Source organism: Schistocerca americana, chromosome 2 (genome assembly GCF_021461395.2).
Source record: "Schistocerca americana isolate TAMUIC-IGC-003095 chromosome 2, iqSchAmer2.1, whole genome shotgun sequence".
Classification (NCBI taxonomy): Eukaryota; Metazoa; Arthropoda; class Insecta; order Orthoptera; family Acrididae; genus Schistocerca; species Schistocerca americana.
The window spans coordinates 350,814,373-351,742,733 of record NC_060120.1 but is presented as its reverse complement, the minus strand read 5'-3'; the positions used below and the strand labels follow the sequence as shown (position 1 = coordinate 351,742,733).

The 928,361-nt window shown below is 42.3% G+C and overlaps 4 protein-coding genes, 39 non-coding genes and 1 pseudogene across 43 annotated transcripts; 18 read left to right on the top strand and 26 right to left on the bottom strand.

Moving 5' to 3' along the window:
* The first annotated feature begins 12,036 nt into the window (after positions 1-12,036).
* Positions 12,037-12,109, top strand: Trnav-uac. The gene has a single exon. It is a non-coding gene; the product is annotated as a tRNA-Val (tRNA).
* Positions 12,110-13,140: 1,031 nt separating this feature from the next.
* Trnap-ugg lies at positions 13,141-13,212 on the bottom strand. Its single transcript has one exon. It is a non-coding gene; the product is annotated as a tRNA-Pro (tRNA).
* Positions 13,213-15,238: 2,026 nt separating this feature from the next.
* Positions 15,239-15,310, bottom strand: Trnap-ugg. Its single transcript has one exon. It is a non-coding gene; the product is annotated as a tRNA-Pro (tRNA).
* A 1,630-nt stretch (positions 15,311-16,940) lies between these two features.
* On the bottom strand, positions 16,941-17,012 carry Trnap-cgg. Its single transcript has one exon. It is a non-coding gene; the product is annotated as a tRNA-Pro (tRNA).
* Positions 17,013-17,247: 235 nt separating this feature from the next.
* On the top strand, positions 17,248-17,320 carry Trnav-uac. The gene has a single exon. It is a non-coding gene; the product is annotated as a tRNA-Val (tRNA).
* A 990-nt stretch (positions 17,321-18,310) lies between these two features.
* Trnap-ugg lies at positions 18,311-18,382 on the bottom strand. The gene has a single exon. It is a non-coding gene; the product is annotated as a tRNA-Pro (tRNA).
* A 1,643-nt stretch (positions 18,383-20,025) lies between these two features.
* Trnap-cgg lies at positions 20,026-20,097 on the bottom strand. The gene has a single exon. It is a non-coding gene; the product is annotated as a tRNA-Pro (tRNA).
* A 235-nt stretch (positions 20,098-20,332) lies between these two features.
* Trnav-uac lies at positions 20,333-20,405 on the top strand. Its single transcript has one exon. It is a non-coding gene; the product is annotated as a tRNA-Val (tRNA).
* A 601-nt stretch (positions 20,406-21,006) lies between these two features.
* Trnap-ugg lies at positions 21,007-21,078 on the bottom strand. The gene has a single exon. It is a non-coding gene; the product is annotated as a tRNA-Pro (tRNA).
* A 1,633-nt stretch (positions 21,079-22,711) lies between these two features.
* On the bottom strand, positions 22,712-22,783 carry Trnap-cgg. Its single transcript has one exon. It is a non-coding gene; the product is annotated as a tRNA-Pro (tRNA).
* Positions 22,784-23,017: 234 nt separating this feature from the next.
* On the top strand, positions 23,018-23,090 carry Trnav-uac. The gene has a single exon. It is a non-coding gene; the product is annotated as a tRNA-Val (tRNA).
* Positions 23,091-25,567: 2,477 nt separating this feature from the next.
* Positions 25,568-25,639, bottom strand: Trnap-cgg. The gene has a single exon. It is a non-coding gene; the product is annotated as a tRNA-Pro (tRNA).
* Positions 25,640-25,873: 234 nt separating this feature from the next.
* On the top strand, positions 25,874-25,946 carry Trnav-uac. The gene has a single exon. It is a non-coding gene; the product is annotated as a tRNA-Val (tRNA).
* Positions 25,947-28,435: 2,489 nt separating this feature from the next.
* Positions 28,436-28,507, bottom strand: Trnap-cgg. Its single transcript has one exon. It is a non-coding gene; the product is annotated as a tRNA-Pro (tRNA).
* A 235-nt stretch (positions 28,508-28,742) lies between these two features.
* Trnav-uac lies at positions 28,743-28,815 on the top strand. Its single transcript has one exon. It is a non-coding gene; the product is annotated as a tRNA-Val (tRNA).
* A 2,477-nt stretch (positions 28,816-31,292) lies between these two features.
* On the bottom strand, positions 31,293-31,364 carry Trnap-cgg. The gene has a single exon. It is a non-coding gene; the product is annotated as a tRNA-Pro (tRNA).
* A 234-nt stretch (positions 31,365-31,598) lies between these two features.
* Positions 31,599-31,671, top strand: Trnav-uac. Its single transcript has one exon. It is a non-coding gene; the product is annotated as a tRNA-Val (tRNA).
* A 2,491-nt stretch (positions 31,672-34,162) lies between these two features.
* Trnap-cgg lies at positions 34,163-34,234 on the bottom strand. The gene has a single exon. It is a non-coding gene; the product is annotated as a tRNA-Pro (tRNA).
* A 235-nt stretch (positions 34,235-34,469) lies between these two features.
* On the top strand, positions 34,470-34,542 carry Trnav-uac. The gene has a single exon. It is a non-coding gene; the product is annotated as a tRNA-Val (tRNA).
* A 601-nt stretch (positions 34,543-35,143) lies between these two features.
* On the bottom strand, positions 35,144-35,215 carry Trnap-ugg. Its single transcript has one exon. It is a non-coding gene; the product is annotated as a tRNA-Pro (tRNA).
* A 1,640-nt stretch (positions 35,216-36,855) lies between these two features.
* On the bottom strand, positions 36,856-36,927 carry Trnap-cgg. The gene has a single exon. It is a non-coding gene; the product is annotated as a tRNA-Pro (tRNA).
* A 234-nt stretch (positions 36,928-37,161) lies between these two features.
* Trnav-uac lies at positions 37,162-37,234 on the top strand. Its single transcript has one exon. It is a non-coding gene; the product is annotated as a tRNA-Val (tRNA).
* Positions 37,235-44,867: 7,633 nt separating this feature from the next.
* Positions 44,868-44,939, bottom strand: Trnap-cgg. Its single transcript has one exon. It is a non-coding gene; the product is annotated as a tRNA-Pro (tRNA).
* A 234-nt stretch (positions 44,940-45,173) lies between these two features.
* On the top strand, positions 45,174-45,246 carry Trnav-uac. The gene has a single exon. It is a non-coding gene; the product is annotated as a tRNA-Val (tRNA).
* A 15,296-nt stretch (positions 45,247-60,542) lies between these two features.
* Positions 60,543-60,615, bottom strand: Trnap-cgg. Its single transcript has one exon. It is a non-coding gene; the product is annotated as a tRNA-Pro (tRNA).
* A 234-nt stretch (positions 60,616-60,849) lies between these two features.
* Trnav-uac lies at positions 60,850-60,922 on the top strand. The gene has a single exon. It is a non-coding gene; the product is annotated as a tRNA-Val (tRNA).
* A 601-nt stretch (positions 60,923-61,523) lies between these two features.
* On the bottom strand, positions 61,524-61,595 carry Trnap-ugg. Its single transcript has one exon. It is a non-coding gene; the product is annotated as a tRNA-Pro (tRNA).
* A 1,996-nt stretch (positions 61,596-63,591) lies between these two features.
* Positions 63,592-63,663, bottom strand: Trnap-cgg. The gene has a single exon. It is a non-coding gene; the product is annotated as a tRNA-Pro (tRNA).
* A 235-nt stretch (positions 63,664-63,898) lies between these two features.
* On the top strand, positions 63,899-63,971 carry Trnav-uac. Its single transcript has one exon. It is a non-coding gene; the product is annotated as a tRNA-Val (tRNA).
* Positions 63,972-71,870: 7,899 nt separating this feature from the next.
* Trnap-cgg lies at positions 71,871-71,942 on the bottom strand. Its single transcript has one exon. It is a non-coding gene; the product is annotated as a tRNA-Pro (tRNA).
* Positions 71,943-72,177: 235 nt separating this feature from the next.
* Positions 72,178-72,250, top strand: Trnav-uac. Its single transcript has one exon. It is a non-coding gene; the product is annotated as a tRNA-Val (tRNA).
* Positions 72,251-79,302: 7,052 nt separating this feature from the next.
* Positions 79,303-79,374, bottom strand: Trnap-ugg. The gene has a single exon. It is a non-coding gene; the product is annotated as a tRNA-Pro (tRNA).
* A 16,203-nt stretch (positions 79,375-95,577) lies between these two features.
* On the top strand, positions 95,578-95,650 carry Trnav-uac. The gene has a single exon. It is a non-coding gene; the product is annotated as a tRNA-Val (tRNA).
* Positions 95,651-103,546: 7,896 nt separating this feature from the next.
* Trnap-cgg lies at positions 103,547-103,618 on the bottom strand. The gene has a single exon. It is a non-coding gene; the product is annotated as a tRNA-Pro (tRNA).
* Positions 103,619-103,853: 235 nt separating this feature from the next.
* Trnav-uac lies at positions 103,854-103,926 on the top strand. The gene has a single exon. It is a non-coding gene; the product is annotated as a tRNA-Val (tRNA).
* A 600-nt stretch (positions 103,927-104,526) lies between these two features.
* Positions 104,527-104,598, bottom strand: Trnap-ugg. The gene has a single exon. It is a non-coding gene; the product is annotated as a tRNA-Pro (tRNA).
* A 26,504-nt stretch (positions 104,599-131,102) lies between these two features.
* Positions 131,103-131,174, bottom strand: Trnap-ugg. The gene has a single exon. It is a non-coding gene; the product is annotated as a tRNA-Pro (tRNA).
* A 234-nt stretch (positions 131,175-131,408) lies between these two features.
* On the top strand, positions 131,409-131,481 carry Trnav-uac. The gene has a single exon. It is a non-coding gene; the product is annotated as a tRNA-Val (tRNA).
* A 14,694-nt stretch (positions 131,482-146,175) lies between these two features.
* LOC124594007 (probable multidrug resistance-associated protein lethal(2)03659) lies at positions 146,176-268,153 on the bottom strand. Its single transcript, XM_047132359.1, has 23 exons — positions 268,107-268,153; positions 255,540-255,744; positions 247,419-247,644; positions 243,147-243,303; positions 238,652-238,790; positions 238,460-238,570; positions 224,532-224,714; positions 223,121-223,407; positions 218,735-218,918; positions 218,514-218,657; positions 218,338-218,433; positions 206,047-206,255; positions 203,253-203,607; positions 198,479-198,629; positions 185,861-185,967; positions 180,240-180,363; positions 175,157-175,330; positions 169,610-169,737; positions 169,276-169,521; positions 162,530-162,690; positions 160,443-160,572; positions 146,676-146,786; positions 146,176-146,567 (listed from the first exon to the last, which is right to left on the bottom strand). Exons 1-23 carry the CDS (start codon positions 268,151-268,153, stop codon positions 146,505-146,507), a joined length of 3,738 nt encoding a protein of 1,245 aa, XP_046988315.1. The 3' UTR covers positions 146,176-146,504.
* Positions 268,154-268,720: 567 nt separating this feature from the next.
* On the bottom strand, positions 268,721-340,415 carry LOC124594006 (ATP-binding cassette sub-family C member 3-like). The gene is made up of 5 exons (XM_047132358.1): positions 340,401-340,415; positions 328,057-328,296; positions 284,491-284,624; positions 268,976-269,077; positions 268,721-268,859 (listed from the first exon to the last, which is right to left on the bottom strand). Exons 1-5 carry the CDS (start codon positions 340,413-340,415, stop codon positions 268,721-268,723), a joined length of 630 nt encoding a protein of 209 aa, XP_046988314.1.
* LOC124597611 lies at positions 302,462-302,579 on the top strand (annotated as a pseudogene).
* A 2,872-nt stretch (positions 340,416-343,287) lies between the features above and the next one.
* LOC124590915 (ATP-binding cassette sub-family C member 4-like) lies at positions 343,288-729,808 on the bottom strand. Its single transcript, XM_047131684.1, has 27 exons — positions 729,746-729,808; positions 678,908-679,053; positions 663,652-663,789; positions 636,955-637,056; positions 636,701-636,835; positions 622,005-622,209; positions 610,912-611,137; positions 603,599-603,755; positions 590,496-590,634; positions 588,909-589,019; positions 580,647-580,829; positions 545,535-545,821; positions 526,230-526,413; positions 526,007-526,150; positions 525,822-525,917; positions 517,818-518,026; positions 398,618-398,972; positions 385,909-386,059; positions 385,587-385,693; positions 384,765-384,888; positions 382,399-382,572; positions 373,965-374,092; positions 373,624-373,869; positions 353,418-353,578; positions 345,409-345,538; positions 343,696-343,806; positions 343,288-343,607 (listed from the first exon to the last, which is right to left on the bottom strand). Exons 2-27 carry the CDS (start codon positions 678,913-678,915, stop codon positions 343,545-343,547), a joined length of 4,074 nt encoding a protein of 1,357 aa, XP_046987640.1. The 5' UTR covers positions 678,916-679,053; positions 729,746-729,808; the 3' UTR covers positions 343,288-343,544.
* A 109,683-nt stretch (positions 729,809-839,491) lies between these two features.
* Trnal-caa lies at positions 839,492-839,566 on the top strand. The gene has a single exon. It is a non-coding gene; the product is annotated as a tRNA-Leu (tRNA).
* Positions 839,567-872,885: 33,319 nt separating this feature from the next.
* Positions 872,886-914,955, bottom strand: LOC124595247 (general odorant-binding protein 83a-like). Its single transcript, XM_047133908.1, has 8 exons — positions 914,856-914,955; positions 900,290-900,365; positions 881,000-881,052; positions 880,809-880,844; positions 880,614-880,716; positions 880,425-880,489; positions 873,327-873,411; positions 872,886-873,246 (listed from the first exon to the last, which is right to left on the bottom strand). The coding sequence occupies exons 1-7, from the start codon at positions 914,937-914,939 to the stop codon at positions 873,364-873,366; spliced, it is 465 nt and encodes a 154-aa protein (XP_046989864.1). The 5' UTR covers positions 914,940-914,955; the 3' UTR covers positions 872,886-873,246; positions 873,327-873,363.
* Between the last annotated feature and the right edge of the window lie 13,406 nt (positions 914,956-928,361).

Sequence of the window (928,361 nt, the reverse complement as noted above, 5' to 3'; positions counted from 1 at the left end):
AGTCAGAAAATCTGCGGCGGTGAAAACGGTAGGAGATGTTCTGTTAACGGTCGCTAATTTCTGCTTAACTATATGCCATATGTCTCTTACTCTTTCACACACGAATCGGTGTTCTTCAGTGTCAAGAAGGTTACATGACGCGCACAAGGGTGAATTTGTGAGATGTATAGCGTGCAATTTGGAATTAGTTGAAATTTTCCTGTTGACTGCATTATACCAAGTTGCTTTCACCTTAGAGGGTAAGTTCCGATCGTCGATATTTTTCCAAATTGCAGACCAGTCGTTGTTGGGGTATTTTCTTTCAATAATATTTCCGTCCTTAGCTTCCATCAAATATGTATAGATGTCCTTTACTCTCTTCAACTGCTGTTCTGAGAGCCTCGAGGAGATATAACTGTACTCAACGAGAAAAGTTTTCAGGTGACAAAGACCAGCTGGTATATGCTTCACATCTATAGGCGGCTGCATGCTTGTTGGAGCAATTTCATTCAGCAAGTGGGCCGTTAAGCTATCGGGCATCTGTTTCCATTGCTTGCACATTCGACACACATATAACGCTCGTGACCTGTAACTGACGTCAACAAGGTTTAAACCTCCTTTCCTTGTTGGGAGTGTTAGTGTATTGAACTTCACTTTGAAAATGTTGCCTTGGCATACAAAGCTTCCTATCGCGGATAAAATTCTTCTGGCTGTTTCTAATGGCATCGGAAAAGCTTGGACAACATAGTTAAGTTTGGATGTTATATACACATTTACTAGTTTGATTTTCTGTATCTCGTCCGGTTGCCTCATACTGTTTCCTTGTACAGATGCTCGTATGCTTGCAAGTAGTTTTTTATAATTGACGGCAATAGTGTGTTGGATGTTGCTCCTAAATTCAATACCCAAACATTTCAATGTGGATACTTCCGTCAATTGTCCCCGATTTTGCATGGATATTCCTCTGCCTAGGTTCATGATGCCTGACTTCCTTTTATTTAGTTTGGCGCCAGAAGCAAGTTCATATGTGTGTACAATCTGAAGAGCTTTCGCCACTTCATCTTCATTTATAACCAGGACGCCCACATCATCTGCGTAGGCGTTGCACACTATTTTCTTGCCGTGTATATGCAGTCCTTGCAGGTGATGCGTGAGTGTCGCGAGGAGAGGTTCTATTGCTATTGCGAAAAGGGCCATTGACATTGGGCAACCTTGACGTACGGATCCAGTCAATTCAATCTCTCTACTTAGTTGTCCGTTTATCATTATTCGTGCTACACTGTTTTTCAGAATTTGTTGAATAATCCTCACGAATCGTGGTGGGAATCCCATTACTTCCATGATACCAAGAAGATACTTATGATCGACCCTATCAAACGCCTTCTCGAAGTCTAATGACACTAAAGCACATTTTATTCGGCATACATTTGCGGTTGATATTATATCCCTATATTCGCATATATTCTGATAAATGTTTCTGTCTTTGCCTACACATGTTTGGTACGTGCCAGTTACAGAGTTAATAACCATTTTTATTCTTCTTGCTAATACGCGGGCCATAATTTTGTAATCACTGTTGAGTAATGTTACTGGGCGAAGGTTTTCAATCGCTTTGCTAAGTGAGTTTTTAGGAATTAGAACTATGATCCCTTCAGGAAATTCTTTGGGAGCGGCAACAGTGCCACTCATGATTTCGTTGTACATACATAGCAACTTGCTTTTCATTTGTGGCCAGAACACTTGGTAGAATTCCACGGGGATACCGTCAGGTCCTGGAGACTTATTTTTAGGACTCTGTGCTATTGCGTCTTTCAATTCGTCCTCTTCTATTTCGGCCATGAGATTTTCTACTTGCTCTGTACTAATTCGTCCTGATACGTTTCTAACAAGATCACGCCGCGCCTCGTCGACGGTAGGTTTGGTGGACATCATATCTGAGATATATTTATGAACAGCGTTTTGAATTTCATGCTGTTGTGTGTGCCTGGTCCCATCAGGTAACTTAACTTCTGTCAGTATTTTTCTGTTTCCTCTCTTATTCTCACGCATTACATGGTACATAGCCGTTTCTTCCCCTTCTACAATGTTGTGTAGTCTCGCTCTGACTTTAAAACCTTCTGACTGTCGCCGCTTCAGCGCCAAAAGTTTTGCTTTGACTTTCTGAATCCGGCTAAAGTTCTCCATTAATCGTGTGTCCAAGGTGTACAGGTCTCTAAGGCAGCTAAAATAAAATTCAGTCGTCTTTTTAATCCAGAAACTTTTCTGTCGCGAGTAATCCATCAGCATTCTTCTTATTTTAGGCTTCGCACATTGTAACCACCAAGCTATGGCAGAACTGTATCGCGGGAATCGTTTCTCGCATTCTTGCCACACATTAGTAAATGCTACGCGACATTCCTCATCTTGGAGATGTGTAATGTTGAGTTTCCATATGCCCCTCGCTCGGTAAGTCTCTTGTTTTTCCAAATTTACTGTGGTGATGTACGCGGCATGGTCAGAAAACATAGTGGGCCAGACCTCAGACTGGAGTACATGGTTCTTAAGGTTGGACGACACGTAAATTCTGTCTAGCCTGCTTGCTGAGTGACTGTTAAAATATGTGAAACCGGCCTGTGCGCCATGGGTATGTTCCCAGGTATCGGTTAACTGCATTTGGTGGACTATTCTGTCCAGTTCGACGGACTTGTTGAAATTCGGTGTCTGGTCTTTCGGGCTAAGTACCGAATTAAAATCGCCGGCTAGGATTATATAATCTTGACGTGTACCGAAGAGATGAACGATTTCCCTTCTAAAAAAATCCGCTCTAGCACGCCTGTTATTGTTGCCTGACGGTGCATAAACGTTGATGACGCGGGCATTGTTAACAGTCACTGCAACCCCTCTGCTGTCTTCAAGTTTTGCTATTTGTGTGACACGGATGCCTTCTTTCGTGAGAATTGCGGTTCCCAGCTCTGCACCGTAACCGGGGTTTATTGTGGCGTTGTATCCACGTATCTTCTCTAATTTAATATCTGTTACTTCCTGTAACAGTAGTATATCAACGTCAGCAGCGTATAGAAAGTCTTGCAGATGTTGTAAATGCAGGGAGGAGCGTATCTGATTAATGTTCAACGTAGCGATTTTGTAGGCTTGCGCTGCGTTCATATTGTCCTATTCATTACCGAAGTCAGTATTCGTCATACGAAGTGCTGTCGGAGGAAAATCCTTTTTCACATGTATGTTCCGGCAATGATGTATTCATCGCCTTCAGTTGATCTCTTGGGGCAGAAGTCTGTTCCGTTCCTCCAGTTTCGTTCAATTCTTCATCTTGATGCATTTCATCCGATTCATCAGCCCAGGTTTTGTGTTGATTAGCTTTCGATGTCTCTTTTTCTGCATTTCTAGTATCAGGGAAAACCTTGTCTGCATCGAAATTTACTATCAGCTTCAACCTCTCGTTTGACGACTGCTCCGTTGACATGGGGCATGGTGTATTTGATTTGGCTTGCAAGGGGTCAGGTGCCTGCATACTCAGAACCGGATTATGATGTTGTTCTTCATGCAGTTTGTTGCTAATCTTCTTTGCTTTTTCTCGCAAAGGGGGTGCCAGTTGTTCAGCTCCCTTATGAGCTAGTCTCCTCTTTTTATGTTTCCTTGGAGGACTGACTCTTGGGGAGGTTTCATCGTTTTCCATTACATCTTGGGTTTCTTGCGCTCGGTCTTGTTCTGTGGCAAGTGATGGGTTGATTTCCTTGTGGTTTTCTGGAGACTGCTCATTCTGAAGGACTATAACCGGTTCAGGAGTTTGTTCTATTTGAACAGAGATATTTGGTTCTTTTTCTTGACTCTTTGGCTGTGTTGTCCCCATCGAGTCGCTAACTTCCATTATCACTTCATTGTCGCGAGCTGCATCATCCTGGGTAGCGTCCCGAGTAGCGTCAGGAGCGTCACGCGTATGGAGTTGTCCAGCGGCTGCCGCTGCGTAAGTTAAAGGCAACGTTGACATGGCCGGGGGTCTCACTGCTTCGCCCGCAGGTAGCTGGGCCACTCGGCGTTGTATACACTGCGAGCGGACATGGCCTGTGCCGGCGCAAGACGCGCAGGTTCTTGGCTGCCCATCACATATTACTATAGCCCGATAACCACAAACATTTATATACGAGGGTATGTGCTTGTGTAAATCCACTCGCAGTTGCCTGATACCATTCAAGACGGGGAACTTGTGAGCAGCAGACCACTTTTCTGCAAAATTGCTAATTATTCTCCCATAAGGAGCTATCACGGAATTGATCTGCTCAGCGGTGATTTCAAATGGTAGCTCAAAGATACGGACAGTTCTTAATCCAAAGCCAGCATGCGTAACACGAACTTCACTAACATTGCCATCGTGATGTTTGAACTTAAATGTTCCGCCACTAGATTCAACAATTTTGTCACACAATTCCGTGCTTTTAAGCTTGACATACACAATACTATTCACAATTGAAAGGTGAATACCTATAATATCCTCAAACGAAATTTTCACAACTTCTTCTAACCACGTCTCAATTTCGAACGAATTCGGTCTCTGCCCTTTCTGGTCAAAAACAAATTTCAATGTGTCTCTCCTATTAGGCTGATCCATCTCTCCTTCTAATATGAATCCATCAAAAGTCTCAAATAACGCAGTAACTACTGCAACAGGCGCTTGACTTACCGAGCGGAGCGCAGCAGACCGCAGCGCACAGCACACGCCGGAGGTCCGCACACCACGGCCGCCAAAAGCCGACACCCCTAGACCAACGAGCCACCTGGCTGGAGCAGTCAAGTTAATCCCAAGTAGTGGGCCTCACAGGGAACACAAACTTTCACGCGAATTCGCAAGATAAACGCTTTCTGCAGGCAGCACTCACCACTGTTGAGAAGAATATTAAAGGCAACGAATAAAAAGCGAAATAACTTCATCGAGCACTGCTTATGAACAGCCGGCAGTGCCTCAGTTTCGGTATGTGGTTTCTCAGGGTTAAGAGGAGGCGAATGCACTAAACAAAAGAACATCGGGAAACCAAGCACCAACTCATAACGAAAAGATTGCAAAATATACTGCAAGCAAAATTTCCAGAAGACGGATACTGAAGACGCCGCAGACAAAAGAATTATTCTATGCAGTAACGATTATCTAGGAAGCGTGAATTGCATGTGCTGCTCCACCACACAACTTCTTTTGATACTGTTTTACTTATTCTAAATTTTCATTACCTGATCGTCTCTAAAATACTGTGCGGTTATCACCTGGTTTCCAACAGCGATAGTAGTAAGTAAATCGACTACAAAGTCTTTCAAAGTAGGTCAGACACAAAAAAAAAAAAATCGGAGCTGCGTGTAGCTCATGTCATTCTGCTTTCAATCGTGAATCTCCGGCTGGGAGTAGTGGCGTACTTCTGTAATCCAAGCTTCTGGGAGGCCGTTGTGTGGGAGAGATCTGGAAACAACTACAGATTCGACCGTTCCACGAGCTCAGGAACGGCCGCGATGCCTTCATCGAGCTCTGCAGATCGACAGATGATAGTGTGGAAATTTCGGCAAGCGGTGGCTAAGGGTTAAGAGAAGCCAAACACACTAAACACAAGAAAGTCGGAAAACCGAAGCACACAACTCATAACGAAAAGATTGCGGAATGCAGTGCGAAAGCAAAACTTCGAGAAGACCAACTCTGAAGCCATCGGCGAGCTAGGAATTATTCCGCACAAGAAGCGATCATGTAGGAGGAGCGAGCCGAGGCTGTCGCTCGACCACACAATAAATTTTTGCTTAATCCCAATTTGCAGTACCGGTTCGACACTAGAATACTGCGCCTTGGTTCCTCCAAAAGCGATAGTAATAAGCACGTCGACTGCAGTGTCATTTGGGGTAGTGAGTCAGACATGGAGAGGATATGGGGCGGGTGGAATATGCAACGACAGGGGCATTGCAGGGCGGCCGCCGGCTCCTTGCGCTGTGGCGCACCGGTGCCGGCGGCGGCCTGGCTGGGCTGCTGGTGCCTCCATGGAGAGCTGCCGCGGAGCCCAGCGAAGCGATTGCCTTTGGTGACATCTTTTGCAATAACGACTGCGCGAATCGACGGTATCTCGTAAGGAAGGAAAGAGCAGCAGCTGCCGCCGAGCCCAGGCGCCGTGCCGAACACGCAGAAGGTCCCCGGCTCGATTGCGGGCGGAAACCCGTTTTCGTCGCACTCAGCAAGACACTTGCTACGATCTCTACTGTGACCATTTAAATCAACTTCAAACGTTCCATCAGCAGGGTGCACATGGCTCAAATGAAACATGAAACGGTTTCAGAACTGGTTGTCGGATTTTAGCGCTGACTTGGAGGCCTGGAAATGCGCGAAACAGCCACCGCCATGCGATTTGTTACCACACCGTTGTACAAAACGCAAGGGCTCGTCCGGGATTTGAACCCGGGACCTCGTGCACCCGAAGCAGGAATCATACCCCTTTTTTTTTTTTTTTTTTTTTTTTTAATGCCTGCAATTCAGTCTCAGCTCATTATGAGCAAATGAAAGCGTAATTATTATTCCTCTAACAAATATATCTATTGAAAAAAAAAATATTAAGGAACATCCACAACACAGCCACTTCAAAAGAAGTACACTACTGAAATTAAAATCCTAAAACATGACTATATAATGTAGACTGCTTTGTGAAATAAAGATTAAAAAAAAAAAAAAAAAACACGGAAACTTCAGTCCTGGTGTAGAGAAGAAACATACATAAAGGCGGCAAATCCAGAAACAGTATAAAAGAAAATGGCTCACACAGGTGACATTAGCCAACACCCTCTCTTTCAAATGTCAGGCTAAGCATATTGGCAAAATCATCTCGGAGGCCTGGCAATCGCAAGCGCTGCCAGTAAGCAGTAAGCATGTACTGCCGAAACGCTAGGTGTCCATCCTCTTCATGACAACTGTTGACAAAATGTACGAAATGGCCAATCAACCACATGACGGTATGGAGCTTCGTTCGCGGAAAAAAGGAAGAATCGGGCCGGACGATGATGTCAATAGTATAAGCGGCTTCAGCAGACCTAGTGACAAAGGCAAGTTGTTTCCTGAGCCAACGCCAATTAGCAAGGTGCCCACAGCAGGTGAATCGATGTTCAAGGGTATCCACGAGACCACACCGAGTACAGGTGTCCGTGTCAGAAAGACCAATACGGTGCAGTCGTACATTGGTGGGAACCAAATTATTTATTACCCTATACCACGTGGACGCCACGGCCATAGAGTGGATCGGCAGACTAACATTCTTCCAGACGTTCCTCCAGGACACAGATGGAGACGCCAGTTCTATTGGATTGGGACCGGCCAGCCCCTCCCAGCGGGCAATCAAGCCCTTGGTCGTTGGCACCGGTCGCCGCAAGAAGACGTCACCGAGGTAACTCACCGCAATGTAAAATTCCCGAATGTGTTTCAACTTAAAATTTAGGCGTCCGACATCGACAGGTGGAGCAAGGCTCGCCGGACGCACAACAGTAAAAAGCCTGGATGTAATCGAAGTCACTTCTTGCGTAACAATTAGAGTCGTTCGGCGGACGTACAAAGCAGACGCCTTGCGAGTAATGTCAGAGAGGCCCAAGCCTCCGGAGATACGCGGTTTCGTCATTACCTCGTAACGTAACTTGAATAGATGGCCCTTCCATATAAACCTGCTAGACAATTGGCGCAACCTTTTCGCCACCATCATGGGAAGTGGGAACAGCTGAGCAACATAATAAGCTTTACATAGAACGTAGGTGTCTAAAATTCTGACTTTTTGCAAAATGGTAGCAGAGCGCTGCTCATGGACCATCAGAGCCCCCTGTATCTTCTCGGTGACAGATTTCCAATTGAGAGCCGCCATTTTTAGAGGACACCGATCAATGATAATCCCCAAGGACGTATGGCGATCGACAACAGTGGCCCAAGGGACGTCAGCATCGCGAAATCCTCGAATATCAAGGAACTTACATTTACCCTGATTGAGACGCGCTCCAGAGACACGACAGTATGCATCAACTGCCCCTTTCAACAACGGGATATCATCACGTTGACGGAGGAGAACAACGACATCATCCGCATATGCCTTAACCGAGAGCTTCCCACCAGAGAGGGACATACCCTGAAGCTTGAGAGCAATAGTCCGAAGCAGCGGTTCCAGGGACAATACGAATAAAGACATAGAGAGCGGACTACCCTGAGGCACTCCGCGGCGTATAGCAATGGGCGGCGTCAGCTGCCCATTGACTGACACCCGAGCTGTTATTCCCCTATACAAATTGCCAAGAACACCACGTGATGAAGCGTTAAAACCTATTGTACCTAAAACACGATCTAAAAACACATGACTGACGTGATCAAAAGCCTTATGAAAATCAAGGAAGGCAAAGGCACAATGTACGTTTGTAACCGCCGCAACCGAGACAACATCCCGATATTCGGCTACTGGTGTCAGAATAGATCTATCATGAAAACAACATTGATGTGCACCAATCACACCCCGAAGCAGAGAGGACAACCGGCTATTGAGCGCTCTAGCAGCTGTCTTGTAGTCAAAATTCAGCAATGTGAGCGGACGAAGATTGGCAGCAGATAAACGACCAGAAGACTTCGGAATTAAAACAATTTTCCCTACTTTAAAATCGGCAGGCACATCCATCCCCCTGACAATCTCATTTAAAATCTGCGTAAAAATGCCACCCAAAAGAGGCCAAAAACGGAGATAAAATTCTTTAGGCAGGCCGTCTGGACCCGGCGATTTACTGGACGGAGAGCGAGCAATAAAATCGAAAACCTCATCTACCTGGAACTCCCGGAGAAATTCGCCGTTCGCGTCAGGCGCGATCGTCGCAGTTAGATCCCCAAAGACATCGTCCGAAAGAGACTCACCAGAATCATCGGCAGAATATAGACTAGTGTAATACTGATGGAGAGCACGAACCATTTCCTCCTGTGCAATAAGCTGTCGCCCATCATCCACCGTAAGAGAAGAGATGAAGGAGCGACGACGACGAGTCTGATGCCGTAGCAGGTGGTACAAGGATGTCAGCTCACCTTCAACAAGAGAGTGAGGTTTCGACTTAACTCGCAGACCATCCATCTGTCGTCGTTTAAGGCTCAAGAGCTTGGCTTTAATACGACGAACATCATGGATCCGCAGAGGAGAGGTACCCGCTGCGTCATATAGTTCACGCAGGACAGAGTAGTAATATTCATACGTGTTCTTAAAATCACGCGCCCTTGCAGCACAGTAAAAAATCAAAGTCTGACGAATCTTGGGCTTGGCAAACGCAGTCCACCAAACCAGCAAGGAGGGGTATCGCGGGACAGAGCGAAGACATCGCTCCCACACGCCACTTATAACATCATCCATAGCACTGTCGGCAAGGTGGGAAACATTTAACATCCACTGGGAACGATAAAGTTTTGCAGGTTGGTGACTAAGATTTACAGTTGCAGTAAAAGCACAATGGTCAGAAAAACTAGTAGGAATAACATCGACAGAAAGAATTTTATCACATAAAAAATCAGATAAATAGAATCTGTCGAGTCTACTGCATGAGGACGCGGTAAAAAACGTATATTTCACCAGGGTTGGATATTTGTGTTCCCAAACATCACGCAGATGCATCGTACGAACTAAGTCATGTAAATCACGGCAATAATTAAAATTGGGGGACTGGTCTTCAGGGCGTAAAACACAATTAAAATCGCCTCCGAGCAGGAGACTCCGAGGACTCTGGCGCAAAAGATAAATAAGCTCTTCTTTATAAAAGCGCGAGCGAGCCACAGTGTGACCCGAACCAGAGGGGGCATACAAAACAACGAGGCGGAGATCAAAAAGACGACAACCATTCCCACGGCCAGAGTCAAGGAATTCAATGTCAGTAATAGGAATGCCCTCTCGAAAGAAAAGAGCAGTTCCCGTTGAATATTCCGGCGCGACATTAAAAACAGTTTGAAATCCAGGTAGAGAGAGATCAGAAAACAACACTTCCTGCAAGAACACTACGTCCGCACAGGCGTCGTAAATAAACTGCCGCAAAGAGGCAATGCGAACGTCGGACTCAATACGGTTAAGATTTAAGGTAAGAAAGGTGTATGCTTGAACCATAGAGAGAAAAGCGAAAAAGGAAATCACCTACACCGACGCACCAACGTCACAGTCCATAGCAGGGGAGACGGAGGCATCCGAGGGAGGGGGACTGGTACCCCGTTCCGCGGATCCCTTACGCTTCGGTTTTTTACGAACAGCATTAACGTTCGGCTGAACGCGTAACTTGCGTCGGCTGACGGGCAAGGAAGCTTCAGCCGCCGGTGGCGTAGGAGGGTCAAGTTCTGTATCCGACACCACCCGCGCCGGTCCACATGCGGGATCCGGGGTCGCGGGGGGAAACTCCGACAAAACGGAATGGTCAACACTTACACTAGCTTCCGGCAAACATGGACTGCACGGAGGCGAATCGTGAGCAGGAAGGTCCGAGGCCGCAATGTTGGACGGAAGCGGAGCAGCTCCGCTGGCAGAGGTATGGGGCAGCGAAGCAGGAAGTTGTCGCGGCTCCACTTGTTGTGACATCGAAGTCGGTTCGGAAGACGGCGCCAACAGGCCCGACCGACGATCCGACTCGAGAGAAGCTGCGTCGGAGGCCGGAGGGGCGCCAGCAGCCGCCACCGTAACCGTTACCTCAGGAGAGCAGGGAGCAGCTACAGTACACAGTGGCTCGGAGGATGCCGGTCGCTCGGACTGGGGCATCTCAGGGAGATCCTCATCCGTACTATTTCCATCGTGTGGGCGACGCCTCTTATTATTCAAAAGTGGCACACCCACCTGAGGGACAGACGGAACAACATCAGATTTAGCACGCAAAGGAGGAAATTCTGTGTCAGGGGTGCGCAAAACCTGTGGCGGAGCGCTACTACCACTGGACTGTGCTACACCAAGAGCAGAACCACCTGCAACGAGGTCAGCGACCGTTAACTTGCGACGCTGTTCGAGAGAATTTTTTAAAACAAAAACCCTCCGCGGACAGTCGGTACGCACGTGACCACTTTCATTGCACAAAAAACAGGTGCCAACCTGACCACTATATGTTACATGGACACGATATCCACCGATCTGCAGGTGAGATGGAATATTCTGCTTAACGTGCATTTCGACTGAACGAATACCACTGTAACATTGCAGGCGATGTTGGCTTGACCAGCGTTCAAGGCGAATGCTCTTTACATCACCATACTTTTGTAGACCCTCCTTAAGATAGACATTATCCACCTCCGGTGGAAGGTTGTAAACACGAACATTGGTATACGTGATGGAAGCATTGGAAAGCAGCACGGTACTTACAGAATCATCCCGATGCCGAAAGAGAACTTGATGACCATATTTAGAAAGAATTTTATCAACCTGAAGTGGGTCCATAAACTTAACAAAGAAAACATACAGTTCGGTATCAAAATAAGCAGTATGCACCTGATCCGAATGAACACCAAAGGTATCTACCAACCAATCATGAATCTCAAGGGAACTAGGTTGCACATGGCGGGTTGACTTGTCAAAAGTAAAACTAACTGTAGCCTGACGAGGAATAACCTGGGACGACATTTTCAAAATATGCGGTCGAAACCGCTACACACAACACACTGAAATAAGGACAGAAAGTAACACAAGGTACTTAACAACGACGGAGAAACACTCACAGAAGTTGCAACACAACACGTAAACAAAAGCTATAGTCCACTATACGTAACGCTACGGCGGAGCGGAAGACTAGGCACGTCCACACTGCACGGCGTCTAAAGCGGAACTGGGGTACCCCCAGACCAACGAGCCTATTCGTTCCGAAAACGCACTGCATGTGAATGACGCCACCTTTGATGGTCTCACCATGTAGGGCTGCAGCTCAGCCAGCGTTCTCCCTGTCTGTCGCGGTTGGATTGTTTTCATCGACGTCTTTTACTGCAGGAACTTCACGAATCGGAGGGAACTCGTAGCCGATGCCCTTGCTAACACAGAAGAAAAACTGTTGCTATTACGAGTCTCCGGGTGGTACATGAAAAGAACCGTCGTTTCCGTGGTGTAGCGGTTATCACGTCTGCTTTACACGCAGAAGGTCCCCGGTTCGATCCCGGGCGGGAACACAACAATTTTAATCTATATTTCGGATTTCATTTCCGAGATGACCTCACGTCCGCGTATGCAGAGACAAGCAATGTTGTATGCTAGACGGATAGGGCGTCATTTTACTGTCAAATACTGTAGCTCTCTCATTGCACCGGTATTTGGTAACTGAGAACGCCCCTAGCTCCATTATGGCTGGCAAAATTTATAATCCGGTTCTTCAGGGCTACATCAAGTGCGCTTGCTACTGGCTTTCCTGAGCTCACCCTACTCGCCTTGTCACAGCTCTGTCAAAGTGTGATGCTAACTAATAATGAGAAACTCTTAGCCACGCTCAATCTTACATGCCACCCCTTGGTTGTTGCCGTCGCTAGTAAGATGAGGGTAGACTGTCGCTCAATTAAGCTGAATCTCCACTCACGGTGCACATATCCCGCAAAGACAACCTTGTTTTCCGTTGCATGCAAAATTACCGTCTGCCTTTCTACCGAATTCCACCTACGTACTTTACTGGTGCCGCATTCTTGTTATATCCACGTGCTATAACAGGCGTCTACTCTTCATTGAGGAGCTGCAACCGGGGCTGAGTTCCACCTACGCTTCAGCACGGTCAAAATGGCAGGGCTCGTCCGGGATTTGAACCCGGGACCTCCTGCACCCAAAGCAGGAATCATACCCCTTTTTTTTTTTTTTTTTTTTTTTTTCTTTTTTTTTTTTTTTTTTTTTTTTTTTTTTTTGTAATCTCATTTTGTTCGTTATAGTTCATTGCAATTGTTCGTGGCGGACGTCCCCTGACGCCCATTTTAGGTCATTATTGATCCATTCACTCAGTTTTTTTTATTACAGAGGGCAGCTTACCCTCTGACCGAACACGCTGAGCTACCGTGCCGGCTTCAAAATTACCGTCTGCCTTTCTACCGAATTCCACCTACGTACTTTACTGGTGCCGCATTCTTGTTATATCCACGTGCTATAACAGGCGTCTACTCTTCATTGAGGAGCTGCAACCGGGGCTGAGTTCCACCTACGCTTCAGCACGGTCAAAATGGCAGGGCTCGTCCGGGATTTGAACCCGGGACCTCCTGCACCCAAAGCAGGAATCATACCCCTAGACCAACGAGCCACCTGGCTGGAGCAGTCAAGTTAATCCCAAGTAGTGGGCCTCACAGGGAACACAAACTTTCACGCGAATTCGCAAGATAAACGCTTTCTGCAGGCAGCACTCACCACTGTTGAGAAGAATATTAAAGGCAACGAATAAAAAGCGAAATAACTTCATCGAGCACTGCTTATGAACAGCCGGCAGTGCCTCAGTTTCGGTATGTGGTTTCTCAGGGTTAAGAGGAGGCGAATGCACTAAACAAAAGAACATCGGGAAACCAAGCACCAACTCATAACGAAAAGATTGCAAAATATACTGCAAGCAAAATTTCCAGAAGACGGATACTGAAGACGCCGCAGACAAAAGAATTATTCTATGCAGTAACGATTATCTAGGAAGCGTGAATTGCATGTGCTGCTCCACCACACAACTTCTTTTGATACTGTTTTACTTATTCTAAATTTTCATTACCTGATCGTCTCTAAAATACTGTGCGGTTATCACCTGGTTTCCAACAGCGATAGTAGTAAGTAAATCGACTACAAAGTCTTTCAAAGTAGGTCAGACACAAAAAAAAAAAATCGGAGCTGCGTGTAGCTCATGTCATTCTGCTTTCAATCGTGAATCTCCGGCTGGGAGTAGTGGCGTACTTCTGTAATCCAAGCTTCTGGGAGGCCGTTGTGTGGGAGAGATCTGGAAACAACTACAGATTCGACCGTTCCACGAGCTCAGGAACGGCCGCGATGCCTTCATTGAGCTCTGCAGATCGACAGATGATAGTGTGGAAATTTCGGCAAGCGGTGGCTAAGGGTTAAGAGAAGCCAAACACACTAAACACAAGAAAGTCGGGAAACCGAAGCACACAACTCATAACGAAAAGATTGCGGAATGCAGTGCGAAAGCAAAACTTCGAGAAGACCAACTCTGAAGCCATCGGCGAGCTAGGAATTATTCCGCACAAGAAGCGATCATGTAGGAGGAGCGAGCCGAGGCTGTCGCTCGACCACACAATAAATTTTTGCTTAATCCCAATTTGCAGTACCGGTTCGACACTAGAATACTGCGCCTTGGTTCCTCCAAAAGCGATAGTAATAAGCACGTCGACTGCAGTGTCATTTGGGGTAGTGAGTCAGACATGGAGAGGATATGGGGCGGGTGGAATATGCAACGACAGGGGCATTGCAGGGCGGCCGCCGGCTCCTTGCGCTGTGGCGCACCGGTGCCGGCGGCGGCCTGGCTGGGCTGCTGGTGCCTCCATGGAGAGCTGCCGCGGAGCCCAGCGAAGCGATTGCCTTTGGTGACATCTTTTGCAATAACGACTGCGCGAATCGACGGTATCTCGTAAGGAAGGAAAGAGCAGCAGCTGCCGCCGAGCCCAGGCGCCGTGCCGAACACGCAGAAGGTCCCCGGCTCGATTGCGGGCGGAAACCCGTTTTCGTCGCACTCAGCAAGACACTTGCTACGATCTCTACTGTGACCATTTAAATCAACTTCAAACGTTCCATCAGCAGGGTGCACATGGCTCAAATGAAACATGAAACGGTTTCAGAACTGGTTGTCGGATTTTAGCGCTGACTTGGAGGCCTGGAAATGCGCGAAACAGCCACCGCCATGCGATTTGTTACCACACCGTTGTACAAAACGCAAGGGCTCGTCCGGGATTTGAACCCGGGACCTCCTGCACCCAAAGCAGGAATCATACCCTTTTTTTTTTTTTTTTTTTTTTTTTTTTTGCAATCTCATTTTGTTCGTTATAGTTCATTGCAATTGTTCGTGGCGGACGTCCCCTGACGCCCATTTTAGGTCATTATTGATCCATTCACTCAGTTTTTTTTATTACAGAGGGCAGCTTACCCTCTGACCGAACACGCTGAGCTACCGTGCCGGCTTCAAAATTACCGTCTGCCTTTCTACCGAATTCCACCTACGTACTTTACTGGTGCCGCATTCTTGTTATATCCACGTGCTATAACAGGCGTCTACTCTTCATTGAGGAGCTGCAACCGGGGCTGAGTTCCACCTACGCTTCAGCACGGTCAAAATGGCAGGGCTCGTCCGGGATTTGAACCCGGGACCTCCTGCACCCAAAGCAGGAATCATACCCCTAGACCAACGAGCCACCTGGCTGGAGCAGTCAAGTTAATCCCAAGTAGTGGGCCTCACAGGGAACACAAACTTTCACGCGAATTCGCAAGATAAACGCTTTCTGCAGGCAGCACTCACCACTGTTGAGAAGAATATTAAAGGCAACGAATAAAAAGCGAAATAACTTCATCGAGCACTGCTTATGAACAGCCGGCAGTGCCTCAGTTTCGGTATGTGGTTTCTCAGGGTTAAGAGGAGGCGAATGCACTAAACAAAAGAACATCGGGAAACCAAGCACCAACTCATAACGAAAAGATTGCAAAATATACTGCAAGCAAAATTTCCAGAAGACGGATACTGAAGACGCCGCAGACAAAAGAATTATTCTATGCAGTAACGATTATCTAGGAAGCGTGAATTGCATGTGCTGCTCCACCACACAACTTCTTTTGATACTGTTTTACTTATTCTAAATTTTCATTACCTGATCGTCTCTAAAATACTGTGCGGTTATCACCTGGTTTCCAACAGCGATAGTAGTAAGTAAATCGACTACAAAGTCTTTCAAAGTAGGTCAGACACAAAAAAACAAAAAAAATCGGAGCTGCGTGTAGCTCATGTCATTCTGCTTTCAATCGTGAATCTCCGGCTGGGAGTAGTGGCGTACTTCTGTAATCCAAGCTTCTGGGAGGCCGTTGTGTGGGAGAGATCTGGAAACAACTACAGATTCGACCGTTCCACGAGCTCAGGAACGGCCGCGATGCCTTCATTGAGCTCTGCAGATCGACTGATGATAGTGTGGAAATTTCGGCAAGCGGTGGCTAAGGGTTAAGAGAAGCCAAACACACTAAACACAAGAAAGTCGGGAAACCGAAGCACACAACTCATAACGAAAAGATTGCGGAATGCAGTGCGAAAGCAAAACTTCGAGAAGACCAACTCTGAAGCCATCGGCGAGCTAGGAATTATTCCGCACAAGAAGCGTTCATGTAGGAGGAGCGAGCCGAGGCTGTCGCTCGACCACACAATAAATTTTTGCTTAATCCCAATTTGCAGTACCGGTTCGACACTAGAATACTGCGCCTTGGTTCCTCCAAAAGCGATAGTAATAAGCACGTCGACTGCAGTGTCATTTGGGGTAGTGAGTCAGACATGGAGAGGATATGGGGCGGGTGGAATATGCAACGACAGGGGCATTGCAGGGCGGCCGCCGGCTCCTTGCGCTGTGGCGCACCGGTGCCGGCGGCGGCCTGGCTGGGCTGCTGGTGCCTCCATGGAGAGCTGCCGCGGAGCCCAGCGAAGCGATTGCCTTTGGTGACATCTTTTGCAATAACGACTGCGCGAATCGACGGTATCTCGTAAGGAAGGAAAGAGCAGCAGCTGCCGCCGAGCCCAGGCGCCGTGCCGAACACGCAGAAGGTCCCCGGCTCGATTGCGGGCGGAAACCCGTTTTCGTCGCACTCAGCAAGACACTTGCTACGATCTCTACTGTGACCATTTAAATCAACTTCAAACGTTCCATCAGCAGGGTGCACATGGCTCAAATGAAACATGAAACGGTTTCAGAACTGGTTGTCGGATTTTAGCGCTGACTTGGAGGCCTGGAAATGCGCGAAACAGCCACCGCCATGCGATTTGTTACCACACCGTTGTACAAAACGCAAGGGCTCGTCCGGGATTTGAACCCGGGACCTCCTGCACCCGAAGCAGGAATCATACCCCTAGACCAACGAGCCTATTCGTTCCGAAAACGCACTGCATGTGAATGACGCCACCTTTGATGGTCTCACCATGTAGGGCTGCAGCTCAGCCAGCGTTCTCCCTGTCTGTCGCGGTTGGATTGTTTTCATCGACGTCTTTTACTGCAGGAACTTCACGAATCGGAGGGAACTCGTAGCCGATGCCCTTGCTAACACAGAAGAAAAACTGTTGCTATTACGAGTCTCCGGGTGGTACATGAAAAGAACCGTCGTTTCCGTGGTGTAGCGGTTATCACGTCTGCTTTACACGCAGAAGGTCCCCGGTTCGATCCCGGGCGGGAACACAACAATTTTAATCTATATTTCGGATTTCATTTCCGAGATGACCTCACGTCCGCGTATGCAGAGACAAGCAATGTTGTATGCTAGACGGATAGGGCGTCATTTTACTGTCAAATACTGTAGCTCTCTTATTGCACCGGTATTTGGTAACTGAGAACGCCCCTAGCTCCATTATGGCTGGCAAAATTTATAATCCGGTTCTTCAGGGCTACATCAAGTGCGCTTGCTACTGGCTTTCCTGAGCTCACCCTACTCGCCTTGTCACAGCTCTGTCAAAGTGTGATGCTAACTAATAATGAGAAACTCTTAGCCACGCTCAATCTTACATGCCACCCCTTGGTTGTTGCCGTCGCTAGTAAGATGAGGGTAGACTGTCGCTCAATTAAGCTGAATCTCCACTCACGGTGCACATATCCCGCAAAGACAACCTTGTTTTCCGTTGCATGCAAAATTACCGTCTGCCTTTCTACCGAATTCCACCTACGTACTTTACTGGTGCCGCATTCTTGTTATATCCACGTGCTATAACAGGCGTCTACTCTTCATTGAGGAGCTGCAACCGGGGCTGAGTTCCACCTACGCTTCAGCACGGTCAAAATGGCAGGGCTCGTCCGGGATTTGAACCCGGGACCTCCTGCACCCAAAGCAGGAATCATACCCCTTTTTTTTTTTTTTTTTTTAATCTCATTTTGTTCGTTATAGTTCATTGCAATTGTTCGTGGCGGACGTCCCCTGACGCCCATTTTAGGTCATTATTGATCCATTCACTCAGTTTTTTTTATTGCAGAGGGCAGCTTACCCTCTGACCGAACACGCTGAGCTACCGTGCCGGCTTCAAAATTACCGTCTGCCTTTCTACCGAATTCCACCTACGTACTTTACTGGTGCCGCATTCTTGTTATATCCACGTGCTATAACAGGCGTCTACTCTTCATTGAGGAGCTGCAACCGGGGCTGAGTTCCACCTACGCTTCAGCACGGTCAAAATGGCAGGGCTCGTCCGGGATTTGAACCCGGGACCTCCTGCACCCAAAGCAGGAATCATACCCCTAGACCAACGAGCCACCTGGCTGGAGCAGTCAAGTTAATCCCAAGTAGTGGGCCTCACAGGGAACACAAACTTTCACGCGAATTCGCAAGATAAACGCTTTCTGCAGGCAGCACTCACCACTGTTGAGAAGAATATTAAAGGCAACGAATAAAAAGCGAAATAACTTCATCGAGCACTGCTTATGAACAGCCGGCAGTGCCTCAGTTTCGGTATGTGGTTTCTCAGGGTTAAGAGGAGGCGAATGCACTAAACAAAAGAACATCGGGAAACCAAGCACCAACTCATAACGAAAAGATTGCAAAATATACTGCAAGCAAAATTTCCAGAAGACGGATACTGAAGACGCCGCAGACAAAAGAATTATTCTATGCAGTAACGATTATCTAGGAAGCGTGAATTGCATGTGCTGCTCCACCACACAACTTCTTTTGATACTGTTTTACTTATTCTAAATTTTCATTACCTGATCGTCTCTAAAATACTGTGCGGTTATCACCTGGTTTCCAACAGCGATAGTAGTAAGTAAATCGACTACAAAGTCTTTCAAAGTAGGTCAGACACAAAAAAAAAAAAAATCGGAGCTGCGTGTAGCTCATGTCATTCTGCTTTCAATCGTGAATCTCCGGCTGGGAGTAGTGGCGTACTTCTGTAATCCAAGCTTCTGGGAGGCCGTTGTGTGGGAGAGATCTGGAAACAACTACAGATTCGACCGTTCCACGAGCTCAGGAACGGCCGCGATGCCTTCATTGAGCTCTGCAGATCGACAGATGATAGTGTGGAAATTTCGGCAAGCGGTGGCTAAGGGTTAAGAGAAGCCAAACACACTAAACACAAGAAAGTCGGGAAACCGAAGCACACAACTCATAACGAAAAGATTGCGGAATGCAGTGCGAAAGCAAAACTTCGAGAAGACCAACTCTGAAGCCATCGGCGAGCTAGGAATTATTCCGCACAAGAAGCGATCATGTAGGAGGAGCGAGCCGAGGCTGTCGCTCGACCACACAATAAATTTTTGCTTAATCCCAATTTGCAGTACCGGTTCGACACTAGAATACTGCGCCTTGGTTCTTCCAAAAGCGATAGTAATAAGCACGTCGACTGCAGTGTCATTTGGGGTAGTGAGTCAGACATGGAGAGGATATGGGGCGGGTGGAATATGCAACGACAGGGGCATTGCAGGGCGGCCGCCGGCTCCTTGCGCTGTGGCGCACCGGTGCCGGCGGCGGCCTGGCTGGGCTGCTGGTGACTCCATGTAGAGCTGCCGCGGAGCCCAGGCAAAGTGCCGCTAACGAAGCGATTGCCTTTGGTGACATCTTTTGCAATAACGACTGCGCGAATCGACGGTATCTCGTAAGGAAGGAAAGAGCAGCAGCTGCCGCCGAGCCCAGGCGCCGTGCCGAACACGCAGAAGGTCCCCGGCTCGATTGCGGGCGGAAACCCGTTTTCGTCGCACTCAGCAAGACACTTGCTACGATCTCTACTGTGACCATTTAAATCAACTTCAAACGTTCCATCAGCAGGGTGCACATGGCTCAAATGAAACATGAAACGGTTTCAGAACTGGTTGTCGGATTTTAGCGCTGACTTGGAGGCCTGTAAATGCGCGGAACAGCCACCGCCATGCGATTTGTTACCACACCGTTGTACAAAACGCAAGGGCTCGTCCGGGATTTGAACCCGGGACCTCCTGCACCCGAAGCAGGAATCATACCCCTAGACCAACGAGCCTATTCGTTCCGAAAACGCACTGCATGTGAATGACGCCACCTTTGATGGTCTCACCATGTAGGGCTGCAGCTCAGCCAGCGTTCTCCCTGTCTGTCGCGGTTGGATTGTTTTCATCGACGTCTTTTACTGCAGGAACTTCACGAATCGGAGGGAGCTCGTAGCCGATGCCCTTGCTAACACAGAAGAAAAACTGTTGCTATTACGAGTCTCCGGGTGGTACATGAAAAGAACCGTCGTTTCCGTGGTGTAGCGGTTATCACGTCTGCTTTACACGCAGAAGGTCCCCGGTTCGATCCCGGGCGGGAACACAACAATTTTAATGTATATTTCGGATTTCATTTCCGAGATGACCTCACGTCCGCGTATGCAGAGACAAGCCATGTTGTATGCTAGACGGATAGGGCGTCATTTTACTGTCAAATACTGTAGCTCTCTTATTGCACCGGTATTTGGTAACTGAGAACGCCTCTAGCTCCATTATGGCTGGCAAAATTTATAATCCGGTTCTTCAGGGCTACTTCAAGTGCGCTTGCTACTCGCTTTCCTGAGCTCACCCTACTCGCCTTGTCACAGCTCTGTCAAAGTGTGATGCTAACTAATAATGAGAAACTCTTAGCCACGCTCAATCTTACATGCCACCCCTTGGTTGTTGCCGTCGCTAGTAAGATGAGGGTAGACTGTCGCACAATTAAGCTGAATCTCCACTCACGGTGCACATATCCCGCAAAGACAACCTTGTTTTCCGTTGCATGCAAAATTACCGTCTGCCTTTCTACCGAATTCCACCTACGTACTTTACTGGTGCCGCATTCTTGTTATATCCACGTGCTATAACAGGCGTCTACTCTTCATTGAGGAGCTGCAACCGGGGCTGAGTTCCACCTACGCTTCAGCACGGTCAAAATGGCAGGGCTCGTCCGGGATTTGAACCCGGGACCTCCTGCACCCAAAGCAGGAATCATACCCCTAGACCAACGAGCCACCTGGCTGGAGCAGTCAAGTTAATCCCAAGTAGTGGGCCTCACAGGGAACACAAACTTTCACGCGAATTCGCAAGATAAACGCTTTCTGCAGGCAGCACTCACCACTGTTGAGAAGAATATTAAAGGCAACGAATAAAAAGCGAAATAACTTCATCGAGCACTGCTTATGAACAGCCGGCAGTGCCTCAGTTTCGGTATGTGGTTTCTCAGGGTTAAGAGGAGGCGAATGCACTAAACAAAAGAACATCGGGAAACCAAGCACCAACTCATAACGAAAAGATTGCAAAATATACTGCAAGCAAAATTCCCAGAAGACGGATACTGAAGACGCCGCAGACAAAAGAATTATTCTATGCAGTAACGATTATCTAGGAAGCGTGAATTGCATGTGCTGCTCCACCACACAACTTCTTTTGATACTGTTTTACTTATTCTAAATTTTCATTACCTGATCGTCTCTAAAATACTGTGCGGTTATCACCTGGTTTCCAACAGCGATAGTAGTAAGTAAATCGACTACAAAGTCTTTCAAAGTAGGTCAGACACACAAAAAAAAAAAAATCGGAGCTGCGTGTAGCTCATGTCATTCTGCTTTCAATCGTGAATCTCCGGCTGGGAGTAGTGGCGTACTTCTGTAATCCAAGCTTCTGGGAGGCCGTTGTGTGGGAGAAATCTGGAAACAACTACAGATTCGACCGTTCCACGAGCTCAGGAACGGCCGCGATGCCTTCATCGAGCTCTGCAGATCGACAGATGATAGTGTGGAAATTTCGGCAAGCGGTGGCTAAGGGTTAAGAGAAGCCAAACACACTAAACACAAGAAAGTCGGGAAACCGAAGCACACAACTCATAACGGAATGCAGTGCGAAAGCAAAAGTTCGAGAAGACCAACTCTGAAGCCATCGGCGAGCTAGGAATTATTCCGCACAAGAAGCGATCATGTAGGAGGAGCGAGCCGAGGCTGTCGCTCGACCACACAATAAATTTTTGCTTAATCCCAATTTGCAGTACCGGTTCGACACTAGAATACTGCGCCTTGGTTCTTCCAAAAGCGATAGTAATAAGCACGTCGACTGCAGTGTCATTTGGGGTAGTGAGTCAGACATGGAGAGGATATGGGGCGGGTGGAATATGCAACGACAGGGGCATTGCAGGGCGGCCGCCGGCTCCTTGCGCTGTGGCGCACCGGTGCCGGCGGCGGCCTGGCTGGGCTGCTGGTGCCTCCATGTAGAGCTGCCGCCGAGCCCAGGCAAAGTGCCGCTAACGAAGCGATTGCCTTTGGTGACATCTTTTGCAATAACGACTGCGCGAATCGACGGTATCTCGTAAGGAAGGAAAGAGCAGCAGCTGCCGCCGAGCCCAGGCGCCGTGCCGAACACGCAGAAGGTCCCCGGCTCGATTGCGGGCGGAAACCCGTTTTCGTCGCACTCAGCAAGACACTTGCTACGATCTCTACTGTGACCATTTAAATCAACTTCAAACGTTCCATCAGCAGGGTGCACATGGCTCAAATGAAACATGAAACGGTTTCAGAACTGGTTGTCGGATTTTAGCGCTGACTTGGAGGCCTGGAAATGCGCGGAACAGCCACCGCCATGCGATTTGTTACCACACCGTTGTACAAAACGCAAGGGCTCGTCCGGGATTTGAACCCGGGACCTCCTGCACCCGAAGCAGGAATCATACCCCTAGACCTACGAGCCTATTCGTTCCGAAAACGCACTGCATGTGAATGACGCCACCTTTGATGGTCTCACCATGAGGGCTGCAGCTCAGCCAGCGTTCTCCCTGTCTGTCGCGGTTGGATTGTTTTCATCGACGTCTTTTACTGCAGGATCTTCACGAATCGGAGGGAGCTCGTAGCCGATGCCCTTGCTAACACAGAAGAAAAACTGTTGCTATTACGAGTCTCCGGGTGGTACATGAAAAGAACCGTCGTTTCCGTGGTGTAGCGGTTATCACGTCTGCTTTACACGCAGAAGGTCCCCGGTTCGATCCCGTGCGGGAACACAACAATTTTAATCTATATTTCGGATTTCATTTCCGAGATGACCTCACGTCCGCGTATGCAGAGACAAGCAATGTTGTATGCTAGACGGATAGGGCGTCATTTTACTGTCAAATACTGTAGCTCTCTTATTGCACCGGTATTTGGTAACTGAGAACGCCCCTAGCTCCATTATGGCTGGCAAAATTTATAATCCGGTTCTTCAGGGCTACTTCAAGTGCGCTTGCTACTGGCTTTCCTGAGCTCACCCTACTCGCCTTGTCACAGCTCTGTCAAAGTGTGATGCTAACTAATAATGAGAAACTCTTAGCCACGCTCAATCTTACATGCCACCCCTTGGTTGTTGCCGTCGCTAGTAAGATGAGGGTAGACTGTCGCACAATTAAGCTGAATCTCCACTCACGGTGCACATATCCCGCAAAGACAACCTTGTTTTCCGTTGCATGCAAAATTACCGTCTGCCTTTCTACCGAATTCCACATACGTACTTTACTGGTGCCGCATTCTTGTTATATCCACGTGCTATAACAGGCGTCTACTCTTCATTGAGGAGCTGCAACCGGGGCTGAGTTCCACCTACGCTTCAGCACGGTCAAAATGGCAGGGCTCGTCCGGGATTTGAACCCGGGACCTCCTGCACCCAAAGCAGGAATCATAACCCCTTTTTTTTTTTTTTTTTTTTTTTTTTTTCGTTAGTGATCGTTGTGTTTGGTCGTTGCGGACGTCGCAAGACATCCTGTTCGAGTTCGGTGGTTGATCCTTCCACTCAGTTTTTTATTACAGAGGCCAACCGGCTCTCTGACCGAACACGCTGAGCTACCGTGTCGGCATACCCCTAGACCAACGAGCCACCTGGCTGGAGCAGTCAAGTTAATCCCAAGTAGTGGGCCTCACAGGGAACACAAACTTTCACGCGAATTCGCAAGATAAACGCTTTCTGCAGGCAGCACTCACCACTGTTGAGAAGAATATTAAAGGCAACGAATAAAAAGCGAAATAACTTCATCGAGCACTGCTTATGAACAGCCGGCAGTGCCTCAGTTTCGGTATGTGGTTTCTCAGGGTTAAGAGGAGGCGAATGCACTAAACAAAAGAACATCGGGAAACCAAGCACCAACTCATAACGAAAAGATTGCAAAATATACTGCAAGCAAAATTTCCAGAAGACGGATACTGAAGACGCCGCAGACAAAAGAATTATTCTATGCAGTAACGATTATCTAGGAAGCGTGAATTGCATGTGCTGCTCCACCACACAACTTCTTTTGATACTGTTTTACTTATTCTAAATTTTCATTACCTGATCGTCTCTAAAATACTGTGCGGTTATCACCTGGTTTCCAACAGCGATAGTAGTAAGTAAATCGACTACAAAGTCTTTCAAAGTAGGTCAGACACAAAAAAAAAAATCGGAGCTGCGTGTAGCTCATGTCATTCTGCTTTCAATCGTGAATCTCCGGCTGGGAGTAGTGGCGTACTTCTGTAATCCAAGCTTCTGGGAGGCCGTTGTGTGGGAGAGATCTGGAAACAACTACAGATTCGACCGTTCCACGAGCTCAGGAACGGCCGCGATGCCTTCATCGAGCTCTGCAGATCGACAGATGATAGTGTGGAAATTTCGGCAAGCGGTGGCTAAGGGTTAAGAGAAGCCAAACACACTAAACACAAGAAAGTCGGGAAACCGAAGCACACAACTCATAACGGAATGCAGTGCGAAAGCAAAACTTCGAGAAGACCAACTCTGAAGCCATCGGCGAGCTAGGAATTATTCCGCACAAGAAGCGATCATGTAGGAGGAGCGAGCCGAGGCTGTCGCTCGACCACACAATAAATTTTTGCTTAATCCCAATTTGCAGTACCGGTTCGACACTAGAATACTGCGCCTTGGTTCTTCCAAAAGCGATAGTAATAAGCACGTCGACTGCAGTGTCATTTGGGGTAGTGAGTCAGACATGGAGAGGATATGGGGCGGGTGGAATATGCAACGACAGGGGCATTGCAGGGCGGCCGCCGGCTCCTTGCGCTGTGGCGCACCGGTGCCGGCGGCGGCCTGGCTGGGCTGCTGGTGCCTCCATGTAGAGCTGCCGCGGAGCCCAGGCAAAGTGCCGCTAACGAAGCGATTGCCTTTGGTGACATCTTTTGCAATAACGACTGCGCGAATCGACGGTATCTCGTAAGGAAGGAAAGAGCAGCAGCTGCCGCCGAGCCCAGGCGCCGTGCCGAACACGCAGAAGGTCCCCGGCTCGATTGCGGGCGGAAACCCGTTTTCGTCGCACTCAGCAAGACACTTGCTACGATCTCTACTGTGACCATTTAAATCAACTTCAAACGTTCCATCAGCAGGGTGCACATGGCTCAAATGAAACATGAAACGGTTTCAGAACTGGTTGTCGGATTTTAGCGCTGACTTGGAGGCCTGTAAATGCGCGGAACAGCCACCGCCATGCGATTTGTTACCACACCGTTGTACAAAACGCAAGGGCTCGTCCGGGATTTGAACCCGGGACCTCCTGCACCCGAAGCAGGAATCATACCCCTAGACCAACGAGCCTATTCGTTCCGAAAACGCACTGCATGTGAATGACGCCACCTTTGATGGTCTCACCATGTAGGGCTGCAGCTCAGCCAGCGTTCTCCCTGTCTGTCGCGGTTGGATTGTTTTCATCGACGTCTTTTACTGCAGGAACTTCACGAATCGGAGGGAGCTCGTAGCCGATGCCCTTGCTAACACAGAAGAAAAACTGTTGCTATTACGAGTCTCCGGGTGGTACATGAAAAAACCGTCGTTTCCGTGGTGTAGCGGTTATCACGTCTGCTTTACACGCAGAAGGTCCCCGGTTCGATCCCGGGCGGGAACACAACAATTTTAATCTGTATTTCGGATTTCATTTCCGAGATGACCTCACGTCCGCGTATGCAGAGACAAGCAATGTTGTATGCTAGACGGATTGGGCGTCATTTTACTGTCAAATACTGTAGCTCTCTTATTGCACCGGTATTTGGTAACTGAGAACGCCCCTAGCTCCATTATGGCTGGCAAAATTTATAATCCGGTTCTTCAGGGCTACTTCAAGTGCGCTTGCTACTGGCTTTCCTGAGCTCACCCTACTCGCCTTGTCACAGCTCTGTCAAAGTGTGATGCTAACTAATAATGAGAAACTCTTAGCCACGCTCAATCTTACATGCCACCCCTTGGTTGTTGCCGTCGCTAGTAAGATGAGGGTAGACTGTCGCACAATTAAGCTGAATCTCCACTCACGGTGCACATATCCCGCAAAGACAACCTTGTTTTCCGTTGCATGCAAAATTACCGTCTGCCTTTCTACCGAATTCCACATACGTACTTTACTGGTGCCGCATTCTTGTTATATCCACATGCTATAACAGGCGTCTACTCTTCATTGAGGAGCTGCAACCGGGGCTGAGTTCCACCTACGCTTCAGCACGGTCAAAATGGCAGGGCTCGTCCGGGATTTGAACCCGGGACCTCCTGCACCCAAAGCAGGAATCATACCCCCTTTTTTTTTTTTTTTTTTTTTTTTTTTTTCGTTAGTGATCGTTGTGTTTGGTCGTTGCGGACGTCGCAAGACATCCTGTTCGAGTTCGGTGGTTGATCCTTCCACTCAGTTTTTTATTACAGAGGCCAACCGGCTCTCTGACCGAACACGCTGAGCTACCGTGTCGGCATACCCCTAGACCAACGAGCCACCTGGCTGGAGCAGTCAAGTTAATCCCAAGTAGTGGGCCTCACAGGGAACACAAACTTTCACGCGAATTCGCAAGATAAACGCTTTCTGCAGGCAGCACTCACCACTGTTGAGAAGAATATTAAAGGCAACGAATAAAAAGCGAAATAACTTCATCGAGCACTGCTTATGAACAGCCGGCAGTGCCTCAGTTTCGGTATGTGGTTTCTCAGGGTTAAGAGGAGGCGAATGCACTAAACAAAAGAACATCGGGAAACCAAGCACCAACTCATAACGAAAAGATTGCAAAATATACTGCAAGCAAAATTTCCAGAAGACGGATACTGAAGACGCCGCAGACAAAAGAATTATTCTATGCAGTAACGATTATCTAGGAAGCGTGAATTGCATGTGCTGCTCCACCACACAACTTCTTTTGATACTGTTTTACTTATTCTAAATTTTCATTACCTGATCGTCTCTAAAATACTGTGCGGTTATCACCTGGTTTCCAACAGCGATAGTAGTAAGTAAATCGACTACAAAGTCTTTCAAAGTAGGTCAGACACAAACAAAAAAATCGGAGCTGCGTGTAGCTCATGTCATTCTGCTTTCAATCGTGAATCTCCGGCTGGGAGTAGTGGCGTACTTCTGTAATCCAAGCTTCTGGGAGGCCGTTGTGTGGGAGAGATCTGGAAACAACTACAGATTCGACCGTTCCACGAGCTCAGGAACGGCCGCGATGCCTTCATCGAGCTCTGCAGATCGACAGATGATAGTGTGGAAATTTCGGCAAGCGGTGGCTAAAGGTTAAGAGAAGCCAAACACACTAAACACAAGAAAGTCGGGAAACCGAAGCACACAACTCATAACGAAAAGAATGCGGAATGCAGTGCGAAAGCAAAACTTCGAGAAGACCAACTCTGAAGCCATCGGCGAGCTAGGAATTATTCCGCACAAGAAGCGATCATGTAGGAGGAGCGAGCCGAGGCTGTCGCTCGACCACACAATAAATTTTTGCTTAATCCCAATTTGCAGTACCGGTTCGACACTAGAATACTGCGCCTTGGTTCTTCCAAAAGCGATAGTAATAAGCACGTCGACTGCAGTGTCATTTGGGGTAGTGAGTCAGACATGGAGAGGATATGGGGCGGGTGGAATATGCAACGACAGGGGCATTGCAGGGCGGCCGCCGGCTCCTTGCGCTGTGGCGCACCGGTGCCGGCGGCGGCCTGGCTGGGCTGCTGGTGCCTCCATGTAGAGCTGCCGCGGAGCCCAGGCAAAGTGCCGCTAACGAAGCGATTGCCTTTGGTGACATCTTTTGCAATAACGACTGCGCGAATCGACGGTATCTCGTAAGGAAGGAAAGAGCAGCAGCTGCCGCCGAGCCCAGGCGCCGTGCCGAACACGCAGAAGGTCCCCGGCTCGATTGCGGGCGGAAACCCGTTTTCGTCGCACTCAGCAAGACACTTGCTACGATCTCTACTGTGACCATTTAAATCAACTTCAAACGTTCCATCAGCAGGGTGCACATGGCTCAAATGAAACATGAAACGGTTTCAGAACTGGTTGTCGGATTTTAGCGCTGACTTGGAGGCCTGGAAATGCGCGGAACAGCCACCGCCATGCGATTTGTTACCACACCGTTGTACAAAACGCAAGGGCTCGTCCGGGATTTGAACCCGGGACCTCCTGCACCCGAAGCAGGAATCATACCCCTAGACCAACGAGCCTATTCGTTCCGAAAACGCACTGCATGTGAATGACGCCACCTTTGATGGTCTCACCATGTAGGGCTGCAGCTCAGCCAGCGTTCTCCCTGTCTGTCGCGGTTGGATTGTTTTCATCGACGTCTTTTACTGCAGGAACTTCACGAATCGGAGGGAACTCGTAGCCGATGCCCTTGCTAACACAGAAGAAAAACTGTTGCTATTACGAGTCTCCGGGTGGTACATGAAAAGAACCGTCGTTTCCGTGGTGTAGCGGTTATCACGTCTGCTTTACACGCAGAAGGTCCCCGGTTCGATCCCGGGCGGGAACACAACAATTTTAATCTATATTTCGGATTTCATTTCCGAGATGACCTCACGTCCGCGTATGCAGAGACAAGCAATGTTGTATGCTAGACGGATTGGGCGTCATTTTACTGTCAAATACTGTAGCTCTCTTATTGCACCGGTATTTGGTAACTGAGAACGCCCCTAGCTCCATTATGGCTGGCAAAATTTATAATCCGGTTCTTCAGGGCTACTTCAAGTGCGCTTGCTACTGGCTTTCCTGAGCTCACCCTACTCGCCTTGTCACAGCTCTGTCAAAGTGTGATGCTAACTAATAATGAGAAACTCTTAGCCACGCTCAATCTTACATGCCACCCCTTGGTTGTTGCCGTCGCTAGTAAGATGAGGGTAGACTGTCGCACAATTAAGCTGAATCTCCACTCACGGTGCACATATCCCGCAAAGACAACCTTGTTTTCCGTTGCATGCAAAATTACCGTCTGCCTTTCTACCGAATTCCACATACGTACTTTACTGGTGCCGCATTCTTGTTATATCCACGTGCTATAACAGGCGTCTACTCTTCATTGAGGAGCTGCAACCGGGGCTGAGTTCCACCTACGCTTCAGCACGGTCAAAATGGCAGGGCTCGTCCGGGATTTGAACCCGGGACCTCCTGCACCCAAAGCAGGAATCATAACCCCTTTTTTTTTTTTTTTTTTTTTTTTTTTTCGTTAGTGATCGTTGTGTTTGGTCGTTGCGGACGTCGCAAGACATCCTGTTCGAGTTCGGTGGTTGATCCTTCCACTCAGTTTTTTATTACAGAGGCCAACCGGCTCTCTGACCGAACACGCTGAGCTACCGTGTCGGCATACCCCTAGACCAACGAGCCACCTGGCTGGAGCAGTCAAGTTAATCCCAAGTAGTGGGCCTCACAGGGAACACAAACTTTCACGCGAATTCGCAAGATAAACGCTTTCTGCAGGCAGCACTCACCACTGTTGAGAAGAATATTAAAGGCAACGAATAAAAAGCGAAATAACTTCATCGAGCACTGCTTATGAACAGCCGGCAGTGCCTCAGTTTCGGTATGTGGTTTCTCAGGGTTAAGAGGAGGCGAATGCACTAAACAAAAGAACATCGGGAAACCAAGCACCAACTCATAACGAAAAGATTGCAAAATATACTGCAAGCAAAATTTCCAGAAGACGGATACTGAAGACGCCGCAGACAAAAGAATTATTCTATGCAGTAACGATTATCTAGGAAGCGTGAATTGCATGTGCTGCTCCACCACACAACTTCTTTTGATACTGTTTTACTTATTCTAAATTTTCATTACCTGATCGTCTCTAAAATACTGTGCGGTTATCACCTGGTTTCCAACAGCGATAGTAGTAAGTAAATCGACTACAAAGTCTTTCAAAGTAGGTCAGACACAAAAAAAAAAATCGGAGCTGCGTGTAGCTCATGTCATTCTGCTTTCAATCGTGAATCTCCGGCTGGGAGTAGTGGCGTACTTCTGTAATCCAAGCTTCTGGGAGGCCGTTGTGTGGGAGAGATCTGGAAACAACTACAGATTCGACCGTTCCACGAGCTCAGGAACGGCCGCGATGCCTTCATCGAGCTCTGCAGATCGACAGATGATAGTGTGGAAATTTCGGCAAGCGGTGGCTAAGGGTTAAGAGAAGCCAAACACACTAAACACAAGAAAGTCGGGAAACCGAAGCACACAACTCATAACGGAATGCAGTGCGAAAGCAAAACTTCGAGAAGACCAACTCTGAAGCCATCGGCGAGCTAGGAATTATTCCGCACAAGAAGCGATCATGTAGGAGGAGCGAGCCGAGGCTGTCGCTCGACCACACAATAAATTTTTGCTTAATCCCAATTTGCAGTACCGGTTCGACACTAGAATACTGCGCCTTGGTTCTTCCAAAAGCGATAGTAATAAGCACGTCGACTGCAGTGTCATTTGGGGTAGTGAGTCAGACATGGAGAGGATATGGGGCGGGTGGAATATGCAACGACAGGGGCATTGCAGGGCGGCCGCCGGCTCCTTGCGCTGTGGCGCACCGGTGCCGGCGGCGGCCTGGCTGGGCTGCTGGTGCCTCCATGTAGAGCTGCCGCGGAGCCCAGGCAAAGTGCCGCTAACGAAGCGATTGCCTTTGGTGACATCTTTTGCAATAACGACTGCGCGAATCGACGGTATCTCGTAAGGAAGGAAAGAGCAGCAGCTGCCGCCGAGCCCAGGCGCCGTGCCGAACACGCAGAAGGTCCCCGGCTCGATTGCGGGCGGAAACCCGTTTTCGTCGCACTCAGCAAGACACTTGCTACGATCTCTACTGTGACCATTTAAATCAACTTCAAACGTTCCATCAGCAGGGTGCACATGGCTCAAATGAAACATGAAACGGTTTCAGAACTGGTTGTCGGATTTTAGCGCTGACTTGGAGGCCTGGAAATGCGCGGAACAGCCACCGCCATGCGATTTGTTACCACACCGTTGTACAAAACGCAAGGGCTCGTCCGGGATTTGAACCCGGGACCTCCTGCACCCGAAGCAGGAATCATACCCCTAGACCAACGAGCCTATTCGTTCCGAAAACGCACTGCATGTGAATGACGCCACCTTTGATGGTCTCACCATGTAGGGCTGCAGCTCAGCCAGCGTTCTCCCTGTCTGTCGCGGTTGGATTGTTTTCATCGACGTCTTTTACTGCAGGAACTTCACGAATCGGAGGGAGCTCGTAGCCGATGCCCTTGCTAACACAGAAGAAAAACTGTTGCTATTACGAGTCTCCGGGTGGTACATGAAAAAACCGTCGTTTCCGTGGTGTAGCGGTTATCACGTCTGCTTTACACGCAGAAGGTCCCCGGTTCGATCCCGGGCGGGAACACAACAATTTTAATCTGTATTTCGGATTTCATTTCCGAGATGACCTCACGTCCGCGTATGCAGAGACAAGCAATGTTGTATGCTAGACGGATTGGGCGTCATTTTACTGTCAAATACTGTAGCTCTCTTATTGCACCGGTATTTGGTAACTGAGAACGCCCCTAGCTCCATTATGGCTGGCAAAATTTATAATCCGGTTCTTCAGGGCTACTTCAAGTGCGCTTGCTACTGGCTTTCCTGAGCTCACCCTACTCGCCTTGTCACAGCTCTGTCAAAGTGTGATGCTAACTAATAATGAGAAACTCTTAGCCACGCTCAATCTTACATGCCACCCCTTGGTTGTTGCCGTCGCTAGTAAGATGAGGGTAGACTGTCGCACAATTAAGCTGAATCTCCACTCACGGTGCACATATCCCGCAAAGACAACCTTGTTTTCCGTTGCATGCAAAATTACCGTCTGCCTTTCTACCGAATTCCACATACGTACTTTACTGGTGCCGCATTCTTGTTATATCCACATGCTATAACAGGCGTCTACTCTTCATTGAGGAGCTGCAACCGGGGCTGAGTTCCACCTACGCTTCAGCACGGTCAAAATGGCAGGGCTCGTCCGGGATTTGAACCCGGGACCTCCTGCACCCAAAGCAGGAATCATACCCCCTTTTTTTTTTTTTTTTTTTTTTTTTTTTTTTCGTTAGTGATCGTTGTGTTTGGTCGTTGCGGACGTCGCAAGACATCCTGTTCGAGTTCGGTGGTTGATCCTTCCACTCAGTTTTTTATTACAGAGGCCAACCGGCTCTCTGACCGAACACGCTGAGCTACCGTGTCGGCATACCCCTAGACCAACGAGCCACCTGGCTGGAGCAGTCAAGTTAATCCCAAGTAGTGGGCCTCACAGGGAACACAAACTTTCACGCGAATTCGCAAGATAAACGCTTTCTGCAGGCAGCACTCACCACTGTTGAGAAGAATATTAAAGGCAACGAATAAAAAGCGAAATAACTTCATCGAGCACTGCTTATGAACAGCCGGCAGTGCCTCAGTTTCGGTATGTGGTTTCTCAGGGTTAAGAGGAGGCGAATGCACTAAACAAAAGAACATCGGGAAACCAAGCACCAACTCATAACGAAAAGATTGCAAAATATACTGCAAGCAAAATTTCCAGAAGACGGATACTGAAGACGCCGCAGACAAAAGAATTATTCTATGCAGTAACGATTATCTAGGAAGCGTGAATTGCATGTGCTGCTCCACCACACAACTTCTTTTGATACTGTTTTACTTATTCTAAATTTTCATTACCTGATCGTCTCTAAAATACTGTGCGGTTATCACCTGGTTTCCAACAGCGATAGTAGTAAGTAAATCGACTACAAAGTCTTTCAAAGTAGGTCAGACACAAACAAAAAAATCGGAGCTGCGTGTAGCTCATGTCATTCTGCTTTCAATCGTGAATCTCCGGCTGGGAGTAGTGGCGTACTTCTGTAATCCAAGCTTCTGGGAGGCCGTTGTGTGGGAGAGATCTGGAAACAACTACAGATTCGACCGTTCCACGAGCTCAGGAACGGCCGCGATGCCTTCATCGAGCTCTGCAGATCGACAGATGATAGTGTGGAAATTTCGGCAAGCGGTGGCTAAAGGTTAAGAGAAGCCAAACACACTAAACACAAGAAAGTCGGGAAACCGAAGCACACAACTCATAACGAAAAGAATGCGGAATGCAGTGCGAAAGCAAAACTTCGAGAAGACCAACTCTGAAGCCATCGGCGAGCTAGGAATTATTCCGCACAAGAAGCGATCATGTAGGAGGAGCGAGCCGAGGCTGTCGCTCGACCACACAATAAATTTTTGCTTAATCCCAATTTGCAGTACCGGTTCGACACTAGAATACTGCGCCTTGGTTCTTCCAAAAGCGATAGTAATAAGCACGTCGACTGCAGTGTCATTTGGGGTAGTGAGTCAGACATGGAGAGGATATGGGGCGGGTGGAATATGCAACGACAGGGGCATTGCAGGGCGGCCGCCGGCTCCTTGCGCTGTGGCGCACCGGTGCCGGCGGCGGCCTGGCTGGGCTGCTGGTGCCTCCATGTAGAGCTGCCGCGGAGCCCAGGCAAAGTGCCGCTAACGAAGCGATTGCCTTTGGTGACATCTTTTGCAATAACGACTGCGCGAATCGACGGTATCTCGTAAGGAAGGAAAGAGCAGCAGCTGCCGCCGAGCCCAGGCGCCGTGCCGAACACGCAGAAGGTCCCCGGCTCGATTGCGGGCGGAAACCCGTTTTCGTCGCACTCAGCAAGACACTTGCTACGATCTCTACTGTGACCATTTAAATCAACTTCAAACGTTCCATCAGCAGGGTGCACATGGCTCAAATGAAACATGAAACGGTTTCAGAACTGGTTGTCGGATTTTAGCGCTGACTTGGAGGCCTGGAAATGCGCGGAACAGCCACCGCCATGCGATTTGTTACCACACCGTTGTACAAAACGCAAGGGCTCGTCCGGGATTTGAACCCGGGACCTCCTGCACCCGAAGCAGGAATCATACCCCTAGACCAACGAGCCTATTCGTTCCGAAAACGCACTGCATGTGAATGACGCCACCTTTGATGGTCTCACCATGTAGGGCTGCAGCTCAGCCAGCGTTCTCCCTGTCTGTCGCGGTTGGATTGTTTTCATCGACGTCTTTTACTGCAGGAACTTCACGAATCGGAGGGAACTCGTAGCCGATGCCCTTGCTAACACAGAAGAAAAACTGTTGCTATTACGAGTCTCCGGGTGGTACATGAAAAGAACCGTCGTTTCCGTGGTGTAGCGGTTATCACGTCTGCTTTACACGCAGAAGGTCCCCGGTTCGATCCCGGGCGGGAACACAACAATTTTAATCTATATTTCGGATTTCATTTCCGAGATGACCTCACGTCCGCGTATGCAGAGACAAGCAATGTTGTATGCTAGACGGATTGGGCGTCATTTTACTGTCAAATACTGTAGCTCTCTTATTGCACCGGTATTTGGTAACTGAGAACGCCCCTAGCTCCATTATGGCTGGCAAAATTTATAATCCGGTTCTTCAGGGCTACTTCAAGTGCGCTTGCTACTGGCTTTCCTGAGCTCACCCTACTCGCCTTGTCACAGCTCTGTCAAAGTGTGATGCTAACTAATAATGAGAAACTCTTAGCCACGCTCAATCTTACATGCCACCCCTTGGTTGTTGCCGTCGCTAGTAAGATGAGGGTAGACTGTCGCACAATTAAGCTGAATCTCCACTCACGGTGCACATATCCCGCAAAGACAACCTTGTTTTCCGTTGCATGCAAAATTACCGTCTGCCTTTCTACCGAATTCCACATACGTACTTTACTGGTGCCGCATTCTTGTTATATCCACGTGCTATAACAGGCGTCTACTCTTCATTGAGGAGCTGCAACCGGGGCTGAGTTCCACCTACGCTTCAGCACGGTCAAAATGGCAGGGCTCGTCCGGGATTTGAACCCGGGACCTCCTGCACCCAAAGCAGGAATCATACCCCTAGACCAACGAGCCACCTGGCTGGAGCAGTCAAGTTAATCCCAAGTAGTGGGCCTCACAGGGAACACAAACTTTCACGCGAATTCGCAAGATAAACGCTTTCTGCAGGCAGCACTCACCACTGTTGAGAAGAATATTAAAGGCAACGAATAAAAAGCGAAATAACTTCATCGAGCACTGCTTATGAACAGCCGGCAGTGCCTCAGTTTCGGTATGTGGTTTCTCAGGGTTAAGAGGAGGCGAATGCACTAAACAAAAGAACATCGGGAAACCAAGCACCAACTCATAACGAAAAGATTGCAAAATATACTGCAAGCAAAATTTCCAGAAGACGGATACTGAAGACGCCGCAGACAAAAGAATTATTCTATGCAGTAACGATTATCTAGGAAGCGTGAACTGCATGTGCTGCTCCACCACACAACTTCTTTTGATACTGTTTTACTTATTCTAAATTTTCATTACCTGATCGTCTCTAAAATACTGTGCGGTTATCACCTGGTTTCCAACAGCGATAGTAGTAAGTAAATCGACTACAAAGTCTTTCAAAGTAGGTCAGACACAAAAAAAAAAATCGGAGCTGCGTGTAGCTCATGTCATTCTGCTTTCAATCGTGAATCTCCGGCTGGGAGTAGTGGCGTACTTCTGTAATCCAAGCTTCTGGGAGGCCGTTGTGTGGGAGAGATCTGGAAACAACTACAGATTCGACCGTTCCACGAGCTCAGGAACGGCCGCGATGCCTTCATCGAGCTCTGCAGATCGACAGATGATAGTGTGGAAATTTCGGCAAGCGGTGGCTAAGGGTTAAGAGAAGCCAAACACACTAAACACAAGAAAGTCGGGAAACCGAAGCACACAACTCATAACGAAAAGATTGCGGAATGCAGTGCGAAAGCAAAACTTCGAGAAGACCAACTCTGAAGCCATCGGCGAGCTAGGAATTATTCCGCACAAGAAGCGATCATGTAGGAGGAGCGAGCCGAGGCTGTCGCTCGACCACACAATAAATTTTTGCTTAATCCCAATTTGCAGTACCGGTTCGACACTAGAATACTGCGCCTTGGTTCTTCCAAAAGCGATAGTAATAAGCACGTCGACTGCAGTGTCATTTGGGGTAGTGAGTCAGACATGGAGAGGATATGGGGCGGGTGGAATATGCAACGACAGGGGCATTGCAGGGCGGCCGCCGGCTCCTTGCGCTGTGGCGCACCGGTGCCGGCGGCGGCCTGGCTGGGCTGCTGGTGCCTCCATGTGGAGCTGCCGCCGAGCCCAGGCAAAGTGCCGCTAACGAAGCGATTGCCTTTGGTGACATCTTTTGCAATAACGACTGCGCGAATCGACGGTATCTCGTAAGGAAGGAAAGAGTAGCAGCTGCCGCCGAGCCCAGGCGCCGTGCCGAACACGCAGAAGGTCCCCGGCTCGATTGCGGGCGGAAACCCGTTTTCGTCGCACTCAGCAAGACACTTGCTACGATCTCTACTGTGACCATTTAAATCAACTTCAAACGTTCCATCAGCAGGGTGCACATGGCTCAAATGAAACATGAAACGGTTTCAGAACTGGTTGTCGGATTTTAGCGCTGACTTGGAGGCCTGGAAATGCGCGAAACAGCCGCCGCCATGCGATTTGTTACCACACCGCTGTACAAAACGCAAGGGCTCGTCCGGGATTTGAACCCGGGACCTCCTGCACCCGAAGCAGGAATCATACCCCTAGACCAACGAGCCTATTCGTTCCGAAAACGCACTGCATGTGAATGACGCCACCTTTGATGGTCTCACCATGTAGGGCTGCAGCTCAGCCAGCGTTCTCCCTATCTGTCGCGGTTGGATTGTTTTCATCGACGTCTTTTACTGCAGGAACTTCACGAATCGGAGGGAGCTCGTAGCCGATGCCCTTGCTAACACAGAAGAAAAACTGTTGCTATTACGAGTCTCCGGATGGTACAGGAAAGAACCGTCGTTTCCGCGGTGTAGCGGTTATCACGTCTGCTTTACACGCAGAAGGTCCCCGGTTCGATCCCGGGCGGGAACACAACAATTTTAATCTATATTTCGGATTTCATTTCCGAGATGACCTCACGTCCGCGTATGCAGAGACAAGCAATGTTGTATGCTAGACGGATAGGGCGTCATTTTACTGTCATATACTGTTGCTCTCTTGTTGCACCGGTATTTGGTAACTGAGAACGCCCCTAGCTCCATTATGGCTGGCAAAATTTATAATCCGGTTCTTCAGGGCTACTTCAAGTGCGCTTGCTACTGGCTTTCCTGAGCTCACCCTACTCGCCTTGTCACAGCTCTGTCAAAGTGTGATGCTAACTAATAATGAGAAACTCTTAGCCACGCTCAATCTTACATGCCACCCCTTGGTTGTTGCCGTCGCTAGTAAGATGAGGGTAGACTGTCGCACAATTAAGCTGAATCTCCACTCACGGTGCACATATCCCGCAAAGACAACCTTGTTTTCCGTTGCATGCAAAATTACCGTCTGCCTTTCTACCGAATTCCACCTACGTACTTTACTGGTGCCGCATTCTTGTTATATCCACGTGCTATAACAGGCGTCTACTCTTCATTGAGGAGCTGCAACCGGGGCTGAGTTCCACCTACGCTTCAGCACGGTCAAAATGGCAGGGCTCGTCCGGGATTTGAACCCGGGACCTCCTGCACCCAAAGCAGGAATCATACCCCTTTTTTTTATTTTATTTTTTTTTTTATTTTTTTTAATTTTTTTTTATTTTTTTTTCTACCCCTTTTTTTAAAATAAAATGGAACTAAAAAAACAAGTGCCACCGCCACTTTTCATCCTATAACAAAAAAAAAAAAAAAAATAATCTGGGCCACTTCAGGCGTTGGCTCCTGACTAAACCTACCCCAGAGAGCTGCCTATATACCAGGGGAAATATGGGAAATCAAGGTTAGGGCTATCCTTACAAACAAAACAAAATCTTCCTTTTTCTGAATTTTATTTTAATTTTTTTTGTTTTATATTTATTATTTTATTTTATTTTATTTTATTTATTTATTTTTTGTGTAATTGATCAGAGGCCTTCTGCGCCCCGCTGGTAATATGTTGAGTCACGTCTTCTCGAAATTGATGTGTTCCGTTCAATTGTTCAGAAATGTTCATTGGTTCAAGCAGGAAACCTTCTCCTCTCTTGGCTTAACACATTCCAGCTGCGAGGCGGCTCGTGGAAAGCACTCCCAAGGAAGTTCGAGAAAAATTGTCTGTATTTTGGGTGACGGACAACGACATAATGACGGTCATTGAGGTATGTCCAAAAATCGAGTACAGAGTTTACAGTTTGTCCAAATAAGTAGTGAATGGCATGTCCGCGAATCCAATTCACAGCATTGGTCTTTGTCCGAGGAAAATAGTCACGTTCCGGAAATAATAATGAAAGGGGAGTAATCCGATCCGGAATGTCCCGCGTTAGAAAAGCCACAATACGTCGAACCAAGTGCCAAACCTCCGCCGCCGGTCCGCAAACAAACCGATGTTCATCATTGTCTGGCACTCCACACGTGGAGCATAGAGGTGATTGGGCGAGGTGGATACGATGAAGGCGAAATTGGTTGATTTGCTTACCATTGACAGTTATGTACCAGACAGATTGAACATTCGTGTCAAGGTAACAGGCGAACACCGTGCGCCATACATGACGCCAGTCAACCTGTGGGAACTTTAGTTCAATCGGGTTAGGAGGACGACCTAATTGGAGGACATTGTATACTGCCTTTGTCTTGAGTAAAAGCTGTCTTGGTAAGGTGAGGCGTAGATAACTGAGTTCCAGAAAGAAGTACCGTATATAATGGAACTGGGCCGGAACATCCGCGATCATCACTGGGGCTGACAGTGAGACCGGCGAGTATGCCGACAGGAGGAGACCAGTGAGGCTCGTTGGGCAACGTGTCCATACCGTCATCTGGGAGCTGACAAATAGGGCGCGAGCTCTATCCGGCACGTGAAACAGACCTATCCCACCTCGTTCACGGGGAAGAGTAAGGGTCGCATAGTTAACTTTGAACAACATCCCAGAGCTGACGAAAGATGCCATCGCTGCCAACATGCGACGTGCCATAGTAAGCGGGAAAGGTAGAACTTGCGCTATATGGGGAACTCGGGATGCGATATATGTATTGACATATCGAGCTCGTTGGAGAATATCTAGGGATCGAAGGCGATGGTCCATAAGACCTGCTCTGATCATTAAAAGGAGGCGTCGGCAGTTGATGGTGGTTGAACGCCGGAGATCAGATGAAAAATCTATTCCCAAACAACGAATGGTATCAACGGTGGTGAGAGGTGTAACGCACTCCACGGGAAGTCCCGTGCCAATGAATATAACTTGTGACTTACGTACGTTTAAAGAGCTACCCGACGCCTCACCATAAGTCGCTACCCACGTCAAAACAGCTCGAACTTCGTCGGCATTACGTAAACAGATGACGACATCGTCAGCATAGGCCGTGCAACAGAATCGGTAGCGATCTATGGACAACCCTACCAAACGTTGTCTTAGTCCACATAGCAAGGATTCCAAGGAAAAGGCGTACAAGATTGCTGATAGAGGGCAACCTTGACGTACGGATCGACCTATTATTATCGGTGGAGTGAGTCTGCCATTGTACATAATCCTGGATGAGGCACCCCGCAGAAGGCGCGTCACTACCGTGATAACGGCGACCGGGAAACCCATATGGTGGAGAACGGCCGTAAGGAACGAATGGTCAACCCTATCGAAAGCTTGACTGAAGTCCAAAGACGCAAGTGCCCCAGAGAGGCGTTGTGCCTGGGTAACGGCGATCATATCCCTGTAGCGGCATAAAGCCGTGCGAATATTGTTGTCGCCTCCCAAAGATGCTTGGTCTGGCGACACAACATATCGGGCAACGTTTTTAAGTCGTGCTGCCAAAAGGCGAGTGAAGATTTTCATATCACTGTTAAGGAGGGTGAGGGGCCGATAATCACTGATATTGTTGCCACCGTGCGGTTTATGTACAGGAATAATAATTCCTTCCATGAAAGCGTCCGGCACAGGTACTTCCGGAGACATCAGTTCCCGACAGATGGAGGTGAAGGTGGACTCTAACAAATCACGGAAGGTGCGATAAAATTCGAGGGGAAGACCGTCGGGGCCCGGGGAGCGATTGATGGTTCCTGCCCGGATCGCATCGCAGACTTCCTCATCAGTCACCTCCGACATTAATTCAATCGCCGCATCTCCTGGGATACCACCGAAGTTGAGCTGTGAGACTTCCTCGGTCAACTCTGGGGAATGTGGAACTGCGGCGTAGAGCTGCCGGTAGTGGGCGTGAAGCACATTCCCTATGGCAGATTGGGTTATGTAGCGACGCCCGTCTTGATCCGTTAGGACGTGAATCAATTTTCGGCGTCGATTTTGTCGTTCTTGGACGATATGGTACATCGACGGATGTTCATGAGGCATGCGATCAGCAGTACGAGATCGTACTATCGCCCCTTCCAAATGCCGTCGCATGAGATTGGAGATTTGGGCCTTAGCTTGGTTCATCCTTGTATGGCGCTCAGGGGAGGCTGGCATCGTGGAGCATTCTCGTAGGATCCTGTAGTAAAAGTCCATAGTGCTCTTCCTCCAGGCGACAACATCTTTGCCATACCGGATTAAAGTTTTTCGAAGAGCAGGTTTTGCACACTGGATCCACCAGGATATGGTAGACGGATACGTGGGTCGGCGTCTATTACATGTGATCCAAGTGTCTTCTATTAGAAGTCGACAGTCAGGTGAATTAAGAAGTGCCGTGTTCAGTTTCCATAAACCACGTCCGTGCCATACTGCCTGTCTTGTGAGAACAACATCACAGAAGTAAGCCTCATGGTCTGAGAAAGCAACAGGCCAGATTTCAGCCTGTCGAGTGTGTTGAATGAGGGATCGCGAGATGTAGATGCGATCCAGTCGGCTAGAGGAGTGCGCAGTGTGGTACGTAAAACCCAAAAGATCACCGTGAACATGTCTCCACGTGTCGACAAATTGTAGCCGCGTGACGACTGTTTCCAGAGCGGCGCATGGTGAGTGACGCGGCAATTGATCCTGAGGTCGCTGGGTGCAGTTGAAGTCTCCACCCATGATCCAGTCATCGTGTGGTCCCATAAAAAGGGGTGTGACTTCATTCGCGAAGAAGGCATTACGTTCACGACGGTAGCTGGAGCCCGACGGCGCATAAATATTGATGATGCGTACACCAAAGAGAGTAAGGGCCATACCTCTGCCGCTGGGGAGGTATAGGACATCTTCGGCAGAAAGACCTTCGCGTAAGATGATGGCAACACCACTACCGGTGTCCGAAGCGGGAGAAAGATGCACCGTGAAGCCATGTGGTGGTGAAAAATCGGCGACATGCACTTCCTGAAAAAGCGCAATATCTATGTCCCCATCATAAACCATATCGCGGAGCAGCGCTAGTTTGTGGGGCGCACGAATGGTCGCGAGGTTAATCGTTGCGACACGATAATGCTGGTGTTGGAGTCCCACAGGCACAGGCGGGGCTTCTTCTTCAGGAGCGAGAGGTCGTCGATCTAGCCGGTCCGCTGAAGAGGCTGCTATTGTGGAGAGTTTGCGGGCGCGGGCGCAACCGATGGAGGTGCCCCATCATCAGCAGCGTCCACCCCAGTCCCTTCGATCTCCACGTCGTCTGCCCAGGAGACTGATGCTGCGGTAAGGCATCGGCTGTGCACGTCATCCACGTGGAGAGGAGACGTAGTTTTCGTCTCATCGGATAGGCTCTCTTCAACGTCGACCTGTGGGGGCGACGGCGTCAGTAATGAGGGGTGTTCGTTGCCAGTGGTCGCCTGTGGCGGGTCTGTCGCATCAGCCTTTCGGTCATCAAAGATCGGTTTGTCGTCCATCTTCGGGTCTGCATCCCCGGTATCCATCCGTAGAATGGATTCATCAGGGGGTGTACGGCTACGTTTCTTTCTCTTTCGTGTCGACCCTTGTTTTCGAACAAGTCGTTCAGAGTCCGATGGCGGGTGGCTTTCGTCTGACTCCGGACCAGTCTGAAGGAAAGCAGAATTAGGTACCACACCCGGATCAACGTCCATCTCAGTAGCATTTTCAGTCACAGTGCTGCGATGATTCGGCAGGTTAGGATCTGGCGTCTGGGGCACCTCAGAAGGAATCTCAGGAGCGGGTGTATCTACCTGATCAGACGACGTCAACGGAGCAGGAAGACTCTGTGTAGACGTGCTACCTTCCTGGGCAACCTTGGCGTATGTGACAGGGATCTGAGTCATCACCGCTGGGGACGCTTCCTCGCCGACCGGCGTCTGGATCAGGCGGCGTCGCATGCAGGCGGATCTGACGTGGCCTTCTTGTCCACAACCCGCACATGTTCGGGGTTGGCCGTCGTACATGACAATGGCTCGCACCCCGCCAATGGTCAGGTATGATGGAATATGTTTTTTCAGTTCAATTTTGACCTGACGCACACCATTAAGGACATGGTAGGTCGTGAAGGTTTGCCATTTTTCCTCTACGTAACCGATGACGTTACCGTATGGTTGTAACGCAGAGACAACTTCGTCCTTCGGCACTTCAAAAGGTAGTTCAAACACCCTAATCGTGCGTTGACCGTACTCTGCGAGTTCAAGTGTTACAGCTCCGACGTGACCATCAGAGTATTTGAACTTAAGTCCATTGGCATGGCGGCGAATAACATCTTCACACACCTCGGTGTTTGTCATTTTAATATGAACGACACTACTCGTGATCGAAAAATGGATTCCGATAACGTGGTTAGGATCTAAACGAACTTCTTCACGTATGAACGTTTCAACTTCATGTGCACGAGGTCGCGCATGTTCAGCTGGGAAGGAAACTTTAAGGGTCGCACGGCGGTAAGCGCTCGACATGTTGTTCACAGTGGACGGACGCAAGCCTGAAAGCTACGACGCGGAAGTAAACAACGCCTGCAGCGGAGCACTGGCCGGCGCGCGGGGCCGTCCGCACGCTGCCACGGCTGAGAGCCGACTGACCCCTAGACCAACGAGCCACCTGGCTGGAGCAGTCAAGTTAATCCCAAGTAGTGGGCCTCACAGGGAACACAAACTTTCACGCGAATTCGCAAGATAAACGCTTTCTGCAGGCAGCACTCACCACTGTTGAGAAGAATATTAAAGGCAACGAATAAAAAGCGAAATAACTTCATCGAGCACTGCTTATGAACAGCCGGCAGTGCCTCAGTTTCGGTATGTGGTTTCTCAGGGTTAAGAGGAGGCGAATGCACTAAACAAAAGAACATCGGGAAACCAAGCACCAACTCATAACGAAAAGATTGCAAAATATACTGCAAGCAAAATTTCCAGAAGACGGATACTGAAGACGCCGCAGACAAAAGAATTATTCTATGCAGTAACGATTATCTAGGAAGCGTGAATTGCATGTGCTGCTCCACCACACAACTTCTTTTGATACTGTTTTACTTATTCTAAATTTTCATTACCTGATCGTCTCTAAAATACTGTGCGGTTATCACCTGGTTTCCAACAGCGATAGTAGTAAGTAAATCGACTACAAAGTCTTTCAAAGTAGGTCAGACACAAAAAAAAAAAATCGGAGCTGCGTGTAGCTCATGTCATTCTGCTTTCAATCGTGAATCTCCGGCTGGGAGTAGTGGCGTACTTCTGTAATCCAAGCTTCTGGGAGGCCGTTGTGTGGGAGAGATCTGGAAACAACTACAGATTCGACCGTTCCACGAGCTCAGGAACGGCCGCGATGCCTTCATCGAGCTCTGCAGATCGACAGTGTGGAAATTTCGGCAAGCGGTGGCTACGGGTTAAGAGAAGCCAAACACACTAAACACAAGAAAGTCGGGAAACCGAAGCACAAAACTCATAACGAAAAGATTGCGGAATGCAGTGCGAAAGCAAAACTTCGAGAAGACCAACTCTGAAGCCATCGGCGAGCTAGGAATTATTCCGCACAAGAAGCGATCATGTAGGAAGAGCGAGCCGAGGCTGTCGCTCGACCACACAATAAATTTTTGCTTAATCCCAATTTGCAGTACCGGTTCGACACTAGAATACTGCGCCTTGGTTCTTCCAAAAGCGATAGTAATAAGCACGTCGACTGCAGTGTCATTTGGGGTAGTGAGTCAGACATGGAGAGGATATGGGGCGGGTGGAATATGCAACGACAGGGGCATTGCAGGGTGGCCGCCGGCTCCTTGCGCTGTGGCGCACCGGTGCCGGCGGCGGCCTGGCTGGGCTGCTGGTGCCTCCATGTGGAGCTGCCGCCGAGCCCAGGCAAAGTGCCGCTAACGAAGCGATTGCCTTTGGTGACATCTTTTGCAATAACGACTGCGCGAATCGACGGTATCTCGTAAGGAAGGAAAGAGCAGCAGCTGCCGCCGAGCCCAGGCGCCGTGCCGAACACGCAGAAGGTCCCCGGCTCGATTGCGGGCGGAAACCCGTTTTCGTCGCACTCAGCAAGACACTTGCTTCGATCTCTACTGTGACCATTTAAATCAACTTCAAACGTTCCATCAGCAGGGTGCACATGGCTCAAATGAAACATGAAACGGTTTCAGAACTGGTTGTCGGATTTTAGCGCTGACTTGGAGGCCTGGAAATGCGCGAAACAGCCGCCGCCATGCGATTTGTTACCACACCGTTGTACAAAACGCAAGGGCTCGTCCGGGATTTGAACCCGGGACCTCCTGCACCCGAAGCAGGAATCATACCCCTAGACCAACGAGCCTATTCGTTCCGAAAACGCACTGCATGTGAATGACGCCACCTTTGATGGTCTCACCATGTAGGGCTGCAGCTCAGCCAGCGTTCTCCCTATCTGTCGCGGTTGGATTGTTTTCATCGACGTCTTTTACTGCAGGAACTTCACGAATCGGAGGGAGCTCGTAGCCGATGCCCTTGCTAACACAGAAGAAAAACTGTTGCTATTACGAGTCTCCGGATGGTACAGGAAAGAACCGTCGTTTCCGCGGTGTAGCGGTTATCACGTCTGCTTTACACGCAGAAGGTCCCCGGTTCGATCCCGGGCGGGAACACAACAATTTTAATCTATATTTCGGATTTCATTTCCGAGATGACCTCACGTCCGCGTATGCAGAGACAAGCAATGTTGTATGCTAGACGGATAGGGCGTCATTTTACTGTCATATACTGTTGCTCTCTTATTGCACCGGTATTTGGTAACTGAGAACGCCCCTAGCTCCATTATGGCTGGCAAAATTTATAATCCGGTTCTTCAGGGCTACTTCAAGTGCGCTTGCTACTGGCTTTCCTGAGCTCACCCTACTCGCCTTGTCACAGCTCTGTCAAAGTGTGATGCTAACTAATAATGAGAAACTCTTAGCCACGCTCAATCTTACATGCCACCCCTTGGTTGTTGCCGTCGCTAGTAAGATGAGGGTAGACTGTCGCACAATTAAGCTGAATCTCCACTCACGGTGCACATATCCCGCAAAGACAACCTTGTTTTCCGTTGCATGCAAAATTACCGTCTGCCTTTCTACCGAATTCCACCTACGTACTTTACTGGTGCCGCATTCTTGTTATATCCACGTGCTATAACAGGCGTCTACTCTTCATTGAGGAGCTGCAACCGGGGCTGAGTTCCACCTACGCTTCAGCACGGTCAAAATGGCAGGGCTCGTCCGGGATTTGAACCCGGGACCTCCTGCACCCAAAGCAGGAATCATACCCCTTTTTTTTATTTTATTTTTTTTTTTTTATTTTTTTTAATTTTTTTTTATTTTTTTTTTCTACCCCTTTTCTTAAAATAAAATGGAACTAAAAAAACAAGTGCCACCGCCACTTTTCATCCTATAACAAAAAAAAAAAAAAAATAATCTTTGCCACTTCAGGCGTTGGCTCCTGACTAAACCTACCCCAGAGAGCTGCCTATATACCAGGGGAAATATGGGAAATCAAGGTTAGGGCTATCCTTACAAACAAAACAAAATCTTCCTTTTTCTGAATTTTATTTTAATTTTTTTTGTTTTATATTTATTAATTTATTTTATTTTATTTATTTATTTTTTGTGTAATTGATCAGAGGCCTTCTGCGCCCCGCTGGTAATATGTTGAGTCACGTCTTCTCGAAATTGATGTGTTCCGTTCAATTGTTCAGAAATGTTCATTGGTTCAAGCAGGAAACCTTCTCCTCTCTTGGCTTAACACATTCCAGCTGCGAGGCGGCTCGTGGAAAGCACTCCCAAGGAAGTTCGAGAAAAATTGTCTGTATTTTGGGTGACGGACAACGACATAATGACGGTCATTGAGGTATGTCCAAAAATCGAGTACAGAGTTTACAGTTTGTCCAAATAAGTAGTGAATGGCATGTCCGCGAATCCAATTCACAGCATTGGTCTTTGTCCGAGGAAAATAGTCACGTTCCGGAAATAATAATGAAAGGGGAGTAATCCGATCCGGAATGTCCCGCGTTAGAAAAGCCACAATACGTCGAACCAAGTGCCAAACCTCCGCCGCCGGTCCGCAAACAAACCGATGTTCATCATTGTCTGGCACTCCACACGTGGAGCATAGAGGTGATTGGGCGAGGTGGATACGATGAAGGCGAAATTGGTTGATTTGCTTACCATTGACAGTTATGTACCAGACAGATTGAACATTCGTGTCAAGGTAACAGGCGAACACCGTGCGCCATACATGACGCCAGTCAACCTGTGGGAACTTTAGTTCAATCGGGTTAGGAGGACGACCTAATTGGAGGACATTGTATACTGCCTTTGTCTTGAGTAAAAGCTGTCTTGGTAAGGTGAGGCGTAGATAACTGAGTTCCAGAAAGAAGTACCGTATATAATGGAACTGGGCCGGAACATCCGCGATCATCACTGGGGCTGACAGTGAGACCGGCGAGTATGCCGACAGGAGGAGACCAGTGAGGCTCGTTGGGCAACGTGTCCATACCGTCATCTGGGAGCTGACAAATAGGGCGCGAGCTCTATCCGGCACGTGAAACAGACCTATCCCACCTCGTTCACGGGGAAGAGTAAGGGTCGCATAGTTAACTTTGAACAACATCCCAGAGCTGACGAAAGATGCCATCGCTGCCAACATGCGACGTGCCATAGTAAGCGGGAAAGGTAGAACTTGCGCTATATGGGGAACTCGGGATGCGATATATGTATTGACATATCGAGCTCGTTGGAGAATATCTAGGGATCGAAGGCGATGGTCCATAAGACCTGCTCTGATCATTAAAAGGAGGCGTCGGCAGTTGATGGTGGTTGAACGCCGGAGATCAGATGAAAAATCTATTCCCAAACAACGAATGGTATCAACGGTGGTGAGAGGTGTAACGCACTCCACGGGAAGTCCCGTGCCAATGAATATAACTTGTGACTTACGTACGTTTAAAGAGCTACCCGACGCCTCACCATAAGTCGCTACCCACGTCAAAACAGCTCGAACTTCGTCGGCATTACGTAAACAGATGACGACATCGTCAGCATAGGCCGTGCAACAGAATCGGTAGCGATCTATGGACAACCCTACCAAACGTTGTCTTAGTCCACATAGCAAGGATTCCAAGGAAAAGGCGTACAAGATTGCTGATAGAGGGCAACCTTGACGTACGGATCGACCTATTATTATCGGTGGAGTGAGTCTGCCATTGTACATAATCCTGGATGAGGCACCCCGCAGAAGGCGCGTCACTACCGTGATAACGGCGACCGGGAAACCCATATGGTGGAGAACGGCCGTAAGGAACGAATGGTCAACCCTATCGAAAGCTTGACTGAAGTCCAAAGACGCAAGTGCCCCAGAGAGGCGTTGTGCCTGGGTAACGGCGATCATATCCCTGTAGCGGCATAAAGCCGTGCGAATATTGTTGTCGCCTCCCAAAGATGCTTGGTCTGGCGACACAACATATCGGGCAACGTTTTTAAGTCGTGCTGCCAAAAGGCGAGTGAAGATTTTCATATCACTGTTAAGGAGGGTGAGGGGCCGATAATCACTGATATTGTTGCCACCGTGCGGTTTATGTACAGGAATAATAATTCCTTCCATGAAAGCGTCCGGCACAGGTACTTCCGGAGACATCAGTTCCCGACAGATGGAGGTGAAGGTGGACTCTAACAAATCACGGAAGGTGCGATAAAATTCGAGGGGAAGACCGTCGGGGCCCGGGGAGCGATTGATGGTTCCTGCCCGGATCGCATCGCAGACTTCCTCATCAGTCACCTCCGACATTAATTCAATCGCCGCATCTCCTGGGATACCACCGAAGTTGAGCTGTGAGACTTCCTCGGTCAACTCTGGGGAATGTGGAACTGCGGCGTAGAGCTGCCGGTAGTGGGCGTGAAGCACATTCCCTATGGCAGATTGGGTTATGTAGCGACGCCCGTCTTGATCCGTTAGGACGTGAATCAATTTTCGGCGTCGATTTTGTCGTTCTTGGACGATATGGTACATCGACGGATGTTCATGAGGCATGCGATCAGCAGTACGAGATCGTACTATCGCCCCTTCCAAATGCCGTCGCATGAGATTGGAGATTTGGGCCTTAGCTTGGTTCATCCTTGTATGGCGCTCAGGGGAGGCTGGCATCGTGGAGCATTCTCGTAGGATCCTGTAGTAAAAGTCCATAGTGCTCTTCCTCCAGGCGACAACATCTTTGCCATACCGGATTAAAGTTTTTCGAAGAGCAGGTTTTGCACACTGGATCCACCAGGATATGGTAGACGGATACGTGGGTCGGCGTCTATTACATGTGATCCAAGTGTCTTCTATTAGAAGTCGACAGTCAGGTGAATTAAGAAGTGCCGTGTTCAGTTTCCATAAACCACGTCCGTGCCATACTGCCTGTCTTGTGAGAACAACATCACAGAAGTAAGCCTCATGGTCTGAGAAAGCAACAGGCCAGATTTCAGCCTGTCGAGTGTGTTGAATGAGGGATCGCGAGATGTAGATGCGATCCAGTCGGCTAGAGGAGTGCGCAGTGTGGTACGTAAAACCCAAAAGATCACCGTGAACATGTCTCCACGTGTCGACAAATTGTAGCCGCGTGACGACTGTTTCCAGAGCGGCGCATGGTGAGTGACGCGGCAATTGATCCTGAGGTCGCTGGGTGCAGTTGAAGTCTCCACCCATGATCCAGTCATCGTGTGGTCCCATAAAAAGGGGTGTGACTTCATTCGCGAAGAAGGCATTACGTTCACGACGGTAGCTGGAGCCCGACGGCGCATAAATATTGATGATGCGTACACCAAAGAGAGTAAGGGCCATACCTCTGCCGCTGGGGAGGTATAGGACATCTTCGGCAGAAAGACCTTCGCGTAAGATGATGGCAACACCACTACCGGTGTCCGAAGCGGGAGAAAGATGCACCGTGAAGCCATGTGGTGGTGAAAAATCGGCGACATGCACTTCCTGAAAAAGCGCAATATCTATGTCCCCATCATAAACCATATCGCGGAGCAGCGCTAGTTTGTGGGGCGCACGAATGGTCGCGAGGTTAATCGTTGCGACACGATAATGCTGGTGTTGGAGTCCCACAGGCACAGGCGGGGCTTCTTCTTCAGGAGCGAGAGGTCGTCGATCTAGCCGGTCCGCTGAAGAGGCTGCTATTGTGGAGAGTTTGCGGGCGCGGGCGCAACCGATGGAGGTGCCCCATCATCAGCAGCGTCCACCCCAGTCCCTTCGATCTCCACGTCGTCTGCCCAGGAGACTGATGCTGCGGTAAGGCATCGGCTGTGCACGTCATCCACGTGGAGAGGAGACGTAGTTTTCGTCTCATCGGATAGGCTCTCTTCAACGTCGACCTGTGGGGGCGACGGCGTCAGTAATGAGGGGTGTTCGTTGCCAGTGGTCGCCTGTGGCGGGTCTGTCGCATCAGCCTTTCGGTCATCAAAGATCGGTTTGTCGTCCATCTTCGGGTCTGCATCCCCGGTATCCATCCGTAGAATGGATTCATCAGGGGGTGTACGGCTACGTTTCTTTCTCTTTCGTGTCGACCCTTGTTTTCGAACAAGTCGTTCAGAGTCCGATGGCGGGTGGCTTTCGTCTGACTCCGGACCAGTCTGAAGGAAAGCAGAATTAGGTACCACACCCGGATCAACGTCCATCTCAGTAGCATTTTCAGTCACAGTGCTGCGATGATTCGGCAGGTTAGGATCTGGCGTCTGGGGCACCTCAGAAGGAATCTCAGGAGCGGGTGTATCTACCTGATCAGACGACGTCAACGGAGCAGGAAGACTCTGTGTAGACGTGCTACCTTCCTGGGCAACCTTGGCGTATGTGACAGGGATCTGAGTCATCACCGCTGGGGACGCTTCCTCGCCGACCGGCGTCTGGATCAGGCGGCGTCGCATGCAGGCGGATCTGACGTGGCCTTCTTGTCCACAACCCGCACATGTTCGGGGTTGGCCGTCGTACATGACAATGGCTCGCACCCCGCCAATGGTCAGGTATGATGGAATATGTTTTTTCAGTTCAATTTTGACCTGACGCACACCATTAAGGACATGGTAGGTCGTGAAGGTTTGCCATTTTTCCTCTACGTAACCGATGACGTTACCGTATGGTTGTAACGCAGAGACAACTTCGTCCTTCGGCACTTCAAAAGGTAGTTCAAACACCCTAATCGTGCGTTGACCGTACTCTGCGAGTTCAAGTGTTACAGCTCCGACGTGACCATCAGAGTATTTGAACTTAAGTCCATTGGCATGGCGGCGAATAACATCTTCACACACCTCGGTGTTTGTCATTTTAATATGAACGACACTACTCGTGATCGAAAAATGGATTCCGATAACGTGGTTAGGATCTAAACGAACTTCTTCACGTATGAACGTTTCAACTTCATGTGCACGAGGTCGCGCATGTTCAGCTGGGAAGGAAACTTTAAGGGTCGCACGGCGGTAAGCGCTCGACATGTTGTTCACAGTGGACGGACGCAAGCCTGAAAGCTACGACGCGGAAGTAAACAACGCCTGCAGCGGAGCACTGGCCGGCGCGCGGGGCCGTCCGCACGCTGCCACGGCTGAGAGCCGACTGACCCCTAGACCAACGAGCCACCTGGCTGGAGCAGTCAAGTTAATCCCAAGTAGTGGGCCTCACAGGGAACACAAACTTTCACGCGAATTCGCAAGATAAACGCTTTCTGCAGGCAGCACTCACCACTGTTGAGAAGAATATTAAAGGCAACGAATAAAAAGCGAAATAACTTCATCGAGCACTGCTTATGAACAGCCGGCAGTGCCTCAGTTTCGGTATGTGGTTTCTCAGGGTTAAGAGGAGGCGAATGCACTAAACAAAAGAACATCGGGAAACCAAGCACCAACTCATAACGAAAAGATTGCAAAATATACTGCAAGCAAAATTTCCAGAAGACGGATACTGAAGACGCCGCAGACAAAAGAATTATTCTATGCAGTAACGATTATCTAGGAAGCGTGAATTGCATGTGCTGCTCCACCACACAACTTCTTTTGATACTGTTTTACTTATTCTAAATTTTCATTACCTGATCGTCTCTAAAATACTGTGCGGTTATCACCTGGTTTCCAACAGCGATAGTAGTAAGTAAATCGACTACAAAGTCTTTCAAAGTAGGTCAGACACAAAAAAAAAAAATCGGAGCTGCGTGTAGCTCATGTCATTCTGCTTTCAATCGTGAATCTCCGGCTGGGAGTAGTGGCGTACTTCTGTAATCCAAGCTTCTGGGAGGCCGTTGTGTGGGAGAGATCTGGAAACAACTACAGATTCGACCGTTCCACGAGCTCAGGAACGGCCGCGAGGCCTTCATCGAGCTCTGCAGATCGACAGATGATAGTGTGGAAATTTCGGCAAGCGGTGGCTAAGGGTTAAGAGAAGCCAAACGCACTAAACACAAGAAAGTCAGGTAACCGAAGCACACAACTCATAACGAAAAGATTGCGGAATGCAGTGCGAAAGCAAAACTTCGAGAAGACCAACTCTGAAGCCATCGGCGAGCTAGGAATTATTCCGCACAAGAAGCGTCATGTAGGAAAAGCGAGCCGAGGCTGTCGCTCGACCACACAATAAATTTTTGCTTAATCCCAATTTGCAGTACCGGTTCGACACTAGAATACTGCGCCTTGGTTCTTCCAAAAGCGATAGTAATAAGCACGTCGACTGCAGTGTCATTTGGGGTAGTGAGTCAGACATGGAGAGGATATGGGGCGGGTGGAATATGCAACGACAGGGGCATTGCAGGGCGGCCGCCGGCTCCTTGCGCTGTGGCGCACCGGTGCCGGCGGCGGCCTGGCTGGGCTGCTGGTGCCTCCATGTAGAGCTGCCGCGGAGCCCAGGCAAAGTGCCGCTAACGAAGCGATTGCCTTTGGTGACATCTTTTGCAATAACGACTGCGCGAATCGACGGTATCTCGTAAGGAAGGAAAGAGCAGCAGCTGCCGCCGAGCCCAGGCAAAGCGCCGCTAACGAAGCGATTGGCTTTGGTGACATCTTTTGCAATAACGACTGCGCGAATCGACGGTATCTCGTAAGGAAGGAAAGAGCAGCAGCTGCCGCCGAGCCCAGGCGCCGTGCCGAACACGCAGAAGGACCCGGCTCGATTGCGGGCGGAAACCCGTTTTCGTCGCACTCAGCAAGACACTTGCTACGATCTCTACTGTGTTCATTTAAATCAACTTCAAACGTTCCATCAGCAGGGTGCACATGGCTCAAATGAAACATGAAACGGTTTCAGAACTGGTTGTCGGATTTTAGCGCTGACTTGGAGGCCTGGAAATGCGCGAAACAGCCGCCGCCATGCGATTTGTTACCACACCGTTGTACAAAACGCAAGGGCTCGTCCGGGATTTGAACCCGGGACCTCCTGCACCCGAAGCAGGAATCATACCCCATTTTTTTTTTTTTTTTTTATAAAACCTTTATTAAAAAAACAATGTTACACATTGCAAATACATTCTAAGTTAAACATACATGTAGTTATTTAAACAAAGCGGTTTGATCATTTCAATTGCGCTGACATTAAGGAAAGACAACAGAAGATTGTGTTACTGACTAATTCACCAGAAGAATTAAATTAAACATAAATGCTTGAGAATGGCGGAAAGGAGATATATAATAAAGTTGACTAGCCTTCCAACCACACTTTCTGGACATTAAGTGAATCTAAGTATTTGAAGTGATCAGATCTATATAATCAGTCTTTTCACTGCAAAAATGAACAGCGCAATGTGCCAGCCATTGAATATGGTTTTAACCAATCGATAAGGAGATTTCTATAAAAACTGTCTATTTCCAAATTTCTAGTATAAGCCAGTAATGCACCTTTTATGTTTTGTGTTTGGCACTATTAGACACACAATCTCAATGTCACTTAAGTTCTGTACATTAGCTTATAAATTTCAAAAAACTACTCTCTGAAATAGAGAAAGCACACATCATAAATATACTGTAAAATCTTAAAAATAGTATCCTTAAGGTAACTACAATACATCACTGTCAACACAGTCTTCTTTTTTATATTAACCAATGCCCATTCTTTCAAATACAATTTTTAGCATATTACCGAACTTTTCCTTGTGATTCGAATAGCTTCTAATTTTGTGGAACTCACACAGCATGTGTACCTTGAACTCTATGATGCTATCGGATCCTAATTTGTTAAGGACGTAGTTAACAAAATTTCCCAGCAACCAGTACACAGCGTTTTTTTTGCTTCTGGGAAATAGCGTGCTTCAGGCCTGTGTATCAATGACAGCGATATATACTCAGGGGATGTTCTTGTAATCAGAGCTATTTGCTCCCGGATCCACTTCCAACTATACATGTGACCACTGCAAGTATATCTATGAATTACTGTGTCAACTAGATGGCATTGTTGACATAAATTTGTTTCACAGAGTCCGATTGCGTGCAGTCTTTCATTGGTGCTAACTATGTTGTTAACTGTCTTGTACCATGACGTTTTTATATTAGACGTGAGCACATTTGAACTAATGTTTTTCCAAATCTCAGTCCACTCAATGTTTGGAAACTGTCGTTCTATTTTGTTTCTTCCTTCGCTTTTCTTTCGTTCCCGCATTATGTCTCTCGATGTTAAGTGTCGGGACTGCCTGAGTTCGACACTGACATAACTAAACTCAACATAGAAAATCCTCACGTGCTGTAAGCGACTGTTGATATTCTGCACGTCAATCGCGGGAAGCAGGCTTGGAGGTTTAATGATCTCGTAAAGTTGGCTGGTTATGCTTTCTCGCGAGTCTCTTATTAAATTAACTTGCCTTTTGATAAAAAGAGCAGAGGCTTTATCCGTTATATCAGTTAATCCTAGTCCACCATTTTTAGGATCTAAAGTGGCTACTTTAGCAGGTACTCTGAACACTTCACCTCTCCACAAAAATTTTGTGATTTTGGACATTATTCTCCTCGCTATCATTCTCGGTATTGGAAACAGCTGGGCAGTATAATAAGCCTTAGCAAGGATGCATGAGTTGATATACTGTGTTCTTTGAACTTGGTTCATATATCGAGTTAAATTCTCTACAATGGCTCCTTGCACTTTATCTGCTGCTACTTTCCAATTTAAAGCAGTCATTTTCATAGGGCATGCTGTCAGGGTGATCCCAAGTGTTTTATGTTGTCGGACTAATTTTGCCCACTCGACGTTGATATTATCAAAACCTCTGAGATTTAACATCTTACTTTTTTTTCCGTTTGCATTGGCTCCAGATGCTCTGCAGTACGAATCAATCACTGTTGCTAGCGTGGTTACCTCGTCATTATTCCTTAAAATGACCCCTATATCGTCAGCATAGGCTCTTATAACTGTTTTGTTTCCTGATAATGTTAAGCCTTTTAATGTAACATGGACATGTCGGAGGAAAGGTTCCAGCGAAATTGCGAAAAGCGACATGGACAGAGGACTTCCTTGAGGAACACCTCGTTGTATTTGCATCGGCCTGGATTGTTGACAATTCACCGCTATTTTAGCATTTATTCCAGTTGCTATGTTCTTAATCAACTGTATAACCCTATCGTTGAAACCTATTTTCTTCAATGTGTGTAGAAGATATTCATGGTTTACTACATCGAACGCCTTATAAAAATCTAAAAACAATAAAGCACACTTTATGTTTGTTACAGAAGTTATTGCAATGATATCCCTGAATTCCGCTAGATTTTGAAAAATGGTTCTGCCTTGCGCACAATTCTGATGTTGACTAATAATTTTATCTGTAAGGCATGAAATTCTCTTGTTTATTATTCTAGCTATTAATTTATAATCAGAATTCAGCAGTGAAATTGGACGAAAATTGTTTAAGTCTTTGTTTCCATTATTTTTTGGCACCAGAACAATTTTACTCTCCTTAAACTCAGCCGGAATCATTTTACCCTGAATAACCTCATTTACAATGTCCGTGATTTTCGCACCTACTATTGGCCAGTAACGGATGTAAAACTCTGCTGGCAGACCATCCGGTCCTGGGGATTTTTTTGGTGGCGAGGCGCACAGAGTCTCATACACGTCTTCTTCACTGGCAACCTCGAGAAAATTTTCGTTGTCATCTTCTGTCAGCTGTGGGGCTAGGATGTCAAGGAATTCTTCCAAGGAAGCATCACTACTTTGATGTACAGAATATAGCTCGCAATAATAGCGATAAATCTCGTCCATGATATCCTGCTGGGTTCTGAGAATCGTGCCGTTTTTTGTTCGAATTTCTTCAATAAAAGTCCTTCTCCCGTTTTTCGTATGCTTCACTAAGTGATATAGGGAAGCAGTTTCATCTGCTGACGCCGAATTTGCCTTCGATTTTATTTTCAACCCTTCCATTTGACTTCTCTTGATATTAAGTAATTTGGCTTTGACTTTTTTTATGTCTGCTATCCGAAGTGAGGAACCTGCTGAGACTTGATCATATAGATCTCTCAAAACGGAATAGTAATACTCTATAGTGCATTTCATTTCCCTTGCGCTCTGGCCACTGTATTGAATAAGAACTTTCCTCAACTTTGGCTTTGCCATTTTAACCCACCAGTCAATAGCAGTGGTATATCTACTACGGGCTCGCAGGCATATTGCCCATGTTTCTTTAATCAGATCTTCTAAATCATGATTAACTAACAAGGAAGTGTTCAAATTCCACTGATTCTTGAATCGGCGAACCGGCTTCCTTGCTAGATTTATGCAAGCTAAGACACTTGAATGGTCTGAAAAGTACGTAGGAATGGTTTCTACTTTTGTCACGGAAGTTACAAGACTTTTAGAAATATATAGTCTATCAATCCTGCTACGTGATGTTGCCGTGACATAAGTGAACTCAACAGTGGAGGGGTATTTGGTTTCCCATATATCCTTTAACTCTAAACCAGTAACTAGTTGTTTTAGTTCAACTGAGAAATTAAAATTAGGTAACTGATCTTTTCGATTTAAAACACAATCACCTCCAAGTAATAACTGTCTTGGAGATTTCCTTAACAAGTATATCAAGTCATCTTTGAAGAAACGTGCCCTGTCAGCTCGATGAGAACTTCCTGAAGGGGCGTACAAGTTGATGATAGTCACATCATAGATATTTAGCCCTATTCCCCTTCCGGATTCCAGTCGTTCCACCTCGCTTACTGTAATCCCTTCCCTTACCAAAATAGCTGTTCCAACACTTGTTTCGGGAGACACATTTATGTAACTGACAAAACCGGGAATTACCAAATCCGAAATTAGAACTTCTTGTAACAGGGCAATATCAGTCGCAGATTCGTACAAAAATTCCTTAAGGGCCGATAATTTCAAACCAGTCGTGATTTTATTTATGTTTATAGTGGTGACAGAATAAGATTGCGTCATTGTGCTGTCACTATGTAGTTGTTTTGTTGAACTAATTTAGTTTACTGTGGTTCAGGGTTCAGTTAAGCTGTAACAGTTTTCTCGGAAGGCTGAACGTGGAATAACACTTCAATCAGTTTATTAGTTACTGTCCCGTTTTTTTCTACTTCTGATGTTTTCTCTTGTACCGCAAGTAGACTGATTTCCTGGTAAACTTTCTGATTTTTCCTCCAGTGATTCGTGTACGACCGTTTCGGACTGAACATTCTTTGGGCTTGGGTCGCCCCTACTGGATTTTCCCTTCCCTTGGTTACGAGCTACATTCTCATTTGGTTGCGTCGGTATTTTACTTCGCGGCTTATCTGGAGCAGCAGCAGACGCTTTAGCAATTTCGGTTGCCGGCGCCTGCCCTGAGGTGTTGACCGTGATTTCAGTTTGGCCACCACTTCCTCGTTCTTTATTAATTTCACTCACTTTCTGATCTAGGGAAACAAATGGAGACTGCAGTTTTGCATCCTCTCCCTGAATTTGTTTATTAACAGATAGATTCTGATCTTTGCAATCGGCTACTGCACCTGTTGTTTCTTGCAAATTAATGCTGCTTACACCCCTTCCATTTTCTGGTACCGTATGTGTATTATCTATCTGTTCATTAGTTTCCATTCGCATTTTGCCTTCAGGTTCCTCAGCCTTCTCATCGCACTGTTTTTGCTTGCGAAGTGAGGGAGTGGGACAAGACAGCTCGTCCTCTGAACAACTATCAGTTATCTCCAGAGGTCGTTTTTTCGGTTGCATTTCAGTTTCACGAGTAGTGGCAACGGGGTTTCCTTTTGTTGTTAACGGGGGAAATTGACTGTTATCGTGAAGGGAGACATCAGCTTGTCCCGCTGCGTTAACATCCTCAACCAGTTGTTCCGGGCTATTCTTTGGTAACAGATCATTTAAGGTAAGCTTCTGACGCTGTATCAAATTACTTTTAAGCACAACAGTTCGCCGCGGACATTCCTGTCTGAAGTGGCCGGTTTCGTTACATATATGACATGTAGCTTCCTGACCTGTATAAACAATTTGTGCCTTATACCCACAAACAGTTATGTGAGACGGAATATTCGTCTTAACGTCCATCTCTACACAGCGGACCCCGTTAAAACACTGCAGTTTAAAGCGAGGCGACCATCTTTCATTTGCAATTGATTTAACGTCTCCATAGTTTAAAAGAGCTTCCTTAATCTTAACATTTTCACTTTCAATGGGGAGATTCAAGACACGAACGGTTTTGTAATGAATGTCCGCTCTATAGATGGAAACCTTACTTTTATAACCATTCCTATGCACAAAATCTACTTCATAGCCCCACTTTCGTAACACTTTATCAACAGTCGAAGCACTGATTAACTTGACAAAAACACAGTATTTTTCCTGATCCAGTTGCCAGGTATGAACGGTTTCAGAATTTAGACCAATTACCTGTGTAATCCAGTCATCTATTTCCAGGGATGTCGGCTGAACAGGACGGGATTCTTTGTCAAAAGCAAATACCAGAGTATTCTTCCTGAGGTTTGTAGCCATGGTTAATCCGGCGAAGCAATTTCGGTTAAACAACCGAAATTCCAAGTAGCAGCAGCAAGGCCAGAAAGAGCGATCAGATCACAAGGAACAGGAACGAACACGGAGATTAAAGGACGGACGGCACTCGGCGAAGCACACGTACAGCGATGTAAACACTGAAGTGCAGCGCAACAGTTAACAGCGGCCACTCGCGAGCGCGGCTGAAACGGAACTGTAGACCAACGAGCCACCTGTCTGGAGCAGTCAAGTTAATCCCAAGTAGTGGACCTCACAGGGAACACAAACTTTCACGTGAATTCGCAAGATAAATGCTTTCTGCAGGCAGCACTCACCACTGATGAGAAGAATATTAAAGGCAACGAATAAAAAGCGAAATAACTTCATCGACCACTGCTTATGAACAGCCGGCAGTGCCTCAGTTTCGGTATGTGGTTTCTCAGGGTTAAGAGAAGGCGAATGCACTAAACAAAAGTACATCGGGAAACCAAGCACCAACTCATAACGAAAAGATTGCACAATATACTGCAAGCAAAATTTCCAGAAGACGGATACTGAAGACGCCGCAGACAAAAGAATTATTCTATGCAGTAACGATTATCTAGGAAGCGTGAATTGCACGTGCTGCCCCACCACACAACTTCGTTTGATACTGTTTTACTTATTCTAAATTTTCATTACCTGATCGTCTCTAGAGTACTGTGCGGTTATCACCTGGTTTCCAACAGCGGTAGTAGTAAGTAAATCGACTACAAAGTCTTTCAAAGTAGGTCAGACACAAAAAAAAAAAAAAAAAAAAAAAATCGGAGCTGCGTGTAGCTCATGTCATTCTGCTTTCAATCGTGAATCTCCGGCTGGGAGTAGTGGCGTACTTCTGTAATCCAAGCTTCTGGGAGGCCGTTGTGTGGGAGAGATCTGGAAACAACTACAGATTCGACCGTTCCACGAGCTCAGGAACGGCCGCGAGGCCTTCATCGAGCTCTGCAGATCGACAGATGATAGTGTGGAAATTTCGGCAAGCGGTGGCTAAGGGCTAAGAGAAGCCAAACGCACTAAACAGAAGAAAGTCTTGTAACTGAAGCACACAACTCATAACGAAAAGATTGCGGAATGCAGTGCGAAAGCAAAACTTCGAGAGGACCAACTCTGAAGCCATCGGCGAGCTAGGAATTATTCCGCACAAGAAGCGATCATGTAGGAAGAGCGAGCCGAGGCTGTCGCTCGACCACACAATAAATTTTTGCTTAATCCCAATTTGCAGTACCGGTTCGACACTAGAATACTGCGCCTTGGTTCTTCCAAAAGCGATAGTAATAAGCACGTCGACTGCAGTGTCATTTGGGGTAGTGAGTCAGACATGGAGAGGATATGAGGCGGGTGGAATATGCAACGACAGGGGCATTGCAGGGCGGCCGCATCTCCTTGCGCTGTGGCGCACCGGTGCCGGCGGCGGCCTGGCTGGGCTGCTGGTGCCTCCATGTGGAGCTGCCGCGGAGCCCAGGCAAAGTGCCGCTAACGAAGCGATTGCCTTTGGTGACATCTTTTGCAATAACGACTGCGCGAATCGACGGCATCTCGTAAGGAAGGAAAGAGCAGCAGCTGCCGCCGAGCCCAGGCAAAGTGCCGCTAACGAAGCGATTGCCTTTGGTGACATCTTTTGCAGTAACGACTCCGCGAATCGACGGTATCTCGTAAGGAAGGAAAGAGCAGCAGCTGCCGCCGAGCCCAGGCGCCGTGCCGAACACGCAGAAGGTGCCCGGCTTGATTGCGGGCGGAAACCCGTTTTCGTCGCACTCAGCAAGACACTTGCTACGATCTCTACTGTGACCATTTAAATCAACTTCAAACGTTCCATCAGCAGGGTGCACATGGCTCAAATGAAACATGAAACGGTTTCAGAACTGGTTGTCGGATTTTAGCGCTGACTTGGAGGTCTGGAAATGCGCGAAACAGCCGCCGCCATGCGATTTGTTACCACACCGTTGTACAAAACGCAAGGGCTCCCCGGGATTTGAACCCGGGACCTCCTGCACCCGAAGCAGGAATCATACCCCTAGACCAACGAGCCTATTCGTTCCGAAAACGCACTGCATGTGAATGACGCCACCTTTGATGGCCTCACCATGTAGGGCTGCAGCTCAGCCAGCGTTCTCCCTGTCTGTCGCGGTTGGATTGTTTCCATCGACGTCTTTTACTACAGGAACTTCACGAATCGGAGGGAGCTCGTAGCCGATGCCCTTGCTAACACAGAAGTGAAACTGTTGCTATTACGAGTCTCCGGGTGGTACATGAAAAGGACCGTCGTTTCCGTGGTGTAGCGGTTATCACGTCTGCTTTACACGCAGAAGGTCCCCGGTTCGATCCCGGGCGGGAACACAACAATTTTAATCTATATTTCGGATTTCATTTCCGAGATGACCTCACGTCCGCGTATGCAGAGACAAGCAATGTTGTATGCTAGACGGATAGGGCGTCATTTTACTGTCAAATACTGTTGCTCTCTTATTGCACCGGTATTTGGTAACTGAGAACGCCCCTAGCTCCATTATGGCTGGCAAAATTTATAATCCGGTTCTTCAGGGCTACTTCAAGTGCGCTTGCTACTGGCTTTCCTGAGCTCACCCTACTCGCCTTGTCACAGCTCTGTCAAAGTGTGCTGCTAACTAATAATGAGAAACTCTTAGCCACGCTCAATCTTACATGCCACCCCTTGGTTGTTGCCGTCGCTAGTAAGATGAGGGTAGACTGTCGCACAATTAAGCTGAATCTCCACTCACGGTGCACATATCCCGCAAAGACAACCTTGTTTTCCGTTGCATGCAAAATTACCGTCTGCCTTTCTACCGAATTCCACCTACGTACTTTACTGGTGCCGCATTCTTGTTATATCCACGTGCTATAACAGGCGTCTACTCTTCATTGAGGAGCTGCAACCGGGGCTGAGTTCCACCTACTCTTCAGCACGGTCAAAATGGCAGGGCTCGTCCGGGATTTGAACCCGGGACCTCCTGCACCCAAAGCAGGAATCATACCCCTAGACCAACGAGCCACCTGGCTGGAGCGGTCAAGTTAATCCCAAGTAGTGGGCCTCACAGGGAACACAAACTTTCACGCGAATTCGCAAGATAAACGCTTTCTGCAGGCAGCACTCACCACTGATGAGAAGAATATTAAAGGCAACGAATAAAAAGAGAAATAACTTCATCGAGAACTGCTTATGAACAGCCGGCAGTGCCTCAGTTTCGGTATGTGGTTTCTCAGGGTTAAGAGAAGGCGAATGCACTAAACAAAAGAACATCGGGAAACCAAGCACCAACTCATAACGAAAAGATTGCACAATATACTGCAAGCAAAACTTCCAGAAGACGGATACTGAAGACGCCGCAGACAAAAGAATTATTCTATGCAGTAACGATTATCTAGGAAGCGTGAATTGCATGTGCTGCTCCACCACACAACTTCTTTTGATACTGTTTTACTTATTCTAAATTTTCATTACCTGATCGTCTCTAAAATACTGTGCGGTTATCACCTGGTTTCCAACAGCGGTAGTAGTATGTAAATCGACTACAAAGTCTTTCAAAGTATGTCAGACACAAAAAAAAAAAAAAAAAAAAAAAAAATCGGAGCTGCGTGTAGCTCATGTCATTCTGCTTTCAATCGTGAATCTCCGGCTGGGAGTAGTGGCGTACTTCTGTAATCCAAGCTTCTGGGAGGCCGTTGTGTGGGAGAGATCTGGAAACAACTACAGATTCGACCGTTCCACGAGCTCAGGAACGGCCGCGAGGCCTTCATCGAGCTCTGCAGATCGACAGATGATAGTGTGGAAATTTCGGCAAGCGGTGGCTAAGGGTTAAGAGAAGCCAAACACACTAAACACAAGAAAGTCGGGAAACCGAAGCACACAACTCATAACGAAAAGATTGCGGAATGCAGTGCGAAAGCAAAACTTCGAGAGGACCAACTCTGAAGCCATCGGCGAGCTAGGAATTATTCCGCACAAGAAGCGATCATGTAGGATGAGCGAGCCGAGGCTGTCGCTCGACCACACAATAAATTTTTGCTTAATCCCAATTTGCAGTACCGGTTCGACAGTAGAATACTGCGCCTTGGTTCTTCCAAAAGCGATAGTAATAAGCACGTCGACTGCAGTGTCATTTGGGGTAGTGAGTCAGACATGGAGAGGATATGAGGCGGGTGGAATATGCAACGACAGGGGCATTGCAGGGCGGCCGCATCTCCTTGCGCTGTGGCGCACCGGTGCCGGCGGCGGCCTGGCTGGGCTGCTGGTGCCTCCATGTAGAGCTGCCGCCGAGCCCAGGCAAAGTGCCGCTAACGAAGCGATTGCCTTTGGTGACATCTTTTGCAATAACGACTGCGCGAATCGACGGTATCTCGTAAGGAAGGAAAGAGCAGCAGCTGCCGCCGAGCCCAGGCAAAGTGCCGCTAACGAAGCGATTGCCTTTGGTGACATCTTTTGCAATAACGACTGCGCGAATCGACGGTGTCTCGTAAGGAAGGAAAGAGCAGCAGCTGCCGCCGAGCCCAGGCAAAGTGCCGCTAACGAAGCCATTGCCTTTGGTGACATCTTTTGCAATAACGACTGCGCGAATCGACGGTATCTCGTAAGGAAGGAAAGAGCAGCAGCTGCCGCCGAGCCCAGGCAAAGTGCCGCTAACGAAGCGATTGCCTTTGGTGACATCTTTTGCAATAACGACTGGGCGAATGGACGGTATCTCGTAAGGAAGGAAAGAGCAGCAGCTGCCGCCGTGCCCAGGCGCCGTGCGTAACACGCAGAAGGTCCCCGCTTCGATTGCGGGCGGAAACCCGTTTTCGTCGCACTCAGCAAGACACTTGCTACGATCTCTACTGTGACCATTTAAATCAACTTCAAACGTTCCATCAGCAGGGTGCACATGGCTCAAATGAAACATGATACGGTTTCAAAACTGGTCGTCGGATTTTAGCGCTGACTTGGAGGCCTGGAAATGCGCGAAACAGCCGCCGCCATGCGATTTGTTACCACACCGCTGTACAAAACGCAAGGGCTCGTCCGGGATTTGAACCCGGGACCTCCTGCACCCGAAGCAGGAATCATACCCCTATACCAACGAGCCTATTCGTTCCGAAAACGCACTGCATGTGAATGACGCCACCTTTGATGGTCTCACCATGTAGGGCTGCAGCTCAGCCAGCATTCTCCCTGTCTGTCGCGGTTGGATTGTTTTCATCGACGTCTTTTACTACAGGAACTTCACGAATCGGAGGGAGCTCGTAGCCGATGGCCTTGCTAACACAGATGACAAACTGTTGCTATTACGAGTCTCCGGGTGGTAAATGAAAACAACCGTCGTTTCCGTGGTGTAGCGGTTATCACGTCTGCTTTACACGCAGAAGGACCCCGGTTCGATCCCGGGCGGGAACTCAACAATTTTAATCTATATTTCGGATTTCATTTCCGAGATGACCTCACGTCCGCGTATGCAGAGACAAGCAATGTCGTATGCTAGACGGATAGGGCGTCATTTTACTGTCAAATACTGTTGCTCTCTTATTGCACCGGTATTTGGTAACTGAGAACGCCCCTAGCTCCATTATGGCTGGCAAAATTTATAATCCGGTTCTTCAGGGCTACTTCAAGTGCGCTTGCTACTGGCTTTCCTGAGCTCACCCTACTCGCCTTGTCACAGCTCTGTCAAAGTGTGATGCTAATTAATAATGAGAAACTCTTAGCAACGCTCAATCTTACATGCCACCCCTCGGTTGTTGCCGTCGCTGGTAAGTTGGGGTAGACTGTCACACAATTAAGCTGAATCTCCACTCACGGTGCACTTATCCCGCGAAGACAACCTTGTTTTCCGTTGCATGCATAATTACCGTCTGCCTTTCTACCGAATTCCACCTACGTACTTTACTGGTGCCGCATTCTTGTTATATCCACGTGCTATAACAGGCGTCAACTCTTCATTGAGGAGCTGCAACCGGGGCTGAGTTCCACCTACGCTTCAGCACGGTCAAAATGGCAGGGCTCGTCATACCCTTTTTTTTTTTTTTTTTTTTTTTTTTTTTTTTTTTTTTTTTTTTTTTTTTTTTTGCGGGCCTCCATCCACCCCTTCTAGCCCGTCCTCACGCTCGCCAAAAGTGCCTTCATCGGCGCGGCTTCTCCGCCATTGGCAAAAATCTCCTTTGAAAGAAAAAATTAATCATGTAACAAATGGATTCTCTTCTGTATCCATGTGGTTATTTGGTTAAGCCACAATATGTTATGTGGGAAGGGAAGCAAATGAAATCTTCTGGAGGAATGTGAGAAAACTCATCACTATCCGACGGAGACTGAATGTGTGAAAATAAACTTGTGATGCTGGAGTCTTCCACAGCAAGAAGGAACAACTCTTCTCTTCCTCTGACAGGAGAAGGTCAAACATAACGTAAAAACATCTTCTTTTCAATAAACGAATCTTACTAATTAAATAAACAAGAAATGAATAAGTTATAACTTGGATATTAGATCTACAAATTTCGACGGGGATCTTGTAGAACAGTCTCGCAGTGCTCTCGACAGGAGAGGCATCATCCCCCAAAGCGTCACCCCTGTCGGGGTCGTCCGTTGCATATTCGTGGCCGTTCGATCGCCGCAATCCGAATCCTAATTGCGACTAACATAGTTGTGAAAGGGCCATCCTTCAGAATTTTCTGACTGCGACGGCGCCCTGGAGGAATATCTCTCTACGTCAACATTCGGAGGAGAAAGAAAGCATACTTTTCTCTATATTTGTCTATTCGTTGAAGTTGCTGGTGTTGAGTTATTAGGTACAGCCAATAGTCTTCTTTATTTTTTTCTGGCGCCGATAATATATAATACACCGTCTGACCTTGAAGCCAATTGACTGCTCGTCGTTTTGCCGGGGGGTATGGAACGGCATCAGGAGTGAGGAGTCCAGCTGGAGTAATCATCCTAGGTGCAGTACGCAGCATACTTGAGAGCTTCCGTGCAAATGGAAGCCAGATGTCCTTCACATTTTCGCATAGAAAGCGATGTTCGATGGTATCGAGGAGAGTACAGTGAACGCAGTTCGGAGTGTCTGCCAAGTGGATCATGTGTAGTTTTGAATTTGTTGGTATGATCCTATTGACCGCCATGTACCATGTAGACCGCACCTGCGATGGTAAGTGTGCGTCATGAATGTTTTCCCAGATCTTGGCCCAGTTGCAGTCGCTATACTTCACTTCTATTCTGTTGCGCGGCTTACTGTCCGTCAGGCAGCTGTAAAGTGCTTTGACCCTGTAAAGATCATTCTCAGGTATGTTGCTTTGAATATAGCTGTATTCGAGGAAAAAAGTACTAAAGTGGCTAAATGCAGTCGGGATGTGACTTACGTTTACCGGAGGCGTCATGCTGGCAGGTGCAATTTCATTGAGAAGGTGGGCCGTTAAGGAATTTGGTGATCGTTGCCATTGTTTGTACATGTTGCTGATATATAATGCTTTCGCTTTGTGGTAAACATCAGTCAGATTTAGGCCGCCCTTTCCCAAGGGGAGCGTCAAGGCTGCAAATGGGACTTTGAAAATGTGTCCCCTAGTGACAAAGTGTCCGAGCGCTGCAAGCATTCGTTGTGCTATGACTTTTGGTATGGGTAGGATTTGCGCGACATAATTCACTTTAGAAACAATGTAAGTATTGACTAAAATCACTCTTTGGATGGCGTTGAGGTTTCGCAAATGATGTTGCCGTATGCCGGCCCGAATTTGTGCCAATAATTTTCGATAATTAAGAGCAGACGTGCAGCGGATGGTGCGCGTGTATTCAATGCCGAGATATTTAAATGTTGTCATTCTTTTTAGTGATTGGCTATTGCCAAGTTCGAGTCCTCTACCAAGTTCTATAATGCCAGACTTTTTACAGTTGACTTTCGCTCCTGATGCGGCTGCATAAGTGGATATCAGCTGAAACGCGCGTTCCAAATCTTCGTCTTTCGTCACCACGAAACTGACGTCATCCGCAAATGCCTGGCATACGATCTTCTGGCCATGTATGCGTATTCCCGGAAGGTCTTGCGCCAGGGAGAACAGTAAGGGTTCAAGAGCAACTGCAAACAAAGCCATTGACATCGGGCAACCTTGTCGTACCGACCGAGCGACGTTAATAGGTTTACTGAGTTGTCCGTTGAGACAGATCTTGGACGTACCGTTTCGCAGCAGGAGTGTAACAGTGTCAATAACTTTCCGTGGAAAGTTCATTGCTGCCATCGCGCACAGAAGATATGAGTGACTGATTTTATCGAATGCTTTCTCAAAATCTAACGAGACTAGAGCGCATCGCATGTCGCAAGCGGCGGCTGTAGCTATGATATCTCTATATGCACTTAACGTCTGCTGTATGTTTCTAGAGTTCCCAACGCTCGTCTGGTAGGCCCCCGTGACAGTAATAAGTACCGTACTGAATCGCTGCATCATGACCCGCGCGAATATCTTATAATCGCTATTAAGTAACGTAAGCGGTCGGAGATTGTCGACTGTCTTTCCCGCTGGGGTTTTGGGTACCAATACCACTATGCCTTCACAGAATTCCCTTACGATATCACTTCCAGCCTTTAAGATATCATTACAGACCAAGGTCAACTTTGGAACTAAATGGTGACGAAAGGTTCGATAAAACTCAGCCGGTAATCCGTCGGGGCCAGGCGATTTATTCTGTGGGCTCCCTCGTATGGCGTCCCCTACTTCATCTTCAGTTATGACTACGGCTAGGCCATCTGCTTCTGCCGTGCTCAATGTCGCAAAACGGCGTGCCAGAAGGACGTGCTGCGCCGCCATATCCACTGGGTGTTCCGTGAACTGTGCTGTGAAATGTTTATAAATCTCGTTTCGTATGTCGCGCTGTTGGTTTAAGAGTCGACCATCTGCAGTGTACAGTTCTGTCAATATCTTTCTGCGCCCCCTTTTCTGTTCGCGAGTAACATGATACATTGATGTCGTTTCGTCCCGTACAGCGTTTTGCAGACGTGTCCTGACTTTACAGCCTTCCAATTGCTTCCGTTTGAGGGTTAGAATCGTAGCCTGTATTCTTTTAATATGCGTACGATTTGCTATTACTGTTGCATCTTCTCGATATAAATCTCTTAAACACTGAAAGTAAAATTCCAGGGTTTGCTTCTGCCAGGCACATCGTTCTCGGGAATAATTCTTCATCGCTTTTGTTAAGGCGGGTTTCGCACATCTTACCCACCACGTAATGGCAGAATCGTACGCGGGAAACTTTCGTTCGCATGCTGCCCACGTATTGCGGAAGACTGTGTGACACCCGGGTTCTGGTAAACACGCTACATTTAGTTTCCAGGGTCCCCTTGCCCTGTACGTCCCTTGTTTGGCTAAATTGACGGTACATATATATGCCACATGATCTGTAAAGACAGTCGGCCATAGCTCTGCCTGCAAAACATGTTCCCTCATATTTGATAATGCGTAGATTCTATCGATGCGGCTAGCTGAGTGGCCAGTAACGAATGTGAATCCGGGCCTGTCACCGTGTCTAAGCTCCCACGTGTCTATTAAATTCAACTCTTCAATGAGAGTGCGAAGCTCGGCGGACGGATTGAAGTTCGGCGTCTGGTCTTTGGGACTGAGGACACAGTTAAAGTCACCAGCGAATATAAGTTGTTCCGAAGGTGGTGTAAAAAGTGGCACAATGTCATCTTTAAAAAACTCTGCTCTCTGTCGGCGTCTCCCAGAGCCGGATGGGGCGTAGAGATTGATTAATCTAGTAGTATTGATAGTAGTCGCTATACCTCTGCCAGACGCCAGGCGCTCGACATGTGACATCACTATCCCTTCCTTAGCCATGATCGCGGTCCCTGGATCAGTGCCATGTCCAGGATTAGCGACGGCATTGTAGCCTGTGATACGGTCAAGGTTAATATTGGTCACTTCCTGCAGCATGATGAGATCATTGTCAGCGGCATAGAGAAAATCTTGAAGATGTTTTAAGTTTAGTGGGCTACTGATCTTATTGATGTTCAATGTCGCAATTCGGTAAGCTTGCAAGGACGGCATGAGAAACAGAGATCTAGGTGACAATAAGCCGAGTATGGATGTTAATGGCGAACATCATCTAAAAGAAGTCTACGTCATCAGCCACTGCGCCGACGCCGGCGGTAGCCGTTTGTTGCTGGTGGGACACATCAGCTTGAGCTTCCGATAACGGACTATCTGGACGTCGCCGATCCTTTACGAAATCTTCTTCCCGACCACCCTCTTCCACGTCATCCGACCAATCACACACGAACCTGTCCGCTTGCATACCGCAATCCGAGAGCTTGGATACGTCAGATACAGGGTTCTGATCCATTGCATCTGTTATCGCAGGGTCGCCTGAGGGTAATCGTCCGTGATCAGTGTCCGATTCGTCCGTCCGGGATTTTTTTGTCGTTTTGCTGGTTGCCGACAACGGTGGTTCAGTCTCTTCAGTCAGTTTCTGTCGTACGTGGTTCGCTTTTTCACGCAGTATTGGCGCCTTTGCTTCTGCCCCTTGATGTGCTAGCCGGCGTTTCTTCTGTGATTTGGGAGACCGCGGGGGCTGGTGGCCAGCCAGCTCGTTCGACTCCACCCGGTCCACGTCGGACTTGTCGTCTCGAACCGGAACGCCCGCCGGAATACTGTCGGTGTCCGGCTGGTGCCCCTGCTCCGAGTGAGTGTTGCCCCCCTTCGAGGTGTGTGAAGAAGGAACAGTTGGTACGTCGTTCGTGTCCATCGGCGTGACGCCTTCCTGCACTTCGCGCAGACTCTCTAGCGAAACATCGAAACTCGGTTCCGAGGAAACGTTAGCCCGGGCGGCGGCGACGTATGATATAGGCAACGTAGACGTCGGGCCCTGCTGCTCACGCTCACCGGCCGGTATTTGCGCCACGCGCCGTTGGACACATTGAGCACGGATATATTCAGTGGAACCACATCCCGCACAGGTTCTCGGCTGCCCATCATAAATCACAATGGCTCTGTAGCCACACACAGTGACGTAGGACGGAATGTGCTTCAACATATCAATCTTCACCTGCCGGACACCGTTTAACACCGGGAAAATGTGCATATTCGACCACTTTTCTGCCGTATTGCTGATGACCGTTCCATATTCCCTCAATTTAGCATTAATTTGGTCAGCGGATATTTCAAAGGGTAATTCGAATATTCGAACAGTTCTAACTCCAAGACCGGCAAGCGAAACTCTGACATCACCAACATTGCCGTCAGAATGGTTAAACTTTAAAACTCCTCCACAAGATTGAATGACCTGCTCGAACTTCTCGGGTCTCAACAATTTTAGGTAGACCGTACTGCTGACGATAGATAGGTGAATGCCAACCATATCATCAATAGTGATTTTCATAACGTCTCTAATGAATAACTCAACTTCAAAGGACTTTGGTCGTGCATAGTGCGGGTCAAAACTCAATTTCAATGTGTCTTTCCGTATAAGTTGATCCATTATAATCGATGGCAATTCATCACTCCACACTACAACAACGCAGCAAAGCGCACACTTACCAAACAGCACGCGACCGCCACAGGCGAGAGCGTAAACAACCTGCGTCCGACCGCTACGGCCGCTGCCGGCTGACTGCTTCCACCTGTCTGGAGTATTCAAGTTAATCCCAAGTAGTTGACCTCACAGGGAACACAAACTTTCACGCGAATTCGCAAGATAAACGCTTTCTGCAGGCAGCACTCACCACTGATGAGAAGAATATTAAAGGCAACGAATAAAAAGCGAAATAACTTCATCGAGCACTGCTTATGAACAGCCGGCAGTGCCTCAGTTTCGGTATGTGGTTTCTCAGGGTTAAGAGAAGGCGAATGCACTAAACAAAAGAACATCGGGAAACCAAGCACCAACTCATAACGAAAAGATTGCACAATATACTGCAAGCAAAATTTCCAGAAGACGGATACTGAAGACGCCGCAGACAAAAGAATTATTCTATGCAGTAACGATTATCTAGGAAGCGTGAATTGCATGTGCTGCTCCACCACACAACTTCGTTTGATACTGTTTTACTTATTCTAAATTTTCATTATCTGATCGTCTCTAGAATACTGTGTGGTTATCACCTGGTTTCCAACAGCGATAGTAGTAAGTAAATCGACTACAAAGTCTTTCAAAGTAGGTCAGACAAAAAAAAATCGGAGCTGCGTGTAGCTCATGTCATTCTGCTTTCAAACGTGAATCCTCGGCTGGGAGTAGTGGCGTACTTCTGTAATCCAAGCTTCTGGGAGGCCGTTGTGTGGGAGAGATCTGGAAACAACTACAGATTCGACCGTTCCACGAGCTCAGGAACGGCCGCGATGCCTTCATCGAGCTCTGCAGATCGACAGATGATAGTGTGGAAATTTCGGCAAACGGTGGCTAAGGGTTAAGAGAAGCCAAACGCACTTAACACAGAAAGTCGGGGAACCGAAGCACACAACTCATAACGAAAAGATTGCGGAATGCAGTGCGAAAGCAAAACTTCGAGAAGACCAACTCTGAAGCCATCGGCGCGCTAGGAATTATTCCGCACAAGAAGCGATCATGTAGGAAGAGCGAGCCGAGGCTGTCGCTCGACCACACAATAAATTTTTGCTTAATCCCAATTTGCAGTACCGGTTCGACACTAGAATGCTGCGCCTTGGTTCTTCCAAAGGCGATAGTAATTAGAACGTCGGCTGCAGTGTCATTTAGGGTAGTGAGTCAGACATGGAGAGGACATGGGGCGGGTGGAATATGCAACGACAGGGGCATTGCAGGGCGGCCGCCGGCTCCTTGCGCTGTGGCGCACCGGTGCCGGCGGCGGCCTGGCTGGGCTGCTGGTGCCTCCATGTAGAGCTGCCGCCGAGCCCAGGCACCGTGCCGCTAACGAAGCGATTGCCTTTGGTGACATCTTTTGCAATAACGACTGCCGCCGAGCCCAGGCACCGTGCCGCTAACGAAACGATTGCCTTTGGTGACATCTTTTGCAATAACGACTGCGCGAATGGACGGTATCTCGTAAGGAAGGAAAGAGCAGCAGCTGCCGCCGAGCCCAGGCGCCGTGCGTAACACGCAGAAGGTCCCCGCTTCGATTGCGGGCGGAAACCCGTTTTCGTCGCACTCAGCAAGACACTTGCTACGATCTCTACTGTGACCATTTATATCAACTTCAAACGTTCCATCAGCAGGGTGCACATGGGTCAAATGAAACATGATACGGTTTCAAAACTGGTCGTCGGATTTTAGCGCTGACTTGGAGGCCTGGAAATGCGCGAAACAGCCGCCGCCATGCGATTTGTTACCACACCGTTGTACAAAACGCAAGGGCTCGTCCGGGATTTGAACCCGGGACCTCCTGCACCCGAAGCAGGAATCATACCCCTAGACCAACGAGCCTATTCGTTCCCAAGACGCACTGCATGTGAATGACGCCACCTTTGATGGTCTCACCATGTAGGGCTGCAGCTCAGCCAGCATTCTCCCTGTCTGTCGCGGTTGGATTGTTTTCACCGACGTCTTTTACTACAGGAACTTCACGAATCGGAGGGAGCTCGTAGCCGATGCCCTTGCTAACACAGATGACAAACTGTTGCTATTACGAGTCTCCGGGTGGTAAATGAAAAGAACCGTCGTTTCCGTGGTGTAGCGGTTACCACGTCTGCTTTACACGCAGAAGGTTCCCGGTTCGATCCCGGGCGGGATCACAACAATTTCAATCTATATTTCGGATTTCATTTCCGAGATGACCTCACGTCCGCGTATGCAGAGACAAGCAATGTCGTATGCTAGACGGATAGGGCGTCATTTTACTGTCAAATACTGTTGCTCTCTTATTGCACCGGTATTTGGTAACTGAGAACGCCCCTAGCTCCATTATGGCTGGCAAAATTTATAATCCGGTTCTTCAGGGCTACTTCAAGTGCGCTTGCTACTGGCTTTCCTGAGCTCACCCTACTCGCCTTGTCACAGCTCTGTCAAAGTGTGATGCTAACTAATAATGAGACACTCTTAGCAACGCTCAATCTTACATGCCACCCCTTGGTTGTTGCCGTCGCTGGTAAGTTGGGGTAGACTGTCGCACAATTAAGCTGAATCTCCACTCACGGTGCACATATCCCGCGAAGACAACCTTGTTTTCCGTTGCATGCAAAATTACCGTCTGCGTTTCTACCGAATTCCACCTACGTACTTTACTGGTGCCGCATTCTTGTTATATCCACGTGCTATAACAGGCGTCTAGTCTTAATTGAGGAGCTGCAACCGGGGCTGAGTTCCACCTACTCTTCAGCACGGTCAAAATGGCAGGGCTCGTCCGGGATTTGAACCCGGGACCTCCTGCACCCAAAGCAGGAATCATACCCCATTTTTTTTTTTTTTTTTTTTTTTTTTTTCGTAGACATCTCGTTTTTAATACAAACGTAGAAACTACACCCCTGAGCCTATCGCTGCTACTTCCTCGGCGAGAAACGCTTATTACAGAAAATTTAGACTAAACGAAGGTCCCACCGAGATTCGAACTCGGATCGCTGGATTCAGAGTCCAGAGTGCTAACCGTTACACCATTTTTTTTTTTTTTTTTTTTTTTTTTTTTTTTTAGATTTCAGTGTCAGATAAGCGTCGGCAAGGAGGGCAGGGGTCAAATAATGCTGAGGCCTGGCCTCAATGCCGCCTCTCATCTGTCACCTAGTGACGGTATTTCCATTATATTGCGTGCTTTGAATTTTGTATTATTAATTGCCGATCTTGGCTAGGTTTCATAATTGCAAAAATTGAATTGAATTGCTGGTTGGGGATAATCGTAAAATAAATGACTTTCTTCTCTGAATAAATTCGTGAAATAAATTGCAGGACTCCCTTCATTTGTTGCTACTTAAATATGGTACTTAAAATGTAAAGATGAGCTGAATCATAAACGGTTCTTTTCTGCTCCAATTATTGTTGTATAAAACGGAGTCTTTTGTTTGCTCTTCTCTGTTATCCGACTCCCAGTCGCTCAAAGACAATTTTGAGCATGTTGCCGTACGTCTGCTTATGGCCTGGATATTTAACTATTCTATCATATTCATTTTTCAGGTACATATGAAAATCAATGAGATCGTCGGTTCCTAAGTTATTAATAACATAGCTAACGTATGTTCCCATTAACCAATGAATTGAGTTGTTTTTGGTTGCAGGGAAATACTGTACCTGTGGCCGGAGAAGGATCAGAGGCTGAAAATTGTCTGTGGACGATCGTGTCAGAAAAGCCAATTGGTCTCTCAACCATTGCCAGTTCTTCATATGCCCAGCACACGTGAATCTGTGTACTGTTGTGTCGACGAGATTACATTTGAGACAAAGGTTTGTTTGGCTAATCCCAATTGAGTGCAACCGTTCGTTGGTACTGACTATATTGTTGACCGATTTGTACCATGATGTTTTTGCGTCGGAGGAGAGAACACGCAGGTTAATATTCTTCCATATAGTTGTCCAATTGTAATGCGGATATTTTTCCTCTATTTTATTCTTCCCTTCATTTTTCTTCTTGAGACACAGAATTGCTCGGGCCGTTAACTGCCGCGAATTAGTTATTTCGCTATTAATATAACTCATATCGATGAAAAATGTACGCACATGACGAAGGCGGGGATTGATTTTGTGCACATCAACTGGCGCGTGGAGACTTGCAGGTGTAAGAATTTCAAATAACTTAGTTGTAATGCTGGTAGCGTTTTCGTTGAGAAGACTAGTGGTCCGTTTGAGGAAAAGAGCCGAGGCCTTATTCTTAATGTCCGTTAATCCCAGACCTCCATTGCTGGGATCGAGGGTAGCTGTTCTCCCAGTCACTCTAAACACTTCACCTCGCCATAGGTAGTTAGTGACGATTGACATTATCTTTCCAGCGATCATGGTGGGGAGTGGAAAGAGTTGCGCCGTATAATAAGCTTTTGATAAAAGGCAATTATTAATTAAACGAATTCTTTGAAATTGATTTAAAGGTCGGAGCAGGTTTTCTCTGGTGGCTCCTTGAATGCACCCGGATGTTGTTTTCCAATTAATGGCCGCCATTTTGATTGGACACATAGTCAGAGTCGTCCCAAGTGATTTGCACTGAGTGACCTGTGTTGCCCAAGTGACAGTTACGTGTTGAAAACCCCGCAGGTTTAGCAATCTGCTCTTATTAGCATTGGTGGTAGCACCCGACACGCTGCAGTACTTTTTAATGAGCAATTCTAATTTGGTAATGTCATCGACGTTCCGTAATACGACGCCTACATCATCAGCGTATGCATTTGTGACTGTTTTGTGACCTGCTAACGTAATACCTGTTAGATTGACGTGAAGACTGCGGAGTAACGGCTCCAAGGAAAGACGAATAGAAGCATGGAAAGCGGGCTGCCTTGAGGAACGCCACGCCGTATCGGGATCTGCTTAGTTCTTTGGCAGTTGACAGAGATACTTGCGTTGATCCCCAACGCAACGTTCGTGACCACACTGAGAACTCGTTCGTCAAAGCCTATTTTTCTCATTGTTGTAAGAAGGAACCTGTGATCCACACGGTCGAGGGCTTTGTGAAAATCGATAAAACAAATGGCACATTTGATGTTCGTCACAGAGGCGATGGCAATTAAATCCCTGTATTCCGCAATACTTTTGAAAATAGTTCTGCCAGGTACACATGACTGATGTGGACTTACTATTTTTTGGCTAAAAGTGAAAGTCTGTTATTTAACAGTCTAGCTATGATTTTGTAGTCGGAGTTAAGCAACGAAATAGGGCGAAAGTTGTGTAGATTGCGCTTCGATGTAGTCTTAGGAACTAATACTATTGTGCATTCTTTCATAGCAGCGGGTAGTGGTTTTCCTTGGATAATCTCGTTTGCCATTTGAGTAAACTTTTCTCCGATGAGTGGCCAGTTCAAATGGTTCAAATGGCTCTGAGCACTATGGGACTCAACTGCTGTGGTCATAAGTCCCCCAGAACTTAGAACTACTTAAACCTAACTAACCTAAGGACAGCACACAACACCCAGCCATCACGAGGCAGAGAAAATCCCTGACCCCGCCGGGAATCGAACCCGGGAACCCGGGCGTGGGAAGCGAGAACGCTACCGCACGACCACGAGATGCGGGCAAGGTGAGTGGCCAGTATCGTAGATAAAATTCAACGGGCAACCCATCCGGCCCCGGTGACTTGTTTAAAGGAGACTTGCGGACGGTGTCGTGGAGATCCTCTTCAGTGAAATCAGTAAGAAGTCCTTCATTTTCCTCTTCTGACAGCTGAGGAACTATGCCGCCAAGAAATTCTTCGAAGGATTCTTCGCATAACTGACTGGCTGAATAGAGATTGTGGTAATACTTGAAAACCTCGTTGACGATCTCTTTCTGAGAAGTAATGGTCAGACCGGTCGGAGTCTGGATCTCATCAAGAAAGGTTCGTCTCCTATGTTTTGCGTGTCTCAATAGGTGATATAAGGAAGCAGTTTCGTCCTCTGATAATGTCTTGGCTTTTGACCTTACTTTTAGTCCTTCCAGCTGTTGTTGTTTAATGCGGAGTAATTTGGCCTTAGTTTTTTTAATGTCTTCCAAACGAATGCCGGAAGTGCTCGCCTGTTCATACAAGTTCCGTAAAATTCCGTAATAAAATTCTACGGTGTTCTTGAGTTCTCGGGATCGTTGAAGACTGTACTGAATTAAAACGTTCCTCAGTTTTGGTTTGGCCCTGTTGCACCACCAGTCCGTAACAGTCACATAGCGATCTATCGAGCGCAAGCACATGTTCCACGTTTCGTTGACAACATCTGCTAACTCATTGTCCTGTAGCAAAGATACATTCAGCTTCCACTGACTTCTTAAACGGCGAGATGGTTGTGCCCTTAAATTGATGGAAGCCAGCATACTGCAATGGTCGGAAAAATATACAGGAATTGTCTCGACTTTAACTAAGGATCTTTCCATACCTTGTGACACATATATCCTATCAATCCTGCTACAGGACTGTGTAGCTATATACGTATATGCAACAACAGTGGGATATTTAATTTCCCAAGTATCTCTGAGGTTTAGATCCGTTACTAACCGCTTCAATTCGTTACAGCAATTAAAATTGGGAGTCTGATCTTTTTTATTTAGTACACAGTTAAAATCGCCGCCAATTAAAAGTTCTGGTGGGTTTTTCCGTAATAAATATATTATTTCTTCTCTAAAAAAATTTGCCCTTTCCGGTCTATTGGAGGTCCCTGACGGGGCATACAGGTTAATAATAGTAACGTCAAAAACTTTAATTCCTATTGCTCTGCCCGAGTCCAGTCTCTCGACATCAGTTACAGGGATCCCTTCCCGGATTAAAATTTCTGTGCCCACCTTTGTTTCGAGTGAGATATTTAGTATTTCTACATAGCCGGCAACTTTAAGGTCAGGCATCGTGACTTCTTGCAGCAAAGCAATGTCAGTTCCGGATTCATAAAGGAAATCCTTGAGAGCAGCAATCTTCGTTTCTGACTTAATCCTGTTAATGTTTATAGTTGTTATTGTGTATGCCTGGCACATGTAGGTTCCTCGTGAAAATAAGGAAAAAAAACCCCTACTGTCAGAGAAAAGTAACAATTACTCCTGGAGGTAATAGAAGAAAAAGAAGAAAAAAAAACTATATTAAAAACAGTCAACTACGAATTTGGCAGATTGGTAATTCCGTTGTCACCGAAATTGTGCAGGAACATGGTGGCACTTAGCAGTATCATTTCTCGAGTTAGACTTGGCTGTGTCAGTTCAATGATGGATTCTTTACCGGGTCAGACTTATCTTTACTGTGGGGTTTTGCACCATCAAGGTTCTTTGAGTTTTTCTCAGGGGATACTGCAGTAATTATTTCATATGATACGTTTTTGGCTTTCACATCATCTTTTCCTAGTTTTTGTTTATCGGCGTGACGAGATGCTTTGAGGTTCGGTTGAGGTTTTAGCCTGCGTCGTTGAACCTCTGCAGCGGCAGTGTGTGGCCGCGAGTGATCCGCATCTTGCGCCGATTGTTCGGAGGTGGCCTCTACACAGTCCTGTTTGCTAAGTCTAGTTCCAGTTTCAGTTCCTTCCGCGACTTCTATCTGTGCATCGGGGAGGGAGTGCTGTGTGTCTGTAGATTCGCAAGGCTGAGTCCGATCCATCACTTGCTGTTCCTCAGAACTCGACTTCCGTGTTACCGTGGTCGGAGCCAGTGGTTTCGCGTCCATGTTTTCTAACACTGTGGCAACAGCAGCTGACGGCGGGAGGGCCTCTGCTGCTGGCGTCACTGCCGCATGTTTACTGTCTACGTCCTCACCCGCACCCTCGCTGCATTGCTTTTGTTTACGGTTGGACTGTGATGTATCATCGTCTGAACAGTCTTCAGTTGTCTCTAAAGGTCTCTTTTTAGGTTGCAGATCGCATTCACGGGTAAGAGAACTGCGATCGGTAATTACATGCAAGGCAGGGAAATCAGCGACATTTACGGCAGTTACTTCAGAAGTACTGGCTCCATCATTACCAGCCGGGGGAGGTTGATGATTGTTAGGCAGAACATCATTAAGCGTAAGTCGCTGACGCTGCGTAAGGCTATTTTTAAGGACATAGACACGGCGGGGACAGTCTTGACGGAAATGACCCGTTGCATTGCAAATATTACATGTCTGCACCTGCCCTGAATATACGATATGCGCTTTATGACCAGCAATAGAAATAAAAGATGGGATATTGGCTTTAACTTCCATTTCTACTGATCGAATGCCATTGAAACACTGCAATTTATACAATTTCGACCACCTTTCGTTGACAACGGACTGGATCTCCCCGTATTTCGAAAGCGCCTCTTTAATCAGCTGATTATCTACTTCAATAGGAACGTTTAGCACTCTGACTGATTTATACGTGATATCCGCTTTGCGAATTGAAACACTACTTTTAGACCCATCTCTGTGCACAAATTCAGCAACACTACCGCACCTCAATAACAGCTTCTCAACATCAACAGGATTAAAAAATTTTACAAAGACACAGTATTTGTCAGCATCTAACTGCGTGGTATGTACGGAATCAGAACTTACTCCAATTACGTCGGTCAGCCAGTCATGGATTTCCAAAGCCGTAGGTTGCACTGCACGCGTTTCCTTCTCAAAAGAGAAAACCAAGGTATTCTTCCGTACAATTCCAGCCATTTTTCTACAGTCGCAAGGAGATTCCGGTAATAAACCGAAATTCCACCAAAACACAACCGTTATAACGGACGAAAATACACAGAAACTTAGCACAATGACACCAGACACGTAGAATCACAGAAATTCACAAACAGCAACAAATTAAACTCAGGACGCGACGGCACCACTAACGTAAACACGGAGCAGCAGCGGACACGTCCTAACGCGCTGACAGCTAGAGCCGGAATACTGAGCTCACCCTACTCGCCTTGTCACAGCTCTGTCAAAGTGTGATGCTAACTAATAATGAGAAACTCTTAGCAACGCTCAATCTTACATGCCACCCCTTGGTTGTTGCCGTCGCTAGTAAGTTGGGGTAGACTGTCGCACAATTAAGCTGAATCTCCACTCACGGTGCACATATCCCGCGAAGACAACCTTGTTTTCCGTTGCATGCAAAATTACAGTCTGCGTTTCTACCGAATTCCACCTACGTACTTTACTGGTGCCGCACTCTTGTTATATCCACGTGCTATAACAGGCGCCTAGTCTTCATTGAGGAGCTGCAACCGGAGCTGAGTTCCACCTACTCTTCAGCACGGTCGAAATGGCAGGGCTCGTGCGGGATTTGAACCCGGGACCTCCTGCACCCAAAGCAGGAATCATACCCCTAGACCAACGAGCCACCTGTCTGGAGCAGTCAAGTTAATCCCAAGTAGTGGACCTCACAGGGAACACAAACTTTCACGTGAATTCGCAAGATAAATGCTTTCTGCAGGCAGCACTCACCACTGATGAGAAGAATATTAAAGGCAACGAATAAAGAGCGAAATAACTTCATCGAGCACTGCTTATGAACAGCCGGCAGTGCCTCAGTTTCGGTATGTGGTTTCTCAGGGTTAAGAGAAGGCGAATGCACTAAACAAAAGAACATCGGGAAACCAAGCACCAACTCATAACGAAAAGATTGCACAATATACTGCAAGCAAAATTTCCAGAAGACGGATACTGAAGACGCCGCAGACAAAAGAATTATTCTATGCGCAATGTGCCAGCCATTGAATATGGTTTTAACCAATCGATAAGGAGATTCGTATAAAAACTGTCTATTTCCAAATTTCTAGTATAAGCCAATAATGCACCTTTCATGTTTTGTGTTTGGCACTATTAGACACACAATCTCAATGTCACATAAGTTCTGTACATTAGCTTATAAATTTCAAAAAACTACTCTCTGAAATAGAGAAAGCACACATCATAAATATACTGTAAAATCTTAAGGTAACTACAATACATCACTGTCAACACAGTCTTCTTTTTTATATTAACCAATGCCCATTCTTTCAAATACAATTTTTAGCGTATTACCGAACTTTTTCTTGTGATTCGAATAGCTTCTAATTTTGTGGAACTCACACAGCATGTGTACCTTGAACTCGATGATGCTATCGGATCCTAATTTGTTAAGGACGTAGTTAACAAAATTTCCCAGCAACCAGTACACAGCGTTATTTTTTGCTTCTGGGAAATAGCGTGCTTCAGGCCTGTGTATCAATGACAGCGATATATACTCAGGGGATGTTCTTGTAATCAGAGCTATTTGCTCCCGGGTCCACTTCCAACTATTCATGTGACCACTGCAAGTATATCTATGAATTACTGTGTCAACTAGATGGCATTGTTGACATAAATTTGTTTCACAGAGTCCGATTGCGTGCAGTCTTTCATTGGTGCTAACTATGTTGTTAACTGTCTTGTACCATGACGTTTTTATATTAGACGTGAGCACATTTGAACTAATGTTTTTCCAAATCTCAGTCCACTCAATGTTTGGAAACTGTCGTTCTATTTTGTTTCTTCCTTCGCTTTTCTTTCGTTCCCACATTATGGCTCTCGATGTTAAGTGTCGGGACTGCCTGAGTTCGACACTGACATAACTAAACTCAACATAGAAAATCCTCACGTGCTGTAAGCGACTGTTGATATTCTGCACGTCAATCGGGGGAAGCAGGCTTGGAGGTTTAATGATCTCGAAAAGTTGGCTGGTTATGCTTTCTCGCGAGTCTCTTATTAAATTAACTTGCCTTTTGATAAAAAGAGCAGAGGCTTTATCCGTTATATCAGTTAATCCTAGTCCACCATTTTTAAGCCTTAGCAAGGATGCATGAGTTGATGTACTGTGTTCTTTGAACTTGGTTCATATATCGAGTTAAATTCTCTACAATGGCTCCTTGCACTTTATCTGCTGCTACTTTCCAATTTAAAGCAGTCATTTTCATAGGGCATGCTGTCAGGGTGATCCCAAGTGTTTTATGTTGTCGGACTAATTTTGCCCTCTCGACGTTGATATTATCAAAACCTCTGAGATTTAACATCTTACTTTTTTTTCCGTTTGCATTGGCTCCAGATGCTCTACAGTACGAATCAATCACTGTTGCTAGCGTGGTTACCTCGTCATTATTCCTTATAATGACCCCTATATCGTCAGCATAGGCTCTTATAACTGTTTTGTTTCCTGATAATGTTAAGCCTTTTAATGTAACATGGACATGTCGGAGGAAAGGTTCCAGCGAAATTGCGAAAAGCGACATGGACAGAGGACTTCCTTGAGGAACACCTCGTTGTATTTGCATCAGCCTGGATTGTTGACAATTCACCGCTATCTTAGCATTTATTCCAGTTGCTATGTTCTTATTCAACTGTATAACCCTATCGTTGAAACCTATTTTCTTCAATGTGTGTAGAAGATATTCATGGTTTACTACATCGAACGCCTTATAAAAATCTAAAAACAATAAAGCACACTTTATGTTTGTTACAGAAGTTATTGCAATGATATCCCTGAATTCCGCTAGATTTTGAAAAATGGTTCTGCCTTGCGCGCAATTCTGATGTTGACTAATAATTTTATCTGTAAGGCATGAAATTCTCTTGTTTATTATTCTAGCTATTAACTTATAATCAGAATTCAGCAGTGAAATTGGACGAAAATTATTTAAGTCTTTGTTTCCATTATTTTTTGGCACCAGAACAATTTTACTCTCCTTAAACTCAGCCGGAATCATTTTACCCTGAATAACCTCATTTACAATGTCCGTGATTTTCGCACCTACTATTGGCCAGTAACGGATGTAAAACTCTGCTGGCAGACCATCCGGTCCTGGGGATTTTTTTGGTGGCGAGGCGCACAGAGTCTCATACACGTCTTCTTCACTGGCAACCTCGAGAAAATTTTCGTTGTCATCTTCTGTCAGCTGTGGGGCTAGGATGTCAAGGAATTCTTCCAAGGAAGCATCACTACTTTGATGTACAGAATATAGCTCGCAATAATAGCGATAAATCTCGTCCATGATATCCTGCTGGGTTCTGAGAATCGTGCCGTTTTTTGTTCGAATTTCTTCAATAAAAGTCCTTCTCCCGTTTTTCGTATGCTTCACTAAGTGATATAGGGAAGCAGTTTCATCTGCTGACACCGAATTTGCCTTCGATTTTATTTTCAACCCTTCCATTTGACTTCTCTTGATATTAAGTAACTTGGCTTTGACTTTTTTTTATGTCTGCTATCCGAAGTGAGGAACCTGCTGAGACTTGATCATATAGATCTCTCAAAACGGAATAGTAATACTCTATAGTGCATTTCATTTCCCTTGCGCTCTGGCCACTGTATTGAATAAGAACTTTCCTCAACTTTGGCTTTGCCAATCTAACCCACCAGTCAATAGCAGTGGCATATCTACTACGGGCTCGCAGGCATATTGCCCATCTTTCTTTAATCAGATCTTCTAAATCATGATTAACTAACAAGGAAGTGTTCAAATTCCACTGATTCTTGAATCGGCGAACCGGCTGTCTTGTTAGATTTATGCAAGCTAAGACACTTGAATGGTCTGAAAAGTACGTAGGAATGGTTTCTACTTTTGTCACGGAAGTTACAAGATTTTTAGTAATATATAGTCTATCAATCCTGCTACGTGATGTTGCCGTGACATAAGTGAACTCAACAGTGGAGGGGTATTTGGTTTCCCATATATCCTTTAACTCTAAACCAGTAACTAGTTGTTTTAGTTCAACTGAGAAATTAAAATTAGGTAACTGATCTTTTCGATTTAAAACACAATCACCTCCAAGTAATAACTGTCTTGGAGATTTCCTTAACAAGTATATCAAGTCATCTTTGAAGAAACGTGCCCTGTCAGCTCGATGAGAACTTCCTGAAGGGGCGTACAAGTTGATGATAGTCACATCATAGATATTTAGTCCTATTCCCCTTCCGGATTCCAGTCGTTCCACCTCGCTTACTGTAATCCCTTCCCTTAGCAAAATAGCTGTTCCAACACTTGTTTCGGGAGACACATTTATGTAACTGACAAAACCGGGAATTACCAAATCCGAAATTAGAACTTCTTGTAACAGGGCAACATCAGTCGCAGTTTCGTACAAAAATTCCTTAAGTTCCGATAATTTCAAACCAGTCGTGTTTTTATTTATGTTTATAGTGGTGACAGAATAAGATTGCGTCATTGTGCTGTCACTATGTAGTTGTTTTGTTGAACTAATTTAGTTTACTGTGGTTCAGGGTTCAGTTAAGCTGTAACAGTTTTCTCGGAAGGCTGAACATGGAATAACACTTCAATCAGTTTATTAGTTACTGTCCCGTTTTTTTCTACTTCTGATGTTTTCTCTTGTACCGCAAGCAGACTGACTTCCTGGTAAACTTTCTGATTTTTCCTCCAGTGATTCGTGTACGACGGTTTCGGACTGAACATTCTTTGGGCTTGGGTCGCCCCTACTGGATTTTCCCTTCCCTTGGTTACGAGCTACATTCTCATTTGGTTGCGTCGGTATTTTACTTCGCGGCTTATCTGGAGCAGCAACAGACGCTTTAGCAATTTCGGTTGCCGGCGCCTGCCCTAAGGGGTTGACCGTGATTTCAGTTTGGCCACCACTTCCTCGTTCTTTATTAATTTCACTCACTTTCTGATCTAGGGAAACAAATGGAGACTGCAGTTTTGCATCCTCTCCCTGAATTTGTTTATTAACAGATAGATTCTGATCTTTGCAATCGGCTACTGCACCTGTTGTTTCTTGCAAATTAATGCTGCTTACACCCCTTCCATTTTCTGGTACCGTATGTGTATTATCTATCTGTTCATTAGTTTCCATTCGCATTTTGCCTTCAGGTTCCTCAGCCTTCTCATCGCACTGTTTTTGCTTGCGAAGTGAGGGAGTGGGACAAGACAGCTCGTCCTCTGAACAACTATCAGTTATCTCCAGAGGTCGTTTTTTCGGTTGCATTTCAGTTTCACGAGTAGTGGCAACGGGGTTTCCTTTTGTTGTTAACGGGGGAAATTGACTGCTATCGTGAAGGGAGACATCAGCTTGTCCCGCTGCGTTAACATCCTCAACCAGTTGTTCCGGGCTATTCTTTGGTAACAGATCATTTAAGGTAAGCTTCTGACGCTGTATCAAATTACTTTTAAGCACAACAGTTCGCCGCGGACATTCCTGTCTGAAGTGGCCGGTTTCGTTACATATATGACATGTAGCTTCCTGACCTGTATAAACAATTTGTGCCTTATACCCACAAACAGTTATGTGAGACGGAATATTCGTCTTAACGTCCATCTCTACACAGCGGACCCCGTTAAAACACTGCAGTTTAAAGCGAGGCGACCATCTTTCATTTGCAATTGATTTAACGTCTCCATAGTTTAAAAGAGCTTCCTTAATCTTATCATTTTCAATTTCAATGGGGAGATTCAAGACACGAACGGTTTTGTAATGAATGTCCGCTCTATAGATGGAAACCTTACTTTTATAACCATTTCTATGCACAAAATCTACTTCATAGCCCCACTTTCGTAACACTTTATCAACAGTCGAAGCACTGATTAACTTGACAAAAACACAGTATTTTTCCTGATCCAGTTGCCAGGTATGAACGGTTTCAGAATTTAGACCAATTACCTGTGTAATCCAGTCATCTATTTCCAGGGATGTCGGCTGAACAGGACGGGATTCTTTGTCAAAAGCAAATACCAGAGTATTCTTCCTGAGGTTTGTAGCCATGGTTAATCCAGCGAAGCAATTTCGGTTAAACAACCGAAATTCCAAGTAGCAGCAGCAAGACCAGAAAGAGCGATCAGATCACAAGGAACAGGAACGAACACGGAGATTAACGGACGGACGGCACACGGCGAAGCACACGTACAGCGATGTAAACACTGAAGTGCAGCGCAACAGTTTACAGCGGCCACTCGCGAGCGCGGCTGAAACGGAACTGTAGACCAACGAGCCACCTGTCTGGAGCAGTCAAGTTAATCCCAAGTAGTGGACCTCACAGGGAACACAAACTTTCACGTGAATTCGCAAGATAAATGCTTTCTGCAGGCAGCACTCACCACTGATGAGAAGAATATTAAAGGCAACGAATAAAAAGCGAAATAACTTCATCGACCACTGCTTATGAACAGCCGGCAGTGCCTCAGTTTCGGTATGTGGTTTCTCAGGGTTAAGAGAAGGCGAATGCACTAAACAAAAGTACATCGGGAAACCAAGCACCAACTCATAACGAAAAGATTGCACAATATACTGCAAGCAAAATTTCCAGAAGACGGATACTGAAGACGCCGCAGACAAAAGAATTATTCTATGCAGTAACGATTATCTAGGAAGCGTGAATTGCATGTGCTGCCCCACCACACAACTTCGTTTGATACTGTTTTACTTATTCTAAATTTTCATTACCTGATCGTCTCTAGAATACTGTGTGGTTATCACCTGGTTTCCAACAGCGATAGTACTAAGTAAATCGACTACAAAGTCTTTCAAAGTAGGTCAGACACAAAAAAAAAAAAATCGGAGCTGCGTGTAGCTCATGTCATTCTGCTTTCAATCGTGAATCTCCGGCTGGGAGTAGTGGCGTACTTCTGTAATCCAAGCTTCTGGGAGGCCGTTGTGTGGGAGAGATCTGGAAACAACTACAGATTCGACCGTTCCACGAGCTCAGGAACGGCCGCGATGCCTTCATCGAGCTCTGCAGATCGACAGATGATAGTGTGGAAATGTCGGCAAGCGGTGGCTAAGGGTTAAGAGAAGCCAAACGCACTAAACACAAGAAAGTCGGGAAACCGAAGCACACAACTCATAACGAAAAGATTGCGGAATGCAGTGCGAAAGCAAAACTTCGAGAAGACCAACTCTGAAGCCATCGGCGAGCTAGGAATTATTCCGCACAAGAAGCGATCATGTAGGAAGAGCGAGCCGAGGCTGTCGCTCGACCACACAATAAATTTTTGCTTAATCCCAATTTGCAGTACCGGTTCGGCACTAATATACTGCGCCTTGGTTCTTCCAAAGGCGATAGTAATAAGCACGTCGGCTGCAGTGTCATTTAGGGTAGTGAGACAGACATGGAGAGGATATGGGGCGGGTGGAATATGCAACGACGGGGGCATTGCAGGGCGGCCGCCGGCTCCTTGCGCTGTGGCGCACCGGTGCCGGCGGCGGCCTGGCTGGGCTGCTGGTGCCTCCATGTAGAGCTGCCGCCGAGCCCAGGCACCGTGCCGCTTTTTTTTTTTTTTTTTTAATGGACTTGTAGTCCGGGGTGATATGTTGCAATACAGCATCACCGGTCTATTGCGGTCTAACTGTGGTGATGAGGCAGTAAATTTCCACAGGGCAGTGACTCCGTCACTGCAATTCACTTTGGAGGTGTGGCGGTGGGACTTGTGGTCCCGTACCACCCTCTGACGGTGATAGTACTACAAGAGTCAGGCAGAAGAATTCTGCCTAACATGGGCAGGTGAGAGTGTGGCGGTGGGACTTGTAGACCCGTACGCCAGTGCAGACCGTGCCGCTAACGAAGCGATTGCCTTTGGTGACATCTTTTGCAATAACGACTGCGCGAATCGACGGTATCTCGTAAGGAAGGAAAGAGCAGCAGCTGCCGCCGAGCCCAGGCGCCGTGCGTAACACGCAGAAGGTCCCCGCTTCGATTGCGGGCGGAAACCCGTTTTGTCGCACTCAGCAAGACAGTTGCTACGATCTCTACTGTGACCATTTAAATCAACTTCAAACGTTCCATCAGCAGGGTGCACATGGCTCAAATGAAACATGAAACGGTTTCAGAACTGGTTGTCGGATTTTAGCGCTGACTTGGAGGCCTGGAAATGCGCGAAACAGCCGCCGCCATGCGATTTGTTACCACACCGTTGTACAAACCGCAAGGTCTCGTCCGGGATTTGAACCCGGGACTTCCTGCACCCGAAGCAGGAATCATACCCCTTTTTTTTTGTCGAATGCTCTACGACCTTTTTTTTTTTTTTTTTTTTTAAATTTTCGCAGTTGGTAAGACTCGAACCTACGCTCCCAGAGGGAATCTGAGTTCAAGTTTTTTTTTCCCCGGGCCTCCTGGGTGAAAGCCAGGTATCCTAGCCACTTTTTTTTTCGCCTTAACCACTTTTTTTTCTTTTTTTTATTCCGAAGACCGACGCGTTATCCTTTTTTTTTTTATTAATTTTGTCTTCCTGGGTGAAAGCCAAGTATCCTAGTCACATTATCTTTTCTTTTTTTTTCACGTTGTCTGACCAAGGGAAGTACTCTTAACTTGTCATGGACGCTTTCCCTATACCAGTCTTCTCAAAAACAATATCTAGCATGTTCCCAAATAGGCTTTTGTAATGGCGTAATGCTTTCATTCTCCAGTAGGCCGTTTCCATGGACAATTTGTAGTCTATTATGTTGTCAGGTCCCTTGACGTTTATTACATAGTTTGCGAAATGGCCTAAGAGCCACATCACACTGTTGTGTTTGGTTGCAGGGTAGTATTTTTCCTGTGGGCGTAAAAGCATCTCTGTTGTGTGATTTCGTCCACCACGGCGGGTGAGGATTCCAACTGTGGTCTTAGTCCAATCCCAGTTTCGCAGATGCCCGGCACACATAAAGCGATGGAGTAGAGTGTCGACTAGTCCACATTGACAACAGTAATACGTGTCACTAAGCCCAATCCTTTGGAGTTTTTCGTTGGTGGCCACTATGTCATTGACGACTCTGTACCACGTGGACGTCACCTCATAGGAGTGGATAGGGAGGTTAATATTGGTCCATACATTGTGCCATAAAATGGCCGGATATTGTGCTTCTATTTTACTTGGGATGTCAGATGTGTCCCAGTGTTCTAATAGTTTCTTGGAAGTTATGTTGGTCGCGCGGAGAATGTCATCACCTAAGTAGCTGATGTCTACGTAAAATTCTCGTATATGCTTTAACTTATAGTTTAGTTTTCCCACGTTGATCGGTGGTTTCATGCATTCTGGCCGGACTACCTGGAATAGTTGAGAAGTGACGTTACTGTGGGCAAGATTAATCATAAATAAGGTTCTTTTTAGGTACAACGCTCTCGCCTTCCTCGCAATGTTAGTGAGTTCTAAACCCCCTGCTGCCCTCGATTTGGTCAGGGTGACGAGTCGCACTTTAAAAAGATTCCCTTTCCAGACTTGTCTATTAGCCAGTCTCATGATGAGTTTGGCTTGCATTCTAGGTGCTGGAAAGATCTGTGCAATGTAATACGCTTTAGAGAAAACATAGGTGTTTATGATTCGAATTGTCTGCAGGAGATTCGTAGAGCGCCAGCTAAGTTCACGCAGCGTTCCTCGTATCTTGTTGGTTGTCTCTCTCCAGTTGGTTGCTGTCATCTTCATGGGGCACTTGTTGAAGCTTATGCCTAACGTCTTGTGATGGTCCACCAGAGTGGCCCAAGAGATGTGTACGTTCTCGAAGCCTCGAAGATTCAACAACTTACTCTTTTGTGCGTTAATCTTCGCACCTGATGCTCCATTGTAGTTATCAATCTCTGCTTTGAGGATGGCTATTTCACCGCCGTGTCGTATGACAACTCCTACGTCATCTGCGTAAGCTCTGGCGGATATGGTGACCCCAGAAACAGTCACTCCAGTCAATCGTCCATTGATCCGTCGTAGAAAAGGTTCCAACGAGAGAACATATAACAACATTGACAGCGGGCTGCCCTGCGGAACGCCCCTCCGAACATGAATGACTTTCGTCGACTGTCCATTTACAATGATTTTCGCCGTGATTCCAGTCATCAGTTGATGAATGATACGCACCGCACGATCCGAAAACCCCAGCTGCTGCAAAACAAGTTCCACGTATCGATGACTGACATGGTCAAAGGCCTTGCAGAAGTCAAGGAATAATATCGCGCATTTAATATTTGTAACTGCAGCAACAGAAATCAAATCACGAAATTCAGAGATGGTAGTCATTATTGTCCGTCCAGGAAAACAGGCTTGATGGGTGTGGATAACTTTCCGGAGTAGGGGAGTCATCCGTTCTTTAACCGCCCTTGATATTGTTTTATAGTCATAATTCATGAGCATGAGAGGACGAAAGTTATCGATTTTCTTGTGGCCCCTTGCTTTTCGGTATCAAGATAAGTTTGCCCTCTTTGAGTTCTGATGGAATTGCACCTCCTCTCACGAGTTCATTAATGACCTCAGTAAACACTGTTCCAATGATATGCCAATACCGTTGATAAAACTCTTTAGGAATACCGTCTGGACCCGCCGATTTATTTGGAAGAGATGTCATTACCAGGTCGAACACCTCGTCGACTGTGAAGTCAACAAACAAGGAATTATTGTCATCTATGGTGATTAAATTACGTAATGAGTTGATGACTTCAAAGCCATCACAGTTATCAGACTGGTCCTCGTTGTAGAGCAATTCGTAATGCCGATGGAGTGCGCGGACAATGTCACCTTGGTCTGTGAGTACCCTACCGTCTTCTAGTTTGAGATCCGCAAGAAAAGTACGTCGCCGATTAGACTGATGTTTCAGCAAATGGTACATTGAAGTTGTTTCATCCTCCAAGAGAGATTTTGCTTTTGATTTGATTTTCAATCCGTCTAACCGTTTCCGTGTGATGCTTAAAAGTTTGGCTTTTACTCGTTTGATCCGTGCTAGGTCAGTGCCTGACCCATGTGCCTGTTCATGGAGTTCTCGTAAAACCGTGTAGTAGAATTCAATAGTCCTTCTTTCTGCCATACTTTTGTGAAAACTGTAATTTTTTAATTTTTGTCTCAACTTCACCTTAGCAATATTGACCCACCACTCGGTTTTGGTTCCGTAATTCTGAATTGATCTTAAACATTTCGTCCACGTGTCGAGAACGCAATCTTCAAGATCGTCATCTTTCAAATGCGCGATATTGAGGGTCCATTGGTTGCGGTATGCGCGAGTGGACTGCTTGACCAATGTTATGGAAACGGAGAGAGCACAATGGTCGGAAAAATACGTGGGGATGACGTCCGCATTGAGTACGTGAGTGCTAATATTCTCAGAGACATATATCCGATCAATGCGACTACATGAAGCCGAAGTAAGAAACGTATATTTGACTAACGTAGGGAAGAGTACTTCCCAGGCATCCTTGTATCGCATAGTTTTAATTAATTCATGAAGCTCCTGAGAATAATTAAAATGTGGAGTCTGGTCTTTCCGATGGACAACACAATTGAAATCACCTCCAACAATGACCTTGATAGGATTCTTCCGAAGCAAATACACAACATCTTCCTTGAAGAATTTGGCCCTCTCTGACTTTTTAGTGGTACCCGATGGAACATAAACATTTAAAATCGTGACATCATAAACTTGACAACTTAAGCCTCTTCCGGATTCAAGTTTATCCAGTATCACTACTGGTATCCCGACACGACTCATTATAGCAGTTCCTGTACTATCGTCTGATGAGACGTTGAAAAAAGCGTTAAAACCAGGTATATGAAAATCAGCAAACATTACTTCTTGCAACAAAATTATGTCCGCCTCCGATTCGTAAATAAATTGTTTCAAAGATAATTTTTTTAAGTCCGAAGTAGTTCTGTTGATATTGAGAGTTACAATGTTATAAGTTTGACTCATTATGTCAAACTAGCGACACGCACTTGTATTTGTGTATGTGGGGCACCGTACACTATATATCTGAGAGTATAAGAACACCCAATGAAGTGCACATAATCATGTAGGCTCAAATCAGGTAGTAATGCTGCTAAGTTTGTGCATCGGTGGCAACTATAGAAGTTGTGGGCGGACCTGCAAGACAATCGGCGTCGGCGTTCTCGAAGTGCCCCTGGGGGGGGGGGGGGGGGGTGCTACTTTGCCCTCAGGTGATTTTCTTTCTAATTTAGCCGCTTCGCGCCTCATCTGACTTCGACTGTGAGTTACGTTCGGCGGAGGATTCAACCGGCGTCGTTGAGGATCTTGCGTCATGACATGAGTTTGAGAAACACCTTTATGCTGCGAAACTTGTTGCCTACTGTGACTATCAGTGGGGGATCTGGCAAATCCTGTGCCATAAGTTGCCGTTCTTCGATATTGGAAACTGTCACGTCACTGGCAGTCGCCACATCAGGCCGCTCAGTAACGGGAAAAGAAGATTCACGTTCCTGCCCCTCGGCCTCTGCTGTCTTTTTGGGAGAGCTTTCTGTCCCAACCTGGACAGTAGCAGTTGCAGGCATCGCAACAGCTACTGCAGATACCTTAACATTCCCGCCCTGAGACGTGGATTCTACCTCCATAACGTTCACTTCTGACCCGCCGTCACCAGAACAGGATTTTTGCTTTTGAACAGGATGCGCTTGGTTAGATTCTTCCTCATCTGAGGAGTCACCAACTGAGTCATGAGGTCTCTTTTGACTGGAATTGTTCCGTTCACCAGCAGCCGTGTCAGAGCGCGCGGCGACAGAAGACGCCGTAAGTTGATTGCCATCGAGCGTAATAGGTTCGGTACTAATTGCGGAAGGTGTAGTAGCAGCAGGCTGTTCAACTTTACCATTCATCAGAACGTCACTGAACGTCAGCCGCTGCCTCCTCTGCAGAGTGTTTTTCAGGACAAATACGCGACGCGGACAATCCTGACGCAGATGCCCACTCTCATTACAAATATGACAGGTGGGCGTCTGACCGGCATAGGTGGCTAGTACCTTGTACCCACAAACCATAATATGTGACGGAATGCTGACTTTAACATGCATCTCTACAGATCTCACTCCACTGTAGCATTGCAACCGGTGTTCACGAGACCACAACTCATTCCTAATAGTCCTAACCTCGCCATATGCAGATAAGACCTCTCGCAGATAGCAATTCTCTACTTCGGGTGGCAAGTTAAACACTCTCACATTTTTGTACTCGAGATCAGCAGTGGAAATTGTAACAGTACTCACTGTTCCATCACGGTGAAGAAAGTCGATCGTGCCACCATGGTTTGCCAGTAAACGCTCCATCACAAGAGGGTCCAGCAGTTTGACGAAGAAACAGTACTGCTCCAGATCGTAATAAGCAGTATGAACTTGCTCCGATGTAATTCCAACAACATCCACAATCCAGTCGTGCACTTCAAGGGAGCTTGGTTGAACGGACCTGGTGGACTTGTCAAACTGAAACTTGATTGTATTCTTCCGTGGAAATAAACGTGACATGTCGTTAATTAACCCGGCAAGGGCTAATAGCAGTTATACTTGACAAAACACAACCGACAAACGACACAACACGAAATTGAAACACGGAACGGGAACACAACACGCGATGAGAGACAAACAGCAAAACGTAAACACCGCTAGGGACTCGGAGCTCGCGACACTTCCTCACTCCAGCGCGTCTACATCTACATCTACATCTATACTCCGCGAGCCACCTTACGGTGTGTGGCGGAGGGTACTTATTGTACCACTATCTGATCCCCCCTTCCCTGTTCCATTCACGAATTGTGCGTGGGAAGAACGACTGCTTGTAAGTCTCCGTATTTGCTCTAATTTCTCGGATCTTTTCGTTGTGATCATTACGCGAGATATATGTGGGCGGTAGTAATATGTTGCCCATCTCTTCCCGGAATGCGCTCTCTCGTAATTTCGATAATAAACCTCTCCGTATTGCGTAACGCCTTTCTTGAAGTGTCCGCCACTGGAGCTTGTTCAGCATCTCCGTAACGCTCTCGCGCTGACTAAATGTCCCCATGACGAATCGCGCTGCTTTTCGCTGGATCATGTCTATCTCTTCTATTAATCCAACCTGGTAAGGGTCCCATACTGATGAGCAATACTCAAGAATCGGACGAACAAGCGTTTTGTAAGCTACTTCTTTCGTCGATGAGTCACATTTTCTTAGAATTCTTCCTATGAATCTCAACCTGGCGCCTGCTTTTCCCACTATTTGTTTTATGTGATCATTCCACTTCAGATCGCTCCGGATAGTAACTCCTAAGTATTTTACGGTCGTTACCGCTTCCAATGATTTACCACCTATGGCATAATCGTACTGGAATGGATTTCTGCCCCTATGTATGCGCATTATATTACATTTATCTACGTTTAGGGAAAGCTGCCAGCTGTCGCACCATGCATTAATCCTCTGCAGGTCCTCCTGGAGTACGTTCGAGTCTTCTGATGTTGCTACTTTCTTGTAGACAACCGTGTCATCTGCAAATAGCCTCACGGAGCTACCGATGTTGTCAACTAAGTCATTTATGTATATTGTAAACAATAAAGGTCCTATCACGCTTCCCTGCGGTACTCCCGAAATTACCTCTACATCTGCAGATTTTGAACCGTTAAGAATGACATGTTGTGTTCTTTCTTCTAGGAAATCCTGAATCCAATCACAAACCTGGTCCGATATTCCGTAAGCTCGTATTTTTTTTCACTAAACGTAAGTGCGGAACCGTATCAAATGCCCTCCTGAAGTCCAGGAATACGGAATCAATCTGCTCGCCAGTGTCTACGGCACTGTGAATTTCTTGGGCAAATAGGGCGAGCTGAGTTTCACATGATCTCTGTTTGCGGAATCCATGTTGGTTATGATGAAGGAGATTTGTATTATCTAAGAACGTCATAACACGAGAACACAAAACATGTTCCATTATTCTACAACAGATTGACGTAAGCGAAATAGGCCTATAATTATTCGCATCTGATTTATGACCCTTCTTGAAAATGGGAACGACCTGCGCTTTCTTCCAGTCGCTAGGTACTTTACGTTCTTCCAGCGATCTACGATAAATTGCTGATAGAAAGGGGGCAAGTTCTTTAGCATAATCACTGTAGAATCTTAAGGGTATCTCGTCTGGTCCGGATGCTTTTCCGCTACTAAGTGATAGCAGTTGTTTTTCAATTCCGATATCGTTTATTTCAATATTTTCCATTTTGGCGTCCGTGCGACGGCTGAAGTCAGGGACCGTGTTACGATTTTCCGCAGTGAAACAGTTTCGGAACACTGAATTCAGTATTTCTGCCTTTCTTCGGTCGTCCTCTGTTTCGGTGCCATCGTGGTCAACGAGTGACTGAATAGGGGATTTAGATCCGCTTACCGATTTTACATATGACCAAAACTTTTTAGGGTTATTGTTTAGATTGTTTGCCAATGTTTTATGTTCGAATTCGTTGAATGCTTCTCTCATTGCTCTCTTTACGCTCTTTTTCGCTTCGTTCAGCTTTTCCTTATCAGCTATGATTCGACTACTCTTAAACCTATGATGAAGCTTTCTTTGTTTCCGTAGTACCTTTCGTACATGATTGTTATACCACGGTGGATCTTTCCCCTCGCTTTGGACCTTAGTCGGTACGAACTTAACTAAGGCGTACTGGACGATGTTTCTGAATTTTTTCCATTTTTGTTCCACATCCTTTTCCTCAGAAATGAACGTTTGATGGTGGTCACTCAGATATTCTGCGATTTGTGCCCTATCACTCTTGTTAAGCAAATATATTTTCCTTCCTTTCTTGGCATTTCTTATTACACTTGTAGTCATTGATGCAACCACTGACTTATGATCACTGATACCCTCTTCTACATTCACGGAGTCGAAAAGTTCCGGTCTATTTGTTGCTATGAGGTCTAAAACGTTAGCTTCACGAGTTGGTTCTCTAACTATCTGCTCGAAGTAATTCTCGGACAAGGCAGTCAGGATAATGTCACAAGAGTCTCTGTCCCTGGCTCCAGTTCTGATTGTGTGACTATCCCATTCTATACCTGGTAGATTGAAGTCTCCCCCTATTACAATAGTATGATCACGAAACTTCTTCACGACGTTCTGCAGGTTCTCTCTGAGGCGCTCAACTACTACGGTTGCTGATGCAGGTGGTCTATAGAAGCATCCGACTATCATATCTGACCCACCTTTGATAACTTAACCCAGATTATTTCACATTCGCATTCGCTAATAACTTCACTGGATATTATTGAATTCTTTACTGCTATAAATACTCCTCCACCATTGGCGTTTATCCTATCCTTGCGGTATATATTCCATTCTGTGTCTAGGATTTCGTTACTGTTCACTTCCGGTTTTAACCAACTTTCCGTTCCTAATACTATATGCGCACTATTTCCTTCAATAAGAGATACTAATTCAGGAACCTTGCCCTGGATACTCCTGCAGTTTACCAATATTACGTTAACTTTTCCTGTTTTTGGTCTCTGAGGACGGACGTTCTTTATCAACGATGATAATGTCCTCTCTGGTATCTGGTAAGCCGTCAGGTATTTTATCGTTTCGCCCAAGGGGGGGTCCCTCTGACGAACCCGGAACGTCCTGCACCCGAAGCAGGAATCATATCCCTAGACCAACGAGCCTATTCGTTCCGAAAACGCACTGCATGTGAATGACGCCACCTTTGATGGTCTCACCATGTAGGGCTGCAGCTCAGCCAGCATTCTCCCTGTCTGTCGCGGTTGGATTGTTTTCATCGACGTCTTTTACTACAGGAACTTCACGAATCGGAGGGAGCTCGTAGCCGATGCTTTTGCTAACACAGAAGACAAACTGTTGCTATTACGAGTCTCCGGGTGGTAAACGCAAAGATCCGTCGTTTCCGTGGTGTAGCGGTTATCGCGTCTGCTTTACACGCAGAAGGTCCCCGGTTCGATCCCGGGCGGGAACACAACAATTTTAATCTATATTTCGGATTTCATTTCCGAGATGACCTCACGTCCGCGTATGCAGAGACAAGCAATGTCGTATGCTAGACGGATAGGGCGTCATTTTACTGTCAAATACTGTTGCTCTCTTATTGCACCGGTATTTGGTAACTGAGAACGCCCCTAGCTCCATTATGGCTGGCAAAATTTATAATCCGGTTCTTCAGGGCTACTTCAAGTGCGCTTGCTACTGGCTTTCCTGAGCTCACCCTACGCGCCTTGTCACAGCTCTGTCAAAGTGTGATGCTAACTAATAATGAGAAACTCTTAGCAACGCTCAATCTTACATGCCACCCCTTGGTTGTTGCCGTCGCTAGTAAGATGAGGGTAGACTGTCGCACAATTAAGCTGAATCTCCACTCACGGTGCACATATAACGCAAAGACAACCTTGTTTTCCGTTGCATGCAAAAATACCGTCTGCGTTTCTACCGAATTCCACCTACGTACTTTACTGGTGCCGCATTCTTGTTATATCCTCGTGCTATAACAGGCGTCTAGTCTTCATTGAGGAGCTGCAACCGGGGGTGAGTTCCACCTACACTTCAGCACGGTCAAAATGGCAGGGCTCGTCCGGGATTTGAACCCGGGACCTCCTGCACCCAAAGCAGGAATCATACCTTTTTTTTTTTTTTTTTTTTGTATTCTTGATTATTGAACAAACGGAGAGTACATATATATATACACAAAGCAAAAGTTCTTCAAGGTACCAGTTAAACATATACAAATGAGTGTTAGGTAAACAAATTATTAGAATAACATGAAATACAACAAATTAGAACATATCCTGTTTTCCTCTTTTTTTTTGTTTTTGTTTTTATTTAAAAATTTGTATTGAACAAACTAAAAGTACATATATATTAACTATGCAAGAGTTCTTCAAGGTACCATTTAAAAATATACAAATGACTGTTAGTTAAACAAAAAAAATATTAAAAAGGAAAAACATTAAATACAACAGAATATAACATATTCTGTCTTCTTCCTTTTTTTTAAAAAAAAAAATTGTGTTTGTTTTTGGTCGATGCATGAGAACGTGGATAAGGGTGTTGCATCATGTGACAGGTAGGCATGGTACACCCCAACTTTGAGGGGGGTCAAGGAAGACGCTGCGGAGATAACCGGCAAAAGTTTGTCGGTAAGATGGTTTTCGGGTGAGGGTGCTATGCGCGGTCACAACTTTGTACCAGAAGTCAAGAACTGTATGCGGACCACTCCGAAAGAGATATTCTAAAGCCTGTCCTCGAAACCAGATTAGGGTATGGTGCTTAGCAAGAGGGTAGTGAAATGTCTGGGGCAACAACAGGAAATCCGGGGTTACCGTCGTTGGCGGGGCACGGAGGTAAAAGCCCACGATTCGTTGGATGAGGAGCCATACGTTTTGTTTCAGGGGGCACGTAAGACGGTGCTCGTCGGTGTCTTCGAGCTGACAGTCAGGGCAGAGTGGGGAGGTGGCCAGTCCTATGCGATAAAGTCGACTATTAGTCGGGAATTTTCCATAGACTAAAACATACCAGAGTGCAGACACAGACGACGGTAAAAAGGGTGCATGCACACACCCCCAAACCGTGCGCCAGTTAATGTCAGGATGCTGTAGCACCATGGCGTCGCAAGGGTTGGACAGCATAAACAAACGATAATAATCTTTTGTACGGGGAGGACGGGTGACTGGAAGATCGGCCCGAACGTAGCTGAGTTCTATGAAACAATTGGCGACGTAGTACAATAATGGAGAAATAGGTGCCACATCGATCGGTGGATCGAGAGAAGCTGGTCGGAGGATATCTAAGAGACTGCGTGTTAAAGACGGGACCGGCCCCTGCCAGTGCGCAACAGAGTGTGGACAAAGAGTGCGGAAGAGCGTGCCCGCACGTTGATGAGTCCGAGGCCACCTTTTGCAGGAGGCAGTGTTAGAGTGTTGTAGCGGACTTTGAAAAGTGCCCCTGCTGACACGAAATATCCAAAGGCTGATTGGATGCGGCGGCCAAGGAGTAACGGCATTGGGAGGATCTGGGCGACGTGTACCAGTTTAGGGGCGACATAGATGTTGACATAGGACACACGTTGGAGTTGGTTTAAGTTACGGTGCACTTGACCGCGAACATGGTGCCGAATCGACTGCAAAAGCCGCCGGTAAGCCAGGGCCACCGTGCGGTGTGTGGAGCTCGTAAATTCGATACCCAAGTAACGAAGGGTGGCACTAACTGGGAGTGGGGTCGGCACCATAGCCGGGAGGCCGCGCCCAATGTGCATCATAGTCGATTTACGGACATTAAGAATGCTACCAGAAAGACGTCCATACTGGTGGATCCATTGGATGGCGTCATTGAGTTCCGTGGAGGAGCAGGTGAGAAAGAGGAGATCGTCCGCATAAGCCCTTCAGTGAAAGGTGTGGTCACGCAAAGTGAGGCCCTGCAGTCTAGAGGTAAGTCCAGTGATGAGGGGCTCAAGTGCAATGGCATATAGTAAAGTAGACATAGGGCATCCTTGACGCACAGAGCGGCGTATAGGAATCGGTCCTACAAGCCTCCCATTGACTTGTACCATCGAGACCGCGGGAAGGAGTAACCGGCGAATGGCATCGACAAAAAGCAATGGGAACCCCATACGTGTCGCCACCATGAGGAGGAATGGGTGTCGAACGCGATCAAAGGCACTCGTGAAATCGACGGATACCAGTGCTGCACGAAGGCGACAAACCGACGCCAGTGCAATGAGGTCACGGCATTCTCCTAGGGCTGTTTGTAAGGTGGCCCCACAACCACGTGCAGTCTGCTCAGGTGAAAGGACCGTAGGTAAGACGGTGCGTATGCGCGCTGCTAAGAGGCGTGCATAGATTTTATAGTCTGCATTCAGTAGTGTAAGGGGGCGATATGCAGAGACATGAGAACCTCCCTTCGGTTTAGGCACAGGTAGAAGAATACCAGTGACGAATTCAGGTGGAATTGGGAAGGACGGAGTAAAGAGTTCCTGAATCATTTCCGTCCAGCGAGGAAGCATTAACGTGGTGAACGCCCGGTAAAACTCCACTGGGAGACCATCTGGTCCGGGTGATTTGTTCTGGGCCCCTTTGTTGATCGCATCTACCACCTCTTCTGCGGTGATTGCAGACATCATGGACGTTGACTCCGCTACGGTGAGGGTCCGATCAGGGGAAGGACGGAGATCATCAGGAACGGGCGTCGCCATCCGTTCATCATCATAAAATTGGCGATAATGTTCAGCAAAGGCGGACACGACCGCCGCCTGTGTTGTGTGGTGAACACCATCGGAGGTCGTGATGTTGGGGACGAAAAGCCGACGTCGACGACTATGGTCGGATGCGGCATGGATTGTGGATGGGGTTTCGTCGTAGAGGAGGTCTTGTCGTCGGGAACGCACCACGACACCATGCAGTCGTGCACGTTGAAGAGAGAGGAGACGAGCTTTAGTACGTTGTCGTTCCCTGTGGGTGTCAGGTGATGGAGGGAGCGCATCGAGCTCACGGAGGACGGCGTAGTGAAAATTTGTGGTGTCTCGATGCCATGCTGCTGCTTCCTTGCCACACTGTATGAAGGCCTTTCTGATCGCAGGTTTGGCACATTTGAGCCACCAATGGAACGTGGAAGTGTACTGCGGAAGGCGTCTTTCGCAAGACGCCCATGTAGTGGCAATACATTGTCGGCAGTGTGGATCATTAAGGAGGGAGGTATTAAGCTTCCAGTAACCTCTGCTGCGCCACACTGACTGAGGTGGCAGAGCCAGGGAGCAAATGACGGCGCAATGGTCCGAAAATGCAAGGGGCCATCGTTCAGCTTGGGCGACTTCATTGCCGAGGTGAGCAGAGACATAAAACCGGTCCAGTCTGCTCGCAGAATGTGCTGTATAATGGGTAAAACTGGGGGTATTGCCATGAATTTTCTCCCAAACGTCCACTAGATGAAAATCTTCGATTAAGGTGAGCAGCGCCGGGCATGGCGAATAACCAGGTACTTGGTCCTGTGGATGGGGGACACAGTTGAAATCGCCTCCCATGATAAGGCGATCATAGCGTCCAGAAAACAGGGGCACCACGTCATGTCCGAAGAAAGTGGACCGCTGCCGACGGTTCGTGGAGCCAGACGGAGCGTAGATATTGATGACGCGCGTGTCGAAGATGGTAACAGCCATGCCTCTTCCACAGGGAAGGATTGTCGTGTCCGTGAGTGGGATTCCTTCGCGTATGTAGAAAGCCACTCCACGCCCTGATTGATCACATGTGGACGTGTATGAGTCGTAGCCGTAGACTGGTGGTAGTGTGGCAACGCGTACTTCCTGAAGAAGGGCGACGTCGACGTCAGAGGCCCGAAGCATGTCACATAGGAGTTGCAGCTTGGGTGCAGTGCCGATCATGTTGATGTTCAGTGTGGCAAACCAGTATGTTTGTTTCAGTGGTGGTGGACGCGCATCTACCATCACCAAGGGAAGTAAGAGGAGTGCACCGACAGGAAGTCCCGTCCCATCAGCTGCAATGCCTCGCTTTTGATGTTAACAGGTAGCCTCGTCCGGCGGAGGTAACTCATCCGGAGGAGGGGGCGTACCTTCCTCAATGTCGTCCGCCCATGCTCCTGTGCCGTGGGTCTGTCCAATGTCCATGGGAATTGCGTCGTGGTGAGAGAGATCTGGAGTTGTCGGCGGGGAGACCGGCGTCTCAACCGGCGCACCGATCGTTACATTGTGCGTGGCGACCTCCATAGTGGTCCCGTCCTGCGAAACGTCTTGTTCATCGTGAAAGTTGTCCGCCGACCTCTGCGTGGAAATGTCGGCTGCTTGGGTGTCGTCTTCGTCGTCGCGGGTGGCAACGCTCTGAGAGCCCGTGGGTGAACGGCGACGGCGTTTGCGCCTACGTGGCGAGCGTTGTTTGCGCACGTGTTCCTCAGTGTCGGACGACGGCAAGGAGGAGCGTCGACCTGGTTCGAAGGCGTCGGTGGGTACAATGAAATTGTCAAACAGGTGTTGTGAAGATGTACTGGTCTCCTCAGCGTCCGGTGCGGGAGCCTGTTCGGCCGCAATGTTGTCAGGTGGGACGTCCGCACCGTCCATAGGTGACTGGGACGGTGGGACGTGCCGATCGGAAGGACCGGGCGACGGACTGGACGAAACTGTAGACGTGGCAAGAGCCGCTGCGTAAGTGACCGGTAGGGCGGTCATCGTGGGTGTGACGGACGCTTCCGACAACGGGAGCTGCGCGACACGTCGTTGAATGCATTCAGACCGTAGGTGACCTTCTTTCCCGCAACCGGAACAGGTCCGAGGTAAGCCGTCGTACATTATAATGGCACGGCAGCCTCCGATACGCAGATAGGAAGGCACGTGTTTCTGCAACTCGATGCGGACCTGTCTAACACCGTTTAAAACTGGATAGGTCTGAAACTGGACCCATCGTTCGGCAACATGTTCCAGAACGTTGCCATAGGGACGGAGCGCCTTGATGACGACGTCTGCAGGTAGTTCGAACGGCAGTTCGAAGATCCTTATCGTCCGTGTGCCGAGACCTGCGTGATCGACGGTAACGGGTCCGACGTTGCCGTCGGAATGACAGAAGCGCAGTCCACGTTTTGCCTCTTGAAGCACCTTGCCGCACGCCGCATCGTTGATCATTTTGACGTAGACGGTACTGCTAGCTATGGACAAGTGGATACCAATTAGATCCGTTGGTGGTATTTTAACTTCATCGCGTATAAATCGTTCTACCTCCAGGGCCTTGGGTCGGGCGAAGTCGGAACAAAAGTTGAAACGTAATGTCTTCTTCCGATAGTTGTGCGCCATGGTGGTCTAGAAGGGAAACGGCACTTACAGCGGCCGAAGTAAACACAAACACACCGTGCGCGACTCGCCCGCAGCGCTCTGGCGCGTGACCGCCTCGCAGCACTGCCGGCGGCAGACTGGGCCCTAGACCAACGAGCCACCTGTCTGGAGCATTCAAGTTAACCCCAAGTAGTGGACCTCACAGGGAACACAAACTTTCACGTGAATTCGCAAGATAAACGCTTTCTGCAGGCAGCACTCACCACTGATGAGAAGAATATTAAAGGCAACGAATAAAAAGCGAAATAACTTCATCGAGCACTGCTTATGAACAGCCGGCCGTGCCTCAGTTTCGGTATGTGGTTTCTCAGGGTTAAGAGAAGACGAATGCACTAAACAAAAGAACATCGGGAAACCAAGCACCAACTCATAACGAAAAGATTGCACAATATACTGCAAACAAAATTTCCAGAAGACGGATACTGAAGACGCCGCAGACAAAAGAATTATTCTATGCAGTAACGATTATCTAGGAAGCGTGAATTGCATGTGCTGCTCCACCACACAACTTCTTTTGATACTGTTTTACTTATTCTAAATTTTCATTACCTGATCGTCTCTAGAATACTGTGTGGTTATCACCTGGTTTCCAACAGCGATAGTAGTACGTAAATCGACTACAAAGTCTTTCAAAGTAGGTCAGACACATAAAAAAAAATCGGAGCTGCGTGTAGCTCATGTCATTCTGCTTTCAAACGTGAATCCTCGGCTGGGAGTAGTGGCGTACTTCTGTAATCCAAGCTTCTGGGAGGCCGTTGTGTGGGAGTGATCTGGAAACAACTACAGATTCGACCGTTCCACGAGCTCAGGAACGGCCGCGATGCCTTCATCGAGCTCTGCAGATCGACAGATGATAGTGTGGAAATTTCGGCAAGCGGTGGCTATGGGTTAAGAGAAGCCAAACGCACTAAACACAAGAAAGTCGGGAAACCGAAGCACACAACTCATAACGAAAAGATTGCGGAATGCAGTGCGAATGCAAAACTTCGAGAAGACCAACTCTGAAGCCATCGGCGCTCTAGGAATTATTCCGCACAACAAGCGATCATGTAGGAGGAGCGAGCCGAGGCTGTCGCTCGACCACACAATACATTTTTGCTTAATCCCAATGTGCAGTACCGGTTCGGCACTAATATACTGCGCCTTGGTTCTTCCAAAGGCGATAGTAATAAGCACGTCGGCTGCAGTGTCATTTAGGGTAGTGAGTCAGACATGGAGAGGATATGGGGCGGGTGGAATATGCAACGACAGGGGCATTGCAGGGCGGCCGACGGCTCCTTGCGCTGTGGCGCACCGGTGCCGGCGGCGGCCTGGCTGGGCTGCTGGTGCCTCCATGTAGAGCTGCCGCCGAGCCCAGGCACCGTGCCGCTTTTTTTTTTTTTTTTTTTTTTTTAATGGACTTGTAGTCCGGGGTGATATGTTGCAATACAGCATCACCGGTCTATTGCGGTCTAACTGTGTTGGTGAGGCAGTAAATTTCCACAGGGCAGTGACTCCGTCACTGCAATTCACTTTGGAGGTGTGGCGGTGGGACTTGTGGTCCCGTACCACCCTCTGACGGTGATAGTACTACAAGAGTCAGGCAGAAGAATTCTGCCTAACATGGGCAGGTGAAGGTGTGGCGGTGGGACTTGTAGACCCGTACGCCAGTGCAGACCGTGCCGCTAACGAAGCGATTGCCTTTGGTGACATCTTTTGCAATAACGACTGCGCGAATGGATGTATCTCGTAAGGAAGGAAAGAGCAGCAGCTGCCGCCGAGCCCAGGCGCCGTGCGTAACACGCAGAAGGTCCCCGCTTCGATTGCGGGCGGAAACCCGTTTTCGTCGCACTCAGCAAGACACTTGCTACGATCTCTACTGTGACCATTTAAATCAACTTCAAACGTTCCATCAGCAGGGTGCATATGGCTCAAATGAAGCATGAAACGGTTTCAGAACTGGTTGTCGGATTTTAGCGCTGACTTGGAGGCCTGGAAATGCGCGAAACAGCCGCCGCCATGCGATTTGTTACCACACCGTTGTACAAAACGCAATGGCTCGTCCGAGATTTGAACCCGGGACCTCCTGCACCCGAAGCGGGAATCATACCCCTAGACCAACGAGCCTATTCGTTCCGAAAACGCACTGCATGTGAATGACGCCACCTTTGATGGTCTCACCATGTAGGGCTGCAGCTCAGCCAGCGTTCTCCCAGTCTGTCGCGGTTGGATTGTTTTCATCGACGTCTTTTACTACAGGAACTTCACGAATCGGAGGGAGCTCGTAGCCGATGCCTTTGCTAACGCAGAAGACAAACTGTTGCTATTACGAGTCTCCGGGTGGTAAAGGCAAAAATACGTCGTTTCCGTGGTGTAGCGGTTATCGCGTCTGCTTTACACGCAGAAGGTCCCCGGTTCGATCCCGGGCGAGAACACAACAATTTTAATCTATATTTCGGATTTCATTTCCGAAATGACCTCACGTCCGCGTATGCAGAGACAAGCAATGTCGTATGCTAGACGGATAGGGCGTCATTTTACTGTCATATACTGTTGCTCTCTTATTGCACCGGTATTTGGTAACTGAGAACGCCCCTAGCTCCATTATGGCTGGCAAAATTTATAATCCGGTTCTTCAGGGCTACTTCAAGTGCGCTTGCTACTGGCTTTCCTGAGCTCACCCTACTCGCCTTGTCACGGCTCTGTCAAAGTGTGATGCTAACTAATAATGAGAAACTCTTAGCCACGCTCAATCTTACATGCCACCCCTTGGTTGTTGCCGTCGCTAGTAAGATGGGGTAGACTGTCGCACAATTGAGCTGAATCTCCACTCACGGTGCACATATCCCGCAAAGACAACCTTGTTTTCCGTTGCATGCAAAAATACCGTCTGCGTTTCTACCGAATTCCACCTACGTACTTTACTGGTGCCGCATCCTTGTTATATCCTCGTGCTATAACAGGCGTCTAGTCTTCATTGAGGAGCTGCAACCGAGGCTGAGTTCCACCTACACTTCAGCACGGTCAAAATGGCAGGGCTCGTCCGGGATTTGAACCCGGGACCTCCTGCACCCAAAGCAGGAATCATACCCCTAGACCAACGAGCCACCTGTCTGGAGCAGTCAAGTTAATCCCAAGTAGTGGACCTCACAGGGAACACAAACTTTCACGTGAATTCGCAAGATAAACGCTTTCTGCAGGCAGCACTCACCACTCATGAGAAGAATATTAAAGGCAACGAATAAAAAGCGAAATAACTTCATCGAGCACTGCTTACGAACAGCCGGCAGTGCCTCAGTTTCGGTATGTGGTTTCTCAGGGTTAAGAGAAGGCGAATGCACTAAACAAAAGAACATCGGGAAACCAAGCACCAACTCATAACGAAAAAGATTGCACAATATACTGCAAACAAAATTTCCAGAAGACGGATACTGAAGACGCCGCAGACAAAAGAATTATTCTATGCAGTAACGATTATCTAGGAAGCGTGAATTGCATGTGCTGCTCCACCACACAACTTCTTTTGATACTGTTTTACTTATTCTAAATTTTCATTACCTGATCGTCTCTAGAATACTGAGTGGTTATCACCTGGTTTCCAGCAGCGATAGTAGTAAGTAAATCGACTACAAAGTCTTTCAAGGAAGGTCAGACACACAAAAAAAAAAAATCGGAGCTGCGTGTAGCTCATGTCATTCTGCTTTCAAACGTGAATCCTCGGCTGGGAGTAGTGGCGTACTTCTGTAATCCAAGCTTCTGGGAGGCCGTTGTGTGGGAGAGATCTGGAAACAACTACAGATTCGACCGTTCCACGAGCTCAGGAACGGCCGCGATGCCTTCATCGAGCTCTGCAGATCGACAGATGATAGTGTGGAAATTTCGGCAAGCTGCCCATGCAGCTTCAACACGATACCACAGTTCATCAAGAGTAGTGACTGGCGAATTGTGACGAGCCAGTTGCTCATCCTCCATTGACCAGACGTTTTCAATTGGTGAGAGATCTGGAGAATGTGCTGGCCAGGGCAGCAGTCGAACATTTCCTGTATCCAGAAAGACCCGTACAGGACCAGCAACATGCGGCCGTGCATTATCGTGCTGAAATGTAGAATTTCGCAGGGATCGAATGAAGGGTAGAGCCACGGGTCGTAACACATATGAAATGTAACGTCCACTGTTCAAAGTGCCGTCAATGCGAACAAGAGGCGACCAAGACGTGTAACCAATGGCACCCCATACCATCACGCCGGGTGATATACCAGTATGGCGATGACGAATACACGCTTCCAATGTGCGTTCACCGCGATGTCGCCAAACGCGGATGCGACCATCATGATGCTCTAAACAGAACCTGGATTCATCCGAAAAAATGACATTTTGCCATTCGTGCACCCAGGTTCGTTCTGGAGTACACCATCGCAGGCTCTCGTCTGTGGTGCAGCGTCAAGGGTAACCGCAGCCATGGTCTCCGAGCTGATAGTCCATGCTGCTGCAAACGTCGTCGAACTGTTCGTGCAGATGTTTGTTGTCTTGTAAACGTCCCCATCTGTTGACTCAGGGATCGAGACGTGGCTGCACGATCCGTTACAGCCATGCGGATAAGATGCCTGTCATCTCGACAGCTAGATACGAGGCCGTTGGGATCCAGTACGGCGATCCGTATTACCCTCCTGAACCCATCAATTCCATATTCTGCTAACAGTCATTGGATCTTGACCAACGCGAGCAGCAATGTCGCGATACGATAAACCGCAATCGCGATAGGCTACAACCGGACCTTTACCAAAGTCGGAAACGTGATGGTACGCATTTCTCCTCCTTACACGAGGCATCACAACAACGTTTCACCAGGCAACGCCGGTCAATTGCTGTTTGTGTATGAGAAATCGGTTGGAAAGTTTCCTCATGTCCGCACGTTGTAGGTGTTGCCACCGGCGGCAACCTTGTGTGAATGCTCTGAAACGCTAATCATTTGCATATCGCAGCATCTTCTTCCTGTCGGTTAAATTTCGCGTCTGTAACACGTCATCTTCGCGATGTAGCAATTTTAATGGCCAGTAGTGTACTATCTTCTGTCAGTTATACCTGCCAACACACAGACATTAGACGGCAGCCTGACAAGTGCCTCACTCCTGTGAATTATTGTAAAATCTGTGACATGTTTTGCAGCCTGTCTGTATCTATCTCAGAGAACTTATTAATGTGTTCCATAAGTTTCAGGTGTGCAGCAGCAAGAATTCTCCTTCTTCTTCTATTATTTCGGCCGTATAACGTTCAGCCATCTTCAGAGTGAGCCTCAAGACTGCCGCTCCAGTACTTGCTTCGTCCCTTCCTGCCATATGTGGGTAGCCTCTCACCAAAAATAGGACGGATTCTTAGCAAAAACAGAGTAAAAGTGATTTTTCGTCCTCCACCCAAGACAGCTGCACTTGTGGGCTCCGTCAAAGATTATTTGCTGTTCCGAAAATTTGGAGTTTACAAAAATCCATGTGAATGTGGCCTTTCTGACATTGGACAAACAACCTGCACTGTCCAAGAAAGATGTACAGAACACCGGAGGTACACATGACTTTTACAACCTAACAAGTCGGCAGTGGCAGAACACTGTATTGACACTGGTCGCAGTATGTTGTATGACAACGTCGAAATTTTGGCAACTACATCATCTTTTTTGGACTCGACGTCGAATTTAATTAGTAGAGATAGTGGTTTCAACCTTGATAAATCATGGAATCCGGCACTTGCTGTAATAAACTCACAAAGACGCCATCACAGTGTAGTTCACAATGATATATCGACATGCAAACACAGATCGACTGCGGAGTCATAGATGTAATTCACGCATTGTGCACGTCTCTGCCGCCAACCAACGTCTCTGGAGCATTTGCATCTGTGGCCGCATGCGCAGTTGCGCGGTACACGAGTATAAAGGGACGAAGCGAGTACTGGAGCGGCAGTCTTGCGGCTCACTCTGAAGACGGCTGAATGTTATACAGCCGAAATATTAGAAGAAGAAGGAGAATTCTTGCGGCTGCACACCCGAAACTTAATGGAACAGTCTTTGCGCCGCCAAAACCCGAAGATTCATATCTTATTAATGTGTTTGGCATCTAGAATCACGTGTACAAGAGCAATTCTATTTGCTTACTATTACCACTGAATTACTAACGTAAATTAGCTCATTCAGTCATCCCTATTCTTCCATGTTTCTAAGTTCTTTTTACATGGCAGCTTGAAACACGTATGTAACGTAGCAGCGATGGTGAGGCACGTTAAAATCTTTGACCAGAGAGCCTATTATCGTGGTTAGTATGCGCTTGACCGCGCGAGTGTTACGAGCAGTACTCTGTCAGTAATCGTTGCGAGCAGTCTGTTAGTAGTAGTCGTGCAGTGCAGTACGCTAGTGGTCGTCATGCAGAGCAGTCGCTCAGTAGTAGCAGCCCAGTGCGGTTGTGTGATGTAGTCTGTCGGCAACACTGGTCAAGATGCTGAATGAGGTATACTGTTACTTAAGATAATCATCGGATAATGTAAAGTTTATTTATTGTAATTAATTTTCAACAAGTGCCCCCAATAATAATTTTGATTTCAAAGCAATTTTACATAAAAATTTTATTTAATTGAAGTAACTATTTCGTTCCACTTCCCTTAAAGTAAAGTTTCAGTTTTCAGTTAAATAATAATAATAAAAAAAAGGAATATTATAATTTGCAATGCAGTTCCTCCAAGCCGTGCGCAAGAGTAAGAGCAGAAATTTGACTAGCAGTTACAATGAGGTAAGAATTTAATTCTGATTTTTGCACAGGGCCAAAGACCGATATTTCGGTTTAATTGAATTATCATTTTTACTGAGATTTTCTTATCACTGAATTGACTTTCATTATTTTCGTGACGAACTTATACTTGGGTCAGATTGCGATTCTCACTTTTATTGTCATTAAACTTAATTGCTAGGGAGGTTACGTTTGACTCCCATTCATTTATAATTTCTGTCTTTTAAATTTCAGTGGAGAGGTTACACTTAGCGCAATGTCCATTAGCACTCTTAAATAATATTGTCATTTTTAAAATTTCTGTGGGGAGGTTACACTTGGCGACACCCAGTCCAGGATCGAATTTCGTTGAGAGTCTTTTGAACAACAGTCAGATATCTGCTCTTATTTGCTTAGATATAATTAGGATTTAGCGCAACGCTTTTAATAATATTGTGACTTTCTTTCTACAGGTCAACGGCAATTTGTTGCTTTGTTGTATTTGTGTGTTGCTTTTGCATTGTGCTTATTTATTTTGTGAATAATTTTGACTATTTTTAAAATGCCGCGAAAGACTGTGAATAGTGTATCGCGAGGTATTATGAATGAAATTACCGACACAAACAACTTTACCGATAGGACATGTGACACGCAGTGTAATGATGACAATCCTGCGTTCACTAACAATCAGTGCATTCCAACCACTAATGATGACTTTTACCTTAATGATGAACAAACGAACTCAATTGTCTCGTGTGTTAACTTGACGACAATTGATGACGCGGAGCGGTCTATAGTAATGAGCGCTGCCGAGCTTAACACAGCCGATTTGGAAAACTCAAGTAACGTACAGACAAATTTGTCTAATGAAAATGAACAGGATACACAAAGTACGACGGATTTATTTAATTCTGAAATAGTGAGTGACAGTGTAGGTCCGACTGATAATCCTTTTTGTAAGTTGCAAAATGACCAAATGGTCACACAAAGCGCGACAACTGCAGGTACACCATTAAACAGTACTGAGAATAGAAATGCTAATTTTGGTTCGGATCAAATTATGACATTATTGCTGCAACGAATTAACCAAATGATGGAAAAACAAGACAACAGTAGTAAAGATTTCAAACAACAATTTAGTGAACAGAACGAAAATTTTAGACAACTTAATGAACAGGTCAAACAACAGAGTGTAGATAACAAACAAGATAATGAAAAACTCAAACAACACTTAAATGAAAAACTTGACAATAATGCCGAAGATCTCAAACAACTTAGGGAACAGAACAAACAGCTTAATGAGAAATTAGACGACAATTCCAGACAGCTTAGTGAACAAATTAGAGCCGTTGCCGCGCAGTGCCATGACACTAAAGAACAGTTGCGCGTGGAAATTGAGGCTTGTTCACAAAAAAATAGCGAAGAAATTAAGTCTATTGCGCAAGAATTAAGGGAAATGCAGACAGCCGCAACAGAAACACTCAGAGACGAAATTAGCGGAGTCGCTAAACAATGCTCTGAAAAAGCTGCACAATTACGGGTCGAGTTTAAAGCAATGACGGTAGAACTTTCGCGCACAGTGGACGCAAAGATAGACGCGAAATTCGAACAACAGAATACTCAGATTGACGAACGTTTTAATCTTCACATACAAAACAGTGATACGCGTTTCCGTAAATTTATTCAGGATCAAAACAAAGTAAAACGACAAGTAATGGAAACAATCACAGCACAGGGACAAGAAGACAAACGTAAAATGTTCGCGAAAGCGAAGAGGTATGTAGACAATAATATTACTACAGTGTCCGACAAAATTAATACCATAGAACAGTTGAACGCGGAATTACGGGATGAAATTTCTGATCTTAAATCAAAAACAGATACACACACAGTAAATATTCAAACAGTGACAGACAGATTCGAACAATTAGATCTAACACAGGATTGCGATGTCATCAAAGCTTGTAACCTCCCCCTCACTTACCGACCTTAATGACAGTGAAAAATGAAACCGCGTGTACCTAATGGGAGTTTTGGAAAAGCAATCGTCACCGAAGTTAACCTGTCGGTAAAGAGGGAGGAAAGGGTTACATCTAAATGAAAGGAAATGTGCTAATGAAACTGGTGGAAATTAATTTTGAAAAGGGGTAAAGTTAATAAAGAAGGTAAATGTGCAGCCGTTACGTTAACAATTAACTAGCGGTAATTAGGTATTTGAGATTTGGGGGAAATCACGGTCGCCAGTCCTAAGGACAATTACTATAGTAACTGAAAAAGAAAGGTTATTACACATATAATTAACACTAGAAGCGTGGCAACTGAAGGTTGACACGTGTAGTGTGAAAACTGAAAGTTTGTCAGAAGTAATAAATTTCGCTACACTCTGACTTAATTTAGCAAAAGAATTAATAAAACCGGAAAATCGAAAGTTAATTTAGTGACTGAAGTTAATAGAGAGCTTTCTTTCTGAAGCACATCGAAATCCAGTAAAATACGGTTAGTCTTGGACTACCTCAACATTCATTTCAAAAGCAACTTGACTCTACGCAATTTAGAAACGAGAGATTTAACTTTGAACTTGAATTAAATGATTCTGAACTATTAACAATAGTAAAATTTAGTACGTACCAAGCTGAGCTGCAGTCACAGGTAAGCTAAAATATGCTAACAAAACTCGCACTCTAAATTTGTGCTCGTGTAACCTAAATATTGTAGCCAGCTACTGAACTTTGAAATTAAAGCAGTGAAATCTAATTATATTATTTTAATGCTGGCGTTTGAATTTCAACGACACTCGGGTTCATTTCGGAAAAGGAAGGGACCCTGCTTGGCAATGCAATTGGGACAATGAGCAACAAAGGTTCATGCTAAGTTGCTGTAATTTTGCGAGACAAATGGAACAATTTGAAAAGCTGAGGTCTGCCATACAGTTCTGAAACTTTACGTGCTTTTAGTCTTCCTTGTTGGTTGATTGAAGGTTTGAAGCCGTCGATCGAGGAGGTGGCGACAGTCACTCATTGTCGGCCGTCACTGTTGCAGAAGCTGGATGTTGGCGCGCCTTCTTCTCGACACGGTCACCAGGCGAAACGGGCTCTTGATGTGCGCCAGCTAATGCTTCCCGTCCGCGACACCATGTCAGAAACTATCATCGCGAGTCGAGCGCAATTAAATGCTGCCAAACCCCGAAAGCGCGGCAACTCGCGGGAGCGTCACACAACACCTGCTCCACTCGCTACTCCCGCCACACTCCGACTGCCCGCGCTCCACGCGGCAGAGTTCACACTACCAAAGATCCTACACACTTTGATTCTTCACACGACCTATCGATGTAATCGTTCGATAGCAGTTTTCCCTAGGCAAGACCCAGCATAAAAATACAAATAATATTTACGAAACAAACCAATTATACATCGACATAAGTGCATAAATATATATATATATCCAAACAGTAAAGCAATTATAATATATAAAGAGACAGAAATGCCATATCTTGCGGTAGCAAAACAAGGAAAAAAATAATAGTACAATAGATGGAAATAGGAGGATATGCATTTCCGGCGTTACACGTGCCCCACATTGTCTGAGGATGTTCGTGTAACGTAAACAGACTCAGAAAATGTCCCAAAAAAGAAACAGCGGAAATGCATATGCTCAAAACATCAACAAAATTTAGCATTCGTCTAATTAAGCATAAATCAATTTTTAGACCATAATAATTGAGTGGAGACACTCCTAATCTTATTCCACTCTGTCATCTTGCACAAAATAAAACAGGTTGACAACATATTAAAATTCATAGAAGATATAGAAAATGGTTTAGCTATTCCAAAATCGTCAAAATTCCCAACAGTATCAAGAAATGGAATACTATTTACAAAATTAATCAGAGTACATGGTCATAAAAACAGGTAGATCAAAATACGCAAACTAATAATTAATTACATAGAATACACATTTTTACATAACCCTTTCATAATTATTATCTCGTCATGAGATCCCACTTAACGCTAAACAAGAAAATAATATTCAGTAGATCGAAAAAAACATAAATATTGACAGCAGAATTCTTTCAGCTGCCCAGGAAGAAAAACAATTCCGCCTTCCGTACTCGCAAGTACAAAGAATGCCGACAGCGGCCCAAGAGCCAACAGCGGCACAAGAGCCGACAGCGGCTCGCCTCGCCAGTATTGTTGCGCCCGCGTGTGCGGCACGCTTGATCTCACTCGCCCTTGTGACGGCGTTTCCAGAACGTCCGTTTCACTGAATTCTTTCGGAAAAACACACTCCCGAGTAATCTCAAGGACTCCATAAACACTATCACAGTGGATAACTCAACACTGTCCATCATCACACGCATGTACTAGCCTGAAACTTAAAGCAGCGTCTAAGTACATCGGCAATGACTAGTAAATCTCATATTTATGAAATCTTACAGTTATTTACAAATTCATATTTACATTCCTTAATCTACTGTGACTCAGCTGAAAACTTAAACTAGCAGCTCGGATTTTTCAGTTGATTAGATCATGATTAAATTGATTAAAATTAAATTGATTAATCAAAATTAATTACTTATTAATTACAACTTCTTTAATGACCTTGGTCAGTCAAAAGCATGGCAATCTAGCAAACCTTAAATCTTACACTCTATATTTACATATTGTACAAATTACCCATTGTGTGGTATTAATCGATCCTAGGTTGGTACAATTTCAAATCTACTATATTTCGTATACCTAATAGCTTTCCAGAGCTTGGATACTCTAAGCAATAAGCATTTGTGTGAGGTATACCAATGACTTTATATGGTCCATTATAAACAAACTTAAATTTAGAGATTTCATTGTCTATCTCGCTCGATTTCTCATGAGGTTTTACAAGTACTAAGTCTCCGATTGCAAACTTAGCAAAACGCGTTTTAGCGTCATGAAGACGTATGCGAGCATCGGCTTTTAGCTTCATTACTTCTCGCAAACGATCTTTTTTCACACCAATACTAATGTCAATCCGTGGAGGGAATTTGATTATCTCTTCCACTAAACTTTTACTTCTGTCATCCAACAGGATTTCCTCTCGAGAAAACCCCGTAGATTCATGTCTCAAAGTGTCCACAATTCTCTCAAATTCTGCTACATATCTGCCCCATGGCCTATGGTTGTGATGGCAATAGGTACGGCAAATTCGGCCTCGTCTTTGTTCGTGTGTTACGTTTGACACACCGTCTACAATACTTGCCAATCCACTTTCTACACTATTGTCAATTCCGAGATTCCTCACATTACAGTAGTTCAAATTCATACCTACGTCAATAGCATCCGGCCAGTTAACAATGTGTATAGGCTGGTATTGCCTATGCACACCGTCTCCTGCCTCGTCAAAACTAACTACTATTGTTTTATCTTGTGACGTACATGTCAAAGTTTTGCTTTCGCAGTTAATCACTGCACGGTACTTTAATAGCCAATCTAACCCAATAATTACTTCCGTAGTTAAGTCTGGCACGACGACAAACTCTTGTTCAAATCGTGCCCCACATATCTCGAAGTGGACAAAAATCTGTTTTGTGACCGGTTTACTGGCCTTCCCAGTAGCACCGATAATTTTCACTCCTGTTACTGGCATAACTACGATGCCAGGTCTGTCTTTCAGTAACTCAAATATTTTCCCAGATACAGCACTCAATTCTGCACCGGTGTCAATCAACACGTTTAGTTGTAGGTCGTGCATATTAAGAGACACTACTATCTGTCTACACTTGTCCTCGACTGTTTCTTTATTTTCCCACAGTAAATCCTCGTCTATATCCAGGTCATTCCAGAAAAAACCATCCGGCTTTGATCCTAAATCCGGTTTATCTGGCGGCTTTTTCAGCCTCTGTTCACATACAGTTTTAATTTCAACACGTTTGTCCTGAGGCATAGTCTGTAGCGTCGCCTCCAATACCGAAACCTTTTCCTGTAACTCGTCAACTAGTGAGTGTTGCTTTGCTATCACTTCACTAATTGTCACCTTCGTTGATTCCTCTTTGGTCAGATTGATCTCATCTGCCAATCTACCTGGAAGAATGTGCCCAGTAGCATCTGAAATTACTTCCTCTGGATCTGCGCAACCCACACTGCTACCGTCTGACCGTATAACGTCAGCTCTAACCTCATACACGCTGTAATCTACGTGCTTTTCTACCAATCGTGTCCGGCTACCACTAAAATTTTCATAATCTTTCTCCTTAATACTCTCGCAATGTTTAAACTGGATGTTCGCGTCGGATGGGTCGGCTACTTCTACCACAACAACTTTCGGTAAAGTCTGCCGGTTAGAGCCAGAACTTTCCGTTACTACTTCAACATTCAACTCCTGCGGGACGAAACACGACGCATCTTGCTCGTGCTCCCCCTTAACATCAACTATTTCTGGTAAAGTCTGCCGGTTAGGGCCAGAACTTTCCATCACTTCACAAATACTATCTTCCTGCGGGACGAAACGCGGCAAATCCTGCCCGCGCTCCCCATAAACACTTCTCCCGTACAGGCCCCTATAATCTCTTAGTTCGTCGTATAAGCGACCGAACTGCCTTAACCAGACCTCATCCCTCTCTGCATCCCCTCGCTCGATGACGGACGTTTTATCCGACATCTGATCTTCTCTCAACAATTGCGAATCATTCTTAAACACAATCTCCAGTTCCGCTGTGGGTATTACAGCTGCCACTTTATAATCGATTTCCGGAACACTACTTAAATTGTTCTCACTGACAGTGAATGTACTACCTACTGCCGTGTGTACTGCTGATCTACTACTTGTGGGCGCACTCCTTTCTCCTAACACTGGCACACTCTCCCGCCGTTGATTATTCCATACGGAATTTTCATAACGGCGACACCTGGGTTTTCTCTTGTTATTGGGCCGCCAAAATTTCTCCACGCCCGGTCGGCCCCTCACCGGCGCGGCTAATGGTTTCCCTGTCTCGTCCCAGCAGATACGCTCCCCGGATGCTGCTGAGGCGGCTGATCACACCCTCTGGCGTTATTACTATTCTGTGAAGCCCGTATCACGTTAGTATGATACAGGTTTCTGTCATTCCTGTTATTATCTGCATTGTACCGATTGTTATTACGGTCCGAACCATTATTGTTATTGCTGCGGTATGCATTATTCCCTTGGTTATCGTTGTTATGGTTGGGGTGGTACCCGTTGTTGTTACCACGGCCTCTACCACTGTCGCGATTATTGCGCCAATTGTCCTCGTCCTCAACTCTTTCCAGGAAATCATTGATTGTCCTGTAATTGCTTCCTACGTAGCGTTTTGTATCATCTGGAAGCTTTTTGTAGAGTTCCCAGACTATTTCGGATTCCGTGCGGCGATCACGCAAATATTCCAACTTGCGGATCCAGCCCTCACAAAACTCCCTCATCGAGCCGCGCGAATTCGCATCGAAAGGCCTCGATACGACAAATTCGCGCCAGACACTTTGCTGTTTTTGCTCTGACCAGTATTCAGCCAGAAACAATTTTTTAAACTCGTCAAAAGTCAGGTTCGTAATGTTGAGGTTTAAGCCCCAACGCTTGGCATCACCAGCCAGCACATCAATAACCGCATTAATTTTTCTCTCATTAGTCCATGATATGGGTAAAACCCTTTCACAATTTTTAATGAAATCCGTCGCGTGTATACCGCCTTTTTTCAAGGGGTCGAACCGCTCCTCTTTCGTCAACCATTCCGAACTATGTGCACAGATTGGCACATAGCTCTGTTTTTCGTCAAGTTTCTTTTCTAATTCCGACACTCTCGTAATTACTTGGCAAGTGGTTGTCGCAAGCGTTTCCACTTCCCTCTTTTTCTCTTCGCAGGTATTAGCCTGCTCCCTCACTTTAGTGTCTACTTCGGACACTAAAGCCTTTAAAGTTTCCACCTTCTGTTGATCCTCTTTTTTCACTAATTGAATTTGTTCCGTCACCTTATTCTCGATGATCGGAGCAAGTGCTTCTCCTACACTTTTCTCGATTCTGCTAATTTCGGAATCAAAACGAGTATTTATGCTCGCAATTTCCGCCTGAACGCCTATCATTTCCTGTTTAAGATTACCGATTTCGGTATTAATTACAACAATATCTTCTTTGATTTTATCAACTTTTGTATTAACAACTCCAACATTGTTGTTAACAACATTAATAGCTTTGTTCTGATTGTCTAGCTTTCGTTCAATCTTTTCAGACTGAGCTTCTTGCTTGGCAGACAGAGCTATAATTTCTGCCGATTGACTCTTGATTTCATTAATCAAAACATTCAATAAATCAGTTAAATTCCCGGAGACTACCGGTTTTACTTCCGTAACTGGTTCCTCTATACATGTTCCCCCGTATTCATCATCAAGGGGTACAGATTTGATTTTCGCTTCCGATTCCGAAACATTTTCTAAAGTTTGGAATTCCATTTCTGCTCTTTGTTGCGTTTCGGCGGTCGCGTCTTTCATGCTAGCCGCCTGCCCCTGAACAACGGGAACCGCCGTGCGCGTTTCCCACTGTTCGACCGATTGTTCCGTATCCAAGTCTACCAAATTTTGGTAATTGTTGCCTTCACTCATTTTAATAATTTTCAATATAAATGACAAATCTCAAATGTAATTAGGATTACTCCCACTACTTATTCTCGCTGACGTAACGGCCTGTACGTAACCAGTACTTTGTTACGACATTTGCACCAAAGAAAATTCGTGTCCAGAACAACCTCAAATCTGAAGATTGTCCTGTCACCAGGTCGCCACGTGTAACCTCCCCCTCACTTACCGACCTTAATGACAGTGAAAAATGAAACCGCGTGTACCTAATGGGAGTTTTGGAAAAGCAATCGTCACCGAAGTTAACCTGTCGGTAAAGAGGGAGGAAAGGGTTACATCTAAATGAAAGGAAATGTGCTAATGAAACTGGTGGAAATTAATTTTGAAAAGGGGTAAAGTTAATAAAGAAGGTAAATGTGCAGCCGTTACGTTAACAATTAACTAGCGGTAATTAGGTATTTGAGATTTGGGGGAAATCACGGTCACCAGTCCTAAGGACAATTACTATAGTAACTGAAAAAGAAAGGTTATTACACATATAATTAACACTAGAAGCGTGGCAACTGAAGGTTGACACGTGTAGTGTGAAAACTGAAAGTTTGTCAGAAGTAATAAATTTCGCTACACTCTGACTTAATTTAGCAAAAGAATTAATAAAACCGGAAAATCGAAAGTTAATTTAGTGACTGAAGTTAATAGTGAGCTTTCTTTCTGAAGCACATCGAAATCCAGTAAAATACGGTTAGTCTTGGACTACCTCAACATTCATTTCAAAAGCAACTTGACTCTACGCAATTTAGAAACGAGAGATTTAACTTTGAACTTGAATTAAATGATTCTGAACTATTAACAATAGTAAAATTTAGTACGTACCAAGCTGAGCTGCAGTCACAGGTAAGCTAAAATATGCTAACAAAACTCGCACTCTAAATTTGTGCTCGTGTAACCTAAATATTGTAGCCAGCTACTGAACTTTGAAATTAAAGCAGTGAAATCTAATTATATTATTTTAATGCTGGCGTTTGAATTTCAACGACACTCGGGTTCATTTCGGAAAAGGAAGGGACCCTGCTTGGCAATGCAATTGGGACAATGAGCAACAAAGGTTCATGCTAAGTTGCTGTAATTTTGCGAGACAAATGGAACAATTTGAAAAGCTGAGGTCTGCCATACAGTTCTGAAACTTTACGTGCTTTTAGTCTTCCTTGTTGGTTGATTGAAGGTTTGAAGCCGTCGATCGAGGAGGTGGCGACAGTCACTCATTGTCGGCCGTCGCTGTTGCAGAAGCTGGATGTTGGCGCGCCTTCTTCTCGACACGGTCACCAGGCGAAACGGGCTCTTGATGTGCGCCAGCTAATGCTTCCCGTCCGCGACACCATGTCAGAAACTATCATCGCGAGTCGAGCGCAATTAAATGCTGCCAAACCCCGAAAGCGCGGCAACTCGCGGGAGCGTCACACAACACCTGCTCCACTCGCTACTCCCGCCACACTCCGACTGCCCGCGCTCCACGCGGCAGAGTTCACACTACCAAAGATCCTACACACTTTGATTCTTCACACGACCTATCGATGTAATCGTTCGATAGCAGTTTTCCCTAGGCAAGACCCAGCATAAAAATACAAATAATATTTACGAAACAAACCAATTATACATCGACATAAGTGCATAAATATATATATATCCAAACAGTAAAGCAATTACAATATATAAAGAGACAGAAATGTCATATCTTGCGGTAGCAAAACAAGGAAAAAAATAATAGTACAATAGATGGAAATAGGAGGATATGCATTTCCGGCGTTACAAGCTGATGTTAAAAAACTGAGCGAAACTACGCGTAAGTTGCAAAAACAGATTAATGCTTCTGATTCTAAAACCGATGATCAGGTTAAAATACTGACTGAAAAATGTGATGAATTGGCCAGTCGTATTGATGTTATCGAAAATACTAATGACAATAAATCAGACGATACTGCACCGGTTTCATTTATCCAAACACCTGAATTTCAAAATTTACAGCAGACAATTAATGAGATCGATTCATCTAACAACACGTTACGTAGGAAGTTATCAAATTTACAACAAGAAGTAACAGAGATGAAAAACATTTCAGTTAATAACATGCCACAACAGACGCCACTTTATGAACATGTGTCAGACTCACGCAGCGCGTATAATTTGGGTAATCTACAGAGAGTACGGGACTTAGATTCCGATCAACCACAGTTCAATAGATTCTCTTACGATCCTGAACCTGTTCCATCACACAGAGATGATAATTTCGACTACAAACATTTTCTGTCAGTGAGAAAGTTTAAGGTTTTCAAAAACGATAGAACACAGATTCACCCACTGGATTGGATTCAACAATTTAGCTTTGCTCTTCCACCGACTTGGCCTGTAACACATAAACTTGAATTTATTTGCAGTTTTTTGGAAGGCGAACCGGCAACTCGTATGAGACCGATCGCGAGGCAATGCTATTCAGTAGAAGAGTTTCAGAATGCTTTTCTGTCAGCGTACTGGTCGAAGACGACACAGCGCGGGATTAAAGATCAGTTAATTAGTTTGCCGAATTACGAGAACTCAAATTTTCCCAGTGTGACGCAATTTTTTGAGCATATGGTCCAACAAAACCAGTACCTAAGTGAGCCGTACAGTGAATCCGCACTTATACAATTATGCATTTCCAAATTACCACGGTCATTACGAGTGTCACTTCTAACAGGTCAGCAAAAAGAAAATATTTCAGCGTTCAGAGATCTTTTACAGCTCTTGGAAGTACAGCAATCTGATTATTCTTTTGTAAACAAAAACTTTTCTTATAATAACCAAGGTCAACAAAAGTACAGCAATTATGATCAGACACGTAATTTCAATAGGAAAGATAACAGACGCTTTAGGAACGGCGACTACCAAAATTCTAATAACAGCCAAAATTTTAATTATCAATATCGTCAAAATTTTCAGCAACAGGAACCACACTTTAGTAACAATAGAGGTATTTCACAACAACAACATCAAAACCAGCCGGTTAGCATACCTAACCAACAATGGGATGCACAAGGTCAACCAGGCTTTAATGTTCCGCCGCGTGCACGTATAGTCCCAGCTCCAACAAATAGTAACGTACGGCAACAAGGAAATAACTACGTACAAAGAAGACAGTATTTCAATTCCTATCGTAATGCACCGTATGGGAATGACTATTACGACAGACGTAAAAACGATGAGCACAATTATCAGCGTACATATAACAACAGTCGGTCTCACCAACAGCAAAATCATACGCAAGAACATATTCTCATGAATGAACCCGACAGTAGGTACCATCCAGAGCGTAACACGTCTGGAAGAAGTAATAGGACAGTTCAAATAGTCGAAATGCCACAGAATCCTCCTAATAATAATAACACGTCAGATAGAATCTGACTAGATACTGTACAGATCGCATCTTCCAATAATACAAGCACTACTTCAGACACGCAAAATGTTGTTCACGAAAATGTAATTACTTTTGACGATATCAGAGACACTCTCTTGCAGGAAAGACAAGTTATTCAGAAAACCATTTCACATCCTGTTATCGAAATTAAGATTGGTTCATCGAAATTCTCAGCAGTAATTGATTCCGGCTCACCTATATCAGTAATAAATGAGGTGACTTTCAACAAGTGCAACAAAGAGAATACGTATCCGACATTACCATTAGGCAAAACAAAAGTGAAAGGAGCAGTACCGAGTAAAGGAGTAGACGTTAAATTACAGACGCATTTATCATTTTGTATTGCAGGTCATACCTTCCACTCAAATTTTTGGATTGTTCCTTTATTGACAACAGACGTAATTTTAGGTACGAATTTTCTGGTACAACACGACGCAGTCATTGATTTTCAGAATTCTTATTTAATGTTAAAGGATGAAAATGTACAATTGGCTTTAGAATTTCTGCACTGTTTATCTACGGAAGAGCAAACAATTAACCGCACAGAGGTCATTTCCGCAACACGTAACATAGACTGTAATCCCACATTGTTCACGGATACGTACGTACACAACTATAATACTCCAGACGAAGCTGACTACGACGTAATACAGATGATTTCTGATAAGGTTAAAGAGAGCAGTGCAACTACACACAACGAACGAACGCAATTACACGAAATTCTTTTACAGCAAGCTCCAGTTTTCGACAACATTCCTGGTACTATGTCCGGCTTTATGTATGAATTTCAAGTCAAACAGCACGATACATTTAAAGCAAAGCATTATCCCATTCCATATATTCACAGAGAACAAGTTAGAAAAGAATTGCAGGATATGCTCGACCAAGGAATTATTGAACCGGCAGTTAGTCCATACATAAACCCGCTACATATTGTTAAGAAAAAAGATGGCTCACTTCGCCTTGTACTTGATTCACGTCACATTAATGACATTATTATTAACGAAACAGATCGACCACAGACATTAGAGGAACTTTTACAGAAATTTCACGGTACAGCTATTTATTCTACACTAGATTTGAAATCGGGATTTTGGCAAATTCAACTTCATCCGAATTGCAGAAAATATACAGCTTTTCTCTGTTTCGGCGACTGTTATCAATTTTGCAAATTACCGTTCGGCTTAACTATTTCTTCTGCAGCCTTTATTCGCGGTTTGAACACAATACTTCCGACAGAACTTAAGAACAGAATCACGACGTATGTAGACGACATTCTTATCGCAGAAGCTAACTGGTCTGAACACAATATGATTCTTGAACAACTGTTACAAACTTTCCATGCACAAGGACTTACAGTTAATCTTAGTAAATCGCACTTTGGCAAAACTTCCATAAAATTTTTTGGACACGTAATTTCAGCAGAAGGCATTGCGCCTGATCCGGGAAAACTTCAAGCTCTACGTGATATTACTATTCCTACAACGAAAAAACAACTACGCAGTTTTTTGGGTTTAATTAATTTTTTTCGTAAATTTATTCATCATTTTGCTTTAGACACACCCAGATTATGCAAATTAACAGGTAAAAACACTATTTGGTCTTGGGATAAGCAAGCACATTCCGAATTCATGAACCTGAAACATGCTTTGTTGAATGCTCCACTTTTATCGCACCCAGATCTTACCAGAAATTTTTCCATTGCCACCGACAGTTCCAATACCGCTTTAGGCGTACACATTTTCCAGGAAATTGAAGAAGATGGTTCAATAGTAATTAAAAACATCGCATTTGCAAGTCGCATTTTGTCACCTGCTGAGCGAAATTATTCCGTTACAGAACTGGAAACATTATGTGTTGTATGGGCTTTTACGAGATTTCGGCACTTTCTTTATGGCAGACATACCACCGTTTACACAGACCATAGAGCTATACAATTTTTGCTTTCTGCTAAATTTACTCACGACAGATTAAGTAGATGGAAACTTTATTTACAGGAATTTAATTTTACAGTAGTTCACATTCCCGGCACACAAAATGTTATAGCAGACGCACTATCGCGTTCTCTCGGCAACAATCAGCAAGACGTAGCAACCAACTTCTGCAAAACAAATTTCAGTGTCATGTACACTCAGCAAGTCGCATTTGAAAACTTTATTTCATCGTCATTACAGGACATAGCAAAGGAGCAAAATAAAGACAATGTGCGGAAAGAAATTAAACACCTTTGGCAAGATAAGAATAATGTTACGATTAGAAACGATTACACTGTACGCAATGACATTCTGTTTCGCCGCTCTCATCCTGACAGCAACAATTGGTTATTATGCATTCCTGACGAACTGGTTAACAAATTAATCTGGTACACTCATTTAAGTTACGCACATTACGGAGCAAGAAAATGTTTTCTTATACTGAGACAGAACTGTTATTTTATCAACATGGAGAAACGTATACGACGAGTTTTAGCGTCTTGTAAAATTTGCCAGAAAGCTAAATCAGACACCACTTCACATATTCCTCCATTATATCCCATTGTACCTGTTAAATTAAGACATATGACCGCTGTAGACATTTTTGGTCCGATTCCGAGAACTAACAGAGGTTTTTGCTACATATTTGTCGCTGTTGAGCTCACTTCAAAATTTGTTACTTTCACTCCATTACGCAAAGCTACTGCTAAAACTGTTTCGAAAGCATTTGTAAAACATTTTCTATTTCATGTAGGGCATGTGATGAGAGTAATTTCTGACAATGGATCTCAATTTCGTAGTAGCGTATGGACACGCATGTTACGAGCCAGAAACATTTCTCCGATCTATATATCCAAGTACCATGCTTCTTCGAACCCCCGTGAAAGATTAATGAAAGAAATTGGTAAGCTGTGCCGAATATACTGCCACAAAAGACATATTGATTGGGATACACACATACTCTCATTCCAAGATGTAATTAATTCCATTCCAAATGAATCCACTATGCTATCTCCGTCTGTTATACTGAAAAACGTTGAACCACCAAACAAAATTAAAGAATTAGTAAACTTCCCTAAATGTCGTCGACTAAGACACCACGAAATAATTGACATTGCGCTGAACAACATCAAACGTGCCGCAGAGCGCCGGAGAAGACAGCAAAAACAGGTTTGTAGACGCCGAGACTTTCACGTTGGACAGAAAATATTAGTACGTACACACTATTTATCCAGTAAATTAAAAGGTAAGTGCAGTAAGTTTGAACTTTTATACGCAGGTCCATATCGGATTCACAGCATCCCTCACCCCAATGTTGTACACGTCGAAACTTTGAGAACCAGAAAATCGAAAGGCAACCACCATATCTCAAACATTAAACCGTTTATTGAATGAAGACACTTTATGATTCAACACACTATGATGCCATTTACTAATGCAATTATATTCACATGACTAATTACTGATGATTATCGTATTTTTTCTTGGCAAGTGCCCGGCAAGGTAAGGTTAGCAGGTCGCTTTTCTTGTCGTTACACATCAGACCGTGCACATTTTCCATTTTTTTGTGTATATGATTGTACTCCAGTTTTGTTTGTATGCACTATGAGATAGTTAAGATATAACACACCAGTCGACTTTGACATTTTTTTTTTGCCTTATGACATCTCAACATCGTGACTGTTTTACATTTTTTTTTGCTGCTGCATTGTGATATTCTGTGTACATTTTGGCTTTGAACACTGTCAATGTCTTTGACACATTACGTTTCCTGTCATGTTAGGCTGTATGCTTAAGTATGTTACCATAAACCAGTCATTATTTAGTGGGTATATGATTTAAGTGCAAGACATTAATCTTTGTTCATGAATTTCAGAAAGAAATGATGCGTGTAAGATATAAATTCAACAGAAATGGGAATTTCACCTACGGAATAAATGGAAGAAGATGCAATAACTTTATGAGGAAGAGTAAATGGATCAGGATTAACAAACATTAACAAGAATATACTATACTCATCGTAGAATAGCAGTCTTAACTAATTTTTTCTTTCAGAATACAAGGTGATTGATGCAGGCTGTCAGACAGAACTACACATCTTAGTTTTAGTGATGAAATATGCTAGAGATAAGGAATAGTTGTATAATGAATAATGAAGTGATTTTTTGCAGATGATAATGAATGCTGATGAATAATGATGAAGAATATGCTATTATGAATAATGAAGTTTTTCTCTACAGGTGATGATAATAATGAAGTTTTGATGATATGGATAATGAAGTTTTCTTTACAGATGAGGATAATGTTGAAGTTATGTATTTATGCTATGTAGTTATTTAAGTATTTGTTGCAGTTTGCTTTGACAGCAGGTGTTATATTGCATAGTAGGATGACGGAAAGTTTTGGAAAGGACAGCTATGGAATACATTTTTTATACACATTTCACTACCTGTTAATTCGAAGTTCACTACTTTTCAGCATAGTGTGCGTTTCTTCTTTCAGGTCAATAATCCATTTTGTATTTTTTCCAGGAGATGCTTGTCATGATACTTACTAAACCTGTTACCTATTATACCTGTTCTAGTACTTGCATTTTTATTTTTTACCCATTTGTGTCTATCATTTATAAATGTGATCACATATACTGCCTTGTTACATAACCTTGCTACAGCTGACTCATGACGAATGACGTTACCTATCCTCATTTGCAGCAATAGGTCAAAAGCAAATAGTGTTATGCCTCAGCAATTAATTATCGATCCCAACGCAATGCATTGCTAACAAAAAAAAAAAAAAAAAAAAAAAAAAAAGAATGTATTACCAGTCCCAAATAGTGATACCAGCTTGAGAAAGTTCTGAGTAATGCTGAACGGCAATAAATAATATGTCACTTGGAAAATGATTAATTAATTATGCTATGCTTTATAATTGGGAAAGAATGTGATTGTTTAATAATGCTTTGTAATTAGAGGAAGGCTAATGATTCTTAATTATGCTTTGTAACTGGAAAAGAATGCGACTGTTTAATAATGCTTTGTAATTAGGAAAAAGCTAATGATTCTTACTATATTGAAATGACACATAATTAATTAACTATGCTATACTTTGTAACTGGAAAAGAATGTGATTGTTTCATAATGCTTTGTAATTAGGAAAAAGCTAATGTTTCTTACTATATTGGAATGACAAATGATTAATTAACTGTAATTAGAAGAAGGCTAATGATTCTTAATTATGCTTTGTAACTGGAAAAGAATGTGACTGTTTAATAATGCTTTATAATTAGAAAAAAGCTAATGATTATTACTATTGAAATGACAAATGATTAATTAACTATGCCATACTTTGTAACTGGAAAAGAATGTGATTGTTTCATAATGCTTTGTAATTAGGAGAAGGCTAATGATTCTTACTATATTAGAATGACAAATGATTAATTAACTGTAATTAGAAGAAGGCTAATGATTCTTAATTATGCTTTGTAACTGGAAAAGAATGCAACTGTTTAACAATGCTTTGTAATTAGGAGAAGAAGGATACTGATTCTATGTAAAACAATTAATGAACATTTTTCTGTAATACTACATACTTGGTACAGAAATGTTCAATAACTGGGCTATGAATGCCGCAAACTACTAATGAAGACTGTAATTGTCAATATTATGTGACTTAATGTCCTTCACCTCATGAGCTAACTACCCTGAATTACTGCAATGTCCATTTGTCCTGTTTATCCTAGTGATCATGGAGCACTATATTTGGTTTTGCACTAATTCTACGTTGGTGTGCCTTGTAAGAGCGTGGTGTTGGCACGACATGCTGTCCACCACCGTGAGCGATGAAGACATTATTATGGTCCCACTGTTTGGTGTACCTAATGTACTGCCAAAATGAAAACATGGAACATTACTACGACAGTTCAGTGTCTCGGCTACACTGATAAATTCTGATGGGAAAAGAACTTCAAATTGTGTCACTTGGTGTTGTACTTCTGTGGAAAGATATGGACTTTCAGAACAGCTGTGTGCAATCTAAAGTGCTACAACCATGATGCAATCCTTCCCTTTCCTATCCTAATTCTTGTCACATAGTGAAAATCATTTTTTGCTAACATCATTCATGTTCATGGGTCATACATTTTTTTTTCGATTCGCTGAACTCCAGTGCGAGTACACTTGTGTCACTTATCGATATGATTTTTTTTTGCCATTATGTTTATTTGTTGTGAAAATGCTAAAGACATTTTTCGATTTGTTCTGAAGTACAGTATATGTACACTCTTGTCTTTTATATTGTATATACATTTTTTATTTGATGATATGTTCTGAACTACAGTGCATGTGCACTTATGTTAGGTGTTAATATGTTTTCTACTGAACTTCAGTGCCTGTGCATTTTTCTCATTTTTCAATATGATTTGTACTCATTCTGTATGTTCAATACTTCAGTGTGTATGATTTTTTTTTTTTTGCCATTCTGTTTATGCTAAAGAATTTTTTCAGTGCCTGTGCACTTTGTTTTCTGTCAAATAATTTGTATACACAGTTTTCTGATTTACTACTATGTTTTGTACTCACATTTTGTCTTTGTCTGATATATTTTGTACTCGGTGCGTGTGCACAACATTTAATTTATGTACTAAACTTGAATATTCTGTAAATTGTAAAAATTTCTTGCGATGGCAAGTCCAACTGACTCACCATCGCTGCCAAATTTTTGCCCCCCCAGTGGAGGGTTATGAAACACGTATGTAACGTAGCAGCGATGGTGAGGCACGTTAAAATCTTTGACCAGAGAGCCTATTATCGTGGTTAGTATGCGCTTGACCGCGCGAGTGTTACGAGCAGTACTCTGTCAGTAGTCGTTGCGAGCAGTCTGTTAGTAGTAGTCGTGCAGTGCAGTACGCTAGTGGTCGTCATGCAGAGCAGTCGGTCAGTAGTAGCAGCCCAGTGCGGTTGTGTGATGTAGTCTGTCGGCAACACTGGTCAAGATGCTGAATGAGGTATACTGTTACTTAAGATAATCATCGGATAATGTAAAGTTTATTTATTGTAATTAATTTTCAACAAGTGCCCCCAATAATAATTTTGATTTCAAAGCAATTTTACATAAAAATTTTATTTAATTGAAGTAACTATTTCGTTCCACTTCCCTTAAAGTAAAGTTTCAGTTTTCAGTTAAATAATAATAATAAAAAAAAAGGAATATTATTATTTGCAATGCAGTTCCTCCAAGCCGTGCGCAAGAGTAAGAGCAGAAGTTTGACTAGCAGTTACAATGAAGTAAGAATTTAATTCTGATTTTTGCACAGGGCCAAAGACCGATATTTCGGTTTAATTGAATTATCATTTTTACTGAGATTTTCTTATCACTGAATTGACTTTCATTATTTTCGTGACGAACTTATACTTGGGTCAGATTGCGATTCTCACTTTTATTGTCATTAAACTTAATTGCTAGGGAGATTACGTTTGACTCTCATTCATTTATAATTTCTGTCTTTTAAATTTCAGTGGAGAGGTTACACTTAGCGCAATGTCCATTAGCACTCTTAAATAATATTGTCATTTTTAAAATTTTTGTGGGGAGGTTACAAGCTTTTTTAGCAAGTGTTATGGAATAAGGCTTTACAGCAAAAGGGTGATGAAGCCATCATATTCATAATTACACATAACTCGTGGACTATCCGAAAAGGCTTGGTTGTACGTTAGTAGCAACTCCCTAAGAGCATTGTGCTGATCCATAGTGATGTTTATTGCTTGATTAACTTTTCCCAATATTTTCTCTTCTACTGTCTTGTTGGCAGAGGTATCCTAATTGTTGTAATTCTCTTTTCCCTCTCTGTGTCAGTCTGTTTATACTCCTTAAGTTTTAACCAACATACTAGTGCTCTTTCTCTTAACTCAGTTCCCTGAAATGGTACACTTTTTGTGTGATTATCCTTAGTGAGCTCTACACATCTCCGTTTGCAGTCTGTCTTAGCCCCATATTTACACAGCATATCCATTCCTATGACAACATCAACTATCAGTTTCGATACCGCTAACAAGTCTTGGTCCATCTCAAAATTCGCTAATTTGGTAGTTGTATATGTTGATTTGGTAACAGAATTTGTTAACATTCCTGTGGCACTCTCGATTCTGACCTTCATCATTGGCAGCGTTAAAATCTGAATATTCCTCACCAAGTGTTGAAAAAGGTTGTCTCAGGGACAGCCACGGTCAACCAGTGCTTCTCTCCATTTATTACGTATCCTTATTTCTACTAAGGACTGAAAACTATCTTCAGCTTTCCTATTGTTGTCTTTATCTTCTAATAAACATCTTTCCACTTATTCATGTGTGCACGTTAGTCAAATTATCTTCCGACCAACGTCACTCTTCTTTCCAGACAGTTTTTTGATGGGCTGTTTTTTTTATATCGACATATCGACTTGCTCTTTGTCTTGTATGTAACTGTCTCCATTACCAGTTTTTTCTTTGTGTTCATTGGCGTTTTCTATCCATCTTGTTCCTACATTGGATAACATCTTGTCTTCATTTACCAACAATTTGGTTTGCAGAAATTTAAAGATCCCTCCTTCCTTAATATAATTTACCATTAATTCCACTGCAGCGTCAAATCCCACTTCCTTTGCACGTGTTAAATCGCCATGCCTGCATACTCTCTCCTCTTCTACCTGTCATTCTGGGAACTCTTCCTTGTCACTTCCTCCATTTTTCTCCCTGCCGTCATCTTGTGCTAGCATTTTCTTCTCGTCTTCTACACCGAGAACTCTTTCACTCTTCCCCGTGACATTTTCATCTCTTCCATCTTGTAATGTCTCTTTTTTTCTTCAACACCTGTAACGTTCACCTCATCTCTCTGAACGTCCTTTTTGCCTTCCCAAAATTCGTCCTAGTCTCTCTCTTGTTGATCATCATCCTCACTGTCTCCTTCCATTACTTCTTTAACAGTATTCTCCTACCCCACATTCTCCTTTTCTCTAATCAAGGAATTAATTAGCATCTTCAACACTTCTTTTGCCGCTATGATTTCGTCTATCTCTGCCTCCACCCCTGTACTACATCTCTACCTCTTTAGTTGTCTCCTTTCTCATTTTCATCCTCTTCAGTAGCAGATTCTGCCATCATATGTACTTCTAAGTCTTCGATCTCTAACTACCTCCCATAAAAAGCACAATTTATTGTCGTATCTGTTAGCCTTTGTTCGCTCCAAATTTCGTTGCAGATTGGCTTGGATGGCTTCAGATGTCTTACTGGACCAATCTTCCGTTTTATTTGTCGTGTGACTAGGCTCTGTTTCGATCCGAGTGACGTCACTCCTGCTAGCTGCAACACTCGCTTGTCCGTTGCTGAGTTCACTGGAGGGTGCGCCTTCTCTAGGTTAGTGCTCTTTCTCCCCGCGGCCATTGTCTCCACATAGTAGTTACTCATTTTTGCTGCCAGCACTGATCTGCACTTCTCTTGGTGTTGTCGTTAATTCTGGCAAATAATCCTTTTTATTATTAGTCCTGTACTACTGTCTACCTCGCTTCCACTTTCGTAACTATTATGGTATATATTATGCTGGCTGTACGACCTAGTTGGCCCTGCCGCTGTCTCGCGTATGTCTGGACGTCCACATACGCGTTCCTTAATTTTCCTGTTTCTCTGATTCCGATCTCTCCCTCTTTCTTTTCCTCCGCCTGCTCTGGCATTGTTTCTTCCATTGCAGGGTCTTCCACGATCATTTCTACCTCTTCCACCTCGAGGTACGTTATTAATGTCTCGAGTCGATCCACTCATGAAGTTCAGATGCTGCTCAGGTGGTGTGTAACTACTGAACTGCAACTTGCTCATTGTATCCTTCTCAGAAAGTTTTCTTCATCCGTCCAAGAACCTCCTCCCACTACTTCCTGTACCGCCTTCGGAAACTTCTTCCATAACGCCGTGTATTTTAGTGTACCGTCCACAACTTGATTTTCATAGTGCAGTTTTCGGAGTATCTTTAAACAGTACGAGTATACTGTTCCTCCACTACATCCTAGTCCCCGAAGAAATCCATCACTATATTCTTCTGAATTACTAATGACCAAAATCTTTCAATAAATTTCTCAGGAAATTCTTCCAAGCTCTGACATTCCTGGTGCTAAAAGCCCAGCACAAAGCATCGTTCTTCATTAAGCTACATGACGCTTCTTTTCCCTTATCCTCGTTCCAGTGAGTTGGTAAATATTTCCTCAGTCCATCTACAAACTTTTATGGATGTATTATTCCTCCTTTTTTAAATTGTAAGTTGCTCAACTTCGCCTCCATATTCCTCATTCTATGCACTCTCCTGGAACATCATACACGCCAACATTTCTCGACCCTTCTCGCAATAGGTGGTTCGTCTGGGTTATTCTCTGTAGATGTTCTGCCGCAAAGTGTTCAGCTTGTGAACTGTTGTGAGTAAAGCGTCATACACCTGTCCATTTAATGCAACTCCTGGGCTGCTGGTGCCTCCATGTGGAGCTGCCGCCGAGCCCAGGCACCGTGCCGCTAACGAAGCGATTGCCTTTGGTGACATCTTTTGCAATAACGACTGCGCGAATCGACGGTATCTCGTAAGGAAGGAAAGAGCAGCAGCTGCCGCCGAGCCCAGGCGCCGTGCGTAACACGCAGAAGGTCCCCGGTTCGATTGCGGGCGGAAAGCCGTTTTCGTCGCACTCAGCAAGACACTTGCTACGATCTCTAGTGTGACCATTTAAATCAAACGTTCCATCAGCAGGGTGCACATGGCTCAAATGAAACATGAAACGGTTTCAGAACTGGTTGTCGGATTTTAGCGCTGACTTGGAGGCCTGGAATGCGCGAAACAGCCGCCGCCATGCGATTTGTTACCACACCGTTGTACAAAACGCAAGGGCTCGTCCGGGATTTGTACCCGGGACCTCCTGCACCCAAAGCAGGAATCATACCCCTAGACCAACGAGCCTATTCGTTCCGAAAACGCACTGCATGTGAATGACGCCACCTTTGATGGTCTCACCATGTAGGGCTGCAGCTCAGCCAGCGTTCTCCCTGTCTGTCGCGGTTGGATTGTTTTCATCGACGTCTTTTACTATAGGAACTTCACGAATCGGAGGGAGCTCGTAGCCGATGCCCTTGCTAACACGGAAGAAAAACTGTTGCTATTACGAGTCTCCGGGTAGACACGAAAAGAACCGTCGTTTCCGTGGTGTAGCGGTTATCACGTCTGCTTTACACGCAGAAGGACCCCGGTTCGATCCCGGGCGGGAACACAACAATTTTAATCTATTTTTCGGATTTCATTTCCGAGATGACCTCACGTCCGCGTATTCCCTGATCATCTGTTAGATGATATCCGTTTCTAAAACGATTGACTGAGATAGTAACTATGGAATACAAGCACACTTATGTCACGTATAAATTAAATACATATAAGTGAGAGACATAACTAGATAAAATACTATTTAGCAGGAGCTGCTGTAGCAATAAATAACTGTGGAAAAGTCTTTTCACCAAGCTAGTTGATGCGTATTGGTGTATTAATGTTAGCAGTTTACACTTCTTAGAATTCAGAATGTCCTTGGTGGGAAACTTTAATTGTTAAGCAAATCTATCAACATACAAATAAATGTTCACTGATTGCAATAAAAATAATGTCAGCACTGAATAACGGTTGATGATCTGGCTTTAAATAATGTCTCCGTAAGGAGCTATTATTTCAAGTCGCTGTTAGCTGATCATAAAGGTAACAGCATAAACGGTTATATTAACGCACTTTGTTACGAGACGAGCATTTTGCAGTGCAGAACGTGAATTTAATCTGAGCTGTTATGGAGAAGAACTGTTTAACGTTATATTGAAAACTGACTTGAATTTACAAAGGCTCCTTAATAATGGTTATCGATGGAATTTCGTATTGACATGTCGCAGCAATGAAATATCGGTTGACAATAGGAAATGTGATTGCAGATAAGTGCGTGCTTCAGCTTCCTACCTGAGACGACTGCTGTAGGATGTCTGGTTCGATGCTCTGTTGTATCGTTTTTCGCTGGCCTGTCGAAATGCTCCATAATGTTCATTCCCAGTTTCAGAAGGTCGGAACAGGCCGATAGAGAATATTTAATATCAAGACCACGAGATTATTTTCAGAAAACGATAGTGGACCACTGGCTACATAATCACCCCGACCTGCAGTCCACTCGTTTATTTCTCACAACAACAGAACTAAATTATTTAGCACCTCTATCCGCACATAAATTTCCGATACAGTTTTGCTAATACGTAACCAGCCCATACACAGTTCACCGTCTGAAATGACGACAGTCCGTCTCACTCACAGTGTTCAGCTTTACTCGTATCTGCAACATCACATAATACAGTACCGCTCCTCAACTGTCGCTTTGTAGAACTCTCCACATAAATTTTTCTAACGGGCCGAATTACAACGAAATTACGTAATACATCGGAACAACATTACCCAATAATAATATCGATTATACAGAATACATTACTTTGCATCTCTACATACAAAAAATATTATAATTTAAGATAAGCAACGTTAACAAAGAAAAGAAAACGTACACAACAAATGCATACAGATTTCATCAACATTTTACAGAACGACTATCAGTAGTCTTAGGTGTACAATGTAGTAACATAAACCAAGTAAGCCCGTTACGCGATCAACCAGTCCCTTGTCCTTGTCAGTGTTCCCCAGATGTTCCTTCCTTCGCCGATTGTGCGTAGAACCTCCTCATTCTTTGCCTTATCAGTCCGTCTTATTGTCAACATTCTTCTGTAGCACAACATCTTAAACACTTCGATTCTCCTCTGTTTCGTTTTTCCTAGTGTCCATGATTCACTGCTATACTGTGCTGTCCTCCAAACGTATAAAAGATTTATGTCCTTCTTGCTTCATCCGTCGTGGATAATTTTGCTCCAAAGGAAACAGAATTTTTTAACTTCTCCTACTTCGTGATCCCCGATTTTAATGCTAAGTTCCTCACTATTCTCATTTCTGTGACATCTCATTACCTTAGTCTTTTCCGGTTTACTCTCAACCCACACTCTGTACTCATTAGACTGTTCATTCCAACCAACATATCTTGTAAGTCTTCTTCAGATTCACTGAGTATAGCAATGTCGTCAACGAATATTCTCATTGATATACTTTCACCCCGAATCTTAATCCCACTCTTGAACCTATCTTTTTTCCCGCCGTTTCTTCTTCGATATATAGACTGAAGAGTAGGAGCAAAACACTACTTCTCTGACTTACACACTTTTTAATTGGAGCACTTCGTTTTTGATCTTCCAGTCTTATTGTTGTCTCTTGGTTCCTGTACGTATCACATAGTACCCCTATTTCCCTAAAGCGTATTCCTATTTTTCTCCGAATATTGAACATCTTGCATCATTTTACGTTGGCGAACGCTTTTAGTGGGTCGACAAGTCCTATGGGCATGTCATGATTTTTCTTCAGACTTCCTTCTTTATCAGATGCAACGTGAGAACTGCATCTCTGGTGCCAATCAGTGCGTCAACTAACTAATCCTGAATTTTCTTCACTCTTCCGTCTACTCGTATTATTCTTGTCAGCATCTTGGATTAATAAGCTGTTAGGCTGACTGTGCGATAGTTTCGCATTTATCTGCTTTTGCTATCTTTGGAGCTGAGTGGAAGATATTTTTCCGAAAGTCCGATGGAACGTCACCAGTTTTATAGGTTGCACACACCAATTTGAATAGTCGTTTGTTTGGCACGTTCCCTAATTATTTAAGAAATTCCGATGGAATGTTATCTATCCCTTGTTCATAATTTTATCTCAAAAAATGGTTCAAATGGCTCTGAGCACTATGGGACTTGACATCTTAGGTCATCAGTCCCCTAGAACTTAGAACTACTTAAACCTAACTAACCTAAGGACATCACACAACACCCAGCCATCACGAGGCAGAGAAAATCCCTGACCCCGCCGGGAATCGAATCCGGGAACCCGGGCGTGGGAAGCGAGAACGCTACCGCACGACCACGAGATGCGGGCATTTTATCTCAAATCTTCGAGATCTCTTCAACTTCTGACTCTAATATTCCTATGTCGTCTGAAACAGCGCGACCGCTACGGTCGCAGGTTCGAATCCTGCCTCGGGCATGGATGTGTATGATGTCCTTAGGTTAGTTAGGTTTAAGTAGTTCTAAGTTCTAGGGGACTGATGACCTCAGAAGTTAAGTCCCATAGTGCTCAGAGCCATTTGAACCATTTTGAAGGTTGTTCTGACCTTTCTATATGCTGAATCAGTCCACTGGGTGATAATTTCTTTTTCAATTTCTTCACATTCTTCCTGCAGCCATTTGGCCTTGGTTGCCAGTATTTGCTATTTATTTCATCCATAATGAATTTATAATGCTGTATACCTGTCTTCCGCTAAACATTGTTGTGCTTTCTTCTTTAGGTCGATCAACTGAAGTACTTAATCTGTTACCCAAGGTTTCTTCGCAGTTCCCTTCCTTGATCCAAAGCTTGTCTTTCTAACATCTATGATTACCCCTTTTAGAGTTTTCCACTTCTCTTCAACTGAGCCGCTACTCTGGTATTAGCTAAATTCAAAGCCTTTAGTCATTTCTCAGTACTTCAGTATCCCACTTCCATTCACAATGGCCGGCCGCGGTGGTCTAGCGGTTCTAGGCGCGCAGTCCGGAACCGCGCGACTGCTACGGTCGCAGGTTCGAATCCTGTCTCGGGCATGGATGTGTGTGATGTCCTTAGGTTAGTTAGGTCCCATAGTGCCCTGAGCCATTTGAACCATCCACAATGATTCTTTCGGACAATTCCCTTAAACTTTAGTTTACTTTTTCCCATAAGTAAATTGTGATCTGAGGCTGTATCTGCACTTGGGTATGCTTTACGATCCAATATCTGAATTTGTACTCTATCTGAACATGAAGTAATACAACTGGAAACTCCCGGTGTCTACAGATCTTTTCCACGTATACCTCATCCTCTTGTGGTTCTTGAACAGAGTATTCGCTGTTACCGTATGAAATTTATTGCAAAACTCAGTCTTCCTTCTCTCTTTTTCCTACTACCAAGCCCACATACTCCCGTAACCCTTTTTTCTATTCCTTCTCCTACAACCACGGCCCAATTCCCCAAGACTAGTAGATTTTCATGTCCCTTTACATAACAAATTAGCACTGCAATCACCTCATATACTTCCTCTCTGTATCTTTATCTGCTGCTTTCGACGTTGGCATGTATACCTGAAGTATCGTTGTCCGCGTTGGTTTGCTGTCGAATGTGATAACAAGAATCCTATCACCGAACTGTTCACAGTAGCTCTCTCTCTGCACTGACATCTTATTCATAACAAATCCTATCCCCGTTATACCACTTGTTGCTGCTTTTGATATTACCCTACACTCATCAGACCAAAAATCCTAATTTTTTTCGTATTTCACTGACCCCCACTAAATCTTGATTGCGCCTTTGCATTTTCCTTTCAGATATTCTAACTTTCCTACTAAGTAAAAACTTCTCACTTTCCATGCTCCAACTCGCAGAATGTTATCCTGTCGTTGGTGATGCCATCTTTCCCGCATGGTCATCTCCCCCTTGGCAGTCTGCTCCCGGAGGCCCTAATGTTGGCTTATCCGATATCTTCTGCCAATGGTGAGATAATCATGACCCTTTTTCAATTACCAGCCATATGACCTATGGATCCACATTACGTGTCCTTAATGCAGTGGTTTCCATTGCCTTCTGGATCCTAATTCTGTTGATCATTGCTGATTCTAACATGGTGAAACCCACCCGTGTGAAACAGTTCATTTTTGAGCCAATAAAGATCATTTTGCAACCTAGGAAAGTCTCTTAAGATTAATCATTAAGTCAGTGATCCTTTGCAAAAAAGTGGTAAGTGCATCATCAATGGTCAACCAGTAGACGCTTGGATAATATTACTTGCTCACTTCTGCTCTTACCCTTTTTAGGCTCCACTACAATTTGACACGCCTATAACAGAGTGTGGTGTGCGTACTGTAAGACCTTCGGTACACACACCATCAGATTATTTTACTTGTCGCTCTAACGAAGGAGGCGAGTGTCAGCAATATGTCTCGTGGTCTTATTGTGGCGTGTTTATCTTCTGCCGTTAGGTCAGACGATAGAAATGCCACTTGCACGCTTAGAGTAGCAAATTGAAGGTGACCAACTTTAAACAGAACTTGATTAATTTTCACACAGATTTATTAAAATAATAACAAGCATAAAAATAACTTAACTTGGTTCTGGATACTGTTTACAATTGACAATCTGAATTTCCTTTGGTCTTGGTACGTTAATCTTATTCTCACATATCTCTGATACTTGACAAAGTGTCTACACATTTCTCTTCATGGCTATGTACAGGAATATGACAATCTTATTAGGCACAGACTGGAACTTGACTACAGACTAATGCAGATTAATGCAGACTGACTAATCGGAGGTCTGTACACTCGTTATAATACCTCGAGCGTTCAGGTATCACAGCGCGAGTGTGATCCGCGAGGAGAAAAGGTTCTACGTTAGCAGCAATCCCATTGGCTGTGTTACATATTAATACGCGGATCGGCGGAAGCAGAATTTGGTCCGTCTTTGTGGCAGCGCCATCTCGTAGAGCGGAGACGGACGAGCGCTGCGCCTGCGCTGTTGTGCTTAGCGGGGCGCGCTCTAGTGGGAAAGTTGTGGACGCGCTGACTTCGCGGAACTATGTACACAACAAAGACACGTAAGATTCATCTAGAGACAATCTCATATACTTTCTCTTGTTTATCTTTGTGGTTAAATGTACTCTGCTTAGTAATTGAAACACTTGACCTCACCCTTTTTCTATATTTGTATTTCTATATTTTGAAGTAATGTTATCGGGTCCAGACAGATATACTTTTCATCTGATTTATTCAGCACTGACGTGTACGAATAAGGTCCCTTAGTAGTTGTAAGACTAGATTCTTCTTAAAAAAACATGGCTAACTTGCCCTACCACAACAATTTATATCTTAATTCTCAGTTGTGAATACCTGATGCCAGTTTGTCACGTAACGGGCTATCCAGTGGGGTGCGCAACACTCCAGTTTGCCTAGGGCGTTCTGAGCTCGGACAGTCAATCATGATTGCTTCCCCAGTGTACATCCAATTGTTCTTATTTCGAGCTTCTTACATGTATGAGAATTTACAAACTCATGAATTAACGTCACTTGTGCTTATTGCTAGTATGAGTATTACCATCGTCTTCACATCTTCCCAGTCGCCTGGGCAGCCGCTCAGAAACATATTGTTTGGCAAACAAGAGACATTATAATTGTTAGTAAAGATCTTCAAACACAGTGAGCTATGTCGCTCGCTGAGTTTCAGCTTTGGATTCGTACAAGCTATTGCATATGTCCATCTTTGTCACTCTGTACCAGTGTCGCGGATTGTGTAACAGTTTTGCTTTTTAGGGGAAACGATGACACCTCCTTGATCTCTCACAGTTGTCACGATGCACGAACCCTGGTTCGTAACTATAGTTAATAGTTTACTGTACTCAGTGTTACGACCAACTTAGCAGCACTTCTGTGCTATAATCATGCATTTATATTTCAAACTTCTCAAGCTACTTTACCAGTGGACTTACGTTCAATAGTTCTCATTATGAAGTGTTCACACCCACTGTTAGACTATCTGCTCATTTAATTTAATTACATAATACAAGTTTCAAATCTTCTCTGCTATATTTACCTGCAACACTTTTTGTGGCTTAGAGCTTGGCTACGGTACCTAAAAACTCTGCAGCTAGCATTCTGCAATCAAAAGATAAACCATTAACTTGTGAGTGAGGCCAAATTGCCCTTGATAGTGCCACCGAGTACATCGATAGGTTGATTATACGGGTCACATGTAACAGGTTATTGTAAACGATTACATTCGCCAAAACCTGCCATACCCGAGAGCACTCGTCAGGTGACTGTCATAATTAAAGCATGTTAAAGGATAGTGTTACCAAGGCATGGCCTTCCGTTATTACTAAGCATTAGCTGCTTATATAATAGTTTGTTTTCATTGAATATATTTGTCCTTTTTCATATTCGGTAGTAAAGAAGACATGTTAAGTGTCATACATTGGTGATGAGACTTCCATGTAGAACATGGTAATTTGGTAAAAGATCAAATAAATAACTTCTCGTAGGAAACTGTGACTTATCATTTGACATTAACCATGCTGGAAATAAATAAATGAACTAATTTTTAAAAATGTGTTAAAATGTTTTGATGACTGGAGTAGTACATTTTAGAGCACAGTTGAATGGATAGTCGTTTTACACTGTGGTGACAAAGGTCATAGGGTGCCATGTCGGACCTCAGTTTCCCCGTCGTAGGGCAGCAACTCGACGTGACATGGACTCAACAAATCGTTGGAAGTCCCCTGCAGAAGTATTGGGTCATGCTGCCTCTATAGTCGTCCGTAATCGTGAAAGCGTTGCTGGTGCAGGAATTTGTGCACGAAATGACGTATCGATTATGTCCCATGAATGCTCGATAGGATTCATGTTGTTCAATCGGGTGGCCAAATCATTCTCTCGAATTGTCCAAAATTTTCTTCAAACCATTCGCGAACAATTATGATCCGATGACTTGGCGCATTGTCATACACAAAAATTCCGTCCTTGTCTGGAAACGTGAAGTCTATGAATGGCTGTAAATGGTCTTCATGTAGCTAAACATAGCCATTTCCAGACTAGAGGACCTAGTTTATTCCATTTAAACGCAGCCCACACCATTATGGAACCACCACCACTTTGCACACAACTTGGGTCCATGGCTTCGTGGGGTCTGCGTCCTACTCGAACACTACTATCAGCTCTTACCAGTTAAAATCAGGACTCATGTGAGCAGGGCACGGTTTCCCAGTCGTCTAGGATCCAACCGATATAGTCACGAGCCCAGGAGAGGTGCTGCAAGCAATGTCGTGCTGTTAGCAAAGGCACTTGCGTCGGTTGTCTGCTGACACAGGACACTGTAGCCAAATTTCGCCGCTCTGTCCTAAGGGATATGTTCATCGCACGTCCCACATTGATTTCTGCAGTTATCGCACACATAGTTGCTTGTCTGTTAGTACTGACAACTCTACGCCAAAGCCGCTGTCCTGGGTTATTGAATGAAGGCCGTCGGTCACTGCGTTGTCCCTAATGAGAAGTAACGATTAAAATTTTGTATTCTCGGCATACTATTGACCCTGTGGATCTCGGAATATCGAATTCCCTAACGTTTACCGAAATGGAACATTTCATGCGTCTAGCTCCAACTGCGATTCCGCTCTCAATGTCTGTTAACTCCCGCCGGGCGGCCATGGTCATTTCAAAAATGAATCATGTGAGTACAAAAGACAGTTCTGCCAATGTGTTGCCCTTTTGCACCTTCTGCACGCGATACTACCGCTATACGTATATGTGCATATCGCAATCCTATGACGTTTGTGACCTCAATGTACACTACTGGCCATTAAAATTGCTACACCAAGAAGAAATGCAGATGATAGACAGGTATTCATTGGACAGATATAGTATACTAGAACTGACATGTGATTACATTTTCACGCAATTTGGGTGCATTGATCCTGAGAAATCGGTACCCAGAACAACCACCTCCGGCCGTAATAGCGGCCTTGATACGCCTGGGCATTGAGTCAAACAGAGCTTGGATGGCGTGTACAGGTACAGCTGCCCATGCAGCTTCAACACGATACCACAGTTCATCACGGGTAGTGACTGGCGTATTGTGACGAGCCAGTTGCTCGGCCACCATTAACCAGACGTTTTCAATTGGTGAGAGATCTGGAGAATGTGCTGGCAGGGCAGCAGTCGAACATTTTCTGTATCCAGAAAGGCCCCTACAGGACCTACAACATGCGGTCGTACATTATCCTGCTCAAATGTAGGGTTTCGCAGGGATCGAACGAAGGGTAGAGCCACGAGTGGTAACACATCTGAAAAGTTACGTCCACTGTTCAAAGTGCCGTCAATGCGAACAAGAGGTGACCGAGACGTGTAACCAATGGTAACCTATATCATCACGCAGGGCTGTACGCCAGTATGGCGATGCCGAATACACGCTTCCAGTGTGCGATCACCGCGATGTCGCCAAACACGGATGCGACCATCATGAGACGTCGCACTGGTTACTCAAGGAACACACCTAATTTTCTTTCCCGCTGGGGTCAGTATTGTGTCCATCACGACATCTTTCTATGATGGTTTAACAGACGTAGGCAAACTGAGGAAAATGGGGTTGTGTACACGCCCCCAAAAGTCTGGCCAGTCTTTCTGCATGTGTGCTCTATTACTTGGCGGGTGATGTGGTGTGTTTTGTATATCGTAAATTCGAGCGTTGTAATGTCTAAAATTTTCTTGTCCATATTTGTTCAGCTCCCTAAATAAACATTTATGTTTTCATGTGGCACTATCGTCTTACTTGTAGGGAATGAATGTCGTGTATCAGCTGATTGGTGTAATTGAAATAAGCGTTTAGTGATACTGTTTCCTCGTAAGGATTCTTTTGATTAGTTTCAAACAGATTACCACTACGTGCATCTTTCTCTGTTTCCCTTTTATTTCAACACCACCTACCTAGCAGGATCTGCAGTAATTCCAAAATACGCCTTAAAAATCTTTAAGCGCCAGATAAACCAAGCTGCTGCTGATAAGATTTGCTTGATTGTGCCACATGTGAAGACGCTGCTAATAGCGAGTGACGACTTTTTTCTTTTCGGTCATTCCTTCCGCTTTTCTTCACTCTGCACACATATTTTTGATGGTTTAAATTATATTTTATTTAGTTCTATGTTATGAAATGGAACTACATTTCCATCCATTTATGTTGCTACACGAATCTCTTACTGAGTATGCAAAATATTCACCTTCTTCTTGTTCTTCTATGTAATACTTTTGTTAAACTCACCTTGTAAAACTAAATGTAATCTGTACCGCCATACAGCGAGACCTTCTAGGGGTCGTCCAGATTGCTGTACACATCAGTACCTATAATACCCAATAGCACGTCCTCTTGCCTTGATGCATGCCTGTATTCTTCGTGGCATTTTATCCATAACTTCATCAATGCACTGTTGGTCCAGACAGTCCCACTCCTCAACGCTGATTCGGCGTAGATTCCTCAGAGTGCTTGGCGGGTCACATCGTCCATAAATAGCCCTTTTCAATGTAGCCAAGGCATGTTCGATAGGGTTCGTATCTCGAGAACATGCTGTCCACTTTAGTTGATCGATGTCGTTATTCCGAAGGAAGTCTTTCATTGTGCAGGATGGGGGAGCGAATCGTCGTCCTTGAAGAGGTATGCCTCGCAAATATGCTGCCGATATGGTTGCACTATCGTTCGGAGAATGGCATGCACGTATCGTACAGCCATTACGGCACCTTCCATGACGACCAGCAGTGTACGTCGGCCCCACATAATGCAACCCGAAGACAGCAGGGAACCTCCACCTTTCTGCAGTCGCTGGACAGTGTGTCTAAGGCGTGTCCACAGTCAACGTCTATCTTCAGGAGTTCTGGGAACCGGGGTGACGCAAAACTTTTTTTGATGTGTGTAGTTTAACAGTCCCAGTTGTAACATTCATTTTTTTTTCTAAACGAACTTTGGCCATCATTGATTTTTCCATGAATTAATCTAATTTTTCGGAGCGAATGTTCATCATTTGTGTTGACGTTCGTAATCTTTCTTTAGCACTTGTCATTGCTATTCGCAACCTCCATCTTTCTCTTTTATTATATTGTACTGTTATTGCATGTGTTTTGAAGTATCTTTTGGAGCTGTTGTTTCTGTATGTGTTTGTGTTGTGTCGTGTTTTTAACAGGCACATTTACATGTTTTGCTGTTATATGCAATACGTTACACGTTCGATGGCTTCTGTTTTGCTATTGTATGCGAACCACTACATATATTTATTGGTTTGCTAACTGGCTTCTGATACAATTCACCCCAATAAATTTAGTAGAGATAGGGTTCACATGAGTTTACAGTAATGGAAATTGACATAGTTACGTTTATTCAAGTCAAATGTTGAGATAAATTCAAGGTCAAAAGTTCGCAAAATAGGCCTCTTAGAACAGTTTTCTTCACATATGACACAGTTCCGTGACAGGACAGTAAAACGGCATTTTATGACAGTTATGGTACCGTGTATTGAAGGACAGTGTTCTTTTAATGTTATCTTGACATAATCTTTCAGTCCTCTTACAAGTGATTCGAAATTTAGTGGGTGGTGTATTTTATTTAGCATCGTTTTCTTGTTATTGAGTCAACAAAATGACGATTAATGATGAGGAGTGTACAGCTAGCTTCCAGATATGAGAAACTGCAGAGAAAGAAAAAGGAGCTGTTATGGAGAATGTAGGAAAAGTGTTAGTCGTCAAATTAGAAGCAGATATCAGAAGAGAAGCAGACGAGAAGGGAGGAGTATAAAGTATATCTGCGTTGCAGAAAAAAGGACAAAAGAAATGGAAGACGGACAGAAGAACAGAAATAATGAGTGGAAAGATAGAAGCTCCAGAATGAGATTTTAACTCTGCAACGGAGTGTGCGCTGATATGAAACTTCCTGGCAGATTAAAACTGTGTGCGGGCCGAGATTCGAACTCGGGATAGAAACAGTTAGCAAAGAGGCAGAAGCCGTTAGTGTATCAGAAGCACAAAAGGAAACGAGAGAATCAGAAAAGAGAATAGGTAAAGAGGCAATAAGATACACAAGAAAATATCGAGCAAAATTTGAAAGACCGTAAACAGAAAATGGAAGCTTTGTTAGAAAAGAAAATTTCTGATCTAAGTTAGAACTAAATAAAGTTTTTGGGAAATTTAAAGACGAAGTGAAAAGAGATTTAAAGTAACAGATTTTGAATTAAATGAAAAACTGAAAAAACTTGAAAATGTCATAAGGGAAACAATCGAACGCTTGGATCAAAATATTGAAGCCGAAGCTACTAAGTGTAAACAAGGGAAAGCGGAAATGAAACGTTGTTGCGATAAAATCTTACAGGAAGAGGAAGGAATTAAACAGAACTCGTCTGGTAATGAGAACAGCGTAGGAAATTTATAAAAGACAGTTCAACATAAAGGTTTTCCAACAACATCTGTGGTAGTGCACATAAGAGTTGGTAGTAGTTTTAACAAAACTGTCGAGGATACTAATAATTTTTATATAAAATTAAATTAGTGTGGTGATGAAAGCCACTTAGTAGTGCTTTTAGTCATGTTGGTTTTTACAGCGCTACATCCACAGGTACAGTTTAATATTTTGTTTACGACTTATTTTAAAAAATGCTTCAAATGGCTCTTAGCACTATGGGACTTAACTTCTGAGGTCATCAGTCCCCTAGAACTTAGAACTACTTAAACCTAACTAAACTAGGGACATCACACACACCCATGCCCGAGGCAGGATTCGAAGCTGCGACAGTATCGGTCGCGCGGTTCCAGACTGTAGCGCCTAGAACCGGTCGACTTATTTTACTTCCGGCGGGTTTCTAATATAACCAACTCCGCTTCGTTGTGGTCTAAAGGATAATCGTTGATCAAGATGTTAGACTTTTACATCGCACACCTCTTACCTTCCAGACATAAGTTTCATTACACACAGTATGTATGTGTGAAGGTATGTATGATATTTTGCTGTGTGAGCTTCATAACTGTTCACTGCTCCAGAAAATTATACGTGTGATGTAGGAACATGACGAATAGATGACTTATGACGATTTAGTTATTGGAATCAGCTGTGGTAATTTGAAACGGGCTTGTTAAAATTCTGAAGGAATAAAAGAAGAAAGGAAATTATAAATTAACGTCCCATCTACGTCGCTGACACTATAGACTATGTGATTAAAAGTATCCGGACACCTGGCTGAAAATGACCTACAAGTTGATGGCGCCCTCCATCGGTAATGCCGGAATTCAATATGGTGTTGGCCTACCCTTAGCCTTGATGACAGCTTCCACTCTAGCAGGCATATGTTCAATCAGGTTCAAATGGTTCAAATGGTTCTGAGCACTATGGGACTTAACATCTGATGTCATCAGTCCCCTAGAACTTAGAACTAGTTAAACCTAACTAACCTAAGGCCATCACACACATCCATGCCCGAGGCAGGATTCGAACCTGCGACCCTAGCAGTCACGCGTTTTCAGGCTGAAGCGCCTAGAACCGCTCGACCACACCGGCCGGCCGTTCAATCAGGTGCTGGAAGGTTTCTTGGGGAATGGCAGTCCATTCTTGACGGAGTGCTGCACTGAGGAGACGTATTGATGTCGGTCGGTGAGCCCTGGCATGAAGTCGGCGTTCCAAAACATCCCAAAGGTGTTCTATAGAATTCAGGTCAGGACTCTGTGCAAACCAGTCCATTACAGGGATGTTATTGTCGTCCACCACAGGCCGCTTATTATGAACAGGTGCTCGATCGTGTTGAAAAATGCAATCGCCATCCCCGAATTGCTCTTGAACAGTGGATAGCAAGAAGGTTCCTAAAACATCAGTGTATGCCTGTTCTGTGACAGTGCCACGCAAAACAACAAGGGGTGCAAGCCCCCTCCATGAAAAACATGACCACACCATAACACCACCGCCTCCGAATTTTACCGTTGGCACTACAAACACTGGCAGATGACGCCATACCCACACCATGCCATCGGATAGCCAAATTGTGTACCGTGATTCGTGAGTCCACACAACGATTTTCTACTGTTCAAGTGTCCTTTGGCATTTACCGGTGTGATGTGTGACTTATTAGCAGCCGCTCGATGATCAAGTTTTCTCACCTCCTGCCTAACTGTCATAGTGCTTGCAGTGTATCCTGAACCAGTTTGGAATTCCTGTGTGATGGTCTGGATAGATGTCTGCCTATTACACATTACGATCCTCTTCAACTGTCGGCGGTCTCCATCAGTCAACAGGCGAGGTCAGCCTGTACGCTTTTCTGCTGTACGTTTCCACTTCACTATCACATCGGAAACAGTGGACCTATAGATGTTGAGGGGTGTGGAAATCTTGCGTACAGACGTATGACACAAGTGACACCCAATCACCTGACAACGTTCAAAGACTGCGAATTTGGCGGAGCGCCTCAGTCTGCTCTCTCACGATGTCTAATATGATATGAAGCACCTGGCATAGGTGGCAGCACAATGCACCTAATATGAAAACGTATGGTTTTGGGGGTGTCCGGATACTTTTGATCATATAGTGTACATGGAGAACAAGTTCCGATTGGACAAATATGATGCAGGAAATGAACGTGGTGTCTTCATCCTTGCAGTCCCATGTGATTTAGAGAATCCACGCAAGTCCTAAATCTGGAAAACAGAACTGAAAGCTGAACCCGATTTCTCCATAAAACGAGTCTGTTGCCTTAAACAGCGTGTCTACTCCAACATTAGCTACAATAAAACACGCGATAACCATTGCCCATTTCTTTTGCAAGCTGTAAAATATTAGCCATTTTTATATTTAAATATCATAGACATAGCGACAAATTTCTGGTAATTTTTGCACAAGTATGAAAAATGGAGTGCTTCGCATAATATTTTTGCAGTATAGTTAAGCTTTAAACAGAATTGATACCTCTTCTCATATAATTTACACAAAACCTACTGAGTTCACATAAGCCAGTTCTTACAATTATGTCATAGTTTTTAGTTATCATTTTATGGTCATTTCGTTTCTTCGATTCATTTTTTTTTACTGTCAACTGTAATCAACTTACTGACTCTTTGCGAATAATACCATCCATCGGTGCCTCAGTAATATAAAAACTTCTGGTATATTTACTTATCACAAAAAGTAAAAGGAAATTATTGGACAAATTTGTTTGGTAGGTAAAGTGTATAATTGGCGCAGGAGTAAGTAATCAAGTATATAACATTTTACAACCATCATTCCGAAACTGTTTGTCCCTACAGCGGTTGTTTAACAGTAATGGGAACCCCATTGCCAGGAAGATCACTTGATACCACTCTTTGGAACCGGTAGAGGGCATCTAATTACCAGCTTCTCCGCCAAGTCTTCACTCTGCTGTGCTGGGACACTGTAGTAACGAGCAATATGTCCTCTATAATACACTTCACATGAAATAAATACAGCTCTCCGTCAGTCACTGAGATCACTGGTAGTTTTCACTTCCTCAATAGATGCTCAGATACGCTTTCTGAGATTCAGTGCTGATGCCAAATCTCTAAGACAGACGTCGGTCTAGAGAGGGAAGTGATGAACGAGGATTCACAGCATTGTAATTTGTTCTTCTGCCAAGTCTTCCTGTAGACCATGTAATTCGTCGTAGCTCTGAAAAAAAAAGGTGAAGTACTTTCATAGGTGCAGATCTCACGAATGTTAAGAATACATTACACGTTTACATCGACAAAGTATCGTCTGCCCGATTAAGACTCTCACCTGCTTTGCAACACCTCTTAGCTGTTCTGCCATCGCAGTGCCCGTTTCTTCCACAAGTCTGGACAGGAAGCCAGATGGATTTCTCAGCAGTATATGTGGATGGTCGTATTCCTGGAATATGAAATTGTTACATAATACAAATGTGATTATGCCCAACCAATGAACCGTTCGCTCAGGAGAATTACAGAACTGGAAGAATTTGTTGATGAAAAGTGATCGAAACACAAATGTGACGATGGAAGACATTATTCGATAATGCAGGACCACAGAGTAAAGAAGTAATCCGACAGAAATAGTGTGTATTTTTGTGGAACCTGCCGACGTACTTTGATCCGAAACGTTTCCTTTGTGTTTTTATATAGGAAACACATGACCTTTTATGCTTCCTTATCAACAAATTGTATTTTTAGTATAACGTTTCTGGTAGCATGACATTCATTACATACTGACGGCCGTATACTCGTGTAATGAAATTGTATCAAGTAAAGGCAGAACACACGTCAAAATATGCCTACCTCGTACGTATGACAAATATACATATAATACATTTCTGTTATGATCCTGCCCATCATCTGCACTGTACCTGTTCAAAATGTCGACCACTACGTCGACAAAACGTACACATGCGTTTCCTAGACTGTTAACACACGCACTAGTAAATCAAGACGCTGTCGAGAACCCAAGAACCCAGTTCCAAACTATTATCGACTACAGTCTGCATATTGGGCAAATCAGATGGCCCTGAAAGAGAAGTCCACAGTTCTCACGTCTCAGGATCAAAGTGATCGTAGAGCAGGACCATCACGATTAATCACTCACTGCCAAAACTGTGAACGAAGGTACTACTTGCACATCCACACACGTAGCTTACTGCCGAAGCCAATGTATCCTGTTGGACCAGTTCATACCAATATCAATGAATTTCTGTCGTGTACCTTCCGTGCATGGAAATAGGGAAAAATAATTGTCCTTGTGCTCTGGTACGGACACCAATCTATCTTGTTCTCGTAACTGCTGCGCGGCATACAGACCATAATGCTGAGAGCACAACGGTTGCGTAGTCTTCGTTGAATACCGTTTCTTTGCACGACGAGCTTTCGCGACAAATGGTTTTTCTAAGGATTAATTCTTACGTTCCATGAGCATCTCCGTTAAACACTTCTTAATACTCATTACAAGGGCATAAGTGCGTTTCTTGTCAGAATTCTTCACATATTTGATGTCAAGACTTTTTGATAAGTAATTCAAACGTCTGACATTTGGCTCCATAACCGTTCTGGCGTTCTTGCCTTATTTTTCACCCACATTATATTTTTATATTAATTGTACTTGCTATCAGTCGGACAAGAACATTCCAGGAGCAGCAAGGTAAGGTGAGAGTACTGTGCACTGATTTGTCCGGCAGGCGGTTTCAGAGCGTGGGAAAGTGTCTGCTACCAGCGACTGTTATCATGATGGAATACCTTATAAACAGCTGGGAATCACATGGTACTGAGCTTGGCGCGAAGCAATTCAATGTTGCTGGTAAATGTTTATTATTCGAACGTTGCTATGTTCCTCCAGCCATACCAAAAATGTTCAAATGTGTGTGAAATCTCATGGAACTTCACTGCTAAGGTCATCAGTCCCTAAGCTTACACACTACTTAACCTAAATTATCCTAAGGGCAAACACACACATCCATGGCCGAGGGAGGACTCGAACCTCCGCCGGGGCCAGCCCAGCCATACCGTCAACATTTGTTGCACTGATGGAAGGTTAATAATAATTTCATATAGCCATTAACGAAAGCGAAGACGTAAATGAGAACACTTTAACTTAGTCGTTACTAGAGACAGACGATGGGCCAGTCAGCAGTGCGAACTGAATAAGCAGGCGCCAAAGTGTTACTTTGACTCGCTAAGAGTCTTCTACAGGGTACGAGGAAGGCAACACGTGTCGGGGCGGTCGAGTGGAAAACGATCCCCGTACTTATTCATCACAGTTAACTATACCTCGGAAACCGTTTGTGTGTAATAACTCAACAGCAATTTTATATCAAGTACAGCATGCTCTTTGGACGGTACAGTGTAAAGAGTTACCGAAAATAATTTGTAGTGTTGAATAGTGCCTTGGTGAATGGTCGTGTGAAGTTTTGAACATCTTCTAACACTGTGAATCATCAGATGGTGTCTTGCTGCAGTGCTCTGAACATAGTTAGCCTCTGCGGAATTCGATTTAACAAATGAACACAATCAGGTTCTTGCTTGCGTTTCCTCATTACCGCTAAACGTTGATGAATAATGCAATTAGCGCACTATGTTTTGATAACTTTATTTCGTAGCACTGGATTTTCTACCACACTGCCACTTCAATAGGTACGATAGCTACGAGACAACTGTAGAAGACGCGAGGTAATCAAACCAAAGTCAGTGATGCTAGGAAAGTGAAAAGACATACGCTCATAAATTGTGGTACTGATAGAAGCTGGCATTTCTGCAAGACGGGTAGGGAATTTTACGAAACCCACTGAAACGGAGAGGCAGGCGAACATTATAATAAAAATCCAACGTCACCATTCTTTTATTTTTTATTTAAACGTCTCACCGTTTCGTATGTGATGTCCTTTACAGGTTTATCAACCTTTCCAAAAAGTCTCCCAATAAATTTATACTTTTCGTCTCCGCTATTACCGAATTTACTAGTTCATCCTCCTTCACATAGTTTCAACGCTACTTCTAAACGGTCTCTCGAAGTTTACCACCAATCTTGTATACAAAAAATGGTTCAAATGGCTCTGAGCACTATGTGACTTAACATCTGTGGTCATCAGTCCCCTAGAACTTAGAACTACCTAAACCTAACTAACCTAAGGACATCACACACATCCATGCCCGAGGCAGGATTCGAACCTGCGACCGTAGCGGTCACACGGTTTCAGACTGAAGCGCCTAGAACCGCACGGCCACACCGGCCGGCTCTTGTATACAACTAGAACATATATTTGTCCATATTTAAAGAAAGCTGTCACTCATTATACTAAACGGAAGGACAGTATACAGCACTCTGCGGTTGATTACAATCATTCAGTGACGGTAAGTTACTGTAAATTTCAGCATCGTCAGTGGACAATCGTTCCGTTGACTCTGTCAGAGGAATCTTTATTATGTACTCTGAACACTTTCGATGGTTTCGTTTCTGTTCAACATTTGCCACCCAGCATAAAATATTGGACTTGATTAGTTACATCTTCTTCGAACAAATTTGGTGAACTTGAAATCCACTGATAAAATTACGGTGGTTATTTATTGATATTTTCTCACTATTTTGGTACAGGGAGTCAGTGTTCCTCAATGGCTCGTTGCAGAGTAATTGCTTTCCGCTTCATTTCTTACGCTCGTTTATCTTTGTATTTGTTTTCCAATGAAAACATCGACACACCACTACAAACTTCCTTGTTTCGTTGACTCATAGTATCTGCTGTTGACGAAAGAATGCTCCAATTTACTCCAGTTCCTCAAGTTTGCAATAATTAATGTTTATTTTTCAGATGGTGTTAGCTGTACACTATCGGTTGTAACTTTTGGATCACGTATGTTAAAAACCATGTACTTTATTTCAACATACCTGCTAAATATCCCAACAAAATAAATATTTGCTCCGTCATTAAGTACAATAAAGTATGGTTTAGATCTTAGCTGCTCCTAAGCATTCACCCTTCCCCCTCAGAACAGCTGCAGAAAGTCTTGGAATTCTGGAGACAACACTTTGTAGTGTTTTGTAGATACTGCTGTCCAAGACACCCGTAAATTTTTCCACAGATCTTCAGCATTGATGACCTCAAGTCAAGTTCATTACACTGGAACTCAGCGGCCTATAAGTCAGGTGACTGACTTGGCCATATCACATTCTTCAGTTCCCCACATTTCTCTTTTCTATTGACATATCCTCTACAGAATTTAGAAGCGTGTTTGGGATCATTGTTTTGCTACCGAACAAACCCTCGACCAATAAGTCTCTTGCAAGGTGCAACGGCGTTGTTGATCAGTATCCTGTGACATCCTTCGTTCTGTAACGTTCTGTTAATTCTCACTAGATCACCGACATCATCACCCGCGTTACATCCACATACCACGACTGACCTTCCACCGCCGTTCGCCGTCACACACTGACTGACTCTTCATACGTTCTCCATGAAGCCGACAAACATTCGACGATGGCTTACAATTCCTTCAGACTTATATTCATCCGTGATCATTGCTGTACACTCCAGATTTTATGCTGCTGTGCCCACTGCAATCTTTTCACTTTAGTTTGTTTGCGTAATGTAGATTTTTTGGCTGCTATGCACCAATTTAGACATTCTTCACGAAGACGGCGTTGCACTGTTCAGAGATTGGAGCTACTCGCATACTATCCACATTCTCGATAATGTCAGGTGCGGTACGGGTCCTCTATCGTTTAGTCTGTTCCGCACGAACTGATCTTCCCTGTATGATGTTTCTCGGGGTCTTCCTGATTTCGAAACATTTGCATCCGTACCAGTTTGGTTGAACCGCTGCAATGTACTATACTACCGTAGATTTGCCTACGCCAACTTTTGTTGCTGTTTTCCTAGTAGAAGAGTCTTCCTGACGCAGAGCTACAATTACAGTTCGTTGTAGCACTTTTTCTTTTCCAATCACGTACTTACGTCCCATTAGGCGGTCATATGGTATAAACTTGATTAGGTATGCAAACACACTGCTAGATGCACACAGTATACAGTAAGCTACTGGTAACCAAGGTAGACAGCTGAAGGGATGAGGTCTATTCGCATGAAACCGTCTTTCGTAGAGGCACATGTGTTTTTATGAATACTCACCAGTGCCCATCTATGCGGACAGCCAGTCAGATTCACAACAGAGTCTCTTAGTTATTACATGTTTATACTTGTTTTACTATCATAACGGAGATATGATAGAAAATTCAAAACGAAACCTCTGTTTTAACCAGAAACCCATAGTTCTGATATGTGATCGAAAACTTTCGACCCGTAGGGTGCGTTACTGTGATACACACTGAGGTGACGCAAGTCATGGGTGCCTCCTAATATAGTGTCGGACCTCTTTTTTTCCGGCGTAATGCAGCAAATAGACGTCGCATTGACTCAGCAATTCGTCTGAGGCCAACTGCAGAAACACTGAGTCATGCTGCCTCTATAGACGTCCATAACTGCGAAAATGTAGCCGGTGCAGAATATTATGCACAAATTGACCTCTCGATTGTGTCCCATAAATGTTCTATGGGATTCATGTCGGGCAATCTGGGTAGTCAAATCATTGGCTACAACTGTTCAGAATGTTCTTCAAACCAATCGTGAGCAGCTGTGACCCGGTGACATGGCGCACTGCCATCCACATAAAATCCACCGTTCTTTGGGAACATGAGGTCCATGAATCGTTGCAAATGGCTTCCAAGTAGCCGAACCATTTCCTGTCATTGATCGGTTCAGTTGGACACAGGACCCAATTTCTTCCATCATTCCATGTAAACTCCATGGGGCCTGCGACTCACTTGAACCCTGCTATCGGCTCTTACCAACTAAAAACGGGACTCATATGACCAGGCCATGGTTTTCAAGTCGTCTAGTGTCCAACCGATATGGTCACGAGGCCACGAGAAGATCTGGAGGCGATGTCGTCTTGTTAGCAAAGGCACTCGAGTCGTTCGTCTGCTGCCATAGGTCACTAAGAGCAAATTTCGCCGGACTGTCCCAACGGATACGTTCGTCCTACGCCCCACAATGATTTCTGCGGTTATGTCACGCAGACGTAGCACTGACAACTCTACACAAATACCACTGCGTTGTCCGTGGTGAGAGGTAATGCCTAACATTTTGTATTCTCGGGACACTCTTGCCGCATTCAACGTCTGTTAATTCCCGTCGTGCGGCCATAAGCCTGTCGGAAACTTTTTCACGCGAATCACCTGAGAACAAATGACAGCTCTGAGAATGCAATACCCTTTTATACCTTGTGTACGCGATACTAGCACCATCTGTATTTGTGCATATCGCTGTCCCGTGACTTTTGTAACATCAGTGTATGGAAGTGTGGTTAGATTTACTGATGGAGAGTTGGCTGATACGCAACTCATGTATGGGTTCAGTGCATCCAATGGAAAAGGGGCACAATGACGTAACGCTGAACCGTCCCCGAAGCTCCTAGAATCTGGAAACGCTCAGGGTTCCAAAGTGGTTCATCTCCTACACGAGAAACTACAGACAAGCATTAGATCCGCGGCGTAGAGACTTAAAAGAAAACAAAAACGACTTTTACGTATCCAAGCCTTGTCAGTCTTTGTGCAACTCTCGCTCGCTGACAGGGAAACGATACGAAATTATCGGAAGAGCTAATAAGGTCTATCCAAAAATGGTTCAAATGGCTCTGAGCACTATGGGACTTAACATCTATGGTCATCAGTCCCCTAGAACTTAGAACTACTTAAACCTAACTAACCTAAGGACAGCACACAACACCCAGCCATCACGAGGCAGAGAAAATCCCTGACCCCGCCGGGAATCGAACCCGGGAACCCGGGCGTTGGAAGCGAGAACGCTACCGAAAGACCACGAGATGCGGTCAAGGTCTATCCCTGTTACAGTATCCTTCAAGAGGCTTAAAGACGGTGCTACCCTACAACAATCCACCAGGTGACTGGCACACGTGCCTTGCTTAACCAAACGTATCAGCAAATAACATCATATTTGTAAGAGGCTTTAAATGATATTCCAAATGATGGCATAAATGTATTGGAACTAATCTGCAAGTGGGTTAGCGATGTTCCACAGCAAATACGGTTTAAACAAAAATTTTTAAACACCCATTCTTCTGATGCAAACAGATTTTAGTCATCTTTAGTGCCTCTCCAAGTTAATGATCACACGAATAAAGATTTAATTGTTTGGACAATTCCTACACCATCGTCTCCTCGCTATCGCAGACCAATGAAAATTAGATTTATTCATGAAACAGCTGATGTTGCAAACGAAGAAATTCGTTATATCAACAGGCAAAATAAAACATTACAAGTAGCAAAAATTGCGAGAGCAGAGGGTGATTTATCCAAGAAATAGACATTACTGATGACTATGGTAGATGTAAAGGTGTGCACTGCAGCAATAGAGCTAACATCGACATGGAAATGCTACATTTGCAAGGCTACAGTGACTTGTCAAAAGCGAAAGTAGTAATATAGAAGTTCTTCAGTTCGGTCTATCTGTATCCCATGCCCGAAATTAGATATTTAGAACTTTTATAGCATTGGTCCTACAAAAAACCTCAAAGAGTGCCAAATCTGTTCAAAAGAGGAAAAAAACTTGTTTAAGAGAAGAAAAAGGTCACACGAGAAAAGTTTATAAATCGATTGGGATTAACTGGAGACGTTCCCAAGCAAGGCTATGGAAATAGCAATGATGGAATTACCAGTAGAAGACTTTTTGTAGACGCGGAAACATTAGCAGATGCAACAGATGTAGATCTGCAACTCATCTATCGATTCGGGGTTGTTGTAGAGGCTATTTCCTGTGTACACAGGAGAGACAGACAAATTTTCTGCTCATACTGTTGAAATAGCAAGAATCTATATTGATTTATATTCATGGCATCCCATGTCTCCTAATGTACAAAAGATGTCATTGAACATGGCCTCTTACGCGTGCAGTTTATCAGAAGAAGCAGCCGAGGCCCACTACAAGCGCTTTTGTCTGTACAGACAGACGTTTGGCAGAAAATTGTCACGGGAAGAACGCAACCTGGACATAAAAAAATGGCTGCGATTGACATCTGTTCTATTAAAAACAGGTATGAGACTGAAGCCAAAGAAAACCAGCAAGTCTTTCTTAAAGGAAGATGGATGGATTAGGCAGGTCCCTGAAGCTGGCAATGACGATGAAGAGGAACCCAAATAGAAACAGACTGCTCACATGAACAAGACCAGAAGCATTTTATTGTAGCCAAGAAACGATGAAATTAAGAAAAATACAATAATTTTGTTTATTTCATGTTGTAAAGTATGCAAATACATTAGTATCCTACAAATATGTTCTCCAGTGTCTCCCACTACAGAAAATACCAAACACTCACTTCGGCCAACATTTTGCATGAAATACCCCCATGTGTGGCGACGACTTTACTACGTTTCTGCATCTAACAAAGGTAACTGGTATTAAAAATAGAATAAATCGTAATTATATTATTACTCTATAAATAGTCACCGGAAAACGCGAGTCCCTTATACAAAAATAAAAAAAATATACCTAAACAGCCTTCGAACTTCTATCGGCGGTATGCGGGCTCATCCTGTATGTAAGAACATATTCTTAATCGACATATGCTGTTAATCGGTCGATGATGTGGCGTCGAGTTGGACGCCTTTCGAAAGACAGAATCTAATCTATACTGATCTTCAGCCGGACATGGCTGCTTGTCCTGTTCCAGAGGTTGCCCCTCAGTCTGCAAGATCCGTGCGGTCGCAGAGGGTGGGCTTACTGGTAGTTGGGAGCTCCAACGTCAGGCGCGTAATGGGGCCCCTTAGGGACATGGCAGCAAGAGAGGGGAAGAAAACCAATGTGCACTCCGTGTGCATACCGGGGGGAGTCATTCCAGATGTGGAAAGGGTCCTTCCGGATGCCATGAAGGGTACAGGGTGCACCCATCTGCAGGTGGTCGCTCACGTCGGCACCAATGATGTGTGTCGCTATGGATCGGAGGAAATCCTCTCTGGCTTCCGGCGGCTATCTGATTTCGTGAAGACTGCCAGTCTCGCTAGCGGGATGAAAGCAGAGCTCACCATCTGCAGCATCGTCGACAGGACTGACTGCGGACCTTTGGTACAGAGCCGAGTGGAGGGTCTGAATCAGAGGCTGAGACAGTTCTGCGTCCGTGTGGGCTGCAGATACCTCGACTTGCGCCATAGGGTGGTGGGGTTTCGGGTTCCGCTGGATAGGTCAGGAGTCCACTACACGCAGCAAGCGGCTACGCGGGTAGCAGGGGTTGTGTGGCGTGGACTGGGCGTTTTTTTAGGTTAGATGGCCTCGGGCAAGTACAGAAAGGGCAGCAGCCTCAGAGGGTGCGGGGCAAAGTCAGGACATGCTTGGGCCAAGCAGCAATCGGTATTGCAATTGTAAACTGTCGAAGCTGCATTTGTAAAGTACCGGAACTTCAAGCGCTGATAGAAAGCACCGAAGCTGAAATCGTTATAGGTACAGAAAGCTGGCTGAAGCCAGAGATAAATTCTGCCGAAATTTTTACAAAGGCGCAGACGGTGTTTAGAAAGGATAGATTGCATGCAACCGGTGGTGGCGTGTTTGTCGCTGTTAGTAGTAGTTTATCCTGTGGTGAAGTAGAAGTGGATAGTTCCTGTGAATTAATATGGGTGGAGGTTACACTCAACAACCGAGCTAGGTTAACAGTTGGCTCCTTTTACCGACCTCCCGACTCAGCAGCATTAGTGGCAGATCAACTGAGAGAAAATTTGGAATACATTTCACATAAATTTTCTCAGCATGTTATAGTCTTAGGTGGAGATTTCAATTTACCAGATATAGACTGGGACACTCAGATGTTTAGGACGGGTGGTAGGGACAGAGCATCGAGTTACATTATACTGAGTGCACTATCCGAAAATTACCTCGATCAATTAAACAGAGAACCGACACGTGGAGATAACATCTTGGTCCTACTGATAACAAACAGACCCGAACTTTTCGACTCTTTAAGTGCAGAACAGGGAATCAGGGATCATAAGGCCGTTGCAGCATCCCTGAATATGAAGTTGATAGGAATATAAAAAAAAGGGAGGAAGGTTTATCTGTTTAGCAAGAGTAATAGAAGGTAGATTTTAGACTACCTAACAGATCAAAACGAAAATTTCTGTTCCGACACTGACAATGTTGAGTGTTTATGGAAAAAGTTCAAGGCAATCGTAAAATGCGTTTTAGACAGGTACGTGCCGAGTAAAACTGTGAGGGACGGGAAAAACCCACCGTGGTTCAACAACAAAGTTAGGAAACTACTGCGAAAGCAAAGAGAGCTTCACTCCAAGTGTAAACGCAGCCAAAACCTCTCAGACAAACAGAAGCTAAACGATGTCAAAGTTAGCGTAAGGAGGGCTATGCGTGAAGCGTTCAGTGAATTCGAAAGTAAAATTCTATGTACCGACTTGACAGATATCCTAGGAAGTTCTGGTCTTACGTTAAATCAGTAAGTGGCTCGAAACAGCATATCCAGACACTCCGAGATGATGATGGCATTGAAACAGAGGATGACACGCGTAAAGCTGAAATACTAAACACCTTTTTCCAAAGCTGCTTCACAGAGGAAGACCGCACTGCAGTTCTTTCTCTAAATCCTCGCACAAACGACAAAATGGCTGACATCGAAATAAGTGTCCAAGGAATAGAAAAGCAACGGGAATCACTCAACAGATGAAAGTCCACTGGACCTGACGGGATACCAATTCGATTCAACACAGAGTACGCGAAAGAACTTGCCCCCCTTCTAACAGCCGTGTACCGCAAGTCTCTAGAGGAACGGAAGGTTCCAACTGATTGGAAAAGAGCACAGATAGTCCCAGTCTTCAAGAAGGGTCGCCGAGCAGATGCGCAAAACTATAGACCCATATCTCTGACGTCGATCTGTTGTAGAATTTTAGAACATGTTTTTTGCTCGCGTATCATGTCGTTTTTGGAAACCCAGAATCTACTCTGTAGGAATCAACATGGATTCCGGAAACAGCGATCGTGTGAGACCCAACTCGCTTTATTTGTTCATGAGACCCAGAAAATATTAGATACAGGCTCCCAGGTAGATGCTATTTTCCTTGACTTCCGGAAGGCGTTCGATACAGTTCCGCACTGTCGCCTGATAAACAAAGTAAGAGCCTACGGAATATCAGACCAGCTGTGTGGCTGGATTGAAGAGTTTTTAGCAAACAGAACACAGCATGTTGTTATCATTGGAGAGACGTCTACGGACGTTAAAGTAACCTCTGGCGTGCCACAGGGGAGTGTTATGGGACCATTGCTTTTCACAATATATATAAATGACCTATTAGATAGTGTCGGAAGTTCCATGCGGCTTTTCGCGGATGATGCTGTAGTATACAGCGAAGTTGCAGCTTTAGAAAATTGTAGCGAAATGCAGGAAGAACTGCAGCGGATAGGCACTTGGTGCAGGGAGTGGCAACTGACCCTTGACATAGACAAATGTAATGTATTGCGAATACATAGAAAGAAGGATCCTTTATTGTATGATGATATGACATCGGAACAAACACTGGTAGCAGTTACTTCTGTAAAATATCTGGGAGTATGCGTGCGGAACGATCTGAAGTGGAATGATCATATAAAATTAATTGTTGGTAAGGTGGGTACCAGGTTGAGATTCATTGGGAGAATCCTTAGAAAATGTAGTCCATCAACAAAGGAGGTGGCTTACAAAACACTCGTTCGACCTATACTTGAGTATTGCTCATCAGTGTGGGATCCGTACCAGATCGTGTTGACGGAGGAGATAGAGAAGATCCAAAGAAGAGCGACGCGTTTCGTCACAATGTTATTTGGTAAGCGTGATAGCGTTACGGAGATGTTTAGCAAACTCAAGTGGCAGACTCTGCAAGGGAGGCGCTCTGCATCGGGATGTAGCTTGCTCGCCAGGTTTCGAGAGGGTGCGTTTCTGGATGAGGTATCGAATATATTGCTTCCCCCTACTTATACCTCCCGAGGAGATCACGAATGTAAAATTAGAGAGATTCGAGCGCGCACGGAGGCTTTCAGACAGTCGTTCTTCCCGCGAACCATACGCGACTGGAACAGAAAAGGGAGGTAATGACAGTGGCACGTAAAGTGCCCTCCGCCACACACCGTTGGGTGGCTTGCGGAGTATAAATGTAGATGTAGATGTAGTTTTTAGCCTTCACGTCCTGTTTGCAAGGTACTGTCTACGAATAAAGCGAGCTTTGGTACGCACTACTGGTTTTACCTGAGCACTTCTTGAATCATTGAAGGAAGCTTCTTTTATTCGAGGACTGTCATAATAACTGAGAATTTGTTCTGGGATCCTGCAACAAATGTTAGTTATACTAGTCTCTAATTCTGTGAGCGTCTTGTTTTACTCTTCTGTAAGAGGTCGTGCCCTGCTGCCTTTTCTAGTAGCGCTATTGGCTGCGCTTAATATAAAATTTAATAGAAATTCATTCATTATACACGGTCCAGTCACATTAATGTGCACACCGCCTGTGTTCGACGTCAACGTGCAAGCACCTCTCACAGAGGGCAAGTGGTAGCACTAGCGGTGGAGGACACACAAATCGAGTCGAGGGGATGCAGAAAACAGTGCAGTCGTTGTCGTAATGCGGAAACGGAGCTATTTATCGTACGTCCAACATTGCGTGTTTATTGGTTTTCGGGCCAAGTGCGGAAACATTTATGAAACGGCTAAATTTTTAAACAGTTTGTGTGCAGCCATGGTTAAAGTAACCGTGCATGGAAAAATGGCAACTGTGGTACACCACGGGCCTTAGTTGGAAGCGTGAACGACGGCTGCGGAGGGGTGACGTCACACGATGACATCTACCAGCGAAACACTGCAACGCGTCAGACAGCTAAAAATGACTTCGGATGTTCTGTAGTCTGTCTGGCACGAGATCTCTGTAACTGATTCCATAACTTCACTTCTTTAATACCACGGCTTGTAGCTACTGAGCCGGCCGGGATGGCCGAGCGGTTCTAGGCGCTACAGTCTGGGCATGGATGTGTGTGATGTCCTTAGGTTAGTTAGGTTTAACTAGTTCTAAGTTCTAGGGGACTAATGACCTCAGCAGTTGAGTCCCATAGTGCTCAGAACCATTTGAACCATTTAGCTACTGCGCCATCTCAAAAATAAGTTGTCCTACTTGTTTGTAAACTTTTGGTGAGTACTGTACTGTGTCTATAGCCTTAATGCATTTAATGAAAGTAGTCATTCTGTGTATTTATTTACGTTGATGCCTCTAAGTCAGTGAAAGAGCAGTGTGCCAAGCTGCATTGAAACGCTGAATTTCAGTTGGAAAGCGTGCATTGGTAGACTCGACAGTTGCATACTAATGTCGAATGTTGTTACAAATTATCTACATTCCTCTGGGTGCTGAAGATGTCAGAATGCACTTCCACAGTTTATAAAGTGTGAAGGTTAACTAGAAAGTAAGTTAGAGTTTGACTTTTCATTGACATCTAAGGTATTAGAAACTGTCCACTACCTTAACTTTCTACAGAAGAAGAAATTGGTTGTGTGTTTGTTCAAGAAACCATGCAAGGATCAAATTACAATCATCTATTACGAATTTGGATTACAATCTGGGCTAATCCGATATGAACTTGAAGGTTGCCTTTTATCTCTGCTCTCTCACTACTCTTCCAAAATCGCAAGTAATTATATTTCCTAAAATCTATGTCTCTCTAACATACAGGGTAACAGAATTTCGACGTTGAAACTTACTGTATCAGGACGGTCCAAACATTGTACATTGCCTACTTATTAACTTAACGGCATGTCACTGTAGAACTTGAAGCCATTACGGAAGCAAATAAAATTGCAAAATGACCTCTTCATGATCAGTAAGGAAAATAAGTATTATGTAACGTGGCATTACGTATGACAGTTAATAACATTTTAATTTAACTGGTTTAGAGGTATGTATCAGAGTGATATCTGTTTCTAAAATATTGACTACTATTTGAGCTACTTTATTTAATTCAACATAACTTACCACCATAGTTCCTGCATCCATCACGAGGACCTTATCAGAATCCATAATGGTGTTAAGTCTGTGGGCTATGGTCAGCACTGTACAGTCTTTAAACTTCCTGCGGATAGTAGCCTGGATAAGCGCGTCGGTCCTGGAACAAACATTTGCAAGTGTTCACAGCACTTTTCTTTACAAAATAACAATTACATGTTTCTAATGCAACGAAGACCTCATATTGTAGCTTGTTCCTCACTCCGAGGAATGTTTTGAATCAGCTGTCCACGCCATTCTGTCCTATACACGTCACTTCATCTGAGCGTAACTTTTGCCATCTACCTTCACAGGATCGTGATTAGTGTAGTCAAACTCACAGTATTTTTTACTCACCCCCCCCCCCCTCCCCAATACTCCTGCATTAAACACACATACTACACATTTCCCTCCATTGCTGAATCAAACATTTCTCGAAAACTCAAAACGTATCCTATGAACCCATCCCATCTTATAGTCAAGTTATATCCTAAATTTCTTTTCTCCCCAGTTCCATTTAGTAGCTCCTCATTAGTTACCCGATTTACCCATCTACTGTTCAGCATTCTTCTACAGCATCGCTTTTGAAAACCTTTATTCTGTTGTCGCCTGTGCAGGTTATTGTCTACATTTCACTTCCGTACAAGGCTACATTCGAAATACTTTTAAAAAAGACATGTCAACAGTTAAATTTGTGTTATATGTGAAAATATTTCGCTTTTTTGGAAATACTTTTCTCGCTGTTGGGAGTCTACATACACTTTCTGATCAAAAGTATCCGCACACCCATTAGTGTACGTCAATAAGGGTTGTGTCCACCCTTCGCATTTATGACGGCTTTAAATCTGTTGTGGACTCTTTGAATGAGGCGTATGAATGTCTGTGGAACAATCGCATATCATTCTTCCTCAGGAGCAGAAACCAAAGAAAGTAGTGACGTTGGACGCTGGGATCTAGAGCAAAGTCGACGATCTACCTCAGTCCATAAGGGTTCAGGTCGAGGCTCTGGGCAGACCAGTCCATTTAGGAATGTTATTATCTACAAACTATTTCCTCACAAATGCTGTTTTACGACAGGGTGCACTGTCATGCTAATGGAATCATCGACTACTAACAGTCCCTCTGCAATATGCAGTACACATCGCTCTAAAATAAGTTCATACCCTTTCGTATTTAGCGTTTGCTTAAGAAATACCTGAATTCATGCGATTGTTTACAAGTACCCTATGCTATGTTCGACGGTCCCTGTCCGTCACTACATGAGATGTGCCTGGTCTCGGTTTAGCTTTTGTTGTTCCTTAACGTATTCAGTCCACAATCACATCATTAGCAGTCTACTTGGGTGGCTCTAGAGGGGCTGAATGTCCGTGATGGGTTTATTATTCAGGTGAAATCCAAAAACTAGTTCGTGTTCGAAGTCACTCAGCTTTCCTGACAGACACATTCTACTGTTGCTGCTTCTTTACTGACAACACAGTACTCACCTTCTCCTTTTATACTGGTGGATCACCTCTCGTGACATGTAGTGGCCAATTCTGCATTACATAGTGGCGTCCTGATAGTTTCAATCGGATACTGTATTATATCACCTCCACATCCAATGTCGTCATTTATTATTCTATCCAAATACAAACCTCGTCTGCTCTTTCTTGTACCGAATTTCTTAACCTGATCCCATCGTCGTCGCCTGATTTAATTCGAATAGATTCCATTACATTTGTTTTCTACAAATAAATCGAAAGTACGTCTCAGAAAGCGGTCTTTCATCCATTGGAAATGCCTGTCTCAGTTAAAAATATTCTACTTAATAACTGAACCAAATGCTGCGTGGATGTCTACATCTGCTCTGAAACTTACTTCGAAATGTGCAGCCGACGTTATATATATGGCAACATGATCTGTGTGGGATGTGGTGGCTACTATGGCTCAATAGACATTGGCAGTTCCGGTCAAAGGGGGCAGCTAAACGTGAGAAATTTGAAACAGAACATTGCCACTTGAAAACCTGGAAAATGTTGCTACGAATTCATAGTTCTCACGACGGCAGAATTTTAAGTATTTTATGTGTAAATACTCACTCTGGGTCGACGTTTGCGGTGGCTTCATCGAGCACCAGGATCCTGTTGTTCCTGAGAATGGCCCTCGCCAGACACACCAGCTGCCTCTGGCCCACGCTGAAATTACTGCCGCCCTCCGTCACCCGGAAGTCCAGTGTCTGTATGCTCGACTTGAGCTCCACCTGTGAAAATTATAGGATAAAATGGAACAACCTGAGAAATACATATTAATACTTCTATTGTTCAGAATGAAACGATATCAGTGATAAGATTCTGTGATGACATTGCTGTCTTATGTAAAACTGAGGAACAAATCCAAGACATGTTGAATGAGGTGAACAGTGTGCATAGTGTAGAGTATGGACCGAGAGAAAGCGAAAGAATTTGGAAAGTACTGAGAAAGAGCAGAGCGATACTAGAGACAGAATTGGCATCTAAACTGAGCAACATATAGTGGAAGAATTTATGTTCTGCTACCTTCGAAGCAAAGTTACACATGACTGACTAAGCAAAGAAGATATAAGAAAAAGAGGAAAACGGACAAAATAAAGCAATCCTCATCAAAAGAACCCCAAATGGATCGAACATAGGCCTCAATTTGAGAGAAATTTCTGAGAATTTATGTCAGGAGAGCGACTTTGAATGGAAGTGAATTATGGGCTGTGGGAGAGTCAGAATATAAGAGAATCAAAGCTTTTAAGATGTGGCGTTACAGAAGGATAGTTATTATTAACTTGACTGATAAGAAATGAGGTTTAGGGGATTTAAGTTAATTTTATTTAAGCGTAAGCAGGGACTTGGCTCGGTGTGCTTGAGCCCTTCGGAGACGATGGTTACAACACCCTACTGGGATGACTCGACAATGGCATGAGGCACCTTTATGCGATGCGAGCGTGAGTTACCACCGAGCCATTGTAGTCGAGGTGGCAGGTGGCAGGACGGGGCGCATCCTGGCCATTGACGAGCACCCAAAACACCGATTTTAAATTATCTTTAAGGGCCTTTGATTTGAGTCTGGTAATAACCCACGTTGAGCAGCCGTATGGTAGTACAGGCAGGATCATTTTCTTTGTAAAGCTGATTTATGCCCAGATATACATTTGCCCACTGGCCAGATTAGGTTTCAGTTGGTGCAACACATGTAGAAGTTGAGCTCTCTTGGCCTGGATGTGTGATTTAACAACTTGAGAAGATTTTATACTAAAATAGGTGGTCGAAGTAAAGCCAGCTAGGCCAATGGCTATCTGTGGAAAATTTCAGCTACAGGACGTCTAGATGACAGCACCTACTTGATTATGAAGTAACTCAGACCACCTGATGCGAGGTTGTTCCCTCTGGCAGATTTTAGTGTCACCATATTCCGACTTTTTTGATTTGGTTTTCAATATGTTGAAGTTTGTATGGCAATGTATTTTGGATAAAGCCCAGGTACTAGTTGTCTCATTTAAATTGTATGCTCATGATTTCAAAACTTATTTACGCTATTTTAATATTTCAACTTGTAACGTATTAATATTCAGTCTGGGGTAGGTGTAGGAATTAGAGAATTTCAGAATTTCTTGACTCTTTTGTTATATTGTCACATGGACCTCCATCGATGCCTCCCGGTTAGACTGTCTATAGTTCGAATCCAGTCAGTCTCAGTAGGGCTAGTTTTTCATATATTTTAATTTTTGTAAGAGATATAAATTGACCTTAGTTAACGACATGTAATATAATAGTTCAATAAAGAATGTTTGTTCCTTTTAGTGGTAAAAAATGGAATCCAGCTACGTGTAACAGAAGCAAGTCCTCTTAACAAAGGAGCAAATGGATTTAGCTTTAGCTGCTGCTCGTGATGGTACGCTGTTGATGGAAGCAATAAGAACGTTTCATATTCCCCGACGAATACTTCGCAGGTCACATTATTTCCGGAATAACTGAAAGGAAATTGGAACGACACTGTACTCTAAGAGTAGAGCAAGACGAAGAACTATGTCACAGCGTTTTTCGACTGACAGATGCAGGAATGCCTGTCACAAGTAATATTCTCAAATGTAGTGTATTGAGCACAAAATTCCAAACCCTTTCAGAGGAAATACAGATAAAATCTGATGCCGTTGGACGGAACTGTTTCTAAAACTCCACACAGAAAAAGGACGATACAGAACGCAAAACGTAAATCATGGAAGGTCCTCGAAACTGAATAAGTTTACTGTGATGGACTACTATATCAATATAAAACAAGTAATGGATCAAATTGGTGTAACTCATACACCTCATATGATATACAATATTGATAGAAAAGGTTGTAGACTTACCTTGCACCACCAATAACAAATGCTCGCACGAAAAGGAGCCAAACGAGTACACTTGGTAGCTCCACAACACGCTATGATTGCAACAGTTGTAATGCGTGGGTCGCCTTGGAACAACTATACCCCCCCCCCCCCCCCCTCCGCCCATGATTTTGTTCAAGGGGCAGAGGTTGAGACCAGAGTGGGAAGAGAATTTCCTCCTGGCAGCAAAGTTGTGATGATGCCGAAGGGGAGTATGACCATCGAAGTTTTCATCCAGTGGCTCGATAATTTTTTCCAATACAAGACAAATACAAATAAAACATAACTTGTTTCTGGTGGGGCTTTTTCGCACCGTGATATTGGATTTATTCCTGCAGTGGAAAAATAGAACATTACTCTGTTTTGTCACCCCAGTATTGCCAGCCATAAATTGCAACCGCTACATAAATCATTCTTCAAATCCTTTGAGATGGATTGGGATGACGTAGTGCAGAAGTACTGAGTGTCTCACCAAGAACGTCAAATAAAAAGAGCTGAATCTGAGAACGTATTTTCTAGCGTTTGGGATGGATCCATACTGCTGTGAACTTCGTTTCTGGATTTAAAGGAACAATGACATACACATACAATCCAGACATAATTCCTGAAGTTGGATTCGCTCCCTCAACTTCTTTCGAGATCTTGCTAGACATTTCTGAGAATAGTTGCCCGTTATCTAAACCTGCTAGACAGAACATCAGTTGCTGAATGCAAGTGTGAAGACTCCTAATCTTCAAATTCTTCTGTTTTAAATGCTCCCCAATGTTCTCCAAGTGCAGTCCTGTCCACGTCAAAAATAAAGCGGCAAAAGACATCCAAGCCTAGCCAGTGCTCTAAATCAGGAACACACTGCCAAAAAATTAACATACTAAGTGTAAATTTGAGGTTATGCTTCACGGTATTAATTTCATACTACAGTATGATCATAAAGGAATTTTAATGAATTCCTTTTGTTGTTTTGTTGATTGTTAAAATTTCCCTGGGGCTAGCCCACTTCCATTTTTCTAACAATTCTTCTTGCTTCGGAAACGAAAAAACTTGCACTTTCGGGCCTGTAGGGTAATTTGCCTTTACACCCGGTCACAACATCTGTACGCATTTTGTCTCTCACTGACACTGGGTATCACTGAAATAAAGTTAAAAACATCCTAGGACAGTTACACTGTGCATCATTCACTCATTCCTATAAGCAGCACAATACGAGTCACTTCCTTTTGCTATGAGTTAAGACTACTCGCGGTATACCCAATGATTCCCGCAGCAAGCCTAGTATTCCAGTGGCGTAGTAGTTGTAAATTCTCTACTCACATACAAAAAAGACATTAGCGGCAAGCAAAACTATGAAGAATCCAATGGCGGGCGAAAAACAATTTCCAAGAATCTCTCTCAACCAAGCACAAGTACGATCAACACAATTCGTCTGTGATGCGGTATTGTTTTGTTTGTGAAGAGCTTGCTGAGGCTGATACGGGAATTTACGGTCAATGCAACATTCAGGTTAATGAAGAGTGCGGTGGACTGACAAAATATGATACAGACAACTTCATTTGCCCAAAGTGTGAAAATTAATCAAATTTTGTGCTAGAATCACATAAATGAACTATTCAGTATCTTATAACTTTTATATCAATACATCGTGTAGTTCTCATGGAGCATTAAATGAACTAAACAACGTCCAAGCCATTACGGGAAATCGACTATTTGAGTAACAAGAATGGCCTTATTGGAAGCAGCTTGTCCCTATAAGGCCATTGCCCTAAAATTACAGTTCAAGCTACATCAATCTACATTATCTTTCCAGCGCTGGTCAGTTATGTGTTGAATGAAGCACTAATGTTTTATCCACAGAACGTAAAACGAACGTTGCGGTGTGAAACATTTAGGTTCTCTAAAAATAGTTGCAAAAACTTAGTATAGCAGTATTTCCGGCGTCTATCTCCTACAGCTTCCTACATCTCTGTTTTCAGTTTGGAAGTTAATTATGGTGGTTGGATTATAACTACAGTTATCGGTAGCACTATGTTTCAGTGTTGCTCTACTACCTTCTTTCCCGCCGTTACGCCATCCCAATGTCTTGCTTTAAAAAACAAGCTTTTGTTTCAGCTTCGCTATCACATGAAACGACTCAAGAATTTCTGTATTGTTCCGATGTGTGTTTTGGTGACCCCTTTGTAGTAACTGCAGTAAACTGTTTTACTATTATACATGACTGATTCGCTATTCTATGAATTCTACGTCATTATGTGAGCAAATCAAGAGTTTTAATAAACTCATATATTCCCTCTATACACAATCCTCAATTTCCGAAGTCATTTGTAAAGGCCTTGGCATACAGTCGCTGCTATCACGTTTACTTCACAAACATTGCTCTTGGAGAGCTAACTGAGATATACACTCCTGGAAATTGAAATAAGAACACCGTGAATTCATTGTCCCAGGAAGGGGAAACTTTATTGACACATTCCTGGGGTCAGATACATCACATGATCACACTGACAGAACCACAGGCACATAGACACAGGCAACAGAGCATGCACAATGTCGGCACTAGTACAGTGTATATCCACCTTTCGCAGCAATGCAGGCTGCTATTCTCCCATGGAGACGATCGTAGAGATGCTGGATGTAGTCCTGTGGAACGGCTTGCCATGCCATTTCCACCTGGCGCCTCAGTTGGACCAGCGTTCGTGCTGGACGTGCAGACCGCGTGAGACGACGCTTCATCCAGTCCCAAACATGCTCAATGGGGGACAGATCCGGAGATCTTGCTGGCCAGGGTAGTTGACTTACACCTTCTAGAGCACGTTGGGTGGCACGGGATACATGCGGACGTGCATTGTCCTGTTGGAACAGCAAGTTCCCTTGCCGGTCTAGCAATGGTAGAACGATGGGTTCGATGACGGTTTGGATGTACCGTGCACTATTCAGTGTCCCCTCGACGATCACCAGTGGTGTACGGCCAGTGTAGGAGATCGCTCCCCACACCATGATGCCGGGTGTTGGCCCTGTGTGCCTCGGTCGTATGCAGTCCTGATTGTGGCGCTCACCTGCACGGCGCCAAACACGCATACGACCATCATTGGCACCAAGGCAAAAGCGACTCTCATCGCTGAAGACGACACGTCTCCATTCGTCCCTCCATTCACGCCTGTCGCGACACCACTGGAGGCAGGCTGCACGATGTTGGGGCGTGAGCGGAAGAAGGCCTAACGATGTGCGGGACCGTAGCCCAGCTTCATGGAGACGGTTGCGAATGGTCCTCGCCGATACCCCAGGAGCAACAGTGTCCCTAATTTGCTGAGAAGTGGCGGTGCGGTCCCCTACGGCACTGCGTAGGATCCTACGGTCTTGGCGTGCATCCGTGCGTCGCTGCGGTCCGGTCCCAGGTCGACTGGCACGTGCACCTTCCGCCGACCACTGGCGACAACATCGATGTACTATGGAGATCTCACGCCCCACGTGTTGAGCAATTCGGCGGTACGTCCACCCGGCCTCCCGCATGCCCACTACACGCCCTCGCTCAAAGTCCGTCAACTGCACATACGGTTCACGTCCACGCTGTCGCGGCATGCTACCAGTGTTAAAGACTGCGATGGAGCTCCGTATGCCACGGCAAACTGGCTGACACTGACGGCGGCGGTGCACAAATGCTGCGCAGCTAGCGCCATTCGACGGCCAACACCGCGGTTCCTGGTGTGTCCGCTGTGCCGTGCGTGTGATCATTGCTTGTACAGCCCTCTCGCAGTGTCCGGACCAAGTATGGTGGGTCTGACACACCGGTGTCAATGTGTTCTTTTTTCCATTTCCAGGAGTGTATATATGAGTCCATTTTTCTAAGTGTTTCCTTCAAGAATCTGAAGAGCCTGCAAACTGAGAGAGGAGCCCCAAGGCCAGAGGCACTTGAATCAGTTTTAAGAAAGACGTGGTTCAAATGTCTAACTAAAGAACAGGAAGGTGGATTAGTGCTTACCGCCGCGTCGATCACAAGGTCATTAGAGCTCGGGTTTTAGAAGAATAGGGAAGGATATCGGCAGTGCTCTCTTAGAGAGACCATCTTGGCATTCAACCTCAGCGATACAGGGGAATCATAGAAACCCTAAATCTGGACACCTAGATAGGGATTTGAACTGTCGTTTTCCAGAATGCGATACCTATATCATCCCTTACGCCACATATCTGGGTATGGCTGTCCATGCGGATCTTTGTGTTCAATGGTCTCTGTAAACTCCAACAAGTGACTACCTGAATGGTGGTTGCTTTGCTTTAGACCAGGATGACTTTCTTCCCCAACGTTGTCCAAACCGAGATAGTGTGCCCCGTTCCTTTGACTTCGTCACTGACAGGAAGTTGAACTCAAACCTTTCTTTCGGCTTCAGAATATAAGCAACGTATTTTTTAAATTCACATTTTCATGAACATATATTACACATGTTCAGTAAATTTACGTACCTCCTCAAGTACATCCCAAAGTTTTGCATCTTCAAACTCTGAAAACGGGTCAAGGTTGAAGCGCAGAGTCTCCGAGAAGAGCACAGGTTCCTGTGGTATAATGGAGATGTGTTTCCGCAAGTCGTGAAGTCCCAGAGTGCTGGTGTCCACATCGTCAATCAGAATGGCTCCCTCTATAGGGGCCAATCGGAAGAGAGCAGAGATAAGGGACGACTTCCCTGCTCCTGTTCGGCCGACGATACCAACCTACACAGATATTTAGAACCTATGTAGAGATATAGACACACACACACATACATTCATTTCTGATGTGATTAAGAACGTATAGCAAAACCTTATGGGTAGGATGAATTGTGAAATTGAGGTTCTTGAGAACTGGAGGATCTGTTGGGCTGTACTTCAGATACATCTTCTGGAAGACGACCTGTCCTCGTTGTGGCCATGAACCTGGTGGTTTCTTATCTGGAACAAACAAATTAATAATAGAGAGAGCTAGACTTCGCCTTATGAGACCTCATGTTGAGTAGGTTCCATTCGTTTCTGGTAGTCATTCAGAAATGGTTGACTCCAGTGTTATCTTGCTGTGGAAGTAAATTTGTTTATGAATTAAATAACATCAATGACAAAGATACGTGACGTTTTTAACTGTCTGAATATTGGTTGTGATCGTAGGCTACCATAGCCAAGAAATAAGGGCAGCAATTTAATTCATGTATTCTACGTCAGCGCATTTGTAGAACCACAGTTTACATACAAAATGCAACTGCCTGAACCTAGATGATACACAGTGGAGTTTCTAAGACAATGTCTGTGGATTGCAGTTTATTACACAAATTTCACGTTAATTATTTTGGTCTAAACAGAGCAAGATTTGAGGGAACTAAAATCTAACTAAATATTTCTATATTTCCAAAGTGTAATGGACAGTAGTCACTGTACTCCTGACAAAGGTGTGCCAGAATATATTTAGTCTATCGTCTGTATTTATCTTGTCGTCGATTCAGCAGTATTCTTTAATGTTCCTTTATTACTGTGTTGTCAAAAGAGAACGATTGCAGTGTGTGGTCAGGAGTCTGGTGATGAAGTTTGTTTCCCGACTACTGAGGGAACCAAAAACTTAGCTGGAAACACGAATCGAGCACTCAGACGGATTCTGCATTATAATTCATCATTTTTGGTAGTAAAAAATGTTTCGTTATTTCTTTTCCATGTGAGTTCATTATAACCAGACTGGAACTGCTCTGCCGCCTTCTATTATTTATTTATGAAACGTGATCAGATTAGGGTCTTCAAGGTGTCTTTTACGACGGGCCAGGACTTCACACATACAGAATCCTTTTTAAGTCTTACTTACCTAAAGAAAAAGAATAATTTTAGTAGAAAAAATAGTAGATAATAGTATTAATACACTTCTGGCCATTAAAATTGCTACACCACGAAGATGACGTACTACAGACGTTAAATTTAACCGACAGGAAGAAGATGCTGTGATATGCAAATGATTATCTTTTCAGAGCATTCGTACAAGGTTGGCGCCGGTGGTGACACCTACAACGTGCTGACATGATGAAAGTTTCCAACCGATTTCTCGTACACAAACAGTAGTTGACCGGCGTTGCCTGGTGAAACGTTGTTGTGATGCCTCGTGTAAGGGAGAGAAATGCGTACCATCACGTTTCCGACTCTGATATACGTCTGATTGTTGCCTATCGCGATTGCGGTTTATCGTATCGCGACACTGCTGCTCGCGTTGGTCGAGATCCAGTGACTGTTGGCAGAATATGGAATCGGTGGGTTCAGTAGGGTAATACGGAACGCCGTGCCCACAGCATCATGGTGGTCGCATCCGTGTTTCGCGACATCGTGGTGAACGCACATTGGAAGCGTGTATTCGTCATCGCCATACTGGCGTATCACCCGGCGTGATGGTATGGGTTGCTATTGGTTACACGTCTCGGTCGCCTCTTGTTCACATTGATGGCACTTTGAACAGTGGACGTTACATTTCAGATGTGTTACGACCCGTGGCTCTACCCTTCATTCGATCCCTGCGAAACCCTACATATGAGCAGGATAATGCACGACCGCATGTTGCAGGTCCTGTACGGGCCTTTCTGGATACAGAAAATGCTCGACTGCTACCCTGGCCAGCACATTCTCCAGTTCTCTCACCAACTGAAAACGTCTGGTCAATGGTGGCCGAGCAACTGGCTCGTCACAATACGCCAGTCACTACTTTTGATGAACCATGGTATCGTGTTGAAGCTGCATGGGCAGCTGTTCCTGTACTCTCCATCCAAGCTCTGTTCGACTCAATGGCCAGGCGTATCAAGGCCGTTATTACGGCCAGAGGTGGTTGTTTTGGGCACTGATTTCTCAGGCTCTATGCACCCAAATTGCGTGAAAATGTAATCAAATGTCAGTTCTAGTATTATATATTTGTCCAATGAATACCCGTTTATCATCTGCATTTCTTCTTGGTGTAGCAATTTTAATGGCCGGTAGTGTATATTTAAAAATGATGTGAATGTATGTAAAGGAATGTGCGATGTTCTCTGATATATCGGATTCCGAGGGTGGGAATTTAAGTAAACTGCACTAGATAATAGCACTGCAAAGAAGGACTTAGTGGCGTAAATACTGCGTACAGAGACTAAAATAGGCCTTATTGTTGCTTCAGTAGGTATGTCATTAACTTTGTTTAAAGCTGGAGATGTTGCTCATTTCGGTGATGTAAAGAGGGATATCATTCCAGAGTCGGATTCCTTCTCTGAAAAGATCTTCGAGAAAGCGGACGAGTGATTGAGTGGGTTAGAAATGCTTTGATGGGAATGAGTGTTGCTGCCATTTTCATACAAAAAGAATAAGGTTTGTGAGGGATATGAGAGACTGTGATCGTTGAAAAGACAGCAGAGTGTCATGGAAGTACAAGCGTTTGTAAAAGTTTCTCTTTCAGGTGAACAGGGAGGAGCTTTTTATATCTTTGTAAGGTATGGAGAGGTGCTTATGTTATCTAGAATATTGCAGCTATGCTATGATTAGTTCAATTTACACGTCTGAATTTACAACCATATTTATAACGAAACTAGAAGAAAACAGCAAACAAATCTTATGTTTCAACTTGCTTCTTCACGTCTATACATAGACACTGAAGGACGTGAGCACTAAAATAATTTAAAAGTGTATTTTATCTAACATACTCTTTGTCAGGTATATTATTTAGTCACAGGAAACAGCTTAGAAAATAATCAAAAGTTTTTGAAAAGTAATAAGAAAAATTATGTATGGTGCCAAGACATATATATATCCACTGTACACAGAGTGAGTTTCTCACGGGAATCGTATGAAACTAGAATTAATCATCCCGAGACAACAAATAATTTCTATGCAAACAAGAGAGAGAGCTTCTGCAAAGTCAACAGCAAGCTGAAAAAACAGTTGTCTTTTTTATGAGACTATAGAGACAAGATATGATCGGGATGGCAATAAAGTGAAAGATGTGAGATGATGTTAGAAAAACTGCAGCGTCGATCCTTATCGCTGAAAATCTCAGCTGTTTTGTAAAACCTCTGTTACCTGGAAGTTGCTGAAAACATAAAAACGCCATGGGGTGAATTGCATCTTGCTACACAATAGCAGTCAGAAGGACATGGCAGCTCACCTGAAGTCAAACTGAAAGCCAACCGTGACTGGGGATGAATCTTTCTGACGCTGCAGCTCAAGCCACTTGTGAAAGTGTGCTGCTTGTGGGAAAAGATGGTGTTGAAATGAAAGTCACAACAGATTGATTTCAGAGAGATGGTTAATTTCTGTTTCGAGAAATTTCGAATGGGAGGAGGAAATTATGACTAACGTGACGATTGTTTACAGAACTAATTCGATTAACAGAAAAGAAATCGAAGGCAAGATCCGCCCGATGCGAGGTTTGCTGGAGATACGAAATTTAGTAGAAAGATTAATGTCTAACGCCTAATCGACATGTTGATTAGTGACAGACAGCAGTCCCGGACTCTGTAAGGATAGGCAAGAAAAACAGCAAGGTCATTAATAAAGGAACCATTCCGGTATTTGCTTCATGAGATTTAGAAAAAACACCGGAAAACTAAGTTTTGAACCGCCATTCTGCCGAACGTGAGTTGTCACCGGCGCAGGTCTCCTCTTCAGCGTATCCTATCTATCTTCCTTATGACCAATATCGAACCAATAATTCTTCCTCATTGTCGACCCTATTCCAGCTTTCATCATCCGAATCTATTTCTGTTTCTTTTTTTTTTTTTTGTCCTTTCATCTCATATGTTAAATTTACCATATCATTTCTGTCATATTCCCAGCACAGTCAATTCATTCTCTAAATGTGATTCCTTATAACTGCCGTCAAAAATTTCGGTTTGTTTCTTATGTCAGTGTTTAAAAAAAAATACAGTGGAGGAAATTAATGACTATAATGTTAACAATGCTTAATTATTTTGATACTCTACATTCACTACTGTAGCTATTATTGCTGTAACTACTATTATTATCCAAAGCTTGTATAGTGTGAATATTGCAGTCTTCCAGCTCAAACAGATGCGTGAATTCGTAAGTAAGTAGACAACGGTTATCAGCTGTACATCGCTGGAAGATTGGTGCGAGAGACAGTTGGAGCCTGCACGGACATGTTACAACCAGTACTGCAGCTACTGCTCATGCCAAATCACTGTGTCTGAATTGTGGAAGCCGTCAGCCACAATCACTACCGGCCAGCACTTATAAAATACATTATCAGACATCATTAGATGCCACATGCCAATATTTTGGCTTTATGGCGAAGCTGTAAGGTTTTAACAGTCATGGGAAGTTAACCTGACATAAAATAGAGCGAGAAATAGTTTTTAAAAAGTTATTTTATTATAATTTTTCCAGCTCATTAAAAGTTGTAAAAACATTACAACAATGACTGTAGTTTGTGAAATGGGAATTATGAATAAAATTTTGCCATTTCTTAATCTCAAAGATTCATATGACATAAACAGCTATAACGTACAACCATACCATTGCTGAAGGACGTACCTCCAGTTCCTATTTGTTCCACTGCTACTACGTAAATTCAACTGCTTAATTAAACTTTATTTAAAGTGAATATCCCACGTTTATTTAAAAACACATATGTGAAAAAATATTTATAATTTAAGGAAAATTGTATACAATGTAAGAAATTAGAATTGGGAAGAATGTAGCCACAGTTTTTGTGTGTTCATATTGAGTGTGACGCTCTAGTAAGTAAAGTGAATATCAAAAGCACATTTACGTAGTTAGAGGCTCCAGAACTGAATGTTGTTTAAAATTCCAGAATGAGATTTTCACTCTGCAGCGGAGTGTGCGCTGATATGAAACTTCCTGGCAGATTAAAACTGTGTGCCCGACCGAGACCCGAACTCGGGACCTTTGCCTTTCGCGGGCAAGTGCTCTACCAACTGAGCTACCGAAGCACGACTCACGCCCGGTACTCACAGCTTTACTTCTGCCAGTCTATACTGCTGAACAAGTGCTCATAGCTCTCAAGATAAGCACTTTAGAGCCCACGTTTTGGTCTATACCATCACCTCCAAAAATATGGAAGGCAAAGCCCTTGTTGTGGGAGAGGCTCACTGTCAGAGGTATCAGAACGATTTTCGCTTATAACTTCTGACTCGGTCATTTCCGGACCAGGATCCCTTGCCTCAAATTGATACAAAATCCTTCTCCATAAGCTGTGAAAGTTTGTGACATCATCATGGAATCACCTTGTAAAACACACAGGACGTCTTCTCCATTCTAAATCTACTTACTGAACTAAGATATACGTACATGTACATGTTTCGCCACAGTAGCAGTTAAATCACTTTCATCGTCGTTTCCTCACCTGGTGCGGACTCCAGAGCAGGTTCAGAAGGAATCTTGGTGTACTCAAGGACTCTCTCCACTGACGTCATCTGGCTGACCACTTCAGTCATTTGCATAATCCCATACTGAAGCATACCAGTCAGAATGAGTGACTGTGAAATTGCCAGACCCACACCGGAACCACCGAATGAACCTGTGAATTAACGTCTCTGTAAGTAGCAGAGTTATAGTGTTTTATTCAAAAGGAGGTAACTAATACGTGGAAAACTTCTGGTAAAAGGATAGAAGTCTTAAAAGAATTTTAAAAATGTTCACATTTCTATATGGTAAATGTTTTTATTTTCTTGGTTAGAGAATATTTTTCGTGTTAATTGTTCGCTTCGTTTCTGTCTTCTTGTTTGCAGATTTGCACCTTGGTTCCACAGGTTTTTTTTTTTCCTTTTCTAATGTTGTCTTCTAGTAGCTAAATGAAATGCACAAAGTGTCTAGCATTAGCTGTAACACAATCATCTAAACACCGCATCATTGACTGTCTTATTCGCTCCTGTACTCCATTTGTCTGTTATACAGTCTGAAATATTTCTTGAACACGCTGGTGAAGAATGTCAACATTCGCAATAGGTTTTGAATACGCAGTTCCCAAAAAATAATAACGAAAAGAAATCCAATGTACTGAGCACACGCGAACAAGCAGGTCAAGATGTTGCTACACCATGACCTAACCTTTTATTTGGGAAACGCTGATTCAAAATTGTTTTTGTCTGCAAAGTAAAATGGTATTGTGAATGTTGACGTTCTTCGCTCTCATGCTGAAGAAAGACTGCAGCAGATACAGCAGAGACGCCTGGAATATGTGAGCTAGTGAGATATTCAATGATGCCACCTTTAGAAGCGTGTGTTGGAGCTAATGGTGGACACTGCAAGCATTTCATTTAGACATCAGAAGACAACATCTAAAAAGAAAAAAAATATCTCAAAGCTGAAAATTTGCAAACCAAAAGGCAGAAACTAAGCAAACATGTAATACCATATAATTGTCTTCAGCTAACAAAAAAAATAGCATATGAATACATGAACTATTATGCTCCTTTTTAAATCCTCTTTCCATTGCCCAGAGGCTGCCCACGAGGCTACACACGAGAAAAAACAACATTTTCAGGCTGCAAGTAAATGTGCACATAGTTCCAACGAAACATTCGCCGCCGCGCGGGATTAGCAGAGCGGTCTTAGGCGCTGCAGTCATGGACTGTGCGGCTGGTCCCGGTGGAGGTTCGAGTCCTCCCTCCAGCATGGGTGTGTGTGCTTGTCCTTAGGATAATTTAGGTTAAGTAGTGTGTAAGCTTAGGGACTGATGACCTTAGCAGTTAAGTCCCCTAAGATTTCACACACATTTGAACATTTTTGAACAAAACATTCGCCACATTTACGCAAATACTGACTAGGTAGCTACCAAATTCGTGTTATACACACAGAAAATTGTGCTCTACCTGCTGAATTATTCATTATTGTCAGATTCATTACATGGAGATAATTATCAAGCAGTCAGTGAAATTCTTAAATATGAAAAGTTCTTTCTTGAAAGCAGTTTCTTTTTATTCTTGATTCCAATACACCACATTATTCCCCACTCTTTTGGCCTGTATGCCCACATGGACCCCTCCACTGGTCTACATCAGAACCAATCGGCTTAGTCCCTTAGGAATACACACAGTTGAACTTTTTTGATCCAACGTCCTGCTTCATCAATAACCTCCACATAATCCACGTCATGCTTCCCGCGGAGGGCATCCTTCGTTGGGCCAAATAGATGGAAGTCAGAAAGTGCGAGATCCGGCTTGTAAGGTAAATGAAGAAGAGAAGTCCAATGAAATTTTGTGAGCTCCTCTCGGGTCCGCAAATTTACGTGAGGCCATATGTTGTCATAGAGATGAAGCAGTTCGTTTGCTTTTTTTTTTTAGCTACCAACACGCTGAAGTCCTATCTTCAGTTCCATAAGGCTCGCATAATGTACTTCAAGTTGATCGTTCCACCATGAGGTCGTCAAACAGAATAACCCTTTCAGAGGCCCAGAAGACCGTCGCCTTCGCTTTACCGGTTAAGGGTGCGGATTGGAACATTTTCTTTTGGTGAGAGGTGGTGTGGCGCCGTTTTGTTTCCGGTTCAAAGTGATGATCCCATGTCTCATCACCCGTGACGGTGTTCGACATAAAATTGTCACGATCAGCCTCGTAACGCCCAAGAAATTCCTCGCAGATGGTCATTCGTTGCCCTTTATGGGCTTCTGTTAGGGGGCGAGGAGCCAAGCAGGCACGCGCGATAGAGTACCCCAACTGGTAAATAAGTGCGTCAGCATTACCAACAAATACGTCTAGTTGTGCAGCGAGGTGCTTGGTTGTGACTCTCGATCACCTCGAAAGAGAGTGTCCGCACGTTCCCACATTGCGTGCGGCCTTGTTGCGATGTGGCAGACGCATCACCCAACGACTCACCGTGCTTTTCTACACTGCCAGATCTCGTTGACATTCTGCAGGCACCTATGATTACTGCAATGCTCTAGTTTTCCGCCAAGAGAATGGGAGCTCTGCTTGGAAGACTCCTCCGTTATAGACGCCATTTTCAAGGCTACTTATGGCGCTATCACCTACTGGACCTTCATGAAACTATAAGGGCTGAAGCGGAAATACGAGGGTTGTCCAGAAAGTAAGTTCCGACCGGCCGCTAAATGGAAACCAAAGTGAAAATCAGAAACATTTTATTTGCAAGAGTTAGCAACACTTTCCAGATACTTCCCTACAAAGTCGCCGCTCCGACTCAGACATTTGTCGGAGCGTTATACCAAATTTCCAACACCACTGTCAAAGAAGGCAGCCGCCTGTGCTTTCCGATAATTCTCTACTCTGTTCTATAGGGCGTAGCCTGCGCCCAGGTGTTGTCTTCGTATCCAGCGTTTCATGTGAACAGAGATGGTACTCAGGATAGGGCTGGGTTCAAAAATGGTTCAAATGGCTCTGAGCACTATGGGACTCAACTGCTGTGGTCATAAGTCCCCTAGAACTTAGAACTACTTAAACCTAACTAACCTAAGGACATCACACACATCCATGCCCGAGGCAGGACTCGAACCTGCGACCGTAGCGGTCGCGCGGTTCCAGACTGTAGCGCCTAGAACCGCTCGGCCACTCCGGCCGGCAGGGCTGTGTTGTGGGTGATCGAACACTTCCCATCTAAAAGGCTGCAGGAGCTTCTTCACTGGCCCTGCAGAGTGCAGCTGAGAATTGCCATGAATAGGGAAGCACGTGGCAGTTGTGTTAGGTGGGCTGCGATCATTAAAGCGAAGCCTCTCAACGGGCCCTCCTCTTTGGTGGGAGACATCGTTGTTCTAGGCACCTTTACTCGCTCACAGTGCGCTCACAACTGAAAAGAGAGTCTTGATACGATCGATGGTCTTACTAGAGACACTACCAAATACATCTTTGCAAAGCTTTATCGTGTTTTCACTGTGGTGTCCATTTCGCGACCGATCGGAACTTACTTTCAGGACAACCCTCGTATTCCACGATGTCTTTGTTGCCTACGGCCCATTCACCAGCCACATAGGCGTGTACCGCTGTTTGCCGCCCTTTCTATACGAGAGCAACAAGTTCTGTTGAGACCGCACCTCCAACAGTGAAATCATTGTGGAAAAGGAAAAGCTTCAAAACAGAAAAAGAATAGATCAAAAGAGGGAAAACCAGAAAGCTATACACAAAAAGGGAAAAAAAGAGCTGAAGAGACTGACCCTGATTTAGACATCTCTTTGAGGGCAGACGAAAGCATGGATGATACCCATCCCTTTGGAGAGTCCACACCAGATTCTATTGTTATGACAGATGCACAGAGAAAATTACATCTTGGCTAATTTTCGAGGAGGAAAGAGGATTTCTACAGGTACAGTTATTTTTGCACTATATTATCGTTCTAGAGGAATCTGTGTTGTGCTTAACGGTCCTGCTGATGTTCTTGAAACAAAAAAGGCAGTGATTCTCTGTTGTGTATCTCTCATTTTTGTATTAATCTCAATATAGTAAGTCTAACTGCTAATAGTTCTTACCAATTGCTGGTTAAACAAACAAAGAAATTCACACTGATCTATGTTTCATACCATAAAAATCCTTGAAATATTCCGCACAAAATATCCTAGTTATGCAAATGTATCGTTTTGTACGTTCTGCATCTCATTATTAAGCACTCTACCTACAATTATCAGTGCACATAACAATTTCACATGTGTATCCAATTTTGAACCAACCAAACCACATTTAGGAACTTCAGTCCAAAAAATAATTAGACGTTTTTGTTTTTTCTAGTCTACATTTGTAACTTCAAAAATTAAATATAATATCATTTTTACAGCAACTTATCGTCTCCAACATTTACAATTTTTTTCTGAACAGTTACTGTTTTCCTTTCCAAAGTGCAGATACATTTTGTTTCGTATCATATTTAGGACATCTTACCCTACTGACATTATATGGGAAAAATATTGTTGTATGACTGATGCCACCGTGAAGGCGCCATTGATCAACAGAATGGTATTACGAAAACTGAATCTGACATCGAGCACAGAGACTAGGAAAAGATGCATCGCTGACGTCGAACCTGTTACACAGAATGTGCCAGGAAGAACTGTCAATATTCAGAGATACGATAGGTACGATCAATCGAAGCAAAAGAGTCTATAAAAATGTGGGCTCTACAATCCATAACTCGAGAGTTACGAGCAGCTGTTTACCTTCGCTACTGTGAAACATTTCTCTTCTTTTGAACAAGGGCTCACAATTCTCAAGGTACACATTTTAGAGCCCATGTCCACTAGATAATGTTTCCTTGTTTGGTCCATACAAGCTCCTCCAAGTATGTGGGAAGCAAAGAGCTTGCAGTGAAAGAGATTTGCTTCACAGTATCGAAGATGCCTTTTAGAGCCCATGCTGACTATTTTTTTTTTTAATTTGAATTATCTCCCCTGAGATATCCTAGACTATTTATTCCAGGACACCCTGTATATTAATATCATGAATTCTTAAACGTATCCTATGACATAATATTTTAAGTAGGGCTCTTACCTGCAGAAAGAACGAGGAAACTGTAGGTGACGATAGTAACGAAAATGCTGCTGAGGAAGTCTAGCCATATTCCAAGCGCTGATCCGTTTGTTACATATAGGAACCATGCAGAGGTATGACGATCCTAAAAAACAAGAAACTGATAATTGAGTTTGTTGTTTCTATACAAATGGAAGGCTATGAAGGGAACGAGAGGTTGTGACGCAAACTTCCTGACTATCGAACGTTTCTCCAGTGTCCCGTATTGAATTACAAACCTCTAAGCAGCGTCCCGTAAAGTGAGGGAATGTGACACCGTCGGTGGTGATCCTTGCGTCGGATGGTGACGTTAATCCCCGGACCCTTGGTGCTTTTCGCGAGGAGCAGACTATGTGCAGGCACCGGGTTTCACCCTCTTCCTTTTACTATTATCATGCAACAAATACGTGACACCACACTTTACACACATCCATCGTAGTCAGCCACACTCGGCAGATACACTTCAGACATAACCCTAGAAGGCCGCCGGGAAAGAACAGCTTGTGGTGGGAGAAGAAACCGTTATCGGATTGGGTGGCTGAACAACCATTCGGGTTCTTCAAGACAACAGAGCCACACGGCTCTTTCAGTCTCATTCAATACAAAAGAACACCATTTTAACTGTTCGCAAAATTTAGATTACATTTTTGTGACAGAATGATATGTCGCCTTTCGGAACTAAAAAAAAGTTATTCCCTAAAATTTTGATTGCTTAATACACCAAGGTATGGTCCGTACAAGAGCTAAGAGGGAAAAATAAGAGTGGGAGACCAAGAATAAAATTCTCGAATTAAGGAAGATATAAGACAGAGATGCAGTCTTTCGCCCAAACTGTATAATTTGCACATCGAAGAAGCAATGAAGCAGCAAAAGAAAGGTTCGAGAGTAGGATGAAAACTCATTGTGAAAGGACATCAATGATACGATTCGCTGATGGCATGCTATCCTCGGTGAAAGTGAGGAAGAATTGCGGGATCTCTTGAATGTAATGAATAGTCTAATGAGTACTGAGGATTGACTGAGAGTAAACCAAAGAAAGATGAAAGTGTAACACGTGTATATTTCTATTGTTTATTGTCAAATCACAATTTATGAAAGATGTTTATATTTTATTAATCGGATTAAGTAGAAATAATTAATATTTGTCATGTTGGAAATCATTGTGGTAGCAGGGAATGTCTGCACCAAAGTATTGTTGGCAAGAGAGACCGCAAATTGATATAATTTTAAAAAGGGCGGGAGAGACCGCGTATGGATACGTTTTAAGAAAAGAGCGGGAAAGACCGTGCATTGAAACATTTTGTAATGGTAGCAGGGATTGTCTGCACCAGAAAGTATTGTTGGCAGGAGAAACGGCACTTTAGCGTTCGTAGGAAGTCAGTAGTAAGCGAGAAGTGAAGCGAGTCGGTAGCAGGTCCGAAGCGAGAGGTTGAGAGGAGCGGTGTGTCTGCCAGCCACTAGCTATGATTTACAAGAGATTATAAACGGATGTACAGAAACATCAGCTAACTATTATAATAAGAGGAACTAATATTATTGAATTAATTTTTTGAGAAACTCAAGACTACTGAAGGTATGTTTGTGCATTGCTAGTTGTAAGATTATTGTAAAAAGTAAGTCCCATTTGAACGTTTGTAAAATCATTTCATTCAGAATATAATTAACTTTTGCCAGCAATATTGCATTTCTAATTATAATCCATCCCAAAAACCATCAACGTAAAACTTTGCAAAATTTTATTGTTGTCAAGAAAAAGTTTAACTATTAATTACGTAGTTTCAATCAAATTAATTATAGAATAACGTCAGCTTTGCTATTAAAGAATAACGTCAGCTTTGGTAATAAATACAGCCACTTATTATGAAAGCGCACCAGCAGCTAATAGAGTATACTAAAACAGAGTAAGTATATTCATGTTGCAGTTCGATGTAGCAGTCAGATGGCGATCCAGTAACAGTAAAAAAGGTAAGGAACAGTTTTGGGTTATTGCAGATAACGACTGAGGGCCACGACGACGACACATTCTATGTTTCGTCTAAATAATCAGAAAATCACTTTTAATAAGCAGCAATTAAATTTGCGTACGAAGACAGAGAAAGAGAATAAATTTCAAAGGGAAGATTTCATTTGCTATTATTAAGCAAGAGATAGGAATCCTAAGAAAAGGTTACATAGTTTGTTGTAAAAGGGAAGGTTATCAATGACAAAAGAGGTATAGAGGAGACGGGGAGGTTTCAAAAATAATGATAAGTAGCAGAAATGAGAACAGAGAGAAATTTAACATCGCACAGGTTATCATGAAGTACATGAAGTTAAGGAATCTGCTACCTGCGCAGCAGAATAACCCAGGACGGACGGAGCAAGGAAGACGTAAAAAGCAGACTACCACTGGCAGAAAGGGCATCCCCGGCCAAGAGAAGTCTATTAGTATCAACCATAGGCATTAATTTGAGGGAGAAATTTCTGAGAATATTCGTTTGGAGCGCAGCATTCGGCCTGGAATCTGAATCATTCGAGTTGCATGGTCTTCAGTGTTGCGTCGTTCTTCGAACTGAGCCCCGATGACCCACAAAGATGTGTCTGGAGACGTCCCAGGTAGCGGTGGGGTATCAACCTGACTCTCAGCCGCCTCACAGCCCGCAAGTAGGAGCGATTGACTGCAGTGACCTTTACAGCACAGCGTTATGTCGACGAAATTCTACGCTCCATTTTGTTTCCCTTCAAGGCAAGCCATCCTGGGCTTGCATTTCAGCAAGATAATGCCCGCACGCACACGGCAAGAGTCTCTACTGCTTGTCTTCGTGCTTGCCAAAGCCTATTTGGCCAGTTTGGTCGTGGGATCTCTCTCCAATTGAAAAGGTTTGGAGCATTAAGAAGGGCCCTCCAACTAAATCGGTATTTTAAAGATCTAACGCGCCGGTTGGACAGAATTTGGTGATATGCCTCAAGAAGATGTCCAGCGACTCTATCTGTCAATTCCAAGCCGAATAACTGCTTGCATAAGGCTCACAGGTGGATCAAAGCTTACTGCCTTGCTAGTTTGTGAAGCACTTTCTCTTGAATAAATCATCGAATTTTTCTGAAACTGTAATTTCCCTCTCTCTCTCTCTCTTAGAGTTAACTTCCGCCACAGTCCCGATCTCTCCCCATCCGATTTACAAATTCATTTTAACCCTGGCCATCGGTCAGCTTCGCATGAACAGCTGCAGCTCTGGATACAGTCATGATTCGGTAGACACCAGGAAACATCAGCGCATGAAAGCACTGTCCCTCCGGTCTGTCGAAAGTCCAGAGCAGAAGAAACTGGAACCACTTGCAGTAGGATGCTGTCGAATAATGTTAAAACGAATGGGGACACTTAAATCAGGTTCAAAAATGGTTCAAATGGCTCTGAGAACTATGGGACTTAACATTTGTGGTCATCAGTCCCCTAGAACTTAGAACTACTTAAACCTAACTAACCTAAGGACATCACAAACATCCATGCCCGAGCCAGGGTTCGAACCTGCGACCGTATCAGTCGCGCGGTTCCGGACTGAGCGCCTAGAACCGCTAGACCACCGCGAGCGGCCTTAAACCAGGAAATGAAGTAATAAAGAAAAGTAGATGAGGGGAGAACACTATAGAAGATCATTACAAGGAAGAGACATGTTGCTGGGATACCTGCTACGGCACCTAGAAATACACTGACAAAACAAGTGAAGCACCAGAAGGGGAGGAGTAAACTAAATGAAACCTCACGGTCTGAAAAGGTACTGTATGTCAGTTTATTTCAGTGATTACAAAATCCTGTCAAATTAACCAAGAACTTCGCAGTATGAGGTCATTTATCTCTAAGATGTTGCACCTCCTCTGGCGTGGATGCATGACTGATTCTATTATGAAGGGTGCCGAAAGCCGTTGAATAACCTCCTGAGGCAAGCTGGACAACTATTGTAACTGGTACATTATATCCTGGATAGTGGCACTGGGACGGAGAACACGTGTTCTATTGGGGACAGACTGAGGCTTTTTCTGACCAAAGAAGTACCTGATCATCACGAAGACAGTTCGTAGAGACATATGCCCCGCGTGGGGGAGCATTGTCCACTTGTAGAATACTGTATTGTGGCACGAGATTTAAAAAATGAGGACGCAGGATGTCTGTGACTTACCATTATGCCATCGAAGTTTCATCAATTACTACCAGCCTTGACCTGAAGTCATACCCGACATATGTCCGTACCATGACGCCATGAGTAACACCGCTGTGTCTCTCCGAGACATCTGATGAATGGGACCTCTCCCTGATCGCCACCATATTCACCGACTATGGTCATCCGGGATGGTGCAGAACCGTGAATCATCACTGAACACAATGTGGTGCCATTCAAAAGTAGAGTCCATGCTTCCCGGTCACTCTAAACGCGGCCGTTTATACTGCAGTGTTAATGTAAGCTTAAGCATGGGACGGTATCTCCATAGTCAGGCTCCTGGTAGTCCTCGATCATGGTCCAGCATGACACAGAATGTTATAGGGAGTCCATTACTAGTTTTCGGACCGTAGGTGCAGATGTGATGGGTTTACAAAGTTCAGAATATCAGCGACCTTGTATTATGGTTGATGACGCGCATGCCCTCCCTCACGTCCAGCATCGGTCCACGGACATATGCGAATAGCCCACAAATATAGGAACTGTACAATTCATCCACCTGGCCAAATGGAGACGTTCCGTTTCTTTTACTGCATAACACTGTGCTGTCTGTAATAATGTTATTTTTTATTTAGCTACCAGTTTCGGATCACAACCATCATCAACAGCAGGAAAATTATCGCAGAGATAGCACACGTCATACATGCTTTAACATAAGTTATCACAAAAAAACCGCAATCAGGCAGAGTAGTATACCAGGTGTTGGAAGGAAAACACAGTGACAAAATAATACAGTTAGTCAAAACTACAACGCGCATGACGCATTGTGCAGAATGTCGGGTGTAGCAACCACATAGAGAAAAAAAGATAAGCATAAAATAGGAAGAAACTCAGAGTAGCCCTCAAACCAGTAAAAAGAACTATGTTTCTAAGATAAAGAAAACATTGGATAAAAGATTCTTAGAAATGTGTTTAAGCAATAATCTTTGTATTTTCTACAGCGTCATGCTATTCAAAAACGAGCGTTTAGAAACCTGTCTTCAAAGTAGCTAGGAACCACCGTAACCGCAATTTTTAGCTTACAGTGTGGGAGATCCTCAACGTCCTCTTACAGCTAGTGCCTTGAAATCGCGTTTAACGTGTAGTGAGAGATGATTTTTCGGTTTATCCAGGAGGCTAAACTGAGTAGCTGACGGGCAGTTGGACCTGGAATCGCAGCCTTAGACAGTGATACTCATTTCACAGTAGTAGCAGCGACTGTTCAAGAATTTTTCTTGCAACTGTCTTCTGTCGTTCTGCACGAAAGGGTTTGGCTTGTAATGCAGCTCTACTCACACAACTGCACTTACATTACAGATAAACATTCAGTAGTACGCGTCAACATCTTTTCTAGAATGTTCAGAAAATATGAAATATCTGTTAGCGTATGACTCAAACTACACCTAATTGGCTATATAAGGAAGTACTCACCTGGTGGGAGTCGAATTCCTTTCTAACGATGTCCTGAATCCCTGATGCTCTAATTGTGGCCAACCCATTGAGTGTGTCGGAGAGATGAGAGAACACAGGGCTCCTCCCTGAAATGTTACATCAAACATACAATGCGAGAAATGCTTTCGCATACGAGCTGCTAACGCCAGATTGCTAATATATACGAGGCCTGTTCAGAAAGTAAGCTCCGATTGATTGCCAAATTGAAACCACAGTGAACATAAGAAATGTTTTACTTGTAACAATTAGCTACACCTTTCAGCTACTTCTCTACGTAGTCGCCGTTCTGACTTAGACTTTTGTCATAGCGTTGTACCAACTTTTCAATAGCCTCATCATAGAAGGCAGCCGCCAGTGCTTTCCGCCAATTCTCCACGCTGGCCTACACCTCGTTGTCTGTGTCAAAATGTTGTCGTCAAAGACAGCGGTTCATGTGACCAGAGATGAAACTCAGGGGGAGACAATTGCGGACTGTATTGTGGGTAATCTAACATTTCCATTTGAAAACGATGCAGGAGCATCTTCATTGCCCCTGCAGAATGCGGCTGAGAATTGTCGTGAAGACGAAACAGCACGACAGTTATGTAATGTTAGCTGCATAGCTTCAGGCGAAATTTCTCACCAGGCCCTCGTACTTGGCGGCAGACACTATTTTCTAGACATCTTTGCGCACTCACTGCGAGCTCAGAAATGAGAAGAGCGACGTGATGCTAACTGGGGTTATACTAGAGACACTACCCAACACATCTGTGCAAAGCTTTATCGGATTTTCATAGATGTTTCCATTTCGCGACCGATCGGAGCTTACTTTCTGAACGCCCCTCGTAGTTATTACAAAATTTTTATTCCGTAACATATAGAGTAGTTAAGGTTTGAATGCCAACAAACAGCATTTTTTTTCACTTTCTTCCACTTTCGCTTTGTTATCCTATCATCAGACGGAAACTGACTAGCATCCATAACAGACACTAGTGAGCAAGAAATCGAACCTTTAGCCACCACGGATCACGATATTGCTAAGCAATGCCAAATTGAGTTCTGATCACTCTTGCTATGAATAAAAAGTGTTGTAACTGTTAATGGCTTTGTGTGGTAGATGTGTATGGGAAAGTAATTGAGAGGGGAATAAGTTGCAATTTAAACAGATGCCACTGTACGAGAGACACATTTCAATACATATTTCACATGCACTGTAACTCCTATCACTACGTACACATCTAGGAGGACACTGGTTGTTATATATTATGATAGTGTAAATATACAGGAACGTTAAAATATAGTTAATATGATGAAAGACGCTTGTCGGTTGTCGCTGCATAAGCAATCTGCCGATTCCTAATAAACTAATATTTATGGAACAAATCAGAGTTCGCTTCATTCTTAACTTTAAGTATGAAACATTTTCCCCAAGAAGTGACGGGAAAATCCTTCAATGAATAAACAGACTGTCATTGTTGAAGATAAATGTATTTCTACAAGTCTTTAACTGTTGTACAGAAAGAAACAAGACGTAAAGAAAGTTTTGAAAGTTTCCTGTTCATTTGCAGTATCAGTATTTGCTTACTATATTTTGCTCTCCGTAAATCGCGACGTTTATCTCTGCAATATTTTCCTTGGTTCATCTATGATCAGCTTAGATGCATCGACATAAGCTCCTTGTGCAATATCTTTGCATGCTGTTAGGGTGCCACTGTCGATATCCCTGCTAACTAACCGATAACACCTACTTCCAGTGTATATCTTATCGTTGGCTTTCTGGAAGGCTCCAGCTCGCAACGGTTCGCGCCAACAGCGGGGGGTCCACTCATCAGGTGGCGCAATTGGGCAGAATGGGGGAAAAGCAGTTCAGTCTCAGACGAGCGGCTAGTGGCGACGGTCCGGGTGCGGCCCCAGTGTCAGAACGGTTTTTCAAGAAATGTCGGCATTACTATGGTTTTGAGGAGTTAACGGAGGAAGCAATTCTACAATCGTGAAAGATGTTTTGTGGATATGTTTGCAATGGATCGGACTTATAAGTGGAAGTGAGGTTTTCAAATACTACGAATGCTGCCGCCAGTAATGCCACTGGGATGTTTTAAGATTAACAAAACGAGTGCTTATATTATCGTATCTTGCTAAAACTTTGTCAATAAATCAGTCTAACTTTTCAGAACGTACTTTGAAGTTAAATTGGACGCTGTGGCTACGCGGAGTGAATGCTGTGAATTTGCAGATGAGGCGGAATAGGGATCAATAATAAACTTCTATCATTTCACGAATATCGTTAAATGTAGGTGCCTATAGCATTATGAAGCAGTTCGTAGGTAGGTTTCAGGCACGGTAGAATTCAATAAGTGCCTCTGTAACTGGATGTAATTGCTACCACTCATCTTCTTTATGTCCGATAGCCAGCTGAACCATTAAATAATATAGGGGTATTTTACACATGTCAGTTCTTAAGTGTAAAAACAGTACTTTTCGGCACAGAAGTGTCGTGGACACTGAATAAGACAATGCCTCAATAAAGAGAATTATGAACAATAGACGCGAACGGGAAGTGTGCAGATGTGGAAAATACTTTTCGTCACATTTGTATCATTCAAGAAAAGAAGAGTATTGAATCATAGCATCACGAAACATCGCTTTTGCCGTACTTCCCTGCATCTGCCAGATGGTCGCCACGGACAGACAACTGTTAAGAGCCGCACGTAATTGGGCAAAGAGCGTGGTACTGTATGGCACTGCATTGCTGCTTGGCGCCATTAACAGTATGATGAGTGAGCTATTAATAATAAAGAAATTTGTGTAGCATAATTTACTGGGTTGTGAGAGGATTCATTTTATGTCGAGTATTAAAAATTGAAGACATGAGCAAGATGAGTGACATGGTGAGTACAGCTTAATAAAAGGTGCGGATACGAGGAAAGTATACATTCAAGTTCTGGGGCAGAAGATAGTATTAATGATCGAGAGGTTGAGGATCAAAATGCGTTCACGCCACTGTCGAAGATCAGTCAACAGGAAATGGAATTAACCAACCGAAGGTGTTGATATGCTTCTGGTATGAAGAAATTAATCTTGCAAATTCAGAATCTTGCTAATACACTCCTGGCCATTAAAATTGCTACACCACAAAGATGACATGCTACAGACGCGAAATTTAACCGACAGGAAGAAGACGCTGTGATATGCAAATGATTAGCTTGAAAAGCTAAAAAAACACAAGGTTGGCGCCGGTGGCGACACCTACAACGTGCTGACATGAGGAAAGTTTCCAACCGATTTCTCATACACAAACAGCAGTTGACCGGCGTTGCCTGGTGAAACGTTGTTGTGATGCCTCGTGTAAGGAGGAGAAATGCGTACCATCACGTTTCTGACTTTGATAAAGGTCGGATTGTAGCCTATCGTGATTGCGGTTTATCGTATCGCGACATTGCTGCTCCCGTTGGTCGAGATCCAATGACTGTTAGCAGAATATGGAATCGGTGGGTTCAGGAGGGTAATACGGAACGCCGTGCTGGATCCCAACGGCCTCGTATCACTAGCAGCCGAGATGACAGGCATCTTATCTGCATGGCTGTGACGGATCGTGCAGCCACGTCTCGATCCCTGAGTCAACAGATGGGGACTTTTGCAAGACGACAACCATCTGCACGAACAGTTGGACGACGTTTGCAGCAGCATGGACTATCAGCTCGGAGACCATAGCTGCGGTTACCCTTGACGCTGCATCACAGACAGGAGCGCCTGCGATGGTGTACTCAACGACGAACCTGGGTGCACGAATGGCGAAATGTCATTTTTTCGGATGAATCCAGGTTCTGTTTAGAGCATCATGATGGTCGCATCCGTGTTTGGCGACATCGCAGTGAACGCACATTGGAAGCGTGTATTCGTCATCGTCATACTGGCGTATCACCCGGCGTGATGGTATGGTGCGCCACTGGTTACGCGTCTCGGTCATCTCTTGTTCGCATTGACGGCACTTTGAACAGTGGACATTACATTTCAGATGTGTTACGACCCGTGGCTCTACTCTTCATTCGATCCCTGCGAAACCCTACATTTCAGCAGGATAATGCACGACCGCATGTTGCAGGTCCTGTACGGGCCTTTCTGGATACAGAAAATGCTCGACTGCTGCCCTGGCCAGCACATTCTCCAGATCTCTCACCAACTGAAAACGTCTGGCCAATGGCGGACGAGCAACTGGCTCGTCACAATACGCCAGTCACTACTCTTGATGAACTGTGGTTTCATGTTGAAGCTGCATGGGCAGCTGTTCCTGTACACGCCATCCAAGCTCTGTTTGACGCAATGACAAGGCGTATCAAGGCCGTTATTACGGCCAGAGGTGTTTGTTCTTGGTACTGATTTCTCAGGATCTAAGCACCGAAATTGTGTGGAAATGTAATCACATGTTAGTTCTATTATAATATATCTGTCCAATGAACACTCGTTTATCATCTGCATTTCTTCTTGATGTAGCAATTTTAATGGCCAGTAGTGTACAATCGAGGAACATGTGTGAATAATTCAGGATAACATTTCTAAAGAATTTTCTGTCTGAAATCGGAGACAGTTTAAAATGTACAAGTAAACAACTGAAAGAAACGTAGAGTAGCATAGCGAAGCAGTTCAGAGTATTAGAAAGCCGTAATAAGTACACTGCGAAATGACGTAGTAGTAACTAAAGAACGTGCTGTTGGTGCAGTTTGTCAAAAACTCGCAGATTTTAAAGAAGAACAAGATAACGAACACATGGAATTGCTTACAGAAATAAATAAAACGAAACAGGAGCTGGAAAATGTTGAAAGTACTGGAGAAGAATAGGGGGCTAAGCTCATGGCTCTGAGCACTATGGGACTTAACAGCTGTGGTCATCAGTCCCCTAGAACTTAGAACTACTTAAACCTAACCAACCTAAGGACATCACACACATCCATGCCCGAGGCAGGATTCGAACCTGCGACCGTAGCAGTCGCGCGGATCCGGACTGCGCGCCTAGAACCGCGAGGCCACCGCGGCCGGCGCTAAGCTCATGAATCTTGATTTGAACATGCACGAAGTGGCTAGTGGGACAGCTAACGGCACTATTTTCTCAGATTACGGGGCTAGTTACTACAGCCAGCCATCACGCGACCCTGGAAGAAATATGCACGCCAGTTCCCAAACTCCAACACGAATGTAACCTGGAATGGCGTGAAGCTTCGCTTCGGAGCCGTCCGAAGTTTTCAGCTTGCCGTGCATGCGCAACGTTGACGTAGGCGATACTGAACGTTTTCTACAGAGTATTCAATTACGAGGTGAGTACAGAAGTCTGTTTGTCTGGCAGTTGGTCACACTGTTATGAAGAGTGCGCGTAAACATGCACACGCCGCGCTGAGGCGCTCAGCCGTTGCGAATGGAGCTCCCGTTGGATGTTACCTCCAAGTGCGAAATGCGCGCAGTTATTCGATTTTTGAACGCAAAGGGCACTGCGCCGATTGAAATCCATCGCCAATTGACGGAAGTATATGGCGAGTCGTGCATGGATGTCGAAAATGTTCGTAAGTGGTGTAGAGAGTTTGCAGCTGGTCAGACCGAATTCACGACGAACAAAGGAGCGGGAGACCGTCAATTTCTGAGAAGGCAGTGTTGAAGGTTGAGAAAAGCATGCGTGAAGGTCGGCGGATCACCCTGGAAGATCTCTGCACGTTGGTTCCTGAGGTTTCCCGAAGCACCGCTCACAGAATTTTATCGGAGACATTGAACTACCGGAAGCTGTGCACAAGATTGGTGCCACGCATACTGACTAAGGACCACATGCGGCAACGAGTTGATGCTCCCCGCACATTTGTTCACCGCCTTCCAGCCGAACAGGACATGTTTCTGAACTCAATTGTCACGGGTGACGAAACCTGGGCATACCTCTTTACACCTGAGAAGATGTTCATAACTTTCTGAACGGCATGGCGGCGAGCTGGTGTGACATGGGCATACAAAAACTGCCACGGCGTCTACAAAAATGCATCGACAGAAATGGTGATTATGTCGAGAAATAGCTAAATGTTCAAACTGTAAGCTGATGTAAACCATTGTAGAAATAAACAGGTCTATGTACTCACAAAAAAATAGGAGACCTTACTTTTGGGAGTACCCTCGTAAATAGATTCTAAGGTAAAGGAAATGTACAACCTGTTGCCCTTATAAGGAGTTCTAGAAGTGTACTTTCATCAGTATGGACACATGCTGAGAATATCTCTTTTGTTGCTAATCGTTTGGCTGGAGATGTCTATAGCTAGGGATTACGAAGAGATAGGGGAAATGCCATATGTAGAATTTGATGTGCCATATTTGTTGAAGTATTGGTCAAAACGCACTCGGGACTGCGTTGTGTAGGTGGATTGTGTAATAAAAATTATTCGTGAGAAGCTGATGGAACAGTAACCGAACTTTTCGAAAAGAAATCGGGCAAGAATTGGAGCTTAGATAAACTGTTTAAGAAATCGGATGTTACGGGTAATGAGATGGCTACCTTCCGTTATACGAAGACAGTTGGCGGGATCCACTGTTAACACAGATGATCAGGTGACACAATTCCTTGCATATATAGAAAACGAAGCAAAAAGAGATAAATAAAGGACTTTTAGAGATTCACAACAGCGAAATAACGATGTTGACGGGCCAGAACCAAATTGGCACAGAGATGAGAACAGTACATGCATAGAGGGAGTTTGGCAATTGCCGCTGAAAACATCTAGAACTTGAAGAGGGGAGTAAGTACGTAATGTTTTAAATAGGAACCCATGTTGGAAACTTACCCTTTCTGTTCTGCGACGATTTCAATTCAGATGTTTAACTGACACTCTTCTGCTAGTAAAATTGAAGTTGGCGTGACGCAGAACAATTATTAGGTAACAATTCGAAAGAAAACGTAACGAAACATCGATTTATCACGTAAGCACATTTGTTTGTATTAACACTAAAACATTACTTTCTGTACTTACAGTATGCTTGGTTCTCTCTCGTTTTGTAATAATGTAAACACGTAATGTTTAAGTATTAATACAAGAAAATATGCTTACGTGATAGATGGGTGTTTCGTTATGATTCCTTTCAAATTGATACCTAATAACTCTACTGTGTCTCACGTAATTCAATTACTCAGGCGGAATTGGATGAGTTAAACATCTCGATTGAAACCGTTATAGAACGGAAATGATATGTTTCAAGACATGGGTTCCCATTCAGAATATTATGTACTCACTCCCCTCTACAGGTCCTGGAAGTTTTTAACGGGATTTCCGAGCACCCTCTAGACAGAAACAGAGACCGCAATGTTATAACCATCCACTGTTTCGCGGAAGAAGAATCGGTGACCACAAAGATGGTGAATTTCAGGGTAGACCTTGGAGACAGGATGACAGTGAAAATAGATCACATTCGGAGTACAAACGATTTGATGTCAGATCACCTATTCGACAGAGAAAAGAGACTTGTTATAAAACGAGAAGTATTTCGAAAAAGGCCTAGTTTAGAACTTCGCATAAAGGGTCACCATTTTCAGGCGACGATCTCAATAGAAGACATGTAAACAGATAGTTGGGGCCAGTATAGAGACAAGTAACCTTGTTTAAAGCAGATGGCATGAGCGATGAACTGAAAGAATTACCCTATAAGTAAGGAAGGACAATTATGAAAGGCCGGCTGGAGTGGCCAAGCGGTTCTAGGCACTTCAGTCTGGAACCGCGCGACCGCCACGCTGGCAGGTTCGAATCCTGACTCGGGCATGGATGTGAGTGATGTCCTTAGGTTGGTTAGGTTTAAGTAGCTCTAAGTTCTAGGGGACTGATGACCTCAGATGTTAAATCCCATAGTGCTCAGAGGCATTTGAACCATTTGAACAATTATGAAGGAAGCTATCATTCCTGATATTAAAGCTAAAGTGCGCGGAGAAGAAACTTGTATTCCTTCGGATTCTTGAAATAAAGTGACAGCAGTTTCAAAGAATTTTCATGATAAATCTATTCTAAGAATGATGCACATTTTCCTCAATGACCAGTTAGCGGATTCAAGATTTTGTGAGCGATGGGAGAACAAAGTAAACCTACGAAGAATCTCATATTACTGGAAACTCGAAATATAATTTTGATGCGATAGTAATTCCGCAGCTCTGTGACTCAATGATTATCAGTGATGATTACTTGTCTGAGCTTGGACAGAGTCTCAATTTTGCTAATGAAGCCATGAAAATAAATAATTAAGAGTCTACTGAGATTATCCTGTTTAATGGGAAGGCGGCTGCTATGCTGATGCCTTAGTCAGCTACAGAGAGCGCATGTAGAAATTTGAAAGATTCTTTCTACAAAGTCCTTAAAACTTTGGAATCAATCAGAGATGATTGTACCGAAAAGCCTGTAACACGAAACGAAGCGACGTGAATACTTTTCAATTTATAAAGCTGGAACGGCGCCAGTGGTTGTTTTGTAGAAATATTTTTTGGAAAGAATAAACAATGTGAATGTTCAAATTCAGGCTTCTACTATAGATTTGATTACTATTCCCGTTCTTTACGAATCTCTTTCCAAGTTTTTCGTAGCTGAACGAGAAAAGTTTAAGTATTTCGAAGAAAAGGTGATGGAATTGAGCGTGTCGAATCAGTTTACAAAAGATCTGGGGAAAAACAACCGAAAGGGAATGAAGTTTAAGATGAAACACCCGATGAAGAATTGAGAATAACTGCGAATGATACTTTCAGAGTAACGCATTTCCCGTCCTTATTGATAGACTCGTATTAGAAATTAAAAACAGCAAGAGTCCTACAACATGTTCAGTGAAAAGTTTTAATTTCTGACCAAAATTAGTGCGTTCTCATCATCAACGCTTACAGAGAAAACCTTTTCTTGGGAGAAACGTATCGTAATGATCTGGAGACTGGCTTAGTTCAAGAACGCGTACATTTTCAATGTCAGCTTTCTTCTGAAAGAATTTTTGTAAAACCAGATTCTGAATCATTCAACAGTCTATCTTCGTTCCTGCGAAAAGAGAATTTTCAAAATTTATATCCAAACTTGGATATAACAGTTCGCGTGGCTCTATGAACACCAGCGACAAATTGTTCGGGTAAGGGAAGCTTTTCTTGCTTGAAACGGGCGAAAAATTATCTAAAATTTATCTTCAGCCAAGAAAAGCTAAACGCCTTAGCTCTTTTGTGCATAGAGTCAGAACTAATCAACAAGATTTCATACGATGATGTAACTGATGATTTTGCGAAAAGAAAATCGCGCAAAAAGGTATTGTAAAACTAATTGAATTTTATCGTCATCCTCAAGTCGGATTGTTAGCAGATAACTGAATATATTGTTTTTAAGCTGTAAGTAATCGCAATAAAAATTACTTAATTATGTTTAGCGAATGTATATTATTGTGTAAGTAGTATTAAGGCATACCTTATCCCGCCTTAATAGTAGTACATAGTTGATTTCGTATTACCTGAGAAATAAATCAAAAATTATTTCTTGTGCAATCTTAACTAAATCGTTGAGTTATAAAAATAATCGAGGAACTGACACATCGAGCCCCCAGTTCACAGTTATAGTAATTACGGGAAAAGGTGGTGTAATTGGGACGATAGTGAACAAATCATAAAGTAATAATTTCATTGACTAAAAATAGTAGTTAATATGATTGTGAAGTAGGGTATCGAATTATAGCGGTCGGTAGGGGTGGCAAAATTTGAATAGCCTACTGGCGGTGTGTAAATCCGCCACTGGCTGCAGGCAGCCAGCATTCGACTTATGATACAGGCCCGAGGGTGGTCCAGGGCTGTAAGCATGGGAAACGGTTAAACTGACCTGGTGAGTTGGTGAGGGCAGTCAACTCAACGTTCGGCTGGAGGGGCGTCTTCCATCAATGCTATGCTGCAACGTATTTGTGATGCGTTGTTCAAACTTATTAACAGATTATTTAATATTTTCGGAGGCCAATCTCATACTAATAATGCACAGCGATATTTTATTAATTCGATGTGTTTTCTTTGAGAAATCTCTGAATCTTAATAGCACATTTTTCCGTCTGAATTAATTTTCTCTTAATATTTTTCGATGTCACATTTAGGACTAATATTTGCCTTTGAATGATCTACTGAACTTACAACTACAGAAATTAGATCAAAAGGACAAAATTTTCGCTCAGTTTTCTTATTTATACGAGCATTGAGTTTTCTACCTAATTTGCATTATGGATTTGATGTCGGCTTAGAGTAAAGGGTTTAAAAAGGGATAAATCTTATGATAATTCAAAATGTTGAAAAAATGTGTACGAAAGTGTTTCATCTAACAGAAATTTGGTTTAAAATGTGCAAATGCCATACTTTGTGTAGTTATTACTTTGTCTTACGAACAAGTTTATACAAGACATGGTGCATTTACGTTTTTGTGTAACTAAATAAGATTTTTTCAAAAATATTCAGTTATGTTTCAAAGTTAAATAGCTCCATCATTTTCGTATGAACATTTTGAATAATCAACCTATTTTGCTTGAATATTAGCTGAATATGACTAAAGGAAATCAGTCAAATTTTTGCTTAATGTTCTTTACATTTGAATAACGTTGCATTTCAGTGACTTGATGGTTGTCTCTAGGCTAATAACCCAGTTACATTGTCAAAAGATGTAGATGCCAAAATATATAGCACGACTAAGTTAGTGTGACTGTGTTACTCCAACAATTGTAAAACTGGCGAATAAGGATCTAACCACTTAGTAATTGTCGAGGGCATTTCATTTTAGAGACTTGAGAACTGTTATAAAACAAAGAGGGCTGGACATATAAGGGTATCATTGTCGATACCATAATTAAGTAATCGATTACAAACACTTACTTACGGTGGATATAACATTGCTGCTTCTCTGGAAGGTTCCAATACGTAATGGTCACGTTAACACGTCCGGAGTCCCACCAATTACATCGCACACACTAGGGCACAACACAAGCGGGGGAAGCTGCTCAGTCTGAGACAAGCGATCACTGATGACGGTCAGAGTGACCCCAGTGTCGGAATGGTTTAGTGGTTGACACTTTGAGGTTTTCAGTGAACGGGGGAAATAATTCTATACTTATTGTGGAAGTTATGTATATATTTGCAAGGAATCGTAAGTTATAAGTGAAAGGACGGTCTTAAAATAAGAGTTTAGTCGCCATTAATGCCATGTGGATGTTTCAACATTAACAGTGCTGTCGTTTATCGACTAATAAAGTCATCAGAAGATCAAAACAAATTGCAAAACGATTTAGAAAAGATATCTGTAGGAGGCAAAAATTGGCAATTGACCCTGCGAAAAGTGTGAGGCAATCCACATATTTAACGGTATTCATAAAATGCTAAAAATCACTCAAACGAAAAAAGTTTATTAATTGATATAACCTTACTTCTAAGTTATACTGTGCGTTCGTAAGTCAATTTCACTCTTCAGAAGGTACTTTACAAATTAATTTTTACGTTGTGGCACTTGGTAACAGAGTAGAATGACGACTACTCATTCGATTAAAACTGCGAAGGCTCCCCTTGGCTCGACGGAATGCTAAGGCGTCTTGTCACGGCCTGGGCGGCTCCCCCAGTTGCACCAAGCTGCTCAGATTGTCTCCTAAATCGTTTATATAGATAAGGAACCTTGGGCAACGCCAGAAATCACTTCCGCTTTACTCGATAACTTTCCGTCAATTACTACGAACGTCTCTGACGGGAAATCACGAACCCAGTCACACAACTGAGACGATATTCCATAAGCACACAACTTCACTACAAGCCGCTGGTGTAGTACAGTGTCAAAAGTCTGCTAGAAATCAAGGAATAGGGAATCAACTTGAAATCCCTAGCCAGTAACACTAAACACTTCGTGTGAGCAAGAGCTAGTTGTGTTTCACAAGAACGATGTTTTCTAAATCCATATTGACTGTGGGTCTGCATAGTTTACTTGCGGTTACTCCTCTTTCAAATTTGCGGCATTATTCTTCCGCGTGGTGTAATGGAACCTCATAAGTTGCTCACTTCTTCATGGAAGATACCATACGCCCGAGCATTTTCTTTTCAATAGGTAATGCTTTAGATTCTAAAGTGCCATTCTCTCCCGAATTATAAAAGACCTGCTGTCTTATTTGAAGTTGTGTATTGCACTGCTTCGAACTATAAGCCGAATGCAAACACATTATTCAATTATTGGTCAATTTCTTAGTGAACCTTTGTTTACTATTTAATGTTTGCTATACAGAATTACTTTTAGTTGCGCATAGATTACACAAACCTATGCGTCTGTACCTGTTCTGTTAAATATTCATGGGCAGATTGCGTATCCAATTGTTTCTGGGATATAATGGTTGATATCGCACAGCTTAAGAAATCAGAACTTTACTGTCACTGATCATGGTAGTAGTTCAGTTTTTACCACACTCACTCACTCGCACACACACACACACGCACACACACACACACACACACACACACACCTTACACTTTGTGTTAGTGAATATGGAATTATAACAGCCATTTATTACGATAAAAATTATACTTGCTTGCATTAAAAAAAAAAAAAAAAAAAAGCCTAGCCGACTTGTATGTGCTGACACGATACTTACGGACACCCTCCAGTCTCTTAACATTTCTTCCAGTAGTCATGAAGAGTCTTGCCACATAAATGAATAACGCTCCGACGATTACCATGGGAACAATGAGAACGTAGTTCACGACGAGGACCATAGCCAGAATTCCGCATAGCACCAGGTAAATCTGAAACGAGAAAATATATTGTGATTTTCTTCATACAACACGTAGTTTAGGAATATCTCGACAATAACCGCGCCATTACTAACAGGTTATCTGGCTGAAAGAAACGGCTCTGTATCAAACAGCAACTAATTTAAGTTTGATTAATTGAATACAGCCGAGTCGCTATCTACATTTTTGCTGCAGGATATTTCGACTACCGATGAAGTCGTCTTTTTCACGGGATGACAGAAAGGTTGTTATGTACTCACTGCCTGGACTCCAGAAAAATGGAAACAGCAACTTGGCTTTATACCCGAAAGTATTCCATTAACTGATCATTTACTTCTCACCACAAGGGTGCAACAGGAATGTTGGTACTCTTCATTCACACGATGTTTAAAATAAGTACATAGGTTGTTTTGCAATCAGAATATTTTATTAATTCTTTCTTTTGACGCTTCACTGTACAAATGCAGATGGCGTTGCTGTGGCTGGTGCTGAAACGCAGCGACACTGCTATCTAGTAAATCCTTTCAGATCATCTCAATAAATATGGTGGAGTTACCAAAGGGGATAGATGCGAAAAAGAGCTTCAAAGGAATATGGGTGCTAAGAAGGATGGTCGAAGGATGTGTCGGCTGAGAGGAGGAAGGCCGTTGTTAGACTGCAGGACAAAAACGCTCTTTTAACTGGCACATTTTCGATTCCTCTAAAACTTGATGAGGAAATAGACACGAGTAATTCTGCAGTACCACGTATTAACGTCTGCAGTCTATAGATGATTTTTCTAAAGTATCACTTTCGTCTCAGTGTAGTTGATTCCAAACCACAAGGTTCGCGTTCGATCACAGATAATGGCTATCATGAGGTATGGCAGGCCAAAATTCATGACATACGGAATCACCTCATTCTGACAACGGCGTTTTCAAAAGTGGAAGAAGAAGAGAAGATTTAGGGTATCCTCTTGGAACTGGCGTTAAAAATTCCATCGATAGTGTTCTATGATCACAAAGTACTATACTTGTCGTTTATACGTAATGCTTCACAACAATAAATATTGCCATACTAGGGGCGCAGCGGAGAATTAGCTTTATACGGCCCCACCTACAGGGCGTGCTGAAGCGGGACTCACACAAAACATACATTTTTCATCAGCACACCTACGACGCTATCATACGCCCGCTTCTGCATACCTAGGAGTACTAGCAACCGTTTCTTCCAGAAGTGCTAGTATGCAAGCAGTTTCGTTATTTCTAAGATTCCGTCGTATATTCCAGTGACATGATACAAGCCAACAAACGTCAAATCGATACATCCTATTCCTGAAGTCAGTACGAAAATCTTTCTCTTTGTTTCTAAGACGTCATATTCGAGGTGTTCCAAAAATACTTTTACAAACTCTGGGGGGGGGGGGGCAGGTTCTTTACACAACAACAAGAAAAAAAGATCTGTAAACATGGGCGTTAAAATGCATACCTTAAGAGCTATGAACATTTGTTCATCTTCGCTACTTTGAAACACAACTCATCTATAGAACAAGCGCTCATAGCCCCTAAGATATGCATTTTAGAGCCGACGTTTGGATTTCTAAGAGAAACTTTCTTGGTGAGTATGTGTGTTTTTCAGTGTCCGAGTGAAAGATGTTACCAAACAGTACAGAATTTAAGGAATTGATGATTATTTTATCGGGAAGTTAAGATTAACTGTATTGCCTTTTATATGTAGACGATGCGATCCTGCTGGCGGAAATGACCTACGAAGGGGAATACATTTATTAGCAGAGATTTGTGAAGAGTTCGATTTGACGATTTCAAAAAGCAAGATAAAATTAGTGGATTTTAGAAGAAAATATCACGTAAGAACAAAGATTGTTATTAACAAAAGAACGATAAAACAGGCCAAACATTTTAACTATTTAGCTGGTGACATCGCATATGAGTATGACGAAGACGTAGAGAATACATTAGCGAAATTTGGGAATATATATGTAACAATAAACAGATGTCTAAAAATAAAACGAAGAAAGAAACAAGATTCAAATTTTACAGGTCAATTGCAGTTCCAACATTTATTTATGGAAGTGATTCATAGGTTGGAAATAAACGCTAAAAAAGTAGTATACAAGCAACAGAGATGAGATTTCGAAGAGGAGTAAAGGGGTGCACAAAAGCTGACAGGATTCGAAATTCAGAAGTTAGGGAAAAATTAAATGTGTTTCGTCTCATAACCAAAATAGAAGAAAAAGGAAACAGGAACGAACATCTCGACAGAATGAGTGGATAAAGACCACTCTTCCCAATAAGAAGATTTAAGTCTGTTGGTAGATGTCAAGGAAGGCCAAGGACGGTAGGGACACCGTAAAACGCAAAAAAGAAAGGCCTAATGCTTGACGTGAAGATAATGATGGTGATAATTTTCCTACCACGCCATTATTACCATAATCATTATTATTTCATCGATTGTTGTTGTTGTGGTCTTCAGTCCTGAGACTGGTTTGATGCAGCTCTCCATGCTACTCTATCCTGTGCAAGCTTCTTCATCTCCCAGTACTTACTGCAACCTACATCCTCCTGAATCTGCTTAGTGTATCCATCTCTTGGTCTCCCTCTTCGATTTGTACCCTCCACACTGCCCTCCAATGCTAAATTTGTGATCCCCTGATGCCCCAGAACATGTCCTACCAACCGGTCCCTTCTTCTTGTCAAGTTGTGTCACAAACTCCTCTTCTCCCCAACTCTCTTCAATACCTCCTCATTAGTTATGTGATCTACCCATCCAATCTTCAGCATTCTTCTGTAGCACCACATTTCGAAAGCTTCTATTCTCTTCTTGTCCAAACTACTTATCGTCCATGTTTCACTTCCATACATGGCTACACTTTCCTTGCCATTGCCAGTCTACATTTTATGTCCTCTCTACTTCGACCGTCATCAGTAATTTGGCTCACCAAATAGCAAAATTCCTTTACTACTTTAAGTGTCTCTTTTCCTAATCTAATTCCCTCAGCATCACCCCACTTAATTCGACTACATTCCATTATCCTCGTTTTGCTTCTGTTGATGTTCATCTTATATCCTCCTTTCAAGACACTGTCCATTGCGTTCAACTGTTCTTCCAAGTCCTTTGCTGTCTCTGACAGAATTACAATGTCATCAGCGAACCTTAAAGTTTTTATTTCTTCTCCATGGATTTTAATACCTACTCCGAATTTTTCTTTTGTTTCCTTTACTGCTTGCTCAATATAAAGAGGCTGCAACCCTGTCCCACTCCCCAACCACTGCTTCCCTTTCATGTTCCTCAACTCTTATAACTGCCATCTGGTTTCTGTACAAATTGTAAATAGCCTTTCGCTCCCTGTATTTTACCCCTGCCACCTTCAGAAGTTGAAAGAGAGTATTCCAGTCAACATTGTCAAAAGCTTTCTCTAAGTCTACAAATGCTAGAAACGTAGGTTTGTCTTTCTTTAATCTTTCTTCTAAGATAAGTCTAAGGTCAGTACGGCCTCACGTGTTCCAACATTTCTACGGAATCCAAATTGATCTTCCCCGAGATCGGCTTCTACCAGTTTTTCCATTCGTCTGTAAAGAATTCGTGTACGTATTTTGCAGCTGTGACTTATTAAACTGATAGTTCGGTAATTTTCACATCTGTCAACACCTGCTTTCTTTGGGATTGGAATCATTATATTCTTCTTGAAGTCTGAGGGAATTTTGCCTGTCTCATACATCTTGCTCACCAAATGGTAGAGTTTTGTCAGGACTGGCTCTCCCAAGGCCACCAGTAGTTCTAATGGAGTGTTGTCTACTCCCAGGGCCTTGTTTCGACTCAGGTCTTTCAGTGCTCTGTCAAACTCTTCACGCATATCGTATCTCCCATTTCATCTTCATCTACATCCTCTTCCATTTCTATAATATTGTCCTCAAGTACATCGCCCTTGTATAGACCTTCTATATACTCCTTCCACCCTTCTGCATTCCCTTCTTTGCTTAGAACTGGGTTTCCATCTGACCTCTTGATATTCATACAAGTGGCTCTCTTTTCTCCAAAGGTCTCTTTAATTTTCCTGTAGGCAGTATCTATCTTGCCCCTAGTGAGATAACCCTCTACATCCTTACATTTGTCCTCTAGCCATCCCTGCTTAGCCATTTTGCACTTCCGGTCGATCTCATTTTTGAGACGTTTGTATTCCTTTTTGCCTGCTTCATTTATTACATTTTTGTATTTTCTCCTTTCATCAATTAAATTCAATATTTCTTCTGTTACCCAAGGATTTCTACTAGCCCTCGTCTTTTTACCTACTTGATCCTCTGCTGCCTTCACTACTTCATCCCTCAACGCTACCCATTCTTCTTCTACTGTATTTCTTTCCCCCATTCTTGTCAATTGTTCCCTAATGCTCTCCCTGAAACTCTGTACAACCTCTGGTTTAGTCAGTTTATCCAGGTCCCATCTCCTTAAATTCCGACCTTTTTGCAGTTTCTTCAGTTTTAATCTACAGTTCATAACCGATAGATTGTGGTCAGAGTCCACATCTGCCCCTAGAAATGTCTTAAAATTTAAAACCTGGTTCCTAAATCAGCAGTATTACAGTTATTTCATCCATAAATCTCTTAAAAGTTATTGAAACATAATTACAAAAAGTACCTGAATCATCATGATCAAAAACTGCGGCAGGAGTTCATCGGTAGATCCCATATCCTTAGAGAACCTGTTGAGAATTCGTCCAGATGGGTTTGTGTCGAAGAAGCGCATAGGCGCCCGGAGGATGCAGTTGAACATGGTGTTATGCATGTTTCGCGACGCCCGCATGCACATTTTGAAGAAGGCGATGGATCGGATCTGTGTGAGCAGAATGCAGCCCACCACGAGACCTCCGTACAGTTCCAGGAAGAACTCGCTGGGCGGAAGAGACTCCAGTTCCTCTGACAACGTCTGGTTGCTGCCACCGGCCGCCTCCAGTTGCATCTGGAGAGACGTCCTCAGTACCTCCGTGTTAGACCTGTGCACATCAGTAGCATTGCAGTTATTGAATGTTTCAACCACATTACATGTTACCTAGAATTAGTAACTGACAAGATTTCATTTTAACATATTAACTCAGTGTACAAGGCAGGGAGCATTCCTCTAATTTAGTGGTTTCGTGGACAGTGCTGTAATCAAATGCACTACCCACTAACACATCACTGAGCAATCTGGTGATCCAAATAGCCACTGCAAATTACTTGCTGTTCCAGACTACACAGAAAAACTTTCAGCCAATGCTTCTTCAATTCAGTGTATAGAATTTATGACACTGGAGACTTATCATGAGACTTTCACACGAATATCATCCAAACATTCCCGGTGATAACAAACAGAGACAAATTCGAAAACTATTACAGATTCAGCGTGACCGTTTAAGCATAATAACTGCTGAAGAGAATAAAATATAAGTGGTTAGAGAAGATGATTAATTGTCCTTTACATTACGATGAAATTGCCTTCAAGAAAAGTAAAGCAGAAATTCTCACGGCATAAAAAATTATTCGAGAATGTAAAGTGGTGCAAGATGTTTCATAGCCCATGTACAAAATGGTATAAGTTATAGCGAACCGAGATGAAACAATAATCAGACGAAATCAAGAAAGAAGTCAAGAGAAGGATGTAAGGTAAAAATGCTGTCTATATTATTCAATATACATATCGAAGAAGCGCAGAAAAAACTAAAATAAGCATTAGAGGTGAGATTAAAATTCAACGTGAAAGGATTTCAATGATGAGATTCGCTGATGGCGCCGCCGTTCTCCGTGAAATTGAGAAAGGATTACAAGGCTACAGAATGCTGTGAACATTGTACTTCGAACAGAATACGGACTGAGAGTGAAACGAAGAACGACGATAGCATACATGATGGACCAAGCAGGAAGAATACAAGGAGACTAGCAGAGATAAACGCAGAATTCCTTACCAGATAAGTCCACTAACATGAGAGATAGGCCTTAACTTGAGAAAGAACATTATGAGGATGAACGTCTGGAATACAGCATCATAGGGAAGTGAATCAGGAAAGTTTTGAAAATTGAAAAAGAACAGAATTGAAAGAGATGTGTTGTTACAGACAGATGGTCGGAAAAAAATGAGGTTCTCTGTAGAGTCAGCGGTGATAGTTGCATATGGATAACACTAACAAGAAAAAGGAATATGGTGGCAGGACATGGGTTGTAACACCAGGATAGAGTAAGCTTTATTTTATTCATAGCTTTTATATTTTCAGAGATATTTTCATTTCATTTTTCCGCTTTCAACAAATTTATTTGTCCTCTACAGAAGTCCAAATAAATTCGGAATATTGTAAATCATTAGACCTTGGCTATACATTTATGTAAAGTGCTAGAAGTGTATTACAAAACTTATTTAGTATTTGTTTAGCAGACGTGAAATAATACTATATGTCCAAAACTTTACATATGGTACGTGACTATTATAAACACATATTGACATATCGGTAATTTACAGTACTCGAATCAAATCTATATACAAGTCAAGCTATTGTGTTAGTGGCGGGGAGCATACATCAAATCACAAAAAAGTATGAGTAAGTATGAAACCGAGTTGTATATAATACATTTCAAAAATAAGATACATATTTCTAATATCTGAAAGTTTTGGGCTGATTTTCACATTTTTATGAAATATTCTACGCACCTTGTTTTCCAGAGCAATCTGATCACTCAAAAAATCTGTTGAATTTCATAGGAATGTTTATATATTTTAAAAAATGGTGTGCAGTGTCTGCCAGTGATTCCTTGGAAGGCATATTGTAGTATGAGATGAATAAAGGGCATCTAAATCATCGGATGAGTTTCTGCAAATAATGCAGGAAATCATAGCGTGTAGGCTTTCACGGCCGGCGTCTTCAGTAATTAAAACTTCCGGGCTAAGAGGCCGTGGTCCAATAATAGAAATACTTCTCCCTGACGTTTCGTTGCCAGCTGCGGGCAACATCATCTGAGGTGAGTCTACGACTCACCTCAGATGATGTCAGGGGAGACGTTTCGTTGCCAGCTGCGGGCAACATCATCTGAGGTGAGTCTACGACTCACCTCAGATGATGTCAGGGAGAAGTATTTCTATTATTGGACCACGGCCTCTTAGCCCGAAAGTTTTAATTAGTGAATGCAGGAAATGTTGGGCATATATCAGTGTCCTGTTGTATGATAATCGTGTGTAGTCACATGTTATAGTGAAAAGGGTTCATTTACCTTTCCTCCACATTATTTCTATATGGCGTCAAATAAAATCCTCCTCTATCAATCAATAATTATTAGTCGCTGTTCCGTAGCTATGAAAAGAGATGACAGGCATACCTATTGTAATGTTCTGGACAAACAAACGAAAGGAATGTTTATTATATTATCATAACAGACTTGAATTTATAATACTATTTGCAGTTTCTTACCAAAACGTTACCACATAGTCCGAACCGCTGGTGATAATTTGTGCGATGACTATCATGATAGCCACAGTAAACAACAGGCAGAGGCCACCAGCTGCCCGGAAATACTGCCACACGGTTTGCCACCTGAAGTTCTCATGCATCATTTTTTCACTGTTGTCCTGCTCTGTTGGATCTCTGTGTAGTTTACCGGTTTCGTCCAGCAAAACACTCTGCAAAAAGATAATTTTTTTTGTCAATGTCCTGTCAGCGATGTAACTTTATGGATGGAGACCAGCCGAGTTTGAAATTACAGAGAAAGAAATCGCCCATGTGTTGTTCGTGAAACCATCATAAACCTGCCGTGGTAAAATCTCTTACTTATAAGTTCAATGTAAGCTGATAAGTATTAAACCTGCTAAACTGTAACCAACATTCTTTGTTATACAGTAAGGATGGATATACGATTACCACGTGAGAGTTCAAAAAACCAGTCCACGCCAGGTCGCCGTAAAGCTGTAGATGCACACCAAGAGAAGAAACCAGATAGTCCATGATTACTCAACTCCATCAACATCAGTACATTCGCATTCGAAAAAGTTGTCCAAGTGAGATCAAATAAGCAGCACTTAGACACAGCGTCAGCTTATTACGAAATGAGTTAATACTGCCAATGCAGCCGGTTTTATTTCCTGCACGGCGTCGGAGTCCATGCCTATGTGATTACTTGTGGACACATCTTGTCGCCTGCAGGTGAAACCTATGGCAACGTATGTCATAGACTACCGAGCTCGGTGGCTTTGAGCCAAGACATAACATCCTTCCCCCTTTTAACGTGGTCGAAACAATCTCTGTCGATATCAGAGCTGCCATACCAAGGAGGGGGGGGGGGGAGGGGAGGGGGGGAGGTGTATGTGAACAGACCAAATAGGGGTTCGATGTCCATTTTGATGTCGGCTGGTACCTGTGATTGCGCTGTGTCCACCGCTTGCTGTGGGTGCAATCTCATGATTCTGTAACTCACCAGTGTTGGTACTCCATCTCTGGGTTCCCACTGGGAGTCATTGGTGGTAGAGTCGAGGTTCGACGCCACTGGATCTGTAGTTCTTGAGCTATCTCTGTCTGGTGTCTGAAGTTGTCCGAACTGGCTCCAGGGCCAGTGGCAGTTGGCTCAATGTGGATATGCACGTCATACCATCATAGTGCCCTAGGCTTCCTTGTGGACATCTGAAGCCCCTGAGTAACTCTGATGACACTTTGTAGGCATCCTGGAAATTTCTCTAAGCGTGAGGCCATACCGTAGAGAGTAAGGGGGAGAAGGGGTGGCATGACGGGATGCCTTGCATGTGTTGCAGGCCACAGGAGGTCCAAGATGTCTCGTGTTGGTGGCCGAGCAACAGTTCCACTTAGGTACCTCACTGACTAGCTGTGGATCTATATGAGTCATCAGCTTTGGATGCCACTGACATAATTTTTAGCATTTGCAAGATAAATATGTAGACAAGGTGCTCAGATTAACCATTGGAGGCTGGGTATAACAGAGCTGTTGTCACGCATGTTACGCTGTTCCGACAGTAGAAATCTTTGAACATACTAGACGACAGCTGAGGACAAACATACAAAACGGTTTATGAAAATCCTTCAGCGGCGAATATTTCCTGCAAGGTTCTTCTTGTTTTCCTTGTTGTAGTACTCAAAATTCAAATGACATATGGGGATTTGGAGTATGCGTTAATGACAATGAGTTATATCTCTCACAGAAAATGGCGAGTGAAATCCACATGTACGCACTCCCATGAGTACTGGTGCGTTGGCCAGGCGTGGAACTACTGTGAGAGTGATGACTGGGGTTGATGCAACGGTTGTGCAGGAGAGGACTCACTATATCCTACATGACGCTGGGCCAGTATGCATGCTACCCTGTGAGTGCATTCATGTGTTTCATGCTCCTGTGGTCAGTGTGCTGGATTTTTGACCTTCCGACACCGTGGTGGCAAGTTGATCATCATCTCTTGTCAGAATCAGTACTCCCTGTACCATATGGATGACATTTTTGAGATAAAATTAAGTGCGAGCCTTGGTGAGTATCTCATAATTTGCTTTAGAAGGGGGTTCTCAACCATGTCCTCTGCAAGTACAGCTACTGTCAGGGGAAAGTTTTGTAGGTGGTTTTGTGGTTTCGTAGGGTATCACCAATTTCGAACTGACTCTCTGGGTTGTCTTGATAGGCCATCAGCATTTTCATGTTGAGTTGTAGATTTGAATAAAAAAAATCTGTGGTTTTTGGTCAGTAACGAGTGAAATTTTGCATCAGAAGGAAATGTACGGTATTTATGAATGCGAAAATGATAACAAGGGTGTCTTTCCCGACTTGAGAGTGGTTTAACTAGGCTGAGATGCATGTACATGGGTTTTTCGTGTCCATCACAACTTTTACGAGAAAAGACTGCCTCAGTGCATTACTGAGAGGCGTCAGCGGCCAGGTTATGATGTCTTGATGAATCCAGACAGGGAGTGGCCTTGACATATTGCATTCATTTTTAAAAGCCTTCTTACGCTGCTGTGACCGTTAATATTTTCCGACTTTCTTAGGTAAATTAAGAAGTCTAGCGATCTAGGTGGCATTTCGTATGAATGTGGCATAGTGACTGATCTTGTCAAACAATAACTGAAGGTCTTTAACTTGGTAGGCACTTGAATTTTTTGATAACTTCCATATATTGCCGAGTACTTTCAGTAATTTTCGGCTTAATATTTGGCCCAAGTACTCACATTGTTCTTAAAAGGATTCACAGTTTTGTTGATTGCATTTTATTCTATTCCTTTGTAGTTTCTTGAACAGTAGACATAACTTTGCAAGATGTTAATGTCTTATAATGACACTAATACATCGTACATAAAGTTTACCAGTATGGGTATAGACTTCCTAATTTAAGATAGAAATTGGCGAACTACTATCAAAACGTAATTTTATTAATTGGTTGTTGATCATTGGTGGGAGAGTTAACTTTGGCGCTTATACTGTGAAAGGTCTCAACTGCGACGGTGGCTTGTTAACACTGAGGTGGCGTTGTTGATGCAGTACATCGCGACCTTTGAAGAGTTCCTCCCATATAATCTCGTCCTTGTTTGCAGAAGTGCCTACAGCACGTTTCTTTATGTGAACACCGAGTGAGTGTATGTTTGGAAAAACAATCTCGACACCCGATTACTGCGCCCTACTGTTGTTGTAGGGAGGGTGGCATAGAGAAACTACGAGAAGCTTGTGAGTTGAGTAAGTGCCGCTGCTGATTTGGTGGATGGACTTTGTCCCTAAGTGCACGTCAGGGTTTGAATCACAAGTCTGATGACGAAGAGGAACGAGATGACTTCCAATCAATCTTATTACGTCATGATTGGAACGTTGTTTTATGGAAGAATGTCACTTTACTAAAAATACTGCGGTTCTATATTCGATACGTTAAGCGATTTTGCAGATACGTTACTTTCATCAAAACTTTGCTATGCTGTATCTAATATTTTCAAGGTTTCTTTGCTATTGCCAGTATTTCCTCGAGAGTATCTGTGGCTATGCACAGAATTCATTACCAGGTGGATACACACTTTGTATATCACTCACCAGCACTTCGGTATAAGCTTTGATTTGGACGCAAAATTCAACGCTTTCCAGTCAGCCCTTTCAGGTTAGCTGCCGATGCAGCTTATAACTGACTGGTGCAACTTCCTGCGACAACGAAAAAATGATAGCCTACGTGCTGTGACAAGTGTTTTCTGCTTCTAATGTTTACCAAACTATGAATTTGTGCCCACTATAAACCCTCAGTATTAATGAGATGACGAAACTTTTATGGAAGAAACATTACCTTGAGGGTCGGTTGTAGATAGAATAAAAACACACTATTTAGTAACGTCATATAAGCTACCCGCCTGGAAGTGGAATTGCAAATGTGTGTAGCATGAATCCCATTCTGGATTGAATAGCGTGAATGGTGATAATGGATGCTGTTCTGGCCTGTTGAGCCGCTGTATTATACGCTACTACTCTTCCGTAATTTGTGCTTGCTGCTTTTCTTGTTGTTACAGAACTTGCATTCGTTGTTCTTCTTGCTGTGTTTCTGTTGCATCGGAATTAGCAGCTGTTTATTTTGTGTTTGTTCCTGTTATGCCTACAGTTGCATTTGAAGTTGCAGCTGTTGCTGCAAAATTTTAATGAATTCTGGATCCATGATGACTGAATTCAGACTGTTGTTGCAACACAAGGGCTAAGTTCAAGGAAAGGCAGCTCGTTTTGTTTTACAGTACCGCGAAATATGGGAGAGAGTGTCACAGAAATGATACAGGATTTGGGCTGGAAATCATTAAAAGAAAGGCTTTTCTCGTTGCGACGTAACCTTCTCACGAAATTCCAATCACCAACTTTCTCCCTCGAATGCGAAAATATTTTGTTGACACTGACCTACATGGAAGGTAAAGTACAACAAACACTATTTATTACACAGTAAGGATGGACACCAAATTATCACTCGATAGTTCACAAACTATTCCGCGCTATGTTGTCGTAAAAGTGGTAGACACATACCAAGAGAAGAAGAATTCAGATAGTCCATGGTCGTGTCAGTCCATCGTTAAGCATGTGTTCGTAATACTGAGAGCTGTCCAACTGAAATCCAATAAGCAGTTTGGTCACATACACACAGCGTCAGTGAGGTAGATACTAGAGCACAGCGCAATACGAAGTGAGTTCATGTTGGCAAGGCATCCAATTTTATTTCCTGCATGAGGTCAGAGACTAGGCCAATGTTACTACCGGCGGGTACCCATTATCGACTGCAAGTGAAGTGTTTGGCAGCGCGTATTACTTGCAGACTGTCGTCCTCTCTCTCTGAGAACACAGGTGTACCAATAAGAACATACAAATTCCTTGACATATGCTAAGCAGTTCCAAACTATATCCTCTATTATCTGCTCGATGTATTCCAATCTCTGTCTTCCTCTACAGTTTTTGCCCCTGTAGCTCCCTCTAGTATCGTGGAAATTATTCCCTGATGTCTTAACAGATTTCCTATCTTCGTGTTCTTTCCTCTTGTCAATGTTTTCCACATATTCCTTTCCTCTTCGATTCTGCTCAGAATCTCCTCATTCTTTATTAGTCCACCTAATTTTCAATATTCGTCTGTAATAAAACATCTCAAATACTTCCATTCTATTGTGTTCCGGTTTTCCCACAGTCTAAGTTTCACTGTCATACAGTGATGTGCTCCAAACTTACATACTCAGAAACTTTTTCGTCAAAATAATTATTATGTCCTATGTTTGATATTAGTAGACTTCTCTGGGCCAGGAATGCCCTTTTCGCTAGTGTTAGTCTGCTTTTGTTGTCTTCCTTGCTTCGTCCGTCATTGGTTATTTTGCTGCCTAGATAGTAAAACTCCTGAATTTCATCTACTTCGTAATCATCAATCCTGACTTTAAGTTTCTTATTTCTGCTACTTCTCATTACTTTCGTCTCTCTTCGATTTACACTCAGTCCAAAGTCTGTAGACCTTACACCGTCGATTTCATTCAGCAGCTGATGTAACTCTTCTTTTCTTTCGCTCAGGATAAAAATGTCATCAGCGAATGATATCAATGGTATCTTTTCACCTTTATTTTTAAATCCACTCCTTTTATTTCCATCATTTCTTGTTCGATGTATAGAGTGAACTGGGGTTAAAGACTTCGTCCCTGTCTTACACCCTTTTTAATCCGAGAACTTCGTTCTTGGTCTTTTATTATTCCCTGTTGACTCTTGTTGTATACTACTCGTCACTCCCTATAGCATACACCCATTTTCCTCAGAATTTCCAATATCTTGCACGATTTTACGTTGTCGAACGCTTTTTCCAGGTCGACAAATTCTGTTAACGTGTCTTAATTTTTTCTTTAGTCTTCATTCCATTATCAACCGGCATTACCTTTGCTAACGCCAAACTGCTCGACATCTAACAGATCCTAAATTTTCTTTTCCATTCTTCTGTATATTATTCTTACCAGCGACTTGAATGCGTGAGCTGTTAAGCTGATTGTGCAGTAATACTTGCACTTGTCACCTCTTGAAGTCTCCAAAATTGTGTGGATGTTATTTTTCCAAAAGTCAGATGATATAACGCCAGACTCATGCATTCTACACACCAACGTGAATAGTCGTTTTGTTGCCACTTTCCCCAGTGATTTGAGAGATTCTGGTGGAAAGTTATCTATCCCTTCTGCCCTATTCGATCTTAAGTCTTCAAAGCTCTTTTAAATTATGATTCTAATTCTGAATCCCCTATCTCTTCTAAATCTACTCCTGTCTCTTCTTCCATCACATCAGACAAACTTTACCCTCAATAGAATCCTTCAATGTACTCTCTCCACCTATCTGCTCTCTGCTCTGAATTAACAGTGGAAATACCCTCGGACTGTTACTGTCCTTGTTTTTAATTTCACTGAAAGTTGTTCTGACTTTTCTACGTGCTGAATCATTCCTTCCGACAATCATGTCTTCTTACATTCATTTCCATTTTTCATGGAGCTATTTCGTCTTAGCTGCGGGCACTTCCTTTTTCTTTCGTTCTCTGCGACTTGTATTTCTGTATTCCCGAATTTCAATGAACAGTTTTGTACTTCCTTCTTTCATCGATCAACTGGAAGATTTCTTCTGTTACCCATGGTTTCTTCGCAGTTACCTTCTTTGTACCTATGTTTTTCTTTTTCCAACTTCCATGATTGCCCTTTTTGGAGATGTCCATTCCTCTTCCTCCTAATGAGATATACCTTATTGCTTTAGAGAATTTCAAGCGTATCTCGTCGTTCCTTAGTACTTCCCTATCCCACTTCTTTGCACAATGATTCTTCTTGACCAATTTCTTAAAGTTCAGCCCACTTTTCATCATTAGTACACTGTGATCTGTTTTATACCTGCCCCTCAGTACACCTTACAATTCAATATCAGATTTCGGAATCTCTATCAGACCATGATGTAATCTAATTGAAATCTTCCCCTACTCCCGGTGTTTTACAAGTATATCTCCTCCTCCTGTTATTCTTGAACAGAGTATTCGTTATTACTAGCTGAAGGTTATTATAGAACTCAATTAATCTTCCACCTTTCTCATTCCTTGTCCCAAGCTCATATTATCCTGTAACCTTTTCTTCTACTCCTTTCCCTACAACTGCATTCCAGTCTCCAATGACTATTAGATTTTCATCCTCCTTTGCATACTGTATTACCCTTTCAATATCCTCATACACTTTTTCTATCTCTTCATCTTCAGCTTGCGACATTGTCATGTATACCTGAACTATAGTTGTCGGTGTTGATTTGCTTTGGATTCTGATAAGAACAACCCTATCACAGAACTTTCACATTAACATACTCTCTGCCATACCTTCCCATACATAACGAGTCCTACTCCCGTTACAGCATCTTTTGCTTCTGTTTATATTGTCTTCTCTCCATTTCACTTCACTAATCCACACTATATCTAGATTCAGCCTTTGCAATTCATTTCTCCGATTTCTAGCTTCCCTACACCGTTAAAGCTTCTGACATTCCACGCCCCGACACGTAGAACGTTATCCTTTCGTTGGTTATTTAGTATTTCTCTTATCGTAACCTCCTCCCCACCCCTTTGGCAGTCCCCTCCCAGAGATCCGAATTGGGAACCCCCCGGAATCTTTTGCCAATGGGGAGACGTTCATGTGTTATAACTACTTAAGTGGCTGTTCTGTCTTTCTTAATGTTGTTCTTCCTTATACATTAGTAATGTAAAATTTCGTTGTACTGTATTATACTGATATAAAACATTTTAGTAGGGCCACTGCGAACCACCACTTGTGCTGAATTTGGCCGACGGTGGAAAATAGATTGACAGTCTACTGGTGAAACATATCTCTTACAACATTATATAGTGTTTCTTAAATGGAGGAGACATTTTTGTTCTAATTGAGAACAGAATCACTTCACTTTTTTTTATAAAACATGTTGACTAGCGAGAAAGAATGGGACTACTTTTCATCGTCATTCCTTAAAATCTACATGTTGTGCAGAATCCATTCTGTGTTTTACTGGACATTTATCTGCCCATAGCCGACGAATATAAGGAAACCACAGTGGTGTCAAACCAAACTTCAGGTTGATGATAGCTTTTCAACCATTTACAGGTGAGTATGAAGTGATTTTCCCAAGCTACCATGCTGTTGACTTTTATTACGTCATATTCAAAGTGTGTATCACAAAGTGTGTTTTAGACTAAGATTACTAGTCTCAAGACTCATTATGAAATAATAAAGAATCGAAATTATAATAACTGAGAGAAAATTCTTATCCTTAAATGGATGTGGCCCCCAAAACCTCTTTTAAAAAGAAGGTATTTATATAAAATCTGCTTCTCCGTGGATGGTGTATGTGTCGTCCCACAGTTTGGTGTGATTGCTACATGTGCAACATTAGATTTCATTTGAAGACGAGATTGCTGTTGTCTGTCTCCTTATGCCACAATAAACAATGAATTGTTTTCTAGCTAAGAAAAATGACTTCATGTTCAACCATCTGTATCATTTTACAATAAAAAGATTGCTATTCGTGAAGTAATTTCTAGTTTTTAAATGAAATTTGTTTATCGTCTCAGGTTAGCTTCTGTCTAATTCCAGTTACGGCTAAATAATTATTCATGAGGCAAATCTGTGACTCGTTATGGTATATTTTGTAACGTGCCAAAATTTTCTGGTGGTCGTTACGGGCAAAATTATCGTCTCAACTCCTTACGGAGTAATTTGCAGACCGGTGTATAGTTAAAAATGTTGTTATTATAAACTATTTTTTTATGTTTATAAGTTATTGTACATGTAATGTTGTAGAGAGGAAGACGGGAAAAAAGAACGCTGTTAATTCTACACAGGCGGGAGTTCCAGCTACTCTGCAGTGGCGGGAGTTTTAGCTAAGCAACAACCTAAATGGCAAAGATCGCATTTAACGGTGTTGCTTGACGCTGTTCGAAGTCGCGACGGCCTACGGCTACAATTTATTGATTGTTAAAAGTTCTACTAACGCTATTCGTTTATTCATTCTTAATGGTTCGTCATTGGGTTTACATGGTTTTAATAGCGTACTTTTCATCGGAGAACGGCTTGGATGGTGCTGAAGATAAATTACCTGACCATGGTTGTTGAAGTTCCAAGGGGCAAATCACCAATATTGCTGAACTTCCTATTAAAATCGTGTCAGTAGAGATGTTTTGTGCTAATTTTGCAGGGATTAGCCAGTCTTTCGAATTGTGAGTTTCGTTGTTTGGATTCGAATGGGAATCGGTGGTATCTTCTACAGTATATTAGTAATTGCAGAGTGAAAATAAACAGTTGAATTCAATGGGATTTCGTTACAGAGATTGTTGTATGTTAACGAATCAATTGTTGTGTGTGTGGATTTTTTGTCAGGATTATTAATCTGTGTAAGGTCTGATATAGTGTTCCGATATTATTGAATAGTGGTCTGCCCAGAACCTCTCATGGTGAAGAGCGGTTCCTGATAGGATTGTAGGGATTGGTTGTGTCCAAGCTGCACTGACTGCGTAATTTGACTCATTTGTGTCCTTTGTTAAAAGCCTGCACTATTCACTTCTGTTACAGCACTATAAATTCACAGAACAGCATAACTAGCACTGAAGTGTGACAAGATCTTTAGCCGAATTATTATTTTATGTGTATCAGGAAAGGAACCATTAACACATGCCACGCAGAGTGTTATTAGCTACTTAGAAGAAAATATGTGGCGAGTACCCAGATCGCTATAACAGTCAGTGGGATGGCAAAATAGAGGTCAAAGCTGGATGAGGAAGAGGTTTTGGTTGCCTATGTTAGATATAAGGCTAAAGTGGTGGTAGCGGCCTCTTTTTTTTTTGTAGACTAGACCTTGGTCAATTTTTTTTTCTAGGGTACACGGACACTCGTCCACAGTGGCGAAAGACTGTACTGGTACTAAAAGAAATAAAGATGCTCTTTATGTGAAAAGTTAAATCCAAAGCACCCGACTTAATTATTTTACCCCGAAGGATATAATTTCACGATCTGTTATCAGTACTGAAAAGATAAAAATTAAAATTTATACAATAAGCAACAGCAACGAAAACAATAATAAAATTATATAATTTTAGTTTTCAACTAATGAGGAACCAGTTAATGGGAAAAGTATGTTAGTAAACTCTACTGAGATTTATTTCAAAATAAAAAAGTGGAACAGAGATAAGTTCGACATCAACTGTCGAGTAGTGGTTTCATTTAAGAATAATAAAAGATACACAAACATAAAGAGATAAATAAAATAGCGTAATACCTCTTCCTAGTAAAAATAATAAGAATATAACACGTACTGGGTCAAACTAAGTAAAGAACATAGTAAGAACTTCAAATGTTAACTTAATAAAAAATTAAATCAACAAAACATTAAAGGAAGCGGAGATAGTATATTGCTGACTTTATAGACCAAAGATATATTTGCTCGCTTATTTAAAGAGTTAGGAAAAAAAGATAGTTACGCGAATTTTGCAGAAACTGGAATAAGTGAGTAAAATGGCAACTTTAAAAACACAGAATTTTGCCTTGTATAGTAGTTTACGTTAAACAGTAAAACTGTCTTAAATTCTTATCGCGAAGGCGTTGGTTGTTGGTTATATACAGAATCGAAGATGTAATTATTATATCGTATTCTGGGAAGGGTATTGATTTCCTGTCTTACGCTATCAAGTGAATTCAGTTTTAATGTAATTTTGTTTATATACTTAATCAGTACAATGACTGGAGAGCGTTAGTAGTTAATTAAAAGTAAATGTCTAATTTATAATGAGAAGATAATTCTGTCATATTGTTAAAGGTGCGTGCTGAAAAGTAGTGCCTCCGTACTTTTAATTGGAAACTCTTAAAGTTGTTTAAATAAAACACACATTATCAACATTCTATATCTTTAAACTTCATGTCTACACTTCTGCAGTCCTCTGTCTCTAGAGGGCTGCTAATTAAGGCATGTAACATGACGTCGTGTAACGTAATAACATAACGTTGTTTAACGTAGCTTTGTTGGTGAGTGATGAACAGCGCGCTGTAGTAGAGTTTTGAATTCGAAGAGTTTATCCATAACAATGTCAGACCACATAGGTGTACTGCGACGTATCTGCAAGAATCCGACGCGTTGTATTCACTCTCATTGATCATCCTCCATACAGTCCGCACTTTGCCCTAACCGATTTTAATCGTTTCCAAAACATAAAAAGCACCTTCTTCACTTTGATAGAAATGAAATGGTGAAAGCAAATAAGAATTTATGGCTACGTCAAAAAAGTCAGATATTCCACAGTGACGGTATCAACAAACTGATCTCCAGTTGGGATAAATGTGTTCGTCACCAGCGTGATTATGTTGAGAAATAAATATGTGGACATGAAGAATAAAGATGTAAAACGTTAATAAAATTTGTTCTCACATAAAGAATTCAGAGGAAATACTTTTCAGCACGCCCTCGTATTCTAATAAGTTCTCGCAAAGAACCAAAAATCAATACATCCTGTGATCTATAGAATGTCATAGTTGGCTACGTAGTGTTTTCATTACTAAAACAAATTCTTACGAATCGAGTCAGTGCGTTGGTAATAAAAGTTACTCTCGGTCTAAGGACCTTCCTTTATATGCACTTGTTTCTTTGATTGAGTGTGCATTTGACTTTTCATACCAATATGTGTTAATAGTCTAGTCTCTGATCAAATGGCTTCAATGAGTCCGCTAGTACGTCTGTATCCTACAAATTCGAAGAATAAATTAGAAGCAGTTTTAAGCTTAGATGTTTGAAACTTCTTCCACATAACTTTCTTCATATAACTTCCATTGGTCTTCTAAATAACAGAACCTACCGCAGTCTGCATTGAGAGTACGTTACGCATACTTGTTTGATTTTATTGCTTTTACAACTGTGTCTGGATGTTTTCACTCACTTCCCAGCTACCAGTCCCACCTTAAGTTTCAGCTTAAAATTAGGTGAAACACTACCATAGCAAAATTTTGATTATATTCTTCAGACAGCAGTCCTTAGTTGTTCGTAACGATTCTCGGACCAACACAGACTAAAACAAACTGTTTTATACATATTTGGCAGAAAAACGAACTCTCACACTAATACATTAGGCCGGCAAAAAGATAACAGCAAAATCTTAATAATTTTCAAAGATCTGACACTTGACATCTGCGGACTAAAAATCAGCGGAGGTAAGTGCTGAAACAGTATCCTGTACCTTTAAGGGCAGTACTTACCACTTCCGACAACGTGGATATCTGCCTGTCGAGCATATTTACGTTGGCTCTTTGAGATCCGATACGTTTTGAACGTCTTAATTTGCTTTGTTCGTCCTGTAAAAGAGAGTAATATTCGTTGAGAAAGTCTGTAATCCGAGAAAGTAGTCCCAAATTTTTCAAAATGATAGAGTTACCTGCATAGACTTTCTGGTGCTTCTCCGTAGATTACTACTCAACTCCTCCGTTTCTACTTCCTCTTCCGTGCTTGACATCAATTTGGAAAAGCTGACGCCACTCTGGAGAATCTCTTCAAAATTTCCTTGATGCTCGATGATTCCCTGTGAAGCAAATTTTCTTGTAATGTAAACAAGGCAACGAGCAACTGCCGTTCATGCGTGAAAGGAGATCAACCCACCTTATTCAGTATCACAATATTGTCTGCTCCCTGGAGGTATTGCAACTGGTGCGTGACCAAAATTCTCGTCTTTCCACTTAAATAAGAGTTAATACATTCGTCAAAGAGATGTTTGCCGACATGTGTGTCAACAGCAGACAAGGGGTCATCTAGCAGGTAAATGTCTGCCTCCCGATAAACAGCCCTGTGAAATGGAACAGTAAGTAATTGTCTTACTACCATGCTTATGATATTGTACCATTAAATATTACAACTGACAAAAGGAGAATCATTTCAGTCTGAATCTGTATCAATATTTCTATCACACTATGTCGAGGACCTCCTTTCATCTCTTAATAATTTTGGATACCGACAAGTGAGTAGCTTCAGATTGTTCTACACTATGTTTCTGCGTGTAAGTGTTCTACTCGTGTTAGCAATAGCCACGAGTACTTGAATAATAGCGAGAGGTGTAAATATTATTCTTAAATACTAGATACCCATTACAAAACCCTGGCATATGTCGGTACCATAAATAGTTGTGTGCTGGTGTGTCTTGTAGCTATGCATCACGAGATGCTACTCTTTGGTGATGGTGCTGTGCACAATTACGCATGACACACGATTTTTGTATGTCGAGACGAGGACGATGTATCTATATCAGTTACAGATGCTCTTGAAAATAGGAAGTTCCCGATGCCAGCAGCGCTGAATAACGTACGATTTTAATGCGCAGTTCTCTGGAATGTCTTCCATAAATAGTACAACTGCGTCAGCTGCTAATGGCACTAAATCGCGAATTAACCGACTTTGAATGTCGGATGGTAATAGAGCGCTAGAATGCGAGAGGGAGCTAACCCACTCACACACTTGGAACTGATATATTTTGCGTTTTGCGAGTGGTCTTGTTGTATGAAACTGAGCACATTAACAGTCACATCACTGGCTCATAATCAATTATTATAGTCCAAAGTATATAGGAAAATTAAAATCGTCTTGTAATATCCATTATTTATCCGGAAAACGTCAGTTCCAAATCGCTAAATTTGAAAAATGGTATTTAAAAATGGGTTATTTTTACAACAGTCCAGTATTCATCCATGCTTTGTTTTAAAATATAGTTGAATTCCGATTTACTTCAACATGAAATTTTTTGTTATTTTTAAGCATTAATAATTATCTGAGGTTCCAGACACACCAAGTCAAAGCAACCGTCTATATCGGTATCTATACTTACTCTCAGCCGTCTGTATCGCGCTCCTTCTAGCTCGTTGTACTTCGAATGTCTGGTTGAAGAGCACGGTACACGGCATGATAGTTTTCTGGTATGTGAGGAGTAGGGACAAGTCTTTGTCTTTTACAGCAGCAATCAATCTGCCACCAACATATGAGCACTCCGCATTTTGAAAGTCATTAATATTTGATGGAATTGAAGACTGCTGTTGCTCTAAGTTGCCGCGGTCGTCCAGTACTCTTCCTGCGAAAAGTCGATGGAGACTAGTTTTCTTTAAACTGAATGATGCCAGGCTTCCTAGATTCCATTTCCATGACACAAGTTTTGCGAAATTTCATCTTCTGCCCAAAAGTCAACTTCTGTTTCTTAACTAGAGCTGAAGCTACTGCTTACAAATCTTGACAATCTTACTTGATCATCCTCTGTACAGAGAAATGGTCCTTAACTCGGGTGTTTTACTGTATACTACTCTGTACCAGTCCTCCGAAGTGAAGACATAGACCATTCGACTATTCTCTTTCTCAGTACCACCAAAGTCACTGTAAGAAGGTAAAAAGATATGTCTAGGAAGGAAGTAAAAAACTTCTATGTAATGAAAAACTGTAGCCACAACAAGGACATAGTGCATCAGGTATTATGTGTTATTCTTGTTCTGAGCTAAGTAGGTGTCGGAAAACAGACGCAACTTTCTCTTTTTCAGAGTGTTTTCTGAAATAGCAATCTAAAGAAATAAGACGTTTTCTGAAGTACCTCTTGAAGCTATGTTATCAGGAGCCATGTACATAATATCGCTATTATCGTTGTGCAGGAGGATACCGAGGTCGTACACCCAAAGCAGCCTCAGGTAGAAAACAACTTCAGTAGGTATCTTCAGTGGTGAAAAAGATTTCTGCAAATCAATCGTTATTAGACAAAAGTCTGATTCTTCTTTGCGGCATGAAATTGCGGTTAGAGTCGAGGTAGGCCAGTATCCTGACGTATTATATATATCCTGTTGTTTGGATGTGCGTGAGTCACACGCCTCATATGTGGCAGTATGTGGCGTCTTGAAACCTACGTCTTGTGAATATAGACTAATATAATTCTACATGTATTATATCAGACACTCCAAAAACCATTCCCTTCATTTCCATTTTTTTAATTCGATGCATTTCAAGAAGAGATTTCACATAAAGGACATATTTCCTTGTCGTTCTCTTCCCACTTCTTCTTCATGCAATATGTATACAATAAATTTACTTTACCCCCACTGTCAAAATCTTCTCTGTTTAGCATGCACCAGACTGCATAAAGAGCATTTTCCAGAGGTTGGGTTGGGTTGTTTGGGGGCCTCCAGACCAGACAGCAAGGTCATCGGTCTCATCGGATTAGGGAAGGACGGGGAAGGAAGTCGGCCGTGCCCTTTCAAAGGAACCATCCTGGCATTTGCCTGAAGCGATTTAGGGAAATCACGGAAAACCTAAATCAGGATGGCCGGACGCTTGATTGAACCGTCGTCCTCCCGAATGCGAGTCCAGTGTGCTAGCCACTGCGCCAACTCGCTCGGTTTTTGCAGATTGTGGTTCACAAATTGTCTGATGGCTTCTGTCTTGGGTTCTTCGGCCGATGCTTGTTTGATGATTTGTCTGATGTTTCGCCAGCATGAGTGGCTGGCATTCTCAAACCTTCATCCTCCATTGCTGGTGGCAGACGGCTGGAGAGTAGCTCGCGGCAACAGATTACATGTACCTAGCGCTCCAACTTCCAACTGCTTCTCCGTGGTCATTGTTGCTGCGGGTCTCCCCTTGCAACGATCATTCGCTCCAGGACGGGAATCCAAGATCCGTTCAGCTTGAAGCTCTCTTCCTTCTTGTTGAAGCTATGACCAAGTTTGTGTAGTTCTAGAACTTCCATGAACAAGCGGGTGTGATAGCTCTTCTCTACACCAAGAACACCAGTGGCAGCGAATTTTACTATGTTGTCGGTCTGACACACCGTGTGCTCCGCCGCGGCCGATTTCCCCACCGCTTATATTCGATGATTCTGGTGTTGACTGATTGTCCACTCATTCCAGCACAAACTTTCCCACGTGTACATGGCATGCGTACAACACTGCAAGTGGCTCCCTTTATTTCCTTATAGTTCCCTAGTTTACAAAACTCAGCATTGGGATTTCCCTCATCATTAACTGTAAGTGTGTGATTTTCACACCAACTGAGGTTAGCTTTCGTAGACTTCACAGACAAATCGCAACTACTACCCTATTCTCTCTCTGAAACAGATCTGCAAGTTTTTTCACTCTCTAGGCTCAAGTTTTTCGTACTGTTGCCTTTCTTTTCTGCCAGTCACCTTCATTTCTTGCAGTTTAGTACACACAGAATCAGCTTCACCGTCAGTCATGACGTCAACATTAAAACATGTCATTGCAGGCTCATGTGCTATTGGCTACCACTAGCTGACGTAAGGTTACCGTTTGGCTTAACTCCCTCTCGCACCGCAGAACTGCAATTCAGAGAAATGCCAAAACCTTCCATTTGTACAGCGAAAGAGAACAGGTGGATAATAATTATTCCTATATTGTGGGGTAATAAATATATAATAGTAATATCTAAATAATGTCAGTAACTTACTTTTTAAAAATATATATGATAACTATGCCTTGCACTGTAGCACAAAATTGGTGCAAGATGCATGGATCATAGAATATATATTAGAGATTACACAAGAATTCGCGTAACTCGTCCGCGTGACTCTTCAGTATCACAGAGACAATGTATCCACACACATAAACCACCACACAGACGGCCACAACTTTTTGAGGAATAGACATCATGCCACCCCTGCAGAGCAGCATGGGGTTAATCGTGATCCACTGGTAATCACATATATCGCCGCCTATTTAACTCTGAGCGTCGTTCTTACAGGAGTGAACAGAGAAAAAGTGCACACGACCAACAACACATCCATTGCCTTCCCGTGATCCTCTCTTCTCAGTGCACATCTGCATGAATACAGAGAAAGTGGACTACTCTAACGTTACTGAACTACGAACCACCACTAGATACACAACCCGCTGCTGAAGGTGATCTCCTTCTCTCTCGCCAGCGTTGTGACATTGAAAAATAGCAGCTCGATGTCCTTGGTCAGGACACTCACCTCCACTACCATCTGGCACCTCTTCCTGTTGTACGTACCTGGCGAGGTTCACCCTGGCCCTCTGCCCGCCGCTGAGTGTGATGCCCTTCTCTCCCACCAGCGTCTTGTCCCCGTACGGCAGCAGTTCAAAGTCCTTGGACAGGGCGCACACCTCCACCACCTTCTGGTACTTCTTCTTGTCGTACGGCTGTCCGAACAGGATGTTCTGCCTCACAGTGCCCACGAATATCCACGGCTCCTGGCTCGCATATGATACCCTCCCTCCAATCTTGAGCTTTCCGGATGTTGGTGACAGCTCATTAATAAGCAGGTACAACAGCGAGCTCTGCATAAATGAAATAAGAAGGCAGATTAGCTGATCATCAGTTTTATACGATCTTTCGGTTTGAGTTTGCCAGTCCTTTAACGGAAACTATTTATCCCTCTTTAATTAGTTACTTAAAGAACACATCGTTCTTAATGAACGGAAATCTGAAATACAAAAGTACGTTCTCTAATACCCCAAAAGAATGTTATAGGACCATTATTGTTCATCCACTTGCTTGTGTGCATTTTCCTTGTGTTTAAAATTGTTTGCTGTCAACATCAGCAGGTGGGCACGTTACGTTACCGTTAGTAGATGCAGTGTTGCCAGAACGGGAGAGTCAGTCGTTTTGTGTTACGTTAATAACATAATGTGTACGTGAATGGTATATCATGATAAGTTTTTGAACAATTACTGATGAAGAGGAAATGGCTTACAGAATAAAATTATATACGTTACTATTCGAAAAAGATGTACTGCTATGCGTACCTTCCTAATGACCAAAGTCACAATAAAATCAGTCATACTGGTTAATGTTCTCTTGGTAGCTAAATTACGTTTTCTTGATGTATTTTTTTTTTGTTTCTGAACGAAAAAAATGTGGTAGTCAAGATGGATGGGACAGTGTGTGTGACAGTATAAGCCACACAAACATTTATGGAAGACACTTGTGTAGAGGGCTAGGTTATTTCAACATATTTTTCTAAATTGTGTTACTCGTAGGAAACAATTGTCACGTTCCATTTCAGATACAGTATAGCGTGAATGCTCAATGAAACATGCAAACGACTAACTGCTCTATATGTACATGTATCGAAAAGCATATATTGTGTACTATTAAAGCCTTACAAGACAAATTGTTGGACAGCACGTAGCATAAGCTACAAGCTAAGTGGAGAAATAAATATATCGACAGCAAACGAAAATTGAAATTTAGCACACAGAGCATATTATTTTCTTCGGTTGCTGTTTTTAAACTTTCCCTGCGTCCTAGATCCAGTTGAAGGTTGTATTCCACAGTTACTATTAGTTTCATTACGAACCACTGTACATAAATAAAACAGTAAATTTGTAAGTAATTACTTATACAGCTACAAACCCCAAAACCATATTACACTACTTAAAACGAATAAAAAGCTCGTTACCTTTCCACACCCAACAGGTCCTACAACAGCACATAGCGTGCCGGGTAAGACGTTGAGGTTTATGGACGAAAGGGATGGGTTGGCTCCGTCCCACGTGGCTGACACGTGCTGCAAAGATACCTCTCCTTTAGCGGCTCCTCCGCTCCTGTCCTCTACAGTCGCCTCCGGCTTCACAAGGAACTCCTGTGCACAAAAAGGAAACGCAAGCATTTTGATATTAGTAGAAAAAAGGACACTACAAGAGCACTAACGTTAAGATTGAAGGATAATCGGAGGAAAGGAAAATTGATAAGAATTACGCGGCGATGCACAAAAAGGAAACGCAAGCATTTTTATATTAGTAGAAAAAAGTACACTACAAGAGCACTAACGTTAAGATTGAAGGATAATCGGAGGAAAGGAAAATTAATAAGAATTACGCGGCGATGCTCATCTGAGAAGTAACCAATTCGCAGTTTGGTCCTGGAGAAATTTTGACCACTATTCTTTGTTTCTTATTAACATTCTATTCATGCTTCGAGATAAAGCTAATATCGACATCAGCTATTAAAATTGCAGAATTATCAACATTTACATTATACAGATTTTCACCGTTGACTATTGAGCGTGGATTTATCCCGAATCGTGTGCTATCGTTAATAAATAAAATATTTTTGTGAAGATGTCGTTGAGGTTGTTGTTGGTTGTGAAGAAAGGCGCCCAGTAAAAATATGGGAGGAAACGTCTTATGCAAAGGTTCGCCGTCACCCAAGCTGGCAGCAATGTATCCCTGAAGAGTTTAATGGAATGCTGACATGCGACTCCTTTTATACGAGTAGTATTCCACTATGATGGCGGCCAGCATAGTGCTCTTGGAGAGAAGAAGGCAACATGCTTGGAGTAGATCTCAGCTATTATTTCTTACACTACACAAACACTCAACACAACCATCCATACGAAATGGGTCCACAGGTTTGTTGAAGCAACGTGCCAGCAAACGAATCAGTTGATGCAGAGAAGGCATCAGTGATCAAAACTATAACGGTATTACAAGGGATGTTACAACAGGTAGGAAAATATTTTTGCTTAGCAGGAGTGAAAGGATACAAATGACAGAGTATGTGGGTAGTCAGCTTCAAATATTAATTTTTTAACGGGCGTCATAGTCAGTACAGGGGAGGAAGGGTTAGAGCACAAATGGAAAAAATTTAAAAGTATCGTTGATTCAAGATATGTCATAACATAGCTAACAATCAAAAGTTGAACGAAGCGAAAGTGACAGTAATGAGAGCAATGAGAGAAGCATTCAAAGACTTTGAAAGTAAAATTTTATCAACCGATCTGAGTAAAAACCTCAGGATGTATTGGTCTTACTTAAAATCAGTACGCGGTTCGAAATCCTCTGTTCATTCATTCAGTGACCATACTGACACCGAAACGGAAGATCAAAGATAGAAGGACGAAATACTGAACTCGGCACTCCGAATTTTTTTCACCGTGGAAGATCTTAATACGGTCGGTCATTTCAATCATCGTACCTGCGTACAATTGGGAGGAATTGAGGTAGCCGATCGCGGAGTAGGAAAGCAATACAATGGCTTAGTAGCGGAAAGGTATCAGGAACAGATGAGATACCTATACGATTCTACAGGATTATGCAAAAGAACTTTCTCCCCTTCTGTCAGCAATTTATCGTAAACTGCTGGAGCAACTAACAGTACCTAGCGACTGGAAAAAAGAGCAGGTCATTACCGTTTTCAAGAAGGGTCGTAGGGCAGGTGCACATAATTATAAGTAAACCTATATCGTTGACGTCAGTCTGTTGTAGAATTATGGAACATATCTTACGCTCAAGAATTATGACGTTTTTGGAGAACAAAAATTTCCTCTAGTAAATCAAAATGGATTCCGCAAACAGAGATCTCGCGAAACGGAGCTCACATTGTTTCTTCGTGAGGTCAGTAGCGCTGCAGACAACGGCGCTCAGGTTGACTTTACGAAGGCATTTTGCACACTGCCGCACCGCCGTTTAGTGAAAAAAAAGTGCAGGCTTACCAGATTTGCGACTGGATTCAAGACTTCCTTACAGACAGAACTCAACACATCGCTCTTAACGGCAAAAAATCGACAGATGTAAAACTAATTTCCGTGGACGAAAGCCTCGAAAGCTCTTTAAGACTGTCGTAAGATGATGCGGTTGTGTACGAAAATAAGAAAGTAACAACGCCAGAAGCTAGTGTCGTTTTTCAGAATGACCTGCAGAGGATTGATGAATGGTGCAGGCTCTGGCAGTTGACACCGAACGTAAATAAATATAACATATTACGCTTACATAGGGAAAAAAATCCACCACTGCCCAACTGCACTACTAATGAAAAATTGCTGGAAACAGTACCTACCGTAATACATCTAGGAGTAACTATGCAGAGTGACGTTAAGTGGAATGACCAGATAAAACAAATACGTAGCAGGTGAAGCAGATGCCAGACTGAGATTCTTAGAAAAATTCTTAAGGAAATGTAGCTCATCCACGAAGGAAGTGGCTTCCAAGGCGCTTTTTTCACTGTGTCTTGAATATTGTACATCGTCTTCGATTTTACTCGGTGAGTGTGATAGAAGAGAGACAGAAAAAAATGAAACGAAGAGCAATGCGTTTCGTCAGCGGATCGTTCAGTCGACCGAGAGCGTTGCAGAGGTGCTCAACAAACTCCAGTTCCAGACGTTACAAGAGAGATTTTCCTGTTGAAATTGCGAGAGAGCACTTTCCGGAAAAGATCGAACATATCACTTCCTCCCACATATACCTCGCAAATTGACCGCCACAGAAATTCAAGAAATTAAAGCTAATTCAGAGCTTTACCGACAACCATTCTTCCCAGGCGCCACTCACAAGTGGAACGGGGAAGGGATGATCAGCTGGTGATACCAGAAGTACCCTCCGCCACACACCGTTAGGTGGCTTGTGGAGCTCTGATATAGATGTAGAACTGCCTTCATTGGGTTACTACTCTTGACGGCAGTTCAGGTACCCCGATCTTTCTCCCAACAGTCCCTTCCTGACCTTGTTGTTTTTGCTACTGTTGTGTAGGAGCCTGACTGAATGGTTATTAACGCACACACACTAAAATATACATACACTCCTGGAAATGGAAAAAAGAACACATTGACACCGGTGTGTCAGACCCACCATACTTGCTCCGGACACTGCGAGAGGGCTGTACAAGCAATGATCACACGCACGGCACAGCGGACACACCAGGAACCGCGGTGTTGGCCGTCGAATGGCGCTAGCTGCGCAGCATTTGTGCACCGCCGCCGTCAGTGTCAGCCAGTTTGCCGTGGCATACGGAGCTCCATCGCAGTCTTTAACACTGGTAGCATGCCGCGACAGCATGGACGTGAACCGTATGTGCAGTTGACGGACTTTGAGCGAGGGCGTATAGTGGGCATGCGGGAGGCCGGGTGGACGTACCGCCGAATTGCTCAACACGTGGGGCGTGAGGTCTCCACAGTACATCGATGTTGTCGCCAGTGGTCGGCGGAAGGTGCACGTGCCCGTCGACCTGGGACCGGACCGCAGCGACGCACGGATGCACGCCAAGACCGTAGGATCCTACGCAGTGCCGTAGGGGACCGCACCGCCACTTCCCAGCAAATTAGGGACACTGTTACTCCTGGGGTATCGGCGAGGACCATTCGCAACCGTCTCCATGAAGCTGGGCTACGGTCCCGCACACCGTTAGGCCGTCTTCCGCTCACGCCCCAACATCGTGCAGCCCGCCTCCAGCGGTGTCGCGACAGGCGTGAATGGAGGGACGAATGGAGACGTGTCGTCTTCAGCGATGAGAGTCGCTTCTGCCTTGGTGCCAATGATGGTCGCATGTGTGTTTGGCGCCGTGCAGGTGAGCGCCACAATCAGGACTGCATACGACCGAGGCACACAGGGCCAACACCCGGCATCATGGTGTGGGGAGCGATCTCCTACACTGGCCGTACACCACTGGTGATCGTCGAGGGGACACAGAATAGTGCACGGTACATCCAAACCGTCAACGAACCCATCGTTCTACCATTCCTAGACCGGCAAGGGAACTTGCTGTTCCAACAGGACAATGCACGTCCGCATGTATCCCGTGCCACCCAACGTGCTCTAGAAGGTGTAAGTCAACTACCGTGGCCAGCAAGATCTCCGGATCTGTCCCCCATTGAGCATGTTTGGGACTAGATGAAGCGTCGTCTCACGCGGTCTGCACGTCCAGCATGAACGCTGGTCCAACTGAGGCGCCAGGTGGAAATGGCATGGCAAGCCGTTCCACAGGACTACATCCAGCATCTCTACGATCGTCTCCATGGGAGAATAGCAGCCTGCATTGCTGCGAAAGGTGGATATACACTGTACTAGTGCCGACATTGTGCATGCTCTGTTGCCTGTGTCCATGTGCCTGTGGTTCTGTCAGTGTGATCATGTGATGTATCTGACCCCAGGAATGTGTCAATAAAGTTTCCCCTTCCTGGGACAATGAATTCACGGTGTTCTTATTTCAATTTCCAGGAGTGTATTTACAGGACATAAATGAGTGTGCTCCCTGCCGCCGTTGGATAAGCAGATGCAGCAGCAAGTCGTATACTCCTAGCTCACTCATTTGTTACATAGTTTAGTTCTTAATTTCTTTGCGCGTTTTTGGTACTTGCATTGTCTAATTCATAAATTTCGGGCGTATTATAGTATTTGAGAGATGTAGCATCGCGTTTTAGTACCTGAATAGTGTAAATTCGCGTAGTCGTTTGTCTTCTGTTTTTGTTTTGAACGGCCAGTGTCGGTTGGTCACAGTCAGTGTGCTCCCTGCCGCCGTTGGATAAGCAGCTGCAGCAGCAAGTCGTATACTCCTAGCTCATTCTTTTGTTACATAGTTTAATTCTTAATTTCTTTGCGTGTTTTTGGTACTTGCATTGTCTAATTCATAAATTTCGGGCGTATTATAGTATTTGAGAGTTGTAGCATCGCGTTTTAGTACCTGAATAGTGTAAAATCGCGTAGTCTCCTTCCGTCGCCGAGCAGTGTGTCAGCAGTGCGCAAGTAGCAGCATTACTGCATTTACTAGGCAATATTGTATTTTAATAACCGTTTAAATTTTGTGTCGATTTGTTTGCGCTCTCTGTAGATTAGTTCAGACGTTCCTTGCACAACAGTTTTTAGCATGGATAGGGACTGCAACTGCTGTGTTCGGATGCAGGCTGAGTTGGCATCCCTTCGCTCCCAGCTTCAGGCAGTGTTGGCTTCGGTCACACAGCTTGTGGCTGTTGCCAATGGGCATCACTGTGGGGTTCCGGATGGGGGTTTGTCGGGGACGGCCAGCTCGTCCCACGCATCCCCCGATCGGACTAAGACTGTGGTTGCCCGGGATACTGCCCGCATTGAGGCTGCTCCCTCACCTGTGGTAGAGTGGGAGGTCGTCTCAAGGTGTGGCAGGGGGCGAAAGACATTCCGGAGGGCTGAACGGAAGGCCTCTCCAGTTTGTCTGACGAACCGGTTTCAGGCTCTGTCTCAGGCTGATACTGATCTTCGGCCTGACATGGCTGCTTGTCCTGTTCCAGAGGTTGCCCCTCAGTCTGCAAGATCCGGGCGGTCGCAGAGGGTGGGCTTACTGGTAGTTGGGAGTTCCAACGTCAGGCGTGTAATGGGGCCCCTTAGGGATATGGCAGCAAGAGAGGGGAAGAAAACCAATGTGCACTCCGTGTGCATACCGGGGGGGAGTCATTCCAGATGTGGAAAGGGTCCTTCCGGATGCCATGAAGGGTACAGGGTGCACCCATCTGCAGGTGGTCGCTCATGTCGGCACCAATGATGTGTGTCGCTATGGATCGGAGGAAATCCTCTCTGGCTTCCGGCGGCTATCTGATTTGGTGAAGACTGCCAGTCTCGCTAGCGGGATGAAAGCAGAGCTCACCATCTGCAGCATCGTCGACAGGACTGGCTGCGGACCTTTGGTACAGAGCCGAGTGGAAGGTCTGAATCAGAGGCTGAGATGGTACTGCGACCGTGTGGGCTGCAGATTCCTCGACTTGCGCCATAGGATGGTGGGGTTTCAGGTTCCGCTGGATAGGTCAGGAGGCCACTACACGCAACAAGCGGCTACACGGGTAGCAGGGGTTGTGTGGCGTGGGCTGGACGGTTTTTTAGGTTAGATGGCCTTGGGCAAGTACAGAAAGGGCAACAGCCTCAACGGGTGCGGGGCAACGTCAGGACATGCGGGGACCAAGCAGCAATCGGTATTGTAATTGTCAACTGTCGAAGCTGCGTTGGTAAAGTACCGGAACTTCAAGCGCTGATAGAAAGCGCCGAAGCTGAAATCGTTGTAGGTATAGAAAGCTGGCTGAAGCCAGAAATAAATTCTGCCGAAATTTTTACAAAGGTACAGACGGTGTTTAGAAAGGATAGATTGCATGCAATCGGTGGTGGAGTGTTCGTCGCTGTTAGTAGTAGATTATCCTGTAGTGAAGTAGAAGTGGATAGTTCCTGTGAATTATTATGGGTGGAGGTTACACTCAACAACCGAGCTAGGTTAATAATTGGCTCCTTTTACCGACCTCCCGACTCAGCAGCATTAGTGGCAGAACAACTGAGAGAAAATTTGGAATACATTTCACATAAATTTTCTCAGCATGTTATAGTCTTAGGTGGAGATTTCAATTTACCAGATATAGACTGGGACACTCAGATGTTTAGGACGGGTGGTAGGGACAGAGCATCGAGTGACATTATACTGAGTGCACTATCCGAAAATTACCTCGAGCAATTAAACAGAGAACCGACTCGTGGAGATAACATCTTGGACCTACTGATAACAAACAGACCCGAACTTTTCGACTCTTTAAGTGCAGAACAGGGAATCAGTGATCATAAGGCCGTTGCAGCATCCCTGAATATGGAAGTTAATAGGAAAATAAAAAAAAGGGAGGAAGGTTTATCTGTTTAGCAAGAGTAGTAGAAGCCATAATTTAGACTACCTAACAGATCAAAACGAAAATTTCTGTTCCGACACTGACAATGTTGAGTGTTTATGGAAAAAGTTCAAGGCAATCGTAAAATGCGTTTTAGACAGGTACGTGCCGAGTAAAACCGTGAGGGACGGGAAAAACCCACCGTGGTTCAACAACAGTTAGGAAACTACTGCGAAAGCAAAGAGAGCTTCACTCCAAGTGTAAACGCAGCCAAAACCTCTCAGACAAACAGAAGCTAAACGATGTCAAAGTTAGCGTAAGGAGGGCTATGCGTGAAGCGTTCAGTGAATTCGAAAGTAAAATTCTATGTACCGACTTGACAGAAAATCCTAGAAAGTTCTGGTCTTACGTTAAATCAGTAAGTGGCTCGAAACAGCATATCCAGACACTCCGGGATGATGATGGCATTGAAACAGGGGATGACACGCGTAAAGCTGAAATACTAAACACCTTTTTCCAAAGCTGTTTCACAGAGGAAGACCGCACTGCAGTTCTTTCTCTAAATCCTCGCACAAACGAAAAAATGGCTGACATCGAAATAAGTGTCCAAGGAATAGAAAAGCAACTGGAATCACTCAACAGAGGAAAGTCCACTGGACCTGACGGGATAACAATTCGATTCAACACAGAGTACGCGAAAGAACTTGCCCCCCTTCTAACAGCCGTGTACCGCAAGTCTCTAGAGGAACGGAAGGTTCCAACTGATTGGAAAAGAGCACAGGTAGTCCCAGTCTTCAAGAAGGGTCGTCGAGCAGATGCGCAAAACTATAGACCCATATCTCTGACGTCGATCTGTTGTAGAATTTTAGAACATGTTTTTTGCTCGCGTATCATGTCGTTTTTGGAAACCCAGAATCTACTCTGTAGGAATCAACATGGATTCCGGAAACAGCGATCGTGTGAGACCCAACTCGCTTTATTTGTTCATGAGACCCAGAAAATATTAGATACAGGCTCCCAGGTAAATGCTATTTTTCATGACTTCCGGAAGGCGTTCGATACAGTTCCGCACTGTCGCCTGATAAACAAAGTAAGAGTCTACGGAATATCAGACCAGCTGTGTGGCTGGATTGAAGAGTTTTTAGCAAACAGAACACAGCATGTTGTTATCAATGGAGAGACGTCTACAGACGTTAAAGTAACCTCTGGCGTGCCACAGGGGAGTGTTATGGGACCATTGCTTTTCACAATATATATAAGTGACCTAGTAGATAGTGTCGGAAGTCCCATGCGGCTTTTCGCGGATGATGCTGTAGTATACAGAGAAGTTGCAGCATTAGATAATTGTAGCGAAATGCAGGAAGATCTGCAGAGGATAGGCACTTGGTGCAGGGAGTGGCAACTGACCCTTAACATAGACAAATGTAATGTATTGCGAATACATAGAAAGAAGGATCCTTTATTGTATGATGATATGACAGCGGAACAAACACTGGTAGCAGTTACTTCTGTAAAATATCTGGGAGTATGCGTGCGGAACGATCTGAAGTGGAATGATCATATAAAATTAATTGTTGGTAAGGCGGGTACCAGGTTGAGATTCATTGGGAGAGTCCTCAGAAAATGTAGTCCATCAACAAAGGAGGTGGCTTACAAAACACTCGTTCGACCTATACTTGAGTATTGCTCATCAGTGTGGGATCCGTACCAGATCGGGTTGACGGAGGAGATAGAGAAGATCCAAAGAAGAGCGGCGCGTTTCGTCACAGGGTTATTTGGTAACCGTGATAGCGTTACGAAGATGTTTAACAAACTCAAGTGGCAGACTCTGCAAGAGAGGCGCTCTGCATCGCGGTGTAGCTTGCTCGCCAGGTTTCGAGAGGGTGCGTTTCTGGATGAGGTATCGAATATATTGCTTCCCCCTACTTATACCTCCCGAGGAGATCACGAATGTAAAATTAGAGAGATTAGAGCGCGCACGGAGGCTTTCAGACAATCGTTCTTCCCGCGAACCATACGCGACTGTAACAGGAAAGGGAGGTAATGACAGTGGCACGTAAAGTGCCCTCCGCCACACGCCGTTGGGTGGCTTACGGAGTATAAATGTAGATTTAGATGTAGAACAAATGTACAGCACTAGCTGAAATCATAAACAAACGTGGCATATAAAAATGCTTAAGCGTGGAAACGCCCAAAAATTTAAAAAGAACTCTAATAACCTTTTGGATAGTAAATACGCAATTGTCGACAGTCAGAATCGATAATAGTAATTAATTTACAATTTGAACTTTTCATAGGAAATGGGAAGGGAAGTTTTATAATGTGCATGATACCTCTATCTACAGTGCCAAAGACCGAGTGCTGGCCACCAGTAGGGCCGGAGGATCCTCTTACAAAACTGAACTTGCTCAGTTCTTGGAGTAGGTCGTCTACAGTTAGTACTCCACAAGTACAGCACACTGTAAATTCATCTCGCTTGTAAGGAATCAAAGCGGCATAGAGCAACACCATATCTGTGTGCAAGTTGAAAGCACCTCGTCTAATCTCAATGGATGGAAGCCAATAGTGCACGGCAGTGCACTAACTCCAATAGATCACACTTCTAGTCACTCATACTACGAAAGACATATGGACCTCCAACAGTAGCAGATGTTTTGCTACAGCCATAGATTACACTTGTGGGTATACGAACCTGAAGATGAAGGCAACGAATTCGAATACAGACAAAGTAAAAAACAAATACAACAGAGTAGCAAAATTGCATGAAAAGAGCCGGTGTGCTCCAATACAAAATATGGACCTGTATCTCATCAGCGAGGTTAAGTCTGTAGGGGAACTTTAGACCACGCTTCAATACGTATTGCCTCCTTAGCTGCAATATCTGCGAGCTGGTTGCACCCGATTTCCACATGACCCAAAACAATACCGCTTCCATCTCTAAACGTTCGTATCCTAAGTGGACTGTACGTGTTTCCTTGCTGTGTGCATTGCAACAAATGCCTTGCAGTGCAGTCAGGGCATTTAGCAGGTACGACATTTCTTAGCTTGTTAACGTCTCATACGCCGCAGTGTCCTCAAGACTATGTAAGCCCTTCATCGTGTTGTTAGTCGGATCTTCAGAACACTATCAGAGCATACCACCGAGCAGCAGAGACAGTTCCCTTGCTTAGAGTCATCTTATGTAATTAAAATACTTAATCTGGAGCTATTTCCATCTTACAGTTCAGTAGTTACATAGCCACTCTGGATCTCTTTAGCCTCCATAATGGCAAAGAGTTTCATCTTGGTGTAATGGTCGACGTTTGGTCACACATAGCTCAAAAGGCAGTTTCACTGTTGGGCTGTTAATGAACGCTATTAACATATGTGAGGTATCTAGGGGATCGGATGCTACTGACTCATAATCAGACAAAAGCCAGTATGGCTGTAGCACCATAAGAAGTTGCCATCAGATGCACAGTGACAACTTGCTGGACTGGGCACAGATACTGGTAATTGCAGGTGTCCTAAAGGCGACCGTAACCACCCTGATGCTTCACGATGAGCATCATCGTCGGTATTTAGACGTGTACTTCTTGCTAATCCATACAGTGGCACTCATAACGACATTATAATGACACAGAGATGTCATAAGGGGTTTCATACAATTGAACATATGCTTCGTATGCTCCTCTTGACTACTGGCTTAAGTGTTTATTATATTCAATTATTTTAAGTCCCGGAAGACATCTATGGTTTAGTCACTGAGGTGTAGCTAAAAAGTGCCTTATCAAACATGAGCTCCTATACTTTAGTGAATATTTCGTCTTCAGTGTGTTGTGTACATAGTTCCGCGTAGTCAGCGCGTACACAACTTTCCCAATAGAGCGCGGACCGCTAAGCACAACAGCGCAGGCGCAGCGCTCGTCCGTCTCCGCACTACGAGATGCCGTCTTAGAGACGCACCAAATTCTGCTTCCGCCGGTCCGCGTATTAATATGTAACGCAGCCAATGAGATTGCTGCTAACGTAGCAGTGCAGTGATACCTGAACGCGTGAGGTATTATAACGAGTGTACAAACCTCCGATTGGTCAGTCTGCATTAGTCTGCGTTAGTCTGTACCAGTCTATAGTCAAGTTTCAGTCTGCGCCTAATAAGATTATCACATTCCTGTGAAAGGGTACAGTACCGCCCGACATTGAAAATAGATACAACATTCTTCGTTATTCTTGTCAGAACACGATATTTTTTGTAATAATAACTCAATTTCACTTAATACACCGAAGCCGGATACCAGTGTAGGAAAGAAGGATAATTTATTTATTTAATTGATCACATGTGCACTCCCACAAAATAAATCTCTACATCCAATCTGGTGAGATCTGCGAAATGAATGAATGTATGGTCGTCTGCTAACCACAGATAGTGAATGTGCAATATATGATCATCTTTGAGACGGAACTTTGGTCACCTTTGGTGGAACCAAAGAGATGAAATTTACCTGAGCTTTGAGCGCCTGAAATGTGGCTGACCAATGGGTAGCATGGTCTTCCCCCACCTCGACAGAGGTGCGAGATGACCTGAAGAACGGCCATGTTTCAGCACTCTGCCGCTGGATCTAGTGTTGATAAGACCTGTCTTAGGTGTGCTCCGTAAAGACAAAAGAGTGGAGACATGGTATGCATGTGAAATACTTAAGAGTAGTTTGGAATAATAATTTCTCTATTTCAGGAACTTTTGTGGGGAGAATTAAATGTCAGGCAGGTAATATTAAGGGGATCGTAGTAATCTTTGGAAGTGACCAACGGTCACAATGAAACCACGTGTAGCAATAAGTTGAAATACTTCCGAGTGCTTAAGTTAAGCTGAACTACTAGCGTGTGTACTATAAGTTGGAAATATTTAAGAAATGGGGTGTGCTGGACTTGAAATTAGAGACGAGTACTTCCACGTGGTGAGTACTGTGTGTGTCTCAATCTGTGTATGAGACAAAGGATAAAGAGAAGTACTCGTCCATGGTATCAGTTGAGGACTCGCGTGTATGATGAATATGTTCTTAATATTACTTTGCGTGTTATTTTTCCGTGTGACGCTTGATTCGAACTATAATACTCTGAGAATGAAGCAAGGTGAGTCAGCCGTCCATCCAGCAACGCCACTTGCCTTGCATTGCACAGGAAGACGTGCATATATCCTCCAGAGTTCATAGTAGGAAAGAAAAGTTACGAAGTGGGGCAGTGTCGTGTGAAACTGGGATGAATACGAATTGAACTGGGAAAGCTGAAAGTGATGTGATTATAACGTTGTGACTATTCTTTGTATTGTACGTTGCCAGTGTGATGTATTTCATGAAATTTAAGTATGTGTGGTTGGCATGGGAGAGTAACAAGATAGTTTCATAGGCAGTGGGATATGCATGTTCCTTTTTGTACCGCTCGGTCTGGAGGAAAGTTTCGTGATGATGGTTGTGAGAGTCTAAGTGTGAGATATAGCAAAAGATCCACCATCCTATCCAGAAAGTGCACTGTAGCGTTAAATAATTACGAGATCATAAGATAGAGAATCACCAATTTAAAGCCATGTTGTAGGTTATAGAATTTGTGTGTTTAGGTTATAGAATTTATCGGAATAGATAAGATAGTGAAAAGAAAAAGATTGGTGGCCTTTTCCTTCGAATTGTATGTTGTCATGATATCCAGAATTTATAATGTGTGCGCCATTCATATTCAGTGCGATGGTCACGTGTTGATCAAAGCCGTTAAATGAGAAAGAAAATGTGGTATTGCCAGTGCGCAGTGAACAGTCAGAGTTGTGTAAATTACTAATAGTCAGATGTGCGTTTCCGTTGCGTAATATTCAGACAGGAGAATAACTTGTAACTTAATTGCGAGTACTAGAGTTCATGTTACTCGATAAATAAGAATGAGTCTACTCGCTTGGCAGACCACTCATCTTGCGGGCCTGACTGTTTGATGCCACAGTATGAGCAAGGCATGTGGGTGCCTCTCACCTGTACATAGCCTTGGAGAGAAATGTATAGACACTTTGTCAAGTATTAGAGATGTGATAATAAGATTAACGTACCAAGACCAAAGGAACTTCAGATTGTCAATTGTAAATAGCATCCAGAATCAAGTTAAGTAATTTTATGCTTATTATTATTTTAATAAATGTGTGTGAAAATTAATCAAGTTCTGTTTAAAGTTGGTCACCATCAATCTGCTATTCTTAGCGTGCAAGTGGCATTTCTATCGTCTGACCTAACGGCAGAAGATAAACACGCCACGATAAGACCACGAGGCATATTGCTGACACTCGCATAGAGCGACAAGTCAAATAATCTGATGGTGTGTGTACCGAAGGTCTTACAGTACGCACACCACACAGTGTAACGGGATACACACCACCAGAGCCATGGAGAGAGTACTGGGAACGGATTTTACAGAAGGATAGTTCGGAGACAACGATTATTTGTATCTGCGTTACAATGCACCCTGTCATAAAACAGCTCCAGTGAGGCGATGGTTTGTGAATAATAACATTTCTGAAGTGGACTGGCCTGCCCAGAGCCCCAACTTGAACACAAGGGAATACCTTTGGAATGGATTATTAGAATGTCGACTTCGCACCAGACCCTAGTGTCTACTATCACTACGTTCTGTAGTTTCGGCTCTTGAGGAAGAATGAGCTGTTATTTCTCCACAGACGTTCAGACATCTCACTGAAAGTGTGCACAACAGCGTTCAAGTCGTCAGAAAGCAAAGAGTGGAGACACCCCATATTATTGTCTAGAAATGAGTGTCCAGATACATTTGATTAGCTAGTTTACATCCACTGAGTACATTAATAAATATCTGCTAATATCTACTCCAATGGACATTTCGGATGGTCTTGTACCTTTAGATTCATCCAGTAGCGTGACATCGATGATGTTGCTGCACTTTGATACCAGACCAGTTAAGGAATTACAATATAAAGGCATCAGGATCTCCGTTGGTGGAGAGAAATATCAGCAATTTGTTCTTACCTGTATACGTTGGACTGAGACTCGAGCTTCTTGTATAGCTGCTATGCCCATGGGGAACATGATGGCCAGCGCTACGTTAAGGACGTTGTAGTACTGAGCCATCGAGAATATCTGAAACACAGCAGGTAAAGGATGTAGTCACTTGAAACGCATGTGTGGGACAGAAATGGGAAAGAATGCGAATGTACTGACCTGGTCAGGACCGGCGATGTGACCCATTAGGAAGAAGGCGACGAGTGTGACCAGCAGCGAAGACCTCTCAATGAAGACGGCAGACGCCAGCAGGAAACTCCGCAGGTAGGCTGCGTGCAGCAGCTTGTGGATTTCGGATCTGGTGTGGCACACGGAATGGTACTACTTCATTAAAAGTGAAACACGAAATGTAAAAGAACGGAACAGTTACAAAGGTGATAGGAAAATTTAATGTCATGTGCTGATTGCTTTGAAGAATTTTGTGTACCCCGGTTTAAGAATTTAACCCGTTTGGCCTAAACATGGGAACCCAAGAATTAGGGGCAGAGAAACTCTCTGTAAGCAGCGCAGCCGGGTGGGGGACGTTGTATGGCTGCAGATTTACTGCTGCCCGGAAGAATCGCTGTTCGCGCTTGGGAGGCGTACGCGGTTGCTATCTAAAGCCTAGTTTACACGACGACACTAGGTTGCAGGCAACTGCGCTACCAGCAACTGCGCATGCGCGCCACGAGTTTGCGCAACTCGTCGGTGAAACTAAACAGTTTCGGCGTGTTCCAACTTTGGCGACACTAGTTGCATGAGTTTTGAGGTTATATGTGTTCGTAGAATGCAGACGAACTTAAATATGAAGTGGGGAACGTAGAATAATTTTCACCTTTTATATGTACATGCTTTGCATAGGTGTTTGTGGGATTTCAGTGATATATATATTGGCCACGACATCTTGGTAGATGATTGATGCAGTGTCTGTGTGTTTATGGGTTGCATTTTTTCATATGACTTGTCAAGCCAATGGCAGCACGGCATCTCTTGCCGCAATTGTCACAAGTGTATCTGGCTGCTGAGGCAGGAGCAGTGGTAGCATTGCGAAGCTTTTTCTGACTTAATCTGTCTAACAAGCCTTCATCATGCTTCGACATTCCAGATGATATATCATCACGCCACTCTGGTCTCATGCTAGACCGTGCCTCCCATCTGTTTGTGTCGACTCCAAAGCTCTCCATATCTCGTTTACAGGAGTTCTTGAACCTCAATACAGGACGTCCTACAGGTCTTTTGGCTATAGAGCTCTCTCCAAGCATCACCTCACGTGCTAATCTGTCAGGATCCATACGGTGGACGTGTCCCAGCCAGCGGAGTCGTCTCTGCTTCAAGATAGCTTAAATACTGTTGCAGTTAGTTTTAGATAGCACTGCTTCGTTGGTCACTCGGTCCCTCCACGTTACTCCGAGGATGGATCTCAGGCACCGCATGTGGAAAGCATTAAGGCGACGTTCTTGTTTGGCAAAGGTAGTCCATGTTTCCGATGCATACAAAAGGCTGCTGAGGACGCAAGTTTGATATACAAGAATTTTGGTGGTCAAAGAGAGTTTGATATTTTTTCCAAACACGTGTAGAGAGTTTGCTAAAAGTTGTCGCAGCTCTTCCAATGCGAGCAACAATTTCCTTGTCAACAGACATGTTTGATTCAATAGAAGATCCAAGATAGCAGAAGTTATCCACGACTTGCAGAGTAGTGCCATCTAGTGTGATATTCGGCTTTGTGTTAGCACCCTGAACCGTAGTTACGGTCTTACTGCTCATCGAGAATAGGTGGCATGCGTGACTAAATCTTGATACTAGCTCTTGCAGCTCTTCTGCGGAGTTCGCAACAATTGCAGCATCATCAGCATACAGGAGTTCACGAGCGACTATCTCGTAGCGCTTTGTCTTACTCTTCAGAAGACTGACATTGAAAAGTCTTCCATCTTTCCTAGTATGCAGATGTACTCCAACATTGCAATTCTCGAAATCCACTTGGAGCAGACCCGAGAGGAAAATTCCAAAAAGTGTAGGTGCCAACACACAGCCTTGTCTTACGCCACAGTTCATACTGAATGGTTTGGATGTACTGTCATCGAAGATTACAGAGCCACGCATATTGTCGTGAAAATATCTTATTAAAGACAGCAAAGATGGGGGACATCCAATTTTTTCCAATATGCTGTAGAGTCCCTCCCTACTGATGGTGTCAAAGGCTTTGTTGAGGTCAACAAAAGCCACATATAATGGCACTCTGTGTTCGCGGCACTTCTCTTGTAGTTGGCGCAAGGTGAATACCATGTCACTTGTGGATCTGCCAGTTCGAAATCCACACTGTGACTCAGGGTAGATCCGAGCAGCCAAGGTTTCCAGTCTCTTCAGGATTACCCTTGCATACGCCTTTCCAGCAATACTCAAGAGAGATATTCCTCTATAGTTATTACAATTACCTCTGTCGCTTTTTCCCTTATAGATTGTTACTATATTTGCATCTCGCATGTCTTGAGGTACTGTGCCTTCTTCCCAGCACTGCCATAGGATTCGATACAATATCGGCAAAACGCAGTCAAGTTTGATGATTTCTGCTGGTAAGTTATCACGGCCTGTGCTCTTGCCTAGCTTTAGACTTTTAAGTGTGAGTTTTAATTCGTCAACAGTGGGAGGATCATCACGCTCAGACATAACTGGGTAAGTTGGTAAAGTACCCAAAGCTTCTGAAGAAATGTTGACCTCTTCTGACTATAGTTTAGCATAATGCTGCACCCATCTATCTAGCTGCTGGTTTTTATTGTTGATTGGGTCTCCATTTAGATCTTTTATCACTCCACGCAACAAGTGGCGCAACCCAATGTCGTCGTGTAAACTAGGCTTAACAGTCACTGCGCACCTAACAGACACCAGTTTCAGTCAGGAACTGCGTCCACAAGTAATCGTAACAGACAAGTGGGAAAACTTTAGCACGCTAGCACAGCAATAACCCTACGACTTTCAGGTTGGAATGTAAACAGACAGAGAACATTCATAAGTCATAGCACTCACCATTTTATCTCCAAGTCTTTGTACAAAGAAGAGTAAGACAGTCGCTAAAAGTAGTAGGGGAAAATGGTGTTTATTATCGAAATTATGTATCTGTTAGCCACAGGATTATGCCTGTTTTACTCTACAGCTTCATACTTTTTATTTCACTTGTATGTATGCTCGTACGGGTCTGGTTTTCGTTACACCAGATGCAAAATACTGCGATGTTAGAATTTGAATGCATAAAACTAAGCAGTGGACATAGTACTGACGTTTTGTATGTTAAATTAGTAGGTCTTTCTAATATAAATACTTTGATCTTTCGTGTTGAAGTAGGCTTTTGAAAGACTCTTCCAAGCTGTTACAAATAAATTCAGAAGTACTGTATAAAAGAAAGTGGTCAACTGCGGGTAGTACTCGCGGCTGAGCATTCCGTACAAACGTCATTGTTTGTGTAGATGTTTCATCTGTATGTATGGTTGAGTGATTATCAAAATATTTGAAATAAATGGGCGCATGTTTTGACTGTACTGACTTTGAAGCTCAAATTTTTTCAGCACCAAGCGACCCTAGACCTTAGCATTTGACATACATTTCAACTTGATACCTCTAACCGTTCCCGATAAAAATGGCTCTTAAAAGACGGACGGACAGACGGACAACAATCCGTCTCATAAGGGTTTTTACCGATTGTGGTGCGCTTCCTAAACAGGGATAAAAATGAAGTCAGCTTATAAAGTGGAAAGTTGTAGAATCTACAGCTTCTACAGCAGTGATTACTTAATAGCGTAAAATGACAAATTTTGATACATTTGGAGTGATACGAGTATGTGATAACAAATGTTTCGTGAATTGAAGCAGCACCAATCAAACAAATTGATTAGTGAAGACAGAATGTCGTTCATGAAGGAAATTGTTATTAATACACGGCATACCAGTAGCCAGTAGGAGTAGCCAGTATTCAAGAATATGATGGGAACGACAGTTCGAAGCAAAGAATGCTGGGAAACCTCTAAAATGTGTTCCTTAAGAGCTATGAGAACTTTTTCCGTAGAAGAGTAGTGTTTCACAATAGCAAAGATGAACAAGTCCTCGTAATTCTTAAGGTATGCATTCTAGAGCCCATGTTTACTGGAGATTTTCTCTTGTTTTGGTCCGTACTACCACCACTCAAAATGTGGAGAGCAAAGAGCTTCAAGCAGAAGAGATTTGTTTCACAGTATCCAAGATCAAGAAGTTCTCATACCTCTTAAGGTGTGCATTTTACAGCACGTGTTTACTAGACATTCTGCACTGAATCATCGTTCCTGTCACATCGCTGTATGTTGACCATTCCTCTTTGCACATTCTGTACAAGCTTTCTTCATCATACAGAACTGACGGGATAAAATCATACAAGGTATATCTATTGAGGCATGTTTTTAAAACACTAAAAGGCGCGGTAAGCCGTTCTAAACCATAAGATCAGTTCTACTTAAATTGTATTGATTATTATGAGATACTCAAAAGAAAGCAGGTACTGTTTTTCAAATATGGATTAAATGAATGTTAACTGCATGATACACGAGTCTAATCTATTATTTAAATCTGTGTGTGGTTTTATAAGGCATGACGATGTGCATTTCTCAGACTGTAACTGGTGTTTTCGTTCTGTTGGTTACGGAATTACACTCACTTCCTGGCCAGTGCGACGAGCTTGGCGAAGGGCCTCTCCCAGGCGTACATCTTGACCACCTGTATCCCCTGCACCAGCTCGTTCATCATCCGCATCCGCTCGTCGGTCCTGACGGCGACACGCTTCCGGAAACGTGCCGAGAGTCGACCCATGTACGCTGTGAACAGACCATATTAGCATCCTACTGGGCACCATTTTAACACTGTTTAATAAAAGAATATTACTTACAATATATTACCCATATGTAATATTGCTCATTAATACGAGCCACAAGGAACCGCCGTGAAGTCTTTTTCTAGTTTGAGACCTATCGTACGATGTTTGGAAGAAAGGATTCAGTGCTCTAAATGCCCTCAATTGCCTATCTGCTTGGAAAAGCATAGTTGGAAGTGCGCCCCCCCCCCTTTCCCATCTTTCCCCTCAAGGTGCGACGATGTCCATTAATCTAAAAAATGATATTTGGTTCCCTATTTAGTCCTCTTAGGGATAAATTTCTTTTATTTATAAAATAGCCTATATACTCCCTCAGGTTTCAAACTATCCCTAAACCAAATTCCATCCCAATCGGTTCAGCGGTTTAGTCGTGAAAAAGTAGTACATAGACTTACTTTCGTGTTTACAGTGTTAGTACTGCTGTTTCTCGACTTAACTTGGGTATGCTCGCTGAAAAGATGTTAGACTAGTTATTGGTGAAGGAAATAACCGTTGGAACAACAGGCAATGCCTTCCGAGCGTTAATGTGTAATTAATGAATTCACATTAGAAAAGCACCACCGCATTGTATGAAATAAAAGCTTTCCTGTTAGGCATCTGCACAAGCACCCCATAACTACCAGTCAATACTGCCAATGTCTTTACTTTCATTTCTGATAACACGGCCGTATTCGGTACTGTTGTATGAGAGACTCCCGTGACCCGAGAACACCTCAAAAGTCGAGGCGAGCTCTAGACAACGGACATGACACCGCGCGGGCCACAGGTGCATGAAATCATCCGTACAGATATATCTACGCACTCGCTCGCATGTGACTAAGCATCTCAAGAGTGCCTCTTGACACACCTGGTACACACTATCGGCAGGCGTTAGAGGCAGCTGAGAGACGTATTGTGAACGAACATCGCCCCGCGTCGGTCACATACCGCATTCTGACTTCCTACATATGTCTATATGCTAGACAGCCATGTAGAAAAATGATTTCGAAAGAAACTACTCTAGTGCCATGAGTAATACAGGTTGTTTCAAAAAGATTCACCTCATTTAACTAAACCACATGTTCTACACGAAAGAAGGTAGAAACTTACTGAGTTTGAACTTAGGCACAAGGGTCATAGTTTTCCTTTCCAAAAGAACGACCCCATTTCACAGAGATATGGCGTATGTACGCATGCACATACAACCTTGGACTGCTTTTTACAGTTACGTTAAGGATCAAACTTTTCATTTACCTTTCACAAAAATTCAATGAGCCCTCCTCTGGAACGGTGTCACTCAAAATTGTTCGAAGGGAAGACACATAGAGCATTTCACAAACCCCACACAAAGGATCACATACTTTGTCCGTCCTACAATTTCAGAGACTAATTTTATTCTTGGAATACAAGCAATGTCAGCACAGTGACTACGTTGGAAGCTTGTAAGACCTACTATATTTTTAGTAAGAAGAAGAGACTAGGTTGCAAAAATAGCAGACTTTATTGACGCGTTTCGCCTCTTTTATGCATCTTCAGAAATCGTATAGGGACTGCGGGTAATGCATTGTAAATAGTCGACATTTTGTCTTCGGTGAAGGCATGCAGCTGTGCTTAGATAGGGCCACACTTCCTAGTTTGGCACTAATATTGGTATACAAATTGTAGTGGCCGGGAATACAGGCCGCATGTGCGCGCGCTACTTGAGACTAGACTCTTTTTTCGTGCTGAAAATATAATACTCTTGCTGCACCATGGCCATATAGTTGGAGGATTTATGTAGCTATTATAAACAGCATATATGCATTTGTCTAGTCTCCAGGCAGTTGTGAGCAAGCAGGAGTAAATAGTGGATGTGCAACCGCAGTGCGTCCAAGTAGCTGGATTACGAATCGCAATGAGCAACATCTCTAAATCAAGTTTTCAAGATATCCTCCGGAATATTTTGAAGAAGAGAAAAGTGTATGGAAACTATGTCCCGTACACGTTGACTCCTGAACGAAAACAACGGCTGGCCGAGGTGGTGCAGTGGTTAGCATACTGGACTCGCGTTCGGGAGGACAACGGCTCAATCCCGATTCCGGCCATCTTGATTTAGGTTTGCCGTGATTTTGTTAAATCGTTTCACGCAAAAGACGGGATGGTTCCTTTGAAAGGGCACGCCCGACATCCTTTCCCACCCTTCCCTAATCCGATGGAATCGATGACCTCGCTGTTTGGTCCCTTATCCCAAATCAGTCAAGAAAACAACGACGCGTAGGCGCCTGCTGCGTCTCAGTAGAAACACAAAACGCAGATAGTTCTTTCTTAGCAAAAATAGTCATAATTGACGAAACTTGATGTCATCAATCCGAATCTATCGTAAAATGACAAAACGCAGAAATTTAGTTTACCGTCAACGCTTTGGCAACGTAACGACATTCAAGCCGCGGTCATGCATAAGTCAAACGACATCGCAGAGAGGGACTTTTTTGACAGATTCGCATAGTTGTGTGAACGTTCCGTGTGCTCTACTCAAGTGGGGAGAGACAAAGTAGAACAGATGAAGCATTAAAAACACTATCTTGAAGTATATCTATTTTTTTATTAATCCAGTCTCGAAACTTTTTGGACTGACGGTGTACCGCGAGATCACGCCACCTAGGAGGCCAACGGCGCAGCGCGAGATCCTACGCCCCTAATGTCCGATCCATGGCCGAGGTAGCTCGTCGTTAAGAAACCATCTCACACGCAGGTGTCAGCGCGGAGCGGCTCCGTCCTGTTCATAAAAGAAACTTTCTGCCAGTTCTCTTTAATATGGAAAAATCTAGATCTCCAATGTGTCCAGGTACGTGATTCCTGTAACCACGTTTTCTCAAAGAAGAACGGTCCATAAAGGTTTCCTTAGGAAGCGGTGCAGAATACATGAAGCTTCAGGGAGTCTCTCTCTCTCTCTCTCTCTCTCTCTCTCTCTCTCTCTCTCTCTGTGTGTGTGTGTGTGTGTGTGTGTGTTTTACGTTCTCTTTTATCTTACTGTTCTGAGTCTTTTCTTTACACCCGTCTCAATCATGTATTGAGCGGGCGCTGAAGAAAAAATGGCTCTGAGCAGTATGGGACTTAACATCTGTGGTCATCAGCCCCCTAGAACTTAGAACTACTTAAACGTAACTAACCTAAGGACATCACACACATCCATGCCCGAGGCAGGATTCGAACCTGCGACCGTAGGGGCGCTGAAGACCTTACTGTCGTGCGCCCATACAACCCTCTCCATCCATCCATTCTCTGTCTCTCTCTCTCTCTCTCTATTGTGTGGCAGTTCTAGTTTAGTTCACTTAAATCGAACATAGCCTCTTCATTGAACACTAAATGTGAAATGATACTAACGTTTCCTGTCTTCATTCCCGGAATGAACTTACAAAACCCTGAATGTTGTTGTTTACCACCATCATAAAGGACTTATTGAATGCATTCTGCATTTTGAACGAGCAGCAGTGTTCGAAACTGCTAGCGCCATCGCCAAACGCTTTGAGCAGTACCAAGTGCAGTGTGGAACGCACGACAAAAATTCCACCGTGCGTTTGTATCTGAACTGCACCTGCTGAAACGGAGAAAGCAAAAATCTTTTGTTGCTCTTTTGTCACCATCCTCGAGTGACGCTTAATGGGTAATGAACTAGCGAACTAGCGATCTAGCTAGCTGCTCAGGAGACCTCTCCCAGCAACCACGCAAGCGAGAACTTACAAGTGACACCAAGATAACATTTTAGTTTAGATGCGTAAATTAAATTTTGCTCCTGGTTCCTGTTTTCGTTTATGCAGAAGATGTAGTCTTGAGAAATAAAATGAATCTTTTTCAACCACCACGTTTTTTTAATACTGCCAGCAACAGCATTTAATTTAGGCTCTGAATTCATGCAGTGAACTTCAGCGCCACTTCCTATCTCCGGATGACGAAACGGTTCTCAGCCAGAATACTCTGTTCGTAAAAATATGAAATCAATACATCTATTTTTACGCTAGCTTGACAAATTGACGTTTTTCTGCTATTGATGAATCAAAGAAGATAATTTACTAGATAATAATAATATATCGGCTAACTTACTCTGTGGTGGAACCGTCATGATGATGATATAAATGACACCAGCGAAGGCCGCCCAGGACACGGAGCTGTACAAGAAGTACGTGACAATCGCCAGCTGCAGAAATGAGATCCACAGCCAGTTGGCGCTCAACGAAGCGACGTCGAAGCGGGCCACGTCGTTGGACATGAGGTTGATCACCTGCCCCGTCGCTGTCACGTCCATGGACTGCTTGTTGATGCGGAGTACCTGGGGCACAAGACAGTAGCGTGTTTTGTTCCAGATGTTCTCCAACAATTCACGGTCAGTACCTCCAGCATATCCTTAAATGCCGTAAGTTAGTGTTTTAACAACTCGAAAAATTCTGGTAAAAATTATCAATCTGCTAGCAACCTGAAGCCGTACTACGCCTGTGAGGCACCTGCTTAAGAGTGTGTTGGTCCACCTTTCATACGTAGTGCTTCAAATGGTTCAAATGGCTCTGAGCACTATGGGACTTAACATCTTAGGTCATCAGTCCCCTAGAACTTAGAACTACTTAACCCTAACTAACCTAAGGACATCACACAACACCCAGCCATCACGAGGCAGAGAAAATCCCTGACCCCGCCGGGAATCGAACCCGGGAACCCGGGCGTGGGAAGCGAGAACGCTACCGCACGACCACGAGATGCGGGCTCATACGTAGTGCAGCAACGACTTTGCGAGCCATGAATTCTTTATTGGGTTTCCGGAGGTATGTGGTACCAGATGTCTATTTGCAGATTACTCAATTCCCGTAAATTAACGTGCGGGTGGTTTGCGGCCAGTGCCTGATAGCCTAGCAGCTGTGTTCTATTGGAGTCAGATCAGGCGAATTTGATGGGCAGGACATCGCGAAACTACTGTAGCGCGATCCTGGTCTAGTGACACATACAAACGTCTTAAAAGATTCCTCTGCTGTTGGGTAAGCTTTCAAGCATGAAGGGGTGCACGTGATCTTCAATAACGTTCACGTACACCACAAATATCATGGCGTATTTTTTGGTTCAAATGGCCCTGAGCACTATGGGACTTAACATCTGAGGTCATCAGTCCCCTAGAACTTAAAACTACTTAAAACTAAGCTAAGGATATCACACACATCCATGCCCGAGGCAGGATTCGAACCTGCGACAGTAGCGGTCGCGCAATTCCAGACTGAAGCGCACGGCGTATTTGATTACTACCATAGGTCCCATGAAAGCCCCTGCCCACCTCCCTACGTCTGTGATGCAGTGATTGCACGAACGTCGTACGCCTGGATGATGGTTTGTCCAGACACAACAATCGAAATGGTATAACAAGAAAAATGCCTCATCCGACCAGGCAGCAAGTTTCCATTGATTCGCAACCCCAATCAGTGGTTTTATGCAGCTCTCAATGCTGCTCTAACCCGTGCGACGCTCTTCATCTCCGAATAACTATTGCAAACCACATCTTTCCTAATGTGCTTACTGTACTCATGTCTTGGTCTCCTCTATGACTTTTAGCCCCCACATTTCCCTGCAGCACTAAACTGGTGATCCCTTGATGTCTCAACATGTGCCATATCAACCGATCCCTTCTTGTAGTCAAGTTGCACCACAAATTTCTTGTCTCCCCAGTTTTATTCAATACATCTATATTTACATGGATACTCTGCAAATCACATTTAAGTGCCTGGCAGAGGGTTCATCGAACCACCTTCACAATTCTCTATTATTCCAATCTCGTATAGCGCGCGGAAAAAACGAACACCTATATCTTTCCGTACGATTTCTGACTTCCCTTATTTTATCGTGGTGATCGTTTCTCCCTATGTAGGTCGGAGTCAACAAAATATTTTCGGATTCGGAGGAGAAAGTTGGTGATTGGAATTTCGTGAGAAGATTCCGTAGCAACGAAAAACGCCTTTGTTTTAATGATGTCCAGCCCAAATCCTGTACCATTTCAGTGATACTCTCTCCCATATTCCGCGATAGTACAAAACGTGCTGCCCTTCTTTCAACTTTTTCGATGGACTCCGTCAATAATCCTGTCTGGTAAGGATCCCACACAGCGCAGCAGTATTCTAAAAGAGGACGAACAAGCGTAGTGTAGGCAGTCTCCATAGTAGATCTGTTACATTTTCTAATTACCCTGCCAATAAAACACTGTCTTTGGTTAGCCTTCCCCACAACATTTTCTATGTCTTGCTTCCAATTTAAGTTGTCCATAATTGTAGTTCTTAGGTATTTAGTTGAATTTACGGCCTTCATATTTGACTGATTAATCGTGTAACCGAAGTTTAACGGATTCCTTTTAGCACTCATGTGGATGACCTCACACTTTTCGTTATTTAGGTTCAATTGCCAATTTTTACACCATACAGATGTCGTTTCTAAATCGTTTTGCAGTTTGTTTTGATCTTCCGATGACTGCTAGTCGATAAACGGCAGTGTCATCTGCAAGCAACCTAAGGCTCATGCTCAGATTATCTCCCAAATCGTTTGTATAGATAAGGAACAGCAAAGGGCCTATAAACTACCTTTGGCAACGCCAGGAATCACTTATGTTTTACTCGATGACTTTCCGTCAATTACTACGAACTCTGACCTCTCTGACAGGAAATCACAAATCCAGCCATGTAACTGAGACGATATTCCATTAGCACGCAATTTCACTACAAGCCGCTTGTGCGATACAGTGTCGAAAGCCTTCCGGAAATTCAGAAATATGGAATCAATCTGAAATCCCTTGTCAATAGCACTCAACACTTTAAGCGAATAAAGAGCTAGTTATGTTTCACAAGAACGATGTTTTCTAAACCCATGTTGACTGTGTGTCAATGTACCGTTTTCTTCGACGTAATTCATCATGTTCGAACACAATACATGTTCCAAAATTCTGCTGGATATCGACGTTAATGATATGGGCCTGTAATTTAGTGGATTACCCCTACTACCTTTCTTGATTAGTGGTGTGACCCGTGCAGCTTTCCAGTCTTTAGGTACGGATCTTTGGTCGAGCGAACGGTTGTATATGATTGTTAAATATGGAGCTAATGCATCAGCATACTCTGAAAGGAACCTAATTGGTAAACAGTCTGGACCAGAAGCCTTGCTTTTATTAAGTGATTTAAGTTGCTTCGCTACTCCGAGGATATTTACTTCTACGTTAATCATGTTGGCAGCTGTTCTTGATTCGAGTTCTGAAATATTTACTTCGTCTTCTTTTATGAAGCCATTTAGAAAAGCTGTGTTTAGTAACTCTGCTTTGGCAGCACTGTCTTCGATAGTATCTCCATCGCTATCGTGCAGAGAAGGTACTGATTGTTTCTTGCCGCTACCATACTTCACATAAGACGAGAAACTCTTTGGATTTTCTGCCAGGTTTCGCGAAAAAAGTTTCGTTGTGGAAACTATTATAAGCATCTCGCATTGAAGTCCGAGCTAAATTTCAAGGTTCTGTAAAAGATTGCCAATCTTGGAGATTTTGGGTCTGTTTACTTTTGTTGCATTGTTTCTGCAACAGTGCTCTGACTCGTTTTGTGTATCAAGGAGGATCAGTTCCGTCGTTTGTTAATTTATTTGGTGTAAATCTCTCAATTGCTGACGATATTATTTCTCTGAATTCAAGCCACATCTGGTCTACAGTTATATTATTTATTTGGAATGAATGGAGATCTTCTCTCGGGAAGGCGTTAAGTGAATTTTTATCTGTTTTTTGAATAGGTATATTTTTCGTTTATTTTTGAGGATTTGTGGGTTACAATATTCCATCTCGCTACGACAACCTGTGTTCACTAATCCCTGTACCCGTTTTGATGCTCATTATTAACTCATCAATTACGTGATAGATCCAACCAATCTTCAGCTTTATTATGCAGCACTACATTTCGGGGAAGTTCTATTCCCTTTTTATATAAACTGTTTATCGTCCATGTTTCACTTCCATACATGGCTACACTCCAAAGAAATACCTCAAGAAAAGACTTTGTAACTCTTAAATCTATATTCTATGTTAACAAATTTCTCTTCTTCAGGAATGCTTTTCTTCCCATTGCCATTCTACAATTTTCATCCTCTCTGCTTCGGCCATCATCAATTATTTTGCTTCCCAAATAGTAAAACTCATCTCCTACTTTAAGTGTCTCCTTTCCTACCCTGATTCCCGTAGTATCACCTGATTTAATTCGACTTGATTCCATTATCCTTGTTTTGCTTTTGTTAATGTTCATCTTGTAACCTCCTTTCAAAGCACTGTCCATTCCGTTCATCTCCTTTTCCAAGTCCTTTGCTGTCTCTCACAGAATTACGGTGTGATTGGCAAACCTCGAAGTTTTATTTGTTCTCTCTAATCCTTAATTCCAGCTCCAAATTTTTCTTTGGTTTCCTTACTGCTTGTTCTATGTACGTATTGAATAACACCGGGGAGTGGCTGCAACCCTGTCAACTCCCTTTTAAAGCAAAGTCCCCCTTCACAACCCTCGACTCTTATAACTGCCGTCTGGTTGCCATACAAGATGTAAATAGTCTTTCGCTCCTTGTATTTTACCCCTGCAACTTCCAGAATTTCAGAGAGAGTATTCCAGTCAATATCGTCAAAAGCTTTCTCTAAGTCTACAAATGTAATAAATGTAGGTTTGCCTTTCCTTAACCTATCTTCTGAGATAAGTCGTAGGTTGAGTACTGCCTTGCGTGTTCTTACATTCTCCGGAATCCAAATTAGTCTTCCTCAAAATCTACCACCTTCTCCATTCTTCTGTGAAGGATTCGTGTTAGTATTTTGCAACCATGGCTTGCTAAACTGATAATTCGGTCATTTTCATACGTGTCAGCACCTGCTTTCTTTGCAACTGAAATTATTATATTCTCCTTGAAGTCTGAGGGTATTTCGCCTGTCTCATACATCATGCTCATCAGATGGAAAAGTTTTGTCTTGCTGGCTCTCCGAAGCCTATCAGTAGTTCTGACGAAATATCATCTACTCACGGGACCTTGTTTCTCCTTATATCTTTCAGAGCTTTGTCAAATTCTACTCGCAGTATCATATCTCCCATCTCATCTATGCCCACTTCCCCTTCTACAATACTACTTTCAAGTTCATCTCCCTCTTATAGACTCGCTATATACTCCTTCCACCATTCAGCTTTCTCTTCCCTGTTTAGTACTCGTTGACCATCTGAGCTGTTGATATTTGTACAGCTCCTTCTCTTTTCCCTAAAAACCTCTTTAACTTTCCTGTAGGCGTTATCTATCTTTGCCCGAGTGAAATATGCTTCAAAATCCTTGCATTTGTTCTATTGTCGTTCCTACGTAGCAGTTTTCCTCGTCCTGTCAGTTTCATTTTTTAAACGTTTGTATTCCTTTTCGTCCTCTTCATTTGCCGAATTTTTAATTTTTCTACTTTCATCAAATAAATTCAGTTTCTTCTGTTATCAAAGGCTTTGTATTAGGCCTAGTCTTTTTACCTATTTGACCCACTGCTGCCTTCACTATTTCATCTTTTAAAGCTACCCATTCGTCTTCTATTGTATTCCTTTCTCCTGCTCTAGTCATCCATTGCCTAACACTCCCTCTGAAACTCAACCATCTCTGTTTCTTTCAAATTGTCCAGGTCCCATCTCCTTAATTTTGTACTTTTTTCCAATTTCGTCAGTTTTAATCTACAGTTCATAATCAATAATTCGTGGTCAGTGTCCACATCTGCCCCTCAAATGTCTCAAAATTTAAAGTCTGGTTCCTAGATCTTTGTTACCGTTATAACTAATCCTAAACTTGCCGGTGTCACTAGATCTCTTCCACATATAAAACCTTCTATTGTGATTCTTAAACCTTGTGTTAGCGACATTAAATTACGCTCTGTTCAAAACTGTACCAATCGGCTTCTTCTTTCATCCTTTCCCCCAGTCCATATTCATTTACCATTTTTCCTTCCCGTTCTTTACCTACAATCGAATTCCACTCCCTCAATGCTATTAAATTTTCGTCTCCTTTAACTGTCTGAATAATTTCTTTTATCTCATTGTACATTTCTTCAATCTCTTCATCACCTGCAGAGCTCGTTGGTACGTAGACTTGTGCTACTGTGGTAGGCATGAGCTTACCCGCATTACTATTTTCTTATTCATCATTAAACAAACTTCTGGAATACCCCTATCTGACTTCGTAGCTCCGTATTTACCTGACCAGAAGTCCTGTTCCTCCTGCCACCGAACTCCACTATTTCCCACAATATCTAACTTCAACCTATTCGTTTACTTTTTAAAATTTTCTAACTTAGCTTCCCGATTAAGGGATCTAACATTCCACGTTCCGATCGGCAGAATGCCAGTTTTATTTCTCCTGAACACTTAGGGGTCGTCTAAGGCGGAGCCACACATTCATCAGTGTGCACTAAACGGTGTGTTCCGAAATACTTGTGCCTGCACCATCATTGTACTCTGTCGCCAGGTCAGCCACAGGTCACTGCACATCCTGCCTTACACAGAGAACGAGACTCCAACCTCAACGTTCTGTAATGAGACGTGTACGTCCAGCTCCTTGTCGCCTACTCGTTGATTCACCATTCTACAGCCACTTTCCATACTTGCTCATTACAGAAGCAAGCAAACAACCGACCACATTTGCCGTTACCAGGATGCTCGTTGCCGGGTGCAGGTTCGAATCCTTCCTCGGGCATGGATGTGTTTGATGTCCTTAGGTTTGTTAGATTTAAGTGGTTCTAATTTCTAGGGAACTGATGACCTCAGATGTTAAGTCCCATAGTGCTCAGAGCCAATTGAACCATTTGAGCAGTCTCTTTCGTCGTGTTTGATCGCAAGTTTTCCAAAGCTCGGTCAAACTCCGATTGTAATATGAGTTCCAAATCAGCACGCATTTCGTCTTCTATTGCATTAGCATACAGTTCCTCTCCCTAGTAGAGACTGTCACTGTACTCTATCGGTCTACACGCAGTACTCTTAATGTTTATGTCTTTGCTTTTAATTTCATCTAAAGTTATTTTGAATTTTCTACGTGCTGAATCCTTCACATTTTTTAAATTAAAAGCAATCATTTCGCGTTTACTTCCATGTGGAACCTTTTGATTTCATTCCTAAGTGACTTACATCTGTGAACTGCTTTCTGTTCCTGAACGTTTTTTATTTCTTGCTTTCATCGATCATTGAACTATTTCTTCTATTGCTCAAGGTGTCTTCGTTCTTACCTTCTTGTTACCAGTATTTCTTGTCGAACTTAACGCGACAGCTCTTTCCAGATATTTTGATTCCTCTTCAGTTGAAGTTCCAACTGTAGTATTTGTCAGAGTAATATGTAAAGCCTCGGAAAACCAACTCACGTCCTCATTCCTCAATACTTTGTATACCACTTTCTTACCACTGATTCATCCTGACTATTTTCTTACACTTCATCATCACCAAATTGTGTCCTGAGTCTGTATCTGCTCCTAAGGGTGCCTGAAACTTCATTATTTGATTTGGACACTCACCACGAAGTAATCAGACTGTTACTGACCCTCGTGTCCTGATATTTTTCGCGTGTAGATCCGTCCCCCTTTTGTGATATTGAAACAGTGTGTTTGCTGCTTCTACCGGAAGTTGGTTGTATAACTCCCCAGTGCCATAGAGGAAAGACAGAGAAATAACTTCATGAGCCGCGCGGGATTAGCCGAGCGGTGTGAGGCGCTGCAGTCATGGACTGTGCGCCCGGTCCCGGCGGAGGTTCGAGTCCTCCCTCGGGCATGGGTGTGTGTGTTTGTTCTTAGGATAATTTTGGTTAAGTAGTGTGTATGCTTAGGGACTGATGACCTTAGCAGTTAAGTCCCATAAGATTTCACACACATTTGAACATTTTTTAGCTTCATGAATGAGGTGTAGCAGGTTTCAGTTTGTATATGAGATGTTCTGAAATGCGTTTCTGTATACTACAATGGCCACATCGATATCTGTCTTCGATGCAACAAAGATTCCAATCCACGAACCCAGAAAACTAACTACATGTGTATCTCTGAGAGTGCAAGCTATTGTGCAACTGAAGGTGGGTAGAACCTGCTTTTGTTATCACGACCTTGCATTTACTCACGAGAAACTACGGTGGCAGTCATGTGGATTCTCAGGCACATATGTTTTACAACAACCTTCTCCAAAACCGTGTACAACTCACCTTTCGATACAGAAGAGCGCAACAAGCCACCCTGACCCTCATGCCGACATATGTGGTCAGCATGGTGTAGTGGTGGTGGCAGAACAGCTTCAGGAAGTTGATGATCACCATGAGGCTTGCGAAGATGTAGGCTTGATCTTCCGTAATAGTGCTCCCTGGATTGAAGTACTGAATAGTGTATCCCAGAAGCAGAGGCTGAGCCACTCTGCAACACAACGATTATTGACAAAATCAGCTCGATGTTGCTTTCCAGTTGTGGTGAGTGTGGGTAAATGCTCTCGATTCTGGCGCTACGGGGCCCGCTTCGGCGGGACGGCTTTCAGTGTGTGTTCCCTTTCGAAAGATCGGCAGGGAAACATCATCTGTCGTCACACAGGCGGTGAGCAGATTTAGTGCTACGTGCTTCGGCCTGGCCAAAAATTGGACTTATCGATTGGATTCGCCCAATCATGGTTACCTTTGGAACCTGTTGTATGGCAGCAGAAACTGGATTACGGTCGCCGTTTGTTAAAAGGTGGTTGTAGTAAACTGTACTGTGATCTGGACAATGATGCACGCTCGCATGTGTGCTAATGTAATTATATTCTTTTAAATTTATATAAATTTTTGCTGTTCATTATTGACTAATAGCCACAGGCCCCATGTTAGTACACTTCGCCAGTTGAATGGCAGTTCTGATTTTCGAAAAGGCCGTCTGCGGTAATTAGTAGCCGTCTTTATTGCTACCGTTTTAGCGGCCTATGTTTTAGGTGGCCACATTTAGATTAAAACTTGTTCCCTCGAGCCTCTGGTGATTACAGTGTGGCGTTGATCTTTTGAAAGGAGTAGGCCGTATTTGAAATCGAATGTAATTTTTTAAATAAATGTCTTTGTAAAAGGAACTTAACGGCGTCATAGACCTGAGAGCTCTAAGGAATTTTTTTAAATTCTGGCCCTGGCGGTCGTATACTGTAAGAGTTAAAATTTTAAATTTTCTAAATTCCCGTACAAGTATGTTATTCTGTTTATAATGATTCCACATATAAATCGTGCCAATGATATGTAAATGCTAACTGAGAGGTTCACAGCTACATTTGGATTTGATATGAAATGATGGGCCGGGCGCTGTGGCCAAGCGGTTCTAGGTGCTTCAGTCCGGAACCGCGCTGCTGTTACGGTCGCAGGTTCGAATCCTGCCTCGGGCATGGATATGTGTGATGTCCTTAGGTTAGTTAGGTTTAAGTAGTTCTAAGTCTAGGGGACTGACGACCTCATATGTTAAGTCCCATAGTGCTTAGAGCCATTTAAACCATTTGAAATGATGCTATTTTAAGTCTTTAATAAAGAAGTTTGCTGAATGATTTTGCACACTTCTCATAACAGCACCGCCACTCCTAACTATACACAGTATGGCCAGCTAAACGGGGCCTGCCACGCGGGGTAGCCTCGCAGTCTGGGGCGTCTTGTCACGGTTCGTGCGGCTACACCCGTCGGAGGTTCGAGTCCTCCCTCGGGCATGGATGTGTGTATTAGTTGGTGTAAGTTAGTTTAAGTTAGATTACGCAGTGTGTAAGCTTAGGGACCGATGACCTCATCAGTTTGGTCCCATATGATCTTACCACAAATTGCCAAATTAAACGTGTCCTCAGAATAAACACGTCAACTTTTAGTGACAGATCAAATTTCTTCGAAGTAATGTTGCTGGAGGTAATGCAGCAGAGAATGATATGCTGATGGGTTTTGCTAATGTGGAAAAATTTGAAAAATGTGGCAATTGTTTCATTTTAATTAATTAGTTACACTTGCATGGGCGTACCCAGCGAGGGGCAGGAGGGGGGGGGGTAGGTGCCCCCCCCCCCCCCCCCCGGAAGATATTCGCAGTTTTTCACTAGTTTACTGTTTTATTCAATACGAAATACTGCATGTTTTCTCGGATTGTACAACTGCATTCTGGTATTTAAAATGTTTATTAAAAGCAGTTTTTCACTGGTTTACTGTTTTATTTAACAAGAAGTGCTGTATGTTGTCTCGAGTCCTTGTTTCCTGAGACTAGTATGACCTAGTTGAGATCCTGGGTACGCCCTTGTCCACTTGTAAAGTAACCAGATAGCGGGTGTGCTTGGGCCTACATAACCAACCGGCCATGATGCCGAGGTAAAAGTGCGAACAGCCCCTAGCGGGAAATCGAGGTTCTTAATATAAAAGAAATAAGCACAGCGAGTGATCAATTTAATAAATAAAACGACAAAATGGGCAGATACCAATGCTTAATGAAAGGTAATGTAAAACTTAATAAAGATAGTACTTTTAGTACAAGGGAAAGAGGCCTGTCTCAGATGCGGGATATGGCGGCCGCTTATTGGTTCATTTTGAAATTGGACGCAGCAGCAACGCCGCGGCTCGTGGTCTTGCGGTAGCGTTCTCGTCTCCCGGGTTCGATTCTCGGCGAGGTCAGGGATTTTTATCTGCCTCGAGATGACTGGGTGTTGTGTGTCTTTCATCATTTCATCCTCATTCACTCGCAAGTCGCCGTAGTGGCGTTAAACAACTTGTGGAGCGGCGGCAGAACTGCCCCGCGAGGGGTCTCCCGGCCACCAATTCCATACGCTCATTATTATTATTTACTAGAAACTGTGAACCCGGATATCACACTGGGAGAGATCTTGAGACACAAAAACAACCTAAGAAAAATAAAATAGGCAGTACGCGAGATTTTCAGTATTCTCTTGCTCAATACGAGAAACCATACAAAATGAATAGCGCCTTTTTGTAGAAAATATAATATAGTTTTTTTCTATACTGGGAAACGTTTTCGCTACAGGAAGCGAGTTAGGAGTTATTCAAGTGCAAAAGTAGCTCTCAAAAGCACCCCCACCCCTCACTGCCCCCCCAACATCCCCCCCCCCTTTCCCCGGATCAGGATTTTTAGTATGTTTTCCATGGGATTCACTCCTACCACTGTACAAAAACTTGTGACTACACGTGTTATTTCCTATTCGAACGTCTTCATTGACTGCCATCGTCTTCGTCAGCTATTTCGCTAACATTCCGAATTTAAACTTTGTCAACGTTGTGCATAAACTATTTATGCTTACAATTCGATCTCAACTTAACCCATACAAGGATACTAACTATGTAGTAAGAAGGTCAGACAGACGACAGGATTTCACTGTTAATTTTATGCTGTTAAAATTCGCAATTGTGAGGTAAAAATTACATAAATGTCAATTTTACAATTTGCGAGTGCACGAATAGCCCGGTTACGTAGTAATAGCCCAGTCAATGAAGACCAAAATTGGTCGAATGTGGGAAATATTCGTGAAGTCGCAAACTTTTACACATTGATAAGAGAGAGTGTCGTGAGCAACATACTGGAAATCCTGACTGGTGGGTTGTGAGCGTCGCGGCGTAGATGCCTTTAAAGGTCACATTTGTACCTTTTTATTGAACACCTCGAAAACTGTGGCCTCTCACGAAAACTTATTTCAGTACGAAATCAAACTAAATTTAATTTCCTACATGACAGGTCCTATTAATTTAATTTTTTTCTCTAGGGCATATGGTTTGTATGCACAAATCTCCCACACCGCACGTGCACTAAAACATACTTAGCTTTTGTAGGCCAGTTTGTGATAGTTTCCCGACTTGATGGACCTCAAGTGCCGTCCATCAAATTGTTCGCCTCGACTTCTTCTACACGACTGTAGTACTTTCTAAGCAGTTATCCTTTGCACTCTGTATACACTGAGATGCAAAAGACATGGGATAGCGATAGGCACATATACAGATGGTGGCAGTAACACGTGCACAACGCACAAAACGGCAGTGCATTGGCGAAGATGTCATTTGTACTCAGGTAATGCATGCGGAACGGTTCCCGGTGTGATTACGTCCACACGATGGGAATTAATAGACGTTGAACGCGGAGTGATATCTGGAGCTAGATTCATGGGATATTCCATTTCGGAAATCGTTAGGGTATGCAATATTCTGAGATCCCCAGTGTCAAGAGTGTGCCGAGAATACCGTATTTCAGGCATTAGTCCTCGTCACGGACACTACAGCGGCCGACGGCCTTCACTTAATGATCGGGAACTGTGGCATTTGCGTAGATTCGTCAGAGCTAACAGACGGGCAACACTGCGTGAAGTAACCGCAGAAGTCAGTTTTGGATGTAGGGCGAACGAACCCGTTAGGGCAGTTCGGCGACATTCGTCGTTAATGGGCTATGGAAGCAAACGACCGACGCGAGTATCTTTGGTAACAGAACATCGCCTGCAGCACCTCTTCTGGTCTCCTGACCATATCGGTTGGACCCTGAAAAACAGTGGCCTGGTCACCTGAGTCCCGATTTCAGTTGGTAAGAGCTGACTGTAGGGTAGAGTGTGACACAGACACCACAAAGCCCTGACCCCGTCAACAAGGCACTGTGCAAGCTGGTGGAGCTCCATAATGGTGCGGGCTGTTCTGTAGTCCAACTGAACCGATCACTGACTGAAAACGGTTATTTTTAGCTACTTGGAGACCATTTGCAGCCATTCATGAACTTCATGTTTTCAGACAATGAGGAAACTTTTATTGATGACAGTGCGCCATGTCACCGGGCCCCAACTGTTCCCGACTGCTTTGAAGAACATTCTGGACAATTCGAGCGAATGATCCGGCCACCAAGATAGCTCAACTTGAATCCCATCGACAGTCATGGGACATAGTCGAGAGGTCAGTTCGTGCACAAAATTCTGCACCGGCAACGCTATCGCAATTATGTACGCCTATAGAGGCAGCATGGCTCAGTATTTCTATAGGTGACTTGCAACGACTTGTTGAGTCCACGCCTTGTCGAGTTGCTGCACTGCGCCGTGAAAAAGGAAATCCGACAGTATATTAGGAGGTATCTCATGAATTTTGCTACCTTAGTGGAAATCTATGCGTTAGGCTTTCAATTAGTTTTGGCTGTTTTCCGTTTTCTTTTGCGGTTGCGAAATAAACATGGAGTCCTAAGCCAAGAGAAAAGCAGCGTACTAATGGATTTGAGCTCTGCTGCTAGCGCGGAATACTGCACCTAAAATACACAGACAGAAGAATTAATGTCTTCATTACGGAGAAACTCATTATCTCCGAGTGCCTTTCTTCTTGCGTCAACGCAAAGTATCTCTAGTCCTTTGGCCCTATTGGGAGAAGAAATGGAAAAAATCTCGAAAAAAGTAACCATGGAAGATAAGATCGAGAGCACGAGATCGAGTGGGAGCGCAGTGAGCAGGTAGACAGACAAGAAGGCCTCCAGTCTGCGTCTTCAGCAGGCTCTAAGAGAAGCTGGTAACCGCCAGGGATGGAGACACTTGATTCGTGGGGTCAGGACGCTCAGCAATGAGCACAACGACTTTTGATGATGGTAAGATCTACTTAGTTATTGTAATTAAATGTAAATTTAAGGAATAGAATTGCGTGATGTATAGGAAATAACATACTTTTTGTTAATTGGTAAATAATATTTTACTCTGATAATTATAAATGAGTCTTGATCGCAGACTTCTTTAAATCAAAGTGACCGGTTTCAATCCTTAAGGATCATCTTCAGACTCCAGAATGGCAGGTGGACTTCCATGGAGCAGGCTGCGCCGACCCACGACGCTGAACTGCCGTTCTGGAGTCTGAAGATGATCCTTAAGGATTGAAACCGGTCACTTCAATTAAAAGAAATTTGCGATCAAGACTCTTTTTTAATTATCATATTAATATAAAATCGCTGATAATGCTTCCAAAAATTTTATATTTTACTCTGTCTGACGACACGCCTATCGCAATATCACGTCAACTGAGGTGCCGCTTCACAGCTAGAAATTGAGTATGAAAACTTACTTTGATTCAATTCTAGATAACAGAGCATAGTGGCGACCGTTTTGTGTTAAGTAATTTGCTTATATATTCCAGCATAGCCCGTTGCCTTGTAAAAAGGCCAAATAATCATTATGAATTATGAATTATCTGTTGACACATACTCAGAACGGATTCAGAAAATATCTTGCTTCTGAAACACAACGAGTTCTCTATCATCATTATATAATGGGTGTTATCGACAGGGATCTCAAACTGATTCCATGTTTCCAGATTTCAAAATGCTTTTGATACCATTCCTCACAAGCGGCTTCTAATCAGATTGCGTGCCCTTCGGAGTATCGCCTCTCTGTGCGACTGGATTTGTGATTTACTGTCAGAAAGTTGACAGTTCATAGTAATCGACTTAAAGTCATCGAGTAAACAGGAGTGATAACTGACGATCCCCAAGGAAGTGTTAGGTTCGCTTCTTATCTACGTATACTAATGATTTAGGAGACAATCTGAACATCTTAGATTGTTAGCAGATGATGCTGTCGTTTGCCGTCTGGTAAAGCCATCGGAAGATCGAAGCCAACTGCAAAATTATATAGACGTGTTGTCCGTGTGACCCTAATTAATGAAAAGTGTGAAAGAAGCCGTTAAATTTCGGTTACACGATAAATCACACAAATCTAAAGACTGTCAGTTCAACTCAATACATAGGGATAACAATTACGAACAACTTAATTTGGAACGATCACATAGATAATTCCTGGGGAAGGCGAACCATACACTGCGTTTTATTGGTAGAACACTTAGAAGGTGCAACAAATGCACTAAAGAGACCGTCAGCATTACTCTTGTCTGACATTTACTAGACTAGTGCGCGGGGGCTGCGCGTTTTGTATTAACGCGAAATAGGGGCGAGAGTGTTATGGATATGATACCCGAGCTGGGGAGGCAATCATTAAAACAAAGTCGTTTCTATCTACAACTTTCTCCTCCGAATGTGGAAATATTTTGTTGACGCCCATTACAAATGGAGAACGTTTAGTGTAATGAAATAAGGGAAATCAGAGCTCGCACGGTAATACGAATATTTAAGTGTCCGTGTTTCGTGTACGCTTTTAGAGCGTGGAACAGTAGGTCTGCAACTTACATCCTTCTGAATCTGTTTAGTGTATTCATCTCTTGGTCTCTTATTCGATGAACTTTCTGCCAGGCACTTAAGTGTGAATTGCAGAGTGGTCATGCAGATGCAGATGATCGGCGAAAGAAGGAAGTACAAAAATGTTCAGGGGGTACGTTGGGAATACAGCAATATATTTCCTTCGGGAATGAAATACATAGGAAGTGTAGGGGAGCCAAGGCGTAATGGCTGCAGGAAAGACGCGAAGAAATCGCAAAAGAAATAATGGTCAGAAGGACTTACTCAGCAAACTCAAAACCAGCTTCGGCGAAACGAAAAGCGAGAGTGGGAACATTAAGAGTGCAATTGGAGTTCCTCTGTTGAACGCAGAGAAGAGAGTGGGTAGACGGAAAGAGTACACTGAACGCCTCTATGAAGGAGAGGAATTGTATGGTGACATGTATGTTTGATGAGAACTTAGAGTCGATGTAGAAGACAGGATATCCAGTATTAGAGTCAGCATTTAAAAGAGCTCTGGGAGACTTGAGATCGAATAAGGGAGAAGGGATAGGTAATATTCTATGGGAATTTCTAAAAACGTTGGGGAAAACTGCATTAAACTACTAAACTACTGTTCAAGTTGGTGTGTACAATCTGTACCAGTGGATACATACCAACAGATCTTCAGATAAATTTCATCCACACAGTTCCGCAGACAGCAAGAGCTGATAAGTGCGATAACTATTGCTCAGTAAGATTAACAGTTCGTGCATCCAAGCTGTTGACAAGGGTAATATACACAAGAACATAACAAATAATTGAGGATCAGAGAGACAGATTTGACTTGGTGCTTAATAATGGAAGCAAGACTGAAGAAAAATCGAGACACGCTCATAGGATTTGTCAACCTGGGAAAAGCGTTCAGCAATGTAAAACGGTGAAGATCTTAGAAATTCTGAGAGAAATAGGGGAAGCTATTGGGAAAGACGACTAACTTACAATGCGTACAAGAATCAAGAGGTAATACATGGAAGGGATGCAGTCTTTGGCCTCTACTGTTTAGTCTACAAATCTAAAAAGCAATAACGAAAATAAAAGAAAGTTTGAAGAATATCAATAAGATCTGATAATAACATTGCCGTCCTCAGTGAAAGTGAAGAATTACAGGGTTTGCTGAATGGAATCAACAATCTAAAAGTGCAAAATGTAGACTGAGGGTAAACCGTAGAATGACTAAGGTAACGAGAAGTAGCAGAAATGAAAATAGCGAGATGCTTAACATCAAAAGCCGAAATCATGACGTAGAGAGAGTTAAGGTCCGTAATCAGGAAGTAGACAAAGTTATGGAAGTCTGCTGCGTTGTAAGCAAAAAGACCCATGACGCATGCTGGAGCAAGTATTTCGAAAATCGGCTTCGGACGATTAGGGGCACAACCATTAACCTAGAAAAACTTGCTCTTCGTCCTGATCCTTTACGCTCAAGAGATGTCAAAGGGTCACCGTGAATTTTCTGCAATCCGGCGACATGCCAATGTTATATGAAGGGACATTTGGTCAGCACACCACTCTCCCAGCCGTTTTGTCAACTTCCCATACCTTCGAGCCACTACATTGAGGTGAAAAAGTCATGGGATACCCCATAACCGAATTGGACCTCCATTTGCCCGGCGTAGTGCAGTAGATCAATGTGTCGTGGAGTCAACAAGCCGTTGGAAGCCCCCTGAAGAAATAGTGAACCATGCTCCCTCTACAGCCGTCTGTTGTTGTTGTTGTTGTTGTTGTGGTCTTCAGTCCTGAGACTCGTTTGATGCAGCTCTCCATGCTACTCTATCCTGTGCAAGCTTCTTCATCGCCCAGTACCTGCTGCAACCTACATCCTTCTGAATCTGTTTAGTGTATTCATCTCTTGGTCTCCCACTACGATTTTTACCCTCCACGCTTCCCTCCAATACTAAATTGCTGGTCCCATGATGTCTCAGAAAATGCCCTACCAACCGATCCCTTCTTCTAGTCAAGTTGTGCCACAAACTCCTCTTCTCTCCAAACCTATTCAGTACCTCTCATTAGTTATGTGATCTACCCATCTAATCTTCAGCATTCTTCTGTAACACCACATTTCAAAAGCTTCTATTCTCGTCTTGTCTAAACTATTTATCGTCCACGTTTCACTTCCATACAAGGTTATACTCCATACAAATACTTTCAGAAACGACTCCCTGACACTTAAATCTATTCTCGATGTTAACAAATTTCTCTTCTTCAGAAACGATTTCCTTGCCATTGCCAGTCTACATTTTATATCCTCTCTACTTCGACCATCATCAGTTATTTTGCTCCCCAAATAGCAAAACTCGTTTACTACTTTAAGCGTCTCATTTCCTAATCTAATTCCCGCAGCATCACCCGATTTAATTCGACTACATTCCATTATCCTTGTTTTGCTTTTGTTGATGTTCATCTTATATCCTCCTTTCAAGACACTGTCCATTACGTTCAGCTGCTCTTGCAGGTCCTTTGCTGTCTCTGACAGAATTACAATGTCATCGGCGGACCTCAAAGTTTTTATTTCTTCTCCGTGGATTTTAATACCTACTCAGAATTTTTCTTTTGTTTCCTTCACAGCTGGCTCAATATACAGATTGAATAATATCGGGGAGAGGCTACAACCCTGTCTCACTCCCTTCCCAACCACGGCTTCCCTTTCATGCCCCTCGACTCTTATAACTGCCATCTGGTTTCTGAACAAATTGTAAATAGCCTTTCGCTCCCTGTATTTTACCCCTGCCACCTTCAGAATGTGAAAGAGAGTATTCAAGTCAACGTTGTCAAAAGCTTTCTCTAAGTCTACAAATGTAGAAACGTAGGTTTGCCTTTCCTTAATCTATTTTCTAAGATAAATCGTAGGGTCAGTATTGCCTCACGTGTTCCCATATTTCTACGGAATCCAAATTGATTTTCCCCGAAGTTGGCTTCTACCAGTTTTTCCATTCGTCTGTAAAGAATTCGTGTTAGTATTTTGCAGCCATGGCTTATTAAACTGATAGTTCGGTAATTTTCACATCTGTCAACTCCTGCTTTCTTTGGGATTGGAATTATTATATTCTTCTTGAAGTCTGAGGGTATTTCGCCTGTCTCATACATCTTGCTCACTAGATGGTAGAGTTTTGTGAGGCCTGGCTCTCCCAGCTCTTCACGCAGTATCATATCTCCTATTTCATCTTCATCTACATTTCTATAATATTGTCCTCAAGAACATCGCCTTTGTATAGACCCTCTATATACTCCTTCCACCTTTCTGCTTTCCCTTCTTTGCTTAGAACTGGGTTTCCATCTGAGCTCTTGATATACATGTAAGTGCTTATCTTTTTCTTCAAAGGTGTCTTTAATTTTCCTGTAGGCAGTATCTACCTTACCCCTAGTGATATGCGCCTCTACATCCTTACATTTGTCCACTAGCCATCCCTGCTTAGCTGTCTATAATTACGAAAGTGTTTCCCGTGCAGGATTTTGTTCTTGAGCTGACCTCTTGATTATGTCCCTTAAATATTCTATAGGATTCATGCCTGCGATGTCTGTGGCCAGTCACTCCCACGAATTGTCCAGAATGTTCTTTAAATCAATCGCGAACACCTGTGACTCGGTGGCATGCCGAATTGCCATTCATAAAAATTACATTGTTCTTTTGGAACAGGAAGTCCAAGACTGGCTGCAATGGTTTCCAAGTAGCTAAATAACAATTTCCAGTCACTGATCGGTTCAACTGGACCAGAGGACCCTGTCAATAGCATGCAACTACAGCCCACGCCATTATGGAGCCACCACCAGATTGCACAGTGCCTTGTAGACAACGCGGGTCCATGGCTTTCGCCACACTAGAACCCTACCATTATATCTTACCAACTGAAATCTGACTCATCTGACCAGGCACGGTTTCCCCCCCAGTCGGCTAGGGTCCAAACGATATGGTCACGAATATAGGAGAGGCGCTGCAGGCGACATGGTACTGTTAGCAAAGGCGCTCACGTAAGCCATCTGCTGTCATAGTCCATTGACGCCAAATTGAACCGCACTGTCCCAATGGATAGCTCATCGTATTTCCCACATCGATTTCTGCGAATATTCAAATGGTTCAAATGGCTCTGAGCATTATGTGACTGAACATCTGTGGTTATCAGTCCCCTAGAACTTAGAACTACTTAAACCTAACCAACCGAAGGACATCACACACATCCGTGCCCGAGGCAGGATTCGAACCTGCAACCGTAGCGGCCACGCGGTTCCAGACTGAAGCGCCTAGAACCGCACGGCCACACCGGCCTGCTTCTGCGAATATTTCACGCAGAGTTGCTTGTCTGTTAGCACTGACAACTCCAAGCAAACGCTGCCGCTCCCGGTCGTCAAGTGAAGGCCGTCGGCCACCGCGTTATTCGTTTTGAGAGGAAATGCCTGAAATAACGTATTCTCAGCACACTCTTGACACTGTGGGTCTCGGAATAATGAATTCCCTAACGATTGCCGAAATGCGTCTAGCTCCAACTACCATTCCGATTTCAATGTCTATTAATTCCCATCGTGCGGTCATATTCACGTCGGAAACCTTTTCACACGAATCACCTGAGTAGAAACCACAACTCCGCCAGTGCACTGTCCGTTTATACCATGTGTACGCGATTCTACCGCCTTCTGTATACGTGCATCTCACAGTACCATGGCTTTTGTCATCTCATACCACTTCTCAATTAAGTACCCTTTCAGTTGGCATTGTGAGGCTGTGTGCACCGTGTACCAGTCCTCCCACCAAAGAAAAATCCTTTGCAGTATTGGGTATCGAACCAGTGTCCTCCACATGGCAGCAATCTGTTCTGAATACTCAGCTACGGTGTAAGCTTATTTCTCCGTCGCTGATACAGAAGACCGCAAACTTTCTTTCCTTCTCGTCTGGGCAAGCTGTGCAGTGACTAGAGTACTTGTAAAGCTTACTGGGACAGGGTAAATGTTAGCTACAATGAAGCAGATAATTCCATTGTAATATTGGCATTTTCATTTGATATCCCCCACAACTGACAAAATTTACAAAAAAAAAAAAAATGTGAATTTCTTTGTCCACCACAATTTACAATTGCGCGCCCCTATACCGGCAGCTACGTTGATAAATACTCGGCACCTCGCAAGGATAACTACCAGATCAAGAATATTAGGTACGTTGCTGGGAGTGATTAAGCGTTGGTGAAAATCTCGCTTCTGAGCACACAAAGAACTCTAACCGCAGAACTCTGTACGTAACACGCGTTGGAGCAGTGCTGCGATACAGACCGTATACCTCCCTTCGAAGACGATGGGCCAAGACGCCGTCTCCAAGTCCGTACCGCTCGATGGTTGAAAGCGAAGTCCCCTTCTCCACAATTCTCTCGTCTCCTACGCGTACGAAAGCGAGGCGGAAGAATACTCAGTTTCGGCCAATGTCGAACGCTCTATCACCGCCGAAATGCGTCCACTAAGATCTACCCAATGATCGAGTAGGTCATAACGCCCCTAGCCAAACTAAATTCCCGTCGTCGCCACGTGTTGCCCAGCACAGGTGGCTCCGGATGCCGGGCTATCCCCAAAAGCTCCCTATGTCCCGCGTTTCCGGTGACCGCTACCTGCCGCCCACGGCGGCCGGGCGAGCTACGGCCAGCTGCAGACTCATATACCACAATTCTCAACTTCCGTTACTTTTCACCAACGCTCTAAGTTAGCGACTTAATCATGCAGACATGGAGGGCATACTACTCGAGAGTGCCTCATATTTATCGTAATTCAATAGAGTCATGATCTGATGCCCTTGCCAGTCCCTTTATTACTAATACTAATGTCGGTAAGTTAATGTGTAAGTACTCATGTCCTGGCACCTTACAACGAAGACGGACTCATTTAGTAGTATCTGCCAACAAACTTCAGTTTATTAAGACTTTTGATTTTTTCCTTTTTTTCTTTGTGTTGTTTAATGCCTGGAGTATTTCCAAATAACGTATTTGCAACATTAATGGTAAAGTAAGATACCATTCTTTTTAATTACATTGTATACTAAAAATTGAGGGCAGTGAATGGTACCATACTAATCAAAATGGATTATTCATCAAGTTACAGATGGCTTAATAATGTGTTGAGATATATGACACAGCAGTAGTAATATGTATCCAATGTAACTCTTTGTCATTAGTTAGAACATACATATCATCTATAATCAATTCCATTCTCTAAATATTTCGTTAGCTTACCTCAGGATTAACTGGTCAAACAGATCAAATACGCCGTAAATGAAATAACGTAACCAGAAGGTTCGAAAAATCGCTCTCGCTAAACTGGGTTTTGTGCCCTTCTCCTTAGCACGGATGAGTTCCTCGTCCCACGACCTGAAACAAAGATTATTAGCGTAATTAACGAAAGTGTTGGTCTTACTGGGTTGTGCATTCACCAAACTTATGATACCTGCAACTGAGTATGTGGCAACATGTAAAGAGAAACTTACTTTTGCAACCTGTCTCCCAGTTTATCTGTGGCATCCCTGTCCAGTCTGTCGAACAGATCGTCTTCCGTCAGGTTTCGTTTCCATACAATTTTCCGCATCCACCTATGAAGAAAATGAAATACTTTCAAATCAATATTTCTTTTAATAATGGTCATGTGAAGAAACGTACAAATATTGGCGAACTGAAAAGAAATCCGAAGTAGAATGAATAAGTACTATTCTGTAGCAAGTCTCAGTCAGTTACAAGTTTGAAACTGAGTGACGTAAACTGGTTGGACGTCTTGCAACATTTTGCTCATCATTCATTACTTGGCTGATAGATGGCTCATGTTTGGACTGCCAAAATTCAGAGAACAGAAGAGATGGCTAATGTCTTTACTAGCATACTACATAACAGACACGCTAACAGAGAGGATGCATTGATGCGTGCATGTATACTTAGTCAGCAGTATCAACTTGCTGACTAAGTATTTTGCTTTTTGAATAGAGTTTTGACTACCTGGCATTAACAAATCTCAACTTGGTTAGTAAACACTTTTCGTTGTTGGAACAAGTCACAACTTCGTAGAACAAGTTTCAGCTTGATTAGTCGGCAACTTAAGAGTGGATCTGTCACAATTTTTTGCAACAAGGGTGACTTATGGGGCACTTTGTTACTATTTTTGTAACAGTCGTGATGTCTACAGTTTTTTGTTAGAATTGTATGTGACAGTGATGATTTATGGGGCTACTGTTACTTTTTGTATAACAATAGTTATGTTTCGTGCAATTTATTACAGTTTCATGTAACAGTGGTTATGTATGGGGTATTTTGTTGCAATTTTGTTTGTAGCTTAGGACTATATTTGAGATCCAGTAGCTTGACAACTGCTGGCAGGCTGCAGAAAATACATTGTTAGCTTCCGCCATTAGAATATGTTTGAAGACCCAGTAGCTGACTCCCGTTGTTAGATTGTGGCACGGATTATAGAGCTGGAATGCTATTTGAGATTCCACAGCTGACGCCTACCGTCAGCACATCATTATCCTTGAATGCGAAATAAAACCATATGTTCAAGGTAATAACATTCGCCATGATTAAAAATCTGTGACAGTGACCATGTCATTCTGCCAACATAGCCCCACAATGGCATCTGGAGTAATGGCACTCACTCAGTCTCAGTAGTGTCTGGGATAATGGCGGTCAACATATGGGAAATGACCTACATCACTTCACAATAGTATCTGGGATAATAATTGTCGATTTCATTGGGCACACGACAGCTGTATGTGACACTGTAGAGTTTCCAGCACTGGGAAGGGGGAAACTGATTGCTGCATTGCTTTTCCCTGATCTTCAGACACCGAAACATATAGTACTGATTTTAGATAAACTAATAATGTTTGAAAAATAATCTGACCATCATCGCCACGTTAGTATCATCATGTGTCCACATCATATGGAGCAATTTGTTACAGTTCGTGTAACAGTGGTGATGTAGGGAACATTTTGTCACAGTTTTCCCGTAACAAGCGATTTATGCAGTAATTTGTTATAATTTCTGCTGTAATATGTCGAAGTATTGAGTAGTTCGTTACAATTTTACTATAATATGATGATGATAGTGCAATTTGTTGGAAATTTGCTGTAACCTGTTGATGTTACAATATTCCTATAACAAGGGAAGTTTGTTACAGTTTCGTGTGACAATGGCCATGTATGAGTGAATTTTTTAAAATTTAGCTGTAACATAGAGATTTATGAGACAATTACTTACAGTTTTCCTGTAACGTGATGATGTATGGGGTAATTTGTTACAGTTTTGCTGTAAAATTACAATGTATGGGACAAAGTGTCATTGTGTTAGTATAAGATAAGCATTATTAGCAGAAGGTAACAAATGTTTTGCACATGGGGCTATTGGTTACAACTGTACTGCGATGTATGGGGCAATTTATTGCAGTTTTGTTGTAACAGGGCGATGTATATAGCTATATGTTACAATTTTGCTTAACATGGCGCAGTTTCTTACAATTTTGATGCAACACGTCGATGTATGGGGACCTGATTACAACTCTGGTATAATTCTGCTGTAACAGGAGCATTTTGTTATAATTTTCTGTGACATGATAAAGTATGACGTAATTTGTTACAATGTTGCTATAACGTAATGATATATTCGGTGATTTCTTAGAATTTTGTTGCAGCATACGATGTATTTATATCTACATGGTTATTCGCAATTCACAATTAATAGCCTGGCTGAAGGTTCATCGAACTAACTTCAAGCCTCTACTATAGTCTCTGTATTATACCTGTAGTATCTTCTAAGCTTTCTACCGATAAATCGAAGTCGTTGGCTTGCTTTGCCTACAATATTATCTCTGTGATCGTTCCAATTTAAGTTTTCATAATTGTATTTCCTAAGTATGTAGTTGATTTGTCTGATTTATCGTGTAACTGAAATTTAACAGATTCCTTTTATTATTCATGTGGATGACTTCACAGTTTTGATTATTTAGAGACACTTGCCACTTATTGCATCACACAGACATCTTGTCTAAATCCTTTTGCAATTCGTTTTGATCATCTGGTGACTTTACAAGACTGCAAATGAAAGTATCGTCTGCAATCGATCGGGCTGCGCGGATTGTTTCCCAAATCGTCATTATTCATATAGATTAGGGACAGTAGAGGACCTATAATTCTTCCTTGGCAAATGCCACATATCATTTTTGTTTTACTTAATGACTTTCCATCCATTACTATGAATTGTGACCTTCCTGACAGGAAATCGTGAACCTAGTCACACAATTGAGACGATATTATGTAGGCACGCAGTTTGATTAGAAGTCACTTGTGAGGAATTGTGGCAAAAGCCTTCTGTAAATCTAATGATATGGAATCAGTTTGAGATCCCCTGTGAATATCAGTCGTTACTTTTTGTGAAAAAAGAGCTAGTTGCATTTCACAAGACTGATGTTTTTGGAATCCATGCTAACTATTTTCAGTTATTTGTTTTTTATATGCAATCTTTATTATGTGATTTAAGCTGCTTCACTACAGCAAGGATGTTTACATATTTACTTCTTAGCTACTCAGGTTGGCAGCTGTTCTTGATTCAAACACTGGAATGTTTCCTTTGTCTTGTTCAGTGAAGGAATTTTGGAAAGCTGTGTTTAGCAACTCTGCTTTAGTTGCATTGTTGTCAGTAACATTTCTGTTTTTACCGTATACTGAAGGTATTGACTGTTTATTGCTGCTGGTGTACTTAACAGATAAAAAAAAAATGGTTCAAATGGCTCTGAGCACTATGGGACTCAACTGCTGTGGTCATAAGTCCCCTAGAACTTAGAACTACTTAAACCTAACTAACTTAAGGACAGCACACAACACCCAGCCATCACGAGGCAGAGAAAATCCCTGACCCCGCCGGGAATCGAACCCGGGAACCCGGGCGTGGGAAGCGAGAACGCTACCGCACGACCACGAGATGCGGGCACTTAACAGGTAACCAGATTCCCTTTGCAGTATGGAGCAGTGTGTTTAAATTTTGATATTTCAGGACCATTCTGCTACAGTTTGTATAATATTGGTGGTGCAAGACTTAATTTCTTACAATTTTGCTGTAATATGGCGGTGTATTTGGGCTAAATATCATGTAGTCTCCACTGTGTGATGGCACAAATTGACATTATCACCAGAAGAAGAAAGTTTTTTGTACTGCAGGACCCTATCACGGGAGTCACTGTAATGTTCGGTTGACTTTGATATCTGTTGTAGCCAAACTAAGATAAAATGTTTGACCAGTAATACAGGCGATTTAGACATGGCAAAAGCATTGTCTACTTTGGTACAAAGATTAAACTATTCCGATTGAGATAATATGTTTTGAGCTATAAATTTCATTGTTTTTATTGTGATTTATGCCCATTTTGTCGTATCTGAATTTCCATAGCAGAAAGAATATGCCATGCATCATGCAATAGCAAATGTTTCAAATGGCTCTGAGCATTATGGGACTTAACTTCTGAGGTCATCAGCCCCCGAGAACTTAGAACTACTTAAACCTAACTAACCTAAGGACATCACACACATCCATGCCCAAGGCAGGATTCGAACCTGGGACCGTAGCGGCCACGCGGCTCCAGACTGTAGCGCCTAGAACCGCACGGCCACTCCGACCGGCATGCAATAGCTTCCAGAGTAAAGCCTGAGCTGCTTGCTGACAAACACATGCAAAGTATGATACGATATTGCAGTACCTGTGTTGTTCATAATTATGCTGCAAGTTACTTCATGCATATCTGAAAAAACAGGCAATGTGGCGACTACAGTTGGTATGAAGGGCATGCAATGTATACGTAGATGCGAGTGTGGACAACCGCTAGCTGCATCATGGAATTACACCGATGAAAATTCCAGGACTCTAACGCAGATTTCCCACTTTATGCGAGTCCCGGTCGGGCATCAATTTTCATAGTTGTCTTTTCATCATACAGCTGACGCTTCTCCATATTCACAACTGCGAATATGTTTCGTACACATGCAGAAGTTGTGAAATGCATTTCATGTTTCTAAGAAGTCAGACAAGTCCAGACTTGATAAAGTTGCTGATGAAGCATCACGCTGGTCTGCCTGCCTCCATCTGCCATAGTTAACTGGGTGTTTTGTTTACACGAATCAGCGACCATCTTATAAATCTCAAAAGTATTTATTTTGAGAATGATAAGATGGTTGTTCTGACATTGCTCTTTCAATTGCACAATTCAGGTCAATCAGAAACTTTTGAACGTGATCCCGATTTATACAAAATTCAGATTGGTTGGATACTTTAGAATATGATCCACATGGCAGCTAAACGCTAATTGACTGTTTCGTTTTAAAGGTCTTTGAAATACATTAGTCATTGGCTGTTTCATGTAAATGGCTAGTAAAACACTGGGCTGTGTGTGTGTGTCTGTGTGTACGTGTGTGTGTGTGTGTGTGTGTGAGCGAGAGAGAGAGGGGGGGGGGGCGGAGGGAGAGAGGGAGGGAGGTTTTTTGTTGATAAAATTGTATGTCAGGTTGCCTTTAGCACAGCTTCTTGCCCCTACATGTAGGCAAACTGAGCGTATGACCATGTAATTTGCACTGACGCTGTATGACCTTCAGCCACGTGTCTGAGGTAGATTTTGTTGGATAGTAATTTGTTATACTACTTATGCCAATAATAAGTATAGAAAAAAGCCAGGGTTTAAAGAGCCGTCAGTATGTTCTGACAGACACATTTCTGCTTGTCATAATATGGATGTTTGGTATGTTCTTATGCTTAGCAGCATGGTTATTGCATTTGTCTTTTTGGTATTGCTGGAGACGGATTTTCGAATATTGTGACTCAATTCGGCTTGCGAATTCGTGTCAGTACTGAAGACCTACATGTACCCTTCACTCTGCAGCGGAGTGTGTGCTATTTTTAAACTTCGTGGCAGATTAAAATTGTACGTGGTATCAGAACAGGGACCAGAAAACTTCTATTCTGTAGTCAATGCTCTAGAGTGAGCTATCGAGGTACGACTCAGAACGAGTTCTCGCACCTCACAGGTTTCCTTCCGCCAGTATTTCCCTTCTACCTTCCAAATTTCGTGAATCGTGCCTTGATAGCACAGTCGGAAAGAGCGCTGCCGGTGAAACGCAAGTTTTGGGTTTGAGTCCCAATCTGTCACACAGTTTTAATTTTCCAACAAGTTTCACTAATTACGATGTTGTACCAGCAAGCCACTGTTTCTTATAAGTGTCATTTTTATCAGTAGTAAAGCTGTACTTTCTGCTTCTACTGCACTCTGGATTCGTCCACGCTTAAATTTAGGAAAGTCGGAAGCAATCATCATCTACGGCGAGGCAGGTAATGCAACAATCATAAGCATTTTAAGAAGCTGATCTGTAGCGGAGACACATATAGCACCAGGGACGAGGTTGCCTGACGATGGGTAAGTGTCACGGTCTGATGACAAGTTTTCTATTTCACAGCATACTCTAAAACGCGTACAGGTACAGCAGTACTAGAGAGCATCCGTGGGACAGTTGGATTTACGACAGTAACTTTGCGAAAATTTCATTACACAGACGGGCTGTATCACATAAATACAAATTTAAAGGATGCAAATAATATTGTACCACAACGTAATTATGAAAGATGACTGACTCACATATGTGACAGGAAAAATCAGTGTTAACGCTAGGCGCACCAAGGAAAGACCATCAAACCAAGTGCAAACGCGAAAACAAGTTATGGCAAGCTTCTTCGAGCTAGTGTGACTTCGAAAACAGCAGAATTCGCTCTAATTATCTGCTTTGAATTTCGTTGTCTCGCAGTCAGAAGATCAGTCACAATGGTTTAGACCAGCCGCTTTTTGCGTGGCTGCAGCCGAATCAAAGAGAGTCCGAAGGATTGACCTGGCCTTATAACAGGGGCCAAGACGCCGTGCAATGTTGATACTGTGGCTAAGCTGAAAGCATGGAGAAATTACAGTCGAGATATTTCCCGAGGACATTCATTTCTACTGTTGCGCGAGAGAAAGCAATTATCACTGTACTGGAAGCCGTGCGTGACGAAACCTCCATTATTCTTATACACGTTTCGCGAAAGGCCTTTCATCATTGGTATTACTTGTGTCATCGGTCAAAATTAAAGCCACGTTTTAGGAATATTATAATAGCAGAATTTCGATTAATTCGTTTTCTTGAATCTTAACGCGCACAGCAACCAGTCAGTAAATGGACACATGTTCTGGCCCCATGGACGTCCTTGCGTCCGATATTCCTTCTTTGTATTCTCTTATGCCCATTCTCAATGTATTTTTCAATGCCTTTTTATAATTAAAATCTGTGTAAGAGTTCGTATGGCTTGTACTTTCATGAACACGTGGTCACACGTTCTGTGCTTTTAATATTTGGCCACGTATGTGCTTACATTTTGGTTGGCACCCTCACTACATTTGCTTCTTCTGTCTGAATATACTGATATTCACAATTGTTGTTACAGATTTTATACACCTTCTCTATAAGCTTCCGTAATCCTTAGTCTACGTGTCCCTTGTTCACAACCTCGCCTTTTTGTAACGGACTGAGCTATGTACATTGCACACACAGGTGCAAAAAAGAGGTACATTCGCCGCTGTAGGAGTCTACAATATACAGGACCGATGCACAGAGAGAGTCCGAACAAAATAATCAAAATTCTAAATATGATTAAATTGGACTACAGAGACGGAAGAATAAGAAGAACTATGTAGGATATTCCATAAATAATGTCGCTATTTGGAACAAACGCTACTGAAAAACTGTTCAGCTGAAGATAAAATAACCAACTTTTGTTTAATGAGTAGCATAGGGCCCCGACATGCGCAAAAGAGCTGCTCTGTGGAGTGCAGCCACTTCGACTCACGTGCCAGAACGATGTTGCGGTGCAACACAAGGCACAGTGCTGAGTTTAAATCATTTGTTAGCGTGCAGCGTAGCTTTCGAGAGACTTATCCAGGACAAAATGCATCTAGTGACAAAGATATTCGCTGATGGTTCAATCACTTTCGAGATACAAGAAGTGAATTTAAAGCACATTCACTGGGCCTACCGAGAACAAGTGAAGACGAAGTTGAAGAAATCGGGCAGTCTTGTATCAGAAACCCGAAAAAACATCTTGCCCGACCTATGGCAACACACTTCAACGTCATGCATAAAAGGTTAGGCTGCATGCCTACAAAATTCAGGTTAGACAAAAGATAAAACAGAGCGCTAGCCCTAAGCATACGAACTTTGCCAGTTTAATGCTAAATGAAACTGATGACAAACCAAATTTTCTGAAACAAGTGCTATTTTCAGAGGAAGCAAAACTCCATACAAATTTTAGGATATGGGTTCCGCCTTTTTGTAAGCACACTGTTTTTTTTTTTTTACTACACACATTTCAGTACCTCTGTGCTATCATCAGTGGGTTTTGTTTTGGAAAACTGTAAAAAGTGAAGATATTTAGTTCTTCACTGCTCTAACAAAGTGAGGCCTAAAGAAAGTTTTTTTCGTATTGTTTCTTACCAGGATTTTACATTACATGGTTTTTCAGGACAAACTGTAGGGTGTCCTGCACTGATAGCTTGTCATCCTTAAACCAAACTACGTAAATGTGAATTTCATTGGCGAGGTAACACATCTCTTGATTTTTAAAAATCGTGATTTTGTCTTGTCAAAATCTATTACGTATATATTTGTTACTACTCATATTTTTTATGACTGGTCCTTCTCCTTTTGCGTTCTGAGGGCTCTGCATATATGTATTAAGGTACTTAGTGTAATTTCATTCTTTACAAACGCCTTCTTACTTCACAAACCGCGAAACAACGGAAAATGTAAATCCGGATGCCGCCCAACACGAGTCAAGATCTTGACTACCTCGCCTCCTCACTCTTCGTTCCTCACAGAATTCGCACTCAAGTAAATCGGAAATTTGTGGTAAGTTCCTATGGGACCAAACTGCTGATGTCATCAAAAAAATGGTTCAAATGGCTCTGAGCACTATGGGACTTAACTACTGTGGTCATCAGTCCCCTAGAACTTAGAACTACTTAAACCTAACTAACCTAAGGACACCGAACACATCCATGCCCGAGGCAGGATTCGAACCTGCGACCGTAGCAGTCGCGCGGTTCCGGACTGCGCTCCTAGAACCGCTAGACCACCGCGGCCGTCGCTGATGTCAACGGCCTCTAGGCTTACAGACTACTTAATCGAACTTAAACTAATTTATGCTAAGGACAAGACACACAACCATGCCTGAGGGAGGACTCGAACCTCCGACGGGGGAGCCGGGTGAACCGTGGTAAGGCGCCTTAGACCATGCGGCTACCCCGCGGTCAAGTCGCAAATAAGTAATGAAGAGACTGTACGTAGTATGACTGGGGAGCAAACACAGAAACACAGATACATCGTCCGCTATTTGCAGATGATATTGTGATATTGTCGGAATCACGAGAAGAGGCGACTAATCAAACCACCCAGCTGCAGAGACAAGTGGCTCAAGTGGGTCTACAGGTCTGTGTCGTGAAATCACAGCATATAAAGTACATCAAGACATTAACAGGAAGAGAGATTCAGAAAGTAAACAGATTAAATTTGTTCGTAAAAGCGTGAATAGAAACCGGTATGTTCGATGCCGCTTATACGCAGCAGAAACTCTGAACGTTGTAATAATAGGATCACAAAAGCTGAGGAACGTTGGAGCCTCATGGTATTCGGAACTCGAAGGACAAGAAACGCTCAGTATGGAAGACGAGCGGACAACGGATAGTAAACCCTGACCGAGATGGTTTCGGAATCCGCCAGGAAGAGAAGGGTTATGCTATTTGGACTCATTCTTAGAATGGACCATAGTAAGTTGACAGGCCAAATTCTGCTGTTTCTTCAGAACAAGAAAATCAAAATACGATGGCACCAAGAAGTGCAAAGAAATCTTGACAAAATGGGAAAAAAGGAGACAGAGATTTACAATAGAGTGACTTTCAAACAAAAAAAACCAAGCTGTTCCAGTTTTCCAGGGCAGAAATAAAACGAGCAAAGAATGTTGTGATATATGAGAATGAAAGAATACTGATAAGGGTGAAGACTAGAAGAAACAAAGCTACAACGATTTAATGTGAACCTCCGTTGGTCAAAACGAAATGAAGAAGAGAAAAAGAAGCATTGTTCACATCTTTGCAATTTGTCACCAGAGTGTGAAAGTCACTGTCGTATTATGTTCAACAGACTGCGCCTGAGTTTCTTAAATGTTCGAGAAACTGGTTCTCTGAAAAGAATCTCAGAATATAGTTCTAGTCCCTGTATTTATAGCGAACAACGAGAACGTCAATGAATTTATAAAATTTCGGATTAATGCATATAGGTACAGGTAATTGTACTTTCCAAATATTATCATCGAATGGAAGAAAAATGAGAGTAATGTTAGAAGTATGTACATCATATACAGTCTTCCATATCACTTATGTTGACACTCGCAACTAAAATGTATATTTTAAGGTAGTCATAGCTGCTGCTCTTGGGAAAATGAAGCGTCAGATCTACTGATAATTAAATGGCAAATTACATCGACTGTTTTACAGTAGTGTTATTTTATCAATGTCAGATCGGCAATTGGCGAATAGAGTACAGAATATTAAATTTAACTGTATGTATAGTTTCAAAATTTTAACATCAGTCACCACGGCTTCGCAAGCCTGTGTCGCTACATCCATTGATTCTGGAACGTCATGGGTGTCAAACTGCAGTCAGGTATGTGATGGATAAAATAACAGGATAATACGAAGTAATATTAGAGTATATAGCCTCGGCTTTGCAGATGACCTGGCGATTTTAACTAGGGATATTACCGCAGCTCAAAAACAAATTTAAATTGTTAAAGAAGTTGCGGAAAATATAGGACTACTAATATCATTCGAAAAAATGGAATATATCAATGCAACAAACAAGCACCAAAGTTTTTGAACACGAAATATGGAAAAATAAAAAGGATTTCTCAGTTTAAACACTTGGGGGTAATCATGCAGGAAAATGGTCTGGAAAAAGTAGCAAACGAAGTCCGCTGTCAATGAATCGCAACTGCCTTCAGATTAACACAAAATATTTATAATGAAAAAGGCTTTCTAAATTCAGTAAACTTAGCCATTACAGCACTGTAATCGAACCTGGATGTCTTTATGGAGTAGAAACTTTAATTTTAAATAAAAAGAGGGATATTTAAGAATTTCAAAAGAAGGAAAGAACTACTATTAAGAAAATATTAGGCTCCAAAATTAGTGATGGAGTGACTTATAGGCTGAGAAGTAATAAGGAAAGAAAGAACACACAGCCATGAGAAAACGTAGACTTAAATTTTATTGGCACGTTAAAAGAATGGCATCCACTAGGTTGAAAAAACAAATAGTAGAGTTCTACGAAAACAGCAGTAATGTCAAAGCTGAGCCAATTAAATGGATCGCTGTGATTAAGAAGGATCTTAAGGTACCCGATATAACTCAGGCAGACGTTACAGACAGAAAAACATTCAGAAAAAAATGATTGGAAGGTCGGTCAGAGGGAAATTAGAAAACGGACTGGAACACCGTGGTCTGATGAAAGAAAGAGACTTCGTTCTGAAAGGATGAAACAAATTTGGACACAAAGTAACACCAACCAACAAAAGCGACATTGATTGACTATACCTCGTGTGATCTTATTGGGCCCATACGTGAATGATAATAAATAATAATAGGAAGTCATCAGTGAAAATATTGTCCCCACCATATTCTATCAAAAGAAATATGTGATGTGTATGTATGTGAAAGAATTTACCAGGGAGATAACATTCGCGGACATCTTCGTATTTTTTCGGTACTTTATCCATCAAATACTTAACTGCATTTTGACAGCTATGAGATTACGTAGCCCGGTGAGGAAACGTCGTTTACTCAGTGCATATAAGATGTTTCAGATAAGGCGTTTTTCTGTTCGACTTGCAAAATAATAAGGAAAGAATTATTTTTTTTTAGGTAGGTAAACGTAAGATACAGTCACTCTTCATGCCGTTAGCATTGTTTATGTGGTTGGTTCTCAGAGGTTGCAGCAACGTTTCTTTAGATGCACCCCACAAAAAAAAAAAAAAATTATCCGGTGTTAAATATGGCAAATATATGGGCCTTTCCTGAAGACTAAGGCGTCATAATAACCTTCGCGCACAAAATCACAGGCAGGACGAGCTGGGCACCCTCCATACTACAGCTATATACGGCCTGTAATGTCTAGACTGACATCTGCAAAAAGAGCACCTAGAATATCGACAATAAAAGCTCGAGATATGTCACCTGTCAGACAGAGTACATGCGAAGTAGAGTGGGCCAGAGATTACCTCTGTGGATCACCTCCTTTGACAATCGACATGACATACCAGCTATGATTTTCTGCGATCCATTGATAGTGACCGGGCCAAATAACTCACGAAATAAGCATCAAACGAAAAAATTACAAAGAACGAAACTCGTTTAGCTTGAAGGGGGAAACCAGATGGCCTAGTACACTGGACTCGCATTCGGGAGAACGTTGGTTGAATGGCTCTGAGCACTATGGGACTCAACTGCTGTGATCATAAGTCGCCTAGAACTTAGAACTCCTTAAACCTAACTAACCTAAGGACATCACACACATCCATTCCCGAGGCAGGATTCGAACCTGCGACCGTAGCGGTCGTGCGGTTCCAGACTGTAGCGCCTTTAACCGCTCGGCCACTCCGGCCGGCACGTTGCTTGAATCCCGCGTCCGGCCATCCTGATTTAGGTTTTCCGTGATTTCCCTAAATCGCTTCAGGCAAATGCCGGGATGGTTCCTTTGAAAGGTCACGGCCGACATCCTTCCCCATCCTTCCCTAATCCGATGAGACCGATGACCTCGCTGTCTGGTCTCCTCCCTCCAAACAAACCAACCCCAACCCAGATGGCCTATGGTGGGCCCGCTAGATGGCGCTGCCATAGGTCAAACGGATATCAACTGCGCCTTTTTTTAATAGGAACCCCCATTTTATTACATATTCGTGTAGTAAGTAAAGAAATATGAGTGTTTTAGTTGGACCACTTTTTTCGCTTTGTGATAGATGGCGCTGTAATAGTCACAAACCTATAAGTACGTGGTATCACGTAACATTCTGCCAGTGCGGACGGTATTTGCTTCGTGACACATTACCCGTGTTAAAATGGACCGTTTACCAATTGCGGAAAAGGTCGATATCGTGTTGACGTATGGTTATTGTGATCAAAATGCCCAACGGGCGGCGGGTCAGGGATTTTCTCTGCCTCGTGATGACTGGGTGTTGTGTGATGTCCTTAGGTTAGTTAGGTATAAGTAGTTCTAAGTTCTAGGGGACTGATGACCATAGATGTTAAGTCCCATAGTGCTCAGAGCCATTTGAACCATTTGAACCCAACGGGCGTGTACTATGTATGCTGGTCGGTATCCTGGACGACATCATCCAAATGTCCGGACCGTTCATCGGATAGTTACGTTATTTAAGGAAACAGGAAGTGTTCAGCCACATGTGAAACGTCAACAACGACCTGCAACAAATGATGATGCCCAAGTAGGTGTTTTAGCTGCTGTCGCGGCTAATCCGCACATCAGTAGCAGACAACTTGCGCGAGAATCGGGAATCTCAAAAACGTCGCTGTTGAGAATGCTACATCAACATCGATTGCACCCGTACCATATTTCTATGCACCAGGAATTTGCATGGTGACGACTTTGAACGTCGTGTACAGTTCTGCCACTGGGCGCAAGAGAAATTACGGGACGATGACAAATTTTTTGCACGCGTTCTATTTAGCGACGAAGCGTCATTCACCAACAGCGGTAACGTAAACCGGCATAATATGCACTCTTGGGCAACGGAAAATCCACGATGGCTGCGACAAGTGGGACATCAGCGACCATAGCGGGTTAATTTATGGTGCGGCATTATGGGAGGAAAGATAATTGGCCCCAATTTTATCGATGGCAATCTAAATGGTGCAATGTATGCTGATTTCCTACGTGATGTCCTATCGATGTTACTACAAGATGTTTCACTGCATGACAGAATGGCGATGTACTTCCAACATGATGGATGTCCGGCACAAAGCTCGCATGTGGTTGAAACGGTATTGAATAGCATATTTCATGACAGGTAGATTGGTCGTCGAAGCACCATACCATGGCCCGCTCGTTCACCGGATCTGACGTCCCCGGATTTCTTTCTGTGGGGAAAGCTGAAGGATATTTGCTATCGTGATCCACCGACAACGCCTGACAACATGCGTCAGCGCATTGTCAATGCATGTGCGAACATTACGGAAGGCGGAGTACTCGCTGTTGAGAGGAATGTCGTTACACGTATGTCCAAATGCACTGAGGTTGACGGACATCATTTTGAGTATTAATTGCATTAATGTGGTATTTACAGGTAATCACGCTGTAGCAGCATGCGTTCTCAGAAATGATAAGTTCACAAAGGTACATGTATAACATTGGAACAACAGAAATAAAATGATCAAACATACCTACGTTCTGTATTTTAGTTTACAAAACCTACCTGTTACCAACTGTTCGTCTAAAATTGTGAGCCATATGTTTGTGACTATTACAGCGCCATCTGTCACAAAGCGAAAAAAGTGGTCCAACTAAAACATTCATATTTCTTTACGTACTACACGAATATGTAATAAAAATGGGGGTTCCTATTTTAAAAAACGCAGTTGATATCTGTTGGACATATGGCAGCGCCATCTAGCGGGTCAACCATAGCGCCATCTGGTTTCCCCCGTCAAGCTAGACAAGTTTCGTTCTTTGTAGTTTATTCGTTTGACGCTGATTTCGTGAGATATTTGTTCCGGTCACGATCAATGCACCACCCTGTATATTATGACAGTTGACACCACCATAATTCGTGAATGTTCAGCAGAGAATGTAACACTTTGTCAGACGCACAAAGCGAAATTATTCACGACCTGTTCGCAGAAAGTAACTATCCTACAGACATTCTTCCCATCAAGCTGCTCTGTGAGAGTCAGGTGGTACGGGCGAAACTTGTGATCCTGTACTATCCGTCACACATATGTAAAGCTGATACTACTGCCTGTAGTAACTTCTCTTTAAGTGAGGATCGTGGGGAATTGCAGCTGTAACAAACACTTCCATATCCTTTCTTCTTATTCATCGTCGTCTGTTACCGCCATACCTTCTCAGACTACTATGTCTCGAAGTCTTTATTCGGTTCGTAAGAGCGTGATGGCTGATGGAATTCTTCGACCACAGTATCTCGCGGAATAAGGCATGCCTACCTCGTTGTTTGTATCGTGTCGGCAATCTCGGAGCATCAGCAAAACGTCAGCGTTCTCTCTATATGTATATGCCATCTTTATTTTGTGATAGACCGAAACTCGATTCTTTGTGCACTCCGATCTGCCTTGCATACGGCAGTTTAAGGATATACTCTACAATCTAACCGAACGTGGCGCATCGAAAAAGCTTGTCGCTCTGTGACAACAGCAGTTTCACATCTCGTCCACAAGTCACTTAGTAGCTTTATTGAGTTGTGTAGGAGTATTCAGGTTTGAACACTTCACTTAAATGAACATTTCGCCACCGGAACATCCACTTGAATGTAGCCGATTACTGGTGAAATGATGCATCTACCCATAAAACTGATCGTTTGTAGTTCCCTAATGAAAATTTATAGAAAGTTGATTTAAATTGATTTGTACAGGGCAAGTCTAAATACATGATCTACAAGAAGGAAAAATTATATTCTATCTAAAAAAAAAATAACTGACTGCTGAAATCAGTTGTAACGCGCATTGCGATTCCAGTAGTGCGTTATACGGGGTTCCTCATTGTCCGAGTGACAGCGTATAATAAAATTTGTTACATGTTTCAAAGAAGTGGAAAGAATCAAGCGTCGATAAATCCTACAAAAGTGTAAAGCACATAGTTTAGAATATTAATTACTTACCAAACGAAGAGCTTGGAAATGGGATTCGCCGAAGCCTTTGGATTCGGGTTTGACTTGTAGACTTTAGAATCCATGGCGCCGGTCTTGCTCCGTTTCGTGCCTTCGTTGATCTCGTCGCAGAATTTACATCCAGCCTGCAAGCAGTATTCCCTTTATAACGCGTGTTGTCCAGGCACTAGCTGTTCACCACTGTAGATATGATACAAAGTAGGACTGCAGGAATACACACTTAATATAGAAAAGTTGCACTACCTCCCGGCGAGGTTTCGACTTGTGTCGTCACGCTCTCTTAAGAACCCACGTTCTTATCAAACTGCCAGAGCCAGTAGTGGAGCACTATTTCGGTTGCGACGTCACCTGTTTGCGGAGATTTGTTGACGAAGTCATACATAATCGTGTGCTAGCATTTCTGCTTCTGGTGCTTACTACTGTTCCGCACCTTGTACCGTGTCGAAGCCTAGTGCAAATGTTTACGTAAGACGGCGGACGGAGCTCTTTATTCACAGATTTTCAGTACGTGATAATGGGGCAAAGGAAAATCATGAAAGATGTGAACGGATTTATGTGCTTGCCGCTTATTGGAAATAGTTTAAGTAATTCAGAATAATGATCATGATACTGCGGTCTACATATTCTGTGATGAAATTTGCTAGAGTTTGGACGCGACAGTACTGATTACAACACAATATTAAACGGAAACCGGAATTTCGTTTTCCACAGTTGACTCATGTGTATGTTCTGAAAAAAGTAGCACACTATGAACTGCTTGAGGAGCTACCGAAGGATATAAAATGTCAAATTTTGATAAGAAATGGGTTTAAAAATGATTGATGTCATCTTAATGCGGTTTACAGTCGCTTCTTGATTGTGAAATTTTATATTTAAGGATGAAAGGAAACAAAATATCTTTTCTTACACTGATATTTGTTTGTTATTGAATCAGTTTTCGGCTTATTTGGCCACTTTCAGGTGAGAAATTACTAGGTTCCACAAAAGATAATGGGCAAGACATCAGATGGGAATCCCTTACACTTGTTCCTCCTTTCGTATCATAATTCAGTTCTTAATTAAAAATAAACTGTGGATTGTGTGATCGGAAATGAGTTGTATGCACTCGTATGAAATGTCTGAAACTGTTATTCACCTGACGTAAACCATATTATAGCGTTTATGTTAACATAACTTTAGTGTAACATGTCGTTTAACTAGATACGCATTCGGGAGGACGACGCTTCAATCCCGCGTCCGGCCATCCTGATTTAGGTTTTCCGTGATTTCCCTAAATCGCTCCAGGCAAATGCCGGGTTGGTTCCTTCCAAAGGGCACGGCTGACTTCCTTCCCCGTCCTTCCCTAATCCGATGAGACCGATGACCTCGCTGTCTGGTCTCCTTCCCCGAAACAACCAACCAACCAATTAGATAAATCGGTCTGCCGAAACGGGACTTGAGCCAAGGCTGTGGCCCATGATGGATATAGAACCAAGTGTGGCATGCGGTATTAACATGTCAGGGGATTACACAACACTGTGCAATCCTCTGCAGAGCAAAACGTCTGTATCCACGTGTCTACTCTGCTGCTCACACTTAAGTTTTTGGCAGAAGGTTGGTAGAATCACTTACGGACTTTTCTCGTCCGTTCCTATCTGCTAAGGATCTCATATCACGTAGCAGTAGACCAGAAGAGTATGGACAACCGTAGAGTAGACAGTTTCTTTAGTAGATCTATTGCACTTTCTAAGCGTTCAACTAATAAAACGCACTCTTTGGTTCTCCTTTTTCATAAAGTTTTTCATATGATGGTACCAGTTTAAGTTTTTTGTGATTGTAGTCCCTAAGTATTTAGATGAATCGACAGCCTTTACGTATGTGTGATTTATGGCGTAACGTTGAAGCTGTTCGTTAAAATGTTGACTTTCAGTTTACTTATTCTTCCACTAATTCTGAATCGCAACATGTTACAAAAATGTTCTGCACCAAATGATCGATAACTTATGGTATGACATTCTTTGATTAATCAACTAATGGCATTTCTGTTTGAGTATAGTTTGAAGGAAGTAGATACGAGCCAGTCAAGGTCCTGTGTCGTCCGTGTGCTACGTGTGTGAGGTCTGTTGAACGAGTTACAAAGCATTCTGCTCCTGACGGTTGCGGCTTGTTTTCCGGGTGTCGCTTTGGTTCTGATGGTGTTATTGGCCGTTGTTTCCACGTTTTCATTACGGACAACTGGTATGATAGCTTGTTTTGATGCTACTTTCTCATGCAACGAGCTACAAGAAGTATGGTGAAGTTAGTTAGGTTTAAGTAGTTCTAAGATCTAGGGGACTGATGACCTCCGATGTTAAGTCCCATAGCGCTCAGAGCCATTTGAACCATTTTTCAGGTCTGTAAGTGTGTGTGAAGACACACTTATGTTCTAACTCTCAGTGTTCAGCAAGGTATCAAAAAATGGTTCAAATGGCTCTGAGCACTATGGGACTTAACATCTATGGTCATCAGTCCCCTAGAACTTAGAACTACTTAAACCTAACTAACCTAAGGACATCACACAACACCCAGCCATCACGAGGCAGAGAAAATCCCTGACCCCGCCGGGAATCGAACCCGGGAACCCGGGCGTGGGAAGCAAGGTATCTGTTGATACACTTGGTACAGTATCTGTTTTTCATTAGTTCATTCATATGGTGGGTGTATCGACTGTATCACACTCGCGTTTATTTATATGTGTTCAGAATTTTTCTGATGTATCTAGAATTAATTTGTGGAATTCTTTCTCGTGTGGAGGTCTTGAAAGCCACGTGGTCCACCTCCAGACAATTGTAGTGCTTTATGTACTAATGTTTAAGGACTGAGCCCTAATAATCATAAATTTAACTAAATATTCTATCATTTATTTTCATTCCCGTGGACATTACACACATCCATGCCCGAGGCAGGATTCGAACCTGCGACCGTAGCGGTAGCGCGGTTCCAGACTGAAGCGCCTAGAACCGCTCGGCCACACCGGCCAGCATGAGTTACACCAAATGCGGTAGACCTATAGGAGATACTGTGAAAATGTACGAGATATCTACGACGTTCTGCTTCTAGGAAACTTGTTTTTCACAACCGTGTAGTTAAATTAGAAATGTTACTGCCCGCATTTTGTTTCTCGATTAAAAACCCGGACAGTTATATTTATCGAACGATTTTATTAGGACACCAGGGTATTTATGTGAAAACTGGGACTATCCAGGCAAAACCGAGATGTCTGGTCAGCCTAGGGCCATACATTCCCATTGCCCGTAATCTACCTATAAAGAATATCAATTGTTCATTCTCAATGTCAGGGTATGAAATTTTTAGACGTAACTGCGATCTCGAATTTTACCCAGATTGTATTAGAAGTTATTTCTTGGATCGAGATGTCATGCGAAAATGGAAGCATATTCAGCGCATTTTTTGAAAACAAATTTTCATACTCAGATCATTATAAAAAAGAGAACAGGTGACTTACAAATTGAAATTTGAAGCACATTTTTTGGTACTCACTTGAAGGTCCTCACACTTTTTATTGCTTAGTTGTGCTTAAGCTATTTTCCGCAACATCATTTTTCTCAGCGGTTCTGGGAGGTATACGAGTATATCAGAGCTACTGAGGAGAGGAAAATACAGCAGGGAGACGCTGTATCAGAAGCTATGCGGCGTGTCGTGAGTCGCGCGTGGTAGCTCAGCTACTACCAACAGTAGGCGTTATAGGCAAGGGTCCGTGTTAATGTGCAACACACCGTCTAAATCTGTCAGCAAATTTCACAAAGCCGTATCCTCCGCTGCATAGTGAAGTATTAATCTCGATATGTGAAGTAACTACCCAGTCAACACCTACTCTACCACCTAGCTGAACTAAACCTCAAATTCAGATGGAAATCCAGAAAATTTCCGCAAATTTCGTACGTCAGCTTACGTTGTTAGAGGTTGAACATCTTTCTCAGACTAGCATAAGGTCACACGAACACCACCCAAGTGCATTCCAACTGAAAAATGTGTTTCCAATAGTGCAACAGACCATATCATGTACGTATTAAAACTAAAAGCACATGTAAAGAGTAAATGTTTTATTTTTCGTTATTCCAATGTTTTTATCTCACTTCAGTATCAAAATGTGTCCAGTTTCAATAATTATACCTAACTGCCTACAGTTAGGTGGCATTACTTTTCCTGGTGCTGACGGATGAATGGTTGACGCCTGGGCTCTCGTAGCCAAGCCCACAGTTTCGAAGGTCAGTGCCTGTTTTCTTTTCAGACTTAAAATTCCACCTCTCATCATGTCTTTAAAAAAAGTATGTAATTTCCAAATAAATGTTGGAGTATCTCCAGAGAACGACCGGTAAAATTTAAAACTTAACATTTTGTACTCACAATTTAACGACAAACTGCACTTTTACACGGTATCATACGGCCACTCAGTATGTGCGTTATTGTATCTTGAACTACCATGGTTTTAATGTTTTGAGAATTAAATATTTTACTGTAATCAGAGTATGTGTTGCTATGACCGTGTGTGACTATAACTGTGTGCCCGAGCGGCATTTGAACCCAAATGCCTATCTGTCTTAGGTACTGCACTGACAGCTGCGTGACGGTTGCACATACACTCAAACACAAGAAAACGACACACTACATAGGAATTATCCGAAAGGGACGGAAATGAGTAGATGTGATGTACAAGTACAGACAAAAAAATGGTTCAAATGGCTCTGAGCAATATGGGACTTAACTTCTGAGGTCATCAGTCCCCTAGAACTTAGAACTACTTAAACCTAACTAACCTAAGGACATCACACACATCCGTGCCCGAGGCAGGATTCGAACCTGCGACCGCAGCGGTCGCGCGGTTCCAGACTGTTGCGCCTAGAACCGCTCGGCCACTCCGGCCGGCAATAGGCGTTCAGACAGCGTGTATGACCAGTGGTTGACAATTACTGGATCTTAAAACTGTACTGCAAGACTAGTAGCTGACAGTGTGTATCGGCAGTGGGTGTCAGCTTCTGGAACTTAAAACCTGTTACATCACTCTCACATATCGCGAAGAGATGTTGCTTCATATTTTTTACTACTATTTACATGTGATTTTTTGTAAATATTGTATATATTTACTAAGAAGAAAGCTTTGCATATTTCTCACTGAGAAGTTGCACTTCCAGCGTGGTCTCAGGTTCATGCTGTTCAGCAGGTGGCAGTCAGCCAGTCTCCTTACGAGAAGTGAGCCTGCACGGGGACACGAACAATTTTCACAGAAGTTGAGTTTCGGGCCGCTCTGTGCTGTTTTGGGCAGAAGCAGCACCAGCCCTCGCTGAGGGCAGAGGACACCATGCCACCACTGCCGTCTACAGAGAATAGATGGGCATATCATTATCTCAGTTTCAGAATGAACATGGAAAGATCAGCTGCTGCGGCGCCACCTGTCATGTATGAAAAAGTTGGTTGCTTCCGCTCCCAAAATTTTGGTGTATCCAATCGCACATGTCGCACAAGCTGGCCAACTGAGGAGACACTGCTTCAGGCCAGTACCAACCTTTTGTTTGTTATTGTTCGTTTTGCATGACAAGAGTGGGAAGTTTCTGCTGCATTCCCCCGACCCCCACCCCTTTTTTTCTCTCGTGAAATAAGCGATATTCTCGTCTGTCATATAGGCAACTGCATTGATTAGTATCTTCCATGTAGAGTTTTTTAAAGTAGAGAGTTGAGGAGAGAGAACTAAAAAGTAAGTATCGCGTTTATACATATCCTGGCTGGCATCTGATGCTGATGGGCATGTACTTGGCTGATTTTGGGGAAATGATGATGTGATGATGATCATGATGATGATGATAATGATGATCACCATGATATATGGTGGGGGGCGCTAAATAGCTAGGCCATCAGCGCCCTTGCATTAATGTTATACTGAAGAAGATTTTCATAATCTGTGGAAGGTGATCAATAAACTGGAAAACTTCGTTTGATCCCACCACAGGAAACATAAAGCAACACCAGGAAGGTGAGGTTCAGAAAAGCCCGTAATAAGACCCCAGCGAGACACAGCGGGATAACTAAATGAAATCATGGAGAAAATACCTGTAAAGATGCTGTTAAGAAAGAGACAGATAAGCGTGGCTGGATGACGGCTTAGAAATAATACGTGACCCAGCCACTCGTAAGCGTCGCATTACGCGGGAGTGCGATCTGCTATTATAGTCTTTGCAGCTCGCAACTTACTTGTTCTGGTAACGTGACTTGAGCTGTCGATTTCACTTTTAATTTGTGATTCTTATCTCACTAACTTTGAATTCGCTAGGTGCCCAGTGATACTGCACTTTCTCCGTGCAGTCTTCCGTATAATTTGCCACCTCCGCAAAGTGTTAGCGTTAGAGAACTTTGCTCTTTGTCAACTTCTTGTGGATTGTCACACACCAATTAGAGCAAGTAAAAATCTGTTATAAGCAGATTTTTCTATGATTAGGAGTCCCATAATAATAAATGTAGCCTGTTGTTGTTCTCATTGTGACATCGTTAATGTTGGACATAGTGGCCAAGCTCACGAATCAGGTACTTACTACTCAGTGAAGGCAACAAGCGTTGCACTCACTGGTCTTGCATCATTGTAGATTTGATTACTGACTACTATGTATAAAGTCTTGTCGACTTCCCCTTGGATTATAACTTTGCAGTCTGTTGTTTCACGATAATTTGGCTAACGACCTTGCAGTATTCAGATTTAATCAGCACCAATGTGTTTATAGCAACGTCGTATCATAACCCAAATCAAGGGCACCCTGGGTTCCCTGTCAGAAACGACACATACTTAACTTAATGTTGACCCTGCCAGTATTTTACTTTTGGTTTCGATTGGTATCCTTTAGTTAGGACGGCGCAGTGAGACACATCTTAGGTGTGCTATTTATAATTCGTTTCTTTTGTTGCGCGTGTATTTTTGGAGTTTCTATTGGGAAAATTTCCATTGTGTGAGAAGATTTTCTTCTGTTACATATGACAATATTTCAGTGTTTAGGGTCATGTTAAATTTGTGATAGCAGTAGTTCAGTGTACGGTAGATTTCTATTACACTTCCTTCATACGTATATAGGACTGGTAGAAGGTGATCTGGAAAGGCAAGGAAAGTTTTAAGCCAATGGGTTCAGAGGAAGCAGGGGAAGTCCTATCGCAGTTTTCAAATGGGGAGGCGTCGGTAGCAACAGCGCTTTCTGAATCCCAGAAAACCGCAGGACAACTAAACAACTTGTGAAAAAAAGTCGATTGTGGCACACAGTAGCTCAAATTTAACATAGGGGATATTCCATACCGGTTCAAACAAGTGCTAGAGAAAGCAGAAACAGACAGGAAAGAAGGGCAGGAGAGCCGTAGGAGAGCAGAGAAAAGATGCAGGAAGGACGAAGCAGATAGGAAATAAGCCAAGGAGAGGGGAAGGTTGAGGCATGATAAAAGTGGAAGTAGGTCGGAAAGAAGCGCAGGAGGATAGAAAAAGGTTTAGGGAACAGATGGCAGCGCTATGTGAATAATTCGACAGCCAATTCAAATCCGTTGACAAAAAACTGGTCCGATTTTCAGAAACAGTAGAAAGCAGAGTGACCAGGCTGGCCCAGGCTGAGTCCAATTCGAAGAAAGAATGAGGGTTCTGGAAGAGTGCATTGAATCTTAAGCTACAGAACCGATTCGATTCTCAGAAACTTCAGAATTTGCCTTGCTCATATGAGATATAGAAAAGCCTAGGTGGGAGATTAAGGGACTGTGAGTTGCGGAGATTCTAGTACCCCTAGCAGAGAGTTGGTGCAAAGTCAATAGTGAGTGGCATATTTGTGAGAATTCAGAGCCTTGTGGCTCACTGTTGCTACATAAGATGGAACCATTGTGAGAGAATCATGTGTAGCATCGACGACCATGTCCGTCAGGGGGCAGATCTTCGATTACAGGCATTTTTCTCGCCGAGGAAATTCCTAACCTACACTGCAGGCGGAGACTTGGATATTAAGATGTTCATTGTTCAGTTTAAGGGTAGCTTATCAAACTCTTGTCCATTTCAAAGAAAGTTAGCGTTCATGAATAGCCACACGAGGGGGAATATAATCACGAAAGCTTTACCACTTACCATACGCTGTACAACTTTTGCAGAATTTGAATCAAAAATTATGAAACTATAATGCTCTCGCGCGGAACATAACAGGTTGCAACTAAGCATCATGTAAGCCACATCACTGGTGGCAACATGCTTGCAATCTTATTCGAAGTGTTCCGACGAAATCCCAAAACGAAATCGGCATCTTCATTATCCATACAGTAATGGTGAGCTGATTCAGTTCTTATTTAACGTGATGTTAACAAAATATAAGAAGACGCCCCTGCTCTGTGTTCAAAATAATGACCGGGAGTCATTTAAATTAATAGTAACAGATCTCGATGAGTACGTGTTGTCAGATAGGATAGTGTGTTCTGCAACGGAAAGTGAACTCCTAGGAGGACGTGGTCATGAATGGCAGTGTGGGTGTGAGCAGCAATGGCAGCTGGTCTCAAAATGAAAGGAATAACTGGCGAAATCAGAGACCCAAACATTGCAATGGGAGAACATGTATGGGAAACGGCGCACAAAAATAGCTGACAGAGGGAGAAAACGAAGCAATGGAAATAGTTGAAACATGAACTCAGATCCACAACGGACTCAACAACCTTGACTAAATAATAAGCAGAAAACAAGTGCAGGCAGGACCCATTTGTACATTCTGAGTATGATAATGTATGACGAGGTCAGAGACGACGTTTTGGACAAGGTTAAAATACCAATGAAGCAGTGTGTCCTGTCATTAAAACTTTCCACTACAGTGGACGTGGGCAGACTCATAAGTGGAATTTTGGAAACCACATTATTTGCTTTCGAGCAAGCATAGGAGTGGATGGCTTTCCCACTGCAAAAAACATGGATGAGGGAAGATTTGGTTTCATGTGTCAGGCTGTGACGTTCATCACAAATGCCATAATAATTCCACAGCCGATGAGAAAAGGCGTACTAAGGGTGGAGTTTATGCGAGACCATACTGCAGTTATTGATATAGGCAGATAAGAAATTTCCCTCGCCGAGGTATAGCACAAAACAATTCTCAATTTCAACAAGTTGGTGCCAAGCATTGATTAGTAATCATGAATTTCCTCCAAGGACGGCTCGCCATGCTACAACAGATTATCCCTTTGAAAATGTGGAAAAATGTAAGATTGGTGTGGCAGAGCTTGACGAATTTCTACATGTCTTAAGGTTTCCAAGGTATGATACATCCCAAGTGACAGCCGTGAGGAGCTCAACGACATGTTAACAGACCCTGAAAAGTCTTTAGTCTGATACCTTTAAGAAATTTAGATATAAATTTAGGGTTAAGGGACATAAATTTTTCTTACAGCCATACAGCTTCGACTGATCTATTAATAGCAAGTAGAATAGCAAATGTTGGAACAAGGGGATATTGAAAGGGCAAGCAGTAGTTACAACAGTCTTCTGTCCCAAAGAGGGATGACATGTTCAGATTGGTGCTCAAGTCCCACCAAATAATCACTATCTGAAACGGATCCCAAGACCCCCGAAGAGTTGTTGCAAAATTTCCACAGGAAAAGCATCTTCTCGACAGTCGATTTGCGGCAAAGTTTTTGGCAGGTCGAACTAGACACCAACTGCTGGCACTTCACTACGTTTTTATGCCATAAAAATATTACCAATTTAAGAAGGTATCATGCAGTTTATCAACATCTTCATGTGTGTTGGTTTGGACCCTAGATAACATACTCAGTGAAGAAGCTGAGGATTTCGTTACCAAATGTACTGATGACACGAAATTTGCTTCAGAGTCCTACAAAAGCACAGCTACTGTGTGTGGAGGTTGAAGCAGGTACTGCAAGCAGCCAGACTTATTCTGAACTTAAAGAAGTCGAGCTTTGGAAAGAAAGAAGTTTCATTTTGGGGACACCTAATTACTCGAGATGGAATCTGTCCTCACAGAAAAATACTAAAGTGAGTTCAGAAGTTCCTGTTCCCAAAGTCTAAGAAACAGTTGAGGAGCTCCCTTCGACTTATAAATTTATACTGTAGATTTATGGGAATCGAGATCTTCACGCCCTTATAGGCAAAAAAGTTTGCTGGGAGAGGGGTGAGGATTCTAACAGACGATTCACTGAGCTGAATGTGTCCACCATTCTGGCCCACCCTGATCTGACCTTTCCATACCATGTTGCTTCATACTGCAGCAAAATGGAAGATGTGGTGGAAGTGTTCTAGTAAGTTGATGTGAATGGAATAAATGAGTAATAAAGAATGGCATTTGGCAGCCTTGTGCTAAACAAGAGTGAGCATAGCTATTCTGTTACAGAATTTCATGCCTTAGCCATTGTCTATGCATTCCAAAAATTTTGTACTATTTGTGTGAAAGAACTACCGTAGAGTACAAGGTTCTGGAATTTCTGATCTCATGCAAAGCTCATGCACTGGTGGTTGTCTCGTTGGAAGTTCTGCCTACAGGAATTTTCGTTTCAAATTAATTACATTCCTGGTAAAGACAGCATCATTGCCGATGCACTATTATGCTCGCGAGTTGAGTTGGATTAATGCAGGGCACAAAGGAGGAAATCAATAACAGATGTGATATCCTGTTGTTCATATGTGCGGTGTATGAGAGCTTCATTGGTGATGCCTTGCAAAACACAGGATAAGAATAAGACAGAGCACCACATGAGACTGAGAGACAGTGCGGTTTTATCTCTAATTGTTTTTTTTATTTCTCATATGGAAATAAAGTTCCATGCTTGTTGACAGAGCGTAGGGGAACGACGCAGGAAACCCGCACCGCCGTAATGGAGGTGATTTGCCGTTGCCTTCCTCCAACCATAATGGTGATGAAAGAGACGATTCATAATACGGTTCCGCACTTACGTTTAGTGAAAAAAATACGAGCTTACGGAATATCGGACCAGGTTTGTGATTGGATTCAGGATTTCCTAGAAGAAAGAACACAACATGTCATTCTTAACGGTTCAAAATCTGCAGATGTAGAGGTAATTTCGGGAGTACCGCAGGGAAGCGTGATAGGACCTTTATTGTTTACAATATACATAAATGACTTAGTTGACAACATCGGTAGCTCCGTGAGGCTATTTGCAGATGACACGGTTGTCTACAAGAAAGTAGCAACATCAGAAGACTCGTACGTACTCCAGGAGGACCTGCAGAGGATTAATGCATGGTGCGACAGCTGGCAGCTTTCCCTAAACGTAGATAAATGTAATATAATGCGCATACATAGGGGCAGAAATCCATTCCAGTACGATTATGCCATAGGTGGTAAATCATTGGAAGCGGTAACGACCGTAAAATACTTAGGAGTTACTATCCGGAGCGATCTGAAGTGGAATGATCACATAAAACAAATAGTGGGAAAAGCAGGCGCCAGGTTGAGATTCATAGGAAGAATTCTAAGAAAATGTGACTCATCGACGAAAGAAGTAGCTTACAAAACGCTTGTTCGTCCGATTCTTGAGTATTGCTCATCAGTATGGGACCCTTACCAGGTTGGATTAATAGAAGAGATAGACATGATCCAGCGAAAAGCAGCGCGATACGTCATGGGGACATTTAGTCATCGCGAGAGCGTTACGGAGATGCTGAACAAGCTCCAGTGGCGGACACTTCAAGAAAGGCGTTACGCAATACGGAGAGGTTTATTATCGAAATTACAAGAGAGCACATTCCGGGAAGAGATGGGCAACATATTACTACCGCCCACATATATCTCGCGTAATGATCACAACGAAAAGATCCGAGAAATTAGAGCAAATACGGAGACTTACAAGCAGTCGTTCTTCCCACGCACAATTCGTGAATAGAACTGGGAACGGGGGATCAGATAGTGGTACAATAAGTACCCTCCGCCACACACCGTAAGGTGGCTCGCGGAGTATAGATGTAGATGTAGATGTAGATGTAGATGTAGAATAAGGATTTCCCAGCGTTGAGGCAGTTTTATCCGCTGAGACACAATATATTATTCCGCCATAGGAAACCAAACGGATCAGGATGAGTGGTGTGTGGGCGAGAAGAGTTGATAAATATGCTGATCTTGTACACCCACATGAGCTACTTGCAGTTTGGTCCAGGAAAGAGCAATAGCAAACGTAAGCAGAAAGTCTACTATAACAGCACGGACAGGTAGCTGAGAAAGTGCTGGCAATTATTGTGAAGCGCCAGAAGGCAAAACATTCCACAAAACAAGACGTTCCCGTTTCTCCCGTTATCCCCCACTGCATCCATATAGCCATCAAGTTTGTGTCTAAATACGTCAAACTCTGGAAAAGGCTACTGGGAGTTCTGTTGCGGAAGTGCTTGTCATACATTTCTCATTTGCGGTTGAGTATGTGTAACACGTGATTTTACGCAACTAGAAACAATTCATTTCAAATAAATAGAAAGGAATCTTATCGAGGAAGAGGAATAAAGATACATATACAGCCATCTACCACCCACAAGCAAACCAGGAGCGAGTTTCATAAGAGAGCTAGGAAGGCTTTATAGGATCTACTGCTACAAAAGGCATACTTGATATGTATGTCAAGGATTTCGAGTTAGCGATGAATCATCTTCTTCACGACTCAACCACGATGACTCCAATCAAAGTTTTAATTAATCAAGAACCAGAGGAAACTGAACGCACTGCAGATGTTGTTATAACTTTTGGCCTACTGCCAGCTGCAAATTATGCGCTGAGGCACTTGCTGACATGTTTTGAAGATTTATCAGACGCCAACTTTTGCCGCTAGAGAGCTAATTGTTCTTCACCATATTTATGTTAAGAATTGAGGCTTCCTCTGTGTCACTTTTGTAGATTCACCAGCGTGTAGATGGAACGTGTCGTATAACTTGGATTACACCACACTCTCTGAACTTGCTAAGCACAGTACACATGTCACTTTCACCATGGCATGGACAGACATATGGTGGAGCACCAGTACATCGTTAAACTGAAGATTTTTGTGCATAAAAACCATTTGTTTAAGAAATGATTAACGAGTTTGATGATTAAATAAATTAACGACAGACACCAAGCTAAATTTCGTCACAGCTGCACATTCACATTCATTGTGACGTTCACTCATAGCTAAACTTCATATAAGGTTTATCATGTGCTGCGGTAATTTTGTTTGCAGTTGCAAAACTAGCTAACAGAATCTTACAGAAGCAGACAGGCTGCGTGTAAAGCCATGAAGGGATTCGAGCATCCTTCCCTTAGGACTGTGCAGGTCAGCAACTGCCCATTGCGCTAAGCCTTGTTAACGCTATGTAAGGCAGCCATCTGTAAGTCCCAGAAGTTGCCAGCCTTTCAGATGAGCGGAGGTGTACATAACAAAATGACATAACTCAGTTGTATCTCAGAGAAAAAGATTTTCACTGTTAATCTACCTATTGGACCCCCATAAAAACAATCCATTTCTGTGAAAAACAATTTTATAGACGAACATACTGCATACTTAATTTATTTTTGAAAATTTACGTACTATAATAGTCGAGTCAAATTGTCGGAAAAAAATTCTATACCTTATGAAAGGTCGGGTTGAAGATTAAATTTCTTAACTTGTTTATATTGTTTCAAAAATTAGGAATCAAGTTTTTCCAACAAAATTCATGTTGGCTAAGCTTTCTACAGTCAAAAAGCTTTTAAAATTTTATGTTTTTTCTTGTGCTTCTTGCGCTTTGGCAGCTATTTCCAATTTAAAAGAGCACAAAATTCTGTATAACGCTGATTACAACAACTTTTTTCTGCGCCCAAAGCCAAGGACGTACAGTTCCTCAAGAAATAATGACTAATCAAAGTTTGAGCAGAATGAGAAAATACTAAGTTTTTTATCTTAATTTCTGTCTATATAGTGGAAATATATTATATGCTATGTTATACACTGAAGTTGAACACCTCTCTTTGCAGCTTGACCAGCGTTTATAGTGTCACTGACATTATATTCAGCATCTGCTAACACAGTCAGGTCCGATTGCGCCAAGTTTCTTTTTCTTTCTCTCTTTTTTTTTTTTTTTTTTTTTTTTTTGGCGTATAATACTAGTTGCGTACAGGTGCCGTACACATTTTATAGGTGAATGACGTTAAGAAAATGCAAAAAGACAGGAACTTAAGGAGAGGCGATCTGGATAAGTTGAAAGAACCAGATGTTGTCGAGTTTCAAAGGGAGCCCTAAGCAACCATTGATTAGAACAGGTGAAAGGAATACAGCAGGAACGAATGGGCAACTTTGACAGATGAAATAGTGAAGGCAGCAGAGGCTCAAATAGGTAACAGGACAAGACTTAGTACAAATCCTTAGGTAACATAAGAGGCCCTGAATTTCATTTATGAAAGGAGAAAATATCAGAATGCAGCGAATGAAGCAGACGAAAGGGAATAAAAATGTCTAAAAAAATGAGACCGATAGGAAGTGCAAAATGGATAAGCAGGAATGGATAGAGGACAAATGTAAGAATTTATAATCATGGATCAGTAGGTGAAAGATAAATACCGCCTACAGGAAAATTAAAGAGGTCTTTGGCGATAGGAGAAATAGCTGTATGAATATCAAGAGCTAAGGCTGGAAGCCAGTCCTAAGAAAATCAGGGAGAGCTGAAGGATACAAGGAGTATATAGAGGATCTATATAACTGGAAGAGGACGTAGATGAAGATGACGTGGGAGATATGATACTGAGAGAAAAATTTGAGAGAGCAAGGAAAGAGCTAAGTGGAAACAGTGCACCGAGAGTAGACGACAGTCAGAGCAACTGGCAGCCTTGGAAGAGCCAACCATAAAATACACCTCTTCCACCTAGTGTGAAAGATGTATGAGGTAGTTGAAGTAACCCTAAACTTCAAGAAAAATGTAATAATTCCAATCCCAAAGAAAGCAGTTGATGTCAGGACTGAATACTACCGAAATATCAGTTAAATAAGTTATGCTTCTGAAATAGTAATACGAAGTCTTTACATAATAATGGGAAAACCGGTAGAAACCAGGTGGCAATTATAAGAGTTGGCATGCATGAAAGGGAAGCAGTGGTTGAGAAGGGAGTAAGACAGGGTTGTAGCCTACCGCAGACGTTACTCATCTGCACATTGAACAAACAGTAAAGGGAACCAACGAAAAATTTGGAACAGAAATTAAAGTTCAATGATAAGAAATAAAAACTTTAAGGTTTTCTGATGACATTGTAGTCGAATAAAATAAGGTGATGCAGAGGGAATTGGATTAGGGGATGAGACACTTAAATTAATAGGTGAGTTTTCTTATTTGGGCATCAAAATAGCTGATGACAGTCGATGTAGAGAGGATATAAAATGCAGATTTCCAATGGCAAGAAAAGCAGTTCTGAAGAAGAAAAATTTGTTAGCATCAAATATACAGTAGATTTAAGTGTTAGGAAGTCTTGTTGAACGTATTTGAACGGAGTGTAGCCATGTATGGAAGTGAAACAGGGACGGTGAACAGTTTAGACAAAAAGAGAATAGAAGCTTTTGAAATGTGGTGGCACAGAAGTATGCTGAAGATTAGATGGCTATTTCTCATAACTAATGAGGAGGTATGGAATAGAACCAGGGACGAAAGAAATTTGTAGCGCAACCTGGCTAGAAATAGGGATCGGTTTGCAGGACACAGTAACGATCACGAATTTAGTACTGGGGTGGGGGGGGGGGGGGGGGGGGGAGGAAGTGTGGAGGGTAAAAATCGCAGAGGGAGACGAAGAGATGAATACAGTAAGCAGATTCAGAAGGACGTAGGTTGCAGTAGCTATTCGCAGATGAAGAGGCTTGCACTGGATAGAGAAGTACGAAAAGCTACATCAAACCAGTTTTTGGACTGAAGACCACAACAACAGCAACAATAACGTTACTAATCAACTATAAGAAAAAGTGTGTAGAAATTGTTATTTAGTGGAAAAATTGCGTTTATTCCTTGGTCATCTTTTAACTCTTTTCCAATGGATGTGTGTAATGAAACAGAGTGAAAAAGGATTGGGCCAACGGCCTTGCCGCAATGGTAACACCCGTTCCCGTCAGATCACCGGAGTTAAGCGCTGTAGGGCTGGGCTAGCACTTGGATGGGTGACCATCCGGTCTGCCGAGCACTGTTGGCAAGCGGGTGCACTCAGCCCTTATGAGGCAAACTGAGGAGCTACTTGATTGAGAAGTAGCGGCTCCGCTCTCGGAACTTGACATACGGCCGAGAGAGCGGTGTGCTAACCACATGCCCCTCCATATCCGCATCCAGTGACGCCTATGGGCTTAGGGAGGAGTGGAGAAGTTTAGTTTTTAGAAAAAGGATTGGAAGACCTTCTGAAATGTGAATTGCTCTTGATCAATGTCTCTACTCTCATAAAAAAAAAAACCATGCGAAAAAGAACAAAATCTTCGTTCTGCAGTGCCTTTGTTCCATTGAAGAATGTGAACTCAGCTACATTGAAAAAGGTTTTTGACGTTGACGGAAGGTACCATACACAGGAAGTACGTTGGTCTCTAAATGTTTCCTTCAAATCAATAGTCCAAAGTTATGTTTCTTACCTGCATCGTCAGTTTTGATCTAAATTTGATAACGTATTTGATGGACACCACAACGAGGAACAACCCTGAGATAATTCATAGATCTAGGAAACATTGTTCTACTGAAGTTGCAGTTTTTAAATGAGAGATAGTAATCCAGGGTCCAGGTACAGGGTCTTTACACAAAGAACGAAACAAGAATTCAGATTTCGCGACTAAAGCTTTGAGGTGGACCAAGCGCAAGAAGGTGCTGACATTGTGATTATAACACCTGCCATCTCAAGAAACGACTGTCTTGAAAGTGTTGTCTAGACGGAGATGTTGACCTCGTGTTCATGACTGGTTTAGGACAAGGCATCGAAACTTCTTTCTAAAACCAGGAAGAGGAAGTATAGACGGACAAGTGATTTCGCACTCCATTCTTCAATTTCGACTGTGAATATGTTCTGTTCGCTTATACCGCCAGTGGACGTAATACAACATCCGATTTTTCGGTCAATTAAAAAGTTTTGTAACATTACTAAGAAACATGAATATCCAATTCCGCGGTTGGCACGTTCAAGAAACTAGATGCTACCACTGATAATAACAGCTGATGAACAGTTTATTATCGCGTTGTATAGTGGATGTGTTATACGCCAGACGATTTGCGGTACCACTTATTCACCAAGTTTGCCATATAAAGCAAACTTAATCTTCCAAAGTTGCCACCCACATAAGATACTGTGAAATATCACTCGTTTCCGAGCTACCAGCAAGTCCAAAGTTTGATGTGAATCTGGAAATCTCCTGAGAAGTGGGACTGGACTCAAAGTAACCACAGTCCGAGGTCTGTTGTAATGAGCCAAGATCCAGCACCTGAATTACTTGTACATTTTGTTTTGTGTTCATGTAACTTGAGCAGTGGCACAGCGTGCTCCTGCATAAAAACAGCTCTGAAACGTTCTGCCATTTGCAAGCAATACAGTGGAGTCAACTGTGAAAACGTGTCACAATTTTTGAATGAAGAAAGTGAAGGAGAAGTTGATTTCATGGATGTCAACGAACTTGAAGCCCCCCCTCCCCCCCAGGGAACTCGTAACTTTTACTTGCTTGCCACCACGGGATGTCTGCGCTTGCAGTACTCCCTTTTTCGTGCTGCATGTCTATACTCCTACTATTATTTCTCACCTTCCTTGGGTACCGTGTCTTGGTACCGTCGGGAAACCAAAACTTGTGATAGTATTGGAACATTTAGGTGGATTTCATTTCTGTCTTCTCGTTTCTTGTTCTGACTTCTCCAGCCATCCTCCGCTTCGGCATTTGAGTTTGAGGTCTCCCTTTTTGTCTTCGTTGCTTCCTGTGTGCGCCTGAAGGCCGGCTGACACATTTGACACATAAAGGGGACTGAGTAATATGTGCCAACGGCCTTGCCACAGTGGTAACACCGGTTCCCGTCAGATCACCGAAGTTAAGCGCTGTCGGGCTGGGCTAGTACTTGGATGGGTGACGATCCGGTCTGCCGAGCACTGTTGGCAAGCGGGGTTCACTCAGCCCTTGTGAGGCAAACCGAAGAGCTACTTGATTGAGAAGTAGCGGCCCCGGTCTCGGAAACTGATATACGACGGGGAGAGCGATGTGTTGACAATGCCCTTCCATATCCGCATCCAATGACGCCTGTGGGCTGAGGATGACACGGCGGCCGGTCGGTGGTGGTGGTGGTTGTTGGGATGTTTAAGGGGGACTAAACAGCTAAGGTCATCAGTCCCCCATTCCAAAAACAAGCGAGACAAAGTCGCAGAGCAGATAAAACCCCAAGGGGAAGGAGACTGCCCCCCCCCCAGGTGCTAAAGAACACACATTAGGCAACGAACACTACAGAAAAGAAGAGCCGGTCGGTGCCTTTGGACAATGAGGAGGAGGAGATTAGTGTTTGACGTCCCGTCGACAACGAGGTCATTAGAGACGGAGCGCAAGCTCGGGTGAGGGAAGGATGGGGAAGGAAATCGGCCGTGCCCTTTCAAAGGAACCATCCCGGCATTTTCCTGAAGCGATTTAGGGAAATCACGGAAAACCTAAATCAGGATGGCCGGAGACGGGATTGAACCATCGTCCTCCCGAATGCGAGTCCACGGTGCCTTTTGGCCTTCATGTCCTGTGCGGGAGGACAGAGAGAGAGTAATGTGTAATTTCCAGCACCCGGGTCGATAGGTAGGGCTCTTGTTACCCCTTGGTGAAGGCCAGGCCCAGGGAGAGGTGGTTGCCTGAGCTGTTACCATCTCAGTTGCCGATTGGTCCCTCTGTCTGGAGTCCATTTGATAGTTCGCAAGGTTATATGACCACAGCCGCAAAAAGTTTTGTCATAAGCGTGTTAGTGAGATTAACGTCAAAAAATTCGTCATGTCCATTATATCAGCATCTGCTGAACACAATGGCAACATAGTCAAAACGCTCAAACTCATTATTCAGTCGCTACTGCCTACAATAGCAGATATCTTGAAATACAAGGTGGTTATAATTAAACTTTAGCTACTCGAGAGGGCTTCCCTGACAAATGAGTGGTGCAGGAGTATGACGATTTGTGAAAAAGTTTGTGAGGACATTCGGAAGAAAAATAAATAACAAACCATTCAAAGGAACATATTTTAATTTCTATAACAGTAGGTAACATTTGTTACTGTAATTGCGTACCATGTTTACGTTCCATGTTACAAAAATTGTTCAGTGTGACGGTCATCTGTATCAGCGACAACCTGTAGCTGCACTAGAGATTGGAGTACTGCTCCTCGAAACAACAGTGGATCACGGAATTTTCAGTTGTCGTGACATAGTTCGTGCACTGCTTGAAGATTGCACATTACGTCCAGCCTTCTCACCTATGGCGACAGTGACTTTTTCAAAAATTTGTAGCGGGATTGGCCGTCGGCGTCTCCTAGGATCAATCCCGAAATCGCCAGGTAATTAGAGCTTTCGTATCACGTTCTTCACCCCCGGTGCAGAAAGAGGACTTCTCCGTATTCCTTCAATACGTCGATACACGCGAAGAACAGCAGCACTATTGCTGTTGTTTCATTACTATACTGCTCAACTTATCCAGATACATGTTGACTGCCTGCAACTGTAACGCACACCGACGCTTGTATTTCAGCCCTATGTCGTCGTACCAGTACCGGCGGCTAAAGGCAAGTCGAGTCACTAACGCTACTCATGATGTAAATCCTGTAGTCCACAGTGTGAACATAATTTCTATAAAGCAGGGTATCCATCCGGGAAATAGTTTTCCCTCTACACTGTCTCAAGTAGCGAAAGTTTCATTGTAACGATCCGATACTCTTTTACAGCAAGTGTTTTCGCAATGGCTTGAAACTAGGAATTTGCAAAATCGCTACCCAAAAAGGATCCTTCCGGAACAATCTCTGACTACCACTCCATTTGTGTTCTTGCGGTACAGCCCAAGTCCTCCGAATATTTAGTCCACAAACATATTACCAACTACTTAACTATAAACAGCTTACTAAACGAATACTTATCAACCTTCCGCAAACATAGCAGCGCAATATCTGCTTTAATAAAATTAACCTACAGCCTGAAGCTGGTCATGGACAAAGGAGAGGTGACAGCCATGTACTTTTGTGTTTTAGCAAAGCCTTTGCCACTGACGACTTCAATATTTTACTTGTAAGACATAGTGTTGTTGTTGTTGTTGTTGTCTTCAATCCTGAGACTGTTTTGATGCAGCTCTCCATGCATATCCTGTGCAAGCTTCTTCATCTCCCAGTACTTACTGAAACCTACATCCTTCTGAATCTGCTTAGTGTATTCATCTCTTGGTCTCCCTCTACGATTTTTACCCTCCACGCTGCCCTCCAATGCTAAATTTGTGACCCCTTGATGCCTCAGAACATGCCCTACCAACCGGTCCCTTCTTCTTGTCAAGTTGCGTCACAAACTCCTATTCTCCCCAATTCTATTCAATACCTCCTCATTAGTTATGTGATCTACCCATCTAATCTTCAGCATTCTTCTGTAGCACCACATTTCGAAAGCTTCTATTCTTTTCTTGTCCAAACTATTTATCGTCCATGTTTCACTTCCATACATGACTACACTCCATTCAAATACTTTCAGAAACGACTTCCTGACGCTTAAAGCTGTACTCCATGTTAACAAATTTCTCTTCTTCAGAAACGCTTACCTTGCCATTGCCAGTGTACATTTTAAATCTTCTCTACTTCGACCATCATCAGTTATTTTGCTCCCCAAATAGCAAAACTCCTTTACTACTTAAAGTGTCTCATTTCCTAATCTAATTCTCACAGCACCACCCGACTTAATTCGACTACATTCCATTATCCTAGTTTTTCTTTTGTTGATGTTCATCTTATATCCTCCTTCGAAGACATTGTCCATTCCGTTCAACTGCCATTCCAAGTCCTCTGCTGTCTCTGACAGAATTACAATGTCATCGACGGACCTCAAAGTTTTTTATTTCTTCTCCGTGGGTTGTAATACCTACTCCGAATTTTTCTTTTGTTTCTTTTACTGCCTGATCAATATACAGATTGAATAACATCGGGGAGACGCTACAACCCTTTCTCACTCCCTTTCCAACCACTGCTTCCCTTTCATACCCCTCGACTCTTATAACTGCCATCTGTTTTCTGTACAAATTGTAAATAACCTCCCTGTATTTTACCCCTGCCACCTTTGGAATTTGAAAGAGAGTATTCCAGTCAACATTGTCAAAAGCTTTCTCTAAGTCTACAAATGCTAGAAACGTAGGTTTGCCTTTCCTTAATCTTTCTTCTAAGATAAGTCGAAAGGTCAGTATCTACGGAATCCAAACTATCTTCCCCGAGGTCGGCTTCTACCAATTTTTCCATTCGTCTGTAAAGAATTCACGTTAGTATTCTGCAGCTTTTTAAACTGATAGTTCGGTAATTTTCATATCTGTCTACACCTGCTTTCTTCGGGATTGGAATTATTATATTCTTCTTGAAGTCTGAGGGAATTTCACCTGTCTCATACATCTTGCTCACTAGATGGTAGATTTTTGTCAGGGCTGGCTCTCCCAAGGCTATCAGTAGTTCTAATGGAGTGTTGTCTACTCCCGGGACCTTGTTTCGACTTCGGTCTTTCAGTTCTCTGTCAAACTCTTCACGCAGTATGGTTCCTCCCATTTCATCTTCATCTATATCCGCTTGCATTTCCATAATATTGTCCTCAAGTACATCGCTCTTGTGTAGACCCTTTATATACTCCTTCCACCTTTCTGCTTTTCCTTCTTTGCTTAGAACTGCGTTTCCATCTGAGCTCTTGATATTCATACAAGTGGTTATCTTTTCTCCAAAGGTCTCTTTAATTTTCCTGTAGGCAGTATCTATCTTACCCCTAGTGAGATAAGCCTCTACATCCTTACATTTGTCCTCTAGCCATCCCTGCTTAGCCATTTTGCACTTCCTGTCGATCTCATTTTTGAGACGTTTGTATTCCTTTTTGCCTGCATTTTTATATTTTCTCCTTTCATCAATTAAATTCAATATTTCTTTTGTTACCCAAGGATTTCTACTAGCCCTCGTCTTTTTACCTACTTGATCCTCTGCTGCCTTCACAACTTCATCTCTCACTGCTACCCATTCTTCTTCTACTGTATTTCTTTCCCCCATTCTTGTCAATTGTTCCCTTATGCTCTCCCTGGAACTCTGTATAACCTCTGGTTTAGTCAGTTTATCCAGGTCCCATCTCCTTAAATTCCCACCTTTTTGCAGTTTCTTCATTTTCAATCTACAGTTCATAACCAATAGATTGTGGTCAGAGTCCACATCTGCCCCTGGAAATGTCTTACAATTTAACAACTGATTAATAAATCTCTGTCTTACCATTATACACTCCTGGAAATTGAAATAAGAACACCGTGAATTCATTGTCCCAGGAAGGGGAAACTTTATTGACACATTCCTTGGGTCAGATACATCACATGATCACACTGACAGAACCACAGGCACATAGACACAGGCAACAGAGCATGCACAATGTCGGCACTAGTACAGTGTATATCCACCTTTCGCAGCAATGCAGGCTGCTATTCTCCCATGGAGACGATCGTAGAGATGCTGGATGTAGTCCTGTGGAACGGCTTGCCATGCCATTTCCACCTGGCGCCTCAGTTCGACCAGCGTTCGTGCTGGACGTGCAGACCGCGTGAGACGACGCTTCATCCAGTCCCAAACATGCTCAATGGGGGACAGATCCGGAGATCTTGCTGGCCAGGGTAGTTGACTTACACCTTCTAGAGCACGTTGGGTGGCACGGGATACATGCGGACGTGCATTGTCCTGTTGGAACAGCAAGTTCCCTTGCCGGTCTAGGAATGGTAGAACGATGGGTTCGATGACGGTTTGGATGTACCGTGCACTATTCAGTGTCCCCTCGACGATCACCAGTGGTGTACGGCCAGTGTAGGAGATCGCTCCCCACACCATGATGCCGGGTGTTGGCCCTGTGTGCCTCGGTCGTATGCAGTCCTGATTGTGGCGCTCACCTGCACGGCGCCAAACACGCATACGACCATCATTGGCACCAAGGCAGAAGCGACTCTCATCGCTGAAGACGACACGTCTCCATTCGTCCCTCCATTCACGCCTGTCGCGACACCACTGGAGGCGGGTTGCACGATGTTGGGGCGTGAGCGGAAGACGGCCTAACGGTGTGCGGGACCGTAGCCCAGCTTCATGGAGACGGTTGCGAATGGTCCTCGCCGATACCCCAGGAGCAACAGCGTCCCTAATTTGATGGGAAGTGGCGGTGCGGTCCCCTACGGCGCTGCGTAGGATCCTATGGTCTTGGCGTGCATCCGTGCGTCGCTGCGGTCCGGTCCCAGGTCGACGGGCACGTGCACCTTCCGCCGACCACTGGCGACAACATCGATGTACTGTGGAGACCTCACGCCCCACGTGTTGAGCAATTCGGCGGTACGTCCACCCGGCCTCCCGCATGCCCCCTATACGCCCTCGCTCGAAGTCCGTCAACTGCACATACGGTTCACGTCCACGCTGTCGCGGCATGCTACCAGTGTTAAAGACTGCGATGGAGCTCCGTATGCCACGGCAAACTGGCTGACACTGACGGCGGTGGTGCACAAATGCTGCGCAGCTAGCGCCATTCGACGGCCAACACCGCGGTTCCTGGTGTGTCCGCTGTGCCGTGCGTGTGATCATTGCTTGTACAGCCCTCTCGCAGTGTCCGGAGCAAGTACGATGGGTCTGACACACCGGTGTCAATGTGTTCTTTTTTCCATTTCCAGGAGTGTATAATCTATCTGATACCTTCTAGTATCTCCAGGATTCTTCATGTATAGAGTCTTCTTTTACTATTCTTGAACCAAGTGTTTGCTATGATTAAGTTATGCTCTGTGCAAAATTCTACCAGACGGCTTCCTCTTTCATTTCTTACCCCCAATCCATATCCACCTACTATGTTTCCTTCTCTCCCTTTTCCTACTCTCGAATTCCAGTCACCCGTGACTATTAAATTTTCGTCTCCCTTCACTATCTGAATAATTTATTTTATCTCATCATACATTTCATCAATTTCTTCATCATCTGCAGAGCTAGTTGGCATAGAAACTTGTACTACTGTAGCAGGCGTGGGCTTCGTGCCTATCTTGGCGACAATAATGCGTTCACTATGCTGTTTGTAGTAGCTTACCCGCACTCATATTTTTTTTATTCATTATTGAACCTACTCCTGCATGACCCCTATTTGATTTTGTATTCATAACCCTGTATTCACCTGACCAGAAGTCTTGTTCCTCGTGCCACCGAACTTCACTAATTCCCACTATATCTAACTTTCCCTTTTTAAATTTTCTAACTCCCGATTAAGGGATCTGACATTCCACGCTCCGACGCGTAGCACGCCAGTTTTCTTTCTCCTGATAACGACGTCCTCCTGAATAGTTCCCGTCCGGAGACCCGAATGGGGGACTATTTTACCTCCGGAATATTTTACCCAAGAGGACGCCATCATCATTTAACCATACAGTAAAGCTGCATGCCCTCGGGAAAAATTACGGCTGTAGTTTCCCCTTGCTTTCAGCCGTTCGCAGTACCAGTACAGCAAGGCCGTTTTGGTTAGTGTTACAAGGCCAGATCAGTAAATCATCCAGACTGTTGCCCCTGCAACTACTGAAAAGGCTGCTGCCCTCTTCAGGAACCACACGTTTGTCTGGCCTCTCAACAGCTACCCCTCCGTTGTGGTTGCACCTACGGTACGGCCATCTGTATCGCTGAGGCACGCAAGCCTCCCCACCAACGACAAGGCCCGTGGTTCATGGGGACGACATAGTAGCCTAAATATATCTCCAAAGTGCAGTAGAACGGTTTGGCGTGTACCTGACATCTCGACAACAATGCATCAGGTCTGTGACCACAAAGTCACAACGAAAAGGGAGCATCAGACGTCCTTAGGGTTCGGTATCAGGCCGTATTACTCGTTATACGTCAACGAAGTCTCATCAGTTCTGTCCCTCTGTAAATGCCACATGCATGCATGCTGATGACCTCCAGTCTTTTCCAAGGGCAAAATTAATAATTTTGAACACGATTATTGAATCTTTCAGTTCTGAACTGTGTGCATTATCAACCCGGGAAGAAAACACTGGGTTGAAGTTCAATCCATAACAAAACCCAAGGGGTTATGGTTTATCATTCTCGGCTCATTAGCTCGAATTTTCGGAAATCCCTGTCATCTCTAATCAAAACTAACACAAATTTCTCTCCGTCAGCAAATAATGCGCAGAGGTTGAAAAAAATACGGAAACTCCGCAATAAATGCATGCTTGAACGTAAATGTAGATGCTAACCAAGCTTCCATGTCGTGCTGCTGTATTTGACCTTGAGCGGCATCTGCACGATGTCCTCGATATGTTGGAAGTCACTAGTGGTCAGAACAGTATTCTGTGTAGTTGTGAGCGCATTGCATCGGAACTAAGTGAATTCGAACGTGGGAAAATTGTTGGTGCGTTTATCGTATGTGCTTCCGTGACTAAGGTAGCCGATGTTTCTGATGTTTCAAGAGGCGCCGAGTTGAAGGTTTATGACGCGTACTGGGTATGGGATAGAACATACTCTGCAACGTCACAACGTGGACGTAAATGTGTGTTGAGTGATCGTGGTAGACGATCGTTGAAGACGACAGCTTCAAAAGTGTGAGAGTCGCGCTCAGGAATCTTCTGAACACCAAAACAACACGAAGGGACTCTAGAAGCAAGGAACTGCAGGGTGACGTGGATTTCCAAAACCACTCATCAGGATTTAGATGCCCGTAACAGTATAACCTGGACTATGGAGAAATGGAACTAAGTCATTTTGTCGTGTGAGTCTTGTTTCATACTGTTTCCAACTTCTAGCCGAGTTTACGCCCCTACAGTGAAACATGGCGGAAATACCATATCGTGATATTAAATTGCTTTCATTATCACCCTGAAAGGTCGCATTGCTGCCGGGGATTACGTGATCATTTGGGCTGATCAGATCCATCCTATGGTACAGTGTTTGTTCCCCAGTTGTGATGTGTTCCATAATGAGCAGTGGTAAAAATTGCTGTTTTGAAGAGCGCGCCGCAGCGCGTAGTGTGAATCAGTCGCCCTCCGTTTCTGGCGGCGGCGCCGCTGTGCAATCGCAGCTTTGGTGTCTCCCTCTGGTGGGAAAGGGGAAAGGTTGCCCGTTCACGTACATTTAAGGGGCGCTATGAGCTCGCCAGTGGGTTAGTCTTGGCCAGTCTCTCGTTCCCAGATTGCTAGTCTGTCTCTCGTCCGCATTTGTTAGGCGGTTAGTGTCTGTCTGTCGTTCGGAGTGCTAGTATGTCTGTCGTTCAGATCAACCTTTAAAGCCGGCAAGATAGGAGTCTTTCCACTCCGCCAGTAAGAGAACTCAGCGAGTGGTCGCCCGGTCGGGGCTTAGTTTCTGCATCTGAGTCTGCGCGTTAGGCCGCCAGTCTACTCGAGTTTGCTCAGGCAACAATGGTCATTGGCGGTTGTATGGATCGGTTGGTCGGTCGCGCACTGAGACACAAGATGACTTGTCCGTCTTGAGCGGCGGCGCATGTGAGGGCGCCACGTGAGTCCAGTGGGCCGCGGCGTATAGCGAGGCGTAGTGACTTCGCGGTCGACAGGAGTCAACCCACGACATCAGTCTGGCCGGTGCGAGCTGCGACGCCGTGAGACGGGAAATCGGCGCGCCTTCCTGCGTCCGTTGAAGCGGTTGGCAGCGGACGGTTCGAGAGCGCGATTTGGGGGTGCTGCGCCAGGTCTTCTCGAGAAATCGCAGTTTACTAGAAGTTAAGTGATTGGTGATATGTTGTTTGATTTGCTCTTGTTAAATTCTACTCGTTTTCTTGGTGAGGTTATCGGCCGATTTGCTTTGGGGTCGTCCCACCATTCTTCTCCGTTTGCCCACCCGCGGGAAGGTGGTTGTTTATAAATTGAGTGGTCCTGTTTTTCCGTTGTGGAGTAGGGGCGGGTTAGAGCAACCTGCGGTTCGGGTTGTTCGGTAATCTCCCTGTCATTCTACCGTACGTTAGTAGCTGCCTCTGTCATGTTTGTCGGATTTGGTGTGTTAACGAATTTATTGCTTGGAGTGTAACGGCCTAATGCCTGAAATATGTTTTGATCTTTGGAAACTTTGATATTATTGGCTATGATCTTGAGAGGCGGTATCTGTGTACTGTAGAGCATCTTAACTATTGTTTGGCCAACCTTGTAGAATTTTATATAAGACTGCATTTCATGGGCTTTTATTTAAATGATCATTTCAGTTTATAAAGTTGCCACCCTTTCACCGTAAGACTTTTCTTAGAAGTTAAAATCAAGTTGAACCTTCCGTGCCAAGGTTAATATTTTAATTGTTAGAGTTTTGTACCATTTCCATCCCTCCTAGGGGGGGGGGGGGGGGGTGCATAGTTCGGGTGCTTGTGTAAATTGTTAAAACTCTTAGTTTAAAGTAATCTGGTGTGTTACAGATTTGCACCAGTGTAGTCTTTCAGAGGCTTTTGTGAGCGGTCGTAACTACGGCCGTGTCAAAAGGGAGCGGCAAGGTTCTCTGCCCGAAAGCTCGTACAGTCAAAACTTGTTTCTTTCTGCATCTGAATAAATTGTAACTTTGATATTTAGAGGGTGCTTTCTGATTATAATTTTAAATCTGTTTCTTATTTAACAATGCTTTTAGGCACTATTAAAGTGAATAAAATTCGCATTTGTTAAAAGGAATTTGTTTATGATTTCATCAGTTACTCCCTGGCAACTACTTCCACGCTTACGTAGAGTGATTAAATGTGTTAATGTTCTTGATGAATCGCTAGTAAGTGAAATAAATTCTTAAGAATATTCTTTGAAAATAAATCACGGTTCACATAACAGCAGCTCACATCGTCCAGGACTGTTTTTTTGAGAATTACGATGAACCGTCTCAACCCTCACCTCTCTCACGCTCCCTGCCAGTCAGATATTATTGAGCCTTTGTGGTCTGCTTTGGAGAGATGGGTGCATGGTCGCTATCCCCCTCCATCTGCAGGAAGAATTGAATACAGTTCCCTTGAAAACCTTACAAAACCTGTATTTATCCATTCCGCGACGGCTTGAAGCTGTTTTGAATGCCAGCTGTTCTCCTGCAACGCATTAGGCATGGTAATGTTTCGTGTTTGTGGTGTTTCCATGTTTTTGTCTACCCCCTGTAGGAGCAGTAATAAATGTAAACCTGAACTAGACACATAGCTTCGATTTTCAAGAAATCATCATCTCTCCACGGTAAACAATAACAGAAAAGCTCTTCATTTCTGACTTGGAAAGGAAACTTGTACAAGCGCCTGTCCTTCCAGTTGTTCATTACCTCGATGTCATCTTGCAAGGTTTCTCTCAGTAGAGCTCGAGGTGTTTCGATTTGTTGATAAACGTCTGCGTACGATATATCTGTGACGTTCGACTGTTTGATGGTATTTCACCATATTATGTACAACTATCCTGGCTACACTAATACTGACACAAAGATGTCCGCACACCTTGTCACTTTTATCGTCTTATCAACATACACAGTCCCTTCATATCTCTCCGCGATTCTAAAGCTCTTGTACGAACAGCATAGCAGAAACGCTTGTTCCCATCAGGTCAAAATTCTGTCTGTCCCGTGCCAACAGTCAGTTGCCTCCTTTAAGTCCTTTCAGGTGGCGGTAAAATGATTCTGGAATTTTCTCTCTCACTACATCAGAGTATTGAACAACATCTCCAGCTTCAAGAGATAGGTTTGAGGTATTTACTAATACAATAATAATATCTACCTTTGTTCCGTTCCCACCCTTTACCCCAGTACAACTAAGTACCTTTCTTTCCCATCAGAACTTCCTCGTTTCCTAATGTCCCTAGCTGCTGCAATATATTTGAATTTCTCTTCCTCATGTTATGTATAAAATCTCACTTTTGAACACCCATAAAAAGTTTTGTATCTACTGTAGTCACAGTTATAATGATTATTACTTGCAGCAGTAGTGGCATTACTGCTGTTAGTTTTCGGTGAGGACTGTTATTCCACGTTTCAACGATTTTTAATTCTGTTACTACCATTTTATTCATCAAATTAAATTATTATTCGGTAAGAAGCGATGTTGTAACAGTAAAAGTTGATATGATGTAATATAGGGACTGAATGCTCTGACCTGATCAGGTTAAATAAGTAAATAAAAATGAAATCCTAGTTCTCCTTCCTTTTCGGGCAACGGCTTTGCCGCAGTGGATACACCGGTTATCGTGAGATCACCGAAGTTAAGCGCTGTCGGGCGTGGTCGGCACTTGGATGGGTGACCATCAAGGCCGCCATGCGCTGTTGCCATTCTTCGGGGTGCACTCAGCCTCGTAATGCCAATTGAGGAGCTACTCGACCGAATAGCCGCGGCTTCGGTCAAGAATACCATTATAACGACCGGGAGAGCCGTGTGCTGACACCCCACGCTCCTCCTATCCGTATCCTCCACTGAGGATGACACGGCGGTCGGATGGTCCCGGTAGGTCATTCGTGGCCTGAAGATGGCTTTTTTTTTCTCCTTCTTTTTTAGCTGCTACCAGGTAGTGTCACTTCAGTTTCTGCTACATTCCACATACAAATTACGTCGGGTTACCCCAGTAGAAAAAATTCGTCCGTGGACAGCTCACAGACGACTGTGTATTGCATTTTCAAGAATGGGCCACAAACGTTGATATAGATATATAAGCAATTTACAAATACATACCACATGTGCATTGCTCATTAGAGATAGCGTTCCACCTAAAATAAGCATTTACCACCATTCGGTCCTTAATTTAGTATCCTCAAATGACTCTGCAATTATGACTTAAAGGTCTGTTACACCTTACATGAGCTCCACAGCGCATTACAAAATGAATACCATCTCACATAACATTACGCAATTTTACAGTAATCTGCACTTCTTAATGTAAGGATTTATTCTCAGTGTGAAAGTATTTAATACCTTACTGTATACTTTATATTGACATAATTTAGGATCCTTAAATGACTCTGTAATGGTGACTTAAAGGTCTGTTACACGTTACGTCAGCTCCACAGCACATTACAAAAGAAATACCATCTCACATAACATTATGCTACTTTACAGTAATGTGTACTTGCTAATGTAAGTAATTATTCTCAGTGTGAAAGTATTTAATACCTTACGGTATACTGACAATAACGAAATTATGTCTTTTTGCAACAATACTACTTGTAAAATGATAACAAAAGGACTGTTATAGAATACGCGCTAACGTAGTTTAACGAAGATAAAGCCACCCAGTGTATGGGAAAAGTAATGGTAGTAATAGTAGTGGTAGTAAAAGAATCCACGTAACATGCTGAAAAAGTAGTAGTCGTTGTTGTATCAAAGAGTAAATACCCAGCAGTTGGATGTATCGGATATACCAATCGTTGTTGTATTGATAAATAGCAGATGGATGTATCAGATATGCCAATCATTATCCTGTGGAGACAGTCATCCAGGTGTATCAGCAGTGCGACCAACATCTTAACTCATCCACCAATTAAAGCCACTGGGATTACTGGACGAGTGGAGACCAAAAGGACAATATATTCACTGCAAACGACGAGCAGAATTGGGGCACGTCGTTAAGCAGGTGAAACGGCAAGTTACACCAGCTTCTCTAGAATTATGGCTGCCTACCCCCCTTTTTATTCGCATTAAACTAAAACCAATTCCGATGCTTTGCGCAAGAGTAGCATTATTTTTCATACTGTTACCATGAGTCATTGAACTGTTGAGATAGTTCAAATGGCTCTGAGCACTATGGGACTCAACTGCTGAGGTCATTAGTCCCCTAGAACTTAGAACTAGTTAAACCTAACTAAGGACGTCACAAACATCCATGCCCGAGGCAGGATTGCGACCGTAGCGGTCTTGCGGTTCCAGACTGCAGCGCCTTTAACCGCACGGCCACTTCGGCCGGCCTGTTGAGATGTATTTCATAAATTATTCCATAAAATGAAGTGTTAGTTTTGCGTCTTGTTGCGTGATGTTACGGAAAATATTGCGTGTGCGATAAGTTTATATCTCGGTTATGTCTTATTTCAGAATATGGCTGTGATCTATCAGAAAATCTGTATTGATCAGCTTTCATTGAGATTTAGTTCTTGGTAAACACTACCACATTATAAAAGTGTGAAGGAACTTCGACCGAGCGAGATGGCGCGTTGGTTAGCACACTGGATTCGCTTTCGGGAGGACGAAGGTTCCAGACCGCATCGGCCATCCTGATTTAGGTTTTCCGTGATTTCCCCAAATTGCTTCAGGCAAATGTCGGGATGGTTCCTTTGAAAGGACACGACTGACTTCCTTCCCCATCCTTCCCTAGTACGATGGAACGGATGACCTCGCTGTTTGGTCCCTTCCTGCAAACCAACCAAGAAACTACGCATCGATTTCTTGTGTACTAAAGTATACCTGTGGTCGTACTCAGTGACACGTTTTGGCTGTAGTCTATTATTTGGTTTGTTTCGCAGTAATAAGCAGAGCTATAAACAGTTCCACTTGGAGCAAAGGACAAAATCGGCTTTTGCAAATAAAGTTTAGCTGACATCGTCCCACGCATGATTTCATAAGTTTTTCCTGCTATTGCTTAGCAGGTCAGTTAACCTGCGGAAAGAGTAGTGTTACCGTTCGGCTAAAGGCTAGGAAAGCTAGTCATATGTAATTCAACAAAAATAATATTTAAGCCTTAAAGTACGGATACTTTTAAAAAATACACTTCTGTTTACTTCCTCATTCTTGGACATTCCTCCCGGGTACGCAGTTGTGCCAGCGATCTCTTTGCATTGATCTGTTTTGGCGTAAAACTCAGGCCTTTCTTTCTCTTCCTTGTGCATGTTGGTTGGTTTATAAAGGGGGAAAACTTGCACCACAAGGAAAAGTAGAGGAAGGTATTAAAACAATAGAGCAGATGGGCTGGCTTGGCTGATCACAAGAATAAAAGAGGATAAGCCAGCCACTCTGCAACACACGAGAATGTCCAGCCCAAAAAGACAAGGCGAGATGAACACACATAAGGAGAAGACGAACAGCAAGGCAAACAAAATGCACAGAAATGATGATAGAGAGTGAAATCGGAGGGAGGTAGGAGGCCTCTTAGAGAAGCCCAGATGCCCACCCTTAGTTGGTAGGAGAAAAACCCCTCCTCGTGAATAAAACATAAAACTGAATCTGCTGTTGAGGCATCGTCGCCCAGCACCGTAGGTGGATTAAAAAGTCCGCCACAGAGCGGCTAAAATTGGCCAGTCCAACAAGATGTGGTGTGCAGTCATAGGGGAGCCACAGCGACACTGAGGTGGGTCCTCGCGAAGGAGGAGGTGACCATAAGTTAGCCACGTATGGCCGATGCGAAGCCGACAAAGAGCAACAGATTCCCTACGGGTGGCTAGCATGGCTGACCGCCACACATTTGTTGTCTCCTTGGTAACACGGAGTTTATTTGGCGTACTGAGGGTGTGCCATTCAGTATGCCAGATCGTGAACATTTTGCGGCGGAAGACCGATCGCAAATCGGTCTCCGGCAGGCCAATCTCCAGAGCTGGTTTACTGGTAGCATGTTTGGTCAGGCGGCCGGCAAGTTCATTGCCCGGTATCCCGACATGTCCTGGGGTCCAGATAAAGGTCACTGAACGTCCACTGTTCTCGAGGGCATAAAGAGACTCATGGATGGTCATTACCAAAGGATGTCGAGGGAAGCACTGGTCGAGATCTTGTAGGCTGCTTAAGGATTCACTACAGATGACGGACTCATCGGCGCAGGAGCGGATACGCTCAACGGCGCGGTAAATGACTACCAGCTCTGCAATGAAAACACTGCAGCTTGTGCCGACAAATGTTAGGTGGTCTAAATAAAACAAGAGAAGTAAGATATATGTAAAAATCGCAACGCAACCTTCAATAAACGTTAACATTTTATTTTCGATGCCCTTTTGGAGACTTTACTCCATGATCAGGTCGCAATTCCTGTGTTGAGCTCAGTTTCACTGTTCTCAGGTAAAACAATGATGTCGAAATACTGTATCCAGAATGGTTCATTGCAGAAAGCTTCTGGTGGATTGATAAGAGTGGCCTAGCGGTTCTAGGCGCTACAGTCTGGAACCGTGCGACCGCTACGGTCGCAGGTTCGAATCCTGCCTCGGGCATGGATGTGTGTGACGTCCTTAGGTTGGTTAGATTTAAGTAGTCTTAAGTTCTAGGGGACTGATGACCTCAGATGTTCAGTCCCATAGTGCTCAGAGCCATTTGAACCATTTTTGAATGATAATAAGGATTAAGCATAATGACTCGTTACTTTGTCTCTCTTATCTACACAAGGTGTCCCAATAGGACTGGTCAATATCTAGGGATAAGACAGGAGCGACCATTCGAAGCAAAAATTGTAGTAAATATGGACTCTAGAATGCATACCATAAGAGCTATAGCACTTCTTCGTCTTCGATAATGTGAAAAAATCTCTTCTACTGCAAGCTAGTAAACGTGAGCTCCAGAACGAATAAAAGCTACGAGCACTTGTTCATTTTCGCTACAGAGCAAGTGCTCTTAGCTCTTAAAGTATGGATTTTAGAGCCCATGATCACAAAACAATTTTTTCTTGCCTTGGTTCATACTACCTTCTCCTAAAATATGCAAAACAAAGAGCTTGCAGTGGAACAGTTTTGCTTTACATTATTGAATATTAAAAAAGTACTCATTGCTCTTAAGATGCGCATGATAGAACACGTGCTTACTAGATTATTTTTTGCTTCGTATTATCACTCCTGTCACATTCCCGAATATTGACCATCCCTCCTCGGATACCCCATATTTTAAACGGACAACCAAGCAAACAGCCTACCAAACATGTTTTTGTGTAAAACAAAAAATGAGTCATGAAACATTAAGAGCATACTGTTGTTTTTTTACAAAGATGTGCATGTTCGTCTTTGTGTTTTTCAACAAGTGCAAACCACAAGTGAGCGTTATCACTAGAGGCTCAGGAAACCAGTTTCATGAACAATTTTATTATTGTACAGATAATTATTTTCTAATTACTTCTCACTGCATACTTTGTAAGACAATGGAACGCACTACGTCGTGAACACTCACGAAAATGCTAGGCCTGGAAGCCTTTCTAACCGAACTTGTTGGCGAAGAGAACGAAATTCTTTATTGCAGTTCTAACGGGTAATAAGGCAAAGAAGCTTCCCATTTGTGTAATAGCTTGGTAGAACGTAACACGACCTCCTGTAACGCCTACGAACCGACTCTCAGGACTACACAAGGACCGTCATAAATTACTTTTATCAAAAAGGCGCAGTGAGAGGGACTTGAGTAGGTAATAAAACCGTGTCACGGCCAAGACGCTCGTCTGAGCTCGTGGTCGTCCAGAATGAAGCTCATTCTACTCGCAGCAAACGAATTTCAAATTTTCATGCCGGTGATACCTCAGAGAAGATTTACTGCGTCAGACGGCGGAAACCAAACGTATCGGATTCCGTCTACGATACACGCAAACAGTCGTGAAACCTCTCCAAATGTTTTCATACATATCCTAATACATTTTCTTAGCTATAAACTATGACGGCAGCATACAACGGCCAATAATATTACAACTAACATTCCGAAAGAAATACGATTTGGAAAGGTATTGTTTTTTGATGCACGGAATGAGCCAGTAACAGCGGTCATCCCGAATGTTTGCAAAACAAGTAAATATAAAAAAAAATGCTTCAAATGGCTCTGAGCACTATGGGACTTAACTTCTAAGGTCATCAGTCCCCTAGAACTTAGAACTACTTAAACCTAACTAACCTAAGGACATCACACACATCCATGCCTGAGGCAGGATTCGAACCTGCGACCGTAGCGGTCGCGCGGTTCCAGACTGTAGCGCCTAGAACCGCTCGGCCACCCCGGCCGGCAAGTAAATATACCGAAGTACGTTTTTCGGTAAGCTATGTCGACCTTCAAGAGGTATCCAAGTAACTTTTAACGTTTATAACTGCCAAGTTATGACTAAGCAAGGTATCCCTCGCGGAATGGTCAATATTCAGGGATATCACAGGAACGCACATTTGAAGCCAAAAATTTCGGGTAGACATGTGGTCTATTCTTAATGGTTTCCGCCGGCCGGGATGGCCAAGCGGTTCTAGGCGCTACAGTCTGGAACCGCGCGACCGCTACGGTCGCAGGTTCGAATCCTGCCTCGGGCATGGATGTGTGTGATGTCCTTAGGTTAGTTAGGTTTAATTAGTTCTAAGTTCTAGGTGACTGATGACCTCAGAAGTTAAGTCGCATAGTGCTCAGAGCCATTTGAACCACAATCTTCATATTGGCGTTAACGCTATGGCGCTAACCGATTTCCAATTTGTTTTTCTATCACTGGTCAGTAACTTGTTGATAGGTCCACTTATTTCCGAAGAGCGAATTACGGGAGGGAATTACTTTCATTTTTTGGGAGATTAGTTTGCTGTACAACTTGAGGGCGTTGCTCTGGCCACGCGGATTACAATGTACTTCCAGACTGACGAAGCCCCTCCGCATTTTACTGTACGCGCGAGGCAACATCTCAAACCCACTAACCCCAATCGCTGGTATGGCCGTTGTAGTAGAACTGGCCTCCAAGTTCACCAGACATTGACCCATTGGGTTTTTGTTTTTGGGGCTGGATGAAGTCTCAGATGTACAAACAAAAGGTGAACACACAAGATGAAATGATTGCTTGGTCACATCATATGGACGCCGAAACTGTCTTCTAGGGAACATCCGTAGGTACTCAGACAAGCAACACACATTCTCCAAACAGTACACAAATGCAGTGAAGGTGACGGTGAGATATTCTAATACTTGTTATGAACTGTACAACAGTTGTAATGTGATTTGTACAATAATGCATAGAGACGAATGCGCTAAAAATACCAACTTTTCAACTGATAGTTTGTAAACCACATGTTGTAATGTTTACCAACTATTGTACATGTATAGTCTTGTCAGCGTATTGAATAATACAGAAAATAAATAAGAATTTACATTCAATGTGTTCTGTCTTGGAAACTATTTGAAATAAGGGCAAACGTCCGTATGAAGTTTCTTGCTTTAAATGATCGCTCCTGCCATATCCCTGAATACCGACAATTCCTCCTAGCAAACCACTATATTCACTTCTACTAGACGTTTTAGCTGCCTCACGTTGTATAAATTTTATTTAGCAAGAGAATTTCTTGTGGTGGATATCCTCGTAGTTTATAAGAGATTTCGCCGACATTATTACAAGAAAGTTCCATCGTTGGTCCATGTTGGTTTCCTATCAACCCCTTGTTCTAACACCTCATTATTGGTCCTATACCTTCCATTCGAAAAAATAAATCGCCTCATTCGTCTCAATCTCCAATGTAAATTGTGTGTTCTTGTGGAAACTTTTGAGGTACTGTAGAAATATCACAACACTGCTTCAGAGTGCGGTACAGTGACTAACTACTGCGCCGTGACCACGCGGCTGAGTTAAAGGCGCAGAAAATGTGATCGCAGTTGCGCATATGCACTATCATTGGAATGAGGACAATGAAAGTTTGTGTCGGACCGGGACTCGAACCCAGATTTCCCACTTTACGTCAGTGGCCAGCTCAACTGCTTCTGCTATCCGTACACGGATCACAGCCAGACCCAAACTTCCATGTGTTGTCATCCATGTATCATAACTTGCGCTCGTACGTTACATATAATTCCCGTTCAGGAACGACATTTGAGAGTCGAGGGCCTGGTATTGGCGAATAAATATGAAATCACAGTGCCTGTGTCCCTTCGGACATACATAAGGACTGCAGCGACTACAGCCGTCAAGAGGTACAGGAAATTTATTCTAAATTGCGAATCTGTTCCACCATCGACTGTATATTGGAATGATGACAATGAAAATTTCTGAAAGACCGCGATTCGAGCCCGGATTTCCCGCTTTAAGCGAGCCGCCGCCGGTAGACGTCTAGAATAGGTCCAGTGGCGTACTTACGTGTTCCGTGCAGGAATGTTGTCAGTGCTTGCGTGAGATATGATGGGAACAAAAGAAGATGTGTCGGCAGACGACGGGTTTCGAAGTAATACATTCCGAAGAAACGATGAAACACTACTGTAAACGAGATTATAAATTTGATTTCTCCTTGTTTGAGTCGCCGTTGTTTAAACTGTGCTAGCACGTGCAAACCAACGACAGCCTCGCAACACAATGTGCGACTCTATTATTTATAAACATTGATCCACCTACCTTCTCCCACGACTGAATTAAAAAACATAGATCCACTAACTAAAAGTGGCGGCTTCTGCTGCACTGCCAGATGATGTCATCCACATAAAGCTTTGGCATTTGACACTTTAAGACTCATTTAAATACCACATTTGTTCCATTTTCGCGTCTCAGCAATTAACCCTAAGACGCCTAGGGGGGGGGGGGGGGGATTCGTTGAACCCACAATTTTTTTATGTCTCCTGCTTTTGCCCAAGTAACTTTCATACTACATATTCCCTTTGAGTTATTGTTTGTTGTCTATTTTATGAAACGTTAGTATCAACATATTTTATAGAAAATTCCTGCTTTGAAAGAAAAAATAAATAAACTTATTATGGGTCCAACAACCCCACTCCCGCCTTAGGCTTCCATGCTATAGTAAATTTCCCTTAGTAGGATTTCGTATTTCTCATCTCTACAACAATACAAGTTAGTTTCTTGTTGCTTGGTATTCTTGATATTCACAACAATCGGTTTACTGTCAGAGGAAGTGATTGTTGATGTCAGACAGCTGTTATTTATATTGTAAACTTGCAGTAAGTTAGTGCAGTTCCCTACTGTTCACACCCAGACTTAGAAATGACTAAAAGAATACGTGACTCGTCTTTAGAAAGAGTTCTGAATGAAATTTTAGATGAAGATTCTGGCTTGGGGAGTGAAAGTGAATATGAAGATGGTGTTATGGAGTATGATTCAGATCAGGAAAGTGATGTGGATATTAGAGAAGATGAAGCTAGCGCAGCTTCAGGCAGTGACCATCAGGATGTTATTGTGGCCAAGTCTGGAAGAAGGTACATAACCACACAGCCTAGAATTCCTCGGAGGTCTGTTGCTAATATAGTAAGAGAGCAGGCAGGAGTAACTCCAGCTGGTGTTTGCCTTTCACCTGGAGAAGCCTTGAAGTTACTTCTTACACCTGACATAATGGATGTTATAGTAAAACGTTCAAATGAAGAGGCAGTTAGGCGAAATGTTACTTTGACTAATGAGAAAGAATTGTATGCCTTTATAGGAATCCTGATACTTATGGGGACAAATAAGGACAATTCTGTCAGTGTACACGATCTTTGGTCGGCCAGTTTACAAGGGTATTATGGCAAGAGAACGTTTTAAGGAGCTTATTGCAATCATAAGGTTTGATGACAAAAGTACCCACCCACCAGCTAAGTAGGGAATCAGACAAGTTCACAGCAATCCGTGATGTTTTCAACAAAGTGAATGATAGGTTTCCACTACTGTATAAACCAGGGGTCCATCTCACCATTGATGAGATGCACAGCTTGTTTAGAGGGCGCTGCCCCTTCAAAGTATTTATGAAGGATAAACCAGGCAAGTATGGCATCCTTATACGCATGATGTCCGATGCAGTTGACAGATACGTCTTGAATATGGAACCCTATGCAGGTAATGTTCGGAATTTGTCGAAAGAAGAATGGGATTCAGCAGCTGTCATCAAACGTCTGGTAGCACCTGTGAAAAAAACTGGTCGAAATATTACTATAGACCGATACTACACATCGGTGGATTTGGCGGAAGAGTTATACCAAGACTACAAAGTTACTACAGTAGGAACTCTCCAGTCAAACAGGAAGCATATTCCAGACGTAATGAAGAACACGTCAAATCAAGAGCTATATTCATCAATGTTCTTGTTCACAGACCCATCAACAGGTAGGCCTCCAGTAACTTTGGTGTCCTACATAGCAAAAACGAAACCAAGTAAAAACTTACTGATGTTGTCAACAATGCACCAAGATAAAGGCATTGTTGGAGGAGAGAAGAATAAAACCGAGATAAATGCATATTATAATTCCACTGAAGGTGGAATTGATACCATTGATCAAATGGTGCGTATGTACACCTGCAAGAGGGGAACAAAGAGATGGCCTCTATCTGTATTTTACTTTCTCATAGACATTTGTGCTATCAATGCAACCACCATATTCATCCAGCAACATCCAAGATGGAATGAAGAGAAACACAACAAACGGAAACTTTATCTTCTGCAAACTGGGATGGAACTAGTGAAATTGCAGGTAGAAGAAAGAAGAGCCAATGCAAGAGGGTTATCTAATCAAATTGTTCAATCAATGGAGACTATTCTACAAAAGAAAATCAAAGAAGTGACAACAGAAGCACGTCAGCCTCCTGCAGGGAAAGGTCGGTGCCATATTTATGTAAGAGAAGATAAAACAAAGAAGCAGAAGTACAACAATCTAAGTAAACCAAAATAGTATTGTGGACAGTGTCATGAACATGTGTGTAACACACTTCACAATTTTTTCTGAATGTGAAGTGTGTCTCTTACCTTGAAGTTGAGGACTCAGAGTAGCCTATCGTATATGAACACATCTGTATTTTGTATTGTAATACGTCAATTTTTTATTCACTCAATCCAATATTTATAACAATTAACAACATTTATAAACCGATGCCTAAGTTAACATAAGTAAACCATTTTGAAAGTTGTAATTTTTCGTCAGTAAACTTATTTAATACCTGTGGGCTCGTCGAACCCTCTCCCCCCCCCCCCCCCCCCTTAGGCATCCAAGTTAGAAAAAAAGGCTTGGGCGTCCTAGGGTTAATCCATGAGACATGCACCCAAGGACGATGTCACCGTGTAGAACTATTTCAGTCTTTTATAGCACTAGCTGTCATAATGACAAAACATTTCTCGCGAAAATCATTAATACACCGGAAACAGCAAACAAACAATGGCTTCGGCTGTTCGCGCACGAGTAACTTCCGTAAGTCATCCGTGTGTCATAACCTGCAGTCCTACGTTATGCATATTGCCGTCCAGGAAGAATTCTGGTCTTACGTAAAATCGCTAAGCGGATCTGAGGCTTCCATTCAGTCCCTTGTTGACCAGCCTGGCATAGCGGTTGAAGAGAGCTAAATGAAAGCCGAAGTGCTTTCACTTTCAAGAAATCTTTCACATAGGATAATCGCACGAACATACCGTCATTTGACCATCGGGCAGACTCCTATATGGACGACATAGAAATAAACATCCTTGGAGTCGAGAAACAACTGAACGACCTGAAAGCAAATACATCACCAGGCCCGAATGGAATCAAGTTCGATTTTACAAAGTGATGGAACCCAGTTCGATTTTACAAAGAGTGCTCTACGGCACTGACCCCTTGCCTAGCTTGCATTTATAGCGAAACTCGTAGGAGATATACTGTATGAACAGGCTCGAACAGCACTGCAGTAAGTAGGTGGAAAGCAACGTCAGTCGATGTAGCTCATTCTCGTAATACTACAATAGGTTGTACTGACAAGACCTTGCCTACACTCAATGCCGTATCTGTGTAACTTGAGATAATCGTCTGTACTAACACAACGACGGCACGTTAGATTTGATATTCAGCTTCTCACGCTATAAATTACACTACAGCTCCCTACGACAGAACTACGCGCGAAAGGATGGACACAATAATACTTTTCGTGGTATAATGGGGTCAGTGGCAGTATCTGACTGTCAGGGTTCACTAGATTCGAAAGATAAACTACCACCAAAGCTAATATCAATCACCAGAAAAAAATACTAAATGTGAGAGTCTACGGGGAGTAGGAATGATGCATTTACTTCACCAATAACGGCAACCTACAATGAAGCTTACTACGTGTACTCTGACAACACAACCAAAATTTCTCAACAACGCAGGTACCAGAAACGATAGCTTTCGCATATAACTGATTCATACGTCATATAGATCCGTTTCCTCTTGCAGTTGCTCCTCTTTTAAAGCTTCGACAAATAATCATATATACACTCAATCAGTATGAACGTTATAAAGTTTTACATAAATCGGACAATACGTTTACAAGGCAAAGTTATAATTTGATGCTGTTTGTCTCATTATCAATCAACGATAACCTCTGTAAATAGCGCTTTGCTACGACAATACCCTTGACTCTATTGAAATTTTATCGTAATAAACATTTCAGAATTAGATGGAATAACTTCTCATTTATAATTGATTACTTTTCCATAACACGAAAACTTACTTTCCTTGTCTAAAGATTAATTATCTTTCTTTTCGTTACAAATCATTCACGGAAAAATACTATTCCTTCTCTTTAATTTCCTTGAACTCTGCTTTTACCAACATTCCAGTCTTTTACTTTATTGGCCTTTGAATTTACTTTATTCCGCAAAGATATATTCCAGATATTAGTCTGTCTTCAAATAAGCCACTGATCATTTTTTCTTGTAATGGTTTGGTGATAAAACACAAGTCGGGTACTGACTTTTTCAGTTTAAAACTATTGTCTTTATATCCTGCAATTAAATCAACTACAGGTATTATTTTGCGAGTGCTGGTTATCTATTCAAAATCCCACTAAGCGGAAATGTAATAAACCGCCACTTTTCGGCTATATGAATTTCAAATAATTTCAGGCAAAGCTCAACCACTTGGCGTTGACTTCCGCGACCCACTAATATTTAAAACTCAAAACACAACACTCGATGATATCTTTCAGAGAGAATTAGCGTGTTCTTTTGAACTGTTCTTGGTTTGCCTTTCAGGGCCAAAGCGAAAAGCTATCACATTCTCCATAAACTTCCGATTGTTTCTCAATTAATGTCTATTGCGTAGAACGACCGTACTCTTTAATATAGGTTACACATCCAGTGCATCCAACGAGATTTCCGGAATTTACTATATTGCGACGCTCACGCCGAAGTCACACAATAAATCCTAAGCCAAATATCGCTAAGTCACTTCCTCTAAGTGCTTGCGTACGCCTATACAACCACAATAACACAATACAACGCTACTATCCTCTAGTGCATGCTTTAATTGCTTTAATCCTCAACCACAGAATAACTGAACGACTTCAAGTGGACACGTCTCTTCACATACAAGATCCAAAGGAAAATCTTACAAAAATATTGAAACACGATTCGCCTACCATCTCGTTGCTATTAAGCAGCACAACGCACCATTGATCACAACTAGGAGAAACTAATCTCACACTTCAATAAATCGGAGCTTTTCCTATACCTGGTAAGTCTACACTCTACCAAAATCGACGATATAATCATTTCCTACACAAGCTGATAATCCTCTCAAAATACCTTTTTCGGTGACTTAAAACTACTTTGAATACATTTGGTTCTATCCCATTGCAGACTAAATCACGTATCGTACGTGTTAGCCGCTCTCATCACACTCTTGAGATAATCTCTTTCGAGCCCCACTACTCGAACAATATTCCGACACTACTGAAATTCTAAAAGGACAAGTCAAGAACCATTCTCTGCGAACAAACATATCACGCTAATTCTCTTTTTAAAAGTGTGTCTTCTTTGTAGTCGCCGGCAAACTTTCGTAGTGGCCAGCTGCATCTCAGTTGTTATCTTTTCCAGAACGCCGCGATTCAGCAATCGGTTGGGCGTTGCAAATTCGCTGACTTGACAGGCCACAACTTTTATCGACCATCAGGTGTCACATATCTACAGTATTTTAACACAAAAATTTAAGAAAACTATATAAACAACTTAATTTCTTCATTCTTCTAGCACATATAAATCGATAATAAGTTGAGGCAATACAAACAAGTGATGCGCTTTTTTTCAGGCTGAAGACGGTTTGGCGCGTTACAACGGGAAAACACGGTTAGCATATGGACAAGGGAGCAAATGTACGTTTTAACAAAGTTAATGTAAGAACTTTGTGCCTACCCGTTTCCTAAACAGACTCTGTGATTTACGAACCAGATACAGACGATAACTGCCACTATATAGCACTTCAGTCGCAAATCACATTGGTAGTTAGGCAAATAACATTAACCTGAGCATCCAGTGCGACATGGGTGATGTGTTCCATGCAGCTGGTTCTTGTCAGCGTCAGACGTTTCGTCCCCTGTAAGGACGACATAAAGCTATCACAGCTAATTTACACTAGTCCATTTCGAGAACGATTGTGTACTGTGTAGTTCGCGTTCCTCACCTGCAGCCATGAATTCCTGTTGGAGCACCTTGCGTCACGTATGCAACATTGAGGAACATGTACAGTGCGCAAGCTGTTTCGTTTATCCGTGTTCAGCATCACGGTGGAGGTCCATAAAGTGCACTGCACATTGAATACCATGGTCCGTGTGAAGGTGGCTTAAAGAGTCGCGTGTTGGGCAGCAGACACATTAGAACCTGAAACCAGTACCTGGGATGAAGATGGGCTGCTGCTGGCCGATAACACAAGGACAGCAGCATCGAGTGCTCCAGGGTGCACTGGCCGGTACTGTTGTAGCTCCCAGGTGGCCTGCTGCTCAAAGCTTGGTGTAAGCAGTGGAATCGACAGAGCTTGGAGCAAGTCCATGAGTGGCTGCTGGTTGCAGCATGCTGATGGCACTGCCAGGAGCCTGGATATTCCTAGTTTGATGTTGTTTGGTTCTGAGCAAATCTGCTAGGGAGCAGGGGTACAGCCTAGCTTGAAAACGTATGCCTGGGGATCAAGGGGCTGCATGGCAATTGGCTACTGTCGACACTCGAGAGAACGGCACCAAACACATGAAGAGTGAGCCAGATAGTGTTCTTCTAGTCCCCAGGAAGACCGTGCCTGTATACAACTGCGAGTAGTGCTGTGTGTACGTATATAATTATTCAAGGGAGCTTTTAGGTCTTAGTGTGTTAAGTCCTTGTTACTTCTCACGGTATCTTCAGTGTGTCATGGTGACTGTGTGATGATGTGCGCTAGATGTATTTTGAAACTGTGCGCTTTATTGCTCTCTGTTATCTGCCAAGCGATTGCAGGAGGACTATCATCAGCACACGGTGACACTTCCCACCATGTTCTGCCTCGTTGCTATTTGTTAATGGGAACATCCTGAGGTAGATTCATATTAATACAGAAGGTGGACAAAAATATGGCAACACCAAAAACACAACACATTACCATGCCCAATATGATGTACTAAACTGGTTGATACTCAGCACAGTTTCTAGTTGCCTGAAATGGATAAAAATACAGCTGCTTAGACTTTTCAAGGGAGTGTTATACTAGTCTTCCGGCAAAATAGTAGGACGTTCAGATAACGATGATGAGAGTGGAAAGTGCGTGTCTCTACAGAGTAGATCACAAAGGATCAATAACATTGAGATCTGGTGACTGTAGTGCCCAAGGGAAATGAGACGCTTCGCCCCTTGCTCCCAAAACCAGTCCTGAGCAATGCGAGCTATATGAACATGGGCCCTGGTGTCTTGGAACTGGGGAAAAAACAACAAACATTGTGCCATGGGATGAGCCCATCAGCCAAAATGGTCACATACAATTTGTCAGTAGGGTAACCTAGCAGAGTGCTCATGGAGCCCATGAAATATCAAGATATGGCTGCCAATATCATCATTGAACCTCCTGTCACATTTCATTCTTGGGATGTAAACTCGGCCAGAACTTGGAAACAGTGTGAATCAAGACTCATCCGACCAAATGATTTTCTTCCATTTCTCCTTACTCCATATTTTTCCTGTTACGGGAATTTGGAACACGGATGAATTGTTTCGAAATTTCGGTTCCCCCTGTTTCTGGGATCCCTTCGTATTGTTTTGGTGACCAAAGGGTTCGTGAGTGCGACATTTGGTTCTGCGGCGACTTTTGCAGCTGTTGTCCTCTTATTTGTGTTATTTTCAACTACCGTCCAGCACGATCACTCAGCACACACTTTCGTCCATTTTGTGATTTAGCAGATGACGTTTTTCCGGTTCCCCTGTTGATGCTGACTAAGTGTTTAAGGAGACCAAACAACTAAGGTCAGTACCGGTCTCCTATTCACCTCCCACAGCAGGAGCAATGTACCTTGTCTGTCTGTGTGTAGAGTGTGAGAAAGTGTTCTAAGCGTTTGCTTAGTGTGTATCTGAGGCAGAACATGCAAACCGTCAAAGTACTCATCCAGTGAGATGTGGAAAACCACATCTAGGGTGGTGGGCACATCGACCTTCCGCCGTTAATCCGCCGGACTGATTCGATTCGGGAACGGCATACTGCCCCGTCCGGGAAGCGGTCGCGTTAACACGCGTGGCTACCCTTGAGCGTCGCCCTTTCCCTGTATGCGGTATCAATCACTGATATGGTGCCTCTTGAAACACCAGACGTTTCAGCTACTTTGGTTAATAAAGCACGCATCACACGAGCACCAACAATTAGTCCACGGTTGCAACCACTTAGCTGCAACAAAATGTGCTCGTAATTACACAGAACGTTGTTCTGACGACGACTGACACTTGTAAGGCGCCGAGGCCATTGGATAGGTGCCGTTCGTGTTATATACGACATCACTGCCTGCATGCTCGGCTAGCATCTTGCCGTTCGGTTCAAGCATTCATCTCTAGTGGTGTTTCCATATTTCAGTCCAACCGCTGTACGATTAAGATATGGTTCTCTGATTACCAAGTTTTGGGTTTAATATCATAATACCTTTCCAGATTGATGTTTAACTGTGCTGAGGGCTTGTTGTAAGCTTATTATATGATGTTATGTGTAATGTTGGGGAACATTTTTGTGCGCGTGCGAGGGGGAAGGTTTTCAGTTGGCTCTGAGAACTATGGGACTTAACATCTGAGGTCATCAGTCCCCGAGAACTTAGAACTACTTAAACCTAACTACCTAAGGACATCACACACATCCATGCCCGAGGCAGGATTCGAACCTGCGACCGTAGCAGTCGCGCGGTTCCAGACTGAAGCACCTAGAATCGCTCGACCACAGCGGCCGGCAGGTTTTCAATTAGTGTAGTATTTTGGCTCATGGCTCCGGTGTGGTGTGCCTTGTTGGTTACTGCACATTGTATTAATCTGTGTAACTCACGTTTTAAATGTGAAGCGCCTTCGGTTAGGATTTTAGTGCTACTTTATTTCCATACGTTTCTAGTATCATTGAGGCAGAACTCAATTATGAATTTCTAGATTTCGTAAAATGCGTTGTAGAGCGATTTTCTTCCACTAGTACCGAACTATTGATAACGCTATTTCTCTCACTGAACCTCTTTGGTATTATTGGCTCGGATATCATCATTGGTCTACTTTTATTTGTGCTCTTCTGGCCTTCTCAACTACTGCTTCCCTTTCATTTCCTTCAACTAATAAATGTGTTCTGTTTTCTGAACAAGCTGTATATAACCTACACATCTCTGCATTTTACCTTTGCTACCTTCAGAATTTCAAACAGTGTGTTCCACTCAGCACTGTCAATAACCGTCTGTAAGTCCACAAATGCTAAAAATGTACGTTTGCATTTCTTTAACCTTTCTTCTAAGATAAGTCATAGAGTAAATGTTGCCTTGTATGTTACTACATTTCTGCGGAATCCAAACTGCTCTTCTTCGAAGTCGGCTTCTAACGGTTTTTTCCTTTCTTCTACAGAACTTCTTGTCAGCATATGACCTATTAAACTGATAGTTTGCTAATATTCACACCTCTCAGCACCTGTGCTCTTCGCCGGCCGCGTTGGTCTAGCGGTTCTAGGCGCTCAGTCCGGAACCGCGTGACTGTAACGGTCGCAGGTTCGAATCCTGCCTCGGGCATGGATGTTTGTGATGTCCTTAGGTGAGTTAGGTTTAAGTAGTTCTAAGTTCTAGGGGACTGATGACCACAGATGTTAAGTCCCATAGTGCTCAGAGCCATTTGAACCATTTGAACTTGTGCTCTTCGAAATTCGAAGTTACGTTTCTCTTGACGTTTCAGGATATTTCGCCTGCCGCATTTATCTCGCACACCATATGGAATAGTTCTGCCGCTCTCAACGATCTCAATAATTCTGAGAAATATCGTCTTGTCCATTGGTTTCATTTCGACTTAGATTTTTCCGTGTTCTATCAAATGTTTCTCGCAGTACAATATCTCACGTCTAATCTTCATGTACTTCCTCTTCCGTATCTACAGTATCGTCTTCTGCTTTATTTCCCTTGTAGAGCCCCTTACACCTTTCAGATTTCCCTTCTACGTATACCCTATCTCTTGTAACGTTTCATCTCGGTCCTTCAAAGGTCTCTTTAATCTTCTCTTTAAACTTTCCCCTTGCAATACATGCTTGTACAGTCTTTCATTTGTCATTTAGCTATTCCTAATGAACCATTTTGTACTTTCTATCAATCTCAGTTTTTAGACTTCTGTACTCCATTTGGCCTGCTTCATTTGCTCCGTTTTTTTCTCCTTTCCTCAATAAAATTCAATGTCTCTTGCGTTATTCACGGATTTCTACTAGGCATTGTCTTTTTAGCTATTTGATCCTGTGTTGCCTTCGTGAAGTCATCTCTCGAAGCTGCCCAACAGTTTCCTACTGTATTCCGTTTTCCTGTTTCAGCCAGATGTTGCTATATGCTCCTTCCGAAAGTCTCAACACTGTCTAGTTCTTTCAGTTTATCAAGTCATCTCCATCATTTTGTACCGCTTTGCAATTTCTGGAGTTTTAACTTACAGTTTATAAATAAGTCAAGATCCACATCTGCATCTGCAAATGCCTTACAATTTAAAATCTAGTTTTGAAATCTCTACCTTATCATTATGTAATAAGTCTGGGATGTTCCCATGTCTGCAGATCTCTTATATATACAGGGTGAGTCACCTAACATTACCGCTGGATATATTTCGTAAACCACATCAAATACTGACGAATCGACTCCACAGACCTAACGTGAGGAGAGGGGCTAGTGTAATTGGTTAATACAAACCATAAAAAAATGCACGGAAGTATGTTTTTTAACACAAACCTACGTTTTTTTAAATGGAACCCCGTTAGTTTTGTTAGCACATCTGAACTTATAGACAAATACGTAATCAGAGCCGTTTGTTGCACTGTAAAATGCTAATTACATCCGGAGATATTGTAACCTAAAATTGACGCTTGAGTACCACTCCTCCGCTGTTTGATCGTGTGTATCGGAGAGCACCGAATTACGTAGGGATTCAAAGGGAACGGTGATGGACCTTACGTACAGAAGAGACTGGAACAGCACATTACGTCCACATGCTAACACCTTTTTATTGGTCTTTTTCACTGACGCACGTGTACATTACCATGAGGGGTGAGGTACACGTACGACGGGCGTTTCATAGGACGTGGAGGACGCATAAATTGGCCAGCCCGTTCTCCTGATCTTACACCTCTGGACTTCTTTCTGTGGGGTACGTTAAAGGAGAATATGTACCGTGATGTGCCTACAACCCCAGAGGATATGAAACAACGTATTGTGGCAGCCTGCGGCGACATTACACCAGATGTACTGCGGCGTGTACAACATTCATTACGCCGGAGATTGCAGTTGTGTGCAGCAAGTGATGGCCACCACATTGAACATCTGTTGGCTTGACATGTCGGGACACACTCTATTCCACTCCGTAATTGAAAACGGAAACCACGTGTGTACATGTACCTCACCCCTCATGGTAATGTACATGTGCGTCAGTGAAAAAGACCAATAAAAAGGTGTTAGCATGTGGACGTAATGTGCTGTTCCAGTCTCTTCTGTACGTAAGGTCCATCACCGTTCCCTTTGGATCCCTACGTAATTCGGTGCTCTCCGATACACACGATCAAACAGCGGAGGAGTGGTACTCAAGCGTCAATTTTAGGTTACAATATCTCCGGATGTAATTAGCATTTTACAGTGCAACAAACGGCTCTGATTACGTATTTGTTTATATGTTCAGATGTGCTAACAAAACTAACGGGGTTCCATTTTAAAAAAACGTAGGTTTGTGTTAAAAAAACTTCCGTGCATTTTTTTATGGTTTGTATTAACCAATTACACTAGCCCCTCTCCTCACGTTAGGTCTGTGGAGTCGATTCGTCAGTATTTGATGTGGTTTACGAAATATATCCAGCGGTAACGTTAGGTGACTCACCCTGTATACAGCTGTCTTAAGTGATTCTTCAATCAAGTGTTAGCCTTGATTACATTACAATGCAACATTATACCAGGCAGCTTTCTCTTTCGTTTACTTCTCTGTAGTCCATATTCTCTTACTATTATTCCTTCTATTCCTTTCCCTACTACTGAATACCAGTGTCCCATCGTAATTAAATTATTCTCTCCCCTATCTATCTGAATAATTTCTTTTACCTCATCAAACATTCTTCCAGATTCTTTATCATCTCATAACTAATTAGTGTATAAAATTATACTACAGTGGTGTCTGTTGGATTTGAGGCTGCCTTGGCTACATGAATGCATTCACTATGCTGTTCATAATACTTTACCTGCATTCCTATTGTCTTATTTATTATTAGACTAACTCCTGAATTATCCCTGCTGAATTTTGTATATATAATCGTGTACTCCCTACCTTTTCCACATATGACCCGTAAAATGTCAGTTTTGTTTTTCCTCACTACAATATCCACATGAGTTGCCCCAGCCCGAATATCCAAATAAGGGATTATGTTATATCTGTAATATTTTATCTGAAAGGATACCATCATCATTTAACCACACAGAAAAGTTGCTTGCCTTTGGGAAAAACCAATGGCTGCAGATTCCCCTTGCTTTCAGCCACTCACAAAAATGGCACAGCAAGGTCATGTTGGCTAACATTACGAGGCCAGAGCCTTCAATCATCCAGACAATTGTCCTTGCAACTATTGAAAAGCTTGCTGTCATTCTTCAGGAACCAGTTGTTTGTCTGGTCTCTCCAAAGATACACCTCCATTGTGGCTGCACCTTTGGTACGGCTATCTATATCGCTGAGGCACTCTAACCATCCCATGTCGGCAGAGTCCATGATTCAAGGGGGCAACAAACGTACAAATATAATCAATATTTATCATTATAGGTGATTAATATTTATCATTATTGTGTGCAGAATATTCTTCAATGTCAACACATGATATCCAAAACTGTTTTTAGCAGTTTGAATAATTAATAGCTACAGATGCATAAAATATGTCAAGCAGCTTTATCATGTTGAACTCTTTACTTTGACTGTGTTTTGAAATACTTGGATGAGCTCAAAAATTGTGATGTGAAAGCTATTTCAGTATAATTAATGAACAGAGAGAAGTATGTCCTTATGACTCTTTAAGGAAATGGTTTAACTAAGATATGACAGCCAGGCTTGCACTGGACACTGTTTCTGTGGTGTTCAGTCTTAGTATAGGTGAAAAAATGGGGAAGGGCAAAAGAGAAGAGAAGGAGATAGGGCAAAGTAGGTGGGGAACAAAGGAGAAGAGTAGGTGAAAAAATGGGGAAGGGCAAAATAGAAGAGAAGGAGATAGGGCAAAGTAGGTGGGTAACAAAGGAGAAGAGGAAGGAAGGAGAAGATTGAGGACATTCTTGAGCAAGAATTGAGGTAGACCTACCTCTTTCTGGTACGAGACATCTGTTTCTTGTTTCAGGCTACTAGATGGAGCCACCCTTATACCAAGTGAGCAACACAATGGAAGCGTAAAATGTATGTTTTTTGTTTGTTACAGATTTATGTTTCTCATCAATGAAACAAGAAAAAAGAAGAGAATTGCTTCATAATTCGAAGTAATGTGACTTTGCTGCAAGACTGCTGAGGCACATTAAGCATTCAAGAGGCTTGTTACATACTAGCACAGGTAACAGCAACATTCAATTTGCTTTGAAACATATCTGCTATTTGCATAGACTCGTTTCATAGGCTGGTGACATGTCACATCACTGCTTTTTCCAAAGAGCAGTTATACAGGTTGCCAACTCTCTGCCCACCTAGACAATGTGCATGTACCCTATCTGGTATGGTCTAGGCACTTTGTCCAGTGTGACCCAGTCAGGTGAGTTGTCATGGATGTCCAATTTATTGATAGCATGGTAAGGCAGAAGCATCCACCTAGGGACAAATTTAAAAATATCTGCTGGACCGAGACTCAAACTCAGGACCTTTGCCTTTTGCGGACAAATGCTCTACCATCTGAGCTACCAAAGCACAACTCACGACCCGCCCCCACAGCCTCAATTCTGCTAGTACCTCGTCTCCTACCTTCCAAACTTCACAGAAGCTCCCCTGCGAACCTTGCAGAACTAGCACTCCTCAAAGAAAGGATATACCGGGGACATGGATTACCCCCAGCCTGGTGATGTTTCCATTTTACATATTATTTCAGCTCTTTTGTATTTGTGTCATCATTTGCTGGTGAATACAGTTTCGCTGGCAGCTTTATTCTCAAATTAATTTTCCAAACTAGCGAGTCAAGAATCACTGTATTTCAAAATGTAATGCTTTTGGTGGCGTAATCTTAGATTTTAGTGCTAGTTCATATCTCACAGATGGCATATACAGATGCTGTGCACTAGTGTTTCCCTGTAAGACAAACTTGTTTACACTAGGGATATGCTAGTTTTGCAGGTACCCTTTGCTAATATTAGCTAATCTGTTTCCTTCTGAAATCTGAAGACATATTTTGCACTGTGCTTGTGAAAGGTCAATCATTACCTTAATATAAAATTAAAAGTTTAAGATTCCTTTATGTATATTTTTCTTCTAAGTTATTTAATTTTTGGCTGTGTATTTTAAGTAAGACTGCTCAACGCATGGGCTTGACTGAAAAATGGCTATAAATTAGTTAAGATATTTCGTAAGTTTTGTTGTACATTCTGGTTAAAGTATCAACAGTCAGCAATCAGTCAGCAAGTCCTTGCCAAGACTAACTACCCTCCAGAATTCTTCTGATTATTTATATGCATAATCCAGACAGGATAAGTGTTTAACTTACATGTTTGGAAACTTGGTGAACAATGCAGGCAAGATATGTTTTGCTGAAGATCACAGCAAATCAATATTAAAAGAATGACAGTGAGGAAATAGGCACATAAAATGAAAATATGAGGAAGGAAAACATATGCATATATGTAACATTGATCTCAAGTTTCTAAGAGAATGCTCATGAAATACTTAGAAGTGATAGTGAAGTATAGTATGATTTAAATAATATAACATTGATGGGTACAATGTCTGTATTTTTTGTAATGTCTCAATCTTCACAACACAATATCCTTCAAACATGCATGCATATCTCAAGGAAGAGTCGGAGTCATGGCCAATTATAGCTGTGATAAACATTACAAAATCGTTTCACATTCTGCAACTATACGGTGACATCAGGTGTTGAAGTCTGGTTCGGCCCTGGAGGTGTGCTAGGATAGCCAAAGTTGTTAAGACAACCACTAGCGATAAGTGGGAAATCTGGGTTCGAGTACTGGTCTCACATAATTGTTCATGTGTCACAAACAGCTTATGTCAATGCACAGCTGCAAAATACAAAAATATTTAGTAAATAATATAACACTGTACCAGTTATGTTTTTCACGTGTAGTATGATGCGTTTCCGAAACTTATTCCCATTTTGAAGTTCAGCTATTTACATTGTTATTTTAAGTGATGCCTGTGTGCATGTGCCATTCTGCATTCTCTTTACTACACCAATATTAAAGGTTGCACTTTAAAATGGAAATAAAGTCTTCAAATGGGTCGTGCTATGCATGGAAAAAGGTAACTAAAGCAGTGTTTTATTATTTAAATCATTAATGTCACAGTTGCTGGCTTTCAAAAAGTGTGGTACATAAAATAACAGATACAATAGTTACATAAAAACAGCAAGACACCTATCAAATTGATCCTATGAAGACTGTGCCAGAATGAACAAGAACCACATCTAAGGAGGACTGCCCAAAACATTAAGAGAGAACAGTGCATCAGTCGGTTTGAAACTAAATGTCAAAGTACAGACATAGAAATGGAGCAATAGATAATACTGTAGGTCTTCTGTACAAGGAGTGTGGAAAATCCTGAAGGAAATTATGGGAGAACTGTTGAATTCAGATGCGTCTGCCTGTCTAAATTTGGATATGTCTTCTTAATTTTGCGATTTATGAAAAACATACTCTGTATCACACTTGAATATTTGTGTTTCTGTAATTTAAAATGTTGTTCACAATTGTATCTTTTTATTCTCACCAGATACGAGGAATTTTCTTGAATTTAATATGGTGAGGACAGTTTTTTATGATTATGGACTGAACATATTTGAAAAAATTTCTGCACCTCCTGGATTAGTCTTGTGAAAATCGATTGTGTCACAGTCAGTTAAGACTAGTGTAGTTGTTCATCTCAGTTTAGTGGCAGTAATCTCTAGTAACATGCAATTGTGATATGGATGAAATGGGAATATCAACAAAACAGGCTTCTGTATGTATCTTATGTATACAGTTAGCTTAATACAAAAAGTTGCCTACTTCCACTTTTCAACAATTGTAATCCGTTTATCAAATATGTGTTACAACTGCTTAAACAATTATGAAACTATGAGTATTTTTGATGATTGGATGAGGTACAAATAACAGCTAAATATTTCTTATGCAAGGGGTTTAATTTAAATAGTTTTGCCAAACAATTAATTGATAAAATTTCATAGATCAGCTTTTTATAAAAACAGTTAAGTGCTACATTTTGCACAAAATTTATCCAAAGAGATTTGAATACTTTTGTCACACAATTAACTGACAAAATTTTGTACATCATTTTTTGATACAGTCAGGTGCTACTTTTTACACAAAATTTACCCACATATTTGGTTTAAACTATTTGTCACTCAATTAACTGATAAAATTAAGTAAATCAGTTTCTTGCACAAACAATACAAATACTACTTTTTGAACAAATCTTGACAAAAGAGATTCAATTTAAAAAGTTTTGACACACAATTAATTGATAAAATTTAATACATTGATCTCTTGTGTAAACCATCAAATACAACTTTTTACTCAAAATTCCACAACTTTTTACTCAAAATTCCACCTGCTGGTACCATTGTCATCACTGTACGTGTATCTAATTTCACTTTCTCTTCACATCTTGTGTTTTTCTATTATGACTATGTCATCACATTTTATGTTTTCTCTAATCTATATTATAGCAATTCACTTATGAATGAAGTATTACTTATCTTTGGTATATAAAATGTGAGATCGTGTAGAGAATATAGTATACATTAGCCTCTGAATGTTAATTACTACACCATTGTACCTGGAGATTTTATCATGAAACATTTGGCTCCAAGGAAACCATTCAGTACATGCAGAACCTGGTACATCTGGAACATATTTATTTATTTATTTATTTATTCTTTGCCCATGGACTCCAGCTGAAAATCCAGCTGAGAGTATTGGGTGTGTCACACAACAGCCTTTTAACATCAAACTTGATTTCAATATATATATAAATGAAACAAATGATTAAACAGAAATAGTCCATAATCATACAAAGGTTTTACATATTTCACATTATACGAACACACAAATCAAAAAAACATACAGAAATGATAATTTTTACAAGTACATTTCAGTAATGATATATTTAAACACCATCTTAGTATTCACTCAAACTGTATACACATTTCTCTGTGAGATATAGTTTCAAATGATTTTTAAAACATTTTAGATCTGTTTCTTTTTTAATGATTTTGGGGAGTTTATTAAAAAACCTTTTGCCTGCTTCTTCTGGGGCAGTCATAGACAGTTTTAGATTTCTGTTTATCATGTAGTAATTTTCATTTCCTCTTGTACCGTGTTTGTGTACATCTTTATTCAGGAGGTGTTTATCACTTGACCTTACCACCATTATGCTTTGGTATATATACAGTGAATATACTGTCATAATATTATAGTGTACAAAAGCTTGCCTGCAGGTCTGTCTTGGTGGTATTTTTGCAATGCATCTCACTGCCCTTCTCTGAATTGTGAATATTCTTTTTAGGTAGCCAGCTTGTGCATTTCCCCAAATATGAACTGAATAAGACAAATGTGGGAAGACAAGTCCATAATACATTGATCTGAGGACTTTATCTTCCACAGTCTTAGCTGTTTTATGCATGATGAAGATCTGTTTGTTTATCTTTTTACACAGTGCATCTATGTGCTCCCCCCCATGCCAAATGTTTGTCTATTATAGTTCCTAGAAAATTTGTGCTGGTTACTTCTTTAATAGACTTTCCATTTATATTAACATTTATATTATAATTTTCACTATGCTTGGTCTGAAATACTACATTCATTGTTTTAGACTGATTCATAAACAGGTTGTTTTGTGTTAAATATTTATTTGCATTTTCAATAGTCAGGAGTGCTTCCCTCTCAAGCTCCTCCTTTGTGTCAGCTGTGCAAATGATTGTTGTGTCATCAGCATACATTATAAGTTTGTGATTTATATAGCTAGGGAAGTCATTTATGTAGAGTATAAATAGTATTGGCCCAAGCACAGATCCTTGCGGCACACCGTATTTAACTGTTTGTAATTCTGATATGTAGTTTGTTATATTTCCCCCACTAGTATGTCTGATTTCTGTGCATTGTTTCCTATTTGTAATGTATGATTTAAGTATGTCATAGCATTTTCCTCTAATTCCATACTGATATAATTTCATCATTAATTTTGAGTGGTTCACACAATCAAATGCCTTAGATAGGTCCATAAAAATCCCACAAGTCTTTTGTTGCCTGTCAAGTAAATTAAGAATGTGCTCAATTATATCTGTTGATGCTGTTTTTGTTGACTTACCTTCTCTGAAACCATGTTGTGATGAATGCAGTATACTGAACTTTGTTATAAAACTTACAATTCTATTCTTTATTACCATTTGATAGATTTTAGCAAATGTTGAGATCAATGATATTGGCCTCTAATTTCCTAATTCATCCCTGTTCCCTTTCTTAAATATTGGCTTCACTTTACTTACTTTCAGTGAATCTGGAAATATACCTTCTTCTATCGCAGCATTCAGCATGTGTGTCAATGGTTTTAATATACATTCTCTGCATTCCTTTATGAGATGTGATGTAACACCATCCTAGCCAGAAGAGTGTTTAATTTTAAGTTGTTTTATTAGGTTTGACACTTCTGCATCTGTTGTAGGTATGAAAACCATAGTATGATTTGTATGTGGGGGGTTTAACAATTTACTTACTGCATTTGTTTTATTTTGACTTATTAATTCGTCTGCTACAGTAATATAATATCTGTTAAAAGTATTGGCTATTTCTAGAGGGTTTGCGTTGCTTTTCCCACTCATCAGTGGGCAGATGTCCTCTGCCCGATTTGTTACTTTTCCTCTCTCTCCATTAATGAACGACCATAAACCTTTTGAGTATTTCTTTCCCTTATCTATAGACATCCTGATGAATGATGCTTTAGTTTCTCTGATAAAACTACAGTACTCTTTCTTTTTTATTTTATACAGTGTGTTGTAGGCCTCATTATTTTTTTGTTTGGAGAGGTCATAATACACTCTCAGATTATTTATGGCATGGATTACTTCTCCAGTCACCCAGCTTTTCTTTTTTTGTTGCTGTTTGACAAGCCTTTTACTAACAGGACATGTAACATCATAATGATAATTGAATAAAGAATAAAACTGGTTCCATTTGGTGTTTGCATCTTTAGCTGCATTTATTGTTTCCCAGTTTTCTGCCTCTAACATCTTTTTTAGCAGATTTATGTTATGTGGGTAGTTCTGTCTTCTCATCTCCCATATCTTCTGCACTGAATCACTAGTCTTTATATTTATGTCTATCATGATTGCAAAATGGTCTGCTAATGTGGAGTTTATTACCTGTGTGTCACAATAGCATGTAGGAATATTTGTTATTACATGATCAATAATAGTTTCACTATGCTTTGTTACTCTGGTTGGTTTATCTATTTTTTATTTTTAGATTGTATATGCACAATAAGTCCAGTAGGGTCTTAGTATTGTCTGTATTTTTACTCGTGTCTATGTTCAGATCTCCTATAATGATCAAATAAGCATATGTTTTTGAGAGGTGTTGGATTATATCTTCCAGCTGTTCAAAGAAGGTTTTAATTATACCATTTGGTGATCGATACAAACCTAATACACAACATAAATTCCCAGCAATTTTAGTTTCCAGTGCTGTAGCTTCAAAGCTCAATTCTATAGCATATTTTGTTATATTTACGGCTTTAGTTGATTTATAGTTAGAAAAAATGGCAACCCCACCATCTTTATAGGAAGTTCTGCAAAAACTGGCTACTTTCACATAATTCTTCAAGTTGTAAATTCCTATGTGATTTTCTTTTAGCCCATGTTCTGTAACTACTAGAATGTTTGGCCTATACTCCTGTAATATTACCTCTAGTTCCTCTGTTTTATTGTTTATGTATTGAACATTTTGGTGAAGTATTCTAACAGTTGGCTTTAAATGTAATAGTTCCCCTTCCTGTCATATACTAAGCACTTCACTTTCTCCCTTTGCTTCTGGTACTATGCAGTGATTTTTTTCGGTTTGTGTCATTAAACCTGGATCGTATCTTTGTCCGGTGTTTATATTCCTCTCACTATTGTCACACTGGAATTTAAGATGGACAGTTTTACTTACATCTTTTTCCATGTTCTCTTTCTGCTTACTCGGTACCATAAAAAGTTCTCACTTAGTGTAGCAGGTCTCCTAGTTCTCAGGCATCTGTCTTGATTGGAAGCTGCTTCTGCTGTTGATCTCCCAGGCCTCAGGCACCTCTTCTGTGTGGTTGCTGTTGCTGGTGGCTCCTGTGCTCCCCGACTTGGTGACTGCCCTTCTTTGTTAGCTGCTGCGGCTAATGACCTTTGTATGTTTTCCTCACATGCATTTTCATTGCCTTGAGGTAGTATTATGGGGTCTGCTGTTCTGGATGCTGTTGCTGATGACGACAGCTCTGCTGATGATTGTGGTGATTCTGCTGCTATTGGTTTATCTGACACTGCTGGTGAGAATATCTGAGCCTTTGCTGCTGCTACTGGTGTTTGTTGTAGCTCTACTGCAGATAATGATGGTTCCACTGTTACAGACAACTCTTGTTTTGGCGGAATTGGGATTGGAGACACTTCCATTACAGATGACTCATTAATAAATTTAAGTATTTCGGCACTAATAATCTTTTTCCCTTTTATGTTCATGTGGAGACCATGTCTTGTGAAGTGCTGTCTTTGAACACTGTTTATCTCCACGAAAGTCGTATTCTGGAAACCTCTACATATTTTCTCAAATAGCCTGTTTGCTGTAACAATCTCGATGTTTACGCACGAGTTTTCCATCAGATCGTGCCTCCTGGGGATACTAACAATGTAGAAATGCACTCGAGGCATCCTTTTGATTGTTTCCTTTAGGATTCTCGTTGCACGCCAAGTTTCATTACAGTAAACATCATTTGCGCCTCCTATTATGATGCAGCTGTTACCCGTCGTTAATATGTTGTCACTGTTTTTCAGAATTTCGCGTAATGGCGCGCCTGGTTTGATGATGCCTGTTACATTAAGGTCTGGGTGATTTCTTCTCATAATTTCCGTAACTCCTCTCCCATGACTATCTGCAAAAATATATGTCTGTTGCTTGTATCCTTGTTTATGCATAACGTGGTTGTTTACTTTTTTTTCCTTACGAATATTTACATGTTTTATTTGTCAAACAATATTTTGAATTTATTCATATCAAATCCACACTGAAAATTACATTGGTGCTACTAGCTGCTTATTGAAATAACACATCTGTCATTTATACAATCTGCTGTAGCATCTTTGATGACCTTAGTAGTAGCAATTCTTTCTAAGATCTCCAAAAGTATCTGAGTCCACTGGCTTTGATCCACTCTTTAACAGCTGCTCTTAATCATGGTACAGTAATTAAGGCACACTCTTGCTTCAATGGTAATTCACAACTTTGTTGTTTGCCCTTCCACGAGACCTTCTTGCAGTCCATGTAATTCACTGTAGCTCTGTAAAACAAAGGAAATACATTTACTTGTCTGGGTTCCAAGAATATTAAGAGTAATTAGAATGAACAATCCCTTTTAAAAGACTTACCTGCTTTGCGACATTTCTTAACTGTTCAGCCATGGCATTTCCTGTTTCTTGTACAAGTTTTGACAGGAAGCCAGTTGGATTTCTCAAAAGTATATGTGGATGGTCATATTCCTGGAAGAGATATTTGATTTGTACAATGTTTTATACTCTATGACTCATTTTCTAAGAAAGTCTCTGAAAATATGTAAAAGCATACAAATACTGTAGATTATTGAGCAAAAATTGGGAAGACACATGTTGAAATTAATAAGCAAGATGTAACTAAACATTAGTGTGCTCAAAGCCATCATTATTTACTGCTCGATTTGTTTATTTAACCTGGTCATATTAAAACCCATAATGGAAGCAATATTAAGGTGGTGACAAATGTAACCAGGTCATAATTGGCAGATGTGCAGATGGCATCAGAAAACATGCAGGAGTAACACAACTGTGCAGTGGATGGCATATAGCTGATGATGAAGATTATATTGGTGGGAAATGTCTTTTTGGTTAGCCATTACATAATTGCTCACACGCAAGTTGCTGTGGCTGACATTACGTTATGACACCTACATTAGGCATTATATAAAAGTGAGCAGAGTGAGGCAACATTTATAAGATTGAAAGATCATATTTTAAAAATGCAACTACCCAGTTTCTGACAGTAAAAAAGATCTAAAATTTTGTTCTTATAGTAATGTCGTATCAAATCCAAAAAATGTAATTCTTCCAGGTGAATGCAACACATGGTCCACTAACTGAGTTGAAAAAGTTGCAAGGTGGAAACAGCTGTATGTGTATGAAGCAACTATGATGGCATCCACATTAGGTAATTTAAGGAAACCCATTTATGTGGGAATTACTTCTCAGGACTGCAGGATGTAGGTTTGGAAACCACCTTCTCTTGAGCTCCCTGTTCCACCTCTTCTATGTGGTAATAAACAGCCAGGTAATATTACATGCTTTCTACATGTAATAATGTCATATTCTATAGTCAGAGAAAATTTTCTCTCTTTCTTAGATTCTGCTCCATGAACAACTCATGGGTAACATAAATTTGTGTGCAGTCTTGCAGGGCATAAAGATACCTCAACCTCTAAAATTCATTTGTGTGATTCACTTGCTTCTGATATTCAACCCGCCAGGATAGCCGAGGCTGCTAAGGTGCTACTTCCTGGACTCGGGTAGGTGCGCCAGCCCCAGATCGAATCCACCCGGTGGATTAACGATGAGGGCCAGTGTGCCAGCCTGCCTGGATGTGGTTTCTCACATCTCACTAGGTGAATACTGGGCTGGTCCCCATGTCCCGCCTCAGTTACATGGCTCACACACATTTGAAAACATTTGCACTATTTCATGGCTTACACTAGCCGCAGACAGCTCGGGTATACTACTTCTGCCCCGGGGAGGTACAGGGTGGCGACAGAAAGGGCTTCCAGCCACCCTCCGATGCTATCATCACCAATTCCATAGTGACAAGGCTGACCCCACTTTGTAGTGGGGCAAAGGCCCAAAGCAAATGATGACTTGCTTCCGATATTCAAATTAAGGAGCATTCTTGAAGATGATATATTTAACACAACATACGTTTTTACTTGGCAGGTTTTGAAAATAAGTACATACTGAAGGAACTTAGGAGACACTACTTTTATTAAACGAATTTATGAGACCATAATTTTTGAGATACTTATTAATCACAAGAACTTGCTGAATGAACATAGTGCAACTTACAACCATCGTTCCAGCATCCATTACGAGAACTTTATCTGAATCCATAATCGTGTTAAGTCTGTGAGCTATGGTCAGGACCGTGCAGTGTTTAAATTTTCTGCGAATTGTGGCCTGAATGAGAGCATCTGTCCTGAAATATAAAACAAATTTGACTTGAGCTACATTGTGAAATTGATGAAGCATCTGATTAAACATCTGAGTGGACATAAATCTAACATCAAATTGTATTCTTACTTCTATGGTAGAAACTAGGTCATATTAGTGTACAAAAACCCTGATTTAGTTAGTTTCCTGTAAAGAAGTATTATTTATATGTTTTGGTACCATTTTGAGTAGTTTTTATCGTTTTCCTCCAAAAACAGTGATAATTCAACAACTTAACACTGGATAAAATTTTACATTACACTTTACAGATCTCCTCCAATACTTATTTACACACCTGCTAGTATGACATTTTGTTGTTTACTTAAGAGGACCAGTAATTTTAACTTATACAATGCAGCCAGAACCTTTGGTGTGACACATATTCGTCTCGTATTTCAAACTCTAAAATCAGAGATGGGCTGGATGTATTTCTGAGGTTCTGTATAAAGATTCCTATAGCTATTTTTTGTTACACGATTCATTATAGACACTACCTGACAAAAAATATGCAACACCTACAAGACATACTCGGATGTCAGTGTAACTTCGTTCACATACACAGCATCGGCGATGTGTAAGTCATAAGAAATAAAAGGATACATTGTCCACTGCAGGCTGTATTGTGCTTCATTAAAATCATGCTGTTAGTTAATTCTGGTAGTGAACCATTATCAAGCACATTTGTTATGCCATGTATTACATCACTGCATGCTTAGACACAAGACAGGGCACAACGTCATACTCATAAATGCGCTGACACTGCCAAGTTCTTCATAAATCTGACTCCATTCTGTAATCACTGCAGTAATGTCACATACTCTCTCAACCCATGAAATTTTACTTTGTTTCCTCCTCCCTGAAACTGTCTATAATTTAGTGAAATATCACGATTTAGTAGTAGCAGAATCCAAATGCAAACCAGTACACTAAGATGCTCACTAAACTGCAGTTTGTTCCACAAATAATGTAAATAAGTTTAATATACACTATGCGATCAAAAGTATCCAGAAACCCTCAAAAACATATGTTTTTCATACTAGGTGCATTGTGCTGCCATCTACCGCCAGGTACTCCATATCAGCGACCTCAGTAGTCTTTAGACTTTGTGAGAGAGCAGAATGGGGTGCTCCGCACAACTCAAGGACTTGGAACATGGTTAAGTGATTGGGTGTCATATGTCAGTACCAAGATTTCCACACTCCTAAACATCCCTAGGTCCACTATTCCCAATGCAATAGTGAAGTGGAAATATGTAGGGACACGTACAGCACAAAAGCAAACAGGCCGACCTCATCTGTTGACTGACAGAGACCACCGACAGTTGAAGGGGGTTGTAATGTGTAATAGGCAGACTTCTGTCCAGACCATCACACAGGAATTCCAAACTGCATCAGGATCTGCTGCAAGTATGATGGTTAGGTGGGAGGTGAGAAAACTTGGATTTCATGGTCAAGCGGCTGCTCATAAGCCACACATCGCGCCGGTAAATGCCAAACGATGCCTCACTTGGTGTATAGAGCATAAACATGGGATGATTGAACAGTGGAAAAATATTGTGTGGAGTGATGAATCACAGTACACAATGTGACGATCCGATGGTAGGGTGTGGGTATGGCGAATGCTGGTAAATGTCATCTGCCAGTGTGTGTAGTGCCAACAGTAAAATTCATTGGCGGTGGTGTTATGGTGTGGTCATGTTTTTCGTGGAGAGGGCTTACACCCCTTTGTTGTTTTGTGAGGCACTATCACAGCGCAGGCCTACATTGATGTTTTAAGCACTTTCTTGCTTCCACTGTTGAAGAGAAATTTGGGGATGGCAACTGCTCATAATGCATGGCCTGCGGCGGAGTGGTTACATGACAATAACATCTCTATAATGGAGTGGGCTGCACATAGTACTGACATGAATCCTATAGAACACCTTTGGGATGCTTTGGAATGCCGACTTCATGCCAGGCCTGACTGACCAACATTGATACCTCTCCTGAGTGCAGCAATCCGTGAAGAATGGGCTGCCATTCCCCAAGAAACCTTCCAGCACCTGACTGCAGATGTGCCTACGAGAGTGGAAGCTGTCATCGAGGCTAAGGGTGGGCAAACACCGTACTGAATTCCAGCATTGCCGATGGAGAGCACCATGAAATTGTAAGTTATTTTCAGCCACATGTCCAAATAGTTTTGATCACATAGTGTAGATTGAATCCTGGGGCAGACCTCTGAGCACACCTGCAGTGGTTCTCATGCAGGAGCCTGAGATATATGTGTCACAGTGTTGTTGGATTTAGTGATTTTTAGAGACAAAAGGAGTTACTGTGTGCTAGCTATAAATACAGAAGATCATGACTTGGGTAATTTTGAACCGTGTTTGGAAATATATGTCATGCACCTGAATGGCACTAGAACAGATAAGCACAACACGCATGGTGGCATATTTCATCCTGTAATTTATATAGATGGAGATGCTGGCTGACAAGGTTGTAGATGTATAATTTGCTTTGTGAAAAATAAAACACTTGGTACAGTTCTATAAAGCAAAGTCCTTCTTTTTTCTCTCCAAAAGTTGTTTTCCACTTACTAAATGCAGAGGCTATTTGAAAGTAAGGAATGATCGGTTACAAAATGGAAACCACAGTGGACATGAAAACTGTTTTATCAGCAACAGTTAGCCACATCTTCCAACTACTACGCTACATAGTTGCCGCTCCGACTTAGATAACTGTCATAGCGTTGTACCAACTTTCTGATACCGTCATCATAGAAGGCAGCCTCCGATGCTTTCGATCATTTTCTATGCTAGGCTGCAGCTTACTGTCTGTGCAAAAATGTTGGCTTCATAGCTAGTGAATCATCTGAACAGAGATGAAAATTAGAGATAGCCAAGTCCGGGCTGTATGGGGTGATCAAAAACTTCCCATCGAAAATGCTGCAGGGCCATTCTCATTGCCTCTGTTGTGAAGAAGGCAATGCATGATAGTTATATAGATTGGGGCTGCATAAAATTGGGTGAAATTTCCCAGCAGGCACCCATACTATTTTCTAGGCATCTTTATTTGCTCGCTGTGTGCTCAGAACTGAGACAAGTGATGTGACACTACTAACATACTAGAGACACTGGTCAACACATCTGTGCAAACCTTCATCAGATTTTGCCTGTGGTTTCCATTTTGCGACTGAACTTTCCCCTCCTCCCGAACAGCCCTCATACATTGACCTCTTATGTTAAGACTCATTAGAAATTAGTAACCACCGCTAGTAGGGACTACACACATCACAGATGTATTAATTAATCACAGGGATGTGCTTAAGCCTCTTCTGGAACATTTCTTGCTGTAGAGGAACAGTTTATGTATCAATAGAGACTCTGAGTCGCAATCTGATTCTTCAAGACAGTGTATAAGCTGTAGCAGTGAACGCTTTACTTAGGATAGCTTACAACCTGACCAAAAACTTGTGTCGGGGCTTTTGATCAAGTGGTCAGCACTTCTGCACTGAGTATCAGAAGTGCTGAGAGATGACTGATCGTTAACTGTACAATTTCCATGAAATATGAGCAAGTCTCGGCTCACGGTACCACAGTAACTGCCAAACATACAGTGTACATCTCCAAGGCATCAGCAGAATCATATAGACTGTCAAATGTCCGTACGGCCGTACTCTGAAATGAAGATAAGCAACATAACTGTAACTGACAATGATGAATCTCGTGTGGACTACTGTTGTCACTCTTAGCTAGCCTACTGCATTTTCATCAACATATATCTTGTACTGCATCTTACAAAACAAAATCCAACCACATGATTCACAGCAGGCCCACATTTCTTTTGGATTACGGCAAAGAACGCTTTTCCTTTCCTTCAGTTTGTTACATATTGAGATCCACACAAGCCTGAATTCTGGTCCCTCAAGTCGCCCATTAATGTCCCTCACCAGTAAATACTGATGAAATTTGTACTTTTATTGAAATATGCCACCATGCGATACAGCTTATTCCGTGCAACAACCTGTAGAAGATACAATATTTTTATTTTAGAATAGGATCTACCTTGAGTATAATATGCCTTTGAGCCATGCCGGCTCACACTGATTAGTCGATTGTTAGATTACGGCAGCAGGGCACATTCTTTGGTTGTTCTCCATGTGAGCAGTTCTGACTGGCACAAAGACTGACAGTTGGAACTTGCAGGCCAAATTGGAAGGAGCTCTTGCAGGGTGTGAGGCCGCTTTACCTTGACTGTCTCGAGGCGATAGTAAATGTTTGTATTGTTCTCGGGTCTCCAGCTGGGTGCAGTCATTTTCAAACCACGATATTCAACAGCGTTCCTTGCCGTCATCTTTAGGTGATACCTCCTTGCCATCATCTTCAGGTGATACCTGCTGGTATCACCTGAAGATAACGGCAAGGAACACTGTCGAAATATTGTGGTTTGAAAATGACTGCACCCGGCTGGAGACCTGAGAACAGTACAAAGAGTTAATTCACCGTGAAAGCCTACGATCACGCGATAGTAAATGGCTTTTGCAGAGCACAGACTACATTCTGTGGAGATGGTGTTTTTGGTTGGCTGTGGTAATGAAAGGACTCTGGAAATGTGCTTGTGCCAAGCGAGTGGAGATTTGACTGCCACTTCATTACCAGTTCATCAAATATTTTTGGTGAGATTCCTTCTGTGGCTTCTGTGCCTTGTTTTAAAGTTGTAGTGCTGTGACCAGTTTCTCCTTTCCAGAAGGTCTGCTGTGCTTGTTGTTTATGGGGTTTCACTCTGAAAGAACTGAAGTGTACCTTAATGGAAGCAACTCTGTTCATGAAATGCATTTAAGTTGCATGGTCTGTGTTCAGAGCTAGTCGAGTTATGGTAATCATAAATGCCTGTTTAAATTGTTTGTATTTTGAGTGGCTTACCATAGACCATGTTGAGGGCTGAGCTGTGTGCTGTTCTTCCTTTTAAATACAGTGATGTCTAATTTAATCAGAGTGCCTTTTCATTGTAATCATTTAAACATTTGTAAAACGTTTTAGTGCGGTAAATCTAATTTAATCAGATTGCCTTACACTTCATTTTAATTACGTATTTGTAAAACATTTTGGTGGGGTTGATAGTTGACCCACCTCGAGATTTTTTGTGGTAAATTCTCCTAATATAAGAATGTACTTTTCCATTGTAGGTGTCACAAGCAGCCTCGTAAACCTTGTTTGACAGCTGTGGTTTGGTAGCTTAGCTATTTTAAACAGCTAAGTTTACGTTAGTAAGTGCTACACAATTCATTACTTATGGGTAGTTTCTTACTGGAAAACATGTTAGAAGTCAGTGACTTTTCTTCCATTTCAAAATAGTGTGTAATGCCTGTTCCTGCTGCATAATTAGGACAAGTAACTGTTTTACAATTAATTGTGGAGGCATGTAAGCCTTATTGGTTTTTTTTCATTCCTGTAATCAGAGTGCTACTCAGTTAAGTGCTTTCTTGCTTATCACCATATTTGCTGATTGTATAGATGTTTGTTTTTTATTTATTTATGTTTGGCTCTTAAATGATAATAAAATGAAATATATGCCACCGTTTGTAAAGCAGTGCACTGTTACTAGTTTTCTAAGGTTAGTGCTTAGCCTCTTGTAGTTCATGTTTTACAGAACCTGCCCCATCCACCAGCACACCTGTGGGTGACAAGTTCCACCATCCATGCTGCTGTCATGTTACCCTGCCTGCCTCAGGACTGAACTGTATCTTATAACTTCTCCTGGTTCTGTACTCATGTCAATAACAGGCGTGTTGCTATTGTTGTTACCAAATTTAGAGCAAACATTTAAGATATTATATTTAAAATTCCATTTAAAAATGTTAAGCTTTTGCTCATTAATATGCAGCTTGGCTGACTTCAAATAGCTGTTAATGTTTGACAAATTGCTTAGTTTATTAACTGTTTAAAAGATTTTTAGCTGACATCAACTGTTATTCTCATTTTATCCTTAATATTCGACAAGTTTTTTGATTTCTTACTTGTTTTCAAAAGCTGTTTTACTGATTGTTGATTTTTATTTAAATAACACTCGATCCACCACCCCACCCTGTGCGTGGGTGGTGGGAGGCAACTTTGTAGTCTTTACCATTTTTCATTGCAGACTACGATTCTATGGCAAAATCTACATCTTTTTTGTCTGAAGTATTTTCTTACTTTCACCACAGATGGTACAGTAATTGGAGGAATAGAAATGGTTACACAATCGTAATTTACTACATGCTAATCAATGGCCCTCGAATATCCAGTGGTACATGGGACTCCACCTCCATGCTGCAGGGGTAGGACAGGCCAGTATTTCATAACTTCTAATTGGAAACATCTTTCATAACATTATATTCCTCCCCAAATCGAACAGGACACTACTCGATGTGCCACTATGGCCATGTACGCAAGTTACGACCTTTAATAATAGGCAGTACACTGCAACCAGAGTTCACATATGACGCAGATGTAGAACAGATGGTGGATATAAACATTACAATACTAGCACAGTGTTTATTGGATAAGTGCCCGTATGTCCTTAGACAGTATTGTCACAATACTGTATTGTCCTAAGCATCATTGATACCACGTGTCAATCCATGGAGAACTTCCTGACACCAATTTTCATAATCAGGTAGCACTGTGTGAGTGGGCATGTCAACAAATGCAAACAACCCCCACGTTCTCTGCCAAGGTACTATTTTGTGATGAGTCTACTTTTACAAACCATTGTGGCATTAATCAGCATAATGTGCATTACTGGAGTGTACAATCCCTACTGGTTATGGCAAGTTGACAATCAACTTTCTTGGTTGGTTAACCTATGGTGTGGCATCATGGGGAGCAAATTCACTGGTCCTTATTTTGTCAATGGCACATTGAATGGAAACAAATATTGAACGCTTTTGGGACAGGAGCTACCAGTACTACTGAAGGATGTTGCCCTGCATGTTTGACAGCCTATGTGCTTTTAGCATGACGACTGTCCAGTGCATTATGTAACTGAATCACAGGGTGTAAAGGCTATAAGTGCAGATACTTCTAACGGTGACAGAGGGTGGTGTACTAAACAACAGCATCAGTACTGAAGTCATTTGCAGATGAATAATTATAGCTATTACAAGTTGTAAGTGTTTTTTTAAAGGTTAGATAAGAACTCCACGTACTCATGGCACAAGCAAGCCATTGATGCACATTTTCCCTGGGCAGTAGGTCAGGTGTTGAAATGTGGCTGCGTGGACGCAAAATGACTCGTCTATATTAGGGTACAGAAATGACTGTGCGGAAAAATCAACTCATAAAGCTTGTGGTGTGTTGGTGGGAAGACTGTTCAACACAAAGTGAAAACAACCAAAACACTGATGCGTGTACATATTAAGGTACCACATATAAAAATACCTGCAGCTATAATGCAAAATACTGATGATTACAGATGCCACAGCTTGTGTGGGAACAAGGTACATATATAAGAACTGTTTTCAGATTTATGAATACCCTTCTTAAAAACTAAGCTGTCCTTGTGTAAAGGTAATAAAGAGGAATTTGAAGTCGGGGATTGACTGTAGAGACACAATGTTTCCACCCATCTTCATTTTTAGGCAATATTAATGGAAGTGTCTCATTTGTTTGGAAGTAGAGAATAGTGCAAAGCATTGCATTTGATTTGTCAGCCGTATAATTAAATAAATCTGAAAACTCAAGGGGGAAGAAAACATCAGATCTTGTACCTCTAGAAGAGACTCTCATATTACCAAAGATCTGGTCAATTACCAACAAACATTGATCAATCATTGAACGTAAAGCACTAGAGAGTTCATTTTATGACAGGTCTTGTAATAAATAATGATACAGCAATGTAGGTACTCACTCTGGATCAACGTTGGCAGTGGCTTCATCAAGCACCAGGATCCTATTATTCCTAAGTATGGCTCTCGCCAGACACACCAGCTGCCTCTGGCCCACACTGAAGTTACTGCCACCTTCCGTCACCTGGAAGTCCAGTGTCTGTATACTTGACTTGAGCTTCACCTGTAAGGTTATGGAGAAAAGTGAGTGTAATAAATATGCGTAATTCACTTGAGGAATTTTGGTGCAACCATGGCAAGCTACATATAAATTTATAATGGGCAGCATAATTAAATGAAGCAATATGGTTCCAGAGACCTTTTCAAGTCTCAAACGTCTGTGATGTGTGTATCCAGAGTGATGTGATGAATGAAAATTTGTACCAGGGTTGGGATTTGAACCCAGATCTCCTGATCAGTAGGCAGATGTGCTAACCACTATACCACCTTGCCACACTGGGTTTGCACAACCACATGGTTTGCCCTAGCACATCTCACTCCTCAACCCAAATTCACATTCATTAGGGGAAATACCAAGTGGGCTGAGGTGTGAATGGGAATTTGCAGAGGGAGGGAGGTGTGCTGGGGTAGTTCTTGTAGTTGTACAAAGCCACTGTGTGAGGATGGCGTAGTGGTTACCACTTCTGCCTACTGAGCATGAGACCCGGGTTCAACTCCTGGCCTTGGTAGAAATTTTCATTCATTGCTTCAGTCTGCATACATACATCAAAGGCAATTTTATTCAAACATCATCTGTTCAGTGCTGTAAGCAGGCACTGATGATTCCTCAGAAACTTACATCATACATAATGTAAAAATTTACTTGCTACATTTGAACAGTTTATTCTGTACCAGCGTTCCACATTCTGATATTAAAAATAGAACTTCTGCAATTTTAATGGGTCATTAGTATTAGATTCTGAAAATGTGTATAATAGTTTACCAAGAATTGTAATGAATCAAGAGGAGTGAGATAACCAAGCTGTTGAAACTCTGCACTGGTGTTTAAGTCTTGTTCAGATATCCATTCTGCCATCTCAACTCAGGTTTTCTAAGGGTTCCCAGAATATCTACAGGTGAATGGCAGAATGATTAGTTTGAAGAGCCAAACATTGTCCAATCTGAACTAATGTTCCATTGCTAACATTCTCAGAATTGACAAGATGTTAACTCTAATGTTCCATTTTGATGTTGGATTATTTGCTTTAGTAAAAGTCTTAGGAAGCAGGTGGAAGAAACTGCAATATACAAAGTAAAACTGATTGTACTAATAGAGTTACTGGGAAAATGCAAGGTACATCATAGAGGCTTAGGAAAGAGGAATGAAATTTTCAAGACTCTACTCCATTCATCCTAAGTCCAATCCCAACGTAAACAAACATAGTTGCGGTGACCGGTCAGGTCTTAGCACAAGTTCACGGGTGTTGTTACGCCATTGGAAGTAGAATCTAATTATGTATTACACATTTTGTGCTATACTACTGATATGAAACTTTAAGATATTCTAAAAAGCATTAACAGACAGCAATAGTTTTGCTGGCCAGCATGCTACATGCTTACAAACTCTTATTTCAAACCTCAGTGCACAGTCGTTTTCTCTGAACAATTTTCTGCATGACGTTATGGCTACCTCTGGTTATTGCATGTTGGCTTTGTTTATAAACACTCTCCCAATTTCTCCTTTGAATACAAAATGCCAATGTGCTTAAGTTTTCATCTTCTTTTTTATAAATTTAAGAAACATGGCACAGTATCATTATAAAAATATCACCAAATGTATACAGCTCTGGCTGCATAGTAGCTATCGTAACTGACATGTAATTGTGAAGTTATGGGTTCAATTTCCCTGTATGTTAATTTTTAATGCATATTTAAATGGCATCCTGTGTTGTGAACTTTACAGTAAATGGAGTGTTGGAGTGTGCAGAAGGAAATAAATTTTTGTATGCAACAATGCACAACACACCATTCCTCAGATTGTAAGTGGTGATCTTCCTGTGTATGAGCATTAAGTTACATTCACACATTCTGAAGAAACATACAGAGTAGTAGAGCGCAAAGAAGCTCTCCCATTGTGAGTCACCCCAACCGCTGCTCGGCATTCATGTGGCCCGTCATTGTAATGTTTCTCACTCGTTCATGTTTCCCATGTGTATGGTGAAAGTAGCTGAAACTGTATTGTGTTCTTTTGTGGAACACAGAAGAGGAACACCATTAAAGAGCTGTGCAAAACTGATAGTTCTCGATGTTTCTGAGAAGTTATCAGAACAACATCAATTGCTACCAGTAGAGGAACTTGCAGCAGTGACAGCAAAGTTTACAACTGTTTCTGTGATAAGTGTAACATGTCACTGCTGAATGCTGGTGGGATGCAGAACAACATGTAACAAAAGAAGATGACAAAATATGTCACTTGGATGGTTCCACAGATTGTGTTGTTGATTGGTTACTCATCAGTGCTGAAGGTGGCAGTTCTGCTGAGGAAAGTCTTCATCAGATTCAGATTCAGAGATGGAAGGAGTTAAAAGGTTACCGCATGGCTAATTTCAACTAAGTGTCATTGTCAAGCACATTTGTCACACCTGTATTTCTTGTCAGTTTCAAATCACTCTTCATTATGAGTAAAAAGTGGCGATATTCTGAAATTTTACAAATGGATCCATACTACAGAGACACCTTTTAAGGTCATATTCTGAACTTTGCTGTACATACAATGATATGTTAACTCCAAGTGTTTTTCTTCTGCTCTCTCAAAAAATGCAATGTGTAAGCAATGATATTACTTAAAGATGTACGAGGGGCATTCAGTATCTATTGCAACACATTCTTTTTTTTTCTCCACCAATTTTGGTTGGAAAAAATGCAGAATTTGTTGTGGGCATCATGGAATATTCTCATTTCAGACACTATCATTTCATGAACTTTCGATAGGTGGTGGAGCTATAAATGGTGTCTGTAATAGAAGTGCGTTCCATCGTTCCATGCAGAGAGATGTTGTTGAGTTTGTTTTGGTGGAAAATTAGAGCATCACAGATATTCATAGGCACCTGCAGAATGTCTACAGAGACCTGGCAGTGAACAAAACTATGGTGAGTCATTACGCGAGTTGTCTGTCGTCATTGCAACAAAGTTGCACAAATCTGTCCGATCTCCCTTGTGCAGGCCAGCCAGAATAGCTGTGACCTCTACAATGTTGGAATGTGTGGATACTCTCATTAGAGGCAATCAGTGAATCACAAACAAACACCTCACTTCCGAACCAGACATCTCTGGTGGTAGTACTGACACAGTCTTCCACCAGTTTGGGGTACTGAAATGCATGTTGACGCACTTAACAGAAGACCACAGAAGACAATGAAGGACCATCTGTGCAGAATTGTTTGCACATTATGAGCACATAGTGACATTTTTCTTTGTTCAACATCATCACAGGTGATGAAACATGGATTCATCACTTTGAACTGGAAACAAAACAGCAATCCATGGAGAGGCATCGCATCACTTCCCATCCAAAGAAAATGTTGAAAGCCATCCCCTCAGCTGGTAAATCATGGTGATGATCTTCTGAGACTCTGAAGGGGCTATTATGTTTGATGTCCTGCCTCATGGTGCAGCAATGAACTCTGGAGTCTATTGTGCAACCATCAGGAAATTCAAGAAACGACTCCAGCATGTTCATCACCACAAAATTGCAAAACAAACCACTCCTTCTTTGACAACAAAAGGCCTCACACAAGTCTATGCGCCAGAGGGGAGCTCACAAAACTTCATACGATTGTTCTTCCTGATTTATCCTACAACCCCGATCTTGCCTGCTCCAACCTCCATATGTTTGGCCCATTGAAGGATGCACTCCATGGGGGCAGTAGATGGATGATGGGGAGATTAGTGATACAGCAAGATGTTACCTTCAATGTTAATCAGTAGAGTGGCACCAAGCAGGCATACATGCCCTCCCATTAAGGTGGCGTAAGGCCATCATTCTGAATGGAGATTATGTTAAAAAATATGTTTTTTAGTCAAAAGAGTGGGTAACATAAGGTGTATTGGAATTCTGATTAAAACTGACCTGCTTTCACATAAAAACTTATTCCATTACTTATTGAAGGCTACCCATACAAATTCACTGAACTGGAATTGCATTAAACAAAATTTCAGACTATTTTAATGTATAGTGATTGTGCTTACATTGTATGTACTGATATGACAATGTTTACTACATATTCACAATGACGTGACATCTCTGAATATTTACAACATTCCCTGATGTATCTCAGTTAATTATTAGGATTCAGTGGTTACAGAGAAAGTCGTTCACTATACAGCAAGGAGAACTCAGTGATACAGCAGGTGTCATAGTAAGGTGCCTCACTGAGCGAGGTTTAAAGTACCTACAGGCCCACTACATGGGCATTCATCATACACAGAGGCTCACTATGTGACCATATTCCAAAATACTGTATTCAATGCGGTTAACACAAGCCATGAATTTTACTGTTTGACTGCTGTTGTGGAGAAAACGAGACATCTGGAAAGCCATACTTCTGTACCAGCTGAATAACAGGCAGGAGCTTCGGAATTCACTTTGGGTTTATTTCCATCAGGAAAAGCATGCTTCATGATCATATTAATGAGAACCAAAGCAGAAGAAATGGAGCAATGGTCATAAATTTTTAATCTGTTTATTGCAGATCGATATCAGCTACTGTGTAGCTATCTTCAGTGGAGTTACTTCAGCAAGATTATATTCAAGTCATGATGACTCATCATAAATAAAATCACTCATGGTACTACATTCCCATTTGAAGTAACAAACAGGTATACTGTTTGTTATTGTGGTACTATGTGCAATTTTATTTATGGTGAGTCATCATGACTTGAATATAACTGGACTGAAGATAGCTCACACTAGCTGAAATCGATTTGCAATAAAGAGATTAAAAATTTATGACCGATGATCCCCTTCATCCTTCCTTTGACATACTAAATTCACTTCTTGTAGAATAGCAATGTTTCATTACATTACTATTTTTTACAAGATGAGTGAGAGATTTTCCAGCAAGTCACTCAGTTCGTAAATTTGCTGATTGAATGGTCAAGGACAGAAAACATGTAATCGCCTGAGTTAGGTGATAACTGTTCATTAATGTCAACAGAATAGACCACAAGAGATTTTTGTTTTTGCCGTTATAAAGGTTGATTTGATGCTACTGGAGTCAAGAGAGCATGAGATGTTTTCAGTTAGGTTTGTGGCACTAGTATTCCTAAACACAACACACAGAAGAAGAAATGACCCAAGTATTGCTTGAACAATATGTGTATAGTTTCATGAGGTCCACGAGAACATGATAAACTACTTCAGCTGCACATAGGTCAAAAGAATGTTTTATAAAAGGTTATTTTCAACTTGAAGTGGTTAGAGTATATAGTCAGTAGCGACTACAGCCCAACTTTAATGCATTATCAGAATTCGCTTCCTGTTTGTACAGCAGGGCCACTGAGAATAACTTTGATCAGTTACATTTTGAAATGTCGAAATGTGCAGTTAATTTATGGCTATGGTTTCCATCAAGTTAATTCAACAGACTTACGAGCCCCACAATTCAGCGGCTGTTTTATAAAGGAACAGCCAAACTCAGTCACTGGTGAAACAGGTCACATAGTTGCATACAACAAAGATGGGGGGAAGAAATGTACAGAAGAAATGTTGTGTATATTTTCAAAATGTTTTTCCATCACAGGAACATATCTACAGTTCACTGACCATAATCTTGCATTTTCTGTATTGCTCATCATTCTCATGGATGAAATACGAACAAAGGTACTGCATTCATACAGTAATTACAGAAATATGATCACTTAATGATTCTCTTCATTTACCTTCTGTATTTTGTAATGATCACTATACTTGGAGAAAGCCAAATCCATCAACATTTTTTGCAGCCAGTTTATTACCAACTGTATTTTTCCAGGGTTCATTATGTTAGAACTCAGTTATATAGGGAGATAAACTGTAAAATGTATTGTGAGGTTGTCTTTTAGAAGGGTTTTTATGTTGAAGTAAAAAAAATTAAAGGGATAACAGATAATTTAGTTTTATATATTTCGCCTGTGTATTGCTACTTTCTTGTAGATTTAAAATGCAGCTTGTCACTATCTTCTCTCCTTTCCAGTCATACTCTCCTTACATGTTTCAGTTCCTAGGGTGAAATCCAGGCCTGTACAATTTAATTTTATAAGCTCTTGATAATCCAGCATTAAAAAGAAATAGAAAACCATGAAAGAGATATTTCTATAAGAATTATATTATCAAATTATCGTAAAATGTTTGAAAAAGTATATAGTCTGTGGTTCTTCAAGGGAAAGAGATTTTCTGGAATGAAAGGGGATTCTGATTTCCTTTATTGGTTTCAAACTATTAATAAGGGATTTACTACTTTCGATTAATATATACTGCTGACAGATAAATTGAGTAGTGCAGAGGAACTACATTATGACTGTCAACAAATCCCTGAAACAGAAAGCTACGGAATGAGGTCTATGTGGTCAAAGCAATAAATAGTTAAGAAAACAGTAAAAGGTACCCACTATAAGTGTTTAGTTTTAGTGCAAAGAGAGTCGCAACATGAAAAAAATTCATGTTCCAACAACACTCTGCATAATATTTCCCTTTAGACAATTCCATACAATTCAATAACCTTTGCCCGCCCTATGAGCTATACTGCAATGTCTGTGTTTCAGAGATCCAAAAGAAACAGTTGAGTTTTACTTGCCATAGCAGAAATATGAAGCTTTCCTTTCGATATATGTATATGAATTATGGGTACCATAAGTTTTTCAGAGATCCTGTTTTCTTACACATTTACAATGCAAAAGTACATACCATTACTCAGAAGAAATAAATTTATTTGATATGAAATGTATTATTCTTCTTAGCCTTGTAAAAATGAAACAGTGAAATGGTAAATATAATCCTCAAGGTAAATAGTGATTTCAGTCAAGGATCCTAAAGTGTTCCATTTATGGCACTCTCAGACAGGTGACTGTTACTGAAACAATGTTTCAGGTATGGAGACATTTCTCATATGGTAACAGTTTCAGAACTGATTTGTTATGAGCAATTAAAGTGCAGATAATAACTCTTGGCATCTTACATGTAACAGCTTTTGCATCCACACACATTTAAATATGTCTTCAGTGAATAAAAATTAAAATAATTTAACCAGTGCAGTTTTAGATGTTATTTCAGAACTCAGCAACAATATGACAAATCCAGGGAATCTAACTGGAAAATTTAATGTTATAACTGTTCTTAGCCTGGGTGGATCTGTTGCAGCTAATATTATCATTGTTGTCACACTCATTGTTGTGTTTTATTTTTGGCCATTTTAGTTTGGTTTGTGGAGTTTACAAAGTTTGTGTAGCATTGTGTTGTGTCAAAGTAATATGAATGAAGAAGATAAGAATTCATATATTCATTAAGAAATATATACTATGCCTTTGAAGAAACTAACTAAAACACGAAAGAAGTTGCATTAGTGATGCTTCAGAACATTTAAGACTGCAATCAGGTGAAACAGGGAACCTTGTAAGTGTAAAAAAAAAGTTTCTGATCTTGTTAGCAATCAAAATAAAAGGAATCTTATTAATGAAATGAACCAATATCATCTTGAAATAAATTTCTGTTTAAGCAGTGTAATTGCATTAATCCCTGTACAGTGCAGGTGTCCCACAAGAGAAGAGCAGGAGGCCCAGTTTTGAGATTCATTTTATAAATTCAGTGTTTATATTACCCTTCATGGAACTGTCTAACAAATACATGTGTGCAAGCATGGCTTAAAGAAGGGCAAGGTAAATCATTTACTCAAGAGACTTAAATGTGGACACCAATCTCTGTGAGACAGCCAAGGAAAACACAGAACTTAAGCACAGGCCTTAACAGATGGAATTTGTGAAGCAGTAGGACGACACATTAGTTCACTTAAAGGTCACAACAACCACAATAATTTGACAAAGTCAGAAAAAATCTACCCACCTGAGACCATGAATATAAAAGACAGTCCAGTATATTCAAGGAGTAGTGTAAAGATAAGAATGTATCTTAAGAAACATTCGTATAAGTTATGGATGTCTGCAGTCTGATACTTGTGGTTCCTGTGATGAGTATGCAGCCAAGAAAAAAATTTGGAGAAGAAACTGACTTCAACATCATCCACTGAAAAGAACATATGGCTTCATCCTGAACTTCGTTCCAATGAAAGACCACATGAACTGCATCTTAGCTAAAAATTGTTCTATGACAGGAAGAAAAAAAAGCATAGAATGAATGTCATAAGAAACCGTTTAAACTACTGACTACACTAAAAATTTCCTTTGCCAAAATATAAAGACAAATGAAGTTTATTATAAACAGTATTTGTCTGTATTTAGTCTCAATGTTCATGTTTTGGTAACAGGGAATGGTTATTTTTATATGCATCCAAAGAGCACAGGCTGGAAAGGAATAAAGGAAGTTTCACTGCTCGTCCCTGTTTTGTACCATTTTCTTAATCTAGAAGTCAGACATCTGGAGATCTTTTGTCACTCCTGCAGAGGGAAAAATGAAAATGCCATTATATTCAGATTCCTTCACCAACTAGTCCATACAGATGAAGACTGGGTGACTTCACTATTTGTAGTCACTGATGTTGAGGACCAGCCTGAAATATTCAAAGGATGGATAGTGAAGCTGTATAATACAACAAACAAGAAGAAACTCCCTTTCCAGTATAGGCCAATAAGAGAACTAGATGTATCACGATGTACACTGAGCTGACAAAAGTCATGGGATACCTCCTATATAGTGTCAGACCTCCTTCTGGTTGGGAGAGTGCAGCGACTCAATGCGACATGCACTCAACAAGTCATTGGAAGTCTGCTGCAGAAATATAGACACATGTTGCCTCTGTAGCAGGCCGTAATTTCAAAAGTGTTGATGGTGCAGGATTTTGTGCACAATCTCACCTCTCGATTATGTCTCATAAATGTTTGATGGGATTCATGTCAGGCAATCTGGGTAGCCAAAACATTCATTCAAATTGTCCAGAACGTTCTTCAAACCAGTCATGAACACTTGTGACCCAGTGACATAACATTGTTGTTTGGGAACATGATGTCCATGAATGCCCGCAGGTGGTCTCCAAGTAGCTAAACATTACAATTTACAGTCAATGATCGGCTCAGTTGGACCAGAGGAGCCAGTACATTCCATGTAAAGAGAGCCCATACCATTATGGAGCTACCACCAGCTTTCATGGTGCGTGTTGACAAGTTGGGTCCATGGCTTCATCGAGTCTGCACCACACTCAATCCCTACCATCAGAAATTACCAACTGAAATCAGGGCCCATCTGATGAGGCCATAATTTTCCACTTTTCCAGGGTCCAACCTGTAAGTTTACGACCCCAGGAGAGGCACTGCAGGCTATGTCATGCTGTTAGCAAAGGCAATCACAGCTGTCGTCTGCTGCCATAGCCCATTAACACCATATTTCGCCACTCTGTCCTAACGAATACTTTCATCATACATCCCACATTGGTTTCTGCTGTTGTTTCATGCAGTACTGCTTGTCTGTTGGCACTGACATCTCTACAAAAGGCCGCTGCTCTCAGTCTTAAAACGAAGGCAGTCAGCCACTGTGTTGTCCTTGTCAGAGGTAATACCCGAAATTTGGTAACGTCAGCACACTCTTGAAATTGTGGATTTCAGAATATTGAATTCCATAATGATTTTGAAATAGAATGTTCCTTGCATCTAGCCGCAACTACAACTTCACGTTTGAAGTCTGTTAATTTCCGTTGTGTGGCCACAATCATGTTGGAAACCATTTCACATGAATCACCTGAGTACAATAGACAGCTCTGCCAATGCACTGCTCTTTTGTAGCATGTGCACATGATACTACTGCCAATTGTTTACATGCATATCACTATCCCATGACTTTTGTCACATCACTGTAATGCAGCACAGATTTAGTTCACAAGCAGCTACAACGGAGCCTATGAAAATGCTTCTTTACTACTTCCTGGAAAGAAAAGGTGAGTTACAAACATGAGAAAGGGCAGCTTAAGCCACCCCAAAGATGGTAGAGTAGTTCCGTTACAACCACATGCGTTGAATCTTTTTTCATTTCACAATGTAACTTCCTATTTTTAAGTATTATAATTATGCTATTCTGATTATTTTACAGGTGATCTTAAAGTATCTACTGAAAAACACAGAGATTGACAGAACCTGAAAAGAATTTGCTGTAGTGAACTGCAAGTATATGTCACATGAGTCCCACCCATTAAAAAGGACAAAATAATATTCATAATGCATTGTTATAAGATTACATCAGATAATTCACTGTAATGAGAGTTCACTTTAGTGGTAAATGCTTGAAATCTAGAGGCTACTTAAAATATCTTATAACTTCTCATATTTTTACCTCTGTTCAATCTGTATTCATGATAAAAATGCATCATGTTGTTGTACACCTTAATCAGATGTACAGGGTGTACATTAAGTCTGAGAACACATTCAATTATTTATTGAACAATAACTAGACATTGTACAGATGTCATACATATTGCATTTTGAAGAGAAACTCTGAAAGTTTTTTTTTTTTTTACAAACATTTGATAGGTGAACCATGGGTGATCCCGTAGACATCAATACGGTAATCAAATTCTTGCCATACCCGTCACAGCATGGCATCGTCGACTGTAGCAGGCGCTTCCCATATTCTCTCCTGGAACTCTGCTACAGCACATGGTAGAGGCGGTACATACACCAGATCTTTAATGTGTCCCCACAGAAAAGAGTCACACAGAGCGATATCTGGTGATTGGAGAGGCCATTCCATGAATCAGCTTTCCCCTTCTGTAGCACGGCCGATCCATTGATGCGGCAGCTCCATTTTCAGCTACCCAAGAACTTCACGATGAAAATGGGGTGGAGCCCCATCCTGCTGAAAAATGAACGGAGAGTCTGGTTGCATTTGAGGCATCAGCCATTGCTGCAACATGTCCAAAGTATGAATATCCAGTGACAGTACTCTCGGCGAAGAAGAATGGCCCGTACAGTTTTCGAGGTGACTAGGCACAAAAAAAAATTCGCCTTTGGGGAATCACACCCAAATTCAATGCATTCTTGTGGATGCTTTGTACCCCAGATTTGACAATTATGCCTGTTCACTTTCCCATTAGTGTGAAAACTAGCTTTGTCACTAAAAATTAAGCGATCAACAATGCCATCCCCATCCTCATTCAGCTGTTAACAAAATTCAAAACGCTTGTCTTCGTCATCATCATTGAGCTTCTGCACTAGCTCCTATTTGAATGGTTTCATAGACAGCTTCTGTCACAGGACTTTCCACACTGTCATTGGAGCCATTTTGAGTTCACAGGATGCACAATGCACTGATTTCTTTGGATTCCTTATGAATGTCTCTCGTATGCACTCCACATTCACTTCACTCACACTGGGACATCCTCTTCTCTTTGCTGGGCACAAGCAACCCATCATAATGAATTTGTTGTGTCAATGGTAAATGGCCTTCCTTGTTGGTGGCTTCTTACCATACTTGGTTCTAAACATCCGTTGAAAAGCTGTAGCACATTTGTTTTTGTCGAACTCCAACACACAGAAAGCTTGCTTCAGACGTGAACTCACCTTGTTTGCGATTGGTGCTGACTATCAGCAGATTACCAAACTACACTGTGGCAGTATACATGAAAAAAAACTTTCAGGGTTTCTCTTCAAAATGACTTATGCATGATATCTGTTGAATGTTTGGTTCTTGTGCAATAAATAATTGAAAGTGTTCCCCGACTTTATGTACACCCTGTATATAATCTCATCAGTAAAGTTTCTCTTGAATATGTATTACCACAGTAAACAAAAATAAAGGAAAAAATGAGAAACTGAAATATTATGAATCCTGAAACTTTAAATTCTGTCTCCGGAAAAAAGTAAGAATTGTGACTTGTCAGATTTTGCCTTATATCTGTAAAATATCATGTACATTCAGGGTACAAATGCATTTAACATTACATACAAGTGCACAAGTGGCCTGGGAGTGACACCTTTTTGTGAGCGGCTGCCATCCAAAGAAGCCAAGGTAATTGTCAATGAAAAATTCCATGCCGCTAATGGCATACACTTGCTGGTTCTTTATGTGCAATATAATACAATGTAAAATGACTTAAGAGACAAATTCTTCATACTTCTAGCTCTCTTCTTCTCAAAACTATTTATTCTTGACTGACATGACTGTGATTGTACAGGTGTGATATTTTGAAGACATAACCTTTAGTTTAGTACTGATTATGTGGTAAATAGTTGTATTAGTGTGTTTTTTAAGCGTACCATAAAAGGCTTCATTTTTCTTTATGTAATATAGCAGAAAACGAGAAAAGATTGTACAGTTGGGTTACAAAGGTATTTTCTGTTTACGTTTTGCCGCAGCAAATCTATAGAATTTCGTTTAATTGTTCTTTGTTCTCTCCAGCAATTTAACTGTAGCATACCTCTCCATTATTTAACTCACATTTCCGGAAAGTAGCGTAAAATTTAAGTTGCTGTTTCAGAAACTTTGCACTGTTGTTTTTGTTTACATACGTTGCATATAGGCCACATTTGTGGATTATGTTTTCGTGTTCATCTGTAATTTAACTGACTTATTCTTAATAAACTATTACATTTATCATGAGTGAAAAGTGCTTGACTTGCCATAGAAATGTTAGGTCAGGGCTTTGATGTGATGGGTGCTGTAGTTTTTTCCATGTGGGTAACTGTAGTAGTGTGGCAGTAGGTGAAGTAAAGGAGACTCATCAGTGGTTTTGTAGGATATGTAGTAGAGATAGGAAGATACTATAACAGGAGGGAAAATGCTGCCCTTAAGGCTGAGTTAGACAAGGCCAGGGGAGGTCTTAAGGAGGGAGAAGGGTAAAGAGAGGTGGGAACGGCAACAGGCAACAGGAGGAACAGGCCTAGAACTTCGTCTGACAGCTTCGGGGAAATGTGGAAAATAGATTTGACCTGTTGCTTCAGTTAGAAGCTGGTGAGCCTTACGCACTTGCAGGTATAGACAGGGCACAACGAACTTTCAACAGCAAATTGAAAAGTAAGAATGTAGGGAAATCAGTAAAGAGAAAGAATGCATTGTTAGGTAGTTCCCATGGAAGAGGAGTTGGCCAACTTTTGCAAAATGAACTAGGATCAGAATACCAGGTCACCAATTTTTGTAGAGCCAGTGCTAGTCTGGAGCAAGTGACAGAGGATTTAGGATCACTTTGCAAAGATTTCACTAAGGACACCATGACTGACCTCATTTGGTGTGGTTCCTGTCGATTCTCTCAATAGCTGGGATTATACTAGGCATGACCTTCACCTCAACAGGAAAGAGAAGGGTGAAGTGGCTGTGAAAATAGCAGGAAAGTTAAAGGGGAAAGACACTGTCATGAATGATAAAATACCAGAGGTTATAGGGTTCAGAAAAGAGCCTTTTTTAGGGTAGGGAGGACAGAAAGAAACTTTTAAGAGAGGTTAGGATTGAGACAAACCTTCAGTTTGAGAAAGAAACCAAGAAAACATAATTCTAGCTTATTACATCAGCATAAAGAGCTGTTAGTTAAGAATTTTCAACAATCAGGAGAAATTTCAACTCTACACAATTTTAACTCGGTCAATGTGAAATGACAGCTATCGTTATTCCATCAAAATATAGGAGGACTGAGAAACAAAATTAATGAATTAATTATCTGCATAGATGAATTAGAGTCCTCAAATCCAGCTGACATAATCTGCCTCTCTGAACATCATGTAATCACTGGTATAGAACTTCTGAAGTGTTACAGGATTTAGGTTAGCATCTCACTTTTGTAGAGCAGAAATGCAGAAAGGAGAAGTTGCCACATTCATCAGGAACTGTCATAATTTTAAGAACAAAGGCATTCATAAATTTTGCCTGGAACGGCATATGGAAGTATGTGCAACAGAAGTAGAATTTCACAAAAAATCCTTCATAATACACTCCTGGAAATGGAAAAAAGAACACATTGACACCGGTGTGTCAGACCCACCATACTTGCTCCGGACACTGCGAGAGGGCAGTACAAGCAATGATCACACGCACGGCACAGCGGACACACCAGGAACCGCGGTGTTGGCCGTCGAATGGCGCTAGCTGCGCAGCATTTGTGCACCGCCGCCGTCAGTGTCAGCCAGTTTGCCGTGGCATACGGAGCTCCATCGCAGTCTTTAACACTGGTAGCATGCCGCGACAGCGTGGACGTGAACCGTATGTGCAGTTGACGGACTTTGAGCGAGGGCGTATAGTGGGCATGCGGGAGGCCGGGTGGACGTACCGCCGAATTGCTCAACACGTGGGGCGTGAGGTCTCCACAGTACATCGATGTTGTCGCCAGTGGTCGGCGGAAGGTGCACGTGCCTGTCGACCTGGGACCGGACCGCAGCGACACACGGATGCACGCCAAGACCGTAGGATCCTACGCAGTGCCGTAGGGGACCGCACTGCCACTTCCCAGCAAATTAGGGACACTGTTGCTCCTGGGGTATCGGCGAGGACCATTCGCAACCGTCTCCATGAAGCTGGGCTACGGTCCCGCACACCGTTAGGCCGTCTTCCGCTCACGCCCCAACATCGTGCAGCCCGCCTCCAGTGGTGTCGCGACAGGCGTGAATGGAGTGACGAATGGAGACGTGTCGTCTTCAGCGATGAGAGTCGCTTCTGCCTTGGTGCCAATGATGGTCGTATGCGTGTTTGACGCTGTGCAGGTGAGCGCCACAATCAGGACTGCATACGACCGAGGCACACAGGGCCAACACCCGGCATCATGGTGTGGGGAGCGATCTCCTACACTGGCCGTACACCACTGGTGATCGTCGAGGGGACACTGAATAGTGCACGGTACATCCAAACCGTCATCGAACCCATCGTTCTACCATTCCTAGACCGGCAAGGGAACTTGCTGTTCCAACAGGACAATGCACGTCCGCATGTATCCCGTGCCACCCAACGTGCTCTAGAAGGTGCAAATCAACTACCCTGGCCAGCAAGATCTCCGGATCTGTCCCCCATTGAGCATGTTTGGGACTGGATGAAGTGTCGTCTCACGCGGTCTGCACGTCCAGCACGAACGCTGGTCCAACTGAGGCGCCAGGTGGAAATGGCATGGCAAGCCGTTCCACAGGACTACATCCAGCATCTCTACGATCGTCTCCATGGGAGAATAGCAGCCTGCATTGCTGCGAAAGGTGGATATACACTGTACTAGTGCCGACATTGTGCATGCTCTGTTGCCTGTGTCTATGTGCCTGTGGTTCTGTCAGTGTGATCATGTGATGTATCTGACCCCAGGAATGTGTCAATAAAGTTTCCCCTTCCTGGGACAATGAATTCACGGTGTTCTTATTTCAATTTCCAGGAGTGTATTAAGTGTATATCGAGCACCTGCAGGTAACTTTAATGTGTTCATAAACCACCTTGAAGCTGTACTGGCCCATTTAACAACCAAAAACAAAGAAACAGTGGTTTCTGGTGACTTCAAAGTAGATTACCTTAGAGACTCTCCCAATAAGAACTTACTTTAGTAACTCTATCATTCAACTTAATTCCCACTGTACATTTCCCAACTAGGGTAGCCAATTGCTTACAAACAGTCACTGATAATACCTTTATAGAAAAGTCCAATGAACAAAATTATATTACAAAACCAATAGTCAGTGGCCTCTCAGACCATGACAAGCAGTTCCTTCTGTTAAATCTTAATACTGATCAGGATATAAAATCTGTTAAATCTGAATTCAAGGGGGTAATAAAAAAGTCAAAAATTGATTATTTTAGGAAACTCCTGAGAGACGTTCATTTGAGTGATGTTTACAGTGCTCATGGCATGAATGAAAAATATAACACTTTTGCTAATAAAGTGCTTACCTTATTTGAACACTGTTTTCTCCCAAAACTAACCAAGGTTAGAGCAAAGTCTACAAAGAAGCCATGGATTATTCAAGGAATAGAGGTATCTTTTAAAACAAAAAGAAAACCGTATCTGTCAATCTGAAACAGTTCTGATGTTGATGTTATAGCACAGTACAAGAAATAATGCAAAACATTCAAGACTGTAACACAGAAATCAAAACAAATATATTACAAGGAAAAGACAGTCATATCACATAACAAAATAAAGACAATATGGGATATAGTGAAGGAGGAGACAGGTAGAACAAGACACGAAGAGGGGCAAATAGCATTAAGAGTAAATGATACATTGGTGACAGATGTGTGTAGTGTTTCAGAAATTTTTAACAAACATTTTATAACTGTTATTGAAAAGATGGGGTTGTCAGGTTCTGTAGATCCTGCCATGGGATACCTCAGCCCTGACATTTCAAGTAACTTCCATAATATGAATTTGACCCTCACTACCCCAGCAGAAGTAATGTCCATTATAAAAACTTTAAAATCAAAAACATCTAGTGGGTATGATGAAATATTAACATAGTTAATTAAAGAATGTGATTCTGAGTTAAGTAACATATTAAGCTATCAGTGTAACCAGTTGTTTATCAGTGGAATATTTCCTGAATTGTTGAAATATGCTGAAGTTAAGCCACTATTTAAGAAGGGAGATAAAGAAATTATGCCAAAGTTCTGTCCAATTTCACTTCTGCCAGCATTCTGAAAATTTTTAGAAAAGGTAACGTACACTCAGCTGTATAACCATCTTATCACAGACAATATACTGTCAAAGTCTCAGTTAGGATTTCTAAAGCGTTCTGATATTGAGGAGGCTATGTACAATTACACTGCAAATGTACTTAATTCATTAGACAAAAAATTGCAGGCAATTGGTATATTTTGTGATGTGTTAGAGGCATTTTACTGTGTAAATCACAATATCCTTTTAAGTAAATTAGAATATTATGGTGTAACAGGAAATGCTGCAAAATGGTTCAAATGTTATATCTCTGGCAGGAAACAAAGGGTGTTATTAGGAAAGACACACGTATTAAGCTATCAGGCATCATCCACCTGGGAACTAATTACATGTGGGGTCCCACAAGGTTCCATCTTACAGCCCTTACTTTTTCTCGTGTATATTGATGACCTTTCATCAGTAACATTACCAGATGCCAAGTTTGTTTTGTTTTCCAATGAAACAAAACATTGCAATAAATAGCAAATAAAGTGTGGTCATAGAAATATCAGCTAATAAAAGATTTGTGGACATTAATCACTGGTTCTTATCCAACTATTTGTCACTAAACTTTGAAAAAAAAAACACACTGCATGCAGTTCAGAACTTGTAAGGGGTGTCCCACGAGTATATGCCTAACATATGACGACAAGCAGATAGAAGAAGTGGACAGTGTTAAATTCTTGGGATTACAGATTGATAATAAATTCAACTGGGAGGGGCACACCACAGAACTGCTGAAGTGTCTAAACAAATCTCTACTTGCAATGCGAATTCTGTTAGACATGAAAAAGCTGGCATACTATGCTTAATTTCACTCCATAATGTCATACGGGATTGATAATAAATTCAACTGGGAGGGGCACGCCACAGAACTGCTGAAGTGTCTAAACAAATCTCTACTTGCAATGCGAATTCTGTTAGACATGAAAAAGCTGGCATACTATGCTTACTTTCACTCCGTAATGTCATATGGGATTATTTTTTGGGGTAATTCATCAAGCCAAGCTAAAGTTGTCCGGGCACAAAAACATGCAAGAAGAGTTATATGTGGTGTGAACTCAAGAACATCCTGCAGAGGCCTGTTTATGGAACTAGGGATACTAACTACTGCTTCCCAATATATTTATTCCTTAATGAAATTTGTCATTAAAAATATATCAACTTTTCAAACCAACAGCTCAGTTCATGGAATCGATACTAGAAATAAGAATAATCTTCACAAGGATTTAAAGTCACTTACTCTTGTAAAAAAGGTGTGCATTATTCAGGAACACACATTTTCAAGAACTTGCCAGCAGCCATAAAAAGCTTAACAACCAATGAAATTCAGTTTAAGAGAAGCCTAAAGGATTTATTGTATTGGTGGCCAACTCCTTCTACTTCATTTATGAATTTCTCAGTAGAACCAACTGACTTCGTGTGTGTGTGTGTGTGTGTGTGTGTGTGTGTGTGTGTGTGTGGGCGCGCGCGCTCACATGCGCGTGTGTATAAAACGTACAATGAAACTTCTGCACCGTTTCAGTGCAGTAATGTGTTCATTGCAATTAAGTATTGTAGTTGTTCGACGAGGGCTATCCACAAAGTACATTACGTTTTGGAATTAAAAATAAATAAAGTATTGGAATTTCTTTTTATTGTATACAGATGAAAGCCACACTTAAAGACTACTTTTCTACATAGTTGTCATTTAAATTAAGGCACTTATCGTAGTGATGGATGAGCTTGGAAATTCCTCCGTCATAAAATTCGGCCGCCTGCGCCTTCAACCACGTGGTTACCTCTTCTTGAAGCTGTGCATCGTAATCAAAACGCTAAATAGCCAATCACTTCTTCATTGCTGGGAATAAGTGGAAGTCGCTCAGTGCCAGGTCGGGACTGTACGGCAGATGAGGAAACAACTCCCACTTAAAAGATTCGAGAACTTCACGAGTGGCATTTGCCGTGTGGGCCCGAACATTGTCGTGAATCAGCAAGATCTTTGAGCCCAACTTTCCCCTGCGCTTGTTTTGTATTGCTCTTCTGAGGTTGTGCAGAGTTTGGCAATAACTTTGAGAGTTTATTGTAGTGCCTCTTTCCAGGAAATTCACAAAAATCACACCTTTTCTGTCCAAAAAGACAGTCGCCATCACATTTCTTGCCAACATTGTCTGCATGCATTTCTTGGATTTTGGGGGGAATTTGTGTGCCCCCACTGCATTGACTGCAATTTTGTCTCGCAGTTCACATGCTTAAGCCATGTTTCGTCACCAGTAATGATGCGATCGAGTAATGAGTCGCCATCTTTCTCCTAAGTGTCCAAAAACGTTGACACTGCAGCCATTCGCTGATTTTTGTGGATCTCTGTCAAGATTTTTGGTATCCATCTTGCACAAAACTTGTGGTAACCAAGCTTTTCGGTAATGATTTCGTGCAACAAACTTCGTGAAATTTGTGGAAAACTCATAGAGAGTTCCATTATTGTGAAATTACAGTTTTCACGGTCTGCAGCATCGACTTTTTCGACAAGTTCGGCAGTCACTATGCTGGGTCTTCTACTTCGCTCTTCGTCGTGAACGTTAGTTCGGCCATTTTTAAATTTTATGACCCATTGACGCACTCCACCTTCAGTGATTATGTTGTCCCCATACACTTCACAAAGCTGCCGATAGATTTCTATTGGTGTACAGTTTTTTGCAGTCTGAAACTTTATTACAGCACGCACTTCACACTTTGCGGCATTTTCAATTAATGCTGACATTTCAAACTGTCACAGTAACTCAACGGAGTACAGTACAAACCTCTCACTAGCACGGCAGGATGCCGACTGAGCGGCGGAATGCCATGACACCAAGATGGCCGCGCTAGCCCCGCCCTTAATGGACACAAACGAAAACATAATGTACTTTGTGGATAGCCCTCGTATTATACGTTTATTAACTTATAAATAAAATAAACATTTTTTTAATTCTAAATTCAGTGCATTAATGTGACCTTAGTAAATGAGTGTTGTCAGATGATTCTTTCATAGTGTGTTCATTAAAAAAAAAGACTATCATTCCACTTGGGACCTGTGGAAGGTACATTAGCTTATTTGTTTTAGTTGTAAATACTTGTCATGTATTATTGTTTTTCTGACATGCTCTAGATCCTGGAGGGCTTCGTCAATGCTGATCAATTGAAATGAAAGTAAATCTAATCTAATCTAATTTAATAATCTTACGCTCGTGTTCTTATTGAGTAACATAAAGTGAACCACACTTGTTATTCTAAAGGCTATTCTAAAGACCTTATGTGACACATGGATTTAAGCATATAGCCTTCAGATATTCATACAAAATCCAATTAATGAACCTTGAGCCTTATTTTCATTTTTCTTTATGGTGTGCTCTAGTTCATACATTAATCCGGTGAATGTGATTGATTATTCTTTTATGAAGCCCGATGGCCAAAGTGATTTAACATCACTGGAAACAGATTTGACAGGCGAGGAAGAGCAAGACTATACCTCTTCAAGTACATCCCAGAGTTGTGCGTCATCAAACTCTGAAAACGGGTCCAGGTTGAAGCGGAGAGTCTCTGAGAAGAGCACAGGTTCCTGTGGGATAATGGAAATGTGTTTCCGCAAGTCATGGAGTCCCAGGGTGCTGGTGTCCACATCATCAATCAGAATGGCTCCCTCTATAGGTGCCAGCCGGAAGAGAGCGGAAATAAGTGATGACTTCCCTGCGCCTGTGCGACCGACTATGCCAACCTAGATATAGTTAAGGGATTTTGAAATTAGAAAGATTGTGAAAACATGAACACAATTCTTCCAGAGATAATTCAGAATGTAGTGTAGAGCACAACCTTGTGCGTGGCTTGTACAGTAAAATTAAGGTTCTTGAGGACTGGAGGATCTTCAGGGCTGTATTTGAGATACATCTTCTGGAAGGTAACCTGTCCTCGCTGTGGCCATGATGCTGGTGGCTTCTTATCTGAAAGAAAAAGTGTACGTATACAGTCATCAAGTCTCTCATTCATAGGACATGGTCTTGAAAGCATTCCTGTTGAAACAAAATCAGTCACCGATGTCATCATCCTATAAATTTCTGTAAACGGTATTCCATATTCCAAGAGGCACACTTTTCACATTAGGAACTAATTTATATTTATTTTGTTCTTCATAACTTATATTATAGTATCCCAGAGTGATAGAATACAGCAGAAAAAGAAAATCATGGATATTCACTAATATTGTGGGTCCGGTTGGTTTCTATTTCCACAGAGGTCGTTAACTCACTTTCTACTGTGACAATAGACATAATCAAGTAATACATAACTATACACATGGTATCATAAGAAACATCGCATTCGGGAGAACGATGGTTCAAACCTGCTTCCAGCTATACAGATTTCGGTTTTGCGTGGTCCCCCTAAATCACTCCAGGCAAATGCCAGAATGGTTCCTTTGAAAGGGCACGAACAATTTCCTTCCCCACCCTTGACACATTCAGAGTTTGCACTCCATCTCTAATGACGTTGATGTCGATGTGATGTTAAACCCAGTCTTACTTCCTTCCTTTATCATTAAAAAAAAAAAAAAAACCCAGATTTGTTCATCTCCTTTTAATTCATTCTAATGTTTGATACTTTTTGGTTTTAATGGCACATAGATTTGCTTGCTTTTTCTTTACGTATATGTACTCTGTGTTGTGCTGCCATCGATATATTATGAATTAGATTTGCAAGCTGCAAAAAACATCTGATGTTGAGACAGTATATATTGCCAAGCATTACTAAAGAAGCAACGAGAGAATATTGTGAATTGCTCAGACCGCTGAAACCAAGGGGACTAAGTTACTTTTTCTGTCTTTCTTTCCTTTTTATAGTTGAAGTTCTACAGAGTCGTCTATCTGTAGGCTTCAATAGGAATTAGTTTTATCCTATTCTCATGGCATTCAAGTCTGGGAAGCACCAGGTAAAGGTGTTTCTCATCTGTTGAGACCCGTACAGCACTGTTCTGAGTATTCAGAGAAACTACAAAGTTCAGATTGTTTTCCAGACATCCAAGACACCCTCTTCACTCTGTGAGGGAAGTGTAGCAAGGTGTCTGTGTGCTGCGTGCCACTGTATGTCAAGCTTGATGGCGGTCCCAGAGGGTTGTGAGAGAAATGCGTTAACATTAATAGACATGACTTTGCCCTTAGTGTTCCAACAAATAAAGAGGCTAATTGAAGGCACAGGTAGAAATATGTTGCTGGATGAGAGAGTGAGTAAACTAGGAATATATGAAATGTATTCGCAGTTGCGAATATGGATAACAACCAGCTGCATAATGGAATGACGACAATGAAAATTTGTGCTGTTGAACCCAGATTTCCTGCTTATCGCAAGCAGTACTTTAACATTAAGCTATCTCAGCAAGGCTCATACCCAGGCCCAAACACAACGCGGGTTAAAGTCCTGGTCTGGCACAAATTTTCATTGTCGTCATTCCGTCATACATCTGATGGTTGTTCGCATTCGCAACTGTGAATGCATTTAATGTAATTTGTAATGGCTGTAGTTGTCATATTGACTGATCCTTTGTATATGCGTGATATACAAAGTATCATTCCCTAGTATTTCGGAACAACACAGGCACTGCAATTTTGTTATCTAGGGATGGTTACTGCACCATTCAACCTTGGAAAACTATCCATTTATCTGCGAGGGGAACGCTCCATAAGCTATTCTCTAACCTCACAGGGTGGGCAAAGTGTGAAAATAGAGTGACTCTATTTTGGCTGAGGTGTTGATGTTCAATAATTATCAAGAAAATGATGCTCAACATCTTGACACAACTTCATCAGTTTGCTAGGGCAGCGTAAAACCAACAGTCGGCAGTACGATAGCTAAGAGCAGAGTTTAACAATAAAAATAATGATTGACTTAATACATTAACTGGATAGATAAAAAAAACTACTCAAAAAACAGCGGCAGAACACACTCATAAAAGAAAGTTATAACTGGGCAAGCTTTCTGAGCCAGTGGCTCCTTGTTCAGGAATAAGGGTTAAAGGGGAAGGAAGAAGGGTGAAAAAAAAAGGACTGGAGAGGTCTGAAAAAGGGGTAGATTTCGGGAAAATCACCTAGAACTGTCTGTCAGGGGAGATTTACTGCTTAGGATGAAAAGGAAAGACTTATTGTTGGGGACTGCATCAAATGAGACTTGAAAACCTGAGAGCTTAAAGGTAGAAGACACAGTAATATGCAAACAGAGGTTACTGCTTAAACATCACACATGAGTTAATAAGAGTGAAAAGCTAAGTGCATTGTATGTAACAAAGGTGGAAAGTGGGCAGTGAAAAATAGATGGGTAAGACAATGAAAGATGTAGAACACTAAAATGGAGGGAAGCAAAGAGTAGTTACTGTGAAGAAATGCTGCGACGGAAGAAATTAACGGGTGGCGAGAACTGTGGACATGTTGTAGTACTAGTTCCCACCTCTGGAGTTCTGAGAAACTGATGTCTGGAAAAAGAATCTAGATGGCACGTGTGGTGAAACAGGCGCCCAGGTTACACTGTCATTTTGTAGAGCATGCTCAGCAATGGGATATTTTGAGTTGCCAGTATACTCCCTCTGCCTATGCCCATTCATCCTAATTGATAACTTAGTGGTAGTGTTTACATAGCAGCTGGTATATGACGTGTGTCGTTTCACAGGTGGCTCTCCATTTGATAATACATGTTTTGCCAGTTAGAGGGCTGCTATAGGTGGTTGTAGAAGGGTGTATAGGGCAAGTCTTGCAGTGGGGACAGTCGCAGGGGTAGGAGCCATAGGGTAGGGAGATGGGTGCAGAAGGAGTATAGGGTCTGACAAGACTATTGTGGAGATTGGGAGGGTGACGGAAAACTGTTCTGAGTGTGGTGGGCAAAATTTCAGACAGAATGGATCTCATTTCAGGGTATGATTCAAGGAAGTCATGGCCGTGTTGAAGTAGCTGATTAACACATTCCACTCCAGGTGTGCTCCGAAGTGGTGTTTTGGACGGATCAGCAGTACCAGGATTGGATGTGATGGCCATGGAAATCTGCTTTTTGACTAGGCTGCTGGGGTAATTACGTGTAGTGAAGCCAGAGGTGAGAATGGTGGTGTATTGCTGCTAGGAGTTTGCATCCATACAAATATGTTTGTCTCAGATGCCAAGGCTGTGTGGGTAGGAATGTTTGACATGGAAAGGATGGCAACTATCAAACTGTAAGTACTGTTGTTTGCAGATAGGTTTAATGTGGGCAGAAGTGTGCAGCTGTTGTTTGGTGAGGATGAGATCAACATCAAGGAAAGTGGCACGGGATTTGGAATAGGACCATGTGAAATTTGATTGCGAGAAGGTATTCAGAGATTCCATTAATTTTAGCAGGTCAGCCTCACCATGAGTCCATATTGTAAAGATGTCATCAATGTATCTAAATCAAACCAGGGGCTAAAGACTCCAGAAAAGGACCCTCCAAGTGACACGTGAAAAGGTTGGCATAGGAAGGAGCCATCCTGGTCCCCATAGCCCCATAACCCTGATGTGTTTGTATGTCTGCCCCTCAATGCTGTAGTAGTTGTCGGTAAGAATAAAGTTGATTTAGGTGAGTAAGAATGATGTCATAGGGTTAGAATCAGGTGGGAACTGACTGAGGAAATGTTCAGCAGCAGACAGATCATGTACATGTGAAATGTCGGTATAGAGGGATGTGGCATCAATGTTGGCAAGAAAGATGTGTGGTGGGAGTGGGACAGGCAGCGATTGCAGATGATCTAGCAAGTGGTTGGTATCTCTGATGGAGAAAGGGAGGGGGGGGGGGGTCTTTGTACTATAGGTTGCAGGTGTTGATCAACTAACGCAGATATAAGTTCGGCAGGTGCTTTGAAGCCAGCAACTATGTGACAGCCAGGATGATTGGATTTGTGGATCTTAGGAAGAAGGTAAAAGGTGGGGTGCCTGGTTTGCGTGGGGTGAGGTGTTAGTCCTTGTGAGGGGCCTGAGGTTTTAAGGAGGGTCTGCATATCAGTTCAAATCACAGGCATGGGATGTTGATGGCAGATGCTGTATGTAGCGGTTTGAGACACCTGGCATAGACCTTCAGTAAAATACTCCTTTCGCTAAAGTACTACAATGGTGGATCCTTTGTCTCCTGGGAGGATAATGATGGAGGCATCAGCTTTTAGGGAACGTAGAGCCTGGAGTTCTGCAGAGGACAGGTTAGGGTCATGTTGTAGGGGTCTGAGGAAGGGTTGTGAATCAATGCTGGATGTGAGAAATTCTTGGTAGGCTTGTAAGGGATGAGTTTGAGGTAGTAGTGGCAGATCAAGTTGGAATCGTGTCTGCACTGTTCAAGACAGGGTTCAATGTCAGGTTTGCTGTTGGAAAGTGATATTTCCAAAGAATATTACCTGAAAAGGAAAGTAGCTCCTTCATCAAAGCAGCATGATGAAATGCAGATTTTGGGCTTCCATCCAGATTAAACCTACCAACAAACAACAGTACTTACATAGTAACAGTTTCCATCCTATCCATGTCAAACGTTCCTACCCATACAGACTTGGCATCTGAAGCAAATGTATTTGTTTGGATGCAGACTCTTTACAGCAATTCACCAACATGTTCACCTCAGGCTTCACTGCAAGTAATTACCCCACCAGCCTAGTTACAAAGCAAATTTCCTGGGCCATCACATCCAATCCTGGTACTGCTGATCCCTCGAAAAAACAACTTTGGAACAAGCCATTGGTGACTCAGTATTATCCTGGTCTGGAATGTGTTAATCAGCTACTTCAACAGGGCCATGACTTCCAAACATCATGCCCTGAAATGAGATCCATTCTGTCTGAAATTTTGCCAACCACACTTAGAACAGTTTTCCGTCACCCTCCCAATCTCCACAATATTCTTGTGAGACCCTATGCTCCTTCTGCTCCCATATCCCTACCCTATAGCTCCTACCCCTGTGACTATCCCCGCTGCAAGACTTGCCCTATGCACCCTACTACCAAATTACCAATTAGGATCAATTGGCATAGGCAGAGGCTGTATACTGGCATCTCAGAATATCCTGTTGCTGAGCACGCTCTACAAAATGACAACATGACCTCGGCGCCTGTTTCACCACACATGCCATCTAGATTCTTTTCCAGACATCAGTTTCTCAGAACTCCACAGGTGGGAACTAGTACTACAACATGTCCATGGTTCTCGCCACCTGATAATTTCTTCTGTCACAGCATTTCTTCACAGTAACTTCTCTTTGCTTCACTCCATTTTAGTGTTCTACATCTTTCATTGTCTTACCCATCTATTTTTCACGTCCCACTATCCACCTCTGCTACATACAACACTCTCAGCTTTTCACTCTTACTAACTCATGCATTATGTCTAAGCAGTAACCTCTGTCTGCATATTACTGTGTCTTCCACCTTTAAGGTCTCAGGTTTTCAAGTCTCATCTGATGCAGTCCCCAACAATCAGCCTTTCCTTTTCATCCTAAGAGTAAGTCTCCCCTGGCATGCAGTTCTGGGTAACTTTCCCAAAATCTACCCTTTTTTCAGACCTCTCCAGTCCTTTTTTTTTCACCACTCTTTCTTCCCCTTCAACCCTTCTTCCTGAAGAAGGAGCCACTGGCTCGGAAAGCTTCCCAAATTATAACTTTCTTTTATGTGTGTGTTCTGCCACTGCTTGATGAGTAGATTTTTATCCATCCAGCTAAATAATTAAGAGCAGAGTTTAGAGCTTTTGTGCTCCGTTTTCAACTGCAGTTTTAGGTGCTTTTTTGTGTTGTTGCACAAGTACAAGACATCAATATTTTTTGTGACATCATGAAACACAATGGAATTAGTCATTTCAAATCTTATTAAAATAGATTTTATCATCACTAGTCTTTTATACCTTGTTTATTTAACAAGAACTGAAAATGAAAAATAAGTGAGAGCCTTTTTTTTTTTTACTTTTATCCTCCAGGTAGATATCTATCACAAAAATTGACAGAACTATGAGAAATGCCAGTATCAGTAGGGAAAGCAATGTCGTTACATTTCTAAATGCCTTGCGATCTGACTATAATTTCACTGCAACCACGCATCTTACTCCTAAAATTTGAGCAAGTAGAACATACCTTTCTTTGAGCTGCTTTAAACCACTCAACACATTATTAGAAAGTTTTGGAGAGATATGATCTGGTTCCAAAGACGTTTTTAGTTCTCAAACACCTATAATGCATATATGCAGCCTGAAGCAACGAATAGCTGGATGAGCGGTTCTAGGCGCTTCAGTCCGGAACCATGCCGCTGCTACGGTTGCAGGTTCGAATCCTACCTCAGGGATGGATGTGTGTGATGTCCTTAGGTTAGTTAGGTTTAAGTAGTTCGAAGTTTAGGGGACTGATGACCTCAGATGTTAAGTCCCATAGTGCTTAGAGCCATTTGAAGCAACGAATGACAATCTGTACCAAGATTGAGATTCAAACCTCAGTCTCCTGCTCAGTAGACAGATATGTCAACCACACCACCACCCTAACACAGTGGCTCTGAACAACTATACAGACTACCCTAGCGTGCCTCTTTCCTCAATCTAAATGCCCATTTATGACTCAGTCCACTTGGCATTCCCCCTAAACTTAAACAGAATTGCAGAGACTCTCCAACTGTATTGGAATAGCACCTCAGCATCGAAATAAATGGGGGACACTGCCTGAAATCTGGGCATAGGTCCTTCAATCAAATGAAACAATAATGCACCTATTCCTGTGCTTCAGAGAAGATCCCCCATTTTGTTCAGTGCTGAGATGTTACTTTCATACAGTTAGTAAGCCTCTACAATGCTGTTCAACTTCATGGGGCATATAAAGTGAGATGAAGTGTGAAAGGGAATTTGTGTTGAGGAGGCAGGTGTGCTAGATAATCTGTGCAGTTGCAAAGCCACTGTGCCAGGGTGGTGCATCTGCCTCATGAGCAGAAAGGTTCGAATATTACCGGCCTCAGTACAAATTTTCGTTGTTGCCGCAGTCTGCATAAATACATCATAGACATGATTTACAGGCTGAATATACATGTTTTAATTGCATTTTTATACTTTTGTCTTGGTTGGGGAGTGCTTTAAGAGATTTCATTCCTTATGTGACCTGTTTTAAACAGTGATAGGTGTGTGCTACAAATAACACCATTTACAGATCGAAACAACAACAAAAACAAAGATAAAGACAGCAATAACATAAATAATTAACTTACAATTCAGTAATAATGAGCAACTGAACTGGTAGATATTGCTGCATTTATGAAAAGTATCATTCTTCACTTGTGTCAATTGAAACTACTTGACAGGGATACTAGCATACAGCACACATAAATATGCATGAGAAACATGTAATGGTGAGTTACAGTCATCACAACAATTTTACATACAAATATCTCTAAGTATAACTATGCAAGTGGCTGAAATTTATCAATAAAAACACTTGGAAGAGGCATGGGAGTGTTGAATTGGGGCTATATAATCAATGAAATGTTATGCACAGTACAAAATAATCAGAACTAAACTAAATTCATAAATAATTGTTTGAACATCGACCATTTTTCTTAGTTCACTTATGGTCTCTCAGCTTCTTTTTCTACTTGAGATCCGTAAATCAGTACCTGTAACACGTATCTTTTGTGAAATAATTGTTTTATCTTTACAGTTTGTAAGAAACCCTTTACCAAAGTTGTGAAAGCACCTTCTGGTTTCTGCACTGAGCTTCCAATTAATTCGTGTCATAGTAATCCAAAAAGTTGAATTTAACATGTTTCATTGTTATGCTAACAGTCCAATTTTCACTTCTTGTAACAACTCAGTTGATATGTGCTAGATTTTTTAAATTTAATAATTCCTTTATAACCAGGATTAGTCTCATATTTTTGCTACAAGTCTGTTGCACTGAGTCTCATTTCCACTGAATTAATTTACATTAGCTGTCTACAAATGTGCTCTGAAAACAAATCTGGAGGCCTACTTTAGTTTCTTTAATTTCCTGATGCAGTAATTTGTGTAGTTTAGACATACACAAATGTTCATAATACGAAGTCTGGATTGGTGTATAAGTTTCTAGACATGATATAATGAGAAGTGGATACTGAAAACATTTCATTAAGGATAGATGTTATTTAAACATCCCAGAAATAGTAACTGGTAAATGAACTGAAACAAGAATGGTAATGATAGAAAAGCCATCATCACTTGCAAAACATACTTTTTTTATAACACTCAAAGGGAAGTTCCAAAAATCTAAATTTCATATTTACCTGGAGCAGAATCCAAAGCAGCTTCAGATGGGATCTTGGTGTAGTCAAGGACCCTCTCCACTGATGTCATTTGACTGACAACTTCTGTCATTTGCATAATGCCATACTGAAGCATACCAGTCAGAATAAGTGACTGTGAAATAGCCAAGCCCACACCAGAACCACCAAATGAACCTGCAAAATTTGCACAATGCCAGTTTGTTACGTTGCCATCGACAGTTATGTTCTTCAAACAGTTTTAAGGTTGCTACTAGTTTTGAAGTTTTATGTGTAATTCAGTGAGAAATGATAAACACAAGTTGATAATTATGCAGAGATTCCTGTAGAAATATCTGTTTTTTGTGTGTCATATAGATAAAGATGTGAGATGAGAACAAAGAAGAGTATTTAATTTTCAGTGAATACAAGCAATTTATTTAGAGAATGAACAAACTAATCAATAAGGAAAAAGAGTTCTGAACTTAGCAGAAACATGCTAGAGGAAGTAAGGAAATCTTGTTCAGATGTTATATAAAGATGAAAAAAGCGATAAGCAACACTGGAGTAATGCAGTGAGTACGGAGCCGTAATAACAAAAAGTATGTGAACTGTAAAAGCAAGGGGAATGAGCTATATGAAACAAAGACCGACTGTGTCGTTCATGGAGAAATGAGAACAGTAAACAGAGGCCAATCTCGTGACAGAACTTGCTGTGATACTCACTGAAAGATGATGAAAAACTGAGGTGCAGAAGAGAAGTACTGCAAAATTTGAGTTATACGAAAGTGAAAAATCGTCTTATACATAATCTATTTGCTCTTTTAAGCTATAACTGGAATTATTTCTTTAATGCCCTATATTAAAGAAGAACAACTGTAATCACCGAGTATGCATTATCTACTTTAATTGTAAACTAGCGACACTTTCTTAAGGAAATTTACAAATAAAAGTTTTACATCTCTCACTTCTGCGCAGATGCAGTCCATGTACAGCGGTGTTTACATTGGTTAATTCTTTTGGATCCGTTCCTAACTAATTTAAAATTAGTTGTACAGTACTTATGGTGGGAGGATAAAAGCGTTAAAACTCAGTATCTGCTAAGGCAATGCATGCGTGCATATTGCAACGGCCGCCCAGACATTATGTGAGCATATCGCATCCCGGCAAGAACAGCAACACAACTCAAAAATGCAATACTTGAGAAAACTAGACGTACAAAATTCTATGGAACTTGTATTAAAACATTGTATGCTTGCCCTAAATGTCAAGCAAGTATTGTTGGGAGTAAATTGCATTACATTGTTCGTGCACGTTAGGGCACTTCACTCTTATTTTTCAGTGACAGAAACTAAAAATTGCTGTTATTTGACTTTCGCCACTTTTATTGTCGAGGTGCGATATGACACCGGTGTTTCGAATCATCTGCATGTCATTATTGGAGGGAAATCAAACATGATGTATTCCCTCGCGCTGACGCTCCGGAACTGTTTTATGATATGCTGAATACTGAATGATGCTACATTGCTAATACGCCACCTTGAGATTGGCAGCTGCTGCCTTTCTCACACACACACACACACACACACACACACACACACACACACACTATGCGTCCTTTCGCGCGTGGTGAGCATCTATAAATTTCAAGAAAGGGGAATATGTAACATTTTATTTCACTTCCATGTCACCATTCCTATTTGAAAAATTGGCAACAGTTTAGCACTTTTCACTCAAAAATCTCCATGCAAGGTTATTTTGTGAGTACACGCCGACTGACAATGGTGGTCTGTTGTGTTTTGAAATACAGGATTAATCAGAAGTAGCTCCAGATTTTCAGAATATGCTTGCGAGAGAACTACAAAACATACAAAAAATTACACATATCAGTAGTTAGAGCATCACCCCAAATTTCGATGCGGAATACGTGCTGCTGGGGCGTAGATGAAGAACAGGAGCCAGGAGTGTCACAATATGTAGACAAACCTCACGCTCCGTATTGTCGCATCGAATCTGTAAGCGCCTGCAGATACGCTACCCAGTGAACAAATGTTTATAGCGGGCTGCTGTCGTAACGGCAACAGAGACTTCAATGAACTGCGCGCACGTGTTGACATCTGCCACCCTACAGAAGGTGCCCTTATTGGGTACTTGTAACATGGCTTAAAATCCTGAAAGTTGCTCCATCCATTGATATGTGTTTCTTTTCTGTATGTCCTGTAGTTTGCATGTGGTTTCCTTCCGAAACCCTGGAGGTAATTATGAATAATCCTGTATTCTGACCTTGTGAAATAGTGTACGGTGTGGACAGCTTAAGTGTAAGGAAGTATAAATCGTCATATGCTACAGAACACTAGCAAATACGTTAACAATTTGCGAAGAGCTCTTACCTCCAGACAGAACAAGGAAACTGTACGTGACGATGGCAACGAAAATGCTGCTCAGGAAATCCAGCCATATGCCGAGAGCTGATCCGTTGGTAACGTACAGGAACCAAACCGACGTATGACGATCCTAAACAAGACGAGAAGGTTGTTTTAATCAGTGCACGATACCCGCAAAAAGTTGTCAGGTAATCTTCGTGATGAGATGGCTATGGGCGGAAACAGAAGAACTAAAAAATAAAGACATATCTTTACAGGTTCTCAGTTGATACCTTGTCAGTTTCCCAATAATATAACCGATTTGGCGCTTGAAATCGCGAACAGCTTTGGAAACACGATGTAATGTTACATCCACGCAAGAAAAATATGTATCCTGAAGCACGAACCGTTGAGTATGGCACAGCAGCAAGCTATTTGTAGCCGGATACCGAAGATTGGTAACCGGATACACCACGAACACTATTTACTTGAGAAAAGGGTTGGCTTTGAAAATGACTTTATTAAAAGAATACTGAATACTAAAGAATTACTTGTCCTTCCTTTTATTGTTGATTACGTAGAATCTATTATGTTGTGATATCACCTCAGTCAGTAAAGAATACGAGGAATAACGAGTCAAAGGTCCCATTGGCTCACTCGTCAGCCTATCCTTTGCTTTCCTCTTGGCACATGATATGATTGGCTGTTGTTATGATTAGTCCAGTCTTTGCTTTTTTTCAGTGTCACAGGCACTGGTGATTGCCCAAGTATACAGACAATAGAAGACCGCCTTTATGAATCCGTGGTGCTAAAGAACTACAGACTATAAATACCCAATCAGTTACATACCTGGTGACTGTCAAATTCCTTCATGACGATGTCCTGGATGCCTGAAGCTCTTATTGTTGACAACCCGTTAAGGGTGTCGGAAAGATGAGAAAACACGGGACTTCGCCCTGGAACAAAAAACAAAGATAACTAAGTAGTGACTTTCCGAAAACAGTGACTTTTGTCACAAAATATCTACAGAAATAGGTTTCTTTGGTATAAACATTAACTGTCGTAATGTGAAAAAGGAAAAACACTGCAACATGACATGAGGTAATTAAGAATAACAGTGAATGACTGCTGTTTCTAGTGGAAAATAGACATATTCTCGCCCTGTACTTACGAATGCCTTCCAGCCTTTTAACATTTCTCCCAGTAGTCATAAAAAGTCTAGCCACGTAAACGAATAAAGCTCCGACAATGACCATGGGAACAATGAGAATGTAGTTCACAACGAGAACCATAGCCAAAATTCCACAAAGCACCAGGTAAATCTGAAACGAGACAATAATTCTGTACACAGCAATCTTCTTACTTTTACGAGCAAGGTATACGGTTACCTTTCAGATAGGACAGGGCTTAGCATTTCCTAAATCTCAATACTAAATGAGTACCACCACCAGCAAAAATTTTCTGTATTTCCAACAGTTTGTGTGTTGAAAATCTCTCTTATGTTTATCTAACTGCAATGACATCTTGGAGACGAACCAATAATGTTTATTTTTTAACTGCTTAAGACATATTTCTAATATTCTAAGACGAGACCGATTGTTTCCTCTGTTGCGATGTTTGAGAGGAAGAAAGAAAGTGTATACATCTTAAAGAATCTCGAGGTCGTTAAAGCATTGTCTCAAACGGAGGAGAACGAGATGGAGTAGACTTTGGCCTTTCATTCCCATGTTTAGCCACCCTTTATGCAACGTACGTATGGATCTCAGGCGGCAATAGAAGGTCCATTCCACTCGAATAAAATACTAAGTACAGTCATAACTATTGCGTTATATCGCTCAGTTTTATTGCACGAAATAGATTCACGCAGGAAGCATTTATTTGGAGACTGCAACTAGTTACGTGAATCGTGTAAAGAAACAGGACAACTATGCGGTGTACATGAAACATGTTTGCTATCTCTGGTGCGTGAGTCCCGAAAGTTTGCCCAGAACATCCGTTCTCAGCAACTTCCAGTCTAGTCAGAGCGATTTCCAGCTGCTTACGTATAACACGCAGTGTCCGAGAAGAATATCCAAAGAGGAGTTGCATTTTCACTGGTGGAACTGTTTGAACAGTAAAACAACTGCACCCTCATCTTCAAATCAACTTCGTTGGTTTCTATTTATTATTTGTAATTCAGGATCTGCTACATTTCAAGGATTAGTAGTTCCCTTTAAGATTTTTAGCTAAATTTCTCAATAAAGTGATTTGTTTCACAAGGAGAGAAAAACGTGGGATAAGATATATTTCTCGCAGCTGCTCGAAAGTTTGTGTCTGGAACTTTTCTCTTGCCGAGGTTATGTTACTAATAGAATCAGGTAACAAACTCGAAAATAACGAAATTTTATGATAAACGCGGAAAAAATGCACTACTAATTAAGGAGAAAAGCAATTGGAACACGTTGTGACAAAGTACAATATGCGCTAACACGATGTTGCGGCACAGCGATCGACTTCGTGTGAGATGTGTTTGCATCTCGATCGTGTAATATCGAACATTTCCTTAGGATACACTGGTCAATCTGCGGAGAAAGTGGGAAACAGTGCCATAATCACGTAAGTATTTAATGCAATTACGGGATAAAGATATTGCGATTAACATATTGCTATAAAAGTTTATAAATTACGCAATTTTAGCTCAAAAACGCTTTTTTACTACGAAATACGATACGCACAAAAGTCGTAAACTACTGTAATTCTCAAAAAGGCGCGTTTAATCAAGATTGTCTGAAAGATGTTACTACTGTAAAAATGTGAGAAAGCATAAATAAAGTCCGCAGTTGCATAGCAAGAATTTTGCGCGGTGCTAGTCAAAGTTTGGAACTAGCCAGTTTATCACGACAACCACAAGTTTTGATTCAATCAATGACTGAATGGAGAAACGACACGAAATGATGGAATCTTGAGCTTCGGTATGAATTTATCTGACGTACATTTTTCTGCTCGTAGTCAAAGGAAAAATCAGTTCTAAGGTACATGACCTCGAATAGAATGCATAGGGCAGTGTTGTGTTTACGTTGTTGATGACGGCGGCAGAATATGAAACGATGTACCAGCTCTTAGCTTATACCCCTAAAATAGAAAAAAAGAGGTCTGCCGATCAGATCTTAGAGCCCTCGTACAACAGATGGAACGCTATGAAGTGAAACATGCTTCACTTTAGGGGAGACTGCATACAGGTTTAGATATTGCAGCAGTACGACGGCGTGCAGATTTCTGAATCATAAACTATTTACCGCAAAATTCTCCCGTCCTTGGCAGACATATGCTTGTGACCAGAAAAATCTACCTCCGCCAAGATACGTACTGGGTGCCAGAAACAGATCTGTAGACAGGGCGTGGTTGTGGACCGACCTATCTAGCGAATGAACTGTTTGGTAGGAGTTGGGTCAAGCCCATGCTGAATTAAGGTCTGCAGAGTTTCCTGAAATTGCTTGATCCGAGTATTCCTTTCCACGAGGTCCTGCCTTACTTGTTTCAGTACTAGACCCAATTCTCCTCGTCAACCCTCCGACCTGTTTTAGTAATGCAGCAACACACAGGATGCCATCGTGCTAGCAACAAGCGATTTACAAGAATCTTTCAGTAATCGAAACAACCCTTGCTTGAAATGGTCCACAGCATTCTAAACTTTGTTTTAAGAAGTTTTTCTACGCATAGTCTTCCGGTATTTCACCTGCCACTTCTGGCGCAGTGCCGCGTCCGCCTTATATTTTCTCAAGGCGGAACTCCGGAATATTCCCGTTAAGTTTTTGCCCTTCAGAGCACCTGTAAGCGTTAACGGAAATCATTTGGTTTTCTTCACCTATGCGAAATGTCTTAAGTGATTTAACTAAGAACAAATATACGGAATGTGCAAGGCAAATATGATATCTAATAGGTGATTCGTGATAATGTTACAAACTTTCAGCGATGATAGAAAATCAATTTCAGATAAGGGACCCCGGTTCCTGAAACGGCCAAGTGGGAAGTTATAAGCGAGAACTGTTCGCATGCCTCTGACGGTGGGCCTCTTCTACTCCAAGTGCTTTGCATTCCGTATTTTGGAGGAGATAGAATGGACCAAACCAAGAAAAAAAAGTCAACTTCATCACGGAAACAGTCTGAATAGACTCTAAGGGTGCTGCAGGGAAGGGTCTGCTGAAAAAATAAGTTTTTTTTTTTTTTTTTTTAAATCGATAGGTTACGCAATTTCCGAGTTATTTAGCACTGAAGTTAGCGAATCAGTTCGTCGTACGCTCAAATTCAAGTAGCAAACGTAACTTTTGTTCGGTAACTTAAATTTAACCCATTTACCGGTATTAAGCATCTGAACAATGGTAATTCACAGACCCACAGATGTCTGTGCATTAACCGCGGTATCTGCTCCGGGCGGCAATTTCAGGGGGCACCAAATTTATATTCTTGAAGAAAAAAACCGCCTACCATCCAGGGCACGTTGTTCTATTCATTGTTGGTTTTTGAACACATCCCAGGTTGATTTCTGAACGAATCATAAGTCGATTTTTGAATACGTGTATAGTGTACATGATGTCTCTGCCAGGGGAATCTAGAAATAAAAATCTTTCCCGCAGACAAAAGGGAACAGGGCTATACGAGCTAAGCCGAGTAAACCCGAACGGGTGAATGCCAACTGCTGTTTGTTTATATGGTTGACGGCGTGCGAATGGTCAGTGTTGTTAAAATTATAAGCGAAATCCGTAGATTCAGACAACCTGAGTGAAACAAGCGACTAACAGGAATAACATTTAAGAAGATTACATATTAATCTTCTCGGTGTATCTAAGAAAATGAAATTTTGACAGAAAGTTTTTACGAGACCGTTAAACTACCAGTTGTACAGTCCCCGGTTTGCAGTCGCTTTAAGTTCTATTCTCGGAATAGCCCGGCAAACGCGTTTTACCAAAATATAGTAATGTCTATCCGGAGAATAAAAGCGGGATAACTAAACTTGTAATTCTGGCAGGGTTAATGATAAATGTTATCCGGTTAATAAGTTTTGACAATGGCAGTAATAGTTACAGAATTAGTGATGACAAGATTTTTTGTTACAACGAGGAAGGAGAAGAAACGGGTACATCATACAAATTATATGGAAGAATATGACGATTACAAAGTTATATAAAAATTTCGTACTTTTCGATTTCATGCTTGAGAAACTGGAGCATATGAATGAAATGTGAAACTATTCCCTAACATAGAACTTTTTTCTTGTAGTATACCTAACAGGCATTTGATATTGGTACTTCGTGAATTATATTCTGCCGTGTTACTTACTGTATGTAAAGGAGGCAGATAAAAATGACCGAACAGTCTCGCTTATTTGGCATGTGTTACAATTGCTGCAATATTAGAAAGGCCTATTTCGTTTTATCTAGCAGACAGTGACAAAATAGACGTAATCAAATGGAGAACCACACCAGCCTTGGGTACTATTCGTACAAACAACTTTTTCAGTCTTAGATAATAACATTTTGATTTTTCATGTATCAAAGCGTTTGACGAATTTTGATGAGGTAAAGATATTGTTTTTTATTTTTTTTTAATTTTTTTTTTAAAGGGAGGTAGGACGTGAAATAGGCCGACTGAGAGCAGGAGACGCACCACAGGGCATTCTAATTTCCACTGTCCTGAATATAAATTTGATGGCTTTCATTACAAAATTTACACATTTGAATTCCATAGAGCGAAATACAGCGACGTGCGATAGAAGAGTGCTGTGTGCACTTTGACACACTTTATTAAGACCAAATAACATTCGGAAATATCATGGATCCGAGGCTGCTCCGCCTTGATTCAACATTTTTTTTTAAATTTCTTCCCCAAACTAGTTACAACGAAAACATTGCTGCCATCAGTGGGTTTCTTTATTCTAAAACATGCAAAACTAGCATCGTTACAAAACATCATGAGAAAAGGTATTACTTGTGTACTGTTTGGTTCCAGACACAGTACTGTGTGAAAAGTTTTACAATACTCTTTTGCTTTTAAGTCACTGCGTAGTTTCTATGTTTGTTGCCGTTTTTTCGGCATATTTTCTGTGTTTATTGCCATTGTTTCTGACACACAGCGTATCATCTGCAACGGTATCAGCGGCCGCTATTAACAAATATGAAAATGTTACTAACGAATACAAAAACTTTTGGGAATTATGAATACAATTTTGATGGGCACTAGGTTGTAACGTAATATGTCAAGTGCTCACCTTTGTTCACGGGAAAACATAACCTATTATCTTGGCAGTATTTTAAAACATTACGCCATCTTGCTGTTCGCGTATATCGCGTACAGTGTACAGTAGCGTGACTACTTCTGATCTAAGGTCACTGTGTATGATAGGTGTGTGTGTGTGTGTGTGTGTGTGTGTGTGTGTGTGTTCCTACTTAGAATCAGTAAACAGTGTGTTGTTGTGAAGCGTTGTGTTTCCATACATTACGTTTTTGCCTTCTGCTGCAGCCATTTGTATGTAATAATTACCTTACATTGTTAGTTTACCATTTAAACTGTTGGGTTTCAGGTTGTGTAGATCAATTTCGATATTTGTGTGTTTGTAGTGTTTATTTATTAAGTGTTCTGTGAAAGTGGGTTGTCTGCTGTCACTCTTCCGAGCACCGAGCGAGGGGGCGCAGTGGTTAGACACTGGACTCGCATTCGGGAGGACGACGGTTCAATCCCGCGTCCGGCCATCCTGATTTAGGTTTTCCGTGATTTCCCTAAATCGCTCCAAGCAACGACCGACTTCCTTCCCCGTCCTTCCCTAATCCGATGAGACCTTCTCCTTCCCCAAAACAACCAACCAACTCTTCCGAGCTCTCATGTAGGCTACTCTGTGTACCTGCTTGAGAAGTTTCTACTTCTTTGTCATATGTATTGGGATTGATAGGAGGGGCATATGAGTTGGTACATACCTGCATTGATGAATTTGTCTGGAATTCCTTTGCATTATCTTAGCCTTTGTTGTACTGTGTCGTTTGTTCTGAATGCTATTGGGATCCCTTTCTTCGTCAGTATATTTCCAGTTCTGTGTACTTATTTTACTATTGTAACTTATGCCAGGACGTTGTGACATGGTCTGCTGTTTTGTATGGGTGTTGTGCCTCTGAGTTTTCTGCCCCTTTGGCTGTGCACTTGAGTTGGTGGCAACTATCATTTTCTTTAATTTTTACCTTGTTGTTGAGCTTGATTATGGTGTATGTTTTGTATTCATTTCCAACAGCAATTTGTTTGATTATATTTAGTTCGTGTCTGTAATTTTGAGCTTTCAGAAGAGTTCTGTTTATGCTATGGAACGTGTGTATGAAACTGGTAAATATGTGAACAGTCTGATGATTGTATGAGCTACGGATAACAGTGCTTGTCGATGTATATTTTCTGTAGATGGAAAATTCATGTTGGTTGTTGTTTCTTGTAATTGTAAGGTCCAGGAAATTTAATTTCTTGTTTTCTTCAGTTTGCATTGTAAAGTACACTTGTGGCTCTTCTCTCCTTCTTAGTGTTTCATCAGTAGCAGTTTATTATTTTTTCACCATGTTGTTGCATATTATGTTTTCTTTGTGATGCAAGATAATGATGGCTAAAGCTCCACTGGAAATAGAAGTTGATGTTGAAAGTGAAATAATTTTGTTCCGTGATTAGCCCTAGGATAAATGAGATTTCGTTATTTGTATGTCGGTCAATTTCGTGCTTTTCAGATGTTGTTCTGTGTATATATGAATGTAATGTCAAATGATACCAGTCTTGCTGTCGAGAAGGTCTTAATATTCTTAATTTTCAGTATTATGACTCATATATTTTATAGTCTTCTTTTTGTTTGTGTTTGTCTATGTGTTCTGTAGAAATGGGTGCATGTGTCTTCCTAGTAAGTAAGATCAAGTTTGTCTGAAATTAACTACTGGTCTAACTGGAATATTAAGTTTGTGGATCTTTGGAAGGCTTGTCAGAAGTGCATCTTTAGAATTCTTTTTGTCTGGTTTTGTAGTCTGTGTGTGATGCTTTTTAAGAATTTCTTCAGGTTCCGTTGGTATCTTTGTATTGGTCACTGGTTAGCTTAGTTATATTATTTTGTGGCAAGAAATTTTCGTTTTCTCAGTGTATTCTGCCTCTGTTTTTACGGTCATGAAGTTCGCTTTGTTCACCTAAGCGACGAATGCATTATGGTGTTTCAGTGTCCTGTCTATACTGCTTATGGTTTTCTCACGAGATGTTTTTATATTTGTATTTATAGATAGTTTATTCTTTCTAATTACTTTAAACGACAGCCAACATAAATTTTCCATCTACAGCAAACCTACATCATACAACCACCTGACAGCCCATAAATGTGCCAGTTTCACAAACATGCCCCACAGCATAATCAGAACACTTCTTAAACCAGAAAGCTACGCACATGAACCAAATATAATCAAATAAATTGCTATTGAAAATGAATATAAATCACATACCAGAAACAAGTTCAGCAACTAGATAGAAATGAAAGATAATGATAATGACCACCAACTCAGGTGCACAACCAAAGGGTTTGAAAACGCAGAGGCAGAACACACAGACAACACATCAGACCTCATCACGTACGAAAAAAGAAATACTGGTACACATTAACTAAATAGAACATATCCGCACATATACCGAAGAAGCAAGGGATTCCAATAGCATTCAGGATGAACAATACAGTACAGTAAAGACTGGAAAGTGACAGCACATATTCCACCATCGCAGAACACATGATAAATATAAAAATCGCCACCCCACACAAATACCGAAATTGATCTAAACATCGTGAACTCAGCAACAGTTTACACCGTAAACTAACAATAGAAGATAACTATTATAAGCAAAAGACTATAGTGGAAGGCAAAAACGCAATAAGTGGAAACATAACACATTTGCAGCAAAACACTCTCTACTGCTTTAAGAGAACTGACATACCAGACGGAACAGGAACAGAAATAACTCTCTCTCTCTCTCTAACACGCACACACACACATACACACACACACACACACACGTGATCACTCTCTCACCACAAACCGAGACCGAGACCTAAGTAAGGACCAGAAGTCGTCAGCGCTCCGGATACGGCGTTCTAAACCCTCTCGCGACACGCGATTTAATGCTCTGAAATACTGCCATGGTGTCAAGCTGGGTTTTTCTACGTGTTTAGAGCAACAAATAGCCGAGCAATGAACGTTAGTAGATAACAGATTACGTTACAACCTAGTGCCCACAGAAACTGTACCTACAACAGTACCGTAATTCCCAATACACACAGTGAACGTGTGCTCCAAGCTCTCCCGTGTAATATACCTTCTGAGGAGGTAAAAAGGTGTATTGAGTGACCAATACCTCATAACAGTATATTGTGCCCTATTCCATAGCCACATCAATTATGGCCTACTGTTACGGGGACATTCTGCAGGTTGTATGGATGTGCTAATTCTACAGAAAAAAGCTCTCAGAATAATCACATCAAGCAAAAGACAGGAACACTGCAGGCCTATATCCAAGCAGTTAGAAATTATGACAGTCTTCAGCCAGTATGTGTTTTTATGTCTCACCAGCGTGGAAGAAAACCAAGGAGTCATCATCATGAGGCAAGATATATACAATCACAATACCCGTAACAAGAGGAGCATCGAAATACCCAGGTGTCGACTGACGGGAACGCAAGACAGCTTTCCAGTGGTTGCCCTAAAGATGTTCAACTCACTGCCTCAAGAAGTGCAATCCCTGCCGCTAGGAACATTCAGAAGGAGAGTAGCACAGGACCTGAAAGAACGCCCATTGTACTCCATTGGTGAATTCTTTAATAGTGACCAAAGTGAATGGACAAACAAATATTGTTTCTATTAAGTATAAATGTCTTAATTTTGTGAATATTTTTTTAAAATGTATATATCTAACTAATCTTGACGCAGTCTGTCCAGTCATGACTGGTAAACGACACAGATCTAGTAATAAAGTAACAATAGTATAACATTTTCATATTTGTTAATAACATTTCCATATTAGTTAATAACAGCTGCTCATACCGTTGCGAATATTATGCTGTACGTCGAAAAAAAAAACAGCAACAAACATAGACAATAAGCCGAAAAAGTGACACAAACATAGAAACAATGCAGTGACTCAAAAGTAAAAAGGTACTGTAAAACTATTCAAAGAATATGGACCCATTTTCAAAAATTCGTATGTATTCAAGTACAAATCCAAAATGAACAAGCTGTATACCAATGAAAAGAGGAAGTTTCCAAGTTTTTGGCGGGCGGCGGCGGGAGGGCGGTGATGGTTTCACAAGCGGCCGGTAGATTTCGCGCGGCAATAGGGCCGTCATTCCGTTTCACGGTCAACTTTGAGTGACATGACGACAGTAGAGCACAAGGTTTTCTGCGTTCTTGAAAGGCGAGTCACAAATTGCAGTGCAGCAGGCATTTCGTACCAATTCCTTATTCAACCACCAACTCGCAAAAGCATCAGCCGTTGGTTTAAGCAATTTAAACAGACTGAGAGTGTGTGCAAAGCAAAAAGCACAGACCGACCGAGTGTGTCAGAGGATGACGTCCGACGGATTCAAGAAGTTTGGTGACAGTCCCCGTAAGTCTACCAATAGAGCCGTCGAGAACTTGGGAAACCCCTACTAACTGTACAGAAGTTCGGAGACGGCGTTTGCTGTACAAGTTCTACCGATTACAACTTGTACAGGCTCTCAACCTCAATGACAAAGAGAAACGTCTTGCATTTTGTGGTTATGTGCTTGCAAAGATGAAGGATGACGCATTTCTACAGCGTGTAATTTTTAGCGACGAAACGACGTTCCACCTTAGTGGAAAAGTCAGCAGATATAATGTTCACCTGTGAGGTTTGGAAACTCCACATTCACCATTGCAACGTGAAAGAGACTCACTGAAGATCAACGTTTTCTGTGCCGTACCCCGTACAAATGTTTATAGACCGTTTTTCTTTGCAGAAAGAACTAGAATGGGAATTTTGTACCTGGACATGTTGGAACAACGGCTGTTCCTTCAAGTTATGGAAGATTCCTGAACTTCATTTTCCAACAGGATCGAGTCCCAGCCCACTGGTACCGTGATGTATGAGGCTTTTTGAACGACTCCCTTCCTCAGCTCTGGATCGGTCGCAGGGGACTTGAGGACCTGGCTCTGCACTTCTGACCACCGAGATCTCCCGATCTCACACCCTGCGACTATTCCTTATGGGTTATGTGAAGGAAGCGGTTTACGTCCCGCCTCTACCAACCACTCTGAACGTTCTACGGAACAGGATCACTGCTGCCATGCACTCAGTAATAGCAGATATGCTTTCGCGTGTGTGGGACGAATTTGGCTACTGCATCGATGTTTGCCGTGAAGCCAACGGAGGCCACATTGAACTTTTATAACATTTATCACATTTCTGATTATTAAAACTAATAAATTACAAATTATTACATTTCTTAAATTGATATCAAACATTATGAAAAAAAAACTTTGGAACTTCCTCTTTTCATTCGTATAAAGCTTGTTCATTTTGGATTTGTATTTTAATAAATACGAAGTTTTGAAAATGGGTCCATCATTTAGAACAACCCTTTACAATATCTAGAACCAACCAGTGCACGCGATGTTAATTTTTCATGTTTTACAATTAAGAAATACGCTGCTGATGGCGATATTTTTGCTGAAACAGCAATATATTGTTGGGAAGATAGTTTAGCAGGGGAAATGAAACATCCTGATTGTCCATTTTGTACCAGCTTGTTTGGGAGACACATAAGGACAACGTCGAGTGATGGTAACAACCACTTGACTAGCTGAACTGAAAAAAGAAGAATGTGTTTCAGAGTGAGAACGAAAATTTACAGTATAGACTCTGTCATTTGGGCATTCAGTGCTGGTGAGTTTGAACAATGACCTGTTGTTTCACTGAGAGTATTAATTTATTAATACCTAAATTGATTGGATATATCAATAAGACAGATCGAGAGCACATGCAGCACTACTCATGATGATTTATTCTACTGTATTTTATTGTATCCAACAGTTATTTAATGAGCATCGAGATAATAAATGTAACTATGTTTCCAGAGGTATTCCAGCGGTGACCTAGCAAGAGACCTTAAACGAATATCTGAATTGTTCCAGCAGTACTTGCTTATCACACGCCACAGTTAGATTACTTATCAGTATTATATTTTAGGTACCAATTAAACTGTTCAAAAGACAACAAAATTAATGCAATCAGTGCCTCTGTGTTCTTAAGTGAAACGTTGTGATCGATACTTTTAGCATAATTGCGCGGAAAGAAATTTGTCACTAAAAACAGCATTTTATCCATCAGTTGCGGTTAAGACCTCATAGTGTAGGGATGGGGGACAAGTCATCACCTCTGGGCTAGGTAGAAACATATGCTGACTTCTAAAACGTGTACATCTCCTGAGGGACCAGTTTCAGTCTCGTTGGTGGGACAACTTTTATAATTCTTGTCTTTTGTCCTGAAATTCCTGAACTGTGTTCTCAAAGCGCACTTACATAGTAGCTATGATTATTATTATTAAGGTCAGTGTTAATAGTATAAAGACTGATCAAATGAAAACGAGACGGGCTATACAACGAGCATGGCGCTGACCTTGGTAACGCAGGTGGGTGTGTATGGAAATTTCCTCTTTTGGGAATTAGGAAAGAACAGCGCGAACGTCCGCCGGTGTACCATTTGTCTGTTAGATGTGTTCCATGTGAGATCAGCGAATCGTATGGTGTCCTGACTTCACCATGGAGGCTGGGAAAGAGGAACAGCGATGTGTAGTGCGGTTTTTGACTGTGGAAGGAGTGTAAGGAAGTGAAATTCATACCCCAATGTCTGTTGTATATGCCGACCACAATCTGACACGTGCGTGTGTGTTTACGTGGAATAAGCAATTTCGAGGAGGTCGGATGTTACTGACAGTAGTCAGTCAGGACGGGCTCATCTATCATTGGGTCAATGGATACTACCGTCAGAAATGACCGATGGCGGTCGGTGGAAGGCAATCGGCTGATTTTGGACATCAGAGACGGTACCGTTCTCGCCATCTTGACAGAACATCTCAAGTTGCGGAACATCTGTATGCAGTGGATTCCTGTGCAATGGAGCAGAAGTTGAACAGAATGTCGACATCACTGCATCAATGGAATTGTATCACTATGAAGAATATCGTTTCCTGCCCCGCATAGTCGTGGGAAATGGAACATGGTGTCATCATTTTGAGCCAGGGAGCGAGCGTCAGAAACGAACAATAGAAGCTCATGGATTCACCCCCACCGAAAAAATCCATCAAAGCTGTACACACCAGCTCCGGGAAATGTCATGATGATCTTTTTCTTTGACTGCAGGGACCCGCTGTTTATTGATTTTTCTGGAACACGGCGCCACAATTAACGCATTTCGCTTTGTCGACAATTTGCGAATCCTGAAGCGCGCTTTGAAGTCCAATCGCGCAGGAATGTTGACGGATGGTATCACTCTGATGCAGGATAATGCCCATTCACATGTTGCCAAGGTTGTGACCACACTGCAGAAATTTACCTGGGAAGCCCTGATTCATACTCCATACATTCCCGATCTCTCCTCACGCGATTTGCTTCGGAAAAAGAGGTGCACGCTTGAGTACAAACATGGCTCTGTAGGCACAACAAGAATCTTTCCGTGAGGGCATTGGGAAAAATGTATTAACAGTTATGGCGTTCTTTTTTTTTAAATAATAAGCAATTTACTTACATTTTTTCATCTGCCTCATTTTCATTTGACTACCACTTATATTTATGTTGCAGAATATACGTTTCGGACATAGTCGAGTAGTAAATACGTACCTGAATCATCATTATTGTAAACTGTGGTAGCAACTCGTCGGTTGATCCCATATCCTTCGAGAACCTGTTGAGTATGCGTCCAGATGGGTTCGTGTCGAAAAAGCGCATGGGGGCTCTCAGTATGCAGCTGAACATCTTGTTGTGCAGATTTCGAGAAGCCCGCATGCACATGTTGAAGAAAGCTACGGATCGTATTTGAGTGAGCAGGATGCAGCCGACTACGAGGCCTCCATAGAGCTCCAGGAAGAACTCGCTGGGTGGAAGGGACTCCAACTCCTCTGACAACGTCTGGTTGCTGCCACCGGCCGCCTCCAGTTGCATCTGCAGGGATGTCCTCAGTACCTCCGTGTTAGACCTGTTGTAATAAGTCATTTAAATCTTTGAAATAAATCATTCATTAATAACGTAAAATCAAACTGTATTTCACTCACACTCCTGAAATATTGGGTCAGTGCATAAGTTCGCAGCGTTTCTCCATAAATTTAGTAAACCCAACAGATACACATGAGACTTTAGTCATCAAGAATACACTATTGGCCATTAAAATTGCTACGCCAAGAAGAAATGCAGATGATAAACGGGTATTTATTGGACAAATATATTATACTAGAACTGACATGTGATTACATTTTCACGCAATTTGGGTGCATAGATCCTGAGAAATCATACCCAGAACAACCACCTCTGGTCGTAATAACGGCCTTGTTACGCCTGGGCATTGAGTCAAACAGAGCTTGGATGGCGTGTACAGGTACAGCTGCCCATGCAGCTTCAACATGATACCACAGTTCATCAAGAGTGCTGACTGGCATATTGTGACGAGCCAGTTGCTCGGCAACAATTGACCAGACGTTTTCAATTGGTGAGAGATCTGGAGAATGTGCTGGCCATGGCAGCAGTCCAACATTTTCTGTATCCAGAAAGGCCCATACAGGACCTGCAACATATGGTCGTGCATTATCCTGCTAAAATGTCGGGTTTTGCAGGGATCGAATGAAGGGTAGAGCCACGGTTCGTAACACATCTGAAATGTAACGTCCACTGTTCAAAGTGCCGTCAATGCGAACAAGAGGTGACCGAGACGTGTAACCAATGGCACCCCATACCATCACACCGGGTGATCCGCCAGTATGGCGATGACGAATACACGCTTCCAATGTGAGTTCAGCGCGATGTCGCAAACACGGATGCGACCATAATGATGCTGCAAACAGAACCTGGATTCATCCGAAAAAATGACGTTTTGCCATTCGTGCACCCAGATTCGTCGTTCAGGACACCATCGCAGGCGCTCCTGTCTGTGATGCAGCGTCAAGGGTAACCGCAGCCATGGTCTCCGAGCTGATAGTACATGCTGCTGCAAACGTCGTCGAACTGTTCGTGCAGATGGTTATTGTCTTGCAAACGTCCCCATCTGTTGACTCAGGGACCGAGATGTGGTTGCACGATCCGTTACAGCCATGCGGATAAGATGCCTGTCATCTCGACTGCTAGTGATACGAGGACGTTGGGATCCAGCACGGCGTTCCGTTTTACCCTCCTGAACCCATATTCTGCTAACAGTCATTCGATCTCGACCAACGCGAGCAGCAATGTCGCGATACAATAAACCGCACTTTATCAAAGTCGGAAACGTGATGGTACGCATTTCTCCTCCTCACACGAGGCATCACAACAACGTTTCACCAGGCAACGCCGGTCAACTGCTGTTTGTGTATGAGAAATCGGTTGGAAACTTTCCCCATGTCAGCACGTTGTAGGTGTCGCCACCGGCGCCAATCTTGTGTGAATGCTCTGAAAAACTAATCATTTGAATTTCACAGCATCTTCTTCCTGCCGGTTAAATTTCGCGCCTGTAGCACTTCATCTTCGTGGTGTAGCAATTTTAATGGCCAGTAGTGTATATCCTTCTTCGCTATTTGCAATAGTCTGCCAAATCTGGGACAACTTTTCGATTTCGTGATTGTAGAAATCACGTGGTTTTTAGGCGAAGAACTTGTGGAGCCATGTTCGGAGTACATTTTCATCCGAAAAGATATTCCTTGAGGGTTGTGGACAATGTGAAAATCTGACGGCTCAGGGACGATTAAAGTGGGTGCGGAATGACTTTCCAACCGAACTCTTGTACAGTGATTTTTGTCGGTGTAGCAGAATGAGGGCCGGCGTTATCTTGGAGTAGCATCGCTTCGCGCATTCTTTCTGGTCGTTGTTCGTGTACTGCGGCTGCAAGACGTTTTAGTTGTTGGCAATAGATGTAAGCAGTTATGAGTACTTCTCGGGGAAGCGATTCCTAGCACACTACCCCGTCGCTTTTCCAACAGATGCATAACAATAACTTTTCTGGATGCGTGCAAGTCTTCGTACTGGGAGTTGACGCTTTGTTTATGCTCAACCGTTCCTTTCGATTCCCTATGTTAGCATAACGGCACTATTTCTCTTCACCGTATACAGGATAGGAATAGTCGGTGTTGTTATCTAGCCAATTGACAACGAGAGGCAGGGATGCACGTATGTCCACCCGCTGGCATTTGTGATTTTGGCCTAGAGCATGTGGTATCCAAACACACGATTTTTGAACCTTCTGCACTGCATGTAAATGTACTTCGGTAGAGCGATCACAGTTCATCACATGTGCCAGTTTTCGAGTACGCTGACTTGGATCATTGTGGATTAATGCGTTTAAACGGTCTTCATCAAACCGCGAAGACCTCGCTGAACGTGCAGAGTCACTAATGTCAAAACGAAACAATTTTATTGTCGTGTTCTATCCAATGGCTTTATCCCCATACACGACGCAAATGTTTCTGGCTGTCTCCACTGCTGTCACCTCTCTTTCGAACTCGAACAGAAGACTATGTCTGGAATGTTCCAATTTCTTCACTTGGCACTCAATTTTCTAGCGTCCGCAGCTCCACTCACTGTCTCGAAATGAAAAATTGACAATATGTAAATTCAAATAGCAACAGTGAACTACAAATAAAAAATGACAATCAGTAAATAAACCTGTAGCAACCGGAATGCGAACAACACGGAAAACAAAAACGCTACGAACTTCTGCACGAACCTAATAGTAAAACACCTAGGCAGACCGGCTATCCAGTCTAGTTCTCTAGCTTTCTCAGATAGTTTCCAATGAACTACAAGTTTTTGAATCAAGGTAGCCTAATATCAAATTTGAACTTACTGCTCATTCTACTCCAAACTGCAGAGGGGATTATTAGCTCACATAGTATGACTGTCAGAAAATTCTCTTTGGCACCTATTTTCTGTAGGTATCAATTTTGCATTACTGTAGTTTGGACTCGATGACGATAGATAATGAAGCGTGCAAATGCTGCATCGTCTTTGCTGTCTGTTTCGGTGACTTTTACGGGGGCGAAAAGCGCCCGCAAAGCACAGAGGCCTAAACTTAGAAGGTCCTCTTTCACATATTTGTTAAGCTGAGTGATTTCTTTGAAGGTGCTGACAAATAAATATCTTTCAATACTTTATTTTCACATTGGTCTAGTGATCTCATGCCAGTTGACAATTTCTTTTCTCAGCAGATGTCAGAAATTAATAATACAATTTTAGAGATTTTCCGTGGAAAGCTCATTGCACTACACGATAATATTCGAGACACATGACGTGATATGTACTATTCATTCTGCAATAGCGGCAGACAAATTACGAAGTCACGACCATGGAGTTTTCTGAACGTTGGTCGCAGATATTGTAGACAATATTGGAATACAGCCGCTACCTGTAATATTAGCATAATTGAAATTTTTGCATTAGACGAGTCAGTCACTGTAGGAAAATCAGAAACCGGTGAAATGTACTGTTTTTAACGTTCGTGTAATGACAACACGATCTCGCGATGCTAATACTTCGTAGCTGTGGTGCCGATGGCTCTAAGGAGTTCACACGCAGAACTGAAGTTATGAGAGAGAACGATCTGAAGAATGCAGGAAAAAGTGCGACTGCACCACGCGCCGTGGTGGGAACGTCACCAGCCTTGGGCGAGTCGTGGAGTGGCAGCAGCAGCAGCAGCAGCAGCGGGCGGCGAGCAGCAGCGTCCAGATCTGCTTGCACTGAGCGGATCAGCCGAGCGGACGCGACAGGCGACGGCGAAAGCCAAGTGCTGCGCTGTTATCGTCACCCAGCCGACACTTCGGCTGTTCAGGATTCCTTAACTTAATTCCCCCATTTTCTGATGAAATTAATTCAGCCTAATGAAATTAACTGTAATGTCACATTTGTGTTAGTATTAACCAGCACAGCATGAGATTTTGTTGAAATATCCAGTGTAGGTGCTACCCCGAGTCAACCACAAGATATCTACCTTTCGCTTGGAACGATGTGCGTATTATACAGGTAAAAAAAAGCTCGTGCGTAAGAGAGTACTGGATTATTATGCGCACATGGCGTTCTCGAGAGGATAAGGTCGGGGAGAGACCACAGCAGCCCTTTGTCTCATCTGGATGATCCTTTCACTCACGTGCTTGACGTCTAGCTGTATGTCTATATCTTTATGGAGGACCAGGGCAACTCCATTATTGGATTCGCTATTGTTACCACTCTAGTACAGCACATATCCAATTCTCAGTGATTTCTATCCACAGCTTTCCCCCTTTGTCTCATTCAACCCCAATATCCTGAACTTACGCCTGTCCATGAGATCTATTGGTTCTTCACATTTGTTAGTGAGAAAGGACAAAAATCAGGAATGAGGAGCCGGCCGGAGTGGTCAAGCGGATCTAGGCGCTACAGTCTGGAACCGCGCGACCGTTACGCTCGCAGGTTCGAATCCTGCCTCGGGCATGGATGTGTGTGATGTCCTTAGGTTACTTAGGTTTAAGTAGTTCTAAGTTCTAGGGGACTGATGACCACAGCAAAGTCCCGTAGTGCTCAGAGCCATTTGAATTAGAATGAGTAAAGTTTGGAAGGTAGGAGACGAGGTACTGCCTGAAGTAAAGCTGTGAGGAGGGAGGCTGCGTCTTGCTAGGGTAGCTCAGTTCGTAGAGCACTCTCCCGCGGAAAGCAAAGGTCCCGAGTTCGAGTCCCGGATAGAGACTGCAAGATCAGATGTGGAGGAGAAAGGACATAGATGAGAACTTGTTCTGGAACAGAAGATGTAAGAAGACAGAAGAAGATGGCAGGCGCTTGTACACCACCTCTGGGATACTGGGGTTGGAAAACGATGATGATGATGATGATGATGATGATGATACCACAATACAGTGGGGCTGACCAGTAGTAACATCACAGCACCAGTTCAAAAAGGCTTCCACGAACGAAATGGAAGGATCAGAAATTGGCCGCTTGCGTTCTTCAAATGGTTCAAATGGCTCTGAGCACAATGGGACTTAACATCTGAGGTCATCAGTCCCCTAGAACGTAGAACTACTTAAACCTACCTAACGTAAGGACATCACACACATCCATGCCCGAGGCAGGACTCGAACCTGCGACCCTAGCGGGCGCGCGGTTCCAGACTGAAGCCTCTAGAACCGCTTGGCCACACCGGCCGGCCGCTAGCGTTCTCTTAATTTCAACTCCCCAATCAGGACATTGATGATTGGAGTGCTGGCATATTATCTGTGTATCCAGTAATGCTGGCAACTGATGGGTTATGTATGGGGATCTTATCAACATGTACCGCATCAAAGACAGCCTGAAGATGACGCAATGAAGCGTTGAAAGTGGTAGCGACAAAATAAATTAAAATCATAAGGACGCCTGCAGGTGTTTTTATTTTGTGTCACGATAGTAATCGGCCGTCGTCCCAGAGACCTCCTACTAAAAGGATGGACATACAAAAACTAAGAATTTAGGACAGCAAAATAACAGAATAAAGCTGATACGGGGCTCACGCGGCCCTTCGCAGCCGGAGGCAATAGACGTATCTCTAACGGGAGCCAGCGCTACAGTTTGGTCAATAATAAGCTCAAAACATATCAGCATTGTGTGGACCGTCGAAGAGAGCGACGTTTTCCGGACAGACTGTAGTCGGGAATGCACGGTTGTGGAGCTACGGCCATAAAGCGGCAGCCAATCAGTGACGAGTGAACGGAAGTTTTCCCTGTAAGCGGAAGCATTGATGTGCACGGCAGTGAGGCTGTGTCCGCACCTACTCGTCGTCACCGATTTCACCCAAATTTATAGTAAGTGCAGGGCTTGAGTGACGGAGGTGTGAGCTTCAGATGGCGGAGCGTTTAGGAAACACGGTATTTCCGGCACGGGTCGGGCGAGGCATGAGCCATTTCTGTTAATGTAGTTTCCAGATAGTTTTTAGCACAGCGGAAAGGACACAGAACGGTAATCAGAGGCTTGTGTGGTTGACTTCCTACGAGGCTACTTTTTTATTTTCAATTTTTACATTGCTTAGACCGTAAATAAACCGAAAACGTGCTCAACATACATATTATGTTTATTAATATTTACGTGAAAATTAGGAAAGGGAAAGGCAAGGGAAATCTTAGGATTTCAAATAAATATCCAATGAAGGATCGTTCTGACGGCGTCTAGGAGGACTGTGCCAATAACTTTCTAAGAACAGATTGTAATTAAGGCGTACGCGACTTCGTCTTCCAATAGCATCATTTTGACCTTAGAGCAGCCCTCGGCAGCTATTGCAGTCCTGCGAGGTCTATGATTTTGGTCAGGTAAGGAGTTCGATCAAAAAGCTTCCAAACTGCTCTTACATCATCGAGAGAGAAAAAGAAATCACATCACGAGAAGACTGCACCAAAATAAATTCCATTGCACATCACCAGTTATCCTCGCAAGTATTTAGCTACATGATCCGTTACCTGTTGTTTGTACCAGACTATATGACGAGAGAGATTGTAAACAAAGTTCGTTTTTCTATATAAACTTTAAGACAACGAACTAATTGTTAAAATGTGGCGTTTATAACTTGTGCCAGACACCGATAAAATTACTGCTTCTCTGTTTTTACGATGAATATCATTCTAGCATGTATAGATCATCAGTTGTAAAATAATCAAAGTAACTAATTTTGCATACGAAGTTCTCGTGTCCGCCTTCCTGCAAAATTACTTGCAATCCCGAATTTTCCTTTGCCTTTTCTTTTCATGCCGTCCATGAAAAGAATAATATATATGATACATTGAGCGTTAAATTTCACTATATTTACAGAGTAAAACAGGTAAAAATTGAAAATTAAAAAAAAATCCTCATAAAGACTCGCGCAGCTTATTTAATAGTCAAGCTTTCCCAGTATACATCACAATAAATTCTAATCTGACGTACCTAGGTTCAAATGGCTCTGAGCACTATGGGACTCAACTGCTGTGGTCATAAGTCCTCTAGAACTTAGAACTACTTAAACCTAACTAACCTAAGGACAGCACACAACACCCAGCCATCACGAGGCAGAGAAAATCCGTGACCCCGCCGGGAATCGAACCCGGGAACCCGGGCGTGGGAAGCGAGAACGCTACCGCACGACCACGAGATGCCGGCTGACGTACCTAGCCACGGATAAAAATCAAAAGTATGTCTAACTTCGTTCAGCTACAACCATTACCTTCAGCTAATTTAATTAATCATTGTATTCTTCATCACAGCACATTTTAGCTGAGACAAATCAGTTTACAAGCACAAACATCCTCGCTCTTCTCGCTGGATGTCTGTCGTTTTATTGCCGTACCTCCGTAAAGATGCACGTTCGTCTTACGGCGATTTTCAAAAATTCCAAGTTCCCTACCATTGTCCGGTCTTGTTGCCAGATGGTTTCTCGCCCACGCAACACAGTTTGCACGTCGAAGTAAGTACAGGTCGTTCGCTGAACGCGACTGATACAGGACACTCCAAGACGCGATAAAGCACTTAAGAGAAGGTGTTGTAAAATATAATGACCCGAACAAGTTACAGTAGAACAAAGCAAATCACAAGGCGAGATAAGGAAACAACTTGCGACAAGTTAACATGCGTTGAATGAGCTCTTTACGAAAAACAGTAAGCGTTAAAGCAGGCCATCAGAACCTACAGAAAAACAGCTACAAGTGTGCGATGTAACAGTCCAGTTATATCTCCTTTTCTATTTTCCCCACAATATTGATTTAAAACAAGAGAATTTGTGCCAAAAATGTATCCATTGCTGAGTGGTAGAATAATGGGAACTAGCGGGAAAATTTCTTTTATTAATCTGCGAGTTAAAATATGTTTCAGATTACTGGCTGGCAAAGAACATCTGAGTCTTCACCCAGTATTCCACATCAGAGTTGAGAACACGTAAAACTTACGTGGCCGCGGAGTACGGATACAGAATACGGTGAGGCAAACTTCACTCTCAGAAAGAATATTGACACTGTGTTGTGATAAAACCGGTCATTGCTTTGTGTTCCAACTGGACTAACTTCTTTCTGCCATACTGATTTCCTGCTTTATATTCTCAAGGTTAATATAACCAGCTGCAGAGTTTTTAATTTTTATTATGAATGTATCACGAGTGTGTCTTCATACTACCTTTGTATTTTATGGAGTGTGGGTGAACTGATGATAAACACGTATTCCAGCAGTTATGTTTGCATTAGATTGATATAATCTTTTTACAATGCGAAGTCATAATCGACTCTTAGAAACTAGAACGCCTGCGTATTCGTTAGAATTTCAACTTTAAATCCCATTGTTTAGCGAGAGGCGCCTGGCAGTGGCGAAACATTAAGCAGTCTGACGCTTATTTACGTTTCCAGCAATGTGTTCTGTGCTGATAAAAATAATACCGGAAGACGAATTACTTTGATAAAACACCCAGTGTACCCCAACCCAGAAAAGATTTATTAAAACAAGAAATTACAGCGTTAAATCTACTTACCAAATCAACGCCTACACATTTGCCTAATACTTAATTAAGTTCAATGTTAGACTGCTCAGAACTCACCTGAAACCATTTTGCACAACCTGCCGTATCAGTCATAGCATGCAAACAAACGCGAATAGCTTTCAGTAGGTCAAGGAAAATATTTCTAGTTTCTGACGCAAACTGATCCCATTGTGTGGTTGAAGAAGGAGAATCATAATGGACGTAGTTTTGAGTAAACACAAGCATACCACTCCTATTAGGACACTTCTCAGCACTCTTGGCCGTCCTGTCTGTCACTGTAGCAGGAGTGATTAACGGAGATTCATATTTTAGCAAGGGCCCACTACGATATGCATTTTTGAGGAAATCCTTGCTATGCGCGAGAGAGAGAGAGAGAGAGAGAATATAATACGCCAATGCAGTCAAACCCTACCTACGTAAACTTACTCCTCGTAGTGATTCCAAAATAAGTAGAAATTGCACATTATGCTTCGTTCAAATTAGTGCGACAACCTCCATTTATTTTGTAGCTGAAGTCACGGTGTGAGGCCTGCGCATCTAAGAGAGACTGTGCATAACCAGCTTATCAGTCTGCAGTATTCCCAGTCGTATCCTTACGTCACAAAACGTAATTGAAGTAAACTTTGAGTTTCGCAAATATAACGACAAAAGAAGACTACCGAGTATTACAGATCAATATTGATCCCAACACTGCGCCAACGAGCCAGGTATATTTTCCAACGTTTCTCAGCCGCGTGAATACAGTAGTTCAATTCTTTTATCTTGGCGGCTCGCGCATGCCCGCCCAGACGCGGGAGATTGCTGCGTTGCCAGTTGCACACGACGCACGCGCCAATAGAAGCAGCGCCATAGTATAGCATAGTTCGCAAGCTTACGTTTAGGAGGGAGCGCGCAGTTCATGAAGTAAAGCCACCACGGCCGCATTAACCCTTTCGCTGCTACAGAGACGTGCTCCCCGCATTCCGCGCTGTGCGCGATTTTGTCACTACACTGCTCGCCTGTGCTGACACATGGTGTTCCGACTGCTTTGACACTCTTATCATTCGATTTCACAAAAACTATTTGGCCCAAATATTAGATTTTTACACATCTTCTTGACTGATACCTTCCCCCCCATAAATGACTTAATTTTGTTTCGATGTTCAACGCAGTTATTATGCAGCATTAAATATAGTAATCCATTGCACGAAATTTTGAAGAGTTTGCAGAGGTAAGTCCATAGAGTATACTTTCCGTATGGTCGATTTTAGTTGCCACAATGTTGAGAATGAAAAGTGAACAAGATACATAAATTTCATATAAAATTTACTGTATAACAATATCTCATTTAATTTAAGTACCACATAGGTATCGTACGTAATATTGAGAAATATTACGTCTTTCGCGGCTGTAACAAAAGTTTTATTTACACCGGGCACATTTGGCTTTATTTTAAAGCACTTCAATCAATCAAAAGGAAGTAGACAAAATACATTAAACAAAACTGTGGACTTACAAAAACATTAGGACTTGAATATACCGTCTATCAGTGAAGTGCTCTGAGCTACGTCAAATGTAATTTTTGTGTGTGGCACTCACAAACAGCATTTATTTGCTAAAACACTGATCAGCCGACACAAACGTTGAATATTGTGTTACCGCAACACAAAACTGCGAAAGGTGACTTGGCAATGGAGGAGACAAAATACTGTCCACTGAAGATGCTTCAAAAGAGAGAAACGCATCTGGTCTAAATAAGTCTCTTATTACAGTTGCAGAAGAGGAATATATTTCAATACCATTGGTAAAACTGCGACTGTGGAACAAAAACAAGAAATAGAACATGAGTACCATTGTGTATGTGCCATACTTTTCATTGATTGAAGTGCTTTAAAATAAAGCCAAACGCGCCCGGTGTAAATAAAACTTTTATTACAGTCGGTAAAGACGGAATATTTCTCAACATTACATACAACACCTATGTGGTACTTAAATTAAATGAGATATTGTTACACAGTAAATTTTATATAAAATTTAGGTACCTTGTCCACATTTCATTCACAACATTGTGGCAACTAAAATCGACCATACGGAAAGTATACGCTATGGACTTTTACCTCTGCAAACTCTTCAAAATTTCGTACAATGGATTACTACATTTAATGCTGCACAATAACTGGGTTGAACATCGAAACAAAATTAAATCATTTATGGGGGGAAGGTATCAGTCAAGAAGATGTGTAAAAATCTAATATTTGGGCCAAATAGTTTTTGTGAAATCGAATGATAAGTGTGTCAAAGCAATGGGAACACCATGTTTCTGCACAGGCGAGCAGTGCAGTGATGACCAAATCGCGCACAGCGCGGCATGCGGGCAGCACGTGACTGCAGCAGCGAAAGGGTTAATGAAGAGACAAAGCAGTAGAAATTTGAAAAAATTGCATTCAAACGAATAAAATTCGTGAAGTAAGTCACTTCGATATTGTTTTTAAATAAATAAAATGTTTAGTATCACTGAAGGTTTGAACTCTTCACCTTTCATTTACTAACCAAACGCCTTAACCGTTACGCTAGTGCGGCTCATCCTGCTATGTACCTCCATAAGGACTCTAACAGGGCACGCAAAATTCTGACAAACACTGTTGGTATGCCTATGAATTACTCGCACTTCGTCGAAGTGCAGTAGGAAATAAACAATTACTGCTGTTCTTTATTGAGAAAAAGCGGTTCGTGAAATTGATACAAACACCTTTCCTTGCTATCGCCTGAATGAGGCGTCTTATTGCTTGTTTGGTTTAATTAATTAATAGAATATGAAGCAATTGGTATTAAGAATGGATTTTTCCAAACTTTCTATAAAACAAAGTCTGCTATCAAGACATTGCTTTTGTTCTATTACTTTATTTATGACTGAACGTTTCTAAAACTGAAGACACTCGTCCGTGCTCTGCTCTGCAGTCGAGATCTGGCAACGTCGTTCATAGTTCATTGGCTGACTGTATTTTGTGACGTCAGATGCGCAGAACGAACCTAAACTCGGCCGCCAACATAAATGACGCGCACTTTAGTCGTCATAATGGCACCAAGCGAGCTGACCGCGCTCCTCAGGTACGTTCACTATCGACGCGACACCGGATCCTGCTGACTGAAGCACATACCACTGGTATCACGCCGCAGCGACGACTCCCAGGTTTGCTTAGCTACAGTATCCAGCACCTTTACATAATGCAGTGAGGAAACTTTTGAGTGCAGCCACAATCTCCACTTGTCACAGCAAAATACTGCACTGATTTTACCAAACAGTTATTCGTTCCCTTACAAAAGACACAGAAAAATTCGTGCTACAAATTATTAGCAAAGCATCGATTTTGAAGATACAGCGTCTTACGACGTTGTAATGCTGGACGGAGTTTCACGGATTCAGCCCCAAGCTCTACCTACTCGAAGGGCTGTCTGCTATCTACCAAGAAATCGTCTACAAGCCCCAAGCTTACGTCCAAAACACACTACTTTTAGTTTTGTACAACTGAGATTCTGTTATATCCATGAATAAAGCCAAGTCTGAATTGCATTAGTAATAACAAAACGGGGAATTTTTAAGGCGCTGTCAGTAACAAAATGGTAAACTATAAAGAGGCAACAGGCCTCATCATAGATCATTTTCCCAGGTTCTTAATTCTCGTTCCCATACCGCATATGTCCGCAGAAACTGTAGCTCGTGCATTTGTCACCCTCTTGGTGTTACACTATGGAAGTCGTGAAGCTGTACTTACAGATCAAGGCACGAATTTTATGTCTGCATTGTTTACAGAAGTCTGTCGATTCTTTCGAATCAAAAAGTGGAGAACGACACCATTTCATCCAAAAGCGAACGGACGCCTGGAGCGAGTCCGCCGCACCGTTACGCGCGTGCTCTCTTATTATGTCAATAAAAATCACTCTGACTGGGACAGGTATGTCCAATACGTCACATCAGCTTATAATAGCCTGATCCATGAAGTTACAGGATATTCCCCTTATGAAGCGGTGTATGGCCGCCCTATGAATTCGCCTTTTGAGATAGACAAACTGCCCCCTGGAATTAAATCCAAAGACGCGAAAGGTTTGGCACGACGTCTAACAGCCATTTGGAGGAAAGTGATAGGGAACAATGCAAAAGCCACTGCTCCACAGTTACAGAGGGATAATCAGAAACCAAAAATGCACGAGTACAAGGTACGAGATCTAGTTACGTTACCAGTAGTAAAAAAGGGAAGAACAAAGAAGTTGTAAGTAGGCTGTTTAGTTTTTTTTATTGGTAACGCCACGTAGCGCTCTTTATGAAAATCACTGGCTGTGCTGTGTGCAGTCTATGGCTAGTTTGCATTGTTGTTTGCTATTGTAGTGTTGGGCAGCTGGATGTTAACAGTGCGTAGCGTTGCGCAGTTGGAGGTGAGCCGCCAGCAGTGGTTGATGTGGGGAGAGAGCTGGCGGAGTTTTGAGAGCGGATGACCTGGACGTGTGTCCATCAGAGACAGTAAATTTGTAAGACTGCATCTCATGAACTGATATATATTATTACTTTTGAACACTATTAAGGTAAATACATTGTTTGTTCTCTATCAAAATCTTTTATTTGCTAACTATGCCTATCAGTAGTTAGTGCCTTCAGTAGTTTGAATCTTTTATTTAGCTGGCAGTATTGCCGCTCGCTGTATTGCAGTAGTTCGAGTAATGAAGATTTTTGTGAGGTAAATGATTCATGGAAGGTATAGGTTATTGTTAGTCAGGGCCATTCTTTTGTAGGGATTATTAAAAGTCAGATTGCGCTGCGCTAAAAATATTGTGTGTCAGTTTAGTGATGATCAGAATAAGTAAAGAGAGAAATGTCTGAGTACGTTCAGTTTTACTCAGCCGTTTGAAAATCAAATGACGTAAGGGGTTTACCATAACAGTAATTCACTAATTTTTCTAAGGGGACGTTTCAAAGTTTACACCTACGTATGAAGGACCATACTGTATCACGCTGCTTACTTCGCCAGTAAATGCAGAAATTCAGTTACCAGAACGCACAGTGATTGTTCATTTCGACAGGTTAACGTTGTGCAAGGATTCCTAGCCACCCCCGCTTGATAGTGAAACAGAGCCTGTTACGCCAGTAGTTCCACTCAAGAAAGAATGTAATACAACCGCCTAGACCGGCACATAAATATGCTCTAAGATTGAAACACCACTATTAGTTACGTTCCAGGGATTAGATCCAATATGACATGTAATCAGCTGAAAAAGTCCTGTGTGAGACAAGAGGATTAACTGACAGAGACTACAGTCGTTGCTATATATTTATTTAAGCTGTGCATGTCAGTTGTAAGTATACCTAAGGATTGGCAACCAGTAGTAACAGGATCTACGATGTCACCTGTTAATGGAAGTGATTGCCGTTTTTGTAATCATTTTGTCACATATCATTTAATATCTCCAGTAATGTTGTCGTAGCTGCCGAGAACTGAAAACACAAATACTTATTGGTAATGAAATTGAGGGGAAAGTTGTCCTTGCCAATAGAACACACGAAGTTAAGAATCAGTTAATCTTGTATATGTCAAAGGGATTCACACTTCACCTGTTGATTTAGTGAATAGTGACCAGACACAGCTATTAAAACTTTACCATAAAAACATGACAGTAACATACATTCGTAACTGCCAGTAGACCAGTGAGAACATACTGCCATCTACCTGCCATTTGAAATACGCCCCATTACCTGTAGGTTTATGCTGAATGTATACACGCCGATAATAACAGGAATATGTATGTCCAAGTTAAACCACAAATAAATTACTTTAAAAGTAAAAGGAGTCTTCCTTAAGTGCTATTTTATTGCTTTCATAATGCGATGTTGAAGAGACAAGAGGTAGGTTTTTGTGATACTACGTGTTTCCGTATATTAAATGCCGATGAAATGTTGCGCGGTTACCACCAGGCAGAGCCTGCCAGCCACAACTGTTTGCAGATAGTTCTGCCCCACCCTGCCGCTTAGCAATGCCACACCTCCTTCGCCTCCCTCCTGCCTGCCCGCTAAGCGAGTGGCCATTAGGACTTCACGCCTCCCTGCCACCTTGCGAAGCCCTGCGCCCCCACATCTGCAGCCCATCTACCGCCTCACTTCCAGCTGCCTGAGTCAATGCCATGTCTTTCTCTTGCGCAGACGTTCCCACTCACTCCCCTCCCCTCCCTTTGCCCTACAGGCCACGTGCCTCAGCAATGCTGAAGTAAGCCACCCGGGTGCCCTCCCATACCTGCTATCTTACAGTGGTAGCGTAACCAGTAAATCCAAGAAGATAGTTAAGAAAATAAATCCACCAGCCTACTATTGCTGTACAGATTTTACTAGTCTTACCCAATAATGGCAATCTATTCATGTCGGTTATTTGAATTTTCAGTAAAGAACAAAATCGAGAGAGAAAAGAATTTTTCCTTGTAAACGCCGCCTATACTGCCAAAAATAGATGTTGGATTTCAGACAAGTTCAAAATGGTTCAAATGGCTCTGAGCACTATGGGACTCAACTGCTGAGGTCATTAGTCCCCTAGAACTTAGAACTAGTTAAACCTAACTAACCTAAGGACATCACAAACATCCATGCCCGAGGCAGGATTCGAACCTGCGACCGTAGCGGTCTTGCGGTTCCAGACTGCAGCGCCTTTAACCGCACGGCCACTTCGGCCGGCTTCAGACAAGTCTCCAGCTGTGTTGTACTACCACTCTCGTGGTTAATAAGTAGATCTATATGGTGTCAAGGAAGCCGGACCTTGCCGTGATATTTATTCTGTGAATGACCGCTGTCAGCAAAAGGAACGAGTCTGAGATGCCATTGTACCATACAGTAAAGACCAGTAAGAACCAAGTTAATGCTAATTCAGAATAACAGCCCCAACATTAGGGTCCAGTTCAAACGTTATTAGCTACTAGGTCCAAGTAAAGGATATCTGAGAGAGTCAAGTTGTCATTACAATCCATGCAGAAGTATAAAAATCCATAAATTACGTACATTTCAGAACAGAGTATACAAGTGAGTAAATGAATCGTGATAGTTCAGCGAACTTTAACGACGAGTTACCTCAAAACCACTATTACTGAAATTAAGCTTTAATCTGTTGCAACAGTAGCGTTGCGAGTGTTTTATGTACGTATTAATCAGGACGGACCCAGCGTGAATGCCAGCGCTGTCACTGCAGCCGATTGAAACCGGTCGCAGCCATGCCGTCAGCTGTACTGTCAGCAACCTGCAATGCTACCCTTGTCGCATCTTAGTGCCCCAAGCAGCATTGAAACACAGAGTCCTCAACCACTATATGACGAATACTTTGAATAACTTTATGCACATTTGCAATACTAAGGAAATTACTTTCCTGCCTATACACTCTACACATGACAACTGGACTCTAATTTCATTACAAACAAAAACACCAACCGGTAGGTTACATCGACGTCAGCGAGAGGTAACTAGTACCAGTACCAGTATTAAGAAGCAGGCAGGTGAGGAAGTAACAAAAGGAACAACAAACAAAACTCGGCAGAAAACGCTAGGGGACTGCCAACAATTAACCTTAGGTAGTTATGAGACCAGAAGTACAAATAACGCAGGAAAAACTGTACCAAATGTTTAATAATATTAAAGAAGTTAATGTCAATTATTGATCTGATAACTGAAGGAGACTTAAAACTACTCTAAATTAAAGCTTGTTGAAGGAAGTATTAACGAGACACTGCACTATTCCACAGCACTACTCATATCATTGACATAACTTAACGACACCTTTCTTTTAGGTAGACATACCAAAGCCATGTCAGTCTGTATGGAAATATAAACGAGAGCATAAGGGAATAACGGAAGATACCTACACTTAATTTGCTATGAATTGTCACTGGAGAATAAGGGAGTTTTGTGCAAAGGAAATAATATTTTTACTGTTGCTTCTGTCGCAGTTTTGTTACCACTTGTGTAACTGTAATGGGTTGCCAACTACTTATGTCTATGTATTACTTTTACTATTGTTCATTTTGTCAATATTTCATTACCAGTTAGTAGAGAGTGTTGCTAGAACTTTGCAAGCACCAGTAATTGAGCATTTGTGTCAATGAAGCTAGTGTTCCGATGTGTTATTGTGTTGCTGGAATAATGGGGATAATTATTTAAATTTTAGGATTCCAAGTATGTCAGAGTGAGTTCCCAAGTATTGCCCATTATTTAAGTGCTTATTAATAATGTTCTAGTTAAGAAACCAATTCAGAAGGATAATTTAAGACGTAACCATGTTCTATTCATTTGTATTTGGATGTTTGTTTGAAGGGACATGCCATATGCCTACCCCCCATGATAGATAACGTAAACGGAGTGAATAACGCCCGCAGGACGAGTAGACTGGCCATACACCTAGTCTGTTGGATGAACAAGAGAACCACAACCCGCAAGGGATCAGGCGGAACCCTAGCTGTCTGTGCCATTCCTTAACTTTTGAATTTCGCACCATAGTCCATTCCTCTCTCACCAGAACAACACATGAAGAGTCATGCAACACCCGCAAGGACACGAACCCGGCGTGAGACGACCGGCAATCACGCAGACCCCTAGCTATGTCGCTTCTTAACTTTTCAATTTCGCGGCATAGTCTGTCCTACCCACTTTCATCTGTCAACTTTCAACCGAACGTCATTCAGAGTTCATTACCCGGGCGTATTCCAACACAAAAATATTCAGTTCAGGTAAACTAACACAGTTAGACTTTAATCTTTCATGTCGATGAAGAGTTCACGAGACCTGTGTTCCGTGATCTCTGACGACCGCTGATCAGGCACTACCAGACGCGCAGTTCAGAACTTGAGCCTTCTTTGACATCAATCTTCCATTGTAGTTTCTAGAGGATCTCTGGCTACTGAGGTAGTATTATTTAACTGTATGACGTGTCCCAGGACACTGCGATATACCCAAGGATAGATGGAGTTTTAAGCAACTAGCTGGGCCTGATGAGGCCAGCACCTAGGAGTTGTAGAGACGGTGAGTTTAGTCGCAAATGGTGAGAGGATGAAGACGGCGAATTTGGTCGCACAGTAAAGTTTTTTTTTATGTGAGGAATTTCGAGTTTTAAAAAGAAGTATTTAGTAGCTATCTTGGAATCGCAGCACTGTTGTATACACAGTTAGTAGGCGATGCCCCGTGTACTATACCTTCAAAAAGGAAAAGCCCTTCAGAAATTACGCTTAATTTAGTCATTTCTAATTCCATTCCTTGCGCTTTATGTTTACACTGTGGAAGTCTCTAGCTTCTCATCGAGTTTTGTTTTCCTCCTCCAGTTAACAACAGCACTGAATTCCTCCTGGGCCATGTACCTTGCACGTGGCGGTTGGCGCCCACAGAGCGCCAAGCTGATCGATTTATTCCTTCAATTTTCGGTTTCGTAAGTCGATCGCCTGCCTATCTCTTTCATCTATGCGTCATCACCTCTCGTATCTCAATATGACTACTACAGTCTAGCAGCGTTCATCCTGCACCTGGCTCCTCTTTGGCTATTCCTCTATTGTCAACAGAGGTTTAACGAGTATCATGATATTTCTTCAATGCTGATGTGAAGCATGCTCTTATATTTCTATACAATTTCTATAATTGAAAAGTGTTTGTTGTTGTTTGTCCCAATCACCATGGGATTCACATTCAGCCTTCCTGGCCTCTCTAGCAGTACTCGCTCTGCATCCTGCCCATTTCTAGGCTGTCCACCCATTGCATTCCTCGCTGTACCACCTTTTTACAGACTTGCACAGTGACAGTACCACCTCGCAACACTGCTGCCCCCCTCTTTTCTCTAGCATAAGGGTTAAGCAGAATTGCTTTACATACACACACTAGTAACCCTGGATATTTGACACTGTCCTCCCACACTAACACTTTCTACTGTCGACGCTATGCAACTTTTCATAGTCCCGGGCAACGAGATGCCCAACCTGCACCAAACTGGTGACTTTTTTCTTCGTGATTTTCAACAATGACTTTGTGATGTTTATCAAATATAATGATACATGAGAAACGTCTTCTCATAATGTGATCATTATCACACTTGGATAGTCAGCCTAAAGAGGCATTTAACTATGTGTACTTATTGATATGGTATATGTAGCAATTTAATATGGTACTTGTGTACCTCATTTATATATGTTTATGTAATTTTAAACAGAACCCACTGTAACAGCGCATCTAGCTTGATGTCACGCATGATCTCACTTCTGCCATACGTCGCTTTGACGTGGCTGTCATGCTGACTCCCGCACGCATATTTAGAGTATTAATAACCTTCCATGCCACTATAGCTTAGTCATTTAGTATATGTGCCCATTTACCTACGTTTTTTTCTACCTGAAAGCTCATTCGTGATTCTCTTGTCAACTGATTTGCCTGCTTTATCTAATATATCAAATGATCAACTCTTAACATCAATTGATGACCTTGTAAAACATGAGCAAGGACAGATTTCTTATGATCGCCTGTTAGCACACCCAAATGAATGGTAAGCAGCCACTAAACTACGTACAACCATTACACCCAGTGCTACACAACCCCAGTCATTGCGGTTCTTATCATTGTACTGATATGGACCTTGTACAAAAAGGGATTTTACAAACGGTTAAGACCATCCCCTCCAATGGTTCCAGAACCCCAGCCTCAGGGCGAATATCGCCCATGACTATAAGAAAGAAACTATCACACACGTTCACTCCCTTAGTTTTAAGAGTGCAACTGTGTTATTTAACAATGTGAACACTTGTGCGGTATATTGAAGTGCTCTCCTAGTGTTGACCGCCTTTTTAAATGTATTTGAAACCTGTGAATCTCCCCTCATACCCCACTGTGCTGAGTTCCGTGAACGGGCTTGGCCACAGCCATGTCCCCCTCTCGCCGGCAGCCTGCGCACTGCCCACTGAGGACAGCACAACACGTCACCTCACACCACTCACCCTTGCGTGTAATGTCAGTGGTGATATGTTCACTTTTTCAAATTATTCAAGCAAAAGAGACACTTTAACTTCATCCTAAAAACAAGAATACTCGGTATGTTTGCCTCATCAAACTATTATTTTCTAATGTGTTTCATCCATGTGTTTCATTAATGTAATTTTGTTTTGATGTTGTATGATGATTATTCCTTATTCTTGCATACACATAACATTGTTGACTTGTGTAAGTCCCTCTGCGACCCCTAGGTGGTCTTTAAAGTCTCCACACCCTCCCATAGGTTAAGGTCCCTGCCGTCTTCTGTGGGAGCCTTAAATTGATCATCATACAGAGCGAAATCACATACGTTCTCCACTCCCACAGAAGAGGGAGGAGTGTAAGGATGACTGCTATAGTAGGGGATTTTATTTTACTCTTTATTCGCTTTTAAAATATAACCTTATTCTTCTTGTTACAGCCAGGCCTCGGCCGGCAGCTTTGGCTGTCTGTAATTTTTTCATCCCAAGGTATGGGAACAGCATGTCAGCAAGCATCTCGATCACGCACGTCCTTTGTGTGCTGACAAGGTAACGCTGTCTCTGAGACGCTGAGCAGGCCACACTCTGGAAATTTCCATGCCACCCCTGCGGGTTTCTCAGCTTCTGACCAATCAGGGCTGAGGAAGCTGTGTGGCCGTGTTGGACGTACATGGCTGCCTGACACTGCTCGCTTGACCGTGCACCATGTAGCAGTCAACATCTCCTGCCATTCTCGGTGCTGCAGCACTGCTGACTTTGTATTTCCAGACACCGCTTTTTCTTAACTGTGCGAACTACGGTTCGCCCCAGACTAAGCTATGGCTCACTCTCGCCTCCCTATGTGACCCTTTAGATGGCAAAAGTGGCCAATAAAAGACTTATTACTTAAAATCTTCCCTATGGTTCTTTCACGCCCACCGCCACTTGCACATCGGGTAAGGTTAAGGAAAATTCATCTGATAGATGTAAAGGATTTAAAAAGGAAACCATAGAGAAACCGATGGAGGGTTACAGGAGTGGTGGTGCCACAATATAATTTACCAGCTAATTGTGGAGTCCCGTGTACAAGGGTAAAAGACGTAGCTTGCTTCAAGTGTAAGCGGCAGGACCACTACGCTAAACATTGTCATGAAGGGCCCTGGCACGCCTGGAGAAAAAGCAGGGTGCCAGTATTTAGCAAAACCGGCAAAGTGGTGTAGGGAAACTAAGAGGCGGCAAGGCCGCACAGTCGGGCCTTCTTGCGATAGGTAAACCCACAGTTAAGGTAATCGACTGTGCAACAGAGAATGATGTTTTAATATTGTATTGCATTGAGTTAAAGAAGTATTTGAAGTTATAATAGACAATGGAGCACAGTTGTGTTTGCTCAAGAGAACAAGTATCCTGGTAAAAAGTACACTTAGGATCAATGAAGCAGAAAGGCTTCGGCTAAAAGGCGTGCCCAGTGAAGCCGTTAGCACAATAGGCACGGTACACTTAAATGTGTAGGACAGAAATTTCATGTGTATGGGAGAGGACTAGATATTCCGTACGACGGGTTGATAGGCAGAAATTTCTTGACAGAGCACAGAGTCAGTTAGATTACGCAGGTAAAGTAATAAGACTGAAAGGGCGAGATATATCCTTAATAGTAGAGGAGGAACCAAAGATATATGAGATCGAATCAGATTCAGAAGTAGGCGGGTAAATAGGGCCCCAAGAGGAAAAAATAATGTTATTGAAGGTGGAAGGAAATGTACCACGGGGAATCGAAGAAGCGATGATTATTCCAAGGCAGGATATTGCACAAGGGGTGGGTGTACCCGAATCTTTAGTAAAAGTGCGTAATGGTAAATGCATAGTGAGTGCATTGAACGTATCAGAGGACAGAGTTCAGTTAGGAAATGTCAGAAAGGATCATAAAAGTGCGCGAAGTAAAAGGTAACACGGACATCTTAGGAAAGACGGAAAGTCGTGCTAGTCTGTTGCGAAGGCAGTTAAGAGTGGATCACTTGAACCCCGAAGAGAAAAGCGCTCTAGCAGAGGTTTGCGCGGAGCACTGATATGTATTTCATTTACCAGGAGACAAATTGTCCTATCCTACCGCAGTGAAGCACAGAATACCAATTGCGCCGCAACATGCGGGGAAGGTAGGAAATGCTAGACCGTGAAGGATCCCTGAAACGCAAAAGGAACTGCTAAAGCAGCAAATAGAACAGGTTAAAAGATGACATAATTGTCGGTAATACGAGCGCCTGGTACGCACCGTTGCTGTTGGTTCCTAAGAAGTTAGACGCCAGTGGGAAGCAGAAATGGAGAATCGTAGTGGACTACAGACAATTAAATGACATCACTGTAGGCGATGCGTTTCCACTACCGAATATCTCCAATATTTTGGACCAGCTAGAGTAAGCAAAATACTTCTCGACGCTTGATCTTGCACGCGAATACCATCACATACTGACGGATGAGAAGGACAGAGAAAAAACTGCGTTCAGTTCGAACTATCAACATTATGAATGTAGTAGAATGCGGATGGAACTGAAGGGAGCCCAAGCATGTTTGCAGAGACTGATGAATACAGTCTTGGCAGATTTGCAAGGCGTGAAATGTTTTGTATATTTTGATGACATAGTATGCTATGGGAAAATCCTGCAGGAACATAATGAAAATATCCGGGAAATATTTAACAGGTTGCGAGAGGACAATTTGAAGCTGCAACCAGACAAATGTAAATTCCTGAGGAAGGAGGTAATCTTCCTAGGTCATTGTATCACTGACAAGGGAATATCACCGGATATGGCAAAGGTGGAGAAGGTGATGTTCTTCGCACAGCCGAAAACAATGAAAAAACTAAAAGGGTTTCTACGATTGATAGGGTATTACCGACGTTTCATTGCAAATTTCAGCAAAATTGCGAAACCTCTCCATGAGCTCTTAAAGAAAGGAGTAGAGTACCAATGGGGAGAACGACAGAACAATGCGTTCGAAGAGCTGAAAGAGAAATTAATAAATCCTCCTTTACTTCAGTACCTTGGCTTTAGGAAACCGTTTACAATCACAACGGACGCGAGTAACGCAGCATTGGGCGCCGTGTTATCGCAAGGGAAGAAGATTGGCGAAGACTTGCCCATTGCATATGCATCCAGAGCACTAAACAAAGCAGAACAAAACTATAGTACAACGGAAAAAGAATGTTTGGCTATAGTGTATGCGGTAAAACAGTTTAGACCGTATGTATATGGCCGAAGATTCACTGTGGTGACAGACCATAAGCCACTAACGTGGATATTTAGTGTCAAAGATCCGAGTTCGAGACTCCTGAAGTGGAGACTGAAGCTCGAAGAGTATGATTATGAGGTAATATACAAGCCAGGAAAGCTAAATAGTAATGCGGATGCGCTGAGCAGTATAAGGCGTGAAGGGAAGGAAGAGATAGATGTGAAGCAGAATATGGAGACAGAGAAGATCTCTGTAGCACATGCAAGTGGGGAACAAAGTTCCGTAAATGTGCGACAAGCGCAAGTGTCGGCTGAAATGGGACAGGAAACGGATAGCGAAGAGGAAATTAGTCCTGAGAAAAAGGAGAATAAACTAAAGAGATGCATGATAGTCCCTTGGGAGGGCACCAGGGAATGCACAGCACACTCTAAAGAATCAAGGCGTACAAGCAGTGGCGCGGAGTGAAGCGTGACATTGAAAATTACATTAGGAAATGTCTGTCATGTCAAAAGAATAAAAACACACATGAAAACAAGGATGCCAATAGAAATTACAGACACAACAGAAACAGTATTTGAAAACTGCGCGTAGGATATAGTGGGTCCTCTAGATGTATCCAGTACAGGAAAAAGGTACATGTTAACATTTCAGGGCGATTTAAGTAAGCTTACCTTAGCAGTTCCAATTGAAAAACAAGACGCAGAAACGGTAGCTAAAGCGTTTGTGGAAAACATTGTATTAAGACATGGAATACCACCAGTTTTGTTAACGGATCAAGGTAGGAATTTTCTGAGTGACGTTTTTAAAAGTATGTGTAAATTGTTGAAGGTTAAGCGTACACATACCACAGCTTACCACCCACAGTCAAATGGTGCACTAGAAAGAAGTCATAGTATCTCAAACACTTTGTAACAGGCGATCAAAGTTCTTGGGACACATGGGTGCCATATGCAATTTTTGTGTTCAACACTACACAACATAGCAGCATAGATTATACACCATTCCAGCTATTATATGGAAGAAAGGTCAACATACCAGGAGTACTGCAGCAGGAAACACAAAGGTAAGTCACGATTATGAATCGTATGTAAATAGGCTAAGAGCGAGAATGCAGGACGCCCACAGAGTGGCTAGAGACTCGATTATTAGGAGTAAGAAAAACAGTAAAGGACAATATGACATGAAGCAGAATCCAAAAGAATTCAAGGTAGGAGATAAAGTGTTACTGCACGATGAGTCGGTGAGACGTGGTAGATGTCGGAAATTAGATTCGCAATTGAGAGGTCTATTTGAAGTATTAAAAGTTGTCCTAATGCAGTAATAAAAACTAAGAGAAATAAGGAAACAAAAGTACATGCTAATAGGTTGAAACAGTTCTTTTAAGTTTCAGGTATGGCACTCAAGTGGCAGGTTGTGCAACTCATCATTGTCGTAGCAACATACAACATCACTGCATCAGAGTATGCAACGAACGATTTCCAAGTGACAGTTTCCAAGCTCATCAGGATTATATTATGATAATACAGGAAAAGTAGAAATACATAGTACTACATGGAGAATTGTTACGTATGTGAATCTAGATGCAATAACAGAGAGGTTTCAGAAGCCGGAAAGGTATGGTATGGCAGCAGTACAAAGGTGCCGAGAAACACTAAAACAACTAAACGTGGGATTAGTAGAGTGTAGGTTACTAGATCAACAAGTAACACATCACGTGGAAAAGTTCACGGGTTTGCAACGATTAGTACAACTCACAAAATATGAAACCAGACGGAAGAGAGGAGTATTCAACTTCGTTGGGCAGGTGAGTAAAATACTGTTCAGGACATGGGAAGAAGCAGACGCAGCATACTATAAAGAAAGAACAGACGCTATGGAGAGAAACTCAGATGGGTTGCTGAGGTTAACTAAGAAACAGGTGGCAGTGGTAAGGGCCACATTGGCAGGAGTGAACAGGACAATGTATACGTTAGAATCAAACTAACATGTTTTAGAAATAGGCATGCAAAGATTAGAGTGGTTCATGAGAGAATATGTAAAAGAAACAGACATGGGTTTCAAACGTGTAGCGTCCTTTGCCACAGTGACAGAACAGGTATTACAATTAGAGACCGTGTTTGGCCAAATTGAGGAGGAATACAATCAAATGATAAACGCTATTGTAAATGCTCAAAAGGGAATACTGCAGCCTCACATCATCAACCCAGTCCAAATTGTAAAATACTAAAGTTTAATACGGGATGAACTAAAAGATGTAAAGTTTCCTGTTCCTCTAGATGAATCCTCAGGTTACCTATTATTAAGAGTAATTGATTTAGATGCCTTCATCTCGGATAGAGTACTAGAGTACGTAATTAACATTCCGTTGATAGATAATAATAATTTCAACCTGTATAGAGTACTTCCATTACCTAAAGAGACCCCAGAGATGAAAGGGAGATACGTTTGCCGGCCTAAGTGGCCGTGAGGTTCCAGGCGCTGCAGTCTGGAACCGCGAGACCGCTGCGGCCGCAGGTTCGAATCCTGCCTCGGGCATGGATGTGTGTGGTGTCCTTAGGTTAGTTAGGTTTAAGTAGTTCTAAGTTCTAGGGGACTAATGACCTCAGAAGTTCACTCCCATAGTGCTCAGAGCCATTTGAACCATTTTGAGATACGTGTACATAAAGCCAGAAAAAGAATTCTTAGTAATAGATGAATCCAAACGGCAATACGCGAAACTTTCCGCGGATCAACTAAAATGCAGAGAACTAAATAAGAATAGGCGACTGTGCAGACAGTCATTTGACTTGCTATCAGAATTTGACGAAAAGTGTGAAGCCAGGTTGTTGCAACCGATGAGAGAAATTGCGGAAGATTGTGTGCGAAAAGTGGTCGCACTGAATCAGAGCCTTTGGACACATCTAAAAGTAATGAATGGCTGGCTATACGTAGCTCCTAAGGAAGAAGGCTTAACGGTACTATGTGGAAAGGAAACACCAAAGAATCTAATAATGAAAGGGGTAGACAACATGAGTTTCTATAGTAAATGTAAGGGATATGGAAACAGAGTGTTCATACAAACAGTCAGAGTAATTCACAGTAATGTAACAAAGAAGGACATAATACCAAGGATTAATCTAGAATTCGATTGTTGCGTTGTAAATGAAGAAACGCGAAATGTCTCAATGTTAACATTAGATTTACTATTGGATCATGTGGTAACGCAGTTAGGCGATTTAAAAATCGCAAGGAAAAAATTGGTTGATGTCCAGAGAATGGCAGAGAGACAGGAGGAAGAACTGAAATATTCCAGGCATTTCACACACTATTCCGTAACCACGAATGTGAGAGTAGCAATAATTTTCCTTATTACAAAAAAATGGCTCTGAGCACCATGGGACTCAACTTCTGAGGTCATAAGTCCCCTAGAACTTAGAACTACTTAAACCTAACTAACCTAAGGACATAACACACATCCATGCCCGAGGCAGGATTCGAACCTGCGACCGTAGCGGTCGTGCGGTTCCAGACTGTAGCGCCTAGAACCGCTCGGCCACTCCGGCCGGCTTATCCTTATTACAATAACATGCTGTTGCAAACAATGCAGATGTTGCCAAGACTGTTTTAAGAGTATATGGAAATATTTTGAAGACAGTGATTGTTGTAGTAAAGTATGCATAAGAGACACCATTGTAAACCAATACCCACAACCTAGTTTAACTAGAAGACAAAGCAATAAAGGGACTGAAAATGTAGTAATATATGAAAGGTGTGAAAAAGGCCAAGAAGAGGCAGTCTTGTTCAGAAACAGACGTTAATTAAAAGTAAATATGTATACCAAAAGTGTAATTCAAAGAATTTAAAGTAGAAGTTGTCTTATAAAATGTTTAATGTCACTCTATCATTGTTCCTGTCCATGCTTAATGAAGTTATATTTGAAATGTAGTTGCAGTTACCAATGTTTAATGAAAACGTATAATTGTATGTATCAATGTTTGATGAAACTGTATTTTGATATAATTTTATGTAATAATGTATGTTATCCATGTATAATTAACTGTGTTTTGTCTAAGGTTTAATGGACTTGAGTTTACCAAGGGTGTAATGAAAATATAACATGTCAAGTGCTGATGTAACAAACGAATGTAAAATCTGTAATGCACGTAATAAAAAGAAAGTCACAACTGACGCTACTTAGAGGAGTAACGCCAGTTTCTCTGGCAAGGGAGGTGTTGTAATCGCAGAAAAAAGCCAAGTCTAATTACAATCGATCTCAAGCAGTACGACGGAAATAGTACGAAAACATTAAGTGAGTTAAAATGTAAAGCTGGACGCCGAGCGTGGCATAGGGGTCATAAAGAAACACGACGCAGCTGAGCAGCCGAGGCGGAAAACTGTCGGGCAGCGGCCCGTGATAAGGAAGTAAGCAGACTCAAAGTTATAAACAGACAAAAGAAGCTCTGTTGAGGGGAACCGTGATAAGCAGTCAATTAGGCGTATCAACAGAGAGCACTTCTGGTTAGAGGGAGAGGTCTGGGAGCGGAGAGAGAAAAAAACAGGGCCCTTGGTGGGGACAGCACTACGTCATGAGTGGCCAATGAGGGACTCAGGACACAGTGCTTGACCATATAGGGAGACGCACCTCTATCTCTCCACCCAGCCCTGAAGAAAAATGATGAAATTAATACTTAAACAATACCAAATAAGGACAAGTTACCTCCGATGCTACGTCATGCCAAGAGCTGGCGGGGTCGAAGGGGGAAAGCTAACAAAACTCGGGAGCACGCCACTCCGGCTCTTTCTCTCTCTCGAGGCTAGTCTCCCGGTAGCGACACAAGTCAGCGTGGATAGCAGCAGCCGACTCGGGCTGAGGAACGGGCTGTAGGCAGGCAGCCGGAGGTAGTCGCTGATGGGCGTTTAGGTCATAGCCGCGGGACTCTGACGTAGGGTGATAGTGTGGACAGTGAATACTGAAGAGCTTCTATCAGGCAGTCCGAACGGTGAAGTTAGTCACCTTCTCTGTAATAGACTTGGCCATTCTGCAGGTACAATCACTACGCAGTTAGGGTGACCTGTTTTCCTTTCTGAATAAACTAGGACTTGTGTAACGTTCGCAAGAGTTTAATGCCACCCACTTCCTAGCACATCTTAACCAGATCGAAGTCTCCCTCTCACTAAGATCAACCGGCTAAATCCTTTTCACGAACCGTGTCGCTCAATCCCTCGGAAAACCCACGCTTGGGACGCGACAGCCAACTTTTTGGGTAGTGCGTTCTTCGATTCCCCCTGCAGCTGACGTGTCCCAGGTATGAGAAGCTGATTTCAGTGTAATTGTGTACTAAAAGGACTCGGTCCAATGTACCGGCAAAATGCAATATTCTTCGCGAAGATGTCCCTGGAACGTGCCTGACTACCTTGGGATTCAGAGTGTTTCTATCCACAAGTTGGCGGGACGCGGATGCCATTTTGTTTGTTCTGTTCTGTAATTCTCTTTATGTTTTGTTTGTTATCGATGCTAATTATAAATTATTTTTTTCGCCTGGAGGGCATCCTATGTTATCTACACAAATAAAAAAAATTGTTTGATACATGAGCTGAAAAAAAATGATGTTGAAAAAGTATAATTATTTAAGTTTTCAAGAATTTTTTTTAATTTGTGAAGAAGACCGTCATTTATTTTTAGAACAAGATGGGTTTTTATTTGCTTTGTCATTATCTTAAAGGAAAAAGCTGGTAGAGCACTTGCCCGCGAAAGGCAAACTGTTTCCGGGACACAGTTTTAATCTATCAGGAAGTTTAAAGTATCTTACGATTTTCCTGGTTGTCAAGAGCCAAACTTCCATTTTCATTTTTGAAGCAAAGACTTTTAGGTTGGGGACCGGTTAGTTTTGTATTGAATGTTTTATAAAAGTTTATAGTGTTGTTCTTTTGGAAGTCGTTTTCGATTTCTAAAAGTTGGGCATTTTCGTAGTTTCTTTTAGTTCGTCGGATTAATTTAAATGTTTCTTTTCTTACAGTTAGAAAGGTGTTGTACATATATTCAGTTTTGTTATTATTCCAATTTTTGAATGCCTCAAGCCTAAACTTAGCTGCTGTTCCACAATCCGCTTTCCGCCAAGAGATTTTTTGTTTCTTTCGAAATGGAAAAAGTATTCGAGACTTTGTTAATCGTCAAAGTTAAGCATTTTTCTGAAATATCTGTTGTTATTTACACGTAAGATTGCGCTTTCTCGGTAACGAGTATGTCCGATTTCGTGATTTCCATATGTTTAAGAAATGAAAGATGCTGTGCGTGAAACAACTGACAGTGAATATATACACTTTGTCCTGTCACAAACAATTCACCAGTTTTTTTGTGAATACGCAGCGATTTCCGAGAGAGTGGTCAGATACGAATCTAAGAACACAACTTAAATTACTGAGAATGAAACTAGCAGCAATCGTCTTTATACTCTAGCTTGTCTCAAGTATTGATCTACGATCGAATTCATAACAACAGTACACAGAGATGAAAGATTCCCGCCACAATATTTTCAGACTATACCACCATATATGAAACATTTTGATTCATCAGACGCATGTTATAAATTACAACGAACTTCTATAGCTGCACTTGTAACGTTACACCGGTTAGTGAGTAGTTAAAAATGGTTTAAATACCTGTAAATATCTTGCCTTCGGTGTCCCTCGACGATAACATACATGAGCTAAAATATGCTTGCTCAATAAATACAGGATACCATAGTGGATTTCACAACAATGATGTAGGCAACAACTGAAGTAAAGTAAGTACGTAGATTTATTCACTTCAAAACTTGTATCTTATGAGCTCATGATCAATCTTCGGTGTAATAATCCTCGTTGTTACTACTACAGCGAACCGATGGTAGCACATACTACACTGGCGATATTAAATAGTCCAGATGCAGTAATTTGATAGAAACGCGTGTGTGAGGTCCATTGCATTGTTCAACAATAATATTCAACAAAGTACGAATATAAAGTCACATATCATTCTGCCTTTTTCGATATTAAATCAAACTGTTTAACACTCCGAAATAATCCGTCACTGCACTGTTCTAATATGCTGTTTTAGACAACGTCCAATACATGAGTAGCTTTATTGTAAATCCAAGCCTGAATCATGCACCAAGAGCTTATCTCATCTGTACGCACAGATCTGTCCTCTAGTGGGTCCAACACTGATCTCCTAACAATATTCGTGGCCGAGTATTTATACTCTTCCTATAATGTACTACTGGTTATAATAATTCAAAACATAATTTATAATATGAAATAGTTTAACAAGATTATCAAACACTCTATAACATTCACCACTTTGCTAGAACAAGTTTAAGACATTTTCTAAACACATAAAAATCACATTAATGTTGAAATTGCAGACATAAGCATTCTAAGAACGATCAATTATCTATATTTTCATAATTAGGCTCGAGATTTAATTCTTACCATTTACAGATGATGAGAACGAAATTTCTTGTATCTAAATATTGTCCATGTATCAATTTCGTGAATCTGATTTTGATTGTTTATGGTACAAAGGGTATTGTAACTACTATTGTTTGGTATTGCTATTATTCTTCTAAAAGCCTTTTTACTATTATCGAAAAGTAATTGAATTTAATTATAGCTGGAAATATAAGAGTATGGTATTGATCTAGTAATACATAATGCACGGGTGGTAACCATAAGCCTGGAATGTTACACACTAATCACACGCTCTCGAAAGGGCGTTATTTTTAATTCTGTTTTTATGAACCAAGTCGTTGACGTATCACATAGAAAATTAGGCCGCTTCATTATTTGGTTCTCTAGGAACGAGTTACGACCACATACTATCCATGTTCTTATTCTTTGACACTCTCTTAAACATTTTTCGGGTTTATGGAGATGTGTTCCCTGTATGCAACTAATTGAAGGCAGAAGAAGCATAAAGCGTAAGGCAATAAACAAACTGTCTTCAATTAGTTGCATAGACGGGACGTACCTCCATAAATTTTGAAGTAACTAAGGAACGGCGGAAAACACAAAAAATGACGAATTTTCGGGTGTTTCTATAGATGCATTTGTACAATGTGGTACTGCACTCCGTTTCCAACTCGTATTCCGAAACTTAAAATCCAAAACAAAACGTCGATGTGAATGAGAATAAAATGACATAATGTGACATTTATGACAGTTTCCAGAACACAGTCAATATTCTACAATTATCATGCATTCATGGAAGCACGTGGTCAGCGAAATTTGAACAGTATTACGTACTCTAACCACACTTTTCGGTACTGTGAACAATAGCATACCTGTGTCAGCTGCTAGCCGCTTCGGGTACGTGCCGCTGTGGCGCTACAGTGCGCTTGCGCGAATCTGGAGCAGATTGCTTTTGATTGGTTGTCACGAGGAGAACTGACAACAGCGTTTCGGTTCGTTAGGACCATTCGACATCGCTTCCAAAATGCTTGCAGAATAATCGGCAAAATGGCGGAAAGATACAGAATAAGGCCCAGGCACCCGTCGCCGATAGGCCAGATGGCCGGCTGCCGCCATTGTCCCGCTCAAGGTGACACCCTTCCTGCTCAGCTGAATGTTTGCCACAAGCGAGCCAAACCGGTACGTACGGGGCCCTAGTTGTCAACATGTGGCCAGTTCCACCAATACAACGCAGAGTGAGGGAGAGTAGAGAGTAGTTCAAATAATATGCAAAAAGAAACTGGTGATTTCTCAAACTGGGGAACAATAAAGAACGGGGTGCCGCAAGGTTAGGTCTTGGGTCCTCTACTGTTCTTAATATATATTAATGGCTTGCTATTTTATATTCATGAAGATGAGCTGGTACTTTTTGCCGATGATACAAGTATAGCTACCACACCCAACAGACAAGAATTAAATGGTGAAATTGTAAACGATGTTTTTCAGAAAATCATTAAGTGGTTCTCTGCAAATGGACTCCCATTAAACTCTGACAAAACACAGTATATACAGTTCCACACAGTAAATGGAAACCGAGCGAGGTGGCGCAGTGGTTAACACACTGGACTCGCATTCGGGAGGACGACGGTTCAATCCCGCGTCCGGCCATCCTGATTTAGGTTTTCCGTGATTTCCCTAGATCACTCCAGGCAAATGCCGGGATGGCTCCTTTCAAAGGGCACGGCCGACTTCCTTCCCCATCCTTCCCTAATCCGAGCTTGTGCTCCGTCTCTAATGACCTCGTTGTCGACGGGACGTTAAACACCAATATCCTCCTCCTCCAGTAAATGGAAAGACACCATTAATAAATATAGACTTCGATCAGAAATCGGTAGCTAAGGTAGAATATTCAAAATTTCTAGGTGTTTGCATTGATGAGGGGTTGAACTGGAAAAAACACACTGAGGATCTGCTGAAACGTTTGAGTTCAGCTACTTATGCTACTAGCGTCATTGCAAATTTTAGAGATATACATCTGAGTAAATTAGCTTACCACGCCTATTTTCATTCTCTGCTTTCGTATGGCATCATTGAGTAAAAGAATATTCATTGCACAAAAACGTGTAATCAGAATAATTGCTGGAGCTCATCCAAGATCATCCCGCACACACTTATTTAAAGAGCTAGAGATCTTCACTGTCGCCTCACAAAAAAATATATATATATATATATATATATATATATATATATATATATATATATTGCAAGCAAACAAAATAATGAAGCAATTACGAATATAAGGTTGAATGGAGAGAAGCTGAAAGAAATACAAGACTTTGTCTACTTGGGAAGCAGAATAACATCAGATGGTCGTAGTAGGAAAGATGTAATAAGTAGAATAAATCAGGCAGAGATTGCATTCTGTAAAAGGAAAGGACTCCTCACATCAAATATGATAAGTCTGTCGTTAAGGAAGCGGTTAATAAAGACCTTTGTTGGGAGTGTGCTTCTCTACGGCAGCGAAACCTGGACACTTGGAGAGGACGAAAGAAGAAGGATTGAAGGATTCGAAATGTGGTGTCTGCGAAGGATGTTAAAAATTCCATGGACGGCCAGGATGACAAATGAAGAAGTCCTGCAGAGAGCGGAGGAAGTTCCAGTTCTTTGGAAGACGGTCAAGAAGAGGAGAGATATATGGATGGGACACATTCTGAGACATGAAAGTCTTCTCCACACTATAACGGAAGGCCTTGTGGAGGGCAAAAGGGCAAGAGGCAGACCTAGAAGAAAGTACATAAGCCAGATAATGCAGGACCTAGGATGCGGAAGTTTCACGGAATTGAAGAAGCTGGCCGACAATCGCACTGAATGGAGAGCTGCTGCAAATCAATCTTAGGATTGGCAACTTAAGAAGAAGATATTCACTTATGAAATTTGTTATTAACAGTGTGAACGAATTCAAAAGTAATAACAGTGTACATGGCTACAACACTAGGAGAAAGGATGATCTTCACTACTCAAGGATAAATCTAACTTTGGCTCTGAAGGGGGTAAATTATGCTGCCACAAAAGTCTTTGGTCACTTACCTAATAGTATCAAAAGTCTGACAGATAGCCATATATCATTTAAAAGGAAATGAAAAGAATTTCTTAATGGCAACTCCTTCTACTCATTAGATGAATTTTTGGATATAGTAAGTGGGTAATTTTCCCAACACCCACAAACAAAAAAAATTAAAAATATTGACTGTCATGTAATATTTTGTGTAATGTAATATCTTGTATAGACACCTTTTATTAACCTGACACGTTCCACATCATTGCGAAGTGTCGTATTCATGATCTATGGAACAAGTACTAATCTAATCTAATCTAATGGCCATGCCAACCTCTCAGGCGGTGCAGCGGCCTAGGGCCGCCGAGCACCTGCCGACGCGCCCACGACGGGCACGTGGCGGGCCATAAATCTAAAGCAGCTCTATGCAAATGAAGGCGCGCAACACATCCGTGCTGTGCCCCACTCCAGATGGAGGGAGATGCAGAGGCAGCCAACAATGAGAGGGGCGGCACAGCATACTGGCTCGCTGCTACCAATAAACTGGCAGCGTGTAGTCGCTGTCAGCAGCCTGCCTCCTGCATCTTCACAACGTCTGTTACAAAACCAGAAGCAGATGCGGGTGCGCAACACGCTTGTGAGCTGCTCGATCGCCAGATGAAAGAAGAAGGAGCCAGGGGCATAAGGCACCTGCGCCGAAAGAGGCAGTGTCAACGAGTCGGTATCCGCATGGAACTATGACGACAGATGGTGGGACACTGTCAGCCTCCCATGGCTGTTCGTTCCATTGCGTGGACGCAGAAGAGGAAGCTGAGCAAACAAGAGGCTTCACAAGCCGATCTCGGAAGAGAAGATTTGAGCGAAACTGTCGACTTTGCTGTCAATACCGTTGCACAGACACCCTATCCCAGTGTAGTGGCCCCATGGTAGCTTGTCCTCCAAGTCGCTTCTACAAGAGACGTCCACTCCAGCACCCCTAAGTCCCCAGTGCAAACATCGTGTGACAATGCAAAAACGACAGTACGATGTCAGTGTTTTGTTTCAGACAGGTTCCCACCACTTTTTGTTTCTTAATGTTATCATAAATTTTATAAAGAAATATTTGTCATGTGTCTTTTACAATAAACTATGTTCTCAGAATGAGATTTTCACTCTGCAGTGGAGTGTGCGCTGATATGAAACTTCCTGGCAGATTAAAACTGTGTGCCCGACCGAGACTCGAACTCGGGACCTTTGCCTTTCGCTGGCAAGTGGTAGAGCACTTGCCTGCGAAAGGGAAAGGTTCCGAGTTCGAGTCTCGGTCGGGCACACAGTTTTAATCTGCCAGGAAGTTTCATGTCAGCGCACACTCCGCTGCTGAGTGAAAATCTCATTCTGGAAACATCCCCCAGGCTGTGGCTAAGCCATGTCTCTGCAGTATCCTTTCTTTCAGGAGTGCTAGTTCTGCTAGGTTCGCAGGAGAGCTTCTGTAAAGTTTGGAAGGTAGGAGACGAGACACTGGCAGAAGTAGAGCTGTGAGGGTCGGGCGTGAGTCGTGCTTCGGTAGCTCAGGTGGTAGAGCACTTGCCCGCGAAAGGCAGAGGTCCCGAGTTCGAGTCTCGGTCGGGCACACAGTTTTAAACTATGTTCTGTTGTAAAATTTGTAAAATAAATATGTAAATTAGTAGGCGTTTTTTCAATCCAAGATATAGTGTTCAATACCTCATATTTGACAATATGATTTTTATTGAAGCTTTAGTTAAATATATAAGGATGTTCATTGTCAGTATAAAAGTACAATGGTGTTTAGATAAAAATAGACTCTGCACTGCAGGCAGTAAGATCTTCTGTCAAAATTAGTCAAAGGTATAAAGATGTTCCTTGTCACTGAAAAGTATAAGTTTGCGTCAAGTGTCGTAAATTAGCACTTTCTGAAATTAGGTTTTAGTGAATACTTTACATCGCATCCCTCACGATCTCCCCAGGGAGTGAGCCACATATGTAATTCTTTTGTCAGTATCATGGATGTGAGCTATAAGGTTTTCAAATGTCATAGTTAAATAATTTTGTCTTTAATAGCCGTATCAAAGAGTGAGCAAGGTCCTTCATGGATTTTTTTAAACAAATGATAGTTTGGTTGATGTCAGTAACCCACCAGGCTCAATCACACAATTGCCACTTTACCTTTTAGAATTTAATTAATTTGTTATTTTACTTAGTTAATTTGTTATTTTATGTCAATGACAAAACTCTACCATCTGGTGAGCAAGATGTATGAGACAGGCGAAATACCCTCAGACTTCAAGAAGAATATAATAATTCCAATCCCAAAGAAAGCAGGTGTTGACAGATGTGAAAATTACCGAACTATCAATTTAATAAGTCACAGCTGCAAAATACTAACGCGAATTCTTTACAGACGAATGGAAAAACTGGTAGAAGCGGACCTCGGGGAAGATCAGTTTGGATTCCGTAGAAATGTTGGAACACGTGAGGCAATACTAACCTTACGACTTATCTTAGAAGAAAAATTAAGAAAAGGCAAACCTACGTTTCTAGCATTTGTAGACTTAGAGAAAGCTTTTGACAACGTTAACTGGAATACTCTCTTTCAAATTCTGAAGGTGGCAGGGGTAAAATACAGGGAGCGAAAGGCTATTTACAATTTGTACAGAAACCAGATGGCAGTTATAAGAGTCGAGGGGCATGAAACGGAAACAGTGATTGGGAAAGGAGTGAGACAGGGTTGTAGCCTCTCCCCGATGTTATTCAATCTGTATCTTGAGCAAGCAGTAAAGGAAACAAAAGAAAAATTCGGAGTAGGTATTAAAATTCATGAAGAAGAAGTAAAAACTTTGAGGTTCGCCGATGACATTGTAATCTGTCAGAGACAGCAAAGGACTTGGATGAGCAGTTGAACGGAATGGACAGTATCTTGAAAGGAGGATATAAGATGAACATCAACAAAATCAAAAAAAGGATAATGGAATGTAGTCTAATTAAGTCGGGTGATGCTGAGGGAATTAGATTAGGAAATGAGACACTTAAAGTAGTAAAGGAGTTTTGCTATTTGGGGAGCAAAATAACTGATGATGGTCGAAGTAGAGAGGATATAAAATGTAGACTGGCAATGGCAAGGAAAGCGTTTCTGAAGAAGAGAAATTTGTTAACATCGAGTATAGATTTAAGTATCAGGAAGTCATTTCTGAAAGTATTTGTATGGAGTGTAGCCATGTATGGAAGTGAAACATGGACGATAACCAGTTTGGACAAGAAGGGAATAGAAGCTTTCGAAATGTGGTGCTACAGAAGAATGCTGAAGATAAGGTGGGTAGATCACGTAACTAATGAGGAGGTATTGAATAGGATTGGGGAGAAGAGAAGTTTGTGGCACAACTTGACTAGAAGAAGGGATCGGTTGGTAGGACATGTTTTGAGGCATCAAGGGATCACAAATTTAGCATTGGAGGGCAGCGCGGAGGGTAAAAATCGTAGAGGGAGACCAAGAGATGAATACACTAAGCAGATTCAGAAGGATGTAGGTTGCAGTAGGTACTGGGAGATGAAGAAGCTTGCACAGGATAGAGTAGCATGGAGAGCTGCATCAAACCAGTCTCAGGACTGAAGACCACAACAACAAACAACATGTCAATGAAACATGTGCTCACGTAATGAAGTGTTCCACTAGTACTAAGGCTCACTAGGGATGTACCGGTAAATTAAGAGTTTTGGTGCATAATACTGAGCAACGAAATGGACCGAAATTCTTTTCCCATTGTAAGAACTGAGAGGGAACAGCTTGTTCCATCTCATTATAATTAGCTTGTTCTTTCGCATTATATTGAATACTACAGATGTTTGAGATATTCTCATAATTTTTCCAAATTTAAGAAATTTAATAACTCGAATGAAGATTTAATTCATTGTTACATAAATACACTTCCTTTCCTTAATCCCTCTACGTTGCCTTGAGTTAATTAATTTTGAGTTTGTATTAGGAGTTCGCCCGCTGGTAGTGGCAAGGCAGAGATGCGGTCACTCTGTAGATTAGTTAGTGCCAACATAAATTAGGCGTAAAGACAGCGATGATGAACCTGTTTACCAGGGTAGTTCGGGGTTGGTAATAGGTTCCCCTCACCTCCAGGGCGGAGGAGAACGAGCGCTGAGGGCCGCCATGACAGGGACACACGGGGGGAAGCTGTTCAACTGAGCGGACGGAATCGAGGGTGATCTCCGTCTTTGCCGTCAAATTCTTTGTGCGATGAGGTATAATTTATTATATTGGTAATAATCTGCTCTTTTTCAGGATGGAAGTAGTTAGCATGTCGTTACGCCCATTCATTTTATGAGAAACTGGCTGTAAAATTAAAATTTTCAGTTAGGTTTTCTTTTCCAGAGGTGAGCATGGGGACTCACGTTATCCATTTGTAGTAACGCAATCAGTCCAGCACACGAGAGCAGCAGATGTATCAAGAATGATATAGTTCCTCTTTTAGCAGTAGCGTTTTGCAATTTTAAATTTCTTACTGGTTTTGCTAAAGTAACATTCGGTGTCATCCTGCCTAGTTAGCTTAACACGTGGTCGTCACCGCTGATGAGAAATTTAGACGATGATTCCATGTGAAACCTGCTAGGATATGCATGTGTTTTGTGTGAGTCACTTAAGGCTCTAAGCGTGTGACATGACTTTTTGGAAAATACATAAATTTTGTACACGGATTTGATGATTCATGACTACTCCCATTTGAAAGCGACAACCTAGACTAGGCTCCACGTCCTAACTAATTGGTGTATAATAGCTTGCGTGTGTGAATAATTTTATAGGTTGACAAACAAGAGCCGGCCCGGTGGTCTCGCGGTTCTAGGCGCGCAGTCCGGAACCGTGCGACTGCTACGGTCGCCGGTTCGAATCCTGCCTCGGGCATGGATGTGTGTGATGTCCTTAGGTTAGTTAGGTTTAAGTAGTTCTAAGTTCTAGGGGACTGATGACCACAGCAGTTGAGTCCCATAGTGCTCAGAGCCATTTGAACCATTTTTTTGACAAACAATAATGAACAGTGGGAGGACTACAAAAAAAAAAAATGTTGTTGGTGTTGATCACCCACGTGGTGTAAAACTGCACCGCCAGCGAGCTACCAGTTCGTTCCTGAAAACTGTTAAAGTGAGGATGCTTGCATGTGCCGTAAATTGTTAATTTGTGTGTTCAAAATTTTATAGAATGTGTAAAGGATGAGCCAGTCAGTAGGAAAATATTAATTTATTTTATTAGCTCCCAGGGATAACTTCATTTTTGCATTACGGCCAAGCTACGGGTGGCATGAGCTATCCTGGCCAGTCCTATGGCTGCGAAAGTGAGGTCCATGGTGTTCGAAATAGTTCGTACTCGCGAATACTTATGCGACAAAGTTAATGTCTGAGGCGGCGCTACAACTTACTAGAAAATATGTCGGCCGTAGCTTATATTCTACTCCCAATGGAGAGTTGCGAGCGTGTGACCATACCGACACGTACACGAGATGCAACCCAGCGTAAATGCACAATACACTGGATTGCTCAACTTCCGCGCTTTCGGATATGTCGCATGTTACATCCTTTCCTTTTTTTACTACCGGGTTTTGCAGGATAACGCACAGACAGTAACACCTGTCCATGAGTCTCCCAAGCAGGAGCCGACTCTCAACAGATCGCCGCATGGCAACTGCCAACCTGAGGGTAGTCTCAATAGTGTTACAAAGAAATTTATAATTCCTTTTACAATGAATAACTTTAAACAAAATACAGGGCCACAACGCAACAAGCATAATGTCACACGTAATCCCGCTTGTCGCCTCTTGACATCTCCAATACCTGTTTACACCCAATGCACTCTTATTGTAAGGTGTCAGGCAAATCCAACACCTTCCATGAAAACCCTGACATGATAGAAAATCCGGCAATATGTCACACAGCTCTGAATAAATCCTGACATTAAATTAACCAAAGTAATACGATCAATGAGTGAGCAAATGGAATACCACAGACTAACACAAGAACGTCTAAATGCATGTCATACCATCCCACCGTGAAACAGACGCATTTCCGAGGGAAGAAACGAGAACAGAAGCCGAGAGCAGAGCCGTGTAGGCTATAAGGCGCCAAGAGGTCCATCCCCCAGCCCATGTTAAAAAATAGAGCCCTCCAGAAGAACAGTATAGATCTTACGATAACACTAAAAGGGCCACACCAGGTGCAAGTATTAGCGTGAGACTATACGCATCTCTGTTACGTACCAAACATTAAAAACATTGCCCCACCACGAAAAGTGTAACGTTTCTCATTGGATAGACAAAATTTTTGTAGGCTGAGCTTAAGGTCAACATTGAGACACTGATTGGTCAGTTGAAAACACAACCAGATACCTTTTTCTTAAACCAACTGCGGTAAACAGTAGTAAGGATAAGTTCGAGAGAGTTGCTACCAAGACGGCGAGGTGTGTGGAGCTGCACCGCCAGCTGCCCCTGATGCTGCCTAACCACCGACAAGGTAATGAACTCACGCGATGCCACATAAGAGCTCCAGAAGTCTCATCTGTTACATCCCCTTTTTTACGTAATACTAGTGTCTATCGTCAATTAAACTTCGTGTTATTCACATTTACTACTTGAAGTTAAAATCTGAAACGCGATGATTTTTCTGTTATATAATTATTGAGAAGCCACATCAGCCACTGTAATTTATGACTAGCTAAATAAGTAATTAAAGATCATTGAGGGTCACTGTAGACCATTTATGATAGTTTTCTCTTTTATGAAACTTAATTTAAATATAGATTATAGATGTGCTATAGCATAGGTCAAGCCACATCAGGCACTGTAATTTACGACAAGTTAAATAAGTAATTAAAGATAATTGAGGGTCTCTGTACACCATTTTTGATAGTTTTCTCTTAATTTAAACCTGGATTATAGATGTGATATGGCATAGGTCATCCTTCGATCCATTATAGAACTTCGAAACCCATTCAGGGAATATTCGTTCACATTTTTGTTGAACGCAGTTGGTTTTTATCATCCTGTATTAATATATTTCCTTTTATCAATAGTACAATTTATAAACAATGTTTTGTGAGTAGAATAAAAAGTCCAATGGTAAACTTAACTGCTTTTTCGACGTTATTTTACCAGCTAACTAAAAATAAGAAAGCCTTGAACCCCTTCCGCTAAATTTAGTTAGTATTAAGATTCTTTTACAGGGAGTGCAGTGTAGCTGACGCTGAAATCATTAAGTATTTGATTATTTCATCGCTAGTCTCACTGAACTCTTCTGAACTCTACAAGTCATGTGTGGTCTGGCGTCTCCTTTCCAGCAACAGGTCCCAGGTTCAAACTAGTCAATTCTCTAAAAAACACGCTGAGAGCGTCGTTACGCGAAAGTGGTAGGGAGACACGACTTAGAACAAACAGACACCACGCAGAATGTTAGACTATCGCCTGCAACCCGCGCCCCTCCACCGTAGCTGTCCCAATCGGCGTCCTGTCTTTCTTCTGTATACTGCACAGTCCGCAGTTCAGTGGTCATCGACTCAACAAACTGCTGACTTGATTCGTTGCGCAGCCAATATTTCACCTCCACTTCTGCAAGTACGTTCATTCCCCAGTATAAAGGAAGAAGAACACCACTTTAGCCGTCCACTCTCCTCTTATGAACGTGTCTGCAAGACATATCGGTGTGTACATTCTCTCTTCAGTTTCCATTCTACGTTCAAGGTAATACCTTCAATGATTGTCATTTTTTCTATTGCTATCGCACTTTTGCCGTGCTGGGCCACCATTAGGAATCCAGATCTGCATCTAATTCTAGATTTTGGGTCGCTTGGACTTATTTGGACAAGTGCTCCGCCACCTGGTCTCTCACTGTTGCCACTTCTGCATCCTCAACCGTCACCACGCCATGAAAAAGATATTCCTGCTGTCAGTTGTTTGTATGGTTTTCAGTACCCCTCCATTTACGGACCACCCGTCAATGTCAGGCGTCATGTTTGAAAAACTTGGAAGTCTGTGGTATAACCCTCATCATTTAGTGATCAGTACAGTACTTGATGCACTGCCTCTCATGAAGGAAGAATTAATGCTGCAGCAAACTACTGGTCGAATGTTGAAATATGAATAATTGCTTTTGCAGACAGGACAAAAGGAAGCCTTACTAGCGTTACGAGAACTCAGACAAAATATTGATTATCTGCAACATGAACTGTTCAATATCTCCTCAACTGTCTCTGTCCCACGCACAAAACGAGCTTGGCTCGACGGAGGAGACACTATACTAAAAACTGTGTTCGGAGTCCCCGACCATAAGGATGCCCAACACTGGAATAAGGAAATTAGGCAGCTTGGTACGCTTACCCAGCAGAACGACGAGATGCTGACACGCCAGCAATTGCGACTAACGCATATCGAGGACAATTTGTTATCATGTGCTAGACAGATGCGCAGCGTTGCGATGTAATACTTCACCAGTATGAGGCTTTCGAAAACTCTGTGCGAAAGGACTTTGCCACTGTGCAAGCCGAAATAGACAACCTCACCCTCAACCTTGCAACTTCTGAGGCCGTACAAACTCTGTCACATAATATACAGACCGCCCAACTGTTGTTCGTTAACTTACGTAACACAATCCAATTAGGGATACGAGGACGACTAAGTTCAGAACTCTTACCGCCTAAATAATTTGTTCAAGGGTTACAGAATGTTACCACCGACTTACCTCAATCAATGCACCTAGTATTGCCCATACATGAAACTACGTTGCCTGACTATTATGCTATAGCTAGAACCCAGTTATCCAAACGTGCCAACACCATAGAATTCCGTATACACCCCTCGCTTGTTCCTATTGTCAATTATAGTGCTACAGAATACATGTGTTTCCTGTTGTGTGGCCAGCCACCCGACAATATGTATGCTGGAATACGGCAAACATCCTCGTCAATAGTGTGGACGGTCAAAGGCATACCACAATGTCCCGAAGTCAGTTAAATGAATGTATATATGTTTATAATTTCATGTGCCGCGAGATCGCCCTCCGAAACCACCCTGTGGGGTGTGAGATTAATCTTTCTTGGGAAGCGCCAAACGCCACCCTGCCCGCGAACTGTCGTTCGCCTAATGGATCCCTCGTTCAGGACCATTAATACAAATATTCTGTATGCAGTGAACCAACCTACGATGTTAAACCTTTATTGCTATAAACGCAGTTTCCAATTGCAGACATACCAGATAGAAATCTCAAACAGTGAATTTCTGGCAAATCGTTCCTACTGTAACGTTATCACGCCACTAATAACCTTTCACGCCACTAATAACCTTTCACGCCACCATGGCTAAGTCACTTAGTGTTCACACCCATTTACCTAAATTTTTTCTACCCGAAAGTTCATTCGTGTTTCCTCTGTCAGCTAACTTGCCGGTTTTGTCTAATGTATCAAATGACTATCTCTTAGCGTCAAGGTTTTTCATCTCCCAGTACCTACTGCAACCTACATCCTTCTGAATCTGCTTTGTGTATTCATCTCTTGGTCTCCCTCTACGATTTTTACCCTCCACGCTGCCCTCCAATACTAAATTGGTGATCTCTTGATGCCTCAGAACATGTCCTACCAACCGATCCCTTCTTCTGGTCAAGTTGTGCCACAAACTTCTCTTCTCCCCAATCCTATTCAATACTTCCTCATTAGTTATGTGATCTACCCATCTAATCTTCAGCATTCTTCTGTAGCACCACATTTCGAAAGCTTCTATTCTCTTCTTGTCCAAACCATTTATCGTCCATGTTTCACTTCCATACATGGCTACACTCCATACAAATACTTTCAGAAATTACTTCCTGACACTTAAATCTATACTCGATGTTAACAAATTTCTCTTCTTCAGAAACGCTTTCCTTGCCATTGCCAGTCTACATTTTATATCCTCTCTACTTCGACCATCATCAGTTATTTTGCTCCCGAAATAGCAAAACTCCTTTACTACTTTAAGTGCCTCATTTCCTAATCTAATTCCCTCAGCATCACCCGACTTAATTAACTACATTCCATTATCCTTTTTTTGCTTTTGTTGATGTTCATCTTATACCCTCCTTTCAAGACACTGTCCATTCTGTCCAACTGCTCTTCCAAGTCCTTTGCTGTCTCTGACAGAATTACAATGTCATCGGCGAACCTCAAAGTTTTTATTTCTTCTCCATGAATTTTAATACCTACTCCGAATTTTTCTTTTGTTTCCTTTACTGCTTGCTCAATATACAGATTGAACAACATCGGGGAGAGGCTACAACCCTGTCTTACTCCCTTCCCAACCACTGCTTCCCTTTCATGTCCCTCGACTCTTATAACTGCCATCTGGTTTCTGTACAAATTGTAAATAGCCTTTCGCTCCCTGTATTTTACCCCTGCTACCTTCAGAATTTGAAAGAGAGTATTCCAGTCAACGTTGTCAAAAGCTTTCTCTAAGTCTACAAATGCTAGAAACGTAGGTTTGCCTTTCCTTACTCTTTCTTCTAAGATAAGTCGTAAGGTCAGTATTGCCTCACGTGTTCCAGTGTTTCTACGGAATCCAAACTGATCTTCCCCGAGGTTGGCTTCTACTAGTTTTTCCATTCGTCTGTAAAGAATTCGTGTTAGTATTTTGCGGCTGTGACTTATTAAACTGATAGTTCGGTAATTTTCACATCTGTCAACACCTGCTTTCTTTGGGATTGGAATTATTATGTTCTTCTTGAAGTCTGAGGGTATTTCGCCTGTTTCATACATCTTGCTCACCAGATGGTAGAGTTTTGTCAGAACTGGCTCTCCCAAGGCCGTCAGTAGTTCCAATGGAATGTTACCTACTCCGGGGGCCTTGTTTCGACTCAGGTCTTTCAGTGCTCTGTCAAACTCTTCACGCAGTATCATATCTCCCATTTCATCTTCATCTACATCCTCTTCCATTTCCATAATATTGTCCTCAAGTACATCGCCCTTGTATAGACCCTCTATATACTCCTTCCACCTTTCTGCTTTCCCTTCTTTGCTTAGAACTGGGTTTCCATCTGAGCTCTTGTTATTCATAGAAGTCGTTCTCTTATCTCCAAAGGTCTCTTTAATTTTCCTGTAGGCAGTATCTATCTTACCCCTAGTGAGATAGGCCTCTACATCCTTACATTTGTCCTCTAGCCATCCCTGCTTAGCCATTTTGCACTTCCTGTCGATCTCATTTTTGAGACGTTTGTATTCCTTTTTGCCTGCTTCATTTACTGCATTTTTATATTCTCTCCTTTCATCAATTAAATTCAATATTTCTTCTGTTACCCAAGGATTTCTACTAGCCCTCGTCTTTTTACCTACTTGATCCTCTGCTGCCTTGGCTACTTCACCCTCAAAGCTACCCATTCTTCTTCTACTGTATTTCTTTCCCCCATTCCTGTCAATTGTTCCCTTATGCTCTCCCTGAATCTCTGTACAACCTCTGGTACTTTCAGTTTATCCAGGTCCCATCTCCTTAAATTCCCAAATTTTTGCAGTTTCTTCAGTTTTAATCTACAGGTCATAACCAATAGATTGTGGTCAGATTCCACATCTGCCCCTGGAAATGTCTTACAATTTAAAATCTGGTTCCTAAATCTCTGTCTTACCATTATATAATCTATCTGATACCTTTTAGTATCTCCAGGGTTCTTCCATGTATACAACCTTCTTTCATAATTCTTAAACCAAGTGTTAGCTATGATTAAGTTGTGCTCTGTGCAAAATTCTACCAGGCGGCTTCCTCTTTCATTTCTTAGCCCCATATTCACCTATTATGTTTCCTTCTCTCCCTTTTCCTACACTCGAATTCCAGTCACCCATGACTATTAAATTTTCGTCTCCCTTCACAATCTGAATAATTTCTTTTATTTCATCATACATTTCTTCAATTTCTTCGTCATCTGCAGAGCTACTTGGCATATAAACTTGTACTACTGTAGTAGGTGTGGGCTTCGTATCTATCTTGGCCACAATAATGCGTTCACTAAGCTGTTTGTAGTAGCTTACCCGCATTCCTATTTTCGTATTCATTATTAAACCTACTCCTGCATTACCCCTATTTGATTTTGTGTTTATAACCCTGTAGTCACCTGACCAGAAGTCTTGTTCCTCCTGCCACCGAACTTCACTAATTCCCACTATATCTAACTTCAACCTATCCATTTCCCTTTTTAAATTTTCTAACCTACCTGCCCGATTAAGAGATCTGACATTCCACGCTCCGATCCGTAGAACGCCAGTTTTCTTTCTCCTCGTGACAAGTATGAAATTAAAAATATCAACGCAAAACTTCTGGTTAGACAGAGAACTCTGGGATCGGAGAGAGAAAGAAAGAGGGCCCTTGGTGGGGACCGCACTACGTAATGAGGAGCCAATGAAGGGCCCAGGACGCAGTGTGTGACCATATTGGGAGAAGCTCCTCTATCCCACCACCCAGCGTCTAAGGAACAATAACAACAATAATACTTCAGCGTTACCAAACAAGGGTAAGTAGCCTTCGACTACGACATGCCAAGCGCTGGCGGTGTCGGAGGGGGAGAGCTAACAAAACTCCGGAAAACGCCGCTACGGCGTCTCTCGATGTTAGGCTCCAGGTAGCAACAGTAGTCAGCGGGATAGCACAAGCCGACTTGGGCTGAGGAACGGGCTATAGGCAGGCAGCCGGAGATAGTCGCTGAAGAGCGTTAGGGCGTAAACGCGGGACTCTGACCTAGGGCGCTAAGAAATATTGCAGAGCTTCTAGTGGGCAGTCGGAACGGTGGAGTCAGTCACCGTCTCCGTATAAGACTTGGCCTTCCTGTGAATGCAATCACCATGCAGTTAGGGTGAGCTGTAATTCATCGGAATAAACTGCAACTTGTTAACGTTACCAAGACTCTAATTCCACCCGCTTCTTAGCCTTGTACCTTCACACCAGCGATTTCCATCTCTTAGCCAGATCAAAAAGTCTCCCTCTCACTAAGGTCATCCGGATAAATCCATTTCACGAACCGTGTCGCTCAATACCTTGCAATACCCACACTTGGGACGCGACATATATAAAACTTTTTGTGCCAGGTGTGGGGTACCACATAGCCACATAGGCAAATAGGAGGTAGGAGCCAGTAGATTTTGCTACAGCGACTGTGGCAATTGGCAGGAAGCTGTGGAGACTTGCAACTTCCAATGTTAGAGGCCCCACTACGCCAGAGTCCAGAAAGGTAGTCCTCGCGGGTGCAGGGCCTCGCAGGACAGCGGCAGCGCAATGCAGAGCAACAAGGCACAGGGGTGCCTAAGCTGCCAGCGTTCGAGACCGAGGGTCCGGGCCGAGCAGCTGCAGACACGGGAGCAGCCGTAGCAGCGGCAGCCGAGGAGAGCGACGGGGTCGGCACAGCCCAGCAGCGCGGAACAGCGCGGGCACAAAGACAGCGTAGAGCAGCGCGGGACAAAGCGGATAAACATAACAGATGGCGCACAATAAGAAAAGCGGTACTTATAAAATTGTCTTAAGAATATTATATCTTTATACTGTAAAGCGTTAACATAGTTAAGATGCCCCAGACTAACGAAGTTCCGTTATCCTCCACCAACAGTAAGATCTCAGTGAAGGAAGCCTTACGTATTGTTTCAAAAGTGTTCGAAGGGGAATAAAAAGGATTTAAGGAAATTTATTGAAAATGTAGATGCGGCATTTGAACTAGTAAAGCCAGAGGAACACGAAACGTTACTGAAGTTCGTTAATGCAAAAATAACCGGTGAGGCCAGATCGAGACTGCAAGTGCGCGAACGCACAGGGACGTGGCAGGAGGTGAAACGCGTTCTGGAAGAAAACTATGCCAGTAAGCATACCATAGGCTACTACGCATGTAAGATTTTCCAAGCAAGACAAGGACAGGGAGAGCCAATTGCAATATGGGCAAGCCGAATAGACGAAATGCAGAGAGATTTTAGAGAAGCAGTAAACAGAGTTACGGCTAGACAAAACTTGAAGGGTGCTATAGAATTGGTTCATTCCTTAGGAAGAGCCTGCTTTATACAGGGGTTAAGCAACGATAGAGTACAAACAATAGTGAGAAGCAGAGGCGACGAAATTACGTTAGCAGCAGCAGTGGAGTTGGCACTGCAGGAAGAGAGTGCAATACTGTGCATGAAACAGCGGGGACTAGCTATGAGGGTAACGTTCACCCGAAGTAAGAAAGTGGTAAAAAGCGCGAGAGAAACTAAAGCATTGAAATGCTTCAATTGTGGGTCGAGAGGCAACAAAGCAAGCAACTGTAGGAAAAACAGGCCAGAGTGTAGAGTACAGGCAATGACGGGCAAGGAGTTTACAAACTTTTGCTGTGGGTGCGACAAGCCGGGACACACAGACATGGAATGCCGGGTGCGGTTTAGAAATATTTATCCGATAGATACAAGGGAACTAAGAGGATATCATAGAGAAGCTGACGGAGGATTACGGGAGTGGAGGTGCCCGCCGTGTAATCTACCAGGGAACTTCGGAGTTCCGTGTACGAGAGTAAAGGATGTAGCCTGTTTTAAGTATAAGCGGCAGGGCCACTACACGTAAGATTTCCACGAGGGGCCCTGGAACGCCTGGAGAAAAGGCAGGGTACCAGTATTGAGTAAAACAGGCGAAGTGGTGCATGGAAAAAAAAGAGGCGCCAAGACCGCACAGTCAGGCATTGTTGCGATAGGTAAACCCACAGTTAGGGTAATCGACTGTGCAACAGAAAACGACGTGATAGTATTGTACTGCGTAGAGTTAAAAAAGTATTTGAAGCTACTAATAGACACCGGAGCACAATTGTGTTTGCTCAAAATGACGATAATTCCGGTAAAGATCACGCTTAGAGTCAATGAAGCAGAAAGCCTTCGGTTAAAAGGTGTAACCAGTGAAGCTGTTAGCACAATAGGCTCGGTACAAATACACTTAAGTACCCGTGTACGGGAGAGGACTAGACATTCCGTGCGAAGGACTGATAGGAAAAAATTTCTTAACAGAGCATGGAGTCTAGCTGGACTATGCAGGTAAAGTAATACGACTAAAAGTGCGAGATATACCCTTAGTAGTAGAAGAAGAGCCAAAGGGACAGGAGATAGAAACGGATTCAGAAATAGGTGGGGAAATAGGGACCCGAGAAGAAAGAATAATGTTGTTGAAAGTGTACGGAAAGTTATCACGGGGAATCGAAAAAGAAATGGTCATACCAAGGCGGGAGATTACACAAGGAGTGCATACACCTGAGTCCTTAATAAAAGTGCGAGGAGGGAAATGCATAGTAAGTGCACTGAATGTGTCAGAGGACAGAGTTCGACTAGGAAACGTCAGCGTAATAACGGAAGAATTAGAAAGAATCGTGAAAATTCGCGAAGCAAAATGTAGCACTGATGTAGGTAAGACGGAAAGTCGTGTTAGTGTGTTACGAAGAGAACTCAGAATGGATCATTTGAAGGTCGAAGAAAAGAGCGCTCTAGCAGAGGTCTCCACGGAATACGGAGATGTATTTAATCTACCAGGGGACATACTGTCCTACACTTCTGCAGTGAAACATAGAATAGCGATTGCGCCGGCACACGCTGGGAAGGTAGTGTACACTAGACCGTACAGGATCCCTGAAGCGCAAAAGGAAGTGCTAAAAGAGCAAATAGAGCAGATGCTCAAGGATGATATAATTGTAGAAAGCAATAGCGCATGGAACGCACCGTTACTATTAGTTCCAAAGAAGCTACGTGCCAGTGGCAAGCAGAAATGGAGAATCGTAGTGGACTACCGACAGTTGAATGAGATCACGGTAGGCGATGCATTTCCATTACCGAATATCTCCGATGTCCTGGATCAATTAGGGCAAGCCAAGAATCTCTCGACGCTTGACCTCGCAAGCGGGTACCATCAAATATTGACGGACGAGAAGGACAGAGAGAAAACGGCATTCAGCTCAAAGTATCAACACTACGAATACAAAAGAATGCCGATGGGACTGAAGGGAGCCCCAGGATGTTTCCAGAGACTGATGAACACAGTCTTGGCAAGTTTGCAAGGTGTGAAATGCTTTGTCTATTTGGGCGACATACTATGTTGTGGGAAAAACCTGCAGGAGTATAACGAAAAACTTCAGAAATATTTGACAGGTTGCGAGAGCACAATTTGAAGCTGCACCCGGACAAGTGTGAATTCCTGAGGAAGGAGGTAATCTTCATAGGTCATTGTATCACTGACAAGGGAATATCACCGGATATGGCAAAGGTGGAGAAGGTGAAGTTCTTCCCGCAGCCGAGAACAACGAAAGAACTAAAAGGGCACCTCTCCATGGGCTCTGAATGATAGGAGTAGAGTACTAATAGGGAGAACGACAGAACAATGCCTTCGAAGAGCTGAAGAGAAATTAATAAATCCTCCTTTGCTTCAGTACCCTGCCTTTGCGAAACCAATTATAATCACAACGGACGCGAGTAACGCAGCGTTGGGCGCCGTGTTATCGCAAGGGAAGAAGATTGGAGAAGACTTGCCCATTGCACATGCATCCAGAGCACTAAACAAAGCAGAACAAAACTATAGTACAACGGAAAAAGAACTGTTGGCTATAGTGTACGCGGTAAAGTATTTTAGACCATTCGTGTATGGCCGAAAATTCACTGTGGTAACAGACCATAAGCCACTAACATGGATATTTAGTGTAAATGATCCGAGTTCGAGGCTCCTAAAGTGGAGGCTGAAGCTCGAAGAGTACGAGGTAGTATGTAAGCCAGGAAAGCTAAACAGGATTGCCATCGCGATAAGCCGGGTAAGGCATGAAGGAAGGGAAGAGATAGTTCCGAAGCGAAATGTGGAGGCAGAAAGAACCTCCGTAGCACAAGCAAAGGCAGAACAGATTTCTGTAAACATGCGGCAAGCGCAAGTGTCAGGTGAGATAGACCAGGAAACGAATAGCAGTGAAGAAATTAGTCCCGAAGAAAAGGAGAATATATTAAAAGTGATGCACGATAATCCCTTGGGAGGGCACCAAGAAATGCATAGGACACTCGATAGGGTAAAAGCGTACAAACAGTGGCGCGGAATGAAACGGGACATTAAAAATTACATTAGGAAGTCCCCATCATGTCAAAAGAACAAAAACACACAGGTGAAACCTGGATGCCGTTAGCAATTATGGACACAGCAGAAACAGTATTAGCAAAATGCGCAATGGGTATACGGGGTCCACTAAATGTATCTAGTACAGGAAAAAGATACATGTTAACATTCCAAGACGACCTGAGCAAATTCACCACACCAGTCCCGACTGACCAGCAAGACGCTGAAACAGTAGCGGAAGCATTTGTAGAAAACACAGTACTAAGATATGGGATTCCCTCACTTTTGTTAACAGACCAAGGATCGAACTTTCTGAGTGACATGTTTAAAAGAGCATGCAAATTGTTGAAGTTGAAACGTATAAATACCACAGCGTACTACCCCGAGTCAAATAGTGCACTAGAAAGGAGTCTTAGAACAATTGTAGATTATCTCAGGCACTCCGTAACAGGCGAACAAAGTTCATGGGACAAACGGGTGCCATATGCAATTTTTGGGTTCAGCACTACACCACATAGCAGCACAGGTTATACACCATTCGAGTTACTTTACGGAACTAAGGGTAATATACCAGGAGTTCTGCAGCAAGAAACACCGCAGGTAAGTTACGATTATGAATCGTATGTCAATAAGCTAAGAGCAAGAATGGAGGAAGCCAACAGAGTGGCTAGGGACTCGATTATAAGAAATAAGGTAATCAGTAAAGGACAGTATGATCTGAAACAGAATCCAAAAGAATTCCAGATAGGAGACAAAGTGTTATTGCACGACGAGTCAGTGAGACGTGGTAGATCTCGGAAACCAGATTCACAATGGAGAGGTCCATTTAAAGTATTAAAAGTGGCAGGTCCTAACGTAGTCATAAAAGTTAAGAGAAATAAGGAAACCAAAGTACATGCCAACAGGCTGAAACAGTACTTTTAAATTTCAGGTATGTCACTCAAGTGGCAAGTTGTGGCTATAGTAGTGTTAACAGCATACAGCTTCGCTGCATCAGGGTGTGAAGCGAACGATTTCAAACTGACCCCATTTCCAAGCTCATCAGGACTATATTACGATAACACAGGACAAGTAGAAATATACAGTATCACATGGAGAATAGTCACATATGTAAATCTAGACGTAAAAACAGAAAGATTTCAGAAAGCAGACAGGTATGGTAGGACAGCGGTACCGAGGTGCCGAGAAACATTGAAACAACTAAACGTGGGATAATAGAATGTAGAGTACTAGATCAGCAATTTACACATCACGTAGAAAAGATCACAGGTCTGCAGCAACTACTACAACAACTCACAAAACACAAAGCCAGAAGAAAGAGAGGAGTATTCAACTTCGTCGGACAGGTGAGTAAGATACTGTTCGGAACGTTGGACAAAGCGGGCGCAGCGTACTGTAAAGAAAGAATAGACTCTATGGAGAAGAACTCGGAAGGGTTGCTGAGGTTATCGAAGGAACAGGTGGCAGTGGTAAGGGCCACATTGGCAGGAGTAAACAGGAACGTATATACACTAAAGACAAATGAGCACATTCTAAAGACAGGCATGCAAAGACTAGAAAGGTTCATGAAGGAATACGTGAAGGAAACAGATATGGGTTTTAAACGAGTAGCATCTTTCGCCACGGTAACGGAACAAGTATTACATTTAGCGGCAGTGTTTGGCCAAATCGAAGAGGTAATACGAGCAGATGATAAATGCCATTGTAAACGCTCAAAATGGAATCCTGCAGCCGCACATCATTAACCCAGTCCAAATTGTGAAATATCTAAGTTTAATACGGGACGAGCTAAAAGACGTAAAGCTTCCTGTTCCTCTCGCGGAGTCTTCAGGCTACCTCTTATTAAGAATAATTTATTTAAATGTTTTCATCTCCGGTAGCTTACTAGGGGACGTAATTAACATTCCTTTAATAGATAATGATAATTTTAATCAGTACAGAGTTCTCCCATTACCATAAGAGATCCCAGGTATGGAGGGAAGATACGTATACGTACAGCCAGAGAAAGAATTTCTACTGATAGATGAGTCCAAAAGACAATACGCGAAACTTTCTGCGTGTGACCTAAAATGTAAGGACTCAGTTAGAATAGGCGACTGTGCAGACAGCCATTCGCATTGCTATCGATATTCGACCATGAGGAGTTCGAAGCCATATTGTTGCAACCGGTAAGAGAAATTCCGGAAGACTGTGTGCGAAAAATAGTTGCGTTGAATCAGAGCCTTTATACCCATCTAAACAGTAACGAATGGCTATATGTAGCTCCTAAGGATGAAGGCCTAACAGTATTATGTGGAAAGGAACCACCAAAGGGCTTATTAATGAATGGGGTAGGAAAAATAAGCTTTTATAGTAAATGTAAGGGGTATGGAACGAAAGTGTTCATACAAACAGATAGAGTTATTCATAGCAACGTAACGAAGAAAGATATAATACCGCAGATTAATTTAGAATTTGATTCTTGTGTTGTAAATGAAGAAAAGAAAAATGTCTCAATGCTAACATTAGACTTACCATTGGATCAGGTAGTAACACAATTCGACGATTTCAAAGTTACCGGGAAAAGACTGGATGATGTCCAGCGAATGGCAGAAAGGCAGGAGGAAGAACTCAGATATTCCAGATATTTTAAACATTACTCCAGTAACTACATATGTAGCTGTAGCGGTAGTCATTTTTATCATAATAACATGTTGCTGTAAAAACAGTAGATGTTGTAAAGAATGTTTCAAAAGCCTATGAAAATACTTTGACCATTGTGACTGTTGTGGTAAAGTATGTATAAAGAAACACCATTGTAAATCCAGAGACTAGCTTAAGTAGAAGACAAACTAATAAAGAAACTGAAGATGTGGTAATATATGAAAGATGTGGAAAAAGCCAAGAAGTGGTAGTTCTGTTCAGAAACAGGCGTTAAGTAAAAGTAAAAGATAAAATATATGTATACCAATGCTTAGTAAAACTGTACATTGATAAATATATGTTTGACAAACGTTAGCTATGTATAAGATAAACGTGTCCTACTAAGAACTCAATGGAATTAATTGTACCGAATGTATAAAGAAAGAAAATAACATGTCAAGTGTTGATGTAACAGAGAAAATGTAAGCAGGTGACCCAAATAAAATGAGAGAGTCACAATTGACGCCAGAATGAGGAGTACCACCAACTTCCCTGGCGGGGGAGGTGTTCTAACCGCAGGAACAAGCCAAGTCTAAATACAGTGTTTCTCAGGTAGTACGACGGAAATAGTCCGTAAACACAAGGTGAGTTAAAATGTAAGCTAAATGCCGGGCGTGGCAGAGGGGTCATAAAGGAACACTGCTGGAGCCATGGTGGAAGTCCAAACTATCGGGCAGCTACGCGTGATAACAAAAGAAACAGACTCATTAACGAGACAAAGGATGCTCTGGGTAGGGACTCGTGACAAGTAGGCAATTACAAATATCAACGGGAAACTTCTGGTTACAGAGAGAGGTCTGGGTCGGAAAGAGAATGAAAGAGGGCCCTTGGTGGGGACCGCACTACGTCATGAGGAGCCAATGAAGGGCCCAGGACGCAGTGTGTGACCATATTCGTAGAGGCTCCTCTATCCCTCCAACCAGCGTCTGAGGAACAATAACAACAATAATACTTAAGCGTTACCAAAGAAGGCTAAGTTGCCTTCGACGCTACGTCATGCCAAGCGCTGGCGGTGTCGGAGGGGCAGAGCTAACAAAACTCGGGAGAACGCCGCTCCGGCGGCTCTCGATGTTACGCTCCAGGCAGCGACAGTAATCAGTGTGATAGCAACAGCCGACATGGCCCGAGGAACGGGCTGTAGGTAGGCAGCCGGAGATAGTCGCTGAAGAGCATTACGGCATAGCCGGGGGACGCTGACGTAGGGCACTAGGAAGTATTACAGACCTTCTAGTGGGCAGTCGAAACGGTGGAATTAGTCACCGTCTCTGTATTAGACTTGGCCTTCCTGTGAATGCAATCACCACGCAGTTAGGGTGAGCTGTAATTCTTCGGAATAAACTGCAACTTGTTAAAGTTACCAAGACTCTAATTCCACCAGCTTCCTAGCCCTGTACTTTCACACCTGCGATTTCCACCTCTAAGCCAGATCAAAAAGGCCCCCTCTCACTAAGGTCAAACTGCCAAATAGCTAAATCCCTTTCACGAACCGTGTCGCTCAATCCCCTGCAATACAATACCCACACATGGTACGCGACACGAATAAATATTTTTGTGCCAGGTGTTGGGTACCACAAAGGCACATAAGAAAATAGGAAGTAGGTGCCAGTAGATTTTGCTACAGCGACTGTGGCAATTGGCAGGGAGTTGTTTCGACTCTCATCTTTCAGCATTAGTAGCCCCACTGTGGCAGAGTCCAGAAAGGTAGTACTCGTGGGTGCAGGGCAACGCAGGACAGCGGCAGCGCGACGCGGAACGACGAGGCACAGGGGTGCCAAAGCAGCCAGCGTTCGATACTGAGGGTCCAGGCCGTGCAGCAGCAGACGCAGCAGCAGCCCTAACAGCGGCGGCCGTGCCGAGCGACGGGATTGGCACAGCCCAGCAGCGTGGAGCACCACGGCACAATGCAGACCAACAGAACAGACGGCGCACCCCAAGAGAAGCGCTACTTATAAAATTGTCTTAAGAATATTGTATCTTTATATTGTAAAGTGTTAAGATGCCCCAGACTAACGAAGTTCCGTCATCCTCCACTAACAGTAAGATGTCAGTGAAGGAAGCCTTATGTATTGTTTCAAAAGTGTTCGAAGCGAATAAAAAGGATTTAAGGGAATTTATTGAAAATGTAGATGCGGCATTTGAACTAGTAAAGCCAGAGGAACACGAAACGTTACTGAAGTTCGTTAAAGCAAAAATAACCGGTGAGGCCAGATCGAGACTGCAAATGCATGAACGTACAGGAACGTGGCAGGAGGTGAAATGCGTTCTAGAAGAAAACTATGACAGTAAGCATACCATAGACTACTCCGCATGTAAGATTTTCGAAGTATAACAGGGACAGGGAGAGCCAATTGCAATATGTGCAAGCCGAATAGACGAAATGCAGAGAGATTTTAGAGAAGCAGTAAACAGAGTTACGGCTAGACAAAACCTGAAGGGTGCGATAGAACTGGTTCATTCCTTAGGAAGAGCCTGCTTTATACAGGGGTTAAGCAACGATAGAGTACAAACAATAGTGAGAAGCAGAGGCGACGAAATTACGTTAGCAGCAGCAGTGGAGTTGGCACTGAAGGAAGAGAGTGCAATACTGTGCATGAAACAGCGGGAACTAGCTCCGAGGGTAACGTTCACCCGAAGTAAGGACGTGGTAAAAAGCAAGAGAAACTAAAGCATTGAAATGTTTCAATTGTTGGTTGAGAGGCCACGTAGGAAGCAAGTGTAGGAAAAACAGGCCAGAAGGTAGAGTACGGGCAATAACGGACAAAGAGTTTACAAACTTTTGCTACGGATGCGACAAGCCGGACACACAGACATGGAATATCGGGTGCGGTTAAGAAAAGTTCATCTGATAGATACAAGAGAATTAAGAGGAAATCATAGAGAAGCCGACGGAGGATTACGGGAGTGGAGATGCCCACAGTGTAATCTACCAGGGAACTGCGGAGTTCCGTGTACGAGAGTAAAGGATGTAGCCTGTTTTATGTGTAATCGGCAGGCCTACTACGCGTAAGATTGCCACGAAGGGCACTGGCACGCCTGGAGAAAAGGCAGGGTACCAGTATTGAGTAAAACAGGCGAAGTGGTGCATGGAAACAAAGAGGCGGCAAGACCGCACAGTCAGGGATTGTTGCGATAGGTAAACCCACAGTTAGGGTAATCGACTGTGCGACTGAAAACGACGTGATAGTATTGTACTGCGTAGCGTTAAAAAGTATTTGAAGCTACTAATAGACACCGGAGCACAATTGTGTTTGCTCAAGATGACGAGAATTCCGGTAAAGAGTACGCTTAGAGTCAATGAAGCAGAAAGCCTTCGGTTACAAGGTGTAACCAGTGGAGCCGTTAGCACAATAGGCCCGGTGCAAATACACTTAAATACAAGTGTACGGGAGAGGACTAGACATTCCGTACGACGGACTGATAGGAAGAAATTTCTTTAACAGAGCATGGAGTCAAGCTGGACTATGCAGGTAAAGTAATACGACTAAAAGTGCGAGATATACCCTTAGTAGTAGAGGAAGAGCCAAGGGGACAGGAGATAGAAACGGATTCAGAAATAGGTGGGGAAATAGGGCCCCGAGAAGAAAGAATAATGTTGTTCAAAGTGTACGGAAAGGTACCACGGGGAATCGAAAAAGAAATGATAATACAAAGGCAGGAGATTGCACAAGGGGTGCATATACCTGAGTCCTCAGTAAAAGTGCGAAATGGGAAATGCTGTCAGAGGACAGAATTCGACTAGGAAACGTCAGGTTAATAACGGATGAATCAGAGAGAATCGTGATAATACGAGAAGTAAAATGTAGCACTAATGTCGTAGGTAAGCCGGAAAGTCGTTTTAGTGTGTTGCGAAGGCAACTCAGAATGGATCATTTGAACATCGAAGAAAAGAGCACTCTAGCAGAGGTCTGCACGGAATATGGAGATGTATTTCATCTACCAGGGGACAAGTTGTTCTATACTTCGGCAGTGAAACACTGAATACTGAGTGCGCTGGAACACGCGAGGAAGGTAGTGAACGCTAGACCGTGCAGGATACCTGAAGCGCAAAAGAAAGCGCTAAAAGAGCAAATAGAGCAGATGCTCAAGGATGATATAATTGTAGAAACCAATAGCGCATGGAACGCACCGTTACTGTTGGTTCCAAATAAGCTAGATGCCAGTGGCGGAAATGGAGAATCGTAGAGAACTACCAACGATTAAATTATATCACGGTAGGCGATGCATTTCCAGTACCGAATATCCCCGATATCCTGGATCAATTAGGGCAAACCATGTAGTTCTCGACGCTTGACCTTGCAAGCGGGTACCATCAAATATTGTCGGACGAGAAGGACAGAGACAACACGGCATTCAGCTCAAAGTATCAACACTACGAATACAAAAGAATGCCGATGGGACTGAAGGGAGCCCCAAGATGCTTCCAGAGACTGATGAACGCAGTCTTGGCAGGTTTGCAAGGTGTGAAATGATTTGTGTATTTGGACGACATAGTATGTTATGGAAAAACCTGCACGAGCATAACGAAAATCTCCGGGAAATATTTGACAGGTTGCGAGAGCACAATTTGAAGCTGCAACCAGACAAGTGTGAATTCCTGAAAAAGGAGGTAATCTTCCTAGGTCATTCTATCACTGACAAGGGAATATCACCGCATATGGCAAAGGTGGAGAAGGTGAAGTTCTTCCCACAACCGAGAACAACGAAAGAACTAAAACGGTTTCTAGGACTGGTAGGGTATTACCAACGTTACACTGCAAATTTCAGCAAAACTGCGGAACCCCTCCATGAGCTCTTAAAGAAAGGAGTAGACTGCCAGTGGGTAGAACGACAGAACAATACGTTCGAAGAGCTGAAAGAGAAATTAATAAATCCTCCTTTACTTCAGTACCTTGGCTTTAGGAAACCGTTTACAATCACAACGGACGCTAGTAACGCAGCGTTGGGCGCCGTGTTATCGCAAGGGAAGAAGATTGGCGAAGACTTGCCCATTGCATATGCAGCCAGAGCAGTGAACAAAGCAGAACAAAACTATAGTACAACGGAAAAAGAATTGTTGGATGTAGCGTACGCGGTAAAGCAGTTTAGACCATAAGTGTATGGCCGAAAATTCACTGTGGTGACAGACCATAAGCCACTAAGATGGATATTTAGTGCAAAAGATCCAAGTTCGAGGCTCCTAAAGTGGAGGCTGAAGCTCGAAGAGTACGATTACGAGGTAGTATGTAAGCCAGGAAAGCTAAACAGTAATGCGGACGCGTTAAGCCGGGTAAGGCATGAAGGAAGGGAAGGGATAGTTCCGAAGCGAAATGTGGAGGCAGAAAGAACCTCCGTAGCACAAGCAAAGGCGGAAAAGAGTTCCGTAAACGTGCGGCAAGCGCAAGTGTCGGGTGAGATAGACCAGGAAACGAATAGCACTGAAGACATTAGTCCCGAAGAAAAGGAGAATATATTAAAAGAGATGCGCGATAATTACTTTGGAGCGCACCAAGAAATGCATAGGACACTCGAAAGGATAAAAACATACGAGTAGTGGCGCGGAATGGAGCGGGAATCTGAAAATTACGTTAGGAAAAGAACAGAAAAACACAGATGAAAACCAGGATGCCCTTAGAAATTACGGACACAGCAGAAACAATATTTTCAAAATGCGCAGTGGATATAGTGGGTCCACTAGATGTATCTAGTACAGAAAAAATATACATGTTAACATTCCAAGACGACCTGAGCAAATTCACCTTGGAAGTCCCGATTGACAAGCAAGACGCCGAAACAGTAGCGGAAGCATTTGTAGTACACCTAGTACTAAGATATGAGATTCACTCAGTTTTGTTAAAAGACCAAGGATCGAAATTTCTGAGTGACGTGTTTAAAAGAGTATGTAAATTGTTGAAGGTGAAGCGTATAAATACCACAGCGTACCACCCCGAGTCAAATAGTGCACTAGAAAGGAGTCATAGAACAATTGTAGACTATCTCAGACACTTCGTAACAGGCGATCAAAGTTCGTGGGACAAACGGGTGCCGTATACAATTTTTGTGTTCAACACTACACCACACAGCAGCACAGGTTATACACCATTCGAGTTACTTTACAGAACTAAGGGTAATATACCAGGAGTACTGCAGCAAGAAACACCGCAGGTGAGTTACGATTATGAGTCGTGTGTCAATAAGCTAAGAGTAAGTATGCAGGAAGTCCACAGAGTCGCTAGGGACTCGATTATCAGAAATAAGGTAATCAGTAAAGGACAGTATGATCTGAAACAGAATCCAAAAGAATTCAAGATAGGAGACAAAGAGTTATTGCACGACGAGTCAGTGAGACGTGGTAGATCTCGGAAACTAGATTCACAATGGAGAGGTCCATTTAAAGTATTAAAAGTGGCAGGTCCTAACGTAGTCATAAAAGTTAAGAGAAATAAGGAAACCAAAGTACATGCCAACAGGCTGAAACAGTTCTTTTAAATTTCAGGTATGTCACTCAAGTGGCAAGTTGTGGCTATAGTAGTGTTAACAACATACAGCTTCGCTGCATCAGGGTATGAAACGAGCGATTTCAATCTGACCCCATTTCCAAGCTCATCAGGACAACATAGGACAAGTAGAAATATACAGTATCACATGGAGAATAGTCATATATGTAAATCTAGATGTAATAACAGAAAGATTTCAGAAAGCCGAGAAGTATCTTAGGGCAGTGGTAAAGAGGTGAGGCGAAACATTGAAACAACTAAACGTGGGATAATAGAATGTAGAGTACTAAATCACATCACGTGGAAAAGATCACAGGCCTGCAGCAACTAGTACAACTCACAAAACACAAAACCAGAAGAAAGAGAGGAGTTTTCAACTTTGCCGGACAGGTGAGTAAGATATTGTTCGGAACGTTGGACGAAGCGGACGCAGCGTACTATAAAGAAAGAATAGACGCTGTGGAGAGGAACACTGAAGGGTTGCTGAGGTTAACGAAGGAACAGGTGGCAGTGGTAAGGGCCACACTGGCAGGAGTAAACAGGAACGTATATGCACTAAAGACAAATGAGCACATTCTAAAGACAATCATGGAAAGACTAGAAAGGTTCATGAAGGAAAACGTGAAGGAAACAGATATGGGTGTTAAACGAGTAGCATCTTTTGCCACGGTAACGGAACAAGTATTACAACTAGCGGTAGTGTTTGGCCAAACGAAGAGGAATGCGAGCAGATGATAAATGCTATTGTAAACACTCAAAAGGGAATACTGCAGCCGCACATCATTAACCCAGTCCAAATTGTGAAATATCTAAGTTTAATACGGGACGAACTAAAAGACGTAAAGTTTCCTGTTTGTCTCGCGGAATCTTCAGTCTACCTCTTATTAAGAATAATTGATTTAGATGTTTTCATCTCCGGTAGTATACTAGGGTACATAATTAACATTCCTTTAATTGATAATAATAATTTTAATCTGTACAGAGTTCTCCCATTACCAAAAGAGATCCCAGGTATGAAGGGAAGATACGTATACATACAGCCAGAGAAAGGATTTCTACTGATAGATGAATCCAAAAGGCAATACGCGAAACTTTCTGCGGATGACTTAAAATGTAAGGAACTTAGTAACAATAGGCGACTGTGCAGGCAGTCATTCGCATTGCTGTTGTCATTCGACCATGAGGAGTGCGAAGCCATATTGTTGCAACTGATAACAGAAATTCCGGAAGATTGTGTGCGAAAAATAGTTGCACTGAATCAGAGCCTTTGGACCCATTTAAACAGTAAGGAATGGTTATATGTAGCTCCTAAGGATGAAGGGCTAACAGTATTATGTGGAAAGGAACCCCCAAAGGACTTATTAATGAATGGGGTAGGAAAAATAAGTTTTTATAGTAAATGTAAGGGGTATGGAACGAGAGTGTTCATACAAACAGATAGAGTAATTCATAGCAATGTAACGAAGAAAGATATAATACCGCAGATTAATTTAGAATTTGATTCTTGTGTTGTAAATGAAGAAAAGGAAAATGTCTCAATGTTAACATTAGAATTACCATTGGATCAGGTAGTAACACAATTCGACGATTTGAAAGTCACCGGGAAAAGACTTGATGATGTCCAGCGAATGGCAGAAAAGCAGGAGGAAGAACTCAGATATTCCATATATTTTAAACATTACTCCAGTAACTACATATGTAGTTGCAGCGATAGTCATTTTTATTATAATAACATGTTGCTGTAAAAACAGTAGATGTTGTAAAGAATGTTTCAAAAGCCTATGAAAATACTTTGACCATTGTGACTGTTGTGGTAAAGTATGTATAAAAAAACACCATTGTAAATCCAGAGACTAGCTTAAGTAGAAGACAAACTAATAAAGAAACTGAAGATGTGGTAATATATGAAAGATGTGGAAAAAGCCAAGAAGAGGCAGTTCTGTTCAGAAACAGGCGTTAAGTAAAAGTAAAAGATAAAATATATGTATACCAAAGGTATTAAACGTGTCTTATAAAACTGTGTAGTCAATGTTTAGTGTTCTGTCCATGTTTTATTAAACTGCACCTACTACATAATTGTAATTACCAATGTTTAATGAAAATGGTATTTTGTATCAATGCTTACTAAAACTGTACCTTGATAAATATATGTTTGATAAACGGTAGCTATGTGTAAGATAATTGTGTCCTACTAAGGACTCAATGGAATTAATTGTACCGAATGTATAAAGAAAGAAAATAACATGTCAAGTGTTGATGTAACAGAGAAAATGTAAGCAGGTGACCCAAATAAAATGAGAGAGTCACAATTGACGCCAGAATGAGGAGTACCACCAACTTCCCTGACGGAGGAGGTGTTCGAACCGCTGGAACAAGCCAAGTCTAAATACAGTGTTTCTCAGGTAGTACGGCGGAAATAGTCCGTAAACACAAGATGAGTTAAAATGTAAGCCTAGTGCCAGGCGTGGCAGAGGGGTCATAGAGGAACACTGCTGGAGCCATGGTGGAAGTCCAAACAGTTGGGCAGCTACGTGTGATAACAAAAGAAACAGACTCATTAACGAGACAAAGGAAGCTCTGGGTAGGCACTCGTGACAAGTAGGCAATTACAAATATCAACGGAAAACTTCTGGTTAGACAGAGAACTCTGGGATCGGAGAGAGAAAGAAAGAGGGCCCTTGGTGGGAATCGCACTGCGTCATGAGGAGCCAATGAAGGGCCCAGGACGCAGTGTGTGACCATATTGGGAGAGGCTCCTCTATCCCTCCACCCAGCCTCTGAAGAACAACAACAATAATACTTAATGTTACCAAACAAGGGAAAGTTGCCTTCGACGCTACATCATGCCAAGCGCTGGAGGGGCCGGAGGGGCAGAGATAGCAAAACCCGGTAGGATGCTGCTCCGGCGTCTCTCGATGTTAGGCTCCAGGTAGCGACAGTAGTCAGCGTGATATCAGCAGCCGACTTGGGCTGAGGAACGGGCTGTAGGCACGCAGCTGGAGATAGTCGCTGAAGAGCCTTAGGGCGTAGCCGGGGGACGCTGACGTAGGGCACTAGGAAGTATTGCAGAGGTTCTTGTGGGCAGTCGGAATGGTGGAATCAGTCCCCGTCTCTGTATTAGACTTGGCCTTCCTGTGAATGCAATCACCACTCAGTTATGGTGAGATGTAATTCTTCGGAATAAACTGCAACTTGTTAAGATTAGCAAGAGTCTAATTCCACCAGCTTCCTAGACTTGTACCTTTACACCAGCGATTTCCACCTCTTAGCCAGATCAAAAAGTCTCCCTCTCAGTAAGGTCAACTGGCTAAATCAATTTCACGAACCATGTCGCTCAATCCCTTGCAATACCCACGCTTGGGACGCGACATAAATAAAAATTATTGTACCAGGTGTGGGATACCACAAAGGCACATAGGCAAATAGGAGCCAGTAGATTTTGTTACAGTGACTGTGGCAATTGGCAGGAAGTTGTTTCGACTCGCAACTTTCAGCATTAGTAGCCCCACTACGGCAGAGTCCAGAAAGGTAGTCCTCACGGGTGCAGGGCAACGCAGGACAGCGGCAGCGCGACGCAGAGCAACAAGGCACAGGGGTGCCTAAGCTGCCAGCGTTCGAGACCGAGGGTCCGGGCCGAGCAGCTGCAGACACGGGAGCAGCCGTAGCAGCGGCAGCCGAGGAGAGCGACGGGGTCGGCACAGCCCAGCAGCGGGGAACAGCGCGGGCACAAAGACAGCGTAGAGAAGTGCGGGACAATGCAGATCAACAGAACAGACGGCGCACCACAAGAGAAGTGGTACTTATAAAATTGTCTTAAGAACATTGTATCTTGTCGGTGGTTAGGCAGCGTCAGGGGCACCTGGCGGCGCAGCTCCACACACCTCACTGTCTATGTAGCAACTCTCTCGAACTCATCCTTACTAGTGTTTACCGAAGTTGGTTTAAGAAAAAGTTATCAAGGCTGTGTTTTCAACTGACCCATCATCGTTTCAATGTTAATCTGAATTCTGCCTACAAAAATTTTGTCTATTCAATGAGAAACGTTATACTTTTCGTGGTGGGGATATGTTTTTAATGTTTGCTACGTAACAGAGACCCATATAGTCTCACACTAATACTTGCACCTGGTGTGGCCCTTTTAGTGTTATCGTAAGATCTGTACTGTTCATCTGGAGGGCTCTATCTTTTAACACGGGCTGGGGGATGGACGTCTTGGCGGTCGGCTGGCAATGCAGGTGTCCCATTGTCCTGCTCTTACTGAAGGCCTTCTAGCCTACAAGGATCTGCTCTTGGCTTCTGTTCTTGTTTCTCCTCTCGGAACTGCGTCTGCTTCACGGTGGGATGGTATGACATGCATTTAGACGTTCTTGTGTTAGTCTTTGGCATTCCATTTGCTCACACGTTGATCATATTACTTTGGTTAATTTAATGTCAGGATTTATTTGGAGCTATGTGGCATTTTGCCAAATTTGCTATAAAGTCAGGGTTCTCATGGAAAGTGTTGGATTTGCCTGACACCTTACACTGTGTTTCACTGCAGAAGTATAGGATAATTTGTCCCCTGGTTGATGAAATACATCTCGATATTCCGTGCAGACCTCTGCTAGAGCGCTCTTTTCTCCGAAGTTCAAACGTCCGGTTCCGAGTTGCTTTCGCAACACTCTAACATGACTTTCCGTCTTACCTACGACATCAGTGCAACATTTTACTTCGCGAATTTTCACGATTCTTTCTAATTCTTCCGTTATTAACCTGACGTTTCCTAGTCGAACTCTGTCCGCAGACATGTTCAATGCACTTACTATACATTCCCTATTTCGCACTTTTACTAATGACTCAAATATATGCACCCCTTGTGCACTCTCCTGCCTTGATATGACCATTTTTCGACTCCCCAAGGTACCTTCCCGTCCACTTTTAACGTTTTTCTTTCTTCTCAGGGCCCTGTCTCCCCAACTATTTCTGAATCTGCTTCTATCTCCTGACCCTTTGGCTCTTCCTCTACTACTAAGGGTATATCTCACTCTTTTAGCCATATTACTTTACCTGCATAGTCCAGCTTGACTCTATGCTCGGTTAAGAAATTTCTTTCTATCAGTCCTGCATATGGAATGTCTAGTCCTCTCCCGTACATGTGAAATTTCTGTCTCACTTTTTCGCAGCCGACTATACTTAAGTGTATTTGTACCATGCCTATTGTGCTACCGGCTTCACTGGTTACACCTTTAAACCGAAGCCTTTCTGCTTCATTGATTCTAAGCGTACTCTTCACCGGAATACTCGTCTTCTTGCGCAACCACAATTGTGCTCCAGTGTCTATTAGTAGTTTCAAATACTTTTTTAACTCTATGCAGTACAATACTATCACATCATTTTCAGTTGCACAGTCGATTACCCTAACTGTGGGTTTACCTATCTCTACAAGTCCCGACTACGCGACCTTGCCGACTCTTAGTTTCCCTGCACCACTTTGCCTGTTTTACTCAATACTGGTACCCTGCCTTTTCTCCAGGCGTGCCAGTGCCCTTCGTGGCAATCTTACGCGTAGTAGGCCGGCCGATTACACATAAAACAGGCTACATCCTTTACTCTCGTACACGGAACTCCGCAGTTCCCTGGTAGATTACACTGTGGGCATCTCCACTCCCGTAATCCTCCGTCGGCTTCTCTGTGATTTCCTCTTAATTCTCTTGTATCTATCAGATGAACTTTTCTTAACCGCACCCGATATTCCATGTCTGTGTGTCCGGCTTGTCGCATCCGTAGCAAAAGTTTGTAAACTCTTTGTCCGTTACTGCCCGTACTCTACCTTCTGGCCTGTTTTTCCTACACTTGCTTCCTACGTGGCCTCTCAACCAACAATTGAAACATTTCAATGCTTTAGTTTCTCTCGCTTTTTACCACGTCCTTACTTCGGGTGAACGTTACCCTCGGAGCTAGTTCCCGCTGTTTCATGCACAGTATTGCACTCTCTTCCTTCAGTGCCAACTCCACTGCTGCTGCTAACGTAATTTCGTCGCCTCTGCTTCTCACTATTGTTTGTACTCTATCGTTGCTTAACCCCTGTATAAAGCAGGCTCTTCCTAAGGAATGAACCAATTCTATCGCACCCTTCAGGTTTTGTCTAGCCGTAACTCTGTTTACTGCTTCTCTAAAATCTCTCTGCATTTCGTCTATTCGGCTTGCCCACATTGCAATTGGCTCTCCCTGTCCCTGTCATGCTTCGAAAATCTTACATGCGGAGTAGTCTTTGGTCAAAATACAAGCGCAAACGAAGCAACAATTTCAGAAATTGCGAACAGAGTTGTTGCAAACCATTGAAGAGCGTAGTGAACCGGACCGAACAAGCACTGAGTCTGCAACCACATCCGTATCTGTAACAGCATATGAAAAACAAGCAACTAACGAATATATCATGCATTTGCGATTCCAGTCACAGGCAGAAAGTAACATACGTGATATCAGACAGCCTGGACCGCAACAAACACGTTTCGAAACTCTTGATGAACAAACGGCACCACAAACACATGCAGAACCACGAATGTATCTTTCAAGACTGTTTGCATCGTGCAATGAAGCGGGAAGGTTAGCCAGACAAGATACCGAACCAATAGCCAGGTCGCGAAGAGTACAGTGCAATGCATTCAGCTACACGTTTACAACCGATGGAAGAAAATTGTTGCGTATCACTTCAACGATATCACGCAAGGGGAGGTGAAAGCTACAGTGGACAATATGTAATGGATCTACCACAACCGGAAAGAACGACGAGAGAAATGATTAGAAACAAAAGTGGCGAAGAATCGCGAATTTCATATGGAACCATGACGAAGTACGACAACGATCATTTCTTCACAGTCAGAAAATTTCAGCACTTTCGAGAAGGAAACTCATTACATTCACGTACTTTTATTGATCACTTCCGAGTAGGATTACCAGAACACTGGCCGCTTGCACACAAATTAGGCTTTAAATGTGCACACATGTCAGGAATAGTCGCAGAAACCATGCAGAATGTTGCAGCGACATTTCAGAGAGAAGTTTCTCTCACGACACTGGTCCAGCGAAGCACAGAACAGAGTGAAGTACGAATTATTACAGAACCCATATTTTGAAAATTCAGGAGAGAAGAGCCCCGTGAAATTTTTCGAAGTAATGGCAAAGAAAAATCAATGCTTAGATGTACCATACAGTGACGGAGAGTTGATTAAACTATGCGCGATAAGTTACCATTGAAATGCCAGCAGTCATTAGTAGGTCGCGGAGGCAATTACGTCGAAGCATTTCAAGGAATTTTAAGGGAACTAGAGTTTATATTTTCGGAAGATGATGCAAGAAAAAGACGAAGCGCACGTGAAAACGAAAGCAAAAAGCAGTGGAATCCACAAGACACAGTACGAAGAAATAATAATTACGAACCACGTGATAACTTCGCACCAAGAAACGACAACAGATTTCAACAAAGAAACGGTTATGGATTTAGAAGAGAATATGGCAATAACTATAATTCACCCAGGAACGGCAACAACTATTACAGAGCGAATAATGAAAACCGAAACGGGTATTGGAGAACCAATAGACCGTCAAATTATCAACATAGAAACCAACATCAACAAGCTGAACAAGAAAAGAGAATACAGATAGAAGAGGTGGAGGTAAGACCACCAAACCCCGAAAAACGTTCGAATTGACAGCTAAGCGCCCAAGCCAAAGAGAATTACGCACCGACCCAGGATAATTGCAGCACCTTGAACAGAGAAATAAATACCTTATCACGAGAAGAGAAAAAGGAAGAAACAAAACCGCAGGGACCAGATGAAAACGAAGACGGGAAAATAACAATATCGTGCAGGGACGAAATTAATTGGGAGAATACTGACGAGGAAGATGAATTACCAGAGTCATGCATAACTAATGTAGGAGGAACGGATGAAGTAATGAGTATTGCAGAGCTATTTGAGATGGAAACCAAGGAAGGCGAATTCAATGAGGGTAATGTGCAATCGACAGAAGTTGAAAATAAGTTACTAGTGGGCACACAACCAAACGTATATAATGGAGGAAGTTATGAAGCGATAACTAGAGCATTTAGATGCGATTATGTGGAAGTAGCGACGAGGAAGGAGAAGATAGAGGAAGACGAGGAAAAAGTAGAGGATGTTCAAGAAAGCGTAAATGAAGGAAGAAATAGAGAAGAGGAAATAAAAGAGAGAGAAGTAGCAGTCGAAGCTTATCCTACAGAAATTTCGAATTCACAGGGGAAAGTCCTGAAAAGACTCATTTATGATTCAGTGGAGGATTCGTTGATACAAGAGGAAGAAGAACAGAACAAACCCTTTCAAATTCAACCAATTGTGAAGGCCATGGTAAAACAGATCCCAGACAATATTGTAACTGATAGCGGAAGTGAACTGACCGCGATCTCAGAAAATGTATTCATGCAGTGTAATGCCAATGAGGAATTGCCAGTTCTGAGAACACGTAAGATTAAAGCATGAGGTCCTATTAGAAACAATGCTGCGGAAGTTACGAGACAAACAAGGTTAACTCTTTCGTGCCAAGGTCAAAAGATCGAAGCCAACTTCGTGATTATATGTAAACTAACTGTAGATTTGATTACAGTAGCAGATTTTTTAAATGAGAGACGAGCGATAATAGATATGGGGAAAGGTAGTGTAACATTCGGAAATGTCACACTTCTCTTTGAGCAAAAGCTAAAATTAGAAGAAATACCAGTTATAAACGAACAATTAAGAATGATGCGAGATAAAGAGGATGAAGAATTAGAATGGTATACACAAAAGGGGGAATCACCTCAACTCATGTTAGAAGTCCATAAAGAAATCGACGAAAAATTGCAAGAAGTTCAAGGAACACAGTAAAAGAGAATTAGAGGGTATTTTACGAGATAAAACAGAGGTATTTTTACCTAAGACTGGCAGTATTAAACACTTTCAGTACAAGTTTGAAGTAAAAAAGCACAAACCATTTAGAGTGACACCCTATACAATCCCATTAAGCTATAGGAATAAAGTATTCCAGGAGATATCTAAAATGTTAGATGGTGATATTATCGAATCAGCTACCTCCACATATAACAGCCCACTTCATGTTGTACTAAAACGAGATGGGAGCATCAGGTTAGTGCTTGATTCCAGACAGAGCAACACAATCACAATCACTGAGACAGATCACCCAGAAAAATTAGAGGAATTGATACAAAACTTCCACGGTGCTAAGATATTTTCATCAACTGATTTACGGAGTAGTTTCTGGGAAATAGAATTGGCCCCAGAATGTAGATAAATTTACAGCATTTATCGTATTCGGTAGATGTTATCAATTTAAACTATTGCCATTTGGTTCAAACATATCATCAGCAGCGTTTATTAGGGGATTTAATACTATACTCAGTCCTGAAATTTTACGAAAAATTGCCTGTTCTGTTGACGATGTGATTATTGCAGAACCCTCTCGGGAACAGTCTAACGACACATTAAATCAGTTTTTACAGATCATGAAAGAGCGTGGGGTTACAGAAAATATAACAAAATCCAAATTTGGAAGGCGAGAGGTCAAGTTTCTAGGACACATAATTTCCGAGAAAGGGGTAATGCCTGACCTGGAAAAACTAACGGCAATCAAAGAATTCTGTACTCCATATAATAAGAAAATTCTCAGAGGATTTCTAGTTCTCACTGGATTCTATAAAAAATTTATTTGGATCGGCTCTCTTGCAATCCCCGCCTATGTGCATTGACCGAAAAAAACACGCCATGGGTATGGGATCAGCAAGCCAATGAAGAATTTTTAAAAGTGAAAAACGCACCAACAACATCACTGATTTTGCGCACATCCTGATCTAACACAAAATTTTTGTATGGCAACTGATAGCGTGAAAACAGGTTCAGGAGTTGTTTTATTCCAAGAATACAAACAGGCAGGGCTAAGATCATACAGAACAATTGCATTTGGCAGTCATGTACTCACAAAAAGCGAGAAAAACTATTCAGTCACGGAGCTGGAAGCATTGGTCATTGTATGGGGCTTCCAACGTTTTCGATACATCCTATTCGGAAGAAAAACAAATGTATACACTGACCAAAAAGCATTAGAATTTCTGTTATCTACCAAACTAACTCATAGAAGGTTAGCCAGATGGATGTTAATACTACAAGAATTTGACTTCACTATTACACACATACCACGACCAGCAAATGTATTAGCAGATGCTTAATCACGATGTCCACTCGGTGCATCTAATAACATAGGTTTGGAAGCAGCAGAAGACCAGTTTGCAATGTATGATATGAAACAAGTACTTTTCGAAAACTGCATTACGACACCAATGAAAAACATTGGCAAAGAACAGGACAAGGATCCCGAAATACTAGGAATCAAACATAAGTGGACAAGTAAGGATTTTCCAGACATTCGACAGCACTATCTCCTAAAAAAATAATGTTTTATTTTTTAGACGAAATGTTGCAACGAATGAATGGTGAATTTATATCCCAGATGAACTAATTAATAAGTACATATGGTACACACATTTAAGTAATGGCCACTTTGGACCAAAGAAATGCTTTTTTAAAAATAAAACAAACAAGCCATTTTCCTAATATGGAAAGACGAATTAGAACAGTATTAGTCAAATGGAAAAAATGTATGAGGGCTAAACACATCACTTTCCAAACCAAACCACCTATGTTTCCAATAATCCCTAAAAAATTAAAACAAATAGCTGCAACGGATTTGATGGGGCCCCTCCCATACACACAAAATGGATATATTTTCATATTTTTCGTTTTGGAACTTACATCTAAATATGTTACCTTGACACCATTAAAATGGGCAACAGGTCTTACTATAAGTAAAGCATTTAGACATGATTTTCTCAGACAATTAGGTCAAGTGGAACAAATAATTTCGGATAATGGCCCACAATACAAATCAATGCAATGGCAGAACACGTTAAAACAAAACAAAATAAAACCCATCTACATATCTAAATACAAACCCAGCGAAAATCCAGCAGCACGGTCTATGTAGGACATAGGCACCTTATGTCGATTATATGCAGGCAAAAGACACACAACACTTGGGATATATACCTTAAAGATTTTCAAGAAGTAATAAATGAAATGCCACATAGCACTACACTACTACCTCCAATTACTGTACTTAAAAATATTGAACCCCCAAACATAATCAGAGAAAATGTAACATTTCCTACTGTACCACGTAGACAGTACAAACAAGTCATAGTAACAGCACTCTCCAACATCAGAAAGGCAGCCATTAAAAGAAAGGAAAGAGGAGATAGAACAGCAATTAAAAGAACATTCTCAGTAGGCCAGAACGTATTTATGAAAACACACCATCTCTCCAGCAAACAGAAACACAAAATACGTAAGTTTTACACTGCATACAAAGGACCTGTCATAATTAGCCAAATTTCTCATGATAATGCTGTAGAACTAATGTACCCAAAAACAGGCAAAACCTTAGGACTTCACCATGTGAGCCATATCAAAAAGTTTGAAGATTAATTTTATTAGTTGTAAATAATTAGCACAATATTTCAAGTTTATGTTGCAGATAAGATCGTCAGGAGAAAGAAGAATGAAGAGAGAGGAAGGTGGGGAAAAAAGTAGATTCAATAAAAAAACACCAATAGTAACATAGAATAAGGTGAAGGGATAAAGCATAGACAGCCTAACAGCATGAAATACTATAATGCTATACACCACAACACTACACAAAAATAAAAAACGAACTTGAGGATTCTTGTAGAAGTCATAAAATTGTAACATGGAAAGTGCGCCAAAATTTGTAAAGCTTTTTAAAAGGTGTAAAACAATGTACATACTAGAAATAAGTTAGATGATTATAAGTAAAACTTTTTGTATTAACCACTGTAAAAACTCCAGCAAAAACCAGATGCAATGATCCACAAGTTGCAACGAGAGAAGTATCAAGAAAGAAAAAGACGTAATTAGCAAGACACGATTCCTACAAGGCAGAAGCGTTGAGAGAAGGGAAAGTACAGCAAGGCCAACAAAGGGCACATGTATCTGAAGTCGGAAAGAGAAAACCACTTTCGCCGCTCGTAAAAACCACTTTCAGCAGGACACGGAGGCCAGGAAGGTCCGAACTGGGATGCCGAGCCAGTCCAATGCAGGGGAGCGAGCAAAAAGTGGCATGATGAGAACACGGCTAGGGCGAGCCACTACAGGCAAAAAAAAAAAAAAAAAAAAAAAAAAAAAAAAAAAAAAAAAAAAAAAAAAAAAAAAAAACGCGTAAAAGTCACACTACTGCTATTAAACAGCAATGCTGAAGCATGGAAATGAAGAAAACATCCACAAAGTAGAAACGACAAGTCCAAACAATTTATCAAACTGTTACTAAGAGAAGAACTTCAAAGAGACTAGTTATTAATAAATATTCCCATATCCTACCCAGAGAACAACCAAGTATCAAGTAAGAAGCAGAGAAAAAGCAGGAAGAACAGAAGTTGAAGATTCACAAGATTGAGACCAAGAAAGAAGATGGGTGAAGAATAGATGACATACCTTCCCAAATCCCTATCCTATTGTAAAATAGTTGTCTGTGAAGTCTTACAAAGAAAAACAACCGCTTTCAGCGACATATAACGATGTCTTCCACGCATACAAAGCCAGTAAACCACAAGATTCCACACTCACAGCTCCTTTCCATTATGGGACCTCCACAACAGCAACACACAGTTGAAAAACCAACAAGGAACAACGAACGAAGCTGTACATCAAATATTTGCCCACATACATATCGCTCAAGTCCATCAACTTTGTGCAAAAACAATCGTCAACCTCATGCACAAACATTCATAGAATCGTGAAAATGTGTGAAATCATGTGATGTAGGAATTGAGCAAAAGACAAGTGTGAAAAACTAAATAAGTGAAGCACACCAGACAGCTAATAAACTACAAATTAACAGTCATTGAATATGGACTTAATTAAAAATAGACTATCGATAAAAATAAGTCATTACTTCTGAAATGGACCGTGTATAAAGAACAAAAGTAAGGTATAATAAACACTAAAACTATATGCTACTTATTTTCTCCTCATAAAAATAAAAGAATAACTATAGTTTACTTATTTTCTCCTTATAAAAACAAAAAATAAAAAATTATCTTGTTGAATGTTTTCTCTTTTTTAACATTTGTACCATTTGTTAGGATAATATCTCAATACTTATGTATGTATATTTCTTTGTCATAGCAGTTCTTGGAAATAATTCTTATTTGTTAGTGTAGCAATGTTGAAACAAATGTCTCAAAACAAAAACATTTTTTGAATATTGACCTACAATATTCACAGTATTTACTTGTACATGATATTTAGAAAATGTGTTAGGAATAGGTTATACTTAATTACTACATTTATGAAATGAAAAAAATATTTTTAAGAAAATCGATGTGAAAGACTCCACACTTTCGATAACAAACTTCTTAAAAAACAAACTTCGCACTTAAATAAAGAAAGAAAATAGTTTGAAGTCAATAATAACAATAGCTTAAAAATATTCTTCTCTTGTCAATATAAACATATTTTTGAGAATAATGTGGACGAATATAAAAATATAAATTAGTATCACAAACTAGCACAGAACTAGAATAACGTTGCTGAACAGTAGGCAACAAAATTTAGATACAGGAAAATTTTTGACTGACTTAGACAACTATTCAATCATTGCCTAACTTCAGCGCAAAAATTAAGTTCGAAGGGTGGTGATATGTAAGGTGTCAGGCAAATCCAACATCTTCCATGAACACCCTGACATGATAGCAAATCCGGCAATATGTCACATAGTTCCGAATAACTCCTGACATTAAATTAACCAAAGTAATATGATAAATGAGTGAGCAAATGGAATACTACAGACACAGTTCCGAGGGGAGAAACGAGAACAGGAGCCGAGAGCAGAGCCGTGTAGGCTAGAAGGCCTTACGATAAGAGTGGGACAATGGGACACCCGCATCGCTGGCCGACTGCCAAGAGGTCCATCCCCCAGCCCATGTTAAAAGATAGAGCCCTCCGGGAAGAACAGTATAGATCTTACGGTAACACTAAAAGGGCCACACCAGCTACAAGTTTTAGCATGAGACTATACGCATCTCTGTTACGTACCACGCATTAAAAACATTGCCCCACCACAAAAAGTATAGCGTTTCTCATTGGATAGACAGAATTTTTGTAGGCGGAGCTTAAGGTTAACATTAAGACGCTGATTGGTCAGTTGAAAACACAGCCAGATACCTTTTTCTTAAACCAACTGCGGTAAACAGTAGTAAGGATAAGTTCGAGAGAGTTGCTACCAAGATGGTGAGGTGTGTGGAACTGCACCGCCAGCCGCCCCTGACGCTCCCTTCCACTGCATAAGAGCACATAAGGCTATATAATTATTGAGAAGCCACTGTAATTTATGACAAATTAAATAAGTAATTAAAGATATTTGAGGGTCACTGTAGACCATTTTTGATAGTTTCCTCTTTTATGAAACTTAATTTAAACCTAGATTATAGATGTGATATGGCATAGGTCATCCTTCGATCCATTATAGAACTTGGAAACCCAATCAGGGAATATTCGTTCACATTTTTGTTGAATGCAGTTGGTTTTTATCATCCTGTACTAAAATATTTCCTTTTATCAACAGTAGAATTTATAAACAATATTTTGTGAGTAGAATAAAAATTCCAATGGTAGTCTTAACTGCTTTTTCGACGTTATTTTACCAGCTAACTACAAATAGGAAAGCCTTGAACCGCTTCCACTAAATTTAGTTAGTATTAAGATTCTTTTGCAGTGAGTGCAGTGTAGCTGATGCTGAAATCATTAAGTATTTGAATATATCATCGCTAGTCTCACTGAACTCTACATGTCGTGTGTGGTCTGGCATCTTACCAGCAACAGGTCCCATTTTCAAGCTAGTCATTTCCCTAAAAAACACGCTCAGAGTGTCGTTGCGCGAAAGTGGTAGGGAGACACGACTTAGAACAAATAGATACCACGCAGAATGTCAGACCCTGTGAAATTTTAGTTTGACATTGCTTTCCAGTTTTATTGTTGATTAAATAACTTATCCCAGGTAAAATATTTACTGTTGATGAGTGCTAAAGTGTCGAATGTGTTTGTAAGAACTTGCATTTGCTACTGAAACTGGTTATATCCACTATACTACTTGCCTGCTTGTAAAAGGGTTCGTTGCAAAGAGGTATAGGTTGTATTTTTCCTATCAAAACTATTTACTGTTTATTTAACAGAAATGTTTCATATTTCTATGCCTAACTAGACTGGCGACCGTATTCTATTTCATTTGGGTAAAAGTGATTAGCTAAAACATTTTCTAAGCTGGATCTGTCTCTTTCTATGTCCATAAGTAACATTGATATTAAGTTCGATAAGCCAAAACCATTAGGTATTACTAGGTCAATTTCCTTAAATCCTCATAGAGGGTAACATTAACTGCATCTAAATACCAAAATTGGTTAAAAATATTAAATCAGTATACTAAAAGTTGCTGTATAGTGTTTATAGTGGGTGGAGGAGATGGCTAGGGCACCACGGGATGATTCTTGACAGGCGATTCTATTTTTTCCCGTTGTGGCGATATCTTTTAACGAAATTTCAATCTCCCACCTACACAGGGCGAGACAGACTCTCTCTGTTTGTTTCGTAAACGCATTCTTCTTAGAACAACGAAATTTTGCTTATATTGTTATTTGTAAAAAGTATTCCCACCGTGTCGGATGTTGGAGATAAAAACAAAAACTACAAAAAGATTACAAACTAGAACTTTACTAGGTAAGATCTCTTTTAAAATACCAGGTAATAGGTCTTTAAATTTGCAATAAACAAATAAAAAATAAATGTCCTGATCCTCTAGTAAAGGTCATCAAACCCATGTGGCGATACCTCTTAACGTTTTTTAGTCTTGTATCCACTCCAGTTATTATGTGCTATGCGTTATCACTTAATACTGGGGTAAGGAACTGTGAAACCGCAGTGTTCTTACAAGAGAATAAAACCGCTCCTTCTTCTCGTACCATCCTTGTGATACACGAACCTCGGTTCGTGTCTATCGGAAACGGTTTGCTGTCGTCTGTGCCACAAGCTATCTCAGTAGTTTTGATGTGCTGTCAGTCTACGTTCATGTCCCAGACCTATCGATTCGTCATAGCTATAAGTGGACTCTTGTTTAACGTTTCCTCTTGTGAGATAGTCAAGCCACTGTTATGTCTCTCCTCATTTCACATAATGCCACAACGCTAGTCTTAAGCCTTTTGTGCTGTACCTGCATGAAGTATCTAATACGTTAACACACTCAGACAGCCTGCTCGTTTTATCTAGCAACTGTAATAATCGATCTTAGACTCTATTAACAAATTATTTGCTACATAACTTCGACAAATCATTCTCCACAGCACTAGTGTCGTTGAATGGAACGCCAAACAATACATGCTCCTACTGATTATTCCCAGTGCTACATCTGTCGCTCTGACTGTAATTATTGTTGTTGTAGGGATCTCCTATATCTATGGCTGTTGTAACTGTTGTGAGCCACGACCTCAAGCATTACCCGAGAAACAGCCGTCGGGCGGATATCATGGTTAATATCCTGGACACACTTCAGACATGGCCATCCGCTACGTTAAGATTTAGATATTAGGGGTTTGTTTCACTGGATTCATGTTTTTTTTAATGGTCAGATTTTCTGTGTTGTCATGAGGTCATGCACAGTCACTGTAGTGGATAACTGTGTATCAAGAACTATTTCTATTTAAACTTTAAAAATCCTGCATATCGATCACAGGAGTTAGTTTCATAATTTTACTAACAAACATAGATAAACAGACATGAGATTTAAGTGGGTAGCTTCATTTGTGACAATCAACGAGCATGTATTGCAACTGTAGCAGTACTTGAACAGATCCAGATGGAATTGAGCCTATGATAAATGGAGCCGTAAAAGGGCAAAGGGGAATACTGAGCCTCACAGAATAAAGCCTGTAAAGGCTATTAAGCATTTTAGTTTAATACATGATTAATTGCAAGATGTTAAGTTTCCTGTTCCTCTAGCTGAATCATCTGAATGCTTATTATAAAGAATAAATGATGTAGATAATTTTATATTTGGAAGCATACTAAGGTATGTACTCAATAGCCCTTTCATAAATAACAGTGTTTTTAATTAATACCCAATGCTTCCATTACCCACAGAGATCCCTCGTTTGCAAGGAAACTATGTATACTAACAGGTGGGTCAAGAAGGCAGTAAGTGTAACTTCCAACAGAAGGCTGTGACAAAGCTCCATCTTTCGATCACCATACGAATGTTGAATGGCAGATATTGAAACAGCCGATCGCGGAAAAGAGAATCAACTACAATCGCTTGGTAGTGGAAAGGCATTGTGGCCAGAAGAGATACTGATAAGAATCTACAAAGATTACTGGAACGAACTTGCTCCGCTTGTAGCAGTAATTTATCGTAAATCGCTGGAGCAACGAAAGGTACCTAACGACCAGGAAAACGTGCAGATAATTGCTATCGACAACAATGGCTGCAGGACTGATGCACACAATAATACACCTGTATAGATATGTCAATCTGTTGCGGAATTATGGGATATTTCTTATGCTCAAAAATTATGACGATTTTGGAAAACGAAAAATCTCCCCTGTAAAAATCATCATAGATTCGGTAAACACACATCATGCGAAACTCAGCTCGCTCTGTTCCTCCATGAGATTCATAGTGCTGCAGGCAATGACGCTCAGGTTGATGCCATTTTCCTCGATTTAAAAAAGGCATTTGACACAGGCCCTCACTGCCGTTTGGAGTATTGTACCAGATTTACGACTCTGTAGCGGCACCACCGTTTAAGACAGGAAAGAGTTAGATTCGATGCAATATTTCTGAGGGTAAGTTACACCCAGGCGTGGACCTGTTGACAGTAAGTTATGCTTACCAGCAGTTGCAAAGTAGAATGGAGGTCACAGGGCCATAGAACCTCTGAAAAGAGTAAACGCAGTGGTTTGCATGGCGCAAGTTACAGAAAGAAGGGGCCCACCGGCCCAGCCTAGGTGTTATGAGTACATGACTCGGAGCAGCACACATAAATAGGTGCCGGTCTTCTGACGAGGGGGATTCAAGTGTGGCAGCTCTCCTGGATGGCGGGGCGTGTCACATCACCGGCTACACGCAGCAGCAGATGGGGCGCCAGTGTTCCAGTCCACAGCAGGTCACTCATTCGACCCTCTGAGGCCAACGTGGGATCTGTAGCCAGCCAGCAGCGGGCCCCTCAATGGCTCGTTACCACGGGCAGTGTTGTTGGCTCCCAACACATGCCAGAGGCATCCCGAAGCAAGGGCCACAGATTTGGCTGTCGGATCGCAGGTGCTTGTTGTTGCCCACGATCTGAACCGCAATGGCGAAAAAGCACACAGTAGGCCACCCTGCAACTCCCAGAGAGCGGCGTTGAGGCAACGGGGACAAATGGCGCTGAGTCAGCTCGTGGCGCATCCTGACATCGTCAAAACACCACGGCTGTATATGGTTGGCATACCGCAGTATGTTGCACAGGTCGCTGAGGTAGCCTTTCCATGCCAAGCTGTTTTGCAGACAGTGAAGTGCCATCCTTGGCATCGTGGGACCCTGTGATACAGACAGAGAGGAACATGGCACTGTAGCTGGGAATAATAAAACACTTGAAGATCACAGCCGAGTTTTAATATGGTGCATGCCCAACATTCCTCCACTGCACGCCAACATGTACATTTGGGAGTGACAGCTACATTTGGTATCAGAGTAGGGAGCGTCATCTGTACTTTATGGCGTTTGAGCCCACTGCCTTCATTACACTCGTAAAATGTGGTTGAAATGGGACGAACTGGGAACGAAAGCAACACAATGGCAGAGTCAGGGATGCAAGGTGTGTCGGAACCAGAAGTGGTACGGATTTTGTTGGAAAAGGTAGCACAATTGACTGTGGACAATACGCAGTTGAGAAGTGAATTAACATCTAGGAGTGAGTGGGAAACCGCATCTGATCAGTTGTTGTTGCCTAGAGTGCCGCAGCAGGACATTGATCCAGCTGCTACAAGTTTGAGTATTCCATTTTCTTGCAAGGTATTCGTTTGTGGAAGACTTGGAAACTTCAGCTGTGATGAATGGTTGGTCTGATGAACAGTTGTTACATGCAGCCAAGATTACAATAAAGTGTGAAGCGAAGACATATGTAACGTGTTCTTAGGCTTTAAGGAAGGGCGGACAGTTTAAGCAGTTGAAGGAGTTCTTTTACAGAGGTACAAGAAACAGATTAGCGCTCGGTGCTTTTGGGAGAGTTTGAATACAATGATGAAGAGACGAGAAGAGAAATTTTCGCACAGAATGAGAGAAATTAACGAGTATACTTACAAGTTGGGTCAGAGCAATGAAACGAATGCAGGGAGGAGACCACCCAAGAGGGATCATTACCAATAAAAATTTATTAAATAATTTTTTCCATTCATAATGTACTGTGGTGGAAGGTGCTGGCTGGAAGACCGTGGTCAGAACATTCCTGCCACGTGCTCCTCGGTCAAGCTCTAGTCCCACGGGTTGGTTGTGCTGCCGAGGGTACACTACTAGCAAGGCGCATTGGCGGAATCAACCCTCCAATCAGAGACTAGCCGTGTGATCACGTGGGGACGCGGCCGGGAGCGGCGAGGGCGGCTTCGAAACAGCACCGCGCTCTCTTAGCTTCAGACCACGGCCCCAAGTAGTCGCTCCTCTAGCCTCTGCCTCTCTCCTCAAACCTCCTGATGAACAGACGGCAACACCTCATGCGGCTGCTCAGCCCTATGTAGACACCCATGTACCATCTTTATATGAATAAATAGGGTCCATTCAAGCTTAATTACTTTTAATTATTGCAATGCTCCCAATTTTCCGCTCCTGATATCTAACCTGACGAACAAGTGGCATCAGAAGTGGGATGCAGACCCACCTTACAGCTGTAAAATAAACTCATGAGTTGCGTATGAGTACGACAGAGGGGCCGGGGCTGAGCAAGTAAAGGAAACTATACCACACGTGGCGAGGCTGCAGCGCGCCATGCGCGTGCTAGCCGGTCGTCTGCGTTGCCAAATTTGCGTGGCAGCTCACTAGCGGACCACAAGCGCGACGCTGTTCGCCACCAGACGTGAACTGAGGAGGGTCCGCGATGCAGTCACACTCACCGACACCACCGCTGCCACTGTGCCAGGGTCCGGGATGCGGCTCTCGCTCCGCCCCGCCGTCGCAGCTGTCCGTGCCGTAGCCCGCCGCCTGCTGCCCCCGCGCGTTATCAACGCGCCTGCCGCCGCTCCTCAACACCACCGTTGTCAGTCGTCTGCACGCCACCAAATAATGTAAGTCGCTAGCGGCGCTATGGTGGTGTAGATGCCCACAATATTGTAACATGCTGACCACCAGGCAGCAACTGGAGACAGGAGCAGCCGGAGAGGATAAATCAATTAATTTTAACTAACGCAGAGATTAAGCAACATATAGATGATCTTCAAATGGCTTCTCCACAATCTAATGTTGTTAAGCAAGTGCTAGTGGAGGAACAGCCGAACCAGGTGATTGCACCACGCAGTAGTGAAGAATCACCTGTGGCAGTAGCCACCTCTACTTTGGTGCAGAGCTTTCCAGCAGTAGCGTTTATTCCGGCGTTCGCTGGAAAGCCACACGAGAATATTCAAACACTTGTCCAGAATATCCAGGGCATCGGAAAGCTTTGCGGTTGGCCAGATGAATTTCTCTTAAACGTGATGAAAATTAAACTCACCGGCGAAGCGCGGAACTATGTGCAGACGGTCGAGAGCTTGAAAAATGCCCCTACCTTGCAGTCCCTTGCAACAGGGTCGATTGAAAGGTATACAGATAAACGTGGTACTAGTCACTATCGCGACTTGCTTTCCACCCTTAAGCAAAAAACGGGTGATGATTTAGAAGCATTCGCAGACAGGATTAGAAGTGTCAGTAGTTAGGTAACGGGGGAGCTGGGACACATTTTGGGACGTATATACGCAGCTAAGGTTAGCTGCGGTACCGTACCCAAGCTGCCGTCGCTTGTCATCTGTTCATTACGTCACACTTGGCGGTCTTCCAGCTGGCGGGCTACACAGGCACGCACGCACACACACACACACACACACACACACACGCACACACACACACACACACGTAAACACACACACACACACACACACACATACATACATACACACACCTAAACCAACATATGTAAGATGTAATTCAACATTTATTATACATATTATTTTTGCAAATTAATCCAGCTGTTGTGTGCACTGCTGAATCCAAGCCACTTTACCAGTACCTTATTTCCTTTCTTACGTATGATTTTCTCAACAATGTACGTTGATGGATATTTTGTTTTTTGTAGCTCTTCTGCATAGAAAGCTCCAGCTATGGGCTGAGATTTGTAATCTTCAAGGAGATATGTTCTCGGATTGGTTTCTTGCACTTTACATATTTTCAAAATTTCCGTGGACCAGTTGGCAGTGTATCCTTTGTCAAAGACTGTTTTCTGTTTACTAATTCTGACATAGTCACCAGTTTTGAGTTTTGAGCGACGTGGATCAATCATTTTGATTTTGTTATACACAGTAGATAGAAGGCTATTATCTTTTACGTCCACCGGCCTCATTTGAGTTGTTCTGTGTTTCGTGTGATTATACTGTGTGACCAGATCTTGTACAGTGTTAATCCATTTGTATGAGCCCTGAGCAGTAAATTTTCTGAACATAAGACCCTTGAGAGTTCTGTTAAAGCGTTCGACTACAGAAGCTTTCATATTTGAAAAAGTGGAATAATGATTAATTCTGAGTTGTTGCATTAAATTTTTAAAACTAGTATTGTAGAATTCTTTCCCAAGATCAGTTTGTAAATGTACTGGGATTCGCTTGCTTTTTGTGTATATATTTTTAATCGCAACAGCAACTGCAACACCAGCAGCCCAAGCGTATTTGGAGTAAACATCAATTACTGTTAATAAATATTTATATCCAGAATTCCATTTTGAATATGCAATGATGTCAACTAAGTCTGCCTGATGGAGATCATCAAGTCCTTTTGTGATAACCGGTCTCCTAGGATACGTTCGACGAGCAGGACGATGAAGCTCATGAGCAATTGCAGCTTGCATCATGCTCTCTCCTTAATGCGTGTTCCTTATGGAAGACAATATATCTTTGTAATGACAGAATTTTGATGAAATGATTGCTTATATGGACTGGAGAGCGGGAAGAAAAAGAAGGGAGGGAAATAAAAATAAAAAACGAAAGAACACACATATATTCTAAGAAGAATTTTTATTATTCTCAAGGTACCATCTCATAAAAAGTCCCGCATTAGTCTTTGCTAACAATCGATCTTCAGGAATATTAAAAGATGTTCTCAGAGTTTTCAATGAAGGACACTCGAAAGATTGCATGTTGACTACTCTACCATGATGCACACCCAGTTAAGCAGATGTCCATTCTACTTTTTCTTGTCCCATTACCATAATATAATTACAGCATTTACACAACTCCCACAAAGTATTCCTTGCAGTAAGTAATGACACGCCGTCCATTCCCCAGTGCTCGTGGTGATGATTCCGTGTCAGCCACGAGTTTATCTCCTGAGTCTTTTCTGATAGGCTGTTAAAGGCTACAAATTGAGCGATAGTGACATATTCCTCTGCAATAACATGCATTCCATCTACTATGTTAGCAGCTGCTTGTTTAGGCACAAAATTATTTGCATCATCTTTGAATCCTTGCAGATCTAGGAATGCTATCTTCATTCTGTGAGAGGAAGAGGAAAAAGAAAAAAAAAAGAAAGAAAAGTCAGCGGTGGCTTACTACTGTTGTGACTGGAATCGTTGTATGTGCGTATGTGACAAGAAAATTTCTGTTACCTGAAGCACGACAAGATGATGATTGATTCTACAGAAACAACAATAGCGTAAACCTGCTCAGTGGAACAATATCGACTGATAGTATTTCTCTAAAAAGCATCTAGTTTTATGTGTTATGTGTACGAGCACCCTTATTTTTTATTATTATTCCCCTCCTCTCATCATATCACAGTCTTCCTGCTACCACTGCTAAGCTATTAACCTCTATAGTTGAAAGAAGAAGAAGAAAACTAAAGGAAATTCATTATTATTTTCGGAAGACGTGCTCTAAAATGCAGAAAACAGTATCGTTCTTCCTCCAGAAGCTAAACTGTATGTGTAAGCACGTGATGTGCACGCAGGGAGCCAGCAGATATCAACAATAATAATAACAGCGATGAGCACACGGGCAGGAGGTTTGGCATCTGTTTCGGAACATCTGAAATAACATCAGCAAGCGTGGCCCTCCAGCTCTCCAGCACGTGGCGAGGAGCAGCTGTCGCAGCGTTTTTTGTTGTGCACACGCGGAGGAGGTCAATATCATGTCCTCCCCCATACCACGCCACACGCGTGTTACGTAATACTGCTATTACCATCATCACGCTGGAGGCTGCGTGGAGGAGGACAAAAAAAAAAAAAAAAAAAAAAAAAAAAAAAAAAAAAAAAAAAAAAAAAAAAAAACGTAAACATTTGTACACATGCCAGAGACTGCTCGTATGGCCTATTTCTAGTCTTCAGTGTGTACCTCAGTGCCTGAGGAGGGCAGAGATCGTTGCCAAAGCTTACTTTAAAAGCCATACGCAGATCTGTAGGAGGTGGTTTCATAATTAGCAGTAGCAGCAGTAGCACCTGATTGTTTCTGTTTTGGTTCACCGACCACTGCACAATGTTTCTTTTATAGCAACAACAACATTAAGCATTACAGCAGTACGGGGGTGGCATTAGTTTGCCCATCTCTCTCTCCTTTTTTTTTTCACTCTCACTACCTCCGCGAATGTTTTGGAAAAGGATATTCTGATTTTGGTTTTGGCATCGGTACAATATCAATAGGAGGCGGCGTCAGTTTGTCCCTCTCTCTCTTTCTTTCGCTCTCACTCCCTCTGCGAATGCTCTAGAAGCGAATATTCTGTTTTTTTTTTTTTTCCTTTTTCACCTGCTCGCTCGGTATATAACCAGGAGACAAGCGCCTAACATTTGCTACCATTCTGAACATCACCTATTCTGCAGGAGACTACGACTGTCGTGGTCGGCATTGTCGTCATCAACTGACACTTTGTGTTTTCTTCTTCTTCTTCTTCTTCTTCTTCTTCTTTTTTTGGAGAAAGATACAGACAACTCTCCAGAAAATGTAAGTTCAACATATATTACTTACTACTAATTGTCACATTTTTTTCTATCTGTAGTGACTGATTGCTGTGTAACTGAAGAGAACAGGGATGCTCCTCTTTTACAGAGCTTGAAACAGCTAGGCGAGGGCGGAAACGCAAAACCTACTCAGCGGCTGTCGGCGCTGGAACAGGGAGAGAAGTACCTGATTCTCAGCGCCAGGCGTACAACTACAAAATTTGGAGCAGCAGTTGTCGTATACGTCAAGAACAGCAAAATATATCTGCCAGCGCGCTTCTCTGCCCTCAGCAATGAAGAACTGGAATTTTTAAACTCCGGGCAAGTGCTTATGATTTATCGTGGTAGAGTCAATAGTATGGATGTAGTTGATTTCGAAACAGTTTCATAAATGATAGCCTTTCTGTTTTTCATAGTATTAGCATTAATGTAAATATTTAGTTGTGTGTGTGTGTGTGTGTGTGTGTGTGTGTGTGTGTATGTGTGTGTGTTATTTCACTAACAACGTCCATTACAATTAGGAAAGTGTCAAGGCGTGGAAATATTAAAGAAATTGACTTGCGTTCATTAAAAGAAGATAACTGTGGCTCAGATTTTGTCTCGCGAGATACTTTAGTGTTAACAATAAAAGTAGCAGGCATTGGTGAAAATGCGAATGCATTTTCTGAATTGAATGCAAAAATAGTGCAGCTAGTTCAGAAGGACTGTTTTAAGGAGGGGGAACATTTTGCTGCCTTCGAAGTGTATGATAAGTACGAATGCATCTACTACACAGACGTATTCGTTAGCAAGTATAATAACCTAGTTGACTACTATATCAAAGAAATCCTGTTTGTTCTATACTCAGTCCTCATAATGCATTTCAGTGCCAGTTTGATTTCTTTAATGGCGCTGCTTGTCTCAAATCGTGAGTAGAGGCTGGGGACGTTTCTTTTACTTATTCAAATTGTAAAAATCTGTTGCTTGCAATAGATGATATTTTGACAAGTGCAGAAAGTGAACAATGAGTCAACCATCTCCAAAGCGCATTAAATTAAACCAAGATCAACGGGAAACCAATGATCTGGAATGGGTTTCTGTAGAATGTGCTTTCAAGAGTCGAATATGTACGGGTGAAATATTTAATCGGTCTGGTTTCAAGGATCCTCTGTACTTCTTGGATGCATGTTTTCCTGTCATTAACAATAGAGTGCGAAATGTCAACCGGCCTCTTAAAATTAATTTTGTACTTATCTGCAATTTTGTATTGCCTAAGTCAGGAGAAGTACAAGAAATGGGCATAAACGCAAAGAATGTTGAAATATTACCTTCCGAAATTGACAGTGATTGGTATTCAATTAAGATTAAAAAGAAGTTGTTAAAGAAACTGGAGGCTTTCGAACAGAGAGATTCCGGTTGGGCACTAAGAGACATAGTTAAACTGCGTGTTAATGTTAACGAAAATCGAGGGTTTCATGGAGGGCGTTACGGAAAACTGCCAAAAGTTATAGCAAATAAACATGCAGTAATTAATGTTCGCTCAAAAGACAATGCCTGTGTCAAGTGGGCAATTTTAGCCGGTTTGTACCCCGTAAATATTCATCCAGAACGTGCTTCTGCATATGTATCACATGCAAACAAACTGAACTTTGATAACATACCTTCTGCTACAGAACTGAAACATGTACACATATTCGAAAAACAAAATGAAAACGTCTCTGTTAACATGTATGGTATCCAGTATTCTGATTATCAGTGGATGGTAGTTAGTGATGGAGATGAAGATGATGATGATGAGGAGGAGGAGGAGGAGGAGAAGGAGAGGAAAAAGCAAAGGGAAAGGTGGGAGAGAAATAAAAAAGGAAATAATTTTCAAGTTGTTCCCCTGCATGTTACGAAGTACCATCGTGAGAAACATGCAAATCTATTAACGTTACAGGTCAAAAACACAGATATTTTCCATTTCTATAATATAAAAAAAGCTTGTCAAAGCTGGGGAATTATAGCATTACTAGTCATAATAAATCTATAGTGGTCTGTCATCGCTGCCTGTGTTATTTTCATTCCAAAGAAAAGTTAGATGTACACTTGACTGACTGCGTACAATTTAAGCCAGTTAGCAGTGTTATGCCTAGTGGTGAGAAACAGTATGTAAAATTTAGCAACTTCAGAAACAAGCTAAAGCTGCCTTTTATAATTTTAGCCGATACGGAATGCATGCTAGAACCAGTTGCTACTTGTAGTCGTAGTATTAATTCAAATCAAGTACATTTACATACTCCATTCAGTATAGCCTATTATATTCACTGTACCTACAATGATGAATATTCAGAGTTTAAACTGTACAGAGGTCGTGATTGCATGGATTGGTTTACTCAACAGCTCTATGCAGTCGCTGACACCGTGAATGGCTTTTTAGCGCGAAATAAAGAGATGATTATCAGCGCTGAGGAAGAATTAGCTTTTCGCTCTGCGAAGAATTGTCACATTTGTGAGAAACCCTTTCAGGAGGATGACGTGAAGCATCGTGACCATTGTCATTTCACAGGCGTTTACAGAGGCGTGGCTCATGCCGGCTGCAACGTAAACTATAGATCTCGTTTTACAGTACCTGTAGTGTTTCATAATCTGACAAACTACGACGAGCATTTCTTGATGACAAGCATTTGCGAAAAAACTGTGCCTGTTGATGATAATGACAATGATAACGATGATGATGAAAAAATTACATTAAATCCAGGCCCTGTTTCCATTCTACTATCAAACATGGAAAAGTATAAATCATTTACGAAGAGCATTCCAGTAATGCACCGAGGTAGGAGACGTAGCATAAACTTTCGATTCATAGATTCCTTAAATTTTCTGACATGCTCGCTTGAAAAGTGTGCCTCATACTTGAAACCAGAGGAACTCAAGATAATTAGGAAATACTTTCCCGATTATCAAGAGTTTAATTTAGTCAATCGAAAAGGTATATTCCCATATGAGTATGTGAGCAATGAATCTGTTTTACTAGAGGACCACTTACCTCCAATTGAAAATTTTAAAAGTTTATTGACAGGCGGTAGAACTGTCTCGGAATCCGATTACCAAAGAGTATGTGATGTATAGCATTTATTCAAATGTAAAACACTAGAAGAGTATTCTGATTTGTACTGAAAATTGATGTATTGCTGTTGTCTGACATTTTTGAGAATTTCCGCAACCTGTGCATTAAAACATATGATTTAGACGCTGCTCATTACGTTACTTCTCCTGGCTTGGCATGGGATGCTTTACTTAAAACTAGCAAAATAGAACTACAGCTTATTACTGACATTGAGCAACTTCAGTTTATTGAGCGAGGTATTAGAGGTGGGATTGTTCATTGCTCTTGTCGGCATGCTGTTGCAAACAACAGATTTATGTCTAATTATAATGCAAATATTGATGAATCTTACATTATCTATCTCGATGTTAATAGCCTTTACAGCTGGGCAATGATGCAACACTTTCCTGTGTCAGACTTTACTTGGATTGACTCAAAAACATTATTAGATACTTCTGATGTGACAACAGTGCCAGATGATTCTGATGTAGGATATATTTTAGAAGTAGATCTTGAATATCCTGAAAATATCCATGATCTGCATTCTGATCTACCACTGTGTCCTGAGAAGATTCTACCACCACCACCAACAACAACAACTGACTGTAACAGTACCAAATCTAGTGCTCCAAAAAAGTTAATTTCTACTTTGTATGATAAGAAAAATTATGTAATACATTATAGGAATTTAAAACAGTGCTTACAACATAAGTTACAATTGCGAAAGATTCACAGAATACTATCATTCAAGCAAGCGCCATGGATGAAACCATACATTGTAATTAATTCAGAGAAACGTATGAGAGCAAGTAATGACTTTGAAAAAAATTTCTTCAAACTTATGAATAACAGTGTTTTCGGCAAAACCATGCAAAATGTAAGAAAAATGGTAGATATAAAACTAGCAACATGCTGGGGTGGTAGATTTGGAGCAGCTGCACTGATTGCTAAACCTAATTTCAAAAGGAGTGTAATTTTCAATGAAAATTTAGTTGGTATTGAACTAAATAAAGTTAATGTTGTGTTTGATAAACCAATAGCAGTAGGTAAGGGTATTTTAGATATATCAAAGACTCTTCTCATGGAGTTTCATTATAACTACATACTAAACAAGTTCCCAGCAAATCATGTAAAACTGTGTTATACAGATACTGATAGCTTAATTTATCACATTAAAACTTCCAATATTTATGAAGATATTAAGACTGATGTTCATAAATGGTTTGATACCTCAGGTTATCGTGTAGATAACAAATATAATCTTCCAATTGTCAATAAGAAAGTGGTAGGGTTATTAAAAGATGAATTAAATGGTGATCCTATAACAGAATTTATAGGTCTGCGAGCTAAAATGTATGCTCTTGAGACTGAGTCACAACGTGTAATGCGTACGGCAAAGGGTGTGAAGCAATCTTCTGTCAACGAGTTGACCATTGATGATTACCGAAACTGTGTATTGAATTCAGTTGTTAAATCTACCACACAGTATGTTATACAGTCCAAAAGTCATGTTGTATGCACTATTGAACAGCATAAGCTAGGTTTATCAGCTCAAGACGATAAACGATTTATACTTACTGATAAAATTAATACTTTAGCTTGGGGTCACTATGGCCCAAAGAAAGATGATGATTCTTAATTTTTTTTTTTTTTTTACTGTTTGAAAAGTGATTTATGTATATAATACATGATATGTGCTTTGAAACTGATTTATTGTGTGAAAACAGATTTCTGTACATAATACATTATATATGCTTTGAAACTGATTTGTTTATTGTGTGAAAATAAAAATACGTATTACATTATTTTTCTTTCATTTCCTCACGATGTTCCTTTCTGCAACCTCTACAGTTCATTTTAATAGGAGGTGGACCATCAATCTGACAACGTGCATTCAAGTTGTAATGCTTATAACAATGCTGATACTTAGAAATTAGAGCATCATTCTTAAACACTTGTGGCAACCTGTGAAAGTTATGTGAAATATCACATATAGACAGTAACAGTTGTGTAGGAAATAAATAACAATCAATTGCATTCAAATGTTGACACTGGACAAGTTTCTTATAAATTTCAGAAAGCACTTTACAAATGTTTTTCGATTTAATCCACTCGAACAAGAAGTTAGCGTCAGCATCAGCCATAAAAGAAGTAGCTCCCTCTTTCTTTCCAGCACACCAGTTGAATCCATAGTCTTCCAGTCGGAGCATTTCGACATCTTCAGGAATAATTTGTTGCAGAATACTTAAGACGAACGGACACAGTAGGTCTTGTGAAAACATCAGCGTTTTACAGTCACTGTTTTCTTTTAGTAGTGATTGATTGGAAGAGTTCAATGCATTGAAAGAGGCTTCTGTGTCTAGAACCTGTAGTATACATTCACTTCCAGCTCTTAAATTTGCCACTAACACTCTCACTGACTGCTCATCTGAATTGGTATTAATTATCAAAACTTTGTTCATTCTGTCCTGTTTCTTCCCATACGACGATGTAGCACAGCAATGATGAAATGGTTGAGAAGCGCTTCCTTTTATATCTGTGTACGCTTTGCAACCTGATTGCTTGATGGAGTCATTTCAATTACTGAATCAGGAATGACCAAGCAGTAAGCTATTGTATTTTTTGCAAATGCTTTTTTTGTTTCTATTTCGATCTTCATGTCAACGATGGAATGTTTCAGTGTTTCGTCTTGATGTGAACAATCAATGAAAAATATAGGACAGTTCTGAAATTCGGTACGGTTCATGAGTGGATTTCCTCTTCTTGTTACACCGCTGTCTCCATAATACAGTGACTGAAAATTCGCGTACATTTCAAACGCTTGTGCTGTATTCTTAGTGTCAAAATCGACAGCAAAATTCTCCTCTGGGAATTTAGATGAATTTAAATATACTTTCAAGTCTGATATGTTTATTTTGTCGAATACACTAGATTCAGCAGTAATCGAATTTCTATTTGACTGAAAAGCCAATATTACATACCTTGCGGTTTCAAGGGCTGTATTAAATTTAATTTGCCATGTCCAGGAGTTAACTTCTGGTGCAATGCTTTCAATCAAATCCCAGTGACGAAAAGCTAATCTGAGACTGATGTCATTTTTCAAAATATTCCACAGTGATATTTGTTGCTTTTCAGAAACTTGAACATGTGGCATTTCCCAGTGCATGTTCTCCAACACAATTTTCGATTTGGTATCTGCTGTTTCTGAGACAATACAGTTAATATCTTGTCTACTACGAATCAGTACCAATTCATGACGAGCATTTAAAATTATCTTTTTGTAATCCTCTGCAAAGCCTAAGATCATTTTAAGCGGAATGCAAAAATTGAAACGTCCATCGTTGTCGACTAACTCTTTCAATTCACTTCTTGTCCCCCATCCGGCATTTTGTAATGAGTTTGCTTCACCTGGGGTAAAATATGCATATCCTTTCATTAATGCTGCAATTCCAGGATTACGCACATGGTCGATAACTTGGTTATTGAGACGGTACTGAGTTTCTGAAAACCGATTAAGCGCGCAGTTTTTTGTTAACTCAATATCAGTAGCTTTTCCCTTTCCCTCTGCATTGACAAGTCGTCCTTCTATATACAGCAGACTCTCAGAGGGCAGAAGGTAAGTATTTTCATTTTGTATAACAATTGATATGGAATCGTTCTGAGCAAAAGCTGGTTGACCATACTTATGGTACTAAGGCGAGTAACCGAGTCGTCGACGAGAATTTTTTCTCTAACATTCAACATTTTCTTTTCCTCCTTAACCTCCTTCTGTTTGATCAGTGAAAGTCGGAAGACTCGAATGAGAGGTTACAGAGAAATGTATCAGTATTTATAGCACTCTATATCCCAGTGATGACAGTATTTGTCTATTGTACGGAGTTAAAACGTTTTTCACTTTCCTCTTCTTTGCTTTTCTTTTCTTCTTATTATTCTTGTTGTTGTTGTTGTTATTGTGGCTCACATTGTCAAGACATCTAGTGTCTTTGCTTATGCAGGCATCCTGTTGGTATATGATTCCCATTCCTTTCTCTCTTTTTTTAACGTATTTTCCTCAAATGCAATCGAACAGTTATCTCTTCCCCGTCAAAATCCACAAGATTCCCGTCTTGATCTCTAATTGCCACACTTAATTCTGAAACGTATCTTGCAACTACTGGCATGTAAATGGGTGAATTCGGCGTTTCCACAATCTTATATCCTGGTGGGACAGTACGCCAGAACTGATGTAATGTATGTGTAGGTTCTCCATTGTGAAACGACCCTCCTGAGATATTACAGTCAACACATAAGACGTTAACACTTTGAATGTTAACTGCATATTCAGACGTCTTCGTGACTCTTTCGTGAACTACAGTATTTGCAAAACCTAAAACTGAACCTATGTTGTTAGAGATATTAAAATCAATAGTAACATTACTCTTAATCTGACATCGATTCAGTGTTTTATTGAAGGAAATATTTAACTGTATTTCATATTTTTTCTTGTTGGTTGAGTTATCATTGACAATCTTCAAGTTGTATGCTTCAATTTCTTTCATTAACGCTGAAAAAATGTCATGCAGTTCATACGTTCCATGTGGCAGACTAACTTTGTCCAAAATTTCTACATCGTTTAAATAGTTGTAGAAGTAGAAATTATTGTTTGCTGATATAACATTTGGGATGGAATTATACGTAAAAAGGTTTAGCAGAGCAATTTCGTAAACATGAGAGGATAAATTTAGTGCAGGATTGAAGACAGCAGTTAGAAGTGACTCTTTACCCGTCAGACTTAATGTTACACCGTGTTCAATGTCCATTGTTAGACTGAAACAGTGACCTGCAAAGCTGACTGCTTTATTTGGAATTCAGAAACTTTAAACATAAATGACCACATCTCTGGCTGTTAAGCGATTGAAACGTATTGAAATTATATTTTATGGTACAGTTTTTAAGATATCTTACTATTTCTGGAGGAGGTGGTAAATTTCCAAAGCTGTCGAAATTGTACACAATATTGCCTTTCTTTTTGTAAGCTACCCAATGTGAACCTGGTTCATCTTCGGTATTAAGATTAATAATTGCACTCTCACGAGTGTTAGACTTTGAGGTTAAAGTATCTCTCATAAAGACACCTCGAAAGTGTGGTACCTGCAGCTTTTTAGCATAGTGCTGTAAGTCGATGTTGGAAAGTGGTCTTGTAGGAAGGCTATTTATGGAGAATTTTTTTTTCCTCATTCCATTTATACCAGTTAGATACAGACCGAATCCACTTTTCCTGTATGGACCTAAATACAGTCCTTTTCCATCGCGCAAAGCAATTGCCTCAAGTACACGATGATGCCTTTGCATTTCAGCTAACTGCTTTCGAGCACTCTTTGCATCATTAACTGTCTTAGCAATTCCAGCAGCACCTCCGGCTATTCCTCCGAGTGCCGATAAAGCAGCAAATATTGGAATTAGAGGTATTATTCCACCTGTTTTAGGAATAGGTATTATTCGTTCTTTGTCGAGCAATTTCCCCATGGCTTTTGTCGGTGCAACTTGTGAAGCAATTTTATGAGCTACTTTCACAACTGTCATCAGATTACTGCCTGGCTTCACATATTTGAGACCACTTCGAACTTTTCTAATTATGTTATTCAGTACTGCACCAGCTGCTTTCAACCTTTTCTTCACATCCATCCCCATTATAAGTTTAGCTTTCATTGCACCGGTCACAGCTAAAGCAGCCAACTTTTCCTTCAAATTGGCATCTTTTGCCTTTACTCTGCTCCACGCTTTTCTAGCCAGAATTCGATCTGCTCGATGTCTGTCAGGTAAACTGTCTGGGTGAGTTGCGTACGCTATGTCATGTTCTTTACACGCTTCATCTAGTGGATTGATACCAGTGTCACCTCTTTTGAGTCGTTCTTCTAACATTGTCCCTGGACCGCCGTACGAGTAACCAGGCAAATGAAGTTCGACAGGTAACTTATTAATCATGCGATTAAGAAGAAAACCACCATGCTTCTTCTTCCTTTTCTTTTTCCTCTGTTTATTGTAGTTACTGTGACACATCTTCATTGCTCGAGTGTTAACTAAAGACTGGTCTTTTACAGTTTAGAAAGTTCTCTTATATTAGCAATTGTAGTATGAGAAGACTTCTTAGTGTGTCTGAAGATGCATTTCAAGAAACATGTACTTCAGCTTCCCATCAGTCCTATTACTGAACACAGAGATGGAGTGCTAATGCAAGATCGTAGACATGGTGATCTATTTCCTGATACGATTAGATGTTTAGTAGTAGGTCCCTCCAACTGTGAAAAACAAATGTGGTTGTTAATCTCCTAATTCACGAAAATGGTCTCAAATTTAAGAACGTTTATGTGTTTTCCAAATCGCTGCAACAATACAAGTACAAATTTCTAGAAGAAGTTTTAAAGAACCTAAATGATATTGGGTATTTTACATTCTCCAGTAAGGAAGATGTTATACCACCAGATCAAGCACGTCCGCTTTCAGTTTTTGTATTTGATGACATTGCTTGTGACAAACAAGATCACATGAAAGCTTACTTTTCCATGGGACGTCATTATGGTATAGACAGCTTCTATTTATGTCAAACATACAGTAAAATCCCGAAGCAATTAATCAGAGATAATGCTAATGTTATTATGCTCTTCAAGCAAGATGAGCGTAATTTGAAGCATGTCTTCAGTGATCATGTCAATCCCGATATGACATTAAATGAATTCCTTGAAATGTGTAAGCGAGCATGGAGTGGGAACACCTATGATTTTCTCGTTATTAGCAACGATGATAATTTAAACAATGGACGTTATCAAGTAAATTTTGACAATTATATTTGTATTTAACTCGAGTCTTGGAGCAACACAGATTATTAACGCCATGGCTTCTGCAAAGGCAACATCATCATCATCATCATCATCAAGCATCAGCTGCAGCAACAATAACAACAGCAGCAGCAACGCTCTGCTGCTGGTACTAGATCCTCAGTACAGTAATGACATTGCTAATAAAAAGTATGTGGATTCAAAATTCCAGTCATACTCCAACGTTATAACAGATCTTATCGATAAAGTACATCAGTTATTTCAGAAACACGTAACAGATACGAATAGTGAAGGTTTGTCGCCGATAGCAAAAGTAAATGAAAATACCGAAACAAAATCTTATACTGATACTCTCTTGGCAAAATTATTGCCGCAGATAGCTTCTTTCTTTTCTACCATATATGCTACTGACGCAGCAGTGTATTTCAATAATAAACGTTTAAGTGGTTTGCATGAACCTGCTGAGAATCATGATGCTTGCACGAAGGCCTATGTAGATAACGCAATGGAAAAAAGACACGCATTCGATGTAACTGAAAGGTCACTTAAGCTCAAGAATCGTACAACTATCGGTAATTTAGCTGATCCCGCAACTGATCATGATGCAGCTACGAAAAAATATGTTGACGATATTCGAAGAAGAATTGAAAATTCTGTGAGACGTGTGAAGGAAAAAGTCGATTCTGAGATGGCAAAGCCACAGAGGAGTGATGTAGCAAGTAAACTGTATGTTGATCTGTTGTTCCATAAGCTGCAAAATCAGCTTAGCAGCTTGAATGAGCTAAAAAACAATGTAAGTGTCTTTATGGCTGCAAAAGTTGAAGAGTTTTTTGACCTGATTAATGTAACTGGACGCGTTTCAGACGTTCAGAACAAACGTATTACAAATGTACGTGAACCGATTTTGGATTCAGATGTGATAACGAAAGGATATTTTGAAAAGCAAGCAAACTTGAGGTTTTCTTTCATTCTTAGAATTGACAGCATTCCTTGGGGGGATCCCAACGAATTGGCTTACGTTTTACACAATGGTCAGTATGAATATATATTACCCTATGATGGCGAAGTTACTTTGGCTCTATTAGCCCAGATATCGAAACAGTTGTCTTTGAACTGAATGGCGACATCCGCCAACTTTCGATGAACACAGAGATTGCTGTACGCAAGGGAGACAGATTCAAGTTCACCAGAACAGATCGCTTAGTAATCGGAAATAAATCACTTCATGCCGAATTTGACTATCATGTTATATAAATTAAAGGAATCACTTAAATTATGTTCGGATGGTGACTGGTCAGTTGGCAGTGACAACATGCTTCGGAATTCTTCTTCTTCGTCTATCGAAAGAAACATTAATCTTAAAAAACAGATCGTCAAAGCTCGACAGAACATTCGAAGAAAGCTGTTAGCTCTTCACAAAAGAGAAGCTCAAACCAAGTCTGCGCTAGAGAAGACATTGAGACCCCTTTCACAGCCGCTAAAAGAACTGATTTCCATTAATAAAGAACGATTTCCGAAACAAGAAAAGGATAGCACTACGGCTGCTGCTGCTGCTGGTGCTGCTGATGATAATAATGCTGCTGCATATGATGGCGATATCAATATCTGTGATGTTAAAGAAAGAAAAAGTGAAAAAACGTCAAATACACGTGTAGCAGAGACTGCAGCAGCTCGACTGCCAGCCTCACACTTTAATAAATCAATAGACAGAACCCGTGACACCGTGTATGGTATCAGATTCGACCCGTCGGGAGCTGGATGGGTGATTGGAAACTCACCAGTGGACGTCGATGAAAATGATTAAATAATTCACAATGTAAGATATCCGGGAACTAGAGGTTTATACAATTTACTGTTCAAAATCAGGCCTAAGAATTACACCACCCGTGATCTTCAAAATTACGCCAAAATTCTCAAAGCAACCAATGCCTTTAGACAGAATTACCTATCCTTCAAACCTGTAAATGCAAACAGAGGGTATAAGTATACACACATCATAAAGCCATTGATTAAAATACTTGAGTCTCCAAAACATCACACTGTTGGTGCGTCAACTTCTTCCCTAGCATACTCTGCAGTAAAACATGACGACGATGATGATGAAGAACAAAAAGGCACTAGTGACAATGATGATGAAGAAGATGGTGATTACAAAAGTGACAAAGCGGTGAAAATCAAAAGTAAAAAACGTGCAGGAAAAGGAATCTACTATGAACCTGCCAAAGAAGAAGATAAAAAAGACGAAGAAAAAGAAAAAATTGACATTAAAGACTGGAAGAGGTACTCCACTAAATCACGTACTGACTACATTCACCGGAATAACCCTAACGAACTTGTCGAACATTTAGTTTTCCTGCTTGCTTCAAAAACAGCCGGCAACAACTTGCACGACAATGAACTTATTTCAGTAGAGGAAGAATTTCGAGAAGCTGCTATTATTGATTAATATATGAAATTATGTAGTCTATTAATTCATCGTTCTATGTATGTTTATAGAAAAATTATTTGTAAGTTAATCCTGCAATAAACATTTTCTCACTTAAAAAAGCCTTGCTTTAATACTTTTTTATTTGTTTTCCTTTTCCCTCTCGTCTAAAGAGATGAGTCCAAGGATTGTCCTTCATAAAAAAAAACACACACACATCTGCAACATCTGGTGTATTCTAATATGTGTGTGTATGTGTGTGTGTGTGTGTGTGTATGTATGTGTGTGTGTGTGTTTACGTGTGTGTGTGTGTGTGTGTGTGTGTGTGTGTGTGTGTGTGTGTGCGTGCGTGCCTGTGTAGCCCGCCAGCTGGAAGGCTGCCAAGTGTGACGTAATGAACAGATGACAAGCGACGGCAGCTTGGGTACGGTACCGCAGCTAACCTTAGCTGCGTATATACGTCCCAAAATGTGTCCCAGCTCCCCCATTACCTAACTACTAGTGTCGCATGCCACACATACGCACTAAGTGACAATTCTGCCCGTAATGATGTTCTGTTGGAAGAATCAGAATGTCGTGCGATAGACGTGTTAATTTGTGGTATAAGCCCTCAAATAGGGGAGCGAAATCAAGGTAGCTTTCCCCCGCACCTTACACGAAGCCGTGCGATTAGCACTGTACAGGTGCTCACAGGTTGAGTACGGGAGTCCTTTATTTTCAATAAGAGAAAAGGCATTTTTTTATAATTCGTGAGCTATGGATGGCAATGGACCTTCACAAAGCCGTGCATGGGTCCTGGGTTGGCGACGCATCAGGTTTTTCCAGTATATGCCACTATCCCACGGCTTGTTCACATGCTCGACGAACAAACAACCTTTCTGTTGACGAGGTGACGCTTAGGGAAGCGTCGCTTGCCTAGGCAGAACTCCTACAGCAGCCAATCAGAAAGGTCCAGGAGATCACGTGTGAGCGCCCACCGCGCCGAGCTGCGCGGACGAGGCATGTGGATCGCTCTCTTTTATTGACAGGCCCCCGACGAGATCAGACGCATTGGCCAGTTGCCTCCGTGCACTTTTCGAGCCCCGGCTCAATCTGTTTGCGCCTTAGGGCCGCTAAACTCGCATAATGTATCCTGGCTAGGTCAATCAGTAAATGACGGGAGGCAGTTTGCCGACCGGAGTTGAAAAATTAACACTTGTCCTTTTTTAGACCCCACTTCCACCTCAGCCACATCCTAACATGCACAACTGTTGTCAGAAGTGGGATCTGACCCACCAAGTGGTCTAACAAGTATTGAAATTACAGCTAGATGCCGGGACATTTTCTTTGACCTGGGGGCCATGCAATAAATTAACTTCTTGTGGTGCTGGAAGCACCGATGCGACACTGCATTATTGCATGCAGCTGTCCCTGTTGCCATCGCGTCGACCCTGGTGGCCCGTTTTATTTCAGCATTAACGCACGCGATACAGCGACATCGCCGTGCGTTGACCATCACGCCGCCAGCTGAGCCGCAGTCTGCCGGATGCCACTGTATCAGCACTTCTCACCGCCGCTGTAGCGTCGCTGCGCAGCCTACAGCCAACGCCCGGCTGCCGCTTCGTCTGCCTACGCCGCCTTCGCCGCCGCTGCCAACGTCGCCGCCTCCAGCATAATGAAGTAGTGTAAGTCGTGAGCAATTGCAGTAGCCTGGCCTCGCTATCTTAGTAGCAATTCCTTGAATTGTTTGTGAAGTCATTTTGTAAACATGCCTGACATCTGTTCAAATAAGCAAGCAGGAGCTGCTGCCGAAATTCCTGGCGCAGACCCTGTCACTATGTTAAAAGAACAGATAAGACAGTTAACTGTGCAAAAGATGGAATTGCAAGAGCTGTGCAATGCGCTTGCGGCGGAAAGCAACAAAAAAGTTACAATTGAACAAGCAGCTGCAAGTGCTAGTCGCACCTCTGCAGTTAGCCCAGTGCCGCCTATGTCCACTCTTGTTGGCAGTTTCCCTGCCGAAAATTTCATCCCGACTTTCGCGGGTAAAACTAACGAAAATGTAACGACATTTTTGCAGTGTGTCAAAGATGTAGGTAGGACTTGCGGCTGGCCTGATAGTTTCCTTTTGAGTGTGCTGAAGCTAAAACTAGCAGGAGACGTTCGAACATGTGTTGAGTCAGTCGACGCTCTGCAAGATGCTATCACTTTTGAAGCCTTGGCTAAAGGGTTAGCAGAGCGCTATTCCGATAAGAGAGGTGTCAGTTATTATCGGGATTTGCTGTCTACCTTACGACAGAAAACCAATGAACATTTAGAAGTATTTGCTGACCGAATCCGCACGGTATCGCGTCGCACTTATGTGCTTAGCAACTGCCAGGCCCGTAATGAAGTTTTAATAGACGAAGCAGAAGCAAGGGCTATAGATGTGTTCATTCGAGGGATTAACCCGCAAACCGGGACAGAAGTGAAAATGGCTTCCCCTACTACATTGCATGAAGCTGTGCGTATTGCACTGCTATGTGAGGAAGTAGGGAGATTTGTTTCTAACCCACTGCGAAGTAACGAGTCACGGCGCATGTTTCTTAATGATGCAAAATGTCAGCGCTGCGGGAAGTTTAATCATACTGCCGCGCGCTGCAGCGCACCGTGTTGTGGCAGATGCCACAAGATCGGGCATACTAATGCCACATGCCCCCAAAACAATGTAACCAGACAAAGGCAGCAAAATGTTCCACGGTAGTTACCAACAGGGAAATGGTCGGGGGGCAGGCTCAGCCACCGACCCTCGCCCCCAATAATAGTAATGAAACCGATGTATAAAAAACAGCAGAAAGACGAGGTGGCAAATGTTTTGCTAGAGGGTAAACTCTGGGGTAGAACAATCAGTGTTAGTAGATACGGGAGCACAAATTAGCGTGTTTTTTGTCCCCTATCACGATAAGCGGAGGTTGAAACTGCCCCGCTATCACATTGCTGGATTGGGTGAGGGACTGATCATTCCTGCCGGGTCATCTTTCGTTAGTTTTCAGTTAAGTAAAAAAACATATGGTTTTAATATGGAGGTTGTACGGAAACGTAGGAGGGACTTTGATATCATTCTAGGCAATGATTTCCTCGATGAGTACCAAAGGGTAATCGGTTATAGGATGCACACCGTCAGATGTGGTGAGGAAACTCACTTTTTCGGCGGCGTTCGGACCGAAAGCGCGCGAGGAAACTGTGAGGGACGGCCGCTCTCACAGGATCCGACAGAACCGCGTACATGGCCCATTAAATCGTTACGCCCAGTTACCACTGAGAGTGGGACAGGCAAGGTTCTATGGATTGATATCAAAGCTCCATTGCCTACTAGTTCAATCGTTTTGGTGGATCCGCTCCGTCAAAACGATGTGTTGGACAGGTTACAAGTTCATGTGAAGAGAGGTTTATGTGCTGTGGAGAGAAAAGGGACGACGTTTTGTGTACCTGTATGTGTCGATAATTTTGGTTTGAGAAAGATAGAGATTCCACGTGGAACAGTTTTAGCAAGTGGTCAGGAAATAGGAGATGATGATTTTTCAGCGATAAATTAAGCTAAGAAAATAGGAAGCAGTTCCCTATTAGAAGAGTGCGTACCCTGATACCCTCTTTGCAAAAGCAATTTAATGAAATGTTAGAGCATTTGAGTAAAGCAGAGCAGAGGCTAATATGGCCCGTATTGGAAGAATTTGCGTGGTTGTTTGAGGAAAGGCAATATTTGCCTGCTACTGACCTCATACAGCACGCGATTCCCACTGGGGAAAATGGTTCAAATGGCTCTGAGCACTATGGGACTTAACATCTGTGGTCATCAGTCCCCCAGAACTTAGAACTACTTAAACCTAACTAACCTAAGGACATCACACACATCCATGCCCGAGGCAGGATTCGAACCTGCGACCGTAGCGCTCACGCGGTTCCAAACTGAAGCGCTTAGAACCGCACGGCCACACCGGCCGGCCCCACTGGGGATGCTAGACCTATATCTGAAAAGGCATATAGGATCCCTTATCATTTACAACCAATAGTGGAAGACACAGTTCAACAGCAGCTAGCAGCAGGAGCAGCAGGGATTATTGAACCCTCTGCCAGCCCCTGATTGTCCCCAATCGTTCTGGTTCGTAAGAAATCACTTAATGGCGAGAAGAGTTATAAGCTCTGTGTTGATATGAGAGCGGTAAATAAAGTAACAACACCTGATACTTATCCTTTGCCTCGTATTGACGAAACCCTAGATCAATTAGGAAACTGCAAGTATTTCACCACTTTAGATAGGCGATTAGGGTATCATCAGATTCCTATAGCTCCCAAGGACAGACCTAAAGCCGCCTTTATTGCGCCTTCGCGTTTGTATGAGTGTTTGTTTACGCATGCCATTTGGTCTCAGAAATGCTCCTGCAACCTTTCAAAGATTTGCTGATTTATTGTTACGTGGTTTAAAGCCCACCACATGTTTAGTTTATTTAGACGATATTATTGTATTTTCTAGAACTATTGAAGAACATGCAGAAAGGTTGAGGTGTGTTTTGTCACGTTTGCAGTGTGCCCATTTAAGTCTGAAGATAGAAAAATGTTTATTTGTACAGCCACAAGTCCAGTACTTGGGACATGTCATTAGTGATGAAGGTGTCAAACCAGATCCTCGGTTGACTGAGGCTGTGAGAGATTTTCCCACCCCAACCAATGTAAAAGAGTTACAGTCACTGCTTGACCTATATAATTATTATCGCCAGTTTGTGAAAGATTATGCCACCATAGCTAAGCCATTAACCGAGTTGTTGAAAAAAGGTGCAGTTTTAGAGTGGTCAGAAAAATGTGAAGTAGCTGTAATATAACGGAGAGGAAAGAGCTGTGGGGTATGCCTACCACCAGATGAATCAGGCTGAAATAAATTATAGTACTACTGAAAAGCAATTGCTTGCACTTATGTTCGGGGTAAACTATTTTAAATGTTATTTGTATGGTAGAAAGTTCACCGTAATAACAGATCACGCGACATTAACTTGTATGTTGAATCTGAAAGATCCTAGCAGTCGTTTAACTAGATGGGCTTTAAAACTTGCCGAATATGACTACGATGTTAAGCATGAACCTGGTAGACTGCATTCTAATGCTGACTCCCTGAGTTGTAAAGTAAGGGTAGTTCAAACAAATGATGTTTTGATTGAGGAACTGAATGTGGCGCAAAGCCGAGATGTTGAATGTCATAGGTATGTTACCAATGTAGATTTCATTACTGAAGATGGTATTTTATACCGAAAGACTCCGGGTGGTAATAGAGTTGTAATTCCTAAGGAATTGCAGTCCATAATAATAGCTCAATGTCATGATAGTTTGCAAGCATTCCATAATGGGCGAAGAACAACAAATGCAAGGATAGCTGCATGGTATTGGTGGAAAAACAGAAAGAAAGATGTTCAAAAGTATATTCAAAATTGCTTACCTTGCGCTCAAAGAGCACCCCTTCCTAGGACCAAAATACCTTTACAAAGCCTTCCAGAGGCGACGAGAACATTCCAGAATATTGCCCTGGATATCGTCGGTCCTTTTCCACAAAGCAATCAAAACAATAAATATATCCTGTCCATTATGGACCACTTTTCTCGATACCTTGTTTTGGTACCTCTCGCTGATATAACAGCAGAGACAGTTGCTAGAGAATTTGTCAATCACTTACTTTTGCCTTTCGGCAGCCCTGACGCTGTTCTAACAGACCAAGGGACGAACTTTATGTCGGCTTTATTCGTTCAAATGTGCAAGCTTCTAGGAATCAAAAAGTGGAAAACCACCCCCTTTCATCCAAAGGCAAATGGCCGCCTGGAACGTGTCCACAGGACAATTAAGAAAATGTTAAGTTACTATGTAAACAGAATGCATTCAGATTGGGACCGTTATATCAATATACTCCCTTCAGCCTATAATAGCCATGTCCATGAGTCAACAGGCTATAGTCCTTATGAGATAGTTTTTGGCAAACCTATGAACTCACCCTTTGAATTAGACAAATTGCCCCCAGGTGTGGACATAACTGAAGTCAAGAGGTTAGCTCGCCGTTTCAAGTCAATTTGGAAACAAGTTCAAACCAATAATTCCAAAGCCACCAAAAAACAATTACAGTGGAGTAATAAGAATGCAGTAATGGCCCTTTACAAGCCTGGAGATTCAATTTTGTTGCATAACCCAACAGTAAGACGAGGAAGAACAAAGAAGTTTACACCTCAATATGAGGGACCATACCCTATCATTCGTTTAACCTCTCCAGTAAATGCTGAAATCCAGTTGCCAGATCGGTTAGTGATAGTACATTTTGATCGTCTGTAACCCTTTTATGGAAAAGCACCTTGCATTCCGACAGTTTTGCCTAATCCATCGCCTAGTAGTATATCAACGATGCCAGGACCTACAGTGACTAAATGAACAAGCATCCTTATGCATTGAGGTCAAGAGACTAAGTTTGTATCTTGTTTTGTAGTGTATCAAGTGTAGCTGTTAACTCATATTCATTTGAAGTTTCATGTAATACTTGTTCAGTTGCATGCGCTGCTGCAGCCTTCAGTGTAGCTTACTAATATGTAAGTGCAAAGTGTAGAGTAAGTAGCGAGCAAGCAAAGTGCTGGAAGTATGGGTTGGAAAGGCAGTATAATTATATTCGATGAGGACATATCTGCTCAAATAGTACGATAAGTTGTCGCAAGGGCTCCTAACCACTTCCTGAATGGTAAAAGTAAGTGACAAATAATAAGAGACCATCATGATCCTACACTAACACGAGTTTAAAACTCAATCCTGGGATATTAGATCAGTTATAGCCACTGTTTGTATCTTCCATGTAATTAAATTCTCCAGAGCTTAAGATAACGGAACGACTACAGCTATCCACATTTTCTGCAGTTCCTGTGTATCACACTAGAGGATATTAGACCCAATGCTTGTAATCGCTGGGTCACTCTCATACTAGCTTCATCTGCCTCGTTGTAAATATCACACCACATCTCTCTCTCTCTGTTTCCCACCCTGAGAGTACAAATCCACGCTTGAACTATGTAGTTTACCCCAGAGTTTAATCTATGTATCAATAACGTAACAGGACGAGAATAGTGAGGTTTTGGAATCATTTACTATCGAAAGAAATAATTACACAATACATACAAACCTAACATTTAGCCTGGAAGGACACAGCAATTTTAATGATATTTCTTTTCACACGTTGCACTGTCCATCTACACAGCATACCTATGCAAAGTACGTATGACTATCAGTAACAAAATACACCTACTAGTGCCACTGTAATGAAAGAGAGCTGGTAGCTGCACCGAAGGTTTAGCGCGCCATATGCCTACACTGAAATTCTGGAGAGTATGACAAAGAACGTTGAAAGGTAAGTGTTCTGTGAAGAGGAGTGATCTGTGTTATGGTACCTGGTTATGGGAACTACACTTGTAGTATTTATGCCATTCATCCTCCATACGACAGTACTGGTAACTTACCTTTTGAATACCGCTGCAATAGCTATTAACCACAAATCATTTTGTCTAATGCTCAAATAAAGTACACCTTTTCATAATGATGTCTGCCGACGTACACAACACAAATTGCTATCTTTTAAGAGGAACTTTTATTGATTGCCTAGCAGAAGCTAGTGAAAACTTTTCCCAGGTTACAAACCAAGTGAATATTCAATGCAATTTCTTCAATACTATGTGATGAAAGAGTAACTTATTTAGTGAAAGTTCCGATAGAAAGATCGTTGTCTATGCGCTGACGTATACTGGCACCACTACGTAATTGGTAGAGGACACAATCATTCCTAATGTAATGCATCTCAGTTCTTATAGCGCCCAATAATATTTTTCCGCCACCTTGGAAAACAGGGATTAAAAGATTTTGTGTTCCACCGTTAAAGAGACTATTGGTATTCGCGGTTGCAAGTTAAAGGAAGTAGTGCCGCTCTCGGGCGTCTTCGGGCGTACTCCTTCACCATACACATTCAGGAATTGGCGGATATACATAACTTAGTGTAGCCGGCCACGACGATGTGCATTTCTGTATCCAACCTGGCTATGTACGAAAGGGAGCTGGGTTCGGAATCGTCCGATAGAGAGCACTACTTTAAGAAGAATAGAATCAGAATCAGAGTTGAAGTATTGAGTATCGCAACTTCACTAGTTCGGCATAGTCAAGCACTAGTGTACTTAAGTCATTCACCCACATAGTGACAAATAACAGGCCACGCCATCGCAGACAAAAACAAAACATAACTAAGCGTACGAAGGAGCGCACGGCTGCCTGACAGAGCGTCCTTGCTGGAGGCGCCAGAGCAGCGCATTCCGTTAGACACGCAGCCGCACGCACACCCACACACCAGTACACACTACGTCGAATGAATCACTGCGCCACATTTTGTCATTTGTTACGTCATCTAATGAACCACACACGTCCTAGTTGATGACTTACACTACTGCACGAAGTATCTTATACCTAACCATACGCAAATTACATATAACACACTAGTAAACGAAATTATTCCTACCTTATCTACAGCCTTGCAACTAATTCACACTATTATGCTGTCTGAAATGCAACCTATGGCGTTCCACAAGCACGTATGAGAATTACAGGATACACAACTGCCGTGATACGCCATGAAACGGGTTCTGCACTACTAGTGTAAATACGTCTCACATATACACATTTGCTGTCTTCTACAATGCAGATAATCATTTTCCTTAGCTAATGAAGAATAGAACACTATTAGCTTTCATACAAGTGATCATTATAGAAAGCTAACTCAGAGAATTATTCACTGTTTACATAAGACACACCTATAAAATTATGCCTTACTGATCGCAACAGCGGCTCACCGAGCAGACGCCACAGGTAAGTCATGGATCGTCGAGATGTCGCCGTGGTGCTACGGTACGTGCTCAGGTAAGTCTCCAGGATTAGGGAGATACATGATAGAAAGAGGATAGAGCATGACACACACCTACTGACTAAATAGAGGCAGAGTTAATGACAGCTGGTCTGCATAATTACTCATGCAAGTCTATACTTCGAGTCAAGCTCAATAGCGTTTTCTTTCTTCACTAACGTTTTCCAGTCTGTTCCTTTGGCAGTGGTCCCGTAGATAGTGGATAGGAAGCGATAATCTCGTCAATCCATTCATGCGCGTCACTAATTAAATGACGAGACCCTCACGTATCCTCACAGCCGTCGTTATTCAGCATGGAATAGCATAACTATAGATAAAATATGCATACTTTACCATAACAGAGTAAGTGGATTTAAAGAAAGAACCATTTAGAGAGTGTGGCAGGGGTTATAGGTGGTACAAAACAAGTGAGAGAATCTCATCATTTCACTGCCACGATTTTATTACAATTTAACACCTCAATGAATTACGTTTGACTCACATCACCACAGTCCCACTCGTTCCTATTTGCTATTACCGTAATTTACGCACTTTGCACCGATCACACCACCTTGCATTACAAGTAATGTTTTCACACACCCAGTAATGGATGTCCTTAGTATTCATAGCCATGGATCATGACAGTCTCCTTTCAAGTGACGTAATTCGTCCGGAATTAAATGTCTTAATGCCAACTCGTGGCAGATTGCACATCTATTAGTCCTGAGACGACTATACTGCCTTCCATTCGCTTTGCAATGCTTGCTCACTGATCTAAGTCATAAGCTAATTTATGCTGTGTGTTTCATTTTATTGTTTTGTATTATTCTATTGTGCTGCTAATTGCATTATGCCTCATGTCAATTTATTATGTTGTATGTGTGCATTTTTTGTCATTTTATGTTGTATACCTTCAGTTTGTATACGCAGGGAACACGTGGCCATGTCTCAACCCTCCCCCTCCCCTCACTGTATTAAGGGATATTTACTTACTATTATCTTTCCTTTATGAATCAAATAGCACCTAAGCCATGCCGGTCATTCTGCTACCTTGCGTAACAAGGAGCGGCTCCGCGATAAAAACTAATACACCTGTTTGTCTGTGGGAATGTTTCGCTGCCACCGCAGCGATGGAAAACTATCTGACACAGTCACTGTCGTGTCAGATTGATAGGTTGGACTCAGTAAATTATGGAAACTACTCAGGAATGGGCCCAAGCGCTACGTAATAATTGGCCAAGGGTAAAGGAACGCCTGCTGAGTTAGCCTGAATCACAACTGGTTAGTTCAGCGAGAGACAGATTCGCACTCACAACGGACAGCGAGTAAGAGGGACAACTGTTTCGTTGGCTCGGTTTTTTCACGCTACTGACAACACACGACATGCTGGTATCCGTGCTGCCGAATCGGTGGATACCTGCAGTCGCCTGTGACTTCAGTTAATTTTTGAAGCCCTCCCATTGTATTACTTACTTACTGCCGAGTCCTCGGATCTATCCTGTCTTTCTTCTCTTGTTGATGAGTATGCAGTGGTACTGTAAATTACTCCAACAATACCGGACCTATCCGTCTTTCCAGCCATTTTTCTCATCGAGGTATCGCTCCTCCCTTGTTGCAGTGTCCATGTTTAAGCTATTCTCCGACGATCTATTGTGAAGTGAGAATCGTGTCTCTGCTATCTAGCTAAGCGAAGAATAAAACCTGCGTTGGAAATTTTTAAAGACGTAACCATGGGCTTTACTTGGTTGTTACCAAGGAGAGCTTTGTCCCTCCCTTAAAGTACATAAAATACAATCATCGTGTTCGCATTTTCACTTTTCCTTGCTGCTCGTGACTTTTCATGACACTAAACACAAGTGCGACGCGTAATTTGCGTCGTAGCAACGATATGATACGTACTTGGAAGAGCCACCACACAGTTTTTAGTGCCGACATAAATTATCTCTCAGCGTAACTCGCTAAACTAAGTGCGCCAATACTCGGTCGTGTAAGAGGGAAGTTTTATTCCCCGCGCGTACTACTGTGAAGCAGTGCAGCGCGCTTACACACGTGTGCGTGCGGGCACGAGCTGTCTGATCAGCAGACACGCGTATCACATAACGTCGTAGTAAAGACGGGCGGTGTGTGCAAAGGGCAGGGACGTAATCAACGCGAGCTTATGACTCGCGCTTACTGGGAATTCCTCGTTCATGGGGAACAATTGCAAGCCCAAATCCCTAGCACGAAGGAGATTCAACGGGTTACCCCGACCTTTCGGCCTAGGAAGACACGCTGACTCCTTCTGTGTAGCGCGCGTGTGGCCCAGAACATCTAAGGGCATCACAGACCTGTTATTGCTCAATCTCGTGCGGCTAGAAGCCGCCTGTCCCTCTAAGAAGAAAAGTACAGCACGAAGGATGTCACGCGACTAGTTAGCAGGCTAAGAACGGCCATGCACCACCACCCACCGAATCAAGAGAGAGCTATCAATCTGTTAATCCTTCCGGTGTCCGGGCCTGGTGAGGTTTCCCGCAGTCACGCGCGTACGTATTGTAACCGGTAAACTTTACTGTTCAGCTACGCTTCACCTCTCAGAATCTTTATCCACAGTAAGTCACTCTGAGCTTTAAAATGCTATACATTATTACAATGTTGATCCGCCTTTTCTTGTATTACAGTCATTACATACTGCATTATTTCGCTGCCTTCTTAGAACCCGAGTATTATGCCAGGTGTTGGCACATTTCTTCTCCAACAGTCACGTCAGCGAATCTCGAGTTGTCATAGGAGCAAAGAGCCGAAGTACCCATCTTGTTAAGTTGCTGTTCCCAATTTGCCTGAAGCAATCGGGGTGTAGTAACCACTTCAGTAATGCTGTTAATTGCTTAATGCCTTGATATCACAACGAATGTGGTCCTTGGTTGTTGCCAATGCTTCTCACGTAGCCATCTCTCCGCAATTGATTGCTATTTCATCCTTTCTGCCATGCTCTGCCTTACTTTTACCTGATGCCGGGAAACATTTTGTTATCCTCGTAAATATGCACTGGTTTGCTTAATCCACGAATCTCGACCACTCAATAACAGCAGTAGCAAATCCTTCTTCAAGTTAGTTACTATTCAGCCCATCTGGCAATCGCAACCTTGTACACCAGAATCTCTTTCACGGCCGCTATCATCGGTTTTTCCTCTCATTACCTCTGGTGCTTCTATGATGATGAAGTCCCATCCCGCTTTGGCAACCCATAGCGAAGAATAGCCACACATTGTCAGACATAGTGTATGAACTACACGTTATCGCTTCATGAACACCCGCACAACGTTCCTCACACATTCACAGACACCTCATCCACATGATACGCATACACAGTCATACTCACCCCACCCTGAAAGGGAGAGTATAAACTCTACTACAGGAGATGTATTAAAAGGGTTCAGCTGCACTTGTTTTGTTTGCGTTTCTGGCGGTTAAACCCTCTATCTGGTTATCGTTTTTGCATCTACTCACTTTATTTGGAGAGAATTATTCGTTAAATACTTCTCACCGGGAAAACCTGTAACAGTTCGCGCAGAAAACGCTTTTCAATATAGTGCGCAATGTGTTGTCTAGGGTAGCTGGAGTAATCTGAACGGTCACCCCGGAAATAAAAACTCCGTAGATAAGGGCCTACAGAATTTTCTGAAAATTGCTGTCACTTACAAAATGTAATTACCGCCATTCTCTACCTGTGTGTATCCTTCTCTGTAAAGGGAACAAGCAGTCATGTACTTTATCGCATGGTTAAGTGCTTCCATCAACACGCTTAACCGTTTATCTGCATCTAGCGGCTAAGAAACCTCCCACCTCAACAGATTGACTCTCATTGATATCGGACCAATATTCTGGGTGAAGACCCATAAATATCTATATATAAAACAAAAACACACACAAATAACACGTAGGCGCTGCTCATCCCCTTTCAGTCACACTTCTTACATAGCCGCGGGCTTATTCCGCTGACTAATTCACTCAGTCAGATTGTGAAATTGTCGTGTCAGTCTTCTACACGTGATCGCTGACTATAGGTACTTGTCAGCAATGCTGACAACCCTCTTTTGGCTACTTGCTATTGTATTAAGACCCGTGACCTCTCACTTACTGGCCAGTTCAGTATTAACAGTGAAGTTGCAACCGCCTCATCGGAACATACTACTCTCCGACTCCATTGCACGGTAAATATTAACCAAACACTATTACGCACTGCTGTGATATATTTTGTCGTCATTACTACATACAGTTGCATAGAGATATTCTCACGCCTTCTCTCTCTTCTGAATGCAGGACGCTACTACACTCTGTCCTTTCATCGGCCTCTTCGGCGGTGTCACTCATAATCTATTGGATTTGTTGAATAACTACCAGGAGAATATAGACCAGACATCACACCATGAGATGCTGTGCTTTATTGATTCTTTACTGGAGCTGTCAGTCTCCCACCCTTTAGTAATCATCCGTCATCGTCAGCCATCATGTTTGAACGTTTGAACAACTTGCTATATACCCCCCATCAAGCGGTAATACGTGCCGATATACAACTAACCTCCATTAAGGAAGAAGAGCTAGCTTTACAACAACTTACCAATCGCCTATTGGCCTTTGAACCTTTACTTGAACAATCAGGGCAGACTTCCACCTTACGCACTCTGTGGGATTTAAAACAAGCACTGCTAAACACTCAAGAACAACTACGAAGCATCTTCGACACTGTGCCCCTAACTCGGGTTAAGAGAGCCTGATTCAACGCCGGAGGTGCGATACTCAAAACTATCTTTGGTACCCCCGACCATGCTGACGCTAACCGCTGGGACCAAACCCTTCGCCAAGCAACTTTTACTACTAACCAAAATCGGGACGTATTGGTCCACCAGCAATTACGCCTCACCCATATTGAAGACAGTTTATTAGCTGCTACTAGGCAAATTCGTGTCGTGGCAATTGACCTTGTACACCGGTACGAAACATTCAGGAATGTTATCCAACGGGACCTTGAGTTTTTACATCATACCATAACTAATGTGACCTACACTTTGGAGATAACGAGAGCGCTACAGATCTTACTATACAACACCCATGCCATTCAGTTACATATTAACACCTTCCATACTATTAATCTGCTAGGACTAATGCATAAGCTTAGCCCTACGTTAATGCCTGCAGAAATGTTCCTGCAAACTCTGGCTAATGTTTCGTTTCACCTGGCATTGCCAATCCAAATGCTTTACCCCGTATGGGAATCTTCGCTACCCCATTATTATGGGGCAGCTACAGTACATCTTGTGCGAACTACTCAAGGACTGTGCGCACAGATTTCTCTACTCATCACGTGCGCCAACTGCGAGTTTGAATGCTACCGATTTCACACCTTTCCGGTTACTTGGGTTGCCCTACGAAAGCAAGTGACTTGGCAAACTAATGATATCTTAGCTATTAGCAAAGATCGGCAAAGACATTCTGTCATGCAGCTGACTGACCTCCATTAGTGCCTTCACACTAATTACTATCTGTGTTCAAACTTATCCATTCATACTGGAACTAAGGACTGTGAGGTGGCCTTGTTTTTAGAGGAAACACCCCCACCCCCCTGTCCTCGTATGTTACCGACCTTGCGTAAGCCTTGGTTTAAACCAGTAGGGGATAGTTTATTATATTTTGTACCTCAAACATCTACAATTGCTTTAATATGCTATGACCATGTTTTCGTGTCTCGGACGTATCGTTTCGCACTAGAAAACAGTGGATTATTGTTCGACATGTCCACCTGTGATTTAATAACACCTACTGTCAAACTGTCAGCACACCTAACACAAGTGAAGAATTTGAGCATCGGACCCCTTTTACTTTATTTACCTGAGGTATTCGTGGTACTACCCTCACCCGATAATGTACCCAGGCCACCCAACGAGTCCGATGCTCGATTACTTCAGTCAATTGACGAATTACTATCTCACGAAAAGGGCCAAATCGCCCTGGATCGAGCTGTTGCCCACATAGCTACCTGGCGGACACAGAAATAATTGTATACGGTTACTCTGCCTAGTGCCCTTACTGTTCCAACCCTGATTGTCGCAGGAGCCGTTCTCTGGCGCCTGTATAAGAAAGGATATTGTAAACACATTAAGTCAACACAACCAACTGTCCCCGAGGCACAGCCCGAGGGTGAATTTCGACAAGAGTAATGTCAGGCATGGTCTACCATAGTGAAATACACTCTTTAACTGAAATAAAGTTTGTATTGTCTAATGTTCATTTACTATTATTGTTATCATGTATCAATGTATCTAATCATGTAAACTATTGGGAAAGATAGCTACTGTTCTAGCATTGTTATCAGGGGGTTGTGTAATTATCTTTTGGGGTCTAATATTTTGGGTAAAGATGCTAGAGATGACCACTGAATGTAGGAAACCTTAGTTTATTTGCTACCGAAGCCCACCCCTGCAAACTTTACTGATACAATCCCTGGGGGAGTGTTTCAGTACCTGCCTACACAATAAGCAGCTGCCACCATGTCCCCCCATCCCGCCGTCCCCACCTAAGGGAACGACGGTGTATTCAACGCTGCGCGGCGCCCTGTGCTGCCTCGCTCCCCGCCAGTGGCACATGGGCCACACTATCACAGCGCCGCGTCTGACCCAAAGATTCTCACTCTGTTTATTTTTCAATGATTGTCTATATTATATGTGGAAGATATACCACCAACAGTTATAACTTTAACTCTATTGTGTTTAACCGACTGCAATCAGTGTCCCAACACACAAGCAAATGCCTTTCATGTTACATTATGAACATGTTTTAACTTTCTATTATCTGTATATGAAGCAATTTTTTAGGTTGTTAGTGTTTCAATAAGTCTTCAATTATTATTTTGAAGCTATTGACCATAGAAACTACCTCTCAGTTTGAGGAATTTCAGTGTTATATCTAATTATTTACTATTTTCATGTTCTGTTTATGTTAACTATGTTTGTCAATTGAATACTTTCATTTTGTGGAATTAACTAATTTGTTACAATTACTACCTTCATATTTTAGTTTATATTCTGAAACTGATTCCACTATGTAGCAACGAGTTTAACGTTCGCCGACAACACAAACAATTACACATTTCTAGAGGCGCCTGTAACCTTCAAAAGATCAGTGCTGATTCAGTTCGGCCAGCCTCTACACTTCTGCTACACCAGTTTAGCGTTGCAAGTATATATCACTAACAGAATCTGTAATACTTCATTCCAATGTTTTTGTAAAACTTAGATTCACCCCACCCCCATTTTTGCAAATATTAGCACACCCGACCAAGGGAGCAAATTGTTTTCTTTTGTCAACGAGCAACAACTAATTTTCACCATAAAACCTCGCTCCCGCGGAAGGGGAAGGAGATGTACAGGGGCTGACAGATTGAGTACGGGAGTCCTTTATTTTCAATAAGAGAAAAGGGAAATTTTTTAAAAAATGCCTGAGCTATGGATGGCAATGGACCTTCACAAAGCCGTGCACGGGCCCTGGGTTGGCGACACATCAGATTTTTCCAGTATGTGCCGCTATGCCACGGCTTATTCACGAGCTCGACGAACAGACAACCTTTCTGCTGACGGGGTGACGCTTAGGGAAGCGTCGCTTGCCTAGGCAGAACTCCTACAGCAGCCAATCAGAAAGGTCCAGGAGATCACGTGTGAGCGCCCACCGCGCCGAGCTGCGCGGACGAGGCGTGTGGACCGCTCTCTTTTACTGACAGGCCCCCGACGAGATTAGACGCATTGGCCGGTTGCCTCCGTGCACTTTTCGAGCCCCGGCTCAATCTGTTTGCTCCTTAGGGCCGCTAAACTCACATAATGTACCCCGACTAGGTCAATCAGTAAATGTTTTGTCAATAAACTGGAGGCAGTTTGCCGACCGGAGTTGAAAAATTAACACTTGTTCTTTTTTAGACCCCATTTCCACCTGAGCCACATCCTGAAATGCACAACTATATGATAACGTCAGGACTTTGTAGTAGGCTGCCAAAAGTGATTGAAAATAAACATTCTGTGAAAAAATTTCTGTCGAGAGACAATGCTCATTTCAGATGCATCAAGTAAAGAAATATACGTACGGTGTGTCTATGCGTGCACCGGTCTAAGTTAAGAACCTGTATGACATCCAGGACTTACGGCATGAATGGCTGTGGAAGGAAAAAAAGAGAAGGGGCACGTCTCTTGAGTGCAGACAAATAATTCTTGAAGATGACGAAGTAAAGGAAAGTGGACTTTACATTTGTAGGTCGACCACTGTATATCACAAAACGTAATCACTAATAGAAAGGACTAAACTAGCACCATGAAGAGCAACACTGGAAAAAAAGGTCGACGTGCCTTCCTGGAAGAAACAACGTTAAGGTTGTGATTACCTTTTTGAAAACAGATTTAACACACATTGCAGTTACCGGCTTTTACACGAACTGAAAAGTATTTTCATGAAGGTAATGCCCAATTAAGGCATTTGCTCATGAAAGACTGCTTTAAAGAATATGAGCTTTTCGTTTATGAGGAGCATAAATGCATTTATTACACTGGACTATTTCAGACCCAATACAATTAACTGGTTGGTAGTCGTATAGAAAAATTACTTTTACTCTATGCAGTCGGTTTCATAACGCTATGTATTTTCGATTTCATTTTATTAAAGCAGGTACAGCCATTAAAACCTACGTGCAACACGGAGATATACGCTCATTTACTGGAATTTTTTTGTTTACCCTGGCAAGACGAAAAAAAAAAAAAACAAATAAATTGTAATAACCCACTGTTTGCAACAGATCCGTCTTAGAAAGCACTGAAACTGAGTTATCGTTGAACTGTTTCCGAACGGGTTCAATGAAGTCAGGATCATCAGATAACAGTTCCTAGATTGGGCTTCTGTCGATTCCGAATATGTAGCGCTGACATAGATAATCTGGTAGAATTTATAGAAACTAGAGCCGTTTAGACTGGATGTGTTAAGATACTTTAGAAGAGAGCGAGGGAGATGCTCGAAGAATTCAAATGAGAATCTCTAATAGAGTGCAGACATTGTTCTAGGGGAAAATTGGTTGATAGCTGTATTAAAAAATTGTTACTTTTACTACATGTAGTCGATTTCATAACGCTATACATTTTCAGATTGATTTTTTTAAAGCGGATACCTCCACTAAAACTTCGGTGCAACGCGAAGATTTTCGCTCGTTTACTGAAATTGTAATTTATTTATTCATGTACCTTGGCAAAATAAAACAAAATAGCTAACAAATATATTTTAATAATTCACTGTTTGCAATAGGTTACGTTTTAGAAAGCACGGAAAATGATTTATCGGTGAACTGTTTGCGAATGAGGTTCAATTAAGTCAGAATCGGCAAATAGCCGATAACCTGGACTGGGTCTCTATCGATTCCGATTATGTGGCGGTGACATAAATAATCTGGTAGAATTTATAGAAACAAGTGACGTTTGACTGGGTGTATTCAGGTTTTTGAGAATAGAGTAAGGGAGATGCTCGGAGAATTTAAATGGGAGTCATTGGTAGGGTGCCGACACTGTTCTATGGGAACATTGTTTGTTAAACTCAGGGAACCGGTGTCTGAGAAAGACTGTGCGGCAATGATATTATGCAGCCTTATGAGGAGGTCATTAATGTTAAGAGGTCGCGTCGACAACGAGGTCATTAGAGACGGAGCACGAGCTTGGATTATGGAAGACAGGAGAAGGAAAGCAGCCGTGCCCTTTTTGAAGGAACCATCCCGGCATTTGCCTTAAGCGATTTAGGAAAATCACGGAAAACCTAAATCAGGATGGCCGGATGCGGGTTTGAACCGTAGTCTTCCCTAATGCGAGTCCAGTAAGCTAACACTGCTCTACCCGGCTCGGTTATACGGAGACATATAGTCATTAAGGAGGAGCAGAGTAATTTTTTCCTCTCTCGGTAGGTGAATATGACAGGATAGAAAATCACATTGAACAATACGTTCTATTTATTCGTAGAATTCTTTGCAAGGCTAAAATTAGCTTCCTTATTTATTATTCATTTCATCACCGAATTTCGATGCAAGTTGGCGAGACACTCTTAATTCTTCTATTATGTCCCTGTTAACTTCTTTTAACGTGAGGTTCCTTCAGTAATTAAACAAACTTACATAGTGAAGGCAACGCCTAATGAAAGGAAGTGACATTTTGTGTTAGTTGGCAACCTTCCGAAGAGGATCATCTCGGTTAATATTCGCGTAAACACAGCGTGCAACGTCGTAGTTACGACTGTATGTCCGCTCAAACATAAAACTTTTGAAGAACAGTGTTCTGTAATGCGACTGTTATTTTCAGAACGTGTACCATCGTCAGACATATTGTCTTACGAGCAAGAAGTACAGCAGTAGTTTCACAAACGAGGCGAAAAGTGGTTGTAAAAAGTAACCAATCCCGTAGCAGTATCGACGTCGTCCATGTAATCTCGTATTGGTTCACTTATTCAAACTGACTGTCAGCTTACAGTTGAGAAAATGCTGAAAGATTTCGTGTAAGTAATATCCAACTTCATGCGGCAAAAAACGCTAGAAAATATTGACAAAAGTCTGTTGGGAGCCCTTATCTCATCTTTCTCACACCCCCTGACCTTGTTTCTGTGGGTTTTTGTCTGTTTCGTCCAATGTAAAAAAAAAGTTGAGCCTGGCATCGAATGCGACGGCAACGAGAGGTAAAGAAAAAGTACAAAACTGGTCTCGAGATCAGGGAAAAAGTTCTTCGATGTGAGAATAAAAAGAGTCATAAGAAGATGGGGCAAGTGCATAGATGTTGCTGGGTATATGTGGAAAAACAGACATTATATTGATTTAATAAAACATTTTCACTTAACGCAACGTTGTTTTGGTATCAGAATCAGCAACTAAGTATACTGGTAATTTGTTAGCTACGGTTTCTATCAGAGTTGCATATAATATTTTTATTAGTGACTAGTTTCGTACATTTTCATTCATTCTGAAACCATTACCTGCAATTTCCAATATTCGACTGTACATAATAGCCTACATTTGTTTTTACATCAGACCATTATAACAAATGTTATTTGACTTATTACAGTTGCCTTGCTGACTGTCACATTTTTATGTATAAACATATAAAGATGCATATAGAATTTTGTACCAATGTACCAAGGCAACCATAACAGAGTCTACTAATACTTTTTATACTAACCTGACGAAAAACGTAAATTCAAGCATTACAAACGCAGGTAACGCTTTGAGAATGATCAGAAATGTTCGAAACTAGTCACTAAAAAAATTATATGCAAATTCTGATGGATACCTTAATTTTTTGTCTGTTTAAATACTGCACTACTCTCGTATTGCATCTGAGGCACAAGAGAGGTAGCTTTACTTCGCCATGTCCTCTAGTAACGTTCCCCGCCTGAACACAAACGCCTTGTACTAGTAACAATCAAGAGTCATTCCAAATGTTTGATATTCTACCAGTATGACACACATATCACGCCGTGTAGACGCCTCTGACGTGTATCTTAATTCGTGGACACTTCACAACTTTGGTTTTTACCATATTTCAACAAAATCTCATACTGCATTGTCGACATAAACTGAAACTGGATATAACAGCAATTGACAAATCTGCAATGTTAAGTTTTGTTTCCACTGAAATCAATGTGATGGTCGCTGAAAAAGTGCCGGATGGGTAACTACAGCTGCTCAGTGCCATGGCAGCCATCACTTTGCCGTCATCTAGCGCGTTCGCTCGGCTGCTCCACTTACCTTGCAGATAACCGGACGCTGTTACTAGTCGTCGCCGGCTCCACTCTGCCCCTCGCTCTGGTACCGACTACTGCGTACTCGTGGTCGCTGCTGCCCATCTTCTTTCTTCAGGCCCCTCATTATCATATTCTGAGGCGCCTGTACCGTGTTGCGGGGTAGGAGGGACTAGAGAAACTGCTCCGTATTTGAAGACGTCGGGCTGTGTCTATCTAAAATTTCAAAGATCATCTGCAACTCATCTAACGCTGAGTAGTTTGTATGCTCATCACGTCATGCATCCAGCGAAATTGTCTTATGTCGTGTCCAACAAGTGTTCTCGATGTTGTGGTCAACGTCTAGGCATGCTTCTTTCTATCCGCTACTAGTTGTAGAGACCGAACAGGAATTTTAGCTGTAGGTGACTCACGAACTTCTGGCTTCTCAGGTAAAGGAATATAAAATGTACGATTTCTTCATGGTCCTGTACCAGGTCACGAATTCGCACGCCTAGCATTTGCTAGCTCTCCACGATGAGTTCGTGCGCACGCTAAGCACAAGAGACCAAGCGCGAGTGACAATTCGTAGCGTGGGGCGCATAGCTCCCCTGAGCTGACAGAAAAAACAACGCACTCCCACGCGCCTGACTTGTATACACTGTGGGTTGGCGTCTACTCCCCCCTCCATCCTCCAGCCCCTCCCCGCTCACCACCCGCTCTTCTCCCCCTCACCCCTCTAGCCGTTCCTCGCTCTCCACCCTACCTCACCCCCCCCTTCCCCCACCTACTGACAAACAAACAGTTATCTATAGTGCTTCCGCCGAGGAACCCTGACCGCCGTACCCGACCCCCTAGAGCCTCTCCAGTAAAAGAAGGTCCGCTGTGTGACGGAACATTCCAGACTCGGTCCGGACGCAAAAGCCAGACACCTAATGCCGCTCCGTAGCGTCCGCACATATATCACCGAAAATGTGTTTCCTTGGAACAAATCGCCGCAAATCTCGTGAATTTACGTGACACATTTTCTCGAAGGAGTCATCACGCGTGCCAGACTCTCTTCGTCCGTGACCTTGGCAGCTGCTTAGGCATGGGGCAGAACGTAACTCGCAACTCTAGTGCAAGAAGTTCATGGCTCGAGCGTACTTGTAGCGGAAAGGAAATGGGACAACGACTTGCAACGGGAACTGCACGTATCTTAAATAGGTTTCAATAAATACGTTATTTCATCATAATATTTTGACTGGTATTTTCTTCCCTCCTCTTAACTGCAAGCAGCGTGTAACAGAAAAAGTCACATTTTTCGCTCATTGAGCTTCTGCCTAAAGGCAGTTCTTTTGTTTACTATAACCATACTCAAATTATGAAGTTATTTCATGACTATTTGCAGAACATTCTTTGAGATGTGATGTACGAATAACACTTCGCATTCCTGTGGCGTCGAACGAAACCCACAGGATTACAAGCATCGATTTTAGTCACTATATGCAATAAAAAGTAATATGAGTGAACATTTGTTTTGTGTAATGCAGCTTCAATCTCTTCTATCTCTTACCAGATAAAAAAATCTGGACATCCGAATTTAAATTTCCAGAAACCGGTTAACAAGAAGGCTTGGATTGTTCCAGCGAAAGGACAAGGCTTACTTCCTTCCCCATCCTTGCCCTACATGCTGTGCTTCATCTTTAATGACCTTGTCGCCGACGAAACATTTAAGCCTAATCTATACAAAACTGGGGCGCCAAGTTTGCATACAGAATGATGAAGTGAGTAATTATTAGTTGGTAAGTTCACGAAATTTAATTTCTCTTTGACACTTGATGACAGAAATTTTATTCAACGAAATCGTCGAATTATTTTATGAATGAATTTAATTCTGTTATCCTTACTGTCCGTTGTAGTGAAAAATTCAGTTTTTTTTTTCTTTTGTAATGTAAAGATACACATTGTGCAGTGTTCTGGCATTAACAGAAGTTTGAGTAAAAATATAATATGCCTCTTCTGCTCATTGTAAAACATTTTCTTTGGAGCTGTTCCATCGTAGAACGTTAAACAACAGGTATATTTGGACAGCGCTTTCTATTCACAGAAACTGACTTCTGGGTGAACGCAATGAAACCGGTTCATATGGCGTGTGAAAAAAATAGGAAAATTTGTCAAAGACCTTATAATTATTTATGTGATGTAATTATTTACGCTTACTTACCAATACGTCACCACATAGTCAGAACCGCTGGTTATAATTTGTGCGATGACTATCATGGAAGCGACAGAAAACAACAGGCATAGCCCGCCAGCAGAACGGAAGTACTGGGACACCGTTTGCCATTGAAACTTTTCGCCCATCATTTTTTCACTATTGTCTTGTTCCGCTGGATCTTTGTGGATTTTCCCAGTTTCATCCATAATCAGGCTCTGCAAAAATAAAAAGAATTGTATTTTTTATTTAATCCATATTTTGCAGCTTAAAACGTGACTGTATTCAAAACACTGGGTTTATGAATTAAACAACGCCTTCAGTCACAACTTTTTCGTGTTTTATTAACTACACGATGCATTTCGGACCCTGTGGGTCCATCGTCAGGTGTAATTTGTTTGAATGCAGGTTTTATCTCTTCTCCTGAATGAGGTGAAATGCATATTCCTGTCACGAAAAAGTTTAATGTTGGGTTATGAATTTCGTAAGTCGAACGCGGATAATATGTGCAAAATAGTAGAAAATGATCAGTATAAACTTACTACACCTTCCAAGGAAAGCATTTTTAACGTTTTAGTACCGGCAAGCATTCTTTTTTCCGTCTCTTTAGTACATGTCACTTCATTCGAAATGTACATTTGCACACACATGTTTATAAACACTTCACAGATGTTTTTGTACATGGCGTTGTCAAAGATGAATTTATTCGTAGTGCTAAAGATATAACTATTAAAAAATTGACATATGTAAGAATTAACTTTAGAATAGGTCTTCAAAATTACTGAACTAACTATGGCCTGCGAAATCTGCTTGTTCATTTAACATAATTCTGGTTTTTTTTATTTTGTGGAGGTATAATTCCAGTTGTTCTAACAGACTTAGGGTTTTACGATTGGCTTTGTTGTGTAGTATTACCAAATGGTTTTCTAGACTGTTGATGACATGTTTCATTTCCAACATATGTTGTGCAATGACTGATTTTCCGAAATTCATGAGCTTGAAAGCATTTACATGTTCTTGAAAACGGGTCTTGAAGTTTCTGCCTGTTTTCCCCACATAGTATGCAGGACAACTGGGGCATGATACTTTGTACACTCCGCTGTTGTTGTATGTTTGTGTATTTGATTTTACGTAATGAATGAGTAGGTTTCCTAACTTATTATTGGTTGAGAATGCAACTGTTGCATTTGTAGTTAATAAAACACGAAAAAGTTGTGACTGAAGGCGTAGTTTAATTCATACCTCCAGTGAACCTTGATAACCAGTGGCCAGGTTAATTGCCATAGGCAGAGCATTATTTAGCTGTAACACAGAGAGCAGCAATTGTGTGTGCAAGAAGCAACGAGAAATCTAAACTAGCACTGAGTCCTTGTTTTCTTAAATCAGCGTACAGACATATTTGCGAAATGCGGTGCTTCCTTCATAGGATGACTTTTAGTGCGACTGAAAGCAATAACCCATTTCGTTTTAGCGTTACGCTCCACGTTACACACGAGACATTAACCGTTCTGTGCTATAAGTGCGGATCGGTAGATATTTGGAATATATGTTTCGTCTGCAATCCTTAAGTAATGAGTTATATTTCATTGAACCTCACCGAAAGCTGCCAGGTGTTAGCTTTGACACACTGTAAGACTGATTTATTGTCCCCAGAGCTTCCATTAATCTATTTATTTGTTTTTGCATTTGTTTCAGCTGGGATGATTAGGGCGCCCTCTTTCATCTAACCAGACATCGTTATCGCGTCAGAATTAAAATTTGTAATGATAATAACAATAATAATAATAATGATATTAATAACAGTAATAATGGAAATATGTATAGTACTAAATACGTGAAGAAGAAGTTGACTGGTCAGAGGAAAATCAGGAAATAATAGGATAAGGTCATCAGATGAAGGGGAGAAACCGGAAACAGTAATGTATCAGAAAAGTCCTGACAGTTACAGTGCGACAGAGATATTGACCTCCTAGAGGACAGGAAGATAACAGCCGGTAAGTGTTGAGAAGGAAGCTACGACGACAATGAAAGCTTCTTGAATGCAGAGTAGTTTTGGATATGATGCAGGTTACATGGTAATTTGTTCCACAATCGCATGGTTGAAATGGAGAAGGGGATGGAGAAAGATTTAGTATTATGCAAAGGAACAGGCGATGCCGGACGTATCCGTTCTGGTACTACAGTTACGGAATGATGATAGAGATTTTACACAAGAGGAGAAGTACTGAGGACGCCAGTGATCAAAAAACTGACGAGGTAAACAAAGGGTGTGAAACTCACGCCGCTTAGCCGGTGGCATGCAACGCAACTGAGTATAGTAAGGACTGATGTGATCAAACAGTCGAATCTTGAGCACATATCTTACGCAAGAGTGCATAGCTTGCGCGAGTCGTCCGGTATTTCCACTATTTACACCGTGATAAAATACAGGTTTGGAAGGAATAATGACTGGACTGATTCGAAGGGGAAATATTTTTCTAAATTTCCGGACTTAATGTAGGCAGGACAAGGATTTCCTGCGAATTTTTAGAATCATTGGGAGAATTGGTAAGCTTACTACTATTCAAATTGGGCTGTGAAATTTAAGAGAGTGGAGACTTCCTAACAGACTTTCGATAAAATATCATCCACACAATCACGAAGAGAGCATAGGCATACAACTGCGTGAACTATTGCTCAAACATGTTACGAGCTCATGCATCTATGTTACGGACAAGAAGGATATACAGAAGACTGGAAAAGAAAATGGAGGAACCGTTGAATGAAGATCAGTTTGGCTTTCGGAAAGTTACAAGCACCAGAAAGGCAGGTTTAATGTTGCACTTCATAATGGAAGCAAGACTCAAGAAAAATCAAAACATGCTGTCGACTTAGAAATGACATTAGACCAGTACAAAATATTCGAAATTCAGCGTATAAAAGGAGTAAGCTGTATGGAAATACGGGTAATATACAACATGGACAAGATCAAGAGGAACCGATAAGAATGGAAGACCAAGAACGAAGAGTTTGGATTAAAAAGGGGTTAAGACAGAAATGCAGTCTTTCGCTACTACTGCTCAATCTGTGTATCGAAGATCAGCTACGGATATAAAGGAAAGGTTCAAGAGTGGATTATAATTCATTGTGAAAGAATGTCAACGACGCGATTCGCTGATGACATTGCTATCCTTAGTGAAAGTGAAGAAGTATTACGCGACCCATTGAATGTATTCAACAATCTAATGATTATGGAATACGAAAAGTAAAGGAAGGACAAGGTTGGCGATAAATTTGACATAAAAAATGGTGACAACAAAGTAGACGAGGTTAAAGAATTCCTTTAGCTTGAAAGCAAAATAACACGAGACGGACAAGGTAAGTGGGACATAAATGTCAGAATAGCGCAAGCGAAGAGGGCATTCCTGACCAAATAGGTCTGCTAGTATCAAACATAGGGCTTAATTTAAGGAAGAAATTTCTGAAAAAGTACATTTGAATCAAACAGTTGTGTGGTAGTGTATCATGGCTGTTGAAAAACCGGTAAAGAAAGGAATCAAAATGTTTGAGATGTGGTGCTACAGAAGGATGTTGAGAATTAGATAGATTGATAAGATAAAGAATGCGGATCTTTCCAGCTGATTCGGCGAGTAAGAAACCTTGGGAAAACACTGACAAGAAGAAGGAACTGAATGATAGGACTTTGTTAAAACAACAGGGTAGAGCTTCCATGATACTAGAGAGAGCTGTAAAGTGTAAAAGCTGTAGGGGAAGACAGAAATTAAAATGTAGCTAACAAATAGTTGGGGAAGGAGCAAATGCTACTTTGAAATAAATAGACTGGCACAAGGCAAGAATTCGTAGCCAGACCAAACCAGCAGAAGGCTGATGTCTCGCGAACCCAAATGGGAAGGGGGACGACGTTCTTTTCGCGGAACACTAGTTTAGAGAAACGGCATTTGAAGCTGATTGCAGAATGACTTTACCGGCGCCAACGTACATTTTGCTTAATGACCAGGAAGATTAGAGAAATTAGGGCTCTTACGTAGGCATATAGGCAGCAGTTTTTCTCTCGTTATGTTCACGAATGGAACAGGAAAAAGTTACTAAAATAGTGGTGGTATAAGGTACCCGCCATCTTGCACCGTACAGTGGTTTGAGGAGTATCATGTTGATGAAGATGTAGACCCAAACATAACAGTATTGGATGAACTGTTTGACGAAAATGTCCGTTGATCAGTTTTCGGCGTGGTGTGATTCCTTGAAGTTTAGTTTAGGACTAAGGTTTTGTGCACGTCGTGATACTGGCATGTACGAGAAATTTTCATAGGGCTGGGGCTACTGGGTATCGCCTGCACACAAGTGAGAGTTATAAGAGCGAAGTAAGATGAAACATTGTGGATATACAGCGGTAAAAGCAATGAACAAAGTGCGAAACCGCGAGGGATTCCGTAAAATACACTTTTCCTAGGCACAGATGAATCCTTGACGTCTGTTTTTGAGTCAGTTGTCGAACCACAGTACTGCACTGTTCAAGAAATTCAACTGTTCCATTTTAATAAGTAATATATCGAAATCAACAGTATTAAAATCTTACTAGGATCAGCGTTAAAATGTCCATAACTTGCTTGATGTCGTCAATCACTTTGATTAAAGTAGTTTCTATGGCATGGTGTTTTCGGAACACTGATTGATATTGAACATTGATGATATAAGTTTTAAGGTAATCCGTCAACTGATAATGAACAATGTATCCGTAGCTTAAGATTCTGCGGATAATATGCTGGTCAGCTTATAGTCGTCTGATAACTTCGATTTATCATTCTTGGGTATTGGCTAAATTAATCTTTGCTTCCACTCAGTACGATATGTATCACAAACAAGAGTGAGACTACCTACAGTCTCAGAAGAGAATGTTACGGTTTCTTTCCGTAGTGTGCGTGTAGAAACATGTTTTAAGAAAAAGGCGTTTGTCGAGATGGTGCTGTGTCGTGTTTCATATTTATCGCAGCTTGAGAACTGGCTGCCGTTAAGTGGAAAACGTTTAATTCGCCTGCAGCAAACAGTGTCAGATTTTGCCTTCCTCTGTCGAAGCAGAGCAGTTTTTTTTCTTTTTTCTTGTGGCTTGCAGGATTCGACACGCTACATACAGTGGAGCGAGTATGCCCGATGTCGTTACATGTGTTCTGATTCGCTTTGTTCTGCAACTTCTTACATACTTCATGTAATTCAAGAGTCGGGTTTTACTTGAATATTTTATGAGCAGAATCTCGTTTATTCGCTATCTAGTGTAGTTCTGCAGTTAGGAATGGACCAGAATTCTCTTTACCTTGCCAGATCGTTTAGCGGCATGTTTGTTATATACTGCAATACGTTTGCGACTAAATTCTTCTTACTTTACAGAATAATGTCTCCACAGCGCAAAGGCTTGAGTAACTGGAAAGAAGCACAGGTGTCTCCTGACAATAAGGAAGATAAAAGAAAAGAGGCACAAAATTACAAGCCAATATTTTAATATCAGTTTGCTACAGAAGTCTCGAAAATATTCTCAGTTCGAATACAGTTAAGTTTCCCTAAGACGGAAAAGTTTCTGTCCACAAACCAGCGCGGACTTAGAAAGCACAGCTGGTGTGAAACTCAGCTTGTCCTTTTCTCGCACGATATCCTGAGAACCACTGATGAAGGACAACAGGCAGATTTCGTACAGTATTTCTAGACCGTCCGAAAGTTTGTGTCACGGTGCCCCATTGCAGGCTTTTACGACAGGTACTACCTTATGTAACAGGTTCCCAGATATGTGATCAGTTCCAAGAGTTCTTAAGTAACATAACACAAAAAGTTGTCCTCGACGTAGTCGAGGGTATCGCCTGGAGTGCCCCAGGGAAGTGTGATAGGACCTCTCTTATTATCTATATACATAATGATATGACGGACAGACTGGGCAGCAATCTGTGGCTGGTTGCCTATGGCACTCAGGTGTACGGGAAGGTGTCGTCGTTGAGTTTAGGAGGATGCAAGACGACATGCACAAAATTTCTAGTTGAGCTGATAAATGGTAGCTTGCTCTAAATGTAGAAAATTTTTTTCTAATGCATATGAGTAAATAACAATCCTATAATGTTCGAATACGCATTAGCAGTGTGCTCCTTGATACAGTCACGTCGATTAAACAGGCGTAGCGTTGCGAAGTGATACGAAAGAGAATTAGCACGTAGGGACGGTAGGAGGGAAGGCGAATTGTCGACTTCAGTTTATTGGGATAATTTTAGGAAAGTGTTGTTCATCTGTGAAGGAGACCACATATTAGGCTCTAATGCGATCTATTCTTGAGTACTGCTCGAGTGTTTGGGATCCTTACCCGGTCTAATTAAAGGAAGACGTCTAAACAATTCAGAGGCGGGTTGCTCGATTTTGTACCGGTAGATTCGATCAACACGTGAGTATTACACAGATGCTTCGTGAACTCAAATGGGAATCCCTGGATGGAAGACGACACTCTTTCCGCAAGGCACTATTGGGGAAATTTAGAGAACCGGCATTTAAGGCTGACTGCAGACTCGTTTTTCCCTCGCTCAGTTTGCGAGTGGAAGAGGAAAGGAAATGCCCAGCAGTGGTATAAGGTACCCTCCGCCATGCACCATTCTGTGGTTTGCAGAGCATGTATGTAGATGCAGTATGTAGATGTAGAACGTCAGCTCATTGCTGATATCCTAGTATGGACTATCTGAACTGTTATTTTGTAGGGCACCACGGTTAACCATTGTACGTTTTTGAAGGTTATTTGGACAGATTTTTCTGTTGTGGTGCACACTGAGTACATTAAGAGCATCACATCATGAGTATAACAGCCTATGGTAGAAATCTGACTGGCGAGGATTACTTTAACTGTCCTCTTCATTGCGTTTCTATCTATAAGAGTCTGGCTGTGTGGCGTGTGCCAGTGCAGAGGCATTGAAGTGAAATAATTAGAGTGGAATAGTGTCCTTAAATTCTCTGCGGAGCGAGATTTTAATTACTGGCATGTATCTGGGTCTCGCATAATAATTTCATGCTCGAACTGCGACATTAGCGAGGACAAGGCTGGCTGGAAGGTTGGTGAAGCACCTGTTCTGGGTGACTTCGATTTATCATTCTTGGCTATTGACGTGCGCTAAGTTATCCTGGGAATGTAAAATCAGTATGTGGACAGAGAAGACGGCAACTAACACGTTCCTCTCCTTACCACACACTCTACGGCCGGTGATGCTGCGTGTTTGTGGGTATAGCTGCATGTCTATTATCACCTACGAATGCTCCTTGCTTTCTTTTCCTGTCCATTTATCAAACTTACATATATATTTAAATAATCTGTATTCAATATTTGACCTAATTAAACTTTTACATACTATGAGTTTACGACAATGCTGAACAATATACCATTGCTGCAACCTTTTCAACCTGACTGGGCCAACAGCACTTGCAATATTTTGTGCTTTTGACTCGTTACGGGAAAATTAATGGACAGATTTTTTAACATCCTGAAAATCTCGTTTTCAGTTCAGAATATTTATAACGCGGGATAAATGTCACACATGAGAAGCAGGTCAAAGCGAGCGAAGTGTGAAAATTGGGCTGGTGGTTAGCATTTGGAAGTACGGCGCAGATAACTATCTGACAGCCCTGATTTTAGTTTTCTGTAGTTTCCCCAAATCACTTCACTAAATATATGGGAAATTTCTTTTAAAAAATCTCGTTGTCGATTACCTACTCATTCCTGTGAAACAGAGCGACGTATTAAAAATGAAGTTAAACTGTTTCAACACGAATACTAAGCTGTGGAAACCTACCTAATGCTGCAGTAATTTCGAAAAAGTTATGTTGCTTAACGTAATAGCACACTAAATTCGCCTTGTTAAACACACATTGCAACCCTTGAAAGAGAAAGGCTTCAAACACTATTCACTCAACGACACTGACATAGATCATCCTCTCTAGACAATAAGCCGTATATTGGATTGTGCCGTTTCTGTGCGACACGATGTTGGTGCTACTCACCACTTCCGAAAGCGTTGATATCTGCCTCTGCAGGACATTCACGTTGGCCCTTTGAGATCCGATGCGTATTGATCGTCTTAATTTGCTCTGTTCGTCCTGTGAAAAGAGGTAAATATTACTTACAGTAATATATGTAACGGTAACCCGGGTTCCAGACTTTTTGATAGAAGTTCTTAAAGTCTCACCTGCATTGATTTTCTCCTGCTTATTGATCGCTTGATGCCGAAATCTTCAGTCTCGGTCTCTTCTTCCGCACTAGACACCAGTTTGGAAAAGCTGACACCGCTCCGAAGAATCTCCTCGAACGTTCCCTGGCACTCTACGTTCCCCTGCGCCACAAAGGTTCATTTGTAACGCGATATACTTAATGAGCTGCAGCCATTCGAGTATCAAAAGAGATCAACGCACCTTGTTTAGTATCATAATACTATCGGCACCCTGGAGGTATTGGAGTTGATGTGTGACCAAAATTCTTGTCTTTCCACTCAGATAGGAGTTAATGCATTCGTCGAAAAGATGTTTGCCGACGTGGGTGTCAACAGCAGACAAGGGGTCGTCCAGCAGGTACACGTCCGCCTCTCTATACACAGCCCTGTAAAAATGATGTGGCACAGTGGAGTTGTTCAACATTTTGATCGCTCTCCTGAAGAGAAGAAATTTATTTAAAACTCTATCACTTTTATTCACACCATCTGTCTATTCTTGACGTCATTTCTCAGTGTAACAGGAATTCGCTAGATAGCATGCTACAGAAGTATCCTGTATTCGTGAAAATCACTAGAAGCTGTTTTTCTGATTATAAATTTTAGAAATACGACAATAATTATTATTTTCAGTAACTGTCGTCTTACTCTATTCAAAATCCAGTCCGGAGAATTTCTTCTAACTCCGTACATTCCGTATGGTTACAGCGGAATCTCTGAAAATAAACTGTGCTATCGTAACATAAACGTTAAAAATTGAGAAGAAGGAAATCTACAGTTTACGTTAGCTACAATTCATTCCTTTATACTAATTAGTTGCAAATTGCTTATTTTTTGTTGATTACATAAGTTCACGACAAATTTATTTTACCATATGTGTCATTATTACGGATTTTTAGATGGAGCAACGTCCATAAATAATCTTGGAACGTAATTTCTTTTATGTACTATGCTGTTAACAGAAATCACATATTCACTTTCTATAGAAATCTCGTGTTACTTTTGACAGATGTAAAATGGCAGATGATTCCATTGATGCTTTATGTTCACAATTAAATTACGTCTTAGGTAGACATGGAGTAGAAATATGTCTATAGTTCAGCGCATGTTGTCAATACTAAGCTGAAATTGTCACGTGATCTCAGGACGACGTTGTTTTTTTAAGACCAATTCACATTGGCCCTCATTTCACATCAAGTTGAAATATTTCACAATGCATTTCAAATGGCGGTATCCACATAGGCCATAAACGGATCGTAACGTCACAGCACAGCACGTCGAAGTTTCTCGGAAAGAAGAGTTTTACAGTATCGTCGTCCACTAAAAACGTTAACCTATTTTCTCCGGCCTCACTCATGCTATAGCAGTAGATATTGTGCTTCTGTTTCTTCATGTTATTATTATGCTTTGTTTTCGTGGCAAATTTCGAATGTTCCATCACGACTTGGGTAATTTTTTTCATTCGGAGTTCTTAAACAAGCGAGGTCAGACTTCTCAAAGCGAAAATTGTTTAAGTTTTACAGTAACAGAACAGAGTTGATACCCACAATGTATATAAAAAAGATCGTCAGTTAACGAGGAATTTTCCATTAAATAAGGTTTTATGTGAAAAAGTGAGCTTCACTGAAGGAGAAAATACAGTTGTTTATGACGTTATTAGTTACATAATAACAAACTTAATGGCTCCATGTATTCCATTGTAGCTATTGTCCGCCGTGATAGCTGAGTGGTGTAAAAAAGAAAAAAAAGAAACGTGGTCAGCGTGATGGATTGCCGTCCTACGGGTCCGGGTTCGATACTCGGCTGGGTCTGTGATTTTTTTCCGCTCAGGAACTGGGTATTGTGTTTTCTTCATCATCATTTCATCCTCATCCGGCGCGCAAGTCACCCAATGTGGCGTCGAATGTAATAAGACCTGCACCAAGGCGGCCGGACCTGCCCCCTAAGGGGCCTCCCAGCCAATGACGCCAAACGCTCATTTCATTTCATTATAGCTTCTGTTTGAGGACACATTATGAAGTTTGTTTTGGCCATTAATAAACGTTGTCGTTGATAGTTCCTCAGCTCCGTTACTATACTCTGACTTGTTGTTTCAATAATGATGATTCATGACCACACTTTCTACATTTGGTAGAGGGCTAAGCGAATTGACGTGACGGAAAGTGGAGATACACTCCGACGTGACGGTGCCATTACGTAATGCACTTTTCAAAGCTAAGAGCCCACTTCATTCCAGGTATCAAGTGCAAATTAGCATGGTGTCTACAAAATGCCTATACCAAATTAGCGGTATAATGACATCTAAAATTTATAGGACGCATAACGGGCGAATATGGGCCATCCTGAGATTATTTGATCGCGGTGGCAATGTATGTTGACCACACAAAATCAATTCCGTGCATCTAAATCAGTGGTCTCTATTCAACCTGAATGTAGAAGTTTGGTTTCTGAGTATAGAATTGCTGCATGTCTGCAGTTTCATGTGCTTTGCATCGTCTAGTTTGTCAAACAAATTTCCGTCGGTCTATAGGCGACAAAGAATTGCAGACTGATTTTTTATTTTGAATTTTATGTCAACGTGTGATGTAATAGGCTGATATGGTAGCAGAATCGAAATGTATTTTCTTTTCGTATTCTAGTGACATTTCCTAGCAGTCATGTTGCAGTTTGGCAAGAAGCGAAATATGAACATCTAGGGCTGGTACGATCAGACAGCTGAAGTTCAACATCCGTGTAGTATAGAGATCACTGATCTAAATGCTCAATCGAAATCTAATATATGTAGGCAGACAGAGATATTATTTGCCAGAGATATTGTGCCATGGAATTGTCATGACGCCAAAAACTTAAAGCCTCCATCCGCCATCAAACATCAAAGCTAAGCCCCGAAACATTACATTCAGGTGTTATTATAGTTAGAAGTTGTGAAAGCTCTTTGATCAAAAATGCCAGGTTGCGTCGTTTGTACATGTCGCATTCGTTCCGATCTTTGTCTAAAGCCCTTTTTTTGAAAGTGTTTCGTTAAAATGAATAAAATACAGATTTCCCAAAAGAAAACAAATGAATATCGACTGAATAAAGTAACAGCTGCTGCGTTAGTATGCTTCATTGGCTGAGACATTAGAAAGCTTTTAACCCATACACATTGCTTTCTTAGTCACAGATTTTCTGGATTTCAAACGTTCGGAACATATAATCTACTAAAACTTGTCCGCTTTCCTTTTATGTAGTTCACTTTAAGTTAGTTCACTTTAAGTCGTTAGATGTTGTTTCTGCTTATTCAAAGTCTGTTTCTGATTTGCACCTTTCCCTTTGCTTACCTGCAAATCAGTTTTAGAACAGTTGACTCTAAATTTGTCACACACTGAACATGTGTCAGTTCTGAGGTACACGAAATATACGTTGTAGTTAGTCACAAAAAGCAGTCGATACTGTTCGTATGATGTAGCGTTTGACGGATTTTTCTCTAAATATAAAATGTGTAACATACAAATATTAGTTTGTTCTGGTATATATAAAAAGTTTGCTATCATGAATGCTATAATGTGCTGATGCATTTTAAATACGGCTTCTCTATTAAGTTTATTTGGTCTACTGTAATGTATATATATTGTAATAAATAATTTCGGTGTCAGATGGAATATTATGAGCTCTGTAGAAAAACAGTAGCTTTGTTAGGGTTGAACCTCTTTTGTCAATTTCTGGTAGCTTTAATTTTTTAGCGTTGAATAGGGCTGGGGCAGATGGGAGTATGTCCGTGCATTATTTAATAATATCCATTCAAGTGTAGAAATTGATGTACAAAATTATTATTGTCCTATGGTATTTTTTACTGTAGAGAAGGCGAACGAGTGTAGCTGTTCTTCGAGGCTGTAAAAGGAGGTAAGTGAAAACGGATTAATTCCTGGCTGACTTGGACTGTGTCATAACGGTCGCTTGCGTGGTACATAAGAATTACTAGAATAATTCTCATTGTTTTCAGGAGCTTGCAGTCTTTAACTTTTAGATTTCATGGTAAAAAGATAAAACGAATAACCTTCGTATATCGATAATCGAAACGGACGACTTGGGACGTCAGCTAGTACATGTTCCTCCAGCTGTATTAAGGTGTTGGTCTCATTGGCAACTAGTTTCGATTATGGTACAACATCATCTTCAGGCCCATACTTGACAGTAACCGTATGTGTCCAACACTAGTAGTCAGTGGTGAGATAGGCATGTTCCATGCGGAAGGCAGGTAGTAACTGATGTTGTTTGTTGTTGTGGTCTTCAGTCCTGAGACTGGTTTGATGCAGCTATCCATGCTACTCTATCCTGCGCAGGCTTCTTCATCTCCCAGTACCTACTGCAACCTACATCCTTCTGAATCTGTTTAGTGTATTCATCTCTTGGTCTCCCTCTACGATTATTACCCTCTGCGCTGCCCTACAATAGTAAATTGGTGATCCCTTGATGCCTCAGAGCATGTCCTACCAACCGAACCCTTCTTCTAGTCAAATTGTGCCACAAACTCCTCTTCTCCCCAATTCTATTCAGTACCTCCTCATTAGTTATGTTATCTACCCATCTAATCTTCAGCGTTCTTCTGTAGCACCACATTTCGAAAACTTCTATTCTCCTCTTGTCTAAACTATTTATCGTCCACGTTTCACTTCCATACATGGCTGCACTCCATACAAATACTTTCAGAAACGCCTTCCTAACACTTAAATCAATACTCGATGTTAACAAATTTCTCTTCTTCAGAAACGCTTTCCTTGCCATTGTCAGTCTACATTTTACATCCTCTCTGCTTCGACCAGCATCAGTTATTTTGCTCCCCAAGTAGCAAAAATCCTTTACTACTTTAAGTGTCTCATTTGCTAATCTAATTCCCGCAGCATCACTCGACTTAACTCGACTACATTCCATTATCCTTGTTTTGCTTTTGTTGATGTTCATCTTATACTGTCCATTCTGTCCACGAGGGAGCAGTAACTGCTGCGCAGAAGCAAACCCATTTCTGACGTTCTGCGCATGACGTCACTAAGGAACAGCTCTTGGCGCGCGCGAAGTGTACGTCTGAGCTTTGTGTTGTCGTGGTTCGTTCGTGTTGTGTTTCGTGCGTGTTGTCGTTTCCGTTTGGTTATCTTTGTGCAGTGAGTGTTTGTCCGAAGTATTAGAGTGTGTGGAAGCAATGCCAGGTTGTGCTGTTGTTGGCTGTAACTCTCACAATCGCAATACAAAAGGGACTGAAATAGTGTTGCATTGTTTCCCACGTGATGAAAGTCTGCAAAAGGTTTGGCTTTCAAAATGCTTTAGGAAAGATCCTGTGAACGTAGGGAACGCTAGAATATGCTCTCGTCATTTCAAAGAAACGGATTATATCCGGGACTTACGTTCAGAGCTGTTAAATTTACCGCGGAAACTGATCCTTAAGAGTGATGCGTATCCGTCTTGCAATTTGCCTTGTGGTAGTAATGCCAATGATAACACACCGATTGCAATAGAAGAAAGGAAAGAACGTTTTAACAAACGTGAAATTCGTAGAAGAAGCCTAGAGACTTTAAAGAAGCTCTCACCATTGAAGAGGAATGTTGACAAGTATACATTTACAGATGAAGTTCTTTGTAGTGATCCACATAAAGTCACTTTACAGAATTCTGTAGCGTCACTACAGAGGAGAAATGCTCATCTAAGGAACATGTGCATGAAATTGCGAGCACGTAATAAATATCTTAGAGGTCAGCTGTCCTCAATGAAACGACGTCTGCACGAAGAATAATTTCATAAAAAGGAGCTTGTGTCTCGTGAAACTAATCAAATACTGGGCAAAATATTTTCACCCAATCAAATTAGAAGCTTGTTGCATGGTTCAAAACGGGTTCGATGGGGCAAAGAGGACATTTGTAAGTCTATTACTTTACGTGCTCTGTCGCAGAAGAGTTACAATTTCCTCAGAGAAAAACTCGGATATCCTCTACCTGCAGTGTCAACCTTGCGTTCTTGGATTAATCGCAGTTTCAGTTGCCAACCAGGAATTTTGAAGGATGTTTTAGTGATGATGAAAATGCAGGCTGCAACACTGACTGACAGGGAACGTATTTGCGTTTTGTCATTTGATGAAATGAACATTGACAGTAGAATTTGTTACGATCAGCAAGATGACAGGATTCTTGGACCTCACAGTAATGTCCTTGTTGTCATGGTCCGAGGCTTGTTTGCAATGTGGAAGCAACCTATCTATTTCAATTTTGACGTTCAGATGACAGCAGCACTCTTGAACGAAGTAATTGTTTCCCTGGCCAGCATTTGCTACAATGTTGTGGCTGCAGTAGCAGACATGGGTGCAAAGAATAGTTCTGTCTGGAAGGAGCTTGGCATTACTCATGAAAATACTTGTTTTCCACACCCGTGTGATTCTCTGAGACGTGTGTGGGTGTTTGCTGACGTTCCCCATTTGCTCAAACTCTTAAGGAACCACTTGCTGGATCAAGGAATAATGTTGGAAAACAAGGCTGTGACAAAAACTGTGTTCGAGAAACTGTTAGTTCTGGACAGTGGCGAGATGAAAATATGTCCCAAGTTATCTCAGCAACACATTATAGTGAAGGGCAGAGAGCGACAGCGAGTACGCTTAGCAGCTCAGCTGCTATCAAATACAACTGCACAGGCGATTCGGTATTTGATGCCTGAAGAAGGACACGCCAGTGATTTCATACAGATGGTGGATGAGACTTTCGATGTACTTAATTCAAGGACAAAAGAAAGTAATAAATCACTAGCTTGCGGATTTGGTGTCAATTTTCAAGCCCAAGAACAGTGCCTACGTAAATTTTCGAAGTGTTGTGAGAAGATGCGTGTTGGCAACTCAAAGCATCTCCTACCCTTCCAGAAAGGATTTTTGAAAACTGTTCGGTCACTTTTGGGTCTGTTCAGTGACTTAGCTGTTTAAAATATTGAATATATTCTTACAGCAAGATTAAATCAAGACTGCTTGGAGAACTTTTTTTCTCTTATAAGAGGCCTTGGACGTTTTTACGATCACCCATCGCCAGTCGAAGTAAAGAGCCGAATAAGACTTGTTGTTGGGAGCAAACGCTCATGATATTCCACTTTCAAATGCATCGTCTGTTGAGCCAGATGAAGAAGGAAGATTCGTGACAGCAACTGTTTTTGGCAATATCCTGCCTGATGTGTCTGAGGCGTTGGCAATGGTTGAAGGAGAGAAGGAGATAGAAGATTTAGATTTTGGAGTAGGAGAATCCGATGTGCCTCCAATGTCACTGGCTTCTGATTGCAGCACTGAAGGATTTAAATATCTTGCTGGATATGTAGCTTATCGATGCAGACAGTATGACAGATCACTGGCCACACCCATTGGAGAGTTACTGACACTGCCTGAGGAGACATCGAGAGGATGGCTGGGCATGGTTTCTCGTGGGGGTTTGCTTGTGCCTTCAGAAACGTGGCTCGAAACAGTTAGCAGATTTGAGTTAATTTTTGCCCAGATCCATGGACACGACAGTTTGTCCAGGGAAACTGGTGTCATCAAGAACCTATGCGCTACACTTACCGAGCGATTCCCCACTATTCAACCAGAAATCATTAAGATTTATGCTAGGACGAGAACCTTTATCCGACTGCGTTGGCTGTCTGCAAAGGACAAGTCGAAGAAAGCAGTTGCCGCTCAGCAACGGAAAGCAAGGAAGTGGTATTTGTCATCGCTTTAGAATGTAAATAAACATTATTTGTGAAAGTTAAATAATATATAAACTTAGTGATAGAAGTGAAGGTCCTCTGACTGTGTGTTTCACAACAAGCAAGACTCTACACTGACAGTGTCAAGGATTGGCTTATTGTTTCCCACACTACATACCAACTTTGCTGAACGGCGGACTCGGTAAGTTAATTTACCACTATTTCCTGTAAATCGTATTTTGCAGCACTTTTTTTGATTCAATGTTCTTTTATATAAGTGAATTTTAACAACTAGGGCAAACATTATACAGCCACCTTGATAAAAATATAAGCCAAGGTTTGAGGTGTGAGAAAATTAAGAATGTGTGTATGCGTGTGCGTGCGTGTGTGTGTGTGTGTGTGTGTGTGTGTGTGTGTGTGTGTGTGTCAGTTCAGGTAGGTAATTCAAATGCTTCCTACAAATAAGGAAAGTGTTTTTGTAGACATGATGTAAACAGAATATAAATGAGCGTTACATAGAGCTTGTCTACAAGTTAACACTTTTCCCAGAGCCAAAGTTAGAAAATCGAATGCTCATTTCGAACGTTTACTTCGTAGAGAACTGCAAAACAGACTGTACTTAGCATTTATTTTTGTATAGTTCGATCTATAGACGCTTGATTTTATTAAAGTCAGCACTCAGCAGTGTGTGTTTAAAGGCTGGACAAGTTACAGAATATAGCAGTAACTTTCTAGAAATAGCAGAATAACAATTTACCTTTTACTATTTCTGTAGAAACTGAAACATTTCACAAATACATCGCTTAAATGCGCGGACTGCGTCTTGTAGCGCTGTTCAGAGGCAGCGGCGGTTCCTTCGTGACGTCACAGCCTCAGCCAATGGCAGGACAGAACGCTTACTGCTCAACCTTATTTTTTTACGGACCTTGATTCTGTCCAACTGCTCTTCCAAGTCCTTTGCTGTTTCTGACAGAATTAAATGTCATCGGCGAACCTCAAGGTTTTTATTTCTTCTCCATGGATTTCAATACCTACTGTCCGCCCCAGTAGCTGAGTGGTCAGCGTGACGGATTGCCGTCCTCTGGGCCCGGGTTCGATTCCCGGCTGGGTCGGAGATTTTCTCCGCTCAGGGACTGGGTGTTGTGTTGTGTTCATCATCATTTCATCCCCATCCGGCGTGCAGGTCGCCCAATGTGGCGCCGAATGTAATAAGACCTGCGATATGGCGGCCGGACCTGCCCCGCGAGGGGCCTCCCGGCCAATGACGCCAAACGCTCATCATCAATACCTACTCCGAGCTTTTCTTTTGTTTCCTTTACTGCTTGCTCAATATACAGATTGAATAGCATCGGGGAGAGGCTACAACCCTGTCTCACTCCCTTCCCAACCACTGCTTCCCTTTCATGTCCCTCAACTCTTATAACTGCCATCTGGTTTCTGTACAAGTTGTAAATAGCCTTTCGCTCCCTGTATTTTACCCCTGCCACCTTTAGAATTTGAAAGAGAGTATTCCAGTCAACATTGTCAAAAGCTTTCTCTAAGTCTACAAATACGTAGTTTTGCCTTTCCTTAATCTTTCTTCTAAGATAAGTCGTACGGTCAGTATTGCCTCACGTGTCCCAACATTTCTACGGAATCCAAACTGATCTTCCCCGAGGTCGGCTTCTACTAGTTTTTCATTCGTCTGTGAAGAATTCGCGTTAGTATTTTGCAGCTGTGACTTATTAAACTGGTAGTTCGGTAATTTTCGCATCTGTCAACACCTGTTTTCTTTGGGATTGGAGTTATTATATTCTTTTTGAAGTCTGAGGGAATTTCGCCTGTCTCATACATCTTGCTCACCAGATGGTAGAGTTTTGTCAGGACTGGGTCTCCCAAGGCTATAAGTAGTTCTAATGGAATGTTGTCTCCTCCCGGGGCCTTGTTTCGGCTCAGATCTTTCAGTGCTCTATCAAACTCGTCACGCAGTATCATATTTCCCATTTCATCTTCAACTACATCCTCTTCCATTTCCATAATATTGTCCTCAAGAACATCGCCCCTGTTTAGACCCTCTATATACTCCTTCCACCTTTCTGCTTTTCCCTTCTTTGCTAAGAACTGGGTTTCCATCTGAGCTCTTGATATTCGTGCAAGTGGTTCTCTTTTCTCCAAAGGTCTCTTTAATTTTCCTGTAGGCAGTATCTATCTTACCCCTCGTGAGATAAGCCTCTACATCCTTACATTTGTCCTCTAGCCATCCCTGCTTAGCCATTTTGCGCTTCCTGTCGATCTCATTTTTTAGACGTTTGTATTCCTTTTTGCCTGATTCACTTACTGCATTTATGTGTTTTCTCCTTTCATCAATTAAATTCAGTATCTCTTCTGTAACCCAAGGGTTTCTACTAGCCCTCGTCTTTTTACCTATTTGATCCTCTGCTGCCTTCTCCACTTCATCCCTCAAAGCTACCCATTCTTCTTCTACTGTATTTCTTTCCCCCATTCCTGTCAATTGTTCCCTTATGCTCTCCCTGAAACTCTGTACAACCTCTGGTTCTTTCAGTTTATCCAGGTCCCATCTATTTAAATTCCCACCTTTTTGCATTTTCTTCAGTTTTAATCCACAGTTCATAACCAATAGATTGTGGTCAGAGTCCACATCTTCCCCTGGAAATGTCTTACAATTTAAAACCTGGTTCCTAAATCTGTGTCTTATCATTATATAATCTATCTGAAACCTGTCAGTATCTCCAGGCTTCTTCCATGTATACAACCTTCTTTTATGATTCTTGAACCAAGTGTTAGCTATGATTAGGTTCTGCTCTGTGCAAAATTCTATCAGACGGCTTCCTCTTTCATTTCTTAGCTCCAATCCATATTCACCTACAATGTTTCCTTCTCTCCCTTTTCCTACTCCTGAATTCCTGTCACCTATGACTATTAAATTTTCGTCTTCCTTCACTACCTGAGTAATTTCTTTTATCTCATCATACATTTCATCTATTTCTTCGTCATCTGCAGAGCTAGTTGGCATATAAAATTGTACTAGTGTAGTAGGCGTGGGCTTCGTATGTATCTTGGCCACAATAATGCGTTCACTATGCTGTTTGTAGTAGCTTACACGTACTCCTATTTTTTTAATTCATTATTAAACCTACTCCTGCCATCCCCTATTTGATTTTGTGTTTATAGCCCTGTAGTCACCTGACCAAAAGTCTTGTTCCTCCTGCCCCCGAACTTCACTAATTCCCACTGTATCTAACTTTAACCTATTCATTTCTCTTTTTAAATTTTCTAACCTACCTGCCCGATTAAGGGATCTGACATTCCACGCTCCGATCCGTAGAACGCCAGTTTTCTTCCTCCTGATAACAACGTCCTCTTGAGTAGTCCCCTCCCGGAGATCTGAATGGGGGACTGTTTTACCTCCGCAATATTTTACCCAAGAGGACGCCATCATCATTTAATCATACAGTAAAGCTGCATGCCCTCGGGAAAATTTACGGCTGTAGTTTCCCCTTGCTTTCAGCCGTTCGCAATACCAAAACAGCAAGGCCATTTTGGTTAGTGTTACAAGGCCAGATCAGTCAATCATCCAGACTGTTGCCCCTGCAACTACTGAAAAGGCTGCTGCCCCTCTTCAGGAACCACACGTTTGTCTGGCCTCTCAACAGATACCCCTCCGTTGTGGTTGCACCTTTTTCTTTTTTTTTTTGGTCATCGGTCTACTGACTGGTTTGATGTGGCCCGACATGAATTTCTTCCTGTGATAACCTCTTCATCTCAGAGTAGCACTTGCAACCAACGTCCTCAATTATTTGCTTGTCGTATTCCAATCTCTGTCTTCCTCTACAGTTTCTGCCCTCTACAGCTCCCTCTAGTACCATCGAAGTCATTCGCTCATGTCTTAGCAGATGTCCTATCATCCTGTCCCTTCTCCTTATCAGTGTTTTCCACATATTCCTTTCCTCTCCGATTCTGCGTAGAACCTCCTCATTCCTTACCTTATCAGTCCACCTAATTTTCAACATTCGTCTATAGCACCACATCTCAAAGGCTTCGATTCTCTTCTTTTCCGGTTTTCCCACAGTCCATGTTTCACTACCATACAATGCTGTACTCCAGACGTACATCCTCAGACATTTCTTCCTCAAATTAAGGCCGGTATTTGATATTAGTAGACTTCTCTTGGCCAGAAATGCCTTTTTTGCCATAGCGAGTCTGCTTTTGATGTCCTCCTTGCTCCGTCCGTCATTGATTATTTTACTGCCTAGGTAGCAGAATTCCTTAACTTCATTGACTTCGTGACCATCAATCCTGATGTTAAGTTTCTCGCTGTTCTCATTTCTACTACTTCTCATTACCTTCGTCTTTCTCCGATTTGCTCTCAAACCATACTGTGTACTCATTAGACTGTTCATTCCGTTTAGCAGATCATTTAATTCTTCTTCACTTTCACTCAGGATAGCAATGTAATCAGCGAATCGTATAATAGATATCCTTTCACCTTTCTTTTATTTCCATCATTGCTTCCTCGATGTACAGATTGAAGAGTAGGGGCGAAAGGCTACAGCCTTGTCTTACACCCTTCTTAATACGAGCACTTCGTTCTTGATCGTCCACTCCTATTATTCCCTCTTGGTTGTTGTACATATTGTATATGACCCGTCTCTCCCTATAGCTTACCCCTACTTTTTTCAGAATCTCGAACAGCTTGCACCATTTTATATTGTCGAACGCTTTTTCCAGGTCGACAAATCCTATGAAAGTGTCTTGATTTTTCTTTAGCATTGCTTCCATTATTAGCCGTAACGTCAGAATTGCCTCTCTCGTCCCTTTACTTTTCCTAAAACCAAACTGATCGTCACCTAACGCATTCTCAATTTTCTTTTTCATTCTTCTGTATATTATTCTTGTAAGCAGCTTCGATGCATGAGCTGTTAAGCTGATTGTGCGATAATTCTCGCACTTGTCAGCTCCTGCCGTCTTCGGAATTGTGTGGATGATGCTTTTCCGAAAGTCAGATGGTATATCGCCAGACTCATATATTCTTCACACCAACGTGAATAGTCGTTTTGTTGCCACGTCCCCCAATGAATTTAGAAATTCTGATGGAATGTTATCTATCCCTTCTGCCTTATTTGACCGTAAGACCTCCAAAGCTCTTTTAAATTCCGATTCTAATACTGGATCCCCTATCTCTTCTAAATCGACTCCTGTTTCTTCTTCTATCACATCAGACAAATCTTCACCCTCATAGAGGCTTTCAATGTATTCTTTCCACCTATCTGCTCTCTCCTCTGCATTTAACAGTGGAATTCCCGTTGCACTCTTAATGTTACCACCGTTGCTTTTAATGTCACCAAAGGTTGTTTTGACTTTCCTGTATGCTGAGTCTGTCCTTCCGACAATCATATCTTTTTCGATGTCTTCACATTTTTCCTGCAGCCATTTCGTCTTAGCTTCCCTGCACTTCCTATTTATTTCATTCCTCAGCGACTTGTATTTCTGTATTCCTGATTTTCCCGGAATATGTTTGTACTTCCTCCTTTCATCAATCAACTGAAGTATTTCTTCTGTTACCCATGGTTTCTTCGCAGCTACCTTCTTTGTACCTATGTTTTCCTTCCCAACTTCTGTGATGGCCCTTTTTAGAGATGTCCATTCCTCTTCAACTGTACTCCCTACTGCGCTATTCCTTATTGCTGTATCTATAGCGTTAGAGAACTTCAAACGTATCTCGTCATTCCTTAGTACTTCCGTATCCCACTTCTTTGCGTATTGATTCTTCCTGACTAATGTCTTGAACTTCAGCCTACTCTTCATCACTACTATATTGTGATCTGAGTCTATATCTGCTCCTGGGTACCTACGGTACGGCTATCTGTGCCGTTGAGGCACGCAAGCCTCCCCACCAACGGCAAGGTCCATGGTTCGTGGGGGTGGGGGGTAGTAACTGATATGAAGTTAAAACTAGTCGTTCAAATATCTACTACTTTTAACTTCATATCAGTTACTACCTGCCTTCCGCATGGAACACGCCTATCTCACCACTCACTACTAGTGTTAGACACATACGGTTACTGTCAACAAGTATGGGCCTGAAGATGATGTTGTAAAAACAGCGAAACTAGTTGCCAATAAAATCAACACCTTAATACAGCTGGAGGAATTTCGTCATTTTTTAACAAAAGGAAGAACAGTTTTCTCTAGGTCAGCTTATCAGAGAAGCACTCTGCCTCCTGCATACCGATCTAATTTGAGACAGGTACTCTTTTCCTAGACCGTAAAACTAACCACAATAATGAATTATGGCACCAGGTAATAACTCGGTCGTACCTCTCTCGCTAATGTAAATCCCTTTTGTATGGTGCAACTAACGATTACATAGAGAATCACCCTCAAATTGCGGGCGTATCTGATTTTCAAAATTATTAAATTATTTGTTTCTCGCTAAGCAGTCAAAAGTTTTTCTCTCTTCTTCAGTATGCGTAATTCACACAGAAGAAGATTTTACACTGGTGACAATTTACATGACGTAAATGTGTACATATTTATTGCACACATGTGTCCAAAGCAATAATACTGTTCTTAACCTAATCATTGTTTCATGTTATATGCAAATGGGTGCATGACGCCGAGCAAACTACAGTAATAAGGAAATATTTTCCAGTATTCTGAGACATTAAAACTAAAACAGAAAAATGTGGGAAAAAAGCGATTCTGAAAGATTTTCCAAACGGCATCAAAACGGCACGTCAGGTAAAGAACATCAATACTTATTCGTAGCGCTTGTTAAAGACAACTGATTTTTTTACGAGACCCACTGTGCGTCGCACAGAATTTGGTTTCTTTTCTAGTAGTTTCAAAATCTATTATTTTTGTAGTAATTTACAGCTCAGCGTCGTCTGTGAACTAGTTACATAGTGAACATAAGACGAATAAGAAAGAGAAGGTTACTTAATTTCGGAAATTCATATACGTTGTTATGGTTAAAACTAAATTTGAAACAACAACCATGGAAAGTTCAGAAGAAGAGAACACTTTAGATACTGTACCCGAGAATAATTCCAATCCCAAAGAAAGTGTGTATTGACAGATATGAAAATTACCGAACTATCAGTTTAATAAGCCACGGCTGCAAAATACTAACACCAATTCTTTACAGACGAATGGAAAAACTGGTAGAAGCCGACCTCAGGGAAGATCAGTTTGGATTCCGTAGAAATGTTGGAACACGTGAGGCAATACTGACCCTACGACTTATCTTAGAAAATAGATAAAGAAAAGGTAAACCTACTTTTCTAGTATTTGTAGACCTAGAGAAAGCTTTTGACAATGTTGACGGGAATACTCTCTTTCAAATCCTGAAGATGGCAATTGTAAAATACAGGGAACGAATGGCTATTTACAATTTGTACAGAAACCAGATGGCAGTTACAACAGTCCAGGGGCCTGAAAGGTAAGCAGTTGTAGGGAAGGGAGTGAGAAAGGGTTGTAGCCTATCCTCGATGTTATTCAGTCTGTATATTGAGCAAGCAGTAAAGGAAACAAAAGAAAAATTCAGCTGAGAGTTGTGATGAAGCAGATATTTTTTACAGAGTGATTCTTCTTTACTACTTATTCAGTAGCAGTCCACAACTATGGTAATTTTTGAAACAGTGTGTTGGAAGTTCTTTATATTCCACGTCTAATATTCGTTTGAGTGTTCGGGTTGATGCTGCAATAGCTATTGCAGCTTACATGGATAACATTGCCTTTGCTGTTGATAGTCTCAGTAAGTAAAATTGTCAGCTAAACTACGTTCTGTGGTATGGGGTGTTTTGGATTTTATGAGGTCATTCAAGTGTTTAATAACGGCATCAATTTAGCTACAGTTGTTGGTACCAGTTGACTACAGAAGCAATTATTTCAAGCTCGAAACACTATCATTGATGTTTCGGTAGGACACTCTGAGAGCTTATTAGATGAGTTAACATATCTTCGCAAGGATTGGGACATCATGCTCCCTGATCTAAAGTTGTTACCAGAGCAATTAACATCAATCCTGAATTCTCAGAGGTGAGCAATAAGAAGAGGAAATCGTTTCACGATGAAGCCAGGAATGAAGTGACAGGTGTGAATTCAGAAGATTTATTCGAGATACGTGTATTTTGTGTCATTATTAGCAATCTAGTGTTTAATTTAAAAAGCCAATATGAAACACGATTTTGGATGAAACATTTGGGTTTTATGGAAATACTCAAAGAAGATAGCTGATCGCTTTTCTCAGGTCTGCAAGTTATTAATCAGTGAGTATCATAATGATGTCACAACATATTTAGAGGATGAAATTAAATATCTGCATACTTCAAAATTAAAATAGTTTGCTTTGGAACTATCTGAAATCTTGGATATTAAGCACAAGATTGAAATTTTAAGCTCCTTGCCGCAGCTTTGCGCACATCTTACACTCTTCCAGTGACGATAAAGTTGTCTCAGATCAACTGTGCATCAACAACGTCTCAAAGATTTGGGAACCATGTCATCTGAATATAATTTAGCAAGGGAACTAGACTCTGATTCTGTGGTTCAAATATTTCCTGAACGAAATTATTATACTTTGTTTTCGTGGTAAACTGCAAATGTCCCATCACGACTTGGATATTTTCTTCATTCAGTGTTCTTAAACAAGCGAGGTCAGCTATCTGAAAGCGATAAATTATTTAGGTTTTATAATAACAGAACAGAGGTGACACCCATAATGTATACAAATAAGAACGTAAGTTAACAAAGCAATTTCCATTAAGTAACTTTTTAAGTGAGAGGATCAGTTTCGCTAGAGGAGAAATGCTGTTGTTTGTGTTTTTTAGTAGTTACATAAGAAAAAGAAAACATAGTGGATAAGGTAAACAGCCTCCATTTATTCCTCGGTAGCTATTGCTTGAGGTGTTCGTATGTACATAGTTTCTCTAACAAATAAATGTCGATGTTTTGAAATGTTGTCTCACTTCTCAGCACTTCAGCAAGCAAAACAGATACAGAACATACGTCATGCAGTTTGGTTTGCCCATTACTAAACGTTGTCATTGCTTGTTCCTCAGTTTCGGTACTATACTCTAACTACGTACAATAGTGTCTGTGTTGTTTAGGAGAGCGATATAGTGTTCCTTCAGACAGGCATGCATGTCCGAAGGAAGAGACACTGCGGCGACTACAGCAGTTATGAAATACACTAAATGTATTAGCAGTTGCGAATACGAACGGCCATCGAAAGTATAAAGGAATGAGGACAATGAAAATTTGTGTCGGACCGGCACTAGTACCTGAAATTCCCACTCTACGCGAGCAGTCGGTTTAACCGCTTTGAATATCCGTGCACGAATCAAAGCCAAACACAATCTTCTGCAGATAAGAGGGCCTCGCTGACCCACACACCGTGCACCCATAGTCCAGCTGCAAATGCACAAAAGCCTGATAAAACTGGAGGGGACCGACTCTGTCCGCTCCCCAAGACCTGTGGCTGAGGCACTTGATGATGTTCAGTGCCTTCGGGGTTCTGGCTTTCAAGTCTCGCATGTGTGGCAACCATGACAATCTCGAATCAAAAATGAGGCTCAGAAACCGCACTGTGTCTAGGTACGACGCTATGAGAAATGTCTACTTCAAGGCGGGGACTATGTAAGGCAGTAACTAAATGTTGCAATAAAAACATTTCTTTTACTTTCACTGTGATTTCCACTTTGTGACCGATCGGAGGATGAAAAAAACGCACTGATATGATTAACTGGCCGCCAAGATCGCCATTTCACTTCTGTTTGTGGGGTTGGATGAAGTCTTAGATGTAAAAACGAAAGCTCAATGCGCGAGATGAATTGTTTGGCCGCATCATGGACGCTGTTGCCCTCATTACGGGACGTGCAGAGGCGCTGAGACAAGCAGCACATGTTCTCCAAAGAGTGCACATATGCAGTGAAGCTGACGATAGGATATTCGAACAATTACCGCGAATTGTGAAACAGCTGTAATGCGGCGTACACGATAATGCTTAGATATGAATGAGTTAAAAATATGTAGTTTTCGATTGATACTTAGTAAAACATCTGTTGTAAACGAGACAATATATTGATATAATACAGAAAATAAGTAACACTGTACATTAAATGTGTCCTATCTCGGAAACCATCTCTAATAGAGCATATATTTACATGAAATTTTTGCTTCAAATGATCGTTCGCGTCGTATCCATCAATATTGACCATCAATCCTCGGACACCGTGTATACAGGGTAATTCGACTGCCCCTACACGTGTCGTTTTATGCAACCCGCAATGTTACATCTGGCCTTCAAAAATCACGTGAGATATTTTCATATTCTCTCGCTCACTACGCGTAAACTATTAGTCCGACAGAATATGAAGAGGACCTTTTCTTAGGAAATTTGATTTAGTTAAATTTTGTACAGGGATACATTTTCTCTGGAGCCCGTGGTTTTCGAGCTACTGAAGAAAAAGATACAAAAGTGACGTTGATATACACTTCCATCACCAACCTCATTCCTCACCTCATGATTTCTACTACGTTTTTCACGGCACTCCCTCCTAACATTGTACAAAAATTTTCGACTACACGAACTGTTCCTTATATTCGACCTCTTTAATGGGCTTTTACGCCACCGATATAGTCGATTAATTCGTTAACATTAATTATTTAAATGTGCCCCTGAGAGTAAAGAAAGAAAAACGACTTTTGTAAAGGTTATGTCAAAACTAATTACGTTGACTATTCGATCCCAATGTTGAATGGGCTGTTACCTCACCAATATAGACGGTATTTCGTTAACATTATTAATTTAAACGTGACCATGAGTGCAATGAAAGAAAAACGACTTTTGTAAAGGTTATGTCAAAACTAATTACGTTGACTATTCGATCCCAATGATGAATGGGCTATTACCTCAAAAATATAGACGGTATTTCGTTAACATTGTTAATTTAAACATGACCATGAATGCAATGAAAGAAAAACTATTTTTGTAAACATTACGTCAAAACTGATTCGTTGACAATACAATCCTACATTAACTCTTACAAAGTACGACGGCGTAATTGTTTAGTTTATGCTGATAAAATTCACAAAATTGTTAGGTAAAATTTACACAAACGTGGATTTTACAATCTGTAAATGCTCTCCTAAGCCTCCTAAGCCATTAGCGTAATAAGACAAGTCAGTAAAGACCAAACGAAATCAAACGCGGGGAATAATTAGAGTAGTCGCACATTTTTGTTCGGTGGAAGGAAGAAGTTCCATAAACAGTATGATAGAAATTCTGATCGTTGAGGGATGAGTGTGGGAGTGGGGGTGCGTTTGAAGGTCATCTTTGTACGTTTTCTTTGAATAACTCGAAAAATGCGGCCTCAGGCGAAAACGTATCACAGTACAAAATTTAGCTATATTAAATTTTCTATAAAAAGATCATGTACCTTTTTTTCTGTAGCACTAACAGTTTGCGCATAGCGATCGAGAGACTATGCTAATCTCAGCGTGGTTTTTGAAGGTCAATTATAACTTCGCGGGTTGCATGAAACGATATCGGTATGGGCACCTGAATCACGCTGTATACAAGTGAGGCTGTTCGGCAACACCAGATTTGTGAAAATCTCCATATTTAATTTGACGTCGGTGCTCTGTGGGGCGTTCTGAAATCGTACTTACGGACCGACCAAACTGATTGTTACCTCAATCACAAGGAATTTTTTATATTCCAGGAACAGTGTTCTTAGGAGTACTGCCACAGAGCACCGACGCCACATTTTTCCAACAATGTCACCGCGGAAAACCACACTCGCACCCCGGAAACTATTACACGTACCTGGCGAGGTTGACCCTGGCCCTCTGCCCGCCACTGAGCGTGATGCCCTTCTCTCCCACCAGCGTCTGGTCTCCGAACGGCAGCAGCTCGAAGTCCTTGGACAGGGCGCACACCTCCACCACCCGCTTGTACTTCTTCCTGTCGTACGGCTGTCCGAACAGGATGTTCTGCCGCACGGTACCCACGAATATCCACGGCTCCTGGCTCGCGTAGGACACCTTCCCACCAATCTTCAGTTTACCACACGTCGGAGTCAACTCGTTTATCAGCAGGTACAACAGGGAGCTCTGGAGAAACCAATGGAGATGCGTACAATAAATCTTAGCGTTCATCGCAATGCTGTTTCTAGTTCTCCATCTGTAATTTCTTCTACCAAATTATTACTTAACTTAAGGGTCATACTTATCAGTAAGGTGGAAGCCAACTTTTGAAATAAGGACCGTAATACTGCTTGTGAGATATACAAACTCATACGACACGGAGTTTCGCATGACAATAATTAGCGTATAAAATCTACTTAGAAGTTTTTGTGATTTGAGTTTTAAGTTCGCATGGTCCTGAAGTGGCATTGTTGAATACTCTGTCAAAATATTAATGTTGCGCCTTTTATCAAACATGCTGTTTTTTTTCTTTTTACCCAAACATGTTTCAGCACCTCTGTGCCATCATCAGTGGGTTTTTGTTTACTGAAAATTGTAAAACATATTTTAGGTTGTAACTGGTTTAACAAAATGAGGCCTAAAGAAAGTTTTTGTTCGCTTTGCTTCTTACCTTGATTTTACTTTACATGGTTTTGCAGGACCAACTGTATAGTGTCCTGCACCGATGGCTTGTCATCTGTGAACCAAACTATGTAAAGATGAATTTCATCGGCGAGTTAACACCTCCATTGATTTTTAAAAACTGTGATTTTGGCGTGTTAAAATGTTTTGCGTATATATTTGTTACTACTCGCCTTTAGTTGTGACTGATCCTTCTTCTTCTGCGTTCTGTACACACATATTAACGTACTTTGTGTAATTTCTTTTTTATAAACAACTTTTTACTTAGCAAAACGCAGTGAGCACTATGTTGTGTTTCCTAACTATGGAGGCGTTCGTTTGATCCCGAGAGAATTGGCGCCGAATTTGAGTTTTGTTTACTTTCTCTCTGTCTTTCTGCGTGTATGTGTGTGTGTGTGTGTGTGTGTGTGTGTGTGTGTGTGTGTGTGTGTGTGTGTGTGTAAGCTCCTTTAACTGTTTGTGTTGCCTTTTCTGTAAAGTTCCTTTAATGTGTTAAATAATATTCCTTTACAGAGTGTAGTGTTTTCATTTAAAACTTATTTGTCTTCTGCTATTGCCTTCACACACACACACACACACACACACACACACACACACACACAAACACAGTAAGTACGTTAATTTGTGTGTACAGTGTCCTTAGAACGCAAAAGAAGAAGGATCAGTCACAACAAAATATGAGTACAAACAAATGTACACGCAAAACATTTGGACACACCAAAATCATTGTTTTTAAAAATCAAGGGAGGCGTTAACTCGCCGATGAAATTCACATTTACATCGTTTGGTTTGCAGATGACAAGCTATCAATGCAGGATACCATACAGTTGGTCCTGCAAAATCATACATCGCAAAATCACGTTAAGAAGCAAAACGAACAAAAACTTTCTTTAGACCTCACTTTGTGAGACCAGTTACAATCCAATAAACAAAAATCCAATGATGATGGCACGGAGGTGCCGGCCGAAGTGGCCGTGCGGTTCTGGCGCTGCAGTCTGGAACCTCGAGACCGCTACGGTCGCAGGTTCGAATCCTGCCTCGGGCATGGATGTGTGTGATGTCCTTAGGTTAGTTAGGTTTAAGTAGTTCTAAGTTCTAGGGGACTAATGACCTCAGAAGTTGAGTCCCATAGTGCTCAGAGCCATTTTTTTTTGGCACGGAGGTGCTGAAACATGTTTGGCTAAAAAGAAAAAACAGCGTGTTTGGAAAAATGCGGAACGTATATGCTATAATTTAACTGCAGTCACGGAAACAAAGACAAGAGCTGCAGATTCAAAAGATAAATGTTAATGTTTCTTTGTACCTATCAGTTTTTCAAGTAGAAAAAAACTCGTGAGTGGTTAAAATTAACAAATCGTATAGCGAGACTAGAATCACACATTGAATTATGGAACACAGTATGTCTGGAGAATGGAAATTTTTTCAGCTACAGAGAAGTATAAGTCTTAATTATAAAAAAATACCACAGAGCAGGAAAAAAATACGTTAGAAACTAACAATGTAAATTTCGTTAAAATTTCTCCATTGTTGAATGCCTGTTTCATCCTTCCTTGGTGCTTCTCCAAGATATTAAAGATACTGGCCTGTTTTCACAATAAATGACAATAAAACAAATGAAATAAATACTAAATGATGGAGAAAAATAAATCTTGAGAATCACGCTGTATAATATGTGTCATGATGCAAATATACCTGTAGAAAAAATGTCTGTGCTGATAGTGTTTGTATTTGTGCAGCAGTTTAAGAATTTTTGCCTCTAGTTACTTTACTTGCAGTGTTACGTTGGTGGTGGAGGAGGAGGAGGAGTCGATTATGTGAGTGGTGGCAGCTGGTGAAGGTGCTGTGCAAGTCAAGTTAGTTCACACCCAAGCTAGACACGAGCAATGCCGACTTGTTAGTCTACCTACAGGAGAAGTGCGTGCCCTATAATTGTTTTCCTCACAGTGACTGTGTCTTACAAGGTATTAGATAACTCCGGAAATGAGTGCAATAATAAGACATATTTCTCACTGAAAACAGTAATTTATTACGGAGTACTAGATCCGTGTTCAATATTGCACCGAGCTGTCTGCAAAAGAGTGACTTGAAATTGAATGAAACGGTACAAAGGAAACTGCGTGATCATATACACACACACACACAAAAACACGAAGCAAATTATTTACATCACGTTGCCTTACTGCAACTAGCCGCCGACAGTGGAAATTGATCACGAACGACGACGTAATTCAACAAGGATTGTGAAAAACTGAACAAAACTGAGCGAGAAGAACGGGGTGATGATGGCATTATAGATTCGCCTTTCGAACTTTCTTTTGAGCCACCGACCATACGTCTCCAGTACAACAGAAGAGAAAATGACCTGAAACAACTGCTCCCGATTCTTCCCTGGCTAATCCAACGGCGAGCAGCCTCTACATTTGGTAAAAAGAGGTAAGGAGTGCCGATGGCTGCAGAGGAGCATTGTGTCGGGCCCCTCGGCAATAGGCTGTTGGAACTGTAGTGTATCCCTCCGCCTAAGTGGCCAAATTAACGCCCTTTTTACTTGCCTAAGACTTCCAAGGCAGCTCTCTTGCTCTTATCCACAACAATACTGTAAGTCAGTTTAATGTGATGTCAGTGGCACATTACATGGGACGATAGTAGAAATGGGGGAGAATTTACCAATCGCTTTTTATATTGAAGACACTGTAAGTAGGCTGTTTGGTTTTTTTATTGGTAACGCCATGTACGCTCTGTATGAAAATCACTGGCTGTGCTGTGTGCGGTCTGTGGCTGGTTTGCATTGTTGTTGGCTATTGTAGTGTTGGGGAGTTGGCTGTTAACAGCACGTAGCGTTGCGCAGTTGGAGGTGAGACGCCAGCAGTGGTGGATGTGGGGAGAGAAATGGCGGAGTTTTGAGAGCGGATGATCTGGACGTGTGTCCATCGGAGACAGTAAATTTGTAAGACTGGATATCATGAACTGCTGTATATATTATGACTTTTGAACACTATTAAGGTAAATACATTGTTTGTCCTTTATCAAAATCATTCATTTGCTAACTATGCCTATCAGTAGTTAGTCACTTCAGTAGTTAGAACCTTTTACTTAGCTGGCAGTAGTGGCGCTCGCTGTATTGCAGTAGTTCGAGTAACGAAGATTTTTGTGAGGTAAGTGATTTGTGAAAGGTATAGGTTAATGTTAGTCAGGGCCATTATTTGTAGGGATTATTGAAAGTCAGATTGCGTTGCGCTAAAAATATTGTGTGTCAGTTTAGTGTTGATCAGAATAGGTAAAGAGCGAAATGTCTGAGTACGTTCAGTTCTACTCAGCTGTTTGAAAATCAAATAATGTAAGAGGTTTATCAGCAGAGTAATTCATTAATTTTTCTAAGGGAACGTTACAACACGAAGTTTTAAAGAGAGGACGCCGGCTGCTCTTTCGCACTCGCTTTAGAAATGAAGTGCTATGTATTGTAAACAACTTTGTGAGAAATAGTGGATGAATGGTGAGGTGTCTGTTCTTGTGATCTGTGTGACAGATAAATATATCCTATTACATGTAAGTAAAATTATGTTTGAGATTACTTACATAATACTAGAAACAACTTTACGTTTATCATGTTGATAAAAAAATCCGTCTTTGCAACTGAATGTTTATTTAGTTTCTAAACTTACACGTTTCACCTATTCATATAGGCACCATAAGTGGTCTGTAACAAAACAGTTGTTTATTTATATATTTTTTGTCAGAAGATAGGAAGTGTTTCCTGTAAGCACTTCTGACTCACCTAATCATTTATAAATATGTTGTTGTTATTTATCACTTACTTTCATTTTTCTATTCTCTTCATGTGTCCATACAGAAACTGTCTACTGATAATGCCTAGTATGACTATGTGAAACGTGTTTGGCTAATAACACAATAAAAGTTCAGTTAAAAATACAGAATTGTTATAATCTAAATGATAAACGTAACTGAAGTAGTAGCCGGGGAAGAATGGCTACAAATGTTAACAATATTGCTACGCACAGAATGCTGGTCACTAAGATAATATTTCTCCACTGGTGAACGGAAAAAAGAAAGAAAGAAAGAACATAACTCTTTCCCATGTCAGTGGAATATATTAACCGATTTTCAAATTACAGTTAGGCATCTGATGTTGGCAGCAAATTGTACAAACGTATCGTGCAAATAAATAATTAAAAATACAAGTGACTGAAGCTGAAAAAGTCTTCCTTTATAAATTTATTTTGAGGCAGTCACAGACATTAATAGATTCCATGCAAGACAACATGGACAAATCTAAATGTAAGCATTATGTTTCACCAAATGCTAAATATGTATTTCAATCAATGACAGTAAGTTGGGTGTAGGCTTGTCTCCTAGAAGTAACATTCGAAAGGATTTTACAATAAAATGACGCCGTGTTTCAAGCTGGTAGTAAGACAAGTGCCATATTACACTTCTTTGCAAAGGATTAGAAGCTGAATACATGGGTAACAGATACATGTTACCGGCCATGTGAAGGCTATGATAAGATTAGATTTTCTGTGGACACTGAGAAGATATACAAGGAATAACATTGATGGTTACAATTTCTTTCAAATCCTTCAGAGTACATAGAAACAGTGAAGAAATAAAATTAGCAGACGCTTGAAGAAATTCTTTAAATATAGTCTGCAAACGTTCGTGGAGGTGCAGTTCCTGAGAACCCCACTTAAATATGAGCATGTGTAAAAGACTTTTATTATCCTAAAATATCTCAATACTGTCACTACTTACTATTTATTTTTACGTGTTCTGGACTTTGACAATACAAACTAATAAAAATACAACACAATAAACAAAAATACAATAAAATAATATAACATAATAAAAATGAGAGTAATAACGAAATTCTACGAGATATTACTGATTTTATATTAAATGGGTTGTAAGTACCAGAATTCCACTGTCTTAATGGTCTTATTGCATACAGGTCTCCCGTGGTGCCAGGTTTCTGCAGATCAGGAGATGTTGTGGGTGCTGCAGGTCACCTCACTCACAAAACTCCTCTTCATTTACGACGCTTCCTGATAATCTGATAAATTTTAATGGTAGGAAATGGTCGTAGGCAGCCGATCGCAATGCGTCCAGTCTGCCAACGCCGTATCCACCTGTCTGGGCATGTGCTGCGTACTCTGCTACGGAGTGGCGTATTGCCGGGGCCGATGTGCGGAACACAATATATTGGCAGTGAGCCCCAGATGGTGCCAGTAAGTTTATGTATGTTGTTGCTATGGGAGATACTTTTAGATTCGTTTCTTGACAATGATCTTCGAATATGAGACTACAACTTTACTCCCAGGTATTTTGGAGTATTGTAGCGACATAGTTGTTATCCTCTCCAGGTAATATTTAACTTCCTTCTGACTATCTGTTTTGTCAGATGAAAGAGGCAAACCTGTGTCTTTTTCGTCATAGTCAGCTACATCTCCACTTCCTCAATGGTTTTGCCTTGAGTTGCAGTTGCTGTGTCATCTGCATAAATAAATGTTTCTGTTCCAGGGTTGATTGGTTGGTCGTTAGCGTAGATCAGTGGCAGTCAATCTGGTCCCTACCGCCCAATAGTGTTAGTTCCAGCTTCCATGGCGGACGGTAGGCAGGAGCGGTTTTAAAAACATTTTAATTAGGTTTTCAAAAATAGTTGACAGTAAGTATTTGGTGACTATTACGCGCTTTAACTTTCTGTAAATCTGTTTTATAATTTTTATAAAGCAAAGTTACTTCCCTAACCTACAAATCACCATTTGTGTGGAGCTGGTGGGCGGTAAGAAAAGTTTACTACTACCAACAGCTACAAAAGTGAATGGTACATAAAAAGTTTGATAACCCACCCCTGATGTAGAAGTTGTACAGTAGGGGTGCCAGTACACTATCCTAGGGGAAACTATTCTTCAAGGTTTTCCATCGGCTCTTCTTACGGTGTCGAGTTTGCAGCAAACACTGAAGGAGCTGTGTTCACGGTAATCTTTTGTGACTGAATCTGTCTTAGTAATCAACTTCGTGTGGTTGATGGTGTCGTACGCTACTAACAGATCTACGAATGCCACTCCTGCAACTTGTCTTCTTTCGTATCCGTCTTCTATGCACTGAGTCAGAGGATTTGACGACAGCATGACTTTCCTGGACGGAAACCTGGCAGCTCATTTACAAAGTTTTTATCAATAAGTTGCAAGATGCAATTGAGGATAAGCCTTTCCAACACTTTATACATTTGGCAAAGAAGAGATGCTGGTAGGAAATGGTTAGGATCCGTTCGTTCTTTTCCAGCTACAACTGTTGCAGTGCTATGACTTTGGCTTCTCGCCAAGCGTTAGGGTTCTGTAAATTTGAAATGCAGTTGTTCATCAAATTTTAAGATGAATTGTTTTGTTTCTGGGACAAACACTTTCATTTGCTCTGGTCTTAGGTCACCTAAGCCTGCAGCATCGTTATTCTTCATAGATTGGAAGGTTATTGCCAGGCCATCCATAGTGAAAGGCGTACCAATGTAACCTCTCTCGTCAGTATTTCATTGAAACATACTGTCCACAGTTCTTCCCTTAGTTCTCCCGTTTTAGAAAAATTTATGTGCAATTTGATAAGGAACTACATTAAACAGGCTTGGAGGAGTTCTTGCTCGATAACTGTTAACTTTCTTCAGCACCTTCCACGCTTTACTGCTGTTCAGTTTCCTGTCTAATCGTGACACTATACCACACCATTTCTCTCTTCTAGCTGCTCATGCAACAGTTTCTCTCCTGTCTAAACTGTCATTTCGGAGAATAAGTCGGTTTCAGACAGATATTCGTATTTCCGCTGGAGAGATCTTGAATGGTCAGCAAGTCTAGGGATGTAAGATGTTGTGCAGACCTGGAAATACATCTATGAGAGATTATTCTAATACGACAAACCTGTCATACATCCTTGGGTTTGGCTCAAGCCTTACGATTTCTTTATCGAGCTATAGGCAGAACTTTTCCCACTGACCGCGCTTAAAATTAGATCGTCTTTTGAACAAGACACTTTCTGGCTTCACCATTGTTCCAACAGTGCAGATAATTGGTCGGTGCTGAGTGTGTGGGAAGGACTCAACACTTTCTCTTTACCTACTGGACAATGTGTTCACTAACAAAGATGTTATCTCGACTATACTGATGACACCATCTCCCACTGTTGAAGGAGGATGGCAGCTTTGGATGATGTATTAGGATCGTCCACAACTGTTCAGCCCATTTTTCAAGACCTTGTCCTCTCTTATCAGTCTCCTGGCAACCTCAATCGGTGCTAGGGCAACTGGAGCCAGCCGCGCCCAGCTTCATTGACTGTATTGAAAATTAGCGACTCCCATGAACTTGAACTCAGTATTGGGTGGTTTATATAGCGATGTCATCGTTCATGACCAGATCTCAACAGTCAGGATCACTATACCGTTTTCTGAGGTTAAACCTGTTAACAGGACGTTTAGGCCACATTTGACAAACACAGCACTATCATGTTTTGTATGTAGCCTTTCAGTCATAAGATCATTTCAGTCATTCTTGGCGTCCAGTCTGGTGGTTTTCTGTGCATCTCTTGTATCAGCAAAATTTACAAGCTGTACAACTGCAGATGTTGAACAATAAAACTTCTTTATTCAGTGATATACCTTCCGTATTAATTGATATTATTATGAGTGCTGACTTTGAGAAATGCCGTTCTGATTGAGATTGATCCTGACTTTCGTCTTGGTTCTGGTGGCGGTAAGATATGCCTCTAGGATTCCTCCTAACGTTGCCCAGGGTACGACCGATCATTTGATGTTCTATACTACAAACACGATCTTCTGAGGGGGTCCTTCCTTGTATAATACTGTCATATTACTTAGTTACAACGAGTTCTGGAGAAAATAAATGTCTAAAGAAGGCTATCAACAGATAAACGTAGCTTCAAAGGCAGTGGCGGATACATATGGGGGGCGCGCGGGGGGCCCTCCCCACCCCCCACCCGCGAAACCCCTTACGGGGCCACTCGCATTGCCACCCACGCCTTGCCACCCACGCCACCACCGCCAGTCAGTCCGCACGCTATTCGTTCGTTTCTTTTGTCAGTTGACTCGACTGAATCGAGTTATCGAGTAGTTGTATTTTCCTATGTAGCACGCGCATCCGCGTCATCGTATTTTATACGTTTCTGTCTGGCACATAGGTAGCTGACACATACCTACGAGATAAGTCGCGGCCATTCTAGTGATGTCGATATTTATTCTGTCTGGCATTTGTTCGAGAAAAGTCGGGAATATTCTACTTTTTCTTGCACAGAGAACCTTAGATACGTAGCGCTATAAAAACGGACTACTCGCTGAATACTAAGCTAGTTTACATTCAGAAGCAGACATATTAAGACTGAAGAATGAATAAGTAAAAAATCCTAGTTGTAACAAGTGTGAATATTAGTCAAGAGTGAGAGTGATCAGTTGATTGTGAAGTATTAATAATAGTAATTCATAGTAATTTCTCATTAACATGCCTAACTCGTATTACTATTGATGCGTATATCTCTAGTAATAGTGACCTTCGAGAAGATTCCTAGAAACGCATTGTTACTATTTTTTTTTAATTTTTTTTTTTTTTTTTGGTCATCAGTCTACTGACTGGTTTGATTTGATGCGGCCCGCCACGAATTCCTTTCCTGTGCTAACCTCTTCATCTCAGAGTAGCACTTGCAACCAACGTCCTCAATTATTTGCTTGACGTATTCCAATCTCTGTCTTCCTCTACAGTTTTTGCCCTCTACAGCTCCCTCTAGTACCATGGAAGTCATTCCCTCATGTCTTAGCACATGTCCTATCATCCTGTCCCTTCTCCTTATCAGTGTTTTCTGCATATTCCTTTCCTCTCCCATTCTGCGTAGAACCTCCTCATTCCTTACCTTATGTGTCCACCTAATTTTCAACATTCGTCTACAGCACCACATCTCAAATGCTTAGATTCTCTTCTGTTCCGGTTTTCCCACAGTCCATGTTTCACTACCATACAATGCTGTACTCCAGACGTACATCCTCAGAAATTTCTTCCACAAATTAAGGCCGGTATTTGATATTAGTAGACTTCTCTTGACCAGAAATGCCTTTTTTGCCATAGCGAGTCTGCTTTTGATGTCCTCCTTGCTCCGTCCGTCATTGGTTATTTTACTGCCTAGGTAGCAGAATTCCTTAATTTCATTGACTTCGTGACCATCAATCCTGATGTTAAGTTTCTCGCTGTTCTCATTTCTACTACATCTCGTTACCTTCGTTTTTCTCCGATTTACTCTCAAACCATGCTGTGTACTCATTAGACTGTTCATTCCGTTCAGCAGATCATTTAATTCTTCTTCACTTTCACTCAGGATAGCAATGTCATCAGCGAATCGTATCATTGATATCCTTTCACCTTGTATTTTAATTCCACTCCTGAACCTTTCTTTTATTTCCATCATTGCTTCCTCGATGTAGAGATTGAAGAGTAGGGGCGAAAGGCTACAGCCTTGTCTTACACCCTTCTTAATACGAGCACTTCGTTCTTGATCGTCCACTCTTATTATTCCCTCTTGGTTGTTGTACATATTGTATATGACCCGTTTCTCCCTATAGCTTACCCCTACCTTTTTCAGAATCTCGAACAGCTTGCACCATTTTATATTGTCGAACGCTTTTTCCAGGTCGACAAATCCTATGGAAGTGTCTTGATTTTTCTTTAGCCTTGCTTCCATTATTAGCCGTAACGTCAGAATTGCCTCTCTCGTCCCTTTACTTTTCCTAAAGCCAAACTGATCGTCACTTAACGCATTCTCAATTTTCTTTTCCATTCTTCTGTATATTATTCTTGTAAGCAGCTTCGATGCATGAGCTGTTAAGCTGATTGTGCGATAATTCTCGCACTTGTCAGCTCTTGCCGTCTTCGGAATTGTGTGGATGATGCTTTTCCGAAAGTCAGATGGTATATCGCGAGACTCATATATTCTACACACCAACGTGAATAGTCGTTTTGTTGCCACGTCCCCCAATGATTTTAGAAATTCTGATGGAATGTTATCTATCCCTTCTGCCTTATTTGACCGTAAGTCCTCCAAAGCTCTTTTAAATTCCGATTCTAATACTGGATCCCCTATCTCTTCTAAATCGACTCCTGTTTCTTCTTCTATCACATCAGACAAATCTTCACCCTCATAGAGGCTTTCAATGTATTCTTTCCACCTATCTGCTCTCTCCTCAGCATTTAACAGTGGAATTCCCTTTGCACTCTTAACGTTACCACCGTTGCTTTTAATGTCACCAAAGGTTGTTTTGACTTTCCTGTATGCTGAGTCTGTCCTTCCGACAATCATATCTTTTTCGATGTCTTCACATTTTTCCTGCAGCCATTTCGTCTTAGCTTTCCTGCACTTCCTATTTATTTCATTCCTCAGCGACTTGTATTTCTGTATTCTTGAGTTTCCCAGAACATGTTTGAACTTCCTCGTTTCATCAATCAACTGAAGTATTTCTTCTGTTACCCATGGTTTCTTCACAGCTACCTTCTTTGTACCTATGTTGTCCTTCCCAACTTCTGTGACGACCCTTTTTAGAGATGTCCATTCCTCTTCAACTGTACTGCCTGCTGCGCTATTCCTTATTGCTGTATCTATAGCGTTAGAGAACTTCAAACGTATCTCGTCATTCCTTAGTACTTCCGTATCCCACTTCTTAGCGTATTGATTCTTCTTGACTAATGTCTTGAACTTCAGCCTACTCTTTCATCACTACTATATTGTGATCTGTCTATATCTGCTCCTGGGTACGCCTTACAATCCAGTATCTGATTTCGGAATCTCTGTCTGACCATAATGTAATCTAATTGAAATCTTCCCGTATCTCCCGGCCTTTTCCAAGTATACCTCCTCCTCTTGTGATTCTTGAACAGGGTATTCGCTATTACTAGCTGAAACTTGTTACAGAACTCAATTAGTCTTTCTCCTCTTTCATTCCTTGTCCCAAGCCCATATTCTCCTGTAACATTTTCTTCTACTCCTTCCCCTACAACTGCATTCCAGTCGCCCATGACTATTAGATTTTCGTCCCCCTTTACATACTGCACTACCCTTTCAATATCCTCATACACTTTCTCTTTCTGTTCATCTTCAGCTTGCGACGTCGGCATGTATACCTGAACTATCGTTGTCTGTGTCGGTCTGCTGTCGATTCTGATTAGTACAACCTGGTCTCTGAACTTTTCACAGTAACACACCCTCTGCCCTACCCTCCTATTCATAACGAATCCTACACCTGTTATACCATTTTCTGCTGCTGTTGATATTACCCAATACTCATCTGACCAGAAATCCCTGTCTTCCTTCACTTCACTGACCCTTACTATATCTAGATTGAGCCTTTGCATTTCCCTTTTCAGATTTTCTAGTTTCCCTACCACATTCAAGCTTCTGACATTCCACGCTCCGTCTCGTAGAACGTTATCCTTTCGTTGATTATTCAATCTTTTTCTCATGGTAACCTCCCCCTTGGCAGTCCCCTCCCGGAGATCCGAATGGGGGACTATTCCGGAATCTTTTGCCAATGGAGAGATCATCATGACACTTCTTCAATTACAGGCCACATGTCCTGTGGATACACGTTACGTGTCTTGTTACTATATAGGTCCTATATCGAATGCACTATAAAGGAACGGAATCGGCAATAAAAGTTCCACACACATAAATCGGCAGATGACGTCATTATTGGAAACTCGCCCTTATATTATACGTCGTAAGGTACATATTGGCTTGTCGCTTTCATAATAGGTATTTGTTCACATTCCGTAAAAGCCTGTAAGCGAACATTCTGGCAGCGAATGTTCTCGAAACAACCGAGTCACATAGAAGGGAAGCAGAGTCGCTGCCACGTAATGAGTTTGAAAGCTACAATCGTCGCGATAACCCGAAAGTGATAAAAAGTGAACAACTGCAATTATTGGCTATTACCACGGACTTCAGTCAGTGTTGTGCCTAGCGATATTTTAGTGCTATGTGTACTAGTGTTGCATTTTTCAGTGCGAATGTGCGAATGAAGTGTTTTTTCGAGAATAATTGGAATCTAATTTACCTATGTCGTAACAGTATAATAAAATGGATCGTTAAGTAATAAGAAAAAGAAAAGTAGAAACGACTGAAGATTCCGGTCACCATTCAGCCACAAAAACACCACCAGATGTACGGGCAGAACCCAGCACTTCGTCTAAACCTCCAAAACAAAGTTCATCGACTGATCCCTTTAATCCCATGGATACTGGCAGTTATTTGGATATATTACTGACAGGAAATCTTAGCGATAATATTAAACACAAGCTTCTCACAGCTACAAGGAAAGCTGAAAAAGGTTATATCTTTCCTGCTTCCGATCACAACAAGAAGGGGCGGGTTGAACGCAGACAAGTGCACGATAATCACTTTGAACAGTATCCATCGCTGGTGTTCTCACAAGCTAAAAAGAACTTCTTTGCATTAACTGTTCAATTTTTGTGAATAATAAAATGGTTGGAGGAATGAAATCCATTACCGCCAAGAAACTTGTGACTGAACCACTAATAAAGTCTGCCAAACGTACTGGTAAAGATGGTTACCCTGAGACCCACTCTCAGATCAAGTACCACGTTGAAGCTTCAACAGATGCAAGATTATTTTTGCGACACGAGACAACCGCGAACTTGAGGTCATAAATCAGTTGTCAAGACAGGGAATGGAAAGCTTTAGGGAAAACAGAGACCGTCTTGTACCTGTAATAAAAACAATCATATTTCATGCAAAGCAAAATATTCCTCTGCGGGGGCTTTGAGATGATGGGAGTCTATTAGAAGACGAAAATGAGCATGAAATTATAGTGAGTAACGAGGGAAACTTCAGAGTTGTTCTAAGATTTAGAATTGACGCTGGAGACTTGCAACTAAAACGTCACCTTGAGACCACTAAAGCGAACGCCACTTACATAAGTAAAACAACGCGTAACAAACTTATTTCATGCTGTGAAACAGTCATGTTATCGAGAATACTGGAGGAAATCAAAGATTCTCGTAATTACAGCATAATCTTCGATGAGACTACGGACATAGCGCACATCGCCCAACTCAGTTTAACTGCAAGATATGTTGATGGTGACGGCAAAGTACACGAAAGATTTTTGGGTTTCGTTGACATCGATAAAGACAATGATTGTAGTGGAAACATTGACGATGAACCTCAAGAGAGTCAAGATGAAGAGAGTAGCGTTACTGATGAAGTATTGGGTACTACGATTCTAAGGAGAATGGAAAACCGTCCTCTGTCGTTGGTGAACTGTGTGGGTATAGGTTGTGATGGTTGCTCGGTTAATATGTCAGAATTGAGAGGAGCTGTGGCTACTAAGAAAAAGAACGCTAGTAGCACCGAGTCGAAGTTATCAGCTCAACCTCGCTGTCTCTCGCAGTTGCTAAGTTACAAGTGCGAGAAACTCACTTGGGTACTGTCGAAGTAGTAGTATCGTTCTTTACAGCGTCTAGCAAGCGGTTCGCAACATTGAAGTCACCTAAAACACTCGCCGCAGTCACATTGTCAAATGAGATGGGTCGAGCGACAGGGTGCTGTTATTCAATTTGCAGCTGATCTCTGAACAGTTTGCAAAGTTCTTAAAGAAATACAGTGGGAGGGATAGAACAGCAACCCGAAAAGCCAATATTCTCCTTCGAGCTCTCTCTAATTGCGAGTTTATTATCACTAAGTTTACACTGAGTGACGTTATGAGAATAACATATCCAGTCAGCAAAATCTTACAACACCCTAGCTTGGACGTCGCGGTGGCAAAAGCAAAATTAGATTCGACGATCAGGGTGTGCGACGGCATGAGAGCTAATGGTGATAGCCACTTTGCTCATAAAACTGCAATCATAATGATGATAGTATGAAGGCTTTCACGACCGGATGAAATATCTTCTGGTAAACCTTGCGGGATGTAAGGTCGTGGTCCATGAAACTCTTCAGCTCCTGACGTTTCGTCCAGTGCTTCGCTGGACATCTTCAGAGGGGTGTTTCTCCTCCGGTAAGTCCTGCCGCAGTCGGCAAGACTTACCGGAGGAGAAACACCCCTCTGAAGATGTCCAGCGAAGCACTGGACGAAACGTCAGGAGCTGAAGAGTTTCATGGACCACGACCTTACATCCCGCAAGGTTTACCAGAAGACATAATGATGATGCTATGACATATTGGAAAAAAATCTGTTTTTATTCCAACATTGAGCCATTGGACCATGTTACGACTGACATGCCAACACACTTTTGCCCTGACAACTAATAAAACATGATGGTAATGATCTGGCACATAAATTGAATCAGTGCTTAACTGAATTACCGTTCTCTGAAGAAGAATCACTCTTTGTGATTGAAAAGAGACTGATGGGAAAGATTCTTCAATACAAGCAAACGAGCATAAACGCCCTTAATTATCTTGATTCTGGGATGAGAAGTTTCGCCTTATGCAAGACACCATTTCTTTTTTGGTGTCTTCCATAAGGCGGAACTTCTCATCCCATATTCGTAGCAATCACGGACACAACAAGAAGATCTGCACCACAAGATGATCTTGATTCTGTTATGCAAGCATTATCTGATTGTCTTAGCTCTGACTACCCTACTTTGCACACGCTGTACAAGTAGAAAGAAGTTTTTTAGCATTGCGGCGTACAAAGACGTGGCTGAGGTCGACAATGAAGGAGGATCGATTTAATGGCTTAGCTCTGTTGAACACTCGCCCTGAAGTAGACTGCCCTATTGACGATGTAATTCAAATGGTTCAAATGGGTCTGAGCACTATGGGACTTAACATCTGAGGTCATCAGTCCCCTAGAACTTAGACCTACTTAAACTTAACTAACCTAAGGGCATCACACACATCCATGCTCGAGGTAGGATTCGAACCTGCGACCGTAGCGGTCGCGCGGCTCCAGACTGAAGCGCCTAGAACCGCTCGACCACTACGGCCGGCTGACGATGTAATTAACCAATTTGCCAGGAAGAATAGGAGCATAGAATTCATCATTTAAGGAAGAGAACCACGATTGTAACTTTTTTATGTCATAAGATGGCATTGTTTTGTATATGTGTATAATCAGTTTAAATAAAACTTTCTTAAGCTTTGCATGTGCCTTGATTATTTTTTATTACGGTAAAATTAAAGGTAGCTCAAGATATTTTTAGTGCCCATTTCTTGAGGTTTTTCTGTATCCGCCACTGCTCAATGATGGCAATGGCGTTCTATTGTTACCTGATAAATTCCGCAGTACGAGATTGTACTACCACACTGTTGCAATATAATTATCACCAAGTAGAACTTAAAACCCCATCATAAAATAACTGAGACCAAATAATTATATACAAGGGTGCATTGAAAAATAATACCTCAAAATTTTTTATGTGGAAACTCATAAAATTCTTTAAATACAGCAAATGTTATTAACATTCTACATTTTTAATCTTCATGTCTATATATTTATTCTCACCTCAGTTCTCTTTTCCATTCTTCTGTATATTATTCTTGTAAGCAACTTGGATGCATGAGCTGTTAAGCTGATCGTGCGATAATTCTCGCACTTGTCAGCTCCTGCCGTCTTCGGAATTGTGTGGGTGATAACTTTCCAAAAGTCAGATGATATGTCGCCAGACTCATACATTCTACACAACAACGTGCATAGTCGTTTTGTTGCCACTTCCCCCAATGATTTTAGAAATTCTGATGGAATGTTATCTATCCCTTCTGCCTTATTTGATCTTAAGTCCTCAAAAGCTCTTTTAAATTCTGATTCTAATACTGGATCCCCTATCTCTTCTAAATCTACTCCTGTTTCTTCTTCTATCACATTAGACAAATATTCCCCCTCATAGAGGCTTTCAATGCGTTCTTTCCACCAATCCGCTATCTCCTCTGCATTTAACAGTGGAATTCCAGTTGCAATCTTAATGTTATCACCCTTGCTTTTAATGTCACCGAAGGTTGTTTTGACTTTCCTGTAAGCTGAGTCTGTCCTTATGTCAATCATTTCTTTTTCAATGTCTTCACATTTTTCCTGCAGCCATTTCGTCTTAGCATCCCTGCACTTCCTATTTATTTCATTCCTCAGAGACTTGTATTTCTGTATTCCTGAGTTTCCCGAGACATTTTTGTACATCCTCCTTTCATCGATCAACTGAAGTTTTTCATCTGTTACCCGTGATTTCTTCGCAATTACCTTCTTTGTACCTATGTTTTCCTTCCCAACTTCTGTTATGGCTCTTTTACAGATGTCCATTCCCCTTCAACTGTACTGCCAACTTAGCTATTCCTTATTGCTGTATCTATAGACTTAGATAACTTCAACCATATCTTGTCATTCCTTAGTACTTCCGTACCCCACTTCTTTGTGTCTTGATCCTTCCTGACTAATGTCTTAAACTTCAGCCTATTCTTCATCATTACTCTATTGTGATCTGAGTCTATATATCCTCCTGGGTACGCCTTACAATCCGGTGTCTGATTTCGGAATCTCTGTCTGACCATGATGTAATCTAACTGAAATCTTCCCGCATCACCCGGCTTTTTCCAAGTACACCTGTAACACACTCTCTGCCCTACCTTCCTATTCATAACGAATCCTACTCCCGTTATACTATTTTCTGCTGCTGTTGATATTACCCTAAACTCATCTGACCAGAAATCCTTGTCTTTTCTCCACTTCACTTCACTGACAACTGCTATATCCCGATTGAGCCTTTGCATTTCCCTTTCCAGATTTTCTAGTTTTCCTATCACGTTCAAACTTGTGACACTCCACACCCCGACTCGCAGAACGTTATCCTTTCGTTGATTATTCAATCTTTTTCTCATGGTAACCTCCCCCTTGGCAGTGCCTTCCCAGAGATCCGAATGGGGGACTATTCCGGAATCTTTTGCCAATGGAGAGATCATCATGACACTTCTTCAATTACAGGCCAAATGTGGTGTGGATACACGTTACGTGTCTTTAATGCAGTGGTTTCCATTGCCTTCTGCATCCTCATGTCGTTGATCATTGCTTTAGGGGCAATTCCCCACCCCTAGGACAAGAGAGTGCCCTGAACCTCTATGCGCTCCTCCTCCTCCTTTCACAAGGCCGTTGGCAGAATGAAGGTGACTTCTTATGCCGGAAGTCTTCGGCCCCCAATGCTGATCATTAATCAAAATTTAAGCAGTGGGGGGATTCGAACGCACGACCGAAGACGTTTTGGTTACGAATCAAAGCCATTTTCCCTAGACCACGAGTGCAAGGTCGTCCAGAACAAAGTGAAATCCATCAAGGTGTTCTTTAAGTTCTGAAAACAGATGATACACGGTTGTGGCCAAGTCGGGACTGTACAGAGGCTGATCGATGACAGTGAACCGAACGCGTCGGATTGTTGCAGATGTCACACCACTCGTGTGTGTTCTGGCATGCTGAAGGAGAGGATGCTCCATATGTGGACGAACTCTTCGAATTCGGAACTCAATTAGAGTACCCTGCTTCTCATACATCAAAAAACTGTTCAAATGTTTGAGAATTCCTAAAGGGCCAAACTGCTGAAGTCATCGGTCCCTAGACTTACACACTATGTAAACTAACTTATGCTAAGAACGGCACACAAACCCATGCCCGAATGAGGACTCGAGACTTCCAGATGGGCCGCGCAATCCGTGACATAGCGCCTCAAACACCGCGGCTACTCCGCGCGGCTCTCATACATCGAGATAGTTAGGTTACACACCACTATGTTACATGCTATTATTTGGAGCATTCTAGCTGCGAAGGGCTACAAATATGTACACATGAAGTTTAAAGATATAGAATGTTAATAACGTTTGTTTTATTTAGAAATGTTTGAGAGTATTAACACATAAAATTCGGAGGCATTACTTTTCAACACTCCCTCGAATTTCTCAATTCTTGTAAAACGATGCGTCCCATATACTGCTTCAGGAAGTCTGTTTCACCAGGTTGAGATGTCCAGGTTACCCACCCAGTCTGGAGGTGTAGTAAAAATTTCAATTGGTATTAGTAAAGGTTTTACATTTAAATTTTCGTTAGAAATGTCCGAGTACAATCCACTGCGGCCTACCTGTCGAGTAGGATTGTCCTCTCAGCAAAAGTTTTTTGTTCTCCTGAAACATGCTGGCGAACAAGCCACTATGCACCACTTTCGCACAGGCAATAGGCCGTATGGGAGAGAGATCAGGCGATGGTTGTTGGAGTGTCAGGTGGAGACTGGACACTTTCTGGGCCTGGCTTTCAGCTAGCTACGGCGCGAACCTTCTCCTCTCTCTCTCCTGATTTTTCTGACGTTGTGTCGATGCCAAACGAACATCTTTGTGCGACCATGATGACAGGCAGAAGACCATAACGGTAAAGCCGGTCGCGCCCAGATATTTTCTGTATCAGAAGTATAAACAGACACAACATCGTCGTCTGAAGTCATACCTTTCGAAGCAAATCAACCGATATTTTAGTTCAACGTTACTGCTGGCTATGCGAACAACAGTTTATACTGGACAAGACAATCCTATTTCTGTGCTACTGATCGCACGCAGAATATTACTAATCCCCAGTCGAGATCAATCAGTTACAACGAAACAAACTGAGGGCAAGTGCACGGTCTTAAATTGCGGTATGGCTCGATTAATCAAAAGGGGTTTGTCATCCACGGATGCTTTCTGGCCCGTAAGGGAAGTAAAGATCAACCATGGAGTCCATTCGTAAGGATTGAAATTAGAGAACAAGAAAATAAGTAGGTAAATGAATAGTGAAAACTGAATGACAGCCCTATTGATCTGATTGTATTACGTTTTCCTAGAGACATAATGAGTCTCAGCTTTATCTTCGACAAGGGTAGAGGTTGAAGTAAAGAATTAAAACAGCGTGCGAACGGCGAGACTTGATCCCAGTACTCCTGCTTATTAAGCACATGTCTTACTCACCCTACCACACCATTCTGGCTAACATGCTTGCACGAACTGCTTTACTGAAATGTCCTCCTTAACAAGCACATGAAGATAGACTGACGTGTGTAGTTTGTGTAAGGTTGGGCGTTGGAGTAGGGTAGTTGTGTTACTTAGAATGCCAGAGTGGTGGAGTGGATAACATATCTTCCTAGTAAGCAGGAGAGCTCCGTTCATTTTCCAGCCTCTGCACAATTCATTACTTCAGCTTCTGTCCTTACAAATGATGTTGCTGTTGTTGTTGTGGTCTTCAGTCCTGAGACTGGTTTGATGCAACTCTCCATGCTAATCTATGTTGTGCAAACTCCTTCATCTCCCAGTACCTACCGCAACTAACATCTTCTGAATCTGATGTATTCATCTCTTGGTCTCCCTCTACGATTTTTACCCTCCACGCTGCCCTCCAATACTAAATTGGTGATCCCTTGATGCCTCAGAATATGCCCTACCAACCGATCCCTTCTTATAGTCAAGTTGCGCCACCAATTTCTCTTCTCTCCAATTCTGTTCAATACCTCCTCATTAGTTACGTGATCTACCCACCTAATCTTCAACATTCTTCTGTAGCACCACATTTCGAAAGCTTCTATTCTCTTCTTGTCCAAACTATTTATTGTCCACGTTTCACTTCCATATATGGCTACACTCCATACAAATACTTTCAGAAATGACTTCCTGACACTTGAATTTATACTCGGTGTTAACAAATTTCTCTTCTTCAGAAACGCTTTCCTTGCCATTGCCAATCTACATTTTATATCCTCTGTACTTCCACCATCATCAGTTATTTTGCTCCCCAAATAGCAAAATTCCTTTACTACTTTAAGTGTCTCATTTCTTAATCTAATTCCCTCAGCATCACCCGGCCTAATTCGACTACATTCCATTATCCTCGTTTTGCTTTTGTTGATGTTCATCTTATATCCTGCTTTCAAGACACTGTCCATTCCGTTCAACTGCTCTTCCAAGTCCTTTGCTGTCTCTGACAGAATTACAGTCATCGGCAAGCCTCAAAGTTTTTATTTCTTCTTCCTGGATTTTAATAACTACTCCAAATTTTTCTTTTGTTTCCTTTACTGCTTGCTCAATATACAGATTGAATAACATCGGGGAGAGGCTACAACCCTGTATCACTCCCTTCCCAACCACTGCTTCCCTTTCATGCCCCTCGACTCTTATAACTGCCATCTGGTTTTTGTACAAATTGTAAATAGCCTTTCGCTCCCTGTATTTTACCCCTGCCACCTTTAGAATTTGAAAGAGAGTATTCCAGTCAACATTGTCAAAAGCTTTCTCTAAGTCTACAAATGCCAGAAACGTAGGTTTGCCTTTCTTTAATCTTTCTTCTAAAATAAGTCGTAAGTTCAGTATTGCCTCACGCGTTCCAACATTTCTACGGAATGCAAACTGATCTTCCCCGAGGTCGGCTTCTACCAGTTTTTCCATTCGTCTGTAAATAATTCGCGTTTGTATTTTGCAGCTGTGACTTATTAAACTGATAGTTCGGTAATTTTTACATCTGTCAACACCTGCTTTCTTTGGGATTGGAATTATTATATTCTTCTTGAAGTCTGAAGGTATTTCGCCTGTCTCGTACACCTTGCTCACCAGATGGTAGAGTTTTGTCAGGACTGGCTCTCCCAAGGCCGTCAGTAGTTCTAATGGAATGTTGTCTACTCCTTGGGGCTTTGTTTCGACTCAGGTCTTTCAGTGCTCTGTCAAACTCTTCACGCAGTATCATATCTCCCATTTCATCTTCATCTACATCCTCTTCCATTTCCATAATATTGTCCTCAAGCACATCGCCCTTGTATAGACCCTTTATATACTCCTTCCACCTTTCTGCTTTCCCCTCTTTGCTTAGAACTGGGTTTCCATCTGAGCTCTTGATATTCATACAAGTGGCTCTCTTTTCTCCAAAGGTCTCTTTAATTTTCCTGTAGGCTGTATGTGAGATAAGCCTCTACAGCCTTACATTTGTCCTCTAGCCATGCCTGCTTAGCCATTTTGCACTTCCTGTCGATCTCATTTTTGAGACGTTTGTATTCTTTTTTGCCTGCTTCATTTACTGCATTTTTATATTTTCTTCTTTCATTAATTAAATTCAATATTTCTTCTGTTACCCAAGGATTTCTACTAGCCCACGTCTTTTTACCTACTTCATCCTCTGCTGCCTTCACTACTTCATCCCTCAGAGCTACCCATTCTTCTTCTACTGTATTTCTTTCCCCCATTCCTGTCAATTGTTCCATTATGCTGTCCCTGAAACTCTGTACAACCTCTGGTTTAGTCAGTTTATCCAGGTCCCATCTGCTTAACTTCCCACCTTTTTTGCAATTCCTTCAGTTTTAATCTACAGTTCATAACCAATAGATTGTGGTCAGAGTCCACATCTGCCCCTGGAAATGTCCTACAATTTAAAACCTGGTTCCTAAATCTCTGTCTTACCATTATATAATCTATCTGATACCTTTTAGTATCTCCAGGATTTTTCCATTTGTAGAACCTTCTTTTATGATACTTGAACCAAGTGTTAGCTATGATTAAGTTATGCTCTCTGCAAAATTCTACCAGACGGCTTCCTCTTTCATTTCTTAGCCCCAATCCATATTCACCTACAATGTTTCCTTCTCTCCCTTTTCCTACTGTCGAATTCCAGTCACCCATTGCTATTAAATTTTCGTCTCCCTTCACTACCTGAAAATGGTATGTAATGTGAAATAATTCTGTGGGATCATATCGTGTTTACTTAAATAAGCATAAAAAATATATGCGGAAGTTTATTCCACGTTGATAACGTAACACAACAGTGAGTCATAATAGCAAGGAAAATATAGATTCCCAGCGCAAACAGAGCATCAAAGACAGCAGCAAGTGTGGAATAAGTGCTTGGATCCATGCAACATTATCAAGAAAACCTAAAGCCCAAATCTCAAAGTTAAACAAAGTAAAATCTCGTCAACATTAACTGGAAAATCTAATGTCCATTTACACTGTTATCGTACCTAAAGCACGCTCAAGTTTATTCCACTAACGAATATAAACAGTGCAGCAAATTTGTCACAGTTCACAGCTGCCTACGTGTGTTTAACAAGCAACAAACTTCGTCTGGTTTAAAATATTCTCTCACTGAAATTCGGGATTCCAACACCATTTAGGTTTCCGAAAACGTTCTAAGACTGAAATAAGACGCTTAAACCCAAGTGCCTCTCTGGCCACATAATGCACACTGCATGACCTCGGTTCCGAGAGTTCCGGAACCTCTACAGAAAATTGGAATAGAAATCAACATAAACATCATTTCCGCCCTTTTTATTGCTCACGAAAACCTCACATTGCATGTTGTACCACCATACAGCCAGACCTTCAGAGGTGGTGGTCCAGAGTACTGTACACACCGGTACCTCTCATACCAAGTAGCACGTCCTCTTGCATTGATGCATGCCTGTATTCGTCGTGGCATACTATCCACAACTCCATCAAGGCACTGTTGGTCGAGGTTGTCCCACTCCTCACCGGTGATTCGGCGTACATCCTTCAGGGTGGTTAGAGAGTGACGTCATCCATAAACAACGAAGTCTATCCCGGGCATGTTCGATAGCGTTCATGTCTGGAGAACATGCTGGCCAGTCTAGTCGAGCGATGTCGTTATCCTGAAGGAAGTCATTCTCAAGATGTGCACGATGGGCGAGCGAATTGTTGTCCATGAAGATGAATGCCTCGCCAATATGCTGCCGATATGGTTGCACTATCGGATGGAGGATGGTATTCACGTATCGTACAGCCGTGACGGCGCCTTCCACAACCACCAGCTGCGTACGGCGCCCCCTCATAACGCCACCCCAAAACAGCAGGGAACCTTCACCTTGCTGCACTCGCTGGACAGTGTGTCTAAGGCGTTCAGCCTGACCGGGTTGCCTCCAAGCACGTCTCCGACGATTGTCTGGTTTAAGGCACATGCGACACTCATCGGTGACGAGAACGTGATGCCAATCCTGAGCGGTCCACTCGGAATGTTGTTGGGCCCATCTGTACCGCGTTGCATGGTGTCGTGGTTGAGAGATGGACATCGCCATGGACGTTGGGAGTGAAGTTGCACATCATGTAGCCTATTGCGCGCAGTTTGAGACGTAACACGAAGTCTTCTGGCAGCACGAAAAGCATTATTCTACATGGTGGCGTTGCTGTCCGGGTTTCTCCGAGCCATAATCCGTAGGTAGCGGTCATCCACTGCTATAGTAGCCCTAGGGCGGCCTGAGCGAGGCATGTCATCGACAGTTCCTGTTTCTCTGTATCTCCTCCATGTCCGAACAACGTCGCTTTGGTTCACTCCGAGACGCCTGGACACTTCCCTTGTTGAGAGTCCTTCCTGGCACGAAGTAACAATGCGGACGCGATCGAACCGCGGTATTGACCGTCTAGGCATGGTTGAACTACTGACAGCCCGAGTCGTGTACCTCCTTCCTGGTGGAATGACTGGAACTGATCGGCTGTGAGACCCCCTTCGTCTACTAGGTGCTGCTCATACATGGTTGTTTACATCTTTGGCCGGGTTTAGTGACATCTCTGAAAAGTCAAAGGGACTGTGTCTTTGATACAATGTTCACAGTCAACGTCTGTCTTCAGGAGTTCTGGGAACCGGGGTGATGCAAAAGGTTTTTTGATGTATGTACTTCAAGACAGTTTACCGGCTCACGTTCTGGCGTCATGTCGCAGTTCGCGCGGCTCCCCCCGTCGGAGGTTCGAGTCCTCCCTCGTGCATTGGTGTGTGTGTTGTCTTCAACGTACGTTAGTTTAAGTTAGATTAAGTAGTGTGCAAGACTAGGGACCGATGACCTCAGCAAAATGGTCCCATAGGAACTTACCACAAATTTCCAGTTTTATCGTTTACCGACCTGACTGCTCACCGATAAAAGACCGCGAGCTTTGTCTTTCTTGCTTATTTACGAGTTACATCCTTAGTCACAAGATCACCACGTTAGTCAATATAATGTGTTTTCAACCTGACAACAATTCATGAAAACTAGATGAACCATGGACCTTGCCGTTGGTGGGGAGGCTTGCGTGCCTCAGCGATACAGATGGCCGTACCGTAGGTGCAACCACAACGGAGGGGTATCTGTTGAGAGGCCAGACGAACATGTGGTTCCTGAAGAGGGGCAGCAGCCTTTTCAGTAGTTGCAGGGGCAGTAGTCTGGATGATTGACTGATCTGGCCTTGTAACATTAACCAAAATGGCCTTGCTGTGCTGGTACTGCGAACGGCTGAAAGCAAGGGGAAACTACAGCCGTAATTTTTCCCGAGGACATGCAGCTTTACTGTATGATTAAATGATGATGGCGTCCTCTTGGGTAAAATATTCCGGAGGTAAAATAGTCCCCCATTCGGATCTCCGGGCGGGGACTACTCAAGAGGACGTCGTTATCAGGAGAAAGAAAACTGGCATTCTACGGATCGGAGCGTGGAATGTCAGATCACTTAATCGGGCAGGTAGGTTAGAAAATTTAAAAAGGGAAATGGATAGGTTAAAGTTAGATATAGTGGGAATTAGTGAAGTTCGGTGGCAGGAGGAACAAGACTTTTGGTCAGGTGATTACAGGGTTATAAATACAAAATCAAATAGGGGTAATGCAGGAGTAGGTTTAATAATGAATAAAAAAATAGGAGTGCGGGTTAGCTACTACAAACAGCATAGTGAACGCATTATTGTGGCCAAGATAGACACAAAGCCCATGCCTACTACAGTAGTACAAGTTTATATGCCAACTAGCTCTGCAGATGATGAAGAAATTGATGAAATGTATGACGAGATAAAGAAATTATTCAGGTAGCGAAGGGAGACGAAAATTTAATAGTCATGGGTGACTGGAATTCGTCAGTAGGAAAAGGGAGAGAAGGAAACATAGTAGGTGAATATGGATTGGGGGGAAGAAATGAAAGAGGAAGCCACCTTGTAGAATTTTGCACAGAGCATAACTTAATCATAGCCAACACTTGGTTCAAGAATCATGAAAGGAGGCTGTATACCTGGAAGCATCCTGGAGATACTAAAAGGTATCAGATAGATTATATAATGGTAAGACAGAGATTTAGGAACCAGGTTTTAAATTGTAAGACATTTCCAGGGGAAGATGTGGATTCTGACCACAATCTATTGGTTATGAACTGCAGATTGAAACTGAAGAAACTGCAAAAAGGCGGGAATTTAAGGAGATGGGACCTGGATAAACTGAAAGAACCAAAGGTTGTAGAGAGTTTCAGGGAGAGCATAAGGGAACAATTGACAGGAATGGGGGAAAGAAATACAGTAGAAGAAGAATGGGTAGCTCTGAGGGATGAAGTAATGAAGGCAGCAGAGGATCAAGTAGGTAAAAAGACGAGGGCTAGTAGAAATCCTTGGGTAACAAAAGAAATACTGAATTTAATTGATAAAAGGAGAAAATATAAAAATGCAGTAAATGAAGCAGGCAAAAAGGAATACAAACGTCTCAAAAATGAGATCGACAGGAAGTGCAAAATGGCTAAGCAGGGATGGCTAGAGGACAAATGTAAGGATGTAGAGGCTTATCTAACTAGGGGTAAGATAGATACTGCCTACAGGAAAATTAAAGAGACCTTTGGAGATAAGAGAACGACTTGTATGAATATCAAGAGCTCAGATGGAAACCCAGTTCTAAGCAAAGAAAGGAAAGCAGAAAGGTGGAAGGAGTATATAGAGGGTCTATACAAGGGCGATGTACTTGAGGACAATATTATGGAAATGGAAGAGGATGTATATGAAGATGAAATGGGAGATAAGATACTGCGTGAAGAGTTTGACAGAGCACTGAAAGACCTGAGTCGAAACAAGGCCCCGGGAGTAGACAACATTCCATTAGAACTACTGATGGCCTTGGGAGAGCTAGTCCTGACAAAACTCTACCATCTGGTGAGCAAGATGTATGAGACAGGTGAAATACCCACAGACTTCAAGAAGAATATAATAATTCCAATTCCAAAGAAAGCAGGTGTTGACAGATGTAAAAATTACCGAACTATCAGTTTAATAAGTCACAGCTGCAAAATACTAACGCAAATTCTTTACAGACGAATGGAGAAACTGGTAGAAGCCGACCTCGGGGAAGATCAGTTTGGATTTCGTAGAAATGTTGGAACACGTGAGGCAATACTAACCTTACGACTTATCTTAGAAGAAAGATTAAGAAAAGGCAAACCTACGTTTCTAGCATTTGTAGACTTAGAGAAAGCTTTTGACAACGTTAACTGGAATACTCTCTTTCAAATTATGAAGTTGGCAGGGGTAAAATACAGGGAGCGAAAGGCTATTTACAATTTGTACAGAAACCAGATGGCAGTTATAAGAGTCGAGGGGCATGAAAGGGAAGCAGTGGTTGGGAAAGGAGTGATACAGGGTTGTAGCCTCTCCCCGATGTTATTCAATCTGTATATTGAGCAAGCAGTAAAGGAAGAGGAAACAAAAGAAAAATTCGGAGTAGGTATTAAAATTCATGGAGAAGAAGTAAAAACTTTGAGGTTCGCCGATGACATTGTAATTCTGTCAGAGACAGCAAAGGACTTGCAAGAGCAGTTGAACGGAATGGACAGTGTCTTGAAAGGAGGATATAAGATGAACATCAACAAAAGCAAAACGAGGATAATGGAATGTAGTCAAATTAAATCGGGTGATGCTGAGGGGATTAGATTAGGAAATGAGACACTTAAAGTAGTAAAGGAGTTTTGCTATTAGGGAGTAAAATAACTGATGATGGTCGAAGTAGAGAGGATATAAAATGTAGACTGGCAATGGCAAGGAAATCGTTTCTGAAGAAGAGAAATTTGTTAACATCGAGTATAGATTTAAGTGTCAGGAAGTCGTTTCTGAAAGTATTTGTATGGAGTGTAGCCATGTATGGAAGTGAAACATGGACGATAACCAGTTTGGACAAGAAGAGAATAGAAGCTTTCGAAATGTGGTGCTACAGAAGAATGCTGAAGATAAGGTGGGTAGATCACGTAACTAAAGAGGAGGTACTGAATAGGATTGGGGAGAAGAGAAGTTTGTGGTGCAACTTGACTAGAAGAAGGGATCGGTTGGTAGGACATGTTTTGAGGCATCAAGGGATCACAAATTTAGCATTGGAGGGCAGCGTGGAGGGTAAAAATCGTAGAGGGAGACCAAGAGATGAATACACTAAGCAGATTCAGAAGGATGTAGGTTGCAGTAGGTACTGGGAGATGAAGAAGCTTGCACAGGACAGAGTAGCATGGAGAGCTGCATCAAACCAGTCTCAGGACTGAAGACCACAACAACAACAACAGATGTACTATAACGTTTACATGCTTTATAACATGCATAAAAAACTGCTGGGTAATTTTCCATCTCTTCCCACAGTAACCAAACCAATGTCTTCACACCTCTTAGCACTGCAGCCTTGTGCTAGTCAAATGATGACTTAACAACCATTAAAATATCTAATAGTTGCCAAACAGAATTTAACAAGAGCAAACATTGACGGGGATTCAAGTGGCGAAATCATTGCTTACGCACTTTTCTGAATGTTATTCTGAAATTATTTATGACGATTTACTTATTTGTTTAGCAATAATAGTGACTTGATCTCTTCATTGCTTGTGTCATGAGATTTAAAACGTATCATGTCTACACTGCATGTCTGCATCATTAGTTACAGGTTTTATAATGAATAATAATTTCAACCTCTCTAAAGCACTAGAAAGACTAGAAAATGCCGTTTTGGTCCTAGGCTCGATGATAGAAAACCTGACGCTCAGCTGTCCTTGGTAGAGAGCGGGCAACGTATGCGACAAACAGCTAACAAGTAGGGGGACCAAATGACTTCTGGGATAAGGGTTTCCACTCTACCACGTGCCAACGGCCACTTCGGTGGATGTAGAGCCGGTAGGGCTCAAGGTCTTCCCCTAGCCCTTTCAAGGAGAAATCCTTCCTAAAGGCGGAAGATCTCGTCACGAGTCGGGGGGGGGGGGGGGGGGCATAGAATGTGGAAGGCAAGGGGAAACCTCCACATTTACTTGTGTAATGAGTATAAAGCGTACTTTTATACACGATTCCAGTATAGTCCCCCATTTGGATCACTGGTAGGGGACTGCAGATTCAACTTCTAATAAAATAAAATTATGAAGAATACAAGAAAACGAATTGCAGCAAGGAATGTCTGAACATTAGTGGGGTGTGGCATGCTAGAAAACCTCAAGCTGGAAATGACAAGAATGGAATTGATATGTGAGGAGTGAGCAAGATGAGACGGCCACATGGTAGAGACTTCTGGAGTGGCGACTGCAAAGTTATACATATGGGATGCATAGAGGAGCGACGGGGAGAAAGACGGCTAGGAGTGGGTCTTTGCAAGGAGCTTGGACGTAGAGTAGAAGGTTACAACCAAGAGACAGAAGAATGCTACTTGTACAATGGGACACAAAACCGAACAAGACAGTGATAATCCAAGTGTACATGCCAACATCAAGAAAAAAAATGCATCAGGGGGAGAAAGAAGAGATCCTACTATAGTAGGTGCTTTTGGGCTTCGAGAAAAGAAACGTGTAGATGGATTAGCAGAGTTTTGTACAGAACATCAACCAGTAATATCAATATCATCCACGGAGACAGTATACATGGAAGGCCACTGGAGAGATATCAGGTCGACGTCATTCCAGTTAGACAAAAGTTATGGAACCAAGAAAAAGACTGAAGCTACCCAGGCCCAGACCTTGATAGTAGCCATAATAGAAATTGATCCAAAATTCAAAAAATTTAAGAATAGAGCTGGTGAGAAATGGGATCTGATAGACTAAAGAATGATGTATTACGTCGACTGCAAAGAACAAACAAATGTGACTACAGTTATGGCCAGCACCATAAATGTTGAAGAAAGATGGGAGTCCTTGGAAAGTATTATCCTCTCCGTCCGAACAGGCCTTGGAAGGCCCAACGTTGCCGACGGCCGCCGTGTCATCCTCAGCCCACAGGCGTCACTAGATGCTGAAATGGAGGGGCATGTCGTCAGCACACCGCTCTCCTGACCGTATGTCAGTTTACAAGACCGGAGCCGCTACTTGTCACTCAAGTAGCTCCTCAGTTTGCCTCAAAAGGGCTGAGTGCACCCCGCTTGCCAACAGCGCTCGGCAGATCGGATGGTCATCCATCCAAGTGCTAGCCCACCCCGACAGCGCTTAACTTCCGTGATCTGACGGGAATCGGAGTTACCACTGCGGCAAGCCCGTTGGCCAAAGTAATATACTAAGAGTAGTAAATGAAGATGTTGGGAGGCAGAAGGCAAAGCATGAAAGAGAATGGATTACAGAAAGTATAGTAACAAAAATAAATTTAATACATAAGCCGAAACAAGACAACAGTGGGGAAACACAAATGCAATATGCGTGGAGCATTGAGGAATGAAATCAACGTAGAATCAAAACATGTTAAACAATAATTCTTGGAGGACTAGTGCAAAGAGATGAATGAAATGATCAAGGTAGAAAAGCTGGAATGTGCCTATAAATCTATTAAGAACTTCTTTAGAAACATACTAGTAAAATGTAATGGAGTCCAAAATGAAGATGAAATAGAACTATAGCAGCAACAGAAAGGTAGCAAGAATACCGTGAAATACTCTCTACAGGAACTATAAGAGGAATTAAAATTATTGGTAAGTAAATAGACATGCTGAGATTTACTTATGACATGGCGGTGTTAAGTGAAGATATAAAACAATTAGAAGCGATGCTGGACCAGATAGAAACCATCCTCAGTGCTTCGTATAACATGAAAATTAATAAAGATACAACAAAAATCTTAATGGTGAGTAGACAAAACATCATTGTTCAATGTTGAGCTAACAATGAGCGACTGGATCCTCCAATCCGTTGCCTACCTAGGGAGCAAAAATTCAATCAGATGGAGGATCAAGGATGGATATTGTAAGCCAAATCCACAAGGCAAAAGCTGCTTTTAACAAATGAATAAACCTTTTCATATCCAGCAGCATCGGGAACGTCTCAGGAAAGACTTCATAAAGACGTTTGTCTGGAGTGTGCAACTGTACGGGAGTGAAACATGGAGACTCAGAGAAGCAGAAGAACGTAAAATAACAGCCTTCGGGATGTGGTGCTACAGCTAAATGCTAATGATTTCCTGAGTAGGCAAGATACCAAACAAAGGGGTGCTCCACAGAGTGGAGGAAGAGAAGTCTTGTCTCCTGAGGAAGATATGGAGACATGATGGTATCATCACAAGTATCATTGAAGGGAACAGTAGAAGAGAAGAATGCAAGAGGTAAATCGAGACTAGAATACGAAGGCGGTCAATAAAAAATGCAACACAGCTTTTTTCCCGAAAGCAGGTTGGCTTTATTCAAGATTTCAATTCAACGTATTATTCTTCTCTCTTTTAACTACAAAACCCTACTTTTCAGCATAATCTCCGTTCAATACAACGGCCTTACGCCACTTTATGGGAGGATCTGTATGTCACTCTGCTGGTCGACATTGAAGTCAACCTCTTGCTGCATCAATAACCTCGCCATCATCCACAGTTGTGCGGTGAGTTATTTGGTTGTGATCCGTCGATCACCTCGAATGAAAGTGCCTGTACGTTTCAATGTCGCAGGAGCCGCAGTTGAGTGCAGCCGGCCGACACGCAGGAAATCGCACTAGTTTGTGCGACCTTGTTGCAATGATGACAGACGCCTGGTCCAATAACTAACCGATCCTTTGTTCACTGCCATGTCTCTGTATACATTCTGCAAGCACCTACGAATATCTGCGATGCTCTTGTTTCTCTCCAAAAGAAACTCAGTGACAGCTCTCTACTTGGAATGCACCCCCATTGCAGACGCCATTTTGAAGGATATACACTCCTGGAAATGGAAAAAAGAACACATTGACACCGGTGTGTCAGACCCACTATACTTGCTCCGGACACTGCGAGAGGGCTGTACAAGCAATGATCACACGCACGGCACAGCGGACACACCAGGAACCGCGGTGTTGGCCGTCGAATGGCGCTAGCTGCGCAGCATTTGTGCACCGCCGCCGTCAGTGTCAGCCAGTTTGCCATGGCATACGGAGCTCCATCGCAGTCTTTAACACTGGTAGCATGCCGCGACAGCGTGGACGTGAACCGTATGTGCAGTTGACGGACTTTGAGCGAGGGCGTATAGTGGGCATGCGGGAGGCCGGGTGGACGTACCGCCGAATTGCTCAACACGTGGGGCATGAGGTCTCCATAGTACATCGATGTTGTCGCCAGTGGTCGGCGGAAGGTGCTCGTATGCGTGTTTGGCGCAGTGCAGGTGAGCGCCACAATCAGGACTGCATACGACCGAGGCACACAGGGCCAACACCCGGCATCATGGTGTGGGGAGCGATCTCCTACACTGGCCGTACACCACTGGTGATCGTCGAGGGGACACTGAATAGTGCACGGTACATCCAAACCGTCATCGAACCCATCGTTCTACCATTCCTAGACCGGCAAGGGAACTTGCTGTTCCAACAGGACAATGCACGTCCGCATGTATCCCGTGCCACCCAACGTGCTCTAGAAGGTGTAAGTCAACTACCCTGGCCAGCAAGATCTCCGGATCTGTCCCCCATTGAGCATGTTTGGGACTGGATGAAGCGTCGTCTCACGCGGTCTGCACGTCCAGCACGAACGCTGGTCCAACTGAGGCGCCAGGTGGAAATGGCATGGCAAGCCGTTCCACAGGACTACATCCAGCATCTCTACGATCGTCTCCACGGGAGAATAGCAGCCTGCATTGCTGCGAAAGGTGGATATACACTGTACTAGTGCCGACATTGTGCATGCTCTGTTGCCTGTGACTATGTGCCTGTGGTTCTGTCAGTGTGATCATGTGATGTATCTGACCCCAGGAATGTGTCAATAAAGTTTCCCCTTCCTGGGACAATGAATTCACGGTGTTCTTATTTCAATTTCCAGGAGTGTATATAGCGCCGTCACCTATCTGTACCTTATGAAAATATAGGGGCTGAAGCGGGAATACTCCAACATGTCCCACAATGAATTCCACATTTTCTTAAAACCGAAATTGGCCAAAAAAAATACGTTGCCATATTTACTGTACTTACTGAACGCCCCTTATAGATCAACCAAATCATGGAGGATATCAGATGCATCACCTATACCACTCTCAAGAGGAAGGGTGAAAACAGAAATGCACAGCGAGCTGCTGTTAACCAACCTGATGGCTGAAGACTGAAGAAGAAGAAGAATTTTAAATGTTAATATCTTCATTGATAATATGAGGCGTGTTTTTTAAGTAAGTACTGTTTTGAAATTAAAAAAAGATGTGCTAAGATATCTCAATAATTTTATTTGTATATGAAAGCCTGTACCTTAATCTACTTTTCTACATAATTTCCGTCAATATTGAGGCACTTGTCATAACGTTGTACCAGTTTTTGAATACCCTCCTCATAGAAGTCTGCCGCCTGACTTGTTAATCACTGCATCACCATTGTTTCGGCTTCGTCATCGTCTTGAAGACGCTGACCGCCCAGGTGTTTCTTCAAGTGCAGGAACTGGGCGCAATATCGGGGGTGTATGGAGGATGATCTAGAGTTTCCCATCGAAAAGATGTGATGAGATCTTTGGTGTGATTCGCCACATGCGGACAGGCATTGTCTTGCAGTAAAACGATGCCCTTGCTCAACTTGCCACGTCTTTTGTTCTGAACTGAACGGCGCAGATTGTGCAATGTCTTACAGTAAGCTGCTGCATTGATTGCCTCATTACAAGGCAGAAATTCCACAAGCAATACTCATTTTCTGTCCCAAAAAACTGTGCACATGATTTTCCAGGCAGAAATTGTTTGCTTAAACTTCACTTTTCTGGGTGAATCTGAATTCCGTCATTCCATGGACTGTTGCTTTGATTCTGGTGTGACGTAGGCCACCCATGTTTCATCACCCATAACAATTTGGCTTAAGAAATCATCAGTGTAGTTGTGGTGCCGCTCAAGGAAAGTCAATGCACTGTGTAAACGTTTGGTTTTGTGCACATTCGTCAACATTTTCGGTACCCAACGTGCGCACAGTTTTCAGTAATTCAAGTGCTCGGTCACAATGCCATACAAAACACTACGAGAAAAATTAGGAAAGTCATACCGGAAGGAGGTATTCGTAAAGCGTCTCACCTTATTGTCCACTTCCTGCACCAAACTTTCAGTAACGACTGAAGGACGCCCACTCTGTTGTTCATCATGCACATTTGAGCGGCCATCTTTAAATGCTCTCACCCACTTTCTTACCATGCCATCACTCATAATGTTTTTTCCGTAAACTGCACAGATCTCAGAATGAATATCGATCGCTTTTAGGCCTTTAGCACTACGAAATCCTATAACAGCCCGTACTTCACAGTCGGCGGGACTCACGACAATCGGAGGCATCTTAAACACTCAGTACACAACGTAAACAAGGAAGACTCAGACTATAATGACGTCAGTGCGTAGACAACAGATGTAGGTACCCAGTGCGCATGCGCAGAGCCCCGACCGCAGCGCAGCGGCCACGGTGCGGCAAAACGGTACTTACTTAAAAAAACACGCCTCGTAATCATATGATCGTGGTATATATTTTAGTGAGCTTGTGTCACTATCGCAATTCAGTTAATATATCAGGTTTTCATTTTATATGCTCTGTCAGTCCGGGCACACCACCTGAGTTCCCCCACTGGCCATCTGAGAAGAACTCGCGACTGCCTGCCACCCACACCAGGGCCGCGCTATCTGGCCGTGATCGCAAGGCCGCTCTGTACTGAGTCAAGCCTGACTTACCTACCTCAGCCACATCACAGCAACTTGCCAGCCACAAACCGCTCAAACAAATACTCAGCACTCGTACAACTCGTAGCGGGCTAGCTGCTCGTAACATCATATTGTCACTGCTTTGGCCATGACCAGAAGCGTTAATGGGGATATTTGTGGAGAAAGAAGCATTCACATGTCCACATAAAGTGATCGTATTCACCGTCAGCACACGGAGTGACAAAGAACCTGTGACAAAATGTGTCTTTTGCGAAGCAGCAAACACGTAAAGCACAAGAAGTAGATGAACGGCATTTGCAGTCCACAGACCAACTAACTATATAATCGACATTCAAAATTATGCTTGTGAACTCCCGACTTCCCCTCTGAGTGTGTTCGCGCTGTGATCAATGTGTGCTGAAAAGTTTACTGACATAAGATAAAACATAAAAAGACGGCACATATTGGCACATCAGTCATAGACAAACTGTAAGGTTAGTAAGCAGAAAGAAGTGTTTTACCTTTCCGCACCCGACAGGTCCTACAATGGCACATAGCTTTCCGGGTGAAACATGGAGGTTTATCGAGGAAAGAGATGGATTGAGGCCATCCCATGTGGCTGAGATGTGCTGAAGGGATACTTCCCCTGTAGTTGCTCCCACGTTTCTGTCCTCTACAGTTGCCTCTGGCTTAAGGAGAAACTCCTGAAAGAGGAAAGAAAATGTACAGTTTTTTGTGATAATTTTAAAGTATTAGCTGTAGCTATAAAACTATCACAACTACAAAAGGTGTGGTACATCATTAAGATAAATATTTGTAAATTAGTCAGTTATTGAAATAATTTAAAACATATTTTTAGGAAGAAGCAACGTTGTGACGAGAAAAATCGATCATTCGTGACATACACCTGTAGTTCATTTTACGTTACATTTGTTGGAGCCTCTACTAACAATAGTCACTCCGGAATCCAAACCTCCCGTCGATTTATTTGTCTTCTAGTCATTTGCTGTACAGGGTTGCGGGACTATTGCCTCATACGTTGATCGAGGTGCTTTTTAAATTTATACATAACAAACAAAAACTTCTAATAGTATTTATATATTATTTCTTGAAACAAAAACAATAACACGAGATCGATGTGCTGAAACGTCTCGCTGCAGCGCTGTTGCCAAAGCAAAAATAGCATCTTTAAACCTGTTGTCAAGTCGTCTGCATGCTTGCTTGCTACACCCGCCAATATCTTGCCAAGAGTGCTACGAGCAACTAAAATTCAGAAGCTACAGTCACGTGACGGCCCTCACTAGCTGCTTTGGGGACGCCGCAATGGATCTGATTGTATTTTGTTGTCTCTGTATTATACGCGGTATCTCGACAAAGTAAGTTCCATTTGGTTATATAAAATAAACGTGTACAGATACAGAAAAAATATTTATTGTACAAAAATCTACAACTGTTAAACTAGTTTTCTACATAGCTTCATAAATTTTGAAGGCACTTGTCATAGCGTGGCACAAGTTTTTGTATGCCTTCTTCATAGAAGGTTGCCGCCTGTGTATTCAACCATGTCGTAACATGTTCCTTCAGCTCGTCATCATCGTTGAAGTGTTGACCACCAAGGACAGATTTTAGGTGTAACAAGAGAGGAAAGTCGCTAGGAGTGAGGTCCGGGGCTGTACAGAGGATGATCAAACGCGTCCCAGAGACGTGTATCCATCAGAAAGAGTAAATTTGTAATATTGGATATCACGAACTGATATATGACTTTTGAACACTATTAAGGTAAATACATTGTTTGTTCTCTATCAAAATCTTTCATTTGCTAACTATGCCTATCAGTAGTTAGTGCCTTCAGTAGTTAGAATCTTTTATTTAGCTGGCAGTATTGGCGCTCGCTGTTTTGCAGTAGTTCGAGCAACGAAGACTTTTGTGAGGTAAGTGATTCATGAAGGTATAGGTTATTGTTAGTCAGGGCCATTCTTTTGTAGGGATTATTGAAAGTCAGATTGCGTTGCGCTAAAAATATTGCGTGTCAGTTTAGTGTTGGTCAGAATAAGTAAAGAGAGAAATGTCTGAGTACGTTCAGTTCTGCTCAGCTGTTAGAAGATCAAATAACGTAAGAGGTTTATCAGCAAAGTAATTCATAAATTTTTCTAAGGGGAGATTACAACGTGAATCATTACCACCAGGGACTTTGCATACATGGAATCATTCCGGAAAACTACTCGCATATATATTTATCATTATACCTACAATTAAATGTTACGATCGTTCTCTCAATTGAACGGCATTCGAGAATGAGCAAAGTATCGGAAATACACCCTCTTGTCGGCAGTGGCTCTGGAAATAGCCTGTATCTTCTTTAAAACTGGACATACTCCCCCGATTGCTATCACAGTACTCCAAGTCAAATTCTTACCTTCCCTACAACAGGGCATACTCATCTCCTTTCCACCAACACACATACTTTATAAAACTCATGCTCAAATGCGAGCATATTACACACCCACTAACGATATTACTTCATCAATAACTGATTGCCTACCATACCAAATAATACTGACTTTAAATCAGCGATGGGCATACATCTCTCTTAAATTCTTCTTTCGAGTCCTACCACTGTGTCCTAGAAAGACACACGTAAGCGGCGAGATGTTAAAGAAAAAAACCGATCCCAGCAACTAGCGCATGTTACTATCACAATTAGTCTTGGTTCTACAGGTGCACACAAGTATCAATGTTAAAACCTATACCCTCATTGTGAATCGAGGTACGACATTACCTCTCAATGAGGTTTTTTTTTCTGGACAAATACCATGACGGTGATCGTAGGAATACATATTATCAGCCAACGATGCAGCCTAGGGATAAAATCACTGAACTTTGAAAGTGATTCGGCTAAGGAACGTGGTATGTACGCGGTATTTGCGACTCCCTCACCGCTCCCTCCCCCCCCCCCTCCCAAACTACATTATTCTTTAAAATATAGTATTTGTAACGCACTCTGTCTCAACATCATATCAGAGTTTCCGAAATATATCCACCGAGTTATAGTTGATGACTGATTGAGAAGGAACACAAATAGATGATGTGCTGACTGAGGTCGTAAGAAGAAAAATGTACACTAGCATTTCAGATCTGTAGTGTTACGCTATATGTTCGAAATGATGTCAATCATTTGGAATCGCGTCTCTCCATTCAAACCCATACACGCATTGGATTACAATCACTAGTCAGCCATATTTGTGGCACTCTCATATCTCGAAACGAGTCACCTTTCCCGAACCTAGCTTCTACAGTAAAATTCCAGCGTGGTTTTACTCACCCCCTACACATCTGCAGCAGATCCCATTTCTAAACCTTCGTGAATGTGATCGGTCCAACTTAAGTCTGAACTGAGCAGAAGTCGGAGAAAGACATATCCACCACCTTCAGCATCCTCTCTAGAAACAGAGCGACCTGAATTACTGCAACAGGACCGTGTTTTGACCATTCGGTGGAAATGTACGCAATTTCGTACGTCCCCAAACTAGATACAAATACTACAGATCCACGTCCATTCAAATCAATCAGCCCAACAGATAAAAATTACGAACTGTAAAAGCTCATACGAGTTAGAAGTCACCAAGGCACCGATGCAGGCGCAATGACACATAGCTGAGGTCGGCCTCCAGCACGGGGAAACGCATTTCACGACACTTCCCACAATAGCGTAGCGTACAGTCATCCAAGCATTCATAGCGGTATAGCTCCTTTCTCATCGGCTCTCATCTCAGACTGCTACTCCTCCTACTGCTGCTGTATGTATGATCGATTCTATTAAACATACAGACACCGCCGAGGCCACTTTAAAGTTTGATCACCTATAATCTAGGCGAATTATCGTATGACACGCTCCCTCTGGTCCTGTTTAGTTGTTCAAACACTGTTTTCTAACACGCTTTTGTACATCGCCTAACATTTAGTTTTTCTACTACGAGTTCCATGCCCGTCTCATGTTCTAAACTAACATTAAGACGCCATGATACATGGCCTCTCACAGAAAACTAGACATCGCGCGGTGTAAAACATTTTGTTAATGCAACTATCACAACATGCCACACATCTGCTTATTTTAAATAAAAACCCACTTGCAACATAACGAAAGTAGAAGACATTTACGGCGTTGGCGTAGGTCTCTAAACTGATGTCAGAAAGCGAATGACGACCTATACATTTAGACTCGTCTCTCACACAGACGGAATAGCTGATGACTATGCGTCCCCTTTCGACTCATTCCTCATATTGCACTCACGTAACGCGATGACTGTTTCGCTGCTAGCAACCCCCGGAAGTTGCCGTCCATCCACGAAAACTTTTTCCCCAACTCAAACAAGCCAAATCAGTTAATCATTATCTGCTAACCAATGCAGGGATGGGATGGAAAAGACACCATGCATGTACTCTAATAATAAACATGAAACTTGATAGCGCGAACAATTTTACACTAACTTCAACACCGGCCATCATGTGACAGCATGCTCCCTCAATTTCAGTATCATAGCTAAACCACCCCTTCTCTACTTTGCGAGTATCATTGCGAACATGGATAGATGACTACTCAGTACGCCCCTTCACAGTTAATTCTCGAACACTTTGTAAGGTGTCAGCTAAATCCAGCACCTTCCATGAAAACCCTGACATGATAAGCAAATACAGTAGTATGTCACATAGCTCCGAATAAATAGTGACATTAAATTAACCAGGGTAATACGAGTAACGAGTGAGCAAATGGAATACCACAGACTAACACAAGAATGCCTAAATGCATGTCATACCTTCCCACCGTGAGACAAACACAGTTCGGAGGGGAGAAACGAGAACAGAAGCCGAGAGCAGAACCGTGTTAAGCTGGAAGGCCCTACGATAAGGGACGGACACCCACGTCGCCAGCTAACCGCTAGGACTACCCCCCCCCCCCCAGCCCATGTTAAAAACTAGAGCCCTCCAGAAGAACAGTATAGATCTTACTATAACACAAAAAGGACCACCCCAGCCGCAAGTTTTAGCGTGAGACTTTTTCGCGTCTCAGTTACGTCAGGACCACCCCCCAGCCCATGTTAAAAGATAGAGCCCTCCAGAAGAACAGTATAGATCTTACGATAACACTAAAAGGACCACACCAGCTGCAAGTTTTAGCGTGAGACTTTTTCGCGTCTCTGTTACGTTGAAAACTTTAAAAACATTACCCCACCACGAAAAGTATAACGTTTCTCATTGGATAGACAGAATTTTTGTAGGTGGAGCTTAAGGTTAACATTGAGACCCTGATTGGTCAGATGAAAACACAGCCAGATAGTTTTGTTTAAACCAATTTCGGTAAATTGTAATAAGGAGAAGTTAGGAGAGAGTTGCTTCCGAGACGGCGAGGCGAGTGGAGCTGTGCTGCCCGCCGCCCCCTGACGAACACCGACAAGGTAATGAACGCACGCGATGCCGCATAACAGTGCATAAAGCTTCACTTAGAACTGCAGAAGTCTCATCGTTACACCCCCTTTTTGCGTAATACTAGTGTCGCTCGTCAATTAAAGCTCATGGTGTTCACATTTGCCACTTGAAGTAAAAATCTGAAACGCGATGATTTTTCTGTTATACAGTTATTGAGAAGCCACATCAGCCACTGTAATTTACGACAAGTTAGATAAGTAATTAAAGATAATTGAGGGTCACTGTAGACCATTTGATAGTTTTCTCTTTTGTGAAACTTAATTTAAACCTAGATTATAGATGTGATATGGCATAGGTCATCCTTCGATCCATTGTAGAACTTGGAAACCCATTCAGGGAATATTCGTTCACATTTTTGTTGAACGCAGTTGGTTTTTACCATCCTGTATTAAAACATTTCCTTTTATCAACAATGTTTTGTGAGGAGAATAAAATTTCCAATGGTAAACTTAACTGCTTTTTCGACGTTATTTTACCAGCTAACTAAAAATAGGAAAGCCTTGAACCCCTTCCACTAAATTTAGTATTAAGATTCCTTTAGAGGGAGTGCAGTGGAGCTGACGCCGAAATCATTAAGTAATTTTACGCAGATGGAAGTAAGTTTAGAAATTAATCGTTCTCTGTCATCCCAAAAAGAATCAAATACAGTAGTCAACTCGCGTGTATCACTGGTACCTCAATAGACATACAGTATAATACTCACTCAATGGTAAAAAATTGACTGCCTCCCTTATTCCCTTCGTTATCCCCTATTCCTCCTGTTGCCACATACTTGGCCCCATATACAAATTGTTCGGCGCGAGCCAGAAGATAGCAAAGTACTTCCTCAATTTCACCGCATTTGGGTCTATATTCGGTCAATTTATACCTATTAGCTCCTCATTTTTCGCAATGCAATCGATTTTAGGTCAGATCTACCCGTGTGATCATGACATAACATCTAGTTCTGTGTTCTAAAATTACTTGTAAATGTAGCACAGCTACCAACACCTACCCAAATGCATTTATCGGGGGGGGGGGGGGGGGGGTAATATAGCACTGTACTCGAATGTACGAATGTATGCAGTCACCTCCACATTCGGAGAGCGATTGCTCTATTTTGTGCATGTCTGTGTATATGCGCGCATCACGGACGGCTCTCAGGACCCAGTCCCATCTGCTGATGGACCAAACTTCGAACATAGAATACGTGTCTGCACGTAACGCTTGGTTGGTCCACCCACGAACCCTATCGCAGATGTGGCACTTGGTGGATCCGTCTCTGAACATAGCTCCGTATATATAGTCCGCGGCTGATCCACACCCGAACGCTAATTCGGGTGTGATATATTGTGGATCTGTATCCCAACACAGCTTCGTGACGGATCCACCTCCAAACCCATCCCATGCGCGGCATGTTGTGGATCCGCATCTCGACACCGATCCGGATATAACATGCGGTGGATCCACAGTCGCCGGCCGCAGTGGTCTGGCGGTTCTAGGGGCTGTCCGGAACCGCGCGACTGCCACGGTCGCAGGTTCAATTCCGAAGACTACAACTATTTTTAAATTTTTTTTGAAATGTGTTCTACATGGGCGTGACCCACTGTGGCGCTGTTAAACTGCTGTCAAATGGTGTTATTATTAACGTCCGTGTTCATCAGGTACATTTTAGTGATGTGAGATAAAGTATGTGTTGTGGCTAACCTGTGATGGTTCAATATATATCGCTGGTGTGATTGTCGATTGTTTCATGTTTATTTACTCTGTCGTTATCTCGAAAATATTCGTAATTAATTCTGTTTCTTGAGTCTCTGTTTTGTTGAAGTATAATAATGAGTAAAAGTAAAGTTATTAGAAATCCTCTGAAGGCTTGTAAGAAAAGGAGAAATGTTGGAAAGCCAAAGGTATGTGTTATTACTGTAAACAATAAAGACGATAACCAAGTGAGTGAACCTAACCTCTCAAGTACACCTGCCCATAGCAGTCAAAGTGGGAAAGAAAATACTTCACAGAAGAAGCTTGGTTCAATGAGTGAAAACTATGAATGTTTTATGGGCGAATCGGATGTGAACGAAATATTTGATATGTCGGTTCTCAAAGGAATTTTTTCAAACTGTGTAAGATGTATTCATTGTAGTGAAGTTGGTCTGGAACTCTCCATAATAAAGCACGTAGGACTTGCTAGTGAAATACAACTGAAATGTGATAAGAGTTCATACATGAAAATGGTAGCAAAATCTACGAACACAACAACGAACGATGCTTGCTTTAGACAAGGAACGCCTTCGGGCTGCAGACAGGGCTGTAAAGAGTCTAGAAATACAAGCAAGAGTAAACAGGAGGAGGAACAAGAGGAAGCTGGAGGAGGAGTTTGCAGAGGATGAAGATAATCCATCCTATGGACCTGGAATGCACTAAAAGTTAATCCAATCTTTGTCGCTCGATTCCCAAAACTTTTATTTTCTCATACTAATTACATGTTTTCTAAGGATCTTCCAAACATATTTGTTTCAAACTTTCAGTAAATGTTACACAGTACCTTCTGCATAATTTAACACAGCCTTTTTCCAAAAAACTGTATATTTTTGAATATATAAATAAAAAATTGCAAAAAAATGTTGTGAATTTTCATTACAATTGAAAAAAAATCATCTTTAATAACTGAACTAAAATTTTGTAAAATCCCTATTTTAAGTTGTAGCCCATATTCCAATAAATAATCTGCAAAAAGTTCAACTTCCTACCTCAAATACTTTGTGAGGAAAGGTGTAATTTATAAGCGTTATTTTAACATTGCAAGTATAGGGCGTTCCGGAGCCCCTTAAGCACTTCCCTGGCCACCAGACCTCCCACACATGAACATTATTGAGCGTATCTGGGATGCCTTGCAACGTGCTATTCAGAGGAGATCTCCACCACCTTGTACGAGTTTATGGACGGCTCTGCAAGATTCATGGTGACAGTTCCTTCCAGCACTACTTCAGACATTATTCGAGTCCATGCCACGTCGTACTGTGGCACTTCTGCGTGCTCGCGGTGGCCCTACACTATATTAGTCAGGTGTTCCAGTTTCTTTGGTTTTTCAGTGTATATTGTCAGTACCTTCCTTCTGTTAAGATAAACGATTGGCGTACTTTGAATACAATATGAAACTGCGAATAGGCATTCACATGCATTGTTTCACTCCACTGGATCCTCGTTGTAGTCTAGTACGATAATAGATGGAAGGTTCTAATAAATATTGCAACACATTTCCAGCTGAAACAGATCTCCTGTTGGCACATTTTGGGAGAGACTATTCGACATTCTGTGCTTACCTGTATACGATGGACGGAGACACGAGCTTCCTGTATAGCTGCTATACCCATAGGGAACATGATGGCCAGTGCTACGTTGAGCACGTTGTAGTACTGAGACATTGAGAATATCTGCAACAGAGCGGGAGAAGAACGCAACCACAGTAAGCGTAAGACTGGAACAGAAACAGTGGTAACACAAGTACTTTATTTTAGTTATTATTGTTACATGTAGACCCCTCTGACATTACCCAACTAACTAGTGCTACTATTGTATAGTACTACTTCCCATTAAAATCTGGTATTGTATCTATCGTATTGCAATTGTTTCTTTTGTCCTATAAATATATTCACGCATGGACATTTCGTGCCACATTAGGCATATTTTCAATTCTGCCGTGAGAAGCAGATTACCACTGCATAGCACCCACGAAATTACAACTTATACTCAAATTCTTCTGCTTTTAGACGCCTTTCATGTATTTAGACACCTTTCATGCCATGTATCCATGCCGACGAATTACCAGTCTACGTGCTTTATCGTCGTGTCATGACAACGATACATCAACTGCTGCTAAAAAGTCCTGCATACTCTACTGTCGAGAGCGTTTTACCTCTTGCTAAGGCCTTCTCGGGCGAAATATGCTCGGAAGTTTAAAGGACCAGCTACCTGCTTGTACTCACATTGAGCCAAAACGGTGATTTCCGTACCACGTACCTTGCTAGATTTTAATTTCTCGTAAGTTTATCTAACTCTCTAGCTTTCATTTTCTCCTCCAAAGATTTACTGAAAATGGGCTCTTCAGGAGATCTTCTACAGAACTTTACATGCGCTTTCAAAAAGAATAATACTGACTTGGTGCTGTGAGCAACATAGCACCCTCAAATGCGGCAGGAATGACATCACATCGGAGCATTCGCAGTCGCAAGGAGACAGATACGACCCTTCTCTGAGTTTATCTTAGCATGGTTGACTGTCATTTCAGCATTCGACACTGACTTCTAGTTATTGCGGAGAGAACGCTACAAAATATGTTTCCATCTGATTTATTTGTATGCTAGCACACACTTGAAAGGAAATGCCGTAAATTTTGTGTGATTTCGACTTGCATTCGAAGAGAAATGGTATAATTTTATCGCGTTTTTTACAATGAGCTGTAGCTCATCAGCACATAATCACCGGCCACCATGGGTTAACCCCCATCCCCCCCACTCCTGGTTATTCTGTTGCTCTATGAAACGTTCCTTGCCACTACGAAATCTAAAAAGAGTCAAATTTCGTTTTTTAATTTATGGCTCATATTTCATATAATTGGGAAGATTTCAGGACAATGAAAAAAAGAAGGTTCAATTGGCTCTAAGCACCATGGGACTTAACATCTGTCATTAGAACCCTAGACTTAGACCTACTTAAACCTAAGGACATCACACACATCCATGCCCAAGGCAGGACTCGAACCTGCGACCGTAGCAGCAGCGCGGTTCCGGACTGAAGCTTCTAGAACCGCTCGGCCACAGCGGCCGGCGACAATGAAAACCGGTGTCTCATGAATTCATTGCGTAAAGTATAAAGTACTGACAGGCTTTGAGCACAGAACGTGTACTCACCTGGTCAGGACCGGCGATATAACCCATTAGGAAGTAGGCCAAGAGTGTGACCAGCAGAGAAGACCTCTCAATGAAGACAGCAGACGCCAGCAGGAAACTCTTCAGATAGGCTGCGTGAAGCAGCTTATGGATTTCCGATCTGTTACAAGTAATGAGATTCAAATAAGATTTTCGTTTATTCCTTTGAGTCTACATCTACATCTACATCTACACCCACACTCCGCAAGCCACCTGACGGTGTGTGGCGGAGGGTACCCTGAGTACCTCTATCGGTTCTCCCTTCTATTATAGTCTCGTATTGTTCGTGGAAAGAAGGATTGTCGGTATGCTTCTGTGTGGGCTCTAATCTTTCTGATTTTATCCTCATGGTCTCTTCGCGAGATATACGTAGGAGGGAGCAATATACTGCTTGGCTCTTCGGTGAAGGTATGTTCTCGAAACTTTAACAAAAGCCCGTACCGAGCTACTGAGCGTCTCTCCTGCAGAGTTTTCCACTGGAGTTTATCTATCATCTCCGTAACGCTTTCGCGATTACTAAATGATCCTGTAACGAAGCGCGCTGCTCTCCGTTGGATCTTCTCTATCTCTTCTATCAACCCTATCTGGTACGGATCCCACAATGCTGAGCAGTATTCAAGCAGTGGGCGAACAAGCGTACTGTAACCTACTTCCGTTGTTTTCGGATTGCATTTAGGATTCTTCCAATGAATCTCAGTCTGGCATCTGCTTTACCGACGATCAACTTTATATGATCATTCCATTTTAAATCACTCCTAATGCGTACTCCCAGGTAATATATGGAATTAACTGCTTCCAGTTGCTGACCTGCTATTTTGTAGCTAAATGATAATGGATCTATATTTCTATGTATTCGGAGCACATTATAGTATGTGTATATATGTATGTGTGTGTGTGTGTGTGTGTGTGTGTGAGAGAGAGAGAGAGAGAGAGAGAGAGGAGGGGGGAGGGGGAGAAGGGTGGGAGGGAGAACTGAGCTGGAGAAGGAGAGGGAGAGGGACAGAGAGAGAAAGGGAGATTAAGAAACCGATGTGCTTACATGTGCCTTAGCCAAAATACTATGAAAACGTCTTTACGTGCATATTTACGACAGGTTACAGAAATTCTGCAATGTGGAACACACTTCAACATATCAAATATACCAACGCATTTGAGCATGTCATTGTTCTATTTACACAACAACTTTAACAAAGGCTGGCTGTACTCAGTTCCTATCATAAAGCCTCAGCGGACTCCCTGTACCATCTTTGTCAAACTGAACTTGTAAGTATCTAAACGCCAGTATACTTGACTTATGTTCTTGTTGTTGTTCTGTGGTGCTACGACGTGTCCAGTATCCATCTAAAAGTAATCCACGAATGAAGCGAACTGCTACTACTACTATTTCTCCTACCATAAGTAGAAGAAGTGTGAAAACATACCTACAATTTAATGACGTTGGCCTAAATGATTCACAATCGTTATTGTAAAATTCAACCAACGTCGATTTTATCTGTTACTGCAGTTCATAACAGACAAGAATGGACAAAGTTAGTAAAAATGTGTTGGGATGGTAATCGTCAATTAAAACAAAATAATTTCCAAATGTGCCCAGAGCAAAAAGTCAATTTGTACTGTTGACTCTAACCGTCAGAAAAAAATTACAAAGAGGTAAATTAACAAATGGTCAAAAACTGATAACTGCCCCCGAGTAATGATGGAGCCTACTGGGAATATCAATAACTGATTGTAATTTAACTGTATGAACAATTAAAAAAGAGTTGAAGACTTTATAATTATTATTGCCCAAAGCTGGACGTTCCATTCTGACGCCATACCGTCGAAGTGCCTCTTCCATTTTTCTTTTTTTTTTTTTTGGTCATCAATCTACTGACTGGTTTGATGCGGCCCGCCACGAATTCCTTTCCTGTGCTAACCTCTTCATCTCAGAGTAGCACTTGCAACCTACGTCCTCAATTATTTGCTTGACGTATTCCAGTCACTGTCTTCCTCTACAGTTTTTGCCCTCTACAGCTCCCTCTAGTACCATTGAAGTCATTCCCTCATGTCTTAGCACATGTCCTATCATCCTGTCCCTTCTCCTTATCAGTGTTTTCCACATATTCCTTTCCTCTCCGATTCTGCGTAGAACCTCCTCATTCCTTACCTTATCAGTCCACCTAATTTTCAACATTCGTCTATAGCACCACATCTCAAATGCTTCGATTCTCTTCTGTTCCGATTTCCCCACAGTCCATGTTTCACTACCATACAATGCTGTACTACAGACATACATCCTCAAAAATTTCTTCCTCAAATTTAGGCCGGTATTTGATAGTAGTAGACTTCCCTTGGCCAGAAATGCCTTTTTTGCCATAGCGAGTCTGCTTTTGATGCACTCCTTGCTCCGTCCGTCATTGGTTATTTTACTGCCTAGGTAGCAGAATTCCTTAACTTCATTGACTTCGTGACCATCAATCCTGATGTTAAGTTTCTCGCTGTTCTCATTTCTACTACTTCTCATTACCTTCGTCTTTCTCCGATTTACTCTCAAACCATACTGTGTACTCATTAGACTGTTCATTCCGTTCAGCAGATCATTTAATTCTTCTTCACTTTCACTCAGGATAGCAATGTCATCTGCGAATCGTATCATTGATATCCTTTCACCTTGTATTTTAATTCCACTCCTGAACATTTCTTTTATTTCTATCATTGCTTCCTCGATGTACAGATTGAAGAGTAGGGGCGAAAGGCTACAGCCTTGTCTTACACCCTTCTTAATACGAGCACTTCGTTCTTGATCATCCACTCTTATTATTCCCTCTTGGTTGTTGTACATATTGTATATGACCCGTCTCTCCCTATGGCTTACCCCTACTTTTTTCAGAATCTCGAACAGCTTGCACCATTGTATATTGTCGAACGCTTTTTCCAGGTCGACAAATCCTATGAAAGTGTCTTGATTTTTCTTTAGCCTTGCTTCCATTATTAGCCGTAACGTCAGAATTGCCTCTCTCGTCCCTTTACTTTTCCTAAAGCCAAACTGATCGTTACCTAGCGCATTCTCAATTTTCTTTTCCATTCTTCTGTATATTATTCTTGTAAGCAGCTTCGATGCATGAGCTGTTAAGCTGATTGTGCGATAATTCTCGCACTTGTCAGCTCTTGCCGTCTTCGGAATTGTGTGGATGATGCTTTTCCGAAAGTCAGATGGTATATCGCCAGACTCATATATTCTACACACCAACGTGAATAGTCGTTTTGTTGCCACTTCCCCCAATGATTTTAGAAATTCTGATGGAATGTTATCTATCCCTTCTGCCTTATTTGACCGTAAGTCCTCCAAAGCTCTTTTAAATTCCGATTCTAATACTGGATCCCCTCTCTCTTCTAAATCGACTCCTGTTTCTTCTTCTATCACATCAGACAAATCTTCACCCTCATAGAGACTTTCAATGTATTCTTTCCACCTATCTGCTCTCTCCTCTGCATTTAACAGTGGAATTCCCGTTGCACTCTTAATGTTACCACCGTTGCTTTTAATGTCACCAAAGGTTGTTTTGACTTTCCTGTATGCTGAGTCTGTCCTTCCGACAGTCATATCTTTTTCGATGTCTTCACATTTTTCCTGCAGCCATTTCGTCTTAGCTTCCCTGCACTTCCTATTTATTTCATTCCTCAGCGACTTATATTTCTGTATTCCTGATTTTCCCGGAACATGTTTTTACTTCCTTTCATCAATCAACTGAAGTATTTCCTCTGTTACCCATGGTTTCTTCGCAGCTACCTTCTTTGTACCTATGTTTTCTTTCCCAACTTCTGTGATGGCCCTTTTTAGAGATGTCCATTCCTCTTCAACTGTACTGCCTACTGCGCTGTTCCTTATTGCTGTATCTATAGCGTTAGAGAACTTCAAACGTATCTCGTCATTCCTTAGTACTTCCGTATCCCACTTCTTTGCGTATTGATTCTTCCTGACTAATGTCTTGAACTTCAGCCTACTCTTCATCACTACAATATTGTGATCTGAGTCTATATCCGCTCCTGGGTACGCCTTACAATCCAGTATCTGATTTCGGAATCTCTGTCTGACCATGATGTAATCTAATTGAAATCTTCCCGTATCTCCCGGCCTTTTCCAAGTATACCTCTTCCTCTTGTGATTCTTGAACAGGGTATTCGCTATTACTAGCTGAAACTTGTTACAGAACTCAATTAGTTTTTCTCCCCTTTCATTCCTTGTCCCAAGCCCATATTCTCCTGTAACCTTTTCTTCTCCTCCTTCCCCTATAACTGCATTCCAGTCGCCCATGACTATTAGATTTTCGTCCCCCTTTACATACTGCATTACCCTTTCAATATCCTCATACACTTTCTCTATCTGTTCATCTTCAGCTTGCGACGTCGGCATGTATACCTGAACTATTGTTGTCGGTGTTGGTCTGCTGTCGATTCTGATTAGAACAACCCGGTCACTGAACTGTTCACAGTAATACACCCTCTGCCCTACCTTCCTATTCATAACGAATCCTACACCTGTTATACCATTTTCTGCTGCTGTTGATATTACCCGATACTCATCTGACCAGAAATCCTTGTCTTCCATCCACTTCACTTCACTGACCCCTACTATATCTAGATTGAGCCTTTGCATTTCCCTTTTCAGATTTTCTAGTTTCCCTACCACATTCAAGCTTCTGACATTCCACTCCCCGACTCGTAGAACGTTATCCTTTCGTAGATTATTCAGTCTTTTTCTCATCCATAATACCGTGAAAACAATGTACATTACCTAATCGAAGTTATACAGAGACCTATTAGTGGAACTAATATTGTATGTTCCCACCCTTCGCCACTATGATTGCTTGAACTCTGCTTTAGACATTTCCAATGAGATGTCCGAATGTCTGTAGAGGAGTGGCACCCCATTCTTGCTCAGGAGCAGAAACTAGATTGGTTGGTTGATTTGGAGGAGGGGACCAAATAGCGAGGTCATCCATCCCTTCAGATTAGGGAAGGATCGGGAAGGAAGTCGGCCGCGCATCTACATCTACATCTACATTTATACTCCGCAAGCCACGCAACGGTGTGTGGCGGAGGGAACTTTACGTGCCACTGTCATTAGCTCGCTTTCCTGTTCCAATCGCGTATGGTTCGCGGGAAGAACGACTGCCGGAAAGCCTCCGTGCGCGCTCGAATCTCTCTAATTTTATATTCGTGATCTCCTCGGGAGGTATAAGTAGTGGGAAGCAATATATTCGATACCTCATCCAGAAACGCACCCTCTCGAAACCTGGACAGCAAGCTACACCGCGATGCAGAGCGCCTCCCTTGCAGAGTCTGCCACTTGAGTTTGCTAAACATCTCCGTAACGCTATCACGCTTACCAAATAACCCTGTGACGAAACGCGCCGCTCTTCTTTGGATCTTCTCTATCTCCTCTGTCAACCCGACCTGGTACGGATCCCACACTAATGAGCAACACTCAAGTATAGGTCGAACGAGTGTTTTGTAAGCCACCTCCTTTGTTGATGGACTACATTTTCTAAGGACTCTCCCAATGAATCTCAACCTGGTACCCGCCTTACCAACAATTAATTTTATATGATAATTCCACTTCAAATCGTTCCGTACACATACTCCCAGATATTTTACATGCTACCAGTGTTTGTTCCGCTATCATATAATCATACAATAAAGGATCCTTCTTTCTATGTATTCGCGATAGCTCGTGGTCTTGCGGTAGCGTTCTCGCTTCCTGCGCACGGGGTCCCGGGTTCGATTCCCGGCGGGGTCAGGGATTTTCTCTGCCTCGTGATGACTGGGTGTTATGTGCTCGTCATCATTGACTCGCAAGTCGCCGAAGTGGCGTCAACTAAAAAGGACTTGCAATACGGCGGCCGAACTTGCCCGTATGGGGCCTCCCGGCCAACAATGCCATACGATCATTTCACTACATTTGTCTATGTTAAGGGTCAGTTGCTACTCCCTGCACCAAGTGCCTATCCGCTGCAGATCTTCCTGCATTTGGCTGCAATTTTCTAATGCTGCAACTTCTCTGTATACTAAAGCAAATGGTTCAAACGGCTCTGAGCACTATCGGACTTAACATCTGTGGTCATCAGTCCCCTAGAACTTAGAACTACTTAAACCTAACTAACCTAAGGACATCGCACACATCCATGCCCGAGGCAGGATTCGAACCTGCGACCGTAGGAGTCCCGCGGTTCCGGACTGAGCGCCTGAACCGCTAGACCACCGCGGCCGGCATACTAAAGCATCATCCGCGAAAAGCCGCATCGAACTTCCGACACTTGCCCTTTCAAAGGAACCATCCCGGCATCTGCCTGAAACGATTGAGGGAAAGCAGGGAAAAACTGAATCAGGATGCGGACGTGGTTTGAACCATCGTTCTCCCGAATGCGAGTCCACTGTGCTGACGACTGCGCCACCTCGCACGATAGCGAAAACTAGAGAAGTCGGCGAAGGTGGGCTCTGGGGTCTACAGCAAAGTCGTTCTAATTCATGCCAAAGGTGTTCCATCGGTTTTAGGTCTAGCCAGGCGAGTCCCTATCAGAACCTCGTAGTCCATAAACCACTGCCTTCCAGCTGTTGCTCTCGTATGACAGGATTCATTGTCTTGATGACACAGTCATCGTCTCCAAACTGTCTCTCGACTGTAAGCAAAAGACAGTGCTGTGAAATGTGTTCGTGTCTACATTTTGTGTTTTCTTAAGATAGCTAGGGAAAGCATACTGTAACCACAAATAACACCACCATACCGTGACAACAACACCTCCGTACTTCGCTGCTGGTGCTACACAAGATGACAGCTAATATTCTCCAGCCATTCGGCAAGCACAAACCCTTCCATCCGATTTCCACATGGCATATCGTTGTCTATCACTCCAGATAAATGGTTTACAATCATCGAATGGGCAGTGGCGCCGCTCTTTACACCAGCTCAAAAGTCACTTAGAACTGCCTACGGAGCAGTAGTGCATGGTATTGTAGCACTGCTGCATAACTCCCACTAATTTTATACTTCGTATGTCCCCTTGTTTCTGTTCTTTTTTGGAAGATTAATATATAATATGAAATATTTTACAACCAACTTCCTTTGGTCATCCACCGTCCTATTGCCTCGTAACGGACCCAACATGTTGCAGGGCGCGAAGCAAGCTCAGGGGGTTTGACCTCCTACCGGCAACTCACCTGCGGACAGCGCGCAGACACGAGTCGAGGCTTGTCCGTAACAGCGGGTAACATGCTCGCCAATAAACTCTACGGAGGATACTTCCCCCAGTTTCCTCTCCTCCCGCAATCTTAACATTGTAATCCAAGTCTGTGGGGCACGGCATTCCGCCACCTACGATATTAGCAGTACTGATATTTAAACAGCAATCATAATAACTGTGTTTCATTTACAAATTTCTTTTGAAGGTAGAAATTCGGAGCTAATGTTCTCATGAGCATTACTGTATTTTATATTTTTGTCAGTCGTAAGTAGAGATTAGATTTAATGGTAACATTGTGTCTTTTGGAAAAGTGGTTAGAATATAGCGATTGTTTGTGTTACTGCAGTCGTAATGTTTATGTTTCAAGGTAACTGAGTGTTTTGGTTCTGTGTACCACTGTTTAATATGAGTTGCTGTGTCTGATGCGTACTGGACAGCGAGAGCTACCTCGTCACATAGCGTCTAGATTGTGAAGTACGAGTGCAAATTGACAGCGTCATTTTTTTTATTCTTGTGTCAGAAACATACATAGCTGCATAGTTAACATGTCCTATAGTCTTTGGCCACTTCCAGTCCATTTCCTGTCTGCAATACAGGATGCTAAACACATGCTTTTAGTGTGTTATTTTTAAACTTTAAACCTCAAACACTAAATGGATGCGTGGACCTGTAACTCTGGACAACCAAAGGCGACACGATAAGCATATCCACAAGAGTTGTGTATTTGAGAATGTACTAATTGCAGAGCCCGCCTTTTATAAGCTAAACAACAAAATGTAGGTAGCGCTCAAACGGGTGCGACATCGTCAAACAGTGCGAACCATGAATCGAACCTTAACAAATCTCCGTGATAAATTATGTCCAAGTGTTACTCACCACTCGTGAATATTTGTAGAAAGTCACATTTAATGACGACAAAGATCTTATGATGAAATAAAATTAGTACACTAGATATACCAGGCTCCATCCGCCAGTGTGGAGTGAACTCTGACGAATGAACTGCTGATTTGTTTACAGGTCGATGCAAATAGGATGCTATGTAGCATTGAGATTGCATTCAGTTATCGATATTGAAACAAATTCACTAATGTGCCGAATCGATATGCATAACATGTGGAATGGAGCGCAATACAGCAACGATTCTACGTGGTGTGAATTCCACAAATCTTGGGTTTATTAGGAGGCATATGACGCCAGACTTCTATGCACGGGTCACGCAGTTCCAGTAAATTGGCGGCCAACGGCTTCTGGCCGCGGAGCTGGTGCCCAATAGGATCCCAGATGTGTGCCATTGGGTTCCGATCAGGCGATTTGGTAGCCAACACATTACTGTGACTTCACTATCATGCTCTTCAAACACGTGTAGCACGATTATCGCCTTTGGACATTAACAGTTATCCCGTTAGAAGATGCTATCGCCGACGGCGAATGCATCAAGCAGGAAGGGATACACGCGGTCTCCAGTAATTTTCACGCAGTTCTCACTTGTCACAGTGCCTTCGATTTCCACCAAAGGCTGTCTCCCATAACATAATGCTGGGCCTCTGGCCTGCCTCCGTGGTGCGGTTCATGCTTCAAGCAGGCTTTTGCATGAATGCTGGAGTATCTGGACACGACCACCAACTTGCTGCCCGCAGCTCGTGGTCGTGCGGCAGCGTTGTCGCTTCCCACGCCCGGGTTCCAGGGTTCTATTTTCGGCGGGGTCAGGGATTTTCTCTGCCTCGTGATGGCTGGGTGTTGTGTGCTGTCCTTAGGTTAGTTAGGTTTAAGTAGTTCTAAGTTCTAAGGGACTGATGACCATAGATGTTAAGTTTGAACCAACTTGCTGTAAAAACAAGCGTAATTCCTCCGATCAGACTGCACGTTCCAATTTATCCCCGCTCCACTGTCGATGATGCTGCAACTACTCAATCGTAGTTGGCGATGTCGTTGGGTTAACATAGGGCCACGTAGCTGCAGAGCCCCATGTTCAACAAGAAGGGCTATGCGAAGTCAACAAAAACATTTGTGCCCCCACCAGCATCGGATTCCGTAGGCCGATCTGCCACAGATCGCCGCTTGTCCTGCTTTAAATGGCAGGTAACCCTCCGGCCTCCACGTTCCGTGATGATGCATGGACACTCAACATCTTGCCACCTGCTCGTGGTTTCATCGTCCTTCCACAAGTTTCTCTACAGGCTCACAGTAGTGGGACGCAGACAGCTGAATAGCTTAGCTGTTTCCAAATGCTCATTTCGACGTGCCGTGACATAACCATCTTCCCTAAGTCTCTTATGCAGTGAATTTCCCGTTTTTCAGTGAGTATCGTCTCAAAATTGATACCTCATTCCTCTCTGTTCCACTTATACACTGCCCAGTCACACTAATGTGGCCACCTGTCAAAAGCCTGAATAACCACCTTATGCAGCCGGGTCATTACAGAACATTCAGGAAGAGAGTCAGAGAGGGTCTAGAAGATACCGACAGGGATGTGGAGCCATGCCGACTCCTGTGCTGAGGCCAACTGTGCTAGGTTTCTCAACTTATCAAAGTGGCCCTATAGAATTACTGGGACGTTTGGTGGCCAGGGGAGTACGGTTAACTCATCCTGGTGCTCTCTGAACCACGCACATACACTGCGAGGTGTGTGACACATTGCACTCTCCTGCTGCTAGACGCCATCGTGCCGAGGTAAAACAAACTGCATGTAGAGGTGGGCATGATCCCCAAGGATAAATCCTTGATCCATTGTGCGTTCCAGAATAACGAGTTCACCTTGGGAAAGCCACAAAAGCAACCCCCAGACCAACGCTCCCTCCTCCTACCTGGACCCTTCCGACGATCCAAAGGTCATCTGTCCAATGGAGCACAAAACGTGATTCATCTGTAAAGACCTCCTATAGCCACTCCATGGACGTCCAGTTGCGGTACTGGCGTACAAATTCCAGGCTTTGTCGCCGATGAACAGCAGTCAGCATGAGTAGCTGAACCAGGTGCCTGCTGCAGAGCCCATTTGCAGAAAGGTTCGCTGAACGGTCGTTGGGGAGACAGTGTTGGCAGCACCTTAGTTCTTCTGGGTTGAAGTTACTTAACAGTTTCACATACATAGACATTTCTGGCCGACCTCGGGGAAGATCAGTTTGGATTCCGCAGAAATATTGGAACACGTGAGGCAATACTGACCCTACGACTTATCTTAGAAGCTAGATTAAGAAAAGGCAAACCTACGTTTCTAGCATTTGTAGACTTAGAGAAAGCTTTTGACAATGCTGACTGGAATACTCTCTTTCAAATTCTAAAAGTGGTAGGGATAAAATACAGGGAGCAAAAGGCTATTTACAATTTGCACAGAAACCAGATGGCAGTTATACGAGTCGAGGGACATGAAAGGGAAGCAGTGGTTGGGAAGGGAGTGAGACAGGGTTGTAGCCTCTCCCCGATGTTGTTCAATCTGTATATTGAGCAAGGAGTAAACGAAACAAAAGAAAAATTCGGAGGAGGCATTAAAGTCCATGGAGAAGAAATAAAAACTCTAATATTCGCCGATGACATTGTAATTCTGTCAGAGACAGCAAAGGACTTGGAGGAGCAGTTGAAAAGAAGGGACAGTGTCTTCAATGGAGGATATAAGATGAACATCAACAAAAGTAAAACGAGGATAATGGAATGTAGTCGAGTTAACTCGGGTGATGCTGAGGGAATTAGATTAGGAAATGAGACACTTAAAGTAGTTAATGATTTTTGCTATTTGGGAAGCAAAATAACTGATGATGGTCGAAATAGAGAGGTTATAAAATGTAGACTGGCAATGGCAAGGAAAGCGTTTCTGAAGAAGAGAAATTTGTTAACATCGAGTATAGATTTAAGCGTCAGGAAGTAGTTTCTGTAAGCATTTGTGCGGAGTGTAGCCATGTATGGAAGTGAAACATGGACGATAAGTAGTTTGGACAAGAAGGGAATAGAAGTTTTCGAAATGTGGTGCTACAGAAGAATGCTGAAGATTAGATGGGTAGTTCACATAACTAATGAGGAGGTACCTACGAACACGCTGAAGTCGTTTCTTCAATTTCTGAAGAGTAGCACAATACACTTCAGAGTTGATCGTTTGACCATGGGGAAGGACATCGAACAGAATAACCCCTTCAGCGTCCCAGAAGACTGTAACCATGACTTTACCGGCTGAGGGTATGGCTTTAAACTTTATCTTGGTAGGGGAGTGGGTGTGGCGCCACTCCATTGATTGCCGTTTTGTTTCAGGTTCGAAGTGATGAACCCATGTTTCATCGCCTGTAACAATCTTTGACAAGAAATTGTCACCCTCAGCCACATGACGAGCAAGAAATTCCGCACAGATGGTTCTCGTTTGCTCTTTATGGTGTTCGGTTAGACAACGAAGGACCCAGCGGGAACAAACCTTTGAATATCCCAACTGGTGAACAATTGTGACAGCACTACCAACAGAGATGTCAAGTTGAGCACTGAGTTGTTTGATGGTGATCCGTCGATCATCTCGAACGAGTGTGTTCGCACGCTCCGCCATTGCAGGAGTCACAGCTGTGCACGGCCGGCCCGCATGCGGGAGATCAGACAGTCTTGCTTGACCTTGCGGCGATGATGACACACGCTTTGCCCAACGACTCACCGTGCTTTCGTCCACTGCCAGATCACCGTAGACATTCTGCAAGCGCCTATGAATATCTGAGATGCCCTGGTTTTCCGCCAAAAGAAACTCGATCGCTGCCCGTTGTTTGCAACGCGCATCCGTTACAGACGCCATTTTAACAGCTCCGTACAGCGCTGCCACCTGTCGGAAGTCAATGAAACTATACGAGACAAAGCGGGAATGTTTGAAAATATTCCACAAGAAATTTCCGGTCTTTTCAACCAAAATTGGCCGAGAAAAAAAATGTGTTGCATTCCTTATTGAACTGCTCTCGTATATTACTTCATTTATCTGTCGATTGCATAATGTATTTTACTACTGACGCCACGTAACATTGTACAAGTGTATCGTTTTCAAGAATTTCGTATGACCACAGTTAGTTGCATTACTTCATATTTTGTATCTTGGTTTCAAGTGACCTAAGATTTTTCAGATAATTTTTTTACATCACAATAAGAACGATGCAAAAAATGGCTCCGAGCACTATGGGACTTAACATCTGAGGTCATCAGTCCCATAGAACTTGGAACTACTTAACCCTAACTAACCTAAGGACATCACATACATCCATGCCCGAGGCTGGATTCGAACCTGCGACCGTAGCGGTCGCTCGGCTCCAGACTGTAGCGCCTAGAACCACACTGCCACTCCGGCCGGCGAGAACGATGCCATACAATAAATAATTCTGACAATTTCGTTTGCATGCTCAACACATATCGTAGCGTAGCTAGTTAGATGGTCATATATGTCACAAGTGTTCTCTCTGTTGCTATCCTGATGATAATAGGTCAGTCGAAACTAGTAGTGAATGAAAGTTTATTTCATCAACAGCTGTTTCTGGTTGTTAAACATAACTTTCTTCTGTTCTGTGTGAGTACTGGTCGGTGGCTGAGAGTTAATGAATTAGGGTTGCTCGCTAATGCATACCATGACGATGCACTGCGTCATCAGGGAGAAACAAGGTGCTAACGTTGCTAAGAAAGTATTTGTAATTTAACTGCATATGAATGTGTATTAACAGTTGCCAGATCTTTTCTGATTTTCTTGCATCATGAAACAATAGAAAAGTATGCTAACGTTTATTTTAGACAGTTTATATGTTTCAGAATTTTATTACCAAAATTCTTATAAAATTCTACAGAAAACAAGCCTCACACTGCGTGCGAGGTCACAATTAGTACTTCCTCTTAACTGAATAACAGAGATGGAATAGTGTCACCTACTTTCTGGCCAATGCGACGAGCTTGTCGAAAGGCCTCTCCCAGGCGTACATCTTGACCACCTGTATCCCCTGCACCAGCTCGTTCATCATCCTCATCCTCTCGTCGGTCCTGACGGCGACGCGCTTCCGGAAACGTGCCGAGAGTCGACCCATGTACGCTGTAAACAGGTAATGAAGGCATATCAGTAAGCGTAATTCCACTCTGGCACAAAACAAGTTTAATCATTGCGCGTTGTCTTCTTCGTTTTTTGGCCCCTTTTCTCCCGCATTTGTACATATACGGATTGTATAAGTTAACTATCATCATCAGCAACTGTAATAAAAGTCTTATTAAGACCACACGCGTTTCGTCTAATTCTAAAGCATCTACAGCGGTCGCTGGAACAATGTGGTTTTTTCTCTTACAATTGTTTTGATCATTAACACTTCGCATCCTTTATTTATTGCTGTAAACAGTTTTATTCTTTTCGCTACTCTCGGTTTTTGTGTGTTGTTTATGCCATTCTTATTCGTTTTCCGCGTGTATGTGTTGAGTATTGGCATTTCCACGCAGCAGCTTCAGGGCATTTAACACGTTGGGAAGTATCACTGTTCTCTCGTCATTTTACGTGTTTTGTTTGTTTTGATAGTGGTGAAGGCGTCTGCTACCGATCTGTGAGTATTTATATTTCCCGAGTAGGAAGAGAGAGAGATAGTGTGTGTTGTGTGTGTATGTATGTGTGTGTGTGTGTGTGTGTGTGTGTGTGTGTGTGTGTGAGAGAGAGAAGGAGAGAGAGAGAGAGAGAGAGAGAGAGAGAGAGAGAGAGAGCGAGAGAGAGACAGACACACAGAGACAGAGAACGAGAAAGAGATGTTTTTCTTGTAAAGTTCTTTTCCACCTTTCTGTATATTACTTTTTTTAATTTTTTAAAATTATTTTTATTTACTTTTTTCTAATTGGGGTAATTAGCTTACAGTGTGTGTGTGTATGGTTGTGTGTGTGTGCGTCTGTTTGTGTGTGTGTGAGCGGAGCTAACATATCCTGGCTCCTGGCTCCTGTGTGTGTAAGTTATTGCTTTATTATCGTAGAGTGGTGGCTGATCTAGGATGACAACATGGCCTAGTTTGTGATATTGCTTGTGGTGTCTATGGATGTTGTTCTTTCTCAACAATATGTTTTATTAGTTTAAATAGCGTCTGATTGCTGATTTCTGTATCCTCATTTATTACTTGTGTTTGGTATCTATTGTTGCTTTTTGAATTTGGAAGTTTTTCTGTAGGTATATATCCCGCACACAACTATGCTGATCTCATTCGATGCAGAAAACGTCTACTTCATAATCCCAGTCAAAGAAACAATTAATATAATAGAACAGGACCTAGATACTCACAATCAGTTACCACAAGAACACGCAACAGAGATAAGCACACTCTAGACCTCATTACTGGCCAAAATTACTTTGAACCCAACAAAGAATTTTACCTACATCAAGAAGGATTCCCAATAGGACCTGCTGTTTCGGGAAAGTTGGCAAATATCTTCATAAACAAAATAGAGCAAATAATATCCTAGAAAACAGTACCAGGAAAATACAATATACCGAATTGGTGGAGATACATGGGTGACATAGTCGGCTTGGTAGATGAGCCAGAAAATAAAATAGAAAAGCTACACGCAGACATAGCATAAAGCAAAGCATAAAGTTCGTCTTAGAGACAGAACGAACAGACCCAATAAATTTCCTAGATACACTATGTGATCAAAAGTATCCGGAAGCCCCAAAAACATACGTTTTTCATATTAGGTGCACTGTGCTGCCACCTACTGCCAGGTACTCCACATCAGCGACGTCAGTATTCATTAGACACAGTGAGAGAGCAGAATGGGGAGCTCCGCGCAACTCACGCACTTCGAACGTGGTCAGGTGATTGGGTGTCGTGTCATACGTCTGCACGTAAGATTTCCACACTCCTAAATATCCTTGATGGAGACTGCCGACAGTTGAAGAGGGTCGTAATGTGCAATAGGCAGATATCTAGGCGGGAGGTGAGAAAATTTGGATTTCATGGTCGAGCGGCCGCTGATAAGCCACACAGCACGCCGGTAAATGTCTCGTTTAGTGTAAGGAGCGTAAACATTGGACGACTAAAAAAAAGGTTGTGTGAATCACGGTACACTACGTGGCGATCTTATGGCAGGTTGACGGTATGGCGAATGTCAGGTGAACGTCATCTCCTTGCGTGTGTAATGCCAATAGTAAAATTCGGAGGCGGTGGTGTTATGGTGTGGTCGTGTTTTTCATGGATCACTATCACATCACAGGCTTACATTGATGCTGTAAGCACCTTCGTGCTTCCCACTGTTGAAGAGCAATTCGGGGATGGCGATTGCATCTTTCAACACAATCGAGCACCTGTTCATAGTGCACTGCCTGTTATGGACTGTCCTGCACAGAGTCCTGACCCGAATCCTACAGCACGCCTCTGGGATGTTTTGGAACGCCAACTTCGTGCCAGGCCTCACCGACCGACATCGAAACCTCTCCTCAGTGCAGCACACCGTGAAGAATGGGCTGCCATTCCCCAAGAAACCTTCCAGCACCTGACTGAACGTATGCTTGCGTGAGTGGAAGCTGTCATCAAGGCTAAGGGTGGGTAAACACCATATTGAATTCCAGCATTACCAATGGAAGGCGCCACGAACGTGTAAGTCATTTTCAGCCAAGTGTCGGGATACTTTTGATCGCGTAGTGTATATACAGCACAAAGAAAAGTAACTAACACTCGTTCAGCATTTACGGGAAAAGCGTCACACAGACACAATATTACAGCAATCCTATAACCACTAATAGGTCCAAAAAGAATGTGCTCTCAGTTTTAAGATCCACAGATTAAACACAGTGCCACTTGACAAACATAACTATAATATGAAATTGGTCATAATTATTCAGATAGAACAAAATAATAAATAACAAGGTTCTCTAGTAACAGAACTGGAAAAAAATCCTGAAAATGTAAAAATAAAAAAAAGCAAACACCGCACAACTCCAGGGACACACATCGCTGTGTCATCTGAAAAAGACACAGCCAGAGTGAAAGCACCACAGGCGCAAAGATGCGAGCTGATGCCAGTGACATAGAGCGGGTTCCACCAGCGCTACGGGCGACGCTGAGTATGAAGCTATCGACTTCGTCTCGGCCAGTTGCCTGCCGAGTACAATCCGCTAATGGCTGGACGACAACGGACAAAAGCCTATACGGAAGATAGAAGAGCAGCTCTCGCCCACTTGGTTAGATCATCGTCCGGGGCTGACACACAGGGAACGTCATTTAGTGATTTCTTAGAAGTGAACAGACAGTTGTTGTAAATTTCATTTGCTATAAAGTGTGAAGTTTACTTACGATATTTGCACTTAACCATTGAGGGCCTTTTTGTTATATATTACAAGCGATGTTACAGACTTCATTATTCAACAAGTCACAAAGATAAGTAAACTTTTTAAACTCATTTGTGTGACTTTGTTACTAATTTGTTGGAGCGTTGTGTTCTCCTATCCTATTGCCTGACCCTGGAGCATGGTTATGTAATAGTGGCAGGTAGAAATTGTCTTAACGATGTACTGCACTAGAAGCCTTTTCACGAACTCACAAATTCGGCCTGCCATAACAACAGTGACAACTCAGTTTGTACTAAACTGGCGACGAGGTTTTACAAAACGCGTCACCCACCGTACAGGCACACATCAACATCGCCACCACTACACAGCAAGAGAACGACGTAGAAGCTCAACAGACAAGCTGGTACACACTGAAATACAGAAATAAACTGACACACAGGATTGAGAACATCCTCAAGACACAACGAATAAAAATAGCGTACCAAACCAACAATTCTATATAAAAATATCTGCATAGGGAAGATCAAATGGACATGTACCAAAATTTTGACGTTCACCAACTACAGTGTAACAACTCTGATACTCTATAAATAGGACAGACAAGCAGGACTTTTGAAATAAAGTATAAGGAACACAAAAGAGAACGGAAATATGGCACCAGCCATTCAAATTTTGCAGAACACCTCCCGCAAGAAAACCACCACCCTCCACAATAGAAAAGAACATGAAAGTAATCAGATTCAGCAACAAGAAACATCTCCTACACCTACGGAAATTTCCAAATTCAGAAAGCCATAATACAGAAGAAACACATAATAAATGACCACACAAACATCAGCAATCAGACGCTATTTCAATTGATAAAACATAGTTGAGAAAGAACAACCGCCATAGATACCACAAGATAACACCTCGAACAAGGCAATATTCTCACCGTAGATCATCTGCCACTGCCATAAGAAAGCAATAACTTGCTCACATAGTAACCAAGGCCTGTTAGCTCCCTTCACACACACACATATACATACATAACTCAAAGATAATAGATAATTACTCCAATTAGGGAAAAATAAATAAATACATAATTTAAAAAAGAGCGATTTACAGAAAGGAGGAAAAACATCTCTCTCTCTCTCTTCCTAGTCGGGAAATGTAAATATTCACAGAGCGATAGCAGACGCCATCACCACTATCAAAACAAACAAAACCCTGCAAAATGACGACAAAACAGTGATACTTCCCAATGCAGAAGTGTAAATGTGTTAAGTGCACTGAAAGTGCTATGTGCAAATGCAAATACCCAACACATAACATATACACGTGGTAGACGCAGAAGAATGGAATAAACAACAAAAATCCGTGAGTAACGGAAAGAATAAAAACTCTTTATATTAATAAGTAAATCATGGGAACTGTTATCAAAACAAACAAAATCGTAAGAGAAAAAACCGTATTACTACAGTGACCATTGCAGACACTTTAACATATAGTGAAACGTGTTTGGTCTTAATGAGACCATTACTACAATTGCTAAAGATGGCAATTAACCTATACAACTTAATCATTGCAGTCGACCATGCCGCTAGTATGGCTCTGAGCACTATGCGACTTAACTTCTGAGGTCATCAGTCGCCTAGAACTTAGAACTAATTAAACCTAACTAACCTAAGGACATCACACACATCCATGCCCGAGGCAGGATTCGAATCTGCGACCGTAGCGGTCGCTCGGTTCCAGACTGTAGCGCCTAGAACCGCACGGCCACTCCGGCTGGCTGCCGCTAGTAACTTACACATGAACACAGACTTCACATTTCACGTCACTTTCTCAAATTTGGAATCTACATCATTACTGAGCTTTGATTTTTAGTTTAGGGTCATGAACTAAATAAAAAAATGCAATGAGTTGTAATTTATGGAAAACGCAGCCACTGAATCATGCATGACGTCGATTGCGTAATAGAGTGGAAAAAATATCACTGGCCTGGAAAATATTTGTAAGGCGACGCACAACTGACCCTTGTTAATGAAGACGAGAACAGCCAATCACAGAAAATGCTGGAAACCTGGACTTGGAGCACCAATCGGTTGTTGTCCCGCGTCTGCGGACGCGGGTCTCCCAGATGCTCTGTCCCGAATACTTCCCTGTATCATTACGTATGGAAGAATCAGACGTATTTAATGATCAGTTGGATACAACACAAAGTGGTGCTCACGATGAAATAGTGCTTGTCCATTATTGAGCGTTATGCGAAGCACAGTTCGTGGAAAATGTTTATGGAACTGTCTGTGCAACAATTTAAGACTGTAACTATTTTAACAAAACCTTCCAGCACTGTATGCAACGCAAAACTTAATGGCAAAATGGAGCGAGACAGTCTCTATATAAAAAAAAAAATCTGTAACAATTCCGAAACCGCTCGAACTTCCGAAGAAAATCCTGGAACGAAGTGCGACGAACTGTCAAGGCTCTTTATCTGTGAAAGTGGGATTTAAGAGATCGCCGTATCGAATCATTATCAAAAAGGACCTGCATTTCTACCCATACATCTTGTTACGTTTTTGTTAGAGCGTCCAGACGAAATTCCGTGTCTTTTGCTGGTGAAGTGGAATCAGGCATTTTGAATCCTCATTTTTTCATTTCTTCAGAAGATGCCTCTTTCAGCCTGTCAGGATACGTGCACTCTCAGAACTAGTACCATTATGCGTCAGTAAATCCCGTTCGGCACGATGAATAGCTGTTTCATAACCTCGAGGTTGGTGTTTGGTGGGCAATGTCTGGTGTCCACATTGTAAAGCGATTCTTTCAGTATACTGTTAATGCTAAATGGTATGTCCTGAATCTGTTAAACCCATATTTAGGTCAATTCACAGCAGACGAACGACTGTATGTGTATCTTCAGCAACACGGAGCAACAGCACATACCGCCTCGACAACGTTGTGACGAGTGCATGAAGTCTTTGATGAAGAGAGGGCAGTCAGCAGCAGCAGTGAAATCTCCTTTACAGTGGAGCTCGTGTTCACCCTTTATATCAGATGAATTTCATGCACTGAAATGACAGGAGACGTCCTCCCAATTAGTTAGTAAGTTAGTAGTTACCTGTTCCGTAGATCATCTGAACGATTATTTTATCGAAATTACGTGGAACAAGTCAGTTTAAAGAACACATTAATGAACATATTATTTTTCAGTCCTACTCATGAAGTTTATTAGTTTTCGCAGGTTACCCTGTTTTTAAATAAAAATTCGATAGCGGAATAGTAGCGGTCCAGAAGAAAAAATGATTTGAGGTTACATTTAAAACGTTCTTGAATACCTGTCAGAAATTTTGTGGTATTTGAGAAATAATAAACATTTTTGTTAGTTCATACTGATCACTTTTCTGAGCCATTGATAGCTTTAATAATGAGTAATCATTTGTAGCGTTGAAGAACCGACATACCAAATTATAATGAGTTAATTACGACGAATTTCGTTATTTATATATATAAATGTTGTGAGGTGCAATTAAAAAGGCTAGAGGAACATCACATCATATCCTATCTCCTCGCTTTTGTGCAAGTAATACTATCTTTTTAAGTGATGAGTTGCCTTCGAAAACTATCTCATAAGGCATTATTGAGTTTAACTATACTAGAAGGTAGATTCATTAGTTTCAAGGACTAGCAGTTATACGAAGAGCAGAGTAGTTGAACTTAACTGTTACAGCACCTCAGAAATATGCTTTTTCCAGTTCAATGGTTAAGGCCTAATGGCTACGACGACTACTCACGATGATCTGGAAATACAGGTTCAAGTGTTGAGGGGCCACAATTTTTCAGTTGTCACTACACATCCACAACTTTTCAGAACCAAGCAGAAAATTATATGTGTGGTCTCAAGAGGTAGGTTAAAAAAGAATGTATGGAGAAGGCTGGCGATGGTGAGTTGACTTACTTTGTGGAGGAACAGTCATGATGATAACATAGACGACGCCCGCGAATGCCGCCCAGGATACGGAACGGTAGAGGAAATAGGTGATCAGCGCCAGCTGCAGAAACGCCATCCACAGCCAGTTGGCGTACAGAGACGCCACGTCGAAGCGGGCCACGTCGTTGGACATGAGGTTGATTACCTGCCCCGTCGCTGTCACGTCCATTGACTGCTTGTTGATGCGGAGCACCTGCGGTACGTTTCGAAATACAGAGTTTCTGATTGAACAATTGTCAATCTGTATCTGTACTCACATTTCTAAATTCTATAAATTTCACAACAACAATAAATACAAATCTCTCTCACTGATCATACAGCAAAAATAGCGAAAGACTAAAATATTATGTAAACAATCAACAGCCTCTTTTTTGCATTACATGCCAACCTCACTTTCCTTGACAGGGAAGCTGTCACAGCATTTAGCTACTATAAGCAAGCCAAAATATTGTTTGTTATTTAATATGACTAGATGCACTCACTTACAGGATTAACTATGCTGTGTGACTGCCACTTATTTCGCAGATTCCTTTTCCTTTCTCCCATCTCAGCTGCGGTGATTAGTGATTGCCAAGCCACCATACTAAGAATCAAGGAGAAAGCTTATGGTTGCGATATGGGAATCATTATGGATGAAACCATAGACTCAATGGAACGATATGTTTTGAACATTTTTGTTTTTCCTTTGCAGGGGAGAAAGCTAAGCCCATGTTGTCAAAATGTAAGAACTGCAGAAAACCAATGCCAGTGCAGTAATGCAATCAATTATGGCTACTCTGGCCTGCTGGTGTCGAGACTACTTCTTGTGGTTAGAGACCAGGTTCCACACATGGTTTCAGCTGTTAACCAATGGAAACCTTTATTTCTTAAGGTGAAGCCTGTGACATGCTTGGTTAATGCTCTTTAGAGGGTTTGTGAATCCATAAGAAAGGAATACGACGCCGCAAATCAATTCACCTCTGCCCTGAAGCAGATTCTACTGAAAGCTCCGACTCATGTTGTTGCCTACAGGAAAACCACTGGCCTGCCCCTTCCAAACTTCCCGATCGTTACTCGTTGGGGATCTTGGGTTCAGTGTGTTGCTATGTTGGTGAGAATTTTGACAAAATTAGAAAGTTTGGATCCAGCCGACACAGACGCAATTTATAAGGCACAGCGACTTCCGTTACCGGAGAAAATACGTAATTTGCAGAGAGAACTACGAGAGTGGTTTGAAAAGTTCTCGGAATCATCACGAGAGGTCAACGCTAGCGCAACGAGGTGTTCACGTGATAGTTATTGAACTGTTGCCTGTAAATACACTCCCGGAAATGGAAAAAAATAACACATTGACACCGGTGTGTCAGACCCACCATACTTGCTCCGGACACTGCGAGAGGGCTGTACAAGCAATGATCACACGCACGGCACAGCGGACACACCAGGAACCGCGGTGTTGGCCGTCGAATGGCGCTAGCTGCGCAGCATTTGTGCACCGCCGCCGTCAGTGCCAGCCAGTTTGCCGTGGCATAGGAGCTCCATCGCAGTCTTTAACACTGGCAGCATGCCGCGACAGCGTGGACGTGAACCGTATGTGCAGTCGACGGACTTTGAGCGAGGGCGTATAGTGGGCATGCGGGAGGCCGGGTGGACGTACCGCCGAATTGCTCAACACGTGGGGCGTGAGGTCTCCACAGTACATCGATGTTGTCGCCAGTGGTCGGCGGAAGGTGCACGTGCCCATCGACCTGGGACCGGACCGCAGCGACGCACGGATGCACGCCAAGACCGTAGGATCCTACGCAGTGCCGTAGGGGACCGCACCGCCACTTCCCAGCAAATTAGGGACACTGTTGCTCCTGGGGTATCGGCGAGGACCATTCGCAACCGTCCCCATGAAGCTGGGCTACGGTCCCGCACACCGTTAGGCCGTCTTCCGCTCACGCCCCAACATCGTGCAGCCCGCCTCCAGTGGTGTCGCGACAGGCGTGAATGGAGGGACGAATGGAGACGTGTCGTCTTCAGCGATGAGAGTCGCTTCTGCCTTGGTGCCAATGATGGTCGTATGCGTGTTTGGCGCCGTGCAGGTGAGCGCCACAATCTGGACTGCATACGACCGAGGCACACAGGGCCAACACCCGGCATCATGGTGTGGGGAGCGATCTCCTACACTGGCCGTACACCACTGGTGATCGTCGAGGGGACACTGAATAGTGCACGGTACATCCAAACCGTCATCGAACCCATCGTTCTACCATTCCTAGACCGGCAAGGGAACTTGCTGTTCCAACAGGACAATGCACGTCCGCATGTATCCCGTGCCACCCAACGTGCTCTAGAAGGTGTAAGTCAACTACCCTGGCCATCAAGATCTCCGGATCTGTCCCCCATTGAGCATGTTTGGGACTGGATGAAGCGTCGTCTCACGCGGTCTGCACGTCCAGCACGAACGCTGGTCCAACTGAGGCGCCAGGTGGAAATGGCATGGCAAGCCGTTCCACAGGACTACATCCAGCATCTCTACGATCGTCTCCATGGAAGAACAGCAGCCTGCATTGCTGCGAAAGGTGGATATACACTGTACTAGTGCCGACATTGTGCATGCTCTGTTGCTTGTGTCTATGTGCCTGTGGTTCTGTCAGTGTGATCATGTGATGTATCTGACCCCAGGAATGTGTCAATAAAGTTTCCCCTTCCTGGGACAATGAATTCACGGTGTTCTTATTTCAATTTCCAGGAGTGTACATGCCACGTCAGTGCTCTTGGAAGAGAGTTGTGACGGTGACGTGGTTCTGTTGCTTCCATTTATTGATTTGGGAAGACGGAAAAAATAGAGATTCGAGCAGTGCTTAGGTACCTCGTAAAGAAAGGTATGAAAGCAAAGGACATTCATGCCGATTTCCAGAATACACTGGCTGACTCTGCTCCTTCATATTCAACTACTACCAAGTGGACAAATGAATTTAAATTTGGTTGGGAGAGCTTAGATGATGATCCGCGCAGTGGTCGGCCAAGATGTGTCACTACTCCAGAAATCATTGCAAAAGTGCACAAAATGGTCATGGAGGATAGACGATTGAAAAAGCGTGAAATTGCTCATGCTTCCCAGATGTCATCTGAAAGGGTATATCACATTTTAAATGAAGAATTAGAAATGAAAAAACTATCTGCAAGATGGGTGCCGCGACTCCTGACGCTGGATCAAAAACGCATGGGAATAGACATATCGGAACAATGTTTGGCCCGTTTTAGGAGAAACGAACAAGATTTTTGTTCCGGTTTGTGACCACAGATGAAATATGGGTGCAGTAGTATACCCCAGAGACAAAACAACAGTCAAAGCAGTGGAAACATGCTGATTCGCCGCCACCGAAGAAAGCAAAGACAATTCCTTCGGCGGGAAAGGTCATGGCACCATTGTTCTGGGATGCGAAGCGGTATCTGTTTGTAGATTATCATCCCACTGAGCAAACAATTACTGGAGAATACTATGCTAACTTCCTGGACAAATTGCAACAAAAGATATGCGAAAAAGGCCAAATTTAGCAAGGAAGAAAGTCATCCTCCATCAAGACAGTGCGCGCCCGCACACATGTGCCGTCGCCGTGGCAAAGTTACACGAACTAAGGTATGAGTTGTTCCACACCCACCTTATTCACGTAATATGGTTCCGCCAGACTTCCATCTCTTCCCAAACTGAAAATATTCCTTGGTGACCGAAGATTCACTTCAAATGAAGAATTGATAGCCGGAGTTGACAACTATTTTGCAGGCCTGGAGGAAACTCATTTTCGAGATGGAATCAAGGCAATGGAATATCGTTGGACCAAGTAAATTAATCTACAAGGAGACTACATTAAAAAATAAAAAAGTTTCAGGGGTGTAAGTATTTTTTTCTATTCAGTTCCGAGAACTTTTCAAACCACCCTCGGATATTGTGTCCATAGTAACAAGTAACTGACTGTAGTTATTAAACGATCAGAAGAACAAGATCTGGAAAAGGAAAAACAATGGGATATTTTTACATCGGTGAGGAAGCAGTTAGATGACTTTGCCAAAAACAAACTTGAATCTACTGTTCAGAAGAATTGAAGAATTCGACACATCTGTACAGTTGCCATTCCGAGTGACTACAAGGTTTGCCCCACTGGTTTCTGTGGATGTTGAAAGAAGTTTTAGCATTTACAAAGAAATTCTATCTCATAATACAAGCAGACTTACTTTTAAAAATGTAGAGATGCCTAATGTCTTTAAGTACAACAGCTTATGTTTTCCCTTTTTTTATGAGTGATAATTTGATGTAATGGTTGTAATTCAATAAACTAGAATAGAGGGAAGAGAAATCGTCGAATTAGTTAGTTGTCCCTTTTTTTACCTTATTTGACCACTTTATCCCTTCTTTTTTCAAGTGGAATTTCCACCTAAAATTCCCAACCCTGATTATGAGTTATTAACTGTGATCTTCACTGAATGTGAGAATTACCAAAGAACCCAGAAGTGTGCTGTAACAGTATGTCATCACTGATTAGAAAGTAACTTTTATGTGTGGCCCTTATGTGTACCTGACATACACCGCCAGACAAAAAAGTGAAGAACCCAGAGGAAGAGGAGGAAACGAAATGAATCTTCATAGGGTCGAAAAGGTATGTGATGTTACTTCAGTGATTACAAAATAGAGTCAAATTTATAAAGAACTTTTCAACATGAGCCCACTTATCAGTATGACGTTGCGCCTTCTCTGGCCCGAATTTATTCACTGGTTTGGCTGGGAAGGGTGTCATAAAGGCGTTATATTTTCTCCCAAGGCAAGTTGGCCCACCAATGTTGTAACTGGCCCTTAGTAGCCTGGATACTTACACTGGGACGGAACTGACATCCGACACAGCTAACAGTGAGAGATCTGGAGATCTTGCTGGCCACAGAAATAACTCATCATCATTTAAACAGTACATAGGGGCAGGTACCATGTGTGGACGGGTGTTGTCATATTGAAGAATGGCACCATGATAGTAGTAGTGGGGCAAAAGCAGTTCAATCCAGCTGATTTATGATTCTTATCTTATCTTATCACTTGCAACTTTCGAAATTATGATGTAACGTCATACCTCACCTACACCTCTTGGACAGTTGTCTGTGCTAGATTCATGGTCATCCATCAAGAGACAGCAAGAAACAGGTCAAAGTCACCAATCCCCTCCTCCCTTCTCCTCCCCTTCCGTGCACCTATGTAGACTAATTGTGCTGTTGCTAATGAGCTTGATGTCGACAGGACGTTAAACTCTTATCTTTCATCCTTCTTTCTTTCTGGACCAATTGTGTGGCTTAAGAACGCTTGGAAAAATCTTCCTATGACTGAAGGGATGAGGGTAGCCTGAGTTATCCTCCCATCCCCACATTTCTAGACCAATTATGTGGCTTAAAACGGCGGAGAAAAAACTAATTTAAAGGACCCATGAAAATACAAAATATACAACCAAGTGAATTTTGTAAAGCGCTTTCAGTAGCAGAGTTTTACGGACTACAACCATAACCAAGGGGATGATTTAGTAATATTTTTTGTTGTTTTGAAAGTTTCTTTGATGTTCATCAGGTTCTACCTCTTAAGAAAGGCGAAATATAAGGAAATACTTGAGAAACTAGAAAAATATTATTTTGTGAAATGAATGAACCAAAATCAATCCTATCTGATATTGGGTCTCAGTTTATCAGTAGAAAGTGCTCTCAAAACAGATGCAGATACAGATACAGATCTCCACCTATCACCCCTCTAAAAATCCAACAGCATATTGTGTGCAGAAAATAGGCCGACTGTGCAAAATATACTGATACAATAATCATAGTGCTTGTGGAAACATTGTGGTGGATGTAGAGGACATACTTAATTATGTAGAGCATTATTTCATATGACTATGTACATATCGCACAAGATAATACTAGGCGAGAGCAGATGCCTTTTCTAGTCAGAAAAGTGTTCAACTGAGAAGAAAGGCAGGAAGGATTTGAGGAGGCGGTGGAGAAGAAGATACAAACTGAAAAAAAGAAACACATGATAACAGATTACATACTATACAAGTGTAGGGGGTCTGGTGTTAATGGGAATCCATCATAAATCTGCAGCTTCAAAATTTTGAGTTATTTAAAGTAACATTTTAAGTTGAAAGTAATCCACACCCTAATGCGTATTACCTAATACTTATTATGTCCAAGAAGGATAAGAACTGGAAAACATAGTTGATCTCAAGCTATAGAAACCTAGAGAACATCATACAAGAAACATTAACATGTTGAAACTAACAGAGGGGAACCATGAGTGGGATCCAGGTCCTGAAAATGGGACTGAATCAGAAGAGAGGTCGGATTTAGCGAGTTCTTAAAAATGGGGAGTCAGCAAGAGCAATTTGTTTTTTAAGGTTGGGGTTCTAATGACAGTATTTCATGCTTAAAAAAATGTCATTTTGAAACGAACCTTACTGTTTCATTACATTGACAGCAATAGATATCTGACTTTATGGTAGATAAATTTCTGATGATACTAAATTTTATTTTATGAAAGCACATGTACATCGGAGAGTAATACTTAAAATATAGAAATAAGTGATCTTCGGTAGTGACTTCATATAATCATGTCAGTGTCTCATTTGTAAAAAGAGTTTTTATGATCATTTTGCTAAAACAAAATGATGTTTTTTTACTTTGGGTTGCAGCCCAAACAATTTTACATAATGTTAAGAGTAACTATTTCCTGTAGTTTATAGCTGACTATGTATTTAAGTGATAAATACAGTAATAGAGTAAGATACTACCTGAAGTTTTTGTTTTATGAGACAGAGCTGCCCAGAGAAATTTAAAAGAGGTGGGCTGAACAATAAAAAATACTGAGTTCTATTCTGAAGACACTGGAGAAGGAGAAAGTCATTTCCGAGTAACATGTTGTGGAAATGGATTGGGTTGGTGCATAATTAATAGCGTTTTTCCGTAAGTTAAATAAACACAACAGATACAAGTAACTCAGACTTTAGTCATCAGTAACGTATTCTCCTTCGTAATTTGCGAGAGCCTGTCAACACTGGCTAACTTTTCGATTCTGTGATTGTGGAAATCACTTGGTTTTAACACGAAGAACTCGTCGAGCCATGTTCGGAGGGCATTTCCATTCGGACAGGGAGTTCGCTGAAGGTTGCTCGATAGAGAACGGAAAAGGTGAAAATCTGAGGGCGCAAGATAAGGCGAGTAAAGCGGATGCCGAATGATTTCCCAACACAACTCCTGTGCAGTTTTTGTGAGTCTGGCAGTAGGCGGATGGTGGTTATCGTGGTGTAGCACCACTTCACGCAGTCTTCCTGGTCATTGTTGTTGGACTGTGTCTGCAAGACGTCTTAGCTGTTGACAGTAAATGTTAGCAGTGATGGTTACACCGTCGCTGTTCCACCAGATGCATAAAGTTAACTTTTGTGGATGCACGCAGTTCTCTGTATGGGGAGTCGCTGCTTTGTTTGAGCTCAGACATTCCTTTCTTTTCCTTGTGTTAGCATAAAGCGACCATTTCTCGTCGCCAGTAACGATACAGGATCTATGTTGTTAATGAGCCAACAGATGACGAGCAATGGCCAGTCGCTGATTTTTGCGATTAGAGCAGGCCACCTTCCCCACTGCATGCAAATGTCGCACAATGGTGGACTGATCACAGTTCATCACATCTGCCATTTCTCAAGTACACTGACGTGGATCGTTGAGGATTAATGCGTTTGAACTATAGTCAAACGCTGAAGGTCTTCCTGAACATGGAGAGTCACTAATGTCAAAACGATCTTCCTTAAAACGAGGTAACCATTTTTTTGCTTTCTTCTGTACAACGGCACTATCCCCATACACAGTGCAAACGTTTCTGGCTGCCTCCGCTATTGTCAGCCCGCTACTGAACTCAAACTGAAAAATATGTCGGAAATGCTCGAATTTCTTCACATGCCACTCCGTTTTCTAGCGTCCACAGCTCCACTCACTAGATCCAAATGACAAAATTACGTTATGTTAACTCAAATAGCAACACTGAACTACAAATAAAAAATGACAATCGATAAATAAGCCCATAGGAACCGGAACACCAACATGCAAAACAGACATGCTTCGAACTTACGCACCAACGTAATACAATTGAGCATTGACAAATAGGTGATGGTAGACGCTAAGAATGGGCCTAAAAATTTAATGTTTGCAGAATAAACTGCCGTGCTTCGTCCAAACGAAAGTGAATATCAGTCATTATATGTATGCATTCACATACAACGAGAATATTTTTTTCTGGAATTATTTTAATTACTATACCTTGCAAAGATCTAGTATCTGGTTCACATTTTTCGAATAGAGATAATTACATAATATCTGCGTTGTTCTGCATTCAAGTTATGGAGGCGAAAAGAAATATTTAAATGGAATACTTATGGAATAATTTTTAAGTCTGGTAGTTGCAGAATTATTTGTCAGTGTTTATTTAATCAACCAGTATTTTGTATTTATTCAGTTGTATGTTACATTGTTTTATAAAGCAATTAAATTATTTGTAGATTTAATATTAAAAAGAACACTTGACATGGATGAAAAACAACATAATACCTATGTGCCAAGGAATTTTATCTTGAAAAGTTCTGTAGATCATCATATAATAAAATGAGGGGTAAAAGTGACAACCCAAAAATCTAAAGATATCTAATCTACGTATTAAGTTTTGTATGATAGGCAATGTATCACAGCTTGCGAATCATCTGTAACTGTACAAGACTGGACAGGTGTTATTTTGTTGTATTAATTGTTTCTTTATTTAATATTTGCTGTTAATCTTAAAATCATTTGGGTATGTTTAAACTGAAAAACGTTTAATAAAATTTTGCTGTAATGATATTCTGTGAGAGTGAGGGCTTTGATGCATTTGGATAGTTATTGACTATCAGTATAACAACAATGAGTGTATAGCAAGTAGATGCAGGAGGTTAGTTTTTGATAGGTGCGTGAGCATGGATAGCGAATTTATAATTATGGACATACAACCTATTTACCAACATTTTGTGGACTGAAAAAATTGTACACAAAGTGTGTTTAAATGTTACACCTCTTACATTAATATTCCACGTAATGGTATGACGACGGAATAATGCAGATACACGTGTGTTACAGATACAGTTTATGAAGTAAATCACGAACTGCTGAGTCAAATTTCTAATGTTTGATGTTGCATTTGTCATGTACTGATTCATCGTGGAAACAAATGAAAGTAGTGACAGTAAAAGGACAGGTTTATCAAGTGAACTAATTACAATTTTGAGCACGTACCGTAATAAGAACTGTGTACCAGTCACAGTGCGCTTCTTATTATGACTAATGTATTACTTAGAAATATGAAGGCAATGACTGTAGAAAGACAAGTTTACTGAGTGAACTGATTTCAATATTGTGCACATACTCAAAACCATATATCGTATACAAAACTACTACATTTTTAGTAGTTATTTCTAGTGCTTATTACTTGCAGTGGCGTGGGCAAACATGACATTAGATGGGTCAACAGCTTGCGCTAAGTTTCTTTCTCCGAATATTGCAGTGATTAGGCAACTCTCCTCTCGCGATTAAATAAATTTTTTAAAATGATTTATCGATCAAAGCTTACCTTCGATGAAATGTGTCGATATTCTGATTTTCCCGTTGTTTTATACATCTCACGCAACTTTGTGACAGGTTTATTTAAATAATTCTTCAAGTAATCTCGAGCACTGAACTGAATTGAATGTGTAATGATTTTCAAAGTAGATGTTAATGAAAACGATATCTGTTTTCATTAAATATTTTTAGCACTTGCATACATTACGCATTCTTGACTTCCTACAGTAATAAGAAATATTCTGCTCTTTTGTATCTTGTCTTATTATATGTAAATTGAAATTAGCAGTGTTTGCACGTGTTGCTGTTTCCTCAGTACGTTTAGTGAGATTTTGCAGTGATTTAAGCCATGTTTGATTCAAAGTGCTATGAAATACATGTGCAGCGAAATGTCCGCCATTAGCCAGATAGCTTCGACCAATCACAGCAGAATAGTTAAATTTCCATTGGCAGAATATTTAGATAGCGATAGAACTTTAAACTGGATAGTCTGGTACTGAAGAAAACGTGTTTACATGGAAGGACTCGTCATATTATAATACTCCAGATTGAGGGAACTTTTCAGCTATATTGATGAATGGTAATTCAAATCTACTGTTAGTGAGACTGTTATTCGGTAAATTCTGCACACAGTAAAATTTAGTAATTTTAATAATTATTCCTTTATTAAATACACCTGACTTGCTACTCGTTTCACTAATAAGCAGTCAGTTTTCCTCTCCATTATTTAACGTTTTGTCAGGTTTCAATTTTATTTAACATAGCAATTATCTTTTCATTAGATTTTTGCATGAACATGATCTTACTGATGGAAGATTAATCATGGGGCGATTCCTGATTGATCTATGGGTTGTTCGGTCGGTGATTTACGAGTGATTATAATGAGCTCAGGTATTATTTAAGTAAAGCTTAACATGAAGGTGTTAGGAACAGGTTGTTTTAATGAGGGATTGGAAGTTTCAGCACTCTATGTGGGCTTGCTACAGCAGATATTAAAAAGTAGATTTCTATATCTTCTTGCTCTTGACACTGAAGACCCATTAATGGAACTCATTATGCTTTTCTGCGTGACTACATCTGGAGATTTGCCGAAGTGCGCGCTTTGCAGTAGAGAAAAGGCGACTCTCAGAAATCCCGTTTGGAGTTTACTATGTATGAGACATTTTGAAATATCAGCTTCATGTCTCATAGCGACGATCCATCTGTACACCCATTAACTTCAGCTCTCCGGGAAGAATTCGTTCCATATTTGCAGAAAACCTTATTTCGCATACGTCAGAGAGAGTGAACGTCCTCATTAAGGTAAGCAGGTTACAGATACCGTGTTACATGTAATAACGTGATATAGTGTTACGAGAAAGTTGTGTTACGAGTACAAACAAATTGTCTTCCGCTGCTCACTTTCAGTAATTATGACACGATTTAGAACCCACCTTCCTGTACAGAAGAGCGCAACAGGCCACCCTGACCCTCATGCCAACGTATGTGGTCAGCATAGTGTAGTGGTGGTGGCAGAACAACTTCAAGAAGTTGATGAGCACCATCAGGCTGGCGTAGATGTAGGCTTGTTCCTCTGTGATAGTGCTGCCTGGGTTGAAGTACTGGATAGTGAAACCCAGAAGTAGCGGTTGAGCAACTCTGCAATAGAAACATTATTCACAAAATGCAGTTAGCTGAAGTATTAGTACAGTTCTGTGGGCAGATGCACAGTTTTACTATAACTACATTGTCCCAGCAAATAACTAATGCAACCAAGTCCTCAACATTGGCGTAAGCAGGATAACTGGAGTACAGGACCGTCATTGACTTTTGCACCTCCAGTAAAAGGCCGACATTCCCCCATTTTTTGTTTAATGCTCGTCAGTATTTAGCACGCTTACTCGTCTATTGAGACCAACACGACTTTAAAAGGGAAGCAGGAACTACACATTGGAGTACTTCTTTGTCTTATGATACAATTCAAAAACACTGAATGCGACACTGTCGCATCGCTTGCAACAATAAAGCGATACCGTTTTCAATGTTTGCATGCCGATAAACGCAAAGCTCTAAAAATAAAACAAAAACTCAAAATATAATTTTTACACTCACTGGATAGCGGGATAGACTAGTCTATTAGCTGAAAATCAGAAACAAAGGCCTCCATAACAGAGAAATATAGATCTTATAGAACTGTCATCACAGTCCAGTTTGAATATTTTCAGTATTCCCCTTCATTCATCTTCACCTCCTTCCCGTTTTCGTACCCCATAGTCTTTTCACTGCTCCTAATTCATACCAACACATTTCTTTTCCCTTTCCTCATATTTTCGCCATCTAAAACGTGCATTCCTAGGGGGAAACGACACCCAAGTTACGCCACTGTTCTTTAGTCTCCAGCGGCGTGCTAGGTATACCTGCATGGGTTCCGTTGGGACGACTGCTCCGTTACCAATGTGTTGAGCTTAATAATCTGCAGCATTATAGCAGATGACGTAAAAAGCTGGCTAACCCAAAAAAAAGAACTTTAAGAGAAATAATAGCGTTAACGGTAACGTTACGACAAGATGAAAAAGCAACTGTTTGAAGGAGAGCCGCATGTGTCAAAAGTTCATCGAGACAGAGGAGAGGACTGTTCACTAACATAAAAATGTATGAGTGTAGCGACAGGAGGACAGGGGGTATATACACGGTGTAACAGGTATAACTGCAGCTACTTAGATTGTTGACTGAGGTCGGTGTACTGAGAAACGCTGCATCAGAATTTTCTTCATTTGCAGACTAATAATTAAGCTGTTAAGAGTAATATGGTTTTAGGTTGATTAGTACCTCCAAGTACGTGTGGCAAGAGAAAGCCATTAATGTTTAATTTTTCGCGGGCAGCATGTCGGATGCTGAAGCGTGAACACATAGACGCAAAGCAGCTAGTCTATACTGACAGGCGTAGTCCAGTTCAAAAATGTTCAAATGTGTGTGAAACCTGATGGAACTTAACTGCTAAGGTCATCAGTCCCTAAGCTTACACACTACTTAACCTAAATTATCCGAAGGACAAACACACACACCCATGGCTGCGGGAGGGCTCGAACCACCTCCGGGATCAGCTGCACAGTCCACGACTGCAGCGCCTTTGACCGCCCGGCTAATCCTGCGCGCTCGTAGTCCAATAACTGGTGCAGTTACAGCCATGCAGAAAACAAAAGGTCGTAAAATTTGTTACGTGCTTAGGGAAGACTGTTCGACAAAGAGAAAAAAATCCCCGGCACACTGAAGTATGTACTTATTGAGCCGTGGCGGCTCATATCGATAGTGCCACTCTGGTGGTTGATCTTTACTGCCACGGTCAGGGCGGTAAGCAGCGCCCTCTGGGGCCTACGCGAGGTGTAACGAGGCGAGGCCCTGTGAGTGTGTGCTCCGGGACGTGGTGGAAGACGGTTGTCGGGTTGACGCAGCGAGTGTGGGACCGGACCTATCGCATGGAGATATACAAGTTGGCTCTGAACGGAAGGCGCCGTACCAAGCAGCCGGAAGCGGGCGTCCTGTAATTTGTGTGGAGGAGTAACGATTTTTGCATTGGATGTCCCAGTGGCTCCCGAGAGTTGCGGTGACTGCTTTCGGGGAAGAAAATTGGCAAGAGCTTGTGTCTACGCTCTTTTCCGTACGATGTTGCTGCCTGCCGTTATAAACGGGTGAAAATCAGGCGCTTGTATTGACTATACGGGAACTGATGTAAAATCACATTTGTGATTGAGTCTCACTTGTACTGTGACAATTTAGAGGCGAAAACTGTGGTGGTTTCATTAGGTCTGGTTCTTTGCTGTGCAACTAAGGAAGTCAGTTATTTGGGGTAACTGAGGGAGCACCATTATGTTGGTCTAAGTGATACGTTCTCCACGTTTTGTCTATGGCTTTGCGAATCGAAATCGTGGGGGAGTACACGTGTGAGTAATTTGCTGTTGTATTGATGGTTATGTTGTAAAGACTGTTCTCTGGTGTGTTAAATGAGGCGCTGATTTGTAGCCAATCTAAGCAGAAGTTACCATTGCTACTTGCTTATGTGCTACTGTCCTTATGATTGGCGTTGTTTGTCTGTTGATTGTGGGTGTGCTCACGTTTAAAAAAAATTAATTACGGCTACTATTCATAAGGGTTGTCTAGTAAGGAAATTGCTTAAGCTTTTATCATATGCTGGTCTGTTTGCCTATCACATTGGCTTTCTATGCAGTAACTGAAGGAATGTGTATGGTGGTTCAAGATTGTAGGCTGACTGGTATTTGAACTGATGTTGAGCTTAAGGACGAGATCTGCATCCCGCAAACCCGCACGCTACGCGTGGTTGAATGTTCCGCTATTGGGGAGCCGGCTCTCTGTTCTTGGGTTGTGTAAGGATACGTGATGAGTGCGTCGCTGTAGTTTCTCGCGTGCTACATTGCGGGGTGTCGGTGCGGTCCTAGGGCTAGACTTGTGATGTATGTTATGTTGAAAGGGAATTAACTGTACCAAACTTAAGAGAGCTTTTCGTTTGTTTTAGGTCTGTACATGGAATGATGTTGATATTTTGTCGATTGCGGCTGTAACTTCCTGTGTGGGGACATCCTCTGAGAGACTTGTATTCTACTGTTGCAATGCAGTCCATCTGAAACGTGCTGCTTAAAACTTGGGACTGCAGCTCTCTGATGTTACATATTACTGTTTAATCTTAAATGTCTTGGATGTAATATGGTTGTTGAGGATTACGTAATTTTGATCGCTGGTTCCTTAAAGGAAGTATTTCGATTTAAAATACGTGCTCGGTCAGAGCCTATTTAAATATGATTTTAACTCATCATTCAAATTTTCTAGTCTTGCTTTCTTAAAAGGCTTTCAGTTAAATGATTGCTAATTGCCTGTTTAAATGTTTGAGTGACTTAAAGGAAAAGAATATTATTTTGTAATTTGTACTGATTGTTCCTTTTGGGTAATACCTGACTTATGTGTTCAATAAATGTCTAGTCAATGGTGATGCACTGTTCTATTGCTAGTCTACCCCTTCCACTCCACAGCCTATTGAACTGCTTTGTGTCGGAATTGTGTTCAGAACACCCCTCTGACCTGACACCTCACTTATTAAGGTACCACATGTAAAAATATCTGCACTTGTACCTGTTACGCATATATATACACACCATCAAGGATAGTGTTCAGTGGCAAGGGTATAATAAGTGACTTTTGAGGGGTCATTGGTGATCGGATGGTGCTCCGAAGGCCTGCCTGTGCACCTTCTGTTTTGAGTCTGCAGGCAGTAACTGTGTTCAGTTTAGAGGTGAACAGTGTCTGCAAAATTCATTCTAGAGTACAACCACATCCCAACAACAATGAAGTAATCACGCTGAACAGTTTCAGCCATTTGAACAGGGTCGCTTTGTGGGCTTGCAAAAAGTTGGATGCATGTACCAGCCGACTGTTGCACATGTTGGGCACAATGTGTTGGTGGTGTGTTGTTGCTTTCAGCAGTTGTCTGTGGAACGTTGCTACACCTCTAGACCACTTTTTAGACGTTTGCGTATTGGAGACACACGTCAAGATAGACGCATTATGAGAGCAGTGGTGGCTGACCAAGCATCATCAAGGGACAAAATCCAGGAACATGTTGCACCTGCTGTTTTATCAGACATCATTGGGAAATGTCTGCTTGCAGCAAGATTAAGATTATGTGTGACTCTGGGCAGACTGCCACTGACACCAGGACACCGTCAAGCATGGCTTCTCTGGTGTCATGAAAGAGTTGACTGGAGAGTGAAATGGTGCTCTGTTGTCTTCACTGATGAGAGTAGGGTCTGTCTGTATGCAAGTGATGGACTTACAAATGCTTGGAATAGACAGAGTGGATTCGCCCCCATTCAAGGCTTCATGGCGTCGTGACCATCAATTAGAATTCACTGGCACATTTGGTGTTTCTGCAGAGTAAAGTAACCACTGCACGTCACACTGCACAGGCTTTTACTCCCGTGCTACTACAGTTTCTTCGACAGCTTTTTCAGCAGGAAAATGCATGTTCACATACGACTCCTGTGACACAATGTGCTCTTCGTGGTGCACAATAACTGCCCTGACCCGCAAGATCAACACATCTCTTGCCAACTGAGTACGCATTGGACTTGATGAAGCGGGTGCTTACTCCTCCAGGGCCTGCAAGAACTATGGCCTAATTCCAACAAAAGGTGCAAGATGGTTGGGACAATCCGCTGCAGGATGCCATTCGGCAGCTTTGTTGTCATCTGCATGCACGAATACAGCCTACGTTGCTGCCAGAAGGCATACACTGTATGCTGATGTGACTTTTCGGACATCCTTTTACTGTGACATAAGGACATCAATCAGCATGATTGGCATCGCTGTAGCTTTGTTTTTTACAAAAATATGAACGGCGGTATGACTTTTTAAAATGGCAACCTGTATTTTTTAATTCGGTAACATTTCCTCTTCGAAAGACCTATTCAAAAATGTATCACAGTGTACCAATGACTGAAACACAACGTTATTAATTACATAACACAACACCGACGTTGACGCTCCCAGAGCTTAGTGCTGGTACTCGGGGTAATGGAACGCATCCACGTGCGACGGTGACAGAGGACAAATGTAAACATTAGTAGGATGCACACTCGTCATTCCGTCAACCACCGTCAGTTGAAGAGTTCTGTGAGTAGAATGTACACCGACGAAGAGAAGGTAAAAATGCTACTCATCTATGGGGAATATAAGTTAGCAGAACAGTAATTGCAATACTGTTTTCATATGTGTAGGTACATTTAGCACAATAGTTTAGTGCTTTTAAATACTGTTGTGTAGAGTAGGCATACAGTAAAGGCTGCCCTTCCTACAAACTGAATCCACATAACGTTTCTTTATTGTTGTTGTTGTTGTTGTTGCTGAAGGTAGGCGAAATGCTACGCAGGCAGGGGAACTGTACAGAGAGCGATATTTTGACAAGAACCCACCTTCCCGACGCATGTTTTCTCGTCTTGTTTCGACCCGTCAGGAAACGGGGCGTTTCAACCCACGCCAACAGAATCGTCGTAGCACAGACAAAGCTGCCGAAGTTACTGTTCTCGCTTCCGTTGCTATGAATCCACATGTGAGCACACGACAGCTTAAACATGAGACTGGCATTCCTAAAAACAGTGTACATCGTATTCTTACACATCACCGGTTCCATCCTTACCATGTACATCTACAACAAGAATTGCATGGGAGTGATTTCCAGAATCGTGCACAGTTCTGTCAGTGGACACAGCAGCAAATCCTCTCCAACCCGAACTTCTTCTCCAATGTTCTATTTACCGATAAATGTTTCTTCTCAAACAAAGGACAGGTAAACACAAGGAACATGCATTATTGGTCCAGTGACAACCCACGATGCCTTAGACAGGTGGAAAATCAGCGTCAATGGAGAGTTAACGTCTGGTGTGGGATGCTTGGTACTACAATTATTGGTCCTTATTTCATCAAAGGTAGTCTAAACGGCTCAGCGTATGCCAACTTCCTCAGACGAATTATTCCTCCTCTTCTGGATGAAGTGCCGCTAAGAACCAGAATGCTTATGTTGTATCAACATGATGGGTGTCCAGCACATAATGCCTTGCGTGCACATCGTGTTCTGAACCGAAGATATTCTGTCAGATGGATTGGTTGAGGAGGAGCAGTTACTTGGTCTGCTAAGTCTCCTGATTTAAATCACCTGGACTTTTTTTCTTTGGGGATGCTTTAAAGATGTTCCCTATAGCGATATTCCATCAACTCCAGAGAACATGAAGAAACGTATCGTGCTTGCTTGTAATTCTCCTCAGCAGGCAACACTGGAAGCAGTAAATAATTCTTTCATTCAACGATTGCACCAGTGTATAGGTGTCCAGTGTCACCGCTTTGGGCACCTTTGAATTTTCTACTCCTGGGCAATGGTACATGAGAGTCAATCTCAATTTTGTGTTATGTTTTTACTTGCTTTTCATTTGTTTTCAGACAACTCCAGCAAATGGATGAGTTTGTGATCCCGGGCCCGTAGTCAATGTAATTAATAACGTTGTGTTTCAGTGAATGGTACCCTGTGATACATTTCTGAATAGGTCTTTAGGAGAGGAAATGAACTACCGAATGAAAAACACAGGGTGCCATTTAAAAAAGTCATACCGCTGTTCGTGTTCAGCCAACACGAAAGCAACCATGCTGATTGATGTCCCCCTGATGGCTAAAGAACATTTGCTTGAAACATTTTGTGATTTACGTGTGTACAAACAGTTCCTTAGGGTGGTCAAGATAAATGGAACACACACACACACACACACACACACACACACACACACACACACACACACATATATATATATATATATATATATATATATATCGGTTTCAATAAATCCAAGAAAATATTTTCTTTGTGACTTTCCAGCTCTCAGACAATAAGACAATACACTCTACTGTACTGAAATATTTTTGATATGAGGTGTGTCTCCGTTCCACCCGTCATCATCGACAGTAAAAATCCCTTGCCAGCAAACACTGTCGTGCTCAAAGTCCTGTAATAACAGCACACACACACACACACACACACACACACACACACACACACACACACACACGCACAAACTCCCACGCACGCACACGCTCTCATTATATATATGGCATTGAACACGACGGTGTCTGCCTGCAAGGGAATATCACTGTCGATGATGACAGGTGGATCAGAGACACACCTCATTTCAAAAATACTTCAGAACAGTAGAATGTATTATATGAGAGCCGGAGAGTCACGAAGAAAATATTTGTTTGGACGTACTGAAGCCGACGATATCAAGCAACTTCACAATTACTAAAATTAAACGTTAGGGTCAAAAATGCTTCAAATGGCTCTGAGCACTATGGCACTTAACATCTGTGGTCATCAGTCCCCGAGAACTTAGAATTACTTAAACCTAACTAACCTAAGGACATCACACACATCCATGCCCGAGGCAGGATTCGAACCTGCGACCGTAGCAGTCTCGCGGTTCCGGACTGAGCCCCTAGAACCGCTAGACCACCGCGACCGGCAAACGTCAGGGAGCACAGGATGTGTGCACAATACTGTATTGCGTAACCGACGTGACAGCTCAGTAGCCCGCCACTATCATAACCTATTGTGTCGTCATTAGTGTTCGGCTGAATACAAGGTTGTTTAACGGTGGAGACCACTTGCAGTTAATTTTTCTGCAGTCGTGTAGTGACAAAGCAGTCTTATCACCTATTTATGCACAATACGTTGCATTTGTTTACTCTGAGGGCCTACTGCCAATTCCCGCACCAAGCCTCGAGTCTACACAGATCTCCCCGCGTTTCGCTGCTATTTTCTAGCGTTGCGCCTTTTTCATATACACTCCTGGAAATGGAAAAAAGAACACATTGACACCGGTGTGTCAGACCCACCATACTTGCTCCGGACATTGTGAGAGGGCTGTACAAGCAATGATCACACGCACGGCACAGCGGACACACCAGGAACCGCGGTGTTGGCCGTCGAATGGCGCTAGCTGCGCAGCATTTGTGCACCGCCGCCGTCAGTGTCAGCCAGTTTGCCGTGGCATACGGAGCTCCATCGCAGTCTTTAACACTGGTAGCATGCCGCGACAGCGTGGACGTGAACCGTATGTGCAGTTGACGGACTTTGAGCGAGGGCGTATAGTGGGCATGCGGGAGGCCGGGTGGACGTACCGCCGAATTGCTCAACACGTGGGGCGTGAGGTCTCCACAGTACATCGATGTTGTCGCCAGTGGTCAGCGGAAGGTGCACGTGCCCGTCGACCTGGGACCGGACCGCAGCGACGCACGGATGCACGCCAAGACCGTAGGATCCTACGCAGTGCCGTAGGGGACCGCACCGCCACTTCCCAGCAAATTAGGGACACTGTTGCTCCTGGGGTATCGGCGAGGACCATTCGCAACCGTCTCCATGAAGCTGGGCTACGGTCCCGCACACCGCTAGGCCGTCTTCCGCTCACGACCCAACATCGTGCAGCCCGCCTCCAGTGGTGTCGCGACAGGCGTGAATGGAGGGACGAATGGAGACGTGTCGTCTTCAGCGATGAGAGTCGCTTCTGCGTTGGTGCCAATGATGGTCGTATGCGTGTTTGGCGCCGTGCAGGTGAGCGCCACAATCAGGACTGCATACGACCGAGGCACACAGGGCCAACACCCGGCATCATGGTGTGGGGAGCGATCTCCTACACTGGCCGTACACCACTGGTGATCGTCGAGGGGACACTGAATAGTGCACGGTACATCCAAACCGTCATCGAACCCATCGTTCTACCATTCCTAGACCGGCAAGGGAACTTGCTGTTCCAACAGGACAACGCACGTCCGCATGTATCCCGTGCCACCCAACGTGCTCTAGAAGGTGTAAGTCAACTACCCTGGCCAGTAAGATCTCCGGATCTGTCCCCCATTGAGCATGTTTGGGACTGGATGAAGCGTCGTCTCACGCGGTCTGCACGTCCAGCACGAACGCTGGTCCAACTGAGGCGCCAGGTGGAAATGGCATGGCAAGCCGTTCCACAGGACTACATCCAGCATCTCAACGATCGTCTCCATGGGAGAATAGCAGCCTGCACTGCTGCGAAAGGTGGATATACACTGTACTAGTGCCGACATTGTGCATGCTCTGTTGCCTGTGTCTATGTGCCTGTGGTTCTGTCAGTGTGATCATGTGATGTATCTGACCCCAGGAACGTGTCAATAAAGTTTCCCCTTCCTGGGACAATGAATTCACGGTGTTCTTATTTCAATTTCCAGGAGTGTACGTCAACATCGTCCGTGACTGACGATTATATACAGAGCTACGTATTAAGTGGTTCTGAGAGTATGTTTTGAATGGTTTTCAGAACAAAACAACTGTTGTGTGTGTGACCACGAATTAGGAATTACGTTCCATGTATTGCGTAACTATAATGGCACGAAACAAAAATGCCGATTTACTTTCAGTTGCTAATGTTTATGTGTACGCGATACATTTTGCTGATTCGGAATACGAAAGAAATCTGAAATGCAAGTTGTAGTCTGATGATTTTCTTTGTATCTCCCCTTCTCCAGAGCTGATTTAGGGGATAATTAGGAACCTAATTGAGAGAGGAAAATATCGGCCACAAAAAAAAAACGAAGTTACCGTAAATAAGTAGAAAAGATATCACAGGTAAATACATCAACAGATAGTAAGGAAACTATTGTTGTTTTCTTCAGTCCGAAGACTGGTTTGATACAGCTCTCCATGCTACTCTATCCTGTGCAAGCCTCTACATCTCCGAGTAACTACTGCAATCTACATCCGTTTGAATCTGATTACTGTATTCGTCTCTTGGTGTCCCTCTATGACTTTTATCCCCCACACTTCCCTCCAATACTAAGTTGGTGATTCTTTGATGTCTCAGAATGTGTCCTACCAACCGATGCCTTCTTCTGGTCAGGTTGTGCCACAAATTTCTTCAGTCTCCAGTTCTAATCAGTACCTCAACATTAGTTACGTGATATAACCACCTAATATTCAGTATTCTTCTGTAGCACCACATTTCAAAAGCGTCTAATCTCGTCTTCTCTAAACAGTTCATCGTCTATGTTTCGCTTGCATACACGACTACACCCAATACAAATACCTTCAGAAAAGGCTTTCTGATACTTAACTCTAAGCTAGATGTTAACAAATTTCTCTTCTTCGGAAACACTTTTCTTGCCATTGCCAGACTACATTTTATATCCTCTCTACTTCATCCATCATAAGTTATTTTGCTGCCCAAATAGCAAAACCCGTCTACTAGTTTCAGTGTCTCGCTTCCTGATTTAATTCGACTACATTCCATTATCCTCGTTTTGCTTTTGTTGATATTCATCTTATATCCTGCTTTGAAGACACTGTCCTTTCCGTTCAGTTGCTCTTCCAAGTCCTCCGCTCTCTCTTTCATGCCTCTCGACTCTTATAATTACCGTGTGGTTTCTGTACAGGTTGTAAATAGCCTTTCGCTCCCTGTATTTTACCCCTGCTACCCTCAGAATCTAAAAGAGGGTAGTTCAGTCAACATCGTCAAAAATTTTCTCTAAGTCTGTAACTGCCATAAACGTACACTATGTCATCAAAAGTATACGGACACCTGGCAGAAAATGACTTACAAGTTCGTGGCGCCCTCCATCGGTAATGCTGGAATTCAATATGGTGTTTGCCCACCCTTAGCCTTGATGACAGCTTCCACTCTCGCAGGCATACGTTCAGTCAGGTGCTGGGAGGTTTCTTGGGGAATGGCAGCCTGTTCTTCACGACGTTCTGCACTCAGGAGAGGTATCAACGTCGGTGGGTGAGGCCTGGCACGAAGTTGGCGTTCCAAAACATCTGAAAGCTGTTCTAGAGGATTCAGGTCAGGACTCTGTGCAGACCAATCCACTACAGGGAAGTTATTGTCGTGTAACCACTCCGCCACAGGCCGTGCATTATGAACAGGTGCTCGATCGTGTTGGAAGATGCAATCGCCATCCCCAAATTGCTCTTCAACAGTGGGAAGCAAGAAGGTACATAAAACATCAGTGTAGCCCTGTGCCGTGATAGTGATACGCAAAACAACAAGGGGTGCAAGCACCCTCCATGAAAAACACGACCACACCCTAATACCACCGCCTCCGAATTTTACTGTTGGCACTACATACGCTGGCAGATGACGTTGACCAGGCATTCGCAATACCCACAACTTGCCATCGGATCGCCACATCGTGTACCGTGATTCGTCACTTTACACAATGTTTTTCCCGTGTTCAACCGTCCAATGATTACGCTCCTTACATCGAGCGAGGCGTCGTTTGGCTTTTACAGGCGTGACGTGTGGCTTGTGAGCAGCGGCTCGACCATGAAATCCAATTTTTTTCACCTCCAGCCTAACTGTCATAGTACTTGCAGTGGATCCTGATGCGGTTTGAAATTCCTGTATGATGGCCTGGATAAATGTCTGCCTATTACACATTACGACTCTCTGCAACTGTCAGTCAACAGGCGCTTTTGTGCTGTACGTGTCCCCTCACCTTTCCACTTCACCATCACTTCGGAAACAGTGGACCTACGAATGTTTAGGAGTGTGAAAATCTCGCGTACAGACGTATGGCAGAAGTGACACCAAATCACCTGACCACGTTCGAAGTCCGTGAGTTCCGCGGAGCGCCCCATTCTGCTCTCTCACGATGTCTAATGACTACTGAGGTCGATGATATGGAGTACCTGGCAGTAGATGGCAGCACAATGCACCTAATATGACAAACGTATGTTTTTGGGGGTTTCCGGATACTTTTGATCGCATAGGGTAGGTTTGCATTTCCTCAACCTATCTTCTAAGAGAAGTCGTAGGGTCAATATTGCCTCGCGTGTTACTACATTTCTCAGGAATCTTCCTCGAGGTTGGCTTCTGGCACTTTGTCCATTCTTCGAGGAAACTACTAGTAGAGAAAACGAGTAGTGCTGTGAATGAGACAATGAGCATTTGTGCCAATAATGTAAATGGCTCTGAGCACTATGGGACTTAACATCTTAGGTCATCAGTCCCCTAGAACTTAGAACTAATTAAACCTAACTAACCTAAGGACATCACACACATCCACGCCCAAGGCAGGATTCGAACCTACGACCGTAGCAGTCCCGCGGTTCCGGACTGCAGCGCCTAGAACCGCACGGCCACCGCGGCTGGCCAATAATGTAAAACTGTGAGAAAATAAATTAACGAACTTATGAAAAAGAATCGTCTCTCTTGCTGTAATGAAGAGTTGCTTAAAAGAAAATAATTTCAGGAAGTAGATGAGGGTTCTTTTTCTGTCAACAACATATAGTTATGGGAAGACAGTGTACTGATTTTTGTAGTGTTTGTTATCGGTTGGTCCAATTTACAATCCTACACAACGTATGATCGTTACTGCATAACCATGCCTCCCAGTCTTTTTGCATGGTGAAAATTTCTTATCTCGTGGTAGCTGGGCTGCAATCTGGAAACTACTCCTAATTTTCGTGCTGTTCCTCAATGTTGTAGTTTGCAACAGTGGCTGCTATCTCCCCAGTTATTTGTGCACCAGTAAACATCACTTTAAGTATTTGCCTGCGTTCCTGAGTTGTCAAGAAAGCAGCCGCCCAACCACAAAACCACTTGTCTGTAACAGAAATGTCTGTGCTATCGTCGAGTGTCCACAGATGTACCTAACTTGGCGGCATCCCTATTGCTATCTGTCAGATGTTACGGGGAAAACACTTCTCCAGCAAGGCAAACACTTAAGCCATTTCTGTCTGGCTTTTAGGAATCTCGCCAGTTGTGGAATAAGTCTCCCTCACATCCTCAGCGCCCAGTGGCGAAATATTAGAGAATAATTACTAGAAGCTAGGGCAAACATCTTGTAATATGTATGGTCAGGCAACTGAAGTGGTCGGTGGAAGAAAGTGCTAACCTCATTTTAGTAATGGTTAGACTGATCGCATTATCTGATGAGTTTTCGAATATTCCACATGCTGAAAACGAGCACTTTATCTGTAATATTAGAGAGAACTATCTAGTATACAAATAAAAACTTTCTTACCTTACTGTATTTATGTTAACCTTTTCGAATTTAAACAAGCATATAACACGCAGTAACTCAAAACACCCTCTTATCCCTTAGCACTTTCTTCCGCCGTCCCTTTCAGTTAAGTGGAGAGTAATATATACAGCTTTATAAATTGACTCTGTCACTGTAAATGGATGAAAAAATTTATCCCGCTGTGTAAACGTTTACAGTACAGTATATCTATTACATCAGTACTGTCTGCTTGTTGTATTTGATTTTTGTGGATTATAAGCTGGAAGCGGTCTGGTTCTGAAGTTTAGAAATGGTATTGGCTAAAGTCTCAGCAATTTATGGAGGTCACCACGTTCTCTCTAGAGACTCACATCTACAAGAAGTTTTTATCATCTGTGCTATGGTGAAAAGTGTTTGTGACTACTCAAAAATGTTCAAATGTGTGTGAAATCTTATGGGACTTAACTGCTAAGGTCATCAGTCACTAAGCTTACACACTACTTAACCTAAAGTATCCTAAGGGCAACACACACACCCATGCCCGAGGGAGGACTCGAACCTCCGCCGGGACCAGCCGCACAGTCCACGACTGCAGCGCTCCAGACCGCTCGGCTAATCCCGCGCGGCTTGTGACTACTACATGTGAATATAGTCATATACGCATGCTTTACTATCGTTATGTTCTGATTGTCAGAATGACTCGCCAAATTTTTTACTGGGTGCCCCACACATCCAGAAGTAAGGGCGTACGCAGCGAGCGGCAACTGACTTTTCCTTCCTCAGCTCTACCCTCTAGGAAACAAGTCTTCACAGACCAGATTTGCACTATCCACCGCCAAACGGACAGATGTATTAGTTTAGTATCAGGCTGAAGGAAGTCAGGGTATGTAGTGAGCACTGACTAGAAGCAAGTGTGCCAAGAGTCTTTTGTCATCAAAACTCACAACTGTTTCATCATTCACTTCTCTGACCTGCCCCCTTTTGCCCACCTCGCGCCCTTCTACCAGATACGCTGAGTATGCTCATACTGGTAAGAAAATGTGGGAGAAGATATCTCGCAAACCGAATATTAGAGCACAATAACCTACAGCGATAACAATTCAGTTTACAGGGTACAAACACATGCGCTGCAACACCCTCAAACGGCAAGTGTTTTTGTGCAAGATATTGCTGTATATGGCTAAAATGTGGCTACACGTGTAGGGGAATACGATTCCCAGCGACAAATATTTTGCGTGGTGAACTTACTATTGGAGCTGTTTATTCATTTTTTAGTATGAGAAAAAATAATTAGCTAAACAACAAAGTTAAAAGCTAGACCAAGATTATAATACCAAAATAAAGGAAATTCCCATCTTTTAACTTCCCTCCTAATACAGCAGTTTGTCGGTACTGCAACAACAGAAAGACCCCCCAATTACTTTAAAACAGCTGACAAAGAATATTTTTTTATTTGTCACATATCGGCAGTCTGTAAGTGGCTTCACGATTTCAGCGTGAAGCAGAGGAACATCGAGATGATTTATTTGCCTGTGTGTTGCAGATTTATCTATGCAGTTGACGAGCTTACCTGAGTATTAGCTGATCAAACAATTCAAATACACCGTAGATGAAGTAGCGTAGCCAGAACGTTCGGAAAATCGCCATTGCGAAGCTGGGTTTGGAGTGCTTCTGCTTCGCTCTGGTAAGTTCCTCGTCCCAGGACCTACAAGAAATAACTAAAGTAATTAATGAAATTTGAGTGCATGTTCCAATACCAGTTTTTGTTATGAGCGGTGAAGCTTAAATAACTTTATACGTCGAAAAAATAATGTGAAATCCTACTTTTGCAGTCTGTCGGCCAGTTCTTCTGTGGCATCGCTGTCAAGCCTGTCGAAGAGGTCGTCTTCTGTCAGGGTTTGTTTCCATACGGTCCTTCGCATCCACCTAGTATAAAAAAACTAATTAATGTAGTTTCATTACCTGTTATGAGGATACTGGTACAGTGCACCGATTTAGAATAAGTCATATTAACTCGAACAGCAATAAAAGAGTAATTTATGTGCTGTTGTTTGATTACACCATAGGCGATCAGCGACTAGAGCCTTCATTATCATCCATACAGGGGACGATTGAAGATACAGCAACCAAGTAAATCCAGTCCCAAGGAAGACATATGACATACTGATATTCATTAAATGAATTGCACTATTGCAAGTATCCGATTTAAGGCAGATAAGCCAAAAAATAAAGTTAGACATACGTCAGAGTGCAATTCGTTGAATCTAAATGAATCCTAAGGCCGAGTGTGAACACTCAGTTGCCCTGTTGACTAAATCTACTGAGTCAAAACCAATTAGCCTTGTGATTTCAGCTCGAGTAAACTGTTTAGTAGGAAGGGTGCGCGTACAGTCTGGGATCCGCAGCAGGTACGACTGACAGTTGAAATAGAGAAGATCCAAATAAGAGCACGAAAGCGTTACGGAGATGATCAGCCAAGTCCAGTGGCAAGAGATGCAAGAGAGGTGTTCTGCAACACGTTGTTGATACAGTTAAAAGTACCAAGAGCTTCCTGGAAGTGTCAACCAATATATTTCTCCCTCCCACGTATGTCTCTCGAAAAGGTCATGAAGATAAAATTAGAGAGATTAGAGCCCACAAAGATACCTACCAGCGATTGTCTTCCCGACCACGAACCATTCGTGACTGGAACAGGAAAAGGAAGAATTGAAGTGGTACACAAAGTAATCTCCTCCACATACAGAAAGGTGGCAGAAAGTTGGCTTGTGGAGAGCAGATGTAGACATAGGTGTAGTTGTCGTAGGGATTTCCTCACAGCCATTCGTTTATGTGCTTCGTTCTGACGTTATGCTCTGTCAATGAAGATTTATAAAAAGTATAAAACAAATAAAAGTAGAAGGAAATACTCTGTACATCCCACTATCAATAACAGATTATTTCTCCTTCCCGTTTGGCTCATCAGTTGAGCACGTTAATTTGGATCAGCCTCTTTTCTTCTGATTTTTATTCTGGTCCAGTAATCTATCATTCGCATACTCAGGAAAATTCTTCACTCGTTTTTCCATAATGTTTTTGCCTCGATTCTAATTCTTTCCTGGAAACCTATGGCAATTTCAGCTTCTAAATTGGAAAACACCCTGTTGTAAATCTCTCTTAACTGTATTCCCATTTCGTCCAGATCTCTTCGCACCTCTTGGATCCAGTATATTTTGTTTCCGTTGCTCACAAGTAACTTCAGTATCTGATGAATCAATGCCTCCTGGCCCACTTTACAACGAAGTGGCGTGGCGCTGGCGGGACGTAAGCGATGCACGCTGTAGTGGCGCTATCAAGAAACCCAGGACGGCCGTGCTACCATTGCCGACCCACAAAATTCTTTGCGGCCAACAACAAGTGGAGTATAAAAGTGCTTGAACAAGGAAAGGAAATGTAAAGTTAATATTTGTGAATGGAAGACAACAAAATGGTTCAAATGGCTCTGAGCACTATTGGACTTAACTTCTGAGGTCATCAGTCCCCTAGAACTTAGAACTATTTAAACCTAACTAACCTAAGGGCATCACACACATCCATGCCCGAAGCAGGATTCGAACCTGCGACCGTAACGATCGGGCCGTTCCAGACTGTAGCGCCTAGAACCGCTCGGCCACTCAGGCCGGCGGAAGACAACAAACGCAAGGCACTGAGGAATAGTGGATGCCTTTATACATCGAGGAGCAACGCTCATTTTCGTGGGAAACACTGGATAGTTGAGTCGAAAAACGCTGTAATTGCAACATATAAAAAAATAAAATAAAATAAAAAAGCTCACAATTCGCGTAGCTAAAAAGTTGTAGCTACTTGTTAAATATTTGCATGTTCTAATAGATAGCAGGTGTTGACAGATGTGAAAATTACCGAACTATCAGTTTAATAAGTCACAGCTGCAAAACACTAACGCGAATTCTTTACAGACGAATGGAAAAACTGACAGAAGCCGACCTGGGGGAAGATCAGTTTGGATTCCGTAGAAATGTTGGAACACGTGGGGCAATACTGACCCTACGACTTATCTTAGAAGAAAGATTAAGGAAAGGCAAACCTACGTTTCTAGCATTTGTAGACTTAGAGAAAGGTTTTGACAATGTTGATTGGAATACTCTCTTTCAAATTCTGAAGGTGGCAGGGGTAAAATACAGAGATCGAAAGGCTATTTACAATTTGTACAAAAAGCAGATGGCAGTTATAAGAGTAGAGGGGTATGAAAGGGAAGCAGTGGTTGGGAAGGGAGTGAGACAGGGTTGTAGCCTATCCCCGATGTTATTCAATCTGTATATTGAGCAAGCAATAAAGGAAACAAAAGAAAAGTTCGGAGTAGGTATTAAAATCCTTGGGAAAGAAATAAAAACTTTGATGTTCGCCTATGGCAATGTAATTCTGTCAGAGACAGCAAAGGACTTGGAAGAGCAATTGAATGGAATGGACAGTGTCTTGAAAGAGGGATATAAGATGAACATCAACAGAAGCAGGTCGAGGGTAATGGAATGTAGTCGAATTAAATAGGGTGATGCAGAGGGAATTAGATTAGGAAATGACACACTCAAAGTAGTAAATGAGTTTTACTATTTTGGGAGCAAAATAACTGATGATGGTCGAAGTAGATACGATATAAAATGTAAACTGGCAATGGCAAGGAGAGCGTTTCTGAAGAAGAGAAATTTGTTAACGTCGAGTATAGATTTAGGAGTCAGGAAGTCGTTTCTGAAAGTATTTGTATGGAGTGTAGTCCCGTATTGAAGTGAAACGTGGACGATAAATAGCTTAGACAAGAAGAGAACAGAAGCTTTCGAAATGTGGTGCTACAGAAGAATGCTGAAGATTCGATGGGTAGATCACATAACTCATGAGGAGGTATTGAACAGAATTGGAGAGAAGAGCAATTTGTGGCACAACTTGACTAGAAGAAGGGATCGGTTGGTAGGGCATATTCTGAGGCATTAAGGAATCACCAATTTAGTATTGGAGGGCAGTGTGGAGGGTAAAAATCGTAGAGGGAGACCAAGAGATGAATACACTAAGCAGATTCAGAAGGATGTATGTTGCAGTAGGTACTGGAAGATGAAGAAGCTTGCACAGGATAGAGTAGCATGGAGAGCTGCATTACAAAAAATGGTTCAAATGGCTCTGAGCACTATGGGACTTAACATCGGTGGTCATCAGTCCCCTAGAACTTAGAACTACTTAAACCTAACTAACCTAAGGACATCACACACATCCATGCCCGAGGCAGGATTCGAACCTGCGACCGTAGCGGTGACGCGGTTCCAGACTGAAGCGCCCAGAACCGCACGGCCACACCGGCCGGCTAGCTGCATTACACTAGTCTCTGGACTGATGACCACAACAACAACAACAACAGAGAAACGAAAGATCCTTTCATATATATCATTGGAAAGACTAGATTCCAATCATTACCAATGCCAAGGGCAACGGATTCCTTGTCCACAAGATGGGGTGTTAGCGGAGTAGACCAAGAGTTGCACAGAAACATACACAAAATAACTGTGTATGCCCGGCTACAAATTTCATGTGATGAACCTACTAGCCTTGTAATATATTTTACAGAAATATGCAGAATGGCGTTTTACCTCAAAAAACAGTGTCTGCATTAAGAAAGCGTAAATAGATAAACATGAAACAATATTTTTGTTCTCTTCAAATGTTTACTATTCTTAGCTACAACTACAGCTACGAATTATGCATCATCATATATAATGTTATTAATAACGAGATTTGTCGGCTAACATGTTTATTTCCCCAGGAATGTGCTGCCATGCTTCGTGGTGTACTCTGTGAATGGGAATAGTCTGCGCGATTATGATCGTATAACTGATGACATTTATGTACTATTTCACAAAACTTTACAATAAACTCTAAATCATCCTTGACGCTTCAAATTACACTACTGGCCATTAAAGTTGCTACACCACGAAGATGACGTGCTACAGACGCGAAATTTAACCGACAGGAAGAAGATGCTGTGATATGCAAATGATTAGCTTTTCAGAGCATTCACACAAGGTTGGCGCCGGTGGCGACACCTACAACGTGCTGACATGAGGAAAGTTTCCAACCGATTTCTCATACACAAACAGCAGTTGACCGGAGTTGCCTGGTGAAACGTTGTTGTGATACCTCGTGTAAGGAGGAGAAATGTGTACCATCACGTTTCCGACTTTGATAAAGGTCGGATTGTAGCCTATCGCGATTGCGGTTTATCGTATCGCGACATTGCTGCTCGCGTTAGTCGAGATCCAATGACTCTTAGCAGAACATGGAATCGGTGGGTTCAGGAGGGTAATACGGAACTCCGTGCTGGATCACAACGGCCTCGTATCACTAGCAGTCGAGATGAAAGGCATCTTATCCGCGTGGCTGTAACGGATCGTGCAGCCCCGTCTCGATCCCTGAGTCAACAGATGGGGACGTTTGCAAGACAACAACCATCTGCACGAACAGTTCGACGACGTTTGCAGCAGCATCGACTGTCAGCTGGTAGACCATGGCTGCGGTTACCCTTGACGCTGCATCAAAGACAGAAGCGCCTGCGATGGTGTACTCAACGACGAATGTGGGAGCACGAATGGCAAAACGTCATTTTTTAGGATGAATCCAGGTTCTGTTTACAGCATCATGATGGTCGCATCGGTGTTCGGCGACATCGCGGTGAACGCACATTGGAAGCGTGTATTCGTCACCGCCATACTGGCGTATCTCCCGGCGTGATGGTATGGGGTGGCACTGGTTACATGTCTCGGTGACCTCTTGTTCGCATTGACGGCACTTTGAATAGTGGACGTTACATTTCAGATGCGTTACGACCCGTGGCTTTACCCTTCATTCGATCCCTGCGGAACCCTACATTTCAGCAGGATAATGCACGACCGCAGGTCATGTACGGGGCTTTCTGGATACAGAAAATGTTCGACTGCTTCCCTGGCCAGCACATTCTCCAGATCTCTCACCAACTGAAAAAGTCTGGTCAATGGTGGGCGAGCAACTGGCTCGTCACAATACGCCAGTCACTACTCTTGATGAACTGTGGTATCGTGTTGAAGCTGCATGGGCTTCCAAGCTCTGTTTGAGTCAATGCCTAGGTGGTTGTTCTGGGTACTGACTTCTCAGGATCTATGCACCCAAATTGCGTGAAAACGTAATCACATGTTATTTCTAGTATAATATATTTGTCCAATGCAATTTTAATGGCCAGTAGTGTAGTGCGGATTCCTTTTAGTGCTCATGGGAAAACTTCACACTTTTCATTATTTACAGTCAGTTACCACTTTTCGCACCATCCAGATATCTCAGCTACATCATTGTGCAATTGATTTTGTTGATCTGATGCCTTTAAGAGACAGTAAATGACCGCATTATCTGCAAACAACCTAAGAGGGTTGCTCAGATTGTCTCCTAAATCGTTTAGAAAAATCAGGAATAGCAGAGGTCTATAACACTTCCTTGGAAAACGCCAGATGTCAGTTGTGTTTCACTCTGTGACTATCCGCCAGTTATATACTACGAGCTGTGACCTTTCTGACAATCGCACAACTAACAAGTAAATGTTCCAAACCGACGTGTCGATACCTACCCTGAAATTTTTCACACAGGAAGTTACACCGAAAGAAACGCGCTGTCAGATTTTTAGCTGCTAAGGTGCATTGCAAATAATCCTTAAAAATGTTAAAGTTAGTTAATTTTGCCGCACACAACTTACACAGCTTCAAAAAATTTTTTTTAAAAGAAAGCACGGTTAGTTGTAGGCTTTAATAGTCTTTACTAGCTGACAAACCGGAGTTGTCCGGCTATTTATTTCGCCAATTTCCTTTTAGAGACAAAAACCAAAAAATGAAATCTGTTTGTAATATTGAAAAAATTTCATTTCCATTCATTTGTGGAAACACCTTTGAATTTATGAAACAGTTTCTGTACGCTGGGTGCAGCTGTTTCGCGTGTCTGCAGCGTGATTTTGCAAACGTCTCAGGGGTAACGACTTGTTGTGGGTCTTCAGTAGTCTGTTGTTTTCGCCTTCGCAGTTTGAAAGAGTCAAAAGCGCTTCAGGTGTCAGAGGTTTCCTTAAGTCGACCCGACTCTAGGACTGTGTTAGTATTAAAATTTCATACATGATGCGGCATTTTTTCATGCTTCTGTGTTTACGACGTCATATCTCTTGCACTTTGTGTCGTACAGTGATATATTTGTGTAGGTACATTCATCGGAATACGTGGATACTGTATACGAAATATGTTGCGAATAGAGTTAGTAGCAATGAAGTAATAAATTTAAACGTCATGCACAATAACAGTTTTTCGGGTATCTCAGTGTTTACGACGTCATGTCTCTCGAACTATGTGTGGTATCGTGATACAATTCTGTGGGTGCATACTTGGACACAATCTGCGAAATTTATTGCGAATAGAGTTAGTAGCACAGAAGTTATAAATCTGAAAGTCAAACATGATCTGCCTTTTTTTAATCATCTCATTATTTTGACGTCATATCTCCTAAACTACGATAAGTAGGTGGTTCTTACCCGCACACCGATTGTTGCTTGACAGTAAGGGTATGTGAAACAAGTTTTGCCGATATCAGTTCAGTGGTTTAGGAGCACATGTTGAACATATACACATAATACACATACATACATTTTTATTACATGTATAGATTAATTGTGTGATTGGTCGATTCCGAGGATTATGCATTTCCAAGCATTTGTAGATAACTATCAAAATGGTTTATCATATTTGTCGTGACGTATAAATCATATTACTATTCCACACATGAAGCCACATTTGACATCATCCGTGTAACAACATAATATATGGACGAAAACCAAGTGCTTATGCTACGCGACCACAATACACTAAGTGTTAGCTGTAATCACTCGCTATAAAAACTCAATCATTTAATGTGGCTTTATATGCAAAATAGAAATTAATTTGGATCCCACGTCAAATATGATACATCATATTATGGTTATTCACATGAGCTTGAAAAAGGTAAACGTCGAGATCGGCAGGTTGCACTATTAACAAAGAATATTACAGCCTACTACAGATCATGATTTCCTTTACAAAAACCAGATATTAGTCTGGCCACTCCACAGATATCCCTGATATGTGATTGCGCCTACAGTACTGCTATCTACATCGCTGAGCGACTCCCCACTTCCGACGGTCCTTGACTCGTAAGGTGATTGGGGGGAGGGGGTGAGGAAACGTATATTATTATTACTTAATCCCAATTTGATATAATTTTGCACACATGATGAAGGATTACAACGATGGTGATTAAGTTGACTACATTGGTAGACGCAAATTTGGAACATACGTTCATAGATGTTTTAGGGTGTGTTGTGGCAATAGTGTCTCTAAGCGTGATGATAATTTGCAGGGATGTAGATTCGTATGTCTCCTGAGGCAGCCAAGGAGCATGTGATCCGTACCGCCCACCTTTCCATCAGATTTTGTGTGGTAAAGCCTTAATCGCGAAAACATAGAATGAGATGTCCTTCTATATTTTTGCCTGTAGTACGATGTGTCATTCGCTATAGTCAGAACGACAGCGATCTCTAGGTTGACAGCCACTCCACGTTCCATATTACCATAACCACCTTCCTAATTCCTGGTCCTTTAATATTTGGACTAATCTTTGTAAGCGTGTCTATTACATCACATATCTGTCGTTTAAATATTCTGTCTCATTTTCTAATACTAAGAAGTGCACTTTCTGCGAAAGTATGATCACATAATTACATTGTTTCTCTGATATGACGTGCAAATTCTGTACAGCCGTACTCTATAAGGCCTTCTTTCTGCTTTGCAAATGCTGACCTCGGGGCCGACAGAATATTCTTATTGTAATTTCATTTAAAAATGTTTCCGCCATTTATGCGTCACCTGATGGCAGTTTCTACACCAGCTTTTAGGGCGTTATCACCAAAGCGGACACGTTTAACACTGAACTTGTAACGCACGTGTGTTATCATGACACTCTTGCCTCGGCCTTTTCCCGATAGTTTGCTACACAACACACTTTAACGACCAAAAAACACATACTTCTGCGTATTTGTTGCCATAAATTTAACAGAAATATTGATATTACTAGTCACTGACGTTATCAGTCCACTAGTCATAGCGAATACTCTGTTCCAGAATCACAAGAGGAGGAGGTATACTTGGAAAAGACCGGACGATACGGGATGTTTCAGTTACATTACATCATGGTCAGACGGGGATTCCGAAATCAGGTACTGGATTGTGAAGCGTACCCAGAAGCAGATACCGACTCAGAGCACAACATACGGTAGTAGTCATGAAGAGTAGGCTGAAGTTCAGGAGAATAGTCAGGAAGAATCAATACGCAAAGAAGTGGGATACGGAAGTACTAAGAGATTACGAGACACGCTTGAAATTCTCTAAGGCTTTAGATAAAGCAATAAGGAATGGCTATGTAGGCAGTACATTTGAAGAGGAATGCACATCTCTAAAAAGGGCAATCATGGAAGTTCGAAAGATAAACTTAGGTACAAAGAAGTTAAACGCGAAGAAACCATGCGTAACAGAAGAAATACTTCAGTTGATCGACGAAAGAAGGAAGTTGAAAAATGTTCAGGGAAATTCGGGAATACAGAAATACAAATCGCTGAGGAACGAAATAAAAAGGAAGTGCAGGGAAGTTAAGACGAAACGGCTGCGTGACAAATGTGAAGAAAGAGGAAAAGAAATGACCGTCGGAAGGACTGACTCAGTATACAGGAAAGTCAAAGCAACCTTCGGTGACATTAAAAGCAATGGTGGCAACATTAAGAGTGCAACGGGAATTCCACTGTTGAATGCAGAGGAGAGGGCGGAGAGGTGGAAAAAGTACGCTGAAAGCCTATATGAGGGGAAAGATTTGTCTGATGTCACAGAAGAAGAAACAGGAGTCGATTTAGAAGAGATAGGGGAACCAGTATTAAAATCAGAATTCAACAAAGCTTTGCAGGACATACGATCAAATAAGGCAGATGGCATAGATAACATTCTATCAGAATTCTAAATCATTGGGGAAAGTCGCAACAAAACGACTATTCACGTTAGCGTGTGGAATGTATAAGTCTAGTGACATACCATCTGACTATCGGAGGCCGGCCGCTGGTGGCCGAGCGGTTCTAGGCGCATCAGTCTGGAACCGCGCGACCACTACGGTCGCAGGTTCGAATCCTGCCTCGGGCATGGATGTGTGTGATGTCCTTAGGTTAGTTAGGTTTAAGTAGTTCTAAGTTCTAGGTGACTGATGACCTGAAATGTTAAGTCCCATAGTGCTCAGAGCCATTTGAACCATTTTTTGACTTTCGGAAAAATATCATCTACAATTCCGAAGACTGTAAGAACTGACAAGTGCGAGAATTAGCGCACAATCAGCTTAACAGCTCATGCACGCAAGTTGCTGACAAGGATGATATACAGAAGGATGGAAAAGAAAATTGAGAATGTACTAGATGACAGTCAGTCTGCCTTTAGAAAAGGTAAAGGCACCAGAGAGACACTTCTGACTTTGAGGATGATAATGGAAGCAAGACTAAAGAAAAATGAAGACACGCTCATAGGATTTGTCGACCTGGAAAAAGCTTTTGATAATGTGCAATGGCGCACGATGTTCGAAATTTTGGGAAAAATAGGAGTGAGCTATTGGGAGAGACGGGCAGTATACAATACGTACAAGAGTCAAGAGGGAATAACAAGAGTGGACGACCAAGAACGAAGCGCTCGGATTATAAAGGGTGTAAAATGGGGATGTGGTTTCCCCCCCCCCCCCCTCCCCCTCCTGTTCAATCTCTACATCGAAGAAGCAATGATGGAAATAAAAGAAAGGTTCAGGAATGGAATTAAAATTCAAGGTGAAAGGATATCAGTGATACAACTCCCTGACGACGTCTCTAACCTGAGTGAAAGTGAAGAGGAATTACATGATCTGCTGAATGGAGTGAACAATCTAATAAATACTGAATATGGATTGAGAGTAAATTGAAGAAAGACGAATGTAATGAGAAGTAGTAGAAATGAGAACGGCGAGGAACTTAGCATCAGGACCGATGGTCACGAAGTAGATGAAGTTAAGGAATTCTGCTACCTGAGCAGCAAAATAACCAATGACGGACGGAGCAAAGAGGACATCAAAAGCAGACTAGCACTGTCAAAAAGGGTATTTCTGGCCAAGTGAAGACTACTAGTATCAAAAGAAGGCATAATTTAACGAAGACATTTCTGAGAATGTACGTTTGGAGCACAGCATTGTACGGTAGTGAAACATGAACTGTGGAGAACCCGGAACGGAGAGAATGGAAGCATTTGAGATGTGATGCTAGAGACGAATGTCGAAATTTAGGTAGAATGATAAGCTAAGTAATAAGGATATTCTGCGCAGAATCTAAGAGGAAAGGAATATGTGGGAAACAATGATAAGGAGAAGGGACAGGATAGGACACCTGTTAAGACATGGGGGAATGACTTCCATGGTACTAGAGGGAGCCGTAGAGGGCAAAAACTGCAGAGAAAGACAGAACTGGAATAAATCCAGCAATTAACTGAGAACGTAGGTTGCAAGTACCACCCTGAGATGAGGAGGTTGAAGAGGAAAGCAATTCGTGGCGGGTTGCATCAAACCTGTCAGAAGACTCATACCTCCCAAAAAAAAAAAAGAAAAAAAAGGAAAGAAAGAAAAATTTGTAGCAGTAGTAATGAAGATGGAAACCTGCAAAAACCCCGTCTCTTACCGTTACAGAAAACCATTAATTGGAATCTGAAGCCTTTCTAGAGTGGCAGTGCTGTGTTTAATAAGGCAGAACAAAATCTTTCTCTTCGTGGCAACACACACACAGCCCGTGAGTTGTAGACATCAGGGCTGACAACGTGATATGCTACGCGACTACTTTTATAAACCATTAATTATCCATCATCGTTCATTTTCCCCAGAAATCGCTCCAAAAGCTTTGTGAAAATTCTCACATCGTTGACATGAAGTTCGATCGAAAACCGGAGAGCTGATATTCATAGCTCATTATGTAAGAACGCCTCCAAAACTATACGTTCTTCTCCGACGGGTAAGGTTTCTGCATGTACAATTCCACAGATAGGTATTAGTGACGAGCAAAGTAACGCAAAACTAAAGTTCTCCACTGTGCAGTCGTACAATTACCATACTTTCTCCTTCTGTTTCGCGTAAAACAGCGTCTCGGTAGAACTGTGAGGCAAACAAAAACGCCTAATATGTCGATACACTTATGGTATTTGGCTGCTCGTGAAGATGCTGCTGTGTATCCTGATCGACATTATCCAGACAAAGAGTTGTATAGTCATCTTAGTTTCGCCTTCCAAAGACAGGTTCTCCCTTTCCGCCACAGTTAAAATAAAGGTTGTCCACGGGCTAGCCTTACACAGGCTATTGATAAAGCCGTTCTTGAACCTATATAACAACAACACCAGCGATGTAACAAGGCAACTGTACATTCGTAACGCACCGTCGTCGACGTGTTACACGATGGAGGACTGCGTCCCAGTTATCATTCGTTAACGCATCACCGCCTTCTGTGGATGAAATTTTGTGAATGGTTCCAAGAACCATGACTCCATAAACATTGTAATACTGCCTGAGGAAGCTGGGTTAACACGTGAGGGTATCTAAAAAATGGACAATGCCTACCTTTTGTATCAAGATAACCCTTACGATCGTGGACATCGGGTGCGTTTGAGTATCACTGTATGAGTTGGAATGTCGGGAGACACTATTTTTGATCCCTAGCTGATGCCGGAGAAGTTGACTACACGAACGTATTACACTTTTCTCTCAAACGTAGAAGGCGTTCCAAAATGACTGTGTACCTATACACTTTGGAATGGATATGCAACGTTATTTAAGCAAAGCCTATTCCGGGAAATGAAGCACTCATGAAAGTTTGATGTTATACATTTCACGGTCGCCTGTCCTAAATTCTCTGTGGTTTTTCCTGTGAGGATACTTGAATGAGCGCATATATCCTAGTACTCGAATGAACATTGACGAACTGGTAGTCCATGTCCCTGCTGCCCTTGTTCTGTGGATGCAGCAATGTCGCGAAGAGTTCGGAGAACCATGATCCAGCGAGTCGCTAAATGGTTCAAATGGCTCTGAGCACTATGGGACTTAACATCTGTGGTCATCAGTCCCCTAGAACTTAGAACTACTTAAACCTAACGAACCTAAGGACATCACACACATCCATACCCGAGGCAGGATTCGAACCTGCGACCGTAGCAGCCGCGCGGTTCTGGACTGCGCGCCTAGAACCGCTAGACAACCGCACCCGGCAGTCGCTAAATGTTTATAGATGCAGGGAGGTCGCTTTACGAGCTCGCTCTGAAAATTATGTGTGTTTTGTGGAAGATATGCTGTCAGCTTTCACTGACAGTGTGTTTATAATTGATGTTGTATGTGTGTATCTCTCCATACTGATAAGTTTTTAAGTTTTTTATGTCGTATGACAGTTACCTTTCTAACTGACTGATAATCTTCATGAATATTTATAACATGTCTGAACAGTAGGTGTTATCTCCAACGTTACAAAGCCCTGTTGTTGCGGAACACATAAGAAACAGTATGTAGCGTAGTATTCTAGAAACGAAAAAAATTAGCAAATAAAAAAATTCAAAAATTACGGTTAGACCCCTAATGGCATTAAATACTGAAGTTGAAGGTTAAATACGGTTTAAGAAACAGTGTGTATTATGTACAATATCACTGAGTACAGCAAAATTAGCGTACAAAAAAAGTAAAACATTGCAGCTAGACCCAAAATACAGCTCTCCTGGAATTTTCCAACACAAATTTCCAGTCTCTGCGTTAACTTTTTATTTTATTTTACTCAATTTTGGTATATAGTTTTAAACTGGGTTCCCATTCACCCCTTTAGCCAGTTTTGCCTGTTCCTTCGGACATGCATGCATGTTCAAAGGAACACTGCATGGTACTTCTGAACTCTACAGGGACTGCAATATCGTAATTGTCCACCGACACTGGGCAAGCGACTTTCTATTACAGTATCTATCCTGTATGGGAATATACATAATGGATGTATGAGTGTAGACTGTACACATGTGGCTGACGACATACCGAAGTTTGGGCCTGGCCGTGGAGCGTGCTCGGGTAGTCTAATGGTAAGGCGAGGGCTCGCGATAAGCGGGATATCCGGGTTCGAGTCCCGGTTTGGCAGAAATATTCATTGTCGCAGTTCCATTAAACAGCTGACGGTTGTTCATATTCGCAACTACGAATACATTTCCTGTGTTGCATACAGTTACCGTCAATCCCTCTTATAGCGAGGATGATGGCGCACGAGACGGCACAGCCCTTACTACCATACCATGTCCAATTTGCGTATCGCCCCATTGTTCAGTTGTAGGAAACCAAACGAAGGAAACTAACGGGCCGCTTGAATTTGCGTGCACAGCGGCCCGATTCGCGAACTTTAATGCTAATTAACTCGGAAATGGCTCAACGTATAAAATTTTTTTCTTAATAATTATTTCTCAGTACAGCTTACCGTGCACCATCCTTACAAGCTATTCAGACTGTTACTGTTCACACTGTATATTCGATTTGCGTGCTGCGAGAAAGTATCTGCATTTCAGGAGGTTAAAAAAATACACTGGTTGTGAACGAAACCCATGTTAAAGTATATACCCGAAAAAGGGTTATCTCACAACAACTCCCACATAGATAACATGTGATGACATGATGTTAAAACTAGAGACTATTGTTCACTTGCAGCTTCCACGAACGGACTAGGAGAGGAGGAACTAAAACATGTGATTCAAGAGGTCACCGTAAGAGCGATAGTAGAATCTCAAATAAAAAATTAAGGCTAAGAAATAGACTTACAGTAACTTGTGTCACACCAAGCACAACTGGCTCGCCATGTTATGAAATTTTATTTTAGTAACGGCAAAATCATGTCGTAAGGACTGATCGGGTGGCCGAGGCAGCTGATGAATGGCGAGACGGTCTAACAAGGAAATGAATGTATTAAACAGGCTGTAATACACCTCAAGTGAGTCAGAGAATCAGAATTCTCATCCAGTGTGGCCCATCCTGCGTTATGACAAAGTCGTGAACTAGGTGAACGAAAAGTACGGTGGTCTGTTGCATTGATGCTATCCTAGATTGGTATGACTGAGGTGTGGGTTCGATTCTCCACTAGAGGCGAACATTTTTAACAGGCCTTACCTCTGGTAATGCCAAGTGAAGAACTTGGGGTTGAACCTGGTTCCAAACCCACGTCAAACAGTGAGTCACTTCGCTATCGACTGGAGCAGAGTCGACTTAGGTCGGGCCATGACAGACGGAAGTCACGGCAGGCAGAAACTCTGTTGCCGGTAAGTTTTCTTCTACTAGAACTTTATTTCATTTAACGAAGAAATAGTCAAATAAAGTACTTGAACTTTACGTGTTGAAAATAATGGCGGTGGATTGGGATTCGAACTCAGATCTCCCTTTTCGGGGGATTTGACCCTTTCTGGACGACATATCTCCGTCATTTCATCGTTTCCCCAAGATTCCAAACGCCTCCAGGACTCCACCAGCGGCGCGTGTGTGCGTTCGAACCATTGTCCGGCACAAAAATTTTCATCATGTCGTTTGAAGCTCTAGAATGCACACACCTAACTAAAGGAAAAAATACTTTTTTTTAATGTCTCTTCATGAGTTATCAACAGTAAGTGTCGGTTTCGACTCCCAATCAGACACATAATGTTCCATCACCTCATTTCAAGTCCAAACGTGGCGATCCTCGCTGCCGGTGAGAAAAAATTCATTAGTTAGTGTTTCTAGCTGTGTGTTCTACAACAACGGTCTGCGAGGAGTCATTGGCGAAATAAATGGATATTTAACGTCTAGTCGTGGCAAGAAAACAACAGAAATGGGTGTAGGTTTCGGATTCCGAGAAAGCAACAGTATTCGTTTCGTCATTTCAGATTCACACATCTTGCTACTAATGAAAATATTCGACATCTAACATTTTATTGTACATAGTTAACAATACGATTAGGTGCTGGTATTCACCGTCGAACAGAAAACTTTACGTCGCGTCGTTTCAACTTTGGACTTGGGCACACTTTGTTACCGTAAATGAAATCACGTTAACAAGTACAATAGTTGTTGGATAAGAGTATTTGCTAGTACAAAAATTTACATAATGTAATTTGAATTTCTGACTTACTAACCGATACTGACCAAAATCAGGTATTTTATATTTCATTACGCCTAGTCAGCAATGGCGCTCCATGCTGTGTTCGAGTCTCGGTGAGACACGGAAGCTTTTTCTGTTAGAAATGGCTGTAGATGATGAATTTGAAATTATATCCAGAATAAAACATTTCGTCATTTCATTTAAAATCAAACATGTGCGCAACTGGCTGGTCATTAATACTTTAGATACTTAATATCACTTTGTGCTCGATAAAAATTGCTATAAGTGAAGTTCTAGTTGCAAATTGATCTACGTATCATCATGAGTATAGTAAAATTACTATAATCCATTCATCATCAGAATAAACCTGATGTAAACATTGCACTACGTATTCTTCCGCGTTTGCTGGAACCTCATTGGATTTCCATATCACGTGGGGCTGCAGCCAAGCTGTCTCGAGTACTGCCAAGTATGATAATAAAGGAACGTTTTGTGCTGTGGGTTACGCGCACATCGACTTAGCGATAATACGGGACAACAGCTTTACCGGCGCATTTGACTTGGACAGCACTGGCCGGTCAGCTGGTACAGTTAGCCTGCAGTGACGTGGCCAGCTGCAGTTCACACGTAAAAAGAGACGAGCAGAAGAGCAATATATCTTCGAATGTCATTTAATGTTTAAGCAGAATGAAATAGTACACTGCAAATCTCCCACAATACGCTCCTCAGACGACTAGACGAAAACCGCAACACGTTATTGTTTTTAGCTAACGTACTGCTGTAATTAAAAACAAGAATGAAGAAAATTCCTGACTTAACCACAGATAATTTTTCTGCATAATCTGTGTGTAACATAAGAGAGTGCTGAAGGATTTCACCGTATAGTTAAATATTGAAGCCACTGAATGTATTACAGTCAGTCGTCAGGTAATCTCTTAGCTCCTTCCTTATCCGAATCCGAGAAATACATTTCAGTTCTGGAAGTGTCACCTGCTACGTTGATAACGAGCCTATCAAAACCAGAATCCACGAAGTCAACCAGGCGCAGCAATTTCTCTTCTTCTTTTACGACGAGCCGTTCTATATCCCGCCAGCGTTCGCCAGTGACGTGTGAAAAAGCTGCGTGCGTTAGTTCCAGTACGTCTGGCATCTTAAGGGGGGTAGGACGTCAAAAATTAAAAAAAAATCGATTTTTCAAAAATATGCTTATTTTGTAGCGCACATCTTCGTGAATAATTTGATGTATAAAACATATATATTTGAGGAGTTATAAGGTACGTAATTTGGTCTTAAGTGTATGAAGGTGCAGCGCCACGCCCCTCTGCACAGCATTCTTCTGTCATACCTAAGTGTATTTCGCTCTGTAGAAATCGAATGTAATATTTGTGCCAAAGATAGTCGTACGTGAAACAAAGGACTATCGATATCGATACTTTCTCCGCTGCTATCCACATGCATTGTTTTGATCGATGGTTTTGTTTGATCTGTTTTGAAAGGCGTGCAGTGTGATGCTGTGATCTTTGACACAATTTTCATTTTGCTGTATTGTTTTGTGTTCGTTTGTGGCATATTATAGCACAGGATGCCTAGAATTCGTTGCTTCAACCGTAAACAACGTCACCACGGCAACAGATACAGAGAGTGTTACAACAAATGTTACACCAGTGGCTCAAGACTGGAACCTCTCAGAGCCAGTAAACAATTCACCACCGAGTGCTTCTAGAAGGAAACTTGTTTTTGGTGCTAATAAAAATGGAGGCCGTGAATCCGAAGGTTCATGTAATATTATTGTTGATGTTAACATACTGTCACAATTAATATTGGACAATGTTATGTGCAAGCATTGCTTTGGTGTTCAGTGTGTTTCTTTGGTGGAAGATCAGAGTGCCAGGACAGGCTTTGCTACGAACTTATCTGTGATATGCAGCAAATGCAACGTTGGCGCGTCTTGCATGACATCTAAAATCGCAAACAAAGGTTATGATGTGAATTTGAGGGTAGCATGTGGCATGCGCTTTATTGGTAGGGGACAGAAGGCAGAAGGAACACTTTGTGCAGTGATGACTCTTCCTCCTCCTACAGCAAAGTTTGAGAGGTGTTATGGCTTAATGATTGAGGCTGTAAAAGAAGTTGCAGAACCTTCAATGAAAAGTGCTGCAGAAGAATCTATTGTTGAAAATGATGGTGACAGGGACATAGTGGCTGCTTTTGGTGGTACCTGTCAAAAAAGAGGGCACACTTCATTGAATGGTGTTGTAACAACAACATCTGTTGACACTGGTAAGGTACTAGATGCTGAAGTGCTGAGTAAATTTTGTCATAGTTGTGTGAAAGGGATTGCAGATCATGTATGTAATATGAACTATAAAGGCTCAAGTGGAGGCATGGAAGTGCAGGGAGTTGTAAGCTTGTATACCAGATCTGTTGCCTCCCGTGGCCTGCGTTATGTGAAGTACCTTGGTGATGGTAACAGTAAACCTTTCCTTGAGGTTCGAAAGTGTGCACCATATGGAGCTGAGACTATTGTGCAGAAGTTAGAATGTGTGGGACATGTACGGTCGTGGACAAAACGAGCGAGACCCCTCGCCTTTTCGTTATGCTGATCCGTACAGCTTTAAAGTCTAGTACACAGCATAACAGGCAAGGCGATGAAGTGCTACCAACATACTATGCACAGGCGTGAAATTGAAAAACTGTCCGAACTTTGAAACTTCCTGGCAGATTAAAACTGTGTGCCCGACCGAGACTCGAACTCGGGACCTTTGCCTTTCGCGGGCAAGTGCTCTACCATCTGAGCTACCGAAGCACGACTCACGCCCGGTACTCACAGCTCTACTTCTGCCAGTACCTCGTCTCCTACCTTCCAAACTTTACAGAAGCTCTCCTGCGAAACTTGCAGAACTAGCACTCCTGAAAGAAAGGATATTGCGGAGACATGGCTTAGCCACAGCCTGGGGGATGTTTCCAGAATGAGAGTTTCACTCTGCAGCGGAGTGTCCGAACTTTGTTAGACTGTTTACAGTCATGTGTAACACTACATTAATGCTGATTGGTGTGTTAAACACAACACGTAAATATAAGATGTAAATGAAAGAAGAAATGCTAATTAGTATGAACTGTACTAATGAAAATCAATTTCAGCTTATCGAGATAACATAACTGATTTAGCAAAATATTTTGCGCATTCGGCCGCGAAACGGTCTGTATCAACGTTCAGACCAGTCATACTGGATTGCCATTCCTGACCTACCATGAAAGTGTGCAAATTTAGCAATGCGTGAAGATTCATAACGAAATTCAGTGAAAAATCATTCAGTGCCACACTTAAGCCAATTCAGTTATTGACAGAAGCGGAAAAAGTAGGCAGTAATAGGTATGAAATTCTACAAGAGTTTCATATTGACATCCACAGGGTGCCGGTACAGAATAAAGGTAGCAATAAAACTATTGGGGACGAGAGAATTTCTTAAAATTGCTTTACTGACAGTCTATCTGCCTCCATCGAGATTAGAACCTAAAACAAACCAGACCTCCCTTGCAGGAGCAAAACACCTTTCACTACGCTAGTAGACAACCCAGGCAAACAGCCCTCTATTATTACCCCAGACATGAATAAGCCGGCAATTTCACAATGTAAATGGCAAAATGATCAGCAGTTTCCGTTGCATAGAGCTTTCTGGACTAAAAAACACGAATTTTCTACCTTTATGTCACCACTTATGTGACAATCATTCGGCATGTTTATCGAAATAACAAAATACTGTTGTTAACGAGTAAATTTAGTAGGATAATTCTGCACCACTCATTTTTTGACCTTTCGCGTAAATTTCATTTATATATATGGCTGTATCTTTCGATTACGTTGACATAAAAGCTCAGTTTTTTACACCACCAAGAGACCGTATACCGCAGGAAATGCGATACACTTCCGCCTATTATTTCTACCCGTACTCAAGGTAAAAGGGATTTAAGGGTTCGGTAGACAGATAGATGGTCAAGAAAGTGCAAATAGTAGGGTTCCATTTTTAGGTGACGAAATCCTAACAACGAAAATAGCTACGACAGTTGCTGAAGATGAGGGCTGCATAAATAATTCCCCCTACTCATTGTTCGAAGTGTTCTAGTTGCAGTCGATTTGATTTGATTTGGCTCTGAGTACTATGGGACTTAACATCTGAGGTCATCAGTCCCCTAGAACTTAGAACTACTCAAACCTAACTAACCTAAGCACATCACACACATCCATGCCCGAGGCAGGATTCGAACCTGCGACCGTAGCGGTTGTGCGGTTTCAGACTGAAGCGCCTAGAGCCGCTCGGCCACCACGGCCGGCTGCAGTCGATACATCAGCATTTTAATCGTAGCTACGCTTTCGATCCAAATCATTTTTACAGGAATGCAAATAAAATCCATTTGCCTATACAAGTGATAATTCTGATCCCAGTATTAATGCGATCGCGTTTTAGAAGTGCGAGCATTCCCATTGCTAGCTAGCTTGAGAAACACTTCGGCTATTTTTGAACGTTTTATGGCTGTGGCGAGTCTAATGGAGAATTCTAAACATTGTAGAATACGTTTGGCAGCTATTGTCGCCGTTTATTTCCTGTGGTGGTGCAGAATTATCCTTCTAAATTTACTCACTAATAAGAGTATTTTGTTATTTCGTTAAACATGCCGAATGATTGTCACATGAGCGGTGACATAAAGGTAGAAAATTCATGTTTTTGAGTCCAGAAAGCTCTATGCAACAGAAACTGCAGATCATTTTGCAGTTGTCATTGCCGGCTTATTGATGTCTGGGGTAATTATGGAGGGCTATCTCCATGAGTTGTCTGCTAGCGCAGTGAAAGGTGTTTGCTACTGCAAGGGAGGTCTGGTTTGTTTTCGGTTATAATCTTGATGGAGGTAGATAGACTATCAGTAAAGCAATTTTAAGAAATTCTCTCGTCCCCAATACGTTTTATTGCTACCGTTACTCTGTACCGGCGCCCTGTAGATGTCAATATGAAACTCTTGTAGAATTTCATACTTGCTACTGCCTTCTTTTTCCGTTTCTGTCAATAATTGAATTGACGTAAGTGTGGCACTGAATGATTTTTCACTGAATTTCATTATGAATCTTCACGCATTGCTAAATTTGCAAACTTTCATGGTAGATCAGCAACGGTAATCCAGTATGACTGGTCTGAACGTTGATACAGACCGTTTCGCGGCCGAATGCACATAATATTTTGCTAATTCGTAACAATCTGGAGTACTTTGTCTTACTAAAACAGTTATCTCGATAAGCTGAAATTCATTTTTATTAATACAGTTCATACTAATTAGCGTTTCTTCTTTCATTTATATCTTATTTTACGTGTTGTGTTTAACACACTGATCAGCGTTAATTGTAGTCTTAAACATGATTGAAAACAGGCTGACGAAGTTTTGATAGTTTTTCAATTTTACGCCTGTGCATAGTATGTTGGTAGCACTTCGCCTCCTTGCCTGTTATGCTGTGTAGCAGACTTTAAAGATGTGCAGATCAGCATAACGAAAAGGCGAGGGGTCTCGCTCGTTTTGTCCACGACTGTACAGAAAGGATTTGGCACTAGACTTAGAAGGCTGAGACAAGATTTGTCAGGAAAAAAATTATCTGATGGGAGCGGAATAAAAGGGAGAGGGCGACTGACGGATGCAGAAATTGACAAACTACAGACATATTATGGTTTGGCCATAAGAAGGAACACAGGGGACTTGAAAAATATGAAGCAAGCAGTTTGGGCCTTATACATCCACAAAATGTCCACAGACAATAACCCTATCCACAACGAATGCCCAAAAGGAAGTGAATCATGGTGTGGCTACCAAAGGTCAATTGCTGGTGGTGAGGAATATCATCATAGGAATTCTCTACCAACTGCTGTAATGGAAGCCATCAAACCTATATTCAGGGACCTGCAAATGAAAACTTACTGAAGAAATGCCTTCATGGTGGTACCTAAAACCCAAATGAAAGTTTTAATCAATGTGCATGGGAAAGATTGCCAAAAACCGTCGTTGTGGGAAGAAATGCACTTGCTATTGGTGTTTATGATGCAGTTTCATGTTTTAATGACGGTGTGCAAAGCAGGAAATATGTATTAGAGAAAATGTGAATTAAGCCCGGAGTGAACCGTATCAAAGCTTTGTATGCGATAGACAGAGAGCGTGTAGTGAAAGCTGATAAATCATTTTTGGAGGTCATAAAATCAAGAAGCGTGCATCATAGGAATGTGAAGAGGAAGGAAACTGATATTGAAAACTAAAAAGAACCTGCTTATGGTGCTGGACAGTTCTAAAACTATGCCAAATACAAGCAGAAACTTGAACGGCCATTTTCAACATAACACAATTTTCTGTACTTAGGTACATGTAGCATCCAAAATAAATACACTATTACTATCGAACTTGGTACGCTTATTAAACACAAACTCCTTAATGCAAAACTCTAGAATTTTCCAAATCTATTAAAAATTGTGGTAAGAACTGGGATAATTAACTATAAAATTTGTGTTTTTTCTAAACATGAAGTTTAAAATGTAATAACTCAGTCATTTTTTCATAAATTAAATAAATTCTAGAGTTTCGTTCTCCTTTAAGTATGAGTTGTATGTTGTGGAAAATTCGTTGAAGAATCTCTCTTACTTATGAAGAAAAGTGTACCTAAAGCAATTAATGCAGCCAATGGTAACGGAAAAAATAGTCGAATTTCACATATAAAACAAATTGCTTTTGTTATGTTTTTCAACGTCCACTGCTATCAGTGTGAATCCTGAATACTTCTTGGTCATGCTGACAAATTTTTATGAATTTATTTGTAAAAGTATAGACAGTGAAAATTAAAATGTCCTGCGGTGCCTCTCCTGCTATGAGTCGGCCCGTTTGACGTCTTACCCCCATTAACAGTCTTGTTACATCTCGGATCAAATGCCGCAGCTTGGCTCCATATCAGTTCCGTTGGGTTCATATTGTAAAGACAGAGTAGCAAATGTAAAAATGCGGCATTTCTACGATATTTATCTACCTCTGTGGCATAAAACGATGGACCTAGTCCAAATAAAGAGGATTTGCATTTTCGTTTTTGCCTTGAAAAATTAAACTGTTATGTTTTCTTGATTTAAACAACGTTTATGAACAGTCTTTCATAAAACATCGATAATTAAGAATTTGCATTTGAAATGGAAACAGAGATTTTGCGTCCAATGTGTAATTAGAAACAAGTAGCCATGCATTGTTCATAAAAAAATGATGATGAGTTTTATAATTACGAGATGTAGGTATCTCAAATTTATCGAGAAAAAAATGATATTCGGGAGATTTGAACCAACGCACAAATAACCACACTTGGTTCACATTCCATAACGTTACCAATTGCGCTACACATTCATTTTACGTGTAATTCTCAACTGCATTGCATACAAACGCGGGAAAACATCAAAGCCGATTATCTCCATACATTTATGAAAGACATTAAGAACAGCCTATTTCTCGGCACTTCTTAACCGTGTTCCAGGCACGTGTTTCGCTACGGAACAGAACGCAGTCTCAGTCATTTTGGTACTGCTCATTATCAGTGCGACAATCAGAGCAGAATGCTACAGAGGCTGTGACTGTACACGATTTTTGAAATAAAAACTACGTAGCTAAAGCGTGATTAAGTAAAACGTTGATGGCTGTTAATACATTTGAATATCTTAAAGTTACATTTAAAGTAACTTAGTAATCAGATATCTAATACATAAGTAGGACCTACTTCCAAGAGCGTAACAACACCAGAGTACGTGTGCTACGGCTTCTGACCAGTCACCGCGTTTGTGTTGGTTTACATCAGTTTTATTCTTATGATCAACGGATTATAATGATACGCTGTTCATGTAGAGGTTTGACGCAGTTAGACGCTATGTTTCGAACTGTGTAATTGAGTAAGTAGTTCATCCCAAATCGCTCTCCAAGTGAGCGACGTAATCATAGGTTGTTGGAAAAGATTTTAGACAGCAAGAATACTTAGAACTGTCAAAGAATTTTGGGAGTTCTGATATTAATTCAAATTCTCTTAATCACAACAAAAATTAGTTTTGTCAGAGGTTTACTAAATGATTTTTGCGATAGAGTTACGGCTTCTAGTTGTCAAATGGTTCAAATGGCTCTGAGCACTATGGGATTTAACTGCTGAGGACATCAGTCCCTAGAACTTAGAACTACTTAAACCGAACCAACCTAAGGACATCACACACATCCATGCCCGAGGCAGGATTCCAACCTGCGACCGTAGCGGTCGCGCGGTTCCAGACTGAGGCGCCTAGAACCGCCGGCCACACCGGCCGGCGTCTAGTTTTCTCAGATACTAATACTATTGGTAACAGTTTTATATTTCACTTATTGTAATAAACTTGAGTTTTGAGGCATTGTTTTCTGTCTCATCTCCGATAACATATTTCCTGATACTTGCAAATTGGCGTGTTAGATTGGATCTGAAATGACTGTCACGCATAACAGTTTTCTCTAGGTGTGACTTGTAACAAATGGCTCTGAGCACTGACTTAACATCTATGGTCATCAGTCCCCTAGAACTTAGAACTACTTAAACCTAACTAACCTAAGGACATCACACAACACCCAGTCATCACGAGACAGAGAAAATCCCTGACCCCGCCGGGAATCGAACCCGGGAACCCGGGCGTGGGAAGCGAGAACGCTACCGCACGACCACGAGCTGCGGACTGACTTGTAACAGTTCTGTAAAGTCTAACGACTGTACCGAAAAGAGATTAAAAGACCTGCAGCGAAATTACTTTATGTTGTATGCCTGTTAATCAAGCGGAACGGTATTCAAGACGTTGGAGTAGTTTTGAGCATGATAGTACAGTAATTGATACGCCTCTCATATCATATTAAAATGGAATGAATACGAGCTTGAGATAGGACACCCCTACACATAAACTATATTTAAATGCTGTTGTACTGCAATATCTACTGACGTATAATTGAAAACTTCTATTACGAGGGGGCTGCAGAAAGTAAGCTAGACATGTCGTCTCACGCTGGGACCATTCCACAACATGAGTGGCGCATTGTCAAAAGTATTTCCTGCAGAGAGCTTAGTGTTGCGGTGCGGACAACAGGCGAGTCAAGCGTGGAAGTGAAACGGCGCGGCAACTGGAAACGTACTCCACAATTTACGTGCATGCGACAGTACGATTCCTGTGCGCAAAACGTCTAAATTTCACGCGGATTCACTATGAAACATGGACCAAATTTTAATGTCGCTCCATCTGCAGTGAAATGACAGCAATTTCATCAAGGCCGCACAGATATCTACATCATACTCCGCAAGTCTCCTAATGGTGTGTGGCGGAGGGTACTTTCGGTACCTCCATTTGATCCCTCCAAACCTGTTCCCCTCGCGAGTAGTTCGTGGGAAGAAAGATTGTCGGTAAGCCTTTGTATTGGCTCAAATTTATCGAATTTTCTCCTCGTGGTCAATACTCGAGCCGTATGGGGGGGGGGGGGGGGGGAAGTAATATGTTGTCCGCCTCCTCCTGAAAAATGCTGTCCCGGAATTTCAATAGTAAATCTCTCCGTGATGCACAACGCCTCTCTTGTAATGTCTGCCAGTGGAGTTTGTTTAACATTTCCGTTACGCTCTCTCACCAGCTAAACGATCCCGTAACGAAACGCGTCGTTCTTCGTTGGATCTTCTCTGTCTCCTCTATCAGTCCTACCTGACAGGGATCCCAGACAGATGAACAGTACTCAAGAATCGGTCGAACAACCGCCTTATAAGCCACTTCGTTCGTGGATGAGTTACATTTCTTTAAGATTCTTTCGATGAATCTGAGTCTGGTATCTGCTTTTGTCACTATTTGTTTTAAGTGGTCATTCCACTCACGGCCTCCCTGGATAATGACGCCTAGATATTTTAGGGTAAACGCTGTCTACAGCTGTTTGTCATCAATGGTGTAGCTGTACGGTATTGGATTTCTTTTCCTATGTATGCGCAATATGTTACATTTATTTACGTTCAGGGTCAACTGCCAGAGCCTGCACCATTCAACAATTCTCTGCAGGTCGTCCTGCAAATTCTTACTACCTTCTGGCGTTGCTACTTTGGTATAGACAACTGCATCATCTGCGAATAGCCTTAAAGACCATCTGACGCTTTCTACTAGATCATTTATGTGTATTGTACACAGCAACGGTCCTATCACACTTCCCTATCGTACGCCGGATATTACATTTACACCTGTCTATTCTGTTTCGTTAAAAGCGACGTGTTGAGTTCTATATACAAGAAAGTCATAAATCCAACCGCATGTCTGCTGCAATACTGCGTAAGGTCTTTCTTTTTTTTAAATGGCAGTGCGGGACGGTGTGAAATGCCTTACTGAAATCAAGGAACACGGCATCAACCTGAGCGCCGTTGTCCACTGTGCCGTGGATCTCATGGAGGAACAGACCGAGCTAACTTTCGAAGGATCTCTGTTAGCGGAATCCATATCCATTTTTATACAGATGTTCATTTTCCAAAAACGTCATAACTCTTGAGCATAAAACATGTTCCATAATTCTACAACAGATTGTCCTCAACGATATAGGTCTATAACTGTGTGAATATGTCTTACAGTCTTTCTTACAAACGGGAATGACCTGCGCTTTTTCAGTCGTTAGGTACCTTTCGTTGCTGAAGCGATCTACGATAAATTAATGCTAGAAGGGGAGCAAGTTCTTTCGCATAATCTTTATAGAATCCTAGAGGTATCTAATCTGGTCCTGACGGCTTTCCATTACTAAGCGATTGTAGCTACTTTTCAGTTCCGCGATCAGACGTTGGTAATGCTAACCGGCAAGGAAGGCCATCAACGTCGACAACATACGACTGTGTCCATGCGGTCGAGGAAAGACAGTGGCTCTCGAATGTCTCCGTGACCAAGGAGCGGATTGCCTTCGAAGAGAAACTGAATGATTGGTAGCGAGTACCGACCACTGTTTACAGAGACTTGGTGGTTATGTTGAAGCGTAGTGTAGCATTTAATAACAGTTACTTGACCTACCACAATAACGCGTAACTTACCTTCGAAACTCCCCCGTACACACATTTGTTCTGTCAGTGAGAAAATATGACAAAAATCTACGAATCACAGGAAACTAGTTGGCATAATGTAGAGCTAAAAGTAAGAGATTAACAAAGATATCCTATTGTTACAGTTACCTCTGGCCAAACTACTGATACAAAGTAGAAAATAATGCTTTGTGCTTACCAGACGAAGAGCTTTGAGATGGGGTTAGCCGTAGCCTTTGGGTTTGGATTGGACTTGTACACCTTGGAGTCCATGGCACCGGTCGACTTTAGTCTTCTGCCTCCACCGGCTGCGGCGCTGACTTCTTTCTCCTCCGGTCTGAGAACAGATTTCCGTTAGTACGCAGGCTTTCGAGTGAAGAAATTTTGCTGCAAGACTAATGGATTCGTACGAAGGAAATCCAGCACAGCTACGCAGCAAGATATCTCGAAGAGCAGTCACGGTTTCTTAAGAATCTGCGCCCTTATCACACTGGCGGCCACGGTGTGGGCGCGGTTTATTGCTATTTGGGCAGCGACGTCAGCTCTTTGTGGAGCTTAACTTATGTCGAAGTCACGCATCACGCATAGGCAGTTTCCAGCTTTCCCATCCTGCTGAAAATTACGAAGTTGCACCGAGGGAGACTGTTCAAGCCGACATCAAAAGTACGGATTACTGGGGGAGGCTGTTTTAATAATTTAATCCGCTAATATCAAAGGGAATTAACAGTTGCTGCAGCTCACTATTTAGGCAAATGTGGTCACAGAACAAAAGAGGTTTCCGCGTTAAGATTCGTATCCGTTGTAGTCACTGATTTACAGGATTAGCAGTAGTAAGATCAAACTCATGGATTACTTACTCACTCATGAAACTAGTTATGAGCATTATATTCAAATTTGAAAACAATAGCCTTGTTTCTAGTATGCTAATCTCCTCACCTGAGACAAATACTTACTCGTAGCGTCCTCAAATATGGTTCAAATGGCTCTGAGCACTATGGGACTTAACATCTGTGGTCATCAGTCCCCTAGAACTTAGAACTACTTAAACCTAACTAACCTAAGGACATCACACAACACCCAGTCATCACGAGGCAGAGAAAATCCATGACCCCGCCGGGAATCGATAACGTCCTCATTATCTGTTTTATCTATACACTCCGATCTGTTTCCCTTTATTTTATTTATTTACTTTCGCTTCTACGGCTACCTCTCGTGTCATATAAGTTATTTCCTGATGCCTTAACACAATTCCTACCATCCTATTCCTTGAACTTGTTAATCTTTTCCACATATTGCTTTCCTCGCCGATTCTGCGGAGAACCCTCTCCCTTTTATAATGCGACGAGACGTTGTGAAATTCAGACATATGTATTAGATTTCATGAAGTTCAAAGTGCGTAAGTGAAAGTAAATATCATGACGAATCTGTTAGTGGGTTAATCCCATCCGAAGACTGCAGTCAGCTGCCGAAACCAGTAGTATGAACATTGCAATTACCAAGCGATCTTCGATAACAAATCACTATATGTTTCCTAATATCTTTACCTCAGCTTCGTTGGTTACTCTAGGCGGAGAAAGGTAGAACAGACTGTACCAACAGTCAGATTCGCCGGACATACTACAAGGGATCCATCCGAGACCCATAAATTAGGGATTTATTTACTTTGCCACTCACGGAGCTCCTGAATGGTAACCGTGATGTCAGTGTCGTAGCTGTGTGTGCCTTTGACCTTCGTGTCACGATTTCAAGTAATTCAAGGATATCCCTAGAACAGCGAAGTAACAGAGTGCTGCAGATCGTAGATGAGTGGTACTCCTATAAAAATTATAGGCGGAAGTGAAGGAAACTGCATACATTTCATTAAAGGATAGCCTCTGAACAAGGAGTAATTCCACGTCTAACACACACGAGGTCGTCTGCAGAAGCAGCGGATGAATAAAATATGGAAACATCAAAAACACTACACATTACCAGTCATAATGCGATGTAGAGAAATAGTTGGAAATCAAAACAACTACACTTCGTCTCGGACAAATGCAGGTCTTGTATGGTTTTTAAGGGATTCTTAAACAGTTTTTCCTGAAACGCAGCGGCAAGTTCAGGTGACGATGATCTCTACATCTACATCTACATCCACACTCCGCAAGCCATCTGACCGTGTGTGGCGGAGGGTACCTTGAATACCTCTATCGGTTCTCCTTTCTATTCCAGTCTCGTATTGTTCGTGGAAAGAAAGATTGTCGGTATGCCTCTGTGTGGGCTATAATCTCTCTGATTTTAACCTCATGGTCTCTTCGCGAGATATACGTAGGGGGGGAGCAATATACTGCTTGACTCCTCGGTGAAGGCATGTTCTCGAAACTTCAACAGAAGCCCTTACCGAGCTACTGAGCGTCTCTCCTGCAAAGTCTTACACTGGAGTTTATCTATCATCTCCGTAACGCTTTCGCGATTACTAAATGAGCCTGTAACGAAGCGCGCTGCTCTCCGTTGGATCTTCTCTGTCTCTTCTATCAACCCTATCCGGTACGGATCCCACACCTGTGAGCAATATTCAAGCAGTGGGAGAACAAGTGCAATGTAACCTACTTCCTTTGTTTTCGGATTGCATTTCCTTAGGATTCTTCCAATGAATCTCAGTTTGGCATCTGCTTTAAAAAAATGGTTCAAATGGCTCTGAGCACTATGGGACTTAACTGCTATGGTCATCAGTCCCCTAGAACTTAGATCTACTTGAACCTAACTAACCCAAGAACATCACACACATCCATGCCCGAGGCAGGATTCGAACCTGCGACCGTAGCGGTCGCGCGGTTCCAGACTGTAGCGCCTAGAACCGATCGGTCACTCCGGCCGGCGCATCTGCTTTACCGACGATCAAGTTTATATGATCATTCCATTTTAAATCACTCCTAATGCCTACTCCCAGATAATTTATGGAATTAACTGCTTCCAGTTGCTGGCCTGCTATATTGTAGCTAAATGACAAAGGATCTTTCTTTCTGTGTATTCGCAGCACATTACACTCGTCTACATTGAGATTCCCTGCCATTCCCTGCACCATGCGTCAATTCGTTGCAGATCCTCCTGCATTTCAGTACAATTTTCCATTATTACAAGCTCTCGATATACGACAGCATCATCCGCAAAAAGCCTCAGTGAACTTCCGATGTTATCCACAAGGTCATTTATGTATATTGTGAATAGCAACGGTCCTACGACACTCCCCTGCGGCACACCTGAAATCACTCTTACTTCGGAAGACTTCTTTCCATTGAGAATGACATGCTGCGTTCTGTTATCTAGCAACTCTTCAACCCAATCACACAATTGGTCTGATAGTCCATATGCTCTTACTTTGTTCATTAAACGACTGTAGGGAACTGTATCGAATGCCTTGCGGAAGTCAAGAAACACGGCATCTACCTGGGAACCCGTGTCTATGGCCCTCTGTGTCTCGTGGACGAATGATAAAGGTGGATGGCCACAAACGTTCAACAATATTGAGATCTGCTGACTGTGGTAGATAGGAGAGACGCGGTAATTCATCCTGGTGCTCACAAAAGTAGTTGTGGACAATGCGTGCTACGTGAACAGCGCCCCTGTCGTCTCGGAACACAGCATAACCATTGGGGACCAAACTTTGTACCATGGGGTGCATCTGATCAGCCCAGTATGGTCATGTAATCCTTGACAGTAACGAGACCTTGGACAGTAAGCGTGGGGCCCTTGGAGTACCACCACACGTCTGTCCATATCATTCACGAACGTAGCCGTTTCACTGCCAGAAATTCGAAACTGAGTGAAAAAATGCTCATCCGACCAAATGACTTTCGTCCATTGCTCCAAGTCCAGATTTTACGCGTTTTCCGCCACGTTTTCCTGTTACGGGCATTTGCATCACTTATGAGTGGTTCTGGAATTCCATTTCCCTTGTAATTCCCTGCTTATGAATCTCCCTTTGTGTTGTTTCGGTGCCGACAGAATTCGCGAGTGCGACTTTTAGTTCTGCACTGACTTCTACAGCTGTCGTTCTGCTATTTTTCTTCACAGTCTTGTTCACTGAACGTCTGTCACGACCACTCGACACACTCTTTCGTGGAGGATGACTTTCCGCTTTCCGTGTATGTGGTATAAATCTTAGATTGTGCCTCTTGAAACACCAAACACTTCGACTACTTTGGTTATGGATACACCCACCATACGAGCACTAAGAATTTGCCCACGTTGGAGTTCACTTAGCTACAACATTAAGAAAACAGTAAAGAACACTGCTTTGACTGAAGCAGTTTGGAAGTTCATTCTTAATTGAATGCTGCTGTAAATCGTCAGCGCAGCGTCACAAACATTGCACAGCAGTAATTAAGAAGCATGCTGTAGTATGAATTCACAAGTAGAATTGCGCTCTACCAAAACTACGGTTCTGTGGTTTTTAGACTCGGACTGCAGGTGTGCTGTGTTGTTGTCAAGTCTTCGAGAGAAGCACTTGAAATACGAATTCATAACGTCTAGATGCTGATGCTTCCAGTCTACACATGAGTTGCATATGGGGCTGAAGATGGCATATTCAGTTTGCGGAATTGGTTGTGAAAATAAAGTAAAATAATTTCTCAAATCGCACGGCTCTTTTGGGATATTCCTTGTTAAAAATTAGTTTATATGACACTGGAGCGATCACGAGTAACATCACAGAAAGCAGTGTGGCTGTATAAGGACGATAGCAGCAACCAGAACACAGTCACCACTTGACAACAGCGGAGATCTACAGGATTTTAAACCATTTTACACGGCTGGAAGCTCGAGTGAATTTTATTAAATAATGTTTTTTTTTTTTTTAAGTAACAGACAGGAAGATAACTATACAGAAGAAAAATGTCCCATAGGTTATGTGGCCCTTTATATACACTCATTCAGTTTCTAGACGGTTCACCACTTCCGATTTCTAGGGAAATCTAGTAAGACATTGACGGCATACGTAAATAAAGCGATCGAAATTAGGTAACGCCTGATACGTATGCAACACACATAACATACAGGTAACACGGTTACGATCTTAACTGACCACTGCCACTGGGAAAACTACACTCACTTATGATGGTCTATGATAGCCTACAGTAGTTTTACAATTCTGTTCATAAGACTTACAAAGATCAACAAAACCACTTGTGTGTGATCCTAATTGTGATCTTCGGTATGTCCACTGTTCAGATCAAGAGAAGAGTCATTGTGTAGTAGCTACGTAAAAGACAATGGGAAGGTTGAAGCAGTCACTGGGAGCGATCTGCGATTACCTGCATTTGGCAAGGCGAAGGATGTGGGACAATCCGAAGACTGGTGTAAGGATGCAAAAAACCGCCTCATGTATCGCAGAAAGAAGCCTCATGAAATAAAATACCTCCAGTCATCCGGGGGTATCGTTAACTTCGTCAGTAGGAAAAGGCCAACCGCACCGGACCTTGTGAAGATCGTAGAGCAGATAACAAAACATATGTGTGTGTGATTCACAAAATACAAGATTTTCTATTCCAGAGTTGATAAAACAAAATCAATGCAGAAAGACCTGTTGCATAGTAAAGAGTGTTGGTTGATTCGGGAAAGGGGACCAAACAGCGAGGTAATCGGTCCTATCGGATTAGGGAAGGATGGAGAAGGATGCACTTTCAGAGGAACCATTCCGACATTGGCCTGAAGCGACTTAGAGAAATCACGGGGAACCTAAATCAGCTCATTCGGTTTTGAACCGACGTCCTCCCGAATGCTAGTTCAGTGTGCTAACCATTGCGCCACCTTGCTCGGTGGTATGAGTGCGTAATGAGACTGTGCGTTATATTGAAGGCTGTGGTGCCTTGTATGAACATCAAGACAGCTTATCTACGGATGAGCTGCTCACTTACATCGCGTATCCTGTATGCACATGCTGACTGCTGAACAGCGCAGAGATTGGAGAGAGAGAATTCATAAGATTCGGTGGTACAGACTCCTGCATCAGAAAAGACGGTGCCACAGGGTAGAACTACTAACATATGCACTACTACGTCACAGAGGACCTAACGTTACAGAGGACCTAACCACTTGATTTGGATAATTTGGATAATTTACTATCCTAGGTCTTTCCTTGGCGCGCACTGAGACGCCATCCTCGAGCTGGTTATTTCGGAAATAGCCTAATGAATGAGGATTGGTCTGAATCAGGCGAGGAGCTAAATGGTGGTAGGGGAGATATGCATATATCGTACTCTATCTTAATTTGTACCACTACTCAAGCCGGTCGCGGTGGCTGTGCGGTTCTAGGCACTTCAGTCCGGAACCGCGTGACTGCTACGGTCGCAGGTTCGAATCCTGCCTCGGGCATGGATGTGTGTGATGTTCTTAGGTTAGTTAGGTTTAAGTAGTTCTAAGTTCTAGGGGACTGATGACCTCAGATGTTGAGTCCCATAGTGCTCAGAGCCATTTGAACCAACCACTACTCTAAAATTCGTACCTATTTTACTTGGCGACTTTTAGTGGGACCATCCATACTGTCAGCTATAAGCTCTGTGTCTTGATGGAAAGATCGTCTGAAGACAATGTTGATATTGCTGTGGTTTTCATTCAACTTTTTGTGTACGTGGCGAAGAGAATTATTGTTTTAAGATAAGCGTCAACACTATGCTTTATTTATGAGTGAATATACAGGGTGGCACTTATTGAACTATATGAAAAAAACGTAAATTAGTTACAAACTACAGTTTGCACACGCTTTATTCAACATGTAAACGTCACTACAGGTATTCGGATTTAGGTTATGACATGTTCGATATGCCTGCCATCACTGGCGCTTATGCGGCGCAGATGAGTAGCGAAATTCTGCATGACACACTGAAGTGTCGGAACACCGATGCTGTCGATGACCTCCAGAATGGCTGTTTTCAGCTCAGCAATGGTTTCGGAGTTATTGCTGTACACCTTTTCTTCAATATAGCCCCACAAAAAGGAGTCGTATATGTTCCGACCTGGAGAATATGGCGTCCAATCGAGTCCCATGTCAGTGGCCTGTGGGTATCCCAGAGCCAGAATGCGATTCCCGAAGTGTCCATCCAGAAAATTAAACACTCTCCTGCTTCGATGGGTTCGAGCTCCGTCTTGCATGAACCATATCTTGTCAAAATCAGCGTCACTTTGGATAATGGGAACGAAATCATCTTCCAAAACCTTCACTTACCGTTCAGTAGTCACCATGCCATCAAGGAATATCGCACCAGTTATTCCGTGAATGGACACTGCACACTACACAGTCACCCTTTGAGGGTCAGGAGACATCTCGACCGCAAAATGCAAAACTGAAAGTGGGGTTCGTCGCTAAACCAAACCATACGCTTGCGCATACTAATTCTCATCATACGCCGCGGCAAACAATGCAGTTTGAACGTCCTAATTCAAACCATTCAGAAGTTATGACGATTTTGTTTCATATAGTTCAATAATAGTCACTCTGTACTTCAAGTTAACTTAGTTTTAAGGCTCTCATGGATCTGTATTCGCTGCAGTTCGTCTGTAGAAAACTGACAAAGAAAATGTGGTGACTTTGCCTATAATGTACCGTTATAAGTTTCCAGTATTGAAACGGTAGAATTTAATAAACTTGCTTGAATAATTAACCTCAAAAAATTCGTTTAGTATCAATTGTGCGACATAATGTTTAGAACAATGTGATGAACTTGCTAATGTGTTCATTATCATATGTTATTAACTGGATAATTATCTGTATTTTGTCTTACACTATGGCAACAGTTAGGCTTCACAAGAGCAGAATACAGATCGACTGCATTTAGTTCTAACGGTGTATATAAATTGGAATCATGGATTAAATGATTTTTCACCTATACAGAATGTGCCTATGCCAACAATAAACAGGCACGCTGAAAATAAAAACGAAAATGCCATAGGGGATATAATTTTTTTTTGCTGCATTACAGTGTTGAAAACGAGTTGCAAGAGTATATTCTTACACCTGACGAGATGTTCAATTTAAGCATGTTGGAAGTAATAAAACTTCCGTTCAACTTTGCAGGACGATATGGATTTCCCCATTGTTACAGCAGAAGAAGCCATGGCAGGCAAAAATGTGAGCTAAAGGTGTCCATCCAAGGTGTCCGAATCCAAGGGGAAAGATGAAAGCTCCAAGCAAAACTTCAAGACATAACCTAGGAGCCTTTGGGCTGACGAACAACCTATGCAAAAACAAAGGCAACCAAAGCACATGAGAAGAAATCTAGAACTACAGCTCTACTCGTGATAAGAAAGTTTTTTGCAGACTCTTCCGGGAAGCCACCACAGAAACTCATTGGTCAAACAGTATAGCGAATTGTGTGAGGAAGACCGAATCGAAGAAATGATCAGATATACTAAATCCAAAATATGATTTCATGCAAAGAATGCGAGGGGGGGAAGGGAGTAAAAAATTTATTTCCACTGCCTACAAATAGTGTTGTAAGAACAGTACTTACCTTCAGGAAACCAGATTCGTAATTTGTAGCACTTGCCAATGTTTATAAAATTGATTTTTTCAGACTTTCCATTCTTTAAATCAGATACTAAGAACAACGTCCTGCAACTGAGGAGAGCATTGTTAAGATGCTGTTATAACTCACTGTTTAGGCTGTAATAAGTAAAATCTGAAACATGGTACAATTTAGGCAACTGCCCGGTATTAAACGCGACACATTGGGACTCGTCGAGAGTCAATTGAAACTACAAATAGAATTATATAGAGATTGTGAAACAGAAACAAAAACGTTTCCTTTAGCCTAATTTCGCACTTTTATTTTGTAAACGGCTACCGGTTTCGGTGCATAGTACCATTATTAGGTCGTCCTTAAAATATAGGCAGCCCCTCACAGCGGGCGGACAATCGTCAAACTCGCTTACTGGTTAAATTGCTCAGTCACGTTTGAAAATGACCACTGGAAATAGGTAAGTGTTAAGAAAGCTACTTAGGTAATTAGTTTCTTGTTCCATGGATCATTTTGCCCGATAAATCGTAATAATGTGGAACGAGTCATTTTGAATTGACATTGCAAATTAATTAGTACATATGGTTACATTCTGAACATTCCTAAGTTTTTTTTTGCTGCAGTTTGTACCGCTTTTTGTGCTGAAAACAACCTTAATGTGGAGTAATGAGTGTCATTTCTCCTTCGTAATGCAGTAGTGAGCAGCCCAACTGTGGTGTCACCGCCAGACACCACACTTGCTAGGTGGTAGCCTTTAAATCGTCTGCGGTCCGTTAGTATACGTCGGACCCGCGCGTCGCCACTATCAGTGATTGCAGACCGAGCGCCGCCACACGGCAGGTCTAGGGAGACTTCCTAGCACTCGCCCCAGTTGTACAACCGACTTTGCTATCGATGGTTCACTGACAAAATACGCTCTCATTTGCCGAGATGATAGTTAGCATAGCCTTCAGCTACGTCATTTGCTACGACCTAGCAAGGCGCCATGTTCAGTTACTATTGATATTGTGAATAATGTACATTCAAGAGCGACGCTCATCATTAATGGATTAAAGTTAAGTATGAAACGTCCCCTTTTGAAAAATTATATACGTGACTGTGCTTATCCTGTCACACAATATTTTTTAGCGCAACGCAATCTAACTTTCAATAATCCCTACAAAAGAATGGCCCTGACTAACATTAACCTATACCTTTCACAAATCACTTACCTCACAAAAATCTTCGTTACTCGAACTACTGCAATACAGCGAGCGCCACTACTGCCAGCTAAATAAAAGATTCAAACTACGGAAGGCACTAACTACTGATAGGCATAGTTAGCAAATGAAAGATTTTGACAGAGAACAAACAATGTATTTACTTTAATAGTCATCAAAAGTCATAATATGTATAGGAGTTCATAACATCCATTCTTACAAATATCAAAACTCCGCCATTTCTCTCCCCACGTCCACCACTGCTGGCGGCTCACCTCCAACTGCGCAACGCTACGCGCTGTTCACATCCAGCTGCCGTTGCCCAACACTACAATGGCAGACAACAATGCAAACTAGCCACAGACTGCACACAGCACAGCTAGTGATTTTCATACATAGCGCTACGTAACGTTGCCAATAAGAAAACATAAACAGCCTACTTACAAGTATTCCACCAGCTACGTCCGTTTTTCTAAATTCTAATTTCCTTGACCTTTTCCAGACCTCACGCCAGCCTGCGTGAGCTAAAACGCGTGCCTTTCGGCTTCCTCTAATAACGCGGTGTTGGCTCTCCTGCCAACCCACAACACCAACTCCATATACAAATGTCTGCAAGATGATAGTGTGTGAGCATCAGGTATTATGCACACAGCACGTTTTTGAGCAACGAAGTGGCCGTGCGGTTAAAGGCGCTGCAGTCTGGAACCGCAAGACCGCTACGGTCGCAGGTTCGAATCCTGCCTCGGGCATGGATGTTTGTGATGTCCTTAGGTTAGTTAGGTTTAACTAGTTCTAAGTTCTAGGGGACTAATGACCTCAGCAGTTGAGTCCCATAGTGCTCAGAGCCATTTGAACCATTTGAGCAACGAAGAATTTCGTTCATAAAGATGAGTTACTCCGTCCGAACTGGCCTCGGAAAGCCCAACAGTACTGACCGACCGCTGTGTCATCCTTAGCCAATAGGTGTCACTCGATGCGAATATGGAGGGACATGTGGTCGATACACTGCTCTCCCGGTCGTTGTCAGCTTTCAAGACCGGAGCCTCTACTTTTGAATCAAGTAGTTCCTCAACTGGCTTCCCAAGGGCTGAGTGCACCCCACTTGCCAAAAGCGCACGGCAGACCCGGACGCTCAGCCCTCCAAGTACTAGCCAAACACGACAGCGCTTAATTGCGGTGATGTGACGGTAGCTGGTGTCACCACTACGCCAAGTATGTTGGCATTAAGATGAGTTACCCCAGAACATTATTCCTTATGACATTACTGAAAAAATATCCAAAATACGTCAACTTACTGATTTCTCTCTCCCCAAGATTTGCAGTGATCGTAAATGCAAATGTGGCTGAACTAAGTTGTTTTAGGAGTTCCAAAATGTGCTTTTTCCAGTTTAAATTCTCATCGATATGGACATCAGAGAATTTTGAAGTTTCCACCCTATTTATTATTTCCTCACCATGTGTTATACTTTTCACTGATGTAATACCCATAAATATGCAGAAGAGAATACATTTTGTCTTTTTAAAACTGAGGGCGAGACCATCCACAGAAAACCAGTCAATGAAACTTTTAAGAACTTTGTTTTCTGTTTCTTCTGTTTTCGTGTGTATGATTGGACTGATTACAATACTATCGTCATCTGCAAAAAGGACTAATACTGCTCGTTGTATATTAGACGGAAGATCGTTTGCATGTATGAGGAACACGCATCGTTTATTAACTTGAACATTACTGCCTGCTCGTTTACCCAAGTAGGAGTTACATATTATTCATTTTTATGACATATATATGTGAGTACCGAGTTTTACAACTGTTCCCCATTGGTAAGGAACTGCTTGTATATTACAAGGATGCAATGATGACGGCACTGGATATGGACACCCCTAGTCATTTGAGAAAATAAAAGTGCGAGTGTCGACTAAAGCTATTTTTTTCTGATTCAGGTGGTCGCTATTCCAACCGATATTAAGTCGAGAATACCCTATAAGGAAACAACGGTTACCAAGTACTTTCTTAAATAATAGTACCTAGGAGAATATGGTTGCGAGTGTTCTACAGCTGCACCGTTATGGCGTTCCTCTCCAGAACGACGAGAAGAGGACGTTACACCTATTTCTAACGGATAGCAATAGAACATTTTTTAATAAAGTAGTTACTTACTGCACAAAACGATTATAGCTGCATTACTTTCCTTACTTAGTTCATTTGTAAATTAATTTCGAGCTCAGCCCGATCTTAAAATTCATTCCTGATATTTCTAGTCACTTAATTGTGCAAAATATTTATAAATAGTATCAAATTATCCTTTGGCACTCCTCCTTCAAAGAGGAAACTCTCCACCTCCATGCCGCAAGGCACAGGTAGTACTGCGGTTAGACATCAATGATGCAACGTACGCTATCGGCAGCGGCTCAGATTCCGATCGGAAGAACAACATAATAAAATCTAGAACTAAATATTTGTACTAAACGCTACTCCATTCCCAATTGCAACTGTATAATTCGACCTGTATTTTGTAACGGGCGGGCTAGGATCTAGTTGGAATAGAGAAAAAAGGTAAGTCTCCTTTGACCCCGAGAACGCAGCGGAAATGGTGCGCCACCGTACCGTCCAGGTGTTTGATGGTACCCATATGCATCCAGCAAGAGATACTGTTTTTCATCACTGGTCGCAAACGACCAAGAACCGATAGCCTGTGCAAGTTCGATCCGTGGGTTGGCTCACGGTGAATAGTGTGGTCTGAACCAGCTGTTTTTCATCATTTGGCAGATTTTACTTTGTTTTAACTTTGTGAATGGATGCCGTTCCTTTAGCAACAGTTGTAAATTAACCTAGAGCAGTGCGTGACATCTGTCTGTGTTTGTAAGCATTTGCCAGTGTTATCGTGTTGTTTGGGGACCAACCTAGAAACTATCCACACGAGCGCGAAAAATTACCAAAAACCAACTGTCAAGCTGGCGAGTGTATCAAACTAAAGATCTTTTATTACCTGCGTGGATTCAATAGGGATTTGGTTCACACCCCTGCTCCATAAACTAGCGCATTGTAGATTAATCTATTCGAACAGGACAATATACATAAAGAGAACTTCGGCTTTCCAAGTGATGGTATTCAACTGTACACGTCTTAAACGTGGTGTTGGGCTAGAAAACGCTGAGATAACTGATAAAACGACTTAAGCCGCTTTGGAAATGATGACCATTGGGAATAGATTAAGCGTTATGCAATCTCCGTAACATGCGTAAGTCAATTAACTTCAGAATTCCCGTTAAATAATAGCTCTGCTCTCGTATTGTTGGCAGAAGAAGACAGTATGGTATTTGTGATGTTTGAGAGACTTTCCAAAAATCAAGAAATTAAGATGACGAGTAAGAAACTCAGGAAGTTCTAATATTTTTTGAAGACAGTGAAAACTCGGGTTTTTATAATTGCCATCACATCCCGATTTCCTAACAAACAAGTACTGAGTGAGCAATGAAACTACTATTCGCTTTACAATATGATCTTTCCGCAAGTAACATGAAGAGATACATCAACCTCCTAGACGAAGCAACAAGAGAGATACGGAACTTTTATTGCCCTGGGCGAACAGTCATTGAGCTTTAGTGACTTGGCAAAATGTGTAAAGGCTTCCCGCCACACCTACGCGCCGGCTACGCGGACTAGGCCAAGAGTGTAATAAATTACTCTTATCAGAAAACCGCAAAGGGGGATCCTTGAGGCAGTTGTAGGTCGTAAAACTGGGTTTGGGCGGATGTATTCCTCATAGCCCACGGCCGTACTCAAAGCAGCCGCTTCGGCTCCCAGCAGTCGTTTCTCCTTAGACGGGCTTCTGTGGTGAGTTACGACAGTCTCGTATGGCGACAGGTTATGACGACAGGTATTGTCGGATCCTTTTTCGCGTACGAAATGTGCAGTTCCTACACCCACATACATTTACCAATGTTTGTAAAACTTTTAGAGTTTCGAAAGAAGTGGTAAGGAAACACTTCAACGTTTTTATGTGATCAGCATGTCAGCTGTTCGCATCTTTTTTAACGATTAACAAATAGTTTCTCTAATCGGAGTACTTACTGCTTACTTCATCACATTTAGAAAGACAGCGAAGAAACTTGCAGTGTCAGTCAGAGATTTTGAAATTGACTTCATCGCCGATCGTCGTAGCATTTGACTAGTTTGAGAATAACATATGTCCGATGTCAGAGCTTGTCCCCAGTGATCGAATGAACCCTTTGAGAGACAGTCAAACACAGAGACGTGGATTAAATGTATTTGACTGTGACAGAATTGTCCGACAAAGGCAACATTTTTTCGCCTGGACGAAACAGGATCTTGTTTTATAATTTTACGAGCAACAATGTATTGTTATAAAAATATGTGATACAGTTGGGTTTTGTTCATGAAATTTACCACCTCTAAGGCTGCCCTGTTGAACCAAAATTATCAGGAAGTTTTCCTTCATTGTACGATAAATTCCCAACTGCAAAATAGTTTTCAATAATTCCCAGTGGATAATTCCCTCCTTCTCCACTTCCAGCAGTCTGTGAAGTAGCTGAAAAGACGCGACCCCTACAGGTTCGTGGAATATTGAATGTGCAGTTCACTGGTTTGAAACACCTGGAAGATTTCTGATTTTTCAATCGTGGTATTCGCAGACTACCGCACTAATAAGTGACTACCGGAGTGAAATAAGTAGCTGTTTCAGTAATCTATTGCGACTCATACTACGGGAAGGGTATCATAATTAATACTCTTTGACCCAGTCTCGATAGGCTTTAAAACAGTTACATGTTTTCCACTCAGTATGGACGCTCATATAATTCCTTTTAAGAGGATGTAAAAAAATGACGTAAAAATTGGAAATTTAAAAAGAATAATAATAACTAGCCAATAAGTAGCACTATATTTTGCGTGTGCAGGTTACATAACACAAACTTCTATTGTATCCGACAGTTTTATCCTAATAACATAGCAAAAATAACAAATGCTTCAGATAATAGTAAAAACTTTCATTATACAATATTTGGAGTTAATTGAAATCTTGTGCAACTTTCCTTGATGACTTGGAAGCCAAACCTTGTCTATTAAAGATTCATTCAATCTGCAGTTCATAGTTGTACCAAGACATGTTTTACTTTCCAAAGGAAGGGAAAATTTTGCTTCTTTTTAGAATATCTGCAGCTAAGCCTTTTAAATTCACCTCTTACACTTCCTCTATGTTTGTGGATGTTCAGTACACGTCAGTAACATTAATTTCACGAACGACTGAAATCAGTAATAATGAAGTCACAAATCCCGCTGGGGAGGCGGAGTTACCCCTGAGGCAAATTGGGTGACATAGTTTTTTTATGTATGTAACAATAGACTACAATGTAGGAACACATTTAAGGTAAAAGTTTTTTGATTTCGTAGGGCGTTGGAAGACACAGCACACAGAAGTTGCCGCCTCTAACAGTGATCAAATGTTTGGCCATGATAACTGTTTAAGTATGCCTGAAGTGCATTTGGGGTGATTTACATGAAGTAAGTGGTGTCAATGCCTACATGAACCAGATTTATTTTTGTCCTACACTGTCATAAAGAGTTCGTTCGCTGTGCTGACGGATATATTTTGAGCCTTTACTACGCAACGTGTGCACGCGCCTGTGTGAGACTATCTCGTAAACATTATCACTGTGTGACATAGAACAACCGGGAACACCCAGTCTAGTATACTTCTATCAAGCTAGTATCTTATCACCCAATCAAGAAGCACATTATACTTACTTCCGCATCTTAAGCAGATGTTTTGATCTGTCGGGTTTCCAAAGCTTTGCCCCCTATTGAGCCGCAGGGAATCATAGGCACCGCCACTGCTTTCTCAGACTTTGTCCACCAACTCTGGTAACTCTAATGGTATTTCTTAGTTAAATCTGAAAAAGAAAACAAAGCGTAAGGCAATTTTGGCAAAAACTGAAGGGAAAAAACGTGAACTGAGATAGAAAGATACACTGCACATTAATGATACACCAACTCTGTAGATAAAATTTTCACTTTATTTAACTAATGACAGATCGCCATTACCGTGGATAATGATGTCATGATACTCGAAAAACAAAAAAAAAATCCCAAGTATTAAACTGCAAAGATAATCACATTCTTTTGAACAGTCGCATCTACACACATCAAAAAAACTTTTGCATCACCTCGATTCCGAGACTTCCTGAACTTGTACAGAAAATTGGAACAGAGATCAACATAACCATCATTTCCGCCCTTCTTATTGCTCATGAAAACCACACATTGCATGTTGTACTACCATACAGCGAGACCTTCATAGGTGGTGGTCCAGAGTGCTGTACACACCGGTGCCTCTAATATCCAGTAGCACGTCCTATTACATTGATGCATGCCTGTATTCGTCGTGGCATTCTATCCACAAGTTCATCAAGGCACTGTTGGTCCAGATTGTCCCACTCCTCAACGGAGATTCGGCGTAGATCCCTCAGAGTGGTTGGTGGTTCACGTCCTCCATAAACAGCCGTTTTCAATCTATCCCAGGCATGTTCGGTAGGGTTCACGTCTGGAGAACATGTTGGCCACTGTAGTCGAGCGATGTCGTTATCCTGAAGGAAGTCATTCACAAGATGTGCACGATGGGGCCGCGAACTGTCGTCCACGGAGACGAATGCCTCGCCAATATGCTGCCGATATGGTTGCACTATCCGTCAGAGGATGGCATTCATGTATCAAAAGAGGCTCTGAGCCCTATGGGACTTAACATCTGAGGTCATCAGTCCCCCAGAACTTAGAACTACTTAAACCGAACTAACCTAAGGACATCACACACATCCACGCCCGAGGCACGATTCGAACCTGCGACCGTAGCAGTCGCGCTGTTCTGGACTGAAAGGCCTACCTAGAACCGCTCGGTCACTGCAGCCGGCATTCACGTATCGTACAGCCGTGACGGCGCCTTCCATGACCACCAGAGGCGGCCGCGGTGGTCTCGCGGTTCTAGGCGCTTAGTCCGGAACTGCGCGACTGCTACGGTCGCAGGTTCGAATCCTGCCTCGGGCATGGATGTGTGTGATGTCCTTAGGTTAGTTAGGTTTAAGTAGTTCTAAGTTGTAGGGCACTGATGACCTAAGATGTTAAGTCTCACAGTGCTCAGAGCCATTTTTTTTAACCACCAGCGGCGTACGTCAGCCCCACATAATGCCACCCCAAAACAATAGGGAACCTTCACCTTACTGCACTCGCTGGACAGTGTGTCTAAGGCTTTCAGTCTGACCGGGCTGGGTTGCCTCCAAACACGTCTCCGACGGTTGTCTGCTTGAAGGCAAATGCGATACTCATTGGCGAAGAGAACGTGATGCCAGTCCTGTGCGGTCCATTCGGCATGCTGTTGAGCCCATCTGTATCGCGCTCCATGGTGTCGTGGTTGCAAAAATCGACCTCGTCATGGATACCGGGAATGAAGTTGCGCATGATGCAGCCTATTGCGCACAGTTTGAGTCGTAACACGACGTCCCGTGGCTGCACGAAAAGCATTATTCAACATGGTAGCATGGCTGCCATGGTTCCTCCGAGCCATAATCTGTAGGTAGCGGTCATCCACTGCAGTAGTAGACCTTGGAAGGCCTGAGCGAGGCATGTCGTCGACAGTTCCTGTCTCCCTGTATCTCCTCCATGTGCGAGCAACATGGCTTTGGTTCACTCCGAGGCGCCTGGACACTTCCCTTGTTGGGAGTCCTTCCTGGCACGAAGTATCAGTGCGGACGCGATCGAACCGCGCTATTGACCGTCTAGGCATGGTTGAACTACCGACTAACCTCCTTCCTGGTGGAATGACTGGAACTGATCGTCTGTCGGACGCCCTCCGTCTAATAGGCGCTGCTCAAGCAGGGTTGTTTATATCTTTAGGCGGGTTTAGTGACATCTCTGAACAATCAAAGGAACTGTGTCTGTGATAAAATATCCACAGTCAACGTCTATCTTCAGGAGATGTGGGAACCGGGGGTGATGCAGGACTTTTTTTGGTGTGTGTTTTTAAATATCCTGGGTAGCACTACGAACCATTGTAAAGTGGTTGGAGAGAATTCGCCAGATTCGGAAGTCTTGAAGAGACGATGGGATTCATCAATGCAGAAAATACCGACATCTCATGATGTATGGAGATTGTAGGAAGAATACAATTCGTTCTTGTACAGTGTGCGCTACGAGATATCCCAACAGACTTCAACTTTCTTGGTATTTATTTATCAACCTCTTCAACCAGTTACGTGAAAGTGGTAGTGTAACTCGTAGATAACGTAACAGAAGGAAACAAGTGGCGACACAAAAATCGGAAATTAATGTTCTTGCTGCTGTTGCACGGTAGTTCCTGAGCAACCGCTCGAGGAAGTCGCATGAATCAGGCAAGTGTCTTACACATTCTACATCGACGTAGGTTCCCTCCCTATCATATCTCTCTCCATCAAGAGTTGCATGGAAATGATAATGAGAATCGTGTCAACTTCAGTTGCCCATACATCATACTTCTGGAATATTTCAGATGTATCATGTGTCTTGTTTAGTGACGAAGTCACATTTACCAATCACAACCAGGTAAACTTCCGAAACATGCACTATTGGCCTATTGACAACCCCTGTTGGCTCCGTCAGATGGAACGTCATTGTGCATGAAGTGTGAACGTATGGCGTGGGACAGTGAACCATCAGATCATTGGCCCGTTTTTCAGAGACGGAGCACTGAAGAAGCACAAGTATCGCAGCCTCCTAACAGACCATCTAACACGGATGCTACAAACCGTTCTCCTGCAGCCTAGAAGGAACCTCTGGCAGTAATATTATGGCTGTTCAGCCTATAGTGCACGAAGTACTACAATATGTCTTAACATTGTTTCCAAATCCTTGGATTGGACGCAGAGGACATGTGCTTCGGCCTAGCCGTTCTCCGGATTTGATGCTTGTAGACTGTTTCCCCGGGGAAAGCTGAAATACGCTATCTGCAAGGACATACCAGCTACAACCAATTACATCCAGCGAAGTATTACTGCAGCCTGCTCGGACATCTCTGCTGAAATGCTACCAAGTGTGCAGCAGTCTTTCCATACCAGACTGGAAGTGTGTATTGCCGCTGCCGGTGATAATTTTGAATACATCCTGTGGTGATCAGACTGTGTCGTTACTTGTCAGAATCCATGTAATTAGTGTATGCAAGTTCTTTACTGTGTGCTCAAAATGGCTCTGAGCACTATGGGACTTAACTACTGTGGTCATCAGTCCCCGAGAACTTAGAACTACTTAAACCTAACCAACCTAAGGACATCACACACATCCATGCCCGAGGCAGGATTCGAACCTGCGACCGTAGCAGTCACGCGGCTCCGGACTGCGCGCCTAGAACCGCGAGACCACCGCGGCCGGCTACTGTGTGCTACCTCAGGTATTGCAATAGCTTTGGTATGGAATCTTTCGAAAATACGACAGCTCGTAAGCGACTCGCACTAGAGTCCTGCAACGAACAACATTGACATTCTAATTTACCCTACCTTCAGTATGTTAGTGTCAATAGGCATTGTTCCATTTAAAAAAAGTGTATGTTTGCAAAAAATTACACTTTCTAAGTAATACAATCTATTGATTGATTAACAATACAAGCCCTTGATACCTATCCATTCTGCGAAAACCACACATCAATAGCACCTTCCATGTCCGCAGTATTTGCAGTGCAAATTTTAGGTGATTCACCCTGTATATGACATGAACTTAAAGGTTAAGTAGGATTAGTGAACATGTAATGTTCGATTTCTGTACTACATATGGTGTAAGGCAGTGTTTTTTTAACGTTTTTGAAGACGTGACCCCTTTCCAAGTAACAAAATTCCGGTGATCCCCCAGAATCATAATAAAACTGTGTCAGTGATTTCAAAGGCAACGTATTTAATTTTCTTTTTATTGATAGTATGCCGCTTGAGAAATCAAGTGCACTGTGAACGGCAGTCACAGCGCTCTACAAGCAGTGATACATGAGGTGTGCGACAAAAGTAATGATGTTAACAACACTGTGAGTAATCTGGCAACGCTGTGTTGTTCTACTTGTGTAGACCCGTGTGTTCATCACGTCCAGACGCTCAGTCCGAGTTTTAACTCCGTCCAGCCATCTGTGAAGTTGTATTTTTGTTGTGTGTTACGAAAATCGAACAACGGAATTTAGAGCAACGTTACGCCATCAAGTTTTGTGTTAAACTTGGGAGATCCGCGAATGTGACCCTTGGAAAGTTGAAATAGGCGCATGGGAAACGTTCCATAACAGGAGTGCAAGTTTTTTGCTGGCACAAATCGTTTTTGGAAGGCCAAGAATAGGTTGAAGATGGCCTCGCTCAGAGAGACCTAAAACCAAAGAAAACGTCGAACATGTGCGTGCTCTTGTGAGATCAGACCGACGTTTAAAAATACATCTACATCTATTTGGATACTCCGCAAGCCAGCGTACTGTGCATGGCGGAGAGTACCCTGTACCACTACTAATCTTTCCTTTTCCTGTGCCACTCGCAAATAGAGCGAGGGAAAAACGGCTATGTATATGCCTCCGTATGAGCCATAATTTCTCGAATCTTACCCTCATGGTCCTTACGCACAATGTACGTTAGCGGCAGTGGAATCCTTCGGCAGTCAGCTTCGGATACCGGTTCTCTAAATTTCCTCCATAGTGTTTCTCGAAAAGAACATCGCCTTCCCTCTAAGGATACCTATTTTGAGTTCCCGAAGTATCTTCGTAACACGTGTTGTTCGAACCCACCAGTGACAACTCCAGCAACCCGCCTCTGAATTGCTTCGGTGTCTTCCTTCAATCCGACCTAGTACGGCTCCCAAATACCCGATCAGTACTCAAGAATACGTCGCACCAGCGACCTATATGCGATCTCCTTTACATGTGAAACCCTCTTTCCTAAAATTCTCCCAATAAACCGAAGTCGACCATTCGCCTTCATTACCACAGTTCACCCTTTGCACCGCTACGTCCAGATATTTACATGACTAAGTCAAGCAGAACACTAATAATATTGTAACCAAATATTACAGGCTTGTTCTTCCTACTCATACGCTGTAACTAACATTTTTCCACATTTAGAGCTAGCTGCTATTCATCACACTAACTAGAAATTTTGTGTTAGTCATCTTGTATCTTCCTACCGTCACTCAACTTCGACACCTTCCCACACACCGCAGCATAATCAGCAAACACCCGCAGATTGCTGCCCATCCTCTCCGCCAAACATTTATGTATATAGAGAACAACAGAGATCCTACCGCACTTCCTTGGGACACTCCTGAAGATACCCTTGTCTGGGATGAACATTCGCCGTCTATGACAACATACTGGGTTCTATTACTTAAAAAGTCTTCGAACCACTCACATATCTGTGAACTTATTCCATATGCTCGTGCCTTCGTTAATAGCCTGCAATGGGGCACCGTGTCACATGCGTTCTGGAAACTAATAAATATGGAATCTGTCCACTGCCCTTCATCCATAGTTCGTAGCATATCATGTGAGAAAAGTGCAAGCTGAGTTTCGCGCGAGCGATGCTTTCTAAAACCGTGCTGATCCGTGGACGTAAAATTCTCAGTCTCAAGAAATTTTATTGTACTCGAACTAAGAATACGTTCAACGCTTATGCTGGAAATCAAAGTTAAGGAATTTGGTCTGTAATGTTTTGGGTCCGTTCGTTTGCCCTTCTTATAGCCTATAGTGGAGTCTTCTGCGCTTTTTTCCTGTTGCTTGGGTCTTTGTGTTGGTGGAAAGATTCACAATTAATATAAGCTAGGTACGGGGGCAATGGCGAGAAATACTCTTTGTAAAATCGAAATGGGCTTCCATCCGGATCTGGTGATTTATTTCGTTTCAAAACTTTCACTTGTTTCTCTACGCCAGGGATGTTTATTACTATGTCGTCCATACGAGAGTCTGTCCGATGGTCAAATGACAGTATGTTTGTACGATAACGATGATGGGTGACCTGTTAAACACTTTCACCGTACATCAAATTTTAACCGAAGTTTTCCACATGCGAAAGGTTAGTGCCAAAACGGTGCCAGAAAATCTCACAACTAATCAGGGACAGCCGAAGAAACGTGTACGTTGATCTTAATGGGAGGATTGCCAGTGACCATGAGTGGCTCACTCGTGCGGTCACAGCCGATGAATTCTGGATAAACAACACTTATTTGCTTCTTGGACAGCATCGGTGTCGTGATTAAAGAATTTGTTTCTCCAGGACAAACTGTCAAGCAAATGTTTTAAAGGTTCGGGAAAAGGATAAATCATGTGAGACCGGACATTGCACACAAGTGGATGCTGCATCATGACAACGCCCCATGTCGCACGGTCATTTCCATCACGGAATTTTCGATCTCTAAAGGCATTCCTGTTGTTCCACTACCTCCCCTCCCTCCCTCATCCCCCCCTCCCCCCACATTATTCGCTGATCTGAGTTTCTGCGACTTTTTCCTTTTCCCGAAATTGAAAAAAATGTCATTTTGGTATTGTGAAGAGCATTCAAAATACTGTGGCCGATGTGTTAAAGGCCCTTCCAGCTGAAGCCTTTCAGTGCTGCTTCTAAGACTGGGAACAACGAGTTCGCCGGTGTACAGCTGCCGAAGGAAAATAACTTTAAGGGGTCAATATTCTTGTTTGAAAAAAATAAAAACTTCGGTAGATAAAATATCATTGTCATCACTTTCCTCACACAGCCCGTATTCTTTGCCGCGGTGGAGGCGAGTGGGCGAGATACCGTCAGCGCTCGCATAGGTGCGCGTTTTCGTTCGCTGTTAAGGACCTGTCGCAGTACGCCAGCGAGTAAAGACGTAATTATTTGCGCTTATATTCGAGCGAGCATACAATGGAGAAGTTTCTTAAAAGATATGCACAGCCCTGCAAGTTTGGTACAGTTGGCAGTGGCGGAAGCGAATCAAAATCGAATAGAAATAGACTTCGTAACGACATTTATTCGAAGTATGGTTTAACTGACATGGAAAGTGAGCCCAAATGTGTAATTTGCGACGGAGTGTTGTCACTTGAGACTATGAAATCATCAAAGCTTATGCTTCACTTCTCAACTAAACATTCCAGGGGAGCTGATAAACAGTTGGATTTTTTCGAAACGAAACTGAAAACGCTTACCAGCAGCAAATTACACTCATAAATTAAGGATAATGCTGATACATGGTGAAACAAGGCTCTGGTGGGCGGTTTGCGGGCTTAAATCACCTCGGGTTATGACCATGTGGTGCATTTGACCTGCAGTCGTCGCACGGTGACGCTGGCAGCACGCCACATACGCAGAGATGTGATGGTGCATGTCAGAGTACGGTGCAGCGAGTAAGACGTTTTCAGACGTGCTAATGGCGACTGTGTGTTGAAAATGGCTCAAAGAACACATATTGATGACGTTATCAGGGGTTGAGTACTAGGGAGACTGGAGGTTGGTCAAACACAGCAGATCGTAGCACGGTCCCTCCGTGTGGCAACGATTCCAGCAGACAGGAAACGTGTCCAGGTGCTACAGTATGGGCCGCCCACAGTGTACAACACCACAAGAAGACCGATGTCTCACCATAAGTGCCCGCAGACGGCTACGGAATACTGCAGGTAGGCTTGCTCAGGACCTTACCGCAGCCACTGGAACAGTTGTCTCCAGACGACTGAAGAAACATGGTTTATTCGCCCGGAGACCTGCAAGGTGCATTCCACTGACCCCTGGTCACGGGAGAGCCCGTGTCAAGAACACAGTACATGATCGTTGGAACAGTGGTCGCAGGTTATGTTCACGGACGAGTCCAGGCATAGTCCGAACAGTGATTCTCGCCGGGTTTTCATCTGGCCTGAACCAGGAACCAGATACCAACCCCTAAATGTCCTTGAAAGGGACCTGTATGGAGGTCGTGTTTTGATGGTGTTGGGTGGGATTATTATTGGCGCACGTACACCCCTGGATGTCTTTGACGGAGGAACTGTAACAGGTCAGGTGTATCTGGACGTCATTTTGCACCAGTATGTCCGCCTTTTCAGGGGTGCAGTGGGTCCCACCTTCCTCCTGATGGATGATGACGCACGGCCCCACCGAGCTGCCATCGTGGAGGAGTACGTTGAGACAGAAGATATCAGGCGAATAGAGTGGCCTGCCTGTTCTCCAGACCTAAACCCCATCGAGCACGTCGGTCGACGTATCGCTGCACGTCTTCACACCCCTACGACACTTCAGGAGCTCCGACAGGCACTGGTGCAAGAATGGGAGGATATACCGCAGGAGCTGCTCGACCACCTGATCCAGAGTATGCCAATCCGTTGTGCGGCCTGTGTACGTGTGCATGGTGATCATATCCCATATTGATGGCGGGGTACATGCGCAGAAAACAACGGCGTTCTGTAGTACACTTGTTTCTTGACGGTTTTCTCAACTTATCACCGATACCGTGGACTTACAGATCTGTGTCGTGTGTGTTCCCTATGTGCCTATGCTATTAACGCCAGTTTTGAGTAGTGCCACAAGGTGTGGCACCACATTCTGCAATTATCCTTAATTTATGAGCATAAGAGTACTATGATTTAGCTAATAAAATAGTACTGATATTTATTCATTGAAAGCAATATTATATTACTGATTATTTATTTGTTTTTCTGATATAACAATATTTTTATCTGATTTAAGGCATCCTTTGTCAACGAGAAATTGTTACTAGCTATCTAGCGAGTGGCATACCGAGTCACTAAAGCAGGGAAGCCGCATACAGATGCCTAGAATCTTATTTTGTCAGCAGCCCTGGAAATTGTTGGATTACGTAAGGTAAAAAAAAGGCAAACAAGCTAAAAATCATACTACTTTCTGATAATACCACTGTACGCAGAATAAACGATACTGTGTGTGACATTCGAGGACAATTAGTCGAAAAATTAAAGAAGAGCCCACATTTTGCTTTGTAGTTTGATGAATTTAGTGGTGTTTCGGATTGTGCGCTTTGAAGCAGATGAAAGAATCGCAGAAGACATTTTATTCTGCAGAGCACCTCCTGCGAACTCTAATGGCCAGAGTTTGTAAAACACGTCCATGGAAAGCACTCGCATCTACGATACTGATTGGACAAAATGTATCGCCATTTGTAGTTATAGTACTAAAGCTATGACTGGCAAAGAAATGGGCTCGTTGCGAAATTAAAATCAATAATGCCAAATGTTTCTTGGACATAGGGCTTTCTTTATCGACAAACTCACGCAGCCACAGTTTTACCTCCAGCTTTAAATGATGAGCTTAAAGAGGTGTTCAAGGTTGCAAACGCTATTACAGGTAAAGCGTTGCAGTGTCGACTGTTAAGAACTATTTTTGAAGACATGGGTTGGCCCCATTACAATCTCCTTTATCATGCAGACGTCATGTGACTTTCCAAAGGAAAGGTGCTTACACGAGTTCTGGAACTAAAAGATGAACTGTTGATATTTTTGCAAGAGTCTAATGTGAATAATTTTTGTGACGCTGTTTGGCTATTAACATTAAAATTTGTCCATCATATTTTGAACAATCTCAATATTTTAGACAAAAACTTCCAAGGGAGAGAGAGAAACATTGAACCGGCCAAGGATAAAATCAAAAGATTCCTCTCAAAATTTCTTTTGTAGTTACAAATGATAACGTTTGACTCTTTACCTTACTTTCAGATTATTACTGACGAAATTGCAATGGACCAGTTAGTGGCAGTAAGTTCTCACATTCTTTGCATGATACAGAGCTTGCAAAATTTAGAAGAGAAACTATTAAGTTATATTCCAAAACTGAATTCTGATCTGAAATCGGCCATAGATAGTCACTAAATCCTTATATATACAGGGTGTTACAAAAAGGTACGGCCAAACTTTCAGGAAACATTCCTCTCGCACAAATAATGATGTTATGTGGACATGTGTCCGGAAACGCTTAATTTCCATGCTAGAGCTCATTTTAGTTTCGTCAGTATGTACTGTACTTCCTCGATTCACCGCCATGATTTCATACGGGATACTCTACCTGTGCTGCTAGAACATGTGCCTTTACAAGTACGACACAACATGTGGTTCATGCACGATGGAGCTCCTCCACATTTCAGTCGAAGTGTTCGTACGCTTCTCAACAACAGATTCGGTGACCGATGGATTGGTAGAGGCGGACCAATTCCATGGCCTCCACGCTCTCCTGACCTCAACCACCTTGACTTTCATTTATGGGGGCATTTGAAAGCTCTTGTCTACGTAACCCCGGTACCAAATGTGAAGACTCTTCGTGCTCGTATTGTGGACGGCTGTGATACAATACGCCATTCTCCAGGGCTGCATCAGCGCATCAGGGATTCCATGCGACGGAGGATGGCTGCATGTATCCTCGCTAACTGAGGACATTTTGAACATTTCCTGTAACAAAGTGAAGTCACGCTGGTACGTTCTGTTGCTGTGTGTTTCCATTCCATGATTAATGTGATTTGAAGAGAAGTAATAAAATGAGCTCTAACATGGAAAGTAAGCGTTTCCGGACACATGTCCACATAACATATTTTCTTTCTTTGTGTGTGAGAAATGTTTCCTGAAAGTTTGGCCGTACCTTTTTGTAACACCCTGTATATGTATATCAGTACAGCTGGCTGATGTGAGCACGAGGATTAAAGAAGCACTTATCGATTTTGCTGCTGACGACATAACTAAACTGTAATTTAATTCGCTAAAGAGTTATGTCTTCTGGATGAAGAAAAGAGAAGAATACCCACAGCTGGCAAGGAGAGCTTTGAAATTATTAGTGAATTCCTGCCTTTGTGAATCAGTGTCCTCTTCAGTGATCAACATAAAAATTAAGAAGAGAAATAGACTTCAGATTAGAAAATGATTTGGTTGTTAGTGTCTGAAACATAGAACGACGATTCAACAATTCATGAATAATTAAACAGTTGCAGCCTTCTCATTGAAACTGAATTTTATTGTAGTGTAGGATCTACAACCTCTGCTTACTTTTTTATGGCTAGGTGGCACCCGTGACAGAAACAAATGGCAATGAGATTACAGAAGCCGCAGGGGAAGAAAGCGCGTAACATCTACATCGGTATTATTATTACGACGAACAAAGTACTTCTGTAAGGAGTGATTTGCATAACGAGCAATATGCAACGTAATTTTGTATAAGACTGAATCACTTAACGAGCAATGTTTCGCATAGCGAGTCTGTTCAGTGTCACTTTTTTTAGTCTTCGGTACCATTGCTAAATCCACCTTCTGACCCAGACAGAACCTCTTCAGATGCAATGACTGGGCGGTAAGTCACTTTCTGTTCTTTGACGTTGCGAGTAGAAGCTCCGTGAAATGACAGTGCCACCGGTAATGCAGTTTTCAGTTTGTAGTAAGCGAATCCTCGCTCTGAAATTGTTGTCTCCGGTATCTCCATTCCGATCTGCTCGACGATGTTGAAAGTTCTCCGTGACGATGATGCTACCTCTCCAAACTTCAAAAACTCTTGTTAATTCGTGGCCTTGAAATACCTGTTTATGAATGCCATTTCAGATTCATCGTCGCTAACCAACACGAATTCAGTATACGTTCCCATTAACTAGTACAAAGAGAGAGACGTTTCATTCAACTAAACATCTTCTGTGTTTACCACACGTTTTGAAATGTAGGCAAAAGCTAATGTCTATAGACAACTTTCTTGTAAAGAAAGGGATGTACAGTATTATCCGTTATATTACCATTTTATAAATTGTTTTAGTACTTTTTCGGAATGGAAAGAATTATCCTATTTTCATGTTAATTCTGCAGGAAGTATGTCTTGCATGACGAGTGTTTCACATTGCAGGTAAAACTCATAAGCGAATTATGCTCTTTAAGTAAGGTCCCACTGTGGAGTCAATTTGTGAAAAAGTAGACCTATTTTCCGAATTTCTCAAAGTTACTTATTGGGTATCGTTCAGTTTGCTATCGATCAGTTCCTGAGAACAGTTTTCGGGTTTTCCGTTTATTGATCGTTACACGGTGTATTTATTATAAAACAATGTTCTATTCAATTCAGAATTAATGGTAAACAAGGATTTGCATAATTTTAATAAAAATTAAATTTCACTATGCTTAGGCCTGAGTTTTCGTGGAACCTCTACTATTCTGACACGCACTGGGTTGTTTCATTACTTTCATACGGTTTCAGAAGAAAGACAACATTTCTTTCTAATTAATTACGATAATATTTTCTATATTGTACTGCAAGTTATTGTGCTAGTTTTTCATAAGATTTTTCAACTCTTTTATTAAGCACTATCAAAATAACAATGATTCACTTCACGACAATCACTAATAATAACACAGTAGAAATGAGAAAAGAACCTGCCGACAAGCAACGACGATTTTTTAGGAATTCCGATCAAGTCAAAGAGATACGAAAATACAGAGTGTGTGAATTGAAATCTGAGGTCAGCCAAGCGTCCCAGAACCGCTCGGTAGAAACTGGTGTACTCGTACTTCATACCTTCTTTCGCTGCTACCAGTCCTAGCGATCTATTGTTTGGTTCGAAGCACATTTACAAAAATGGATTCTAGTAACTGTGGTGAACTGTGTGTTTGATGTTGGAGCCACTTTAATCTCATTTCAGCGTGCGAATCTTTTAAATTCGCTTTCACGAATTGTTCTAACTCCGTATTGTTACCACAGCAGATGATAGGCACGAAAAATAAGTTGTCAGTACAGCACAAGACGCTGTCCCCGGACTGCCGTTCCCACCCGGAAGTTAATGTGTTCCTTCCTCCTCTTCCTACAGACCTCTCATAGATGAACTTGTGAATAAAGTCTGCAGTTACCCTCGCCACCTAATTTCGTTCCGCAAACTAGGAAAAGTTCGATAGACATCGCATCACTTCTCATCAATGTCAAATCCTTATTTGAAGAGATCGACAGGCTTAAATTAAATTCATGACTACAAATAAGTGGCAACGGCCTTGCCGCAGGGATACACCGGTTCCCGAGAGATCACTGAAGTTAAGCGCTGTTGGGCGCGGCCGGCACTTGGATGGGTGACCATCCAGCCGCCATGCGCTGTTGCCATTTTTCGGGGTGCACGCAGCCTCATGATGCCAATTGAGGAGCTACTCGACCGAATGGTAGCAGCTCCAGTCAGAGAAAACCATCATAACGACCAGGAGAGCGGCGTGCTGACGACATGATCCTCATATCCGCATCCTCAACTGAGGATGACACGGCGGTCTGATGGTCCCGATGGGCCACTTGTGGCCTGAAGACGGAGTGCTTTTGAGTGCACTACAAATAAGTACCATGTCCGACGTTGAGCTGCTTTACGATGTACTTTCCCAAAACCTTGTTACCTCCGTGTGACGTTTCTGCCATTGACTGTCACGGAACATACGTTATCGGCCGTGCTGCAGCTTCTTCCTCCTGCGACCAGACCGCCCGATCAAGACTTGGCGACCCTCCCACCTCCCCCCCACCCCCTCCTCCCAACCGGTGGTCGCGACCAACAGATCGCAGATAGAAAAACAATGGTGTAAGGCATAACGATGTCACAAATTAATTATTTTCCCAATCTAAACTGTTGTACGATACTTGTCAAGTGTCCTAATGTTCTTCCTAATGTTACAGTGTCCTTCCCAAATGTAAAAGTGAGCAATAATACGTCAAAATACAAAAAATACTACATTTATGTCAAGCGCCACAATATTATTTTCCACACACACACGTATCTGTCAAATTACTCCCCAAAAAAATGGTTGTGAACTCTAAAGTAAGAACACCAGTTCTATGCCTACATAGTTACAAAAAGCATGCTAAACAAACAGTTGACATTTTAGCTTAGGCCTAAATGTGCTATGTAGTAAAAATAACCTGACTAGACTTGCAACAGCATAAAATATATGTTGTTTAAAATACTATGCTAAGTAGACATATACACAAACAAGTTGAATTACTGCCAGCTATTGGAAGAATGCAATTCATTCCGATTTGAGGCCGACTCCTGGAGTAAGGCACAACACACCCACAAATTATATATTTCCAGATTTACATTGTTCCATTATGCTTCCTAATTACTGCGATATTATCCCTAAGTCAAATATAGGTGAAGGGTGTTGGTATTTCAATGTCAGATATATTACTGGTTGTTCATAGAATAAACTGACATCCTCTATCTTCCTTATTTAGTTTTCAGTGATTCTTCACAGTAGCAAGTACCTTTTAACCGGAGGGGGACAAGCATCTTTACTATAAGATAAAATTATCGTGGAGTGGTTATAATGTTTGCATGACTCTGAAAGCAAAGAAACCCTCGTTTTTTACCTATATGAACGTTCGTTACTACTGTTCATTACGTATTTCATGTAAGTGTCATGTAGTTTCCTTTACATAACAACAGAAGGTGAAAATGATCCGAAGTGCCAGGTGAAGGTAATGCCGCAAAAGCAAATGTCAGCTACTTGGGAGAACTGTATTCCTTTCATTACTTCTGTAATATATGTAAAGCAGATGTGGAAGGCAGATGTGGAAGTATTGTACATAAAATTTTGATGTTGTATACACAGATAAATTGTGTGAGCTTTCCCTAGGGCTGTAAAAACTTGCCCTGCAACTGTAACAACTGGCGTTGCATCTGTAGCAACATGCCCCTCGCCTGTAACAACTTGCCCCACAACGGTAACAACTTAGCTACTTGCCCCACAACTCCAGCTACTTCACCTGCAACTGTAATAACTTGTCTCAGAAACATGTAACCAAAAATACTAGATCGAGTAACGCTGCTCATGGATGATCTAGGACGTGGTCTGGTCATATAGAATTAATTAACAAGGTATTGTGTGAGTTTTCAGAGTCTGTTGTCACTGTCAACTTCAAAAAATTTAAAGTTGTCCTTCAGCTGATCAAGTTTCATGCTTATTTCATAACACCTCATGGAATATTAAGTGACAAGTCAGCTTCTCCACATACAAGGAACGGTTGAAGGTATTATCGGTCGTGTTTCTTTTTATTGATGATTTGTGCCAGATAAAATGGTTAATTCTGAAGCTCTGTTGTATCTGTTAAGAAATAATGTTCAGCGGCATGGGTCTAGTGATTTCTAAAGAGATTTTTATAGCATTAAATAAGTATTAGTAAATTCATGATAATTAGTTTTTGACTGATAACAGATGCGTCATCTTGGACTTGGCTCTTGCTTGTTTCAGATGAGAGAATTAAATGGGATACCTACATTTGTACCACTGCATTTGCAAGTAAGGTCCTGTCTCAACGCGAAGGAGGATATTCAGCCACAGAGCTGGAAGCTGTTGCTGTAGAATAGACATTCTGTATGTTTCATTACTATTTAGCAGGGACCCATAAGAAAGTATATTGCGACCATCATGCTCTGAGTTTCTTAATGATACGTAAACTTACGCAACCACACTTAGCTAGATGGGCTTTAGTTATTCAAAAGTAAGACTTTGAGATGATCCACTTAAAGGGGAAAGAAAACATAACAGCAGATTCCCTCTCTAGACTGCCTGAAGACTTGGACGAAACACATGAAATAAATGATAAGTTGACTAATCTAAGAGTGTTATTGATAAAAGATTAAACCCGCCAGAAATATTAGTTACATTTTGGAATAATATGGCCAGGTTACAGAGCGTGTAGGTTGATAACTAGCACAACAAGGAACGAATCAAAAATTATCTGAGCATTACACCATTGTCATTGACGTTCTGCTCTACTGCAACAATCCACACTCAGACCACTGGTCTGACTGTGAGGATAATTTAACATGGTAACCCACTATGCATGGGGACACTGGTGTCATAAAATGTGCACAAGAAATAGACTCATATCGCTACTTTGCTAAACTATACAAGAAAGTGCAGACTTTGCTAAAACCTTCTGGTATCTGTCAGAAGGCTAAGCCTCCGATCGCTGTTGCAAGTGTGAATTACACACAGTTGAATATTAGAACCCACCGCAACAGATGTTCAACTGTTCAAATGTGTGTGAATTCCGAAGTAACCAAACTGCTGAAGTCATCGGTCCCAAGACTTACACACTACTTAAACTAACTTATGCTAAGAACACCACACACACACACACACACACACACACACACACACACACACACATACCCGAGGGAGGACTCGAACCTCCGGCGGGAGGGCAACAGATGTGTATGGATTCTTGTCCAAGGCACTACAAACGTTTAAGAATATGATAGCATGATTTACTTTAATAATAACTTAAAATGTATGCTATCAAAAGTGTTACCAGTATCACTATAATTCGAAGGCTATTAGATGATCACATTTCCCACAATGAGGAAACCAGTGCCCTACTCTGACAGTGCCTCGAACTTTACCTGCTATCGTTGGGCGAAGTTGCTTAGAAAACCATGTGATCAGGCAAATTTCGGTAAAATAGTGCCACCAATTAAATACAGACAACTGAGTCATGTTGAATCACGTTATAGGGGTCAGATGAGAGCGTGATAGATGGGTACAAACAATGAGTCATCATTCTAGCGTGACAGATGTGGGCTTCCGATCGAGCAAACCTGTTAGTTCCAAGTGATAATGGCTGTAGCCGAAAGGTGTCAGCGTTATACAGACTGGGAAACCCTAAGCAATAAAAAACAATGTGATTTAAAAATAAGACTTTATTTTTTTAATATTATGTCTTTTATTAATTACTGCTAATTTAATATGTTCACTTTTAGTGTGAATGAAAGTGCGAATGCGAGGTAACACCATAAGTGAATACTTTTTACGTCTATTAAAGTTGTGTGTGAAATTATCATATGGAGTATATATTTACAATGAGAGTGAGTCATACCCTCAAGGGAAGTTTTGTAAAGCGATATTAGCTAGTTTATGGTACTGAGAAACAAGAAACATTTTACGGTAATTCAATTATTTAAAGAGCGACTTATTTTGATATTGTGGGTTTCTAAAGTTCTTCATTTTATAAACTGCTCTGAAAAGACATTGTGATTAGTTCATAGTAAATCACATAGGACAGTATGGGTTTACACCGATAGATCATTAGCTATGATGTATATCAGACAGTCAGTGGAAAGTATTATGTAGACTAAGGAATTCGTTTGTGAGGTCTACTTTACGTTTGGAGGTCAGAATTCGTCATGTTCGGACGCGTGTACTAGGAACTCAGAAAAGATGTAGTACTTTTGTGGAATTAACAGCTAAATTTGACCGTGGAGGGCAGTAAAATTATCGCTAACGAGCGGAATAGGCAAACACGTGAAATTCCCAATAAACTGTGACTTTTGAATGTGCTAAAATCTGTGAGGCATATTAAACAAATCAGTACCGAGAACTAAATGTTCTTTGGATCAAGCTGTGGAATATTTGGACGAGCACTCAGTTACAGGTAATACGTTTTGTAATATATTTGGCAAAATATTCGGTTAATTACCATCCGCCGGCTATAATAAGTGACTGTGTTTGCGTGTGAATGTCAAAACTGTAACTTCAGATTAGCACGGACTTGGCGGTGTTTTGAACAAAACTAATTGCAATATGTCGACTTCTTCGCTCAAAACTGTCTATCCTTTAATAGCTCAATTAATCTGATATTAGAAAATTTGTTGCACACTTTAGACACAATTAGTGTGACTGGGACCTTCAACAGCTTGCTCAGTGGGACAAAACCGGTTTGTTTTTAACAGGGAAAGTGTGTGAGCTGCTGCAGAAGAAGAAATCGCCTAGAGGTTGGTGGACAATTCCCTGTAGGATGAACATAAAACCGCACTGTCACACAATGATTTGGAAATATTTAATTTCAAGGTCCATTGTGCTTGGAAAGTGTGGTTCAACAGTCAACCTGTGGTCATCAACAAATGCTGTTTTGCCTATACATTTTATCAGTACAGCCAATATGCAGAAGATTTGTATTTGCATTAAATTTTATAAAACAGTTACTTTACAACAGTAGTTATGTGTGGTTTGTGCTCGAAATCTTGTATGTTTTTAGAAATAATAAAATTTTATTTTGATGCGAAGTTTGAGTTTTCGTTTATGATTGGAGATCTGTAGTTGTACTTGCACATCAAGATGAAACCTCCAAGTGTTTTACATTCTACAGCTTTATTTTTTATGAGAAATAATTTTATTTTGGTGAAAAACAATTCGTTTTCAAGATGTCGGCCTTTCGTCTCATCCTTGTCCTACCATCATCATTGGCTGTTTTCATCTCCTTTTCGTTCCAACAACAAACGACTTTGGCCGTGTAGTTATTAAAGTAAACCATGAAATTACTCTGCTAATGCGGCATCGAAAATATGCAGTTTAAGTGTTACATTGATAAAAAAGTCAAAACACCATCTTTCTTACTACCTAAAATCTTTTATCTTTCGGCTGTGTAGCATGTACGCGAGTGTGTGTGTGTGTGTGTGTGTGTGTGTGTGTGTGTGTGTGTGTGTGTGTGACAGAGAGAAAGAGAGAGAGCGTTTGTTTCTACATTGTTTATTTTGATCAGATATTAGTATTATTTAGGTGCTGACTATAGAAATTACAGCCTCTAAACGTTTTAGAGTTCTGGTTGGTAATTATTGCAAAGTGCATGTTGCACATATGTCTAGTACAAATGTAAAATAAAAACCAATACTAAGCCGATAATAGCACATTATATTTTACGGTGTGAAACGTGATGCATTATCTTTGTCCCCTCCCTCCTAAAAGGTGATCACTAATAATATGAAAATCACTGAAAAATTTAAAAGAAAAATTTTCTGAACCGCCAATAACGTAACTCAGATTGAAATGCCAACCTTCTGTACGTATATTTTTGACTTGTAGATACTATTACAACACTTGACAGGCATCATAGAACAAGTTAGATGTGGAAACATTTCATTTGAATGTGTGTTGTACCTGACTCCAAGAGTCGGCCTCAAACTGGAATTAATTGCATCTTGCAATAGCTGGCAGTAATTCTGACTACCTATCTGTTTGTGTGTATGCCTGCTTAGCATAGTATTTTCACCAACATGGCCGGCCGGAGTGGCCCCAGTGGTTCTAGGCGCTACAGTCTGGAACCACGCGACCGCTACGGTCGCAGGTTCGAGTCCTGCCACGGGCATGGATGTGTGTGATGCCCTTAGGTTAGTTAGGTTTAAGTAGTTCTAAGTTCTAGGGGACTGATGACCTCAGGAGTTAAGTTCCATAGTGCTCAGAGCCATTTGAACCATTTTTAACCAACATGTGCGTTCTACTCTTGTAAGCCTAGTCTGGTTATCTTTACTACACAGCCCATCTAGGTATAACTTGAAATGTCAACTGTCTATTTTGCATGTTATCTGTAACTATTTAGGCATGGAAACAGAATTTGGGTACCTACTTTATAATTCACAATCATGTTTGGAAGTAATTTTACGTGCGTGTGTGTGTGTGTGTGTGTGTGTGTGTGTGTGTAAAAAAATGGCTCTGAGCACTATGGGACTCAACTGCTGAGGTCATTAGTCCCCTAGAACTTAGAACTAGTTAAATCAAACTAACCTAAGGACATCACAAACATCCATGCCCGAGGCAGGATTCGAACCTGTGACCGTAGCGGTCTTGCGGTTCCAGACTGCAGGGCCTTTAACCGCACGGCCACTTCGGCCGGCTGTGTATGTAAAACAACAATGTGACACTTGATGTAAACATTGCATTTGAATGTAGAACGCACATGTTGGTTAAAAATGGTTCAAATGGCTCTGAGCACTATGGGACTTAACTCCTGAGGTCATCAGTCCCCTAGAGCTTAGAACTACTTAAACCTAACTAACCTAAGGGCATCACACACATCCATGTGTTTTTGCAGACATTTTAGTTGCTAGTTACATAAATATTTATTTATTTAAGACGACCGGTTTCGGCAGGCTTTGCTCTCATCTTCAGATTTGTAACAAAGTGAATATACATGGAATACGTCTCATAAGATTAGTTAAAAGTTAATATTTGAGATTAAAATTTTAGTTCGATATTACAAAAAACGGAACTGGAACTACACATTTACTAACCTTAAAAAAGATTTTTTATGAAATGTGTTCGTTTTACTTGTACCTCACGCCAATTTGTCATGTGGATTAAAATCAGCACATTATGCAAGGTATGTCATAACTAAAATATTTAAGAACGTATATATATATATATATATATCTCGCTTGCAGATGCTACATCACAAAAACACGATAGACACTAGCACATCTGTTGACATAAACTGGACGTGGAGCTGGTATATGTATATATGTATATATATGGCCATTTTCACACGGTATTTTATTTTTTTAAATATTTTCGTTATGACAAACCATTTATAATGTGCTGATTTTTATTTTTATCCACATGAGAACGTGCTTGTTATGAGGTCCAATATAAAATAAACACGATCCATAGCAAAAAGCCTTTTTAAGACGCGTAAATGTGCAGCTACAGTTCCGTTTTTTTGCAATGTCAACTTAAACTTTTATCTCAAGTATTACGTTTTAACTAATGTTGTGAGACATATTCCATATATATATATATGCCCCTTGTTACAGAACTGAAGATGACAGCAATGCCTGTCGAAACCGCTTGTTTTACATTAATAGGTATTTATACGCTCCATGCTCTTGAATATTTTCAGCAAGTAAACGAGATCGCTCCTACGGTCTTCTCAAAATGAGTAAGTTCAATCAGACATTTTAGATTTGAAAAGAACATTGTCACACTTGACATGCGTCACACAACAATTTGGATTGGAAAATATTAATTTGACTTCCTTTATGCCTAATAGCACGTAAAGTGTGTGTGTGTGTGTGTGTGTTTCTATGACGTATTTTAGTTGTGTAAATACTGAAAAATAAAACTTTTACTTACTTTTTTAGGTAAATGAGTTACAACATGGCGCAAAAAATTCAGATCATTCAGATACTTTTAAGCAGAGAGATGACTGCTCTGTGGTCCTATTGTGATGTCATAATAATGCCCACTAAGATACTACGGTGTGACTGGCTGCATTAATACTGTACAGATATTGCCTGGAGATGGGATAGGGAGGAGCGAAGGGGATTGGTGAAGGGGACATGGAGGAACGTGGCCTGTCACGTAATGATAGTGACACCTTATATAAGCGGGGCATGTTTCTCCACGTGGTAAGTAAGGGTGGCGTAGCTGCTGTTATCTTTGATTTATGTATTTTCTATCATCGCCAGTAAGTGTAGTGCTGTGACAGCAGCAACGATTAGCGGCAGGAACTTGAAGTATGGCCAAGGAAGTAGGTAGTCATACTACGAACGGAATAGCTTGGTAATGGTATAAAACAGTCTCTGCCAGTGATTGTGTTTCAAATAAGGTGTTCTTAAGTGTAAATTGCAAAATGATAAGTGGAAGAAATGTTTAATTAGATAGGTAAATGTAAGAAATGTTCCTCTTTACGTGTACTTACAAAAGTAGCTTATTTACATAGTCTAATAGAAAAATTGAAGGACCCATAAGACAATGTCGGACATCAATGCAATGTCACACTGGTACGCACTATCGACGGATACGTAAATGATCAGCGAAGCAATTTTTTGTGACAAGTAGAGGGGCCAACATAATGCATTAGCGTTTTTCGTGTTTAGTGTTGTTATCAGGTCTTTTATGACGTATAAAGGGCGTGACCAGTGTCAGTTGTAGAGTGGTTGCAACATAGCTCACAGATATTCCTCGTACTGGTATCAGGCAGCCATATCAGCCATTTAAAGGAGCCTCTTTCTGGGTCTCCATTTCGCCTTTTGGTTGAATTGTGGAATATCAGGATTTATGGGGCATACGGACGTTACAGTTACCCGATGTTGGACTGCGTGGGAACGTGAGGGCGGGCTGCTAGTCAAGATTGTGGCAGACCTCGTCTGATCAGCACAAGTGAAGATCGCCACATTGTGCACCAAGCATATCGTTGTGCAAGAATTGAACTACAGATATCCTCGTTGACGCTTAGAACTCGGTGGTCCTTGGAAATGGTACCCCCTCTCGTCTTATCAAAGAGTGCGGAGGAGCGGACGGTGTGTGTGTGTGGGGGGGGGGGGGGGGGGGAGGGGGGGGAGGGGCACTCTTGTCCTTTGGATTGTGAGATCGCCTCTAAATCACGGAAGAATCAGCAATAATCAACGGCATGAGGACGCAGAAGGCTATGTGTATCCACGGGATATGTAGCCTGCAATTGAGAAAGTGCCATGATGATCGATAAAGACTCCAGATTAATCCCCCAATCAGATCTCTGGGAGGGGACTGCCAAGGGGGAGATGATCATGAGAAAAACATGGAATAACCAACGCAGGAATAACAAACATTGTATCAATCGGAGCATGGAATTTCAGAAATTTGAACGTTGTAGGAATGCTAGAAAATCTGAAAAGGAACATGCAAACGCTGAATCTAGATATAGTGGGAGCCAGCCAGTGGAATGAAACGGAAAGAAAATGAGAATCTGTAATCAGATGAATATAGCGTGATATCAACAGCAGCAAAAAATGGTACAACGGGAGCAGGATTCGTTATGAATAGGAATTTGGGCAGAGGGTGAGCTATTGTGAATAGATTAGTGATAGGGTTTTTCTCGTCAAAGTCGACATCATACTAACGCTGTAAACGATAGCTCAGTTATACATGCCAACATCGCATGCAGAAGATGAAGAGATGAAGAGGATACTGAACTGGTAATTCTGTATGTAAAGAGAGATGAAATCTAATAATCATACGGGACTGGAATGTCGTAATGGGGGAAGAATGAGTTACGGGAGAATATGGGCTGGGCAGTAGGAAAGAGAGAAGAGAAAGACTAACTGAATTCAGCAGTAAATTTAAGATGACAACAGCGAATACATTGTTCAAAATCACAAGATACGGAGGTATATTTGAGAGAGGGAAGATGCCAGCTGGATCACATCATCAATGATAAATTCCAAACTCAGGTATTGGATTGTAAAGCATACTCACGATTATTTACAGACTCGGATCACAATTTAATAATGATGAAGACAAGACTAAAGTTTTAGAGAACCATCTGGGAAACCAATGTGGGAAGTAGTAGGATATTGCGGTAATGAGGAATGATGAGATGCGTTCGAAGTTCTGTAAGGATGCGATAAAGAAAATCACAGTAAGTAATTCAGTTGAAAAGTGATGGACATCTCTAAAAAGCACAAGCACGGAAGTTGAATAGGCAAACGTAGGTAAAAGGAAAGTAACTACGAAGAAACTTTTGGTGACCGAGGAAACACTTCAAGTGGTGGACGAAAAAAGGGAGTGCAAAAACGTTTAGAGAAAGCCTAGAATATGACAGTGTAAGTCACTTAAAAATAAAATAAAAAGGGCAGGAAAACCATGACAATGGCCGCAAGAAAAGTGTGCAGAATCGAGAAGAAAATGGTCGTCGTAAGGACTGATTCAGCACACAGAAAAATCAAAACAATCTTCGGTGAAATTAAAAGCAAGGGAATCAACCATAAGAGGCCAATAGCAGTTCCACTGTTAAACGCACAGGAGAGAGCGAATAGGTGGAAAGAGTCACTAAGGCCTCTTCGAGTTGGAGGGACTGTCTGAAGTAGTGATAGAAGTAGAAATGGGAATCGATAGGGAAGATATAGGGGATTTATTATTGCAGTCAAATTTTAACAAATCTTTGGAAAACTTGCGACAAAATAAGACATAAGCAATAGATAAAATTCCTTTGGAAGTTGGTGTGAGGGGTCTACAAGACTGAGACTGGGGACATAACACCAGACGTTCGTAAAGTATCATCAGCTCAATACAAAAAATAGCAAAGGCACATAAGTACGAAAACTATAGGACTATCAGCTTTACACCTCATGCATCCAAGTAACTGACACGAATAATACACAGAAGAATGGTTGATCTTTCGGAAAGGTGTATGCGTCAGAGACAGCTCTGACGTTGCGACTGATAATGGAAACAAGACTTAAGAAAAATCACGATTCGTTCATGGCTTTGTCGGTCTAGAAAGAGTTCGACAATGCAAGTAAAATGGTGCAAGATGTTCGAAATTCTTAGAACTGTAGGAGTAAGCTGTAATGATATATGGGTAATGTACAAAATGTTCAACAACCATGAGGGAACCATAAGAGTGGAGAACCAAAAATGAAATACCCAGATTAAAATTGGTGCAATTTAGGATGCAATTCAAATGGTTCAAATGGCTCTGAGCACTACGGGACTTAACATCTGAGGTCATCAGTCCCCTAGAACTTAGAACTACTTCAACCTAACTAACCTAAGGTCATCACACACATCCACGCCCGAGGCAGGATTCGAACCTGCGACCGTAGCGTAGGGTGCAGTCTTTCGCCATTAACGTTCAGTCTGTATACCGAAGAGACAATGACGGAAATAAAAGAAAGGTTCAGAAATGGTATTATAATTCCGGGAGAAAGAATACATTGATAAGATTCGCAGATGACAGATAAAATCGAGGAAGGCGTACGGTACATACTGAGCGGAATAAATGAGCTCAGAATACGGACTGACGGTAAAGGCAAAAATAATGAGGTGCACCCGAAATGATATTAGCGATAAACTTAATATCAGATATGGTTACCACAAAGTGGACGATGTGTAGGAATACTGCTACCTTGATAGCAACACAACAAACAAAGGACGAAGCAATGAGGGTATTCCAAGCCGACTGGCAGAGGCAAAGTGCCCATTCCTGACCAGAAAAAGTCTACCAGTATTAAAAATAAGACTTACTTTGAGGAAGAAATTTCTGAGAATATCTACATCTACATCTACATTTATACTCCGCAAGCCACCCAACGGTGTGTGGCGGAGGGCACTTTAGTGCCACTGTCATTACCTCCCTTTCCTGTTCCAGTCGCGTATGGTTCGCGGGAAGAACGACTGTCGGAAAGTCTCCTTGCGCGCTCGAATCTCTCTAATTTTACATTCGTGATCTCCTCGGGAGGTATAAGTAGGGGGAAGCAATATATTCGATACCTCATCCAGAAACGCACCCTCTCGAAACCTGGACAGCAAGCTACACCGCGATACAGAGCGCCTCTCTTGCAGAGTCTGCCACTTGAGTTTGCTAAACATCTCCGTAACGCTATCACGCTTACCAAATAACCCTGTGACGAAAGGCGCCGCTCTTCTTTGGATCTTCTCTACCTCCTCTGCCAACCCGACCTGGTGCGGATCCCACACTGATGAGCAAAACTCAAGTACAGGTCGAACGAGTGTTTTGTAGGCTACCTACTTTGCTGATGGACCACATTTTCTAAGGACTCTCCCAATGAATCTCAACCTGGCACCCGCCTTACCAACAATTAATTTTATATGATCATTCCACTTCAAATCGTTCCGCACGCAAACTCCCAGATATTTTACAGAAGTAACTGCTACCAGTGTTTGTTACGCTATCATATAACCATACAATAAAGGATCCTTCTTTCTATGTATTCGCAATACATTACATTTGTCTATGTTAAGGGTCAGTTGCCACTCCCTGCACCAAGTGCCTATCCGCTGCAGATCTTCCTGCATTCCGCTGCAATTTTCTAATGCTGCTACTTCTCCGTATACTACAGTATCATCCGCGAAAAGCCGCATGGAACTTCCGACACTATCTTTGGAACAAAGCAATGTACGGTAGTTAATAATTTTGGCAAACTGGCAAAGAAGTGAATCCAAGCGTTTGAAATGTGATGCTATAGAATGATGTTGAAAACTTTGTGGACTGATAAGAAAAGAAAAGAAAAGATGAGGTTCCCCGGAGAGTAGGCGAAGAAGGGAACATATGGAGAATACTAACAAGAAAAATGGACAGGGCGATAGGACATCTCTTACGACATCAGGGAATATTTCCATAGTAGCAGAGGGAGCTGCAGCGAGTTAATACTATAGGGAGAGAAAAAAATGGTTCAAATGGCTCTGAGCACTATGGGACTTAACATCTTAGGTCATCAGTCCCCTAGAACTTAGAACTACTTAAACCTAACTAACCTAAAGACATCACACAACACCCAGCCATCACGAGGCAGAGAAAATCCCTGACCCCGCCGGGAATCGAACCCGGGAACCCGGGCGTGGGAAGCGAGAACGCTACCGCACGACCACGAGATGCGGGCTATAGGGAGCGACAGCATACGAACAATAATAGAGGATGAAGGGTGCAAATGCTACTGTCAGATGAAGGTGTTGCCACAAGAGACAAATTCGTGGTAGGCCACATCAAACCAGTCAGAATACTGATGACTGGAGTATCTGAAGAATCGTGTTTCTATCACCGGACTAACAATCCCAGATCAAACAGCGCAGCGAGGAAACTTGCGCTCCGTAACACCAGTAACTTTATACATCTCGTCCACTTTTCGTACGGAGTTTGAACACAGAAAAATGGGCTCTTGTTTGAACTTCTTGGAAAGAGTAACACTTCCTACGTTTACCTGTCTAAATATGTATCCCTTTCAAAACACACTGCATGTATTCCGAAAATCCTGATGTGCTCCTAGGAACCTGTAGTATTATCAGAAGTATCTATTGCTTTCTCTGTCCATTTGATATCGACACCATCATGTTTGACTAAGCCGACAGCCAGATCTACAGTCACCTTCTGTTTGTTTTTACGAGTCCGGTATGTATCGTTAGAAAAAGAACATATCGGAAACTCCATACGACTGAGACGGTGTCACTATTGTATTGTAGTTCAGGTTTTTGAGACAGGATGGCAGAATTTCGCAGTAGCAAGTGTTCAGTATGCTTCCTCGTGCTGGTTCAACAAACAGTCTCTGTAGCTTTGTTTATTCGATTCCCTGCATAACATTTTCATACCAATCTTTCTGAAGCCATTGTTGGTATTATTTCGTAATTATGGAAATTAAGCTGTCTACATGAGTAACGTAGAAATAGATATCTTCAGAGTAGTGAATCAACCTAAATCACTTAACAAAAGCAAGTCTTCCGGTCCAGATTGTATACCAGTTACGTTCTTTTCAGAGTATGCTGATACATCCATACTTAACAATCGTATACAACCGTTCGCTCGACGAACGATCTCTACCCAACGACTGGGAAGTTGCACAGGTCGCACTAATATTCAAGAAGGTAGTAGAAGTAATCCTCTAAAATAACAGGCCCATATCATTGACGTCGATACGCCGCAGGATTTTGGAAAATATATTATGTTCTAACATTACGAATTACCTCGAAGAAAAAGGTCCACTGACAGACAATCAACACGGATTTAGAAAACATCATTCTTGTGAAACACAACTAGCTCCTTACTCGCACGAAGTGTCAAATGCTATTGACAAGGGATTTCAAATTGATTCCGAATTTCTGGATTTCCGGAAGACTTTCCACACTGTAACGCGCGCGTGTCTCATAGTGAAATTGCGTACTTATGGAATATCGTCTCAGTTATGTGACTGGATTCGTGATTTCCTGTCAGAGAGGTCACAGTTCGTAGTAACTGACGGAAAGTCATCGAATAAAGCAGAAGTAATTTCCAGCGTTCCCCATGGCAGTGTTATAGGCCCTTTGCTGATCCTTATCCATATAAACGATTTGGGAGACAATCTGAGCAGCCGTCTTCGGTTGTTTGCAGATGACGCTGTCGTTTATCGACTAATAAAGTCATCAGAAGATCAAAACAAATTGCAAAACGATTTAGAAAGATATCCGGATGGTGCTAAAATTGGCAATTGACCGTAAATAACGAAAAGTGTGAGGTCATCCATATGAGTGCTAAAAGAAATCCGTTAAACTTTGGTTACACGATAAATCAGTCAAATCTAAAGGCCATAAATTCAACTAAATATCTAGGAATTACAATTAAGAACAACTTAAATTGGAAGGAACACTTAGGAAATGTTGTGCGGAAGGGTAACCAAAGGCTGCGTTTTACTGGCAGGACACAGAAAATGTAACAGATATACTAAAGAGACTGCCTACACTATGCTTGTCCGTCCTCTTTTAGAATACTGCTGCATGGTGTGGGATACTTAACGGAAATGATTGACGGAGTACACCGAAAAAGCTAAAATAAGGGTAGCAGGTTTTGTATTATCGCAAAATGGGGAGAGTCACTGAACTGATCAGCATTTGAGATGGACATCATTAAAACAAAGGCGTTTTTCGCTGCGGCGGAATATTCTCGTGAAATTGCGATCACCAACTTTCTCCTCCGAATGCGAAAATATTTTGTTGACGTCGACCAACGTAGGAAGAAACGATCACCATAATAAAATAAGGGAAATCAGAGCTCTCACGGAAAGATATAGGTGTTCGTTTTTTCCGTGCGCTATACGAGATTGGAATAACAGAGAATTGTGAAGGTAGTTCGATGAACCCTCTGCCAGGCACTTGGAAGTGATTTGCAGAGTACCCATGTAGATGTAGATGTAGAAGGCCTGTGGGTAATAATCGACAAACAATGAATCAGCCGCACAATCCCACACACAGATTTCTCATGGAACTAATTAAGTTCCGAGTGAAAGCCATGGAATAAATGTCTCTCCATTGTCCCAGCACGACAGAACTGTTGCTTTTTCTGTGACGTATTTAAGAATTTTTGAAATGGAAATATAAGTAGGGCGGTATCGATCGAGGTGGAGCAGTGGTCAGCTCAACGGAGGACAATGGCTCAGATTGTCGTCTAGCCGTCCACATCTACACTCACGCTTATAAATTAAGGATAATGCTGATAAATGGTGAAACAACACTCTGTTGGGCGGTTTGCGGGTTTATATCACCTAGGGGTATGACTATACGATGCATTTGACCTGCGGTCATCGCACGGTGGCGCTGACAGCAGTCCACATACGCAGAGGGTGTTGGTGCATGTCAGAGTACGGTGCAGTGCGTAAGTGTGCAGACGTTTTCAGACGTGCTAATGGTGACTATGTGTTAAAAATGGCTTAAAGAACACATACTGATGACGTTACGAGGGGTAGAATACTAGAGCGACTGGAGGCTGGTCAAACACAGCAGGTCGTAGCATTTCGCAGCTTGAGAGGATATGTGACGTTATTTCGGTGATTACAGAATCGAATCAAACCGACAAAGCACTTGGCATTTTGAGTCCACTTAATACGACGCTCCACCCCCTCTGTCATGGATGCATTGACTGGTACTTTTTGGAAGGGTGCCATAGAGCCGTTGTATCCTACCCTGAAGCAATCAGACCCACAACTGTTGTATCAGGTACCTTATTTCCTGGATACTGGACTAGGATGGACCTGACCTCCGAGATGGTCCCACACGCGTTCTATCGAGGACAAGTCTAGGGATCTCTCTGAGCAGTTTAGTACCTCAAGATCACACAGAGAGTTCATGTGCCACGGGTCGAAAAGTATTCCCTGTTGAAAAATGGCACCACTATATTACTACGCGAGAGTTAACACACGAGGATTCAGGATGTCCGTGATGTACAGTTGTGCCAACGCAGCTCCCACAATCATTACCAGCCGTGACGTGGCTCCTGACACCATGACGCTCGAATTACTATCGCTGCGCCTCTCCAAAACGTTACAAGAATGGGATCTCTCACCTGATCGCTGCCATATTCGCCGACGATGTTCGGAAATGGTAATGCAGAATCGCGATTCATCCCTAACACAAGGTGAGGACTTTCATCATCACTCTATGCTTTCTGATTAGAGCACCTCTCCAAACGTACTCGTTTGTGTTATGTTACTAACGGAACACTGCGCATGGGTTGGTAATTCCCTAGTATGACTCCAACTAGTAGTGTGGAATGACGCAGAATGTTGCAGGGAGGCCATTACTTTCTCACGGATAGCAGGCGCACACGTGGTGGAGTTACGATGTGATTAGCACACAGTACGGTGATTCTCCTTTGTACTGGTCCTATATAGTCGACCAGAACCTTGCCGATGAGTATGCCTGTCGTTTCCCATGCAGTCCAACATCGGACCACTGTCAGATTCGAATCAACCGCAAATCTGGATTCGACCAAACAGCCAAATGGAGACCCACAATGAGGACTCTTTCAAACTGTTTAAGATGCTGCCAACACTGTCCTACACGATTACACATCTCCTTGTCCGTTACAGTGATCACTGAACATCTGAGGCTGTTCCCGCCCCTTGTAGAGGTGGTACAAAAATATGGAAACACCAAGAAAAATGAGACAGGCGAAACACCCTCAGACTTCAATAAGAATATAATAATTCCAATCCCAAAGAAAGCAGGTGTTGACAGATGTGAAAATTACCGAACAATCAGTTAAATAAGTCACAGCTGCAAAATACTAACGCGTATTCTCCACAGACGAGGGTAAGAACTAGTAGAAGCCGACCTCGGGGAAGATCAGTTTGGATTCCGTAGAAATATTGGAACGTGTGAGGCAATACTGACCCTACGACTTATCTTAGAAGCTAGATTAACGAAAGGCAAACCTACGTTTCTAACATTTGTAGACTTATAGAAAGCTTTTGACAGTGTTGACTGCAATACTCTCTTTCAAATTCTGAAGGTGGCAGGGTAAAATACAGAGAGCGAAAGGCTATTTACAATTTGTACAGAAAACAGATGGCAGTTATAAGAGTGAAGTGACATGAAAGGGAAGCTATGGTTGGAAAGGGAGTGAGACAGGGGAAACGTTGTTATTCAATCTGTATATTGAGCAAGCAATGAAGTAAACAAAAGAAAAATTCGGAGTAGGTATTAAAATCCATGGAGAAGAAATAAAAACTTTGAAGTTTGCCGATGACATTGTAATTCTGTCAGAGACAGCAAAGGACTTGGAAGAAGAGTTGAACGGAACGGAGAGTGTGTTGAAAGGAGGAAATAAGATGAACATCAACAAAAGCAAAACGAGGATAACGGAATGTAGCCGAATTAAGCCGGGCGATGCTGAGGGAATTAGATTAGAAAATGAGACACTTAAAGTAGTAAAGGAGTTTTGCTATTTGGGGAGCAAAATAACTGATGTTGGTCGAAGTAGAGAGGATATAAAGTGTAGATTGGCAATGGCAAGGAAAAGGATTTCTGAAGAAGAGAAATTAGTTAACAACGAGTATAGATTTAAGTGTCAGGAAGTCATTTCTGAAAGTATTTGCATGGAGTGTAGCCATGTATGGAAGTGAAACACGGACGATAAATAGTTGGGACAAGAAGAGAATAGAAGCTTTCGAAATGTGGTGCTACAGAAGAATGCTGAAGATAAGGTGGGTAGATCACGTAACTAATGAGGAGGTATTGAATAGGATTGGGGATAAGTTTGTGGCACATCTTGACTAGAAGAAGGGATCGGTTGGTAGGACATGTTCTGAGACATCAAGGGATTGAAAAGGATGTAGGTTGCAGTAGGTACTGGGAGATGAAGAAGCTTGCACAGGATAGAGTAGCATGGAGAGCTGCATCAAACCAGCCTCAGGACTGAAGACCACAACAACAACAACAACGAAAAATGAATGCTTGAACGTAAACGAAGAAGGTAGCCAAGCTTGCAGGTTGCGATTGCGCTGTTGAATCTGACCATGGGAAGCACCTGTGCAATGTCCGCAGTAAGTAGCAAGTGTCAGTCGTGGTCAAAACAGGGTTCTGTGTAGTTCTGAGTGCATAATGTTGGAGATAAGTGAAGTCGAAAGTGGGCAAATTGTTGGTGCTGTTATGTTAGCTGTTTCTGTGACTAAGATATCCGAAGTGTTTGGTGTTTCAAGAGGAACCCTACCGAAGATTTCGGATACAGAGAAAGTGAGAAAACATCATCCCCTAAGCCACACTGAGGTCGAAAGAGCCGGCCGGTGTGGCCGAGCGATTCTAGGCGCTTCATTCTGGAACCACGCTGCCGCTACGGTCGCAGGTTCGAATCCTGCCTCGGGCATGGATGTGTGTGATGTCCTTAGGTTAGTTAGGTTTAAGTAGTTCCAAGTTCTAGGGGACTGATGACCTCAGATGTTAAGTCCCGTAGTGCTCAGGGCCATTTGTACCATTTGCGGTCGAAAGTGTGTTGAGTGAGATGACAGTGACTGAAGAGAACTGTGATGAAAAATAAGTGGACGACAGTTGCAAAACTCGCAGCGGAACTCAATGTCCATTCGGCATACCCTGTCAGAACCTAAACAACAAGAAGGGAGCCCCATAAGCAGGGCGTTGCTAGGCGATCTGGAATTCCAAAACCACTCATCAGAGATGCAAATTCCCGTAAGAGGAAAACGTGGTTCTGAAGCTATAACGTCTCTCACATGGACCAACGGAAGAAAGTCGTTTGGCCGGATGACTCTTGTTCCGCAGTGTTTCTTTCTGTCGTATTTTACGGCCAAAGAGTGGAACATGGCACCGTTCAGTGATGATGTACGCAGCCATATCGGAGTATTCCATGGGCCTCATAGTTTCTCAGCAAGGTCGCATAAGTGCGAAGTGTTGTGATCCCGTTGATTTTCCCGGCGTGTTATATGATTATGTTCTCCACGGGTATGCTGCCGGATATAATCGTCTTCAATGCACGATATTTCGGCGATCCATCTGGCTGCCATCTTCAGGTGCAATCGCTGAGACAGTTCTGGCGTCCGAGCGATCACACCTGAAGACGGCGGCCAGATGGGTCACCGAAGAATCGTGTATTGAAGACGATTATAGCCGGCAGCTTACCCGTGGAGAACTAAGTGCGAAGTGTTGTATGACCATTTTCGCTGATCAGATCCATCCCATTTTACAACGTATGTTTCCCAATTGTGATGATGCGTTCCAAGACGGCGGGGCCCACGTTCACACAGCTCGTGTCGTCCAGGACTGGTTTGTGAGTACGAGAAAGAATATTCGCATTCCCCGGGCCACCACGGCCACCAGGATTCGATATATTATTATTTGTAGTCTACTTTGGAGTGACGGATGTGTGATCGCTATCAGCCTCACCATCGCAATCTGAACTTGTCTTTTTCAGGAGGAATGGTGCAAGATTCCCGTGAAAACGGTGCTGGACCTGACTTATCCATAACGAGACGAATTCTAGCCGCTTTGATTTCCCACGGTTTCACTACACCGTATTAGGAACGGTAATGAATAGTGTTTTTGGTGTCACCATATTTTTTTCCACTCCCTGTATATCCAGCAACATGCCTGGTAGCAATACCAATTACAAACAAAATTAATACATTCTGGTGGCCATTCTACCTGTTAGAGAATTGCAACTCTTAATCAGGTACATACAGGCATATGGTATGAAAGAGTATGAAGTTGCATTGACGTCTCAAGTGTGCACTAGTTTTCTCGTTAGGCATCGTAGTTCATTAAGGTAGTTCAGATGAAGGACGTAGCACGTGAAACTTTTAGACAGACCGAACCGCACCTAGATTGGCCATATTGTCTGTGTCGTGACGCTGCTTTTTCTGAGGCAACCGACAAAGCGAAGGACTGGATGTGATGTTCCCACTTTCCAACTTCCGAAAATGTGGTTATAACTGAAGCACCAAAGAAATTGATATAGGCATGCGTATTCAAATACAGAGACACGTAAACTGGCAGAATACGGCACTGCCGTCGGCAAGGCCTATATAAGACAACAAATATCAGGCGCATTTGTTAGACAGGTTACTGCTGCTACAATCGCACTTTATCAAGATTTAAGTGATTTTCATCGTCGTGTTATAGTCGGGGCACGAGTGATGGGACACAGCGTCTCCGACGTTGCGATGAAGTGGGGATTTTCCCGTATCACCATTTCACGAGTGTATCGTGAATATCAAGAATTCGGTAAAACATCAGATATCTGACATCACTGCAGCGGGAAAAGGAAGAGAATCGTTCAATGTGACAGAAGTGCAACCTGAGCCGTAGTAAAGTTAGCTTTGAAAAGCGCGCCGCAGCGCGTAGCAGGAAGCAGTCGCCCTCCGTTTTCTGGCGGTGGCGCCGTTGTCGCAATTGAAGGCTTCGGTGTCTCCTTCTAGCGGAAAAGGGGAAAAGTGGGCTGTTCGCGTGGGTTTAAGAGGTGGCTGTATGGGCTCTCCTTGAGAGTCCCCGTGCAGTACAGCTTAGGAACTCGCAAGCCTATCCCATAACTTTAACTTACATAATGTAGGAAAAATAGCGCTAGGCTATTACAACCTATACCTTAACCAAATGGAACACACTCCCCTTGTTCCATACATTAGCACACACGTCTCCTTGAGAGTTGGCAGTCGGGGCATCAAGATGCGATTTCTCTACCGGTGCTAGAGGGACAGCAAGCAGACCACGGTCCGTGGTATGGGTCGTTACCTGCTCGTCGTGAAAGGAGTCTTCCTGAGCGTGGGTCCGCAAGGAACCTAATTTGCAGTTCTGCCGTATGCTGTCGACCGGCGAGGAGGTTCTTAAAATAGGCGCGCCTTCCTACGTCCGTTGAAACGGCTGGCAGCGGGCGGCTCGGCAGAGTATTTGGAAGTGCTGCGTTGGTCCAGTCCTGAGAGTCGTAACGCACCAGAAGTTGAGTATTGATTGTTAACAGATTTTATGAAGTTTAATTGAATTCAATTTACTTATTCTTGTTAATTATACCAGCCGTATATTTTGGGGATTTCCCGCCATTTATTCTCGTCTGCCCACCCGCGGGAAGGAGGTAATATTAGAAAGGGTGGTCCGTTTGTCCCCTTTTGAGGACGAAAGGGGGGGGGGGAGAGTCAGAGTAAATCTGTTGTTCGGACTGCGTTTTTCCCCTCCCAGCTTACCTACGGGTTTATTCGACTGTTGTCCACTGCTATGTCTGTGAAAGTCTAAGGCACCAATGGCTGTACTGTTTAAAATGCAAGGCACTAAGACCTGATCCATTCTCTCGCCTGCCATAACTAATATTACTGGACTCACGTGTAAAAGGTACTCTAAGAAAGACGAAAAATTCCTTTTGCCTCATGGTAAGAACTAGTCAATTGCCTAACGAATTCCTGCTCATCTGGAAGCTGTAACTTAGGTAAATTTGTGTTTATGTATATTTAGCTATAATCAAGCAAGATTGTTAACGTACGCAGTAGTGGATTTTTTATATTGTTTCTAGTCAGCAAAAACTGTTGTGTTTTTCTCCAGTTCAATACCTTTTAAGCCTTTTACTCAACGTGCTTATATGTTTTATACAGGTAGTGGGTTATTAGTGTGTTTTCTTGCCATGCAATAGTTTGCCATTTCATTACTGGTAGAAATTGTTGCCTTGAAAGAAGAATGTTGTAAAAGTTCGGAAGTCCTACCTTCCGAGCGTGTGTGTTTGCCGCAAGTTAACTGGCAGAAATTTGTAAAATTTGTTTTTTTTACATATTTTGGAAATGTTAATGTTATTAACTGCGAATGTGTCGTCGTCGTCCCCCCTCCCCCCGTGTGTATGACTTATGCGTTTTGGTTTTTCTATTTTGAGAACATTTGTAAACAGGATTGTCTTTATATGCTGCAGACAAGTTAGATTCTGCGCCATTCAATGAGCCTGAGTGAGGCTGTTGTAACCAAATGGGAAATTTGTCTGCCCAAAAGTGAAATCATTTATTCAAATTGTATTCATTTATCCATGGAGTGAAATTCACCTGTAATTTAGCTGAGCTTGAAAGATTATACAGCGTCGCGTTGTATACGTTAAATTGCTTGCCTGTACTTGCCTTTTACTGGCGTGAAATTTTTTATAATAATTTAATCGTTTAAAAGTCCTTTCCTATCGTAAATTGTCACTTATTCGTTAAATGATTGTTGTTTTTTTTAAAAAAATGTCGTAACGTATAGCACCAAATTTGAAAAAGAGTGTTACTGAAAATTATGTGTAATTTCACCAGTTGTTCCTTGGCACCTACTTTCACTTTACATTTTGTGTATTAATTGTGATTAATAACCTTTGGTGAACCAGTTGTAATTTTACGGTTCACAACCCTTCCGCAAATTGCTGCAGATTTCAATGTTGGCCCATCAGCAAGTGCCAGCATGCGAAACATTCAACAAAACATCATCGTTAAGGGCTTTCGGAGCCGAATGCCCACTCATTTACCCTTGGTGACTGCAAGACACAAAGCTTTACGCCTCGCTTGGGTCCCTCAGCACCAACATTGGGCTGTTGATGACTGGAAACATGTTGCCTGGTCGGACGATTCTCGTTTCAAATTATATCGAGCGGATGAACGTGTACATATATGGAGACAACCTTGTGAATCCATGGACCTGCTTGTCAGCAGAGAACTGTTCAAGCTGGTGAAGACTCTGTAACGATGTGAGGAATGTGCGGTTGAGTGATATGGGACCCATGGTACGTCTAGATACGACTCTGACAGCTGACACGTAAGTAAGCATTGTCTGATCACCTGCGTCCATTCAGACGAACTTGCGCAATTCAAGCAGGACAATGCGACACTCTACGGGTCCAGAATTGCTACAGAGCAGCTCCAGGACTTTCTTATGAGTTGAAACACTTCCGCTAGCCAACAAACTCCCCAGACATAAACATTACTGAGCATATCTGGGATGCCTTGCAGTGTGCTGTTCAGAAGAGATCTCCACCCGCTCGTACTCTTACGGATTTATGGACAGTCCTGCAGGATTCGTGGTGTCAACTCAGTCAAACACTACTTCAGACGTTAGTCGAGTCCACACCACGTAGTGTTGCGGCACTTCTGCGTGTTCGCCGGGGCCCTACACGATATTAGGCAGGTGTACCAGTTTCTTTGGCTGTTCAGCTGTCTAGTACACTGAGCATAGGCGTTATTATTTATCTGGATATTAGTCTTTAATGAAATTCAGAATTGTGTATCTTGCTCTCCTGTGGAGACTTAGAAACAAAGCAGTTTTTTACGGCTCATAATGTTCCACACTGATCGTAAGAAAATTAGAAGTAATACATGCTTCATTTTCTCCAGCTGCTCCTCAACTTGTAATTTATAGCGTGTATTGATTGTCTTTCAGATACTGTTGTTCTCCAATAACTTTCTAATCGTTTGTTTTTGCTGCACACTTGGGTAATCCAACCGGAATATATTGTACTCACACACCAACATTCCTTCTAACCACACACGTTCTAGTTGTACTTAAGTTTCACCCTAGTACTCGTTGCTCTATGGCTAACTATTTTGTCTGTAGGATTTTAGTGTGTTACTTAGCGCCCGGGATATTATCCTCCAAAACTACATTTTGCTCTAGGATGGAACATCAAATGTCGTGTAAAATAACATGGCTGGTTGCCCTCACTTCTCATTTTTGTGTCATAATTATCGTACCTTGATTTTTGCGTTCTTTTAGCTTTACGTAACCTTTTTAAGAGTCAAAACCTGCCCCGTGTTCTCATATCTCCACGTTCATACAAAGACGTTTGCTATCAATTTCCCTTAGAATACGTATCTCTAGATCCAGCACCATATCTAAATATTTATACAAAAGGAGATACCGCACATAATTTGTAGAAGAGGGATGTAGTTTTTACCCATCTGTTACGTGTTACGTCAATTCTCGTGCGTTGACACTTCATTTTACCAACATACGGAAAAAGAAACAGAACTGACAACAGCCACAGACAGATCGGAACACTGGCTGAGGAGTGAGAAGCGACCTGTGGAGTGGATGACTTCACGACTACGGTAGGACGTGAGGGAACAGCTAAACAGGCGGAAGATAGCACTCTTCACTGCAGACTAACCTGGAAACTAGTCGAAGGAGAGATAACACGTGTAGGACTGAGAACAGCACACTTTCCCAGTAAACTTGTTCCAGGAAATCATGCAGTAACGACTGTAGGTGACCTAGCATAATGAAACATTAGAACATCTTAGAAACATTTGTAGCTCATAGTTTTGTGTGCAACTTCAAACTCTTAAAATCCCTAAAAACTAAAACACTGATATAGCTCAGTAAGGAAACTTTGATCAGTTTTCAGTGGCAAATTTCACAAACATAATGTTTCGTCTACCGAAGCTGACACTACCAGCTGCTTTGTCCAAGGACATAGGTGAAGGAGGAGTCCTTATTCCCCCTAACACCTAAATGAAATTATGCACGACCTAGCTGCCGTGTCGGGAAACTGAAAAATGTTCTTGTTTTCTATCATACGACGGAAAAGGAATGCGCACTATCGATTGCCACCAAAGTCATCGATAAATTTAAAGTAACGAAATATCGATAGCACTATCGGCTATCGACCATCTCTACTTTAGCCAGTACCAACCGCTACATCGTTGGCCTTACTTGAACTGAGCTGTTGATTTCTTACTCAGTTCATTTCTTACCTGTGCTGAATTTAATGTAAGTGCTGCCGTTTATTGTTTTTGTGCTGTTATGGTTTTTAACCATGGATAAGTTTGTAACTAGAAAAAAGAGGGAAACTGATACTGATTCGTCCACTAGCGTTCTGTAAGTTACAAATATGTACGTGTCACTGTGTGTATAACAGCCTAATCACCTCTCTACAGCAGTGCCCTTTTCAAAGGAACCATCCCGGCATTTGCCTGGAGCGATTTAGGGAAATCACGGAAAACCTAAATCAGGATGGCCGGACGCGGGATTGAACCGTCGTCCTCCCGAATGCGAGTCCAGTGTGCTACAAACATCCCTGGATTCTTGACGCGAGGTGGGCCGAAGCCATCTTCCGGAAACTTTGAAAATGTTTTTCTGTGGTTTCTCATTTTCAATTAAGGCAAATGCCGGGGTTGATCCCTTACTGTAGGCGACAGCAAATTTCGTCGAATTCTTTTCTTTCCTGACGGATTCCAGTTCCAAAAATGGTTCAGATGGCTCTAAGCACTATGGAACTTTACATCTGAGGTCATCAGTTCCATAGACTAAGAACTAATTAAACCTAACTAACCTAAGGACATCACACACGTCCATGCCCGAGGCAGGATTCGAACCTGCGACCATAGCAACCACGCGGTTCCGGACTGAAGCGCCTGGATTCCAGATCCCCCAAAGATGAAGCCTCTCTAAAAGAAAAAAGCTGCATCAAAGATTAGGCGAACACCTCTTCGGGGAATCCTATCATTAAAAGTCGTACGATAAGTAAATAACAATCCAAATTCACCTCATTTAGGCTCACGTGTGTAATTTCCGGGACAATAGTGCAGAAAATGATTGTTCTCCACCGAAAGACGTGCAGATGCACACTTAAATCAAGAAATTTGAAAAAAAACGTATGGTTGAATAATGCCAGATCTTTTGCAATTTCACCACCAAACAATGTTATACCTTCTCTGTCGAACGGAATAATATCACGTCTTTTTATTCCAACAGCCCTTTCGGTAATAATCACGATGTCCGGAAAATTCGCACTCGTCCATTCCTGAGATCACTTCTTCAGCTCAAATCCAGATTCAAAGAAGAAGAGTGTAAAATGAGCGTGGTGGGTGAAGTGAGATTGAAACGTGACTGCTTCTTAGTGGTTTGACAAAATACAGCACTCCTAAGTAACGAGATTATATCTACGTTTGGTGGAAACTCAGGGATCATTGTCAAATAAAACGGTTTATCGCTCCTATCCAAATTCTGTATTTTATGGGGCGAAATTCAGAAAATACACTATTATGCACAAAAGCATTATATTATTCACTATGGGCAGAAAAAGATGATAAATACTCAGGATAAATTGTAAACTATGTCATATTAAGAATAAAAAAAACTCGAAATATGCAATATGCATGAATTTACTTCACAGAAAAACTGTGGTTGTTAGGCATTATTAGGCCATAGAATGAATAATACCAGAGTTTGATAAGTGAAACCAACACAATTATAGAAAACATGCATTCTCATGGAAACTATGACTTTAATGATAACTATACCTGAAGTGAGTTTGATTGCATGTTGCACTGTAAATACGTTAATGTTTTACATTTATTTGCTGCGTTTCACTCATGAATTTTAAGTGCTATTTCTGCAGTTCAAATGCAAGTAAAAAAGAAAATCGACAGTTTGTTCGGTGACGAAATTACAGAAGGAAATATTATTTCACAATCACAGGAGCGAAGAAACGTCCGACTTCAAGCCTTGCCACTAGCATTTCTAACTTCACCGCCAACACTAGACAAGGCAGTTGCGTAATGTCGCTAAAAAGGAACAAACTGCACACATCGAAAACATATGTCCATAAATTGTCAGTAATGGGGCTATGTTTGTAAAGGTCCATTTTGTTAGTGTGGGTTGCCTACATCAGGGGTAGGTATGCACTCAGGGGCAAACCTATCGTTCTCCTTTGATTTCAAGTACTTAACCTATTGTTCTGTTAAGTGCTTTTCCATGTCACCCCCATTTCCTTTTGTTGACAGGAAGTTAACCTATTATCCCACTGCCCCCTCCCACTCCCCCAACCCCCTCCCCCTCGCTGCTACAGGTACACTTTCAGGTCTGAGTTCTTGGAACAGGCCCCCTCTCACTCTTATCAATTTGATTGACTACTTAATTAAATTGATTAATCAATTAACTTCTCTGGTCAGAAAGTACCAAGCCTCCCCCCTGGCGGGAAGTTCAAATTCCATCAGGACAATGCAACCTCTACTAATATAAGAAAATGGTGGGAAGATAATTTAGGTCACATTGACTACTTAATTAACTTGATCAATTAATTAACCTAGTTATGACCCTCCACAATTTTCTGGTACACTTTTCGAATTTCACATGCTTTTGAATGCCATTTCTCTTCCTTGCCACACACCTCCTTAAACTTTTGTACTGCGTTTTACATAAAAATTATGCAAATTAACCTAGTGTTCTGCCCTTAACCTGCTGTTCTGCTCCATGTCACCCACTCATGCACTCCCGTAACTACTGTACTGCTAACACCACATTGATATAAAAAATTTATGCAAATTAATTAAACCGGTATTCTTCACATTTATGGGGTTGTTTTTCTTAATTAGCGCCATCCTATTGGTCAGTGAAATCGATGGAATACAGCTTAAACAAAATATTGCTAATAAAAAACACACCCTGCCACTCTACGCCCAACATCGCCCATCACCACTGCGAGCCTCTGCCGGACGCGATCCAGCACGAGCCATCGCTCTCACACTGCTGCAGGTGAAAGTTGTGTCTATTTTCGTGCATACAGATAGAATTCTTCGGGTGCTGTACTGACGTCACAGAACTCGAAAGCACGCTCACGCTGTTCCCATACGTGATGACGCATAGCTGCGGTATGGTCCAGTACTGAGAGAAATGTTCCAATGCTTCCCAGAATAGCACAGGTAGTTAGTTCAAGTGGGGATGCGGCACTATCTACGATTATCACCGGGCAGGTTGCTGATGCACATCGTTGGTGCCCACAGTAGGCGGCAGAACCACTGATAAGAAGTTTTTTTTTTTTTGGTCATCAGTCTACTGACTGGTTTGATGCGGCCCGCCACGAATTCCTTTCCTGTGCTAACCTCTTCATCTCAGAGTAGCACTTGCAACCTACGTCCTCAATTATTTGCTTCACGTATTCCAATCGCTGTCTTCCTCTACAGTTTTTGCCCTCTACAGCTCCCTCTAGTACCATGGAAGTCATTCCCTCGTGTCTTAGCAGATGTCCTATCATCCTGTCCCTTCTCCTTAACAGTGTTTTCCACATATTCCTTGCCTCTCCGATTCAGCGTAGAACCTCCTCATTCCTTACCTTATCAGTCCATCTAATTTTCAACATTCGTCTATAGCACCACATCTCAAATGCTTCGATTCTCTTCTGTTCCGGTTTTCCCACAGTCCATGTTTCACTACCATACAATGCTGTACTCCAGACGTACATCCTCAGAAATTTCTTCCTCAAATTAAGGCCGGTATTTGATATTAGTAGACTTCTCTTGACCAGAAATGCCTTTTTTGCCACAGCGAGTCTGCTTTTGATGTCCTCCTTGCTCCGTCCGTCATTGGTTATTTTACTGCCTAGGTAGCAGAATTCCTTAACTTCATTGACTTCGTGATCATCAATCCTGATGTTAAGTTTCTCGCTGTTCTCATTTCTGCTACTTCTCATTACCTTCGTCTTTCTCCGATTTACTCTCAAATCATACTGTGTACTCATTAGACTGTTCATTCCGTTCAGCAGATCATTTAATTCTTCTTCACTTTCACTCAGGATACCTTCGTCTTTCTCCGATTTACTCTCAAATCATACTGTGTACTCATTAGACTGTTCATTCCGATCAGCAGATCATTTAATTCTTCTTCACTGTCACTCAGTATAGCAATGTCATCAGCGAATCGTATCGTTGATATCCTTTCACCTTGTATTTTAATTCCACTCCTGAACCTTTCTTTTATTTCCATCATTGCTTCCTCGATGTAGAGATTGAAGAGTAGGGGCGAAAGGCTACAGCCTTGTCTTACACCCTTCTTAATACGAGCACTTCGTTCTTGATCGTCCACTCTTATTATTCCCTCTTGGTTGTTGTACATATTGTATATGACCCGTCTCTCCCTATAGCTTACCCCTACTTTCTTCAGAATCTCGAACAGCTTGCACCATTTTATATTGTCGAACGCTTTTTCCAGGTCGACAAATACTATGAAATTTTTCTTTAGCCTTGCTTCCATTATTAGCCGTAACGTCAGAATTGCCTCTCTCGTTCCTTTACTTTTCCTAAAGCCAAATTGATCGTCACCTAGCGCATTCTCAATTTTCTTTTCCATTCTTCTGTATATTATTCTTGTAAGCAGCTTCGATGCATGAGCTGTTAAGCTGATTATGCGATAATTCTCGCACTTGTCAGCTCTTGCCGTCTTCGGAATTGTGTGGATGATGCTTTTCCGAAAGTCAGATGGTATTCGCCAGACTCATATATTCTACACACCAACGTGAATAGTCGTTTTGTTGCCACTTCCCCCAATGATTTTAGAAATTCTGAGGGGATGTTATCTATCCCTTCTGCCTTATTTGACCGTAAGTCCTCCAAAGCTCTTTTAAATTCCGATTCTAATACTGGATCCCCATTCTCTTCTAAATCGACTCCTGTTTCTTCTTCTATCACATCAGACAAATCTTCACCCTCATAGAGGCTTTCAATGTATTCTTTCCACCTATCTGCTCTCTCCTCTGCATTTAACAGTGGAATTCCCGTTGCACTCTTAATGTTACCACCGTTGCTTTTAATGTCAGCAAAGGTTGTTTTGACTTTCCTGTATGCTGAGTCTGTCCTTCCGACAATCATATCTTTTTCGACGTCTTCACATTTTTCCTGCAGCCATTTCGTCTTAGCTTCCCTGCACTTCCTATTTATTTCATTCCTCAGCGACTTGTATTTCTGTATTCCTGATTTTCACGGAACATGTTTGTACTTCCTCCTTTCATCAATCGACTGAAGTATTTCTTCTGTTACCCATGGTTTCTTCGCAGCTACCTTCTTTGTACCTATGTTTTCCTTCCCAACTTCTGTGATGACCCTTTTTAGAGTTGTCCACTCCTCTTCAACTGTATTGCCTACTGCGCTATTCCTTATTGCTGTATCTATAGCGTTAGAGAACTTCAAACGTATCTCGTCATTTCTTAGTACTTCCGTATCCCACTTCTTTGCGTATTGATTCTTCCTGACTAATGTCTTGAACTTCAGCCTACTCTTCATCACTACAATATTGTGATCTGAGTCTATATCTGCTCCTGGGTACGCCTTACAATCCAGTATCTGATTTCGGAATCTCTGTCTGACCATGATGTAACCTAATTGAAATCTTCCCGTATCTCCCGGCCTTTTCCAAGTATACCTCCTCCTCTTGTGATTCTTGAACAAGGTATTCGCTATTACTAGCTGAAACATGTTACAGAACTCAATTAGTCTTTCTCCCCTTTCATTCCTTGTCCCAAGCCCATATTCTCCTGTAACCTTTTCTTCTACTCCTTCCCCTACAACTGCATTCCAGTCGCCCATGACTATTAGATTTTCGTCCCCCTTTACATACTGCATTACCCTTTCAATATCCTCATACACTTTCTCTATCTGTTCATCTTCAGCTTGCCACGTCGGCATGTATACCTGAACTATTGTTGTCGGTGTTGGTCTGCTGTCGATTCTGATTAGAACAACCCGGTCACTGAACTGTTCACAGTAATATACCCTCTGCCCTACCTTCCTACTCATAACGAATCCTACACCTGTTATACCATTTTCTGCTGCTGTTGATATTACCCGGTACTTATCTGACCAGTAATCGTTGTCTTCCTTCCACTTCACTTCACTGACCCCTACTATATCTAGATTAAGCCTTTGCATTTCCCTTTTTAGATTTTCTAGTTTCCCTACCACGTTCAAGCTTCTGACATTCCACGCCCCGACTCGTAGAACGTTATCCTTTCGTTGATTATTCAATCTTTTTCTCATGGTAACCTCCCCCTTGGCAGTCCCCTCCCGGAGATCCAAATGGGGGACTATTCCGGAATCTTTTGCCAATGGAGAGATCATCATTACTCTTCTTCAATTACAGGCCACATGTCCTGTGGATACACGTTACGTGTCTTTAATGCAGTGGTTTCCATTGCCTTCTGCATCCTCATGTCGTCGATCATTGCTGATTCTTCCGCCTTTAGGGGCAATTTCCCAGCCCTAGGACAAGTGAGTGCCCTGAACCTCTATCCACTCCTCCGCCCTCTTTGACAAGGCCGTTGGCAGAATGAGGCTGACTTCTTAAGCCGGAAGTCTTCGGCCGCCAATGCTGATTATTTATCAAAATTTAGGCAGTGACGGGGATCGAACCCGGGACCGAAGACGTTTTGATTATGAATCAAAGACGCTACCCCTAGACCACGGGTACTAGAAGTACCTAGTAGATAAAGACGGTGAAATAGACAATTTGAAAACAGAAGTTGAAACTGTAGGAATGTGGAGATAAATGATTAGATCTCTGTGAAACCTAAAGAGGAGGAGGCTAATAAAAAAGGTAAGCGACTATGGGGAGGAGTAAGCACTGAGTTTTCTTAGCGCTGTGAAAAGTATGCTTACAGGACCGAAATCTGAACTAGAAGGTAGATTCTGGTAATCGGCGTTTAAAGTCTGTATTGATAGCTGATAATCACCAATTAAGATAAAAACTGAGAGTTCTAATCTTGACGGATTAAAAACTGAATTTTTTACATTAGAAAATGAGCTAGATATTAATTACAAGGAGTTAAAAGATGAATTACACCACAAGACTTGACAATTAAGGCAGAAAATATCATCAGAACGGAGCTCGTTAAAAAAGCGGTATAAAACTGGATTTAGGCAACTGAGGTGTATTCAACAGGACACACAAGAGATAGTGGACGGATACATAGTGAATTTTAAACAAAATGTACCTGTACATTACGTAGAAGTACCTAAGCCAGTTATTGATGTAAGTAGTGGTCAAGAAATTGAAGTCATGCAATAGCAAACTGGGCAGGTGGAGATTATGAAGTACAAAAGTCAATCCACTGTTGTCGAATAAAGCTATATCAAAAATCAATTGGATTCTGATGTATGTCTACGTGTTAAACCTGTAGTTAAGAAAGATGAAGCGAAATATTATAAGTAGAGACCGGATTATATGCATCATAAAAACCTTACAATATGGAAGCGAATATGCATGAAAAATGCATTAACAGTGTCGAAATATGCAAGATCAAATAACTAAAAAACACGGTAGTGACTGCGTGCATTGTATCTCAAAGTCGAACTTATGCATATACACTCCTGGAAATGGAAAAAAGAACACATTGACACCTGTGTGTCAGACCCACCATACTTGCTCCGGACACTGCGAGAGGGCTGTACAAGCAATGATCACACACACGGCACAGCGGACACACCAGGAACCGCGGTGTTGGCCGTCGAATGGCGCTAGCTGCGCAGCATTTGTGCACCGACGCCGTCAGTGTCAGCCAGTTTGCCGTGGCATACGGAGCTCCATCGCAGTCTTTAACACTGGTAGCATGCCGCGACAGCGTGGACGTGAACCGTATGTGCAGTTGACGGACTTTGAGCGAGGGCGTATAGTGGGCATGTGGGAGGCCGGGTGGACGTACCGCCGAATTGCTCAACACGTGGGGCGTGAGGTCTCCACAGTACATCGATGTTGTCGCCAGTGGTCGGCGGAAGGTGCACGTGCCCGTCGACCTGGGACCGGACCGCAGCGACGCACGGATGCACGCCAAGACCGTAGGATCCTACGCAGTGCCGTAGGGGACCGCACCGCCACTTCCCAGCAAATTAGGGACACTGTTGCTCCTGGGGTATCGGCGAGGACCATTCGCAACCGTCTCCATGAAGCTGGGCTACGGTCCCGCACACCGTTAGGCCGTCTTCCGCTCACGCCCCAACATCGTGCAGCCCGCCTCCAGTGGTGTCGCGACAGGCGTGAATGGAGGGACGAATGGAGACGTGTCGTCTTCAGCGATGAGAGTCGCTTCTGCCTTGCTGCCAATGATGGTCGTATGCGTATTTGGCGCCGTGCAGGTGAGCGCCACAATCAGGACTGCATACGACCGAGGCACACAGGGCCAACACCCGGCATCATGGTGTGGGGAGAGATCTCCTACACTGGCCGTACACCACTGGTGATCGTCGAGGGGACACTGAATAGTGCACGGTACATCCAAACCGTCATCGAACCCATCGTTCTACCATTCCTAGACCGGCAAGGGAACTTACTGTTCCAACAGGACAATGCACGTCCGCATGTATCCCGTGCCACCCAACGTGCTCTAGAAGGTGTAAGTCAACTACCCTGGCCAGCAAGATCTCCGGATCTGTCCCCCATTGAGCATGTTTGGGACTGGATGAAGCGTCGTCTCACGCGGTCTGCACGTCCAGCACGAACGCTGGTCCAACTGAGGCGCCAGGTGGAAATGGCATGGCAAGCCGTTCCACAGGACTACATCCAGCATCTCTACGATCGTCTCCATGGGAGAATAGCAGCCTGCATTGCTGCGAAAGGTGAATATACACTGTACTAGTGCCGACATTGTGCATGCTCTGTTGCCTGTGTCTATGTGCCTGTGGTTCTGTCAGTGTGATCATGTGATGTATCTGACCCCAGGAATGTGTCAATAAAGTTTCCCCTTCCTGGGACAATGAATTCACGGTGTTCTTATTTCAATTTCCAGGAGTGTAAATTACGAGGAAGAGTGCTGGCCACACAAGAAATCGGTACAGTTAGAACCCTGAGATCATTTTCTGAATACTTTCTGGTAGAGGTTAGGAAGCGGGCCTTTCTGGGATCATTTTTTTAAAATTTTCGAATGGGGATGCATACCATGTTTCAAGAATTGTTCCTTCTTTACTACTGTTGTCGGTAACAAGCGGATGCGACGCAGCGAAACAATCGATTGTACAGGACCAACTTCGATATATATCGCACGCAGAGGGGTACGCTCAAGTACACCGTAATATTTTATTAAAAAAAAAACATACAATCGTGAATTTCTTTGAACAGCATTAACTTTTAATCAATACTATTGTATCAAAGCATCATTTACAATTTATTTTGCATTCTTCTACTATTGTCAACGTAGACGACCAAGTACTGTTCGGTAGTAAGATTGTGTCTCCGATCACTCAAAACATTTTTATAAGCAGAAAAGGACCGTTCTACCTCAACTGAGGTAACAGGGCAGTATTTGAATTAAGTGATATGTTGGCACTTACCCCGTCCCTTTAATAAAATTATCAATTTGGCACAAGGGCTCAAAGTCTGTTTATTGTTTAAAATCTTTTAAAACTCTCAGTTTTCTTGCGAATACCTCCGGCAATAAGGAGTATGTTAGAATAATTTTATTCATTAACTGAACAGATTTATTCAACGCCAAACCTTAAGTTCCAAGCTTTTTAATACTTGCAGGTGTATGGCAATAATGAGTGCTTATCACAGCAATGCGTTTTTTAATACCGGAGTCTTAAAAGCTTCCTTAGACTCGCAAACGGCCAAAGTCTCTGCACTGTCGAAGTCGTTTACTACCCCTCTAATAGCCTCGAAATGTTCATTGTAATGCCCGCATCTCGTGGTCGTGCGGTAGCGTTCTCGCTTCCCACGCCCGGGTTCCCGGGTTCGATTCTCGGCGGGGTCAGGGATTTTCTCTGCCTCGTGATGGCTGGGTGTTGTGTGCTGTCCTTAGGTTAGTTAGGTTTAAGTAGTTCTAACTTCTAGGGGACTTATGACCACAGCAGTTGAGTCCCATAGTGCTCAGAGCCATTTGAACCATTTTTGTTCATTGTAAAACAACACAGCTTCGACCCACACGCCCCAACGAGCTACCGCTGGTTCAGGAGGTAAAGGCACATATGGTAGCTTTTCTTCATAGGTCTTGATGCAAGCAGCAGCCTTTAGAAACACTTTGTTTGTGGTTGAAATCAGTTTATTTATATTCACAAACGTGGAACGTACTTCTTCAGCAAGGCGATGTACTCCATGAGCAAAGCACGTCACCTGAATCACATTGGGATAAAATATTCGGAGGACTTTTCCTGCTTTGATATCTAGGGAGCAGCATCTGAAATAAACACAAACACCCTTTCATCTGCAGAAGATTCTGGTAATATTTTTCTAATACCATCATTCACAAATCTGGCGATCGTAGAACGATTCACTCTTTCAAGTTCTTTGCAGGCCGCTAAATACTAAGATGGCTCTTCTTTTAAAGCACCAACAATTAAATTTGCAATGTAACGGCCACAAGTTTGTGTAGTTTCGTCAGCTGAAATCCAGATAATGGTGTCCTTGAGAACATTGCGTATTTCTTCCAGAACATCTACGTAAACTGTCGGTATGTAATGTTTAGGCAATGTTAATTCATCTGGTATATTTTGATTTAAGCAATATTTGTACAGGAAGCCTCTGAGGATAGGGTTTGTAAATTTGTGAAGAGGAATATTCCTTGCAATGAATGGTATATCCACGTTAAACCGACTTTTTTGGTTACCTTTGGACCTTTACCCTGCTACTGCAACTTGCTGTTGTCAGAAGTTGTTGTCGTGGTCCTTTCTTCTGCATTCCTGCGATATGAAGACTTGTCTGGACATGCTGGTCTATTTGAAGCTTTTTTTTTGCGCGAAACGTTTTTTCGCAAACTCGACAATATAAAACAATTCCGTCATGTTTAAATGTTCCAGGATGGTCAGCTAACCACGAAACGACGTTTCTTTTTTCGGGCGGCATGGCGCACAACTCTTTATATAACACCCGTCGTAAACACGTTCAACTGTGTACTAGTAAATAGAAAGCTAAACTGAAACAATGCACTTGCAACTAAAAGCTTGCGTAGTTTAACTTAATTGTTGCTGACGAGCACGGTACGACAGCGGAGGGGATTAACAGGGGCGCGGGGGCAGGAGTGTTGACTCTGTCTGCCTGTCTGTTCCCTTTCCTGCTCTGTAGTGATTTAACTAGGCAGTGGCCTGTCGGTTAGCGATTGCTCGCATTCTAGGTCGCGGTCAATCTGTGAGACATCTACACTAGATCGAGCTAGAGACCGCCCGTTTTAAAGTACTGTAAACATAGAGCGAAAAATTGCATCGTTACTAGTTTAGTTAAAATATTCAATAACCGGTGAAAAGGAACCAAATATGCAAATACATATGAAACATGCCAGTGCTTATAATCCGGTCTGTGGCAATGGCTATGGTAAAAGAGGGTGTGTGAGTTATTTTCTATGATAAGTACTGAATATGCTGAACTTTGTTGATCAAGTTAATGTAAACGACCAGTCACAATGTAAATGTTTCTGCTAATGAATGTTGCCCTCGCACATACAATCGTGTAAGTGAAGATAGTCATGCAGGCGGTAACCGGAAGATGTTTAATTGAGCAGCGGAAAGTGTTACTCACAATGTAATTGCTGCAACGAATCGCTACTGTTTCTAATTATCAATTTATTTTGCTATTATTTGAACTGCTGTTCACTTGGAAAATGCTGACGGTGGACGACAGAATTATACCGACTGCTGTGGATGCGGTCGGACGGTTAGACGGATGACGGACGCAACAATCCTCCATTGCTGAGTTTTCGGTCTGCAAAATCTGTCTGTCTCTGTCTGATAAATAAAGCTGTCGGTGTCGCATTCCTACCAACTATACAAATTGGTAAGTGGAAGGGAGGGTTAATTGTTACTCGGCATTTTTTAATTTCAAAGAAGCGCTAATTTTTCTCATCTTTTCTTGAATTATATTCGTGAAAGTCGTGAAACAGTTCATATATATATCTTGGAACCCTTTAGTGATCCCCATGGAATCCCAGGGTTGTGCTGAACGGAGTTCAATAAATGCTGTCTTAATAACACGGCCGAATAATTATAAAAGAAAAATCAGCTAGCAAACAATGGAAAATCCAGGATGGAATGCAACGATATTATGAAAAGGAAAGTTGCCACTCACCATATAGCGGGGAGGTTGAGACGCAGATAGGCACAAGAAAAAATCACGAGTTGGCATCAGTTGCCAGAGACTACCGTCATGTGTGTGTGAATTGCATTTGCGCGCACACGCGCGGGCGCGCGCGCGCGCGCGCGCGCGCGTGCGTGTGTGTGTGTGTGTGTGTGTGTGTGTGTGTGTGTGTCGTCTACTTTTGACGAAGGCCTTGCTGGCCGAAAGCCTATTTGTGAGTCTTTTCTTTGTGCCATTCTGCCACTCAGCATTTCCGCTATATTGTGAATGGCAACTTTCCTTTTCATAATATTGTTACAAAAAACAACTAGCGCTGTTCAGTTTCATCCGTGGTGCCATCCCTGCGTGGACTGTGAGAGAGTACACACCTGTGAAGTTGATAGCTGGCGAAGAAAGCGGCCGTAGGACCCCTCGTAGGAGCTCACCGAGGTTGCCCGCTTTCAGCACGACTGACTGTGTCAGCCAGCTATCAACGGAAACCCTTGTACGTGCGCCGGACACGAGGCAGTTTTGAAACAACTGACGATAGGCAATCTGTTTACGTCACACTTTCACATGGACAACAAGAAACACTGCGAGTCGCTTTTCTAATGAACCTTCACGCCAAGCTGGAGGTTTACAACCAACCTCAGTGACAAATTTCACAAATTAGGCACACTTTCCGGAATATAAATAAGAAACAAGGAAGGCCACATTCCATTACCGTGAAAAACAGCGCTTTAAACTCTTAGGTGCTTTTGTGGTGCTCTACACATGCAGTATCTTCAAGGTTCAGAGAAGGCTTCAGTATTGCTTAATGTTATGCGAAATATGAACTTCTTCAAAAGCAGTCGAGCAATGACATTAAGTAATGTCGAATTTTCATTGTTACCCCATGGAATTTTTGCGACAACGACAAAGAACCAATGTCGTATGTACAGCATAAACCAAATGCAATTTTAAAGGTGAAAAGCCGCCTCACGATGAACATGCGTCTTTATCCATTGTTGATTAGGTCGCTAAAATAACTAATCGCTTTGCTGTTCAGAAGTGATTTATTGGTGCTTCTCGGGGTATCATCGGAAATACGAAAAATAAGAACAAAGTGTTGATACAGATTCTTATGTTTGATATTTCCGCTGACGAGCAGAGCCCAAAAGTGCGTCAATAAATCTCTCTGAACAGAATGAGTAGTTATTTTAACGACCTGATCGGCAGTGGATAGAGATTCTTTTCTACATTAATGGTCGTATGCCTCCCACGCGACTTGATGTCTCTCCTTAAGTTATGCACCTGTCGGCTCAAAACCGGTAACGGTGGCATTTCTGCTTAATAAACAGCGTGGCTTGTTGCTATTTTAACTTTTTGTAAGAATATACCTGTGTTTTTACGTACCCACGGTACCATTGCGTAAATAGTCGATAAAGTAACGTAGCATTTATACCTCTTTCAAAGGTAATCATGTTTTGTGTTTTTCGTCCACACTGAAAAACTGTAAAACAGTCCTGTCATAAGAGTCTTCATATTGGGGATCAAAGCCAACTGAGTGATGATTTTATACGAGATCTGCATTTTCATTTTCAACATTTAAGAACTGGGCAACTGAATCCAGTACCAGCGGTACTCGCCACACTTCATATGAAAATTATCTTGGCCGAGGACGAGCCAAAACTGAGGCCGCCTGTTAAAGTATCAAACAAGACAACATTAGCAGCCAACGTGAAAGTAGCTGACGCGATAGACATGTCAGAAGAGAAAGCGGAAGATCAGACACTTCAACGAAGTTCTGCCATCCTACAAAAAATAAGCTTGAGTTTTAGGGCCACTTCGTTACTCTGGATTAGACTGGAAACCATTACAACTGAAACTAGGCGTAGGTCACAGCATTGTCACTGCACAAAAAAAAAGCGAAATTTATTTCATGGAGGAAATGTTCGTCTTTTCATTGACTGATTACCATGTACTGTTGCGCAAACCCATGGAGAAGAAGAGCCGTTTGATTTGTGGAACGACTCTGAAAGATACCAGAGCCTAACAATTAATTAGCAAATACTTATCATTTCTCGCCGATTTCCAATGCTGCTGTAGCTGTAAGAGATTTTGCACGTTATCTACTCCACTGCAACTTGCTGAGTTCTTCACATTGTAGCTACTGATCTTGTAGAGCGAAGAGAAATTTCAAGAAATTCGGGTCGACACTATGTCCTCTTTCTAAATCACATGTTTTTATTTTATTGTAACAAAACTGGCTCACAAAAACTGTCGGAAAACTGACACGCCCATGGCAGATTCACCACTTTGTAACAGTGACTGCCCACGTCACCCATTAAACAGAAAATTTCTCGATTACAAACAAAATCTTGCCAGTCTACAGAGACTGTCGTCATTCCGTTATGCATTGATTTGTTCCTCTCACATTGTAACATAACGTTTTTCACGTTTTTAGGTTGTAGTGTTGAAATTCGTAAAATATGTTCCATAACAATGTTTTTTATGAAGTTGCTGATGTCATGAAGTTTGTTACACAAATACAAACAGAATGCTAATATTAGTCTTTACAAAAACTATCCTTCAATTACCAAATGAGAACTGTTTATGCCCTATGTTCAAGTATCGATTAGTAACAGTCGAACAGAGCAGAGACACCTGTATGATTGCTAAAGTCGTAATGAAATTAATGATAGTATATGAATCAGTATAATAAATTGAATTCGAAGGGACCAGATAATTGAAAAAAAGGTTGTTAAAAACGTATATAAACCTGTAAATGTGGCAGCCTGACACCTGAGGCCAACACTTCGTGTCATACTTATCCTAACGACCATACATTCTTACGTTTCAATACCTCTCCCTTCCCCCTCCACAATTCTGTCAAAAATGAACTTCGATCACTTGCCAGAAACATAGTATAAAAGTCCCCAAAAATTACCAATCAGCACAACATGAAATAGACTTCATGAACGTAAAATGTCGCAGTGAATGTAGTAGATCAAATATGCAAAAATTATGAATACACGCTCAAAGCAACGTTTAGCACAAAGATGCACATTTAAACCTTGTCCATTTGCGCATAATGCCAAAAAGAAATTATCAAGGAAAGAACGTATATATTCTTCTCATATGCCTGTCTCAAAGCCTGAGAAGATTCCAGTCCATTTATGGTAACTCCTCCTTCCCGTGTCATTATATTCCTCTAGTGCTCCCAAGCACATAGTCTGTGTTCAGTAATTTCTGCAGTTACATACATCTGATTTTAGTCACTATTAATCATCACTACAACATACACTGCATAGTGTACAAAGAAACAGAAAAGGCAACAGTTACACATGGCTGATGCTCAAATACCCAGGTATAGTGCTTATATTAAAGTCTCAAATTTCATTATCATTACACAGATTTTGTTTCATGGACAGTGGCTTTCTAGCAAGTTAAGTTTCGAAAAATTCTACCAATATGAGACTTCCTCAAATGGCATTTGTGGATAGCATTTACATTCTGAAATATCACCTCCAAGACAGAATAATAGTTAAAACAGTGTGTAGATAGCAAGATGATCAGTTTGTATATTCATAGATAGAAGTTATTTTCAGTTTATTTTCATTTTTGTATGTTAATTTTGACATTATACTTGCGCTCTCTGAAAAGTAGTCCATAACTCAGAAAACATCAAAATATTACCTTTTTTTCACAAGAAGGAAAGACTGTGCAGGCAAACGCTTTTTTACTAGTGTCCCTCTCATGTCAGCAAACTAAAATGTATATTCATAAAGTAATAAAATTAGTAATTAATAATTTCCTTCCTTCAGTTTCTCAGTACTGTACTGTTGTGGTCACTCAACGTAAGGAATACTGCACAGGCACATGCTTTTGCGGAAGTATTCGATACTGATATGTAATAAAATTTTCATTTAATGATATATCAAAACGTTCAGTGTACGAATTATATGATTAACGATTATTAATCCGGCCAAATTTGTCAGTACAAGTGATTGCTTACATGCAAATTCTATTCAGCTAACTCCTTTTTGATCCAACAAAGTTACATTACAGTACGGCAATAACTGTTAGCATAACTGTCATTTAGCATAGCCGAGCCAAAGTAACCCTTCTTTCAAATTCCCTTAAATGTGCTGTGTAAATAACATCCACTGTGTCTGTTACACAGTTTTTCTTTTTGACATAATATACTGGAAATGTGTTAGAGGAAGGACAGACACAATTTATGGAACATAGTACTTTATAGACCCAACGTAAGACACAATGAAGTGTAGGTTGGATGTAGTTCTGAACACACTAAATGGACAACAGTAATACAGGTTACAGAACAGGCCGAGCACTCGTTTGTGATCGTTTAAATATTACTGTTTCTGTGATGGCTCACCTGAGGGCGTCAGTGGGCCTATTGGGCGGCATCTATAATCGGGTCTGTGAATTGTATGTATGCGCGATCTCTGAAATTGCGCTCATCGTGAGTGGAGGTACTTCACTCTTTTACATACGTAAAAACAATAGGCACAGAAAAATACATGGTACAGAAAAAGGAACTGGTACTGAAAGAAAGCACTGGTACCGTGAAAAAAAGCACTGATCTCACAAGGCACTGAGATAATTGTTGTTGTTGTTGTTGTTGTCTTCAGTCCTGAGACTGGTTTGATGCAGCTCTCCATGGCACTCTATCCTGTGAAAGCTTCTTCATCTCCCAGTACCTACTGCAGCCTACATCCTTCTGAATCTGCTTAGCGTACTCATCTCTTGGTCTCCCTCTACGATTTTTATCCTCCACGCTGCCCTCCAATGCTAAATTTGTGATCCCTTGATGCCTCAGAACATGTCCTACCAACCGGTCCCTTCTTCTGGTCAAGTTGTGCCACAATCTCCTCTTCTCCCCAATTCTATTCAATATCTCCTGATTTAACCATCTAATCTTCAGCATTCTTCTGTAGCACCACATTTCGTAAGCTTCTAGTCTCTTCTTGTCTAAACTATTTATCGTCCATGTTTCACTTCCATACATGGCTACACTCCATACAAATACTTTCAGAAACGACTTCCTGACACTTAAATCTATACTCGATGTTAACAAATTTCTCTTCTTCAGAAACGCTTTCCTTGCCATTGCCAGTCTACATCCTCTCTACTTCGACCATCATCAGTTAATTTGCTCCCCAAATAGCAAAACTCCTTTACTACTTTAAGTGCCTCATTTCCTAATCTAATTCCCTCAGCATCACTCGACTTAATTCGACTACATTCCATTATCCTCGTTTTGCTTTTGTTGAGGTTCATCTTATATCCTCCTTTCAAGACGCTGTCCATTCCGTTCAACTGCTCTTCCAAGTCCTTTGCTGTCTCTGGCAGAATTACAATGTCATCGGCGAACATCAAAGTTTTTATTTCTTCTCCATGGATTTTAATACCTACTCCGAACTTTTCTTTTGTTTCCTTCTCTGCTTGCTCAATATACAGATTGAATAGCATCTGGGAGAGGTTACAACCCTGTCTCACTCCCTTCCCAACCACTGCTTCCCTTTCATGTCCCTCGACCCTTATAACTGCCATCTGTTTTCTGCACAAACTGTAAATAGCCTTTCGCTCCCTGTATTTTACCCCTGCCACCTTCAGAATTTGAAAGAGAGTATTCCCCTCAACATTGTCAAAAGCTTTCTCTAAGTCTACAAATGCTAGAAACGTAGGTTTGCTTTTCCTTAATCTTTCTTCTTAGATAAGTCGTAGGGGCAGTATTGCCTCACGTGTTCCAACATTTCTACGGAATCCAAACTGAAATTCCCCGAGGTCGGCTTCTACCAGTTTTTCCATTCGTCTGTAAAGAATTCGCGTTAGTATTTTGCAATAGTCATGGAAAACACAAATGACGGCGCTGTCATCAATTTCAACGCCCGACGACGGTGGCTGCCGAAGCTTGTGGAGGGCAGAAGTGGCGAAGGGGCAGTTTGGCGCGCTGTCCCCCCTCTCGTCAGAAGCAGTAGAGTAGGACAGGAGACGGCGTCTCCATGCGACGTCATCGTCGAAGTCAGCGGTCGGCACTGGAGGCACCAGCGTGGATGTCGTAGATGAGGGCCGCACAGGACCAGCAACGGAGGCAGTGGCGGCTGCGGCGTCAGGTGCACCTGGTGGAGGAGGGTTCATGGTTGGCGTCCATGTAGCAGCTCCGCCGGATTCTTGTACCCTACTGAGTGAAACGGTACGAACTCAAATAACAGTCTAAAGGAGTTTCAGGGCACCTGCCCGATACACACTTCTGCATCTGAGTTTTAAACGTCCAAACCTGCATTTCGCCTGAGGATGAAAGAGGTAGCTGTGAGAAGGCGAACACCACTAGCCCGACAAGAAGATGCCAATTGTCGAGAAACAAACAGAAGGCCATTATCGGTAACTACGGCACACGGAAGTCCCTCAAATGCAAAAATCGTAGACAGGACCGAAATAGTGGCCACTACGTACGTGGACGGACAATACACCACGTAGGGAAACTTGGAATAGGCTCTCACTACAATGAGCCGATAGTGATTTAGGAAGAACCCAACAAATCGACACACACTATGTGATCAAAAGTATCCGGACACCCCCAAAAACAACGTTTTTCATGTTAGGTGCATTGAGCTGCCACCTACTGCTAGGTATCCTATATCAGCGACCTCAGTAGACATCGTGAGAGAGCAGAATGGGGCGCTCCGCGGAACTTACGGACTTCGAACGTGACAAACGTCTGTACGCGAGATTTCCACGCTCCTAAACATCCATAGGTCCACTGTTTTCGATGTGATAGCGAAGTGGAAACGAGAAGGGACACATACAGCACAAAAGCATGCAGGCCGACCTCGTCTGTTGACTGACAGAGACCACCGACAGTTGAAGAGGGTCGTATAATTTAATAAGCAGACACCTATCCAGACCACCACACAGGATTTTCAGACTGCATAAGGATCCACTGCAAGTACTATGGCAGTTGGGCGGGGGATGAGAAAACTTGTATTTCATGGTCGAGCGCCTGCTCATAAGCCACACATCACGCCGATAAATGCCAAACGACGCCTCGCTTGGTGTAAGGAACGTAAACATTGGACAGTTGAGTAATGGACAAACGTTGTGTGGAGTGACGAATCACGGTACACAATATGGCGATCCAATGGCAGGGTGTCGGTATGGCGAATGCCCAGTTAACGTCATCTGACAGCGTATGTAGTGGCAATAGTAAAATTCGGAGGCGATGGTGTTACGCTGTGGTCGTGTTTTGCTCCCCTTATTGTTTTGCGTAGCACTATCACAACACAGGCCTACATTGATGTTTTAAGCACCTTCTTGCTTCCCACTGTTGAAGAGCAATTCGGGGATGGCGATTGCATCTTTCAACACAATCGAGCGCCTGTTCATTGTGCACGGCTTGTGGCGGAGTGGATACACGACAATAATATCCCTGTAATGGACCGGCCTACACATAGGTCTGACCTGAATCCTATAGAACACCTTTGGGATGTTTTGAAACGCCGACTTCGTGCCAGGCCTCACCGATCGACATCGATACCTTTCCTGGGTGCAGCACTCCGTGAAGAATGGGCTACCAGTCCCCAAGAAACCTTCCAGCACCTGATTGAACGTATGCCTGCGAGAGTGGAAGCTGTCATCAAGGCTAAGGGTGGGTTAACACTATTCTGAATTTCAGCATTACCGATGGAGGGCGTCACGAGCTCAGGTGTCCGCACAGTAAGTATACGACCCCACAGGCTATACGGCGTGTCAGCCAAGGGGAAAAAGATGCCCGCATGGCTGCCTGCTGCTGAGCGCAGTGAGTGCAAGAGGTGATAAGCCACGGAATGTTACCATCTATAACGGTCAATTCACATGCCGGTGGGCCAAAGCTTTGGTGTGGGAGGTCCCCCAGTGACAGAAATGCAAAAGCCACAGTACATTACGGCGTAAGGAAGTGGGAAACACAACCCTGGAGCAGCGTCCTCTGTACCTAACAAAAGAACCCCGTCAAACTTAGACAGGTGGTGATGGAGGGAGAAATAATTACGCAAGGGATCCAAGGCGTGGCAGGAGGGTTTCTACAGTCACTCGTGCAGCACAAAAGAAAGGACTTGACGGGATCTGAAGCGACAGGCGATGCTATCGAGGCACAAGTGACTGGAAAACCGTGGACCGCATTCTGGTTCTGAGAACCTAAATAGAAATAAGGAACGCGTCCTCATCGAACACAAGGTCCAGCACGATCGGAAGGCGAGATAAGGGATCGACGTTGGCGTTTTGCACCGTCGGCAGGTAATGGATCTGATAATGATAACAAGAGGGAAAACAATGCGCTACCTTGCCCGCCACTTCAGCCAAAGCGTTAAAAGGAGCAACCAAAGGCTTGTGATCCGTGATTAAATGGAACTAATAGTAATAACGTCGTGTGACCAGGGCCTCCCGTCGGATAGACCGCTGGCATGGTGCATGTCTTTCGATTTGACGCCACTTCGGCGACTTGCACGTCGATGGGGATGAAATGATGATGATTAGGACAACATAACACCCAGTCCCTGAGCGGAGAAAATCTCCGACCCAACCGGGAATCGAACCCGGGCCCTTAGGTATGATAGTCTGGCACGCTGACCACTTTTTTTTCCTTCTTCAATGCCCCACTTTTTTTTTATGGGTTATGAAACTGAATCGCATCTTGAAGACAATGTTAGAAATTTGTAATCCGAATTGATTACGGTGAAAATAACTGTCTCTATAATACTATTGACTGCATTAACGGAACGCAAAATATTCTTCCATTAGAATTTAAACAAAAATGAGAGAGAAGCAAAAGTAAAAATTAAGAGAGGAAATTAAACTTCTTCACTGATGCTGGTCTTATTCATTAGAATAGTTTTCCCCTAATATTCTTGTGGTGTGGTATGACTCCCCTTACTTTTTGGGAAAACATGCTTTTTCGGGGTCCTGTTGAGGCCTTCGCGGCTACCATATCGGCCCCGGGGCACACAAAGTCCCCACCGTACTTCACCCTCAACAGCAATCCCCTACTTTGGCAGTCTATCTTGTTCCGTCGATTTCATATTATTTAGGTATCAACCGAGACCTTGTTTCTGAAACAAAATTTGCATTATATTCCCGAACTTCTTTTTATCGTCTTTGTTCCGGTATATTTTGAAGTATTCGTGTTTCATATATTCTCGATGTTCTTGTAGATTGTCATTGCCTTTGTTGTTAACAACATAATTGATAAAATTTCCGAATAGCCACAAGATGACATTGTTTTTTGTGGTGGAAGGAAATTTCTTCTGGGAAGAGTATATCGTTTAGTGTGATTTCTCTTCCACCGGTCAGTTTGAGAAAAGCGACCTGCAATACAATGTCATTCCAAATATTCTTGTATCCATTACAGATGAAGCGATGCTTTAAGGAGTCCAAATTGTGACATTTTTGACACACATTGGTTGCATGTAGTCCTATTGAATGGAGTTTCTCATTGGTACTAATAATGTTGTTGACAACTCTGTATCATGACGCTTGCACTTCCGTAGTCAGTGTCTTGTTATTTATATTAGTCCATATTTTTCCCAGTTTTTGTTGGGATACTTCAGCTCCATTTTATTTTGGCTTTCGCGTGATTGTAACTTCGCTACTATATACTTACTTGTCCTCTTATTTTTGTCTGTTAAAATGCATGTCAAGTAGCTTAATTCTACATAAAAATCCTTAATATGCTTTAGGTTGTAATTTATGTTGTGAACATCTACTGGCGGCTGCATGCTTCCGGGTTTAAGAAGGTCAAATAGAGCGGCAGTTATGGTGTTCGGTTACGTCTCTATAAGGTTTAGCGTTCTTTTAATGAAGAGGGAGTGTTTTTTCCTCCGAAGGTCTGTCAGCCCTAGGCCTCCGTTTTCGGGTCTCGATGTAGTCGTTCCTACTGCTACTATAAAAATATGGCCTTCCCATACGCATCGACAGATTGTGCTCATTATAGATTTCGCTATGTCTGGAGGTGTTGGTAAAATCTGAGCGACATATGCAGCTTTCGAAAGAACTGCACAGTTTATTAGTTTAATTCTTTGCTTGATATTTAAGTCTCTCGTTTCATGCAGTATTAAGCTGCCTCTGATTTTTCCTAACACCTGTTTCCAATTAGCAGCCGTTGTTCTTAATGGGCAACTGTAAAAAGTTATGCCCAAAGCAGTGGGACGGTCCACCCTGTTTGTCCAAGGTAGCTGCACATTGTCAAGACCCTGTAAATTTAAAAAGGAACTTTTCGTTTCATTTATCCTCGCACCAGTTACCCTGCTATAAAGCAATAACTTGTCCGTTAGCTGGGCACAGTCTTCATCGCTCCTTACTAGAACTCCCACATCGTCAGCGTATGCATTTGTAACCGTCTTCAGCCCAGCTATTGTTATGCCTTCTAAGGTTGTGTTCAAAAGTCGTAAAAGGGGTTCCAGAGAAACCACATAAAACAACATGGATAGGGGACTTCCCTGAGGAACTCCACTAGATATCAATACTTCATTAGTATATTGTCCATTGATCGAGATTTTGGTTCGTATGCCTCTGACGATGTTCATTAAAACCGCTAAGTTGCCATCATTGAAACCTATGTGTTCCAAGGTTCTGAACAGATATCCGTAGTTGACTCTGTCAAACGCTTTAGCAAAATCTATGAAGGCAATGCCTCCATTCGCTGACGATGATGGGAAAATCGAAATAATGTCTCGATATTCACATACAGTCTTAAAAATGGTACGTCGAGGGAGACTCGTCTGGTGGCATCCAATGACTTTTTCTAAAATCGGTCCCATTCGTTCTTTAATTACACGTGCAACTACCTTGTAATCTGAGTTCATTAGACTGATCGGCCTCATTTTAGTAATATCTTTCGTGTCCGTACTCCTTCCCTTTGGAAGTAGTACAGTTACACTTTCCTTAAAAACAGCAGGAATTTCCTCTCGCCTCAAAACGTCATTAACTACTTCCGTGAATTGGGAACCTATAACTCCACAGGCAGGCCGTCTGGGCCTGGAGACTTCCGTGAAGGTGAAGATTTGAGTATATCGAAAACCTCGTCATTCGTAATTTCTAACGTTAAACCTCTGTTCTCCTCCTCTGTAACAACTGCCTCTATTCCGGAGTTCTGTAAAAACTCTTGTACTGGGTTGTCGTCAGTAGCATTTCCAGAATATAATTGCTGAAAAAATCTATGTGCTTCATTTAAGATATCCCTTTGTTTTGTCAGGACTCTGTTATCTTCCGTTCTGAGACTGGCAATAAAATTTCTTCTTCTGTTTTTTATGTGTTGTATCAAGTGGTAGAAGGAGATGTTTTCTGCCTCCACCGTCGTTCTAGTGTGTGATTTGACTTGTAATCCCTCCAAATGTACCCTCTTGATACTTATCATTTTGGCTTTAACGTTTTTAATATTGATAAAGACGTCTTGAGACATTGGTTGGTCGTAAAGGTCTCTTAAGCAAGAGTAGTAAAACTCCATTGTGTGTCTTGACCACATTGCCCTTTCCTTGGCGTAAGATATCAGCGCTGCCCTTATCTTTTTCTTAGCGGCCGTAGTCCACCATTCAATAGTTGTTCTATATTTAGTACGCATCCTTAAAACAGACTGCCAAGTTTCTTGCATCTTTAAAGCTAGAGCGTTTTCAGAGAGGGTACTGATATTTAATTTCCATAGTGGGCGACCCCAATATGTCTTTTTCCCGGTTAATTTGATGCTGCACCTCACTCTGAGGTGGTCAGAGAAGGCAGCTGGTATCACCTCGATACTACTGACTTTGGTGGCTAAAGTGGGGGTGACATATATTCTGTCGATTCTGCTCTGTGTAGCACCAGTGATATATGTGAAGCGAACCAGCGTCGGATATTTTGTTTCCCACGCGTCAAACCACTTCATGTTGGTGACCAACGGCTGCAGTTCTTGGGAGAAGTTAAAATTTGATCGCTGATCATTTTTATTTTAAACGCAATTAAAATCTCCACCATTGACATGTTCTGCGGGGTTCTCTTGGAGTAGAAATAAAATGTCACTTTTAAAAAAGGCTGCCCTCTCTCGTCTCGCATTGTTGCCTGATGGTGCGTAAAGGTTTATAAAAGTTGTGTTAAAAATTTTGCACCTAATTCCCCTCCCCGACTCTAAAAGGCACACGTTTGTCATTTCGATCCCTTCTGTAGCAAGGATGGCTGTTCCACATGCGTTTTCTGGAGACACGTTCAACACCTCTTTGTAGCCTGAAACATACAATTCTTTGACATTAATTTCCTACAGGAAGGCGATATTTGTATCTGACTGATACAGAAAGTCCTTCAGTGCAGCTACCTTTGGTTGACTCTGAATTTTGTTTATGTTTAGGGTTATATGTATGTTCCACTGTGAGACGCTACAAGACAGTAAACAGAGGACACGTTATTGGAGCCGCGTACAATAACTTTTGTTTAGATATATATAGCGTTATTTTACTTTACTTTTATTTCATTGACGATTTTCCTTCTTTTTTTCTTTTTTTTCTTTCTTCTTAGAGTTCAGTGTGACAATTTTTAATAAAAAAATTCTTGAATTACTTTTGAATGCATTACGGGAACAGCAGTGATCAATGTCTTGTAAATAATTACTATTAAAAACAGTCTTGATCACGATTTATTTAACAAGGTGACCGGTTTCGACCACTACTGTGGTCATCTTCAGACGGAACGGGGTTCCTACTCAATGGTCTGAAGATGACCACAGTAGTGGTCGAAACCGGTCACCTTGTTAAATAAATCGTGATCAAGACTGTTTTTAATAGTAATTAAAAAAATTCTTCCTCAAAAGCCCCTTCCGCGCCCATTGCATCGGTCTGATACTCCTCTTCGTCCGCCCAGTTAAATCGTGGCTCGGTGATGTCGTGTCCATGTCCTTCTCCAAGTCGGGTTTCATTGTCCATATCTGATGTCGTATTGTCATGCAAGGGTTCTAATGTTCCGTGTGGCGTGTCAGCCCGTTCTTGTTTCTTGTTCCGATCCGAAGACTCGCCGACCGCTTCCTTTTGTGTATCTTCGTCCTTCTTTCCGGTCTCCTGTTTCTTCCTCAGCCGCTCTCTTAAAGGAGGGGCCAAGTTCTCTGCAGCTTGATGTGCTCTTCGTCTCTTTTTATTTTTTGATGATTTCGGTGAAATCGTCGGTGAAACCTGTGGTGAACTTCCTGGCGACTCCATGGAAGCTCGAGGAGAAGTCACCTGTCTGCCTTCGTGGCGGAAGATTTTTGAGCTCCGTTAATTTCGGAGTCGGCCGTTGCTGCTGTTTCTACGACACGTGAGATGGGTGGTGTCATTGGTTCGTCTTCTTGCCCCCCCCCCCGCCCCCCTCCCTTTTCCTCTGACGTTTCCTGAACCTGTGTGTGGTGTCCTGTCATCTGTGTGGTTGTCAGTTATTTGTTGCATCACTTCCTCTTTATGTCCATCCACTGTAGTTCCCTCTGGAATGTTGGCCCTTTCGTGTGTAACTACCGCTTCGTAGTCTATCATGTCTACATCAGGTATTATCGATGAAGCTTGTCAGTCGTTGCCGGCCGAAGTGGCCGTGCGGTTAAAGGCGCTGCAGTCTGGAACCGCAAGACCGCTACGGTCGCAGGTTCGAATCCTGCCTCAGGCATGGATGTTTGTGATGTCCTTAGGTTAGTTAGGATTAAGTAGTTCTAAGTTCTAGCGGACTAATGACCTCAGCAGTTGAGTCCCATAGTGCTCAGAGCCATTTGAACCATTTTTTGTCGCTCGTTGGAAGAGTTGTCAGATGCAGAGGGCAAGCGCGGTGCGCCCTCAGTGACGTCATTACTGGCCAGATTCTGATTGTCATCGTTAGTCAACTCCGCGGTGCTTCCCCTTTCAGTGTGCGCGTCGGAAGGTCCCGCCTGCTCGGCCATATTCTGTTGATAGGGGGCCCGGCTAGTTGCCGCGGCAGTCACTTGCATGCTAACAACATGTCCTGGGACAGCCGCCTCGTTAGTCGGCAACTGAGGAACACACCTTCTACTGCACTCACTTCTGACGAGCCCTGTGGCGTTACATAACGCACGAGTCCGTGGCTGCCCATCATAAATTATGAGAGCGCGATGGCCACAGATATTCAAGTAAGAAGGGATATGTGGTAAGAGCTCAATCTTAATCTGTCTAACTCCATTCCAAACCGGAAACATATATTGCTCCGACCATTTTTCTGCAATATTAGATATAATCCTACCATAGGGCTGAAGAGCAGCATTGATTGCTCTGGCAGGGACCTCGAACGGCAGTTCGAAAACTCTCACTGTTCGAATGCTTAGGCCAGCATGGATAACAAGAACGGCACTAACGGTTCCGTCTGCATGATTAAATTTAATTTTGCCACCACACTTGTCAACTATCGAGGAGCACAAATCAGAGGAAATCAATTTCAAAACGACAGAACTGGAAACAAAAGAATGATGAACGCCAATAATTTCGTCTCCTGTGATCTTAACTGTTTCTGAAAGCCACCTTTTGATCTCAAAAGCCTTTGGTCTTTTGCAGGTCCAGTCAAAAGTGAATCTCACCGCATCTCTTCTTTCACAGTTAATTTCGTTGATTTTGTCATTTTAAATCACTGAAAGATGCAAAGTAAACAAAGCGCACTACTGACCTTCGCAACAGCCACACAGCCGCTGTTTACGCCAGCCCTCCTAGCGCTGCCTCCACACGTCCGTCCAGCTCGGCGGCTGAGCAGCGAATAGGATCGGCTAATCCCGCGCGGCACATAATCCGATCAAAAATATCCAGTCATCCCTGTGTAATGAGGAATTGACCAATAGATGCCATGATATGCGGACCATCTACTATAAAAGGGGGTGGGTAGTATTGTATCAACAACAGAGAAACAGTAGCAGAAAATGACCCAGTCAGGAGAGCTCATGACTTTGAATGTGGACTAGTCATTGAGATCATGTGACGGTAAGTCACATAAATGGACAATTGGGAAGTTTCTATTATGAGACATGAGAATCATAAATTATTTCAAGACTGTGTACGTGTGCGCGATATATGCCAAATAGTAAAGAATGTAAGTTATTATTATCAAAACACAAATATCGAGGTAATTAACAAAACACAGTTTTTTTGTATAATCTCTGTGTAACATAGGCCATGAAGATCAGAGACAATGCTTTTATTGAACTGGCTCTCCTGTTTTTGTTTCGTCTACCGGTAGGCCGCCATTGTAGCGCTGTCTGATAATTAACGTAAGTTTTATCTGTATTTTTCAAAAATACAATAGAAATTGTTTTTAGAAAGTGTGTATTATTGACTTAGTTGTCACCTCTCATGATCGCGACCATTAATTACAATTAACAAAATTTTTGTAGAACTTCGTAGTGCAGGGAGCTCAACTCCCCTAGCAGGATTTAGTCGGACATTACGCTGACGATTCATGTTATTAAATGTAAATACGAGAGACTTCTCAATTATGATCTATCTTTAATTTCGAAGTTAAAATTAATTTCAGTTACCAAAATTCACAGCACTGAATGAGTTCAGTCTTTTTCATTTTGGCCACCTAACGGCAGACGACATTCTGTCTAGTTCTGCCTCGCAAATAATGAACAAGAAATATTTAAAAGCATTACATTCCGCAATATATAAGTTAATCTTTATGTAATTTGGTACATGAATAATCAGTAGCCCCTGAGACGCATATTAATAATTACAGTTTGCATAAGAATATGCATATTTTCTTTTCTAAATAGCAGCGCTCGCGCAAACTATTTATTAGAAGGCGTTGAGTCGCGCGGTGTGTTTAAAAAATATTATATCGTACGTAATTCAGGGCAGCCAATGTCCGTACGAGTGTTGTAGCGGTATAAGTTAATTAAAAGTCTCATGCTAGCCCACAGTATTTAAAGCCACTCCAAACCAAAATCATAAAATATATAATTATACCGTGATAAAGTGCAGCCAGACACACACACATCCACATACACACTTATCCGTGATAATCACCTGAGTAAAAATCCATCCAGACATTTCAACCATTCTGAAGCTGTTCAAATCGACTGTAGGTGGTGTGATCATGAAGCGGCAACGTGAAGTAACAACCACAGTTAAACCAAGACCAGGCTGACCTCGTGTACTGACGAACAGTGACTGTCGAACACTGTGGAGGGTTTCTGCGAAAAATCGGCTGTAATCAGCGGAAGGAATGGTGAGTTTCGAAGTGCTACCAGCAATCCTGCTAGCACAGTCATTGTGCGCATGTAAGAAAAGGAATGAAGTACGGTAGTCGAGCAGCTCCTCATAGTCAAGCAGCTCCTCATAAAACACATTTCCGTAATCAGTAATTAGTGATGCTTAAGGTGGTGCATAAAGCGATGTGGCTGCCTGGAAACGAGTGATATGGAGTGATGATTCACGCTGTACCCTGTGGCACTTCTCTGAGAAGGCTTTGGTTGGCGAAAATCTGTAGAATGTTACCTGCCATGATGTGTAGCGCCAACAGTGAAGTGCGGAGAAGGTGATGTTACAGTATGGAGGTGCTTTTCGTGGACAAAATGTGGTTGTCTTATTGCTCTTAAGAAGTCGCTAATAGTGGAAGCATATGAGCACATTTTACAACTTTATTTACAGTGGAACAGATCGGGGACGATGGCTGTTTGTATTAGCATGATAATGCATTCTGCTGTAATGCAGTAAATATAAGATAATGGCTTGCGGACAATAACGCTTCTGAAATGGACTCATCTGCCCAGAGTCCGAACCTGAATGTAGTGGGACGCCTTTCAGATAAGATAGAACTTTGACTTTGCCCCAGAACCTTGTGTCCAACATCACTACCTTCTTTGGATTCGGTTCTTGAGAAGGAATGAGCTAATATTTCTCCATGGAGATTCAGACATGACCCATATCAATGTCCATCAATAGGTAGGTGTCCGGATACTTTTGATCAATAGTGTATTCCAGTCTCTGTCTGCCTCTCCTGCTCAGCGGCTCTGTCTTGTACCAAGGCATCTATTACCTGATGTCTTAGTACATGTTCCATTATCCCACACCTTCTTCTAATCAGTGATATTTACGTATGATTTACGTCGCCGATGCTATGTGGAATCTCCTCGTCTTATATGCTGTGCGGAATCTCCTTCTGTTATCCGCCCACCGAACTTTCGACATCATTCTTCGACAACATACCTCAAACACTTTGACCCTCTTCCCGAGTTTTCACTGTTCAAAGTTCATTTCTATACAACGCTGAGCTCCAAACATTTAGAAATTACTGCCTCAAATTAAGGCCTATGTCTGATGCCAGCACATTTCGTTTAGCGTGGAATGAGCTCCTTACCTGTGCTGGTTTGCTTCTTATAGCCTCCTTGCTTTGTCGATTACGTATTATTTTGTTTCCAATGTAGCAGCATTCCTTCACTCTCTGTACTTTGTGGTCAACAATTTCGATGTTAAGTTTATCATAAAAAATGGCTCTGAACACCATGGGTCTTAACATCTATGGTCATCAGTCCCCTAGAACTTAGAACTACTTAAACCTAACTAACCTAAGGACATCACACAACACCCAGTTTATCATAACCCTTATCTTTGTTCATCCTCGTTACTTTCTACCCTCTTAGGTTTACACTCAGCCCTATTGTGCTCATTATACTGTTCCTTCAGTGCAACAGATTTTGTACTTCTTCCTCACTTTCACTGAAGGTAGAAATACCATAGCGAATCCTATCACTGACATCCTTACACCTTACATCGTAATTTCACTTCTGTTTCATTCTTTAGTTTTCATCATCAATTCTTTGATACCTAGGTTGAGTAATGGGGGAAGGGGAGAGAGAGAGACAGAGAGAGAGAGAGAGAGAGAGAGAGAGAGAGAGGGAGGGAGGGAGAGAGAGGGAGAAGGAGAGTGCATCCCTGAATTACATCATTTTAACCCGAGAACTTTCTCCTTGGTCTTCACAGTTGTTGTACATATTGTATATTGCCTGTCTGTGCCTGTAGCTTGTATCTATTTTTCGGAGAATTCCAAATGTCCTGTACTATTTCAATTCAAAAATGGTTCAAATGGCTCTGAGCACTATGGGAATTAACATCTGAGGTCATCAGTCCCCTAGAATTTAGAACTACTTTAACCTAACTAACCTAAGGACATCACACACATCCATGCCCGAGGCAGGATTCGAACCTGTGACCGTAGCAGCAGCGCGGTTCCAGACTGAAGCGCCTACATCTACATCTACATACATACTCCGAAATCCACCATACGGTGCGTGGCGGAGCGTACCTCGTACCACAACTAGCATCTTCTCTCCATGTTCCACTCCCAAACAGAACGAGGGAAAAATGCCTGCCTATATGCCTCTGTATGAGCCCTAATCTCTCGTATCTTATATTTGTGGTCATTCCGAGAAATATAAGTTGTCGGCAGTAAAACTGTACTGCAGTCAGCCTCAAATGCTGGTTCTCTAAGTTTCCTCATTAGCGATTCACGAAAAGAACGCCTCCTATCCTCCAGAGACTCCCACCCGAGTTCCTGATGCATTTCCGTAACACTAGCGTGATGATAAAACCTACCAGTAACAAAGCTAGCAGCCTGCCTCTGAACTGCTTCTATGTCCTCCCTCAATCAGACCTGATAGGGATCCCAAACGCTCGAAGAGTACTCAAGAATAGGTCGCATTAGTGTTTTATAAGCGGTCTCCTTTACAGATGAACCACATCTTCCCAAAATCCTGCCAATGAACCGAAGACGACTATCTGCCTTACCCACAACTGCCATTACATGCTTGTCCCACTTCATATCGCCCTGCAATGTTACGCCCAAATAGTTAATTGACGCGACTGTGTCAAGCGCTACACTACTAATGGAGTATTCAAACATTACGGGATTCTTTTTCCTATTCATCTAGAACCGCTCGACCACACCGGCCGGCCTTTTTAAATTGTCGAACGCATTTTATAGATCCACAAATCAAACCCAGATGCTAGCTTCTTACCTTATAAGGCAGTATGCAGAGTCGTTGAGCGGTTTGACTGACAAAGGAAGTAGTCAGAGATATTGAAATGCCAAAATCACGCAACACATTACCATTCCTAATTCGATGGAGTACAGCAGTTGGCATTCGAAACAACTTCCACTAGTCTCGGAACGAATAAATAACATTCCATGTACGGTTTAAAAGGAAATCTTGCATCATTCATCCAGCAAAATACTGCAGAGTACAGATAATGATTACAGAGGTGGGTGGCGATCACACAGCCTTGTCTCCAAAGCAGATGACAAACGTTCAATAATATTGAGACCTGGCGACTGTGGTGGCCTGGTCACAAGTGACAGTTCATTTTCATGCTCACAGAACCAATCCTGGACGAAGTGAGCTGTGTGAACTGGGTGTCTCTTGTCTTGGGAAACAGTATCACCATTAGGCAACAAACGTTGTGTCATAGGAAGGGCCTGATCAGCTAAAATGGTTGCATAATGTTCACATTAATGCAACCTTGCAGAGTAACTTTGGAAGTATTAGGGTAATGGAGGTACAAACGCATTTGTTAGTGCGGATTGCATACATTCAGGGGCATGCATACATTCAGGGGCATACTTGATCGATTTACGAACCCCTCCCCTCCTGTTAACCTATTGGCTAATGGGGGCATGAGGGCATTTTGTTAATGTGAGTTGCATACATTCAGGGGCAGACTCTATTGATTTATGACACATTCCCCTACCCTGAACCTATTGTTATGCTATGACCCCATGGGGAATGATTTATGTCTCCTTGGAGAAAATCCACCTTTCTGAGAAACCCCACCCCACCTCTGCCCTCCTCCTCCCAGACCCATTTGGAAAATCCCCAACCCTCCACCTGCCCCATTGCCAATAAAAGCATACTTATTACATCAAATTAATTGACTCATTAATTAAATTAATCAATTAATTCCCTCATCTCCTTCCTGTAAAAACCCCAGTTCTCCCCTGCCCTCTAACACTTCCCCTCCCCCCTCCCTATCTGGAAACTGGTGGGAGAAAGGCTCGGTCTGTGCTGAAGAGAAGGACAGAGAATCATTTATTTTCTTTATTTGGGTGCTTCCCTGTTGGAAACTGGCAGAAAAACTCCCAGCCCTTCCTTCCCATCCACCATTTCCTCTCTTCTCACCCAGAAAAAAGTGGTGGGAAAATCGCTCAATCTGTGCTGAGCTGTTGCTGTGGAAGGTGCAAGTATTACCTTGTACAGCAACTACATGTACTAATCACATAATTACATTGATGCAGAACAGAAGTGTTGTCTTGAAAAATTTTTGTGTTTGAGCTCACCTTGATATGCAGAGATCGACATTACCGGAGTGTGTCCCAATCCCCAATCTGCAACCCCCTCCCTAACCACCCCTCCCAGAAAAAGTTCACAGGAAAAAGATTCAGTCTGTGCTGGAGAGGAAGGATTTCATGACACAAAATTCAAATCAATGTCAATAATATATTGATGTATATCTTTTATTTAATCAGTATCTGGGAGACGTCTATACCCCCATTCCCATGACGTAATAACTCTAAACATCAAGAAATGGAATGAAGGGTAATGTAGAAGCCACGGTTTGGTGTCCCCCACTCCTGAGTCTTTCGTCCAGGCGCCGCCAGAGAGGTAAAAAACTGCCACAAGTTCTAATTATAGATCCCAATGCTAAGTACTGCCGACCACAGGTTGGGTGTCGCCATCCTATATTTCTTGGCCCCCAAAAAAGCATCAAGTGGCAGCTTTCAGTTGATTGGTATATTCCAAGCTCGCTTCCTGTCTCTGTCTCTCTGAAGAGGTTACTTCCTGTTTGTGTGTATGAACAAACTTCTCAGAACAGGCAGATGGAAGTTTTCATCTCTCCTCAGAATACTGTGTTCCTATTGGCTAATGCTGGCGCCAGAGGAAAAGCTGACGGAATTTTGATATCAAAAATGGAGGGAAATAGTCCATTTCCACTACCCTATCAAAGCAGTTGTTTGATAATTTACAGGATTCCAACAGTCAGCTTAAAACACATACTACACCATATGATGACACTTCTTTGAAACAAAAACATATTTTCAATGTTAGAGAATCACACAAAAACTGTTTGCAAATGAAGTAATTAAAGTTCCACCTCAAATAGATCGCAGTGCTAAATATATCTGAGGTCTTCTATGCACCAATGTGTGACAGTATAAGTACCCTCCTCGACCACAAAACTTTCACAAAGCATGTCTGGTGAAAAAATCCTGCCAATCACACACACTCGCGATTGTGAAGAGTGCTGAGAGAGTCATGGGCGTGCCGCTGACCAGGACGATGCGTCGTCATGCTGGCGCCAGCCAGGAGTGACCTGCACATGCATCAGCAGCAACACACCCATCCTACTCCATCCACAAGCTGTCCCTATAGAATGCCAAGAGGTCAGAAAGACTGTCACCAAGCAGTCAACCAGTTAAATTACGTGGGGGGAATAAGCGTCCAGTGCAAATACTTATCATATTGAATCGTATCATGCAAGACACATGTCCACTTCTGTCGCTGGTCAACCAAAATAGTGTTCACTTTGCTAGTCAATTATCCAGAGAGCGTCACTGCCAGCATTTGCGCCACAGCCCCAGGCAAGATCCAACATGTCGAAGCATGCTTTGTAAATAAGAGCTTGTCACAGGTGAAGCTAATCCACGACTTCCGGTCGACCAAAGCCCCATGACAATTCTTGCTGCAAGCTGCAGCGCACTGTGAGACAAGCAGGTGCAGCTTGGATGTGCAGTTCTAATTTCAATTCTATCCTGATGCAGACTCCCCCAGTTTAAAAAATCTGCTTTACCCAAATCAAGACAAGGATGTTGTTGACCATATACCTTGAATTACTCATGTAGACTGTATATTTATCCCTTTTATAGGAGTTATTTTCCAAGAAAGAAGAAATTGGAGCATACACAGGTTTTCACATCGATACAGTGTCGTTACTTGTTGTGAAAATCCTGTAACAGTATCACGTAAACTTTTTCTTCTAGGTATTCTGTCATCAGGAAAAAAATGTCTGTTAAATAATCAGCTTAATATCTGCATTACAGGACTAGGATATTAAATTCATTTTTGGCTCATGACAGTGTTCTAAGATCTACCTCTGCACAGAATTCTTCCTCACTCTCGAACTGTGTTAAAGTAACCAATGCTTTGTCAGATATGATGTCTCTTAAGGTAAAAGCACAGAGAAGTTGTAAATATCAGGTTTATACAATATTTCACTTTATAAATTCCGTTATCTACCTGATTTTATTATGATCGTCATCTCTCCCTGTGAAGGTGGGAGACTGAAATTCTGTTAAAAGATCTTGCCACAACTGGTTACTGCTCCAACTCCCAAATCATACCCATGGTGTTCTAGCTCTCACTCCAACCCACCAGGCTGCATGTCAATATCAAATTGATGGGCTTATTAATTAAATTAATCATGAGAGTCATTTTGCATGGCAAGTAATTTTTTCCAACAGCCAGATTACACTCACCAGGCACGGTAGCTCAAATGAAAATTTAAAATTTTAGGAAGCATTCTGTAAATTAAGCAAAGCAACAATCAGTATTAAATGCTAAAAGTCTAATAAAAACAGTCTCGATCGTGTTTTCAAACTTTTATTCATTAGCAATAAGTTTCAATCCTCTCCTTAGATCATCTTCAGGCTTTTCCCCGCCATTATGCCAGCTGGTGGTGGGGAAAGCCTGAAGATGGTATAAGGAAATGGCCAAAACCTGCTGCTAGCAAATAATAATCTGAAAACGCGATTGAGATGGCTTTTATTTGATTTTTATCAAATGGGAATACTGGGAGGGGAGACGATGTTCCTTTTGAGGAACTCTAATGAGAACTAGCATTTGAAGCTGACTGCAGAAGGATTCTATTACCACCAACATAATTTTGCATAAGGGTTGGGAATATAAGTTATAAGAAATCAGTGCCCATTATGATGGATATACAGTAGGTAGTCTTTTTCTGTTGCTGCACTTGTGAGTGGAACAGGAAAAGGAATGACTATTAGTGGTACAGTGTATGTTCCATCACACACTGTATGATGGCTCACAAAGTATGCATGTAGACATAAATGACGTATTAAGATGTCATTTCATCCATTTGTAGGCACACAAACTTCATGGGAAAAAGTCATCTCTTATTGATCAAGAAAACAAAAGAGGAAACTTCCACTGCTAATTGTCTCTCAGTGGAAATCTTTGTATTAGCTCCTAATTTTCACATTGCAGTCACATCGAGAGATAGGTCTGACAGGTTGTAATATATTTGCCCACAGCCCTTGAGATAAGCGGTATAGAGCTCAATCTCAACTCCTCTTTCATCAGAGTATCTCTTATCTCAATATTCTCACAAATCTTCCATCCTTCGATATGTATCATCTGAATCTACATGATTTCCATGAGTAAGGGATGTCTGCCGCAAAGTCACAGACACCTGCTAATTTTCTCAAAAGCCCACCATGTTCTGACAGCACTGTTCCATTAGTCAGAAGCCTGTTTATTCCTCCATCCATCACTGACTAGGTAGAGAGCTATCACAAGAATAAAAATAGCATACTAAAGTATAGGAGGAAATTCACTACCATAAAGAGTATACGAGGACTGCGCAAAGAAATCCAGAAGCATAACACCTGTAATTCATCGATATCGAATGAAGGTCCATAAATATCACCCTTTACATGTCTTGATCGCCTTTATCATATTCCTATGATTAATGCATTATAAATATAACATAGCACCCGTGGTCTAGGGGAGCCGGCACGGTAGCTCAGCGTGTTCGGTCAGAGGGTTAGCTGCCCTCTGTAATAAAAAAACTGAGTTAATCGATCAACAGCGAGCTTAAATGGATGTCTTACGACGTCCGCCCCGAGCAGATGCAACGAACGAAACCGAACAAAATGAGATTAAAAAAAAGCGGTAGCGTCTTTGATTCATAATGAAAACGTCTTCGGTCCCGGGTTCGATCCTCGCCACTGCCTAAATTTTGATAAATAATTAGCATTGGCGGCCGAAGACCTCCGGCTTAAGAAGTCAGTCTCATTCTACCAACGGCCTTGTCAAAGAGGGCGGAAGAGCGGATAGAGGTTCAGAGCACTCTCTTGTCCTAGGGGTGGGAAATTGCCCCTAAAGGCGGAAGAATCAGCAATGATCAACGACATGAGGATGCAGAAGGCAATGGAAACCACTGCATTAAAGACACGTAACGTGTATCCACAGGACATGTGGCCTGTAACTGAAGAAGTGTCATGATGATCTCTCCATTGGCAAAAGATTCCGGAATAGTCCCCCATTCGGATCTCCGGGAGGGGACTGCCAAGGGCGAGGTTAACATGAGAAAAAGATTGAATAATCAACGAAAGGATAACGTTCTACGAGTCGGGGCGTGGAATGTCAGAAGCTTGAACGTGATAGGGAAACTAGAAAATCTGAAAAGGGAAATTCAAAGGCTCAATCTAGATACTGTAGGGGTCAGTGAAATGAAGTGGAAGGAAGACAGTGATTTCTGGTCAGATGAGTATCGGGTAATATCAACTGCTGCAGAAAATGGTATAACAGGTGTAGGATTCGTTATGAATAGGAAGGTAGGGCAGAGGGTGTGTTACTGTGAACAGTTCAGTGACTGGGTTGTTCTAATCAGAATCGATAGCAGACCAACACCGACAACGATAGTTCAGGTATACATGCCGACGTGGCAAGCTGAAGATGAACAGATAGAGAAAATGTATGGGGATATTGAAAGGGTAATGCAGTATGTAAAGGAGGACGAAAATCTAATAGTCATGGGCGACTGGAATGCAGTTGTAGGGGAAGGAGTAGAAGAAAAGGTTACAGGAGAATATGGGTTTGGGACAAGGAATGAAAGAGGAGAAAGACTAATTGAGTTCTGTAACAAGTTTCAGCTAGTAATAGCGAATACCCTGTTCAAGAATCACAAGAGGAGGAGGTATACTTGGAAAAGGCCGGGAGATACGGGAAGATTTCAATTAGATTTCATCATGGTCAGACAGAGATTCCGAAATCAGATACTGGACTGTAAGGCGTACCCAGGAGCAGATATAGACTCAGACCACAATATTGTAGTGATGAAGAGTAGGCTGAAGTTCAAGACATTAGTCAGGAAGAATCAATACGCAAAGAAGTGGGACACGGAAGTACTAAGAGATGACGAGATACGTTTGAAGTTCTCTAACGCTATAGATACAGCAATAAGGAATAGCGCAGTAGGCAGTACAGTTGAAGAGGAATGGACATCTCTAAAAAGGGCCATCACAGAAGTTAGGAAGGAAAACATAGGTACAAAGAAGGTAGCTGCAAAGAAACCATGGGTAACAGAAGAAATACTTCAGTTGATTGATGAAAGGAGGAAGTACAAACATGTTCCGGGAAAATCAGGAATACAGAAATACAAGTCGCTGAGGAATGAAATAAATAGGAAGTGCAGGGAAGCTAAGACGAAATGGCTGCAGGAAAAATGTAAAGACATCGAAAAAGATATGATTGTCGGAAGGACAGACTCAGCATACAGGAAAGTCAAAACAACCTTTGGTGACATTAAAAGCAACGGTGCTAACATTAAGAGTGCAACGGTAATTCCACTGTTAAATGCAGAGGAGAGAGCAGATAGGTGGAAAGAATACATTCAAAGCCTCTATGAGGGTGAAGATTTGTCTGATGTGATAGAAGAAGAAACAGGAGCCGATTTAGAAGAGATAGGGGATCCAGTATTAGAATCGGAATTTGAAAGAGCTTTGGAGGACTTACGGTCAAATAAGGCAGAAGGGATAGATAATATTCCATCAGAATTTCTAAAATCATTGGGGGAAGTGGCAACAAAACGACTATTCACGTTGGTGTGTAGAATATATGAGTCTGGCGACATACCATCTGATTTTCGGAAAAGCATCATCCACACAATTCCGAAGACGGCAAGAGCTGACAAGTGCGAGAATTATCGCACAATCAGCTTAACAGCTCACGCATCGAAGATGCTTACAAGAATAATATACAGAAGAATGGAAAAGAAAATTGAGAATGCGCTAGGTGACGATCAGTTTGGCTTTAGGAAAAGTAAAGGAACGAGAGAGGCAATTCTGACGTTACGGCTAGTAATGGAAGCAAGGTTAAAGAAAAATCAGGACACTTTCATAGGATTTGTCGATCTGGAAAAAGCGTTCGACAATATAAAATGGTGCAAGCTGTTCGAGATTCTGAAGAAAGTAGGGGTAAGCTATAGGGAGAGACGGGTCATATACAATACGTACAACAACCAAGAGGGAATAATAAGAGTGGACGATCAAGAACGAAGTGCTCGTATTAAGAAGGGTGTAAGACAAGGCTGTAGCCTTTCGCCCCTACTCTTCAATCTGTACATCGAGGAAGCAATGATGGAAATAAAAGAAAGGTTCAGGAGTGGAATTAAAATACAAGGTGAAAGGATATCAATGATACGATTCGCTGATGACATTGCTATCCTGAGTGAAAGTGAAGAAGAATTAAATGATCTGCTGAACGAAATGAACAGTCTAATGAGTACACAGTATGGTTTGAGAGTAAATCGGATAAAGACGAAGGTAATGAGAAGTAGTAGAAATGAGAACAGCGAGAAACTTAACATCAGGATTGATGGTCACGAAGTCAATGAAGTTAAGGAATTCTGCTACCTAGGCAGTAAGATAACCAATGACGGACGGAGCAAGGAGGATATCAAAAGCAGACTCGCTATCGCGAAAAAGGCATTTCTGGCTAAGGGAAGTCTACTAGTATCAAATACCGGCCTTAATTTGAGGAAGAAATTTCTGAGGATGTACGTCTGGAGTACAGCATTGTATGGTAATGAAACATGGACTGTGGGAAAACCGGAACAGAAGAGAATCGAAGCATTTGAGATGTGGTGCTATAGACGAATGTTGAAAATTAGATGGACTGATAAGGTAAGGAGTGAGGAGGTTTTACGCAGAATCGGAGAGGAAAGGAATATGTTGAAAATACTGATAAGGAGAAGGGACAGGATGATAGGACATCTTCTAAGACATGAGGGAATGACTTCCATGGTACTAGAGGGCAAAAACTGTAGAGGAAGACAGAGATTGGAATACGTCAAGCAAATAATTGAGGACGTAGGTTGCAAGTGCTACTCTGAGATGAAGAGGTTAGCACAGGAAAGGAATTTGTGGCGGGCCGCATCAAACCAGTCAGTAGACTGATGACCAAAAAAAGAAAAAAAAATGGTGACCGAGACTTCGCTGACAGCACAGTCTCCCTCTCTCCCCCATCTCTCCCTCTCTTCTCTCGTTCTCGTTATTTTCATAACATCCAATGAAGTAAAACTGCGAACTATAAAAACTTCGCTAACATCAGCTGGTAGAGAGCTCTCTCGAAAACAAACATCGTCTGTGTGTTGACATCAAGCATAATAAATATACACATACTAATTCACTGGAGCAGGTGGCCAGTGTTTGAAGATGCTTACACATACCTGTGTAAAGTTTTGTCACACGTACTGTAGGAGGACCATACCCCACAGACAGGCAGCCACAAGTGATGGTTCCTGAGTTATTATTTCATACGCAGTTTGATTCAAGCAGTGTATGACTACAGCTTTGTACACCGCCATACACTGTTTTTCTACAGTGACTTTCAGGTATGTGTCAAATGCTAAATCAGGGTAACACATTTTGATCCACTGGCTCTCATAGTAAGCTGATCAGCTCATAGTTTAATTTAAGCTACTAGCACAACACATGGGATGGTTGAAATAAAAGACAGATGTGTGTTTCTTATTGACAAAAACGTGGAAGACGTCACAGCATACGGAAACTGGGAGAGTTTACAGTATTGTAGAGGGTCTGCAAATAGCTCTCCAAAGATGATGACCTCTATATTTTAACTGATGTTGCACAGTGACAAGGTAGCAGATGCCTTAGTGTTCCATTTTCGAAGAGACCAAGAGCATTGATTCCTCATATTGCCAGGGCATATCCCACCCAGGTATATGATCATTGTTTCATTGTCCTAGGTGGTCGTCATCATGAGCACCAAATCTTACATTCCATAACTGCACGCGGAATGAAGGGTGTTCTGCAGGACTTAAACCCACAGCGCACAGATAGTATGGACCATCAGTCGTCAGTCGCACCGGTGGAGAAATGCAATGATTTTCATACACCTAGGCGAGCATGTAAGTACCCTAAGAAGAAGACGAAATGTATGGTTTATGGATGATAGAGCCTCATATGCATGGTGTGCGAACATTCTACATACATTACGTGTGCCATTAATTCTGTACTATTGTGATAGTGTTTGGGTTCCACACCAAGAAGATGCTGGAAAGAGAGAAGAGATTGTAGAACGTAAACACACACTCCTAAGGCTGCATAGTCCTGCAGTTGAGCATGCTATAGTGTTAAATCAGTTTGTTTTTCAACTACACTCCTGGAAATGGAAAAAAGAACACATTGACACCGGTGTGTCAGACCCACCATACTTGCTCCGGACACTGCGAGAGGGCTGTACAAGCAATGATCACACGCACGGCACAGCGGACACACCAGGAACCGCGGTGTTGGCCGTCGAATGGCGCTAGCTGCGCAGCATTTGTGCACCGCCGCCGTCAGTGTCAGCCAGTTTGCCGTGGCATACGGAGCTCCATCGCAGTCTTTGACACTGGTAGCATGCCGCGACAGCGTGGACGTGAACCGTATGTGCAGTTGACGGACTTTGAGCGAGGGCGTATAGTGGGCATGCGGGAGGCCGGGTGGACGTACCGCCGAATTGCTCAACACGTGGGGCGTGAGGTCTCCACAGTACATCGATGTTGTCGCCAGTGGTCGGCGGAAGGTGCACGTGCCCGTCGACCTGGGACCGGACCGCAGCGACGCACGGATGCACGCCAAGACCGTAGGATCCTACGCAGTGCCGTAGGGGACCGCACCGCCACTTCCCAGCAAATTAGGGACACTGTTGCTCCTGGGGTATCGGCGAGGACCATTCGCAACCGTCTCCATGAAGCTGGGCTACGGTCCCGCACACCGTTAGGCCGTCTTCCGCTCACGCCCCAACATCGTGCAGCCCGCCTCCAGTGATGTCGCGACAGGCGTGAATGGAGGGACGAATGGAGACGTGTCGTCTTCAGCTATGAGAGTCGCTTCTGCCTTGATGCCAATGATGGTCGTATGCGTGTTTGGCGCCGTGCAGGTGAGCGCCACAATCAGGACTGCATACGACCGAGGCACACAGGGCCAACACCCGGCATCATGGTGTGGGGAGCGATCTCCTACACTGGCCGTACACCACTGGTGATCGTCGAGGGGACACTGAATAGTGCACGGTACATCCAAACCGTCATCGAACCCATCGTTCTACCATTCCTAGACCGGCAAGGGAACTTGCTGTTCCAACAGGACAATGCACGTCCGCATGTATCCCGTGCCACCCAACGTGCTCTAGAAGGTGTAAGTCAACTACCGTGGCCAGCAAGATCTCCGGATCTGTCCCCCATTGAGCATGTTTGGGACTGGATGAAGCGTCGTCTCACGCGGTCTGCATGTCCAGCACGAACGCTGGTCCAACTGAGGCGCCAGGTGGAAATGGCATGGCAAGCCGTTCCACAGGACTACATCCAGCATCTCTACGATCGTCTCCATGGGAGAATAGCGGCCTGCATTGCCGCGAAAGGTGGATATACACTGTACTAGTGCCGACATTGTGCATGCTCTGTTGCCTGTGTCTATGTGCCTGTGGTTCTGTCAGTGTGATCATGTGATGTATCTGACCCCAGGAATGTGTCAATAAAGTTTCCCCTTTCTGGGACAATGAATTCACGGTGTTCTTATTTCAATTTCCAGGAGTGTATATTAGTCATGATGAGTGGAATACTGTTAATACTCTAATGCAGGAAACATATTTCCAGCACCTGACATACATTCACCCTCCAAGTTTTCCATCCTGCTATGATGAGAAACTGTAACTACCTTCTACACCAAAGGAAAAAAAATCATAGATCCTCTGTGATTTATGCACTATGTAGCTTTCTGCAAGTATATAGCGCCCACTGTCCACATGTGATTACGATTCAGTAATTTTGCTATTCTGCATCAGTCCTCTACAATTATTGGCAGCAGTGGAAAATGCATGAAACAACGACATCTTTTGAGGTATTGACAAACGCATAACAGCGGTGTTTGACATGTGAAAATACATGTCATGCTGCACTAACTCTGCGCACAGAACACAATATGTTCCATACACAACATTTGTCAAGCAAACTTGTATACATGGATTGCAGTACCTCACTAACCCCCCTCAACAACTTAGAATCAGTGCGACTATGAAACTAAAGACTTGATTTATGTCAAAGATGTAACAGGGAAATGGAGTTCTTCACTTACATCTTCGTTCGTTTAGAGGAGGGTGCCAAAATCGGCTTTCGATGGGTTTGGTGGACGTAATTCATCACACACGCGCTGGAAGTCCTCTGCTGACTGTGGTATGGAGAGGTTTGCTGTTAATGATTGCAAGTAGATAGCGCTCTAAGTTATACATAGAACACACAATTGCATATAAGCCAAATGCAGGTTATATCAAACAGCTGATACACCCTGAGTGAAAAACGGAAAGAAATGGTTGAATGTATGAAAAATGACCTGCCGCAACATCTCCCTCTCTCTATAATGTATCATCAGTCTACCATTAAATCATACCTCGTTTTAACCCCCCTCAACCGATTACTCCATCTACTTTCTACGATCCTTCAACGTAGAGCCATGTCAGTTTAGAGGCAGATGGTTCTCTTTTCGAGGAAAGAATCAAAGACAGGAGCCAACTTGTGTGTATCCTTATTACCTCAATAGACATATAGCAGAATGTTGTTAAAAACCATGCAGAAACTCTGCTATAAGGTATTTGTTAACTGACAGAGCATGATTGTGTTTGGCAGAGAGTACCGAGAAGCACACTGTAAATACTTAAATACTGTTTGTCAGAGTTTAAAACATCTAAACAGTCTTGCAAAGGGTCAAATTCGTGATCCATTCTATGGTTGTATATTGCTGTCCCCAAGCTTGTGATACAATTCGCTTTAGCCAGGCACACTTTATAAAAATCTAGAAGGTGGTTGCCAATAACTTTGGGACCACACATGGACTTGTGATCTGAAATATATAAATTTATTACTGTACATCTGATGGTCATTCATGTCAAACAATGTGTTCCAGCTGTCTTATTGCTGTCCACAGAAAATGACTGTTTCCCTTGTTCCCGGTGCTTTTGTGTCAACTTTTTCATGTATTCCTCTTGCTGTCTCAAACTCATTCCCAAGTAAACGATATTCCAGCACCAAGCAGACACGTAAGATCTCCCTCCTTCTCCCTCAATTTCCCCTCATTTTGGCGTATTTTCCCTCAGATTATACTATTTCCCATCAATTTTCGTAATTGTACCGATTTTATGTCACTTTTGCTCATGTTAGTATGACATCACTTCTCGTCACACATTTTAAAATTACTTGCAAATGTAGTACAGTAGTCAACACCTAGCGCAACTGTGCTGTTTGTCTGTGTACATGTATGGGTTTCATATAGGATGTCCCCCCAGACCATACTCCAAACCCACTGTCACTGAATCCACTTCAGACACTGCACCAGACATACAGCAAGTAGATTCATGATCAAATCGTATCCTGGTGGATCCACCTCTGAACAATATTCCACCTACAATGCATGGTGGATCCACTTTCGAAGACTATCCCAGCCATAATGCGTGATGGGTCCACCTGCGAACCCTATCCCAGCCATAACGCATGGTGGGTCCATCTTCTAACGCTCTCCCAACCATAATGCATGGTGGATCCACCGCTGAAACCTATATCTGAAGTAACGCCTTGTGGATCCACCCACATTCTCTATCTCGATCTTATCCCGAACCTACCCTGTAACATGGGCGCTTCCTGACGTGAAGCTGATACATTGACATGTAGTATAAATCTGATATTAACAGCCTCTCTGTGCTGTTACCTTAAGAGACCTCGTATGTGACGAAGAACTTAGTTACTTTAAGAGAGTTCTAAAGTGAGGAAGCATACTGTGACAGAGATAGATCTTTGCACTCCGTCATGAACCAAAAATTAATTTAATATTCTAGTCCTGTGATGCAGATTTTAAGCTGATTAGAACAGATACTTTTACCTGATGATAGAATGCCTATAGAAAGTGTAGCCTATACCATACTGTTACAGTTTTTCACAACAAGTAATGATACTTAAGCGATGTGAAAATGCGTGTATGCCCCGATTTCTTCCATCTTCGAAAAAACTCGTAATAAGGGTTAAATTTACTTTCACATTCGATGTGTATGGTGAACATCGTCCCTGTCTCAGGTTGGGGATAGAATTTTTAAACTGGGGTCAGTCTATGTCAGGGTGCAATTGCAATTATAACTATACATCCAAGCCACGCCTGCTTGTCTTGCAGTATGCTGTGGTCAGAGGTATGAGTGGACACGAGGCTTTGGTTGACTGGAGGTCACAGGTTAGCTTAGCTTGTGATGGGCGGTTAGTTACAAAGAATGCTCTGGCCTGCTGGCTCTTGCCCACGGTCGCGGGGATAGGTCCAAGCTGTGGCTCTCTCTGGATGACTGACTATAGTGCGTGTCATTTACGACGGCGGCCGAGTTTAGGTTCGTTCTGCGCATCTGACGTCACAAAACACAGTCAGCCAATGAACAGAGAACGACGTTGCCAGAGCTCGACTGCAGTGCAGAGCACGGGCGAGTGTCTTCAGTTTTAGAAATGTTCAGTCACAAATAAAGTAATTGAACAAAAGCAAAGTCTTGACAGCAGATTTTCTTTTACAGAAAGTTTGCAAAAAGCATTCTTTATACCAATTGCCTCATATTCTATTAATTAAACCAAACAAGCAATAAGCCTCCTAATTCAGGCGATAGCAAGGAAAGGTGTTTGTATCATTCTCACTACCCGCGTTTTCGCAATAAAGAACAGCGGTAATTGTTTATTTCCTATTGTACTTCGATGAAAAGTGAGTAATTGAGTCATACCAACAGTGTTTGTCGGTATTTTGCGCGCTATTTTAAAGTCCTCCGGGAGATCTATTGAATGCCAAGCTGCAATAGTGTACTGGTTGAAGGGTTTGGCTACTGAGTGGAAGGTTCTGTGTTCAAACCTTGTGCGGTGCTTAATATTTTCTTTATTTAAAAAATATCGAAGTGTTTTACTTCATGAATTTTATTAATTTGAATGTAATTTTTTGAAATTTCTTGTGGCAACTAAAATCGACCATACGGGAAGTATACGCTATGGACTTTTACCTCTGCAAACTCTTCAAAATTTCGTGCAATGGTTTACATCTAATGCTGCACAATAACCGCGTTGAACATCGAAACAAAATTAAGTCATTTATTTGGGGAAGGTATCAGTCAAGAAGATACGTAAAAATCAAATTTTTGGGCCAAATAGTTTTTTTGAAATCGAATGATAAATTGTGCCAAAGCAGTCGAAACACCATGTGTCTGCACAGGCGAGCAGTGCAGTGATGACAAAATCGCGCACAGCGCAGAATGCGGCGAGCACGTCTCTGTACCACTGAAAGGGTTTATGCAACCGCGGTGGCTTTACTTCATAAACTGCGCGCTCCCCCCTAAACGTAAGTTTGCCAACTATGCTATGGCGCTGCTTCTCTTGGCGCGTGCAACTGGCAATGCAGCAATCTCCCGCGCCTGGGCGGGCATGCACGAACCGCCAAGATAAAAGAATTGAACTATAGTGAAGTGACAAGTATGTTGAGTAAGTGGCGACAGAAGCGACGTGTGTGTGGCGTGAGTAGTTTCATTGCGCGCTCACACGATGGCGCGATGTCCCGACTGGCAGCGTAGCCGCGGGTCTCAGCAGTCAGCGAACGGTGCACTTTTCGCTATCACGAATGTCTGTTAAAGCTACAGTCTGTAACTGCGCGACCGCTACGGTCACAGGTTCGAATCCTGCCTCGGATATGGATGTGTGTGATGTCCTTAGGTTAGTTAGGTTTAAGTAGTTCTAAGTTCTAGGGGACTGATGACCACAGTAGTTAAGTCCCATAGTGCTCAGAACCATTTGAACCATTTTTGTAATGAGCCGACTGACGTTACAGCCACACACGTCATAGCCTACTCCCTCTCTCTGCCTGACTGCTACAACTTTCTTTCCATATTTCGAGAGCAGGTTAATACTAATGAAGAAGACTATGTGCGAAGTCATACAAGACACCCGAGAGAGGACAGTAGCTATCAACCATAGATATATTTTCTATTTTGCCCCCTATAGTCTCGCCATTTCCACAGTCGTGAAAAACATACACTACTGGCCATTAAAATGCTACACCAAGAAGAAATGCAGATGATAAATGGGTATTCATTGGACAAATATATTATACTAGAACTGACATGTGATTACATTTTCACGCAATTCGGGTGCATAGATCCTGAGAAATCAGTGCCCAGAACAACCACCTCGGGCCGTAATAACGGCCTTGATACGCCTGCACATTGAGTCAAACAGAGCTTGGATGGCGTGTACAGGTACAGCTTTCCATGCAGCTTCAACACGATACCACAGTTCATTAAGAGTAGTGACTGGCGTATTGTGACGAGCCAGTTGCTCGGCCACAATTGAACAGACGTTTTCAATTGGTGAGAGATTTGGAGAATGTGCTGGCCAGAAAACAATCGAACATTTTCTGTATCCAGAGAGGCCCGTACAGGACCTGCAACATGCGGTCGTGCATTATCCTGCTGAAATGCAGGGTTTCGCAGGGATACAATGAAGGGTAGAGCCACAGGTCGTAACACATCTGAAATGTAACGTCCACTGTTCAAAGTGCCGTCAATTCGAATAAGAGGTGACCGAGACTTGTAACCAATGGCACCCCATACCATCACGTCGGGTGATACGCCAGTGTGGCAATGACGAATACAAGCTTCCAATGTGCGTTCACCGCGATGTCGCCAAACACGGATGCAACCATCATGTTGCTGTTAACAGAACCTGGTTTCTTCCTAAAAAATGATGTTTTGCCATTCGTGCACTCAGGTTCGTCATTGGGTACACCATCGCAGGCGCTCCTGAATGTCATGCAGCGTCAAGGGCAACCGCAGCCGTTGTCTCCGAGCTGATAGTCCATGCTGCTGCAAACGTCGTCGAACTGTTCGTGCAGATGGTTGTTGTCTTGCAAACGTCCCCATGTGTTGACTCACGGATCGACATGTGGCTGCACGATCCGTTACAGCCATGCGGATGAGATGCCTGTCATCTCGACTGCTAGTGATACGAAGCCGTTGGAATCCAGCACGGCGTTCCGTTTTACCATCCTGAACTCATCGATTCCATATTCTGCTAACAGTCATTGGATCTCGACCAACGCGAGCAGCAATGTCGCGATACGATAAACCGTAATCGCGATAGGCTACAATCCGACCTTTATCAAAGTCGGAAACGTGATGGTACGCATTTCTCCTCCTTACACGAGGCATCACATCAACGTTTCACCAGGCAACGCCGGTCAACTGCTGTTTGTGTATGAGAAATCGGTTGGAAACTTTCCTCATGTCAGCACGTTGAAGGTGTCGCCACCGACGCAAACCTCGTGTGAATGCTCTGAAAAGCTAATCATTTGCATATCATAGTATTTTCTTCCTGTCGGTTAAATTTCGCGACTGTAGCACGTCATCCTCGTGGTGTAGCAATTTTAATGGCCAGTAGTGTACTAATTTAAAGGTGTTATTCACCATACACGGATATGTGGAGAGTGATTTACGGGAAACAGATTTTTTTATATGTATATTGACTAAAGCACCGCTGTCAGTGGTGGGAGAGAGATGTCAAATCCGTCACTCACATTGGGACGGCCCACTATTTGAGCACCAGTGGTCGACAGAGGATCGCATTTTCGCATATGATACCTTTGTCCTAAATACTGTCGCCGTAGCATCAAGGTGGATATTTTAATGCTCTCTTAATTACATAGTTCCAACTCGCACCAGTTCTCACACAAAAAACCGAAGACGCTTCCAAATATCACCGCTGTGAGAGACCATCTCAGAAGTCCGAGGCAATTCGCTGGTCAACATGCGTACTGTCGCAGCTGTGAAGTTGTAAGGGAATGTAACGGTTGGGTTTAAAATACTGGTTGTTAGACAGACCAAAGTTACCTACTTCCAGCAACGAGGACACTTTCCTGTGCTGATGCAGGATAGACACTAAGCACACGTTCAAGTTGGTACGCCAACTAGCTCCGCAGATGATGAAGAGACTGAAGAAATGTATGATGAGGTAATGAGGTAAAAGGAAATATTCAGATAGGTAAGGGAGATGAAAATTTAGTTGTGATGTGCGACTGCAATGCGATAGTAGGAAAAGGAAGAGAAGGAAAAATGGTAGGTGAGTATGGACTGGGAAAAGAAATGAAAAAAGAAGCCTTCTTATACAATTTTGCACAGAGAATAATTTAATCCGCGCTAAGACTTGGTTTAAGAATCATGAAAGAGGATTGTATAGTGCAAGAGACTTGGAGACACTGGAAGGTTTCAGACCGATTATATGATGCTAATACAGAGGTGAAGGAACCATATTTTAAATTGTGAGACATTCTCAGGGGCAGATGTGGACTCTCATCACGATTTGTTGGTTATGAATTGTAGATTAAAACTGAACAAATTGGGAATAGGTGGCTCTGAGCACTATGGGACTCAACTGCAGAGGTCATTAGTCCCCTAGAACTTAGAACTAGTTAAACCTAACTAACCTAAGGACATCACAAACATCCATGCCCGAGGCAGGATTCGAACCTGCGACCGTAGCGGTCTTGCGGTTCCAGACTGCAGTGCCTTTAACCGCACGGCCACTTCGGCCGGCTTGCGAATAGGTGAGATGGGACGTAGATCAGTAGGAAGAACGAGGAGTTATTGAGAGTTTTAGAGCGAGAATTAGGCAACGATTGACTAGAACAGGGGAATGGAATATATCAGAAGACGAATGAGTAGCTTTCAGAGATGGAAAACGTGAAGGCAGCACAGGAGCAAATAGGTAAAAACACAAGATCTAGTAGAAATTCTTGGATATCACAGGATATATTGAATTTAACTGACGAAAGGAGCAAATGAAGCAGGCGAAACGGAATACAAACGTCTAAAAAATGAAACTGACAAGAAGTTTAAAATAGTTAAGCAGGAATGGCTACAGGACAAATGGAAGGGCCGCACAGGGTAGCTGCGCGGTCTTGGGCGCCTTGTCATGGTTCGCGCGGCTCCCTCGCATTGGATGTTCGAGTCCTCCTTCGGGCATGGGTGTGTGTGTTGTCCTTAGCGTAAGTTAATTTAAGTTAGATTAGCTAGTGTGTTAGCTTAGATGACCTCAGCAGTCCAAAAAAAGAAAAACCAAATTTCACCAAGGGAAAGATAGATACCGACTGCAGGAAAATTAAAAAGAGAAAAGATATGCAGCTGAATGAATATCAAGAGTTCAGATGTAAAATGAGTACTAAGCAAAGAAGGGAAAGCTAAAAGGTGGAAGGAGTTCACAGAGAGTCTATAAAAAATAAGATGAATTTGAAGACAATATTGCGAAAAGGGTAGAGGACGTAGCTGAAAATGAGATGGTATACATGATTTTGCGAGAAGAATTTGACAGAGCACTGAAAGACTTAAATCAAAACAAGGCCCCTGGCATTGACGACAGCCCGTCAGAACTACTGATCCCTTTGGCGGAGCCAGCCATGACAAAACTATTTCATCTAGTGATGTAATGATTACAATTCCAAAGAAAGCAGGTGCTGACAGTATGGATATTATCGAACTACAAGTTTAATAAGTCATCGTTGAAAAATACTAGCGCGAATTCCTTACAGAATAATGGAAAAACTGGTAGAAGCAGACCGCGAGGAAGATCTCTTTGGATTCCAGAGAAATGCAGGAACACGAGATGCAATATTAAGTCTTCGGCTTCTCTTCGAAGATAGGTTAAGGAAAGGCAAATCACCGTTTATAGCATTATTTACAGAAAATTTATTTATTATTTTCGAAATTTATTAAATTTATTAAAATTTATTTATTTAGAGAAAATTTTTGACAATGTTGACAGGAATACTCTTTTTGAAATTCTGAAAGTAGCATGCGTAAAATACAGGGAGCGAAAGGCTATGTCCAACTTGTACAGAATCCACATGGCAATCATAATAGTCGAGGGGTGTGAAAGGGAAGCAGTGGTTGACAAGGGATTGAGACAGAGATGCAGCCTACAACTGATGCTGTTCAATCAGTACATTGAGCAAGCGGTAAAGGAAACCAAGGAAAATTTGGAGTAGGAATTGAAGTTCGGGAAGAAGAAATAAAAACTTTTGAGCCTGCCGATGACATTATATTTCTGTCAGAGACAACAAAGGACATCGAAGAGCGGTTGAACGGAATGCACAGCCTCTTGAAAGGAGGATATAAGATGAACATCAACGAAAGTGAAACAAGGGCTCAAAACTTCAAATGCCCCTGAGCTCTATGGGACTTAACATCCATGGTCATGAGTCCCCTAGAATTTAGAACTATTTAAACCTAACTAACCTAACGACATCACGCAACACCCAGTCATCACGAGGCAGAGAAAATCCCTGACCCCGCCGGGAATCGAACCCGGGAACCTGGGCGTTGGAAGCGAGAACGCAACCGCACGACCACGAGCTGCGGACGCGAAACAAGGATAGCAGAATGTAATGTAGTATATTTTCGTCCAAACGCTTATTATGATATCGTATAAAAATTGAAGTAAATCAGTCAAGTACTGTTCAAGATTTTTGGTTCAATGTTAGACAACGATATTTCTTTGTATAGTAGTACAGATGATTGTGTAAATGTGCTATGTCCATAAACCCTCCACAAGTTACATGCAGTATGACAACAGCATGAGTTACCTATCTCCTAATTAATCATTCCAGATAATGACTACCCACCGTTAACTATTAGATATATTTTCAGTGATTATATGTGTAAGTGGCCCTTAACAAAAGTTACATCAGATCACTATGGAAATGTGAATAATAGACAGTAAAACATCTGCGTAAAGAACACGTATGTACATTGAGAAAGACACGCTTTCTTCATGCTGGCCATATGTATTTTTAACTTAAACGTAGTTATTTTATGTCATAAAACCACATGTAAGCATCTTTAGGAATTTCACTAATAGCTTCTGTAGTGCTGCATCGTTTTAACATGAGAAGTTGTAAAGTGGTCATTATAACTGCGAATTATTATACCAATATGTACATATTAGTTTAGTATGGTGGACACTGTTTCAATACTTAACATGGCTTTTGTAGTGAATGACGTCATGGAAAGCACTTAAGGGCGAGCAGCAGCAGCAGGCATGGAGTCTTTTGTAGGTAGTCTGCTCCTTTCCTAAAGACAGCCCTAACTGTCTGATTTTGTACAGGCTAACTCTCGTGAAACACTTTCTGTATTCCCTCTGAGTGCTTATATTTTCCACCTAACTGTTGTGTTTTTCCTCTTTGCGTCGTGATCATTGACGAGCGCGTATTTTGCCTAGCTCACTGCCGATGCAGGTCGGGGCACCTGGTGGTCCGTCCTCTGTACTGCTGGTTTCCCAGACTTGAAAGTAGCCGATTGTCAGACTGCTGCGACGCTTCACTGAACCGTCTGGCAGTCTGTTTTATGCGATTCCTTATCATGGGGATGCCTGATTCCTCATGCAAGGTCTTGGTCGAGTAGTCTCGCGGTAAGTGCAAGGCGAGATGCACCCTTTGAAGCCGACGAATGTGTATATCGGCTGCATTCCCTCACACTGCAGACGCGTATTCTAACACTGGTCGGATGAGAGGTATAGCGTAATTCCGCAGTATGCAGAAAGCGTTAATGCTGGGTTAAATAGGGGACAAAGTGCCTTCAAACGTACATGCGCTTTCCCCAGACCTCACGGATATGTGATTTCCAGGTGAGGTGCCTATCGAAAGTTATGCCTAGATACTTAGACGTGTGAGAGCGGGAGATGGGGCCACCCATGATTCGCAACGGCTGAAGGTCCATGGGCACACTGCGTCGCGTTATTACGACAGCCTGGCTTTTAGTGAAATTGAACTCTAGAGGCTATTTCGTAGCCCAGGCTCCCAGGACATCGCATGCCTCCTGTAAGCGGCGGCGAACGACGTCGATCCTTTGGGAACGCGCGTAGAGTGCGCTGTCATCAACATATAGCGCAAGGGAAACCCTGTCTATATGTGGTACGTCGGATGTATACAGGGAGTACAACAGGGGGCCGAGAACCGACCCCTGCGGCACTTTCGCACGTATAGGCCTATTAGTTGAGATACCGCCCTCGGTACGAACGTGAAAAGTCCGGCCATGCACGTATGACGCGATGAGTCTGATGTGCGGCGTCGGTACCCCCAGTACAAAAAGTTTGTAGAGGAGGCCCTCGCGCCACACTCAGTCAAAGGCCCTGGAGACGTCAAGAAACATCTCCCCTGCATGCTCTCAACGTTCCAGGGATCCCATCGCGATCCTCGACAACACCCAGTAATTGGCGTTGCGTGCTGTGGCCGTGCCGGAAACCGAACTGCTCTGCGGGAATCAGCCCGTCGCTGTTCACTTGCTCCATGAGCCCTTTTGATATAAATTCTTTCGAATACTTCAGATAGAACAGAGAGTATTGTCGGCCGATAATTCTGAGAAAGCCTCTCGTCTTTGCCTTGTTTGGGGATCGAAACCATCTCTGCGTGGAAACACACAGAGAGGTAGTTGCCAGTCCACAAAACATAACTGAAGGCATTTCTGGTTGGCCGCAGTGCATCAGGTGGGAGTGGTTTCAGCATAAGAGCTTCCACCTGGTCACAGCTGCGAGCCTTCCTGATATTTCGGGAGCGAAATTGGGCTCCAACTTCCTCCTCAGCGACGGGTTCGATGGCATCACCAGCGTCGTCTGCAAGAAAAACTGGAAGCCGTTGTTGTACGGTTTGTGTATACTCTTCGTCTATATCATCCTCTATCGGAGTGAGATTTGCCGCAAAGCCATTAGCCAAGACATTGGCCTTGGCGTCAGGCTCGCAGACAACCTCTCAGCCGACTTGCAGAGGATGAAGACGGTACCCTTTTCCCAAAAACTGTTTTATTAGTCGTCAGGCAGAGTCATCTTCAACGCGAAGTACTGTTACTTCGCCTGCACGGTCGTGATTTCGGTCGTTTTCCACGGCCAACTTTATTTCACGGCGCAGCCAGTTTCGAAGTTTGGTGGCAGGATGACGTGTAGTTTGCCATTCGCGGAAAAGCCTATTCTTATCTGACGCGATCTGTCAGGAGGCCTTTGTGTACCCCTGAGTGTGGCAGCGTCTACTGTCCAGTGTGTCCACTGTAAGCCACCGCATTGTTTCGTTTGCGTCGACGATATCCGATCTGGAAATGCAGCAAGAGTCTTGTAAGTCTTTTCTATACTATTCCCAATTTACCTTCCGTAGTTGCCGACCTCGTTTTGGTGGATCCACGCCGTCAATGTCTACGTTGAAAATAAGCGACAGATGGTCCGACAAGAGACCCACTCGACTTGTGATAGAATACTTCGGGGTTGCTGCGTGAATTGTTTGGGTAGTGCGTCGGGTCGTGTGGCCCTAAAACTACCGCGCTGTGCTGCCGAACTACGCGTAGTAGACGGCGACCATTATAATTTGTTGTCCTGAAATGCCACTCAGCATGTTTTGCATTAAAGTCTCCCGCAATAAAATGTTTACCGAGGAGATGCAGTAGCGCTCCAAAATCTTTGTGTTCCAGTGGTCCTCCAGGTGGTCGATAAACTGAGATGAATGTAATCCAGCCTGACATTGTTTCTATCGTAAGAGGAGCGGCATCAACTGTCGCCAGTTGTGGGAGTTGCACGTTGCACACACAATATGGTGTTTAAGAGAGGTCTGAAAGAGGAAGGCAGTACCACTCCCCGCTGTAAGCCTATCAGTGCGGTGACAAATTAAAGTTTCCGCCCGCGCATGGATACCACGTTTTAGGAAGGTTTCCTGGACGAGACAGATGGCAATTGACGAAGGAACTGCCGGAACTCCCCTATCTCGAGACATATGCTGTATGCAATCTTTGTGCGTACTGTTAGGCCGTGAGCCGTATTAGGCATGGTGCTCCTGTGTTGTCTGATGGTGGTTGGCCGCAAGGGCCGTCTGCGCTGCCGTCACAAGGACGGAGAAAAGAGTCTGGAGCAACTCTTTGACGGTTTTTAGGAAAGAGCGGAGCTCATGTCTTAAATCGTCGTGGTATGCACCAGTTTTTTTTATTTGCGGAGGCGTTTACGTCTCGTCTGTATTTCGTCTCTAGTCCTCTCCCGTGAACGTCTACCACGGCTTATTGGGCAGGCGGGCGTTTCCTGTTCGGTCCGCCCCGGGCGTTGCCTATTCGGTCCGTGCCCGCGTACGACTTCCATGGCGGAGGTGCGCTGCCTATGTCCACACGCTGGACGCTACCTGGGCGTCACTCTAGACCTCCACCTGACGTGGAAGGCGCACATCATGGAAGTAACGGGTAAAGCGCTTGGCAGACTGCTCTTGTTATACCCCTTACTCAACCTAGTGACGACCCTGCCCCCACACTGCGGCATTACACTGTACCTAACACTAATTAGGCCATTGTTGAAGTAGGCTGCTGTGGTGTGAGGCAACGCGACCGACTCGTCAATCGCAAAGCTACAGACGGTCCAGAACGAGGCGCTTAGGCTAGCGCTTCACCTGCCACGAGATTTCAGCACCGGAGAACTCCACAGAATAGCGAGAGTCCCGCTGCTTACTCACCGATTCCGGCAAGCGGCACATCGATTTTATGCGGCCGCGCGGACGTCGGAGAACGATCTCGTCCGCAACGTGGACAACCAGGTGCACTGCCGCCCGACCACGAGGTGGTCAGACCTGTTGCTGGTGTAAAGGAACGCCGCAACATTAGCAAGAAGACCCTATAGCAGCAACGCAACCATGAGGACGATTCCACCGAGAAGGCAACACCCAACACCCCAAGAAAGAAGTAGGAAAGGCGTGGTCTGCTCACCCTACAACTCACCGGAGCATGAAGCTCCGTGAATTAGCGTGCTGCCTACATCCACACTGAAAAACTACAGAGAGTGCAGAACAAAGCTCTACGCCTTGCCCTGCACCTACCCAGACGCTTCCCCATTAGGGAGCTTCACGAGCAGGCTGGCGTTCCTATGTTAAAGGACCCCATCAAACAGACCGGCCGCCAATTTTATGAAGAGGCGCAGCCGTCAGAAAACCCATTGATATCCAGTCTGGAAAGGCGTGGTCTGCTCACCCTACAACTCACCGGAGCATGAAGCTCCGTGAATTAGCGTGCTGCCTACATCCACACTGAAAAACTACAGAGAGTGCAGAACAAAGCTCTACGCCTTGCCCTGCACCTAACCAGACGCTTCCCCATTAGGGAGCTTCACGAGCAGGCTGGCGTTCCAATGTTAAAGGACTCCATCAAACAGACCGGCCGCCAATTTTATGAAGAGGCGCAGCCGTCAGAAAACCCATTGATATCCAGTCTGGGCAACCAGACACATTGACGCCCGACCAGGAGATGGACGGACCCATTGCGTTAATAAAGCGCGTAATAAGAGTAATAGTGTAATAAAACAACAATGACACCTTGAGTAGACACACCAAAATGAGAAGAATTAAAAAGAATAACGAATATGGCAGTTAAGGAGGCAAGGCACTACAAGTGCCAGAACTACAAAAAAACGAGACCCAGAGATCTAAAGTGAAAGTGAGTGAATAAGTGAGAGTGTGCGGCATTCATTCCAGCCCGCTGGCCGGCGTGACCACGTCGGTGCGCGAGCCATGACCATTGCATGCTTTTCCAACGCGTGGCTGTGCCGGTACAGCATGAGGGGGGGAGGGAGGGTGAGTGCAGCATCCTTTCCCCTCGTGACATTACCAAAACTAGGCCAGGAGTGACTCATCTGGGCACAGTGTTACTGGCGTGCTGCTTGCCGTCGGCCATTCGGAGTGTCACTACCGCGTGCTTTTGAGCGCAGCTGCAGCACTGGGGCGTTTCCTCTCGCTTTGCTTTGCACTCACGACTTTCATGCGGCCCAGCGCATTTCACGCATTTGGGCGGCATAGTGCAGAACTCAGCTACATGATTTAGACCTTGGCACGGAAAACATTGTGCCCTCTGGCCCTTGCCGCGAAACTTTTCAAACTGTATTCCAGTGATGTTCGCGATGTTTTTCAGCTGGAATACTTTCCTGTTTTCTATATTATCAATCAAGATAACCATAAACAGCGGGGTCTGTTTGTTTGTGTGCGACATTTTCATATGGGAGATCACTCTCACGCGGAAATCCAATTCTTCCAGCTCCTGTTTGAGCTGGGCTGGGTCCATTTGAAAAGGTAGTTTGCGGAACACTACCTTGAGCAGTTTAAGTGGCTCAGACGAGTGGATATAGTATGGCAGACTGTGGTGTGCGTACTGTAAGACCTTCGGAACACACACCATCAGATTATTTGACTTGTCGCTCTAACGAAGTAGGCGAACGTCAGCAATATGTCTCGTGGTCTTATCATGGCGTGTTTATCTTCTGCCGTTAGGTCAGACGATAGAAATGCTACTTGCACACTTAGAGTAGCAGATTGACGGTGACCAACTTTAAACAGAACTTGATTAATTTTCACACAAATTTATTAAAATAATAAAAAGCGTAGACATTACGTAACTTGATTCTGGATGCTGTTTACAATTGACAATCTGAAGTTCCTTTGGTCTTGGTACGTTAATCTTATTCTCACATATCTCTGATACTTGACAAAGTGTCTATTTATTTATCTTCATGGCTATGTACAGGAATACGATAATCTTCTTAGGTGCAGACTGAAACTTAACTATAGACTGGTACAGACTACTGCAGACTGGTACAGACTGGTGCAGACAAATGCTGACTGAGTAATCGGAGGTCTGTACACTCATTATAATACCTCACGCGTTCAGGTACCGCTGCACGAGTGTGATCCGCGAGGAGAAAAGGTTCTACGTTAGCAGCAGTCTCATTATCTGCATTACATATTAGTACGCGGATCGGCGGAAGCAGAATTTGGTCCATCTCTAAGGCAGCGCCATCTCGTAGTGCGGAGACAGACAAGCGCTGCGCCTGCGCTGTTGTGCTTAGCGGGGCGCGCTCTAGTGGGAAAGTTGTGTACGTGCTGAATACGTGGAACTATGTACACGACACAGACCTTGGGCCTTAGCCACACCCATAATCGCGTCGTAATCATCTCGCGATTTCACGGTGACCTTAAAAGTATCACGGTCTGCTGTTCTGATCATAACGCAAGACTTCGACTGGACACCACTATTTAAGAATTGTGAAAGCTCTTAAAATCGCTCGATCATTGTATAACAATGGGAGGAGGTGCGGCTGTCTTCGGTCTACTAGGTAGTGCGTTGTTGTCATTAGTTGGCGCATCCGTGAATGTGGCATACAGGTTTGCAGTCGGTAACGCCGTGTCCTACATGAGCGACGGAAGCGAGCGACAGCGCGTGACAGCTTCAGGTGACAAAACACAACCGCAGGTGTAGTTACGGAAATGTCCTACGTGAGCGACATCTGTGTCACTGCCTGTCTCCCGCTGCAATTGGCGACGTTTGAATTCAAACGTGTTTGAATCTTGTCGCTGCAGCACGCACGACACAGAGCGACAGCCACTTGTGTCTTCTGGGCAAAGCAGTGGAGCGGATGTGACAGCAGCTGTGAATTACTTAACTTCCGATTTTAAGAAAACTATTCGGTGAAAAAATTTGATTCTTCCGCAACCTATAGCTTGGTCAGAATTTATTTTCGTTATTCGTCATAGTTAATGTGCTGCACGAAATTGATTACATGGCTGCAAAAATTTTTAAGAATCTACAGAGGTAAAATTATACTGTGTGTTCATTTAAGGCCATACGTTATTGTGTATGAAATGTAACCAATATATCTAAATTGTATTGAAAGTTGAGACCGGAATGATATCTCTTTTCATTCTTGGGATATTGATTGTTATATCGGCGGACGGGTCGTTCGCGGCGCGTCCGAACCTTTCCTGCGCTTCGGGAATCAAGTGGTCGTAAAAATCGTCATATCTCATAAAAGGGTTCAAGACATCGAAACGCGAATTTTGGAAATGACAGCACGCAGGACAATTTTATCATATGATTAACACTCGATACGTTTTTGTAAACGTGTGAGCAGAGCGAAAACAAGACTCCCTATAACTTACGCATGAGGTTTTGTCCAAATTTTCATACCCAAACAAAGGGAGAGAAACAGGTAAACGAGACATCAAAGTGACCAGCATGAGGTCTAGTTTGGCATGAAAATATTTAACTGCTTGAAAGTAATCAGGGTAATTAACCAAAACTTAATTAATATGCTGAGGAAAAATTGAAATATTTCACGAAAATCTGCTGCCAAGCTATGTAAATGAAGAATCAAAAATTTCATCTGTTCAAGACCTAGCTATTTTGCACATAAAAAGATACATTGGCGTGGTATTTAAGTGTCAAAAAGACTTCCTTCGAATCAAGTACATTAGGAAGGCAAACGAGCAGTCAGTAAGATCATTCTTTCTGAATAAAATCTGAAATTCAAAAATGGAAGAAATCAGTCATACATTTTATGAAATGATTTGTGTGGAAAAATAAGTAGATTAGAGAAACGTTCTATGTACTTTTGAATGATGCTCGAAATCATGAACAGAAAATTAGGTGCACCAAACGTTTCCCTAATATTTTTTATTTCATACTTTTAGACAAATCATTACACAAAACATTTGACTTTCTTTTCAAAAATTTTGTAAGCTTTATTTTTACAGACTACTTAGAGTAATTGAAACGCTTGGCCTTAACACTGACTGCTGATGAATTCGCAACATCAAATATCTGTTAAATTTCATGGTTCATAGTAATTTATTAGGAATTAAATGTGTGTGATATACTGGTATAGGTGTGAAGATCAAGTTCTTTGGCAAGACCTTAAAAATATACTTAGCGATGCACTGTACACAGTATACATAAAAGTATACAGAATCGTAACTGAGTCAGTAAAAATATACGAACTGGCAGGAATCGAAAACCAAGACCTACTCCTCAGATATAGCTATGAACTGCGTACACTACCCCTGCACCACAGCTGACGATTGTTCAGTTGTATCAAACTGTGTGTTTATGTTGGCATTTAGCGTAGTCAGTCATGTAATAGTCATTCTTCCGCATTTATTGGCTGTTAAAAGTTCTTGATCATGTACAGAAACATTCGTATTTAATTTATTGATGAGGTAGTTGAATGCTCCTCTGCTCATTCACGTGTATTTGAAGAACTTGTCTGGCTCTAAGCGGCCATCTTGTAGCACGACATGGTGGCTCGCATGCAGGACACACAAGGTTTTCGCCCGATGTTGCTCCTTGTCGCTGGCATGTCGCGTATCCAGAAGTCGGTCGCTGTCACTCGCTTCTGTCGCTCACGTAGGACAAGGCCTAAAGCTGTCGGCACACGGACCGTGTTGGCGTACTTTAACGTTGAGTGTGCCTAGTTCAACGTGTTGCTGCACGCTCAGGAACGATGCGACTTGTGCACACGGTACGTGGGCCCCAACGTGGTATACGCGATCGCTACGCACTCCAGTGGCAGTTGAGGGATATTTCTAGTTCGTAAATCACACTGTTTACTCCACGGTCGCGCGTAAAATTCCCCACGTTAGCTCTATTAAAACGCACATTTCCTCCATCGTCCAAGAAACGGAAAGTACCATGTCCAATCAATAAGGACACAGACTTATAAAACTTCCATTACAAACAGTGCGTTGCAAATTTGAAATACTTCTCTGCATAAGATAAACATTATTTCATCATTTCCACATTTTAGCACAACCCCAAGGCCAGTCTTACTTCATCACTGTGTCTACCCAGTAGCAGAATCACTGCAACATGTTAATTACGAAGCATAAAAGAAAAAGGAGCAAAATATCTTTATACAAGTAGCGCAAGCTGTCCTGAGATTAAGCCAATCGAACAGTCACCCCTCAAAAAAGGTGAACTTATATTTACATAACATCAAGTATTATATTAAACTAATAATAAAGTATCAGAACCTAATAAAAACGCGAATGTTGGGAAAAAATCTAGAGGTGTCAAGACGCGAACCACCGCCCCACGTAACATTTCAGTTTTGGACAGTGACGCGACTCAGTACGCTAAAGCAACATTACACCTCTTGAATCTATTCACATGGTTTGACTCCTTGCTGAAAACTTTAATCGTAGATAAGTTACTGATTGAAATTTAATTATAACAAATTGTACCAATAACAATGCGTTTAGGGTGGAACTTCAGTGTGTTGTTGCCTTCAAATAGCCTGCTCTCATAATACGCAAGTTACAATAACTCTTTTGCCACGAATATAATGTTTCTCGTTATTTTACTGGAACGAATCGCAGAGGTAACAACGGGTTTTGCAGTAATTTTCAATTTGCTGGTGCTCAGAAACGGCATATATACATATAGGCTTGAAATGAATGCCAATGGCGCCTCACATCTCTGTACTGAAGGGAGACGGCGAGCTTGTGACGTTGGTGGTGTTGTGTCATCTCATTGGTCAACGCTCAGACGCACGCTCAGAATATCTTACATGTCAGATATTGCTCGGCACGTTCGGAAAGACTACCGAGCGTGCTATTCCACGCTATGACGTCAGAAACTCGGCACGCTCAACGCTCAACTTTCGGATGCACGGTCCGTGTGCCGACGGCTTAACGTCTGTGTGAGGGCAGCTGCCCTGGCAGAGTGCTTCTTGTTCGGCACTTGGAAACCGTTCTCGGAGGGGAGGTCGCCCTTGACGGCCTTCGTGCACACGGCAGAGGACTTCGACTTTGTGCGCACCTTAGGTGCCTTGCTTTTTGAGTGCAGCAGGCTCCTTAGCGGAGATTTCCTCAGAAGACGCCGCAGGGAACTTCCTAGAGGTTGCGGTCGCGTCCACCTCCGTCTCTGCCTATTCCCGGCCAGACTGTCACTGACCACAGCTGTGGTCGCAGAAGCCTCTGAAGCGCCAGTGCAGTTAGTAACTGCGCCATTCGCCTGCTAGACAGGTGTCTACTCCGCGACGCAGCTTTCGCTCAATCCTGGCGGTGCAGAGGGCCGGTACCACCGGAAAACAGCCAGGGTACGTCAGTGACCTCCCCCCTTTATCAAAACCGGGTGCTACTGTGTTTATGGCACAAGCCCTCGCCCACCACACTCGCTGCGTTACGGATCGTGTCGCCTGCGTGCGCGACCGAAGCCGCGTCCGACGACATAGCGCTCCTCGCGTCAGCGTCCACAACTCACACTCCAGCTTTATAGTTAGTTCGTCTTTGTTCGAGGTTTTCATCTTGTGCAAGGGATACTGTACCGGCGGATGGGCTTGGTGGAAGTCGAGGAAGTCTGATTGGCGAAGAGGTCGCGCTAGATAAATACCTAATGGTTTTCTGTAATCGAGTTCGAGTGCCCATATCAAATTTATTTTTTTAAGTCTTCAGGCAGCTGAGAACCTTATATCTGTTTTGCTGCATTTCAGGGTGAGACCCATTTGTGATAGACTTCCTTGCTTGTTTCCACAGTGACTATTTAGAATAATGAATTTTAGATTTATGCTGCGATTAGTAGTGACAAACTTTATTGTCAGACTTTGAATATTTCCTGTAGAATTTCGTTATTAAACGAACTTGACACACACGTGTTTCATTTAAATTACTCTGCTGCATTACATTAGTTGTTGTTTTCATTTGAATCCACTGCTGTGTAAGAGCACAATTACCGCTACGGTCGCAGGTTCGAATCCTGCCTCGGGCATGGATGTGTGTGATGTCCTTAGGTAGGTTAGGTTTAAGTAGTTCTAAGTTCTAGGGTACTGATGACCTCAGTAGTTAAGTCCCATAGTGCTCAGAGACATTTGAACCATTTTTTTAAGAACACAATTTGCAAATGTGTCAATAATATAAAAATTTTTGGGTTCAAAAAATAGTTATTATTAAACTCACTGAATTGGTCACTGCAATTTATCTACATCTACATCTACATGAATACTCTGCAAAACACGCTTAAGTGCCTGGCAGAGGGTTCATCAACCGACTTCCCAAAAAGTCTCTGTTATTCTACTCTCGAACAGCGCGCGGAAAAAGCGAACACCTGTACATCCCGCGCGAGCTCTGATTTCCCTTATTTTATTATGATGATCGTTTCTCCCTATATAGGTCAGATTCAATAAAGTATTTTCACATTCGGAGGAGAAAGTTGGTGACTGGAATTTCGTGACAAGCGCCTTTGTTTTAATGATGTCGACTCCAAATTCTGTACCATGTCCGTGACACTCTCCCCTATTTCTCGATAACGCAAAAGGTGCCGCTCTTCTTTGAACTTTCTCGATGTGCTCCGATAATCCTATGGGGTAATGATTGCACACCGCCCAGCACTACTCCAAAAAAGGACGGACTACAGAGTGTAGGCACTCTCTTTAGTAGATCTGTTGCATCTTGTAAGTGTTCTGCCAATAAATCGGAGTCTTTAGTTCGCCTTCCCCACAGCATTTTCTGTGCGTTCTTTGCAATTAAAGTTGTTCGTAATTGTAATCCGTAGGTATTCAGTTGAATTTTCGGCCTTTACATTAGACTGATTTATCGTGTAACTGCTGTTTAACGGATTCCTTTTAGCACTGATGTGGATCACCTGACACTTTCCATTATTTAGGGTCAACTGCTAATTTTCACACCCTACAGATATCTAAATCGTTTTGCAACTGGTTTTGATCTTCTGATGACTTTACTAGACGATAAACGACAGCATCATCTGCAAACAACCTAAGACGGCTGCTCAGATAGTCTCCTAAATAGTTTATATATATAACGAACAGCTAAGGCCCTATAACACTACCTTGGGGAACGCCAGAAATCACTTCTGTTTTACTCGTTGACTTTCCGTCAATTACTACGAACTGTGACCTCTCTGACAGGAAATCGCAAATATTACGGAATCAATTTTAAATCCTTTGTCAAAAGGACTCAATACTTCGTGTGAATAAAGTGATAGATGGGTTTCACAAGAACGATGTTTTCTAAATCCGTGTTGACTGTGTGTCAATAGCTCATTCACTTCGAGCTAATTCATAATGTTCGAATACAATATATATGTTACAAAATCTTGCTGCATATTGACGTTAATGGTATGGGTCTGTAATTTAGTGGATTACTCCTATTGCCTCTCTTGAATATTGGTATGGCCTGTGCAACTTTCAAGTCTTCGGGTACGGATTTTTCATCGAGCGAGCGGTTGCATATGATTATTAAGTATGGAGCTATAGAATCAACATACTCTGAAAGGAACGTAACGAATATAGAGTCTGGGTCGGAATTAAGATGCTTCACTACTCCGAAGATATCCACTTCAAGTTACTCATGTTGGCAGTTGTTCTTGATACGAATTCTGGAGTATTTACCTCATCTTCTTTGGGGAAGGAAATTCGGAAGGCTGTGTTTAGTAACTCTACTTTGGCAGCACTGTCGTCAATAGTATTTCCATCTCTCGTGCAGAGAATGTCTTGCCGCTTTCATACTTTACATACGACCAGAATCTCTTTGGATTTTCTGCCAGGTTTCGAGACAAAGTTTTGTTATAGAAACTATTATAAGCATCTCGCATTGAAGTCCGTGATGAATTTCGAGCATCTGTAGAAGATCGCCAGTTTTGGGGATTTTTTGTTCGTTTAAATCTGGCACGCTTTTCCCTGTTTCTATTAAAGTGTTCTGACATGGTTTGTGTACCAAGGGGGTTCATTTCCGCCGTTTGCTAATTTATTTGGTATAAACTTCTCAATTGCTGTCGATAGTATTTATTTGAACTTAAGCCACATCTGGCCTTCACTTACAATGTTAATTTGGAAGGCGTGGAGATTGTCTCTCAGGAAAGCGTCAAGCGGTTTTCTACCTGTTTTTTCAAACAGGTATATTTTTCGTTTATTTTTGGGAGGATTTGAGAGTTACGCTATTGTGTCCCGCTACGACAATCCTATGTTCACTAATCCAATATCCGTTTTGATCATCGTTATTAGATCATGACTATTTATTGCTAAGAAGTGAAGCGTGTTTTCACAGCCGTTTGCTATTTGATTGGGTTCATGAACGAATTACTAGAAATAATTTGCAGAGAATGCGTTTAACACAATTTCGGATGATGTTTTATGCGTACCTTCCGATTTAAACATGTATTTTCGCCAACATATTGAGGGAAAATTAAACTCACCACCAAGCATAATCTTATGAGGCGGCTACGTGTTTGAAATTAGAGTCAAGTTTTCTTCAAATCTTTCAGCAGTTGTGTCATCTGAGTTGGGAACTCGGTAAAAGGATCCAATTATTATTTCATTCCAATTATTATTTCATTCAGATATATTTCATTACCAACATTGACCTCTACCCAATCACGTCTACATCATTTCGCTAGAAGAGAAACTGCTTCTAACAGCAACAAACATGCCACGCCCAACTGCATTTAGCTTATTTTTTCTGAACACCGTTAGGTTCTTTCGGCTGAACTTACCTCCGGCTTCAGCCAGTTTTCAGTGCCTATAACTATTTAAGCATCGGTGCTTCCTGTTAGTGATCGGAGCTCTGGTACTTTCCCAACACAGCTACAACAGTTTACAACTGTTATATCGATGGTTTCTAGATCTACGTTCGTCCTGTGTTCAGCCTGCACCCTTTGAGACTCAAGTCCTTTTGTGTTTCCCCGAGACCCCCTAACCTAAAAAAACCACCCAGTCCACACAGCCCCTGCTACCCGTGTAGCGCAGAGGCTACCTACGTGTAATGGACTCCTGACCCGTTATGCGGATCACGAAATAACATCACACTATGGCGCAAGTCGAGGAATCCGCAGCCTACACGGTTTCAGAACCGTCTGAAATGATTCTGCTTGTTAACGCATTGGCTTTATAGCACTAATGCAAGATCGATCTCTCCGACAATGAAGCAAGCCAAGCTAGTATTCTAGGTCATACACTGCCCACACCAAGAGAGGACTATTAAACAGTGGGCACAGTCGTAGGACAAGCCCGGGTAGGACAAGGCTGAGGAAGAAGTTGGCTAAGTAGTTTAGGTAAACTATGAGAAATGTCAACCAGGGTGGTTGAAAAATTATTAGCCTCGTAGAGAATCAGTTCAATGCTGTAACAACTACGTTGCCTCAAACGGTTTGTGGCAGACTCTGTGAGATTGCAGTTGTGAGGAGTGGTACGAATAGTACATGGATAAGTGAGCAGTGAAGAGCATTGCCCGTAGACAAGCTTCCAGGCATCGAGTATCGGTCTGCATAGTGTTACAATTGAAACTTTCCTGATTAATATTACGTCAATTGTTATCAACTGAAATAGCAGTCTAGTTTTAATTTTGATGTGACTGTGACGTGATAGATAAGTGCTAATCAAATTTAGCTGTTTCTGGAATCGTTTCTGATCAGAATGCGGCTGTTCAACAATGTTCAACACAGTGGCAAAGGGTTTTGCAGTAACCAATGCCAAGATGTTTTACACTGTTGGGCTGATATATTCTGTTTAGACACAGCATGAGGCCGACACTACTTTCGTCTAACACTGCTAATTAAGGTTAATCTCATCACCAGTACGTTCAAAAATGGTTCAAATGGCTCTGAGCACTATGCGACTTAACATCTGAGGTCATCAGTTGCCTAGAACTTAGAACTAATTAAACCTAACTAACCTAAGGACATCACACACATCCATGCCCGAGGCAGGATTCGAACCCGCGACGGCAGCGGTCGCTCGGTTCCAGACTGTAGCGTCACCAGTAAGTATTTTTGGTATTAAGTCACACATTGTAACAATGGTCAGCAGACACACTCCTCGATGCAATCCTATGTGTGTTCGGCACGGTTGACGCGAACTCGAATATTCGGCACATTGTAAACTTTTAAAACACATGTTAGTAACATCAAATGTCACGAATCGGTTGTATTTTACTGAGGGTCAGCCGAAGACAGTGCGGACACACACAGCCGGTACGACACAACGCGTTGCTCGCTGGCTCACGTCTCAGACTCGACGGACTCCCGGACTCGACTGATTGACACTTCACTCACATAATGAGATTTTCACTCTGCAGCGGAGTGTGCGCTGATATGAAACTTCCTGGTAGATTAAAACTGTGTGCCCGACCGAGACTCGAACTCGGGACCTTTGCCTTTCGCGGGCAAGTGCTCTACCAACTGAGCTACCGAAGCACGACTCACGCCCGGTACTCACAGCTTTACTTCTGCCAGTACCTCGTCTCCTACCTTCCAAACTTTACAGAAGCTCGCAGGAGAGCTTCTGTAAAGTTTGGAAGGTAGGGGACGAGTTACTGGCAGAAGTAAAGCTGTGAGTACCGGGCGTGAGTCGTGCTTCGGTAGCTCAGTTGGTAGAGCAGTTGCCCGCGAAAGGCAAAGGTCCCGAGTTCGAGTCTGGGTCGGGCACACAGTTTTAATCTGCCATGAAGCTTCACTTCACTCACATAGCGATAGCAGCGCTTGCCAGTCGGTTTTGGCTACCATTGACCTGTATGAAGCAGTAAATATGTTTATCGATGGGTAAAGGATCGTGGACCCATTACGGAAAGTGTAACAAAACTTCATGATTTATATGCAATTGACGGAAGGTGATCGATCTGTGTCCGCGAAATTATTTTATTTATTTATCGATTCTGACAATTTTAGGGCCGTCAGACCCCCACTTACATCTAACCTGGTATTCTACACATTCTACAAGACTTTCATTATTGTAAGCATGTTCTAACTTACATCTAATACGGAGTGCTGTAGTGGCCTGGGTTGAGAGCCCCACCGCTGTTGGAATGACGGATCGTGGAGCTGGCTGGTCGACGCGCTAGGTGCTAATGACACTAGTGGAACAAGAATTTATTACATTAAAATTTCCAGTCGTGTATTCTTCTCTTAAGTCGGCGCACGGATCAGCAGTAGTCCAGAGCTCTGGCTAGGAACGTGCTGAAGCTGTATCAGCAATTTCTGGAAGACATTGCCCGATGGCATCTACGAGGGCATTTCGAAAAGTAAAGGTACAATGGCTCGCAGTCCTTAAACAGAACAGTTACTTAGAAAACGTCAGTTACATCTTTTTAACCGGATTATTTGTTATTTTTCAACATAATCATCCCCGTTATCCAAACATTTGTTAAGTCTGTGCACAAGCTTTTGTATCCCACAGTCGTAGAAGGTTGCCGCCTGTTGTCGGAACCACATTTCGACTTCATCTTTGATCACTTCATCGTCGTGGAATGATTTTCCACCAAGATGTGACTTCAGGTAACGGAAGACATGGAAGACGGTGGGCGCAATGTCCGGGCTGTATGGCGGATGGTCCAATACGTCCCATTTGAATTGTATGAGTAGTGCTTTGGTTACGAGCGCTGTGTGAGGCCGAGCGTTGTCATGAAGCAAGCGGACTCCACTTGTCAGCATTCCCCTGCGTTTGTTTTGAATTGCTCTTGGAAGACGTTTCAAAGTCTGGCAATATGCAGCAGCATTAATTGTCGTTCCAGGAGGCATAAATTCCAACAGAAGAATGCCTTGTCTGTCCAAAAAAACAGAAGCCATGACGTTTTGCATTTCTTGGCTTTTGGTGAATTCGAATGGCGCCACTGCATTGATTGTTGCTTGGATTCAGGTGTATGGTGATAAACCCACATCTTGTCTCCTGTCATAATGTGATCAAAGAACTCATCACCTGCTTCAGCTTAGTGTGTGAGGAAGTCGAGTGCAAAGCCCATCCTTTTCTGTTTGTGTTCTTCTGTTAACAGTTTTGGAACCCAGCGCGCACACAATTTCCTGTACCCTAACTTGACAGTCACAACGTCATAAAGAGTTGTCATTGACACGTCCGGTACGATCTGATGCAATTCTTTCAATGTGAGACGTCTATTCACACGAATTGCTTCCTCCGTTCTCCAAAGAAGGGCATCAGAGATCACAGATGGCCGACCTGTTCTTTGTTCGTCATGAACACCGGTCCTACCTTCAGAGAAATGACGACACCATTTCGTTACATTTTGTTGATTCATAATGTTCCCATAAACAGAAACAATTTCTTTGTGAATATCCGCTGGTCGTTGGCCTTTTGCATGAAGAAAACGTATGACGGAGCGCACTTCGCATTTGGCGGGATTCTGAATCGGCGCAGCCATTTTAAACACGACCTACTCCAACGAGAAGCAACGTTCAACAGCCGAACGACCGCGAGGAGAAAGCTAACGGTTCAAGGCTAACACTAGTGTTGCCAACTTGCTCGCCAAAACTCTTCTGCTCCTCTGGCGTACGGTGTATCTTTACTTTCCGAAATCCCCTCGTGGTTCGCTTAAACACTGTCTTGGGCAGGTGGCAGGCCTCGCTAGCAGTCGGCGTAGCGCGTATGGCAGGCATTGCTGCTCGGAACACGGACTGCATATTACTAGAGCGCTCTTATGGACAACGAAGGGACCAGCTTGGGTAATCTCTCAGCAGCTCTGTTCGGTGTGGAGATGAACAACAGCGTAGCCCTTCCACCAAGGAAGGCCGGGAATTTCGATGACTGCTTACAGGTACTAGTCAGGGGCAACAGCGATTAGCATCAGTCCCGAATACTGTGACAGGTGGATTGCGAACCGAACACCATCACCTCAGCTCAGCAAGCAGTTGGTAGAGCATGGAAAGCGATTCAGAGATTAATGAACATAGGGTTGTCGTAGCAAGACTGAATATTGTAATCCCCAAATCCTTGAAAAATAAGCCAAAAATATACTTATTGAAAACAGCAGATAAAAATTCACTTGACGCCTTCCTGAGAGACAATCTCCACTCATTCCAAATTAATAATATAAGTGAAGACCAGATGTGGCTTAAATTCAAAGAAATAGTATCCGCAGCAGTTGAGAGATTTATACCAAATAAACTAACAAACGATGGAGCTGATCCTCCTTGGTACACAAAACGGATTAGAACAGTGTTGCAGAAACAACGAAACAAATATGCCAAATTTAAACAGACGCAAAATCCCCAAGATTGGCGATCCTTTACAGAAGCTTGAAATTTGGCGCGGAGTTAAACGCGAGACGCCTATAACAGTTTCCACAACGAAACTTTGTCTCGAAACCTGGCAGAAAATCCCAAGAGGTTCTGGTCGTATGTAAACTATGTTAGCGGAGCGATAACAATGGAAATACTACCGAAGACAGCGCTGCCAAAGCAGAGTTACTAAACACAGCCTTCCGAAATGCCTTCACAAAAGAAGACGAAGTAAATATTCCAGAATTCGAATCGAGAACAGCTGCCAACATGAGTAACGTAGAAGTAAATATCCTCGGAGTAGTGAAGCAACTCAAATCACTTAATAAAAGCATGTCTTCTGGTCCAGACTGTATACCAATAACTTGCCTTTCGGAGAATGCTGATGCATTAGCTCCATACTTAACAATAATATACAACCGTTCGCTCGACGAAAGATCCGTATCCAAAGACTGGAAAGTTGCACAGGTTCAAGAAAGGTAGTAGCAGTAACCCACTAAGTTACAGGCCAATATCGTTAACGTCGATATGCAACAGGATTTTAGAACATATATTGAGTTCGAACATTATGAATTACCTCGAAGGAAACGGTCTATTGACACACAGTCAACATGGGTTTAGAAAAAATCGTTTCTGTGAAACACAACTAGCTCTTTATTGACACGAAGTGTTGAGTGCTATTGACAAGGGATTTCACATCGATTCCGTATTCCTGGATTTCCGGAACGCTTTTGACACTGTACCACACAAGCGGCTCATAGTGAAATTGCGTACTTGAGGAATATCGTCTCAGTTATGTGACTGGATTTGCGATTTCCTGCCAGAGAGGTCATCGAGTAAAGCAGAAGTGATTTCAGGCGTTCCCCAAGGTAGTGTTATAGGCCCTTTGCTGTTCCTTATCTATATAAACGATTTTGGAGACAATCTGAGCAGCTGTCTTCGGTTCTTTGCAGATTACACTGCCGTTTATCGACTAATAAAGTCATCAGAAGATCAAAACAAACTGCATAACGATTTAGAAAAAACATCGGAATGGTGCTAAAATTGGCAGTTGACCCTAAATAACGAGAAGTGTGAGGTCATCCACATGAGTGCTAAAAGGAACTCGTTAAAGTTCGGTCTAATCTAAAAGCCGTAAATTCAACTAAATGCCTAGTATTACAATTACGAACAACTTAAATTGGAAGGAACACATAGAAAATGTTGTGGCGAAGGCTAACCAAAGGCTGCGTTTTATTGGCAGGACACTAAGAAAATGTAACAGACCTACTAAGGAGACTGCCTACATTACGCTTGTCCGTCCTCTTTTAGAATACTGCTGCGCGGTGTGGGATCGTTACCAGACAGGACTGACGAAGTACATCGAAAAAGTTCAAAGAAAGGCAGCACGTTTTGTATTATCGCGAAATATGGGAGAGAGTGTCACAGAAATGATACAGGATTTGGGCTGGAAATCATTAAAAGAAAGGCATTTTTCGTTGCGACGGAATCTTCTCACGAAATCCCAATCACCAACTTTCTCCTCCGAATGCGAAAATATTTTGTTGACACCGACCTGCATAGGGAGGAATGATCACTACGATAAAATAAGGGAAATGAGAGCTCGTACGGAAAGATATAGGTATTCATTTTTTCCGCGCGCTATACGAGATTGGAATAATAGAGAATTGTGAAGGTGGATCGATGAACCCTCGGCCAGGCACTTAAATGTGATATGCAGAGTATCCATGTAGATGTAGATGTAGATGTTGAAGTCTCGGAATCTTCTCATTTGTTGTTGTGAGGATAGCAGTTCACAGCGACCAAGTACACCAGACAGGTAGCAGTCGCATTCCATGGAACATTTTGCAGGTTAGTTCGTAATGATATCGAATCAGTCATTTTACATTCACTTTGCAAATTAATTTGTACATATGGTTACATTCTGAACATTTCTAATTTGTTTCAAAAAGAAAAAAGATGTACAGATGTTGTAAGTTAGTAAGTCCTACCCACCACCTTTTAAACATTACAGTAATAGAAATTCTTCTATGGAATAGAAGGAGTTGTCAAGGAGACAACTTTCTCGGTTTGTTTTCTAACTTTACTTTGCTGTCTGTCAGTCATTTTATGTCACTGGGTAAGTGATTAAAAATTTTTATTGCAGCGTTGCGCACTCCTTTTTGTGCTAAAGACTAATTTAGAGTAAATAATGGCACTATCGTTCTCATGTAATTATGTACATAGTTCTTCCTTTGGAACTGCAGCGGATTATTTACAACAAACTTCATGAGGGAATAAATGCACTGTGAAGCAGTAGTCAGGATGCTCGTCCCTTAAACAGATATCTACAAGATGATCGTGGGTGAGCACCACACATTATTCTTATATCACGGTTTTGCACAATGAAGACTTTCTTTCGTTTTGCACAATGAAGACTTTCTTTCTTAAAGAAGTGTCATCCCAGACATTATTCCATATGACATTATTGAATAAAAATACACAAAATATGTCAACTTACTGATTTGTCTTTCCCCCAGATATGCAATGATTCTAAGAGGAAATGTGGCTGAACTAAGTTGCTTTAGGTGCTCCAAAATATCCCTTTTCCAATTTAAATTCACTTCAGTATAGTCATATAAGAATTTTGAAGTTTCCAACTTGTTTATTACTTCAACACTATATGTTACACTTATCATTAACGTAGTACCCCTAGATATGCAGAACTGACTATCTTGTGTCTTTTTAAAATTGAAGGTGACACTATCCGCAGAAAACTAGTCAACGACGCTTTTAAGAACTTGGTTTACCATTTCTTCTGTTTTTACATGTATACTTGGACTGATTACAATACTAGTGTCACCTGCAAAAAGAAGTGACTACATCTTTTGTTAATTAAATAGATCAACAGACATCAAAACATCTTTCAAGACAAAATGAAATCATTTGTGATTGACGACACCTTCTACGCTGCAGATAAATTCCTGGATCGACAGTAAATTTGATTTTCAGTTGCTGAATTTATTTATAGATTTAGATTCGCGTAAAAGATTGTTACATAAACGGTTAGCATGTGGTTATATTTTCGTTGAGGTCATTTATTATTTTAGACAGACCGCTCATATGTTCCGCACCATCATGAGATGTCGCGTATGTGAGCAACGCAAAGCCGGCCGTGGTGGCCGTGCGGTTCTAGGCGCTGCAGTCCGGAACCGCGGGACTGCTACGGTCGCAGGTTTGAATGCTGCCTTGGGCATGGATGTGTGTGATGTCCTTAGGTTAGTTAGGTTTAAGTAGCTCTAAGTTCTAGGGGACTGATGACCTCAGAAGTTGAGTCCCATAGTGCTCAGAGCCATTGGAACCATTTTTTCGAATTCGTCCTTTGTCATGAACTGTTGAGGTGGCATCACTATTTGACTCGTTTTTGTTAATAACACCGAATTTTACGTAAAGAAAAAGATTCTGATACATAAAATGAGCCTAAGCTTAATCCATTACCCCACTATTATTAAAGCTCAGCACCCTGTGTATTTAACAAAAGTTATAATCTATAGATTGACTTGAGAATCACCATACAACGTAGTTACCACCGTAATATTACATCCTTAGTGCTGTAGCTCGAAATAAATCAGAGTTCACTAAAACAGACGCCCATCCCAAGCTCTGTCCAGTACTCAGTTCTGAAAAACAATAAAAGCTGTCGTAACCGCACTCGAGAAAAGTACGAAACAATTTGAGATCCTGAACTGCGCCTCAACAACAAAAAATTTACATTTTTTGCAAAAACAGATATAATGTCTGATGGGATAGCAGCAATCAGTGATTGTATAATGTTACTTATAACCCGTCTTGATTGCAAAATTTTTTATTCATATGACCGGTTTCGGTTCATTCAGAACCATCTTCAGATCTGATATTTGAGTTACAGGAGTAACCCGTACAAATCCGGCAACTTTCACATGCTGCGTCACATGTGATCAGATCTGAAGATGATTCTGAATGAACCGAAACCGGTCATATGAATAAAAAATTTTGCAATCAAGACGGATTATATGTAACATTACAAAATTTAGAAATAACGAGGGCACGCACATGTAAAACTCTGTGTCCATCTTGATACACACGGCCATAGAGTCGGCTAAAGAGACACATGTCATGCCCCGTCCGTGGTCTCAAACTCTGTGTCCCACTCCATCTTCTGGCCAGCCTTCTACGAGGTGTCTCTCCTTTTCTCTGGTGTTTCGGCAGATATCCGCAACTTCGTATTTACAATGTGTAGCTGGAGTCAGCGCAACCAAATACTGCTCGTCAGATATTTCATGTGATGCTCAGCGTCGACAAAGAGAGTCGGTTTGTTTCCGGTTTCAAACATAACGGTTTTTAAAGAGGAATTTTACATGCCCATTCCCTGTAGTGGTCCTAAATTAGTCTAGTGTGATATCTGCGTGGAGGTAGCAGTTAGCGCGGGCCTGGGCAGTGCTGTCACCGATGAAGCACTGGCTATTCTTAGTGTTTTAAAGTCCCTGTTAACACACATCGATAAAACGAATATCGCAGTAGACCAATTTAGGACCACTACATCGAATGGACACGTAAAATTCCTTTTTAAAAATCATTTTTTGCGTAACAGGAAAGAAACCGACATTCCCCATCAACAGTGGGTGTTGCATAAAAGACGTGGTGAGCAATAGAGCACTGTATCAGCGTGGCGAATCCGCGTGAGTGGCGTTCGTCTATGTCACTCGCTATGCACGCGCACTCGGATTCACACGGCTGGTAGTTCACTCGGTGTCACGCGGCACTCACCGAGTGGTGGGCAACAGCCACGTGGTCACAACGTAGCGGCACTAAAGGGGCCGGCAAGCGAGCGAAAGCATTTAGAATTAGAATTTATTTTTAGCTGCCGATTTTCCATGTTTTCTATGGAGAAAGTGTGTCCGCCTCTGTAACGTAGCGGTGGCGTTACCGCCTACCACGCAGGGGGCCCGAGTTCGATTCCTGGCAGGGCACTTGGTGTTGTATGTCCTTCATCATCAGTTTCATAATCATTGACTCGCAAGTCGCCGATGTGGTGTCACCTAAAGAGGACTTGCAATGCGGCGTCCGAACTCCCCCGAATGGGGCCTCCCGGCTTACAATGCCATACGATCATGCCGTGCCGTACACCACACCAAGTGTGACCTCAGTATAACGAAAATTAAATTGATAATCGAATATTGAATGTTGTTGAAGGTCACAGTTCTAGCTGTGGATCTTTGCGCGGAAGAGTAGCTGATGAAATAATGCTCACTTTCAGTCAGCTTCTAAAATTGCACTGACATCGAGACATATTTTGAACAGAAGAGCGTGGCAACAAACTATAATCGTCTACTCTGTAATTAACAAAAAAGCTTTACTCGTGAGTAAATCGAACAAATGAACTAAAAGGACTCGTTACAGTTGATAATACGAATTGAAAGAGAAAGGAAACGTAGGGTGTAGTGGTGAGAAGAGACAGGTATCATTCGAACAAATTTATATCTGGATAATTATTCGAATAAGAAGATTATTCAAACACATTTATTCGCCTATAAATTATTCGTAACTTTAATAACGAATAACATATAATGTGTAGCCGCCCTCCATCGATCTGCTGTCGTCGACTTCTCTGACGTAAGATGGTGATGTTGTTACCCACTGCATATGTCCGACTTTTCGTTATATCTACACATCAGATGGAGCAGACACAAACATCTTCTCTGTAACGGCGACTATATTTCAGGTTTTCATAATAATAATTAATGTCGACTTTTTGCACAGTCGACAAGATAGTTAATAACGTCTTTGGATGGTAATTATTATTTCAGCTTCCTATTTCCGACGCTACTACTTATCCGCACTGTTTCTGATTTTTTATTATTTCTGTCCGGTTGTAAATGAGATGTTAAATAGCTTTTAAGTCACAATTTACGCTTCGTAATATTTCATAATCGAACCTTCCGTCATCTATAGATTCAGTTTGCAGCTTACCTATGATTATCGTTGAATAATACACACGCTATTACGGAAATCACTTTGGTTTTCTTAACAACATTTAATAATAATCAAATGGTCGTGGACGACTGCGTCTTGTATATAGAGAAAGAAGGGTTGATCCTATACTTGCTATCAGCAATTACAGCAACTAAAATGTCCGTGATTTGTATAGTTCGTCATTCAAAGATATTATAGCAAGGACTGTGGTCCATTACTGTACTTCGATACAGTCATTCAAACTTCGTACACCTTTACTTTAAGAAAGCTAAGTGTCCAATTCCGTTCTTATATTCAGTTTAACGTCCCCTCGTATAGTCCACGGATCCTGTTACCGGTTATTCGGCATGTAATAGAGTTTAATACTGAGCGGTACTTTCTCTCGCGCACACAATTCCTCAAATATTCTTAGTCCATGACTTTACGGCAAAAGTATGTCCTGTATAAATTAACTATAGTCACTTTCCTTGCATTTTAACAAAAGTGACTTCCGCAGCACGTCACACGGGAATGCCAGGTCTATCGCACGCCGCTGCTACGTAGACTTATTCAGAGCGCAGAAAACAAGACAAAGAGAACTAACAATACCCGCGCTTGGTTTATACAGTAGAATTTACTCGCAGAAACAAGAGTAGCCGCGTTGAACCCACTTTGATTTCCCTGAGGCTTTACTTTGGTGCGGGCGTTATTCTGATGAGAGATTATATATCGACAATTTTAATTAAAATTTTTTCGATGCTATTAAGTATTTTCGATATTATCGATCACCTCTCCCTTATATGAGAATAAACCTGATAATATTGTTCTAAATTAAAAGAGCGGTTGTAAATGACACCGTACTTTCTTGTTTACCTCCTATACCGAATTAGTGTTTGTTCTCTTGGCTCAGTGGAGTTTCTATTTGATAAATGGTCTGTATAGATATATGTCTTTGTGGCTCAGTGGATTGAATTCCACTACAAGGCTAAAGTTTTAGGTTTCGATCCCCGGTTGGTCCGACGATTTCCGTTGTTACTTATCGCTTCTTTCACCTATAACAATGATAATAATGCCAAGTCAAGTTGTACTGTATTTCGGAGTACTTGTTTAAATGTAGGTCCCTCTCTAATTCGCTAAGTCTGTTCGAATGTGAGAGGAAATCAAGGGCACACCACTGTGCATAGTAAACCACTGTAGTGTTCAAACCATTCTTCGATCTGAGCATGGTTTTTACTTGATTTAGAGGGTAACAAATGAAACATAAAAACACTTACAGGCAGACGTCCTTAGCAGTTAAAGACCTTTTATCTCGTCACAGACGCAAAGCCACATTATTCAGGTTCACTTTACTATAATTATGAAAATGACTTTTCCTTCGTTTTATTTGCTTTATGCAATGCAGATTACAAATTCACTTACGTACAACAGATGTTGGAGCATAAGGAGAATACAATAACTCATCTATTTTTAAGCAATTAATTTTGGATTAAAAAGTGATTTAATAATAATTTACGAATATCGGAGAAAAGCTCCATATCAACAGTAGAGTACCGATGCTGGACGTCACTGTCGGAGATAAGGCATTCGGTTTATCTGAGAATTTAATGTGTCGTTATGCAGGAAGGAATTTAACGAACAGCAAGAGAATCTTTAACTAACGACTGTCTCGGTCTAAGCGGTTTATATAACGGACGTTTAGCATACTGGCAAATAAATGGAATACTTTTCATCGCCAAGTGGAGGTGAGAGAAGAATTTGGAACTACCACAATAAAAGCATGCAGTGTTTTACAGAATTATGTGCCCCAAAGAAATAGCTATCAATTTCAAGACATACTGTATGTCCCTTCAGAAGTGGAAATTCCCCCCAGGAACTACAAGCTGTTGAAATTCATCGTGAATTTTGTTGCAGGATGCTAGCAATCTGCCTGCTTCGACAAGTGTACGGAATTTGAAGGCAGCCACATACTGTGCGTGCTGCACAAGATAGCCTGCTCACAACTGGCTGCTCACAGCCGGCTCGCTGCCGTACAGTCCGACTTGTTCGAATGTCGCAGCTGGGAAATCACAGCTGCCCAGAGCGGAAGCTGCAATGCACCATCATTATTTTATTGACTGGCGCAGTCTGTCTCTCGCAGACAGGCAGCCAAGTGCGTTACAGCCGTATTACACCACACTCTAACAAGATATTAAAACAATGTGGAGCAGTTACAGCGGATGTTCTGAGTCACGTCTGTAATGCCTCACTAACTCAAGGTATTTTCCCAGGCAGGTTAAAATATACCATTGTCAAGCCCCTCTACAAAAAAGGGGATGCCACAGGTGTCAATCATTACCGGTCAATATCCTCGCTCACAGCATTTTCAAAACTTGCCGAGAAATAATGTACTCAAGAGTGGTTAGCCATCCCAGCAGTAATGGGATATTCAGTAAATCACAGTTTGCATTTCAAAAACGCTGTTGCACTGAGATAGCAATACACAATTTCACTACCCATACAATAGAATCTTTAAAGAGTAAAAGGTCACCAATAGAAATTTTCTGTCACTAATCCAAAGCGTTGTGTCAACCACGACATTATGTTACAGAAATTCTATGGTATAAACAGTACAGCATATGAGTGGATTAAGTCATACCTACAGAACAGGAAGCAAAAATTCCGACCCTGTTAGCTGAGTGGTAAGGGTGGCGGAATACCATACCAAGGGGCCCGGGTTCGATTCCCGGCTAGGGCAGAAGATTTTCTCCGCTCTGGCACTGGGTGTTTTTTTGTCCTCATCATCATTTCATCCCCAACTCCGACGCGCAAGTCGTCCAGTTTGGCGTCGAATGCGATAAGTACTTGCCCTCGGCGGCTGAACTTCCCCGAATGGGGGACTCCCGGCCCACAATGCCGTACGCTCATTTCCAGGAAGCATAAAGTTCCTTTATATGGTTTAAGTGATTTAAGGAAGTTCCCTGCCTCATCTAACTGGGGTGGAATTACTTGTTCCACAGGGTTCGAACATGGATCCCCTTCTGTTCTTGACATATGTGAATGAGATCTCTTCTTATCTGAAATAAGAAGCTAAACTGACACTGTTTGCTGATGATACAAGCATCATTATGATCCAGTAAAAGAAATTCCAATAGAAAATGATACAAATAATAGCTTTGGGAAAGTTATTGACTGGTTTTCTGTGAATGGGCTTGCTCTGAACTTTGAAAAAACACCGTACATCCAATTTTCTACTGCATGGAGTACAGTTCCTTCAATAAATATTACACATCAACGGAAGACAGTAGCGAGTGTACAGCGAACTAAGTTTTTGGGTGTATATATAGATGAGAATCTTAACCGGAAAATTCATATTTTGGATCTCCTAAAGTGACTAGGTTCAGCAACTTTTGCAATCATAATAATTGCTTATTTTGAGGCTATAGAAATTAGCAAGCTAACATACTTTGCATACTTTCACTGTCAGGTGTCATACGGAATAATATTTTGGAATAACTCAACAATTAGGCAAAAAGTATTCACTGCTCAAAAGAAAGTGCTTAGAATAATGTGTGGGGCTCATAGTCGCACATCTTGTATGCATTTCTTTAAAAGGGTAGGAGTTATTACAACAGCCTCACAGTATATTTACTCAGTAACGAAATTTGTTCTCGGCAACATGGACCAGTTTAAAAACAACATTCATGATTATAACAGCAGCAGAAAGAAAGACTTACACTATCCTCCACTTGGCCTATCTTTGGAACAGAAAGGGATGGAACCGCGCGACCGCTACGGTCGCATGTTCGAGTCCTGCCTCGGGCATGGATGTGTGTGATGTCCTTAGGTTAGTTAGGTTTAAGTAGTTCTAAGTTCTAGGGGACTGATGACCTCAGAAGTTAAGTGCTCAGAGCCATTTTTGAAAGGATAGAATATGATGCTGTAAAACTTTTTGATAAATTACCAGACGAAATAAAATGTTGGACAGACAGCAGTAACAGTTTTAAAAATAAATTCAAATCATATCTTCCTCACAGCTCCTTCTACACCATAGATGAATTCTTGGATAGGAATAAATAAATATATAGGTATAATATATGCATTTTGTGCGTTTTAAGGGAATAGGGTAGGTAATAAAAAATTCAAGCTTAGAAAAAACCTTCATTCATGTGTGCATTTCTTATGCACTTAACACGTTCCACATCATAACGGTTACATTGATATTGATCAGTGGCACACGTTACTAAGTAACTAACCGACTCGGCGGCATTCAAATGTCTCCTTGACATAATTAGGCAACTCGTTCGTGTTTCTAGTGCTACAAAATGTGCAAACCAAGCAACAATTTAGTACTCGGCTTCTTGCTAACGACTCACATCACCATACTTTTAATCTAAAGTCTCCTAAAACGCTTTTAGAATGCTTCTAGATGTCTAAAGGGATCCAGGATTAACTCTTAGTGAGCTTGCCATTAGAATATGGAATAATTTTTCAATCCGATAAGTGTCTATGTGATTACGTACAGCTTTGGGATTCAAAAACTTATGGGTTCGAGTACATAAAAGATTTTACAATTCTGCAGCACAGCTGCAACTTTCGTATAGCGAAAGTGTCCAGAGACGACTGGAAGACGATTCTCCGCTTTCTGCACCAACTGAAATTGTTGCAGCAATGTCTTACCACAATTTAAAAACAGAACCGTAGTTCACCTGCATGACGTCCATGACCAAGGGAGTCTTACAACCTACAGAAATATAATAGCCAAAGAAATGTCAGAAAACAGATCACGAGTTTCGAATGATATTACGGCATAAAAAGACGGTTTTATTTAGACAGTGACTTGATAAGTGAAATTAAAGTGGAATCACAACGAATTTTTTGCCAAAAAATACAGCGGAATTGATGATTTCTCAATGTTTGCTGAGGAAGACTGTTAGCTGGGAACCATACTCGTTATCGTGATTAAAGACGAATTTAAGGGTGCATTACATTTGTAGAACGTTTTCTCTTTAGTGTCACAACGGCAAATCTCTGAAAGTCCAAGAAAGTTTATGATGATATGTTTGAAAACAAGAATAGTCCTGACAGCTAATTTAAAAGAAACAAAAAGGAACATTTGTTTAATAAATGATAAGAATTGGAGCAATAAATGTTACTAGAATTCACAGGTAAAGATTAAGCGCCTTTACTCGTCTAATGTTTCGAATAATACACTACTGGCCATTAAAATTGCTACAACACGAAGATGACGTGCTACAGACCCGAAATTTAACCGACAAGAAGAAGACCCTGTGGCTTGCAAATGATTAGCTTTTCGGAACATTCACACAAGGTTGGCGCCGATGGCGACATCTACCACGTGCTGACATGAGGAAAGTTTCCAACCGATTTCTCATACACAGACAGCAGTTGACCGGCGTTGCCTCGTGAAACGTTGTTGTAATGCCTCGTGTAAGGAGAAGAAATGCGTACCATCATGTTTCCGACTTTTATAAAGGTCGGATTGTAGCGTATCACGATTGCGGTTTATCGCATCGCAACATCGCTGCTCGCGTTGGTCGAGATCCAATGACGATCAGCAGAATATGGAATCGGTGTGTTCAGGAGGGTAATACGGAACGCCGTGCTGGATCACAACGCCCTCGTGCCACTGGCAGTCGAGATGACAGGTATCTTATCCGCATGGCTGTAATGGATCGTGCAGCCACGTCTCAATCTCTGAGTCAACAGATGGGGACGTTTGCAAGACAAAAACCATCAGCACGAACAGTTCTACGACGTATGCAGCAGCATGGACTATCAGCTCGGGGACCATGACTGCGGTTACTCTTGACGCTGCATCACAGACAGGAGCGCCTGCGATGGCGTACACAACGACGAACCTGGGTGCACGAATGGCAAAACGTCATTTTTTTCGGATGAATCCAGGTTCTGTTTACAGCATCAGGATGGTCGCATCCGTGTTTGGCGACATCGCGGTGAACGCTCATTGGAAACGTGTATTCGTCATCCCCATACTGGCGTATCACCCGGCGTGATGGCGTGGGGAGCCATTGGTTACACGTCTCGGTCACCTCTTGTTCGCATTGACGGCACTATGAACAGTGGACGTTACATTTCAGATGTGTTACGACCCGTGGCTCTACCCTTCATTCGATCCCTGCGAAACCCTACATTTCAGCAGGATAATGCACGACCGCATGTTTCAGGACCTGTACGGGTCCTTCTGGATACAGAAAATGTTCGACTGCTGCCCAGGCCACCACATTCTCCAGATCTCTCACCAATTGAAAACATCTGGTCAATGGTGGCCGAGCAACTGGCTCGTCACAATACGCCAGACTACTCTTGATGAACTGTTCTATCGTGTTGAAGCTGCATGGGCAGCTGTACCTGTACTCGCCATCCAAGCTCTGTTTGACTCAATGCCCAGGCGTATCAAGGCCGTTATTACGGTCAGAGGTGGCTGTTCTGGGTAATGATTTCTCAGGATCTATGCACCCAAATTGCATGTAAATGTAATCACATGTGAGTTCTAGTATAATATATTTGTCCAATGAATACCCGTTTATCATCTGCATTTCTTCTTGGTGTAGCAATTTTAATGACCAGTAGTGTATGTGTTATTCATGAATAATGGAGAATATCTGTATTCGTTATTCGTCAATCGCTTAATTTCGCCCAAGTCTAGTGGTGAGAGAAGAATATCGCACATGCACACAACTGCAAATTCGCACCCCAGGCGGAAGTGGGTGACTGGCATGAAATCGGCATGTTTGCGAACAAGCCCTCACGCGGTTGTGCCAGCCGTATGGCCGTGTGTACCTCTTCTGAGGGGGTTGCAGTTAGTATTCGTAACCATCCATTAAATAATTAAAAGTTCCAAAGAATCATTGTTTATAATGTCATCTTTATGTAAAATCAACTGCTCTTTCTGCTGATACAGTGTTTTGTCGTACGTTCAAGTTACTCTCTGTGTACAAGAGCGAACGACAGCCATAACAAAAGCTATATTGTGAAGTCTCTAAGCTGCTAAATTTATCCCTGTTAACTGTTATAATGCTGTTCAAGCTCAAAGTTATACATCTACATCTACATCCATACTCCGCAAGCCACCTGACGGTGTGTGGCGGAGGGTACCTCTATCGATTCTCTCTTCTATTCCAGTCTCGTATTGTTCGTGTAAAGAAAGATTGCCGGTACGCCTCCGTGTGAGCTCTAATCTCTCTGATTTTATCCTCATGGTCTCTTCGCGAGATATACGTAGGAGGGAGCAATGTACTGCTTGACTCCTCGGTGAAGGTATGTTCTCGAAACTTCAACAAAAGCCTGTACCGAGCTACCGAGCGTCTCTCCTGCAGAGTCTTCCACTGGAGTTTATCTATCATCTCCGTAGCGCTGTCGCGATTACTAAATGATCCTGTAACGAAGCGCGTTGCTCTCTGTTGGATCTTCTCTATCTCTTCTATCAAGCCTATCTGGTACGGATCCCACACCGATGAGCAGTATTCAAGCAGTGGGCGAACAAGTGTACCAGCTCCCGCAAACGGAATTGAACTAATGTGGACCTATCAGACAGTGAAAAACATCAAGAAAACAGAGAATGTAAAGGCAAATTCCTAAAAAGAGCTCTATTAGTCTCAAAATTCACAAGAAATAGCTACACGCTCGTATTAGCGCAGGAATATTTCTTCATAGAAGATATTAATTATGCTGCCACCTTCCAGAGACGCAAGCATACAGTGCCGTCGTGGAGGGCAGGCAGAACAAATCCAGGATGGTACGGAAGGAAATAATGTAACCGGGAGCGATGAACTCAGACGCCTGGAAAGTGCAGAATTTTCTATTCCGCCGCCTGTACACACGTTTTGCCGGTCATGGCTTTCACTGGAAGATACGCCAGAAGAGGTCATAACACGACCCCATGGAGGTCTGCATCTATAAACTATGCAACAAACCGCACTCTAAATACAATTTAGTGATGCGTGCCGGCCGCGGTGGCCAAGCGGTTCTAGGCGCTTCAGTCCGGAACCGCGCGACTGCTACGGTCGCAGGTTCGAATCCTGCCTCGGGCGTGGATGTGTGTGATGTCCTTAGGTTAGTTAGGTTTAAGTAGTTCTAAGTTCTAGGGGACTGATAACCACAGATGTTAAGTCCCATAGTGCTCAGAGCCGTTTGAACCATTTTTTTTAGTGATGCGTGAAAGCAGAACTCGACCACTAAACATATTAAGAAAAGACTGATGACAACGTAAGACAAATGTAACGTTTTTACACATTGTATTTAACATAGTTATTATAAAGAATTTGATTTTGATAGTCAACACAGTAATCGATTGAAATGAAACAAAAAATGAATTAACTCGGTTTTATGCGGAATCTGCTTGTGAATGTAATTTCTTGATTAATTATTTGACCACTGACAAAGATGTGTTTCCAGGTGTATTTCGACTAGGTCCTTTAGCTGCCACATTTATCACTGCTGAATTATTTTTTATTTAACTGTTGGTAATTTACAGCCTTCATCGAGCGCTGCCGCCTTGCTGTCCAAAGAAGGCTTGTGCACTCTGCTGTAACCCACAGAGCCTTGCTGGCGGAAGCTTAAGCTCCTGACAGGGCCACCCTAGCCAAGCAGCAGCAGTCAGACGAAGAGCAGACCACGATGTAGGGTGCCACAAGCTGGAGAGGGGGGGGGGGGGGGGGGGGGAGAGGGGGGAGGAGGAGTTGGGGGAGGTCAGGGTTGACGAGGGGACAGGCTCTTAGGCGTAAGGAACCAGTGTTGTAGCCACAGGAAAAGAGCCAAGTCTAAATAAAGTCTTTCTCAACCAGCTTGACAGAAATAGTACGAAAACAGTAGGAGAGTTAAAATGTAAAGCTGGACGTAGAGCGTGGCAGAGGGGTCACAAAGGCCAGGACGCAGCTGGATAGCCGAGGCGGAAGTCCAAACTGCTGGAGAGCTGCGTGTGATAAGGAAGCCAAGCTATAAAGAGAGAAAAAAGCCCTGTGTAGGGGACTCACTCTTGGGACGCGACACCAGACCTTCCTCGCAGAGATAACAGGGACGGATACGCTACAAAAAACTCGAGACATGGATCCTCAGACATAACGAACGCAACCATCTAAGGCAGATAACTCCCGAACAAAAAACGTGTATGCCGGGATTCTTTAACGTGGCGGACCCACCTTCCAGCTACCCTGGCTACGGGCCAGTACCCTTTATTGAGGGAATTATAACAACCTAAAATCAAGAAGTGAAACGGACTGATCTTTAGATGACGACTAAAGGCGGGTAGTAGGTAAGAACAAAAGTACTGGAGAAATTTTTGAAAATCGCCACACGAAATATTAGAGGAATGGGCTGTAAAGAAGAACAAGTAGCAAACTAATTAAATGCTGCAAAAATTGATGCAGGTGCAACATCAGAATCAAAGAAGAAACTACAAGGCTCACAATAAATTAATGGTTATGGTATGGTAGACAATGGACTAAGTAGAACTGAACATACAAGAACTGGATTACATTTGCAATCAAAAGTACCCGTAGAAAATGGTTGCAATCATATACGTTTGTAAACGAAAGACTGATAGATGTAAGTTTAAAGATATTGAAAGAGCTAGTGAATATAATTGGTGTAGATGTGCCAGAGGCCATCGGTATTGCCGCAGTGCTAACAGCGGTTCTACATCTACATCTACGTTTATACTCCGCAAGCCACCCAACGGTGTGTGGCGGAGGGCACTGTACGTGCCACTGTCATTACCTCCCTTTTCTGTTCCAGTCGCGTATGGTTCGCGGGAAGAACGACGGTCGAAAAGCCTCCGTGCGCGCTTGAATCTCTCTAATTTTACATTAGTGATCTCCTCGGGAGCTATAAGTAGGGGGAAGCAATATATTCGATACCTCATCCAGAAACGCACCCTCTCGAAACCTGGCGAGCAAGCTACACCGCGATGCAGAGCGCCTCTCTTGCAGAGTCTGCCACCTGAGTTTGCTAAACATCTCCGTAACGCTATCACGGTTACCAAATAACCCTATGACGAAACGCGCCGCTCTTCTTTGGATCTTCTCTATCTCCTCCGTCAACCCGATCTGGTACGGATCCCACACTGATGAGCAATACTCAAGTATAGGTCGAACGAGTGTTTTCTAAGCCACCTCCTTTGTTGATGGGCTACATTTTCTAAGCACTCTCCCAATGAATCTCAACCTGGTACCCGCCTTACCAACAATTAATTTTATATGATTATTCCATTTCAAATCGTTCCGTACGCATACTCCAAGATATTTTACAGAATTAACTGCTACCAGTGTTTGTTCCGCTATCCTATAATCATACAATAAAGGGTCCTTCTTTCTATGTATTCGCAATACATTACATTTGTCTATGTTAAGGGTCAGTTGCCACTCCCTGCACCAAGCGCCTATCCGCTGTAGATCTTCCTGCATTTCGCTACAATTTTCTAATGCTGCAACTTCTCTGTATACTACAGCATCACCCGCGAAAAGCCGCATGGAACTTCCGACACTATCTACTAGGTCATTTATATATATTGTGAAAAGCAATGGTCCCATAACACTCCCCTGTGGCACGCCAGAGGTTACTTTAACGTCTGTAGACGTCTCTCCATTGATAACAACATGCTGTGTTCTGTTTGTTAAAAACTCTTCAATCCAGCCACATAGCTGGTCTGATATTCCGTAGGCTCTTACTTTGTTTATTAGGCGACAGTGCGGAACTGTATCGAACGCCTTCCGGAAGTCAAGAAAAATAGCATCTACCTGGGAGCCTGTATCTAATATTTTCTGGGTCTCATGAACAAATAAAGAGAGTTGGGTCTCACACGATCGCTGTTTCCGGAATCCATATTGATCCCTACAGAGTAGATTCTGGGTTTCCAAAAACGACATGATACGCGAGCAAAAAACATGTTCTAAAATTCTACAACAGATCGACGTCAGAGATATAGGTCTATAGTTTTGCGCATCTGCACGACGACCCTTCTTGAAGACTGGGACTACCTGTGCTCTTTTCCAATCATTTGGAACCTTCCGTTCCTCTAGAGACTTGCGGTACACGGTTGTTAGAAGGGGGCAAGTTCTTTCGCGTACTCTGTGTAGAGTCGAATTGGTATCCCATCAGGTCCAGTGGACTTTCTGCTGTTGAGTGATTCCGGTTGCTTTTCTATTCCGTGGACACTTATTTTGATGTTCCCGTCAGATCACCGAAGTTAAGTGCTGTCGGGATTGACTAGCACTTAGATAGGTTACCGTTCGATGTGCCGAGCTCTGTTGCCAAGCGGGGTGCACTCAACACTTGGAGGCCAATTGAGGAGCTACATGACTGAGAAGCAGTACCTCCGGTCACGAAAACAGACAACGGCCGGCAGAGTGGTGTGTTGACCACTCGCCCCTCCTTAACTGCATCCAGTGACACCTAAAGGCTGAAGATTACATGGCGGCCGGTCAGTACCGTTATAGTATTCCGAGGCCTGTTCGGACGGAGTTTAGCTTTAGTTTTATAAGTGCCAAAGGAAGGAAATGAGAAGAAACGTATGAAACCTATGAATGCATGCAGACGACGATTAATGCAATGCCACAGCGAATATTTAAACACTGCTGAGAATTTCAATGCAAGGCTAGATAAATTGAGCATTAAAAGAATAGTTGAATCACATGGAGAGCATTATAAAACCTGTAATGCAGACCACTTAAGAAGTTTTTTTGCTTTCGACCTCTTAAGTACAACAAATAGTTTTCCCCCGCAATGCTATTCACAAATTTACAAGCAATGCTAGGAGTACTAGATCTACAACTGTCTACATTATTACACATTGGAAAGCCACTCCATTAATAGAAGGCAAGAGGATATGATATTACAACAGACGATTTTCTGGTAATATCAAAACAAAGAATCCCACTGTATTGCAGTAAAGTATTAACAAAGAACAAACGCAAGGAGAAGTTTGTAGAATACATTTGCTGTAAGACCCAAACATTGGATGGTTATACAGAAAAATTTGAGATGAAATACTAAAAGACATACAAGAAAAAACAGAACATTGATGAACAGTGGAAAGAAGTAGTAAGAATGGCACAAGTAGCTTCTGAAGAAGCTTTAGGTAAAAAAATGCAATATAAATGTCAAGGGAGTTTCCCAACCTGCAACAAAGAACTAGCAGACAATATAAAATATAAGAAACGAGCCTGCCTGAAATATCTACAATCAAGCATACAAGAAGTCTACGTAGAGCATTAGCGGCACACAGCACCTGTCAGAAAAAAGACAAGGAAAATAAAATAACGAAGATGGGAAAATTTTCTGAATGAAATGGTGCGTAGTGTACAGAGAAAACAACTTAAACCCTATAAGATGCAGAAATAACTTAATCAAAATGAAGAAGATATGATTCAAATTTGCCCCATGTCATAAAATGAGTGGCTGGATTATTTCTCAAAGTTTCTGGGAATGTGGCGAGGGAAATTGAATACTGCAGTTAGTGGGCCTTATATCAAGGAGTGCACTAAAGACTGCGTTAAAGACATCCAAAGAACAGAAAATATCGACAGGAAGGCAACCTCAGTGAGGAATTATTTAAAAATGTTTCGGAATCATTATTCTCAAAGCCGTTAAATTATAAAATACCGGTTGGAAGTACAGTAATATACAAGAAGATTAGTAAACTGTATTTGTTATCCCGATATTTAATAAAAGGGACTAAAAGGGACTGCAGTATGCGTGACAAGTATTGAGGTCCTCTGAATTCTAGACACGAGACACATCTGAAACTAATAATAGTCTAAGATACTCACAGAAATGTTCTGACAGAAGAGCAGAAAGGGTTTCGCACGGGAATATCTTGCTTAAACGTGTTGTTTCGTCATCCAAATTATTTAAAAATACATCATACCACATATAAAACATCTATGAGTCTTTGATTTTTCAAAAAGCCACGCGCTGAAATACGATTTTGCAGGGGGTCATATCTCGAGTTATCTTGATCAACGAGAGATCAGGCGGGTCGAGTGTTTCGGGCAGCCCTTGGCGTAGAGACCACTTGCGTACCTACTGTAAGAACGGACATAATGTAGCTATCGTGCAGCGCAGGGTCAAAATTTAAACATTATACACTTTCACTAGCCCAGCCAAATGGAGCAAATCTGTTGGTTCTTTTGCATTGGATCTGCTCTAGGTGGGACCTTAGGCGGATTATAGAAGCATCATTTGTCCATCAGTGTTTCCTGAGAAAACCCCGAAAAACCATGATTTTTGGATACGAGATGTACCAGTTGTGGGGATAGCCACTTCTATAATCTCTATTCATGTTCAGAATGTCGAAATATTTACCATATCTTATCAAGGTGATATTCTCAGGGAACGTCGAAACTTTTTTCGTTGTCGTTATCCGTTACCGAGACCCAGAGGTTCAAAGTTACCGTACTTACGCAGAGAACCGCAAAAACCAGTTTGTAGACGTTTTTGCATCGTGGGCAACAATTACCTAAATAACGAACCATATCACATGGCTCAAATTGTAACTGTACTTTCCTTAAACACTCATCTAGAAACACCACTTTCCCGTTTTCGAAAGTCTATATTCGTTCCCAGGACACATCCGAAGAAACATTACTTTTGGGTAGCAAAAATACCAATTGCGGGGTTGGCCTCCACCGTAACTTCTGTACGTGGCAAATCTTCGAAATTTTTATCATATAGCCTTAAGATAATCTTTTCGGGGAACCGAAAAGATGCTACAGTGGCATCTAACCTTACAAGTAATATTTTAGCGTTCCTGTTTCACGAGATACGATGCGAACTTAACGGGTTGAGATTGAACGTACACGCAATGTAGATACTTCTTATTCGGATTTGAACGACTTACACAATGCTTGATGGTCCACTAACGAGCCGGTGGTAGAATAGTGGAAGAGCACAGGAGATTTACTGCATATATACCTGTAAAATTGCTTATGGGATACTTTGAGGAGATGCAGCGAATTGTTCTGAATGTTAAACAGGAACTTATTCTGGTATGGAGTGCAACAGATAATAACTCATACATTCGAGGAGCTCAAGAGGAGAACGAGATCACTATTAATAAAATAATGTGGAAAGTGCCACACATGACTGTATCGGATGAGCAGCGTTTGAAGCTTTTGAAAGTTCTGAATGCCGGTGTCTTTCTAACATTTATCGTTCCGTTCATGGGAGGTTTTCGAGTACCCAGTATTATCAAACACAAGCAGACAAACGTGGTCTGTTAAAACCTCCTATCAATGGGAGACGCCCAGGTTCATCATAATTGAGTTTCAGAGCAATAGAAGAGGCAATGTAGAAAATGATTCCACCAGATTTAATAATTGCACGTTAACTAATACCAGAGTCTACCTGAACTCAGAATTCTACTCGTGCGATAATTTAAACATGGAGTGGGATGAAAATGTGTACAGTCTAGCATATGACATGTATGCCATGCTCCGTGCTTCATTCTATTAAGAGGAAGGATGTCTACTCAGTCCACAGAAATTCAAGAACCTGGAACAAATCATTGTAATAGACTGCTCAAAACAGAATGAGGTAAGTAAATCAGCACCTATAGACGTACAAATCGAATTTGAATCCTCATCAGATTTCCCAGAACACACAGCAGTGTATGCTTTAGTTCTACATGTCCACATGATTAACCACTACCACCAGTGTTGTACAACGAACTGTATAAAAGAACAGGTGCTGTGCCATACTCAGAGCATTCCACAATGACAGCTCAGGATGCAAGTATCATTGCAGACGCTCAGATGCATTCATAGCATACACAGAAGATGCCGGAATAATAGAAACATTCTCAGTAAACACTGCATTACCGAGGTGAAGTGTCCTAAAACGGAAGGATACAAAGTGGTAAACATCGAAATGTGGGGAAATTGATGAAGTACTTACGTGTCTTTTGGTTAGTGCAGTACAATTCTTGTACATAGGAACGGAAACGAGACATCAAGAGGAAAACAAGGAAACGTTGACGAACCAGAAGGAAACAGCCATTTTTTCGTTGAGGCAGCATTCTACTGTGTGTCTGTTGAGATAATAGTGATACACGCAAGTTGACTGTTGTCTTTGAAACTTTCCTGGAGAAACAGAGAACCATCTGTCTCTAAACGTACTTGCACCTGCGTTAAAGAATGACTGAGAGTGAATGGAGTGATCAGTTGAGATGGAGTTGTAAAGAGGTACGATTTAATGATAGCCTGATGATGCATTTAGATAGAGAGGGAGATGTTGCTGCAGGTCATTTGACCATTTTTCCGGTGTTCTGTCAGGATGCATCTGTTGTGTGACACAGCCCGCGTGTTCTGTGTGTGACTTAGAACACTATCTACCTGCTATCGTTAACAGCAAAACTCTCTGCCATGAAACGACTTCCATCGCATGTGTGATTAAACGTGACCATCATGTTTCGACACATTCCTCTAAACGAACGAAGATTTATGTGACGTACTCCATTCCCCTGTGGCATCTTGGATATAAAATAAAGACTTCAGTTTCATAACTAAGGTGATTCTAAGTTAGCGACAGGTATTTGTGAGGCACTGCAGTCCCCGTGTATACATCTGTTTAACAGATGTCCTGTTTACAGAGTTAGTGGCGGCATGACGTGTAACGTCACATGTCAAACGCCACTGCTATGCGTTTATCTGTTTCCTTGTAAGAGGTATTCTCCGTTACTAACGATCATTTGCTATAGGACTGACGCGAGCATAGTATAAGTTTTGAACCGTGATAGCGGACGCTATACACTTCTGGAAAGCTATAGTGTGCATGTATCACACAGAATCAATGTTTTAAGGAAGAAGTTTTTTTTCATTTTACGGTTTGATACCATAGTTTATCGTAGAGAAACCTCCAACAAGGATGTATGTTGCGTCGGGGCGGGTTAAAATATATGTCTCGAACATTCGTCGTACTGTTCGTATTAAATGTCTACCTACCTCAGTACGGCTTCCGCTCGATGTACATTCACTCTGCAATCGTAGGTACTTAGTAGACGGCGAAAAAGCGGCGTTGAAGGAAACGTCGCCTAATACCTACCCAGCAGAGTTCAAAATGTTCAAATGTGTGTGAAAATCCTATGGGACTTAACTGCTGAGGTTATCAGTCCCTAACCTTACACACTACTTAACCTAAATTATCCTAAGGACAAACACACACACCGATGCCCGAGGGAGGACTCGAACCTTCGCCGGGACCAGCCGCACAGTCCATGACTGCAGCGCCCTTGACCGCTCGGCTAATCCCGCGCGGCTACCCAGCAGAGTCCGCATAACTCTGGTGGTGGAAACAGTTCCTGAAAGCTCCTATTTATCAAGATTTCGGGTGGTGATATGGTGACTTTTGACTAAAATAAGCGTCCTAAAATTTCAAGACCAGTAATGTTTGTTGCTTAATAACACACATTTATGGCTATCAAGTCCACATTTAGTGAGGTACTATTCTATCATTCTCAGTTCGAAGTCAAACAACAAATTTCACCCGCAAAACAGCCAGAAATCTACACGTCCGACCCTTTCATGTTTGTGATCTCACAGTCTCTGATTCTCCACTATCTGCGAGTTCTACATTCGGTCTCATTCAGTGGTCTTACATAAAAGACGTACTCGCCAAATACTCCATAAATGAATACAGAATATGCCATGCAAAATTTTCACTAAGGCTGAAAGTTCACACGCTAGTAACTTTCCAACGAAACAATCCAGAAACTTCAGACTTTCATCAAAATTTTCGTAACTGCGACAGCTTTAGTCACGACTCGTACTAAATGCGAGGACTCAATATTTCTTAATTTTACACATAATGAGCACCGTGACATTTACCATGACCTTTCGCGTCCGACAGCTGGCGATCGACTCTCTTAACGCCTCCCCAATCTCTGTATATCTAAGTTTCTGTTCACGGGAACAGCTTAATCCTGATTGGCTGATCAGTCTGACTGATCAGTCAGAATGTTCCAACGAGATCATTCTCGCGCTAAAACTTGCCTAAGGCAATCACTCTTCAGAAAGTAATTTGTGTCATTCTAAAATGAAATTTTAATATAACGTTTAATAAAACGACCGAAAAGAAAAATAATCTTGAAATTTATTTAGAAACCGATTACACTTCAAACTGATATTCTGACTGCCTTCTTACAAAAGCAATCACACTTTGACATACGTCGTCATCAGCAATGTGGGTACAATACAGCTTTCCCACGATCCGATTGCGTAATTTTGAAGGTACTGAAAAAAGACTTAAGCTAAAATCATAGTAAGGTGAACAGCAGAAAAAAACAACAGAAAAACTTGAGAATAATATATTTAACTTAAGAGAAGTTTTAAAAAATGAATATCACAAATTTAGTAATAGGCTTGAGGGAGTAGAGGTTATGGTCAAAACTTCAGGAACAACACTAGTTCATGAAATGGAAAGTAACGGTAAGAATTTCAAGACACTACATTCAATAGTCAAAAATGAAGCGCAGATGAATCAGCTAAAAATTTTAATGACTACCTTCTCGAAATTAAAAGTGATGATGCATGTTTTTGTAATATTTGAAATGTGAAGTCAAAAGTAAGTGAGCTTGAAGAGAGTATTGTAACTAGAAACTTTTACAGTAACAACAATAATATTTGGAGTCATATTAATATCAAAAATTTTCCAGGTGATAATGACATCTATCTTATAGATTTAATTTGTCAACGCAAAAACAATTTTTCCTCCAACACATCAGATAATTTGAACATCAAATATGAGAAAAAGTTTTAGATGGTGAGGCCCCATCATAGGGAAAAAAAATGGTTCAAATGGCTCTGAGCACTATGGGACTCAATTGCAGAGGTCATTAGTCCTCTAGAACTTAGAACTAGTTAAACCTAACTAACCTAAGCACATCACAAACATCCATGCCCGAGGCAGGATTCGAACCTACGACCGTAGCGGTCTTGCGGTTCCAGACTGCAGCGCCTTTAACCGCACGGCCACTTCGGCCGGCATAGGGAAATCAGATTATTAATCCAGATACGAGTTTTGTAGAATTTCAAAGATGTTTCATTATCATATCTGGGTCAGAAACTAAGCATTCTAGAATAAAGTCAGAGTTCTGAAATGGACCTTGTTTAAAATATTCTAGCGACAGAATGAAGTCCTGTTGTGAAAATCAAATTAAAACATTAATACACATTGAAAAACCATTAGAGAAAATGATTCAGATTGACATCCTAAAAAGTTGATAACCACACAAAGGTCTTTGGACCAAATGATTCAGTAGAAGACTTTCAAGATATGTAGATTAATTGGCTTGGGAGAAGAATGGCAGACATCACATGGAGAGGCAGTTGTGCTTAATGTTAATATGAATAATGTGAGTTATGGTGAATACGGCGTTCTGATGCAGAAGTGTTTAGTGAACCTGTTGATGCTGAGGTCGATTTTATAGAGGCAAAGCATGTTGTACTTGGTGGGAGAGATGAGAATGTTAGGAAATGCTTAAATGATAATGCTATGAATAATGATTTGAGTACTGACGATGATGATTATGCTGCTATTAATGATTATTTTGTTAGGGTTATTGTAGTGGCTGATGATGGTTGGTGTGTTATTCATGATAGTTCTGTGAAAGATAATGATGTATTTGCTGATGATTTTTGTGATGAAGCCAATAGAGATTTTTCTGATAATAGTGATAATGCTTTGTTATGTGATGAGTTAGGTGGAATGATTTATGTGCAGATCAAAGACGGCAGTTCAATATAGAATGAAGTTAGTAGTGTTATTGTAGGTTTAAATGATGACTCCTTGTTAGACAGAGAAGTAGATAATAATTTGCTCTTGCCAGTTGATGTCAGTAAGACTGTGTCTATTTGTTCTGATGAAGAAAGAGAAATGATTTACTCAGTAACGAAATATTGGAGGTAGCTTGTGATTATTATGATAATGTTGGCAATGGCAATAAAATGCATGGAACTTTAAGGGAAATTTGTCATAATATTCTAACATTTTGACGACATGAGAAGCGGTGCGAAACTGGATTGCATTCAAAATTCAGACCTCCCTCTCATCTGTGGACTTACTTGATGCTTCTAGCTGATCCTCTTCTCTGGATAATCAGCTAGCTCGATCTTCCAAAACTTCTCCGAAGACTGTCGCTGGCTATAGGAATTTAAATCACTCTACTTTTGAAATAATTCGTTCCTCGCCGAATACTTTCAGTTCAATCACAATATATTTTCAACTATCACAAAAAACAACTTTGCCATTTCTTGTATAAACATTTAAACTTGTGCAAGTCAACTTAGTCATCAAACATTAGAATTCATTACACAAAGTTTAGTGGCCAAATCATTTTTTGAACATGTCATATGTCTTGCTTCGTTCAGAGCTAAGACATGAAATGAGTAAAAGTCTATGGTCAATTGTTTGTTTATCTTTTTTACAATAATCACAGTATCAAAAATCACAGAATACCTGTATTTACTTTTAATAATTACTGTCACACCTTGCAATGTAAAATTTGTTGAAGAAAAGCATCACATAACGAACGACTGTAGTGTCTAATGTTGTGCAATTCATGTGCACAGTTGATAAAAATTATTATGATAATAACACTGTTGATAATAAGACAGTTTTAAAATAATCATGACTTTTTTCTGTAACAGTTCAGTGGAGCAAGGATTTTCAGATAGCAGTACTACTTGGAAGAAAATAATATTACCGTAATTAATTTTGGTTTGTTCTGTTAACTTGCTGATACTGCCAGCGCAGCCTCCCATCACTACAGAAATATGCAGCAAATAAACCTCCTACTTTAAATCCTTCAACATTAGCATACTCACGAGCCCCTACCAAACTAATCAAATTGTCTCTGGGTGATTTTTGCGAAGGATCTGGTTCATGACAAGAAGATCTAGTTTCTGCTATATAGGCATCTCTCGGTATGCTGTGTAAGCATCAGGAAACTATTACAGCATCGTCGACAGTTTCGGGGAGTAAATTTAATGGGGTATAGGAAATGCGAAAAGTTTGGGCTAGTAAGGCAAACGCATTTTCAGAAATTCGGCGAGCATGACAGAATCTGTAATTAAATACAGCTTTCGAGTTGCCTCTGATCGCACATTCTCTGGAGTATGGTTTCAACATGATTTGATGCAAGCGATAAGCATATCAAGGACGAACACGAACCTTACTTGGAAGTGGAAGCGGCGCTCCATTATAGAACATTCTTCCCAGAGCAGACCATTAGAAAATTCCTGGATCATCTTCTTTTCCATAGGATCTCTCGTTTATATAAATTAATTCACAGTTTGCATCAAAACGGCCAGAAGTACTACTGAGAAAAATCCTTTGTAGTTACGGGGGTACAATTCTAATATGTTTTCCATATAATAGCTCCCGAAAAGTTGGGGAAATCCCATTTCAACTTAAATTCTTTTGCTCTTCTTTTCAACTCTTCTTGAGTCAGTCGTGACACTAAAGTCTTCTTGAGTGCCGCTGACGTTTGTTTTATGATTTTACTAATTTCACTTACATTTAATGGGAATTGAAATTGCAGCGAATGGAAGGATTCACCAGTTGCCGAATACTTTGAAAATAAGAACGAACAAATCATTATTACTTATTAATTTATTATTGATTATCACATTCTAAATTACGGATTATGTGGGTTTACTAACTACAAATTTCTTTGCAATGGAAAAAAAGAACTCAGTGCAGACAATTACTCCAATGGAAAAAAGATACAAATGGGCTCTGGAGGAAAAGTTATCATTTCTAAGAACATCTGAGGAACATCGTTGGCATGTAACGGTTTTTAAAAAGTAAATAAATCCTAAAACTATCATAGACGACATTTATTGTATACGATTTCCTTTCAGGAGCTTCTCCAATCTGAATCTGTCAAAGAAAAGGAAGTAAATTCACATGCTCCAGGTGATGAGCGAATTTCACTGATGTAAACCTCAACACCGTCGATAAATGTGGTGACTCAGACCTGAACAACGCCGCCAACAACAATGCCAAAGTCTTTGGTTCTTCATCCTGTAGGTGGCGTTGCTGTCCTTCCAGCTATCGGTTCGTATCGTCGCTATTGGCCATCAAATTTGGCGCCTCCACGCATGCGCACTTCCTGCCTAAGACTGGCATAAATAGGGAGCTCTGGTCCTGCCGTAGCAGTGTGTTCGTCGCAACTGAAGATGTCGGCCAGTTGCGCTGACGAAAAATTGTGGAGTTTTCGCTATGACATCCGACGTCTCGCCCGAGAACCATATATACAACATGTCCGTCAGGAAAGCCTCAACTAACAATGCCGATTCCGTCTTCTTGTAATACAACACACAGCGGTAAAAGATCAAAAAATTGAGAAAAATATTGCAGACGATATAGAAAAAAGGCAATCTGAGCGAAATGAAATTATGGGAACATTGCTTGTAAAATGTAGTGAGAATTACGTTGACCTCTGTTTCAAAAGTTTGGTCAAATCCGAAAAAAATTGACACCTGCTCTACACGAGCGAGTGAAAACTGGAACGTCACAAGTAATAAAGAGGCTGAAATCTGAAATAAGGGACTCAATACAGTATGGTTCCTGCTGTGTCTCCAGTAGCCAGAGCTTTTATAGTAACACTACAACTAACGTTGCACATCAATCTTTCTAGTCAAATTCTGAGGGACATTATTCAGACAGAAGCTCAACACTAACAGACATCATTTCATTCAACCTAACATTCCTTCTGAACTTCAAAATAATTTTGCCATAGGATATATAGCTCTTACTTAAATTAATGAATGTGGAATTTTTTGCTTCCTTCAACTTGTATATGTGGAACATTGTCTTTTAATAAATTTTTTCGATATACATTGCTTTTTATTATGCATGTTTTTTGTCGAATATGTGGAAGTTTTGAAATTTCAAGACAATAGAATTTCAGAGTGTAAATAACAGTAGCGCTTCCCCTCAAGGTAATCGAATGTTTTTCTTTCGGTGTTACGGGGTACACGTTTATACTGCATGATTCCTTGTAGATATCGTCTTTGATGAATCTTTGAGCGAAATCAAACCTCCTATTAGACGGAAAAATTGGGAGAACTTTCTGTTGTCCTCATGCAGACTAGTGATGATTTATGCTCGATACAGTCCCTCTTCATTTTTGAGCTCAAATATACGGTTTATTTTCATTCTTTTCGTTCCACACATCTGAAAAAGTATTTCGTCGTCTTCCGTCTCATGAATCAAAAGACTTTAAGTAACATCTTTTGCGCTTACTGAACTTCAAACTCATTTTGTCAGTCTTCGCTAGAGCGATGTGACTGCAAATGGAAACAAAACACCAATGAAAAATCAATAAATCGCAGACGTTCCAAGCAAAATGGTAACCAACGATTATCGTTCAACGTTTAATAGTTCAGTAAAAATGGTTAAACAATCGTTGCGCAGAGGGAAACGTGCCTTTACAGAGTGGAAACATTTCTTTATAGAGGGACAGAATCACACTATTAGTTCCGAGTAGAATACAAGTTATATTAACAGTCTTTTCGTCCACCTCCTACAGACAGATGTGCCGTTATTTCCAGGCCAAGAGTCCAAAAAAGGTAATGAATTAATTTTTGAAACTGGTAAGAAGACGTTATTGAAAATCATTCTCTTCCGTTTTTCCATATATTACTAAATTTTTGCAATTAACAGACCTTTTACTAAATTTTGTCCCTAATTTGCCTTGAAGTTCATGAAGACATATATAAAACAGCGGAAACATTAATCCAGTGATACTTATAACTGGCACTGTTGCATACGAATGTGTCATAGCCGTCATCGGCTTCACATGTGACAAGAATTGTTTTCGCTCGAAATGATAAAACACGGTTTGCATGTAGATCTTACACGAAACCTGTCTTTGTACATAACATTTATAATGATGACAAGAAACTTCGTCTACATTTCATCTAAGAATTTCTCTATAGTATTACCTATTAATGACATCTCTACACGTTTACCTTAAGTAAACTTCATAATTTTGCGACTTCCTTTTCCATATAATTACATTAATCTATGTAACCAGAGGGCACAGTCCCATATATCTCTAATGGTGCACTGGCTGTCACAACAAATTCTGATTCTTTTGAGTAGTTTTTCTTTCACGCTTTTGCGAGTTTCCTTTCGGTGCATATTCTGTACTTCGTGTATGACTTTTTTCCGTTTATACAATTTACGTTCAGCTTTTACCAAACAAAACCGTCTTTGCACATTGCTTAACTTAAAGGGGATAATGCAGGAGTACGTTTAATAATGAATAGGAAAATAGGAATGCGGATAAGCTACTACAAACAGCATAGTGAACGCATTATTGTGGCCAAGATAGATACGAAGCCCACGCCTACCACAGTAGTTCAAGTTTCTATGCCAACTAGCTCCGCAGATGACGAAGAGATTGAAGAAATATATGATGAGATAAAAGAAATTATTCAGATAGTGAAGAGAGACGAAAATTTAATAGTCGTGGGTGACTGGAATTCGACAGTAGGAAAAGGGTAGAAGGAAACGTAGTAGGTGAATATGGATTGGGTGGAAGAAATGAAAGAGGAAGCCGCCTGGTAGAATTTTGCACAGAGCATAACATAATCATAGCTAACACTTGGTTCAAGAATCATAAAAGAAGATTGTATACATGGAAAAAGCCTGGAGATACTGACAGGTAGATTATATAATGGTAAGGCAGAGATTCAGGAACCAGGTTTTAAATTGTAAGACTTTTCCAGGGGCAGATGTGGACTCTGACCACAATCTATTGGTTATGAACTGCAGATTAAAACTGAAGAAACTGCAAAAAGGTAGGAATTTGAGGATATGGGACCTGGATCAACTGAAATAATCAGAGGTTGTAGAGAGCTTCAGGGAGAACATTAGGGAACGACTGACAAGACTGGGGGAAAGAAATCCAGTAGAAGAAGAATGGGTAGCTTTGAGAGACGAAATATTGAAGGTAACAGAGGATCACGTAGGTAAAAAGACGAGGGCTAATAGAAATCCTTGGGTAACAGAAGAGATATTGAATTTAATTGATGAAAGGAGAAAATATAAAAATGCAGTAAATGAAGCAGGCAAAAAGGAATACAAACGTCTCAAAAATGAGATCGACAGGAAGTGCAAAATGGCTAAGCAGGGATGGCTAGAGGACAAATGTAAGGATGTAGAGGCTTATCTCACTAGGGGTAATACAAATACGGCCTACAGGAAAATTAAAGAGACCTTTGGAGAAAAGAGATCCACTTGCATGAATATCAAGAGCTCAGATGGAAACCCAGTTCTAAGCAAAGAAGGGAAAGCAGAAAGGTGGAAGGAGTATATAGAGGGTCTATACAAGGGCGATGTTCTTAAGGACAATATTATAGAAATGGAAGAGAATGATGAAGATGAAATGGGAGATATGATATTGCGTGAAGAGTTTGACACAGCACTGAAAGACCTAAGTCGAAACAAGGCCCCGGGAGTAGACAAAATTCCATTAGAACTACTGACAGCCTTGGGAGAGCCAGTCCTGATAAAACTCTACCATCTGGTGAGCAAGATGTATGAGACAGGGGAGATACCCTCAGACTTCAAGAAGAATATAATAATTCCAATCCCAAAGAAAGCAGGTGTTGACAGATGCGAAAATTACCGAACTACCAGTTTAATAAGCAACTGCTGCAAAATACTAACATGAATTCTTTACAGACGAATGGAAAAACTGGTAGAAGCCGACCTCGGGGAAGATCAGTTTGGATTCCGTAGAAATGTTGGAACATGTGAGGCAATACTGACCCTACGACTTATCTTAGAAAATAGATTAAGGAAAGGCAAACCGACATTTCCAGCTTTTGTAGACTTAGAGAAAGCTTTTGACAGTGTTGAGTGGAATACTCTCTTTCAAAATCTGAAGGTGGCAGGGGTAAAATACAGGGAGCGAAAGGCTATTTACGTTTTGTACACAAACCAGATTGCAGTTTTAAGAGTCGAGGGACATGAAAGGGAAGCAGTGATTGGGAAGGGAGTGAGACAGGGTTGTAGCCTCCACCCGATGTTATTCAATGTGTGTATTGAGCAACAGTAAAGGAAACAAAAGAAAAATTTGTAGTAGGAATTAAAATCCATGGAGAAGAAATAAAAACTTTGAGGTTCGCCGATGACATTGTAATTGTGTCAGATATAGCAAAGGACCTGGAAGAGCAGTTGAACGGAATGGAAATGGTCTCGAAAGGAGGATATAAGATGAACATCGACAAAAGCAAAAGGAAAATAATGTAATGTAGTCGAATTAAATCGGGTGATGCTGAGGGAATTAGATTAGGAAATGAGACGCTTAAAGTAGTAAATGAGTATTACTATTTGGGGAGCAAAATAACTGATGATGGTTGAAGTAGAGAGGATATAAAATGTAGACTGGCAATGGCAAAGGAAAGAGTTTTGAAGAAGAGAAATTTGGTAACATCGATTATAGATTTAAGTGTCAGAAAGTCGTTTCTGAAAGTATTTGTATGGTATGTAGCCATGTATGGAAGTGAATCGTGGACGATAAATAGTTCGGACAAGAAGAGAATAGAAGCTTTCGAAATGTGGTGCTACAGCAGAATGCTGAAGATTAGATGGGTAGATCACATAACTAACGAGGAGGTATGGAATAGAATTGGGGCGAAGAGAAATTTGTGGCACAACTTGACTAGAAGAAGGGATCGGTTGGTAGGGCATATTCTGAGGCATCAAGGGATCACCAATGTAGCATTGGAGGGCAGCGTGGAGGGTAAAAATCGCATAGGGGGACCAAGAGATGAATACACTTAACGGATTCAGAAGGATGTAGCTTGCGGTAGGTACTGGGAGATGAAGAACCTTGCACAGGATAGAGCAACATGGAGAGCTGCATCAAACCAGTCTCGGGACTGAAGACCACAACAACAACAACAGCAACTACAACCACATTCTTCATACGTCATCGCCGGCCGCGGTGGCCGAGTGGTTCTAGGCGCTTCAGTCCGGAACCGCGCGACTGCTACGGTCGCAGGTTCGAATCCTGCCTCGGGCATGGATGTGTGTGATGTCCTTAGGTTAGTTAGGTTTAAGTAGTTCTACGTTCTAGGGGACTGATGACCTCATGTCCCATGGTGCTCAGAGCCATTTGAAGGATACTTGATCTTTGCCAGGTTTAAAACGTTACTGGTTTCCACGTTACTATGGGATATGCACAGAGACAGATGCCATTAGAAAGCATATACGAGGAAAACGTAAAGAACATTAATTCAGTTCTATCTCAATTTTTAACACTTACTGATACCACAAAGGGAACTGCTAATTCTTATGGATATTAAATGAGTTGTGAATTTTGGTGAATAGTAACTGTGAACAACAGTGACAAAATATCAACGAAAACTGAAACTCTACAAATTACGATCTTGTCATGCCGTGTTATCTGTTTACCGTTGTGCTGACAACCAAAGACCTACCGGGTTGCGCATTCGCCGTCTGCTACAACTACCGTAGGGCTGTACACCTCTCCATCTGTCTGACGAGCAACGAATTTGGCTATTTTCAACTTCTTTATTAATACTTGCAGTGTGTCTTAGCAGCTAAAATTCTGAAATTTTATTTCTTTCCGTGTATTCGCCTGTATAAAAAATTTCTGAGCAGTTTTCAACATGTCGGATTGGATCGTTTCCTCGTTAGACTGACTGGCGACTGTGGTGGCAGGAACGATATCCATCCACAAAAGTTAAAACAAAATAAATTTGCCAGATCTCGAAAGGAGTGGGCTCCTTACCACGGGGTAGACGCTAAGAAGGAGACAGGGAGAGGGGGAGAGCAAAATGGCTCTGAGCACTATGGGACATCTGAGGTCATCAGTCCTCTAGAACTTAGAACTACTTAAACCTAACTAACCTAAGGACATCATGCATATCCATGCCCGAGGCGGGATTCGAACCTGCAACTGTGGCGGTCACGCGGTTCCAGACTGAAGCGCCTAGAACCGCTCGGCCACACGGGCGACAGCGGGAGAGCAAGAGAGCATCGGTATGTCGAATCTCATCGAATTACAGCTCGTTTCTTATTGCGTCTAACAGTCGCATACAATACACTACTGGCAATTACAATTGCTACACCAAGAAGAAATGCAGATGATAAACGGGTATTCATTGGATAAATATATTATACTAGAACTGACATGTGATTACATTTTCACGCAATTTGGGTGCATAGATCCTGAGAAATCATTACCCAGAACAACCACCTCTGGCCATAATAACGGCCTTGATACGCCTGGGCATTGCGTCAAACTGAGCTTGGATGGCGTGTACAGGTACAGCTGCCCATGCAGCTTCAACAGTTCATCAAGAGTAGTGGTTGGCGTATTGCGATGAGCCAGTTGCTCGGCCACCATTGACCAGACATTTTCAGTTGGGGAGAGATCTGGAGAATGTGCTGCCAGGGCAGCAGTCGAACATTTTCTGTATCCAGGAAGGCCCGTACAGGACCTGCAACATGCGGTCGTGCATTATCCTGCTGAAATGTAGGGTTACGCAGGGATCGAATGAAGGGTAGAGCCACGGGTCGTAACACATCTGAAATGTAACGTCCACTGTTGAAAGTGCCGTCAATGTGAACGAGAGGTGACCGAGACGTGTAACCAATGGCACCCCATACCATCACGCCGGGTGATACGCCAGTATGGCGATGACGAATACACGCTTTTAATGTGCGTTCACCGCGATGTCGCCAAACACGGATGCGACCATCATGATGCTGTAAACAGAACCTGGATTCGTCCGAAAAAATGACGTTTGGCCATTCGTGCACCCAGGTTCGTCGTTGAGATAACTGTCGCAGGCGCTCCTGTCTGTGATGCAGTGTCAAGGGTAACCGCAGCCGCGGTCTCTGAGTTGATAGTCCATGCTGCTGCAAACGTCGTCGAACTGTTCGTGCAGATGGTTTTTGTCCTGCAAACATCCCCGTCTGTTGACTCAAGGCTCGAGACGTGGCTGCACGATCCGTTACAGCCATGCAGATAAGATGCCTGTCATCTCGACTGCTAGTGAAACGAGGCCGTTGGCATCCAGCACGGCGTTCCGTATTACCCTTCTGAACCCACTGATTCCACATTGTGCTAAAAGTCATTAGATCTCGACCAACGAGAGCAGCAATGTCACGATACGATAAACCGTAATCGCGATAGGCCACAATCCGACCTTTATCGAAGTCGGGAACGTGATGGTACGCTTTTCTCCTCCTTACACGAGGCATCACAATAACTTTTCACCAGGCAACGCCGGCCAACTGCTGTTTGTGTATTGGAAATCGGTTGGAAACTTTCCTCGTGTCAGCACGTTGTAGATGTCGCCACCGGTGCCAACCTTGTGTCAATGCTCTGAAAAGCTAATCATTTGCATATCACAGCATGTTCTTCCTGTCGGTTAAATTTCGCATCTGTAGCACGTCATCTTCGTGGTGTAGTAATTTTAATGGCCAGTAGTGTATATTTGTTGTATCTTTTTATTATTCTCTACTCGCTTTTGCACGTTTTGTGTAGGCGGCGCGCGAATTACATTCCTTAAAATGTGAACGTGAAGACCGATGTTAGAATACGGCCTATCGATGTACGTTGTTGCTTCATTTAATCGCATACATTGACCACATGTAGTTTAAGTAAGCGAAAATCGTACTGCAATGCTAAGATCGTACTTTAAAATTTATGCAGAAACTAATTATTATTCTAGATTTCCGCAAATATATACGCGTCCACGGAGGTTTTTATTTGCGACATAATTCTTCATCCTTGGAGACCACTATCCATCGGCAGTACCTACTTAACTGACAACATTGGTCACCGTTTTAGTGTGATATGTCCTGAAAAGTGCTCAGCGAAAGGGAATCGAGCGAGTTCGGCGTATGGTTTTAACATTGTGGACCAGGATTCGTGAAGCGTGAGGTAAAACTGCGAGCACACCAATCTGATTTCAGTGTTCGCTGCTTCTGTAAAGAGTCCATTGCCGATACGTTCCCTACACTAGCAGAAGTAGCACACCGTTTACGGCCCCGACTATGAGCACTGGATGACAAATTTTCATTTCTCGTAAGTAATGAAAGAACATATTGTCCAAACCACTGTTTAAAACTGTTTTTGAGACGTCAAACTCGGAAGTTTAACAACTGCCATGGCAACCGGTTCGCGTTAGCGTTACTGGAAGGATATCTCAAGAAAGCTTTAGTCTGCTGTGGCCGTAAAGTCAAACTGAAGGTTTGTAATGCACTGCGTAATGAGCGAGCTGTTTCTGGTCACCTGTCTCCACAGCGCCGCTCTCTGATAGTTGCTTATCGTTAAACGGCCGATTTCACTGGCGGGCAGAACGAGTTGCTTTCCTTATGGCAATAGTCTAGACGTCTGCGACAGCAGGCACTCTCGCGTCATGCTCGGCCCTCAAGGCGAGTGTTGTCGACGAGTGTCACCATCCTTCTGGTTTCGAAACAACATCCACAAATATATATACTCTACTATGATAACTACACTGCCTACAGGAAAATTAAAGAGACCTTTGGAGATAAGAGAACGACTTGTATGAATATCAAGAGCTCGGATGGAAACCCAGTTCTAAGCAAAGAAGGGAAGGCAGAAAGGTGGAAGGAGTATATAGAGGGTTTATACAAGGGCGATGTACTTGAGGACAATATTATGGAAATGGAAATGGAAGAGGATGTAGATGAAGATGAAATGGGAGATAAGATACTGCGTGAAGAGTTTGACAGAGCACTGAAAGACCTGAGTCGAAACAAGGCCCCGGGAGTAGACAACATTCCATTAGAACTACTGATGGCCTTGGGAGAGCCAGTCATGACAAAACTCTACCATCTGGTGAGCAAGATGTATGAGACAGGCGAAATACCCACAGACTTAAAGAAGAATATAATAATTCCAATCCCAAAGAAAGCAGGTGTTGACAGATGTGAAAATTACCGAACTATCAGCTTAATAAGTCACAGCTGCAAAATACTAACGCGAATTCTTTACAGACGAATGGATAAACTGGTAGAAGCGGACCTCGGGGAAGATCAGTTTGGATTCCGCAGAAATGTTGGAACACGTGAGGCAATACTAACCTTACGACTTATCTTAGAAGAAAGATTAAGAAAAGGCAAACCTACGTTTCTAGCATTTGTAGACTTAGAGAAAGCTTTTGACAACGTTAACTGGAATACTCTCTTCCAAATTCTGAAGGTGGCAGGGGTGAAATACAGGGAGCGAAAGGCTATTTACAATTTGTACAGAAACCAGATGGCAGTTATAAGAGTCGAGGGGCATGAAAGGGAAGCAGTGGCTGGGAAAGGAGTGAGACAGGGTTGTAGCCTCTCCCCGATGTTATTCAATCTGTATATTGAGCAAACAGTAAAGGAAACAAAAGAAAAGTTCGGAGTAGGTATTAAAGTCCATGGAGAAGAAATAAAAACTTTGAGGTTCGCTGATGACATTGTAATTCTGTCAGAGACAGCAAAGGACTTGGAAGAGCAGTTGAACGGAATGGACAGTGTCGTAAAAGGAGGATATAAGATGAACATCAACAAAAGCAAAACAAGGATAATGGAATGTAGTCAAATTAAATCGGGCGATGCTGAGGGGGTTAGATTAGGAAATGAGACACTTAAAGTAGTAAAGGAGTTTTGCTATTTAGGGAGTAAAATAAGTGATGATGGTCGAAGTAGAGAGGATATAAAATGTAGACTGGCAATGGCAAGGAAATCGTTTCTGAAGAAAAGGAATTTGTTAACATCGAGTATAGATTTAAGTGTCAGGAAGTCGTTTCTGAAAGTATTTGTATGGAGTGTAGCCATGTATGGAAGTGAAACATGGACGATAACCAGTTTGGACAAGAAGAGAATAGAAGCTTTCGAAATGTGGTGCTACAGAAGAATGCTGAAGATAAGGTGGGTAGATCACGTAACTAATGAGGAGGTATTGAATAGGATTGGGGAGAAGAGAAGTTTGTGGCACAACTTGACTAGAAGAAGGGATCGGTTGGTAGGACATGTTTTGAGGCATCAAGGGATCACAAATTTAGCATTGGAGGGCAGCGTGGAGGGTAAAAATCGTAGAGGGTGACCAAGAGATGAATACACTAAGCAGATTCAAAAGGATGTAGGTTGCAGTAGGTACTGGGAGATGAAGAAGCTTGCACAGGATAGAGTAGCATGGAGAGCTGCATCAAACCAGTCTCAGGACTGAAGACCACAACAACAACAACATGATAACTACAACGGACAACGTCATCCCCAGGTTACATGACGTTAATACCGTGCAACGCTGCCTCTAACCGTTATAACAGTTCCAATCGGCAGCGTAAGAGGGCCCCCAAATCCCCTCAGACACGCCACATTCAGCTGGAATCGCCCATTGATGACTAGAACCAACAGAGTCGCCATAGCTACTATCTACTGCCGAGATGCTGAATGCTACGTTTCAGCCGCTGTTCGAAACACATGCTCAGACAAAAAAAGAAAAAAAAAAAAAAGATGTACCATGAAGGAAGTATCCGAATGGGTCGGAAAACGGTAGATGTGATGTACATACACAGACAAACAAATGATTACAAGATAAAGAGTTTCACAAAGTGAGAAAGTCAATCACGCATTGGTCTATCTCTGGCCCTTATGCAAACAATCATTCGGCTTGGCATTGATTAATACAATGGTTGGATGTCCTTCTGAGGGACGTCGCGCCAAATTTTGTCCAATTGGCGTGTCAGATCGTCAAAATCCATAGATGGTTAGACGGTCCTGCCAACAATGCTCCAAATGTTCTCAATTTTGGAAAGATCTGGCTACCTTACTGGCGAAGGTAAAGTTTGTCAAGCACGAAGACAAGCAGCAGGAACTGTCGCCATGTGTGGTCGAGCATTATCTTGCTGAAGTGTAAGCTCAGCATGGTTTGCCATAAAGGGCAACAAAACAAGGCGGGGGAGGGGGTGTGCGGACATTTGCCACGCCGGACATTTGCCACGATTTTACCTGCTCCGAAGGGTCGGGTCCCTTGTCTCTCCCTCCTCCTTCTCCTCCTCCTCCTCCGCGTCGCTTACTGAGCCTTTCCGCTGATTTACTTAACATAGAACCTTCTCTTTGGATTTTCCGCCACATTTCTAGAGAGAGTTTCGTTGCGGAAACAATTAAATGCATCTCGCATTGAAATCCGTACCAAATTTCGAGCCTCAGTAAAACTTCGCCAATATTTGAGATTTTGCATTCGTCTAAATTATACTTGCCTTTTTCGGTGCTCCTGCAGCAGCTGTCTGTCATGTTTTGTGTACCATGGGGGATCAGTTCCATCTCTTATTAATTTCTTTGGTATGAATCTCTCGGGTACCGTTGATACTATTTCTTTGAACTTAAAGCCACATATGGTCTTCACTTACATAGTTTGGAAGGATTGGAGACTGTCTCTCAGAAAGACGTCAACCGAATTTTTAGTTGCTTTTATAAATAGATATACTTCGCGTTTAGTTTTGGTGAATTTCTTTGTTACGGAATTGAGCCTCGCTACGACTATGTGTTCACTAATCCCTGTATCCGTTGTGACGCTCAGGATTATTTGTGGCTAAGAGGTCAAGTGTGTTTTCGTAACCATTTACAATTTGAATGCCCTCGTGAACTAATTGTTCAAAATAATTTTAAAAAAGCATTTAGAATAATTGCCGAAGTTGTTTTCTATCTACAATAGGGTCTGAAAACCTATTTTTGTCAACATACGGAAGGTAGTTTGAAGTCACTGTGAACTATAATTGAATGAGTAGGGTATCTATTTGTGATGAGGCTCAAGTTTTCTTTGAACTGTTCAGCAACTTTGCAAAAACAGACATAATGTCTTATGGGATAACAGCAATCAGTGATTTTATAATGTTACTTTAAATCCGTCTTGATTGCAATTTTTTTTTTTTTTTTATTATTCATATGACCGGTTTCGGCAACTTTCACATGCTATGTCACATGTGACGTAGCATGTGAAAGTTGCTGAATTGGACGGGTTACTCCTGTAACTTAAATATCAGATCTGAAGATGGTTCTGAATGAACCGAAACCGGTCATATGAATAATAAAAAAAAATTTGCAATCAAGACGGATTTAAAGTAACATGTTCAGCAACTGTTTCATCGGAGACCGGGGGTCGGTAAAAGGAGCCAGTTATTAATTTATTCCGGTTGTCGAGTTGTGCTTCTTGTTTCTGTTGTAGTGCAGATCATTGCAATTACGGCTTTTCCCTCCAAAACCTAAGATGCTTTCTGTGTGACCCTTTAAATACCAGGGCAAAACAATGTAGAACAACAACGTACGTTACAAGCATAACATTCTGTATTAGTTCATTTCCTTATTTCTAAGATTTTAAAATTGTACGTCGACTTTAGATGACATGTCAATCATAGATGTTCCTGTCTCTATTTAGTGAACGTATTTTCAGTCATGTTTTGAACATTGTCCCGCTACACTTTATTTACTAATGTTTCGCCGCAAGGGATATCCCATTTTAAAGAGTAAATTAATATGGAGTATGTCGTCCTTCTTTTCACACATTCACATACCCATTTCTTCTTCCTTATTTTCTTTTTGGCATGCAGTTGTAGTAATTAAAGTAGGCACAAATGCAATGACCAAAAAGAAAAGACTAGCGTACATTCGCATTCTCTTTACATCGTTTCTTTCTTGTTGCTCCCATGGCGATGGACTGTTTCTGTCGCAATCAGTAAGCGTGAAAGGAAGCTACCGTATAGGCAGAGGGTTTCTGTATCTATACTTGGAAGAACTAATTACATACTGACATAATCTTCGGTATTGCTTTAATTTCCCAAAAGTGATAAATATTTCGATTTCGGAAAAGAAGCTCTGTATTTGGCCAAGACGTCGAAGAAGATGGTCCCGTACGTACTGGTTGTATCGAGTAAGATGTGGAAATGGCGATTTAAAAGCGGACAGAAGTAGTACGAGGAAGGGGCTTCCTTTACCTGAGGGATCGCTACCTGGCGAAGGGGCAAATGCCCGGCGTGGCAAATGTCCGGCATTCAGGGGAGGGCAACTGAGGGGGGTGGGGAGGGGTACAATATCGTCTACTTACCGCTGTTTGGTAAGGCTACTGCGGATTACAATCAAAGGAGTCCTGCTACGAAAAGGAGTGGCACCCCAGACCATCACGTCTGGTTGTCAGGTGATGAGTTGGCAGGGTGGTCTCCCGTCTGTCTGGGGCGTCTCCAGACACAGCTTCAGTCTGTAGTCTCACCGACTGGAGTACAGTTGTCTTCAGTGATGAGTTCCGCTTCGATCTGAGCCATTATGACCATCGTAGAAGTGTCTGGACACGCCCAAACCAGCGATGGGATACCAGCCTGACTGTCACCTGCCATATGGCCGGACAACAAGGAGAGATGGTCTTGGGTGCCCTTCTAGCCCAGTGGTAGTTCAACGATATTCTCCCCTCTCCATCTCCTCCACCTTCCGTTTTGCTACCCTTCACGGCAAGTCATCCTTGGCTTATATTTAAACAAAATAGGGCCATCCCACACACGATGAGAGCCAATCGGAAGACGTGAAAGTGCATCTGCATTACCACGGTCGGAGAATACACGATCTCTTACTGGTGTTGAGACAACAACAAAGCCCATCTTTGCAATTTTTGGGCAGTTCGTACAGGAACCGGTGTGTTGGATGAAACAAGGACTTCAAAGGCTTGTGATCTGTTACTAAGTAGAATTTTCTGCCATACAAATAGCGGTGAATTTGGTGACACCACACACAATAGCCAAAGGCTCTTTTAGAATTTGTGGATTGTTACACTGAGTTTTGGACAACACTTTTGATGCAAAAGCAATAGGTCTGTCTTTAGCACCAATTCTGTGTGGAATCACTGCACCAGTTCTGCAAGAGGAAGCATCAACTTGCAATACAACAGGTTTTTCAGGATCAAAGTGGACTAAGCATTAATCACTGAGCAATGCACTCAGCCTCGTGATGCCAATTGAGGAGCTACTCGACCGAATAGTAGCGGCTCCGGTCATAGAAAACCATCATAACGACTGGGAGAGTGGTGTGCTGACAACACGCCCCTCCTACCCGCATCCTCAACTGAGGATGACACGGCGATCGGATGGTCCCGATGGGCCACTTGTGGCCTGAAGACGGAGTGCATATATGGAGTGCAATGCATCCTTAAGTTTTTGAAAAGCCACTTGGGGACATTCTTGCGATACAGTGGAGCTACTATTTGTGCAGCATTCGGTATGAAATAAATGTAGTAGTTCATTTTCCCTAAAACTGACTGCAATGCTGTGATGTTGTGAGGAACTGGCAAATCTCATATGGCTAACAAATGCAACTGCAGAGGATGTACACCTTGACTGTTTATGACATGGCCACGATATTGCAACTCAGGTCTACAAAAATCATACTTGTCCAGTCTGCACTTTGGTTCCGCTTCGGATAACACACGAAACAAAGAAAGTAAATTTGCAGTATGTTCTTCAGGTATATGACCTGCTACTACAGTATCGTCCAAATAGTTTGAACAGTTTGGCCCTTGTGCAGTCAGTTGTTCCAAATAATGTCGAAAAATGGAGGGTGCGGAAGCATTGCGAAAGGCAAACGAAAATGAGTATTCACTACACACACTTTTTGAGATTCTTCATCAAGCAGTATTTGAAGATGCGCAGTGCTGAAATCAATTTTTGAAAAGTAGCGTCCAGTGCCTAATGTGTCCGTGACATCCTCTGGGCGTGGCAATGGATAAGTGTCAATGACAGTTTGTGGGCTGACTGTAGACCTAAAATCAACAAAGAGGCGAATGCGACTTGAAGGTTCGGGGAGCAAAACCAGTGGATTTGCCCATTGACAAGCTGAAATGGGCGCGATAATTATATCTTGCAATTATTTTAGCTCAGCAGTGACTTTGTCCCGTAATGCAATGGGAACAGTTCTGGCCCTGCAAAAGTGGGGGTTTGTATTGTCTTTCGGCATAATATGTGCAACAAAATTGTTAGCTTTTGATAAACCTTCAGAAAAGAGTTCCGGGAATTCCTTTAGGAAGCTAGCCACACTATCTTTGGCATTGAATGCAGACACGGACAACACATTGTCCTGAATATTAAAACCAAACGAATCAAAAGAATCAAGATTAAATATGTTCTCATACTCACATGATTATAGCACTGTAAAAGTCACTGTTCATGTATGTGAGCGATACATAGCATGCAAACTACATGTTCCGAGAATGGGTATGTCTTGTTCATTACAAGCCATCAGTTGCGTGCTAGTTTGAGACAGGCATGGAGAGCCTAACAGTTGATTTGTGTGACGATTTAGCAATGTGGCAGAGGCACCCGTGTCCAATTGAAATTTCACATATTTCCCACAAATAAGTAAATGAACAAAACGTTTGTTTGAGTGACGTATGACTGGCGACACTGTACGCTTGCCAGTTGAAGACTTAGAATATACTGCTTTTAAGACATGGGCCTTGTGAATAGATTTTTGTGAGTGGGTTGAATTCTTAGCTTTCTTCCATTGGCAACATACGGATTGTAGTACATGTGCTTTCTACCACAAGCGTAACACTGAACTTGTTGGGGGCGGCAGTCTTGGTGTTTGTGCCACGTATAACAGCAAGGGCGCCGGCTGCGGTGGCCACGCGGTTCTAGGCGCTCCAGTCCGGAGCCGCGCTGCTGCTACGGTCGCAGGTTCGAATCCTGCCTCGGGCATGGGTGTGTGTGATGTCCTTAGGTTAGTTAGGTTTAAGTAGTTCTAAGTTCTAGGGGACTGATGACCACAGCAGTTGAGTCCCATAGTGCTCAGAGCCATTTGAACCATTTTGAACAGCAAGGGCAAGACTTAATTCTGTTCGCCTGTGTAGCTGCCTGCTTAGTGAACTGCTTATGTGGTGTGAACGGGTGGTGTTTACGCAACTTGGCTAGTGCAAGCCACCGGTGCGGAATGGGGCGAGCACAAGCAAGGGACTCAACCCGACAAATAGCTGGCTGCTCAAATGCATCAAGTGACAACTCACTGGAATCATACTGATCTAGAATTTGCGCTACCTGCTGAAATGATGGATCAGACTGTTTCAAAATCTGTTCTCTGATTTTGACATCAGGCACACTGTATACAATTGCATCATGCAACATAACACTGACTATAAAGCACTGTAAGAACATTTAAATTTCGATTTCCTTGTCACTTCTTACAAATCTGTTACTCCCTCATGATAAGTTTGTTCTGACCAGCCGGCGTGAGTGGCCGAGCGGTTCTAGGCGCTACAGTCTGGAGTCACATGACCGATATGGTCGCAGGTTTGAATCCTGCTTCGGGCATGGATGTGTGTGATGTTCCACATCCACGAGGATCTCCTCAGCATGGATATATTGAACGAAAATCTAATCTAATCTAATCCTTAGGTTAGTTAGGTTCTATGGGACTGATGACCTCAGAAATTAAGTCCCATAATGCTCAGAGCCATTTGAACCATTTTTTCTAACCATTTTTTGCACCTGAAGAATTGATACCTAGCTGCCACCACATTCACTTGTTGGTCATACTAGTTTCTTAGCGCCTGTACCACCTGTTCATAACTAAGTTCACTCGGAGTGGTGTAGGAAAGTTTTTGAATTAATCTGAACACTACACTTCCTACCGTGGGTAGTAGATAGGGAAGTTTCACAGTACCTGCAACATTGTGGGCAAGTAAATGTGCCTCGATCTGTGCTAACCACTCGAGCCATTCCTCTTCTTGGTCACGAAACTGTCAAAAAGGAGGCATAGCAGCTGCAGTAAGTGGTACTTGTTCTGTCAGGTGCACAGCATTGGCCAGTAGCTACTGCACCATGTTGAGTAATGTGGACATTTGTTGAGTTTGGAACTGAAACATCTGCATTAGCTGTGTGGCATCTAAGGCTTGCAGCTGTGATGCCTCAGCAGGGGGCGGAACAGGTGGGGGGGGGGGGGGGGGGGCATATTGGAGGGTGCAAATGCAAAAAATATGTATGACATGCAATGGAAATAACAACAAAATCGAAGACATTTTGTGCAACACCCACCTGAAGACACTGATTAGCAAAAATGGCAATAAACTGTTAAAGCAATATGCGTCCCTGCAAAGTAACAACAAGAGAGGTTCAAGGCACCTGCAAAAATATGTCTATGATCATCGGCATGGAGGTCATTTTGTAACACCTTGTTGCCATTTGTTGGATCTTGCCCACTTGTCTTGTATAGGATGCCTAAAGGGTGCTACGTTCACGGAATGCCACACAACAGTTCAAACATGTAACATTAGTAGCTTTATTTCAAATAAGCAGATTGACAATACTTAACTTTGAGATTTACAAGCAGTAGTCACAAATGAGGGGTGACATGCAATATAATTTAGAGTCCTTGGCTAATTATAATGTTCCTGGAAGCTGACACACATCGGTAATGCTGCTCGGCACCATTGGCCGACGTTTCCTCACCGCCTTCTCTGGTTTTCCGTTCTTCGCCTTTGTTCCGTCACTTGTGGTTATGCCAGAATTATCACTCAAAATAAAACCAAAATATAAAATTGCAGTCCTAAACAAAAATTTTTTCACATGACTCACACTCACCATCAGTTTGAAGAAAAGTAGAAACAATTGTTGGAAATGCCTTGTTGCAAATGATGATGTTGCTGTTGGCTCAGTTGAATGATGTTGTAGTTTGCTGTACTCATGGTTGAAATTTGTATTGTATTTTGCCCAAATAATTGTTTGTCTTTGTTTATTCTTCTCTTTGTCCAAAGTTTGTTTCAGATCATGATTTTTGATGATGTGTTGTCAAAGTATACGTGAAACTTCAAAATTGTGCTGCCAGAAATTTACATTGAACCCAGCTCCTCCATCACTTGAAATGTTTCCTATTATGGCTGGAATGAAATACTTAACTTGAGTTATCTGCTTCATTGAGTTGACCTGTTACTGTTGCTTCAGACAAGAAACAAGTTGAAATCCTGGTATAACAAAGGCTCGCCAAGCGGGTACTATTGCCCACATTAATTCATGCCACTCATGATATTTGAGTTTTGTTCTAGCTCAAAGGAGTTTTTCCAGAAACTACCAAGGTTTTTGTTCTCTTTTGTGTATACATATTGACAACTTAATGCTTCTGCTATTCACTATTCAGTGAGCAGTCCCTTTATTCCTAAATTATTTCCAAAATTAAATAGTGGTAATGCAGGCATAGGTTTAATAAAAATAATAAATTAGAAATTAACAGTTTAACATATCCACCTCTGGGTATTTGACAGATGCAGATGAGTTGGCTTAAGTATCCCAGTAGAATAGTGCTGAGTGCTGTCACAGAGGGCATGCATAAAGCATTGCATTGACAGAGCCACAGACATTGGTGTTTACCAGCCATCAACAGTAGGTGTGGCCCAGCAGTTCTTACCTCAGACCTGGCCTTTGCCTTGGCCTTTGCTGTTTTCTGTGCGCTTAGTTTATTCAGTCTCTTGCACTGCTCACACTATGTTTGCTCCATCCCCACCTCTACAGGGTGTTCAGACTTTCTACTTCCCCATAGATTGAGTCACAGTTCTAATTTCATTCCTTCTTCCTGGGTTCAGCTCACTGAGCTTGTTGTCAAGCAATCATCAGCTAGTATAGTAATATTTTGTGCTGACAGTGACAGTTTTGCAGCATTATCACTCTTGTACCGATACAAAAGTGGTGACACAAGACATTTATGTGGGTGTGATGCTTTTCTTTTTCATTTGTATAAATTATGGCTGCCATGAACCTAAAATTTTTGCAATACTGCTAGGAGCAGTGCCCCTCAAGAAGCAGCAAAAAGGCTGTAGCCCGAGAAGACACAAGAAGTTCTCAAACAGAATGAAAAATAGCTCCATACACATGTTGTGCCCTTGGTGAGCAAGGCAGCTGTAGGAAAGTATTCTCCTTTGCATCCCTGATGCCATTTTCTGACTTCGACAAATCTACGGAAAGGTGAGAGAATCACCCACGCCAATACCTGCTGTGTAGCCAGACAAGGCACATTGTTGATCTAGTTGACAAGACTGCCTTGTTATTGTCCTGCAGTTTGGGACTATACAAAATAGTACAGTACTTAAGCACTCTACCAAGCCTAAGAACCTGAACATTGAGGATCTGTGTCAGTTGCTCATACAGTATTCTGGTGATCAAACTCATATGGTAGAGGCACAATTAGTCATATATGGCATGTGGAATGGATTGCTGACCTTCAAGGTCTCTGACGCAAGTGTTGTTCTGAGTGTATGTGCTACCTCGTATGCAGACATGATGATTAGGGACATGAACATCTGGTTAACACCTGACCCTGAAATGCAAACTAGGGCATTAGCATTTCTGACCCTTCCTTAGCCAAAGTTGCTAAGATTTCAGGTCTCATGAACTTCCAGCAGTGGCAATGGTTGTACTGTCAGGCAATTGGCAGGTGGAAAGTTAAATATACATGGAACAGTTCCCAGTGCTCCATGTAGTGAGCCAGGTGGCCTAAGCCACTGTGTCTTGATGCCATTGATGATTTGAGTAGAACGACATCACAGCACTGCTTGCTGTCACTAGTGTTGGACTAAGGAGTTTTGAGCCAGTCACAGCATCATTATCCCCATCTACATATTTTTTTGGCTCTTTGATGTTGCTCTCCTTCCACATCTGTTTCCTCTGAGTGGATGGGTAGGTAGCCCTGCTTCAGCTGTGATTTTGTGCATATTCAATGGCAGTGCCTATGTGTAGAGGCCATGTGGAGGTATGCCACAAGTTGGGCCACTTGTCAATGGTTTCTAATAGTCAGCAAGCCACTGGATTGTTATCTGAGGTCTTGGTGTTTTCCTCAACTCTTAGGATGTCTCTGACATGCCACAAGCATGAGCCCAGCATATTCTGTATATATTGGTAGTGGATAGGTGGCTGATTAACTTTCAGGTAGACACAGGGGCTATGCTCACCCTATTTAATATAAATACATTCAGGTTCATGGGCTGCCCTGCATTGCAATGACACTACATCACGTTGGGTCTTATAGTAAGCAGTGTATTCCTATGAGGGGCAATTCTCCATCTCTACATATTATAAGAATGTGGAACAGCAACTTCATTGTTAGTAGTTAATTCACTGTTGGAAAAAAATATTTTTGGGTAAAGATGTCTTCATCCCTGTGGCAATCACATCAAAGCCATCATCAGCATGCCCAAGAACCTGAAGGAGTTTCAATCCTTCAGTCCTTTTGGGCAAGCTTTCTTATTACGCTAATTTCATTCCCCGGCCATGCACATCTGCTGTCCCCTTAACCAGATTTGCCTAAAGGGCATCACATTTGTGTGATCTGCAGACAGTCAACAGGCTTTTAAGTCCCTCAAGCAGTCTTTGTGCTCCCTGTTTGGCTTCCATTACAATGGGTAAACCATTAACTGTGGCCACCGATTTCTCCCAGTATACCACTGGTGCAGTTCACTCACATTGAAACCTAGACAGCACTAAGTGGCCCATCACTTATGCATTGATTATGCTTTCTGTGGCACAATGTGGAAAAGGAGATACTAGCTATCATTTTCTGCTCTTAAAAATGTCATTTTTTTATGTGGAGCAAAGTTAATACTCACTGCCAACCATAGGCCCTTGGTTTCCTTACTTGGCTCTTGCTCTAATGCCTACCAGTAGCAGAGGCAGGTCCTCTTTCTCAGTCATTATTATAATGACATTTGTTACCTGTCCACTGCTCACCACGCTAATGCATGTGTGCTGTTGCTGCTGCCGGTATGATACATTTGGAATTTGGTTGACAGGAGGCTTTATTTTTCACACTGGGCAATATCTTGCAGCTGACATTGCTGTATTTTTCTTTGATTGTGGAAGAGCTCATGGCCACCAACTTGCTTTTCTGGGAAAGTGTTTCAGCAGTCTAGATGGGATGGTGCGAGCACACTCCTTTGGGAGTGGACTTGAAGTGGCATACAGTTTTTCTGCTGCAGGATTGGCTAAGCATTCTCCAGGGGGTCCTCATACTGGCGACAGAGGAATGAAGCTGTCATGTGATTGCTTTCTGGTACTGCTTCATTGCATACTCCAGTTGCTGCATATGTCATAATGGAGTACACCAAGTATGGAAACACTGGCATAGTGTCACATCTACTGACCAGTGATCAATCACAATATTGACCATTGTGTGCATGCTTGTGTGTCTTGTGCATAGAACCAGGCTGCACCACCAATTGAGTTTACTTCTTGACCAGTTTTGGAGCACCCTTGGGACAGGGTGCACGTTGACTTTGAGCGCCCTTTCTTGGGAGGCAAGTGGTTCTTGGTGGTCAACAAATTTTTAAATTTCCTGTGTCTTCCTAAACTGTATGATGTTGACTGCCACTATTTGTGCACCTCTCTCATTTCTGCTGTTGAGAGCTCTCCTCAAACCCTTCACTCGGATGATGGTTGGAAATTCATGTCATGGGGGTTTGCAGATTTTTGTATTTGTAATGGTGTCCAGCATCTGACTGCTACCTCTTTTCACCCAGCTTTTAACTTGGATGTGGAGCTACTGCTACAAATGTTCAAAATGCAAATGAAGAAGTCCACATCTGTCTCATATTGCGACAACACCTTGTCTTGTTCTCTTGCCACATACCAGATGATGTCAGTTAAAGGCTATTGCCTGGCAGAACATTTGCATGGGTGCCAGCCATGGGGCTTTTTGCAGCCCAAGTCACATGCACTGTTGTGGCCAAGTGCATTTTTCTTGCAGGGCTGCCACTTGGGCCCAGTGTGTTGGCCAGCAGCAGGGGCACTGCCACACAAAAGTTGACAATTGTTTGTGAAAAATGTCCAATGGAGCAGGTGACCCATCGTTCTGACCAGTTGGATCTGTGACCCATTGGAATCTTGGCACCATTCTCTCCATGCCACCTTGGTGACTGAACCAGTTGCGGTGTTGTTCTAGTGGGAGACTCCCAATTGAAGCAAAGTGCTCAGCCCATGCTGCCACCATCCTCCTTTTGGCCTTGGAACAGAACACTAGTAAGGATAGCTCCCCCAACTACTGATGCAGACCCCATGGAAGCTGAACCAGTCTCTTCTTTCCCATGCTTGCCAGTCGATGAAGCCTCACCCCACCAGTACTGCTGGACCAACTCTTATCTCCACCCATGCAATATTCTGCCCCTCTGCCAGAGCTAGTTGTGTCAGTGTTGTCTTGTTTGACGCTCAGTCCACCACCAGGAAATTTCAAGCCCTCTCTGGTTTTGCACTTGATGTTGTGGCACAAGCCTGACCATTTTCAGCCCCACGTGGCCTTTTCATGTGAGAGGCTTTATTATCTCTAACAGTGGTTATTGGGATGGATGCAGATGAAATGGCGTAGGTCTTGCAGTGGAATAATGCAGAAGGCTGTGACAGAGGGCATACACAAAATATTGTATGGGTAGCACTACTGACCTAGGTGTTTACTTGCCAGGAGCAATAGGCCTGACCTGGTAGATTGTGTGCAGACATTTACGTTAGACTGGCATTCACCTCATGCCATGCTGTTTTCTGTGCGCTTAGTTTATTCACTCACTCTCACTGATCACATTGTGTTGGCTACCTCTGGGCTTGTAGTCGAGCCAATATTGGTTAGTATAGTAATATTTTGTGCCAGAAGTGATGGTTTCATGATAATGTACAACTGTGCAGATACAAGGAACAGCATTTTGTAGCTAAGACAGATACAAAGCTAAAATTCAGCACAGTAATACAAATTGATACAATAAAAAGATTTCTGGGCAATACTAATATTCTAGACTAATTCCTGTATTCATGATTTCACATTACTTCTTGTCTTCCTGTCAATAAACTGCATCATTCTGAATTGTTTTGTTGCTAGTGTAAATAAAAAATGAATATTGCATTCCCCACCTGCATATACTTTTCCCATCCAAAATGTGATACCATCTAAGTCAGTCATGTTCCTTCCCTTGCTCTACTTTAGTTTTCCTTTACTCACCAGAAAGATTACTGTAAGAGGAAAGATAAGTTTCAAGTGCAGAGCCCATGATATGATTTTTTTAACTACTTCCATTATTGGTAATACGGAATCCTAAGTTTGTTGGACAGCAAACAATGTATTAATATGAAAAAGAAAGTCAAAAGCCAATGAGAAGTGTGTGGAGATGAGGGATGGGGAGGGGGCGGGGGGAGAGGAATGAAACATTTCTGGCCTTAAGTGTTGCCATCTATAAATCCTGTCTTGAGGGACCCTATCCTAGCCTGCTCATATTTCTTGAACATATTATTCTGCTTCTATGTTGAGTGAAGATGACATCTAATAATATTTTATTTCACTAATTTAAGCACTAACAGATGCTATACACTAAGTGATCCTTTATGCTCTCTCAGTAAAATTAATACTTTACCAATTTTTGCATTTTCAGCTAAGTTTTTGTGATACATGTTGCTTCACAAGAAGAAGTGGCTGTACAGTAACATACGAAGACTACCAAATTGTGTGGGCGAATGCTATTATTACTTGACTAACATTATTTCAAGTTTGTTCACTTGATAAATCTCAGTGTCATTTCTAGGTGTTTACCCATACTCATATAGACACATCTGGGCTGCATAAGCTTTTCCATCTCAATTACACAAGAAGAATGTGAAACACATACACATTAGAATGCTATACAATTCTACTTCAACTCTCATAGGATCATCTACTATTAGTTTTAACCATTACCCATCCTGTGTCAGTATAAATAACACAGAACACCATTGCTGCAGACAAACTGTATACTTACAGATGTACGACATCTGATTAAAAAAAAATAGGATTTTTTTTTAATTCACAAGCTTTATACATCCCATAAAAAATTGTTCTGTTGAAAGCATGTTCCTGATTTATGTCTGCATTTCCAGCTGTTTTGAATATTTAATTTATTGTCACTGATCAAAATGGTTGTACATATTTGTGAGTGCTTGGCAAAATTTTACTTTTCAAATAGCTGGATCAAAGAATTTGTATTAAATCTTGCTTGGAGAATGGAATAAAGTGCAGCACCACATTGGACATGTCTGCTATGAGTTTTGGCAAGTCTGCTATTATTAAGAAAGTGAGTGGTATAAAACATTTCAAAGAGGGTCGAGAAGACATTGAAGATGGTGATCGTCCTGGATGCACTAGCACATCAGTTACTGATGGTGATGTAGAAGTAGTATAGAAAATGGTTCTGGAAAGTTGTTGAATCATCATCACAGAGCTTTCTGATGATGTTGCATATGGTTTGTCTCATGCCATGATATTTTTGTGTAGCAGCAAAATTTGTTCTAAAATTTCTGAATTTTGACCAAAATCAAAGTCATTTGGACATCCCTCAGAAATTGCTGGATGATATGGACAGCCACCCAGAACTTCTAGAGAAGATTATAACTGGTGATGAAACGTGGGTATGAGGGTGTAATGCCGAAACCAAGGCCTGAAAATCTTAATGGAAACTTCTTCAACAGTCAAGACTGAAAATATTTTACAAGTTTGATCATATGTGAAGGTTCTTCTCAGTGTTTTCTTCAATTACAATGCCATAACGCATCAGAAGTTCCTGTGTTATGGTTGTGTGGTCAAAAAGGGAAACTACCTGGAAGTTACACACTGTTACCAGAAGCAATCTGAAGGAAACGATCAGAATTATGGCAAAACCTCTCATAGAAATTGCTTCATGATAATGCTCCTGCTCACACCTCAAAGCTTGTCCATGATTTTTTGACAAAAAAACAGACAATTATATTGTCTCAGCCATTGTAATTTCTGGTCATGGCCCCCTGCAACTTCTTTCTGTCTCCAAGGATGAAAATAACCATGAAAGGACATCATTTACACCATTCATTAGATAAAAGCAGAATCACTTAGGAACTGAACACCATAATGAAAAGAAAGTTCCAGAAGTGCTTCTAAGATTGGAAAAAGTGCAGGTACAAGTGTGTTATATCGAAGGGGGACTACTTTGAAGGGGAGAAAATTGGTGTTTATGAATAAGTAAAGATTCCTAATGAAAAACAGAACTTCTCATTAGTTTTGGTCATATTTTGCGTATGTCACATTTTATTTCTCTCCAAAATTGGTGTGATGTGTCTCAGCATGCTCACATAAATCCCCCCTACCCCCATGTCATACCTTATTCTGTATTTACTCCCCCAAAACTTTTTACTAAAACTAATATTTAAACTTTATAAATATATATTGAAAAAACTTCCTTGTAATTCTTATGACAATTGGTTTTAAGTGAAAAATTATGACAATGGCTCATCAACAAATCACTGTAAATAGATTTACATTAATACACAAGTTAGTACATTCTTCTAAATACAAGCAGAACATTGACTGAATAATAAACATTATCTCAATGCTACACAAGGATTAAGTTTATTTGGCACCTCCACACACAATGCTTCTACTTATGTCCATTTCCTCATCATGTAAGACAATACTGCTAATATGAAACTTCCTGGCAGATTAAAACTGTGTGCTGGACTGAGACTCAAACTCGGGACCTTTGCCTTTTACGGGCAAGTGCTCTACCAGCTGAGCTACCCAAGCACGACTCACGCCCCGTCCTCATAGCTTTACTTCTGCCAGTACCTCACCTCCTACCTTCCAAACTTTACAAAAGCTCTCCTGCTAACCTCGCAGAACTAGCACTCCTGAAAGAGTGAGGACAGGGCATGAGTTGTGCTTGGGTAGCTCAGTTGGTAGAGCACTTGCCCGCGAAAGGCAAAGGTCCTGAGTTCAAGTCTCGGTTCGGCACACAGTTTTAATCTGCCAGGAAGTTTCATATCAGCGCACACTCTGCTGCAGAGTGAAAATCTCATTCTGAAACATCCCCCAGGCTGTGGCTAAGCCATGTCTCCGCAATATCCTTTCTTTCAGGAGTGCTAGTTCTGCAGGGTTCGCAGGAGAGCTTCTGTAAAGTTTGGAAGGTAGGAGGTGAGGTACTGGCAGAAGTAAAGCTGTGAGGACAGGGCGTGAGTCGTGCTTGGGTAGCTCAGTTGGTAGAGCACTTGCCCGCAAAAGGCAAAGGTCCCGAGTTCGAGTCTCGGTCCAGCACACAGTTTTAATCTGCCAGGAAGTTTCATATCAGCCCACACTCCGCTGCAAAGTGAAAATCTCATTCTGGAATATTGCTAATACTTTATGTTGAACTTGAAGAAACTGACACAGAACATGTGATATGATGATTACAGTGTGTGAAAAAAATGGTTCAAATGGCTCTGAGCACTATGGGACTTAACAGCTGAGGTCATCAGTCCCCTAGAACTTAGAACTACTTAAACCTAACTAACCTAAGGACATCACACACATCCATGCCCGAGGCAGGATTCAAACCTGCGACCGTAGCAGTCGCACGGTTACGGACTGCGCGCCTAGCACCGCGAGACCACCGCGGCCGGCACAGTGTGTGGAGTCTGGCCTTGTATGACCACTGCGGGAAGAGTAGCAAGCCACTCTTCTCTTGTAAGTATTGTTTGGCTGCTCCCTATCTAGGCTTCCTGGGTACAAAAGTTGACCTATTCACATGCTCTGGGAGCAAAGAATGGCCATTGTGAACAGGAACTAATTAGCAAGACACCAACATATACGAGTAGAACACTTTATTAACCATGGGCTTTCAGATATTGAGCACGAGCAGACATGGACCTCTAGCTTGTGGAAGCAAGGCCGCCACTGCAAAACTCAGTCTGGATGGCAGTTCTAGGCTTGATGGTGGATGAGGCAATGCTATGCAGGATGCAGCTGATGCTGATTCAGTGGAGTCATAGCCCTTCTGCTTGGCTTGCATTACAGGCTGAAACCATAGTACTGGGGATTACAGGGATGGAGAGCAGAGATGGCTCTAAACTCCAGGCCACAATGTACAATCAAAAGTGGTGATGAACAACAGTTTCCCCGAGGAAGCTGAGCAGATGCAGGATGCAGCTGTCATGCTGCAGTGGCCATCAGCTTGATGCCCTGGTGGCTGGAAGGCCACTAATAAATATAGTGCCTTAGGGGCTGTTTGCTTAGCTGCTGGCTGTAGCATGATGTAGCAAGGTTGGTGCAACACTGACTCGAAACCATGCATGTTGAACTGCTGCAAAGCCAGCATAACATGGATCATGGATGACCGACAGTGTTCAGATGATGTTTTTTGCTGCTAAGGAAATGGCACAATAGTCACTGAAAGTGTACCATGTCATGTGACCACCGAAGTACACACTGCTACACACACTTCATCTCTGCAAGCATGCATCATCTAATGATGATTCGTTGGGAACCAGCAATGATACCATTTGTGGGAGCTGAGTTTGAAAAATACAAGAAAAGAACAACCATTCAAAGTCTGGGGCATCCACAGAATTCAAACCTGTAATTTCCACTTTTCATGAGTGCTCATCTTCACCAATTAAACAACACTAGTACACATCCCAAGACTGACTTAAATTCCAATTGTCATACACATTTGTAACCAGCTTCTCTGAACAAACACTCAGAAGTACATCAGTAACTTATAAACAGCAAAGCAGAGAGAACATCGATAGAACAGGGAATAATGCTGTCACAGTGAAATATACTATTCAGCTTGAAGCAAACATTTCTTCAATACTGAAAAAATTAAGAAAAATTTGAGGCAAACAAACAAGACTTTGCAAATTTTGAAGGGTCCTATACAGTGTATAAGCGGCCTAACTGGCAACTCTCACATTACTTGTAACTGAACTATCACTGTCACAGAAGTCCAGAAACATTATTCTGATTGCCTTTTATGAACGTGCACAATAGAAGTGAAATAAAATTCATGGTCCCCTACTTACTTAAACTCTGTGTACTCTAAAACTGAGCATGTAACCAATAGGTTATTACTCTTATTTTCACTAGGTGGGAAGAATAAAGTAAGCATTGTTTCAGGTTCTACAAAAACTCAAATTACCAGCAAACAGAACTGATATTTGCCTGCTGTTTCAGGGGGACATAGATGAAGATGAAATGGAGATATGATACTGGGTGAAGAATTTGACAGAGCACTGAAAGACCTAAGTGGAAACAAGGCCCCAGGAGTAGACAAAATTCCATTAGAACTACCGATAGCCTTGGGAGGGCCAGCCCTGATAAAACTCTACCATCTGGTGAGCAAGATGTATCAGACAGGAGAAATATCCTCAAACTTCAAGAAGAATATAATAATTTCATTACTTTTGAATGCATTATGGGAACAGCAGGGATCAATGTCTTATAAATAATTACTACAGTAGTGATTCTGCAACAGAAAGAGGTTCCTACTCAATGGTCTGAAGATGACCACAGTAGTGGTCGAAACCGGTCACCTTGTTAAATAAATCATGATCAAGACTGTTTTTAATAGTAATTAATAATAATTTCAGTCCCAAAGAAGGCAAGCGTTGACAGTTGTGAAAATTACTGAGCTATCAATCTAATAAGTCATGGCTGCAAAATACTAACATGAATTGTTGACAGACAAATGGAAAAGCTGGTAGAAGCTGACCTCGGGGAGGATCAGTTTTGATTCCGTAGAAATGTTGGAACATGTGAGGCAATACTGCACCTACGACTTACCTTAGAAGATAGATTAAGGAAAGGCAAACCTATGTTTCTAGCATTTGTAGACATAGAGAATGCTTTTGACAATGTTGACTGGAATACTCCCTTTCAAATTTGAAGGTGGTCATACACAGGGAGTGAAAGGCTATTTACAATTTGTACAGAAACCCAATGGCAGTTATGAGTTGGGGGGGGGGGGGGGGGGGCATGAAAGGGAAGCAGTGGTTGGGTAGGGAGTGAGATGGGGTTGTAGCCTATCACCCATGTTATTCTATCTGTATATTGAGCATGCACTAAAGGAAACAAAAGAGAAATTTGGAGTAGGAATTAAAATCCATGGAGAAGAAATAAAAAATTTGCAGTTTGCCAATGACATTGTAATTCTGTCAGAGACAGCAAGGGACCTGGAAGAGCAGGTGAACAGAATGGATAGTGTCTTGAAAGGAGGATATGAGATGAACATCAACAAAAGCAAAATGAGGATAATGGTATGTTGTCAAATTAAATCAGTTGATGCTGAGGGAATAAAATTAGGAAATGAGACACTTAAAGTAATAGATGAGTTTTGATATTTGGGGAATAAAATAACTGATGATGGTCAAGGTAGAGACAATATAAAATGTAGACTGGCAATGGCAAGGAAAGTGTTTCTGAATAAGAGAAATTTGTTAACATCGAGTATAGATTTAAGTGTCAGAAAGACATTTCTTAAAGTTTTTAAGTGGCGTGTAGCCATGTATGGAAGTGGAACATGGACGATAACTAGTTTAGACAAGAAGAGAATAGAAGCTTTCAAAATGTGGGCTACATAAGAATACTGAAGAGTAGATGGGTAGATCAAATAACTAATGAGGGGGTACTGAACAGAATTGGGGAGAAGAGGAATTTGTGGCACAGCTTGACTAGAAGAAGTGATCGGTTGGTAGGACATGTTCTGAGGCATCAAGGGATCAACAATTTAGTGTCGGAGAGCAGCATGTAGGGTAAAAACCATAGAGGGAGACCAAGAGATGACTACACTAAGCAGATTCAGAAGGCTGTACATTGCAGTAGTTACTTGGAGATGATGAAGCTTGTGCAGGATAGAGTAGCATGGAGGGCTGCATCAAATCAGTTTCTGGACTGAATACCACAGCAACGACAGCAACTCAAAAAGGAATTGGGTGTAACATAAAGCTACAATGAAACTTTCAGAACACAGCCCTCACACACTTTGTTGTTGTTGTTGTTATTGTGGTCTTCAGTCTGAAGACTGGTTCAACATATCTCTTCATGCTCATCCCTTCTGTGTAAGCATCTTTGTCTCTACATAACTCCTGCAACTTGCATACATTTGAGCATGCTAACTGCAACACTTCATACCATTACATAAGTGACTGGTCCTTGTAGCCTCAGGAAGTGTCCTATCAACCTATCCCATCTTTCAGCGAAATTACACCACAAATTTCTTTGTTAGATTCCGGTTTGTGAACAGATAAGGTTATCCATCCAAAGAGAGTCTATCTGTTTACCATCAATGGAACAGACAGACATGTTGCTCTTATGAGTGGCAAATCTGCCCAAAAAATCCACAAGAGATACATCATTGTACATATGCCTGTGGGTCTTAAATTTCAAAAGAACTGCAGAGGCTTCTTATGGAAAACACCAAAATAAATGTTGAATCCTTCACCATTCTCCTCAATTGTAAAGTGTAAGAATTTGATTCAGTACATCCTCGTAAGTTACTCACTCTAGTCATTTAATTTTCAATATCCTTATGTAGCACCACATTTCAAAGGCTTCTATTCTCTTCTTGTCTGAAGTGCTTACCCTCCATATTTCACTTCTGTACAATGCTACACTCCTACAGGACATTCAAAAAAGACCTCTCAACATTTAAATTTATGATTGATGTCAACAAATTTGACTTTTTAAGAAATATTTTTAGTGCTATTGTCAGTCTGTATATTATATCCACTCTGCTTTGGCAGTCATCTGTTACTTTGCTGCTAAAGTAACAAAACGTATGGACTTCTTTTAATGCCTCATTTCGTAATCAAATTCTATCAGCTTCAATTACATTCTGTTACCCTCATTGTACTTTTTCTGATGTTCATCTTAATAGTCTCTTTTCAAAATGTTATCCAGTCAGATCAAGTGAACCTCCAAGTACCTACTTGATTTCCTTTACTGCTAGCTGAGGTTGCCGATCAAATAACATTGGGGGAAGCTACAACCTAGTCTTAATCGCTTCTCAACTACTACTTCCCTTTCATGTCCTTCGACTCGTGTGTGCAGCCCAGTATCTGTACAGGTTGCAGATAACTTTTTTGCTCCCTGAATTTTACACATACTGCTTTCAAAGCTTCAAAGAGTATGTTCCAGGTAACATTGTTTATAACTTTCTCTAAATCTAAAAATGCTATGAATGTAGGTTTTCTTTCTTCAGAGTCAATCTCCTGAAAGGCATTGCTGATCTGATTCTTGTAGTATCTCCTCAATAACACCACTCTCAATCACCATGAAGCAAAAAGTCTAAATGAGTGTGGGATGGTGTTTGCTGAAAGATGTACATGACACCATATTTCAGATTGCAAGTAACATACAGATTTATTCTTCACTAAGTCCAATTATTAAGAATGGTGATCATTTGTACACTATGAAAATATTAGCTCACTGGTCCATGTAAAACTCCTAGTCTCATTAACGTCTTTTATTTTTGTGGCTGTTGTGCTATCAGATTCAAGTATGGAAGCTTCACATAGAGAACATCCTTCAAAATAGAGTTGACCATGTGCCTAATATGAGCATGTGTCTCTTTTACTGTTCAGATATTAAAGTTACTCAGTTAAAGAATGAAAAATGCCACTTTGTAATAATAACAGTAGAAGTCAAAGTACTTTCCTCTGTTACACATTTCCCTAATAAGGCATACTCTTATCCAGGCCTATTTAACAATTGTGTCTTTTGACATTCAAACTGAAGTAACAGTTGCTATGTAACATTTCCACATTAATTAAACAGGTAATTACTAATCATGAAGGTCGTTTCATCTATGATCTGCTTCCAATATGTTTCTCTATGACAATTACTGATTCTAACACTCTTCTTATATGAACCAATGTAACTCTTTTAATTGTTATTTCCACTTTCTAGCAAATTTTCTTCTTACTACATATTCTTGACACAGCTGCATGTGACAGCTCCATGCTGGAGCTCAACTGTGACTCCTCGAACACTCCAAAAGATGTGGTGACTAGCAATGGGGCATTGTTGTCATTATACACCATGACAGTGGTATGTCAGAGGAAAGGTGCACTCCTTACAACCAGATCAGAATATATAATACCTAATAGCAGTGGAATCTCCTGCAAAATTTTACCAATATGGTACAATGCAGCGTCCAGTAGCCTTTTGACTTACAAGGGCAGTAATCAGAAAAAATTTAATTTAGTAATTTTGTGTATGTAAATACATATATTTTATAATTAATTGTTTATCATTTTGAGAAATAAAACAAAATGTTAAATAATTGATGGTAGCAACAGGAATCAAATCTGAGCTGATAATCTGCCAGTCAGTGCACTTGACCACTGGGCTACAGCTGCTCAAAAAGCCCTAATACTGTGCATGTAAATTTTTAAAGAGTATTTTACTTTCCTATAGCCCACCCAGCTTAAATATTCAAGGTACTTGTAAGGGGCATCTACCTGTTTCCACTCATATAGTTTGAGGCAAATCAGTGAACTTTATCCCATGTCCTCCTGTTGTTAGATTTCAATTTTGAGTAAATATACCTAACTCTTCAACTTCCAATTTCTCCTCCAAAGAGATACTGGAAAAGGGCCACTTTAGCACATCATCTACAGAAAACATTTTCACACCAAATTACCTCGTATACTCTTTTTTTTACCATCACCTATAGCCTTGTGACTTACAATGGTAGTAATCATAACTAAATAGAATATGTTAATTTTATGTACACAAACTGAAGTGTCTGAATAAAATGAAATTTTATAATAAACATGTTATTTTAAAGTGCAGGCAACTGCAGCCAAATTTTCACATTTAGGATGAAATGGTCCACACTGGCTGTAACATACTTTTATTCAGTGTTGTGGCCAGTTTCATATCCTCAGGTGATATGTGCAAAAATTAATAAAGAAAAGATGTTTATAAAGAATTCTTAGCAGTGATCTAAACAATAAAGAGATACTTAAAAATAGTATCATACGGCAATACTCTTGGCACAGTAAGGCTCTACTGGTTTTTTGTGTTTTTGTGTCTGTTTATAACTCGATGTGAATGATGGAGAGTTGCTCTAACACAGTTACCCTTCTGCTATGAGTTTTTAAAAATAATCTCTGTGTGACATAACATCAAAGCATGCACGGTCAAAAACAGACAGCTGCATCCCTCCTCTGAGTTGATAGCAGCACAGCTGACCATCATTTCAGCACTTGATACTGGCTTCTAGTTATCACAGGGAGAGCACTACAAAACATGTTTTTGTCCATTTCATTTGAATACTAGCATGCATTCAAAGAGAAATGTCATGATTTTAGTGCAATTTTCAGCTCACATTCACATGCACAGTGTGCCAGTGGTGGATTTAAAAATTTTGCACACCTAGCCACACCATATTATATGATCCCCCCCAAAAATGCATGTTTTAAATAATAACATTCATATTTAATATTGTCACATAGAAGAAGGTGTAATTAGATGAATGACAAACACTAACTTCACTTAATGAAGGTTTATTCAGCACTTGCACATACAAGAGCGTGGAGTGAACTGCCTCCGGCCAGAACACATATAGTATATATACAGCTACAGAACATTCCAGTACAATGATCCTGTCAAGTTGTGGATACTTCTAAAATGTACTCAAACTGGATATAGAAATTAAAATTGTACAGTCCAGATGAGTTTTAAACTCATGACCCTCAATGCAACAGTTTAGTATTATTACCACTATACCATGGTACTACTCGGCATCTTCTGTGACATGGTGACATGGCTCCCTCCTTAAGTGAACAGGATCTTGGTGTTATGTCCTCCTAGTCCAGGAACAAGTCATCGGTCCTGCATACTCCAACTCCTGATGACTGATTCTCGCCCTGGCGGTGAACTTCTTAGCACTTCTTTTGCTGTTACGCTCTTCGTCGCCTTTCTGCTTGCTGCCTGTCGCTGGAGCTTCAAATTTACGCTGGGTTGCAGGATCCTTATAGGGCTTCATTCGAAGGACGTTGACTGTATCGCTGATATTTTGTTGTCTTGTGTCAGTGTCGAAATCTTCAACTTCATAAGTAACATCAGACAACTGTCTTTACAACCTTATAAGGTTCAAAGTAGCGCCAGAGGAGCTTCTCTGAGAGACCAACCTTCTGAACAGGAATGAAGATCCCGACGAGGTCACCAGGCTGGTAGACAACAGGGTGGTGGCTCACGTCATACCTTTGGCGATAGTTTTCTTGAGCCTGCAGTCGAGCTAACTGCCAAGCTTTCTCAGCTGTAGTTAACACCTGGCCGATGTAGTCATTGTCCACATCATCAGGATGTAACAGAAACACAGTGTCAATCCTTGTAGTCGCCTCACGCCCATGCACCAGGAAAAATGGCGTAAATCCTGTGGTGTCTCGTTTGGCGGTGTTGTAGGCAAACGCCACGAAAGGTAGCACCTCATCCCAGTTGCTCTGATCAACATTGACGAACATTGATAGCATATCGGTCAAGGTCTTATTAAGGCGTTCAGTAAGCCTGTTAGTTTGCAGATAGTAGGTAGTCGCCATGTGATGAGTAATGTTGCACCAACGGTTTATCTCTGTCACAAGATTCGATTGAAAAACTTTCCCTCGATCCGTAATTAACGACCTCGGGGCACTGTGTTTTAATACAATGTCTTCCATGATGAATTTGGCTACCTCAGATGCTTCGGCTATTTTCAAGGCTTTTGTAATGGCACAGCCCGTCAGATAATCAGTGCAAACAATAATCCACCTATTGCCACTAGCAGACGTTGGAAATCGTCCGAGGAGGTCAATCCCAACATGCTGGAAAGGCGTTTAGGCTCGTGGAATTGATATAAGTCGGCCAGGTGGTTTCTAAGGGACTGCCTTTCTCCTCTGGCACTCTAGACAGTGCGACACATAATGACGGACGCTCCTAAATAAACCTGGCCAAAAAAATCTCTTGCGGATTCTATCATATGTCTTAATAAACCCTAAACGTCCAACCTCAGGTGTGTCATGGAATTTCTGTAGAACATCTAAGTGGATGTGTTTAGGAATCACTGGTAGCCACCTTTTTCCAAACCGATCAAAGTTTTTCTTGCAAAGTAATCCATTAACTACCTTAAATTGTCCTTTCACATCCTCTGACCGATTGAAGGCAAGCATAATTCGAGATATCTTGGCGTCCTTCTTCTGCTCAGCAGGGAGATCCTGGAGTGGGGCGTGACAGTCACCATCGTCATCAAAGTCTTGATGGTCTTGCACAGGGTTTCTTGCGAGACAGTCGGCATCTTGGTGTTTTCTTCCACTATGGCAATGTCATACTCTTGAAGACGTAGTGCCCACCTGGCGAGTCGTTCTGTGGGATCCTTAAGACCTGTCAACGAATAAAGTGAATGATGGTCTGTAACAACTGTGAATGGCCTTCCATAGAGATACTGTCGAAAATTGCATGTGACCCAGATCACAGCAAGACATTACCTTTCTGTAGTTGAGTAGTTTCTCTCGGCTTTTGTAGGTGTATTAGAAGCATAGGCTATAACCTTCTCTTTTCTATCCGAAATTTGCACCACAACAGCACCGATCCCATACTCGCTGGCATCTGTGTGTAGTTATGTAGGTGCTCTCTCATCATACAGACCAAGTACAGCGTCAGTCGTCAGAGCTTTTTGTAGCACATCGAAAGAATCTTGTTGAGCACCACCGGCAATAAATTTAGCAGCAGCTTTTAACAACTCTGATAAAATGACGGTAATAAGAACAATCCGAGGAAGCTTCTCACATCTCTAATATTTTTAAGAATAGGAAATTCCGTTATAGATCTCACTTTTTATGGGTCTGGCCGCACACCTTCGTTTGACACAAGGTGCCCAAGTATTTTGATTTCTTTTGCTCCAAAGAGACACTTTCTTGGATTAAGTATCAGTCCGCCTTGTTGGAGACACTAAAGAACGGCCCTCAGTCTTTTTATATGTTCATCAAATGTCTCTGAGAATGTCATCTAAATAACAAAGACACATCGTCCACTTCAGGTGTCATAGAAGATTATCCATCATCCGTTCAAAAGTTGCTGGTGCATTGCACAAACCAAGTGCACGTTAAACTCATACAGGCCCTCAGGGGTGATGAATGCAGTTTTCTCACGATCAGCCTCATCTGTTTCGATTTGTAAGTATCCCGAGTACATGTCCATGGTTGATAAAAAATTTAGCCCCCTTCAGACAATCTAGTGTATCGTCAATTCGCGGAAGAGGTTAAAAGTCCCTTTGAGTTATCTTATTAAGCTTCCTGTAATCGACACAAAAGTGTCAACTGCCATCCTTCTTCCTGAAGAGTACCACTGGTGACGAACATGGGCTCTGCAAAGGCTGGATTATGTCATTCTTCATCATTTTCTCTACCTCATCGTGAATTATTCGACGTTCCGTTGCTGACACACGGTATGCTCTCTGGCTTATTGGTTGATGGTCTCCAGTGCTAATCCGGTGCTTCACCACCGATTTGTCTAATTTGCTCTTCACCTGTGGATTGAAGCATGCAGAGAACTCTTCGAGAACGGCAAGTAGATTCTTCTGTTGTTCCTTAGTGAGATCTGGTGATAGTCGAGCTAGAATGTCTTGTCTCGTAGTGGTAGCGCTAATTTCGCCCACTGACTCAGGGGAGGTTTCTATTACGCTCAACTGTTCTTCAACTAACGGCTCAGCGTTTGCTATGCACATGCGTCTTGGAAAAATTTGCGGTTCTTGGCGACAGTTAACTATCTACAATTCACCGAATCCGTTCTTAAATGAGAAGACAGAGGCTGGGATGACCAAGTTATTCTTCAATGGTATGTTTCTCTTACATAGATTCCACTACAAGATCCATGGGTTGATGCAGGGCATGACACATGACACTTACCTTTCTAGCGCTGACTGCAGGAATGATCACTTCATCCAGTACACATAGTCTCCACACACTCAGATGTGTCTCTTCCTTCCACAGTATCTCATCTCGTCTAGCATAATCTTCGAACGACCACAATCTATAATTGCCTGAGAAGCTTTCAAAAAGTCCCACCCGAGAGTGACATCATGACTACACTCATGTAAGACAATGAATTCTAAGGACTGTGTATGGCCTCTTATACCCACACAAATGGTACATCCTCCTGTAGGTTTTACATATTTCCCATTAGCCACCTTCAGAAGAGATGTTTTGCTGTCGACAAATACGGTTTTCTGCAACTGGCGACGGTACTTCTCCGAAATGACGGAATATGATGCTCCAGAGTCCACAAGAGCTTGGGCTGGTTGGCCACCCATGAGGATATCGACATAGTTTCCTATCATTTTTGCAGTGATCGATGGCAGAGGATTTTTCCCTTCGGTGGCCTCACCTCCAAGGAGGGCCACACCCTTTAGTTTTCCAGGTTGCAGCGGCTAGATGATTGGCTGGAGCTTCTAAACGGCGATGGAGACCTTGATCAGCATGTTGGTGAGCGTGCTCTCCAGCGGCTATCTTGCGGCGATGGTGACCTACGTCATCCTGTACCCACATCTTCTTGTTCATCTTCGTCGTCCCGGAGCTGACGTCGGCTAAGATCAGTCTGCTGTCTTCTGGTGCGAGCGTCATCAAATATCCGCCGCCTTTCTCGACAATAGCGCACCACATATCTCTGTCGTCCACAGTGGAAACATACTGGTTGGTTATCCTGGGTCCTCCAGACGTCAGTCTTCCTTGGTACCCAAACAGGTTCCTCATAAGGCATTGTAGGAACGTATCTCCATCTGGGTCTCGACTTTTTCACCGTTTTAAATGGAAATGAAGGACGAGAGATGGGTTCAATGTCTGTTCCACTTCCTCCCTAATGACCTCTTGAAGTGTCTCGGTTTTTTGCTCGCCGTGCAATCCTAGCGCCTCCTGAACTTCCTCTCTCACTATCCGACGAAGAGCTTTTGTGAAATCAGTCGCTTCCTCCATCACAGACACCGATACGACATTTGGAAGCCTTTAAAACTTCTTGCATGTAATTCTTTTTTGATGCATTGTCTCGATATACTGGCACCCTTTTATGAAGTCATCTGCTGTCGAAACCTCCTTTAGGAGTAGGGCTTGATACATGTCCTCAGCAACACCCTTCATGAGAAGTGCAACCTTACCTTCGTCCTTCTTTCTAGGATCCACTATTTTGCACAGCTCCAAGACGTCTAGAATGTAGGATGCTGTAGTTTCTCCTGGACGCCGTGCCCTGCACTTTAATTTATCTTCAGCCTTGTAGTTCTGTCGTTGTGTGTCGCCAAAATACTTGCGCAGTTCCACCTGGAATACTTCCCAGTTTGTGAACTTCTCTTTGTTGTTATCATACCATTGCTTGGCAGTGTCCTTCAAGTAGAAAAATACGTTAGCCAAACACACGGTGTCATCCTATTTGTTAAATTTGGCTATACACTCATACACCTTCAGCCACTTGTATGGATCTTGGCCATCGTCACCAGAGAAGCCGGAAGGATGTCTCATGGGGTGGCAGACAGTTGCTGTCATCGTAATATCCTCTTCTTGTTCTGTCTCCGATAGATTGCGATTTGTTAAGTATGGCTCGAACTCAGGTTTCTCGCCACGTAAGCGGCGGCTCTGTTGTGGCCTGATGGGAGCCACTGTGACGTCGATAATGCGCGCTATCAAAAGTTCCGATACCCATTGTCTCCACCAGAATAACGTCACGTAGAAAAAAAAAGTGTAATTAGATGACTGACGAACACTAACTTCACTTAACGAACGTTTATTCAGCACTTGCACATACAAGAGTGCGGAGCAAACTGCCTCCGACCAGAACACATACAGTATATATATATAGCTACACAATATTCCAGTACATCGATCCTGTCAATTTGTGGATACTTCTAGAATGTACTCGAACCGGATATAGAAATTAAAATTGTACAGTCCAGATGAGTTTTAAACTCACGACCTTAGAAGCAACAGTTTAGTATCATAACCACTATACCACAGTGTTACTCAGCTTCTTCTGCAACAATATGTTTCCATGAAACCGTTGAAAATGAAAATAAAAAAGTTGTGTTACAATCTAAAAATTGAACCTAACGAGTCATACATTAGAAATTTAAAAAAAAAGAAAAAAAAAACATGTTCGGTATTAATACGTGAAACTGTAGGAAAACAGATAATTGGGGCAGTGCTATAACAGGATGTCCCCAGTGCAACCAAACCCCTACGATTTTTCTTGCACAAACTTACTGACTCCCAGAAAATGCGGTTAACCTTCAACCATGAGCTTTTGGTGATATACAAAGCAGTTTGGTACATCTGAGATGACATCAAGGGCCAGTCACATAATATCTACATTAGCACTGCCCTCTGATTGATGCTACTAAAGACCTGCCAGCCGATGCATCCCCTCAACGATTCCACAAACTGTACTTGATTTCACAATATACTATGGACATCCGTTATGTACAGGGAGCAGAAAACACGGTGGCTGACCACCTCTCATGACTTGCAACCTCATCGGCACACCTTGACTTCAACCATCTAGTGGAGGCACAAGCAACTGACACCAACCTTTGAAACCTGCTATCTGGAGACACAATGGGCTTCCAGCTCAAGCAGAGCACCATTGCAGACACAACCAATCTAGTTTGATGTGACGTATCTCATGGTAGGCAATGACCAGCTGTCCCACAGTACTTCAGGAAGACAGTTTTCGACCTCCACCACTACTTGTCTCACCCCGGAGTATGCCTAACACTGAAACCCATAATGGAATATTTTGTTTGGACTACCATTAAACAGAACTGTGCTGCATGGACGAGAGCCTGCATCCAATGCCAACAAGCCAAGACTGGACGCCACACCCAACCACACTTCAGGAAATTCCCCATCCCAAAGGGCGGTTTCCAACATGTACACATAGAATTGGTGGGGCCACTCCCAGATTCAAATGAATACTAGTACATCTTGTCAGCCATAGACAGGACAACTCGATGAGTGGAGGTCGCACCTCTGACTGATATTTTGGCTGACACCATCGCCCGAGCTTTCATCACACTATGGATTGCACACTTCAGCTGCCCAGAGTCTCTGACAACTTACCAGGGTCAGCAGTTCAAGTCAGCCCTATTCTCCCAGCTCTGCCACCTCTGTGGGTGCCACCAGTTCCAAATGACAGCCTACCATCCTCAATCCAAGGGAGTTGTTGAATGGTGGCACCGTACCCTCGAGAATGCATTCATATGCCATGAGCAGGAGTGGACGGAGGCCCTCCCCTGGGTGCTGCTGAGTATATGAGCTGCCTACAAAGAAGATCTAGATGCCTCAGCCACAGAGGTGCTCTATGGGAAACCAATCACCCTCCCAGTAGTGTTCATATCATAAACCTCCAACCCAGTGGACGTCAACCTGCCAGACCTAGTGAAACATGTCAGAGACCACATCCACCACGTCGACATCCCACTGCCATCCCACCATGCCAAACCAACCATCTTCATGCACAAGGACCTCCAACCATGTACACATATGATGCTCAGGACTGACCCTGTCAAACCCGCCCTCCACCCTGCATACAGTGGCCCGTACAAGGTGTTGAAACAAGGACCAAACACTTTTGATATCTTGCAAGCTGGAAAAATGACAACAGTGTCACTGAAGCATCTGAAACCTACACCTGCAAGACTACCTCCCAGAAGACATTTCTGTAACACTGCACAGGCACCTGGTGGACTACGAAATGTCAGCCCTCACCATCGCTAGCAGGACACTTCATTATGATGTACACCGTGCTCCGCACTAGTGGGCAGAGGGGGGGGGGGGGGGGGGGGGGGGCTCTGTGGGGCCATAGTACCACTGGCTCTATCCCCAATAATATCACTGCCTTCCCGCATGAAGAGCAACTGTACCTTTGCCAGATCAGTTCTCTGTAGTACACACTCTATGCTTCATGCATTGTGTATACGGTTGTAGTATAAAAGTATTTATAGTGAATTATATGAGTGTGAGTGATTATTTGTTGTCATAATTACCATGCTCACTCCCCACTACCTACAATATCATTAACAGCATTAGACTGTGGAAAAATGAGCTTCTAGTTTACATCTTTTCTGTGATAGTTTTGATCTCATTAATTTAATAGCATGTTTTTTTAGTTCTATGGAATATATTTTCCAAAATTTCTGTTGATTTCTTTAAGATGAATGTATATTTCTTAATTTGGTACCCTATTTCATATTCAAAGTTAGTGGTAGTTGTCAGTTATGATTCAATTTAGTGTCCAAAGTTCATCTACAGTATTTGTAGATTCACATTGCAATCTGTCTTTGAGATATATGATTCAAGTTTATTTTTGAATGGTTCCCATTCTTATGAGAAACAGTTCTTTTCAGTTCATGCTATGACAGCCTAATAGACTGGTTCTGTATGTTCTGATGTCCATTATAAGATAATGTGTTTTTACAATATTCAATCCCTTTTTGTTTCCAATAATTATTATTTACATCATTCATTACAATATTAGTAATTCAAAGAATTTGTTTTGCAATGTGGTAAATTTTCTTACTCGGAAGTGTTTCTGTTTATTATATTCCTGGAAAGGGCACTGATATGATGTCACAGTCAGCGTATTGTTTATGATGTTTTTTGATTGTTTCCTACATCACTGATCATAGCTGACAACTTGTGTTGAACATTCCTGTTTATTCCCAAGCCCTAGTGCCACATATTAGATTGGATAGTTTGGTAGTTATTTTATTTGAAGCAAACAGAGCCAACAAAACAACCAAAGAAGCATATTGGGTGGTGTTGTAGGTTGATGTGCCAGCTCCTCGCACACTGTCATTTCATTACCTGGCAGATGAATCACATGTCAGTGGGAAACTGAATGGTTGGAAGGTGACAAAAAAACTGCCATTACACTGACATGGTAGACTTCATGGCAACCTCACTGATGGAAGGAATGTTCACCACACTGCATATAAGTCATAGCACTTTAACACACGGTTTCCTCCTCTGGCAGGGGATCCACCGCTCTGTGGAGTTTGTGGTGTGCTGCTTTCACTTCAGCACATTTTGTGTACGTGTGTCTTATACACTGACATCATGGCAGCCCTCGGTTCGACTCGAGATTGGCTCACCATCCTTGCTGACACTGACAACACTGTACACAGGTTCTGAAATTTTGTGAACTGTTGGGCATTGTCCCCAAAGTGCTGGGGAGGGGAGATGGATTTTAATGCAGTATAAACTACTCCACATGTGAGGACAGCCTTCTTCCACTGCCCCTCCCTTCCCCATGAAAATGTTATGATGACTTTTCGTCAGGGCACTGATGACCATGATGCTGAGTGCCAAGCTTCTAAAATCATCATCATCATCATCATCATCCTTGGCAGCCATTACATGCCTAAAGGTTTAAGTGTGCGGTATATTCACGTTTGCCTCAACCACGCTAATCACCCATAGGATTGCAGTGAGGACTGTGTGTTGTTACAGATGTGGTGCAATACCAAAATTTCTGACCTGTGATGAGATTAACCAAAAATTAGAAGTGAGTAAGACAAAAGTAGTGTCTGCCTCATATTGTGTCTAAATAGAACCTATCAGTCAAACAGTGTAAAACATCTTGGCATTGGTTGTTTGCAGAGCTATTCATCATTGTGTGAACATCCTTGAACAGCTGTACCCTGATTAGAAATGACTACCAGAGCAGCAAATCCAATTAGCATTTATCTATCAGTCCACGGTCACATCAAAATTATTGTTAAACTGCTATTTTGGTCAGTAGTGGATGACATAATATAAAACAAGAGTGTTTCAACTTCAAAGAATTTTTATGTACAAAAAATATTGAAATTTGTAGCTAGTGTTTGAATATCTGAACAAAGCTTAAGAAATGGCATCTTCATACATGGTCCACTCACATTAATGAAACCACCACTTATGTTCAGCATCAGTGTGCAATAACCACTCACGGACTGGGGTGGCATCAGTAGCAGTGGAAGGTATATGAAGCGCATCGGGTGGGGGGGGGGGGGGGAGGGGGGGAATGCACAAAACAGTGCAGTCGTTATCATGATGCCGAAATAGAGCAATTTATCTTATGTCCAGAAGGGCATGATCATTGGTTTTTGGGCCAAGATTGGAAGCATATCTGAAATGGCTAAATTTGTAAGCTTTTTATGTGCTATCATGGTTAAAGAATACTGTGCATGGTAAAATGTCACTATATGGTACTAGTGCCGACGCAACTGTGGTGGACCAGGGGTCATAGATGACAGTTTTGAATGACAGTGGCAGAGATGTGTATGGCTAAATAGACTTGCAGCTGTTGAGCAACTGAACACCCAAATGAATCAAGGGGCTAACAACAATGTCTGCTCGATAACTGTTCAGTGAATTTTGCTGCTTATGAGCCTCCACAGCAGGCACCTGGTTGATGCACACATGCTGACTGCTGTTCGTTGGCTACAAAAGCTGGAATTTGCATGCCAGTACTGCAACTAGATGTCCACTGAGTGGCAACAGGTGATCTTTTCAGATGTATCATATTTTAGGCAATATCAGACAGATGGTCATTGGTGTATACAGTATGGAATGTCTGACAGCTAACACCGAGCAACAATTATGGTCTGGGGAATGTTTTTGTGCCATTGTCTGGATTATTTTATCATTCTGGTGCCACTATGAATCAACAGAAGTATGCATCTGTCATAGGGACCATGTCCATCCATGAATCCAGTTTGCTTTTCCTCAGTATGGATTCACCTATCAGCAGGATAATGCAGTGAGTCACACAGCTCGTATTGTATGTGCATGAGTCAAAGAGCAGCAGGATGAACTGACCATACTCATCTGGTCATCAAACTCTCACAATTTAAACCCAATTGAGAATCTGTGTGACCACCTCAACCAAACAGTTCATACGAGGGCTGTTTTTTTTTTTTTTTTCTTTTCTTTTCCAACCACCAATCGTCCATCTAAGCAAATAAGAGGTAGGGAGGGGCTGGACCTGTATGTCATGTGATTGTGCAGCTCGCCCACCACAACCTCTGCCGTTTTCAGCTGCAGTGTGTCAGTCGTAGCCGAGCTATGTCCGTGTAAACATGGCCGCTATGCTCGATGCTCCAACCAAATGTGAGTTATGAAGTGTAATCCGTTTTCTGCAAGCAGAAGGATGTAGTGCTGCAAAAATCCATCACAGAATGAGCAACATGTATGGTAACAATGTTACGAGTGATGGTTGTGTTTGGGAATGGTGTCGAAAATTTAAAGAAGGACGAACAGACATCCATGATGAAGGTGGACGAGGTCGCAAGTCTGTCGCCACTGTAGGCCTCATTGAACGTGTTGATCAGGCGGTGAGATGCAAATGAAGATTTACAATTAGCGAACTGTCTGATGAATTTCCAGACATTTCAAGGTCTGCTTTGTACACAATTGTGACTCAAGACCTAGGCTATCGGAAATTGTGTGCACGTTGGATCCCAAAAATGCTGAGTACTGACCACAAAACGCAAAGGATGGTGTCAGCATTATCGTTTCTCACACATTATGCCAATGAGGGAAACGTTTTTTTGAAATCGATTGTTACTGGTGATGAAACATGGGTCCTCTATGACAATCCTGAAACAAAGGAACAATCAAAGCAGTGGATGCACACAGCTTCCCCAAGCAAGCCAAAAAAGTTTAAACATGCACTGATGAAAAGAAAAACAATGGCCACTGTGTTTTGGGACCGTAAAGGAGTGCTGCTGGTGGACTTTATGGAGCAAGCTAAGATGATAACCAAGGAAGTTCATTGTGAAACTTTACGTCGTCTCCGCAGAGCCATTCAAAACAAATGCACACGAATGCTTTTGTCCACTGTTGTTTTGATCCATGACAAAGCCTGACCACACAGTGCCAACATGACAAAAGACCTCCTCAAAAAGTTTAAATGGGAAGTTTTTGAGCATCCACCGTACAGCCTGGACCTAGCACCAAGTGATTATCACCTGTTCCAAGAACTGAAGTCATGGTTAGGTGGGCAGCACTTTGCTGCTAACAAAGAACTTCAGGATGCCGTCAAGACTTACCTATCCTCACTGGCGGCAACATTCTTCGAGGAAGGCATCAAAAAGCTTGTGCCTCAATCATTTTGGTGATTATGTAGAAAAATAAGTTAAGACTTTACTGTACTTTTGGTAATAAAATTATTTTATGCTTATTTTTCTTTTATTTACAGCCAATTGGAGGTTGAGAAAAAAAAAACAGCCCTCGTACTATGGATTGTCAACTGAGAAATCTAGCACAGCCATCCATGGTACTGGAGTCAGCATAACACCATATCCATGTCAGTAATTTCCAGAACCTCACTGACTGTCTTCCTGCATGACTCACACAGTGAAAGGTATTTATTCAGGCTTTTGACAGGTGGTCGTATTAATGTGACTGGAAAATGTAGATCAGACTGCTATTGCTGCATTGGTGACAAAAATCCAGAAGGTTAGGAATGTGTTATGGTTGCTTAATTACATGTGATACTCAATTGTAGTCATAGCTCTACTGCTCCACCTGGATTTATGAAGGCTGGTTTATTCATTTGAAGGTTCATGCATATATTTTAAGTCTTCTGGAATCTTTTAAGATCAAGGCCAGAATCACAGTGGTGGTATTGTTGGTAACCAAGGCCTTGCTACTTGTGGAAATCATGACAATGATGATCTCTCTGCCAGTGAGCATCAGTTGTTCAAACCGGCATCCAGCTTTGAGGAGGGGCTGTCATCTGTATGCACAAGTGGGAAAATTCCATTAAATGGAAGTGATAAACCATTTATTGTATGGAAAAGATCAAAAGAAATTCAAGGCTACTTATTCTTCATTTTGCCATTTTGTTTGCTGAAGCCTTAAAAAACTAATATAAGAAGCCAGAGGCACCACCAGAAGGTGCTTCTGTCAACACTTGCTCTTTCATATTTCCCTTTCAGGTCACCTAGACCACTCCTCTCTCCAGAGAAGCAGAAAAAAAAGCAAGCTGTGGGTCTGTGGGTCACCTATGAAGAGAAGCTGCAACATCCCATATGAAGAAGAGATCTATTCCAAGATTTGAAAAATAAAAAATATATTTCAAAGTTATCTGAACAAATATCTGTAGTCAGTCTGATCAAATATCTGTAGTCATTAATCTCCTGGGCAGATTAAAACTATGTGCTGTATCAGGACTCAAACCCAGGACCTTTACGTTTCATGCTCAAGGAGTCTATCACTGGAGCTACCTGAGCATGACTCTTGACTCATCCTCACAACTTTACTTCTGACAGTATCTCACCTCCTACCTTCCAGATTTCTGATCTTAGTAGAGCACTAGTTCCTGAAAGGTAAAGGTTCTGGTTTAGGGGTGCCAGTCTGTCACACAGTTTTAATCTTCCGGGAAGTTTTATATTAATGCACACTCTACTGCAGAGTGAAAATTCATTCTGGAATGTCTAATCATACTAGAGAAACTGGATAAAGAGTTATCAAGAATGAATGTATGTGCTGATGGCTTCCTGACAAAACTGTGGAGCCCTTAACCCAAATGGAGAGTTAAATGACAGTATAGACTAACTCTTGTCAGTAAGATCACTTCTGTACTTCAGTAGAACATAAATTGGTTCACGATTTGTGTGGATAAACTGAGCCTTTTGATACAACTTTAGGTTCATGTGTCTTCTTTTCCATAAAAGATTCTGATGCACCTGTGGTAAGAAACTGTAGTCTCAACAGAAAGAAAAGCTTAGTGAACTACCTTCCATCAGTTTCAGCTTGGAAGCAGTTGCTGAAATAGTGTATGAGTTATGCGTTTTTGTCCCTGAATGAAGATTCAGAGAAAGTGGCTATCACAAAATTTATTGCATGGCTCCTTTACCCCTTCCTCCTTTGTGTACGCTTTAATGTGAACAATGTGCTATAGAGCTCTTCAAAATGCCCATTTTAGGGATCAGACTACTAAAAGTCACAATACTCAGAAACATTACATCCTTGAAACATAGGGCAGGGCCTGCACTTTGGCACTTCTATGGGACTGTTCTCCATCATAGAGAACTTGTTATAGTGCCCCACCTATCTCAACACTGTTACTTGGAAAATTTGTTATATATTTTCACTCTAATGGCCTTCCCTGATTTGGATATGTCTAAATATCTAAAAAGAAGCTGCCAAATGGGCGTTAAGAATGCCTAGCTGGTAGTGAATGGCCAACTGGCTGTGTTTGTACAGCATGACACTATCCACAAATGGTCCGGTCTCATTATGTCTGTGATCCATGACAGGCAAGCAGCTCTGTGAAATTTCAAATCCCAGTTAACTGCAGAGAAAGTACCTTCCTTTTTGTTAAGAAAAGGAGAACAAGACAAGATCATGGAATGAATCATTCCACCAAGTCCATATTGCTGACGTAGAACAACAGACGACTTGTAGACAACATAGTAGGTACTCAGTTCTAGATCGTGTAATGAAACTGGTCAATAGTACAGACTAGTATACAATTTGTTCCCTAACTTTAATATGGATTCCAATACACAGGCCATGGGAATGACGATATTTGTAAATAATGTTAACTTTCTGTCTCTGTTATTTATACATTGGTGGGCATATATGTTTGTGTATATAAATCTGTGTGTGTGTGTGTGTGTGTGTGTGTGTGTGTGTGTGTGTGTCCTTTATTCACATTCCATGAGAACTTTCCTACTACATCTATATAATTTCATATATTTATGAGGTTTGTATTGTAATGACTGAAACAATAACAGAACTTTCTGTACACAACACAGATGTTTTAAAGGGTTTTCTCCTTTTTATTTTTTTTTGATAAAAATACAAATCATATTTCCCCAAAATATTCCAATTCATACATAAAATAATGGAAAGGCAAACACTCACCTTTAGGAAGCTGAAATGTGCTCCATAGAAACACATAACAGAATATGGCATTCATACTAGCTTTTGAGTTCTTGCTCATTTTCTAGTAAAAGTACAAACATTCACAAACACAATAAGACATAGAAACCCAAACACACACTCCCACAGTAAGTCTGAGAATAATTGGTCTTGCCAAAGCCATATGATTGCACGTATGAGTGTCTGTGTGGTTGCATGTGCGGATATGTGTACTTTTACTAGCAAAAGTATAAGACCTCAAAAGCTAGTGTGATGACCTTTTTGTGTTATGTGTTTCTGTGCTCCAGCATCAGCTTCCTATAGGTGAATGGTTGCCTTTCCTTTATTTTACATATAGTTCCATCCAGGAGTTTCCTTTATTGTTATTCCAATTCATAGTTCCCTGAAGGAAATTCTTAATGTCTATATTAACAAATTTCTGCTTCAAAATAAATAAAATAAATTCATAACATTTCCCTTCCGTAACCATCCAAGCATCTTCTTACTATTGTCTATACTTTGAGTGTGGAATGCATCCAAATTATCTGATATATTTCAACTTATAGGCAATTACGCATTTTAACATTATGAAGCCAGTCAATTAACAGTTTTAGATGGCACTATTCGTCTTAAGTACTTTGTAATGTCTCATAAAACATGACTTAACATTCATATAGAAAATAACACCATTTCAGACATGAAGGAGATATCTGTGACTGTTTTGCTGGAATTGTCAAACACATTCACGTAAAATTTCAAACGTATATTACTGATATTGGACCAGTCACCAGCCATCCTTAAATCTGAAGACGGCTGGTGACAGCTGAAAATTGTAATTTTTCATTTGGAAGTTTGTGGTTGTGCTGGAAAGTAAACAATTTCCAAAAGAATTTCTTGCAATGTTTTTATCTTTTTCTCTTCTCTATGTGCGTCATATGTCCTATGTGATATGTTTTCGACATGCATACAGGGCTTCATTATACTCTTTTGAACCCTTGCCAACATTTATTAATTGGAAAGCGATGTAATTTTGCCTCTCATTCTGATATTATCTAACTCACCTGCTTTCTTCTTTTTGCAATGAATAACCTCAGCATATCATTCAGTCAGTAAACATAGTATAGTTCCTGGCAGATCAAAATTGTGTGCCAAACATGGACTTGTAACCAAAGTCCTGCCTTTTATGGATAATGCTCTTATAGCCCAGTCAATGAAGACCAAAAAATGTTGGCTGGGCAAAGATATTTGTATAGACACAAATTCTGGTACAGTGGAAAAGGGGAGTATCATAAACAACACAGTAATAATTCTGACTGGCAGGGTGTAGGCATGGGGGTGTGGTGTGGTGGTTGTGTAAACATCACATTTTTTAGGTTTTTCTTGAACATCAGTAAAACTGCAGCATGCAGTGAAAATTTTTCTCAGTTCAAAATTAAGCATTTTCTCTACAAAAAAATATGCTATTAATTTGTTTGTCTAGGGCTAATAGTTTCTGCCTTGTAGTGGACAGAAAAATCACATAGTATTAAATACAGTATTTTAATGGTATAAAATTTATGTGTATTGTTAAACAAAGTAGGTTAAGAACAAATATTAAATGTGTGTACCACGCAGAACCATGTTAAGGGGTAAATTGTGTTTTAGAGGTGTAACAGGGTGGAAAGACAGAAGTGGAGCCTACAAGCATGGGAAATGGCAGGACACTGGATTGTGGATTCATTTCATTCTTCATAGATCTGTAAAACGAAGAGTGAGCATTCTCTATCCACTATGCCACAAAAAAAACTAATTATACCCACCCTTCTGCAGTTCACCCTATGAATCACTGGTGACACAGTAAGTAGACACTCCCAGGAGGGATGTTTATTTTCCACAAAGTGTGTTAACACTATCATTGGTAAGTGCTCTACTGACTGAGCTTTCCAAGCACAACTCATGATCTGTCCTCATGGCTTTACTTCCACCAGTACATTACCTCCTACCTTCCAAACTTGCACATGAAAGGCAAAGATCCTGAGTTTGAGTCTTGGTCTGGCACTAAGTTTTAATCTACCAGGAAGTGTCATATCAGAGCACTATCTGCAGTAGAGTGAAAATTTCGTTCTGGAAACATCCCCCAGACTGTGGCTGTGCCATGTTCTGCAGTATCCTAACTTCCAGAAGGGCTTGTCTTGCAAGTTTCACTGGAGAGATCCTGTGAAGTTTGGAATGCAGAGCATGAGGTACTAGCAGAAGTAAAGCTATGAGGATGAGTCGTGGGTCATGACTGTGTAGCTGTCAGCAGAGGACTTTCCCATGAGAGGCAAAGGTCCTCAGTTCGAGTCTTGGTCCAGCACACAGTTTTAATCCACCAGGAACTTCCACATCAGTGCATACTCTGCTGCAGACCAAAAATTTCATTATGGAAACATCCCCCAGGCTGCGGCTAAGCTATGTCTCCACAATATTATTTCTTCCATGACTACTAATCTTGCAAGTTTCACAGGAGAGCTTCTGTGAAGTTTGGAAGGTAGGAGATGAGGTATGGGTAGCCCAGATGATGGAGCACTTGCCCACAAAGGGCAAACATCCTGAGTTCAAGTTTTGGTATGGCACACAGTTTTAATCTGCCAGGAAGTTTAAAATCAGCACACACTCCAATTCAGAGTGAAAATTACATTCTGGAAACAGCCCTACACTGTGGCTAAGCCATGCCTTCATGGTATGCTTTCTTCCAGGAGTGCCAATCTTGCAAGCTTTGCATGAGAGATTCTGTGAAGTTTGGAAGGTAGGGGGTGAGGTACTGGTGGAAGTAAAGCTGTGAGGATGGGCCATGAGTTCTGCTTGCATAGCCCAACTGGTAGAACACTTGCCTGTGAAAAGCAAATGTCCCAAGTTTGAGTTTCAGTCCAGCGTACAATTTTAATATGACAGGAAGTTTCATATCAGTGCACACTCCATTGCAGAATGAAAATTTCAAATTGTGTTAATACTGCATTGAACACAGATATTAATTGCTCATAATACAAATGCAAGGACTGAAATGGACAGAATATATGTAAATTTCAGCCCACTGTTCTACACTGTTACAGGGGAACTTCATTCTTAGTTGTCCTGTATGGCAGTTGTAGCAGTCTTCCAGGAAAAGAAATTTCCTCCACAAAGAGCACTGGTTGCTTTTCAGTTTATAGACAGACTATATCTGCCTGGAATTTCCTATGCAGTCCAGTCCAGTCCAGTCTAGTGCTCTTATGAAACAGCCAAAATAACTTCACACAGCTTGTGTTTATGTAATGGAGCTATTAAGTGAGTACTGACTTGCATTTGTTTATGTAAATTATATTCCTATAAAGAAAGGCTGAAAAATGCTTAATTCATACATGTGAATTTGTCAGTGATGCACATAGTGTTGGTGGGAAAGGGGTTGGATTGGTAAATGTGACGTCTTGCTGGTGTCTGTCATTGGAAGCGTATTGTAAAGTCACGTAACTGTGTTTCAATCAGTTGGTGGTGAATTAATTAAAGACCAGACAAAATGTTAATGCATTCCTCTCATCATTAATTGTGTTACCAGTAGACTGCATAAATCTCTTTGCACTGAGTAGATCCACTTACCACTTATCTTGGAGGTAGGTGTCAATTTGTCTGATTGAGTAGGACTGATCATTTTTAAATCTAGAACACAAATCTTATGTAATGCATTGCTTGACTTGTGTTGAAATATTTGAAGCTCTGTAACTTACAGCATCACTGCTTTTACTCCATTGAAGAATATTTAAATTTATGAAGTGTGTTATATGGTTCAAATGGCTCTGAGCACTATGGGACTTAACGTCTGAGGTCATCAGTCCCCTAGAACTTAGAACTACTTAAACCTAACTAACCTAAGGACAACACACACATCCATGCCCAAGGCAGGGTTCGAACCCACGACCGTAGCGGTCGCGCAGTTCCAGACTGAAGCGCCTAGAACCGCTTAGCTACTCCGGCCGGTGAAGTGTGTTATAATTACGTATAAAGTGTAATATTATAACCTTAAATATGTATGCCTAGAAATGACTTTCAGCTGTATATTTATAACGTGACTTGTCCAACGTCTTATCCATAAGCTGCTTTGTAGACAACAGGACCAATAAATACAACAACAACAACAACAACAACATCTAGGCGACCTACTTCTGTTAGGTAGGGAGCCAATTTAACCTCTTGTCCTCTTCACATATTGGGAGAGGTGAGGACTGGGATGATACATTTGATACCCTTAAGTTGCGAAGAGTATTCCAGCCATGGTACTGTATTCAATGAAATCAAAATTGTTGAATACATGTTAACGGCATGTTACTCTGGGAGGGGGGGGGGGGGGCTTTTATTTGTGATAGATAGACAACTTGAGCTGTTGACCTTTTTTTACGTAATAACTCATTTAACAACTGCAAATAGTTTCTCATTTAATAAAATGGCAATAGTTCCACTATATAAACACGAGCTCATTGAAACAATTTTGTCTATTTACATAAGAGAACTTGAAGGAAATGCTGGGGAGATGAAATATGTGTCTGTACACTGAAAAACAAGCAGTGTTGGTGGTGGGGGAATTTGCATTCCCTGGAAGAATGCTACAGCTGCTGTACGGGATGACCAGAATCAATTTACCTTCTAGCAGTGCAGAACAACGTGCAGAGATTTACATAGATTCTGGCCATTTGTGATTCTTGCATTGGTATTATTAGTGCCTCCTATCTGTATTCTATGTAGTGTTACTGCATTTTGCAAAAAATAGGCAATACCTGAGCATGTCTATGCACTGCATCACCAGTGATTCATAAGGGATGCTCCTGAGAGTCAGTATACTTTGTGAAACAAACTGTAGTAGGTTCTTATATGACATAGTGAAACAGGTAGCATGGGTAATGACATGCTCCTTCTTCGGTTTACAGACCTATGAAGGAGGGAACTGCATGAACACAGTCCAATGACCTAGCTTTTCCCACACTTCCAACCTTTTATGCCCTCAAAACACAATTTATTGCTTAATGTGACTATGCTATACTTACATATGGTACACACATTTAATTTTTGGTGATAACTAACTTCATTTAAAAGAAAACAGTAATTTTACACTTTATACCATTAAAACACTATTTTTAATATTCTGAAACTTTTCCATCCCTTGCAATGAAGAAACTATTAGTCCTAGGGAAAAAATGAATATGACCCTTTTTGTAGCAAATTTAAACAGTTTAATTTTGTACTGTGCAATATTTTTCCTGTATGCCACTGTTTTCGAAATAGACAAGAAAAATGTGAAAAAGTGCTCATTACAAGTCACCATACCCCCACACTCATGCCCCAGGAGCAGAATTTGTTAATATGTTATTCGTTACACTTCCTCCCTCCCCTCCCTTACCTCCCCAACCACCCAATGCTCCCCCTGACCACTGTAAAAAAATTTTTGATTACATGAACTTTTCCCTTCTAAGATTTCTTTGTTGACTGGACTATTACTGACTGAGTTACCAAGGCAAACTCGCAATGCATCTACACAGCCTTACTGCTGCCATTACCTCTTCTCCTATTTTTCAAATTCACAGAAGTTCTCCTGCATGTCTTTCTGGGCTGGCACAGCATAAAGAAAGGATATTATGAAGAACTGGCTTAGCCAATACCTAGGGGACTCCTTCCAAAAGGAATATTTTACTCTGTACTGGATGGTGTGCTATTTTGAAACCATCTGGGACATTAATGCTTTCTGTGACTGGAACTCAAACCCAGTGGACAGTGCTCTTCCTGACTGACCTATCTGACTGTTATGACAGGATAACTTAGTCAATATGAACATTTCCCACACAAGGCGAGGTCCTAGGATCTAGTCAAGATCCAGCATAAAAGATTTTTCTAATCTACTAGGATTTGTGGAAAGAGTATACATTCTGCTGCAGAGTGAGAACTTAATTCTGGAGTCATAGAATAGTTTATTCATTCTTACTTAATCCTCACATTTTACAAGCTAAACCCCAACTTTTGTAACAAATTTTTATTAGGTCACTTCCTTGTCTGTCTGTGTTGGGTATAAATTTTGCAAATAATTTTAAAATAACTTCCTGATGAGTTAGGGACTTGAAATCTTAAACATAGCTCAGCATAGACAGCAATGCAATATTAACTTCCTTTCTTGTGTTTCTGATCTATGTAGCTCTCATTGGAGCAAGGGTGAACGGGTTGATAGTACTTGACATTTCAGCTACCCTGCAGGACCAACATGTTGTGCAAATTGGACTAGAAAGTACAAAATAATTTTTTTAGTCCCATACAGAATTGTGACCCCATGAGGATAGTTTTGAAAATATGTAATTGTGCCCTGAAATGAGAAATGTCCTGTCCACTATCCTTCCCACCCTTTCCACAGTGGTATTCTGCTGGCCACCGAACCTATACAGTATCCTTGTACATCCTTACACAACCCCTGCTCCCAAACCCTTACCTCATGTCTCATACCCCTGTAATAGACCTAGATGCAAGACCTGTTCCATACATCCTCCCACCACCATCCTTGCGATTCCAGTCAATAACATCACCTATCCCATCAAAGGCAGGGCTACCTGTGAAACCAGTCGAGATCTACAAGCTAAGCTGCAACCACTGTGTTGCGTTCTATGTGGGCATGACAACCAACAAGCTATCTGTCCACATGAATGGCCACCGATAAACTGTGGCCAAGAAACAAGTGGACCATCCTGTTGCTGAACATGCTGCCAAACATGATAGCCTTCATTTCAATGACTGCTTCACAGCTTGTGCCATATGGATCCTTCCCATCAACACCAGCTTTTCCGAATTGTGCAGATGGGAACTTTCCCTGCAGTACATTCTATGTTCCCGTAATACTCCTGGCCTGAACCTTTGTTAGTTGCTGACCTCACCCATCCAGCCCCTTCCCTGTTCCCATTCCAGCACTACACAGCCATCGTTCCACCATCACACCCAGTCTTTTTATTTCTCTCTTTTCCTGCTGCTTTTTACTATGTAGAGTTTGGGACTATATTCTGTTTACTTACTGATTGTAATTAATTGTCTAAGATATTGCTCAAATAAGGTATGATTGTCTAAATGCACAGAATATGGAAGCCACACCAAGATGAATATACCTCATGTAGTAAAATCTTGGATTAAAATTGATTCCTCTCTCCCTTCCCTCCTTCACTTTTTTTGTTTCTTTTTCTTTGCTGGAATAATGGTTTATATATCTTAAAGGGTGTTCTGAAATTGCAATTTACTTGTGTATGATCACATCTGTTGGTACGATAAAATTCCAAATTGTGCGAGAAACTTAAATAGCATTATATCCTAAAATGGGCCCCCCCGCCCTTTCCCATCACAAATACACAATATTCACTGTGTTTCATCATGTAAAGGAACATTTACAACTATGGTGTAAGTTAATGTATTCAGTGTTTATATTCAACTTTGTAAATATGAGACTACCAATTTATTTACATTAGGGGGCTCTGTAATTAAAGTTCCAGTTTCAAAATGCTGTAGAAAGAGAATCTCTGCCCAGAATGATGTCAAACTGGAACAGCATAGTATTGTCACAGTGGAAAATTTCATGGAAATAAATAAATAAAAATTTTTAGTAGACAGTGCTGTAAGCGTCTTAGCATAGATGGGGTTGGCTACAAGTGACAGATGAATCGCAATATGATGGCTATAGTTGCACCATATGGGAAAAATCAGTTTTTAGTCATCCAGGGAGCAAAAACTGCATAAAAGCAAAGTGACATGTTTTTAATTGTCCTGGTGTCAAAAACCACATAAAAGCAAAATGACATCAGTTTTTAATTGTCATAAGACAAGCACAAGATCTATTCAATATGTGTTATATATGTGAAATGCCTGCCTTCAGCTCAGCTACATTTGTAATCAGAATGCTGAACTCAACATCTTTCAGATAACTCCACAGCAAGAAGTCACACTGATTAAGATCAGGTGATGTGATGGCCAGGCTGTAGAGAAATGACAACTTATAATTCAAGCATTTTCGAAATGCCTCTGCAGCAACTGCTTCACTGGCTATGCAGCAGGTGGAGGAATGCCATCTTGCATAAAAATGATCCTAATCACACATTCACATTGTTGAAGGGTTGGGATGATGTTGGTGTGCAAAAAACTCTCATAGTGTTTACTAATGATTGTACAGGTAACAGGATCTGCATGACTCAACTTCTCAAATAAATATAGCTGTCAGCCTTCACCATATAGTCACATTTGCAGAATGAAGTGGTTCCAGTTGATGTGTGTGTGGATTTTCCGTTGCCCATATTCTGCAGTTCTGCATAATGAGGCGTCCTTGGAGATGGAAATGGCCTTTGCCTGTTCACAGAATGTGCCACAACCATTCATAGCCAACTTTAATGTGAGCGATAAATTCCAGAGATGAAGGTTTTTCTTGCTAGCAGGTCAGCAGGGAGCAATTCCTGAACATGGGTGATTTTGTGTGGATAGCAGTGCAGGATATTTCATAGGTTATCATGCACCATGTTTGCAGATATGTCCAATGTTCCGGCAATTGCTTGGGCACTGCATGTTTGCACACCTCCACTCAACACCTCTTGCAATGCTGTGGTCACATATTTAACAGATATCAGATCGATTGCTTTCCTCCCTCTGCCACCCTGCACTTCAAAAGAAACTGTTTTTTCGAATTTTGTAATCATTTGGTCCAGACCCTTTACAGAGATTGCACCAATGCCATTTTATATATCCCTGAGTGTCAAGAATCTCTCCAGGGCTACTGGTGCACATTCACCATTCGTTCTTGTAAAAGAGCTTTACCAGGAGTGCGCAATCCTCCATGGAGACAGTCATGTTCGGCATGGCAGATGAAAACTAAAGAACAGGCGTCTGCTGTGTATCTGTTGGTGTGCATATTCTGACACTTACAGTGCCATCCATTGGTCAACTTTTTTTAGTAATTTTCAGTTTTATAACTTCCCTCTCAAACATGGAAGATGACCATGCACTTAAAAAGGAAACTGCAAATACTTATGAACAAATATCTCTGTTCCACAGTTGGTTTCAAGCGATCAGAACTCATATTCAATGAATGTCTGTGGGAAGTCACTCAGAACTGACCTGTTGCCATCACAGAAAGAGCTCAAATAGTGTTTGATGTACATTCTCTTAAAAAAAAACTAGAGAATGAGGTCATCAAATGCATATTCAACAAGAAATCTAAATCTAAGAGACAAAGAAGAAAACCATTGATTACCTGGAGGAGAATTATGGAGAAGAAAATCAAAGGTGCACAGAGTGGACAGAAGGCAACTGCCTTGAATCAGATCAAGATGGATGGAAAAGATTTGTAGTTGCTTTGTGTACAAGTTACCAACAAAGATAATGATGAGAGAAGTGGAGATTTTACAGTAAATTTTGTTATGAAATAATCTGGGGCATTGTTAGATTTCATAAAAAACTGTTATGATGAAGACATCATATAGCTATTGCTCCTCATTATTGGAATGTTCTAAATTGTATGGCATAGAATTTTTTGAAATAATTTTCAGTTTTATAATCTTCCTCTGAAACATGGAAGATGACTAAGCACGTAAAAAGGAAACTGCAAGTACTTATGAACAAATGTCTTTTTTCCACCGTTGGTTTCAGGTGACCAAACTCATATCACATTAATATCAGGGGAAGTAACTCAGAGCTGTCTGGTGTGGCAGTTGAAGATATCAAAGTGAAAACTGAAGTTTTAAATTTCATGTTCAAGAAATCATTCACACAGGAGAATCGTACAAACCTACCATCAATTGATCATCAGACAGACTCTCATATGGGTGACATAGTAATAAGCATCCCTGGCATAGATAAAGTACTAAAAGATTTGAAACCACATAAATCAGCAGGTCTGGGTGGAATCCCAGTCCAATTTGACAAAGAGTACTCTATGACATTGGCCACTTACCTAGCTTACATTTATCATGATTCTCTCACCCAGCACATAGTCCCAAGTGATTGAGAAATGGCGCAGGTGACTCCAGTATATGAGAAAGGTAAAACAATGAACCTGCAAAATTACAGACCAGTATCCTTAACTTCTGTTTGCTGCAGAATACTTGAACACATTCTCAGTTTGAATATAATTAACTTTCTGGAGACTGAGAAGCTTTTGTCCATGAATAAGCATTTTTAAGAGATACTGTTGAGAAAATTTAGAGAACTGGCATTTGAAGGTGACTGCCAAATGATTATACTGCCACCAACATACATTGCTCTTAAGGACCATGAAGCTAAGATATTGAGAAATTAGGGCTCATACGAAGACATATAGGCAGTTGTTCTTCCTTGCTCTATTTGCGAGTGGAACGGGAAAGGAAATGACTAGTAGTGGTACAGGGTACCCTCTGCCATGCACCGTACAATGGCTTGCAGAGTGTCTATGTAGATATGGATGTGGATGTAGATGTAAATAGAAAATATATGGAGGTCAACACGTACACATCATCTAGCATTATGTGCTACTTGTGTTGTGCTCCCCACATTTCCTTATACTTACGGCCTTTCCACTCCCTTTTTAAGTTTTTAAGAATAGGTAGAAGGACCTTCCAGTAAATTAGCTCCAAAGTAGTAATCAGGCATGAATTTATTTACATACTACAATCTTCTCTCTGTTGCTGCTTTGCATAATTATGTCCATTATTGCAACATTAGCAGTAATCACCTCTGATTATAAGTAGCTTTGTCATTATTGTGATAGCATGAGTGTCATTATATGGAAATAATGTATCTATTGTTTCTAATTCCTGTACCAAGACACTACATTACTATCTATTTCAATCATTTTGTTGTGGTTACTTGGTTTGCTTTTCATGTTGAACCTTCTCACACCAGAACTGAAGATTTAAATCCACTTATAGAATGCTGATGCACTCCTTGTCTCATTCTGTAAAACTGTATTGTCCTCCACACTGGACAAACAAATAACTCCCAAATTTCAATATGCAGTGACACTGTGAATAGAGTTCACCACTAAAAGGATGTAATATACAGTCAAAATCAGAAGAAAAAAAAATACGTTTGTATGGTGCAAATAAAAATCTTGGAGTGTCACTTAAAACTTAGTATTTGTATAATCTATATAAATTTGTGATAAAATAGCAACAGTAAGTATTAGTTTATCAATACTGGCATCTAATGTGTTACCATTTCAACTTTTGTAATAAAAGTGTTTGATATAGGGCAATGTAGTACAGTTGATATTGCAATATTATAAATTGAAAGAAACTATAACTTTAGCCTCAGAAATGAAAAAAACAAAAAAGGCATCACAGATGTTAAAGAGCAACAAATAATTATTCTGCAAAAGCAGGTAATTGTTGCTTAAAGTCATAACCAGCATACATGTATGCTGGTTGCAACCAGAGTGCAGATATTGCATAAATGACAGACATTCATTAACATCTGTGATAGTGAAAACACTTCTTAAAAATTTTTCTGGAATCAATGTTCACAGCAAAATAAATCTTCCAGCATACATGTCTACATGGAATGTACACTGCACATGTAAACAGCAGCTGAGTACTGGAACTGAAACATGATAGTGTTTTTATGGGATATAATACAGGAATCAAACCATTTTTGACATGCTTAAGTGTCTATCCAAGAATTCTCAAGAAAACTCAAGGATATATAAAAACAGAATATGTTCAGAATTGCACTGAGAAACCAACATCAACTGCATATGCATTTCATGGAGGTAATAAAAGTTTACTACACAATTATTGTTACATGCCTGGTCCGATCTCTCGCGAGAAAGAAACTGTATTTCCATGTTTCACATATATTGGTAATATGTACAAGTAAGAGCTGCTTCATTTCTGACCACTCCTAATACTGTTATTCCTCTGTGCAAAAAAATCACTAGCTGACTCTACTAACATTTATACAAGCATATTTTGAATTGTACTTCGTGATGCCATTGTTTACTTGGTCATATTATTGTGGTGTACAGATATTAATTTTCGGTGTACAGTGCAACACAGTCCACTTAAATCCATCTAGGAAAGCACCCATATAACACTTCACAGCTCAGACTAATTTGACAGTCCTGTAACAAATACAAGATGCAATCAAACAATGCAAGTGGCTGTAATTTATCTCAGAAAAAATATTTTCCACTTCTCTTACCTTTCACTGTAAACTGTCTGACAGAAACAACTTCCTGTCAGGCATCAATGGTTGCATCAAATGCACGAACTACCAGACTGTACAGCTGCAAAAGTTATTAAAATACTGAAAGTAACTTACAGAATTTTCCTAACAGTAGTCTATTTATAACAAGGATGAGATCTAGTTATTAAAATGAACTAAAACCTCTAAACGAGAGTCTGCAGATATTTCTATTCATAATACAGGTGGAATTAATCATAAATGTAATTGATAATGTAATGCTGAGACTGAATATTTGTCAATAACTCTCTGTTAAAGCTCTATTTCAAATTGGAACTCAAACTGTGTACCAACAGTGGAGTGCTTGTCCTGTAATCCAAGTAAAATTCACAGAGATTGAATCAAGGTCTCAGCTTGATGCAAGCTTCTCTATGGGCATTCTTAACTTATGGGGAGTTGAGACTTTGTGTCACTCTGTGAAAAGTGATGTTGTAATGCAACCTGTAAAACAAAGTTTAACTTGGTATTTGTAATATAATCAGTTTATATGCCCAGAGAGATCATAGGCCCTGCTGCATTGAGGAGGTGGGGGGGGGGGGGCAATTCTGGTGAAGCCTGTGGTAAATTAGAGCTTTAAGGCTGTGTAAAGGGACACCCTCCACTAGAATTACTTTTCTTCAACAATAGTTGATACCAAAAATAATTACAACTTTTAGACAGGTTGGTATTACCTCAGCCATTTTTGTAAAAGAATTTCATATGATTTTGTTCATGATGTGGTATATTTATGCTATAATCCATAAAAAGAAATTACTTTATTTTTGTTGTTACAATTGATAAGTTAAAATTACTTTAAAAAAAAAATTGAAATTGCAAAATATCTTGGATTCTTAAAATTCCTGTTATTAATTGCATAATCTGATGATATTTATTATGTTTACTTCTGGATTCCTTTATAAAATAATACTACAGAAATTAATAGACTGTTATACGTCAAGAAAATTTGTAAAATCTTTGGAATTTTGATTTAAGCATAGAGTGGAGTAGTACGCTTCTGTTGTGATCAGACATGTTTTTATTTTTGGCAGTAACAATGTAATTTTCAATTTTCTTGAAGTGGAAATTGTAAAGAGATTGTGATATGGAAAAATGTGAAAGAATAAAAATTACAGAAACAGACATTATTGCTCAGGCAATACTTCAGCATTATTTACATCGATTGGAACGATGAGAACCTACAATGTCAAAAATTTCAGCTTCAAGAATCAGCCCCTAGACATTAAGAACTGGAGCTAACTACTAGAAAAGAGGATAAGTGAAAAGTTTATTGTAAATCTTTCTTCTCCTGAAGCTTGTTAAAAGAGCTAATTTTGAAGTCAGTGACAATCAACAAATGATACGAGGGAGGGGTAGATTACAAGTGATAGTGGCATCTGGGATTAGTTGACTGATAATGAAGTTTTGTCTGTTGCAGAAGAAGACAGAGTGATTTGTGTAATTTGCAGTTTATGTATGAATAGATTTCTGAGCACTCGAAGAAAGAAGACTGAGAGCTGTCAACAAAGTCGTATCACCAGTGACGATGTACTACCAACAATGACGGACCAGATCAAATGAAAGATGACTTTATAACTATGACGAGAGACATCAAAAAGGAAAGATAAGTACAAAGTATTTCCGAAATTAATTTGTTTGTGGATTTGTATGATTGTTAACAAAATTAATATATAGATGAGGGTATTAGTGATGTAGAAGTGAAAGGTGTGGGATCCATTCAGGACATGTTTGAGCCGAGTGAAAATTTAGTCAGTAAAGAAATAGTAAAAACTGATATTTAGCAGTTAATTTTGGCAAAACTAGAGGAAACAAAGACAGATAATAATAGCAGATTTAGTGGAGTTAATGTTCAGTTAACTGAAATAAGAACAGATAATATAGCAAATTTACTTCGCTACAAGGACAATTAAATGACCTAAAAACTGAAAACAATAGTAAAATGGATAGGGTACAATAACAAATAGACCAACTTAGTAATCAAGTTTTAGAACTAAAAAATGGGTTGTCAGAGAGGTGAAAAAGTGTGAATGAAAAAGTTGACATCTTAGAAAATAAATTTATTGTTTTGGAAAATGAGTTCATTGTCGAATCAGCAAGACAGTCCAAGAATATTAAAGATGTCAGAGTTGATCAGAAGTCCGTGGCAGATCAACATCAACAGTTTAGATCAAAAAATTTTAAATGTTGAAAACAATGTGCAAACTAATGTAAATGTTTTTGATCAAAAACTTCCACCAGTTCAGGAAAAATACATTCACAAAAATCTGTATTCAGACAATGGTACTGCATCGTCAATCATTCCTATCAAAAATCTTCTCTCAGACAATTTACATCCAATAGATTTTCTGTACCACTGTAGAAATAGTTTTGTGTCAGGCATGAGTGACAATCAAAAATTTAAATTTGCTAAAAGATGTCTTGAAGGTGAAGCTCTACCTCTGATAAATTTAAATTTAAATCAGTGCGAAACATATCAAAATTTCGAAAAAAAGTTTTTTAAATAAATTTTGGTTGGAAGCTGAAGAGAGCAGAATTAAAAGTGAATTTTTGAATGGTCCTAATTATAGTAATAGGAACAGTACTCTGAAAGAGTTTTGTTAGAATCGACTTAAGAAATCAACACACCTTGACAAACCATTTGATGAAATGACATTGATTGATGCACTTAAAAGGAGATTACCAACAGGGCAGTACAAAGAAGTATTTATCTTAACAATCAGAATGGTAGAAATTGTAAAGGGAATAACTATAGAGCTGGCCATTGTGGCTGAGCAGTTCTAGGCACTTCAGTCCGGAACCACGCTGCTGCCATGGTCACAGGTTCGAATCCTGCCTCGGGCATGAATGTGTGTGATGTCCCTAGGTTAGTTGGGTTTAAGTAGTTCTAAATCAGGAGACTGATGACCTCACATTTTAAGTCCCATAGTGCTTAGAGCCATTTGAACCAATAACAACAGAAACAGAGATAGTGGTAACTTCTATCAGGATCAAAATTTTGATAGAGAGAGAAATTCTGAACATCAGCAGAATAGAAATAATGGGGGTCTGCCTCAATGAAGGTCCACAGTTTTGGGGTGAGAAGACACTACAAGCACAGGACCCAATTTACACTTGCAATTAGACAATAATAAGTGTTAATGATATGACACAGGTACCTGAAGTTGAACAGAAGGAATATCAGATTTCTCATTTATGTTTTGATCAAACGTTTTGGGATACTATGTTTAATTATGGTGATGTAGGCACTAATCACAAATGAGAATGTGAGAGTAGTGAGAATTTTGATGATTTCTTCTCTTGGTCGGAAAACAGCGTTATTGATGTATGTAAATAAGGTGACGACTGTATTGGATCTGAAGTAGGTGATATTTTTGATATAGTTGTGAAAGAGAGCTGTGAAATAGCTGAGGTTGGTAAGTCTGAGACTGCTAGCTTATTCCAAGTGAATGTAGGTGTTGATGGAGATGAGACTTGTGTTGTTAGCGATGTTGTTAATGAAGTTATTTTGGGATGATATTATAATGATGATGATGATGTTGATAGTATCAGGTATTTGTGGAGTTCAAGTGTAATGAAGTTTCAGAGTTGTTTGTGAATAATTTTGAGAATAAAGATAAGTAATGTATCTGATGATCTAAGTGAGAGTCATGGCATACCAGTCCAGTCAAAGCAGTTTTTCATTAATGTCATACAGAGTAATGAATCAAACAGTAAAGGTGAGTTAGTGGTAAGCCTAGAGAATGAAGGTGAAAACTTTCTGAAGTGTGTTTGGGGCCAGATTGATGATACTGTAGATAAATGTGCATCCTGGAATAAGTTAGCTGTGGTTAGTCAAAATTTGTTTCCAGATTGGTGGAATGAAGTGAGAGAAGAAGTGTAATTTTGACAGTAATATATTTTGTGTTCCTTCTGTAATAAGTGATGATAATTGTGCTATGGAATCCATTCATTGTGTTCAAACTTTTACTGACAACATTAGTAACCAAAGTACTGCTAAGATACCAGTAAAGTTGATAATACCCTGTAAAGACAGTGTGGATGTAGCATCAGATGAAATTGAAAGTGATATTTTACATGAAGCATCTAATAACGGGGATGATGATTCAGATTCTGGGTGTCCTTACATTAAGATTAAGACTGATCAGGGGGATGGGAACTGTTTGATTGATACAGGTAGGCCAATTTGTGGAATATCTGAACCACTTAGAGACAAGATTAAGTATAGTAAGAATTTTTTGGAAATGCCCATTGTGGGTGTAAAGATAAGAGGAGGTACAGGTAAGCAAAGTAAATTGGTAAAATCTCAGGTACTTTAAACATTTAGTATAGCAGACAAAACTGTTGAACATGGATGCTTAACAGTCCCTAGTTTGAAAGAAAATTAATAACCAGCTAGTTACGTAGCATTAGCTCTGGCCCTCTGCTTTTTTAACAAGGGAAAGAGCAGGATTCCATGCATAATTCAAGCAAAAACCTGCATCTATATTTATAAGGTTACTTGCAAATTTAATTTTAACTGCCTCCTTAATAATACTATCCCAGTAACTGGAAGTGCGTGACAGAGCTTCCATGTTGTTACATTCCATAGGATGACAGGTGACAAGATGACGTCCTGCAGTACCAAATTCGCTCAGCAGTTGTAAGCATATGTGGTTTTTATGCTCAGTACACCTGTCCTCCAGAGCCCTGATAGTATGACTAATATATAACATGCCACAGCTGCTAGGAATATTGTAGACACCCACACAAATGAGAATCATCCTCTATGAAACCTAAAAGGATCTTAATCTTAGTGCTGGTTGAAAAACAGATTTGACACCAAATTTCCACAAAATAATACCAATCCTGTTGGAAATGCTCCCTATGTGAGGCATAAAGGCTTTGGTGCCACCTCAGTATTATCATCAGTATGTGGATGGTCTGTCTTTCGCTGTAACCTTTCTGGTGAAAGGTGACCTCAGGATGGGCTAACTCAACAGACAGACTCTCAGGGACTGGGATAATGTGGGTCTTGTGAACTAGGGTACAAAGTACCCAATCATGCTGAGACAGATGGTGACAACTATCGGGCTGCAGGTGCAAATCAGTGTGAGAAGGCTTCCTATAGGAAGCATATCCCAATTTGCCATTAACCATCCTCCTGAGCAACAAATCAAGGAAGGGCAGGCAACCATCCTTTTCCATTGTGAAACAAATATTTGGGTGTGTTGTATTCAGATGTTCTAAAAAATCATTCAAACTCTCACTGCCATGAGGCAAAATAACCTATGTACCATCTTGTATCTGAAAATATGCAGTGGACTCATAATTTTTGAGGTCTGCCATCCACGTTTAGAGGTCTCATGGTTTCGTACATTCCTTAATTGAAATGTTGGGTTAGCCTATTCAAAAATGACGCAGTTGATATAATTTCCTCAATGCCGAGCTTGTGCTCCGTCTCTAATGACCTCATTGTTGATGGGGCATTACCCTACTTATCCTTGATCTTTCCATCTACAAGTATAAACAAATCTGGAATTCCTAGAATAGACTTAAATACATAATTCCAGGTGACTGTAAGATCCCAACTCTAACAGGCTGATTTTTTTACTGCATTGAAAATTTCTATAGTTTTTTAGGAAACCAGTAACAAGGACATAGGACCTGGATAGACTGAAAGAACCAATGATTTTTGAGAATATCAAGGAGAACATTAAGTAGTCATTGACTGAAACGGGAGAAATGAATACAATAAAAGATGGAAAGATCCCTTTGGGATGTAGCTGAAATCCATGAGTAATACACAAGATATTGAATTTTCTTGAGAAGAGGTTGAAATATAAAAGTCCAGCAAATGAAGCGAGCCAAAGAGTGTACTGCTGTCTAGAAAATGAGATAGATAGGCAATGCAAAATGTCTAAACTGGAATGGTTTGAGGAGAAATGTAAAGCTGTAAAAGTGTGCTGATTACAGGAAAGAGAGATGCCACGTAAAGAATACTACAGAAACTGTATGAACATGAAGGACTCAAATGGTAAGTGAATACTAAGCAAGAAAGAAAAAGCTGAAAAATGGAAAGAATGTATAGAAGGGCTATACAAAGGAAAAAAAATTGAAGACAATGCTATTGAAGAGTAAGAGGAAGTAGGTGAGAATGTGATGGGAGATATGATACTGTGAGAAAAATTTGATAGGGCACTGAATAACCTAAGTTGAAACAAAGCACCTGGGGTTGCCAACATTTCCTCATAAACAATGAGATCCTTGAGGAAATCAAGATATTATGCAAGATATATGAAACAGAAAAAATACCCTCAGGCTTGAAGAAGAATGCAGTTTATAATCCCTTTTTTAAAGAAGGCAGGTACTGACACGTGTAATCATATTAAATCAGCTAATGCTGAGAGAATCACTTTAGGAAAGGGACTCCAAAAGTAGTGGCTGAGTTGTTTTATTTGGGCTGCATAATAACTGATGATCATTGATGCAGAGAGGATTTAAGATACATATTTGTGGTAGCCAAAAAAATATATGAAAAAGAGATATATTTTAACATGTAACATAAATATAAGTGTTGGAAACTCTTTTATGAATGTATTTGTATGGAGTGTAGTGCTATATGCAAGTGAAAATGCATGGGCACTAAGAAATGAAAATGCATGGGCACTAAGGAGTACAGAAATGGGAGTACAGAAATGAAGAGAATATAAACTTTTAAAATGTGGTACAGAGAAGAATGCTAAAGATTAGATGTGTAGAATGGAAGACTGGTGAAGAGATACTGAACTGAACTGATGAGAAGAGAAATTTATCAAACTGCCTGACTGAAATAAGTGGTCAGCTGGTAGGACACATCAAGGAATAATCAATATGTTTCTAGAGAGAAGTGAAAGAGGTAAAAATTGTAGAGAGAGAACGAGGTGGGGTTCAGGAAGAAGGTTCTCATGGGTATAGATTGCAACGGATATGCAGAGATGGAAAAGCTTGGACAGGATAGATTAGCATGGGAAGCTGTATCAGACCAGTCTTTAGACTGAAGACCACAACAATATTAAGAACAAAATAATATAGCCCACTCACCTCAGGGTCACTCTGTTTATAGCACTGATGTATCTGGTAAGCTGTCTGACAAGCTTCATCATGATCTGTAACATAAATTTCCTAATTACTATGATTAAATTCTTGTAGGTTGTTTAGATTTGCAATTCATGGAATGAATATCATTATTTTAGTAAACTTCATGTCAGACTTTACATCAGCATTACTTACTTATGTGTTTGCAGCTGTGTACAACCCTATGGCCTTCTTCTTTTATTTCTGGAGGAATATTTTCTAATTCTTCTTCCAAAACAAAAACTCCATCCTCTGAGAGCTTAAACAGGAAATGTTTATTTATTATACTGCATGACTGTTAAAAGTGTTTGGTATTTTACAGCATTGTTTTGTAAGACTTGAGATACTTACAGAATTAAACTCAACCATAATACATTTCAAGTAACACTGAAAGAAAAGGAAAATGAAAGTTTGTTAGGTGCATTCTGTTTTGTGTACTGAAATCAGTTCATAAGCAGTATCACTTATTTATTGGACATGAATTTTGCGATCATGCATATGAGTACAGCACCCAATAAGTGACAAAATATGTGACTACAAACCTTGAAATCATCGTTATCTACTGTCTCCCCATCAGCATATCTATGGAGCATTTCTGTAAATAAAAATGTATGTTAAATGCCATTTTTTACACATTTACTTGGTAGTTATCGGTTAAACCCATCCGATCTTAACATTTCTCTGTAATATGACTGATATAGAATGTATTTGAGATACCTTACTTCATTCACATATTCATCATGTTCCATAGATCACATCAAGAAGGAGAAACTTGAGGTGTAGGGAACAAGTCAAGTTGCTCTCCCTCTAATGCTTTTACCCCCCCCCCCCCCCTTACCCCTCACCCTTTCCCACCAGTACTAAATTGGTGATCCCATGATGTCTCAGAATGTGTCCTATCAACTGATTTATTCTTCTAGTCAGATTGTTCCGGAAATTTCTTTTCTTCCCAATTCTGTACAGTTACATGGTCTTCAGCATTCTTCTGTAACACGTTTTGAAAGCTTCTATTCTCTTCTCACCTGAACTGTTCATCATCCATGTTTCATCTCAGTTTCCACAATATCCTAAACAAAAGTCAGTTTGGTTTTCGTGCAGGTCTTTGTACAGAACAAGTAATATTCTCTTTCAACAATCAAGTTCTGGAAGCCATGAACAAAAAGATGTCTCCAGTAGGTACTTTTTGTGCCCTCTCTAAAGCCTTTGATTGTGTAAACCATCTAACTCTTTTGAAAAAAGCAGAATATTATCGTTTGGGTGTTACCATTGGTTCATGGCTCCAGTCATACCTAAAGGACCAAAAGCAGACTGTAATGCTGAATGGCACATCCGGAGAGCCTGCCTCATCTGAGTGGGGCACAGTAAGTTGTGGTGTGCCACAAGGCTCTGTTTTGGGTCCACTGCTGTTTCTCATCTTCATTAATGATCTCCCATTTTGTTCTGATACAAAGAGTAAATTTACTCTTTTTGCAGATAACACTAGAATTCTAATTGATGATTTTACAGACAGCAATCTTGAACAAACTCCATCAAAGTTTTCAATGATATAGTAAACTGGCTTTCTTCAAATTGTCGCTCACTCAATACAGATAAAACCCTTTACATGAGATTCCATACTCCACAAAGAAATCTGGAAGAAATTAATATTAAGTGTAGAGATCAAGCAATACAAAAAGTTGAGGTTACAAAATTCCTGAGTGCTTATATAGACAGCAAATGTAATTGGTCGACACTCATTCTTCATCTTTACAAAACACTTAGCTCAGCAATATTTGCACTACGGGTTACTGCTTCAGTAGCTGACCTAGATACCATTAAGGCTTCTTACTTCAGTTATTTTCATTCATTAATGTCATATGCTATTATATTCTGGGGGAACCAACCTCTCGCAAAGAAAATTTTCACTACAAAAAAAAAAAAAAAAAAAAAAAAGAAAAAGAAAAAGCTATCAGAATAATGAGTGGTGTCCATCACAGACACTCTTGTAGGTGCTTGTTTCAAAAGATGGGGATCCTTACCACCGCCTCACAGTATATCTTTTCTTTGTTGATCTTTGTCTGTAATAACCATTCTTTCTACAAAGATAACAGCCAATTTCATGACTATAGCACAAGGACCAAAAACAGTCTGCACATTGAATTGAAAAGTCTCGCTATGGTTCAAAAAGGAGCTTACTACTCCAGAATTAAGCTGTTTAATGCTCTCCCACCACACATCAAATGCCCTAACAATAGATTTCCAGCATTCAAACAAACTCTCAAGGAGTACCTGATAGAGAAATCTTTTTATACAATTGATGAATATGTGAAAGAAAATGTACATAATCACTAAACTTGCAAGTATTGCATAAATAGTGTAATGAATTTTGTTTTGAATAGGCATATGAAAACTGTTTATTGTTATTTCTGTATTTCCCTTGGAATAGTGAACTTATCTTGATTCCTGTATATATTACTCATCCTTAACATGTGAAACAAAAACTTTCTGTTAGTTGAATGTGCTGTTGTTTAGTTGGTATCTTATTTACATTGTATCTTTTTGTTGCATTTATGTAAGATATGTTTCAGGTGGGTACGATCAGACACATGCCATATCTTATATATATTACTTATTCTTAATATGTGAAAAACAATTTTCTGTTTATTGATTGTGCTGTTGTCTATTGATTTTATTTAGATTGTATCTTTATTGTAAGTATTTATACAAGTTATACTTGAACTATGTAAAATTTGACACATTCCATATCCTTGCAATTCACTTGCTTCCAGGATCTATGGATCATGAAATAAATATATAAATAAATAAATAAACCTCCATACAGGCTACGTTCTGTACAAGTACTTTCAGAAAAGACTCCCTTGTGCTTAAATTTTTACTGAGTGTTACCAAATTTCTTTTGTTCAGAAACGCTTTTTCTGCAGTTGCCACTCTACATTTTATATTCTCTCTATGTTGGCCATCATTGATTATTTTGCTGCCCAAATAGCAAAACTCATTTACTACTTTAAGTGTCTTGTTTCCTAATCTAATTCACTCAGCATCATCTGGTTTAATTCAGCTACACTCCATTATCCTCATTTTGCGTTTTTTGATATTCATCTTATATCCTTCTTTCAAGACACTGTCCATTTTGTGCAGCTACTCTTCCAATTTCTTTGCTCCCTCTGAAAGAATTACAATGTCATCAGCAAACCTTAAAAGTTTTTGTTTCTGCTCCCTGGACTTTAATTCTTGCACCAAATTTTTCTTTTGTTTACTGCTTGCTCAATGTGTAGATTGAATAACATAATGGATTAGCTACAGACCGGTCTCATTCCCTCCTCAACCACTGCTTCCCTTTTATGCCCTCGACTCCTATAAGCACCATCTGGTTTCTGTACATGTTGTAAATTAGCCTTTCATTCCCTGTATTTTTCCTCTGCTACCCTCAGAATTTCAAAGAGAGTATTCCAGTCAACATTGTCAAAAGCTTTCCCTAAGTCTACAAATGCTATAAACATAGGTTTGCCTTTCCTGTACATATCTTCTAAGAGAAATAGTAAGGTTGGTATTATCTTGCATATTTATACACTGCTCCAGAATCCAAACTGATCTTCTTTGAGGTCAGTTTCTATAAGTTTCCCATTCTTCTGTAAAGAATCTGTGTTAGTGTTTTGCATCCATGATATATTAAACAGATAGTTCAGTAATATTCACACCTGTCAGCACATGCTTTTCTGGAATATGAATATTCTTGTTGAAGTCTGAGGGCATTTCGCCTGTCTCATATATCTTGCTTACCAGGTGGAAAAGTTTTGTCTCCCAAGGCTATCAGTAGTTCTAACAGAATCTCGTGTACTCTCAAACAGGGTGATTTTGGATACCGTGGCGAATTTGGACAGCATGGCTTATTTGCTCATTGCTACTGTATGGAAACAAAGAGCTACTTATTTTAACATATCTACACCAGTTAGCAAGATTGCATTTATCGCTTTCCACAACTTTTATTTTGCGTCAGTTGTTTCCCTAGTTGAATAATTGATGAACAGTCTCAGTGTTAAAAATCCATGCATTATCGTAAAGTGGAAACTTTCTATTGTTGCACCGAGCAGGAAGTTATTGTAACCATAATTGTTGATGCACTCAGTAGCTAACAGCATTGAGACAATTTATGTACAAGTTTTCTGAGTTTCTCGTGCAAGGTTTTAAAATAATGATGGTTTTCGTAAAACTGTGTATGTATGGGGTGATTTTGGACAATGCCAAGAATGTATAAGAGCAGGAGAGGTGCTACAGTATGGTGTAATTATGACCCGGAACTTTTAGATAAAGCTGTTCGTGATATTCAGAGTGGTAAATTATCATACACAAAACCATGTGACTTGTATGGTATACCTAAATCAACCCTACAAAATAAAGTGCAGGAAGCACATCTGGAAAAATGGGAGGACAGCCAGTGCTAAAAAAAGAAGAAGAAGAAGAACAAGAAGGAGAAGAAATGTTGAAGCAAGGTATCTTGAGGACTGCACATTGGGGATTTTCCTTCACTAAATTGGATGTTAGATATTTAGTTAAAGGCTACCTTGATCAATCTAGCCTAAAAGAGAAGAAATTTCATAATATCATGCCAGGAGAAGAATGGGTGCATTTATTCTTCAAACGACAGTCAGAAGATATTTCCATTCACTTGAGTGAAAATATTAAATGAGCTTGTGCAGAAGTGAACAAAGATACTGTTTATTTAAATTCTTGGAAAATAAAAACTTATCTGTAATATACAAAATTCATTATATCATTCCCATATTACTTATTTGTAACAAAGGGCTCCCTTAAAATGTGTCATATGTCACCAAAATCAAATAAAAAGCATGTAGAATTAAAAAAAGGCAGTAACTGTCCGAATTTGCCCTCTATATACTGTAACTTCGGACAGAGGTTTAAAAAACACATCCTGTCAATCTTATTTCTTAGAATTTGTATTCCCTTTTGCCTGCTTCATTTACAGCATTTTTATATTTTGTCCTCTCATCAATAAAATTCTGTATTTTTGTGTTATCCAAGGATTTCTGCTAGACCTTGTCTGTTTACCTATTAGATCCTCTGATACCTTCACTATTTCATCTCTCAGAGCTGCTTATACTCCTTCTACTGCATTACTTCACCATGTTCTTGTCAATTGTTCCCTAATGCTCCCTCTGAAACTCTCAACAACCTCTGGTTCTTTCAGTTTATCCAGGTCCCATCTTGCTAATTTCTTACATTTTTGCAATTTCTCCAGTTGTAATATACATTTTGTAACCAATAAATTGTGGTCAGAATCTACATCTGCCACTGGAAATGTCTCATAATTTAAAATCTGGTTCCAAAATCTCTGTCTTACCATTATACAATCAATAAGAAACCCTCCAATGTCTCCAAGTCTCTTCCATGTACACAATCTTCTTTCACAATTCTTAAACCAAGTGTTAGTGATAATTAAATTATGCTTTGCGCAAAATTCTACCACGCAGCTTCCTCTTTCATTCCTTTCCCCCCAATCCAGATTCATCTACTACTTTTCCTTCTATTCCTTTTCCTACTATTGAATTTCAGTCCCCCATGACTATTAAATTTTCATTTCCCTTAACTATGTGAATAATTTCTTTTATCTCATCATACCTTTTTTTGATCTCTTCATCATATGCACAGATAATTGGCATATAAACTTGTACTACTGTTGTGGGTGTGGGCTTTGTCTTTATCTTTGCTACAATAATGCATTCACTATGTTGTTCACAGTAGCTTGATTGCATTCATATTTTGTTATTAATTATAAACCCTACTCCTGCACTGCCCCTATTTGATTTTGTATTTATAACCCTGACCAGAAGTCCTGCTTCTCCTGCCACTGAACTTCAGTAATTCCCACTATAACTAATTTTATCCTATCCATTTCACTTTCTAAATTTTCGAACCTAGCTGCTCAATGAAGAGATCTGACATTCCATGCCCCAATTTGCAGAACACCAGTTTTGTTTATCTTGAGAATGACATTCTCCTGAGTAGTCCCCACCTGGAGATCCAAATAGGGGCTATTTTACCTCTGGAATATTTTACACAAGGGGATGCCTTTGTCATTTAACCATACAGTTACATGTCATGCAGCCATACAAAGAACACTTCAGCTTGCCATTTAGCCAAAAGGAATTTACAATCTTTGCATCTAGATAATCAGATAATTTTTAAGAGTGAAAGTACAATGAAATGCATACCCTTAGCTGCTTACAGGTATGGATATAAGTCAATGAGGACAGTTGAAAACGCGTGCGCCAACCGGGACTCGAACCCTCAAAGGGTGCGGGGCAAAGTCAGGACATGCGGGGACAAAGCAGCAATCGGTATTGTAATTGTAAACTGTCAAGGCTGTGTTGGTAAAGTACCGGAACTTCAAGCACTGATAGAAAGCACTGAAGCTGAAATCATTATAGGTACAGAAAGCTGGCAGAAGCCAGAGATAAACTCTGCCGAAATTTTTACAAAGGCACCGGTGATGGCACATTTGTCGCTGTTAGTAGTAGTTTATCCTGTAGTGAAATAGAAGTGGATAGTTCCTGTGAATTATTATGGGTGGAGGTTATACTCAACATCCTAGCTAGGTTAATAATTGGCTCCTTTTACCAACCTCCCGACTCAGCAGCATTAGTGGCAGAACAACTGAGAGAAAATCTGGAATACATTTCACATAAATTTCCTTAGCATGTTATATTCTTAGGTTGAGATTTCAATATACCAGATATAGACTGGAACACTCAGATGTTTAGGACGGGTGGTAGGGACAGAGCATCGAGTGACATTATACTGAGTGCACTATCCGAAAATTACCTTTAGCAATTAAAGAAAGAACAAACTCATGGAGATAACATCTTGGATCTACTGATAACAAACAGACCCAAACTTTTCAACTCTGTAAGCGCAGAACAGGGACTCAGTGATCATAAGACCGTTGCAGCATCCCTGAATATGGAAATTAATAGGAATATAAAAAAAAGGGAGGAAGGTTTATCAGTTTAGCAAGAGTAATAGGAGGCAAATTTCAGACTACCTAACAGACCAAAGTGAAAATTTCTGTTCTGACACTGACAATGTTGAGTGTTTATATGGAAAAAGTTCAACACAATCGTAAAATGCATTTTAGACGGGTATGTGCTGATTAAAATTGTGAGGGATGGGAAAAACCCACTGTGGTTCAACAACAAAGTTAGGAAACTACTGTGAAAGCAAAGAGAGCTTCACTGCAAATTTAAACACAGCCAAAACCTCTCAGTCAAACAGAAGCTAAATGATGTCAAAGTTAGCGTAAAGAGGGCTATGCGTGAAGCATTCAGTGAATTTGAAAGTAAAATTCTATGTACCGACTTGACAGAAAATCCTAGGAGTTCTGGTCTTACGTTAAATCAGTAAGTGGATTGAAACAGCATATCCAGACACTCTGGGATGATAATGGCATTGAAACAGAGGATGACACGTGTAAAGATGAAATACTAAACACCTTTTTCCAAAGCTGTTTCACAGAGGAAGACCACACTGCAGTTCCTTCTCTAAATCCTCGCACAAACAAAAAAATGGCTGACATCGAAAAAAGTGCCCAAGGAATAGAAAAGCAACTGAAATCACTCAACAAAGGAAAGTCCACTGGACCTAATGGGATACCAATTCGATTCTACACAGATCACGTGAAAGAACTTGCCCCCCTTCTAACAGCCGTGTACCACAAGTCTCTAGAGGAACGGAAGGTTCCAAATGATTGGAAAAGAGCACAGGTAGTTCCAGTTTTCAAAAGGGTCATAGAGCAGATGTGCAAAACTATAGGCCTATATCTCTGACATCGATCTGTTGTAGAATTTTAGAACATGTTTTTGGCTTGCGTATCAAGTCATTTCTGGAAATCCAGAATCTACTCTGTAGGAATCAACATGGATTCCAGAAACAGTGATCATGTGAGACCCAACTCACTTTACTTGTTCATGAGACCCAGAAAATATTAGATACAGGCTCCCAAGTAGATACTATTTTCCTTGACTTCCGGAAGGCGTTCAATACAGTTCCGCACTGTTGCCTGATAAACAAGGTAAGAGCCTACAGAATATCAGACCAGCTATGTGGCTGGATTGAAGAGTTTCTAGCAAACGTAACACAGCATGTTGTCCTCAATGGAGTGACGTCCACAGACGTTAAAGTAACCTCTGGCGTGCCACAGGGGAGTGTTATGGGACCATTGATTTTCACAATATATATAAATGACTTAGTAGATAGTGTCGGAAGTTCCATGCGGCTTTTCGTGGATGATGCTGTAGTATACAGAGAAGTTGTAGCATTAGAAAATTGCAGTGAAATGCAGGAAGATCTGCAGTGGATAGGCACTTGGTGCAAGGAGTCGCAAATGTAATGTTTTGCGAATACATAGAAAGAAGGATCCTTTATTGTATGATTATATGATAGTGGAACAAACACTGGTAGCAGTTACTTTGTAAAGTATCTGGAACTATGCATACAGAATGAGTTGAAGTGGAATGATCATATAAAATTAATTGTTGGTAAGGCAGGTGCCAGGTTGAGATTCACTGAGAGAGTCCTTAGAAAATGTAGTCCATCAACAAAGGAGATGGCTTACAAAACACTCGTTTGACCTATACCTGACTATTGCTCATCAGTGTGGGATCTGTATCAGGTCGGGTTGACAGAGGAGATAGAGAAGATCCAAAGAAGAGTGGCGTATTTCATCACAGGGTTATTTGGTAACCGTGATAGCATTACGGAGATGTTTAGCAAACTCAAGTGGCAGACTCTGCAAGAGAGGCACTCTGCATCGCAGTGTAGCTTGCTGTCCAGGTTTCAAGAGGGTGCGTTTCTGGATGGGGTATCGAATATATTGCTTTCCCCTACTTATACCTCCCAAGGAGATCACGAATGTAAAATTTGAGAGATTTGAGTGCGCACGGAGGCTTTCCGGCAGTCGTTCTTCCTGCAAACCATACGTGACTGGAACAGGAAAGTGAGGTAATGCAGTAGCACGTAATGTGCCCTCCGCCACACACTGTTGGGTGTTGCAGAGTATAAATGTAGATGTAGATGTAGATCTCCTGCTTAAATGGCGTTCACTCTATCCATATGAGCCACTAAGGACACAGAGGGTAGCGGGACTCAAGGGACATCTCTGGCACACCTGCCTTGAGACCCACATTTATAACTTATTGTCCTGCACTATATTCATTGTGCCCCTGCCCATCATACTCATTACTCACAGCTTTATTGCCAATTCCTGTAAGAGTTCGAGCACTGTTTGTGCATCCGCACAGATGAAGATGGTAAAATGGCAAGTGAGCCTTATATATATATATATATATATATATATATATATATATATATATATATATATATATATATAGTTATAATAGAGGGAAGCATTCCACGTAGGAAAAATATATCTAAAAACAAAGATGATGTGACTTACCAAATGAAAGTGCTGGCAGGTCAACAGACACACAAACGAACACAAACATACACACAAAATTCAAGCTTTCGCAACAAACTGTTGCCTCATCAGGAAAGAGGGAAGGAGAGGGAAAGAAGAAAGGATGTGGGTTTTAAGGGAGAGGGTAAGGAGTCATTCTAATCCCGGGAGCGGAAAGACTTACCTTAGGGGGAAAAAAGGATGGGTACACACTCGCACATACACACACATCCATCCACACATACACAGACACAAGCAGACATATTCAAATATGTCCGGCTGCGCCCGCACATGTGCGGACAGACATGTGTGCACGTGCGCGAGCGCACACCCGTCCCTCCCCCCCCCCCCAAGGCAAGTCACTCCGCTCCCGGGACCGGAACGACCCCCCTCCCAAAAACCCACATCCCCGCGTCCCGCCCTCTCCCCCCTCCCTCCCGACGTGAGGCAATAGTCCGCTGCAAAAGCCTGAATTCCGCGTGCATGACCGCGCCCGCCCGTGCGCCCATCGACGTGCCAGCACCCCCGCCCGGCAAGTCACATCATCCTTGCTCCCAGACATATTTCTCCCACGTGGAATGTTTCCCTATTAATATATATATATATATATATATATATATATATATATATATATATATATATATATATATATATATATATGGTTATAATAGAGGGAAACATTCCACGTAGGAAAAATATGGCCAAAAACAAAGATGATGTGACCCACCAAACGAAAGCGCTGGCAGGCCGACAGACACACAAACGAACACAAACACACACACAAAATTCAAGCCCTTGCAACAAACCACCGCCCCACCAGGAAAGAGGGAAGGAGGGGAAAGACGAAAGGATGTGGCCCCAAGGGAGAGGGCAAGGAGCCACTCCAATCCCGGGAGCGGAAAGACCCACCCTAGGGGGAAAAAAGGACAGGCACACACCCGCACACACACCTTCCCTGAGGTGTAACCATCAATGCTGACATTTATTGTCAACAACTGAGATGTCTTACAGAGTCCAAGAACAAAGACCAGGAAGACTGCATGAAGTGATGCTACTGCATGATAATGCCTGCCATCATTCTGCTGGACTGACAGAAAACTCTCTCTCTCTCTCTCTCTCTCTCTCTCTCTCTCTATATATATATATATATATATATATATATATATATATATATATATATATATATATAAACAAAGATGATTGAATATAATAGAGGGAAACATTCCACGTGGGAAAAATATATCTAAAAACACAGATGATGTGACTTACCGAACGAAAGTGCTGGCAGGTCGATAGACACACAAACAAACACAAACATACACACGAAATTCAAGCTTTTGCAACAAACTGTTGCCTCATCAGGAAAGAGGGAAGGAGAGGGAAAGACGAAAGGATGTGGGTTTTAAGGGAGAGGGTAAGGAGTCATTCCAAACCCGGGAGCGGAAAGACTTACCTTAGGGGGAAAAAAGGACAGGTATACACTCGCACACACACACATATCCAACCGCACATACACAGACACAAGCAGACATTTGTAAAGGCAAAGAGTTTGGGCAGAGATGTCAGTTGGGCGGAAGTAAAGAGGCAAAGATGTTGTTGAAAGACAGGTGAGGTATGAGCGGCGGCAAATTGAAATTAGCGGAGATTGAGGCCTGGTGGATAACGGGAAGAGAGGATATACTGAAGGGCAAGTTCCCATCTCCGGAGTTCTGACAGGTTGGTGTTAGTGGGAAGTATCCAGATAACCCGGATGGTGTAACACTGTGCCAAGATGTGCTGGCCGTGCACCAAGGCATGTTTAGCCACAGGGTGATCCTCATTACCAACAAACACTGTCTGCCTGTGTCCATTCATGCGAACGGACAGTTTGTTGCTGGTCATTCCCACATAGAAAGCTTCACAGTGTAGGCAGGTCAGTTGGTAAATCACGTGGGTGCTTTCACACGTGGCTGTGCCTTTGATCGTGTAGACCTTCCGGGTTACAGGACTGGAGTAGGTGGTGGTGGGAGGGTGCATGGGACAGGTTTTACATCAGGGGCAGTTACAAGGGTAGGAGCCAGAGGGTAGGGAAGGTGGTTTGGGGATTTCATAGGGATTAACTAAGAGGTTACGCAGGTTAGGTGGATGGCGGAAAGACACTCTTGGTGGAGTGGGGAGGATTTCATGAAGGATGGGTCTCATTTCAGGGCAGGATTTGAGGAAGTTGTATCCCTGCTGGAGAGCCACATTCAGATTCTGATCCAGTCCTGGAAAGTATCCTGTCACAAGTGGGGCAGTTTTGGGGTTCTTCTGTGTGAGGTTCTGGGTTTGAGGAGATGCAGAAGTGGCTCTGGTTATTTGCTTCTGTACCAGGTTGGGAGAGTAGTTGCGGGATGCGAAAGCTGTTTTCAGGTTGTTGGTGTAATGGTTCAGGGATTCCGGACTGGAGCAGATTCCTTTGCCACGAAGACCTAGGCTGTAGGGAAGGGACCGTTTGATGTGGAATGGGTGGCAGCTGTCATAATGGAGGTACTGTTGCTTGTTGGTGGGTTTGATGTGGACGGACGTGTGAAGCTGGCCATTGGACAGGTGGAGGTCAACGTCAAGGCAAGTGGCATGGGATTTTGAGTAGGACCAGGTGAATCTGATGGAACCAAAGGAGTTGAGGTTGGAGAGGAAATTCTGGAGTTCTTCTTCACTGTGAGTCCAGATCATGAAGATGTCATCAATAAATCTGTACCAAACTTTGGATTGGCAGGCCTGGGTAACCAAGAAGGCTTCCTCTAAGCGACCCATGAATAGGTTGGCGTATGAGGTGGCCATCCTGGTGCCCATGGCTGTTCCCTTTAATTGTTGGTATGTCTGGCCTCCGAAAGTGAAGAAGTTGTGGGTCAGGATGAAGCTGGCTAAGGTAATGAGGAAAGAGGTTTTTGGTAGGGTGGCAGGTGATCGACGTGAAAGGAAGTGCTCCATCGCAGCGAGGCCCTGGACGTGTGGAATATTTGTGTATAAGGAAGTGGCATCAATGGTTACAAGGATGGTTTCTGGGGGTAACAGACTAGGTAGGGATTCCAGGCGTTCGAGAAAGTGGTTGGTGTCTTTGATGAAGGATGGGAGACTGCATGTGATGGGTTGAAGGTGTTGATCTACGTAGGCAGAGATACGTTCTGTGGGGGCTTGGTAGCCAGCTACAATGGGACGGCCGGGATGATTGGGTTTGTGAATTTTAGGAAGAAGGTAGAAGGTAGGGGTGTGGGGTGTAGGTGGGGTCAGGAGGTTGATGGAGTCAGGTGAAATGTTTTGTAGGGGGCCTAAGGTTCTGAGGATTCCTTGAAGCTCCGCCTGGACATCAGAAATGGGATTACCTTGACAAACTTTGTATGTAGTGTTATCCGAAAGCTGACGCAGTCCCTCAGCCACATACTCCCGACGATCAAGTACCACGGTTGTGGAACCCTTGTCCGCCGGAAGAATGATGATGGATTGGTCAGCCTTCAGATCACGGATAGCCTGGGCTTCAGCAGTGGTGATATTGGGAGTAGGATTAAGGTTTTTTAAGAAGGATTGAGAGGCAAGGCTGGAAGTCAGAAATTCCTGGAAAGTTTTGAGAGGGTGGTTTTGAGAAAGAGGAGGTGGGTCCCGCTGTGACGGAGGACGGAACTGTTCCAGGCAGGGTTCAATTTGGATAGTGTCTTGGGGAGTTGGACCATTAGGAGTAGGATTAGGATCGTTTTTCTTCGTGGCAAAGTGATATTTCCAGCAGAGAGTACAGGTGTAGGACAGTAAATCTTTGACAAGGGCTGTTTGGTTGAATCTGGGAGTGGGGCTGAAGGTGAGGCCTTTGGATAGGACAGAGGTTTCGGATTGGGAGAGAGGTTTGGAGGAAAGGTTAACTACTGAATTAGGGTGTTGTGGTTCCAGATTGTGTTGATTGGAATTTTGAGGTGTTGGGGGGAGTGGAGCTGGAAGTGGGAGATTCAGTAGATGGGAGAGACTGGGTCTGTATGCAATGAGAGGAGGTTGAGGTTTGCTGGAAAGGTTGTGAAGGGTGAGTGAGTTGCCTTTGCGGAGGTGGGAAACCAGGAGATTGGATAGTTTTTTGAGGTGGAGGGTGGCATGCTGTTCTAATTTGCGATTGGCCTGTAGGAGGATGCTCTGAACAGGCGGTGTGGATGTGGGAGAGGAAAGATTGAGGACTTTTATTAAGGATAGGAGTTGATGGGTATGTTCATTGGCTGAGTTGATGTGTAGGTGAAGGATTAGGTGGGTGAGGGCAATGGATTGTTCATTTTGGAACTGGTATAGGGACTGATGGAAAGAAGGATTACAGCCAGGGATGGGAACTTTAAGTGTGAGGCCTTTGGGGGTAATGCCAAATGTCAGACAAGCCTGGGAATATAAAATATGGGAGTGTAATCTGGCTAGGGCGAAGGCATGTTTGCGGAGGGAATGTAAATAAAACTTAATGGGGTCATTGTGGGGATGTTGTGAGGGTGACATGGTATTAGAAGGTGGAAAGTGTAACAAGAGGCTGAAATGAAAATGAAAATAAAAATATATGGCGAGAGATAAGGTGAACTAGAAAGCAACTGGAGATCTGGTGTGAAAAAAGGCGAAAATGTGTTGGTTATAGCTGGGCTATGTTGATCCTGTGGTGAACTTGGGTTGGTAGACAATGATGTGCACAAAGGTTATGTGGTTGTGTTGCCGCCAAAACACGTTAAAGGGTGGAGCAATTCGGGAAAATTTAGAAAAAAACTGCGTGTAAATGTAATGGTTTTGTGGTGGCAGATTGTGAAAATGAGGCTAACAATAGTCTGACGAAGAAATAATGACGTTAAAACCTGTGGGAAGCGGCTAAAAAAGATCAGTGACGTGGGAAAAACGGAAATGGAAAAAAAACGAAAGTTATTGGAACTGGCCGAAATGACTATTTAATAGCTGAAAGGAACTGTTTGTGAGCTGGAAACGGTGGATTTTGTAGCAGCAGTATTGTTGAAAGCGAAAAAAAAAAATTATTTGGTTATGGTTTGGAAGTGGGTTACGTATTATTGAGAATATATAGGCGGGATAAAATTGTATGATAGATTCAGTAAAGAGGAGAAGGTGAATACAAAGTGAAACTACTTGCAAAAAAAAAAAGGGAAAATAAGATGACAGGAAAGATTTCGAAATGCAACAGCGACAATAACAGACGTAATTGTTGGGTTCAAATTAATGATTGAATATAATAGAGGGAAACATTCCACGTGGGAAAAATATATCTAAAAACACAGATGATGTGACTTACCGAATGAAAGTGCTGGCAGGTTGATAGACACACAAACAAACACAAACATACACACGAAATTCAAGCTTTCGCAACAAACTGTTGCCTCATCAGGAAAGAGGCAAGGAGAGGGAAAGACGAAAGGATGCAGGTTTTAAGGGAGAGGGTAAGGAGTCATTCCAATCCCGGGAGTGGAAAGACTTACCTTAGGGGGAAAAAAGGACAGGTATACACTCGCACACACACACACATATCCATCCGCACATACACAGACACAAGCAGACATTTGTAAAGGCAAAGAGTTTGGGCAGAGATGTCAGTTGGGCGGAAGTAAAGAGGCAAAGATGTTGTTGAAAGACAGGTGAGGTATGAGCAGCAGCAAATTGAAATTAGCGGAGATTGAGGCGTGGCGGATAACGAGAAGAGAGGATATACTGAAGGGCAAGTTCCCATCTCCGGAGTTCTGACAGGTTGGTGTTAGTGGGAAGTATCCAGATAACCCGGATGGTGTAACACTGTGCCAAGATGTGCTGGCCGTGCACCAAGGCATGTTTAGCCACAGGGTGATCCTCATTACCAACAAACACTGTCTGCCTGCGTCCATTCATGCGAACGGACAGTTTGTTGCTGGTCATTCCCACATAGAAAGCTTCACAGTGTAGGCAGGTCAGTTGGTAAATCACGTGGGTGCTTTCACACGTGGCTCTGCCTTTGATCGTGTAGACCTTCCGGGTTACAGGACTGGAGTAGGTGGTGGTGGGAGGGTGCATGGGACAGGTTTCTTAAAAACCTTAATCCTACTCCCAACATCACCACTGCTGAAGCCCAGGCTATCCGTGATCTGAAGGCTGACCGATCCATCGTCATTCTTCCGGCGGACAAGGGTTCCACAACCGTGGTACTTGATCATCGGGAGTATGTGGCTGAGGGACTGCGTCAGCTTTTGGATAGCACTACATACAAAGTTTGCCAAGGTAATCCCATTCCTGATGTCCAGGTGGAGCTTCAAGGAATCCTCAGAGCCTTAGGCCCCCTACAAAACCTTTCACCTGACTCCATCAACCTCCTGACCCCACCTACACCCCACACCCCTACCTCCTACCTTCTTCCTAAAATTCACAAACCCAATCATCCCAGCCGTCCCATTGTAGCTGGCTACCAAGCTCCCACCTTCAACCCATCACATGCAGTCTCCCATCCTTCATCAAAGACACCAACCACTTTCTCGAATGCCTGGAATCCCTACCCAGTCTGTTACCCCCAGAAACCATCCTTGTAACCATTGATGCCACTTCCTTATACACAAATATTCCACACGTCCAGGGCCTCGCTGCAATGGAGCACTTCCTTTCACGCCGATCACCTGCCACCCTACCAAAAACCTCTTTCCTCATTACCTTAGCCAGCTTCATCCTGACCCACAACTTCTTCACTTTCGAAGGCCAGACATACCAACAATTAAAGGGAACAGCCATGGGCACCAGGATGGCCCCCTCGTATGCCAACCCATTCATGGGTTGCTTAGAGGAAGCCGTCTTGGTTACCCAGGCCTGCCAACCCAAAGTTTGGTACAGATTTATTGATGACATCTTCATGATCTGGACTCACAGTGAAGAAGAACTCCAGAATTTCCTCTCCAACCTCAACTCCTTTGGTTCCATCAGATTCACCTGGTCCTACTCAAAATCCCATTCCACTTGCCTTGACGTTGACCTTCACCTGTCCAATGACCAGCTTCACACGTCCGCCCACATTAAACCCACCAACAAGCAACAATACCTCCATTATGACAGCTGCCACCCATTCCACATCAAACGGTCCCTTCCCTACAGCCTAGGTCTTCATGGCAAAGGAATCTGCTCCAGTCCGGAATCCCTGAACCATTACACCAACAACCTGAAAATAGCTTTCGCATCCCGCAACTACCCTCCCGACCTGGTACAGAAGCAAATAACCAGAGCCACTTCCACATCTCCTCAAACCCAGAACCTCACACAGAAGAACCTCAAAAGTGCCGCACCTGTGACAGGATACTTTCCAGGACTGGATCAGAATCTGAATGTGGCTCTCCAGCAGGGATACGACTTCCTCAAATCCTGCCCCGAAATGAGATCCATCTTTCATGAAATCCTCCCCACTCCACCAAGAGTGTCTTTCCGCCGTCCACCTAACCTACCGTAACCTCTTAGTTCATCCCTATGAAATCCCCAAACCACCTTCCCTACCCTCTGGCTCCTACCCTTGTAACTGCCCCCGATGTAATACCTGTCCAATGCACCCTCCCACCACCACCTACTCCAGTCCTGTAACCCGGAAGGTGTACACGATCAAAGGCAGAGCCACGTGTGAAAGCACCCACGTGATTTACCAACTGACCTGCCTACACTGTGAAGCTTTCTATGTGGGAATTATCAGCAACAAACTGACCATTCGCATGAATGGACACAGGCAGACAGTGTTTGTTGGTAATGAGGACCACCCTGTGGCTAAACATGCCTTGGTGCGCGGCCAGCACATCTTGGCACAGTGCTACACCGTCCGGGTTATCTGGATACTTCCCACTAACACCAACCTGTCAGAACTCCGGAGATGGGAACTTGCCCTTCAGTATATCCTCTCTTTTCGTTATCCACCAGGCCTCAATCTCCGCTAATTTCAATTTGCCGCTGCTCATACCTCACCTCTCTTTCAACAACATCTTTGCCTCTTTACTTCCGCCCAACTGACATCTCTGCCCAAACTCTTTGCCTTTACAAATGTCTGCTTGTGTCTGTGTATGTGCGGATGGATATGTGTGTGTGTGCGAGTGTATACCTGTCCTCTTTTCCCCCTAAGGTAAGTCTTTCCACTGCCAGGATTGGAATGACTCCTTACCCTCTCCCTTAAAACCCACATCCTTTCGTCTTTCCCTCTCCTTGCCTCTTTCCTGATGAGGCAACAGTTTGTTGCGAAAGCTTGAATTTCGTGTGTATGTTTGTGTTTGTTTGTGTGTCTATCGATCTGCCAGCACTTTCGTTTCGTTTGCACCCGTAAACACACACACATATCCATCCGCACATACACTTGTATGTGCGGATGTATATGTGTGTGTGTGTGTGTGTGTGTGAGTGTATACCTGTCCTTTTTTCCCCCTAGGGTAAGTCTTTCCGCTCCCAGGATTGGAATGACTCCTTACCCTCTCCCTTAAAACCCACATCCTTTCTTCTCTCCCTCTCCTTCCCTCTTTCCTGATGAGGCAACAGTTTGTTGTGAAAGCTTGAATTTTGTTTGTATGTTTGTGTTTTTTTTGTGTGTCTATCGACCTGCCAGCACTTTCGTTCGGTAAGTCACATCATCTGTGTGTGTATATATATATATATATATATATATATATATATATATATATATATATGCTTTCTCATTGTTAAAGACAATTTAAATAATTTTAAATCTAGGATTTCCTTATATGATCATAACACAAGGACTGGATAATCAATTGATGCACTCTACAGTAGGCTAGCAAGGGTTTGCAATGGCCACAAATATCTAGGCCTCAGATTTTTCAGTAGACTCTCAAAAGCAGTCCATTCTTTCCCCTACAGCACATTTTAGAAGAAGGCATACTACTCCATAAAAGAGTATCAGGAATCAGATTTAAGTGACATGAAGTGTGACCTTTGACATACTAAGTTGTATTAAATAAATGGCTAAAAGGGGCCTGCATATATAATTTACACATTTATGTGCAACAATGTGTCAGTGAAGTAAATATCATGAAATTTTTATGTACTTCATATCTCTTAGCTTTATGTGTAAATATTTGCACCAATAACATATAAAATATTTGAAGGTGGATAAATTCTATTCTGCTTTGTTGAGCTGATCTATCTTATCCACAATTTCTCTTTTTCCATTTGCATACTGCTTTTGTCCTTTGTAGCTTTAAAGTATCTGTCAAAGTCAGATGTGGTCCATCTTTTCTTAGCTACATTTCCTGGCACAAGATTTTAATATACCAAACTCGATCACCCACCTGTTATGGATGTTTGTACCCTGTTGAGTTCTGTAACTCATTTTTGCCACTCCTAGTGGCATCTAGAGCTGCATATTGCAACTGCGCAAGTCAACCTGTTACGTGTAATCTGCTCCCTGTAGGGAATACATGTAGCTGTGTTGGGTGCAACTGCCTGGAGCATCTGACCCTTTGGTAACAGCACCAGGTAACTTAGAGATGCACCAGCAAGTGGTCGTGTGTGTGGGCCTGGCAAGCTCCACTGTCTGCAGAACATTTTTTTTGTCACTTGATATAATGAATGTATTTTTGTATCAGATACCTGGTGTTGTATTATCTGAGTGGAAATAAGGCAAGGCAATGAATCTTCTCAAATAATACACTTGTAATGTAAGTGCACCAATGGAGGAGCAGAGGCCCTGCATCGGTACACACACATTCTCTTAAATTTTAAAGGGAAAGCAAGATTGAAGCACTTTATCACAATATCTGTGAAAAATTGAAATTTGTGTGATACTTCACACTGCTCATTAACTCAATCCCAAGAATTTTGCTCTAAGTAGCTTCTGAATGGTGTTCTGTGGTTGCTATAGAGCCTACCTTGAAAAGTAAATTAGTTCCTTTGTGTTATGTGGTGAGTTATTTGGGGTATCAAAATGTATGACTTGTGCATGGTGGTCTCTTAGACCCAGATTTAGTACTTGTAAATGAAATTTTGCTTATTTGCTGTAATTGTTATCTGACCTGAAATAGAGCTGGAGTACTCAGTTTCACAAGTGGGGGAGCAGATACTGCTCTCTATGTTGTAGGTTGATAATATATTTTATGATTTAGTTTTTTCCCTTTATGGTTTACTAAAATCTACATTAAAGTGTCCACAGACAAGCACATGAATTGTTTTTCTTTTTGCTCTCATTGTTTTGTTTACTGCTATTTCGAGTTTCATAAGAAAGTATTTCAGGTCTCTATTTGGAGATCTATATAAACACAGAATAATTATTATTATGACTAATTCTCTTCTCTATCCTTGCACTACCCACCCATATCTTTAACTGTAATAATGTCAGTAATGATGGGACAGTACATTCTAATGTTCCACCCATACTTCCTTCTCTCATCTTTACCTCTTGGCACCCCAGTAGATTCACGACACTTGTGGTCCACTTCCTTTGCTGCATCCATAATGCGTCCAGTCAGTTTCTGTGAACCAAAGTAAAATAAAAGTGATCAGTGTAACAAAACTGATCTAACAAAAGATTTCACAGATATGTAATTTCCTATCCATGTGTCATTGAAAGCACCGAATTTATGAATACAGTTTGGTTATGCAAAACTCAGCTCACACTTTTCTTGCATGACATCATGAAAGTTAGCTAGATGCACTACTTCTTGACATCCAGAAAGTATTATTTGAATCTGTAATGTAACTATGCTCATTACTAAAAGTATAGCTGTATGAGGAATCAAGCACAATTTGTGGCTGGATAGAGGTTTTATTGGCAGGGAGAACACAGCACATTATTTAGAATGGAGAGTCATTGACAGACAGAAGAAATTGCAAGCATGGCACAAGGGAAATCTGTTTGGAAACTTATTGTTCATGTTGTATAATAATGAGGTGCACACGATATTGATAGTAGCCTCAGACTTCCTTCAGATGACACTGTTATCTACAATGAAATATTGTCTGAAAAAGCTGCACAAACATTCAGTTAGATCTTGATGAGATATTACAGTGGTGTAAAGATTGGTAACTTGCTTTAAATGTTCAGAAATATTAAATTTTGCAGTAAACACGATGAAAAAAGGTAGTATCCTATGACTAAATTCTCAATGAGCCACAGATAGAATTGATTGGCTCATACAATACAAAACAACTGGTTGGGGTATGAAATGGAATGATGACATACACTCAGTTGTAGCACATTCAGGATGACAGGGTTTGGTATGTTGGCAGAATATTATGAAAATTCAGTCAGTCTGCAGACAAGATTGTGTATAAAAAAAACTAGTATGACTATGACTCATCTTGAAACATTGCTGAAGTGTGTGGTACCCATGACATATATGACTATCAGGAGATACTGAACATACACAAAGAAGGGCACAACAAATGGTCACAGATTTGTCTGATGCATGAGAGAGAATTATGGAGATGCTGGAAAAGCTAAACTGGCAGAGGCTTAGCTATTTAGTGAAAATCTACTTACAGTTGTAAGGGGAGCCCATCCTCTAATATTACCTTTATTCAACAGAAGTAATCGATACCAAAAATATTTTTGAATCTTGTATAGGTTAATATTAGCTGTTTAACTAAAAGAATTTCATATGATTTTCTATACGATGTGGTATATTTCAGGCTAAAATGTATAAAAAGGAATAACTTTGTTACAATCAATATGTACTAACTCTATATGTACACTTAAAATTACTTTTGTTTTAGAAACATTTGAAATTATGAAATATTTGGCACATTTAATATTCCTGTTATTAATTGCACAATCTGACAATATTTATTAAATTTATTTCTGATCTCATTTATAAAATAATAATATAACTTGGTGAAGATTCTTCCTTTGTCAAGAAAGTTTGTAAACTCTATTAGTTCTGCAAACTCTTTGGAATATTGGTCGTACTTCAGAATGAGTTAATAGTGGGAATGCCTCTGATCAGATCAGATGTGTTTTTATGTTTGGCAACAACAATGTGATTTGTGGTGATATAGAAGTGGAAATTGTAAAAATGGTGTGATGTAGAAGAATGTGACATATTAAAATTTATAAAAACAGAAATCATTAAGCAGGCTTAGTTAAACATTATCACGTCATTTGGAACCAACAATGTCAAAAATTTCAGCCTCAAGAATCAACCGCAGACATGACAAACTGGAGCCAACTACAAGAAAAGAAGATAAGTAAAAAAAAGTTTATTTGTAAATCTTACCCCTGTCTTAGCTTATGAAACCAGTCAATTGTGAAGAGAGTGAAAACTAGCTGGTGATGTGAGGGAGGGTAAGATTATGAGTGTTTCAAGATTCAGTTTTAAATGATGAATCTAGTAATAAGCTAATAAAGTCCCTATGTCTAACTTCAGTTGGGTTGGGAACTATAAGATTAGCTAATTACAGTGCATAGAGAGGCATTTAGGCATTCATTCTTCCCATGCTCCTTATGCAAACAGAATGGAAACAAGCCCTGATAACTGGTACAGTGGGAAGTACCATCTGGCAGCACTTAACAGTGGTTTTCAGACTACAAGTCAATGAGTACACAGTCATCATAGTAGAAAGAATAGTGCAATTTACACAGAGATGTGGGACTGATCTCATAAGGGCAGTTCCACATTAGAGGAATAGCAAGCTCTTGTTGATTGATACAGATATAGAAATAGAAAAGTATCTAACAGATATGTGTGAGCTATAAGTCTCCAACGAGACAGTGTTTGTTAGATGCTGTTTGTTTTAAAGGGAGATTTAATTCATGGCATCTAGCAATGAGTAATTGACAGAGGTGATTAATGTTAGTTACCTGTTTGGTTTATTCAACCTGAGAACATATTTCATTCATGCTGGCCTGTGTAGGATATATTAAAATCTGTGGCTAAGTGAACTTTCGCCAATGGAGATTAAAATGTAATTGTGAGAGCTGAAATACCATTATTTGTGGCTGGATATCACAATGTCTATATTATACTGCATTTAGGCCTACACTGGACCATGTACCACTTAATCCTGTGAACATTTCTCTTAGCTTAATATTCTCTCATCCTGGAAGTATGGGTAGTTTTCAGTTTCTGGGTCCATTTTACTAAAGTTCCTGGGTGCACTTTAACTGCCATTAGTAATTGGAAGAAATCTGATGTTCATGTAAGTATTCTGTACTGGTATCTATAGTGAATGATGTGATTAATTTCTGATCATTGAGGTCTTCCTGGAATTTGTTTGTACGTAATAGAGTTGTACTTAGTAATTCAACCAATGTAGCCCAGGGATACTATTGTGACTGGGAAGATATCACCTATAGTGTTCCCAAACGCTCAGTCTTAGGTCTGCTGTTCCTCATATCCACAAATGATGTTGCTCCTGATATAATCAGGCAAAATGAGTTCTTTTTGCAGATGATACTACTATAGTAATCAATCTGTGCATACATACAGCAACGGATTAAATGGTAAACATTGTTCTTAAAAGTGTCATTAACTGGTTTTCTGCAAATGCTCTCATGCCAAGTTTTAAAAAGACAAAACATATTCAGTACTGCCCATCTTGGGAGACTACACCAATGTTAAGTGTAACACTTGGTGAAGAAATAATAAATAGGGTGGAAACTTCAAAATTCTTAGGTGTTCATGTTGATGAAAATTTAAACAGGACAAAGTGCATTTTGGAATTCTTGAAACAGCTTAGTTCAGCAACATTTGCGTTTACAATCATTGCAAATCTTGAGGGGATAAAAATCAGTACATAGTCATATTTTGTATATTTTCTTTCAGTAATGTCATGTGGAATGCCCATCTTTAATAAAGTAAGTCTTCATTGTTCAAAAACACGCAGTAACGGTAACATGCAACACTGACCTGTGGTGATCTTGTAGATCTTTGTTTAAGTTTGGCATTCTGACTACTGCTGCACAGTCATTCCCTCATGAAGTTCATTGTAAATAATCCTCTTCAGTCCACAATGAACAATAATCTACATAATTACAATAGCAGAGGAAAAAATGACAGTAATTACTCCACATTACTGTCATGTTTAGCACAGAAGAGTGCACTACTGCAACTAAAATTTTTGATAGCTGACCCAGTGATATAAAATGCCTGACAGCAAATTAAAATTTTAAAGAAAAGTAAAAAAATTTCTCCTTGAAAACTCCTTCTATTCCGTAGAAGAACAGCTGTTGTGGTAATGTTGTGAATAGGAATTACTAACTCACATCTGTGTATTAAAAATGCTTACACATGTTCAGAATGTAGCCATATTTACAATTTAATTCGCTGTATGAATATAAAATGACTTGTTCCAGGTAATTAAATTTTATCATGCAAATGATCTATGGATCATTGAACTAACCAACTTACTGTGCCACACTGATGCCCATGAAACAGACAGTTGTTACACATTGGGCTTGTGGCAGTTGATGCTTATGGTTATAATTTTCTCCAAATCTTAGGTATTCACAATAGAACCTCAGCATAGAGTAAGTGAAAAATTCTGTGCCTTCACTATTGCCACATGCATGGGGCAGCCATGTGCTGATAACCTTCATCTTGTCCATTCTGAACTTGATTAATTAACTAATCACTCCTACAACCATTGCAACATACAGTGAGGTGAAAAAAGTGATGGGATACCTCCTAGTATCATGTTGGACCTCCTTTTGCCCAGCTTAGTGCAGCATTGGAAGTCCCTTGCAAAAAAAATTGAGCCATAGTACCTCTGTAGCCATCCATAATTGTGAAAGTGTTGCCAAGTGCAGGATTTTGTGCCCAAATTGACCACTCTAATACGTCCCATAAATATTCGATGGGATTCATGTATGGCGATCTGAATGGCCAAATCATGCACTGGAATTGTCCAGAATATTCATCGTACCGATCGCATACAACTGTGGCATGCTGACATGGCATGTTGTTATCCCTAAAAAAAGTCCATCTTTGGGAGTATGAAGTTCATGAACGACTGCAAATGGTCTAGCCAAACGTAACCATTTACAGTCAATGTTTGGTTTAGTAGGAACAGAGAACCCAGCCCATTCCGTGTAAGCACAGTCCCCACCATCATGGAGCCATTACCATCTTGCACAGTGCCTTGTTGACAACTTTGGTCCATGGCTTCATTGGGTTTGCAACACATTTGAACCCTACTGTCAGCTCTTACTAGCTGAAATTGGGACTCATCTGACCAGGCCACCATTCTCTGGTAGTGTTTGGTCCAATTGATATGGTTACAAGCCCACGAGAAGCACTGCAGGCGGTGATGTCATACTGTTAGCAAAGGTACTGTGTCGGTCATCTGCTGCATAGCCCCTTAACACTGTATTTCAACACAATGGATACTAACATTAGTCATACACCCCACACTGATTTCCGCATTGTTTCATGTAGCATGCAGTGTTGCTTGTCTGTTAGCACTGACAACTCTATGCAAATGCCACTGGTCTCAGTCGTTTAGTGAAGGCCGTTTTCTCTGGTGAGAGTTAGTGCCTGAAATTTGGTATTCTTGGCACACTCCTGACACTGTGGGTGTTGGAATACTAAATTCCCTAACAATTTCTGAAACGGAATGTCTAATATGTCTAGATCCAACTACAATTCCGCGTTCAAAGTCTGTTAATTATCAGTGTCATGAATTATCTAAGTACAAATGACAGCTCCACCAATGTACTGCACTGCCCTTTTATGCCTTGTGTACACAATACTACTACCATCTATGTATGTGCATATCGCTATCCCAACGACTTTTGCAAACTCAGTGTACGTCGACTGTATAGTCACATTATCTGTAGCACTTTCTCTCCAATACAGTGACATCTATAACTGATCATGTACACCATATTTAACTGAAGCAAAGCATTGGTGATTAGATACCAGAGAGCTACCAAATCGCGAGAAAACTGATTTCTATGTTCACTTGCTGTTTAACATTCGCAGATATTTCCTATAGGATTAAGATCAGGCGATTTAGGGAGCCAGTCTAGATGTGATTGGGTATGTATGCGTGCATCCTTGTGAACAGAACTGTTGTCAGGTTCGAAGACGAGAGCATCCATAGTGTACTTATCATGGAGATGTAAAGGAGAGCGTACTACTCGGTCATCGCTAATGTTGAAATATAAACATCCTGGTTCATGTTCCTGGTAACCGGAATGAGTGGGATCAAGTCAAATAAAAAAAAAAAAAAAAGAAAAATCAGGAAGACATCACCGAACCGAACCACCTTCAGCCTATACTACACCCTCCATACACTGCAGGTTAAACACTTGAGCCGTGCTCGAAGCCTTGCATTATTTAAAGAGGTGCAAAATTGTCATCGCTAATGTTGAAATATAAACATCCTGGTTCATGTTCCTGGTAACCGGAATGAGTGGGATCAAGTCAAATAAAAAAAAAAAAAAAAAAAAAAGAAAAATCAGGAAGACATCACCGAACCGAACCACCTTCAGCCTATACTACACCCTCCATACACTGCAGGTTAAACACTTGAGCCGTGCTCGAAGCCTTGCATTATTTAAAGAGGTGCAAAATTGTGCCTCATCAGACCACATTACACATCTCTAATCAGTCACAATACAGTTCCAGCATTATTTGGCTCATTTAAGATGTTCAGCTCTTTGTGAGGCACCCAAATTCAAATGTCCACTGAATGCAGCTCTCTTTCCAGTGTTCTCTTGGAAATTGGTTATGAACCCGCATTCATGACAGCACAATTCCCATCGTTATTTAAACTGATTGACATTAGCATGGCGTGAAATTAGTCTCCAATCCTGGCCCATTAGGAACTTTCTATGAGCACTGTTTGTCTGGCCCAGATCTGTGGGGAGGGGAGGGGGGGGGGGGGGGGGGGAAACCGGCGTACGAGCCATGGGCTGCATTTTCAGGGAGCGCCAAATTCTTATTCTTGCTGAAAAACACCTTGTTTCACAAAGTGCCTAACAACCTGCGCACATTGGTCTATCTATTGTTCGATTGATTTTGAAACGCATGCCTGTTGGTTTTTGAACATTTTTGAACACATTCTAAGTTGATTTCCGTCGAATCATAAGCTGATTTTTGAATGCATGCATAGTGTACATAACGTCTCTGCCAGGGAATCTCCATCGCATCTAGAAATAAAAAAAATTCCCACAGACAAAAGGGGCTATGCGAGCTGAGCCGAATAAACCCCGACTGGTGAATGCCAATCGCTGTTGGTTTATGTGGTTGATTGCGCGTGCCATTGACAGCGTTGTTATAATTATTAGTGAAATTCATAGATTCAGATAAAAAGTTCAGAAATAAACCACTAACAGGAATAACAGGAAGAACGATTACATATTATCTGCTCGATGTATCCTAGAAAATGAAATTTTGACCAACATTTTTTGACAGAATGCAATACTACTAAGGGCCAGTTATGCTGTCCCTGGTTAACAGCCACCCAAGTTCTATTCTCAAAATAGCACGGAATAGTCGTTGCACGAACATGTAATAAAGCTTAATCGGATTGTGGTACGGTTAGCGAAGTTAACTGGAAAAATACAGGGTGTTACAAAAAGGTACGGCCAAACTTTCAGGAAACATTCCTAACACACAAATAAAGAAAAGATGTTATGTGGACATGTGTCCGGAAACGGTTAATTTCCATGTTAGAGCTCATTTTAGTTTCGTCAGTATGTACTGTACTTCCTCGATTCACCGCCAGTTGGCCCAATTGAAGGAAGGTAATGTTGACTTCGGTGCTTGTGTTGACATGCGACTCATTGCTCTACAGTACTAGCATCATGCACATCAGTACATAGCATCAACAGGTTAGAGTTCATTACGAACGTGGTTTTGCAGTCAGTGCAATGTTTACAAATTCGGAGTTGGCAGATGCCTATTTGATGTATGGATTAGCACGGGGCAATAGCCTTTCCTTCCTTGCCCTCTCCGTTTCCAGTTGTTGGAAGTGAACCCAGGTTTCGTCCCCAGTAACGATTCTTGCAAGGAAACCATCACCTTCTCGTTCAAAGCACCGAAGAAGTTCTTCACAACATGTCGTTCTCTCATTTCGGAGTCAGCTGCTGTGGCACCCGTCTTGCAGACACTTTGTGAAACTGGAGCACATCATGCACAATATGGTGTGCTGACACATGCTTATTTTCTAAACATGCTGCAGTGTCATTCAGTGTCACTCGTCGGTTTTCCTTCACTATGGCTTCAACTGCTTCAATGTTCTGTGGACTCACAGCTCGTTATGCCTGACCTGGACGAGGAGCATTTTCCACTGAAGTCACACCATTTGCGAACTTCCTACTCCATTCGTAGATTTGCTACTGTGACAAACATGCATCACCGTACTGAACCTTCATACGTCGCTGAATTTCAATAGGTTTCACACCTTCAATACGCAAAAACCGAATAACAGAACGCTGTTCTTCCCTGGTGCAAGTCGCAAGAGGGGCGGCCATCTTTATACTGATACTCTGATGCTACGTGTGCATCTGCACTGTGGTGCCACATACAGGGCATTCTGAATGCTGTTTGTAGCACACTTAGCAACATGCAGGATAACAGCGCGAAATTTCGATTTGTTATTACAAATTTAAGGTTTTCATTTGACTCACCCTCGTAGTTTTAAAGTAGTTTATAAGAAAAATTTTAGCACTCCTTTATTTGTGGATGACCAGGTAATCTTTGGGAAAAGAGAAGATGAACTGCAGATCCTAGTGTACAGACTTGGCCAAATCGACAATAAACATAATCTGAAGATCTCGGCAACCAAAAGCAAAATAATGGCAGTCACGGGAAAACATTGTATAAAAACTAAGATTGTCATTGTTGAAAAAAAAATAGACTAAACAAGTCTTTTAAGTATCTAGGTTGTGAATTGTGATATGTCACATGAAGAAACGTTGAAGTTAAGGAACAGATGAGTAAGAAGGCCCCATGGACTAATTCGTGGAATAATAAGAAGAACATTATAGTTTATAAAGTTCGTAAAGAGATGTTTCCAGAATGAGATTTTCACTCTGCAGCGGAGTGTGCGCTGATAAAGTTTGGAAGGTAGGAGACGAGATACTGGCAGACGTAAAGCTGTGAGACCGGGCGTGAGTCGTGCTTCGGTAGCTCAGATGGTAGAGCACTTGCCCGCGAAAGGCAAAGGTCCCGAGTTCGAGTCTCGGTCATGCACACGGTTTTAATCTGCCAGGAAGTTTCGTAAAGAGACTTCGATAAAGTTTTATAGAATAGCGGCAGTCCATAGTTTAATATGTGGTAGCGAAGCATGGGTAAACGAAAAACGAACAACATCAGATACAAGTATCAGAAATGAGATTTTTAAAACCTATGAAGGGATGTGCAAGATAGGACAGAATAAGGAATGAATATATTCGTCAGAAACTAAACATCTTTGTCATGAAAGACAACATAATCGAATACAGGCAAAATGAGAAGATCATATGGGTGGGGGAGGAAATTCGACTTCCAACACTGGCAAGATCCTACATACCAAAAGGCCTACCGAAGAAAAGGTGGAAGGAGGCTGGAATTCTTGAAAGAAAGAAGAAGAAGACGACGACTTGCACGCGTTGGTTGAGGTGGGGATGTAACTGCTGCTGCATCAATACCCTCCGACCGTTTTCCTCGAAGTGGACGTATTACAGACTAGTTAACAGGTGCTAATCGATCAATCTACTCCGACGCAATCTAGCATCATTCTCTCAAATTCTACCATGAGAACTGTTCTCTGTCGAGAGCCCAGCCCATCCTTGTGGCTTCAACTACATAGTTTCTCGTAAATTTCTGTCTACGATGATAAACTTCTTTCACTATGGGTGCTACCTACTGTGAAACTTTGATCTATGCATTCATTCGGTTTTTCAGTCAGTACATCCTGCTGCACCATAGGTTAGAAGTTTGTCAGCAAGTTCGTGTAATGAGTAGAGCTCCATCCTGGAAAACGTGTTAAACTCTACAGTGGATAAACCGCAGATAGTTTCGTTTTGGTTTGCAAAGTAGCGCCATCAACGTCGATTCAGCAGACAGTTGTTTTTTGTAAGATATTTAAAAGAGACTAAACTCTATGTTGAGTCCAGGGAACTGTCGTATTATCCTCTGTTCCTTGGCGCCATACGGATGCGGTGTGAAGGAGAATTGGACCAGCGCACCGTCCTCCAGGTTGTTGTCTGCTTTTTGGACCTTGGATCAGCTTGTTTTCATTCAAGTAGTTTCTCCATTGGTATTGCGAATTTGAGTGGAACCCATTCCATTCGTCCCTCCGAGGAAACGTACCGGGCAGAACTGGGAATTGAAGACGGGTTCTTCGCATGACAGTTAGACACGCTCCTCTTTTTCTAATTAACTAAATTCTTCTTCATTAAACTCAAGTAAAAATCTTCCGTGTCTTATAACCAAAACTTCTTCGTCTTCTTAAGAGGGTGGTACATAATCCACTTTTTTATAAGTTTTTGTTCAAAAGCCTTTTCCATAGAAGTCGATTTCATTCTTTGTACTATAAATTAATTGCTCGTTTGCAACCGTTCTGCTGCGGAGGCACACGTTATGAAATGTGAGCATGTAAAATCACGTGTCTCACGCATACTGCTTATTCAAGACCTGATACAACACGAAATGCTCATTCCCGACTATTGGTTCGTCATCTCTAAATACTTAATTTAGTACCTGTATCATCTACTGACTGTACAATTTTGACCCTAAATCAATGGACTAGGGGTAGCATCGGTAGTCATAAGTATTCCATTTTTTATATGCGAATAGCCAAGAAAGAAAAAAAAAAACTGATGCTATAACTGAGTGATTGTGATACAGTTTCAGACCAATACTGATTTAGCAGAGGTGCTCTTAGTGACAGACAGGAGTGTTTCAGACCGAAATTGCTGAAAGCGAAGAATCACATGACGTGCTGTTGACAGTTCTTTTTTTCTCGACTACCACAAGTTGTAATAAGAGCTTCTCTATGTAACTACACTAATTAGCGGTACCGATTGCACTTCTTTCGGTACAACCTCTGTAAATCTGTCTTTCGACAGATCGTGGAGCGCCAGCTGCAGTTATAGATCTTATTTTATTTGCAATCGATTTCGATGTTACATTACACCGTCTTCAGGCCCCGCTGTCATATCAGGTCGTCATGTGGATACCGGATAATCATCATTACACATCCGTAGAGGCTAAAAAATATCTCTGTTCGCTATGCTGAACCTTCTTTTCTGCTTATGGTGTGAAGGGCGGCAGGACATCAATCAAATTGTTGGCAGGAAACAGAGCTCTCAGTTGGCACTTCCAACGTCCACAGTACATCTACAACTTAATTCCCGAGGGGAGTGACTTTCTACCGAAAGTGTTATAGCATTCGGATGGTGCGTCTCTCAGCCTTTCGCAAGAACTACAAAAGGGTTTCAGTTTTGAACTCCTTTTTATTCTGCAATTTTTCGTCAGGGTTGTGAAGTATCACTGACCTTATCACACTAGTAAACGATATTTGGAACTCATGTACGGCATAGTTCCTTTTAAAATAACAAAGTTAACTGGCGTATACCTTCTATCCGTCTACTCACGCATGAACTGTCAACAGTACGTCATGCGATTCTTCGCCTTCAGAAATTTCGGTCTGAAGCACTTCTGTCTGTCACTAAGAGCGCCTGTGCTATTCTGATGCCCTGACGTAGCTCACCATGCATAGTGAGAACTAAATCAGTTTCAAAACGTTTCTATGAGGCACTCCTGACGCTACTTTTGTTTTGGATGACCTTGAATATCGAAGGGCATATTACGATCTTTTATTTAAGAGTTTCTAGTGTCACTGACGTTTTTCTGAAGATACTTGGCGTGTCCTTCACCTGTTGTTAACAGGCGACAGTGTGGAAAGGCGCAGAACGTATACTTGCAAATATAGATCACAGAATACGAGTACGCTCGTTCGTTTTTGACCATGGTTTGCATGTCATGTGCAAAAATCACTATTTGCATCTCACATGAAGCGCACGAAATCAGTACTAATTTTTTTGAACTCAGAACGTATTTTGGGATCGTGAAACTACATGTTGATGATAGATAATGGTGCCCAGGTGGATGTCGTGTTCCTTGATTTCTGGAAGGTATTCGATACACTTCAGCACTTTCGCTTAGTGAGCAAAATACGAACTTACTATTTATCGGATCAGATTTGTGACTGGATTCAGGATTTTCTAATAGGCAGAATTCAAAACGTCGTTTTCTATTAGACAAAATCGCATTTCGAACCCAAAATATGTTCGTGTTCCTACAACAGTTACAGGTTAATGATAATAGTCTACCAGTTTGCTTATCATTTATATTATTGGGCTAACAAAAAGCTGTGCCTAAACTCACTTAGAACCGTTCACAGTATGAGAGACTTGCGATATAGTACGAGGGTTGACTGAAAAGTAACGCCTCCACCTTCTTAACTCTTCAACAGTTGGCAGCATTGGTATGCAGCAGGCACTGGCTTGTTCCGTAGTCTTTTTTCTACAGCTCCAGCTGGTGGGAAGCCTTAGCATTGAACGGTCGTGTTGTTACAGTGTAAAGTATGGAACCCTGCCCAGGCGGTCGGTCAATGCGATTTAAGCAACGTGTAGTCATTGAATTATTAACAGCAGAAGGTGTCACCCCAAAGGAGATGATGCATCACGGAATGAAAGCAGTTTATGGTGATTGTGTTGATGTGAGTACTGTGCATCGTTGGGCGAGTTATTGAGGCTGGAACATCTGACCTGAATGACAAACGAAGAGTTGGATGTCCTGTGACAGCAACCACCGAGTTTCATAGGCCAGATTTTGACAGATTGATTTAGCACCGTCTGACTTTCATCTGTTCCCGATAATGAAAGATGATCTGCAGGGACATCATTACGCTTCTGATGAAGACGTTGAGAGAACTGAGACTGTGGTTGCGGAAGCAGAGTGTCGACTTCTTCCGTGATGACTTCAGAAAACTTGTCCATTGTTGGCAGAAATGTATCTAATTGGCTAGTGATTATGTGGAAAAGTGAATGTTGGTAGTTAAAGATCACATTCTAAGGATTATTTCTGCGTTTGATTTATTAAAATATCCCCATCCAAACCCAATTAACGAATGTGGAGGCATTACTTTTCATTCAGCCCTCATAAAATAAGATTGCTTCTAATTTCCTGCGTATTTCATAATTTTGTCAATACCTAGATCAATATTCGTTCCCAATATTCTGAATTTCTTTTGAACACTGGCGATCCTTGTTTCTATGTCTGCACTGCAGAAAACTGTTATACAGCTCCTCTTTTCAATGAGATCACAAACATGGAACTAACAGATATTGACAGATATTGGAGTAGTAAATCAACTGTAATCGTCCATCAGTGGAAGTGTATCAGGAGCTGATAACATAGCTATTCAGATTATGCGAAAGAACTTGCTTCCTTTATACCAACAGTGTATAGAAGATAGCTGGAGCAATGAGGATATCAAGCGATTGCAAAGAAATTGCAAGTAATTCCCATTTTTAGGAAGAGTATTCAGAGGGATGTACATGTTTAAAGGCATGTGCCGCTGACATCTTTGTGTTATATATAGTTATGAGATCCAATTTATGTTCAAATAATGTGATCATTTTGGAGAATGAAAATCTCTCTGTAGTAGTTAACGTGTATTCCGCAAACAGGTACCTTCTGAAATTTAGCTCGCTCTCTTTGTCTGTGAGATGCAGAGAACAATAGGCAATGGTGCCCAAGTTGATCCGTGTTACTTGCATTTGATACAATTTCGTATTGTTGTTTAGTGAACAAAATACAAGCTTGCCAGATATGGGTCAGATATACGTCTTGATTCAAGATTGCACTCACCACGTGGTTCTTAATGTTGGGAAGTCATTAGATATAAAAGTAACTAAGCAAGTACCACAACAGAGCGTTATAAAGACATAAATATGTATAAATAACGTGTTGGATAATGCCAGAAGCCCTGCGAGGCTGTTTGCGAACGATTATTTTGTCTACAAGAAGGGTACATCACCAGATCTAATTCATCCATGAAAGAAGTGGCTGACGAAACACTAGTTAGACCTATTCTTGAGTAATGTTTATCAGTGTGGGCCTTGCACCAAGTAAGATTAATAGATGGAGATGATCCAAAGAAGAGCAGCACTTTTTGCGACGGGCTCCTATAGTAAGCCCAGGAACATTACGGAGATGTTCAGTAAACTATAGGGAGGCGTTTTGCACCACGGAGAAGGTTACTGTTAAAATTTCAGGAAGGTACATTCCAAGAATGGTGAGGTGACATACAATTTCATTCCTCATAAATGCTGCGCATTGACCACAACGGGAAAATCAGAGAAATTAGAGCTCGTACAATGTCGTTCTTTCAGTGCGCCACTCGTGAATGATGTAGACTCCTTATACTGTCGTCAGACTGTAATGGTACTATCACTTCATCAGAAGATCTGAATTTCCAGTACCTCCCATCCACTGCACTTTATAGTATCATGTGATGTGTTACGACCCGTGGCTCTACGGTTCATTCGATCTCTGTGGAACCCCATATTTCAGTAGGATAAAGGACGACCGCATGTTGCAGGTCCTGTACGGGCCTTTCTGGATACAGAAAATGTTCGACTGCTGCCCTGGCCAGCACATTCTCCAGATCCCTCACCAATTGAAAACATCTGGTCAATGGTGGCTGAGTAACTGGCTCGCCACAATACGCCAGTCACTACTCTTGATGAACTGTGGTATCATGTCGAAGCTGCATGGGAAGCTGTACCTGAACACGCCATCCAAGCTCTATTTGAATCAATGCCCAGCCGTATGAAGGCCGTTATTACGGACAGAGGTGGTTGTTGTGGGTACTGATTCCTCAGGATCTATGCACCCAAATTGCGTGAAAATGTAATCACATGTCAGTTCTAGTGTAATATATTTGTGGAATGGATTTGCATTTCTTCTTGGTGCAGCAATTTTAATGGCCAGTAGTGTAGTTTTCGGTAATCAGGTACTCACCATGTTGACGTCCCAGGCTTGGGCGGCAGCGACCAGGAGCAGCAGGAGGGCCGCACAGGCGGAGAGACGGAGAGGGGTCCACATGTCGTCGGTGTCTACGTGCGCGTCAGTGGCGCCGACGGCGGCGCGGCGCGCCTTATGTACGGCGGCCTCGCGTGCCGCTGCGGCCCGCCCCCGCCGCCCGTCACGCGCGCCCACGGAGGTCGCGGCGGCGCCCCATTCAGCGTTCCGCGCCGCGAGCCCCGACCTCCTCTCCGCCGCTTCCGCTCCCCAATAGCCACCTACTGCCATTGACGGTTCCGGCGACGTAACGTGACCTTAAACACCGCAACTGACCGTCTCTTTTTAGTAACACATATCTCTGGTAACGGCGGTGATTCACCCTGGAATGCATCTACGACACACCATTTGCATTCAGGAGCTCTTTTTAAACACTCAACTACCCTCTTGTATGTTAGTAGGAGCTGGGTCCGAGGCACGCAACCTCCTCCCCCCTAAATATTCAGTAGCATTTAGTGGGTGCTCTTTGGAGCGGGAAGGGGGGGGGGGAGGTGATGGAGGCCATAGAGGGCGGAATACAAGAACGTTCATGCCCATGGATAGTTCTTCAAATTTTTCTGGCACCGTTTGATGTACAATGGGATAGGATTGATGATGGAAATAGGATCAGATTTGAGGAAGTGGAGAAAATGGTCAATAGACTGCAGTGCAATAAAGCGGTTGGGGTGGATGAAATTAAGTCGGAACTCATCAAATACAGTGGAATGTCAGGTCTTAAATGGCTACACAGGATAATTGAAATGGCGTGGGGGTCGGGACAGGTTCCATCAGACTGGACGAAAGCAGTAATCACACCAATCTTTAAACATGGAAACAGAAAAGATTTTAACAACTACAGAGGTATCTCTTTAATCAGCGTTGTGGGTAAAATCTTCTCAGGTATTGTTGAAAGGAAAGTACGAGTACTAGTTGAGAACCAGCTGGATGAAAATCAGTGTGGGTTTAGGCCTCTTAGAGGTTGTCAGGAGCAGATCTTTAGCTTACGGCAAATAATGGAGAAGTGTTATGAGTGGAACAGAGAATTGTACCTATGCTTTATAGATCTAGAAAAGGCATATGACCGGGTTCCTAGGAGGAAGTTATTGTCTGTTCTACGGGATTATGGAATAGGAGGCAAACTTTTGCAAGCAATTAAAGATCTTTACATAGATAGTGAGGCAGCAGTTAGAGTTGACGGTAAATTGAGTTCATGGTTCAGAGTAGTTTCAGGGGTAAGACAAGGATACAACATGTCTCCTCGATTCCCGGCGGGGTCAGGGATTTTCTGTGCCTCGTGGTGACTGGGTGTTGTGTGATGTACTTAGGTTAGTTAGGTTTAAGTAGTTCTAAGTTCTAGGGGCCTGATGACCATAGATGTTAAGTCCCATAGTGCTCAGAGCCATTTGAACCATTTTGAACCAACATGTCTCCACTGTTATTCATATTATTTATGGATCATATGTTGATAACAATAGACTGGCTGGGTGAGATTAAGATATGTGAACATAAAATAAGCAGTCTCGCATATGCGGATGACTTAGTTGTGATGGCAGATTCGATTGAAAGTTTGCAAAGTAATATTTCAGAGCTAGATCAGAAATGTGAGGACTATGGTATGAAGATTAGCATCTCCAAAACGAAAGTAATGTCAGTGGGAAAGAGATATAAACGGATTGAGTGCCAAATAGAAGGAACAAAGTTAGAACAGGTGGACGGTTTCAAGTACTTACGATGCATATTCTCACAGGATGGCAGCATAGTGAAAGAACTGTTCTGCAAGAAGGAAGTCAGTACCAAGACTAAGTTATCTGTGCACCGTTCAATCTTTCGACCAACTTTGTTGTATGGGAGCGAAAGCTGGGTGGATTCAGGTTACCTTATCAACAAGGTTGAGGTTACGGATATGAAAGTCGCTAGGATGATTGCAGGTACTAGTAGATAGGAACAATGGAAGCAGGATGTCCACAATGAGGAAATCAAAGAAAAACTGGGAGTGAACTCTATGGATGTAGCAGTCAGGGCGAACAGGGTCATGTTACACGCATGGGTGAAGCAAGGTTACCCAAGAGACTCATGTGCTCAGCAGTAGAGGTTAGGAGGAGTCGGGGTAGACCAAGGAGAAGGTACGTGGATTCGGTTAAGAATGATTTTGAAGTAATAGGCTTAATATCAGAAGAGGCATCAATGTTAGGACTGAATAGGGGATCATAGAGGAATTTTGTAGAACGCTGAAAGGCATAATTAGTCTTAAATGATGATGATGATGAGTTCAGGACCGATGAGAAAGTGCAATGTTTTCCTGAAGGTAAAAACTTTCTAAAGATCGCATAAAAATTTCTTTATTTATAAACAACCAGTTTTACAGACTTTGATATCATCTTCAAGCCTGTAATATAGTGAGCATACATGGAATATATCCCACATCATGAGTTATGACATAATATTTGAGACAGAATTTTTACTTTGGCGTTACAAGAAACAGAAATGGAACTGTGCATTTACATATCTTCAGAACTGTACAGTTCCATTTTCGTTTCTTGTAGTGCCAAAGTAAAACTTTTGTCTGAAATATTACGTTATAACAGATGACATGAGATATATTCCGTGCATATGTTACAGACCTGAAGACGACAGCAAAATCTGTCGAAACAGGTTGTTAGCAAACAAAGAATTTTTTTTTTTTTGCGATACTGACTTTATAAAATTTTTACCAAGTCAAACAGATGTCTTCTAATGCGTTCTCAACAAGATAAAATTCGGGTCAAGTTTTGCAGAAGGTATTGATCGCCATATGGCCATCGGGGTGCTGCAGGTGAACAAGTAGCTTCATGTACGTTTCACCAGTGAGAGATGATAACATTTTTTAAATTAAATAGTTACTGATATTTCCGTAACTGGGGTTGGTCTGGCACCGAAGTTTTGCCGTTACATTGTATACTGTCTGTTCATAAATATCCGGACACAACTATCTAATGCAGAATTGACCATAAGGTACCACGAAAGGAGGATGCGCCAATATAAAATGAGGTAGGGAATAGTGTGTTGTCAATAGAGGACCAGAATGCGACCGTCAGAACAGTTCATTGATTTCGAACGTGGACTAGTCACTGAATGTCATCTGAGTAACAAGTCAATCTGGGACATTTAGACCCTTATAAAGCTGCCCAAGTGGGCCATTGGTGATGTGACCGTGTAATGGAAACGCTAAGGAACAAAAACAGTTAAACCAAGACCAGGCAGAGCTGGGGAGCTGACAGGACTTGTCTGCTCCAGTTTTACAGGGCGTTCGTGCGATCTCGGCTCGACTATGGGTGCACGGTGTATGGGTGTGCGAGGCCTTCTTACTTAAAGATGTTGGACGCTGTGCACCATGAAGGGCTTCGGTTGACCACTGGGGCATTCAGAACTAGCCCCATACCAAGCCTCTCTGCAGAGGTTGGCGAACCGCCACTTCATATGCGGCGGCGGCTACTTACGGTGCGCCAGGCGTATAAAACTTTGTCCACACCATACACACCTGCATACCATAACGTTGCACAGCATCCTATGGAACGGCCATTTCATAACAGGCAACGAGCGACGCCGCCCTATGGGATTCGCGCACAGGATTGCCTCTCTGCGATGGATATGGCTGATCTTCATCTTTTCCGTCGCGGTTGGAGCAGATTTCCACCTTGGTCCTCCGGAGACCCAGACTTATATTAGATTTGACTAATTTGAAGAAAGATAGTACACCAGATTTTACATTCTACTCTCAGTTTTTTTAACATTTTAGGTGCGAACCACCGTTTTACCGTCGTTTACACTGATGGCTCCAAACAGGAGAACTGGCAGTTCTGTAGAGTTCCCTGATCATGTTACACGGATTCGCCTTCCTGATGAATATATCGTTTTCGCAGCGCAGCTCCACGCGATCCTGAAGGCACTGGAGCGGATGAATCGTGTTCGGGGCAATGGATTTCTACTCTGCTCCGATTCTCTTAGTGCCTTACAATCCTTTCAGAATCTGTACCCAACTGAGGAGATGGTCCAGCTGATATATGACCAACTGTACTTGCTCCAACGGCGGGGTAAGGAGGTGTCCTTCTGCTGGGTGCCTGGTCATGTGGGAATATGGGGCAATGAAGAGGCCGATCGGGCTGCCAAGGAGGCCTGTAAAGAGCAGGATGTGGTCCAGTGTCCTATTCCCTTTCAGTCTGTCATTTCTGCACTCCACAAGAAGTGCCTGGAGTTGTGGGAGGAAGAATGGCTGGTGGTGACGGCCAATAAACTGCGGTTGGTGAAGTCAACAACTCGGCCGTGGCGTTCCTCCTGCAGGTTGCTCAGGCGGGAAGAAGTGACCCTCACGCGTATTCGGATTGGTCACTGTCCTCTCACACATAGCTTTCTATTACGGCGAGAGGATCCCCCCCGTTTTGTGATGCTTGTGCGGTGCACATCTCTGCACGCCACATTTTAACAGACTGCATTTTATACCGTGATGCAAGGGCAGAAGCACAAGTTGATGGGGATCTGACCTGTATTTTAGCTAATGATGAGACGTGTGCGTCTAGGGTTTTAAAGTTTTGTGATGTGTCTGGACTCTGGCCTAGACTTTTAGGCTGGAGGTTTTAGTGTACTCCAAAGTGGCTGGCTCCTCCCTTTTTTCCTTGCCGTCAGCCAGCCACTTCCATCTGCTATATTGTTTTAGCTCCGTCTACAACTTTCTTCCTATATTATCCATGTTTTACTGCTGACGGCATGCTTCGTCCCACGCTTCGGCGTGGGTAGGCACATATTTTTCCAAGCTTGTTACCTGTGTTTTACTGTTCTGAGTGTTTTCTTGACACCCGCCTCAATCTGTTACTGAGCGGGCGCTGAAGACCTTGCCGTCGTGTGCCCATACAACCCTTTCTATCGTCATCATCATCACCAGGCAGACCTCATGCACTGGCGGCCAGAGACCGTCGATCATTCACGAAGATGGTTGTAAAAAGTAGCCTGAGAGCAGCGGAAGGAATCACTCGTGAGTTCCAAAATGCTACCAGACTCCAGATGGCACAATGACTGTGCTGTGAGAGTTAAAAGAATGGGATACAGTGGTCTAGCAGTTCCTCAAACGGTTCAAATGGCTCTGCACACTGCGGGACTTAACAACTGAGGTATTCAGTCCCCTAGAACTTAGAACTACTTAAACCTAACTAACCTAAGGACATCACACACATCCATGCCCGAGGCAGGATTCGAACCTGCGACCATAGCGGTCTCGCGGATCCAGTCTGAAGCGCCTAGAACCGGTCGGCCACTGCGGCCGGCAGCAGTTCCTCATAAGGCACAGATTTCTGTAGGCAGTTTTAAGCGACACTTGAGGTGATCTAAAGAGCGGCACCACTGGACTGTAGATGATCGTAAACGAGTCATTTGAAGTACTGTATCACGCTATATCCTGTGGCACTCTGATGAAAGGGTGTGGATTTGTCGAATGCCTGGAGACTGCGTAGTGCCAACAGTGAAGTATGGAGGAGGTGGTGATATAGTATGGATGTAATTTTCGTAGTTAGGATGTGATCCGCTTATTGCATTTAAGTAGGCGCTAAATGCAGCAGGACATGAACACATTTTACAGCATTGCGTATGCAAACAGTACAGGAACTGTTCGAGGATGATGACTGTATCAGTATGACAATGCGCTCTGTGATAAAGCAGAATTTGTGGGGCGTACGCAGTAACATTCCTGAAATGGACTTTCCACCCTGAGTCCTGGCGTGAACTCAATAGAACACCATTTGGATGAGTCAGAAAAACGGCTTCACTCCAGACTACATCGTCCAGTACTTTCGGCTGTTGAGGAAGAGTGGCTTGCCATTCCTCTACAGACTTACAGACACCTCATTGAAAGTTTCCTCAGCAGAGCTCAAGACACGATAATGGCGAATGGTGGACAAATGGTTCAAATGACTCTAAGTATTATGGGTCTTAACATCTAAGATCATCAGTCCCCTACATTTAGAACTACGTAAACCTAACTAACCTAAGGACATCACACACATCCATGCTCGAGGCAGGATTCGAACCTGCGACCGCAGCAGCAGCGCGGTTCCGGACTGAAGTGCCTAGAAGCGCTCCGCCACAGCGGCCGGTCGAATGGTGGACACGTCTTATATTAATCTCAATTAATAGGTGTCCAAATACCTTTGATATGGTAAAGTTTAGTTTACAATTTTAATATAAAAAGTTGAAAAATCTAAAGAAGGTGGGAATTATGACACGGTGATTCTGATGTGATGTACATTCTCTTCATTACCACAGGCGCACCTCACTACTATTTTTATGGATTGGGGTGTGGGTAGTATTGAAGAGTAATTTACAAGGAAGAGGATGTGGGATGTCTATATACACTACCATTTGTGGAAATTACAACACCAAGAAGGAAAAGCATGAATTCAATTAATTTAATACCACAGGTTAAGTACATGACAAATGATTACCTTTCCAAATCTGTGCATGTCCTTTGAGCCCTACTATACAGTACGTCGTGTGGCCACCATGCGCTGCAGTTAGAGCTGCTATTCGTTGTGGCATTGAATCAATAAGGTTCTGAATACGTTCCCGAGGGATTTCTCTCAACGCAGTTTTTATCCGAGCCCACAAATATGTGACACCAGTTACCACCAGTTACTGGAGGACCGTGACGCACCAGGAGCTGACCAACCATATCCCAGACATGTTCGATGCGTGACATGTCTGGCGAACGTGCAGGCCAGGGAAGCAATGGTACCTGTCGCTCTTCGAAGAAGGTCTGTACATTCCTCGCAGTATGTGACCGGGCATTGTCCTGTTGAAATATGGCCTATGGATATGCCTGAAGCAGGTGGAGTACCTCAGGTCCCACAATCTCCGTTAAGTACCGGTTCCTGTTCGAAGTGTCCGCAGTATGTACGAGGCGAGATCGGTTGTTGCAACCAATCATAACACCTGGTGTTTGTCCGCTCCGCAATGCAGCCCTCCAGGTTGTGCTGACCACGGTACCGCCGGGCACGTATGCGGCTATCACTGTTGGAGACGTGGAAGCGGGACTCATCCGAAAAGATTACATGTTTCCACTCAGCACCCCAGTGACGGTGTTCCCGTGCTCATTGCAGTCGGAGGAGATTGTGGTTTCTGGACAATGGAAGCCGACGTAACGGCACGCGTGCAACCAGCCCAACCTGCAGAAGACGGCGACGAACTGTGGATGCAGACAAGTTCACGCCTGATGCAGTGCTCCAGCGACGAGCCAAAACTGTGAATGACGCTGTACGGTCCGTAATGGCCATGTGGACAAGATGACGGTCATCCTGTGCTGTGGTCATGTTCCATGGTCCAATTCCCGCTCGTCGCTGCGTACGACTTTCCTCTATCCACTGCTTCCACGTACGTATCACTGTCGTAGCAGCATGCCCTGTGCGAGCCAAAATGTCACGGTATGACAACCCCGTTTCCCGGAGACTGGTCATCCTGTCCCGTTCTAACTTGCTCAAATGCCGATAAGGCTGCCTTTGTCGTCGACGAGGCATACTGGCACTCACTGCATTGTTTCCATCCTGTGTGACAGCTCTGCACCCTGTTGGACCGATACGAGAGGGCTCTGCTCGGCTTACGTGTACCCCATCTCGCTGAAAATCGTATCACGTATTGCTTGCACACCCGTCGCCACTTCCATTAAGTGTGGTGCTATTCGGATAATTCATTCTCGGTGTTGCACTTTTCACAAGCGGCAGTGTAGGAAGGAACTTATAGCTGGTATGTAAGTGTTAAGAGATGAGTGGGATGCCAACTGAGCAAAGATAATGTGGATTAGAGCCATAATTTGGGATGGGTAGGATATGGTATTGTTGGAAGAAAGGGTAGATTTCAGGGATGGCTTCAGGATTTGAGAAGTAAAGGCAAATGAGTTTACATTTGGAAGGGACATGGAGTGTCTTGAGATGAAGGGAAGGTCAGATGTATTGATAAAGGGGCCATAGAACGCCAGGGTTACCAATGGTGGGGGTAAAATATAGGGTTTTGGGAAGTGTAGGTGTCGCGAAATTCTCAGGAGTTTCAGAAAGTTTGTGAAATTTATGAGCCAATGCAGTATACAAGTGCGAGAACGTAATCGCGTACAGAATGTGAGGTGGAGTGCATGTTGTTTCAGAGTCTGGGAAGAATGATAAAACTCGGGAGGAGTGGAAGTGCCTGCCACGTTGGAACACATACGAATTGGACTTTGTATGTAAGGATGACGAGAGTCGGATTAAGTCTATCTACAAATTAGTAGTTTTAGTCTACTAGGGCTTCCTTTTGGATGATTAGTAGGTGAGAGTTCGAATTTCAGTTCAGTTTTTGCTTTATTGTCAGTCTAAGATTTTTAGCTCTTCAGCTACATGAATTAGACGTTTGTCGATTTTTAGGTAAAGGTCTCTGGGACGGAATGCCTGATTGGTTTCTCCTACCGTTGTTACACGGATTTTTGAAGGGCTGATGGAAAGGAATCAGTGGTTGCACCAGGAGGTGAAGTTGTTGAGATGGAGTGTTCGTTGGGCTCAGTGGTGAGTAGACTGAACTGGAAGAAAGGGAGCATTATTAGCATATCGGAGTAGATACACCGGTGCTGGTGTTGTGGGACACCGTTTGTGTGAAGGAGATAAAGGGGCTGTGATAGGAAGAATGCTTGGGGCACATGTGTGTCTGGATAGAAAATTCTAGGTGGATGTTGTTACATAGGATGAACAGTTAGTCAGAAAGGATGTAATTAGGTGGATGTAACCGATTTCAGGAGGGTATCAATGGAGTGTAAACAGGGGAGCTTTTTCTTTTATTTCTAGGAAGAGGAAGAGGCAGGGACGACATTGGTTGTGTTGTTCATGTTGGAGGTGAACTAAGTGGACTTGATCATCGGAGGAGGGGGGTGGGTGGCAAATGTATCAGAGACACCACTTTGTTCCAGATAAAACTCCCCTTGACTTAGAACACTTTCACCACCTGTTTCGACAGTGCCTGTTAGCAAGTGGAATGCATTTAGTTTTTTATTTATACGTGCCATGCCATCTGCGTGCACCAATGTGCAGCTCATCATTCCGAGTGCTCTTTCAATATATTTTAGACGTTCAGAGAGGTGGTTCCTGCACTCATGCTGTTCAATGTGAGCTGTTGTGTGCAACAAGTAGAGTTCCACATGTGGAATGTTAGCTTCTGTGTGACATGGTAAGGGTGTAATTATGACTATTATGGATGCTGACTGTTTGTTGTTGGTCGGCATTAAACTGGAGTGTGATTTCTTGTATGGTGGTGTATCCGCTGTTAAAATTTTTTTTTGTGGACGATTGCGACCCCCTTTCATGAGAATCTCCATTACAGTTGCCTGTCACTGCAGCCGTTTTTCCAGTCGCTGAAGACCCGGCGAAGAATTCTTAGAATAGTGTACAAGTAAAGAATATCCCTCAAGACTGGACCTGAATATGCTCAGTAAGGTCTAGGTCAGGTATCTTGGAGGGCTTGCTCACATAATACAAGGGGTGCAGAGAACGACTCTGATGAAATTGGTGACTGATGTGGGACTGTACAGTAAAGCTGAAGGTGAAATAAAATTTTGACAATCTGTACAACTCTTTTTCCCCGTATGTTGATTATCTGTACAGTGTATCGTCCATATAGCTCCTTCTTCATAACTAGGACGCCAAGGCAGACAAATTCAACCTAAAAGTTGGAGAAATTAACGAGAAAAGGAAGAAGTGAAGGATTGGTCCTACATAATGACTTACTCACATGATATAGCCCACATGTTCTACAGCGTACGTTATTATTATTATTATTAACGTTATTATTATCGTAGAACCATAAACTATCGATATACGATTCAGAATTTACCAAAACTTTCAATACATCGTAATGCTTCCTAATAAAGCTCATAAAGGACATCATACGCGGAGTGAATGTCATATTCTTTCCTCCAGATGTATGGTCCGTTATGTCATTGGAGTTGGGATGCACAGTTATGAAGCTGTGAGCGAGCATGCCGAGTGGCAGCTTAACTCATACCCCAGCTTGCTACAAACCATGCCTTGTGTTCCTAGCCGATATTCTGGATGTGACATTAATCTCTATTTGTACTGAAATCGCTTTTCGATCAGCAGTGTCTGCTCGTCTGATGTCATGAAAGAAACAGACACAGTCGATACAAGCCGTGAACGCCCAATGGTACCGAATGGCCACTGTGTCATTTTCAGCCCTTAGGTGTCAACAGATGTGCATATGGAGGGGCAAGTGGTCAGCAAACCGCTCTCCCAGCCATTGTCAGTTTTCATGACTGGTGTCGCTACTTCTCAATCAAGTATCTCCTGAATTGGCCTCACAATGGCTGAGCTCACCCCGCTTGCCAAAAGCACTTGGCAGACCCGGACAGTGACCCATCCAAGTGCTAGCCAAGCCCGACAGCGCTTATCTTCAGTGACCTGATGGGAACTGGTGTTACTACTGCAGCGAGGCCATTAGACTGATGTCATTATCCAAGAGTGAATTTGTACATAATTATCATCGGCAATCAGGACAACGAGTGTATGTCCTTTCACTATATGGACCACTTTACTCACACTGTTACTCTTTACATCTAGTGGATATACTGGGCACTTCTTGGGAAGGGTCATCCAGCTTCACATACAGCCGCAATACAACCTCATTGATATTCATTATTTGCAAGCATTTTGCTTTTTGACGCTGTTCCACCATGCCTATTCTCTTTCATGAAGTGGTAAGATCTTAGTGCCACAATTTTGATTCCTACTTCATTCAACATATAAAAGTACTCCGTCTTCAGGCCACGAGTGGCCTACAGGGACCATCCGACCGCAGTGCCATCCCAGCACACCACTCTCCCGGTCGTTATGATGGTATTCTTGACCGAAACTGCTACTATTGGGTCGAGTAGCTCCTCAATTGGCATCACGAGGCTGAGTGCACTCCGAAAAATGGGAACAGCTCATGGCGGCCTGGATGGTCACCCATACAAGTACCGACCACGCCCGACAGCGCTTAACTTCGGTGATCTCACGGGAACCGGTGTAGCCACTGCGGCAAGGCCGTTGCCTACTTCATTCAACATATGACTCTTCAAATCATTCCCTTTACAGCCCTTTATTGACTTATTTCTTCCTTAAAGTGTGATACGACATGCCTGTAAGGATTTGCATCTTTCATATCTCGTTAATGTAATTTTAATACTGAAGCCGGAAAATTACCGACTGAGGGTTTGTGACATAATAAAAAATTCGTAGGACAATATAGAAAATTTCCATTGAATTGCTTGTTACCTGTGGCTGTGCTCGTATATCAGTAGTTTCGTTAGATGAGTGACCATAAGTAAGCTACTGTATGTGCAATGACATCAGCTACCCTCGCGTGTCTGCCTGTTCGGGCAGGCTCGGATGTAGGGCGAGGCAAACTGGGGTGTCTGCCCTGGGCGACAATTACAGGGGCACCAAAGTCATATTCTTGGAGGGAAAAATCTTGTTTTCACGAAGCGCCTAACATCCTGCGCACGTTGGTCTATCTATTGCTCATATGATTTTGAAACGCATCCCCGTTGGCTTTTGCCCATCTTTGAACACACTGTTGAAGGCCAAACGCCGTTTGTTTATATGGTTGATCGCTACACTACTAAGGGGCAGTTGTACAGTCTCCACTTAGCAGCCGCATAAGTTCTATTCTCGCAACAGCGCGATAAACGCGTTGTACGAACACTTAACAACGCCTGACCGGAGAATAAACGCGGGATAACTGAATCGGTGATTCTCACAGGGCTAGCGAAGTTAACCAGTGAATAAGTTTTGACAATGTCGGGAACAGTTAGTGAATTAGTGATGACGATATCATTTGTTACAACGAGGAAGGAGAAGAAACGGAGACATCACACAAACTGTATGGAAGAATATGACGATTCCAAATTAATATAAAAATTTCGTATTACTACTACTCTTCGATCTCATGCTTTAGAAATTGGAGCATACGAATGAAGTGTGAAACTATTTTCTGACATAAAACATTTTATTTGTAGTGGGACTAATAGGAATTTGATATCGGTACTTCGTGAATTATGTTCAGTCGTATTATTTATGTAAATGAGGTAGATGAAAATGGCCTTTTGTGCCAAAACAGTGCCGCTTATTTGGGCGTGTTTTACAACTGCTGCAATGTTAGAAAGACTATTTCGTTTTATCTGGTAGAGAATGACAAAATAGACAAAGTCAATTCGAGAAACCACAACTGTCTTGGGTACGACTCGTATTAACAGATTTTTCGGTATTAGACAACGACATTTTGATTTTTGATGTGGCAAAACGTTTGACGAACTTTGATGAGTTAATAGATTCTTTTGCAAAAAGTAAAGCACGGCATGTAAAGCTGTAGCAAGACTAGAGAGAAAAACAATCCTGGGTCCTAAGGATTGAAGAAATGTGTACTGTCTTGCTTGTCCCTTCGTCTTCACTGCTTTTATGCGTCCTATATTTAATTTTATGTCATACAAAAGAGAAAGTTATCAGCTAATAGGCAACAAAGACTGCAAATTTTCTGAAGAGTTCTTAATCTTCATGTCACAGTTAATCCCACCTAATATTAATTGTGATTTTTTTAACACGTAGTGAATGAGGTGAGAAATTGTTACATCAGCCATGAGGTGGGTATGAGATTCCCGAAACTTTGATGTCGAATTTTTGATACTATAATCGTGTATTAAACTTTTTTTAAATTGGGATATTAATAATGTTGTCTATTAAACAAGTTGAGTAAGTGAAATACTGTGTTTAAGATACAAAATCTTTTTTTTTGGGTGAAGTAATGGTGTCTATATTTTCTCAAAAAAAGTTTCAGAAGCTTAGCATCTTTTCATACAAAATTCGAACTAAATTACAGTTACTTTGATTAATTAACACAACGATATTATCTTATAATTATAAAACAGCAATATAAAATAAAAGGTCTTATGAGATTAATTGGCTTAGTACCAACATCTATATAAATAAAAATGAATTGCCAAATGTGTTGATAAGCATAAAACTCGAGAACAGCTGGACCAATTTGGCTTATTTCTTTTTGCTGTGTTTGTAATTCTCAGGACAAGGTTTTCACGAAATAAAATTTTTGGAAAATCAACAGAAAAATTGGAAAATTTGAGAAAAACTGAAAGTGCATTTTCATTGTGTCCGTGTGTTTGTATTGCATAAAATCTTGATGAAATTTTGCAAACTATACCTTGAAACCAAGAGGAAGGTCACAGTCTACATAAAATTTCGTAGGGTGCATGGCAGAGGTTACTTTACCTAACAGAATTCGACAAATTGTACATTGTTATTCCGATCTTGATGAAATTTGGCACACTTGATATTCAAAGCAGGATGAAGGGCGCTGTCTCCTTAAAATTCCGAATGGTGCATGGCGGAGGGTACTTTACTTACATACTTCTACACCAACCTA

Excerpts from the sequence above, each read along its gene's own strand:
- LOC124594007 (XM_047132359.1), bottom strand. The coding sequence starts at position 268,153 with ATGAGTCTGCAGCTGGCCGTAGCTCGCCCGGCCGCCGTGGGCGGCAG. Across the intron at positions 218,919-223,120 it reads GCCAGGGTGAACCTCGCCAG|GGCTGTTTATCGGGAGGCAG; the intron begins GTACGTACAACA and ends TCCATTTCACAG. Across the intron at positions 160,573-162,529 it reads ACCGCAAACGTCGACCCAGA|GACCGACGCGCTTATCCAGG; the intron begins GTGAGTATTTAC and ends TGTTTGTTCCAG.
- LOC124594006 (XM_047132358.1), bottom strand. Across the intron at positions 284,625-328,056 it reads GCAGCCCATCTTCATCCCAG|GCTGGATGTAAATTCTGCGA; the intron begins GTACTGGTTTCA and ends TACTGCTTGCAG. Across the intron at positions 268,860-268,975 it reads CTGGGAGACAGGTTGCAAAA|GTCGTGGGACGAGGAACTCA; the intron begins GTAAGTTTCTCT and ends TCTTTGTTTCAG.
- LOC124590915 (XM_047131684.1), bottom strand. Across the intron at positions 374,093-382,398 it reads TGCTTTGGATTCTGCTCCAG|ATAAGAAGCCACCAGCATCA; the intron begins GTAAATATGAAA and ends TTTTTCTTTCAG. Across the intron at positions 353,579-373,623 it reads TCTGGGATGTACTTGAAGAG|GTGAAGCTCAAGTCAAGTAT; the intron begins GTATAGTCTTGC and ends ATAACCTTACAG.
- LOC124595247 (XM_047133908.1), bottom strand. The coding sequence starts at position 914,939 with ATGTGGACCCCTCTCCGTCTCTCCGCCTGTGCGGCCCTCCTGCTGCTC. Across the intron at positions 900,366-914,855 it reads AAGCCTGGGACGTCAACATG|AAACTGACTGGACGCATTAT; the intron begins GTGAGTACCTGA and ends TTTGGTTCACAG. Across the intron at positions 880,717-880,808 it reads TTATGGTTGAGTTTAATTCT|CTCTCAGAGGATGGAGTTTT; the intron begins GTAAGTATCTCA and ends TTCCTGTTTAAG.